The sequence below is a fragment of the Microcaecilia unicolor genome, chromosome 6 (assembly GCF_901765095.1).
Source record: "Microcaecilia unicolor chromosome 6, aMicUni1.1, whole genome shotgun sequence".
Lineage (NCBI taxonomy): Eukaryota > Metazoa > Chordata > Amphibia > Gymnophiona > Siphonopidae > Microcaecilia > Microcaecilia unicolor.
The window spans coordinates 291,239,800-292,393,232 of NC_044036.1; the positions used below are offsets into that span (position 1 = coordinate 291,239,800).

At 44.1% G+C, this 1,153,433-nt stretch overlaps 14 protein-coding genes, 1 long non-coding RNA gene and 1 pseudogene across 30 annotated transcripts; 8 read left to right on the forward strand and 8 right to left on the reverse strand.

Moving 5' to 3' along the window:
• Positions 1-594: 594 nt before the first annotated feature.
• Positions 595-182,267, reverse strand: ASS1 (argininosuccinate synthase 1). 4 transcript variants are annotated; one of them, XM_030207832.1, is made up of 16 exons: positions 182,181-182,267; positions 171,375-171,450; positions 153,401-153,555; positions 152,704-152,772; positions 149,377-149,565; positions 139,132-139,188; positions 117,892-117,966; positions 116,331-116,401; positions 110,060-110,090; positions 96,807-96,897; positions 93,504-93,588; positions 82,192-82,256; positions 61,257-61,388; positions 38,433-38,589; positions 13,968-14,033; positions 595-999 (listed from the first exon to the last, which is right to left on the reverse strand). In XM_030207832.1, the coding sequence occupies exons 3-16, from the start codon at positions 153,506-153,508 to the stop codon at positions 957-959; spliced, it is 1,239 nt and encodes a 412-aa protein (XP_030063692.1). In that variant the 5' UTR covers positions 153,509-153,555; positions 171,375-171,450; positions 182,181-182,267; the 3' UTR covers positions 595-956. The 4 variants fall into 4 exon arrangements, with proteins under 4 accessions (XP_030063692.1, XP_030063691.1, XP_030063689.1 ...); XM_030207831.1 differs by having other exon boundaries at positions 153,401-153,547; positions 171,374-171,450; XM_030207829.1 differs by having other exon boundaries at positions 153,401-153,550; positions 171,374-171,450.
• A 54,195-nt stretch (positions 182,268-236,462) lies between these two features.
• Positions 236,463-303,034, reverse strand: NCS1 (neuronal calcium sensor 1). Its single transcript, XM_030207834.1, has 8 exons — positions 302,717-303,034; positions 280,192-280,216; positions 249,748-249,886; positions 247,470-247,548; positions 247,286-247,374; positions 246,830-246,907; positions 246,444-246,564; positions 236,463-237,946 (listed from the first exon to the last, which is right to left on the reverse strand). The coding sequence occupies exons 1-7, from the start codon at positions 302,778-302,780 to the stop codon at positions 246,466-246,468; spliced, it is 573 nt and encodes a 190-aa protein (XP_030063694.1). The 5' UTR covers positions 302,781-303,034; the 3' UTR covers positions 236,463-237,946; positions 246,444-246,465.
• Positions 303,035-316,189: 13,155 nt separating this feature from the next.
• GPR107 (G protein-coupled receptor 107) lies at positions 316,190-404,373 on the reverse strand. The gene is made up of 18 exons (XM_030207846.1): positions 404,174-404,373; positions 401,159-401,260; positions 395,536-395,586; positions 394,660-394,748; positions 386,360-386,460; positions 385,729-385,766; positions 381,122-381,166; positions 370,453-370,554; positions 366,894-367,027; positions 363,793-363,868; positions 363,436-363,509; positions 361,642-361,759; positions 360,542-360,672; positions 342,451-342,494; positions 330,136-330,185; positions 328,746-328,829; positions 328,120-328,241; positions 316,190-319,326 (listed from the first exon to the last, which is right to left on the reverse strand). The coding sequence occupies exons 1-18, from the start codon at positions 404,267-404,269 to the stop codon at positions 319,230-319,232; spliced, it is 1,554 nt and encodes a 517-aa protein (XP_030063706.1). The 5' UTR covers positions 404,270-404,373; the 3' UTR covers positions 316,190-319,229.
• A 774-nt stretch (positions 404,374-405,147) lies between these two features.
• On the forward strand, positions 405,148-608,418 carry FNBP1 (formin binding protein 1). Of its 9 annotated transcripts, XM_030207838.1 has the most exons (17): positions 405,150-405,304; positions 451,134-451,249; positions 483,269-483,325; positions 490,060-490,207; positions 523,698-523,760; positions 527,997-528,101; positions 570,561-570,689; positions 573,475-573,621; positions 574,658-574,855; positions 577,330-577,512; positions 587,498-587,512; positions 594,180-594,289; positions 597,604-597,736; positions 599,981-600,102; positions 602,900-603,039; positions 605,972-606,130; positions 607,663-608,418. In XM_030207838.1, the coding sequence occupies exons 1-17, from the start codon at positions 405,281-405,283 to the stop codon at positions 607,668-607,670; spliced, it is 1,857 nt and encodes a 618-aa protein (XP_030063698.1). In that variant the 5' UTR covers positions 405,150-405,280; the 3' UTR covers positions 607,671-608,418. The 9 variants fall into 9 exon arrangements, with proteins under 9 accessions (XP_030063696.1, XP_030063699.1, XP_030063701.1 ...); XM_030207836.1 differs by lacking the exon at positions 607,663-608,418 and having other exon boundaries at positions 405,148-405,304; positions 605,972-607,230; XM_030207837.1 differs by lacking the exon at positions 607,663-608,418 and having other exon boundaries at positions 602,903-603,039; positions 605,972-607,230.
• Positions 608,419-619,674: 11,256 nt separating this feature from the next.
• Positions 619,675-668,154, reverse strand: USP20 (ubiquitin specific peptidase 20). 3 transcript variants are annotated; one of them, XM_030207847.1, is made up of 25 exons: positions 668,092-668,151; positions 667,433-667,529; positions 667,155-667,208; positions 666,831-666,893; positions 666,435-666,566; positions 666,167-666,263; positions 665,909-665,978; positions 664,664-664,777; positions 663,985-664,063; positions 652,624-652,978; positions 652,386-652,523; positions 652,161-652,270; positions 651,296-651,468; positions 650,148-650,242; positions 648,603-648,636; positions 648,310-648,355; positions 647,532-647,712; positions 647,227-647,353; positions 646,972-647,141; positions 646,687-646,768; positions 630,311-630,419; positions 629,865-629,967; positions 629,532-629,603; positions 621,788-621,962; positions 619,675-621,184 (listed from the first exon to the last, which is right to left on the reverse strand). In XM_030207847.1, the coding sequence occupies exons 2-24, from the start codon at positions 667,514-667,516 to the stop codon at positions 621,802-621,804; spliced, it is 2,649 nt and encodes an 882-aa protein (XP_030063707.1). In that variant the 5' UTR covers positions 667,517-667,529; positions 668,092-668,151; the 3' UTR covers positions 619,675-621,184; positions 621,788-621,801. The 3 variants fall into 3 exon arrangements, with proteins under 3 accessions (XP_030063707.1, XP_030063708.1, XP_030063709.1); XM_030207848.1 differs by having other exon boundaries at positions 668,108-668,143; XM_030207849.1 differs by lacking the exons at positions 619,675-621,184; positions 621,788-621,962; positions 629,532-629,603; positions 629,865-629,967; positions 646,687-646,768 and having other exon boundaries at positions 630,316-630,419; positions 668,092-668,154.
• Positions 668,155-668,185: 31 nt separating this feature from the next.
• On the forward strand, positions 668,186-678,478 carry C6H9orf78 (chromosome 6 C9orf78 homolog). The gene is made up of 9 exons (XM_030207850.1): positions 668,186-668,341; positions 668,762-668,821; positions 669,050-669,101; positions 669,697-669,767; positions 673,106-673,183; positions 674,179-674,376; positions 674,664-674,800; positions 675,155-675,256; positions 678,202-678,478. Exons 1-9 carry the CDS (start codon positions 668,250-668,252, stop codon positions 678,291-678,293), a joined length of 882 nt encoding a protein of 293 aa, XP_030063710.1. The 5' UTR covers positions 668,186-668,249; the 3' UTR covers positions 678,294-678,478.
• A 6,977-nt stretch (positions 678,479-685,455) lies between these two features.
• TOR1A (torsin family 1 member A) lies at positions 685,456-690,444 on the forward strand. Its single transcript, XM_030207851.1, has 5 exons — positions 685,456-685,725; positions 685,902-686,167; positions 687,023-687,198; positions 687,289-687,416; positions 690,025-690,444. Exons 1-5 carry the CDS (start codon positions 685,539-685,541, stop codon positions 690,267-690,269), a joined length of 1,002 nt encoding a protein of 333 aa, XP_030063711.1. The 5' UTR covers positions 685,456-685,538; the 3' UTR covers positions 690,270-690,444.
• Positions 690,445-701,398: 10,954 nt separating this feature from the next.
• LOC115473147 (torsin-1A-like) lies at positions 701,399-707,922 on the forward strand. Its single transcript, XM_030207853.1, has 5 exons — positions 701,399-701,683; positions 702,120-702,385; positions 702,815-702,990; positions 704,467-704,594; positions 706,267-707,922. The coding sequence occupies exons 1-5, from the start codon at positions 701,488-701,490 to the stop codon at positions 706,515-706,517; spliced, it is 1,017 nt and encodes a 338-aa protein (XP_030063713.1). The 5' UTR covers positions 701,399-701,487; the 3' UTR covers positions 706,518-707,922.
• A 486-nt stretch (positions 707,923-708,408) lies between these two features.
• On the reverse strand, positions 708,409-711,555 carry LOC115472543 (torsin-1A-like; the record flags this gene model as incomplete). The annotated part of the gene is made up of 4 exons (XM_030206839.1): positions 708,409-709,117; positions 710,438-710,565; positions 710,896-711,071; positions 711,259-711,555. Coding segments are annotated over 4 exons (849 nt in total), but the record flags the coding sequence as incomplete, so codon positions are not given.
• A 15,727-nt stretch (positions 711,556-727,282) lies between these two features.
• On the forward strand, positions 727,283-746,976 carry PTGES (prostaglandin E synthase). Its single transcript, XM_030207854.1, has 3 exons — positions 727,283-727,489; positions 730,829-730,911; positions 745,919-746,976. The coding sequence occupies exons 1-3, from the start codon at positions 727,382-727,384 to the stop codon at positions 746,166-746,168; spliced, it is 441 nt and encodes a 146-aa protein (XP_030063714.1). The 5' UTR covers positions 727,283-727,381; the 3' UTR covers positions 746,169-746,976.
• A 7,734-nt stretch (positions 746,977-754,710) lies between these two features.
• PRRX2 (paired related homeobox 2) lies at positions 754,711-791,080 on the reverse strand. Its single transcript, XM_030206840.1, is given in 6 exon segments — positions 754,711-755,145; positions 756,360-756,394; positions 756,396-756,539; positions 757,103-757,281; positions 779,506-779,751; positions 791,005-791,080. Coding segments are annotated over 6 exon segments (801 nt in total). The 3' UTR covers positions 754,711-755,024.
• An 8,912-nt stretch (positions 791,081-799,992) lies between these two features.
• ASB6 (ankyrin repeat and SOCS box containing 6) lies at positions 799,993-807,774 on the forward strand. The gene is made up of 6 exons (XM_030207855.1): positions 799,993-800,206; positions 801,525-801,700; positions 804,220-804,326; positions 804,959-805,067; positions 806,526-806,612; positions 806,836-807,774. The coding sequence occupies exons 1-6, from the start codon at positions 800,085-800,087 to the stop codon at positions 807,492-807,494; spliced, it is 1,260 nt and encodes a 419-aa protein (XP_030063715.1). The 5' UTR covers positions 799,993-800,084; the 3' UTR covers positions 807,495-807,774.
• A 4,837-nt stretch (positions 807,775-812,611) lies between these two features.
• NTMT1 (N-terminal Xaa-Pro-Lys N-methyltransferase 1) lies at positions 812,612-825,439 on the reverse strand. Of its 2 annotated transcripts, none has more exons than XM_030207857.1 (4): positions 825,360-825,439; positions 817,656-817,855; positions 815,962-816,214; positions 812,612-813,168 (listed from the first exon to the last, which is right to left on the reverse strand). In XM_030207857.1, the coding sequence occupies exons 2-4, from the start codon at positions 817,815-817,817 to the stop codon at positions 812,912-812,914; spliced, it is 672 nt and encodes a 223-aa protein (XP_030063717.1). In that variant the 5' UTR covers positions 817,818-817,855; positions 825,360-825,439; the 3' UTR covers positions 812,612-812,911. The 2 variants fall into 2 exon arrangements, with proteins under 2 accessions (XP_030063717.1, XP_030063716.1); XM_030207856.1 differs by lacking the exon at positions 825,360-825,439 and adding an exon at positions 825,209-825,346.
• Positions 825,440-836,946: 11,507 nt separating this feature from the next.
• LOC115472307 lies at positions 836,947-851,470 on the forward strand. Of its 2 annotated transcripts, none has more exons than XM_030206537.1 (8): positions 836,947-837,107; positions 839,886-839,952; positions 843,479-843,601; positions 844,498-845,318; positions 846,747-846,915; positions 847,131-847,296; positions 847,795-847,895; positions 850,547-851,470. In XM_030206537.1, exons 1-7 carry the CDS (start codon positions 836,978-836,980, stop codon positions 847,885-847,887), a joined length of 1,569 nt encoding a protein of 522 aa, XP_030062397.1. In that variant the 5' UTR covers positions 836,947-836,977; the 3' UTR covers positions 847,888-847,895; positions 850,547-851,470. The 2 variants fall into 2 exon arrangements, with proteins under 2 accessions (XP_030062397.1, XP_030062398.1); XM_030206538.1 differs by having other exon boundaries at positions 851,147-851,470.
• A 47,978-nt stretch (positions 851,471-899,448) lies between these two features.
• Positions 899,449-950,767, reverse strand: LOC115472618. The gene is made up of 3 exons (XR_003942526.1): positions 950,690-950,767; positions 926,238-926,372; positions 899,449-899,507 (listed from the first exon to the last, which is right to left on the reverse strand). It is a non-coding gene; the product is annotated as an uncharacterized LOC115472618 (long non-coding RNA).
• A 134,947-nt stretch (positions 950,768-1,085,714) lies between these two features.
• On the forward strand, positions 1,085,715-1,128,347 carry LOC115472545 (annotated as a pseudogene).
• Positions 1,128,348-1,153,433: the final 25,086 nt, after the last annotated feature.

A 1,153,433-nucleotide genomic window follows, 5' to 3' on the forward strand; every position in this document is an offset into this window, starting at 1 on the left:
CCGGATTTGGCAAACGCCTTTACTGTACTGTGTAAGCTACATTGAGCCTGCAAATAGGTGGGAAAATGTGGGGTACAAATGCAACAAACAAATAAATAAATAAAGACACAAATTATCTCTGTTTAAGAAAGTGCATCAAAACCTAGCGTTGGTTTGAGTCCTATTGAGTGTGGTATTTTCCTTCAGCAGTTGACAGTGCCAACAGTTTCTTTAAATGAATGCTCATTAGCCAGTCTACATCTTTTACATAGTTTATATATTTTGATTGTATTGCTTTTGTAGCAATATAAATATTATACTGTTATGCTTTTTTAAGATTTCTTAAATTTCTGGTGTTCTTTTGAATACCCATTATTGTAAACCACTTTGACCAGACTGTGTTTGACTGGAAATGCAGAATATAAATGCTATATTAAATGAAAATGAAATCCTTTCTTTGCAGCCCTCCAGTCAAAATGTTTGCCTACCCTTGAACTATAAGGTTCTGTTATTTACCATAAGAGCTCTCAGAGAGATGCTATCTTTCTGAGGCCACGCTGTAATTGTATTCTTGTAACCAAGTGTCCTTATCCGCTCTCATACATACACCAGATGCGAGGAGTTATATTACCTTCTTTAATATTAGTTTTTAGAGCTGATAAAGACTGTGCTGAAGGAAGCTTTATGGGTCATTTGGATTCAACTTAGTGTCATGTCTTGTGAGAAAGAGGGCAGACGCCCCAGCCTCAGTAGGGAGGGAAAGCGATTGATGACAATACAGTTCTGTATTATCAGTTTTACAATTTGACACAATTACTGATTTCAGGAATGTTCTTTTGTTCTTCAAGGGACAGAACCACCACACAGCTCTACTCTCCAAAACTTGGGATAATTACAATCAGTGACTTAAAAAAGAGAAAGAGAGAGGGAGAGGGAGGAGAGGGAAGGCTGCCATTGACTTCCTTTTCATTCCGTTTTTATTCCTTGACCTTGCTCTGTAAGCGGTGATACTCTTTCAGTCTGTAACAAGAAAAATAATTTAAATTAACATATAGAATATGTAGAGAAAGGAATTAATTTAATTGAGGTGGAATGAAGGGGGAGGAAGCTGCTTGTTAAGAAATGAAGAACCAATTCTATTTGCCTTTTCTTTTATCATATAATTAATTTCTATCCAGGGTTTGTAGGTAGCTATTAACACGTGAAAGAAAAAAAAATTAAGAACTTATTATTTTAATGTGTAAACTTTCATAAGCTTCCATAAAATAAATTTATGCACTTATTTATTTCAATTTAATTTATCACTTTGATAAGTTCTCCACAATGTACAAAATAAATCACAGTTATGTGATAACACAAAACTATGTATAATAAAATAAAACCAGATTGTTAACCATATAAACTGCTATCATATATATTTAAGAACAGCACCCTTCTCAACTAGAAATCACCATACAGAAATTTATTTAAAAAAAACCTAAGTATAAAAACTTATGAAATTTCAGGTACCACAAGGGAGAATATTCAAGACTTAATACAATCAAGATAAAGTTCCCTGAAGCTGGTAACAAGGACACAGATGTGAGGAACCTCATAGGCACATAAGATTTCATCTTAGCTGCCAAGTACACTGGTCTCCAGTCATGTCATGCCTTAATCTGGTCTCACAATGAGACTGGACAACACTGAACTCATATGCCTGAACAAAGCAAAATCAATTGTGAAGGAGTGGAACGCCGGTACTACCTGAATACTACTGAGCAACAGGACAACCTCATGTTTTGTACCTACTGATGGACTTTTACTTATGCACTCTACCTCTGCTTTTGGCTGTTTGGCCACACCTTATTACTGCACTGGACATTTGTGCCTTATCCAGTTTTACTGTTTACTAACAAAAAGAAGTTTGCTGTTTACTAATGTACAGACAGAATGCAGGGCTATTAGACATATAGCTTGTAACAGTAGTTTGCAAGGCCTATACAAGACCAGCTTGCACGTAGCAACGCCATCTGAATAGGCGACCTTGGAGGGTGCTGACACCCCCCTGCATTCCTGAGCCGCACCTTATCTCCTGTGCTAGAAAGGAGCATTGTGTGTACAGAATAAGCTGCTGAGTTTCGTTTTTCTTGCCAGTATCATTTCAGTGTTATGACGTGTGTACGTACTGGGACTACAATTTTGTACTGTAAGAACTACAAATGTTTACTGCGCATGATAGTTGTGACGTGTAAGGGGCCAAATGCGCAGGCCCAGTAGGGAAGTATAAATGTAAGTGTCAGATGATTTATGACACACAGTGTCCCGAGGCTACTCGGTGCTGTTCACTTGCTAGCAATAAAGTTGCCTTGTTTGGAACCAAAGTTTGCCTTTCGTCTCCTGATTTCCCACCTGTTTCATTGGCGACCCAGATGGGACGGAAGTAGAAAGGGGAATCGGATTATATTCTTCCCCTCCCCCACTGCAGTCGGATCGGGTCATCGATTCCCACCCGAGGAGGTGGTGAGTGGCCACCGCTGATTTCAGCGTCCATCTCCCGGAGGAGGGCCGATCCACTCCGCCTGACTGCAGAGAGGGCTGTGTGGTTCCGACAAGGCACCTTTTTCTATTTCAGAGAGAAGCGTACGACGGCGCAGCCTGCGACCCCGGCGGACAGGCGAGTATACTCTACGTAGTGACCGGCCCAGTAAGGACCGAAGAAGAGGCGTGATCACCCTCTTTTAGCCAGTGACTAATACGGACTATTGGTATCCGACTAGGTCCCGAAACTCACTAGGCTCCGGCGACGAAACCGAGCGGCGAACGAACGGGGGGGGGTTTCTTGTGGCGTATGAAAGTGTGTGAGTGGGCTTGCAGTTCCAGGCCGGGCGACCGCGTCCTGGTCAGGCCGAGTGTTGACCCTTCTGTGTCTGGTGGAACGAGACCCCTTACTCCTCCACCTCCCCTTTCCCCTTTTGTCCGTCACCTGTCCTTTGGCACTCAGGTTAGGATGGGCGGGGGTGGGTCTTCACCGTTAGATTTAATGACGGAACACTTTAGCGAAGTGTTCGACCTCGATAAATGTAGCAGGGCCGGGATGATACAGAGATGTCAATTTATGTGGCCAGGGCTAGGAATTGCTGGATGGCCCCCGGAAGGGTCATTCGAGTATGAGAAAGTGGCGGCGGTCATGAATATTGTCATAATTGAGGGGAACCCAGGCTGTCCAGAGGACATTCCATACATAGAAGCGTGGTTGGATGTAGTCCGGGATCCGCCGGCCTGGGCCCAACGGAAGGTAGAAAAGGCCGCCCTTATGTTGGTAAAGCAGAGAAAAGGCCGGAAAACCAAACTTAGAACCCTGCCGACCCACGCCTTCGCTCTCCAAAGCTCGGCAACCGCTGTCGTCCCGAAGGCCGCAGGGACCGCCCCCATACGGCCTACCGCCCCTAGCACTGAAGCCACTGAGACCACGCCCCCTGCTACCAGGGTGAAAGCAGGAACTACGCCCAGTACTACCAACACACTTTCTAGAAAAAACCCCCCAAAGAAAACCACAGGGAAAGTTCAGGGTTTGGCCGAGAAGAAGCCTCCAAAAGCCCCGATACTTGCTACGGCGGAAGCATACGAAGACGACATCGCGCCGCCGCCCTATGCTCCTATGTACCCTGACCTTACGGGCCTAGCAGAAGGCCCCGCTGATGCCGGGACTTCCGGGTCAGAGTCGGATGCCGGGGAGACGTCCCGCCCAGCCTCACCTGAGTCACCTGGCCCCGCAACCACACGGAAGAGTAAACGGGTGGTGAAGAACATTACTCGGTTCCCCCAATCGAGTCCGCAACAGGCCCTTCCGTCCAGCCGAAAAGAGGGAACCTCCCACTTATTCCCAGTTCGACAGTCCACCACCTATACCCCTAACCCGGCGGAAGGGGGGGGCCAGCCCATCGAATCAACCGTCTATAGCCACGTTCCCTTCTCAAGTGCCGATTTGTATAACTGGAAATTCCATGGGCCGTCCTACGACCAGAAACCCGAGCAGCTGATAGAGCTGGTGGAAGGTATTATATACAGTTATAATCCAACTTGGGCAGACCTTAGGCAGTTGAGCGCCCACATCCTGACCTCTGAAGAACGCCGCCTTTTACAACAAAATATGGAGCAAGCCATCCGGGATGCGAATCCGGCTCATGCCAATTTACAGAACCTACTAGAAACGGAGGCGCCCATCGCTGCCCCTACGTGGGACTACCGAACCGCCGAAGGCCAAACCTTTATCCGCCGATACCAGCAGGCGTACCTGGCCGCCTTAAAGAAGGGGAAGCAGAAGGTTACCAACATGGGAAAAATCCACAGTGTGGTTCAACAAAAGGACGAGAGCCCAGGGGACTTCCTTGAACGACTTATGGAAGCCTTCAGGAGGCACAGCCCGATAAATCCCGAGGACCCTAAGAACCTCCCAACCGTGGTTATGAGTTTTGTTAGCCAGTCGGCACCGGATATACGAAGAAAGCTACAGAGAACAGAGGGGTTCGAAGGGATGAGCCTCAGCCAACTGAAAGCTATAGCTGATCGCGTATTCGGATATCGCGACCAGGAGGAGAAGGTGGAGGCCCGGAAGGAATCGACCAGACGGATGCGGGAGAAGGCAGATGTGTTGGCCACGGTGCTGGAAGAACGAATGAGGTCTAGACCAAAGGGGAGGGGCAGGAGAACAAGAGGAACGCGGTCCCCCATAGGGCGTAACCAGTGTGCAAATTGCCGACAAGAAGGACACTGGTGGGCTGATTGTCCAGAGGAGATACGGGACAACCCGAGAGAAGAGGAATCATGGGACCGGCAGAGAGAGGAGGAGACCGGCGACCGCACGGGGGCCCCTAGGCGAGGCCGTGGAAGGGGCCGAAGAGAGAGAGGACGGGATGACCGGAGGGAATGGCAGATGGCTGTGGACGCTACCCGAGACGGCACAGCATGAAGAAACCGGGAGGGCAAAGTCCCCACTGACCCTCTGGTGGAAATTCGGGTGGGGACAGAATCTATGAAGGCCTTACTAGACACGGGGGCCCAGCGATCTGTTATCACCACTGCCATAGCCCCAGCCACGAAAGAAACTATACCAATTGTGGGAGCCTCCGGGAAATCCCTTGCGGCCCCCCTCCTCAAAGAGCGCCAAGTCCAGATCGGAGGGACGATGGTGTCCCATCAGTTCATACACATCCCTGGATGCCCGGTCCCCTTGATTGGTCGAGACCTACTCTGTAAGCTCCAGGCCACCCTGAAGTTCAAGACTACGGGTGAAGTGGAAGCTCGCTTTGAAGATCGGCCAGTAACACTTATCTGTCCAGTAAGAGAAGAATGGAGACTACACGCTCCCCCAACTGTGGGACCCGGCGACTGCCGTTACGACCAGAACACCCCTTTCGCCCAGCAGAGGCGGGCCATAATGGATGAAGTGCCTGATGTATGGGCGGAATTGAACCCCGGCGGAATGGCCGTAAACGCTATCCCCATCTGGATTGAGCTCAAACCGAATGCTCAAGTTGTTAACCAAGGACAATACCACATCCCCTATGCAGCCCGGCATAGTATGCACACACATCTACAGAAACTCCTTCAACAGGGAGTCCTTAAGCCAATCAGATCCGCATGGAACACCCCGTTGTTGCCCGTTAAGAAGCCAGGAACATCCGAGTACCGACCCGTCCAGGACCTGAGGAAAGTCAACAACCAGGTAGCCGACATAGTTGCCCTCGTACCAAACCCATACTCCATCCTAGCCCAAGTGCCATCTCAGACCAAGTGGTACAGTGTCATTGATTTGAAGGACGCCTTCTTTTCCATCCCTCTTGCTGTCGACAGCCAAAAGTTGTTTGCCTTCACGTGGGAAGACTTGCAGACGGGAACCAAGCAGCAATATACATGGACCCGTCTTCCCCAGGGGTTCAAGAACTCCCCCACCCTCTTCGGCGACCAACTCGCCCAGGACCTGAAGACGTATCAGGACGAGTATGGGCCGGTCGTCCAATACGTGGATGACCTGTTGGTGGCCCGTGAAACGTACGCGGGCTGTGCAGAAGCCACCTTTTACCTCTTGAAGACCCTGGAAGCCCAGGGGTACCGGGCCAGTCGCAAGAAGGCACAGATATGCGAAATCGAAGTCGAGTATCTGGGGTTTCGCCTCCGAGAAGGAACCCGAAGGCTCGGTATCCCCCGAACCCAAGCTATCCGCAACCAACCCACTCCTGCAAATAAGAAGGAACTGCGGGCACTCCTCGGAGCCGCTGGATATTGCCGCATTTGGATCATCAATTTTGCTGTCCTGACCCAAGACTTGTACGCCAAACTGAAAGGACCTGAACTCGAGGGCCAAAATCTCCAGTGGGAGAAACACGAACTGAAAGCCCTTCAGGACCTCAAGGAGGCCCTTGTGGGCCCACCAGCGCTCGGACTGCCAGATGTGACTAAGCCGTTCTACTTGTTCATCGACGAAAAGAAGGGATTGGCACTTGGAGTCCTCACCCAACTGGTCGGTACCTGGCAACGCCCTGTAGCATACCTCTCCAAGAGCATGGACAACGTGGCACGAGGATGGCCGGGCTGCCTACGAAGCATCGCGGCTGCTTGTCTCCTGATACACGAGGCCAATAAACTCACGTTCGGCCAAACACTTTTTGTGACCACACCCCACACCATCCGCGGCCTACTCGAGAGCCACGGACCCAGATGGATGACCAACTCCCGATTGGTCAAATACCAAGCCCTCCTGTGCGAAAATCCGGAGGTGCGGATCCTGGACACGACCAACCTCAATCCTGCCACCCTCCTTCCGGCCCCTGAACCACCACTCCACGACTGTGAAGAGGTAATGGCCACTGTGCACTCGAGCAGACCTGACCTGAAGGATCAACCCTGGCAAGGGGGCATCACCCTTTTTACCGATGGAAGCAGCCAGGTGATAGAGGGAATTCGAAGAGCTGGCTATGCGGTGGTGTCTGAGGACCATGTGATCGAGGCTATGGCTCTGACACCCGGAACATCAGCCCAGAAAGCGGAGCTGATCGCCCTCACCAGAGCCCTCCTGTGGGCTGAAGGAAAAGTTGTCAACATTTACACCGACTCCAAATACGCTTTCCTCACCCTCCAGGTGCACGGAGCCTTGTACAAGGAGAGGGGATTCCTGACAGCTGAAGGGAAAGGACTTGCAAATGCCGCTGAGATCTGCCAATTACTCGAGTCGGTATGGAAGCCGAAGAAGGTGGCTGTGATGCACTGCAGGGCCCACACTGGAAGAACGGACCCTATCGCCCGGGGAAATCAGCGGGCAGACGACGCTGCAAAAAGGGCAAGTCAGCTCCCCTACTCCTCTCACCCTTCTGACCCCGTACTCGTCGTCCAGCTCCCTACGGAGACCCCTATCTACACCCCCCAAGAAACGGAATGGGCCCAACAAGAGGGTCTACAGTCACGCAATGGCTGGTGGATACTACAGGATGGGCGCATATGGATACCCGAAGCCTTGGCCTGGACGGTGGCCAAGGAGGCTCACGACCGCACACACCTGGGAAGGGACGCTCTGGGGCGCTTACTGGAGAAGACCTACTACATCAACAAACTATCCCTGTGGACCAAAAACGCTTCCAGCCGCTGCGCGACTTGTGCCCGGAACAACCCTCGAACGGGGCCCGGCCCTATGCCAGGACATGTTCTCCGAGGAACCAGCCCTTTCCACGTGTGCCAGATTGACTTCACACACATGCCCCCGGCGCGCGGCTACAAAGCCATCCTCGTCGCCGTGTGTACCTACACCGGATGGATTGAAGCCCAGCCCACTAGAACGGAAATGGCTAAAGAAGTCACCTCCCTACTGCTTCATCAAATCCTACCCAGATACGGCCTCCCCAAGCAAATAAATTCTGACAACGGCCCCGCCTTCGCTAGTGAAGTAACACAACAGCTCAGTACCAGACTGGGCCTCGATTGGAAGTTGCATTGTGCCTGGAGACCCCAAAGCAGTGGAGTAGTGGAGAGGGCTAACCGATCCCTGAAGAACCAGCTTGCCAAGCTGTGCCAAGAAGCAAAAGCCAAGTGGCCCGACCTGCTTCCACTGGCCTTGCTGCATCTTAGGTGTACCCCCAAGGCTACAGGCCTTACTCCTTACGAGATGATGTACGCTAGGCCACCACCACTACCCTCCTTTCCCGACTCCTTGCAGATACAGGGTGAGAGTTCCTTAGTAAAACAGATGAGAGCCTTACACCAGGTAGTGCAAGACATCCAGCAGTACACTGAAAGAGTAGCTCCCTTGGTCCTCACCAATCCGACGCACAGGTTCAGGGTGGGAGACGAGGTATGGGTAAAAGAGTGGGATGAATCTGACTGCCTAAAGCCAAAATGGAAGGGGCCCTCCCTTGTTCTCCTAACGACCTCCACCGCTGTTAAAATTGCAGGAAGCCCAGTGTGGATACATTGGACCCGATTGAAGCCTGCTGCTCCCACTAGCAGCACCCTGAAGCGTTGGACTGCGCACCAACATCCTGACGCTCCATTACGGCTGACTCTAAGAAAGACGTGAACCACCAGATTCATGCCTGCCCAGCGACAGGAACTCAGTTTCTGGTCCCACTGCGTTTTTGGCTCTCTCTTTATCGCAGCCATAATCGTAGGCCTTATCATCTTCTTGCTGCAAAGGCTCGGATACCTTCCACCGCATATATGATGCTTAGCCTACTACTCCTCCTTTGCTCAGTCCCGAGCTCTTACCCCTTGAGCCAGAACTGTACTGAATGTTTGCGCCTCGTGCGCCACCGTATAGAGGGAGGATATCACCTAGTCACTACCCTCATTCACCAGACGCAGCCCCCGGAAGGCGGTTGCCAGTTTCTCCCGACCTGCGCCCTCATCACTCCGAATGGCCTCCAACAGTTCCACAGATGCCTCCAAGGAAATCTCACTATCTGCCACAGCCCTACCAAACACTACAATGTCACCCTCAGCGTAGGACTCCCTGCGTATGTGGCCGGACCTCCGGGAGTCGAGGGAGATGGCATCCTATATTACATTAATTCCACTCGTATCCTTGTCGGTGGCATCCAAACTGTGGCAACCCTCACCTTCGACGTCTGTGCCGCCATGGACAAGCACCCTTGGTCTCGCAAGTGTGGTAGCCAGAGTTGGCGAGAGGCATACGTTAAGGACCACAAGTATGTCTGCCCCTTCAGTCCAGACATGAGATGCTGCTCCCCGTGGGTGTGGCTCCCATGCGCCGGCGACACTCGAGCCTCCGGCTGGGACCGAGTATGTGCTTATACGGGAGGAGGATATGCCGGATGCGCCGGCCTGGGTGAATTTCGTCGAGGTTCTGGTAACTATGTGTCCCTAGACTGGCCCATCCGAGGACACGACATGCCCTGGAGAGGAACGTGGGGCCTCGGCATTGACGGCGGAGGAATGGATCCGTTGACATATATTACCATATATCAGAGTCTCGAAACGAAGCCTCCTACGCACTACCAGACTACTGTTGTCGGCTACCAAGACGTATTTGATGAAATTGCTCGTGCTGAGCAGACCGAGACTAAATTCCCCATCTCCCCAGAAGCCCGAAATATGTTCCTCAATTTGGCTGAAAACATCGCCCTCTCCCTCGGAATTGCCAACTGTTTCGTCTGTGGAGGCACCGACATGGGTGAACAATGGCCCTGGGAAGCGAGAGAGATCCGACAACACACATGGGATGCACTCAACACCACTAACATTACCTTTCCCCAACGGCCGAAGCCGTACGAATGGGCCCTGAGAACAAATATCATAGGTACCCTCTGCGCTAGTCGAGCGCCATCGAAGCGTTACTCTGTACCAGTGGGAGACTCTGCCTGTACGGGGGTTCTTCACTATAATGGCAGCCGGACGACCTGGTGGCAAACGGACAACCTGCCCGCCCCGGAGCCTATCTGGACAGAACCCACCTTGAACATGACATGGACCTACGGAGGGAACGCTTCCCTCAAGTGGGTAGCCCCGGCGGGCTACTACTATATCTGCGGCCGCAGGGCCTACGAACAGCTCCCGGCCCGCTGGTATGGTACCTGTCTCTTGGGCACTGTCCGCCCTAGTTTTTTCCTTCTGCCCATACAAGTCGGCGAAACTTTGGGTATCCCCCTTTACGTGGAAAAGGGGCCTGATAATCCTACCCGACGACGACGGTCTTTCCCACCCGTCAAGCCCAAGGTCCAAATTGGAGACTGGAAAGACAATGAGTGGCCGCCTGAACGCATCATTCATTACTATGGACCGGCCACGTGGGCTGAAGATGGTACATGGGGGTACCGTACCCCTATCTATATGCTAAATCGCATTATTCGCCTACAGGCCGTACTCGAAATCCTCACTAACGATTCGGCCCTGGCCCTCAATATCCTAGCTCGACAGAACACTAAGCTCATTACCGCCGTCTACCAAAATCGCTTGGCTCTTGACTACCTCTTAGCCCAGGAGGGCGGGGTGTGTGGCAAGTTTAACCTCAGTAATTGCTGCTTACAGATTGATGACCAGAGCCATGTCATCAGGGAGATAACTGACCGGATGGTTAAACTAGCCCACGTCCCCGTCCAGACCTGGAACAGTGCGTGGGATTGGACTTCCTCCCTCACCAGCTGGCTCCCAACTTCCGGAAGCCTGCAAGGCCTCCTCGTCATGGGTGGCCTGTTCTTGCTGTCTTGTCTAATACCTTTGTCTCTCCCCTTAGTTTTCAGGTGTCTCCGCTCCACCATGGAAAGCATCGCTGACCGCCGTGCTGCTGCCCAACTTATGGCTCTCCAGATGTACTCCCCCATTCCCCAGGCTGATGAAGCTGACGATGAAGCACCTTGTGGCTGATGTGTACTTTGAACCCCTTGAGTCACTCAATGGGCCATCACCCTTGTGCCAGCAAAAGACCGGCTACACAGGGGGGGGGATTCCACTAGGGGCCCTCCGTCTCAACCCCGGCGAAGCAACCAACGGCTGCGCAAGGGCTTAGGGCTCGCTTGTTGCCTCCCTCGCTAACTATCCTTGTCCTTTCTTTCCGTTTCAGGGTTCATGGAGGTGATACTCTCCACCAGAATGGATGTTCAAGTATCAAAAGGGGGGAATGAAGGAGTGGAACGCCGGTACTACCTGAATACTACTGAGCAACAGGACAACCTCATGTTTTGTACCTACTGATGGACTTTTACTTATGCACTCTACCTCTGCTTTTGGCTGTTTGGCCACACCTTATTACTGCACTGGACATTTGTGCCTTATCCAGTTTTACTGTTTACTAACAAAAAGAAGTTTGCTGTTTACTAATGTACAGACAGAATGCAGGGCTATTAGACATATAGCTTGTAACAGTAGTTTGCAAGGCCTATACAAGACCAGCTTGCACGTAGCAACGCCATCTGAATAGGCGACCTTGGAGGGTGCTGACACCCCCCTGCATTCCTGAGCCGCACCTTATCTCCTGTGCTAGAAAGGAGCATTGTGTGTACAGAATAAGCTGCTGAGTTTCGTTTTTCTTGCCAGTATCATTTCAGTGTTATGACGTGTGTACGTACTGGGACTACAATTTTGTACTGTAAGAACTACAAATGTTTACTGCGCATGATAGTTGTGACGTGTAAGGGGCCAAATGCGCAGGCCCAGTAGGGAAGTATAAATGTAAGTGTCAGATGATTTATGACACACAGTGTCCCGAGGCTACTCGGTGCTGTTCACTTGCTAGCAATAAAGTTGCCTTGTTTGGAACCAAAGTTTGCCTTTCGTCTCCTGATTTCCCACCTTATTGCTAGCAAGTGAACAGCACCGAGTAGCCTCGGGACACTGTGTGTCATAAATCATCTGACACTTACATTTATACTTCCCTACTGGGCCTGCGCATTTGGCCCCTTACACGTCACAACTATCATGCGCAGTAAACATTTGTAGTTCTTACAGTACAAAATTGTAGTCCCAGTACGTACACACGTCATAACACTGAAATGATACTGGCAAGAAAAACGAAACTCAGCAGCTTATTCTGTACACACAATGCTCCTTTCTAGCACAGGAGATAAGGTGCGGCTCAGGAATGCAGGGGGGTGTCAGCACCCTCCAAGGTCGCCTATTCAGATGGCGTTGCTACGTGCAAGCTGGTCTTGTATAGGCCTTGCAAACTACTGTTACAAGCTATATGTCTAATAGCCCTGCATTCTGTCTGTACATTAGTAAACAGCAAACTTCTTTTTGTTAGTAAACAGTAAAACTGGATAAGGCACAAATGTCCAGTGCAGTAATAAGGTGTGGCCAAACAGCCAAAAGCAGAGGTAGAGTGCATAAGTAAAAGTCCATCAGTAGGTACAAAACATGAGGTTGTCCTGTGACATATAGCTTGTAACAGTAGTTTGCAAGGCCTATACAAGACCAGCTTGCACGTAGCAACGCCATCTGAATAGGCGACCTTGGAGGGTGCTGACACCCCCCTGCATTCCTGAGCCGCACCTTATCTCCTGTGCTAGAAAGGAGCATTGTGTGTACAGAATAAGCTGCTGAGTTTCGTTTTTCTTGCCAGTATCATTTCAGTGTTATGACGTGTGTACGTACTGGGACTACAATTTTGTACTGTAAGAACTACAAATGTTTACTGCGCATGATAGTTGTGACGTGTAAGGGGCCAAATGCGCAGGCCCAGTAGGGAAGTATAAATGTAAGTGTCAGATGATTTATGACACACAGTGTCCCGAGGCTACTCGGTGCTGTTCACTTGCTAGCAATAAAGTTGCCTTGTTTGGAACCAAAGTTTGCCTTTCGTCTCCTGATTTCCCACCTGTTTCAATTGTATAGGAGAGAGAAAGGAGGAGAGAGAAGAAGAGGAAAAGAGGGGGAGATACTGTGAGAAAGGAAAGGAGAGAGAGAAAGTGATAAGGAAGGAGGAAGTGAGAATGGTAGTAACAGCCCATTGCAAAAAAACAATTTTCAAAGCTATTTCTGATAGGAGAGAGTGATTTGTAGTGTAAATGACCATCCTGTAAAGCAGCTGAAAGCACACTGTTCCTAGCCACATTTAGGGGAGATGTTTTCAGGGGCATGGTATGGGTGAGATCAGAGAACAACTAGCCCAAAATTCAAAGGACCATACTGTATATTTAGCAGCTGCTGCTAAACATACAAACTCACTATCCATTGATTTCCAGTGGCACTGTCCAGATACTGCTGCTGAAATTTCCTCTGAACATCCTGGCGCAATCAGGATAATTCCAGGGCGAAGTTAGGCAAAGGGAGGGTACTTTACTCAACTGAGGTACTTATAGTTAAGTGGTTTAGTTTAGGTCTCACAAAAATAAATCCTAACTTAAACTGCTTAGCTCTATGTCTAGCCTAGGTACCAGCAGCAAGAACTTTCTGTGTCTATTCAGTGTCGCTGCTTACCTAGATAGTGGCTCTAAATATACAATTTTTTAAAAACTTGCCAATTGCTTAAAAAAAATGCTCATCAACAGGTTTGAATATTGACAAAAAATGGGTAGATTGAGTTTTTGAATATACATATGCTATTTCCTACACAAAATTTACCAACACAAAAAGCAGGTGCAGAGGTCTGCAGGTACCAGGTATGGTTCACGTCAATAAAATGGAGCTTTGGATTAGTCCCTGAATGGAGAGTTTTAAAAATTACTTCTAAATAAAAAGAGAGTCTTTGTACCACTTCCCTTGGCACACTGATACTTTGGCAGATCCCAGCTCTGCTGACTAGCAACTCACACTCGGCCCTTTTGCGATTAACAGCCAATGAAACACATGGTGCAAATGTGTGCAGATCTTTGGCATGACCTAGTATGGCATATCTTATGTTCTTACCGTATAAGAACATAAGATATGCCATACTAGGTCACCTTTCATAAGCAAAATTTCCTTGTCATGAATCGATTCAGACATATGAAACATAGCATAGATGTGCGGAATGGTACTGAGAGGAACAGGGTTTGATACTGCAATGTTCTGGTGACTTTTCTCACCTGAGTGAGTTGATTCTGATGAATCCAGATGCATCGGATGGCTCATAATCACCTTGTACATCCATACTGAGAGAGGGAAAAAAAAAAACAGAAGATGGAATATGGCAAAATACAAGATATGCAACACCAGTTCTCTCATCTGCAGCTTTGTGTCCAATGAAGGCATCAGAACCAAAACCAAGACCAGAAAAGTGTTAGGACTGGAGGGGGGAAAGCATAGTATATGTCAGGTTTATAGAAACAGAACATCATGGCAGCAAAAGTTCATATTGCCTATCCAGCCTGCCCCACTCTACTACCCTTTCCCCTCTCTCAGAGAGCCTCTGAGTTTGTCCAATGCTTTCTTGAATCATACAGTCCTCATCTCTACCACCTCCACCACCAGGAGACCGTTCCCTCCGTCTACCACTCTTTCCATAAAGAAGTATTTCCTTAGGTTATTCCTGAGTCTGTTCCTTTTCACCTTCATCCTATGCCCCCTCATTCCAGAGGCATCCTTTCAGTTGAAAGAGACTCGCCTCTTGTACATTTATGCCACAAAGGTATTTAAAATTCTCTGTCATATCTCCCCCTCTTCCACCTTTCTTCCAAATTGTATATACTGAGATCTTTAAGTCTGTCCCCGTACATTTTATGACCATTTTAGTTGCCGCCCTCTACACTGACTCCATCCTTTTATCTTTTTGAAGGTGTGATCTCCAGAATTTTACACAGTGCTCCAAATGAGGTCTGAAAAGAGCCTTATAGAACTATCACCTCCTTTTCCCTGCTGGTCATTCCTCTCCCTGTACTCCCATACATCCTTCTGGTCTTGCCATCACCTTTTCTACCTGTTTGGCCACCTTAAGATCAACTGTTCTTTCATGCATAGCGGGGGCGTAGCCAGACACCCAATTTTGGGTGGGCCTAGGCCCAAGATCGGTGAGCAGAAGAACCTCGCCCCGTCCCACACGTGATTTGGTCTCTCCTCCTCTTGCCTGCATGCCATATGGTCTCTCAAACATCCCCCCTCTCCCGTATACCTTTTAAATAGCATATTTTCATCAGCAGCGAGCAGCAACTAATACACACTGCTCATGTTGGCCCCACACCCTTCCCTCTGATGCAACTTCCTGTTTCCACCTAGGCAGAAATACATCAGAGAGGGAAGGCTGTGGGGCCGGTGCGAGCAGTATGTATGTCACTGCTCACTGCAGGCGAAGATCTGCTACTTACAAGGTATGCAGGAGGGACACTTGTTGGGAGTTTTCAGCTGGTGGGGCATGGGGATCCCTGCCAGCCACATCATAGGTATGCTGCTACTGGGTGAGCCTGAACCCAAAGTGGGTGGGCCTGGGCCCACCCTTGGCTACGCCACTGAAGCACAGTACTTTTGCTAAACACTAGACCATTCTCCAGGTTTTGTTAGATCCCTCCTCATGTTTTCACACCTTCCAAGGTATCTATCTTGTTGCAAGAGGCAATCCTTACATGACAGCCCTTTCACAATAACAAATAATTTTAAGAAGAGCTGGTTCAAGAACCAATCCTCATGGCACACCATTGGTAACACCCCTTTCCTCAAAATAAACTCCATTTACCACTACCCTTTGACACTTATCACCCAACCAGTTTCTAAGTCAGTCAGTCACTTTAGAGTCCATACCAAGGCGTTCACCTAAGATCAATGGATGAGTGCCAGAGGGAAGAAAGTGCCTGGGAGAAGCATGCTCACGACAACCCTCACACATAACGTACATATAAAGAGCCACACTCCCACTCCCTGAACTGAATCAGGCACACAAGACTGCAAACCCGTGAATGATACGCAAAAAACTCCATTGCTACCTGGAGCCGTTCCATGACATTTCTGACCTGTTCTGCACTCTGGTTCAGGCCTAGAAAGACTCCCGATCCCCCTTCCTTGCATTTCAGATTGGTTATAGAGCTCTGACCAGAGAAGCAGGGTCTCTCTGAGCCAGGTGTGATCCACTGTGTCTCTGGGCCTGTTTTAGCACTCTGTGTAGGAGAGCATCCTTCTACTACCTGCTCCCTACTTCCCCTCCCCCTCTCTGCAGTCTGTACCTTGCACACTGACAATTCTGTGTCCCTGAGCTATTCAACATTACAAAGCATGTTCAGCAGCAGCATGACATCTTAACTGCACAAAGCACACTGCTTCCCAAAGACCCTCAAGAAAAGAGGCTGGTTTGTCCTCTCTGTCTTTCAACCATCCTTTGTCAGTACAAATAATTAAAATGGTAAGGGGAGGGAGGTGTACTAGAATCAGAAAAAAAGCTCAAGGTCTTTCATTCTACCTTTGTCTTTTGCTTCTGGTTAAGGTTTTCATGCTTTCTTTAGAGGACACGACCCACACTTGGTGTAAATTTCACTCTTCTGTAGTGTAGGTTGTAGAGTTCCCTTCCATCCCATCCCTGAATGAACCTACACTCCTCCCTCTTTGGGGCCTGGGATTGTAACTATCCCCACCCATCCTTCCAAGAGACCTGGGATAACAACTATCCTCACCCATGCCCTCCGAGGAATCTGGGATATTCTCACAGATGTTTCCATGGAATCTGTGACTGGGACTTTTCTCCCACCCCTCCATCCAAGGGATCAGGGATAGGGACTATCCCTACAGATCCTTCTAGGAGATCAGGGACTTGGACTTTTCCCCCACCTCTTCTTCCAAGGGACCAGAGATTAAGACTATCTCTCACCCCTCCTTCCAAGGGATCTACTATCCCCCACCCCTCCATCCAAAGGACCAGAGATTGGAATTGTTCCCACGCCACCGTCCAAGGGACCTGGGATTGGGACTGTCCTCACTCCACCTTCCAAGGGACCTGGGACTGCGCCTGTCCCCACCCCTCCTTCCAAAGGACCAGAGATTGGAATTGTTCCCTCGCCACCGTCCAAGGAACTTGGGATTGGGACTGTCCCCCTCCCCACCTTTCAAGGGACCTGGGGATGGGACTATCCCCCAGCTGTCCTTTCAACAGACCAGAGACTGGGACTGTCCCCACCCTTCCTTTTTGGGACCTGGGATTACGACTGTCTCCCATCCCTTCTTCCAATTGACCAGAGATTGGGACAGTCCCTCATCCCTCTTTCAAAGGAATCTGGGATTGGGACATTTTTCTATCCTTCCTTTCAAGGGACCAGAAATTGGGACAGTTCCCACCCATTCTTCCATGGGACCTGGGATTAGGGTATGATACATACCTGTAGCAGTTGTTCTCCGAGGACAGCAGGCTGATTGTTCTCACGACTGGGTGACGTCCGCGGCAGCCCCCACCAACCGGAAATAAGCTTCGCGGGACGGTCGACACGCAGGGCACGCCCACCGCGCATGCGCGGCCGTCTTCCCGCCCGTGCGCGACCGCTCCCGCCAGTTGAATGACTAGCAAAAAATATGAAATACACAACTCCAAAGGGGAGGAGGGAGGGAAGGTGAGAACAATCAGCCTGCTGTCCTCGGAGAACAACTGCTACAGGTATGTATCATACCCTTTCTCCGAGGACAAGCAGGCTGCTTGTTCTCACGACTGGGGTATCCCTAGCTCTCAGGCTCACTCAAAACAAGAACCCAGGTCAATTGAACCTCGCAACGGCGAGGAAACAACAGAAATTGACCTACGAAGAACAACTAACTGAGAGTGCAGCCTGACCAGAATAAATTCGGGTCCTGGAGGGTGGAGTTGGATTTACACCCCAAACAGATTCTGCAGCACCGACTGCCCGAACCGACTGTCGCGTCGGGTATCCTGCTGGAGGCAGTAATGTGATGTGAATGTGTGGACAGATGACCACGTCGCAGCCTTGCAAATCTCTTCAATAGTGGCTGACTTCAAGTGGGCCACTGACGCTGCCATGGCTCTAACACTATGAGCCGTGACATGACCCTCAAGAGTCAGCCCAGCCTGGGCGTAAGTGAAGGAAATGCAATCTGCTAGCCAATTGGAGATGGTGCGTTTCCCGACAGCGACCCCTAGCCTGTTAGGGTCGAAAGAAACAAACAATTGGGCGGACTGTCTGTGGGGCTGTGTCCGCTCCAAGTAGAAGGCCAATGCTCTCTTGCAGTCCAATGTGTGCAACTGACGTTCAGCAGGGCGGGTATGCGGCCTGGGGAAGAATGTTGGCAAGACAATTGACTGGTTAAGATGGAACTCCGACACCACCTTCGGCAGGAACTTTGGGTGGGTGCGGAGCACTACTCTGTTGTGATGAAATTTGGTATATGGAGCATGAGCTACTAGGGCTTGAAGCTCACTGACCCTACGAGCTGAAGTAACTGCCACCAAGAAAATGACCTTCCAGGTCAAGTACTTCAGATGGCAGGTATTCAGTGGCTCAAAAGGAGGTTTCATCAGCTGGGTGAGGACGACGTTGAGATCCCATGACACAACAGGAGGCTTGATAGGGGGCTTTGACAAAAGCAAGCCTCTCATGAATCGAACGACTAAAGGCTCTCCAGAGATGGCTTTTCCTTCCACACGATAATGGTAAGCACTAATCGCACTAAGGTGATTCCTTACTGAGTTGGTCTTGAGGCCAGACTCTGATAAGTGCAGAAGGTATTCAAGCAGGTTCTGTGCAGGGCAAGAACGAGGTTCTAGGGCCATGCTCTCACACCACACGACAAACCTCCTCCACTTGAAAAAGTAACTCTTTTTAGTGGAATCCTTCCTAGAGGCAAGCAAGACCCGGGAGACACCCTCAGACAGACCCAACGCAGTGAAGTCTACGCCCTCAACATCCAGGCCGTGAGAGCCAGAGACTGGAGGTTGGGGTGCAGCAACGCTCCGTCGTTCTGCGAAATGAGAGTCGGAAAACACTCCAATCTCCACGGTTCTTCGGAGGACAACTCCAGAAGAAGAGGGAACCAGATCTGGCGGGGCCAAAAGGGCGCGATCAGAATCATGGTGCCGCGGTCTTGCTTGAGCTTCAGTAAGGTCTTCCCCACCAAAGGTATGGGAGGATAAGCATACAGGAGGCCGGTCCCCCAATGGAGGAGAAAGGCATCCGACGCTAGCCTGCCGTGTGCCTGAAGTCTGGAACAGAACAGAGGCAGCTTGTGGTTGGTCTGAGAGGCGAAAAGGTCCACCGAGGGGGTGCCCCACGCTCGGAAGATCTTGCGTACCACTCTGGCATGGAGCGACCACTCGTGCGGTTGCATGACTCTGCTCAGTCTGTCGGCCAGACTGTTGTTTACGCCTGCCAGGTACGTGGCTTGGAGGAGCATGCCGAACCGACACGCCCAACGCCACATCCCGACGGCCTCCTGGCACAGGGGGCGAGATCCGGTGCCCCCCTGCTTGTTGACGTAATACATTGCAACCTGATTGTCTGTCCGAATTTGGATAATTTGACAGGACAGCCGATCTCTGAAAGCCTTCAGTGCGTTCCAGATCGCTCGGAGCTCCAGGAGGTTGATCTGCAGATCCTTTTCCTGGAGGGACCACAGACCCTGAGTGTGGAGCCCATCGACATGGGCTCCCCACCCCAGGCGAGATGCATCCGTCGTCAGCACTTTCGTGGGCTGCGGAATTTGGAATGGACGTCCCAGGGTCAAATTGGTCCGGATGGTCCACCAGAGCAGTGAAGTGCGGCAACTGGTGGAGAGGCGGATGACATCTTCTAGATTCCCGGTGGCTTGAAACCACTGGGAAGCTAGGGTCCATTGAGCAGATCTCATGTGAAGACGAGCCATGGGAGTCACATGAACTGTGGAGGCCATATGACCCAGAAGTCTCAACATCTGCCGAGCTGTGACCTGCTGAGACGCTCTGGTCTGCGAAGCCAGGGCCAAGAGATTGGTAGCCCTCGCTTCGGGAAGGTAGGCCTGAGCCGTCTGGGTATTCAGCAGCGCTCCTATGAATTCCAGAGACTGAGTAGGCTGGAGATGGGACTTTGGGTAATTTATCACAAACCCCAGCAGCTCCAGAAGTTGAATAGTGCACTGCATGGACCGGAGGGCTCCTGCCTCCGAGGTGCTCTTGACCAGCCAATCGTCGAGATATGGGAACACGTGCACTCCCAGCTTGCGTAGATACGCCGCCACCACCACGAGGCACTTTGTAAACACTCGTGGGGCAGAGGCGAGCCCAAAGGGCAGCACACAATACTGAAAGTGCCGTGCGCCCAGGCGGAATCTGAGATACTGTCTGTGAGCTGGCAGTATCGGGATGTGAGTGTATGCGTCCTTTAAATCCAGGGAACATAGCCAATCGTTTTTCTGAATCATTGGCAGAAGGGTGCCCAAGGAAAGCATCCTGAACTTTTCTTTGACCAGGAATTTGTTCAGGTCTCTCAGGTCTAGGATGGGACGCATCCCCCCTGTTTTCTTTTCCACAAGGAAGTACCTGGAATAGAATCCCTGCCCTTCCTGCCCGGGTGGTACGGGCTCGACCGCATTGGCGCTGAGAAGGGCGGAGAGTTCCTCTGCAAGTACCTGCTTGTGAAGGGAGCTGAAAGACTGAGCTCCCGAAGGACAATTTGGAGGCAGGGAGGCCAAATTCAGGGCGTATCCGCACCGCACTATTTGGAGAACCCACTGGTCGGAGGTTATGAGAGGCCACCTTTGGTGAAAAAATTTTAACCTCCCTCCGACCGGCAGATCGTCCGGTACGGACACTTGTAGGGCGGCTATGTTCCCGTGGATCCAGTCAAAAGCCCGTCCCCGGCTTTTGCTGTGGAGGCGCAGGGGGCTGCTTAGGCGCACGCTGTTGACGAGAACGAGCGCGCTGGGGCTGTCCCTGTGCCTGGCGAGGCCTTCGGGCCGGCTGGTGGTACCTACGCTTTGCAAAAGAATAGGGTGCAGCCTGCCGTGCCCGGGAAAAACGCCCACCCGTGGGGGCGGGTGCTGAAGGCGCCCGGTGGGAGAGCTTGTCGAGAGCGGTTTCCCGCTGATGCAGTTGGTCCACCATCTGCTCGACCTTCTCACCGAAAATGTTATCCCCCCGGCAAGGGACGTCAGCCAGTCTCTGCTGGGTGCGGTTGTCCAGGTCAGAGGCACGCAGCCATGAGAGCCTGCGCATCACTATACCTTGGGCCGCAGCACGAGATGCCACGTCACAGGTGTCAAAAATCCCCCTGGACAGGAACTTTCTGCACGCCTTCAGCTGCCTGACCACCTCCTGATAAGGCCTGGACTGCTCCGGCGGGAGCTTATCGACCAGGTCCGCCAGCTGTTGCACATTGGTCCGCATGTGGATGCTCATATAGAGCAGGTAAGATTGGATGCGGGTCACGAGCATGGAGGATTGGTAGGCCTTCCTCCCAAATGAGTCCAGAGTGCGAGACTCCCGCCCCGGGGGCGCCGAGGCGGTATCCCTCGAACTCCGTGCCCTCTTGAGAGCAGAATCCACGACCGCTGAGTCATGGGGCAACTGGGGCCGCATGAGCTCTGGGTCAGAGTGGATCCTGTACTGGGACTCTGCTTTCTTGGGAATGGTGGGATTAGTTAGTGGTCGCACCCAGTTCCGGAGCAGCGTCTCCTTCAGGACATTGTGCAGCGGTACCGTGGAGGACTCTCTAGGTGGTGATGGATAGTCGAGGACCTCGAGCATCTCGGCCCTTCCACAGAGACCACGGGAAAGGGAATGCTTATAGACATATCCCGCACAAAGGAGGCAAAGGAGAGACTCTCAGGAGGTGAGAGCTTCCTCTCCGGTGACGGCGTGGGGTCCGAGGGAAGGCCCGTAGACTCCTCTGAGGAGAAATATCTCGGGTCCTCCTCTTCCCCCACGAGTCCTCATCCTCGGTATCGGACATTAGCTCATGTAGCTGCGTCCGGTACCGGGCCCGGCTCGACGTCGAGGCACCGAGGTCTCGGTGTCGTCGAGCGGTGGACTCCCGCGCCGGCGGGGACGGAGCTCCCTCCATCGACGTCGACGGGGACTCCACCTGCGTGGCTGTCGAGACCGGCACCGCAAGCGGCGGCGGTGTCGACTGCCCCGGCGCCGGGCTAGAGCTCGCCGGCGTCACAGTCATCGGCGCCGAGGGCGCAAGCACCCCCGGCGCCGGCACAGCCTGGCGCATCAGCCCTTCCAGGATCCCCGGAAGGATGGCTCTGAGGCACTCGTCCAGGCCCGCTGCCGGGAAAGGCGGTGGGGCCGGTAAGGGTGTCGGTGCCGGAAACTGCTGGGGGCCAGGAGACGGCACCGAGGTGCCGGAACCCCGACGCGTCGGTACCTCCACCACCGACGGAGATCTCTCCTCTCTGCGATGACGCTTCGGCGTCGACTCCTCTTCAGGGTGCACCGAGGGCTCCCGGTGACGGCGCTTCTTGTCTTTTTTCCGGTGCACGTCACCGGTGCCGGAGGGCATGGAGGAGGAGGAGGTCGATCCCCCTCGGTCTCGGGGTACCGGGTCCGACAGGGTTCGGTCCCGTGGCTCACGAGTTGAGGGAGTGACCGGGGCCGACTGCCCACGCGGTCTCTCTACCCCACTCTCGCCGGCGGACCGGCGGGCCGACGGGACCTGTTCTCCTGGGGTCGCTGCCATCGGTGCCGATGTCTCGGGCATCGATACCGGTACCGAAGAACCGGTCTTCGATACCGATGCCGTCGAGGTCGACGTCGAGGGGCCGGCGCAAGTTCCAAAAAGACGGTCCCGCAGAACTTGCCTCGCAACCTGAGTCCGTTTCCGGAGACCGAGACACAAAACGCACGACTTGAGATTGTGCTCCGGCCCGAGGCACTGGAGGCACCAAGCGTGGGTGTCGGTCTGCGAGATCGGCCGGCCGCAGCGACCACACTTTTTAAATCCACTCGGGACCTTCGAGGACATCGACGGAAAAATCGCGTCGGCGAAGTCAAAGTCGGCAATGGTGGCAAAAATCACACCACGAAAACTGAAACCGACCGAGCGGCCACTAGGCCGCAACGAGGCGTCCCCGCTAGAAAGCGAGGGAAAAGAAGGAGCGCGTGCTCCACACGCGCAAAATTCTTCTTTTTTTTTTTTTTTTTTAATAAAAAAGAAAGAAGAAGAAGAAGAGGCCGAACAGGCCAAAAGCGACGATCCGCGTAAACGCGGTCGAAAAAATCCGGCGGCTGAAAACGAGAGAGAGGGGAAAACACAACTCTCTCAGTCGCGGAAAAAAAGTAACTGGCGGGAGCGGTCGCGCACGGGCGGGAAGACGGCCGCGCATGCGCGGTGGGCGTGCCCTGCGTGTCGACCGTCCCGCGAAGCTTATTTCCGGTTGGTGGGGGCTGCCGCGGACGTCACCCAGTCGTGAGAACAAGCAGCCTGCTTGTCCTCGGAGAAAGGACTGTCCCCTACCCTTTCTTCCAATGGACCAGAGATTGAGACTGTCCCCAGCCCCTTCTTGCCTCACAGATCTTTTCAAGGGTGAAGGGGCCCTGCTTCCAGTGCCTTTGCAACTGCTTCCTGCTTAGTGTGGCCCAGCCTCAGTGTCCCATTTCCTATACAGTTTCAGCATGCTGCTGCTAGCCCAGCATCAAACGTCCTGTCTCTAGCCCAGTTTCAGTGTCCTGTCTACAGCCCAGCCTCAAGCATCCTGCCTCGTCCAGCTCCTGTGGTCCTGCCTCCAGTCCAGCCTCTGTGTTCCATCTTCAGCCTGGTCCTGTGTTACTGTCTCCTGCCCAGCATCAAGGGCCAATCCAGGTCCTGGGACTGCCAGGTCTGCCCCCAGGGGATCTTCTCAGAGCCAACCCAGGTCCTGGGTCTGCCGGGCCTGCCCCCAAGGACTCTTCTCAGAGCCACCCCAGGTACCGGTTCTGCCAGGCCTACCCCCAAGGGCTCTTCTCAGAGCCACTCCAGGTTCTTGCCCCCAAGAGCTCTTCTTAGAGCCAACCCAGGTCCTGGTTCTGCCAGGCATGCCCCCAAGGGCTCTTTTCAGAGCCACCTGCTGGCCTCCTCTCCTCTACAAGTGACTCATCTACCGTCTGTCGGGACCCTCCAGACCTCCACGTTGGGAGCTCGACAATGATCCATGGGCTCACCATCCAGACCTGTGACAAGGACAAAGACAGTATGGAGACCAGCAGCAGCAGGACACAGCAAAGAGAACGTAGGGACCAGCAGCAGCAGCGAGACAGGGCAAAGACAGCATGGGCATCAAGCAGTAGCAGGACACGACAACGAGAGCGCGGGGACCAGCAGCAACAGGAGAGGACAAGGACAGCATGGGCATCAAGCAGTAGCAGGACAGGGCAAAGAGTGCGAGGACTAGCAGCAGGACAGGGCAAGGAGAATGTGGGGACCAGCAGCAGCAGGACAAGGCAAAGAGAATGTGAGGACCAGGAGCAGTGGGACAGAGCAGAGAGAACATGGGGACTAGAAGCGGCAGGACAGCGCAAAGAGAGTTTGGACAGGGCAGAGACAGTGTAGGCTCCAGCAGCTGTACAGGGCAAAGAGAGCATGGAGACAGCAGCAGGACAGGACAAGGACAGTGTAGGGACCAGCAGCTGCAGGACAGGAAAAAGAGGGTGTGAGGACCAGCAGCTGCAGGACAGGGAAAAGAGAGCGTGAGGACCAGCAGCAGCAGGACAGGGAAAAGAGGGCATGAGGACCAGAAGCAGGTGGTCAGGAAAAAGAGGGTATGAGGACCAGCAGCAGCAGGCCAAAAGAGAACGTGAGCATCAGAAACGGTAGGACATAGTGTCTAATCTCTTGTTCTGTCTGTCTGTCCTAATTAGATTGTAAGCTCTGTCGAGCAGGGGCTGTCTCTTCATGTTCAAGTGTACAGCGCTGCATGCGTCTAGTAGCGCTTTAGAAATGATAAGTAGTAGTAATAATAATAATGTGCATGACCTTCAGAACCTTCAGATTGTGAACTCAAGATTTAAGAAAAGGAACACCAGCACAAAGCCAGGTTCTTTTATCTTTAGTTTCTGTATCTGTCACCATTTCCTTTCCTCTTCTTCTTTCCCAGTGCTCCTGTTTTTATTTTTGTCCAGATCCTCCAGGGTAGCATTTTTGGAAATGCTCCCCATTCCACCTGCAGGACCCAAAGGCAGGTAGCGCTCCGAAGTCGCAATGCATGGTTGAGATGATGGTGCAGAGATGACGGATTTAGATTTGTTAGGAACTGGACAACATTCTGGGAAAGGGGGACCCTATTCTGAAAGCACCTTAACCAGGATGGAACCAGATTGCAGGCACTAACATTTAAGAAGGAGATAGAGCAGCTTTTAAACAAAAATGGTGGTGGTGGTGGTGGGGAACCGACAGTCACCCAGGAGTGGATGGTTCAGTATTGAGTATCCCTGAAGGATACTACTGAAAGAGGATATTTAGGGAATCTAAATAGAGAGATTTCAATAATGGTGAAAGAACGCCAGGAGTGTTTAAGGAAAGAGCAGTGTAAAGGATGCAAATTATCCCTGTCAACTTCTAAGTAGTTTGTAGGCGCAAGTTAAAAACATAATTTGAAGTGTCTATATACAAATAGTAGAAACCTAAATATTAAGATGGGAGAGTTAGAGATATAGCACTAAATGAAGAGGTAGATATAATAGGCATGTCAGAGACCTGGTGGAAGGAGGACAATCAATGGGACATTGTGATAATAGGGTACAAATTATATTGCAAAGATAGAGTGGATCAAATTGGAGGGGGGTTGCACTATATGTTAAAGAGGGAATTGAGTCAAACAAAATAAACATTCTATATGAAACAGATAGCAGCATGGAATCCTTATGGGTAGAAATTCCATGTTTGAAGGGAAGGAGTATATTGGTAGGGCTGTACTACTGTCTACCAGGACAGAACAGACAGACAGACAGACAGGTGAAGAAATATTTACAGAAATTACGAAAGCTGGCAAATTGGGCAACAGTATAACAGTAGGTAATTTCAGTTACTCCAATATTGACTGGATAAATGTTACAACAGGGAGCTCCAGGAAGGTAAAATTCTTAGACATAATAAATGAGTGCTTCTTGGAGCAACTGGCCCAGGAACGGACAAGAGGGGGAGCTATTTTACATTTAGTCCTTAGTGGAATGCAGGGCACAGTGCAAGAGGTAACGGTCCACTGGGTTGGGTCCACTGGGAAACAGTGATCATAACATGATCAAATTTGAGCTAATATCTGGAGTGACATCATAAATGTCAGGTTCTCGAGGCAGAACCGTAATTCGTGAGCCCTTGGACCACTGCCGAGGAGTGGCAGAGGCAGGCAAGACCACCCTGAAACTGGATACAAGGTAGAGCAGGACTGGAACTCTGGACTGGAGTTGCAACTAAGGCAGACAAATAGAACAGGCAGGAGAGGAACAGCTTCACCTGCACTTGACCACCGTTCCTCAGGAGTTGAGCCCCTGAGTGCTGGCGGCTGGCAGGACTTGCGGGAACGGGCAGGAACTGAAGACCCAGAGGACCCACCCTGGGTCTAGGATACACGAGGGAGGCTTGGCACAGAACTAGACTAAGACTGAAAGCTGCACGCAGCTACTAAGCCAGAAACACAAGACAGACTAAGCAGACAAGACGTACAGAAAGGTTTGGCAGGAACAGGGGCTAGGATATACATGCAAACTAGGCAGAAACGGGGTTCAGGATATACACACTAGCTAGGCAGAAGCAGGATTCAGGATATACACACTAGCTAGGCAGAAACAGGATTCAGGATATACACACTAGCTAGACAGAAACAGGATTCAGGATATACACACTAGCTAGACAGAAACAGGATTCAGGATATACACTAGCTAGACAGAAGCAGGATACTAGCAGAGTCTTGGTGCTGGCAGCAGACAAAAGAATAAACCAGGAACTAACAGAGTCTATGGGAAGGCAGCGGACAGAAGAATAAACCAGGAGCTAACAGAGTCTTTGGGCAGGAAGCAGACAATAGCATAAACCAGGAATAGCAGAGTCTTGGGGCTGGCAGCAGACAATAGAATAAACTAGGGATAGCAGAGTCTTTGGGCAGGCAGCAGACAATAGAATAAACCAGGAGCTAACAGAGTCTTGGGCAGGCAGCAGACAAAGGAATAAACCAGGGATAACAGAGTCAAGGCTGAAGCTTCAGCAGCTCCAAACACAGCCAGGGAGTAAACAATGGCTGAAGCTTCAGACTCCAAACACAGAGTAAGGCAATAGAGGGACTAGCAGTCCACAGACACAAAGCAGAAGGGCATAAGCCCCCACAGAAGGACTAGCAGTCCATAGACACAAGAAGTGGATGGGCAAGCGCCCAGAGAAAGGCTATGTAGCAGCGCAACAGTACACTGACTAACCTGACGACCTTTTGGCATAACACAATGCAAAGGCCCTGAATGCAAACACAGTACTTCCTTATGAAGGCTCTCACGGATGATGTCACCTACTGCAGGACAGGAGCAGGGAACACACTCATACCAAGGAGAGGCTTGGAACACATAGGAAGGACAGGCAGGAGCCATCTTGGAAGCTGGAACAGAACAGGCGGGAGCCATCTTAGATGCCGGCTCCCCAGAGAGGCATAGCCCACACAGGTGCCATGCCATCTAGTGAAGTAATCAGCACACAAGGCAGAGACAGAACTAACACAGAAGCAAACAAAGGCCACCAGAAAGGTAAGTCTGAGGTGGTCACGGCCACAGACGTGACAATAAAGGAAATCTACCGTAGCAGCATTTAATTTTTGAAAGGGTGACTATGAGAAAATGAGAAAAATTGTTAAAAAGAAGCTAAAAGGATCAGCTGCAAAGGTTAGGACTTTAAATCAGGTATGGACGTTGTTTAAAAATACCATCTTGGAAACTCAGACCAGATGTATTCCACATATTTACAAAGGTGGGAAGAAGAGCAAACGACAACCAGCCAGGTTAAAAGGTGACGTGAAAGAGGCCATTAGAGCCAAAAGAATATCCTTCAAAGAATGGAAAAAGGACCCAAATGAAGATAATAAGAAGCAACATAAGCACTGGCAAGTTAGGTGCAAAGCACTGATAAAGAAGACCAAAGGAGAATATGAAGAGAAACTTGCCACAGAGGCAAAAACTCACAGTAACAACTTTTTTAGGTACATCAGAAGCAGAAAGCCTGCAAGAGAATCTGTGGGACCGTTAGATCATGAAGGAACAAAAGGTGCACTCAGGGAGGACATGGCCATAGCAGAAAGACTGAATAAATTCTTTGCTTAGGCCTTTATGGAAGAAGATGTAAGAGATCTACCTGTACCAGAAATGGGTTTCAAGGGTGATGATGTGAAGGAACTGAAAGAGATCATGGTGAACCTGGAAGACATACTTAGTGAAATCAACAAATTAAAGAGTAGTAAATCACCTGGACCGGATGGCATGCACCCTAGGTTACTGAAAGAACTCAACATGACATTGCTGATTTGCTGTTAGAAATCTGTAATCTGTCTTTAAAATTGTCCATAGTACCTGAAGATTGGAGGGTGGCCAATGTAACACCGATTTTTAAAAACGGTTCTAGGAGTGATCCAGGAAATTATAGACCAGTATGCCTGACTTCAGTGCTGGGGAAAATAGTGGAAACTATTACAAAGAGTAAAATTATGTTGAGACACGATGTTGTCACTGTTTGTCATTGTGAAGAGGTTTTTCTTGGTTCGTGATTGTTATGAAGAACTCCTACTACTACTACTAACAAACATTTCTAAAGCGCTACTAGGGTTACGCAGCGCTGTACAATTCAAACATAGAAGGACAGTCCCTGCTCAAAGAGCTTACAATCTAAAAGACAAGAGAACAATCTAAAGACAAGTGAACAATCTAGAGGACGAGTGAACAGTTAATCTGATAGGGTGGATAGATTGGGGCATTTTATATTTCTCGAGCGGTTAGGCGCCGAAGGCAGCATTGAAGAGGTGAGTTTTAAGCAGAGATTTGAAGACTCCTGACGCAGGCAAACGCTGAAATATGGGCCATGTTAGGTCTTTTTGAATAAATACTGCTTCCTCTGCAATTTGACACCACCTTGTTGTTCAGTTTGTGGCCAGTTACACTCTTTCTTTTTCTCTACTCCCCCTGACTTCAGAGCTGGGTAAAATAGTGAAAACTATTATAAAGAATAAAATCACGGAACACGTACACAAACATGGTTTAATGGGACAGAGTCAGCATGGATTCAGCCAAGGAAAGCCTTGCCTTACCAATCTGCTTCATTTCTTTGAAGGCGTGAATAAACATATGGATAAAGGTCAGCTGGTTGATATAGTGCATTTAGATTTTCAGAAAGCTTTTGACAAAGTTCCTCATGAGAGACTCCTGAGAAAATTAAAAAGTAATGGGATAGGAAGCAACGTCCTTCTATGGACTAGGAATTGGTTATTGGACAGAAAACAGAGGGTAGGGTTAATTGACTATTTTTCTCAATGGAGGAGGGTGAATAGAGGAGTGCCTCAGGGATCTGTTCTGGGACTGATGGTATTTATAAATTATCTGGAAATCGGAAAGACAAGTGAATTTGTAGATCATACAAAACTATTCAAAGTTGTTAAAACACATGTGGACTATCGCAGCTATATGGATTGAATTATGCTCCACTGTTTCGGGAGCTGCGCACAGACATGAGTAGGTGGATAAATGGCCTGTTATCCTGGTGGGGCAAGATAGCTGTGATAAAGATGAACCTGGTTCCACGGATGTTGTTCCTCTTCCAAACATTGCCGTTAGAGGTTTCCCCAGCAGTTCTAAGTAAACTACAATCTGATATCTCCCAGTTTGCGTGGGGGGGCAAGCGGGCTAGAATCTCGAAAAGAATTATGTGGGGGAGTGTGGAGGAGGGGGGAAGGGGGTTACCCAATATATTATGGTACTACCAGGCAGCGCAGTTAAAACAGGTGGCGGAATGGAGCAAAGGACATAGATCGCCAGTGGCTACCTTGGAGCAAGACTTGGTACCTTGGTGTAATCTGGAACGAGGAGTGTGGGGATCTGAAAAGATGTATAACATTCATCAGGGGAATAACAATCCATTCATAGCTCACCTGCAACGTATTTGGGATGTATTAAAGAACAAATTTAAGCAGGGGGTAAAAACCTCTACCCTAGCCTATATTAGCCAAGAAGCTGAGTTCCCCGCAGGGCGAGAGGGAGGGGTATTTCGGGAGTGGAATCGGAAGGGTTTGAAGCGATTCAGGGATCTTATGTCTGAAGGGGTATTAAGAGAGTTTGTAACTCTTCAGAGGAAGTTCGGCCTGCCAGAATCTGATTACTATGCCTATTTACAAGTTAGGCATTTTATGAGGGGGCAAGGGTGGTTGCAGTCTGATCCAAGGGAACGAGAGATACTGGAAAACATATGGGAAATCTTAGAGGGACGGAGGAAGGGTATATCCAGACTCTATAGGTATATTAGGGGAGATAAAATGAAGAAATTACCCTATATGTCTGTGTGGGAGCGAGATCTAAATATTGAAATGAGTGTGAAGGAATGGGAAAGGGTGTGTATGGAGGTGAAAAAAGCATCTATCTGTGTATTAATTAAAGAAAATGCTTACAAAGTTTTAAGTAGATGGTATTACACACCGGACAGGTTAAAACGAATATACCCCACGGTATCCGATCAATGCTGGCGGTGTAATACCGGGACAGGTAGCTTTTTGCATGTATGGTGGGAATGTCCTTCTATCCAGCCCTTCTGGGTGGAAGTTACCATGCATTTAACACTTATTTTGGACACACAATTTCCAGCAGAGCCAAAATGGTGCTTATTAGGATGGGGAAATAAACGGGGCCAGAAATGGCAAAGGCGGCTTAAAAGACTGGGGTTAGCAGCCGCAAAGTTGGAAATTGCGGCACACTGGAAACAGAGAATTGGCCCCACTATTGCAACCTGGAAGATGAGAATCAGGAGCATTGTGGGCCTGGAGCAACTGACTGATAGGAGAATGGGCAGATACAAACCTGATGCTAAAGAGTGGACACATTTGGAGAGACTATGGTCTAATGCATTGCCCGTACAGGGGATCTAGCCATGCATTGGTATGTAATGAGTAGGGGGTGGGGGGTAGGAGTGGGAGGGGGGAGGGTCGGGAGAAAACTATTAAAACTTATGGTTGTATATTGAGATGTAACTCAACTGTTTGGTGTATTTCAGAAGTCTGAAGGCTGCATTGCCTTCTACTGTATTCTTTAAGTTGTGTTTAATAAAAATTTTCAAAAAAAAAACAAAACACATGTGGACTGTGAAAAATTGCAGGAAGACATTAGAAAATTGGAAGACTGAGCATCTAAATAGCAGATGAAATTTAATATGAACAAATGCATGCAAAGTGATGCACATTGGGAAGAATAATCCAAATCATAGTTACCTGATGCTAGGGTCCACTTTAGGATTCAGCACCCAAGAGAAAGATCTAGGTGTTATTGTAGACAATATGCTGATATCTTCTGCCCAGTATGTGGCGGTGGCCAAAAAAGCAAACAGGATGCTAGGAACTATCAGGAAAGGGATGGTGAATAAGACTGAAACTACTATAATACCTCTGTATCTCTCCATGGTGCAACCTTACCTTGAGTACTGCACTCAATTCTGATCAGTGTATCTCAAAAAAGATATAGTGGAATTAGAAAAGATTCAAAGAAGAGCGACAAAAATGATAGGGATGGAACTCCGTTCATATGAGAAAAGGCTAAAGAGGTTAGGGCCCTTCACCTTGGAAAAGAGACAGGTGAGGGGAGATATGATTGAGGTCTACATAATCCTAAGTGGTGTAGAACAGGTAAAAGTGAATAAATGTTTTACTCTTTCAAAAAGTACAAAGACTAGGGAGCACTGAATGAAGTTACATGAAAATATATATATTTTTCAAACAGGAGGAAATATTTTTCACTCAATGAATAGTTAACCTCTGGAACTCGTTGACAAGGATATGGTAACAGCAGTTAGCATATCTAGGTTTAAAAAAGGTTTGAACAAGTTCCTGGAGGAAAAGTTCATAGTCTGCTATTAGGATAGATATGGGGATGCCACTGCTTGCCCTGGAATTGGTAGCACTGAATGGTGCTACTATTTGGGATTCTGTCAGGTACTTGTGACCTGGATTGACCAGTGGCGTACCAAGGGGGGGGGGGGGGGCGGGGGGACGGTCCGCCCCGGGTGCACACCGCTGGGGGGAGGGGTGCCGCGCGCCTGTCTACTTCCGCTCGTTCCGTGCTCCCTCTGCCCCGGAACAGGTTACTTCCTGTTCCGGGGCAGAGGGAGCATGGACGAGCGAAGCAGACAGGCGCGTGGCACCCCCACCACCCCCGCAGGTAAAAATGCACCCGGGGGGGGGGGGGGGGGTCCTTTCGCCGGGGGTGGGGGGTGTCGCGCTGCACCTGGGGGGGGGGGGGGCGCATCAGCGATCCACCCCGGGTGTCAGCCACCCTAGGCACTGTTAGAAACAGGATACTGGGCTATATGGATCATTGGTTTGACCCCAGTATGGCTATTCTTATGTTCTTATGATCTATTTCCATTTTGCTTGTGTACACCATTAAATACCAAACTATTTATTAAAAAAAAAAATGAAAATGAAAAGTGAAATCAAATTAAACCGAACTAGAGCTGAGCCACACACCAGGCTCTGCGATTTCTGTTTCTTCAGATAAATTATTGCAACCCTTAAAGTAAGAAAAGAGTTTTCAGAATGATTTTACCTCCCCCGATGGGCAAATGAAAAAAAACACAAAATTAAAAAAAAAAAGCTTCCTTGCCTTTCTTTTGCTCATTGGAGTAGTTGTGCGCTGCTCTATAATTACCTTACTTTCTACCCACTGTGCGAAGGCATTTCCACCCTCGGTTGCCTCTTGCAGCTCCAGCTCTCTGGTTCTCATGATGCTGTCACTCACAGCCTTTCAGCCAGCCATGTAGAAATGAAAGAGAAAGGGGAAGTGGTGCGAGCCGCGGGAAGAAGCAAGTGCTCCGCGCTCTCTTTTCTCTCTGCTATTTCCCCCCCCCTTTTACTTTGTTTGTGGCGTCTCCCTGACTGCGAATGTTAGGTTAATGAAGGGGTGGATGGATTATTAAGGTGGCTGATTTGGAGGCACAGAGAGAAGGAAAGACAGGAGAAGAGCTGATAATTTCACACTCACCCTGCCTGTCTAAGGACAAACTGCTAATATATTTGCTACATGATGACATATTTGAGAATGGACATAGGGGCTTAAAATGAAAATGTATTTTTTGGTTTTAAAATTCCAGCAGCAGGATACTGAGCTGCAGTTTAGTTACCAGAACAGGTCTGCACACACTAATCACTATCCCACACTAGCTGTTATTCTCCAAACACAGTCTGCATCTTCCCAAATGCCACTCTATTGTTTTCCTAAAGTGGATACATAGCAAAACCGGCCACAGATAAGGTTCACCTGCCCCTGCCCGTTTGTGGTCACTGAGGATCCTATTTCCCTCTCCAGTCATCTTCTCATTCTGCCCCTATCCAAGGGTTAATTTATAGACAAAACGGAAGTGGAACTGTCAAGCCAGGGAAGGGATAGGAGAGGCCAGGGCAAAGAGGGGTTGGGTTAGGCAGAAGAGTGATTCTTCTCTGTTCTGCCCCACCCAAGGCTCATCCCCTTCACTCCTCTTTCCTGCAGGCTGCCTGGAAGAGAAGTGGCTGAAGCAGAATGCCTCTGCTATTCTTGAGTCTGAAAAAGAAGTGACAGAACTGTGGTTCTAGACTGTTCTCACAAACTAAGCCCTGCCCTATCACCTTGCCCTTCTACCTATTTCAAGCCTGTAAACTTTTTTGATAAGTAGTATGGTTGCTGTGTAGTAAATAGAATACAAAAAATAAAAGAAAAGAAAGATACCTTTTTTTTGCATAAGACTAATACATGTTTTGACTAGCTTTCGAAGGCCCAGAAAGAACTTCAGGTCAGGACAGTATAAGCAAAAATATCAAGTGAAACATAAAAGCATTCCAATGAGTCTCGAGAGATGACAGTCTCAGAAACAGAAGTAAAATATAAAACAGGAATTCTGATACTAGTTGGTTACTTCTGCCCCTGCTTGTTGAATCCAGGTATCAGATATCAATTACTGAGCTCTGACTATTCTTATTGCTGCTGAGCTGATAATTTCCAGAAAAGCCAGAGTCCTTCTTGTACACAAGAGGTCCGTAATGACCCGTAGTAAGCTGTGTGGGAAACCACTGCCTGATTCAGCAGTGACACTAAGGGAGCCTTGATTCAAGCACATGGGGAGGGTAATTTTCAAAGTCATTTGCCAGGGTAAATTGGCTTGACTGAAGATGTCCTTTGTTATCCAGCTAAAAGCAGTGTTGCTCAACTTCTTCAAGCCAGGTACCCCCTAAGTCGAAGACATTTCAACTAAATACCAACGAGCTCCGATCAGCTCTGGCAGATGTACATCCAAAAACTGACATATTCTGATAACAAAATACAGAATAAAACTACTTTTTCTATCTTTGTTGTCTGGTCATTTTATTTTTCTAATCATGTTGGTTCCATTATCTGGTTTCTGCTTTCTCTGTCTTCTCTAAATTCTCATGCCAGGGCCCTCTATCTATTTGACATTTCTCTCCCTCCATGTCCATCATCTATCTTCTGTGTGTATGTGTTTCTCTCCCCCCCCCCCCCAATGATGCATCTCCTCTCTGTGTTTGGGTGTGTGTCTCTCTACCCCCCAGACATGCAGCATCTCTCCCCAGTCATTCAGAATGTCCTGTCTCTCTCTCCCCTGCCATCCAGCATTCCTTCTCTGTCTCCCCCTCTGCCATTCACATTACTACTACTACTATTTTAGCATTTCTAAAGCGCTACAATGAGTATGCAGCGCTGCACAAAACATAGAAGAAAGACAGTCCATGCTCAATATCATCCCTCTGTCTCTCTCTCTCTCTCCCCCTGCTATGCAGCACTTCCTCTCCTCCCCAGCCATCCATGATCTCATTTCTCTCTCCATTCCCCATCCAACATCGCCCTTATGCCTCTCTTATGCCCTCGATCCAATATGCCCCTTGTCTCTTTCCCGCCACCATCCACCACTGCCCCATTTCTCTCTCCTCCCTCCACCATCTAGCATCACCCCCATCTTTTTCCCCTTCCACCATTGTCTGTCTCTCTTAACTCCATTCCCCACTCTCTTCCTTTGCTCCATATCCAGTATTGCCCCATTCTCTCCCTCTGTTCCCTCCCCCTCCCCCCAGCAACCACAACCATCATCTGTCTCTCCCTCTCCTCTCTTTCCACTACCACCATTCAACACATCACTCCATTGCTCTCTCACTTTCCTCCCCCACTCCCAGTCACTCACTCACGCTCTCACCAGTACCTCCATACACCCATTTCACTCACACACTACCTCCTGAATCCATGCTGAAAGAAAACCAAAACCAGGCACTGGGCATAGCCTGTGTGTGTTGCTGGCAGCTCTTGCAGGTCCTCCCTCTATGATGTAACTTACTGTTTCAAAGGGGGATGATCGCAGAATCCACCAGTGATGCATGCAGGGCTATGACCCCATGCCTGGGTTCACTTTTTATGCAGCACAGAGTCAGGGAGACAGCAGGCTAATGAATGGGTGGGTGGCAAGAAGGGAAGGTAGCAGTTGGGCACTGTTTACCCCTGTTGCAGTACCCCATGGGATACATGTACTGCGTGTTGAGAACCTATGAGATAAAGTGCCTGTGGGCTTCCAAATATTCAGGTTTAAGAGAATCATTCCCTGGGGTGTGTTTGGCTTGGGGGAGGGAATACCACACATACATGTACTACTACTACTTGACATTTCTAAAGCACTACTAGGGTTACGCAGCGCTGTACAATTTAACATAGGACAGTCCTTGCTCAAGGAGCTTACAATCTAAAGGACAAATGTACAGTCAGTCAAATAGGGCAGTCAAATTGGGGCAGTCTAGATTTCCTGAAAGGTATAAAGGTTAGGTATCGAAAGCAACATTGAAGAGGTGGGCTTTGAGCAAAGATTTGAAGATGGGTAGGGAGGGGGCTTGGCGTAAGGGCTCAGGAAGTTTATTCCAAGCATAGGGTGAGGCGAGGCAGAATGAGCGGAGCCTGGAGTTGGCGGTGTCTTATCTTCCTCTTCCCCACCTGCCTGCACAATTGGAAGTGCAGGTATGCAGGTGCTTTTAACATGTATATGTGGTGCTAACTAATTTTCACATTCCCTGGGTAGAGTTTATTTGAAAATCAGCTTCAGAGTGCATGCAAGTATGTGCCCTACTCAGATTTGGCCTCATACAGGACAATTTGGATTTTAGTTTATTATTTACCTTTTTCCAATTCAAGCTCAAAGTGGGGTACATTCCACTAGATAAGTTATTTTCCTGCTCAAATTGTCTCTATTTCTATCTTTAGACCTATACCTGGCTTTTTGGTCAAATAAAACTGCCAAAAGCCACTTAAACAAACAAACAAAAAAAAAACCCCAAAATAGAAAACCGTCACAAATCAATAATACAACTAAAATATGTATGCATACAATACACTGTCAACATGCAAATACAATATGAATATATAATCACATAAGGAAATATACATTTCCTATTTCCAGTCCCTCCTCTCACCTAACTGGCAAAGTACCTCATGAAAGACTCCAGAGGAAATTGGAGAGTCATGGGATAGGAGGTACTGTTCTATTGTGGATTACAAACTGGTTAAAAGATAGAAAACAGAGAGTAGGATTAAATGGTCAGTATTCTCAATGGAGAAGGGTAGTTAGTGGGGTTAATGTGTGCTTCACTTTCGGGTTTGCCTGGCACATGCACACAAGATTTGAGCTTACTGTGTAACTCTTCTGCACATGCGCCAAGCACATTTCCCCTTGCTTTCGCTTTTACGATGTGCTTATAATTTGAATACCTTTCCTTTGAGCATTGGCGAGCTAGTTTTCTGTGCTGTTTTGGAGGTATGGGTTCTGCGCTGTTGGCTTTACCGGTGGGAGTTTTTATTTATTTGTTTCATTTGTATCCCACGTTTTTCCACCTATTTGCAGGCTCAATGTGGCTTACATAGTACCGTGAAGGCGTTTGCCAACTCCGGTAGAGAAACAAATACAAAGGGATGTTGTAGTCCTAGTAAGGTTCATAGTTACAGAGACATTGGGAATAGAATAGAAGAGATATATAGTGTTCATTATGAGCTTGGTTACGTGTGTTGCAGGGTTTAGGTACTTAAGTTGGGTCGGTAGGGTATGCCTTTTCGAATAGGTGGGTCTTTAGTGATTTCCGGAAGTAAGATGGCCGTACGTTGTTTTCACAGCTTTTGGTAATGCATTCACAATTGGTACTTATGTAGGAGAAGCTGGATGCATAAATTGATTTATATTGAGTCCTTTACAGCTTGGGTGGTGGAGATTTATGTATGTTCGTGTTGATCTGGCTGCGTTTCTGGTTGGGAGGTCTATGAGGTCGGCCATGTATCCCGGGACTTCACCATAGTTCTGAGAATTGGCCCTTCAGTATCCTGTGACAAGAGTTCAAACATTCTGCAACAAAGTTTCTAAAATTCTGCTGCAATTATGTGGCATCTCTGCATAAATTTGAATTATTTTGCATATTAAGTAATGTACAATTTGTTTTGCATACTACAGATTGAGTAGTTTTTCAACACTGCTCTATATCTGAATAATTCTGTTTTTTGGGAGTTTTATGGATGTGGAACTTTGGGTTTTGACATGGGGAAAACAGGGGAAAGAGAAGTGGGAGGCAGAGAAGGGGACAATTGGGTATGGTGAAGCTGGAAGACAGGATGGACGAAGAGGGGGTAAAGATCATGGGTGGAAGGAGCTAGAGGGAAAATTAGGAAGGAAGAAAGATGAGGGAGGTTCTGAATTCTTGAGGCCATTCAAACAGAAATGAGACAGGTGTCCCTCCTCGGGTTCCTGCCATGCTCCCCCTCACAACCTCACCCCATCCCTCATTTTCTCCCTTTCTCACTTCACCTCCAGTTCTCTATCTCACACACTATATACATCTCTCCACCCTCCTAGCTCATCTTTCACACAGACCCTGACTCCCCAGATCCTCTCACATACTCTCATCCCCACTGGTCTTTCATACCCTCCATCCCCCCCCCCCCCCGTCCTATTTTCACCCTTCCATCCCCCTTCCTTTTCCTGCCCTTTGGATCAGGGCTGGCAAGAAAAGGAGAACAATGGCATTACCTTCAGCCATGTTCTCTTTTTGTGCCATCTGAGGCCCAATTGCTAGTTTGAACTGTGCAGGACACCATAGTGCCACATGTTCAAAGCAGCAGTCTGTCCTGGGCAGGAGAATGTAGCCCATAACCTGTGCACACTGTAGCCTGATCAGTGCAGGCTGGGGGTGGAACTTAGGTGAGGGGGGAGGGGAGAGGCACTGTCCTAGGGAGGGGGAAAAGATAAAGACATCTACCAGAGGTCAACTTCCACTTCCTTCACCTGGCTTAGCTCCTGATCTTCCATAGTGATTGTGTATGGGCCAGTAAATTCCACAGCAAGGATAACATTTTTAGGCCCTTCCCATAGTTGCAGAATTACAAGAAACCAAGGGTGATGGCTATACACACATTAACCACCCCCCACTCCACACACACATGTAAATGTTCCTACCTCACAAGCTCCTCATTGTACAGTGAGTGTGGAGCCTCTCTGCCCAGCACATAGACCTGGCCTTTCAACACAGACACCCGCACCTTCCCCTGCACCATCTTCTGGGAATTCTCAATGCAGCTCCGCACAAATTCACACTCTGGGCTGTACCAGAAACCTGGAAGGGAGGAAAAATTAAGAATGAATAAATCTTGCTATCAATTTTGACAGCTTCTTCCTTTATTCTTTTTCTCTATTCTCCATCTCTTTCTCTTGGGTCCCTCCAAATGAGTTGGTTTTGAACAATGACCTCACTCCTATGCCATGGTATGTTGCATATGATTTCTGTCTCTCAGTACTGCTAGTGCTCATCTTAGTACATGCACTATGCCAAAAAATCTTCCTTATGGAACATATCAACACATTCTTGTCTCCTGGCATTTGGTATGTGAGGACCTTCTGTCTTTGTACTCAGAATACAGAACAGTTACTTGCTACCAACATTTCTATTATCAATTCCATTCTCATGTTTTTCTTCTTTAAGTCTGTTTTTCCAGCATTCTGCTTATATTGGTTGGAATTGGAATGTCCCAGGTGATCATAACCTCCCTTTTCCCCATAATTCTGTCAGAATCATGATCTGGGTGAAGTAATGCAGGGCTGTAGCAAGCTATGGGGTCCTTTTACTAAGCCGTGGTACAAAGAGGCCTACAGTAGTGTGGGCGCGTGTTTTTGGCACACGCTGTGCCATTTGTTTTTACCATAGCTGGGAAAAAAGGCTTTTTTCAATGGGGCCAGTAAATGGCCATGCACTAGAATTAAAAGTAGCGCACGGCTATTTACTGTCCGAGCCCTTACTGCCACTCATTGGCCCAGTGGTAAGGGCTCATGTGCTACACACGCGGGACTCATGCAGCATGCACCAATGTGGCCGTGCTGCCAATTACCACTGGGAAACCCCCGTGATAGAAATAGAAAAATATTTTCTACTGCGGGAACCAGCACGTGCCAACTTCAAAATTACCACCGGGTGGGTACGCTAACCAGGTGGTAGTGTCCATTTGGTGCATGCTACACACATGGTAACTCTACAGTTGCTTTCTTTGTAAAAGGGCCCCTATGTATGGCTGGTGCGGCCACACAGAGCACAAGGAAAGCCGTCCATTGGCTTCCCTTGTGCTGATGTCATCAAGGTGGGTGGGGCAGGACTGCAGTGCATCAATTGGGGGCGTATTGCACAGGGCACATTTGGCACTTGTGACATTCCTGCTGTAATGCTGTGGAGGGTAATTTTATAAGAGGGCACCTGGCTATCAAGGCATATAAGAGCGTACGTTGTATGTGTTTTATAAAAGGCAACATACATACATGTTCCTTTAAAAAATGATTCCAGGCATGCAATTGGGCGCTTTATTTTGGTTGAACTTTCCCTGTAAATGTGTCTTAAAGCTAAATTCTATTAAATATGTATTCTTTGAATCTAAACAGTTACATTCTTTTTTGGAAGCTAAACTGGCTGAGACACCTATGTTACAACCAAAGACTATAACAACTTCAACTCCGTAAAAAGTATTAATATTCCTGGGTGCTCTTCTCAGCTGCCTTTTTCTGTAATAGAAGATATTATTCTATTCTATGTTTCTAAGTTTCCTTAAGTATTGTGTAATGCCTCCAAATTGTGAACTAAAGATGTGTAATAGATCAATATTTTGAAATAATTATGTAATACCCAAATCCTTCCTGTGCTTATTTTTGACTAATAATCAACTTTTTTCCAATTTCAAGAATTGTACTTGAAATAAAATGTAAATTTAATAAATAAAATAATTTAAAAAAATGATTCCAGGCAACGCAGACACACCATTTACACCTGATCCAAGGCATGTGTATGTGCCAATAAACTGGCACACATGCATGCATTTTACAAAATATATACACAGATGCCTATCCCTCCCCTGCTCCTTTTCCTTCACCTCTGACAATATCTATGCCCTAGAAGCCAGATCTGTGGGTGCCAGTGAGTACTGAGCACCTCCAATATTGAGCAAACTCCTTTACTGTGTCCTGACTAGGGTAATTGTTTTGTGTTTGGCACCACCAATCATTCTGAGAAGTTGGCACCTATAGTATATGTGTAAACCTCCAAATTCTATAAATGGTATTCAAAATTATGCGCTCAAATTTGGGCGCACACTCAATTTATACATGCAATCTAATTAAATAACGAGCCAACTGGTGCCAGTAATTGAGCGCCAACAATCAAAGGGGAAAGGGGGAGTAGCCATGAATGGGTCAGGGGCATTCCTAGAATTTGCATGCAGTGTTAGAGAATATGGCAGATCTATGCCTAATTTAGGCACAAGGATTTACACCAGGTTTCAGCTGGTGTAAATCCTCCCGCCCAAAACTGGGCACGAATCCTGGCGCCAAGTGCTATTGTATAAAACTCGTCCAACTCGGAGCGCCATTTATAAAATAGTCCTTAGCACTTTTTTGGTTTTTTGGGTGCCATTTACTGAACTTAGCCCATATCGTGTAAAGTAGCTGCAATGATTCTTCTACACCTATAGTGGTATCAGTGTTAGTGCCATATTCTTCTGATTGCCCAATTTAACATAGTATTTGAGGGCAGAGAAAGATCTGTACGGTCCATCCAGTCTGCCCAACAAGATAAACTCATATGTGCTACTTTATATGTATACCTGACCTTGATTTGTATCTGCCATTTTCAGGGCACAGACTGTAGAAGTTTGCCCAGCACTAGCCCCACCTCCCAACCACTAGCCCCACCTCCCCCCACTGACTCTGCCACCCAATCTCTGCTAAGCTTCAGAGGATCCATTCCTTCCGAACAGGATTCCTTTATGTTTATCCCACGCATTTTTGAATTCCGTTACTATTTCATCTCCACCACCTCCTGCGGGAGGGCATTCCAAGCATCCACCACTCTCTCCGTGAAAAAATACTTCCTGACATTTTTCTTGAGTCTGCCCCCTTCAATCTCATTTCATGTCCTCTAGTTCTACCACCTTCCCATCTCCGGAAAAGGTTCATTTGCGGATTAATACCTTTCAAATATTTGAACGTCTGTAACATATCACCCCTGTTTCTCCTTTCCTCCAGGGTATACATGCTTCTTTATGCTATGCTTATGTGCTTCCTGCAGTCTGATTACGTTCAAAGGCCACTTCCCACTCCAGGGCTTTTTCAATGTCTTTCCCTCAGTTTTTGGAATGGGTTGTCTCCTTCTATTAAGGAAACTTTTGATTTAGATTCCTTTCCTAGGAATGCTAAGACTTTTTTTATTTGACATTGTCTATGAAGCATTTTTTGTTTGTCTCATATATATATATTGTAACACATTTAGGACATTATGGATGGACAGGATATAAAAGTCTTCAATAAATAAAAAAAAACTTATAGCTCTGGCAATTTTATAAGAGCCTACTTGAGTGTATAAAATTTGATCCTACGTGTTCATTAGCCCCATAGCATTTGCACAGTTTCCAGTGGATGAGATGTGCTTTATTTTTGTGAAATTTCTATACACAGATGTTCTGACATTAGCACATTACATCCAGCACCAAGAAAAGAAGATGTGTCCTAATAGTTAGTGCAGTGGGCTGAGAACCTGTGGAACTGGGTTCAGTTCCCACTGTGGCTCCTTGTGATCCTGGGCAAGTCACTTAACCCTCCATTGTCTAGTCTTGTGAGTGTTTACTTCCTGGTTGCTGTACTGTACTAACAGATTACCTCATTTCCTGGCTAGGGATATATAAGGAAGTGCTCTACACTCCTCCAGTGCTTCTGCAACAGGCTTCCACAGGTGTGCTGTTCCAGTGTTTGTTGCCTGGCAGTTCCTGCTTCCAGTCCTGCTTGTTCCAGCCCTGCATATTCCTGCTTCCAGCTCTATTTGTTCCAGTATTCCAGCCCTGCTTGTTCCTGTCTCCAGCCTTGCTGTCTCAAGAAACAGACAGGCAAACGATCCAAGAGATCCACATCAAATGTCAAAAGAAACATCAGATTCCAAAGAATTGAAGACCAAATCTTCCACTCTTATCTAAACATACTTACAATGAGGAAAAACAGCCACAGGGGGACCCAAAATTTGCAAAAAAAAAAAAAGACTGTGGGAAATATGGATTCCAAGTTTTAAAATATGCCTCCGTTGTTCTTTGGTCCAATGATGTCATTTCCATGTAATATCATTGGAACATACAGGTTAAAAAGCATAGTTCCAGTGTTTGTTGCCTGGCCAGTTCCTACTTCCAGTCCTGTTTGTTTCAGCCCTGCCTGTTCCCGCTTCCAGCCCAGTTTGTTCCAGCCCTGTTTGTTTCAGTCTTCCACCACTGCTTGTTCCTGTCTCCAGCTCTGCTGTTCCAGCTACTCCCTGGCCTGGACTGTTGGGCTAGCTCCTAAGGGCTCTTTTCAGAGTCATTCTCTAGACCTAGGGTTACCATATTTTGTCCCCCCAAAAGGAGGACACATGCCCAGCCAACCTTTCACGCCCACCCGCCCCCTTTCACCCCCTCACTCCACCCCCTGTCACATTTTCCCCTCCCCATCACCCCCCTCCCCTTACTACTGCCCTGGTGGTCTAGTGACCTCTTCAGGGCAGGAAAGAGCCCCCTCTTTCCTGCCTGGAGCACTGCCCTGCATGCATCCTTCCTGTTCGTGATCTCGGCGCCGATTCAAAATGGCCGCCAAGAGTTGGTCTCGCAAGGTCACTTCAACTCTCGACGGCCATTTTGAATTGGTGCCGAGATCACAAACAGAAAGGATGCCTGCAGGGCAGTGCTCCGGGCAGGAAAGAGGGTGCTCTTTTCTGCCCCAAAGGCGGAAGAGGTCACTAGACCACCAGGGCAGTAGTAAGTAAGGGGAGGGGAGGCTAGCAATCTGCCCGTTGGTCCGGATTTCTAGACAAACGGGCAGGCTGGCCGTTCAGAAATCCGGACAAACGGGCAGATTGGCAAAACCCACCCGGTTGGCCGGCCATTTCCTCAAAAAGAGGACATGTCCGGGTAAATCCGGACATATGGTAACCCTATCTAGACCGCTCCAGTCTTGTTCCAGCCAGTCTGCTAGGCTCTGTCTAGTCCTATGCTCCAGCCAGTCTGAGTCAGGTCCTGCTTTCTCCAGCTTCAGAACTCTGCCAGGCGTTCCCTTCAACAGCTGTTGAGGAAGTCCTGTGCAGCGTTTATGCTGCACAGGTAGAGACAATCTCATCACAGCCCAGGGGCTCACCTTCCCCAACCATGACAACTTGGAGGATACTTTTACAATAAGGTGCCTGAAAAATGTGAGTCAGGCACCTATTTTAAGCTCACTTTATAAAGGCTACATTGATGCCTACTGGGGGTCAGTTTAGAAGGCTTGCACAGCATTCGTATCTGTAAATAGTTGTGTTTTACACTTAAATGCTCTACATATATAAACAGTGATTTTAGAAAAGCCACTATTTTCATGCGAAAATTTGCCGTATGCACAGTTTTGAAGGGGGGGCGTACTGTGGGTGCAGTTTGATGTATCTCTGATTTAGCAATACAAATACATCAGCATTCACACCTGTTACACAGCACATGTAAGCCTGCTGTTTGTTTAGACCTGGGATTGAGGGGGCAATTGTACTTACTTCTCTGGTGTTTAAAACCATCTCTAAAATCTGTAAGTTAGATAGTGGAAATATTTCAGTTTTGTGGTCGTTATTCCTTTTAAATGTCTGCCGCATTGGTGGCGCCACACCCTTTTCATCCACGACTTTCTCATTGATAAATTTTCACCCCCTCTCTCCCTTTCCCTCCTCAGTTATTTCTCTTTCCCTCTTGTGACCTTGTATACTGCATTTTGTACTATTGTTTGCTTAATAACTGTTGTACGCCACATTGAGCCTGCCCGTAGGCGGGAATACTGTGGATATAAATGCCATAACTAAATGATATACTTCAATATTTGTGCCAAATATCTGAGTATAGATGTGATCACTGGTATTATTTGGCTATTGGTGATATGCAGCACCAGTATCCAGATGGTTTTCCGAGTAATGCAAGACAGCCGTTTTGCTGTTCTAAGTTACTGAGATAACTATCTGTAGGGTTATCATACGTCCGGTTTTACCGGACATGTTCTCTTTTTGAGGACATCATGGGATGTCCATGTGGGTTTTGCCAGCCTGCCCATTTGTCCAGGTTTGCAGGTAGGCTGGCTTGGGGTGGGCAGTGTGCGCGAGGGCCTCAGGGTGTCCTGTCCTCCCCACCCCTCCTGTACCTTATTGTCATGCCTTGGTGGTCTATAGAAATGATAAGTAGTAGTAGTGGCCTCTTCAGGGCAGGAAAGAGCCCCCTCTTTCTTGCCCGGTGCTGCCGCAGACCTCTCGCTCCTAGCACTGCTTCAAAATGGCTGCCGAGAGTTCAAGCGGTGGCCTCGAGAGACTTCCGCAGAAGTCTTGCGAGGTCACCGCTTTAACTCTTGGTAGCTATTTTGAAGTGGCGCTAGGAGTGAGAGGTCTGAAGTCTCGTGAAGCCACCGCCTGAACTCTTGGCAGCCATTTTGAAAGAGCGCCAGGAGCAAGAAGTCTGCAGCAGCACCAGGCAGGGAACAGGGGGCTCTTTCCTGCCCCAAAGAGGCCACTAGACCACCAGGCACCATAAGGTACAGGACGGGAGGGGATGTGGATGGAGTGAGCTATAAAAAAAAGGTGGGTGGAGGGAGGCTGGAAAAAAGATTGGGGAGGGAACATACATGGGGGAAGAGGGAGGGAGCTTTCTTGAGGGGAGTCAAGGTGACAGTGCAGGGACGTGGCAGGGGTGTAGCAGGGGTCACGATGGGGATGTGACAGTGGGGTGTGGCGGGGGTGACAGGTGTCCTCTTTTTTATCATGGCAAATATGTTAATCCTAACTATCTGGATACTAGTGCTGAATCAGTGTCAGGAGAATTTCTGGATCTACCCATGGACTGTCCTGGCATTATCCCAATAGCAGTCTGCTGGGATTTTCGACAGCATTATTCAGATAATGCTGCTGAAAATCTGGGAATGGCCCCAGTCAGTGGCAGTTGCTGCTTCCTGGATAAGTGTAGCTAGCAAAATCATCAATTACATGTTGAAAACTCTGAGTGATGCAAGTCTTTAAAAAAACAGAACACTTTTTTGGTTAAATCATTGTTCCTGCTGCAAGTGTTCAATGAGCCTTTGGTAAAATACTTGGGAAAGTGTGCACTGCCCGACTTGGATGTCTATGAAAAATTGGCCCTTAAGTGCCTTTTGAAAGCGAGCATTCAGAAGCAGCCCCAACAACATGCAAGTTCACATGCATAAATTTACATCTGCTGCAAAGCAGGTGTAAATGGGTGCAGATACTTAATCCCCCTAATTCTAGAAAGCTGCATGTCCGAATTTCTGACTAGTGCGCAAATTTGTATGCACAACTTATTAAATAAAGTCAGCTGCGCATGTAACTTACTGAATTATTAGCTGCTAATTGGCCTTAACAACCAATTACACTGGTCTACAAAAAAAACTTTTTTTCTGTAACAAGAACAAAACATACATTTTCTGGAAGATCATTCTTCCCTGAATCCAGATCTCATTTCAGAATTTCTGTATCAGCCTCAGTTTTCATGTGATAATGGTTTTTGTAAATGCTTGTGTCGGCGTATGTAGCTATTATATGTATCTGGCAAAATGACACGCTTCTGCTACAAGAGTTCCAAAAAAACTGCGTCAGTTCACAAAGAAATAAGCAACATAAGAGTAAAAGAGCAGTAAAAGATCATTACAAAAGACCATGTCACCTTCCTTGGAGAAATATTCAGAAAAAATAGCATGTCGGTCACGAAAAACACTCACTTTCGTATCGCAAGAAAGAAGATTCCATCCTTTTAATCTTGAACCTAAAAGCTCAGCCTGTTGCTGCGACAAATTTAAATCACGAACAAGATCGTTGAGATACCCTTATGTCAAGAAGTGGGGCACATTTGATTCACAGAGGTCCTGAAATGATGGGTCGGTATGCATATTCCCTTCTCTGTCTTCTGCATGTTCATCACTGTATTCATCTTCACTCACTATCAAATTCTCAGGAGGCACTGGTACTTCTTCACTGTGACATACAGGTCTTATAGCAGATGGTAAGTTAGGATATTGCACAGTTTTCCTTGTTTGAGGTGATTCCTGCTATTTTTGTCAGAAAGAAATAACAGTCTGTTGTGTGATCCGTTGGTTCCCTCCAAATCATGGGAACAGCAAAGGGCATGCAACGTCTTCCTTTTAACCAGCCTGTCAGGAGTGTAACACACATCAAACAGCCAATGTAGGGAGCCCATTTGCGGTCCTGTTCACCAACCTTACACCCGAAATATAGTTCGTAGCACTTTTTACAAGAGGATTAAGTTTTCGTTTTTGCGATTTCACAGTAAACTCTCCACAGATATAACAAAAAGAATTTGGGTTATTTGCACAGGTACGAGGCATTTCTTCTGAAATGACACAAAACACAAACCTTCACAAACGTAGAACTACAAGCAGTCACTTCCAACAGCAATTGTTGACTGAACTCTCAATGCTGAGATACAGGTGGCAACTGACGCAACAGAACGTGTTTGAACATGTTCGAGCATGACTCATGGGCAATGTTGCCAAACCTCCCTTATTTCCTGGTGGTGGCTTTCTAAACTAAGGGTTTTGTATTATAATTCCTAGTATATTTCAATTGTTTTTCCAACAATTACAACTGCTGAATTAAATTAATCCACAGCAGCAGGGCCACCGAGAAACTTGGCTGGGCCCGGGACAAGGCCGCCTCGCCCCCGCCGCAGCCCCGCCCCCGAGGTCACCGCTGCTGCTTCTGCTCCCCGAGGGCGGGATACAGGGAAGGAAGGAGACCCGAAGGGAGGAGTTCCGCCTCACAGGAAGGTGAGAGGGAGAGTCGCACCGCACGGTGATTTAAATACAGGGGGCCGGCCCGGTGGCAGCAGTCAGAGGGGGGTGGGACTGGCACCGGGCCCCCCTTGAAGGCCTGGGCCCTGGGGATTTTGTCCCCGCCCCCCCTCTCGGCAGCCCTGCACAGCAGGGTACCAAAATGCAGCGTTTTCAAGGATTTTTTATAAAAAGGGTAGCATGTCACAAGAAAACTGAGCCGATAGGCAAAAACTGATTTCATTTTCGAATTCAGCAACCATGACTTAGCTAAGAACACCATTCACATTCTTTGTAACAAAAATGCCGTTTACCAGTGTTATTGGTTAATTGGAACTAACTGACACTGGACCTGGGAGGGGCATGGGTGGGTCAACAGCGTGCCAGGCAGTTAGTTATGTGCGTGGGTTATAGAATACTAACATTTACAAGCGTTCCTGCCTAGGGGAGGAGTGGCCTAGTGGCTAAAGAACTTGTATTGACATTCAGAGGTGGCCAGTTCAAACCCCACTGCTGTTCCTTGTGATCTTGGGCAAGTCACTTAACTCTCCATTGCCCCAGGTACAAATTTAGATTGTGAGCCCAACAGGGAAATACCCAGTTTAGCTGAACATAACTCACCTTCAGCTACTACTGAAAAAGGTGTGAGCAAAATCTACATAAATTTAGGCACAAGCATTTATACTGGCCATTGAGCTAGCATAAGTGCTTACTCCTGAAGTTAGGTGCATAAACGTGACCTTAGGCTAGTATTCTATAATGGCATAAGTGCTAGGCACTATTTCTAACATATGTGCCATCACTTAGCACATAAGTGAAAGGGGGCATAATCATGGGTGTGCCACTAGAATATGTGCACCACTCGTACAATACTATACATTATGCACAGTTAGGCACCAACAGTTACAACTGCATTGACTTGGTGGAACTGGTGACTAGCTTTAGGCAAGTCAATACTGACTTTTGCTAGCATTCTATAAATGAATCTTAGCTCCAATTTATAGAATTGCCACCTTAGTGGACAAGGTTTTAAAAAGTGTCCAATAAAAAAGGTATCATCTTATTTTCTTTTCCATGTTTTATTTTGTTTGATTTCTATTGATAAAAAAGTGTTGGGCAAGTTCCTGCAAATCCATGCTTATCCCTGGGGATAAGTAGCATAATATCGATCTATTTTTTTGAGATCCTGCCAAGGAGTTGTGACTTGGATTGGTCACTGTTGGAAAAAGGATACTGGGCTTGATGGACCATTGGTTTGTCCCAGTATGGCAATTCTTATGTACACAGCCTTTCTAAAATGACCTTTCTGGAGGTCTCTGACTGTAGCTCTAGATGTGTAATCTATTTCTACAAGATTCACCTCTCCATTAGCTCCTGAAGGAAGTGCTTCCTCCCTTTCTCTGACTTGTAGGGAGGGCTCTGTTGAGTGATCCTGTTTCCTCCCCTTATTCCGCTTGTGCAAATTAAAAGCCCCTCTCCAAAGCAAGGGGATCACTTCAAAGTCCTTGCTCTGGAGACAGCTGAAGCTTTGTTACTTTGAAGGATCCAATTAAGATTATGATTTTACCTTATGCACTGCCAAGACCAGCAGCAGACCCCTCAGTAAGTGTTTGACCTCTGTGCTTATCAAGGACAGGAATCAGAGCCCCATCTGTGCTATGCAGCACTGCCAGGTGAATTTACCTTCCCAGCTGTTTCTAAAGTAACACTAGGAAGAAGAGTTCCCCCCCCCCCCCCCCAACTCCACCCATACCTCCTCTTACTTATTTCTCCAGGCCTACCAGGAGTGACAGAGCAGCTGGCCTCTAGGAGCACGGAGGGTGGATGTCTCTCCCATAGTCTTCAGCCTGACTTAGACATTTAAATAAAGAGTATCCAGGAAGAAAGGGGTACACAATTTGGATAACCTTTCTAATACTTGGACTTTTGCGGACAACCTGTAACCTTCCAATCTTACTTATTTTCTGTGAGATTTAGGCTCTCCCTCATCATAGACTTGTATTTTAACCATGCTTATTGTAATAAATAAATAAATTTCCTGAAGCCTCTTATTTTGTATTGTCTGTGTGTTTTGACTAGACTGTAAGCTTCATAGAGTAGGTACTGTATAATGCCAGATACATCCAATAGTATCAGGGGGGGGGGGCAGTCCATGCGCTTGTCTGCTCCGCTCGTTCCGTGCTCCCTCTGCCCTGGAACAGGTTACTTCCTGTTCCGGGGCAGAGGGAGCATGGAACGAGTGAAGCCAACAGGCGCACGGCCCCCCCCCCCCAAAAAAAAAATGCACCCGGGGGTGTCAGCCACCCTAGGAACGCCACTGGCATTATAGAAATGATAAGTAGTACTAAAGAAGATATACAAAGAGAAAACAAAGGGGAAAGGAAGGAAAAGAGAAAAAGGTAGTGAGTCAGAGATGGGAGGAGAGAAGAAAGGAGAGAATGTGGAAAGAGCAGGAGAGGGTACAGAAAGAAATTGAGAGGAGAGCGAAAAAAAAAAATTAAAAAAGGAGCGCAAAAGAAAACAGCAGGAGCAGAGGAAGACAGACAGAGAAAGCTCTAAATAATAACGGTGTACAGAAGAGAGAGAGAAGAGAGAGAGAGAGGAGGGAGAAAGAGAGGATGAGGCAAAGAAGAGACATGGGGATGAGAGCTCCTGCAGATTCTGCACCTGACTGCCACTCTGCCATTCCTGTGCACTCTCCTGTCACTAAGCACCTATTAGCTCATAATCTTGTCAGGAATTAGAATATACTATGAAGAGACAGAGCAAGCAATACAGAAAAGACTGGGGTGGGGTAGCAGAGGAAGAAAGATGAGTGAGAAAACAGATATGGTGGAAGGAGAAAGTCAGGAGGAGATGTAAAGGTTTTTAATTACCTATAACTTGTAGCCACTTAACTTCTACTCTTACAGTAACAGAAGAGATGATGACAGATAAGCACAGGTGGGTCAGTTTGCCCAGTTATTCTGGTCTACAATGCTCTTGCCATCACTCTGAGAGGCTGATGCAGAAAGTTACCAGGAGCTTCAGCGTGTGGTTAATAAACAGTTTACCAGCTTGTTAATGACCGCTGTATGCAGAAAGGGTTTCTGCACTGAAGTCTATTCCACTGTACATATTAGTGTACAGAATATTAACATATATTGTATGTTAAAGAATCGACCCCGCAGCAAAGCAGGGCAGTGTGCTGATGTCTACCACAGGGGCACAACACCAGAAACCTAACTCCCCCACAGTCTGCATCGGCTCCATCTTCTTCTTCCTCTCCACCTGACCTCCTGCCCTCACCACAAACTAAAATACCGGTGTCTACCAGCACCCCCATGCCCCACTCACTGATTTAAATAGACACTTCCCTGGTGTCTAGTGGCACCCTCACCCCCGAAGTGACTGACCCCCACTTCCTCCCACCCAACTTTAAAAAAAGCTCTGGTGTCTAGTGGCACCCAATCTGACCCAACCCAACCCAACCTGACTTTCTAAACCTTCCTGGTGTCTAGTGTCCCTGACTCCTCTCTCAGGCCTTTCTGGGCTCCCCCAGACACCCCCCCCCACCTGGAAGAGGCAAGAGCAGTGTTCACTTGCCTCAGCGTGCCATCTTAAAAATGGCAAATTCCAGCCCCAAGTGGTGCATCCTAGGATGCACTGAATGAGGTCAATCTATCATAAGGATTTTTTCTCTTATCTGTTAGTTGGGTGGAGGCTACCAAATAGGGGAAAAAATCCATTATGTAGCAAACTGACCCACTTGGTGCATTCCAGGATGTACTGTGCCAGGCTGGATGCCGCAATTTTCAAAGACAGCAGTGCCAGGCAGGAGTTGAGAGGGAGAGAGGTCAATACAGATGTCTAGCAAGTGTTGTTGTTTTGGAGGTTTCTTTTTTTTAATGTCACTCTTCCTGTCAGTACCTGCTGGGTCAATCACCACTCAGGCACTAACAGGAAAGATGACATTTTGCAATGAGCTGTGGATCACTGCCACATTTTAAGGTGGCAGTAATTGCATGCTCATTGCTTACAGCATACTGCATTACTTGGGGTCATGCTAACCAGCTCTACCGTGGGTCCTTCTGCAGATCTCCCAATTGTCAGCCATATAGGCTCCACATCTGCTGGAGTCCACTCCTTATCCTTTTTCCCCCACTAGTAACCTGCTAGGTCTCCCTAAACCAGGTATTTTAACCCAGACCTCAGGATACACCCAGCCAGACAGGTTTTCAGGACATCCACAATGAATATGGATGAGATTGACATAGAATGGAGGTAGTGCATGCAAATTTCTTTTGCATATGCACTGAGGGTGTCCCCAGGTCTGGCCTGAGAGCCACTATGGCTTTTTCTTCTCTTCCTAGCTCTCCACATATCACTTTGACTAGTACCTGACATACAGGCTGTACATACACCATGTCCTCTACCAACCTGTAGAGTACAGACTGCATGCATAGATGTCTGTCAGAGACATTTCAAAGTGAATAATCAGGTTCTTAAGGAATTTATTATTTCACAGGGTTCTGTGCTTTCACCTTTCTTCCATGCTTTCTTTTCAAACCCCTGAGTGATAAAATTAGACCTGAGGTATGGGAAGAGACATAGGTTCAAAATGATATTTCAGATATATGTGGAACTTGGCCCACTGAAAGAAGATAATTTAGGAAGACTATGGAAGTCATTTTAGAAGCATTTAAGTGTGTAGATTGGCAATTTCAGATAGCTGCTGTCTACACATATAGCTAGCCAGGATGCCAAATTTCAAAGGGGTGGAAGGTCAAAATACACTATACGTGTATGTCTCCATTTTACAATTTGAAATATGCCAACTGATTTCTCTGTTAATATCTGTACCTGCTCCAAAGTGAGTACAGCTTTTATAAGAGTATTCCTTTCTGCCAGGGGCAGGGGGCGTTAAGATGAATAACGCTCTTAATTGCCCACCTATTTTTTGCTTTCAAAATTAAAAGGGAAAGGGGATGGGACTTGATATAACTGCCTTTCTGTGGTTACAATCGGATATTCAAAACTATTTACTGGCCAGGAATGGCTCCTAGCCGGATAAATAGCAATTTAAGCACTTAACTGCAGATATTCAGTGGGAGATAACTTGCACATAATGGCAGTAACAACAACCCTAAGCAAAAGAAGATGTGACCTGCACAAAGTGGCAGTTACAAAACTAAACAAAAGAGGAGGTTTCCTGCACAGAACAGCTGTTACAACCCTAAACAAAGAAGGGGTAACCTGCATGGGAGCAGCAGTTATAACTCTAACAAAAGAAGGAGTAACCTGCACAGAACAACAGTTACAACCTTCAAAATAGAAGAGGCAACCTGCAAAGTGCAGCTGTTACAACCCTAATTACCTTGCTGGCAGTCTGGTGGGCCATGATGGTCTCCAACTGCCATCATTTGCTATGTTACTGTCTTTTCAGTGAACTTCTCTATTTAAGTTAACATCTTGTGTTCTGTTAGCTTTGGTTTTATATGTACAAAATGTTGGCAAACTGTAACTAAAGTGAATAAAAAAGTTATAACATCCCAAGATCTATATTAGTGGCTGCAAGTCTTTCTAAGAGACTACAAGTCACAACTGCGGTGAAGGTCTGCTTCCAACTGTAGGAAACAAAAAAAATTTTTTTGAAGTCTTATTTGGATTAAAAGAATATAGATAAAGGTTTTAGAAGAGTATTCAGAAACGAAGGGACAAATTTTGGTGATGTTTTACAGAAAGAAATGATAGGTTTTAGTAGTCTGTTGGATATGTGTATAGAGAGAGAGACAGGGGTCAAAGATGACCTCAGGATACGAGCTGAGGAGACAGGGAGGATGATAGTGGTATCCACAGAAAAAGAGAAGAGGAGAAATAGTTTTAGGGGGGAAGATAAGAAGCTCTGTCTTGTCTATGTCAGTTTCAGATAGTAGTGGGTCATCCAGGCAGCAAAGTCAGACAAGCAGGTGAGAATCAGGCCTGGAATCCTGGTGAAATGTCTGATGAGGAGAAATAGGTGTGGGAGTCATTAGCATAAGATAGTTCTGAAAAACAAGGGAGGAGATCAGAGAATCAAGGGAACAAGTATAGAGAGAGAAGAGAAGAGGGCCAAGGCAGAGAACTAACATACACCAACTGATAGAGGGATGGCAGGAGAAGGATTCACCACAGCATAATCTAAAAACACAATGGAAGAGATAAGACAAAAACCAAAATACAGCAGAGCCCTGAATATAAGCTACACTTGAATTTACGCACATGGGAGTCTCTTTCACTTACTCTAGAATCTTTGCATTGGCTGCCAGAAATCAGGGTCAGGGACAGCACATTCACTAGGCGGACTAGGTGTCAAGGGAGCAACAAAAGAGAAGTAATCTGCTGTAAGTGCACGTGCATGTGCTCAAGGCCTGCCATTCCCACCCTGTATGACTAGAAGTTTGTCTTGGGTAGTGGGACCCAGAATGCCTTAAGTGCGCATTGCACTGAATCCTGCCACCATATTGAGTTTCTTCTTGATGCTGGCTATATCTCTGCAGAAGGACAGAGATAGGATGACAGCGGAAGCAGGCTAGCAGTGGTGACAGGGAAAAGGGAAGAAATGGGAGATATTACACACCGTGACTGGGTGTACGAGAGAGATGCTGGACATCTAAGGGGAAGAAAGAGAAGATGCTGGGCACATGAAGTGATAGGGAAAGGAAGATAAGGGGAGATGTTGGACACCTCGTGGGGGGGATAGGGAAGGGAAAGGGAGATGCTGGACTATGAGGGGGGTGCAGGACTAGGGCCTTGAGATGTTCTGGATGGTGGCTATATAGCTGAAAGCTCACCTAGGGCATCAGATACCCTTGGACTGGCCCTACTCAGGGTAAATTTAAGATTTTGATATTGGGTTTAGGTTTTAGGATGACAGGGACCCTTGCTATTTGTTCAATCAGTTAAAGCTACACAAGATGATGGCGTCCAAGGGAAGGTGGGGCAGGGAGGGAATGGGAAAGGGGCTGGATGAGTTTTGTTTTGTACGTATGTATATTTCTTTGGGCTTGTTTGCTATATTTATGTGTATCTGATGATAAATTGATCAATAAAACTAAAAAAAAAAAAAACCTGCACAAGGTATCTTGAAAGTAGAAATTCCTCCTTGCCCATGATGAAATTTGTAAGAATTAAGCTATGCCAAAACTGTACATTCCTAGAACTGAAGGAGGAATGGACCTTACAGATCTGGTTTTCTAGTTATTTTTCGGACTGCACCTATCACCTCACTTTCAATTGTTCTTCAACCTCCTCACTCTCTCTTCATTCAGGTGTACCCCTGGGCTCTATTCCTGCCACTACCATCTTTAACATTTTCCTATCCCCTCTCCTCACTATCATACAAGATTACACTTGAACATGGTTTTGCTATGCGGATGATATTCAAATCTTCTTGGATCCCGCTTCCATTCTCATGTTTCTGTCTTACTCGTGTTTCATCTTGGCTTAAAGTCAATCTTATCTTTTTGAACTAAAAAAAAAAGTGAGTCAACCCTTTTTTCCAACTCTCATGACACCAATTTTCCTGCACCTTCTATTCGATGGGTATCTTCTCCCATACAAAGACAATATCAAAATTCTAGGTGTCATCTTTATCTCAAAACTCACTTTTAAATCACAGATCAACTCCATCATCTGTTCTTCATTTTCAGATTGATTCCATCATTGGTTCTTCATTTTTCTCATTATATTGCATCCACTCTGCTCAGCCCTATCTTCATGCTTCACTGCTCCATTCCCTCATCTTGGAACTTGTCATGTCTCATGTGTACTGTAATTCCCTTTATGCTGGCATTCCTTGTACTCTTTCAAACGCTTGCAACTCATTCAGTCTATCGCTGTTGAACTTCTCCATAACTCCTATCGCTTTGACCATGTCACACCTCTTCTTCATTCTTTACCCTGGCTTCCTATCATCGCCTGAGTTAAATTTAAGATTCTTTCACTTATATTTAAGTCCTGCCTACCGTCAGCTCCATCTTACATCATTAATTTACTTATCCCTTACACTCCCCTACGATGCCTCTGTTCAGGTGACCATAATCTTTTGACAATTCCACCCTTACCTGTTCTCCACTTCATCATTTCACATGACACCACATTTCGTTATCTAGGACTCAAATTATGGAATGAACTCCCTCTCCACATCAAAACAAACCAAATCTTACGGCATTTAAGAAACTCCTCAAAACCCATCTTTTAACAGAATCCTTTGGTTCCACTTTGTAGTAACCTCATATCTTCCTCTCCCACCCTTCCCACTCTATCCTTCCCCATCTTCCCCTCCTTCTCACCATTTTTCTTCTTTTTATAATTCTTTTTTAACTTGTAAACCACTTAAGATGCCCACTGGGGCCCAATATGGTGTATCAAATGAAATAAATAAAATAAAAATAAATATAGAGCTACTTTCATAGCCCTCCAGATCATCAACAGATCCAAGCACATACAAAGTGTTGAAGCATTAAGCTAACAGGCTAATTCAGAACAGGCCATAAGAATTAATTCTATATTGACAAATTCATGTGTAATTGCCATTATAGAATACCAGCATAAGTTGGAATTTATACTCCAACATTTAAGCCCAGCCACTTACACCACATAAAAGGCTGTGCATAAATGTCTCAGCTGCGGGCATAACTGTTGGCATTCTATAACATTAGCGCATAAGTGTTGGGCATGTTCCTAACCTGCTCATGCCCCTCACACAGTCACACACCCCTTGCAGTTTACACATTAAAGAAGCTGCATGCTAAGGTTACAGAATAGGTGCAGTTACACACATAACTGCAAACTGGCACTAGTTAATAACAATTAGCACCAATAATTGGTTGTCAGCGCCAATTAGCAGCTAATTGGTCAATTAAGTTATGCATGTAACTGAAGGTATTCTATAACCTGCGTGCACAATTTTACACACTAAGGGCCACTGATGGTTGTTAGTTTTACAAATGATTGATTTCTTCCTGAAACAGCAAGAATATTAGCGAAACAAGGTGCCCTTGGGAAGGCAAGTTAGTTGATGGGGCAGTGCACTGCTGGACTGATTTGGAGTGAAATGAAGCACCTGGCACACTAAAGACCCTGTTCACTTAGCCGCGCTAGAGGCAAATTAGCGTTTTTAGCACGCGCTAAGCATTAGCATATGCTAACCATGTAGATGCTCATAATATTCCTACAAGCGTCTGCACAGTTAGCACACGCTAATTTTCAGCACGCACTAAAAACACTAGCGTACCTTAGTAAACAGGGTCCTAAGTGTGCAGCAACGCTGGAAAGATTGCAGTGACAGCGTTCTTCAAGATAAGTGCAGGATGGTCTTTAACTAGTTGAAAAGGACTGGCCAGCCTGTAGAAATGTCCCAAATTCAAAAATTAGTGTGTAGAACTTTTTTGAATAGTGAATATATATAATAAAGCATTTACATTCGAAGTATCCTGTTTATTAGAAAAATAGGATTTTTTAAATCAGTTGTTTTTCTCCATTATCAGGAGTTTTTTTTTACACTGATTCTTTTTTTTTTCATCTTAAAACTGATAAGAACTGACTTCCATTATGGTAGAGGGTGATAAATTTGTTGCAAACTACCCTATTGGAAGATTTGAGGTTTCAGTTATTTAATTTATAGTGTATAGGAACAATAAATGTAAATTTGCTTTATTAATTAACAATATTTGTGAATTAGGTATTGTCAGTTTTTATAGTTTGTATCCTATTAGACAGTTTGTATATCTAAAAATACAACCTGCATGCACAATTTTTACACACTAAGGGTCAGATTCTGTAAATGGCATCTAAAAAAATAGGTGCATTCACAAATAGCACTTAGCGTAGTTCTGTAAATCACGCCTAAAGTTATAGAATAGTGCATAAGGCCAGGGAACATGTCTATATTTAGATGCGGCCATTTAAGTCACTGAAAACCTGGCATAAATTCCCGCACCTAAATTAGGTGTGTAAATTTGAGGAACACCCCCAATATGCTCACACTTCTCCCATGGCCACGCCCCCTTTCAGCTACACATGTTAGAATTACATGTGTCTCTTAAGAATATGCCTATAAAGATGTGCACGTACATTCCAATTATTATTGGGATGTTCAGGGTTTGTATATCATAAAACATTTTTTTAACTGTCTTGCTGGTTATTGTGTGCTGCTGTTCTTTGTTATTAATAAAGATGATTTTTTTAAAAATTCCAATTATTGTCAGTTAGTGCTGATAATTGGTTGTTATTGGCCAATTATCAGTGCTGATTGGCCGGTTACTCAATTAAGTTATGCACATAAAATGGGCATGTGCTCAATTTAGAGTGCGCAACTCGCTGCACCTTATATAGAATCTGGGTGAAAGGGTAAAACTGTATTATTTATTGATTGATTGGGATTAACTACCTATATGAACAGGTTCACCCATGGTGTTGTACACTAGGTACACACAATATTATAGAATGAGAGGATAAATGTGCAGAATCAATCTCCCTCCTTAAACTTGGACAAGTTTCTAAAGAACAAAGAGAATCAGTGCGAATCCACCAGTAGATGCAGGAAGGAAGAAATATAAAATTACAAAGACAGAGGAAGAAACTCTTTAAAGACCTAGATCAGCAAACAAGGAAAAACAAATAAATGCACAAATATAGTGGGAAATTACAAAATGTGATTTTAGGAACCATTCCCCCTAATTCTATAAAGTTGCATGCTTAAATTTGCGATTAGCGCACAAAGTTGCACACATAAGTTATAGAATAGGGTCAGTTACATATGTTAACTTAGGGGTCCCTTTTACCAAGTTTGTGGTAAAAAGGGCCCTGCAGTAGCGGCGGGGGGCGTTTTTACCACAGCAGGTAAAAAGCCCCTAAAAAGACATGGCCATGCGGTAAGATTATTCTTACTGAATGGTCAGGCGGGGGTGGAGGGTGGGGAGAGCACTTACTGCCACCCATTGAGGTAGTGGTGAGGGCTCCCGTGGTAACCCAGCAGTAACTGGGCAGTGGCAATTGCCGCCGGGTTAGCACCATGCTAGAAACTATGGAATTATATTTTGTAGTGCTGGAAATGTCACGTGCTCAAGGTGGAGCAACCGCCGGTGGTCGCATTGGGCTGGCGGTAGTTGTGGGTTGTCACTTGGCAACCCTTTAGTAAAATGGCCCCTTAATTACACAAATGAGGTGCTAACTGGTGTCAATCAAAAATTAGTATTAATTGACACTAATTAGCAATTACACTTGTATGCCCCTAGTCGGTATTCTATAACCTGTGCATGCAAAATCCAAGGTGACATGAATCTGGGCAGGGGCATGCTTAGGAGTTACATGCGCAGGTTATGTAACGCTTGCATTTATATGCCTAACTGCCCACAATTGGGTGCGAACATTTACACCAGCCATTTGGATGGCGTATGTGCTCACGGCTAAAGCTACGCACGCAAATGTGGAGTTACTCTGCATTTTATAACAACTGTGCACGCAATTGCTGGTACAGAATCTGTACTTAGCAGGCAGCATCCTGGAGCTTAGCAGTATATACTGATGAGAACCTGACACAGGAATGGTTAAGGAGAGATGAGCTTAAAACTAAGGATGAAAGTGTGATTGTTGCAGCACCGGACACTGGCTAATGGGCCTGACGGTTCAGAGCCAAAAACAAACAAATGCAGATTGTGTAAGTAGAACTGGAAACGGTTATTCATCTCATTGCTGGCTGTGATGTGCTGATGCCAGAAGGCCTGTATACAGGAAGGCACAATAATATAGCACTGGAAAGTGGGTTAACATCATAACATTGTGGAGGAATAACTTAATGGTTACTGCAGTGGTCTGAGAACCAGGGGAACTTGGTTTGATTCCCACTGCAGTTCCTTGTGACTCTGGGCAAGTCACTGAACACTCCATTGCCACAGGTACAAAATAAGTACCTGTATGTAATATGTAAACTGCTTTGATTGTAAGTTCAGAAAGGCAGTATATCAAATCCCATCCCCTTTCTCTAACATCACTGTAGCAAAAAAGCATCATTACTTAAGGAGAATTGTGGATAATGAAGAGGTTGTGATCAACTGGGACATTCCCATTCCAACTGACAAAAAGTTTGATGCAAGAAAACTACATCATTTGAGAACAAAAGCGGCCTTCTTTTCCTCTTACTTTTATGTGCTTTACTAACATAAACGTTTGCTGCCTTTAAAATAGCTCCTTTCAGTTTTGCCCACTGCTGGTCTACTTCCTTCAGCTGTTCCCATCCAACTAACTCTTCCTCGAGATATTCCCCCATTTTGACAAAGTTAGTTCTTTTGAAGTCTAGAACCTTCAGTTCTGAATAATCTCTCTCTTCCTGTGTCTTAATATTGAATCACACCATTTGGTGATCACTAGGTGCCAAATGATCACCCACCGTAACATCAGAAACACTCTCCCCATTTGTAAGCACCAGGTCCAGAATAGCTCAATCCTGGGTGGGTTCCATTAGCAACTGTTGGAACAATCCTTCCTGTAAAAAATCCAGGATCCTCTTGCTTTAGTTTTCAGTGGAGGAGTTGTGTTATATTATTGTGTCCTGTATGTTGGACTAGCCGTTGAGCCCGTGAAAATGGGCTACTTTGGAATGGGGGGGGGGGGGGGGGGGGGGGTTCGAGCCCCCCCCCCACGGAGTCGCCGCCGCGCCCCTCCACCCGGCCCGAGCAGCACTGTAAACTTACATCAGCACGCAGCAGCAGGCACATCAGCAAAGCTGCCGTCGGGGCGGGCTTCCTTCTCTGCCTGTGTCCCGCCCTCATGTGACGTAACGTCGGCGAGGGCGGGACAAAGGCAGAGAAGGAAGCCTGACGGCAGCTTTGCTGATGTGCCTGCTGCTGCGTGCTGATATAAGTTTACAGTGCTGCTCGGGCCGGGTGGAGGGGCGGCGGCAACTCGGGGAGGGGGAGCGGTTCCGCGTCTGCAGCATGCCAGTAGAGACTTCCCTTTCTGGTCCGCCCCCGTATTGAAGCGGGGGCGGGGCTGAGAGGAAAGTCTCTACTGCCACATTTGCGAGTGAGTACGGTCACTCGCCGTTTATATGTTTGATTCTCTACAGGAAGGATTGTTCCAGCAGTTGCTAATGGAACCCACCCAGGATGGACCTATTCTGGACCTGGTGCTGAACATTTCTGATGAAACGGTGGGTGATCATTTGGCATCTAATGATCACTGAATGGTGTGGTTCAATATTAGGACACATGAGGAGAGGGCTTATTCAAGATTGAAGGTTCTAGACTTCAAAACAACTAACTTTGTCAAGTCTCCTGTCCGGGTACACCCTGCTGAGTTGGCCAACTGGCAATACTCAGCAGCACTTAAGCAGAGTACTCAGTACGCTAACTAGCTAAGTAAGCAAATAAAGTTAGGACAGCAAAAAGACTGTCCTAACTTATCCACCGAGCTAACTGGACACTTGTCTGAATATCAGCTGGGGCCTACTTAACTTCCAGGTGACTGTACACACCCAGGTATTCAATGCTGGAGCCTGGACATGGCTCAGCATTGAATATCTGGGGTTAAAAACTGCTGACTGCCGCTAGCTGAACGTCTACCTCTTAGACTGTAAGCTCTCTGGAGAAGGGAAATGTAATACATCTTGAGATTTGGTTTGGAAAAACAAGTAATCAAATCCATGTTTCCCTCGGAGCATCCTGTTACACAGCATGAGCAAGGCCACCGGCTCTGATGATAAAGTCAAACAATTGTGCTGATGGTATCTTAGCAGGGTGTGCTGATGATATGGTGTATAAAAGTCAGACAACCCCTTCCTAATGGAAGAGCCATCCCTCTAAAAGGCCAGGGTTGGAACAAAGGCCATCTCACAGTATGAGTCTCCCCAGGTAAACCTTTCCCGATGTTTCCCCCACAGTGTGTCTCTTTTCTGAAGGAGAAGCTACGTACCATTGTAGACTTGTTCAGAGAAGCGGAGCGCAAGGCTGTGTTTAATTTTCCTCACTTCCCTGTCCATGGTGAAGGCCTCGATGTCTAAATGCGCATGGTAAAGGATGGTTCCTGCTGGGGTCTCGTAGATACCTACCCATTTTTCCAGGCAGGGGGAACATAAAGAGAGAGAGAGAAAAAAAGGGAAATGTAAGAAAGTGAAATTGTCAGCAAATGACACAAATAATGATGGCGGTGACAGGAGTGCTGTGGTCGCACCCCATTCAGTCCCAGCTTGCTGTAAAATGCATCTGTCATTACTGCCCTGCTGGGCCCGAGACAGACCACTCCGCACCTTGTGGAGAAAATGTCTAGATTCCCCTCTCTGAAGAGGCTAAATGACAGGGTTCAGGAGCGGATCCCCCTGCCGATGCATGCCCACCGGCCTGCCTCTGAAAACCTGTAATTAAAGCAATGTGAGAGAGCATAGGCACAGGGAGAAGGGGGCCAGAAATACCCTCTCACACCCTCCCCCACTTGTCCTCAGCCCAAGAAACATCAGCTGTATCACAAAGCCAAATGCTGCTACCTTAGGAAGGGAAGAGGCAGGTCAGTGTCTAAATTTTCCTCTGTAGCACAGGCATACATACATGCACGCACACACACAGACAAAAAAACAGTCTCTGCAGGACTAACATGGTTATCTCATACACACACACACACCAGTCTCTGCAGGACTAACATGGTTATTACACACACACAGAACAGTCTAGTAAGACTGCAGTTTTCTGCAGGACACACACACACCAGTCTAGTAAGACTGCAGTTTTCTGCAATATGGCAATTTGCCCATTGATTTCAGTATCGTTGATCAGTAAGAAGTGAACTATATTAACACACCTTCTAACTTAATACGCAACATATATGGCTGGGCCTGGGAGTGCCACTGTCAAACTCCAACCTCTATTAACTGCAGACAGAGGGCCACAAGTACAGCTGTAAACATGAAAAAAAAAACCCTGAAATTCAGCCCAGCTAATCAAAGTGAGCCTCTGATCCCAGCCTCCACTCCTAATTCAGTCCAGTCAATCACAAAATGAGCCTCTGATCCCAGACTCCACTCCTAATTGAGCCCAGTCAATCATACAAAATGAGCCTCTAATCCCAACCTCCACTTCTAATTCAGCTCAATCAATCACAATGTGAATCAGTGATTCCAGCCTCCACTCCTAATTCAGCCTGGCTAATCACAATGTGAACCTCTGATTCCGGCCTCTGTTCCTAACTCAGCCCAGCCAATCACCAAGCATGCCTCTGATATCAGCCTCCACTCCTTCAGTAAAAATCATAAAATGAGCCTCAGATCCCAGTCTCCACTCCTAATTCAGTCCCACCAGTCACAATGTGAACCTCTGATTCCAGTCTCTGCCCCTAACTCAGCCCCTGCTAATCACAATATAAATGCCTGATCCCAAGCTTCTGCTCCTAACTCAGTCCAGCCAATCACCAAGCAAGCCTCTGATCTCAACCTTCACTCCTAACTCAGCCTTTTCTTTGCATATATTTTCCTGCCTTAAATCTAATAACTCAGGAGCCACTGCCATTCTTTTGAGTTCCCTTTGCTATGACAGTCATCTGATGTTAAAGGCTGAAGGGACCTTGATCAGTCTCAAACAGGAGATACTGCAGAGGCAAAGAGAACTGACAGGCACGCCTCTGCGAAATAAAAACAAAATGCAAAAACACTTTCAAAGTGACACTGGCTGCGTCTCCAAGTGTTTATTTTCATCTCTCCACATTTAGAGGAGACAGAGGTGACAGAATGGAGGCAATACACCCCCCATCACTATCACATACCATAATTATTGGAGAGGGGTGGACTGGATGGGTGGGTGGGTGTCTATGTGGTGGGATGCAGGAGTGGACAGTGACGGGGGAGTATGGGAGAGGCAGCTGTCTATACGTGAATTTGCAAGTGTTACTGCCTCTCAAATTGGACAATTTATCAGAGTTGACTGTGATATGGCACATTAACAGACTGCTATTTTCAATGCTGGTGAGACACCTGAGTCCTTGTGTTGCTGAAGGATGTGAGGGACAGAGGCTATGCTGGTAATGAGATTCATAAAAAACAAAAACATAATAAATAAACTGAATGAATGACAGACAGAATAAAGGAGGTGGGTGGTAAGACAACATAATCAAACAAAAGAGTATTTCAACACTGATGTAGAATCCAGGCCTTAGTTGACCTGGTAGAAAAACTGGGATGGATAACTTCTAGACCTCTTTACATCCATGGGAATTTCCTCCTGGAAAGAGGTTGCATTTTCCCCTCTTTATTATTATTATAATGGTTTTTATACCCCACATTATCCAGAACAGTCTGTTTCAATGTAGACTACAGTGACAAATGGTTACAGGGTGTTGGTGCCTCTAGTAGATGGTTAGAAGGTTACAAAGATGCTAGTGTCATTAGGTGATGTTACATAAGGTTACTTTGTAGAACAAAGAATATACAGGAACTAATCATATCGGAACAGGCGAAAAGTGTAGAAAGTACGACTTTGTCTAGGGTGGTAATAATGATTGGGATCGATGGTATGATGATAGGCATGGTGGGAATGGTGGCATATATAGGTTGAGGGTTGGGTGGGTGGTGTTTAGTGTGTATGATTATATGGTGCATTGTATGGGTGTGTGGTTATTAGCCTTAGCCCACCTCCAGATAGAATTTTTGGAACAGGAATGTCTTGAGTCATTTGCGGAAGTTTGTGTAGGTACTCAGGGTTCTGAGTTCCTACTATTTGGTGCTTTGGTATAGAAAACTTGCTGCATAGACCAATGTGTAAATGAGATTTTGACATCTAGGGAAATGAAGTGTTAGGACGTTTCTAGCTCCAATTTTTGTGTTTCTCAGAGGCAGATTGATCAGGTTGGTCATGTATTTTGGGGCATCGCTGAAAATTATTTGGTAAATCATAGTGCGTACTTTGAAAGCTATTTGTTCTTTGATCAGGAGCCACTGTAATGAGTGGAGTAGCAGGTTTGCTCTGTTGTAATATTGCTTGTCCAAAATTAGTCTTGCAGCTGTGTTCTAGGCTGTTTGCAGTCTTTTCAGGACTTGTTCTTTGCATCCAGTGTATAATCCATTACAGTAATCCAAGCGTGTGAGTACTGTTGACTGCACTAGCACGCGGAGTACCATTTTGGGGAAATGGCTCCTGATCCTCTTCAATTTCCACACTGCTTGGAACATTTTCAATATTACATTTGTAGCTTGAGGCTCAAAGGTTAGTTGCTGGTCAATGACAACTCCCAGGAACTTCAGGTTGTCGAAGAGGGGGTAGGTAGTTCCGTCTATGGTGATATTGGGTAAGTGGTGTGGTTGTGTGGGACCATTACTACTAGGAACTGTGTTTTGTCTCTATTCAACTTGAGCTTGAATGCAGAGGCTTCCATGGTGTTTAGTTCCATTGTGATTTTTATCCATTGTGTCATTCAATTCGTTTTCAAAGGTAACGTATATAGACTCAATCAGCTTAGATGAATGGGTTTAGGTCATGGCTGTCTAATAGTCAATGGTGTCATCATGACATTAAATAGTACAGGTAGGTGAGAGAGCCTCGGGGGGACTCCACAGATGGCTTTCCATGAGGAAGAAATCATGTTTTCCATATTGACTTGATACAACCTGTTGATCACGAAGCTTTCAAACCATTTGAGGACTGTTTTTCCTATCCCGAACTCATCTGAAAGTCATAGGAGGATTTGATAGTCTACCATGTTGAATGCTAATGACATGTCAAATTGTAGGAGTAGGATCTTTTCCCCCATGTTAATATCTTTCCTAAAGGTGGCAATGAGTGTGGTTAAGACTGTTTCAGTGCTGTATTGTGATCTGAAGCCTGATTGGGAGTTGTGGAGTATTGAGAACTTGGACAGATGTTCTGTGAGTTGTTTGGCAACTATTCCTTCCATGAGTTTGGCTATGAGGGTTACCAGTCTATAGTTTTTGATATCGCTTTTGCTTAGTTTTGCATTTTTAGGTATTGGTGATCGAATGTTATATCCCTCACCTGAATTGCGGCCCACGCAGCCGATTCGCCGCCGAGCCTTGTCTTGGCGGTGATGGCTGGCCATGCAGACTGTTGGCGGCAGCCTTGTGGGGTCCGGTTCCGATGGCCGGCTATGTCTCGCTACAGCTGTGGGCATGGTTCCTGCTGATTGCTTGGACGGCCATCGTGCGCGGTCTGGTGGCGTTCCGGAAGTCGTGCCGGCTTCTGGTGTGGGCTGCTCACTGGACCTGGGGACACGGGATTGGGCGCCTTTCTCGTAGTTCCACCTTTTCCCTTGCAGGCACCAATCGGGAGCATCCTCTACACCTGCCCGTGGTTACTGCTGATGTGGGGACTACTTAAGGCCGGCCAACCCCGTCCAGTTCCCGAAGTCCTGGTGGCCACCTGCACCTGGGGGCTCAACCCCTGGGGAATGATGGTCGCTTCCCAGGTGAAGCTAGGGGTTGTCCGGCTGCCTGACCGAGCGCGGCGTTACTCAACACACCGTGCTCAGTCAGGACACAAGAACTCACTGCCCAAGTCACAACAAGATCATAACATAGAATGATATTGCCTTTCAATTTGGGGAACTTTCCTTTTGATAACATAGTTTTATATAAGCTGTCAGTTCGGTGAAATTTATGGGTACTTCTTTCAGAAGATAGTTGGGACATATGTCAAGTGTACCGTGGGTCTTGGTGAATTTCATTAGCATTTGGCTAACGAGTTTTGTGTCAGGTTGAGTGACCGAGGTCCATGTTCTATTTGCTTCATCGTTTCTGGTTAGTTCATCCATGTAGGTTTCTAGGTCTCTATCACCGTCCAACAATCATTTTCTTAGGGTTGTTATCTTCATTTTGAAGAAGTGAGCTAGTTCATTGGCTGTAGGCACCTGCTCATTTTCTGTTGTCACTGTGTGTTTAGGAGACTGTTCATTATGCTGTAGAGTTTTCTTGTAGTCTGTTCCTATTTGCTCACCATAGAAATGAAATTTAGTCTCAGTGTAGTTTTGTAGTTTTTTGTTGCTGTCTTTCATTTTGATTTATTGTCCTCTGTTTTGCTTTTCTGCCATTGTTTTTCTAGTTTTCTGCAGGATCTTTTAGTTCGCTGGTGAACCATGGTGCCATCCTAATCCTGGTTGTCTTTTTCATTCTTATTAGTGAAATTTCATTTAAGACTATCAGCCTTTGTTTTTCCCATTCTATCATGAAATCGGTGGGGTCTTTCAGTGTTGGCCAGTGGTCATCATATATTCTTGACCAGAATTGCTCGCTGTCAATTTTTCCATGTGTTTCACAGGTCTTGGTTGGTTTGTTAGTTTGGCTCATAGTTTCTCTGCAGTTGAGGGTCAGGGATAACCTTTAGTGGTCAGACCAAAGAGTTTCTTCCATATGATGTTCTCCGATTTGAGGAGATGTGCATCTGTGAATCTGCAAGCTAACAGGTCCAGGGCTTGTCCTTTGACATACATATTCTAGAAATAAGTAGTGGACCTTGGAGACTCCTGAATGGCAGCCACGAATCTCACTCATGCAATATCAAGAAACGTTTACATCCAATCACTGGTGCAGATATCCAAAGGGGCAAAGGTGAGCTACTGGTAACCTAGCCCAGACACTGTACCCTGGGATACTGTGCCCAGAAGCTGCTCTGACAGCAGAATATGAAACTCACATCCAACATATTGTAAACAAATTACGGAAATAAATTTTTCACACAGCATGTAATTAAGCTGTTGCTGGAGGATATGGTGAAAGCGAATAACATACAAGGATTCAAGGTCCTGGAGGAAAAGTCTATACAGAATTATTAGCCAGGTAAACTTGAGACAGCCATTGCCTATCCATGGAAATTAGCTATGAGACAGCTCTACTTTTGGGACTTGAACTGGCCACTGGTGGCGAAAGGATGCTGGGCTCAATGGACTTTGGTTTACACAGCTTCATGGGAATGGGGTTAGCAGGAATCCTGCTAGGACCCCCTCCAGGTCCATGAGGATCCTGCGGGGATGGACCCAGGTCCTGCAGGGTTCCCATGGAAGTGCTGGCAAGCCTTCCCTTCCCACCCCAAAAGACTCAGGGCACCGTCCCCAAATGTACCTCAATGTACCCTGGTAGTCTAGTGGCCTCTTTGGGGCAGGAAAGATCCCCACTCTTTCCTGCCCGTTGCCACTGATCTGCTTCTTGCTGCCACTTCATCAAAATGGCTGCTGAGACTTCAAGCGGTGGCCTCATGAGACTTCCGTGGAGGGGAGGGGAGGTGGGTGGGTGGATGGATGGAGTCATGGGAGGGTGGGAGTAGCCTGTAAAAAGGGTGGATGAAATGTGGGTTCAGGGAGAGGGCTGAAAAAAGATTGGTAAGGAGGACGTACAAGGAGGGAGAAAGGAAAATGGGGAAATAGAGTATATGGGATAGAAGGAGATGGAAAGGGGGACATTCTGCTCATGGATGGGAGTGAAAGAAAAGGGGGACAAGCTGCTCACAGATGTTTGCTTTTTTTGAAAATGTACATCTTTTAACATTTTGTATTTAGCAGAGTATGGAAGAAAATTAATTTATGTTATCTGGTTGTCTTGGGAGAGGGGCTCAAGGTGACTGTGAGGCATATTTTCAAAGCACTTAGCCTTCCAAAGTTCCATAGAAACCTATGGAACTTTGGAAGGCTAAGTGCTTTGAAAATATGCCTCTGTGTCATGGGGTGTGATGGGGGGTGTAGTTGGGTAGGCCAGAGGTATGGATGGAGGTGATTACTGTAGCTTCCTCATCTCAGAAAGCCCTGCAAGCTCTACTATTACCCGTGCCCAAATAACTGAAGCCTGCAGTTCAACTCTGAGCTTGGAGACAATTAAACTAACCTCGCCTCCAAAGTCCTAGACCATGGAGAGGAAAGAAAACTAAAAGGATTTTAGGACCCAGTAACCAGACAGATGGCAAGTACAAGTTACTAGTGGTTTATTTAAACCCAATTTGGGGTATGGAAAATGTGATGTTAACACATTAGGTTCTTTTGTAACATAAAAATACATTTAAACACAAACTAATAACAAAATTTTCCTAACAGGGGCAGTAGTAGAACAACAACAACAACAGTAAAACCAACAGATAAGTATTAACCCAAGTATCTTATTTGTTCTCTCTCAATCTATAAATGTCCTTTATAGCGTGTGTCTCAAGAATCAATTATTTTGAATTACTTTCCACCTTATCCCGTGGTAAGGGAGCTATGCATGTGGGAGCTGTTTCTGAAGTCCTGGCATGTCAAGGGGGGGCCAGTGTACTAGAATCGTGGCCCCTCCCACGACCAAATGGCTCGGATTAGGACGTTTTTGAGCTAGGCGTTTTTATTTTCCATTATTGCTAAAAAAAAAAAATGCCCAGCTCAGAAACGAACAAATCCATGGCATTTGGTCCATACAAACCGTATTTTCGAAAAACAAAAAAGACGTCCATTTTTTTTGAAAATACAGTCTGTCCCTCTTCTTCAAGTACCCGTTTTCGGACATAGACGCCCATGGAAGTAGGCGTTCGCATTCGATTATGCCCCTCTGTCTTTTAGGTGTGAACACCCAGATTCAGTCTCCACACCAGGTAAGTCAGATTAACCTGTGGCCTTTCAGTGTCCTTTTTGCAAAGGAGTGAAGACTTATCTTTGGCCTTTCTTGGAGCTTCTTCTTTCTTCTCCTTGCTTTTACTTTGGAGCTCAGGATCTTCTCTTTTAGTACAGGAACCTACTGCCTCACCCTTTAAATGAAAACAAAAAAAAACCCTTCCTTCCTAACAGCAGGAACAGCACTAGCTAGGATTCAGGGATAACTGTGGCTTGCTAACTAACAAAATAAATAATATTTGTATATCCTTAAATAGTTTCTCTGTTCTTGTACCGAGTTCCCTAAGGAAAGGCATTCTTCATTGGATCTTGTAGTCACACTGCCCACAGCAACTTGGTCTCTCCAAACTCATACAATCTTCCACATTCATGCACCAGCAGACCATGCAGAACACACATACTGCAAGCCCAATCTTAAGCTTGGAGACCAGTTTTCCTAGTGGCTTAACTGGGATTAATCCACTTGCATAAACCTGTTTTACATAACCTTGCACAGGGGTCTCTCCACCACAACTGCAAAACTTTTAAACCGTACACAAACAAAAAAAAAACAGTTCAGTTCTTTCTTTCTCTTGTTCAAAACCTTTCACATTCAGCACACTTCACCTGCATTCAGTGTTTCAGCACTAAACACTAGCGGAGAAATTCCCTTTCAGATACTTAAACAGCACACAAAAAAAACCATCAGTTTCAGAACTTTCTTTCTCTGCTCAAATCCAACGCTTTTCTCCTTCAGCTCACTTCACCTGCATTCAAAGGTTCAAAGCTCACAGAAAAATTTACTTTCACATACTTTTCTGCCTAGAAATCCTGTCATGCACTCAGAGCTCTCCTAAACACATCTTTCCTCTTCAGTGTCTTCAGCCCCTGGCCTCCTCCACTTCCTGGCAAGCTGCTGCCAAGGGACACTGGGTCTCTGAGTCACCAGCTGACCTCCGCTGGCCAATAAAGGTGCCAGAACACAGGGTGTTTGCCTCCTGGACACTAATTAACATTTTTTCACAATCTCCATTTTGGAAAATAACTTTCCATAGGAAATAGGAAAGTTATATTTTTAGACAAAAACCCATACAATTTCTATACAATCAGATCAAAATACCTTACAATCATTGGTGCCATCAAAACTATACATACAGTGTATTTTTTATATGTTTAAACACACATTTAAATATATTTACAGACATTTATCATAAATCTGTCAAAACTCTTAAAACTAGAAATGTTCACTCATATTAAATGCTGCATCACCCCACATACATGCCCAAGTGATGTCCACTCAAAAAAAAACAAATCCAACACTCAGAGCATTGGGGCAAGCCACAGACAGCGCAGCTCTGTGCAGGAAGTCCAGTACCGCTTCTGGAGTCACAGCACTGGCCACCAACAATCTCTGGGAGCCCAGAGCCTCCCCCGGACCCCAGGTAACAATAAAAAAAATAAATATAACCCCACGGGTTACATTACTTGTGGTGAGGAATGGGCTAGATTCCTGTGAGAATGTGTTAGATAAGATTCCTGTGGGGATGGGCAGGGACCGGTTAGATTTCAGCAGGGGACATGCAACTCTTTACTTTGGTCTGACTCAGGATGCCTTTTCTTATGTCCAGATCCAGATGTGCCCTTGAGTCAGGCTCACCACAGTGTATTTAAGAACAAATGTCAGAAACAGAAGCCGGTCACAGAAACATATCAAACTTAAAATTGCTCTATAGTGCAAAGCAGAATAAGGGAAGCAATTTAAGATAATAAATAGAATGTGAAAGGTGGAGAAATGAGAACTATGGAGAATTGTACAGGGAGTGAGAATAGCTTACAGGGGGAAGGAGAAGTGTGCAGGGAGTGATAGGAGTTTGCAGGGGGAGGGAGAAGCCCTTAGGGAGTGACAAGAGGCGGAGGTGTGCAGGAAGTGAGGCTACAGGGGGAAAGAAAGGTGCACAGGGAGTGAGAGGTAGTTGCAGGAAGAGGTGGAGGTGTGTAGGGAATAAGAGAAGGCTGTAGGTAGAATGGGAGATGCTTAGTGAGTGAGGTTGCAGGAAGAGAGAGAGGTGTGCAAGAAGAATGAGAGGGAGGGGAGAGGTGTGTAGGAGTGAGAGGAGTCTGCCAGGGAAGGGAGAGATATTCAAGGAGTGAGAGAAGGGTCCAGGGGAAGGGAGAAGCACACACACGGAGGTATAGATTGTAGGGGGAGTGAGAGGTATGGAGGGACTGAGAAGAGGCTGCAGGACAAAAGAGATGAACAAAGTAGAGAAAATAAGAACTGCTGTGGAAATGTGTGAACCAGTTCAGCTTTACATTGGCACTGGGACCATTTCAGATTTATAAAGTTCTTATGTTTGAAATCTTTGGCCCCTCTTTCAATTCTGTTATGAACTGCAGCCAAAAAGTGAGCTTGAATAGAACTCCATCTTATTCTAATCATCCTTCCTTCAAAGGGTTAAAAAGAAAAACCTATAGGCAGAAAATCCATCCCCAGAAAGCTTTGTTCTGCTAGAAATCGGAGGTCTAATGCGTTAGTGCTCTCCTCCCTTCATCCCTGCAGATTTAATTTACTTCACTTAATTAGCCCTCCTTCAGAGCAAAAACCATAATTTGATAATGAGGGTGTGAAAAGACACAATATGCTAGAAAACTATTACATTTGCAAGCACTCCCTCCACCCCTCAACCACCCTCTAGCCCTCCCCACTTCTCTCTGCTTTGAACTGAACAATTCCACTCTGAGAAGCTCTATTGTTAGCCTGAAACAGTTACCAGGCAGAGAGAACCACATAAAGCTGGGTACATGCATGCACTGGTACATGCTATACACACACACACATATATACATACATAACATACATATGAACACTAATACTCATCTCTGTACATATCTGCACACATTCACCTAAAGATGCACACACACACTTATACACTCTTAAAAACAGAGACTCATTCATCCATATACAAACCATGCCTGGATATATATATATATATATATATATATATATATATATATATATACACATACACACACACACACACACATGCAATCATATAAATCATATACAGTGGGGGAAATAAGTATTTGATCCCTTGCTGATTTTGTAAGTTTGCCCACTGACAAAGACATGAGCAGCCCATAATTGAAGGGTAGGTTATTGGTAACAGTGAGAGATAGCACATCACAAATTAAATCCGGAAAATCACATTGTGGAAAGTATATGAATTTATTTGCATTCTGCAGAGGGAAATAAGTATTTGATCCCCCACCAACCAGTAAGAGATCTGGCCCCTACAGACCAGGTAGATGCTCCAAATCAACTCGTTACCTGCATGACAGACAGCTGTCGGCAATGGTCACCTGTATGAAAGACACCTGTCCACAGACTCAGTGAATCAGTCAGACTCTAACCTCTACAAAATGGCCAAGAGCAAGGAGCTGTCTAAGGATGTCAGGGACAAGATCATACACCTGCACTAGGCTGGAATGGGCTACAAAACCATCAGTAAGACGCTGGGCGAGAAGGAGACAACTGTTGGTGCCATAGTAAGAAAATGGAAGAAGTACAAAATGACTGTCAATCGACAAAGATCTGGGGCTCCACGCAAAATCTCACCTCGTGGGGTATCCTTGATCATGAGGAAGGTTAGAAATCAGCCTACAACTACAAGGGGGGAACTTGTCAATGATCTCAAGGCAGCTGGGACCACTGTCACCACGAAAACCATTGGTAACACATTACGACATAACGGATTGCAATCCTGCAGTGCCCGCAAGGTCCCCCTGCTCTGGAAGGCACATGTGACGGCCCGTCTGAAGTTTGCCAGTGAACACCTGGATGATGCCGAGAGTGATTGGGAGAAGGTGCTGTGGTCAGATGAGACAAAAATTGAGCTCTTTGGCATGAACTCAACTCGCCGTGTTTGGAGGAAGAGAAATGCTGCCTATGACCCAAAGAACACCGTCCCCACTGTCAAGCATGGAGGTGGAAATGTTATGTTTTGGGGGTGTTTCTCTGCTAAGGGCACAGGACTACTTCACCGCATCAATGGGAGAATGGATGGGGCCATGTACCGTACAATTCTGAGTGACAACCTCCTTCCCTCCGCCAGGGCCTTAAAAATGGGTCGTGGCTGGGTCTTCCAGCACGACAATGACCCAAAACATACAGCCAAGGCAACAAAGGAGTGGCTCAGGAAGAAGCACATTAGGGTCATGGAGTGGCCTAGCCAGTCACCAGACCTTAATCCCATTGAAAACTTATGGAGGGAGCTGAAGCTGCGAGTTGCCAAGCGACAGCCCAGAACTCTTAATGATTTAGAGATGATCTGCAAAGAGGAGTGGACCAAAATTCCTCCTGACGTGTGCAAACCTCATCATCAACTACAGAAGACGTCTGACCGCTGTGCTTGCCAACAAGGGTTTTGCCACCAAGTATTAGGTCTTGTTTGCCAGAGGGATCAAATACTTATTTCCCTCTGCAGAATGCAAATAAATTCATATACTTTCCAAAATGTGATTTTCCGGATTTAATTTGTGATGTGCTATCTCTCACTGTTACCAATAACCTACCCTTCAATTATGGGCTGCTCATGTCTTTGTCAGTGGGCAAACTTACAAAATCAGCAAGGGATCAAATACTTATTTCCCCCACTGTATAGTCACTCATAAGCACACAAACACACACTCAGGGGCAAGAACATGCTGAAAACTGGCGTTGTGTAGACACATGTGGCCAAACAGGTCTGTGCAATAATAGCACTGCTCAGGATGTTATTATTGTTCACCAATGAGCCAATGGAATATGTTTTGTGTTAACACTGCGCTGAGATCAACATGTGCAAAACAAAGTTTGACTGAGGAAGCGTTACACAAGCAGTATGCAAATTACTGCAGTATTAAAAAAGTGCGCAGACAAAGCTGTGACAATACGCATACAGTTCTCAGCACGGGGTCTTTCTGCACACAAATCTTAATGTATTCATTGTACTTTAGCAATGATTGGTCTCCGTTTGGTATTTAAATATTCAGTACTAAAAGCCTATTCAATATTAGAAGTGTCACTTGCTACTACTGGGTTTGGTGGCACTTCTGAGGGTTTGGTAGTGAGATGGGGAATTGCCCTACAATTTTTTTTTTGCATCGAACAAAGCAAAGGATATTTAGGAACTGAGTAGAAATATTATCAGAATATATTTCTTTTGAATGCCCTTTTCCTATTAAATCCTCCCCCTGCCCCCCCACCCACCTATCATTCTCACTTTCACATGCCCGGTCTCTACTCACTGCTACCTATACTCTTTCATTCTATTTCGCACTAGCCCTCCAAATTCTCCAGCTGTGGATGCTTCAATCAGAAAGATGGAGGGCAATTTTCAGATATCTTATTCACTGGGGTACACAGCTTTAAGAAGTTATTCTCTACAGTGTTACTTAATGTGCAATGTATGCCTGTTATAGTTTTGTTTAGAGTACAGGGGCAGCTTTTTAAATCCATGAGCAACGAGCTGGGTTTGATTTCTAGCTCAGGTTTTCTGCTCCTTGGATTACCCAGAGCTGCAATGATGCTGGGGAAGTAGCATTCATAACATCTTGGGGGGGGGGGGGGGGGGGGGGGGGGTGCTATAGTCATTGCACAGCAGTGAAGCCTACATGGTAATATTCAAAGGCATGCGAGTAAAACAGTATTATGTGCAGAAATTCTTCTAAAATTGCCCACAATATTTGCAGTTTAAATTATGTGCAAACATTCTGTATATGCTTAAGTTAATTTGACCTTGGAAGAGGTTAACAGCAATATTCAGTCCACTAATTAGGTAAATAACTGCATAAAGCTAGGACTGAAAAAAGGGTGTCTTAACTTTATGAGGTAAGGTTAACTGGGCACCAGTGTGAATATCAGCCAATGCCTGGTTAGCCTCCAAGTAGCAGTCCATAAGGTCCAGTAGCCCTGCTTTCCAATCCCCCTCCCACCACTTCAGAATTCCTTCCTCTAAGATCCACCCTCCCCACTGAACAAAATCTAAGCTGGCCCCCGTCCCCCTGGGTCTACACTTACAGGTCCCTAGTGGTCTAGAGGGAAATTGACAGAAGCAATGCTTACTCACTCTTGCCTGGTGTGGCCTGCTCTTCAAAATGGCTGCCATAACCTCTAGCAATAGCCTCATCATAGTACTTTAAGTACAGTGAGTACTTCAGCTACCACGGTACTTCAAGTACCACGAGGCCGCCACTAGAGGTCATGGCGGTCATTTTGAAGAGCGGAAACAAAAACAGGGGACGCATGATTTCAGGCACTTATTCCTATAGAACACGTTGTTATGCTCCGCATTTTGATATTATATTTACTCGTTATCAAGGCTGACCTGTAAGCCAGACGAAGGCTTGGAAGCCAAAACAGCCCGTGTTGGGTTAATTTTGTCAACACCATCATATATTATACTTGAATAACACCTTTTATTACTATTACTAAACATTTCTATAGCGCTACTAGACGTACGCAGCACTGTACACTTGAATATGAAGAGACAGTCCCTGCTCCACAGAGCTTACAATCTAATTTGGACAAACAGGACAAACAAGAGATAAGGGACTATTAAAGTGAGGATGATAAAATAAGGTTCTGAACAAGTGAACAAGGGTTAGGAGTTAAAAGCAGCATCAAAAAGGTGGGCTTTTAGCTTAGATTTGAAGACGGTCAGAGATGGAGCTTGACGCACCGGCTCAGGAAGTCCATTCCAGGCATATGGTGAAGCAAGATAAAAGGAACAGAGTCTGGAGTTAGCAGTGGATGAGAAGGGTGCAGATAAGAGATTTACCCAGTGAACGGAGTTCCCGGGGAGGAATGTAGGCAGAGATAAGAGTGGAGAGGTACTGAGGAGATGCAGAGTGAATGCACTTATAGGTCAATCCAGCTAAGTTCCTAGGGCTCACTACCCAGGATCACAACAGCTTGCGAAGTCCATGAGCTCGACAGATTCACCTGCTGTGCAATTGCTTGCGCTCCAACTGCAACAACTATCCAGGGTCGTGCAAATGTTGACCCATTGGATGGACAATATCCAAGGACTGGATGTAGCTCTAGCATCAGCTTCGTTCCTATCACAGAACTGGGACCGGCGGTTGTACCCAGTGGCGTGGAGATCGCATGGAGATCCACACTGTCCCACCTCCTCGCTTCAATGGGAATCCAGACCTGCCAAGGGTTCTTGAACCAATGTCAAATTAAATTCAAACTACAAGAAAGAGACTTCGTTTCTGATACAGCCAAAGTGGACTATCTTAGTTCCCTCCTTATTGGTCCTTCTGTTGCTTTGGCATCCCCTATTTGGGAGAGGAATGAACTTATACAAAACAACCTGGCCAAGTGTTTTGTCCAGTTTTGTAGAATTTGAGGAACCTGCCAAAGCTACCTCCATAGCCACAGAGATACTGAACTTATGTCAGGAGTCATAGACCCTAGGCGACTATGCCATTCAATTTTGGACCCTAGTAACTGAGCTGGAATTGAACAATGAGAGCCTAGCTGTCGTGTTCTGGCAAGGCATATCCTCCCAGATTCAGGATGAAGTTGCCAGGTGTGAGCTCCAAAGAATCTCGATGATCTAATTCTACTATGCACATGAGTGGATATCTGCTTCCGTGAGTGAGCCCTAGAGCGCCAGGCCGATTGCAGGACTTTTTGGTTGGCTCCCACATTCCAGCATAAACCTGCGCCTCCTCCTTCACAGTCTGCTTCACCCACCAGCAATGGGGAACCTATGCAGGTAGATCGGCTGGGACTATCAGACCAAGAGAAGCAGCAGCAACAGGCACAGGATTTGTGGTTGTACTACGGTGAGAAAGGGCACTATACCTGCAGCTGCCTTAAGAGGCCAGGAAACCCCCGTCTAGTTCTGGCCAGGGAGGCATTACTATAACCTTCTTGATGAACTCCCCACACCCAGCCGCAACTGATCTGGAACCCAAGTTCTTCACTTAAGTGTTCATAGATTCCGGGGCAGGAGACAACTTCATTGATGAAGCCCTGGTCTGTCATTATCATATTCCTACACAAAACTTGCTTTGACCCATCCCCGTGTCCTCTGTCTATGGCACACTCAGGGAGTCATCAAGACCAAAACACTCCCGCTCAGTCTTCGGATTTGGGAGTAGCAGAGGGAGGCTATAACACTGTATGTTCTACAAACGGCCATGAACCCCTTCAAACTGGGCCTCCCTTGGTTACAACAGCACAATCCCCAGACTGACTGGGATCAAGGTCAGATAGCAGCTCGAGGTCAGCCCTGTCGAGGATGATGCTTGAGCTCCATTACACTCCCCATGTCGATGGCCATTAATAAGCTGGAAGTTGGGAAGACACTACCTCAGCCCTACCAGGAGTTTGCAGATGTTTTCTCTAAACAGTGGACAGAGACCCTTCCACTTCACCGGGCCTATGACTGTCCCATTGAGCTATTGCTTGAGAAGATGCCCCCCCCCCCCGGGCAGAGTCTACCCGCTTTCATGCCCTGAGACCGAAGTCATGTCCACCTATATCAATGACAATCTGAAGTGGGGGTTCATCCGTCCCTTTGCGTCCCCAACTGGGGCAGGATTCTTTTTCGTAGGCAAGAAGGATGGGGGGCTGTGGCTGTGCATCAACTACAGGGGCTTGAACGTGAATACTGTGAAGAACAAATGCCTCCTACCACTCATCTCTGAACTCTTTGACTGACTTCAAGGTGCCTGCGCATTCACCAAACTAGATCTACAAGGAGCCTGTAACCTCATCTAGATCTGGGAGGGGGATAAGCGGAAAACAGCCTTCAACGCCAGAGACAGACACTGTGAATATCTTAATATACTCTATGGCCTTGCCAATACTCCCGTTCTTTTCCAGAACTTCATTAATGATATATTCCGAGATCTGTTGTACAAATTTGTTCTTGTTTATCTCGATGACATCCTGATCTTCTCCCATTCATTGGAACAACATAGGCAGTATTTCAAGATGGTGCACCACCTTCTGTGCCTGAACTGACTATTCGCCAAATTGGAAAAATGTGTCTGAACACATTTTGGGGTACATCATCTCTGATCAGGGGTTGCAAATGGACCCGGCCAAGCTGTCTGCTATTCTTGACTGGCCTTGACCTTTGGAACGCCAAGCTCTCCAGAAATTTATTGGCTTCACCAACTATTACCGGCAGTTCATCCTGAATTACTCTGCTATTGCAGTACCTCTGATGGCTCTCACCCGGAAGAAGGTGAATCCCCGGGACTGGCTGCTCGAAGCCGTAGCCGTGTTTGACCATCTGAAGCAGGCCTTTATAACTGCTCCAATCCTTCAACACACCGATCCTGAGAAAAAGTTCTATATTGAAGCTGACGCCTCAGCCATTGGAGCAGGAGCCATCCTATCCCAGACCCATACCTGTGGGAAACTGAATCCCTATGCTTTCTCATGGAAGTTTTCCACAGCAGAGAGAAACTATACAATAGGAGACCAGGAACGTTTGACCATAGTGGTGCCACTTACTCGAGGGAGCCAAATTCTCCTTCATTGCACTGACCAATCATAAGAATTTGTTATATCTTCTGAAGGCATGTTGGCTTAACCCACAAGCCCAATGAGCCTTGTTTTTCTCACATTTCAATTTCCAACTGCGCTTTCAACCAGCAGGCAAGAAGAATAAAGCGAATGCTCTATCATGTCCTTGGAAATGGATGAAGAGACATCCGACATCCAGCATGCTGATGCGGACCCCGACAAGGAGTACAAAGTGCAGGGTATACTAGACTCACAAAGGGTATGAGGCTGATTGCAGTATCTCATTGCTTGGAAGAGCTTTAGCCCTGAGGACAATTCCCTGGAACGGGCGGCTCAGGTCCATGCTACAGTTCTCATCTGCCGGTTTCATCGCCTGTTTCCTCATAAACTCAAACCCAGGCCTAGGCACAGGGGAAGCTGTTGAGGAGGAGGTACTGTCATGGTGCTGCCATGATCCCGACCCCACCACACACCCTCGGATATTTAAGTCAGTGTTCAATAATGATATGATGTAACACTTTTCTTATCTTTACCTGGCTTAGGAAGAGCTATTTTTAAATTGTACATTTGCTTCTCAAGGAAAGGCCCCTTGGATGACCACCTGAGTATAATACTTTTCCAAGGGGGGCACACATGACTTTGATATGGATCTCATTCATACTGCAATATTTCTCCCACTTCTGGAGAAATATTTGAAACTGGGGATCCTTATACAAGTATCTTGAGAAAGTCCACCATGTCATCCTGATAACCATGGTTTCCTTCAAGATCTGCCCAAATTACGGCGTGGTCAGAGATCACAATCAATCTGATCTCTGCTTTCAAGACCTTATATAACCAGTTTTGGGATAGTAAAATATAATTTAACCATGATTGGATGGACCCTAGCTATATGGATATTTTCCCAATCTGACAGGTAAAGTATTCACTAGGTGTCAACCAACTCCTCCAAACTACTAGACAGATATGGCAAGCTCTGATCAACACTCCTCTCCCCCCCCCCCCCCCCCAGTGTTCTATCTAAAGAAGGATCTATCAACATATTAAAATCCCCAAGCATCATAATAGGTAGATCCCCTAAATCCATGTACTTTGTTAACTTTCAGCAAAATTTAATTTAATTCAATATTCCAGACATTGTTTGCTTCCTCCATCCTTCTCATCTCTGCCTTCCTGTACCTAGCTTCAATCATCTTTCTCATCTCTGCCTTGCCCCACTTGCAATCTGCCTCCCTTAATTCTCTCTCCTTCACTGCCAGAGGTAATACGACACCCTACTTTTTTCACATAAACATTAATGAAGCACTGGTTTTCTTTGCAGTTTGTGATATCTTATATTGGCCCAACAAATGAATCATCCAATGACAATGATGTGCCAGAATTTCAGAGATGATGGAGAAGTCTTAAATCCAGCAAATTATCATCAACCAGTAAAGAATCCAGGACCAGAACACCACATTACTTAATGGATCCCCATTAGAATCTCTTTTCATAAGAGACATATCTCTTGAATGTATTTTCCTTTGCCAAAGCAAGGCTTCCCGTCTTCTGCCGCCTATAGTCACCCACTGCTTCACCTGCTGTACATAAAAGATGGCAATGGCTCACCCTGAATCCAATTCACAGGCAATAAGAGTGGCTAGCAGGCTCCAGAATGCAAAATCACCACCCTGCACTTATTCCAAGATATGAAAGAGCCAATCACAGAAGGGTATACAAAGACACACACTGACAGGAGCAACATGGCTCCTTCACAAAAGATGGCATCAGTGTATGCCATTTAGATGCTTACCAAAAACAGTGATTTTGGTTCTGGCTGAAACAAATCCGTGGCCAAAATCCATGGCTTGGTTTCAGCCAGAACCATAAATGTAACCGAAACTTTGGCGCAGGCACCGCTGCTGCAAGTCAGCCTTCCCTACCCCCTCTGATAGAAATCACATCCCCTCCTTCTCCCAGGCTGCCCTCCACTCCACCCTCCTTGCCCTCCTTCCCTTCCCCGGGCCTACGTTGTAAATACCCTGGTAGTGTAGTTTTTTTTTTTTTATTTGTACCCCGCGCTTTCCCACTCATGGCAGGCTCAATGCGGCTTTGGTACTTATTTGTACCTGGGGCAATGGAGGGTTAAGTGACTAGCCTAGAGTCACAAGGAGCTGCCTGTGCCTGCAGTGGGAATTGAGCCCAGTTCCCCAAGACCAAAGTCCACCACTCTAACCACTAGGCCACTCCTCCACTCCTTGTTGTGTCTTCGAGGCAGGAGCATCCCCAGTTGCTTCTGCCCTCGTCTGCTGCGCTGACAAAATGGCAGTTGCGACATTCCATTGTTGCCTCACGAGACTGCTGCAGGAGGTGGCTGCTGCCATTCTGGGATTGGGAATGGCCTGAGCAGCAGCTTCTGCTTAAGCCATTCCCTATTCCAAAATGGTGGCCATGACATCCCAAAACAGTCGTGAAGCTGCCGTGGGAAGTTGTGGTTGCCATTTTTACAGTGCCCCTCCCTGATCCTGGGGGGGGGGGGGGGGGGGGGATCATCGGGGGGGACTGGAGGTCCAGCGGACCTCCAGCCCCCCTGACGCTGGGGGGTGGGGTGGGGTGGTTGGTTGGTCGCCCACTAGACCACCAGGGACCTTTTGCTGGGGGAGTTAGGGGGCTGGAGACCCACCGGATCTCCAGCCCTCCCTAAATCTGGGGGGGGGGGGGGGGGGTTGGTTAGTCACCCACTAGGCCACCAGGGACCTTTTGCTGGGGGAGTTAGGGGGGGCTGGAGACCCACCGGATCTCCAGACCCCCCTGAACCTGGGGGGGGGGGGGGGATCGTCGGGGGGACCGGTGGTCCGCTGGACCTCCAGCCCCCTGTCGCTGGCAGGTTTGCTGTTGGGGGGGGAATGGGGGCCTGCCAGCATGCAAATGCATGCAGGACAGGGCTTACCATTCCTCCCCAATGATCTGCAAACCCTAATGCCAGCTCGGAGCTGGCATAGGGTTTGATGCGGACAGCGACCCAATATTTGGTGCTGGCCGCTGATCATTGGGGATGAATATGTTTAGTCCTGTTTAGCATGCATTTGCATGCTAGTTGCGTTCAGAGCCCTCAAGCGCGTTGTTTCACATGCTCGAGAGCTTTGATCATGGGGTGTTAGCAAACGCCGGCGCTAGTATGGCGCTAACAGCCTCTAGCGCTGGCGTTTGCTTCTGATCATCCCTCTGTTAGAGAATCTCTTAACACAATTACCATTATTTACCACTAATGCAAGCTGTTAATTAAGAGATTCAATGTAATCATTAATTAGTAATGAATTGTCTTTGTCCTGCCTTTTCATTGTGACATGAAAGGAATCTTTTATTAACATCTTTCAGTGCCAATTTAAATCAATGGCAGCAAACCCAGCACTTAACTCTCTTTATGCTACCAAAAGAAAGAGTCAATCTCATCCCTCTACAGAGTATTATATTAAATTCTTCACATTCACAACAAGTCAAAAAGGGTCAAGTCTTATTAAAGAACTTTCTTTTCCATATTTAATCATAAGAGAAACAGAACAGCTGCAGCCAATCAGAGCAAAATGGTAGTGCAATTTTTCTCTGATCCTCATGCAACCAGACTTCCTGTGGGATAAGTGACCAGTACTCTCATAGATTTCATGCCGCAATTCCTCAACAGACTTGACTGCCTCACCTTTAACATGCAGTGAGCACGCACATAATCATTTTTAAGAGCCAACACTCACAGTTGTTGCTTTCAGACACCCATGCTCATTGTTTTTCTGCACAGGGACTCACCTCTGGATTTCATTCCAATGTACCTGTTCTCCACAATATCAATGCGTCCTACTCCATGCTTCCCACTGCCGAGAAAAAGGGAGATGATAAGTTTTAGTTATATTTCAGCACCCAAGAGTTGAAACAGAAACATGATGACAGATAAGGGCCAAATGGCTCATCCTCAGTAACCACTTCTTTTCCTAAGAGATCCCACATGCCTGTCCCATAATTTCTTAAATTCTGACACAGTCCTTGTCTCCACGACCTCCACTGGGAGGCCATTCCATGCATCCACTACCCTTTCCATGAAAGAGTATTTTCTTGGATTACTACTAAAACTATTTCCTCTTAACTTCATCCTAAGCCCTCACCCCAGAGTTTTCCTTCATTTGAAAAAGGCTCACCTCCTGTACATTTAACGCCACTGAGGAACTTAAATGCCTCTATCATAGCCCCTCTCTCTCTCGCCTTTCTTCCAGTGTATACATGTTGAGGTTCATAAGCTGGTTAGAACACCACAGAAAATGAAGGTTCAGAATTCTCCCAGTAGATGGTGACTCCTACATGAACCTAGATTTCAGTTCCATACAATGATCTCTCAGGAAGCATTATTTGGCAGAGTACTCTTCCAGAGTGTCATAACCAGGAGAAAAAGGGAAGGGGGTCAAATAGTATGTCCAAATCTAACCTGAGATCCATAGAAGAATAGTGTATCCTAACACCACTATCATCCTTTAATCCTTCTTCTCTGGTTCCTTTGCCCAAGGGGGCAGTGGCTGGACAACATGGACTTCTTGTCTCTCATGGAAGTGAGGGGTGACTGAAGAGGCTCATGAACCTCAAAAGAAGTGCTGTTCATCATGGTGGGGGGGGAGAGGGGAAGATGGGACTAAAGACAAAACACCAGAGAAGCCTATACTCAAAGTTGCTCAGAATGAAAACAACGGGTGTAAGGAGGAGATATATGATCTTCCCTTCCAAAACAAAATCACTTTAGAAAATAGGGAATTAACATGTAAAGAAAGGAGATGAGACTTGGGCAAGCATGACAGCCAATGCTGGAATGACAGAAAATTTCAGGACCCCGTTTGCTGCCTGCCTCACCCATCAGCCTCTATAGAAGTCCAGGGCCAACTCTCTGCTTGTCTCTTGACCCCTCACAATCCACAAACAACAAATATCCTTCTTTCACACATACAGAAGGAGGAAAGAGAAGGGGAGCTGTCTCATTCATAGGATAAATCCTTTTTATTAGGAAAGCCCAGAAAAGCCCAAAATAAGAGGTGAGGTGGAAAGGTAGTGTTGCAGCTGCAGCCCTGGTGGCTGAAGTCAATCTGCAAATCCATCATTACCATTTAAAAAGAGCAGTCCATAAACAGTTCATTACAATTCAGCTCCCAGAGACAAAAGTGAAAGGGGCAGAAGGAGGAGGAGGAGGAGAAGGAGGATGTGGGGGTCTATGTGCTGAAGACTTGCAATGAGGGGAGAAGCAAGAAGAAACCAAGATTCAGGATTACATTTTCAATGTTTTGAATTGTATGCCACCTAGAGATTTTAAAGAATAGGAGATTTATAAATGCATATAAATAGATAGATTCTAGGCAGAGGAGAAAAGTAACCTATGCTGGAGGGAGGCCTTAGGGCAAGTTTGAAGTGCCTCCGGTATGGGGCTTAATGTGAATGACTGTGATACAAACTGGTTGAGTGGAAGGAGAGAAACAGTAGTTGTAAAGAGAGCTCACTCAGAGGAGAAGGCATTACCAGTGGCGTGCTGCAGGAATCGGTCCTCAGTCCAGTTAACATTTTTACAAACAATAATGTGGAAGGACTGTCTGGTAAGGTTCTCCTCTTTGCAGATGATACCAAAATCTGCAATGAGCTGACACCCTGGAAGGTGTGAAACACGAGGAAGGATCTAACCAACCCTGGGGAATAGTCTGGAAGTTAGCACCTAAGATTAAATACTAAACAAAATGCAGGGTCACCAAGGGTGATTGTATCTTATGACTTTAAGGTGGCCAAATATATAGCAAAGGAGAGGGTAAAAGCCAGAAAGATGCTTGGGGTGATAGGGAGAGGAATGTCCAGCAAGGGGGGGGGGGGGGGGGGGGGAAGGAGGTGATAATGCCTCTGCATAAGACTCTCACGAGACCTCATTTGAAGTACTATGTACAATTCTGGAGACTGCACCTTCAAAAAAAAAAAATATGAGGAGGATGGAGTCAGTCCAGAGGGTGACTACTGAAATGGTCAGTGGTCTTTGCCATGAAGCGTATGGGACAGACTTAAAAAGATTTCAATGTATATACTTCTGAAGATACTTATTTGCCTACAGAACAAATAGAACATTTTAAATGCGGACAATGCAATATTTGTGCTATTACATTGGTAAGCAGAGTTTTTGAAAATTCCCAGAATGGTAAAATGTATCTGTAGCATTGGCATACTACTTCTGTTTCTATTTTTGCAGTTTATATTGTCTGTCCTTATAAATTATATATAGAAAAAACTATGAGACAATTTAGAATTAGAATGATGGAACATAAATCTTGTTTAAATACAAAGAAACTTGAAGTGCCAATAGTAGCTCACTATATATATTATAAACATGACTTTATGGATCTGATATGTTTAATTCTAGGTGTGATACCTGTTAGAACACATGGAGGAAACCGAGATCTTGCACTTGTCCAACTGGAGCACAAATGGATTTATAAACTGTGTACGGTGGTGCCTACAGATTAACCCCCTAATTCTATAAACACGTATGCACAATTTTACTCACGCAAATTATAGAATAGCGTCAGTTATGCACATAATAATTACCTGCCAACTGGTGTTAACCAATTATTGACTATAATTGTTAATTGGTGCTAATTGGCACTAATTAGCAGTTACATGCATAATTCCTCTTAGTCGGGATTCTGTAAATTGCATGCTCAAAATCCATAGTGTACAACTGCAAGGGGGTGTTGCCCTGGGAGGGGCAGACCTACCACTTACATGCATTACACAAGCATTTACACCAGCCATTGAGCAAGTGTAAATGCATGTGCCTGAAGTTAGGAGAGTAAATGCAGTATCTCGGGATCTAATTTTAGGTACTCTGTAGAGAATTATCCTCTAAATGTTGCCATGAATTGGAAAATGTTTTGTTTTGTTTTACTCTGCTTTTAATTTTATTTTTTTCATGTTAACAGCTGATTGGGTCATGTGGTGATTAAAAAACACTGTTTAGGAAGAGACACAATGAAATATTTAAGAAGAGTGTGACAAGTTCTGTCCCTGAAGCAGCTTGGACTGGCGAACCAAAAGCCTCGGTTGGGCATTTCTGAATGGAATAAAGTTCAGCTAAGCCAGGGGTTCTCAATCCAGTCCTCGGGACATGACTAGCCAGTCAGGTTTTCAGCATACCCACAATGAATATGAATGAGATAAATTTGCATACAATGGAGGTAGGACATGCAACTTTATTTCATGCATATTGATTGTGGGTATCCTGAAAATCTGACTGGCTAGGTGTGTCCAGAGGACTGGGTTGAGAACCCCTGAGCTAAGCTAATTCATGGTAAGGCACTTCTAAGGAAGACAAATGGAACTTGGATATTTATTTATTTAGCTCACATCTTTTTAGTAGTAGCTCAAGATGAATTAGATTCAGGCACACTAGATATTTCCCATTCCCAGGGGGCTTGAAATCTAAGTTTGTAGGCAGAGCAATGGAGGGTTAAGTGACTTGCCCAAGATCACAAACAGCAACAGCAGGATCTGAATCAAGCTTCCTTGGTCATCAGTCTGGTGCTCTAACCACTAGGCAACTCTTCCACGGTTGAGATAACTGAATTGTTTTTCGGATATATTTATTGAAATGAAAACAATTGGTTTTTCGATATGTATTAAAGTGAAAAAAATTTCTTGAACACCATCAGATATAAGATATGTTAGTTGTTTCAGGACTGATGATTGAATCTTTTCAAAAAACCTAATTGACTTGAAAGCTGAAGGTTTAGACTGTGGTCTTTTATTTTCCTAATCCCAAATAAATTCTTTTTTGGTAAATGAATAACTTACTCTAGATTTTTCTGCTCATCTTTACTTTGTGATTAGTATTCCAGAAGAAAGGCAGGAAAGAGAAGATATGACAGAGACATTTTAATACCTGCATAGAATACGGTATAGCAAGTTCCAAATACTGTAAATGATAAAAAACGATAACTGCACAGGAGGCAGGACCTTTTTCAATTGAAAGAAAGTTCTGGAGCAAGAGAGAATAAGATGAAGGTGAAAGGCGATAGACTCAGGAGTAATCTACCGAAATATTTATTTAAAGGTGAGACGGTTGATATTGTGTATCTGGATTTTCAGAAGGCGTTTAACAAAGTACCTCATGAAAGACTTCAGAGGAAATTGGAGAGTCATGGGATAGGAGGTAGTGTTCTATTGTGGATTAAAAACTGGTTAAAAGATAGAAAACAGAGAGTAGGGTTAATGGTCAGTATTCTCAATGGAGAAGGGTAGTTAGTGGGGTTCCCCAGGGGTCTGTGCTGGGACCGCTGCTTTTTAACATATTTATAAATGACCTAGAGATGGGAGTAACTAGTGAGGTCATTAAATTTACTGATGACACAAAGTTATTCAAAGTCGTTAAATCGCGGGAGGTTTGTGAAAAATTACAAGAGGACCTTACGAGACTGGGAGACTGGGCGTCTAAATGGCAGATGATGTTTAATGTGAGCAAGTGCAAAGTGATGCATGTGGGAAAGAGGAACCCGAATTATAGCTACGTCATGCAAGGTTCCACGTTAGGAGTCACGGACCAAGAAAGGGATCTAGGTGTTGTCGTTGATGATACGTTGAAACCGTCTGCTCAGTGTGCTGCTGTGGCTAAGAAAGCAAATAGAATGTTAGGTATTATTAGGAAAGGAATGGAAAACAAAAATGAGGATGCTATAATGCCTTTCTATCGCACCTTGAATATTGTGTTCAATTCAGGTTGCCGTATCTCAAAAAAGATATAGTGGAATTAGAAAAGGTGCAAAGAAGGGCGACGAAAATGATAAAGGGGATGGGATGACTTCCCTATGAGGAAAGGCTAAAGGGGCTAGGGCTATTCAGCTTGGAGAAAAGATGGCTGAGGGGAGATATGATAGAGGTCTATAAATTAATGAGTGGCGTGGAACGGGTAGATGTGAAGTGTCCGTTTACGCTTTACAAAAATGCTAGGACTAGGGGGCATGCGATGAAGCTACAATGTAGTAAATTTAAAACGAACTGGAGAAAATATTTCTTCACTCAACGTGTAATTAAACTCTGGAATTCGTTGCCAGAGAATGTGGTAAAGGCGGTTAGCTTAGTGGAGTTTTAAAAAAAAGGTTTGGACGGCTTCCTAGGGATTAGCAGTATAGAATGTTTTGTAGTTTTTGGGATCTTGCCAGGTATTTGTGACCTGGATTGGCCACTGTTGAAAACAGGACACTGGGCTTGATGGACCTTTGGTCTTTCCCCGTATGGCAATACTTATGTATTTACATACAGCAATTGTAGTGGATATATGAAACGGAGATGAGGACTATCTGAACCAAGAAAGCATGGGACAAGCACAAATGATCTCTGAGTAGGAAGAAAGTATTGTAGAGCTGAATAGTTGGTATGGATGGGCAGACTAGACAGGCCACATGGTCCTTATCAGTCATTATTTTCTCTTTCTATGTATTTGCAGATGTAAGCCAAGATTATCACTGATGCTCCTATTTGTTTACCAAAGAGAGTGTGTGTCATACCATGTGGATGTGAGTTATAATTGGGAGCCCGTAAGAGCGTTTGTGGCTGCAGTGAGTACTAGAGATTGCAGTTCTGTCCATAAGATGGAGCAGTAATCACAGAATGTACTGGCTTTGCTCCAGAACAGCTGCAGTAAGTGATAGGGGCTGTATTGTTCTCCATAAGATGGTGCCCTTAGGAGTCCTCTCAACACCCTTGATTCAGGTCTATCTCTGAGGAAATATATAGGGTCAACCACAAAGAAAGTAAAGAAACAATCCTTAGACTAATTATAAAGTTAAAGCACTGACAGGCAGATGATCAGAAGCCCTGCACTGTTCCAAACAGCGCTCTAAAATTAGCAACAGAACAGCACGGGGCTAGACCGCCCCCATGATCAGAGCTAATAGCATGCAAATATAGGCACACTATTAGCTCTGATCATAGGGGTACTTCTGCGGAAGGATCCGCAGAAGTTGTTTGACAGGTCCAAGCTGTCAAAAAAAAAAAAAAAAAGCCCAGACCTGTCAAACATTCCCCAACAGAGCAAACCTGATCCACCCCCCCCCCCCCATTGAAGAAAAGGGCTGGAAGTCTGGTGAACCTTCAGCCCCAACCTGGTAGTCTAGCAGCCCCCTCACCCCCTCCCCATACCTTTGATGATGAGGAGGAGGGAGTAGCACAACCTCCTCATTCCAGTGCCACCTCCAAAATGGTGGCACCCTGTCCTGCTCAGTGCACCCTGGGATACACTAGGCAGGGTTTCCTTACCATATACTACCATACTACTCTACAGACCGCCAGGCAAATGGCAAGACACTCAAACACACCTCATGGACCATCTCGAACACATGCATCTCTACCTCAAACCTTATCATAATAGGCAACATTAACCTGCACTTGGAAGTCCCTACCTCAACAAGCACCCAAGAATGCAAAGAATTCCTACAGCTATGGGATCTTTACATACCAAATGTACAACCAACACTAGGCATTATTGCATATAAAGTTGATCCAGACTACTAGCAAATAAAAAATGGATACCCACACCGTGGTCAGATCACTACAAAGCATACATCTCCCTCCAATGGCGAACGAAAACCACAATCAAAAAAAAGGACGAAAAACCTACACCACGAGAGGAAGAATTGACCCGGTAATATTCTGGCAACAGATCAACAACGAATGGACAACAAAAGCAGACACAACCAAATTCCTTCTAGACTGGGAAGATAGATGTAGAACAATATTAGACAACATTGCCCCAATCCAAACTAGAACCTCACACAGAAAGAACTCAATACCGTGGTTCAATGAAGAACTGAAAAAACTCAAAACACAAGTTAGGAAATCAGAACGTGCACGGAATAAAAAGAAAGACGATCCCACACTTAATGAATGGAAACAACTCCAAAGAAAATATAAATACACCATAAGACAAACCAAAAGACTATATTACAAAACTGAAATTGGACCAAATTACAAGGACACACACAAACTTTTCCAACTCGTGAATAAACTACTAAACACCACACCAGTTACGAACAACAGCACAGACACACCAGGGGCTGAAAACCTCGCAAAATACTTCAAAGAGAAAATAGAACAACTGCGACTCAAAATACCTGCCAGCCCCATCAAATACGCTACACTCCTAGACCGCCTAGACCCAAACCCTGGAGTATACCCAGCAGATAGGATTTGGAATGAATTTGAGATACTATTGGAAGATCTTATCTCCCAAACGCTTAAAAGATTCGCCAAATCTCATTGCAAACTAGCTACATGCCCAAATAACCTTATGAAATTGCCCCCCCAACACTTCATAACAGATCTAACGAAACACGTGAATTTTATGCTACAAAATGGACTCTTCCCAAAGGAGAAAGGAAACATTCTACTCTCCCCATACCCAAAGATGCAAAGAAAAATGCGAGTGAATTAACCAACTATAGACCAGTTGCATCCATTCCCTTAATAACCAAAATAACAGAACAACAACTCACAGAATATCTAAACAAATTCTCAATACTACACGACTCCCAATCAGGATTTCATTCTAATCACAGCACTGAGACAGTATTAATTACACTCATGACGAAATTCAAACAAACGATTGCAACCGGCAAGAATATATTACTTCTACAATTCGACATGTCAAGCGCCTTCGACATGGTTGATCATGGAATCCTACTACACATCCTTGAATACTTCGGCATCGGAGGCAATGTTCTTAATTGGTTTAAAGGATTCCTAACCATACGCTCATATCAAGTGACATCAAATTTGATTACATCAGCCGCATGGACACCTGAATGTGGAGTTCCACAGGGTTCTCCCCTTTCACCGACTATATTCAACCTAATGATGACACCTCTGGCCAAACTACTATCTAACCAAAACCTCAACCCATACATTTACACCGATGATGTAACGATCTACATCCCATTCAATCAAGACCTAAAAGAAATGACATCAACCAAAGCCTACACATCATGCACTCCTGGGCAGATGCCTTTCAGTTAAAACTCAAAGCAGAAAAAACCCAATGTTTAGTACTTACATCTCAACACAACACGAGCAAATTCACCATCAACACACCAAAATTAAACCTACCTGTCTCGGAGACCTTGAAAATTCTTGGTGTTACCATTGACCGGCACCTAACACTTGAGAATCACGCGAAAAACACAACCAAAAAGATGTTCCAATCAATGTGGAAATTAAAAAAAGAGTAAGACCATTCTTCCGTAATCTGGTACAATCATTAGTACTCAGTCATCTAGATTACCGCAAATCACTATACGGTGGCTGTAAAGAGCAAATACTCAAAAAACTCCAAACAGCTCAGAACACAGCAGCTAGACTCATATTTGGAAAACCAAAATACGAGAGTGAAAACCCCTACGAGAGAAGCTACACTGGCTCCCACTCAAAGAATGCATCACGTTCGAAGTATGTACCCTAGTACATAAGATCATCCATGGCGATGCTCCAGCCTATATGTCAGACTTGATAGACCTACCATCCAGGAATGCTATAAAATCCTCTCGCACATTCCTTAATCTTCATTTCCCCAACTGTAAAGGTCTAAAGTACAAATTAATGCATGCATCAACCTTTTCCTATAAGAGCACACAGTTCTGGAATGCATTGCCACGTAACCTGAAAGCGGTCTATGAACTGACCAACTTCCGGAAACTACTAAAGACCCATCTCTTCAATAAGACTTATCACAAAGACAAAGTCATGTGAAACTCCCACATTTACCCTGAATGTAAATTAATGCCTTCTGTTTTTTACTATTATGTATTCTATTACCATGCAACCCAAATCCTTCTGTAACACCAAATGTCTACTCTCTTCTCATTTCCACCATCCATGATGTATTGTAAGCCACATTGAGCCTGCAAAGAGGTGGGGAAAATGTGGGATACAAATGCAATAAATAAATAAATAAAATATAAGGAGTACTACTCCCTCCTTGTCATCAAAGGTATGAGAAGGGGGGGGGGGGGGGTAAGGAGGCTGCTAGACTACCAGGTTGGGGCTGGAGGTCCACCGGACCTCCAGCACTTTTCTTCTATCAAAGCTGGGGGTCAGATTGGGGTAAAGGGGGTGTTAGACCACCAGGGAGATCTTTTCTGTCAGGGGAGGTGGGGGTCATCTGTTCATCTTCCATCCGGGGGGGGGGGGGGGGGGGGGGGGGTCGGGCTGGTCTACTTTGTCGGGGTGAGGGGCTTGGAGGTACAGTGTGTTTGAGGGTGCGGGCTTTTTTGATAGGTCCGGGAGAAAATCCCAGACCTGTCAAATCCTTGTCTCCCCTATTCCTCCAAACCCTAATGCCAACTTTGAGCTGGCATAGGGTTTGCAGAGGGAGCACCGCCCTTGTTTGGTGTGCTGCCTGCTGATCATGAGGGAAGAATGCAATTATAGGTCACAGCCGGCTAGCACGTTGTTACAAGCACTCGCCGGCTCTGATCATTGGGCGGGAGCAAACACAGGTGCTAGTACGGCACTATTGCCCTCTAGTGCCCGCGTTTGCTTTTGATCATCTAGGTATGAGGCCCCCCAATGCTCAAAAGTAAATGCAGATGCTAGAGGCCATTAGCCCACATTTACCTGTGCAGAATGTTCAGAGGGGTCTAGCGCGGGAAACGAGTGCACCAGGTACTAGCACAGATAGCATGCAAATGTAGTCAAGCTCATAGGCGCAGACTCCGTGGGTGCTCGAGCACCCCCAATATTTCACCCACCGGAAGGTCGTTCCCTCCCTCCCTCCGAGTTCCAGGGTCGTTGTCCCTCCCTCTGACGGCGGTGACCTCGGGGGGGGGGGGGGGGGGGGGGCAGCGGCGGCGGCCTTGCCCCGGCCCAGTCTCTCTGCAGCCCTGAGTGGGACAGATGTGATAGACCATGGGGAGAATTCAGTACAGGTGGCCCAAAGTTAGTCGCCAGGAAGATGTGCGCTACTGTGTGGGACGATCTTTACAGAATACTAACTCAGCACGCAATTTCACGCCTAACTTTGAGCACAAACACTTATGCCAGTGTAAATGCACCCAACTACTATCAGTTAGGCACGGAAATGCAGGTATTCTACACAGTGTTCTGAAAAAATGGAAACCCCCCCACCCCAACATTTTTCCAAATAACCCAAAAACAAATATACTATTATGAAAAAGTTGATACTATTATTGACAGGTGCTACTGCAAGATGCTGTAAAAACTGGTTTACAAATGAGGTCATTCAGGATGTGACCGTTAAGATCCATTTTAGCAAAATGGCATTTAGTGAAGAAGATAAGTTGCAATTAAAGTTTTGCAATAAAATAAGGCATAAGGCACAAAGCGTTTGCTAAGGGAGTTTCCTAATAAAGGTCTCACATCCCCTGTTATTTCAAATGTCATAGTAAATGTTTAAACAATTGTAAAGTATTTTGAAACTCCCATTTTTGTAAGGGGTCCTGTTTTTTCCAGACACCATGTAAAACCACATGCCTAAATCCTGCCAATTATTGGCACTGATTGGCTAGCTATTCAATTAAATTGCACACGCAGATTAGGAATATGCCTAAATTTGTGTGCAGTTTTTGGCGATCTTTACAGAATCATGGGGAAAGTGAACATGAACTTGCAGTTTTGCTTTGCCGCCAGCATTTGTAGACATTTTCACATAGTTTTCCTGTGGGTAAACTTTTGATGGAAAAGTGCACAAGAAGACTGAAAATGCCATGTGTGAGTGTGTGTCGGGGGGGGGGGGGGGGGGGGGTAAGGGATAGGGAGGTCATATTATCACTGGAAATAGGGGACCCAATTCAACGCTAGTATCCAGAGCATTTGAGGGGCACCATCTCCCTTGTCCCCCCAAAACACCACTTATGTTTGACTTAAACACCCCCCAGTAACCCTCAGCTGAAGGTGTCTAAAAAGACACATATTGTGGAACACTGCATAAACTTTCAGCCACACCAAGGGAATGACATTTTCAGATGGCCAAATAATGAAAGCACAACATCTTTTATCCATATAAGTGGTTTTAAAATCAGCTTTCCCATGGACAAACAACTTACGCAATCTCATTGAGGTAAAGAAAGAGTTCCAGGGAAGAATGGTGACTAGATCCATCTTTCAGATTAGTAACCTGTATAGGGACACCTGTGAGATGAAAAAAAAGTAAATAAAGTGACGGAGACAATAGGGGAGGGATAAGGGGAGAGGATACTACATTTCTTACATAGACAGATAATGTGTATTCAGAACACTAAAGAACTTTAAAAAAAAATAGATTAGCCCAAGCTGCTTTGTGTGGAAAAAAGAGAAACAGAAAAATGGATAAGTATCCCAACACACCTTTCTTCTGCACTTGTAGGGGCTGTGAAATTGCAACCATGGCCTTAACTAATTGAATTTCATGGTGCTCCATTGTCTTAGGAGATGCCCCTTCTGTCCCACCAGCTAGGGATGTAAGTGTGACACACACCCCCTCCTGTAACGTCTCTTTCAATGGCCACAGACAACGCATGCTTCAAGTTATCTGCCTGACAAGAGTGAATGGGGCCTGTCTGCATCCAGGCCAGCTCCACTCCATCATCAGTGCTGAGGGAAGTCTATGAATTAATTATTACACCTTATTTTTTTTAAAAAAGGCCTCTGTTAGAGAGGAAGGGGCTGAGGGAACAGGCTCTGAAAAGAAAGAAGCCATTTTCTTAAGCAGTGTGAAATGAGCAATAAATGTATTAGGAAGCTGACAAGGGGTCTGTGTGGCCACAAAGCAAGCTGTTCCAGAGCGAGAATAATCAGCTCTCCATCTGTCCTTCCTATTAGCATTTAGTGTGCTATCAGTTGCCAATCAGGCCTAAATAGCCCCTTTTTAGTCTTTCTTGCTATTAAATGTAAGTCTGTGTAATAATGAACCCTGAGCCGTCCTTGCAGACCCCGTAACCCATTCTTTCTGTCATTGAGGGACCCCCGCTAAAGAGTCCCGCTTAGAGGGATTCTTCTTTAGGAAAGCTGCTTAGCCTTTAAAATACTTCATAATTAGATTAAAACTTCAAATAAATTAACTGAGGAATGACTGGGAAATAGCAGAGGGTAGGGAGAGGGCGGCCAGTGTAAAATCTGTGTTCCCTATGCTATCTGAAGTCATTAAAATGTTCCGGGCTTTTTATCTGTGTGCAGTGTACATGTCCATGAGTACAGCAATAGTATGTGTCTTTGGTATGAAACTTGCATGTATGCTGGTGTGTGTATCAGGGTATGCTGCCTGTCTGTGTATTGGTAACTGCTGAAATATCACACATCTGTATCTGTGGTAAGAGTGTTGTAAGCTATGCAGTGCATGTCTCTGTGTATAAACAGTATATTTATTTATTAATTTAGATTTTGCTCACACCTTTTTCAGTAGTAGCTCAAGGTGAGTTACATTCAGGTAGTCTGGATATTTCTCTGTCCCAAGAGGGCTCACAATCTACGTTTGTACCTGAGGCAATGGAGGGTTAAGTGACTTGCCCAAGATCACAAGGAGCAGCAGTGGGATTTGAACCAGCCACCTCTGGATTGCAAGACTGGTGCTCTAACCACTAGGCCACTCCTCCACCATGGCATATGTTCATGTGTGTGTGTGTCCTCCAACATGGCATGTGTTCATGTGTGTGTGGGGGGGTGGCATGTGATTGGAGTTACTACTCATACTTGTGGGATGAGCAGTGAGGACAAGTCATTGCAGGATAGTCAGTCAGGAGGCAGGAGTACAGCCCAGGTTTTCTCTATTTGATAATTAGGGGAACTTGCCCTAAATTACTCCATCGAGATTCTTTAGAATGAAAACTTTGAAAGCCTGATATTCAGCCGTGGTGATTAACACTTTGTTGGCTACCACTGCAGCTAAACCCAGAAATTCAATGCGGGCCATATCTGGGCACTGGCACTAAATTTCTGGGTTTGCGGAGCAGGCTAATATATAGCTGGTTCAATGCGATAGTTAGCACTTAAACCAGCTTTAGATTACCACATACAGATAGAACTGACTTTTATGTGGTCCTTTTTATACGGTTAACCTGGCCAAGTGCTGACTCCACCCTGGAATGCCCCCAAAATAGCTGCTTTTGAGTTCAGAGCCAACTGGTTATTTTCAACGGCGCTAACTTGTTAAGTGCCACTGAAAATGACTGTCTAGCCCTGAACAGGCAATTTAACCATTTCTGGCTGGTTAAATTGCATTGAATATTGATCCCTATGTTTTTTTTTGCATGCAATAGAGCAAAACCAGGGCTGGCTCAGCTTCTTCAATCGACCTGGGATGAGCTGACTCCATGTCATAGAAGGCAGCCTGAATCAGTCCAGGTTTTATCCTCATAGGCTCTGTGGATTTGCATTTAAAGCTTTAATAGCTCTAAAAAGCTAGTCACAGATGTATTGAGCTTGTTCAGTAAAATGGTCACACCTCCAACCTGCTTGTTGACAGTTATTTCTACAGCTTCAGTGGAGGAAATGGAATTGTAAGTATGCAGAGGGAAAACCAGGACTGATCCCGCCCTTATGACCTGGCACTTTCCCCTAAGTGTAGGTTACAGCACAACCAGGATCAGCATCACCTCCCATTACACACCTGACTGGCCTTCTCTGCATTTGGACCAGGGGCGTAGCTACGTGGGGCCACGGGGGCATGGCCCCCCAAGATTTGGCCCTGGCCCCCCGTCGCCGACCCTTTCGACCCCCTCTTCCCGCCACCGCCAGTAACCCTCCCCCGCTGCCGCCATTGGGTACCTGTGCTGGTGGGGGTCCCCAACTCCCGCAAGCCGAAGTCCTCTTCAGCACCGGTCTCCGGGCCGGTGCTTTGCTGCAGCTGATCTGGAAGGATTCTGTTTCTGTGTGATTCGTCCTGATGTCCTGCACGTTCCTACGTGCAGGCTGCACATAGGAACATGCAGGATGTCAGGACGACACACACAGAAACAGAATCCTTCCAGATCAGCTGCAGTAACGTGCTGGCCCGGAGACCGGCGCTGAAGAGGACTTGCTGACGGGGGTTGGGAACCCCCACCAGCACAGGTACCCAGCGGCAGCGGGAAGGGGGGGGGGGTCGAAAGGGGAGGGTCAAAGGTGGTGGTGGCAGCGGCAGGAAGGGGGGGCTAAAATGTGCCCCCTCACCTCGGGCTCTGGACCCCCCTCCCGCTGAAGTCTGGCTACGCACCCTGATTTGGACCCAGGTGAACTGTCCAAATACCCAGCTTCTCGCATACACAGGGAACCTTAACCACTGCAAAGCGTTTGATATGTTGGTTGCTCAACAGGTAAATCAGGGTTGCACCTTCCAGAATGGTACTAGAGAAACATGAGAAACCTATACCCACCACTTCTGCAGGGGCACTTACCCTTCTTAAACTCAATCTCCAGAACATCTGGTGTGTTTGGAGATTCTGTAGGGTCTTTAGTCTTCACATACAGTCCAGAGGGAGCATGGTTCTGAAAATTAAAGAGAAATATGAGTGAGCAGACATACACACACACATATATACAATATATACATACATACAAACACACACAAAGTACATGCATGAACTCATGATGTTACTCTGCACCCATGTGCCCTGCAAGTAAACCCTGAATGCTGTAATGCAGATTCACTCACAGTGCTGGTTACCAGACTTGGAACAATGGTCTAAGGAAATCACACAATTTTTCCCCTCAACTTGATCTCATCTTCTTTCCCCAACGCCCCCCTCAGCTGGAGGCCACATAGCTGCAGAGAAGGAAGTCAGGCAGCAAAGTCTGAGAGCTCACATTCAAGCCACATTCGCACACACACACACAGAGCAAGAATTGGGTTTTATTCTGCACTGACGAAAAACTAATGAGTAACTGTGACCTCAGCAGGTGTGCCAGCAGCAAGCACTCTTCTGTGGTGTCCCTGAGGTTAATACACCCAGGGGAAAAGAGAGGAGGAAAGCAAAAACCTATTTCCAAACACATCAGACCTAATATCTATCCCTGCAGATGCTACAGTAAAGATACTGTAAAGACCCTTTCCTTTGGACCCCACAAATAACTACCTGAAAGCGAGAGAGAGGGGGAATCAATGGGGGGGGGGGGGGGGGGAGAGCAAGGGGGTCCATTTCCTTCTATGAAAACTGCTCTGAGCAATTAGTTTGTGAAGTGCACAAGCAGGTGGAGGATGGGAGGCTGGAGGTTGTCTTGTGTGCTGCTAGGAATTCTCTATCTCCTTACAGGCAGGAGTCTACATAAACTTTTTGGTTTCTGCCCTTCTCCTCTCTGCCTCTACCCTTTCCTTAAAAGATTTGAAGCAAGAAAATAATCAAAATGAATCAAAACCAACTTATCAAACTTTTTTTTATCAATACATTTTTATTAATACATAAAACATTGATAGAACTCAATATACAAGCAATATTAGTGGAGGAGTGGCCTAGTGGTTAGGGTAGTGGACTTTGGTCCTGGGGAACTGAGGACCTGAGTTCGATTCCCACTTCAGGCACAGGCAGCTCCTTGTGACTCTGGGCAAGTCACTTAACCCTCCATTGCCCCATGTAAGCCGCATTGAGCCTACCATGAGTGGGAAAGCGCGGGGTACAAATGTAACAAAAATAAAAATAATTACAAAAGCTATTCCAGAAACCAGCCTCCAATACATAACATACAAGCCAGTTTCCTATATGAATGCTATTTTATCTCCAAATAATGTATTGAACCCATGTTAACAATCAACTCCTCAGATACTTATTTTCTTACACCCACCCCGCCCTTGCACCCATGCTCCTTACCAGTGGTGTAGCTACGGGTGGGCACAGGCCCACCCAGCTGCAGTGCCACTCTGCTCTCTTCCCCCCTCTCCTTCTCAGCATCCCGACATCTGCACTCTGGTCTCTGAACCTCTTCCCTCCCCAGTGTTGGTACAGGTGTCCTCGGCACCTGCAGCGATTCATTCTTGCTGCTTGCGCCGGCCCCGCAGGCTTCCATCTGCCACATTCTGTCAGACAGGAATGATATCAGCGAGGGCAGGACACGGCAGATGAAAGCCTGCGGGGCCGGAGCAAGCAGTGAGAATGAATTGCTGCAGGCGCCGAGGACGCCTGTACCAGCATCGGGGAGGGCTGGAGTTCAGAGACAGGAGCGCAGATGCTGGGCACCACAGAGGAGAGGGAGAAGATGTGGGGTAGATGAAAAAAAAAAAAAACCTCTTATGCTGTTAAAAAACATCTCTGGGAAGATATTTGTGGTGTGCTTTAAAGGGGGGGAGGTGGCACGTGCACGTGGAAGGGCCCGTTCAATTTACCTCTGGGTCCATTCAAAATACCGAGTCTGGCTACGCCTCTGCTCCTTACAAACTCAGGGCTGGATCTATGTGTAAGTTAGACAAGTTTACAGCTTAGGGCCTCACATTACAAGGGGCCTCATGCTTCACTAGCATGGAAAACTTAAATGTTACAGTTCAGGAGCTACACTTCTTATAAATGCAGCCCTGCACACACCAATTCTTCCACTCATTCCCCCTCTCACAAGCTCCATACGCCATCTCACACCTGCCCTCATCATACTAATCTCATAGTCACTCCCACTATCTCACAACCAGACAGCTTCATATACACATAAGAGTGCACGCTGACCAAGCATTATACACAACTATGGGCACATCCCAACAGACATCCATGCAGAGATATTACATGGCTACATCATGGAAGGCTTCTGTCTGTATAGCCCCAGCTAGCAGCCATTAACCAGAAGCAGTGGTGAAACTGAGTTGACGACAGAGCCAGAAAAAAAAAAAAAAAGTATTAAAATCCTTTTACTAAACATTGCAAGTCAAAGCCAGTTAGTTTGCAATTTTCTAACCCAACTCTGACAACCTCTATTAAATAAAATAAATAAATGGAAATAAAGTGACATTTTGGCTGGCATGCCGTCATTATGCTGAATGGCTGCTGGGCCTTTATTCTCTTTCAGAAGCGTAGTTCAGCTGACAAATCACTTGTTGCAGTATATCAGTGCCTTCCATTTATCTGTCTCTATGGGGGGGGGGGGGGGGGGCTGCCAGGGGAGAGAGAAAGGAAGAGTGTGACGGCAAAAATAAAACAGAGAGAGAGAGAGAGAGAAAAGAAAGGCAGGAAGGAGGCGGCACGGAGAGAAGAAATTGGAAGGAAATGGAGCATGAAGCCAGCTATGATGCAGAGTTATCGATGCTATAAATGGTTTATTCATGTGGGCTGATGTTGTTGTGCCGGGCATTGAATGAACTCTTTCAAAGTGCCATATGAAGTTAAAGGAAGTAAATGTCTATCTTTCTTCATATTAAATGCCTCATTGCCCTTCAATCGAGCCCCACAGAGGCAGAAAATGGCCCAACCATCTGCTTTTGAAATCCTTGCAGTTGGCAGGTCTTGGCTGGGGAGGGGTGTGCGTACACATAGGGCTGTATGTGTATACGTGGATAGCTTTATGACTTCTGGTCATTTTTGTGTAGTTCATGCTCCTGAAACTGAGGCTCCGTATGATGGAAGAACAGGGTCTTCTTGCAGCCAATTATATTTTGACCTATAATTAATGGATTTGTCTTAGTTTTAATTCGATCCCCCCTCCCCCACCATCCTTCTGGGAAGTGAGGAATCTCTATGGGCAGTGCTTTGTCTTGTAACTTCAGGTTTCCTCTCCCTGATGATTCAGGGGTAGAGTCAATCATGGAGTCATCACACAACCATTGGGAGGTGTTCAGACATCTAGAGCTATACTGAATATAATGTTTTGCTATTCAGCCAAATAGAAACACCGTATATGACAGAGGCGTAGCCAGAATCGGTATTTTGGATGGGCCCAGAGGTAAATTGAATGGGCCCTTCCACGCTCACGTGCTCCTTGCCCCCCCCCCCCCCCCAAATATCTTCTTAGAAATATTTTTTAAGAACATAAAGAGGTTTTTTTGTCACCTACACTACATCTTCTCCCTCTCCTCTGTGGTGTCCTGGCATCTGCGCTCCTGTATCTGAACTCCGTACCTCCCCAATGTCAGCACAGGCGTCCTCGGTGCCTGCAGCGATGCATTCTCGCTGTTTGCGCCAGCCCCGCAGATTTCCATCTGCATGTCCCACCCTCGCTGACATTGTTGCCTGTTTCCTGTCTGGCAAAACACGGCAGACGGAAGCCTATGGGGCCGGCACAAGCAGCAAGAATGAATCACTGCAGGTGCTGAGGACACCTGTACTGACACTGTGGAGGGAAGGGGTTCAGAGACCAGAGTGCAGATGCTGGGACATTGTGGAGAGGAGAGGAGAGAAAGAGCAGTGTGGCATGACATTTTCAGATGGCCAAATAATGCAAGTCTGGGTAGGCCTGAGCCAAGATTGGATGGGCCTGTGCCCACCAAGGCTCACCCATACCTACGCCACTGGTATATGAATAATTGGCAATAGCACATTAACATGAAACTATAAAATTTCTAATTTTTAAAATAATATTAGAAATGGTTACTATTGTTCCTTACATGCTTACAGAATCTTTTGTCATTCCATTTAATAACTCCACTATTATTCTTTATTTCTACCTTACAACAAAGGAGAATTGTTTTTAGGAGACTTATTGAAATTTTGCTAAATTGGTTTCAGAACATTAAACATTCTAGGTGTTCATGGGAAAGGCAAGTTCTCCTTTCAGAAAAAGTGGTCCTGACAGTACTGAACAACCTTTCACTTGGCACACTTGTGGAAGGAATGACCGGAAAGGCTTTTTAACATGTGTACTCAGGTTTGGGTACGTTTATTGATTCAGTTTCCAGCAAAGAAGTGGGTCTTGGGTTCTTGATAAACATGGCTCTTTAATTTCAGTTTTTACTCTGAAGTTGCTGAAGTTTTCCTTTACACCGCACTTGAGGATAAGAAGAATCCCCTGCAGCACAAAAATCAAATGATCTGAAGAATTTTTCCCTGACATGTTTTCTTTTTGGATTGTTCTGTAATTTCATCTTCAGTTTCAAATAATTCCAGATTATCTGAAGGCTGGAACGAATCATATGAATCTTGAAATGAATTTTATTTCATCTGTTTTAATTCATCTGTTATCATTTGTAATTTAAATCTTGGGTCGAGGCAAGTGGCAACTGTAAGAAATGCATCTTCAAATTGATGTAAAAACTGTTCTGTAACAGATTTTATTATCTCTGAGGGGGAGATGCACTAAAAAATCATTAAAGCCCTTCCCTTACCGAGTCCCTTAGCGAATCGGTAAGGAACGGGCATACATCAAGGAAAAAGAATGCAAATGAACTGCTCATTGTAGCTCACTTGCATTCTCTATTCCATCGGTAAACTGTCGGCCAGTTGGCCGGTCAAGCATGCGCAGAGTTGCCAAGCGTTATGCTGGCTGCTCTGCGCATGCCAAATACGTCCAAAAAGCGCCTAACACCCATCTCAAAAAAAAAAAAAGAACAAGCTGCATGTCCCAAGTGCTCGTGAGGGACTTAAAAAAATTTTTTTTTTAAGTTATGGCACCTTCGCTATGCCTGTGGCCGTCCCTGCGCCTCCCTGTGTCGCCTGGGAAAAGGAAGACGCCGCGCCGCTTACCCGCTCCACGGCCTGCTGCAGGAAGGCTCCGATGTTCCTCCCTTCCGTGATCCCGGCTCAGCCGCCACCCCTGAGAGCCCACCCCAGGCAAGAAAAGTGCAGGTGAGCGCAGTTGAGGATGTCCATTGTCCACGTCTTCAACTCCCATCCATTTTCCAGCCCTAGGTCTCTCAGCCAATCACAGCGCGTTTAGCTCTCACTGCTGTCAGCTAAACACGCTGTGATTGGCTAAGAGGCCATGGGGGGCCTCACAATCGTTCATTAGCCCTCTCTTCAGCTGCCAATGAGGAAGGGAAAAATGATTTAAAACAGAAGAGCGATAGTAAAAATTAAGAAGTACAACGTCCTTTTTTTTGGTTTGTTGTTTTGCGTGAAGGACGTCCTGGACAAGCACTTGGATGGTTGGGGTTTTTATTATTAGACGTCCAAAAAGAACATCTTTGGGAGTGGAGGGTTTTTTTTCAGGTGAAGGACGTCCAAAAAGGACGTCCCTGACATTTTTTTTCCTTCTGATTCTTTCCTTTGCCCCAACGAAAGGTGTAGACCTCCCGTTAGGTTTTCCACGGTAAGGGGATCGGAAAATGGTAGTGCATCTTATTATAATAGCCTTGCAACAGTAGTGCAGCTCATTATAATAGCCTTTGGATCATCTGCATTCCGTTTTCGTTAGCTGCTACCGTGATTGGAAAATGCCTTGGAGAAGCCTTTAGTGCATGCCACGGTTTATTACTTGGTCATTAATGGCTCATTAAGTTTAGTGCATCTGGCCCTGAGAGTGTTTTTTTAATTCCATCATCAGACATGTTATTGAGGTAAAGAAGACTTCACTGTAGGCACAAAAATGGAAACAGTGGACGAGGAATTATGTATTTCACAGGTTAACTGTTCAAAAAGACTTAAATATAAAAATGTTCATCAAGGCCCACTGCTGAACATTTAGAGGCTCATTTTCAAAGCACATAAATTTACAAAGTTACATAGAAACATATGTAATTTGTAAGTCTTTGTGCTTTGAAATAGTCCCTTAACATCACCCACTTCAGAAATGTAAAGCAGTATAGCCCTCTTCTGCTCTAACAAATCTTCCTACATGTTGTATGTTCAGTTCCATTTAACTCAACATACTACTAAAATGGTCAGTGGTTTCCATTAAGAAGCACATGGGGAGAGACCTCAACATATATACTTTGGAAGAAAGATGAGAATTTGAGCTACAAAAAACTGAGAGAGCAGTACAGTTTAGGGGGTGAGGTACTTCTGTGCAAGAAAGAGGAACAGGACTTGGGTGTGATCCTATGTGATGATCTTAAAGTGGCCAAACAGGTAGAAAAGGTGACAGCAAAAGCCAGAAGAATGCTTGGGTGCATAGGGAGAGGAATGACCATCAGGAAAAAGGAGGTGATAATGCTTCTGTATAAGCCTCTGGTGAGACCTCATTTAGAGTACTGTGTACAATTCTAGAGACAACACCTTCAAGAAGATACAAACAGGATGGAGTCAGTCCAGAGGGCGGCTACTAAAATGATCAGTTGTCATTGGCATAAGGTATATGGGAACAGACTTAAAGATCTCAATATGTATACTTTGGAAGATATGCAGGAGAGGGGAGACATGATGGAGACATTTAATATCTCCATGGCATAAAAGCACAGGAGGCAAATCTCTTTCAACTGAAAGGAAGCACTGGAATGAGGCGGCATAGGATGAAGGTGAAAAGGGACAGACTCAGGAATAACCTGGTATGGAATGGTCTCCTGGTGGAGGTGGTTGAAAGAAGACTATCTGAATTCAAGCAAGCTTAGGACAAGTACACAGGATCTCTAAGGGACAGGAAAGGATAGAAGATGGTATAGAAGGGAGACTTAGGAAATATAACCAATTACAGACCAATCCCTTTCACGACAAGATCCTAGAGAGTATAGTCACCTCGCAACTTATGGAATACATAGAGCGATTTAATTTGCTGCATCAAACTCAGTCAGGGTTCAGAAAGGGCAAAGTATTGAGACTCTGCTAGGTACACTGTTTAGCAAACTAAGAAAACTTACGAGCCATGGTCAACAAGTAGGGGTTATACAATTCGACCTCTCCAGTGCATCTGATGTAGTAAATCAAGTTTTACTAAAGATCCTAAACTCTTTTAGTATAGGAAGTCAGGTTCTAAAATGGCTGGGTGGATTCCTCAGTAATAGATCCTATATCCTACAGCAAGACGAATGGGCTTCTATTAGATGAATGGAAAACACACACTGGAGTACCACAAGGATTCCCCCCTCTCCCCAATTCTATTCAATGTCCTAATGACCTCATTAGGGAAAGGGGAAGGGAAATGAGACTTGATATACTGCCTTTCTGAGGTTTTTGCAACTACATTCAAAGTGGTTTACGTTTATTCAGGTACTTATTTTGTACCAGGGGCAATGGAGGGTTAAGTGACTTGCCCAGAGTCACAAGGAGCTGCAGTGGGAATTGAACTCAGTTCCCCAGGATCAAAGTCCACTGCACTAACCACTAGGCTACTCCTCCACGCCTCCATTAGGCTTTTTATGGAAAGAGAGGGAGTAATTGCCTCTCTTATGCTGATGTCATCACACTAATTTCCTTTTTCCAAGAACCAGAATGATATTGAATCTCTAGTATCCTGGGGTATCACCCTAGTTGAGAAATGGGCTACAAACTTATGTATCAAATTAAACTGTAAAAAACAAATACCTAATCGTTACAGCACCCAACATTGATATCTCAGACCTACAACTGAGCCTAGGTGGCATTCCCTTGAAACTAGAATCCGAGTTAAGAATATAAGGTGCTTTGATAGACAAACACTTGACCTTGCAAAACCACTGTCAAGCAATAGTCAAAAAGGCGTTCTATGTCCTCATAAAATTAAGGAGAATACGTCACTGCTTTAATGTTAATACTTTCAGACTGCTTGTACAACCCCTCATTTTATCACAAATCGACTACTGCAATGTGTTGGCTGCACTACTACATTGAAGAAAAAAAAGAAAAAAAAAAAAAGACTATAGTCAGTACAAAATGTAGCAGCATAATTGATCTTCTCCAAGTCCAAATTTGAGAGAGTCACCCCGCTATATATCATACTGCACTGACTTCCGGTGGAGGCAAGAGGGTTCTTCAAACTATGTACAATGATTTATCTGACTCTACAAGAAGACTTACTGGAATATGTAAATCAATGGATAATTCTACCCAAACTCAGGAAATAGAAGACAAGTAGACAACCTCTTGGATCTATCATTCATTCCCCTCTCCCAAGAGTATCAGATTCAAATCACTACATGCATTAACTCTACCTTATCTATTCGCAAAATGTTGGAACGACTTACCAAGTCAGATAAGGTCTTTGTCTCACTACAGAACATTCCATAAAATGTTGAAAGTCTACCTCTTTGAAAGACATGTCTTACAAACATCACAATAACTAATATGGGCCAATATTTAACCTGTCAGATGATACTTAAGATCTGTCTGTTGTAAACTTCACTCTGTAACCTCCAAAACAATGTACCTCATTTCTTGATGTAAGTCGCAATGAACTCTCTATGGAAAGATTAGCGACTAATAAGAAATAAAGTAAACTAAAGTAAAGTAAAAGTAAAAATAAGTGGACTGGACAGGTCATATTTTTTTTTATCTACCTTCATTTTCATATGCAAATCCAAATGGCTCAACTAGTAGGAAAAGAATGAGTGCACCTTCTTATATAGTGCTTTCTCCTACCCCATTCATTTTCCCTGTAGCTACAAGTACAAGTGCTCGAAAATCTGTGTGTGCACTTTTAGCCACTGAGAGCAGTACATTATTCAGCCCAGAGAATTTACTCATACTGTATTCACTCTGTCTATATTCTTTCAGAGGCTCCTAGGAAAAGCAAATGTCATACTGAGGCAAATTTTATAATAGGGTGACCAGGAAGACACCTAGAGCCCTGTTTACTAAGGCATGTTAGCGTTTTTAACGCATGCTAACGCTAAAGACAACCATATATTCCTACGGCTGTCTCTAGAACTAGCGCGTGCTAAAAAACGCTAGCGTGGCTGTAGCGCGGCTTAGTAAATAGGGCCCCTAGTTTGGTGCTATTTTAGAAAGACATATAAGCACCTATGCGACTTTACAAAATAGCAACACAAACCTAGCAGCAATAGCACCTACATTCAAGATCCGAACTTTATGATACTTAACAGCAAGTGTGAATGTCACTGTGTATTTTATAAAACACATGTGTAAAATTGTGACTACACACATGCTCTGTCCAAATACATGTAGCTTCTACCATGTGTACTTTTAGGCATGACTTAATTTTATAAAGCCCATTCGAATGCATAAAGTGGTTTATAAAAAGAACTTCTTTAGGCAGTTTTTCTTTTTTGCTACTGCAGTGAAAGATTTGACCTTTGCTCCTCACTTTTAGAGCTCAGTCCTCAAATCTCCCAGTAATCCCTTGCCATCCTGTGCCACGGACAGAATATTACTGCAGGCCCAGGGAGACAAAAAAATTAAAAAAAAAAAAACCTGATAAAATACAGAGCAATGCACCAAAAATGAAATCTGTAAAATAATCTGCCAGGCTGGTTCACTATACAGGAATGAATAATTGACCCTGTAGCAGCAGTCTGGTCCAGTATTAAGGACTGTCCCTGTAGCAGAAGCTGGTCCACTACAGAGGGCTGAATATGGTCCTGCTAGCAGCAGTCTCATCCAGTATACAGGGCTAACAATTGACCCTGCAGCAGAAGTCTAGTATAATGGGTAAGAGTAAGGGTAATGCATTTGATATTCTACTTTTGTGTGGTACAACCAAAGTAGTTTGCATATTATATACAGGTATTTTTCTTTCCCTAGTAGGCTCATAATCTAAGTTTTGTATCTGGGGCAATGCAGAATTAAATGACTTGCCCAGGGTCACAAGGAACCACAGTTGGACTCAAACCTGGTTCTGCTAGTTCTCTGCCCACTGCACTAACCATTAGGCTACACCTCCACTGAAAACTGTCCCAGTAGTAGCAGTCTAATTTTTTTTATTTATTTTTATTTTATTTGTACCCCGCGCTTTCCCACTCATAGCAGGCTCAATGCGGCTTAGGTACTTATTTGTACCTGGGGCAATGGAGGGTTAAGTGACTTGCCCAGAGTCACAAGGAGCTGCCTGTGCCTGCAGTGGAAATCGAACCCAGTTCCCCAGGACCAAAGTCCACCACTCTAACCACTAGGCCACTCCTCCACTCCTAGAGGGAGGAGCATAGAGGGCTGAATACTGTCCTTTTAGTAGCAGTCTAGTTCAGTATAGAGGGCTGAATACTGACCCTGTAGCAGCAGTCTGGTCCAGTCTAGAAGGCTGACTGACCTGGTCCAGTACAGAGGGTTGACAATTGACCCAGTCTGGTCCATACAAAGGGCTGAATACTACCCTAGCAGACACTTAGTCTGGTCAATTTTCAGCCACCATGCTCAGCGTTTTTTTTAAAGATAGCCAGATATTCAGCCCTGCTATCTAGGTTGCGAGTGCTGACACTATCCAGGTGAAGTGATATTCATATCGCTATCCAGATGGTTGCCCAGTTCATGCTAGGCCAGCTTTGTTTAGTCCTGACTCGATCTGGTTAGCTATCTGGTTAGTGGTGTGAAAACCGCTGTTCTCTGGAAAAGCTGCTGCTTTGCTCACACACTGTCTGGATAGTGCTAAGGTTGTCTAATGATATTCGGCTGCACTTTCCCCCTCATTCTATCACCATTTGAGCATGTGTGTTACAGAATATCAGCACGTACAAAGGTATACCATACACATACACGTGGACATGCATAGTGGAATTCTATAGCAAACAGGTAAATGCAAGGGGGTGCACACGTGAATGGAGCATTGGTGGGATATGGGCCTGTCTTCTACTTACACCTATAAGGGGAAAGGGAAATGGGACTTGATATACCGCCATTCTGAGGTTTTTGCAACGACATTCAAAGCGGTTTACATACATTCAGGTACTTATTTTGTACCAGGTGCAATGGAGGGTTAAGTGACTTGCCCAGAGTCACAGGGAGCTGCAGTGGGAATCGAACTCAGTTCCCCAGGATCAAAGTCCACTGCACTAACCACAAGGCTACTCCTCCACTACAAGCAGTAGAGGAGTAGCCTAACAGTTAGTGCAGTGGGCTGCAAACCTGGGGAACTGGATTTGATTCCCAGTGCAACCCTTTGTGACCCTGGGCAAGTCACTTAACCCTCCTTTGCCCCAGGTACAAACTTAGGGCCCTGTTTACTAAGCAGCGTTGTAGGCGCGCTAATATTTTTAATGCACATTAACCATGTACGCGCGTTAACCATGTACACGCCTACAATATCCCTACAGGCGCGTACATGGTTAGCGCGCGCACTAAGTGTAGGCAAACTAAAAACACTAACGTACCTTAGTAAACAGGGCCCTGAGATTGTGAGACCACTAGGGACAGAAAAAGAACCTGCACAGAGCATATGTAAACTGCTTTGGTTGTACCCACAGACAGGTGGTATATCAAATCCATGGCCCTTGACCCCACCAAGTTACAGAATACTTAGGGGCACCCATTTATGTTTGCCACAGACCTGGTCTTAAAGTATGCATGTTTCTACCAACATACACTACTAGTCTATACTGGAGAGTGACCACACAGATGTTTTCTTCATGTTCAAGTGTACAGCGCTGCTTACGTCTAGTAGCACTTTAGAAACGATAAGTAGTAGTAGTAGTAGTTTAAGGAATACAATCTCCCTGTGCTACCTCCAGGTGCTCAAACAGAGATGCTCAGTGACAGAATTGCCTGCTGTACGTAGAATGCTGCTGAATATTTGAGTCCCTTTGAGTATCAGTCCAGTATGTCTTGTTGTGTCTGGCCCCTTCTCCGGTAGTCATGGAACACACACATTCCAGATAATGAGCCACTGCTGACAGTGGGAACCTTTGAGAAGGAAACCTCTCATACAGAGATTAGATTACTCTCATCAAAATATTTTCTCCCCTACCAGCCTCCGCCTCCCCCTATCCCAACACATAGAGGGAAATAGGGCTCCAGGGCTAATACAGTCCCCACATTCCCTTTAATCCTGAGTCCCCCCAGTGCTTCTGGTTTTATGTTCTACAATGAGCATGGAATCGGAGGGGCGAGGGTGGCCTTTCCTTCAAATACAGTTGCAGGAGGCTGCAGTCTGACAGCAGATAGTTTGGGAAAACTAAGCAGTTTAGCTCTATAACCCTCTTCTCCGAACGCTAGTGAGTGAGAAACATTTCATTTTCACTAGCATTGTGCCCCCTCATCCTCTTTACAAGTGTCTCAGTGCTCCTTTAGGGGGTTTTTTTCTGACATTTCTCCTGCTGATCCAGTAACATTAATAAAAAATCCCTACAGAAAGGGGCTAGGCAGCAGGGCCATCAAGAGACTGAACTGGGACCAGAAAAGGGCCACCACCAGGTCCGGGGCAAGGCCACCGTCCCGTCCCCCCCCCCCCCCCCCCCCCCCCAGGATTGCCACTGCTGTTGTTCCCTCCCCAGGATTGCCGCTGCCACCTCCCCAGGATCACAAGCAGAAGAGGTCTTTCTCCAGCGCTGCTCTTCACTCTGATGCATGGCCTGCCCCTGCAGCTGCTTTTTCTTTCACGTCGTGCATGCTCAGTTTCAAAACTGAGCATGCGAGGACTGATGGGAAAAGCTGCCGCTTGGCAGTCAGGCGGCAGACTGAAGAACGACCTCTTCTACTGGCAAGGCCTGGGGGGATCCCCGCCAACCAAACCAGAGGACCTGGCCCGAAGACCAACCTCCAAGAGGGGCCCGGCACCAGAGTTCTCTCTCCTGCTCCTGTCGGGACGCAATCACCCGGGTCCTGTCAGGAACAGGAGAGAGAGAGAGACCCCAGTGCCGGGCCCCCCTTGGAGGCCTGGGAAATTCCCCCGCCCACTCTCGGCGACCCTGCTAGGCAGACCTGTAGCTCAGAAGTCCAAAAAGTGAAGTCACGGCTTTCTAACTGCTGCCACATGTACAGGACCATTCAGAAAATGGAAAATCATTTACCTTAGGGTTCTCCAGGATCCCACCCTCATAGCTAGGGAGATAAAAAAAAACAAAACAAAGTTACATTTCCAGTTGACATGAAAATCAGAGCCAGTTGTTGATTATCAGTTTTACTGGAAGATATGTGCATAAATATATAGATACACATACAAACACACGTGTCGGAGAACAGGTTAAACAGGAGAGCCATTGCTCACCCTGGAAAAGAATTACAGGAAACATCTACATTTTGGGATTTACTGGGTATTTGTGACCTGGATGCTGGACTCAATGGACCTTGGTCTGACTCAGCATGGCTTTCCCTTATAGCTGTATAATGTACAAAGAGTACAATGGGCACATTACATGAATAAAAACAATTATGTGGCTTATAGTTTAACTGTGAGGCCATGAAACCACATGTATCCGGATATTCAAAAGCATTTATCCGTAAAGAGGCAGCTGAGATGAAAAACATAAGAATAGCTCTACCAGGGCAGATCGATGGTCCGTCCCAGTATCCTGCTTCCAACAGTGGCCAAGCCAGGTCACAAGAAGCTGGCAGAATCCCAAACAGTAGCAAGATTCCATGCTACTGATCCCAGGGCAAACAGTGGCTTCCTCCATGTCTACCTCAATAGCAGACTATGGACTTTTCCTCCAGGAACTTGTCCAAACCTTTTTTTAAACCCAGATACGCTAACTACTGCAAGCAGCTGATAACTTTGGCTAAAGCTGATTTTTTTGAGCTGTCACTCCTCTTGCCAGCTAAGTGCATATTCTGGTCTGATATTATAACAAGATACAGATGGGATATGTCTACCCTCTGGGGCCGCAACCTCAAGAAGCTAAACAGGCAGATTGATCTATGGAATTGATCTCAAGTTGGCCAGAAGATATGGCACCACTGGGCCACACCTTTCAGATGTAGCACAGGATTTGCTTCTCAACGACTTTGAAGATGCCCTTCAGAACTATTTTGCAAACACAATTCCTTAGCTGCAGTTACCATACTCCCCTAGTTGGTGGGGGGGGCCTGACAGGCCTTGCTGCATGGGGCTGTGGCAGGAAAGGGAGTGCTTAAACCAATAAAGTGCCATCCAGAAACACGTTTGGTGGAGTGCAGCATTCGCCGAGCAAAGTAAATAAACAATGGACGATCTGCGGAGTAGTAACATACAGGCTTATTTTCGAAAGAGATCGCCGGCAATCTTCCGACACAAATCGGGAGATGGCCGGCCATCTCCTAAAACCGGGCAAATCGGTATAATCGAAAGCCGATTTTTGGACACACTCGCCGGCATTCCATCGCGGAGGCGGCTAAACTTCAAGGGGGCGTGTCGGCAGGGTAGTGAAGGCGGGATGTGGGCGTGCTTACGAGATGGCCGGCTTCAGCTGATAATGGAAAAAAGAAAACCGGCGATGACGAGCATTTGGACGGTTTTACTTGGTTTATTTATTTTCACGACCAAGTCTCAAAAAGATGCCCAAACTGACCACCGGAAGGAATCGGGGATGACCTCCCCATACTCCTCCAGTGGTCACCAACCCCCTCCCACCCCCCAAAAAAAAACTTTAAAACATTTCCTTCCTAGGAGGGGAAGCCAGTCGGCCAGCTCATAAAAAAAAAAAAAAAAAAAGGATCTTGCTGATCAGTTATGTTATGACTTACTTGTTCTGGAGTGCTGTATTTTGTGATACTGTTTTGAGAAATGTTCAAGAAAGACTTCATACAAATTAAAAAAGTCCCTGCTGTTCATTTTCCCTTGATGGCCGTCCCTGACGTGCACTTCCCTTAATAGCCGTCTTTCTCTCCGAAAGTGCACTTCTCTTAATGGCCGGCTTTCTCCCCAAACAGGGAAATCAAAACAGTTTTTTTAGTAGTAACAGTGGGATTTGAACCAGCCACCTCTGCATTACAAGAGCCATGATATAACCACTTGGCCACAGCTCCACTTACTTGGCTGTCCCTCCCTTTTGATTATACCCCTTCAGGTCTCTTTCAGCCAATCACAGTGCGTTAAGCTGTCTGTGTGTGGCTGAGAGAGACCTGGAGGGGTATAATCAAAAGGGAGGGACACCCAAGTGGAGCTGTGGCCAAGTGGTTACATCACTGGTCTTGTAATGCAGAGGTGGCTGGTTCAAATCCCACTGTTACTACAAAAAAAAAAAAAGCAGTGCGCAAAAACTTTTGATTTCCCTGTTCAGGGAGAAAGGCGGCCATTAAGAGAAGTGCACTTTCGGAGAGAAAGACGGCTATTAAGGGAAGTGCATGTCAGGGACGGCGATCAAGGGAAAATGCACGGCAGGGACTTTTTTCATTTGTATGAAGTCTTTCTTGAACATTTCTCAAAACAGTATCACAAAATACAGCACTCCTGAACAAGTAAGTCATAACATAACTGATCAGCAAGATCTAAACATCCAGAAGTACCAGTGCACTACGAATGCTGGCCCCTCCCACGGCTAAATGCCTTGGATTTGGCCGGGTTTGAGATGGCCGGTTCCAGTTTCCATTATCGCTGAAAAACAAAGTCGGCCGTCTCAAACCCGGCGATCTGTGGCATTTGGCCGGCCCCAACCGTATTATCGAAACAAAAGTTGGCTGGCCATCTTTTTCGATAATACGGTTCCGGCCAGCTGTTGTGGCGCCACCAAAATAGATTGCTGGCGATCGATTTCGCCGGCGCCGTTTGATTATGCCCCTCATAGTAACATAGTAGATGACAGCAGAAAAAGACCTGCACGGTCCATCCAGTCTGCCCAGCAAGATAAACTCATATGTGCTACTTTTTGTGTATACCCTTCTTTGATTTGTACCTATGCTCTTCAGGGCACAGACTGTATAAGTCTGCCCAGCACTATCCCCACCTCCCAACCACCGGCTCTGGCACAGACCGTATAAGTCTGCCCAGCACTATCCCTGTCAGTGTTGCCAGGTGGGTGGTTTTACCGCCCAATTGGGCGGGTTTTCGCCAGCGGCGGTGGGAACATTTTGCCGGCCGCGGGATGCAGTTTTTTGGGCAGTTTTCCCGTCGCAGCTGTGCGAGTTCGGCGGTTTTTTCCGGGGCTTCTATTGGTCCAATTCGGTCCAATAGAAGCTTTTCCAGGCCTTCAATTGGTCCAAATTGGACAATAGAAGCCTTTCAGGGGCGGGGTTGACGTCAGGGATGACATGGGGCGGGGCTAGTGACGTGGGAGGCGGGGATTGGCTACGGGCGGGTTTACGGCTGTTTCGGGCTGGGAAAATTTTTCCCAGCTGGCAACCCTGATCCTTGTAACGCCCAGCTCCAGAGTAAGGTGGGTGTGGACTGAAACACGTGCGACCTAGCTAGACATTTTTGATAGCGGGTCGTTATACATACAAGGCGGGTTACATGCCGCAGATGGCTGATGTCAGGGCAAGGCACAGGACTTAAAGGGACAGGGCTCAGTTGTTCCCAGAAGTATCAATGTTTGTGTTTAATAAGCTGTGGCCTTGTTTTGCCCACAATTGATGGGCACATTATCCCACGTTGTAAAGTATGGGACATTTACAAAACTTGGAGGTCATCTCTTCATGTCTCCTAAGATCACTATTAGCACTGTCTCTGTAGTGGACTGCCTACTCCATCGATTTTGTTGAATAGCATAATTAGAACAGGGGAAGGGAAGGGAAGGGAAGGGGGTGGTTTTCTTGTTTATTTAAAAAAAAAAAAAAAAAAAACTCTGGAATGCATGTACCAAAGCTTTTTGATATTAAATCACTTGGTTTATTACTGTTTGGGTATTGTATTGCCATTTTCATTGCAAAAATAAAACCTTAAAAAAAAAAAAGCAAATACAATCTAAAGGATTTTCAAATAAAAAAGGTACTTTTGTACAAAGGAGCTCATTTTCAAAAGAGAAAAACATTCAAAAAGTGACAAATCTGCATTTAGATGTTTTTCTCACAAACAAATTGGTATTTTCAAAATCAATTTTTAGACGTTTTTCTATGAAGTTCATCAGAATTGCGTTCAAATCACAAGGGTGTGTGTCAGGGGCGTGTTAAGAATCAGCAAAAAAAAGGAGGTAAAAGACCTCACGCACCGTGAGATGTAGAAAAAAAAAGTGAGGATGAACCAAGGAGGAATACCAAACAACTTTAAGGATTTTCAAAAAACGACCCGACACGGCCGTGTTTCGGCCCTAAGGCCTGCCTCAGGGGTCTTGATTAATCTCAGGTGTAGCAGTGTGAAAATATTTCACCGCTGAAAGTTTATGCTTGATTAATGAACAATGCAATGCCTCCTTCAATCTCTCCTCCGTAGAAAATGGAGTATTGTCTGTTGAAAAACTATATTTCAACGGACAATACTCCATTTCCTACGGAGCAGAGATTGAAGGAGGCATTGCATTGTTCATTAATCAAGCATAAACTTTCATCGGTGCAATATTTTCACACTGCTACACCTGAGATTAATCAAGACCCCTGAGGCAGGCCTTAGGGCCGAAACACGGCCGTGTCGGGTCAGCCATAATGGAACAAAACAAAACAATCCAGGACTAAAACTAAGATGTTTTGAGATGGACCGGTTTTTATAACAATACAGTCCCCACATTCCCTTTAATCCTGAGTCCCCCCAGTGCTTCTGGTTTTATGTTCTACAATGAGCATGGAATCGGAGGGGCGAGGGTGGCCTTTCCTTCAAATACAGTTGCAGGAGGCTGCAGTCTGACAGCAGATAGTTTGGGAAAACTAAGCAGTTTAGCTCTATAACCCTCTTCTCCGAACGCTAGTGAGTGAGAAACATTTCATTTTCACTAGCATTGTGCCCCCTCATCCTCTTTACAAGTGTCTCGGTGCTCCAGAGGACTACTGGGGGGAATCAGGGATGACCTCTCCTTACTCCCCCAGTGGTCACTAACCCTCTCCCACCCCTCAAAAATGTGATTAAAAACATTACTTGCCAGCCTCTATGCCAGCCTCAGATGTTATACTCAGGTCCATTAGAATAGCCTGCAAGGTCCCTGGAGTAGCCTAGTGGTAGGTACAGTGCACTGCAGACAGGTGGACCCAGGCCCATACCTCTCCCTACCTGTTACACTTGTGGAGGAAACTGTGAGCCCTCCAAAACTCACCAGAAACCCACTTTACCTACATATAGGTGCCCCCTTCCCCCGTAAGGGCTATGGTAGTGGTGTACAGTTGGGGATAGTGGGTTTTGGGAAGCTCAATAGACAAGATAAGGGAGCAGTGGTGAGATGTGTAGCTTGGAGCATTTTATGAAGTCCACTGCAATGCCCCCTAGGGTGCCCCATTGCTCTCCTGGGATGTCTGGGGGATCAGTCTGCTAAAAATGCTGGCCCCTCCTACATTCCAGTAACTTGTGTGGTTTTTGTTTAGGGCACCTTTTTGTGTCTTATTCTTTAGGAAAAGATGTCTAGACCAAAACATTGAAGTTTTTGCCGTAGATGTTTTGGTTTTGCTCCATTATGACTGTTGAACATCCAAGGGTTAGGCACGCCCTAGAAACGCCTCCAACACCCCTTGTGATTTGGACGCACTGCAGTTGAATTGCATAGATAAACATCTGTATAATAGGTTTCGAAAATATCAATTTGGACATTTTGAGAAGAAATTTGTTCAAATGCTGCTTTATGACACTTTTTGGACGTTCTTCTCTTTTGAAAATGAGCCCCATAGTAACTTATGGAACTCTGGAAGTCTAGTGCTTTGAAAATGAGCCTCCAAGTATAAAAACAAGGAGATATTCCATATATTCTTAGACTGACTCATCCAAGATCTAAACTAACTGATATAGAACAAACAAACTAGAAACTAATTAGTACCTGAATCAAAAATCTGCTTATTATGAAAAGAAAAGAACGCACATTACTACTACTATTTAGCATTTTTATAGCGCTACAAGGCGTACGCAGTGCTGCACAAACATAGAAGAAAGACAGTCCCTGCTCAAAGAGCTTACAATCTAATAGACATTATGCAAAAGTTTTGTAAACTGAAAAAAATTGCAGGTTTAGGGAAATGAATAAGATACATCCTTATAAACATGCAGAGTCAGACAGTGAAGGCGGCATCCCATTTTTATAGCTGTAAATAATAACTGGTTGCGAAGCCTCTCTGTCCTAAATGCTTTCCTGCTTACATTCAAATATTTAGTGCAGAATTAGAAGCACAAATGGTTTGAAAGGTCCCCGTTCAGATGGCTGTCTGAAGTTACACATTTGAGATGCTTATACGCCCTGCCTTACCAAAGGTTTATTTCTTTGGTCCAAGGGTGCTAGAGGGAATGCTTCATTCTCTTACCTGATGTGCATGAGATTCTCATCCATGCTCCAAGGATTCTTGGGTGTTGTGGGAACTGGAATTCCATGTTTCTATTGGATAGAAGGAAGCAACATACAATCAGAACATGCAACACCATATCCTTTACACTTTCAAGAGCAGAAAGGAGCCCAGTGACATACCTCTATCTTCTGAAAATGCCCATACTTCCTAGCAGTCTGCCTCTATACCCAGAAGATGTTCACTACACCTAGAGGGGCATTTTCGAAAGAAACGTCTAAGTCGGAATTTGGACGTTTTACAACGACGTTCAAATTCCGAGGCAGGGAGAAGGTTATTTTCGAAAAAGATGGACAACCATCTTGTGTGTTCAAAAATACCATGGACGTCCTTGGATTTGGACGTTTTGTGATTTTCGGCCATTTTCAAAAGAATGACGTCCAAGTCTAAAACATCCAAAGTCAAGCCATTTGGACTTGGGAGGAGCCAGCATTTTTAGTACACTGGTACCCCTGACGTGCCAGGACAGCAATCAGGCACCCTAGGGGGCACTGCATTGAACTTCATAAAATGCTTCCAGGTACACAGCTCCCTTACCTTGTGTGCTGAGCCCCCCAAACCCCACTACCCCCAACTGTACACCACTACCATAGCCCTTAGGGGTGAAGGGGCACCTATATGTAGGTACAGAGGGTTTCTGGTGGGTTTTGGAGGGCTCACAGTTTCCTGCACAATTGTAACAGGTAGGGGGGATGGGCCTGGATCCACCTGTCTGAACAGTTTAATGGACTTCAGACTCCACGGGCCTGCATGCTGCTGTCATGGACCTGAATATGACATCTGAGGCTGGCAAGTAATGTTCTTCACCACACTTTTTGGTGGTAGGCGGGGGGGTTAGTGACCACTGGGGAAGTAAGGGGAGGTCATCCCTGATTCCCTCCAGTGGTGATCAGGTCATCTGGGGCACCTTTTTGTGCCTTATTCGTAATAAAAAACAGGTCCAGCTCAAAACTTCCAAGTTTTAATGCTGGATGTTTTTGCTTTGTTCCATTATGGCTCAAAGATATCCAAGTCTTAGGAACGCCCAAGTCCCAGCTTGAACACGCCTCCGATATGCCCCATTGAGATTTGGACGTCCTTCCGAAGGGCTTCTGAGAAAGACGTCCAAAATGTGGTTTAGATTATACCGATTTGGACAGTTCTGTGAGATGGATGTCCAAGTGCCGATTTATGTCAATTTTTGGATGTCCATCTCTTTCGAGAATGAGCCCGCTAATGTCCTATCTTTATCATTCTGATATATGTAGTTCTGTGGAATAAAATGGGCCCTGCTGCAGATTACTCCAGCTAATCTTTAGTAAAAAAAAAAACCTTTAGTTTCTTATCCGATCCCTCAGCTCATTCTCCTACTTCTCTGGTGAACCACACTGCTCCTTTCTTTCTTTTCCCATTCCTAACATGTCTGGCACAATTATTTTGGCCATTTCGGTATAAGAGGAAGCAGAGTATGGTGCATCAATTGCTTTCCTTCTGTTACTCTTGTCTGTGATGTGATGTCATTGCATTTAAAATTCTGTTTTACCTTTGCGTATTCCATCAGGTCACTGCGTCCTCTAAAGCGATTATAGAATTCTGGCATCCTCCAGGGAGCTATAATCTAGATACAGAAAAAACATGGTGAGACAGACATAGGATGGCAGGAAAACTCTTGTTTGTCCTGTTTGTCTGTCCTAATTAGATTGTAAGCTCTGTCAATCAGGGACTGTCTCTTCATTTTCAAGTGTTCAGCGCTGCGTACGTCTAGTAGCACTATAGAAATGATAAGTAGTAGTAGGAAAAGAGAATGAGGTAGAGAAAGATCATGAAAGCAGGTCTGAAATAAGACGAGAACACAACAGTAAATGGAAAAGGAAGGTGAGGAGGGGACATTGAATGTGAGAGTGTCAGAAGTACAGTAAGTGTGAAAGTTTTGGTAAAGAAAGGATCAGAAGCACAGTGAAAAGTCTTGATAAAGATTTAATCCAGCATAGGGTCTTTCCCACCAAACCCAACTGAGAACATCTAAAAAGAACCAGTGTAAGCTCAATCAGCTCAAAAGCGTAAGACAAATTAACACAAGCAACAAAATTGGGATTTTATTTGTTTTTAGCCAGGTAAACATACACCTCATCCAACATAGGAAAAGAGTTAGTAACCAGCCTGATCTTGATCTAAAATACAAAAACAAAAAAAGACCCAAACTGAAACACTATTCCTTTTCATCTATTTTGGAATAAAGGGGCGGTTAGAAATGGGTCATTAACCCTTATACCCTTCTTGTATTTTAGCCTCATTTTTTTTTAATGGGGGACATAGTTGCTTCTTTAAAACTTTATTTACTTATTTGGATTTGACTCCTGACTTTTTCAGATATAGCTCATGAATTGCTTACCTTGTTGTGAAGGACTGCTTATAATATTGATTATCAACATCCAGATCAATGTAGTTTTTGAAGATTCAGTATGTTCTATCTACCTGACTGTTTTGTTCACAGAAATAATGTTTCAATGATGTTATTCCATCAATTAAATTTGGTCAAGGTGTGGCAATTTGACTGAGATGATGCCATTACCATGGAGAAATTAGATCCTACCTGCTAATTTTCTTGCAGCTCCTTGTGTCTCTGGGTAAGTCACAGATACTTATTTTGTACCTGGGGCAATGGATGGTTATCAATTGCCCCAGGTACAAAATAAGTACCTGTATATAATAAGCAAACTGCTTTAACTGTAACCACAGAAAGGTGGTATATCATATCCCATCTCCTTTCCTTGAGTCCCACCAGACCAGTCCAGAACCTTTCTGTCAACTAGCAGATGGAGGCAAAGCCTGTGCACTCTGACCTATAAGCATACCAAAAAACAGAAAGGCAACCGATCCACAAACTCCAAGATGGAAAAGATAAAAGCAGATCAGTAATAGGTATACATGGACTTTTATTCATGCAAATAACAAACTCCTTACATCGCGAAGTAAGGAATTTGTTATTTGCATGAATAAAAGTCCATATATACAGTGGGGGAAATAAGTATTTGATCCCTTGCTGATTTTGTAAGTTTGCCCACTGACAAAGACATGAGCAGCCCATAATTGAAGGGTAGGTTATTGGTAACAGTGAGAGATAGCACATCACAAATTAAATCCGGAAAATCACATTGTGGAAAGTATATGAATTTATTTGCATTCTGCAGAGGGAAATAAGTATTTAATCCCTCTGGCAAACAAGACCTAATACTTGGTGGCAAAACCCTTGTTGGCAAGCACAGCGGTCAGACGTCTTCTGTAGTTGATGATGAGGTTTGCACACATGTCAGGAGGAATTTTGGTCCACTCCTCTTTGCAGATCATCTCTAAATCATTAAGAGTTCTGGGCTGTCGCTTGGCAACTCGCAGCTTCAGCTCCCTCCATAAGTTTTCAATGGGATTAAGGTCTGGTGACTGGCTAGGCCACTCCATGACCCTAATGTGCTTCTTCCTGAGCCACTCCTTTGTTGCCTTGGCTGTATGTTTTGGGTCATTGTCGTGCTGGAAGACCCAGCCACGACCCATTTTTAAGGCCCTGGCGGAGGGAAGGAGGTTGTCACTCAGAATTGTACGGTACATGGCCCCATCCATTCTCCCATTGATGCGGTGAAGTAGTCCTGTGCCCTTAGCAGAGAAACACCCCCAAAACATAACATTTCCACCTCCATGCTTGACAGTGGGGACGGTGTTCTTTGGGTCATAGGCAGCATTTCTCTTCCTCCAAACACGGCGAGTTGAGTTCATGCCAAAGAGCTCAATTTTTGTCTCATCTGACCACAGCACCTTCTCCCAATCACTCTCGGCATCATCCAGGTGTTCACTGGCAAACTTCAGACGGGCCGTCACATGTGCCTTCCGGAGCAGGGGGACCTTGCGGGCACTGCAGGATTGCAATCCGTTATGTCGTAATGTGTTACCAATGGTTTTCGTGGTGACAGTGGTCCCAGCTGCCTTGAGATCATTGACAAGTTCCCCCCTTGTAGTTGTAGGCTGATTTCTAACCTTCCTCATGATCAAGGATACCCCACGAGGTGAGATTTTGCGTGGAGCCCCAGATCTTTGTCGATTGACAGTCATTTTGTACTTCTTCCATTTTCTTACTATGGCACCAACAGTTGTCTCCTTCTCGCCCAGCGTCTTACTGATGGTTTTGTAGCCCATTCCAGCCTTGTGCAGGTGTATGATCTTGTCCCTGACATCCTTAGACAGCTCCTTGCTCTTGGCCATTTTGTAGAGGTTAGAGTCTGACTGATTCACTGAGTCTGTGGACAGGTGTCTTTCATACAGGTGACCATTGCCGACAGTTGTCTGTCATGCAGGTAACGAGTTGATTTGGAGCATCTACCTGGTCTGTAGGGGCCAGATCTCTTACTGGTTGGTGGGGGATCAAATACTTATTTCCCTCTGCAGAATGCAAATAAATTCATATACTTTCCACAATGTGATTTTCCGGATTTAATTTGTGATGTGCTATCTCTCACTGTTACCAATAACCTACCCTTCAATTATGGGCTGCTCATGTCTTTGTCAGTGGGCAAACTTACAAAATCAGCAAGGGATCAAATACTTATTTCCCCCACTGTACCTATTACTGATCTGCTTTTATCTTTTTCATCTATAAGCGTACCATGCAGCCTTAACTCCTCAGTATTTTGCATGACCAAGCAGTGGTAGGATATCTGCCTTTGATTACAATTGAGAAAATTTTACAATAAAAAAAAATCTGTTCTTTTCTCTTCTTTTTTATAACATAGAGCTCAAGTGAACTGTATGAACATTTGAAACTGAAACAGCATGAGAACAACTGCTGAATAGCTTGAACTGACATGAGATCAAGGAGGGAAGCTGGACTGGTTTGGTGGGACACCAGAAAAGAATATTAGCAAGTAAGATCTAATCTCCCCTTCTTAGCATCCTCACCAGACCAGTCCAGAACTTGTGGGATATAGCAAAGTTATCCTCAAACTGGGTGGGATTCTATTCCTGCTTTAAGCACTTCAGTCCCAAATGCTGCCTCCTCTCTAGCAGCCAAATCTAGCCAGTAATGCTTCACAAAGTTATGAAGCAAAGACCAAGTTGCCACCCTACAAATGTCTCCAGGCAACACTGCTCACAATTGTACCCAGGAAGTTGCTATCCCTCTCATGGAATGAGCTCTCAAATCTGAGGGATGTTGCTTGCCTTTGAGAATATAGATTGAAGAAATAAGTTTCTTTGAGCCAATGTGCAATAGGAGCCTTGATGGCTCTGTAACCTTTCCTGGATCCTCTAAAAAAGACAAAATCTGACTTGCGAAACTCATTAGTTACTTCCAGGTATCTCATAAGTGCTCAATGTACACTCAGCAAATGGAAGGTGGTAAATTCTTTACCACTAGAGAGTGACGTGGGGACAAAGATTCATCCCCATTCCCTCCCCCGCAACAAAAGATTTTTTTCCCATTCCCACCCCATCCCTGCAGTCAAGCAGACTTCGTAACCCCATCCCCTCACCGTGCCCGCATTCTCCATACCCATCCCCTCAGTCTTAATTTTCTTCTCCGCATCTCCCCACTCTAAGCAGAAAGGAAGATTTTATGTAATTTTATGGACCTAAAAGGCATTGCAAATAAACATTTTAGATCTATACTTTAAAACACAAATAATATTTAATAATTACACAAAATTTGTAGAGACTGTTCAGTATTAATCTGTGATGTCTAATGTATTGTTAGGTAACAGTTGAACTATAAGCAACCAACAGGGAGCTAATCTATGCTTTGTACTTTTCCAGAGTTCTTCAGTCCAGGCACTAGCCCATAGGACTGAAATCAGTCAGAGAAAGCCAGAAAATCTGTTTTAGGTCCCTCAGTCTCTCTGTTTTCCACCTCTAATACTTTCATTTCAGCACCTAGATCCTCTCATTCACTCACTCCCCACCTTCCTGTACCCCTTCTGAGCCCCTCATACTTTGCAATATCTTTAGCGTATTCAGCATTTGAGATGTGATACAGACTGGGGGAGGAGGTGGTACAGAAAAACACTTCCCCAGTGTTGCTCTAGGTAAGAACAAATTATGACAAAAAAACTCAGATTAAGGGCACCATAGAGATACAGAAGTAAGATTTCCCCCTACTCTACCAGCATCTCAGTCTCCCTCATCCTGTATTAACACTCATGTTGGTATCAATGGGGAAAAGGTATGGCCCCTAGAGAAGCCTGGAAATCCAGAACAGGAAAACAAAAATTCTGCAGAAAGAGCAGTACAGTCCACAAAAGCAGAACACAAGTTTTCTAATAGTTAAAAAAAACCTTCTTAACTATTAGAAGACTGTGTTCTGCTTTTGTGAACTGCCCTAGATAAACCTGTCTTTAGCAGCCTCCATAGCTGTGGGTTCAAATGATCTGTTTCATTTTTTTCCCATTTGAATAAGTTCATACTGCTTCAGGGTTGATCTACTCGAACATTTTTGAGCAGTAAACCACTGGCTACCCAATTCTTCAGTCCAGGCATTATCCCACAGGTCTAAAATCAGTCAGAGAAAACCAGAAATCTGTTTTAGGTCCATGAGAAACAGGCCAATGGCAGGCAAGCAAGCTGTGAAAGCTATGGATACCACTCAACCTTCCACCACTACTGCCACAACAACCAACCTGGCCACATAACTATCTGTAGGCCCTCCCCGGCCTACCTTAATGAGCTCTGGTGGTCTAATGGCCTCTACAGCGGCAGGAAAGAACATCATTCTTTCCTGCCTGCTGCCGCTATTCTGCACGGTGCCACTGCTTCCTCAAAATGGCTGCCGAGACTTCCTGTGGCAGCCTTGCCCTAAGTTAGGACCCTGAATGCAACCAGAGCCTTTCATACCACTCTTTACTTGAGGTGGTTGATGGACCAGGTCAACTCAGTCAGAGACCTGCTCCCCTGTGCCATCCAATCCTGGCAATGTACATCCCAATCCAACTGATGTCATAATGCCGTTATATTTCTCCATGGTGCAACCGCAACTTGAGTATTGTGTTCAATTCTGGTCGCCGCATCTCAAGATATAGTAGAATTGGAAAAGGTGCAGCAAAGGGCGACTAAAATGATAGCGGGGATGGGACGACTTCCCTATGAAGAAAGACTAAGGAGGCTAGGGCTTTTCAGCTTGGAGAAGAGACGGCTGAGGGGAGACATGATAGAGGTATATAAAATAAATGAGTGGAGTGGAACAGGTGGATGTGAAGCGTCTGTTCATGTTTTCCAAAAATACTAGGACTAGGGGGCATGCGATGAAACTACAGTGTAGTAAATTTAAAACAAAATCGGAGAAAATTTTTCTTCACCCAACGTGCAATTAAACTCTGGAATTCATTGCTGGAGAACGCAGTGAAGGCGGTTAGCTTGACAGAGTTTTAAAAGGGGTTAGACGGTTTCCTAAAGGACAAGTCCATAAACCACTACTAAACGGACTTGGTAAAAATCCACAATTCCAGGAATAACATGTATAGAATGTCTGTACGTTTGGGAAGCTTGCCAGGTGCCCTTGGCCTGGATTGACCGCTGTCGTGGACAGGATGCTGGGCTTGATGGACCCTTGGTCTTTTCCCAGTGTGGGATTACTTATGTACTTATGATCAGTGTCCATTGTCACCACTATCCACTCAAGAGATGTTAGGCTCAAGCCTTGTAGTCACTACTTCATGCAGTTTCTCACCAGATCCAAGGAAGACATAAAATGTAGGTCTGTGAGTGTGCTAACCATCTGTTGAGGAGGCACCTTTGCAGAGGATACATGTGAGCCTGAGGTCAAGGAACCTCATCTGTGATCACTGCCACTGAACCTAGAATCTGCATATAGTCCCAAACTTGAGGAACTACTTGCCTCAGAAGCAACTGAATCTGGGTTTGCAGCCTCTGAACTGAAAGGACAATCTTCCCTTTCTGGTGCTGAACTTCACCCATAGGCGCCCCGTATAAGAGGCTTGGGGAGGCTAAGCCTCCCCAGCCCAATCTTGACATTCCCCTGGCTGCTGCCCTCACAAACGCAGGGCTTCCACAGCAGCCAGGGAGCTCTCCCACCATCCTTCCTGCTCTCCCCGTCGGGGAGTGAGTCCCCGACCAGCAGCTCTCCTTGTCCCCCCCTCCCCCCCCCCCACACGTGACCCCAATCCCCCGCCAGGGCCCACCCAACATCCCCTCGCAATTTGCCTGCCTCGGTCCCTGACTCCCTAAAGCATTCTTATCTTCACCCGTACCCGTCGCCATCAGCGCTGCCTCACTGCCTGCCAATCATTCTCAAAGGCAGCTCCGTTCCCGCACCCCTTTGCCGCATCCACTCCTCCAGCTCTAACTGATGCACTTCCTGGGTCTGCCCAGTGTTATGGTACAGTAAGGTTTATGACTGTTTTTGCACAAATTTGTGCATAGTGTTTTGCAGTTGAGCAATTGTGGTTAGTACATGCTTTGAGCAACCACTTTATTCTTTGATATATGATACATATTTAATATCTAAATTTAATAAAAGGTATTAATTGTGACTTATTTTTACTTATTTTTTTTCTGTGTTGTCAGACAATTATAGATGTAAGCCCCACCCCTGGCCCCACACCTAACCCCGCCCCCTTTAGCCTCCCCAAACAGTTGGGCCACCGACCGCCTATGACTTCACCCCTAGATATTCAAGGGACTGAGATGTAATCTGTCTGCTTTTACTAATGTTCACTAACCAAAGGACTGGAGTAACTTCAGAGCTCTAGCTGTAACCTGCATACCTTTTTGATGTGAAGAGGCTTGAATGTGCCAGTTGTCTAAACAGAAGTGAACTCCGACTCCTTCTCAGCAGAGCAACGCACTATCATCTTGGAAAGTGCTCTGTGTGCCATTGCCAAGCCAGATGACATTGCCCGTAACTAGAAATGCTGGCTCAGAATCGTAAATCTCAAGAATTTCTGGTGTGGGGACGAAATTGGAATGTGTAAAGTAGGCCTCCTTGAGATCTAGCACTGTCAGGAACTCTCCAGGCTGCACAGCTGTGATGACTAATCTCAGAGTCTCCATTCTAAAGTGTGCTACTTGCAGCACTCAGTTTATGCCCTTGAGATCCAGAATATTATGAAAAGTTCCCTCTTTTTTGGGAAGTACAAAATAGATGGCATTCCTTCCGATTCCTTGATTGTGCACTGGAATGGACACAAATGCTCCAAGATCCTTGAGGTTCTGCAGGGTGTTTTGAATGGCTACCATCTTGGTGGCAGCATGACATGAATCTGCAAATGATTGGGAAAATTCCAGCTTGTAGCCACATTTGATCACATTCAATACACTGGTCGGGTGTGATTTGAGCTCACTCCTTTTAAAATAGGATCAGGCACCTGCCTATCTGAAATTCCAAATAGACTTGGCCGCCCATCACTGAGAAGGCTGGGAACAGTCTAGAACTCAGGACCTCTGGTTATCTCCCTTTCTGTCATTCTGAAAGGACTGCTGGTATGGTTGAAAATGAGAATGCTGAGAGGAATCATAGCATCCTCGTCTGTAATGCTTAGTCTTAATATTTAGATGTAGAGTGAAATGTAACACAAAGATATTCTGGGCTTTTCATCCAGCAAGCTCTGAGGTCTAGGCTACTCTAAATCCTTCATTAAAGTTCTCCAGATCTTTACCAAAAGCAATCGGCCCCTAAAGGGCAATCTGTTCCATTTGGTCTAGGAAGTCCTACCTGCTGACCAATTTTACAGTAACAAGAACTGTATGGCTGAAACTGCCACCTCCATAAACCTTGTTGAAGTTCTGAAATCATAAAGGGCATAAGCCAAGTCTACTACATAAGCCAGCCTGTATCCAAATGTGCTAGTTCCAGTGGACCTTCTACATCTTCCACTGACACCACTCCCTGAAATTGCTCATCCCTGCCTCAGGAGTGTCCCACTCTGCTGAAATCATTGCCTGAATAGCAGGATGCACTGGAAATGCCTTAGAGGCCTTCCAAACACTCGCTAGGATTTGGTCTCCCTCCGAGGGCAACTCAAGATGAATGGCATATTACTTAGCTTATTTTTAACAGTCTGTTAATCCCACAGTTGCCACAATCTTCAGGTACTATGAACAATTTTAATGACAGGTTACAGATCACTAACAGCAGATCTGCAATTTTATATTTGAGTTCTTTCAGTACTCTAGAGTATATACCATCCAGTCCAGGTGACTTACTACTCTTTAATTTGTCGATTTGGCTCAGTACATCTTCCAGGTTCACCAAGATTTCTTTCAGTTCCTCCACATCGCCACCCTTGAAAAACATCTCTGGTACAGGTAGATCTCTTACATCTCCTTCAGTAAAGACCAAGGCAAAGAATTCATTCAGCTTCTATGCTCCCCTTTAGCCATATCTCCCATGCCAAGAAATGGTCCCCTCCCCTCCCCCTCGGTGTCTCCAACTGTAAGATCATCCACATGCATCTATTTAGTTGCCAGTCTCAGAGTCTGCACTGGGCATGGTAGTGACTGGATTTTTGATATAGCTCACACCTGTTTTTCACTAGAAGCTGAGGTTCTGTGAGTATTTCCCTGTTCTCAAAGGGCTTACAATCAAAGTTTGTACCTGATCATTGGAGGGTTAAATAAACTACCCAAGATGAAAAAGAGCATCAGTGTGATTTTAACCCTGGTTTCCAGCCTGCTTCTCTGACCATTAGGTTTTCTAAAGGGGAGAGAGATGTTCCAGATCCTCACTGCACAGCAGTCTTCTGCCACAGACAGTTCAATTTTGAAAAGTTAGTTAGTTGACATGAGTATTTTCTGGAGAAACCAAAATGGCAGTTGAGGTTTTTGAAGAATGAACCCTCACCTTCCCCTTCTGCTTGTCAAGGAAAAGAGAAGCATTTTAAATGAAGAAATTTCAAAAGGAAACCCCAGTAGAAGAGCACTTAGGGCCTTTTTATCAAGCTGTGCTAGCAGCTCCCAGTGAGGTAATGCCAACAAAGCCCATTCACTTTGAATGGGCTCCGTTGACACAGCCACACGGCTTGATAAGAGGCCCTTAGTCAACAGTCTCATGCTGCCATCTCAATGCTCCCAAAGGGAGCCTCAGAAGGACATCAGTAAATCTGGGACTTTTCCACCAATTTACAGCTTTTAATTCTTTTCTGGTATACCTCTGGAGTACAGTGGCCCATTAATGGTTCTGAGATCAAGAACTGAACCAGGTGATGCTCATGCACAGGAAACCAGGACAATGCTGCTGAAGGTGTCCAGTAGCACCGCAGGATGGCTAAGTGAAAACTGCATCTTTCACTAAACATAAGGGACAGATGCCAGACAAAAGTTTGCTTCAGCTGCTGACTGGATCTATTCACATTTCTTTTAATTTCAATTTATGTGAAAATCGTTTTTATTAAGAGCCCAATACAATGCAACACAAGTCTTTTCAAATATTAGGATTATAAGCATACAACTGCATTGATCATATTATCACATAAAAATAACTTGTAAAGAGGAAATTTGTATGCCCTCCACTTTTCCCTTCAAACCTTCCCCCCCATTACCCACCATCCCCTAAATTAAACTCTTAACATATTAAGGAGAATGCTTCGCTTTTAATTTCATTTAAAAATATGTATTCTGCTTTTCTAGGCCACTAGATCAGAATGAAATTAGCATACAAAGAGAGGCATTTTCAATATGACATCTAAATCCGATTTTGGATGTTTTGTGAAAAACATCTAAAAATTCGCCAGCAAACACGGCCATTTTCAAAATAAAAAAACGTTTTAACTTTGTTTCGAAAATTGCCATTTAGTAGACACTTTTGTGCTTTAAGGACCATTTTTGACCCCCCCCCCCAACACAAAAAATGCACAAAAACAAGCCATTGGGATGTATGGGGGGGGGGGGGAGCCAGCATTCTTAGTAAACTGACCAATAGACATCCCAGCAGAGCAGTGGGGCACCCTAGGGGGCACTGCAGTGGACTTCACATAAAAGGTCCCAGTTACACATCTCACCATTACTCCCTTATATTGTATGATGAGCCCCCCAAAACCCACCAAAAATCTAATGTACCCAACTGTACACCACTACAATAGCCCTTATGCCTGCAGGTGCCACCTATATGTAGGTTACAGAGGTTTTTGGTGGGGTTTGGAGGGTTCGCACTTTCCACAAGTGTACCAGTTAGAGTGGGATATGGGCCTGGGTCCCCTTCTCTATAGTCCACTGCACTGACCACTAGCCTCCTCCTGGGACCAGCTTGCTGCTCTAATAGGACTGACCATAACATCTGAAGTTGTCATACAGACTAGTTTCTTTCACATCTTTGGGGTGTGGGAGGGGGTCAATGAACACTAGAGGGGTAAGGGAGTTATGCCTTAACCCCTCCAGTGGTCAGTTAGGGCACCTTTTGGTCTCAGTCATGACTGAAAGGTCTAGCCAACAACATCTTAATTTTGGCCTTAGATGTTTTAATTTTGTTCCATTATTGCAGAAAACATTTTTTGGTGTTGCCCATGTCCCCCCAAAACACACCCCTTGAAATTTTGATGAACTGTGGAGAACGTCTAAAATCAGGGTGTGAAAAATTGCAACTTGGATGTTTTTGAAAGATAAACATCCTTCTGTCACATTATAACGTTTTTTGGGCGCTTTTTTTGTTTTGAAACCAAAGTCAGATAGACAATAAAAGAGCACATATAAACAAAACTCCAAATAAGAAATTAATCTACCATGAAATATCCTTGAAATCACATCTAAAAATACACCTATCAACTGATCAACCCCCAATCAAGCCAAATCAGTTAAATATTTTTTCCAGAAAGTAACAATCTCAATCCATAGAGTCTGAATACAAGCTGGCGTTTTAAGCTTCCTGATGTCTAAATAATCATTCTTCTACAGAGAAGAAGCAACACAAGAGAATGCTCTTATCCTCCATCTGGTCTAGTGCAATATTTCTCAGTCTAGTCCTCAGAGTATAACCACATAGTTGGGTTTTCAGGATATCTACAATGACTATGCATGAGATAGATTTGCATACCCAGGAGGTAGTATATATGAATCCCTTTCATGCATAGTCACTGTGGATATCCTGGCTGTGTGTGCCTCAAGGCATGGGTTGAGGACTTCACAAACCTGTCCTAGGGCCAGTTCATTTTTCAGGATATCCACAATGAATACATATGAGATAAATCTGCAAACATCGGAGATCTGATATATGTAAATTTCTCTCATGCATATTCACTGTGTTTATTAAGTACACAAGCATCGCCATGCTGGGACAGACCAAGGGTCCATTGAGCCCAGCACCCTGTCACCGACAGCGGCTAAAAGAACAAGCAATTTGTTCCGCACTAGAAACACTGTAGTATTCCCTCATCCATTCAATAACATTCTATGGCTTTTTCCTCCAGGAAGCCGTCCAACCCTTTTTTGAAGTCCGCTAAGTTAACCGCCTTAACCACCTTTTCCAGCAGCGAATTCCAGAGTTTAACTACTCGTTGAGTGAAGAAACATTTCCTCCGATTCATTTTAAATTTACCACACTGCAGCTTCATCGCATGCCCCCTTGTCCTAGTATTTTTGGAAAGCATAAACAGACGCTCCACATCGACCCATTCCACTCATTATCTTAAAGACCACTATCATATCTCCTCTCAGCCACCTTTTCTCCAAGCTGAAGAGCCCCAGCCTCTTCAGCCTATCCTGATAGGGAAGTCGTCCCATCCCCTGTATCATCTTTGTCGCCCTTCTCTGCACCTTTTCCAATTCCACTATGTCTTTTTTGAGGTGCGGCGACCAGAATTGAACACAATACTCAAGGTGCAGTCGCACCATGGAGCGATACAACGGCAGAATATCATCCTTATTTTTGTTTTCAATCCCTTTCCTAAATGATATCCAACATTCTATTTGCTTTCCTAGCCACAGTAGCACATTGAGCAGAAGTTTTCAACGTATCAACAACGACATCTAGATCCCTTTCTCGGTCCGTGACTCCCAATACTGAACCTTGCATAACGTAGTAATAGTTTGGGTTCCTCTTTCCCACATGCATCACTTTGCACTTGTTCACATTAAACATCATCTGCCATTTAGACGCCCAGTCTCGTAAGGTCCTCTTCTAGTTTTTCACAATCTTCCCACGATTTGACTACTTTGAATAACTTTGTGTCATTGGCAAATTTGATTACCTCACTAGTTACCCCCATCTCTAGGTCATTTATGAATATGTTAAAAAGCAGAGGTCCCAGCACAGATCCCTGAGGGACCCCGCTAACTACCCTTCTCCATTGCGAATATTGACCTTTTAGTCCTACTCTCTGTTTCCTATCTTTCAACCAGTTTTTAATCCACAGTATGACACTACCTCCGATCCCATGTCCCTCTAATTTCCTCTGTAGTCTTTCATGAGGGACCTTATCAAACGCTTTCTGAAAATCTAGATACACAATATCAACCGGCTCACCTTTGTCCACGTTTGTTCACCCCTTCAAAGAAATGCAGCAGATTGGTGAGGCAAGACTTCCCTTCACTAAATCCATGTTGACTTTGTCCCATTAGTCCATGCTTTTGAATGTGCTCTGTAATTTTGTTCTTGATCATAGTCTCTACCATTTTGCCCAGCACCGACATCAGACTCACCGGTCTATAATTTCCCGGGTCTCCTCTGGAACCTTTTTTAAATATCGGCGTTACATTGGCCACCCTCCAATCTTCCGGTACCACGTTCGATTTTAAGGATAAATTACAAATCAATAACAGTAGCTCTGCCAGCTCATTTTTTAGTTCTAACAGTACCCTAGGGTGAATACCATCCGGTCCAGGAGATTTGCTACTCTTGTTTGCAGAACTGCTCCACTACATCTTCCAGATTTACAGATATTTCAATAAGGTTTTCCGACTCTTCAGCTTCGAATACCCTGTCCGGCACTGGTATCCCACCCAAATCTTCCTCGGTGAAGACCGAAGCAAAGAACTCTAAGTTTTTCTGCTATTTTTGTTGTCTTCCTTGATCGCCCCTTTTACACCCCGGTAATCCAACAGGCCAACCGATTCTTTTGGCGGTTTCCTGCTTTTAATGTATCTAAAAAATTTTTACTATCAGTTTTCGTCTCTATCGCTATCTTTCTTTCAACTTTGCCTTTCTTACCAGCGCTTCTTATTTTCCACATTCGGTTCCTTCTTCCATTTTCTGAAGGATTCCTTTTTAGCTCACTTTTTAACCATGCCAGCTGTCGTTTGATTTTCCGTCCTCCTTTTCTGATACTTGAAATATGTTTGGCCTGGGCCTCCAGGACGGTGTTTTTGAACAGCATCCACGCCTGTTGTAGGTTTCTTACCCTCTCAGTTGCTCCTCTAAGTTTTTTTTACCGTTCTTCTCATTTTATCATAGCTTCCTTTTTTAAAGTTAAACGCTAACATATTTGACTTCCTATGCTTACCTTTTTGAAAGCAAATTTATGAATTCTCAACTAACTGTGGGGTCTCCAGTACAAGTTAGGAAGCCCTGATAAATGTAATTCTCAAGGCCTCCTATTACAATCCCAGGGTTCTGCCAGACAGCAGGGATAGTGGATTGTATGGATAGGGAGACTGGATAGTCTATACAGTCTTTATCTGCCATCTTTTTCTCTGTCTCTATGAGACCAAGGAGCTTAAATTTAATATAAGAATTCACCAGCCCCCAGGACAGATCTCTTCCCTTGCATGGTTTTCCAGATATCGCTCTGGCTGCTGCATCTTGAACCTACCTACTGCAATTTAACTATTTTTTGATAAACCAATTAAAAAAGGGTACTATAATAATAGATGTGAGAAAACAGGATCACATGCACAACTTTTCTTGTGCAAATTTCTTTAAATCAGCCACCTTACTTTCTAACTTTTCTTACTCGCTTAACTATCTGAGGGGTCCTTTTACTAAGGTGCGTTGAAAAATGGCCTGCGCTGGTGTAGACGCGTGTACTGGACGAGTGTAGATCCATTTTTCAGCACTCCTGCAAAAAAGACCCTTTTTTTTTTTTTGCTGAAAATGGATGTGCGGCAAAATAAAAAATGTGTGTGTCCCCATTTTGGGCCCGAGACCTTACCCCCACTCATTGACCTAGCAGTAAAGTCTCACGCGTTAACCAGGCAGTAATGGTCTATGTGCGTACAATGGCGATTACTGCCTGGTTAGCACCTCGCACAGGAAATTTTCCAGCTCGCCTAGTGGACGCACATAGAAAATGAAATTACTGCCCGGGCCACGTAACAGCCGGGCAGTAGTTCAAAATTGACCCTCGCACATACCTACACAGCTTAGTAGCAGGGCCCTTATATGTTACATCTTTGGTTTACCCTTCACTATCAATTAAAATGTTCTATTACGTATTGTGTTGACATTGTAAGTAGTATACTATCCAGCTTATTCTCGAAAGAGATCACCGGCCATCTTCTGACACAAATCGGGAGATGGCTGGCCATCTCCTGAACCCGGCCAAATCGGTATAATCAAAAGCAGATTTTGGCCGGCTTCAACTGCATTCCGTCGCGGAGCCGGCCAAACTTCAAGAGGGCGTTTCAGGCGACCCTCAGGGGGAGGAATGCTGGCTTCGGCCTAACCCCTGGTAAGCCTTTCCTCAGCTGAGAGGTGCCCACCTCTACCACCGGCTGTCTTTCAGGTGCTGTGGAGGACTTGCAGCTCATCTGCATATCCTTACAGCCTTCTCCAGGGTGACACCCAGGTCCACCCCGATCCACTCAGGGCCTCCGCTCTAGGTGCATTTTTCTCTTTCTATCTAATCTTTTTCCAGTTGTTAAAGTACCTTAATCGTTTATGGCCCCTATTCACATTCTCTTCCTAGCTCTGTCCCTTCCTAATCTTTTCCCTCACCCCCTACCTCTCTCCGCTACAGGAACTCACTTCCCATCCATTGACTTCATCACCTCACCTTCTCTCCTACCCTCTTCCTCCCTCTTGGCTTTTAATCTCCGTCTCTTTCTTCCTTCCATTTTGCCTTCCCCATTCCACCTAAATACCTCTCGCCTTCGACGCCTTCGTGGCCACACCTCTCCTACTCTCCTCCGCTCTCTTTTACTCCTTCTCTTACTCTCAGCTGGTGACATCAATCCCAATCCTGGCCCTCCTCACCAACTATTATCCAAACTCTACAGATCTCACCGTGACCTCTCTAACCTCATCTCTATTCCTCTACTCCCCTCCTCTTCTCTGCCCTTCTCTTGCACCCTATGGAATGCCCGCTCTATCTGTAACAAACTCCCCTATATCCAGGACCTCTATCTCGCGTCACCTCCATCTGCTCGCCATAACAGAAACCTGGCTCTGCCCTGATGACTCTGCTTCAGACTCTGCCCTGTGCCATGGCGGTTATCTATTTTCACATACTCCTCGCCCTGCTGGCCGTGGGGGCGGTGTTGGACTACTTCTCTCTCCCTCCTCCAGATTTCAACCCCTTCTTCCACCTCAATCTCACTGTTTTTCCTCCTTTGAAGTCCTCTCTATCCGCCTTTTCTCTCCTCTGCCTCTTCGAATAGCGGTCATTTATCGTCCCCCTGATAAGTCCCTTTCATCCTTTCTCAGTGACTTTGACGCCTGGCTTGCCTTCTTCCATTATCCTTCCTCCCCCTCTCTCATCCTTGGTGACTTTAATATTCCTGCTAATGATCCTTCCAACTCTTATATTTCCAAGTTACTCACTTTAACGTCGTCCTTTAATCTCCAACTCTGCTCCACCTCCCCCACTCATCAAAATGGTCACTGTCTTGATCTCATCTTCTCCTCCAACTGTTCACCTTCTAGTTTCCTTGCCTCTGTTCATCCCTCCTCTGATCACCATCTTATAACTTTCACACTTAAATCTCCTCCCTCCCAGTCCCGTCCTATCCTATCTAATTTATCTAGGAATCTTCACGATATTGACCCTTCATCTCTATCCTCCCATGTTTCAAACCTCCTCTCTACTGTGGCACCATCCACGTCTGTCAACGAGGCTGTTTCTTCTTACAACAATACTCTATCCTCTGCCTTAGACACTCTTGCACCTTCGATGACCCGCCCTGTAAGGCGTACAAAACCCCAACCTTGGCTGACTTCTAACATCCGCTACCTACGTTCCTGTACCCGCTCTGCCGAACGCCTCTGGCGGAAATCTCGGGCCCTTGCTGATTTCTTACACTTTAAGTTCATGCTGACCTCCTTCCAATCTGCTCTTTTACGTGCCAAACAGGATTATTATATCCAACTGACCAACTCTCTTGGCTCTAATCCTCGACTTCTCTTCACCACATTGAACTCTCTCCTCAAGGTGCCCCCTCCCCCAACTCCCCCTTCATTATCTCCTCAGACCCTTGCTGAATTCTTTCACAACAAGGTTCAAAAAATAAACCTTGCTTTCTCTACCTCACCAGCTCTCCCTCCACTAGTCCGTTCCCCTCTCTCTCCTTCCCCTCATTCCCTTTCCTCCTTTCCTGAAGTTACTATTAAGGAAACTACACTTCTCCTTTCTTCCTCAAAATGTACCACCTGTTCCTCTGATCCCATTCCCACCCACCTTCTTAATGCCATCTCTCCTACTCTTATTCCTTTTATCTGTCACATTCTCAACCTCTCACTTTCCACTGCGACTGTCCCTGCTGCCTTTAAACATGCTGTGGTCACACCTCTCCTTAAGAAGCCTTCACTTGACCCTACTTGTCCCTCTAATTACCGACCCATCTCCCTCCTTCCTTTTCTCTCCAAATTACTTGAGCGTGCTGTTCACCACCGCTGCCTTGATTTCCTCTCCTCACATGCTATTCTTGACCCATTACAATCTGGTTTTCGCCCTCTCCACTCAACCGAAACTGCGCTTACTAAAGTCTCCAATGACCTATTACTGGCTAAATCCAGAGGTCAATATTCCATCCTCATTCTTCTTGATCTTTCCGCTGCTTTTGACACTGTCGATCACAGCATACTTCTCGATACCCTGTCCTCACTTGGATTCCAGGGCTCTGTCCTTTCCTGGTTCTCTTCCTACCTCTCCCTCCGCACCTTTAGTGTTCACTCTGGTGGATCCTCTTCTACTTCTATCCCTCTGCCTGGTCGGCGTACCTCAGGGTTCTGTTCTTGGTCCCCTCCTCTTTTCTATCTACACTTCTTCCCTTGGTTCATTAATCTCATCCCATGGCTTTTCCTACCATCTCTATGCTGATGACTCCCAAAATCTACCTTTCTACCCCTGATATCTCACCTTGCATCCAAACCAAAGTTTCAGCGTGCTTGTCTGACATTGCTGCCTGGATGTCTCAACGCCACCTGAAATTAAATATGACCAAAACCGAGCTTCTCATTTTCCCCCCAAACCCACCTCCCCGCTCCCCCCGTTTTCTATTTCTGTTGATGGCTCTCTCATTCTCCCTGTCTCCTCAGCTCGAAACCTTGGGGTCATCTTTGACTCTTCTCTCTCCTTCTCTGCTCATATCCAGCAGACCGCCAAGACCTGTCGTTTCTTTCTTTACAACATCCGTAAAATCCGCCCCTTTCTTTCCGAGCACTCTACCAAAACCCTCATCCACACCCTTGTCACCTCTCGTTTAGACTACTGCAATCTGCTTTTTTCTGGCCTCCCACTTAGTCACCTCTCCCCTCTCCAGTCGGTTCAAAACTCTGCTGCCCGTCTCATCTTCCGCCAGGGTCGCTTTACTCATACTACCCCTCTCCTCAAGACCCTTCACTGGCTCCCTATCCGTTTTCGCATCCTGTTCAAACTTCTTCTACTAACCTATAAATGTATTCACTCTGCTGCTCCCCAGTATCTCTCCACACTCGTCCTTCCCTACACCCCTTCCCGTGCACTCCGCTCCATGGATAAATCCTTCTTATCTGTTCCCTTCTCCACTACTGCCAACTCCAGACTTCGCGCCTTCTGTCTCGCTGCACCCTACGCCTGGAATAAACTTCCTGAGCCCCTACGTCTTGCCCCATCCTTGGCCACCTTTAAATCTAGACTGAAAGCCCACCTCTTTAACATTGCTTTTGACTCGTAACCACTCGCCTCCACCTACCCTCCTCTCTTCCTTCCCATTCACATTAATTGATTTGATTACTTTATTTATTTTTTGTCTATTAGATTGTAAGCTCTTTGAGCAGGGACTGTCTTTCTTCTATGTTTGTGCAGCGCTGTGTATGCCTTGTAGTGCTATAGAAATGCTAAATAGTAGTAGTAGTAGGGTAGCAAAGGCGGGATGGGGGCAGGACCGGGCATGGTTTCGAGATGGCCGGCTTCGCCTGATAATGGAAAAAAGATGGCCGGCTCTGACGAGCATTGACGGCTTCACTTGATCCGTTTATTTTTAGGACCAAGTCTCAAAAAAGTGCCCAAATTGACCAGATGACCACCGGAGGGAATCGGGGATCACCTCCCCTTACTCCCCCAGTGGTCACCAATCCCCTCCCACCCAAAAAAAAAACAAAAAAACTTTTTTGCCAGCCTCTATGCCTGCCTGAAATGTCATACCCAGCTCCCTGACAGCAGTATGCAAGTCCCTGGAGCAGTTTTTAGTGGGTGCAGTGCACTTCAGGCAGGTGGACCTAGGCCCATCCTCCCCCCCCCTACCTGTTACACTTGTGGTGGTAAATGGGAGTCCTCCAAACCCCCCTTAAAACCCACTTTACCCACATCTAGGTGCCCCCCTTCACCCATAAGGGCTATGGTAATGGTGTAGAGTTGTAGGGAGTGGGTTTTGGGGGGGATTTGGGGGGCTCAGCACCCAAGGTAAGGGAGCTATGCACCTGAGAGCTATTTTAATTTTTTTTTGTAATTTTTAGAAGTGTCCTCCCCCCCCCCCCCCTCTCAGGGTGCCCGGTTGGTGTCCTGGCATGTGAGGGGGACCAGTACACTACAAATGCTGGCTCCTCCCATGACCAAATGCCTTGGATTTGGCCGGGTTTGAGATGGCCGGCATTAGTTTCCATTATGGGCGAAAACCGATGCCAGCCATCTCAAACCCGGCCATCTTTGACATTTGGCCGGCCCCAACCGTATTATCGAAACGAAAGATGGTTTGGGACCACTTTTTGCGGTGCCGGCCATTCGATACTTTGTATTGTTATTTGAATATTTTTACTGCTGTAATTGCCTATTGCTCATGTTTGATCTGTTCTTACTGTACACCGCCTTGAGTGAATTCCTTCAAAAAGGCGGTAAATAAATCCTAATAAATAAATGAGTAGAGAATACATTTTCAATGTTCTGTTCCAAATAGGCTGTATGCCACACAAGTGGAAGTTTGACAAGCTCTCTCTTCTTAAAAGCTGAGTTTTATAGCTTCCCTTTAAATGCAGCTCTTTCTCCTGCTTCCACACACACACAGAGCTGATTATGATGATACTTAGTTGAATCCTAGTACACAAAGGCTGAGTAACCTGATCTCTCCCAATCTGCCACCAGAATCCAACAAGTGATGAGACAGGCTTGTGGTGAAGAATCCCTTCCCCACCCTCAGGTCTGATTACTGTTTGTTTCTCACGGCCTTGTTTGGCTCATCAAAGGTAATTAGGAAAAAAGTTATCAAAACACTTACTCTTCCAGCTGTCACCTCCTCTGAACACAGCCATGCTGAACCCTTTCTTGTGACATAGTGGGGCCAATTCAGAAAGCTACCCTAAGCTCAGATGCACAAATACCGTAAAGTATGCGTAGGCAAGCAATGCAGGATACAGTTCAGTGCAGGTTTACCTTGATGCAGCATACACGGGCACATATTTAATTCATATGAATGCATATGAGGCCATTAAGTATGCTGAGCTGATGAAGAAAACAAAACACTGCTTTCACTGCACGTTTACCCCGCAATTTTTTCACCAGCTACAGGGCTGGCATAATCAGACTTGACCTCCCTGCCGGTAAACTTTATGCACTGGCACCCTCCCTACCAGATCCAACTGACACTCCCTCCCTCTTTCCCAGATTAAAAAAAAACCCACAAATACCCTGGTGTTTAGGGTATCCCGGTCCTGTCCGGTGCATCCCAGAATGCACTGGGTGGGGGTAGGACGCTGCCATTTTGAGAATGATGGTGTTGGAGGCAGAAACGAGTGAACATCGCTCCTGCCTCATTAAATGCTACGGGGTCTGCGGGAAAACATGAGGGTTGGATGTGGGGGTCCCCACTTTTTTTTCTTCAAATCTGAAGACAGTTGGGAAGGGGAGGGGAAGGGAAGAGTACCACTAAACACAAGAGAATTTTTTTTTTAATCTGGGGTTGGAGGGGTAATGGGTGGAGGGGGGAGAAAACTAAAAAAATCAGGGTTGTTTGGGGGTCAGCACTGACAGGGAAGATGACATTTATCAAAGAACTGTGGATTACTGCTGTGATTTTAACACAGTAGTAATCTGCATGCTTAGTGATTATAGCATGCTGCAGTTTTTTTTTTTTTAGTATTTTGTGGTACGGTGTGGGCTCTACTGCATAGCTTTCTGCATCGACCCCAGTACCATGAATGATTTCTTCAAACGTCTCCCACCTCAGGGGAGATAGTGGTTGCTGTGGAGGGGCAGACTGGATGGGCCATTTAGCTCTTATCTGCCTTCATGTTTCTATTCTTTAAAATTACTATACCAATCACTTTGAGGTACACCAGTCATTTCATCTCTAACTCAATCCTGTCCTACTACACCCCTAATTTATATATGTATTTTATTGTTTATAAATAAACTACAATCTCCCTGCTAGTCCACCCCTGAGAATGAACACCAACCTCACTCCTTCCTACACAGTTTTGTCATTGCACCTCAATCCTGCCCTGCAGCAGTTTTACCTTAATCTTTGGATGCAAAGCATAGCAGGTCAGCTCAAATCGGATCTGGTCATTGCCCTAAAACACAAAACAGAAAAGGTTAGCAGTGCAGCCAGATGTGCAAACTTAACAGCAGGGAGAAGATAGGAGCAATAATGGCATATCTGAGGCTCCCCTTTACATTATGCTTGGAAATGTTTTCAGTGTGCAGAAGGTGTCTGCAGCTTCACAGCTGGATTCTGCCAGAGGTCTCTCCACTGTGACGCTTTTATGGTACAGAGGGGAAGAGGTTTAAGAGCAATGCTCAGGAAGAGTGTACTTACATATTGTACCAAATACATATCCAGAAAATCATTTCATCTCATGTTAAACAGAACTAAAGCTTCCTACTCCCTCCTCTTACTTTCATTGTTTGGAATGGCCTGAGCAGCTCTTCTTTGCCCCAGAAGCAAGAGGGAGAGAAATGTGGTCTCTCTAATTAGCTCCAAAAATACACTAACTAAGAGAAAACATTAAAAATCTAAACCAAAATTATTTTATTATTTCATTTATATCCCACATTTTCCCACTGATCGCAGGCTCAAAGTGGCTTACAAAGTCTGTAGTGCAAGCTACAGTACAAGAAAAACAATTATACAAATTGAAGAATAAGATATAAAATAAACATCAAAAGGCAAGTGATAACAACTGGTAATTATTGTCCTTGGATCTGAATTTATAGTAGTAGTTAATTCAAGTTAGGTTAAACCTGGGCAATAAGCCTTCTTAAACAATACTGATTTTAATAATTTTCGGAAATTTAGGTAGTTCTGGGTAGATTTTACTTGTTTGGGTAGAGCATTCCATAATTGAGTGCCTATATATATATATAAAGTTGGTGGTGTAAATTGATTTGTACTCAAGGCTATTACAGTCTGGGTAGTGTAAGTTCAGATATGCAGTATATTAACCAGTAAACAAGATTTAGAGCGATCAAAAGCCAAATGTATCAAAAATAATCATAAACAATTTTATAAAAGTTGTGCTCAGAAAACCAACAAGATGCTCTTTCATGTAAAGACTGGTGAACTCCTACTGTTTCAATCGTTACACAGGAACCTTTTGGTTCCTAAAATTCAATCATATATGAAGAACCCTACACATTTGCTAAAAGATTTAGGGCCCCTTTCACAAAGGTAGCATTGCTTTGCAAAAGGAGCCCTGAATTTCTTACTGCACTGGCAAGTACAGTTTTGCAGAAAAATTATTTCTAATTTGAAGACAACTATTTTCTACAAATAAATGGCACGGGTACGGGGGCAACTGTTGCACCCTTGATAACCTGCCTTTATATGGCGAATTTTGAAGGACGATTCATATACAATTCTTCACATTGGTCTAAGGATATTCTTTGGAAACAATTTATTGATGACTTCTTTTTTATTTGGGAGGGTAACGACAGTCAATTATGTTTATTTCTATCTGAACTGAACTTATGAGATCTAAATATTACTTTTCATCTACGGATTGTCAAATTTCTTTTTTTGGATATTCAGATAAGATAAAGACAATTCCTCCAACTTATTTTTAGGAAGTCCACTGACCACAATTCATTGTTACAATATGCCAGCTTGCATCTGAAAATTTTAGAGAGACAATATTTTGGTGGGGCAGTTCTTGTGCTTGTGATTACTCTGTACCACTTTGCACGATTTTAAGGTCAAGGGGCAGAAGATGGCTCAACGTTTTATTGAAAGGGCTTATCCATTTTCAGTAGTTAAGAAACCTTATAAACAGGCTTATTATGCCCATCACTCTTGGTTAATGTTGCCCAATGCACGGTCCAAAGCTTCATCGCTAGTTTGGGTATTACCATTTTATCTCTGATTTGCTAAAGTACGACAAATCATTCTAAAAAAATTGGCATGTTTTACAGGCTCATTTGGTGTTTTAGAACCTCCATTACTACTACTACTACTACTATTTAGCATTTCTATAGCGCTACAAGCCATACGCAGCGCTGCACAAACATAGAAGAAAGACAGTCCCTGCTCAAAGAGCTTACAATCTAATAGACAAAAAATAAATAAAGTAAGCAAATCAAATCAATTAATATGGACGGGAAGGAAGAGAGGAGGGTAGGTGGAGGCGAGTGGTTACGAGTCAAAAGCAATGTTAAAGAGGTGGGCTTTCAGTCTAGATTTAAAGGTGGCCAAGGATGGGGCAAGACGTAGGGGCTCAGGAAGTTTATTCCAGGCGTAGGGTGCAGCGAGACAGAAGGCGCGAAGTCTGGAGTTGGCAGTAGTGGAGAAGGGAACAGATAAGAAGGATTTATCCATGGAGCGGAGTGCACAGGAAGGGGTGTAGGGAAGGACGAGTGTGGAGAGATACTGGGGAGCAGCAGAGTGAGTACATTTATAAGTTAGTAGAAGAAGTTTGAACAGGATGCGAAAACGGATAGGGAGCCAGTGAAGGGTCTTGAGGAGAGGGGTAGTATGAGTAAAGCGACCCTGGCGGAAGATGAGATGGGCAGCAGAGTTTTGAACCGACTGGAGAGGGGAGAGGTGACTAAGTGGGAGGCCAGAAAAAAAGCAGATTGCAGTAGTCTAAACGAGAGGTGACAAGGGTGTGGATGAGGGTTTTGGTAGAGTGCTCGGAAAGAAAGGGGCGGATTTTACGGATGTTGTAAAAAAAGAAACGACAGGTCTTGGCAATCTACTGGATATGAGCAGAGAAGGAGAGAGGAGTCAAAGATGACCCCAAGGTTTCGAGCTGAGGAGACAGGGAGAATGAGAGAGCCATCAACAGAAATAGAAAACGGGGGGAGCGGGGAGGTGGGTTTGGGGGGGGAAATGAGAAGCTCGGTTTTGGTCATATTTAATTTCAGGTGGCGTTGAGACATCCAGACAGCAATGTCAGACAAGCACGCTGAAACTTTGGTTTGGATGCAAGGTGAGATATCAGGGGTAGAAAGGTAGATTTGGGAGTCATCAGCATAGAGATGGTAGGAAAAGCCATGGGATGAGATTAATGAACCAAGGGAAGAAGTGTAGATAGAAAAGAGGAGGGGACCAAGAACAGAACCCTGAGGTACGCCGACAGGCAGAGAGATAGAAGTAGAAGAGGATCCACCAGAGTGAACACTAAAGGTGCGGAGGGAGAGGTAGGAAGAGAACCAGGAAAGGACAGGGTATCGAGAAGTATGCTGTGATCGACAGTGTCAAAAGCAGCGGAAAGATCAAGAAGAATGAGGATGGAATATTGACCTCTGGATTTAGCCAGTAATAGGTCATTGGAGACTTTAGTAAGCGCAGTTTCGGTTGAGTGGAGAGGGCGAAAACCAGATTGCAGTGGGTCAAGAATAGCATGTGAGGAGAGAAAATCAAGGCAGCGGCGGCGAACAGCACGCTCAAGTTTTAGAACCTCCATGATTTGCGTACCACAGGAGGGAAAATTTGGGAGATTCATTAAAACATACTAGGCTCCAATCAGTATCATCAGAACGTCATGCTAAAGATTTTTTTTTTTTTTTTATATAGCTATTGCTTTTATTGTCAATATGCTATTGAAACTGGCCGTATGATTAATCCAAGGACAGGACTGATGTATACCTTTTCTCATTATTCTAACTGTGAATCAGCTCAGGTTATTTACCGTGTGAAATGCCCTTGTAACCTTTTATATATTAGGCAAACAAAGAGAACGATTAAGGCGCCTTTTACTAAGCTGCGCTAAAATGTGACCTGCGTTATCAGTAGCGCGGGGCTTTCCTGCGCGCTGAAGACACTTAGCGCAGCTATAAACTAACCATAATTTCTATTTTCCCATTCTAGTTTCCCAATTAGCGAATGGCCATTATTTTATTTTAATTATTATTTATTATGATTTACCGTCTTTTTGAAGGAATTCACTCAAGGCGATGTACAGTAAGAATTGATCAAGCATGAGCAACAGACAATTACAGTAGTAAAAATATTCAAAAACAATACAAAGTATGGCATAGTATACTATTTAATACTGAGTCCTTACCGCCTCCTATTTACTAGGTGGTAAGGGCTCACGAACTAACCCCATGCTAATCGGGCAGTGTGCGGCAATTTACCTGTACTATCCAATTGGTGCAGGGTACGACTACTCTCTGTCTCCAAACACGCCCCCCATGCTAAAAAAATAAAAGCTATTTTTTAGCATATGGGTAGCGCATGCCAATCCCAGAACTACCAAGGTACACCTGAGCATGTCCCACGTTAATGCCTTTTATTGCGCAGTAAGCACGCATAGGGCCCGATTCTATATATGGCGCCTAAAATTAATGCGCATTAGGCAATCACGCCTAAGCGTATTCTAAATACTGTGCATAAATCTACATGGGGTATTTAGAATAGGCTTAGGTGTAGTTCATGCGACAATCTACGTGCGTACATTTACACTAACGAAAAGCCAGTATAAATCCCTGTGCATAGATTTATGTGCACTGGCCCGTATTTTACAATAATGCACGTAGATTTTGGAACACCCACGAAACACTCATTTCCACACCCCTAAGCATGCCTCTTTTTGCCTGCACACATTAGAATTTAGGCGTACATTACAGAATACGCTTAGCAATGTATGCGCGTAAATTCTAATTTTTGCCAATTATTGCTCATTATTGCTTGTTAAGAGCTGTAAACTATGCTTAACAGTTTGTTAAAACAATTAATCTATGTGCGTAGTTATAGAATACGCCCACAGTTACATGCGGAACTGCACGGAACTCTAGGTGCGCTATACAGAATCCGGGGGATAGTGCTTACCGCTGCTTAGTAAAAGGGCCCCCAAGTTTAAAATAGCAGAGCATTTAAGCAGTATCCAGACTCGACAGCAGAATGCCCCACTACTGTCACACTGGCTTCAGTTAAATCATGTTTTAAGTGATTTGCATTTCACTGTTTTGGCAGTTTTTAGAATGCCAAGAGGAGGAGATATATCTCATCAGTTGATTAAGCATGAACAACGATTCGTTTTTTTTATTGGGACATGATAGTCCTGCGAAGGTTGAATCAGCAGATTGGGCTAATTTAGGAATGAAGAAACAATGAGTAAGAGCTTGTTGATTGGCTCAACTGTAACTTACATCATTTCTGGTTTGTGTTTAAATACTTGGCATCTTTTTTTACATGTCAGCCATTTTTCCTAGAATATTGTGGTTCTCTGGATATGCTGCTATTGAATAATGTATTAAAGTAGATTTTTGATTGTTTTGAAATGGTCTCATTACATTGTTGTTTCTGATTCTAGAGCTAACAATTGAAGGAGATCAAATTCTCCCAGAGGACGTTCATATAGCAAAACTTGGATCCTGGTTGGGGTAAAATCTGAAAGGGAGCAAAAATATTATTGAATAATTTTTGCTGCACGTTTGAGAAGAGCTATCAACTGATTAAGGCATATATATGACCAATTTTCAGTCCACTGAATTTTGGAGCACAGAGTTATTGAGAGTGGTTTTCTGAGCACAACTCTTATAAAATTGTTTATGATATCTTTTGATATAATTGGCTTTTGATAGCCCTAAACCTTTGTTTACTGGTCTCTCTAATTAGCCTCATTTTTTTACAATGGGCAGAGAAGATTCTGTTTCAGAGCTCCCTCAGCATTTTCTATAGCAGTATTTCTCAAGCCAGTCCCAGATGCCCTCCTAGGAGTCTGATTTTCAGGATATCCACATTGAATATGCATGAGATACATTTGCATGCTTTGCCTCAACTGCATGCAAATCTACCTCTTGCATATTTATAGTGGATACCCTTAAAACCAGACTGACCAAGGGGTACTCCAGGAACTACTTGAGAAATATAATCTTATGCAACATCTGAGACAGTGACAAGGCATCTACGAGGGCAACAGTTAATGCAGCAGGCAATATTGTGTTTAATGGTAGCAAGATTCAAATACAAAGACTCATATCAGACACATGGGCTCAGTAAGGAGTCATTTCACAAACTGGCATGATACAGGAGAGCACTGCTCCCTCTTCTCAGGGCTCCCCTTTTCTTTCCTCCCCCTCCCCAAACAGGCAGCACAGCTCTAACAGCATTCTAGCATTCTCAGAACTTTCACTCTGTCAAGACCCAAATCCGTACAGCAGAGCGTGTGCTAATAATAATTAGCTAATTAGAGTTGATTGCTGCTAATACAGTGATATGATCCACTTAGCAATTACATGTCATCACACTGTATGCAACACTTAAACCCTCCTTCATAAAACTGTGTGGAAAAGAAGTCTGATGAATATTTCTACTCCCACAGAAATCCAAACCAAAGATCCCCCTCCCAAAATGCAGGGTCATGCATTTGGGCTGCAAAAACCTAGAGGAATGGTACCATAGAGGGGATGGAATAGTTCTGTGCACCAAAGACAAGCAGGATCTGGGGGTGATCATATCTGATGATCTTAAGGTGGCCAAACAGGTAGAAAAGGTGACAGCAAGAGCCAGAAGGATGCTTGGGTGCACAGGGAGAGGAATGTCCAACAGGAAAAAGAAGGTGATTATGCCTCAGTACAAGTCTCTGGTGAGACTTTAACATTTAGAGTACTGTGTACAAATCTGGAGGCTGAACCTTCAAAAAGATATAAATAGGATGGAGTCAATCCAAAGGGCAGCTACTAAAATGGTCAATGTTCTTCGTCATACAGCATATGGGGGCAGATTTAAAGATCTAAATATTTATAGTCTGGAAGAAAGGTGGGAGAAGGGAGATTATCTCTGTAGCATAAACGCAAGTCTCTTTCAACTGAATGGAATGAGGGGGCATAGGATAAAAGTGAAATGAATAGACTCAGAGAAATTCATTGAAAAAGGTAGTAGATGTATGAAATGGCCTCTTGGTGGAGGTGACAGAGATGAAGACTGTATATGAATTCAAGAAAGCATGGGATTGACACATAGGATCTCTAAGGGACAGGAAAGGATAGTAGATGGTATAGATGAACAGACTGAAAAGGCCATATGGTCTTTACCTGCATCATTTTCTATGTTTCTAAAATGAGTTCTAATCCCACACCAGTCTGAACCAGAGACCCCACCCCCTCTCTGTGGGATTAATATACAGGATGAAAAAGTACCACTGATATTTGCATTCTGCAAGAGATCATATCTATCAGGCACAGGCATATGAACAGGCGTCTGTGACTGTTTTCCCTTTTTTGGACCTGGTAACTTTCTCCTGCTTTGCTGGGCTTCCAGTTAGGCCAAATCAGCCCCTTCTGAGGCTCTGGTATAGTAGACAACCAAACAGCAGAAGCGATCCAAGGAAGGACGAACACTGCAAGAGTTTATCCATTAAAGTTGACTTTTGGATACACTCTTGCAGTGTTTGTCCTTCTTTGGATCACTGCTGCTGTTTGGTTGTCTGTTCTCCTTCTGCAGTAGAAGGTCTCCTGTTTGTTTCTGCTTATTATAAGCAGGGCCGCTGAGGGGGGGGGCTAGGGGGACAAAATTCCCGGGCCCCTCTCCTTCTCCTGCTCCCAGGCCGCCAGCACTGCAGTCCCTGGTCTCACCCCGCCCGCAGCTCTGTCGACAGCTCCCCTCTGTCCGCCACCGGGCCTCTGCATTCAAATCGACAACGCCTCACCTCCATGTGAAAACAGCAGATCGCCCTCCCTCACTGTGTCCCGCCCTTGCGCAAACAGGAAGTTACATCAGTCGAGGGAAGGACACAGTGAGGGAGGGCCTGAAGAGAGGTGATCTACTGCTTTCACACGGAGGTGAGGCACTGCCGGTTTGAACGCAGGGGGCCCAGTGGTGGACAGAGGGGGGCTGTCAACAGGGCTGGGGGTGGGCAGGTGGAAACCGGGGACTGCGGCGACAATGGTAGCGATTGGGGGGGGGGGCAGTGGCCCCAGGGGGCCCCGGGCCCAGCTCAGTCTCTCTGTGGCCCTGATTATAAGTCTGTTATGCATAACAGCAATTGTCTTAAGGTTGAAAGGCAAGAAACACATTTATCTCTGAATGCCACTACTGTGAGATAGCTGCCATCCTCCTTTGCAGGGACTGTGGGTGCTGTTTCTGAAGCACTCCCAATCCTGATCAAAAGTGGACTCAGGACCTGATTCTAGGTCTTCTACATAGCAGTGTACAGTCTTGCCACTGAGTCACTGACTTTTTAAGGTTTATAAATATACGTTACATTAGTAGAACAAGTTTCTTAGGCCAGTCAAGAAATTTAGAGTAGTCAAGTTTTAAAAGAGAACCCCCACCCCTCCCCACTTTCCTCTTTTTCATTCAGATTGAAGTCTGCTGGACCAGTCATTGTCTATAAGGAACCACCAGCCTTTGTGCCATTCTTGCTACTACAGACTAACATGTCTAGGGACTCTTTAGCTAATGAATGTATGAAGGCTTAACTCTATCTGTACTCTCTGAAATATATGGGCAATATTCAGATATACATACAAATATTTCTTTTCATCCACTAATTTTCCTTCAAGGCTCATAAGAGCTTCATCTGCTTCTGAGATGAGTGATACAGGTGGGACCAGAAATTGAGGCTTTTGTCACTGCTGCTACACCAACTGGGGAACTCCCTCTCAGGTTTCCGTCTTACCCGTCCTACTTATAATTCCCTGGCAGCTCACTGGAAGGACTTCTCCATGCCCAGAACTTCTCTTTTTCTGGGCTCCTTTCCTCTTGTCACTTCCACCACCCACTTCAGAGCAGTGTTGCCAGGTGGGAAATTTTTTTCCCACTCAATCCAGCACAAAAACCGCCCAAAACCCGCCCAAACTCAAACCCCGCCCCTGACACCCCCACCCCTGCCGTCATCAACCCCGCCCCCGCCGTCACCGGCCCCGCCTCCCACGTCATCGGCCCCGCCTCCCACGTCACTAACCCCGCCCAAAAACGTCACTAACCCCGCCCCCCGCGGCCGAAAAAGCCGCACAAAAAACCGCCCTGAAGCCCAAAAAACAGCCCAAAAAACCGCAACCCGCCGCGGGCAAAAATTTCCCGCGGCGGGTTGCGGAAAACCGCCCAATTGGGCGGTAAAACCGCCCACCTGGCAACACTGCTTCAGAGTCTGCTTGTAGCCAGAGAGGAAACCCTTAAGGTGCTGTCCATCTGTCTGTCTGCAATACCAGGCATTTATCCCTCACTCTGTCTGCCACATGTCAAATAATCATGATGTTACTGCAGGTTATGTACTGGACTCTGGCTCCCTCTAATGCTAACACAAACTCAAACACGCAGCTGAGAAACAGCACAAGTCCTCAAATAAAACCCTTGAGATTTAATTTTAGTAACAAGACTTTGCAGAAAAAATAAATACATACAAAATTACAACCACCCAGACATATACACTGAGACACAAAACCATCTCAGGTGATCTTGCCACGTGCTAGGCTATGGATGTTCTGATAATGTTTTAGGAGCATATCAATAGAAATAAAACAAAATGAAACATGGAAAAGAAAATAAGATGATACCTTTTTTATTGGACATAACTTAATACATTTCTTGATTAGCTTTCAAAGGTTGCCCTTCTTCGTCAGATCGGAAATAAGCAAAGGTTGGTAGATGACAGTATATATAAGTGAAACATCAAAGCATTTCAGTGACAGTCTAACAGGATGGGGGTGGATAGGTGAGAGACAGGAAGAGTCGGGTGGATGAGGGACAGGGAGATATGCATGGACAAAGAAGTACAATGTTATGGTTTATAATGGGCTAGGAAACCCAGATTTGTTAAGTCCTGTCTGGTGGGTGTCAAAATATTTAATCATTCTGACTTCAAAGGTCTTATGTTCCTGTATTGTTTTAAAGTTCCCTTTAAGGATTCTTACCATGAAATCACTGGTACAGTGTTCTGGTTTTGTAAAGTGCTTTGATGTTTCACTTATATATACTGTCATCTCCCAACATTTGCTTATTTCCGATCTGACAAAGAAGGGCAACCTTGGAAAGCTAATCAAGAAATGTATCAAGTTATGTCCAATAAAAAATGAATCTTATTTTCTTTTCCATGTTTTATTTTGTTTCTATTGATTACCTTTAAAAGTGGAATAATACGGCCACCACACCTCTCTACTCAAAATAGGAGCGTATCAGATGAAATCCAGCCTTGTGCAAGTATGGGCATGATATTTTTCAAGAGCAATTTATCTGGGTAAAGTTGTGATAAGAAAATCTCCCACCATCTGTGCTGGTAAAAGGCTGAAGAGTACACAGTTTATTGTAACATTGCCTTGTTATATGAATATATCTTGGGCTGATGACAGTTTCCCAGAGGGACAGTATGTTCCCTTACCTTCCCTGTGGCACCATGAGACACATACTCTGCCCCTTCTTTTTTGGCAATCTCCACTTGATGTCTAGCTATGCAGGGCCGTGCTAGAGAGGTCCCAAGGAGGTAACGGTCCTCATAGATAGCATTAGCTTGCACTGCTGGCCAGATAAATCCTTCCACAAATTCTTTGCGCATATCCTCAATGAAAACCTGCAGGATGAGACAGAAAAGAGCTTGTATGAGTTATTCTGACATGCTCACTCTATTCATTCAGTGGAAAAGCAGAAGGTGCGGAGCACTGCAACTGCAGCCCTCATCAATACAACAGAAAGTCTCTTGAAGTCGCCCTAGACTTACAGGAAACAGAATATGCAGGCAGTCACTTCTAATCCCAGCCTTCCTTTACAAAGTCTCTCTCCCTCCTCAGAGGGCAATCCTCCATGTTTTGGTCATACTGTGGAATACCCTGGCTCCTGAACTGAATCTTTGGCCTCAATGAAGTTTGCAAACTGCTAGACTCCTCTGAAGCTTTCCCCTATGCAATGCAGAAAACTGGGCTGATGATCTGCACTGCCATGAAGTAGCCCAGGTTTCAGTCATAGGCTGAAGACCTGCACTGCCATGAAGGAGCCCAGGTTCCAGTCACTGGGATGGTGACCTGCTCTGCCATGGTTGAGTTTAATTATCAAGATCTAAGAGGTGGCCTAGGAGACTGAAATGTAATGAAGGGAGGGGGTAAGATTTGTCTAGGGTACTTAGTACCCTTGCACTGGCTCTGGTGCACTGCCCTAGCTCACCTTTCTCCTCTCACTGACCACTATTGAGCAGCCTAGCTCATAGCTCTCTGGTGCCACCTTGTGGCCAATACTGAACGAAACCTCTCAACTCATTTACACTGTCCTTACCAAATCCCCTGATCATTACTTTGATAGCAGTGAAATAAACATTACAATATACAGAACTAGGGATAGCACCCAGGATTGGTCACAACTATGGATCAGTGCTTTGAATATGGAGGCACTGGTTCTGGAATCCCCATAGGCAGTTGGTGGCTCAGCTGTTTGGGGAGACTAAAGAGGACATGGCCGAGCACAGGGCCTGAGAATATAAATACATATCAAATGCCAAGGAAATTAAACAGTGTAACTTTCAATAGATATACAGTATATAGGTCTCTTAGGAGACTGAATTAAAGCAGGTTTAAAAAAAAAATGTTCATAGATAATGCCTACACCTCCATAGAGGCCTGTGGCAGCCAGTCTGCCTTTCTTCTCCCTTATATATATATCCCTTTGCCCTCAGACAACACGCCTATGGAAATAATTCAACTGTATTTAAAAGATTGCCCAAGAGGCAGTGCCTCATAATTTAGGTTCTACAATCCTTTCTGATGTTTTGATGTCACCTCAGTAAGGCCAACAGACAATCCTTCCACTGCAAAACACTATACACAAACTGGCAAAAACACTCTCAGAACTTTACCAAACTATAACAGCACTAACTCCCAGAACAGGAAGAGCTACAACCTTATGCATGAAAAGGCAGCACTGTAAATATTACACCAGGCCCTAAAACACCAATACACTACCCAGTGAAAAAAAAATAAATAGGACTGCATCAAGATCTCTACGCAATTACTACATACTAGCAAAATACTGCACCTTGGTCACACATGAACAACACGACACATCAAATATAACACAAGGGACCAGAGATTAATAAAAGACATGAAGGCATAAAACTGAACTGGAAACCTCAAGAAGTCAGACTTGGCATATAGCAATACTAGAGAAATTGAAACTGAAATGCAAAGTATCACAGATGCACATTTTGAAAGGTGCATCTTCCTGTCTCGGGTATCCTTGGTCGCTCTCCCACTTCCTTTGTATTGTTGCGTTTTCCGTGGGGCATTTTGAGTTCTTCGCCTGCTGGTGGATTTTCTCTCATTTTGAAAAGCTGACATATTCCAATTAATAAATCCTAAATAAAAACTTTTTTCTACCTTTGTCTGAGCATTTTGTTTTTCTATTGGCTCTGGTCCCAGTGTCTGTTTTATGCTTTTCTCTGTTTTTATCTCTTGTCTTTGCTCTGTCTCCATATCCACCATCTTCCTGCATCCTTATGCATCCTGTCCACCATCTCCCTCCTGTGGCCCTGTCCTTATCCTTCCTCCAGGTTTAGCATCTGCCCTCAAAGTGTCCCAATCCAGCTCTTATATTCAGCAGTTTCCCCTCTCTGTCTTTGTCTTGCCTTCTCCTGCATTTCCCCCTCTTTGTTCCCTCCTGTGATCAGCATTGTCCATATGTGTCCCTCCCCCTCCCCCGTGTCCAAGTGTTGCCCCTTTGTGTCCTTATCCCTTCCCCTCCATACCTAGCAACTCTTCTGTCTCCCTGTCTCTCTCTTCCCTTCTTCCCATACCCCCTACCCTGGGACCAGGTTGTCTCCTTTTCTTATCCTACTCCCCTCCTAGGTCTCTCTTCCATCCAGCATCTTTCCCTCTTTCTTCCCCTAGTCAGTCAGTCATTCAGTCTCTCTCTCTCTCAGCCCCCCTTTGTCTCCAAGCTGGTCCAGTATCTCTCCCTCTCCCTCCACCACCTCTTCCTGTCTCTGTTCCTCCCTTTCTCCTCCCATTCCAGCAGAGCAACTTCCCCCCCCCCCCCCCCATCTCCCACAATTCCAGCGTTTCTCCCCTTTTCTTACCCCTCCCCCACAGTTCCAGAGTTTCTCCCCTTTTCTTACCCCCCCCTGCGATTCCAGCATTTCTCCCCTTTTCTTAACCCCCTGTGGTTCCAGCATCTCCCTCCCTCCCGCTCCCCATGGTCCAAGGGTGCTTGCCAGCCTTCCTCAATCTCTGCTGGCAGAGGCACTGCAGCGATTGAAAGGAGCTGCCTTGGTCTTCCCTGTGATGTGTTCTGCCTCCTCTGATGCAATTTCCTGCTCTGCATGGGCAAGACATATCACAGGGAAGCCTGATGCAGCTTCTTTCAATTGCTGTGGTGCCCCTGCCGGCAGTGATTGAGGAAGGTTATTAAGCACTCTCAGGAGTGAGAGGGAAGGAAAGAAGAAAGCTGCCAGCAGTCTGGGGCAGTAGGTGGAGTGAGAGTCAGGAGGTCCTCTTGTTCAGGTCGTGATTGCCATTGGGGAGTCTTAGCCTCACCAAGCCTCTTATACAAGGCGCCTATGGGAATCTCCCTACACAACTCACTTTGGATACATTCCTTAACCTCCCCTGCGTTTTGCCTTAAGGTGGCAAAAACACTGAGCTATCATATCATGCCACCATAGTAAATATTACTGTTATTATATATGTCCTTCCCCACAGTATGGCATGTGGTGATTTTCACTTACCTTTTTAGCTCCCAGAGCTAAGGCTTTCTTCCTTGCCTCCCCAAAGTCTTCATCTTGACCAATGTTTGCCTGGTGAGAAGAACAAATTTTTTTTGAAATAATGAATTAGCACATGTAATACAGAACTAAATAAAAGGAAGTCTCAAACTGCCCAAATTAATGAAAGTCAGCACATCTTTTTACCAGTTTTCAAAGGAAAGATACAAGAGGACTTTCATTTAGAAACTCACTGTGCCTGATGTTTCTGTAGGTAGATTTGAAAATGCAATTTATGCATGCACATTTTCTCTATATCCACTCCAACCCCATGACCTAACACGCCCCCCCCAACAGGAATGCATCCTCTCAACATAGCTAAAAAAGTGTACCTGCTGTGCAAGAACACATGGAGGGTCATTTACACAGGTAAAATGCTTCTAACCTGCAGAAATTGCTTTAAAAATTACCCACCCTAGGATATTAAATATCAGCAGAGTGGAAATTTCAACATTCCTCCCCTCCACTAATCCAGACAAAAAACTATTTTCCACTGCACTAAGCCAGCAAAATAGTATGGATGAAAGAAGACACAAACAAAACTGATGTTCTAGACTTAGTATGGATAGCAATCAGTATCACCATTAAGCATGACACAGGGAATCTTCTTGGAAGACTTCCAGATAGAAAGGAAAATGGTAGGGCTGTGTCAGGTACTCACCATATAAGCAATGACATCATAGCCCTGCTCCTTCAGCCACACCAGGATGCAGGATGTGTCCAGCCCTCCGCTGTAGGCAAGAACCACGGTACCCTTCTGCTGTGACATTCTGCCAGTAGTCACTATTATGGATCCTGGACACTTCTGCTGCTGATAAAAGCAGGATAAGAACATAGTAACACAGTAAAATAGAAGATGACAGCAGATAAAGAACTATACAGTCCATCCAGTCTGCCCAACAAGATATAATTACATATGTTGTGTGATACTTCATATGTATACCTGGTCTTGATTTATCCTTGCATTTTCAGGGCATAGACTGCAGAAGTTTGTCCAGCACTGTCCTTATTCTAAAATTTCTTAAGTTGAAGTCGAAGCCCCTGAACAGCTCCAAGCCATCTCATCCAAATCTATTCAGCCATGATCAGGGCACAGACCTTAGAAGTCTACTCAGGGCTAGCCTTGTTCTCCAACTTCTGAAGCTGAATCTGTCTAACCACAATCAGAGCACAGACCATAGAAGTCTGCCCAGTACTGGCTTTGCTTCCCAATTACCGGTTTTGCTTCCCAATCTCCACTAAGCTTCTTTGGATCCATTCTTTCTAAACAGGATTCCTTTATATTTATCCCACACGTTTTTGAATTCCGTTACCATTTTCATCTCTACCACCTCCCAAGGGAAGGCATTCTAGGTATCTACCATCCTCTCCATGAAAAAATACTTCCTGACATTATTCAGAAAGCGAATGCTACATACCTGTAGAAGGTATTCTCCGAGGACAGCAGGCTGATTGTTCTCACTGATGGGGGTGACGTCCACGGCAGCCCCTCCAATCGGAAACTTCACTAGCAAAGTCCTTTGCTAGCCCTCGCGCGCCCGCGCGCACCGCGCATGCGCGGCCGTCTTCCCGCCCGAAACCGGCTCGAGCCAGCCAGTCCAGTATGTAGCAAGACAATACACTTCAAGGGAAGACACAACTCCAAAGGGGAGGCGGGCGGGTTGGTGAGAACAATCAGCCTGCTGTCCTCGGAGAATACCTTCTACAGGTATGTAGCATTCGCTTTCTCCGAGGACAAGCAGGCTGCTTGTTCTCACTGATGGGGTATCCCTAGCCCCCAGGCTCACTCAAACAACAACCATGGTCAATTGGGCCTCGCAACGGCGAGGACATAACAGAGATTGACCTAAAAAATTTACCAACTAACTGGGAGTGTAGCCTGGAACAGAACAAACAGGGCCCTCGGGGGGTGGAGTTGGATCCTAAAGCCCAAACAGGTTCTGAAGAACTGACTGCCCGAACCGACTGTCGCGTCGGGTATCCTGCTGCAGGCAGTAATGGGATGTGAATGTGTGGACAGAAGCCCACGTCGCAGCTTTGCAAATTTCTTCAATGGAGGCTGACTTCAAGTGGGCTACCGACGCAGCCATGGCTCTAACATTATGAGCCGTGACATGACCCTCAAGAGCCAGCCCCGCCTGGGCGTAAGTGAAGGAAATGCAATCTGCTAGCCAATTGGATATGGTGCGTTTCCCTACAGCCACTCCCCTCCTATTGGGATCAAAAGAAACAAACAATTGGGCGGACTGTCTGTGGGGCTGTGTCCGCTCCAGGTAGAAGGCCAATGCTCTCTTGCAGTCCAATGTGTGCAGCTGACGTTCAGCAGGGCAGGAATGAGGACGGGGAAAGAATGTTGGCAAGACAATTGACTGGTTCAGATGGAACTCCGACACGACCTTTGGCAGGAACTTAGGGTGAGTGCGGAGGACTACTCTGTTGTGATGAAATTTAGTGTAAGGGGCCTGGGCTACCAGGGCCTGCAGCTCACTGACTCTACGAGCCGAAGTAACTGCCACCAAGAAAATGACCTTCCAGGTCAAGTACTTCGGATGGCATGAATCCAGTGGCTCAAAAGGAGGTTTCATCAGCTGGGTGAGAACGACATTGAGATCCCATGACACTGTAGGAGGCTTGACAGGGGGCTTTGACAAAAGCAAACCTCTCATGAAGCGAACAACTAAAGGCTGTCCTGAGATCGGCTTACCTTCCACTTGGTAATGGTATGCACTGATTGCACTAAGGTGAACTCTTACGGAGTTGGTCTTCAGACCAGACTCAGACAAGTGCAGAAGGTATTCAAGCAGGGTCTGTGTAGGACAAGAGCGAGGATCTAGGGCCTTGCTGTCACACCAGACGGCAAACCTCCTCCAATGAAAGAAGTAACTTCTCTTGGTGGAGTCTTTCCTGGAAGCAAGCAAGATGCGGGAGACACCCTCTGGCAGACCCAAAGAGGCAAAGTCTACGCCCTCAACATCCAGGCCGTGAGAGCCAGGGACTGGAGGTTGGGATGCAGAAGAGCCCCCTCGTCCTGCGTGATGAGGGTCGGAAAACACTCCAATCTCCACGGTTCTTCGGAGGATAACTCCAGAAGAAGGGGGAACCAGATCTGACGCGGCCAAAAAGGAGCAATCAGAATCATGGTGCCTCGGTCTTGCTTGAGTTTCAACAAAGTCTTCCCCACCAGAGGGATGGGAGGATAAGCATACAGGAGGCCCTCCCCCCAATCCAGGAGGAAGGCATCCGACGCCAGTCTGCCGTGGGCCTGAAGCCTGGAACAGAACTGAGGGACCTTGTGGTTCACTTGAGATGCGAAGAGATCCACCAGGGGGGTGCCCCACGCCTGGAAGATCTGTCGCCCTACACGGGAATTGAGCGACCACTCGTGAGGTTGCATAATCCTGCTCAACCTGTCGGCCAGACTGTTTACGCCTGCCAGATATGTGGCTTGGAGCACCATGCCTTGACGGCGAGCCCAGAGCCACATGCTGACGGCTTCCTGACACAGGGGGCGAGATCCGGTGCCCCCCTGCTTGTTGACATAGTACATGGCAACCTGATTGTCTGTCTGAATTTGGATAATTTGGTGGGACAGCCGATCTCTGAAAGCCTTCAGAGCGTTCCAGATCGCTCGCAACTCCAGAAGATTGATCTGTAGATCGCTTTCTTGGAGGGACCACCTTCCTTGGGTGTGAAGCCCATCGACATGAGCTCCCCATCCCAGGAGAGACGCATCCGTGGTCAGCACTTTTTGTGGCTGAGGAATTTGGAAGGGACGTCCCAGAGTCAAATTGGAGCAAATCGTCCACCAATACAGGGATTCGAGAAAACTCGTGGACAGGTGGATCACGTCCTCTAGACCCCCAGCGGCCTGATACCACTGGGAGGCTAGGGTCCATTGAGCAGATCTCATGTGAAGGCGGGCCATGGGAGTCACATGAACTGTGGAGGCCATGTGGCCCAGCAATCTCAACATCTGCCGAGCTGTGATCTGCTGGGACGCTCGCACCCGCGAGACGAGGGACAACAAGTTGTTGGCTCTCGCCTCTGGGAGATAGGCGCGAGCCGTCCGAGAATCCAGCAGGGCTCCGATGAATTCGAGTTTCTGCACTGGGAGAAGATGGGACTTTGGGTAATTTATCACAAACCCCAGTAGCTCCAGGAGGCGAATAGTCATCTGCATGGACTGCAGGGCTCCTGCCTCGGATGTGTTCTTCACCAGCCAATCGTCGAGATATGGGAACACGTGCACTCCCAGCCTGCGAAGCGCCGCTGCTACCACAGCTAGGCACTTTGTGAACACCCTGGGCGCAGAGGCGAGCCCAAAGGGTAGCACACAGTACTGGAAGTGGCGTGTGCCCAGCTGAAATCGCAGATACTGTCTGTGAGCTGGCAGTATCGGGATGTGTGTGTAGGCATCCTTCAAGTCCAGAGAGCATAGCCAATCGTTTTGCTGAATCATGGGGAGAAGGGTGCCCAGGGAAAGCATCCTGAACTTTTCTTTTACGAGATATTTGTTCAGGGCCCTTAGGTCTAGGATGGGACGCATCCCCCCTGTTTTCTTTTCCACAAGGAAGTACCTGGAATAGAATCCCAGCCCTTCTTGCCCGGATGGCACGGGCTCGACCGCATTGGCGCTGAGAAGGGCGGAGAGTTCCTCTGCAAGTACCTTCTTGTGCTGGAAGCTGTAAGACTGAGCTCCCGGTGGACAATTTGGAGGTTTTAATGCCAAATTGAGGGTGTATCCCTGCCGGACTATTTGCAGAACCCACTGGTCGGAGGTTATGAGAGGCCACCTTTGGTGAAAAGCTTTCAACCTCCCCCCGACTGGCAGGTCGCCCGGCACGGACACTTGGATGTCGGCTATGCTCTGCTGGAGCCAGTCAAAAGCTCGCCCCTTGCTTTTGCTGGGGAGCCGCGGGGCCTTGCTGAGGCGCACGCTGCTGACGAGAGCGAGCGCGCTGGGGCTTAGCCTGGGCCACAGGCTGTCGGGAAGGAGGATTGTACCTACGCTTGCCAGAAGTATAGGGAACAGTCTTCCTTCCCCCGAAAAATCGTCTACCTGTAGAGGTAGAAGCTGAAGGCTGCCGGCGGGCGAACTTGTCGAATGCGGTGTCCCGCTGGTGGAGAGACTCTACCACCTGTTCGACTTTTTCGCCAAAAATGTTGTCCGCACGGCAAGGCGAGTCCGCAATCCGCTGCTGGAGTCTATTCTCCATGTCGGCGGCACGCAGCCATGAGAGCCTGCGCATCACCACACCTTGAGCAGCGGCCCTGGACGCAACATCAAAAGTGTCATAAACTCCTCTGGCCAGGAATTTTCTGCACGCCTTCAGCTGCCTGACCACCTCCTGAAAAGGCTTGGCTTGCTCGGGGGGAAGAGCATCAACCAAGCCCGCCAACTGCCGCACATTGTTCCGCATGTGGATGCTCGTGTAGAGCTGGTAAGACTGGATCTTGGACACGAGCATAGAGGAATGGTAGGCCTTCCTCCCAAAGGAGTCTAAGGTTCTAGCGTCTTTGCCCGGGGGCGCCGAAGCATGTTCCCTAGAACTCTTAGCCTTCTTTAGGGCCAGATCCACAACTCCAGAATCATGAGGCAACTGCGTGCGCATCAGCTCTGGGTCCCCATGGATCCGGTACTGGGACTCGATCTTCTTGGGGATGTGGGGATTACTTAATGGCTTGGTCCAGTTCGCAAGCAATGTCTTTTTCAGGACATGGTGCAAGGGAACAGTGGACGCTTCCTTAGGTGGAGAAGGATAGTCCAGGAGCTCAAACATTTCAGCCCTGGGCTCGTCCTCCACAACCACCGGGAAGGGGATGGCCGTAGACATCTCCCGGACAAAGGAGGCAAAGGACAGACTCTCGGGAGGAGAAAGCTGTCTCTCAGGAGAGGGAGTGGGATCAGACGGAAGACCCTCAGACTCCTCGTCAGAGAAATATCTGGGATCTTCCTCTTCCTCCCACGAGGCCTCACCCTCGGTGTCAGACACAAGTTCACGGACCTGTGTCTGCAACCTCGCCCTGCTCGACTCTGTGGAGCCACGTCCACGATGGGGGCGTCGAGAGGTAGACTCCCTGGCCCGCATCGGCGAAGCTCCCTCCGCCGACGTAGTCGGGGAGCCTTCCTGGCGACGTCGGGGACCTCAACCTGGGCGATGGGCCAGCCGGCGCAAGCACCGCCGGTACCGGAGGGGTAGGGCGCAACAGCTCTCCCAGAATCTCTGGGAGAACGGCCCGGAGGCTCTCGTTTAGAGTGGCTGCGGAGAAAGGCTGAGAGGTCGATGCAGGCGTCGACGTCAGAACCTGTTCCGGGCGTGGAGGCTGTTCCGGGCTGTCCAGAGCGGAGCGCATCGACACCTCCTGAACAGAGGGTGAGCGGTCCTCTCGGTGCCGATGCCTGCTGGGTGCCGAATCCCTCGGCGACCCAGAGCTCTCGGTGCCGACACGGGGAGGAGACCGGTGTCGATGCTTCTTCGATTTCTTCCGAAGCATGTCACCGGAGCTCCCCGGCACCGACGAGGAGGACGTCGAATCCATCCGTCGCTTCCTCGGGGCCGAGACTGAAGAAGGTCGATCTCGGGGGGGCTGTACCGCAGGAGCCCTCAGGGTAGGAGGAGACCCACCCGAGGGCTCACCGCCACCAGCAGGGGAATGGACAGCCCTCACCTGCACTCCACCCGATGCACCACCGTCCGACGACATCAGCAGACGAGGTCCTGGTACCACCGACGTCGATGCAGCTATCCGATGTCTCGGCGCCGATGCAGAGGCCCGATGCCTCGATGCACTCGATGCAGGGGCGGCCGAGGAAGATGGTCTGGACGCTGACGACGTCGATGCACTCGAAGATCCCGGTGCCGATGCCGACGAAGAGCCCGAGAACAACACGTTCCACTGGGCTAGTCTCGCTACCTGAGTCCGCCTTTGAAGCAGGGAACACAGACTACAGTTCTGAGGGCGGTGCTCGGCCCCCAGACACTGAAGACACGACGAGTGTCGATCAGTGAGCGAGATAACCCGGGCGCACTGGGTGCACTTCTTGAAGCCGCTGGAAGGCTTCGATGTCATGGGCGGAAAAATCACGCCGGCGAAATCAAAAGCCGAAATGGCGAAATTTGGAGCACCAAAATTTAGAGGGAGAAAAAAATCTCGACCGAGGCCGAAAAGAGGCCTACCCCGACGACGAAAGAAAACTTACCGGGGCAAAAAAGCTAGAAGTACGGGGAGGATTTACACGAAACCCGGCGAGGGGTTTCCGGAGCACTTCCCGACTAGGACAAAGCTTTCCCGAAGGAAAAAAACACGTTCAAAACAAATTGGACGCGCGAGGTCGACTTTCCGGGGCTCGACACGGCGAAAACACGACCGTACCGAGTGCGGACAAAAGAAGACTGGCTGGCTCGAGCCGGTTTCGGGCGGGAAGACGGCCGCGCATGCGCGGTGCGCGCGGGCGCGCGAGGGCTAGCAAAGGACTTTGCTAGTGAAGTTTCCGATTGGAGGGGCTGCCGTGGACGTCACCCCCATCAGTGAGAACAAGCAGCCTGCTTGTCCTCGGAGAATCAGAGTTACTGAGGCATCCTGGATCTGAATAAACTTGTGCAAGATGATCAGGTTTTGTTTAGTTCACTTACGAATAATTTCCCTGAATTTTTATATCAATTACTCAAACAAAAAAAGAACAAGAAAGGAAACATACAAGAAAAGAAATTAAACAGGATTTTCAGAAGGTGTTTGACAAAGTCCCTCATGAAAGATTCCTCGGAAAATTAGAGTCATAGGATAGGTGATAATTGCAGTTTGGAAACCAGCCAAAAGACAGGAGAAAGTAAGTAGGACTAAACAGTCAATTTTTCAAATGGAAAAAGGTCAGTGGTGGAGCACCCCAAGGGTCTGTACTTTTTAACATATTCATAGACAATCTGTAGAAAGAAGCCACAAGTGAGATGATCAAATTTACAGATGAGATAAAATTATTCAAAGTTGTTAGAATGGCACAGAATTGTGTGGAATTGCAGGGGGCCATTGTGAGATTAGGAAACTGGGGATCTAAATGCTGATAAAATTTAATTTGAACAAGTGTGAAGTGATGCACATAGGGAAAAAATAATCCCAACTATAGGTATTAATGCTTAGTGCACACTAAATGCTGTGTATTCTATTTTATAAGTATGGGCCACGTGCATTTAGCTCATGCTAATGTCTGTTAGCTTTAGTACAAGGACCCCTACATTAGGACTCACTTCCCAAGAAAAAGATCCTGGAGTCATTGTGAACAATACATTGACATTTTCAGCCCAGTGTTCCATGGCTGCCAAATAAAAGAGAATGTTAGGAAGTACTGGAAAAGGGACAGAGAACATTATACTCTTGTGTAGCTCCCTTGAGTGACCATATCTTGAGTAGGTTCAAATTCAACTTTATTTAATATACTGCAAATCACAAAATCTAAGCGATGTACAAATAATACATAAAGGAGTATAAAGAAGAAATTATAGTGGAGGAACACATCAGGAAAATTAGGTTACAATAATTATAAGGGAGGGGGAGAAGGGTAGGGAATAATTAAACCTAAATTAAATAAAAGGGGGGAGGGGAACAGGGAGAAAAATGGACAAAACAAAATCAACCAAGACACTCACTGTCAAGGATTAGCAACTGGAGAAAGACGTGATGGCCTTGATTGAATTAAGTAATACTGAAAGTTGTTTTTTTTTTTTGTTTTTTTTTGAAGAGGTATGTTTTCAAGGTAGTCCTAAAATTCATAGAAGGAAGCTCAGTGCGAATATCTAGGAATATAAGATTTCATTGGGTAGGCACAACTATGGAAAAGCAAGTTGATCTGGCAGGGGTGAATGAATCTTTAAATGAGAAGGGACAGTGAGGAGATGTTGATTGGAAGAGTGCAGAGAGTGAGAGGAAATGTAGGGAACAAGTGACCTAAACAGAAACTGTGGTATTCCAGAATGAAGAATGTGATGCGTCAATACCAAAAATCTTAAACGTGAGACAGAATTGAATGGGAAGCCAATGCTCAGACATCAAGATAGGTGTAAAACTGTCATACTTTCTTGCCCCACGGATGAGTTTAACTGCAGTGTTTTGGATGAGTTAGAAACCACTGAACTGATAAAGAGGAAGACTCTAAAAAAGAGAATTACAATTATAGTCTAGAAAGGAAATTACTAGAGCAGGTTCTAATAGGCAAAGTGCCTTGAGATCAAAGAGTGAATAGGCAGCTCTAATCTGACGTAAAGTACTGTGCATAAGTACATAAGTGTTGCCATACTGGGACAGACTGAAGGTCCATCAAGCCCAGTATCCTGTTTCCAACAGTGGCCAGTCCAGGTCACAAGTAACTGGCAAGATCCCAAAACAGTACAATACATTTTATGCTGCTTATCCCAGAAATAAGCAGTGGATTTTCCCCAAGTCCATTTTAATAATGTGTGTTTGTGGAGCTCTCTTCGATCCATCTTAGAAAAGAGTGGAGGCAGATTTTAGATCTAACATGGAGAGGGGAATCTTATGTCTGTTCCATATTTTATGCTCATTTCAAGAGATTTTTCTCCCTGTTCTCCTTACCGCCCAGCTGAAAAGAGACCTGACACAAGTGCAGTGAAGAACATTAGGATACAACCTGCTGATACCATGGCTACTGCAAGAGATGCTGCCTTATAACTGAAGCTTAACCACTTTCCTCGTCCAGAAGTGGAAGCTGCTGGATTAGGGAATGGAATACTGAAAGTGGGAGCATAAGAGCAGTGGCGTACCAAGGGGTGGTCCGCCCCAGGTGCACGCCGCTGGGGGGGTGCCGTGGCGCACGCCTGTCAGCCGAGTTCGCTAACTTCGCTGCAGCTCCCTCTGCCCCGGAACAGGTTACTTCCTGTTCCGGCCGGGGCAGAGGGAGCTGCAGCGAAGTTAGCAAATTCAGCTGACAGGCGGCACCCCCCCCCCCCAGCGGCGTGCACCCCGGGGGGGGGGGGGGGGGCGCATCGGTGATCCGTCCTGGGTGTCATGCCTAGGATCGCCGCTGCATAAGAGATTCCAGCATGGTTAACCCATACTCTGATACCTCAACTTGTGAGTACATCCTAAAGAAGTCCAGAATAACCCAGTCTGCAAAGCAGTTCTTTAGAGGAGTGAAGAGTTTGTTGAATTTTTCTCATAGATGCAGTAAGTAAGCATTGGACAGGATGAAAATATATTTATATATAGAAAAGAATTCTGTGATCAAGATAGGACTAATACTGAACCGGCCAGTCCCTTCAAAGATTAATGTTTTATTTGTGTCCTAGTCAGTATGATTATAAGCATCATTGCTATAATTCTGTTGTCAAAATGCTTACTATGATGTATTTCCATTCCTTGTTTGCATTGAAGGAGGGGCTACTGAAAAATTATTGAATTCTTTTAGCATAAATTGTTTTAATATCTGTTTAAAAAGTACCCCATAGGTGCAGCTTAGTTGTTGTTGCTCTATATGGCTCGTGACTTGAGACTTATTACCCAAGCCTAGAACTAAGATACTGATACAATAGAATTGAATTGGGCCGCTTGGCATGAATATGTGATCAAATACATGATCAAAAGGGGAAAACTGATATTACAGTTATATTTGAAAATAATGGTCACCCCATTCATAGAGAGGAATATTAGAAGTTAAATGTTTATAGTAAATAAGATGGAAAATGACTAAATGCTGTCTTTAACAGATGCAGAAAACTGTTTTGGAAGAGAACGGGGAAGTGAAATGCAATGTATGCAGATATCTGAGCATACAGATGATGTATGGAATAATGTATGATAGTTCCGCATTCCTATAAATGTTAAGAATTTTACTGGAACCACTAGCGGTTTTGGAAAGTACCCTGAATCCCCTGACCTTGGAAATGTAAGCAGAATATAATCTAGCCAATGATTTTTCAAAGTTTGTGTCCCATGATGTGTGATGTAACCAGTTAATTTATGACAATGCATTCTTAATAAAAGAGCAGAGGACCTGAGGGATTTTGCGACAGTTCTGGGTGAGCTTACGGTTATTACATGAGACCCACACTCTCTCCCAAAGGCCTTTGATGTATGTATATATATATATATATATATATATATATATATATATATATATATATTTTTTTTTATTGGTGGTGTGTGTGGATTTCTTTCCTTCGGCCTCCTAGAGATAGGAGTAAAGAGTCGGGTATTTAACCTGCCCTGATGGGGTCTTAGGCAATCACATGTGGGGGGAAAAATGTACAACTCTCCCTATCCCCTACACAGACATGAGAGCAGCTTCCTCAAATCACTGCTCCCTCTGCAAAGGGCCCTGTTCTTAGTATTGGCAGACCCACTAATAGGCGACCCCACCCTGATACCATTTCACCCCTACTGAGATCCTCTCCCAGCAACCCCTCCATCATAGAACAGTCCCCAGCCAACCTCCCATCGCAAAGTCTGATCCCCTTCAAGTAACTCTCGTGTCAAAGATCCACGCCCCAAATAATCCCCTCCCTAGTAATCCCCTGTTGTGGCATAGATCTCCCCTAATAGCCCCCAATAGTAAGGGAGGTTCAACATATTGAGCCTGCAAGTGGGTGGAAAAATGTGGGATACAAATGCAGCAAAATTAATAAAAATAAATACCTATGTTGGCAGGAGCTCAACCCATGGCAGACTCCCTCCAGATTAACTTGCTTTCCCATGGGCCCAAGTCCCTCAAGCTTAGCCCCCAGCAGACCCCCCCCCCCCCAAAATCCTTAACTCAGTCTCTTGGCTTACCAGTGGTCCCCAGGTGTCTAGTGGGGTGGGAGCAATGCACATTCTTTCCTGCCTCTTGTGAGAAAATAAGATTTTGTAATGGAACTGTTATGCCTTAGCTACTTTTTTGTTAAGCTATGGAATCTCTCTTTCCAGATGATGTGGTCAAGATGAGTAACATAGTGGGGTTCAAAAGAGGTTTGGACAAGTTCCTGGAGGAAAAGTCCACTAAAAATTATTAGCCAGATAGACAACAGTTAGCGTAACAGGCAGTGGCTTTCCTAGGGGGGGCTGACCCGCCCCCTGGGTGAAGCGCCCCCCCCCCCCCCCCGGTGAAAGCCACTGGGGGGGGGGGGGGGGGTGTCGCACGCCTCTCCGCTTCGTTCGTTTCCATGCTCCCTCTGCCCCGGAACAGGAAGTAACCTGTTCCGGGGCAGAAGGAGCACAGAACGAACGTAGCGGACAGGCACGCGACACCCCCCCCCCCAGCAGCGTGCACCCGGGGCAGACTGCCCCCACTGCCCCCCCCTTGGTACGCCACTGGTAACAGGGTTTATGAAATAAGGTTTGGACAAATTCTTAAAAGAAAAGTCCATAAACCACTGTTACAGTAGACTTGAGAAAACCACTGCTTATTCCTGGGATAAGCAGCATGGATTGGCCTCTGTTGAAAACAGAATGCCAGTCTCGATGGACCTTTGGTCTGTCCTAATATGGCGATGCTTATATACTTATGACTTGGGAAAGTCACCACTTAGCCCTGAAAATAAACAATAAGAAATAAATCTACTTTTTGGGATCTGCTAGGCACTTGTGACCTGAACTGATCATTGGCAGAGAAAGGATTCTGGAATTAATGGACTTTGGTTTGAATCAATATGGCTTCATATGTAGAAAGCCTCATAAATCACAAAGCTCAACACAAAACAACAAGATGAAAACCAGGAAACAAAAATCTCAAACTCTAAAAATGCCCTAGCCAGAAACAAAAGGATTTAATGAACACAACATTTCAATAAGACTTCAGAATCATCCATTAAGGACTAGCACCAAGCAGAACTTTTGGAAAAATTCTGACTTCCCATTACAACTGATCAACCTCCCCAACCCAAACAAAACTAGCAAATGAATCGAAAGACCATCAAGCAACTTACAGTGCTAACCCCAAACCAGTATTTAGGGAGCTGGAAAACTCCATGCCTTTATTTTTATTCTGAAAATTAAATAGTTCTGTTCCAACATAATGTCAGTAGAGAGAATACACAACAGAGGAGCACCTGTCAACATGACCTAGCTCTCAGCTGGGTCATGCATTGATGGTATGTAAAGCAATGAACCCTGGCTCAACTGCAAATCATTTTCTATCATGGCTCTGAAGATTAGTGTCAAAAGTTTGAATCTGATCAGGTATGAAGTGGGGGTGGGGAGTGGGGTCAATGTAAGAGGCAGTCTTGCACCAGCCAGATTCCAATAAGATGTGGCAAGTAGCACGCATTAAATTGTGTGCGTGGTCAATTTACATGTGCTACTCAATTGAGTAACAAGCCAATCAGTGATGATAATTGGCTGATAACGACCAATCGGTAATTGACAATTGGAATTTACACTTGCTTCTTATTAGGTGTATTCTAAAAAGAGGCGCGCATAAATTCTAGTATGCGTAGCTGAAAAGGAGGCAAGGCAATGGGAGGAGGTGTGGGCACATTACTCAAATTTACACACATTGTTCTAGAATTTGAGGGAACATGCCTACATTTAGGCGCGATTATTTACACCAGGTTTTCAGTGACGTAAATGGCCGCACCTAAATCTAGGCATGTTTCCCAGTTCTATGCCCCTATTCTATACACCACAACTAACTACAGGCATGTTATATAGAATAGCACTAAGCGCTTTAATTGAACGCATCTACATTTTAGACACCATTTACAGAATCTGGCCCTATAAGGGTAATTTTATTTTAAACTGTTTATTGAACCATTATTCTAACATTATATAAACACAATGGCTATATGCACATTGAAAACTCAACATTTCAATTCACTTAGTATAGCTTTACAACTTTTTCCATGTTCGCTTCCTTCCCCTTTTGTCCCAATACCCACTTACCCATCCCCTATTCCTTTGTCCCACTATTCATACGGTCCCCCCCCCCCCAGGGCAAATACATAACTGCTTTATCTCACGCAGCCAAAAAGTTCACCAGCCTGCTATGTAACCTTGGGGTTAGAGACATAAGGAAAAGAAGAGTGGGATCTGACACACTGCCTTTTTGTGGTTACAATCAAAGCAGTTTACATTTTATATACAGGTACTTACGTTGTACCCAGGACAATGGAGGGTTAAATGACCGGCCCAGAGTCACAAGGAGCTGCAGTGGGCACAGGCACTGACTCTGTGGGTGCTTGAGCGTTACAGGGAAGATGAAGGCCCCGAGGCATCGCCTTTCAATCGCTGCAGTGGTGCATCTACCGTAGTGATCAAGGAAGTTAGCAGCACCAGTGAACCTCGGGGTGGGGGGGGGGGGGAAACATGGACCTGGATGCCAGAGGGAGGGGGAGAGAGGTGCTACTCTGCTGGACCAGGAAAAAGAAGATAGGAGGGAAGGACAGACAGACAGACAGGAAGAGGTGCTGGACAGAAAGGGGAGAGGGTTAGATGCTGTACCAGCTTGGGTGGGGACAGAGAGAGAGAGACTGGGAGGGGAGAAGAAATGGGGAAAGAAGATGATGGATGGAAGAAAGGGGGGTAAGATACTGGAGATCCATGAGGGAGCCACACTGAACTGTGAGGGGGGTGTGGGTGGGAAGCTACAGGGAGAGATACTGGACATGGAGGGGGAAGGGATAGAGACACAGAGGATTAATGCTGGACATGGGGGGGGGGGAGGACAGGAACACAGAGGAGTAAGGCTGATCACAGGGAGAGGGGGATGAATAAGGAGAGGGACACATAAGGGAAAATGCAAGATAGGGCAAGACACACACTGAGGGGAAATGCTGAATATAAGGGCTGGATTGGGAGAAGGCAGATGCTGAAAATGGAGGAAGGTAAGGGACAGGGACACAGGGGAGATGTTAGACAGGACGGAGGAGGATGGTGAACATGGAGCAAGAAGAAATGTCAAATGGACAAACCATAGCAAAGAGAAGAAAAAAGAAAACACAGAAAAGAGACACTGGGATCAAAGTGAACATAAAAATAAAATGTTCAGACAACAAAGGGAGAAAAAAATTATTCTGAACTAATAAATTGGAATGTGTCAGTTTTTGGAAATACACATCTCTGATATTTTCCAGTTTAGTGACTTCTTGAGGTTTCTAGTTCAGTTCTTTTGCCTTCATACTGATCTCTGGTCCCTTGTGATATATTTGTTGTGTCATGTATGACCTCAGTGTGGTATTCTGCATAGAGATCTTGTTTGTTTTGTATTTTTTTTTACACTAGGTAGTGTATTGGTGTTTTAGGGTCCAATGTAATATTTACACTGCTGCCTTTTCACACATGAGGTTGTAGCTTTTTGTGTCCTGGCAGTTAGTGCTATTATGCCATAGTAAGTTCTGAGTGTGTTTTTGCTCAGGTTTGTGTATACTGTTAAAACATGGCGTGGATTGGATTTTAAAATGTGCAGGAGACAGTGCTTTGATGGTGTAGTAATGTCTCAGGAATAAGGAATGGTGTGCAAGCTAAAGTTTGGGAAATGGAGTCTCACGTTATCCAGTGGCATACCAAGGGGGGGGGGGGGGGGGGGGGCGCTGCGCGCCTGTTGGCCGAATCCTCTCGTTCCCTCCCTGCTGCTCCCTCGCACTGCCTATCCAACTGGAACAGCTTTAGACTTTTTACATATAGACCACGCACTGGCAGTCTCTTATTTCTACTAAGCATTTGCTTTTATTTTAATAAACATTTGCTTTTGTTTTGGGTGCAACAGCGACATGCTCCTACTGGCTTCAGCCCACAGATTTGACCAAACATGTTCCTGCCGTCTCCAAACTGCTTAAGGCTTCGCATCCCCTCCAGCATTGTTATGTGGGGGGGGGGGGGGGGGGGTGATTGCCCTCCCCCAGTACACCCCGGGTGCCCCCAAAGTTGGAGGGCTGGCTATTCCTTGTTTCTGAGCTCAACAATGTTACTTGAAGGAAATGTTTTACCTGGTAATACTAACACCAAATAGAAGGTTGACATTATTTAAACAAAAAAAAAAAAAAAATGCGTTTCTTCCATGAATGAGCCTTCTCGGTGTCCGTCCTTCTCCGCGAGCTGCTCAACTACTTCCTCTCCCATGCCCCACCTCCAGGAGGTTTCATTCAAGAAGGTTTCATTGGTTTAATTCCCCTTTTGTACTGCCTTATCCGCGGCTTCACGGCTACTCAGGTTTTACATCTTTGATACGAGAGGGAGGAAAAAGTCTAAAGCCACTTCACTATTGGCTAGGAAAGTCGTGCAAACTCCTCTCCCCTTAGTCCTATTGGTGACCTTCCGACAGTTACTCTCATTTGAGGGTGGAATTTTTTTTTTTTTTAATAGTAAGAGCCGGTTGCTGCAGCAACAACGTTGGAGTGGGGTTTTCGGGAGCCGTGGGGGTGGCCGGAGCAGAAGGAGCAGCAGGGAGGGAACGAGTGCATTCGGCCAACAGGCGCGCGGCACCTCCCCCCCAGCATTTACAAACTACTTGCTTCCATTCAATCCAAGGTGGTCTTGGGGGTGGGCAGGAGCGATCCCCAGTCACTTTGCACTACCAGCGCCTGGATCTAAAATGGTACTGGCAACCCCTAATGGTAGTCTCGCAGTACTACCAGTAGGGGGTCATCTTTCCATATAAAGGCAAAGGAAGCCCTTATTTGGAAAGATGACCCCTAGCAGTAATACAGGGGTCGCTGGCACTAATTTGGATCCCGGTGCCAACAGGGCAGGAGCAATGGGGAATCACTCTTGCCCACCACGGCTATTTTAAGGTACGGATGGAGGGTCATGGGGGAAAGTGCAGGGTTCTTTCTGAGCTCAGGAAGCACACCTGGAGGGGTCCTTGATGGAGAGGGCTGCATGGGAAACTAGTTAAAGGCGGTATAGCAATTCAGAAATAAATAAATACTACTACATTCTGCCCCTTTAAGAGAAGGTTCAGAAGCATTGGGCTTTGGCTTGGCGGCCTGCTGCTCCTCAGAAATAAAATGTACTTTTGCAGTGGGTACCCTGTGTTCATCGCAAGATGCATTAAGGAATTTACATATTAGTGAGCTGCTTTACATGCATTTGCATGTTTTACATCTCATTACTATATAAACCATGCTGACTTAAAAATCACCGTATTGGGGGGGGGGGGGGGGGGAGAGATCTTTTACAAAGGTGCGGTAGAGTTCTTAGTGCACACTAAATGCTAGAAATGCCCATATATTCCTATGGGCGTCTCTAGGGTTTAACACACACTAATCATTAGTGCGCACTAAAAACACCATCGCAGCTTTGTAAAAGACCTCCTAGGACAGGAAAAGCTATGTTACTGCCCTTTAAATCACGTTAAGAAGCAAATAATGCAACTTAAAGCCCTAAGGCACCTTGATAACCTCCCCTCTAATACCTCAACAGAAATGGATAAAAAGTTTGAGCGGTACAGTAAAGGGGGTACTTTTGCACATAAAAGAAGCGGGGGACCTGAGAATGATCATATATGATGATCTTAAAATGGTCAAACAGGTGAAGAAAGTTGATGGCAAAGGTCTGAAGGATGCTTGGGTGCATAGGGAGAGGAATGGTCAACAGGAAAAAGAGGTGACAGTGCCTCTGTGTAAGTTTGGGTATGGTCATGCATTTGATATATCGTCTTTCTGTGATACAACCAAAGCTGGTTGAGACTTCAGTTCAGGAGACCACACTTTCAAAAGGATATAAACAGGGACTGTCTTTCTTCTGTGTTTGTTCAGCGCTGCGTACACTTTGTAGCGCTCTAGAAATGTTAAGTAGTAGTAGTAGGATAGAGTTGGTGTAGACAGCAGCTACTAAAAGCCAGTAGTCTTTGTTATAAAGTGTATGGGGACAGACTTAAGGATCTCATTATGTATACTTTGGAAGAAAGGCAAGAGAGGGGAGATATGATAGAAATGTTTAAATACATCTGTGGCATAAATGTACAGGAGATGAGTCTCATTCATTTGAAAGGAAGCTCTAGAACAAAGAGGCATAGGGTGAAGGTAAAAAGGGGTAGACTCAGGAGTAACCTAAAGAAATACTTCTTCATGGAAAGGGTGGTGGATGCAGGGAATGGCCTCTCTATGGAGGTGGCAGAGACAAAGATTGTATCTGAATTCAAGAAAACATGGGACAAGCACAGAGAATCTCTAAGGGAAAAGAAAGGATTGCAGGAATAGTAGATGGTATGGATAGGCAGACTGGATAGGCCATACGGTCTTTATCTAGCATCATTTCCTGTTTCTATGTTAATCCTTTATTTCTGAATACTCCAAATGTGAGATCACAAGAGAGTCACTAGTGACTGCTGGCAATCTCAGTGCCCTATCAAGATCATCAATGGTCATAACTGCTTGCATGAAGGGCGCGTATCAAATTTACATACATAAATAGCTGTAATGCTATTTTTACTGATTGGCAGAATTAGCTGATCATCATCAGCATAAAAGTAAACAAGAAGCTCCAGCGCTCGAATCAAGTACCTGAAAGGTCATATAACCATAACCAAGGTGGAAGGGAAGGACCCCGTGGGACACCACAGCAAAGATATTCTGACTCTGACATTGCTTATTTATGCTCAGAAGGTTGTTTCCAAAAAAAGATGAAATCTGACGGTTAAACTATCCAGGTCTGAGAGCAGAGATGTTTTGGAAAGTTGAATGGGGGGAGGGAAAATGTATCTTAGGCATACCTTTTGATTCTTTAATGCAGCTCTTGCACAGACAGGCAGGAATCCTGGCAAATCCTCAAATCTGCAGGTGATGTGCTCTGTAAAAATATGAACATGTCTTAATACTACAAAGAATGTAACATCATCAAGGCCAGTCTTAGGCATGGGTGACAGGGGCAGCTGCATATGGCCTCGCACTCCCAGGGGCCCCGCGGTCCAAGCATGTCTGACTGCAGACCTGCCAAATCTTGGTAGGCCATCTCCCGTACTCCCGCTGGTGAAGCTGAAACTCTTGTTGAGGGGCAGGGGAAAGTTCTGCACATCTTTCCGCATCTCCCTTTCTTGATATTCCTCTGTGACCTTCCCCTCAAACCTTTCTTTCACGGTTCTTTTGTGGTATTTTTGCTGCAACAACATAAGTAGCTTGAAGAAGTGCAAGGCACTGCGGAGCCTCGTGTTTGAGCATTGGAAAATCGCTGCCAGGTCCCACCCATATGCAACAGGAAGTGTGTGTCAGGGAGGCAGGACCAGCAGTGACTTCCCGGCATTCAAACATGAGGATCCACAGTGCCTTGCTCTTCTTCATGGTACTGACACTGTTGCAAAATCTACAAAAGAATTGCGAAAGTAAGGTTTAAGGGGAGGGTCACAGAAGATTATCAAGAAGGGGAGATGCTAGACCACATGAAGGGATGGGGGAGGAGGAGACAAAAGATACTCGGACCATTTGGGGGGGAGGGGGTGGAAGGAAGAAAGAGGGGAGATGCTTGATACGAGGAGGGAGACAGGAGGAGAGATGCAGGAAGGGGAGAGAGAGGCAAAGATGGTGGACCATGTTGGAAGGGGGGAGGAGGGAAAGAGGGAAAAGATGACAGACCTTTATTTTAGGAGGGGGAGGATGGACAAAGAGGGAATACAGAGATAGAGGGGGGATACTGGATTTGGGTAGGCAGAAGAAGAAAGAGACACAAGATAGATGATAGGGTGGGAGCAGGGGACTGACTTGCAGATGTTAGGGATGGGAGAAGTGTTGATGCTGGGGGAGGGGTGAGGTTGTAGTGAATGGGAGACAGCAATGAAGGGGGAAGAGATGGAGAGATGGGTAGAGAGGTGGTGTAAAGGATCAGAAGGGCAGGGGGTCTAGGAAGTGGTGTAAAGAAGCGGGACCATGGAAAGGCAGGGAAAACAGGGAAATGGAAATAAGTTCAGGAGGAATAGGAAGCTGGGTATGGGTAAAAGAAAGAGGAAATGGCCTGGATGTCAGAAAGTTACAGGAAAAGAGATGGGGCTGGTGATGAGGGCTTATGAGAGGGAGTGATGGAAAGACAAAGTAAGAACAGGCTGGGAAAGGGAGAGAGAGAGATGGAGGACAATGGGAGGGCTGGGGAGGATGTAAAAGTGAGAGATGGAAATATGGTAAGTAGGCAGTGGTGTGCTGGAGCGGGATCTCACGGGCTCGCGAGAGCCTTTTGTTAAGTTTTTAAGAATTTTGGGAGCCGGTTGTTAAAGTAGGCCCCCCCATGGCTATTCTAACAACTGACTCCCAAAATGTAGGCTTGGGCCCCCTCCTGAATTCTCTTTTACTTTGCTGGCAGTGATGCTGGCCCCACCAGCCAAGTAAATAGACTGCTGCTGCTCCCTGCTCCTGACTCTGAGCATCAGGCTGGGACTTTTCATGCAAGCGCAAGAAGGTTCCATCATGCTGCTCAGAGCCAGAAACAAGCAGCAGAGAATGGTGGCAGTCCATTTATTGGTTGGTGGGGCTCAGCAAAGGTATGCCTAGCATGCCCGCACAAGGGAGGGGAGAGAGAGGCATGTATTCCCCCCTCCCCCCAAATTTCAGGCCGGCTATGTCCGGAGAGAGGGCCTGTTAAAATTTTACTAGCACACCCCTGTAAGTAGGTGAGAGGTGAAAAGAGGGAGAGGGTGAGAGAAGGGGGAAATGAGCTTACACTGTTAGCTAGGAGTGGACTTGAACTGAATAATTTTCTGGTTATTTTCATTTGTTAATATTAGGTTTCCTATGACAGCATTGTGCTTATTTGAATCAGTTTTTATGTACAAGTTTTGCTTGATTTATCTTTATTATTGGGTGACACCCAGCAGACAGAACATGGTCTGACTTCTCCCCTCCCACACTGGATCAGTTAAAATTTTTTCTATCCAAGTACAGAACGTCACAGTGTATTTTAGACATGTCCCATCTATCTTCTAAGGTCAGCTCCCGACCTTTTATCAATTGCTAACAATCATACTTATCCTTCATGTTATTGAATGGACTATACCCTGAAAATGATGGCAAAATAATTCTAACACCTATCCCAAAGAATCCCAAGGCCAGTAGAAGCAAAGCATCTAATTATAGCCCAGTAGCCTTTATTCCTTTACTAGCCGTTGAGCCCGTAAAAACGGGCTAGTAAAGGAAGGGGGGGGTTGAAAGGCCCCCCCCCCGGAGTCCCCTCCGCCCCCCCCCCTCCACCCGGGCCGGGTACCTGGCTTCACTATTCAAACCGCCGGAACGCAGCATACAGCTCATCTGAGCTGCCGTCGGCCTTCCTTCTTCTCTGCGTGTGTTCCGCCCTCGTGTGACGTAACGTCGGCGAGGGCGGGACACAGGCAGGTAAGGAAGGCCAACGGCAGCTCAGATGAGCTGTGTGCTGCGTTCCGGCAGTTTGAATAGTGAAGCCAGGTACCCGGGCCGGGTGGAGGGTGGGTGGCGGCGGTGGCGGCGGTTCCCTCACTCGCAGGTGCGCAGGTTCCCTCTCTGTCACGTCCCCATCACCACGTATTGACACGGGGGGCAGGACAGAGAGGGTCTCTACTGCGCATTTGCGAGTGAGTAGCCATTTATATGTTTGATTGGTAAAACTGATGGAAGGTTTAGTAGCTAGTCAGCTCATAGAGTTCCTACAGGCCTTTTCCATTCAATCAGGATTCCAGCCATCCTTTAGCACTGAGACAGTGCTTACCACCCTTATTACAAATTTTAGAAAAGAGTTGAGCATGGGCAGGAAAATCATAATTTTACAATTTGATATGTCCAGTGCCTTATTAGACCACTTTGGTATTGGAGGAACTGTTTTAAAGTGGTTTCACGGTTTCCTAGTATAAAGATCTCACCAAGTAAAACAATCAGGTCATATCTCCTCAGCCTGGGATTCTATATGTGGGGTTCCATAGGGCTCTCCTTTGTCACTCATATTATTCAATATCATGACGGTACCACTGGGTTACTTACTGGAGGCTCATGGATTTAATTCCTTCATCTATGCTGATGATGTCACCATTTATATCCCCTTCAAAAGGGAATTACTAGAAATTATACATGAGATTAAAACCAGTTTAGATCTGATGGAATCTTGGGCATCCAGTTTCAAACTCAAATTAAATCAGGAAAAGACTAAATTCCTCATACTTGCCAACCCCTAACAACCCATTTCATTAAAAAGCTTTTTATTACTGACAACACATTATATGCCTTAGATCAATCGATGAAAATCCAGGGCACCACCATTGACCAACATTTAATATTTGAAACTCAGGTCTCAAAGGTGGTCTTGAGCATCTTCCATACACTATGGGGGTCTTTTACTAAAGATTTGCTCGAGTTATCTGTAGCAGGGTCCATAGGAATAAAATGGGCCACGCTGCAGGTAACTCAAGCTAATCTTTAGTAAAAGATCCCCTATGGAAGTTAAAAAGGTTGCATCCTTTCTTCCCAAGCTCTACACTTCCTACTAGCATCGAATCTCTGGTACTATCCAAATTTGATTACTGTAATGCCATTTATGCAGATATTAAAATCTCACTCCTTAATAAGTTAGAAACAGAACAAAATACCACTGTCCACCTTGTATGAAGAGCTCCTTGCTTTGAGAAGGCATCCCCTCTCTTATTAAAACTTCACTGGCTTCCCACAAACACAAGGATCATCTTTAAAACATGTGTGACTGTTTACCAAATCACATATGGTTTATCACCCTCCTACATGTAACAACTAATTGATTTACCTTCATGTAATACAGTAACAACATCTTACAAATCAATCCTTGTTGCAGACTTCACATATCACAGCACCAAACTTTGGAATTCTCTACGCAAGCAATTAAGGAGGTCTTTTACTAAAGGTTAGCTCAAGTTATCTGCAGCAGGTCCCATTTTATTCCTCTGGGCCCTGCTGCAGATAACTTGAGCTAATCTTTAGTAACAGACCCCCTAAGGTACTTAGAAGATTATCTGAGATTCCATAAATTACTAAAGGCTTTTCTATTAAGTGCATATCTTATCAAAAGACAAAAAACTAATGTTGCTGTCTCTCTTGTTTCAACATAACCAATACACTTGCCTAGCTTCATGACACATGTTATAATTAAAATGTTATAATTATCTGACTATATCATATTTATGTTTTTCTTGAATTTAAACCACATTGAATCTGTGGATAATATGGGATACAAATGTCATACATAAAATACATTTGAAATTTCATAAATACAATTTTTTAAAATAACAAAAAAAAAAAAAAAACCATTCATGCCAGTGGGAGGGCCACTGAACCAGACTGTACAGGGCCCCGCAATTCTAAGACCAGCCCTGAACATCATTATTGCACAGTTGCAAACCATGCAAGATTACTGCACTGCTGTGCACATGTAATAACATTACTGCATTGCCACAAAGCACAAGACTGTAAGCCTGCAGCCTTGCAGACAGTGAGTGAAAGGAAAAGTTCCATGATGGAGTTGGCATAGAAGGTGCAGAGCAGGCTCATTACTTGACTGGCACCAAAGTCATCTGCGGTACAGTTACTTATTCCAAGGTGCATGGCTCCATTTTAAAGCCCTAAATAGCCCAAGAAGAAATATGAAAACGGGAAGGGAGCTCTCTTCAGTTCTGGAGACCTATTAATTAGTGATGTCCATTTGGTTTGGAAAGTTTTATGCATGTAAACAACGCTCACTGAATTGACTATATGTACACAGAACCTCCAAATTAATTGATGTAAAGCATTAAAAATGTTTATGTGCATTAATCAAATTTTACACAAGCATTAATTTTGGAAATGAACTGAAAAAGTCAAACTCTGAGAAAGATCTATAATCGAATGAAAATAGTTTTCCATGCACACCCTTATTATTAAAAAACACACACACATTTGAAAGGCAGAGAAAATTCAAAGGACAGCAACTAAAATGCTGCACAGTTTGCACTATAAGACAGACTTGCTCTCTAGAAGAAGAAAGATGGGCAAGGGGAGGGAAAGATATGATACAAATATTCAAATACCTAGCAGGTTTCAGTAAAGTGCCAGAGACTTCCCCTAAAATGAAGAGCTCATCATATGAAAAATACTGAAGGGAAGGTGAACAAATCTTTTCACTCAGAAAGTGGTAAGACACCAGAAATCAATGTAATCTCTAACAACTGTTAAATGTAAGCCACATTGAACCAAAACTCTGGATAATTGTGAATAAAGAAAATAAATAAATACATTTTCAACAGATGTCACAGCAACCAAAAGGCTGTGAGAGATGGGTCATAGGCAAGTAAGAACTGAGCAGCATGGGAGGCAAATGTAGTCAGGCTGGCAGAGAGGTGCAAGCTGTCCTTTTCTGCCAACATTTTTTTAGTCTAAGCTGGAAAGAAGAAATAGAATCTAGACATTAATTGCACAGCCTTTGCTTTCTTCTATTTTCCTTTTTTTTTTTTTTTTTTTAAGTAATGACAAGGGAGAACAGGATAGCAGCCAGAGAGACCCCACTGAACCGTCTTTGCCTTTTCATCCTAGGGACTCAATTTCTCCCAAGCTTTCCTGGAATCTGTATCAAAGGATTCCCTGCATATCTTATTGCCACCCTCAAGAAAGGTTAGCAACAGAATCCACAGGACCACTGCTCTGCAACTGCACAGGAGCACCCTGGTCTGCTGATGCCAGGGCCAAGGTGGAGAAAATCTCATGGATTTTAGAAGACTAGTAATACCACTACTAGATAAATGCAGCACAAGCACTGTCTAGGAACCTCTCAAATTTAGTAAATGCTGGTGTCCTATATCTATAAATTACTGGATAATCAACTGGATTTGGAACCCTCTCTGTAGTTGGATAGGCCCACTCAGTTTTAATTGCAGGTGGTCCTTGGATTTCTGCAGGGACAGCTGTGAGTTGAGCACTGTCAATTTAATCTCAGCCTGAGCAGGAATGCATCTAGTTCAACGGAGCCAAGGGGCAAATTTACATGTTTCACAATTCCATCCTGGGGACAAAGTACCAGAAAAATCCAGGCAGGACTGAAAACTCATTAGTACTGCAGAACACCAGAGTTTAGATACTGGCAGGGCACATACATTCCAGGGGCGTAGCTATGGGTGGGCCTGGATGGGCCCAGACCCACCCAATTTCGTCCCAGGCCTGCCCGCGCGCACACTGCAGCAGCCTAGCGTACCAGCAGAGATGGCACCCGATCAGCTGATCTCGAGTCAGGCTCCAGCTCGCCTACCTTGTGGAATCGGCAGTCGGCGCTAATGCACTTGCAGGCCCGTTGCATCGCGGCCGTGCGGCGCAGCTCGTGCTCGTCATTCTTCTAGTTGTTGTTCCATCCTACACGGTAGTGGTATGACGACGTGGCTGTGCGAGGCGGCATGCTCCACTCGCTCGTGGCATCAGGGCAGGCTAAAATAGGTGCACATGCACGCAGGAGCGGGAGAATTGAGCTAGTGCACTGCGAGCCTCAGCCTGGCGGCCCTGGCAACATGGAAATTGAGAAAGGTTCTTCGATCGGGAAGATCATTCGAGAATCGCGTTCCTGTCTCAGTACCGTGCCGTAGTGCAACTCTAATACTGCCAAGCAGCTGCCAGCCCAGCCCAGCAGGTAATAAAATTGTACATGCTTTTTTTTTTTTAATCATAATTATAACTTCATCATGTAATTTTTTTTTTATTAAGCTAGCTGGGGCCTGGGCACTATTAAAATGTATTGTTGTGGAATTTCTTGGTGGGGTAAGCACTTCACTCACTGCCTAGGGCAAAAAATGTATATATTCAATGATTAAAATATACCTTTTTTTGCCCTGCAGTGAAGAGCCCACCCCCACCCAGAAGCCCACCACCATGACCAGCCAGCATTTTGATTACTCTTTTGTAATCAAAATGATGGCTGTGGTCTGGTAGTGGGCTTCTGGATGGGGGGGAGGGTAGACATTTCACTGCCTAGGGCAATGAGGAGCCCATCCCCACCCAAAAAAATCCCCAACATTAAATTTCAATAGTGCCAAGCTAGCTTAATTTTAAAAAAAGTTGTCTCTCTCATTTTGGTGGGTTTTTGGGTGGGGATGGTCTCTGCAGTGCCTAGTTTAAAATTAAAAAATAAATAAAAGTGTAGGCGCCGGTGGTTTTCTCTGGGTGGACCGGTGCATGCAGAGGTTTTATTTAATTCCATAGGGGGTGGGTAGGGAGTAGGACAGGGCTGATGCTAGGCTACAAGCATAGACAGTCGGTAGCCCAACTGTTTGGGGAGGCTAAAGGGGGCGGAGCTTACCGCCATACGCTCCGTGGCAGCGACGTCAATGAAGGAAAAGACTACAGGCTCGCCGCCAGCTTCTCCCTTCTCTCTGTACACAGTGTCCCGCTCTCGCGGAAACAGGAAATGCATCACCGCAGAAGGCGGGACACTGTGTGCAGAGAGAAGGGAGAAGCTGGCGGCGAGCCTGTAGTCTTTTTCTTCATTGACATCGCTGCCACGGAAATAAAAGATCAAAATGCGCGGGGCGGGAGGGTGGGCTACATCACAAGCAGTCCACGATTGGGCTGGGGAGGCTTAGCCTCCCCAAGCCTCTTATACGGGGCGCCTATGGCTACAGGGAGGAGTGCGGTGGAAGGATAGAGCTGATGTTTAGCTATGGGATGGATATATAGTGCCCACCCATATTAGCTCTGGGCCCAGCCAAAATGTCAGGTCTGGCTACACCACCATGCAGTTGTGGACTGGCCGGGTCAGGGCCCTTCCTTGCAGCTGGAGCTCTCCAGCCCCGTCACTGCCTGAATCCCTTTGACCCCACGCCTGGGCTTTGCACTCATCCGACCCCCCCCCCCTTCTCCAGCTTCCTCTTTCGTCTATCTCTGGGGTGTTAGTAGCACCAGCAGCAGCCCCACTGTCCCCATGTCTCCTCTATTCCTCCTCATACACTGCCCCCCCCCCCCATAACACTCCCCAGTTTGCGCTCCATTCCCATCACTGCCCTACTCCTGATCAGCATCTAAATGCATGGTTCAAACTTCATCAAAATATGATACTATTACATTCCCTTTTCTTGCTCAGAGAATAAGGATTATTGCTCATTGTCCAGAACACGTCAGCACCATTTCCTCTTCCTCTGATCTGTAATTGAAAGCACGTTGCTATATGATTTAATAATCGTACATCTGTGCAGTCACAGTCAGAGCCTGTCTTAGCATGCAGCTTGCATCATAAAGCAGGCAGTGTCAGCCCTATATTGGGTGATTTTAGAAACAGAATGTCAAGTCTAGCAGGATGGGAGAGGTCCTTTCCTCAGTTCTTAGCTCTGATTCCAAGATACACAGTAAAGCACCCCGTGCACATTTGCTCAGAGATGGAGTGTCCTGGGAAGGACGAAACTGCAGAGGCAATGGTCTTATTCCCAATAGAATCTGATGTCCCCACCCCACTTATCTCAGAAAGACCTCGAAAGGGAAAGCAAAAGTCTGAAAGAGGATAAGGAAGAGGAAACAATTTCAGCCCTGAGCACCGGTACCCTGTCCAAATCTTGAAATGTGAGTTTTCAAAACCGCAGAAAACATGCCAGTCTCCAAAGAACAAACAAACAAACAGAAAAGGGAGGGAAGGAGGCGGCCCATTTAAATTTTCTCTTCAGATTTTGAAAGTGTCATATTTTGATGAAGTTTGAACCATGCATTTAGATGCTGATCAGGAGTAGGGCAGTGATGGGAATGGAGCGCAAACTGGGGAGTGTTATGGGGGGGGGGCAGTGTATGAAGAGGAATAGAGGAGACATGGGGACAGTGGGGCTGCTGCTGGTGCTACTAACACCCCAGAGATAGACGAAAGAGGAAGCTGGAGAAGATCTGCTGGAGAAGGGGGGGGGGGAGGGGGGGTCAGATGAGTGCAAAGCCCAGGCGTGGGGTCAAAGGGATTCAGGCAGTGACGGGGCTGGAGAGCTCCAGCTGCAAGGAAGGGCCCTGACCCCGGCCAGTCCAAAACTGCATGGTGGTGTAGCCAGACCTGACATTTTGGCTGGGCCCAGAGCTAATATGGGTGGGCACTATATATCCATCCCATAGCTAAACATCAGCTCTATCCTTCCACCCCACTCCTCCCTGTAGCCTAGCATCAGCCCTGTCCTACTCCCTACCCACCCCCTATGGAATTAAATAAAACCTCTGCATGCACCGGTCCACCCAGAGAAAACCACCGGCACCTACACTTTTATTTATTTTTTAATTTTAAACTAGGCACTGCAGAGACCATCCCCACCCAAAAACCCACCAAAATGAGAGCGACAACTTTTTTTAAAATTAAGCTAGCTTGGCACTATTGAAATTTAATGTTGGGGATGGGCTCCTCATTGCCCTAGGCAGTGAAATGTCTACCCCCCCCCCCATCCAGAAGCCCACTACCAGACCACAGCCATCATTTTGATTTCAAAAGAGTAATCAAAATGCTGGCTGGTCATGGTGGTGGGCTTGTCACTGCAGGGCAAAAACAGGTATATTTTAATCATTAAATATATACATTTTTTGCCCTAGGCAGTGAGTGAAGTGCTTACTCTAAGAAATTCCACAACAATACATTTTAATAGTGCCCAGGCCCAGTGGCATTGGAAGGGGGGGGCAGTGGGGCAGTCTGCCCCCCGGTGCACGCGCTAGGGGGGGGGGGGGGTTGGCTCGCTGGTTCCCTGCTCTTTCTGCCCCAGAACAGGAAGTAACCTGTTCTGGGGCAGAGAAAGCAGGGAAGCAGCAGCCGACACAGCTCCCAGTGACGTGCACTGGGGGGCGGATCGGCCCTCCCGCCTGCCCCCCCGCTGAAAGGTAGGGTGCGTTTCGGGGAGGGTGCGCAGCGGCGACCTGCCCCGGGTGTCAGGCACCCTCGCTACGGCACTGCCCAGGCCCCAGCTAGCTTAATTTAAAAAAAATTACATGATTAAGTTTTAATTATGATTTAAAAAAAAAAAAAAGCATGTACAATTTTATTACCTGCTGGGCTGGCAGCTGCTTGGCAGTATTAGAGTTGCACTACGCGGTACCGAGACAGGAACTCGAGTCTCGAATGATCTTCCCGATCGAAGAACCTTTCCCAATTCCCACGTTTCCAGGGCAAGGGCAAGGGCAGGGGCACGGCCGCCAGGCTGAGGCTCCCAGTGTACTAGCTCAATCCCTCAATGCTCAAATCTCCCGCCCGGCGCCCGCCCGCTCCTGCGTGCACGTGCACCTATTTTAGCCTGCCCTGATGCCACGAGCGAGCGGAGTGGAGCACGCCGCCGCGCACAGCCACGTCGTCATACCGCTACCGCGTAGGATGGAACAACAACTAGAAGAATGACGAGCACGAGCTGCGCCGCGCGGCCGCGATGCGACGGACCTGCAAGTGCATTAGCGCCGAGCCGACTGCCGATTTCGCAAGGTAGGCAAGCTGGAGCCTGACTCGAGATCAGCTGATCGGGTGCCATTTCTGCTGGTACGCTAGAGGCTGCTGCAGTGTGCGCTTGAGTGGGCCTGGCCCATCCAGGCCCACCCGTAGCTACGCCCCCGTGACGGCTCCCTTCCCTCACCGGAGCGCTTCCCCCCCACGCTCACCAGCTGCCTGGCTCCTCCGTTGCCCTCGCGCTCACTCTCTGTCTCTCTGTTCTTGGGCTCGGCCTTATATGAGCGCGAGGCGGAGGGCAGGATCTCCTGGGCGGAGTCCCATCCCGGCCAGCGGCCCTGAATCTCTGTTGCAATGTAGACGATAAGAGAGTGCAGGGAGAGGGGCAAGCCAAGACAGAAAGCCAGAAGTAACCGACCAACCTGCCCGTAAAGGTGTTTTGGGCTGCAATTGCCCACGTTCTGCAGTTATCCCCCCCCAACCAAAACCACCATCATCACCACCAAAAACCCTCAATAAGAACTTAAGAATTACCTTACTGGGTCAGACCATGGTCCATTCAGCCCAGTATTTTGTTTCTAACAGTAGCCAATCCAGGTCACATTTACCTGGCAGAATCCCAAATAGTTTATGGTCTTTCCTTCCAGGAACTTATCCAAACCTTTTAAACCCAGCTACTATGTTATTCTAGCTGCCTTTTCCACACCCTCCCACAACCAGTTCCAGAACTGCCTTGAGCAGAAAAAAACAAAAAGTTTTCTCTTCATGACATGTTGCCTAGTCTTTGTAGTTTTAAACAATCAAGTAAGGTTTACCTGTTCCATTCCATTCAGGATTTATAGACCCCTATCATATCTCCCCTCAGCTGTCTCTTCTCTAACCTCTTTAGCCTTTCCTCATAGGAGAGTTGTCCTATCCCCTTAATCATTTTGGTTACCCTTCTCTGTACCTTTTCTAATCCCACTATATCTTTTGTGAGATGCAGCAATCAGAAATGCACACACTACTCAAAGTGCAGACTAAATACCCTGCCTTTTTCTTTCTTTCTCACATTTGTAATTTATCTCCCTGTTCAATGTAATATATTTATGCAATTGCTGTATTTTTGGCCAGGCAATTTCCTTCTGCTCCCGTGAGGCCCTAGATATTTAATTGAAGACATTCTGAAAATTGCTATGATAGGTGAGGTGTTTTTGCTAGGTGATTTCAATATGCCAGATTTGCAGTGTCATCTAGAAGTAGGGAGATCTTAAATTCTCTACAAGCAAAACTGGTCCTGCAACTGAATTGGGTGCTGTACTGGTCCTGGTGCTTACAAATGGGGAGAGTATTCCAGATATTATGGTGGGTGATTATCTGACTGACATCTAGTAATCAACAGTTCAATATTAGAACACGTGTGGAGAAGGAGTCAGCTGGATGGACATATCTGGGGGAAGTAGAAAAGAAATGGCAAAACTGAAAGGAGATATTTTAAGGCCAACAAACCTTCTTGTTAGTAAAGTAAAAGTAAGAGAAATGGGGCCACTCTAATTCTTGAAAGACAGCTGGCAATTTACAAGAGATCGCAGAAAAAATAAGATAGGCAACGATATCAGGAAAAGCTAAGAGAAGCCCTGTCCAATTGACCCAAACAGAGAGGTGCTGGCATCATCTTAGCTATAATTTCTACTGCAGTACATCGTGCCATGGGCACGTGCCGAAACACATACAAAGAGCTGGTCATACTGCTTGGGGCAAATCCTGGCGTAACCCATCTACATGATGTCCTACCTGTTTTATTTACTGCTTCATTGTCTTATTTATTTTTCCATTTTCCTTCCTACTACTACTACTACTATTTAGCATTTCTATAGCGCTACAAGGCGTACGCAGCGCTGCACAAACATAGAAGAAAGACAGTCCCTGCTCAAAGAGCTTACAATCTAATAGACAAAAAATAAAGTAAGCAAATCAATTAATGTGAATGGGAAGGAAGAGAGGAGGGTAGGTGGTTACGAGAGGTGGCGGCGAGTGGTTACAAGTGGTTACGAGTCAAAAGCAATGTTAAAGAGGTGGGCTTTCAGTCTAGATTTAAAGGTGGCCAAGGATGGGGCAAGACGTAGGGGCTCAGGAAGTTTATTCCAGGCGTAGGGTGCAGCGAGACAGAAGGCGCGAAGTCTGGAGTTGGCAGTAGTGGAGAAGGGAACAGATAAGAAGGATTTGTCCATGGAACGGAGTGCACGGGAAGGGGTGTAGGGAAGGACGAGTGTGGAGAGATACTGGGGAGCAGCAGAGTGAATACATTTATAGGTTAGTAGAAGAAGTTTGAACAGGATGCGAAAACGGATAGGGAGCCAGTGAAGGGTCTTGAGGAGAGGGGGGTAGTATGAGTAAAGCGACCCTGGCGGAAGATGAGACGGGCAGCAGAGTTTTGAACTGACTGGAGAGGGGAGAGGTGACTAAGTGGGAGGCCAGCAAGAAGCAGATTGCAGTAGTCTAAATGAGAGGTGACAAGGGTGTGGATGAGGGTTTGTGCATATGAGCTTTTGTTTTGCTCCTTTACCTGTGGCTTGCATGTCGCCCCCTCCCAGTCTAGCTGTCCCAGTCCTCTGGAATGTTGATCTTTGCTTTCTTCTCCTGCCCCATGCGCAAATCAAGGCCACAGCTGGGGCATTTAATCCACCATGGATGTGCAATGACCCGCCATCAAAATGACCAGCTAGGTCGCACGTGTTTTAGTCCACGCCCGCCTTGCACTGGAGATGGGCTTAATCACTCTGCATAGCATCTATTGTTATTTATTTTTGATGGTGAATACTGCACTCTGCCGAACATGTTTCTAAATGGCACTTCTTTAACTCAGGTATTCCCCTTCCCACCACAGCCCCATGCAGCAAGGCCTGTCACGACCCCCCCCCCCCCCCCCCCAACAAAAAAAGTAAGACAAGCAGGGGTAAGAAGAGCTGTGTCTAATGACTTGTGACTGCAAAATAGTTCCGAAGGGCTTCTTGGAAGATGTTGAGGAGGAAATCCAGCACTACATCTGAAAGGTGTATGCGGTCCCTGCAGAAATTCCCAGGGATGCAAAGTGTGGCCCAGTGGTGTCATATCTTCCAGCCACCTAGAGAGCAATTCCATAGGCCAGTCTGCCTGTTTACTTGCTTGATGCTGCAGCCCCAAAGGGTAGATGTGGACCATCTGACTCCCAGTATGATATCTGACCAGAAAATGCATGTAGCTGGCAAGAAGATGACAACTCAAAAAGATCAGCTTTCACCAGAGTTATCAGCCGCTTGCAGGAGATAGAGCTCATATCATTGCCTCCAAAGTATAAGATCATGGCTGCTGCTGGTGCAGTGATTTCCAGAAGCACTTGGATATAGGGTAGGAGTTGAATTTATGTCATGCCCCTGATAGGCCACCAACAAATGAACACATGGCTGACAGCGAGCCCCAAATGGGGTCCTTGAGGGCGTACTTTAGCTCTTTTTGCAGCATGATGAACTTATGAGTGGCCAAGGATCCAGATGGTATGAGATTCCGCTTATGACCCTGCTGTAACGGTATCAGTTTATTACTGAAATATGTAGCATATTTGCTGGATATATATACAGCAATATATTTGTGTATCTTTTAAAAACACTGCAGCAGAGAAAATAGTCTCATTCCAAAAGCCCCCTTCCCTCTCCCTTTGGGGCCTCACCTTGCCTTTTCTCATTCCTCAAAACAAAAGACTTAAGACTGCTTTATCAACACAACAAAGATTGGACCTAACCAGAGGATGCAAGGAGGCAGAGAGTCTGGAGAATCCATTGAAGACAAAAGACTTCAAAGGGTGGACCATAAACAGGACATTTGCTTGTCAAAGGTATACCTGCCCCTCCCATCAGCTTCCAGACATGTGCAGAAAGGAAGGACTTGTAATGTGTATCTGCCACAGAGACTGAACAGGACATCAAAAGACATTTGCCAGCAAAATCCAGACTAAGTCTCGTGATGTCATAAGACATGAGACCAACTCAGGGGTCGTGTGCAGACATGAGACTACATTAACCATAATGCCTTGCAAAATATCCAAGACATGCACACACCATGCTTCTCTGCTAACATTATAAAAGGCCTGGAAACAGCCCAGCTCGCTCTCTTGGGACCTGCCGCTCTTGGAACCTGCCGCTCTTGGGACCTGCCGCTCTTGGGACCTGCTGCTCTCTTTGGGGTCCGCTCCGCTGATGCCTCCTGTCCTCAACATGTGCTCATCAATCAGCTGGACCACAGCATGCTTGTAACAAGGACTTGTAAGTTGATCTAGTGGCTACTTTGTTCTATTTTATGCACAGATTACCTGTAAAAGATTCCCTTTTAAAACCTACCTCTCGTGTGCAATTGTAAATTAAATCAATCTTTTTGAAGCTAAAATATGGTCTCTTTGTGTTCTAAATATATATATATACTTAATTTATTTAATTTATTGCAATTATCACCTTTGGTGATTGGTGGAGAAATCAATATAAATACAGCACCTGCTCTTAAATTATAAGCAGTGGCGAGTTGCTCTAGAGCTATTTTCCCCAAAATAACTCATTTCTTCCAACATATTAATTGCTGGAGAAGTGGGTAGAATTTCTTGTAACATATTAATTCGTGGCAAATGTGGGCAGCAAGTCTAACATATTAATTGGTGGAAGATGCGGGCAGGTATTCTGTGCAAATAGAATGAGATAGCACTGTTCTTAAAATATATTTTTGTATTTTGCTGCTTTATAGAGAACTGAGTATCAGGTTTCATTAATCAAATTTCCGATTGATAAATTGATAAGGTTTTCAGGGCACTACTTGAGATGTTGCGCGTAATGGACATTTGGTCCCTGCCAGCGTGCCAATACTTAAGTACTTACGCAATTATGTACCTTATGTACTGTATAACAAAAATTTTAGGCATGCTCTGGCATAAAATAAAAACTAATTTTGCGGATAATTCTGAGGAAGACATACACACAGAGAAACACACTATTCTAGGTGTACATAACCCCACTGTGCTTAAGCGATGCATAGAATCCTCGGGCCCCAATCCATGGACCCCTAGCGTAGTGGAGGACATTAGTAGCATCTCTGATATGGAGAGCAAATTCGAAAAATATTGCAATTTATATTCAATTAAGGAAGGGAGCAAGAGAATTTCTGCATGCACTTGGTTAATGTGGACCATATATAAGAAAGCCTTAAGGGAACATGCAGAATTGAATGAGAAGTTACTAGCCAAAGAGAGAGAATGTATGCAGATAGAGAATGAAAAGGAGTTCCTAATCACAATGGCTAGTTGCTTAAATGATCAATTAGACGCCCTTAGAATGCAGGTACAAAGCCAGGCAGCTCAGGAAAATAAAATGAAAGCCCAAATTCTAGCTTTAGAAATGCAGGCTAGCCAGGTTCCAGACTTGAAGCATTTAATCAGAAAATTAATACTGCAAACGCCACATATAGATGAGAATATTGATCATGTACAGGATTCACATTTGCAGGGGTCAGCCATTATGGGTCTCCCATGTGCTCCTCCAGACCCAAATACAGCTACAGCCATGCCTTTTTCAGCTGTGGTAACAGTATCACAGTCCACACCCGTAGCTGGAGGTTCAACTAGAACCATTAGTTCTCAGACCCCTCACAGCATCCAAAACTTCAGCACATATATGCACAACCTGTTCTGCAGTCTAATTTAAATGCTTATGAAGGTAAGCCTCCAGTTAAATGTCCAGCTCCTCAACACACAGATGCACCACCTGGGCTGCATTCTGATATAAGCTCCCATAGAAGGGAATCTCTAATAAAGAAATCAGCTCCTATGTATGTAGCTACTGAAAACCACAAGCAAAGATGTGACATTTTAAAATCTCATGGAGCCTTGCAGATATTGCACATAGCTAACAATAAAAAGAGAAATTTGCCGCCAGATAAACAGAAACCTATAACTGCAGGTCCTGCTGGACCAGAAACTGACATTATTCTGTCAGCTCTTCCTGCAATTTAATTCCTAAAAAAAAAATGAGGAGACGCATCCAGCCTGGACTGGACTTCTCCACAGCATGACCCACTCTGCAGATGGCAGGGAAATCCAGGTGCTAATTTTAAAAATAGGTTGGACAGGAAAATAGAAAAATGTAGCTTTTATTGTTCTTTTAATTAAAAATATAGCTTCTATTATTCTTTTGAATTTAGTAATGTCTCTTTGCAATAAGTCAGATTTAAAATGTCTCTCTGTGATAGCTTCTGTTGTAATTTGTTTTTGATATAATATTGTTTAAGGATTTAGAAATGTCTTTTTTCTGATGAGTGACTCCCACTGGAGTTGAAACTAAAATACTGGGTAGAAGTTTTAAAAATGCCTCCTTATAATAGGTAACTCCCGCTGGAGCTGAAACTTAATATTGTGCTTTAATGTGAATTAACAAGATATGCTTATTTTATAGAAAAGAAACTAAAGCTTAAGAAAGTAAAGCCTGTCCTGCACTGCACGCTGCTGCTCGCATACAATGATATAAGATTATGGGAAGGAACTGTGAACAAGAGAGGGATCCCCCCCCCCACCAGAACCGGAGAGCCATGTGACCTGCTAAATTAATGTATAATGTGTTTTTCTGTCTTTTTCAGAGTTCGAGTGTAAATCTAAGATTAAATCTAAGATTTAATGGTGCTAGTAACTAATATATATATGGCTATCTCAGATATATTTCTAAATAAATAGATCCGATCCTGTTCTACTTATATTTTAAAAATAAACGGATCTATGCTGTTCTACTTGAGATAAAAACCATATATAATTTTGCTAATTGTTGCTTATTTCTAAATGAATGAAACTGCGGTGGTAATCCAAATGGATGCCGCAGGTGCTGCTCTTGGTGCTCGTTGTGCTTTATTAATTTTGCTAATTGTTGCTTAGTTCTAAATGAATGAAAATGCTTTGGCAAATCCAAGATGGATGCCGCGTACGTTGCTTTTGTGTTCTTGTGCTTTATTTGCAGGTTAAGCTCAATCCTGGATCTGGAATGGACGATCGGAGACCTAAGGGCCTAATAGAGTTCTTTGTTTGTTTGTCATGTGGTCTCCATGGTTACATGTTTGTTTTATGTTATGGGGTACACAGAGAACTATAAACAGACATTCATAGACCCTCCCTACTAACAGTCCTTCCATTAGTTCACATTGTACCATGTCCTTGCCCAAGAAAAAAAAGAGAGACCATTTTCACTGGCAGGCAAGCTATAGAAAAGAATCATTCAAGCTATGGCTCACGTATATTAAGTTCTACCAATTGCTATCTAAGGTTATATATTCACATGTATATATTTGAAAATATGAGCGAAGGTTTCTCTTTACATGATCTATTAGGTACAATCAGTACAGGGAATGTTTCTGACCTTTTTAGTTTATTCTTTTTTTTTTTTTTTTGAATATTTTTTTATTGCATTTTCAAGGTTTTACATGCCACATTTCAAACAATACACTTCTTCAAATTGCATTAACTAATCAACTCATCAACATTGCTAAATTCTAACCAAACTCAATAATGTGACTTCTGTCATAATCCCCTTAACCCCCCTCCCTCCCACCTCCCCCGTTATCCCCTTCTTCAGATATGTGGCTTCAGGGTTTTACAGTGGTAGCCATCCAGGTTTACATAAGGCTCCCATATCTTTTGATGTTGAGTCAAACGTCCTTTATTTAAAGCTGTAAGCTTGGACATCAGTTGATGTACTCCAATTTTCTCAGTACCATCGAGATGTCCGGCAGTCCCGGATTTTTCCAGGCTGCTGCAAGCACTAGTTTACCTGCTACAAACATCTGGCTGGCAAATTGATGTATATGCCATGGTATATTAGGTGGTTTAAAGTGTAATAGGCAATATTCCATTTTCATTTCATAATGTAAGCTGTCACTGAACAAATAAAATCTATTATGCTTGCCCAGTATCTTTGTGCGTGTACACAGGACCACCAAATATGATACATATTTCCCTCTTCCCACAGTCTCTCCAGCATTCTGCTGAGCTTAATCTGAGCATTTTAGCCAAGCGGCTAGGGGTGTAATACCAGCTATATAGAATCTTGTGTCCATTTTCTACCATAGCGCTGGACACTGATACCCGCAATAGAGATTTAAAACCCTTGCCCATTGTGTAGGGTTATGAGCTGTTCCCATGGCTAGGTCCCATTTTTGTGTATAGTATTCCACTGGGTACTCTCGTGACAATAGGGCTTTGTATATTCTAGGTAATACTCCCTCGCCCTCCTCCTCCTGTTATTCCTCTCTCTAACTGCGTTTCCGTTAATTCAAGTTCCTCTCCCGCTTTGTGGTTTAATGAAATTTTGCACCCTAACATAGTGGAAGGCCTGAAGCGGGGAGAGCCCATATTCCTGCATACTTCCTGATATGTATAGATCCTATCTTCTTACACATTTGTCCCAGTTCATATAACCCCAATTCCCTCCCACTCTTTATATATCTGGCTAAATTCTTCAGATCCAAATGAGGGGCAAATCTAGGTATGTATGTTGGAAATATATACGTTCCGGAAAAATTTCCCCCTTATCTTAATCCATTTTTCTAGAGGCCATCTTAAAAGATAGGGACTCTTCCGACTCATGCTTGAAGCGTTTGTCTTGGGCAGCCATGGGATCGCTCTTAGTGGGTATGGTTTCAACCATGTTGCTCAATACCCACCCACACTATCTGTGTTCTGGGACCAAGTTGCTAAAAGCCTAATGTTGCCGCACAATAGTAGTCATAAAAGGATGGGACCCCCATACCTCCTCTATCTCGTGGTTGATCATTGTAGCTCGATTAACCCTAGGTGGTCTTTTCCTCCAGATGAAGGAGAAGACCTTGCCCTGCAATCCTCGAAAGAAGGCATCAGGTATGTCTATAGGTAAAGCCATAAACAAATATAGCAGTTTCGGAAGTATAATCATCTTTACAGCATTAATCCTGCCCACCCATGACAGTGTCAAGCCTTCCCATCTGTCCCAGTTCCCGGAATAAGTCCCGTACCTTACCCTGGAAATTATTCTCAAATAAGTCCTCTATTCGGCGTGTGATATTATCCCCAGGTATCTGATATATTTAGAAGCCCATTTATAGGGAAATTGCCTTTCAATAAAGCTAAGGTTGAATTAGGTATGTGCTTTTTAGTTTATTCTACATTACAGCCAGAACGCACACAATGTCTCTCCCTGGAATGAAAATATTGGCTGTGTGCAAAGCAAAATTAACATATCTTTTCTAAATTCTTTATAACATTAAACACATGAGTATTGGTCTATTAATTTGCTACATTAAACACTGCTAAAGCAGATAAATATGGTAACCTTTTACCACACTCATTACCCATAAAAGGTTTCTCTCTGAAAAATAAAAAGTTTCTCTCTGAAAGGTAGTTCATGGCACTATACCATGACTCTGTTTTTTTTAATTTGGTCAATGATTAAGTAAATATTATTGCATAGGATTGATAGAATAATTATTTTGTGTGTAATAGTAACCTAGGAAATTATTATAATTGCATACATATGTCTTTCTTGTTTCTAATGAAACAGTAGTATAATAGCTCCACATTTACACTCTTGCTTATCACTGCTGTGAATACCTCAGTTAGCCTCTGAAATAGAGAATATAGGAAAACATTCACAGTGTTAGGAAACATTCATAGAATATTTTTCCTTGGAATGTCAAACGCTGAAAATATGACTGAATAGATTGTTCCACCCCATTGTGGTGGTATAAATTGGTCAATTGTGCACTCTCATGCTATTGATTTGGCTAGCATACTGGGTAAGATATCCTGTGGCACAAACTTGGGAGCAGCCTATGCCCCTGAGCAGGTGACACAAAAGGAGATGGTCTCTGGAAATAGAGCAAAATGACGCTTGTGTGGCTGAAGTCATATAAAGTGTACTTGCAATCCTATTTTAAACCAGAGCAAAGCCATACTCTGCCACCTGACTGAATGGAAGCCTAATGAAACTGACCACAGAGAAACTTAACCCTAGCTACCTAAATGTAAGTCATGAGCAAACAAAAGTAATAATGATGAGTCTTTTTGCTTATAACAGTCATATTCCAAGCTAAGGACATATTCCAAGATTCATAGTGATGTGACATAGTAGATGACGGCAGGAAAATACCTGCACGGTCCAGTCTGTACTAGGTTAGAGTTGTTTTTTTTAATTTTAGCTTTTATAGTTCATTTTATGGCTCCTCATTCCAATATAATTAAAAATTTATTTTCACTCGGAGCCAAAGAGGGAATGTAACGGTAGCAGTTTATTACTGAAATATGTAGCATATTTGCTGGATATATATACAGCATATATTTGTGTATCTTTTAAAAACACTGCAAGCAGAGAAAATAATCTCATTCCAAAAGCCCCCTTCCCTCTCCCTTGGGGCCTCACCTTGCCTTTTCTCATTCCCAAAACAAAAGACTTAAGACTGCTTTATCAACACAACAAAGATTGGACCTAACCAGAGGATGCAAGGAGGCAGAGAGTCTGGTAGAATCCATTGAAGACAAAAGACTTCAAAGGGGGGACCATAAACAGGACATTTGCTTGTCAAAGGTATACCTGCCCCTCCCATCAGCTTCCAGACATGTGCAGAAAGGAAGGACTTGTAATGTGTATCTGCCACAGAGACTGAACAGGACATCAAAAGACATTTGCCAGCAAAATCCAGACTAAGTCTCGTGATGTCATAAGACATGAGACCAACTCAGGGTCGTGTGCAGACATGAGACTACATTAACCATAAGCCTTGCAAAATATCCAAGACATGCACACACCATGCTCTCTGCTAACATTATAAAAGGCCTGGAAACAGCCCAGCTCGCTCTCTTGGGACCTGCCGCTCTTGGAACCTGCCGCTCTTGGGACCTGCCGCTCTTGGAAACTGCTGCTCTCTTTGGGGTCCGCTCCGCTGATGCCTCCTGTCCTCAACATGTGCTCATCAATCAGCTGGACCACAGCATGCTTGTAACAAGGACTTGTAAGTTGATCTAGCGGCTACTTTGTTCTATTTATGCACAGATTACCTGTAAAAGATTCCCTTTTAAAACCTACCTCTCGTGTGCAATTGTAAATTAATCAATCTTTTTGAAGCTAAAAATATGGTCTCTTTGTGTTCTAAATATATATATATACTTAATTTATTTAATTTATTGCAATTATCACCTTTGGTGATTGGTGGAGAAATCATATAATACAGCACCTGCTCTTAAATTATAAGCAGTGGCGAGTTGCTCTAGAGCTATTTTCCCCAAAATAACTCATTTCTTCCAACATATTAATTGCTGGAGAAGTGGGTAGAATTTCTTGTAACATATTAATTCGTGGCGAATGTGGGCAGCAAGTCTAACACTGCAAGACAAAAGCATATTAATGTGTGTGGGGATGGCCACTGATGGCTGGTAGGAGGATGTAGTCAAAGTACGCCTTGGATTTCCATCTGTTGATGCTTTGTATGGCTGTTGGGCTGCTAAAGTGGCTGCACCAATCCAGAAAGAATGGGTTCCAAAACCAGACGGACAATGCCCTGACAAGGTAAGAGCTCTCTTTATGATAGCAGCAAACTGGAACTGCATGAGCGGTATAAGGTCCTCATGCACTAGCAGATGTTGGCCACCATTGGGGCGTAGCTTGAGATAGCCGCGCAGATTTATAGTGGGCAGGTGTTAAGGAAGGGACTTTGCGCAAAGTCAGCCAGTGGCCCCGAGCTAGTCAGTTTTTGATCTTGCTGTTCATAGCCTGACAGTGATTTCATGAATGACTGTGCCAGCAAGGGCAAGGTCTCCACTCCTGCAAGACTTGGACCTTGCCGTGAGTTCTCCGATGCGTAGAGCTGCAAAAAGGCCAAACTAAAAGCGGCTCTGAATAAGGAGGTCTCGTAGGTGGAATTGCATACTTGTAGTAGGATCTCCAACAGGACTGTCAGCATATCATGTGTGATGGGTTTCCTCTGATCTGGAAGCAATGGGCAGGAGCATACAAGGTCTAATGCTTTGTCGAAGGAAGTATACTGCACCACCGTGGCTTCAGAGGGCATGAAGTTGTTCACTGACATCCCAAGATGGTCATTAGATGTGGAGCGAAAGGTGTACTTCCTGTACAGCTACGGGTGGTGTGGGTCCCTCGTAATGGATGGAAAAGCCTGATTTAAACCCTCCCAAAACAGTCGGTGCATCGCGTTTGCAAGGGTATTTCCTCAACCACGGTTCCATCGTCTCTATCTGTGTGGGAGTTGGCGTTCAATGTAAATTGCTATTGCTTTTAGGCATCCGCCTGTCTGGTTCCAGATTTCTTGTTGCAGTGATTGGCTGGGTGTGCTCTGAAGCACGTGGCGCAGTGGTGTCAAAACCTGCAGTCAGATGTGCAGCAAGTTCCTTTGTTGTAGCACCAGCACACATCCGTGGGCAAGAATGATGGTTTCCTTGTCTCTGCGTAGGGTGGAAATTTTGAGAAAGGGACATCTGGGTCCTGCTGGAATGGCCCCCGCTAAGATGTTCTTAAGCCATAGCCCACCATCCTCTCCATCCTAGGTCAAATGTGGTCTTGTCTCCATTTTATCGCAGAAGTGTTCATCGTATGCCAGCCACAGCGAGCCTTTGTGATGCTTGTATATGCCGAGGACGTAGTCCAAATAGCACAACATGGCCCAATCTGGTGATGATGCTAATCATTCTGGCAAATGAGAGCACCCAATTGTTATGCACTACTGGCTTCTCATATCCTTGAAGCATGTCACCTTGCTTAGCTCTCTTTTGCATTTATGTCGCTTACGATCCTTGAGCAGCTTGAGTGTATCAAAGTACTCTCTACATAGCACTTTTTTTTTCTGAGTGACCTAGGTACACTGTCCCACAATTCTGCTGCCTTGGATCAATGTGAACAACTATGGGATGATTGTGACATGGACTTTCTGGATGGGGAAGGAGAAGATGAGGAGGAAGAGCTAGAGCTGGATGAGGAGGAAGAAGACTTCCTGGAGCTCTTGCGTTTCTTACCTTTTTTTTTTGCTCTATGTGTGGTGCTGGCATTGGGCTCACAGAAGTATTTGAAGAGGTTGTAACTGATGCATTGGAGTCAGAGGGAAGAGCTGGTATACTTAAAAGGTCAACGTTTTGAGGTGGGATAACAGGTGTAGGAGCTGCCGTGGTCAGAACCGATTCAGATGCTGCTGAATCAGTGTGGGGCATGCAGCGAACTGTTGGAGTTGCCAGGTCTTGTCGGCATTCGTTCAGTGGAGGAGAAATTGGAGATCATCTTCTGGAGGTGCGCTGGGTGCACAGTGAATATGGCGAGGAATGGCATGTGAGCTCGTGATGAAAGTGAGGACAACCTGTGGTTGTCATATGAATGCTCATATCACTGTGGGCTAGTCCTGTAGTAGCTTCGGGGGGGACTCCCGGTATCTTGGAGAGTACCAGTAGTAAGCATTACAATCAAGCAAGCCATATGATGGACTTCTCGGCCTATGGTGGTCCTCCTCAGTGTGGTCATGGAATTGTGGAGGAGTAGTGGTGCACCGCTCGTGAGGCCTGACAACTTCCCTACTGTGTCCAAGAGAGGCGCGATTGGAGTGGCTGGTTAAATAAGGTTGCACAACTGGGCTCACCATTGTTGCCGGTCTCCCTGCTCGTGCCAGCCTCTGCTGCAGGTGCGACATGTGAAGCCTGTACATCCATTGACTGCTGCACAGAAGATACTGGTTCCTTTTGAGGGAGAAGTAGTGCAAGCAGAGGCACTGACTGCAGGAGAGGTAAGTCCACCAAGTTAATATATTGTTCAGGTGGTCTTCGTAGATGTTAAGGTGCAGGTGCAGGCACTGTGCGTTGAATAGGCACAATGGCTGTGTTGTCCATTTGAGGCCCGGTTAGAAGCCTTTTTGGATTGCTTCTTTGTACTGCATGGCATTACTCTAGATTGCTGGAGTACTTTTGGCAATGGAGGCTGATTTCTGGAGGAAGTCAGGTGCAGAAAATAGCTTTCACTGCTTACTGTTCTTGGTGCTTGTCAGTTTGACTGTAGTTCTAATTGCTGGTCAGCTTGGCTGTAAAATCCACAGTGGGAATTAGTTCTTGTCAGCAATTATCAGTGTTGCTCAGCTTTTCTGTAAAATCCATGGCGGGTCCTCAAACTCTCGACCTCTGGACTGTAGATGACTCTGACTGCAGTGTGAAATCAACTTGAGGAATCCCTGCAGTCCCCTAACTGGCTGCTTCCAATGTCTGTATTATTTTCTCCTATCTTGTTTGGAAGATGCAGAAACTGATTCCAAAGGCACCATTAATTGTTCTGGCCCACAGCTGAGAAGAGAAACGTCACCGACTACCCGTGAAGCAAACACCCAGCTTTGCTGAAGAGCTGCAGCGGGACTTGATTCCACAGAGTAACTTACTTCTTTTTCACAATTATTGCTAGATTCAGTGGCCAGAGTAAACTAGGGTGCTGGCAGCAGAAAAGCAAGGACCGAGCTTTCCTTGCTGCATTTGAAAATAGTGGGTGTCTGTCTCGCCTCGCCCCTCACCCTGCAGCCTGCCAGTGCGCCGGAGTCAGCACTCCCACAATCAACGACAATGTGCGTCCACATCATCACTGATGTGAAGTCAACCGACCCCAGCCAGTGGGAGAAGCAAGGGGCAGTGGTGGTCACCCTTCCATGTGGCCACTCTCAAGTTATCTTTCAGACGCTCGTTATAATGCGGTGGCATTCTCTTTAAAGTCACCTACATCCCGATGCACAAAACTCACCAGGGCATCAATGTGCGATTTAGACCAGTTCAAGCTGGTTTAGTGAGCACGGTATTCTGTGATACATGCACAAAGGGATTCTGCAAGCTGTATTCCGTTCATGGCGGCAGCCAATGGAAATTGCATGCAAATTTATTCAAACAAGCTGATTAATATTTAAATGTGTATTCTGAGGGATGTACAGCCATTTACGAGCAAGCACAAAATGCAGCCCTACTACTACTACTACTACTTATTATTTCTATAGCGCTACTAGACATACGCAGCGCTGTACACTTGAACATGAAGAGACAGTCCCTGTTTGACAGAGCTTACAATCTAATTAGGACAGACAAACAGGACAAACGAGATAAGGGAATATTAAAGTGAGGATGATAAAATAAGGGTTCTGAACAAGTGAACAAGGGTTAGGAGTTAAAAGTAGCATCAAAAAGGTGGGCTTTTAGCTTAGATTTGAAGACGGTCAGAGATGGAGCTTGACATACCGGCTCAGGAAGTCTATTCCAGGCATATGGTGCAGCAAGATAAAAGGAACGGAGTCTGGAGTTAGCAGTGGAGGAGAAGGGTGCAGATAAGAGAGATTTACCCAGTGAACGGAGCAGTGGCATTCCTAGGCTGCCTGATACCTGGGGCGGATCGCCGATGCGCCCCCGGATTCAGTGCAGCCCCCCCCCCCACCGGTGAAATTACCCCCCCACACACACACACACACACACACAGGCAAAATTACATCCTCCCCCCGGGTGCATTTTTACCTGCTGGGGGGGGTGCCGCACGCCTGTTGGCCGAGTCAGATCGTTCCCTCCCTGCTGCTCCGGAACAGGAAGTAACCTGTTCCGTGCACAGGGAGCAGCAGGGAGGGAACGAGCAGACTCAGCCAACAGGCACGTGGCACCCCCCCCCCCCCCAGCGCTGGGCCCCCGGGGCGGATCGCCCCACCGCCCCCCCCCCCCCGGTACGCCACTGGAACGGAGTTCCCGAGGAGGAATGTAGGGAGAGATGAGAGTGGAGAGGTACTGAGGAGCTGCAGAGTGAATGCACTTAGCAATAAGAGGAGTTTGAACTGTATGCGGAAACGGATAGGAAGCCAGTGAAGTGACGTGAGGAGAGGGCTAATAGCATAACGACCCTGGCGGAATATTAGTCGTGCAGCAGAATTTTGAACAGATTGAAGAGGAGAGAGATGGCTAAGTGGGAGACCTGTGAGAAGCAAGTTGCCCTACCAGGAGCTGTCGTAACATGATGGCAGGAAGAGCATCCAGCATGATCTGGAGCTCAAAAGAGCTCATCTCCTATTGGGGAGGCTGCGGCAGGAGTAGGAACCAGAACAGCAAACGGAGCCAGGCTCAAACCTCCCCTAAAAGTGAGCGATGTGGGGGGGGGGGTGATAGCAGGAAGGGGCCTGGTCCCTGATCAGCAGCTGCAGAGTTGACATTCCACCCAGTGTCTCAAAAGCGAGCAGAAAGCAGAGTATCCTGAGCAAGTGCACAGCTGGTCAGGCTGTAACCAGCAAAACTGGGTCCTGTTGGGAGTTTTTACTTGGAAGGGTAGGGGCATGTGCTCCAGAAACATTTTTAAACCCCATCCCTGCTCTTAAATTTGACCGTTATCCTTCAGCAAAAATATTCCACAGTCTAACTGGATTTCCTTTCAAATAATACTTGTGTGCTGTTCCGTCAGCCAGTTGTTAGACATTGTCTGCAACTACTCTTTTTCACTCCCCCCCCCCCCCCCACCTCAGAAGGGACTGTCCTTGCAAAAAAAGCTACACATGGCTTTCAAACACGCAGCTTATATATGTGTATGAAAACCATGTGTACTACAAACGGTTCTGGGCAAAATTGTCTTCTCCTCCACTAGGGTGCGGTTTTGCACATCCATGAAGGCCCCCCACAGCACCCTTTGTGTTCTAGGCAGAAGCTGGTTTTTAAATGCCATGACTGCTGGGGAAGGCAGGAGGGGGAGAGCTTTGGCTGTTAAGATCATCCCAGCTCTCCCACCAGTTCTCGAAACTGATCAATACTCTTGCTAAGGTAGACTTTATAATGTCTGGATATTAGGAATGTCTACAAAGGATTTTACTGGGGTTTAGTGCATGCACATAGCAGCCACACTTACCAATGAACTGCTTTACGCATGCCCTAGTGCTTTCCCTACCGAACTACACACTAAAAGTCCATGCAGCTCATTTGCACATGATTTCTTTTGAGAATCGCTCGCTCCAAGGTGGAAATAGCAAGCGATTGTTTCCGGAGACTTTTGTACATCATCGCCCTAGTGTTATGGGATGATGAAAAGTGAAACAGTGCTGAATAACTGTAGAATGTGGAAGATGTGGGTGAGGGGATGGTATAAGAGTAGGAAGTCGATAGATATAGGGTTACCATTGGGCTCATTTTTGAAAGAGAAGGACGTCCATCTTTTGACATAAAACGAAAGATGGACATCCTTCTCCCAGGGATGTCCAAATTGGTATAATTGAAACCCGATTTTGAACGTCTCTAGTGGAAGTTCAAGGGGGCATGTCGGAGGCGTAGCGAAGGCGGGACTTGGGCATGCCTAACACTTGGACGTCTTTGACCCATAATCGAAAAAAATAAGGACGTCCCTGTTGAACACTTGGACGTTTTCACCCGGACCTGTTTTTGTTACGAATAAGGGAAGGGAAGGGAAATGGGACTTGATATACCGCCTTTCTGAGGTTTTTGCAACTATATTAAAAGTGGTTTACATGTATATTCAGGTACTTATTTTGTACCAGGGGCAATAGAGTGTTAAGTGACTTGCCCAGAGTCACAAAAGGTGCCTGAAATGACCAGATGACCACCGGAGAGGATCGGGGATGACCTCCCATTACTCCCTCAGTGGTCACTAACCCCCTCCCATCCTCAAAAAACATCTTTAAAAATATGTCGTGCCAGCCTTTATGTCATACTCAGGTCCATGACAGCAGTATGCAGGTCCCAGGAGCAGTTTTAGTGGGTACTGCAGTGCACTTCAGACAGGCAGACCCAGGCCCATACCCTCCTACCCGTTACATTTGTGGAGGAAACAGCAAGCTCTCTAAAACCCACCACAAACCCACTGTACCCATATATAGGTGACCCTCTTCACCCGTAAGGGCTATGGTAGTGGTGTACAGTTTTGGGTAGTGGGGTTTGGGGTGGTTTGGGGGGTCGAGCACACAAGGTAAGGGAGCATTTTATGAAGTCCACTGCAGTCCCCCTAGGGTGCCCAGTTGGTGTCCTGGCAGGGCACTACAAATTCTGGCTCCTCCAACGCCCAAATGGCTTGCATTAGGACATTTTTGACATGGACGCCTTTGGTTTCGAAAATCACTGAAAGTCAGAAATGTCCATGTCTAGGGACGTCCAAATCTAGGGATGTCCAAATTTAAGGATTTGGACATCCCTGACGGCAGTTTTGAAACAAAAGATGGACGTCCATCTTGTTTCGAAAATACAGGTTTCCCCAACCCTGGATTTCGCCGTTTTGCAAGGACATCCAAATCGGAACTTGGACGTTTCTTTCGAAAATGCCCCTCCATATGACCAGGTTTCCCTGGACATGTCCTTTTTTTTGAGGGCATCTGTCTGTCTGTCTTTTTTATGTTGCAAGTTCATCCGGTTTCCAGGAAAGGAATACTGCGCAACTGTATGTGCCAGTGAGGTCGTGGTCACCTGATCTACTAGCGCATGCATGGAATGCGGCTGTCAGCTCATGAAGTGAATAATCAATCCTCCATCCATCTGTCTCCCTCATGCACTGAATACAGCCTGGCCAGCAGCCACCAGGAAGGACCCAGCAGGGAGGAGCCGTCTCTCGAGGTCATTTTGTTTTAGTTTTTTGGACTGGGACACCGAGATGCAAACTGTTCCGCACCGGCTGCACATACTTCTCCAGTCCAGCTGCTGTGCTCTGGTTCACTGGCACATGGTGACCCCTTGCCTCCTTTCTCCAGCGACACACACACACCAGGATGGACAATGGAGGCTGACACTGCCGCTGGCTGAGCCTGAGAAAGAAGAAGAGAAGGCAGCAAGCAAGTGGCACCCAAGCCTGACACTGTTGCGTAGACGGTTGGTGGCCCAACTGTTAGGGGAGGCTAAAGGGGGCGGGGTTAGGGGTGGGGCCAGGGGTAGAGCTTAAATCCATAATTGTCTGATAACACACAGAAAAAAAAAATAAGTCACAATACCTTTTATTAAATTTAGATATTAAATATGTATCATATGTCAAAGAATTAAGTGTTGCTCAAAGCTTATACTAACCAGAATTGCTCAACTGCAAAACACTATGCACAACTTTGTGTAAAAACACACTCAGAACCTTACTGTACCATAAATAAGTGTATGTCCCAAATATTTCAATATCTACATTTACAAGTTGCTCCTTTGCAGAGACACATTTTTCAAAAGTGCTTAATATGGCCAGCTCTTTACAGGAGGGCTTAAGGGAGTATCCTATTTTCCTTTCCTAATTAGAAATAAATAATGATTGTGGCCTCTGTATTTAATTAGTAACAATCACACATGTATATTTGTAAAATGGCTTTCATACACATGTAAGTTGTGAAACACCATGTTGCACATTGTCACAAGAGGGCACATGTCTATGGTTTACTTGAAAATATGGGGATCTAGGGGTTGCGGGCTTCACAGTCTCAGAGGTGCTCTTGCCTTCTGTCCTTCAGGTGCAAAAACAAAGCTAAACATATGGCCCGTCCCCCCATTTAATATTGTTATATAAATGTTCACTTTTTTTTTAAATAAACAGTACAGGGCCAATTTCTCACACTGTTGCTCTTTTGTGAATCTGCCTCAAACACAGCTCACTCATGGAAAGATTGTTCCTTTCCACAGCAATACAAGCACAGCATACAAATGTCCTTTCTAAAATAAGAGTTTTCACAGGTATTCTCATTTATACGCCCTACTTCATGTGCTTCCTGCCAACCTTTAACCCTGCACAGTCCACAAAAGAAAGGGGAACAAACAAATTAGAAAATAAAAATACTGTACTGTTTTTTGGCCTCAGCAGTATTTCCAGGCAGCAGGGTCTAATTGCACAAATCATTAATCTGCAAAGTTCATAGCAGTTTCTTAGCTGGGTCTTAGCTCTCATTTGCCTACATTTTTCCAGAGCTGAAAATGCCAGCAAGAACTTGAGGTGCTGCAAACTAGAGAGAGAAGGGGGGGGGGAGGGGGGTGTTTGCAGCTTCGGTTAATGCTCAAAGGTGCAAAGCTTGCCCGATAGATACAATCGGCCAGGAGTGTGCCGGTAAATTTTTAACAACAGGCTCTTTCTCCGGACATAGCCAGCTCTGCAGTTGGAAGGGCCAGGGGTGGCCGGGGGGGGGGGGGGGGGGGGGGAGAGCAACACTTGCCTCTCTCTCCTCCCTCCCTTAGTGCGGGCACGCTAGGCATACCTTTGCTGGCAGCCAATAAATGGACTGCCACCAATCCCAACGTCTTGCTCTGAGCAGCATGCTGAAACTTCTCACACATGCTGGAGAAGTCCCAGCCTGCTGCCCAGAGCTGGAAACAAGGAGCGGGGAGCAGCAGTAGTCTATTTACTTGGCTGGCAGGGCTCAGCATCCCCACCAGCAAAGTAAAAGATAATTCAGCAGGGGGCCCAAGCCCACATTTTGGGAGCCAGTTGTTAAAGTAGCCATGGAGGGCCCTACTTTAACAACCAGCTCTCAAAATTCTTAAAAACTTAACAACCGGCTCTTGCGAGCCTGTGAGAGCCTGCTCCAGCACACCACTGCAATCGGCCTAACTTCACTATTATTCAACAATTAATAATCCTTGTAAAGGACAACCTCTCTCCTGAAAGGTGTGGGCTGGCTGGGAGAGCCTCTCTTCACCATGACTCACTTAGCAGCATGTGCACAAGTGGGAGCCACGGTGCCTGGCTGGCATGTGTGAGGCGGGGAGGAAGGAGACGAGCGCAGCTTCTCTGCCGGATGCCATGGAAACACAGCCACCCTGAATAACTGGAGGTAGCCTAGCACGGCAGCAGGGCTCAGGGCTGTGGCAACCCTAGTGAGCTCGGCTGACTGCTTGCAAGTTGTCATGCATAGCTGCACAAGTGCTGAAGGCGACTCCCTGCATTCCATGCATGCCTGGACCTGGCAGAACCCTGCAAGCATGCGGGGAGCTTTCTGGAAGAATGAGAGCTTCTGCTGGACCATGGCACTTCTACCTTCCTCGCTGCGGTTCCATAGGCGCCCTGTAAAAGAAGCTGTGACCTTTTCTGCCGCCCGCCCTCTCAGCTCCCCGATCTTCCTGCAGTGGCCGCCTGGTGTTTAAACATTTTTAAGTTGCAGCGACGGCTCACCTCCGCTCCAGCCTTTCCCTTCTCGCTTCTTGCTCAGTGTCCTGCCCTCGCGGAAACAGGAAATACCTCATCAGAGGAAGGCGGGACACTGAGCGAGAAGCGAGAAGGGAAAGGCTGGAGCGGAGGTGAGCCGTCGCTGCAACTTAAAAAGGTTTAAACACCAGGTGGCCACTGCAGGAAGGGCGGGGAGCTGAGGGCGGGCTCAGCAGGGGGTAGGCGGCGGTGGCGGAAAAGGTGAGGAAAGGTCACAGAAGCCTCCCCAAGCCTCTTATACGGGGCACCTATGCACTGTTGTGTACTGTTGGCCCTTGTGAATGTGATCCTTATTCCTTCTGAATTCTGAATCCTGCAGCACTCAGGTCAAGGAGAGGTGAGGAAACTTTCTTTTGGGGGCTGGAGCTAGAGGGGGGGAGGAGGGAGGAAATGATGGAGATGGACATAGAAGGCGGGAAGGGAAAAATGCAGTATATGGATGGAAGGGGATGGAGAGGAGAGGAGAGCATGTTCATGGATGAGAGGGAAAGGAAAGGGGGTATTCTACTCTTGGGGGGTCAAGGTGACTGCAGTGGGGTGCGGTGGGGCAGGGCTGGACCAGGGTGTGGCTGGAGCAGGGCAGCATTTTATTTTTTTGTGTGTCCTGTTTTGTCTCTGCAAATATGGTTACCCTAGATGGACAGTGCTGTGGCAAGTCTGAAGGGAAGCAGCTCCAGCGGATGGGGCCAGTGGATAGACAGACAACTGAGCTGAAAAAGAACTGCTAAATCTCCACCCCTTCCATAAGGGTGTTCATCAGAGGTCAAAAATACTTGGACAATCCAGACTTGCCCTTGGTTTTTCAATTCTGGTTTAAACGTGTACTGATATTTGCTGGACAACCTTTCCAAGTGAAAAAAAAACCTGGACCATGATTCACTGAGGGGCCCATGCAGAAAGTCTCATGGTAGAACCCACACTGTACTGTGAAATTAGTGTTACAAAAATACCACAGCATGCAGGGCCGGTCTTAGCAATCATGGGACCCCATACAGGCCAGTTCAGTGGGGCCCCGCCCCTTGTTGACAAGATGTGTTTTAAATTTTTTTATTTCAAATAAAGACAAATCTAGTAAAACTTGTACAGAAAAACTAATTCAAATAAGCACAGTGCTATGATAGGAAACCTTTGGGTTTAAAAAGCAAAACCATGTGCATGAAAGGACTGGATAAATGAATTAAAACAAATGCCCTTAATATGTAATACTTGATAGCAATAATGAAACAGTGATTGAATATTCACATAGCAAGCAGCCTAAGCCAACAAATTTATTTTTCACTGAACATAATTAACATTGTATGAACTTGGCGGCTAATAGTGTGCTGAACTGGATAATGTTGGCACATTTAGACTGACTCTGGACAGTTCTGCAGGAAGGAAACCCTTCCCTCATTATTTAATACCTTCTCGTGAAATAGTAGTAATAAAAAAAAAAATAAGGCAAGTGCATTTTTATAATATACCACTGCATTCCACAAAGCAAAGGAGCAAGTTCCCACATGCCATCTTTTTCTTTTGATGTAGGCACAGGAACATAACAATGTTAAATGCTCCTAGGTCTCAACCTAATTAAATTTTTTTTTTTAACTGTACTTATAAATAGTAAGTCTGATTGTTAAGCACCTGATACTCATAAATGTCTGTTTTGGTGGCCCTTTACTAGGTAAAAACATCAGAGTGAGTCCCTATAACCAGCCCCACCAAATTACACAATGATTACGATTTAGAACTAATTAGATTAAACCAATACTTCCTCTGTGTACATCCATATGCTACACAAGCCAGCATCTTTGAAAATATAAGTGAGGTCCAATAAAAATGCTACCAACAATAAAGAACGACAACGTGGATAGAGCAGCTCATAGATTTTACTTGCTTTGTTTGGGTAATGGGATGAGGGGTGCATGGAGGATAGGAAAAGGGAGACCAACCTCATAGGTTTTAGTCGCCATCTCAATCTAATTGCCTTCAGCTCTCTCCTACCCACTCTGTTAGTTCCAGCTTGCAGCACCACTGTTTTCTTCAATTTTCTGGGCCGCCGGCAGCATTAGTGAGGCAACCACACTGCCTTTGGCGACCCCAGAAGCTCTCCCTCTGTTGCAGCATCCCGCCTATGTGGGACAGGAAATTGCAGCAGAGAGAAAGCTTCCGGGCAGCCGAAAGCAGTGTGTTTACCTCACTGATGCTGCCGTCGGCCCAGATTGAAGAAGGCAGCACTGCAGGGAGCCGAAAGGGAGTAGGAGAGAGCTGACCAAGGCAGTTAGATTGAGAGCAGGAGATGGCAATGACGGCTGAAGCAGGGAACGGGAGGGAGATGCTAAGGCTGCCGCGGAGCCCCAGGGATTACAAGGCCTTGTGCGACTGCCCCTGTCGCCCCTGCCTAAGACCGGCCCTGACAGCGTACTATAAGCAATGAGCATGCAAATTACTGCTACATTAACATCTCAGCAGCAAGCCACAGCTCATTGTTAAATGTCACCTTTCCTGTCAGTACCTGAATGGTGACAGGCACTGACAGGAAGGGTGACATTGAAAAAAAAACACCACACACACAAGAAGCTGAGGGCAAGCATGCCGTAGCATTCTGCACTGCAGCACCCCCACCCTCGCTGCCCTGACAAACCTCTCCTCAACACAAAACCTCTTCCCGCTCCCACTTCCCTGAAAAGTTACACCCATCCCCATGGATATTTATTTATTTATTTATTCATTCATTTATGATCTTTAAACCCTACATTAGCCTGAAATAGACTTGAGTTCAATGTGGCTTACAAACAAACAATAAAGTGAATAAAACATAATATCTCAAGGGCAAACAAATAATTAAGGGTGGATAGATAAGTGCATAATTAGGCAGGACCAGATGGGAAACAAGATGAAGAAAAGGGTGTGGGTAAAATTCAAATAGAGTTTTTTGTATTCAGAAAGGTCAGACTGAAGAAATGTGTTTTTATGAATGAGCCTCCTCCAGCCCTGACCCCCTGAAAATATTCCCGGTGTCTAGTAGCACCCCTCCTTCTATCCCCAATCTGACTGGTCTAAAAAAAAAAAAAACAGTCCCTGCTGTCTAGTGGGACCCCCCCCCCCCCCCCAGGACCCCTTACCTGGGATCTCCCTAGACCTTGAACCTTTAATGAGACAGTAGTGATGCCCATTCATTCCTGCCTCTGGTGCCATCATCTCCAAAATGGTGGTGCTCTGCCCCATCTTGGGATGCACTTGAGGGCTTGAATCTACCATTTAAGGGAATTTTCCCTTATATGACAGACTGACTCCATGCAGAGCCAGGTGCTGCCATTTTGAAGATGTTGGTACTGAAGGCAGGGAGTGAATGGGCAATACTCGTGTCATTTAAGGTACAGAGCTTGGGAGAAGCCTAGTCAAGGGGTCGCAGGGTAGGGTTGAGGGGGGTCCCACTAGACATCAGAATATTTTCTGGAAGTGGGTGAGGGAGGGAGGCCACTAGACTGCCAGGGCAAGTATTTTTTAATACTGGGGGAAGGGGGCCACTAGACTACCAGAGACTGTTGCAAAAATCAATATGGGGCAAGATGGTCAGGTTGGAGGGAGAGAGTTGGTGCTGTTAGACAACCACTCCTCTTAGCCAACCCTTCTACACTGCCCCGGACCTGGTGAAGAGTTTCCTGTGCACAATATGTATCAAAAACATGTTTTTATGGCATGGTAGTGGAATTGTTAATGACTGCATTGTCATACATTTTTAAATGGTGTATGTAAATGGCTTCTATATGAGTCAAACCTGCACTGAAACCATTTCTGCATTGTTCCGCCAGTAAAGCCTGCAGTAAAATCAGGTTAAACCCACAGTAATGCTTTCTGTATTGGTCTCTGAATGTTTTAGCAAAGAAGGAGAAAGCAGTAAGCAGGAGGTGGGAGTGCCTGGGGGATTTGGGAGTCACTTGGTAATGAAAGAGATACATAAATTCTACAGACAGGGAATACGAAGATAGGACTGGGTCACATGAAACTGGTTCTGACTATGGTGAGCAACAGGTGCTTAAGAATCAGGGCATGAGGAACACTGGCTATTCCCTCTCACACCCGTCCAATTCTCAGGAGTCACAGCTGAGGGGTGAAATTTCTGAATATGGTGTTGACTTGGCCTACCCTCCCTAAGCTGTGTGGCTTGAAGAGTCCTCATCTCTCTCTGCTTGTATAGAGGGAGGAGACAGCTCCCCTTGGCATTAGCTGACCAGTTATCTCTGGGGGTGGGAAGCTACTCAGGTTTACAACAGTTGGATTTACTTTTTTATCCTGTGTCCAGTTTTTCATTATTATAGATTGATCTGAAGTCAAGGCCAGTGCAGGGCTCTGTTTGTTTAAAGGTGAAACTCACATGATGAGAGTCAGATGTTACACAGATGAAGCAAGTTGCAAAACCATGGCATAGTTATCAAATCTCTCTTCTCTCCCCCGCCCCCCCCCCCCCCCCCCCCACACACACACTTTAAAATGGTTTCCAGCTGTTTAACCCTCATCTCTATCTCTGTGTACTGTCTGGCTATTTTATAACCAAACCTGAATCCTTAATTAATGAAAGACCAAAAGAGTGAGAAGGTGATGATGGAACTGTGGAACTACAGAAATGCAGCAGGAAGAGAAGATGCGCCTGAGAGTTTTCACCTGCCTTCATCTTTCATAGTCTGGTTTCAAAGCTACTCAATAAAAGGAGACAGTAGAAGCAAAAGGATGGAGAATGAGAGAAAATATCCTGGGCTGTCACTAAGGGACTGGACTAACCCTGAGTTGGAGTCACAACTCAGGGTTAGTCCAGCCCCTCAGTGACAGGGAAGGGCCCTCTGACACCTTATAGAGACCAAGGTTCGAGACAGTCCCCAAACCCAGCATAAATGACCTGCCAATTCCCTTCTAAGGACAAATCTCATTTGGCAGAACTCCTTTCTTCTGACTCCAAACACAAATGTATGGGTGCCTTCGAGTTGGGAGAGATGGTATGTCGGTGCTGGATATTTCTTGGGCTGGTGGGTTAGCTGAGGATCCAGTTGAGTAGTTGCAGTGGAAGTGAATTTTAAAGATTGTTTTTCAACTCTGCCTTGACCGACCAGTGAACTTGGGGTCTATATTTTTGATTAGAAGTAATTCTGTTTAAAAATGATTTTTTTAACTTTGATTGTGTGAAAATAAGTTGGAATGTAGAAGATAAGACACAGCTCTAATTAATTTGTTATGTGAAGGGAGAGGTGGAGCCTGTTTCGAGTTCAGACTGGCCACCTGGACTGGGAGACATGTGACCACATTCCCACAGTATGGCTTGTTTACCTAAACAGAGAAATTCTCAAGCATTTTATAATTTTCCTTAGCTCTGAACATGAGTTCTAAGCCTAATAAAAAAGGGAGTTTCTATCAGTGAAATTGGGAGCTCGTCTGTGAGTAACGTACAAACTGCGCAGAGAACCATATTTCCTGGTCAAAGAAACTCCTGGCTTTTGCTGTGAACAGGGCCCCCCCAGCTGATGATAAGAGCCTGGATGATGTAATGATGGACATATGTATAATAAAGTGTATTATTGCTTCTTTTCCTGGTCTAGGAACTCTTAGCATTGCTTAGATGTAGAGACCAGTGATGTAATGATTGTTTATAGATAGGTATTGTTTCTTTTTAGTTATATAGCTAATCATTGTGTGTATATAGCTTAATCATTGTATATATCTTAATCATTGTAGATTTTAGAACCTCTAATAAAGGTCTGATTTACCTAATATGAATCCAAAAGAATCCACAGTAATTACTGAGTAGTCTGTGTTAGTGAAGCAGGCTGTAAATCCATAGCAGTACAGTAGTGGACCCATGCAATATTTTAGCTTTTTATGAAAATGAATGTTTTATTTCTTTTACTTCTGTGATGCTCATCTGACTTGTTTCTATTAAACTCCAAATGCTTTAGAATGTCTTTTCTAAGGGACTGGGAAGGTGGTACATTAATATACTGAATCAATCAATCTGCCTATTAAAAAAAAAAAAGCAACCATTACTTTAACATAATTTTCCTAACTAGAAAGATAACATAAACAGAGAAACAGAGAAAATCACAGCTGATAAAAACCAAATGGCCTATCAATCAGCCCATTTGTCGCTATCTTTTTCTTCCTCTCCCACGCTGTCTTGAATTCAGATACAGTCATCATCTCCATCACCTCCACTGAGAGGCCAGTCTCTGCATCCACCACCCTTTCTGTAAAGAAGTATTTCCTTAGATTACTCCTAAGTCTGACTCCTTTCACCGTCATCCTATGACCCCTCATTCCAATTGAAGGAGACTTACCTCCTGTGCATTTTGTCATGAAAGTATTTAAATGTCTCTATCTATAAATTTAGACACATATACGGCAGTCCTAAATTTATAAGTAAATTAAAATTAATTTTCAGCAGAAAACTTGTTAGACTCCTAAGTTTGGCCAAAAATAGGGCACAATTTAGGAACTCAGCCTTTTCTTTGAGTATCAGGCAGGGCCGTGCCTAGGGTCTCTGGTGCCCCCCTGCGGACTATCAGTTGGCACCCCCCCCCCCCCGTGAAAATGATCGCTCACCACTTGCCACACTGACAGAAATTGTCAGCAATGTTCTTAGAAACAAATTGCTATACATTGCAAAATAAGATAGCAGATGTAAATTCTCAAAGTGGACATATTCTAAACACTAAAATGAAAATAAAATGATTTTTTCTACCTTTGTTGTCTGGTGACTATTTTTCTGATCATGCTGGCCCAGTATCTGATTCTGCTGCTATCTGTCCTCTTAACTCCGTTTCCAGGGCTTCCTTTCCATTTATTTCTTTCCTTTCCTCCTTTCTTCTTCATTTCTGGTCCTCAGCTTCTGCCTATTTTCTTCATCCATGTGCAGTTTTTCTCCTCTCTTCCTTTTTCCCTCATTTCATCTCCTTCATCTCTCTTCCCTCCCCTCTATGTCCAGCAATTTCTCCTCTCTTCCTGAGCCCTGCCCTCCCATCCATGCTCCTCTGTCCCCTGCCCCCTCCATTCATCCCTATCCAGCAATTCCCCTCTCTCCTTGAGCCCTGCCCTGCAATCCATATCCATCCATGCCCATCTGTCCCCTGCTCCCTCCATTCATCCCTATCCAGCAATTCCCCTCTCTCCCTGAGCCCTGCCCTGCAATCCTTATCCATCCATGCCCATCTGTCCCCTCCCCCTCCATTCATCCCTATCCAGCAATTCCCCTCTCTCTCTGAGCCCTACCCTCCTATCCATCCATGCCCATCTGCCCCCTCCATTCATCCTTGACCCTATCCAGCAATTCCCTCTCTGCTCTCTCCCTTCCATGAACCCTGCCCTCGCATCCATGCTCCTCTCTCCCCTGCCCTCCCGCTCCCATGTCCCAACTACCCGCCCTCTTCTCCCCCCCCCCCTCCAACATCCCTTTCCTTTTTTTTTCTTTTAAATTTACCTCCGTCCGGCAGCGCAGGCACAGCGTCAGTGAAGGAGGCGGCGCTCCCGACGTGTCTAGCCTTCCCTTCACTCAGTGTCCCGCCTTCTGATGTAATTTCCATTAACAAGTCCCCAAAAAGTGCCCCAACTGCCCAGATGACCTCCCCTGACTCCCCCAGTGGTCACTAACCCCCTCCCAGCAAAAAAAATAACTTTAAAAACTTTTTTTTCCAGCCTGTATGCCAGCCTCAAATGTCATACCGAGCTTCATCACAGCAGTATGCAGGTCCCTGGAGCAGTTGTTAGTGGGTGCAGTGGACTTCAGGCAGGTGGACCCAGGCCCATCCCCCCCCCACCTATTAACTTGTGTTGCTAAATGGGAGCGCTCCAAACTGCCCCCAAAACCCACTGTACCCACATCTAGGTGCCCCCTTCAGCCATAAGTGCTATGGTAATGGTGTAGATTTGTGGGCAGTGGGTTTTGTGGGGATTTGTGGGGCTCAGCACCCAAGGAAAGGGAGCTATGGACTTGGGAGGTATTTTAATTTTTTTTAATTGTTACAAGTGCCCCCTAGGGTGCCCGGTTGGTATCCTGGCCCCTCCCACAACCAAATGCCTTGGATTTGCTAGTTTTTGAGCTGGGCGCCTTCGGTTTCCATTATCGTTGAAAACTTATACCGCCCAGCTCAAATCCGCCCAAATGCGATGCATTTGCATGGCACAAACTGTATTATCGAAACAAAAGATGGACGCCCGTCTTTTTTGAAAATATGGTCTGGCCCGCCCCTTCACGGACCCGTCCTCGGAGATAAACGCCCATGGAGATGGGCGTTCACGTTTGATTATGCCACTCAATATGTATTCCACAGATCTCCACAGAGCTCAGTTCCCAAGACACACTCACTGATCTGCCTGTAAACCTCCCATCTACTGAACTGTTCCACCTTGCTGATTAGGCTGGTAACTAGATAAGTGTAAACACTGCTATCCATCCCCAGGGCTATGTGCAATTGGTCCCAAACCCCTATCTGCTCAAAGATGAGGACCTCAACTTTCATACTTCAGACATATCATGCAAGGAGAAAGCTCATTTGAGAAAGACATTGTGCTTGGCAAGGTTGAAGATCAATGCAAAAGAGGAAGACCAGCAATGCATGGATCAACACAATAACAGCAACTATTGATGCAACTCTATCAACAATTAGCTGCCTAACTGAAGGACTGAACAAAAACTCAGGATAACTATCCATAGGGTGACCATGAGCCAACATCTATTCATGGCACATAACAACAACAGAATTTATCTAACCAGAGGCAGCTCTTCAGCAGGGAACAGCATGATCACCAGACTCATTAAGTGGGGGGGGGGGGGGGGGGGAATCATTCCTACAGTCCTGCAGCAAGATGTGCTGTGTAGAATCAGGATTGTGGAATTACTTGTCTATAAAGGACAGCATATACAACTCTCTGCGGTGAGATAATTTTATACAGGTTTGTTAATTTGCCCTGTCTTTAATTCTTTATAATATGTTTGCTAATATGCAATGCTCATCTCTGAGTAAGGAGATATTTCCATGAAAGTTCAGGAAAACAAAGGAGTGGGAAATGGACCAGGCTAACCAGGGACAAACGAGGAGACTTCAAATGATGGTAAACAGTTTATTAGTGAAGACTCGACACAGCACCATGTTTCAGCAGTCAGCCTGCTTCAGGAGTCTAAATTAAAATAATCATAAGTATTACAAAAAGATACATAAAAATATAATAGAATAATATGAAAATATATGAAGACATATTTTAAAAAATGAACAGAATAAAAAAATAATGTAACACTTAAAATAAAAAACAACCCAATTAAAATAAATGGAACAAAAGACTGACCTTTATATAAAATATGTAAAACCATCAGATGTTAAATGAACGTTGATACAAGCAGATGAGGAAGTATGGTCTAAAAGAAAACAAATATATCTACTGAAATACGTATCTATCGTGCAACATGCTCTATACAAATGATATACATATCTATGAAATGGTGCACAATGATAGAGTATTGAATAAATTTGTCATATAAAACATTGACTAAGATGTGGAGGGGCATAATCGAATGTGAACGCCTATCTCCATGGGCGTCTATGTCCGAAAACGGGTACCTGAAGAGGCGGGACAGACTGTAATTTTGAAAAAATGGACGTTTTTGAGCTGGGCGTTTGTTTTTTTTAGCAATAATGGAAACTAAAAACGCCAGCTCAAAAACGTCCTAATCTGAGCCACTTGGTCATGGGAGGGGCCAGGATTTGTAGTACACTGGCCCCCTGATATGCAGGACACCAACTGGGCACCCTAGAGGTCAGTGCAGTGGACTTCAGAAACAGCTTCCACATGCATAGCTCCCTTACGGGTGCTGAGCCCCCAACCCCCCTCCCCCAAAACCTACTACCCACAAATGTACAGGGTGAAGGGGGCACCTACATGTGGGTACAGTGGGTTTTGGAGGCCTCTTATTTACCAGCACAAGTGTTACAGGTAGGGGGGGGATGGGCCTGGGTCCGCCTGGCTGAAGTGCACTGCGGTACCCACTAAAAGTGCTCCAGGACCTGCATACACGCAGGCCTCTAAGACTTGTTGCTGCTATATAACCTTGGCACACCAGTTGACACCTGAAGACTAATCTCTCCGAAAATGTCCTTTATTGGAATAAGAACGCTACTCACAGTTAACTGCAGATCAGAGGTTGTGCCCCACTGGGAAAGAGTCTCCCTGGTACTGAGATGAGCAGTAGGTCAGAGCTGGCAGAATGCTGTACATGCCCTCTTTCAGCCACATTCAAGGTAAGAACTAAGTCCTGTAACGTGGCTAACACGTGAAAGGGAGCTAAAAACTGACTTACAAAATGGCCACTACCTCATGGACTACCGGAAACAAAACTGGACACACTCTGACCCAGTTAGCAGGGGGAAAAGTACCATGGGAGTAGAGCCCCACTACCCTACACCCACCACAATGCATTGCTGATGTGACTCTGCAATGCAACCTAACAAAAAAGGTGTCACACTCCACCCGAGAAGCCACATCACAACCAGGGAAAGGCTGTCAGAGGATAGAACTTATTCTGCTGTCCATGGAGGTGGTACGGCATTGAGGCTGGCAAAAAGTTTTTTAGTTTATTGTTTTAGTGTGTGTGGTGGGGGGGGGGGGGTTTGGTGACCACTGGGGGAGTACGGGGAGGTCATCCCTGATTCCTTCTGGTGGTCATCTGGTCAGTTGGGGCACTTTTTTGAGGCTTGGTCGTGAAAATTAAAGGACCAAGTAAACCCAGCAAATACTGCTGAACGCCGCTTTTTTTTTTTCCATTATCGGCGAAAGCCGGCCATCTGGTAGCCACACCCATGCCCGCCCATGTCCCGCTTTTTTTACGCCGCTGACATGCCCCCTTGAACTTTCGCCGGCGAGGCGATGGGAAAGCAGCGATGCTGTCAAAAAAGTCGCTTTCGATTATACCGATTTGGCCGCTTTTGAGAGATCGCCGGCCATCTCCCGATTTATGGCCGGCAATCACTTTCAAAAATAAGCTTGAAAGCCAACATGGATTTAGGTCAAGGGAAATCTTTCCTCATCAATCTACTACATTCTTTGAAAGGGTGAATTGAAATGTGCATCAAGGTGAGCCAGTTGATATTGTATATCTATATTTTCAAAAGACATTTGACAAAGTACCTCATGAAAGACTCCTGAGGAAATTAGAAAGTCATGGGATAGGAGGTAATGTTCTATTGTGGATTAAAAACAGGTTAAAAGATAAAAACAGAGTGTAGGGTTAAATGGAGAAGGGTAGATAGTGGTGTTCCTCAGCGGTCTGTGCTGGGACCACTGCTTTTAACATATTTATAAATGATCTAGAGATGGGAATAACTAGTGAGATAATTAAATTTGCAAGAGGTCCTTATGAGACTGGGAGACTGGGCATCCAAATGGCAGTTGACGTTTAATGTGAGCAACAGCAAAGTGATACATATGGGCAGTGCTTTTTTTGTGCCGGTACGCAACTGTACGGCGTACCGGCACCTTTTTCTCTCTCCTCCCCTCCCCTCCCATTATTTCCAGCGATTCTCCGCCTCTTTCCTGCCCTCCCATCGACGTGCAGCGATTTTTTTCGTCCCTCCCCTGCCCTCACCTCTCCCATTTCCAGCGATTCTTCGTCCCCCAGCCGTCCTCCTTCACTGCCTGCCAGGGTTGCCAGGTGGAAAATTTTTTTTCCAGCCCAAAAAACAGCCAAAACCCGCCCAAAACACAAACCCTGCCCCTGACACCCCCCACCCCCGCGTCATCACCCCGCCCCCGCCTCATCAACCCCGCCCCGCCGTCACCGGCCCCGCCTCCCACGTCACCGGCCCCCGCCTCCCCGTCATCGGCCCCGCCTCCCACGTCATCGGCCCGGCCTCCCCGTCATCGGGCCCCGCCTCCCACGTCATCGGCCCGCCTCCTACGTCATCAGCCCCCGCCTCCCACGTCACTAACCACGCCCAAAAACGTCACTAACCCCGCCCCCCCCCCCCCCCCGCGGCCGAAAAAAACCGCCCTGAAGCCCAAAAACAGCCCAAAAAACCGCAAACCCGCCGCGGGCAAAAAATTTCCTCGCGGCGGGTACGCGGAAAAACCGCCCAAATGGGGCGGTAAAACCGGCCACCTGGCAACACTGCTGCCTGCCAGCCCGCGTCGGAGTCAGAAGCGAACGGTGCAGGCAGCGATTGGCTGGCAGCGTCGTAGCTTCCCTCTGCAAGTCCCGCCTACAACTTCCTGTTTACCATAGGCGGGACTTGCAGAGGGAAGCTACGACGCTGCCAGCCAATCGCTGCCTGCACCGTTCGCTTCTGACTCTGACGCTGGCTGGCAGGCAGTGAAGGAGGACGGCTGGGGGACGAAGAATCGCTGGAAAATGGGAGAGTGGAGGGCAGGGAGGACGGAAAAATCGCTGCCACATCGATGGGAGGCAGGAAAGAGGCAGAGAATCGCTGGAAATAATGGGAGGGAAGGGCAGGGGAGAGAGAATGGCTGGACATGGGAGGGAAAGGGCAAGGGAGAGAGAATTGCTGGACATGGAGGGAAGGGCAGGGGAGAGAGAATTGCTGGACATGGGAGGGAAGGGCAGGGGAGAGAGGAATTGCTGGACATGGGATGGGATGGGAGGGAAGGGCAAGGGAGAGAGAATTGCTGGACATGGGATGGGATGGGAGGGAAGGGCAAGGGAGAGAGAATTGCTGGACATGGGATGGGAGGGAAGGGCAAGAGAGAGAATTGCTGGGACATGGGATGGGAGGGAAGGGCAAGAGAGAGAGAATTGCTGTACATGGGATGGGAGGGAAGGGCAAGGGAGAGAGAATTGCTGGACATGGGAAGGGCAGGGGAGAGAGAATTGCTGGACATGGGATGGGAGGGAAGGGCAAGAGAGAGAATTGCTGGACATGGGATGGGCAGGGGAGAGAGAATTGCAGGGGATGGGAGGGAAGGGCAAGAGAGAGAATTGCTGGACATGGGATGGGATGGGAGGGAAGGGCAAGGGATAGAGAATTGCTGGACATGGGAAGGGCAGGGGAGAGAGAATTGCTGGACATGATATGGGAGGAAAGGGCAGGGGAGAGAGAATTGCTGGACATGGGATGGGAGGGAAGGGCAAGAGAGAGAATTGCTGGACATGGGAGGGAAGGGCAAGAGAGAGAGAATTGCTGGACATGGGATGGGAGGGGAGAGAGAATTGCAGGGACATGGGATGGGAGGGAAGGGCAGGGGAGAGAGAATTGCTGGACATGGGATGGGAGGGAAGGGCAAGGATAGAGAATTGCTGGACATGGGAAGGGCAGGGGAGAGAGAATTGCTGGACATGATATGGGAGGGAGGCATGGGAGAGAGAATGCTGGACATGGGATGGGAGGGAAGGGCCAGGGGAGAGAGAATTGCTGGACATGGGGATGGGAGGGACGGGCAGGGGAGAGAGAATTGCTGGACATGGGATGGGAGGGAAGGGCAGGGAGAGAGAATTGCTGGATATGGGATGGGAGGGAAGGGCAAGGGAGAGAGAATTGCTGGACATGGGATGGGAGGGAAGGGCAGGGGAGAGAGAATTGCTGGACATGGGAAGGGCAGGGGAGAGGAATTGCTGGACACTGGGATGGGAGGGAAGGGGAAGGGAGAGAGGATTGCTGGACATGGGAAGGGCAAGGGAGAGAGGATTGCTGGACATGGGAAGGGCAGGGAGAGACAATTGCTGGACATGGGATGGGAGGGAAGAGCAAGGGAGAGAGGATTGCTGGACATGGGAAGGGCAGGGGAGATAGAATTGCTGGACATGGGATGGGAGGGAAGGGCAGGGGAGAGAGAATTGCTGGACATGGGATGGGCAGGGGAGAGAGAATTGCTGGACATGGATGGGAGGGAAGGCAGGGGAGAGAGAATTGCTGGACATGGGAAGGGCAGGGAAGAGAGAATTGCTGGCATGAGGGGAGAGACGGTGAATCGCTGGATGGGGGAAGGGGAGGACAGGGAAGAGAATTGCCTGGACATGGAGGAGTAGAGGTGAATCGCTGGATGGGGAGGGGAGGACAGGGAAGAGAGAATTGCTGGACATGGAGGGGAGAGAGGAGAATCGCTGGACAGGGAGGGGAGGACAGGGAAGTGAGAATTGCTGGACATGGATGAGAGGGGAGAGAGGAGAAATGCTAGAAATGGATGGAGAGGAGAGCAGGAGATAGAGGAGAATTGCTGGACATGGATGGATGGAGGAGTTGGCTAGGAGAGAGGAGAAATGCTGACTTGGATGGAGGGGAGGAGAGAGGAGAAGTGCTGGACATGAATGGAGGGGAGGAAAGAAAAAAGAAGATGCACATGGATGGAGATGAGGGAAAGGGAAGAGGAGAAAAACTGCACATGGATGGAGAAAATAGGCAAAAGCTGGATCCATGTTATACCTCCTCCAGTCAATTCCATGGAGGAGGACCCAGCTTTTACTTATGGATGCAGGGCAACAAAAGAAGAAGAAAGGAAGAAAGTAAAGAAATAAATGGAAAGGAAGCCCTGGAAATGGAGTTAAGAGAACAGATAGCAGCAGAATCAGAGCCTGGGACCAATATGGATAGAAAAACAAAGTCACCAGACAACAAAGGTAGAAAAAATCATTTTATTTTCATTTTAGTGTTTGGAATTTGTCTTATTTTGCACTGGGTATTCTGGAGCTGTAACAGCTTACAGAAATTATTTATAATGAAAAAAAATCAAATTATTTTTTCTCCTATACTAGTATAATATTTTCAATGATGTCTGTTTATATGCGCCATGGCTGGTACAAGGGGTGTGACTAATGTGGGTGTGGCTATAATAGGGGCGGTGCCATGTGTGATGACCCCGCCCACAATGAGTACCGGCACCTTTTTTTCTACAAAAAAAGCACTGCATATGGGAAAGAGGAACCCAAACCATAGCTACATGATGCAAGGTTCCACATTAGAAGTCACTGTCCAGGTAAAGGATTTAGGTGTCATCATTGATGATATGTTAAAACCCTCTGCTCAGTGTGCAGTGGCAGCTAAAAAAGCAAATAGAATGTTAGGAATTATTAGGAAACTAGTAAAAAAGGCCCGTTTCCAAAACAAATGAAACGGCCGCTAGCATGTGTTGTTTTTTTTTTTGTTTTCTTTTTCTGTTTGATATTAAGGGATATATTTTTTTTTTTAAAGGAAAATTTTTTTTTTTAAAGTTGTAAAGTCTGTATGAGTGTTTGTGGTTTTGAGGGGGGGTTGTGGGGGTCTATGGGTGTATGCTATTTTTTTTGGGGGGAGGGGTGTTTGTGGGATAGGGTAGCGTTGTTCTGTATGAGTGTTTGTGGTTTTGAGGGGGGTTGTGGGTGTCTGTGGGTGTGTGTGCCATTTTGTGGGGGGGTGTTTGTAGGGGGGTGTTTGTGGGGTAGCGTTGTTCTGTATGAGTGTTTGTGTTTTGGGGGGGGATTATGGGAGTCTATGGGTGTTTGTAAGAGAGAGATGTAGGTTTTTACTGTTTCAGTTTTTGTATTAAGGGGGTTGGGGGAGGGAGTGTGTGTGTATGAGTGTGAAAGCAAGATGTTGTCTGTCCATGGCAGTGTGTGGCATTTTGGGTGGTGGGCAGTTTGGTTGTATGTATGTGTGTTAGTGAGTGATGCTGATTGTCCATATTAGATGTGGGGGTTTTTTGAGGCTGGTAGGGGGTGATTCTCTGCGTGTGAGTGTGATACAGTAATCTTAATTCAGCAGGGCACTCTGATGTGGTATTTGTAGGCACTTGTATTTTTGTTGAAACCAGAGGGATCCGTTGCAGGCAGGCAGTAGGAGTAGATATGGGTTTTTTTCGAGTGTGGAATGTGGGTGGTGTTCTGTAGGGGGGGACGGGGCTGAGGGCGCATGTGTCTGGAGGTCGCCTTGTAGGCACTGATTTCAGCTGGGCACTCAGGTGGGCTGTGATCCGTTTTTTTAGGGGGGGGTTGGGCGCCGGAGGTTTACGTTTGGGTGGTTTTTTTGGGGGGGGTTGGTTTGGTTTTAGTGTGGAATGTGGGTGGCGTTCTTTAGGGGGGGCGGGGCTGAGGGCGCATGTGTTTGGAAGTCTCTGTTGTAGGCACTGAACGCCGGCTTGGAGACTCACCGCATGAACAGCTTGCAGAGTAAGGTCCGCGATGTAGTTGTTTTTTAGTGGCGTTCTTCGTCCGCACTTTCCTCGCGGTTGGTCCCCGTGCTGGTAGCTACCCCCTCCTCAGGAAGGGGCGGGACTCGTGTGTGTGTTTTTTTTTTTTTTTCCTGAACGCCGCTGCATTTTCTTTGGTGTCCCACTCCTGCTCCTCTGCAGCACTGGTCCCATTCAAAGGCTTGGTGGTTTCTAAGTCCATGTGAGTGTTTGGGAGGTGGAACCGTACTTTGTGTGCATCACCTGAGGCACAGCCAATCAGCAGTGCGTGGGCGGGGCAAACACTGATGTTCAAAAAGTGGTCTCTGCCGCCTCACTTTAGAATGTTGGGAAAGTGAGGCTTCATTAGAATGTTGGAGGTGCGTTTTATATAGAGAGATGAATGGGAAACAAACATGAGAATGTTATAATGCCTTTGTAACGCTCCATGGTGTGACTGCACCTCAAATACTGTGTGCATTTCTGGTCACCACATCTCAAAAAAGATATAGTGGAATTAGAAAAGGTACAGAGAAGGATGACAAAAATGATAAAGGGGATGGGACGACTTCCTTATGAGGAAAAGCTAAAGCAGCTAGGGCTCTTCAGCTTGGAGAAGAGACAGCTGAGAGGAGATATGATACCTGGTCTAAAATACTGAATGGAGTGGAACAGCCCAATGGGTAGACTTGAATCACTTGTTTACTCTTTCCATTAATACTAGGACTATGGGCATGCAATGAAGCTACTAAGCAGTAAATTTAAAACAAATTGGGGAAAATATTTATTCACTCAATGAGTAATTAAACTCTGGAATTCGAGAATGTGGTAAAAGCAGTCAGCTTAGCTGGGTTTTAAAAGGTTTGGATAATTTCCTAAAAGAAAAGTCCATAGGCCATTATTAGGATGGACTTGAGAAAATCCACTGCTTATTCCCAGGATATCAAGTGGATCAGAAGTAGAGTTATTGTTTAGAGAAATACTCGCTCCTATGGTATGCGATTGTATGGCCACTGCTAATGGAGGAAGAGTCTCATACACTTACACAGCTGATTTCACATCACCCCACGGTGAGTCTTAGCTTCCATGTATCTTTATAATCATCGACTCACCTTCCCCCTCCTTTTACTAATGCTATCTAGTGACCACTACTATAATCACACTACTCTAGTGGGGTGATGTGAAATCAGCTGTGTAAGTGTATGAGACTCTTCCTCCATTAGCAGTGGCCATACGATCGCATACCATAGGAGCAAGTATTACTCTAAACAATAACTCTACTTCTGATCCACTTGATATTTTGAACATTATTAGTAGAGGCCAGCCACCTTTGGCTTGACAGTATTCCTAGGATAAGCAGCATAAAATGTGCTTTATTGTTCTGGGATTTTGCCAGATACTTGTGACCTGGATTGGTCACTGTTAGAAACAGGATACTGGACTGGATTGACCTTCAGTCTGTCTCAGTATGGCAACACTTATGTTCTTATAATGTTGCGGCCCACCAGGGATCGTACTGACATTAATGCAGCCTTCTGTGTATAAAGTTTGCCAACCCCTGGCCCAATAAATGATCTTGCCCTTGTTAACATTTTTGAAGAGCACTTCCACAAGAAGAAATAAGAGTGTAGGCTGATCTGTAATTGGTCATCAAGATTCTCATCATTCTCTCCTGTTTGCAGCCCAACCCCGGTTATTGAGTTTGGCATGATCTGGACTCCTGGCTTTTAGGTTCCAAGGAGTTTGCTCTCTAAGACAAAAACAAGAAAAAGGCTGGCTAAAAACCATTTTGACTTAGAATGGTGTCACATGAATTAAAAAGCACTCTCAGAAGACATGGAGAAATCTTCATCAATCAGCTCTGGGCATTTGGAACGGGTTCTATGGCTCAGTCTTGCCAGCCTTGCAGAGCTGTCCCCTGCTGGTGCAGGCTCTGCAGTGCCTTAAATTCTTCCCAGTGCAAAATAGGCAGTGCAGTCCCTGACTCTCCCTTTCTTAATACATGCAGATTGCTCTGCTCTTTCTTTTAATTTATTTTGAGTAGTCATTCTACTTTAATTTACATTTGAATCACGTTAATTATGATAATGAACTTATAAGCACTTATTTAATTAACATAACTTTGAATTAGCTTTAAATGCGGCACATTTGTTCTTAGGGTTGAATTAATGAGGAAGCAGTCTGTTACATCAATTAGCACTCTGCATTTTAAACCTACTTTGGGACAATCAGGAGGAGTTCGTGGAGCCCCCTTCCCTCCAAGGATAATCTCATCTTTAATTATTTGTAACGGTAATATATACATATCCTGAGTTTGTTATCCCTGACCCTACATTCAGGGCCAGGCTTGCCTCAATCTTGTACTACCTCCTAATCACCCACACTTAACCAGAGCCAGTGCCACCTCTCAGGAGCTGCTGCCTAAGGGGACTAACCAGCCTGTCTAATAGTTAACCTGGCCCTAACTTTTTCACTTACTCTAATATTACATGAACTGAGATGAGCATGAGCCCCTTCCTGGCCTTTGGACAAATGATCAGAAACTGTATGGTATGGGGGAGGAGGGAGACAGCATGTTTCCAAAATAGAATTAAACAACTCAGAAAAAGGTGAGTAGGTGAAGGGGGGGCATGTTAATGAGGATGTAGATGTGAATGTGAATGTAAGTGTGGGATAGTGGTTTATGTGTTTTAGCTATGGGTGTAGGAGTGCAAGGCCCTGTGGATGGGTGTGTGCCTCCTTAATCTGTTCTCTCTCTCCTAAATCTTCAAGCCCTGAAATTACATTATGTCACTCCAACATCCCCATACTTGGGTTATGTGACATGCCAAATGTAATCAATCGTGGATAAAGGTGAGTGGCAGTTTAGAGAGGACGTTCAATACAGAATTGAGACGTCTCAAGTTCCACTAGTATTTTAGAACAGGAACTTCCCACAAAGAGCTTTTTCTATAATACATGAAGAAATGTGACACAGTGACATAGTAAATGTCGGCAAATAAAGACACAACAAGGTGGCCACAGCTGTATCACCATTCTCTGCAGGTTACACCTCTCTATGCCCTGTTTAAAGTGTGAAGGTTATTTAAGTTTTGCTTTGATTCCATCCACTTTCTATACTGGGATCCTCTGTCTTTATCCCACACATTTTTGAATTCCATCACTGGTTTTGTCGCCACCACCTCCACCAGGAGGTATTCCAGACAGCCACCACCTTCTCCATATTTCCTGTTGTTACTCCTAAGTCTACCACCCTGCTACCTCAGTTCATGCCCTTTACTTTTACCGCTTCTCCATCTCTGAAAATGAGTTGCATGTGTATTAACACTTTTCAAGTATTTAAACATCTATAACATACCTCTAATGTGCCTCCTTATCTCTAAGATACACATATTTAGGTCTTCAAGTTAGAGAGTTGCACAGGGACAGAAATCTTACCCATCCCCACCCGACCCCACAAGAATTTAACCCGTCCCCCCATAAGAATTCCAGCGCATTTGACATGGTAGACCATGACATTCTTACGAAACTACTGGACAAACTAGGGATTGGCCGAAACATCATCAAGTGGATAAAAAGTTTTATCACCACCAGATCTTATCAAGTCAAAACAACCTCATCAATATCACCTGCTTGGTCATCAAAATGCGGAGTCCCCCAAGGCTCACCCCTATCCCCGATCCTTTTCAACCTTATGATGATTCCTCTAGCAATATCCTTATCTAAACATGGCCTAAATCCCTACATCTACGCTGATGATGTCACAATATTCATCCCTTTCCAATCCACCCTTACAGAAATCTCGGAGAAAATAACCACTGCCATGAGCATCCTAACATCATGGGCCAACGCTTTCAAGATGAAGATGAATAAAGAAAAAACTCAATACCTAATCCTTTCATCACAACACGCTACTCAGATCCCAACCACCCTGACCACCCCTGACGTTACAATCCCTATATCTGACAATCTAAAAATCCTAGGAGTAACATTAGACAAACACCTAACTTTAGAAACTCATGCAAAAGCCACGACGAAGAAGATGTTCAACATGATGTGGGTATTGAAAAGAGTAAAACCATTCCTCCCACAGAAAACTTTCCACAATCTAGTACAATCCACAGTGCTCACCCATGCCGATTACTGCAACAGCATCTTCATCGGTTGTAAAGCTCAAATGATGAAAAAACTCCAAACCGCCCAAAACACAGCAGCTAGACTCATTTTTGGCAAATCACGATTCGAAAGCGCGACACCGTTACGGGAAAAACTGCACTGGCTCCCCATGAAGGAACGCATAAACTTCAAAGCCCACACAATGATCCACAAGATCCTCCATGGCGAATCTCCAAGCTACATGTCCAACCTGATCGATCTCCCACCCAGGAACTGGCTCAAATCTTCTCGAACATACCTCAATCTCCATCTTCCCAAATGCAAAGGCCTCAAATACAAAACCTACTACGCATCCAACTTCTCTGTTATAGGCAGCCAACTCTGGAATGCAATACCTCGACTTATCAGGAAAACCATTGAACACCTACCCTTCCGGAAACTACTGAAGACTTACCTCTTCAAGCAAGCCTACCCAAATGATCCATCCTAACTCTTGTACCCAACTCCACAACACTAGTATTACCGAAACACCAATCCTTTCCCCAGATCTCTTACTATTGTCCTACTCTATGAAACAATGTCATCTCTGATACTTTGTCTCTTACATTGTATTAACTGTGTGATACTTTGTACCACACCCTATGTAACTATCCAGCTTATTTTCGAAAGAGAAAAACGCCTATAGTGCGACCTAAATCGGGAGATAGACGTTTGTCTCGCAAAGGCGCCCAATCGGTATAATCGAAAGCCGATTTTGGGCGTTTCCAACTGCACTCCGTTGTAGAAACGAATAAAGTTGACGGGGGCGTGTTGGAGGCGTGGTGGAGGCGGAACTGGGGCGTGGTTATCAGCCGAGGAGAGATGGGCGTCTTTAGCTGATAATAAAAAAAAAAGGCATTTTTACCATGATTTTGGGTCACTTTTTTTGGACCTTTTTTTTTAATGAACAAGTCCCAAAAAAGTGCTCCAACTGCCCAGATGACCACTGGAGGGAATCGGGGATGACCTCCCCGGACTCCCCCAGTGGTCACTAACCCCCTCCACCAAAAAAAACCTAATTAAAATTTTTTCCCAGCCTGTATGCCAGCCTCAAATGCCGTACCCACCTCCATGACAGCAAAATGTGTTCAATCCTGTCATAGCCTTTCCCTGGGTCAGATGTGGCTCTCGGGTGCAGTACAAGGTCACATCAGCATTGCATTGTGGTGGGTGTAGGGTATTGGGCTCCGTGATTTCATTAGCTTGTGTTATAGGCTCTTCTCCCATGGTGCTTTTCCCCCTGCTATTGGGTCAGAGTGTGCCCTGTTGTGTTTCCTGTTGTAGTCCATGCGGTAGTGGCCATTTTTGTAAGCCAGTTTTAGTTCCCTTTCCTGTGTTAGCCACGTTAGAGAACTTAGTTATTACCTTGAATGTGGCTGAAAGAGGGCATTGTACAGCATTCTGCCAGCGCTGACCTACTGCTCATCTCAGTACCAGAGAGACTTGTTGCCAGTGGGGCACAACCTCTGATCTGCAGTTAACTGTGAGTAAAGGCGGTTATTCCAATAAAGGATATTTTCGGAGAGATTAGTCTTCAGGTGTCAACTGGTGTGCCAATGTTATATAGCAGCAACCAGTCCTAGAGGCCTGCGTGTATGCAGGTCCCTGGAGCACTTTTAGTGGGTACCGCAGTGCACTTCAGCCAGGTGGCCCCAGGCCCATCCCCCACCCCCACCTGTAACACTTGTGCTGGTAAATGGGAGGCCTCCAAAACCCACTGTACCCACATGTAGGTGCCCCCTTCACTCCTAAGAGCTATGGTAGTGTTGTACATTTGTGGGTAGTGGGTTTTGGGGGAGGGGGGTTGGGAGCTCAGCACCCGTGGTAAGGGAGCTATGCATGTGGGAGCTTTTTCTGAAGTCCACCGCACTGACCTAGGGGTGCCCAGTTGGTGTCCTGGCATATCAGGGGGGCCAGTGTACTACCAATCCTGGCCCCTCCCACGACCAAATGGCTCGGATTAGGACGTTTTTTGAGCTGGCGTTTTTAGTTTCCATTATCACTAAAAAAAAACAAACGCCCAGCTCAAAAACGTCCATTTTTTTGAAAACATGGTTCGGCCCGCCCCTTCCGGACCCGTTCTCGGAGATAAACGCCCATGGAGATAGGCGTTTCGTTCGATTATGCCCCTTCGCATGTCATCTCTGATACTTTGTTCCATACTTTGCATTAACTCTGTGTTACTTTGTACCATACCATGTAAGCCACACTGAACCTGCTATCGAGCGGGAAAGAGTGGGGTATAAATGCTACAAATAAATAAACTAATTAATTAATCTGTCCCACCCCGTCCCCACAAGAATTTAATGATACATTAAAAAAAAATTCCAGTTGGCTTTCTCAGTCTCTCTCTGGGTTCGAGCCGCAGCACTGAAGGCACAGGAAGGAACAGAAGTTGGAACTTGGAACACTCTGGCGTGCACATGTAAGACTTGTCTCTGATTCACTGGCACTGTGCTGAGAGGTCGTCACATGCACGTGCCAATAGACCAGATGACATCTGATGCTTGTGCCTGTGTCAGAGCTGAGGTCTGTGCATCAGCCCGGGAGCAAAGAGAAGCTGTCATAGAACCTGGTATTCCTTGCCAGTTTGCTTTTTTTGGGGGCGGGGGACAACAACATCAAGCACTGGGGAGTTAAGGAGGTGGCCTAACCTAATCCCCACAGTGGAGCACTGCTCAATAGGAGCACCTTTCTGAAACCTAGATGTCTGTGAGATGTACTGTTTTGTCTGTGAGATAAAACTAGTGGGATTCTAATTATAAACATCTTGATAGAGTTTAAAAGTCATTCATGCAGGGCCGTAGCAAGAGCGGCTGACACCCGGGGCAGGTCGCCGCTGCGCACCCCCCCCCCCCCGGGTGCAGCATGGCGCGCACCCCCCCCGGAGCGAATTCTTACTTGCAGGGGACGGGCGGGAGGGCCGATCTGCCCCGAGTGCACGTCGCTCAGAGCTGCGTCGGCTCCGCTGGTTCACTGCTCTCTCTGCCGCGGAACAGGAAGTAACCTGTTCCGGGGGCAGAAGAAAGCAGGGAAACCAGCGGGGCTGATACCCCCCCAGCGTGTGCACCCGGGGCGGACCACCCCTCCCGCCCCCCCCTTCCTATGCCACTGCATTCATGTCTAGGGAGTAGAATATGATGTCCTTGGTAGCAGGTGTGAATCCCAACATCATTCTGGTAGGACATAGACATTCATTCCCCTTCTGAAATGGAGAATAAATGTTCATTTTGTAGGCCCGTAGTGCAGGTAGGCCCACCTTAGTCCCACTCAAAACATGCCCAGACTATGTCCCATGTTCTTCAGTTTTAGACATGTATATTCCAGCTTTGTAAAATCAGAACTTAGATGTTTAAGTGTCAGCTTATGGAATCTAAAATACAAATGAACTTTTCCTTTATTAGTCTTCAGTACAGGATCTGGTTAGATCTTGAAATCCTCAGCTGGGGAACTGTCCCACATGGCCCAGAAGGTGGAGGTCTTATAATATTTCAAGGGATGGTGACCAGAGATAATTAAGTTACATATTCTAAGCTGAATAAACTAGAGAATCATTCCAGGTATCTGAATCTCAGGTTGTTGAATTTTCCTAAAATACCTAATATCGCTTCTAAAGAGACATTAAAAAGATGTTATCTGGAGTGCCCTGTAAAGAACACACCAGTGCTTCAGGGAAACTGAGGAAGAAAATTGACTGCACAAATTAAATCGACTCAGTTTTTAGGAGGCTCTCAAGAGGAGACAGTTGAACTGGGCACCTTGTTGGTTACAATCACACTGGAATCAGACTGAGATATTAAGGTTATTTTTCACACGTTAGCAGAAGCTGTTCCTGGGCTGTATGATTTAGATTTGTCTGGATTTTTGGCTAAGCACCAGGAGATTGTTACTCTCGGCATTGGATTGGTTTTATGACATCCATACAAATGTTTAATACTTTTGTCTGCTTTGGAGTTTTCTTGATTCTTGAGTTTCTTAGGGGAGAGATAAAGCAGCAAAAATGGCTGCCATGTACTCTTCAATAAATTGGCAGGTGTGACGTAAGAAAAGTATATACATAAATAATCGATCTTTCTTCCTGGATTCTGCATTGTTCTTCCTGAACCCTCCCTTTTCTTTTCTGACCCTCCATTTTCTTCACCAAACCTTCATCTTTGTTCCCTGACCCTCCATCTTTCTTCCTGAACCCTTCCCTTTTTTTTCCTCACCCTCCATTTTTCTTCCCTAACCTTTCATCTTTTTTCCCTGGATCCTCCATGTCTTCCCAGATCCTCCCCTTTCTTTCCTGATCCTGTATTTTTTCCCCAGCCCTCCATTTTTATTCCTCAACCCTTCATTTTTGTTCCCTGACCCTCCATCTTTATTTCTGGAATCTCTCCTTTCTTTCCTGATGTTCCATCTTTCTTCTTGGACTCTATCCATTCTTTCCTGACCCTCCTCTTTCTTCCCTAACCTTCCATCTTTCCTCCCACATCTTCTGTCTTTCTTCTTAGACCGTCCCCTTTGTTTCCTGAACCTCCTTCATGTTCCAGACCCTCCCCTTACTTTCTTGACCCTCTCTTATTTATTGTAGGCTGTATAGGAAGCAGTTTGTGGAATTTTTTTCTTATGGAGATTTTTTTACTTTTGTTAGATGTTTTTTTCTTAGTGTTTGTACTCCACTTTCTTATTTCAAGTATATCTTGAGATTGTATTTTATAACTGCATCAATACAAAGTTAAACAACAACTATTTGAAAACGGTTATTAGTAAAATTAGCACAGGAGCTGCAACATAGCTGCTAAACCTATCAAAGAGCAGCTACAGGGACATACGCAAGAATGAACCAGGTACAAAGAATCTCTCAGACAGCAGCACTAGATTTCACTTTATTTTATTGAAAAATATGGTTCCCTCTGTGTTTCTGTCTGTATATATTTATATTATATGTATATAGATGTTCAGATTGTGTCACGGACTACATGCAGACAACACATGTTAATTTCCACAGTATCTCTTTTTTTGGATTCCTTCGTCTTGCTGCTCTTTCCAGACTCAGGAGCAGGGTCAGTGAATGGATATTTGGTAGCTTAGGTGTACCTTCAACTTTGCTCCTCTTTCAATTAATGTTCAGGTTCTGTGCCCACTCTCCTGCGCAGTAGTGTAACTAGACCTCAATTTCTGGGTGGGCCTGGGGATGGACTGGGTGGGCATGGCCCATGCATTTGCTCTTGATCTGCCACTATCCCCTCACCCCCCCCCCCCCCCAAAAAAAAAAAGCAGTACAAATTAATACCTTGGCTGGCAGAGATCCTTAAGCCCCACCAACTGAGGAGTCCTTTCTGGAGCTTCCCCCCCCCCCCCCCCCCGAGCTGTCTCAAACCCAACGCAGTCGGTGGTGCATTTCCAGCCACCAATGCCAGCATGCACGGGAGGGGGGGGGGGTGACAGTTGAAGTGAATTAGAAGAGGTGCTGGCATTGGTGGCTGGAAACATGCTGCAGACTGCCACAGGGTTCAGGCACTTTAGCGGGGAGGGGGGAGCTCTAGAGAGGACTCTTCACATGGTAGGACATGAGGATCCCATCCCTGCCAGCTACACTAATGATGTGTGTGCCACTGCTGGGTGGGCCCAGACCCACCCATGGCTATGCCACTGCTCCTGAGATACTGATAGCAAAACAAACACCATCATCACCCCATCACCCATCCCACAACAATCCTGTAAAATTCATAATTGTACATTGTGTGGGCTGAAAAGGTAGAAAATACATTTTAATTAAATCATACTTGTACACCTTCTTTTTTTTGTATACATGATTGCAATATCTGGAAACCATTTATCCAAGTGGATGGGCTATTTGAAAACTGCCCACCCTCCCTACAGGTAATAAGTTTGTGCTGATAGGTCTTTGAGTTTGTGTGCAACCTCAGGACCTGTTGTTTTGTTTGACCACAGCTACTCTTTGGCACCCCTTGGAATCTGCTGCCCTAGAGGACCACAGACTCTATACATGGTGTCTGAAAAATCGGCGCTGAAAATATTTCCGCCTAGGAGAATTCTGTAAACCACACCTAGATTTAGGTGTGGCTTATAGAATACACCTAGCAGCCATGCCTGCGCCTAACTCTAGGTGCATCCATTTATGCCAAGTAAAACTTAGTGTAAATACCGGCGCCTAAGTTAGAAGCAGGGCAGGTGTAGTCTATAACCATGAGCATAGATTTTCGGGTCACCCATGGTCCGCCCATTCCATGCCCATGGCCTGCCCCCTTTGGCAGTGCGCATTAGAATTTATGTGCACCACTTTACAGAATACGCCTGGCAAGTTTTGCACACAAATTCTAATTAATGCCAATTAGTATCACTAATTGCTTGTTAAGTGGCAATTATCGGTGCTGATTGGCTTGTCAAGTAATTAAATTGCATGCACAAATCCAGAATATGACCGCATTTATTTGCGCAATATCGGTCATGCTATATAGAATCTGGAGGAGTTTGTCTAATGCTTAAGCCGGCCCTACTCAGGAGAAGGCAACAAGGGAAAGCAATCCAGAAGAGCAATGTTCTAGATACAAACAGCTGTTCCCAGAAACTGCTGGACCTTAGTTCAGGGCATAACTGCTTCTGGAGCATTGCACTGAGTTGGCTCCATTCCCCACAGTTAGGGAAGTGAAGAATGATAGTGTGCTCTCCTCTCTCACTGGAGTAAAACTCCCCTGCACGGAAGCCCAGAACACAGTGGGTGGGGGAGGGAAAAGTGGAACTAAGGTACACAGTAAGCTTGCCCTCTACAGCAGTGTTGCCAGGTGGGCGGTTTTACCGCCCAATTGGGCGGTTTTCCGCGACCCGCCGCGGGAAATTTTTGCCCGCGGCGGGTTGCGGTTTTTTGGGCTGTTTTTTGGGCTTCAGGGCGGTTTTTTGTGCGGCTTTTTCGGCCGCGGGGGGCGGGGTTAGTGACGTTTTTGGGCGGGGTTAGTGACGTAGGAGGCGGGGCCGATGACGTAGGAGGCGGGGCCGGTGACGGCGGGGCCGGTGACGGCGGGGGCGGGGTTGATGACGGCGGGGGCGGGGGTGATGACGCGGGGGTGGGGGTGTCAGGGGCGGGGTTTGAGTTTGGGCGGGTTTTGGGCGGTTTTTGTGCTGGATTGGGTGGGAAAAAAATTTTCCACCTGGCAACACTGCTCTACAGGAAACAATCCTGCCCCCCAGTCAAGTGAATAAAGAGGCTGCTCTGGCTGGTGTACTGCAAACTTCCCCCTCTCTATTCCCAGTGAAAAGAAATAAAGAAGGATGTTCTGTCTGGGGTACAGGTTTCATGATGATAAAGCTGTCCCAGAGATGGTACAACACAGAAGCTGAGTACAGCTACAGGAGAACACAAGTCTGGAGACTACTATTACTTATCATTTCTATAGCGCTACTGGACGTACGCAGCGCTTTACACTTGAACATGGAGATACAGTCCCTGCTCGACAGAGCTTACAATCTAATTAGGCCAGACAGACAGGACAGGTAAGGGATAAGGGTTAGGACAGACAGGACATATCCTATATAATAAAACGCAATGTACTGCCGCTGGAGAACATAGCAGTAGATTTTTCTAGTTAAGAATCCTTTACCCAGTTTTACTAAACATCCATTTTCCTGGGCTGTAATACCAACTCTGTGTTAGCTCATAAATTTAACAGTACAAGCAAGGGCTGCATCCAAAACTTGGTATTTCAGCATGTGGCTCCTTGTCTTGGTACAGTAGTGCTGAGTCACCAGCATGGAAGCTGATGGGCATAATTTTGGCAACAAGCCCAGTGCTCCCAGCTATGGATCCGCACATCCCAAGATCACCAAAGTATGCAGAACCCTAACTGTAGAAGAAACAGCTGTTTGTAGGTAATCCAGAACTACTGAGAAAACCTGACAAGGCCATTATGTAGAAAGAAATGACAAAAAACTAGCAAGGCAAAGTGAGAGCTAAGGCCAGCAAAGTCCTTTTTAGTGTTCCTCCTCATACCCATGAAACTCGTGAACTGGGAAAACATTTGTAATAAAAAACAAAAAAACAGCAACATTATAAAACCTACAAGAGACCAATGTGTGTCAATCCTGCCAGTGACTACATCTGGAGAGCGTTGCAAGAGATTGTCATTTGCCTTGCCCTGCCACAGGAGGGCAGTAGTTCACAGCTCCTAAAATGGTCTTCATGATTCTGATTTATGGGTGTGAAAAAGATTTAGGTGGAATAATTTTAAGTTGTGGGGAAAGGGGCTGCTTACAGCACGACTGCTAGGAATTTGCAAACAACTATGTGTATGGATGAATCGCTTCTACCCTTAAAGAGCAGAAAAGATTGGTTGGATCTACAGATGCAGAGATGGCCAGGTACAGATGGCAAGTGTCCACTGTTACAAAAAGAAGATCACAAAAGCAAAGTTACATCACTCATAGGAACTTTTCTGTTATTTGCAAAGTTCATTTATCCACTTGGCAATCATTAACTTTTTATGAAAGGGTTTCAATCCAGTGAGCCTTGACTGATAATTTGTGTTTGGATTCAGCCCCTTCTGCTCTGTCTAGCAGAGATTTAGGAGGGTCCTGTTTCCTCTGCCAGATGGGATGGCTCATTTAAGGCCTAGTTCAAGGCTTTGCCTGTACCCAGGGTGAGAGAGGTAGCCATGCCCTTAAGCTGGTTCTCAAGAGTCCGCACTTTTTACCAGCTTGTCTTTTCTATACCATTTCCTTCTTTACACTATCAGTGTGGTATTTTAAATTATAATCCACTCCCTTTTTTTTTTCTCTACCCATCACATTCTCTGGCTAACTAGGTCTCTGGGGAAGGCTCCTCTGCTTAACTCCTTCAGGGATGTCAGAAATGGGAATGGTTGTGTCAGAGGATACACTATAGCCAACAGTGAAAAATGCAGGAACCAGCTAAAAGAGAATATTTTATAATTTGGGTTTAAGATTTTCAGTAAGAAAACCATTTTTAAAATTCTCAGTTAGTAGGTGCATTCTCTTCACCTTTCCTCATCTCTTCTCTTTCCTACACCCTCAAGCCCTGCAATTACCCAAATTCATCCACTTACACCTGGGGTGGCTAACTCTGCTCTGCCTGCTAATGCTGAAGGAGGGGCACATCCCCTCACTATAGAAAGCAAAAGAGTCTCACCGTTTCCCCTCCCCCTTCCAGATCTGCAGTTCATAGCAGTGGCAGGACAAGATAGAAACACAGAATATGGTCATAAGGGCCTCCCAGTCCACCCCATTTACTTCCTGACTTACCCCACTGATCTCTAGCTGTCCCCTCTCCTCTGCTTATCCTAGGCCTTCTGTTACAGTTTCTGTATCTACCACCTGCCCAAAATTACACTGCATGTCTCCATCCATCTTCTACCCTTTCTTTCCACTCCCTCTTAGCCTCATACCACAACCTCTTGTTCTGGAAAATCTTTCCTCTGGAAACAGTTTGCTTCTATCTATTCAGAATCTTCTCATTGAAAAAGCAGAACTGAAAATGACATTTAGAAATTCTACAGTTTCAATTCCTTTCAACTTTCTCAATGTTTCTTCTTTCACATTCAGCACTGTTAGGCTGAGCAAGTAACCTGCTGAAGCTTGCAAAGCATTAGGCAGAGCAGAACAGCTGCTCCCCCAAACAGATCTTGAATGAACTGGTCCCTATCCAGATCGGCCCTTCAGCTTTACATCGGCATCTATTTTACAAAAGGTCTGCTTCCCCCAACATCAAAACCTGGCTAAGCTTCTGCTCACAGGACAGCAACCCTTCACCAACTCCCATCTCCATCCCTGTGGATCCACAAAAATCAGATCCCAATTCCATCCCCTACTTTCTGTTCTAAAATCTCAGACCTCTGGGTCTAGCAGAATCATCCCTCTGCAGGGAGCAGGCTCAGATCACCCTCCTGTTGGGCCCAGCAATCAGAACCTCCTCTCCTGTAAGCAAAGGTAGGAAGGACACACTGGGGCTCATTTTCAAAGCACTTAGACATACAAAGTACCATAGTAACCCAATGGTACTTTGTGTGTCTAAGTGATTTGAAAATGAGCCCCACTGTGTCACAGGAGGCATCACCGAATGCTCCGGAGTACATCATCACTCCGGAAAAAAAAACAAAAACAATGGGCTGGCAGGAAGACGGCTCAGAACCATTGCTCTGAAGCTGTTGAGCTCCAACCTGTACTTAGGTGTATTCACCAAACACCATCAGCTGTTGTCAAGAATGTAAAAGCATGGACTGAGGAAGGGGAAACCCTGCACAAGGGTCAAGGAAAGGGCTAAGAAGTACCATCTCATCCTCAGGTATTTAGGAGATGCTGGGCTTGAGTGATTCTCATTCCTGCAAAGTACTTACAAAGATAGATGGGGGACACCACATTCCATATATCCCAAAGCTATACATTCACAAACAGAAATTCCTGTAAAGGGGTCATATATTAAGTGCTCAGTTTGACAAGAGCTGGCAGCCTCTGCCCTAAGTGATCAGTGTCGATAGCTGACATCAAGTGCTCCATTTTAGCCAGGTGCCATCCCAAGAGCACTTTTAGAATTTTATAAATGCAATTTAACAAGTTTCAGCTTAATGGACAACTTTTACATTTTCATCCAGGCCACACTTGTACTCGTCACTTGCTCTGTGACCTCGGATGTCTCCACCAAACTACACTGCCTGACACTGCTGCTGTTTCAGCACATCATGTGCCCGCCTCAGAGGCCAAAGCACCTAAACTCTGGGAAAGGTTTGAGATGAAAAAAACAAAGTAATCATCCACATATCAGCAGTAATGCAACAGTACAGAACAGCAACTATGGAATGAACTTTGAACGCCTGGTGTTACAGTCTGTCTTCAAAGCAAACGCTGTGCAACTTCACTGTGTCCCAGTGGTATCAAACTTTTTCACTATACCTTGTAGTTTGCCCTTTTCACCTAATACACATCAAATACAACTAGTGATTATGTTAAATATTTTTACCACAAAGTTTGCATAACGAGATCAGCAGTTTCTTATGACACATAACTGGTGCCTATCTTGCCCTTTGATGTTCATTTACCAGTGGAGGGAGAGATATCTTTAAATACCATTGTACAATCATTTATAAATGGAAGCAGGTGTTTCTTTGCTGCCATTGGTCGAAACCTACACATTTAAACCCTTCAATGATTGGTTGACTGAGGATTCTGGCTACGATCGGAGCTAACCTTGCAATTGGCTTTTTCATAGTTTTGGTGATGTATGGTAATTACTCCAAGGCTACTGTTAATCAATGGACCTTTTGGCATTTAATGCTCGTTTTGCATCTTCTGTCTTGTAATAGTGCATTGTTTTTCCATCTCAAAGCTTTCCCAGAGTGAAGGTGCTTTTGGCCTCAGAGGCAGGCACTTGGGACTAGATTCTAAATATTGCGCTGAGATTCCCGTGTAGAGATCAAAGCATATTCTATAAAGTACACTTTCATTTAGGCGTACTTTATAGCATAAGCCTAAATTTCCATGTGGTTTACAGAATACGCGGAGTGCCGGTCCACGTGACTAAATTTAGTCATGGTCATAGGAGCCAACTTTTCAAAATGATTGGGGATGCTGAATTTTTTTTTTTACAAGTGGTGCATTCACCCCTCCCCCTCACTCCCTCTTCCAGGCCCCTCCTCCCTCAGAGTTCCAGTCCCTCCCAGTTCCAGGCCCCCCTCCCTCCCTCTGAGTTCCAGGGTTGTCCCCCCTCCAAGTTCCAGGGTCCCTCCGAGTTCCAAGGCCCCCCTCCTCCCTCCCATCCCTCCCGAGTTCCAAGGACCCCTCCTCCCTCCCTTCGAGTTCCAGGCCCCCTCCCTCCAAATTTTAAAAGTCATCATCTTACCACGGGGTTACGGCGGAAGCAGCGGTGAAAAGCGTGCAGGGCAGGCTCAGCACTTAGTTTAGTCTTCCCTTCTCTCTCTCTCTCTCTCTCAGCTCTGGTCCTGCGGGAAGAATGAACTAAGCACCAAGCCTGCCCTGCACGCTTTTCACTGCTGCTGCCGCCGTAACCCCGACGAGGTAAGATGATGACTTTTAAATTCAGAGGGAGGGGGCCTGGAACTCGAAGGGAGGGATGAAGGGAACTTTCGGTGGGTGAAATATAGGGGGTGCTCGAGCACCCACAGCACCCACGGAGTCGGCACCTATGGTCATGGTCAATTTCGCCAAGTACAACCCTAGTGTAAATCCTGATGCCTAAATTAGGCAAGGAGTGGGTGTATTCTATAACAACGTGCATAGATTTTAGAACACACCCATGACCTGCCCATTCCACGCCCACTTTTCATCTATGCGACTTATATTTACACGCACCACATTACAGAATACGCTTAGCAAGTAGTGCATGTGCATTCTAATTAATGCCAATTATTGCTGATAATTGGTTAATAGCATCCAATTATCAGCGCTGATTATCTTGTTAACCAATTAAGTTATGCACATTGTTATAGAATATGCTTCAATTTCCACACTGAAATCTTGGCACGATATATAGAATCCAGGGAATAATGTGCTTAAATAGCAGCAGTGTCAGGCAGTGTAGTTTGGCCTATTGTGGAGACATCCGAGGTCACAGAACAAGTGACGAATACAAGTGTGGCCTGGATGACAATGTAAAAGTTGTCCATTAAGCTGAAACTTGTTAAATTGTAGTTATAAAATTCTAAAAGTGCTCTTGGGATGGCACCTGGCTAAAATGGAGCACGATGTCAGCTATCGACACTGATCACTTAGGGCAGAGGCTGCCAGCTCTTGTCAATTTGAGCACATTAGAAGAATTTCTGTTTGTGAACCTATAGCTTTCGGACGTATGGAATGGGGTGTCACCCATATATTTTTGGGAGGGCATTTGCAGATGGGGGTGTACAGCAGGGCTTCTGTATGTATTCTCGAGGGCAATTTCTCCAAGTGGGTTAGTTTTGCACATATCATGACAGAAATGAACCTCACTCCTAAGCCAGGGTATGTGGAGTATGATCTCAGTCTCTCAAATTTACTGCTAACGCTCGCCGTAGTATTTGCATTGTGCCAAAGAGAGCTTCTTTCTGGAGTTCATAAGATGTAATATGTACAGGCAACGTATTCAGGTGTGCTTGGAAATTTTTTTTAATAAAGCCTGTAGCGCCCAAAATGATGGGAAATATCTCTTGACTATGTGTAATCCTATTTCTAGATGCAAACCGGGGAGAACAGGTTTAATCAAATGGAGCTGTGGAGCCGTACAGGCATTATCAGCCCCCTCTGCTGGTCACAAGTAGGAGAGACAGCAAAAAGCATGGTACACTGGGAACTACAGCACACAGCAGAACCTGACACACTATCCTCAGTACACAGAAGCTAGTTACCACTGACCTGAAATGCAGAAGACTTGGAATGGATACATGACCACATATCTATTCTATGCTTAGTGTAGAACTGATTAAGGCTGAACCCAGCCCAGCTCAGAGAGACTGAGGGAGTGTGTGCTGTAAAAAAGGGGGAGAAATCTGGCAAAGAAAATGAGATTTTAGATGCATTTAAGCCTTGTCCTTACAGTTACAGAGGAAGGCAAAAATGGAAAAGCCCAGTCTAGGTGTCAAATGAGGAGTGGGAATGGAGAGAAGCAAACAGAAGCTGCATGACATGGGGAGAATTTTGGTTGGGACAATAACTGGCCTTACCCGTCAACTAACAGAATCCAACACAACTCCTTCAGTTCAAGAAAGATGAGTACCCGCCATCCACAGTTATATCATCAAAACAGGATGCAGATGATGTGGGGCCTAGAGCTGGCCTGCACTGTTTCCAGCAGAACAACTGACATGCTACAGTGACCATGTGTGCACATGCACGTGTGTGTAAACATTCCAGAAACAAGACTTACACAGCAGCAACACTTACAACAAGTCCAGAGAGCAATGTCCATACAGATATGGATAGGTATAAAAATCTCACTTATGCACCAAAAGCACAATACTGCATCACAGAAAATAAAATGGAATCTACACACCGCAAGCACTTTTACCCCACCATTCAGCCTTAGGGCCAACCAGAGCTCAGCGGTGCCTCCAGACCTGCTCCAACTTCTGGTTAAATGTTTCCAGTCCAGAGCTCAGCGGTGCCTTCAGTTCTGCTCCAACATCCGGTCAAATGGCTCAAAGATCAGAGCTCAGCAGTGCCTCTATAGTCCTGCTCCAATATCTGGTTAAATGTTTCTGTGAAAACACGCACATACCAGGACCCCAGGGTACAACAGAGCAGCCTTTGCTCTTCCACAGAGGATGTTCTATGGAAGAAAGTTAACACTTCTCTTCTTTGAAAACCATTCATAAATAGAAAGGAAGGGACGTATGAAGTTTTCCCATGAAGCAGGTGGTTTCTCGTTCTTCAAAGAATGCCTGCCCCATTCCTCTGTCTGCAAATCCAGCGCTCAGTGCATAGAAAGTATAGCTGGATCTGGGTGCAAAGTGAGTGAGTTAAGAGCACAGTCCATCCTTAGACCATGAAATACAGTCGAAGAAACCCAGATAGACAAGCTTTGTTACCGATCTGGTTCCATGGCAAAGGACCTCTCACCCTGGCACCTGCACAAGACACAGAGGTGGGACGAAGTTCAGCAGAGGCATAATAATAATAATCAGAACTCATAACCTGCTCAGGACTTGCAGTTCAGAGCGGCTAACAAGAAGATGGCTATATCCAGAAAGATAACATAATCAGTAATAACGGTGTTTCACATATACTAAACAAGATAAAATTATGATATGGAAGATAAAACATATTTCTTAAAAAGAAACCACTTAATGTTAGGGCTGTACATTGATTAACATCTTTAATCACATGATTAATCGTGATTAAAATTTTGAATTACGTCTAATTGCATACAGCATCCTTTCTCACATTTCCTCTTGTAGAGTATAAAATATAGACAGCAGATGTAAATTCTGAACTCTGACATATTTTGATTACTAAACAAAAAATAAAATAAACTTGTTTTACCTTTGTTGTCTGGTAATTTTAGTTTTTTAATCATTTTGTTCTCTGTTTCTGGTTCTGCTTCCCTCTCTGTGTGTTCTGAACCCTGTTTTCTGGGCCTTCGGTCCATTCACTATTTCTTTTCTCTCCTCCTTTCTTCTTCACTTCCTGCCCAATATCCATCTTTCACATTCAACTTTCTTTCATTTTTCTTTCCCTTCTCAAACCTATCCATTTTTCCATCTGTTCCCATCTCTTCCCCTCCATCCATAGGCACTATCTCTTCCTTTCTTTCTTTCTTTCCCTTCCCCTCCATTCCACAGGCACCATCTCCTCCCCTACTTTCCCTTCTCTCCTATCCATGGGAACCATCTTCTACCTTTCTTCCATCCATGATCAATATTTTTCCCCATCTCACTTTCCTCCCCTTCCTTCTATGGGCATTATATCCCTTCTTTCATTCTTCCATCCCCTATTTCCAGCATTTTTTTCCCAACACTGCTCCCCCCCCCCCATCTGTCTCTTTCTTGCTTCTGCTTCACCCCCACCCCAGGGCCCACATCTCTCTCTCTCTCTCTGGTCAGAATAATCAGCCTGTAGGTTCCATTCCTCCTCCTATGACCACTTTTTATTTATTTATTTATTTATTTATTTATTTATTTATTTATTTATTTATTTATTTATTTTTTCTACTTTCTATTCTGAAAATAATTTTTGTTTAAATTCCAAGTAAGACACAGATAAAAGGAAGTATATTTCACACTGAGGTTAGGAAACAAGGAAAACAAAAAAGAATTTAACATAGTAAACACCCCTCCCCCGTAGTCTACATCTCTCTCTCTTCCTTTTTCTCACAGCATCTCTTCTTACCTCACCCTGCTCTCCAGCAGCCCCCTCTCCTCTGTGCACTCACTCTCACTCTCCCTGATCCTCAGAACTTGCCTTGACTGCTGCAGTGAAAGTACGCTGCTTTTCACCGAGCTTGTAGCCTCTCTCTGTAGTGTCAGAAATAGGAAGTTCAGTCAGAGAGAAGGCAGAGCTTCCTTTTTCCCACATTACAGATAGAGGCTGTGGGCCGGGTGACAATCAGATGCCAGACTATAGGAGGGAGAGGGAGGGACAGAGAGAGAGAGAGATGTGTGAAAAGGAGCAAATAATTGCGCTACATTTTTTAGCGTGAGTAAAATTAACTAATTGATTGCATTAATAATGCGTTAAATGTGCATTTCTAATTAATATTTTGCCTAAATTCCTTATAAGTGATAGATGTCATAAGCATAAAAGCGATCTCTTTGCCTAATTTTACAGCTTGAAAGGCAAGTAGATGCTCATATCTTTTTATACCATTAGGAGATGGAGAATAGAAAAAAATTATAATTCCTTTTCCTATGATTCTTAGTGCATTCTGTTAATTTAAAATGTTCATGAAAATAGGTTGCCACAAAACCATCAAGAACTTTATAAGAAAACACGACAATTTAAATAAAATTCTCACCTCCATGGAAAGCCAGTGTAGTTTTACAAACAATTGAGGACAGGGAAACAGGTAGTGCCTGTACAAAATACTGTCATTCTATAACCTGATTAACAACTAGTTTGTCTTCTGGAAATAACACAGATATGCAGGTCTGCCAGCCGCAGACCTTTAAACTATTACATCGGCACATCTGGATATGCACATAGGGGGATCATGATGGATACTTTAGTACATCTGAACCTGCAGGAGGACTATGATGGGACAATAACCATCTGATTATTTTCTCTGTTTTATGGTCAGAAATGTTTCAGTCTCTTCTTCTCTTATATGATATATTTAGGCAGTGTGTTTTTTCTAGCAAAAAAAGGTGCCGGTACTCAAATGCCAGGCCATCCTTCAGGGGTGGGGGGATCACGGGGGAACCCATCCTAACCAGCCCCCTGCAACCAGTCACAGAATCTATGACAAGGCAGAATTGGTGTGTAGAACCTGAGATCTTTCATTAAAACTTGGGGTCCATGGGTCAATTTTAGCAGACAACAGAAAAGGTGCCGGTACTCAGTACCCCCAAGTACCCCCTCAAAAAAAGCCCTGTATTTAGGGTACAAGTTTAAATGTCTGACTTGTGTCTTAATCAAACATTCAGACTCAACAAATTTAAATAAAATAAAGGGAGGGCATTTTCCTATAAAAGACATTAAAAGGCAGTCAGCGCAGAAAGCCGAAGCAGGAATCCCTGCTATAAAGGCATTTTAATGTAACAAAGATTAGATAATGGCAAAGACCAGCATGGCCCATCTAATTTGCCCAATAAGGTGGTTAGGGTTCATACTGCTGTTCCATGCCTTCATTTAAGGTTGTAGCTATGCAGGTTATCTCTCACCCCCCCCCCCCCCCCATGCCTTTATTTAGGGTTGTAACTGCTGCTCTGTGCAGGATATCCTCCTAATTGCTTTTAATTTAGGTTTTTAACTGCCACTCTGTGCAGGTTATTCCCCCCCCCCCCTCAAGTCTTCATTTAGGGTGTAACTGCCACTTTGTGTATGTTATCCCCACCTCATGCCTTCATTTATGGTTGAAACTGTTGCTCTATGTAGGTTATCCTCCCCCTCCAGTCTTCATTTAGGATGTAACTGCCGCTCTGTGTATGTTATCCCCACCTCATGCCTTCATTTAGGGTGTAACTGCTGCTCTGTGCAGCTTATTCTCCCTCATGCCTTCAGTTTAGGGTGTAACTGACACTCTCTGTAGGTTATTCTCTCCCATGCTTTCACTTAGGATTTTAACTGCTTTTCTGCACAGTTTCCCCCCACCACCACCACATAACTTCATTTAGGGCTGTAACATCTGCTCCATACACAATATTTCTCCTCCCTTTCCTCATGCCTTCTCTCAGCATCCGAGAATGTTCTCCATTAAGGGTGAGGGAAGCTGACTTGGGGCTAGACTTACTAGAGTAAATGACTGCATGCTAACGTATTTAGGGGTCCTTTTACAAAGGAGTGCTAGTGTTATGGGCATCTCTAGCATTTAGCATGCGCTAAAAACGCTACTGCACCTTTGTAAAAGACCCCATTAATGCCTGCTATTTCCTGGCATTTATGTACAGTAGAGCACTTTAGTAAATTTAGCCCTTGGTCAGGAGATGGGATGTTCAGTGTAAATATGTCCTGCACAATTTAGCAGTATGAGCTCCCCCTAGTGGTTTTCTTCATTCCTTCAGATGTTTAATAGCTGGCAAGTGCTATTACTGATGTTGTAACTCACAGGCCGATGTTCAAAACTTACCAGGCCTGTAATGTTTCATTTAGACCGGTTTTAGCGGGTTCTGCGTGTACGTTATCATGCGACTAATGCACAAAGGTTTTCAGCACTGCTTTTACCGTTCGCAGAAGCAGCGACCAAAAATGCAATGCAAATGTATTAAAACGAGCTCAATAGTTTTAAAAAGAGCATTCTGTGTGATGCACAGACATTTCCATGCAATGCCTAGAAGAGAGCACCTACTTATCACGTTCAAATGTTTCTGGCAAGTCTGAGGTAGCGTTGCATATGAAAGGGCGGCTTCTTGGTGGAGTGGTCTGCTTGAAATTTTTAATAGTATCCTCACTTTTCATGTGCATGTATTATATGTGTGTGTTCCACCCGGAACAATACAGAAAAGTGTAACGGAACAAAAAAAAAAAAAAAAGGTTATCCTGACGCACGCATATGACATCCATCTATGACATACGGGGAAAGTGGCTTGCTTCATAGCAGGATCTTTCACGGGGCTTCTCTTGCTATAAAACCTTTTGCTGTGTCTTTAAGTAAGTGTATCTTACATGTGTACTTTATGCATGCATTCTGCTGCAAGTGGAGATATGGATGGAGGTTTCTTCCTACGCTTTTTACGGAAGTATGAAGATGGTGAGTGGTTGTTGCTATTTCTGCATTTTTTTTCCAAGGCATGCGAAGAACATTGAGGTGTACCACGAGACCTTTCTGCATATATGCTAGGCGCTTTCCCTACCGAACTGCACCCAGACTTTCCGCACATCCCGTTTGCATGCGATTTCTTTTGAACATTGATCGCTGATCCACATTAGGTAAGTTCAGCCATGGCTATAAATGCACATGGCTGTTAATGATGACTTTTAAGCATTGGCCCCCTCACTTACAGTGAGGGATAAATAAAAGAATGCATCATTTTTGGCAGACAGATTTGATACCCTGAGATGCTAAGGGTGGCCCATCCCAAAGTTGGAGATTTACCACTACTACGCTGGAGAATACTGGAGGTTTCTCTCATGGATCCCAGCACCATCTCTAAAAGATGTAAATTAAAAAAACTGGTATATTCTAATCACTAATTAGAAAATAAAATTATTTTTTTCTACTTTTGTTGTCTGGCCATTTTATTTTTCTAATTGCGTTGGTCCCAGTCTCTGGTTCCTGCTCTCGTCTGACTTTTCTTAACTCACTGGCCCTCTTCTTTAAAACTAGGGGCCCTGTTTACTAAGCCACGCTGTAGGCACACTAACTTTTTAGTACGCACTAATGCTAGAGACACCCACATATTCCTATGGGTGTCTCTATAGAAATTGCTCAAACAATAATGAACTGATCCACAAAACTTGTTAAACTAAAAACCAAAAATAGTGGAAACCATGCACACCCAAATGACTACCAGATCTAGAACTATTCTTCCAAACAAAATTTTTTTTGAGATTTTTTAATTACACAATTTTTCATTTAAAAAGGAGTAGAAAGCCTCAGCGGTCAAAGGTAATTGCCATTGGAACGGAAGCTTAAGTGCTTCTTTTATACATTCTGTGTGATGTTATATGGCAGGTAAAAGAAAAGATTTTGAACAGTGACTGAATTCACTGTGAAAATCACGATGGTACAGAAGACATTTGCATTGCCTTAAAATGGTGAAACTGTCCAAGCAAATGAAATTAAATTGAATGAGCAAAATTGAAATGAAAAATGTTGGAGGGTTTTAGATGAAGACTGGTCTTAGTCAGAAGGAGCCTTGGCTTTTGAAAATCAAGTGGGTTGCACCCAGATGATGCTGGGTTTCTGCCAGGTACTTGTGACATGGACTGGCCACTGTTGGAAGCAGGGGCTAGATGGGCCACTGGACTGACCCAGTATGGCTATTCTTATGTTCATAGGCGTAGACTGGGGGGGCGAGGGGGGGCAATGCCCCCCCAAACGACGACGAGGCGCCGCCGCGCCATTAGTTTAAAAAAAAAAAAAACACATGCAGGCACGTGCTCCTCTCCATCCGCTTGGCTTCCCTGCCCTCTCTGTCTGCTCCTGCCTTCCTCTGACATCAGAGGAAGGCGGGACGCAGACAGAGAAGGCAGGGAAGCCAAGTGGACGGAGAGGAGCATGTCCGTCTACCCCTCTCTCTTCCTCCCTCCCTCCGGTGCAGGCAGCAGTCTTTTTCAGCGTTCCTGACAGCGGTAGCGATGTACACGCTGCCTTCGACTCTGCCCCAAAGCCTTCTCTTCAAGTTCCTGTTCCCGCATAGGTGGGAACAGGAACTTGAAGAGAAGGCTTCCGGGGCAGACCGAAGGCAGCGTGTACATCGCTACCGCTGCCAGGAACGCTGAAAAAGCTGAAGACTGTTGCCTGCGCCGGAGGGAGGGAGGAAGAGAGGGGGTAAACGGAGTCACGATCTTGGACCTCGTGGGGGGGGGCAGTAGAAGGAAGATGGATGGAACTGGGAGGGGTGGGGAGCAGAGGGAAGACGGATGGTACTGGGAGGGGTGGGGAGCAGAGGGAAGGAGCAAGAGATGGATGGGACTGGGAGGGGTGGGGAGCAGAGGGATGGACCAGGAGATGGATGGGATTGGGAGAGGTCAGGCACAGCAGAGGGAAGGAGCAGAAGATGGATGGGACGGAGGGATGGTGAGCAGAGGGAAGGAACAGAAGATGGATGGGACTGGGAGGGGTGGGGAGCAGAGGGAAGGAGCAAGAGATGGATGGGACTGGGAGGGTGGGGAGCAGAGGGAAGGAGCAAGAGATGGATGGGACTGGGAGGGTGGGGAGCAGAGGGAAGCCTACTGGAAAGAAGACACTGCATAAAACAGAAGACACTGGGACCAAAGCAAATAGAAAAACTAAATGATCAGACAACAAAGGTAGATAAAAGTATTTTATTTATAATTTATTAATCGAAATGTGTCAGCTTTTTGAAATGTGCATCTGTGATATTTTGCCTGTAAATTTCAATTCCTTCCTCCATATTAGCATATTCATTTGCATATGTATATATGCAAATGATATGCTAATATGCTCCGCCCATTCTTTGCCCCCCCAAATGAAACAGTCAAACTACGCCTATGCTTATGTTCTTATGTCATCTATACGGGTTTAAATTAGATTTAAAAACTTCAAATGTTGCAGCTGCACGTTTGATTTATAGTTCTTCTAAGTATATTCAGGTACTTATTTGTACCAGGGGCAATGGAAGGTTAAATGACTTGCCCAGGGTCAGAAAGCAGCTGCAGTGGGAATCAATCCCAGTTCCCCAGGATCAAAGTCCACTGCACTAACCACTAGGCTACACCTCCACTCCATGCCACAATTAATTCAGCTAACACATAGAAACTGTGCTTTAAATGACAGATTACTGTTACTCTTACAGTTTCCAAACCCCAAAAATGTGATATACAAAACTATCTTCAATGATATGTTTACTTATCAATCTCCTCATTGGTGGGATTCACTTACTACAAGTATTTGGCAAATATCTTGTTATTTTTTCATGTAGAAAGGTGCTTAAAATGTTACTCATATTTTTTAATTGTTTTACTTCTCTTTTATTGTATTTTCCTGGGGTTTTACCCAACTTCTTGTAATATTGTTAGCCGCATAGAACTCATAAGGGATTTTGAGGGTTAGAAGTATGCACTGTATTGTATTGTATGGGTCTCCTTGTCCATTTGGCATTTCTCTTTTCCCTATGTCCACAATCTATCTTTTCTCTGGGTTGCTATCCGTCCTGACTAGTTATCAGCCCTATGTCCCTTCCCCCATCCTCCCACTATGTTGAGTATCTCCCCTCTCTGTGTCCCTATTCTTGTCCTGTCCGACAAAATATTTTCATGTACCTATCCCCACCACATGTCCAGCAGTACCCCTGTCTCCTTATGCTTCCCACCACTTGCCTCTGGGACAGCATCTCTACATCTCTCTTCCTTCCCTCCTGTCCTCCCCTTCCCCCCATCAGTATCTCTTTCTTTCTTTTCCCTCCCTCCCCTTGGATCCAGCAAGTGTTTCTCTCTCTTCCCTCCCTCCTGTTTCATCTCCCTCCTTGTGGCTCCAGCATCTCTCCCTTCTTCTTCCTTGCCCACACCCTGGCCCTGGCACCTTTTCCTCTCTCCTGTCTCAACTCTCCCTCTCTCTTTCTTTTCTTCCTTTACTCCCATGGCCCAGCATCTCACAATTTCTCCACCCACGTGGTCCTCCAAACCTCTTTGTGATTGGTAGCACTGCAGAGATGCTGCTGTTTCTGGCTGGCCCGGGGCCTTTCTTCTACTGTGTCCCTCTCCCAGAAACCGGAAGTAGCATGAAAGGAGGTGGGATAGGGCAGAATAAAGGACCAGGGCCGACCAGAAACAGCAGTGTCTCTGCAGTGCCACTGCTCACATAGTTTGGAGTAACTATGGGGGTAGAAAAAGTGAGAGATTGCGGGGGTAGGAAAGGTTAAAGAGAGAGATGTCAAACCACCAGTGGGAAGCATAGAGCTGTGAGCCAATGCGTGAGATTGGGGTACTTAAGTGTGTGAGCTGGAGACGGGGCTTGAATGCGTGTGCCAAACGCCTAATGTGTGTGGCTTGGCATGTTTGGATACCATCAGAGAATATTCTGTCTGCATGGTGCGCTTCTCACATTAAGGCACTGCATTCTTGCACTAGGCATTTATTTTTTGATCATTTGGGTCAGAATAATGAGCCAGTTTACAGACTGACCTCCACCTGTAGTATATTAGGGAGCTTAGTAAACAGAGGCTCTCACAGAGACGCTATGCTTTAACTTCAGTTGTTAATTCCTGTTTTTTTGTTGTTCAAGTGACTGTTAGATTCTCCAGGGCCGCAGAAGAAAACTGGAAACTGGATGTGGCTCATACCTACCGGAGCTCAGCAACTCTGGGCACTATACAAGTCCATCATAGAGGGATAGAGCTTGGACGATGGAGGGATCTGCCTTGGAACCTTCCTGAAACTCCTGTAGGGTCAGCTTCCCATCAGCATTCTGGGGGAAGAAAAAAAGAGACACTGATCACCAGCCTTCTGCCATGTGATTCCCAGAACTGAAATCACAGCGAGGAAACAAAGACCCAGGAAGTGAAGGATCATTTCCTGCAAGGAGTGGTTAGGGGAAGTGGGGCTACGATCCACAGTCAAGAATGCTAGCCTAAGAATGAACCTTAGACTTTGAGGGATCCAGTAATCATCGTGATCAGTGAAGGATAGAGAAACACAGGCTACATATGCCCCCTCCTCATCCCACAGCGCACCTTGTCCATCATGGCAAAAATCCGGTCCACCCTCTTCTCTGGAGTATTCTCCTCCTCTGGGAGCTCCACCGTGTTTCCCTACAATATAGGGAGGATAAGTTGACATGAAAGGAGATGGGGCAGGGAAAACAGGGTGAGAAAAGGGGGGAAGAGATTTGTTACTTAGGTCAGCCTTTTTTCCCCCTATTTTCATGTCTCTGTAACACAGCCCTCCTACACTGGGGTGTGGCTATCTGAAATGCAGCTCCCATCCTAACTATGGACTCTAGGTGTTAGCCTCAGAGTTCAGTCTTGCTCCAGAGTCCTAACGTCTTGCTTTCCTCACTCGTGTTCTTCAGCATTATGGGGGAAGTTATATGACATACTCAGCAGCACCACTCCCTCATGTGAGCCTATCCTTAACCTGCCCTGACCCTCCCTATTTGTCGTCCAGCACATGACCTCTCTCTGACTCACCACCATCTGATAAATGGCATCCACAATATCCAGCATCTCGTTCCTGGTGATATATCCATCATTATCCAGGTCATACAGCTTAAAGGCCCCTGAAAGCAGTGACAGCAGTAGTTACTTTTGGCCCACTCTCCAATTTCTCCTCTCCCCACCAGGTCATGATTGTGATAAGGAAGGATTTACTCACATCGTAGTTTCTCATCCAGCGTTCCTCGGGAAGTGACTGATAGTGCCTGGATAAACTCTGAGAACTCTATCCTTCCATCCTAGGACAGAGAGATGTGATCAGTGACACTCTACACAGATGCCCTGGTTTATCTCATGAAGTACACACAAAGCTCTGACTACTCCCCGTCAAATGCATAGATCATGTTTTTTTTGTCCACAACACTATACTTTGGTACTTTCCTATTCCTATGTAGGACAGGGCTGTTACTATGGTCCACAACACTGACCGACCTTGGCTGTTACATTGTGACTATCAAGCTTATTTTTGAAAGTGATCACCGGCCATTTCCCGACATAAATCGGGAGATGGCCGGCGATTTCTTAAAAGCGGCGAAATCGGTATAATCGAAAGTGGTGTGTTTGACAGCATCGCCGCTTTCCCGTCACCTCGGCGGTGAAAGTTCAAGGGGGCATGTTAGCGGCTTAGCGAAGGCGGGACATGGGCGGGCATGGGTGTGGCTACCAGATGGCCGGCTTTCGCTGATAATGGAACAAAAAAAGGGGCATTAAGCAGTATTTCGCAGGGTTTACTTGGTCCTTTTATTTTCACGTCCAAGCCTCAAAAAGATGCCCCAACTCACCACATGACCACCGGAAGGAATCGGGGATGGCCTGCCCGTACTCCCCCAGTGGTCACCAACCCCCTCCCACACTAAAAAAATAAAAATAGAAACCTTTTTTGCCAGCCTGTATGCCAGCCTCAACTGCCGTTCCCACCTCCATGACAGCAGAATGTGTTCTATCCTTTGACAGCCTTTCCCTGGTTGTGATGTGGCTCTCGGGTGAGTGTGACACCTTTTCTGTTAGGTGCACTGCAGAGTCACATCAGCAATGCATTGTGGTGGGTATAGGGTAGTGGGCTCTACTCCCATGGTACTTTTCCCCCTGCTAACTGGGTCAGAGTGTGCCCTGTTTTGTTTCCGGTAGTCCATGAGGTAGTGGCCATTTTTGTAAGCCAATTTTAGATCCCTTTCATGTGTTACCCAAGTTAGAGAACTTAGTTATTACCTTGAATGTTGCTGAAAGAGGGCATTGTACAGCATTCTACCAGCTCTGACCTACTGCTAATCTCAGTACCAGGGAGACTCTTTGCCAGTGGGGCACAACTTCTGATCTGCAGTTAACTGTGAGTAAACGTGCTTATTCAAATAAAGGACGTTTTCAAAGGATTAGTCTTCAGGTGTCAACTGGGCTGCCAAGGTTATACAGCAGCAACAAGTCCTAGAGGTCTGTGTGTATGCAGGTCCCCTGGAGCACTTTTAGTGGGTGTAGTGCACTTAAGGCAGGCGGGACCCATGCCCATCCCCCCCCTACCTGTAAACACTTGTGCTGGTAATGGGAGCCCTCCAAAACCCACTGTACCCACACGTAGTTGCCCCCTTCACCCCCTAAGAGCTATCGGTAGTGTTGTACATTTGTGGGTAGTGGGTTGGGGGGCTCAGCACCCAAAGTAAGGGAGCTATGCATGTGGGAGCTTTTTCTGAAGTCCACCGCACTGACCCCTAGGGTGCCCAGTTGGTATCCTGGCATGTGAGGGGGACCAGTGCACTACAAATGATGGCTCCTCCCATGACCAAATACCTTGGATTTCGCCGGGTTTGAGATGGCCGGCATTTTTTTTCCATTATCGCTGAAAAACAAAACCAGTCATCTCAACCCCGGCGATCTCTGGCATTTGGCCGTGCTAAACTGTATTATCGAAAGAAAGATGGCTGGCCAACTTTTTCGATAATACGGTTCTGGCCAGCTGTAGTGCCGCCGCCACAATAGATCGCCGGCGAACTATTTGGCCGGCGATGTTCGATTATGCCCCTCCACGTAACCTTCAGAATGTCACAGCCTCAGACAGCTCAGACTTTCTGTGTTTTCTTTAAATGTTGGTTGTAAAGCAGAATCTTTAACCTAGACAGAGCAGAATAGTCAATTCACAGTGCTTCTGTGTAGGACATTAAGATGTATATTTACTAAGCTGCGTTAGTTGTGGGAATTAATGTGTGTTCACAGCGCAGTACCACATCAACAGTAAATGCAGTGCATTAAGTACTAGTGTACCAGTGAGCCTGCTGTGCTTGATGGAAATCAGGTAAATCCATGAAGGTTGAAGTTAAGACTGCTGCTACTGTCAGAATATATATGGGGGGGGGGGATTGCACATCACATTTTTACAACAGTACCCTGACTACATACAGGAGATCAGCAGACAGGCTCCAGACATAGGATGGGATAAAAGTTCTTACTTTGTTTTCATCAAAGACGTTAAAGACGAATGTTGCAAATTTGGTTGGATCACCAAAGGGGAAAAACTGTTTGTAAATCTTCTGAAATCCAGCAGCATCCAGCTGTCCACTGGGGCAGTCCTTGATAAACCCTTTGTACCTGGTGAAAATCAAGAGCACAAAGAGAAGAAGAAATAAAAGTTAAATTTAGTCTGAGGCAAAGGGACCCTGCACTCTCCTTTCCTCTTCTGATTAAGCCTGGCACAGTACCTACAAGAGGCTCCTCTACATAAGGAGGAAAAGCAATTCTGAGCCCAAGAGCAAACAAATCTTTAATTACTTGATGAGTGTTTAAATTTGATGACTGGCACCAGAGCCCCCATATTTGAAACTTGAACTGATTGAATTCCTTGGTGTGTTTGCCACCATATGTTCAATAGGTTTTAAATCTAGACAAGTCAAGAAATGGAACAATGCTTCTGCCTCCTGCTCTCTGACACAGTCTAGATGCACCAGGGTTCTCCTAGCCTGTTTCTGCTGGGAAAGCATTGGCATAATATGTGCAGTCCCTGCAGAAAGTACCTAAGTAATGGGACAAACCGAAAGCCATCAAGCCCAGTATCCTGTTTCCAACCGTGGCCAATCCAGGTTACAAGTACCTGGCAAGATCTCAAAACAGTAAAATGTCCCTAACTCAGAGATCCTCTAGTGTGGTCCAGTTCTCCAAAAAAATACCCACATGTTCCTGCCTCCAACACCACCATCTTCCAAAATGGCAGCCCCTGACTCTTATTGTTGCATCAGGGCCTTACTTTAAGCCTTTAGAAAAGCAGGGAAATACCTAATGTACAGACAAGGGTGATGAAAATGATAAAGGTGATGGGATGACTTCCATATGAGGAAAGGCTAAAGCGGCTAGGGCTCTTCATCTTGGAGAAGAGACGGCTGAGGGGAGATACGATACAGGTCTATAAAATACTGAGTAGAATAGAACGGCTAGAGATGAATCAGTTGTTTACTCTAGCCAAAAATACTAGGACTAGGAGACAAGTAATGAAGCTACTAAGCAGTAAATTTAAAACAAACTGGAGAAAAAAAATATTTCTACACTCAATGTGCAATTAAACTCTGGAATCCGTTGCTAGAGAATGTGGTAAAAGCAGTTAGCTTGGTGGGGTTTTGAAAAAGTTTGGATAGTTTCCTAGAAGTCCTTAAGATGAACTTGGGAAAAGTCCACTGTTTATTTCTCGAATAAGGAGCATAAAATCAGTTTTACTGTTTTGGGATCTTGCCAGGTACTTGTGACCTGAATTGGACACTTGAAAACAGGATACTGGGCTTGATGAACTTTAGGTCTGTCCCAGTATGGCAACGCTTATGTTCTTATGTACCTGAATGAAACTCGCCTTGAGCTAAATCCTTGAGTGATTTTGACAATATGTGTGTCTTATAGCACCTGCTGCCAGTTTTTAGCTCGTTTTGTGATTTCCTTTTTTGTTCATTCGGCACGATGAATATGGAAGTAATTGGGCAGTATTTTCTTTCTTTATAGATGTGCTCCCATTTTTGGGGGGGAGGGGGCTGGAAGCATAGGAAATAACAACACTTAAAGAGACCGAGCATGCGTGCAATTTGTTTGCATGTCAAACAGTGGCAAATGAGCCCCTGTGTTCCCTATTGAAGAATTTAAAATGTACGTTTCTCCTTTTAAATGTTCAATTTGACTTTTATGTTTCAATCTTTTTATTAACATACTGTCAGACAAAATTGAAAACATTCTGTTCTGCGAATAAAACTTACATAACGTGTATATTCAGATACATGCCATCTTGGTAGAGAAACATCAATAGACAGTATCACTTTCTTCCTACCTTCCCCCCCCCTTCCCCTTCCCCCTCTCCCTCTCCCTTTCTACTAACACTTAACCATAACATGAGTCTCTTCATGCATCTCTGTTTCAGCTTGTCACTACAGATTTAACAAATAACTCCTGGCTGCTGGCATAAGAGTCTGCCACAGTGGGGACCAGCACCGTTGGAACTTCTGTCCCGCCGCTGTCTCTAGATTTAAATTCTCTTGACGTTCTAGTCGCATAAAGAACAGCATTTTAGTTCTCCATGACTGTTTAGTAGGCGGCTTTTCTGATATCCATTCTGTCAAAATTAACTGTTTAGCAATGATCGTTGCTTTAGCCACAAATTCTATATAACCTCGAGGTCTGGGGAATCTCAACCTAGGTTGTCCAAACAGCAGGGCAACATCGTCTGTCCATCTTGAGTTCCACATTCTCGACACATAGGATACGATAGTTCTCCAGAAGTGTGCCAGTGCTCTACAGGTCCAAAACATGTGGCCCAATGTTGCCCTTTCTCCTCCACATTTGGGGCACGAGCCCCATGGAGACAGTCCCATGTGGAAGGATCTGCGGGGGGGCTATGTGTAAGCGGAGTACAAACTTATATTGTAATTCCCAATGACTCGCTGCGTTAAGCGTCTGATGAACAAGATATATGTTTTCAACTGAGATGCTTGAACTTCGGCCGACAAGTCCATAGTCCATTGTTCCACCAACTTTGCATAATCTATTTCCGCTGCCATATCTCGGTTATGTCGGTGATGAAAGGTGAGGGGGACTTCCTGTTGCACCCCCTGCGAGAATGCTGTTGCCAGTTCCTCCTGCACATCCTCTGCTAGCCATTCCCATGGGAGCGCGTCTACATAATGCTTAAGCTGTAGATAGTGAAATTTATCCTGTTCTGCTAAGCCAACTCCCTCAATTTGACTTTTAAATACAGACCTACTAAAATTAATTATTTTAATATAATCTGTGCAGTAATGTGCAGTTCAGTATATTGGACTGTTCCAAAAGGAATCATTTTTTGTTTTTCTGCTGTTCACATATGGTAAACATTTACTTAGCTCATACACAGATACTAAGTTTTAATAAAAATTTTAAAATTTTACTAATCTCTAAAAAATAATTTGAATATGCTTCACTATGCTTGACAAAATAATGATATAGCACAGAAAAATCAACAAACAAGATCGTACTTATAGATGCAACCTAAAATCAAAATAGTGAATCTGGTGAAACTTGAAAAACTCAAAATAACCAAATGAACGTATACTGAATGTTTAAAAAAAAAAAGGAGGAAAAGACCTCTTGAATTGCTTAAAACATTTTTCTTAGTCAATCACGGTTGCAATCAGTTAAAAAGTAATCATTGGTCAGAAAAACCTCCTTTATAGTGTTCAAAACCAAAATCTTACTACAATCTGTGCTACTTGTACTTAAGCAGCACACTTAGCTTTAATTGAAGTCTTGTAGCAAAACGCACTCTTCCTACTGCTCCACTTGTGGAAACAGGAAGTGATGTCAAGAAGGGGCTGTCTGTGGCATGACAGAAGGAAGATGTCAGAGCTGATGCAGGCAGCATTAGGTGAAACGCTGTCCGTGCCCAGGAGGGGAAAATTGCCCACAAAGGCAGACAGGGGAAGGTGGCCTGAGACAGAGAGAGGAAGGGGATTGTCAGCTCTTCTTTTTGTCCCTGCACATGAAACGCTGGCAGGTAAGCTCTGGGCCAGCTTAACCTATAAGACCAGTGACATCACAAGCATTTGGCGCCCTTCATAGCTGGCACCCTGGGCCAAAGCCTCACCTGGTCCATAAGTTACGCTGGCTGTGCTTGGTTGGGAGGCCTTTGTCAACGCAGAGCACAGCCATGCTGACTGGTGTGTAGCACCCAACAGTCGGAGGTTATGAGAGGTCACCTCTGTTGGAAGAGACTGAGTCTCTTTCTGACACGTAGGTTGCTTGGCATGGACAACTGTACAGTGACAATGCTCTCTAGGAAGGAGTCAAAAATTAGGCTGCTTAGACTGAGAAGGTGTCTGGGTTTTCTGACCCCGCTGCTCTATACCTTCTACAATGGGGTTGCAGAGGATCCAGCTGTTACTTATGTACTGCCCCAGATCCTCTGCTGCCTTGGACATGAGGCTCCAACCAGTAGCGTAACCATACACAGTATTCTGGGTGGGCCTCAGCCCAAACTAGGTGGGCATACATTCCCCTCCTTGCATATGCTTTCAGACCCTGCTCCACATACAAACCCCCCCCCCCCCCCGTGCAAGTGTGCTTTTTGCCCCTGCCCTGCACCACTGACCCCAAAGAATAAAATAAATACCTGAGCTGGCAGAGGATCCCCAAGCCCCGCCAGCTGAAGATGTCTTTCAGTGGCCAGAACAAGTGATTTTCCTATGTGCTACAGCCAGCAGCACTTTCCACCCATTGCCACTATGCTGGTTTCTCCCCTCCTGCACATGCTTGGTTTTCAGACATAAGCAAAAAAGCAAGCATGTGCATGAGGTGAGGTGGGGAGAAAGGTTAGTACTGCAGCAATAGACGGAAAGTGCCGTCTGCCAAAGCAGGTAGGAAAATCACTTCTGGCTACCGAAGGACATCTTCAGCTAGTGGGGCTTGGGGATCCCCACCAGCCATAAGGATGTCAGAATTTTTGGGTGGACCTGAGCCAAGACCCTTGGCTACACCCCTGGCTCCAGCTTGCCCTGTGTTCTGGATCCTCTGCTGCCTTGGTCTGACTTGGATCCTGTACTGCCTCAGCCAGATCTTGTGGCTGCTCTGGATTCTCTGCTGCCTTGGATCCAGTGGCTACTGTGGCCACTTCTCCAACCTGCCTTGCTCTGCTTTGGCAGAGTTTACCTTACTCAAAGGTTCAGGGTTTTGTTTTTTAACATTAAAGTTGGTTTCAGGGGTCTCCTCTGGATCCAACTTTAATAAGTCACAAGGGTAAAGACACATCCAGGGCAGATAGAAGCAGCAGTGCATCTTGGGCAAAGCAGGGCAAGTTGGCGCCCCATGTCCAAGGCAACAGAGGATCCAGGGCTGTGTATAGGTAAAAGCCAGATCATCTGTGAACTCTATTGGAGGAGGTATAGAGTGGATACAGCGGATCTGGAATATCCAGTTTTTGCATATTTTCTCTATCCATGTACAGCTTTTCCCATCTCTTTCCTTCCCCTCCTCTCCATACATGTGCGTATCCTCCCTCTCTTTCTTTCCATTCATGTGTATCTGCTTGTTCTTCTTCTCCTCTCTATCGATATGCATCTCCTTCCTTTCTTTCCTTTTATTCCCCTCCATCCACATGCATCTCCTTCCTCATTCTTCCCTTCCTCTCCATCCATGTGCATTTCTTCTTTTTCTTCAGTTCCCCTTCCGGCTTTCCCTCCCCTTCATCCACATGCATTTTTCCTTCTCTTTTCCTTTCCCCTCCATCTATGTCAAGTATTTCTCTTCTCTCAACCTCCCTTATTCTCTTCCCTCCCATCCATGCATCATCACCCATTCTCTCTCCATCCATGTGCATTTCTTCTCTTTTTTTCAGTTCCCCTTCTCTCCCCTTCATCCATGTGCATTTTCTCCTTCTCTTTTCCCTTCTCCTCTCTCAACCTCCCCTATTCTCTTTCCTCCCTCCCACCCATGCATCATCACCCATTCTCCCCATCTCCCTCGATCCAACATTGCCTACTCCCTCTCACTCTCTTTCTCTCCCTTTTTTCTTCCCCATGTTTAGCATTTCTCCTCAAACCTACCTCCCTTCCTCCCTCCTTCTACTGCCACCCACACTGCCGTGCTGGGCCTGTGGCAGCAATGAGAAAGTACCAGCTACCGTGACCAGCTCTAACTTCCGCAATGAGGAGCCTTCCAGTCTACGCACTTATGAAAGTAGTTAGTCCCACCCTGTCTGACACGCATGTGTTAGAGGGCGGTACCAACAGGGCCTCCATGAGCAGATAGGCTGGAAAGTTTCTCGTTACTACTACTACTACTATTTAGCATTTCTATAGCGCTACAAGGTGTACACAGCGCTGCACAAACATAGAAGAAAGACAGTCCCTGCTCAAAGAGCTTACAATCTAATGGACAAAAAAAAAAATAAAGTAAGCAAATCAAATCAATTAATGTGAACGGGAAGGAAGAGAGGAGGGTAGGTGGAGGTGAGTGGTTACAAGTGGTTACGAGTCAAAAGCAATGTTAAAGAGGTGGGCTTTCAGTCTAGATTTAAAGGTGGCCAAGGATGGGGCAAGACGTAGGGGCTCAGGAAGTTTATTCCAGGCGTAGGGTGCAGCGAGACAGAAGGCGCGAAGTCTGGAGTTGGCAGTAGTGGAGAAGGGAACAGATAAGAAGGATTATCCATGGAGCGGAGTGCAAGGGAAGGGGTGTAGGGAAGGACGAGTGTGGAGAGATACTGGGAGCAGCAGAGTGAGTACATTTATAGGTTAGTAGAAGAAGTTTGAACAGGATGCGAAAACGGATAGGGAGCCAGTGAAGAGTCTTGAGGAGAGGGGTAGTATGAGTAAAGCGACCCTGGCGGAAGACGAGACGGGCAGCAGAGTTTTGAACCGACTGGAGAGGGGAGAGGTTAAGTGGGAGGCCAGCAAGAAGCAGATTGCAGTAGTCTAAACGAGAGGTGACAAGGGTGTGGATGAGGGTTTTGGTAGAGTGCTCGGAAAGAAAGGGGCGGATTTTACGGATGTTGTAAAGAAAGAAACGACAGGTCTTGGCAATCTGCTGGATATGAGCAGAGAAGGAGAGAGAAGAGTCAAAGATGACCCCAAGGTTTCGTTGCAGAAGTTAGCACTGGTCATGGTAGCGGGCCTGGTACTTTCTTCTTGCTGCCCAGGGCCTGAATTCAGAGACACGGCAGTGTGAGGGAAAGGGGATCAGCATGAACTGGGGTGGCAGAGGGATAGTATTGCCTATGGCCTCAAGGATTCAGCTACAAATGCGGTTTCTTGGTATTTTCAACATAGGGGTCTTTCTCCTTTCCTTTTGGTGGTATCCAATGTTTATACAATGACATACAAATTTTATTTAAACATTCATACGTTAAATTTGATTTATATATAGAGTTATGAAATGCTTTTTTAAATTTAAAGTTTTTTTAATTGAAAAAGTACAACTTCAGAACAAGAGATATAATTGCCCACATCAACAGCTGTAACAAGGATACGCTCTCCCAAACCTCACCCCCCCCCCCCCCCCCCCCGCTATCCCCCAGCCAATTCTCCTTCCCCATCCTATGCTCCAAATGAACAGTTCTCAGCTAGCTGCACTGCTTGGCTCTAAACTCAAGATCCTGGGTGTACCATGCACACTTCAGCGTCCCTGCCAAAAACTGTTGTGATCCGCCCCAAGTTATGAAATGATTTTTAATCTTTAGGTTAAAAACATTGTAATGCTTTATTAATGAAGGTTATAAATCTTGTTCACAAATTTGTACAGCGTTTGTGCTTTTATAGATTTATGGACCCCTGACAAGGTACCAGATGGAAAAATGACAGTGTCAAGCCGTCGGAACTATTTTTTAAAATAAATATTTATACAATTCAGTTGACGAAAAGCAACCCTTCTTTAGGCCATCTCTGCTGTATATCCTGTATATTCTTCCTTTGTTTGATTTGAGAACCAGGGAATTCAGGGCTCAAACCTCACTATGCTCCTTATGATCTTGGGCAAGTTATGGGCCTGTTTATTAAAGTGTGTTGAGAATTAACATGTGAATTAGCAAATGCTGTTAGCACAGAAGTGCACCAACTGTTACTTCATCAATGCTCCTCCTAAGCTGTGTGCGTGTTCATGCACATGCACACATGGGTCAGAAAGGGAGCGCACACACTTAGCAACTGCAAGCACAAAATGTTTGCTAGCTTTCTTTATTATAAACATAGGCCATACTGCACGCATCCAGTCCAGCCTGAAAATTTGCACACAAAGGTTTCAGTTCTGGATGGCAAAAAAAAAAAATCTGTATTCTATAAATGGTGCATCAAGTTGGGCTCTGTTTATAGAACAGCGATTAGCACCAGGATCCATGGCCAATTTTGGGCAAGAGGAGTTACACTATCTGAACCCTGGTGTAAACCCCCATTCCTAAATTAGGCGCGGTCCCCCAAATTCTGTAACACTACATGCAAATTCTAGAAATGTCCCTGACCCACCTATGCTCCATCCTATGGTCACACCTCCTTTTCAGATCCATGTGGAAGAATTTATGTGTGCATCTTTTTAGAATACTGCCTATAAAGATGCACATAAATTCCAATTATTTTCAATTAGCACCAATGATTGATTGCTATTGCCCAGTTATTGGTGCTAATTGACTCATTAAGTAATTAAACTGCATGCACAAATTGGGCACATGCTCACATTTCCATGCACAATTTTGAGCAGTTAAGACTAGATTCTATGTATCGTGCCTAAAAATTCAGTGCCAAAATGAATTTCACCTAAGTGCATTCTAAAAAGTACGTCTTAATTTAGGTGCACTTTATAGAATAAGCCTAAATTTCTGCGCAGTTTATAGAATGTACTGAGCGCCAGTCCATATGACTAAATTTAGTCACAGGCAATAACATCAAATAAAACCTGGTGTAAATGCCAACGCCTATATTACATACAGACTGGGTGTATTCTATAACCATGCTCATAGATATTAGAAATGCCCATAACCCACCAATTCAATGCTCATGCCCCCTTTTCAACTATGCAACTTAGTATTTACGTGCAACACGTTATAGAATACACTTAGATAGTTCATGTAAATTCTAATTAATGCCCTGGGCAGGATTAATCCTTTCATTGGCCCTAGGCAAACAAGCACAATGGTCCACCCGCACCCCACCCCACCCCACCCCCTATAATAATATAAATACATTTTAAAACTTTCCCAAATGGGTTCCATATAGTTCTGACTGGTGAGGAAAACCAAAAGAGGAGAAAGCAGCTGGTAAAAAACATTGCTTACTGACTCCCCCTGCTGATTGGAGGACTGTGCACAGGGCGTGGGAAGAACAGACAGACCTCTTCAGGCATTGGTGGCTCTAACCTTCCTCTCCCCCTTCCCCCCACATGCTATTTTTTCTACCAGCAGCTAACTTACCAGGGCAAAATATGCCTTAGGAATGAATCTGAGAGTGCCCCTACTAAACATTTGGGCCCTAGGCATGTGCCTTATTTGCCTGCACCTTAATCCTGCCCTGTTAATGCCAATTAACAAACAATTATTGACACTAATTATTGACACTAATTGGCATTAATGTTTCAATTTCCATGCGGAAAGCTCAGTGCAATATATAGAATTTGGGGGTATAAGTAGAATTAGGGGGAAAATGTTTTCCATGCGCACATGAGCCAGCAAAAATTAGAGGGAACATTGAGTGGCATGACACATAGAGGCTCATTTTCAAAGCACATAGGTTTACAAAGTTACCTAGCTTATCAAAGTTTGTAAGTCATGTGCTTTGAAAATGATCAACTAAGTGTGTGCTAATTCCCATGTTACCTGCATGCCATTAGGGCAGGGGCATAGCCAAGGGTGGCTCAAGTGGGCCTCAGCCCACCCAGTCTTGGCTCAGGTCCACCTGAAAATTCTGACACCCTTATGGCTGGCGGGGATCCCCAAGCCCCACCAGCTGAAGATGTCCTTTGGCGGCCAGAACAAGTGATTTTCCTACCTGCTTCAGCTGGCGGTGCTTTCCACCCATTGCCACAGCACCAACCTATCCCCCCAACCTCACCTCATGCGCATGCTTGTTTTTTGCACATGCCTGAAAACTGAGCATGTGCAAGAGGGGAGAAGCCAGCATGGTGGCAATGGGTGGAAAGTGCCACCAGCTGTAGCACATAGGAAAATCACCCAATAGCTAAAGGGCTGGAGGCTAAGAAACCAGTGCATGATACGTGCATTTGAGTCTTTATGTCAAGTTATCCACTGAAGGGGTAGATGGTCGGTGACCAGCAGGAAGTGTCGTCCCACAAATAATATTGGAATGTTTCAAGGGCCCACTTGACAGCTAGAGCTTCCTTCTCAATTGTTGCATAACTTTTCTCTCTCAGGAACAGCTTCCAGCTAATGTATGCCACCGGGTGGCCTTCTCCATCTACTTCCTAGGCCAGAACAGCCCCAAGTCCAACATCTGATGCATCAATCTGCACAATGAAGGGCCAGTTAACGTCCAGGCTGACCAACACTGGTTCTGAACAAATATCCCTCTTCAGGGTTTGGAAGGCAACATCCAGCTTATCTGTCCAGTGTATCTTTTCTGCAGCCTTCTTCTGAAGGAGGCGAATTAGTGGTTCTGCTTTCTCAGCAATCCCTAGAATAAACCAGCAGTAGTAACCAAAGCGCCCGAGGAAGGCTTGTACTTGTTTCTTCATCTGCGGTACTGGCACCTGGGTGATTGCCTCTACCTTCTAGATCTAGGGTCTCACTTGTCCTCGCCCAACCAAGTATCCCAGGATTTGGACCTATTGTCCACCCAATAAGCATTTCTTTGGGTTCACTGTCAGTCCAGCAGTCTGTAGGCTGCCCATTACTGCCTCTCCCTGGATTCAATGTGTCCTCCAACCTCACTGTAAATTACAATGTTGTCTAAGTGCTGTGTAACTGTCATGCGGTTTAAGGAGGCAGTCCACGAGTTGCTGAAAGGTAGCTGGAGCGCCATGAAGACCAAACAGTAACACCGTGAACTGGAACAAGCTGTCTTCTCCTTGGCAACCGGGGTGAGAGGTGCCTGCCAATATCCCTTGGTCAGGTTCAGGGTCAAAATGAATCAGGCCCTTCCCAGCCACTCAATGAGTTCATCCACTCTTGGCATGGGATAGACCTCCAGTTTGAAAACAGCGTTCACCTTCCGAAAATCAATACAAAATTGTATGCACCCATCCGGCTTTGGCTCCAGCACAATGAGAGATGACCAATTGCTGGTTGAGTCCTCAATGACTCCCAGTTCCAGCATATCAATGACCTCCTTTGCCATGGCTTGCAAGGTGAGTCTGGCCTGGCATTCTTGAAAATACATCTTGATTCTGGCATACCAACTGCTCTAGGTCAGCCTTCTGTGAGAGAGCTGGTTGCCAAATGGAACTTGCAGGGGCCCAGACTTGGTCAGAATCTCTGGTCCAAAGTTGTCCTTCTAGACCAAGGCGGCAGTCATCAGGACCCACTTCTTTAGCAAATTGATGTGGAAAATTTTCACCTTGTCCCTGTTGTCCCATTGAGCCACTGTGTAGTTAACTGTCCCTGTCCTCTCCACAATTTCATAGGGTCCCTACCACTTGCATAATAGTTTGCTTTCCGAGGAGGGTAAGAGGACTAAGACTCTGTCCTCTGGCTGAAAGGTTTGTTGTACTACCATCTGGTTGTAGGCTTGGTCTTAACCCGCTTGAACCTTTTCCAAGCAAAGCTTAGCTGCCTCACCGGCTTTCTTCAGCCTCTCCTGCATGATGAGCACATATTCGGCCAAGTTCCTTCCCAGACTGGGATCCTCTTCCCAAGCTTCCCAAACCACATCCAGGATTCCTCTAGTTTTCCTGTTGAAATCTGAGGTAGCTCCTGGATGGCAAATAGTACCTATGGGAATAAAGAATCCCAGTTTTTCCCATCTTTGGCCACAAACTTCTTCAGCATCTGCTTGAGAGTCTTGTTGAAGTGTTCCACTAGACTATCTGTCTACAGATGATAAACAGATGTTCATAAGGTCTTTACTTTAAGCAGAGCACACACTTGCTTCATGACCCTGGACATAAAGGTGGTTCCTTGATCAGTCAGTATTTCAGTAGGAATCCCCATCCGGGAAAAGACTTCCCACAGTGCACTGGCTACCATGGTAATTTTTATATTATGTAGGTCAATGGCTTCTAGGTAGCGAGTGGCATAGTCCAAAATAACTAGGATATATTTGTTACCATAGGCAATTCATTCTAGTGGTCCCACAAAGTCCATAGCTACTCTCTCAAACAGGGTATTGACAACAGAAGCGTAGCCAGACACCCAATTTTGGGTGAGCCTGGGCCCAAGATAGGTGGGCAGAAGAACTCCACCCTGTCCCTCAAGTTGTTTGGTCTCTCCCTCTCTCGCCTGCATGCCGTATGGTCTCTCAAAATCTCCTCTTCCCTGCATACCTTTTAAATAGCAGATTTTCACTGGCAGCGAACAGCAACTAATACACATTGCTCATGTTGGCCCCACAGCCTTCCCTCTGATGCAACTTCCTGTTTCCACATAGGCAGGAATACATCAGAGGGAAGGCTGTGGGGCCGGTGCGATCAGTATCTGTCACTGCTCATTGCAGGTGAAGATCTTCTATTTACAAGGTATGCAGGAAGGACAGTTGTTTGGAGTTTTCATCTGATGGGACTTCGGGATCCCTGCCAGCCACACCATAGGTGTGCTGCTACTGGGTGGGCCTGAACCCAAAGTAGGTGGGCCTGGGCACAAGAGGGGAAGGTGGAACTCTCACAACACTACTCAGCTGGCAGGTTGGGCAGGACTGACAGAAGAGCTCAACTTGTTTAAAAACACCTGGCCAGAAAAAAAAACAGGCCAAAATCCACTCCCGAGTCTTCTCCTCCCCTAGGTGACCTCCTAACAGGTGACTGTGGGCTAACTGCATGACCTGCCTATGGTACGGTTGAGGGACTAACAGTTGCTCTACCTCTTCCCCCTCCAGGTTTCTTTTGGTCACCCTATACAACAAGTTATTCATTATAAAATATGGGAGACCCCTTTGATGAGTGTTGGCCTTTACCAGCAGTAATAAAGGGTCTTGTGGGTCGTTACTCTGTGAGCTTGAAGAAAGTTATGGGGACCCATCCTTTTGAAGAGGTTGTGAGTAGATGGTCCTAGAATTTTGTGGGCTATTCCCTGGACCAGCTCGTGCTAAGTATCAAAAACTGCATTATAAGATTTTTATTGCATATGTGTATTAATCCCTGTAGAGCAAAAATTATAGATTAGTCAACTGAGGGGACTTGTTTAAAGTGTTCAACTCCAAATGTCTCATATAGACATTGTATGTGGGAGTGTCCTACAGGACACTCCAACATACAATGCATTTTAGACTCTCTGGGCCCATTTGAGTACAATGTGTGACTGACAATGGCTGCCACTCCCCAACAGATCTGTCATGGATATGATGGATGGCACAGTAGTGGGCATGGCATTTTCAGTACTCCTTTTGCATAAAGCCTGTTTGATGATGAAACATTGTATCCTATTACAATGGATTGATGATGCCCTGTCCACTGTGTCTCAATGGCACAATCACATATTTGAGCTACTTTGGATGGAAAAGATGACTGTGGTACTACGGGGGCGGACTGTGAAGAAGAGATTTTTCAAGATTTGGGATCCCTATTTGGCAACCTTGCCACTTAGAGTCCATCCTACCATTTTAAATGACTTGGATATTTCATAATTAAAGGCTCTAGGAGGCGCCGCTCTGCTTAGTGGTTGGGAATATGTAGGTTTGGGGTCCTAATAGGACATTGAGTGATCATGACCGGTGATCTTCTTGATGTGTATTTTAGTATAATCCTTGTATAGTGGAGGGTTGGGTGGTGTGTTTTGGGGGGAGGGGGTTGAAATTGAAAACAAGTCTTTTGGTCATCCTTTGTCAGTTGCACTCTTATACAGACTGAGTATTTGTAACTTTGCACATTGTACTGGATTTTGATGACTAAATAAAAAATATTTAATCATAAAATATGGGAGTGCTACTTTAGAGGGGTCCTGGTTGCCCATGGGATTCCCATCTACTGAGACAACCCTATCTCGGGCAGCTCTAAGGCCAAGGATTCATCCTCTGACTGTGCCCTGTTAAAATTCCATGTAGCTCCTTTGCTACTCCATTCGGGTAGGCTATCTAAAAGGTCTGGGGTGTCCAGACTGCTGTCTTCTCCCAGCTTTGGATCTCCATCCACTGCAACTCCTAGATTCCAAAGACTACCACAGAACAACCACTTCTACTAAATGTGCTTTAACCAGCCACAGAAACAACAAATGAAACACCTCTACTCCTTTCATACTCTACAGTGTTACACTAGATTGTACTCATCAAACAAGACTGAAAAACTGTATTCAACCAATGCCCTACCACTACACTCTATCCAACATAAGCCCCTCAGATGATGTAAACCACACTGAACTCCAAATGGGGGAAAATAATTGAATTGATTCAGAGAGCAACGCCGTTTCTTTAGCTATCGCTGGTGATGGGGTTTAGGCAATTTCATGCTTTTGGTATACAAGCCAGGGTCTTCCAGCAGAAAGATCTCAGGGAAAGACCCCGCCTCCTTCTTTGGGCCAGTGAACAGCTGGGCCCAGATGGCACCGAAATCTGGGAAATCCTGGCCCAAAACTATTAGGTAAGGTAGCCAAGACTGCTACTTCCAGCTGAGCTTGCCCTACAGGTGTTTTAAAGGATACTTGAGCTGTCGGATACTGCCTCTGGTCACCATGTATGCATGCCAGGGTCACAATCCACTCATAATTCAATTGCAGACAGCTGAGTATCTCTCCAAACAAGGGTCTTGACACTGGCGGAGTCCACTATTGATTAGAATGGGAGTCCTTCCAGCTCAACCTGTAATACACAATTTCTACTTTCTGGATGGAAAGCACTAGATCCAATGTCAACCCTTTCCGCATAAGTTCTGTCACCATTTGTCTGAGCAAAGCACTTTGACAGGCATCCATGATCTCTCAGCTTCTTTCTGACTCTGCGATAGGATGTTCCAATCCATATCAGGCAAACTGGAATCTCCCGGCAACAGCCTCCCTTTAATTCCAATGTGGATATCTTCTATCAGTTCCTTGTCCAGTTTCTCCATTTGTGTCGGAGGTCTGTAGATAATACCTGTGTGGATTTAGGTTTTATCTTCTCTTTCCAGGACAATCCATATAGCTTCTTCCTTTCCCCAGGTTCCCTGCATTTCAGCTGCTCTGATATTAGTTTTCACATACAATGCCACTCCTCCACCTCTTCAGCCCTCCCTATCCCCCCTAACAAGACTATAGCCCAGTATGATCGCATCCCATTCATGGGAATCATTGAACCATGTCTTAGTAATAGCAACAATATCCAAGTCTTCCTTAAACATCAGGGCTTGCAAATCTTAAACATTTTTTACTTAGATTATGAGCATTTGTGCTCATTGCTTTCCATGTGTTATTAAGTGAGTTTAGAAGGTTTTCTATATTAACATTACTTTCTCCACTGCCGTCATTGTCTGAATTTCTCTCCAAGGATCTTTTTTCCTATCACAGAAAGATATAGCCCAGCATTACAGTACAATACTGCCCCGTCCTCCTATGTATCTAAAACCTTCTTCTTTACACCAAGTTTCAAGTCACTTATTGAACTCCTCTGTTTTATGCAGTCTTTCCTCTCCCTTTCCATCTTCAGAAAAAGCAGCAGTCTGAACCAAAGACTTTAGACCCTCCCCAAGCTTCTGGAATGCTCTCTGTGCTCCAGACTTGCAGTTGTTGGCCAGGTCATTTGTCCTCAGGTGGATTACAATATCAGAATTAGAATCCTTACTCTCTTCTTGGACCACATTCAGTATTCAGTTGGTACTTGTAGTAGCAGAGGATCCTGGAAGGCATTTCAGTGGGTTGGGTCCCTTGAACTGTGTTCCTAAATTAATTCCTCTTATAATGAAGTCTCCTAGCTGTAAGAATTTTCTGCTTTGAGCCAATCTGTAATTGTTTTGGGGAGGTTTTTTTGAACTGAGCTACATTCCTTGCCTCTGGCTCCACCTCAGTACTTCTTTTCTGAGCATCATAATGTTCCAATGCAGCAAAGGAATTACATAGGGGCAAAGGATGGGAGGGTGAAAGCCTCTGAGACACAGGCTGTAATCTACCTGAGCCTATTGTGACCCAACTATGCCTCTATTGCTTTATTCTCTATGGCAGTGCTGGTGGTAAATTGGCTGGGAATTGGATAGTCCTAAATGCTTCCTTAATTGCAGCCAATTCCAGTTTTGAGACAGGTGAGTCAAGCTCTAAAGTTCCAGATGGAGACTAGGGCACAACATATATTGTACTGAATGAAAGTCATGTTGATATGATTAACAAGTGTGAGGAGATGTACTATGTTAAGGGATATCAACAGGCAGGATTGTCCAATATAGGATTTATTGAAGATAATTGTCTCTTGGTTTTCCTATATAGGAAAAGCTAGTTTAGGAGTAGGTGGAAGAGAGGTAGGCAGGGAAGGACTATAAAGTCAGGAGGAAGACAGAAATATAGCAACTTATAGGAGGCAGCAGCTCTGGAAGTGAGAGGAAAGGAAGTTTTTTTTTTATTTTTTTTTTGGGGGGGGGGTTCTTTTCTTTTTTCTCCTGTATAGGACAGATGGAGGTAACGTCAGCAGATTATCAAGGAAAATATTAAGCGAGAGGGACAAATAGGTAAGAGAGCAATTTAATATCTATGAATCAATCCTCTGGTTTACAGTACACTGCATTGACCAAGCTAACTGGTGCACAAAACCTGCTGCACCATTCTGCATCAGCCTCACAGATGAACCCAGCACCTGACAATTCCTGCGCTCTGCAACTCTTACAGGGAGAACACCAACATCTTTAGTACCCTGCAGCTCTTGAAGGGAAAATCTCAATTGCTCCTGTGTTCTGAAGCTGTCATGACAATAGTTTATATAAAAGACACACTGATATATATCACTCCTTTTAGTGCAGTGGGACATAGAGTGGGGAAATGTGCTTCTCCCTCTCTTACTTCCTGAAGGCAACATAACCTGCGCTGAATTTGTTCTGCTGTTTGAATAATATTTACACTAAGGTAAAAGACTAATAGAGGACATCTCCTGTCACAGCTACATGTTTGGTGTAGAAATGCTGCCCTTCTCCCCTCCCCACATGCAGACCTGCCAAGTCTCCAACGTCCAGAGTCAAGAGGCCTTTTCCTGTACAAGAGTAGGAAACTCCTGCCCAATGTGGGAAACTGGGTAACAGTACCAGTAACTGAGTCAGCCATGAAGCAACACCACCATTCAGACATGGATGTGGAGGCAGCAGAATTGGACATCATCTTTTGAAATATTACACTGTATTTTGTGTGTGTATGTGTTTATATACGCCCACCCACATACACACACACATTGGGAGTAATTTCTTAACAGAGTACATATGTGAAATGTCCAAAACAAGTGTTTGTTATGCTTATTTATTAAAGAACATAGGTAAAATAAGCTTGTACACTGACCCCCAATAGTGCACAAATTCTCTTGTTCAAATTTACACCTGTTCTGAAGAAGATGTAAATGTGCATGTGGCTGTGTGCACGATGCGTGCATTTGTGTATTTTATAAAATATGCGCATATATCATAACTCTGTCTCCAGGAACACCTATGCATAGAATGAGTAAAAGGACATTATACTATGGTGGGTAATATTTAACCCAAAGCACTCAGTTTTTTAAACCCAGATATAACTGGGAGTTATCTGAGTATCACCAATCAGGGCTTAATTTCTGGGGGAATGGCCTAGAACACAGAGCAGAATGGGTGTTGTACACTCCAGGAACAAATAGGAGCCGGACAGACAGCAGCCACTTTGCTCCCTAAACCAGCCCTTCTGCTCCTGTTCCTAAGCCCCCAGCTCCACAGCACCACTTTCTGATACCCAGATAGCCATTCAGAAAAGTTAGGCCAGCTATTCTGCCCAGATAATTACCAGGTAGCGGCACTGAATATCGGCAGAACCTGGATAATTTCTGGCACCGCCTTAGCTCCACCCTCAGACTGTCTGGTACTACTCAAACACTGAAGAGATAGTCAGACAAGATCAGTGCTTTTTTTGTGCCAGTATGCACCAGTACAGTGTACTGGCATCTTTTTTACCTCCCCCCTCTGCCCCCATTTCCTCTTGTTGCCTGCTTGACAGTCTGGGCCTGCGATCATCAGTCAGTACAAGCAAAGCCCAGCAATAGCACACTCAGCCTTCCAGCCTATCCACTCGTGGAGGCCCTGTTGGTACCACCCCATTGATGCATACGTGACAGAGAGAACAGAACTAACAGGGCCTTCCTGAGCGCATGGCATTGGGCGCGAAGGCTCCTCAGCGCTGATGCTGGGCCTTGTACTGGCTGATTACTGCTGGGGGCCTGGACTCTCAACCAGGCAGGCAGCAGGGGGAGGAAGGGAGGGGAGGGCAGGGATGAGAGGAGAATCGCTGGACATGGATGGGCAGGGAAGAGAAAGAATCACTGGGCATGGATAGGAGGGGAGGGCAGGGGAGAGAGGAGAATTGTTGGACATGGATAGGAGGGGAGGACAAGGTCAGAGAAGAATCACTGCATGAATGGGAGGGGAGGACAGGGTGCAGAGGAGAATAGCTGGATATGGATGGGAAAGGAGGGCAGGGGAGAGAGAAGAATCGCTGGACACAGATAGGAGGGAGGGCAGGGGAGAGAAGAATCGCTGGACATAGGAGGGAGGGCAGGGGAGAGAGGAGAATCACTGGACATGGGAGGGCAGGTGAGAGAGGAGAATCTCTGGAGAGGGCAGGTGATAGAGGAGAATCTCTGGACATGGATAGAGAGAGGAGAATTGCTGGACATGGATGGATGGATGGAGGGGAAGTCAGGGGAGAGAGGAGAATTGCTGGACAAGGATGGAAAGGAGAGCAGGGAAGAGAGGAGAATTGCAGACATGGATGGATGGATGGAGGGGAGGGGAGGGCAGGGGAGAGAGGAGAAATGCTGGACATGGATTGAGGGGAGGGAAGAGAAAAGAAGAAGATGCACATGGATGGAGATGAGGAAAAGGGAAGAGAGGAGAAAAACTGCACATGGATAGAGAAAATAGGCAAAAGCTGGATCCACTGTATACCTCCTCCAATCAAGTCCATGGAGGACCCAGATTTTACTTATGGATGTAGGGCAAGAAGTGAAGAAAGGAGGAAAGTAAAGAAATAAATGGACAGGAAGCCCTGGAAATGGAATTAAGAAAACAGATAGAGATAAGCAGAATCAGAGACTGGGACCAACATGATCAGAAAAACAAAGTCACCAGACAACAAAGGTATAAAAAAATCATTTTATTTTCATTTTGGTATTTGGAATATGTCCAATTTGAGAATTTACACCTGCTGTCTTATTTTGCACTGTATAGGAGGAACCATATTTCTTTCTGTTTTTCTGGTATTGTACTGTATGCAGAGTTTAGCTTCTTAGGATTTCAGGTTAAAATTTTTTAAGAATTTGAAGAGGGGCTAGCTCTGTTCTGCATGTGTGACTGCAAGGCCAAGTGTCTGAATAGAGATCTGTTTGTTAGGTTCTGAGATTTTGATAACATATTGTGTTTCCGATTTGGCAAGACTGTTCTCCTAATTCCTGGTCTGTGTGCTAATTTGGTTTGTGTCATTTTGGGTATACTGGAGCTGTAACAGCTTACAGAAGTTATTTATAATAAAAAAGAAATCACTAAGTTATTTTTCTTCTTCTACACTGGTGTAACATTTTCAATGATACCTGTTTATATACGCCATTGTTGGTAAAATGGGTGTGGCTACTGTAGGGGCAGAACTATAGATAGTAACCCCACCTATAAGGTTACTCATTATGAATGCTGGTACCTTTTTTCCTACAAAAAAAGCACTAGACATGATATTCAGCAGCAATATCCAGATAATATTGCTGGGTATTATCTGGTGAAGGCAGTTAGCTTAGCAGAGTTTAAAAAGGGGTTAAACGGTTTCCTAAAGGACAAGTCCATAAACCACTACTAAATGGACTTGAGAAAAATCCACAATTCCAGGAATAACATGTATAGAATGTTTGTACGTTTGGGAAGCTTGCCAGGTGCCCTTGGCCTGGATTGGCTGCTGTTGTGGACAGGATGCTGGGCTCGATGGACCCTTGGTCTTTCCCAGTGTGGCATTACTTATGTACTTATGGGTATTACTGACTGGTGAGTGCTACTTATCCAGGTATTTTTATGCTGCTACCTCTAAGGAACTTGCCTAAGTCAAGTTATACCTATTGTATACCACTTTGGATGAATCTTTTCATAAAGGTAGTTAATAAATCTAACATCTTTTAGAGCACGTATACCCATGCACAATTTTATGTAACAGCCATGTAGATAGAGTATGCTTTGCATGTGGAAAATGCTGTACATTTTCCAAAGCCATTTGTCCGGGTAAATGGGCTGTTTGAAAATTATCCATCCCCCCTCCCAGTTTAATTCATATGTTAATGGATTTTTTAAAATTTGTGTGGTTGTCAGCAACTATGGTTTTGCTTTGATTCATCTGCTCTTTGTCTCCCCCTAGAAGCAACTGCCCTAGTTGACCACCTCATCTGCCTAATGGTTAAGCTGGCCCTGGATGAGGGCACGTGGCTTCTCAAGTCTGTAGATATCAGATTGCTAGGCTCCATCCAGGGGTGTGCTGGTAAATTGTTAACAGGGGGCTCTCTCTCGCCAGCAAAGTAAAAGAGAATTCAGGAGGGGCCCAAGCCCACATTTTGGGATCCATTTGTTAAAGTAGCCATGGAGAACCGGCTCCCAAAATTCTTCAAAACTTAACAAACGGCTCTCGAGAGCCTGTGAGAGCCTGCTCCAGCACACCAGCCTCCAAACTTCTAGACTGGCTCCCACTCAAAAAACACATCACGTTCAAGATTTGTACTCTAGTTCATAAAATCATCCATGGAGATGCCCCAGCCTATATGTCAGACCTGAAAGACTTACCGACTAGGAATGCCAAAAGATCAGCCCGCACATTCCTTAATCTTCATCTCCCAAGCTGCAAAAGTCTAAAATACAAACTTATGCACGCAGCAAAATTTACCTACCTGAGTGCCAAGCTATGGAATGCGCTGCCGCACAACCTGAGAAAGATCTACGAACTAACAAACTTCCGAATATCACTGAAGACCCATCTTTTTAATAAGGCATACCACACAGAACAACAAATATAAATGAATGCATCTCCTATACCTTACACAGACCTATTTTTATAATATCTGTTTGTTCTAACTTCTACTATGTTACTCAAAATCTCTATGTAACAATAAGTGATTATGTTCTAATCCATTACCACCACATTGAGCCTGCAAAAAGGTGGGATAATGTGGGATACAAATGCAATAAATAAATTAAATAAATAAATAGACACCTATCCTAGGTGATCTACCTATTATAATTGCATTAGTCCATTAGCCAATCAGATTACTCAGTTATATATATGACTCAGTTCTGTCATATGTGGTGAACTGCAGTAAAATTTAAATACACAGAAATCTGGAAGTCAGCTTCTATTGGATTTAGATCTCCTGTAAAGTACCATATTTTCATGTATATAATGTGTGCGTTATACACATTTTTACAAACTGAGCATACCTTCTACACGATATATGTGTGGGCGTGCTATATTGGTATATTTTTACTAAGATGTGCTAATTGCAAAATTAGTGCATTTTAAAGGCTTTTTCTTTTTAACTTTTTTGCAGGTTTTGTGCAGTAATAATGACTGCAAGAACCTAAAAAGAAGAACCCTTAAAAACAAATGCGTTAATTTGGCAAACAGCACATCTTAGAAACATAAACTGATACAGCAGGTGTTATATCAGTTTATTTTTACCTAGACTCAGAATTTGTAAGCGCTATATGCATGGGCATGTTATGGGCTAGATTCTATATATGGCGCCTTAAAAATTAGTGACGAAAAAAATACTCCTAGTCCTATTCTATAAACTACGCCTAAAGTTAAGCGCATTTTATAGAATACTTTGCCAATCAAGAAGTTTCTTGTAAATTTGTTTAAACTGAATAAAAAAAAAAAAGAATATGCCTAGCGCCCATCCACATGAGTAAATTTAGTTGTGGGCATTAGTTGTGGGCATTTATACCAAGTAAACTTGGTGAAAATGCCTACCCTAAGTTAGGCGTGATTGCGGGTGTATTCTGTAACAGCGCACATAGTTTTTAGAAACACCCATGACCCACCCATTCCACACCCATAGACAACGCCTCCTTTTCCAATCTGCATCTTTGAATTTACATGCATCACTTTACAGAATACGCTTAGAAAGTTGAGCACATAAATTCTAACTAATGTCAATTAGTGTCAGTAATTGCTTGTTAAAAGTGGCCATCATTGGCACTGATTGGCTTAAGATAATTTGTATGCGCTAATCAGAATACAACCTGATTTGCCAGCGTGACTCAAGTCATACTATATAGAATATGGGAGTATGTGTGTACTTTAACTGCACTATAAAGAGCTATTCCTGCACCCATGTAGTTTTTGTCCCATGCCTTTGCCTGCACAAAAAGCAAGTGTAAAGAATGTAGACACCTTTGTATCCATGTAAGTATAAGGGAATTTTAAAAGACAAACTATTTATTTACCGCCTTTTTGAAGGAAAGGAGGTGTACAGCAAGAATAAGTCAGGCATAAGCAAAAGACAATTACAGCAGTAAAAAATATTCAAATAACAATACAAAGCATGGTATAGTATTCTACATTACAATATCAACACAGTACACAATAAAACATTTTTAAATAGAGCATGATAACTAAATTCAAATATGGCTGCATACTGAACACTGCCCCCTAGAGGACAATAAAGCAATTATGTACTGCTTATAGTGTCATATCTTGTGTAGCACCTCCTATGATATAACAGCGTGACTACAAGTGCCAAGGTGGCGGAGGGGAGGGGGCTGTCTGAATGCTATTTGTGTATATGTGGGGTGATGGTATCCATCGGATAGACTTTCAAATGGCAGAGTATGCAGGAGGAGTGGCCTAGTGGTTAGGGTGGTGGACTTTGGTCCTGGGGAACTGAGTTTGATTCCCACCTCAGGCACAGGCAGCTCCTTGTGACTCTGGGCAAGTCACTTAACCCTCCATTGCCCCATGTAAGCTGCATTGAGCCTGCCATGAGTGGGACAGCGCAGGAGTACAAATGTAACAAAAATAAAAGCCTGCGGCAACTCATAATTACAGAGATCAGAACCCCTGGAGAGGGACAGCTGAATATCCCAAGGCCAAGGGCAGAAGCATCCAACATGCTTGATATTTTTAACAAAATAATTTTTGCGTACTTAGTTAGCACACATGATTTTGAAGCATTGTAGAGTTATTTGGTGGATATGAAAACACAATTTCAGGAGAAATTCACACATTTTGAAGAGTATAAATCAAAATGCTAAAACATTTATGTGGCCTGCACACATATGAATTTCTGATCATGTGGCCACAGTTGAAAAAAGTTGGAGGACCCTGGCCTAGGAGGGCTGCCAGTGGGTGTGTCTGCCCACATACCATTTGAGTTCAGAGAGAGTGTGTGTGTGTGTGTGTGCGCCGCGCATGCACACAGGGAGTGGAAGGACATATGTATGTCTATTTACATGTTTACTACTCTGTGTGTGTGTGTGTGTGTGTGCAGGGAGTAGGAGGATATGTATGTCTATTTACATGTTTATAGCTGTGTGTGTGTGTGTGTGTGTGTGTGTGTGTGTGTACGCGCGTGCAGGGAGTGGAAGGATATGTATATCTATCTACATGTTTATTGCTCTGTAGCAGCACGTGAATTTCTGACAATTTATGTTTGCAGATTTGCTGCTCTGTGCCTGTGTGTATGTGTATGGTGCATAAACACACACATACATAGTGCTGTCATCACACCCGACATGTATGCCCTGCACGCCCCTGCTATTTCAGTACGTGGGCTTGCTGATGTGTGTGTGCTTGTGTGCCGCTGGCTTTCCTGGTTTTTGTGCCTTTGTGGTGTCACACAGTACAAAGTCATGGTGGCAGAGTTGATGCTGGCAGGAAGTGAGGGGGTGAGTGGCTGAGGATTCTGCTGTGCCAAGGGAGGGGGCTTATACAGCTGAACTCCTCAGTATCCTGACTCATCAAGAAAGAGAAGGCACAACAAGCCAAGAGCAGCGTGATGCTAAGGTAGTGCGAAAAAAAAAAAAAAAAGCTCCAAGTAGCCACTGTACAAGGCTGCAGTCTGATCAGCAGAAAGCACCATCCCCCCACCCCACTCCTGCACTGCAGCAATCCAGGGGAGCAGCGCACCCCACCCTAGCTGCAGCAGACTACTAATCACATATATGCATGATATAAATATTACACTTTATAGAGAGAGAGAGATATGCATATGCTAGATTAATGATGTTATAAATAAAACGCTGCCCTCCCCCTCCCAAGTCTTCCTCCTCCAGATTTTCACAGCAGATGGTTTCAAGAAAGAAATGGGCTCAGCCCTCTCCGCTGCTGCGCTGTTCTTAGCCATTGCAGCACAATCACTGCTAGGTGGGGGAGACAGAGAGCAAAAAATCCCAGGACACAAATAGCAACAATGCTTCCTATGAAAAGGCAACACTTTCAATATTACAACAGGCTCTAGAACTCTAATATACCTTCAACTGGGAAAAGGAAACAAACCGGACTGATACAGATCCTTACACAGAAACTACACTCTTACAGGACATGGAAACACTCACCAAATACAGACAAAACATGAACTGGAAACCCTAAGAAGTCAGATTCTGTATTCTAGAAACTAGAAGCAGAAATGTATTTCTCCTGTACCATGCAATATAAATAAACTCCCAAAATTGAAAGAGAAAAGCAAAGATTTCCCACAATAGAATCCACCCGATATTTAAAACTATTTAACTGACCAGGAATGACTCCTGGCCAGTTAAATGGCACTTAACCAGCTATCCGGCAATGTTCAGCAGGAGATTGCTGGTCAACATTGCATCATTATTTACTGGTCATTCTGCCCGATTATGTGCACAATTGATTTTACGTCCGCCTTTTTATAAGTAGGCTCAGTTTCAGAAAATATTGAATTCTATATTTTCTGTCATAGGAGTTTCTTTACGGAATTCTTTACCTCTCCTTATCAGAATAGATGATAATTATCTTTAGTTTTAGGAAGAAGGTAAAAAAACCCTTTCTATTTCCAAAGAGTAACTGTGATGGTATGAACTGTTTTATGAATTGCTGCATGCTTATTTATATATGAACTAGCCATTAAGCCTGTTAAAACGGGTGAGATTTCCAGCTACCCTCCTCGCCGCCGCTCCCTCCCCTCCTCCGTGCCGGGCCCCCTGCACTGACCTGACAGCGCCTCTCACCTCCGTGTGAAAGCGCTGCAGGCAGCAGCAGATCGCTCTGCTGCTGCCTGCAGCGCTACCACACGGAGGTGAGAGGCGCTGTCAGGTCAGTGCAGGGGGCCCGATATGGAGGGGGCGGGAGCGGGGATGGGGGGGGGAGGGTGGAGGTAGGTGCGCGCGATGTTCGTTTCCAGGCGGCTGCGTCAAACTCCATTTCCCTCTCTGTTCCGCCCTCTGACATCATCACGTCTTGACGCGAGGGCGGGACAGAGAGGGAAGTCTGTACTGCACATTTGCAGGTGAGTCGGTCATTTGCCATTTATATGTTTGATTGTGCACACTGCACTGCAGGGCCGCGAGAGACTGGGCCGGGCCTGGGACAAGGCCGCCCCTGGCCCCCCCAAGGTCACTTGGCCCCCTCCTCCCGAGGTCACTGCGCGCCTCCCCCCCCCCCCGAGGTCACTGCCTCTCCCCCCTCCACCCTCTCCCCTCTGTCCGAATTCCAAGGCCCCCTCCCTCCCTTCCTCCATCCGAATTCCAAGGCCTCCCTCTATCCGAATTCCAAGGCCCCCCTCCATCCGAATTCCAAGGCCCCCCTCCGTCCCAGGGCCCGCCCGCCGTCCCTCCCTCCGAATTTCAAAAGCTATCTCCTACCTCGTCCTCGTCGGGGTTGGTTACGGCGACAGCTGCCTACACTCAGTGAAAAGCGTACAGGCTTGCACTTCAGCCTTCCCTTGTTGTCTGTCTCTCAGCTCCGGTCCCGCCCTCAAGGGCAGACAACAAGGGAAGGCTGAAGCGCGAGCCTGCACGCTTTTCACTGCGTGCAGGCAGCTGTCACCGTAACCAACCCCGACGAGGACGAGGTAGCCTTTGAAATTCGGAGGGAGGGAGCGTCTGTCTGTACCACCCACGGAGTTGGCACGGCGCCGGGCTCCCCTGGAGGTCCGGGCCCGGGGAATTTTGTCCCCCCTGTCCCCCCCTCTCAGCGGCCCTGCTGCACTGAACCCTGGAAAGGAGAAATTGGCGGTTATATAGGATTTGTTTTGATTTGATCTCCCGCTGAATATTGCCGGTTAGCACTTAATGGATAGCCGGTTATATCGTGCAATAACTGGCTATCTGCCAATTTTCAGCACATCTAAGCAGCTAAAGTAGGCCACCAAAACAGTTGGAATATCTTTGGCTGGTTTAAACTTAACCGGTCAACACTGAATATCGGCTTGGCCAGTTAAATTTAAACTGGCCAAAAATCACCCGGATACAGCCCAGCATTGAATATCCAGGCTCAGCGCCAGTTGCGGGAGATTGCCTGGCCACCTCCCGTGGTCTGAATATCGGGCCTGATGTGCATATATTACGGTCCCCTTGCAGAGAGCTTAAGTACATGGGGGCTTTCAATCCCCATAGTTTGGATTTGAAGATCAGGTTTGTTTGGGTGGGATGAAAACTGCACATGCAGTTTATCAGCTAGGTGGCTTATTCAAAACTGACCCCAAACTGGGCCATAGACATAGTTTGGAGGGGATGGGTGTGAGCAGCACCCCTATACATTTGAAGGATGTTGATATTAAGTGGCGTTCCTGGCCTGGATGGCACCCGGGGCGGAGCGCCGATGCGCCCCCCCCCCTCCCGCTAGATGACACCTCACCCCCTCCGGCGAAATGACACCCCCCTGGGTGCACGCCACTGGGGGGGTGCCGCGGCGCGTGCCTGCTCCTCCGAGTTCGCTAAACTTCGTTCGTTCGCTGCAGCTCCCTCTGCCCCGGAACAGAGGGAGCTGCAGCGAACGAACGAAGTTTAGCGAACTCGGAGGAGCAGGCGCACGCCGTGGCACCCCCCAGCAGCGTGCACCCGGGGCGGACCGCCCCCACAGCCCTCCCTTGGTACGCCACTGTTGATACTACTTTATAATACCTCCTGCCATTACAGTACTGAGAACTCCCCCCCCCCCCCCACAACACACACACACACCCAGCTCTGCAAATGTACCTCACCCCTAACCTGTGCACCTCTTGATACTCCGGTATTGAGACCTCCTCATAGTTCTCCAATGACCTCAGCCCTGCTCTGTAATACCTCCTATTTCAGTACTCAGAACCCCCTCTCCCCCCCCCCCCCCCCACATATATACACAGAGCTCTACTAGTGCTTCTCACTCGTGCCCTGCACACTCCTTGCTATTCAGGTAAGTTTAATGGCACAACCATTTTAACATGTGTTCTCAAAGTAATACTCTGAGGGGATAATTTTAAAAGCAATTTGTTCATATGTGCTTTGAATGTTCTAATACGTGCTTATTAGATATTTCATTAGTATTATGCTGACATTATATTATATCTCTGTTATTTGAATTTCAGTGTTGTTAACTGTGTATATTTTTGATACTGTTTCATGGCAGTCCTATTATTAGGTTTCAATTTGCTGCTCTCAAGTTTACCTAATTTATTGTATTCAGGTTTTATTTGGCCATTTTTACTATGTTATGCTGTTAACAAAATTGTAAGTTCTACGTTAAACTGTAGTTACTATACACCGCCTTAGGTGAATCTCTTCATAAAGGTGGTTAACAAATCCCAATAAATAAATAAACAGAGGTTTATGTGCAGAAATAGCTTTTTTTTTTTTTAAGCTGCCCGGACTACATTCCATTTTGCTTATAATTTTATCCATGACATACAGAGCTCAGAGCTGGAGTACTGGAGCAGAATTTGGTAAATATTCTGCCGGCAGCATGAGCATTTTGCCGACTGCTGCCGGTGTTATTCCTGGATATTCAATGCCGGGCTGGGCCCAGGTTTCAACACTGAATATCTGGTTTATGCGGAGCAGGCTAACACATAGCCAGTTACGTTGATATTCAGAACTTAATTGACCATGTGTTGCTGTATAAAGATAGGACTGTGTTTTATGTGGTCCCATTTATGCAGTAAAGTGCTGAATATCAGCACGTAAGTGGCCAAGTGGTGACTCCGCCCCTGGAACGTCCCTGAAATAACCAGTTTTCAGCGGCACAAACCGGTTAAGTGGCATTGACAATTAGCGGATAGCCCTGAGCAAGCGATGTAACTGGTCAGCAGCTGTTTCTGGCCAGTTAAATCATTTTGAATATCAGCCAGACACTTTTTGATTTTTAAAGTATGAGCAAACATTTTTGAGAAAAATTTGTATGTGCCAAAGAACAGGTTAAAATGTGTACAACTGTGTATTTCTGGGGTTTGTTATAACAACAGGGACATAAACTGCCTGGTTCAAGGTGATACCTTGGTCCAGATGCACAAAGGTCCCCATAAAGAATTGCTCTTTATTTCCGCCTTGGTAAAAATTACCGATTTGGAAATACAAAGCGATTTCCAAAGCAAATTGCATGCTAATGAGCTGCTCGCTGCTTTTGCAAACAGCTCATTTGCATGTGATAGAGGGGAAGCCAGTCAGTCAGCTGAGCATGCATAGAACAGGCAATTGCTAAGCTTGGCTGCTCAACTCTTGCTCAGAGTGGCGCTTTATATGGCTTTCATACACGCAAAGAAGCTGCATGTATGAAATCCGGTGCATTGTTTCATTTTTGAACTCTGGTGCATTTTGTCCCTGATCAGATGATTCCGGGGCCAGACTCTTCCATGGCGGAAGTATATTCAATAACAGGTTCATCGTCCCACTACCCATTGGCATCAGATATATTCAGGGCACCCACTTTGTTTCACATGCCACAGAAAGGAAAAGTGGTTCTCCTTATGAGCCCCGCCAAAATGTTGCTGGCACTATCCCATGCTCTTCTCAAGTAGTTTCTGGGCACATGACACACACCATGGCCACCCCCTCACTCCCAGCTCATCTCTCCAGGGGCACGGACACCTTCCCCAAATGGTCAATGTGGGGAGCAAAGTGGACTCTCACTCACAAATCCATTTGAAGGGAGCCCCTGAAAGTTCAAGCAAGAGGCACTGCTCCTTGATGCCGGCTCTCTCGCACTCTCTGCCCTAATGATTTTGTTGTGCGAAGCTCACTCATCTTTGTGGAGGTTTCCTTTTCTTTGGTGCTTTCCTGGGTTACTCGCATCTTCCCTGCCCCTCCTCCCCCCACCGTGGTCAGCGTTCTTCCTGCTCCGGCGTGCGGATCCTTTGCCTCCTGTAGGAGTGGCAGAGGACCCTTGCAACCATGAAGAACTGTCAGGACAGACAGCTCCAGAACTCCTGTTAAATTTTCCGTGGTAAAGGTAGGGGCTGTTTCTGTGCATCATTCAGAAAATGGCTATTGTACAGTAATTAGCTCATTATAATAACTTTGCATACAATTTTCATTAGCTGCTACCGTGACAGGAAAAGAGCTCATAGAACCCTTTTGTTTATGTCTCGCTGTACTCTGTGCTTGCTAAACCGGCTAGAACCTGTGTAAAAACCACGTTGCTGGCTCCTTAGGTTTTGTGCCTCTGGGCCCTTGTGACATCTGCTGGATCTGAAGGCTGCTTTCTAGAGGTGGGAGATCATAGCCAATTCCCAACACTAGTTCCAACAAATCCTCTCCTGCACAGTAGGATTTCAGCAGGGATCAAATTTAAGTCTGCTGCTGAATACCCATGTTTTGTGACTCACATGGGAGGATAGCTTGTTCCTGCTTTAAAAAGCCTCTCCCTCTTCTTTCATCTAAGTTGCTTTATTCTTGCTCAGTGTGAGGACAACACAGCTTTTGCACCCCAACAGTGTGAGAAGCCTCTAGATATGTGTCTCAGAGCTTGCGACTGGTTTGAGAAGGTAACTCTCATGGGAGGTGGCTTACTGTAAATAACCCAGTACATTCAGCCCGGGAAGCTTCAGAGGAAAGCCCAATCAGGGCTGATTTATTCCTCTCAACTCACACTTAAGAACACACCCTGCCAGTGAGATTTATAGAATATGCATGAGAGATCTGAAGGCAACAGAGACAGAACATGCAAATCTTTCTCATGCATATTTATTATGTATATTCTGAATACCTCACTGGCTGGGTGTGTCCCAAGTACTGGTTTGAGGATCCATGCACTAGGCAGATAGGTGGTCAGCCAGAGTGGCAGGGAGATGCTGCAAATGTAAGCAACAGATATCTACAGCCACAAATGTGTAGTTACCAGTGCTTACATATGCAAAGCTCTGACCTGGAGGTCCTATTTGCCATGTAGAGGCCCAGAGAAAACAATACCATTCTATTTAAAACAATGCCACATTAGTTTTTACTACGACTATTTCAGGCCATTTTCTTTCACTACATCTGTCAGAGTGTCCTTGTGACGTCAAGATGCACTGTGACACCCATCATACCAAGTTCTAGCAAAAAATGTAAACATGCCCAAATGGTGACAAATTCAGCAAACAGATGTTTCTAATATTCTCTAATGATCTACACAAAATTTACTTAAGCTGTCATAACTGGTAGATACACACAAGGCTATACTATCACCTGTGAAGCTAATTCATTTTGCAAGACTCCCTAAGAAATAGAAGAGACTTATCACTTACCATTGCTGCACCTCCTTCTCTGTAACTGCAAGACAAGAACAAGAAAAGTTACTATTTGTAGTAGAGAAAGCAGCTTCATTTTTCCCCATGGCAGGTTCCTCATACCCTCCATGTTCATCAACTCCATGGCAGATTCCTCATTTCCCTTCCCCCCAACCTATCGATACACCCACTATGGCAGGTTCCTCAGGCTGCCCCACCCCTCTCATGGCATATAATTCATGATCTCCTCCAACCCTCTCTCAAGCTCCTGGACAGATTTTTATTATTGATCCAAATTACTAGTTACACATGGCTTGGCCTTTGTGTAATCCTGTCTGTATCGTATCTGTCATGCATCTCAGAACTATTTAGTATTCACTAGAGACAGCCCCAAGTGGCTGAAGGAATAGGACCACTGCAAGGCTGTTAGGTGCCCTAAGCAAACCTTCAGCTTTGCACACTCTCAATTAACTTTAAAGGTCCTCAAGCCCCTCCCCTAAGATTTTGACAATTAAACTCACAATCATAATCAGTCCAACCTCAGTCCTCCCAATTATGACACTATACAGATGCACAATTAGACATCATGAGACTGGTATGCTGCTATTTATCCACTGACATTTGGACATGTGGAAGGGCATTTTCAATACGATGTCTAAATTTGATTTTGAACGATTTGCAAAAAGCATCCAAAAATCCAGTAGTGAACACGGCCATTTTCAAACCAGAAAAACGTCCAACTTTTTGTTTCAAAAATGGCCATTTGCTAGATTTTGTGCTCAGTGCATCTATCTTTTAGGACCATTTTCGGGGGGAAAAAAAAGCTCAAGGGATAAACACACAAAAACAAGCCATTGGGATGTATGGAGGGGGGGGGGGCAGCATTCTTAGTAGATTGGCTGCACAGCCATCCCAGCAGAGCAATGAGGCACCCTAGGGGGTACTGCAGTGGACTTCACATAAAAGGTCCTGAGGGGTCTCACCGTTACCCCCTTATATTGGGATGGTGAGCCCTCCAAAACCCACCAAGAACCTACTTCATGAGGTTGTGGAGAAGTGGCCTAATGATTAGTGTAGTGTAGTGGCCTAGCAACCAGGGTAACTGGGTTCAATTCCTGCTGCAGCTACTTGTGACTCTAGGCAAGTCAATTAACCCTCCATTGCCCTAGGTACTAAATAAGTACCTGTATATAATATGTAAACTGCTTTGACTGTAACCACAGATAGGTGGTATATCAAATCCCATCCCCTTTCCCTTACTGTACACCAGTACAATAGCCCTTATGCCTGCAGGTGTCACCTCTATGTGGATTTTGGAGGGCTCACACTTTGCACCACAAGCGTACCAGTTAGAGTGAAATATGGACCTGGGTCTTCTTCTCTACAATCCACTGCACCAACCACTAGGCTTCTCCAGGGACCTGTTTGTTGCTCTAATAGGACTGGCTATAACATTTGACGCTGTGATATAGGCTGATATGTACTGTTCCTTTCACATCGTTGGAGGGGGGTCAGTGACCACTGGGGGAGTAAGGGGGGAATCATGCCTTAATGGAGTGGAGGAGTGGCCTAGTGGTTAGAGTGGTGGACCTTGGTCCTGGGGAACTGGGTTCAATTCCCACTGCAGGCACAGGCAGCTCCTTGTGACTCTGGGCAAGTCACTTAACCCTCCATTGCCCCAGGTACAAATAAGTACCTGTATATAATATGTAAGCCACATTGAGCCTGCTATGAGTGGGAAAGCACGGGGTACAAATGTAAGAAAAATAAATAAATCCTCCAGTGGTCACCTCATCATTTAGGGCACCTTTTTGTGACTTAGGTGTGACTGAAACAGGTTTAGACCAAAATGTCTAATTTTTAGTGCTGGGCATTTTTACTTTGTTCCATTATGGCAGAAAAAAAAACGTCAAAGTTCTGGGAACACCCAAATCACGCCCCCCAACACACACCCTTGTGACCTGTGGACACACTGCAGAGAAAAACATCTCAAATCTGAGTTTCCAAAATCACAGTTTGGACATTTTTTTTGGAGAAAACCATCCAAATGCCACTTCATGCTGCTTTTGAGATGTTTTTCTCTTTTGAAAATGAGTCCCGTAGCTCATATGTTCCGTGTTGAATTTTGCTGCCAAATGAATATGTATCTGTGCCACTCTCAACCACTCCTCTTTTCTGGATAGATAAATTTGTCCATTCTATGAATAAAATGGACAAATTTAATCACAGAACAATCCCAGATTAAAAAAAAAAAGCCAGCACTGCCAACAGCCACATAAATGTTTTATCAACCTCATATTTTTAAATATTAAACTCTGTTTTGTATATATGTTTATGTTTATTATCAGTGCTTGATATACTGTATTATATATATGACTAGAAGGTCAACATGGTTTACATAATCCAAATTTGCTTATTTCCGATCTGAAGAAGGGTTACTTTTGAAAGCTAATCAAAAGATGTATTGTTAGTCCAATAATAAAGGTATCATCTTATTTTTTTTTCTCTGCTTTGATTTATTTCTATTACCTTTAAAATTGGACTAACATGGCTACCACACCACTCATAATCCAAATTAAAATGAGGAAAGAAAGGAACATCAGTTTAATAAAGGAAAGACAAGCAGTCGTATCAACTTTAGGATACAGAAGGAAGTAACAATATAGGAGAGGGGAAAGGGATTATCCGAACAGCAGTACTTCAGAGCATCTTTCTGAAATTATCAGCTCACTGCCACTCCCAGCACTACACTCACGAAAGCCTGTGGAAAAAGATGTTTTTAATTGTGCCCACAATTTCAGGTAAAAATTTTCAGTACAAAAAAATGAAAGGCAGTGAATTCCAAAAGGACAGAGCTATAAAAAAAAGGAAAGGACTCTGGTATGTGAATTCCAGGCAAGCACAGACAACAGATGAGAGACACAAACAACCATCTTGAGCTGACCTTAATACCCATGGTGGAACATAAGGAACAGAGAAAATAAATGAGCTGGGTTATCTAAATGATAAAAAAAATCCTTCCACGAAGCTCAGCTATGAATAGTCATCTGTCTTAATCAGTAACGTCCCCTCCACCTCAAGCCCGTTCCCGATCCCGCATTATCTTCGCTAATAGATCCACCTCCCGACCCTGCCGCTCTTCCCCTGTCCTTACATATAATTCACCTGCCTTACTTTTTCCCTCATCCCTCTTCACATTGGTTCTATGTATATCAAAATTCCCTATTTTATTGTGATTCTTAGGTCCATTTAACCACATTGAAACAATACTAATTGGAAAATGTAGGGTAGAAATGCTGAAATTTTAAAAATAATAAATAAATAAATGCAAGACTATGTGCTAGCATTAGAATTTTGAACTGAACTCTATATTGGTCAGGAAGCCAATGATATTGAATCAGTAGTGGCGTAATATAATGATATTTTCATGCATTGGAAAGAATCCACACAGCAGTGTTTTGGACCAAACCCAGCATAAACTACATTATAATAGTCTAACAGGGATGTTATTAGTGGGTAAAAAAAAAGAACCAGATGAGTTGACTAATCCAGGTGATGGACAGCCTGCAAATGCTGAAGGGAAATAAAACAGGATCTCACTACTGCTGCTACATGTTTATCAAAAGAAAGTTGGAAATCTGTGTACTCCAAGATAGTTAACTGGCGCCACTAAAATGATCGGCTTACCCGAAAACATGGGGGCAAGCAAGGACCTGGACGGCCAACCAGGAAAACCAAGCAGCAGTGGTTTAGCATGATTAAGGACCAAACAATGCTGAAAAAAACATTCTGCAACAGAATCCACACAATCAGGTAAGGGGAACAGATTAAAATAATCTGAATCAAGGTAATTCCATCTGCATAAAAATATGCAGACGTTGCATGACCATGAATGTAGCCAATGGACTAAGATAAATGTTAAACAGTAGGGGCAGTGAGTGGGGTACCCCACATGATAATGGGTATGCAGAAGAAGTAGAAGTAGGCAACATGACAGTAAATGAGTACTGAGACGAAAAGGAAGTAAGCCATTCAAGGACGACCCTTGCTGTTCCTATAACTGACAGCCTAGACAAATAACAAACCATGATCGACTAAGTCAAAAGCTGCACTAAGATCAAGGGAAACCGCGAGAGCTATTTCACTATCATCAAATGCAGGATAGAGATCCCTAACTAATGCCACCATTATTGTCTTGGTACTATGAAAATACAAAAGTGCTCAATGTATTTAGAAAGCTGGGGAAAAAATAAACAACTTTTTACTAGAAGATGAATACTGGCCTATAGTTAGAAATGACTGAAGATTAATGGGTCCTTTTACTAAGGTGCGCTGAAAAATGGCTTGCGATAATGTAGGTGTGAGTTTTGGGCACAAGCCAATCCATTTTTCAGTGCGCCTGTAAAAAAGGGCTTTTAAAATTTTTTTGCCGAAAATGGACGTGTGGCAAAATCAAAATTGCCGCGTGTCCATTTTGAGTCTGAGACCTTATCGCCAGCCATTGACCTAGTGGTAAAGACTCACATGGTAACTGGGCGGTAATGACTTAGGCACGTCAAGTGCCACTTGGCACGAGTCCAATACACGCGTCCAAAAAATAATTTTTATGCATGCCAAAAATGAAATTACCCCAAGAACCGTGCGGTAACTCCATTTGGGCGCACGTTGGGGGCGCATAGATGCTTACGTGACTTAGTATAAGGACCCCTAAGAGAAGGGTTTGTTTTCAAAATAGGGTGGACAATGCTCTTTTCAAGGTATATATACAGTAACTGGAAAAAAAAGTGAACCCCTAGATTTTGCCATCTAACTAATTTGAGTAATTTGTACCAAAATGAACATCAAGCAATACTTTGCATACTTGACCGCCAGAATTCACTGCTTACTTGTTTTACTATGCAAAAGTGTTTCAGTACAAATTACCCAAATTTATTTAAATTACACTGCTAAACAACAAAGCCAGATGACAAAATCTAGGGGTACCCTTTTTTCAAATCACCATGTATGTAATAAATGCTATTCAGTGCAGGTCTTATATATTTTTTCTATTCGACTGAATACAAATAATTGAAGACATTATTTGGCTGACTACAACCACCAAACACAAATAATTGGCAATATAACACGAAAAAATGTTAGGGGGTCTTTTACTAAGCCGTGGTAGCATTTTTAGCTGGCGGTAGAAATCAGCTGGCGGCAAACACTTAAATTCCTATGGGTGCCTCAGCGTTTACCACCAGTTGATTTCTATTGCAAACTAAAACCGCTACCGTGGCTTAGGAAAAGACCGTTAGACTTGCTTTTCTAAAGTAGTCTCTGAAAACTGGAAGGCTGTTTATAGCTATTCTGCATGCTGTTTTAGATTCTTTTTTTTTTTTAATATCTTTTTATTATTAACCATTCAAAATACATTGATATCTAAACAAAATCATATAGATATTACATAGTTAATCCCCCCATTCCCCAACCTTGTATATTTCCTCCCTCTAGACCCGTGGTGATTGATCTTGCTCTTGTAATTGTTCATATAGCGTCCATATTTTCATAAAGGTCAACATAGTCCCTCTTCGTAGTGCCGTTAGCTTTGACATTTGGTAAAGGAAATCCACTTTCTGCGTCACCATCTGCAATGTTGGCATTTCCACTTGCTTCCACGCCCTGGCTAATGTGATTTTGGCTGCTGCAAAGTATTGGGTCGCTAGTCTATGTTCTGTTTTAGATTCTTCATTACTTTTTATTTTTTCATTTTTTTAGGGCTGCATTTTGATTAAAATTTGCATTTACAATTAATTGCAAGATAAAGGTATATTATTTATGTTTCCCTCCCTGCAGCTCCTTGTGATTCTGGACAATGGAGGGTTAAGGGGTCCTTTTACTGAGCGGCAGTAAAAGGGGGTCTTGGCGTGCAGCAAACCCGCGTGCCTTTTTCTGCTGCCTGGTAAAAGAAAATTTCCAGGCAGGGGACAGAAATGGCCGAGCAGTAAGTGAAACACTTGCCATGTGGCCATTTCCTAGTGAAGCCCTTACCGCCTCCTATTTAGGAGGTGGTAAGTGCTCCTACAGTAACTCAGCAGTAACTGGGCTGTGCTAATTATTGCTGGGCACACCCCTGCCATTCACATTAAAAAAATATATATGTATGGGTAGGAAATGGTGCATGGTGGAGGCCGGAAAATGTCAATAAGTCTGCTAAGTTTGATTTCAGAATACCAAAGGGGGGGGGGGGGGATTATCAATGAGGGTTACTGTTAAGATGGGTTATTTTACCTCGTCATGCTAATTTAGCACAGAGTCTCATTTCATAAAATTAGACCCTGTGCTAAATTAGTGTGACTTGTGGGAATGTCTTAAAGGCAGCCATGTTGATAACCCCCTCTCCCCCCCCCCCCCCCCCACACAAAAAAAAACATTCTAGGTGTTCATGAGAAAGGCAAGTTCTCCTTTCAGAAAAAGTGGCCCTGACTGTACTGAACAACCTTTCACTTGGCACACTTGTGGAAGGAATGACCAGAATGGCTTTTTAATATGTGTACTCAGGTTTGGGTAAGTTTGTTGATTCAGTTTCCACCATTCAGTTCTTGATTAACAAATTCTTCTCAGAGTCATGTTTATTTCAGTTTCCAGGTCTGAAGATGTTGAAATTTTCCTTTACAGTGCAGCACAAAAATCAGATGGATCTGAAAACTTTTCCTAACATGTTTTCTTTTTTTTGGGAGGTTCTGTATTTTCATCTTCAGTTTCAGTTAATTCCATAAGAACATAAAAATACATATTGGGTCAGACCAATGGTCTATCTAACCCAGAATCCTGCTTCCAGTAGTGGCCAATTCAAGTCACAAGAACTTGGCAGAAACCCAAATAGTAACAACTTTCCATGCTACCAATCTCAGGGTAAGCAGTGGCTTCCCCTATGTCTATCTTAATAGCACACTATGGACTTTTACTACAGGAATTTGTCCAAACCTTTTTTAAACCCAGATACGCTAACCACTGTTACCACATCCTCCAGCAATGAGTTCCAGAGATTAACTATTCTTTGAGTGAAAATATATTTCCCCCTACTTGTTTTAAAAGTATTTCCATGTAATTTCATTGAGTGTACCCTGGTCTTTGTATTTTCTGAAAGAGTGAAAAATCGATTCACTTTTACCAGCTCTACACCACTCAGAATTTTATAGATCTCAATCATATCCTTCCTCAGTTGTCTCTTTTCCAAGCTGAAGAGCCCTAACCTCTTTAGCCTTTCCTCATATGAAAGGAGTTCCATCCTCATTATCATTTTGGTCGCTCTTCTTTGAACCTTTTCTAATTCCACTATATCTTTTTTTAGATACTGCAACCAAAACTGAACGCAATACTCAAGGTGAGGTCACAGTATGGAGCGATACAGAGGCATTATAGTATTGTTGGTCTTATTTACCATCTCTTTCCTAATAATTCCTAGCATCCTGTTTGCTTTTTTTTTTTGTCTGCTGCCAATTACTGGGCAGAAGATTTCAGTGTATTGTCTACAATGACATTTAGATCCTTTTCTTGGGTGCTGACTCCCGTGGAGGGACATAATCGAACGGGTTTAACAGGTAAGGGGGGATGGGCCTGGGTCCGCCTGCTTGAAGTGCACTGCAGTACCCACTAAAACTGCTCCAGGGACCTGCATACTGCTGTCATGGAGCTGGGTATGATATTTGAGGCTGGAAAATAATAATTTAACATTTTTTTAGGGTGGGAGGGGGTTAATGACCACTGGGGGAGTAGGGGGAGGTCATCCCCAATTCCCTCCAGTGGTTATCTGGTAATTTAGGGCACATTTTTGTGGCTTGGTCTTAAAAATATAAGGACCAAGTAAAGTTGGCCAAGTGTTCGTCAGGGACACCCTTCTTTTTTTCCATTATCGGCTGAGGACGCTCATTTCCCCCCCCAAACCCACCTCCCCACTCCCCCCGTTTTCTATTTCTGTTGATGGCTCTCTCATTCTCCCTGTCTCCTCAGCTCGAAACCTTGGGGTCATCTTTGACTCTTCTCTCTCCTTCTCTGCTCATATCCAGCAGATTGCCAAGACCTGTCGTTTCTTTCTTTACAACATCCGTAAAATCCGCCCCTTTCTTTCCGAGCACTCTACCAAAACCCTCATCCACACCCTTGTCACCTCTCGTTTAGACTACTGCAATCTGCTTCTTGCTGACCTCCCACTTAGTCACCTCTCCAGTCGGTTCAAAACTCTGCTGCCCGTCTCATCTTCCGCCAGGGTCGCTTTACTCATACTACCCATTCTCCTCAAGACCCTTCACTGGCTCCCTATCCGTTTTCGCATCCTGTTCAAACTTCTTCTACTAACCTATAAATGTACTCACTCTGCTGCTCCCCAGTATCTCTCCACACTCGTCCTTCCCTAGACCCCTTCCCGTGCACTCCGCTCCATGGATAAATCCTTCTTATCTGTTCCCTTCTCCACTACTGCCAACTCCAGACTTCATGCCTTCTGTCTCGCTGCACCCTACGCCTGGAATAAACTTCCTGAGCCCCTACGTCTTGCCCCATCCTTGGCCACCTTTAAATCTAGACTGAAAGCCCACCTCTTTAACATTGCTTTTGACTCGTAACCACTTGTAACCACTCGCCTCCACCTACCCTCCTGTCTTCCTTCCCGTTCACATTAATTGATTTGATTACTTTATTTATTTTTTGTCTATTAGATTGTAAGCTCTTTGAGCAGGGACTGTCTTTCTTCTATGTTTGTGCAGCGCTGCATATGCCTTGTAGCGCTATAGAAATGCTAAATAGTAGTAGTAGTAGTAGTAGTAGTGTGTTAAGTACACCCCAGTCCCGCCTTCGCTATGCTTCCGACACACCCCCAGGAACTTTGGTCATCCCTGCGACGAAAAGCAGTTGAGGGCGCCCAAAATCGTCTTTCGATTATGCTGATTTGGGCGACCCTGGGGGAAGGACGCCCATCTCCCGATTTGTGTCGAAAGATGGGCGCCTTCTCTTTTGAAAATGAGCCCAAAAGTGGACCATAGCATCAGGTAACTATGATTCGGATTATTCTTCCCAATGTGTATCACTTTGTATTTGTCCACATTAAATTTCATCTACCATTTGGATGCCCAGTGTTCCAATTTCCTAAGATCTTCCTGCAATTTTTCACAGTCCACATGTGTTTTAACAACTTTGAATACTTTTGTGTCATCTGCAAATTTAATCACCTAATTTGTCATTCTGATTTCCAGATCATTTATAAATATCTGATTATCTGAATGCTGGAATTAATCATGTGAATATTCAATAAGCTCATGTGCAGCTAAAAAGAATTTCATTTTCACCTCAGTTTGTTTTAATTCATCTGTTATCGTTTGTAATTTAAACCTTGGGTTGATGCATGTGACAAAGTAAGAAATGCATCTTTAAACAGATGCAAAAATCATTCTGTAACAGATTTTATTGTCTCTGAGTTTTTCTTTATTCTATCATCAGCTGTGTTAGTGAGGTAAAGAAGACTTCACTGCAGACAAAAAAAAATGCAGAGTTGAAGAGGAATTATTATTTCACATGTTAACTATTCAAAAGGCTCTAAAAGAAATATCAAATTGTTCATCAATGTCTATTGCTGAGCATTTAGTTTCTTAATATTATCCACTTCTAAAATGAAAAGCAGTAGAGCCCTCTATGGCTCCAACAAATGTTCCAACATTGGCCAGAAGTTGATTCTGAGGCAGACCAAGTACACACTGAATAGCATGTAGGCGAGATACAGCATTGGATAAATGTTTAAAATGTACAACTAATTTTCTTGATATGTTAATACTGTTATGGAAGCTTAGGAGAATAAAGAGTTCTGAATGTATACCTGGAGTGTGTGAGCAAAACAACTCATGCCACGTACCTCTGTATCTCTCATGACTTTTGTTATGTTGGCCCCATTACCTCATAAGACAACATTAATTTGGCTTTTCTGAACTTTCCAATTTGCCAGCATTTCTGACAGAGCTTGAGCCAGGTGAGCTCCTGTGTAACTTCTATTAAAATACTCACAATACAGAACAGCAAACTGTTGCTGGAAGTCATCATTGATCCAGGGGGCGGCAAGCCTTACAAAGGATTCAGTTGTGTTTTCAGCAGGGCTTTTTTTGAGGGGGGGGGGGAGGGGTACTGAGCACCAGCACCTTTTCCATTGTCTGCTAAAATTGAGCCATGGTCCAAGTTTTAATGAAAGAGCTCAGTCTCTACACATCAATTCTGCCTTGTCATAGATTCTGTGACTGGTTGCAGGGGGCCTGGATATTATGGGGTGGGTCCCTCAGTGATCACCACACTGCTGAAGGGTGGCCTAACATTTTGAGTACCAGCACCTTTTTTTGCTAAAAAAAACCCCAAAAACAAAACACACTGGTTTTCAGACATCCATGAATCAATGGTGAGGAGAATTCTTTGAGCTTTATCGAAGGCATTTTGAATATTATCTTTAATCCATTCATACATTTACAGGATAACCTTTCCTGAAAAAATATATCCTTGAAGGCATTTTGTATCTAGGCTATAGAATGGATGTTCTTTCCTGGTTTTCTTCTTATCTCTCCCAGCGTACCTTTAACGTATACTCTGGTGGATCCTCCTCTACTTCTATCCCACTGTCAGTTGGTGTACCTCAAGGATCTGTCCTGGGACCTCTTCTTTTCTCCATCTATACTTCTTCCCTTGGTACTCTGATCTCATCCCATGGTTTTCAGTATCTGGTACTCTGATCTCATCCCATGGTTTTCAGTATCATCTTTACGCTGATGACTTCCAGATCTACCTGTCCACACCAGAAATCTCAGCAGGAATCCAGGCCAAAGTATCAACCTGCCTGTCTGACATTGCTGCCTGGATGTCTCAGCGCCATCTGAAACTAAACATGACCAAGACTGAGCTTCTCATCTTTCTCCCTAAACCAACCTCTCCTCCTCTCCCATTCTCTATTTCTTTGGATAACACTCTCATCCTTCCTGTCTCATCAGCTCGTAACCTTGGGGTCATCTTCGACTCCTCCCTCTCCTTTTCTGCACATATTCAGCAGACTGCTAAAACCTGTCGTTTCTTTCTCTATAATATCACCAAAATTTGCCCTTTCCTTTCTGAGCACACTACCAGAACCCTCATCCACACTCTTATCACCTCTCGCTTAGACTATTGCAACTTGCTTCTTACAGGTCTCCCACTTAGCCATCTCTCTCCTCTTCAATCTGTTCAAAATTCTGCTGCACGACTAATATTCCGCCAATGTTATTATGCTCATATTAGCCCTCTCCTCAAGTCACTTCACTAGCTTCCTATCCGTTTCCGCATACAGTTCAAACTCCTCTTATTGACCTATAAGTGCATTCACTCTGCAGCTCCTCAGTACCTCTCCACTCTCATCTCTCCCTACATTCCTCCCCGGGAACGTCATTCACTGGGTAAATCTCTCTTATCTGCACCCTTCTCCTCGACTGCTACCTCCAGACTCCATTCCTTTTATCTTTCTGCACCATATGCCTAGAATAGACTTCCTGAGCCGGTACGTCAAGCTCCATCTCTGGCCGTCTTCAAATCTAAGCTAAAAGCCCACCTTTTTGATGCTGCTTTTAACTCCTAACCCTTATTCACTTTGTTCAGAACCCTTATTTTATCATCCTCACTTTAATATTCCCTTATCTCGTTTGTCCTGTTTGTCTGTCCTAATTAGATTGTAAGCTCTGTCGAGCAGGGACTGTCTCTTCATGTTCAAGTGTACAGCGCTGCGTACGTCGTAGCACTTTAGACATGATAAGTAGTAGTAGTAGCTTTTCAAAGCTAACATCTTCAACAATGCAGACGGTTTGAACATCAACAGCTATCATTTCATCGATTGCCTCCTGCACTCTCCAGACTTCTAGTCCCATTTGCTTTTTCTTCAACATAAAATCATTTTAAGCTTGGTTGACTTTCCAGGTTCTTATTTGCACTTTGAATTGGCAGCATCTCACAATTCACCAGCATGCTTTTATATTTGTTGATATATTTGTGCTTTCAATAATTACTTAAAGCAGAGGTTGTGAAGTTTTTTGACTGACCTTCGCCATGAGAAATCAATGCCTCAAGTATGGTACATATAACTTTGTTTGATTTATCCATTACTGTAAAGTACTTCCATACAGGGCTTTGTTTATCCATTTTCTTTAAGTAAGATTTAACAACACTGTTTTATAAAGCTTAAATTACAACACTTAAAATAGCCAATTTATGTAAGATATACAAATTGATCCATGACATATGAACATTTGCTTCACAATACAAAGAACAAACCAGAAACAATAAAGTATAAGGAGAAACTCATATCAACCCAACATAAACACCAGAGAATCTTGTGTAAAGTTTTATAATGCATTATTCAGTCAAGTACAAATAATATTTCAGTGTACTATTTGTGGCTGAATCGATTTGAATACAAGTATTCGGTACAGCTCTATTACACACCTGTGAAAGAGATTGCAGAAGGAGCACAGGACTGCAGCACACTCCCATACTCCAGAGAGAGAGAGAGCAAGACAGACTGCAAGAGGATGTCAGGACTGCGGTGCTCTCACACTTCCTAAGGAGAGATACATGGAGGGGGGTCAGAACTATTGCACTTTCACCTATTCCAAAGATGGAGGGATCAGAAGCACAACTGTCTCACAGTTTCCAGGAAGAGACAGATGATAGGATGGACAGGACTGCAGCATTCTTACACATCCCAGGGAGATTGGGGGAGAGGAGATGGAAGGGAGAAAGGGGAAACAAGACTGTAGAATAAGCATATGGACAGAGCATCACTACTTCTATGTGGGCCTGAAGGAGTCCCTGTACTGTGCTCATACAGGACACATGCAGAAACGTTGTGCTGTGTATTTATCCGGGAAGGGCAGCCATTTATTTTCTGCTGGGGACATACTAAACCTACAGAGCGGGGCATAGCCACAGGTGGGCCCAGGTGGGCAGAAGCCTGTCCACTTTGGCCTTAGGCCCACCCCTTGCAGTGTATGATGGTGATCTCCAAGGCATGAGAGTTGAAGACCTCCTCCTCCAATGGCCAGAACTCAGTGTCCCCCCAGGCATGCACAAAAACTGAGCATGAGCAAAGGGCCGACAACAGCTCAGGGGCACTGCTGACGTTATGCTGAGCTTGGAAATATTTCTGACCGGCAGAGGAGTAAGTCTTCAGTTGGCGGGGCTTGAGGATCTCCGCCAGATCAGGTATTTATAGTTTGCATTAGGGGAAAGGGTGGGGTAGAGTGGTAAGGGATACAGAGTATGGGAAGGTGGGGCAGAAAGAAAATTTTATGCCCACTCAAAATTGCTGTCTGGCTTCACTGCTGCTACAGAGGAATCAAGCTGCCTCCTTAAAACCTTTTAGACCTGTGAGTTCTTGTACCAAGTAGAGTGTTGCCGAGCCTGGTACTCGGACCAGGTTCTGCTTGGCAGCCGAACAACCCCGGGTTTCACCTGCGCTGACCGCTGTTCCCCAGAGGTTGAGCTTGCAGGGCTTACGAGATGGAGCAGGAAGCGGGGTGATGAATATGACGGCCAGACAGGCAGCAGGCAAGAGAGTGATCCAGGTACAGGCAGAGTCAGTAGGCAGGCAGCCGACACGAGAGTAATCCAGGTACAGGCAAGGTCAGTAGGCAGGTAGCAGACACGAGAGTAATCCAGGTACAGGCAGAGTCAGTAACGAAGAACAAAGTAGAGGAGAAGCACACCACTGAGCAAGTAACACCTACCAAAGTAGAAGCTGAAGCAAGGAGTGTAGGGAGAGCTCAACTGATAAAGTGCTGGCTTCTGACATCAGCAGGGAGAAGGGGCACAGCCATAGGACAAGAGCAGGGGAAGGAGGAACCGGAAGACCAATAGGAGAGAAGCAAGGGAAGCAAGGCAGAGGAAGAGCAGACCCAGATGGGTGGAAGCAAAGAAATCAAGGAGCCTAGAAGCCAGGCACAGAGAGAGCAGAGCCAGGTGCATGGAAGCAAAGCAATCAAGGAGCCTGCAGCCAGAGAAGAACCACACACACATGGCTCAGGGCTGTGCCAGTCAAGTGTTCATGTCGACAGGACCCTGTGCAGCCAGAGGACGCCGCTTGCATTGAGGTAGGGGACATGACCCCATGAAAGCCACATTGAGCCTGCCATGAGTGGGAAAGCGCGAGGTATAAATGTAACAAAAATAAAATGACAAATCCTGACTAGATTCCTCTAATCTCTATCAAGAGGGAGGAACTAAAGCATCCTTACCAAGGGCCAGGCAGAGAGACACCTGCAGTAACCATAAGGGCATCCATCACAACAATTTGTGCAGACTTTGCTCCTTCTGTTGCTGGGCTGGTGAGATAAGACTCCAGTGCCTTCTACTAAAAGTACAGCCACCACGTGCTGTCTGCTCAATGCATGAATTTGCAGGTCCCCACAAGACTCAGGGCATGATGCTGTGGCACAGAAGTCGCCCACAGGAAGGAGAGGAGATGACTATCACTTCTGTGGCATCCTCAAGTTATGGATCAGTAAAGAAAGATGCACTCCTACAAGAAGATGACTCTGCAATCATCACGGTCATCAAGTGACCTGAGACCAGTCACACTGTCTGTAATTGGGAAAATGGGGTGTGGGAGAAGGAGAATATGTTTGATAGACATGCATGTGTCAGGGTTTTTTTTTCCAACACACTGGAATAGATACACAGAATCACCTGACTCCACTCCGCTTTGCTCAAAGTAAGCAGGGCACCAACTGACAGCACAAACTGCCTGTCCTCTTTGTGCTGTTCCAGAAGCCCACCCTGGACTAGTTAAGCTGACAACACATCCAAGCTGGTCTCAGGGGCCCACTCCAAATCCAGGATTGAATAAGAAGATATGGATTATGTGTCCTGGGTTCCAGGAGTCTCTCTGAGTGAGTCAGTCTGCATGGGCCAGACCACCATACTCAGACATATGTGTGTGGTATACAGTACTGATACATTTAATGGCTATTGTGTGACATGCACAAGCTTTCTTGGTGAAGGAGTGTGTGATGACAGCACGTGCATACATTGCAGACAAACAATGCATGCGTGTGACTATTTGTATTTATTTATTAGGATTTATTTACCATTTTTTAAAAGAAATTCACCAAAGGTAGTATACAGCAAGAATAAGCCAAACAGAGACAATTATATCAGTAAAGATTATTCAAATAACAATACACATTGTGGCATAGTATACTACTTACAATGACAACACAAGTCACTTTAAAACATCTTAATAGACAGCATAGAGTATAGTGGAGGTGAGACATATAGACAGATAGGATAGAATCACAGGAATTAGGGTGACCAATTCTTGCAGGAAAATTATCTCAGCTACAGTACATGTGGATAAACAAGCCTAGCTGCAATATATGCAGCCAGTGTTAGTCCTTGTGTATGACTTGATACAGTAGTTCATTGCTTCTTCCATTAAAGGCTTAGAAGAGCCAAGCTTTCACTTGCTTCCTCATTATACCTAACGGTATGAGCTGGCTTTTTAGCCAATGTTTCCTATGCAGTCCCTCGGTACTTTTGATAATGGAGGTCTCCACACTTATTTCCGCTTCCCTCATTAGATTTATGAAAGCAATAGCAGAATATTATGTTTCACTCCCACTAATGTGTGCCACAGCAATTTAAGACTTAGTTTCCAACTGCCTCTTGGAATGCTCCTGCCAAGAACATTTGCACAACAGCTGGAGCTGAGGGATTCAGGCAGCTGTTCTTAGAGTGCAGAGTTCCAGGCATCGGTTAGCCTGCTCCACCTGGAGAATTACTTCTGTGAACCAAAGGTGATGATCAGTCAACGATGGAGGGACAGACAACTCCCCCCCCCCCCAAAACTATATCACCAAAAGAATATGGAGAGTAGGACTGCTATACTGAAAAAAAAAAACACAGTTACAATGGAGTAACATTCACTACACCACTCCCGGAGTGCACTACACAGAGTAACTTTTACCACAGCCCTCTTCTCCAAATACAGGACTACAACAGAATATGATTCACTACAGTCCACCCTACAGCAATGGTGAACCTTTCACTAAAAAACTCCCCTCTCTTTAGTATGACACTACAGTGCACAACCTTTCACTAATGCCCCCCACTTCAGTATTGCACCACACTGAAGAACAGTACTGCCCCCTCAGCAGTATGCACTGGAGCAGTTAAGAAAGAGGCTCTTTCCAGATCTCCGTCACTGGGTGAGCCACAAACCTGCTACCATAAAATAATTTAAACAAGGGACGCCTTTCAAATACATTACGAGCTCAGTGTCAGTTTATGAACACCATGGTCTACTGATTTTGCTTTCTGCACATTTAGATGAAAACAGCTTTGCTGGAGTTATTTGCAGTTAAATATTAAAAGCAAATGGCATTCCTGAGCAGCCTTAGCTCAGGTCTTGATGTAGTTTCTAGTGTAAGATGAATGTTCGTTCCTCACCCTTCTTTTTTTATGTTTATTTTTCATGTTTCAACAAAACAACAACTCAAATGCAGTAAAGAAAGCAAAGCAAAAAAACAACAAACATGGACAGTACTTATACCTAACAATGCCATCATATAAATACTGATAATTATAAGAAAACTCACCCTGTCAAGGCCATTTCCCCCTCCCTTCCCCTTCTTCTTCCCTCCACCCCCAATTCAATATTACGAATCTCAATGGGTTGAGTTGTTTCTATCAAGCCCAGGCTGATATATAAAGCAAAGGGAGGAAATTATGATCCTCTATTGTGCACTGACAAAGTTCTCCAACTGGTGTATGGATCCTATATTTTGTGCATCCCTCAACCTTCCACAATCACTACAGTAAGTGAGACCCTGGGGATATGGTTTGGGGAAGATGGAGCAGCCCAGAAGTGTTGTGAGGAAGTTAACCTTAAGCTGGGACTGTATAGATCATCAATTGGCGGGAAAGGTATTGGTGCTCAAAACCCTCCCCCAAGGTCCAGTATGCAACTCAGGCATGGCCACTGACAGCAGTGGCCAGAGCCATCACCAGGACAGCCTTCGTTTTCATCTGGAGCGCCAGGATGGATCAGATGAAATGTGGAGTTCTGTTCAAAGGACACGGGAACAGGGGAAGAAGTCCCTGATCTTACCATTATTAATTTGGTGACAGTGGTGGTCTCCTTGCGATTGAGCTCCGAATAGCTTGCCTTTTTTCAAAACTCTTCGATTCAAGCAGAGTTGAATACCAGTACTTTTAACTAGAATTAGTAATTTGACCCCCCCCCTGATGTAGGCGTTGGTATACGCCGAAACACGGACCATATCAGGTCCCTTCTTTATCTGCATCAATTAAAGATTATTGGATAACATCTCCAGTGTTGGATTCATCCTTGTTTAGCCTCTACTTTTGTCTGCTGTGCCTTTTTGGCAGCCATTACCTCAGAACTGCCTTGATGAGCAACTCCATGGACCATGTACGTTATCTTATACCCTGTTTGCTCCATCTCTCAGCTCATTACCCCATTCTGCCCCTATATTCACATGAGGCAGGGCAACTCACAAAAAAATCTGCATTACAACATGCCTGGCTGGTCTTATGGATACCAGGAGTTCCCTACACACAGATCTGAACCAAAGAAACTACAGAAGCTGTGAGCAATCTATCAGACACCACCTGCCTCAGGGTATGGCAGAAGATCAAAGCAACAGAGAGACATTACATGGATAAAAGTGACATGTCCCATCTGTTGAAAACTTTGTAAACACTACACTGTACTGGAAAAACACTGGGGGAATGATGGAAAATGAGAGGTTATATGATCACCTGGGACATTCCCATTGACACCAATAAAAAGTTGGGTGCAAGAAAACCAGACATAGTAGTAAAGGCGAAAAACAGCAGAATGGCATTGATTACAGAGGTGTTAGTTCCGTGATTACTCTGTGAATCAGATGAAAAAACGGAGAAGATCCTCGAATACCAAGAAATACAAAACATGGTCAATAAATACAAACATATTTTGCATTGGATTGGGAGCCACAGGCTTTGTTAAAAGCAATTTTGAAGCACCCTGTGACAGGTTGCCTATTCACATTACATCCTCCAGAAGGAAGCTCTCTTTAGCATGATGCAAGCACAACGGTGAGTGTTAGCAGTAAATTTGAGAAACTTCACTTACCCTGGCCCCTGTTTTAGGCGTGAAGTTCATTACTGTCATGGTATTCACAAAACTATCCCATCTGGAGACACCCCCACCCCCCATGAGAAAATAGAGAACATGATGGTGGCTTAAGATCATATAACCTATCCAGTCTGCCCATCCACACCAATTACAATGTATCCAATATGGTATTATTCATTGCTATGGCAACATTTATATTTTTATCAATAGAGTTGTACTTGAAAAGGATGTTCCTTATGTATTCCTGGAGCAGCTTTTCCTAGGCTTCTGCTCCAGATTTCTCTCTCCCTCTCTCAGTTAAACTTCTGGACCATCAAATCAGGCCCTTCCCCCTCCCCCAACTGTCTTTCCCATAGCTGCTAGCATATCCAGTTTCTGATGGCCAGTGATGTCTCACTAGGGTTCCCTGCTGACTTGAAGGAATGGTTTCCTAAGCTGACAGCAAAAGCAATGAGAACTAGAACTAAGCAGAGAATGGATAAACGCTTGCCTCTGTATAGAACATGCACTGCAGTACTGTGCCCAGTTCTGGAAGCTGCATCCCTAAAAAGACAGAGAGACACTGAAGACAGTCCAAAAAACGGCTACCAAAATGGTTGCACAGTTTGTCCCATAATGTCTCTCAGATCAGACTTAAGGACCTATAGAAAAAGAGGGGAGGGGAATAACAGAGCCACTCAAATACACTCATTACCTCACAGATATGGATAATGTATCTTTCTCACTGGAAAGTAAACCACAGAATGAGATCATAGAAAAAGGCTCATGGGGGGAATATGAAAGAAAACTTCCGGAATCCAGTTCCATCATTAAACTTGGACAAGCATTCCAATGAGTAGAAGGAATGGTTGAAAATCCTTTGGTACCGAAAGGGAAGGAAACAACAGAACTTGTGAAGGAAGAGAACAAAAACTCTTCAAGGAATTGGATCAGCAGGGGAGAAACAACAAATGCATAAGTACAACGGGAAATACAAAATGTTACTCCAGGAACCATTTGTGGATCAACATTGGACTCATAAATGGTTAAGGAAAGGTGAATTGAAACCTAAGGATGAGTGACTGAAAGCTGCAGCCCTGGACAGTGGATTACGGATGAGATGGTTTACACAAGCACTGAAAAAAACTGGTGCAACAGACATCTGTAGATTCTGCAAGAAAGAGCTAGAAACAGTTACTCATCTCCTGGTTTGCTGAAAAGTGCTTATGGCGAAAAATGTTTAGACAGAAAGGCACAATAAGGAGGCACGTCTCATTTATTGAAAACTCTGTAAGAATTAAAACGTCAGTGGAACCGATAGGCATGATGAGGTGAAAGCACGCAGAGATGAAGTGGGATTGCCAGCATTCTACCAGCAATAAATTGCAGTATTTGTCCCTATTCTAGCACATAACTGTCTCCAATAATATAGCACTGCCCCTCACAAATAAAGATCTTAAGAAAGCCCCTTCCCTCTCCATCTTTACAGAGATTTGGGGGTGCAAATAGTGCTGGCCTCACATTCTACTCTGCTCTTGATGGATTTGAAGGTGCTGGGGGAGACATATGAAGAGAGACAGCACTGCAGCACCCTACCTTATTCAGTTCGTGAACAGCGTCAGAGGAAAGGAAACCCACAGAGGTTAAAACACGAAACATGTTATCAGATGGAGGAAACTGGAGCAGTCTGGACATGTTTGCTCACTGTGAGGGCTGTCTGACTCATTACGGCAGGAAGATGCATTCCATGTATCACATCATGGGAGGGAGCGGGCTGGTGCCGGGGAAGAGGGACTGCAGTCCCCATCTCATCTGTAAACAGCAGCTGAAAAGCTGCAGCCCAATTCCGAGCACTCTCATCGACTGCAGCATGGGGCCCAAATTTATTGCTCAGTGAAATATTTCCCTGGCAGTAGAAGCCCATTTAGATCAATCACTTATTCACTGTGTTTTGCTTTCTTCATTCTGCCTACCAGTTTCCGTCTGCTCATTTGGGCTTCCATTCAGCTACAGCATCAGAATCCTTCATCTGCATCTATCCTCACTGATGCTATGGGCCTACAGTCACCCTGACACTGCAGTGACAGTTCTTAGCCTCTACTGAAGACCAGACAAGGTAACTGAAGCCAATATGTAACAGTGCCATGGAGCCACCTGGCTGGCCCTTTGTACATCCCTAATAGTGCCAGGGGCTATTTTAGATAATCCCATCAACCTGGTCAGAGCCCGGGTGGGGAAAGGAAGTGGTGGTGGAGTCCCTGTTGTTTAGCCCCCCCCCCCCCCCCTCCGAGGGAGATGCACTGAAGGGTATACGGGATACTGCAATCCGAAAGGGAAGTGGTTTAAGATGGAGGGGTTGCAGAGGTAACAATTAAGAGTCACTTGCCTGTAGCAATTTTTTTCCTCCTAAAATCTGTAGCAAAAATGGGAGCAAACTATAGTGCTTCACGTGTTGCAATGCAGATAAGTAAAGCGATTTGTATGAAGGAAGGAGGAGACCCAGGGCCTCAAGTCATTTTCCTGGTTCCTGGTTAATAGGAATTCCAGTCACTCCAGAAATGGTTTCTGACTGCAACATGATCCATCTTCAGAGAGTTCTGCCATTGCCGCCTTAGGGATTCCAGAATCCCCCTCCCCCAAACTCACAAGACATCTGTACCAGATGTTGGGCTGGATGAACTTAATGTTAAATTCGGGATAATGCTTCATTTCTGGACCACACTGCCTGCTGAACTGGACAGTGGATGGTAATCGGCCCTTAATGTTAGGAGGAGGAGGAAGGTGGGAGGGGTAATATTTCTCCCCTGTGGTGGCCCAGAAGCTCAGGGGAAGACCAACAACGTTATAAAATTGTATCCTAGGGATCTGAGTGTACAGACCTAAGTATGGGAAACAGAATACTGTGTATGATCCAGGGCAGTCCTACAGGGTGATGCAGCAAGACAGCTCCTGTCACACTCTGCACCAGCAAAGTATGGGCAGACTGCAGCTAGCACAACGCCCCAGAACCTCAGGTCCACTTTAGGTACCATAATATTGATAGTGATAAGTAATACTTTATAGTATAGACAACAGTATTACTGATACACAAAGAACTGAGCATTTATGCATACTCAATACCTCCTGGTCTCACTTGGAACAAAGGAACTCATGGGACTCTTTGCAAGATTTGTGCCACAGGTACAGAAGGGAAGCTCAACCCTCATCTTTCAGTCACTGTACCAATTTATCTTTCCTCTTTGCTATCTCCTTTTCAGGAAGAGACTGGAGGAGCACCCTTGCATTCCCTTCTCCCCTCCCCCTCAGCTCCCACCACCAGGATAATACATTCTGATCCCTGACTCTGCCTCTCTAGACTGTGTGTGCAGCATGGAGCCAGCAGCCCCTCACTCCTTCCCCCCTCGCCCCTCCACCATGCATTAGTATACGCATGGATAGTCTCCAGCGGCTGGGCAGAGGTAAACACCAAAGATCATATTGCAGACCTGACTCTGAGGCAGACAATCAAAAAAAGCCTCCTTCATGTGCCTCAGTCATCTCTCACTCCACTTTTCCTTTTTTAACAGTCATTTTACTTATCTGTGGGGATTTCCCTCCCCCCCCCAAAAAAAAAAATATTCAAGAAGTTTTATCTTTAGAATAAAAAGATAGCAGCTGCTTTCATGTAACATTTATTGAAGGAAGGCAACAGAAACAAGTGAAGAATTTATCCGTTAAAACAAATCTGTTTTCTCAAGGCTTGGATGTGGCCCTGCTGGAAGATTCTGGGGGCTGAGCATTTAAGACAGAGGGGTAAAAAAAAGGGATGATTGAACACACTGTCCAGGAAGGAGAATGTGTATCTCCCCCAGAATAAAATCTCTCTCACACACACACAAAGGGCAGAAAAGAAAGGACTGTCTGCTGTATGCCATATGATTCACAGGTAGGAATGCCCAATATCTGCCAAGCCATGGAGACACAACCACAGGCTCCTTTCCTTACATCTCTTGCCCCCTTGAAAGAGTCTCCATGTATCTATACACCACCCGTCTCCTTATAGCCCTCATTCCTAACTATGGAAGACCTTCCTCCATTACCATCAAACCACAGGAGACTCTGCATATACCCACATCTCTCCCCCCCCCCCCCCCCCCCCCAATAAGAGTCTCCTAACAAACTCCCAGCTCTCAGGGGACCCATCTCCCAGACTCATACCCACTACTCCTCACCCCTTCATAATAACATTTTCCTATACCTCTTCAGGCATTGGAACCATCTTTCTGTGTTACTATGTCTCTGCGCATGTCATGAATTCGGCAACATTATTACAGTCATTCTAGCACACTGCCAAAAGAAATGTGACAACCTTATTCCGACAAACAATGGATAAGGCTTGCCATTGCAGCCGTTACTTACAGTATGTTTTCCTGGTCAGCTCCTCCACAACCTCAGGCTTCAGCTTGCTGTTGGATTTGCCCATTGTGCTCTGTCTCCGCTCCCTGTTCTTCCCCAGGCTGCCTGGAAACCTCCCAATGTCTTTCCTCTCCTCCAGCTAGCAGAAAAGAAGGGGAACGGAGGAGGGAAAGACGGTATGTTAGTGATCCAGTCTCACTGACAGAGTTTTCCCCATTTCTCCCCCTCTGCGGGCTGCATTCTTCGGAGGGGGGAGGGGATGCCTCTGTGCTGCTGTGCCCTTGCTCTACCCTGCAGCGAGGTGCTGGCCGCTGGCCTCAGTGCTCCAGGACCACTTCTCCTCCGCCTCCTCCTCCTCCTCCCTCTTTGGCACTGGGCTGCGGGTATGTGTTACTGCTGTTGTCCCTGGTTACTGAGCTCCCTCACACATGCTCTGTTCCTTCCTTCCTCCCGCCCAGGTAGGATTCTTGCTCTGTAAGAGGAGGCTTCACATAGGCTCAGTCTTTTCCCTTTGTCTCCTTTGCTTATCCCTGCGCTGGTCAACGCCTTAAAATCTACCAGCCAGCTGCAATGTCACTGGCCTTTACTTGGTGGTATTTGGTTTGGTTTCTGATATAACATTACATTGCATTTTTTAAAGAGTGAATTTCATCTAAATAAAGTCATAAGTCTCTTCAGTTAAAAGATTTCAGAAAAAAAATACACGTAAGCACTACTAAGATGCAAAATTTGGCTACCCTCTCTCTCTCTTTTTTTTTTTAAGTGGTAATTTCCCCTGCTTTGAAACAGTCAAATGCAGACAAGAATACAAAATGATCAGATGTTCCATGCTGGACCAGACCAATAATTCATCCAGCCCAGCATCCTGTACATAAGACGTGTCAGGCTGGGCTAACACAATTATCCAGCCAATCCAACATCCTGTAACAATACTACTACTACTACTTATCACTTCTATAGCAGTACAAGGCATACGCAGCGCTGTACACCATACATGAAAAGAAAGTCCCTGCTCAAAGAGCTCACAATCCAAATAGGACAGGCAAACAGACAGAACAACTAAGAGGTAAGGGAATTAAAGAGGTGGGGATAAAAGGGTCCAGGGCAAGTGAGTAGTGGTTAGGAGTCAAAAGCAGCGTTAAAGAGGTGGGCTTTTAGCCTGGATTTGAAAACGGTCAAAGACGGGGCTAGATGTACAGGCTCGGGAAGTCTATTCCAGGAGTGAGGTGCAGCGAGATAAAAGGAACGGAGTCTTGAATTAGTAGTAGAGGAGAAGGGGACAGACAAGAGAGATTTATCCACAGAACGGAGTACCCGAGGGGGGGGGGGGCGTAGGGAGAGACAAGAGTGGATAGGTACTGTACCTTGTAACATAGTAAATGACAGCATATAAAAACTAGTATGGTCCATCTAGTCTGTTCAACATGGCAGCCAGAGTTATACATGCAGTAACATAGTAGATGACGGCAGAGAAAGACCTGTATGGTCCATCCAGTCTGCCCAACAAGATAAACTCATATGCGCTACTTTATGTATATACCTGACTTTGACTTGTATCTGCCATTTTCAGGGCACAGACCGTAGAAGTCTGCCCAGCATTAGCCCCGCCTCCCAACCACTAGCCCTGCCTCCCCCCACCGGCTCTGCCACCCAATCTCTGCTAAGCTTCTGAGGATCCATTCCTTCTGAACAGGATTCCTTTATGTTTATCCCACGCATTTTTTAATTCTGTTATCGTTGTCATCTCCACCACCTCACGCAGGAGGGCATTCCAAGCATCCACCACTCTCTCCGTGAAAAAATACTTCCTGACATTTTTCTTGAGTCTGCCCCCCCTTCAATCTCATTTCATGTCCTCTAGTTTCTCCTTTCCTCCAGGGTATACATGTTCAGGTCAGCAAGTCTCTCCTCATACGTCTTGTAACGCAAATCTCATACCTTTTTTGTAGCTTTTCTTTGCACTGCTTCAATTCTTTTTACATCCTTAGCAAGATACGGCCTCCAAAACTGAACACAATACTCCAGGTGGGGCCTCACCAACAAGTTATACAGGGGTATCAACACCTCCTGCTGGTCACACCTCTCTCTATACAGCCTAGCATCCTTCTGGCTTTGGCCACCGTCTTGTCACACTGTTTCGTCGTCTTCAGATCCTCAGATACTATCACCCCAAGATCCCTCTCCTCGTCCGTATATATCAGACTCTCACCGCCTAACACATACATCTCCCATGGATTTCTACTCCCTAAGTGCATCACTTTGCATTTCTTCGCATTGAATTTTAATTGCCAAACCTTAGACCATTCTTCTAGCTTCTGCAGATCCTTTTTCATGCTTTCCACTCCCTCCTGGGTGTCCACTCTGTTACAAATCTTAGTATCATCCGCAAAAAGGTGAACTTTACCTTCTAACCCTTCGGCAATGTCACTCACAAGTATATTGAACAGAATCAGCCCCAGCACCGATCCCTGAGGCACTCCATTGCTCATCTTTCCCTCATCCGAGCGAATTCCATTAACCACCACCCTCTGGCGTCTGTCCGTCAACCAGTTCCTAATCCAGTTCACCACATCGGGTCCTATCTTCAGCCTGTTAAGTTTATTCAAGAGCCTCCTGTGGGGAACCGTGTCAAAAGCTTTGCTGAAATCTAAGTAGATTACGTCTAAAGCACGTCCATGATTCAATTCTGCAGTCACCCAGTCAAAGAATTCAATGAGATTCATTTGGCACGATTTACCTTTGGTAAAACCATGTTGTCTCAGTTCTTGCTACTTATTGGCTTCCAGGAAATTCACTATCCTTTCCTTCAGCATCACTTCCATTACTTTTCCAATAACCGAAGTGAGGCTTACCGGCCTGTAGTTTCCAGCTTCTTCCCTATCACCACTTTTGTGAAGAAGGACCACATCCACCGTTCTCCAATCCCACGAAACCTCTCCCGTCTCCAAGGATTTATTAAACAAATAAACGTCATGATTCTATCCTTTTTATATAAGGACCCTCTGTGTTTATCTGACACATTTTAATTTTATTTATTTAGATTTTGCTCAAACGTTTTTCAGTAGTAGCTCAAGGTGAGTTACATTCAGACCCTGGAGGGCTCACAATCTAAGTTTGTACCTGAGGCAATAGAAGGTTAAGTGACTTGCCCAAGATCACAAGGAGAAGCAGTGGGATTTGAAATGGGCACCTCAGGATGTCAAGATCAGTGCTCTAATCAGTAGGCCACTCCTCCACTCATTTTTTAATTTCATCACAGATTTTGTCCCCATCACCTCGACTGGAAGGATATCCCAGGCATCCACCACCCTAAGAAGTCTGACCAATGATCCATCCAGTCTAGTATCCTGTACATAATATAAGATGTGCCAGGCTGGGTCAGCCCAATTATCCGTCCAAACTAGCAACCTGTACATAAGAATATAAGATATGGCAGGCTAGATCAGACCAATGGTCCTTCAAATCCATACTTTCTCTCTGACAGTGGCCAGTCTGGATCAGGGGCATAGCTACGTGGTGCCACAGGGGCATGGGCCCCCACAGATTAAGCCCTGGCTCCCTCTACAATTGACCTCCCCCCAGACGCTGCCCCCCACCGCCACCGTCCCCCGCCGCATCAGGTACCTTGTTTGCTGGTGGGGGTCCCCAACCCCCACCAGCCAAACAGTCTTCTTCAGTGCAGGTCGAGTCCGGCGCCTTCGTTGTGTGATAATCTGTTTCTGACGCCTTACATCTTGCACAGGGCTACATACAGGACGTGCACAGTGCTGGACATCAGGAGTTCAAAACAGATCATCACACAGCGAACTCGCCAGAGTCGACTGGCGCTGAAGATGACTCTTCGGCTGGCAGGGGTTGGGGGCTCCTGCCAGCAAACAAGGTACCTGGCGGTGATGGGGGAGGTTTTTTGCGGTGGTGGTGGTGGCAGCGGCGGGGGGAGGGGGGGTCCCAAAGTGGAGGGGGGTGGCAGCGGCGGGGGAGGTGGCTAAACAGTGCCCCCCACCTCAGGCTCTGGCCCCCCCTCCAGCCAAGGTCTGGCTACGCCCCTGCCGGATCACTAGGAAATAGCTTGCAAATCTTAATGGGGAAGTCCATTTCATGCTTACTCTCAGAAGTATGAGATGGTGATTCCCAGTAATGATTTTGTACAGGATCACCAACCTGGAACTTCTTTTTAGCTGCCTGCCAGACACCATCTGCAGAACATTTGTATGTGGCAACAAACAGCAGGCTACTGATTGCGATAGCCAGGTTCTAGCAGCTGCACTTGCAGCTCATGCTCAGACCAGATGAGAAAGCTGGGCCATCTGTGGCCTCTGGCAACTTGCACCAGTGCTGCATTAAGAAAGAAGTGGCTGGAGTTATGGACAGCCTACTGGAGAAAGATGAGATGAAAAGAAGAGCACGGGAAAGGCAACAATAACCAGGTGAAGCAGAAGTTGGTGAAAGCAGCTGGCATAGCTAGATTTAAAAAGGTTTAAACAAGTTCCTGGAAGAAAAGTCAATAAGCCATTATTAATCATGTAAACTTGGGAAAGTTATTGATTATCCTCAAGAATGAACAAGAAATGGATCTACTCTTTAGGATCTGCCAGATACTTCCTAGTGACTTGGACTGGCTACTGCCAGAGACAGGATGCTGAACTTTTGGTGTAATCAAATACATCATTTCTTATGTTCTAATGAAAGAAGTGATGGGAATGTGTAGGAGGAAGACAGATGGTAGAGGGCAGGGGGTGGAGAAATGTTTGACACACCTTCCCCCCATCACCTCATCATCTACACATCTGTCTTCCAGAAACTTGTCCAAACCATTAAACGCAAATATCTTAACTGCATCCTCCAGCAAAAAACTTGTGCTAAATCTGCTGTTTTTTTTAAATGGAATTCCCACAATCCTTGTAGTACTTGAAAGGGTAAATAATTGTTCCTTCTCTCTCCCCCCCCCCCCCTTCAAAAAATCAAAAACAAAAGAAACAAAAAAACCTTGCCTGCTGGTAGCAGCAGGTTCAGCACAGCACTCCTCCTACTGGGGGACAATGGCTACAGTCCAGTCCAGCATCTCTTCTTTTTGCCTCTACACTGAAGCATACCACCGTTCTCTTTCTCCATATTTTTTTGCCAAGCCCAGCACCTCTTTTGCACAAAGTAACTTTTACCAGTGAGCAGGTCCCTGTTTTGTGTTTTTTTTTTTTAACACTCTTTTTTCTCAGTTCTATCATAGCCCCACCATTTACTATCCCACAACCAGGAATGCAAGTTCCATCTTTCTCCCTGATTCTTTCCATCTATTTTCTGAGCTTCTCATTCTTCCCTTCATTTGTATCTCTTTCTATCTCACCTATCCCTGCACTCTCCATTCCCCTCTCATTTTCTATTTTTTTTCTCTTTCTCTGATCCTCTCTACAACAGAGTGGAACATCTTACATTAGGACACAGCTAGACACCACTTCTTTTAAAAGGCACTTTAGGAGCTATTTGTGCTTGTTATAGAACAAATGCAGATTAATTATGTAGTTGTGCATCTCACTGATGCCCCGATGATCAAAGGTAAATGCGGGCGCTAGAGGCCAGGAGCGCCAGACTAGTGCCCACATTTACCAGCGCATGATTGGAGGGATCTGGCAGGGCTGCCAAGAGGGGGGAAGGGGGGGGGGGGGGGGGCAAAATTCCCCAGGTTTGGTGTCCAAGGGGGGGCCTGGGCTAGGGCCCAGCACCAGCAAGCTTCCTCCTGTGTGCTTCTGGGTCTGTTCTCTCCTGCGTGCTGCCCAGGACCCAGACGATTACATTAACGCAATATTCTGTTAATGCAATCATCCGAGTCCCGACTCCCGGCACACAGGAGCACTGGAGCAGGTGAGAACAGAGGGAGCAGTGCAGCAGTGACTCAGGGCCAGATGCACTAAACTTAACGAGCCAGCAATGTGGTTTTTAAACCAGTTCTAGCCAGTCTAGCGAGCGTTTAGTTGACACCAGTGACAGCTAAACACTCTGTGATTGGCTGAGAGAGACCTGGAGGGGCATAATCGAAAGGGATATCCAAATAGTTTTGATTTGGATGTCCTCGTACGTCCCGATCCCCGATTCTCTCCGGTGTGGTCATTTCGGGCACATAAGAAAAACACAGCCAAGAGAAGGGCACCCATCACAAAATCTGAAGAAAAAAAACGTCCAAGTGCTTGTCAGGGACATCCTTTTTTTTTTTTTTTTGAGTGAAGGACATGTATGAAGCCATCTTAGGCATGCGCAGAGCAGCCAGCTCAGCTGGCTGACTGGCTTCCCCTCCTTAGGAAGGAAATCGTGTGGAAATGAGATAACAGCAAGCAGCTCATTTGCATACGATTTCCTTCATGCATGCCCGTTTTTTACCGATTCGCTAAGGGATCGGTAAGGGAAGGGCTCTTTCCGTGGAGTTAGTGCAGAACAGAAAGGTGCAGGGGCAGGCAGGCGCCGTCTCGGGGGGGGGGGGGGGGGGGGTGTGCATGCGCATGGTGCGGCACGGCGGTCCAGTCCTGCCCCGGTTGTGTCTCTCGGCAGCCCTGGCGAGTTCATTTAAATTATATTTAAATGTAGATCTTCAGTATTCTACCATTTTGATCAGAGCATTGCGCTGTGATCTTATGGGCAGAATAGCACCTTAACCCTACGCCAGCTCACAGCTTAAATTTGCATTAGTGTTGATCATTGGGGAGTTAATTCCATGTACTGTTCTGGTGCTATTTTGATGGCGCTGTTTCGGAACAGCAATGGGGAATTGATCATCGCGTCTTCAGAGTACCAGGAACAAATATAAGACATGTTGCAGTCTTGTTTGAATAATTGCAGAACGTTTAATTTTGTTTTGTTTACGATATGTTATTTTCTGCTTATGTATTTTGGCATGTAACAGATCTTTCCTGCAGATACCCTATAAGTATTTTACCAATTTCTGCACATATGATGTGCTCGTTACCTGTCTTATCTTTAAATTTGCTTGGCTGTGTGAACTGGCTTTCTATCAACTGCTTGGTATCTTGCTGAATATTCCTTACATTTTGGCACCTAGTAGGTCTTGATCCCAAATGAAGCACTGAATATTTTTGAGAAGTGATAATATATTGTAAATCTTTATGTTAGCTACTTACAAATCATATAATAAATAACAGGCTAAAATAAGGGAATTTTCAACAGGATTGATCGTTGGATCAAGGTGCAGGCTTTTTGGTCTACGGACATCGTGTCCCGATAGTTGGTCCTTGGGTTTTAGTTTTCCACATTTTTAACTGGTTGAAAAGATGAAGTGACAGTGAAGGAAATAGGTCTGTAAATATTGTTCTGCTGCCCATTGTAAAGCAAAAAAAACATTATTGCAACGAGAAAGCTACTCGCTCGGGGCCTGCACAGCAGGCAGTAGGACGGGCCAGGCCAGCCCAGGCAGGCCACGGCTCGCAGTCGCCGTCATCATCATCACACCAATTCTACCGGGGCGGCCCGCCCACAAGGCAATCTGAACGTCGCCGGACGAAAATTGTCTTTTTAAATAAAGAGAGCGCATCAGAACAAAAACACCGACCAACCTGCAAGCGGTCTCGAGACCCTGACACCATAGTATAAAAGACGAAAGACCAGGGGGCTGACCCCAAACTGGTTACACAGGAGCAGGCAGCGGCAAGGTAGTTCCTGTAAAGAGGACTCCGTGACGTCACCTAGGAGTGGGCAGCACTCCATGACACCAACCTGAACCTTCTTACTTGACACAGAACCAAAATTGGCAGCTGTAGCCCAGGGCAGGATGGAGAATTTTGTAGCAAATAGGGAGGAGGAGATGCAGCACGAAAGTGCACGCAATTATACAAACATGCTTTTATGCACCTTTTTTTATGTAGACTTTTACTGTCCCCTCCCCCAGTTTGCTAAGACACGCTAGCAGCGCTGACACAGCCCATTCAGCGCACGGCTTAGGAAACAGGGGTGTGGGTGGGTTAGCTTTTTGTAAACGGTCTGGAATTGCTCTACAAAAACCTTTACACAGCATAAGCCAACTAAGGATTTGGGGGGGGGGGGGGACAAGTTTGCTTGCGGTGTCATCCCACGCTTTAAAAAAAAAAAAAAAAAAAAGCCATACTACACCTCAGACTGTAATCGAATGAATTATTACCTTTTTAAAAATCACTGTATGGAAATGTTGAACCAGCAATTTAAGGCTCCTGCATTACCAATGCTCATGACTACTACTACAAATCATTTCTATTACATAATCATACTCCTAACAGTGGGAGGTGGAGGACATTAAGCACCCCAATATTATACTTATTATTTGTAGCATTTGTATCCCACATTTTCCCACCAATTTGCAGGCTCAATGTGGCTTACATTTGCCGTAATGGCAGATGCAATTTGGGGTAGTAGTATTGCAAAGGTTATTGCGTATGGTGCCTACATACATGGAACAGATCATGGTGTGTGTGTGTGTGTGTGTATATATATATATATATATATATATATATATATATATATATATATATATATATACCATGTGCATGCATACATGGTAGAGGAGAGTAAATATGATCTTGGCTGAAGGTTTCAGGGTGATACATTGCATTATAATCTACATTAGGTCATCAACTGTGCAGAGATCTTGTTTTGCATAAGGTTAGGGTGGTGGTGTCTGTCATGTGATAAGAGTTCGGTTTTGTATGGTTCATGTGTAGTGTTATTATTTAGTATTTAAGATGGATGTTTATGGTATGCCTGCTTGAATAGCTCTGTTTTCATTAGTCTTCGGCAGATGGTTAGGTCTTGTGTTGTTTTTATGGCCTTCGGTAGTGCATTCCATAGCTGTGTGCTGATGTATGAGAAGCTGGTCGCGTATGTGGATTTATATTTCAGCCCTTTGCAGCTAGGATAGTGGAGTCTCGTAACTCACATTTTGATTTTTGTCAAAAACAGGGTTAGAAGCTCATGTGTTAAGTTTTTGTTAAAATTAGTTCCAGTGGCAATATCACATTAACACACAATTCCAAACGCAGGCCGCCTGCATAATCTTTACATCATGGTCAAAAAACAGGCAGCAACATGTAGCCAGAAATGCAATTAAAGGGTAAAATAAATGTGAATTTATATAGTTCAGATATCAGGCTATTTTTTTTAAATTTGCAAATGGTATTTCAAGTACTACAGTTAAGTATACATATTTTCTAAGTGATATAAACATGCACAAACTGAATTCAGGTTAATCAATTTTGCATGTCCTTAATCCCCAGAGTAGCATACCTCATGCACAGCAGTCCCCTCCCCCTTTAATAGAGCACAAGGCCTCAACCCTCCACCACCCCCATTTTCCTGTCTTCCTCCACTCAGTCTGTGCTAGGCGAATTTCCCACACCCCAGCTACATAAAGGTCAGAGCTTGTGGGGAAATATAAAACTGCCTCAACAGGGGATTACATGTAGTTCTCCAAACAAGTAGCTAAGAAAATAAAGACAAAAGAGGTGGCATTCATGAAATACAGAAGACCCCAAGAGGAGGAACATAGGGAAAAACAAAAAATGAAACAGAAAATAATGGCAAAAGAGGTGGCATTCATGGAATACAGAAGAACCCAAGATGAGGAACAGAGAAAAAAAAAACCCCAAATAAAACGGAAGTGGAGGTGACTGGCAGATGAACAAATGGCTAGAAACGTAAGGAGGGCTGTACATAAGTAATGGCATACTGGGAAAAGACCAAGGGTCCATCGAGCCCAGCATCCTGTCCATGACAGCGGCCCAATCCAGGCCAAGGGCACCTAGCAAGCTTCCCAAACATACAAACATTCTATACATGTTATTCCTGGAATTGTGGATTTTTCCCAAGTCCGTTTAGTAGTGGTTTATGGACTTGTCCTTTAGGAAACCGTCTAACCCCTTTTTAAACTCTGCTAAGCTAACCGCTTTCACCACGTTCTCCGACAACGAATGCCAGAGTTTAATTATGCGTTGGGTGAAGAAATATTTTCTCTGATTTGTTTTAAATTTACTACACTGTAGTTTCATTGCATGCCCCATAGTCCTAGTATTTTTGGAAAGCGTGAACAGATGCTTCACATGCACCTGTTCCATTCCACTCATTATTTTATATACCTCTATCATGTCTCCCCCTCAGCCGTCTCTTCTCCAAGCTGAAAAGCCCTAGCCTCCTTAGTCTTTCTTCATAGGGAAGTCGTCCCATCCCTGCTATCATTTTAGTCGCCCTTCGTGTATAGCCGGAGGGAGTGGCCAACATGAAAAAGGACCTATGGAAGCTAGAACAATGGTATAAGGTTTGGCAATTAAAATTCAATGCGAAGAAATGCAAAGTGATGCACTTAGGGAGTAGAAATCCACGGGAGACGTATGTGTTAGGTGGGGAGAGTCTGATCGGTACAGATGGGGAGAGGGATCTTGGGGTGATAGTATCTGAGGATTTGAAAGCGACAAAACAGTATGACAAGGCGGTGGCTGTAGCTAGAAGGTTGTTAGGCTGTATAGAGAGAGGTGTGACCAGCAGAAGAAAGGGGGTGTTGATGCCCCTGTATAAGTCGTTGGTGAGGCCCCACCTGGAGTATTGTGTTCAGTTTTGGAGGCCGTATCTTGCTAAGGATGTAAAAAGAATTGAAGCGGTGCAAAGAAAAGCTACGAGAATGGTATGGGATTTGCATTACAATACGTATGAGGAGAGACTTGCGGACCTGAACATGTATACTCTGGAGGAAAGGAGAAACGGGTGATATGATACAGACGTTCAAATATTTGAAAGGTATTAATCTGCAAACGAACCTTTTCCGGAGATGCGAAGGCAGTAGAACGAGAGGACATGAAATTAGATTGAAGGGGGGCAGACTCAAGAAAAATGTCAGGAAGTATTTTTTCACGGAGAGAGCAGTGGATGCTTGGAATGCCCTGGCCTAGTGGTTAGGGTGGTGGACTTTGGTCCTGGGGAACTGAGAAACTGATTTCGATTCCCGGCACAGGCAGCTCTTTGTGACTCTGGGCAAGTCACTTAACCCTCCATTGCCCCATGTAAGCCGCATTGAGCCTGCCATGAGTGGGAAAGCGCGGGGTACAAATGTAACAAAAAAACAAAACACTACTACTTAACATTTCGCCCTCCCAGAGGAGGTGGTGGAAACGAAAACGGTAACAGAATTCAAACATGCGTGGGATAAACAAAGGAATCCTGTTCAGAAGGAATGGATCCTAAGGAACTTAGCCAAGATTGGGTGGCAGAACCAGTGGTGGGAGGTGGAGATGGTGCTGGGCAGACTTATACAGTATATGCCAGAACCGGTGGTGGGAGGCGGGGTTGGTGGTTGGGAGTCGGGGATAGTGCTGGGCAGACTTATACGGTCTGTGCCCTGAAAAGGACAGGTACAAATCAAGGTAAGGTATACACAAAAAGTAGCACATGTGAGTTTATCTTGTTGGGCAGACTGGATGGACCGTTCAGGTCTTTTTCTGCCGTCATCTACTACGTTACTATGCCATGTAATTAGTTATGGTTCTACTGTTATTGTTGAGGTATTTTTTTTTTAATTAAGAAAGTATAATAAACAACAATATAATGATAGGAAAACACACACAACATAAAAGAATCAGCAAAATAATACAGGTATTAAAAACACAATTCCCTAAACCCAAACTTCTAATCCTCTTCACAAAAGTGGCGACAGGGGTGGAAAACTACAAACCTGACTTCAGTGACTGGAAGAGTAATTGACGCACTGCTGCAGGAAAGGATAGTGAATTTCCTGGAAACCAATGGGTTACAAAAGCAACATCAGATTGATTTCTTTGACTGAGTGACCAGACAATTGGATTGAGGCCATGTGCTAGATGTAGCTTACTTGGATTTCAGCACAGTTCGTCATGGGCTCTTGAATAAATTTGACAGGATGAAATTAGGACCCATTGTGGTGAACTGGATTAGAAAGTGGTTGATTGACACACAGGGTCACAGTTAATGGAATTCACTCAGAGGAAAGAAAGGCAAGTAGTAGAGTGCCTCAAGGATTGATGCTGGGGCTGATTCTATTCAATATACTTGCGAGCAATGTTGCTGAGGGGTTATAAGGTAAAGTTTGCCTTTTTGTGGCGGATACCAAGATTTGCAACAGAGTGGACACACCAGAGGGAGTGGCCATGAAACATCTGCAAAAGTTAGAATGGTCTAATGTTTAGCAGTTAAAGTCTAATGCAGAGTAGTGCAGTGATGCACTTGGGAAGCATAAATCCTAAAGCGTTGTATGTTATATGGTGAGAGGCAGATAGGCACAGACAGGGAGGGAGACCTCAGCAGCTAAGTTTCTCAAGGTGATGAAACAGTGTGACAAGGCGTGGTCATAGGCCGAAGGATGCTAGGCTGCAAGAGAGGCATTACCAGAAGAAAGGTGGTGTTGATGCTGCTGTACGAATCATTGGCGAGGCCACTTGTATTCTGTTTTGGAGGCTGTTATCTTGCTAAGGACATAAAAAGACTTGACGTGGTTCAGAGGAAGGTGATGAAAATGGTATGGGGTTTGCACCAGAAGACACATGAGAAGAGACTGGAAAACCTGAATATGTATACCCTAGAGGAAAGTAGGGAGAGGGGATGCAGACATTTTAAATACTTGAAAGATAATAATATTCAAATAGTCCTGTGGCAGGCTGGGGCTTAAATTGCATTCTCATGAGCATTTTTGTAAGTTGGGTACTGGAGTGATGTTATATGATCTTGCCACTAATACTATGTGTATCACCTGGAGTTCAAGGCCCAGCTGACTCCCGGTTTATGGGGGGGGGGGGGGGGGGGGAACAGGGTTCTTGGGCTGGGACAAGGGGTCATGGCTACCTATGTTACACTGCAGGAGCAGAGGGGGAAGGATACATGCTGATCTATTCTGTCTCTCTGCCCCTCTTTCATTTCCACTTCTGAGGAAATTGAAACAGAATGCCTGATTTATCCTCTTTATTCTCCCCACCAACCCAAAGCTGTCACAACCTGTGATGATCTATATATAAAACAGCAGTAGTCAGGTATGGGTTCAGCTACGATCTGTGCCGGTCTCCCCCCCCCCCCCCCCCCCCAAGCAGAGTCATAAAGCACTCTAAAGTTCTCTTCTCCAACCTTTTACAAAAAGTGGAAATAACCCCTTTCTTCTTACATTTTCATAGGAGACGATTATACAACCCAGCATTAAAGTACTTTCACACCAGAGCCCATCACTTGCAATTACATCAAATTATGGTAGACAAGGTCAGCAGCAAATGGAATTCTAGTACCGAATCACACTGTAGTTACCTGTAGGCACTGCTTCTCTTCCAATGCCCAGGCCATGTCCAAGAAAAAGCCCAAAGCACAGAGGCAGAGTGTCCTGTAGCCCTGACTCATTGCTCAGTCAGAGAATCTCTATCTCTTACTTTATACACGGGCATTACAGCAAAAAAAACCAAAAATAATAATAATTAAATCACTTACACAAAGAAACCGCACATGAACACTGTCTGAAGATTTTATTACATTTACAAAAAATACTGGGGACATGCACCTGTGTCCCCACATTCAGATGAAAATTATACCAATATTTACATATTTGTAAATTCTAAGTTTTCTAACCAAAGGTCAGCAGGTTAAGAACTCGGCAGATATGCAGTTTGGCCTGCATACTGCTTAGGACTTATTAGTCTTACATTGACCCAAAGACTGGCTTCTCCCTTCTGTTGCCCAGTGGAGTGTGTGATGTGCCACTTGCCCGGCATATATGGGGTAGCTGTCCATCTCTCCCCTGATATTAGGCTCAAGGAATCTGTGCAGTGAAGTGCAGCAGAGACCACACAAGACAACACAAAAATCTTAAGTTAAAGAGCTGCAGGTCGGGTTAGCCCCTATTGTAAAATGTATGGGATAGGATAGCCTGACCTGGTCCCTTGGGAATATCACATACACTTGAATAAGCAACTGCTGCCAACGGGCCTCCTGTGTATCCAGAAATATTCAGAGGACCTGGGCAAAGCCTATGCTAAGTATAGCCTAAGCCCCACCCAATAGGTCACTTTACAACTATCCTTTACCCCCATGCCTTTCAGTTACATGCAACAGACCATGAGACGAAATGAACAAGCACCCAGACAAAAAGGAATACACACACAAAAGTGGAATGAAGAATCAATCCCATGCAGCTGGAATTAGTTTGTGACGTTCTAGGGGTTAAAGGAAGTTTTAGACCCATTCCACTTTTTCCAAACTTCCCATTTATATCATTACACCATATATCACCAGAGTGGTTCTTTTACAAAAGGAAAATCTTCTGTCAATATTTATGTATAAATCATTATTTTTGGTACAGTATTTTCAGAAATAATATCTACAGAGAGCTGCAAAGCTACATATCCCAATAAGATATCATTCTAAGGAAGGGCTTTCAGGTGAATGGTGTGAAGTCTCACCCATTTTAACAAAGGAAACATAATTCCTAGAAGCTGAGAAGACCCTGGAGTGAGCAAGGTGGTATAAACACACAGTCCTTATTTCACCCTCTGCTATGAGTACTGAACCTTCCCCACCCCCCAACCCTACTGTGTTGTATATTGCCATTCAGCACATGAAATGCTGTTAACTGTAGGCACACATACCTGTAAATATACTGACAGCATTTTACAAGATGTATTCAATTATGTTCACATTTTAAAAAAGGATTTAGACCTGCACATGCATTTCTTACACACATTCATTCACATCAACTGCAGCAACACATCATAGCTTTGTAATATATTCCTAGACTATGCCAGCACAGAAATTCTCTCATCCTTTTTGGGTAAGATGGACAACAAAAATGATGCTGTACTCAGGAATAAGATTCACCTTAAGGGAGAGACAGCAGCAGGGGAAGTTGTTTCTCATCCTTACTACCTACTCAAAGAGAGAAAGGAAATGTGCCTACCCTAAAACAACACCCCAATAGCTGTGCACGGATCCAGAAGCCAAAGGTTTCATTGGCTCAGCCAGACTCTGCTGCACAGAGGAATGGAAGAGGCTTCTACTGTTTTCTCATTGCTTTTATAGCAGCATAAACACATTTATTATCAAGTATATTAAAAGCAGTTAGTAATCAACAAGTTTTTTTTGCACCTTGTTATAGATCTCCAGCCCCAGCACCACAAAGCTTTATACCAGTTTCAAGGGTGGAGAGATGTTCTTTCAGTTCTACTCTAGGACCAGCCATGTTCTTTCCCTCTCACCATCGCACTAAGCTCCATCAGAATGGACACTGGAACCATTTTGCTGCATTGTAACACTAGGCCTTGAACCACAGGGCTGGCCTATGACTAATGTGTTTTGAAGTGGAATCCATTTAGTAAGATGTTCACTCTGTCTGAGCATATATTATGCTAGTGTTCTATCATCCCTGCCCACTCAAGGCATCTCTTACACTAGGTGCAAAGGTAGCCATGGACCTGTCCTCTAATAACCTACAACCTATAAAAGGTACTGAAAGGGAATTCTGTTTAAACGGTAGTGCTACATTAGGAATGGCCTTTGGACAGAGAAGGTATAAAAAGAGCTCCAGGAGAAGAGCAGGGAGCACTATAGAATATTCAGAGAGAAGAAATGCTAAAGTTGCTCACAAGACCATGAGAAGGACTGCACGTCACCTGGATAACAGGAATTAATGCTTTAGTTTCAGTTCCAGGGTCCAGTTCAAAGTAATAGTTAGAAATTTACAACATCTTTCTTGACCCACAATGCTGCTCAACTAATTAAAATAGAATGGTTTGGGTTAAGACAGACCAAAGTTGAAATGAACAGAGTTGTAAGACAGTTATATACATGTGATTACATCCACACAAGCATTCTCAGTACCATATGTCAGAGGTTAGCAGGCTGATTGTCCACAGCAGGAGAGTTCCTCTGATTCCACTCTGATCCTGAAGCAGACAAACATTGCAGGGTTTGTGTGTACCTTAATCCTCCTTTGAATTAAACCTGAATCACTTCCAGCCTCAGGGCTCCAGGCTGTCTTCCTCTTTGGCCAGTTTGCTTTCTATGCAGCTTATGAATTGCTCTCATCTCTTTCTCAACATTCCTCACACATGAGCCTTGAAAGGAGAGATCTAAAAACAGTCCTTGAACAGAAATGAGCTTCAAAACAAAAATCAGGTGAAGGAGGGAGTCTTACCTTCCTGAATGCTGCAGGGTAACTTTTGGATTAATGTGACACTAGACCTGCTAAAGGTAAGGGGCGTTTTGCACAATCTGTTCCACCTTTCAAATAAATTATAAAATTAAAAGTTTTAATAAAGAGTCTGCAAATAAGGTGGCACACAGAAGCTCTCACGCTCCTACATGCTCCCAGCACAGAGCCCAGGACAGCAGCAGTCAGTGAACACCAATTCTCTTTCTTGAAATATGAAAAAAAAAAGAAGAAAGTATTTGTAAATTTCCTGCCAGTTGGGTTATGCATCTTCCCCATATAATAACAATAGGAACAAAATGAGCAGTTTCTGTGATGACACAATGGCTGATGTCCTCTGGCACATCAGGCTGTGCTGTTCCATGGCACCTGCGACTCTGCTGAACCATTCACCACCTTCTTCACCTTCTTTACATTCTCCAGGATGCTGGCCTTTGTCACTCTAAAAGCAGAAAAAGAAATCTGTATAAGAAAATCAGGTCACTTGCCTACCATGCCCATGACCTGAGTTTTTGAATCCAGCACTGGGGCTTCTGTCAGGTGGTCACCCTCTGGAAAATGTAGCCCTTCATCCACTTTTGGTCAGTAAATCAGTACCTGGTCTAGCCATATGTAAAGATAGCTGAGAAAGATAATGGCAAACCAACCCACTAATAGCCTGGGGCAGCCTCCTATAAGTTGTTCATTGCTTGGTACTTGCGTAGAGGACTACTTTTACAAGATGACAGCTCCCATGGTCAATGCCCAAGCCTCTCATAAACATCAGTAGTTTAGCGATAACCTTTGTTTTGGGGTTTTTATTTATTTATTTTGAACCTTAGTATAGTCTGAGTGGTAGCTATGCGATGGGCCATTATAAAAGCTGTCTACCTTTACAGTGCTTTTAAAAAATACAAGTGTAATTCACTTTGGAGTCAGGAAAGGTTTTAAGGCTCTCTGCAGAGTAGTACTTCACCGTTTACTACAAACACAAAAACCTATCAATCTGTAGAAGAGGACACTAATGCCCAGAACCACAGGAAAGGGTTATACAATTCATGCTAATTGGAGTTACAATACAGATTAAATTCAGCTGTCAGGAAGGAGTTAATTCTGGTGCATTATGGTCGCATTGCCAGACTGAGGGTACTCAAAGTAAACCTAGAGCATGGGCCACACAAATACCTGATCAACTTTATATTTAAATCATTTTTATTGATGTGACAAGTAGTATAAACAAAATTGTACAACATTTACAACTGTTCACCATCCATTTTCTTTTTATCCCCTCAACAAGCCCTCCCCCCAACTCCCTTTCCCTTGACAGTCTGTCTTCTGAGTTTATGCGTTCATTACAAGTTTAAAAGATGACTACGTGCTTGAGGAGTTAGAGTGTTCCAAAAGGGGGTCCACCGTTGTTGTAATTGTACTCCAATTTGTGAGTTAATGTCTGTTACTCCCGTCCTTTCTGTGCGCAATGTCTGTAGCATTTGCGTCCTCCACTGTTGCAATGTCAGACCCCCAGTTGACAACCATTCTGTCAATATAACATGTTTGCCCACAATTACTGCGCGCTGGGTAAATGCTGTAAAGCCTTTTACTGTGGGTCGACTATTTATTAGTTGTCCAAACAGAAGGGTCGAGTGATAAGTCCAGCCTTGCTTCCAGATTGAGTTTACGTATTGGATTATTTCTTTCCAAAATTTCTCCACCGCTTTGCATAGCCAGAACATATGTCCCAAATCTGCTCCTTCTGCTCTACACTTCGGGCACTCTCCCCAAGGGGAAAGATCCATGTAGAAAGCTCTTTTGGGGGGGTATATGTAAGCGCAGTGCAAATTTATATTGTAATTCCCAGTGCTTGGATTGATATGTAATTCGTCTGATTGTCAACACATGGGTCTTGATCTGGCCTGCACTAATCTCTGTGTGCAAGTCTGTTGTCCATTGCCTGGATAAACGTACATAGTCCGGTTCCTCCACTGTGTCTTTTATATGACGGTGATGATAAGATAAAGGCACTTTTTGTTGGGCCCCCAGGGAGAATGCCGCTGACAGCTCTTCCTGAACATCCTCCGCCAAGGACTCCCAGGGCAATGAGGTCACATAATGTTTCAATTGTTCATAAAAGAACTGCTCTTTTTGGGGTATCCCAAATTCTGCCTGTAAATCAGGAAAGGATTTTATACGCCCCTCATTGTTAAGTACTTGCAATAAATACACTATTCCCCGTCTCCTCCACCTGTGGAAAACTGCATACATCTGTCCTGGGACAAAAGTTATGTTATCACATATCGAAAGGTATGGAGTTACTTTTGAAGAAAAGTGATGTAGACGGCAAATCCACTTCCAGACCGACACTGCATATGGCATGATTTTTGTGGTTTTCAAAATGTTAGGCATCGGGGTCTCTGCAGAATATAAGTAATTGCTAAAGTGTATTTCCCCAGTAAGTTCTAGCTCCATTGGAGTGTCTGTGAAGTCTTGCGTGCCTCGAAACCAATCACTAATGGTTCTCATCCCGCTTGCAATATTTAAGTATCGTATATTCAATAGTCCCAGTCCACCATGTTCCACTGGTATACTGAGCGTAGTAAAAGCCAGGCGGGCTTTCTTACCCCGCCAGAGGAATCTCTGTATCATGGACTGCAGCTTTTGCATAGTATTACTTTTCAAATATAAGGGGAGCATTTGTAAAACATACAACCATTTAGGTGCTACAAACATATTAAATAAGGCAATACGGCCTAGCAACGAAAGAGGGAGACCGGCCCATGCTTCTAAGGTATGCTTTGTCTCTCGTAAAAGTTTATGAACATTGCGGTCATATAAATTATCCAGATCTGCTGTAATTTCAACTCCTAGATATCTGATATGCTCTTCAGCTCTCTGAAAGGGGAACCTTTCTCCCCATTTCCCCCTCTGCTTGGGCCAATCTCCATCACAGTAGACTTAGTCAAATTTAATTTAAAACCCGAGAGCTGTCCGAATTCTTTAATTTTCTCTAACAGTACCTTTATGGACCGCTCTGGATTCGTCAGGGTTAACAGGAGGTCATCTGCGTATGCCAGCACCTTGATATTTCGGGCCCCCAGGGGAATGCCACTAATTTCATTCTCTTTCTTCAACTTTCGCAGCAACGGCTCTAAGGATAATACAAAGAGCAGAGGGGAGAGAGGGCAGCCCTGTCTTGTGCCTCTCTCTATCACAAACCTTCTCTCTCGGACTCCATTAACTAATACACTTGCCTCAGGGCGACAATATAATGTTTTAAGTGCTTGTAGATACCATCCTGAAAAGCCCACGTATTCTAAAGTACTAAATAGATAATCCCACCGTACTTGGTCAAATGCTTTCTCTGCATCTAGTGCTACTACCACAGCGGGATACATGTTTTCTGAACAGGTTGCCATGGACATTAATAACCTCCGTACGTTTGTGTGTGCCTGTCTATGTCGCACAAATCCTACTTGCTCCTGCCCTATCAAGTTGGGTAAAATTCCCGCTAAACGTTCTGCAAGTATTTTAGCAAGTAGCTTGGTGTCTACATTTAGTAACGATATTGGCCGGTAAGATTCTACTTTATCTGGTGCTTTCCCAGGCTTAGGGATCAGTGTAATCAATGCCTCATTGGCGTATTTAGGGAACTGGCCCTGGTTAATCACATCTTCATAGTAGTCTAATAATGCCAGTAATGCGTTTGGTGGTAATAGTTTATAGTACTCCCCTGTAAACCCGTCCGGGCCAGGCGCTGATCTGAGTTTTTGGGTTTTGATGGCCTGTTGTAACTCTAGCACAGTTATTGGGGCGTTTAGCTTTTCCATCTCCACCTCTTTTAGTTTATCTAAACCTAGTCCCTCTAAGTATATGTGTATTTGTTGTTTAGTCACCTGCGGTTGGGCTGCATATAATCTAGCAAAATATTCAGTGAACCGATGTCCTATGTCCTCTCTACAGTTAGTTAGTCTTCCTTGTGTGTCCTGTAAAATAGGTATCACCCGGGGTCCTCCCCAGTTTTTAATGACTTTGGCCAGTAGAGCTCCCGTTTTATTCCCAAATCTCTGCAGTCGGTATTTATAATACAGAGAGGACCTGGTTTCTCGCTCATGTAATAACGTGTTTAGTGTGGTCTGGATCGCTTTCAACTCATCTAACGTTGCTTGGCCAGGTCTACTTGCATACTTCCTTTTTGCTTCTTGCATCTGCTTCTCTAAGTTTATGATACTTAACATTCTGCGTTTGTTCCTCATATTGTTGTATGCAATAATGTCTCCTCTTATCACTGCCTTTGAGGCCGCCCAAAATAAGCTGGGTTGGTTCTCTGCATGTTCTTTGTTATTTTCAACGTATTCCTCCCATTTGCTACACAGGTATGCCCTAAAATGGTGGTCGTTGTATAGATATGTCGGAAATCTCCAGCCCCCTCCACCCTGCCTATCTGCCGGTATCTCCAGGTCCAGCCAGATTATGGCATGGTCCGAGATCTCCTCAGGTCCTACCTCTGCTGTTTTAACCTTTTCTATTAAAGAGCTTTCCACCAACGTGTAGTCTAAATGGGCTAGTGTCCCATGGGCTCTAGATCTGTGGGTATATTCGCGTTCACTTGGGTGTAAGACTCTCCATACGTCAACAAGGTTTAACATTCTTTGGAATGCAATAAATTCTTTATGTCTCTGCCCTGTATAATGAGAGGAGGCCGTACTCGTGGTATCCTGTCTTGGGTCCGAGACTAAATTGAAATCTCCCACCACTATTACTTTTAAGGCCTTATATTGCAAGCAAATATTAACTAGCTTAGTAAAGAAACCTGGGATATGCTCATTTGGGCCATATAAATTTACTATCATGAATTCTAGACCTTGCAACCATATTTTTGCGATGATATATCTTCCCTGCTTTCCTTGCGCGAGCACTTTAACGTTACATGACAGCCCTTTCCTTATTAGTATTGCTAGGCCCCCTCTCCGCCCCCGTGCTGCTATTGAGTGGCATTCTCCTACCCAGTTCCTACACAATTTGGCATGTTCAATATCATTCAGGCGTGTTTCCTGCAAGCAGGCAACGTCTGCTTTGTGCCTTTTTAATGCGCTCAGTATCTTTGCCCTTTTTATGGGAGTACTAATACCTCCCACATTCCATGATATTATCCGGGCTGGCATATTACAGTTTCATTGCTATTATCCGAACCTCCCAGAACCATCTGTACCAATTAGCATACGGAGCATTTGAATCTTTCTCCTGGGCGCTCCACTCCTCAATTCTAGTCTGTCCTCATTTACATATCGTGAAACTCCCCACAACTTATATAAAATTATTGAACTTCGGGATTCCCTTACCCAACCCCAACTGCCCCCCCTCCCCTTCTTCTTAACCCGCTCCGTCCCCTTGGACCTCAGGGGAAGGAGTAAGGCCACTCGTCGTGCCTGGGGTCCCCATCCCGCCTATAAACATTATCAGTTATCTACCTAGAAAATTACATTCATATACCAAACCTCTTGGCGTTTCACTTAATTCACTGGTCACAAACAGGAGGCTACTATAAGTCAATTATCTTATGTTCCAATAAGTGGTGCTTAGCTTCCGCCATCGTGTTGAATGTCTGCCAAGTGTCTTGTATCTGTACTCTCAGCTTTGCTGGGTATTGCATTGCGAAGCATATCTTTTTTGCAGCTAAAGCTGCACAAAGTGGGTGATATTGTCTCCGCCGCTCCTGCACTTCAGTTGAGAAGTCCTGAAAAATTAAAATGTTTTTTTTCCATTGTATTTGAGCGAGTCTCTCTTTAGTCAAAATCCTTGCAATACTTCTACTTTATGTCTATAATTTAAAATTTTCGCCACCACAACGCGCGGTCTGTTTTGATTCTCCATTTTCCGACCTAAGCGGTGAGCCCTTTCTATCATCAAGGCGCCCATGGTATCCGTTGTAGCTAGTTCTTTAGATAGCCAATTTTCCAGCCATATTTCCAAATTTCGTTCGGGAAGGGATTCATCCAAACCCACAATGCGTATGTTGTTCCGGCGAGCGCGGTTTTCAAGATCCTCTAACTTATTCGCCTGCTCGTTTAACTGTTGTTTTGTTGCGGCGAAGTCTGGGCCATAACTTCGGGTATCATCCTCTAATGCTGATATTCGGACCTCTGCATCCGCCACTCGCGTTTGTAATCCTTCGAGCCGCGAGTTAAAGCCCTCCAGTTTGCGGTCTAAAGCCGCCCACTTGGGTTCCCAGGCCTTTGCGATGGCTGAGGTTAGTTGGTCTAACTGTGCGTCAGTGAATTCTTTTGGCGCCATCTCCCCCTCGTCGGCCATCTTGGGCTCACCTCCACTCGATTTTGTTTTTCCTTTTTTAGCGGTTCTTTGCGCCATTCCTGTCGGGGTACTTCTCAATATTTGTCCATATAGGTGAGTTAAATTTGAGCCAGCGATAAAGTAGGTAGATTTCTAAGTTTTCCCCGTGTGGCAGGATGGGGGCTCCGGAGCTCTCGCCAGCTGCTGCTATCTAGCTCATGGCACCCACGTGACCCTCCACCTGATCAACTTTAATCTTTCACTTAGCCACTCCACAAAAGCTTACTACAAAGTAGGTTGCCAGCTTATTATTGTAACTACCAATAACAATGTCCCCAACATAGCAGAGATGCAGTGAGATGCCACTCCTCGACCTGTTATGCCATGCGTCACAGAAACTAAGCAATCTGGGCCGTGGTTCTCAAGTCAGTCCTCGGGGCACACCTTGTCAGTTGGATTTTCAGGATATTTGCAATGAATAGGCAAGAGATATTGCATGCACTGTCTCCTTTGTAACAAATCTTCTCTTTAAGCATATGCACTGCGGATATCCTAAAACCCCAACCAGATAGGTATGGCCCCTTGGAGGACTGGGTTGAGAACCACTGACCTAGGTATGGCCCCCCCTTGGACTGGGTTGAGAACCACTGACCTAGGTGATTAAGAAAGGGCTTTTGTGGCTTCCAGTTGCAGTTGAGCTCCAGATTTAAAACAAGAAAATAAGGTCTGAAAAGAAAGGACATCAAACTAATGTTCCTAAGGGAGAAGAAAGAAGAGATTTGAAATCTAGGTTTTCATTGTTAAACTGCTCTTTCATAAAAATATATAGCTTGCTTTTTCCTCACCTCCTGGATCCCCCAAATGACAATCTCACTGCCTTCCCAAGAAGATGAGAGCATAATACCAATATGTGAATACATTCATCACAGAGATGGGACATTTTTTTTTTAAATTTCATAAGATGTCTGCAGTATGGAGCATACCTAAGTTTCCGGTCTCATCAGCTCGTAACCTGGGGGTCAGCTTCAACTCCTTCCTCTCCTTCTCTGCACATATTCAGCAGACTGCTAAAACATGTCGTTTCTTTCTCTATAATATCACCAAAATTCACCCTTTCCTTTCTGAGCACACTACCAGAACCCTCAGCCACTCTCTATCACCTCTCGCTTAGACTATTGCAACTTGCTTCTCACAGGTCTCTCACCTAGCCATCTCTCTCCTCTTCAATCTGTTCATAATTCTGCTGCACGACTAATATTCCGCCAGTGTCGTTATGCTCATATTAGCCATCTCCTCAAGTCACTCCACTGGCTTCCTATCCGTTTCCGCATATAGTTCAAACTCCTCTTATTGACCTATAAGTGCATTCACTCTGCAGCTCCTCAGTACCTCTCCACTCTCATCTCTGCCTACATTCCTCCCCGGGAACTCTGTTCACTGGGTAAATCTCTCTTAGCTGCACCCTTCTCCTCCACTGCTAACTCCAGACTCCGTTCCTTTTATTTTGCTGCACCATATGCCTGGAATACACTTCCTGAGCCGGTACATCAAGCTCCATCTCTGGCCGTCTTTAAATTTAAGCTAAAAGCCCACCTTTTTGATGCTGCTTTTAACTTCTAACCTTTATTCACTTGTTCAGAACCCTTATTTCATCATCCTCACTTTAATATTCCCTTATCTCTTGTTTGTCCTAATTAGATTGTAAGCTCTGTCGAGCAGGGACTGTCTCTTCATGTTCAGGTGTACAGCGTTGCGTACATCTAGTAGCGCTACAGAAATGATGAGTAGTAGTAGTATCTACAGATGACCACAGCTTCAAATCTTGAACAGAGCAACTCAGGAATTAACCTCAGCCTTGTACCAGTGTTCTATGTATTAATCTTTATGCTACAAAGCAATTTACCTGCATTTCTTAAGACAGTGTGGGGACTTGATATGATAGCACATTGCAGTAATCCCCAGTACAAACACATATTAAATACAATGAACACAGATTCACCCCAGCTGACCAGAAACACCTCTGACCAGAGCACGCTAAGGAAGTAAAGTTTCTAGGAGCAAGAAGTCATGGGACAGGAAGAAATGTTTCACTGTGGACTGTTAACAGAGTATCTAAATATCAGAACAATTTAATGTATTCAAATGCGAAATGATGCACATGGAGAAATACAATCCTAACCGCAGGTTGTCACTGCTGGGTTTCAAATTAGTAGCAGTTATTCAGGAAAAGAATCTTGGGAGTTATTGTGGACAATATGTCAAAATCCACAGCTTGGTGTGGTGACACTGGTCAGACTGTAAGGAATTATTTAGAAATGGATTAAGAATAAAACAGATTATTATACAATGCATCTGAATCAAACCATGCTGTGACCACATGTACAGCAGTATGTGGAATTTTGATTGCCACATCTTAAAAAAAAGATCTAGTGAACCAGAGCTGGACAGCCAACATGATAAACCAGATGGACCGATTCCCCTGTGAATAAAGGTTAACCAGGTTAGAGCAAGGTACATAACATCATGAAGGGGTTGTAGAACGGGGATAAAGAGAACAGGTGATTTATTATTTCTAATACTACTAAGATAAGGGAACACACCATGAATATGAAGTATATTTACAACAGATCTGAAAAAGTGTTTTTTTGTTGTTGTTACCAAGGTTAATAGTATACTTGGTTAAAAAAAAAAAAAAAGAGGAGGGGAGAGGTTGGACAAGTACATTAACAACCACCAGTCAGGCAGGGTTGAAGACAAAATGTGCAATAGGGAATGGATTCCAATAAATAAACCATTAGTCAGGCAGGCACTTGTGGGAGTGTGCGATAGGGAATGGATTTCCCCATTAGGATTCTCCTTCGTGCTTGCCAGCGACCTAGATTGGCCACAGAGAGACAAGATGCTGAGCTTGATGGATTGCTAGTCTGACTCAACATAGCACTTCTTATATCTGTACTTTCTTTTTACTTACACTGCTTCCATCTCCAAGTCATCCTCTTCCTGGGACAACTGCAGGTAGGGGTTATCTGATGTTGGGCGAAACTTGTAACCAGTCAGAACAAAGAATAACAAAGTAGCCATTTCAGTCAAAAGCTGAGGGTTTCAAAAAGAAAAATGGAATCAACTTCCAGAAATGTTCTGGCACACACACCAACACGTAAGTAAAATACATGACAAAGCTCAGCCACAGGAATTCTCTGAATACTCTGAACTCAGATGACTTACTGCTTTCTCCTATCTAATAAGCTTTGTACTCTGCATCTGTATGTTTCTGCTCTGGGGTCTCCCTCACCACTGTCCCCCTAAACCATCTCCTCTAGGCTCTCCCTTCCACTATCCTTACAACCCCCTACTTTGGAACCCTCAATGGGTCCATCCCTGTTTCTTCTCTATTAGGCTCTTCTCCTTTTAGAGTCAGGCAAACTGCGGAAAGGCCAGCAGCACCAATTTAAGGAACAAGACGCATTCTCTGGGGGCATGCCAGGCTGCAGCTGCAGTGGACACATTGTGGTACATGTACAACAGCTTAACTAAAACCATTCTTTGCCAGGATGTGAACTCATTCATTCCCTTCATATGGCATGGCTAAGAACATACCTGGTACAGCCACTTCCACTGAAAAGGGACTGCAAGCTTGATCAGGATAGCAATGATGCGCGTGAAATAAATGTAACATACAATCTACAAAGGGGCAAGCAAGTGACAAAAAAAAAAAAAAAAAAAAGCAAAGTCAGAAGAGTGACGGATACTTAGGTGCAGTTAATTATATCCATCCAAGCAAATAGTGTACATAACATGGCAGGCAGGCCCCACACAAACCCACAACATACAAAACAGCACCTTATATGTACACACAGGGTGCACAGCAGGCAGGACCCTGCCCAAACAAAAGGAGGGAACAGACATTTTATTTGATAGATCTAGATTTTGTAAACATCGTGCGGAAACTAGTTATAAATAACAGACCCTAAGATATTTATTTCTTTGTTACTAGTAAAAAAAAAAAAAAAGGCCCGTTTCTGTTACAAAGGGGGTAGGGGGTGGGGCTTCGTGATGTTGCGTCGCGCGGGAGTTGTTCAGGTGAAAGGGGGGGGGGGGCAGTTAGAGGTCTCCCGCAGGCACCCCCCCTGCCCTTCAATATGGAAGTTTTTTTTTTTTTTTTTTTTAATTTTTGTTACACTTGTACCCCGCGGTGTCCCACTCATGGCAGGCTGGTACTTATTTTTTACCTGGGTCAATGGAGGGTGTGTAGCGATTCCTAGTCAGGGGGAGGAGTAGGGAAACAAGCTGCGCGTGTTTCCCTACTCCTCTCCCTGCCTGGTTCGTTGTTTGTTGGAGTGGGTTGCAGTCCCTTCACTCTCTGTGTTCTGCCCTCGACGTCATGACGTTTGACGCGAGGGCAGGGCATAGAGACGGTGATTTGGAAGGCTTCACCACCATGAACTAAAGAACTGTTTAGGGATGACTTCAGCAGGTTGTCTTCAGAACGTTGAGGTAGCGTTTTAGGTCCAGATGGGGTGTGGCTGAGGGCGGGCCTATGAGTTAGGGTGAGTGGTCCTGATAGCCTAGCCTAAGAATACTACAGGAGTTGAAGACTACAGGAGTTCAGTGCTTCACTGCCTTGCAGTGAGCTTCAGAATGTTCGAGGTGGGATTTATTTATATAGATTATTTGCTAAGTACTTTTGAAAGCATGTTTTCTTATAAGATTTTAGTGCAGAATTCTAAAGGGACTTGTGAGTTATAGGTCCTATACGTCTCTGCTAATACTTTAAAAAGAAAGCCTTTAAAAGAGAATTTATCAGGAATCAGATTGTAGGTCAGTGAATTCTGCCATTTTTCTTCTGTTGTCTAATACTGCCAGCTATGATTTGAACACACGTGCTTCTGAAATATATTTATCAGCTGGAGCCTTGGTAATTTGTCCCTTAAGGCTAGGGTAGTACACTGCCACTGGGGAAAAGGGAAGAAGTATGAGGTACACTTACCATAACATAGTAATGTCTGAAAAGTTTTAGTTTTGCCAGATTAATAGCAGCTGCAAAGGAAAAAAAAAAGGTTCATTAGGAAATGAGATCAGGACCCCCAAGACTAAGCAAGAGTATGCTGTCAGACCCCTGTCACCAGCAACACAAAGTGTCCTATTCCCCTTTTCTCATCCTGCTAATTTATTTATGTTTTTTGAACCATGATACTAGTCACAGACAGTGTCTAAATTCTGGTTCCCAGTAGCCTCTTTTTCTAGGTCCTCTGAACCACAAGCTTGTAGTCACCAACAAAATTATGCACATAATCTCTCCACACAATCTCTTCCTTATCAAGCAACAGGCAGCCACTGTTCAGATGTACCATGGTGGAGGGCTGGGACTATCACAGCACAGAGACACAGAAGACAGCACATGCTGCTCCCCAGCACATGCTGCTCCCCAGCACATGCCTAATGAAGACTACTTTTTTTTTTTTTTTTTTTAATACAGTCCCTTCCATTAACAGCTCATCAGAGCTAGATGCTTCATGGAGTGTCACCTGAAGAATTCCTTGGACAGGTGACCTGCTGGTATGGAAACAATGGGAATGCAGAAGAGAATTTGGGAAATAACAGGATAAACAAGATGAGGCACTTGTTGAATTCAGATAAAAGATGTGTGTGGGGGGGGGGGGGGGGGGGGAGGGGAGATAACGTCAGAATGGGAACCAGGGAAACTGGGTTCAAATCCTGCTGCTTCTACAGACATTCTTTGTGACCTTGGGAAAGTTACTTAATTCTCAATTACATCAACTAGAGCTACCACCACGTGCTACAAAATTAGCGTACACTAATGCCATTAGCACACATTATTAGTACTAAGCCCTACAGTGTAAAATAGGACCTGATGTACAATAATGAACATTAATGGTGTTAGCATGCATTAGTAACTCTAGTTGCTACACTGTAAGCTTTCTAGAGAAGGGTCTCAACAACTGTACCTGAATATCTAACTTGGATTTGGAAAGGTGAGTAATAAATATAAAACACAAATCTAGGCAAAATGGATTATTTATGTGTAATCTGGGATGGAGTCCCAAACCTCACTATTCTACATTCAGACTAAAACATTAGTATGCAGGGACTGGTCAGATGGCAATGCTCTCTGTTGCCATATGGGACAAGGAAGTTTATTTATTTATTTGTTACATGTATATCCCACATTTTCCCACCTATTTGTAGGCTCAACATGGCTTACATAGTACCGGAGAGGTGTTAAAGACTCCGGTGTAAACAAATACCAAGCGATGTTGTAACATAAAGTTCATGTGGCATAGCCATATTAGGGCATCGTATAATGGAAAAGTTGTGGTATGTCCATTGTGTACTTTAGTTTTGTTGTGTTGCAGATAGGCATTTATGTTGGATCGACAAGGTATGCCTTTTTAAACAGGTTAGTTTTCAGTGTTTTCCGGAAGTTTAGGTGATCGTACGTAGTTTTCAAGGCTTTTGGTAATGCGTTCCACAGCTGTGTGCTAATGTAGGAAAAACTGGATGCGTAGGTTGATTTGCATTTGAGTCCTTTGCAGCTTGGGTAGTGCAGATTTAGGTACGTTCATGTTGACTTGGATGTGTTTCTAGTTGGTAGGTCGATCAAGTCTGTCATGTGTCCTGGGGCTTCACTGTAGCTAATTTTGTGAACCAGAGTGCAGATTTTGAAAGTAATGCGTTCTTTGATTGGGAGCCAGTGTAGTTTTTCGCGGAGGGGTTTTGCGCTTTCAAATCGCGTTTTTCCGAAGATAAGCCTTGCTGCTGTGTTTTGAGCGGTCTGAAGTTTCTTTAAGGTTTGTTCTTTACATCCCGCATAGATTCCATTGCAGTAGTCTACATGGCTTAATACCATTGATTGTACCAGGTTGCGAAATGTTTCCCTCAGGAAGAATTGCTTCACGCGTCTGAGCTTCCACACTGAGTGGAACATTTTCTTTGTAGTGGATGTCACTTGGCTCTCTAGTGTTAAGTAGCGGTCCATTGTAGTGCCAAGGATTTTGGGAGGGTGTAATCTGGGGTGTTGATGACTGTGGGGTTGTCCACGCTGTGTTGGGATGAGAGAATGAGACAATGTGTTTTTTCTTTGTTGAGTTTTAGTTGAAATGCATTAGCCCAAGAGTCCATGATGTTCAAGCTGTTCTTGATTTCGTTGGTGATTTCTGTCAGGTTAGATTTGTAAGGAATGTATATTGTGACATCGTCTGCATAGATGAAAGGGTTAAAGCCTTGGTTGGATAAGGACTTGGCTAGTGGGGGTCATCATTAGGTTGAAGAAGATCGGTGATAGCGGTGATTCTTGTGGTACTCCATAGTCTGCTTTCCACGGTGATGATATGTTTGAGTTTGATTTTACTTGATATGTTCTTGTGGTTAGGAAACCCTTGATCCAGCTAAGTATGCTTCCATCGATCCCAAACTTATCTAGTAATCTTATTAATATATTATGGTTTACCATGTCGAATGCACTAGACATGTCGAATTGGAGGAGGAGGATGTTTTTTCTTGTTGCTATTTCCTGCTTGAATTTAGCTAGAAGAGTGAGTAGTACTGTTTCTGTGCTGTGGAGGGGGCGAAAACCTGATTGTGATTCGCGTAATATTAAGAATTTGTTTATATAACCTGTAAGTTGTTTGGCTACCATGCTTTCCATCAGTTTGACTAACAACGGGATGGATGCTACTGGACGGTAGTTAGTGATGTCATTTGTTTTTTTTCTTGGTGTCTTTTGGTATCGAGGTGAATAGGATATTGCCACTTTCCTTAGGAAAGAGACCTTGCTGAAGCATGTAGTTTAGGTGGGATGTGAGGTCTGCTATGAAGCGGTCAGGGGCGGATTTCATTAGGTAGTTGGGACAGGTATCTAGTTTGCAGTGAGTGTTGGAGAACCTGCTGATCGCCTGTGTAACTGTATCGACGGTAAGGAGGGCGAAGTTTAACCAGGTTCGGTCAGCCGGGTATTCTCCAGTGGTTGGGTACAACTCATTAAGCACGTTTTCGATGTCAGTGTTGTCATGAGGTAGCGTGTTGCGTAGGTTTACAATTTTTTCATTGAAATACTTAGCAAGCTTATCTGCAGATGGGATGTCTGTATTCGTTGTAGTGACCAAGTTGGGGTCTAGGAGTTTGTTCACGAGTTGGTATAATTTCTTCATGTCTTTGTTATCTGTCCCTATTTTAGTTTTATAGTGTGATCTTTTGGTCTGTCTTATTGCGTATTTGTATTTTCTTTGTGATTGTTTCCATGTGTTGAGTGTGTGTTCGTCTTTTGTTTTTTTCCATGCTCATTCGAGTTTCCTGGATTGTGTTTTTAGCTTTGTCAGTTCATCGTTGAACCATGGTATCAAGTTATGCTTTCGTGAGGTTCTTGCTCGTAAGGGTGTTATTTCATCTAGTATGCATTTGCATCTTTTATCCCATTCCATGAGGAAGTATATGGAGTCTGTTTGTGCTGTCCATTCATTGTTGTATATCAGTTGCCAGAATGTTTTCGTGCCTACTTGACCTCTTGTGCTGTAGGATGTGTGTTCTTGTATTTGGTGTAATCCCTTTTTCCCCCAGTGTAGGGATAAGTTTAGTTTGTAGTGATCAGTCCAGGGTGTTTCAGTCCATTTAATATCTGTTATTATTAAGTTCTGGTCTATTGAAAGTTTGTGTGAGATGAGATCAAGTGTGTGCCCTTTGATGTGGGTTGCTTGCATTTGTGGTCATTTGAGATCCCATAAGTGGAGGAATTCCTTACATTCCCGTGCATTGATTGAGTTTGGGTCTTCTAAGTGAAGGTTGATGTCTCCTAGTACTAGTACATTGGAGTTGGTTACACATGTGCTTGAAATGAAGTCCATGAAGTAAGTTTGGCCTTCGTTCCAAATACCTGGAGGTCTGTAGAACAAGACACAATTCAAATGATCACATAGGGTTTTGTTGTGGATTCTGATTGAGGCAATTTCAAGTTGAGGAGTTATGGACTTGGCTGTGGTTTCGGTGGTAAAGTGGGATCGATAGATTAGTGCTATGCCTCTGCCTCTCTTTTCCTTTCTGGTCCAGTGTGTGATTTTGTATCCTGGAGGGCACAGGTCTACGATTATAGGGTCCTTTTGGTCGTGGATCGAGGTTTCAGTGATGAAGAGTAGGTCAAGGTCTCCTGCCACAATCCCAGTCTGTTAGTATAGCTGTTTTGTTTACAGCGGATCTGGCGTTGATGTAGCCCACTTGGATTGTTTGGAATGGGTCTTCTGCGTTTGGTGTTGTGTGGACTTTTATTAGTTGTCGTTTCTTTGTTGAGGTGAGTTTGTTTGGACCCTTCTTTGCATTTTGTGGTTGTTGTCCACATGATGGTGTTCTTCCTTTGTTTAAGTTGTTGCCAGTTTGATGAGATGTGGTGTATCTGGTCAATCTTTGATGATGGTATAGTATGCGTATACTGTTACTTTCTGCAAGAGGGGTGGTTAGTGTTAAGTGGATCAGTGTTAAGGAGTAGATTATTAGGAGTAGTTTGAAGGTATTCATTTTGGTTTCTATTCACTGTGGACTACTAATAAGACCGTGTTCTGATGACTAGATGCTTGGTAGGACTTTTGTTCTTTGGTGTGGGGTCTGGTGTTTGGTCTTGTGTGTTATTTCAGCTTGCCTTTCAGCTGTTAAGATCAGTACTGGATCAGGTTTCAGTGATAAGTTAATGAGCAGAGGAGATGAGAGGGAGGAGAGTAGCTCTGAGTCAGGGCCCTCCTTTAATCTGTCTCTTAGCAACCAACTGCTTCCCACCCTCCTTGCTCAGAGGATCTTCAGGGCTCCTATTTCTGGCTTTGGCTTGAGGCAGAGGGGAGGGGGGAACTTCAGAGCACTTTCAAGGTAATTAGCAGGGAGGTGTCACACATGCAACACTGAGAACTCAGGTTTGAAGATTCCAATCAGAGCTCCTTCAAGGTAATTAGCAGGGAAGTGTTATACATGCGACACAAAGAGCTCAAGTTCGAAGATTCCTTTTCACTCTGATATCCTGCTTCAGAGTTTCTGATCAGTTCTGCAACAGTCACTTTAAGCTATTTTCATTTCTTAATCTTTCTTATGCTTGCTTAAAATGTTAAAATGTTCATAGATTTGCCTATACAGAAACAGTTTCTCCTTCTGACATCTCTGGTTGTCTTTGATTACTGACAAGTTGGTCCAGAGGTGAGGGGTTGCTCTTGATCAGGGAGAGGTACTTGAAGGACAATAGGAAGGTACTTGATTTAATTGCCCATTGGAATGTGGTCAGTGAGGAATGCTATCACTTGAACACTGGTTTTAAACTTCCTCAAAATCTTCTGCTTTTTCACAAACAGCTCTACTAATTAATGCACTTAAACAGTCCCAAACATTGCTTTTCTTAGCTGAAAGCTCGCTTGTGTGAAGACCAATTAACATCCAGACTGATACAATCAGTTACTTGATTTACTTTCTTTTCTGGTTTGATTGAGTTACCCAAATCTGCTCTCTTCACAGCTTAACTTTTCTAGTTTGATCAAATTCAGTGCAGGAGGTTCTTTTAAAGGCACGATTGTCCTGCTGAAAGTGTCTTCATCTCCTGCCGTAACTATTTAGTTCTTGCTTTGTTTTTTGCTGTCAGGCCTCTAAAGACTTGTTAGCTGTATAAATATCTTGAGGTATAACCTATAATTTACTCAGTCCAGAAGTGTTGCACAGAGACTCCGTAATTCCGAGAGTTGTGTCAGTGGTTGGAGGTAGAAACCTAAAGGAAGGCAGCAGCCTCGGGCGGCTGCTGCTGCTGTGCACGGAGCCCTCGGAGCCTGTCTCCGGGACACCCCCACCGTGCTGCTCCTACTCCTCCTGTTTCTGCTTCGGCTCCTCTGCGCGCGAGGTGTTGGTGGCTGAGCCCTCAACGGCTTTTGCGACCCTCGCTGTGAGCATTTTCATGTCTCCACAGCTCCCATTCTCTTGGGCAGCTCCGCCGGACACGGTAGAGATACTGCCATCAAGGAACCGGAGACTGAGAAACCGGTGGGCGGGTGAGGCAGGGCCGGGCGCGCGACTGCTGTGACGCAAAGCTGACAAGCCTCGTGCAATCCCCCATGAGGAGAGGCTTGGTCACCCCTCTTGGCTCCGAGGGCGGCAACGGCGCTGCTCTCGTTCGGGCTCCGTCGGCCGGTCGCTGTCTCCCCAAGCGCCGTCTGCTGCCTCAGCCCAGGCTCCGCTTTCTTACTATGTAATCGGTGGTATTTACTATATACCTGCTATGCTAGTTTTATAAAGGTAGGTAGGGTGGGTTGAGAGGGGGTTGAGAGGGAGGGATTAAACACTTCATGTAAAAGGACTGATGACGAGATGTCTTCTGTTCTTATCGGTTATGCATACATTTCTGATTCTGTTTATTGTAATATCCATCCAAGTTGGTTGTTTGCATTGTCAACAATAAAAAAATTGTTGAACTTTAAAGAAGACATGGGGGGAGGGAGTGACCTACAATGAATGGCAGCTACCACCCCAAATAAAGGTACTGGAGGGGGGATAACCTGCACAGACCAGTAGTTGCAAACCTAAATTAAGGCTTGGGGGTGGGGGAGAGGACCTGCATGGAGAGGCATTTGCAGCCCTGGCCTGACCAGAGGAGCCCTTTCAGTCCCAGTAATCTATTATGTTACTGTCTTTCTGTACATTTGCCAAATGGATATTAGCTAGAGGAACACTGGAGATCATTTTATAATTGTGCACTCTCTTAAAAGGTCATTTCATAATAGGGCAGCATCTAGATTATAAAGTTTACTGCGTAGCAGCAGAAACAGAATATTAAACAGCTTTGTAAGGAATGAGCCCCGAGGCTTGCTGGCATAAGAAGTAGCTCTCCAACTTCCAGTTTACTGCCTAAAAAAAACCTCAACCATTTCTTTAGACTGTTACTGCACCAGTTCAGGAATTGCCAGCATTACATAATTAATTCTTCCTGCTTGAGCATGTTAGTTCCTGAAGTAATCACCTGCACGTCTGTGCCCAGCTCATTCCATTTTATTATTTACATTCTGCCATGTTCAGACAGAAAATCTGTCCTAAGCAGATTAAAATCAACATCCATAAGAAGTCATAGTAATAAAAGAACTTTTCATGCTAATTACTTTAAGAGGAGGAATACCACAGATTTTAGGGTCACTACTGTAACCATGTCTAGAATGTGCACTACAAATCAGTTCTATTCAACTCTAACACAATGCTCTGATAGTAGGAAGCTGGTTTCTGATGAAAGCACGCCTTATAGAGGACACCACCACACAACATACACAAGTAAGCAAATCAAATGGTTCTTAATACTTAGCTTTTTTTTTTTTTTTTTTTTTAGATGTTAAGTTGCATCTGGCAACTGCAAGCCACAAAATACTAACCACCATTATATCCTCTCTCTCCCTAGTTGGAGTCAGGTTAAGTCTCAACTCTATTTTGTGTTTCATGTTCATGCAACGCTGGTGGTAAGAAAGGAAAGGAACCAGCCAGGTGAACTGATGTATCAGGAATCAGAGGGCTGAACTCTCAACTATACTGATTAAGTTGGAGAAACTTGAGGCTTAACAATTGCACTCACATCCACAATCCTCCAAGTACTAGTCCAGTTCTCCTGCAAGCACTAATTGAGGTGTTTTAACTGGATTTGACAAATTTGCTCTTTTAAAAAGCCCTATGCATTCTGCCAGTATGGATGTCACATGCTATCATTGGTTTTCATCCATCACTATTTCTTCTGATTCAATTAAGAAATTAAGATAGATGTAATCTTTTGTTTGTGAAACAGAACTGGTGGGATCTTAATTATTATAAATATCTTGATAGACTTCATGTCTAGGGAGAAGAATCTGAACGATTTCCTCTCACGCCATGTCATTTTCAAAAGACATTGTTGAGAGGTCAGGACCGTTCAGATTAATGGGAATTTGTCTGGAGCATTGTGAATGTGTTTCTGCCATAGCACCTTATTTCACACAGAGCACTTCAGTTGATATTTGAGCCAATGGCTTAGGAGATGAAAAGCTCTGCAACACTGACCATTGCCCCAAGATATTGGTTCCTATACTACAGTAGCTGAAACAGTGCAAACTCAGTAATAGAAGCATTTCTAGCCTGCCTTTCCCAAGACCATCTTAGGTGACTCAATCCACCTATAGTATGAATACCACCCATGATTTACAAAGCATCTCCAGCTCATTGGAGATGAAGAATGATTCTCCATAAATCCTCCATCCTGAAGTTGTATAGGAGGGAAATACTACAAGAAGCCAGGAGTCCAAGCTCAGCCTTATAAAGGCAACACAGTAAACCAGTATGTGAAGCAAGTGGACCTGGTCCAAAACAGAAGTGATTAATTAAAGCATGCGTCATAAACAGATGCTGCACTGGCAGAAACTTGATGGTAAGGCTTTAGAAAATATAATCTTACTTCCAGATTCTTGGTCTTTCTGCATGCAAAGCAGAAAGCACTGCAGCTACACTTCCAAATCACATGCAGATGCCCCAAAGCTACAGAAAAGCAGAATGTCACAATCCTTACTGGGACCTCGAGTGCTGTGCCCAAAGCGAGCCGGGCGTAAATAGTTGGGTCAGACCAGAGATAATCGGGTCAGGTTGGAGCAGCGAGGTGCTTGGTGAGGAACTTCCCTTCTCGCAGGGGCAGTTGGGCCATAGCCAATGATGAGGCACGCTCCTTCCCACACCGGGACGAGCGCGGCGTGCTCACCACATCCCTGCATGTCTCTTCCTGCCTGACCGCGGCGGCTTCCTTTTCTGATGTTCTTCCGGGATCCGGCCCTTCTGATGTCAGACTATGTCAGCTTTTTAAGCTGCTGAGACTCTCCCTCGGCGCCTCAGCTACAACTTCGGTTGTGTTCCTGGCTCTCTGGTCTGCTTATTTAAAGCTACCGGTTACCTCATCTGACCTACCGGCCTTGAACCTCACACCTGAACTCTGACGCTGCCTTCTGTCTGCCAACTGCCCTGAACCTCACGTCTGGAATCTGATGCTGTCTTCAGTTCGCCATCAGCCTGAACTTCACGCCTGGAATCTGACTGACCTCTGCTCATCTCCTGTCCTCCTGAGCCCGAGCCTCGTCCTCCATTCATGTCCTGTCAGCTGCCTACACCCAGGGGCTCAACCACTGGGGAATGGTGGTCATCACAGGAGAAGCATGGGGCTTGTTGACTGCTACTCCTATTTTGGGAACGGCTCAAGGGCTCATGTTGCGTGACACAAAATGACAGATGGGTCAAGGAAGCGAAATGGCAAGAGTGCTACTTATTGCAAGAAGCAACCTATGCACAGTGACTGGACGCTACACATCACTTTCTTATCCTAGTATTTACAATCATCTATTCTTAAGTCCTGGAAATGCTCAGATGGACAGCAAACTCCATTCAACCTTTACACTTACATTACCAAAAACCTAATCCTCTGACCCTTTAACACGATGTAATTGTTTTCTCACTGCTTTAAAATACTTTGTGATTTTTTTAAAAAATTGTTTTTGATGTTTTCTGGTGGTTAGTTTGGCTCACAATCAGATTCCAGACAGTTTCTAGAATTATGCCTCATTGTACCTGTTGAGTGAGACATGCTATGGACATCATATTTGAATAATACTTTTTCCTGCACATATATTTGGGGTGAGACAGTGGAATAGAGCACTTTGCATGACCAACAGGGATCCTTGTTGAGGACAGTGGCTCCAAGGCAATTCCTTCCAGTGCAGACACTGTCTGGAGTATGCTGCAGTGCTTCTAATGAAAAGCTAAGAGCTCATAAGCACAATGCACCAAAATGTTCATGTTATGTTTTTTATGGCCTCTGTTAAGAGAAGCACAGCTTACGTTCACGTCATATCTAGACAGAGACCTATGAACTGCTTGGAGAACTGAAGGGGACCTATTAGTCCTCTTGTGCTAATTTACTATTGTATGTTTTAATACAGTGGTCTCCAATTAGAGCAAGTGTCTCGAGCAGCCATAGTGGTGACCGCTTACTAAGTTTTTGCAGGGAAAAGAAGTGGTGAAAGTGATATGGGGTTGCCTATTATTAAAGAGAGAAAACAGATCTAACTCCACCAAGAAAATATTTATGATCCAGTGCTCTTGGGAAAATCTTGGGACTGCCATGATTAATATTGAGGAGCTGGGGATTCCTTTAGAGTAGCAGAAAGTGGGATGGGTTAGCAGAGTAACAAAGAAGCTTTAAAAAAAGCCAAAGAACAAACTCCTCCCTACTTCCTCAACACAACTCACAGCCTCCATATCAGTGCAAATGGGCATATGAACTCCCACTTCAATCTCCATTCCAAAACAAGTTAAATGTAAGACACTACTTGCCTGCCAAATAATTGGGCAAGTCAATACCCCCCCTCCACTGACATGCACCCACCTGCCCAATGTCTAGGGAATTCTATTATATGGCATCTAGCATTATGTGCTATTTCCGTGCCAACTTTCCAGAACGTGCCTAAATGGCCAAAAGATGCCAGTTCCATGTGAAACTACACTTAAACACCCAGTTATAGAGCAGTGCCCGTTTCCACACAGATCTGAAAAGGGGATGTGACAATGAGCGGGTCAGGGGTAGTTAAAATATACGCAGTGTTATAGAATTTGGGGGTCCACACCCAGCTTGCACACCAGGATTTATATCTGGTTTCAGTTGGTGTAAATGCTCATGCCCAATGCCAGCTTTTGGTACTACATCCAGATCATGCCTCCCCCCCCCCCCTTTTGTATCTGATAACCCACTATGTTTGTTTTCAGAGATATAAACTGCATAGTCACTTTCATAGACAAATGGCGGTATAGCAAGTATCAAGATTAAATATTTTTAATGTTTTTTATTGCACTGTCACTGCTTTGTTATATACTCTTTTCGTGATACTACAGTATTTCTGCACGTAGTCACGCTTTTCACCTTATTAGTATTTTTATTGATAATTTAAAGTCTTAGATAAGAGGTAGTGTTCTAATGTGGAACTAATATTTAGCAATATTGAGGGCGAGTCTAATGCTAGCAAACTGTTAGGCTATATAGTGATAGAAAAGTATATAACCTGAGAGTAAGCTGGACTTAGTCGGAGAAGTACATAGAGATTGCATATGTGAGCAGCCTATGTAACTCCCCTATGAGAAAAGCCTTGTAAGTAACCAAAAATAAAAAAACCTATTATTTTCTCATATCTGTGTGGCTTCCACTTTGTCTCTCCCTAACTACTAGAATGTGTGGAACATTCTATGGGGTTGGGGAGGGTAGGTGAATTTATAAACAGGTCTTTGCTGGGACCGCTGCTTTTTAACATATTTATAAATGATCTAGAAATGGGAATAACTAGTGAGGTAATTAAATTTTCTGACAACACAAAGTTATTAAATTGCAAAAGGATTGTGAAAAATTACAAGAGGACCTTATGAGACTTGGAGACTGGGCATCCAAACGGCAGATGAAGTTTAATGTGAGCAAGTGCAAAGTGATGCATGTAAGAAAGAGGAACTCAAACTATAGCTACGTGATGCAAGGTTCCACATTAGGAGTCACTGACCAGGAAAGGGATCTAAGTGTCATTGTTGATGATATGTTGAAACCCTTTGCTAAGTGTACAGAGGCTAAAGAAAGCAAATAGAATGTTAGGTATTATTAGGAAAGGAATGGAAAACAAAAATGAGGACGTTATAATGCCTTTGTATCGTTCCATTGTGCGACCGCACCTCGAATACTGCATGCAGTTCTGGTCAGCGCATCTCAAGATAGATATAGTGGAATTAGAAAAGGGAGGAGGCAGTGGTTGGTAGCAAATAGGTTCTTCTTGTAGCAAGAGCTTTGAGGTGCTTTTTATTTAAATTGAAACTACTGATTGGTTGTAAAAATATATAAAAATAATGTGAGCAAGCTTATTCAGCTTAAGTACAACTCAACGGGTGTCAGAGCAGGGAGTTGAGAGAAAAACTTCTAGGACCTGCTTTGGGACCAACTGCACAGGGCAATTATAGGCTCATTTACAATTTTCAGTCTCCACCTGCTGGTACAACTGCATAACCCCTCACTCTGGGCTGGGCTGGCAGGACTAAAGGAAAGCAAATTAAGTTAGCAGAGACTACCTAATTGCTCCTTATTTGGCTCCAATATGCTTTCTCTGATATCAAAAACCCCAGAATAAATATTTGAATATCCTGTAGTAGGAGCTATGCAAAGTCCTGTTTATAAAATGAAATCTGATGGCACGTGGACATGAATTAGTGTGCCCTGGCATATGAACAGATGGGAGGCACCAGACAAGAGACCTACCTTTTCCATCAGTTGCTGAAGCTTCCTGTAAATGTCGGATGGACCTGAAAAACAAGCAAACTCTTTATCCATTTCTTCCAAGATGCACTTTTTAAATTGTGCAGCCCTTTGCTAAAACATTTATACAAGGTGAAGATACAGAGAACCATCAACCACTACAACTGCTGCCCAAACAACTCTTAGTAATGCACTTTCATTTCTGCTTTGCATCATCTCCTGCTATTCTAGTATTACTCCTGCCAGAATTCTGCACCATAAAATTCAAAATTCTGTAAGTTTGTTTAAATATTTTTGCATCCACAGCCCCCACACTTCATTTTACAGCCCCCTCCCTGTACAGATACCATCCATATTTATTTTCCAGCCCTCCCTACCCCCCACACTTCATCCATCTTACAGCCCCTCCCTGTACAGATATCATCCATATTTATTTTTTTCCAGCCCTCTCTTTCACCCCCCCCACCCACATTTCTCCCATCTTACAGCCCCCTCCCTGTACAGATACAATCCATATTTATTTTTTCCAGCTCTCCCTCCCCCCCCCCCACACTTCACCCACCTTAACAATCCCCCTTCCCTTCATGAACACAGTCACCCATCATCTTCTTCCAGTCCCCTCACACCTCTGCACTCACCGGTCCAGCGCAGGAGGAGCTGCAGAGGCACTCATTGGGAGTACCTTTTAGGGCAGGAAAGAACCCCACTGAGACTTCCTATGGCAGCCTCATGAGATTGCCGCTTGTCTCAGTGGCCATTTTGAAGTAGCAGTGGTATTGCAAAGAGCAGCAGTAGTGGGCAGGAAAGAGTAAGGTTCTTTCCTTTACCCAAAGAGGCCACTAGACCACCAGGGCATGATAAGGTAGGCCCAGGGGTGGCCCACCGAGGCTCAGGGAATGGGGCGGCCAGCTGGTTTTTACTGCCATCCCCATTCCCGCAGTACTGCAAGAATAAAGTAAATCCTGAACGACTGGAAAATTCTGCGCTATGCAGTCGTGCAGAATTCTGGCAGGAGTACAGTATGAAGACAGTCACACACAGCTGTTTCAGCTATTTTGCAAAGTGACAAGTCCTTATTTGAATAAGGCCACCTTACCCCTAAATCCATCAGCAGACACTTTGGCAATTTTTTTTGTTTTAACAGAAAAAAATTGAGAGAAAACTACTATTCCACTTGAGCTTGTTCTATTGTTGATCTTCAAGATCAATCTAATGTTGCTGTATGTCCTGCTGACAGATTTTAGACCAACCTTCTCCTTCTTACATCTCATGTGTTAAAGTATTATTAAACAAATTGTCTAAATCCAATTGTTTTCTGGACAGCTGTCCCTCATATCTTATGAGAGAGATTCCAACATAGATAAATGACTGGCTAACTTCCTTTCTGAATGATTTCTTGCTATAAGGTTTATTTCCACGTCAATTGGACAGCATTATCTTAATACCTATTGTTAAGAATGCCAAATTAGATCGTGCTTTACCAGCCAGTTATAGACCAGTAGCAAGAATTTGTCGCCTTGCTAAACTGCTGGAAGCTTATATTGCCGAGTTGCTGTCAGATTTAGTTAACTTTGACTGTCTACATTTATTACAATTTGGATTTAGGGCTAGCCATTCAACCGAAGCGGTTTCGTTAGCTATTGTTTCTTAAGCAAAGGCTTTATTTGCTCGAGGTAAGTCGGCTGTTCTACAATTTGATCTTACGGCTGCTTTTGATACAGTTGACCATTTAAGTTATTTATTTATTTATTACATTTGTATCCCACATTTTCCCACCTCTTTGCAGGCTCAATGTGGCTTACAATATGTCATGAATAGTAGAAATATGTAAAAATTAGACATTTGGTATTACAGAAGGATCTTGGGTAACATGAGAATGAAAACATGATAGTAAAATAACAAGTAAACTTTGTAGGACACTTATGGGTACATGTGTGGAAGTTCACATGTGTTGGTCGTTGTGGTATGTCTTGTCAAAGAGATGGGTCTTCAGAAGTTTGCGGAAGTTAGTTAGTTTATAGATCGTTTTTAAGTTGCGCGGCAGCGCGTTCCAGAATTGTGTGCTCAAGTAGGAAAAGGTTGACGCATGTGTTAGTTTGTATTTTAGGCCTTTACAGTTGGGGAAGTGAAGATTAAGGAATGTGCGGGATAATTATTTTGCATTCCTGGTGGTAAGTCTATCAAGGTCTGACATGTAGGCTGGGGCATCACCATGAATGATTTTGTGAACTAGGGTACAGACTTTGAACATGATGCGTTCTTTGACTGGGAGCCAATGTAGCTTTTCTCGTAAGGGTTTAGCACTTTCATATTTTGTTTTTCCGAATACGAGTCTGGGTGCAGTATTCTGGGCTGTCTGAAGTTTCTTGATTATTTGCTCTTTGCAGCCAGCGTAGAGTGTGTTGCAATAGTCTAGATGACTGAGTACCATTGATTGTACCAGGTTTCGGAAGACGGTCCTTGGGAAGAATTGTCTTACTCTTTTTAGTTTCCACATTGAGTGGAACATCTTTTTGGTTGTATTTTTCGCGTGGCTCTCAAGTGTTAGGTGTCGATCGATGGTGACTCCAAGAATTTTTAGGGTGTCCGAAATTGGGAGACTCAGTTTCGGTGTGTTGATGGTGGTGAATTTGTTCGTGTTATGTTGAGAGGTTAGTATTAGGCATTGGGTTTTTTCTGCATTAAGTTTCAGCTGAAATGCGTCTGCCCATGAGTGCATGATATGTAGACTTTGGTTGATGTCGTTGGAAATTTCCTTTAAATCTTGTTTAAACGGGATGTAGATCATTACGTCGTCTGCGTATATGTATGGACTGAGGTTTTGATTTGATAGTAGTTTAGCCAAGGGTATCATCATTAAGTTGAATAAGGTCGGTGAGAGGGGGGGGATCCTTGTGGGACTCCACATTCAGGTGTCCATGTGGCTGATGTAGTCAAATTCGATGTCACTTGATATGAGCGCATGGTTAGGAACCCCTTGAACCAATTGAGAACGTTTCCTCCAATTCCGAAGTATTCGAGGATATGCAGTAATATTCCATGATCAACCATGTCAAAGGCGCTAGACATGTCAAATTGTAAAAGTAGAATGTTCTTGCCGGCTGCAATCATTTGTTTGAATTTAGTCATGAGAGTGACTAGTACTGTTTCAGTACTGTGGTTAGCCCGAAAGCCTGACTGGGAGTCATGTAATATAGAGAACTTGTTTGTGAGTTGTATAGTCACCATCCCTTCCATTAGTTTGGTTATTAAGGGAATTGATGCTACTGGTCTGTAGTTGGTTAGTTCACTCGCACTTTTCTTTGCATCTTTGGGTATGGGGGTGAGTAGAATGTTTTCTTTCTCCTTCGGGAAGAGTCCATTTTGTAGCATAAAGTAATGGTTCGTTAGGTCTGTTATAAATTGTTGAGGGGCCGATGTCATAAGGTTGTTTGGACATGTGTAGTTTGCAATGAGATTTGGCGAATCTTTTAAGCGTATGGAAGATGAGGTCCTCCGATAATAACTCAAAGTTAGTCCAAGTTCTATCTGCTGGATATATCCCTGGGTCTGGATCTAGACAGTCAAGGAGTGCGGCATATGCAATGGTGCTGACAGGTATTTTAAGTCGCAGTGGTACGATTTTCTCATTGAAGTACTTCGTGAGATTGTCAACTCCTGGTTTATCTTTACTGTTAAGCTTCTTGAGCCTATCTAGCAAGGTTTTGCAGTGGATGAAAGTTCTTGACTCAGATTTTATAAGGTGAAAATGTCCGACAAATTTTCTAAGGAATGGATATCACCATGTGGGGTGCCTCAGAGCTCCCCACTCTTTCCATCTTTATTTAATACTAGTAAGAAATGCCCATTTCGGGAAAAAATTAAACGGGCACTAGCAGGGTAAACCCCCCCCATCCTCCCTCCCGAGTTCCAGACCCCCCTCTCCGTCCGTTCCTTCCGAGTTGCAACCCCCCTCTCCCTCCCTCGGTCCCTCCCTCAGTGACTCCACTGTTTGCGATTTAGCGATGAAAGTTCGCAGCGCTGTCGCCGCAGCGCTGTCGCCGCAGCGCTGTTGCCGCAGCGCTGCTGTAACTGAATCTGTGTGAGTCACACGTTGTGCCTTCGCCGCCCACCCGCGACGTCATCGCGTTTTGACGCGAGGGCAGAGCTACAGTGACTGCAGTGAAGGCCAAACCGGATATCTCGGGCGCCTCATCCGGCTTGAGGCTTCATTGGAACGTTGGAGGTGCCTTTTATATATATAGATTTATATGATTTCATTTTGCAATGGTTATTCTCAGTTGAGGGCAAAAATTTTCTCTTATGCAGATGACACGTTTTTGCTGATTCTTTTTGAGGTAAACTCAGCTTCTACACTTTCTACTATTGCTCAATGTGTATCTAGGATTGAACAACTGAGCTTAACACATGGTTTCAAGTTAAATAAGAATAAAGCTAAAGCCTTATGGTTGAGCTATTTGGATTCCCTTGCCCCATCCGATTTGATTCTAGCAAAAAAATTGACGCTGAAAGTAGAAAAGGTTTCTAGAGTTCTCGGGGGTGCTTTTAGATACTAAACTGTCATTGACACCACAAATCAATGCAGTGATTAAGACCACTTTTTAAAAGTTGCATCAATTTATTCGCTCTTTGTTTGTGGATAAGCATTTTTCTATTTTAGTTCAGTTTGTACTTCTACCTTACCTAGATTATTGCAATGGATTATACTGGTTTGTTGTCAGCCCAGGCTTTCTCCATTTACAGGGTCGTACAAAATACAGCAGCCAAAATGATTTTTGATTTAAAAAAAATCGGATCATGCCACACCTTGTTTGTTGAACCTGTATTATCTGCTAGTTAAGGCTCGTATTTCCTATAAATTAGCCTGCTGGGTCTATAAACCTTTTGAAGGATGCTGCCTGGAATATATAACTAAATTATTTACATTTCCTACTTCACCTTCATTTTCTCAAGTGGGTGATACTTGCCTTACTTTCCTTCTGTGTTAGGACTGAAATACAGAAACTGTCTACAGTTCTGAGTTTTTTTTTTTTAATTTATAATTTTTATTGGTCAAATAATACAACCAACCAACATTCAAAATGCCCTTTTCCAACCATAAATTCCGTTAACATAAGTATGAACATTGGACAAACTTCCATCACAATAAAGTTTTCCCCCATTTTAGCCCTCCCTTCCCCCTACCCCAATCCCCCCCCCCCCCCCTCTCCTGCTCTACTTCTCTGGCTTTCCCAGCCCAGATTTAGGAAGTGTGTTCTAAAATTTCATTCAGATGCATCCATTCTTCTGCTGCTTGGTTTAACTTTCCCCTGTGGCGGTCTGTTAATTTTTCCAGTGAGGATACCACTTTAAGTTTCAGTATCCAATTCTGGATAGATGGACCCTCTTTCCGCTTCCAATTCGCGGCAATAATTGTTTTTGCTGCTGCCAGACCCATCCTCTTAATTCTACATTGCCATTCCTTTCCTTTTCCATTCCCCCATCCCAATAAGCACCATTTAGGGTCACACGGAAATAACACTTCCAAGGCCTTGGTAAGTAAGTTGGCCACCTCACCCCAAAATTTCTGCAATGGCTCACACTCCCACCATATATGGTAGTATGTGCCTATTGTCTGTTCACATCTCCAGCATTTATCAGAGGCTTCCGGATACATAGCTTTCAACCTGTCTGGGGTATAGTACCACCTGCTTAGAATCTTATAAGCATTTTCTTTTATTAACACGCAAATAGAGGTCTTTTTAACCTCCAAGCAAATTCTTTTCCATTCAGTGATACTGAATACCCCACCTAAATCCTGTTCCCACGCCTTCATATATGGTAATTTCTCCAAATCCTGACCCCCATACAGTCTGGAGATCCCCTTCCCTCCACAGTTTATCTCCCCCCACAAATTCTCAAATCTTTCCCTTTCCAATGAATTTTCTTTTACCCAATTCTCTTTGGTTAAGTAATGCTTAACCTGAAGGTATGCAAAATGATCCGTCCCAGGAAGCTCATATTCAGACTGGAGCTCTTCAAATTTCTTAATAGCCCCGTCTCCTATCATTTCTCTAAATCGAATCAACCCTTTCTGGGCCCATGTCTTAAACACTGTGCTCTCTCCTCCCGCTGGAAACCCAGGCTCCGGAGTAATCCAAGCAAATGTTGAACTCTTCTGGGGGCCCCTAACTCTCCCATTCAGGACTCCCCAGAGCTCCAGTAAATGGGAGACAAAAGGGTTTAATGTCATTTTCTTGTAGTTATTCTCTGGAATGGAAGCCCATAATAGCCCGTCGAGCTTTCCCTCCTGTACAAAGATCTGCTCTAATCTTGCAACCAGGGGATAAGTCCACCCTGCTCCATTCTGTTTTTTTTTTTTGTTACACTTGTACCCTGCGCTTTCCCACTCATGGCAGGCTCAATGCGGCGGGCAATGGAGGGTTAAGTGACTTGCCCAGAGTCACAAGGAGCTGCCTGTGCCGGGAATCAAACTCAGTTCCTCAGTTCCCCAGGACCAAAGTCCACCACCCTAACCACTAGGCCACTCCTCCACTCCTAATTTAATTGTGCTGCCCAATAATACCAAAGCACGTTGGGCAGGGCCCTACCTCCTTGTTCCACCTCAATCCACATGATTTTTCGGGATATTCTCACCGGGCGTCCCTCCCATATGAATCTCCCTAATTCCGCTTGTATTTTTAATATCTCTCTTTTGGGGACTTAGATTGGCAACGTCTGAAATAGAAACAGCAGCCTGGGCAATACATTCATTTTGACAGCAGCACTCCTTTCCCACCATGACAGCCACCCTGCCTTCCATCTATTTAAATCGTCTCTAATAGCTTTAAGCAGAGGCCCATAGTTCAGTTGATAAAGGGTTTCTAAATCCAATGGTATCCAAATTCCCAAATAATGAAATTTGTGAGGTGCCATCTTAAAAGAAAACCTTTTCTCCAACTGCCTAATCTCCAGTCCCGAGGCTGTCATCCCCATAAGTTTGGATTTATTTATACTTATTTTAAACCCTGATAATTCCCCAAAACCCTTGAGTTCTGCAACTATAACCGGTAACGTTGTTAGGGGAGAGGCAACATAAAATAAGATATCATCAGCAAATAAGCCAACCTTGTGTTCTCGTCCTCCCATCTTAACCCCTTTAATATCATTTAAAGATCTAATTCTCTGTGCCAGCGGTTCTATAGAAATGGCAAACAATAATGGTGATAGTGGGCACCCCTGCCGTGTCTCCCTTTGGATGTTTATTTGTTCCGACCAGCCTCTATTCACTTTAATCCTTGCCACTGGTGATCTATATAGCCCTTGGACCCATTCTACAAACGCTCTACCAAACCCCATTTCTGCCATGACCTCCCACAAATAGTCCCACTCCACCCAGTCAAAAGCCTTTTCGGCGTCTACCGTTAGTATCGTCAGAGAACATTCAGTGTACGTCGGATATTATCCGCCACTTGCCTATGTTCTATGAATCCCGATTGATCTTCATGTATTAGGTAGGGCAAAATTTTCTTAAGCCTATTGGCCATGACCTTCGCTAGTATTTTTACATCTGTGTTTATCAGGGATATCGGTCGGTATGACCCACATACCGTCGGATCTCTTCCGGGTTTTAACAACACCGATATACCTGCCTCGTACATACTAGTGGGCAAGGTTCCTTCTCTAGCACAGGCATTTCCAATCCGTACCAGCAATGGTCCTAGCTCTTGGCAGAAAATTTTGTAATATTTGGCCGTGAACCCATCAAGTCCTGGCGCTTTCCCCCCTTTTAGTCCCTTAATAACATGTAGTATTTCGTCTAACGTAATAGCTGCTTCCATCTCCACCCTTTGTTGTTCCGTTACCCGCCGCAAGCCTAACCCCTGTATATATTTCCGAATATCCACAGTAGATACCTGGGTCTCCTTAGTGTACAAATCCCTATAGAAACGCATAAATTGCTTTTTTATTTCCTCATCTTGATAAAACATTTTATCTCCCGCCCCCTTAATCTTCATAATCGTATTTTTAGCCCGTCTGTGTCTTAGGCCCCTGCCCAGCATACTACCTGCTTTATTACTAAATTCAAAAAACTTTTGTTTTAATAAGCTCCTATGGTATTTCATCTTTATCATTTGTATCTTCTGCAACTCAGTTTTCCACTTTAATAATTCTGCTAGGCTACTGGGGTCTCCCCTTCGGTGGTGTTCCCCTTCATGGCGGGCCAAATTCTGTCGCACCTATCTCCCGGGCTAATCCCTCCCTTCTCCGCCGTGCCCCCAAACTAATGAGGTGCCCCCTTACCACTGCTTTCAATGCATCCCAAAGGGTCCCCTCTGAGACTTCACCCGTATCATTCTTATCAAAATATTCCTTAATAATGCCCCTCAATTCTGTACATTCCTGCTCGCCATCTAATAGTGATTCATTAAGCCGCCAGTTCATTCCTACTCCCCTTTTCCCCATGCCATTCAATGTTATCCATATAGGAGCATGGTCTGAAGCATGTATACTATCTATCTCTGAACCTTTTATTTCCCCCCAGACCGTCCTACTACACCAGACTGAATCAATCCTAGTGTAAATTTGTTGTGCATGTGAATAATGTGTGAATGTCTTCTGCCCAGGGTGCTGCCATCTCCACACATCCACCATATCCAGCTCCTTCATTAACTTAAGAAATTGCCCCTTCGTCCGTGTGTCCTCATTCCCTCGTCCCTTAGAGTGATCCATCTTCTCTACTGGAAAATTGAAATCCCCTCCCATAATCACTCTCCTTCCAACAAATGCCCCTAGTTCCTCCGTTAAAGATTCAAAATATCCCCCCTGTCCAGTATTTGGGGCGTACACATTTACAAATGTAATAGGTGTATTATGAAGTCTCCCTTTCAAAGCTATACATCTCCCCGCTTTATCTTTATATACAGCTTCTTTCACAAACTGCAGGCCTTCTCTAACATAAATAATTAGGCCCCCCGTTTTGCCACCTCTCGGGTCAGCCACTGGAAAGCCTTCCCCTAGGCCTTTGTTCAGTATTAAGGATACATCTTTTTGTCAAATATGGGTTTCCTGTAGCATTATTACATCCCATTTCATCTCTCTCAATTCTCGAAAAATAATACTTCGTTTACCCGGGCTGTTTAATCCATTAACATTCCATGATCCCACCTTTATCCCCCCCCCCATCTTCCCCACCTGCCCCCCCCCCCCCCCCCCCCCGATCCCCGCAACTGGCCCATCCCTCTACCAGCCAGTTTGAGAACTGAGGAAGCTAGCCTTCACCAGAATCCCTTCTTATTACTTATATATCCCCTTCAAAATTGTTTTCCCTCCCTTTACTTAGATTTCCTTCATTCAGAAAACTTTCGTAACTGTGATAACCATCACCCTTCAAAGTGACTCTTAAACCCCTCAGCATTGTTACCTCCTCTCAAAAATTAAGAGTACAGTCCCATCATTTAATCAAGTCCCAGTATCCAATGTTGTAGACCTCCTTTTTTCTCTGTCCACCTTTTCCCAGCTGGAAGTGTTCCGTCTGGAATCTCCCTGATGCTTTTTCGGAGAATTTCCCACTTCAGTTGGCAGGTTTGTGCATCCCATCTCTGCTAGTATTTTCCAGGTTCCTTCCGGTCTTAGTAGTCTCCGTGTCTTGTCGCCTGCTGTAACTTGGAGCCCAAAGGGATACAACCATTTATATCTCAAACCTTCCCTCTGCAAATAGGAAGTAACCGCCTTAAAGTCTCGTCTCTTCCGTAGTGTCATCTTAGCAAGGTCTTGGAAGACTTGGGGTTTACAGCCTTTCCAATGTACCTCCCCCATAGCTCTGGCTTTCTTCCATATTCGTTCTTTTACTGCATACTCATGGTAACAAACAATAATATCCCTGGGAAGATTCCCTCTCCGTGGGCCCAAGCTCCTGTGAGCTCTTTCAATTTTTATAGTCTCAGGCTCTTGGTCATCTATTGCCTCAGTTCCAGAGTGCAGGATGAACATACTTAAGTCTTTTACCACTGTCATTACATCCTTAAACTGTTCCTCCTCTGGCACTCCTTTAATCCTCAGGTTGCACCTCCTTGTTCTGTTTTCCAAGTCTTCAATTGCTCTTTCCAGCTCCTCCCGTCTTTGCTGCTCCGACACCAGCCCTGTCTGCAAGCTGCCAACCTCCTCTGCCATCGCCTCAATCTTCTCTTCCGTTTCAGCCACACGTCCTCCTATCTCCTTCATTTCTGCGTGCAGTTCCGCCACCGCTGTTTGAATGCTTTTCCGGGTTGTTATAAGCTCTGATTTCATCTCTTTAAACCACTGGGAGATTTCTCTCATGTTCACCGCCATGTCTCCGGTTTCAGCATTATCGGGGTCTAGGTCCGACTCAGATTCCTCGGGCGCCATTTTCGCGCCACACGTTAGGACTCTCTGGGACCCACTCTGCCCCGTTCCGGTTTTCTCCGATGTATATTTGTACTGCGAAAGTTTCTTCCTCGCTGCCATCACAGCCCGGGACTCTCTCCACCTCCGTATTTTGAAATCTGCTCTCTTCTTCAGGGATTATATCACCTTTTTTCACGGACTCCAGCGGAGCTCCGTTTCTAAGCTGCCATCTTCTAGCTCCGACGTCACTTCCCCCAGTTCTGAGTTGTATTGATTTTATTTCTAGTGTTGAGATTGTTTCTTTTTCTTTTGTTTGTAATCCGCTTTGAACCAACTTCATTGGGAGTTGACTATAAATACATCAGCATCATCGCTCAACACTCATTCCTGCCTGAAGCACCTACTCCTAATCCAGCATCAAGACTCCCACACACAGAGCATTGCCAAAAGCACCTCACTTCTGCCCTGCAGTACTCCCTACATGTTCAGTGTAGACAACACCACACAGCTGTGCCAGTGCACCTCACTCCTGCTCTGCGGCACCCCATACTATTTCAGTGCAGAGATTCCTCTCCACCCATAAGCTCTACCAGTGCAATTCTTAACCTTCTATTGCATTATGAGTACATTCAGAAAACAGTGTTAACATAATGCAACAGAATATGATCCCAAATTTCAAAAAGAGACAGGTCAGCGCACTGCTCTGCTTTAGTACTGGGCAGGAAGATGCATCACGAATGTTCAGAAGCAGTATTTCAGTCAAGTGGGACCTTGGAGTGAGCAAACCTAAAACCACACTTGCTTGAGTAATCTCCTCCCTCCAGGAAGCTGTTTTGTCTTTATTTTGAAATGCGACTCTCCTGGTTTTGAATTAGAGAGCTGCACGGGAACGGGGTTTGCGGGAATCCCGCGGGGGATGGAAGCAGTTCTGTGGGGTTCCTGCAGGGACAGAAGCAGGTCTGTGGGGTTCCCACGGGAACGGAAGCAGCTCTGCGGGGTTCCCGTGGAAGCGTAAGCTACACCTGCACCAGCCTCTCATCTACCGAGTACCAAGTTCTGAGTGCTGTCTCCTCCTTCTCCTTGCTTTCAGCACAAATGTGGAAAATTTTCCATTAAGGAGGTGGTAGAGACACAAATGATGGAATTCAAAAAGGCGTGGCATGAACACAGAGGATCTCTAATTAGAAAGGTAAAATTATGTATAATCATACCTGATAATTTTCTTTCCATTAATCATAGCTGATCAATCCATAGACTGGTGGGTTGTGTCCATCTACCAGCAGGTGGAGATAGAGAGCAAACTTTTGCCTCCCTATATGTGGTCATGTGCTGCCGGAAACTCCTCAGTATGTCGATATCAAAGCTCCATCCGCAGGACTCAGCACTTAGAGAATTACACCCACGAAGGGACACTCTGCCCAGCTCACCACCGCCGAAACGGGGGAGGGGAATTAACCCAGCTCATCCCCACACAAGTGGGGGAGGGGAATCCGTCCAGCTCATCCCCGCGGAGCGGGGGAGGGACACCACACCCGCCGATGCGGGGGGATCTGGCTTATCCTGCAACCGCAACCGCGGGAGGAGCTGACTGACCCTAACACCGCCGAAGCGGGAGGGGTACAAAGCTGCCCTACAGCCGCACGAAGCGGGAGGGAGTGCCGGCAGAATTTATGTCTCAATCCAGCCCCGTAAAACGGAGGGGAGAGGAATGCAGCAGCTCACTGTAACACAAACTCGTCTCAACTCTTGAAGAATCCAAGTGAAAGAAGAACTTGAACACGAAGTCCTCCTGAAGTAACTGAAGGCTAAACTTGAACCTAAAATTCAACCAGAATATAAACAGTACAGATATCTGGGAGGGGCTATGGATTGATCAGCTATGATTAATGGAAAGAAAATTATCAGGTATGATTATACATAATTTTACCTTCCATATCATCAAGCTGATCAATCCATAGACTGGTGGGATGTACCGAAGCAGTACTCACCCAGGGCGGGACATAGAAATCCCTGACCTCAACACTGAAGCTCCAAACCGGGCCTCCGCCCGTGCAGCCACAGTCAAACGGTAATGCTTGGAGAATGTATGAGCCGAAGCCCACGTTGCCGCCTTGCATATCTCTTCCAAGGAGACGGATCCGGCCTCTGCCATCGAGGCCGCCTGAGCTCTCGTGGAGTGAGCCTTCAGCTGGATAGGCGGCACCTTCCCCGCGGCCACATAAGCCGCTGCAATGGCTTCCTTGACCCATCTTGCCACTGTAGGCTTAGCAGCCTGCAGACCCTTACGAGGACCTGCAAACAGGACAAACAGATGATCCGATTTCCGGAAATCATTGGTCACTTCCAAGTATCTGATGATGACTCGTCTCACATCCAGATATTCAAGAGCGGAGTACTCCTCTGGGTAGTCCTCCCTACGAAAGGAAGGGAGACAGAGCTGCTGATTCACATGGAAGCGAGAAACAATCTTGGGCAGGAAGGCAGGCACTGTGCGAATAGTCACTCCTGCCTCAGTGAACTGCAGAAAAGGCTCTCGACATGAGAGCGCCTGGAGCTCGGAAACTCTTCTGGCTGAAGTGATAGCCACCAAAAAGACTGCTTTCAACGTCAGGTCTTTCAGAGATGCCCTCGACAAGGGTTCCAAAGGCGGCTTCTGCAATGCTCTTAGCACCAGGCTGAGATTCCACGCAGGCACCACTGAGTGCAGAGGAGGGCGCAGGTGATTAACTCCCTTGAGAAAGCGCACCACATCTGGCTGCGAAGCCAGGGAAGCACCCTTCAGACGGCTCCTGAAGCAAGCCAGAGCCGCTACCTGGACTTTAAGGGAACTGAGCGACAGGCCTTTCTCCAGACCTTCTTGCAGGAACGCCAACACTGAAGAAATTGGAGCAGTGAAGGGAGAAAGTGAGCCTGCTTCACACCATGCTGCAAAGATACGCCAAACCCTGGCGTAAGCAGTAGAAGTAGAGCGCTTCCTCGCTCTCAGCATAGTGGCGATGACCTTGTCTGAGAAGCCCTTCTTCCTCAGACGCTGCCGCTCAATAGCCAGGCCGTAAGACCAAAGGGAGAGGGATACTCCATCACCACGGGACCCTGAGGTAACAGGCCCTGCTCCACTGACAGCCGCAGAGGATCGTCGACTGAGAGCCTGAACAAGTCCGCATACCAGGGACGTCTGGGCCAATCCGGACCCACCAGGATTACCCTGCCGGGATGCTTTGCCACCCGGTCTAGCACCCTGCCCAACATGGGCCAGGGCGGGAACACATAGAGGAGCTCTTGTGTCGGCCACTGTTGGAGAAGAGCATCTACTCCCAGGGATCGAGGGTCCCGTCCTCTGCTGAAAAAGCGCGGCACTTGGCCATTGGCCGATGACGCCATCAGATCTAGGCTCGGCTGGCCCCAGCGCTTCGTGATGTCCAAGAGGCGTCTGTCGTGACGACAATCCACTCCGGGGTCACCAGAGGCAATCCTGCAGACAACTTGTCTGTCTGCGTCCACCAGCTCAGCGCCTTGCGCACTGCTGGGTCCACGGGAAGGCGTACAGCATAATCCTCCGACATCGGAGTCCAGCGCAGCAGCAGAGATAGCTGTAGTGGTCTCATATGAGCCCTGGCCCAGGGCACTACTTCCATCGTGGCCGTCATAGAGCCCAACAGCTGCACGTAGTCCCAAGCCCGAATAGGAGAGGCTACTAGGAACTAGTCCACCTGAGCCTGAAGCTTGACAATCCGATTGTCTGGCAGGAACACTCTGCCCACTTGGGTGTCGAATCGAACTCCCAGATACACCAGGGACTGAGTCGGGCGCAGCTGGCTCTTCTTCCAGTTGATGATCCATCCCAGGGAGCTCAAAAGAGCAACTACCCGGTCCATAGCTTTGCCGCACTCTGCATAAGAGGGGGCTCGGATCAACCAGTCGTCCAGATAAGGATGGACTTGTACTCCTTCCTTTAGCAGGAAGGCCGCTATGACCCCCATTACTTTGGAAAAGGTCCGCGGAGCAGTAGCCAACCCGAAAGGGAGGGCTCTGAACTGGAAGTGTCGTCTCAGGACTGTAAAACGCAGAAAGCGTTGGAGAGGAGGCCAGATGGGAATATGCAGGTACGCTTCCTTGATGTCCAAGGAAGCCAAGACCTCTCCTGCCTTCACTGCCGCTATAACAGAGCGGAGAGTCTCCATGCGAAAGTGCCTCACTTTCCAGGCCCGATTGACCCCTTTGAGGTCGAGGATAGGCCGGACAGAACCTCCTTTCTTTGGAACCACAAAGTAAATGGAGTAACGTCCCTTGCCAATCTGATTTTTTGGCACCGGAACGACCGCACCCAGGCGGATCAGGTTGTCCAAGGTCTGCTGCACTACCACAGCTTGACCGGAGACTTGCAGGGAGAGAGTACAAACCCGTCTCTTAAGGGTTGGCAGAACTCTAGCTTGTAGCCGTCTCTGATGACTTCCAGCACCCACACGTCTGAAGTTATAGTGGTCCACTCGCCCAGAAACGAGGACAGCCGTCCTCCAATCTGCACTGGGGCGTGGACCAAGGCCCCGTCATTGGGTACGAGACCCTGGGGGAGGACCGGAGGGAGCACCTCCGGGACGGCGGTCTCTGCGAAAGGAATGCTGCTTGGGGGAGAAATTCCTCTTAAAGGAAGAGGGGGCAGAGGAACCCGACTTGCCCGGGCGGTACCGATGGGCTTCCTGCAACCGTCCTCTGGAGGTATCGGGACGAGTACTAACCCGAGCCCTGACCTCTGGTAATTTCTTGCCCTTAGACGTGCCGAGATCGGTCACGATTTTGTCCAGCTCGACCCCAAAGAGCAGCTTGCCTTTAAAAGGCAATCTAGCCAGGCGGGATTTAGAGGCGTGGTCAGCAGACCAATGTTTCAGCCAAAGCCACCGCCGCGCAGAGACTGTCTGAGCCATGCCTTTAGCTGAGGCTCTCCAGACATCATACAGCAAGTCTGCCAAATAGGCTAAGCCCGATTCCAGGGCCGGCCAATCAGCCCTCAAGGAATGATCCGAGGGGGAAGCCCGCTGCACCATAGTCCGGCACGCCCTGGCCACATAGGAGCCGCAAACTGAGGCCTGCAAACTTAATGCAGCTGCCTCAAAGGACGACCTTAAGGCCGCCTCCAATCTTCTGTCTTGGGCGTCCTTTAGGGCCGTGCCACCTTCCACCGGCAACGCCGTTTTCTTAGTCACCGCAGTGATTAAAGAATCCACGGTAGGCCACAGATAGGCCTCACGTTCACTCACAGCCAAAGGATAGAGGCGGGACATAGCCCTAGCCACTTTAAGGCTCGTTTCCGGGACATCCCATTGAGCCGCAATTAAGGTGTGCATGGCATCATGCACGTGGAAGGTTCTAGGCGGGCGCTTCGTCCCCAGCATAATGGCAGAGCCAACAGGGGCTGAGGGAGAGACGTCCTCCGGAGAGGAAATCTTCAAAGTGTCCATGGCCTGTAACAACAGGTTGGGCAAATCCTCTGGGCTAAAAAGCCGCGCTGCAGAGGGGTCATCCGCTCCATCCGAGCGGGGATCTATCTCCTCCAAGGAATCCGCAAAGGATCGTTGGGAGACCTCAGACACGCTGCCCTCATCTACATCGGAGGAGACAAAAGTCCTCCAAGGCCTGGAAATCAACCCGAGGGCGTTTACCTCTGGGAACCTCAACCTCTTTATCCGAAGAGGGAGCAGGGGCAGCGTTTTGCATGAGGAAAGCCTGATGCAGCAGCAAAACAAACTCGGGGGAGAAACCCCCCAGACTGTGCACTTCCGCAGCCTGGGCAACAGCCCTAGACGCACTCCCAACCGGCGCTCGCAATAGCGGGGGAGAGACATGCTGCGCATCCAAAATGGCGTCCGGCGCGAAACTCCGTGAAGGAGCCGCGCGGGAAGAACGGCGCTTAACTTTAGCCGCTTTTGTGCCGTCGCCCAAATTAAGGGCGTTCATGGCAATAATGTCTCCAACCTAAAGGGTGGCCCCGAAGAAGCCGTCCGAGCCGCGTGGCCGGCCAAGATGGCGGAGGCGAGGAGCGGGGGATGGGCGTTTATGGCGGGAAAAAACCGCCACGCCGGAGGAACGACCGGGACATTAATCGGTCACTAAACTATCACCCATCAAGGGCGAATCAGGTTGTAAAACCCCCGCATCCCCTCTAGAAGCGCTCCAGCGATCCGGGGAGCGACCCTTTGCGCCCTCGCCCTCCGACGCCATTGCCACGAGGAGAAGAATCGGGGAACCCCCTGCCCGCTATAAAAAGGTAAAATTACCTGCTTGCCGCTCCGAGCTGTAACGAACTGGTGTCCCAGTGAGTAGCTGCAATGAACGTTTAAAGAAACGTCGAATTAAACGCCTTTAAAGACGTTTAAAAATTATTATTATTTTTTTTTAAACGGAGCCAGCGGGAGGGGGGAGAAAAGGAGGGACCTGGCACCACCAGGTTTGCACTTGCTCAAAAGAGCCCTCAACCCCAGGCCTCAACAAAACCTAAGGATTAGGCTTGGAGGCCTAGCCAGAGCTGCTGCTGTGTGTGACCACCACCTGCTGAGATAGAGAACATACTGAGGAGTTTCCGGCAGCACATGACCACATATAGGGAGGCAAAAGTTTGCTCTCTATCTCCACCTGCTGGTAGATGGACACAACCCACCAGTCTATGGATTGATCAGCTTGATGATATGGAAATGGAAGTTATAAAAAACCTAACCTTAAATGGCTGCATGTGTGTGGATGTGTGAAGTAATGCTTAGATGGTGACTCTAGCCAATACCGGGAAGACTTGTATGGTCTGTGTCCAATATATGGAAGTCTGGTTTAGGATGGGCTGGAAAGGGCTTAGACAGCAACTTCAGTGGCTGGAACATAAGGACAGTTCTGGACAGATTTTTACGATCTGTGTCCCACAAATGAGAAGACAAAAAGACTGGAGTGGGCTTCAACGACAACTCCGCAGTTGGAATATAAGGATAGGGCCAGATAGACTTCTATGGTCTATGTTCCAGAAACACAAAAGAAAGACCATAATCAAGTATATAATATCACATTCATTGATTTAATCATGAATTGATAATGAGTGTGACTATTGGGCAGGCTGGATAGACCATTCAGGTCTTTATTTGCTGTCACTTACTATGTTACAATTAATCCTCTCTGCTCCCGGGCTGATGAGCAGACCTCAGCTCTGACACAGGCATGAGCATCAGATGTCACCTGACCTACTGGCGCGTGCATGTGGTGACCTCTCAGCACACAGTGCCAGTAAATCAGAGACAAATCTTACATGTGCACACCAGAGTGTTCCAAGTTTCAGCTTCCATTCCTTCCTTGCCTACAGTGCTGTGGCTCAAATCCAGAGAGAGACTGAGGGAGCTGACTGGAATTTTCTTTTATGTACCATTAAATTCTTACAGTGATGGGTGGGGATGGGTTAAATTCTTGCGGGGACGGGTAAGATTCCAGCAGGGACGGGCAGGGATGTTTTGAATCCATCCCTGCCACTGTCCATGACCAATGCAGTTTATGGAGAGCATAATATGGTTGTAAAGATTCAAATTCATTGAACTACAAGCTGCAGTGTTGTGTATGTCCTGCAGTGTATGCTATTAGTTTTATATGTGCTCATAGAATTAACTGCAGTAATCCGGCCACACTGTAACCATACTATGATTACAGCAGTTCTCCTACATGATGGCTCTGCCACTAAGCAAGCTGAGTGCATTCTACTGACATTTCGCTGATGACTTACCATACTACTGGGAAAAGGATTGCCCCGCAACAAAGCAAATCCACCAGAAAGAGGATTTCCTTCCACAGTCCATACTCTGTTGTCCCCTCTTCTGTGGACTCTAGAATGATATAGGCCACATTTGCCAGGACCTGGAGAAATGTAGTCACAGTGTGATAAAACTGAGATAGAAATCAAAGCATAAATAATTTCAAAACTATGATTTGGTGAAATTATGTTTTTTGATGGATCATGCCGAGATTTTAGCTGGAAAGAAGGGAAAAAGAGACTGGAGAAAATCTGTACAGAGTTGCTAATATTGCACATTTACATTTTTTTTTGGGATATTTTATTTCATGTGTACTGTGCTAGTATGGCCGTTTCATGCTATGAAAACTGCATCAACTGCTCCCACAGCAGACTCCATAATCAAAAGCAGCAGGTGCACTTCTAACTCTTCCCCTAATATGTTTCAGCCATTTATTTCCTGCTACTGAGGATGCAAGTCTATATGATATGAGAACGATGAGTCATTCTAAAGCACCAAATGAATACATGTATGATCCTAGGTCACTATACAAATATCTTTTGTGCAGTTCGTTAGGAATGGCTAGTTGTGGAATCACAATACTACTCTGAAGCTTGCTATGAAGGTACAACTATTTTTTTTTAAATTTAGAAACTAAGTGCTCTGTGATGTCCACAGCGAACAAAGCCAAAATGGTACCACACTAGGACGTGTAACTACGATTATGCTCGCTACGTGGTGCACCGCCTCTGCTCTTGTGGAAAGAGAGAATTGTGAATTCCTATGTGCATTGTTTTCTGGTGTTTTAACCATCTAAGCACCTGATAAACCTATGGAAGACTCCTGAAGAAGGTGCTACGGCGCCGAAACACGGCTGTGTTGAGAGTCAACCTGTTGTAATAAACTTTATTTTTTAACTGAAATTATACGTCTTCCCCATTGTTTTGTTAAGAGCCTATCTTCCCCACCCCCCTCTGTTCCATAGCAAACAAAGCACAGCTGGAGCTTCATCAGCTGTTTTTATTCTGTCACAGGAGGGAGGACCAGCAACGCTGGGGAGACCATCTCAAAAGTGGGCAAACAAGCTCCTCACCTGCAGTGGGATAACAATCATGAAGATCTTCTTGTCTTTATCAGACAGGATGTGCTTAACAAAAGCCCAACCAGTGCCAATCAGTGCGATGGTGATAAAGAGAAGTGCCCCCTTCAGACTGCAAAAGAAAAGCACAGAAATGTCTACAAGTGACCCCATGGCTGGCTGGCCCCTCTCAGCAGTACTGTCCAAAAGGAACCCTCCCACTACAGAGGCACTAAGGGTGTAGGAGTGGACAAGCAATTACTGTACTCAGCCTGCGGCCATCGCTAGCCTGGCAGGACAACCTCAAGCTCTGTGCATACTACCTATGGACTTTGCTCTTTGCACACAACTTACTTATGGACTTGGCCTTCTTTGTGGCATACTTCATACTTGGGTGTTTACTGAACATTTGCATCTTCTTGTATTGTGCTTTAACTATCAGCTGTCAGCTCCTGATAGCTAGATAGACAACTGATTGGGACAGGATGCAGATGCATTAGATAAACAGCATAACACACTGTTTACTTTGAGTGGACTTTTGTACTAACAGGATTTTCTATTTGAACTTTGCATACACACTTGCACCTTTGCTTTGTACCAAAGCCTAAGCTTACATATAATGAGCCTAGACTAAGGCCTAAACCTGTGCAGTTTAGACCTTTACTAGTAGTATGTATTTAATAACCAGCAGCTAGATAACAAGTTGTAGTAGTCAGCAATTTAGGTTTGTAGGGAAGGCAGCAGGCTCTGCCAATGCAGTCTCGTGATCTATGCATAGAGGCTGTATTGTGTAAACGTGCTGGAACACTACAATAAGTTACATTTTCTTGCAAAGTAACAATTTCTATGAAAGCTATGAAACTGACGTATCTTTTCTCTGTGAGAACTACAGAATTACTAATGTATTGCGCATGTGCATGTACTGCGCATGTGTATGTGTGACGTATGGTGTGTTTTATGCGCATGATCACTAATTTGTATAAGACCGAATGTCAGATGACGCTCAGGAGGCAGTATCCTGAGACTGAACTCAGTACTGTTCATTGCTAGCAATAAAGGTGTCCTGCTTTCGGAATCATTTGCCTCTTGTCTCCTGATTTACTTAGCCGAGGGCCTGTTTCAAGGGTACTTTGGTTTTGTAAGGAGACCTGGAATTCAGTAATCCTAGTTCTTTTAGGGATAGCAGTAATAATGCACAGCTTCTCATCAGCAACATAAATTAGTGGTGCAGGAAGAAATTTTGCAAGTAGTTTTACAAGTATATTTTATTTCTCCTCCTAAAATCTATGCTATCATTTTTCTGTTTTCTTACGAACATGTTCAATGGAATTTTTTTAACTCGTTATAGCAATTTTGTGATCCGCTTAGAACTCTGATAAGTGCAGACTAGATATTTTGAAATTAACAAATTAAAGCACAATAAAAAAACCCCCAACTTATTTATCAAGAAATGCTGTAAATGTGTATATAGCTGCCCATTAGCTGCAGAATGCACCTGCTTATGTGTAGCAAATACTTCTGCACAAAAATGACAATGACAAGTCCATCTAAAGGTGAAAGGGAAATGGGACTTGATATACCGCCTTTCTGAGGTTTTTGCAACTACATTCAAAGCGGTTTACATATATTCAGGTACTTATTTTGTACCAGGGGCAATGGAGGGTTAAGTAACTTGTCCAGAGACACAAGGAGCTGCAGTGGGAATCAAACTCAGTTCTCCAGGATCAAAGTCCACTGCACTAACCACTAGGCTACTCCTCCACTCCTTTTTAAAGGCAAACAATGTTTGTAGTGACATCTTCAACTTACAGGTGAGCGATGTAATAGACGACAGCCCAACCCTCCATGGGGTATCCTTGGGAAGAGATGTAGTGGTAATCAATCTGAAAGCAGAGGAGACAGTCAGTACAAACCCATTCCTAGCCCATACCCCACTCCTCACTAATGTAATCCCAAGCCCCTTTGTGACAGCTTCTGACAGATGGAAGGTACTTACATAATGATGATATATCAGAGAAACTGTGAAGATACATTACTAATCCTTACAGGTTTAATAGTGTTTTGCAATAAAAACAAATAACAGGTATCAGAGCAATTTCTTGGTTCCTAAGTGCGCCAGTCATATCTCCTTATACTCCTTCAAAAGACAAATCAACGAACACTTACTGCATGGAAGACCAAGGAGAGAGATTTGGTGAAGGGCAGAGCTGCCATCAGCCAATGAATCTTAAATACATCATGCCTACACACAAAAAAAGGAGAAATATCAGAGGAGCAAAAGAACACTACTCCTGGGCAGGGTCTGGCTCCATTATTCACAAGCATATGAAGCATGTAGAGCTGCCAACTTACTCAGTTCCAGGAAGAGGAGGGAGACTTTTGCCCAGTCCTGGATTTAAACTATCATCCTAAAGCTGTTTGATATTTGTAGCCCCCTTGATTCTACATATTGAAATCAGTGATGCAAATCCTATAATGTATCCGGGATGGGGCTGTCAGAAATCCAGGACTGGCCTTTAACCTCCCTCCTGCATTTGGCAGCTTACTCTTGGAGGAATTCTGTGCTACCATGCATTACAGAATTCTGCACTGTGATCAAGAGGAAGTTGCAACCCATATTGCTGTTCTGCATACTTCTCCTCTCCTGCTCCATCTTCAGCACGCACGCCCTTTGTCCCCCCTCCCCCCGCCCACTTGACCTCATACTCATCTCTTTAGTCCCCTCAAACCCCAGCACTTTCAATCTGCAGGCAACTTCTGGCCTGGCATTGATCACCACAAATGGAAGAAGAAGAAATTGGTTATGCTTTGGGCCACACCACCCTCCTCTGCTCTCAATGCAAATTTTGAACAGAAGGGCTCTACAGCGTCCCACGTGGTTCAAAATGTGCATTCAGCAGCCACTTGCTGTCTCCTCCTCTGACTGAGGTGATCAGTACTGGGCCGAGGGTGCTAGAGTGTGTGTGTGGGGGTGGGTTCCAATGTGGAGGAGGTGCTGTGGGATGTGTACAGCAGGAAAGAAGCAAGCTTGTGCCTGTGTGCACGGGACAATGGGATGTGTGCAGCGGGACTGTGAGAGATGGAGAGACTTGTTGTGGCAGCCTTATTTGCCTTACAATCACTCTGTGGTAAGGCCGGGTCTGCTAGGTGTCTTGTTTGCTGAGAAGGAGGGAGAGGGGAGAGAAAGCTGGGGACATGCATGGGAGGGGTCGCTAGCCATTGACAGAGTTATGGGGGAGGGCTGTATGCCATAGTGCGTGTATAACAGGTCATGGTTGAAAAAGCTACTGAGGGAAGAGTGTGTATAGGGCACGTAGTGATTGAGGAAGAACTGATGAGGGAGTTGCAAGAGAGCTATGGGTGTGTGTGATCGGGGAGGGGGGTGAGTGGTTTCAGAACAAGAGATATATGTATGTGTGTGCTAGAGAAAGAGAAATTCTGGAAAGAGAGCTATAGGGGTGTGAGGGCTGGGATGGAGTGTGAGAAGAAAACTATGAGGGGAGGGGATGAGTGAAGACTATGGGGACTGTGTACCTTGCAGGGTTTGAGAAAGAGAGGGATGGAGAAAAACTGGGGATCTTGCTAGGGTGGCGGTGAAAAGAAAGGACGTTGGGTGTCCACTATAGAAATAGGTCAATGGGTACGGGAGACTGAACCTGCCAGGGAGGGAATGAAAACTAATTGGGGAGAGTGTTGCAGGAGGGGGGAGGGTGGCTCAAGACTGGGAATGGAGGAGCCTTGCCTTCATGACAGAGAATTTACCCCGAGACTGGAAATGCAGAACTGTAAAACATTTTACACAGAATTTTAAAAACTTTTTATGCAGAATTCCCTTATGCAGGAAGAGCAGCTGTGAACACACTGAGTGGAGGCAGCAGTGGCCAAGTATCATAAGGATCCCAAGCAGGGCCAAGAGCACAGAATATCACATTAAGAGTGATTGCTGGATTATTTAACCTGGTATTACTACATACTCAGGAAGTCTGTATATTCTCGACTCCTGCAATGTGAGCCATTGACAATGCCTGAAGATGTTGCTCGGGCCCAATGACTCCTCATGCCCCTCAAAAATTGACATAAGCTACCGCACCACCAAAATGATTAAGGTCTCCATCCTGAAGTGAGGAATCTGCAGAGCTCAATTCAAAGATGAGAATTAGCCAAAAACCAACCTCTTTCTTTGGTACCACAAAATAAATTGAGTTATTGACCTTGACCTCAAGCTTGAATGGGTAAGGGAGCAACAGTTCATAGTGCAAGCAGATTTTCCAGGGTATTTAAATATTGTGAATATTTTGGCTAGCACCCAGCAGGGAGAAGCTAAAAAGGTATTTGCAAGGCGGTGAAAAAATTCCAACTTGCACTCTGCTTTCATATGCAAGACCCACTGGTTGGAAATAATTATAATCCACTCCTTGAAAAGCTGGACCCTACCCAGCGGCGTACCAAGGGTAGGCGGTGAATGCCAATGTCCCGTGTGTGGGCAATGAGGGTGCAACCAACTCCCCCCCCCCCCCCCCGCAGCTTCCCCTTCTATCAAGCCAAAATCCAAAAAGCCTTTAAACATGGCTTTCTCTCTCTTAGAGGTGGCCAGCAGCATTAGCAATTCACGTAATGCTGCCTGCGCCATTCTCAGAGCCTTCCCTTTGCCATGTCCTACCCCTCTGACATCACTTCTCAGTTCCACAGGGGCTGAATGTGGCAAAGGGAAGGCTCTGGGAATGGCACAGGCTGAGTTATGTGAATCACTAACACTGCCAGCCACCTCTAAAGGGGAGAAAGCCAAGTGTAAAAGGTAGACTGCGAGGAAGGGGGGAGGTTCGAGAGAGAGGGTGTTAAAACAAAAAAAAAAAAAAAAAAAGAAGATCTGCTCCAAGTGTGTTAGGTAAGTCACTGCTCCTATCCACTCTGTCAAGAGGTGAACCTCCAAGCTTTTATTTGGGGTTTTTAAAGGTTCCTGCAGCCTGACCCTGGGATCCTTTCTTGCGGTAAAAAGGAAAGGAAGATTTCTTTTGTTTTGTGGATGACAGCACTGTGAACCAGCCGTCCTGCCTGATCTAACATCTTACCTCTCTGAAGCATGCTTATGTTGGAGTGCTCTAAGTACCTCGTGGTCTGTCTTCCTGCAGCCTTTGTGAAATATGGGGTCCAGAGTGAAAGCAAAGATGAAAACATCTTAAAGCATAACTAGGAATTAAAGAGTCTCCCTGAAGCTTCAGTTTCATTCCTCTGGAATGCTCATAGCAGTAGAAAAATCAGATACCTACCTGCGCTTACGGAGAATGTGAGCCCAGATAATCCCAGACAAGAAGAAAAAGAGAGCCATGGAAATATAGAGCTTGGGCAGAGGGATCTCATCAGCTGACAGGTAGCTTTCTGGATTCTTCTCAGTGATCAAAATCTGCAAAGTACAGACACGGGGGAAGGTTATTTTCTTCAACAGGGCAACTAGGCTGCCAAGCACATAGACACATATTATGCTTTTATAAAATCTTACTCCAGGGAAAGCAGGGACACGCAATTGCATCTGCTCTGAGGCAGGTGTATATATGCATTACTAAGAAACACTATGTATTTTCTAAAATACATAATAAGACTTCCACTCCCGTCTCTGGAACATCTACACATTATCTTCTTAAAAAGCTAAGCTATGACTTCTCTGCATCTTCCTTTTTACAGGTTTATCAGATAATTTTATAAGTATTGAGCACATAAAATGCTATCCCACATGCTGAAGTCCCTTATAAAATAGAGCCTAAATCTGAGCTCCACAAACTTTTTGGACTGAGGGCCACATTAGATCTTTTCAGATCACTGAGGATTTCCTGTGTGGCTGGAAGTTGGGGGGGGGGGGGGGGGGGGGGAGGAGAGAGATCCCCTCTGCTCTCCCAGAAGTACCTCATCTTAGTTCTTGGCCTGTAATCCTATGCTTCTGAAGCTCAAGGACAATAATTTGGAGATCCCAGAATAGAGGAGAACAATCTTACATCTCTCCTTTTCGCTTGTTTCCCACCCCACTTGTTCTGTACCTTCTCTTATCCCCCTGGGCCCAGCCTCTATCCATCCCATCTTCTCTTCCCCCCCCCCCCCCAATGAGTTCAGCATCTCTCCCCGTTTCTTCCCTCCCTCTTACGTGTTCTTGTACTGACCGCTCCCCACCTCACAGTCCTTTAACATTCCTTTATCTACAGTGGTTTTGGGAGCAATTTACAAATGCTATTTCTCATGGAACCAGAACCTTCCCTCTGCTCAATCCTGTCTCCTTCCTGTTTCTTTTTTTTTTTTAATTTATTAAATTTTTATTCAAAGTTTACAGGAAAAAGAGCATTGCATTAGTCCACAATATTGAACAGCAACCAAATACACTATATAGTCAACATTTAAATCCCCTGCCCCACCCGCCCATAGGCCTCCAATCTGGACCAATCTTCTGCTTCTTTATTAAATCTTTCTTGTTTAAGATCTATCAATTTCTCCATTCAAGCAGTAAATTCCAAACATTCTCTCTATGCCCGCGCAGCAGGGGCCTCGACTGGTTTTCTGTGGCCTGCTATAATGCTTTTCACTGTCATTATACCTATTTTATCAATCTTTTATTGCTTTTATTCAGTCTTCTTGGCGCAACAGACAAGTTTCCCCTTCCTGTTTCTGCCTGGGACAGAACACAGAAAGAGAGAAGGCTCAGGAGCTGTTGAGAGGGAGCATTTATAAATTGTTGCCGGTATTGCTAGAGGTAAAGGCTAGTTCAACGACTGCAGAAGGGAGATTGGGGGAGGGGGGGGGGGGCAAAGAAGCAGCCTGGCCTGGGGGAAACAGGTCATGGGCTGGTTTTGGCCTGTGAGTCATAATTTAAGGACTTGGCCTAAATACACACTGACGTTTGACAGAGATTCTGCTATCAGAGGCTTCCACAAACAGCTGCAGAGTATTCAGATACATTGCACCCTCCTCAATATGCCTCTCGAACACTGCAATGGGCAGGGGGAGGAGTAATATCAGACATATAGGATTTTGGATCGTGGTCACAGCCTCAGCATTTGATTTAGTTGAAGTGTACCAATGGTGGGGGCAGTCCGCCCCAGGCGCAGACATCAAGGGCGTGCGAGCAGGCACATGACCTGTTCCGGGTCAGCAGAGCTGACAGACATGCACCTGATCCACACACACCCTTGCTTGGAGGAGGAAGGTGCTCCACCCCGGGTGGCAAGGTACACCACTGAGTTGATCACAAGTTATTGTGTGATTATATTCCATCAGCCTTAAGGGGTCAGGTTTCTGAACGAGTCAAATCATTTTTATGAAACAGATCCTTCCTGGTGGCTTTTCAGTCTAAGGTTTCTAAAGTTTTTCAGATTGTGGTGTTCTGCAAGGTTCTTCACTTTCTCCTTTACTTTTTAATATTTTTCTGCACCCATTTATTACAATTATTCAGAATTTTGACATTCAAGTTTGCTGCTATGCAGATGATATTATTTTAATTACTAAAGTCTCCCTGGCTACTTTTGATCTTACTAATTTACATGCATGTCTGGAATCAATGGCTACATTGCTCAATGATTACAAATACATTTTAAACGTAGATAAAACAGCAGTCTGCTGGATAACAGGACAGGGTAACCATCCAAACCACTCTTCCTATTCTATTTTGTAAATCCATTCCAATAGTGAATAGTTTTTGTTACTTAGGGACTCTCAATTATAAGTTGTCTTTTTATGAGCAAATTTCAGCTTTGTCAAAGAGGTATTTTTGTATACAACAATTATGATCTATCAAACATTATATTAATGAAGTTGCAATGCATGCACTGGTTCATGCATTCTTACGTTTCTAGGTTAAACTACAAGAATATGGTTATATTGGTTCTTCTCATTACAATCTTAAGCACTTGTAAACGAACCAAAACACTGCTCTGAGAATTTTTGGCAATGTGCAGAAGTTTAATCAGATTTCTCCTCTTATCTTGAACTTTCATTTATTACCTACATACTATATAATTCATTAAAAAAAATTCTTATTATTGCTCACAGAGCACATTATAAACATATTTCTCTTTAGTTAAGTGCTAATCTACACACACCATCTAAAGCCTTGAGATCTTTACAAGCCTACCACCAGTTGCTAGTGCTCCATGGGAATCCACACGCACGAGTGTTTGCAAGCATTGCCCTACCTTATAGAATAATCTACCCAAAGTTATTTAAGCGGAAATGGTTTTGAAAAATTTTTTTTTTTAAATTTAAAATCTACTTTGTTAAATTGGCATTCCATTTACAATTTGAGGAGGAATGGAAGGTTTATTAGCGGACCTGGGGATGCAGAGTTACATGATTTTTTTTATTTCTTCTTCTTGGAATGTGTGAGTTAAGCCTATCGTATTTAAAGATTATGGCATTCCTTTTTAAATATTTTATCTTATTTTATTGTAAACTGTCTAAATCTACTTAGGCTTGGCAGTATAACAAATTTTAATAAATTATAATTGTAATTTAGACCACAGAAATAATATTGTGCTCTAGCTCAACAGGAAAGGAAAGGCAGGTTCTCAGGTCATGCAAGTAAACATATGAAGGGAAGCGTATACTGGGCCTGACCACGAAGATAACCGCATGGTCAAAACAATGCAGCCCAGAGGGGGCAGCACAGTGTTGCTCATGTCCAGAGTAGAGGTATCAATAAACACGTCCTCTCCTGCAGCATGAGGCTCACTCTCACTTCTAGATTTATAGCAAAGAAAAAAGTGTAGGTTCCAAGCCATAAACTGAAGTCAGTCCTTTTATGGCCATTTTGGTTGACACCCTCACTAGGGACATTTTTACATTACTCACATCGAGACTGAAGAGCAGCCTGCTTCCGGTATTTCCTTGGCAGGCATGGAAGAGGAGGCTGTACAGACCCTCCTGGTCATCAGAGCTCACATTAAAATAAAACTGAAAAGAAAGAAAAAAAAGAAAAGAAAAGGAGTCAGGTGAATGCACATTAGAACTCGCAAACAAAAACCTTACATGGTGCCAGTGGATAGATCCTAAGCTCTCCGGTCAGCTTTGCACAGAACTAACTACTATCATTTCCTCCTGCTGGAACTGTGTGCTTCTGCATAATAGGAATTTAGTTTTAGGAACCCTCAACATCTGCACCAAGATGTAGTAAGAGGCCAGAGCTCTCAGCACACCCAGCCAGTCAGGTTTTGAGGATATCCTGAATGAATATGCACGAGATAGATTTGCAAATAATGGAGGTAGTGTGTGCAAATTTCTCTTGTGCATATTCATTGTGGTTATCTTGAAAATCTGACTGGCTGGGTATATATAACATAGTAACGTAGTAGATGACGGCAGAGAAAGACCTGTACGGTCCATCCAGTCTGCCTAACAAGGTAAACTCATATGTTCTACTTTATGTGTGTTCCTGACTTTGATTTGCATCTGCTATTTTCAGGCAGAAGTCTGCCCAGCACTAGCCCCACCTCCCACCACCGGCTCTGCCACCCAATCTCCGCTAAGCTTCTGAGGAACCATTCCTTCCAAACAGGATTCCTTTATGTTTATCCCACGCATTTTTGAATTCTGTTACCGTTTTCATCTCCACCGCCTCCCGCGGGAGGGCATTCCAAGTATCCACCACTCTCTCCGTGAAAAAATACTTCCTGACATTTTTCTTGAGTCTGCCCCCCTTCAATCTCATTTCATGTCCTCTAGTTCTACCGCCTTCCCATCTCCAGAAAAGGTTCATTTGCGGATTAATACCTTTCAAATATTTGAACGTCTGTATCATATCACCCGTTTCTCCTTTCCTCTAGGGTATACATGTTCAGGTCAGCAAATCTCTCCTCGTACATCTTGTAACGCAAATCCCATACCATTTTTGTAGCTTTTCTTTGCACCGCTTCAATTCTTTTTACATCCTTAGCAAGATACGGCCTCCAAAACTGAATATACTCCAGGTGGGGCCTCACCAACGGACTTATACAGGGGCATCAACACCTCCTTACTTCTGCTGGTCACACCTCTCTAGCCTAGCAACAGCCTAGCAACCTTCAAGCTAAGGCCACCGCCTTGTCATACTGTTTCGTCGCCTTCAGATCCTCAGATACTATCACCCCAAGATCCCTCTCCCTGTCTGTACATAGACTCTCACCGCCTAACACATACGTCTCCCTTGGGTTTCTATTCCCTAAGTGCATCAACAAGTTGCAAATGCATACGTACAGTGGGAAATACAAAATGTTACTCCAGGAACCATTCATGGATCAACATTGGACATATCAATGGTTAAGGAGAGGTGAATTTAAACTCCGGGTTTAGCGATTGATATTGCAGCCCTGGCAGCAGATTACATACAAGATGGTTTAGAGCAAGCATTGAAAAAACTGGTGCAACAGTCACCTGTAGATTCTGTAAGAAAGAGCTAGAACTCATTTTGTGGCTGTGAACTGCTGATGGCAGAAAGTTTTTATACAGAAAGGCTCAACAAGGTGGTACGTCTCATTCATTGAAAACTCTAAGGATTACAATATCAGTATACCAGAAAAGCACTGGTAACATCACCCTAAGAGAATTGTGGAAAAGAAAGAGGTTATGATCACCTGGGACATCCCCATTTTGACCAATAAGAAACTGGATGCCAGAAAACCTGATATAGTGATAAAAGAAAAAAACAACAGCACTGAGAAGTGTCGGCCCCAAGCAGTTACTCGGTGAATCGCAAAGAGAGAAAGGGACAACCCCCCCCCCCCCCCAAGTACAAAGAAATGCAGTCCGAGACTAAGACAATATAACAAAGATACAGACATTTTTAATCGTTTTGGGTGCTACAGACGATCAAAAAGAACCTCCAAGCGCACCTGAATAAATTGCCTATACATGTTACATCTTACGAACTCCAGAAAGAAGCTCTTTTTTGGCATAATGCAAGTACTATGGTGAGCATTAGCAGTAAATTTAAGAGTCTGAGATCATACTCCACATGCCCTGGCTTAGGAATGAAGTTCATTCCTGTTATGGTTATGTACAAAACTAACCCACTTGGTTATATACCACTATATGGCAGTGGCGTAGCCAGACAGCCAATTTTGGGTGGGCTTGAGCCTAAAGTGGGTGGGCACAAAATTATCTCTGCCCCGCCATACCTCCACCTCAAAATATAAATACTTTAGCTAATGAGGATCCTCAAGCTCTGTTAGCTGAAGACTTTCTCCGAAGGCAATTAATACCAATCGGTCCACCACTTTTCTCTCTTCCTCGCCTCCAGTCCCCGGTCTGGCACCTCTCCCTAGCTGCACCCGATTGACAATTAATACCTTTAATTAAATTTAGATAGTAGATATGTATCAAATGTCAAAGAATTTTAGACATTAGATATGTCATATGTCAAAGAATAAAGTGGTTGCTCAAAGCATATACTAACCACAATCGCTCAACTGCAAAACACTATGCACAAATTTGTGCAAAAACACACTCAGAACCTTACTGTATCATAAATATTACACTGGGCAGACCCTAATACACCAATATACTGATACAGAAAATGCAGACCGTCAACAATATGAAACAAGGGATCATATCACAATTCTCATGTAGAGCCACTAAACACCTTTTTAGGGTGGATAGTGTTCACAATGAGCTCCTTTTATTAACGACCATATATAGATCCTTCAAGAGGTAGTGTGTCTACACCATTTCTGATGTTTTGGTGCCACCTCAGTAAGGCCAACACACATTCTCTCCACTGCAAAACACTATACACAAACTTGTGCAAAAGCACACTCATAACCTTACCAAATCATAACAGCACTAATTCCAAGGACAGGACGAGCTACAACCTTATGCGTGGAAACGCAGCACTATAATTACACCGGGCTCTAAAACACCAGTACACAACCTAGTGAAACATAAAACAAAACAAAAAAAAACTGATATATTCCAATTAATAAATCCTGAATTAAAAAATGTTTTCTACCTTTGTTGTCTGATCATTTAGTTTTTCTATTTGCTTTGGCCCCAGTGACTTCTTCTGTTTTATGCAGTGTCTTCTTTCTATTTGATATTTTTTCACTCACCATGTCCACCATCCTCCTGTGTCCTGTTCTCTCCCCCTGCCCTCCCCTCTCCTCATCCATGTCCAGCAATTTCCTCTCTCCCCTCCATCCATCCATGTCCTGATGTCCAGCAATTTCCTGTCTCCCCTCCCCTCCAGCGATCTGGTCTCTCCCCACCGCCGCCCTCTTCTTCATGTCCAGCGATCTGTTCTCTCCCTCTCCCTCCCCCTGCCGTGATGGCCAGCGATTCTCCCTGCCCTCCCTCAGCTCCCCTCTCCCTCCCCCTGCCGTGATGGCCAGCGATTCTCCCTGCCCTCCCTCAGCTCCCCTCTCCCTCCCATCCCATCCATGGCCAGCGATTCTCCCTGCCCTCCCTCAGCTCCCCTCTTCCTCCCCCTGCCCTCCCATCTCATCCATGGCCAGCCATTCTCCCTGCCCTCCCTCAGCTCCCCAACAGCCCTCCGAGTCCTCTCAGTTCCCCCTCCCCTCCCATCCATGGCCAGTGATTCTCCCTGCCCTCCCTCAGCTCCCCAACAGCCCTCTGAGTCCTCTCCATTCCCCCCTCCCCTCCCATCCATGGCCAGTGATTCTCCCTGCCCTCCCATCCCATCCATGGCCAGCCATTCTCCCTGCCCTCCCTCAGCTCCCCAACAGCCCTCCGAGTCCTCTCCATTCCCCCCTCCCCTCCCATCCATGGTCAGCGATTCTCCCTGCCCTCCCTCAGCTCCCCAACAGCCCTCTTGAATCCTCTCTGTTCCCCCCTCCCCTCCCATCCATGGCCAACGATTCTCCCTGCCCTCCCTCAGCTCCCCAACAGCCCGAGTCCTCTCCATCCACCCTCCCCCGCGTGCACACGAGTGTGTTGAACCTGTCCTTTTTCTTTCAGTAGCAGCGAGCGGCGTGAACATAGTAGATGACGGCAGAAAAAGACCTGCACGGTCCATCCAGTCTGCCCAACAAGACAACTCATGTGTGCTACTTTTGTGTATACCCTACTTTGATTTGTACCTGTGCTCTTCAGGGCACAGACCGTATAAGTCTGCCCAGCACTAGCCCCGCCTCCCAACCACTGGCTCTGGCACAGACCATATGTCTGCCCAGCACTATCCCCGCCTCCCAACCTCCAGTCCCGCCTCCCACCACTGGCTCTGGCACAGACCGTATAAGTCTGCCCCACACTATCCCCGCCTCCCAACCTCCAGCCCCGCCTCCCACTACCGGCTCTGCTATCCAATCTCGGTTAAGCTCCTGAGAATCCTTTCCTTCTGAACAGGATTCCTTTATGTTTATCCCACGCATGTTTGAATTCCGTTACCGTTTTCCTCTCCACCACCTCCCGTGGGAGGGCATTCCAAGCATCCACCACTCTCTCCGTGAAGAAATACTTCCTGACATTTTTCTTGAGTCTGCCCCCCTTCAATCTCATTTCATGTCCTCTCGTTCTACCTCCTTCGTATCTCCGGAAAAGGTTCGTTTGCGGATTAATACCTTTCAAATATTTGAACATCTGTATCATATCACCCGTTTCTCCTTTCCTCCAGGGTATACATGTTCAGGTCCGCAAGTCTCTCCTCATACGTCTTGTTAGGCAAATCCCATACCATTCTCGTAGCTTTTCTTTGCACCGCTTCGATTCTTTTTACATCCTTAGCAAGGAACTGCAAGTTCACGAGCTTCAAGTTCTCCCTTCCCTGTCTTCACATAGTGTCTGACCCGCCTTTGCGGAAACAGGAAATACGTCATCGTAAAGGCGGGACGGACGCTGTGTGAAGAGGAAAGGGAGAACTTGAAGCAGTGTCTTCAAGTCGCTCGCTGCTACTGAAAAGAAAAAGGACAGGTTCAACGCTCTTGTGTGGGGGGGACGGAACGGAGGGGGGGACGGAACGGAGGGGGGGACGGAATGAAGGAGGAGCGGAGGAGGGCTGCCGGTCGGGCCGAGGGAGGGAAGGAGGCGCGCCACGCGGGGCCTCTTAGAGCGCGAGGCCCTGTCACTCGCACAGCCCTAAGACTGGCTCGACTCGGGGTGCACCAATCCTGGGTGGGGCTTGGGCTTAAGTGGGTGGGCCTGGGCCCACCCGTGGCTACGCCCCTGCTATATGGTCATATACCACTTGTACAGCTGTGTGCTTCAAGCAGATAAACTTAACCAAAGCTCCCCTCATTCACACAAGCATACTGGAAAAATGATTAGTTATTTTAATATTTATTGCATCAGCACTGCATGTCCTCAGGACTGACTTGAGAATCCCTGATATATGTATATCTCAAAAGTATTTAGTAGTCGATATGATCAATTACATTTGGAATTTGGGAAGAACGGTACAGATGGTTTAAGAGGTAATGGAAGAGTCAATGTACTTGAGGCAATGGAGGATTAAGTGACTTGCCCAAGATCACAAACAGCAGCAGTAGGATTTAAACTGAGCTTTCATGGTTGTCAATCCTGCGCTCTAACCACTCCATTAATGTAAAGGAACAATTAACCCTGAGTCAGGTAAACTCCTTATCCCTTAGATGTAGCTTCCCTGCTTAGGTTTTACCTGATATTTTTATTTTCATTTGTCCTACTAGACTAATCCAGAACCTGTGGCTTTGTGCCCATCAACCAGAAGATGGAGAAAAAGAACAAAGACTTGTGAGCCCTGCCCTATAAGGACACTGTGTTGCTTCAGGTCTTCAGTATTTTGAATGTCAAAGCAACAGAGATGAGGAGAATAATTCTGCAACTATTTTTTTAAAATATGGTTTAGATACAATAAAAATTAACGAAGAAACAAACACATAACAAGACGCCTATTACTACACTAACAAAGTTCAGAGAGCCCTTTAAAGTGGCGGCAGAATACAAGGACAAGCAAGAAGGCCTCAAAATCAGAAAATACCCCATTTCTACCATCCCCACCCCCCAATTTAAAATAATGAGTGGAGTGGAACGGGTAGACATGAATCGCTTGTTTACTCTTTCCAAAAATACTAGGGCTAGGGAGCTTGCAATGAAGCCACTAAGTAGTAAATTTAAAACAAATCTGAGAAAATATTTCTTCACTCAACGTGTAATTAAACTCTGGAATTTGTTACCGGAGAATGTGGTAAAAGCAGTTAGCGGGGGTTTAAAAAAAAAAAAAAAGGTTTGGAGAGCTTCCCAAAAGAAAAGTCCATAAGCCATTATTAAGATGGACTTGTGGAAAATCCACTGCTTATTTCTAGGATAAACAGCATAAAATGTATTGTACTGTTTTGAGATCTTGCTAGGTTCTTGTAACCTGGATTGGTCACTGTTGGAAAAAGGATGCTGGGCTTGATGGACCTTCACTCTGTCCCAGTATGGCAACACTTATGTACTTATGCCTGAGGAGATCTTCTCATTTTGGAGGGAGCCCCTGGTGGACCTTGTATAGTGCAGTCAGTGGGTCTTTTTGGTCCCAATAGCCTCTATTTTGAGCGTGAACTGTGAACCAGGCCAAGACCCAACAAGCAGCTACCTTATAGACAAAATAAAAGTGACATTTAGTGGTGCCTTGCAAACCTACAGGTCACAGGTATAAACGCGGGGTGGGTATATAGATTTATAAGGATCTGAATGCAGGGTGGGTATATAGATTTATAAGTATCTTTACTACATTGTTTAAGTTTTGAAGACTGCTTGGTTTTTGTCGTTAAAAGGTTTTTGCTCTTTTTATTGTAAATCTACATGTTTTATAGTGTTGAAGAAATTGATATTTTTATGAAGGACCTCTAATAGAAATACCTTAAAAACGTATATCTGAATGGATGAGAGAAACTTGTCAAACATTTTTAGTATTCTGAAAACTAAGGTCTAGAGCCCATACAGAGCTAAAAGAATTATTTATCAAGTTACTTTTCTAGCTTTGGTGTTGCATACCAGGGAAGGAAAATATTTAGTGGATGTTGACGCCATGTTTCAGCTATGGCATCTGTTGCTAAAGCTTTTCCCTTCCTTTACCTACTACAGCATTTCCCAAGTTGGTCTTGGAGTACCCCCCTTGCCAGTCAGGTTTTCAGGATATTCACAATGAATATACGTAACATTGATCTGCATACACTGCTTCCATTGTATACAAATGGTTTATGGTTTACTTGTGCTTGATATTCCGCCATATATAACTAGTAGATCACAGCAGCTTACAAAATTAAAAATAAAAAAGAGAATCAGAAGAACTACAAATTGTGACAGGAAAGAATACACAGTCATATACTCATACATACCTAAGAGTAAACATGGGAAAGGGCAAGGGTGGGCAAGCCAAGGTAAGGAAAAGAAAAAAAGAACAAACCGTAAGGGCAACAGCCACTCCAACCTAATGTAAAAAAAAAAAAAGTCCTTTTTCAAGAGCCAAGTCTTCAACAGAAGTTTAAAACAAATTGCTCAGATTGAATAGGCAGGGGAAGGGAATTCCACAATGAAGAGGAGACAAAAAAGAAAGCATGGTGCCTTCAAGTTATGCATTTCTAGGACTGAGGAGAATGAGTCAGAAATCATTAAGAGAACAGAGTAAATGAGATGGGCAATAGGGAATTGTAAGATTTGATAAGTAAGGAGGGACACCAATCTTAAAGCCTTGAAAGTGAGGAGCTTGAAAATAACACGCTGTTCGACCACAAGCCAGTGATACTTCTGCAGTAAAGGGGGGGGGGGGGGGGGGTAACATGATGGAACCTACATATATGACAAACATAGATAGCAGTGTTTTGGAGTGACTGGAGAGGGTGACAAAAGTTAAGTAATAGAGAACAGAATCAGCGAGTGGTCCGACTACAGGACCTGTATAAAGAAAAGAAGGCTGGTTTGAAACGAGTGTCTGAAGGGGAAAGAAGCAAATCAAGGGTATGGCTGTCTTGGCAAGCAGAGATAGAAACCATTGGTTAAGATTAAGATCAGAAAGAAATGAAAGAAAATGTCTATCGCGATGCCCCTATGAGACTAAGGGGCATCAACATGATGCTGAAATCACTCAAAAAAGAACATTAGGGAAGTGAACAGTGGCAGCAATAATGGCCTGAAGATAGGACTCAACTAGTCTGGGGTAAGGAAGGAGGACAGTTAAATAAGAGAAAAGCAAAGGTGTGGAGTTCGTACGGACCACTAAGGTTTCGGTGCAAGTTGAAGAGGGGAGCTCAGTAGAATAAAATACTCTTTCATGTATATTCATTGTGGACATCCTGAAAACCTAATTGGCAAGCGGATACTATAGGACCAAATTGGGAAACACTGGTCTACTATAATAATTCTGTATCTTTCTGTTGTAAGAAATCGCAAAATACTGAAAAGATCTGACCTTCAATTCCCAGTCTTCTGTTGAAAGGTCAGATCTGCTAAGTTCCTCAGTTTGAATGTGCTATTTTCTCAAAGTACATCAGATATTTAATAAATATTCTTTTGCCCATGAAAAGTACCACCACTTCTTTCATCAAGGCTACACTTTTTGACCCTTTTTGTTGGCTAAACTAGCCTAGGAAACTTTACTCCCCCTACCCCAATTGTATATTCCAACAATGTGATTTCAGAGATGAAATCACTACATTTTGTACTAAATCATTACAGCTCAGTACTGAAGGAGCTGGCTTTCTCTATGGGAAACAGATCTCCTCTCCCTCTATTAGTTGCTTGCCAGCTTCAGAGTTGCAGAAGCATGAAGTAATTGAGCCGGCTTTTCAAACTAGACAGCCGGTTACCTCTGACAAGCAGCTTGCTGGTGCGTTCCTGGACAGAAACTGAAATCTTCACCTCATACTTCACAGGGTCTCGTGTGTCTGAAATTCTATGCAGTCCTGACCAGCCTGGAGGCACCAGTAAACTGTGCTGATGTTGGATCCTGATAGGGTGGGATCTTGACCCCTTGTAATATGACCTGTATACAGTACTTGGGATTGTGCAAGTGAAAAGGAATACATAACACCTCAATCTATACTTCACCACAAAGGAATTCAAATATTTGACTAGTAAAAAAGGCCCGTTTCTGGAACGAATGAAACGGGCGCTAGCAAGGTTTTCCTGGGAGTGTGTATGTTTGAGAAAGAGAGCCAGAGTGAATGTGCGGGTGTGTGACAGAGTGAGACTGTCTGTGTGAGTGTGTGTGTGAGAAAGAGTGTGTGTGACAGGGCCCCCTTCCGTTCCTAATGCCCCTCACCCCGTTCCCTCCCCTCCTTTTCCTCCTCCTTCCCACACTTTGGGTTCCTTAAGGCGTTCAAAAGTCTATGTACCCCCGTGGTCCTAACGCCCAGTATCCGGATACCCCACCGCTTTCCTCCTCACCCCTCCCCCAAGATGTAATACTTTCACATCCTTCATTTTTTTAAAAAAAGTGTCTTATCTACCCTGTGTACAAATGCCCGGCATTCAGATTGTGTTCCTCTCATAAATTTTCATTTCTTTCATTCATTCAGAACTTGCCCCCCCCCCCCCCCCCCCCCCGAACACTTTTGGTTCCTTCAGTCTTTTAAAACTGTCCTATGTACCCTGTGTCCTAATGGCCAGCATTCAGATTGTTTTCCTGTCCCAAATTTGCATGTCTTTCAGTCATTCACAACTCCCCCCTCCCCCCATTTAACACTTTCGGTTCCTTCAGTCTTTTAAAACTCTCCTATCAACCCTGTGTCCTAATGGCCAGCACTCAGATTGTTTTGCTTTGCCAAATTGTCTGTCACTGATGTCACTGAGGTCAGTGCGTGCCTGCCTAGCAGACCACTTCCGGCAGGCACGGTCCCAAGCACATCCTGTTGGAGGTGAGAATTATTATATAGGATGTGTACAAAAGATGCTCAGTACTAGAAACATGAGGTAACTGGAGATGAGTCTAGTATTTTATAGAGAGAATGGGCAGAGAACACAGACCTCTCACCCATCCACAGCCTTATAGGTTTAAATTCCTACATATATTCACAGGCTGAATGTGTTTTTAAGTATCAAAAATAGCAGGCATCACATTCCAACAATATGAAGAGAAATTTCCAAAACTTTTGAATGCTGAATTTGGCAGTATGATGGAAGTTTTTGAAATTCTTGAAAACTTGGCTTTTTAAGCAGTATTTTACCTGCTTTTATGTATGGTCTGTTATATTCCACCTGTATGAGTGTTACTGTAAACTGAACAGATCTCATGGCCACTACGGTATATAAGACTTCTGTTTAAATTAAATATTCTTGAATCCTCATCTGGTCAGCCCTAACTTCCTGGACACTGTTCACTGACTCTTCATATGACCAGCAGCCAGGTAGCCACAGAAATGCATCAGCTGACATACTGATCACACCTCATTTCTCAGATAACGGTCACTACTGTATGTGAATACCAAGCTGAAGTCTATGGCACACCATCTTCCTGAGATAGGTAGTTCTATGCAGAGAGAGGAAAGGCTTAAAAACTATGTCCTGCTGAGCAGCTAAAATGAAGCTCATTCTAGGCGAGGAACAATCCACTGCACTCAGTAGTAATCATTACCTCAAAAGAAACAGGTCCTCCAGCTTTGGATAAAGAATAATTGTCCTGCAGGAAAGAAGGAAGAAAAACTTATAAGAGGTAGAGGATGACATATTCATGCACAAAGCAAAACAATGTTTCAAAATGTTTCATATGCAGTACCCATTTTTATACCATTTCCCTCTAGGTCTGCCTTCAACTAGAAACTGCCACAATACAACCAGAATGTAGTACACCATAGATTTACGAAAACTGGCCATGAAAGTGTGTCCACAAATTAAAGTTGCCAATTGTCAAATTGTATTTTGGTTGCTGGTTTCTATAAGTCAGAATCAAGTTAAGGGTCCTATTAACTAAAGTGCAGTAATGTTTTGCAGTTGCTGGGTGTTCAAATTGCCTAAATTAAAAACACAGTAATTAAAAAACCTCCAATGTTAACTGTTGTGGGAAATACACTTAATGCAAAGCAGTTACCACTACCCAAGATCAGCAAATGACATAGCTTTTGCATATTCTGGCCCTAGCATGATGATCCATATTGAAGATGCAATGAATGGTCATCGGTGGGGCTCCTGATGAAGGAATGGTCTCCGAAATGGAGCTCTGTTGAACTGTGATTTTTTTTCTCCATTTGAGATGTGTCTATATAATATTTTGACTGATTTGGCACATAGACCAATATGAGGAAAGGCAAAAGAGGTTAGGGCTCTTCAGCATGGAAAAGAGACAGCTGAGGGGGAATATGATTGAGGTCTACAAAATCTGGAGTGGTGTAAATTGGGTAGAAATGAATCAATTTTACACTCTTTCAAAAAGTACAAAGACCAGGGGACACTCAATGAAATTATATGGAAATACTTTTAAAACAAACAGGAGGAAATATTTTTTCACCTAAAGAATAGTTAAGCTCTGAAACTTGTTGCCAGAGGATGTGGTAACAGCAGTATCTGGATTTTAAAAAGTTTGGACAAGTTTCTGTAGGAAAAGTCCATAGTCTGCTATTGAGATAGACATGGGGAAAGCCACTGCTTGCCCCGGGATAGGTAACATGGAATGTTGCTGCTAATTGGGTTTCTTCCAGGTACTTGTTACTTGGATTGGTCACTGTTGGAAGCAAGATACTGGGCTAGATAGACCACTGGTCTGACCCAGTATGGCTATTCTTATGTTCAGTCTAGGGGGCTCCCCAATTTTTGCTACCTGTTACATGATTTTTGGAGAGTTTTACTACCTTTGGAGAAAGACTTTACACATTTGCCTCTACGCAATCTCACACTGATTATCTTCTGATTGAGGGAAATTTTCACTTCCATTACCAAGTTAGGGGTATGCCTTGACTGGCTCCCCTATGAGACTAGTAAACAGCCTCATAGACGGACATGTCCACACTAGGGATACCTTAAACCTAGCCCAGATCATAATGTTGCCAAAGTCAGAGACCCTACCATTCCCGAGTCTTATCGACCAATCTCTCTCAAATTATGAGGTGAAACTCTTGGAAAAAGTTATGGCCAAACTGACTGGCTAGGGTTCTGCCAGCGATTATACATGATTTGCAAGTTGAATTGTTAAAGAGTGATCAGTGGCTAAAAATTTAAGACAAATTCTGGCATCTTTGGAATACAGAAGGTGAGTGGATCAACCATCTCTTCTACAAGATTTGATGCAGAAAAGGAATTTGATCGTGTTCACTGGGGATTCCTATATGCCATGCTAGCCAAATATGGTTTCCCTAGGAGATTTATATCTATGGTAAAAGCTCTCTGCTTTCACCAAGAGCTCAATTACAGGTAACACAGTTGTGACTCGGAAAGCTTCCCTATTTGTCGAGGGACACAGCAGGGTTACCTCTGCTCTTTGTATTAACCTTGGAACCACTGACTGGGAACACACATGCTAATCCAAATATCTGTGGTACACAAATAAGCACAGAATCATTTAAACCTGCAGCTTTCGCCAATGATATCCTGGTACAAATAGTGGAATCCAAATAATCCTTGGGTTTGATACTAGAATGTGCTTACCCAGGTTTTCGGCTGAATCTATTAAAATCGGAAGCCCTAAGTTCGATAGAGACAGGCCCTCCTTCCCGCTGCAATGGGCATCCAATTCTTTTAAATATTTAGGGATCCAGCTGATGCTGACTACTACTCAATTTATTTTATTAGTGTTACCCAAATGCTAGAAAACAACTAAAAAACCACTTGGACAGTTGGGGTGATTTACCGCTTTCCCTGGTGGGGCATTTTAGTTTGATTTACATAGTTATATTTTCTCAGTGGTTCTACATAATGCAAACATTGCCAATATGTTTACCACAAAAAGACTTGAGACGTTTCAATCAAATTTTGTTGGGTAAAGAGGAAGCCCAAACTGCGATTGCAATACCTGATGGGCAATTGGGGTCAGGGAGGGTTGGGGCTGCCAAATCTGAAAATTTATAATATTGTGTGCTTACTGAGACACAAAAGAGATTGGTTCCTTCAGCAACAACCCCAATGACTTTAGAGGCAGCATATTATTCACCATATCATTTTAACTTTCTTGTGCAAATAAAGCATGGGCTACTTCCTTATTACTTAGATGACAGTATGGAATATGTACTTTGAGCCGGAGCTAGAGAATCTAACATTTTCTACCTGGGAAGCACAGGGATCAATTATACCTTCAGACATTTTGCAGCAGTGAGTGGGGGGGGGTTTCACTGGGGCAATACAATTTGCTGTCAGCTGAAGCATTATTTTAATAGATTAAACACGGATTTACTTAAACTTTAAGTGGGCAAATGAACTAGGTCATTTTTGCATGAGATACCCAAATGTACCACTTCTATCTCTGGTTTGCACAAAAGTCCTTTATAAACTGGAGTGGGACACAGATATGAAACCGGTGAAGCGGAAATGGGAGCAAGATTTTAGGAAAAAGTTTGAGAAATTGGGAATTGATGAACAAAGGAATATCCGGGTTGACGTCTAATGCAAATTATAGGGAATGCTATTTTAGAGTGTTGCACAGAGCCTATTTCACAAAGGTACAGCTTTACAGGGTAGTTAGAACATTATTTCCATTTTTTATCAAATGTCAGAGGGCAGACAGTACATTTTATCACTCTGGGACTGTCCTGTAATCATTTTGGAAAAAATAGCTCAATATATGGCTGTTATTTTAGCAAAAGACTTGAGGAGTGAACTGAACAACTATTGCTGGATATATCTGGGTCCTTTCGAGATTACGATGAAAGGAGGAGCTTTGTTCAGGAAAATGAGCCTCTTGGAACTGAAATACATTTTACAGTCTCGGACACAAATAACGCGTCCTGAATACTGGAAATGGAGAAATCAATTACATTTGCTGGCTGTTTGGGAAGCGAGGGAAGATTGTGGCTCCCGTAAACACAAGACACAGTTTTTATAGATTTTCAGTCCCTAACCCTAAGTCATAACACCTTATGATTGCATGTGGATGTGCCATTTACTGCAGACATTTCATTAGGCTATGGTTTGGCTGACTCTGGGTGTCATCAGAGCCAAGGTCTTCTGAAGCATCCACTTGGGATACATTCTGGATTGTGTGGTAGGGTGGGGATAAGAGTATGGGGAAAGGGAGATTTTGGTGTTGGTGAACATTATTTCTTTTAAACTGTTATATAAACGCACAACATATAAACTATTTAATAGTAAAACATCTTACTAGATAGCAAAGAGGATAAGTGGAGATGGAACATACAAGTCAAAATTCAGCCCACCACTTGATATTACCTGGATGCAGAAGCTTGATAATTCTAGTAAACACAATGGGATTCCTGCTTCCCTACCGCTATTCAGCTCTATGCAAGCTTAAGCCATGCAGTCTGGCACTTGAAACCGTGAGACCAACCCGAACTTCCAGCACCACGCAGCTTAAGCTTGCAGAGAACTGAGTTGTGACGGAGAAGTAGGAATCCCACTGTTGTTACTGCAGCTGTAGCCAAGTGAAGGGAATGACTGGGTGAAAGTGAAGAGGGCTGAGAGAGAGAGAGAGAGAGAGAGAGAGAGAGAGAGTGTGTATGAAGGCTGGTACATATGAGAGAGAGAGATTGGGTGTTAGGGACTGCATGAGTGTGTAATTCTCATAAAGTTAGTGTGCCTGCATGGGTATTTTGGCCCTCTAAATGTTACAAAATATAAAATGTGGCCCCGATAGAAAAAAGTTGGACAAGCCTGATATAGACACATAACGACAGAGAAACAAGAGTGATAAGCCTGACTAGATTAAGGAAAAAACTGCACTCAAAAAGGTGCATATGTTGTAAGCAAACCCTATTTAGTTAGTTACTTCTTCCATCAAAGGCTTTGGAGAAGAAACAGACTTTCAGCTGATTTACGAAGTAGAAACAGTTTTTATGATAGGCAAAGCCTTTCAGTATGCATGGTAGATTGCATTTGTGTGTGTTAATGTGCAAGAATGCACACTAAATATTAACACAGGGTAGTAATCCAGCACTCCAAAGTTTATACCTGATGCATTGGGGAGTTAAGTGACTTGCTCAAGATCACAAGAAGTGGCAGGGGGATTTTAACGTTGGCTTCTTTGGTTCTCTGCCTACTGCTATAACCACTAGGCTACTCTTCTACTCCAAACAATCTTACCGTTTTTCCTTCAATGATGCTTTTGCTTTGAGTTTCACCTGAGAACAGAGAAAAATTACACATGCATTTCTTACTGAATACTATATTTAACAATATAATGTGAAAATTTTAGATTGATTTTCATCCAAATAGGACCTGAAAGTAGTTGTTGGTAATCATGAATAGCAGCTTGATATGGCATAGCATTAGACAGATATATATTGGTATGGAAAGGTGGCAACACTGGTGATTCAGCTTAACTGGAGCATCAGAGAGACAGCCACTCCCTCCCCCACACAATGGAGTTAAGTTTACTTGGGATATCATTCTGCTCTGTGGGAGCAAAAAGTAAGTATTTCTTGAGGCACCAACTGTCTTTACCCTGTGAATTCACAGTTCCTAGGGCAGGGGTCTTCAAGGTCCACAACTCAGCCTAGTTTTCAGGATTTCCACAATGAATAGGTATGAGATCTATTTGCATGCAATGGAAACAGTGAATGCAAATGGATCATATATTTATTGTGGAAATCCTGAAAACCAGGCTGGGTTAAAGACCCCCAATCTAGGGCATCAAGTCCACCCTACCTTGAAGAACCTGTTATCTAGGGCATTGGGGCTTTCATCCCACCCCTCATTGAAGAAATTGCAGTACCTGAAGCATCAGCTTTGGCGGTGCTAGACAGATTTCCAGGCTGTTTGAAGGTGATATCTGGTAGCGTAGCTGCCTTTCCATTGTGCTTCGTTACCTTCACACTGCAAAATGTAAAGACAGGTTTGAGGCACAGTCTGTGAGGGAGTAAGATCCATGTGTGTCCAACATGGGTTCCCTGGTAATGCTTGCGAGAGGTTGTTTTGTCTTAATAATGCATCCTGCCATATATATACATACATACACACACACACACATACTGTGTCTGTTCTAGCGTCACTCTTTTTTTTACTAGAAATGTTCTCAGTTGCTAAAAATAAAATGCAAACACTGTTTATCTTAGTCACACGTTTAATGAATAGCCAGTAATGATTTCTTACTTCAAAGCGTAACCATTTCAGCGTGGCCATTCTCTCTAGGGATCCAAAGATAGCTTCTACCACACAATGGCAGAAGCCAAGCCTGAAATCCAAGGGGAGATTCAGCCAATAAAAAAAAAAAAAAAAAGTCACTGGAGTATCTAGTATCCCACCCCTCCTCCTAGCCAGTTACAGTGCCACAGGCTGGGAACAATATCTGCACTATTCCAGATGCAAACTGCAGGAGATGTTTCCCATGGGCAAAATCTTCCTAGAGTAATTATGACTATCAATGTATTTTACAATGGTGTTTATGGATACCCAGTGAAACGACCACCACATGCATTATCAGAAAACACAGAATGATACCCAAAATAATAATTTACACATCATATCTTTACAAGCAAAGTATTATCTGCCTTGTTCTATCACACAACTACATTAAACGCCAGGCGACAATTTGTCTTGAACCATGAAGAATATTTGCCTTCCAAACAATTTGTTCTAATGAAACAGACTCTGCTACACTATTCCTCCAAAATTACAACTAAGATGATATCTTCAGAAAACATGCAATGGTTAATCATGATGTATGGGTTCAAGGCATCAAGTGTAAACCCCCCCTCCCCAATTAAAAGAAAAAAAAATTCCTACCTACAGTAAGCTTCCTTTGTACAACTAACCAAAATTCTGCCAACACGTGTCAAAACACAATATGTACACACAAAATGAACTGGAGTTTTCAGTTGGAAATATGTATATGCAAAACAAATTCATACATTCTCTGTTTTTGCTATGCACAGATAACCTCTAATGGCTCAGATTTTACATCAAGCTTCAAATGAAGAGCAGAGTTTCAGTGCTCAATGATTGTGGAACACAAAAACACTTTGGCTTTTAAACATCCTGTGTTCAGAACAATAAATCTGAAATACAGTTTCCAAAGGAGCGGGGACAAGCAGGAATTATTTACAGAGCAGTTCTGGAACATGATGAGCCTCTGCTACTGATCAATTTAAATGTGAATTTACTAAGATGTATAATGACTATAAAGACATCTTAAATTCTGCTGCTAATTCTATGAAAGCTTTAGCATTTGATCATTTGAGATGGAGATGCCATGAGACCTGAGGACAGACTGGTATTTTGGTACTTCTACTTTGCTTTCTGCATTTCTCTTTTCTTGATTGATGTTCCTTTATTTTGTATTGATTTGCTATATACACCTCTTTGTTATTTATTAAGGAAAGACAGTATAAGAAGTAAAATAAACCATAAGCCATGTCTAAATCTGACTCACAAATTTAAATTTAGCTTCTGCTAGGTATATACATCTGATGAGACTAAGTTGAGGATCCTCATATATAGAATGAATATTTCAATCAGACTGCTGCAAATCTGCTTATAACATACTGGACTATACGTAATGTACGTGATATTATAGAGTTAATCCTATAGATCCAGTTAACTGCCTTAGATAAAGCTAAACTATAGCCTAATATCCGAGACTTTTGTTGTTCACATCACTGCCGAATGAGATTGGTTCTTACCAATGAAGCTGCCAAATAAAAATAAGCTAGGAAGTTCCAACATCACAGTCATTTCTTAACAAGGGAAAAAGTGAGAAGAATCCTCTCTCTCCAAGTAAAAGAAACTGAACTATATAAAACAGAAAAAGTTAAGCTGGAACACTACAAGACAAATACTGGAATAAGTGAAATGGCTAAGATATCTTTATGAAATTGATGCCAAGTAAACATTTTTTTGAAAGCATCACTAGACAAACCACACATATTGTAAACCACTTTATTGCGACTTGCAAAAAGTGGTATATAAAATCTTTAATTTATTTAAAAAATGTATACCTTGCCTATCTACAATTCTAGGCAGGTAAAATAATAAAAGATTACAACAACAAAGGACAATTACATATTTCACACAGACTAAAGACAATTACATATTTTACCAATACCACAAGTTAAGACCAGTTTAAATAATACCGTACACACGATCAAATCATACTGCAACAAAATACCCTCAGTCTGGAGGACAGACACCAGAAACTAATCAATGCTTAAGCAACTTTGAACAGGATAAACTTTCTGGCTCGGAAGAGACAAGCTTTGAAAAATAAATAAAATTCAATGTCGCACTGTTTGTTGCTGCTAGCACCCAATACGCTCTCAAGTTAAAACCTTTAAGATATGTTCACAATCTTGTCTTCAATTTTCTGCTAAAGGGAAAAAAAGTCTAAGAAAACAGTTGCCAATAACAGATTGTAAGTGTGCATTTGCTGCTTCTGTGAAATATATTATCACGCTGCTGATGCAAAAAATGCCACAGCCCATTTAGTACTTGCCAATAATCCACAACAGAACTCTTAATGTTGCTGAAGTGATAGGAAGAAAATATTCAACAGAATAAAGAAAAAAGGTATGACAAGCACAGTAAGATAAAATAAAAAAAAAAATGCAGGTGTAACTATTACACTGTATCTTAAGAGTTTGCAGAGTAGGGAGCACAAATTATTTTCAAATTTTAATTTCCACAAGAAGAATAGAATATGACACTTTCTGTGGTGAGTTCTTCTTTCCACCGAGAAGAATTCATAATGAAGGTGCATGCTATTTCATGAGCTCTGCCACTGAATCCTAGTACCAATACTAATGCAAACTCATTTTTATACTAAATTCCTTTCACTTCATATCATAGAACTCAAGAAAACATTTACATGACACTAACTGAAAAAAAAACTGTCGATTTCTGTTGACTGCAGTCTCTAGCAGTCTAAAAAAAAATTCTTTGCTATAAAAACAATTTTGGCCATATATAATAAGTGATTTTTAAGACCACTCACGTGATTTAATTGATCTGCCTCTTGTTTTCACACTGAACATACCAACTATGCAACCTTAATTATTTCTGATACATAGCAAGTGCTTTTAGAAATCCTCTCAGATTATCAGGAGTCTGTATGGTGGAGAGAGAGCATAAAATGGCACTCTTTGCTGATGATGTGTTAACTGTGACGTATCCAGTGACCTCATTCCCAAATCTCCTGCGAATTGTAGACGACTACTCAGTGGTATCAGGATTCAAAATCAATATGACTAAGTCATAGGCTCTTAATGTTACTCTGTCATCAGGTGAGTTCTTTGCAGGATTCATTTTCTTTTTGCTGGGCAGCGAAAGGAATCCGCTATTTGGGAGTCCTTTTGACCCCGTGCTTTTCGGACTTGTTTTCCGCTAATTACCCAGGTGTGGTTAGAGCCCTAGCCTTGGACTTGGAAAGATGGGAGGACTTGACCTTGTCTTGGTTTGGTAGAATAGCCACGATTAAAATGAACATATTACCCCGTCTGCTGTATCTGTTCCAGGTACTTACTTTCAAGATACTCAGGAGGATTCTCTCTAATCTACAAGATCGCACAATGCGTTTCATATAGGCCTCTGTCATTTCTATATCAAGACAATCTATTGGTATTACAGGGCAGCGCCAGCGTGTGCAGCAATACAGTGGTAGCATGCATTGCCACACAAGTTGTGGGTACATTTGGAACAATTTTCATTGGGTGTCAGGCTGCTGGGTGCGCTAGTGTGGCTCCCCCGAAAACACAGGGCCCTGGGGTCAGGAATGTGCCCATCGATCTATACTACCTTCCACTACTGGGACACTTTTTTCACACGTCCGAAGAGTAACCTGTCTCACCAGTCACCTATAATCCCCTTTTTCCCCCGGGAAATACACAAGGTGTGTTCACTAGATGGTACATGGAGGGCCTAAAGACCTGGGGTCAAATGTTTGAGGAAGAGACTCTGCAAACATTTTCCTTCTTAAAGGAGGAATACCCATGTATTAAACAAGACAGATATGCTTATCTCCAGATCTCACATTTCCTTAGTGGGAAATCTATTCGTTCAGTAGTAACACGGGAAGATTTATTTCTGGAGGACTTATGTGAGGAATGTAAGACCACGAGAGGCTTGATAACCTGTCTTTATAAGCATATTTGCACACGATCTCCAGTATATACTTTTCTTAGAAGGAACTGGAAACATGAGCTGGACCTGGAGTTAAGGGACGATGAGTGGAAGACTTTGGAAAGGGCCTTGGCAAGGGTGTCTCCTTATGTGCCCCTTAGAGAAAATGCTGTTAAAGTAATATTTTGCTGGTACTTAACACCTGCTTGACTTCGGCTCATTTATCCAGCAGTCGGGTGTGTTGTATGTTTTGTTTGAACTGTCAATAAAGACTTCTGGCAAATTAAAAAAACAACAAAAAAAGTAATCCTGTCAGATTCAATTATACATCAGAAAGAAGGGAAGACGTGATCTAATGTTCATGGTCTGAGAATTTTCTCTCAGGCCCAGTTTCATGTTTGTCAGACAAAGATTTTCCTCCTGAAGTTTTTTAAACATTTGGCAGCTTAGTCTACCCTCTACTTTGAAATGGATCTCTCAGACAGCTATTTGATCAAATTTTGTTTCAATAAGTTTTATTCAATTGAAGTTCAGCAACAAGAAACAAATAAACATACCTGATTCAACATAACATGTTGTATATAACAGAATAAGTATGTTACTTTACTTTTTTTTTTTTTTAAGGAAACCAGAAATTAGTAATTACCCAACCCTTTAGTCCTATTATAAAAGGCAGCCAAGCCAGTGAGATGGGCAAAGAATATCAAAGAACAGAATAGGAGTTGCACTGCTTCTTAGAAAGTATCAGAGAGATCTCCCAGGATGAGCCAACTTGAAGGTGTATTAGAAGATAAGACATATTAAAACTATACTTTTTATTATATAGGTGTTTGTGGTGAAATGGTGAATTTTCCAACATATTATAGGAATACTAGCCGTTGAGCCCGTTAAAACGGGCTACTATTGGAATGGGGGTTTTCCAAGGCCCCGCCCTCCCCCCCGAGGTCGCCGCTGCCCCCTCCCCCCCGAGGTCGCCGCTACCGGTAACCCCCCCCCCCGGAGTAGCCGCCGCCACCCGGGCCCTCTGTTCGCTATTAATTCAACTTACATCGCCGCAGCACGCAGATCAGCTGAGCTCCCGTCGGCCTGGCCTTCCTTCTCTGCCTGTGTCCCGCCCTCGTGTGACGTACCGTCGGCGAGGGCGGGACACAGGCAGGGAAGGAAGGCCGACCGGAGCTCAGCTGATCTGCGTGCTGCAGCTATGTAAGTTGAATTAATTGCGATCAGAGGGCCTGGGCCGGGTTGAGGGGTGTCGGCAGCGACCTCGGGGGGGGGGGGGGGGGGAGCGCAGTTTCCCTCTCTGTCCCGCCCCCATCATCACGTATTGACGCGGGGGCGGGACAGAGAGGGAAGTCTCTACTGCGCATTTGCGAGTGAGTTCGGTCACTCGCCATTTATATGTTTGATTTCATGAACAGCATTTCTCTAGTTTGGCCAGCAGGTGGTGTATGTTTATGTTTAAAGCTGTCACAGAAAAAATGACTGTTCCTTCTTTAGTTTAACACTGAGAGGAAGTAACTCACAGTGATGAGGCCAGCTACTTTTAAAAAATGTTTTTCTGGGATCTGATTGGCCCAGGAGCTCAAATTCAGCCAGGATGTACTGGCTTTTTCTCCAGTCTCAGTTTGGAAGTAGAGAGAAAGTTCTCTTTACTGAGACCTGTCCCTGTGAGAAGTTATATTCTGTAACCTGTGAGCAGCTATATTTCCTGTACTTTCCAGGCACTATCGAGGTAGTGATAATAATTTTAGATAGTTTTATAATTGATCCTTATTCAGCTACCTATTATTTACCTGTTTTTGTTTTATCTGTTTTTATGGTTCACTGTTCAATATTTTTTTGACAATAAACCTTTTTTTAGTTTATTGACTCTGTCTGGACTAAGAATCCTGGTGGTTTGTGTGTTGGATCTGTGAGTGCTTTCTAGGAACTGTGGGACCACTGGGAGTGTGGCCCCAGTAACCTAGAAATCACCAGGGATAACTTGTGGGTGGGAGACTCGCCCAGAGGCAAGTGGAACCTAGTGCATGGGGGTGGAGGGTTGCCAGTGCAGAGTACAAGTGGCAGGTTCAGGCAGACCTGAGCTGTGCTGGGGATAGACCCTCTAAGTGGCCACAGGGTTAGCCACAGGTGGGTGGCTAGGCGGTTCATGACAGTGTTGCTATATTCAACTATGGCCTGAAATCCAGGAGGAACTGGGTACAATAATCTTATAAACTTCAGCGATGTTCTCTTTTTGGCTCTTGGGGCCAGGGAGGACTGGGGGTGCCAGATCTTAAAAAATACAAACAAGTTTGTCTTTTACATCATCTCCGGGTTCATCTACCTTACTGATTTGGGATTGAAGAGTGCGTATTTTCACCCATGTCACCTAAACTATCTTCCCCATGCAAACTTGGCATGGATTTCTATTCTGTTTAACAGAAGTGTGCTATTACATTCTGGCACTTGTGGACAGAGATTCTCTCTTTGTGGCAGCAGGAACCTTCTTGTAGCATCTTTCTCCCTATCGGTGGCAATGTTTTCCCCTGGGATGAATAATGGAGCTTTCAGGCGGGATATCAAGGGTATTTTCTTATTGGAGCATCTGGTTAAAGTGGACGGGTCCTTTTGTACTTTTCAGGATCTGAAGCAGCGTTACGGTCTTGGTCTGTATGATACTTTTGCCTATCTTCAACTTTTTCATTATTTGTCTTCTTTTCTAAACCCCATTTGGCACTGAGCTTTAGTGTTCACATTCGGGAGTTTCTGGAAGGGGATGTCTTGGGACAGGTCTCGATTTCATGGTTTCATAAGATACTTATTAAACACTCCCCAGCCTTAGATTTGGGCGAGGTGGCTGGATGGTGGGAGCAAGATCTGGGTAGGCCTTTTAGGATTGAGATTTTATTGGCAGCAGTTTGCAGGATTCCTCAGCTGGTCCATAGTGCAGAGTTGCAGGAAAGTCATTTTTGGACTGTGTGTAGAACCTATTTTTCTCAAAAAATAGAGCAATGTGGATACCCCCAACTGCCTAAAATGTTGATCGACTAAGGCCTTTTGGGTTGCTATTTTCTCCAATCAATTTTGGGCAGCCCTGTCTGGGTCACCCTAGATGGGGCTCTATTTAGTTCAGTCAAGACTCTGAGAGGGATATCACTCGGGGAAAAGCTTTTTGTGGTCAAGTCCTGAACTCTAGGGAAGACGTGCACTCTCAGTCATTGGTTGCAGTCCTCTCCAAAGTCTATCTGGTATTGGAGAAACAAGCTGCATGAACTTATGTTATGGGAATCTCAAGGGGCCCATTTTTTCCTCCAAGCAACAAAAGAAGCTTCTTGAGGTGTGGGGGAGCATAATTCCAATGGCTATCCCCTAGAGCACACAGCCAAGTCTTAAAATTATGCTCCCACACCTACCTGAGGACCAGAAATCACAGGAAGCGCCTAAGAAATCATGGAAAACTTATTTTAAGACTTGGCCATGATTTCTTAGGCGCTTCCTGTGATTTCTGGTCCTCAGGTGGGTGTGGGAGCATAGTTTGGTGTGGATTTGGAGTTCTAAGGAATGAGGCTCCAGACTGAGGATTGAGTTCTGGCAATGTATTGACCAAGCTAAGGGTTTAATTGTTGGTAGGACTGTGGACAGAGAGTGTTAGGTCTGATTACTGTATGCTTACTGTTATATTATTATTAATTTATTAGGATTTACCACCTTTTTGAAGGAATTTACTCAAGGCGGTGTACAGTAATTTGTTATTAAACCTCAATAAAAAGATTTCAACAAGTAACAGGTAAAGGCACTTTCAAAATCAATAATTTGACTAAAGTGCACACCTTCAAATGTTTGTTCAGATCGATGTTGCCTGGTTTTAAAAATGGAAGGCATCTCCCTAATCAAAGTACTAACTCTCTCTGTATTGAGCTCAACAGAAAGAGACATGATGTGGGTTACAAGTCAATCACTGTCTTGAGCAGAATTACTCACTTATTGGTTGTCAGGTCCACTTTTAGGAAGGTGATGGACTCATCCTGTTCTGGGATCCTGTTCAACCCACAGTAATCCACATCTTCATCCTAAGAGCAGGATCACACATACACAAAGCGTCATGGAAGGACCATAATATGAGAGCTAGGAGAACCACAGCTCCACATCACTTGTCAGACACAAGACGGTGGCACCTGAACCAAAAGGTTATACCTACACCAGTAGGCTGAGATGTGACAATACGCAGGTTCTGTGTCTTGGAGATAAGAACTTATGCTAAAACCACATTAAACATTGAAGTTAATTTGAATTTGAGGTATATATTTCGCCTTTCCAAATTTGTGTTGTCTGCATGGCTGGGGGCGAGAGGAGAGGTGAAGTATGTCAGATGTCTAATTTTGGAGACTCCAAATATTATGTTTGTGCAGAGGCCCAAGAACAGCACCTAGTGGTACTAGTTACAGATTTCTTTGGTAGAGTTGAGCAAAGAATACTGGATTGTTTGGACTGGATTTAGCTCAGGTCTTTTCAGTAATAGTCAAAGGCGAATTACATTCAGGTGCTATAGGTATCCCAAAATTCTGTATAATTTACAATTTAAGTTTGTACCTGAAACAATGGAGAATTAAATGTCTTGCCTAAAGTGACAAGGAGCTCAATGGGATTTGAACCCTGACTTTCCTGGTTCTCAGCCTGATAATGTAACCACTCCTCCAAAGAGTTTTCCTGGAGACAGAGCAATGAACTGCCTCTGCCAACTGTTGGGCATGATGGACCATTCAAGTCTTTATATACTGTCACTTACTATGTTTGAATGTAACAGATGCTGAAATTACAGAGAAGCACCGGCATAGAGAACAAGCCCTATGGTCTTACCTGGTAAGTGGGGAATCCTTCGTTCTTGGTTCTGTCCAAACTGAATCCACACTAAGCAGAAAAATAAACTAATCATTATCATAGTTATAAAGCATTAGTAGGCATGCGAGCAATCAGACCATTCCATTTTCTGCATTTGGTAGGCGAAACACAAGTTAAAACATTTTTTTTTTTAATTTATGAATGAGGAAGGAGTCAGGTGTTAGCAGGTATAGATTACAGGTCTTGAAGTTCTACTACCAAACAGTAAAACACTGTGAAAATCAGTAAATTATGTTGATATTACTTCACCGCTGCTTTTTAAAAAGAACAGTACTAGAAAGACAGAGAGATTACTGCTGCTAAAAGGACATTCTATGCCAGAATCACAGGGTGGCTAAACAGCAAAGTAAATAACACATATATCAAAAATACATATAAATCACTTTCAAAAGCGAAACCTGAGAAAAAGGCACACATTTAAGCCAAATTACCCAGAGACATTAACCTACAGTTTTAGATTGGTAAAGTCCTGTAGAGTATATTGGAAGGAATAGGTACCATGAAGTATGGAGTATAAGGCGAGGATGTTAAAGGGGGGGGGGGGGGGAGAGGGAGGGAGAAAATGATAAAACATTGATGATGGTTATGATGTTTGTATGTAAATATGACGTGTATTCCAATTGTAAAATGTTAAATTTAATGATTCTGTTCAGAGTGTTGACTCATCAATAAAAACCATTAAAACATAAGCCAAATTACCAATCTGTTTTAGCAAGCATGTAAAAGCAAACTGAAAACTTAGATACTCCTGTATTACAGTAAATATTTAGTCATCCACTAAACCAGTGCTTCTCAACCCCGTCCTTGAATCACACCTAATCCTATCAGGATATCTATAATGAATACGCATACCAAGGAGGTAGTGCAGCTGAGAACCTCATTCCACTCACCCCATCCTTTAGCTCTGTCTGTAGTGAACAGGTGAACTACCCTTAGCTCTGAAAAAAGGTAATCTGGATGCATTACTTCCAGCCAATTATAGACCTGTCGCTAGCATCCAATTTTTAGCTAAACTGATAGGGCTCTTTCTCTACAATTAAGAAATTTCACAGATAAAATGAATCTTCTCTGTCCCAATCAACTGGGATTTTCAGAATTACATAGTACCAGTGAAATCCAGTGGAGGGGGGGGGGGGTAGAAATCACCCTCATTATTTCTTTGGATATCCATATGGCTTTTTATCTAATTGACCATTCTCTGTGGTTTGGGTGACACTGTTTTAAAGTGTTTATTTCTTTTCTAGCAGATCGGACTTTTGCTGTTTCCTTTAATTTGTCAGTTTTAGAGAAATATTCTTTGGCTTCTGGGGGTTCCTTTATCTTATTTAATCTATTCTGGAGCATTCCTCACACTTTTGGTGCAAAAGGGATTGACAGTTACTTTTTTGCTTACAACATACCATTAGTCTTTTTTACCAAACACCCTGACCTTTCTCCACTTAAATATCAGTAGTAGCCTCATGGTTGGAGGCTAATCGTATAAACCTTAACCCTTTGAAGTTTAGTGCTATGTGGGTTACAGGCAGGGCTGGCTCAAGGGACCATAGCTCCCTGAGCCAAACGCCCCCCCCCCCCCTCCCCGGCCTACCTTTAAAGGCAGTTTTCCTCCCCTGAATACTGGCAGTGTTTTACCTAATACTATCCGCATCAGCCCCTGCATCTTCCTTCTGCCGCGCCCCTGTGCTCAAGGATGGAAGGAGAATTAGGGAGAGCGCTATAGAAGTGATAAGTAGTAGTAGTAGGGGACTCACAAAGTACAGGGTAGACAAATTATATAACAACAGTATGTGCCAGGTCTATTTTGAAACACCATTATCCAAATTAAAAGGTGGGAACCTCATAAGTTGGCAACCTGGAATGTGGGAGGGGATAAATTACCCGATTAAGAGGAAGTGGATACTGAACTGTTTGCGTGATAAGCAGTTAGATATTGCTCTACTATAAGAACTCAAATTGGAACCCGGAGAAAAGCAAAAAAAAAAAAAAAAAGGCAGGCACTGGAATAGAATATATAACTCTTCAGGTAGCTCCAAAACAAGGGGAGTTGCCATACTGATAAATAAAATAGACCCTTAGTAGAATATGATATTGGGAATACGTCTGGTTGATGGGAAGAATTGTTCAGTGGGAAATTACGATAATGTTTATACTTCAACAGGTAATAAGGGTTCTATTTTTTCTGACTTGTTAAAAAGTATTCAGCAGAAGGGACATGCAATATTATTGGGGGGGGGGGGGGGGGGGGATATGAATGCAACTTTGGAGAAATTTAACAGGTCTAAAAACAGGTAGAGTGAGATTAGAGAAGGGAACCATTTAAACAGATGTCTTCACTTATATGCTCTGAAGGATGTTTGGAGAGTACACAATCTGCTAGAGAAGAAAATTATGTATTTCTCTGGCAGACACACCTCCTAATCTAGGATTGATTTCTTCTTTGTAGACAAAAAAACAACATATATATATATATCTGTAGGCCTGTGGTCTAACTTATGTACTCATCCAATTAAGGAAGAGGAAGGGAAGAGCAACAACGTGGAGGGCTAATACTTGATTAAGTAACCCTGCTACCCAAAAGGTTATGATAGAAAAATGGAGATAATATCTTACACTAAACGATACAGGTGAAGTCTCCTTGGGAGGAACATGGGATGCTGGGAAAGCATACATGAGAGGTATATTAATCCAACTAGCCTCCAGCACTCAAAAAGCACAAATGCAAAAAAAGACAGGCCCCGGTAGAAAGTTTAGCGTTTCAGTAGGTATTCTGGCCCATTTCCTTTAAGGGCCTTATGGTTAATGTATTAAATAAATAAATATGATGTATTGCTAGGTGCCCCACTTCCCAAACCTATGTATACGCAAATGTGGTTGTCTTTCCGAAGCCAGGAAAGACCCATCCTCATGTGCAATGTATAGACCAACAGCTCTGCTAAACAATGATTTTTGCAAAAATCCTAGCCAACAGATTGGATAGAATTCTCCCCAGACTTATTCATAGTGATCAAACTGGGTTTGTTCAAGAAGGCAATTTGGAGATAATGCTAGAAGGGCTATACATTTAACTGATATCATTACTAAAAGATGTGAAAAAGTCCTCTGCATCACTATAGATGCAGAACAACTGATTGACAGGGTGGAATGGCCATACTTATTTGAAATTTTCAAAGATTCGCTAAACCAGTCAATATTTTTCACCCTTGTTCTCAGTGAATATACATCGTGTCTTTCAGCTTTTTCTTCAAGACATTCATATATTCTTATTCAAAAGTGACCTCAGTGATGTTCACCGCCCACCACCCTTACAGGCTTTACGTTGCGATATATACAAACAAACTCTTCATAGGTACACCACTCCATCTATGAATTTTTATACATTTTTATATTCTTAAATTTTAACCAAATTACTTTTTTATTTCGTCGGACTTGGGGGTATTACTGTCCGACATGCATGTTTTGCTCAAACAAGCGAGCTGTCTCAAGGACCTACCCCTAAAACAGAAAACACTTGAGACAGCTTGCTTGTTTGAGCAAAACATGCATGTCGGACAGTAATACCCCTGAGTCCGACGAAATAAATAAGATAAGTAATTTGGTTAAAATTTAAGAATATAAAAATGTATAAAAATTCATAGATGGAATGGTGTACCTATGAAGAGTTTGATGTTTGTATATATCCATTTAATGCACTTAAGAATTACCTCCCATAGTCAATGGATTATTTTACTTCTCAGAGATAGAATGGAGAGGGCAGATTTTAGGCTCTGCAGAAGCCTGTTGTCCCAGGGCTCCAAGTTACCCCTAAATCAGTTACAAGAAATCCTGCAGTGGAAAATCCCATTTTATCAATACTTACATGGCAGGGATTTTCTAGTGGGCAAAGATGTTAAAGACAACTTACAAATGGATCCCAATAGAGTAGACACTACTCTGTTCAAATCCCCTCAATGCAAGGGATTACTTTCTAAAGCTATATGCATCACTAGACAATCCTCTGTAAAGAAGGACTGGGAAGTGTGGTTGGATAACTGTGTGATGATGAATGGGTTTGTATACACCAATATGCCCATAAATGCACTATTACTACTAATTATAATAAATTACAATATTAAAATACAAAGAAATTACTAGACCCACATTAAGGGGGATGGAGGTAACGGACCATGCTGGAAACAATGTGGACAGAAAGGTACATTTGAACATTTATGTAGGACTGCCCAAAAATCCAAAAGTGTTGGCGATTGGTGTGGGACAAGAGCTTGGGCAGTGTAAGGACTGGACTCTGAACAAACATGCATGCCTGTTAGGTTTGTTACCAAATTGGTCTGTCGATACGGGATCTCCCAAAGGGGTGTCATCTGCTCATACTGGATGCAAAAATAGGAATTACCAGAACATGGAAAGATGACTCAGGCCCATTGCTGGCTCTGTGGCAAGGGATCATAAAAATCTCCCATTATTTGACATGCTAACTTTGGAACTTTGTGATCGTGGACATGACTATACTAAGCTGTGGAAAGCTATGCAGTTTTGACCATGTCTCTGAGATAATAGACCACTGATGCTCATGAAGAGTAATTGCAGTACAATAGAACTTACAGGGTTAAACCCCTATATACGTTTAGGTTGCAAACTATTTTCTATGCAACTACGATTCACAATAGCACAGTTTACCATCATATGGGATAATACCACTGTTGTGTAACTTAAAAGATGGGCCTCTGGGATTACTTTCTGTTCGTGGGTGGAAAGGGGAAAATGTGGATTTGGGGTGAGCATTTTCTATCAGGGCATCTCAATTGTTCACCTATTGTATTCCACTGAAATCTGACTAAGAACTAAGTTTTATAAAAAGTGAGATGTTCAGCTGCACTATGGACTTCTTTTCTGGAGGGCTCACAATCTAAGTCTATACCTGAGACAACAGAGATCATAAAGTGGGGGGGGAAGGGGGGGGGGGAGGGCAGCAGGATTTGAACCTCATGTCTCTGGTTGTCAGCCCAGTGCTCTACTAGGCTACTTCAAAATATCCAACCCCTTCCAGAGGAATTCAGGATTCTCTCATTCTGCATATATGAAAAATCTTTACATGAAATTAGAGATTAAAATTCCAACATACATGCATGTCATATTATGATATTCTACGTAGACGTGTTGGTTAGGAATATATTTTTCTACATTCTATGATCACCTACCAAAAAACATACATTAAGTGTCAGACAGTTCTCCCTCCAGGTTTGCCTCTGCCCATAAGTTAGCATGTGGTGCTGATGTATTGTAAAAGGATTGATTGTAGCTACTGCATTTTCAACACCAGCTGGTCTTTAAGCTGCTTTATTTTCTTTCTGGAGTTTTTCTTAATATTTATGGGTAAGTGAAAAAGGAAATCACTGTAATCCCCCCCTTCAGGATCAACATGTTTATGGAGATATGGTGACGAGAACTGCAGGCAATACTCAAGGTGCAGTTGCACTACGTACATTTATCATTTTTCTTTTTCATTAAAAAAAAAAGTTAGCAAAATCTTGTGAGGGCTACATGTTCTACATTGTAAACCTTTGTCTACACTAATGCAGTTCACCTGGAAAGCAGGATCAATGGAAAGACTGTTGACGTTAACCACCATGAAGCCATTCTTGAAGAAGCCAAAAGTGTTGAGGTGAACTTTCCGGCGCACATCATCCTAAGAAGAAATAGGTAGCAAGCAGGCATTCCATAAGCATAAAATAGTTTGAGTCTCACTTTAATAAGTTTTCAAGAAATCTATTAGCAATATGCTTTCCCAAAAAAAATAAGTGAAATCTTAATGACCGGTAATACCAGCATGTAAAACACCTTTTCAGCCAATAGTACATTATCTAACAAATGTGAATGCCAAAAAGGATTCTGCAAGAGACCAGAGTTTGATTCTCCAGTTAGGTGTTCAGTTTCCTCACAGGGCAGCTGGAGATATTATGGAGCTTTTAGAGCAGGGGTGTCTAACCTTGGCCTTCGCCAGGTCAGGTTTTCAGGATTTCCCCAAAGAATATGCATGTAGATTTCATGCATATTCATCAGGGAAATCCTGAAAACACAACTAGATTGTGGCCCTCGAGGACTGAGATTGGACAATCCTGCTTTAGTAGAAGAGCACCAAAATCATTGTGTAACTGTGACACTTAGGGGACAGTTCTATAAAGTGCACCAAAATGCCGAATGCTGAGTGCAAATTCTATGATGGAATCTGGGCACTGGGATTTCATTATAGAATACTACATTTATGTTTTGTTTATTAAAATGTATTATATCGCCCCATCTGTACAAGCAGGTAAGGGCGGTTTACAAAAACTAAAATATATATAATGTAGAGGAAAAAAAGCCAGAGAAACAGAGAAAAGGAATTCCATTAGGATAAGAAAGAAAAACAAACCTGGGAAAAGAGTTAAGACAAAAACAAGCTGGGATCCCTTGTCAAGAAAAGCATCACTGAATACCAGAGTAGAAAGCAATAGTGAAATAAAATGATTTAAGTGAAGACTTGACTCGAACTTATTGAAAAAAGGTTCAGAACGGATAGAAGGTGGTAGATTATTCCAGAGATTAGAGCCAAGAAAATAAAGGGCAGAATGACGTGTACATTCTAAGTGAGCCAATCTTAGTGAAGAAAGTACTAAGCGGTGAGAGCTGAGAGAACGCAAGGATCTAGAAAGGGTATAAGGAATTATCACAGATGAAACGAAGGATAATCAGTATGGTAAATTTTATGAACAATACAGAGTATCTTGAATAAAGATACTATACAATACCATTGAGTGTACACCTACCACTTACACACATGGATGTTACATTTTTATTTTCACATGCATCAAGTGCTAGTATTCTGAAACTTCAATGCATAAAGGATGCTCACATTTAGGTGCTAAAGGTTACAGAATTAGGGAGCTAATGGGCAAATTTAGAGTAGGGGGAATGCTTGGCTCTCAGCTAGGAACTGTGGCAAAAACTAGGCCAAGTTAGAAATAGGAGTTGTAGTTGCAGCTCCTTTTCCATCACACTAATAGCAACGCACAATGCTATACAGATATATGTAACAAGAAGTCCCCCTTGTAAAGGCTGCAATCAAAACAAATGAAGTTATCAGTCTTTTACCCTGTATTTAAAAACTGATTGAAAAAAACCCCAATAACATCATGATCAGCAGCTGGGGGGAGGGGGAGTAAAGATCTGAAAGCTGGATTTGAATTCACAGCATTATATAAACATACCAGGAGGCTTATTTTCAAAGCACTTAGCCTCCCAAAGTTCCATAGAAACCTATGGAACTTAGCCTCCCAAAGTGCTTTGAAAATATGCCTCCAGGTCTGCTTTTATTTTCTGAGTGTCTACTTTCATACATGTATATCCCTAGGCAACTTGAAATTTAATTGTGGGTGGGAAGAAGCACACGGCTGAAGGTTTGCCTAGGGTGCTTAATACCCCTGCAGCAGCCCTAAACTCAGGAGTTGTGAATAAAGGTTCATAGTATTATAACTGAATAACGGCTGATTCTGACTTAGCTAGAAGGAAAAAGTACTGTGATATCTGTCAGTGTACTTTAAAAGTTAATGAAAATAAAGCAAACAAAAAAATATAAGGTGATACATTTTTATTGGACTAATATTTTTTCACTAACTTTCAGGAATTAGAAAGAGCAGGAGGAAATGACTCAGGAAATCTGACCTGAAGATGACAGGTAAGCAGATATTCAGGCACAACCTAAAGATGGTATTCTTATTTCATTGACTTATTCTTTTGTTGCTTAGTTAACAAAAACATGAATCCAGAAAAAATCCAATAACTAACCAATATTATATTCCTGAAAGTGAGGCCCCACATGTCTGGTTAAAAAGAAATAAAACAAAGACGTTTACTATAGCAACGTGTTCTTAAATAGAAATTCCCCTAACTGCACAGTACAAAGTGACCAATAACTACCCAGTAACATTTCAAACTCAGTTTACCTGCCTTAGACGAATGTAAATTTGGACAAACATTGCTATTTTTAAGTTATGCACTACTGTAATCAGTTCAACATTAAACAAATTGCACGTACTATACAAGATGGCACAACACTTACTTTCAAAACAAACTACCTATATAGTTGTTTATAAAAAGCATATAACAAAATTGGTTCCAAGCCAACTAACAAATAAATGGCTAAGGAACGCCTTTGCTTGACTAACATACATGGCTGCACGATTACTTAGTTACCAGATAACACCAGGGAACACTTTAGTAATACCATAAGCTAACTTTCCGAAATTAGTCTGGTGAAAAAAAAACATCATATAAGCCCGATCCTGTTGCTCATTGCCATTAATTCATTTTTTTCTTTTATTAATAACACTCCCCTTAAACACTATAATTTAAAAAACGTTAAAGCTTGGAAACCTATATCTGACTTGGCTCAGTCAAGAAAAGCCCAAACTTTTTTGGCTAGTGCTGGGCCAATTGCGCTCTGTACTAACAGGCTGACCGAGGCGAGTCCTTCCTAGCCTAGGGCACACCTGGGAAGAGAGCACGAACACCAGCACTACTTCAAAGACTGCATCGCATGGGAAATCCCACGGACTCTTACCTTCAAAGAGAGGTGATGAATGCGGGCCTGAGCCACTGAAAACAAGAGCTGGAGGAGAAACAGCAGTATCGGGACTGCGGCAACACCAAGCGCCATCTTCACTCCAGCATCACAACTATCACATACTTCCCTGGAAGGGGAGGTGAGTGTAACCGGAAGTGACTGCACAACTCCTCCTCCTCCCTTTCGATGACGTGCAATTGTAGCAACAACTGACGCTGTGCGCGTTAGCTTAGCTATCGATGCGTGTTTAAAAAACATGTTTGGTTTCCTTTCTTTTCCTTACCATTTGTTAAATTATAACCGTAATATAACGATTAATTCGCTAATTGTAGACTGTAGCTTGTGCAAAGTTTTATCTTAAAAACCCGGATTTGTCAAAGACTGGTGGTTAACTGTCGTCTGCAGACAGCCAGACAGACACACATTGCACTAGAAATATATTTCTATCTTGAGTAGCTTTTGGCAGAGCAAAATTAAGATAGCTGATTAATAAATTAATTTTATTTATTTATTTAAAACTATGATGAACTAGTTTGACCTACAAGGGTAGGGGGCGCAGTAGACAAACATCTCTCAATTAACGTTCAGGCTCCCAGTCTGGCGACCCCCACATTTTCATAATTGAACAATCGTGAACACACAAACACCATATAAAAATGTAGGTTAAAAAGGATGTACTGATGGTCAGAGATGATGGCGCTATTCTTTTGTTTTGACTGCAACTGCTCTTTGCTGCATCACCCCCAACGGAAGCCAGTGGCCTAGGCGACAGTCTAATCTTGCCTAATGATCGTGCCTTCCCTAGATGCGAGCTCCTGGCTGACTCGTTTTTCAGTCTGTCCCCGTGACCCGTCCCGCAGGCGGTGCTGCGGCGGCAGGGGGAGGGGCTTGCGCTTTCTCTCCAGGCTGGTCACGTGCCTGAGCGCGCGCCGGAGCTGTCACTTGGGGCTGCTCGCGCCCTGCTACGGCCGTGGCTGCAGCTGCCTCCCGGTCCTGTGGAGTAGAGGGAGCCGTGGAAGGGGGAAAGAGAAGAGGGGTGGGGACATTGTGTGAAGGGAGGGGGCGGCGGCACAGTAGCCACACAACCGGCGGGATCCTGACATCATGAGCTGGGGCACGGAGCTGTGGGTGAGTAGTGGCGGCGGGGGAGGGGGTTTCGGCCGCTTCTTTGTGTTGCAGGCATTAGAAAGAGGGGCTGCGAGCTCCGCGCACACACGGCCTGGCTGAGGGGCTCAGCGCACAGAGGGAGGGAGGCGGGTCAGTTGCACTCATCGCCGTTCCCAGGCATTGAACAATAACCGCCTCCGTCCCCCGGGAGTGAAGGGGATGTAAGTAGCAGACAGCTCTGAAAGTGGATGACACCGGGCTCCTTTTTCACAGCAGGAGCTGTAGCCATCAGCTACAGGGAAAATCTTGTATCCCTTGTGCAGGGTTCGTCCTTTGTGCATTACATGGTTCAGTTTAGTAACGGTGTCTGTGCTTAAACTCGTAAAACAGTACCTTTGTATTGATTGTGTGAAGCTAGTTGTATTCGTAGTTCTCCAGGGGATAAGCTAGGAGCAAAACTGCATTTTGCTTTTATTCCAGGAATCTCTGCATGGCAATCTGATCGTTAAGACGGAATCTTTATACCTGTTCAGTAGTATTTGAAGTTAAATTAGCCGTTTTGGAAACGCATTGCTTGCCTGCCAGGAAGCTAGGTTAAGAATTCTCATCTGATGGATAAAATAGGATTAAAATGGGAAAAATTATGGAGTGCATGTTTTATTTGGTAGTAGAAGCCGGGTTTTGTTTGTTTTGTTCATGCTTATTGTTTTTGGAAAACGTGCTTCTGCTATGATTTCTAGTTAGTAAAATGGAAGGAGAGAGATGTGAGAAATTAGAGTCCAGTCCCATAATACGAAGAATAGCATAGCCTGTACTCCAAAATTTGTACAAGCAGATACATGGAGATCTGTATCAAACTGAGGGGACCCTTTTACTAAGCCTCACTAAAAAGTGGCCTGTGCTGTTTTTAGCATGTGGATTTACCATGTGCTGAGGCCACTTTTAGCAAGCATTTAAAATGGCCACAATTTCGAATTTCAATTTGATGGCCATGTGCTAGTTTCCCCATTAGCACATGAGCCCATACTGCCACCTATTTACTAGGTAGTAAGGGCTCACATTCTAACCCCATGCTAATCAGGCAGCACATGGCGATTTACCTGCACTGTCTGATTAGCTAAGGGTACACCTATGCTTTGCTTCCAAACATGACCCCACACTAAAAAATAAAACCTATTTTTTAGCACATAGGTAGTGCGAGCTGATCCCAGAGCTACCTCAGAATGCCTGAGCACGTCCCATAGTAGTGCTTTTTAGAATGCTTACAATCGCTCAGTGAAGTGCCCCTAAGTGCCTAGCAATTTAGTTGTGTTGAACGTCTGCTGTTTTTTTTTAAATCTTTGATTAAGCACACAATGTGGTTTCATTTCTGTGTTTTTAAAATACATCTAATTATACAGTAAACTATGTTTAAATGCTTTTAAAATATATATATTTATAATCATGTTGTGCTTTTGTAGAGTTCAGTAATAAACTTTAAGAACTGTTCTTGAGTACTATTTCCTTTTTTAACTAGCAGTGGCGTATAGGAAGAGCTAGTGCAGGGCCAAAAAAATTGAGATGCACAGGAAGGCAAGCCAAAAAAAAACCTTGCTAGGCTATGAGTTTTATTAATTTAAGGTTAGTTGCATGCTTTGCGCTAGTAGGCTATTCTGGTATAAGTATGCATTGACTTCTATATTGGACCAGAGGATTAAAGTGTGAGTTGCTTTCACAACTGAAAAGTACATGCAAATTTTTTTAAAAATCCTTTTGTGATGGTACCTCTCTGCTGTACCAACGTGTTCAAGTTTATAATCTCATAATATATGGAGGTTTTCCTTCATTGGTTAGTTACTACCATCTTCAAAAGTGGTTTTTGAGTTTTGTATAAAGAACCTCAGTAAGAGAAGTAAAGTGCGTTCTCAAGGCATCAGTTTTACTGTGTAGGACCAACAAAGATTGGTAACTGTATAATGATTTTTAGCAACAAAATACACTAAATAGATTCAAAATTGATAGAGGCAGATGGAACCTGAATAATTTGTGTACTTCAAATTGTTACATAAACCTTCAACCCTCTACAAATGATCCCTTATCAAATGTTTTTTTTCTTTTCAAAGGCAATAGTTTATATACCTGTTCTGTGTGCTGCTTTTCTTCTTTGATCAATGACACTTTCAACTCTTAGAGGCAAGTTTCCATAAGTAACCTTTTACAGGATTGTCATCAAAGTTATGGCCACACGTGATTTATGGTGATCAAAGACAGGACCAGTAGGGCTGTAATCCTCTTTTGACCTAGAGGCGTATTTTCAAAGCACTTAGACTTACAAAGTTCCATAGGTTAATATATGTAACTTTGTAAGTCTAAGTGCTTTGAAAATATGCCTCTATGTAACTTTGTAAGTCTAAGTGCTTTGAAAATGAGCCCCCTAGTCTAGCAGGGTCTTCTCTGAACAGTAAGATTAGATTGGATGTGCCACAGCTTTACTGAGACACTATATCTTTATAAGCCACAGATTCTTCTAAATAGCAGTGATATTCATTATTTTTCAAGTGGGGGCCCTTTTGACTAAGGGGAGAGCAGGAGGCAAGCATAAAGCAAGTAGAAGAGACCTTACACTGAAGCAGCGCAAGGAGCTGGGATAGCAGTACTGACTGACCAAACAGGCAACCGGGCGGTGCCCGAGGGTCCAGAGGCTCTCTTCACCCCCCCTGCTGCCAAACTACAGCCCCCTCCCAGTCCCTGGCAGTCTAGTGGCCTCTTCAGGGGAAGGAAAGATCCTCACTCTTCCCTGCCCAGTGCTGTTGCATTTTCAAAATGGCTGCTGAGACTTCCGTGCTGCAGTCTTGTGAGACTGCTGAGACCTACGAGGCTACCACAGAAAGTCTTGGCAGTCATTTTGAAATCACAGCAGCAGCGGGCAGGAAAGAGTGAGGATCTTTCCTGCCCCTGAAGAGGCCACCAAACCACCAGGACCATTTAAGGTAGGACCGGGGGGGGGGGGCACAGGCAATGCCCGGGGAGCCCAATGACTCTTACTTTCCAGGGGCCCAGAGCACTGTCAGTCCGTCCCTGATAGTAGACGCAGGTCAGGCCCACCAAAAACTGTTGAACCATCAAGGATATGTCCTATATACTACCAGTATAAGACACACCTCTTGCCAGTCCAGTGGGTTCCTCCAAGGATGAACTTCTCCCCCTCATGGTTACATTTCTTGGAGTTCAGGTTGTAGCTAAGCAGCCTCTGTGGCTTAGGTTTGATTCCTATAAAACCCAGCCCAACTACTTGAATGCATACAGAGCAACTTATATAACCAAAACTCTGTTTCCCCATTCTTGCTTTCTCTCTCCTCCCTCCTCCTTCCACGCACTGTTCTATCCAGCACTCCCTCTTTCCCCTGATTCTTGTTCCCAATATACACATTTTCCCAACCTCATTTCAGCCAGTATCATTTCCCACCTGCCTCTTTTCCCACCATCCTCTCTGTCAGCCTTTACCATCCTGTCTCCATTCCCATCCCCTATAAGCTGGTTGTTCTTCCAGGTTGTTTATCCCTCCTCTCATCTTTTGTGGAACTACTATACTATACTATTTATTTGTTTATGTGGTGCCCAAACTCTTGTACTGTTGTCACAGTCTCACTAGAATAGAATAGGAAATGAACGGCATGCAGCTCAAACTCACTGAGAAGAGAACATCTCTTCCAGAGGCAAGCAGTAGCTCCATACCCCCTGAGAAAGTGGGTGTGTGTTGGGGGGGGGGGGGGGGAGTCTGTGCTGAGGTAAGCAGCTCCCTGGCCTCAAGATGAGGAACACAACACATCTTGTAAAACGTAGCCGGTAATTTAAAAAAAGTTTTTTTCATTTGTAAAACCAGGGTTTACATAGGGAAAGAGCCATAAGACGCTGGATACACATATAACGTATGTGTCAGCAATGATCCCAAGCAGACTTTTAAATATCTTTTAAACTGGCATTTCTGGGGTGAGGATCAGGGCTTATATGTGTACTTTGCAAAGTATTTATGTAAATCCTGTATGTATATTTGCTCCTACTCCTGGAGTAGATATAAATATACTTATATGTCTATGTGAAATACATATGTAAGTGGCTATTTTAGAAGGGAAATTGTAAGAATACCTTCCCTTCCAAATATTGCCATTTTTTGGACTAATACCAACTGCATCGACACATTTGAATTTTTGCCCCACTTAGGTGTAGTGAGAATTCAGCAGTGCATTTTTTTGATTAGCAAAGAATGTGATTAGTCAATATTTGGATAGTGTTGTTTTTAAGGTGATTTGTTCAGTAGCTAAGCAGAATATGTTTACATTTTCCAAATGTATTTTAATGTTCTAGTAAATATCTAGCACAACATCTGAAGATTGAATTGCTAAGAGAATCCACTAGTCTATTTGTAGCTCTTCTCTGCCAAAATAATGAAACTCGGCTCTGCTTTTAATTTAGATTTCTATGAGAAACCAGCTTTTCATAGTGGTTGTTTTCTGCGGGGCTTTACTTTTTGTTACAGCAGATAGCAGCTGGCTTCATGTTGATTTAGAAATGCGATGTGTGATTTTTGATGAAGATCTCAGTATTCAGTGTTACATTATAATTACTGGACAGGAACTGATTAGATGTGAAAATATTTATCGTCTTACAGTTATACTTCTGACTGCAGGTTTTTGGCTTTCTGAGTTAGAGCAATATACATAGTTACTTCCTGCTTACATGTGGTTTGCAGATATTCTTTTTAAACCAAAGCAAATGTCGCACACAGTCCAGATTCCAACAAGTCTGAAAAATTGAACACAGCAACAATCGTTGTTTATATGACTAGCAGTTTGAATGAAACAGTGCAGAGAAGAATGGAGCCAGGATATAACATTGTTAAGACAATTCTGCTCCATAGCTTTCGCACCAATGATCATTTCAACAAGAATTACAAAGTAATTTTTTTTTAAACTTTCAATCTGAAAGCTTAGTATTGTCTGTTCTTATGTGGATGGTTGTCATAACATCAATTTTTAGAAAGGGCTGCAGGGGTCATCAGGAAACTATACACTGGTGAGCCTGACATCCGTGCTGGACAAAATAGTATAAACTATTATAGAATGTTTTTTTTTTCCTACTGCTTTATTGATTTTATTCTTTGCTAGGCTGTCAATCCTGTACCTCGGGTGGGATTTCTTTTATTTAAGCCAAACTCTTTAATATGAGAGGTAGATACATTGTCACTCTGTAATTGGTGATCGCCATCACAGTTATTATGTAAGCCACATTGAGCCAGCAAATAGGTGAGAAAATGTGGGATACAAATGCAATAAATAAAATAAAAATAAAAAACAAAATTACTGAACATATAGATAGACATGGTTTAATGAGGCGAAGTCAACATGGATTTAGCCAAGGGAAGGTTTGCCTCACCAATCTGCTACATGTTTTTAAAGCATGGCTAAACGTGGATAAAGATGAGACAGTTGATGCAGGATATCTGGATTTTCAGAAAATGTTTGACAAAGTCCTTCTTCAGTAACTCCTGAGCAAATCAAATGTCAAGGGTTAGGTAGAAAGCACTGTCCTGTTGTGGGCTGGGAACTGGTTAAAAGATAGAAAACAGAGAGTAGGGCTAAATTGTCAATTCTCTCAGTGGAGGAAGGTGGATAGTGGAGTGCCCAGTGAGATGGGACTTTGGATTTAGCTCATGCCTTTTCAGTAGTAGTTTAAGGTGAGTTAGATTCAAGTACTGTTTGCAACAGAAATACGTCTACTTCAAAAAATATGAATGCGTTTACATGTGCTTTGAGTCATGCATATCTGTAAGCTAACTTCTCATTTGTGTCTGGGATTTGGAAGGATGATTGATGGGGAAATTGTGCTTACCTCTCTGATATAAATAAAACCATCTGAAAAGGCAAACAATGTGAGCTTTGGAGCTTGACTGCTTAATTGGGCTCCACTTGGACATGCGATTTTGCAAAATCTGTTGCTTACATATGTTAATGCTGACACTTAACCAAGCAGAGCCCTGAGTGATGTCACACTCTATTTATTTATTTTGTAAAATGGCTGTTTTCTTTATATGTGCTGCCAAATGAACATATGCAAGCTCATTTTCAAAGCACTTAGCCTCCCAAAGTTCCATAGAAACCTATGGAACTTAGTCTCCCAAAGTGCTTTGAAAATATGCCTCATGGTCTTATAGACATTGGAAAATACTCAACATTCAGAGAGCCTTTTGCAAAATACACTGCAGGTTGTGAATGGAGTGGAGGAGTGGCCTAATGGTTAGGGTGGTGGACTTTAGTCCTGGGAAACTGAGGAACTGAGTTCAATTCCCACTTCAGGCACAGGTAGCTCCTTGTGACTCAGGGCATGGGCAAGCCACTTAACCCTCCATTGCCCCATGTAAGCCGCATTGAGCCTGCCATGAGTGGGAAAGCGCGGGGTACAAATGTAACAAAAACAAAACAAATGCCTCAATTTGGGTGTTCCTTTTTTTAAAACCTGGATGGCCTATACAAAATTGGGCTCAATGCCTCTTTTCCTGGTTTTATCTTAGTTTTGTGTTTAATGTTTGGAACTTTTCTTCATATGCTTGGGTTCTGCAAAGTATATTGGCTTGTGGGGTTTTTTTTGTTTCTGTTCTTTTTTTTTCCTCTCCAACCTAATGAACATTAGAAAAAATTATATATAAGGGTCAGGAATGTCAGGGGCAGAATAGCTCCTTAAAATATTAATGGGATGGGACCAAAGTTGGTATAGGAGAAAAACTGGCAGAAATAGATATTAATTCAAAAAAGAGCCAGATTGGAGTGGTATAGCAGCCTAGTTCTTAGTGCAGTGGGTTCAATTCCCACTGCAGCTCCTTGTGACTCTGGGCAAGTCACATAACCCTCCATTGCCCCAGGTACAAAATAAGTACAGTGCACGTCGGATAAGCACATGCTCTGTTTAACTGCATGCCATACTTTGGTCCCGTTTTTGGCACCATCAATTTCTATGGGGACAAACTTCGGTTCTGGGCAAGTCACTTAACCCTCCATTGCCCCATGTAAGCCGCATTGAGCCTGCCATGAGTGGGAAACTGCGGGGTACAAATGTAACAAAAATAAAGATTTGCTTATATGCATGGTTCAAGACTGCTCCTCTGCAGGAAAGACTCTGCATAAGCGCGTGCATGGAATATGGAAGCCGATTGGTGCGTGACAACCAACGAGATTTCAAATTTACTGCCTCTTTAACTGCCACAGGCAGAATAAGCAAAAGAATGTTGTTAGAACGGACACCGGGGTCGTTGTCATCATCGCGGCGGAACTGTAAGACTTTAACACTGGCTGAACGAATAGAAGTTCTTAAAAATTTAGAAAACAAACAAAGTCAAGCATCTATTGCTAAAGAACATGTTGTCAATCCCAGTCAAATTTCATGTGTCTTGAAGCAAAAAGACCAGCTTCTGGAAGACCGACAAAACAATACAAATCCACACCGGAAACGAAAACGGGCGGGAAAAGCTGAGGAGGTAGAAGATGCTCTTCAGTGGTTTTCTCGAGTCAGGAGCAGACAGTTTCCTGTCAGTGGTCCACTGCTTATGGAGAAAGCTAACCAGCTAGCTGAAAGTCTTGGACTAACTGAATTCAAAGCCACTGTTGGATGGTTGAAAAGATGGAAGGAGAGGAACAACATAAAATCCAAGAAACAGCATGGTGAGAAACAAGACGCTGATGACTTTAGTGCTGAAAATTGGGTTGTTTCAGTTCTCCCTACCATTTTGAACGAGTTTGCACCTCGTGACATTTTTAATGCTGACAAAAATGGTCTCTACTGGTGAGCGATTCCTGATGGAACACTTGCATTCAAACATGCTGAAACTACTGGGGGTAAAACGTAGAAGGACTGACTGACGATCCTCCTTTGCTGCAATATGGATGGGAGTGAGAAGTTGGAACCACTCATCCTTGGAAAGAGCAAACAGCCCCGTTGCTTCAAGAAAGTTAAGCGACTTCCTGTGTCATACGAGGCTAATGCAAATTCATGGATGACTGGGGAAATTTGGAAGCAGTGGCTAAAGAAGTTAGACACTAGAATGCGGGCACAAAAGCGTCCGATTTTGTTGCTTTGTGATAATTGTGCTGCACACAGGGATGATGTCAGGCTGTCTAACGTCAAGGTGGTCTTCCTGCCACCAAACACTACCTCTCTGATCCAACCTATGGGTCAGGGCATAATAGCCAATTTCAAACAACATTATCGGGCTCTTGTGCTACGTCGTCTGATGAGCGTTATGGATGACCAGACTGGCAAGGATAAATGTGCTGTTGAACTGGCTCATAATCTATCACTGTTGGATTCCCTATATATGCAGAAAGAAGCCTGGAATCATGTTACACAGGCAACCATTGTGAACTGCTACAAGCGGGCAAGCTTTGTTAAGGATATGGAGAGGGATGAAACAGATGCAGCTGTTGCAAAAGCGTCAGATGAAGAGGTTATTGACATCCCAGCCTGTGTTACTGAAGAGGAGTTCCATCACTACGTAGCTGTTGATTATGATCTACAAACAGCTGAAGACAGCACTGATGTCGAGATATGTGCCTACACGCAGGCAACAACGGCTGATGATGGAACAGATGACGAAATGAGCAGCGAGGCACATGCTGACGAAATTCAACAACCTCCTGCCACTTTTGCAAGAGCGCTGGAGAGTCTCAACACCGTGCGGGCCAATCTGGAGGCCACTGGATGTCAGTGCTATGACAGTTTTTACCGTCTGGCAGATGTAGTCTATGAAACTCGCAGACCCAAGATTATACAGAGGACTATAACTGATTATTTCAAGTAAGCCTATTGCCAGTTAACGGAGACTGTATACTGTACGTATAATAATAAACAGTACTCTACATATGTTTATCAGATGTCAAGCTTCTTTGGGTCACAACAGTTAAGTGCACGCTCTGGTTAACTGCATGCATTTCTTTGGTACCAGACCCTTGCACTTAAGCAGATTGTACTTTACCTGTATATAATATGTAAAGCGCTTTGATTGTAACCACAGAAAGGCAGTATACCAAGTCCCATTCCCATTGGAACAGGGATTTCAGAGAAATATTCACTAAAAATGGCCTAATTGCATTTCTATAGGAGAAACGGTTCCAGCTTTTCCAGTACAGAAACATTAAACTTATCAGTTAGGGGTATCATTTTCTTGTAAATTGTATTATGACACCTAGCGCCCGATGCGCAAAAGTTGCTGGGCTGGCAGCATGCATTTCTGACCAGTTCCAGCTGGTTTAGAAAGGACAGTATTCAGCAGGAGATGCGCAAATGGGTTTTGCGGGCTGTTTTACGATTGCAGCAACAGACGAGAATCATATGCCAACATATTTTAAATGAGCCGATTAGTATTCAAATGTGATCCCGAGGGATGCACAGCCATTTACGAGCGATACACAGAAAGGCCCATCTACCTTTTACAATGGAAATTTTGTGGACGATCTGGAGCAGCCGTGGCTAACTTCTGGATCGAGCTCCTCAGTGCTTATGCCATCATTATTGGTGAGTTCCATGGGGAAACACTGCAGCCTGATTTTATTTTAAACATGTGCAGTACGTGGGTGTGAACAGAAGAAAAACCCTTGCTCTAGCGCCGTCTTCGCCTGCTATTTTGCTTGTGACGGTATGCAGTGCTGAGCGGATGGTTCAATAGGCACCACTCATCAGTTCCCGGCCTTTTCCTGGGGCGGGCTGCCTTCTGCACACAGCATCATGCCTTCCCTATCTCCCTGCTGCTTTTCCTGGGGCAGGCTACTTTCTGCACACATCATCATGCCTTCCTCACCTTCTGACTGCAGGGCTCACTTGCCTGCCTCCTTTTTCATGGAAAAATGAATCCAAAAACAGCAGCTAGGTTTGTCCTGATGTGAGTCTAGCTTTGACGCACATGGCTTTCGTACACGCAGCTTGTATGTTTGTATGAAAACCGTGGGTAACATTTGGAAAAAGAAAAAGCCATGGGTAGCACACTGAGCATGTGCAGAGCAGCCACACTTAGTGATTGACTGTTCTGTGCATGTGCAGATTAGCGATTGGCTTTCCCCTTACCAAGCTGCTCGCTGTTTTTGCAAGCAACTCATTTGCATCCGGTGGGGGGTTTTGGGTTGGGTTTTTTTTTTTTTTTTGCATCGCTTGCTATTTGTACCTCAATAATTTTTACCAAGGTGGAAATAGCAAGTGGTTCTTTATGGGGATTTTTATGCATCAGCCTCCTAGTGACTGAACCATGTAGTTTGCTATTGGTTGCTGTGTGTATGGCCTCCTAGTGGTAGAGAAGCATGACATCATATGTTGCCTTGGGATAGAGGCATCTATTCATATCTTACAGTGATATCTAGGGCTTGATTGTCATAAATTCTGCCCAAGCAGCTCCTGCAGTTCAAGGGGTGAGGCTCAGTGGCCCTGCACTGTGGTGGTGGAGGCAGAGCATGACAAAAAAATATTGGTACAGAACATGACTCATTTTTCTGAGCAAATATTGGGTTTTATTGTGTTGGGCAGAAATATGAAGTGTAGCTTCTCCTGACTGCTGGAAAATTGGAAACCACTGCTGGTGATTTTATTATATGGTTGGTTGACTCCTCTGTACTGGGGTGGGGTGGGGAGGAGCTCAGGCCAGTTATGAATTTGGTGGAACCAAAAATAAATTATGCATCCTTTTAATGTGAAAATCAGAAAAATCAAAATTAGCTTTTGCAAAATCTTGGAGGGCCCAACATTCAGTCTGTGGCGGTTGGCTGTTTTTAAGCGGCTGACAGCCATGGGCTGAATTAAGCTTGGGTATTCAATGCTGAGTCATGTCTAGACTTTGGCATTAAATATCTGAATATGTGCTGTCCACTGGGCACCAAACAATATTCAGACTGCTGCCTGGGCAGCTTGGTGAATAAAGTTAGGACAGCCTTTTTGCTGACCTAACTTTATGCACTTATTTTTAACCGCTTAATGGACTGAAGATTGCTGCTCCACCATGGACCACCTTGACAGTAAATGGACAGTGCCATGGCAGTTACAGGCAATACTCGGAAGCATTGCTGCTGAATTTTGGTGGATGGCCAGCTCAGTGGGGTTCCTGCCCAGTTAAACCTTTTGAATATTGGGCCTGGAATTTTTATTCTAAATCCCGCTTAAAAATTACTCAATTTTCTGTTCTGTCTTTCTATACAGTGGGGGAAATAAGTATTTGATCCCTTGCTGATTTTGTAAGTTTGCCCACTGACAAAGACATGAGCAGCCCATAATTGAAGGGTAGGTTATTGGTAACAGTGAGAGATAGCACATCACAAATTAAATCCGGAAAATCACATTGTGGAAAGTATATGAATTTATTTGCATTCTGCAGAGGGAAATAAGTATTTAATCCCTCTGGCAAACAAGACCTAATACTTGGTGGCAAAACCCTTGTTGGCAAGCACAGCGGTCAGACGTCTTCTGTAGTTGATGATGAGGTTTTCACACATGTCAGGAGGAATTTTGGTCCACTCCTCTTTGCAGATCATCTCTAAATCATTAAGAGTTCTGGGCTGTCGCTTGGCAACTCGCAGCTTCAGCTCCCTCCATAAGTTTTCAATGGGATTAAGGTCTGGTGACTGGCTAGGCCACTCCATGACCCTAATGTGCTTCTTCCTGAGCCACTCCTTTGTTGCCTTGGCTGTATGTTTTGGGTCATTGTCGTGCTGGAAGACCCAGCCACGACCCATTTTTAAGGCCCTGGCGGAGGGAAGGAGGTTGTCACTCAGAATTGTACGGTACATGGCCCCATCCATTCTCCCATTGATGCGGTGAAGTAGTCCTGTGCCCTTAGCAGAGAAACACCCCCAAAACATAACATTTCCACCTCCATGCTTGACAGTGGGGACGGTGTTCTTTGGGTCATAGGCAGCATTTCTCTTCCTCCAAACACGGCGAGTTGAGTTCATGCCAAAGAGCTCAATTTTTGTCTCATCTGACCACAGCACCTTCTCCCAATCACTCTCGGCATCATCCAGGTGTTCACTGGCAAACTTCAGACGGGCCCGCCCGTCACATGTGCCTTCCGGAGCAGGGGGACCTTGCGGGCACTGCAGGATTGCAATCCGTTATGTCGTAATGTGTTACCAATGGTTTTCGTGGTGACAGTGGTCCCAGCTGCCTTGAGATCATTGACAAGTTCCCCCCTTGTAGTTGTAGGCTGATTTCTAACCTTCCTCATGATCAAGGATACCCCACGAGGTGAGATTTTGCGTGGAGCCCCAGATCTTTGTCGATTGACAGTCATTTTGTACTTCTTCCATTTTCTTACTATGGCACCAACAGTTGTCTCCTTCTCGCCCAGCGTCTTACTGATGGTTTTGTAGCCCATTCCAGCCTTGTGCAGGTGTATGATCTTGTCCCTGACATCCTTAGACAGCTCCTTGCTCTTGGCCATTTTGTAGAGGTTAGAGTCTGACTGATTCACTGAGTCTGTGGACAGGTGTCTTTCATACAGGTGACCATTGCCGACAGCTGTCTGTCATGCAGGTAACGAGTTGATTTGGAGCATCTACCTGGTCTGTAGGGGCCAGATCTCTTACTGGTTGGTAGGGGATCAAATACTTATTTCCCTCTGCAGAATGCAAATAAATTCATATACTTTCCACAATGTGATTTTCCGGATTTAATTTGTGATGTGCTATCTCTCACTGTTACCAATAACCTACCCTTCAATTATGGGCTGCTCATGTCTTTGTCAGTGGGCAAACTTACAAAATCAGCAAGGGATCAAATACTTATTTCCCCCACTGTACACATGCTCAGAATGGATTACAAAAATAAATTGTAATTGTGGCTCTTAGTGCATATCAAAAACATTATCAATATTACAATGTATAATCTAACCAAGGCCTTCACAACATCCACGACTCTTCTATGTAATTATTACAACAATATCTGAATGACACACCTTACCGTTAAACTCCCCTGTACACATTCCAATATTACCAAACCAGAGGACTCCACTTGTGGTATGTGACATACAACTCTTTCAGTCTCTTACAGGTGGTCACTGTTCTGATCAGCATGACTTATAACATACATCATTCCCTTAATATAGCGAAACACCCAGTCTTAGACTAGCATTTTGCAACAGCACTTATTCCTGAAAAGAGTTTTCTGCCCTTGACATGAGATGGATGTATTGATTCTAGTTAGAATCTGTCTACTATTTTAGTCTTTTGATTCCCATTTAAGATTGATCTTGTAAATCATGCAAACTCTGGTATGGGTAGATTCAATAAGAATTTAGATTTTTTTGAACTTATTTTATTAGACATGAAAATCAGTTAACTATTTCAACCAGAAAAAGCACACACAACTTGCAGGTGCAAAAGATGATGGAACCCTCACTCCTCCCCAACATCCCCCTTGAGAGAGAGGATTTGCACTCTTATACTTCTTCCAGCATGTTCTGACCTGTATGTCTTAATTCCCCTCTCCATGACCTATGAAAATATGCCTTGATGACGTTAAGTAAAATAATTCACTCAAGGTTTCACCATATATATTTTATAACTTATTTCCATATATTCAAGTGCACTACTATGACAGTCATGCTGCTTTGTCATAAATCTCTGATCAACACTTAAAGATTATTTAAATCCTCTTAGGTATGATGACTTAAGATGAATAATTTTATTTGTTTTAGGATTGAAATGGTTTGAAAAACAATCTCAAAGCCATTTGCCCGGTAGCAGAATTGTGTGTCATGGTGCCCCAGGGCAGTGAAGAGGGCTGGGTGGGGCTTCCCCCATCTAATGACATAGATGGGGGGTGTCCCCCACTGATATGGCCCTTGGCATTTCCAGCAGGCCTCTCTGAAGTGACTGTGCAGGAGCTGAGCTCTGCCTCTGTGGTAGTGACAGCAGCATGACACCCTGGGCAGCCACTCTTCTTGGCCACCTGTTCTGACAACCTTTCCAGGCCACCTGTTCTGACAACCTTTCCAGTAGGATTGAGCAGCACGGTGACAACCCTTCTAATTGTAAGCTTTCAATCGGTCAAAAGGCCATGAAGCAGTACTGATTTTCTGCCAGTTTGCCAACCTGGAATATTGTTGAACAGTGGAAAATTGCCTCCTTTTGTCCAGTGCAGCTGGAATGGAAGATAGAGGACACCACCAATTGCCAACCCAGTATCTTTTATTTTTATTTTTAAAGGTAATAAGTAGAAATAAATCAAAACATAGAAAAGAAAATAAGATGATACCTTTTTTTTATTGGACTAAATATATTTTTTGATTAACTTTCGAAGTTAACCCTTCCTCAGATTGGAAGCAGAAGGATTGCTTTCAAAAGCTAATCAAAAAATGTATTAAGTTAGTCCAATTAAAATGTATCATATTTTCTTTTCTATGTTTTGATTTATTTCTATTTATTACCTTTAAAAATGAACTAACACAGCTACCACACCTCTTTACTCATGTTCTTTTTAAAGCAAATTGCCAAGAGGGAGCATCCTCTGGTCATGATGCAGAGCCAGTACTTCAGATATTTCATTTATATTCACCCTGGGCCAGTAGGTGTATTCTTAACTGGGAGGCCCTGGAGTTCAGGGTAGATGGCAGAAGTATTTTTAGCCCCTATTGAGATCCAGGCACAGGGGAAGGCAGAAGTGTCTTCAGTTCCTCTGAGCACTGCCAGAGTGCTGAATCCAGCAAACTCATCTTCTGCTCCAGTTGGAGTCCCAGAGAGGGAAAGTGGCATCATCAGCCTTGATCATGGCCCTGGAGAGAGGAAGGAGAAGAAGAGATTAGCAATGAGAGGCTTCCCTGGGGGAGGGTCAGTGAGAGGACAGAGGGCTGTAAGGGGAAGAGTCGGGATGGGAGGGGGGAATATGAGTGTGATTTGAAGAGGAATAGGGCTGCAGAAGTGGAAGTCTAGCAAAGGAGAAAGAGGACTTCTGGATGGGCTGGAGGGAGGAAGAAAGTATGGATTGGTTGGGCTTGGGAGGAGTTGGGGAGTGGAAGAGAAAAGTGAGAGGGCTGAGGGAAGATGGTGGTATGGCTGTGTGCCTTTACTGTGCACTATTGTTGCTGCCACACCCTCTCTGAAACCTCCCCATAAACTCACTTTATTGGGAAGAGCTAGCATGTGCATCTCATCCTTGGCATATAAAATTCCCTGAGGACTTAGAATCCCTACTCAGATCTTCAATCTCAACCAAAAGGTTAAGAATATAGATTAGGAAATGCTTTCTGACACAGTGTAGTATAGCAGAATAGAGGCAGAGATGCTGGTTCTGTCTTGCAGCTCTTCTTAGGGGATCAGCTCTTCACTTTCCCTATGACTACTGAAATTGTTAAGGCTTTATAATGTGCATTGAGTTGTCCTTTCTATTTCTCATCTATTTCATAGGTAGAATTCTACTTTCTTTTAGCAGATTCACCCCCTCCCCTTTTACAAAGCCACACTAGCAGCTGCCACGCAGTAATGCTAGCACAGCCCATTCTGTGTCTGCATTACTGCACCAGCAGCCACTAGGGTGGCTTTGTAAAAGGGGGAGTTTGCTTTGGTAACTTGATTGGTAGTGATAGGCCAAGACACATCTAATAATAGAAAATAATACAGCATATATTTTGTAACGTTGGAAAGATTTTCACACCCCAAACAATATACTTTCACTGACTGTGCTCAAGATCAGTAATACAGGGAATATGGTCAGTACTATTTATCTGGAAAACTGAATACTTAAATATGTATACAGAGAGCATATGTATTTTTTCAAATATTCATCAGTGCTCAGTGTATTAGCCTGAATGTATGTGTCGGTATCAATTTCAGAACAACTTATACCAGAATTACATGAGCATAAATTTCAATCTGGAATTCTCTGAGGTTTTCTTTAATGTGTTTTCTTCTCAGCTCATTCTTTGAGGAACAAGCAAGCAGTTACCTTAGTATAATTCTATGCAGTTAATTACCCTTGGTTTCTTGTTTTCAAGATCCATAAATCTTTCTCTGAGGGCATGGAAGTGCAGGGATTTCAGGAGCACTTGCTACTGTTTTATTCTTGACAAAATAAAAATAAATGGATCACATTTCATAGAAATATAGAAAGAAGTGTTAACTACCATCAGAAGGGAGATCATTTCAGAAACCTTCTTCACTTTGGCTAGTGTTTACTAACATATGATGAGGGTTTTCAGTTACCAAGCAGTAACTGCAAAACTTCTGTGTTAACTGCTATGAGGACCATGCAGTTAATATAGAGGAAAAGTAGCTAATGGGTGAAGAACTTACCTAAGCTCCACCCAGCATCCCAGGATGCACCGGTCAGGGGAGGGCACCACTATGTTGAAGGTGGCACCCCAGAAGGAGGGAGGGTTACTCCCTCCTCCCTTCTAAAGGTATGGGGGGCTTGGGGGCACTAGGCTACCAGGACAGGTAGGGAATGGGGGTAAAGTGGCTCACTGGGCCACCAGGGACAGGTAAGGGGGGGGGGGGGGTCAGGGGCTGGAGGTCCACTGGACCTCCAGCACCCCATGTCTGAGGGATGGAAGAGAGAAGGCCACCAGGGAAACTTGTCCAGAGGGGGCTTGGGGGCGTCTGTAAGCATACAAATGCATACTGGACAGAACTCCCCATTCCTCCCCAATGCTTTGCAAACCAAAACGCCTGCTCCAAGGTGGCATAGGGTTTGCCATGGCAGCAGCACCCTTGTTTGGCGTGTTGCCCTTTGAGCATTGGGGAGGAATCATTGATGCCCTGTTTAGCATGCATTTGCATGCTGCTTGCAGTCAGAGCTAGCAAGCGCATTGTTTCACATGCTCACTGTCTCTGATCATGGGGCGGGAGCAAACGTGGATGCTAGTATGGCACTAATGGCCTCTAGTACCCACGTTTGCTTTTGATCATTGATCACTATGTATCTTTGTAAGTCTAAGTGCTTTGAAAGTACGCCTCTAGGTCTCTTTGTATGAAACTGAAGTAGCAATCCAATAAAATCATTTGAAATAATTTTGTAAAAAGTGACAGTGCTATAGAAGTATTTTAATGATTAAAGAAAAATGTAAGACAATAGGAAATATGCAGTCCATGTGCTTTTTCCATTGAGAGTATTATTTGCCAAATATTATCTAGCATTTAGAAATTTTGCATTTCGGAAGCCAAAGCTGCACCAATAAAATGTTGCAAAAGATTGGCTTGTGATTCAGAAGCGTGATTTAGGGGACATTTAGATTTACTACAGTTTTCATGCTAGAATAAACAAAATAAATTGTTTGTTGCTAGTTTACCTTGTGTGAATACTTCTAAACAGGTTACAAGCATAGGGGTTAGAAACCCTGATCATAGGGGTTCAGAGCACTGTGTCTGAAGCAGTGGATGAAGAGCCGTGGCTCAGGGCTTCAGGAGCCGATGGCTTGTTACGTTGACTTTTTTTTCCACAGAGTTCTGTTCAGATACCAGCATTAAATGACTCTTTAGTGTATGTGATGGTTGAACATTGAAAATAATGTAAAAGATGGAAAACTGTACTCTGAACCAATGAGTTCTTTGTGGAGTTTAATTCTGTAGTTTTGAAAATTAACATCTCATTTTGAAGGCAAGAGACAGCGTTGTTGAGCTGTTTTACTGCAGGAAATTCCCTGCCTCATCTTTTAGCATTATTTTGCTGCTTTCACTTTCTTTAACCTTATGCAGACCTTAATTTATGGATCTGTAAGGTTCTTGGCCTAGTGTAGGAGATCTGACCAGAGTGTCGTAGCCCAGCTAACCTATTTCTAGTATTACTCTTTATTATTTCATTCCATTTAAAGCTCTACCATGACAGGGTCATCGTAATGAAATCATCTAGGAAGCAAAAATGTTCTGCCTGATATGAAGGAAAAAAAGCAGTTAATAGATAAAGGGTAAAGGGTCATGGATTTGATATACTATCTTTCTATGGTACAACTAAAGCGGTTTATATATATTACTAGTAAAACATGCCCGTTTCTGGCGCAAATGAAACGGGCGCTAGCGCGGTTTTCCTCCCGAACCCCCTCCTCCCCCCTACTCAGTGGCGTTGCTTGTGTTGCGGCTGCGGGGCCCGGGAACTGTTGTCATGCCTCCGATGCCCCGGATTCGCCACTTGCGTCCTGGCTCCACCTCCTCATGACCTGTTCATTCCCTACGTCTCCCGAACCCCCTCCTCCCCCCCCTACTCACCGGCGTTGCTTGTGTTGCGGCTGCGGGGCCTGGGAACTGTTGTCATGCCTCCGATGCCCCGGATTCGCCACTTGCGTCCTGGCTGCACCTCCTCATGACCCGTTCGTTCCCTACGTCAGTTCGGTCGTGACGTTGGTTGTGATGTCATCACGGTGGACGCGAGGGCGTAACAGACAGGTATGGGCAGTGGAGAGGCTTCACCACCATGAATCCACGAACCCTTCACGAAAGTGGGTGGAGCTTGAGTGGCTTCATTCGAACGTTGAGGTTGCGAATTATGTCCAGATGGGGCGTGGCTGAGGGCGGGTGTATGAGTGAGAGTGAGAATGAGTGGTGTGAGAGGCTGCAACAGTACAGGGCTTCAGTGTTTCCCTGCCACACAGTGAGCTTCAGAATTGGAGGTGAGAATTATTTATATAGATATGCTGTCACTTTCTCTGTTCCTAGTGGGCTCATAATCAAAGTTTTTGTACCAGGAGCAATTTAACCCCCAGATTCTATATATGGTGCCCAGATTTGCATATCCAAATTTGTGTGCATGCAAATTAATTAACGAGCTCTTAACTATCAATAATTGGGTACTAACAGACAATTATTGATATTAATTGCCACTCATCGAAAATGTGTGCACGTCATTCTATAAGGCATGGCACATAACGCAAAAGGAGGTATGTCATGGACGTTTGAAAAGTTGTATGCGTAGTTATAGAATATGGCCTCAGCGTGCCTAACTTGGGTACCAGCGCTCATATCTAATTGCTGTTATTTGGTGCTCTCTTGGACTGTTCCTTTTCTGCCCTATTTGAATATGGTGTTCCTTTCTTCTAGTTTCTTATTTTAAGTTTGTATACCCACTTTGCTGTGCTTGGTTCCGAAGGTGGTATATTAATACCAAATAATAACCACTCTCAATGTTCAGTCCCTACACTTGGATTTTAGCTAAAAGGTTGAGAAGTTTCACATATAAGCGCCTTACAATCTGTTCATTATTGCATAAATATGAAAGAAAAAAAAAAGAGGTAAAACACTTAAGTCTCCAACTTCTGGGAAAGCAATATGGAACAGAGTGGCCTGTTTTGATCTGCTGGGAACTTCGTACAAGCCTATCTTTGACTGCCCACTGTTGGAGACTGGGTGCTAGACTGGATGGACCATTACTTAGGCCCATCCTGCATCTCTTACATTGCTTTGGCAGCTGACTGTAGCAACATGCAAATTTCTCTGAGTCTTTGTGGAAAAATACAGGCATGCCAAACCAGCTGCTTATTGCATAGACTGTTTTGAAGTCAGCATATCCCTAGTGGTGAAGGATTTTTGATGATACACAGCAAGTTATAATTAAGGTACAAAGCTCATCACTAGACAAAATTTAAAAGACATTATTAACATTCTGAACTGGCATAACAAATGCCTTAGTAAGTCTGTCAGAAATAAGGGTGTGATCCAAAATGATAGAATGATGGCTGTCCTGACTCTAGACTCCCAAATGTGGTGGCTATAATTCTTACAAGTTCAGTAAAAAGAAATGAAGTTGATAAAGCATTTATGTTTTCTAAGCACATCTCACTAAGGGAACATTATGAATCATCTTTGAACTCAGTGGGTTAGAACAGATTTCCCCTTAGCAACATTAATGCAAGGTTTGCTTATCTGAAGAGCTAAAGTTAGTCATAACTAAGGGGTTTTCTGGTGAGCTCACATCCAGTTAGATCATTTGCAACTACCTGTGTTTTTTTTTTCTTTCTATTTCATGCCTTCCATCACTTGCAATGATCCCAAGCTGGGGGCTGTGCACCAGGGCTTCTTCTAGAACCTGGCAGTATGGGTCCTAAATGTAGCCATAGGCAGTGCCCTTAAACAATCTCTCCTCCCTCCCTCTGAGAGCTGGAAATACAGCCTCCAAGCATCCCCAACCAACGTGGGCAGTACAAGACCCAACTCGGTCACCAGGCCACCCTTTCTGTCTATTTTGGACTTAGTTCTAAAACTCTTCTCAGTTTATGAAGAACAGAAAGACAAATAATTTAGACTGCTTAAAAATCCAATTAGATTCTAAGCTTTGTGCATTTTAGCACATCAAAGTAGATTCACATTTAGTTCAGGAAAATTGAATGCTGGAAGGTTTGACAGATACAGCTGATGAGGGGTATAGTTATAGTTACAGTAGACATAAGGAACTTTTTTTTTTTTTTTTATAAAATCTTATGAAAAATGTAGTGAGTTTTCACTTAGCACACTGAAGTTAGTTTAAAGAATGATTATCTGTTCTTAGTTAACTTCTGAAATGGAGTTAAATTGGGAGCAAGTGAAGTATGGTTCTGCAAGTTAGAGCTTAGAATCCTGAGTTAGGAGAATTGGCGAGCTGAGTGGTTTTTCTGTTGGAGACTTTAGATGCTTATACCTTTTGTTTAGCTAGCTCTAATCCTATATAATAAAATGCACCTCCAACATTCTGAAGCTGACTGCATGGCTGAGGCATTTCTGCTCTCTGTATCCATCTCCTGAATTGACATCACAATCAGAAGTGACCAACCACACAAGGTTTCTCGGCTTCAGAATGTTGGAGGTGCATTCTATTAAATAGGATTGGTCAGTTCATTGAAGCACCAGCCAGAGCTCAGCGTCCTGCACAGTAACGCTCAGACACCAGAGGGGGGGGGGGGAGTATCTCTGTTACACACACACACTCTCTCTCTCTCACAGTCAATGTCTTTCTCTCACTCTCACACACTCTATGTCTCACACTGTATCACATTCTCTCTTTACGTGTCACACAGTCACTGACACACTCTCTTGGTCTCATACACTCAGTCTCACAGAGAGTCTGTGTCTCGCACACTCTCTCTCTCGCACTGTCTCACATACGCACTTGCACACACTCTCATTCTCACACACTCTCTCTCTCTCACAGACACACTCACACCCAGACTCTCTCTCACACACACACACACACTCGCACATTCACTCTCTCTCTCACACACAGTCACTCTCACATACACTCTCTCAAACATACACACTCCGAGGAAAACCTTGCTAGCGCACGTTTCATTTGTGTCAGAAATGGGCCTTTTTTACTAGTTTGATATAAATAACACTATTCTCTCCTCAAGAGGAGGTGCAGGCTGCTTTCCCATCTTTTCTGTCTATTAAAGGTTCTGCTTTTGTACATGAAAGCTAGTTTCAGTCCAATTTATTATCTTAAGAACTTTCATGCATAGATTTAATTCATCATCTAATACATTTTCACAGCATCATTTACAAAGCCATACTACTAGTTGATAACATTAGATAAATGTATAAGAGGAATGTACGGAACTCCAGTTAAAGTAAGATTTGAACAGGACTCTCCCACTCGTGATTATGAAAATGTATCCATTAGATCAGGGCTTCCAGACTTGTCCTGGTGACCCTGTAGCTAGTTGGATTTTCAGGAGACTCATAATGAATATGCAGGAGATCAACTTGCATGCACGGGAGCTTAATATATGCAAAGTTTCCCCATGCATATTCAGTGGGAATATGTGGCTGTGGGGTCATGGAGCAGATTTACAAAGCCCACTTTTGGACTGTAGGCTGTAATAGATACTGAAACAGTAGAGCAATGGAACCTCTCACAGATGGTGTTTATCCACAGATACAGCGCTTATTACTATATTTGTGTTCGAGAGACCTAGTATCTTTTTTGAATGACGATCGAGCGGAGATTTTATCCTTTGTTGACCAATCTAGGAACATTTATTGGATGGCAGTTTCCTAGACCCCTGATGCAGGCTAGCGAGGCCGAAACACGAGTCATGTCAGGTCTCCCTCATTGCGTTTAATAAAGACAATTTTGAACACCATCTGTGAGAGGTTCCATTGCTCTACTGTTTTTTTTTTGCTTGGTGCCTTCCCTCTAGTAGAGCATTTTGCCTTCTGTTTGTGACTATAATAGATACTGCTCATTTTATATGCATTCACTAACCTGCCTTATCAACATAATTGATGTGCTGTAATGGATTTAAGGCCAGAAACGTGGAAAAAGCTCACGTCCGTTTGCTGCTTTGAAACAGTGTGAGGAAGGAACACTGCAAATAATAAATTGGGCAAACAAACTTATGCAAAATGCCCAGTGGGACTTTTCTTGAAATATGGCAGAACAGTAGCTAGCTCAGCAGAACACCCTAGTTAAAGGCAAAGACGTAGTTTTACTCTATTTTGCTTATTACTTGTTCCTGTTTTTCCTTGGTGAATTGGGCAAAACAGCCTCCTACAGGAGTGTGAATCCTAAAGTAGTATTGCTTGAGGGTAACACTTTTTGAGTGACCGGATAGTATGAATCTTTACTTGTGACCAAGCGGGACAACTCACAATGGGCAGATATAATGAGGGAGTGATAAAAGATCTGTGCTAAAATGTACTGTATGTTTTTGTAAACTACCAAGCTAAAAATGAACTTTACTATGGACGTAGTAAGAAAATGATATGCAGAGTGTTCAAATGTGCATTAAAATGTTCATTTTAAAACCAGTAGTACTTGCTTCCAGATTTCCCCAGACCTGGGTGTCCTGGATACAGGATTTCTAGACCTAAGTGCTCTAGACCAAACATCACCAGTACTGGGAACCCTGTAAATCAGGACATCAAAATCTGGAAGTCTCATCTAACACTTTGATGACTAGCTGACTGATTCTAGAGTGCCTAGGCCTGACAGCAGGTCTGCCGAGGGTGGGGTGGGGGGCAAAATTTTCCAGGCCCAGCATCGGCAAGCTTCTTCCTGATTTCTGCTAATTTATTAAAAATCCGAGCTTGGTCAGCAATGGTATTGTTAGATGTATGGCTGTGTTTGTTTTGGCTGGAGACACGGCTACTATGAGCCAGTCACCTAGACAGGGATAAATACATGAAGACCCTGTTGATGTGGAAGAGCTACTGTTACAACACATTTGGTAAATTCTCTTGGAGCTGAGGTGAGACCAAATGGCAGAACTCTGTACTGGTAGTGTTGTTGTGCTACAACAAAACAAAGGTAGCAGCGAGAAGCTAAGTGAATTGGAATATGGAGGTATGCGTCCTCTAGATCTAGAGAAGCAAGCCAGCTGTCTTTGTTGAGGAGAGGCATAATTATGTGTGGAGAATTCATTTAAAATTTTTCTTTTGGAATGTGCTTGTTGAGCTATTGAAGATCAAAGATTTATCTCGTTCCTCCTTTCTTTTTGGGGATGAGAACATATCTTGAATAGAACCCTTTGTTTTGATGTGCTACTGGTACTATTTCTATTGCATGGACGGTAACCTGCGTACTTCATTTTGTAGTAGAGGTAGTTGAATGACTGATGGAGATCGAAATGAGGTCTTCGACATGGTGGCTTTTTGGTGAAAGGTAGTCGTTAATAATTTTGAATGATGTTGATGACCCACATTTGCTGACCAAGTGGGGATGAAAAAATGTAACCTTCCTCCCCCTGGCATTTGGTGAGTGGACACATTGTAAAAAAGTTGTTTTTCCATTTGAGTTGATGTTGAATTTCTTTGTGGTTTTTTGTCTCTGTTACGACGATAAGTTTGATTTCACTTTTGTTGATGTTGACCATATTCTGGATTGTAAGGTTTATTACTAGAATAAGGTTTTCTCTGTTGTGGTTTATGTTTTCCAAAATAATAAGATTTTTTTATATATAAGTTTAGGTTGTTTGATATTGTTCTGTTCAAGAGTTTCCAAAGGGTACACTTTTCTTTGACAGCGTCAATAATCTCCTGAACTCGGTTCTCAAAAAGATTATTTCCAAGGCATGGGGCATCTGCCACCTTGTCATGGACTTCTGACCTGAGCGTTGAAGATTTAAGCCAAGCTAATTTATGAGGAGCAATCGCCATCTGTGTTGTGGGAATCCATAGAGGCTTGTATTAAATTCTTAGCACCCTCTTCCAAGGAATTTAAAATAGGTGTCAAAACATGGTTGTCTGTAGAAGAAGCTGATCCTAGGGATAACCATAATTTATCAAGAAGTTGAAAAAATATTCTGTTAAATGCTCGCATTTCTATACATTTATTTAATTAAACATTGCATTTTGAAATATATGTTTTCCCATGGTGTCCATAAGTTTATGATCTTTTGAAGGAGGACATTGAGAAAAGTCTCTGCTGCTTTTGTGTTTTTGCATAGCCAAATGTACTATGATTGAATTGTGAAATAGTTGGGGTTTTCCATTACCTAAAATGTCATGAACTTTGTATTTTGCTTCAAGGGTTTTTTTCGTCACATGTGAAGTGTAAAGTGTGGACCATATGGATTTATGATCCTCTAGTAATATGTCATGAATTGGCAAATATATGATTTCTTTAGGCGCATTAGAATATCTTGAGGCTCTCATTATTGTATCTCTGAGATCTGGTTGAGAGGATGACTTGCGCTGTAAGCCTTTTGCTAGTTTGAGAAGAAATTTAGAAAATGATGTGTCCTCTGGAGTATTATGTACTAGGCTGCGCATTTTGGTTTGCTATTCGCTAAAATAAGTTAAGAAATTTTTAAAAATGTTATAGAAAAACATTGTACAGGAATTAAAGAGAATTAAAAGTCTTTTTAATTACTCACCCACCAGCACAGCATCAGACATCAGTTTCAAGTTATAACAAACTTACAAAATCTAACATCAGTACCTCTGGTAATTATAAGTAATTAGACTAATTATATGAAGAAGGAAGAAAAGATTGTTCCTTATACAAAGGTCACAGAACAGAGAGAAAGCAGACAGAAGGCAGAGAAAGAAAGAATAAATGAAAGAAAGATTCATAGCTATAAAGAATTAGTTTCTACGAAGGGGGGAAAGTAAAACCCCTTCTGGAAAAACAATAAGCCATTGGACGGATCTGAAATTCTTTCCAAGCATGCCTGGTTTTTCAGAGTTCCTTTGTCTGCAGCATGGTTTTATAGGCTGTGGTGAGCATCCACCTCTCCTCTACCCTGGACCAATCATAGGTGCTGCATATGGGCTGGAGACTTGTAATTGGGACTTTCATATGTGCTGGAAGCTTGCAATTGGTCCTTGCCATACCTTTTCTCAGTAAATCACTTTTGTAACAGGATATACCAGATATCTGAGTTGCCTTAGCAACAGTTTTACCATCAGAGCATGTGACCAGCCAGAAATTCCTTCATGTTGCTGATAGGAAAAGAGAGATGGGGGATGGGAAATAGTGCAGTATACCTGAAGTAAAACTTAATTATAGACATTTATTCTTCATTGGCTCATGTGGAGAAGAAGGGTCTGATGGAACACTCGGTGTATCTCTGCTTGATCTAGAAGATGAAGGATAATGACTATCGCTTTTGTCTGGAGAAGGAGAACATGAACCATAGTGTGAAACTATGGAAGCTGAAGTTGAGATTGACTGTGACCATTTACGTGATGTAAGTGACGGTCTAGAAAGCAATGGTGCATCAGACAAAAGTAGGTATTTGTTTCTCCAATGAGAGGAGTGAGTGCTATTTTTGCTGCTGTTGTAGAAATGCTTAAATAAAGTAAGCATTTCTAATGGCATATGAAGAGAAGCACGTGCCTCCTGTGTCGGATCCTTCAAAGGGGAGGGAGATAATAAATGGAAGGAATGAGAATAAACTTCCTCAACTCTTTGGCATTTGTTGTGTGAAAAACCACTGTTTAAAGAGGTGGAGCTTCTACTGTGACGTTGGTCATGAGGGGCTACACACCTTCTCGGCTCCGATTATTTATGAACATGGTGCGGGGAGTTGTGACATTAATGCATCGACTCCGATGTGTGCTTCGGAGCCAATGGAGAAGATTTTGAGTGGTTATGTGTCGGCACCGAAGGTGGAGAATAAGAACGAACATGTTTTGGTGGTAATGGTGGAGGACTATTTGAAGACGTGGGGGAGTGTGTATGATGATGCTTAGATGTAGATTTTCTCAGCATCAAAGGACATCTTGGTGCCGAAGACAATTGATCAGCTAATATTGAAGTGTTGGTACCATGCAGCTGACGCGGCTCTGAGGAAAATCTTTGTGTCGGAGCCAACGCTAAAAGATCATCCCGAACTTTCCTCAACCTCCACTTCCCTATTTGCAAGGGCTTGAAATACAAGACGTTACACGCGTCAACCTTTTCTTACATGAGCACGCAGTTCTGGAATACACTGCCGCGCAACCTGAGAACGATCTACAAGCAAGCCACCTTCCGCAAATTACTGAAGACCCATCTTTTTGAACAAATTTACGGAAAGAACCAAAACACATAACACCACCAAAACGCACTCACTGTTCATTAATGCATCAATACATCCACTTCTGAACTCTCATCCCCAGTAATCTCACCTCACCCATACCTTTATTCACAGAAATATGTATACCATATGTCTTCGTATCTTAATATTGCCTTTTTAGCTTCCCGTTGTCTCTTTCCAATGTTTCACGGTTTTGTTCCATTGTTATATTCCTTAACGATACATTGATTGTCTCGCATAACTCTTCACAATGTAATCCATAACCAAGTTGTAACAAATTGTATTTCCATTATTCATAATATACTAGTAAAAAAGGCCCGTGTCTTAACGCAATGAAACGGGCGCTAGCAATGTAACGCGTTCCTGCCATTGGTGTTTCCACGGTTGTATTCTGAATATAATTGTTGTTTACATGTGTAAGATTTCTTTATATACAATATTTTTTGTGTAAACTGTGTTACAATGTGGTAAAAGTTTTCCTTGTTCAGGCCCTTCAATCAGTTTAACAGTCACATCAGAAGAGCTCCTTACTCGTGAGAATGCAACATACAGTTGCCCACGTGAGGGACTGAGAGTGACAGTGTGTTTTACAGACAGTGTAAGAGAGAGATACACAGAGTGATTGAGTGTGTGTGTGTGTATGTGTTTGAGTGACAAAGTGATTAAATGTTTGTCTTCCCTTCCGTTCTGTGCACTTGCCTCCACTGATGTTCATACCTCCCTGTATATGATTGTTTGTTAGAGATTCAATCCACTCCACTTCCCTCCTCCAAGTTCCGCTCTGTCTGATTGGTTCTTCGTTCCTGTGACGTCGCGTTTGTTTGCTTGGAAACTATGCAGCGTTCCGTTTCCTCGATGTGAGGGCGGGGACAGTAAGAGCCAAAGAAACGCTGAATGACAGACTTACGAACCCTACACTGCCACAGTGCCACGGAGTCAGCTTCAGAATGTTGGAGGTGCTTTTTATTATATAGGACTAGCCGTTAAGCCCGTTAAAACGGGCGCGTATTGGAATGTTTTTTTTTTCCCAAGGCCCCCCTCTCGTTGCAGCTGCAAGGCCCCCTGCCATCCTCCTTCCCTGCCAGCTCCAAGGCCCCCTCTGTCCCTCCCTCCCAGCTCCAAGGCTCCAGTCCTCCCCCCTTCCCAGCTGCAAGGCCCCCTGCCCGCCCTCCCTCCCAGTTCCAAGGCCCCTTCCCTCCCTCCCAGTTCCAAGGCCCCCTGCTCTCCCTCACAACTGTAAGGGCCCCCCTGCCCTCCCTCCCAGTTCCAAGGCCCCCCCGTGCCTTCTTCCCAGCTAGCTGGAAGGCCCCCTTCAGTCCAGCCCTCCAAGCTCCAAGGCCCCCCCTCCTTCTGAGACCTCCCATGTCCCCCCCCCAAGGTAGCTGCTACCGCCCCCCCACCCCGGAGTCGCCCCCGCCCCCCCTTCACCCAGCCTGGGCCCTCTCTTCGTTATTCAACTTACAGCAGCGCCAAAACAGCAGCAAGCAGCAGCTCCCGTTGGCCTTCCTTCACTGCCTGTGCCTCGCCCTCGTGTGACGTCACATCGGCGAGGGCGGGGCACAGGCAGGGAAGGAAGGCCGAAGGGAGCTGAAGCTGAGCTGCTTGCTGCTGTAAGTTGAATAACGAAGAGAGGGCCCGGGCCGGGTGAAGGGGGGGGTGGTGGCGACTCCGGGGGGGGGGGGGGGGGCGGTAGCGACGTCAGCGGGTCCCTCCCTTTCCCGCGCAGTTTCCCTCTCTGTCCCGCCCCCTCCCCCCGTCATCACGTCTTGATGCGGGGGCGGGACAGAGAGGGAAGTCTCTACTGCGCATTTGCAGGTGAGTCGGTCACTTGCCATTTATAGGTTTGATTGTAAGCCACACTGAGCCCGCAAAAAGGTGGGAAAATGTGGGATACAAATGCAATAAATAAATAAAATAAATAAAAACTGGTTGCGCTGAATAGAATTCTCTGGTTTTGAGTCTACCCTTACTCCATGCTGTTTAGGGGAGGAGCATATTGGGGACTTATCTGGAACCAGTGAATGTGGAACTTATCTGGAGCCAGTGAATGTTCAGGTATGTTAGAAAATTTTTTTTGTTTAATGAGACAAGGTTGTTGTGAGGACTACTTCGAAAAGTCAGTCAGTGCCGCAGAAGTAGCTGTTTGTTTATGAAAATAATCTCTTAGTTTAAGCTCTCTAAATTTTAGAGCTCTGGCATTTAATTTGTGACATAAGGCGCATGAAGAAACTTCATGTTTAAGGCCAAGAGATTTATAACAGGCATCATGTGGTTCAGAAATAGATATTTTATTTTTGCATGACCCACAGCATTTAAAACCTGGCTTTTTATCAGCCATGTCAAATAGAAGTGTCACTAAATCAAATTCAAATAACTGATGTGGAAAAATGATGACAAAAATAATAAACCGTTTATGTAACATGAGAGACCTACTCTGAAGGTCCTACTGTGTCCATGGAGAAAGATAAACTAACGAGCGGCTGTGCCACAAATGAATACATTGTGGCAGGAATACCCATGCGTGCTCAGAAGAGTTTTTTCTAGAATCTTCTGGGCTTTGAACTACCGGGTCAGTAACGCACTGTGAGTGTCACTTCATTTGTGTGGATGGACAGATCATTTACCTCACCGAAGCTGCTGGCGGCCTGGGAAATTGAAGGGCAGCTGTACAAGGAGCCAGACAGGCAACATTAAAAAGCTGAAGCCAATTAGGTAAGTCTCCTTTTCCCTTTCCGCACAGCTGTCAGTCATACCCATTCAAGCAAAACAGAGCAAGCAAATCTATGAGCCGCTGTATCCACATTGTCGTTCTTTATGGTTGGTATCGTTTTTATTTGATCTTGTTTATATTTTCAAATGTGCTGGCATTGCAGCATGTGAATGTACACAGTATTGAGTAATTAGTTCTAAATTGTAAATCGTGTTATTTGGAGGGGCTGGTTATAGGGATTCTCTGTATTCGTGCAGAGTTTTTCACCTAGTAAAGGGCCACCAATGAGAATCAGGTGCTTAACAATCAGACTTACTATTTATAACTACAATTAAAAAATAATAATTAGGTTGAGATCTGGGAGCATTTGACATCTTTTTTTTTTTTTTTTTTTTCCCTGTGCCTACATCAAAAGAAAAAGATGGCATATGGGAACTTGCTCCTTTTGTTTTGTGGAATGTAGTGGTTATTATAAAAATGCACTTTTTTATTACTACTATTTGACAGAGAGGTATTAAATAAATAGGTAGGGGCTTCCGTCATGCGGAAGTTCTGTCAAGAGGTAGTCTAAATGTGCCAACATTGTCCAGTTCAGCACACTGTTAGCCACTAAGTTCATATAAAGTTAATTATATTCAGTGGGCTCATAAATCTGTTGGTTCAGGGTGCTTTCTATGTGGGAAGGAGGAGACACCGGACCTGTGGTAATCTCCTCCTTTTTTTTTTCCTACCATGGGAGCAAGACTTTTTACCTCTCCTATAGGGCAGTAGAAAGTTTTGCTCCCACACCCGTCATAAAAACGCATGTCATTCTCTGTCCCCAGAGAGCGTATACTCTTTTTACCTGAGGCAATGGAGGATTAAGTGACTTGCCAAACATTACATGGATCAAAAGCTAATACCAGCATTAAAGGCAATTGGTGCCAGACTAGCACGCACGTTATTGTGCACCGAATGCTCTAATAGTTTCAGCATGAGCGCTGGAACCATTAGCACAGACCACATTTAAATATGCTCATTAGATACCCCACAGCAATACCCCCCTCCCCGCCCCCAAAAAGTTATCAGGTGTATTTAATGCTGGAAAATTTACACTAAGTCCAGGGTAGCATTAGAAGGGTTGGTTGAGAGAAGAGGTGTCTAGCAGCACCCCTTCTTTCTCTTCAACCCAATCACCCTTTCTTGGGCGGGTCTCAGTTAAAAATAAAAAAATAAAAGCGTGGTAGTCTAATGGCCCTGGCTCCCTCCTCCTAAGTATCGGTCCCTCTCTTTCAACCTTAAAAAGTGCTCTGGTGGTCCAGTGGCCTTCCTGCCCCCTCCCTCACTCTCCCCAGTTGCACAAATAGCCTGGTGATCTGGTGGACCCCCTGGTTAGGCTAGGCCAGGCCCAACCCACCCCACTCCCAGTAACTTTGGCCTGGTAGTCTAATGATAACCTAGCCCACCTACTCCTCTCTGCCTCGACTCCCACATACCCATACCATTAGTCAGAAGTAGGAGAAGATGCCTACTCACTCCTGCTTCTTCAGGCTGCCATCACAAAAATGGGGATGCCCCATCCTGCGCAGTGCATAACTCCCTTATATGGTAGTTTAGGCCCCATCCAGTGTATCCCAGGATGCACTGCATGGGATGTGGCACCTCCATTTTCAAGATGGCACTCCAAAAATGTAGGATCAAGTGGGCATCACTCCTGCTTCCAATTAAGGTATGGGGGTCCGGGGAGGGGTGGATGGGCTTGGTTACCACTAGATCACCAAGCCAAAGTTATTGGGGGGGGGTCTGCCTGTCCTGGCCTAGCTGGGGGGGGGGGCACTGGACCACCAGGCTACTTGTGACTGGGGGGCAGGGGGGAGTCACTGGACGACAGGGCATTTCTAAGGTTTTGGGGGAGGGGCCTGATGCTCAGGGGCGGCTGGGGCCATTAGATTATGAGGCTTATTTTTATATCAACTTTTCTGTCAGTGCCTGACAGGAAGTTAGCACAGAGTTCTGAGCAGCAAATAACTGCTGCGATTTTAACATGGCATTAATTTGCATGCTCATTACTTTGAGCAGGCCACAGCAATTTTTCCACGCTAGGTTTGAAATAGAGTGAAACTTTACCACAAACCTTTGACCATCGGCCCTCTGATTCTCATTCCACTGCTTAGTCTGCTTCTCCATTTCTTTTAAAAGGGTAAGCACATTTTTAGCTCTTTTTTTTTTTTTTTCATTCTAGAATGCAATCATTAAAAGGCTGGTTGCTTGAAAAGTACACCAAAATTAGCTTCTTGTTTTTCCTACCATTACACACCCTCTTTTGTATGGTAAGATCATTATTAGTATAACAATCAATTTAAGTGATGAAAAAGATGTGCTAAAATGGTAGCAATGTACTAAACATTATTCTATCAGCCTCAGCGGTGGATAAGGTACCTTGCAAATAGATTTTATACTTGCTCTTCTAGGCCTGCAAATTCCACATCCGTTTTTTCTAATAAAGCATTGATAGATAGTACAGCTGGTCACCTTGACTGTGAATTTTCAGTTGTGTTAGCATCAGCAAGTTAATTGCAAGTCACTTGTGGGAATTTTATCAGATGACTATGGCTTATAAAGTCTTCTCTCTATGCATTTTAGAACTTGCAGCCTGTTTTCTAAATGGGTGAAATAGGACTACAAGTCCCAGAATGCCTTGAAATTGACATTAAAAGGCCCAATCTGGCAAATAATCATGCAGGGAAATATTAAGAGCATAAGGTATGCCATGCTTGGTCTCACCAGCATTCTGATGTATCTATGACATTCTTTATTAACGCTGGATTTCAGAGTTCCTTTTCAGATGCATTTATTGGCTTCTGTTTTCACAATTTCATTGGACCTGCCTGGCTTTTATCATCTTGTGCTCTATTTGTAGCCCATAGCTGCTAAAACGTGGGAGGAGATGAGCGAGCTTGACTCTTATTTTTTTTTTCTTCATATCATATTTTATACTTTCATGTCTTCTATCATGCAGTTTTGGCCACTTTTTCAAAATAACATAAAATATTCTATTTTTTTTTCTCTTTTCTTTGTAATTTAAGACAGAAATTTTTTTGACAGACCGGAATGTTGATAGAAGTTGTCAATGGTAAGCAAAATGTAAGGATGTCATGGGTACACAGAGCATGGAAGAAAGGTTTGGCACAGGAAGAAAGTCTACAAAGCAAGAATAGCTTTTTGTTCCAGGTGAAAATGGCTGTAACAGGAGACGGCCATGGTCAAACCAAGAGTGTCTGATGCCCTAGACAGCCATTCCCAACCCAGTCCTCAGGGCACACCTTGTCCTATTGGGTTCTCAGGAAATCCATAATGAATATGCATGACAGATTTGCATGCACTGCCTCAATTGCCATCAGATCTATCTTATGCATATTCATTTTGGATATCCTGAAACCCCAATGGGATTAAGTGTGCCCCAAGGACTGGGTTGGGAATGGCTGCCCTAGAGGAACCTTCAGCCATGCATTCCCTCCTGTGACCATCTCAAGGCCCTACCCCTATTATAGTCCCCTCCTTATCTCTCTCAGGTAGCCAACATCTCCCCCGATAATCCTGCATGTCGCCCATTTCTTCTCCAATATTTCATCTTCCTATACCCTTTCTCCCCTCCATCCCACTCTCCTAGGTCCATGTCTCATTTCTCCTGCCTTATCCCAGTCTCATGTTTCCATCTCCTCTTCCTTATCTCTGTCCCATGTCCAGCATGCTCCCCCTGATTCCCACACTGTTGCACCTCTTCCTGGCTACTTGAAAAGTACTGCTTGCTGGTGCAGGGTTTGCAATAGAGGCCTGCACTCCTGCCTCTTGCCCTCCTCCCTGAGGAAGGACTTTCTGTTGGAGGGTAGGGGGAAGGCAGGAGGCAGCACTGCTTGAGTACGAGTCTCTACTGCAAGGTTCCTCATCGGAACACAGTACTTTCCATGTGGCTAGGGAGATGTGCAGTGGCATTGGTGGCAGGGAAATGTGCTGGACATGGGACCAGGCTAAGGAAGAAGTAGTTTAAAAAATGCTGTCCTGCAATATATGTTGTCCCCCCAAATGTTGCCACCTAGACAGATGCTTGGACCACCTAGTGGAAGGACTAGCTCTGTAGACAACTCTCAAATAGGCAAATTGCAAGTGGGACATCCTGTGATTTTGATACTTATTTGAAATATTTATATTTTAGCTTGCTTGTCTGTACTTTCCTATATGCTTAACTTATTGATTGAATCATTCTTTTATACTTTTACTGCACAAGGCAGTTTATTCCAGTCAGATGAAAGCACATACACCTCTTCCCTTCCCCACCAGCCAAACAACAGATTTTGTAGCTGTGTGGGTTGTGAGTGATGCTGAAGAGGGCTTACATATTATGTCAGCAGAAAAGTAGTTGGTGATGCCAAAATTCCCATTAATTCATCAATGTGTTGTTTTCTTTTTTTTTTTTTTTTGGGGGGGGGGGTCCTGATATCACTATTCTGTTGCTAGTAAAATATATGCTTCCAATTATAGCAGAGATCTCTTCAAGGTGAGCTAGCTTACTCTTTGCTCGATTAAAATTTATTTTACTGTGAAGGCCTACTTTTTCTTGGCTTAGAAAATGGAATTTTTGTTTGGCAGTTAGAGAGAGGTGCAGTTTTCTGCTTAGGGTTGTATTAAATGATAGGAGAATCCCATATAAAAGATGGCATATCACTGGTAGAAGAATCTACCAATGTAAAAATTGTGGCAACCACATCTTCAAAATGATTTATACTAGATAAAGTTGATCCAGAGGACAGCTGCAGAAATAGTCAACTGATTTTATCATAAAGCATATGGGAACAGACTTAAAGATCTTGTTATCTGGTGAAAAGGCAGGATAAGTATAAATTTACAGGAGACTGCCTTCTTTTTATGAAAAGGATATTCTAGAATAGGGGGTTCAGATTGGCCCATGTACAGCAGTCTCACAGCTGCTTTTGATTTAGTTGATCCACACCATCCTATTGCACATATTGGAAAATTGTGGAATTCATGGCAATGGTTTGGCCTGGTTTAGAGGTTTTCTTTCTAGATCTTATAGAGTTAAAATGAACAATGTGTTTTCATCTAGTTGGAGCACCACATATGGAGTGCCTCGGGGATCTCCTCTTTCCCCTATTCTGTTTAATGTGTTTTTATCCTCCCTTGGTTTTCTGTTAGAAAAAGCTGGTCTGCAATCTTTCATCTATGCACATGACATTACTATTCTTATTCCTATATTCCATCCTTACTGGAATACTCAAGATCTATTATTTTTATAAGTATAAATATAGTGGAGGAATGGATGCAAAAGCGTTGTCTAAAACTAAATGTGGACAAAACTAAATTCTTATTGATAAAAAATAAATCTTATGCAATATAATTCCATTAGAATTCAGAATAAGGATTATAACCTTACCTCAGAAATTAGAATCCTCTGGATTCTTTTTGATGACGTTATTATTTAATGCTTACTCTAATTTGCTTATTTAAAAAAAACCTCTACATTAATGAGAAAGTTACATCAGATACGCAAATACTTCAGGGGTCCTTTTACTGAGGCACACTAATAAATAGGGTGTGCTAAATGATAAGATGCCCATAGGAATATAATGGGCATCTTAAAATTTAGCATGTGTGCTAAATCCATTAGCACGCCTTTGTAAAAGGATCCCTTCATGAATATTCTTTCCAACTTCTTGTCCAAAGTCTTTTATTATGTCAAGTTGACTATTGTAATTTGAGTTTTGTTATGGTTAGACTGATCTTCTCTTTAACCATTACTGATCATGTCTTATCATACTTAATTTATTTATTTTATTTATTTATTGCATTTGTATCCCACATTATCCCACCTCTTTGCCGGCTCAATGTGGCTTACAATTCAACATGGGTACTGAAAATAGAAGAGAATATACATTTGGTTTTACAGAGGGTTGTTTGTTACATGGTGGTGAAATACATGATAGTGTTAAAGCAAAATACATTATAAGACAATTCTAGAAGTTATAAAGATTATACAGTTACACATGTTGATCTTTGTGATATATCTTGTCGAAGAGAGAGGTTTTCAGTTGTTTACGGAAATTGGTCAGTTCATAGACCGTTTTCAGGTTACGTGGCAACGCGTTCCAGAGTTGCTTGCTCGTGTAGGAAAAGGTAGATGCGTGCATGAATGTGTATTTCAGACCATTACACTTGGGAGGATGAAGATTAAGAAATGTGCGAGAAGATTTTTTTGCGTTCCTGGGTGGTAGATCTATTAGGTCTGACATGTAGGCTGGGGCGTTACCATGGATGATTTTATGGACTAGGGTGCAAAGTTTGAACGTGATGCGTTCTTTTAGTGGGAGCCAGTGTAGTTTTTCTCGTAGGGGTTTCGCGCTTTCGTATTTTGATGTGCCGAATATTAGTCTGGCTGCCGTGTTCTGGGCTGTCTGGAGTTTTTTAAGTATTTGCTCTTTGCAGCCAGCGTAGAGTGAGTTACAATAGTCCAGATGACTGAGTACAAGTGATTGTACCAGATCGCGGAAGACACTCCTTGGAAAAAATGATCTAACTCTTTTTAGTTTCCACATTGAATGAAACATCTTTTTAGTTATGTTTTTTGCATGATTCTCAAGTGTTAGGTGTCAATCAATGGTGACTCCAAGAATTTTTAGGGTGTCCGAAACTGGTAGATTTAGCTTCGGTGTGTTGATGGTGGTAAATTTATTCTTGTTGTATTGTGAGGTGAGTACCAGACATTGGGTTTTCTCTGCGTTAAGTTTCAGCTGACATGCATCTGCCCAGGAATTCATGATATGTAGGCTTTGCGTGATTTCATTGGAGATTTCCCTTAGATCTTGTTTGAATGGGATGAAGATCGTTACATCATCAGCGTATATATATGGGTTTAAGTTCTGATTCGATAGTAGTTTGGCTAAGGGTGTCATCGTTAGGTGAATATGGTCGGTGAGAGGGGGGATCCCTGTGGAACTCCGCATTCAGGTGTCCATGTAGCTGATGTAGTCGAATTTGAAGTCACTTGATATGAGCATGAAGTTAGGAATCCCTTGAACCAGTTGAGAACGTTGTCTCCGATTCCGAAGTATTCGAGGATGTGTAATAGAATTCCATGGTCAACCATGTCAAATGCGCTTGATATGTCGAATTGTAACAGTAGAATATTATTGCCGTTTGCTATCAGTTGTTTGAGTTTAGTCATGAGCATGACTAGTATGGTTTCAGTGCTGTGATTAAAGCGAAATCCTGACTGGGAATCATGTAATATTGAGAACTTGTTTAGATAATCTGTGAGTTGATTGGTCACCATGCCTTCTGTTATTTTGGTAATTAAGGGAATATTTTTTTATTTTTGTTACATTTGTACCCCGCGCTTTTTCCCACTCATGGCAGGCTCAATGCGGCAGGCAATGGAGGGTTAAGTGACTTGCCCAGAGTCACAAGGAGCTGCCTGTGCCGGGAATCGAACTCAGTTCCTCAGGACCAAAGTCCACCACCCTAACCTCTAGGCCACTCCTCCACTGCTACTGGTCTATAGTTCGTTCATTAGCATTTTTCTTTGCATCCTTGGGTATAGGGGTGAGTAAGATTTTACCTTTCTCCCTTGGGAAGAGTCCATTTTGTAGCATATAGTTCACGTGGTTTGTTAGGTCCATTATAAATTGTTGAGGGGACGACTTCATGAGGTTGTTTGGGCATATGTCTAATTTGCAGTGAGATTTGGCAAATCTTTTAAGCGTTTGTGAGATAAGAACTTCCGGTAGTATTGTGAATTCAGTCCAGATCCTGTCAGCTGGGTAAATTCCTGGGTCTGGATCTAGGCAGTTTAGGAGTGTAGTGTATTCGATGGGGCTGACAGGTATTTTAAGTCGCAGTTGTATGATTTTCTCCTCAAAGTACTTCGCCAAGTCGTCAGCTCCTGGTGTGTCTTTGCTGTTGTTGGTGACTGGAGTGGTGTCTAATAGTTTATTCACGAGTTGGAAGAGTTTGTGTGTGTCTTTGTAGTTTGATCTGTCTGCATTGGCTTACTTTTGAAACTAGTGCTGTTTAAATTTTATTGTTTTTTGTTTATAGTCCAGCATGGGTTAGCATCCTATTATATATTCTGCTTTTGTCAGAATTCCAATCATTCTTTGCATAATACCCATTATTTTAGTTTTCCCAGTTCTAAAGATAAGAAGTCAAAGCGATTGACCACTTCGTCTTGTGCGTATCAAGCCGCTAAATTATGGATAGAACTTCCTGATCAGCTAAGAACATAAGAGTAGCCATACTGGGTCAGACCAATGGTCCATTTAGTCCAGTATCCTGTTTTCCAAACCGTGGTCAAGCCAGGTCACAAGTACCTGGCAGAAACCCAGATCTATGTTGGATCATAAAACCCAGATCTATATTGGATTATAAAATCTTTAGAAAACAAACACTTTCTTATTTAATAAGGCCTATTTTTTGTACCTTTTGAATCACTATTATGTTTATTTTACACTTCTTTGGATAATTGTTTTTAGTTTCTCCTTATCTGTTTTCCTTTACTGTGATCCATGTTGAACTTCTTGAGGTATATACAGAATACAAGAAATATTGGTTTGCTATGCTATGTCCTAAAGAATCTCTCTTTTTTTTTTTTTTTATTTTTTTTTTTTATACTCGAGCCTTTGGTGGTTTATAAAGCTCGATGAGTGGCTCCAGGGAGTTGCTACTCAGTATCTGCACTTTCCTTTCTTCTTTGTCCTTCTCTGACCCTTTTGCTTGCTCATTTCTGATGCTTTACTATTGATCAATTGTGTTTCTTTCTTTTCATTTTACTGTGCGTTAGTGTAAACCACCCTGATTTGACCCCCCCCCCCCCCAACAAGGACCGAGTATCAAATAAAATAAACATTATGGAATGAGGCTGGAAGAGAATAGACTGAGGAGTAATCTGAAGAAATATTTCTTTACTGAAAGAGTAGTGAATGCATGGAACAACCTCCCACTGGAGGTTGTGTCAGTAAGGGCTACTTCTGAATTCAAGCATGGAACAAGCACAGAGGATCTCGGAGGGAGATGAAGGATTTCTGGAACTGAGCAGTTAGTGTGGATGGACTGACAAGATATGCTGTGGGTTTTTTTTCTTTTCATATTCTGTGTTTCTCTGTTTTAAACTACACTGAAACTGCATTCAATGTGACGCTAGATCCGATGGATGAGTTCTGCAGCTGATAACTTCTTTTTGTGTGTGTGTGTGTGTGTGTGTGTAACTCTCTACACTTGGCACCCTCATTCCATTATTCAAAACATCTTGATAAAGCTTCCAAATCTTCTGGAAAGTCTCCAGCTCCAGCCTTACTGAGCTGATGATGCTCTGGTAAACATCACTTCCCCAGTTCATTTCATCCACTGCTTATACAAGGCATCCCTAAGGGGCTTCCAGTTCCTGATAATCATGATCTTTGCCACCAGCACTAACTGTAAAATCAGTGTTATGTGCTCCAAAAACCCCTTCAAGCAGCCCTCTAAGGCACAGCTGAAAATGAACCCCACAGAACTACGCAATAGTGGTACATACTCCCTTCCAAAAATAAGCCTGATTTACTTGGTATTTCGCAAAAGACTGAAAACTCTCCTCTTTTTGAGAGGTTTCTATCCATTGATGGAGTATCTTAGATTGCAACTGGCCATCAATCAATAGTCTATATTTGATATTTTGTTTATGGCTTTGTAAACCTTGTCTGTTGTTTAGTTACTGTTAAACCAACAAAAAGAGAGTCCAAATCTCCCGCAAAAAAAACACAAAACAACAAAGAGCGGAAGAGAACCAAAATAGACCAGACCACAAAGGGTAGGAGCACCAAAAAAGTTTTATTAGGGTAGCCACATTGAACTCAAGTATGTTTGGGATTATGTGAGGTATAAATGTCAAAATAAATAAATAAAATAAACTCTACATTCTCACCACAAATGATTAAACATACCAGCCAGCTCCTACTGTCTCCAATATGCAGATAAAGAATCAGGATAACATTTGCCAGAGTTACATTCTTATAGTAGTAATCTTATTCTGGAGCTGTTTACATGGCTGTGGCAAATGAAAATTTGCTAGTCTATCTATAAATGCCCTCCCATTGCTCTGCTACTGCAGACTTCTCCAACCATTTATTCCAGCCCTCATTATGAGATCTGGCCTTATATCTATAGACCTCCACTAAGGCCTTATACAACCGAGTAACCAGTTTCTTTTAGTTTTATATTCCAAATAGATAGGCCTCTAACTTTATAATGTTTCAGCTGCAGATCATTTAAATAAAGGCAGTCTTAAGTCTATCCTCTCTATCTGTGATAGAGAAAGGAAACAGTACTTGAAAATAGCTGAGTGATTCGAACCAGCTCCTCACCTCCTCCTTCATAGCCTATACTCCTTTTCCGAGAAGGGAATATAGTGTAGGATTTTACATTGAGGGAAGGTTCTCCTATTTTATCTTAACTGCCTTCTATAACTCTAGCTACGGAGGCAGGAAAGAAGATGTCACTCTGATCAGCTTTCACCTGCAGCTCAAACGCCAATTATCATTTGCTTAATGGCAGCCCAGCTCATCAACTCCTGCCCCCTAAATGATAATACTTCAATGCTCTTGATAATGCCACTTGATAATATAACTTAAAATACAGGACTTCCAGTCTCTCCATTCTATTTGTGGGCCATTTACCATTGCATTCATACTTATTAATCACACAATTTAGCTGCCTAAAAAATTGCCGGGATAAACACTAGAAACACATAAAGAAATAGAACAGCCTTGGTAGAATTTCCGTCTTGATCGACAGATGCTAGTTTCCAAGATGGCACTGTGAATAGACGCACCTGTGTTTGCTCCTGGAGGCTGCTGTGTTTGTGAGTTTCTCTCAGTGCCTCTGTAGCCTCGTTAACCATGGGGAAGCAGAGGGGGAAGGTAAAGGAATTTCCCTCGGTTCCTGTGACCTCCTCGACAATGAAACAAACAACCCTGCAATTTCCCAGGCAGCAACCGGGTCCTCAGGGAACTTCGACCCCCACTGCAGCTCTCGGCCCTTCAGAGTCGATTGAGAGTGGAAACGGGGCTTCCTTGAGCCCTGTGGAGCGAATTGCACCTCCCCAGCCTGGAAGAGAGTTGCTGGCTGTTCAAACAGAGACAGACGCCGAAGTGGCTCAGCTGGTCCTGTCTGAGGGAGTGACTGCAGCAACGGAGATAGATTCTCAACTTCGGGAAACATTACTACAACAGGCTTCAAAAGTATTGCCTCAAGCTATTGTTTCCAAGTTAGCTCGGGCTGATAGTCTACCTCAATCTCCTCCTGTGGCTAGTGGAGTGATTAGACCAGCAATTGTGACGCTGGAGTCACTATGGGATATGGTTTACAATATCCAAACTTTTATGCAAACTACTTTAAAGCAGAATTCTTCAGATATTGAAGTTCTTTCTGAGGCTGCCCTGCTTCAAGCACAAGTGACTGCACAGCAAACCCAGAAATTGGAACGTGTGGATATCAAAATTCAAGAAATGGGATCTATAGAAACAGCTTTGGTTAAAGACAATAATTTCCTACATAAACAACTTGAATACCTTGAAAATCAGACTAAAAGGCTTAACCTTAGGTTTCTTAATTTTCCCAAATCGCCGTTAATTTCTCCTTTGGAGATGGTTAAAAAATATTTGGTGGACATCTTGGGAATGGACAAGGACTCACTCCCTCCCATTACACGGGCTTATTACATCGGGAGTACTGGAGTGGGGGTGGGAACACCCCCCCCCCCCCCGTAATAGGGGAGGGAATGAATCTTACCTCATTCCTAGAAAGCTCATTAGAAATAGTTACTCAGAGGTTAACGCTGCTTGCCACTTTCGCGTTGGAGCCTGATAGGAATGTCGTACTACGGCTTTCGTTGAGACACTTAGAAAATCTGTTTTTGGGCTCAAAGGTCCGTATCTTTCCAGATCTCTCACGGCCTACACAGATGAGACGAAGGGCCTTTTTGGAACTTCGCCCCAGGGTGGTGGCATTGGGAGCAAATTTTGTTTTGCAATTTCCTTGTTTTTGTAATGTGATGTTTGAGGGTAAACATTTTCAGTTTGTAGATCCAAAACAGTTGAAAGAGTTTATTGATGGAAGAGTTGATGTGAATATAGTAAACCTTCCGTAATTTAGCAGGCTGGGGTCTGAACCAGAGGAGGCATCTTTTGATTATTAATTTTTGTATTTTTTTTTTCTTTTTTTAATTTCCTTAATCTTGGAATCAAATTTCTTTAACTTGTGGACAAATGGGCTGTAAAGATATATACTTATCATTTTTGTTTCCTAATGTTAAATAATGCCGATTGCATATTCACTTTATGTGGTGATATATTGGAAAATTTAAATAATAAAAAAAAAAAAAGAAAGAATTTCCGTCTTGATCACTTCCATTCTGCCCGTCCAACCAATAGCCACCATAGCCCAACACTGCAACTCCTCCCTGATCCTCTTGCTGCTGTTGCCTCCTCCTCTTCCAAATAGTTGAACTCATATAGCCTCTATGTTATACCAGTCAACCAAATTCTTGGGAAGCCACTGCAGGTAGAATAATCCTCCTCAAACTCTTCTTGCCCATGCTCAGTTCCACCAATGTGGATTTCTTAAATGTGCCTGTGATGAAGCAGTCCTTCTCCCGTTGCTAATGTATTACTGTGAGCTTCTTGAGGCGTTTTCCTCCGGTAACAATTTATAACCCTCCTTATTTGTAAGTTGGACTTCTACCGAGTATCCCTACCGTTTATAATTTTTATAGATTTCTTAAATGTCAGCATTCTCAAGAATCTGTCAATTTGTATCGGCAATAACAGAATCGGAACCTGTGGATATTTCACTTGTACCAAGGTATCATCCATTTACAATGAAATCTTTTATACTCTACGCCTGCCACCCTGTCTGGAGTAATAATCCTTGTTCTGCCTCACCCATCATATGAATGGCTCTAGGGCCAATGCAAATAATAGCAAGAACAGCAGAAAACCCTGCTGCAAATCCTGCTGAGCAGCAAAACCTCAGGTTTCTATCCATTTGCCAAGGCTTTCACAATAGGCCCCCTATAAAGCACCTTCACCCACACCAGAAAGTTGCTTCCTACGCTGATGCTATTTATTGGGAGAACAGGGTGGAGTTGAATTATCTACCAAAAGCCTTGTGGGGATCCACTGAGATCAGCAAGATCTGCTGAAGTTAAAGATCTGACTTCTTTATCTCTGCTCCCTGTGGTCATTATCTTCCTGCTACCACCTTTACTCAGTTCAAGGTACTCTGCCACTTTTGTTAGCTGTATTCAAACTCCTGCTTAAATTTATTCATCTTTTTTTGTTTTGTTTTGTTTCCTCAGAGACTTAGGTCTGGGAACACATGGTATGTAGTGTGACCTACTGCCAGGCTTGGTGATTCACCTTCTAGCTGTCCCTATATCTCAGCAACTTAACTATCATTGCCAGTGGCTTCTTCTCCCCAATCCAGGATTTAATCCTGGCCTCCTTGTGTGTATGTTTCACCTCGTATAGCTTCTTCTTGGTCGCAAGCAGTAATCGATTAGTCAGCAAATCTGAGATGAACTCTACCACATCTAAGTACTCCTTTCCCTCCGGGATGCCGAAGATCCTCAGGTTATACCTCTGATCTCAGTTCTTCCTATCTTCTATTACTCCATCAAACTCACCAGCTACTGTTTCAATATGTATTTCTATTGCTGTCACTGTCTCTGCATCTGCCTCCCTCAGCTCTCCCATTCAGCTTTCTGCCTCCACTAACTGCTTCTGATTGTTTTTCAATTGGGAGTCAATATATTACATGTAGCTCAAAATTTGGTTGCTGAACTTTGGATCTTTTGTAAAAAGTCACTCCAGTAGCACATGAGTACTCTTCCCTTCCTCCATCACCATGGGAGCTCAAACGGGACATTGCCCACAACATCAGCATTGACTTGCTTACTCCTCCAGGCCTACTTGTCTTTTCCACTTCAAGAACATTATTCAACTTCCTTTTTGAGAGTCACACCATATCCCGCTGGACTTCAATTCTCCAGGAATTCCTTAGAGTTTTTGAGTTCCTGTATTTTATAACAGAGTTTGAGTGAACAAATCTGCTTGCATCCACCTAGTGTCCAAAAGTCCCAAAGATAGTTTACATTTCAAGCTGATTAAGTAGGAATAGTTTTTCTTCAGTTTATTTCAGTAGTGGCAGATGCTGGAGGGGATTCTTACCAACATTAAAACATTGCAGTGGCCAAATATAAGCTCTAGTATGACACCGAAGCTTCAATCTATATAAATAAAAATGTAAATGTTCGTTTGTTCAAAATCTTAAATCTCCGAAGATTCTTCACCAATTGCTTTCAAATTTGGACACAACGTTGCATTCGAATACGCGCATGTTTTTATGTACTATAGATGTCACAGCTGTTGTACTCGCGGAGCGGAAGCAGTGCGACGAGTAATTGCAAATCAAACTGAGGAAGAACGGCCATCAGCGAATGAGCGAAACACACAAAGAATGGCTCAAATACGTGCCGAGGAAGCAACAGAGAGACGTGCAGCCAGACTTGACGATGCACGGTTGCGAGCACGGCAATCGCATTCTGCAGCTTCAGATCTGCTTCGTTCTCAACAGAATCAACGCGACAGGCTGAGAGTGGCTTAAATCTCCGAAAGTTCTTCACAGATTGCTTTGAAATTTTGACACAACGTTGCATTCGAATACACGCATGTTTTTATATACCTACAATTGCAAATCAAACTGAGGAAGAACGGGTATCAGCAAACGAGCGAAACAGACAAAGAATGGCTCAAATACGTGCCGAGGAAACAGCACAGCGAAAAACATCGCTCGAGGCTCTTGATCGATCATTGCAAGATTTGCGTGGAAACATCAGATCATTTGGGAACACATTAATATTGCTTGCAGGAGATTTCAGGCAAACATTACCTGTAGTTCCTCGATCGACACCAGCGGACAAAATAAATGCTTGCCTAAAATACTCTACTTTGTGGCAACACATAAAGACATTAAACTTAAGTACAAATATGCGTGTCCAGCTGCAAAACGATCAATCAGCTCAGATATTCTCACATCAATTGCTGAAAATCGGGAACGGAAAGGTGCCAGTTGATCTGACCTCAGGACGAATTTCATTGCCTCATAACTTCTGCAATTTAGTGACCTCAAAAGAACAATTGGTTGAAAAAGTATTTCCCAATATTCAAACCAATTATAAGAATCACGATTCGCTGAGTGAACGAGCTATTCTTGTGGCCAAGAACAAAGACGTCTACGAACTGAACAATATTATTCAGTCTAACATTCAAAGCGAGCCACTCACATACAAGTCCGTCAACACTGTTCTGGAAGCAGATGAAGCGCTTAATTATCCAACAGACTTTTTCAATTCACTCGATCTGCCAGGGATGCCACCGCACGTACTGCAATTGAAAATCGGCATGCCAATTATCATGTTGCGAAATATCAACCAGCCAAAGCTTTGCAACAGCACGCGGCTTGCAGTAAAAAAATTAATGAGCAATGTCATACAAGCAACAATCTTGACAGGACCTTTCAAAGGTGAACATGTCCTCTTTCCTCGCATTCCTATGATTCCAACAGATATGCCATTTCAATTTAACAGATTGCAATTCCCAATTCGATTGGCGTTTGCAATCACCATCAACAAAGCGCAGGGCCAATCTTTACAATTCACCCGTTTACATCTACACACGGATTGCTTCTCACATGGACAATTATATGTTGCATGTTCTACAGTCGGCAAACCAGACAATCTCTATCTCTGCACACACAGTGGAACAACAAAAAATATTGTATACCCACAAGCATTGTGAAATTAAACATATTAGAAACGTGCGCTTCCTCTTTGCTTTCCTTTCTTTTCCATTTAACCAGACTGAGCCACAGCAACGCGTGGCCGGGTAGAGCTAGTATCTAATAAAATAACTTTGAATAACTCCCTTTCCCAAATTATGTGCTGATCACAGAGCTATGATTTTGATCACAAGGTTTAAAGTATTTTTAAGTGTGCATTGAACATGATTTAGTAATGTTATCTTGTGTGTGTTTTGCTTAGGTGATGTTTATGGAATAGTTATGCTTTGCCATATATTACACAGGCCTGAATTAGTGTAGGTTGTTTACTGATCAACTCTTGATTTGTTATAAATGAAAGGATAGTTATTAATATTGGAATCGGTAATCTGTGCTCTTACAGGCTGGATGGAGAAACTTCTATCCATCTGCAATCCAGCAGACTCTTAATATTCTGCATTTATGGGATCATTTTATAATGGATAGATTTGTGCAGGTACGAGTAGATTTTCAAAACAAAAGTATGCATGTACTTCCATGTGAAAAATACCTCAACAAATTTATACACTAACATTTACACCTGCTCCGGGCCCTCTACGAAATTTCAGGGTTAATTGTATGTGCAAATTATCTGAAGTCTGCGATATAAATACTAACTTCTCTACCACTCCACTCCCAGGAACAGCTCTGCTCAGTGTGGTTAAATTTAACACGTGTAAATTTACCTGCATATCAAGTAGTTTTATAGCACCCATTTTACACACACAAATGCTTTGGAAAATTAATTCCTTAATGATCATTTGAAAAGTGAGGTTATCTCCAGCCTCAGTGTAATCTGTCCCTTTGCTTCACCACAGGATCAGTTTGAAAACTTGGAGAAACATACACAGTGGGGAATTGACTTTCTGGAGAAATACATCAAATTTGTAAAAGAGAGGACAGAGATTGAAATAAACTATGCAAAGCAACTTCGGTAAGTTTATCTTCTCCTTTTTTTGCAGCTTGTTACAGCAAAAAACAACATAAGCATTCCTGTCAGAGAGGACCAGTAATTTTATCTTTCATATGACGGTGTCCCTAATGGTCAAATTGGGAGCTAGAGTTGTTAAGATTTAGATAATCATGTTTAGTTGTTCCTTTACTTTTGAAAATGGCATGCAAAAGTTTTAAACATGTATTTAGAAAGCAGTCCTGTGGCTAGTTTATCTACTGAAGCTCTGGCACATAGATTCAAGAAAGTGCACCAAAAATTGAGTGCTAAGCAAGTATTCTATAATGGCAAAGTTGGGGGCTGATGCCAATATTGACTACTAGCGTAAGTTGGTGTTTGAGCACCAAACTTTAGATACAAGCATTTATTCCTTGTCAAAGGCTGATGTAAATTCTTGTGCCTAAATACTGTCAGTTACACACATAACTGACAGTATTCTATAAACTTTGCACATAAGTGCCTGACACGCCCCAACTGCTCATGCCCCTCTCCTGTTAATGCCCCCCCCCCCCGAGCTGTAGAATAGAACTTAGGCGCTAAGTTTTAGCACTTAAGTGTGGTTATGCATGTAACTGCAAATTGGTGTCAATTAACGCTGCTTAAGTCATTAATGGCAGTTAAAGCCAATTTAGTGCCCACTTACAGAATAGCGCCTGACTTAATTTTTTTTTTTTAATTTAAAGATTTTTATTGTACAGTCTAATTAACAATCACAGAGAGACTTAGTCTCTTGAACATTTTCAAAATCCTCAACAAACATGCTATGTCAACATCCATTTTTTGTTTTTTCTCCCTTCCCATTCTCCCCCCCGCCCTCCTCCCCCCTCCCCTCCCTTCCCCTTACCCCCACTCTCTTTGCAACTTCCACAGCCCACCTCCCTTCCCTATCCCCCTATGAGCGGATGTACCTATTCCCCTACATCTCCTCCCAGTATTTTCCCCAGCTGTATCCATTCTTCTGCTTGTGGTTTATATTTTTCCCTGACGTTTATCCGTCAATTTTTGCGCCTGACTTAATTGTTTAACTTGCATGTGAAATTCTGCATGCCCAAGTTTACAGAATTAGGAGGGTAGTGTTTGTGTGCACTGCAGTAAGAAAGGTGATAGCAGTCTTAGGGGCCAGTGCTCAAAAGTGGCTTAGCGTGGGGTTTGTGTGCACATTATTGTGTTTCAAATGCTCTAATGGTTTCAGCACAGACTGCACTTAAATGTGGTCATTAACTAACCTGCAGATATGTCCCCCAAAAAGTTTCTCAAATGTATTTAGCACTGGAAACTTTCCACTAGGTCCAGGGCAGAATTAGGAGGATTGGTTGAGAAAAGAGGTGTCTAGTGGCACCCTTTCTCTCCCTTCAACCTGCCCCAGATGGACGTCCTCTAAAAAAAAATAAATAGCCTGGTGGTATAATAGAATCCCCCACCCTAAGCATTGGTCCCAGAACTGGCTACAACCCCCTCAAAAAATAGTCCTCTGCCCTCTCCCCCCAGTCAAAAAATAGCCTGGTGGTCCCGTGGCCCTCCCTAGGGCCATCCAGACCCCCTCCCCCTTCAAGTCACAAAATAGCTTGGTGGTCCAGCTATGCCCCTCCCTTCCCCCAAGGTCACAAGGTACTTGCCCTGGTGGCGTAGCAGATGCCCAACCCCCATACCCCCTTGTACCTTTTGTAAGAGGCAGGGGCAATTCCCGCTTTTCTGGGCCACCATCTTCAAAATGGTGGTGCCCTGTGCCATGCAGTGCATCCTGGAATGCACTGCATGGGGCTGGGCACCAACATTTTGAATATGGCAGCCTGGAGAAGTAGGAGCGAGTGGGCATCACTTCTGCCTCCTACGATCCATGGAGATCTGAGGGGAGGGATGGACTAGGTTACTACTAGATCACCAGGCCAAAGTTTATTGGGATGGCCTGGCCTAGCCAGGGGGTGGGGGCTGCTGGAACACCAGGTCAATTTGTGACTTGGGGGAGGAGGGCCTGGTCTAGACTGGGGGGGCACTGGACCTGGCCTGTTCTAGCCAGTGGGGAGCTACTGGCCCACCAGATCAATTTCTGACTTGGGGGAGGGAGCCTAGCCTAGCCTAGCCGGAGGGGGGGAGGGATGCTGGGCCTAGCTGGACCTGGGATGGGCTCACCTAGCCTAGCTGGTGACCACTGGACTACCAGATCAGTTTGTGAGAGGAGGGGGGCCTGGGCTGGCCTAGCCGGGAGGGTGGGGGTGCTGGACCATCAGGTCAATTTGTGAGTTGTGGGCACGGACCCAGCCTGGCAGGTGGGAGGCCTCTGGACTACCAGCGCCTTTTGGGTTAGGGGCAAGGGCATAGCCAGACCTTACGGTGGGAGGGGGCCAGAGCCCGAGGTTGGGGGCACATTTTGAGTGCCGCCCCGCCGCCCCCCCGCCCCCCCCCACCATCACACCTCTTTCCCCCGCCACGCCTCTTCTCGCCCCTCCCACTGCCTCGCCTCCGCCCCCCCTCGCTTCGCCGCTTCCCCTCGCAAACAAATACCTTTGCTGGGGGGGGGGGGGTCCCCAACCCCCGCCAGCCAAAACCTTCTTCAGTGCTGGACTCCAGTGCAGCTGCATTCACTACCCTGCTCTTCTTGCTCCTCCTGTCCTGTGCACGCTGATGCTTCTTTTTAGTTTCACATAAAGGAGCGTCAGTGTGCACAGGAGGAGCAAGAAGAAGGAAGAGCAGGGCAGTGAACGCGGCTGCACCGGACACCAGAGCTGAAGAAGGCTTCGGCTGGTTGGGGTTGGGAACCCCGCCAGCCAATCCAGGGGCCTGGATGAAATTTGCGGGGGCCCAGGCCCCCGTGCCCCCCCCATAGCTACACCCCTGGTTAGGGGTAAGGTGGTTTCCGTGGCATGCCTTTTTTTTTTTTTTTCTTTCTGTATGTCAACTTTCCTGTCAATGCCTGAGCCAATCACTACTCAAGCACTAAGCGGAAAGTGAGCACTGAGCAGCAAATTACTGTCATGATTTTAACGCTGCATTAATTTACAAGCTCATTACTCTGAGCATGCTGCAACAATTTTTCTGCACTAGATTCATGGTAGAGTTTCACTGTACTGTGAACCTTTGAGCATCAGCCCCTTGGTTTGTCAGGCACAAACACTGGTGAAAAAGGGGGTGAAAAAAAACAGACCCAACAAATTGAAAATACCCCAAATATGTCATATATGAAAAAAAAGAAGAAAAACTACATAAAGTAGATTATGTATAGTCACAATACAAAATATAAAAAAATAAAGTACATATTTCCAAGAACAGCCACAGAAAGTGTAATAAAGAACTTCTAACCCCCCCCCCCAATACCCCTAGAGTGTCATAAAAGGTAAGCATGGACATAGTGGCCCCGTGTCCCATGAGGCTGTGGATTAGGCTAATACTATATTTGAAAACTTAAAAACTTTATTAAAGACTATAGTAAAAATAAAAGAAAATAAAAGTATATATAAATAAGACTAATAATATAAAAATAAATCAGTCCAACATGATTTAAATCAAGGTTATGAGTAATCTGTGTTGGACTGATTTCAATCAACACTGTGTTCCTTATTCTAAGGGGCCTTTTTACTAAGCTGCACTAAAATGTGACCTGCGCTGTGACTAGCCACATGGGTTTCCCGTCCACTGAGGCCACTATTGGTGTGGCTGTAAAATGGCCGCATTTTCCATTTTGCAATAATGGCTACACACTACTTTTCCCATTAGTGCAGGGCCATTAGCATGTGAACCCTTAACTGCACCTTTTTCTAGGCAAAAGGGTTCACATGCTAATTGGTTAGCATGCAGCGATGTAGCTATGCTACCCGATTGGAGGCAGAGCGTAGGCATGCCCAGTGCTAAATATGCCCCCAGTGGTCAAAAATATTTTTTTTAGCTTGTGGGAAGTGCGCACAGATGCCAAAACTACCATGGGATGCTGAGTGCCCCCTAGGGTAGTGATTTGTAGTCTGCAGTAAGCACGCACTGCTACTTATGCCCCTCCACGTCTGTTATCTGTTTGTTTTTATGTATATGATTTTATTTGCTAAGCAACAGAAGCAATTGATATCTGGTCCGGTTTTATATACATGTGCTTTATTTATTTATTTTTTTTAATTTGCATGAAGTCTTTATTGTCAAATTAAAGAATCAGTACAGAATGCAACAGGAAAGCATTATACCCAAGTACATAATTCAAAGCACTACAAGAGACGCCAAAAAATAGTATTCCAAACTGCAAAGAACAACACAATAGAACTTCATTATTTTATAAACTTTCAGATTTTCCCCCAGAATCCCCCAACTCCCTCCTCCCACCTTCCCCCCAGCTTATTCAGACCACCCAACCACCTTGTTACCAGTCTCTGTCCTCAGTTGTACTAAACATGTTTTAGGAAAGGCTCCCAGATCGCATGCCACCTGCAGGTTTGGTTACGCCGCTCCGCTAGAAGCCTCTCCATCTCACAAATATACCTTAATTTAGAAAGCCATCTCGCTATTGGAGGAGTCTTAGACACTTTCCAACAGGAAGCGATTACAATCCTAGCTGCACTTGTTGCATACCTCGTCAATATCTGCTGGTCATGTGAAAGAAAAAGGCAGGGTTCCAAGGAATAGGGCATCCCACCCATTTCTGTAATCGATTCTGAATGAATTTCCAGAATGCCCGTATCTTTGCACACGCCCACCACATATGCCCCATAGTGCCCTTGACCCCACAACCCCTCCAGCACTCACCAGACAAGGTAGGGTATATGCGCCGGAGATGCTCCGGCGTCAAATACCACCGGAACAGCACCTTGATAGCATTTTCCTTGAAGGGTACATGAGTGGACACTCCCACCGCTGCCCGTTCTATCCTCTCCCACTCAGCCTCCGAGATCTCCATGCCCAGCTCCCTCCGCCAGCCTCCTCTGTGAAGTGTGTATCGTGGCGCCTGAAGTCTAATACAACTGTATAAGCGAGATATTAAACCACTCGTCGATGCATGCCCTTCACATATTGCTTCCATAGGCAACTTTTCCCTGGCCACCACCTCCCTGATTGCCCGTGTGGTGAGGAAATGGGTTACTTGTCGATATGCAAATTCGTCCCTTCCCACTACCGGGAATCGGGCCACAGCTTCATCGAAGGATAACAATGAATTGCCCTCAAACAACTGTCCCCAGGTTCTCAAACCCTCTCCATACCATCTGGTGAACACTCCTGTTTCAGTTCCAGGGTAGAACATTGGGTTAAATGCTATCGGGGACAGACGTGATAGCATACATTTTTTCCGGGGAAAGAGACTATCCCAGTATGAGAGCGTTACCTGAATGGCCGGACATGCCCCCTCCCCAATTGATCTAAACGGGCTAGGAAGCCACATTAGTGTCCCAAGTGGTCTCGGGCCTGCAGACTGCTGTTCTATGTGTACCCATTGTTTATCGGGATATTCCTGGAACCATTCAATGGCTGCGCGTGCTTGGGCTGCTCGGTAGTACCAGGCCAGATTAGGTACCCCCAACCCTCCCCATCTTTTATCCTGATATAAAAGAGATCGCGATAGACGTGGCCTCTTCCCTGCCCAAATAAAACATACAATACGATCTTGCAAGGTTGCAAGGAACTTTCTAGGTAACACTATTGGGAGGACTTGGAATAAGTATAGTAAGCGTGGCAGCACATTCATCTTAACAGTAGCTATTCTGCCAAACCATGATAACTCCAAGTCCCCCCATCTGTCCAAGTCAGCCGAAAGAACTCTAGCCAACCCTTTGTAGTTTGCTGTGAAAAGGTCAGATAGATTAGCTGTTAAATTCACTCCCAAGTAACGGATTCCTTTCGGGGCCCATCGAAAAGTGTAGGACGATTGTAGGGATTCCACCAACCCTGCAGGTAGTGTTACATTCAGTGCCTCTGATTTCGTCATATTTACCTTAAAGCCAGAGACCTCCGAATATTCACTAATAGCTCTCATAAGATTCGGGAAGACAACCTGAGGCCGTGTGACAAAAAGCAGCACGTCGTCTGCGAACAAGGCCATTTTATGTTCTCTCCCTGCCACATTGACCCCAGGAATACCCCGATTTATTCTGACTCTTGAAGCAAACGGCTCCATGACCATGGCGAACAGCATTGGTGATAAGGGGCAGCCTTGTCGTGTGCCTCTGTGGAGCGTGATCATATCAGAGTTGCCCCCATTTACCCTCACACATGCTTTAGGGGAGTCATAAAAAGCTTGGATCCAGCCTCTAAACCTCGGCCCAATCCCAAATGTTTCCATTACCTTATACATAAACGGCCAATGTACTCTGTCAAAGGCCTTCTCAGCATCTAAGCTGAGAAGGCTCAAAGGCCTCTGGTTTCGCTTGGCCAAGTACATTATATCTATCACACGCTGTATGTTGTCCATTGCCTTCCTGTACGCGACAAACCCCACCTGGTCTGGGTGTATTATTGCCGGTAGTAAGGGCGCTAATCGATTGGCCAACACTTTGGCTAAAATTTTTACATCGGCATTTAATACTGAAATTGGATGATAGGAGCCACACTCTGTGGGATCCTTATCTGGCTTTGGCAATACAGCTATCCATGCCTCCATCATAGACGGTGGCAATGGTTCGCCCCTGCCAATCTGATTAAACAGGTCCGCCAGAAGAGGAGCCAATTCCAGAGCAAATTTCTTGTAAAATTCATTAGGAAGACCATCCAGCCCTGGAGATTTACAGGAAGGCAGGCCTTGAATAGCTTTTTGAATCTCAATTGGGGTCACTGGTTCTTCCAGCATGGCGCATTGCTGACTTGTCAGTGAGGGTAGCTCACTTCCCTCCAAGTACTCATTAATAGCCTCTTCAGAAGGGTTAATGTCTTGCGCGTACAAAGCTTGATAGAACTCCCCAAAACGCCTACGTATTCTTTCTGAAGTGGATAGCATATCACCCTTCCCATCACGCACATGTGTGATAGCACGATCCATTTTTTGCCTCCGTAGCTGCATAGCAAGGAGACAGCCTGCCTTGTTAGTGAACTCATACGAGCTAACTTGCCTCCGCGATTGTAGAAAGCTAAGATGTTCGGAATATAATGCATCCAGTTGCATTCTCGCTCCACGTAATTCCTCCAAGACTATTGGGGAGCCTCTAGCCTTATGCCGCTGCTCCAAATGCTTAATTTTCTCCAGACAACTCGCCAACTGCTTCCGTCGAACCTTCGCTCGTTTACTAGCTGTTTGCAAGAAAAAGCCCCTCGAGACCGCCTTCATAGCATCCCAGACTATGTTTAGTGGTGGTCCCGATTCAATGTTAAGTTCCAAATATTCCTTCAACACATGCCTACAGCCCTCTACCACCTCCGCGTCTAGCAATACACTTGCATTTAAAGTCCACCTCTTATCCTTAACCTCAGCCTGGATGCCCGGCACCACCACCCATACCGGTGCGTGGTCCGATATAGTCATGCTGCCTATACCCGCCTTTGGGCCTTTCTCAACCAAAGCGAGGTCTAGGAAGATACAGTCAATTCGAGAGTAGGAGGCATGAACCGGCGAATAATATGTATAATCCCTTTCCGTTACGTGGTTCAACCGCCACACGTCCAACGCACCCAGGGAGTACGCTAATGAGCCCAATGCTAATGACTCCTTGTTTTCCCTCTGTTGGCCATTTCCTGATCTATCTAGGGTTGGGTTCATAACAGCGTTAAAGTCACCTCCCAGAATTAGTGAACCTTGAATAAATGTGGCGAGAGCATTTCTGATCTTAGTGAAAAAGGGTCCCTGATGATCATTTGGCGCATATACGGATGCCAGAATCAAATCCACCTGATCCAAAACTATGTGTAAAAACAAAAAACGCCCACCCATGTCTCGCTTAATCCGCTTTACTTGGACTGCAAGCGACGAGTGAATCAACACTGCCACTCCACGTTTTTTGGAACCGTCAGAGGATGAGGCAAAGAATGCTGTCGGATAGCTAGAGTGAGAGAGGAGTTTTTCATGTACCCTGCGGAGATGTGTCTCCTGCACTAATACTATCTGTGGTTTGAGCTGTGATAACTCCTTAAAAAACTTCTTCCTTTTCTGAGGCATGTTCAAGCCTTTGACATTATAAGATATAATTTTTAAATCAACACTCATATTTAGGTATGCATCCAGGTTGTGCCTAAAGGAGGTTCAGTAGATCTGGCCTCTTCAGTGGTAAGAGCTTCCTCCTGTACACAGCAAATTTCCCCCCCACCCCCCTTCCTCCCTTCCACCAACCTCCCCCCATCCCCCCCTAGCCCACCCTGACCCCCAACTTGAACACCAGCCAGAGGATCTATGTCCCCTGAATGGGATATGAGAAAGTGACCCACCAATTCCCCAGCAACCCAGCCCAGCTGTCCCCCCGCCCTTCCCGCATCCCTCTTTTATCTGCAGCTCCTTCCCTCCCCCTTTACGTCCTGTCTCCCTTACTGCCCCATGCTTAACAGTGAGCATTTATTAAATCATCCTATTCAGCTCTTCCATCTATTTCTCCACACATACCTTCCCCTTTATTCTACCTGCCTTATGGCCTTATCCCCCCGCACTTCCGCTACACACTCCCCCTTCCCTCTCTTTTGAGCTATAAAATTAGCATGATATACATTAACCTTAACTCAAATACTGACTATAGAGTCCATCTTGGCAAGCTATAATTATACCACAATTGTCCAGCATGTCCCATAGATCACCTCAGGGTGACACGTCTGGCGCCAGCCGATCTCTCTGATTCTCCCAGCGTTCATTCAGGTCTCGGATGCCTCTCCTTTTCTTTTTGGGTTGCTCCGTTTGGCGGTCTCAGGAATCCGCTGCCATTTTTGTAATTTTTCTTTCGTCGCTGGCGCCAGCTCCCCTGGAGGCGCTCTCGTTGCAACTAGCCCCGCCGCATGCAGGATTTCCCAAGCCTCCGAAAGCAGTTGGACTCTGTGTTTAGTTCCCTTCAATTCAAAATTTAGTGAAAACGGGAATCCCCATCTGTATGACGAATGATGTTTAGTTAGCACTTCCAATGCAGGTTTCATCTGGCGTCTCTGTTGTAAAGTATACTGAGACAAGTCCTGGTACACCGATATCTTGGCTGCATTGTATTCTAATTCCTGCACCTTCCGTGCACGGTTGATGATCTGCTCTTTGACCTCATACTTATGGAATCGGGCGATAATATCCCGCGATCTGCGTTCTTGTCGTTGGCCTAGGGCTCTGTGCGCTCTGTCCAATTCGATCATTATCGCCTCTGCATCGGGTCCCAGCAGGGTGGCACACAGTGATTTTACTATCTGTGGGACATCTTCTATGTCTCCCCCCTCCGGGACTCCGCGAAAACGGAGGTTATTCCTCCTACCTCTGTTTTCGATATCGTCCAACTTGTATGCTAATTCAGCATTCTTTACTTCCAAGGCCCGGAGTTGGGTTTCGTGCTGCTGCAGGGATTCAGAGTGATCATCAAGCTTCTGCTCAGCTTCTTCAACTCTGCCCCCCAGTTCCCGAAGGTCCACGCTCATCACCTCCATGCGTTCCAGGATTTCTTCCTTGGACGTTTTGATGTCGTCCTGTATGCTTGTTAAAAGCTGGCGAAGTTCGTTTGAAATGCCTTTTTTTGCCAGGGGCTGTCTGGACTCTGCTAAGGAGAGCGCGGAGTCTGAGTCCGACGGCGAGGCTCGCGCCCGAGACTCATGGCGCTTTGGCGTTTTACTAGGCCCGCCGTTCGCCTGTCGCTCAGCCTTTTTATTCCGCGATTGACTCACCTTACTCATTTTAATCTGCTGTGGGAGGTTGATTCTGCCCACTTTAGGTCGCCGATAAAGCCGCTTGCCACTTTTATTTGCCGTTTAAGGGTGCTACGAGCGGGAGCTCTAGAGCTAGGCTGCCGACATGGAAGGTGACGTCACTTCCTCCACATGTGCTTTATTTTTTAACATTTTGTATTGTCACCATATCTGTTTTGTGTGATTCACCTGCTTATGTGAACAGTGTTTTTTTTTTATCTTTTATGTGGTGTTTGATTATGAAAAAATGTGGGATCGTTACTAAAGTAAGTGATTTTTTTTTTTTTTTTTTTTTTTACTGCTGTGGATTTGCCTCAGGCCTTTTCAGCAGTAATCCAATTTCTTATGCAAAATTCATCTCCTTGTTTTGCTGTCAGTGTAGCCATATTACATTCTTTCAGTGAACACTTGTGCTCAATAGTCTGTTTTCATTGGAGATGTTGACCTTTATTCCCAGTTTGTGCTCTGATTATGCTGGAAGGCAGGTTTTGAAATTCAGAAGCAATAGTGTGTGCCAAAGAGTCAGCAAGCTGTGCTTTTATACCAAGGATCTCCCAACATAGAAAAATAATGCAGTTGATGTGTGTGTGGTTTTTGTTTTCCTCATTTACTTCACTGGGGAAGATATTTTCATGATGATGGTGTTCTATTTAGCTATTTTTCAAATGTTTCAAATGTATTACACCACCTATCAGCATGCTGTCTGAGCAGTTTACAATTCTAATATAACAGGTAGTTAAAATGTGGAGAATTCAGATGCATGAACTGCTGCAGATGGAGAGTTTGTGTGTCAAGTGAGGGAGGAATAAGCCGTTAATAAGTTTCCACAGGTTTGGGACCCATTTCTAGGATCTCTAACAATTCAGCTGCATTGTGTGCTCATAAACTCCAACTTGCATCTAATTAAACCCCCTCATCTTTGGGAAGGTAAAAGGGTTGGGTGGGATAGGAGGGGAGGTGGTTGGTAGGTAGGTGGAGGTAAAGATTGGTTGGTTGATATTTATTTTATTTTATTTTTTGTTACATTTGTACCCCGCACTTTTCATAAGTGGGGAAGTATTATAATTGTTGCCTTGTTAGGTTACTATGGCCTTGAAATGTTTTTATATTGTTAACTATATCATCAATATGGCTATTTTTGTTTAATTCATGAGATTATTATTTTTAATTACCTTTTAGATATAATACTTGACAGTAAAAGGATAGAAGCTAGTAGAAGCATAGGCCTTACAATAATGACAGGTGGGAAAGCCAAGGTAAAACATGATTGTAGTACTATCTATGTTTCCAGATCAAGGCCCTCTATTCAAACCTAGATTACACGACCATGAGGGATATGTTTGTAAAATAGAAACTTAGAAACATGACAGCAGATAAAGGGGCAGATAAGGGTCAAATGGCCCATCTAGTCTGTCCATTCTCAGTAACTCCTCCTTTTCCTGTGAGATCCCACGTGCTTGTCCAATGTTTTCTTAAATTCTGACACAGTCCTCGTCTCCACGACCTCCACCAGGAGGCCATTCCATTCATGAAAAAGAGTATTTTTTTTAGATTCCTCCTGTGACAAAACAGTGTTTTATAAGCCTGTAAACTGTATTGATTATTTCTTGAAGTGTATTTCTCTAGTGCATAACTGGTCCTTCTTTAGTTATCACAGATAAGAAGTAACCTGCAGTGAAGTGGTCAGCTGTTTTTATAACTTGTTCTGGGCTCTGATTGGTCCAGGAGCTCAAATTCATCTAGGAAATACTGGATTTTTCTCCAGTCTCAGTTTTGGGAGAAAAGAGAGAGATCTCTTTGCTGAGACCCTGTGAACAGTTATATTTGATAATCTGTGAGCAGCTTTGTTACCTGTATTCCAGGCACTATTCAAGTAGTGAACAAATGTCTAGATAGTTTTACAATAGATCCATATTCAGTTACTTGTTAGTGTGTCTGTTTTTGTTCCATCTGTTTTATGGTTCACTAGTGGTTCAGTATTTTTTCATGACAATAAACATTTTTAGTTCATTGCCTCTGCTTGTCTGGACTGACTAAGAATCCTGGTGGTTTGTGTGTTGGGGCTATGGGAGCTTTCTAGTAACTGTGGGACTAGTGGGAGTGGTCCGAACCTAGGAATCATTGGGTGTAATTTGATAGTGGGAGACTTGCCCAGAGGAGATTGGGACCCAGTTGGTGGGAGGAGGGTGCTAGTATAGAGCACAAGCAGCAGGTGCAGGCGGACCTGTGCTGTGCTGGGGATAGACCTTCTAAGTGGCCGCAGGTAGCTAGGTGTTTTGTGACACCTCCTAAGTCTGGTTCCTCTTAACTTCATTGTATGCCCTTTCATTCCAGAGGTTTCCTTCATTTGAAAAAGGCTCACCTCCTGTACATTAATGCCACTGAGGTATTTATTTCTGGTATAAGCAGCATAAAATATATTGAACTTTTTCGGGATCTTGCTAGTTATTTGTGACCAGGATTAGCCACTGTTGGATACAGGATGCTGAACTTGATGGACCTTTGGCCTGTCTCAGTGTGACAATACTTATGTTTTTATGTAAATGTCTCTATCATATCCCCTCTCTCCCGCCTCTCTTTCAGTTTATACTTGTTGAGGTTCATAAGGCTGTCCTTGTATGTTTTGTGACAGAGACTGCTTACTAATTTTGTAGCAGCCCTCTGGACTGACTCCATCCTGTTTATATCTTTCTGTAGGTATGGTCTCCAGAATTGCACACAGTACTCTACTCTAAATGGGGCCTCACTAGAGACCTTTACAAGAGCACTATCACCTCTTTTTTCCTGCTAGTCATCCCTCTCCTTTTGCGCCTGAGCATCCTTCTGGCTTTGACCGTCAGCTTTTCTACCTGTTTGGCTACCTTAAGATCATAAGACACAATCTCCCCCAAGTCCCACTCTTCTTTCGTACACAGAAGCACTTCACCCCCCCCTATATTGTACCGTTTTTTTTTGTAACCCAAAAGCATGACCCTTCATTTCTTAACATTGAATCTTAGTTGCCAGTTATTGGACCATTCTTCAAGCTTCGCTAGATCCTTCCTCATACCATCCACACCCTCTGGGGTGTCCACCCTGTTACAGAGTTTGGTATCATACACAAAGAGACAAACCTTACCACACAGTCCTTCCGCAATATCACTCATAAAGATATAAAAAAAAAAAAGCGCCAGCCTGAGGACCGATCCCTGTGGTACACCACTGATAACATCCCTTTCCTCAGAGCAAGCTTCATTTATCACCCTCTGTCTCCTTCCATTTAACCATTTTTTAACCCAGTCAACCACTTTAGGTCCCATACCAAGGGCACTCAGTTTATTTATCAGTCGCCTATGTGGAACATGTCAAAGGCTTTGCTAAAATCCAAGTACATCACATCTAGCGCCCCTCCCACATCCAACTGTTTGGTCACCCAGTCAAAGAAATTGATCAGATTTGTCTGACATGACCTGCCTCTAGTGAAACCATGCTGCCTTGGGTCCTGCAGTCCATTCAATTTGAGAAACCTCAGAATCCTCGGCTTTAGAAGCATTTCCATGAGTTTACTCACCACTGAGGTCAGACTGACAGATCTGTAATTCCTAACCTCCTCCTTGCTTCTGCTATTGTGGAGAGGGATCACATCCGCCATTCTCCAGTCCTCTGGAACCACTCCAGACTCAGAGCTCAAACAGCGGGGCTACCAGACCTTCTCTGACTTTCTTGAGTACCCGCGGATGTATCCTGTCGGGCCCCATTGCTTTGTCTACTTTTAGTTTAGCTAGCTCCTCACGAACACAGTCTTCTGAGAATCGGTCCTGGTCTGCCGTACATAGTCTGAACTTGTTCCCTGTGGGTTTCTCTGAGCATGTGTTAAGTCAATAGTGAAATAATTCAAAAATTTCCAGGCTTATTGAGGGGAAATTCACATTTTGGTCAGCCGTGATTAGGTTACAATGAAATAAAATGTTCATGAGAGATACAATAAACTAATTTTAATTTGCAGTAATCTGTCTGCATCATTGGTGACCTTCACAGTTTATAAATGAGGAGAATCTGTACTGGTCAGTGTTAGTATATTAGAAGCCAGGGAAGAGGCATGACATGTTTTCCTCCATTTATGCTAGAAAAGTATGTATGTGGACTTATATATGATATCATCTGTCTGGAATTTTTTTTTTTTTAATAAAAATGTAACTTTCCAGACCAAGGTTGTTTGTTGTTGCTAAGCACATATAGCCACTTCCTAAATTTTTTGCTCGTTTGGACTTAAAACTTCCCCTATTCATATCAGTAGGCTGACCCAAGAAAACTTTATTTTAATATACATTTAAATGCAAGCAAATTCCAAGTCCTTGTATACAGTGGCTACTTCATACTGATATCTGATAAGCGTTGAATATTTATTTATTTATTTATTGCATTTGTTTCCCACATTTCCCCACCTATTTGCAGGCTCAGTGTGGCTTACATAGTACCATAACGGCGTTCACTAATTCCGGTATAGACAGTTACATAGTGATATTGTGGTAGAGTAAGGTTCATGTGGGACAAACATATAAGGAATCGTATAGAGGAAGAGTTTCGTTATGTCCATTGCGTGCTTTGGTTTTGTAGTGTTGCAGGGTTCAGTTATTTAGGTAGGGTCCGTAGGGTATGCCTTTTTAAACATGTAAGTTTTTAGTGATTTTTGGAAGTTTAGGTGGTTGTTTTCAATATTGACCATTTATACAATAAAAGACTAGTAGGAATGCTGTGGAAGAATGAAAGCAATGCAGAGGATGGAGTAGGCAGAAAGCAGAGTATGGTCCTATTGACTAGAAAATATTTCCTGAAAAGATTTTTGAAGCAATTGAAAGGTAAAAGTAAGGTGTAAACCCCATTCTGCTAACAGTATTGATGAGAAATAAGTGTGTGCAAGTCAGTGGCGTAGCCAGAAGGCAATTTTTGGGTGGGCCAACAAGTTGGATGGGTCGGCACTAGAGTTGCCAACTTTTTGAAAGAGAAAAAAAACCCAGCCACCTAATACACCCATGCTTTACCCCTACCCCACCCCATGCTGCACCTCTACCTCACTCCCCATTACTTCAATGAGGGTAGCAGTGCAGGCTTCAGTGGCCAATTAATTGAGAGCTAAAGGAAGTACAAGGAACTGCACTCTTCTTCAGCCCCCATTGAGCCAAGGTCCTCCAACACACATATGGTATTGAAAGCTAAACACTGAACGCCAAACATATTCTGCATCCAGAGCACCTCCTGGCCTTCCATCAATAATGGATGCAGAGCACAGCAAGGACATTTCCCCATAAAACTCACCATACAAAGAAATTCTGGTAATCTCAATAATAGACATGTTGTAAAGTAATTTAAAAAAATATACAAACAAAAAGTCACTCATAATCTAGAGCAAATCTACCATGCCAGCACTAACTTCCAAAACAAGGATCCTCTACCTATGAAAAGCGGCTCTAAAATATTGATACATCTATCAAGAAAACTGAACAAGCCAAATTACTACAGAATGCTACATAGAAACTTCATGGTGACAGAATACCTCGGAGCCACGCACACAGAACACAAGAGCCAAATACAGAATAAGTGACCACAAACTCTATAAATATAAATTAAACTGAAACCCCAAGAAACCAGACCTTGCATGTAGTACAACACTAGAGAAACAAAAAAAGAAAGGTATTTCCTCCTGTGCAAAATTTAAAGGTATCACATGCCAGGGATGTTTTTTTTTTTTTTTTTTTTTTTGGAGGGGGTGCAAATAGGGCAATTGTGCTTGGCTTTCTGGCCAGAGAGAGCCCCAAGCCTGCCAGAAGCTGAAGAAGGTGCAGCCTGGTAATGGGCTTTGGGGTCCTCTCCTAGATTTCTTCCCTGGGCCCCAGCCATGTCTGACATATGCCATCTCTGACATAATCTAATCACAAAATAGAAATAAAAATAATTTTTGTACCTTTTTGTTGTCTGGTCATTTTATTTTTCATATCATATTGGTCCCTGTCTCTGGTTTCTGCTTCCCTGTGTCTTTCCTGTCCATTTGACATTTCTTCTGTCTCCATGTCCACCATCCATCTCCCATCTCTGTGTCCATTTATACAGAATCTCCCATGTTCATATCCCCGCATCCATCATCATTCCTTTGTGCACCCATGTACCCCATGCCCAGCATCTCCCATCTGTGTTCCTATTCTCCCTCTTGTCTGGTATTTCCCCTCTGTGTCCATTATATCTCTATTCTCATACCCCCCCCCCCATGTCCATTGTATCTCTATTCCCATATCTCCCTCCCCACCCCCATGTCAGGCATTGCCCTATGTGCCCGTATGTCATCCCAATACAGCATCTCATCTGTGTCCCTGTCCCCATGCTCCCATCCAATGCTCATCCCTTCTGTTTCTTTGTACCTCTCTATGTCCCCTTTCTCCCTCCCACACACCTTTCCTCTCTAACCAGCAACTTTTCTTCTCTCTTCCCTCCCCCTTATGCATCTGGTTCATTCTCCACTGTGGGTTCAGCATTTGACCCCCCCCCCCCCCCCAATTCCTTTATCTCCTTGATCCAACATCCTTCTCCCTTTCCTCTAACACTAACCCTTCCCCCTCTCATAGGTCCAGTACATCTCTCCCTTCGTTCTCGCCCCCCTTGCAGGTCCACATCTCTCCCTCTTCCCTCCAGTCCTCCCCTGCATATCCAGCACCTCTCTCCCTTTGCTGCAGCCTCCCTTGCATGCCCAGCACCTCTCCCCCTTGCCACCTGCCCTCCCCAACAAATCCAGCACATCTCTCCCTTCTCTCCCTCCTACATATCCAGCACCTCTCTCCCTTCCCTCCCACCCACATATCCAGCAACTCTATCCCTTTCCTCCAGCATCTCCTTACATGCCCAGCACATCTCTCCCTTTTCTCCAACCTCCCACCCACAAGCATACATGTCCAGGGCCCCTTCCCTCCCCTCCAACCCCCATGTCCAGCGCCTCTCTCTCCCCTCCCACAGTTCCGGCACCGCCAGGGCGCTACCTCCGTGTTTTCCTTACCCACCCGCCATCCTTGCCGCGAAACTTCTCTCGCTCTATGATCGCCGCCCAGCAGGAACTTCAAACAGAGCGTCAGCGCTGTGTCAGAGCCTTCCTCTCTGCCGCGTCCCACCCAGCCTGCGTAAACAGGAAGTTGCATAAGATGCGTCAGAGAGGAAGGCTCTGACACAGCGCTGACGCGCTGTTTGAAGTTCCTGCTGGGCGGCGATCATAGAGAGCAAGTTCCGCTGCAAGGATGGCGGGTGGGTAAGGAAGACACGTAGGTAGCGTTGCCGGAACTGTGGGAGGGGAGAGAGAGGCGCCGGACATACGAGGGTGGAGGGAATTGGTTTGGGTGTAGCGCTTCTGGGTGGGCCTGAACCAAGACTGGACAGGCCTAGGCCCACCCAGGCCCACCTGTAGCTACGCCCCTGGTGCAAGTATGGAATTGAACACACTTGTATACTTATCTTCCAGAACATTCTGGTATTTCTAGCCATTGCTTCTGCTGTTTGGAATCAGGGCTGAAGATACATTCATGCAGCAGAAAGAGAGTGTCCGGAAGTATAGGACTGGCTTAAAATCTTGGTCCAAGATGTAGTTAGTTTTGAGTGAGAAGCTCTGATTACTTTGTAGAGGATTTCGGCATCTGCTTGATGCCATGCTAACCTGGGAAATCTGATAACATAATAGTATCAATGATACCAGATGAAAGTCAAAGTGGTCCATCCAGTCTGCTCGGCAATGATTGTCCACTTTCAGCAGATACACAAACACATTCCCATATGGAACCCAGTATCCAGTTCCCTTCGCACAGTCTACAGTGTTGTACCACTGCTGTTCTCTGTGGATTTCTTCAGTGCTTTATTTCCATCTTCTTCAGGTTCCCACTAGAATTCAGCAGCTGTGTTTTTCCCACTCTAGTGTAAATTCTCTTACCATTTTTGTCTCCAGCACTTCTTCCAGAAAGGCATTCCAGGCATCCACTCAATGTTCCTGAGTCTTCATCCTTTGAAAGTCATTCTACAGCTTCTCTTCATTGGAAAAGTCTTGTTTATTACATGTTATTCATATCTTTTATGTCTCTATCATATTTCCTCCCATCCACCTTTCCTCTCTTGTAGAGTTCATATATTTAGATCCCTGAGCCTCATAAGACTTCTGATACTGGCCCGATACCATTTTGGTTGCCTTTTTCTGGACTGTATCTAAAACTATCTCTGTCCTTCCTGAAATGTAGTCTTCAGAGATGAAAACAATATCCTACGTAAGGTCTCATCAGTGACATTGTAGTATGATCACTTCCTCCTTTGCTAGTTTTGACTCTCGTATATATTCCAGTATCTCTCTGGTTCTGTCCAATTTTTTTTTTTCATTTCATTTAATGTATTAAAATTTATATTCCACTCTTATCCAGAGCAGAGTACAAAGCAACACTCATAAAAAAAAATACATCAAACAAAACAAACTATAACTACATCAACAAACAACAGGTCATCACCCTGTCACATTTTTTTGTCACCTTGAGATCATCAGACACCATCGCCATAAGGTCTCTCACATCATATACTGTATCAAAGATCGAGTGGCCCATCCTGCTTTCCTATTTGTCTTCCTGTCTGGCTGTTGGGAGGTTTACTTTACAATCATTTTCAAAGGGAAAAGCAAGACTACAAGTGTTGCAGTACATTTGGATGTCAAGAAGTGTTAGAAGAAACAAAGCAGCAAGCTGTACCAATAAATCTGTCAGATTTATTGATGCAGCTTGCTGTTTTGTTTCTTGGATCTTTTGTGAGCCAACTATACCTCTGTTTTTGTTTTGTTTTTTCCTTTGTGTCAAGAAGTATTAGACAAGACATATTTTAAGATATCAATTGCATAGCAGTTTGAACCATTTCAGTCTGTATACTAAGCTATATTAGCCACTCCAAAGCACGATTAAAAACCTCAGATGTTCCAAATTCAGTTTAGAGTAAAACAAAAGAACTGGAGCTCTTCAGACTGCCACACAGTCGGTGCTTTAAAATATTTCTTGTTTTAAATGGGAGGAAGACTCTTAATAGTATCTTTTATCTTTATGTAACATTTACATACCACCTTTACCAACAATAACTATTTGCTTGTACTGGTTTAGAATTTAGAAACTAAGCTGACAAACTTTTAAAACATCAACAACTAGCCCTTAATAAATCAGCAGACTATACCAATTGTCACTGAAATATCCTCTCCCATCACATTACATTGATAAGAAGAGTAATCCTGTCTGAACCAATAGTAATTTCTCATTTCTCATCCGTTAGTGGTAGCTGTGTGATTTTTATGCATAGCTCGCGGTAATGAAACCACGTGGCAGAAATCCCTTGGAGTCTTGGTGAGCTTTTTGTCCCTTAAGGCCTAATTATGTAAAGTATGTTCCATGTGCAAAGCATTCGTTCCATGTGGAAAATGGCTGTGATAATGTTGTGCAGGTGAATATGCTTGTACACATGCTAGCAGCATGCATACTCATTTGCAGGATGTATGTAGGCATTCCTGGAGGTATAATTTTGGTGCAGCAGGAACAGAGTTGCATTGTACATATACTTTGTAGAAATATACTTGTACAGAGCAGATGTTTTGCATACTGGGTAACCAGATGGTGACATTTATTACCACTAGATATTAGATCTGAGGAAAATTACTGCAAGTTTCTTATGATGTTAATTTTTATTTTGTACGTTTTTCATGTCTTGATACCATCTGTATTTTTTTTATTTTTTATTATTGCAGACAGGTCTGTTTTTCCTGATGAGAACTCTATTGTATTTTCATTATTTCTATATAATTTGTAAGCCACATTGAACTTAAAGGTTAATGTGGGTTAGAAGTGTCAAGTAATATAATGTAAATTAATGTGCAAGCATTTGTGCACTAGTCATGATATTTCTGGATGTCTTTTATAAAATGCATAGGCATCTATGCTGTCTTTTATAGAATGGGAACATTTTTGAAAATATTTATAGGCACCTTGTAGTAAAATTAACCCTTGGAGGGTAATATTCTAAGGGATTTGAGCAAGCAGAACAGCATTTTATGCATTCAAGTAGGTTTTTATAAAATTGCTCAGTCTATGCGCATAAAAGTAGGCACAAAGAATCTTAGTGGCTACTTGATATAGCATGGATGCTCCTAGTGCTGGAGAGCAGTAACATAGTAATATATTGGTGTAGGCTGCTGATTTCCTTTGATTCAGTGTATACATGGATGCTGCTAGGCCTGGAGAGTAGTGACATATTTGTTGTAGCCTGCTGATATCCTCTGATTCAAAATATGCATGGATGCTCCTAGGGCTGGCGAATAGTAACATATAGTAATATATTGGTGTGGCTGCTGATATCCTGATTCAATATATGCATGGATGCTCCTAGGCCTGGAGAGTAGTGACATATGGGTGTAGTCCATGGGCATAGTATGGGGGGGCAGTGCCCTCCCAAACGAGCTGCTCCTACCCAAACCTCCTTGAACTAACCCACCACTATCTTCTCTTCTCCTGGCCGCTGCTATGGCAGCCTGGAGGAACCGCAAACTTCCATGCTCTTCTCTTTCCTTCCCTGCCTCTCACTTGCTCACTCACTCCCTCCCCCTCCATGGCAAAGCGTAATGCAAATATGCACTAGGCCGTACTCCTGCTGCGCGCGCCACTGCCGGTGTCCCTCCTTCTCCCTCCCTCGCCTCATAATATAAGTTTCTATTTCTGGTGAAAGGAGGGAAGCCAGCAGTGGCTCGCACAGCAGGAGTACGGCCTCGTGCATGTTTGCATTATGCTTTGTCCGGGTGGGGGAGGGAGGGAGTGAGCGAGTGAGAGGCAGGGAAGGAAAGGGAAGAGCATGAAAGTTTTTATTTTGTTTTGTAGCAGTGACAGCATCGGGTGCGGGGGTGATGGAGAGAGTGAGTGAGTGAGAGAGAGGCAGGAAAGGGCAGGGTAAAGCACAGAAGCTTGCGGTTCCTCCTGGCTGCCATAGCAGCAGCCGGGAGGAGTAGCTAGTAGTCCTTAACCTTGCTTGGGGGGGGGGGTAGAGAGAATGAGTGAGAGGACAGGTGAGGGAGGACATTGAATTGATGGAGGGGTGAGGCAGAGATGTTCGATGGCAGGATGAAGGGGAGATGCTGGATGGAAAGGAATGAGAGAGAGAGATGGAAGATCCTGCAAAGGGGAGAGAGAGAGGGGGAGATGCTGAATGGAAGGAGAAAGAGAACATGATGGAAAGGAATGAGAGAGTGGGAGATGCTGCGAAGAGGGGGAGACGCTGGATAGAAGGGGGAAGGGGATGGAAAGAAACAGGATGGGCAGGGGAGAGAGGAGAATTGCTGGACATGGATGGATGGAGGAGGCAGGGGAGAGAGGAAATTTGCTGTATATGGATGGATGGAGGAGAGGGCAGGGGAGAATGGAGAGTTGCTGGCCATGGAGGGGAGGGCAGGGGAGAGAAGAGAAATCGCTGGGCATAGAGAGGAGGGCAGGGGAGAGAGGAGAATTTCTGGACATGGATGGATGGATGGAGAAGGCAGGGGAGAGAGAATTTGCTGGATATGGATGGATGGAGGAGAGGGCAGGGGAGAATGGATAGTTGCTGGACATGGATGGATGGAGGGGAGGGCAGGGGAGAGAATAGAAATCGCTGGATATGGAGAGGAAGGCAGGGGAGAGAAGAGAATTGCTGGACATGGATGGAGGGGGCAGGGGAGAGAGGAAATTTGCTGGATATGGATAGATGGTGGAGAGGGCAGGGGAGAATGGAGAGTTGTTGGACATGGATGGATGGAGGGGAGGGCAGGGGAAAGAGGAGAGTTGCTGGACATGGATAGATGGAGTGGAGGGAAGACAGGAAGGAGATGCACATGGATGAAGGGGAGGAAAGAGAGGAGAAATGTTGTGCAGGGAAGAGAGGAGAAATGTTGGATAAGGATGGAGGGAAGGAAGGACAAAGGAAGGAGATGCACATGGATGGAGGAGAAGGGAGAGGAGAAATGCTGGACATGGATGGAGGGGAGGGAAGACAGGAAGTAGATGCACATGGATGGAGGGGAGGGGAGTGAGGAGAAATGCTGAATATGGATGGAGGGGAAACTGCTGAATTTAATGGCTGGATCGGAACTGGTGAAACTGGAGGAAGGATAGGGACAGGGCTACAGATGGTAGATAGGACGCATAAGGACACAGGAGGATGGTGGACATGGTGAGTGAAAAAATATCAAATGGAAAGAAGACACTGGGACCAAAGTGAATAGAAAAACTAAATGCTCAGACAACAAAGGTAGAAAAAAGTATTTTATTCAGAATTTATTAATTGGAATATGTCTGCTTTTGGAAATGTGCATCTGTGATGTTTTGCATTTGTTTCAATTTCTCTAGTATTGCTGCATGCCGAGTTTGACTTCTTGAGGTAACTTTCCAGATCAGTATTTTGCCTTCATAGTTTTTGATTTCTAGTTTCTTTTGACATGTCTGTTGTTATGTGTTTTTCATATGTGATCAAGGTGCAGTATTCTGCTAGCATGTAGTATTTGCAGTCTTTTTGTTTTGGTTTTTTTCACGAGGTAGTGTATTGGTGTTTTAGAACTTGGTGTAATTACAGTTCTGCCTTTCCACGCATAAGGTTGTAGCTCGTCCTGTCCTTGGAATTAGTGCTGTCATGGCTTGGTAAGGTTATGAGTGTGTTTTTGCACAAGTTTGTGTACAACGTTGTGCAGTGGAGAGATCGTGTGTTGGCCTTACTGAGGTGGCACCAAAACATCAGAAAGGGTTTTAGAGCCTAAATCATGACATACTACCTGTTGAAGGATCTACATATAGAGCCTATGCATTTCTAAGGTCAACACTGGTATGGTATGGGAAAGGGGTTGGGGAAATACTACTGGAGAGGAAGAGGGAGTTCTGGATAAGGAGGAAAGAAGGAAGGCAGGAAGGAAGGAAGGGAGAAAGAGCTGGCTTGATACATCATACATATTCATTATGGTTATTCCCAAAAAAGCCAGCTCTTTCTCCCTTCTTTCCTTCCTCCAGATTAGCATATTCATTTGCCTATATATATGTGCAAATGAATATGCCCCGCCCCATCCTTTGCCCCTCCAAATGAAACAGTCAAACTATGCCCATGGTGTAGTCTGCTGATATTCTCTGATTCAATATATGCATGGATGCTCCTGGGGCTGGAGAATAGGCAGAATGGGATGACATGGGCATATATATTTATTTATAAAGCACACACACACGTAGAATGATGCTTTCTGGCATGCACATGCACATACTGATGCCTGGTGGTTGGGAGGCGGGGATAGTGCTGGGCAGACTTATATGGTCTGTGCCCTGAAGAGCACAGGTACAAATCAAAGTAGGGTATACACAAAAAGTAGCACATATGAGTTATCTTGTTGGGCAGACTGGATGGACCGTGCAGATCTTTTTCTGCCGTCATCTACTATGTATGTATGTTACCCTTTGTTGGGATCATTTTGTAAAGCCATATGCTGTCTCTATATATAAGCCTGATGGCATAGGGTTTTTTTTTTTAACCGACTGCCTAACTTGTGTGGCAGATATGTACATGCTTTATGCAGAAAAGCTGCCACACAAACTTACACCTGCTCTGAAGCACACGCACAGCTTTCCTGTTTTATGTGCTCATACATAAATTTATAAAATACAGTAAAAGTGGAAACCCTGCTTCTGGAATGCGCCGTTCAGGTAGAAATGTTTATGTATATGCAGGGTCTTGTGCATAAGTTTACACATATACCTCAGGCAGCTTTATAAAAATCTATTTCTATATATAAAAGCGGTAAGTTGTAATAAAGGATTTTTCATGCACATATGCTGGTATAATTGAGAGTAAATATACAATTGTGACAAAAACAGCTTAAAGCTCTTAGACTGTCCAAAAAATGTACATCATTATTTGGTCCAAATAATTAATATACTAGCTACCCTTTTCGGGATTATATGCTGGTTTATGCACATAGACTAGATTTTATATATGACACTTAAAAATCTGCGCTGAAAAGAAATACACCTAGATGTATTCTATAAAGTATACCTAAATGGAGGCATACTTTATAGAATAAGCCTATATTTCTATGTGGTTTATAGAATACACTGAGTGCCCGTCCAAATGACTAAATTTAGTTGCTGGCAGTTATGCCAAATAAAACTTGGTATTAATGCTGACGCCTAACTTAAGCTTGGACCGGATGTATTCTAAAGCCATGTGTATAGATTTTAGAAACTCCCGTGACCATGCCCCTTTTCAACTATGTGACTAAGAATTTATGTGCATCACGTTATAGAACATTCTTAGACAGTTCTGCGTGTAAATTCTAATGCCAATTAATGTAAATAATTACTTGTTACTTGGCAATTGTTGGCACTGATTATCTTGTTAACTAATGAAGTTGTGTGCGCAAATACTGAATACAACTGGATTTGCTCACACAGCTTAACTTGTGCTATATAGAATCCTGGGGAAAATGCCTCATAACATATTGAGTCAGACCAGTGTTCCATCTAGTCCAGTATTCTGTTTCCAACAGTGGCCTATCCAGGTCACAAGTACCTGGCAGAAACCCAAGTAGTAGCAAGATTTCATGCTACCAATTCCAGAGCTCAATAACAGAGTATGGACTTATCCTCCAGGAACTTGTATAAACCTTTTTTAAACCCAGATACATTATCCTCTGTTACCACATCTGCCAGCAGTGAGTTACAGAGCTTAACTATTCATTGAGTGAAAAAAATATTTCCTCCTATTTGTTTTAAAAGTATTTCCATTGAGGGTCCCCTAGTCTTTGTACTTTTTGAAAGCGTAAAAAATCGATTCACGTCTACGCGTTGTACACTCAGAATTTTGTAGACCTCAGTCGTTTCTCCTGTCTCTTTTCCAAGCTGAAAAGCCATAACCTCTTTAGCCTTCCCTCATATGAGAGGAGTTCCATCTCCTTTATCATTTTGGTTGCTGTTCTTTGAACCTTTTCTAATTCTACTATATCTGTTATGAGATATGGCAACCAGAACTGAATGCAGTACTCAAAGTGAGTACATAAGTAATGCCAAGGGTCCATCGACCCAGCATCCTGTCCATGACAGCGGCCAATCCAGGCCAAGGGCACCTGGCAAGCTTCCCAAACGTACAAACATTCTATACATGTTATTCCCGGAATTGTGGATTTTTCCCAAGTCCATTTAGTAGCGGTTTATGGACTTGTCCTTTAGGAAACCGTCTAACCCCCCTTTTAAACTCTGCCAAGCTAACCGCCTTCACCACGTTCTCCGGCAACAAATTCCAGAGTTTAATTACGTGTTGGGTGAAGAAAAATTTTCTCCGATTTGTTTTAAATTTACTACACTGTAGTTTCATCGCAAGTCCTAGTATTTTTGGAAAGCGTGAACAGATGCTTCACATCCACCTGTTCCACTCCACTCATTATTTTATATACCTCTATCATGTCTCCCCTCAGCCGTCTCTTCTCCAAGCTGAAAAGCCCTAGCCTCCTTAGTCTTTCTTCATAGGGAAGTTGTCCCATCCCCGCTATCATTTTCGTCGCCCTTCGCTGCAACATTTCCAATTCCACTATATCTTTCTTGAGATGCGGTGACCAGAATTGAACACAATACTCAAGGTGCAGTCGCACCATGGAGCGATATAATGGTATTATAACATTCTCACACCTGTTTTCTATACCTTTCCTAATAATATCCAACATTCTATTCACTTTCCAAGCTGCAGCAGCACACTGAGCAGAAGGTTTCAGTGTATTATCGACGACGACACCCAGATCCCTTTCTTGGTTCGTAACTCCTAACTTGGAACCTTGCATGACGTAGCTATAATGGAGGTCGCACAATGGAGCAATACAGAGGCTTTATAGCATTCTATGGTTTTATACCACTCCTTTCCTAATAATTCCTAGCATCGTGTTTGCTTTTTTGGCTGCCACTGCACACTAGGCAGAAGATTTCAGCATATTGTCTACATTGACACCTAGATGTCCTGGATGCTGACTCCTAAGGTGGACCGTAGCATCAGTTAACTATGATTTGAGTTATTCTTCCCAATGTGCATCACTTTGCAGTTGTCCACATTAAATTTCGTCTGCTGTTAGGATGCCCAGTCTTCCAGTTTCCTAAAGTCTTCTTGCAATTTTTCACAGTCTGCATATTTTATTTATTTATTAGGATTTATTTACCGCCTTTTTGAAGGAATTCACTCAAGGTGGTGTACAGTAAGAATAGATCAAACATGAGCAGGAGGCAATTAGAGCAGTAAAAATAGTCGAACAATACAAAATTTGGCATGGTATACTACTTGCAATGACAACACAATATGTACTAGAACATTATAATTGGTAGTGAGGCAAAGTTGTAACATATAGATGAGTAAGAAAGTAGGAAGAATTAGAAAGTAAGGTGAATGATTTGAAGAAAGTTGCACATGAAGTCAGAGAGATGGTTAAATATTATCTCAGCTAGGGTAGGAGTGGATAAACATGTCTCGCTGCAGTATATGCAGCCCGAGTCAATCCTTGTGTGTGTGAGACTAACAACCTTGAATAATTTTCTGTCATCTGCAGATTTAATCATCTCACTTGTCATTCCAGTTTCCAGATCATTTATAAATACATTAAATGGCACCGGACCCAGTACAGATGGCCATTTAACCCTACCTTCTGTTTTCTGTCCAAATCCACAACAGAACATTGCCGCCTATCCCCTGACAAGAACGTGCATGCTTATATGTCACCCAAGTGTAGGCGTGTTTGGAGTGGAGTCACAATTTATACACAGTGTTTATAAAATACACACACACGGAAACATGCATAGGTTCATTTTGCCTGTGATTTCTGCAGAATTTGTGCTAGTATTTTATAAAAACACCTAGGTGCCTGCTTAGTCTCCTTGCTTAGGAAATCTGTTATAAAATTACCCTCATGATGCTGTTTTATCTGCAGAAATATCATATAAAAGTATCCCACAATTAACACTTAGGCCAGATCATTTCTTGTAATCATCATTGACTCCTTTACTATGAACTTTGGTGGCCACATTGCAACTACCAGTGGACCCTGACTGCCAATGTTACCTTCCCCATGGGTTTCTGCCGCTCTGAATTGGGCTGCAGAAGAGTTCTGTTTGTTTCTTTATTTGGGTATTTTTAAAAACTGATGCTTATATAGCTACTAACTGTAATTCCATCACCTTGTGCTGATCATTTGGAAAGGTGTGTTGGGAAAGGGGATGGGATTTGATATACTGCTGGTTTATATATTATATACAGGTACTTATCTTGTACCTAGGGCAATGGAGGGTTAAGTGACTTGCCTAGAGTCACAGGGAACTGCAGTGGAAATTGATCCCGGTTCCTCTGGTTCTCAGCTCACTGCATTAACCATAAGACTACTCCTGTACTCCAATAGTATTTGTTGCGCTTCTGGGTCTGAGCTTTTGAGAAGAAATACAGAAGTGAGATGAACACGAAAAGGAGAATTTTATATTACATAACTAATCAAAATATGGCTGTGAAAGGGGAAATGAAAACTGCAAACAAAAAGGGAAATGAACCCTAAGATAGATATTTTATTAGCCTATTTATATTTCACATTTTTCAGTAGGTGGAGCACAGTGATACATACATAAGCATCAGACAGCAAGGGGAAAAACAATACACTACAAACAATAAAATGTTTTTTACATGTCTAAAATCAACAAAATAAAATCATGTTAGTAACCTGCAAGCACTGATAATTGATTCCATTCTTCTGGGCCCATGATGGAAAGGGAGCAATGAATCTACATTAAAGAAAGGATGGAATGGTATTAACCTTCCCATTCCTGATACCTACACTGACTACATAGTTTTTACCTTTAGATTGTAAGCTCTCTTGAGCAGGAACTGTCCTTCCCCATGTTTAAACTTGTACAGCGCTGCGTAACCCTGGCAGCGCTATAGAAATGCTAAGTAGTAGTAACTGTTTTTCAGATTGTAGATCATGAGCAGGGGTGTATATGTTGCAGATCTGATTATACAGCTGGCACTCTGGGAGAACAAGGGCATATTCAGATGCAAAGTTCTGCACTAGGCACAGAAATAGTCATTTTCATTTTCTTGCAGATAAAGAAAAGCTTGACAATGCTGATAATCTACAAATTGAGTTGACAGGATAACAAATTATTGGAATAGAATGTTGTGAATTCTAATTAGGTATTTTCCCCTTAGATATCCTTGATAAAATGATGTGATGTTTCATGCTATTTGGGATGGGTGATTACATGCTACTCTGCAGACTTATGTCAAGCAAAATGCTTGTTTGTTTGTTTTTATTTTATGCTTGATTCAGGTAGGAATCTTAGGCACCACAACAGTGTTTTGTTCTGAAATTAATGATAAGTTGATGAAACTGCTTGATAGGTTCTGAGTTCCTGTATGTTACATGTTAAGGAATTTTTTTTCTAAACCAAATTGTTTTCTGTCTGCAAATGAGAAATAACACCATGGGCTTATGTCAGCAAATAAGTTTTCAGATTTTGGTCCCCTTTAGACTCCCCAACTTAAAATCATCTGCTCTGCTCCAGTCTTCACCTGGGCAGTGACAGTGGAACTCATAGGCTGCCTGTGGCCTGCACCAGGGCTTTCTCTATGAACTGTCCTGCCCTTCACAAAACAGGAACTTGCATCAGAAGGGGCAAGATTGTTCACAGAGAAAGTCCCAGAGTAGGCCACAGGCAGCCTATGAGTGCCGCTGCCTGGGCGAAGACTAGAGGGAGATGATTTGAAGGCATGGGTTGGGAAGTGTGGTCTGACAGGGAGTTCATATGCAACACATGTACCTGGAATAAATATGCCACTGTCTAACACAGCTTAAAATGGTATACTATGGGATACGCTCAGATGCACTGTGGTAACTGTCATATTAGCACACACTAATGACGTGCTAAAAACAATTTTAAATGTTTTTTTGGGAGGGGGCATGTCAGGGGGGGGGGAAGAGTGAGCATTCTCTACTAATCAGCACAGCTACATTACTGCATGGTAACTGGTTAGCACAGGAAGCCCTTACCACCTACAAAATGGCACAACATTAGCGGCTGGCCAGTAAAATACAAACAAATGCAAACAGGCCATTTTTACGGCTGCAGTAAAAAAGGCCTTAGCATGCAGGAAAAACCTGCATAAGGACACACTAAGGCAGTGTTATGCTGGTAAATGTTTAACAGCATGCTCTCTCCCCGGTCCACCTCTGCGCCCTCCCCGTCCACTTCTGCGCCCCCCTCCCCCAAATTGCAGAGCTGGCTATAGCCAGGGAGAGAGCCTGGGGGGGTAGGCAATGCATTATTCCAGGAAAACAAATTAAATGATCCCAGGTTCCAATCTAACTCATGTTTAATGTGGGATAAAATGCCGTAAATAAGTAAATAAATATAAACTTTTAATGTTGAGCACCTGATTCTCAAAGTGGACATATTTCAAACACTATAATGAAAATAAAATGATTTTTTTCTACCTTTTGTTAATATATGGCCTGGCTTTAAGGCTACCACTGGAATAGTGATGGCCAAAGCTATGCAGCCTAAAACAACTGAAAAAGTACTGACTAGGCCAAACAACAAGTAAATGATTTAATATTTGAGAATCTGCAAAAAGCAGGTCTGAACAATGAGTCCTGCCACAAATTGGTACAATTTTTAAATCAAATACAGCACCTGTAATGAAAGAATGATGGATCAGATGAATAAAATGGGGCTTATTATTTTTGTATAAAATGATACAGAGGTCATACAGAGTTCATAAGATGGTATGAAAAGTATTGCAACAGGGAGATGTGACACTGGTATCTCAACCGCAAGATAAGAAAAACAACTTGTTCCCAAAACATGCTGATAAGACCGCATGGGAAAGTATCATGTAAGAAATTGAGAGCAAGGTATCTCACCATGTACTTCTATGGAGAGGTTTGTGTATAAAAGAGGGGAGATTTTGCCTTAGTTTCGGAGTCCTCCCCAACGCTTCTCTCAGACGGCAGGGCGCTGTGCAGATGAACCCAGAATCTGTCTGATGTCTGTATTTGTATCAACTTGAAGACTTGTCTTAGGGTAAGGAATAAAATGTACCTATCTATTTAAACCTATCTCTGTCTCTATTTTTATTGATTCTATCTTCTCTTTACCTTACATTTAGCCTACAAGGTAGATCCCATACAAGTGACACTCAGTTTTGGACAGAAAGCAGTAGTTATGGGAATTAGTTTTCAATTACGGCTCCTAATGCCACCCCAGAACAGACCCCCTTGTGATTGGGTGACAATGGAGGTTAGAGAAACTATACAGAACCTGTTATATGAAATAAGTACCTTTAGTCCCCCAGTGTGAAAGGGGCAGAAAGAGGTCTTTAAGAAAGGGACATTTAAACACTTTGTTGTCTGGTGACTTTGTTTTTCTGATCATGCTGGCCCAGTATCCGATTCTGCTGCTATCTGTCCTCTTAACTCCGTTTCCAGGGCTTCCTTTCCATTTATTTCTTTACTTTCCGCCTTTCTTCTTCATTTCTTGTCCCACATCCGTAAGTAAAAGCTGGGTCCTCCGCAGACTTGACTGTCCAGTGGATCCAGCTTCTGCCTATTTTCTTATCCATGTGCAGTTTTCCTCCTCTCTTCCTTTTCCCTCATCTCACCTCCTTCCTCACTTTTTCCTTCCCTCCATCCATATCCAGCATTTCTTCTCTCTCCCTTCCCTTCCCTCCATCCATATCCAGCATTTCTTCTCTCTCCCTTCCCTCCCCTCCATCCATGTCCAGCATTTCTTCTCTCTCCCTTCCCTCTCCTCCATCCATGTCCAGCAATCCTCCTCTCCCCTGCCCTCCTCTCCATCCACTCATGTCCAGCAACACTCCTCTTCCCCTGCCCTCCCCTCAATCCACCCATGTCCAGCAACTCTCCTCTCCTCACCCCTGCCCTCCTTCCATCCATCCATATCCAGTAACTCTCCTCTCCCCTGCCCCCTCCATCCATCCATACCCAGCGATTCTCTTCTCTTCTCTCCCCTGCCACCCCCCCCCCCGGCCATCCATACCCAGCGATTCTCTTCTCTCCCCTGCCCCCCCCTGGCCATCCATACCCAGCGATTCTCTTCTCTCCCCTGCCCCCTCTCCAGCCATCCATACCCAGCGATTCTCTTCTCTCCCCTGCCCCCCCTCTGGCCATCCATACCCAGCGATTCTTTTCTCTCCCCTGCCCCCCCCGGCCATCCATACCCAGCGATTGTCCTCTCTCCCCTGATTACCTCCGTCGAAGCGGCCGCGTCATTGAAAGGTCTGCCCATCTCTAGCCTTCCCTTCGAGTTCGTTTCCTCAGAGTTCCGCCCTTGCGGAAAGAGGAAATGACATCAGAAGGTGGGACTCTGAGGGAACAAACTCACGAAGGGAAGGCTAGAGACAGGCAGGGCTTTCAATGACGTGTCCGCTTCGACGGAGGTAATAAAAATGATTTAACCCCCCCCAGGGCGGCACAGGCAAACGAGGGCAGTGGTGGGAGGTGAGGTAAACGGGGTAAGCATGGCTTGTGGCACCCTCCTGCCATGCTTACCTCGTTTACCGGAGCTGGCTCACCGTGCTCAACAACCGGCTCGCAAGATCTTAAAAATTAACAACCGGCTCTTGCACACCACTGCTCTAAGGCCACTTTTTGCTGCAGCTTAGTAAAAGGACCCCTTTATTTGTAAAAAGAAAAGCAGCAGATTTACCAGTCACAAGTGTAGACACAGAAAAATAATGAAGATCTTTACGTGCTCAAGGCTTATTTATTTGGTTGTGCTTTCCAGGGGGGCTGAGGGGCTGTGGTAGTAGGGATCTATGTGTATTTGATCAATCTCTCACCTGCACTATTGCTTGTTAGTTTCCGAGCACGTTAGGTATCTTATTTTGGTTACTGCACAGAGGCAAATTATTGGGGGGGGGGGGGGATTGTCCATTTCTTGTGTATGCTCACATTACTTGCATTGTACTGTAGTAATTGTTTCCTGTTAGCCACATTGAACCTGAACTTGTTTGGGATAATGTGGGATATATAAATGTCTAAAATAAATGATTGCTTGATTGGTGGTGGTGGTGGTGTACTTTATAATATGATTCTTTTTCACTTGGAGAGGATGCAATGGAAGTACAGTATAGTAATAATAAAAATAATCATCTTTGCTTAACTAAAATCATTGTTTTGTATTATTTTAGGAATCTCTCTAAGAAATATCAGCCTAAAAAGAACTCCAAAGAAGAGGAGGAATACAAGTAGGTATTTTAACTTTGTGTAGAGAGGTTGAAACAGATGAAGCCTGAAGTACATATAAAAACATTAAGTTCAGGTGGTAATACACTATGAAATGTCTACCTAAGAAGTAACATTTAATCAAAAATGAGGATTCATTCAAAACAAACAATAGTTAAACATGAACAAAGACTATGAATGAATAGTGTGCACCAAAAATATAAGATATGAGGAAAATAAATTGTAAAAGAAGGGAGGAAAAGACCTCGGAAATTGTCTGTGGACTTATATCTATCTTAGATTCTTTTAGTCCCAATAGACTCCCTTGTAATCATTGGCCAAAAAACCTCCCATTCAAAATTTTTATTTAACAATACAATACCTTTTTTTTTCAGATATTTTTTTTTCTGACATCTCTCTATATAAAAAGCAACACCAACGTTCTATGAAGCCTCCAGCCGGAAGTGTGAAGGGGGCGAAATATCCGGTTTGCCTATGAGTGTCTGCCCCGCCCTCTCTGTAACACAGTCAGTGAAGGAAAACAGCAGAGCACGAAATCAAATCGCTGGCTCTGTAACAGTGAAGGACTCAGAGGGGGGAGGGGAGAGAGGCCAGAGGGCAGGGACACACACACTCCCACATGCACACAGAAGAAAACATTGCTAGCCCCCGTTTCATTTGCATCAGAAACGGGGCTTTTTTACTAGTTATTCCATAATTTTCTGTAATTGTATCATTTAGTGAAAACCATCTCTGAAGAATCAAACTTAAAGAGTATGTTGAAAAAGCACTTATCTGGTCAAATCCCAATGGAGTTCACGTTCTAAAAAGCTTCATCAGCAGAATTTGCATGGCCAGAACTCCTTTGTACAAAACAAAAAATAAATAAGAACTTCCACACTGAGGAGGAAATCAAATTCAAGGAAATTCAATTTCACATCACTCACATTATCTTTATAGCAAACTCTGTTTCATATTGTCCAAAACCTGTCAAAACGACACTCACTTAAAACAGGAACGCCAACCATTCATTATCCAATCACAGTTTAGTGAGTGATTTTCTGAACAATTGAAAAATAACACATCATTTCATGGGTGGGACTGATTTGATCACTGATTTGATCAATCTAAATAAAGTTGTCATAAAAAGGCTGTCCACTCGACTGCAGTATTCAATCCTTGCAGTTCAACTATTTTTAGTTTATAAATCCAACTTTATTCTAATCTAAGCAACTTTTTACTTCAATCCCTGCCTCGAATGTTTGCTTGTATCTGATCAGTCACAAAACACTGTAATTGGTCAAAAGAATGATGAAATGTCAAATAATGTGTCACTAAAAGGGGCTCCTGCCTTCGCTCGACTTATACAGGATTTATGTCCACTCAGGCGTGTAGATAACTTTGTTATAGTTTTCCCCACATATGTACATCTGCAAGGACATCTGAGCACATAAACTACAAAGTCTGATTGGCAGTCAGTGTGCATTTTTAGTTTATATATCTTCTCATCGTTGGTAGAGTGGGTGCATGTTTTTGGTGTGCACCAGGCCAGTTTTTACTGCATCTGGGGAAAAGGGCTTTTTTCAATGGGCTGGGAAAAGGGCCTGCGGTAAAATTCAAACCAGCGCGTTTCTATTTACGGCCTGAGCCCTTAATGCCACCCATTGATCTAGTGGTAAGGGCTCAGGTGACCGGTCGGTGCACGCCAAATGCCGATTAATGCTGGAAACGTAACGCACCCTTACTGCCACCCATTGATCTAGTGGTAAGGGCTCGGGTGACCGGTCGGTGCATGCCACATGCCGATTAATGCTGGAAACGCCGCACGCCCTTAATGCCACCCATTGATCTAGTGGTAAGGGCTCACATGCTACACCTTCAGTGACCAGTCGGTGTGGACCAACTGTCAATTAACGCCACAAACGTTAGGAAGTAAATAAAAAATAATTTGTCCCAGCAGTATGGGCACGTACCAAATCTGAAATTACCACCAGAGGGGTGCGCTAGCCTGGTGGTAGTCTCGTTTTGGCACGCGCTGCATATGCATAGAGGCTATCGCGCCTTTGTAAAAGGGGCCCCTCAGTTCGGAAGTTCTTATTTATTTTTTGGCTTTGTAGAGAGAGTTGTGGGAATGCAAATTCCCCTGATGAAACGTTTTAGTGAAATGGGAACCCTGTCGGAGTTTGATCAGATAAGTGCTTTTTGAACATACTCTTTAAATTTGATTCTTCAGAGGTGGTTTTCACTAAATGAAACAATTACAGAAAATTATGGAATAATGTCAGAAAAAACAATATCTGAAAAAAAAAAATTTGTATTGTTAAATAAAAAATTTTGAATGGGAGGTTTTTGGCCAATGATTATAAGGGGGTCTGTTGTGACTAAAAAATCTAAGATTGTCAGCAGACAATTTCTGAGGTCTTTTCCTCCCTTCTTTTACAATTTACTTTCCTCATATCTTATATTTTTGGTGCACACCATTCATTCGTAGTCTTTGTTAGTGTGTACCTAGTAAGTAACACATTGCAGGTGGTATACACTATCTATCTTGGGTTTTCCTTTTTTACAATGATCATCCTCATGGTTGAGAGTTATGTATGTGGCTTTGGATTATTTTTGGTATGGTAACGTGAGACCATTTTGTGCTATCTTCTCTTATCTTGTTTTGTCACATTTCCCTGCTAAAAAAAAATGCAGATGGAGGCGCTGATGATCAAAAATGGAGGAGAACAGTTTTCTAACTATTGGGTCAGTTTTCAAAAAAGGGGCCCGGTACTTGACTTAGCAAGCCAATATTGATTTTCAGCTAAATTAAGTTTTCAGTTAAACATCCTTCTGAAATTAGATTGGATTGGTTTGGTTTGAGTTTATGATCTCTGCATACCTATGTAGCTGGTTAGTGCTGACCATCAGCACCAGGCACCTACCCCGACAGTGTTCTCAATCTAGTCCTTGGGACATCACCAATGAATATGCATGAATTATATTTGCATTTAATGAAGGCGATGCATGCAGATCAAGCTTATGCATATCACTAGGGATATCCTGAGGACAAGGTTGAGAACCCCTGATCTAAGGTCATCCTAGAGCAAATGTTGGCAGCTAGTGAATTTAGCTGACTCAATCTGGCTGCTGTGCAGAGTAATATTTTAATCCCATAGGATCTCAGCCTGCTAGGTCTACTGAAAATGCTTGCATGTGTGTTCCATTAGTGATATGTATATCAGCTTATTTTATATTTTGAGAAGTTTTTATTGACTGGTTAATATCAATGTAAACCTAAATTGAAATCTCCCACTTGTGATGCCAAAGGAAGATGATGTGCAGCTGAAGGTTATTCCTAGTGTTTACTGTAAGAAGAGAAGCTTTTCATGCTAGAATCTGGAAACATTAAGGAAAAGGTCATTGACTGTAGAAATCTGCACTGTGTGATGGTCTTAATCATAGCTTCACAAACTATGGGTCGGGACCATAAATGGGGTTACAAAACCCACGTTTGAGGTCCTGACTTGGGTGGACACTGCATAGGTGCAACATTATTCTGCACCTCCGGAGGGCCCTACAGTTTTATTTGCCTGCTCTCATGGGCTGCTGGCCACAAAAAGATTGACAAGCACTAGCACACTTAGTGCATCTCTTTTTCCATTACAATTTAGTATGGTTAGAGTAACCAATTTTTACTCAGCCCAAAGGCAATTTGCTTCCCTTTTTATCACAATAACCTGCTGAGGGCAGTTCTCACGTTTCAGTCTAGTTCATGTTACCTTCCCAGTGCATTACATACATCGTTATTACATTTCACTTAAACAAAATGCAACCCATTTCTGTGGTCAGGCAAATAAAATCTTTATAAAATAACTCTCAACTTTGAGAGAAGCATGGTTTTAAGCCAAACTATCTAAAATGTCAGGCTCACTCTCTTGCGATACAAATCAGGAGGCATTTGTTCAAATTTCTTGTATAAAAGTAACAGCTTGCCCCAGTGCTATGCTGTAACCTGGACAATGAGACAGACGACTACAGGGATTTAAAATAAAAAAAATCCCTGGAAACTTTAATTAGATTCTTGACACCTGCCATCAGGCTGCAAAGGACATGAACTGCAGGAGTGGCCTGATATAGACTTTTGTTGCTGAAGCATGAAGGAGAGAAACCACTGCTGCAACATGGTTTATATCCTTGTTGCAAAGTTTGAAAGCAACAAGGCGGAGTACCCTGGGTGCATGTAGCCAACATTAGCATGGCACTGTGAACCCGAGGATTTGGCAGGGTATATGGTGGGGGTGGAGAGAATTTTCCCCCTGCAGCCAAGCACCCTTCTGGGTGGGAGGAGTCACAAAAGAGGGTTTAAAAAACCCCAGCAAGCTCCCGCATGCCATCATTAGCTGTCAACTGGAAGGAAGTGCATCCCCCTCCCTCTTGATACCGCTTCTTTTGTGCTCAAATGTCGCAGCTTTTGTTGGGCAGGTATACCCGAGCCTGGATTGGTCATGTAGTTTGCAGCTGAGATAGTTGCATCTTGAATTGAACATCCCTTGATGGATGGCATGGGAGTTCTGGAGTTTGTTATTGAAATTATCAGTCTTGCTTATGGCGGCAGACTAGAACGTGTTCTATGTTAGCTATGTGAAGCTTACAGTTGGCCCAGGTACCCTAGTTTTATGAATATTTGTTCCACAATAATTTGTCTAGAATAAAAGCTGCGGCCAAGTTGTTGCCACTTTAATTCCAAGTGTCTGTGTGATTATTTGTCAGATTTAGATGTGAGACACCAGGGGGAGGTCAGGTTGCCTGTGTTAGGATTGTGTTTGTTGCTTTGTCCCTCTGGAATCCCCTGCTGCTAGGTCACAGAGAGCAGAAGGCACTACCACTGTGGCTGAGCCAGGAGATTAGGTGAGGGGGGAGGAGGGAGAGAAGAGCGAAAGCCTTGTGCTTTGCAAAGCATCCAAAGATACATTGGTAACCAGCAACAGCATACACCTTTCAACTGTTAATCAATTTGAACATGTGCATAATTAATTTAAATATCTGCTATGAAAACACTCAGACACAATGAGAATCTGCTGTAAGTTTGTAACACTAACAAAGAACCAGAGTATAACCTTAAGGAGACAGAACAGTGAAAGGATTGACCCAGTTAAGAAAATTTTTGTGAATAAAGGAGAAGTTCTCAGAGTATTAACTCACCCAAGCGGGGCAGCACTACAAAGTAGATTACGCCTCTAAGGGTGGACAAGTTTCTCGATCATGGAGCTTCCCCACAGGATTTTTAATTTTTATGTGAGCAAATACACACCAGTGCTCTTCTGTAAATGATAATAAACTTTACACCTACAATAATTATTATTGTCTAGGTCAATCCCATCACTATCTCCATTAACCTCATGCAAACAACATAGTAACATAGTAGATGACGGCAGAAAAAGACCTGCATGGTCCATCTAGTCTGCCCAACAAGATAAACTCATATGTGCTCCTTTTATGTGTATACCTTACCTTGATTTGTACCTGTCCTTTTCAGGGCACAGACCGTGTAAGTCTACCCAGCACTATCCCCGCCTCCCAACCACCAGCCCCGCTTCCCACCACCGGCTCTGGCACAGACCGTATAAGTCTGCCCAGCACTATCCCCGCCTCCCAACCACGTCCCGCCTCCCACCACTGGCTCTGGCACAGACCGTATAAGTCTGCCCAGCACTATCCCCGCCACTGGCTCTGGCACAGACCGTATAAGTCTGCCTAGCACTATCCCCGCCTCCCGCCACCGGCTCTGCCACCCAATCTCGGCTAAGCTCCTTAGGATCCATTCCAATTCACCTTATCTAGCAACTTTCAATGAAGTTGCAGATATGCAACTCTCATATACTCTTGGTCACACTTGTGTGCTAACTCTATATCAAGTCAACGTTTCATCTCAGTAATTTCAGCTATAAACAGTAATAACTATAGGCGCACTTAAGTTAATGCTATGGGGTGTGTGCACACACCCGGATGATTTCCAGTTCGTGTCTATGTCTTTCTACTTCATTAGGCAGCACACCGGTACTGCGTTCTTCAACATTGAGCAATACCAATTTTCTCTGTGACGTTGAGACACAGAGAATATTGGTATTGCTCAATGTTGAAGAACACAGTACCGGTGTGCTGTATATCTGAAACTTCATTGAAAGTTGCTAGGTAAGGTGAATTGTGTGCATGAGGTTAATGGAGATAGTGACGGGATTGACCTAGACATTAATATTTCTTGTAGGTGTAAAGTTTATTATCATTTACAGAAGAGCACTGGTGTGTATTTCCTCATATAAAAAATTAAAAATCCTGTGGGGAAGCTCCATGATCGAGAAACTTGTCCACCCTTAGAGGCGTAATCTACTTTGTAGTGCTGCCCCGCTTGGGTGAGTTAATACTCTGAGAACTTCTCCTTTATTCACAAAAATTTTCTTTATATGTTAACTGGGCCAATCCTTTCACTGTTCTGTCTCCTTAAGGTTATACTCTGGTTCTTTGGTAGTGATTACTGAGTTCTCTACCAGAGACTATTTTGGGAATCATTTCTTGGTAAGTTTGTAACAAGCAGCATCTCTGCAGGAGCAGCCATCTGAATGTAAGTCATTTTAGGACAAGGTAATGGAGATGAAACTGTTAGTATTCTGCCTGATGTCTGCTGAATGTTAAACTGGATGTGTGCCCTACAGAGTACTTGAAGGCAAAAGCTCTGAGTGACCTAAAGGCTTGTCCTGTCTGTGTTGTGCTGCAGGTACACATCATGTAAAGCCTTTCAAACCACTTTGACCGAAATGACTGACTATGCTGGACAGCATGAAGTTATTTCAGAGAATATGACATTGCAGATCACAGCAGAGTTAACACGCTTCGTGCAAGAAATGAAACAGGAGAAAAAATCGGCAAGTTGATTTTAGTTTTATTCTTCGATCTGATTTCTGTCTTTTAAACACATTCTCTCAATGTGCGTGTGCCACAAGTATAGCAGAATTCACAGGAATCGTACCTGAGCCATGATGGAGTGCTTCTGCTATGATCCTGTAACTGGCTTGAGATCATGTTCTCATTTTAGTTAGGCTGCCTTTAAGTCCCCACCACTTCTCCCTGCCTTCTCCCCCCTCCACTGGGTACGGTAACCTTGAGGTAAGCTTGAAGTAAATTGTCACATTAATGTGTTTCTTTCGAACCAGCTGGCTTCCGTGGTTGAATTAGTACAAATGAAAGCTTGTGGGTGGTAGCACTAGACATCAAGAATGCTAAGGGGTACATTTTCAAAAATGGCTGAGTGGTTTACCTAAGTAGCTAAATTTGGATTGCCTACATTTAAGAGGCTTTTTTTTTTTAAACAGAAAAATGTAGGTTCCCAAGTCAGACTGAAAATTCACCTAAATCTAATTAGACAAAATGTGGCCACCTAGATTGGGCTGGACTGCACTGAAAAATCAATGTTAGCTGGCTAAGTTTTCAGCCAAAGGTCATCCCCTTCCAGCACCTTATCCAAATGTAATTTTAAATGTCCCAGTCTCCCTTTCTCTTCCTGCAGGCTCTTCAGCCAAGTGAAATTCCCTGCCTTCCCCAAACCTCCAATCCTCCTTCCCATTCTGTATACTTCCAGAAGCATGAATAACTTCTCCTACCATGTCTTCACACATTTAGCTGTGAGCTGCAGCCTGGCAGGACAGCATTGCATTCCTCTTCTGAAGAGGCAGCTCTCAGGGGTGATGGGTGGGTAGAAAGGAGGATGCTTTGGGCTACTGGTAGGAGAGGTGCCTGGAGGAATGGGGGATTAGAGTTAAGGGAAGCTTTTAAAACTTAGATGGGGTCTATGCAAGGAGCAAATGGGGGATGTGACTTGGCTGTCAGCCAGCTATATCTAGGCCTGTTATTTCAGTGTCTTGATTTGGGCAACTAAGGGAGGGGGAAGTTATCGACGTGGGCTATCTTTTAGATGAGTTATTTACCACAGCTTATGCAATTTTAGCACAAGTCCTATTTTATGCAATGAGACCTATTATTAATAACCCAGATTAATAGTAAAATAACTAATCTTAATGGTAGCTTACATTGACAACTTCCCTCCCCCTCTGGACCCTAACAGGAATTATTTAATATAAGCCCATTATTCTCATTTTGTAACAGTCATCTGACGAGTGCAGCAAGGATGCATGTTACTTCCCTTTTGAAAATTGGTGTAACTATGTGTGTTCTTTGAAATTTACTTCAGCAAAACTATGAGCATACATTTACACCTGCTGTTTAGTATGCATAAAATTTGTGATAAAATTTGCATGTATACTTTTGAATACTCCACCCTGGGAACACTTCTGCTCATTACAAGTGAAAATATCTGTGAAATGTCCTTACATAGGTACAGCCAAACCCACTCATTATCACATTCAAGGGACCGTTCAAATCATGTGACATTAAGTGGAGTTGACATTAACAGGAGTAGACATTTACAGTGCACTAACAGCACAGAAGACAGACCCAGAGTTTTATTTTGATGTTTCAGCTTTTATTCAACTGAGTTGACACACAGAATGCGAAAGGGCAGTAACTTTCAAATCAAATACACTGATCTGCAGCAGAAATAAATTTGTGATTTTACACCGTGTGAGATTCACTGGTCTGTTAAGAAGTCCTGAATACAAACCACAGCATTGAAAACATCTTCCTGTACATCTGTCAAACTACCAATAAAAGTACGTACTATTTCGAAAGCTGGGCAAGTGTAACAATGGTCATTTCTTTAAAGGTTGTTTTGTCCATTTCATCTTTAAACACATTCTGCATCCTCGAGAGCACAGTTGTCATTGTTTTTACAGCAATTTGCAGTGATTTCTTCAGTGGACCGTGTTTCAGTTTAAATCAGTTCATCATCCGCTATTACAAATTGTTCGAAGGTCACTGAACCGTCCAAAATTGCAGAACACTCCTCATCGCTCAGCTTGAGTAAAGGCTGATCAATGTTGATTGTGTCGCCAGCATTTTCATGTGCATATGATGAATCAAACTGTGCTTGGCGAAAACAGTTGATGATCATCGCCTGGCTAACTGAATTCCATTCAGCGTGCATAAAGTCGGTGGCAATTTTGACATCAATGTTGGCTGATCACTTCTGTTCCATTGCTTGCAGAGTATACCGCACAATTCGCTTTCTGTATTGTTGATTGAATGCTTAGATGATACCCTGGACACAAGGTTGAATCACACTGGTTGTGTTTGGTGGCGGAAAGACCAGCTTTGTTACAGTCAGGTTACTGATATTGGTATGTGCTGGACAATTGTCCAAAAATAACAGTACCTTCCTCTTCCTTTGTTTCATTTTTTTGTCAAATGAAAGCACCCAATCTTCAAACAGTTCTCCCATCATCCATGCACATTTATTTGCCTTGTAGATCACCAGAGGGCTGTGGAGGACTAGCCTAGTGGTTACTGCAGTGAACTTTGATCCTGGTGAACTAAGGTGATTCCCAATGCAGCTCCTTGTGACTGTGGGCAAGTCACTTAACCCTCCATGCCCCAGGTACAAAATAAGTACCTGTATATAATATGTAAACCGCTTTCGTTGTAACCACAGAAAGGCGGTATATAAAGTCTCATCCCCATCCCCTTTCCTTTACCCTTTTAACGTCCTTGAAACAGTGCAGATGTTGTGATTTACCGATTACAGACAGCGGGCACTTTGTAGCAAATTGCCGCTGTGAGGCGGTCTTTAGCTGTTTTTCCACCATGGCACTTCTCTTTTTTGAAGCACAGCGTTCAGTCTGGTAACAATTTGTTAAAGATGCCAGTTTCATCCATGCTGAACACATCATCGAGTCTGTAGCCCTCCATTATTTTTGGCAAACGGGGAAAGCCAACCTGTTCAACACTAGCACACTCGCCAGCAGCAAACTTGAACATGATGTTATGGCACTTTGTAAAGCATTCAAAGAATCCGTTGAAACATTTTCATTCAGGTAACCCCATCTCTTTTTAGCCAGTCATTCAGAAATCTCTATAAGCATCGGCCCACTTACCAGAAGCTGCGCAGTGCGGGTCTGTTTAAACCACTTTAACAATGCCTCTTCAACATCCGTGTAAGGCTAGTCCGCATGTGCTTACTGCTTGCCACTGCTAGTGACGAATGGAAATCCTTTATTATTTTGTCCCACTTGTTAGCAAGTTTTGACACAGTGGAAAGGTCAACACCAAAAACTTTTCAGTGATATCTTTGCGCTTACAGTTGTTATCTAGCATCTTTATAATCTCCATTTTTTAATTTAGGGCCAAATTTGACCCGCTTACGCTTAGCTGCCATTAGAATTCAATTATCAATTATATGAAATAATTAAGCTTTAGTAAACAAGTTAGATTACCCCAATAGACTCATCATTCAATGACTAATTCTGACTTGCTTCTCAGCTTCCGTTGCATGGTGAAGGATTTAGTCTTGCCCATTGCTGGACTGACATTTCTGCCCATTGTCAATTACATTTGATAGTTTTCAGACAGTTTACACAGGTAAATGGCTTATGAAAATTACCATCACCATATAAAGAGAAAGAACCCCCCCCCCCCCCCCAAAAAAAAACAACAAAAAACAACCAGAAAGGAAACACCACAGTGGAAGTGACAAAAAGAACAAAGTTGTTTTTATTCAAAATCTTCAGTTGGCTCAACATGTCCATGTTTCGGCTATATGGCCTGCATCAGGAGTCTGAATATACACTCTGAAATTAGCACTGCATAAATACATAGTCCAATAGATGTAACCATGTTTAAAGTGTGGTAATCAAAACACTCATCAACAATGTTAGTTTTTTGGCAGTGAGCGTAACGACATCTAGGTTACATTGTTGATGGGTGTTTGATTGCCACACAGTTTTATAATATCTATTTTCCACCTGTAGGACCTGCTTGACACATGAAGAATGCTTTCTAAAAATTATGGCCCAGAATGGCAAATGGTAAGAGCAGGAGAGAAGCATCAGTAGAACCAAAGAAGTGTGGGCTGGAGAGGCTTGAGTATTGGAAATGTATGCCTTCCTCCAGGAGCATACCAAGCCAGAATTGCACCCTGTGCAACATGCCCCCTAGCAATCCCACCCCACTCACTGTGCCATGGCCACTGCATAGGAGTGGATGGGGAGCAATTTCTGCACACACACACCCCCATCTCCCTTTCCCAAACAGCCCTTGGGATGGACCTGCCTTCTCTAGTAGAGGGCTAAAAAGAGGAGATGTCAAAACCAGTTTTTACAGAGTAATAGTATGGCTGTGCCATGAAATGCCTAGCCACCTGCCTGAGGTTACCCCGTGGCCACTTAGAGGGTCTATCCCTAGCACAGCTCAGGTCCGCCTGCACCTGTCGCTTGTGCTCTATACTAGCACCATCCTCCCATTGACTGGGTCACAACCGCCTCTGGGCAAGTCTCCCGCTCTCCAATTATCCCCAGTGATTTCTAGGTTACTGGAACCACACTCCCAGTGGTCTCACAGTTCCCAGAAAGCACTCACAGACCTAATGCAAAAACCACCAGGATTCTTTATCAGTCCAGACAGGCAGAACGAACAAACAATTATGTGTATTCTCAGAACTTGGAACAGTGGACAAAAATGTGGAACAGGTAACTGAAATATGGATCAATTATAACACTAACCAAACATCTATGTACTGTCAAAGCAGTACCTGTGAAGATCAGGACATATAATTCACTGGCTAAGACTGAAGCAACGGCCAGCATCTGCTGGGTAATTTTCAAAATTCCAGGGCAATCAGAGCCCAGAACAGTCAAGTTTCAAATAAAAACTGGTTACATCCCTACAGGCACTTCCTATTATCTGTGTACCAAATAAAGAAAGAGAAGTTGGTCCTCTGTAACAGCTTTAAGCATAAACATGCACCATCTGCTGACCAAACAGGAGAAATACACTTCAGAACGTAATGCAGGAAAATATCCAATACGTTTTACATGCTTAAAACATACTGTTTCTTCACAGGCTGCATCAAGCTCTCAGGAAAAAAGAGTCAGGATGAACCTGCATAGAATAGTAGCAGGGTTTTGGAACATTCCTAGATGTAATCAGGGGTGGTGACTTGGCTACACCTCTACTCTTAAGACCAAAAAGAAAGCACAATTTCCTGCAGGCAGTCAAGCTTATATAGATGACAACAGAGAGAAATGCTTAGCACAGGTGGTGGCAGTAAGGATAAGGAAGGGTGATGATCATCAGAGCTAGAACAGTAAAGATGGGCAGGCTTGCATGCTATCAGCTGGAAGACATACTTTTCTAGAGTGGTGGAGGTAGGAGCAGCCTACAAGATTGGATGGGCTATTATTATTATTTTGCTTTGCCTTCATATATTTACTTTATTTGCTCTAAGAATGTGGCATCTTTGGCAGATACCCAGCTATAGTTGAAATCATTACGCAGTGCTTTTGAAAGCAAAGCTTCCATACCTCCAGGCATTTTCCAGACAGCCTTTTCCTCACCCTGGTATATAAATAATGCATCTTTCACACTGCACTCTGTAGGAGGGGGAAGAATGTTGGTGTGATAAATAGAAAAGAAACAGAGTCTTCTGATAGAGCCATGGTGTACGCACAGAAACATGGTCAGATTTCCATAGTCCCTGGAGAGCAAAGGATTTTTTTTTTATTTACAGATCTTCATCTATGGAATTTTTTCCATGGTTCTTATGTTTTTTTTTATACCCAGTGCCTGGGGAAGTGGTAGTACTGCTAAGCATGTGTGATGCATTCCAAAAGGAAGAACGCACATGTACAGTAAAGAGTGAACCTAGAAGACACTGTGTGGATTGTGTTAATTGTCCATATGCATATATTATTTTATTTACAGAGCAAATATGTGTACTTATTTCCATGTATCATTCTGCACTAAAATAATGTGTAAATGATAGTTTATTTACTGATTGCATGTTACACAGACTGTTGGCAGCTGTCAGTGATTTAAGCAGGAAGAACACAGACTTGAGTTTCATAAGCTCTTCCCACATATGGTAATCCATGGTTATACAGAAATTCACTGAGCAGAATTTTTCTCTAATGGAATTTGCATACTGGGGTCTGGATTTAATATACAGCAGAGACTTGCTATAGCAGAAGTGTGTCCTAGTGCACTTTCTGTATTGCTAAGGTTCCTATGAATGACTTATTTGCATAGGGATACAAAGCCTACTATAGTTTGCTTTGGGACCTTTTTTGAAGCTTTGAAAGTGTGCTGCAATTCATTGCCACTGAGGCTCCCATTGAGGCTCATTTTCAAAGCACTTAGACTTACAAAGTTCCATAGGTTACTCTGGAACTTTGCAAGTCTAAGTGCTTTGAAAATATGCTCCTATGTAGCTTTGAAAATGAGCATCATAGTAACTTACCTGCTAAAAATAAAAGCAAGCTTGTAAGTAGTAATCCCTTAAAAGTGCAGCTTACTTGTGTCCTCATAGGAACATTGGCCTGGAAAATACGAAGAGACTTTAAATATCAAAACCAAAAAGGCATGCTGTCTGGACCTTTACAAACTTAGTGTAGGCCAGTGGTTGTCAGACCTTGTTCTGGAGGCACCCCAGCCAGTCAGGTTTTCAGAATAGCCACAATGAATATTCATGAGATAGATTTTCATGCAATGGAGGCAGTGCATACCAGAGGCGTAGCTACGTGGGGCCTGAGGGGGCCTGGGCCCCCATAGATTTGGCTGTTGCCGCCCGCCCCACCGCCACATCAGATACCTTGTTCAGCCGAAGAGAGTCTTCTTCAGTGCCGGAGTAGCGCCTTCGTTCAACAAAGTTCCTGGGGTGATCAGCTGCTTCTGACGCCTTACGTCCTGCACTGTGCATGTAGCCCCTTGCAGGACGTAAGGCATCAGAGACAGCTGATCACCCCAGGAACTTCGTTGAACGAAGGCGCTACTCCGGCGCTGAAGTGAAGAAGACTCTCTTTGGCTGAACAAGGTATCTGATGCGGCGGCGGGGCGGGCGGCAACGGCGGGGGAGGGTTGGTGGCGGGAGGGGGGTTCAAGGGGATCGTGGGCAGGGGGGTCCAATGTGGCGGCAGCTGCGGCTGCTGGGGGGGGCGGTGGGGGGGGGGCGGACAAACAGTGCCCTCCCACCTTGGGCTCTGGCCCCCCCTCCCGGCGAGGTCTGGCTACACCCCTGGTGCATACAAATCTTTCTCATGAATATTCATTGTAGGTATCCTGAAAATCTGACTGGCTGGGGTGCCTCAAGGACTAGATTTGGGAACCACTGGATTAGGGAACACGTGTATCATGGGAATGATGAATAGGGCCAGAGCTGGAGCATAACACACTGATGCAGGAAGTGTGTTCCAGGTGTATGACGTAGCAAGATGCAAGGAATGGAGCCTGGAGTTGGCAGTGGAGGAAAAGGATACAGACAAGAGTGGTTTACCTGATGAATGGAGCTCTTGAGGAGGAAAGAGGAGAGATACTAAGGAGCTGCAGAATGAATGCACTTCTGTAAGTCAGTAAGAGGAGTTTGTACAGTAATAAATAGAAATAAAACAAAACATAGAAAAGAAAATAAGAAGATACCTTTTTATTGAACAAATTTAATACATTTTTATTAGCTTTCAAAGGTAACCCCCCTTCTTCAGATCAGAAATGAGCAAATGTTGACATATCAAAATATATAAGTGAATCAAAAGCATTCAAATGACAGCCTTACAAGAAAAAAGGGTTAGGTGAGAGACAGGGAGAGATGGATTGGTGGTACGAGGGTGACAAAGCAGTATAATTATATGGTTTATAATGGGATAGAAAATCCAGATCTTTTAAGTCCTGGGTGTCAAAATATTTAATCATTTTGATTTCAAAGGTCTTAAGTTCCTGGATTGTCTTAAAATTTCCTTTTAATGTTCTTAAAAAACAACAAGGCAAATGATCTGCAAATTCCAACGTAGACAACAAAACGGAAGAATGCTCAAAAATTTATTGATGATGTTAAATACCAGACTTATTGCCCGACACAGGCCGTGTTTCGCCCAAGAAGGGCGGTGTCAGGGCCTAAATCAATTAAAACACATAGAAATAACACATAAAGGGCATATATTTTATTTATTTATTTATTGCATTTGTATCCCACATTTTCCCACCTATTTGCAGGCTCAATGTGGCTTACAGAGTTTTGTTATGACATTGTCATTCCAGGATATCAGATACAATTAGTAGTGTACAAAGATTGAGTAAGGGAAGAAAGAAGGAAAGTGTTAGGCGGGTAAGTATAGAAGGTGGACTTTCATAACTGGGGTGGGTTGGTGAGGTAGTTTAGTAAGGCTATGGGTTTTCTTTGTAGGCCTTGATGAAGAGATATGTCTTCAGAGATTTGCGAAAGTTAGATATTTCGTCAATAGTTTTCAGGGCTGTAGGTAGTGCATTCCACAACTGCGTGCTCATGTAAGAGAAGGTAGTGGCATGTATCAGCTTGTATTTTAGTCCTTTACAGCTGGGGAAGTGTAGATTGAGAAATTTGCGGGTTGATCTTATGGTGTTTCTGGGAGGCAAGTCCACAAGGTTTAGCATGTAGGTTGGGGCGTCTGCGTGAATGATTTTGTGTACAATCGTGCAGATCTTGAACGCGATGCGTTCCTTAAGTGGAAGCCAGTGAAGTTTCTCTCTTAGGGGTTTTGCACTTTCATATTTAGTTTTTCCAAATATGAGTCTGGTGGTGGTATTCTGGGCTGTTTGGAGTTTTTTGATAGTCTGTTCTTTGCAGCCAGCTTAGAGTGCATTGCAGTAGTCCAGATGACTTATTACCATTGACTGTACCAGTGTACGGAAGATGTATCTTGGGAAGAAAGGTTTTACTCTTTTGAGTTTCCACATGGAGTGGAACATCTTTTTTGTCGTATTCTTCATGTGGGCATCGAGTGTGAGGTTTCGATCAATGGTAACTCCAAGAATTTTCAGATTTTGTGAGACGGGAAGAGTGGTTATGGTGGTGGAGAAGTTGTTTGTGTTATGTTGTGAGGTGAGTACAAGACATTGTGTTTTTTCTGCGTTAGGTTTTAGCTGGAATGCATCCGCCCAGGAGTGCATGATTTGGAGGCTTTGGTTGATCTCGTTGGTGATTTCGTTTAGATCATGTTTGAACGGGATGTAGATCGTGACATCATCTGCATATATGTAGGGGTTGAGGTTTTGATTGGCTAAATGTTTGGCTAAAGGTATCATCATTAGGTTAAAGAGGGTTGGTGAGAGGGGGGATTCTTGGGGGACTCCACATTCAGGTATCCTTGGGGGTGATATGTCTGCGTTCGTTGTTACTTGGTATGATCTTGTGGTCAGGAATCCTTTGAACCATTTGAGAACTGTACCTCCTACTCCGAAGTATTCTAGTATATGTAATAGTATTCCATGATTAACCATGTCGAAGGCACTGGACATGTCGAATTCTAGGAGGAGTATGTTATTACCAGTTGCAATTGCTTGTCTGAATGAATTCATTGCAGACACTAGAACAGTTTCGGTGCTGTGATTTGACTGAAATCCTGATTGAGACCCGTGCAGAATTGAGTGTTTGTTTAGGTATTCAGTGAGTTGTTTCGTCACTATGCCCTCCATGAGTTTGGTTATGAGCGGAATAGATGCTACTGGGCGATAATTGGTTAGGTCCATTGTGCTTTTCTTAGCATCTTTAGGCAGCGGAGTAAGTAAGATGTTTCCTTTATCCGTGGGAAAGAGACCATGTTGAAGCCAGTGGTTTACGTGATTCGCGAAGTCTGTTTTGAATTGTTTGGGGGCAGATCTTATTAGGCTAGTAGGGCAAATGTCTAATACAGAGACCATATTTCTATAATTTATGAAACCGTAATATTTAAATTAATTGCCTGATAAACTCAATCTGTAATTTTTTAACAATATATACTGAAACCAGATAGGACATGGACATTAATAAAATGAAATAAATATAACACATACCAATCTCTGAGATTTTTGGTATGTGTTATATTTATTTCATTTTATTAATGTCCATGTCCTATATAGTCTCTGTATTTTCAGTTTTAATATTTATTATTGTATATGCCCTTGATACTAATGTATGTGGGTAGTCTTTTATTAACTGTCACATATTTTTGTATTGTAAGTTATCATTAGCTATAAATGTAGTTATTTATTTTTGATTTAATCCATGGTGTATTATATTTATTCTATTCTATTATTTTATTTACAGTAATTTGTAATGTATTTTTTAAGTATATATTTTTATGTGTTATTTCTATGTGTTTTTATTGATTTAGCCCCTGACGCAGCCCTTCTTGGGCGAAACACGGCCTATGTCGGGCAATAAGTCTGGTATTTGACATCATCAATAAATTTTTGAACATTCTTCCGTTTTGTATCTGCTGTTTTGTTGTCTTCTTTTAATATTCTTACCATAAAATCATTGATGTAGTGTTCTGGTTTTATAATGTGCTGTCCCACAGAGGTGACATCCTGGTAGGCATTGGGGCTCATTTTCAAAGCACTTAGACTTACAAAGTTCCATAGTAACCTATGAAACTCTGTAAGTCTAAGTGCTTTGAAAATATGCCTCATTGTGATGTTTAATATTATGTCTATGTAGATTGATTCTCATCTTTAGCCTCTGGCTTGTTTCTCCAATACAGCACCCTTCTTCACGCTTTTTCATTGTATGATATATATCACATTTGAAGATGAATATGTGAAGGATCCTCTTATGCTGAATATTTTTCCCATGTGAGTAACTGTGGGATCCTGTGAAATGTGTTGGGCACAGTTTGCAGCTTGGTATATTGCAGAGACGTTTGTCATTCTCATCATTTGAGCTTATATCGGGAGCTTGGTTTTCCATAATTTGTGTTTCAAATTAGGTGGCTGTTGGAAGGCCAGCACTGGTGGAGCTGGGAATATCTCTTTCCGTAATTAATCTTCCTGGAGTAGTGGCTGTAGATCTTTCATGATTCTTCTTGGTTTTTCCAGCTCTTGATTGTATGTCACTACAAGGGGGATTCTTTTTGTGGTTTTCTTTTTTGTAGTGCAGTAGGTTTTCTCTGAGTATGCTGTGTATGGAAATGGATAGCGAGCCAATGAAGTGTCTTGAAGAGAGGGGTTATGTGAGTGTAGTAACACTGGTGGAAGATAAGTTGAGCAGCAGTAATCTAAGCAGGAGGTGATGAGAGCATGGATAAGGTTTTTGCATAGGCGCCCGGTATGAGGGGCTTGGGGAGGCTAAGCCTTCCCAGCCACAGCAGGAAAGAGTTAGGTGTTGGGCGGGTGAGTGGCGCCGTGAGTCTCCCTGTTCCCTCCCCTTGTTTACTAACTGCCCCGCGCCATCTTTAATTTACCTGCGTCCCAGCGTCGGCCCGCAGCGTCATTTCAAAGCCCGCCCTGCTGCCTGTCTCTATTCTTCCCTCTCTTCGCGATGTGTTCGTTCGGCAGAGTCCCGCCTTCTGACATCATTTCCTCGAGGGTGGGACTCTGCCGAACGAATCACATTGCGAAGGGAGGGAAGAATAGAGACAGGCAGCAGGGCGGGCTTTGAAATGACGCTGCGGGCCGACGCTGGGATGCAGGTAAATTAAAGATGGCGCGGGGCAGTTAGTAAACAAGGGGAGGGAACAGGGAGAGGAGAATCGCGTTGGCGCTGGGTATGGATGGGGGGGGGGCAGGGGACAGAAGGGAATTCAATTGCTGGATATGCATGGAGGGCAGGGGAGAGGAGGGTTGCTGGAATGGGTGGATAGAGGGGATGGCAGGGGAGAGAGGAGAGTTGCTGGAATGGGTGGATAGAGGGGATGGCAGGGGAGAGAGGAGGGTTGCTGGAATGGGTGGATAGAGGGGATGCGGGTTGCTGGAATGGTGGATAGAGGGGATGGCAGGGGAGAGAGGAGGGTTGCTAGAATGGGTGGATAGAGGGGATGGCAGGGGAAAGAGGAGGGTTGCTGGAATGGGTGGATAGAGGGGATGGCAGGGGAGAGAGGAGGGTTGCTGGAATGGGTGGATGGAGGGGATGGCAGGGGAGAGAGGAGGGTTGCTGGAATGGGTGAATAGAGGGGATGGCAGGGGAGAGAGGAGGGTTGCTGGACATGGGTGGAGGGGAGGTCAGGGGAGAGGAGATTTGCTGGACATGGGTGGGTGGCTAGAGGGGAGAGGAGGGTTGCTGGACATGGGTGGATGGAGGGGAGGGCAGGGAAGAGAGGAGGGTTGCTGGACATGGGTGGCTAGAGGGGAGAAGAGGGTTGCTGGACATGGGTGGCTAGAGGGGAGAAGAGGGTTGCTGGACATGGATGGCGAGACGGGAAGACAAGAAGGAGATGCACATGAATGAAGGGGAGAAATTCTGGACATGCATGGAGGGGAGGGAAGACAGAGGAAGGAGATGAGATGAGGGAAAAGGGAGAAAACCTGCACATCGATGGAGAAAATAGGCAGAAGCTGGATCCACTGGACAGTCAAGTCTGCAGAGGACCCAGCTTTTACTTACGGATGTAAGGCAAGAAATGAAGAAGAAAGGCAGAAAGTAAAGAAATAAATGGAAAGAAAGCCCTGGAACCGGAGTTAAGAGGACAGATAGCAGCAGAATCGGATACTTGGCCAGCATGATCAGAAAAACAAAGTCACCAGACAACAAAGGTAGAAAAGATTATTTTATTTTCATTATAGTGTTTGGAATATGTCCACTTTGAGAATCAGGTGCTCAACATTAAAAGTTTATATTTATTTACTTATTTATGGCATTTTATCCCACATTAAACATGAATTAGGGTGTTTTGTGGCTCTACATGAGAATTGTGATATTATGATCCCTTGTTTCATATTGTTGACGGTCTGCATTTTCCGTATGGGTGGTATATTGGTGTATTAGGTTCTGCCCAGTGTAATATTTATGGTACAGTAAGGTTCTGAGTGTGTTTTTGCACAAAGTTGTGCATAGTGTTTTGTAGTTGAGTGATTGTGGTTAGTATATGCTTTGAGTAACCACTTTATTCTTTGACTTATGATACATAGCTAATATCTAAATTTAATAAAAGGTATTAATTGTGACTTTTTATTTATTTTTTCTGTGTGTATTCAGACAATTATGGATTTAAGCTCCACCCCTGGCCCCACCCCTAACCCCGCCCCCTTTAGTCTCCCCAAACAGTTGGGCCACCGACCGCCTATGGGTTTTTGGTAGCGTGCTCAGGAAGCAAGGAACAAATTTTGATGGTGATACAAATAGAAATGAGAGATTTCAACAGTCTTTGGATATGAGCAGAGAAAGAGAGAGAAGTGTCAAAGATGACCCTAGGGATATGAGCTGAGGATACAGAGAGGATGACTGTGTTATCCACAGAAATAGAGAATGTGAGAAGAGGAAAGGTGGGTTTAGGGGGAAAGATAAGAAGCTCATTCGTGGCTATATTTTATTTTATTTTATTTATTTATTTATTTATTGCATTTGTATCCCACATTTTCCCACCTATTTGCAGGCTCAATGTGGCTTACATAGTTTTGTTATGACAGGATATCAGATACAATTAGTGATGTGCAAAGATTAAGTGAAGGGGAGAAAGAAGGAGAGTGTTAGGCGGGTAAGTATAGAAGGTGGGCTTTCATAACTGGGTGGTTGGTGAGGTGGAAATATTCAGTTTCAAATAGCAATGACACATCAGGCAGCAGAGACTTGGGCCTGGATTCCTGGTGAAATATTTGGTGTAGAGAGTTAGATCTGGAAGTCATCAGCATAAAGATGGTACTGAAAACTATGGGAAGAGATCAAAACACCAAGGGAACAAGTATAGAGAGAGAAGAGAAAAGAAGAGGTCCCGAGAAAGAGTCCTGAGGTACACCAACTGACAATGGGATAGGTGTGGAGCACATGTAAGAGTAAATGTTCACATATTAGTAGTGAACATTTTGCCATCTTATAAAAGGAAGTGATAGGGGGAATAAGCCAGTAGCTTGTTTAGAATAATGTATATTCTGCCAGTCGTAACTATTTACTCCCCAGTGAGTAATAAAATTGAAAAAAAACAGAGACAATTTACATATAAACAACTGACGGATATAAAACAGCCATATGGTCAACCCAAACTCAGTAATCAACCTACCCCAATTGGCAAAAATATGTATACATCTCTTCAAAGACTCCTAAATGCTCAAGAGTTTTGACAGAACTACTTCACAATTGCTAATGAGAACATTACTGAGTCCCAAGAAGAACATAGAACTTCAATTTTGAATGCAGTATAGAAAAAGATATAGCCAGAGTGTGTTTACGCTGTCAAAAGTTCATCAGAAACCATGTCACAGTTGAACAGAACATAGTGCCCCTTTTAAATGATGTAGGATTTGGAGATGATATAGAATCAGTGTGTTTTTTCTACTGAAAAAGGTACCGGTACTCAAATGCCAGGCCATCCTTCAGGGGTGGGGTGATCACTGAGGGACCCACCCCACAATAGCCAGGCCCCCTGCAACCAGTCACAGAATCTATGACAAGGTAGAATTGGTGTGTAGACCCTGAGCTCGTTCATTAAAACTTGGGAACCATGGGTCAATTTTAGCAGACAATGGAAAAGGTGCCGGTACTCAGTACCCCCAAGTACCCCCTCAAAAAAAGCCATGTATAGAATGTGGTTGAGTTGCCATCTTAACATGGAGAAAGACCTATTGATGAAACTCTGATGCAACATGAACAGGAGTGAGCTATCAGAGGAGGAAGAGAAAAATGTGAAAGTTCTCTCTCCGCAAGCACTGATGTTGGAGTCAGTCCAAGATATTTGATGATGATATAAGTGAATGAATCCATATATTGGGTCTATGGTGCAATTTGTAATCGGAAAAAAACCCACAGAGTCCATTCTTGACTGTGGTTTAAGTGATTCTATATTGAGCCACATTTTAAGGGCTATTCTGTATATCAGATGCCCTCATTTACACACCCCTTGCATGTGTAGATGTATAAAAGTCACCTTTATGCATATAAGCATACACTCGCTCAATAAAGTGCCTATAGGGTGCCTTAGCACTATTCTGTAAGAGTGTGTGTAAGTAGCATAGCACATAAAGGTAAGGAAGAAAATTTTTCTTTACTCAACATGTCTGCAATTCGTTGCCAGAAAATGTGGTAAAGGCAGTTAGCTTAGCAGAGTTTAAAAAAGGTTTGGACGGCTTCCTAAAATAAACGTCCATAGACCATTATTAAATTGGACTTGGGGAAAATCCACTGTTTCTGGGATAAGCAGCATAAAATGTTTTGTACCTTTTTGGGGATCTTGCCAGGTATTTGTGACCTGGATTGGCCACTGTTGGAAACAGGATGCTGGGCTTGATGGACCTTTGGTCTGTCCCAGTATGGCAATACTTATGTACTTATGGGCGGTACATGCATAGGCAGGACTTCCACTTAACCCACGTAACTTTACAGATTACTGAAGGTACATGTGTCCCTGCAGTTATTCCAGGTCTACAGGCTTGTAAATATTAGGTGCACCAATACCAGGTTACACTAGTATTTTGTAATGTAATCTGGGCTCCCACCACATGTCCTCAGGGCACCTAAATGGAGGTGTCTGGTTGTAGAATCGGCACCTATATGGAGCGTACCGTGTACTCTTTGCCCCATGTGTGGCACTATTTCTTCCATGCTGCTGAGTTGCTTGACTGGTGATTAACAGTGGAACAGTGAATGCAATGGAAGCACACAGACCTCTGGGACTGATCCATAGATGCTGAATAATAAAAGCACACAAATTATTTAAAACCTGAGCATCTAGTGAGCAAAGGTCTGTTCTACTTCACAAGTTGAAAGACATAGAACCAGAGGTCAGCCCTCTGATTTTTTTTTTTTAATTTTGGAGGAAGGGGGCCCAGAAGTGGACTGGGGGGGGGGGGGGGGGGCAATGCATCTCCTCTCCCTCCCCATCCCCTTTCTGCATAGAACACCAGAAAGTTGCTCTACTGTCTTCTGCCTGCAAATATTGCTTTCAATATGGGCCCAAAGAATTTTTGGCTTGTTTTAAGAAATATGAAATAACTAGGGCTGCATTTCGATTCAAATTTTTTATCATGCAACATAGCCAGTAGTCCATTGGGGGAGGGGGCATGCATTTCCTCTCCCTCCCTTCCCCACATTAGATATCATACCTTTGCTGGTGAGGATGCCGAAGCCCCGCCAGTTGAAGAAATCCATTGCCAAAGCACTCCGTTCCTCCTTGTGCTGCCTCGAGCAAGGAAGTCAGCAGGGTGCCTCCAGCTGCTGCACTCCCTGAGCATGCTCAATTCATGCACGAACTGAGCTTGCTTGGGAAGTGCAAGTGTTGGTGGCTGGAGGCACCCCACTGACTTCCTCACTCCTGAGTCAGTACGAGGAGGAAGGAGGTGACTTGGGCAGCGGATTTCTTTGGCTGGTGGGCCTTCATCAACCTCACCAGCCATTGAACAGATCCTGCAGCTTTGGAAGGGGACTTCCATTCTCTCCCTCTCTCATATGTGCCCCCCCGTGCCTTTGCCCATTCTGTCATGTGCCCCCCCCCGTGCCTTTGCCCATTCTGCCATATGCCCCCTGTGCCTTCACCCATTCTCTTTGTCTCTCTTTCAAATGTGCCCCTCTGTGCCTTCACCCATATTCTCTCTGTCTCTCTTTTTCAAATGTGCTATGCTTCCTCTCACAATGCCCTCCCCCAACCGCTTGGTCAGTCTGGCATTTCTCTCTCCTGGACCACTAATGGTTCTCTCTCCCCTCCTCTCCCTTTCCGGTTTACCTTGGGGAGAGAGAACTGCTGGTGATTCTGGAGGGGAGCGAGATATGCCGGGGAGGTTGGGCAGTTATGCAGGGGAGAGAGGGTAGTTAATCATTAATCATGATAAAGTTTTTTAATCACAAGTAATAACACTTTAATTGCAATTAATGTACAGCCATAGAAATAACACTAGGTGGTTTAGATTTGTATTATCCTTGGACTGAATGTTTTGATATTTACTTCATATTTATAGCATTTATCATGTGGCATGCCCTTATTTTATATTAAAAAAAAAAAAAACAGCACACTCACAACTGAATGAAGTGGGTTTTTATATACTAATCAGTTTAGACAGAGCCCAGTTGTAATTATTTCTATTCCTTTTCATCTCTTGGCTTGGTTTTGCTAGATCAAAATTGTTCTAACTAATATTTATATCTGCTTTTCTATTACTCAATTTGCCCTAAATAATTTTTATTTTACTGGTCTAAAACATTACGTCCAATGTAGTTTTCTAAGCTTTGATTTGAGATAGGAACCACGAAACCCATTAATGGAAATCAGGCCAAAAGTCCAAACATATCAATCCAAACAGGAAACTGAAAAAAAAGTAGGGATTTTGTGTATTGGCATGGTTTATTTGCTGTCTGGTGAAAAAGCAGTGATGCTGACACGTGCACACACACGTGGGATACTGTAATATCGCTCAGTACAAGAGAATACTCTGTATACACTATTAAACTGTGCACAGCTTCCACTATCAGGCCATACTATGAAACTTAGTTGCATAGTAACAGTGCATTGCAGTACATAAAGACCAGTCATCTAGCCAGTAGTTCAGTCTACGCAATTAAGATGGTATCCTAGTTACTTGTGTAAGGCCTCTTCTTATCCAAATCAGTTTTTGTTGTCTTCCTTATTGGTTATCTTATTGTTTATTGTAAAAGACTTATAACCCGCATATCATAATATTCCTATGCGGATAACATAACTTATAGACACAATCAATTAAAACAAACAAACATACATCAAACATACTTTTGTAGACTAAATTTCAAAAGAAAACACTTTGACAAAAAATGTGTTTGACCATCCTAAAAGAACAATCTTGGTGAGATCAGCATAGAATTTCCTATACATTATCCAAGAGCCCGAACTTGAGGCACTGGGTCTTTTCAAAAGAAAGACATTTCACAGCCCAGCCACCATGGAATCCGCATCCCTCAAAGGCTGCCCGTGACTAACGGAGTCATTTTAAAAGCCAATTATGTTACTACATACAGAGGAGTATTTGCAGAAACGGCTTGTTCTAAGGTTTAAGGTGAAAGTACAGTCAAACCTGTTTAATGTCTCTACAGTTAATATCATGCCCCGTATACTATCACAGCTTTTTTAAATCCCTGGTCAGCACCCATTGTAATTAACAAGGACTTACACCGCATAAGTCACATATCGGTTAATATCAACAATTTTTGCCACTTGGTGATTGATAGTAACATAGTAGATGACGGCAGAAAAAGACCTACACGGTCCATCCAGTCTGCCCAACAAGACAAACTCATATGTGCTAGGTTTGTGTATATCTTACCTTTTTTTTTTGTTGTTGTTACATTTGTACCCTGCGCTTTCCCACTCATGGCAGGCTCAATGCGGCTTACATGGGGCAATGGAGGGTTAAGTGACTTACCCAGAGTCACAAGGAGCTGCCTGTGCCTGAAGTGGGAATTGAACTCAGTTCCTCAGTTTCCCAGGACCAAAGTCCACCACCCTAACCACTAGGCCACTCCTCCACGTTACCTTGATTTGTAACTGTCATTTTCAGGGCACAAGACCGTACAAGTCTGCCCAGCATTATCCCCGCCTCCCAACCACCAGCCCCGCCTCCCACCACCGGCTCTGGCACAGACCGTATAAGTCTGGCCAGCACTATCCCCGCCTCCCAACCGCAACCTACCGCTTAATATCACAAAGTGAGTCTCCATGTTGCTATACAGCCAATCACAGTTCTCTTCTTTATCACGTAACAGATTCTAGTTCAGCTGCAGCTTCACGCAGACTCCGATGAGCAGTGACGTGACGGTCTACACATGCATGTTAAAATGGCAGCTAAGCGTAAGCCTGTCAATTTTGCCATAAATTTTGCCAAATTTAAAAATGGAGATTATAAAGATGCTAGATAACAACTGTAAGTGCAAAGACATCACTGAAAAGTTTTTGGTGTTGACCTTTCCACTGTGTCAAAACTTGCTAACAAGTGGGACAAAATAATAAAGGATTTCCATTCATCACTAGCATGTGCCATTTATATGCTCAGTCTCCCAGTCTTGTAAGGTCCTCTTGTAATTTTTTACAATCCTCTCGCAATTTAACAACTTTGAATAAGTTTGTGTCGTCAGCAAATTTAATTACCTCACTAGTTACTTCCACGTCTAGATCATTTATAAATATGTAAAAAAGCAGCGGACCCAGCACAGACCCCTGGGGAACCCCACTATCTACCCTTTTTCATTGAGAATACTGACCATTTAACCAGTTTTTAATCCATAATAGGACACCACCTCCTATCCCATGACTCTCCAGTTTCCTCTGGAGTCTTTCATGAGGTACTTTGCCAAATGCCTTTTGAAAATCCAGATACACAATGTTGACTGGCTCACCTTTATCCACATGTTTGTTCACCCCTTCAAAGAAATGTGATAGATTAGTGAGGCAAGATTTCCCTTCACTAAATCCATGTTGGCGTTGTCTCATTAATCTATGCTTTTGAATATGCTCTGTAATTTTGTTCTTTATAATAGTCTCTACCATTTTGCCTGGCACCGACGTCAGGCTCACCAGTCTACAATTTCCTGGATCTCCTCTGGAACCTTTTTTAAAAATCGGCATTACATTGGCCACCCTCCAATCTTCCTGTACCTTGCTTGATTTTAAAGATAAATTACATATTACTAACAATAGTTCCACAAGTTCATTTTTCAATTATATCAGTACTCTGGGATGAATACCATCTGGTCCAAGAGATTTGCTACTTTTCAGTTTGTCAAATTACACCATTACATCCTCCAGGTTTATAGAGATTTCATTCCGTTTCTGTGACTCATCAGCTTTGAATACCATTTCTGGCACCTGTATCTCTCTCAAATTTTCCTCCGTGAAGACTGAAGCAAAGAATTCATTTAATTCTCTGCGGTGGCTTTGTCTTCCCTGAGTGCCCCTTTACCCCTTTGGTTATCTAGCGGTCCAACCGATTCTTTTGCCGGCTTCTTGCTTTTAATATACCTGTAAAAATGTTACTACATGTTTTTGCCACCAATGCAATCTTTTTTCAAAGTCCATCTTTGCCTTCTTTATCAGCGCTTTGCATTTGACTTTACATTCCTTACGCTGTTTTGGTTCCTTCTTCCATTTTCTGAAGAATTTTCTTTTAGCTCTTATAGCTTCCTTCACCTCACTTTTTAACCATGCCAGCTGTCGTTTGGTCTTCCTTTCTTCTTTTTTTAATAGACGGAATATATTTGGTCTGGACTTCCAAGATGGTATTTTTGAATAGCATCCACACCTGATGTGATACTGGATCAGTTATTCAACATAAAACTATGGCTAATAAGAGGGTTATTATATGTAGGTAATTTGTGGTGCTAGCAACTGAACAAATGTGGGACAAAGCCAAGTCCTAATGGAATAGGAGCGATTCCGGCTGCAAATGAGAATGTGTGTCTTCCAAACTGCTTAATTATCTTGTCTAGGAAAATTGAAGAGTGTCACTGATTTGGTACTAGTATTAATTTATTTTATTTATTAGGATCTATTTACCGCCTTTTTGAAGGAATTCACTCAAGGTGGTTACAGTAAGAAAAAATCAAACATGAGCAATAGGCAATTACAGCAGTAAAAATATTCAAATAATGCAAAGTATGGCATAGTACACTCAGTGCATTATTTGTAGCGAAAAAGGTGCCAGTACTCAAATGACAGGCCAGTTTTCAGGGGTGAGATGATCACTGAGGGACCCACCCCACAATAGCCAGACCCCCTGCAACTAGTCACAGAATCTATGACAAGGCAGAATTGGTGTGTAGAGCCTGAGCTGTTTCATTAAAACTTGGGGCCCATGGGTCAGTTTTAGCAGACAATGGAAAAGGTGCCGGTACTCAGTACCCCCTCAAAAAAAGCCCTGAGTACACTACTTACAATGTCAACACAATATGTAATAGAACAGTTTAATAGATAACCTAGAGTATAAGCAAAGATGGAACATATACATATTTTCAAAGCACTTAGCCTATGGAACTTTGGAAGGCTAAGTGCTTTGAAAATGAGCCCCATAGATAGGTAAGAGGAGTTAGAAAGTAAGATGACTAACTTATAGAGAAGTGCACATGAGATCAGAGAGATGGTTAAATATTATCTCAGCTAGGGTAGAAGTGGAGGCAACTTACAAACTGAATATAATAAACATGAAAATGTCGAACTATAACACTGTGCGGAATGGTTGTGGCTAGAAGAAGAAGCTGTTTTCTTAACGTTGTCACAGTGACCGCAGAAAGTTTTCAGTCACTAGGGTTACAAGTTTTTGATTGCAACATGTTCAGGAAATACACTGACAGTGAAACCGAGCTTGGAGCTGACATACGTATCAAAAATCAGCTTTGTGCCCATCTGCAGGAAGAGAAGGAAATCAAGAAAGCCTTAACCTGCTTTTCACAGTTGCAAGTAGGAAATGGAGCGATGAAAGCAAGTCTAGCTTTCTTCCCGATGCTGCCCAGTTTGAAAGCTGCCTCTTTCTCTGGCTGAGCTCACAGTCTTCTGTAGATGGATCTTAGCTCACCACAGATCTGCAACACTAACAGGAACTGAGCAGACACGTGCTTGCTCTTTGTTACTCATAGTTTTTGTGAACTAACAATTAATAAACCCTGAACATTTGTTTCTGTTGACCTTCATTTCTCCCTCAGTTAGTTGTATTCTGGAAGGCAATATACATGATTATAATTGTATTTTCATATAGTGACAGTGGTGTATGCCTCAGGGTTTTTTGTTTTTTTTTGTAAAAGTACATATACCTCATGAATATGGAAGAATATATCACGTTAAAAAGTAGATCCAGGGTGATTTGTGTACAGCAGGATATAAGGGGGTGAAGAGGACACATCACTAGGACCGAGGGGACATGCTACTGATTTGTGCTTAGAGTGCTAAGGTCTGCTTTTGATTTATACATGAACTAGCCAGCACCCCTGCACCCGTCCCGGGCCCTCTCTTCGGTATTGAACTTACATCAGCGAAACGCAGGCAGCACGCAGATCAGCTGAGCTTCCGTCAGCCTTCCTTCTCTGCCTGTGTCCTGCCCTCGTGTGACGTAACGTCGGCGAGGGTGGGACACAGGCAGGGAAGAAAGGGCGACGGGAGCTCAGCTGTTCTGCGTGCTGCGTTTCGCCGATGTAAGTTCAATACCGAAGAGAGTGCTCGGACCGGGTGGAGGGGGGCAGCAGCGACCTCAGGGGGGGGGGAGGAGCAGGAGTGGTGACCTCGGGGGGGGGGGGGGAGCGGGAGCGACGTCGGCGGCTTCGCGCAGTTTTCCTCTCTGTCCTGCCCCCGTCATCACGTATTGACGCAGGGGGACGCGGGGGCGGGACAGAGAGGGAAGTCTCTACTGCGCATTTGCAAGTGAGTACGGTCACTCGCCATTTATATGTTTGATAGATTTTAGCTAGGGACCTGTATACTAGAGAATGACATGGGGACAAAGTTTGTCCCTGTCCCCGCCCCGTCTCCGTGGGTTCTGTTTCCATCCCATCCCCACAGGCCCTGTATCCATCCCCACCCCGTCCCCATGGGCTCTGTCCTCATCTACAGAAGCCTTGAACACTTATGATTTTATATTTAAATCTTTTTATTAAAGTATAAAAAGGAACAATATACTGTGCAACTATTGTGTATAAATTACAAATAGAAACAATAATAACAATGAGCAGCTATAATAACCCTCCTTCCCACCACCACCCTCTACCCTTCCAACTAGAAAATGACACGGGGACAAAATTTGTCCCCGTCCCTGTGGGATCTGTCCCCGCCCCCACCCCACGAACTCTGTCCCCATCCCCGCGGTTACTGCTGTTTCCCGTCCCCGTGTCATTCTCTACTGTATACAAGCAAATTTTAAGTCTCCTTTGTTATTTATGATACAGAAGAGGAAACTTCTCAGAAAATGATGTAGAGAAAAGGGTAGCAAAAGACAAAACATAAGAAGGATGTGTTCCACATCAGCCAGGGCCACAGTTTGGCAAAATCGAATAACAAATGTAGTACAGCTGTGTGAAGCCTTCCAGCAGGGTTATTGATCTCCTGATAGAATCTCTGTGTAGCTTAGATACAAGGATTTCTGGCAGTATTGTACGAAGAAGAGTGAAGGTGGCAGGCAGGGGTCACAGCTGATTGTAGATGTTGAACATAATCTTGCTAACTTTTTTGTGTGTGTAGGATGTGGCGCGTCAGTGACCTGGTGCAATGGCTCTGATGGCAGCTATAGTGCACTCTTTATGGCTAGACAGGTGCATAGAATTTTCAAAATAACACTGATTATTTGATTCAGACATTTGATTAAGTATAACATCAAATTCTACACGTGATATTGTTGCCTCCTGATTTTTAATCCATTAGTATGTAGTATAAAAAATGTTTATATAAATGCTGCTTAGAGTGCAGAAACCCCCAGATTCTGTATAGGTCACCAATCCCAGATCCATGCGTAAACTAGACAGTTAGGCATTAACAAGCACTTATTGGAGTTAACAAGCACTTAATTGGCAGTAAATAGAAGTTACATGCAGATCTGCCCTATTCTATAACTTGTGCACCTAAATTTCATAGTGTGCAATTCCAAAGGGGGTGTGGCCATGGGAGGGGCATGGGCAGGTCAGGGGTGTTCCCAGAAATTAGGTGCAGTGTTATACCTGCATTTGGACACCTAACTGCCATCAGCTGGGTGCGAGCATTTGGTGAATAATATGCCTATGGATAGATATAAATTGACTGTGATGACAAGTAAAAAAAAAATAAGAAAAAGCTGATAAGTAAAAAAGAAGGAAGGAGATGTTTAATGTGAGGAGATTTTGATATGATGATGTGTAATTATTTTTTTTTATTGTAGTATGTTGTTTTAATATTTTGAGTGTATTAGTTGTACGCCATCTAGAACATTGTGGATTGAGTGGTTATAAATGTTTTTAAATAAATAAATTCTCGTGCCCAAAGTTATGCGCAAAGGGGGAGATTCTATATATGGCACCTAAAAAAAAAATCCATGCAGAAGGGGACAATCATATTGCCTAAATCTGCGCACCTCCATTTACACCAGTGAAAACATACTATAAATCCTGGCATTGTAGATTTAGACACAGAGGGCCATATTATATAACTAAGCGTGTAAATTTCATCACACCCACGAAATACACATTTCCTCACCCATAACCATGCCCCTTTTGTCTGTACGTATTAGAAGTTTGGCACAGTGCATTACAGAATACACTTAGTGAGTTGTGTGCGTAAATTGTAATTATTACCAATTACTGCACATTTATTTATTTATTTAGATTTTTGCTCACACCTTTTTCAGTAGTAGCTCAAGGTGAGTTACATTCAGGCACACTGGATATTTCTCTGTCCCAGGAGGGCTCACAATCTAAATTTGCACAAGATCACAAGGATCAGCAGCGGGATTTGAACCGGCCACCTCTGGATTGCAAGACCGGTGCTCTAACCACTAGGCCACACCTCCACTATTGCTTAAGTGCTGTTATCAACGTTAATTAGCTTGTTAAGCCAATTAAGTTACCTGTGCTGTTATAGAATCCACTTGGATTTCGGCATGGATCTCTAGGTGCACTACATAGAATCCGGGAGAAAATACGCGCTAAATTGGTGTTCTATAAAGAATGCTCTTTACAGAGCACCCTTTATAGAATACTAGCTTAATGCGGATCAACCCTACACATAACTTTAGCCACCATTTATTGAATCTAGCCCAAAGTGCATGGTGCCACTGCAGTGCATGACTATGTAGGAACTGCAGAAGGCAGTCAGCAGGAGATTTGGATTGTTAAGCTTTTGCTGTTCATAACAGGGCTGACGAGGGGGGGAGGCAAGATTCTCCCGGCGCCGGGGTCTGTCTCTCTTCTGCTCCTGACGGGACCCGGTTGATCGTGTCCTGACAGGAGCAGGAGAAAGAAAACTCCAGCGCTGGGCTCCCCTTAGAGGCTGGGTAGGAGCAGGCGCAGGGCTTCGGGGCCTCTGGTTTGGCTGGCGGGAGACCCCAAGCCCCGTCAGCAGAAGCCTTCCTCTTTTCCGTTGCATTGCCTGCGGTGCAGCTGCGTTTCCGGTGGCCCATAATCTTCATTTAGTGTTTCTTCTTTTTGCGAAGGTTTACATTTAAGTAACTGAAAAAAGTGTGATTTGTAGAAGCAATGCAAACAAGTACCTTGTGTGCATGTTTGTTCCATTTTAATGATGTCTCTGTTTTTGTGTTTTGTGTTCATGTGTTTCTGTAACTGTGTATAACCAAGGAGAGACTAATTCTAAGGTGGGCATGGATTGGTGTTATGATATTCATGTATAACCCTTCCTTAGGCACAGAAGTTGAAAACAGAACTGCTAGGCTGACTATCAACATTTTGAATTAGGTTCAGTAATAAGTTCTGTCTGTAGAGTAATGTCTTTTGGCACAGGAATAGGTCGGTATATGATACTTGCTAAGGCTAACCAGGAAAAAGATTTACTCATATTAAGTAATTATAAATGAGTACTAAATATGGAAAGCCAAACATCTGCAGTCAAAACTGCATTAAACAGAAGGTGGGTGGCTGGAAGCCAGGAGCAAAGATGATATTATTCTGTATCCGGCCCTCTTCATATCACATACACAGTTCAGGGTCCAGTTTTGAGACCCATCTGCAAAATGGCTATTCAGATACTAGAAGAAATAGGAACTGGTGCAAAAGAAACAGGGGAATGATTCAGGATTGGTGGCAATTCCATTTCTGATTATGACTTTTTATTTATTTATTTTGCCTTTCCTTGTATTTCCATGTAGAGAATCAGTAACTGCCTCTCAGAAGAAGTTTGAACTCCTCAGTGGAGTAGTCTGATGATTAGTGCAGTGACCTGAGAACCAAGAGAACCGAGTTTGATTGTCACTGCAGCTCCTTGTGACTCTGGGCAAGTTAATTAAATTTCCATTGCCCCAGGTACAAAATAAGTAATTGTATATAAATGTAAACCACTTTGATTGTAACCACAGAAAGTTGGTATATCAAATCTCTTTTCCCTTCCCTAATGAACTGTGTAGCTGATTGAGTACAGTTACAAACATTGAAGCAGAGCAGCCCCATCTCGATTTAACTTTTGGGGCCCAGCAGTTTCCCTCTGCTCTTGTGAGTATCCAGCTGAATCAGAAGCTGCTTTACTAAGGTTACATCTTGAGTTCTGGCTAGAGCACAAAGTAGACACATCCCCTGGCTTTCAGCCTGCAGCAGGCCCCGAAGGAACTGACTGTCTTGACATTCAGATGTTTTCTAACTAAAAAACATTCTTGACTTGTTTTATAGAATTATATAAGTTCAGTTAAACAGAAATGTACATTTCACTATTTTTTTTAAAATAGTGCTTGAGGTGCTTCATCCCAGTAGCTGAAGTCCTTTATAGGCTGTGATATTTTAAATGACCAACAAAAAAAAAAAACACTGGACCTTTTAAAAGGGTATCTCAGGTCAGAAAAAAAAGTCAATTTCCTCCAAGGTCAAGCAGGATTATATAGTCTTTATATAGAATCATCCAATAGAGCCTTGGCTGGAAAAGTGTTAGAAAATAAAAAAAACTTTCTAGCACAGTGAACTATGTATGTGCAGGTCCTCTCACATGTGCAGGATTTTCTTAGTTCTTTTTCTTCCGCAGAGCCCAACAGTTGCATTTTTCTGTGAATTCAAGTAAGTTTTAAATTCTCATGTTAAAATCCTGTTTGTTTTGTGTGTGTGTGTGTGTCGGGGCCACCTTTATTTTGTCCCTTTTCACTCTTGGAAAAGACCTAGTTAGATGCTTTGACTTTTATTGCTTTCTTGATTTTTGGTACAGCTGTGATCTGCACCAGTCTTGGGGCATCAGTTGATACGTCATTTGGTCTAGTTGTGGCTGTTTTTCTCCTGTTGTCCAATAGACCAAAGACTAACAGTGCTATTAAATATTGTGCGCAGTTGAATTGTGCTTTGTGCCTGAACATGACATCCCTTGTGTCACCTGTCAGAAGATGAAATCTCTGTATTTTCATGGCAGTCAAGGGCAGAAAGAGAAGCTGTTTGATTTGACCTAGTCTGGCCCAAGTACACCTGCACTTTAAGGCATTTACACCAAGAAACCTGGGGATGCATCAACTAATAATCACCCCCCCCCCCCCCATTGAGGGAGTGCATTGATAGAGGCCATTGGGACTGAATATAATTCTTTTCAAAGAAAGTGAAAGAGATGAATAACTTAGTGGTTAGAGCAGCAAGTTGAGAACACGGAAGCTAGGGTTCATATCCCGACCACACTCCTTGTGACCTTGGGTTTCACTTCACCCTCTATTGCCTCAGGCACAAATTCAGATTAAAAGTCTCCCTTCCCAGATCCAAAGGAAACTTATAGTCACATAGAGATATACTCAAATTACAGGAGATATCTCAGATACCAATAAGAAAACACCTTCTCCAGTATAGTATACTGCTGTTTGGCCTAGCAGTAGTACCATTAGTATTCACAAAATGCCTTGCTGTGGTAGCACTACAATTATGCAAACTGGAAGGGTGCATGGGTTTTCTTTTCTGGATGATTGGCTGGTCAAGAGCACATCTCAAGAAGGTACCACAAACTTGGTAATAACAATTTTCCAATTGTTGGAGTCACAAAGGTTTGTCATAAATTATCCTAAATCCTACATGAGCCTATCATCCCAATTGCTAGATATGACTTTGTTTCCACAAGGAATAAAGGATCACCATCCATCATGAAGAAATAGAGAACCAGCAGAGAGTGTTGTACCTTTGGGCTTCAACAATACATACTTAGTGTTTCAGCAATACTTCCGTGGCAAATTTCACTATGAATCAAGTTTAATGGACCTTACTTTCCTAGTGAACCCAAGCTACTCAGAGCTTCTGAGATACCATCTAAATCACCTGGGAACTTGGAGTCACTCTGTCTAGGTAGATGATCCATTTCATCTGTCCAGAAGCACCTCATTCCAAATCTGCAAACTTGTCTTGCCCTATTATTAGATGCATCAAACTGGTCTAGGGAGCTCATGTAGGTGGGCTTCACACCCAGGGCCTATGGTTTTCTTCTCAGGAAAAGCTTCAAATAATCTACTTAGTGATCTGAAATGCTCTAAAGACTTTCAGATATTATTTGTGGAAGAAAATTATCCAAATCCATACAATCCAGTAGCTATGCTCTGTGTAAATAAGTAGGGAGGAACAGGATCATACTTCCTATGTGGGAAGACTATCAGGATGTGGAACTGGGCCATCTCACACGACTGCATATCTAACAGGAAAGGACAGCATCCTGGCAAACTTGAGTTTAGTCCTGCTACTAAACTCAAGTTTGGACAGCAGAGCAGCAAACAAGATATTCTACAAATGGGGAGCACTCATGTTAGATCTGTTTGCATCCCTTCTAAACAGGAAGAATCCTTGGTTCAGTTGGATGATAGGGACACATGATAGATAAGCCTCTGATGCCTTCCTCTGATTTTTCTAGTGTCAGATTCTTAAAAGTTGAGCTCCTTATTGACAGAGAATGATATGGTTCCTACTCTTGTAGAAGTTGCCCATCAAAGAGCCAAGCTGATTCGGGCTGTTGACAATCATAATCATGCTGAATTGAGGAACACTGTTATTATATCCCAACATCAGGTCTCTGGCTCTCACAGCATGGATGCTGAGAGGGCAGTGTTCAGTGAACTGAATCTAGTAATACAGAGCAGCATTTTAGAAAGGACATTCAAATGGGATTTGAGACTTCTAGGGCAGGACGTTCCAAGTTCCACTTGTATTTTTTTTTTGTTACATTTGTACCCTGCGCTTTCCCACTCATGGCAGGCTCAATGCGGCAGGCAATGGAGGGTTAAGTGACTTGCCCAGAGTCACAAGGAGCTGCCTGTGCCGGGAATCGAACTCAGTTCCTCAGTTCCCCAGGACCAAAGTCCACCACCCTAACCACTAGGCCACTCTTAGAAAAGGAATTACTGACATAGAACTTGTTTTAACATACATGAAGAAACAGGTGTTTATGCATCAGCTGCTTATAGCAAGAACATCCAGTTTAGAAAAATGAAAGTCTAAACTATCTATGGGGCAAAACGGGAACATGGATGTTTGTTCATTTGAACCATTTTTGAAACATAAACATTTATATTTCCTGCGGCTGTTACAAAGCCCAATGTTTCTTGCCTGTTTCACTTTCGGGGGGGGGGGGGGGGAGGAGGGACATCAACCACTGGAGGATTAAGGAGGTGATATCCCCTATTCCCTTCAGTAGGGCTTTGTTCAACAGGAGCACTTTTCTGTAACCTAGACATCCCACATAGCAGGTCTAAATTCAGACATGCATCTTTTTTGATTTAGACTTTCATTCCCCTTCTGAAATGGGGAATGAATGTTGATCTTTTGGGCCTATCCTGGTCCCACCCAGCAGACCATACCCACTTGTGATATGGATGTTCTTCAATTTTAGACATTCATATCTGGCTTTATGAAATTGGAATTTAGACATTCATGCAGTATAAATGTCTATGCCAGTTTATGGATGTCCTGGGCTGGCTAAACCTGTGGACAAGGCTAGGCATTGGCCAAGGGTGCCGATGATATAGAACACCAAAATCCCAGTTCAGTCTACTCTTCAGACTTCCAGAGTAGGGGTGGCCAACCTCGGCCCTTGCCAGGTTGGGTTTTCAGGATTTCCCCAATGAGTATGCCTGAGATCTATTTGTATTCAATGGAAGCAGTACATGCAAATAGATCTCATGCATATTTATTAGGGAAATCCTGAAAATGTGACTGGATTGTGGCCCTCGAGGACCAAGGTTGAACATCCCTGTTCTAGAGGAAAAGTTGTCGGATTGGGATTTTGGCACCCTTTATCTTCAGTGCCCTGAACCAGTGCCTCACCTGGTCCAGCAGGAGGGGGAGACTAGATTCCATGTGAAAGGGGGGGGGAGACTGAAAGGAGAGAGTTTGGGGGAGGGGGTGCCAATGCAGAAGTTGCCTCAGGGCACTGCAAACCCTTGAGCAGCCCTGGATGTCCAAAACACAAATAGCACTTCTAAAATAAGTGCCATAGTAATATAGTAAATGACGGCAGATAAAGACCAGCATGGTCCATTTAGTCTGCCCAGTAAGGTGACTGAGTTGTACTTGCCGCTCTGTGCAGGCTATGCCTTTGTATAGGGTTGTGCCTGCTGCTTCTAGCAGATTACACACCTTTATTCCTTTATTTTGAAATGTGAGTTTAAGGTTTGCTTTGATTCTGTCCTCTTGATTTATAGGGATCATATGTGTTTATCCCACACGTTTTTGAGTTCTGTCTTTGTTTTTCCCACTGTTCCACCAGAACAGTCAGACATCCACTACCCTTTCTGTGAAAACGTATTTCCTGATGTTGCTTTTAAGTTTATCTTCTTGCAGCTTTGTCATGTCCTCCAGTTACAGCTTCCCCGTCTTTGAAAAATATTTGTTCATTAATATATTTCAAGTATTTAAATGTCTGTGTCATATCATCTTCATCTCTCCTCTCGCCAAGGGTATACATTTTCAGGTCTTCTTACATCTTCTGGCACAGAGCCAATATTCTTCTGAACCACTTTTTAAAATATCCTTATATATATAAAATGGCAAACTTTTCCTTCTTACCCTGCCCAAAGTACTGATCCCTGATGCACTTCATTACTTACCTTTTTTCCCTCCAAGTGAGTTCCTCTCGGTCATCTGTCAGCCAACTAATTTCTGATCCATTTTACCACCTTGGGAATCTGTCTGATTATTTATCTCAAACCCTTCTGGCTTCTAGAAGACACTCTACTAGAGAGTCTTACAGTTTCAAGTGGAAGAGACTTGCTCTCTGGTGTGCTAGGACAACCTTAGATCATTTTTTTTCTGTACTACCAAAAACTGCATTGACCTCTTTTCACATTTATCAGAGTAAGATTTGAAAATTAACTCAATATTGTAGGGTTCGTGCAGTGCAGTTGGTGCTTAACGTCTCTCATCAAGCCTGCTGTTGTGTCTTGGGACCTCAGTGGATTTATAACCCAACTGATGAAAGCACCCTTTCAGCCACTAGACTCGTGTGAGCTGAAGTATCAGACCTGGAAGGTCTTAGTTTTGATGGCACACAGCCAGTGAGAGAAGGACACAAAAGAGGCAGAAGATCTGCGATGCAGAGAGCGGAACAAGTAGCAGACCCACAACTATAGACAGTCAAAAAGCAAGGATTTTAATTCAAACAATCATATATGCCTGACATGGCCACATTTCACCAAAAGGCTGCATCAGATGTAGAACTAGAGAGGTAAATTCAAAAGGAAACTTCCCTCTAGATTAACCATGAAGATGAATTAGCCTTGCAGCATGTCTCTCAAGGGTTCTCCAGCAAATCAGTCAAGACTTGCTTTTTGACTGTCTATATTTGTGGGTTCTGTTGTTCGACACCATCAGTGAGCTCCAGACCTCCAAAGTAGGTTAGGGTAATTCTGAACACATATAAGTTCCTGCCTTTGTTGGTGTTGGATTATCCACTGAATAATTCTTCCAGAATTTACCCCCAGGTCACCTGTTCATGATGATGAGGCTGCCTTACACACCTTGGATTTCATAAGTGCCCTAGCTTTCTACTTGGAGTAGACTAAAGCCCATAGAAAATCCACCCAGCTTTGTTTCGTTTGATGAGACTGTTGTAGCCTAGTGAACACTGTTTGAATGGATAGCAGATGGTATTTTTTGCTAATGCACCATCAGACTTGAATTTGGAAGGGCATGTCAAGGCTCATGATATCACAGCCATTGTGGTGTTGGTGGCTCACCTGAGGTCATCCTCCATGGAAAAGATCTTCAGAGTTACAGTGCCAGTGTAGACTTCTGTTTATGCATTTGCTTCTCATTGTTGTTTGGAGAGAGATTCTTGCTGTAACAGTAGGTTTGGTTAGTCAGTCCTGCACAATTTGTTTTAGGTTTTAAATCTAACTCCTTCCTGCCCCACCCCCCCAGGTCCATTTTTATTATCATCAGGTTGCCTTCATTAATTAAAAATAAATATGACAATGGTGTGTTTTTAACAAAAACATATTTATTGTTACTTATTGGCCTTTGGATTTTCAGTTTTCCCTGTTTTGTGAAAGACAGGTATTCTTCGGGGATAGCAGGATAGTCCTAATAAGACAGAATTGCTTCTCCTAGTTTTAATATCTATATATGGAAATGAGGAAGTCCTGTGCAATATTGCCAGTGTAGGAAAACCTATATATTAAGATAGTACTATTTGAAGAAGCGTATGGTATATGGTAGTGTTGTCTAATGACCAGTGTGTATATGAAATCAGTATGGTTTTAAGGTCTGGTCGTTAGCTTAATGAATAAATCTTATATAGCCCTGGTTATTATAGTTAGTAATTTTATTTGTGAGTAGGGAAAGGGATGATTTGTTTTGTATTACTATGAATGTGTGTGGGAAAATGGAAATGATTTATTTCGTTACTTTTGTAGTAATGGTTGTGTATGTTTTTTGTAACCCACCCAGAACTTTGGATGGCACGAGATATAAATCTGATAAATATTCTATGGTTCACCTTGCTAGAAGCTCTATAAGGTTTGTAAAGGGCTGTGTTTACAATGTTTGTAGCCCAAGCTTCATTGTATGACATTACCCATGCATGCAGAGCTGGCTTACCCAGTAGGTAAGACTAGGTGGTTGCCTAGAGCAGCAGCCTCTTAGAGACAGCAAAGAGCATCTTCTGTTCAAAGTAAAACAGTTTCTGTCAGTTACACAAACTCAAAGAACCATCAAAACTTTCTTTAACCTGCATTTTTGTTTCTGTTTGCTTTTTATTGAACTTTTAGAATGCATTGTAATAGGATATTTGTGTGATGATCATGATTGAGTTTAATTATCAAAATCTTGAGGGAGGTGCTGCAGGCTAGGAGTCTGAAAGTTAATTGACGGTAACTATAAGGCTAAAGATTTGCCTAGAGCACCTACTACCCCTGTATTGGCTCTGCATATGTGAGGATTTAAACTCTGCTGTACTTGGAGTGCATCTATTACGGGTAAGCAACGTTGCTTTCTCCAGGAGCAATAGCGCTACATTCAACCCTGCACTGCCTGCAACTAATAAATCAAGACTTCAACCAGGGATAATAGTGCCTGTCACTAAAAAGGGTCTCAAAGGCACCACAAATTCAGACTCACTGGAAGTAGTACATTTTCAATGGGAGCATTTGCCTTGTGCTAGTAATGGAGGAGCTTGGCTAACAGCTAGGGATGTGACCTTGACTTAGCTTTTACAGGTGCATGTGAAGGTGTGCATGTGCTGTGCAAAGTGATAGAATGTTTTTGCAGCTGCAGGGGTGAGGAGATGCTGAATTTTGTTGTCTCTTTTTCAGCACTTCCATGATGGTCGCAAGGCACAGCAGCACATTGAAACCTGTTGGAAACATCTTGAAGCAGTAAGTCATCTCTTTAGAAAGGATGAAGGCATTCTGTAAAATTTTGATGAAGAACCTGCAAAGGAACCTACTTAATCTCCTTCTATTAAGTAGTAAAAGCTGATGGTATTTTCTGGGTTCTTTTCACTGAAATGTACTGTAGGGTCAGCTTTCAATTGCTTGAAGAGTTAGATTGCCTAAATATGTTTTTGAAATAAATTAGTTCTAGGTATCTAACTTTTTGTCCTATCTTAACTCTGTCCCATAGTCACTCAATTTTTAGACACTTAAATTTAAATATATGTGTCTAAAAATTGGGTGACTGTGGGACAGAGTTAAGATGGGACAAAAAGTTAGATGCTTAGAACTAATTTATTCACATTAGGAACCTAAATCTAGGAAAACGAATTGCATTTTAATCCTAAGATTAATTTAGGATCCTTTGTTCAGATGAAAAGTCACCTAAAGTTTAATGCCAAAACTTGGTTTCCTATGTGAAGCACTGAGGGGCTGATGCAGAAAGCTGCTGGTAGACTGTGCATGGATGTCAGGTTCTACTGTGAGCATAATCCTGTGGCATGCAGAAAGTCTATGTAAATTTTATGCATATAGAACTTGCATACAAATTGGGGGAGTCTGCCAGACGCATGTGCACAAAGGTTTCACAGCACAGTTTCTTGTGCACATGTCAAAACAAAATTGGAAGTGTCTTCACACATCAGCATCTATTATTCTGCAATAAATATGAGCTTTGCAAAACTTTCTAGCACATAACAGTTTGCAAGGCTGATATTTATGTTCAGAAGGATAGGTGCCATTGTGTGCTGATACTTTCATTTTTGTTCTGACATGTGAACGAGCTCTTTTACTTCCAGTCAGTCTTTTAAGTTTCCAGGCACTTCTTCTAGCTGCAGAAGACAAAACTGACAGATCTTAAAACCTGGCGTCAAATGCCTAGCACTCATATGGGGTTAACCCTGTGGCCACCTGGAAGGTCTGGCCCCAGCACTGCTCAGGGCTGCCTGCACCTGGGCACGTGCTCTACACTGCACCCTCCTCCCACCGACTGGGTCCCACTTGCCTCTGAGCGAGTCTCCCACTCTCAAGTTATTCCCGGTGATTTCTAGGACACTAGGGCCATACTCCCAGGGGTCCCCACAGTTCCTAGAAAGCACTCAGACCCAAAACACAAGCCACCAGGATTCTTTGTCCAAGACATCAGTGCCAATAACTAATGGGTTTATTATCACAGAACTAGAATAGTGGATGATATAAAACAGGTGGAAAAACAACACGCAATAACAGGTAACTGAATAAGGATCAAAACTATCTAAACACTTTGTCACTACCAGGGTAGCACCTAGGTAGTTTCAGGAAAATAACTGCTCACAGTTCTTGAATAGGACCTCAGGGCAGAGATGTTTATCCTCTGCACTCCCTATCTGAAACTGGGAAAAATCCAGTACCTCCTGGCTGGATTTGAACTCCAGGGCCAATCAGAGTCCAGAGCACCAACTTTGAAAGTATCTGGCCAATGTCACTGCAGGTTGCCTTTCCAAAGGGCTAAACTGAAAAGAAAACGGCTTTCTCTGCAACAGCTTTAAAACACAGAACAAACCCCACCTGCTGGCCAAACAAGAGAAATATGCTGCATGAAAATATTATTTCAATTCACAGGCTTGAAAATCCCCTGTTTCACCATACCTGGCATTAAATTCTCTCTGCTAACCCTTCTATACTACTCCAGACATGGCAAAAAAATGTCTTATATTGTCCATGTAGCAAAAGCCATTGCTTCCTTTTCTGCCTGCCACAGAATACTTAATAGCCTCATTACCATACATTATAACAGGTACCTGGTCAAAATGGCCCCGACAAAAAAGCTCCAAACAAAAAAAGATCCCGATATAATAGTCAATGACATAACGGCCACTGTCAAAATGGCCTGCCTACAATATAACCCTTGACAAGTTAGCCTCCTGACAAAAGGGCCCGATCAGGCTGCCCAGAATATGAGACTGCCTTTTTTCCCTAATAATCTTACCTTGCCAAACAGGATAAGGTTGGTAAGACTATGAAAATGATGACAATATTGGGGTTTTTTTTAATTAGCATGTTGATGGAAGAATAGTTTCTGTAAATAGCAGAATAGATCATGAATACCAGTTTGTAGCTATAGAATTTTGTTTATTTATATATGCTTTATGCAGTTGAATGCTGGTAGGAGTCTTTATCAGTGAAGATTTCAGTTGTAGTTTATTATATTTTTTGTGATGTGTTATTTTTTCTTAGGGGGTTGTTTTGTGGGAGGGGCCATTTTGTCAAGGGCTATTTTGTTAGGGTGTGAAATGTCAAGGGTTATTTTGTTACAAGGCTGTGGAGTCAGGGCTATTATGACTGGGTGCCATTATAACATAATCTGTGGCCATGTCATTCACACAAGTTAGCACCCACACTCAACCCCTCTCTGCATTCTCGGCTGTTAACATACGTGTACAATCAGGGCCAGCTCAAGGAATAGTGGCGCCCTGAGCCAACTTGCTTTAGTGGTGCCCCTTCCCTCATTGCATCACTTCTGGTCTCCCGTACCCACCCAGTCCAGTCTCTCTTTCCCCCTCCTCTGTCCCTCTCTCCGTGGGTCCGACTTCTCCTTGGTGATCCTGTAACGTTTACATTGGTCACCAGTGGCAGCAACATGACATGAGGAAATTGCGTTAGAGGAGGTAAGATGCATCAGAGAGAACACCCAGGGGCTGGTGACTAAAGTCAATTTTACAGGATCACAGGGAAGTGAAAGAGATGAGGGAGCAGTGCCGGACCCGCAGGGAGGGGGAGTGAAGAAAAGACTTATCCTGTAGATCAGGTAAGGTCAGAGGCTGGATATTTTGGTGCCCTTAATTGCCATCACCCTGGACCAGAGCCTCACCTGGTCCAATGGTTAAGCTAGCCCTGCATACAACCCCACGGCAAGGCTTGCTGTGGCTTTCTGCATCGGTCACTGAGTGTTTTCTGAAAATTAATCTCTGAGTAAAACTGAGGCTTTAAAATTATACATGGGATTTGCCTCTTTCAGGTCCAGTTTTTTATGAGTCCCAGTTAAAAGGGAATTTTTGCTGTTACTCTAGACTGGCAGTGGCCATATGTGTTCTTCCATCTCATGATGTCATCTTAATTCACTGATTATGTCCCAGGCAAAGGCCAGAAAAGAACTTCCTTTGAGCAGTTAGTCCCTGAGAAGCACTTGTATAGTTCAGGTGCACTTATCCAGAAGACGTGAGGAGGAGGAGGAGGAGGAGGAGAGAGGATGTGGCAGAAATCAAACTAAACCAAATGATATACAGTACACTTACTGACAAATGACCAAACTTTATGCGGTCTAAGATTGCCAGCAAGGGGCTTTGCATATGGTGCAAACACAGGGCATCTAGTTGAAGAGGGCAAGCAGGCACCTGTGTGCCTTTATAAAATGGGGAAAGGGATTTTGGATTTAGCTCATGTTATAGCTCAAGGAAGGTTACATTCAGGTACAGTAGGTATTTTCATGTCCCAGGAGGGCTCACAATCTAAGTTTGTACATGAAACAATGGAAGGTTAAGTGTCTAGCCCTAGATCACAAGGAACCCCTGGTTCTAAGTTCACTCCTATAACTCCTTCACTCCATACTAGTGTAATCATTAAAAATTGCACCTACCTTGCTGGCGTGGATATTTATACCTGCTGTCATGCAGATGTAAATGTCTGAACCTAGGTTACTGAAGTTCACATGTAGATTAATGTATTTTATAATCTATGTTTGCACTTGTAACATATTTTATAATCTATGTGTGTACTTGTGAACTGTGCCCACCACACTCCACCCAGATTCTGTTTCTGTACATGCCTGCTGGCAAAGTACACACCATCATGTCATCATTCCTACTTCTACACCAGTCAGTATTTTGTAAGATGCCAGTTATGCACATATATGGCCACACAGATGTGCAAAAATGACTTTATAAAAGTGCCCCCTTATGTGTATAGCAAGGACTGCTGTCATGTAGACACTGGTAATGTTGCTTTTCTCCTTTCTTGCATCTATGAGACTGGAGTTAGAGCTTGTCTTACTGTTGAGTTGTGTCTAATATCCATCTTTGTTTCTTCAGTAGAGGTAATACAACCTGTTATTGATTAGTAGGTTAAGTTTGAATTTACTATAGGTGTTCTCATGTGAGCAGTGCTTAATAAATTCTTCTGGGTTTTCCTTTCTTTTCTACACAGAGTAAAAGAAGATTTGAGCGGGACTGCAAAGAGGCCGACAGGGCACAGCAGTATTTTGAAAAAATGGATGCAGATATCAATGTTACAAAAGCAGATGTTGAAAAAGTAAGTTAGTAAGAGATGGAGGTGTTGTTTCATTTATGTCCTGCTTTATTCTTGTCACCTAGAGCAGGCAGGCATCCACTTTAAAGAAAGGTGGTATGGCATATTCATTTTCACGATGAGCAGCTATCAGGAGTTCTTGACCAGCAGACTGTTCAAAAAGCACAGCAGCACATTTTTTCCCCCTTCTGTTGAATTGGGAAGACTTTGTCATGTGTGTCCTCCCCACAACACACGGCAGCAACTGTTGAAATAGAGATTATTTTGGTTTTAATTATATCATGTGATGTGAACGATGGTTTATTTCTCCTTATGATTGCCAGTGCCTTCTGACTCACCAGCAAATAATTTGGAGAACTAAATTTTGCTGCATTAGTAACATATCCCAGGGGGGTCTTGAAATGCAGGAGAATATTTCCAATGGTTTAGTATCTGTGAAAGAAGTGCTATCTCACTGAGAAAGCACAAAGTCATCAGACTGAATGTGAGATGCACTGCCTTTGCTCTGAAAGCCCTCGCAGATCTAATGGATCGCAGCCTGCCAGTAATTACTGAGAATGCTGTGTTTACTAATGTTGAATGTCAGCTGTGTACTGGAATGGTTGGAAAGATTCCCGCTCCTAAACTGGGCACAGACAAGGCAGCAGCATTTTAGTAACTTGTAATTGTCAACTGGTGAAGACTTCTTGGCCCACCCAGTCTCCTTCATTAGAATACATACCTCTTTATTTTATTTCAAGTACACCTCGGACGGACGGTATCAATCTAGGGGGCCCTTTTACTAAAGCTTAGCGTGCACTATAAAATGAGCTTCTTAGCATTTAACACATGTTGTTTCCATTAGCACATGCTAAGCTTTAGTAAAAGGGCCCCTAGGATTCAAAGTCTCTTAATTTGAAAGGAAACTACTCTTATTTGTAGCTCAAGCTTGTTTTTATATTTTTAGACATATATATATATATACTCCCACACATTTCTGAGATGAGTGGTATTCTGGGTAGACTGAATTTAGATGTTATCAATTTTGATTGATGCTAATAGTTCATAGGAAAATACTTTTATTTCTACGGGAGTTTCTGTACATGTTTTGAATAAATGTGAAACTCTTGTTTCAGTAGACACGCTTTCTGAAAGTACAAACGGGAACAAGTTAGGAGCAGTTCTTCATAATGTTGGTAAATTCAGAGGAAGAGGGTCAGTCTTGTGGTTCAATTACAGTGTATGTGGAGGAACCTAAATTCACTTCAGGGCTACAAGAAGAGTGTCATCCTGAAACCTTTACAGAGGAAAAACCTGTTTATGGCTGTTGGGTTTTGGGGCTCCATGTCTTGTTGTCCTTTGGAAGATGCACATATACCTATTCTGTCTCAGGTAAAACTCATTCTACTGGTTTTCCCTTAGGTCCTAATTTGGCTCAAGGGGATAGACATTTTTTTTCAAAACAGGTCCATCCAGAAATTAGATCAAATCTATGGAAGGGAAGCCTAAATATTGTCTCATATCGAGCAGTGAGTCTAGGATTGCCATCTAGCTCAATTTTTCAGGGCAGGGTGATTTAGTTTAGGTTTTAGCCTGCGGTGTGCATTGACTTACAGTTACTGCTGCTGTTCAGAAACCATTCATGCAGGAGGGTAAACCAGGACTGGATTAAGCAGCCCTGAAACAAAAACTTGGAGCCAGTTGGCAACACTGTGTCAGTCATTCTGATAAAAAGAACGATGTCATCTTTTAGAAAAGTAGGAAGCCAGAGGGCAGGCCAGTGGGATTGCGACACAATAGGATACACAGTGCAGGGAAAAAAACAAGAAGGAAGACAGAGAAAAGCATACCAGTCAGATGTCACAGCACAATGATGGCACCTGTGGTATGAGAATTCTCACAGCATGCCAAAGTGACTGGGGTGCTGAACATGATCCAAATTACCCCTCCCTATACACAATGAAGGAGCTTGCTCAATATTGGGGGAGAGAGCTCAGTACCCACTAGCACTGACAGAGCTGCCTCCTATGACTTATGAGCTACACTTAGCCGTGATAGGACCTTGTCCTCTGTGTATTTTTATAAATTGGTGATGAAGCCGTGGCAGAGGGGCATGTGGAGAGTGGTGGCAAGCAATGAGAGAAGCTTAGGTTTCTGTCTCTATGGTACTAGTCAGGGACGGCTCAAAACAATCTGCTGCCTGAAGTATGGGAAGAGATGGCGCCCCCAGTCCCCTGGCATCCTGCCCCCCCCCCCCCCCCCCCCCACCGCAACACTCACATTCCCTCCTCAGAGCTACAATCAGGGAGTAAGGTGGTTGGGAGTGATTTTAAAAAAACCTACAAACTGACAGGAACCAAGTAATTAAGTTTATTACGAAATCATGACAATACATAAATCATATATATTTATATATTGTACTGTATGCAAGTAAAACCAAAGTAGATCAGCCTAATGGAGTCAAACTACACATAAAAGAAAAATGTCTTGTTCGTTCCACCAGGGTTGAGCCCTCTGGTGCTGGCGGCTGCCAGGACCTAACTGCACACCTCTGAGGCTTGGAGTGAGGAGCACAGTTATTCGCACAGAGTATAAAGTATAATTATTCATTCATCGAGCAGTCCCAGATCAACCAATAAAACTCTCCCAATAAGAGGTACAAAGCAGAAATAGAATGTTTCACTTTACAACTTAACATACAAATTCTGGTGTCAAATCAGTGATAGCAACCCAAACTCCCTCCACTACCAGACATCTCCCACCTGCCTCCTTGTTAGCCCCCCAGCCCTCTTTACCCAGCCTCAGCATTAGACTGGTCTCATCGGCCCCCTTCTATCTGCCCAGCACCACTAAATCCACTGCAGAGATAGGAGCTCCTTTTTTTAGCTCAAACCACTCTAGCTGCCGGGAACCATGCAGAAATTGAAAGTAGAGAACAATACTTCCTGTACCACACATTAAACAGAAAGTAGATTCTCTCTGATTTTAGCAGCTGTATGGTGCCAGCAGCTGGAGCGAAGAAAGGAGCTCCTTACTCTATAGCCAGACTAAGCAAATAGTAGAAAGGAGCAGCTGCAGACCTGCCAAGTCTCCCGCTGAGCAGGGCCACCGAGAGACTGGGCTGGGCCCGGGGCAAGGCCACCCCTGGGGCCCCGCCCCTGCCACCCCCCCCCCCCCCCGAGGTTGCCGGCGCCGCTCCCCCCTTCCATCCGCCGCCGGACCGGGCCCCCTGCATTGAAATCACAGCGCCTTTCACTTCCATGTGAAAGCGCTACAGGCTATGCCGCTGAGACACACTGCTGGGCCAGGGGATCCACTGCCGCCACTGCTACCGCTGCTGCTGCTTCTCAATGAGCAGCAGTGGCTGCAGCAAAATGAGAAAAGCAAGCACAGGGCCGCAGCAACCTTAGGCTTGTGCTGTCGGCTTTGCGGGGAGCAGAGGACTGGCAGAGCCGACATCGCATGTTTAAAGGCTGCTGCAGCCCTGCGCTTGCTGTTCTTGTTGTTTTGCCATGGCCACTGCTGCTCATTGGGAGAAGCAGCAGTGGCCAGGAAACACTGAGGTACTGGGTGGGAAGGGGAAGGGGGAAAGGGCATGGAGAGGGAGGTAGGAGGTACTAAATGGAGAGAGCAGAGGGGAGAAAAGGGGACGCTGGAAGAAGGAGGAGTACAGAGAGAGAGATGAGTGGAAAGATGGAGAGAGAAAGAAGGGACATAGAAAAGGGCAGGAGAAAGAGAAGCTGCTGGGGAGAAGAATGGGGAGAAAGGGGGAGACCCTTGCTGGTCAGATGGAGAGAGAAAGAGGAGAGATACTGGATGAAATGAAGGAGAGAATGAGAGAAAATGCTGGAAGGATGGGGCAGAAAGAGGGAAGATGCTGGGTGGAAAGGTAGGAGATAGAGGGCAGATGCTGGAGGAAGGATAGGGAGAGAAAGAGCAGACACTGGATGGAAGGATGCAGAGAAAGAAGGGGAGACACTGGAAGGATGGGGAGAGAAAGAGGAGAGATGCTGGATGGAAGGGAGGGAGAGAAAGGGGAGCTGCTAGATGGAAAGGGAGAGAGGATAGAGTTAGTGAAAGACTGGAGAATAAGAGGAAGGGGCATGGGAAGAACATGGGTGAGGAAAATATGAAAAGCCATAGGTAGATGAAGTAAAAAGAGGGAAATTAAAGACTGGATAGTAAGGATGAATTAAATCTGGACAGAAAGAGAGGAAGAAAAATAAATTGAAGAAAACAAAGAATAAGTAAAGAGAAAAACTATAAATGGACAGGAAACCCTGACAAAAGAGTTAAGAGAAGATGAAGGAAAGCAGAATCAAGTGACTGGGACCAGCGCAGTTAGAAAAGTTAAATGGCCAGACAACAAAGGTACAGACAATAATTTTTTTTATTCTTTATAAGTTTTTTAATACATTTCCAAAGCGAACTTTGTCTAGAAATATGCCATAATATATCAAAGAAACAATATTTTGGAATGTACATTATCCTAACAACTGTTACATTTAAATGCAGTAGTCCACAAACTGGAGGAGACTGATATAGATATCCTTAATAGAGGAAGAGGATATTGTAAAAAAGAAAACAATTACAAACAGGATGGATGTCAAGAATTACGATTACGTTCTACTTTTAATGTCCAACAATTTTATTTTTAACTTAGGATAAATTAATGTGATAGCTCTGTTAATAAAAGTTAATAAATTCAAATAAAACACAAAATATAAAATAAGGTAATACCTTTATATTGGACTGATTTTAATACATTTTTGATTATCCTTCAACACTTCCTTCTCCAGGTCAGGAGAGGATACCATAACAGCAGTATACTGTCCTGACCTGACCCGATAAAACAACAAGGCAGACCTTGTAAAAAAAGACACATTTATTAATAGATAAAAAAAACTCCCAGAAATTTAACATAAAATGCCCGACATGTTTCGCCAGTATAAAATGGCTGCGTCAGGGGCAGTAGGTTACCATCTGATTATAAAATTCCAAAAATAGCCTGGCTGTTGTAACTGTTAAAACATAGCAAGCTAGATTCTGGGATCAGTCTCTCATAAAAATGCTGTGATTGTAGTGAAAGGCCCCTTCTTTTTATCTTATCTCTAGAACCTCTTGCTATAGAAATTCTCAGCTCTCCTGACCTGTGCGGGCTGCAGATTGATGGAACAGAGTGTAGAATAAATATTTTTATTTATTGGGATTTATTAACCTCCTTTATAAAGAGATTCACCCACGGCGGTAATATGTTTGCAGGTGACATGATGCTGTTCATCGGCAATGCCTCAGTCACGATTCCCAAACTTATATATTTGATCCAGCAATTTGATTCCTTTTCAGGTCGGTGTATCAATTTTTGGAAATTGAATGTGTTGCCGGTGTCAAGCGCTTGTGCATCTCTGTGGTTCCCTGCATTTCTGTTGCGATGGGCAAAGGGTGAGCTCAAGCACCTAGGGATTTTTCTCAGCGCAGATTGGTCCTGGGTTTACCAGTGAAATATTGTGAATAAGTTATTGGGGATCCACAAGATGTGCTCTCGGTGGGCAGAATTGCCTTTTTTCCTGCTGGGTAGGACGGCCTTGGTCAAAATGGTAACGCTTCCGAAGCTTTTCTATCCGTTGCAGATGCTGCCCCTCTGGATCCATAAAATAGATGACCAGCTTTACCGCTCTGTGGTTGGCTCCTTTATATGGAGGTCGCGAAGGGCTTGGGTTAGCTTTTAGAAACTGTCTCAAAGTTGAGACCAGGGTGGCCTTTCTCTCCTAGATCTTTGCCTCTACAGTGTCGCCACTTTGATGCATTGGGTTCACAAGCTTTATACTAAATGCTCCTGATAACGCTCCTACAGGCCTCATAGATAGTTGGGTTCACCCGTACGAGGCCCTAGCCTGTATCTCGTTACAGCAATGGAATAGGGAGTGTGGGGGAACTCTAGCATACTAAGGTCAGAGCGGTGGGGGCGGTCTGCCCCGGGTGCAGATAGCAAGGGGATGTATGGAGCAGTTGTGCGGCTGTCGGCTCAGCTGGTTCTCTGCCCCCTCTTACATTATTTCCTGTTACAGGGTAGGGGACCGGTGGAGCTGACAGCTGCACAACTACTCCGTGCACCCCCAGATGGTGAGAATGAGGCAGTTCGGAGGAGGAGGAGGTGGGTAATGCACCAGGGGTGGAGTGGGGTGATTAACCGGGGGGGGGGGGGGGCGTATCGATGACCCACCCTGGGTGGCAGCCAACCTAGGTACGCCAGGGCACCAACAGATGAATGGTGGCTGGTAAAAGTATATAAGCACAATTGGTCTTCAAAAAGACCTTTGTACGGCAAACAGGATTGGTAATGTCAGCAAGCTATCTCTGCTCATATTATATGAAGACTCCTGAAGCAGGCTAACCGCTGAAACACAGGTCTGTGTTGAGTCTTCACTAATAAATGTTTTACCATACCTAGAAGGCTCCGCGTATGTTCCTGGTTAGCCTGGCCTACATCATGCGTCCCTGCTCGGGGGGGGGGGGGGGACCCGGACCCGGACCCGGACCCGGACCCGGTGCTCACTGTGGAACAATACAAGTTTAACTCTGTTACCTTGTTGATGGGCAAATGGGTATTCTGAAAGTATGGATGAGTGATGCCCCTCTGGAGTTGCAGGAGTGTATGTGAAATAGCCGAATGGGAGTTGCGGGGGGGGGGGGGGGGGGATGAACAACAATCAGAAGCTTAGAAGACGGAATTATTGGAATCTTTGGAAACGCTGCTCAGCTTTGTTATGATAGCAGGGGTGGGGAGGATGCGTGGAGATGCTGGAGCCTAGGGAGGGATGAGGGGAGCCGGTTGGTTCAGTGTGTGTGTGTGTGTGTGGGGGGGGGGGGTAATTACAAAACTTCAGGGGTGGTGCTGCCTAGTTTTTTAAATTTCGCATTGCCTTTGATTACTTCCCATCCGATGGCAACGAAGAGCCCGCCACTGAGTGGGGACTCTGGAATGTGGGGGCACATCTTTAAGCTACTGTTGTTTGTTTACTTGTTTGGTTTTTTTCTCACTGTTCTTGATACTTGACTTGTTGCTGTACCATACTTGTTTAGTTTAAAAAACAAAAAAACAAATCAAAATCCAAAATGAGTGGAATGTGAGAAAAGAAACGCAAGGGAGTCATGTTTTATAGGTGCGTGCACGGATTCATGAGCATCAGTTTGTCAATACCACCCTCTCTCCTTTCTCCTCACCTCCATGTAGCATATGACAGTGTTATATAACTACCACCTCATCCAAGGCACACAGCAGGTGATTACTGAACAAGGGCTGCTGTTGACTGCTCTTGCCCTCTAACTAAGTGCACATTTTAGTCGAACACTATAACTGTATTTTTCTTGTCTTGCTGTTTTATTCTTACAGCACCTCTCTCATTTAATCTCCCACCCTATTATTTGTTTCTGGTAGGTGTAGTATTGAAAGTTTAGCTGGCAAAGCAGGCAGGTACCATTGTTAGATCAGTGGTATCCTGTGAGACAGGATGCTGGCTTTGATGGACTTTTGATCTGACCCAGCATGAAACATCCTCTTATATTCTGACTTGGCAGGATCTGGGACTTCCTAGGCAAACAGTACTTCTGTCCTTATCTCTGCAGTCTGAGGGACTGATGCAGAATGTCACATGGTACAGGCATGCTCTAATGGCTGAACATGCAGCTTCTACCGTGAAATTGGCAAGAAAATAAACTGTGATGATGCAGTAAGCTAATGAGATGTAAATTAAAAGCACAGAGAACTTGCACCATTATAAGGGAACGCCTGCCAGACACACATACACAAAAACTCAGGCCTAATGTTGTCAGGTTAACGTTATTGCTTTCTGTTCTGTTTTGGTAGAAGAAGAAGAGGTTTCCCTGTTAAAGAGAAATGAATATGTTTAGGAATTAGGAATATTTGTGGGTCATGATTTGTTTTAAATGACCAACAAAATAGACAATGCAGATCATTGTAGTCCCTTAAAAGGTATTATACCCATCCCATCCCTGGCCTGCTTGTGGGGCTGTGGTAACCCAGTTTATATGCCCTGTTTGATTGTTTTTGTCACAGATCTTTAAGAAAATAAATCGGACGATCAAACTCACTTTAAGCATCTCCTAGGTTATGATGTCTTGTTTGAAGGTGACATTTAAAACCTGACCACAAAGTGGAAAAGATTGTCCTCCAATACTTACTTTTTGTAGCATGAGAAACAATACAAGAGAATTTGAAATCACCTCAAACAGCTGCCACTGAGTAGCCTCATGTGGTATCTGAACACTTGAAAAAGCTCAAAGCGTGAAGCTTGTAAACATCAGACTATATGGAGCACAATGTTTGACTAGATCATTGGCCTTCATTGCACAATCTGCAAGCCAGTGCAGATCCTGATTGCAGTTATCATTTAATCTGTGGAGGCATCATGAACCCATGCAGCTGAACCAAAAGATCTTCTTGGACCATCCAGACCAGTAAGAGTAACATCATTGGCCAGTACGACTGAAAAAAAGAAGGGAGGTTGAAGAAACAAAGAGGAGGAGGTGGTATAGCAGCGGTGCTGTTGGTCTGTGGTCCCTTGTGAAAAGGAAATAGGAGGAGGTTCTAACTTGTCAGCACAATGTAAAAATCACTCCTGCACCATAGTAACATAGTAAATGATGGCAGATAAAGACCTGTATGGTCCATCCAGTCTGCCCAACAAGGTAAACTCATTTTACATGGTATGTGATACTTTATATGTATACCTGAGTTTGATTTGTCCTAGCCTTTCTCAGGGCACAGACCGTAGAAGTCTGCCCAGTACTGTTCTTGTATTAGTGGGTCCACTGGAGGCATAGGGCTGCTAACTTCTGAAGTATACTGAGTGGAATCAATGGAGAAAGAAGACTGGGTTTGAGAAGGGCTAGAGGGGATGGGAGGAGAGGTTTTGAGAGAGACTGGAGGAGGGAGAGTGGGAGAGCTCACAGTCACTGGTACTCCTTTAGGGGAGAGGGTGACTGTGTTCTCTCAGTTTTCTTCGTCTCTGTTTTTTGACAAAATAATATAATAAAAGGAGCATTTTACTGTATGAGTATCTAATTATATGAGCCGCTCTTTGCAATTTTTTTTACTTATTAAAATTGGATTACTAATTTATTGCCTTTATACATCAAATCACAAAACAACAAATATGTAAAAATAACTCAAATGCTTAGTTTTTATAACTGTGTTTTGCTATGCAAACATAAAGGCCCTTGTACTAAGAAGCCCTAAGAAATGGGCTTAGCAGATTTTAATGCAGGACTTGATCGAGCACTAAGCCCATTTCTAGCACGACCCTACAATAGGACTTTTTTCTTTTTGCAGGTCCTGCACTAATTTTTCCATTAGCATGCAAGACCTGCAAAAATATTACCGTAGGAGCACTTACTGCCTCCTATTTAGGTGTTACAAACTACTCCCGAATTAAGCCAGCATTATCCAGTTAGCACACATTAATGCAAATGCATTAGCTGAATAACGCTTCCATGCCCATTCCCCACCCTTGACACGCCCCCTCCTGAAAATATTTTTAAAACAATAAATAGCTCATGATTGGTACACTGACAGGCACATTATTGCAAACACTTTAACACGTTATGTGGTAAGCCTTTGTAGCAAAAGGGTGCCATTGTTTTCTAATGCATAGAAATCAGGTGAAAAGTCCCGATTAAAAGCTGGAAAAGATGAGATCACATGACGCCTAGAGCAGGTATTACAGGCTGGCTGTTTGGCTCCTCTGTTTCCCCCACCAAAAATAGCCACATACTTTAGATTTTGGCTGGATTGGGGTTAGAGCTGCACTGGTGAAAAGCTGTTTTAGTGAGCTTTGTAGGGGTGTTAGGAGTGGAGGAGTGGCCTAGTGATTAGGGTGGTGGACTTTGGTCCTGGGGAACTTGGAACTGAGTTTGATTCCCACTTCAGGCACAGGCAGCTCCTTGTTACTCTGGGCAAGTCACTTAACCCTCCATTGCCCCAGGTACAAATAAGTACCTGTAAGCCGCATTGAGCCTGCCATGAGTGGGAAAGCGCGGGGTACAAATGTAACAAAAAAAAATTTGACAGGTGCTGGTTCTGTTATGGCATCGAAACAACCCCGAAAAGAGAAAGCAGCGCTGGGAGTGTCAACTAAAATGGCGGTTCCAACAGCTTCATAGAGTCTATCATTAAGCTCCACCTGGACAGTGGAACTTGTGTCTGAGGTTCGTGCAGCGGTGGAAGCTGCTCTTGATGCGAAATTGCAGCAATTGCAGGATAGAACAGAAGCTTGAGTGACTAGACTAGATAATGTGAATTTGCAATTGAACACCCAACAACATCGAGTCAGGGTTTTAGAGGAAAAGACCCAGTATGGTAGTCAAGAGGTGGATCAGCTCAGGCACACAGTCCAGCACCTGGAACGCAAGGTGGACGAGTTAGAGGGTAGCACGCAGTATAAAAATCTGTGTATGGTGGGATTAGCTGAGTCCTTATCAGAGGCTGACCTTCTAAAAGCTTTGGAGGTTTGGATCCTGCAATCTATTAATTTGGATTCTCTGATGGACTCTTTTAAAATTGAGTGGGCGCATAGGCTCGGTGCTAGGAGAAATGTTGTTGCTTATCCCTGTGTGGTGCTTTTTAGGCTTCAACATGTTGAGCATAAACAAGCCATTCTGCAGGCCTTGCGCCATGGGAAGATTTTGGAATATGACAATCAGAGAGTCCTTTGCTTTCATGATTATACTGCAAAAGTGCAGAGTCAGCACAAGGCCTTTGCTTCCTTACGCACGAAGCTCTATGAACAAAAGATTTCCAGTGCTTTATTGTATTCCAAATACTCCAGATTACTGTTGGTGGTCAGACACATTTTTTCTTTCTGTGGAGGCAGCACAAACTTTTATACATACTATCCCAGCCACTGTGGGCCCTTAGATAGCTGCCATTTTTTGAACTGTTGGATTCATTGGGCCTAATCATTGTTTGGAACTTTGACCCCTTGCTTCTGGTGATTTTTACTATTGGAGGTGTTATTTCAGCCCCGTTGGAAGATGAACTTATTTTTTTTTCTTACTTTTTCTATCTTATATTAGTTTGAAGGGGTTTTTTTTGGCTCTCTTATCCTGTTTTTGAGATCTTTTAAGTATTTTGGGATTGTTGGGCTCGAGGTTGGTGATATGTGGTTTTATTATACTTGTGTTTTGGATATTTTTGAGCTGGGGTGGGTTTGACGGGGTGTTCACATGAGAGTTCCCATATAATATGGGACAGTAATTGGGGTATGGGGTTGGATAGGGTGTGGGAGAAAAGTGAAAAGCTTTTCACGATTATATTACTAGTTCTTTGTGGGTTTTTAAAAAATATTTTCTTTTGTAGGATATACCTTTGTTTATAAATTTTGTTTGACTGTATTGTCGTCAACAAACAGATTTAAACTAAAAAAAAAAACATGGAAAACACTTGGTTATAAATCCAAGCCTTGGCCTGCCTTCCTAAACCTTAAATGGTTGTTTTCAACCCACAGATTTAAGGGAGTATACTACAGACTGATGGCACAATATATACATTCTCTAGAACTAGTTGCAGATGATCAAGATGGGTGCATACAAAAAATGATCATGGTTGTCAGGATCTCAAAGCAGTTATCAACATATGTCAGAAAGTGAGTGGTTCAGTCTGATTTTAAACATTTAATAATCAGGGCAAGTAATTTACTCTGACTTTCACAGGAAGCTATTGTAAATTGTACAAGATTGGAGTGATGTGGTCTTTCATCTTTCCCACAGCCTATAGTAATTAAAGGCATTGAAGACTGCTTGTCGGCACCCCTTCATGCAACAAACCTTTACAAAGGCATGCTAGCATTTTTAGTGTGCGCTAAACTCTAAAGACACCTGATTTTGGGGTATGGGATGGGGGGGGTGGGGGTGAGTGGTGGCGTGAGACGCACCCACTATTCAAAGTTCCTGGTCACACCACTGCCTAGTAGTCTTCCTTTCTCTTTGTGTCATTTGAAGTTACCTGGTGATTTTTCACCCAGTGTAAAAGATGCTGACTTTGTATTTTGGATTCTAAGAAGGTAATTCTATAAAATGTGCAATATTTAGGTGCCAAGTACACGCAAAAATAAATGACCAGAATACTGGCATGTATGTGTGCCAATATACTGGCATGTATGTGTGCCAATATTCCAGCTACATGCTATTCTATAAACAGGCACCTAAATGCGGTAGCGCAGCACTATGAAACGAGGCAAAAACAACGTATGACCTACCAAACGTCCGGAAATCACTAAAGACTATCTTGTTCAAAAAGGCATACCCTAACGATCCAACTTAAATGCCTGAATCCTGCAACACAACGATACTAATACTTGAACTGGACATAACTTAAAGCTTCCTCCTTTCTATTCCCTTATGTGTCTGTCACAAATGCACCTTATTATACCATAATATCACTCTGTATTTGTCATACCGGAAAGGCGATCGCCTCACGGTACTGTGTAAGCCACATTGAGCCTGCAAATAGGTGGGAAAATGTGGGATACAAATGCAACAAATAAATAAATATATTCCTATGGGTGTGTCTAGTGTGTAGCATTTGCACTAAAAACACTACTGTGCCTTTGAAAAAGACCCCCATAGTAATTCCATTATGACTAAAGAATGTGCTATGGGGTTAAATCTCTGCTTTCCAAATAAAAAGTGAAGCTCTCATGTTTTTGTTGTATACAGAAAAACACGGCTTCAACCACTGAAGATATTTGTGCAGAATTGCTTAGCTTGGAGTCCAGTTTAATAGCTATATCCTTCAAACTGATTGCAGTATCTGACACAAGGGATGGAGCAAAACTTGACCTCTCCTTTCTGCTGATCCACAGCGCTTTTGACTTCCCAGGGTTCATCCTGAGTTTCTCATCTTAGTAGGCAGAGTAGCATCCAAACATGAATTCAGATTAGTCACTGGAACAACCTTATCACCGTCTGCGCAAGTTGAATATCATTTGCAAATAGGTGGCATTTAATCACATTATTCAGAAACCGTAAGCGCTGCATTAATTTAGTGCTTAATGTTGTTGTCACGCTGAAGGTTTTTGCTAGCATGGCTCCCTGCTTGAAACATAATGATTGGCACTGCATTAGATGATAGAATCAATCAGTCAACATACCATAATTTACAATGTTGACTGTATGTGAAGGATAATTTTATAAGAGAACACCTAGATTAAGAGGGTAAGTAGGCACCTTCTTAAGCATCCTATATAATAATTCTCACCTCCAACATTCTGAGGCTGCCTGGAACCATGAATCATGTTGGAGTAGATAATAGTGATGTCACACAACCCACACCAGATTGGCCAGTAGAAGGGAGAGGGGCGGAGCCACGATACAGGGAGCAGTGAATCAGCACAACACGGGGAATGCACAGCAGCAGGAACAGAAGCCTCTCTCACACAGTCACTCTCACATACACTCTCTCAAACATACACACTCAGAGGAAAACCTTGCTAGTGCCCATTTCCTTTTAAACAGAAACGGGCCTTTTTTACTAGTGATTTCATAAGACACACAGACCATCTATGTGTATTTATAAAATATTAACCCAAGTAGTGGAAATTGTGTCTGCATTGCAGGAGCAAACATGTCCATGCTTAGGTTATTTAAGTTTAAATTAGTGTATTGTATCATCTACATGCCAGCACTCTGCCCAGACTCAGCCCCACACTCGTATACTAGCAAAGTATGTGCATCATGTCAACAAACGGACGTTTTCACCACTCAGAATTTTGTAACAGGCTACAAACTTGCAAATTTGACTTTAAAAAAATTACCTCTTGTATGTTTTGCTCTATATATGCTTTTTAATTTATACCTGCTCAAAATTTCTCTCTCCACGATATGAAGAGGAGAAATGTTTGAGTTACAGATAACTCCAAATAAAAGTCATTATTAAAAGAAGATACCCCAACTTACAAAGAAAAATTAAGTAAAGACCACATTGTTTTGTAGTGTATTTAGGAAATCTCAGCATGTCATTTCCCTTTTAAAAATGAACAAACACGACATGCGTTCACTAAAAGCAGCTGTGTACCTGTTTGGTTTTTGGGTGCCCAATGGATGAGGAACACAATAGCATGTAGCGTTTGAAAATGTTCCATTTGCATGCCTTTTTCTTCTCTTACACAAGCACTTCTTTTTAACCTGGCTAATAAATGTGTGCACGCTGTGGAGGCCAACCAGGCATTTTACCCAGGTGAATTGCTTTGCAAATTGGCTTCAATACTAGAACTACACTTCTAGGAAACATAACAAATAGAATTTGAGTTAATGTGGTTAGTGGGGTGTCTGCAGGAAACAGCAGCAGCATCAAGATAAGTCAGTTTGTCAGAAAGAATCCTGCTTCTATCAGATTAGAAGAAACACTCAGCATGGCAGCTATTGTAAAATCTCTCTGGTCTTAAGAGACCTTAGCTCTTTTTCACCTGCCAGTAATGTGACATTTGCATGGCTAATTAAGGGGCTATTCTACTAAAGTGGGTTAGGCACTTAGGGCTAGATTCTATGGTGCAAAAAAATCAGCACCATTCTATAAACCTTGCCTAAAGTTAGTTGCGGTTTATAGAATACTAGTAAAAAAATGCCCGTTTCAAAAGGGAAGGAAACGGGCGCTAGCAAAGCCATCCCCCACCCTCCCTCGCTGTTCCAGACTCTGCCATCCCTCTGTTTTCACCCCCCCCCCTTCCGCGACCCAGTCGACCCCTCCTTCTCGGCGAAAACCGTCCCCCGCCGCCGTCAGGTACCTCTGCTGAAGGGGGACCCCAACCCCCGTCAGCCGAAGTCCTGTGCTGGCCTTCGCGGTGTTGCTTCTTCAATGATTTTGTGTTCAAGTTCCTCTGCGTGCATCTGACGTCAGACGCACGCAGAGGAACTTGAACCGAAGATCATTGAAGAAGCAACGCCGCGAAGGCCAGCACAGGACTTCGGCTGACGGGGGTTGGGGTCCCCCGTCAGCACAGGTACTGGACGGCGGTGGGGGACGGTTTTCACTGAGAAGGGGGGTGGACAGTGTCGCGGAAGGGGGGTCCAGTGGGCCATAACACAGGGGGAGGAGTAGGAAAACACGCTCTGCGTGTTTCCCTACTCCTCCCCTTGCTTTGGTATCAGCTGTCACTGACGTCAGTGCGTGCCTGCCTAGCAGACCACCTCTGAGGGAGGCACGGTCCCAGGCACATTCAAACGTTGGAGGTGAGAATTATTATATAGGACTAGTAAAAAAGGCCTGTTTCTGACACAATTGAAACGGGCGCTAGCAAGGCTTTCCTCGAAGTGTGTATGTTTGAGAGAGTGTATGTGAGAGTGACTGTGTGAGAGAGACAGAGTGAATGTGCAAGTGTGTGTGAGAGAGAGAGTGAGTCTGGGTGCGAGTGTGTCTGTGAGAGAGTGTGTGTGTGTGTGTGAGAATGAGAGTGTGTGCAAGTGCTTATGTGAGACACTGTGAGAGAGTGTGTGTTTCACACAGATACAGTGTGTGCGAGAGAGAAAGTGTGTGTGAGACACAGACTCTCTGTGAGACTGAGTGTGTGAGACCAAGAGAGTGTGTGAGTGACTGTGTGACACATAGAGAGCGAATGTGATACAGTGTGAGACATAGAGTGTGTGAGAGACAGTGTGTGAGAGAGAGAAAGACTGACTGTGAGAGAGAGAGAGAGTGTGTGTGTGACAGAAATACCTCCCTCCCCCTCTCTGGTGTCAGGCCCCCCTCCCTCCCTCCCTCTCTCTGGTGTCAGACCCCCCCCCCCTCTTTCTCTCTAGTGTCTGAGCGTTACTGTGCAGGATGCTGAGCTCTGGCTGTGCTTCAAGGAACTGACCAATCCTATTTAATAGAAAGCACCTCCAACATTCTGAAGCTGAGAAACCTTGTGTGGTTGGTCACTTCTGCTTGTGACGAACCCAGAAGTACGTGATGTCAATTCAGGAGATGGATACAGAGAGCAGGAATGCCTCAGCCATGCAGTCAGCTTCAGAATGTTGGAGGTGCGTTTTATTATATAGGATATGTAGTGGCTATCCTGTGACAAAAATTTAGGCACAGCCGTTTACGCCAATGAAAACCTGGTGTAATTGTCGACATCTTTAGGCATGGATGGGGCTTATTTCGTAACAGTGCACGTAAGTTTTTGGAATGCCCACAACCTGGCCAAGCCCCTCCCATGGCCACACCTCCTTTTGTGATTCGTGTGCTATTTTACAGAATACGCTTAGAAAGTTGCACATGTAAATTCTAATTAGTGCCAATTAGTGCTGATAATTGCTTGTTATTGGCCTGTTATTGGTGCTGATTAACTTGTTAAACAATTAAGTGTTGTGCAGAAATCGGCTATGCGTGCAGATTTGTGCATACAACTTTAGTTGTTTATAGAATCTGGGGTTAGCGTGCAATTAACATGCAGTCATGTTAAGGTGTTTTGCGGTAGTTTGCCTATTATTACGCAGTAAACTATGCATTTAATGAATTTCTCAGACTGTTTCTCTCAGGGGAAGAACATAAGTGTAGCCATACTGGGTCAGACCAATGGTCTATCTAGCCCAGTATCCTGTTTTCCAAACAGTGGCCAAGCCAGGTCACAAGTACCTGGCAGAAACCCAAATTGTGGCAACTCTCCATACTACATGCTTCCCATGTTTGTCTCAATAGCAGACTATGGACTTTTCCTCCAGGAATTTGTCCAAACCTTTTTTTTAAACCCAGATACGCTAACCACTGTTACCACCTCCTCTGGCAAAGAGTTCCACAGCTTAACTATTTGTTGAGTGAAAAAATATTTCCTCCTATTTGTTTTAAAAGTATTTCCATGTAACTTTCTCGAGCGTCCCCTAGTCTTTGTACTTTTGGAACGAGTAAAAAATCAATTTACTTCTACTCGTTCTACACCACTCAGGATTTTGTAAATCTCAATCATATCGTCCCTCATCCATCTCTTTTCCAAGCTGAAGAGCCCTAACCTCTTTTTCTTTCCTCATACGAGAGGAGTTCCATCCCCTTTATCATTTTAGTCGCTCTTCTTTGAACCTTTTCTAATTCTGCTATATCATTTTTGAGATACGGTGACCAGAAATGAACGCAATACTCAAGGTGTGGATGCACCATAGAGCGATACAAAGGCATTATAGTATTTTCGGTCTTATTCACCATCCCTTTCCTAATAATTCCTAGCATCCTGTTTGTTATTTTGGCCACCTCCGCACACTGAGCAGAAGATTTCAGCATATTATCTACAACTACAATGACACTCAGATCTTTTTCTTGAGTGCTGACCCCCAAGGTGGACACTAGCATCGGGTAACTGTGATTCGGATTACTCTTTTCAATGTGCATCACCTTGCATTTGTCCACATTAAATTATATATTATATAATATATAATTATGTAATATATTATATTTTGTAAATGGGATTTATATAACTTAATTACTGTGCACTAAATGGCTAATGCACAGTTAATGTGGAAGCACGTAACACCTCCTAATGCACGTCCTGAATAACAAAATACTGTAAACACCGCCATTGATTGCTACATTACATTTACAGCCAACACATGGTAAAATTCCGCAATAAGCTGCATTAACTGCAGATCCTAATGCTCATTAGTTATGGTCCCTAAAATGGCTTCCTTATACACTCCACTCATATATTGTGGAAACAACTACTTCTTAGGAGTTGAAAATATTTATCCATTCATTTTTATGAGGACAATCCTCACCAAACTAGTGTTCAAGGCCACTGGAGAAAGGGTAGGCATGAATCACTTGTTTACACCTTCTAAAAATACAAGGACTAGGGGGCTTGCACTGAAGTTACTAAGTAGTACTTTTTGAACACATTAGAGAAAATATTTCTTCACTCAACGTTTAATTAAGCTGCAAAATTCATTGCCACAGAATGTGTTTAAAAGCAGTTAGCATAGAGTAGGGGTGGGCAGCCTCACTCCTCAAGGACCACAGCCCAGACAGGTTTTCAGAATTTCCCCAGTGAATATGCATGAGATCTATTTGTATATAGTAGAGGCAGTACATGCAAATATATCTCATGCATAGTCGTTGGGGAAATCCTGAAAACCTGACTGGGGTTGCCCACCCCTGGTGTAGAGGATTTAAAAAAGGTTTGAACTTGAAGAGAAGCCTATAAATCATTATTAAGCTAGACTTGGGAAACGCCACTGCTTATTTCTGGAATAAGCAGCATAAAATATAATTTTCTCTTTTAGGAGCCTGCCGGGTGCTCGTGACCTGGATTGGACACTGTTGGAAATAGCCTACTAGGCTTCATGGACCTTTGGTCTGTCCCACTATGGCAGTGCTTATGTATTTATATACAATATTTATGGGTGTGTAAATCACGAAAAGTGCTAATCCGATAACCGTTTAACTGATTCCCATATTAGGAGTTGGAAAGGAATTATTTTTCTCTTTTGCAGAATTAGTAGTTGCAGAGTACATTTTTGCTTTTCTGTGGATTAGTCCATAGAGGGAGCTGTTGGGCAATTGGGCAATCCAGAAGAAAGTTAGTCTACTCTAGATGGACCTTTCTGGTTTTCCTTTCCTCAGCCAACTTTGTATCAATAAAACAAGCTCACACTGTATGCTTCTTGTTTCATTGTGCCCTCTGGCAGCTTGTGTGGTCTGATGATGTGAAGAGATAATGCAGTCTGTTCTCTACAATGTAATATATTTTTGTAAGATCTTGCAAACATCAGTGACCCGAACATACTTTGTATCTGAACTGCTAACGCTTAAGCTTTATCATGCTCAATTTTCCTGACTGCCTCCCTCCTCCTTATTCATTTGGCTCAGTGACTGTTTAAGTGGGTTGTTGGATTTTGGTATGCCTTATTTTCTGGCCCAACAGTTTGTTCCTACTCCATTCAGTCAGATCCAGCCATAAGTCTTCATTTGCATCTGTTTGGAGGATTTTGCCCCCGTCCATTCAATACAGTTGTCAACCAGATACCTAAGTCAACAGTTTATCTAGAACCCAGCATGCTTGCGCTCAAATGCCTGTCACTAGAAATTTCTGTTCAGTGATGCTTGAAACTTCCTTCATAGCATCCTTGGCCCAAAGAGCAAAAGCCATGCTTTTAAACTGAGCCCAAGTTTCAACCATGATAATTCTGCCACTAAGCCAACGGATCAGCCAACCTTGGCATAGGTTTGTTTCTGATTAGTTGTGAACAAAGTTGGCAGACTTTTCCATGGTGAAAATTGTATGAAACAGATCTTTTTCCATGTTCAAGTGAAGCAGTGCCTTACTGGTTGTGGCAGTGTAAAATAGTCATTGGGTAAAGAGGGCACAAATTAAGAAAATGCAGCATCTGACTCTACTTATGTAGTATAAAAATACTGTCTGCTTGGCACATTGACAGTGGTTCATTGTCTCCTCAAGCCAAGTGCCTTAGTGATACCCAGTGCCAGGGATGATTTATAGATGCATACCTTCATAAACAAAATGAGATTATACTGTTCTCCAGATGTATTTCCTGCTGTTCAAATGCAGCAGTCTTTAAGATATAATAATCCAGGTTTGTCATGCAACCTCTTTTTGGATATTCAAGGACTAGATAGGGATAATGAATGCCCTCATCTGTTATAAGAACAAAGCTGTAGACGTGGTGAAATTAAGTAATTCATTAATTCAGTAAGGAAAATCCTGAACAAATTAACATTTTATTTCTATTACAGACTGTCTTCAGGGTTACATATCCTCCCTTTGGGTTGTGCTTTTGTCGATTCTCAAGCGCAATTCTATGTATTCTTTTCAGTCTAAGGCATTCCCTGATACATCTGACAATACTTCTACATCCTTGCCTATAGTTCAGTGTCTAGTAACAAACAGTTTGAAAGAGGGAACTGTTCCTGTTTCTCTGAAATCACCTATTTTATTTATTTATTTAGATTTTGCTCACACCTTTTTCAGTAGTAGCTCAAGGTGAGTTACATTCAGGTACACTGGATACTTTTTCTCTGTCCCAGGAGGGCTCACAATCTAAATTTGTACCTGAGGCAATGGAGGATTAAGTGACTTGCCCAAGATCACAAGGAGCAGCAGTGGGATTTGAACCGGCCACCTCTGGATTGCAAGACCGGTGCTCTAGCTACTAGTCTATTCTCAAGGCACCAACAGCTGACCCTCTTACCTCTTCCAATTATCATCCCATTTCAAATCTGTCTTTCCTGGCTAAAATATTAGAGAAAGTTGCATAACAATCAATCAGATTCCTATCCCCTATCTTATGGGATCTCTCAAGGCTCAATACTCTCTCCAATTTTCTTCAGTATTTCTTTGAGCCCTCTTGCTGCACTAATTCACTTATCGTTATGAGTACTTTCTTCTGCGCTAATGATACCATTATTCACCATACAATAAACAATCCCAATTTGGTCCTTCTGCGATGTTGATTGGATAATGTAGCCGGATGGCTTGAAGACCATTGGTTATTTCTAAACTCCCCAAAAAGCTATGGTGTGTTGGATCACAGGCTATGCCCCTGTTCTATCAGTCACACCTATGTTACCTGGTACTCCAATCTAACCTGTAAGTCAAGGGAGTCATTTTAGATTCAAAATTGAGTTTCTGTTTGCAGATTTCTTCAGTTATAAATTCTGGGTTCCTTGCTCTGTGCAAAATTAGGTCAGTTAGAGTTTTTTTGGATTTCAGTTCATTACATACGTTGTACCGTGCATCTATGGGATCATGGCTTGACTACTGTAATGTTATCTATGCATTCCTAATTTAAAATTAAAAGACTTCAAACTCTCCAAAATACCATGGAGTGCGCATTATGTCATGCCAGAAAAGGTGATCATACCACCCCACTCCTTCGGAGACTGCATTGGCTCCAGGTAAAGCATAGGATTCAATTGAAAATACTTACAGTGGCATTTAAGGCACTTCAAACTGGATTATCTGAGTATCTTTCAAAATTAATAATTCCTTATACTCCTGTTTGCTTTCTTCGTTCTATCAATGATCATAGACTTGTCCTACCCATCTATCTTAGGAGTAGACAAGAAAGTGCCTTTTATTTTATGGCCCCGTTCCTTTGGAACAGGGGCGTAGCTACGGGTGGGCCTGGATGGGCCCAGGCCCACCCAGTTTAGCCTCAGGCCCGCCCAGAAGCAGATGCTTACCATGACCGTCTCCCACCCCTGCCGCAGCGCTTCATTTAATGTTGTTGGCGCTGCAGTTACAATTTCCCACCCCCGCGGCGGCGCTTTACACTTTACCTGACAGCAACGCTACAGATGCAGCGCTGACGTCCGACGTCCTGCTCCGGGGCCGTCCACGTCCCGCCTCCGTAACAGGAAGTTACATCAGCGTGGACGGCCCCGGAGCAGGACGTCGGACGTCAGCGCTGCATCTGTAGCGTTGCTGTCAGGTAAAGTGTAAAGCGCCGCCGCGGGGGTGGGAAATTGTAACTGTAGCGCCAACAACATTAAATGAAGCGCTGTGGGAGAGGGTGAGGAAGTCAGTGGGGTGCTGCGTGCTGGCCCAGAAGTAAGGGGAGGCAGGGAGGGGAGGGAACAGAAGGGTGCTGGACTTGCCAGGGGCAGAGGGTTGGAGGGAAGGGAGAGAGGTTTTGGGATTTGCAGAGGGGAGGTTGGAAGTAAGGAGAGAGGTTTTGGGATTTGCAGAGGGGAGATTGGAAGGAAGGGGAGAGGTTTTGGAATTTGCAGAGGGGAGGTTGGAAGGAAGGAGAGAGGTTTTGGATTTGCAAGGGGGAGGTTGGAAGGAAGGGGAGAGGTTTTGGATTTGCAGAGGGGAGGTTGGAAGGAAGGAGAGAGGTTTTGGGATTTGCAGAGGGGAGATTGGAAGGAAGGAGAGAGGTTTTGGATTTGCAGGGGGGAGGTTGGAAGGAAGGGGAGAGGATTTGGATTTGCAGGGGGGAGGTTGGAAGGAAGGGGAGAGGTTTTGGAATTTGCAGAGGGGAGGTTGGAGGGAAGGGAAGAGGTTTTGGATTTGTAGAGGGGAGGTTGGAAGGAAGGGGAGAGGTTTTGGATTTGCAGAGGAGAGGTTGGAAGGAAGGAGAGAGGTTTGGGGATTTGCAGAGGGGAGATTGCAAATCCCAAAACCTCTCCCCTTCCTTTCAGAGGGGAGATTGGAAGGAAGGGGAGAGGTTTTGGAATTTGCAGAGGGGAGGTTGGAAGGAAGGAGAGAGGTTTTGGGATTTGCAGAGGGGAGGTTGGAAGGAAGGGGAGAGGTTTTGGAATTTGCAGAGGGAAGGGAAGAGGTTTTGGATTTGCAGAGGGGAGGTTGGAAGGAAGGAGAGAGGTTTTGGGATTGGAAGGGGAGAGGTTGGAAGGAAGGGGAGAGGTTTTGGATATATAGGGGGGGGGGGGTGGAAGGAAGGGGAGAGGTGCTGGATATGCAGAGGGTTGAAGTGAAGGGGAGAGGTGCTGGACATGTATGGGGGCTGGATGAAAGGGAAAGAGGTGCTGAACATGTAGGGGGGGCTGGATGAAAGGTCGACAGATGCTGGACGTGGGGGGGGGGTGGCTGAAGGAGAGGTGCTGGATATGCAGATGATGATATGCAGAGGGAAGGGAGAGAGATGCAGGGAGAAAGTGCCAGATGCATAAGGGGAAGGAAAGAGAGGAAGAGAAGCTGATTGGGGGGTGGGATCAGAGAGGAGAGGGACACATTGGTGTGGAGGAGGGAGAAAGGGGACATAGGGAAGTATACAGATACAGAAGGGAGTTGATGGGCATTAGGTGGGAGCATGGGGACAGGGACACAAATGTGAGATGCTGTATGGAGATGGCACATGGGCACAGAGGGGTAATGCCTGACCAAGGGGGGGGGGGGGAAACGGGGATATGGAATAGAGATAAAATGCTGGACACTGGAGAGGGGGGTATATGGACACGGGGGGGGGGGGGGGGGGAGAGCTACCAGACAAGGGAGAGAATAGGAACGCAGAAGGGATATGCTGGGCATGGGGTGCATAGGTGCACAGAGGAATGATGATGGATGAGGGGATATGAACACAGGGGAGATACTGAACAAGGAAATATAGGAAAACAGAGATGGGAGATGGATGATGGACATGAAGAAAGAAGAAATGTCAAATAGGAGACCCTGGCAAGTGAGTTAAGAGAAGACAGAGGGAAGCAGAAACCAGAGACTGAGACCAATATGATTTGAGAAAAAATGACCAGACAACAAAAAGGTATAAAAAAAATATTTTATTTTCAATGTTGTGAATATAATATGTTGGATTTGGAATGTACATCTTGCCAAAGTTGATGGTAAACATGGCTGGGGTCCAGGACAGAAATCTAGGAAAGGACCCCAAAGTCCATTACCAGGCTGCGCTTTCAGCTTCCAGCATGCAGGCTTTCTCTGGCCAAGGAACCAAGCACAATTGCCCTAGTTGCATCCCCTAACACCATCCCTGGCATGTGCCATCTTTATATTTTGCACAGGTGCAAATGCCTTTCTTTCTTGTTTCTCTGGTGTTGTACTACATGCAAGGTCTAGTTTCTTGGGGTTTCCGTTTAATTTATATTTCTAGAGTTTGTGGTCACTTATTCTGTATTTGGCATTTGTGTCTTGTGTGTGTGACTGAGGTATTCTGTTAGCATGAAGTTTCTATGTAGCATTCTGTAGTAATTTGGCTTGTTCAGCTTTCCTGATAAATGTATTTGTATTTTAGGGCCCTACTATAATATTTAAGGCACTTCTTTTTCATAGGTAGGATCTTTGTTTTTGGAAGTTAGTGTTGGCGTGGTAGATTTGCTCTAGGTTCTGAGTGACTTTTGTTTTATAGATTTTTTTAAAGTTAATTTATAATATGTTTGTAATTGAGATTACACTAGAAAACAAAATTTCTTTATATGATGAGTTTTATGGAGAATTGTCCTTGCTGTGCTCTGTATCCATTGTTGGTGGACAGCCAGGAGGTTCTCTGGATGCAGAATGTGTTTGACTTCAATACCATATATGTGTTGGAGGACCATGGCTCAGTGGGGCTGAATAGTGCAGTCTATTGTACTTCCCTTAGCTCTCAATTGGCCTGCAGCCACTGAAACCTGCACTGCAACCCTCATTGAAGTTATGGGGAGTGGGGTAGGGACAGAGCATGGGTGCATCAGGTTTGCTGTTTTTTTCTTTTTCAAAAAAGTTGGCAACTCTAGTGCCCACCCATCCAACCTGTTGGCCCACCCAAAAATTGCCTTCTGGCTACGCCACTGCTTTGGAACAATTTGCCCCTTGCAATTCGTGCAGAAACATTTTTTAAAAAATTGTAAAATTAGTCTAAAAACATATTTCTGCATGGAAGTGTTTAGTGATTGATCTCAAATCCTTAATGGATAAAAATGTGAAATGTTGCTGGTTACTGCCAAGATGTTTGAATGTTTTCTTAGTATGAATGAATTGCTTTCCTATAATTACTCTGGAGTGCCTTTCTAAAATTTTGCTTTTATTGTACGTCACCTTGAATTACTTTGTAAAAAAACAAAAAGTGATTCAACAAATTAGAATAAACCACAGCATAGAATTTGTTAAATCATGATCATACTTTGGGAAGTTGTAAGAGGACTAGCAAGGTGACTGGGCATCTGAATGGCAGATGACATTTAATATGAACAAAGGCAAAGTATGCAAATAGGGAAAAATAATCCAAACATAAGTTCCTGGGGTTCAACTAAGGACAAGAATTTTGGAGACACTGTGGACAATACACTTAAATCCTCAGTTCAGTGTCTGGTAGTGTTAAAAAAAAAAACCCAAATAGAATGTTAGGAATTATTCGTAAAGGGATGGAGAATATAATAGAGAATAGTATAATGTGGACTTATATTTGTAGGTATTTATAAAATGTAAAAGTAGGTATACAAAAAGAAATCAGTGTTTATCAGTGTTTTCACAGCACAAATACTAGTACTGGATATCCTTTTCAATTGAATTAAATATGTATATTTGTGCAGCTAAGGCATAGAGCAGAAAAGGAACAAAATCAGCAGAATGGAGGGGTGAGAGAGTATTAGAGGAAGTGGTGTATTTTCTGTTGACGAGCAGGACAGAGTCATGCACACAAATGGATGACCTCAACTGACAACTGTGGTTCTAGTTACAGTAGTCGATGAGTTTTCTCCATTTGTTTTGCTGGATCCTCCAGAGCAAGCTCACTCAATTCTCGCAAAAGATGTTCAACAAATTTTTGTTAAGGGTTGCTGTGGAGATCAGCCATCTGTTTCATATAAACAGCCCAGTGTAATGCCATCTCAGTGCCCAGATGTTTCTCCTGTGCAGAGAGACTTGTTTATTTCATGATCTGATAGGCTCTCTCTTCTCTACTTTGGCCCCCTTGTGATTCAGAGTCCGTTCTATACCTCCTCATCATCTTGTTCAGAGTCCTCTAAGTACCCTAGAAGACTACCCAGATCTGGATTTTCTTCCTCCTGAATCCTCTCTGAAGGCAGAGGAGTATTCTACAGGAATTCTCTCTGATCCATCACCTCATGCGCAAAATGAGTCTCCTTGTATCTCATACGCATGATTCATTTAGCATATGTCAAGAGAGGTTCCTTTCCCGCTGGAGCAGGAAGCAGCACCACGTTCAAATGTATTTAGGCTTTAAGCTTCATAGGAGTTCCCAAAGCTACTATAACAATGCCAGTCTGTCTCTGCTTACAACTGCAACAGTTTTGTATGCGACTATCCTCATTAACCATTCAGTCTGTATAAAAAAAAGATTAATTTAAAATGTGAAGTAATATTAGCATGTGGTTTCAGTAAACTCCGCCTTTCTTATTCTTCAGTGGTAGTCAAGTCAGCAATGAAGAAGGCAAGGAAATGCAGAGAGTTTTTTTTTAAATGCCGTCCAGTAAAGATTCCAGGCTCTTAGACTTATTGGGCAAGAAAATGTTCCAGCATGCCTGCATCGACTATGGTATAGTTCAGTATATGCCTACCATTCTTCAGAGAGTACAAGGTGTCTTGTTCACAGTTAGTCTGATCCGGTAGTTATGGTGGCCCATGCTCATCTGCTTCGAATGCATATGTCAGCATACGACATATTTGATACATCTTCTAGGATCTCAGCTTCTGCCATTGCCACTGGGTGTCTTGCAAGGCTGCATGTGTCCAGCTGCTGTGAAGAAGTTCATCTGAGGCTAGCAGATACTTCCTATACATGAGACTCTCCATTTGATGACAAAGTAAAAGAGACCACGGATACTATCAAGGACCACTGCACTACTTTGCAATACCTCCTGGCTGTGCTGCCATCATCTATGTCATCTGGAAAAGAAACTTTCTGTAACAGGCTCAGGGTTTCATTTTTGCTAAGCCTCTGGTGAGAAAGGGTCAAGTGAACGCTTGTGCAACTAAATGAACCGCCTACTTTTTGACAGTCATCTACAGTCCCAGCTAGAACCCTTCCAGAATGTACATCCTGCCGTAGGAAGTTGGGTGCATTTCTTTCTTCTGTAGTGAGAACAGATCACAGTAAATTTGTGATTCTTAACCATAAAAAAACAGGCTACCAGATTGACCTTTGGCGTGGTCTCAGATACCTCAAGCTCTTAAGTCAGTCTCCTCTTGCAGTCCAGTGTAATAGATGGTTCCAATTCAGGAAAGGAATCCAGGCTTCTACTCCCAGTACATACTTCTGACACCGAACTCAAGAAGAGATAAATTAACTTCCTGTCTTTGATCTTAAGAATCTCAATCTATTCCTGTACAAGGAGATGTTTAGGATGAACGCTTTCTTTTCCTTCCATTCTCCACTACTTTTAAAGAACACAACTAGTCTCCCTTCTTAATATCAAGGATGCTTATACAAATAGCCTGAAACCATCCATGTTTCAGAAACCACCTCCTCCAGGCCATTATCAACAGAAATCTTTTCTTTCGGCTGCTCATTGGTCTCCTGAGTTTTCACCAAAAACCTCTTAGTGGTCAAACTTTATAACTGAGCACTGCATACAGTTTATGTAAATACATTGAGATGAATAGCATTCCTTGTTTGAAACAAAGTGAGGTCTAAAGGTTGTTTGAGTTAATCACAATCATCTGGAAATTTTGTTAGAGGACAGTTTATATAAATATTTACGTTGTACACACCCAATATCTTCTTATAAAAAAGTTCCTCCCTAGAATTCTGTTCATGTGCTCATGCTCTGTAGTCACCCAGACACATCTATTGTTTTTGAGGAGTAAATGGGAGAAACTTTTAAAATGTTGCTTCATTTTTCATAGATCAGCATTGCACAGGAAAGGGTCTTTGCTGGCCTTTTCAGTTATTCATATGCCTCCTACAGCAGCCTGACAGACTCACACTTTTATGTGTCTTTAAACCTGAAAAACAATGTACCCATTGAAAATCTGGAATTCATCTGTAGGATTTCTTTAGCTCAGCACAACAATGAGCATTTGCTACCATAAATGCAGGCTTACAAATGATAACATTGTATCAGGGCACTGATTATTTGATACTGTAGCATGTTTGGCTTATCCTGCTGATAACTGGGTTTTAATTATATAAAATTGCAGCCATAATACATGCAGTTTTCTTATTTTACCTGATTTGGGGGGGGGGGGGGGGTTGAGGTTTTTTTTCATATGAAGTACCAAGATCTTCTGGGATCTTATATCTAAATGGTCTCATGAAATCTTTTTTTCAGTGGCTGTTAAAACTGGAGTTCAGTCTACACACGATGGCAAGACTCTACTGTTAGAAACATAGAAACATGACGGCAGATAAGAGCCAAATGGCCCATCCAGTCTGCCCATCCACGGCAACCACTATCTCCTCCTTTCCCTAGGAGATCCCACATGCCTGTCCCATGTCATAAAATCAGACATAGTCCTTGTCTTCACCACCTCCACCGGGAGGTGATTCCATGCGTTCACCACCCTTTCCATTGTCTCATGTTGCTACTCTTCAGTGAGTTGCAGGCTCCTTTTAGGATGATTTGTGTGCCGGTTTGTTGTGGGTGTTCTGTATCTTTCTGTCTGGTACTCTTAACACAAACAGCTTTGAACTCACCAGCCTCCATCCGATAAGTTTGTCCCTACGGGTTTTGAGCCTCCAGTTGGTAAATAGCAAGCAAATATTGGATTTTCCTGAATAGCTACTATTCATGCTGCATCTCTAAAAACTGGTTCAAAAGGGAACAAAAAAAAAATAGATTTGGAGCACATGAGGCACAACCAAGCCTATACATTTCATTAGAAGACTTTGTTCCACCCTTGTGCCCTTCCACAAACAGTTCTTGAACCCTCACCCAAAAATATACACCTTCCTGAAGCCTCTGCTCTGAATAGATTTACTGTGGCTCAAAACAGGAATAAATCTGAGGAAAAAAAGGGGGGGGATGAAAAAAAAAGAGATGAAGTCCCATCTTGGAGCCCTTTTTCACTGGTTTTGAAAAACAGTCCTGCAGTTGTCACATCATTGGGCCATTGAATAATTGCATCTCAGCACACGCAATATCCACACAGTCTCACAATTGCAAGTATGCAGTGCTGGAAGCTATCCCAAGTGCATACCTGTGACCACCTGCATGCCCCATTATTTAGGAAATGGCACACCACTAATCCTTTAAAAATCCACAGATATCATCAAAGTCAGTCCAGAAAGCTGTCTTTATTGGAAAGCAACCTTTGGGAAGCTGTCATTGGAAAGGGATATAACATGGTATGAAGGGTCTTTCTTCACAACTGGATCCTGGCCCAGCTTTGAATTGAAAGCACAACAGAGCAGGAGGAAGCCTCTGTGTAACATAGTAACATAGTAGATGACGGCAGAAAAAGACCTGCACAGTCCATCCAGTCTGCCCAACAAGATAAACTCATATGTGCTAGTTTTTTGTGTATACCTTACCTTGATTTGTACCTGTCTTTTTCAGGGCACAGACCGTATAAGTCCACCCAGTACTATCCCCGCCTCCCAACCACCAGCCCCGCCTCCCACCACCGGCTCTGGCACAGACCGTATAAGTCTACCCAGCACTAGCCCCGCCTCCCAACGTAAAACAAACAAACAAAAAACCCCAGAATAGTATTACAAACAAAATGGATGTGAGAATCAAAAAGCACTTTATAATACAAATTAAAGCAGGGAAAGATGCTTATTAAAATTCAGATTCTTTTAAGTCCTAGTAAAATACAATCAAGATGTTCCAGCCTCTTGCACTGTAATTACTTCTTAAAGCAGAGAACTGGGGATTAAGATGGGACTTCCAAGCGGACCAGTAGAGTTTTAAGGGGGAAATATTCCAAGAGATTTCTGCAAGTAAACGAGTGATTATTAGGGATGTGCAGTCATTTCATGTAATTTAATGAAAATGACAGTAAAAAATGTTTTGTTGCATTTCATCTGTTGTTAATACTGCACAGTATTTGCAAAGAGTGCGCACTATTTTCTAACTGAAAAATAGTGCTCATTATTGAAATATAATGCACACTTAATTACTTCACCCCCCAAAATAATTTATTTAAAAAAACAAGTGAAAAATCCTGAAAAGTACACAGAGAGCTAAACAAAATTAACATTTTTGCCCTGCACTCCCCTACGGATGGATTAATTGTGGAAGAAGATCCTTTGGAAATTGTCTCAGGCTCCCTTTCAGGAAAAGAAGTGGTCCTGGAGCAGGATGAGGCAGGATCAAGCACAGGATTTTGCTTTTCAAGAATTTAACCTACATTTTTATTTCCTTCTTTCTTTCTTTGTGTTTTTTTTTAATACTACCTTTCCCAAAAAGGTTGTGAAGCAGTCACAATGATAAAACAAATACATATATATTCATACAGTATTACTACCAGTGGCGTAGCTATGTGGGGCCACGGGGGCCTGGGCCCCCATAGATTTGGCCCTGGACCCCCCTGCCGATAACCCTCTCAACCCCCTCCTTCTGCCAACCCTCCCCCGCCGTCGCCTACCTTTGCTGGCGGGGGACCCCAACCCCCATCAGTCGAGGTCCTCTTCTTCCAGCGCAAGGCTTCATTCTGTTTCTGTGAGTCTGACGTCCTGCACGTACAATGTGCAGGACGTCAGACTCACAGAAACAGAACGAAGCCTTGTGCCGGAAGAAGAGGACCTCAGCTGGCAGGGGCTGGGATGCCCCGCCAGCAAAGGTAGCCGACGGCGGCAGTGGGGGAGGGTTGGCGGCGGGAGGGGGGTCGAGAGGGTCATTTACAGTGGGGGGGGTCAAAGGTGGATGGTGGCTGCGGTCAAAAATGGCGGGGGGGTCAGTGGCGCCGGGGGGGGGGGGTAAAATGTGCCCCCTCACCTCGGGCTCTGGACCCCCCTCCCGCCGAAGTCTGGCTACACCCCTGATTACTACATTATAAAATGCAAAACAGAAAATCATATAGTCAATTGAAAATATTTTGAAATAGGCTGCTGTACAGTGTTTGCAAAAAGCAATATGATGACTCATTTCTCACAATTCTAAAGGAAGCTACTCCACAATGGGGGACTCACACAAGAAAATGCTCTGTCTTTAGTGGATTTCAAGTTGGTTCTTCCTGGCAGAACTAGCAAAGCTTGATTTACAAAATGCAGTGGTGATCAATTAGGAATATAATTCTGAAGATTAATTTTCAAATAAGAAGGGATGTTCCCATGTAAAGGTTTATGAATCGGAAACGTAACTTTGAACTGAATTTGCTGATGGATTAGAGATGGGAAGGTGGTAGAAGAACTGGAGGGCATGAATTGAGGTTGAAAGGGGGCCAACTCAGGAATAATGCCAGGAAGTATTTTTTTCACTGAAATGGTGGTAGGTACTTGGAATGCCCTACCGCAGGAGGTGGTCAAGATGCAAACGGCAGTGGATTTCAAAAATGCGTGGGATAAACACAAAGGAGTCCTGTTTGGAAGGAATGGATCCAAAGAAGCTTTGCGGAGATTAGGTAGCAACACCACTGATTGGGAAGCAAAGCCAGTGCTGGGCAAGACTTCTACAGTCTGTGCCCTGATTGTGGCTGAATAGATTTGGATGGGCTTCAGTGGAGCTTTTCAGGGGCTTCGACTTCAGAAATTTAGAACAAGGACAGTGCTGAGCAGACTTCTACAGTATGTGCCCTGAAAATGGCAAGGACAAATCAAGATCAGATATACATATGAAGTATCACATCATACCATATGTAATAGTTTGTTTATTTATTTATTTATGTGGATGTATTAACCGCCTTTTTTGTTGGGCAGACTGGATGGACTGTAAAAGTCTTTATTGGCTGTCATCTACTATGTTACTATGAAAGACCTTTAAAACAGGTAATAGTTGCAATATTAGAAACCAACCAGGCTTCTAAATTCTGTATCAGTTGGAGTTTCTGAATATATACCTTTAGCAGGCCTACATACAGAGCATTACAGTATTCCAGATGCATAATAAAGCCTGGGCTACTGTTGCAAATCAGAGTTAGTTAAATATGGATGCAGATATCAAAGATTCCACAAATGGAGAAAAAAAGTCTGTTCTGCAGAACTGATTGTGATTTCATGATTAGAAATGAATCCAGGGGAACTCCCAAAATCTTCACTTGCTCAATGGGAAGTAAACATTTATCACCCAATTTAATTTCTAGGTAAGGAAACCCCATCTGAGATCTGCAAACCCATAGTAGTTTGGGTTTAGCTGGATTTAACTGGCATTGTTTGCAGACAATTATGATTGTTCTAACTATACATATTCATTTAATTTATTAACATACTGTAGTTAATCTTTCTGTAATTATTTACTTGCTTACAGTAACTTGATATACCGCCTTAACTAGCAGGTAGACCTAGGCAGTTTACAGTTCTAAATTAAATAGCAATAAACATAGAGACAAGAAAGGAACTACAATATTCTGATAAGAAAGTAGTAACCGAGAATAAAGCTGAAGATCATTCGTATACAACATTTAATTAATTCCAGCTTGTCCAAGATCTGTGTAAGTGGCTGAATGTAGACATTAAACAAGACAAAGGGCAAAATTGCCCTTTCTGATACTCCCGTTGGTAAGGGCAATGGACAGGATAATTCAGAGTTCCATTGCACACACTGTGTTCTGCTTATAAAAATGAAGCAATTCATTCTAAAGTCTTGTCCCTAATACCTTAAGATTGAAGCCTCGAGAGCAAAATATCCTGGTTTGAGTTAAATGCAGCTGTAAGATCAAGTTATCCAGGCTCCTGTACAGACTATTGAGCAATGATAGCAAAGCAGCCTCTGTGCTGAACCCTGCGACATATGTGAGTTGCCTGTATGGACTCAATTTGCGGTATATCAAATGCCTGGAAATAAATAAATACTCCATGTGACACATGTTCAGAATCTGAGAAAAAAGTATTGTCTTCCAAAATTATTTTTAAGTTGAAAGAAAGTTTCCTTTTTGTGGATAGAAGATGAGAATTTTCCCCACTGTTGTCCGGCCTCTTCTGGTGGTAAAGAAAACTTTCCTCCAATTAAAACATGTGGTATCTGTGAAGCAACTTTCTTAAAAAAAAAAAATAAATAACCCCCTGCAAGTGTATCATCGGTCACTAAAGGGACAGACATGCCTTTACTGATCCATTACATTTGGAAATATTTCCTTGGAGATTGATGATTTCCTTCTGCTGTTTTTGTTGCTGTAATGATGGTTCTGTTTTGAGAGTTTTTCATGGCTTAGATGAGATGTGTTATAAATTGTTAGCTTGTATTTCATAAAAACGTTGGGGCCCTTTTACTAAACAGAGGTAGAGAGGTGTGGCAGCTGTGTTAGTCCACTTTTAAAGGTAATCAGTAGAAATAAAACAAAATAAAACATGGAAAAGAAAATGATACCTTTTTTATTGGACATAACTTAATACATTTCTTGATTAGCAACCTTCGAAAGCTGATCAAGAAATGTATTAAGTTATGTCCAATAAAAAAGGTATCATCTTATTTTCTTTTCCATGTTTTATTTTGTTTTATTTCTATTGACTAAACAGAGGTAAAAATTTGTAGTTACAATAGCTTAACATGGGAATAATGCTGTACAGTAGCTGCAAATTTGACACAGCAACCAGTGGGGGTGGAACCAGCATTTTCTTATTCTGGCCCCATGTTAAAGTGCAAATTAATGCATGGTAACTGGCTGCAATTAATGCAGAAGTACTTGGTAACGCCTGTTTAGAAGATAGTAAGTGTTCCTCCATTAACTATACGTTAGCCAGTTAGCAAGTGGTAAGTGTAGCGCTCTACCTGGATAACACTTCCTTGCCCATTCTCTACCCATGCCATGCCCACTAACAAGAAAAGCACTTAACATGCAATTTACTACATAACTGCCATAATAATGCAAAACTCCTTAACGAGGTTGTGCATTGCTTAAAACACTTTACTAAAAGGGCCCTGTAGTCTGCAGATCCAGGAGAAACTCCTCTCAGCATGTTATAAAAACATTATACATAATAAAATGGCATAAATATAACAAACGGCTTACAGAAAAAAATAATAAACACTAATATTTATGTTTATTAAAATTCTTAATATACAGCCACTTCTATAGGAAGTTCACAGTGGTTCACAATAAAAAAATACATTAAAACAGAAAGCAACTCCATAATTTTATAGGACAGAATCATTCACACAAGAGCAAACAAACAGACATGCGAACTAGATGGCCCAACTGAGCAGGTAGCCAATGGCCAGAACCCAGCGCTAAGATGTGAAAAACCAAACGTGAGAGTAAAAAAGTGGATTTTCAAAAGAACTTTACAGCATGAAAAAGACAATTTGGAGTGCAGAACAGAAGGGAGGTCATTCCAAAGTTTTGGCGCCAAAAAGTAGAATATAGTGTGACGAGTAGATTCATAATGATCCTGTTTTGGTGAAGGCAAAAACATTAAATGATCAGAGAGCACATGCAGGTGTATAAGGAATAATAAGAGAAGAAAGATAGGCTGGGGAACCACAATGAAGAGTTTTATGAATGAGATCAAGAGTTTTGAACCGGGGCCGAAATTTGATTGGAAGCCATTGAAAGGATGACAGGAGAGAAGTAATAGAATCAGAGAATGTTTTCTGAAACAAGGCGCTGTGCTTTTTGTTTTGAAAATTGCCCCAGGAATATTATTTATTTTTATTTATTTATTGCATTTGTACCCCACATTATCCCACCTTTTTGCAGGCTCAATGTGGCTTACAATGTTGTTATGATGTAGTCATTACAGGATCTTAAGTACAATCGCTGATAGGATGAAGGATCTTAAGTACAATCGATGGTAGGCTGAAGGTAAATGGATCTTAAGTACAATCAATGATAGGTTGAATGATCTTAAGTACAATCAATAATAGGCTGAAGGTAAATGGGGTTTTAGATGGAAAGGTGGAAGGTAAGGTAGTGTGAGAGGGTTTTTTTTTTAAATGTATATGAATGTTGCACATGAGTGGTTTAAGGAATAATTTGTTTCATTGAGGATTGTTTTTGTAAGCTTTGTTGAAGAGATGTGTCTTCAAAGATTTGCGAAAGTTGGTTAGATTGTCCATGGTTTTCAGGGCCATGGGTAATGCGTTTCATATTTGTGTGCTTCTGTACGCAAAAGTAGTGGCATATGACTGTTTGTATTTAATTCCTTTACAACTGGGGAAATTCAGGTTGAGGAATTTGCAGGCCGATCTTTTGACGTTTCTGGGCGGTAGGTCCACTAGGTTTATCATATAGAGTGGGGCTTCTGCGTGGATGATTTTGTGAACAGTTGTGCAGATCTTGAACTCAGTTATGAGACCACAACTGTATTCTGCCACAACTGTCTGAGCAAGATCTCCAGTTTTGTTTTATGGAGGAGTAGCTTGGTGGTTAAAACACTGGTCTTGACATCCAGGGGTACCTGGTTCAAATCTCTCCAGAGCAGAGCAAAACACTTAGCAGCCTGCTTTTTTCTGATTTGCATTTATTAGTGGTCACAGAGAACTCTCAAGACTAGGATATAGTTATACCAAACTATAATCTGTTCAGGAAAGTCAAGGTAGGAAGAAAGGGGGGGGGGGGGGGGAGTGGCTTTACAGAGTGTGGTTATGACATAATCATTTTGTGATAACAGATACAATTCTTATAGTTTGAATGTTGGTAAGAGAAGATAGGCATAGTCGTTTCATGATAACAAGTACAATTATTACTGTTTAAAGATTAGGTAAGGGAGGATAGATGGAAAGTGTTAGGTAAGTTAGAGGTGAGCTGCGGTAACTGTGTGGATTGTTGAAGTAGTTTTGTAGGCTATGTATTTTCCTTGTAGGCCTTTTGGAAGAGATGAGTCTTCAGAGATTTGCGGAAGTTAATTATTTTGTCAGTAGCTTTCAGGTCTGTAGGTAGAGCATTCCACAGCTGCATGCTCAAGTAGGAGAAGGTGGTGGGTTTATTTATTTATTTATTGCATTTGTATCCCACATTCCCCCACCTATTTGCAGGCTCAATGTGCCTTACATAGATTTGTTAACATTGTTATATAAGGAAATCAGATACAGTTAGTAATGTGTAGCGATTAAGGAAGGGAAGAGGGAAGAAGGAGGAGAGTTGTTAGGGTAGTTGTATATGGTGGCGTGTGCCAGCTTGTATTTTAGTCCTTTGCAGCTGGGGAAGTGCAGATTGAGATATTTGTGGGATACAAGTCTTCTTCACAGACAGAAGAAATGGACAGAAATTTAATTGAAGACATTGAACATATAGCTGTGAAAGGAGAAGTACTATTGATAGGTGATTTTAAAATGCTAGATGTTGATTAGGGTATCCCTATAGTGAGGTCTTCTAGAAGTAGGGGAGATCCTGAATTCTCCACAGGGAGAGCTCTTCCAGCAATTGGTACTGTGAGAGCCCATCGGGTTCTGTCTGGACCAGGCCCAAATCAGAAATTTCCACATCCCATTGTTCTGAAAATCCTACGCTTTCCTCAGGTACTGGAAAATCTAAATGCTGCCAATTCTCAATCATCCCTTCAATGGCAAGCGAACCGCATCATTACTACAGTTGATTTAACGAAAACCACCGCAGACAAAAGAAAAAGATTTTTGGCACTCAGACCATGTTTGAAGCCCAGAGATGCAAAATATGGTCCTTTTGCCCCTGCTTGATGATCACCCACCGTAGCTCCACTAAATCGTATCATGATCCTTTTCCTGGAGAAATATATAGAGGAACAAGAAACGTTCAGCATGTCAACCTCATGATCCTGGTATTCTAAAATGCTAGGTTAAGCCTTACAATTATATGTGTTTCAGTAATTTACCTTGCCTCATACTGTAAAAATAGTGCCTTAATGTTTTCTCTCCTCTTTGACTGCCTCCTGCCTTGGACCCCTCTCTCTACTATAATGTTAGAGTTTCTTAACAGGATCATTTTATTTCAGTCCATGTTTTGTTATTCCTACTGTCATGATTTCTATGCAGGTAGTACATGTCAACATTCTGAATTTTTGCTGTTCCAGCTCTCATATTTTGCAGCTCACAGTCTCATATGTGCCTTTGTATCTCTCGCTGTCTATGTATAATCCTATTGCGGTTTTATCCATGAATGTAAAAGGGTATTAATCACCCAATTAAATGAACAAAATTATTACTCTGTTTTAAAAAATTTAACCCAGCTGTTTTCATCCAGGAATTGTATCTTTCTGCTACTGAATGAAGCAAACAAAGGAGTGTATGGACCTACGTGCTTGCAGCGCATGTCGAATTGGCATTACTGCCCGGCTAGCATGTGCGCCAGGCAGTAATTTCGAGTTCGGCATGCACCGAAAACCCACGGTGCCTGCCAAACTATGGGGTGTTCCCGAAAGTAATCGACAGTTGGCATGTGGGTAATGCGCGAGCCTTTACCACTAAGTCAATGGGTGGCATTAAGGACTCAGGCCGTAAGTAGATGTGCACTGGTTTTAATTTTGCCGCACGTCCATTTCCTGGCCCAAACCCCCCCCCCTTTTTTTTTACAGATGCAGTGGAGAAATGGTCCAGCGCATATCCAAAACACGCGCACACACTACCGCAGGCCACCTTTTGGCATGCCTTTGTAAAAGGGCCCCTGAAAAGAGGACAGGCTGTTTTTACTCCCCAGCGTATGGAATGGTGTCATAACATTGATTGCTAAATCTTTACATGATTCTGTTATTTCTCATTCTTTTGACAAAGAAGGTTGATGGGTTATAGTTCTCCTCTCTATTCATCAAGAAAAATACTCTTTTATCAATACGTATGCTCCTACTCAGGATCAGCTTTTATTTTTTAATGACTTATCCCAGCAGATCGCTTTTATAGGAGTAGATTATATCATCATGGAAGGTGATATGAATCTTCCCATTGAGCCTCATTTGGACTGTAAAGCTACAGCTCCATTTAAGCCTCTTAAAGCCTCTGAAACTCTGAACTACTTAATTAGAACTTGGATCTTAGCAGATTCCTGGAGGCTATTGCACCCCAGTGATTTGGACCATACTTTTTATTCTCAAACTCATAAATCTTTTTTACATCTGGGACAGAGGGTAGTGGTAAATGAAGCTTGCTCTGAGGAAAAGGACCTCGGGGGGGGGGGGGCGTGGCGGCAGGGGCAGGCCCTGGGCCCCCGGGGGCGGCCTTGCCCCAGGCCCAGCCCGGCCCAGTCTCTCGGCGGCCCTGGGTGGAGATGTTGGTGCATGTGGAGGAAAGGCTGAAGCTGCTCCTGCAACGTTCCAATGTCTCTCACTGCGTTCGTGATGTCAGGAGGTGGTTATGAACACAGGTAGCCTCATTGGAACGTTGGAGGAGCAAATTATTAGATAATAGCACTATTTGCTCCTTCTCTTCTGATTATGGATTACCAGCTTCACAACTCTTTTACTATTTTCACTTGTGTTCTAGTTTAATTTCTCATGTTAACCTTGTTACTCTTTAGCATTCTTCACCTGATATTTTCAGGGTTTTGTTAGATTCCCTTTCTTTGGGCAAATCAGCCTCAAGATTCTATAAATTGTTCTATGACAAAAATATCATCTGATATTGAAGCCCTACAAAATTGGTCTCTTGCAGTGGTGCAAAGCTTTCTGATAAACAATGGAATTTATTCTGCTCAAAAACTAATAGAACACTAGCTTTAGCGTCTATTCTCCATTCACTGTTCTTTCTGCTTCATAAAGCTCTATGGACATCTATAAAACAAACCAGAGCTAACAGTGACTCATCCAACTGTTGCTGGTTATGTAATTTAGATATGGGCACATTTAGAATATTTAATAGTACTGCTGTGGCTTTCACTATATTATATTGTTTCTGTTTTTTTTCTTTTCTATATTCCATAAATTCCTTCAATAAAAATTATTTGAATTTAAAAAAAGATTTCCCCTGGGGTTTTAGTTCTAGTAGTATTAAGAAGTGAAAATGCATGGCACAGAATTAATTGTAGCAAGGTTGCAAAAGAATGGTTTATGTACTCATTCCTGATATTCAGCTCATGGCCAAGATGCATTGAATTTGGTTTTAATACTTTATATACCACTTATTACAAAAGTATTAAATTGGTTTACAGAACTAAAGGAAAAAAATAGTAAACATAGTAGATGACGGCAGAAAAAGACCTGCACGGTCCATCCAGTCTGCCCAAGAAGATAAATTCATATGTGCTACTTTTTTATTTGTACTGTCCTCTTCAGTGCACAGACCGTATAAGTCTGGCCAGCCCTATCCCCGCCTCCCCACCACCAACCCCGCCTCCCAACCACCAGCTCTGGCACAGACCCTATAAGTGTGCCCAGCACTATCCCCGCGTCCCAACTACCAGTCCCGCCTCCCACCACCAGCTCTGGCACAGACCGTATAGTCTGCCCAGCACTATCCCTGCCTCCCACCACCGGCTCTGGCACAGACCGTATAAGTCTGCCCAGCACTATCCCCGCCGCCCAACCACCAGCCCCGGCACAGACCGTATAAGTCTGCCCAGCACTAGTCCCGCCTCCCAACCACCAGCCCCGGCACAGACCGTATAAGTCTGCCCAGCATTAGCCCCGCCTCCCAACCACCAGCTCTGCCACCCATTCTAGGCTAAGCTCCTGAGGATCCATTCCTTCTGCAGAATACAATGAGGGGCATTTTCGATATGACACTTAGGGCCCTGTTTACTAAGGTGTACTAGTGTTTTTAGCGTGAAATAAACACTAGACACCAGGGACGTAGCCAGACTTCGGCGGGAGGGGGGTCCAGAGCCTGAGGTGAGGGGGCACATTTTAGGCCCCCCCCATGGCACTGCCAACCCCTCCCCCCGCTGCCGCCACCACCAACTTTGACCCCCCTCCCCCCGCCGCCGACCCGCTCGACCCCCCCCCCCCTCCTGCCACCAACCCTCTGTCGCCGTTGCCTACCTTTGCTGGCAGGGGACTCCAACCCCCGGTAGCCGAGGTCCTCTTCTTCCTTCGTTCTGAGTCTGACGTTCTGCACGTTATACGTCAGTCTCAGAAACAGAACGAAGGAAGAAGAGGACCTCGGCTGGCGGGGGTTGGGGTCCCCCGCCAGCAAAGGTAGCAGACGGCGACGGCAGATTGGCGGCAGGAGGGGGGGTCGAGAGGGTTGTCGGTAGGGGGGTCCAGGGCCAAATCTACGGGGGCCTGGGCCCCCGTGGCCCCACATAGCTATGCCCCTGCTAGACACACCCATAGGAATATATGGGTGTCTTTAGCGTACGCTAAAAACACTAGTGCACCCTTAGCGCAGCCTAGTAAACAGGACCCTTAAATCTGATTTTGGATCGTTTGTAGAAAACATCCAGCAAACATGGCCATTTTCAAACCAGAAAAAAAACAGCCAACTTTTTGTTTCAAAAATGGTCATTTACTGGATGTTTTTATGTTCAGTGCATCTATCTTTTTGGATCATTTTTGAAAAATAAAATCCAAGGAAAAATGCACAAAAACAAGCCATTGGGATGTATTGGGGGGGGGGGGGGGCAGCATTCTTAGTAGACTGGCCACACAGACATCCCAGCAGAGCAGTGGGTCACCCTAGGGGGCACTGCAGTGGACGTCACATAAAAGGTCCCAGATACACATCTCACTGTTACCCCCTTATATTGTATGGTGAACCCTCCAAAACCCACCAAAAAACCTACTACACCACTACAGTAGCTCTTATGTCTGCATGTGCCACCTATATGCGGTACAGTAGGTTTTTGGTAGGTTTTGGAGCGCTCACACTTTTCACCACAAGTGTAACAGTTCATCGACCACTAGGCTACTCCATGGACCTGCTTGCGGCTCTAATAGGACTGGCCATAACATCTTAAGCTGCCATAGAGGTGCGCTGGCGTTTTTAGGTCACACTAAAAATTAGCTGGTGCTAAACGCTGAGATCTCAGCATTTAGTGCCAACAGATTTTTAGCATGAGCTAAAAATGTTAGCACACCTTAGTAAAAAAAAAAAAAAAAAACCCATAAGTCTAGCCATGGTACATATCACTCTAGTCCATTCTCACTGAGTTGTTATAATGGCACTATGCCAAAGATTATTTCAGTTTACATTTTTACTTTGACAGTGTTAAGAAGGTTTTCCAACTAGAATGAAATAATATGTTTGGAAAAAGTTATCCCATCTGTCATACAGAATACAAATAATCAACCTACAGGGAGTCTGAGGAATTCCAGTTTTTATTCAGTCTCACAAACCATAATTAGAAAGTTTAAGAGGCCTTATGGGAATTTATTAGACTTTCCCTCCACCCTCCATTCTGTCACTTTCCTGAACTCTCTTGGCATATCTGCTTCTGCACTCATTTCAGATGTTTTATCATTGAATCGTGCTGCATATGTTCTGCTGCACAGCTCTAGCAAGATTTTATGCAAAGACTTCTAAGAAATGCAGAGGATACCACAAAGATATTGCCTCTCTGTTGTCTGTCTGAGTTCTAACAATAGTAGGAGAGAGGAATTAGAAGGATAGGGGAGAACAGAGCCAGATTTATCCAGAGTTCTGAAACCTGGCACAGTTTGATTTTTTCCGCTTCTCGTGAATACTCTTTTTCCATTGACTGGTATTCCAAGGACTTGTTGATTGGAAACTATTGTCTGCTGATAGAGGTTGTAAAATAAGGCCAGTTCTAGCTCTTAAAATCTGGAAAATTATCAGTAAGGATCAACAAATAAGTTATTTGTACGTAGTAATGTGGACTAACTTGGCAATTATTACAATACATTGCTGAAAATATGGCAAAAAATTGAATACTGATCAGCAAGTCTTAGTATCTTAAAAATATAAATCATACTGTCAGATTCTTAAGCTGAAAGAGTTATGAGCTGTGTAACATCATAGGCAGTTCTAATACTTAGAGGCATATTTTCAAAGCACTTAGACCTGCAAAGTTACATAGAGGGGCATAATCGAACTCGTATTATCGAAACAAGATGGGCGTCCATCTTTCATTTCGATAATACGGTCGGGGATGCCCAAATCTCAACATTTAGGTCGACCTTAGAGATGGTCGTCCCTGGTTTTCAGCTGTAATGGAAACCGAGGACGCCCATCTCATAAACGACCAAGCCCTTTGGTCGTGGGAGGAGCCAGAATTTGTAGTGCACTGGTCCCCCTCACATGCCAGGACACCTAGGGGGCACTGCAGTGGACTTCACAAATTGCTCCCAGGTGCATAGCTCCCTTACTGGGGACACCTACATGTGGGTACAGTGGGTTTCGGGTGGGTTTTGGAGGGCTCACATTTACCACCACAAGTGTAACAGGTAGGGTGGTGATGGGCCTGGGTTCGCCTGGCTGAAGTGCACTGCACCCACTAAAACTGCTCCAGGGACCTGCATACTGCTGTCATAGAGCTGGGTATGACATTTGAGGCTGGCATAGAGGCTGACAAAAAATATTTTTAAAGTTTTTTTTTTTAGGGTGGGGGGGTTGGTGACCACTGAGGGAGTAAGGGGAGATCATCCCCGTTTCCCTCCGGTGGTCATCTGGTCAGTTCGGGCACCTTTTCACGGTCGCAAGAAAAATTGGCCAAGTAAAGTCGGCCAAGTGCTCGTCAGGGACATCCTTCTTTTTTCCATTATTGGCCGAGGACACCCATCTCTTAATCACGCCCTAGTCCCACTTTCGCTACGGTGCCGGCACGCCCCCGTGAACTTTGGTTGTCCCCATGACGGAAAGCAGTTGAGGACGCTCAAAATCGGCTTTTGATTATGCCGATTTGGGTGACCCTGAGAGAAGGACGCCCATCTCCCGATTTGTGTCGGAAGATGGGCGCCCTTCTCTTTCGAAAAGAAGCCTGATAATAACCTATGGAACTTTGTAAGTCTAAGTGCTTTGAAAGTGAGACCCTTACTGTGATATTTCACATAGTAATCTGTATCTAGCACTCATCATAACAGAAGAAATTGCTGATATGTATAGAAAAGTTCAGTTATCAGCAGAAAAGGGTAAGTTTGGTGGATTGTGGATGGGAAAGTGCAGGATGCAAGGAGGATCTCTGTTAAAACTGAATGTGTGAAATGGGGCATTATTTTGATTTTTTTTAGGCACGACAGCAAGCCCAAGCACGAAATCAAATGGCAGATGACAGCAAAAGTGATTATTCGTCAACTCTTCAGAAGTTCAACGTCGAGCAGCATGAACATTATTATACACACATACCTCACATCTTTCAGGTGGGTGCTTTTTGTACCGGGCTTCAGTCCCTCACTTCCAAAGGGAAATGTGGAAATCACGAGTTTTGTGCTCAGCTGCCCTCTGCTGGTGATAGGCAGAAAAAGTAGAAATGCAGCACCTTATGAGTGCTGCGACCCAGTTAGAGAAGTCTGCACAAGAGAAATAGAGGGATGATTTTAAAGTTAGACCAGATGCCATAATGGGGCTTAGGTGCACTAGGAAAAGTGCAAGCATTCTCTCTACTGCAGAAAACTCAGGTGGAGGATTAGAGTGTTTTATCAAATGTTATGACATTTAGAAATACATTTCTGATGGGGGAGGAGGCTTCAGAGGAAACAATTGGCCACCTTCTGCTTATAGATGTTTCCTGTCCTTGCACATCCTGTAACCATGACAAACTTACATGTATTCTTTATCGTACTTGCGTCTTTAGAAAAGAGCACACGGTGGAGAGAGCAATCTTATATAGTCCACAGATCAGCTGCCTCTTTCAAGTCTGCTTACAGCATGGATTGCGGGCATCTTTGGCCTCATATTCAGTAAAATCTAATTGTTTTATACAGCCATCACAATGGTGATTATTTCATGAAAGCTTAGAAGCATTGTTCTAAATAATGTCACAGAGAGACAGGGGCTCTCTGTGGCCATAAAAACAACGCAAGACCTAACTATCTTCCGAAGGCTACTGAAAACAGACCTCTTCAAAAAGGCATACCACAAACAACCATCTTAAATATGACATAATAAGACTTTAAACGAACCAGATACTACCGAAATCTTATTTAATCATACCTGACTGATTAACCTCTTAGCTATTAGTGAACAAGCACTGTCACTTCAATCCTTATATCGAATATGGTCTCTCCATAGCCGATGACCTAATGTATGTTATAATTCAATTATCACTCAGGAACCTTCATGCAATACCATAATGTATTCCTCTTTATCAAGTATGTATGCACATGGTGTATATATATATATATATACCATGAACTGTTCCATGTGTGTTATGTTCCATCTATGTTACCATATAGATATGCACCATATGTTTTACTGTTACCCGGAAATGGCGACCGCCATTACGGCAAATGTAAGCCACATTGAGCCTGCAAATTGGTGGGAAAATGTGGGATACAAATGCTATAAATAAATATGGTAGAATTTCTAGTTACTGCACTTTAACGGTAAAAGTTGATGTGCAATAAGCTCAAAACCTGTGTGGTAAATGCAAGGGGCAGACAGTTAACACACAGTCACTGCATTATATGCCTGGGCCAATAGAGTGGGCATGTATCAAGGTGCCCATGTGTTAACTGCCATCAGTATAGATATCTGTGGCAGCACCACCTATACCTGACTCCCCAATCATCTCTTAATGACTTTTCCCTCCCAGTTCCCCTAATCACAAGTCTGAGCTGCTCCCACCCCCAATCACTAGTTTGAACCCTTCCCCAGGCAAGCCCCTAAGCCTGTTCTACTAAGTACTGGTCCCCCCACGTGTCCCTAACCCAACCCTTCCCCTTATTCCCCAAAACCCCTATCCACCTTTGGGTCTTACCCAGAGGCAAGGCCTGGTGGTCCAGTGGCAAGGAACTGGAATGGTTCCTTTTCTCCTCCCACTCTGTCCAGCTCCATATTCAAAGTGGCATCACTGACCCCCAAGTGGTAATACCATGAGACTACTGCTAGGGGTCAGCAACACCATGTGAACCTGGAGCTGGACAGAGTTGGAGAACAGGGAGACCACTCCTGCTCCGTGACACTGGACCACCAGGCCTTGCCATTGGGTAAGTACTAGAAGTGGATGGGAGTTCCAGGGGGGATCTGGGAGGTGGGGGATGGTTGGATTGGGGATGTGGGAGGAGCTTAGGGGCTTTCCAGGGATTAAGACTTGTGATCAAGGGATTGGGGGGGGGGGAGTTTGGGAGTTGTGATTGGAGGGTTTGGGACTTATGTTCATGGGGGATAGGTGGGGTTCAGGAATTTTGATCTGTGCTGGGACTGTGACCTTGTTATTGGACTGCCAGTAATGTTGCTGCAGTTATTGCCTCCTCTTGAGGTTGCAGTAACTGCTGTTGCACTGTTGGCAGTCATGACAGCTAGCACATGGTACTAACCTGTGAGCTAGCTGTCACAGCCAGCCACTTCTTGGCTTGCCCCTGTCATGCCCTGCTCCTGCCTACTCCCATGTTAAGTAGCTAGCATGGCTTTTTTTACTGATCTGGCTATTAGCACAGAAGACATTTGCATGGGCCCATAGATGTTAAGTTTAGTGAACTTTTAAAGTGATAGCAATAAAATATTTTATGCCTCTATTTTTTTAATTGTATTTACTGCAACAATATGCCCTAGATAAAATGTGTTTTTGAGCTAACAATATAGCTACCAAGCGCGGGGTACAAATGTAATAAATAAATAAATCATATCTATTTGTGCCACGCTCCAGTTTTGAATCTGCAAATAAATAGCTCTTTCCTTCTCATCCAGCTCCTAATGCTCAATGAGGGCCTTAACCAGCTGTATTTTTTTGTAATCTGAGCAATCCAAGGAGGCCACTGGCAGTTACAGCCTCTTCCAGCTCTCACTTGTTCCCCAGGATTTTAAGGTAGTGGTAGGTTTTTAACTGCAGGCAATACTGTATTTATTTTGTTAGATGCTGAATATTTGCAGCAATGTTTTGTTTTCTGGATTCAGAACTAAAATCTAATATTTTGTGTGATAAAGACCTGTTCTCTTGTGAAGTGGAACTGTTCGGTGTGTTTGATGAAACATGATGTGTTTCAGAAACTCCAAGAGATGGAAGAAAAACGTATAGTCAGGTTGTGTGAGTCCCTGAAGATCTATGCTGAGGTGGATCGCCAAGTGGTACCAATCATAGGAAAATGTCTCGATGGGATAACAAAAGCAGCAGAATCCATCGATCAGACGCACGTAAGTTTTCAGCCCTCTGAATTGTTAGCAACACACATGAAATTGTCATGCTAATAAAGATATCTAAAGCTGAATCTTCATAGAATGGGTTCTTGAGTTGGAGAATGTCAGCATTAAAAAAAAAAGGACTCTAACTTAGATTCAGGAAGAAAATGACCTTTACTTCGTCACCTAGCAAAAGGAAACCTACTGTAAAATCACAAAATCTGATAACCTCTGTAGAGGTCCTAGCATGTGACTGTCCTTACTGGTGGGAAGAGAGGCAGAGTTAATTTCTCGCATTAATATTAGTGTGGTGTTTGTGGTGCCAGGCCAGAATATTAATACACAAGAATTATGTCCTGCTGCTTGGTGCTGAAAGTTGTATGCAACGTTTCATGACAACAGTAATGATCTGTTTGCAATCAGCTCCCCCAGATATTTCAGCAGCTGTCTGGAAGAACAGTTACTTCTTTGAGTAGAGATTGATGGTGGATTTCTTGATCAACATTGTATGTGTGTGTATTGTAGGCCAGTATCTCCTGGACAAATAATTGACACTGCTGCCCTATGCAGAGGAGTTACATTTTGAGTGGGGAACCAAGATGCTTATTCCTAGAATTACACAAGCATAATAACATCTGTCTGGTCTGCCCATTATGTTTCCCTATTGCAATAACGTAGATTCACTTGATCTGCAGCTTTACTGTTTCCTCCTTGCAATTGTGCTTATTCTGAGCTTTTAGTAATTCTGTTCTGTTTTTGTCTGTCACCTCCATGAAGGTGACTCCAAGTATCACCCACTCTTCGCATGAGGAAATACTTTCTAAATGTTTCATGAACTCGTGTTCTAGAACTTCCTTTCCTCTAAAGGTTCTTCTGCATTGTTTGTATTTGAGTGCTCAAAGGTGCAAGTGTTCCTTTATAATATGAAATGTTTTTCACCTGAAATCACTATAATATAAATTGAACTGCTGGATCATATTTTTAGTGCATTAAAGCTCTATATTTCAGGAAATAGAACATTCCTGATAATTGTTGACCTAAACTATTCCAGGATTCCCAGCTGGTAATAGATGCCTTTAAATCTGGATTTGAGCCCCCTGGGGACGTGGAATTTGAGGATTTCAGCCAACCTATGAAGCGCACTATATCCGAATCCAGCCTTTCTAATTCCAGGAGTGATGGGAAACCAGAAGTCAAGTTTGGCAGCAAGTCAAAGGGCAAATTGTGGCCCTTTATCAAGAAAAACAAGGTAGAGCCACTTGTACTCCAAATCCTTAGCTAGCTTGTAATGCATCAAACTAGTCTGACAATTAAGATATTTTTAAATTTTAGTTTCAGCAATCACAGATCTGATGGCCTCTTTTGGTATTTCTTTGCAATCTTGATTTTTTTTAAAGAATATTTTTCTGTTTGTAATTTTAAAATGATTGCTTTTTTTTAAAAATTTATCTTTTGTTATGTTTATATTCCATGATCCTTTACGTTCTAATATACTACGGTATTGTGTTGGATTCATCTGCATGCTGACTCACTTCATTGTTATGTTGCTTTTGGGCTGTTTGCTGTACCATACAAATTATGTAGTGGGTACACCAGTAAGGAGGGAATGGCGAAATGAGCTCACATCATCACCAGCTAGTCATTTAACATGGAAGTAGATCATTTTATTCATTCACTAATTTCTACTGTCCTAAAACTTACTTTCCATTGTTGCATTTAATGCTTTGGTGCATGACATCCTTCACCCCAGGGTTCTAGTTTTATGCTGAACACTTCTGTTTGTGGGATGGCAGGAAAGAAAATAGGACTTCGTGCCCTCTAGATAAATGTAAGAGCCACAGCACCTGTTATAGACCAGCACAGCACCTGTGTTCACCCGGAAGTTTTAACAAGCAGAGGGAAAGCATGTGCTCTTCTTTCTCTGCCTCATTTGTAGCAAATCTGAGGTCAGGAACTGCTTGGACTCCACTCCACTGTAAGAGTAGCCCAACACAGAGGTTAGTCATATCAGGTTGATTTTCCATATCTTCTTAAAGCTAAACTTCTCAAAAGCTGTTCAGTGTTGCATATTTCTATTCACATATAAGTGTAACGCTGATCTTAAGTATTGTAGATAAAATGCAGCGGACTGTTGAGCAGAAGTGGACGAGCCAAGCTGAAGAGACCAAGTTGACTCTTAACAGCCAAATGTGAGCCAAGTAAAACTGTGTAGTGCAAAATGAAAAAGAAAACCTGAATAAAAACTCATGTCCGGGATTAAACTAAGGCATTTTCCTGCCTCTTTGTTTCTGGTATGATTTCTCTTGTCCTTCTCTTCGTCTCCATCAACTCTTAAGCCGTTCTTTCTTCCCATTTCTAACATTTCTGTTGCTTTCTGTGAGGTGTGTGTAGCCTTATATTTTTGTTGTCTGGCTTTCATATTTGTTTGTATCTACTTCTCTCTCTCTCTCTCTCTCTCGCTCTCTCTCTCTCTCTCTCTCTCTCTCTCTCTCCTCCTCCTTCTCCCTCAGTGCTGCCATTTCCCTTCTGTATACACTGGATTTTGCTCACCTTAGAATTCACTCAGCATTTTCCTTTATACCTGGCAAAGCCCTACATACAAAAAAAGTATATCAGCACCTACACAGCTATATCTGCTATTTTCATATGTACTAGAAAAGCTCAGTATTCTGCTTTATCTCCCTCCTTGATTTTTTTTTTACCCTCTGCACTACCATCTTATATAAGAAATTGAGAAATCTAATACTGGGGTCAGAACAGAGGTCCATCAAGCACAGCATCCTCTCTCTGACAGTGGCCAATCTAGGTCATAAGTACCTGGCAGGATCCAACAGAATAGATCCCATCCTTCTTGCTGAAATACGGGGATATACTTTTCCTCTGTTCTTTCATCTCCGTCAGCCGAAGCTTCTACCTCTAGCAGCTCTTCCTCTACAGATGTCCTGACTTCTGCATTTGCCCTTCTACTGTACCTCTCTGTATCCGTTCTTCTCATCTCCCTCCCCTGGGTGTCTCTGTCCTGCTTCATCTTTCTTGTGTCATCCTCCCCTGTGCCAGCTACCATCTTGACGGAATCCTGTGTAATCCATGCTGTCATCTCTGTCTGATCCTGATTTTTATCCTCCCCACCTGTCTGCAGCTTCCTTTCTTATCCTCTTCCTCACCACCCCAGGCAGCCAACATTGTGTAACAGCCTGGGAGTTGCTAATTTATTTATTTATAATGCTGCATAGCAAAACTTGATGAGCAGATGGGGCCTGGGATTGGACAGCAAAGGAATAAGACTTGTGGATAGTGGTATGAACACAAAGGTTGAGGGAAGTGGCTCAGTTAATTTTAAGCTCACCATCTCCAAGGGCAACAAGGTGAATCAGAGCCAGGTGCTGAGCTTAAGTTATTTGCAGTGTTCTGGCTTACCCACAGACTGGTGATTGTAGGTTCTGGTGTTATTTGCATATAAAAATCTGCATGCACTGCTTGCTGTTGCATCTCACTGTTTCTTTGTTGCATTATTTACCTAACTCTCCATGCTACCATATTTCTCTTTAACATGATATAAATTGTCATTTTCTTAATTATCGATCAGTTTTGAGTTGTGTTTTGCTTTGTGTTTTGTTTCATTGGTTTGGACTTAAATATTGCTTTGATCCTTATTTTTGCTTTGTGTTTTTTATCTTTTTATTTTGGTTTATATTCTGTCACTGCTTCATCTCTTATACGTAGCTTATGTCCCTTCTAACATCCCCTCATCAGCCCCCTCCTCCTCCCCCTGCCTCTGCCTCACCCTCTGCTGTTCCCAATGGCCCCCAGTCTCCTAAGCAGCAAAAGGAGCCCCTCTCCCATCGCCTCAACGAGTTCATGATCTCCAAACCCAAAATCCACTGCTTCAGGAGCCTAAAGCGTGGGGTAAGTTCTGCTCTGATAGCTGTCTCTCTGTCTTTTTCTTATGCTTTTGTTGCATGCCATAATGTACAACTTGTTTTGTTTGTGAATGAATCCATTGTCTTTTATTGCCACAGTATACAAGCAAAATCACTAGAGTCATTTGCAGTCAAAAGCCCCATGATGAAACCATAAAAGCACACAGTCCTGAAAGAAAATGGCATCTGTCCACCTGTACTGCCTAAAACTATGCCTGAGTGTGGCTTCCCTTGAGATAGGGAGACTTTCCCCTTTCCATGTTTTATTGGTAGTCATACTATGAGGAGTTGCACCCCGCTTGCTGACTTTATGTGAGCTGCTAGTCTTTCTCTAAGCAGTGTGATTAGTAGCTAGACAAAGGCTTGATTTTAAAAAGGAAAAGCTTTGGAAAATATATGTTTTTTAAAACCCACTAGTAACTTACTTCAGATGATAACTAAGTACTCATCCAGACAAACTAGAGGGCACCCAGTCACCCAGACCATAAATGTGAAAAGGACAGCTTGCCTTTTCCTTTTTCCCTAAAGCACAACTTCCCCCTCCATCCACAAGCAGAGGTACTCTCTCCCTCCCTGCAACAAATGTCTCCTCAGAACAATTTCTCTCCACCCCTATTCCACTGGGTTGGCCCCTTTTCACCCCAAGAAACCATGTCCATATAGGACAGGAGTGATGCACAGTTACTTCTGCTCTGCATGTGGCAGAGGGAGCCTTGGGTCAGCTGGGCAGGGAGAGACTGGCAATTGCTCCTGCCTCATTATGGCATATAAGACTTCTTAGGTCAAGCAGCAGGTTCGGGCACAACAGAAAGAGGGAGGGAGATTTTAAAGGGAGAGTTTTTGGATGTTCAGATAGGAGGGCAGGGTTTGCCAATGAGGGAAGGTCTGCTACTGTGGACAGTGGGGTTAACTTTGCTAACAGAGGGGAGAGCATAGATATAGTTTAGGATGGGCATGGGGAGGCAGTGCCCCCCCACTCAAATGTTGCTGATACTAATACTGAATTGGTTCCTCTCTACCACTACCTTAATGACTCCCTTACTCTTTGTCCCCCACCCCCATGTAAGCAGGCAAGTTACACCTAAGGGAAGAGGAGTTTACCTAAAACTGTCCCTAGTAGTTATAGCAAAACAGGGAAACTCAATTCAAATCTTTGTAATCTTGGGCAATTTGCTTAACCCTCCATTCCGAGTAAAACAAAATTAGATTGCAAGCCCTCGATTGGTAGGGAAATACCTAATGTACCTGAATGTAATTAACCATGCGCTAAACCCAAATTAAATAAATAAATGACTAAGGGTGGCTGGAGCTCTGCATGGGCACGCATATTAGCATATAATACTCAGTCTGTGAATATTAATTAGAGCTCATGATCCAGAGCTGATTTTTCTCTCATCAGCGAGCCAACAGTAATGCATTTTATGCGAGCCATGGTATTATAGCAAAATCAACTCCTTGGCATTATTTCTTAGTATTGTTTCCTTCAGTTTTCTGCATTTCTATTTAACCGTAGCCCTGTAAGGGACCTTCTCATGTGTGTTTGTGTATACTGCTCTGTTTGTCTAGCAGTGCTATAGAAATAAGCAGTTTTAGTACTAGACACTTAATGTGTGAGTAAACTTGTGTTACCTGCTGCAAAGCCCATTATATTAAATGAGTTTTACAGCAGCTAACTGCAACAGAACCATTTTTGCACTCTAAATGTAAGTAAGTAGGGGCCTAAGTGAGAAACAATATATTAAAAGCATAACATTAGAGCATGATTTTGTATGATGAGCTCATTTGCATTTTTGCAGGAAAGTGGTACAGTTGTATTTAAAACCTTATTGGTTCTCGTACAGGCCATAATGCATGTTAATATAGTTTAGTAAGTAGACCTCTAAGTGCATAAGTTGTTAAAGAAGCAGCATAAACCAATTTTCATGCTGGAGGAAGAGCACAGTCTTCAGGACAGGGCAGCTCATATTTTTTTGATTTGTCAGTACCGATTTGTTAAAGGACTGTAGCTGTGTCACATGAAGCTGAAAGAGAAAAGAAGAAGACAAACTGATTTTTTTTTTTGGTGCATTTTCCTACCCTATGCCTGCGAGCAAAGGCTTTGCACAGAAATGAAGTTTAATAAAACAAAGTGCACAATGGTGACACCTAGTGGACAGAGCTAGGTGCCAGTATTAGAGGGACAGTTTGTAAGCTCTAAGCACTTTTGCTACAGTGGGTGGGCTGGGTGGAGGGAGATTATAAAATAGGGGAAGGATGGATTTTCATGGAGGAGCTAGCATGCCCATCCTCAGCTCAGGACAGGAATTATGCAGAAGTAAAAGAAAACAAAACAGGGGATATGATAATTCCTCTGTACTGATCTCTGGTGTAACCACATCTTGAGTATTGTGTCCACTTCTGATCACTGGGCTTCAAAAATAGATATAGCAGAACTAGACAAGCTAGACAAGGTTCAGAGAATAATAATAAAAATGATTGCATGGATGAAATGGCTTCCTTATAAAGAGTGGGTAAGGAAGTTAGGGTTCTTCAGCTTAGAGAAGAGAAGGCTGAGGAGAGATATAATAGAGGTCTATAAAATTAGTGGGTAGAACAAGAAAATAGTGAATGCTTAATTACTGTGTTAAAACTAGAGGACACTCCATTAAACTAACTGGGAGCAGATTTAAATCAATTTCTGGAAAGAATATTTTTCAATCAATGCACAGTTAAGCTGGTGAATTTGTTGCTAGAAAATGGGGTTACAGCTGGTAGTGTGACTGAGTTGAAAACATTTGGACAAGTTTCTGGAGGACAAATCCTTAAATAATTATTAGCCAGGTAAACTTTCCTATTGAAATATGACTGAGTAAGGCTGGTTATTAGTTTGACCCAGCTTGACACTTAAGTTCCTATAACCACTCAAGGGCCCAGATGTTCAGAACTCAGGTGCTGTAGGGAACAGCGCTGGAAAACACTGACCCAAACACCAAAGAGAAATTACCACACAGTGCTCAACACTAACAGCGTGCAAATTATATGCACGCTGTTATTTTTAAACATTAAAAGTTAAAGGGGGAGGAACGTGCCTGGCACATGCCCACAAGAGCTGTGGTCTCCAGAGCAGAAACCTTGGGCAGAAAGTAAACCAGACAGCAAAAATGTAAAAATATATACAAATAAAGCTAAAAAACAAAACCAAAAGCAGAACACTGGAGACGACCCCAGAAGCAAGTTGCAGAAACTGCAGACGTGCACACAGAGCTACAGCTTTCCGGTACCCGCAACCTCCCACATCTGAAACTAGAGATCAGCAGGGGACCCCTGAGATAAAGCAAAGATCAGCTGCCTCCATCCCTCCCTCTACTCCCAGGGACTCTTCTGTAACTCTGCACACTCACCCTAACACCTGCTCGGAGCCGTTGGAAGGTTTTAGTTGTTAGGACAGAGGGGTTTTATACGCCGTTTCTCTGAGCATTGGAGGGATTCGCTAATGACCTTATTTACATCATATTTTAATACTAATGAGCTCATTTGCATAGAATCTTCAGTTGCTGCTTCCGTGAATGGAAGCTTTTGTGCATTAGGCACACAACAACCTGCACGGTAGAGTGGCTAAAATCAGTCTAAATGAAATGTCGCAAGCCCAGTCAGCTTTAAGCATCGAGGTCAAGGTGGTTTATGCCAGTCCATCTTCTCTAAAGCTTCCTATAAGCTGGGCAGGTTGTTTTGTTTTTTGAATGAGAGATGGAGCAAAATAACATCTTGTAGGTGAGCCATATGGATTGTAGGTGTAGGTGGATTTGTATGTGTAAATTAGCAGAGATGTAAAAATAGAAGTTAAAAAAAAAAGTGCTGCTTGGTTGTATAGATGGCAGCATGCAGAGATTTTTAAAAAGTGTATTCTAGGCATTCCTTAGCAGTACATTACCATATTATATATCTGCAATAAATATATACAGTGGCACTTTCACCTGCTGGCAGTACGTTTGTTTGAAGTCAGCTACCTTTTCATTTGGAGCTTGGGTATGAGGAGGGCTTGTGGGGGAACTGTGCTCACCTCTTCGCTGTTCAAGACCCACCTCCCTTTGCAAAAAGTTTGAGTTTGTGGACGGCTCTGAAATCAGCTCCTTGCAGAGGTGTGAACTTATAAAATTCACCACTTCTACATGGAAATTGTAAAACTGTGTCTTAAATGTAGTGCTGTTTACATGTGTAAACCCCCCCCCCCCTAGTGAAGTTGCTGAGGCTGAGAACCTGTAGTATGGTATTTGGGTTTAGTAACTTGCCATCCAACTCCATAGGGACATAATTACATTACAATGATTGCTAAAGCTAGAGGCTTAAAATAAAACAACATCAAAGGTGGGAATGGCAATAGTTTAGCTTGCACTTTCCTGAATATTTTGGAACTCCCTATCAGGGCACTTTTTCAGAATATCAAGTTTAAAGAATCATGTGTAGACATTATCTTTTGAACAATAAACTTTTTGTGGTTTGATAGTCACACCAGTATTCCCATTGAGCTTCTCTTGTGTTACTTTTCTAAATAATCTAGATTCAAGTGCTTATGTTTATAAGGACTTTAGTTGGTGCATTTAATTAGCTTACATAGTCAATTTTCAGCTGGTGTGGTCACTGTATTAAGTGCCAGCACTGGCATTTAACATGCTACATGTAAGCAACAGCACTGAATGTAACTCTTATGTATTGAACAATTATTTGGCCGGTACTGTCTGGCTAGATTTAGGACTTCCATGGAGTAGACCTCAGTTTATTCAGATACTTAATCCATTTAACTGCTGAATATTACAGCTAAACTGTTCCTTTCTGGTGCTGTGTCTGCCCAACCCAGCACGTATCATAATATACTGGGTTTAACTCAGTGTATCATTTACCATCTATCTACTATATAAGCCCTTCTTATAAGCAAATGTCCAAGTATCATACTATGTAATTATTTAATTTATTCATGTTTTTAATAATTTAAATTATTAAAATGATTACATAGTATGATACTTGGACATTTGCTTATGAGAAGGGGTTTATACAGTAAATGATTAGCAATTTAAACAGGCTGATTTTATCCAGATAATTTTTGAAAAGTCAAGCTGTGTTTGCCACTCGCTGGCAAATGCATAACGTTTGCTGAAAGTTGGGCCTGTAGTATTTCATACCTGAAATAGAAAATCAGCATTTTATTGCATTTTTCAAAATCTAGATACAAGTTGCTGTTCACGCTACTGAGGCTTTCTGTGGACCACCATATCAGCATAAACTGTGCCCCAGTCACAGACAGTGGGTTCATTTGTGTTTCTCTGCTGCTTGTCACATGAGAGTAAATGATAGCAGAGGGAGGTGTGCAAGGTCACTGCAAGAGGAATAGTCACTCCTAGTGTGTAAAACACCAATCACTTTGTTATTAGAAAACATAAATTGTGTCTTTGTTCATTCTTCCATCAAGTAATCTGTGCCCGTATCTGATGTAATCTGCTTCACACATATCTTTTATTTGGTGCTCAATGTTAAAATGAGTTTACATTCCTCAGACGTATTTCTGTGCTCACGATGTGGGGATTAATCTTTTAAAAGGTGCCTATTTTATATGGTTTTTTCTTAATAAAATGGGCACACAGAACCAGCTCCAAAAGTGCACAAATCCTCATGCACAATGTTACACCTGCTCCTAAGGTGTCAGTGTGTGTGGACTTGTGTATTGACATAGTAGCATGCTAAATGATGGCAGATAAAGACCTGTGTGGTCTATCCTGTCTGCCCAATAAGCACGTACATTGCAACTTCACCCCCACCCTCTGAGAATACCTATGCATAATTTACATGAACGTGTGTACCACCATCTTGCTGTACATACTTACAGCAGTTTGGCTGACAAGTTCTATAAGAGCCGTTTTCTATGTGTGAAACATGCTCTATGCAGTGGCGTTCCTAGCTTGGATTGCACCCGGGGCGGATCGCCGATGCCCCCCCCCCCCCCCCGCCTGCGAAATTACACCTTCCCCCCCCCCCCAGCGAAATGACACCCCCCCCGGGTGCACGCCGCGGGGGGGGGGGTGCCGTGGTGCGCGCCTGTGGGCTCCGACTTCGCTAACTTCCCTCGTTCGCTGCAGCTCCCTCTGCCCCGGAACAGGAAGTAACCTGTTCCGGGGCAGAGGGAGCTGCAGTGAACGAGCGAAGTTAGCGAAGTTGGAGCCCACAGGCGCGCACCGCGGCACACCCCAGCAGCGTGCACCCGGGGCGGACCGCCCCCCCCTGGTATGCCACTGGCTCTACGCACAGGAAATGGTTTATAAATTCCCTCCAGTTGTAGAGGTGAACTCTTTCTAGTGTTTTAATGCAGAGGCAGCGTAATGCAACAAAGTGCTACACAGAATGTTACAGCATATGTGAGGGAATAGAAGTGATGTTAGAAGGAACTGTAGGGACATGACACTCGCTGTGGAATTATGGAAGTAGAACAGTGAGGGAGTAAATGTAGGGACATGACACTGAGCGGGAAAATGTGGGAGTAGAATAGAGAGGAAGTAAACATAGGAATATGACTCACTGGGGACATGGAGTAGAACAGTGGGGGGGGGGGGGGCACATGACACTCAGCGGCAATATTTCCTCTAAGGAGTAGCCTGGTATGTGCAAATTTTTTTGTGTGTGTGAGCAACAAGTTTTAAAAACCATAAAGTTTTGAGTGCCAGTATTAGCAATGCATTTCTGTATATAGCACAAAAAGAAACATTTTTGTGAGCAACCATGTAAAATCTGTGAGCAATGCTCCTAAAATGTATGAGCAATCGCTCATGCGCTCCGCTTAGAGGGAACATTGCTCAGTGGGAAAATTTGGGAGTAGAACTGAGAGGGGGTAAAAGTAGGGACCTGACACTCATTGGGGAAATGTGGGAGTAGAATAGTGAGGGGGTAAATGTAGGGACATGTTGCTAAAGGGAAAAATGAGGCGTACAAGATTGAATGTCTGAATGTCAGGGCATAGTGCCGTATGCTGAATGACAAATACTGGTGTAGCAAGTGGAAGAGATGCGGAAAAATAAGTTGAATGCAAGCTCCCTTAACAAGTCTGTGTTTTTTCTTGGTGCTGCAGCGGCAGTCTCAGTCCTTGTATTCTCACAAAGAGTTCATGAAGAGGACTATAGGGAAGCCCACCTGTGCCTTTGAGGCTAGGGAATATGTTGTAAGTTTGTGTATGGTGACTAGGCCATACTTGTGCTGGACAGCCACTAACCCCATTTACAACACCAAAAAAATGGATAGTTTTAAAATATATACCAACAAAAATGTTATTGAAAGTAACCTACTAGAGAGTGGATGTAAAAGAGAAAATGGAAACCATTGAAGTAGAGAATATAAATGCTAGAAAAACTGAGATGCATCTTGGCCACACAGGGTGGATTTAATATGGGAATTTAGGCTATCATAGTCACGTGTTCAGGTCATGTGACCCAGGCCTTTAATTAGAGTATTGTAGAAGAGCAGTTCATGTGTGTTAGGGTAATACTGTTATCTTTTTTCTGAAAATGCTTCACTCAGCAGTACAAATTTTAAGGACATAGAATCCTAAGGCCTGGACCTAAATCTCTTTAAGGGTAAATAAATTGGAAAGCTGGGGTGTGACTTATTATCACTAAATTACATACCTGCCTGGCTGGGAGGGTTATCCCCATGGCCATGTGTTTTGTGAATGAGATTAGTGTCTGTGACTATGCAGTAAAGTGTGAGCCTGCAGTTTCCTGCGAGCCCACCCTCTCTTCCTTCTACCTCTCTCTTCACTTTCATTCTCACACTCTTCTCTCTCATGTGTTTTGATGCTTTGTGACGCCCCAGCTCTCCATTTTTGTGTACAAAACTGAGTTCCTTGACTCCTGCTCCTCTTAATGGACATGCTGGGACAGCTGAGGTGCTGACAATTCAGAAAATGTTGATACTGAACAAGGAGTAAGAGTGCATCCCATTTGTTTAACAAGGGAACAAATGTTTAGAAAGGAAATCAGTAATTAGAGGCACAGAACTGAAACAAATGATTCAGTATGCAAAAGTGGAACAATACATTTGTTTGCAGTTTTGTTGACAGTAAATGTAGCTTACAACTGTTTGCTCGTTAAACATCGATGCACTGCTTTGAATATCTTTAGCAGCTGGAAGATATTGTCTTTGTATCTAGAATTGCTCGAACCCTGCTTTAGAATATGACATTTTGTCCTTTGGTTGTTCCATCCCCTTGAAGCATTAGCCATCTAGTGCTCATTATGCTTTAACATTTGCTACATGTACAGCAAAGAATGATGTTGGCTTGTTAGTGATTGTGAGATCCTAAATCCTGTGACCTGGGGGCAGGCACAGTTGTGCATGTAGCATTCATTCCGTGCAGTAGAGTGCTTCGTAGGTAAATACTGGGCAGTCTTCGTACTCTGCACCATATCTTGCGTCTGTCTGTGTCAAAGTAGCTAAACTTGTGCTAGTCAGATCTCTGCTAAAGTTCACAGTGCAGTTTAGGGATCTGTGCTGGCTGAGTTCCTGTTTCCCACTCCAAAGAGCGTGGAAGATAATCTGGGGAGGAAAGAGGAACCAGGCTCCCGTACAGCTTTCATTACCAGGGGTCATGCTTCTTGTTTGCATCCCACCAGGGCATGTTATCCTGGTTTCTGACTTTTCCCCCCAGTCAGATTAACTACAGCATTTGATGGTTTCTTGCACATAGCTTTCTGCCCCAGAAATGTCTCTCTTTCATTTGATTTGTGATCATTATTAATTAACTGAGCAGGCAGATTCTGACACAGTTAGAACACCCTTCCAAAGCAGAGGGTAACTTCAGAGTCTGAGGAATCAGATTGTGTACACCAATATACTCAATTAAAATATGCGAATGAGCTTCCTTTTCATCTTTTCTTTATTTATTGGGATTTGTTTACTGCCTTTATGAAGAGATTCACCCAAGGCGGTGTACAGTTTAACATAAAACTTATAATTTTGTTAACGGCATAACAATTGTAAAATAACCAAGAATAAACATAAATACAATAAATGAGGTAAACTTGAAAACAGTAAATTGAAACCTAACAATAGAACTACCGTGAAACAGTATCAAAAATATACACATTTAATAGCACTGGAATTCAAATACCAGAGATATAATACAATGGTAGCATAATGATCTAACTGCCCTGAATCCCATGGCCTCTGGACAATGGCTCTCACTTTGCTAACTGTTGACCCTAGGATAAGGACAAAAATGGCACAGAGGGGGCAGACACTGTAGTGCATAGGTAAATTTACAGCTTTTCACCATGCTGCCAGTGCACCCTTTGGTACATATTACAGAAGCTAAGAGTCAGCAAAACTAAAATTCTTCCAAGGTGATATACACTTGCAGAAGGAGCCAGTGACTTCTATTCAGGAGTTTTTGTGATTCAGTACTTGGTATGTATGGAAATTCCCCCCACCCCTCAACCTCCGCTGTGCCTGTCAGGGTGGTACATGCTTTAATACTTGCTATCTGAGAGGACTGATGAGGAGATCAAAGATCTCAGATATATGTCTGTTGAAACAAAGCCCTAAATTGCCAAGGGGGGGAAAATCTATGAAAACCTTCTCCTCTGAACTTACTGAGTTTGCCGTATTGAAATGATAGGCACAATAATTAAAGAGTGTATGTAGTCAGGAAGATATTATATTTCTGCTTTCTGAACTTTTGAGTCTGCCGTGTTGAAATGCTGCTCTAGTGAAGTCACAGTAATTAAAAGGTGTACATAGTCAGGATCTTAACGTCTCTTCCTTGTGAACTTTTACACAGATCTTATCACAAGTTTTCCATTTTCTTCATTGTCAGTCTGTGAAGATGGGTATATTTGTTTCATACAATTGTTAATTAAAATGGAACCAAAATACAAAAGTTCATCTTCTACTGATGGGGTTTTTTTTCTCTCTTTTTCCTAAATCCCCTTCTCTCTCCAATTTTTTCCATGAAGCTTTCCCTCAAACTGGTAAGCAGCACAACAGCATGCATCTTGTATTCTAATCACAAATCACTGCTGCTTGGGTGAAGGCTGCTTTGAGATTAACTCCTGGCATTTGTCTGTTTTGTGCTGTGTTTGATTCTGTGGTTTATTTCAAATTAATTTCAGGTTCAGACTGCAACTGAGGTGACGAGAATCATCAGTTTCCTTTAAATTACGTGCTGATGAATTTTTAGTTCAGTGAAAGGACTTTTATCTATAAAGGAGCTCTAAAACTGTATGGTTCTATTTCTGTGAAAAGCTATCCTTTAAATAATATATTTTTTCTGCATCTATCCAGAACCAGCATAAATTTGACTAAATCCGGGTAACTTAAGAAAAGAGAGAACCTCTGCTCACTCTAGAATAGTGCCAAATGGGTTCAGCCTTTCCTGCCCATCATCAAGAATCAGGATAAATACTGCGGGAAAGTTGGTGTTAAAATGTCAAAGAAAGTGTATTTCCAGTATGCCACTATCTAGACGTATTAGAAAAGTGATTTGATAGAATGTCAGTGTGATTTGTTGATTTTATCATATCCTCAAATCCCATAAAACAGGACTTCCCAAACCTATCCTGGTGACCACACAGCCAGTCAGGTTTTCAGGATATCCACAATGAATATGCATATGAGACTCTGTTGACAAGCAGGATGAATCACAGGAGTGGATTGTGCCAGAAATCGGCCCAGGCCTGAGGATTCTGTTTCCGGCCCCTCCTCTGTCCTCAGTTTCTCTCTTACCCCCATTCCTACCTAATCTTGATGATTCATCTTCTATTGCTTCAGACTCTGGCTGCTATTGCTCCAGGCCCCACTCCATGCTGCATAAGCCAACATATTATTGCAGCAGCAGTATGTACACTGCAGATCTGTCCTCTGAAAGGCACAAGAGCTCATGGGCTGGCAACTGTTGCTATACTGTTTTTATTTATTTTATTTTTTTTTACATTTGTACCCCACGCTTTCCCACTCATGGCAGGCTCAATGCGGCTTACATGGGGCAATGGAGGGTTAAGTGACTTGCCCAGAGTCACAAGGAGCTGCCTGTGCCTGAAGTGGGAATTGAACTCAGTTCCCCAGGACCAAAGTCCACCACCCTAACCACTAGGCCACTCCTCCACTCCTGTTGGCCTGTGAACCCCTGCACTGTTAAGAGGACAGACTTATTATAGTTTGTTTACCTTTGCGGCCCATAAGGGAGGGGAATCAGGTCCTCTTATAGGTCAGTAAGCCCCTGATGAATCAGCTGCATAGGTATGTTTTCAGTGAGACTTGTTCACTCGCCGGCTGTTGTCTGAAAAAGTAAGAATAACAGACTGGGTACTTAACTTCTTTCAGCATGATTCGAACTCTTCCATTCCATCAACCTCCATAGAGACTGAAGAAATATGTAGATCTTCCACATGTATTCACATCTCACTATTGTCTAGACAGTGTCTGAAAAGGTCTGTGCATTTGGCAAAGTGTTCTGCAAGACCTTCTTGATTAATAGTCAATTCCTCTAATATACATCTGTCTAAATTGGCTTAGAAGTTCAAGAACTAAATGGAAGTGGGGCAACTCTCAGCTTTGGGACTCCCCACTAGTGCGGCTGATTCAGCATGTCCATCAACGGAGAAAGCAGTTACTTACCTGTAATGGACGTTCCTTGTAGACAGTGGAATAAATCAGACATGTATACCCAGTTTTATTGTAATCTGCTATGAAGCTTTGTGAAAAATGGAATAATAAGTTAATAAATTTAAATCAAGTCACCTCCCAGGGAGCTGACTCTTAAGCTCTGCAGTAGACTTTTGGAACTGCTGAGGTGGTAACTGCTCAGGCTGTCCCATTTTTCTTAGCTCCGAGAACTTGTATTACTGTTTCTCAAAAATGTTTTGGGTGCCTGTGACAAAACAGTGGGTTTGTAAGCCTCTAAACAGTGTTATTTCTTGAACTGTATTTCTCTAGTTTGGCCAGCAGGTGATGCATGTTTTATCTTTAAAGTTGTTACCGAGAAATGACTGTTCCTTCTTTAATTTAACACAAAAAGGAAGTAACCTGCAGTATTGTGGCCAGCTACTTTTAAAAAATGTTGTTCTGGGCTCTGATTGGTCCAGGAGCTCAAATTCAGTCAGGAAATACTGGATTTTTCTCCAGTCTCAGTTTGGAAGTAGAGAGAGAAAGACCACTTTACTGAGACCCTGTGAGCAGTTATATTCTGTAACCTAATGCTTTTTTTAATTTATTGCCTCTACTTGTCTGGACTGTCTAAGAATCCTGCTGGTTTGGGGATTGGGTCTGTGAGTGCTTTCTAGGAACTGTGGGACCACTGGGAGTGTGGCCCCAGTAACCTAGAAATCACCGGGGATAACTTGAGAGCTGGAGACTTGCCCAGAGGTGGTTGGGACCCAGTCGGTGGGAGGAGGGTGTTAGTGTAGAGCACATGCCTAGGTGTAGGGGGACCTGAGCTGTGCTGAGGATAGACCCTCTAAGTGACCGCAGAGTTAGCCCCAGGCAAGTGGCTAGGCGTTTCATGACAATGGCATATAACCCTAAGATAATTTGCATAATAAGCATTAAAAAATAAAGCACATAAACAGTAATAATAAATATCAAATAAAAATGTACAAATTATCTTGCCAAGGATGAGAAGTCACGTTCTCACCTATCACTCCTTGTATGTCTGATGTATCCCGCTGTCTGCAGAAAACTCCTGTTGCAGGTTAGTAGCTTTGCTGTATTGAGTCTCCAAAGCATGCAGATTTATTCCATGCATATTTATTGTGGATATTCTGAAAACCTGACTGACTGTGAGGTCATGAGGACAGCTTTGGTACACTCTGCCATAAATGTATTTTTTGCCTTTTCATCTTATCCCAAAATACACTAAATAGTTAAATCCATAGCACAGGTAGGAAAGAAACCCCAAACCACATAATCAGATGCCCTCTGAGAGGCAGCAGCCCCATAGCAGGTCTTTCTGTGCTCAAGTGGAAACTGCACCCATCCAGAGACAAATAAAATAAGGCTAATTAAGCTTTTCAGTCAGTGGCCTGGGATGGTTACATTTAGACCAAAGCACAAACAGGAAAAAACCTCTACGTCAGCAACACAAGTCCAAAATGAGTAGAGGATGACACAAATGGCGACCAGCCGTAGGGATGAATGTAAGAAAATTCTTTATTGAAAGCACCAGCCAGTGGAGAAAAACTGGTAAAAGGTGTGTTGGTGGTTGATTTTGATTCTTTCTGATCCTGCAGGAGGCTTCAGATTGCAAAGAGAAGCACTGTTCTCTTCGATCTGTGGTTGGGGCATTAGTGTAACTCTTAGTGGTTACCCATCACAGAACCAAGAGGCAGATGCAGCAACCAAACGTAAAAAAATCTAAATCGTTAAAGTCCCTAACGATTTTAAAATAACGAAAAATGCACCAAAAAAAAAAGTCACACATGCTGAGATCGGTATTGAAACGTACAATGTATCAAAGAATCACAATACACATCGTTAATCGGCCCCCAAATCATGCGCAGAGCAGCCAAGCGTTATGTTAGCTGCTCTGCGCATGCCACAAACAGTCAAAACACAGTCAAATCACAAGCACATGGCTCCCAAATCAAAACAAAAATAAAAAAAAAGGGTCGGGAGGGGGCAAGGGCGCTCATCAGGAGCGTCCTGTACAGACGGCCTTGCCCCCCCCCCCGCTGCTCCCCACTTTCCGCCGCTCCCCCCACCCCGAAAAAGCAAAATTCAAGCAGCCCTGCTCCCCACTTTCTGCCGCTCCCCCCACCCCGAAAAAGCAAAATTCGAGCAGCCCCTGCCCCCTCCCTTCCTCACTACTCTCTCACCTCAGTTCCGCCTCCCGACATCCTCCGTCCTGTGCCCCGCCCCCTTTTGGGGTCGTCGCCGCCATTCCCCTCCTCCATCGGGCCCCCCTCCCTCTTACCGGGCCCGTGCAGCGCCTCTCTCCTCTGTCCGAAGGCGCTGCACGGGCAAGAAGAAAGCCTGATGCCTGCCTTCGCCCAGCTTCGATGGCGCGTCTTTCTCCTGCTGGGCCCGCCCCTGTCTGACGTCGGTAACCTACGTAGGTTACTGACGTCAGACAGGGGCGGGCCCAGCAGGAGAAAGACGCGCCATCGAAGCTGGGCGAAGGCAGGCATCAGCTGTCTTCTTGCCCGTGCAGCGCCTTCGGACAGAGGAGAGAGGCGCTGCATGGGCCCGGTAAGAGGGAGGGGGGCCCGATGGAGGAGGGGAATGGCGGCGACGACCCCAAAAGGGGGCGGGGCACAGGACGGAGGATGTCGGGAGGCGGAGCTGAGGTGAGAGTAGTGAGGAAGGGAGGGGGGCAGGGGCTGCTCGAATTTTGCTTTTTCGGGGTGGGGGGAGCGGCGGAAAGTGGGGAGCAGCGGGGGGGGGGGCAAGGCCGTCCGTACAGGACGCTCCTGATGAGCGCCCTTGCCCCCTCCCGATCCTTTTTTTATTTTTATTTATTTATGTTTTTCTGATGTCCTTTGGACCAATCACAGCGCTTTTAGCTCTGCTAATGCGCTGGGATTGGCTCAAAGTTTGTTTATTTTTTCTCTTAATGATTTTTCCTGGCACAGAGCTCTCCTAACGAGTGGTCCAGACCTCTCGTTAGTTTTCCTGCCTTTTTCCTGCGTAAAGGCAATCGGAAAAGGTTAGTGCATGTCGTTTCAATGGGGTTTTCACACTAATTGCTCATCTCCATTCCGTTTTCGTTAGCTGCTGGCTTCCTCGGTAAAAGCCCTTTGATGCATGCAACGGATCAAATTTTCCTCGTTGGAGAGTCATTAAAGGCTCATTTAGCTTTAGTGCATCTGCCTCCAAGTTCTAGCACACAATATTTTACTCTGTTGGTATCTGCATTGCCAAGGACACTGCCTTACTTTTGTGGCCCCTGAGGCAGGTGGCTATGTCCATCGAAACATGGCCCATGTTGTGTCTTTGAGGCTAGTTCTTTCAATAAAGAATTTTCTTACATTCATCCCTATGGCATACTCATTTTGAACTTTATGGTTACATTTAGAGCCATTAATAATGATGAGATATTAACTGGAAGAGAATACAACAGAATAAACCACTAAATGTGTCTGATCCCTGCTGCTCCCACTCGTTGTTTTCCTAAATAATGTCTTGAAATGAAGTTGTACATGAAAATGAAGGAAGAAGCTTCTGAGGAAAACCCCTATCTGCATATGATTTGTATTGCAGGGTAACAGTGTGCACTTGCTTTACAAGTGTGAGAACTCTTTATCAGACTTGATTTTATAGCTTCATGGTTCGATTTCTGAATCGGATCACAGGGGTTAATTCAAATTCAGGATCTGGAATCAGGTTTTTGAGGCAAAGGTAAAGCACTGCTTAGGAGTTCTTCAAGTTGCATCAAGAAGGGCACATGGTTAAACATGGCTAAATAAAGCTGGTTCAGAACCACTGTTACATGCTGCCCTGCAGAGGATCTGGGTTCAGTTTTCAGGTTAGGTTTTCATTCTCCAAAGCCAGCTACAGTTAAGGATACTAAGGAGGAGGCCCCAGGCCTCATATAGTAGTGACAGCCAGTAGTCTACTCAGGATCTGTGATTGCATGGCCTCTGCACTGGTAAGAAAAGATAAAGGTATAGATGAGATGGTGCTCCTGGCATGCTGAGCTGTGAATGGCATGTGTTAAAGTTATTAGAAAAAGTCTGCATGTTGAAAAATGATCTCCCGCCAGACAGACAACAGTTATGCAGAACTGTGCTGATTTCCACAGCTGCCCTGGTTACATATTGGTGCTTGGATCCTGATCTTGGAAATAATTTTGTGTACTAATTTTACTCCGTTAACAGACTCCAGTAATAAGCCATCACTTGTGAACTAGGGCAGCTGACCCTTCTCATGGGTATACTTTAAGAAATGCTGCGCTGCCAGTGGACTGCAAATGTAAATAAGAAGAATAATCACATTTCCTAATTTAGTCCAAAGTGGCTTTTATAGACATGGAATAAGGAGTTACAAACTAGCTCCTAAAAACATTTTTCTTGCAATGATGAGTAAATAATAGATTTGGTAAAATATTCCCCCTATTCATATACAAAGAGTATATGAATAGAGGGAATGTTTTGAAGTAAAGAACGGTCATTATGTTCTAACCAAAGCCTGATGTTTTGTAGCTTATTTGCTGGCACTCAAATCAGCAGCATTTCTAAGGTGCATGCTCCCAGTCAGGGAATGAAAAGTTAGCTGGGCACAAGCACACCATGTACTTATGCCTATTTAACTGACAAACCAACTCGAGCCTCAAAACTTTCTTGTACTCTGTATTAATATGTGCCCTGTCTCATTCCCCTAGAGAAAGTTCAAATATTAGCATGTAAAGTATCTGAAAGAATTTATGCACACAAAACTCCTTAAACTTGGGCTTGAGTGGAGGAGTAGCCTAGTGGTTAGAGCAGCAGGCTGAGAATGAGGGTTCAAATCCCGTTAATGCTCTTTATGGCCTTGCACAAATCACTTCTTTCATTGCCTCAGGTACAAACTTAATCATAACCCCTCTAGAGACAGGAAAATACTTGTACCTGAATGTGACTGGCCCCGAGTATGAGTGGAATCTAAATACATAATATGTTCCTGATGACTTGAGTTCTATGTTCTCACATACCTCTTGTCCCTTAGGGTGCAGGACCAGAGGACTTTAGCAACCTTCCCCCAGAGCAAAGAAGAAAGAAGCTGCAGCAGAAAGTGGATGATTTAAATAAGGACATTCAGAAAGAGATAGATCAGAGGTAATGAAGAGGATATTATTTAACACTATCTATATCCTTCCCCTTTCACTGCAAGACACTCAGGGCCTTGTTTACTAAGCCACGTTATAGGTGCGTTAGAGTTTTTAACGCGCGTTAACCATGTACACGCCTACAATATCCCTATAGGCACCTACACGGTTAGCGTGCACACTAATAGGTGCATTAAAAATGCTAACGCACTTTAGTAAACAGGGCCCTCAGCCTTTTGGCACAGTTGCTGTTTTCTTGCTATTCATGTTGGAGGTGCATTCTAGTTCTACAAAGTCCCTGTTAACAAATCGTGCTCTATGAATGAAAAGGACCTTGTTTGAGGTTTTTTTCAAATTGAAATTTCAAATATAAAGATCCCAAACAAGGATCAGACAAAGATGAACTATAGCAGAGCAAATTACTAAATAAAGAAAAATTAATAAAATCCATCTATCATTTATAGTCCACTTCACAGAGGGGACCACCCAGCTAAAGAAGAAAAAATTACAAGAATTTTCTAAAACAAAGATAGCATATCGGTATGACAAAATTTGAATACCACCCCCCCCCCCCCCCCCCCCAAAAAAAAAAAAAAAAACCACAAGGCTGCCACAAAGCAAAAAGAATAAGAATACATATCAAGCACAAAGCTTATCAGCAAGAAATGTTTTCGATTGAAGTGGATCTAGAAAAGTATACTTATTCCATTGATATCAAACAATACACTTGCATGGGAATCTAAAAAAAAAGGTGGCTCCGATAGCAACCACTGGTGGCCTTAGTCACATCTGGAAATAAAGTAACTTTCTGGTCACAAAACCGGATTTCTTTAAATTTTAAGTAATGTTTAAAAATAATAGATTTACAATCTTCTGAATTGAAAATAACAGGCAAAGAGGGGCATTTTCGATATGACGTCTAAGTCCAACTTTGGACGTTTTGCAAAAAACATCCAAAATCTGAATGGGAAAAAAGGTCATTTTCAAAAAAGAAAAACATTTCTTATTTTTTCAAAAATACTGTTTTGAAGAAGGTTTTGTGATTTGGACGTTTTGTTTTTTGGCCCATTTTCGAACAAAAGAAGTCTAAATGCAAAAAGCACAAAATCAAGCCATTGGGATGTAGGAAGAGCCAGCATTTTTAGTACACTGGTCCCCCAGACATCCCAGAAAAACAATAGGACACCCTAGGAGGCAATAAAATGCTTCCAGCTACACATCCGTTGCTCCCTTATCTTGTCTGCTGAGCTCCCTAAAACCCACTATCCCCAACTGTACACTACTACCATAGCCCTTACAGATGAAGGGGGCACCTATATGTGGATACAGTGGGTTTCTGGTGAGTTTTGGAGGGCTCACAGTTTCCTCCACAAGTGTAACAGGTAAGGGGAGGTATGGGCCTAGGTCCACCTGTCTGCAGTGCACTGCACCCACCGCTAGACTACTCCAGGGACCTGCATGCTTTTCTAATGGACCTGAGTATAACATTTGAGGCTGGCAAAGAGGCTGGCAAGTAATGTTTTAATCACATTTTTGGGAGGTGGCAGGGGGTTAGTGACCACTTGGGGAGTAAGGAGAGGTCATCCCTGATTCCTTCCAATGGGCATCTGGTCATTTAGGGCACCTTTTTGTGCCTTATTTGTTATAAAAACAGGTCTAGCTCAAAATGTCTTAGTTTTAGTTCTGGACGGCTTTGTTTTGTTCCATTATGGCTGAAAAACGTCCAAGTGTTAGGAAAGCCCAGATCCCACCCTTAACACGCCTCTGACAAGCCCTCATTTGATTTGAACGCACTTCTGACAGATTTCATAGAAAAACGTCTACAAATTGGTTTTGAAAATACCTATTTGGATTTTTTTTGTGAGAAAACGTCCAAATTCAGATTTATGCCACTTTTTTTGGACGTTTTTCTCTTTTGAAAATGATCTCCAAAGTGTGTCTCACAGGAATATTCCCATTAGATGCCTCTGGAAAGGCTGAGAGGTCCAAACTGTGCACAGAGACCACTGTGTCCATGGCAACTTTTTCAACATGCTCTTCTCATATCCTATTGTCAAATAATACATCTTAGAAACCCCAATTCTGTCTGTATTACTGATTTTAAAATTATCTCTCAAAATACATAATTCATAATTCCTTAGATGACAAATATCTAAAGTACCTGCACATAATATGTAAACTGCTTTAGTTGTACCACAGAAAGGTGGTATTTTAAATGCATTACCCTTATTCTTACTGAGGTGTACTGATAAGTGCAGATAACCTCAAACCTAGATCTAGTTTGAGAAAAATAACCTCAGATTCTTAGCATGGGCCATATTTTCCAAGTTCTTCAGCTTAAGAAGAATCATCAAACTACCCTTAATAAATACCATACCAAAGTCTGTAATTCACAAATCCTGAGGTGTTAGGGATTGAGAAGTAACTAGAGATGTTGATAACCTTCCATTTTAGCCACTACTTAGAAAATCCAGAAGTAGAAACAAAAGATTCAGGAACAGTTGCTTCAATCTTAATAATCCCTTCCCAAATATCCTGAAGGGGCCACCTGCTTAGACCTCAGAAACTTAGGAGGGCACAGGAAGTATTATCGGCAGGAAGAAAACTGCACCAACCTCTCCCGCATCAGTAGCCAACGTAGACACAGATATTCCCTGTTCAGCTGCTGCCGTCCCAGCTTCAGCATGCTCTGCTGCTGCCCCACAGTCCCCTCAACTACTTAATCCTCCTAGGACGCTTCAGGGATTACTCTGAGATCACATCAGTAATTACGGTGAGGGAAGTCCTTCCACCATAACTAAGCGATATCTCTAGACCTCAGGGGTTTGTAAAACAGTTTCCCCACCAGCAGGTAGTGGTATGGATAACAGCAAATATTTATCCATAGACCCCACAATGGGTGCTGAAGCTGAAGAAATTTGAGTCCTGGCTTTCCTGTTGCCCACAGCAACTTCTACAGCTGGGTAAGTCAAGCTCCACCAACAAAGAAAATAAAGACTGTCTTCCAGCCATCCATTCACAATGCCGTCATGCTTTCTCTATAAATTTACCTTTTGTGTAGTAGTTGGAAAATAATAATATTCTTTTCTTATTGGGTTCTTTTTTTAAATCAGCTCACATTTGCTACGTTATCTACAACCTATTAAAAACTTGTTTTAAATTGCCAGGCATTGTTCAATTTTATGGTAAGAAGGGCAAAGCATATAAAATTATTGTACAATAAGTTAAGCAGGTTTAGTTGCTCTTCCAAAAATGCCATTGGATCCGTGTGTTGTGGAAAACCTTGTTCTCATTCCCATACTAATCCTTTCTTCTCTCTTACAGAGATGCCTTAACTAAAATGAAGGATGTTTACATTAAGAACCCACAGATGGGTGATCCAGCCAGCGTGGATCAGAAATTGGCAGAACTAGGGCACAATATAGAGAAACTGCAACAAGAGGTGCAGAAATTCCAGGTAACAAGTGGATTGGTTTTATTTGGTGATGCACTGGAATGTTGAATTTAGTGGTGGTCACAATTAGTAATGCTGCATGTCTTTTTGTGATTTTTTTAAGATCGCCTTCTGTTTTGTAGACTGAAATTATGACATGACTGTCCATATTAACCTAGGAAAGGTATGGAAAACAGGTGTGAGGATGTTATAATGCCGTTGTATCGCTCCATGGTGCAACCACACCTTGAGTACTGTGTTCAATTCTGGTCGCCGCATCTTAAGAAAGATATAGTAGAATTGGAAAAGGTGCAGCGAAGGGCGACTAAAATGATAGCGGGGATGGGACAACTTCCCTATGAAGAAAGACTAAGGAAGCTAGGGCTTTTCAGCTTGGAGAAGAGATGGCTGAGGGGAGACATGATAGAGGTATATAAAATAATGAGTGGAGTGGAACAGGTGGATGTGAAGGGTCTGTTCACGCTTTCCAAAAATACTAGGACTAGGGGGCATGCGATGAAACTACAGTGTAGTAAATTTAAAACAAATCAGAGAAAATATTTCTTCACCCAACGCATAATTAAACTCTGGAATTCGTTGCCGGAGAACGTGGTGAAGGTGGTTAGCTTAGCAGAGTTTAAAAAGGGCTTAGACGGTTTCCTAAAGAACAAGTCCATAAACCACTACTAAATGGACTTGGGAAAAATCCACAATTCCAGGAATAACATGTATAGAATGTTTGTACGTTTGGGAAGCTCGCCAGGTGCCCTTGGCCTGGATTGGCCGCTGTCATGGACAGGATGCTGGGCTCGATGGACCCTTGGTCTTTTCCTAGTGTGGCATTACTTATGTATTTAACTGGGCATTCACCTGAAGAAGAGCCAGTGCCCATCCTGCAGCTTGTAGTTTGAGGTGTATTAAGAATATCCTTCAAAGAGATTTGTGTACACACTGCAGATAAATTGAGTGCAAGGTGCAGGATCATGTCCTGCTTACATACTAGAATGGGTTTAAGCAGTAAAATGTGTAAACAGTGTTTTAGGAGTATCTGCACATTTGGCACAGGCTACTTGATGTGAGGCAAGGGGCGATTGAAAATTTCCTCAAGTCTTATGTTACTAAAGTGAGTTTATAAAACAGTGCAGTCTTTTCTTCTTCATAGCCACTGCAATAAGAATGGGATGGACTGAGGTGGGCGAAGCTTTTCAAAACAATTTGGGGTGCTAAAGTCTTCGAACCCCATGAAGGAAAATTGTTCAATATTGCATCCACAGAGCTGGCACCTGTGGGTGAAGCAGGACTGTTTCATTACAAGAAAAAGACAAAATATTTTCCCCATAGATACAAAAAAAGGGAAAACCTGAAACAGGAAGAGGAGCTAGGTAGAGCAAGAGTCTGAGGTGATTCAAACGTGCTGATTGAGTATAAGCTCATGTTCAACCTAAGGACATCTAGAAACAGAATAGGAGCATTCAGAAGGTGATTTTATGGGAAAAGTAAGTAATAAATATCATAAGTGCAATGTGCCTTGGATTCCTGGCCAGTTGGATTGTGACAATGAATCAAAATAATCAAAGATGGTTTCTCCTGACCATGCCCTCCCCTCTCCTCTTCAAGTACATTTTTATTATGATTCAGATGCTTTTCCAAAGCTCACAGTGTTCTAAAGTGCATAGTGAATTCACAGCACACCTCTGAGCATTAGAGACAAAAAGACGGCAGCAGATCCCAAGCACAGACTGCTTCTTGTGGCCGAGGCTGGCCTTCCCAGAACACCACCAGGCTGATAGCGATGGAAGCAGAGGCCCAGCATAGGCCAGGCACAGGCTACTTCTTGTAGCTGAGGCTGGCCTTCCTAGAACATCACCGGGCAGAGAATGGATGGAGGCAGGCAGTCTGTGTCAACTATGGGCCTACACATGGAAGGAGGCAGGTCTTCTCAGAGCCCCTAAGGTAGAGACTTAATCAGTTCCACAAAAGGTTATGTTCTTGCCTGGCATGGAAGCTTGTAGGTTTTCCTCTAAGCTGTGTGAAGGACAGAGGTTTCTACTATGTATTTTAAAATCCAAATTTATGCTGTAGACAGAGGGGTTTTTTTTACCTTCCAGATTACTGTGTAGCAAGAGTTGTTAAGCAGTTAGAAGGTTGAACTTGATGGAACTCTGGCACTCTTTTAACCCGTACCAAATATGTAGTTGCATAAAGTGTCCCTATATTGGAGGGACAAAAGTAAATCTAAAAGAAAGAAGTAACTCCCCTTTGTCACAGGGCTGGCTGGCAGAAGTGGAAGGCAGGCTACCTGCACGGAATGAAGCTTTGCGACGGCAGAGTGGAGCGTATGAATCCCAGAACACTTCAGCAGTCAGCAACTGTGCACAGGACCGTGAGAGGTACAGTATCTGTGGAGAATGACTCATAATAGTAGTAGTAGTAGTTCAGGAGAGAAGCTTACACAAACATTCCTTTATACTGGCCCCTCAGCACCTCTATGCAGAAACACACACTCAAGTACAGATAGTCTTTATGGGCAGGTGACTCAGGGCTGAGGTCATGCCCATTCATTCATTTAAGTATTTATATACCGCTTAGACCTAAGCGGTTTACAGTTTCATTTTACAGGTACTGGGTCTATCCCTAGAGGACTCACAATCTAAGTAGTACATTGTACTATTGTTGTACCTGGGCAATGGAGGATTAAGTGACTTGCCCAGGGTCACTTGGAGCTGCAGAGGGAATTGAACCTGGTTCCTCAGGATCTCAACCCACTGCCAACCATCAGGCAGCAGCGGGAATCAAACCCAGTTCCACAGATCCACAACCCACTGCAGTTAACCATTATTCCACTCCTCCACTCCCAGGTTTGGATGCAGTCTTTATTTTCTTTCTTCCTTTTATTTGGATTTACCTCATGCATTTTCAATAGTAGCTCATGGTGAGTTACATTCAGGTACTTTAGGTATTTCCCTGACCCAGGGAGGGGGGCTCACAATCTGAGTTTATACCTAAGCAGTGGAGTATCAGTGGGATTTAAACCCTGACTTCCCTGACTCTCAGATGTGGATGCAATCTTCTATAGCAGGTGTATATCGTAATGAAATTCCATGATAAGTAAAATCCCTGGCTTTATTTTATTTTGTACTATTTAAGCAACCTCTTGTACATTTAGGAGGTCTTTTACTAAGGCACGGTAGCGTTTTTAGCTCGTGGTAGAAATCAGACATGCCCATTATATTCCTATGGGTGTCTCAGCGTTTACCGCCAGCTGATTTCTACCGTGAGCTAGAAATACTAGCGCAGCTTTGTGAAAGACCCCCCCCCCCCAAGTTACCTTTTCCTTCCTTAAGCTGCTCCATCCCATCCCATTTACTCACCCCCATACCCAAGGATGCAAAGAAAAATACTAACGAACTACAAACCAGTAGCATCCATTCCCTTAATCACCAAAATAACAGAAGGTATGGTGACCAAACAACTCACAGAATATCTAAACAAGTTCTCAATATTACACGACTCCCAGTCAGGATTCCGCGCCAATCACAGCACTGAAACCGTATTAGTTACACTCCTGACAAAACTCAAACAACTGATAGCAACCAGGAACAACATACTACTGCTACAATTCGACATGTCAAGTGCATTTGATATGGTTGACCATGGAATTTTATTACACATCCTCGAATACTTCGGCATTGGAGGCAACGTTCTCAACTGGTTTAAGGGGTTCCTAACTACACGCTCTTATCAAGTGACTGCAAATTCGGCTACATCAGCTACATGGACACCCGAATGTGGTGTTCCACAGGGATCCCCTCTCTCACCAACCATATTCAACCTAATGATGACACCCTTGGCCAGACTACTATCTAATCAGAACTTGAACCCACATATATATGCTGATGATGTAACGATCTTCATCCCATTCAAACAAGATCTAAGGGAAATCTCCAACGAAATCAAGCAAAGCCTTCACATCATGAACTCCTGGGCAGACGCATTCCAGCTGAAACTTAATGCAGAAAAAACCCAATGCCTTGTACTCACTTCACAACACAATAAGAATAAATTCACCACCATCAACACAACTAATCTAAACCTACCAGTATCGGACACCCTAAAAATTCTTGGAGTCACCATAGATTGACACCTAACACTTGAGAATCATGCTACAAACATAACCAAGAAGATGTTTCACTCAATGTGGAAGCTAAAAAGAATTAAACCATTTTTTCCAAGGTCCGTCTTCCGCAATCTGGTACAATCACTAGTACTCAGTCATCTGGACTACTGCAATTCATTATATGCTGGTTGCAAAGAGCAAATACTTAAAAAACTCCAGATAGCCCAGAACACAGCAGCCAGATTAATATTCGGTAAACCAAAATATGAATGCGCGACACCACTACGAGAAAAACTACATTGGCTCCCACTCAAAGAACGCATCACGTTCAAACTTTGTACCCTAGTCCACAAGATTATCCATGGAGAAGCCCCAGCCTAGATGTCAGACCTAATAGACCTACCTCACAGGAACGCAATAAAATCTTCTCGCACATTCCTCAATCTTCATCCTCCCCATTGCAAAGGTTTGAAATACAAATTGTTGCATGCATCCACCTTCTCCTATATGGGCATGCAGCTATGGAACGCCCTACCACGCAACCTGAAAACGGTCCATGAACTGGCCAATTTCCGCAAACTACTGAAAACCTATCTCTTCGAAAAGATATATCACTAAGATCAACACGTGTAACTGCACAATCTCTAATATAGATAGGAATGTCTTATAAAGTCTTTTGCTGTAATACAACCATGTACTTCACCACCATGTAACCCAAACTCTCTATAAACCAAATGTATACTTTCTATTCTCTATTTCCAATATCCACAATGAATTGTAAGCCACATTGAGCCTGCAAAGAGGTGGGATAATGTGGGATACAAATGCAATAAAATAAATAAATAAATAAAAGTAGAAAATATTTCAGACGCCTAGCCTCTGTGCGAATCTCAAAAGCATTTCATGAAAGGGAGAGGGAGCTTGTGTAGTACCATCTAGTAGAGGTGCTTCCTTGGTTGCTTATCAGTTGTGTCCCTCTGGGGTTTGGTTGCTGCATGCTGCTTATCAATCACACAGCCTATGCCCAGGAGTTGTGTTGCTTTAGTGGTTGTGTATTTTTCTCTCTTGAGCAGCCCAGATGGCAGTTACACAGAAGAGCAGAGTCAGGAGAATGAGGTGAAGGTGATGACAACAGACTTTGATGATGAGTTTGACGATGAAGAACCACTTCCTTCAATAGGAACCTGCAAAGCTCTCTATTCCTTTGAAGGTAACTTTATAGATCATCAATTGCTCCTCCCCTTTTTAAAAACATCCTTCAGTAATTCAGCACTTGTAATAAAAAGTGAGCATGAAAAGAATTGTTCTAACAATAATGTATTCAGTATACAATAACTGAAGAATTGCTATCACTATCAGATGAACATAAGAACAGGCATATTAGGTCAGACCCAAGGTCCTTCTAGCCCTGTTTCTAACAGTGGCCAATCCAGGTCACAAGTACCTTGCAGAATCCCAAAACTTCCAAGATTTCATGTTGCCTAACCCCAGAGATAAGCAGTGTCTTTTCTCAGGTCTTTCTTAATAATGGTTTTGCCTCCAGGAATTTGTCCAACCCATTTTTTTAACCCAGCTATGCTGATTGCTTTTGCCACATTCTCTGGCAACAAGTTCCAAAACTTAAGTATGCTCTGAGTGAAAAAAGATTTTTGCCTATTTGTTTTAAAAGTATTACTATGCAACTTCATGGAGTGTCCCCTAATCTATATACTTTTTGAAGGGGTAAACAACTGATTCATGTTTATCTGTTTTACTCCATTCAGTATTTTCTACACCTCTCTCATATTCCCTTTCAGACATCTCTTCTCCAAGCTGAAGAGCCCTTAAACTCTTTAGCCTTTCTTCATAGGAGAGTAGTTCTATCTCCAAAATCATTTGGGTCATTCTTCTCTAACTCCTTTTCTAATTCTGCTATATGTTTTTGAGATGTGGTGACCAGAATTGCACACAATACTCCATGGAGCGATACAGAGGCATTATAATATTTTTAGTTTTAATCTCTATTCCTTTCCTAATAATTGCTAACATTCTGTTTGCTTCTTTGGCCACCACCAAACACTGAGCAGAAAATTTCAACATATTGTCTATAATGCTACCTAGAGCCTTTTCCTCACTGGTGACCAATAATGTGGAACCCAGCATCATGTATCTATAATTTGGGTTATCCTTCCCAATGTACATCACTTTGCACTTATCCACATTAAATTTTATCTGCCATTTGGATGCCCAGTCTTTCAGTCTTGTAAGGTCCTCCTGCAATTTCTTACAGTATGTGTGTGATTTAACGACTGTTTGATCCCCTCTGTCATTCCCATTTCCAAATCATTTATACATTTATACAGTACAGATCCCTATACAATTCACCCTCCCCAGTTGAGAGAATTGACCATTTCACCCTACTCTGTATTTTCTTTCTTTTAACCAGCTCACAATCCACAGCAGATCATTTGCCTTCTATCCCATGGTTTCTTTTAGTTTCCTCAGGAGTCTCTCGTGAGGGTCTTTGTCAAAAACTTTCTGAAAATCTAGATACACTATATCAACTGGCTTACCTTCATCCACATTTTTATTCATGCCTTCAAACAAAATGTAGCAAGTTGGCGAGGCAGGACATCCCTTGACTAAATCTGTATTGACTCTGTCCCATTAAACCATGCCTATGTATATGCTCAGTAATTTTGTTCTTTATAATAGTTTTGACCATTTTTTCCAGCACTGATGTCTTGAAGACTCATCTCTTCAAGAAAGCTTACCCTAACGACCCAACTTAACTTTTTAAGCCCACCCACATGACTCCTGTCCTGACGATTATTATACCTTAGACCCAATCTCCTTATGCTCACCCCCCATTCTTTTCTTCTCCATCCTCCCTACACCATACCCCTCCCAATCTCTTTTCCTTTTGCTCATCCTATCATTGTTTACCTCTCCATGTTCAATTTACATATCCTTAAACCCCCACTATTACTATGTTTACTACAATTTGTAATATTCTCCTTCAAGACTTTGTAATTACTATGTTTACTACAATTTGTAATATTCTCCTTCAAGACTTTGTAATTTTATTTACTATGTAAGCCGTATTGAACCTGCTATGTGTGGGGAAAACTTGGGGTACAAATGTAATAAATAAATAAATAGAGGCCTCATCAATAAATTAAAAACATGATTATTGGATACTAAAGTAATCATACACAGTCAAAAGTCAACATTATTGCAAACCTTATACTTTAACCTCTGAATCTAAGATGATTTTTCTCTGACGTTTACTTGGTGATGCAGAAAGCCTATGTGAAAGCTGTTTTGGTACCTTTAGATCTTACCCTGCCAGATAATGCAAAGTCATTTGTGGGGCATTCTGCTGAAGTGACTCAATGTTCTCATAGAAGGCAAGAACACAGCCATGCCCTCCTCTCTTGGCTGGACTTTCAGGACTCTGATTGCACTGTTCATGGGGTCCATCTTGAGTATTGCATTCAATTCTGATCGCTGTATCTCAAAAAAGATATAGTGTAATTAGAGTAGGTTCATAAAAAGAGCGACCAAAGTAATAAAAGGGATGGAACTCCTCCCATATAAGGAAAGACTAAAGAGGGTTAGACCTCTTTAGCTTGGAAAAGAGATGGGGGGGGGGGGAGGAATATGAGTCCGGTCTACAAAATCCAGAGTGGAATAGAATGGGTAAAAGTGAATTGATTTTTCACTCTTTCAAAAAGTACAAAGACCAGGGGACACTCAGTAAAATTACATTGAACTTTTAAAACAAATAGGAGGAAATATTTTTTCACTCAAAGAATAGTTAAGCTCTGGAACTTATTCCAGAGGATGTGATAACAATGGTTAGCATATCTGGGTTTAAAAAAGGTTTGGAGAAGTTCCTAGAGGAAATGTCCATAGTCTGTTATTGAGATGGACATTGAGGAAGCCACTGCTTGCCCTGGGATTGGTAGCATGGAATGTTGCTACTAATTGGGTTTCTGTCAGGTACTTGTGACGTGGATTGGCTACTGTGGGAAGCAGGTTTCTGTAACCATTTATTTACAGTTTCTTGTCCCCTTGTGTTTCCAGTTGGTTCTGTTATTTAGTATGCATTGTGATTGCCTCAGTATCCTTGGAATCACTAATGTTTTCTGTTTGATCAGGTCACAATGAAGGAACCATTTCAGTAACAGAAGGAGAAGTATTCCATGTGATAGAGGAAGATAAAGGGGATGGTTGGACACGAGTTAGGAGGAATGAGGATGAGGAAGGCTATGTTCCAACATCATATGTTGAAGTCTACTTGGACAGAAATGCTAAAGGTGCAATGACTTACATTTAATATATTTTTCATTTCTTTCTACTCTTTGAGTCCTGTGTTTTGAGCAATGGAAGGGAGAGCATGGTACCAAATTCCCAAGTGGGGACCGATAGACCTCTCAGGTTTTGAGATTGTTGTAGTTAATGGCTTTTCACAGCATTTTTGCCTTTATTGGCACTAATGTTCACACAAATTAAATGCTTTACTAATTCAACACCTTTTTTTTTGTCTGTTACCACATGTACATATTTTTTCTATGCAAGGAAAGATGCCCAGAGCAGATCTGGGCCCTCGGTGAGCTCTCACTCTACTTTCACTATCTAATATTTGCCAGTGATTTTGGCATGCTTTAGAGTTACATTTCAACTTTCTGAAAAGTGAGCTATTTCGTGGAAGTGGCTGGGCTCTAGTGGGGCTGTCAGTGTCATTGTGTGCTTCCCAGGAGCCACTGAAGACAAAGGGAGTCTTCTTTTTCATTTGGTAAGTTCAAGTAACCTTCTGTAAATAAAAAGCTTGGAAATAAATGTACCGGTACATTTTTCCCTGTGGTCAGAAACATTGCACCTTCTAGATCTGCTTAATGGAGGGAGGCTTCTCTAGTGACCCTGCTCCCTCACCATGACTAAACTGCCTCATCTAAGTGCTTTTGCATATGGGTTTTGCTGCTGGAATGGCTGGTTGTGAGGCAGTACAGGTTGGGAACAGTCTCCTCAATCACTCACAGCTTCAGCTACTCTGTGTCATGCAAAGCCCTCCCCAAGAAGCAGCCAGGGAGATACCAAGTGCCAGGATACCGCTGCCTTTTTGTCATGTCACTGATAATGCTGATGCCCTTGTTACAATTCCTGATGAAATTATGTTGTTCTTTAATGTCTGGAGTGTTTTAGTTATATACAATTGTATATCAGTGGAAAGTTAAAAAAAAACTTGAATTTTTAATATTTTTTAATACATTTGTTCTAACAGTTTTAATGACCTATTTATTGATATGGTATTATTCCATTCGTAATAGCTACTGTTGATCCTCTTGATCTGAATGTTGCTTCCTTTCATTGTTGGAAAGGAGAATGTGACCTTTATATGTGCTATGCTTCAGCATCCTCAAATAAAACTATTTTTCATCCTCCTGACATTGTTAACTACTCTGTATAAGGGAAATATACCAGCCAGCATCCCTTGGTAGAAAGATGTTACAAGTGAATATGAAAGCACTGTCTTGTTTCTGGAATGTGGTATTTGTGGTACTTAATGCATGCAGGACATATGCATCTGTGGACTTGCATAATTTAAAATCTAAATGCAAAATCAGAGGAGCAAGCCTTATCATGATGTCTTACATACATGTGATTGACTGTTCCATGTCTGCACTATTCACCTGCTGGACCTGCCCTCCCTTGCAAAGCCAGGGACTACTCTTACTTAAGATGTTTCTTCCCAGTCAGATGTGAACCTCCCCCCCCCTTTCAGTTGGAGGAGATATGACAGCTTCTTTCTTCAAGTATTTATTTTTTTTCTCTTCTTTTTATGTTCTAGATTCGTAAAGGTGCCATGCAGGAGCCAAGGACCTTGGGCGAGCTTTTCACAGGAGGAAAAATAAAATACAAAATTGGTCCAATTAGAAACAGTTCCTGAAATCAGGATGCTCTGATTGAAAGCCACTTTCAGTATTATGCAGCTGCTTGCTCACTCCTTTCAGGCATGTTGCGTCTTTCTCTGAGATACTTCCCATCCCTAGCCCATGGTAATAAACAAGTGAAGAAGCTTCAGGAGCAGGGGGGGGGGGGGGGCTTTCTGAAGGTAACACAGGCTGAGAGAGTCTTAATCTCTCTGAATGTAGGTTGCACCTTTTGAGGAGCTGCTATGTGCTGGGATTCCACAAACAATAGAAAGGCAGGCCTGAGCTGCTTGCAGTACTGTCCCTTCTGTCTACTTCATTCCAGGCGAGTAGCACTACAGCCTATCAGTTGTCTCATGTTAGTGTAAGGGTCATTTTACTTCTCTTAAAGATCTAGTTTTAGTATGACCTTTTTGTGAATCACAGGCCTAATGCAACTCAGTACATTTTTTATTATCACAGTTGCCCCATTCTGTGGTCAATTCATGGTAACAAATGTGAAAAATAATCTACATTCATAATACTTGACTTGCTTCAGAATCTGGAAAGCTCAGACATTACCCTAGCTTTGGTTCTAGTATCATGATCCAAATATCCATGAAAAAGGAGTGGAGGAGTAGCTTACTCCTCCACTCCTTTTTCCCTGGCTGAGAACCAGGTTTGATTCCCAGTGTGGCTCCTTGGGACCCTGGACAAGTCACCAAACCCTCTGTTGCTCCAGGTACAAAACTTAGATTGTGAGCCCACTAGGGACAAAGAAAATACCTGCATATAATATGTAAACTGCTTTGGTTGTACCACGGAAGGGTGGTACGTGACCGTGACCGTGACCTTTACCCAGTCCTTCAGTATTAGCCCCTGGTGTACAAAGCCATGTACAGCAGTAGTAAGTGCTTCCTAAATTTAGGTGTTGGGTATAAGAGCTAATGCCTAATACATAATCTCAGCCTTCTCTCACACATATGCTTCTGTGGGAATGGGTGGGTACTTGTGCACTCCTATGACATTGGTTGAAAGCCCTGTGTTTGCTGTGCTCTCTTAACTTTGGTCCAGCTGGCACACTGTCTCTGGCACCTGGCCTGTGCCTGCCTTAATGAGGGTTAAATGATTTCTCATTGCAGTGGAGAATGTGTACATTCTGAGACATGCAGTTTCCATTTGGAGAAGCAACCAGGGCTCCATCCTGTGACCCCTCAAAAATACATTGCCAGTTTTGTGGAGGCTTGTTCTACCCAGTAATTACATTTCAAACTTATATCCCGCTATAACCTCACAGTTCAAAGAGGGCTACTAAAGTCAAGAGGCCAGAACAATTTCAGGGAATTACATAAACTCTACACAAAACAAAAACACCCTAAAATATTTTCTTGTAAAATGATTTTTTTTTTAATAAACAGGTTTTAATCTTCCTTCTAAATGTAAGGTACTGTTGAGGAAATAAGAGAAAAAAAATAACAAAGTTCTTCCAGAACCTTGCTGCTTGAAAAGTCAGTAATTTCTCAAAGCTCGTTAAACATTTCTTTCCCTTAACCGAGGAAAAGGCAAATAATGTGAGAATACCAAGCATTCTAATTCTAGAACTAAAATAATCTGGAACCAAACCCTGTAATATTTAAAATAAAAAACAAACAAGTTTAAAAATGATTCCAGCCTCACTTGGTAACCAATGTAACTTAATATAAAAAGGAGTTATGAATCATACTGTTACTTTGGGATGGTCCTGCCAGATTCAAAGGCTTGTGTGGCTGTAGAATAGCTGCTCAGTGATGCTGTAGTTGGTGCTGCTAAGATATGTGGCTTTCTCTTCAGACACTACACAAGGTAAGGACTCTTCTTGTAATCTCATACCTAAGAGCTGTTCATCTTATTCAATTGAAAGACACTTTTACCCATCGGCGTTGACTGGGTACCTGCTCTGTGCTGCAATGTTGCACTTCAGTGGCATTTGATAAGAAAAAAAATTAGGATACGAGTTAATTACCCATTGCAATAATGCACATTTTTTACAGAGTTACAAAGAGGTGTATTTTTGAAGTACTAAGACTTACAAAGTTCCATAGTAACCTAAGGAACTTTGTAAGTCTAAATGCTTTGAAAATGAGCCCCAAAGTGAGCTAAAGATCACAAAATGTCTGTTTCTTGCATAGATAAGGTTTCTTAGAGGAACCATCATTACACTTTTCTGTCTGAACCTTGACATGGTGTTGCACTGAGAAGAATTCTCTGAGAACTAATCCTTATGGCTTCATGCTTTTCTTGGTGTGAAGAATAATCTACATTCATAATGCTTGAACAGTTTAAGAATCTGGAAAGCTCACACATTACCCCAGCTTTGGTTTCTGAGTCTTTCATAGGTTTCATAATCATTCTGGTATCATGATCAGAAATATATATGAAAAAGGAGTGAACAGCTCTTAGGGATTTTCACTGGGAATCTAAAGTACAGGAAACTGTACCCTGTCTCAGTTCCTATATACTTAGCACACCACACCGTGTTAGGACAGAGTTGGAACAAGGAGGAAGGGGGGTGGCATGGCTGGAGACTGCATTATACCATGCTAGTATTCAAGTCCTTAACTTTTTCTGTGTCCAAAAGCAAAATGCAACACCCAGTCAAGTACTCAGAAAAAGCTAGAGATTTTCTGAGCATAGGCTGAAGTTTCTTCATAGCTGTTGCTTCCTATGTCCCCTTGGTCAATTTTGTCTGTACTTTTACCTAGGCATTTTTTTTTTTAAGCTCCTTTATTGTTTTCAGTGCTTGAAGTTTCCCTTAGGGCAGTGGTTCCCAAACCTGGTCCTGGAGCCACCCTAGCCAGTCAGGTTTTCAGGATATCTACAATGAATATTCATGAGGGAGATTTGCATGCAGTGGAGGCAGTGCATGCAAATCTCTCTCATGAATATTAGTTGTGGATATCCTGAAAACCTGACTGGCTAGGGGTACCTCCAGGACCAGATTTGGGAACCACTGCCTTAGGTTTCTCCCCCTTCACTGGTGACCTTTTTGTCATGGTAGACAGTCTCAACAAATCCATGGACATTCACAGCACCTGTTACAGGTCTTGAGGCACAAAGCTGTCTCCAAGAGCATGGTATTCAGGGCTTCCGCGATGCAGGCATCATATTATTACTTGTCAGATGCGAGTTTAAGCTTAGGAGACAAAGGAGCAATGCTAGTGATTTGAGAACCCGCGCCCTGCTGGCTGTTACTGAGAGTAGAGACCACTTTTCTACCAAGGATTGAGTCCTCTTCAAAGGAAGCATGCCCTAGAAACAGGAAATGAAGGTTTAAGTGCCCACTAGAATACAGGGCACCCTACAAAAAAGATAATCAGAAAGGAAGGCAACAGTAGGGTTAGCCTGAGATTCTTCTCCACTCTACCATGAAGTACTTTAAGAAAATTGTAGAGTAGGTTCAGCCTCCTACCTTTCATAATGTCTCAAAAAGAACGCTTACTAATACCAGTACTCCCATCAGCTGTGCATCAGTAGAAAAGATTAGCTTAAACTATCCAGTCCTGGGTTTTATTTGATCCAGATTCTGCACTACACAGTAATCAATTTACCGATCCAAGGACCACACCAGCATCCCTTTGGGAAGAAAGACCAAACCTGGCTAAAGGTGTGAGGATTCTGGCAGGAGCGCTGCGTAACCCTAGTAGCACTTTAGAAATGTCAAGTAGTAGTATGTTCATGAGAAGCAGTTTTATGTACAGGATAGGTCAGGTTTGGGAACAAAGTGAAAGAGATGGTAAATGTCAGATCACACTGCTCTACAAAGCCAAAAAAAGCTGAAATATTAACACCACAACTTCCAAGACCAATTGAAAAGTGGGGGGTGGGGGGGGGGGGGGGGGGGGGGGGGGAGAAGAAGCAGACATCCTAAGTCCAGACCTCAGCACAGCTAACAACCCCCTCCAGTTTTTATTTTTTAATAACCACTCTTTCCAGGACAATCTCCCCCAGTGGCAGACAGAATACAGCCCTTTTTGAAGTTCTGGAGACTGATAAAGGACAAATGAGTACTAAAGACAGAGTCCAGGAGCTAGGCTCTATTTCTCTTAGATACCATCAGAGTTTATTTTAGATCATAAATAACATATGATAGACACCTCATCTCAAATGTTGATCAAGAAAAGTATTTAAAAAAAAATAAATCATCTAATCCTGATCTTTGAACTAGATACCTTTCAACAAACTCATCTGCTGGAGGAAGGAGAAGCCTTTCTTCCACAAAACTATGATAGAGCATCTTCCAGAGTCAGATCAGCAATTCAAAAGAAATAGAGGGCTGAAGTCAAAATTGGATGGGAGAAATAACTTAGTTTTGGAGATGTTCTAAATGAATTCCCTGCAGTCTATTCTGCCCTTCATAGATGTATACTAACTACAGGATACTCTCATAACTTCAGGGAAGCATGCACATACACATTCTAGTTGGCCCTCTCCACTGCACATTGCTCCTGTTCTTGGTGAAAAGTCACTACCACTAACATTTAGTTCTTCCAACCACACTCTAATAGAATTGTTTCACAAAATTCCTGGCAGCAATATCTGACCACCTTTGAAGAACATTACATAGGTCTTCTTTTCCTTGATTAAATGTCTGTGTTTTGGCCACCTGGCCTGCATCAGGAGTCTAAAGACATAAGATAAAATGCATATATGTACACTAGTTATACAAAAAATGTAAATAATAATAAAATAGCAAAGATAGTGGAGTGTCTTCATAGAACTGCATACTGAGGATCAAGAGATGAACAATGAAACAAAAAGTGTGACAGTAGTAAACTGAATTGTGACAATCAACATACCCACATCTTTGAATTAGAACAAAGCTCTTATGCAAGATGCTGTAGCAGATTGATTGATATGTTGATTGCTGAAACGCTGATGAGAGCACCAGTTTTGGAGTGCTTAAAGTGGACAACATTTGTGAGTGTAAAGTCCATAAGTTGTAAGGATGGACAGCCATTTCCTTACATTAAGCTAAGGGCTGTGTTTTTGGTTACATACATCTGTTGTTGATCAACAGTTGTTACTTTGAGAAGAATAAATGATTGAAGAAACTAGACTTGAGGCTATGGTCTGAAATGGGATGGCCCATATGAGACCAAATTACCAAACATGACCTATCCTGTACATAAAATAATCTACCATGGCCAAGATCCTAGAAGGCACAGTGGCAACCCAATTACAAGACAACATGGAACACCACCAACTACTGGATCTAGTGCAATCAGGATTCTGCTCTGTATATAGCACAAAAACAGTAATGACAGGTCTTCTTTCAGAACTACACCTCCTTATGGATAAAGGCTAACAAATCTACATTATTGAACAAGACCTATCAGCTGCCTTTGACCTGGTCAACCATGAAACCCTCTTAACAATGCTCGAAGAAGTAGGAATAAGAGAGTTCTCAACTGGTTCTCAGAATTTCTAAAACACAGATCCATTCAAGTTAAATGGCAACAATCTCAATCTTGACCCATGAAACATGGAGTTCCGCAAGGCTCCCCACTCTCCCTACAAAATCAAATATTACTCATACACGGATGACATTCTCTTATTCTCGGGAACAAACCCATCATCAATATACTCACAAATGAAATAAGTCTTTGTGACTCTATAAGAATGGTTCTATGCCCTGAAACTGAAAATTAACCTTGATAAAAACAACATACTGTGGGTGGGAAACAAAACAGCAAGACAACCAGACACACACTCTGAACTGGCAGGAACAGCAATCCCACTGCAAAATGAAATCAAACTCTTGAGAGTATGGATAGACTTGCACCTCAATATGATCTCACAAATAAACAATCTGATCTGTAAGAGCTTCTTCAAATTAATACTTCTCTGGCACATGAAGCATGTAATTGACCAAACCCATTTTCACAGTATAATGCAGGCTATGGTTCTTATAGGACTTGACTATTGCAATATTGTTTATTTAGGACTACCAGACAAATCACTGAAATGTCTGCAGATAGTTGAAAATGCAGCAGCTAAATTGATTGGCGGAGGCTGTTGGTCAGATCATGCTACGCCATTTCTCTTCAAACTACACTGACTACCCATTAAAGCAAGACTAGAATTCAAGTTATTAACAATGATCTTTAAAAGTCTCTATGGCCTCATACCATTCTACATGATCCCTAAAGGAAATCAAACTGGTTATACCAACTGCACAAGAATGCTGACAAAAGAAAACACAGCCTGACAATTACAGGCAAAGGAGCGGAACTATGGAACTTGTTGCAGCGAGAAGTAAGCTCAATAACAAAGTATCTGCATTTTAGATGCTCAATTAAAACATGGTTATTCCAGAAACACTTTGGCCTAACCATAGAAAACCTAGCCCCACGTCTACACAAGACACAGAAGAGGAAACATGAAATTACCTGCCAAACCTAACAGAACACACACATTAAACCCAAACTGGCCCCGTTAAAACAGCCAAGGGTCTGCATTAGAGACTATGAGCTCTAAAGACTATCACATTTCAGATTAAATATGAACTCACAAACAAATTATGCCTTTCCAATAACATAATATTCGCGCGCAACGATCTCTAGCTAATTAATATGTTAATGTAATATTGTTTAATGTATACTGAACGGTTCCAATGTAAGTTATTACTAACAACATACTGTTAAACGTAAACCACTTAGAATTTATCAGTAAAGCAGGTTAGAAATGCCAAATTAAATAGAAGTCCTTTAACATTGAAACTAATATTCTTCTCATAAAGTGTTTAATTCTATTGAGAATGGTATTTTGATATGTGGTTTGGAATATATTTTTTGATTGCCACTATTTCTTGCTATTTAGTATATTGCTATTGAAAATAGTGGTTGATTCTTTATTGCTCAACACATGGTAGTCACCGTTCACAAGACTCCATAAGCTCATCTCTCTATGGACATCAAAGTTCAGTAGCATCAACTGGCTCGTGCATTGTATTTTCAAGAAGGGATACACAACTGGGTACTTTGCTTTCTACAATGGTAGATGTTGCACAGAAAACTGACTCAAGGACTTCCATCCCACATTCCCCAGCTCTAGATGGCATTAATAACAAATGCATACAAATCAGGATAGGAAGCCCATCTACTATTCCTCCATACACAGGGAGCTTGCCAACATGAGAGAAGGTATATCACATCAATCTGGCACCAAGGGCAAATTTCAGTGCTATCAAAACCATGTTGACTGGAAAACGTAGTATGACAAATGACAGCAGATAAAGACCAAAATGGCCAACCTAGTCCGGTAGATGAGGTTGTAGAGATGTATTGGCCATTTTGTGCAGAGGCCAGGTTGATCCAAACAGGCAACCACATAACCATGTTTTATATTTAAAAAATGAGGAACTGGATCTTACAACCTCTAGCAAGAGCCTCTAAATATCCCAAACCGAATAATTTGTCGAAGGTTTATCCTTTGTACATTCTGGAATTAAAGATTCGGATGGCAGGCAAACTCAACCATTATGTTGAGCCTCACAAATGGTCCTTGCATGCAAAAGTAGTAGAGTTTATCCTCCAACCATGGGGAGAACTGTCAGTAGACTTCACCTGTTTCAGGAGACCAATAATGATGGCCTAGTATCAAATGTCTTCAGCACATATTGGGTGGGAGGGAAAGGGAGTAGGTGTTCTTTGGGCTAAGGCAATACAAACAATAAATCAGGAAAAAGTTCTTGCTAATAATCCTAGCTCCATCAAGTCTGGTTCCCACACTTTTATCACCTGTCAATCCAGACACTGATCCAATTCTTGTATCTGAATTTCCTTCTCTGATTTCTCAAGAGAAAGGAAGAATTATTTCTTTGGGCACCCAACCAGTGCTGACAGCAAGACTATTGATCAATCTTTAATATTTTTTCCTCTGTTGCAGGAACTGGAAGACATTTTTATAGTGGCTAGAAAACAACCCACAAAAATATCCTAAACCTGTAGTTCCCAAACCTGGTCCTGGAAGCACCCCAGCCAGTCAGGTTTTCAGGATATCCACAATGAATATTCATGAGAGAGATGAGTGTATTGCCTCCACTGCATGCAATTTTATCTCATGAATATTTATTGTGGATATCCTGAAAACCTGACTGGCTGGGATGCTTCCAGGACCAGGTTTGGGAACCACTGTCCTAAACTGCCAGTGGAAGAGATTCTGTCATATGCAATCAAGGCAGATGAGACACACCTGTTTATTCTATTTTTTTTTTTTTTTATCAATGGGCCTGCCAACAACTAGTTGATCTCAGTGTAGTAATAGTGGCTTTCTGTGCACATACTCATAGAAAGCCTCTGCTCAATATTCAAAAGAACTTGTATATATATATAATATATTTAATCCAGGACCCTTCTATGCATAACTTTACCCTTTTTACTCATAAAATAGGCCAGTAATTTTGGGAAAGAAAGGGAACCCCAAAAGCCATTCTTCCAGTTACAGAGCAAATACTATCATTCGGTCATCAAGGAGATTATTTTTTCAGTGGCAACAGTTAAAGAGCAGGTAAAGGTTAAATGGATAAGAAAATTATTTTAAAAAGTTATACTTCAATTTTTAGTAACCGCACTTAGACATATTTTCAGTAGCACAAAACATACAAGTTTAAAAGGATTTCTCATCTGTTTATAGTGACCCCACTACTGAAAATTGACCTCTCCATATCAATTAACCCTTTATTTTACAAGTTCATAAAAGCATACTAGATCTCCCTCCCACCACAAAGCTGCCAGTTACCTGGGCTCAGTAGGTAGTCCTTGATGACCTCATGAAGCCTCTAGAACTGAAATACTGGAAATAGAAAGTTCTTTTCTTGGTTGCAGTGATCTTCTCGCACTAGCCTCCTATTTACCTTACATCTAATTTTTCACAGTGTTTATACACAATTTTTTTTTACACCTAATGAAGTTTCAACTTTCCACCTCATCTTACCTATTTTTTCATCAGAAAAGATAAGCAAGCCCTACACATGGTGGACTGCAAAGAGTGCTGCTTTACTATATGGAAAGAACACAGCTGCACTATAAATCCACAGGACTCTTCCTATCCTGTGATCTCCCTTGTCTGCCTTTTAGCCACTGCTTTCCAAAGCTGGCTAAAGGAGGCATGTCCCACTGCTCTATCGCAGTAGGCTTACTGTGAAAATAAATCAGGTCAAGGCTGTGGCAACATCTTCACTCACCAGCCACTGAAAACATATAATGGGCTGTGACAATTGTCCATTCACACCTTCACATTCTCTGTCGAGAAACTGAGCCTGTTAGGACAAGCTGTGTATTGGTGGACAAGCCATCTGACATGGAATACTGAACTGATAATCAGCTCCCCCCCCCCCCCCCCCCCCAAAAGTCCAAGGTCAAATATAAGATTCCCCACTTTTGCAGCTGATTCATCCTGCTTGGCAACTGAGAAAGCAACATTGCTAACTAGTAGACAAGAGACATCTACCTGCCTTCCCAGGCGGCTGACTCTTAAAACAGCAGCACAGAAACTCAGATCATAATGAAGTACGTGCAAATGTACTGTCCAAAATTTGTAATAAATATAACACACATAAGACTCAAATTATAACATTTTCCAAAGAAACAAACTTAAAATTTGTTATAAACAGGCAGAAATCCTCAGTTATGCAAGAAATCAAATGCAATGTGTCACTTAGTGGTAAAGAACAGTGGTACCTTGCCAAACCAAACCTGTGTTGTGGATGGATCCCAATCCAGCACTGTGACTAGCCCCTGAAAGTTAGATCTGGATCCATACCAATCATCAAAAGAAAGCAGATCTCTCTTTTGACAGACAAAAAACACTGGAAGAGGAATGTCCCAGCACAACTTCATTCATGTAGGATAGCTGAATGAGACTGCAGTGCACTGCTAAACTTCTCAGCTCCTGGAAATAGAGAAAACAATGTACTGGTAACCAAAAAGATGGCTGTGCTATTTAAATACAAAGCTATATTAGTTTTTATGCAAAATATTTTTTGTGCCTGAGGTGTCAAATTTTAAATAAGCCAAAATTATATTTTAGCCTAATAATGTATAGCACTTTGTTGTATTTTGGGTTGTGTGTGTCTCGTCATGTTTACAGCTTTGGTTTTGTGATGGCATATTTTATTATTGTGAATGGTTCATGTTTATAGCGTAGGAGTTTTTCCACTTTAGGAAGGCGTGACTGCTGACAAGAAGCACCTCAGCTTCTACCAGTGAAGGAAAAATGATCCTTGCAGTATTATAATAAAACAGGTAGAACTGTGATGTTACTGAGCAAATGTGGTACAATAAACAAGTAGAAACCTTCCGAATTGTGAGTAAATAGTATTTAACAAAAAGCATGAATATATTTTGCCACTCAGTTCCAGGAACTGCAGCTTTGCTAATATATATATATATTAAATAAATAAATATTGTAGTAAATAAGAGAATTTGTTGCTGGATTCATTTTTTTTAAAGTTGACTCTCTCAGTGGTAGTCCTCAGTGCTTGGAGAGACCCGTCTAGTCCTGAGCTTCTCCTGTTCAGCTGTCTCATGCTGTACAACCTATTTACAAGCTCCTGAACTATTTTAGGATGAGCAGTTTTTCCCACCCTATTGTTCACTCAGTTTGAATAGTGGTGAAGTACTGTATTGGGTGCCAGATATGTGAGCTATGGCATTGTTGGCTCCAGAACAGGAGAAATCAGTGCCCTGACAACCCCTGACTGCACAAAGCTTATCCTATACCAAGAGATTAAAAAGTCTTGTAATAAATGCTGTTGAACCAATATCTAAATTTTTGTTACCTGACTGTATATTCAGAAAGCATAGCCCCTTACCTGTAAGAGGTTCTCCATGGACAGCAAGATAAATCAGATACATGAATGATAGTCCTTCTGGAATCCAGAAAGGCTTCCTGAGAATATGTGAGAGAGTGTGCCTATGCGAGAGCTGCTCTTCCCCCTCAGTTAGTTACTTTCCCTGGCAATGTGTCAACCATAGGGAAGAGGTGGGAGGGATTGTGTAGGTGATTTATCCTGCTGTCCACAGTTAAGCAACTTCACTTTCTTTATGGAGAAGCAGGATATAATCAGCCATCTGTATGAATAACCTAGTGGTTAGAGCACTAGGCTAACAACTAGGGAAGCCCAGTTCAGATCCCACTGCTGCTCCTTGTGATTTTGGGCAAGTCATTTAACTGTCAGTTGCCTCAGGTACAGATTGTGAGCCACCCTGGACAGGGAAATACCTAGTGTACCTGGAATGTAACTCGCCTTGAGTTACTCCTGAAAAAGGTGTGAACTAAATTCAAATAAATACGTACATGTTGGTAATTAATGTTTGCATCTTAGTTGCCAGTGCTGTAGTAGCTTGAAGTTGCAATTGTGTTTTGCAAAGGTATGTATGGATGACCATCTGTCAGCTTTCGAGAAGTAATGGAGTCAACGGCTAAGGCCATGACTTGTAATTGCACGAGCTCTCTCTTTTGGGAAGATGGAGTTTCACATGGTGATAGCAGAAAGCAATACAGAGATCCCTGTACAGAGAGTTATCCCCACAGTCAGTTAAGAGAAGTTTCAAAGCCTTTGTGTGAGGGAGAATTATTTGTAAGTAATGGATTACAAGTCTCCCTCAGAGTGAATCCATGAAAATGACATAGTAGGGAAAGGTCTCTTCCAATAACAGAGGATGATTATACAGCACAGAGTGTTTCTGAAACAGGGACAGGTTCTTATGTAAATATCAAAAAGAGCTTTTTTTTATTTATATGGCAAAAATCTGTATCCCTAACCCTTCCCCCCACAACTAGTCCAAAGCCAGACTCTCAGGAAGAAAAAAAACATGGCTCAAGATTCTTGGTATGTTATTGAAAAGTTTCAATAGCTACAGTACCAAAGCACTACCACCCAGAATTCAGGTCTCATCTTTACAGCATGTTTATTTTTATTCACATATCTTCTACATTTTTAGCACATGTAGTGTTCGTACACTAGTAAAGTCACAGTACAGTCTGTACAGCATGATCTCTACAATAATACTGAACCAAGAAGATGTCACAGCTAAATATCAGCTCTAGCTACAGCCCATCACAGTGCATAGACTGTAGTGCAGCTACGACAAAACCAACAAAAAGGGAAACTCAACCTTGCTAGGCCAGATGTGGTTTAATCTGCTGTGCACCAGAAGCATTCCCAGCACAGAGTAAAATCCGTCACTGGGAAGAAGTTTTGGTAATTATATTCAATAGGTAACCATTTATAAAGATCTCTCCCTATTGCAGTGTATTGTCTAAAAAGGCAGGCATGTGAATTTAATACAACATTCCCCTCTAAGCACTACAAAATACACATACAGCAACAGAGGGAGTCTTGCAGTAGTATCCATCAGCCCAGGCCTGACCAACTACCCTCCTCTCCCTCAAGCTTTGTGGCTAGGAAGCGAGGACATAGAAATCTGGATGGATGCGTCATGTCATAAGCCAGAGCAGCAGCTCACTAGGAGAGGACAAGATTTACAAGTTATTTCCTCATATACATATGCTCACAGGCAACAAATTTATAAAAACTCTTTTTACTTCTTTACATGACAGTCGTCCAGCATAGCAAACTGCAATTGACACATGGGTAACTCCAGATTGGGGAAAGTGGCAACACAATGTGTGTCTCATTTAGATATATACATTTGTAAAAGTCCCTAGATTTGAAATGAATTTTTGTCTCACATGCTATTACTGGCCTGTAAGAGCAGGAGAGGAACATCCCTCCCACCCCTATCTGCCCTTCATGCAAGGCTCAGAATATAGACTACCACTTCTGTCTGGCACTAAAATCCCACCATGTCCTACACTAATACTTGCTTGCATTTGGTAAACACAGGGAAAAAAATGTCTTTCTCCCCACAACATATCAGCCACTTCTTACTATTGTAGATTACAAAGAAAATTCAGAGATGATGGCTGACAATACCTAAACACTATCTTCTAGCTTTCTGTTTCTAACACAGCCTGGTCTGACCCCTTCTTCCTTTAGAGTTGTCCAGCAATGCCTGCAGCCTGGGTGATAAAGCCATTGTTCACAAGATATCTGCACCATTTCAGCTTTGAATTACACAATCTGGCTGAAGCACCAGGACAGGTAGAAAATGCCTTCCTCCCATGGTGAAGGAACAGGAAGCCCCAGCTGTATAAGTAATAAAAAACAAAGTTCCATCATCCTTGCTGAAAAAATATACATAATACATTAGAACTTCTTACAGATCAAAAGCACCAGTGTTGGTGTGGTTAAGTCCAAAGAACAAATGTTTTTTCCCTCTTCCAAAATTAGTGTGCAAACAAAATATTCAGAAGTGTTCCACAGCTCGCTCTCTCTCTCTGTAGGGATGGGACGGTGGTCCTACTGGCAGCTCCTATTCAATGATTCCCCTGCTTTAAATCGAAATCCTGTAGCACCTACAGAGGAAATAGAAAACTTAAAGTGAACTGAAGTAGTCTGACACCAGACACTGCTATTTTTGGTGTGCAAAATACAAGCATTTTCTCTGTGTTACGGGCCCTATATTCAAATGCTGTCCGCAGAGGGCAGTTAGTAGGAAAGTCCAGATCTGGAGGATGCATAAGCTTTGATATTATTCCCTCAAGCAGTTTCTTTATGCAGATAAGATGACAGGAACATTTATCCTCACAAGCATAGCAGCACATCCCTCCTTTCCCCAAAAAGCAATCGTAAAAGATAACTTCAAAACAGGGCTAAACACCTATGTACCTTTATGAAATAAACCCTCAGAACTATCGGTAACTGCACACACAATATACGCCTGCAGCCTAAGAACATCATTTAATCATGCAGGGTGCTTGTGTGCACCCATGTACAATTTTAGAAGAGCTGTTTTCATGTGTAAAACTGGCTTTACATGCAGAAGCTGCTTTATAAAATTATCTCTATATCGGGAAAAGGCAGAGCATAAGGCAGCACACAGGCTGAACAGTAGCTCCTGCTTGTGTTCTCTCTTCACTTCCACAGCCCCTCCCAGGCAAGTCATATTCCGATTATACCTGTCTCCTAAGGCTCACACAGCCCGCGTCTCTGCCTCAATCTTCTGCTCTCCATGCAAGTTCTCTGGTTCCTGCACCTGAGCTACACTTTGTCGGATGGCGATCTCTGGACCCCCTCCGTACAGTGTGAACAAGTAATTCCAGGTCTCCTCAGAAATTTGCCCATAATCAGCTCCTGTAGAAATGAGAAAAAAAAAACTCTGCTGGGTACCATTACCCTATCAGGCTTATTTTTGAAAGAGAAGGATGCCCATCTTTCGACACAAATCGGAAGATGGGCGTCCTTCTCACAGGGTTGTCCAAATTGGTATAATTGAACGCTGATTTTGGACGTCCCCAACTGCTTTCCGTCGCAGGGACAGCAAAATTCACGGGGGCGTGTTGGAGGCGTAGCGGGACTTGGGCATGCCTAACACATGGAGGTCCTCGACCCATAATGGAAAAAAAAATTGGCATCCCTTACAGGCACTTGGACGACTTTACCTGGTCCTGTTTTTCTTACGACCAAGGCACAAAAAGTTGCCTGAACTGACCAGATGACCACTGGAGAGAATCGGGATTGACCTCCCCTTACTCCCCCAATGGTCACTAACCCCCTCCCACCCTCAAAAAAAAAAAATCTTTAAAAATATTTTGTGCCAGCCTCAAATGTCATACTCAGGTCCATCACAGCAGTATGCAGGTCCCTGGAGCAGTTTTAGTGGGTGCAGTGCCCTTCAGGCAGGCGGACCCAGGCCCAGGCCCATCCCCCCCCCTACCTGTTACACTTGTGGTGGTAAATGTGAGCCCTCCAAAACCCACCACAAACCCACTGTACCCACATCTAGGTGCCCCCTTCACCCATAAGCGCTATGGTAGTGGTATACAGTTGTGGGTAGTGGGTTTTGGGGCGCTCAGCACACAAGGTAAGGGAGCTATATACCTGAGAGCAATTTATGAAGTCCACTGCAGTGCCCCCTAGGGTGCCCGGTTGGTGTCCTGGCATGTTAGGGGGACCAGTGCACTACGAATGCTGGCTCCTCAAACGACCAAAGGGCTTGCATTTGATCGTTTCTGAGATGGGCGTCCTTGGTTTCCATTATCGCCAAAAATCAGAAACGACCAAGTCTAGGGACGACCATCTCTAAGGACGACCTAAATTTCAAGATTTGGGCATCCCCGACCGTATTATCAAAACGAAAGATGGATGTCCATCTTATTTCGATAATACGGGTTTCCCCGCCCCTCCATCGGGATATTTTGCGAGGACGTCCTCAACAAAACTTGGGCGTCCCTTTTGATTATGCCCCTCCACATCATATAATGTACCTGTCCTCCGCAGCATACCCACTCTCAGTTCAAGCATCAATATGTGAAAGTCTCTGGCAAAAGGTGACTAAAGTGGCAGATCCAAAATGGCTGATTTTTCGTCATGGAGTACATAAGCAGTCTTAAAAAGTTACATGTTTGAACTTCTGTAACTTTTTTTTTTTTTTTTTTTTTAATATAAAAGGATGGGGTTTGGACTGTTGTATTACAAACAATTTGCTCTAACAGAATTTATTAAAACCTCATTTCTTGTTTCTGATGACTTTAGTCACCTTTTCCTAGAGATAGTCACGTATCTGGAAAAGCCAAGAGAAAGTGAGAAAACAGTCAGGAAAGCAAAGATAGCCTAAATGGTAAAATGGAAGGGACAAGCCTTTTTTTTTTTTTTTTTTTTTTTGGTTAGGGATGCTAGTGACAGGAGAAAGTGCAGAAGTGTCACTGTCAGACTCAAGGGTGAAAGGAAGAAGCTGATGAACATAAAGCTGTAATGCTCAACAAATATTTCTGTTCTGTGTTGACGAAGGGCTGGAAGTAGGACTGCAAAAGACAAATACAAATGGAAGCGTGGTAGACCTTGAAAATTTTCAGAAGACCATATATGTGAGGAGGTGGCTAAACTAAAGGTAGACAAAGTGATAGCACTGGATGGGATATATCCAAGGACATGAAAGGAATTTTCAATGCTTCTTTTAGAGTCAGAAGTGGTCCCAGAGGACTGGAGAAGGGCAGAGGATGGGAACTACAGGCTGGTTAGTTTGTGGTAAGTAAATTAATGGAAATGCCTCTAAAATAGAGGATAGTGCAGTTTCTGGAATCCAGTGGATTGCAGGATCCAAAGCAGCATGGTCTTACCAGAGGGAGATCTTGTCAAGATGAACGTGATTATTTTCTTTGCAAACTGAATCAAGGGAGTGTGCTAGATGTAGGGTACTTAGACGGCAGCAAAACCTTTGACATGGTTTCTCATAGACAACTGACAACCTGCACACCCTTGGTAGAGGTCTAAAACTGACTGGGTTAGAAACTGGTTGAGTGGGAGGTGATGAAGGAGAGTGGTATAGAGTTCACAGAGGAAAGGAAATTTAGCAGTGGTGTGCTACAAGGATTGGTCCTTGGCCTGATTGTTTTCAATTTTTTAAGTGGCATTTCAGAGAGGCAGTCAGGAAAGTTTTGCCTTTTGCAGATCAAAGACACCCTGGGCAGTGTGTAAAACACGAGAATGGATCTAAGAAAGCTTGAGGAGTGATCTAGAGTCTAGCAGCTACAGTGTAATGATAATTCTCCGAGGACAAGCAGGCTGCTTGTTCTCACTGATGGGCGACGTCCACGGCAGCCCCTCCAATCGGAATCTTCACTAGCAAAGTCCTTTGCTAGCCCGCGCGCACCGCGCATGCGCGGCCGTCTTCCCGCCCGAAACCGGCTCGAGCCGGCCAGTCTTCTTTTGTCCGCACTCGGTACGGTCGTGTTTTCGCCGTGTCAAGCCCCGGAAAGTCGACCTCGCGCGTCCTTTTCTTTGGCGTGTTATTTTTTTCTTCGGAAAATCCTTAAAAACTGTCGGGAAGTACTCCGGAAGCCTCCCGGGCTTCGTTTGCCCCTTCCCGTATTTTTCAGTCTTTGCCCCGGTAAGTTTTCTTTCGTCGTCGGGGTAGGCCTCTTTTCGGCCTCGGTCGAGATTTTCTCCCTAAAACTTTTTGGTGCTCAAATTCGTCATTTCGGATTTTGATTTCGCCGGCGTGATTTTTCCGCCCATGACATCGAAGCCTTCCAGCGGCTTCAAGAAGTGCACCCAGTGCGCCCGGATCATCTCGCTCACTGACAGACACGCGTCGTGTCTTCGGTGTCTGGGGGCCGAGCACCGCCCTCAGGCCTGTAGTCTGTGTTCCCTTTTGCAAAAGCGGACTCAGGTAGCGAGATTGGCCCAGTGGAACGTTTTGTTCTCGGGCTCTTCGTCGGCATCGGCATCGGCACCGAGGGTATCGAGTGCATCGACGTTGTCAGCGTCCAGAGCTTCATCCTCGGCCGCCAGTGCATCGAGTGCATCGAGGCATCGGCCCTCTGCATCGGCGCCGGGACATCGGATAGCTGCATCGACGTCGGTGGTACCGGGACCCCGTCTGCTGATGTCGTCGGACGGTGGTGCATCGTCGGGAGTGCAGGTGAGGGCTGTCCATTCCCCTGCTGGTGGCGGTGAGCCTTCGGGTGGGTCTCCTCCTACCCTGAGGGCTCCTGCGGTACAGCCCCCCCGAGACCGACCTCCTTCGGCCTCGGCCCCGAGGAAGCGACGGCTGGATTCTACGTCCTCCTCGTCGGTGCCGGGGAGCTCCGGTGACATGCTTCGGAAGAAGTCGAAGAAGCGTCGGCACCGAGAGCTCTGGGTCACCGAGGGAGTCGGCACCCAGCAGGCATCGGCACCGAGAGGACCGCTCACCCTCTGTTCAGGAGGTGTCGATGCGCTCCACTCTGGACTGCCCGGAACAGCCTCCTCGCCCGGAACAGGTTCTGATATCGACGCCTGCATCGACCTCTCTGCCTTTCTCTGCAGCTGCTCTGAACGAGAGCCTCCGGGCCGTTCTCCCAGAGATTCTGGGAGAGCTGTTGCGCCCTACCCCTCCGGTACCGGCAGTGCTTGCGCCTCTGGTACCGTCGAGCGTGGCGCCGGCTGGCCCATCGCCCGGGGTGAGGTCCCCGACGTCGGTACCGCGTGCGGTGCCGACTGCGGCCACCTCCCAGGAGGGCTCCCCGACTACGTCGGCGGAGGGAGCTTCGCCGATGCGGGCGAGGGAGTCTACCTCTCGACGCCCCCATCGTGGACGTGGCTCCACGGAGTCGAGCCGGGCACGGTTGCAGACACAGGTCCGTGAACTTGTGTCTGACACCGAGGGTGAGGCCTCGTGGGAAGAGGAAGAAGACCCCAGATATTTCTCTGACGAGGAGTCTGAGGGTCTTCCTTCCGATCCCACTCCCTCTCCTGAAAGACAGCTTTCTCCTCCTGAGAGTCTGTCTTTCGCTTCCTTTGTCCGGGAGATGTCTACGGCCATCCCCTTCCCGGTGGTTGTGGAGGACGAGCCCAGGGCTGAAATGTTTGAGCTCCTGGACTATCCTTCTCCACCTAAGGAAGCGTCCACTGTTCCCCTGCACCATGTCCTAAAAAAGACATTGCTGGCGAACTGGACAAAACCATTAACTAATCCCCACATCCCCAAGAAAATTGAGTCCCAGTACCGAATCCATGGGGACCCAGAGCTGATGCGCACTCAGTTGCCTCACGACTCTGGAGTTGTGGATTTGGCCCTAAAGAAGGCTAAGAGTTCTAGGGAGCATGCTTCGGCGCCCCCGGGCAAAGACCCTAGGACCTTAGACTCCTTTGGGAGGAAGGCCTACCATTCTTCTATGCTCGTGGCCAAAATCCAGTCTTACCAGCTCTACACGAGCATACACATGCGGAACAATGTGCGGCAGTTGGCGGGCTTGGTTGATGCTCTCCCCCCCGAGCAAGCCAAGCCTTTTCAGGAGGTGGTCAGGCAGCTGAAGGCGTGCAGAAAATTCCTGGCCAGAGGGGTGTATGACACCTTTGATGTTGCGTCCAGGGCCGCTGCTCAAGGTGTGGTGATGCGCAGGCTCTCATGGCTGCGTGCCGCCGACCTGGAGAATAGACTCCAGCAGCGGATTGCGGACTCGCCTTGCCGTGCGGACAGCATTTTTGGAGAGAAAGTCGAACAGGTGGTAGAGCATCTCCACCAGCGGGACACCGCATTCGACAAGTTCTCCCGCCGGCAGCCTTCAGCATCTACCTCTACAGGTAGAAGATTTTTCGGGGGAAGGAAGACTGTTCCCTATGCTTCTCGACAGCCTGCGGCCCAGGCTAAGCCCCAGCGCGCTCGCTCTCGTCAGCAGCGTGCGCCTCAGCAAGGCCCCTCGGCTCCCCAGCAAAAGCAAGGGGCGAGCTTTTGACTGGCTCCAGCAGAGCATAGCCGAAGTCCAAGTGTCAGTGCCGGGCGACCTGCCAGTCGGAGGGAGGTTGAAAGCTTTTCACCAAAGGTGGCCTCTTATAACCTCCGATCAGTGGGTTCTTCAAATAGTCCGGCAAGGATACACCCTCAATTTGGCTTCAAAACCTCCAAATTGTCCACCGGGAGCTCAGTCTTACAGCTTCCAGCACAAGCAGGTACTTGCAGAGGAACTCTCCGCCCTTCTCAGCGCCAATGCGGTCGAGCCCGTGCCATCCGGGCAAGAAGGGCTGGGATTCTATTCCAGGTACTTCCTTGTGGAAAAGAAAACAGGGGGGATGCGTCCCATCCTAGACCTAAGGGCCCTGAACAAATATCTCGTAAAAGAAAAGTTCAGGATGCTTTCCCTCTGCACCCTTCTTCCCATGATTCAGGAAAAAGATTGGCTATGCTCTCTGGACTTGAAGGACGCCTATACGCACATCCCGATACTGCCAGCTCACAGACAGTATCTACGATTTCAGCTGGGCACACGTCACTTCCAGTACTGTGTGCTACCCTTTGGGCTCGCCTCTGCGCCCAAGGTGTTCACAAAGTGCCTGGCTGTGGTAGCAGCGGCGCTTCGCAGGCTGGGGGTGCACGTGTTCCCATATCTCGACGATTGGCTGGTGAAGAACACATCCGAGGCAGGAGCCCTGCAGTCCATGCAGATGACTATTCGCCTCCTGGAGCTACTGGGGTTTGTGATAAATTATCCAAAGTCCCATCTTCTCCCAGTGCAGAAACTCGAATTCATAGGAGCTCTGCTGGATTCTCGGACGGCTCGCGCCTATCTTCCAGAGACGAGAGCCAACAACTTGTTGTCCCTCGTCTCGCGGGTGCGAGCGTCCCAGCAGATCACAGCTCGGCAGATGTTGAGATTGCTGGGCCACATGGCCTCCACAGTTCATGTGACTCCCATGGCCCGCCTTCACATGAGATCTGCTCAATGGACCCTAGCCTCCCAGTGGTATCTGGCCGCTGGGGGTCTAGAAGACGTGATCCACCTGTCCACGAGTTTTCTCAAATCCCTGTATTGGTGGACAATTTGGTCCAATTTGACTCTGGGACGTCCTTTCCAAATTCCTCAGCCACAAAAAGTGCTGACTACGGATGCGTCTCTCCTGGGATGGGGAGCTCATGTCGATGGGCTTCACACCCAAGGAAGCTGGTCCCTCCAGGAACGCGATCTGCAGATCAATCTTCTGGAGTTGCGAGCGATCTGGAACGCTCTGAAGGCTTTCAGAGATCGGCTGTCCCACCAAATTATCCAAATTCAGACAGACAACCAGGTTGCCATGTACTATGTCAACAAGCAGGGGGGCACCGGATCTCGCCCCCTGTGTCAGGAAGCCGTCAGCATGTGGCTCTGGGCTCGCCGTTACGGCATGGTGCTCCAAGCCACATATCTGGCAGGCGTAAACAACAGTCTGGCCGACAGGTTGAGCAGGATTATGCAACCTCACGAGTGGTCGCTCAACTCCCGAGTGGTGCGCCAGATCTTCCAAGCGTGGGGCACCCCCTTGGTGGATCTCTTCGCATCTCGAGCCAACCACAAAGTCCCTCAGTTCTGTTCCAGGCTTCAGGCCCACGGCAGACTGGCATCGGATGCCTTCCTCCTGGATTGGGGGGAGGGTCTGCTGTATGCTTATCCTCCCATACCTCTGGTGGGGAAGACTTTGTTGAAACTCAAGCAAGACCGAGGCACCATGATTCTGATTGCTCCTTTTGGCCGCGTCAGATCTGGTTCCCTCTTCTTCTGGAGTTGTCCTCCGAAGAACCGTGGAGATTGGAGTGTTTTCCGACCCTCATCACACAGGACGAAGGGGCGCTTCTGCATCCCAACCTCCAGTCTCTGGCTCTCACGGCCTGGATGTTGAGAGCGTAGACTTTGCCTCTTTGGGTCTGTCAGAGGGTGTCTCCCGCATCTTGCTTGCTTCCAGGAAAGATTCCACTAAAAGGAGTTACTTCTTTCAATGGAGGAGGTTTGCCGTCTGGTGTGACAGCAAGGCCCTAGATCCTCGCTCTTGACCTACACAGACCCTGCTTGAATACCTTCTGCACCTGTCTGAGTCTGGTCTCAAGACCAACTCTGTAAGGGTTCACCTTAGCGCAATCAGTGCATACCATTACCGTGTGGAAGGTAAGCCGATCTCAGGACAGCCTTTAGTTGTTCGCTTCATGAGAGGTTTGCTTTTGTCAAAGCCCCCTGTCAAGCCTCCTACAGTGTCATGGGATCTCAATGTCGTTCTCACCCAGCTGATGAAACCTCCTTTTGAGCCACTGAATTCCTGCCATCTGAAGTACTTGACCTGGAAGGTCATTTTCTTGGTGGCAGTTACTTCAGCTCGTAGAGTCACAGGGAAAGACCTGAAGGGCAGGGCACAAGTGAAACATAAGGAGTGAAGCTAGAAATCAGAACCAAGTACTGGGATGTAGTAATGTCTTACCAGGCTTCAGCAGCACATGGCTGCTGCCTTTTGTCAGGGCGATCTTGCTATTGTCAATAAGTCCAGGAGGCTCTGAAAGGGAGAAACAGCAGGTGGTGAGGGGTTAAGTTGCCCCAACAGCTCCCAAGCCTTTCCCCCAGATGTTAGTCAGAACTGGACAGCTAGGAATTTTCTCCTCAAACTCACTGTACACGAGCAAAATTAAGTGTTAAATGGTTGTCAGTACAAGGTGACTGAATGAAACTCATACAGGAAAACCCCCAGGATTCAGTCTTCTGCAAACGAGTTTGATAGTTGCACCCCCATTGCAATGAACTCCAATGCTGAACTTACCGTTGTCCTTCCCTTTGACAAAGGCCTCCCACTCCCGGAACCACTGCATATTGATACAGTAAATAATGCTAGGAGACTCCTCTGCCTGGAATGCTTTATTCAACTGTGAAGTGAGAGAGACCATTTTTGATCAGAAAAAGGTCATCACACCACCTTGTGCCTGTCAAGGTTCTCTACAGCTAAGATTAAGATATGCCTTGCAAACTAAATGCCTCTGGCAGCCCCACCATCCCTCAAGACCTCATCCAGTTGGCTGCTGAGAGTGACATCCCAGCACTGTTGCCTTTTTTAACCCACTCCCACTTGCTCAGGAGGTTCCCAACCGCCAATTCCTTGGGCTGTTTCTGTACAGACTGATCTTACCTTTTTACACTGAAGTTCTAGAGCGGGAAAGGGGTGCTGGTAGATTTCTGAGGTTGGGGAATATTCATCTCTCTCATACACACCTTAATAAAGGTATCTATTTCAGTCTTCCTGCGTTTGGCCAGCGCCTCAATCTCCACTTGACAGATTGAGCAGACATAGAGGTGATTCACTGCGGGGCCACCACCAAACCTAAGGGGTAAGCAGAGAAGTGATGCAGAAGTTGCAGGTTCTAAATAACCAGAAATGAAAGATGGCAACAAATGAAAATTAGAGTCCTCTACACCCCAGCCATTTATATCATAGTATTCTGATAAGGTCTTATCTAAGTGTTGTATTTGAAGGGGGTAATTTTAAAAGCATTTGTCCGCATTTAAAGGCTGTTTTCTTATAAAACCATGCAGGAGAATACCCACATACTTATACACACAATATATAGGCACTCCTAAGGCAAAATGTCATCTGTGTTTTAATAAAAATATGCACATATAGAGTTTATGCATGCATTAATATCGTCATGGCATGCTCCTGGAGCTGGTTCTGGCTGCCTACTTCATCAAAGCACACTTTTGGATTTTATAAAAGCGTGCCAAGGCAGGGAAAGCACTTATAGAAGGGGGATAATCGAACGGCGCCGGCCATCTCCGGAGCCGGCTCCGCAAGTGGGCGGAGCCAACCGTATTTTCGAAAAAGATGGCAGGTCATCTTTTGTTTCGATAATACGGTTGGGGCCGCCCAAATGTCAGAAAGGCCGGGTGTGAGATGGCCAGCATCGGTTTTTGCCCATAATGGAAACCGAAGCCGGCGATCTCAAATCCAGCCAAATCCAAGGCATTTGGTCGTGGGAGGAGCCAGGATTCGTAGTGCACTGGTCCCCCTCACATGCCAGGACACCAACCGGGCACCCTAGGGGGCACTTCTAAAAAGTTATTAAAAAAAAAAAAAAAAATTAAAATAGCTCCCTTACCTTGGGTGCTCAGCCCCACAAAACCGACTCCCCACAACTATACACCACTACCATAGCCCTAAGGGGTACAGTGGGTTTCGGGTGAGTTTTGAAGGGCTCCCATTTTCCACCACAAGTGTAACAGGTGGGGGGGTGGGTGGGCCTGGGTCCACCTGCCTGAAGTCCACTGCACCCACCACAACTGCTCCAGGGACCTGTATACTGCTGCGATGGACCTGAGTATGATATTTGAGGCTGGCAAAAAAAGTTTCTAAAGTTGTATTTTTGAGGGTGGGAGGGGGTTAGTGACCAGTGGGGGAGTCAGGGGAGGTGATCCCCGATTCCCTCCGGTGGTCATCTGGTCAGTTCGGCCACTTTTTTTGGGACTTGGACCTGAAAAAAAAAAAGGGGCCAAATAAAGTGGACCAAATTCTCGTTACGGTCGGCTTTCTTTTTTCCATTATCGGGCGAAGCTGGCCATCTCAACGCACGCCCCGTCCCACCTTCGCTACCATGCCAACACGTCCCCTTGAACTTTCGCTGGCTCCGCGACGGAAAGCAGTTGGAGCCGGCCAAAATCGGCTTTCGATTATACCGATCTGGCCAGATTCAGGAGATCGCCGGCCATCTCCTGATTTGTGTCGGAAGATGGTGAGCGATCTCTTTCGAAAATAAGCTGGATAGTGTGCCTGGTTTCTAAAGGCAAGATGTGTGCTTTGATAAAATAGTCTAGCCGAAAGCTGCTGCAGTTATACCTGGTCCAAGTCAGAGGAACTGTGTATGTATGGGCTAATATGACTTGGCAAATACTTGTGCATTTCATAAAATATTTCTCCCCCATCCCACCCATTCTTCACCCTAGGAATGCCTACATGTGATAGGGTTCTTGGTTCCCTCTCTGACTCCACCCATAAGGTGCCAAGGTGATGCCTCCAGTGGCTAAATTAGCCCTTTGATCAATGGTGCGCAGCATCAAGATTGCATGCTGTTATTGGATTCATCTGTTTTTGTACCTTAGTTGTGTTCTGTTGGTTTTTTTCAGTCCCATTGTGTTAGCATCTGTGTTCCTAGTTCCCTCTGTGGCTCCACCACGACTCCGCCCAATTGACACCTCCAGTGGCTATATTAGCCCTTCTATCACCAGTTTGCAGCTGCCACTGAAGAAGCACATTTCAGGAGAGTCTCCACTTGGTATTGCTTTGCCGGTTTTCTTGTTTTTGTTTATACCACTTATTCTAGTTTTTTTATGATCATCATCCTCTTTCTTCTCTACTGTTCATACGGTCATTGATTACATGCTTTAAGTCTGTACCCCTCATTTGTGACCCATCGCCTGCTTATTTTTTTTTCTCCCCCAGGTTCTGCCCTTCCTTCCACCTCTGCATCACTACTAAGTTATATCTCCTTAATGTGTGATCACTCAAAACAAAGACTCCCTCTGTTTTAAAGCTATTTCATCTGTATAAGTTTGATAATTCTGCTGTTGACAAAATTTGGAAATAGTGATTTCCTTTATTTAACACAAACTTGTCCAGCTGATACTGTCATATAGGGTATGATACATACCTGTAGCAGTTGTTCTCCGAGGACAGCAGGCTGATTGTTCTCACGACTGGGGTGACGTCCGCGGCAGCCCCCACCAACCGGAAATAAGCTTCGCGGGACGGTCGACACGCAGGGCACGCCCACCGCGCATGCGCGGCCGTCTTCCCGCCCGTGCGCGACCGCTCCCGCCAGTTGAATGACTAGCAAAAAATATGAAATACACAACTCCAAAGGGGAGGAGGGAGGGAAGGTGAGAACAATCAGCCTGCTGTCCTCGGAGAACAACTGCTACAGGTATGTATCATACCCTTTCTCCGAGGACAAGCAGGCTGCTTGTTCTCACGACTGGGGTATCCCTAGCTCTCAGGCTCACTCAAAACAAGAACCCAGGTCAATTGAACCTCGCAACGGCGAGGAAACAACAGAAATTGACCTACGAAGAACAACTAACTGAGAGTGCAGCCTGACCAGAATAAATTCGGGTCCTGGAGGGTGGAGTTGGATTTACACCCCAAACAGATTCTGCAGCACCGACTGCCCGAACCGACTGTCGCGTCGGGTATCCTGCTGGAGGCAGTAATGAGATGTGAATGTGTGGACAGATGACCACGTCGCAGCCTTGCAGATCTCTTCAATAGTGGCTGACTTCAAGTGGGCCACTGACGCTGCCATGGCTCTAACACTATGAGCCGTGACATGACCCTCAAGAGCCAGCCCAGCCTGGGCGTAAGTGAAGGAAATGCAATCTGCTAGCCAATTGGAGATGGTGCGTTTCCCGACAGCGACCCCTAGCCTGTTAGGGTCGAAAGAAACAAACAATTGGGCGGACTGTCTGTGGGGCTGTGTCCGCTCCAAGTAGAAGGCCAATGCTCTCTTGCAGTCCAATGTGTGCAACTGACGTTCAGCAGGGCGGGTATGCGGCCTGGGGAAGAATGTTGGCAAGACAATTGACTGGTTAAGATGGAACTCCGACACCACCTTCGGCAGGAACTTTGGGTGGGTGCGGAGCACTACTCTGTTGTGATGAAATTTGGTATATGGAGCATGAGCTACTAGGGCTTGAAGCTCACTGACCCTACGAGCTGAAGTAACTGCCACCAAGAAAATGACCTTCCAGGTCAAGTACTTCAGATGGCAGGTATTCAGTGGCTCAAAAGGAGGTTTCATCAGCTGGGTGAGGACGACGTTGAGATCCCATGACACAACAGGAGGCTTGATAGGGGGCTTTGACAAAAGCAAGCCTCTCATGAATCGAACGACTAAAGGCTCTCCAGAGATGGCTTTTCCTTCCACACGATAATGGTAAGCACTAATCGCACTAAGGTGATTCCTTACTGAGTTGGTCTTGAGGCCAGACTCTGATAAGTGCAGAAGGTATTCAAGCAGGTTCTGTGCAGGGCAAGAACGAGGTTCTAGGGCCATGCTCTCACACCACACGACAAACCTCCTCCACTTGAAAAAGTAACTCTTTTTAGTGGAATCCTTCCTAGAGGCAAGCAAGACCCGGGAGACACCCTCAGACAGACCCAACGCAGTGAAGTCTACGCCCTCAACATCCAGGCCGTGAGAGCCAGAGACTGGAGGTTGGGGTGCAGCAACGCTCCGTCGTTCTGCGAAATGAGAGTCGGAAAACACTCCAATCTCCACGGTTCTTCGGAGGACAACTCCAGAAGAAGAGGGAACCAGATCTGACGGGGCCAAAAGGGCGCGATCAGAATCATGGTGCCGCGGTCTTGCTTGAGCTTCAGTAAGGTCTTCCCCACCAAAGGTATGGGAGGATAAGCATACAGGAGGCCGGTCCCCCAATGGAGGAGAAAGGCATCCGACGCTAGCCTGCCGTGTGCCTGAAGTCTGGAACAGAACAGAGGCAGCTTGTGGTTGGTCTGAGAGGCGAAAAGGTCCACCGAGGGGGTGCCCCACGCTCGGAAGATCTTGCGTACCACTCTGGCATGGAGCGACCACTCGTGCGGTTGCATGACTCTGCTCAGTCTGTCGGCCAGACTGTTGTTTACGCCTGCCAGGTACGTGGCTTGGAGGAGCATGCCGAACCGACACGCCCAACGCCACATCCCGACGGCCTCCTGGCACAGGGGGCGAGATCCGGTGCCCCCCTGCTTGTTGACGTAATACATTGCAACCTGATTGTCTGTCCGAATTTGGATAATTTGACAGGACAGCCGATCTCTGAAAGCCTTCAGTGCGTTCCAGATCGCTCGGAGCTCCAGGAGGTTGATCTGCAGATCCTTTTCCTGGAGGGACCACAGACCCTGAGTGTGGAGCCCATCGACATGGGCTCCCCACCCCAGGCGAGATGCATCCGTCGTCAGCACTTTCGTGGGCTGCGGAATTTGGAATGGACGTCCCAGGGTCAAATTGGTCCGGATGGTCCACCAGAGCAGTGAAGTGCGGCAACTGGTGGAGAGGCGGATGACATCTTCTAGATTCCCGGTGGCTTGAAACCACTGGGAAGCTAGGGTCCATTGAGCAGATCTCATGTGAAGACGAGCCATGGGAGTCACATGAACTGTGGAGGCCATATGACCCAGAAGTCTCAACATCTGCCGAGCTGTGATCTGCTGAGACGCTCTGGTCTGCGAAGCCAGGGCCAAGAGATTGGTAGCCCTCGCTTCGGGAAGGTAGGCCTGAGCCGTCTGGGTATTCAGCAGCGCTCCTATGAATTCCAGAGACTGAGTAGGCTGGAGATGGGACTTTGGGTAATTGATCACAAACCCCAGCAGCTCCAGAAGTTGAATAGTGCACTGCATGGACCGGAGGGCTCCCGCCTCCGAGGTGCTCTTGACCAGCCAATCGTCGAGATATGGGAACACGTGCACTCCCAGCTTGCGTAGATACGCCGCCACCACCACGAGGCACTTTGTAAACACTCGTGGGGCAGAGGCGAGCCCAAAGGGCAGCACACAATACTGAAAGTGCCGTGCGCCCAGGCGGAATCTGAGATACTGTCTGTGAGCTGGCAGTATCGGGATGTGAGTGTATGCGTCCTTTAAATCCAGGGAACATAGCCAATCGTTTTTCTGAATCATTGGCAGAAGGGTGCCCAAGGAAAGCATCCTGAACTTTTCTTTGACCAGGAATTTGTTCAGGCCTCTCAGGTCTAGGATGGGACGCATCCCCCCTGTTTTCTTTTCCACAAGGAAGTACCTGGAATAGAATCCCTGCCCTTCCTGCCCGGGTGGTACGGGCTCGACCGCATTGGCGCTGAGAAGGGCGGAGAGTTCCTCTGCAAGTACCTGCTTGTGAAGGGAGCTGAAAGACTGAGCTCCCGAAGGACAATTTGGAGGCAGGGAGGCCAAATTCAGGGCGTATCCGCACCGCACTATTTGGAGAACCCACTGGTCGGAGGTTATGAGAGGCCACCTTTGGTGAAAAAATTTTAACCTCCCTCCGACCGGCAGATCGTCCGGTACGGACACTTGTAGGGCGGCTATGTTCCCGTGGATCCAGTCAAAAGCCCGTCCCCGGCTTTTGCTGTGGAGGCGCAGGGGGCTGCTTAGGCGCACGCTGTTGACGAGAACGAGCGCGCTGGGGCTGTCCCTGTGCCTGGCGAGGCCTTCGGGCCGGCTGGTTGTACCTACGCTTTGCAAAAGAATAGGGTGCAGCCTGCCGTGCCCGGGAAAAACGCCCACCCGTGGGGGCGGGTGCTGAAGGCGCCCGGTGGGAGAGCTTGTCGAGAGCGGTTTCCCGCTGATGCAGTTGGTCCACCATCTGCTCGACCTTCTCACCGAAAATGTTATCCCCCCGGCAAGGGACGTCAGCCAGTCTCTGCTGGGTGCGGTTGTCCAGGTCAGAGGCACGCAGCCATGAGAGCCTGCGCATCACTATACCTTGGGCCGCAGCACGAGATGCCACGTCACAGGTGTCAAAAATCCCCCTGGACAGGAACTTTCTGCACGCCTTCAGCTGCCTGACCACCTCCTGATAAGGCCTGGACTGCTCCGGCGGGAGCTTATCGACCAGGTCCGCCAGCTGTTGCACATTGGTCCGCATGTGGATGCTCATATAGAGCAGGTAAGATTGGATGCGGGTCACGAGCATGGAGGATTGGTAGGCCTTCCTCCCAAATGAGTCCAGAGTGCGAGACTCCCGCCCCGGGGGCGCCGAGGCGGTATCCCTCGAACTCCGTGCCCTCTTGAGAGCAGAATCCACGACCGCTGAGTCATGGGGCAACTGGGGCCGCATGAGCTCTGGGTCAGAGTGGATCCTGTACTGGGACTCTGCTTTCTTGGGAATGGTGGGATTAGTTAGTGGTCGCACCCAGTTCCGGAGCAGCGTCTCCTTCAGGACATTGTGCAGCGGTACCGTGGAGGACTCTCTAGGTGGTGATGGATAGTCGAGGACCTCGAGCATCTCGGCCCTCGGCTCTTCCACAGAGACCACGGGAAAGGGAATGCTTATAGACATATCCCGCACAAAGGAGGCAAAGGAGAGACTCTCAGGAGGTGAGAGCTTCCTCTCCGGTGACGGCGTGGGGTCCGAGGGAAGGCCCGTAGACTCCTCTGAGGAGAAATATCTCGGGTCCTCCTCTTCCCCCCACGAGTCCTCATCCTCGGTATCGGACATTAGCTCATGTAGCTGCGTCCGGTACCGGGCCCGGCTCGACGTCGAGGCACCGAGGTCTCGGTGTCGTCGAGCGGTGGACTCCCGCGCCGGCGGGGACGGAGCTCCCTCCATCGACGTCGACGGGGACTCCACCTGCGTGGCTGTCGAGACCGGCACCGCAAGCGGCGGCGGTGTCGACTGCCCCGGCGCCGGGCTAGAGCTCGCCGGCGCCACAGTCATCGGCGCCGAGGGCGCAAGCACCCCCGGCGCCGGCACAGCCTGGCGCATCAGCCCTTCCAGGATCCCCGGAAGGATGGCTCTGAGGCACTCGTCCAGGCCCGCTGCCGGGAAAGGCGGTGGGGCCGGTAAGGGTGTCGGTGCCGGAAGCTGCTGGGGGCCAGGAGACGGCACCGAGGTGCCGGAACCCCGACGCGTCGGTACCTCCACCACCGACGGAGATCTCTCCTCTCTGCGATGACGCTTCGGCGTCGACTCCTCTTCAGGGTGCACCGAGGGCTCCCGGTGACGGCGCTTCTTGTCTTTTTTCCGGTGCACGTCACCGGTGCCGGAGGGCATGGAGGAGGAGGAGGTCGATCCCCCTCGGTCTCGGGGTACCGGGTCCGACAGGGTTCGGTCCCGTGGCTCACGAGTTGAGGGAGTGACCGGGGCCGACTGCCCACGCGGTCTCTCTACCCCACTCTCGCCGGCGGACCGGCGGGCCGACGGGACCTGTTCTCCTGGGGTCGCTGCCATCGGTGCCGATGTCTCGGGCATCGATACCGGTACCGAAGAACCGGTCTTCGATACCGATGCCGTCGAGGTCGACGTCGAGGGGCCGGCGCAAGTTCCAAAAAGACGGTCCCGCAGAACTTGCCTCGCAACCTGAGTCCGTTTCCGGAGACCGAGACACAAAACGCACGACTTGAGATTGTGCTCCGGCCCGAGGCACTGGAGGCACCAAGCGTGGGTGTCGGTCTGCGAGATCGGCCGGCCGCAGCGACCACACTTTTTAAATCCACTCGGGACCTTCGAGGACATCGACGGAAAAATCGCGTCGGCGAAGTCAAAGTCGGCAATGGTGGCTAAAATCACACCACGAAAACTGAAACCGACCGAGCGGCCACTAGGCCGCAACGAGGCGTCCCCGCTAGAAAGCGAGGGAAAAGAAGGAGCGCGTGCTCCACACGCGCAAAATTCTTTTTTTTTTTTTTTTTTTTTTTTAATAAAAGAGAAAGAAGAAGAAGAAGAGGCCGAACAGGCCAAAAGCGACGATCCGCGTAAACGCGGTCGAAAAAATCCGGCGGCTGAAACGAGAGAGAGGGGAAAACACAACTCTCTCAGTCGCGGAAAAAAAGTAACTGGCGGGAGCGGTCGCGCACGGGCGGGAAGACGGCCGCGCATGCGCGGTGGGCGTGCCCTGCGTGTCGACCGTCCCGCGAAGCTTATTTCCGGTTGGTGGGGGCTGCCGCGGACGTCACCCCAGTCGTGAGAACAAGCAGCCTGCTTGTCCTCGGAGAAATATATATATATATACACATATATACATATACACACATACAGTGCACTCCATTTAAGTGAGCGTCAGATAAGTGCATGCTCTGTTTAACTACATGCCGTACTTCGGTCCCGTTTTTGGCGCCATCAATTTCTATGGGGATTAACTTCGGTTTAGCGCACCACTAATAAGTGCAAGATTCGCTTATATGCATGGTTTAAGACCGCTCCTCTGCAGAAAAGACTCCGCATAAGCACGCACACGGAATATGGAAGCCGACTGGCGCGTGACAACCAACAAGAGTTCAAATTTACCACCCCTTTAACTGCCACAGGCAGAATAAGCGAAAGAATGTTGTTAGAGTGTACACTGGAGTCGTCGTTGTCACACAACTGTAAGACTAACACTGGCTGAACGAATAGAAGATCTTAAAAAATTAGAAAACAAACAAAGTCAAGCATCTATTGCTAAAGAATATGGTGTCAATCCCAGTCAAATTTCACGTATCTTGAAGCAGAAAGACCAGCTTCTGGAAGACTGGCAAAACAATACAAATCCACAATGGAAACGAAAACGGGCGGGAAAAGCTGAGGAGGTAGAAGATGCTCTTCTTCGGTGGTTTTCTCAAGTCAGGAGCAGACAGTTTCCTGTCAGTGGTCCACTGCTTATGGAGAAAGCTAATCAGCTAGCTGAAAGTCTTGGACTAACTGAATTCAAAGGCACTGTTGGATGGTTGGAAAGATGGAAGGAGAGGAACAGCAAAAAATTCAAGAAACAGCATGGTGAGAAACAAGACGCTGATGACTTTGGTACTGAAAATTGGGTTGTTTCAGTTCTTCCTACCATCTTGAACGAGTTTGCACCTCGTGACATTTTCAATGCTGACGAAAACGGTCTCCACTAGCAAGCGATTCCTGATGGAACACTTGCATTCAAACAAGCCGAAACTACAGGAGGTAAAACGTCGAAGGACCGACAGACGATCTTCCTTTGCTGCAATATGGATAGGAGTGAGAAGTTGGAACCACTCATCATTGGAAAGAGCAAACAGCCCCGTTGCTTCAAGAATGTTAAGCGACTTCCTGTGTCATACGAGGCTAACGCAAATTCATGGATGATTGGGGAAATTTGGAAGCAGTGGCTAAAGAAGTTAGACACTAGAATGCGGGCACAAAAGCATCAGATTTTGTTGCTTTGTGATAATTGAGCTGCACACAGTGATTATGTCAGGGTTTCTAACATCAAGGTAGTCTTCCTGCTACCAAACACCACCTCTCTGATCCAACCTATGGATCAGGGCATAATAGCCAATTTCAACAACATTATCGGGTCGAGCTACGTCATCTGCTGAGCGTTATGGATGACCAGACTGGCAAGGATAAACGTGCTGTTGAACTGGCTCGTAATCTATCACTGTTGGATTCCCTACATATGCAGAAAGAAGCCTGGAATCATGTTACACAGGCAACCATTGTGAACTGCTACAAGCGGGCAAGCTTGGTTAGGGATGTGGAGAGGGACGAAACAGATGCAGCTGTTGCAAACGCGTCAGATGAACATCCTATTGACATCCCAGCCTGTGTTACTGAAGAGAAGTTTCATCACTACGTAGCTGTTGATTACGATCTACAAACAGCTGACGACAGCACTGATGTCCAGATATGTGCCTACACGAAGGCAACTGCTGATGATGAAACAGATGATGAAATGAGCAGCGAGGCACATGCTGACGAAATTCAACAACCTCCTGTCACTTTTGCAAGAGCGCTGAAGAATCTCAACACTGTGCGGGCCCTATCTGGAGGCCACTGGATGTCAGTGCTATGACAGTTTTTACCGTCTGGCAGACGCAGTCTATGGAACTCACAGACACAAGAGTGTACAGAGGACTGTGACTGATTACTTCAATTAAGCCTAACGTCAGTTAATGGAGACTGTATACTGTACGTATAATAAACAGTACTGTACATATGTTTATCAGAAGTCAAGCTTCTTTGGGTCACAACGGTTAAGTGCACGCTCCGGTTAACTGCATGTATTTCTTTGGTCCCAGACCCTTGCACTTAAGCGGATTGCACTGTATATATATAAAGTAACAGGCTAGGATGGAGAAGGGGTAATGCAGCACTTTCTATAAACAAAAAGCCCTATTATCAGGCTGTTACCCCTTCCTCCCTTATTTCAATGCCACTCTTTTTCATACAGAGAGCTCTTCACCAGTTTTGTGTTTAGTTCTTTACCAACCACCACTGGTCTCTCAGGATTCTACTGATACACTAAGCTTATTTTTGGCCAATTTCTCTCTTAATTCAGGCTCTCTTGTGATCCTAAGTTGTTAATATACACCTGGATGGTCCTCGCTCCTCTGCAGAAGCATCCTTTATTAAATCAGTCTGCTTTTAGAATTGGATCTCATCCCCTTGAGTGCTCCCACCTACGTGGAAGGCCATTATTTGGACTTCATGGCCTTCAGGATGTGTGCATTCACTGTTTCTTCCTTCCATATAACTCCTCGCTCCTGAACTGATCATTTCCTACTTTCTTTCTCTATCCACTTGCAGTCTGTTATTGCTCTACCTTTGCAGAACTCTTTGGTCACCCATTCCTGGTGTTCTTTCTATCAAGACATTTTTAGCTCTAGAATTAGTGATCTTCCTTGTCTTTTGATGAAAAGTTATCAACATGGACTTCCTACCTTCTTTCTCTTCTTGATGTTTTAATCCCTTAGGAATTCAGGTTGGCATCTTTACAGTGCTCAAACCCATGGTTTACACATACTCTTATCCGGAACAGAGGCACATATGTAATGCTGTTCATCACTTGGGAAAGGATAAACTGCTTTCAAACTGTTCATATTATAGTTTGAAATGATCAGTTTACAAGACCTTAATTAGACAAGCCAAGGATTATTCTTCTTCGCATCTTATGTCAAAGGAAAATTCCCTGCATCAACTATTTCACCTCGTAGAGAGACTTAGTCCACTGAATTGTTTGCAAGATTTCCCTCTTACTATTTCAGCTGATCATTATGCTACATTTCTTCTGGATAGAATTGTATATTTTCTGGGTTCCACTGCTATGGTTCCTAACACTTTCCCTGCACTGCTCTGGAACTGACCCCCATCAACTAATGGTTCTGAATCTTTAATTCTGGGTAGTAGCTATTTGTCCTCATTTTCTTCCCTGTCATTACTTAGTGCTGTTCCTGCTCATTTGTTTAAGTCATGTCAGGAAGCTCTCTTATTAAACCACGGTTGAAGAAGCCTAATTTAAATCCATCGGCACCTGAAAAACTTACAGACCTATTTCAAACATATAATTTCTTGCGAAAGTTACCAAGAAAGCAGTAGCACAGCAGACTGTTCCATTTCTAGAGAAGTGCAACTGTTTTCATCCCCATCAGTCAAGCTTTAGTCAATCCCATAGCACAAAAACCTCTTTGATGGTACTGTTAAATGAAGCCATTACGCATCTGCAAGCAGATAGGGATGTCTTGCTTTTACAGTTTGATCTCTCATCAGTGTTTGACACTACTGATCATTCTCTTCTCTTATCCCATCTGTGTCAGATTGGCTTTCAGGGTACAGCTTTGAATTGGTTTAGGTCTTATTTTTCTATTAACTACTGTGTTACGGTTTCATCCAGTCTTCCCTTAAGCTATGGCATCCCCCAGGGTTCGATTTTGGCCCCTACTCTATTCAACATTTTTATTGCTCCACTTGCCTCACTTATTCAAAGTCTGGGGGTCCGTCTGTATCTGAATGAAAAAGACAATCATATTCTGGTTGCTCATGACTCCTGGGATAATACTTTTCAATCTCATCTTACGCTTACATTGGACTAGATTGCACATTGGCTTCCTGCAAACAAGCTAATTCTCAACTATTCCAAATCTGAGGCTCTCTAGGTAAGAGACCTCGCCCATTTTCTTTACAGATTAAGAGTTGCTGCATCGCGGTCAAAGCATCACATCATTGGGAGTCGTATTTGATCGTGACCTTAGTTTTGCTCCATTCATCTCCATGATAGTGAAGAAAAGTTATTTTATTTTTCTCTTAGGCGCATTAGGTCTCTGAGACTGTAGGCTCTTCTTACCCTCCTTGTGCATTCAATGATCCTCAATCACCAAGGCTACTGTAATTTATTACTTGAAGGCTTTCCATTATATCAACTGAAGCATTTACAACTTGTGCAAAATACTGCAGCCTGTTTGCTTTTTAATACTAAATGGGAGGATCACATGTGAAACTCCACTGGCTTCCTGTTTCAGCTAAAGTTCACGATTCTTATTCTTGCACATGTAGCTTTACTTGCTGGCACACCATATTATCCTGATTCATTTACTATTCCCTATACTCTTTCGGAGACTCTCAGATCTTCCCAGGTTAACCGACTATTCCACCTCCTAAACAACTGTGCCTTGCCTTATCTCCCAACTCCACCCTTTGTTGCTCTGCTCCCATATTGTGGAACTCTCTCCCCCTGATTTGCATTGATGACAAAAATAAGAAAACTCGTCCAACACAGTTGCTATACAATGAATAAAGTATCAAAGCTTATACAAAAACAATAATGGAAAATTCCTTCAATTATTTTTCAGATTTTATTCCCCCCCCCCCCCCCCCACGCCCTCCTACCTATAGCCTTCCCCCACCCTCTATATATATTGTACAGAAATATTATTTATTCAATGTACAGATCATTTTGTTTTAACCATTCCCAATAACACTGTCCCATAACCCCTATAGAATACACAAAAACCCTTTACCACAAGTCACCTATAATCATAAAACACTCCCCCCAAACCCATCCAACCAAAGCCATTTTCAAAATAAATTATCATGGAAACAGAAGAGAGGGCTTGTGTTCTTATGCCCCCCCCCCCAAGAAAACCAACATTTCCATTACCTCCTCCCCCTCAGAGCCCCATATTCCTGTCCTAATCTCAACTCATACCCCTCCTCCTACCCAAACCTCCCCCTTCTCACCATCTTTTAATATTCAAAAACCCACGTCTACTGTCCATCCTTTATCGTATCACTAGTCAACTTATAAGTGCCTAGGTAGTACCCCCCCCCCCCCCCCCCCCCAAAAAAAAAAAAAAAAAAAATTTCAGAATTTGCCTTCAAGTCTAGGGGATATTGCTTGTATATAGTCTTCCCGAATATCCAAAAAACATTTACGACATTTATGTAGACCATTTCACCCCTTTAAGTTCCATCAAACAGACTGTGAAACCTATTTCTCCATTCCCAAAAGGAAGGCAGAGAAGACTGTGTCCAATTTTTGAGAATACCTTTCAAAGCAACCACTCTAGATATTTGAACCAGCAATCTATGATTCTTTCCCGTCACTCCCAATTCATTATCAAACCCTAGAGCTGACAGCTGATATTTTGTCCTAGTATCCCATTAAGGAAATGAACAATGGTACCCCAAAAAGCTAATTTGAAGGCATTTCAAGGGACACGTACACCCGACACTGAGGAGATGCTACACATATCCCATCCTATATGACCTAGCCGGGGATATGTATGCTCTATGCAAAACCCTATACCAACATTTTTGATATTTCACACTATGCAAAACTTGATGAATTTAATTATGGTCAGGGTTCTGTTTACTTGTACAATTTATTAAATAGTTCTACTTCCCATTTGACATCTAGAATTAGGGATAATAATCTTCTTGTGTACCTGACCGTTATATATGTAACATCTAAACGTAATCATGAATGATCATATTCCTATCAGGCAACTTGTCTTTGGAACTCTTTACCACCAGAGTTAAGATTAGAAAGTTCTTATGGTTTATTCCATAAGAACCTTAAAACATTCTTTTTATTTATTTATTTATAAGAAGTCTTTATTGAAATAAAGAGAATGCAATGAACAAAGGATACTGCATAAGATGATAAGACACAATTGTACAAGATAATAGAGACCGTACAACTCCAGCATCTCTCACAGAAAGATACCCTGCACCATTTTAACAAGAATACTATTTCCAATTCGATCAACAACTCAAACATAGACTCCAAGTTTATTAATAGTTTTATGAAATTAAACGTTTCCCCCCTCTTCACCCCCCAATCCCACTCCAAATACAAAACTCTCCCTCCCCTACTCACCCTACCCCTTCCCTATTTACAATGTCTTAAGAAGGGCTCCCATATTGCTTCCCACTTCGCCTCCGTGTGACCTCGCACCGCCCGAAGTCTCTCCATTTCACGTATGAACCATAATTTGTTCAACCATCTCGGCAGAGGAGGGACTTTCATAGATTTCGAATAGGTTGCAAGCACAACGCGCGCTGCCACCATTGCCTGCCTGGTTAGTAAGGCCTGAGACTGAGTCAATCCCGGTGGTTTTTTTTGCAAATATGAAAAACTCTGGAGACCACTTAATAGGCCTTTTAAACCATGTCTGCAATCTGTATTGTATTGCTTTCCAGTAGGCTCTAATTTTAAAACAAGACCACCAAATATGGCCCATCTTGCCCTTTTGACCACAGCCACACCAGAACAGTGGTGAAACTCCAGGAAACATATGACGTAATCTAGCCGGAGTTAAATACCACCGGTAAAGCACTTTAATTACATTCTCCTGAAACGGAACTCTTGGACTAATTGTTCTCAGAAAAGTGACCAATCCCCCTCCCCAATAGTAACCCCCAGTTCCTGCTGCCACCGCTCCCTGTGTCCTTGATTAAGGCCCAACTGCTCACGCATAAAGGAATACAAACAGGTAATAAGGCCCCTAGTGGTTTTGGAATCCTCACAGAGGTCCTCAAGGAACGTATTGTCTCGCACTATGATGGAATGGATCTCCCTAGAGCTAAGAAAATGTCTCAATTGAAAATAAGCAAACAACTCATTGGGTAAGATAGGATACTGTTGATGAAGAGAATCAAATGAAAGCAACCGACCATCGTCAAATAGCTGTAAGGCCAAGACAAATGGTACATTAGTCTACAGGGAAGATGTCCCAGCCTTCCATCTCTCCTCCACAAAGTTCGTTTTAATACAGGATCCAGAAGGAATAGTCCAGGATAAAAGGTAGGTAACCACAAAACTAAGACAGATTGATCTTGAGTTCCTAGTACCGAAGCCCAGCTCATATCCCCTTCCTAACCTCTCCCCCACCTAGCTCTCGATCTAAAGTACCCAAGAATAAATTAACACCCAAATTACCCAGAGTAATATAAAGAAAACAACAGCATGATGAGATAGGGCACTCATGAGAAGTCTCCCTCCTACTGGAAGTTTAAAAAGGCTTGAAAACCAAGCTTTCGTAGGCTGCATTTAATAATGGAATGCTCTTGCTGTGACTTGTCCTCTATTTTTCATAGTATGATGGTATGTCGTCTTTCCGGATAATTATGTCCTATTCCATTTGTACTGTCTGCTTATTTGCTTTGTTTTTTGTTTTGTGTTCTGTTAAGAAGCAGAATTGGACACCACCCCTGACATTTTTAATGAACAGCAGTCTACCAAAATAAATGCATACATACTTACATCCTCTAGCTAATTTTACAAGCATCTATTTGAGCACACAGCATGCTGTTCTACACACTCAATGCACTTATAAAATTACCCCCTTTCCACCATTACCAGCACTCAGAATTTTGCTTGAGCTCCACTTCTTGAATGAGGCCCAGTAATGCCTTCCCTGGCCAGCATGCTGAGCCTGTCATTGCTTCAATGCCATCAAACGCAAGGGCATCAATCTGTGTCATCCATGTCCCTCCTTCATGGGAGATCCCAGAAGGCCGAGATGGGAGACAGCCGAGGGTAACATTGCTTTCAGTACTAGATTTTCTCTATTTGTGAATCTCTTGTGTTCAACATCCTGCCTACAGAACCAACCAGCTGGGTTTATTTAAGTGAATGCTAAGGGGGAGGCACCTTCCTACCTGTTGTACAGGTATTCCCACACATTCTGAGGCACTATTACCACCAGATCATCGATATAATGGTATTTATTGGGTGGGATTCCTGCACAAAAAGGAAAAAGAGGGGATATACTTTTATATATTTCACCCAGTGACACTTAAGTATGTATTAAGGAAATAATTGCTAGTCCTGAATTTATTTGCACGACTTAAGGGTACATGCATAAAAGCCCTGTATCCCACAATGGTCCTCTTAATACATGCTATGCTATAAATCCACTGTCTCCCCTCCCCCCCTTTACATACCTCCGTGAGCACAGAGAAAGCTGCGGTTGGTGATAGGCCCAGGCTCTGCAAAACTGTTGAATTTATTGAGCCATTCACGAGAGATGTAGAACTGCAGCAGGCTGGTCTCCTTCATGGCTGCCAGGGCCACGACCTTCTGCCTCTCACGCACTGCCTCTTCATTGCTTTTCCTGGGCCAGACCACAGAAAAGAAATGACCATCAGTCAGGAATACTGGCCCCAATTCCTCTCACCCTCCTCCACTTTCTTCCCTACCTATAGAAGAGAACATAGGCTTCTGCATTCTGCACCACCATCTCATGGACCTCTGTCACATACTGATCGTCAAATTCATACCACTGACCACTGATAACATTCTGGCAGTAAGCAATGTAATGGCCACCTGAAACAGGAGAAAGGAGAGAGGCCTCAGGCTTACAAGAACAGGACTAAACATTGAGGGACAGAGAGGGAAGGAAAGGCAGTGCAGTGGGGTGGAAGAAGGAAAAGCTAGAAGCAGAGCCAAAGCCGTGAGCTTATTTCTACTCTTAATCGGAGGGGGTCTACTAGTGCACACTTACTACCCGCAGTTCCATGATGGCAAATAACAGCAAGGAGATCATAGGTAGTGATCTGCGATGTGCACTCCTTGGCCAGAAACGGTCGGAGGTCAAGACCTTCCAGTGGGAAGGAGACATGGCTGTTGATTTTGAAGGAGTACATCACTTCATGACGGAAGCGTTTCAAATGGATACAGAGAATCTGAGAAAAGAACAGGACAAGATAATGTGTATTCATCAACACCTACACAGTCACGATTAGGAGTAGAGAAAGGCTACCAAAACAGTGCAAGGTCTGTACCCAAAGCATTGAGATTTAAGGAGATACACAACAGGGACATTCAAACCACTCAACAGTCTCTAGCCAATGCGAAATGGGAAAGAAAGTTCTAGAAGAGGAGCCAAAGTTCAGGACTAATGTCGGGTAGAGTGAGGAGGAGTCCGAGGACTACTATTCGTTTTTCTGTGAAAAACTTGTTCCTGCCACTGCATGGAAAAGCCTCCTAGTGAAGATGGTGGAGGAGACAAAATATGACAGGTTGCAAGACAGCAAAAGATAAGTCCTCGTTCTTTGCAAAGAAATGAAAGGAAACAGAGAGGTCAACTGGCAATTTTGGCATTGCATAAGGATGTAACTTGAGGAGTGTAAGAACCATCAAGCCACTGCCCATCAACATCATATGCTTTCTTGCTATATTTGCCAAACATTCAGCAGTAATAAATCACAAACAAAATAGTTGCCACCTCCTCAAGAGGCTGCAGCTTTAGTACAGGGGGGGGAGGGGAGTTAGCTACCTACCTCAGGTAAGCAAAGTACCTTACAGTACTTCACACCATTGCGTAGTCTAGGAGGAAAAAAAAGAGAGGCACGGTTAAATCAATGACACACAGGTCACTCCTGATCTCTCCTGACACTTTTGCAGGATATGACTGAGGATCTAAGGGTCAGTCCCTAACTCCCCCATCGCTGCACAGAATATGACACGAGTTCCTCCATCTTTACAGACAGACATAGCAGCTTGGGATGAACTCAAACCCTGATCTCACAGAAAGCAATGACAGGCAGAAGCTGTTCAATGGGAAGTAACTCACTTCTTGCAGCGCTCACAGCTGTACATGTTATCTCCTGCAAAACAAATAACAGACGTGACATTATGGAAAAAGAGGCGAGAGAATGTGTTCTTACATCAAGCTTTTAAGCTGCAGAGACACCTCTTTATATTTCTTTATGAACAAGAGGGAGGTGGGGGTATTGGTGCTGCCCCAGACACCATCAGATGGAGGAAATGGGTTAGGCCACAGGCTGCAAAGGCAATGTTCAGAGCCCAGGGCTAACTGGAAGTCCTATTTCCATCTAGAAGCCAGACTTAAGCTCACATTAACCAGATACAGGGGACAGCCATGGTCTGTGGGAGTTGGCTGGACCGAGCTGTCCACGCTCTCATTACCTCTCGCCTGGACTACTGCAACTTACTCCTCACCGGCCTCCCACTTAGCCATCTATCCCCCCTTCAATCTGTTCAGAACTCTGCTGCACGTCTCATATTCCGCCAGAACAGATATACTCATATCACCCCTCTCCTCAGGTCACTTCACTGGCTTCCGATCAGATACCGCATTCAATTCAAGCTTCTCCTTCTTACCTACAAATGCACTCAGTCTGCTGCCCCTCACTATCTTTCTACCCTCATCTCCCCTTACGTTCCCGCCTGTAACCTCCGTTCACAGGATAAATCCCTCCTCTTAGTACCCATCTCCACCACCGCCAACTCCAGGCTCCGCTCATTCTGCCTCGCCTCACCCTAGGCTTGGAACAACCTTCCTGAGCCCTTACGCCAAGCCCCCTCCCTGCCCGTCTTCAAGTCTTTGCTTAAAGCCCACCTCTTCAATGCTGCATTTGGCACCTAACCCTTACCGTTCAGTGAATCCAGACTGCCCCAATTTGACTGCCCCTATCGGACCGACCGTTCACTTGTCTATTAGATTGTAAGCTCTTTGAGCAGGGACTGTCTCTCTTTGTTAAATTGTACAGCGCTGCGTAACCCTAGTAGCGCTCTAGAAATGTTAAGTAGTAGTAGTAGTAGGTACAGTGCTGGCCCTATCACAAGGTGGACCAGGCAGCTGCTTAAGGTTGCAGGGGCCAAATCACAATGCTGGCATAGCAGTCAAAGGCAGCCCTTTAAAGCAGCCTTCAGCAGCAGGCCTTTGAGAATCTGCAGACTCACTCAACACCTGCTGCATCCTTGGCTCTGGTGGCAGAAGCAGCAATGAAAGAAAATGCAGGTCAGGGTTTGAAGGAAAGGAGAAATGCTGGACATGGAGTAGTGAGAGAAGGGAAGAGAAGATGCTGGGCTGTAGGTGAGGTGGGGGGTGTCTGGCCGATGGTTCACCTAGGATATAACACAGCCCCAGACCACATATACTGTACAAATAGAAGAAAAATTCTAAGGTAGCTGTGAACAAAGGCTCATGGCTCATGCTGAAGAAGCATAAGGGCAAGTTCTGACTGAACCAAAATCCCAAAGGGAGAAGGAAATCAAAACAACCCCCCCCCCTCCCTCAAATAAATAAAACAGCAGAAAGGAGCTAGGCAGGAATGCAGGGTATTATCTATGTAAATGAGGGGAGAGGACTCACCCTTCAGCTCATCAGCAGCAAAGAATGCTGCGAGACAGTCCTGCAGCGTCACGACAGGCCCCCAAAACCAGGTGGGAATACACGACACTACAAACCTGGCAAAAACAAACAAACAGATAAGTAGATAGACAGTGTCCTGTGGGGTCCACAGACTGTCGCCCCTTGCATTCCAGCTGCGCCTCACATTTGTGTCTCACACGTGAGCAGCAAAGGATCCCCTCAGACACACAAACATCTAGAATAAATTAAAAGCTCAACAAGATAAAACTGAATTATTATGACTGCAGAGACCATCAGTTTCAGGTTGTGCACCTGGAAGGTCAGCTCATATCCCCTGTGGATGAAATAAAGGTAATTTTGAATGCCTCCCTCTCCCTTACCTCCAATAAACAAGTTTTACCAGTGTGGAAGAAATGTCAGTTTCATCTGTGGAATGCTGTTATTTGTATTCTTATTTTGAACAGGCTGAACTGGTCTCACTGGTGTATGACTGGGTTATTGCACATCTGGAATACTGCAGTATGTTGCACATGGGTTACCTTGGTACCATCTGTGAAATTACAATTGCTTCAAAATATGGCTGCCAGAATGCTTACTGGCCCTCAGTTATACACATCTTACACTAGGACTGAAGGAAGGAACTTCACTGGTTGCCAATAAAATGGAGCACAGTATTCAAGATTTGAACTTTGATTTTTAACCTTGTGAATGGACTAGCTCCAGGTGGTCTTGCAGGTTGTGTTAATTTATACATACCGGGGTAAATATTATTATGTTCATCTTACCAGGGCCTGTTGGAGATTGCTAGCGATATTCTTTTGGCAGAACCAAAAAAATGAAAAACATGCAATCTCAGTCTTATGGGACAATCTGCCTGGGGGATTAGGAAAGCATATAAGTTTAACGTGTTTTTGTGGAAAATGTAAAACTTGGTTATTTAGAGTAGCACATGCGAAAGGTAGGGGATGCTGGGATAGTAAAGGCTATGGAGAGTTTCCATTTCTATACTGTATATTTTTTGGATGTGTAAACTTATGAAATATTATATGACTTAACAGTATAACAACAGATAAATATTTACACTCAACAGCAATAGACAAGAAAGGCTCTAGTGTTCCCCAATTATACCAGGACTCCCAGACATTCACCTTCGAATGTACTCCATGATGAAGGCAATCCAACCTTGAGTGGCATAGCCATCACCACATGTGCCCACCTTAGCTGGCATATTTTGATGGATGGTAGAATGAAGTTTTGCCAAATCTTCCTTGCCAGGGATGGGCAGAGACAGATCCTGAAATGTCTCCACCATGGTGGACACCTGCAAGAGAAAAGGAGAGAAAAAAAAAAAAAAGACATTAACATGTCATATACAGAAAGCAAGCACCACTCTCCATTCCCTCCAATGAGCAGCTATTGGTCCCCCCCCCCCAAATCAAAGGTCTCATTTCAGTCCCAACCCCCTGTACTAAAAGGAGGCACCCTTACTTCCTTCTGTTCCCAGCTTCCCCTTGAGCTCCTGGTACCAACCACCTCCACTTTGCACAGCAGGTCTCCTCTGTCACCACCCTCTCACTAATCGGGGCTTAGATCCTCAAATACAAGCTACGAAAATTCACTAGGGCAACAATGTGTTGCTCTAAGTTCCAGAAGCAGATAAGATTTCCAGGGCCATGTGATCTACCTCATTTTCCTTCCCTATGTGGCTTTATCCTCAGTTTTCTATAGCTCAGTAATCACATATACACATTTTATAAAAGGTATTAGCAGAGATAAAAAAAATCTGTTGACAATGTAACTTTCTCTTTTTCAGGGTTCATGAATTTTTGGCTTGTGGTCTGCTTGTCATGCTAGGGGCAGGGTTCTTTCTTGCTGGCTCCTCAGTGTTAAATTTAGTTTCATATTTTCCTCAAAAGTGTGTCCAGCTGCTCCATGATCCCAGAAAACATCCCTCAAATCACTAGAAAGAGAAAAAAAAAGCTCTCTCTATCTGGAGCTGCAACACAGACGCACCCGGTCACAAGTCAGGCACTGCACCAAGCTCAGGATGGAGCCATCAAAGATGTCAGAAATGACACTGCGATAACGGACCTCCTTCTTTTTTCCACCTGTCTGCACATGGGCTGCAAGCAACAGACAAACATTCATCAGCCAAGAGCACAAGAGACCAGACGCAAAATACCAGAAAACTAGCCCAAGCAGGCTGATTCTGTGCCCCCCCCCCCCCCCCCATTGTACCTTTCTTAAGGACATAGGATGGGCCAGAGCGGAAAGGACTGGAGCGAGTAAGGCTGCTAGAGAGCTTTGGATGTGTTTCTTGGTGAACTGGGCTGCAGGGCCGAGAGGAGCAACGCACATATGCATCATTATCTGGTTCTGAGAAAGAAAAGCATAGGGCAGAGTCTGAAAATGGACCCTAGACACATATCCCTTCTCATATCCACACAGAAATGAGTTCCCCTCTCCAGCTCAGCACCTGCTGTCATGGCCGTGTCAACATCTGCATCCTCATCAACCTGTTTTGAGTTTGTGCGCCGATGCCCACAGGCCAGCTTCCGGTCCTTTAACTTTTCCTTCTGTGAGATGCCCCTCCCAGCCTCCTCATGAATCAGCAACTCCATCTCTGCAACAGAGCCTCTGCGCAGAACCCCCTCACTGTCTCCCCTGTCACTACTTGAGTCACAGGAGAGGAACTCTTCCTCTGAGGGGCTGCGATCACCCTCATGTTTCTCCTCCATGTCGCTGGATTCAATGCTGGTCTCAGTCACTACTGGCTCTTTTAGCTCCTCATGCAGCTGATCCATCAGGCAGCGAAGGAACTCCTGAGTGTCCTGCAGACAAGGGAAATCCAGCAACTGCTTTAATGCCCATTTATCCTTCCCCAGAAAACCGTTTACAGTTTTACAAATAGGCAGGGACAGATATGTCCTTCAGCCCAAAAATAGTTTTATAGCTTTAGTACATTGTAGGGATGTTTTGTCACATGTAGGGATGCTGAGGAAAAATACAAACACTTTAGATTTGATTCTCAGGGGCACTTACTGGACAGATTCAGGGTGCTGTGGTCTGGGGACCTGACTGAGGGAAATCATTGCAGTTGCTGGCCTACAGAGGTTGGGAGGAGGTTTAAATACACAGGAAGTTGCAAATGAAGGCTCATGGGGCTGTAATCTGAAGATTAATTCTGACTTAGCTGGACGTTCAAAGGAGTGAGAGAAAACTGCTAGGCCAAATTAACGACACACTTCAGAGGCACTACACTGCCGGATCGAGTTATCCATACACCTCAGCACCAATTCTATGTCTAAGGCAAAACTTCACAAAAATAGTTTGTCGCCATTCATGAATATTTTGGCATAATTTTGCTTTGCTTAGTGATGAAAATTGCCAAAGTTTTTGAGCACTTAAATTTGGTGAAAAAAAAAAGCAAATTGCTCATACTAAGGGGCCCTTTTAACAAGCTGCAGTAAGCACTAATGCGTGCTTACTACAGCTTAAAATGGCGTACTGCGGGAAATGCCGGAGGCATCCTGTGGTAAGGTGCACGCGCTAAAAATAAATTTTATTTTTTTGGCTGGGGGAAATTATCTGGAGGTGGAAAAAGGACGTATCAGTGCTAATCAGTTAGCGCAGCCACATTGCCTCATACCAACTGATCAGCACAGGATTAGCACGTGAGCCCTTATTGCCTACAAAATAGATGGTGGTAAGGGCTCACACACTAATTTTTGTTAATGGTCACATGCTAATAGCAACATTAGCACATGGCTATTAATTCAGAAAATAGAAAAGTGTCCTTAGCACACAAAAAAGACCTACATAAGCGTGTGCAAAGGCCACTTTTTGCTGCAGCTTTATAAAAGGGCCCCTAAATATATTTAATTTATCTGCTGCATTCTTCTAAGCGACCAAGTCTCAATGGCACCTCTTTGGTTCTAATGCCATGAAGTTTTTGCCCAGCCCTTCAGTCTGCTCTGAAAACCAGAGAGAAGACGGATGACAACCCTGAGCCTGGCTCACATTCAGCAGTTCCCACACAAAACCAAACAATTTTTATATCCAATTGCATAAAATCATGAACCAGAATTTTCAGCAAAATAGCTTTAAAAAGCCAAGAGATATTCTGCAATGAAAAGTAAAAGAGATCTACTCAGAGTAATGCTGCTGGAGCCAGCAATCTGTCTTCTACAGTGTGTCTCATAGCCAAGACTGTCTAGTCCTAATCGTACTGTAATTCTTAAGGAATATCACAGGAGACTATGGGGGGATGGAACAGGGTGGTTAACAGCCCTGGGAGTCCCTGGAGTTCCCAGGAAGTCAGCCCAGGATCAGGTGGAATTCACCGAAGGAAACCCATACGCTAAAGTCCTAGGAGTTGCTGAGGAGGGGATGCAGAGACAGGCAGGCTCCTCCCAAGGGAGAGTGGTATCAGCTCAAGTAGATTGGAGCAGGCAACAAAGTCCCTAGGAGTAAGGTAGGAGCTGCTTATGTATCTTGGCTACCCAGTTAAAGCACAACTAGGAGCCAAGAGAGAGCCTTGGAGAAAGTGACAATAGAAAGTAGCCCTAATGAAAACCCCAGCACTTAAGAATGGGAAACATCAGATGGAAACAGATGCAAACAAGCTCTTACATGACAAAGGGTGGGAGGGTTTGGAGTTTAGGGGCTGTGTTACAAGGAGATGGTGTCTTGGGAAGGAAACGGGCCTACACATTCCCCAGGAAGGGCTCAGAAAGCCAGGAGGGGGAATACAGAGAAGCTAACCTCCAGACGGGTTCTCAGAGAAATGCTAGTAAAAGGATGTGAGGGAGGGGCAGGAATAGGCTGGCAGGCTGGGAATTGTAATCTCTGACTAAAGTCTCCATTAAGAGAAAAGGGTGGTAGAAACCATACAAAGCCAATGGTTTTGGTTTCGGACAAAACCAAATAACGGCACCTCGCGGGTCCTCCCAGGCCAGCCACTGCTGCCTCCCTCCCTCCCTCCCACCATCTGAAGGCCCTCCCTAGGCCTAACTTTAAACGGCCTGGTCTAATGGCATCTTCTGGCAAGAACGATCCCGCAGTTGCTCTTGCCTCTGCAGGTTCCTCAGCTAAAATGGCTGCCGAGACTTCTGTGGGAGGTCCCGGTGGCAGTCTTAGGACTGGAAGCAGCATAAACAGGAGCAATAACCATTGCCAGTCACTCCTCTTTATGCTGTGGCCGCCACAATCTTTTGTGGCAGTCTCGCAAGGCTGCCGTGGGAGGTCCCAACAGCCATTTTGGTTGAGGAACCTCTGATGGCAAGAGCGAATGGAGATAGGGTGGTGGGAGGGGTTGGGGGTCAAATGGTGGCAGGTCCAGGAGGATCTGCCCTCTTCTGAGGGGAGGGGAGGAGGAGGCTATGGCAGCAGTGAGTGATTGTGGGGCGTGGGAAGAGTTTTGGTTTCAGCCAAAAATGCATGAGCATTTTTGGCTGAAATCTGTTTTAGTACAGAGTCCAAACCAAAATTCAGTTGGATTCTAAAGGATAGCTCAAGTAAACTCCTGAGAAAAAAGAAGGGGCGGGCTCAGAAGCTACTGGAAGAGAGAAGTTGAGAAACTAAAACGGCAGTCTGCAGAGAAGCAAGAGAGAGATAGGAGATCTCAAAGGAACCATGGACTTGCCCTACTTTGCAGCTATAAGCACATTCCCAGATATTCAAAACCATTTAACTGTCCAGGAACAGCAACTGGCCGGTTAAATGGTACTTAGCCAGCTATCTGCAAATTTTCAGTGGGACATGGCCGGTCATGACCTGCTGAAAATTTGTGGTTAGCAGCTAGCTAGTTATATTGCACAATATAACCAGCTATCCAGCAATTTTCAGCATGAGTTTGGTGGCCATGTTTGGCCACATGAATACCTAGAATATTTTTTGTCGATTCCAACTAACCAGCCAGTGCCGAATATCGGCTTCGCTGGTTAAGTTAGAACCAGCCAAAAATAAACCGGATATTCAATGCTGATCACCTGAAATTGCCCGACATTGAATATCTGGACTCAGCGCTGACCACAGGAGGCAGCACCGGCTACCTCCAGCAGTCTGAATATCGGCCCCATTACATTTTGCCCTAGAATTATAATGCCTGAAGAAGATACAAACTTTGGGTTATAAGAAGCTATGGAGAGCCGATAGCTTTCGTTTAAGGAACAGTGAGTAAATGTAATTCCTTTGCCTCGAGCTCTCAGAAATGGTCAGCAGGAGGCTTCTAAAGCCCAACAGAAATAAAAGGTGGGATCACACCCCTCTGTCTTCTCCAGCCCTGGAAGACAGAGGCCGGAAAAGGGGATGACGTACTGAACCAGGTGGGAAGAAGCTGGAACCACCTGCTGGACTTTAAAGGAGAAGGCCTTTATGTGAAGTAGTAATGCTAGGTGGTAGAGAAGCACTGAAGGAGGCGGGAAAAAGTTGGAACCTCCTGCCAGACTTTAAAAGTAGAAAGCCCTCACATGAAAGCCTAAAGGCTGTTAGACTTAGTAGAAGGGAGACTGTTATGTAAATCTGTGGGAGAAAATGCTGGCTGTGAAGATTAAAAGGAAGATGAACAGGTAGATCATCGAAAACCAAAGCAGGAGTATGAAGAAATTAGGTCTTACCTGATAAATTTTCTTTCCACTAGTCCTTCCCACTATTCCAGAACCTGTAGGGATAGTTGTGTCCATCAGGTGGAGATAGAAAACTAAGCTGAGAAATCTCTCTCTTGGCATCCAGTCCAGCTCCTCAGTATTTATATAGGCAAGCAGTAAAGATAATACTCAGAATAAACACAACAACCTTAAATAACTCGCTACACTAACCAGACAAGTAAACATGTGGACCTCCCTCATCTCTGGACAACTTGTACAGAATAAGAGATATGCAGGAAGCACTATGCACGGTGACAGTCGTTATTTGGCCCATTATTTCACACTGACTATATAGCTCCAAAAACCTCGGGTGGGCCTCTGGAATAGTGGGAGGGACTAATGGAAAGAAAATGATCAGTTAAGACCTAATTTCTCCTTCCATTACGTAGGTTTCCACTATTCCAGAACTTTGGGGGTGTATAAAAACAATCCCTAGGGTGGGTGGAATCCTGGCGCCGCTGCGCCAAAGCCTAAAAACTGGCTTCCAAGCACGCCGCAACATCCACCCTGTAGTGTTTGGCAAAGATATGCAGCATAGACCACATTGCCACCTTGCAAATATCCACTGGAGACAGTAAAATAGTCTCCACTAAGGATGTCTCTGAACACCTCGTAGAATGAGCCCGCAAGGCCTGAGGAACCTGCTTGCCCACAAGCAATAGTCTCTTCAGCCATCTAGCAATTCTGGGCCTGGAAGCCATGAGGCCAAGCCTCCATTTACCAAAAAGCATAATCTGTCCTAATTTCGAAACTCATTCGTGACTTCCAGATATTTAATGAGGATGCTACGTACATTGAGAAGCTTCAAGGAAGAATACTGTGCCTCTTTGTCCTCTCTGCGAAAGGACGGAAGCTCCACAGATTGATCGAGATGAAATGCTGATAAGGAAGGAATCGTGCGTAGGGAGATCCCCGCCTCTGAAAAGCGGAGAAAAGGATCCTAACGAGAAAGCCTGAAGCTCGGAAACCCTACTCGTGGACGCAAAAGCCAATCCAGAACTTTGTCTTTAGCGTAAGATCTTTAATGGAGGTCTTCCAGAGTGGCTCAAAAGGAGACTTCTGGAGAGCATAAAGAACTAAATTAAGATTCCACTTTGGACATGGCTTATGAAAGTGATGCCGCATCCAGTCCAATCCCCGCAAAAATTGAATGATATCCGATTGGTTAAGAATTGGCAATGTTGACGATTTGACCAGTTAATGTACTTTGGAGAATTGTAGTGTTTAAACTTTGGCTTGTATAACTTTGAAAATGCAAAATAAAAAATAAAAAAAAATTGAATGATATCCGGGAAAACTGCAAGAAATGTCTTCTGTTATTGGCCCCTGAAACAGGCCAAAGTTGCAACCTGAACTTTTAGAGAACCCAATGCCAATCCTTTCTGAAGGCCTGTCTGGAGCAACACTAGGATGTGCATGATCTGAGCAAAGGAAGAAAGTCTGTGTTCAGAACACCAGCCCTTGCACATCCTCCACACCCTCGCATACACCATGGATGTACAGAATGAATCAATGCAGCAATTGCCAAATAAGAATAACCTTCTTGTCTTAACCGAGCCCTTTCAATGGTCAAGCTCTAAGACCAAATGGGCATGGATTCTCAATGAGCACCGGACTTTGCTTCAGTAGGCTGTGTACTGGCGGAAGACGGAGAGGATCTCCATCCAGCAGTTAAATCAGGTCTGCATACCATAGCCTCCGCAGCCAATCTGGGGCTATGAGAATTTTTCAATCCTGGTGCAATGCGATCTTTTTCAACATGCAGCATACCACAGTCCAAGGAGGAAAGATATATAGCAGATGTCTCTCCAGCCAGGGTTGCAGTAAGGCATCGTTCTCCATTGAGCCTGGTTCTTTCCAATGGCTGAAGAACTTGCGCACTTTAGCATTCAGTTTCATCACCATCAAGTGTAAAAGTGGAGAACCCCATCAGTCCACTATCAGCTGAAAACCCCGGCCTGATAGTTCCCATTTTCCCGGATCCAAGGAGTGCTTGCTGAAAAAGTTTGCCTCCACATTCAAGGACCCAGTGAAGTGAGTTTCCGATAAGCAAAGATTTTTCTCCACCCAACTCATGACAGAGGCTGCCTCCACCACCATCAGATGACTACGGGTCCCAACTTACCTGTTAACATAAGCCACTGCTGTCGCATTGTCAGAGAAAACTAGAACCGGGGCCCTCGCCACAAAGGGAGCAAAGTCTGCAAGGTATTCCACACTGTTCTAAACTGCACGCGATTTATTGATCACAGAGATTCTTCTGTCCCATGTGTCCTATGTCAGAAGAAACTTGTAATGAGCTCTCCAACCCAACCTGCTAGCGCCCGTTGTCACCAGCTCCCACTGTGTTATTGGAAAGGGAGTTCCAACGGTCAAATTCCTGGGCAACAACAAGGAAGATGAAGGTCGTACTTCTGTGACACTGGAAACCAGCGACTGAGAAGACACTCCTGTAGTGACCACATATGAGCTCTTGCCCATAGAACCACTTCCATCGCTGCCATCACTGACCCCAGAACCTGGACATAATCCCAGACTCTGGGCCTGCCATGACTGAGAAGATGAATCTGTTGAACCAGCTTCAATCTCCTGCATTCCAAGAGAAAGATCCTCTCCCCTTGCTGTGTCGAATAGAACACCCAAATACTTCAGCGTCTGCAATGGAATTAGTCTGCTCTTTTCAAAATTGATCACCCAACCCAATGACTGCAGAAAATGGGCAACCGTCTGCCACCACCACGCTGTCCAAATAGGATGATGCATGAATGAGCCATTCGTCAAGATATGTGTAAGCTTTGATTCCCTGGCACTGAAGTAAGGCTGCTGCCGCCGCCACCACTACCATAACCTTGGTAAACGTTCTTGGTGCCGTGGCAAGACTGAAGGGCAAAGCCTTAAACTGGAAGTGATGGCCCAAATGCGGGGGTCATATGGGTATATAATGTCAGGTCAAGAAAAATAGTGAAAACTATAAAGAATAAAATTACGGAGCACATAAATAAATATGGTTTAATGGAACAGAGTCAGAATGGATTTAGCCAAGGGAAGTCTTGCCTCACCAATCTGTTTAATTTCTTTGATGGCATAAATAAAAACATGTTGATAAAGGTGAGATGGTTGATGTAGTGTATCTAGATTTTCAGAAAGCTTTTGTCGAAGTTCATCATGAGAGACTCCTGAGAAAATCAGAGTCATGGGATAGGAGGCAATGTTCTGTTGTGGATTAGGAAATGATTATTGGAGGAGTGGCCTAGTGGTTAGGGTGGTGGACTTTGGTCCTGGGGAACCGAGTTCAATTCCCACTTCAGGCACAGGCAGCTCCTTGTGACTCTGGGCAAGTCACTTAACCCTCCATTGCCCCATGTAAGCCGCATTGAGCCTGCCATGAGTGGGAAAGCGCGGGGTACAAATGTAACAAACAACAAAACAGAGGGTAGGGTTAAATGGACATTTTTTTCAATGGAGAAGGGTGACTAGCGAGTGCCACAGGGATCTGTACTGGGACTGGTGGTATTTAACATATTTATAAATGAACTGGAAATCAGAACGACAAGTGAGATGATTAAATTTGCAGATGACACAAAACTATTCAAAGCTGTTAAAACACATGCGGACTACAAAAAATTGCAGGGAGACCTTAGGAAATTGGAAGACTGGGCATCCAAATGGCAGATGAAATATGATGTGGACAAATGCAAAGTTTAATAATCTGAATCATAGTTAACCAAGGCTAGAGACCACCTTGGGAGTCAGCACCCAAGAAAAAGATTCAGGTGTCATTGTAGACAAAATCCTGAAATTTTCTGCCCAGTGTACAGTGCGGCCAAAAGAGCAAACAGGATGATAGGAATGGGATGGTATACAAGACCAAGAATACTATAATGCCAGTGTATCACTGCATGGTGCAACCTCACCTTGCATATTACTTTCAATTCTGGTTGCCGGATCTCCAAAAAGATATGCCAAAATTAGAAAAGGTTCAAAGAAGAGCGACCAAAATGATAAAGGGGATGGAACGCCACCTTTTATTGAGAAACGGCTAATGAGGTTAGGGCTCATCAGCTTGGAAATGAAACAGCTGAGGGAAGATATGATTGAGGTCTACAAAACCCTGAGTGGTATAGAATGTGTAGAAATGAATCCATTTTTTACTCTTTCAAAAAGTACAAAGACTAAGGAACACTCAATGAAGTTATACAGAAATACTTTTAAAACAAATAGGAGGAAATATTTTTTCACTCAATGAATAGTTAAGCTCTGGAACCCACTGCCGGAGAATGTAGTAATAGCGGTTAGAATATCTGAGTTAAAAAAAAAAAAGTTCCTGGAGGAAAGGTCCATAGTCTGCTACTGAGATAGACATGAGGAAGCCACTGCTTACCCTGGGATTTGTAGCATGGATCGTTGCTACTATTTGGGTTTCTGCCAGGTACTTGTGACCTAGATTGGCCACTGTTGGAAACAAGATACTGGAACAGATGAACCATTGGTCTGATCCAGTATGGTTACTCTTATGTTCTTATGTTTCTCCTTGAGATTGAGTACAGTGAGAAGTTCTCCCACTTGAACTTCGGCTATGACTACTCTTAGCATTTCCATGCGAAAACGGGACACTTGGATGCAGCGGTTTAGACCTTTGAGATACAACACTGGACAAAAGATGCCTTCCTTTTTTTTAGGAAAATGAAGTACACTGAGTATCTGCCTTGCCCTTGTTTGGACTGGGAAACTGGAACAATGGCCCAGAGAGCCAGCAAGAAATTTATAGTGGCCTGAACCTCCACCACCTTGGTTCCCTTTTGACAAGGAGAGTGCAAGAAGAGAGGAGCGACTGGGTGGAAGAACTCCAACTTGTAACCTTCTGTAAGAATATCCGGAACCCACTGGTCTGATGTGATTTTGGTCCACTCCTCCCAAAACTCCTGACGATGTCCTCCCACTGGAGGAAGAGAAGCATGGACCAGCATCACATCATTGCAAAGCTCGGGAGGCACTGGGCGGTCTAGCCGAGATGACTTCCTGTCTGCGCAAAAGGAAGACTGGCATGATTGAAAGCAGAACTTCTGACCGTATTGCTGACAACCAGGCCGATACCGTCTGATGTCTCGAAATAGAGAGCCCCCTGAGGACGGATGACCAAAAGCTTTCAGATCTGTGGCTTAGTCTCCCACCATTCTTTCATCGTTACTGAGATCTTCTCCAAATAGTCACTTGCCCCGAAAGGGCAGTTTAACTAGGCTTGACTGATGCTCCATCTGCTGCCGATGTACCATGACAGCCAAAGACATACTGTGGGCCGTAACCCATAACATGTCATAAATTGCATCTACGAAGTAGACAGACCCCACCTTCCAGATGGGCATTATGGCACCTGTCCTGTGTTGCAGACTGCTGATGCCATTTCAGGCATGCTCTTGCCACAAATGAGCTGCACACTGTCTCTTGAAGGCCCAAAGAGGCCACTTCAAAGGCTTGTTTCAGTGAGCCTTCTAGCTTCCTATCCTGTAGGCCTTTTAGGGCATGCCCCCTTCCACCGGCAAGGTGGTCTTCTTAGTCACCATTATAACCAGGGAGACCACCCTGGGAAGCTTCAATTTCTCTTTCTCCTGCAGATCCAACACGTAGAGGCGAGCTATGGCTCTTCCCACTGTCAGCCTCATGTCCGGTGAGACTCATTCTGCTGTAATTATGTCCTGCATGTCAGGATACATCGGGAAGGCCTTAGAAGGACCTCTAAGCCTCCTCATGATCGACAAAGATGGAACTTCTGATGCTGAAGCAGAAGGCTCCTCAATGGAAAGAACTGCCAATGCCTCAGAAATAAGAGTACTGAGCTCCTCTTTATGAAAAGGAGGGAGAAGCAGATAGTCTCATCTGCCCTCTCTTGGAGGTCTAAACAAGATCTCTACGAGCCAGAGGGGCAGCAGGGTGAGAAACTGAAGCACCTTGCAGCAACTCCAACTGTCACTGCGTCAGTCAATAGGCCTGGTGTAAGGGTAATATAAACTCCAGAAAAAACAAAGATCCCAATACAGCTGAATGCTCTGTCAGGCCCTGAAGTTGTAAAATGGTAACTGTGCTCCACGTGTGTTCAGATACAGGCAGTTCCTCACTGCCTGTTGGCCCTGACAAACAGACCCGTTCCCACACTCTCCTGCATCAAACTGCACACCAGCAATCCCCAGCATATACTGATGCTGTGTTACATCTAAAGACGTGCTGCCGCCGACCGTTTCCTTCACGATCCGCAGGATTCCTGGCTTGCACATACTGCAACGTCTCAATGCCGGCCAGTGGGTCCCACAGCGGGAACACTACTTGACTGCCTCCGTGGGAGTCGCCATTCATCCCGACTCTCACAAGTACCACACTATGTGGTCCCAAGTGGTGAGTCAGAATCCCTCCCCTGTACCACGTAGAACTTGAAACCCTCCAAGTGGTTCCAAGTCCAACTTACCACTGCCAGCTGCTCCACCCAAGCTCACAGTAGCCACAAGTCTTACTCCTGGACTGATGCACTCCAGTAAAACTCTCTCATTTTATTTTTTAAGATTGTAATGCTGGAAAAGATAGCTCCACAAGAAACAGGGGAGAGGTAAATGAAGGGAAGAAGTACATTTGCAGGGCACCAGAGACAGGGATCTGAAGACCTCCAGATATGACTCTGCAGACTCAAGCCACACACAAAGCTTAACTGTAGACCAGTTTACCAACTGGACCAGGAGCAAATAATTCAGAACCAGAGGCTGTGTCCATCCACCTGCTGGAGACAGAAAATATCAAGGAGCTGGACTGGATGCCAAGAGAGATGTGTCTCAGCCCAGTTTTCAGTTCAGCTCAATTTTCAGTTCTCTATCTCCACCTGCTGGTTGATGAACACAACTATCCCCACAAGTTCTGGAATAGTGGGAAGCTACGAAATAGAATGCAGAGTTAACTGGTCTGCTTGAGTGAAGACTGTTTGCTGTTTTAAAAAATATAATAAAGAATTGAGGCACCTTATTCGTAAGGACTACTCTGCTGGGGAGTCTGGATAGTTGTGGAGAGCCTCTAAGAAGTGAGCTAAACCGTGCCAGAGACGCCCTGTCAGTGACAGTACATAAGTGTAGACTATTTCCAGGAAAATGTTTGAGGTCTCATGCAGAGCCATCATTGTTTTGGGCACCTGAAGGCAAAGCTGGGACACTCACCTGCTGCGTGTAACCTCGGAACATGGGGTTCACCAGCTTAATTCCATGCGACAGGCTGGTAGGGACCACATAGCTTGGTCTGTTCAAATGGAACAAAAATTAAAATGTCATGCTCCAGTGATTAGTCTGGATTGCACATCTGTAAGGAAAGGGCTACAGGTTCTAGGTGCCTGTGCCACCCTAATGTAGGTGTGGTGCTGGTATCAAAAGCAGCTAAAAAGGCTAAGTACCTGTGTTAACTGTTGTACATTCTGGTCCTTCTGCAATACTTGATGAAAGGAGCACAATTCTCAAAAGCGAATTAAGAATTACATGAGATTAATCCAATACAAGAGCCTCATTTCTTTTTGTTGTTGAAATTATTTCCACACATTTTGATACAGATATACGGTAATGGATCATGACATAAGGTCTTAGTTATAGTTTTAGATAGTTACAGGATGAGTGCATATTGCACCATAGTTTATATTGGCATTAGGTAAGCAGAAGCTAAGTGGATCTCATGCGCAGCGCTTCTCAGTTCTCATAATATATTTCCAAAGTATGCCCTATAACTGTTAACAACCTCTCTCTTGATGCCAAGCATCATCACCCAACATCACAAAAATCCAGCGGCTAATGATTCGTAGAAATCTAATTTTGTGAGTTTCCATTAGCAGTTAATCATGCAAAGACTCACCGCTTTTTGTGCCAAAGCTCAGAGAGCAGTTTCTGATAGCTCTTGCACAGAGCTGGCTTCTTGTCTGTGCGCACAAGCCCTCCACACTCCAGAAAAAACTGTGTCAGAGGGGGACTGCAGGGGAACAGGAATAACAGTAGTAAATTTCCTCTCCCCAACATCTTAGGACAAGCCTGAAGATACTAAAAGAGTCACAGAAATCTTTCACCCATTCAATCTCATGTACAGGAAGTTCAGACAACCCCCCCATCCAAGTGGTGAATTGATTGCAGTGTTGCAGCCCCGTGATACTTCTGTCCAAAGCCCCAGCCCTCAAACACCAGAACCCACATGGCAAAAATATCAATGCCACAGCCTTCCATTGTACTGCACTGGTTATAATTGTGACGAAGCTCTAGAACTTGTTGCTGGAGTATGTGTTAACTAGTTAGCCTAGCTGGGTTAAAAAAAAAAAAAAAAAAGATCATGACAAATTCTTGGAAGGAAAGTCCATAAACCTTTGCCAAGGAAGACCTGGAGAAAGCCACTACTTATCCCTGACAGTTAAGTAGCATGGAATCTTGGTACTTTTTGGAATCCTGTCAGGTACTTGTGACCTAAGTTGGCCACTGTTAGAAACAGGATGCTGGGCTACATGGAACTTTGGTCTGATCCAGTATGGCAATTCTTATGTTCTTATAAAGGATTATGGAGTCATATTAGGGTGTGAAAAGGAGAAGAGTGGGGGGAAAATAGGCTCTTTCCAATCAATAGGGGAGACGTATATTTGAAAAAAGTATAATATTTATTTTAACAGGTTGACTCAACACAGCCATGTTTCGACGCCATAGCACCTTCTTCAGGAGTCTTCCAATGGTATATTGAGTGCTTGAATGATTAATACTCCAAGATAAACCAATTTCAAAGAAAATGCAGTTCCTTCTCTTCCAGAGCAGTGGCAGAGATGCATACAGCAAGCATGGAATATTAATCATTCAAGCACTCGATATATTGTTGGAAGACTCCTGAAGAAGGTGCTAAGGCGCCGAAACACGGCTGTGTTGAGTCAACCTGTTACAATAAATATTATACTTTTTTCAAATATACGTCTCCCCTATTGATTGGAAAGAGCCTATTTTCGCCCCACTCTTCTCCTTTTCTCTCTATATTGTTTCGTGGGGATTAAGTGCACCTCCACACTTCATGTGGCTTCCTTTTTTAGGTCATATTAGGGTGTCACATTAGAAGACAAAACTTATTACCCACCAGTTTGATAGTGCTTGGAGAGCTGCACTCATGTAACAAGAGTTCCCTATGTTCTTCATGCCTGTAAGGCCTGCATAGAGAGAAACATTTCCACTTTACATTTCTTCACCTTTGCCTTTCATTCAACATATAACAGCCTGAAAAAAGACTTGGCTTTAGGATATCTCAAAACCTAAAACAAAGCCTCTGGGTTTAGAGGACAAAGAGGAGACACAGGTGGTTAGTGACCTATACAGTGCTAGTTGCATCTAAGATCACCTTGTGGTTTCAGGTCATCATCCTCTGACTCAGATTCTCCTTCATCAGCCACAGCAATAGGAACTACCTTTGGTGTGTAAGTGGGTGATCCGGAGTCCTGGGTAACAAGACAAAATGTTTAGTAGCAGGGTAAGAAGGGATACTTTTTCATACACATGATCCTAGCCAATCACCCTGCTCTCACTTCAGCACAATCATGTCTCCAATACTCATGCACCAGAGAAAAAGTCACATCATCTAATACCATGGCTTCTCTTCTCAGACACACCTGCTCAAGGAGCCTGGGGGACTGCATTACAGCATGTGACCAGTGCCTGGGCTCCAGGAAGACCTCCTTCTCACATGAATAACACCACAGACGGAAGGTGGTCAGATTCACTGTCAAGTTATGCTTCTTCAGCTAAGGAACAAGAAAAGAAAGACTTTTCAGCACCATGGGCTAGGCCCCAGGGACAGAAGGGACACATACAGGATGTATACAGGATAAATCGTTGAGACATATCCTGCTGGTAGGGATTTCTAAGAACAACATCGCTTGATAGCAACACATCTAACCTCAGAATTACCACAGGGACTGATGCACTCTTGGGCACAGTTTGATACCAGTAAAAGTGAGGGCCAGACTCCAAAGGTGATAGAAATTGTGCATTAAAGAAAGGCTCACCTGTGCGTGTAATGTGCTGTGATCAGCATATGACTCCCCACAGCCCACATAAGGACATCCATCCTAAACAGAATAAGACAGGAGTCACAGCTGGAGGCATTCCACAAAAATACTATGAATGAAAACTTGGTGATTGTCAGGTTGAGAAAGAGGAAGGCTGTAGGTTAGATTTTACTACTTGGCCCTCCCAGTTTCTAATCCATGTGATGTAAGCCCCATCTCATTCTACCTGGTGAACCTACCACCAAATTACATCACAGAGATACAGGAAGTCCCTGGCTTGGTCACTAAACCAAATCTCCAAAGAATGAGGCTCTCACCCACCTGAAGACAAGCCCAAAGATTTGGTCCTCCAGCATTACACGATTGACAAGTCCCCTGTATTAAAAGCCAAACAAGTGAATTTATTTTCAGACACTACCACTGCTCATCTTATTTACATGGAACATCAACCCCCTACCCCTCCCCTTCTCTTCCTCAATCCACAGCCCAAAAACAAAGGTTCAGTAGCTGGCCCTTATCATGACCCCATGCTCAACCAAGAAACAGGGCAAGAACCTGAATTTCATTTCATTAGTAGCCCCTCCACCTTGCTCCTTTACCTTTGATTTCAACAACAGATCACTCCTGGTGACCTCTCCTATGCAGCCCAGGTGAGGACATGAAGCCCCAGGCTCACTCATCATGGTTTCAGCTCACCTAAGTTCAAAAAGAGAAAGGTGTGAACGGGGGGGGGGGGGGGGGGGGGTAGTTCTAAACAGGAAGAAAAGCCTAATAGATCAATGGGCATAGAACTATGGATGCTAGGGTCCAGATCTCACTGTGGCAGCTTGTGATCTTAGGTACTTAACCCTCTGACGCTATTGATACAAACCTAACCTATAAGTCCTCTGGGGTCAGAGGCATATCTCCTGTGCCTGAATGTAACTCACCTTGATCTACAACTGAAAATGTGTGAACTAAATAAATAACCCAGCTCACAGCATGCATCCGCACCTCTCCGAGATCCCTGAGCTTTTTGCCCTTTTCATCCTCCTTCCTCTCTATAGCATGCATGATGCATTGCTCAGTTTTCCTATATAATAGCCCTCCTCCCTCACTTTATAGCGCACTAACCCCCTGCTCTCATCAATCCCCCTCCCTCCCGATACCTCTACATAATAAGCTGGTCACCTCCTCCTCCCAGGTCATCTATAAGAGTAGGAAGAGCTCCTCTCCTATCTGTGATACGCTATCATCATCCCGGCTCAGCATAACGCACCATTCACATCCTTTACCTGAAGCGTCGCTACCCGGTAGAGCCATCAGTGACGTCACCCTTGCGCGCAGGCGGCGACGCACGACAAGAACGTCAGAGGAGGCGGAGCTAAAGGAGTCTCGGTACTGTCTGGCTGGCGGAGCAGCAGCTGTGGCAGAGAGATGTCAGCGGGTAAAAACTTTCGGCGGCGGAGGCCGCGTTCCTCGGACGAGGAGGAGGAGGAGCAGGATGAAGCGGCGGCGCAGGATATCAGGTGGGAGTGGGAAGGCACTTTGGTCCCGTTAGTGCCATGGGGATGTTCAGATGACAACGATTGTGCGGGGCTAATCGTAGATGTTAAACATGCTGAGGCCCATGGCAGAAATTTGGAAGGGGTCCGAAAGACCACCAACAGACTTTATCTCCTTCAGCTTTATTCAGGTTTTGAGCTCTCTATAGCAAGGAGGCCCAGAGCAAGTATTCCGTTTGCCACCACCTAACGCCAGCAAGGGAGCATAAGAAAAGCAATGCTGTGTCAGATCAAACTCCTCTAGTCCAGCAACCTGTCTCTGACAGTGGCTGGTCTGAATCTCAAATAGATCTATTTCCAGGGGTGAGCTGTGGTTCTCCCAAGAAGGGCATGCATGAGGGGCAAAAAACACATGTGATGAATGTAATGGTTTTATTTCCACAGATTAAAATTGGAGGAAGCAAAAGAACTTCAGAGCCTAAGGCGTAGGCAGAATGGAGTGAGGTGAGTTTCAGAACCAGGGTGAATGACATTGGTGAATGTCATGCTAAGTGCTCTCTTCAACCAAAAGTGATCAGATCTGTAATACCTGGCTGACCCTGCAAAGGTCACTGTACTACAGAGGTGTTGTAGTATAAAGTCCTTTTTATTTTTTCTTTTGCATATGGAGGTGGCGTCCCTGGGGAATCAATTTAGCTTTTCATGCACTGATTGCCTGTTTTATTTTGACAGCGCTGCAGCTTTGCTAGTGGGGGAGAAATTACCAGAGGAGACAACACTGGCAGTGAGTTCATGGATGATGCTTCTACATTCCCTCTACCTGGAGGGAAATTATAGTCTCAGGATGGAATAGGCTGCAAAGAAATATATCTGAACCTGATTAGGGAATGAAGTTTATTTAAACCTGTTAGAAAGCCCAGTCAAGTGAGATCAGCATAGTGAGAGAAGATGGTGGCAAAGTGAAGCTGTTGGACTAGTGTAGGGAGGTGGGAGAGTGGCACGTTCAGATTAAGTGCAGTGTGGTGACTTGGAAGTGTTAGCATTGTGAACTGAGAAGACTGTATCCAAGATAGATTTACCTTTCTGAGGAGATAAAACTCAGGGATTAGTGGAAAAGTTGTTTCCTGGCTGGCTTTTCCCACTGATGGGAGCAGTTTACTGCCGTTCCAAAGACATCATGTCACAGACTCAGCCTCTGTAGAGTGAGTCAGGCACAATTTCTCCTTACTCATTCTCCCTAGGCAATATAGGCCTAAATTTTTTCAGAGTCCCTCTCCCCTTCTGAAGTTCTATAAAATTATTAATAAGAAAGTTGGGAGGATAAGCAATCCATGAAACCAAATATATAAGCAGTGAACAGGCTTCTACTATCTTTGCAGGATGATCCATTCAAAATCAAGAGTGGAGGAATGGTGGATATGAAGAAACTAAAGGATCGCAGCAAGGAAAGGTGGGTGCCAGTATCCTGGGGCCAGGTATCATGCAGACTGAGGGGGTTCTGATGGGAGAAGGGAGCAAAGGGTCAGCTTGAGGTAGGGACCTAATAATCAAAAGCACTTACATGGTCAGCAGCAGGTGCTGAACATATAAACATTATTTGTTTTTAATTGCTGGACTTCTATAGGTAACATTTGGTCACATAAGTCACTATCTCCTGGATTCTATATAGTGCAACTTAGTTGCGTGTGTAAAACCAGTCGTATTCTGGATTTGCACGTGCAACTTAATTAGCTTAACAAGCCAATCAGTACCAATAATTGCCAGTTAATCATTGACACTAATTGGTATTAGAATTTACATGAACTGTCTAAGCATAGTCTGTAACGTTGTGCATGTAAATTCTAAGGTGCCTAGTTGAAAAGGGGGCATGGAATGGGCAGGTCATGGGCGTTTCTAAAAACTATGCGTGTTTTATAGAATACACCTGGTCTGTGCCTAATTTAGGCATATGCATTTATATCAAGTTTTACTAGGCGTAACTGCCATTGACTAAATTTAGTCGTGCGGACGGGTGCTAGGCATATTCTATAAACCGCACCTAAATTTAACCATGGTTTATAGAATACGCCTAGGCATATTTTTTTTCAGCGCCAATTTTTTTTAGGCATGATATAAAGAATATAGCGCTATTGCTGGTAGGTCAATGTCCCAGGTGTCAGCGGGGGGGGGGGGGGGGGGGGGGGGGACAACACCTTTTTTTCATGCCTTTTTGGTGATGTAGTGGCATTCAAGCATTTTGGAGGTCGCTTCATCAATACTGAAGGATTCTTTTTGGTCGCCGTGTAGTTTTTCCTTAGAAGGGTGTCTTGCTGAATAAATGGGAGGCATATGGAATCCCAGATAAAAATTCACGTTTATTACTTAGTAAAGCTTATGCATTGGGAAAGAAGCGTATACTTAAGCATTGGCTGAAAGAGGAGCCTCCCTCCTTTTGGTACTGGAGAAACGGATTGCATGCTCTTATGTTATGGGAGGCTCGGGCGGCTAGGAATTCCTCAAAAGGATGAAGGGCTTTCATGTTTATCTGGAAATTCTATTTGTACTCTCTCACAAAGTAACAAGCGCTGTACTGAATAGGCTTCAGAGTGTTTCTTAAGTGGGCACTGTTATATTAGGGGCTGTTTTGGGGTTCTCTGCCTGGGAAGGGGAGGATGGATTGGGATTATTGGGTGTTATTCTTTCAAGATGGCCAGGGATCACAAGAACCCAGACGCCGGTCATCTCAGTTGTTTGCTCTGGTAAGGTAGGGGAGGGGGGTAATCCTGAATATCCTATATAATAATTTGCACCTCCAACGTTCCATGTCTGGCTGCCTGGGTTCGTAACATCTCCTGACGTCAGCCAGCCTCCAGCATTCCATTCCCCCTCACTGTCCCACCCTTGCGTCAAGACGTAATGACGTCAGAGGGCGGAACAGTGAGAGGGAAGGGAATGCTGGAGGCGAGCTGACGTCAGGAGGGATGTTACGAACGGAACGGAAGCCAGCACCAGCCAGCCAGAGAATGTTCAGGTACAAATCGAGAGGAGGGGGGAAGGGCAGGGCAGAGGAGAATGGATGGGATGGGAGGACAGTAGAGGAGAGAATCGCAGGACATGGATGGGAGGGCAGGGAAGAGGAGAATTGGTGGACATGGAGGGGAGGGCAGGGGAGAGAGAAAAAAAAAAAGCTTACATGACAGCCTTCCTGGGGCCCGTTTCATTGTTGAGGAAACGGGCATGGTTCCACTAGTTGTGAGGTTGGAGGGTACTGGGAGGTTTATCACAACAAAAAGAGGATCAGGTGTTACCCAGTTGTTGCTGTAAGATGTTTTTGCTTATTATTCATAGTAACATAGTAGATGACGGCAGAAAAAGACCTGCATTGTCCATCCAGTCTGCCCAAGACAAACTCATATGTGTATACCTTACCTTGAATTTGTACCTGTCCTTTTCAGGGCACAGACCGTATAAGTCTGCCCAGTAGTATTTCCCGCCTCCCAACCACCAGTCCCGCCTCCCATCACCGTATAAGTCTGCCCTCCCTTATCCTAGCCTCCCAACCACCAACCCCTCTTCCCCCCACCTGCTCCGCCACCCAATTTCAGCTAAGCTTCTGAGGATCCATTCCTTCTGCACAGGATTCCTTTATGCATATCCCACGCATGTTTGAACTCCATTACCGTTTTCATCTCCACCACCTCCCGCGGGAGGGCATTCCAAGCGTCCACCACCCTCTCCGTGAAAAAATACTTCCTGACATCTTTCCTGAGTCTGCCCCCCTTCAATCTCATTTCATGTCCTCTCGTTCTACCGCCTTCCCATCTCCGGAAAAGATTTGTTTGCGGATTAATACCTTTCAAATATTTGAACGTCTGTATCATATCACCCCTGTTCCTCCTTTCCTCCAGGGTATACATGTTCAGGTCAGCAAGTCTGACCTGTTATGCTTGCTTATTATCTTGTAGCTGTTTGATGTCATTGCTTGGACTTGTTGCTTAGTTGCCTCTTTCACTATATGGCCAGGGTTATCTGCTTTAAAATGGGGTGGGCTACAGATTTTATGGTGAAATTCAGCTGCTTTGTCTAATATTCTGATTATGTGCATTGTTTCCTGTGCTACGCAGTTCAGATAAGTAACGCTTATCATGATGAAGAAATAGCATTAGAGTATAAGTTAATAAGTCTGCATACATTGATTGTTTCTACAAAAAAATTGATAAAGAAAACAAAAATATATTAAAAACCTTTCAGATTGATGAAGACATAAGGTGAAACATCAACTTCCATTATTTCCAAAGCCAATGGCTTAAGTGGAAGGTCACCTCTGGAAATCTGTTTTCTATATTCTCATTATATATTTACTAGATTTTTCAACAGCAGTGACTATCATATATTGTTTGACATTAGTTGAACAGCTGTTGTGATAATTTATATATTTAGAGCGGGTGAGATTTACTTTTTGAATAATAATTTGAATGTACAGCTCCACTAAATGTTCACGTAACATAATAGATAAGCTATTTGTTTAAAATTGTGTTACTGTTCTGCTGAATATCAACATTATTATCTTTTCATAGTGTACATGAGCACAGCTCCATCACTGTAAAACGCTTTAAATTTCCCAACCACTCTAGAGAGCATAAAACCCATATTAGGTTGACTGTGTGCTTTTGTACAGTCAGTCTTGGATCTTGCTGGTGCTATGGTTCCATAAAGCCGTTTATAGCAATAATGCAATTCACATACAATGCACACTTTCTTCAGATGCTTTGATTCATTGTTGAAATTCCTCTTGTGCTTTCTGCTCAGGCTTGGTGAAGAGGAGGACCTGAATCTGGGAACATCGTTCTCAGCAGAGACCAACAGACGTGATGAAGATGCTGACATGTAGGTTTTTGGAATGATGAAAGTGAGGGGAGGGGTATATGTCAGTATTTTGTTCTTGTGTTTATTGTTGAATGGAAGGCAGTTGTCTTTAATGGGACTTGTCTCCAACAGTTCTTTCTTAGTTGTATTTAGCCTCCAGCTAAAATTTTGCGCACGTTAAGCTTGTAGACGTCCATAGGAATATTATGGGTACCTACATGCTTAGCGCACACTAATTTTTAGTGCACTAAAAACGCTAGCGCACCTTTATAAACAGGGCCCTAAGGCAGTTGTGTGAGTTCTGGGATTTTTTTCTCTAGGTCCTGGTTGACTTTTGTAGGGTTTTGTATTTGAGTTTAGGAATCAATTGAAAACTTTTCTGTTCAGACAAGCATTTACTGACTTGACAACTCCATATGTTTGCTGATGGGTACCAACTGCAGTATGTAGAAATTAAGACATGTTATTTTGAAAGGGATTGTTTTTTTTAATGTCAATTTATTACTGTTTATGCTTATAAGTTAAGTAGTAAGCTGCACTGAACTTTGGAAGTGGCAGTGTATAAGCTTTTGAAATAAATGAATAATCTGCTCCCATTAAAAATAAAGTTACAGACACATCCCCCTTCCCTGGTGACTTTATAGGATCCCAGATCTAGTTTATATAATGATCTAAACCACTTGGGTATTGTTTGTAGTTTGCTTTTAAACTTTACATGAAAACTAGGACTGAAAAGCTTTCAGGAAGGAGCTGATGGGTAGGTGGAGATGAAGCTCATCACATCGGCAGGATGGCTATATCAGATAAGAAACGTATCAGCTATTTAATTAGGTATCGTTCATGGGAGCTAGGATGCATGTCCCAAACCAGTGGATATTGTGAGATTGTGGCCATGGCAATGCTTTCAAAAACAAAAATACAAAGGAGCCCAAAAGTGGAGGAAAGGATCTTCTGTCCATATTAGAAACTAGGGGGGGGGAAAGGTACTGAAGGTTATCTCCATATTCTGGCTACAGGATGAAGTACATAGAGACTGAGTTGAAGAAGAGGAAGGGGATTGTGGAGAATGAGGAAAGGAAGGTGAAGCTGAAGAATGCAGAGGACTGTCTATACGAGTTACCCGACAGCATCAATGTCTCATCTGCCAAGAAGACCGAAGAGATGTTGTCTAATCAGATGCTGAGTGGTATTCCTGAGGTGGACCTAGGAATAGAGTATGTATATCCTCATACTTTGGAAGTATTCCTTCCCTTTCAAAGGGAACCCCTCTGTTTCCTTCAGGCAGTCTTTCTTTTTCACTTCTATATGAACATTCAGGTTCAGAACCCCAGTCAGGAGGACTTTTCAGTTTTGGCAATATTCTTGATACTCCCTGTAATTTCACTTCATATAGATTGCTCCAAGACAACTGGTGGCCTGTAGTGACCCAGCCCCTTGAAAGTCTTGGTCCGGAGGGTAGTTTTGGGGCTGTCTTCAACTTTTTTTATTATTATTTTCACAGTGCCAAAATAAAGAATATTATTTCTACAGAAGATGCTAAAGCCAGGCTGCTAGCAGAACAGCAAAACAAGAAGAAAGCCAATGAAACTTCTTTTGTTCCCACTAACATGGCCGTGAACTACGTGCAGCACAACCGCTGTGAGTCTTCAACCCAGGGAAGCTGCTAGAGAGGAAATGTCTGATGTATTTTCCAGGCAATAAGATCCTTACCTTTATCTTTTGAAAATTGGTACAAGAGATTAGTTCTAGGTCTCAGATAGTGAAAAAAAAAATATTCTCTTGAAGGCACCCACTGTTCTGCTCCAGACCCAAATTGTATATTTAAAAAGTACTCAAAAGTTTTAATGGCTGATGCAACCCCTCGACCTTAAGATTTACAACCAGAGGTCTGCAGGGAGCCGCCTGCTCATGACGGTCTTTGGACAAGATGAGGAGAGTCATCTGTCCTGTGCATGTTTCTTTATTCTAAACTTTTGCTCCTCTTTCTCACAGTTTACCATGAAGAGCTGAATATGCCAGTAAATAAACGTCATAGAGAGGAGCCAAAGGCCAAGCCATTACGGGTGGGAGACATAGAGAAGACAGAACCTGAGCGTAAGTACATAATAGAAAGTGTGTAAGTAGAATATATTTCCCAACATATTCTAAGTCTCTTCATGTGCAACTTGAAATGGGACACTTGGAGGCGTATTTTCAAAGCACTTAAACTTACAAAGTTGTGTGGAGGGGCATTTTCATATGACGTCTAAGTCGGACTTTGGATGTTTTGTGCTAAATGTTCTAAATCCAAATAGCAAATATAATCATTTTCAAAAAAAAGAAAAACTTTTTTTTTTTTCAAAAATACCATTTTGAACAAGGTTTTGTGTTTTGTGCATTTATCTTTTTAGGCCATTATTGGAAACAAAATGCACAAGTTAAAAACACACAAAATCAAGCCACTAGGATGTAGGATGGGCCAGCATTTTTAGCAGACTGGTCCTCCAGACATTCCAGAAGCGTAATGGGCACCCTAGGGGGCACTGCTGTGGACTTCATATAAATGCTCTCAGATCTACATCTCAATCGCTCCCTTATCTTGTCTGCTGAGCCCTCCAAAACCCAATACCCCCAAATGTACACCACTACACTATCCCTTAAGGGTGAAGGTGGCACCTATAGGTGGGTACAGTGGGTTTTTAGTGAGTTTTGGAAGGCTCATAGTTCCCACCACAAGTGTAACAGGTAGGGGGAGGTATGGGCCAAGGTTCACCTGTCTAGAGTACGCTGCACCCACCACTAGACTACTCCAGGGACCTGCATGCTGTTCTAATGGATCTGGCTATAACATCTGAGACTTTCAGAGAGCCTGATGAGTACTATTTTTATTCACATTTTTTTTTTTGGGGGGGGGGGGGGGGATTCATCTGGTTGTTAGGGCACCTTTTTGTGTCTTATTCGTTAGAAAAAGAGGTCTAAACCAAAACGTTGAAGTTTTTGCCCTTGATGATTTGGGTTTTTCCATTATGGCTGTACAATGTCCAAGTAGTAGGTACACTCTAATTCCGCCTTCAAAATGCCCCTGACATGCTCCCTTGTGATTTGAATGTACGGCAGATAAATTGCATAGATAAACATCAGCAAAATAAGTTTAGAAAATACCGATTTGGACATTTTGAGAATAAATTTGACCATATGCTGCTTTATGACACTTTTTTTGGGACGTTTTTCTCTCTCGAAAATGAGCCCTAGAATAACCTATGGAACTTTGTAAGTCTTAAGTGCTTTGAAAATGAGCCCCATAGTCTTGTGTTCACTGTTTGCATGCTGTATCTTGCCTCATCTGCAGTTAACTACCCATTGAATGAAATGCTTTCTCCCTGCCACCCAACCTTTCCCACATGGCTTCTCATCCATTGTCTTATGGTTGCATTTGTTTGACAAAGGCCTGCTTTCAGAAGTCCCTCTGGGCCCCCCGCATTTCAGACCCTAACCTAAAACCATTTTCAAGTTTGAATGGGAAGACACGCACAGACACACACTCTCTCTCAATAGATAGATAGATGGTATAAAACAGAACCAAAGTTAACAAGGATAAGGAACCCCAGACACTTCAGATTTAGTTGTGGCAAAGAAGACACTTGGGGTCCCTTTTACTAAGGCGCGTAGAACGCACATCAAATTGGAGCTACCATGTGCCCCAGGCACCATTTTTGATGTGTGTCCAAAACACGCAATGGAAATTTTCTACCATGTGGCGCTTAACCAGTGGTAATTGATAGTGGACACGCACTGACAATTACTGCCCGGTTAATGCATGAGACCTTACTGCTAAGTCAGTGGGTGGTGGTGAGGTCTCATGCCGAAAATGGATTTGATCTGGTTTTAATTTTGCCGCACGTCCATTTTCGGCCACAAAAAAAAGGCCTTTTTTGCAGGTGCGCTGAAAAATGGACCTGTGCGCGTCCAATACACGCGCACAGGTCCATTTTTCAGCGCACCTTAGTAAAAATCTTGGTCTTTTGTGTGTGTGAAAATGAGGATCCAGACTTCTGTTCAAGCATTGTAATTACAGCACTGTCAAATTCATCTCTCATCTAAACAAGCAATAATAGAAAAAAAATCTTGAGCTTCTCATTCCCCAATATTGAGAAACCCAGGGATATGCACACCTTCCTCTTATAGCCACCTAAATAACAATCTGCATTCCATGGCTCTTTCTTTCTTTCTTTCTTTCTTTTTCTTTCTTTCTCCTTCCTTCCTTCCTAAAACCAGAAAAGAACCCATCCAGGAAAAAAGAAGGAATCCAAAATCCACACAACATCAAGACTACTTTCCATATCCAAACTATTAACAGCTCAAAACAATAAAAAGATCCCCTACCCCACAAAATGTGTGATTAAGGTCCATATGGTATAAGTTAGACAATATCAACAACCAATGGAAATGGACCAGGTGGCCCAACCCATATCACTGCTAATCTCACTTCCAGACTTCCAAATGCATAGCATTAGAATAAGCATAACTGCTATCCAGCATAAATATACTACACAAAGGGAGACCAAATTTGCAAAAAAAATCTTTTCACTAAGTTCACGGGACATATTTGTGATGGAAAAATTGACTCTAGATTTAGCCAGCCACTCCAAACTAGTCGGTGGGATCTCCTTTGCAAAAGTTTACTAGTGTACATGTGGAGGCTTATTTTCAAAGCACTTAGACTTAAGAACCTATGGAACTCTGTGAGTCTAACTGCTTTGAAAATGAGCCTCCTAGTGACCAAGAGAAAGCCTTGAATCAGTCTGCCTGTAGGCTTTGGAAGAGATTCGGGCAAGTTTCCCCCAAAAGGAAAGAGGTCATTTGGAGAGAGAGGTTAACTTCTACCAGTCATGAGGGTAGATGACTTGACCTTCTGCCAAAACAGCTGACAAGTGGGACAGGGCTAACGTGATTGAAGTCTTCCACAGAAAAGGGAAACATGGGATCCCATTTCAATTTGCTGAGGAGTAAATACATTCTCAGTAAAATCTTAATCTGGGTTGCTTTTCTGGTTTCTGCAGGGTCTCCTCCCAATCGCAAACGTCCAGCTAATGAGAAGGCAACTGATGACTATCACTATGAGAAATTCAAGAAGATGAACCGGCGTTACTGATTCTTAAGCTTATTCTGTGAAATACGATATAGCATGTATAATAATGTTGGAAAAGGCCAGCTGCTTCAGGCAAATGTTATTTTCTTTAGATGTGATTTTGTGGTTTCTTTAAGGTTATACTTATTGCAAAATGTCTCTTTTACTTTTTTTTTTTTCTTTTAAATAAAACCTCTTATTTAAGTTGACTTTCTCCTATTTTCAGTGTGTTGGACAAGATCTAAGGAGAAATTGTTTGTTCTACAATGTATTGCTAAAGCATTGTGTTGCCATGTTATGCAAGAGTCATGAGTGATCCATAGGCATCAGAAGTGTGCATGAGGCCTTGAGTTTGGGAGTCTGGAGATGGTTCAGCATCCTGGAGAAGTTCTAGGTGAAGGTAGCACATCTGCTACGATGCTTCTATGCTGGAGATCATGATTATTGGGAGATCTAATGCTCTGCACTTACTTTCTCTGTTCCTTCAAGACTAGAAGACTATTTGCAGAACAGCAGTAGGACTGTTGGTGTGAAGCCACTGCAACCTGGGATTAGTGGCAGGGTCAGCTTTCGGTGTGGATAAGCTATGGAATCATATAATGTTCTAAGCACAAGGTAGGCCCCTGCCTAGACCTTTCCTTTAAACTGTACTGGAGACCCACTAGTATTCTTCTGTAACATCTGTGGCGCTGCTACGCCTTTGGTGCTTGCTGCTGCAGAGGAGTGGCCTAGTGGTTAGAGCACAAGTCTTGACATCCAGAAATGGCTTGTTCAAATCCCACTGCTGTTCCTTGTGATCTTGGGCAAGTCACTTAACTCTTCATTGCCTCAGGTACAAACTTAGATTGTGAGTAACTCACCTTGAGCTACTACTAAAAAAGGTGTGTGCAAAATCTAAATTAAAATATATATATATATATATTTTTTTTTTTATGGCAATGAAAGAACACTGCAGAGAACAAGTCCCAAAGATGAATTAAGGAAGCTATAAAGGAGTGATGTCAGCTCATGCCACAATCAAAGAAGGAGAGAAAGGAATATTGTCCTGGCTTGAACTGTTGCTTATCCATTCCCATGCTGCTGCCAAAGTAGGAAAAGCAAGAACTGTGCCAGTCTCATGCTGCTGAAGGAGAATCACTGTGATAGTGTAAGTTTTCACCTGAAGCGATGGCAAGGTGTGCTATGCCGCTCCAAACCACCACTAAAGAAGGAGTGCTACACTGACCCAAATCACTACCAATAAAAGTATAGTTGCTGCTGGGCACAGAGGACAGAGAGGGGAAGATGGATGCTCTTTGGGGAGAGGGTGTTTTTTAAGTAGACATAATGCTCACATTTTGGGCTGGATCGAATACATGGTGCTCAAAATTCAGTGCAGAAAAAATTGGCGCTAAGCACGATTCTGTAAAGGGTGTGTGCCCTATAGAGAATCACACTTAGTACTGATTCCCACGCCTAACTTTAGGCGCCAGACTTGCGTCTGCTGAAACCTGGTGTAAATGCTGGCACTGAAGCCCTGATGCTCAAAACTCTGGTGCTATTCTGAATAGCGTCACAAAAATACTGCCAGAACAGCACAGAACAACAACATCCTACTTCTCAAAGCTAATGAGATGTAAATATAGGTGCGTTCATAGCATTGAGCATTAGGGAGTTCTGCAGGAGGATTGTGCTTGGCACATGCACAAAAGAGTTTTGGGATAAGATCGACTCCTGTGCACATGTGCCTGGTAAAACCCAAATGTAAGCACACATTGGCGTCTGATTTCTGCATCTAAATATAAGCATGCAAGCTAAAAAGAATTAAAAACTTTTATAATTAGGCTGCAGACAACAGACACCCGTGTTTGTTTTCACTTTGGGTGTTTTTACATTTTTTTTTAGCATAGACTGCTTAAATTTAGATGCCAAAGTGTGCTTTCACTTGGGTCTGCTATTTCTCATGACCAGTGCTTAAGGGCTTGCATAGGCTTCCTTCTGCTTCCAAAAGCAATCAAAACCAGCAGATTTTGCAGAAAGAATTATGGGAAATCCTCTCTTCCAATACCCTAACACCTGCTCTGACCTGGCGTTATTTTTTGCAGCAGTAAGGCAGTTTTGTTTTGGGCACTCTTTTCTGAGCATTGGGGAGGAATACAAAATGATCTCATTAACATGAGCTTGACTACATTAGCATGCTCGTTCCCGTGCTCTGGGCCTCTGAACATTCTGTGCAGGTAAATGCGGGCGATAGTACAGCCTGAGGCTGAATTCTATAATTCTGAATGCAACTTTTTGGAATGCCCCGACATGGCCATGCATACAAATTTTAATGAGTGCCAATTAATTGGTTGTTACCACTCAATCATTGATAATTGGCTCATTAAATAATTTGTACATGCATTTTGGGTGTGCAATACTCTGTGCCCTATATAGAATCTGGGAGTATATGTAATAAAGAGGAATGCTGCTGAGTGGACAATGGGCATAAGGGAGGAGGACAGCTGTTTTTTTTTTTTTGGGGGGGGGGGTTGGGTGTGGGGGGGAGACTAGGAAGCTAAATGTTGTTGGGTGAATGGTAAGAAAAAGAGAAGAATGTACAGCCAACTGTAGTTTACCCTTTTTATGTCACAGTAGCCAAGTACCCCAAACTATCAGGACAACAGATGCTCAGCTTATTTCAAAATAGTGTTACTTTATTCACTGTAGCAATTATTAACAGGAAGAAAGACAATTGCAATAGATGTTCACAACAAATAATGTTTAAAAATTGAAATATTAAATAATATTCTTTTAAATTAGATGTTAATACTTTGACATCTAAAAAGCAGATGTTAAAGTGCAATATGTTAAAGTACTCAGATATTACAATAGTTAAAATAAAGTGCTATGATGGAATAAAAAAAACTTGAGAATAGAATTCTTTTATAAACTAGTTCTATATTTTAAAACATACTGCTAATACAACCATTGTTTTCACAGGTTTTAATCAGCATCTTTCAGGTAAGTGTTCTATCATAGTGTAGCTTATAAACTTTAAATTCAGGTTCTATAGTCTCAATTGATAAGTAATGATTTTCTTTTCCTTTTACAGGAGTAGAACTTTAATTTCTATAGGTAAATAATTCCTATCATTCTGAGAATTTATCTTTTAAATGCCTTCTATTTGGAATATTAGCCCATCTTGAATGGATTAGTGCTGTTGGTAGCTTTGGTCTCTCACACTCTCATATAATTTCTCCATAGCCTAAAAACAAAACACTGAATATTAGACAGATAATATAATACAATTTTATTGGTGAGTAAATTAACAGGAAAAGCAAGATGCATAAAACTCAATTGAATTATACAATATCAGAGAAAACTGAAAATACAATAATACTGTCTCCATCAAGTAAGCTAACAAACCATGAAGAGTCTCATCAGTTTTGTTAATTTTACCCTCTCCCACTTCCTTTCAAACCCACCCCTCCCTATTGATCAAATTATTATTAAAAATAGCAAAAATACAAAACATCTTGCATTCCTTACTAAGCCGCATGCTAATGCCGACAGAGCTTTGGAAAGGGGGCAAATATGTAACATGTCAAAACAATATCCTTTCAAAACAGATTGTTACCTTTCCCTTGCCCCAACCACCCCTATTAACTACATAACTCAGCATAACCTCTGTATGACCCATGATAACCCCCAGCCCTCAAATCACTCGATACCATAACTACAACGTTCACATGGTTTTCGATGGACTGAATTATTTTTAAGACTACTGAAATCCATTTAAGTCCAGACTGTGTGCTTTAGGTGTTAGTGACTGGAGATAAATATTCCAAATTGCCAAGAATGGTTTTTGGTGTTTAGGTGTAAGTCAAGCAATATTGTGACTCCCATACCTCTTCCTTCAATACCAATAATGGGGGGACTATCTTGAACTCAATGATTAAGAATAATTTTTTCCCTACTACAAAAGCTTTACTCAAAAACAATGTGGTCCCACACCCTTGGACTCCATAATAATTTTTTTTATTGAGCAAAAATCCCAATTGGTAAGGGCACTATGGTCTGATACCAAGCTTCCCAAATAGTTAATACTTGTCAGCCAAAACCTATAAATTCTACAACAATGCCAAAAAGCATGATAAAAAATATTGTCTTGATCGTGACATTTTGAACATATGGGAGTAACAGCATTTCCTGCCCGAAATGCCTATTCATGAGAAGTATACGCTCTATGTAACTCTGTGAGATAGCTAATATTAAAGTACCCAAGTTTATATCCCTGCTTCCAAGCCCCAAGTCCATACTCCAGTGTTCTAAAACCCTCCATATTTATTTTTGGGGCGGAATTCATTCATGACTTTATGAATTCAAGATATGGATATCTCCTTTTATTCTTTGACTAAACTGCGCTAGTGATCCCCGCGTGACAAATGAGAGGAAGCCCAAAGGAACTGAATGGGCTTCCTCTCAATTGCCGCACAGGAATTGCTAGCATGGCTTTGTAAAAGAAGCTCTGGGGCCAATTTGGACCATAACCCATTAAGATCTAAAGTGCCAGTATAATGAATAATTTGTCTATAAGCAAATTGATCCCAAGTTCTACATGTCTTTTTGTTGTTGTTGTAATTTTTGATAGACTAATGGGGTATCTTCATGAAGCAAAAGCTGCAATAGAAAATATTCTTTGAGTCTTCCATCTCTGTAAAAATGCACTGTCCATGCCAGGCAGAAAATCAGTATTGTCACCAATAGGAAGCAAACTTCTACTATGATGAGGACTACATAAGGGAAATGGGACTTGATATACTGCCTTTCTGTGGTATTTTGCAACTACATTCAAAGTGGTTTACATATATACAGGTACTTATTTTGTACCTGGGGCAATGGAGGGTTAAGTGACTTGCCCACAGGCAAAAGGAGCTGCAGTGGGAATTGAACCCAGTTCCCCAAGGATCAAAGTCCGCTGCATTAACCACTAGGCTACTCCTCCACTCCCACATAGGTGGTTAATATTTAAAAAATAACTTTCATTCCTTCAGCAGTTATTCAAACTCCCTTGTTCACATTTTCTTTAGCACAAACATTCACTCAAAAGAAGAACATACCATTTTCCTCACTTGAGCTCTCACTGAGCATAGCACCTACAGCATGTGCACGATGTCCATCTCAATAAATAGCAGCACCCTCAGTATAGCCAATGCACCCTTCAAGCTGCAGTTCCCAGTACAGCTGTCCTGTGTCCGCACCTCTGCCCACTCCAGCAGCTCACAACTTCTCTTAAGCCACACACAGTGGTGTGCTGGAGCAGGCTCTCACAGGCTCGCAAGAGCCGGTTTTTAAGAATTTTGGGAGCTGGTTGTTAAAGTAGGGCCCTCCATGGCTACTTTAACAACTGACTCCCAAAAGGTGGGCCTGGGCCCCCTGCTGAATTCTCTCTTTTTTTTTCTCTTTTACTTTGCTGGTGGGGATGCTGAGCCCTGCCAGCCAAGTAAATAGACTGCTGCTACTCCCAGATCCTTGTTTCCAGCTCTGAGCAGCAGGCTGGGACTTCTCCAGCATGTGTGAGAAGTTTCAGCATGCTGCTCAGAGCAAGACGTTGGGAGTGGTGGCAGTCCATTTATTGGTTGCCAGCAAAGGTATCCCTAGCGTGCCCACACTAAGGGAGGGAGGAGAGAGAGAGAGGCAAGTATTGCTCCCCCACCCCCTGGCCCAACTGCAGAGCTGGCTATGTCCAGAGAAAGAGCCTGTTGTTAAAAATTTACCAGCACACCCCTGGCCACACAACACACCCAGCTGCATGCATTGTTCCCAATCCTGCAGCATTCACACTACAGCTCCTCAGCATGCCCCAGCAGGACTTTACCCACCACAGCTACTTCCCAAACCCTTTTGATGCTCTAGGCAGTACCTGCTCTCCTGTCCCGTCAACCTAAACACTGCTTGTACATGCTGCACTTCCCTGTTTGGAGCTACTACCCCTCAGAACAGCTTCCTAGCCCTGGTCCTAAAGCCCTTGCATCTTTAGCAGTGGGCCTTTTCTGCTGGGCCCAGAACACCAGCCCAGCCCACTGCAATTATTTATTTACTTGCCCCCTCCTCCTTACACATAGCAGAAGAGGAGATAGAAGAACATAGATATGGGAAGGGGGAGGGGTTTTTTGTTGTGGATGAGATGGACAAGGATAGCTGTTGGTGGGAGAAGTGAAGGAGGATATGGCTGCTGCTAAGAAAATGGGGAAAAGAAGGAGAACGGATGCTACTAGTACTGGGTGGAAAGAGAGGGCGGTGGATGCTATGGGGGTGGAAGAAGAAGCAGGGGCAGGGCCAATTTACACACTAGACTAGACAGATTAGTCACCTAGTACAGAAGAAGTTTTCAGAAACAGGAAGGGGGCAGCAAAGACCAGCTGAAATCAATCCAAAACGATTGCTGATGACAACCACACAAACCCAAAGAAGGATAGTCAGCTTCTACCTTTACCTACAGGGACGGTGTAAAAGCCAGATCTGCCCGTTTTCAAACAGCTCATTTACCTTGGGAAATGGCTTTAGAACCTGATCTCTGTGTAAATGACGTATAGCTATAGATACCGATATGAAACCAACTTGATGCCTTGATTCTAAATTTTTACAGGGCCACTTTGGGAGAAGGGAGAGGTGGTGGTGGGGGGGGGGGGGGCTCATAATTGTTTAGATTAACCAAGGAGGGTTATTAAGACAGGAGACGGCCTGACGTCACAAGGCACCGGACAGTCGCCATATTGGTGTACCCTAAACAAACTCAGCAGCAGCATCCTTATTGGTAGCATTTTTATTTAATCTCAGTTGTAGAAACAGGCCGGCTTGTGCAGCACACGGATGTACACAGAGAAACCATCAGAACGGAATAAGCTTTCATCGGTTACAATTAGTTCTAAATCGTAATCAATGTGTCATTTCGAGGGGCTGGTTATATTGGTCCTGAGATTTTTTTCACCTAGTAAAGGGCCATAGCGATTACTACAATTTTGTTCTGACCACTACGGCGGCAAGCCTTCAGCCCACATAATGAGCCAGATCAAGGAGGTTGCCAAATAGACTCATACCATCTCCTGTCATTAAACCTCCTTTGGTTCGGTAGTGCGTGGCGTCTATCGTTGCCATGACAACAGAAGGTAACTAACCTCCTCACAACAAAGATGGCGCCTCGGATATGACGTACAGGAAGTGATCGTGTGCCCGATGAGAGCCGGAAGTGACCGTACGTGTTGCTAGGTCGCTGGCCTTGTGCTGGGCTCGGGCCCCAGAGCGGGCATGAAGCTAATGAGGGCGGCCTTGGCTGTGCTGCTTCTGCCGTGCCTTGCACAGGCCGTGGAACCTATCAGTCTGGGGCTCGCTGCTTTCGGGGCGGTCTCAGCCCTGACTGGTCTCCTTTCTTCACATAGGTTATACTGCTACTTCCGGGATTGCTGCGGTCATGGAAGGGTCCTGAACACCACTGGTAAGGGAAAGGGGCGTTGGAGAGACACGATCCCTCTTGATGATGGCTGGCAAGGGAAGGGGCGGGCACGTAGTGAGGAAATATATAGTGAAACGGTAGAAAAGGACCTCAGTTGACTTCTGTGTGCGGTAACTTGTCGCCTAATCCTTGGCTGAGTTTTTGATTTCTTTACTCAGCCTTACAGGTGGACTTTGACAGAAAGCTGTTCGGCCAGCACCTGGTGAAGAAAGTAGTTCTGAAAGCTGTAACTGGGTTCCTGAGGAATCCAAACCCCAAAAAACCTTTGACACTCTCTCTCCATGGCTGGACTGGTACTGGCAAAAACCTTGTTAGTCGAATCATTGCTGAGAATATTTACAAGGGAGGTCTGAAGAGTCCGTACGTCCACCAGTTTGTGTCTACCTTACACTTTCCACATATCCTCGACATCGACAAATACCAGGCAAGATTAAAACACTGCGTCGGGGTTGAACTTGGGCTGTTCCTTTTCATATAGTGGACCTTTCTGCATAAATAGAACGGAGCGGGAAATGAGTACTGAAAGCTTAATTTCATTAATCCCCATTCTCTTTCTTTTATTTGTGATTATAAGAGAACTGCAGAGGGTCAGTAGGGGCATTATGGGTATATAGTCTTGGGTCTCTATCCTGTGTGAATGCAAAAGCTGAGCAAGCATGAGCCTAGCCCAGTGGTTCCCAAACCTGGTCCTGGAGGCACCCTAACCAGTCAGGTTTTCAGGATATCCACAATGAATATTCATGAGAGAGATTTGCATTCAGTAGTGGCAGTGCATGCAGATCTCTCTCATAAATATTCATTGTGGATATCATGAAAACCTGAATGGCTGGGGTGCCTCCAGGCCTAGGTTTGGGAACCACTGGCTTAGCCAGTAGTCATATGGAAACCTCCAAGAACTGCACTGTTAGACAGTAAATTCTTCTCAAGTAGCAGTAGCAGTATAGTGTACCTCCAGGGCCACTCATCAAACAGTAAATGTGTACTGACTCATGGAGACAAGTATCCCACAAGAGGCAGCTGCACTGTTAGACAGTGCAGCTGCCTCTTGTGGGATACTTGTCTCCATGAGTCAGTACACATTTACTGTTTGATGAGTGGCCCTGGAGGTACACTATACTGCTACTGCTACTTGAGAAGAATTTACTTATTTTTCTAATAAATATACCCATTTCTTAAGATAGTGTTATTGAACAATTAGTTCTCTTTCCAAAGACCCCATATTTATTTTTAATTTAATTTTAAAAAGTGCATTAAATTTACAGTTTTTATTGTTATTTAGGACCAGTTGCAAGATTGGATCCGGGGAAATGTCAGTACATGTGAGAGCTCCATTTTTATATTTGATGAAATGGATAAAATGCATCCGGGCCTAATCGATGCCATCAAACCTTTTCTGGACTATTATGAACAGCTGGATGGAATATCGTATCGCCAGGCTATATTCATCTTCCTCAGGTACACGAACGTGTGCTATACAGCACCATTCTAAACGCTTCTAAGGATTATGGGTCTGAAAACAACATAAAATTCTTTGTCCTCTTACAGTAATGCAGGAGCAGAGAGAATAACCCAGATAGCTCTTGATTTCTGGAGGAGTGGAAAGCAGAGGGAAGAACTTCAGCTGAAGGACTTAGACCCTGTGGTGTCAATGTCTGTTTTCAATAACAAGAACAGTAAGTCTTGATGACCAGTGGTGCCATTTAGTACAGTTTCAAGGCTAATGGCTGATTTATTGACAGTTGGATGTTAGTTTTGAGTGGGTTGTGGTCAGTAAGAGCTCTGATTTCAAAGGGATGTCATATATTACTCCTACAGAGGGAAAGGGAGCTCATATGTAATATGGATCAAGGTGAAAGAGAGGTAATGTGCTGAGTGGGAGAGAAGGGAGTCATTAAATAGATATGGGATTGGGAGAAGGACTTAAGGGAAGAATTAAATGAGAAGCAATAAGAGAGAATATATCACAAGATGAGCCATAGCTGAATCTGTATTTTTCTTAGAGAATAGCTATAAGGTCCTCTATAAATGGTACTTAACACTGAGTAGGCTTAAGGCATGTATCCTAATGTTGGAGAGGATGTTTAGAGGAAGGAACATAGTGCTGCTATGGGAATCCCAACTATTAAAATCTCAAACAGCCCTTGCAAGAACTATCCGTGCAGATATCTTCAATTCAATCTTAGTCTTCAAGTAATAAGTTGGGATTTTAATAATTGGGATTCACAAGGTTGCACTATGGGACTAATTGAATATTGAGAAATGAATGACTGGGACAGATTGGCCAGTGATAGTTGAGGGATAGATATGGATATATATAGATATAGATATGCTAATTAGAACTAATTGAAGATTTTGGACCTATTTTGGAATATTATCTATCTATCTATCTATCTATCTATCTATCTATCTATCTATCTATCTATCTATCTATATATATATATATATATATATATATATATATATATATATATATATATAAAAGGCAACCCCAACGTTCTGAAGCCTCCACGGAAGTTGAGGCGCCTGAGATATCCGGTGTGCCCTAGAGTGTCTGCACCGCCCTCGCGTCAAAACGTCATGACGTCGAGGGCGGAGCTATGACACTCGAGGGCCGAAACGGAAACGCCAAAGGCACGGCCACGGAGGCGCAGCAAAAAAAAAAAAACCCTCCCCACACACAGCGACGCGAACTCCGAACAAGGCAAGTAGCTCGGAGGGAGAGGACCCCTTGCTAGCGCCCGTTTCATTGCGCTCAGAAGGGCATTTTTTCACCCCAACGTTCTGAATCCTCCACGGAAGTTGAGGCGCCCGAGATATCCAGTGTGCCCTGGAGTGTCTGCACCGCCCTCGCATCAAAACGTCGAGAGCGGAGCTATGACACTCGAGGGCCGAAACGGAAATGCCACAGGCACGGCCACGGAGGCGCAGCAAAAAAAAAAAAAAAAAAAAACTCTCCCCACACACAGCGACGCGAACCCCGAACAAGGCAAGTAGCTCGGAGGGACGGAGGGAGGGGGCCCCTTGCTAGCGCCCGTTTCATTGCGCTCAGAAACGGGCATTTTTTCCTAGTATATATATATATATATTAGAATAGCTGTCCTTGTGGGATTCGACATCTTATATGAACTTTGAAGATCAGTATTACATATACTGGTGGTTGAGTAATGGTTCCCTCAAATATGGAAAGTTGAGACATAAGGCAGTGAAGTGTAGTATGCATTAATGATACTCTGTGTATTTGGGCTCACTTTCATTTTTGCATATTTATTTTTGTAAAATAGTTTGGAATAATAGTGTGTTGGAGAGTGTTTAAAGAAGAATTAAGTACTTAATTCTAGTGAAAGACACTAGAATTGTGGTAAATAATGTTCCTATAGATGCATTTAATTGATGGCTATAATTCCAGCAATTTAGCGGCTAATTTGTTAATACTGCAGATGATTGCCCCTTTAATTCTGCACATACTATGACAGTAATGAATTGCACTCCTAAGCCAGGATAAGATTTCAGTCTCTAAAGTTTACTGATAATGCTCACTGTAGTACCTGTGTTACACCAGAGAGCTTTCTTCTGGAATTCATAGGAAGAAATATATATAGACAGCAAAGCATAGCTTGGAAATCCTATTAGTCTGACCAATGGTACCAAATACAACTGGACTTATTTCTGCATCTATACTCTACACTTTCTTGGTTTCTGACTGCATTTCTTGGTATCTGAGTATCTTCTGTTTCTCTACATGATGCACAAAATAATCACTTGGTGCTGACACTTCTGTTATCAATGACATTCTTATAGTTTTCTCCTTTTCCACTATGTCTGGTTTTCTGACTCTCCTCCAATTTGGAAACTTCCTAGCTAGTAATAGAGGGTAAAGCAGTATCTGAGTGTTTTCTTTTAACAAACTGTTTTTCAGCCTTTAGTCTCTCTTTGCACTCCATTTCTTAATACTATACAGTTGGAGGCAGCCTTGTGACCTGGATGCAGCAAAGCTTCAGCTCAGGGCTTAGCTGAAAAGCAGGAGCGATGTGTTCTGGTTCAAAGTGAGGGCTTTCCAGTGTCACACAGTCTAAAATACTATTGCTAACCCAAGAGTGAGGATATAAGTTACTGCCATGGATGGTGCTTCCCTCCCAACTCAAGGCTGACAAATGGAGAAGCTTTTTTATACATGGTGGCTGAAAGAATACATCAGGTGCAAGTCTGTTCAAAAGCAGCAAAGGACTAGAAAGTCAGAGATTCAACCCCTGTTTAATAGGATTTTTCTCATACTTCTCTCAGGTGGATTTTGGCACAGCAGTCTGATCGATAAAAACCTGATTGATTACTTTGTGCCCTTCTTGCCGCTAGAGTACAGGCATGTGAAGATGTGTGTTGCGGCGGAGCTGCATGCTCGGGGATATATACTAGACCCAGAGATTATTACCAGAGTCGCTGAAGAGATGACATATTTCCCAAAAACAGAGAAAATCTATTCAGACAAAGGCTGCAAGACCGTGTCAGCAAAGCTTGACTTCTACCTCTGATAGACTGTCCAAACCATAGCAAGGACAACCCGTTGCATCAGCTGCAATGACCAATTCATTCACTTTAAAAACTCTTAAAACAAAAATAACTTTTTTAATGGTCTCTTTGTGTAAATATAAATATGTACATTTGTGATTTTTTTAATCAGGTGAAAGAAACAAGATGCTGACAGCAGTGTCTTCAATGGTTATGAATTTAAAACAGCAAATTACATGGTTACTAATGTCTGGACTGTGCCAAAAGATGTTACAGGAGTTTTAATTCAGAGGCAGCTAAAACTAATGAGCAGTTAATGAGCAATTACTGCTACTGTGATGCTTATATTTGCAAACTCTCCTGTCACCCTTCACTGTATGTTCTGGAATATTTTCAGAAATCAGTGGCAGAGTGCTTTCCTGTGAACAGCAGCTACTCTATTGCTCTGGCTAGTGGTGTGATGGCCATAGAGCCAGGAGCTAGGGTGACTGCACTTCTGCTTCTGGCAATATGTGTTGGGATCTAGTCAGCACAAAACTTTTCATTTAAATTGAAATTAACTGTTACCTATAGAAATTCTGTACTAAATGTGTACAGCCTAAACCAGGGGTTCTCAACCCAGTGCTCAGGACCCACCTAACCAGTCTGGTTTTCAGGATATACCACTATTCTATGAAAATCTATCTCAAGCATATTCATTAGAGATAACCTGACTGGCTAGGTGTATCCCAAGGCCTGGGTTGAGAACCCCTGGTCTAGATATACAGATAATGGGCAGAATGTGTTAAATAGAATGCACGGGGAAAATTTATTAGTAAAGATCAGTAGCAACTTAAGTGGCACTGGTCTCTTTCAACCCCCCCCCCCCCCCCCCCCCCCCAAATGAGCCAGCATAGTATGGTCCTGAATCAGATTCCGTGTTCTGTCTTATTCTGTGCAGAGACACACTGGGTTTGCATTTCTTGTACAGCTCCTCCTCTACAGTTAGTGCTATTTTTAGTTCCTGGAACCATTTCTAGAATTTGTTAGTTTCTTAAACATATAGCAGCTTTCCTTAACAATGCATACAGCAGAGAATAATTGGCTAAAAAAATACATATAAAAATATTCAGTCAAGAAAAATAAAATACAGTAGTAATAGGCAAATGAAAGTCATGGTACAGGGACAATGTCAGTTCTTTTTCATGTGCAATACATCAGACTGTGTTTTCATTCACGTGAAAATGTAAAAACAGCATGGTCTCACCTTCCCTTTCTAGTAAGTGTTTCACACTCCCCTGGAAGCAGCATTAGTGGTCCAGTGCACTTGGCTGATTCTTAGCACAAGTGCAAAGTTTTGAATTCAGCCTGGTATCTGAAGGTTTGTGATATTTCCATTTCAGCCTTGGGGTCATGGTTAAATAGGGCTTGGCAAGGCCATTCAAGATTAATATGCCCAAGAGATCAGTCAAAACTCAATTTCATTGCACATGTAAACTGAAATGTCTGTAAAGTTCAAGTTTTCACAATTAAGTTGAAGCTGTCTGATGACTGATTTCGGATCCACGGGAAATGTTAGGAAATTTATTCCTAGTATTCTCTACTTCAGTTTTGCATATCGCCTGTAGAAACAGAGAACGTGATAAAAGGTAAAGAGAGCAAACTCCATCGATTTGGGCCATGTTCTTTTCCTGATGCAATACCATGGTCTTCACTTCTTCACAACCAAAGATGCTCATTGCTTTTTCCTAGGCTTTCTGGTGTTGTTTCTTTTGCCCCCTGTAGCTCCCTGCACGGCTGCCTATGCATCCATACATTTTTCGGTATAGAAATACCAACTGCAAGTCTCAATGCCCATTTATTTTAGCCTTCCATTTCCACTGCAAATGTTTCTTGTGCACTGTTGAAAGCTTTAAGCTATTTGACTTTCAGTTGGTTTAGAATATGTTCTTAGGACCTTACAACACATTTTGTAAGCTTTTGATACAGACCCTGCATTATTTCAGTATAGTTCTCTTGGATCTATTTATAGCCTTCTAGAGAGTGAGCCTTCAGAATCTGATGTATTATGCATGCCTTCTGGTTTATTCTGGTCATACCTCTCTCTGTGTACCCTAGCTTAACGGCTTGCGTCACAGCTTTTCCTACTGTTTTATAACATTGAGGTTATCAAATACGATCACCCAACACAGTAGAATCTCATCCCCACCACCATCCACATACAAGCACATTTATCAAAAGACATAGTAGGTAACTGTGCATCGTTTTGTGGAGGAAGTGTGGCCAACCAGATGTCTACGTTCCTACGGTGTATAACTCTGACTCTGTTCCCCCACCCCAGTAAAACATTTTAATCTCATGCAGATCTTTCAGATTAGTTGCGCTTTGGATTTAACATTAGCACTTTTCAAACACAGAACTGACATGTGGTGGATTGAACAATGCCAAAGCTGAATGTGAGGCATGAGTATCTAACAAATAATAAGCACAAAGAACAAGGGTTCTCAAAGTCCATCAATTCTTTATTGAACTTTCTCAGTGGAAGGTATTGAAAGGACTTGACATGGCTGTTTTTCGGCAATTCATGCCTATGTCGGGAATCATCTTCAATTTAAAGGTAAACTGTAGCAAGGTGCAGAATGTAAACAATTGATACAGTATCCAAGAATATATCAGCTCAAGTGCACAATATAAAATAACGCAAAAAGCAATCGGCATCTAGGTTGGCTCAAGTACACAATGTAAAGTACTGCAAAGAGCAAATATGTGTATTTGAACCGACCTGGACTGTTTGCTCTTAGTTGTATTTTATATTGTGCATGTTGTGGTACATTACATTGCGTACCTGAGCCGACCTAAATGCTGTTTGCTCTTTGTGGTATTTTATATTATGTACTTGAGCTGATATATTTGGATTCTGTACCAATTGTTTACATTCGCTACCTTGCTACAGTTTAAATTAAAGATGACTCCTGACACAAGCACGAGTTCCCGAAACAAGGCTGTGTCCAGGCCATTCAATACGTTCCTGTGATACACCAAGCAAGAGTCAAGGGTGGGCCTGTGAAATAACATAGCCGCACAAAGGAATTTAGATGAAAACAAGTGTTTATTTAATTGAATCCTGAGGCCTGTGTTGTCACAGGCCTAGGAACACAAGATAAAATGCCACTATAGTTCAAGAGGCACAATTTGTGGCTGGTGAGGCTGCCACACCCCAAATACAGCGCGTAACTCCTTTGTTCTTCTCCAAATTACAGTGTTTGGCTCCAGCCAGACCTCAGAGCAAGGCTTGCAAGTCTCAAACAGGAACAAAAGTGGCATGCCTCAACCAGGTCACAATCGTTGTAGTGGTATATGCTGGAGCTTCGATTCTTCCATCCTTGGCTTCTCTAACATCAGTCTGGCCCTGTCCTTTATACTGCCGGTTCTGACTCCACCCTTCCTGGCTCACTTCCTCCTGGGGCGGGATTAGTGTTCTTAAAGTGGCTCAGGCTATCTGAGGGACAGTGTTCTATAAACCCCCTCACATACCCTCCTCCTCAGTTCATCCTTGCCTGGTTGAGTGCCTGCCATATTGGGGTCCTCCTCCCGGGACAAAAAGTCTGCATTAGTGTGCTCTTGGTGTGCCCAATGTTTCACCTGATAGCTAAATGGCTGGAGGCTAAGGAACCAGCGCATTACATGTGCATTTGAATCTTTATGTCAAGCCATCCACTGAAGGGGTTGATGGTCAGTGACTAACAGGAAGTTTTGCCCCAACAAATAGTATTGGAAGGTTTCCAGGACCCACTTGACAATTAGAGCTTCCTTTTCAATTACTGCATAATTTTTCTGTCTTGGGAATGTATGCCACCAGGTGGTCTTCTCCACCTATTTCCTGGGCCAGAACGCCCTGAGCCCAACCTCTAAGGCATCTACCTGCACAATAAAGAGCCGTTGAAGTCCAGGCTGACCAGGCAGTCCGTAGACTATCCAGGAATGATTCTACCTGGATGAAATGGGTCCTGCAGTCTTTACTGTAGATGACAATGAGGCATATTTTCAAACTTACAAAGTTACATAGTAACCTATGGATCTGTGTAAGTCTAACTGCAGCCGCATAGTAGCCATGGGGTTTAAGTAGGTGATCCACAAGATGCTGGAAGGTAGCTGGAGCTCCATGAAGGCCAAACTGGAAGAAACCCTGGGGTATTGAGATGGCTGTCTTCTCCATGGCAACTGAGATGAGAGGTACCTGCCAATATCGCTTGGTGAGGTCCAAGGTCGAAATTAATCGGGCCCCTCCTAGCCGCTCAATGAGTTTATCCACCCTTGGCATTGGATAGGCCTCTATTTTAGAGACAGCATTCACCTTCCGAAAATCAATACAAAATCAGATGCTCCTGTCCGGCTTTGGTACCAGCACAATGGGAGATGACCAGTTACTAGTTGACTCCTCAGTGACACCCAGTTCTAGCATTTCAGCGACCTCTTATGCCACAGCTTGCTGCTGAGCTTCTGGGACTTGATAGGGATGTTTGCCGAACTATCACTCCTGGCTCGGTGACAATATCATGAGTTACAAGGTGGGTCCAGCCTGGCACTCTGGAAAACACATCTTTCTGGTATACCAACTGCTGTAGGTCGGCCTTCTGTGAGATGGAGAACTGGTTGCCAAATGGAACTTACAGGGGTCCAGATTCTGTTGGGACCTTCGGGCCAAAGTCATGGGGACCCACTTCTTCAGCAAGTTAATGTGGAAGATCTTCACCTTTTTCCTCTTGTCAGGTTGGGCCACTTTATAATTGACAGGTCCTGTCTTTTGCGGAAACAAGCAAAGCAGATCAGTAGTAGGTACAGATAAATCTTTATTGTAGGATTTCAGCCTAATAAAATGTCCATCACAGGCCCTGTTTCACCCAAAGGGGCTGCGTCAAGGGTTATACTTGTGATCTTCATCACCAAATGGCTTAAATGGTGTGTTCTCTAGTTTCCACCATATACAACTACAGAGCAAAAAATGATAGGTAGAAAAAGGCTATCGACCGACCGCATGTATAAAAAAATGAATTAATTAGGCAAGTAGCTCAGTTGATGGCCAAATGACTATGGCCCCGTAGCAGGTAAAAAGAGCCAGCACAGTTATTCAAAAGTTGAATCGCTCTCCAGAAGATGGCAGCTTGTTACCACACATTTTAGTATTTGGCCAAGTTCCTTCCCGAACTGGGATCCTCTTCCCAAGCCTCTCAAACCACATCCAGGATTCCCCTAGGTCTCCTCCCATATAACAATTTAAATGGAGAGAATCCAGTCAAGCTCTGGTGCACCTCCTGGATTGTAAACAGTATATATGGGAGCAGAGAATCCCAGTTTTTCCCGTCTTCAGTCACAAACGTTTTCAGCGTCTGTTTCAGAGTCTTATTAAAGTGCTCCACCAGACTGTCTGTGGATGATAAACTGATGTCTGTAAGGTCTTCACTTTTAGCAAGGTACACACTTGCTTCTTAACTGTGGACACAAGGTAGTACCTTGGTCAGTCAATATTTCTGCTAGGATCCCCATCCAGGAAAAGACTTCCCACATCATTAGCCACTGTAATTATTTTCATATTATGCAAAGCAGTGGCCTCTGGGTAGAAAGTGACATAATCAAAAATGACCAGAATATATTTGTTACCACAGGTGGTGCATTCCAGGGGTCCCACAAAGTTCATTGCTATTATTTCAAATGGGATATTGACAAGGGGCACAGGCACAAGAGGGGCAGATAGAACCCTTGCAGGACTAATTAGCTGGCAGGTTGAGCAGGACCGACAAAAGAGCTCAATTTGCTTGAATACACCTTTGTCAGAAGAACTGGGCCAAAATCCGCTTCTAGGTCTTCTCCTTCCCCAGGTGACCTAATAGGTGACTGTGAGCTAATTGCATGAATATACCTGGCCAGAAGAACCAGGCCAAAATCCACTCCCCGGTCTTCTCCTCCCTCAGATGACCTCCTGTGAGCTAATTGCATGACCTGCCTATGATAGGGCTGCGGGACTAACAGATGCTCTGCCTCTTCCCCCTCCATGGTTCTTTTGGCCACCCTATACAATAAGTCATTCTTTATTCCAAAATACGGGAGTGCTACCTTAGAGGGATCCTGGTTACCCACGGGATTCCCATCTACTGAAGCAACCCTAGCGCCGGCTGCTCTAAGGGACTCGTCCTCTGACTGTGCCCTTTTAAAATTCCCTGTAGCCCCCCTCGCTACTACATTCAGGTAGACTGTCCAAAGGGTCGGAGTTGTCTGACCCATCATCTTCCCTAGCTCCGGATCTCCATCTACTGCAGCTGCTAAAGAGGTTTCTCTAACTGCCGCTGGGGTTTGGGCAACTTTGGATTTTCAGTATATAAATCAGGGTCCTCCAATGGAAAGATTTCATGAAAAGTTTGCTCCTCCCTCTTTGGGCCACAGATCAGTTGGGCCCTTGATGGCGCTGAAATGGGGAAAATCCCAGGCCAAAACTACTGGATAAGATAGCCAAGGAAAGACTGCTACTTTCATATGAGCTTGCCTTACAGGTGTTACAAAGAACACTTGAGCTGTTGGGTACTGTCTCTGGTCACCATGTACACAGGCCAGGGCCACAGTTTGCTCATACTTTAATTGCAGGCAATCGAGTACCTCTCTCCGGACAAGGGTCTCCAGAGTCCACTAGAGCTTGGTACAGGTCACCTTCCAGCTCAGCTTTTACACAATTTCTACTTCCTGGATGGGAAGCTTCCATAAAATTGCAGTTCACCACATTCACATCCACATCCACGGAATCTTCAGCTATTTCCTGGCAGTCTCTGGTTATATGACCTCTTCCCCTACACCCAAAACAGATGGAGTTGTATGGATCTTGTGACCGGGGTAAAGGTGCACGGAGTGTTTGTAGGAATGAAGGCTTCCATCGCTTCAACCCCTTCCTTGGGGCTCCCAGGCTGGAGGGTGGTTTCTGATCCCTCTCGTCTGGTCCATCTTTTTCTCCCAGGGCTTCCAGCCTGCTGCTTTTTATAGAGTTCTAACTCTGGTTGTTCTTGGTAGAAGGCTTCGGCTGCTTCTAAAGCAGTCTCGGGTCAATTTAGTGTGCCACCTCACCCACTGCTTCATAGGCAGGGGTAATCCTTCAAGGAACTGCTCCAGGAGGACGACTCGCGATCTCCAGGCCCGTCTTGTCGTCCGGTTGCAGCCATCTCCAGGCAACCTCCTTGAGTCAGTAGAAGAAACTCTAGGGGTTTTCTTTAACTTGTAGGGACCCTTTCTGGAATCACTACTGACAGGCCTCTGGGGTGCCACCTTCCCTCTCCAAAATGGCAGCTTTTATTTTTTCATAGGTGGCCATCCCAGCGGAATTAACGTCTTGGAATGCCATGTGGCTGCTACCAGTCAGTAAATTCCACAGATAAGAGGTCCATGATGCTTCTGGCCAACCTGCAAGGCAGGTGGTTCTCTTGAAATTGGTCACAAAATAGTCCGGGTCGTCTTCTAATGCCATTGTCTTTAATACTGAAACCTGGGCAGCCATTCCTGTTTGGGCCTGAGCTCTGTTGTAGCTCTACCAGCTTCTGCAGCACCTGCTGCTGCATCTGTTGCTCAAAATGTGCCTGCATAAGCTGTTGCTGCTGCTTTTAAGAACATGAGTAGCCATACTGTGTCAGACCAATGGTCCATCTAGCCATTATCCTATTTTCCAAACAGTGGCCAAGCCAGGTCACAAGTACCTGGCAGAAACCCAAATCATGGCAACACTCCATACTGCAAATCCCAGGGCAAGTAGTTGCTTCCCATGTCTGCTTCAATAGCAGACTATGGACTTTTCCTCCAGGAATTTGTCCAAACCTTTTTTAAACCCAGATACGTTAACTGCTGTCACCACATCCTCCAGCAAAGAGTTCCAGAGCTTAACTATTCGTTGAGTTAAAAAATATTTCCAGGGACAACAGTGACTTTCCCCATTTCTATCTCAGTAGCAGACTATAGATGACATACAAGGTGCGTTCATCAATGGGTCTGGAACAGCTTCAGTTATCTCACCACTCCGTGGAGGTTGAATTAGCCTTATAGAGGGCATCTGCATTCCTTTCATAGACACTCTCTTGCAATGCAGAGGCTTTAAACCAAGCCACTCATCTTGCAGAAATAGCTACCCACCCCCCAACTCTTGTTTCAGACATGTTATACAGTAGACTGCACAAATCATGTTTTTAGAACAATCTTCAAAATCCTGTAGAATCACGTTAATGATTTAGCAGCATTTTTAGTCATGGGCTTTACCATTGACCTCCATTGCCCCTGGTACAAAATAAGTACCTGAATATATGTAAACCGCTTTGAATGTAGTTGCAAAAACCTCAGAAAGGTGGTATATCAAGTCCCATTTCCCTTTCAGTCCAGAATCTTATACAGTAGGATGCTGATTATCCAGACTAACCTCTGCACAGAGCAATCCAGATAATGCAAAATCCGGATGATTTGACATTCCTTTTTGAAAAGAGCACACACACACTTTGAGTGCTAGATGTTGAGCATTACTTTTTGTTTTCAATAATAAATGGGAAAAAATACAAAGCAATTTGTGAAGTTATACATTTTTTTTACTGTATAGCATATATAATGTGATAATGTCAAAAGAGAAATGAGGTTGTTGGTGGTGGTGTTGGATGCCCAGCTTGCTATGCAAGCTTAGATTGGAAATGTGATACAAACATCCTTCCATCAGCTATATTTGCTATATTGATTAAAGCCGATGTTGGCTTTATCTGATTTCTGAAATGTACAAAGTATGGTGCTATCGAAAGTGGACTATTGTAGTTCTCTTTATTTGGGAATGTTCAGTGCTAGGGTGAAAGCTTTACAGGTTGTAAAGAAGGAGAATGCTACTGCATGGGTGGTTTCGAAGTAAGACCATATCACTCCCACTTTGAAACTGCTCCATTGGTTGCCTGTGAGATTTAGGGTTCAGTTTAAAGTTTTGTCTCTTCTCCATCAAAGAATAGCAAGCAGGCTTGTCTTTCTCAATTTTCAGATTTGATTATTCAAGAAACGATTAAACTCCAGTATCCAAGAAAACTGTGTCCTCATGCCTTCTGTTATGATTTACAGCTTACAACCTTTGATTGAGGGCAACGGGCCATAACTTCACAGTGCTTCTGCTCATAATATCTGCATGGCAGCTACATGGTCCACAATGCTTGCTTTCATGAATCACTACAGTTTGGACCATCCAAGCTTTTCAGACTCTATGTTGGGACAGGTGGTACTAAACGCTTCCATGTAAATGCTTTAACTCACCACCACCAAAAATTTTCAGGTCACTATGCTTTTTCTCACATATTACTAACAAATTTATTAAGAGCGACCTTTAGCTTTGGAGTCGCCACTTATGTGGCTAAAATATACAGGCTGTCCATGAAAAAAATAGAGTTGCATACCTGTAATGGGTGTTCTCCATGGGTAGATGGATATTTCAGCCACAGAATCCCTCCTTCCCAACACCGAGTTGAACTGCGCTAAAGTATGAACTGTGTAAGGTATAGTATTGGGCAGGAATTCCTGCACATGCATTTAAGTCTTTTTAGAGACTTCACTGCTTGGAATCCTCTCCATTTGGCAGTCACCCAGTGACATAACCAATGTGTGGCTGCAATATCCAGCTGTCCACACCGTAACAGGTGTGCAACTATATCGCAGTGTTTCCAGAGGCGGTCCTGGAGTACCCCCTTGGCAGTTGGGTTTTCAGGATATCCACAATTAATATGCACAAAAGAGATTTACATACAATAGAGGTAGTGTATGCAAATCAATCTTATGCATATTCATTGTGGATATCCTGAAAACCTGACTGGCAAGGGGGTACTCCAGGACCTACTGGGGAAACATTGCTTTATTGTATTAAGCTCTATTAAGTAGTAATAAACCTTTATGTGTGTTCTCTCTTAGAAGTAAAGTCATTATGGTCACTGTGTTAGTCCACTTTTTAAGGTAATAAATAGAAATAAATCAAAACATAGAAAATAAAATAATATACCTTTTTTAATTGGACTAACACATTTTTGATTAGCTTTCGAAGGTAACCCTTCTTCAGATCATTATTTCTGCATAAAGGAAGCCCTTATTCAATACATATCTGTGAAATAGTAGTAATTAAAAAAAAGCAAGTGCATTTTTATAATATACCACTGCATTCCACAAAACAAAAAGGAGCAGGTCCCCACATGCCATCTTTTTCGTTTGTTGTAGGGGGGGGGGGGGGGGGAGATGTTAAATGCTCCCGGTTTCAACCAAATTAATGTCTTTTTTTAAAATTGTACTTATAAATAGTAAGTCTGATTGTTAAGTACCTGATTCTCATAACATGTCTGTTTTGGTGGCCCTTTATTAGGTGAAAACATCTCCCTATAGCCAGGTCCTCCAAATGACACAATCTTCTCTATATATAAAAGGCACCACCAACGTTCTAAATGAAGCCTCCAGCCGGAAGTGTGAAGGGGGAGAGATATCTGGTTTCCCCATGAGTGTCTGCCCGGCCCTCGCTCTCTCTGTAACACAAACAGTGAAGGAAAACACAGCAAAGCATGAAATCAAATTGCTCTCTCTGTAACAGTGAAGGACTCAGAGGGGGGAAGGGGACAGAGGGCAGAAGCCCTCACTTCACTATCTCTGTAACACAAACACAGCACAGCAGGAAACTTATTACTGAAGGACTTGACTCCGAGGGCAGAGGGGACAGAGAGGCCAGACAGCACAGGGGAAGGGAGAGAGGGCAGGGACACACACACACTCCCACATGCACACAGAAGAAAACCTTGCTAGCCCCCGTTTCATTTGCATCAGAAAAGGGGCTTTTTACTAGTGATGATTTAAAATGTAGAACAAATTAGTACTCTAACCGATGAAACCAACACTTCTGTGTGCATCCGTATGCTGCACAAACCAGCACGTTTGAAAATATAAGCGAGATTAAATAAAAATGCTACCAAAACGACAGAGGGTGCAGCAGCTCATAGGTTTTCTTGTTTTGTTTTGTGTACTAGATGACCGCGCGCGCGGAATGGGAAACAGTCAGCGAGTAAGAAAATTGGATTCAAGTTTTTGACGTCATCCTACCTCCTTCTTTCTTCAACCTCTTCAATACCCGAGACACACCGGACGGAAGTGACGCTACTGCGGGGCGGAAGTGCACTTCTGCTACTGGTAGATGGTAGTTAGTTACGGCTGGAGTTTGGTAGGGAACTGCGCAGCGCACTTTTCTTCATGGAGGGGGCGTCTGGGTTAAGGCTCGGCCTGATGCTCTTGCTACTCCTTTGTCCGGGCCTTGCCGTAGAGCCCGTGAGTCTGGGCCTTGCCATTGGGGCGGCCTCGGCGCTCACCGGTTACTTGTCCTACCCGCGCTTCTACTGCGGTATAGTGGAGTGCTGCCGCCAGGAGGAGGAACCACTGAACAACACCGGTGAGGGGGATGGGGAAGTGTAACTGAGAGGAGGGAGCAGGTCAGGGTGTGCGACCCCGAGGGGAGTGGAGACAATATGGAGAGAGGTGAATTACTCTGCAACCCACCCTAGTTTCGTTTTCCCTTAGCTGGGAGATGTATGTGGCTGAAAGAGATCCTTGAATGCTCCTGCAGTTCAACCACCTAACTACTTGGCTCTGGGGTGAGAGAGCTCTGCAGGGATTCTGTGTGCACACTGATCCTTGAGCCCGGAGTTATTTTTCCTCAGTCCTGCTTGCAGCAAATCTGCTTCCTCCTGCTCACATGATATGTTTGCGGAGCCCGCTATGGTCAGTGGTGGTATGTGTCTAGGCTTTTGTGTTAGAAATAAAACAGTGACTCGTGTTTCCTTATACTGCTATTGGCTAAGACGTAGTCTTCTCGTTTCTTTGCTTAGCTTTACAATTCGATCTGCAGAATAAGCTTTTTGGGCAGCACTTAGCCAAGGAAGTGATCCTGAAAGCCATGACTGGATTTATGAGCAACCAGAACACAAAGAAACCCCTGGTTTTGTCTCTGCATGGCTGGACCGGCACCGGTAAAAACTTCATCAGCAAAATAATTTCAGAAAATATATACGAGAAAGGACTGAACAGCAAGTATGTGCATCTGTTTGTATCCACAATCCACTTCCAGCATGACAATCTGCTCAACTTGTACAAGGTATAAACAGAGTGTTGGTCTGAGCTCCTCAACGAGGAACCCTCTGGGCTGTGTGTAGTGGATATCTGGAATGAGATGAGGCATTTTCCTTCCTAATGTATTATTTCATGGAATCAGTGATAAGAAATGCTGTTCTGGGATAGGGTTTAAAAAAGCTGCCCAGACTTGTTGCTTAGTAATTGTGTAGAACTGTACAATCGTCCTTTGGTAGGTAAAGTAGGATAAATAAAGGAGGAGGGTTTCTACTTGGCCTACCTCCGTGTATTGCCAAGTATTTATGTAGTACAAATGTTCTGTGGGCTGAGATTTTGAGATGTTTTAACTGCAGTGTAATTGCTTCATTCTGGCCCCCATTGACATGAACCTCTGCCTCTTCTTCTCCTCCCCCCAGTCCTGTGTATCACAGTCTTATGCCTTCTCGCCTGACAGGACCAACTGCAGAATTGGATCCGGGGTAATGTCAGTGCCTGTGCACGCTCTATCTTCATATTTGATGAGATGGATAAAATGCACCCTGGCCTCATTGATGCTATCAAACCTTTTCTGGACTACTATGAGCAGGTTGATGGAGTATCCTATCAGAAAGCTATCTTCATCTTTCTCAGGTACAGAAGTCTGCTATCCTTCACTTTACAAGAGTCTAGGTTTATAGAAAAGACTAGCCATTTATTATACCTTACCTCTTCTTTGTCATCCTCGATCTCATTGTAATTCCAACTGTATTTCTCTATCCTGGCATGGCGCTGCCATAACAGGTCTTTGTAAGCCACATTGAGCCTGCAAATAGGTGGGAAAATGTGGGATACAAGTGCAATAAATAAATCTGTGTGTTTATTTTAATTTGGAATTGTTTTGAGATATGAACAGTCTGCTGGTTTGGCTTATCAGTTTAATAACATTAAAGCTGTGACCCTGGGACCTGTAGGTTAAATGGCAGTCAAATTTTGGATAGTACATATTAGAGGTACACAGATTTTATTTCACTTGTGGAATTTGAGTAAGAGGTCTGTTTTTTAATCAGAACTGTATTAAGAGTTCATATTTTAATCTATCACACAAAATATCTTGCGAAAGTGTTCACAATGATGCTCCTTGCGATCTTGGGTAGACCACACAGCCTCTATGGCCTTAGTATAAGTTTTTTTAGATTGTGAGTCCTCTGGGGCAAGGAGCTATCTCCAGTACCGAAGTGTAATTCATCTTGAGCTACTAATGCAAAGATGTGAACTAAATGTATGTTGTATAAAAATAGTGGGTTTGTCTGCTCTGTCTTCTTTACACATTTTATCATTGTAAAGTGCACAGTAGCCATATTGGACCCCCTGCAGTCTATCAAGCATCTGGAGTAATAATAATACTTTGTATTTTTTTTTTGGGGGGGGGGGGGAGGAGGGAAACAACTGCTATTAACCATAAAGCCTCTGTTATCATGGCTTATGCTATGATTCTCAAACCTATCCTGGGGGACCATTGGTTTGTCGTTTTTTTTTTTTTTTTTTCAGGATATGCACAATGAATATGCCTCAGAGACTTGCATATAATGGGGTGAAGGGCATGCAAATCTCTCATATGCTTATTCAGGATATTCTGAAAACCTGACTGGTGGTCCCCCAGGACAGGTTTGAGAACCACTTCTAAGTTAGTACAGTGTTTCTCAATGCAATCCTTGGGTACATCCAACTAGTTGGATTTTCAGGATATCCACAATGAATATGCATGAAAGATTTGCATGCACTGCCTCCTCAGTATGCAAATTTCTCATTCATATTCATTGTGGATATCCTGAAAATCCAACTGGTTGGATGTACCCAAGAACTGAGTTGAGAAGCACTGGCTTAGTGGGACAAATGTCTCATCAGCTGAAATTTTGCTTGGTTTTGATTATATTACTACATTTGTTCTTAATATTACATGTCACTTATAGAATATAGCCTAGAATAATGAAAAGTTTGAGTTTTTGAAGGTGGGTGCAGTTTAGGAAAGATTGTTGGGCAGTGAGCTGAAATAGTCTAACACCACCTCTTGTCTTGTACAATCCTTGCACAGCCTGGAGTGCTGACTACAATTGTGACTGTTCCCAGCAATGCAGGTGGTGACCTGATTACCCAGGTGGCACTGGATTTTTGGAAGAGTGGCAGAAAGAGGGAAGACATGCAGCTCAAAGACCTGGAGCCCATCCTTTCTGTTGGCGTTTTCAACAATAAGAACAGTGAGTATGTTTGTTTATTAAAAACTTAATACCACTTAAGAGACCAAACTGGTTTACAATCCTGTACAACAATAACTAAACTAAATTAAACATAAACTAAAAAAAAAAACAAAAATAGAATTATTTAAGAACACCATAAAATTGATAGGAAAGACCTAACCACAATTACACAGCAAACACCCAAATTACTCATACAGTTTGCAAGAAAATTACCATATTCCAGAGGCGTTAATGAACCAAGGTCTGTACATGAATCCAAGTTAAAAGGTTCTTTAAACAAATTAATCTTTAATAAAATTTTAAATTTCTTAAAATTTTCTTCTAAACAAGCATGGTTTGGAAGATGGTTCCATAGGACAGGAGGCAAACACACAGAACAACCCTTTGCAGCTCAAGAAGACTGACAACACAGCAAAGGAGATGGGGAAAAAACACAAACCATCACTCTATATGTTCAAATCTTTTATTGACATCCAAGACTTGACACGGGTTGTATTTCGGCTAACAAGCCCATGCCGAGTCTTGGATGTCAGTAAAAGATTTGAACATGTACAGCGATGGCTTGCACTTTTTCCCCTCTCCTTTGCGGTGTTGTCTGAGTCCATGGGACAGGAGCCATATTAAAAAATGTTCTAGTTGAATTTAACCTTACCCTCTGTAAAGAGGAATTATAATCTGTGGCTTTGTAGGGTCCTAAGGATTCCTGGATGGAATATAAGGGATGGTTACTGAATGTAAATAAGTCAATTGTAAAGAATAATATGTTTTATGAATCAGTCAGTATCTTAAATTTCATTCTACATGGAACTGGTAGCCAATGAAACTTCAAAAATAAAGGTGTAATATGGCCATACTTCCTATAATTACCAAGCAATCTAAGTGCTGTACAATAATCCAATCTTGAAACAGAGTGCATGAAGCAATGTATGAAGTGGTTTTTCATCAAAAAGATGTTTAACAAGTATACAATATTTTTTTTACGGTGTCATTGACTTAGTTATCAAAAGATAATCGGGAGTCAACCAAAATCCATAAATATCTAAAGGTATCAACTGAGGGGATAGATATTCCTCAAAACGTAGGTGTAATATTTAGCTCCTTACCATGTCCAGTAATTCAAACCAGATGCAACTGTTTGAAAAGAAGAGGGTGATGTGAGCATGCCATTGAGATTTTATACCATCCCCTTTTTTCCTGCCTTTGCATACTGTCTAGCCAGTCCTCCCCAACCCCTTGTGCTTTTATCCTAGCTCATCGCATTGGTCATTCCCATGCTTCCTTGTTCGTTGGTTCTTAGAGATGGTTAAAAAATATATGTATATATCAGTAGTGACTTTCTCTGTTAAAATTTGATTTTAAAATCCTTTTGCCAAGGTATGTTCACTTTGTGTTCCAGCAGCTTTTGCTGGAAATTGCTTTTTCTAGATGCCCTTATGGGCAGTGTTTTCTATATATATGTTGTCCAGAGCAGTGGTAGATCAGAGGTTGAGAAGTTGTGACTGATATTTTCGGTGACATAAACAAATGGAAGGGGTTTTGAAACCATTGCTCAGTTCATTAGGTTACAGTAAGTTGTGGGATAATGACTGGCTACATGATATTGGAAATGTGGAAGCATCAATCTATGTGTGACACTGTACCAGTCATATAAACCAAATTTTTGTCTCTATAGGTGGCTTGTGGCACAGCAGTCTGATTGATAAAAACCTGATCGATTACTTTGTGCCCTTCCTGCCGCTGGAGTACATACATGTGAAGATGTGCGTCGCAGCAGAGCTGCAGGCTCGGGGGTATAAAGCAGACCCAGAGACTATCACCAAAGTTGTCGAGGAGATGACCTACTTCCCCAAAACAGAGAAAATCTATTCAGACAAAGGCTGCAAGACGGTCCCTGCAAAGCTGGACTTGCACATAGAGCTGTGACTGTTGCTGCTTGGCAGGTGCACAAAAGTGCAATGGGGGACTGCAAAGCTCTGTGGACAAAAAGCCCTTCAAAGCACTTTTTTAGTTTTTAGCGTCAACCTGACGCCATCACATGCGGAAAAGGATAGTGGTGGTGGGTAGTGTGTGAAAGCAAAAGGTCACTTTTTTCTAAATGTTTTTACCATATAGTAACCAAATGTTACCTGTCATCAGAGAACAGCTCTGTGTCGACCACCAACACCAGAAATGTTGTTCTGATGTGAGATTCTCTCCGTTACAGGAGATGAGCGTATTTGGGGTTTCTTGTCTGCCACTGTAGCCTGGTAATGTCCTGTGCCCGGGGTGGTATCTGTTGCCAGTTAGTTTTAAGACTTGCATTTTTGTTTTACCAAAATTGAATCAGCTATAATGCCGTTACAAATTTGTATTTTCATTTTGATGCTGTAGCTTTCAGAATTTGAGCTGTGGAGAGACACAGGCCTATTACAGTGGTGCTTCTCTGTGAGTGAGAGAACAGGTGTATTTTAAAATAATCTCTCTCTAATTCTAGGGGGACGGGGCAATTTTTATTCTTATAAGAGGAATGAAGCTATCATGGTCTGTCAGTGCAGTGATGATGGGAGAATCTTTTTCTCTGTTTGGGTAAAGATTTGTTGTGAAAAGATAATAAAGGTGGAGGGGGGCATGGGTAGCTAGCCTTTCAGCTTGCCTATCCAATTTTTAAACTTTTTTCAGTATCTGCATTCCTGCTGAACAAGAGGGCATGTGACAAACAGGACCTGATCTAGAAAGGTGCTTTTCCTGTTCTGTGCCTGTGAAAGAAAAAAGCTTAGCAAATCAGGCCTATAATGTTTTCCATTTAAGGAGATTCTAACATACATGTCCAATGAACCTTGTCCTTTTTAATTCGATTGAACACTTGTTTTACATGGTCACTTGCTGTGCAGTGTGAGGGTGTAGGATAGTTCCCTTGTGAAAATGACACTGGGGTATCCTTGACACCTGGGTTATGTTTAAATCCTGAAAGCAGTAGTTGCAGTCTTATCTGAGAAAAGGAGGGGATTAGTCTAAGCTTCTGGTAGCTCGACCCCCAGTGTGGAGAATAGTGCTGTCAAAGGCAGAACCTGACACTCTCTATCGGTGAGAGCATGAAGGTTAGGATTTGGCACTGCTATGCCTCTCTTGACCCATGCACTTCTCCTGCCTGGGCTTGTTTTGTGCGGTTCAGGGACATTGGCTGTGTTTTACATTCTGTTCTACAGCTCTCTTCTCCCTGGAGGAGACACCATGAATGATGGAACTTCAGACTTTTTTTTAGTTTACCTTTTTTAAGCTGTTTAGGTCATTATATATATATTTGGTTGTTTGGACATTTATTTCATAAGAATAAACCTGACAACCAGAACTGCTGTAGTGTAAATTCTTCAAAGAAATGGTGAAAGAAGTACCAGCCTGCTGGCTTGTGTGTGAATTGTGAGAGAGAGCAACTACACACGGTGTACTAGAAACGTCCAGCATCCTTCTGTCTCTTGATAGTGAAGTTTATGGCATCATTCTGTTCCTCTGCACTTGGAAAAGGATCCAAAGCTTTTAAAACCATTTGCAGTAAAAGCACTGGGAATAGCTGTGAACATCTGAACAGCTGCTATCAGGTCTGCCCCCCTCCCCCCACTAGGGTGAGATGAGAGGCTCTGGCCATAAAATTCTTTCCTATCTCTGGGGCAGAAAGAGAACAGCTGTGGAAATCTGAAGCCATAGACAAATAATTGAATGTATTAAATGTTCCATTTATGTACAAAAATACTATGCAGATATGGTTGTAGTCAATTTGTAGTACTATTCTAATTTTAACTTGCACTGGGTGTTTTATTCTATGCACTTTGTTATTAATCCTATGCATTACCACCTAAAAAAAAAAAGAGTCCAAAAATTAAGGAGAGAAGCCAGAAAAAAAAAAAACCATAAGGAGAGGGAACAAAAAGGAAGAAACCCCAAGTTTAAAAACCAAACAGGACTGTAGGACACCGATAAGATCTAAGAAGGCAATAACCCATCTGTACCAGTCTGATGCACATCTTGCCTCAAAACTATCAGTTGCAGAAGCCATAGATTCTTTTAAAGAAATTCTACTAATGGTTGTAAATCCTACAAGCCACCCTCCTTGGCATGTTACAAAGGGTAGGATATGGAAGAAAACAGTTGCACTATCTCAGTGCAAAATTGCACTAATACTTTTATTATGAGTAGGGGGAAGTATGAATATGTTTAAAGTTTTAGCAGACGTACAGCCATTTTGTAGAAATTTTAGAAAACAGATACCGAGGTGAGCTGCTGTAGGCTAGGGCATGGTCCTCAGTAATGCAGAGCGACTTTGGTGGCCACAGTCTTGCATCCGTGGCTTGAAAAGATCTTTTCCTCTGGGGGAAAGTCAGTCAGTTCTGAGCCAATCTGTTGGATAACATCTTCTGGGTGCTGGTTGTAGCCCCGGCTGCGCAACTCTGCTTTTATACATTCTATTACATGCTGCCTCTCCAGGGGTAGGAAGGGGATGTAATAATCGATGAGGTTCCTTTGGATCAGGTCACTGTGCCAAAAGCCACCTGTGCAAATGGAGAAAAAAGTCAACAAAATTAGTGCCTGGACTTTGAACACCAGCACTTTCCCTAACTCTGCAGTGGCAAGCCTCCCCCCCCCAATCTACTTGACATGATCACAGTATTGTGATCTCACTACAAACCTCTTGATCTCCCTTCTATAAAGGGGAATCAATGAAGGGCAACTCCCATTCAAATCCATTACAAGCTCTGGGCTGGCATAAGCTGGTAGGAATTTGGTGAAGGATAGGTGGGAACAGAATGCTTTCATATTCCAAACTGCTTGACATGCAGGCCCGGAGTGTGGGAATGCTTTTTTCTAGTGGAAGCGAGAGCAACTGATATGCCATCAGGAACAAGCAAGACAAGAGTGCCATGGAGGGGGAGGGAGGGCAGAGCTAAGTGACAGTGAGCCATGGGCAGTGTTTGTGTGTGTGGGGGGGGGGGGGGGGGGGGGGGGAACAGAACAAGGTGACAGTGAGCCATGGGAAGGGAGCAGAGCAAGATGAGTGTACCATGGGGATGGGGGGTAGAGCAAGCTGACAGTGTGCCATGGAGTGGGGGGGAGCAGAGCAGCAAAGTAAGGTGAGAGTGTGCCTTGGGGATTTTGGGGGAGGGCAAGAAAAAAGAAGGGTTGCATAAAGCTGATAGTGTAACATGGGGATGAGAGGGGACATAGCTGAGAGTGTGCCACTGATATGGGTAGAGGGTGGGGGAAAGATACAGTGATAAGTAGGGGACAGAAAGAATAAGAGGTGAAGGTGTGTGCCTTGGTGGGGGGGGGGGGGGGGACAGAAATAAGGGATAGGGGTATGTGGCTGAGGGAGGGTGGATGAGAGGTAGGGGTACTGCATGCCGGAGAAGACTTTGAGGGCAGAATTAGCAGTCTTCCTAGGAGGTAGAGGCAGAGAGAGCTGCAGCTGGAGTGAGAGATGGGGGTGAGGCTGGAGCCTGAGGAGGGAAAAGGCAGGAGAGACTTTCAGGCCTTAGGCTGAGGAATTCTGTGCAAAATCACAACAAATAATGCAGGATTTTTTAAATATAAAAATGTTGTCCAGAATTCTCCCAGGAGAAACCTGCAATTGAGCCAGGCCTCTGTCTCTTCACCTTTTCTGTTGTAGAGTACTTCAGAATTTGGGCCAAGCGTTTATCCCTGCCCTTTCCACCATTTCTGTGCTAGAATGCTCCAGAACCTGGAGCAGATGTCTATCCCTGTCCTTGCCACTGTTGGTGCTAGAAGTGTGCTTCAGACTCTCTGGAGTCATCTGTCCTTGCCCTTGTCACTGTTTCTGATCTAGAGTAGGCCTCCACTCCTGCTGCACTTACTGTCTCTGTTCCTGAATGCTGTGGATGCCAGCAGTGGTTCCAGGTCTTTTAGCTGAATCTCCTCTCTAGTGCTGTTCTTCCTCCAGGCCTCCAGCATCTTCTCATTTATTCTGTCACCTCCTATGTTACTGATGGGGAAAAGAAAAAGAAGATGCCTCTGAGTACAGAACACCAGGGAAAGCAGACAGAGGCAAACTAATGTGATCACGCTCATACCTGAAGGAACCGCTGCTATGCCTATAACTGATAAACATATTAAAAAACACAGATTCCTTCTTCACATATTGCCGCAGTTCTTCTGGCTTATTATGAGTTGAAATTTCACGTGAATGAGATCTCCATATACGCACGAGTTGAAACCGACTGCTTTGTATAGCCCAGATCCAATGCACCTCTTGACTTTATTCTGACAGTGACAACCCTTGGGTTCCCTTTCCCCAGCAGGCTCCTACTATTACCTTATAAAAATGAAGATAGCTTTGCCATATGATAGTCCTTTGAATGCTTGCTGGTGATACAGAAATGGGGTGACAGCATCAATCAGTCCATAGGGCATGTGGTCCATCTCTGCAAAGATGAACAATGAGCTGGGGCAGATGCTGACATTCCCCTGAATCCAGTTTTGCAACTGCGCCTGATCAGGAAGTAGAATCACCTGTTATTCCACCCTTCTCTATTTGATCAAACTCACAGGGCTTCCTTGGCTAGAAAGCACTTCCTGTATGAAATCCTAACTTAAACCAAACAGGTGGCATATGATCAATAATCCAATGCTGAAAACATTCCATCACATTTTGAAAACAGTAGTGTATCTGGCTTACCTTATAGAGGGGAACATTCAGTGCATTGCTGAAATGCAGAGTTGGATGGAACTGGTGCAGGAATCTGCTCCTCACTCCCTGTGGATACAGGTTTTTGGCAATGATTTTACTTATGAAGGTTTTCCCGTTCCCATTTGAGCCATGAAAGGACATGACCAGAGGCTTGGTTGGGTGCTTGTTCTGGGTGTGAGCCTGGAGTGCTCGCAGGATTATGCTGATAGCCAGCTGCTGACCATAAACATCCTGCCACAGGTCACGCTGCAGTCCTGGAGGAAGGGAGGGAACAGAAGGGGGATATCAGTCAGGGTCCCTTCTTACTGGGTGGGGGAAGCACAGCACTTAGACTTGTATGGATTGTAAATTAGAGTTTATTGCTGCAAAGTCATTCCTAGTCCTATATAATAATTCTCACCTCCAACGTTCTATGCGTCTTGCTGCCTGTGTCTGTGACTTCTTCAGAGTTGGTCTGCTAGGCTCCGAAGCCCAGGCTGACGTCACCATTGCCATTGTGGCCACACCCCTGGGGGTGGGGTTGACCTGGGAGGGGCGGGGTACGTGACGTGGACGCGGATCATGGCGCCGCCGGGGATGGCGATGGGAAAGAGCAGGGCGGGCAGCCAGCAGCCAGGCCACGGCGATCAGAAGCAGGAGCCCCCCCCCCCCCCCCCAGCACATCAAACTCGGATTGCTGGTGAGGGAAGTGGCCTTGCAAAAGAGAAAGAGAGAGAGAGAATCTTGCCAAGGGATCTGATAGGATCGGTGCCGACAACAGCCCCAAGGGCCTCTGCAGTATGCTGCTGGCTGGCCCACCCTGGCAGGCACCATGTACGTGAATTACCTGCTGGAGAAGGATGTCTGCATGTACCTGGGCTCTGTGCGCCCCCACCCCTCCCTGCAGAGGTATTCCAGCACTGCCCAATATCCCGATTATGGAGGCTACCACAGCCTGAGCTTGGACACTGCTGCCCCCCACCTCGGCAGCCCCAGCCTGGCTCTCTCCCTACAACGCTCCCCAGGAAAAGTGGAGCCACACTACCTATAGCACAGGACTGGCCGCACTCAACCCATCCCCTGGGAGCGCCCTAGGTTACAGCCCGGTAGCTGAGTACCCAACAGGCCCGCCCCTGAAACTCGGAGGGAGGGAGGGGATGACCCTGACACACGGAGGGAGGGAGGGGACGACCCTGGCACTCGAGAGGGAGGGAGGGCGGGCCCCTGGCACACACTCTCATTCTCACACACACACTCTCTCACAGACACACTCGCACCCAGTCTCAATCTCTCTCTGTCACACACACACTCGCACATTCACTCTGTCTCTCTCACAGAGTCACTCACATACACTCTCTCAAACATATACACTCCAAGGAAAACCTTGCTAGTGCCCGTTTCATTTGTGTCAGAAACGGGCCTTTTTTACTAGTATTAAATAAAAGCCCAACTGTGAATGTATCAACCATCCTAGTGAACCCAGATTTTTGTGCCCCCTTCAATTAACTGTCAGGCCCAAAGACATTTGATTAACAAGAGACAGCAGGAGCATGCTTGGCTCATTATCTGGGGGGGGGGGGGGGTCATGTGATGCCGTTTGGCTGCGAGGACGCTCGTCTGCCCCACTCCGCTTCACCAGCGTATGATCTGCAACTTTATCGACCTAATCCTCCCCCGGGACATTAATTTCAATTGGGGGATTGCGCTGGATACCACAGTAATCTTCATGGAGTTTGGTTTCGTTTATTTAACTTGTCTCCTCGGGGCATGCCGGCAAAGACACCATGGCCTACCAGAGACCTCGTACAGCCTGCGAGCCCTAAGATGGCGATGCCGTTGCAATCCTCTACTGCAGTGGTTAACTTACAGGAAGAAGGTGATCAGGGAACTCACCAAACAGCTCATAGCAGTGATTGATGATTGCCTCTCTAAGTTGCAAGCCTCGGTCAACGACATTAAGAAAACTTTGGCGCGGCAAGCAACACATTTCCAACAGGTGGCTCATTATCTGGGCAGTAGGCAGAGCTCGTCACCCTATCATACTGTGGGTTGGGTGTACCAAGATGGCAGCAGCTGCATTGAGAATGAAAACTTCCTTAGGTGGACCGACTTCAGCTTTGTGACATCTCACCATCTCCTGTTAGTCAAGCCCATAACCTCCCCCACCCCTTAGAATTTGATAATTATCCTCAATAATCATGATCACCTCCAAAACACACCCATTCTCAGAATGATCCTATAAGAATGCATAATTGGACCTCAGTTTTGAAATATTAAACTTTGATTTGTACATACACATACCTAATGAAGGCCATTTCCCAAAGCCATTTATTTGGATAGATGGATTGTTTGGAAGCTGCTTACCCTACCTACATGTAAAGGCATGGGCTAATGGGTCTTTCAATGCCTGTCAGGGTCTATTGTTTTGTTTTTAATCTGACTACAGCTGCTCTTTACATCTCCCTAGAAGCTGCTGCTTGGGGCAACTGTCTAGTTTCCTTAATGTTTAATGGGCGCCTGAATGATTCGTTCTTGTTCTCTGCTCTTATTACCTTATTGGCTCTTTTCCCCTCAATATAGGATTTTGGAAAATATAAAATTCACATCCAAAGTGAAATAATGCAATTTTATTTGAAGGAGGAAGATTCTCCTTTAACAGACAGAATAAAAGCCCTCCCCTCCCCTCCTCCCTAGGTGTATCTGTGGTGGCTTAGTGGAGTGAAATCCTGCATTATAGAAGAAAGGTTCCTAGTTCAGCTATTTACATTAGCAATGCGGCTGTGGTTTTTTTTTTTAGACCTGAATCAGTGCAAGAGAGAGAGAAGTAGGAGAAAAAGCAGGCAGGCTAGCTGGTGGGATATCCTTTTCTGTATTAGGGAGTCTCTGCATTCAAAGAAAGGTTTAAAGGGGAGGGGGGGGGAGGTAAGCCACCAGCCAGCCTACCTAACGGCTAGAGGACTTCACCAAATATAGGAGGTTGATAGGGTCTAGCCTAGCTTAGCCAACTAGGCAGGGGACTTGCACGCAATTGCAGAGGAAGTGGTTAGATATACCTACAGTGCTGAATATGTTTGTTAAAGACTTGCTAACCACTCCCTCCAGCTACCAGGCTCACTGATGAAAAACTATCTAGGACTCATGGTCACTAACCCAGCGTCCAACTTCTGGGTCCTCACAGCAAGAGCACTTGGGAACCTCCATTACCTCTTGTCTGGGTACAGAACCTTGCAGGAAGGAGAAGAACAGCTGCATATAGGGGCACTGGCAGAAACTGCTGGTAGCTCAGAGATCACATCCATTTACTGATGTGTTTGTAGCTTAAGGTTAATGATTTTAACCCTATCTGTCAGATGGTATAGGACCAATCTGCAGCTTCAGTCTAAGGCCTGATTCTTGTCTAGTGGTTTCAGAAGGGCTTGTTGTGATCTCCTGTACAACGCCAGTCTAGAATAATTCCATTTTCTCCAGGAGTGACCCTGAGATCCAATCGCTGCAGTTTTTCGGACACATACAGTGAACCTAAGGTCACAGAACAGATGGGAGACTTTAGAATGCTGGGAGAAGACGCAATATAATATCGCCCTCACACAGCAAAATGTATAAATCATGTAATGATGCCCACAAAGTAGCATAAAACTAATGGTCCCCACTTCTTCACTCCTATTTACCTGTTATTACAAATGATTCTTTTATTCTCCCAGGAAGGAACTTTCGTAGACTCCACCCACCACCACCACCACCACCAACACCAACAACAACAACAACACCATGCATGGTTAGACTTTTTTTTTATGTGCTTTCAAGTCCCAGCCAGCTCTGCCTGCTCCTTGATTGTAAGGTTGCCTGCTGGCCCCTGGCCACCTAGAGCTAGTGGAGGAGTAAGAAATTGACAAGGAGAAAATGAAAGTTGGTGGGGGGGGGGGGGGGGGGGGGAGAGAGAAAGTGCCAGCTCCCCCTCCCCCTCCCCCCACCATGCTGCTAGAATTGCAGAGAAACTGCACTTTGCACATTCTCTTTCTGTGGATTCTCTTTCTGTGATGCACATTTCAAAGAGAACGAGCTAAAATCCGGTAATAAGGCTAGGAGGATGGGGGGGGGGGGGGGGGGGGGGGGAGGAAGAGGTAACAATAAAAACTGCCCGACGTCTGAGTTGAAAAGCAGAATCAGCTCATTTCTCCTCAGTTAGCCCATTAAATGTTGAACTTCTAGAAAGTAATGTGAAGTTAGTACTCACACCTGCATGTATATCCGAGCTTCGTGGAATCCCACAGAAAAGTTTCCATTGCGGCCTGTGGCATGGAAGTGCCCTATTCCAGTGTTTGTCAAACTTTTTGTGGCTGTGACTCCATGAGTGCAGAATAATGATACACCTATGGAGAGCCCACCCACATCGTGACCCCATTTGGGGTCCTGACCCACAGTTTGGAAATTCTGCCCTATTCTAATGGCCCCCAATTTCTACTGCTGTTCTTACCTGTGAGGTTCAGGGTTTCTTTGTCACTGCAGCACTCATAAAAGCAACATAGGAGCCCAGAGTAAGAAAGGAGCCCACCACAAAAAGCTGAAACCCCTCCAAGCAGCAACATTGAGCTAAAAAGATCCTGAGCTGACACTACAGTGGCCAGGAGAAAACCCCCTAGTACAACTGCACTGATCAGCTCCATGCCAGCTTGTGTATGTGTATATGAGAGAGAGAGGTGCAGCTGGGAGTTTCCAAGACATTGAGCTCAGCCCAGCCCAGGGGTTACAGTGCTGAAACAGAAGACAATAACTTCTACTTTCATTTTCCTGGGCTGTCTCTCTCCAGCTCTTCTCACACTTCTTTATTTTCACTTTCCCTTTTCTATGTCTTAGGGCTAGATGCACTAAGCTTTCTGAGCCAGCAACCTGGGTTTTAAACTGGTTTTAGCCAGTTTAACATGCAAGTAGTAAACAGGGACATGCACAAAAGGGCATTTTCCGATCACAGTAGCAGCTAAGGAAAACAGAATGCAAATGATCCAAAGGCTATTATAATGAGCTGCACTACCATTGCAAGGCTATTATAATGAGATGCACTACCGTTTTCCGATTCCCTTACCGTGGAAAACCTGACGGGAGGTCTGCACCTCTCATTGGGGCTGCTGTGAGGGAATCGGAAAGGAAAAAAAAATGCTTGTCAGGGACGTCCTTCTAAAGTGCCTAACATGGACGTCCTTCACTCACAAAACCAAAAAAGGACATCCCTGACGAGCACTTGGATGTTTGCAGCTTTCTCTGAAGTGCTACTTGTCTATTAGATTGTAAGCTCTTTGAGCAGGGACTGTCTCTCTTTGTTAAATTGTACAGCGCTGCGTAACCCTAGTAGCGCTCTAGAAATGTAAAGTAGTAGTAGTAGTAGTAGTGGCTACTACTTATTTCAAAAACGAAGGAGCTTACTACATTTGTCCCCCCTTCCTCATCGCCGACAGGGACCTTCCCAGGCTTCTGCAGAAGTGCTGGGCAATGCAGCCCCCCCGCCCCCTTCTTGCTGGCTAGGTGCTTCTTCTTGCGCACTAATCGGGCCCGCCAGCTGCTTGCATCCCTGGAGAAGGAGCGCCCCGGCTTGCCCTTGGTCCCCGGGAAGGGAGCGTCCGGTCGGGGGCAAAAGGGGGGCAGACTTCCTCATCGCCAGCTGAAGCTAATGGACGATTGTGAACCCCCCACCCCCCACGGCCTCTCAGCCAATCACAATGTGTTTAGCTGACTCCAGTGACAGCTAAATGCACTGTGATTGGCTGAGAGAGACCTGGAGGAGGGGCATAATAGAAAGGGACGTCGAAATAGTCCTCGAATATCCCGATTCTGTCCGGTGGTGGTCGTAAGAAAAATGCGTCCAAGAAGGATGCCTATCAAAAAATCTGCAGAAAAAAAAAATCCCGTCAGGTACGACCTTTTTTTTTTTTTGACGTGAAGCCGAGCAGCAGAGCAGCCAGTATAATGATCCGGGCTGCTGCAGTTGTAACTCTCGTGGGTCTGCAAAGAACAAAGGAGAGGTGCTTTGCGGTCCATTTTTCGAGCTTCTCCTGCTCATCAGAGACGTCCTTTTTTGGGTGGGGTTCAGTGAAGGACGTCCATAAAGGGCGTCCTTTGCTGCTCGTCAGAGACATCCTTTTTTTTTTTTATAGTGAAGGACGTCCATAAAGGACGTCCTTGGCAGGCGCAGAGCAGCCAGCATAACGCTTGGCTGCTCTGCGCATGCTTGACCGGCCGACTGGCTTCCGAGGGAATAGAGAATGCAAGTGAGCTACAACGAGCAGCTCATTTGCATTCCGTTTCATTGATGCATGGCTGTTCCCTACCGATTCGCTATGGAATCGGTAAGGGAAGGGCTCTTCCGAGGATCTTAGTGCATCTGGCCCTTAGTCTGCTCTTCTCCAGTTTATCTCCTGGAGATCACCTTAACTTTAGTGACCATAGTCTAAACCTACCCTCCTGGGAGGCACTTTACTGACAGTAGGATGGCACTACAGATGACTAGATGAACACAGTAATGTGGTAATCTAGTAGATGATGGCAGATAAAGAGCTATATGGTCCATCCAGTCTGCCCAACAAGATAAACTCATAGCATAAGGTATGATGTGATACTACATATGTATACTTGATCTTGATTTGTCCTTATCATTTTCAGAGCACAGACTGTCGAAGTCTGCCCAGCACTGGCATTGTTCTCTAATTTCTGAAGTTGTCATCAAAGTCCCACTCCAGCCCATCCAAATCTGTCCAGCCACAATCAGACGGTAGAAGTCTGCCTAGCACTGTGCTTACCTGTTCAGCCACGATCAGGTCACATGATCAAATATCAAATCCAACACTTCTTGGGAGTGACTTCCTCTGGTGAACTCTTGCTGCTTTAAATGCCCCAAACGTCCTTCATTCTCAAAGTCTGTTTGTGCTGTGTGTACAAAAGTGCTCTCACTTCTATAGAGTCGTGTTTTGCAAAAATGCTGCATCTTCAGGAAAATAGAACTACAAAAATATAAACTCTATCAATACCATACTACCAATTAACATATTTCTCGTTCCTTGTACAAATTTTGAATACTACAAATTACTATAAACACTTACTTTCAGCTGTGATAGGGAGAGCAATCTCAACCTCCTCCCCCCATGCCTAACCGTTCAACCATGCCGACACATGCACTACTTCATCACTGCTAAGACCTGTCGCTTCTTTCTCTATAACATCAGCAAAATTCGCCCTTTCCTCTCTGAGCACACCACCCAAACTCTCATCCACTCTCTCATTACCTCTCGTCTTGACTACTGCAACCTACTCCTCACTGGCCTCCCACTTAACCATCTATCCCCCCCTTCAATCCGTTCAGAACTCTGCTGCGTGTCTTATCTTCCACCTAGACCGATATGCTCATATCACCCCTCTCCTCAAGTCACTTCACTGGCTTCCAATCAGGTACCGCATACAGTTCAAGCTTCTCCTACTAACCTACAAATGCACTCAATCTGCAGCCTTTCATTACCTCTCTACCCTCATCTCCCCTTATGCTCCTACCCGTAACCTCCGCTCACAGGACAAATCCCTCCTCTCAGTACCCTTCTCCACCACCGCCAACTCCAGACTCCGCCCTTTCTGCCTCGCCTCACCCTATGCTTGGAATAAACTCTCTGAGCCCATACGCCAAGCCCCCTCCCTACCCATCTTCAAATCCTTGCTCAAAGCCCACCTCTTCAATGTCGCTTTCAGCACCTAACCATTGTACCTCTATCCAGGAAATCTAGACTGCCTCAGTCCTGATTGACTGCACTTTTTGTCCTTTAGATTGTAAGCTCCTTTTGAGCAGGGACTGTCCTTCTTTGTTAATTGTACAGGGCTGGGCAACCCTGGTAGCGCTTTAGAAATGTTAAATAGTAGTAGTAGTAGTAGTAGTAGTAGTAGTAGTAGTAGTGCTAAGACCCTCCCCCCCACTAGTACACAGACATGCTGATTAGCTCTCACTACCCCAAAAATAACTTTATAGTTATTGCAAGTATTTGAACAACATGTGTTTGTAATATAAATTAGAGGGCCTCTATTAATTTTTGGCAATCTTTTCTAATGGTTTTTACTCTCTCCTGGGTATCCACTCTATTGGTTATCTTCATGTAATCTGCAAAAAGGCAAATTTTTCCTTCTAATCCTTTAGCAATGTCTCTGACAAATATATTAAACAGAACCAATCCCAGTACCGATCCCTGAGGCACTCCACTACTCACCTTCCTTTCCTCCAAGCGGATTCCATTTACCGCCACTCTCTGTCACCTGTCAGTCAACCAGTTTCCAATCCAGTTCACCACTTTGAGTCCTAGGTTCAGCCCTCTCAGCTTATTCATGAGTCTTCTGTGAGGAGCCATGTCAAATGCTTTGCTGAAATCTAAGTAGATTACATCTAGCGCCTGTCCTTTATCCAGTTCTTTGGTCACCCAATCAAATAAATCAATCAATCAGATTCATTTAGCAGGATTTTCCTTTGGTAAAGCCATGTTGCCTTGGATCCTGCAGCCCGTTGAATTCTAGAAAGTTAACTATCTTTTCCTTCTACAGTGACTCTATTATTTTTCCTACCACCGACGTCAGGCTTACTGGCCTGTAGTTTCTCACTTCTTCCTTGTCCCCGCTTTTGTGAAGAGAGACCACATCAGCCCATCTCCAGTCCCACAGATCCTCTCTCATCTCTAAAGATCTATTAAATAAATCCTTAAGAGGTTCTGCCAGGACTTCTCTGTACTCCCTCAGTATCTTGGGAGGTATCCCATCTGGCCCCATAGCTTTGTCCACTTTAAGATTTTCAAGTTGTTTATAAATGCATTTTTCCGTGAACGGAGCAATATCCACTCCGTTCACAGATATATCAGCAGCAGCACTGTGGTCCTTCTCCAAGATTTTCTTCTGTGAACACCGAAGAGAAGTATTTCAGCCTACAGAGTTGCTAGTGTATCTGAAGGATTGCACGTGGCTTTTCTGTGGAGATTAAAGATTGGAATCATAAAACCAGAGATTTTCAAAGGGAAGATATATCTGTGGTCTTACAGGGATCTGCAACAAATGCAAAGTCACGTGAAGGCATATTTTCAAAGCATTTAGACTTGGGACTCATTTTCAAAGCACTTAGGGGCCCTTTTACTAAGCCTTGGTAAAAAGTGGCCTGCAGCAGAGTAGGCGCATGTATTAGGTACATGGCAGGCCAGTTTTTACCTCGTCTGCAAAAAAGGTTATTTTTATGTGATGGAAAAAGGGCATGCGGTAAAACTGAAACCAGCACGCATCTAAAACTGGCCTGAGTCCTTAATGCCACATATTGATCTAGCAGTAAGGTTTCACATGCTACACGCACGGTTACCGGTTGGCGTGCACCAACTGCTAATTACTGCTGGAAACGGTGTGCGTGGGAGGAAATAAGTAATTCATCCAGGTGTTATGGGTGCATGCCAAATCTGAAATTACTGCCAGGGGGGCGCACTGGCCTGGCGGTAGTCTCATTTGGGTGCGCACTGCACATGCGTAGAGCCTACCGCGGCTTAGTAAAAGGGCCTCTTAAACACTTAAAGTTCCATAGGTTACTATATAACTTTGTAAGTAAGTGCTTTGAAAATACAGCTCATGTAACCTATGGAACTTTGTAAGTCTGTGCTTTGAAAATGAGCCCCACAGTATCTCACACACACTGATCACAGCAACATTGTGAGATACACACTCAAGATCCAGAAAGCACATATATGTATTGCACTGGGACAAGTGTTTTGTTCCAGGGGGAATTTGGTTAGTTGTATATATATATAATGAAGACCACATGACAGGCAGTGTGGCATATGTATAGAGGCTAAGCATGTAGTATACACATGTCTCACTAAAAGTAAAAACCAGGTATTCCATCAATACTTATATTTATTCATATATGCATGTCTACCTATAATCCCACATATGGCGGTATATTTAGGGTTTGTTATGGTGCTACTGAATATACAAATAATTTGAAACTTCTAATTTAGACATTTCAAACTCTTTCTTTAAAGTCCAGTTGGAGCTGCTCGTCAGGATATGCAGTATTATTCCACTTATGATGTAAACCACACTGAACCCTAAATAGGGGATATTAGCAGTATATAAGACTTGAATTGAATTGTCTTGAATATCCAGTAATCAATAAACAAGAATTGACCTTATGCTGTTTTAAGCTGTACTCACTAGCCACTAGATGGCGCTTCTGCCAAGGTTTTAACTAATAAACTCTCAACTGAGCAGAAATTGTATATATTTATTTATTCGGATTTTGCTTACACATTTTCAGTAGTAGCTCAAGGTGAGTTACATTCAGGTGCACTGGGTATTTCCTATTTACCTATCCATGACGAACAAAAAAAATGCTCAAAACAAAAATTGTTATTGGTACACAGTAAAGGAAAACAGGACTGAGGTGTAGTGGCAGAGCAGTGTTTGAGAGTTTCAGTTGTGGAATAGCAGAGAATACTGCAGAACTGTGACAAGATGGGAGTCCATAATCCCCCCCTCTCTTTCTCTCTCTCTCTCGCTCTCTCTCTATATATATATCAAACATATAAAAGTCAAGTGACCGACTCACCTGCAAATGCGCAGTAGAGTCGGAATGCTGAGAGTGTTGAAGTCCAAGCCCCGCCTCCACCAGCAGTACAGCCCAATAGGGAGGAGGGCTTGGACATGGGCATGGAAATCGGAGGAGGAGGGAGCAGGGAGAGAAGGAGGGGGCGGAACTGAGGGAAACAGACGCAACGATGGAGAACTGACGACACGACGACGGTGGAAAGAGGGGGGGCGACGCCGGGGGGGGTCAAAGTTGGTGGCGGCAGCGGGGACGGCGAAATGGCGGCGGCGGCGGGGACGGCAGGGCACAGGAGGTCACAATCGCAGTGGATGGGAGCCCGAGGATGGAGGGTAGGGGAGAGAACAGTTGATGGACACGGGTGGATGGAGCGGATGGGAGGGGGAGAGGAGGGTTGCTGGACATGGGGGGAGGGCAGGGGAGAGAGCAGGCTTGGTGAACGGGGGGGGGGGGGGGGGAGGGCCATAGGAAAACAAAAAACTAGCCCGTTGTTACGGGCTTAACGGCTAGTATGTTTATAAAATATGGAGAGAGAGAAAGGAGTGCGTATGAAATGTGCTGAGTGAAAAGGTACCAAAAGTGGGATATGTGACTTATTTATAGCACAGGATGGAAGGATATCAACTGCTTAATCCTGCAGAATTTCATCCTCAGGTATGGACTAATTATATCTTTAAAAATGAGGAAACATTTATCACTAAAAAAAAGTAATTAACTCCAGAAATCACACATCTCACTTTAGGCACTTGCAATTTTTAGGCTGTAGAACATGAAAAACTTGCATAATCCCATTCTATTTATTTGCATTTTGCTTATACCTTTCCAGTAGTAGTTCAAGGTGAGTTACATTCAGGTACACTGGGTATTTCTTTGTCCCTGGAGGAATCACAATCTAATTTTGTACCTAAGGCAATGGAGGGTTAAGTAACTTGCCCAAGATCACAAGCAGAAGTAGTGGGATTTGAACTAGCCACCTCTGGATAGCAAGACTGGTGCTCTAACCAGCAGGCCACTCTTCCATGCTACTAGTGTATAAAAGGAAAGGGAAATGGGACTTGATATACCGCCTTTCTGTGTTTTTTGCAACTACATTCAAAGCGGTTTACATATTATATTCAGGTACTATTTGTACCATGGGCAATGGAGGATTAAGTGGCTTGCCCAGAGTCACAAGGAGCTGCAGTGGGAATTGAACTCAGTTCCCCAGGATCAAAGTTCACTGCACTAACCACTAGGCTACATAAAACTTATTTACCCCTCCGAGCTTTTATAGCCTTTACCTCTGTTATTTGTAATTCCACTTTTGGGACCTGTTCACTCAGTTGTAAGTCATATCTATCTATCTATCTATCTATCTATCTATCTATCTATCTATCTATCTATATAATGTTGTGTGATATTGAGTTACTAGTAATTAGTTACTGTAGTTAATTACTCCTTGAATAAACATCAAGAGATGAAGTTATGCAATATTCACATTGGGGTTGTGTATAAGATATTTTACCTCTTCATGTACCATAAGGCTTTTACCACACATATTCTTGAATGAGGTATTGGTAACGGAAAAACAATTAGCTATTCTAAGCAGGTAACTGTAATCAGTAATCCATTACTTTCCTACATAAGTAACCTAATTACTGTAACTAATTACTTTAAGCTGAGAGGTAACTGTACTTAACCTAAGGTAACTGAGCTCCTGCTTTGCTTCAAAGGTTATTTCTTGGTTTTTTTCCCTTTCTACAAATACTTTAATTAACACCCATTTAAGTGAATATTACAGTTCTGTCACTTTTTAAACAATAATTCACTGAAACATACATGCATTTTATAAGATCCTTATATCATCCATGAATCTAGCTTTGTAGAACTCTGAGATGCTGGTTTATAAGTACAGGTAGCTGGTGGAACATGCCATAACTGCCTTACATAAAGTCAAACATGATCATTCTCAGATATACCAAGCACCCATCTCCCATGTTTATGGAAGAGTGGGCATGGGGTATTATTCCCTTAGTACAGAGCTTGTGAGGGCAATGACTCAGCTCAAAACAGGAGACTCCAGATCCAAACCATAGGTTCCATTCTGAGGCAAGAAATGATTCAAAAAGATTTGTATAAATAGAAATCAGGTAAAAAAACACAGCAAGAAGAGTCCCAGAGGCACCAATACCCCACAGGGCTTCATGCAGCTGCAATGAGGCATTGCACTAGAGGGATGGCAGGATGAAGAGAGAACATTGACCGAAGAGATAGGAGAGAGAAAAATTCTGGAAATAGGTGAGAAAGGACAGACAAGCTCAGCTCAGGTATCAAAGGAGCAAGTTTCATGGAGTCTAAGTCAGGAAAACCAATATCACATTGTCAGTCCAAAAGATGCTGTATGATCAATTCTTTCCCAATCAGGAAACAGTAGGTTTTCATATGTAGCACTAGAAAGACCTGCATTCTCAACTTTGAGCATAGTTTTGTAGTAATAAGACTTCAATTAATCATTTGAAGTATTACATTGATTTCAGCAGGATAGACAGGCAGGAAAGGATATGAAATCCCTACCAAGGGAGCACCAGACCCTTCAACTTATATCCAAGAGCTTTCTAGTTCATTTCTTTCACTCTTTGATACCTGCAAATGTAGATACTACCTTGAGTGTACACCAAGAGCTGGGAGGCAGTGTTAAGGCCTTTCCTGACAGCCTAGCAAGAAACCCTGAGTGAATCTGACTGCCCAAAGGCAGGCTGCATTCTCTCTAGGTCCATTGTCAAATGCTACATACTACCCACAAACAGAGATATATGAAGAGATCTGGGCCCGGCTGCTCACTGCAATGAGACTTTCTTCTGACAGACTGTAGTGTGAGGAAGGAGGGAAAGGGAGGGGAGCCAGATCCAGCTGCTGAGAGGAAGAGTTGTTCCAGATGTTGTGAATTTCATCTAGATTTCTTTGCTGCTTAATTTTTCACTTGCGTTTTTAAGTTAATTCAAATCTGACCTTTATGAAAGATTCAAAAGCTAAAGTCTTGATGATTGACGCAACTGCTGCTCACAAAATTTTAAATATGCTTGTCTGCCCCCTTTGCCTATTACCATGTGTGTAATATCTAAGCACATATTTTCCCGCTGTTGAAATTCTTCTCTGAAATATTTTTCATAACAGTCTGGGATATAATATATTGCACAGAACTGGTGTGGTGGGGAAGAGAGAGATTTAGAAGTTCCTTTGAAAGTACAGCTTCCTAACACAGGTCATTGTCTCTAAGGCAAGGGAGACAGAGAAGGGCTGGACTGGAAAGGTATTAGATTCAGAGAGAACCAGTAGCATTCATGTAGACTCCCCATCTCCACCAGGGGTGCTCCCAGACTTCCTAATAGTTAGAGCAGTGGGCTGAGAACCAGGGAAGCCCAGTTCAAATCCCACTGCAGATCCTTGTGATCTTGGTCAAGTCACTTAACCAGGGGTGTGCTGGTAAATCTTTAACAACGGGCTCTCTCTCCGGGCATAGCCAGCCCTGCAATTTGGAGGGCCAGGGGTGGACTGGGGGGGGGGGGCAATACCTGCCTCTCTCAACCCTCCCCCCCTTGTGTGAGCATATTAGACATACCTTTGCTGGCAGGGATGCCAAGCCCCACCAGCCAATAAATGGACTGCCACCATTCTCTGCTGCTTGTTTCTGTCTCTGAGCAGCATGTTGAGACTTCTCGCGCATGCGCAAGAAGTCCAAGCCTGCTGCTCAGAGCTGGAAACAAGGAGCGGGAAGCAGCAGCAGTCTTCACTTGGCTGGTGGGGCTCAGCATCCCCACCAGCAAAGTAAAAGAGAATTCAGGAGGGGGCCCGAGCCCACATTTTGGGACCCGGTTGTTAAAATAATGGGGGGGGGGGGGCTACTTTAATAACCAGCTCCCAAAATTCTTAAAAACTTAACAAGCGGCTCTCGCAAGCTTGTGAGAGCCTGCTCCAGCATACCACTGCACTTAACCCTCCATTACCTCAGATACAAACTTAGATTATGAACTGGGAAAATACCCATGTACCTGAATCTAAATCATCTTGAGTTACAACTGAATAAAGATGTGGGCTAAATCCCTTCCCCTCCCCTCTCAGCAAAAGTCTGGCTTGGGGCCAGTCTGTTTGGTCCTGAAGGATGGTGAGCAGATCTTAGGTCAGATGGAAGAAGCAGTGGCTTGGGCTGCCCTGCAGTGAGCAAATCCTTCCTTCATCATGCCAGATGCATGCAGCAACACTAACACATGTGCCACTCTTGTGCACTGCATCCGTGTACTCTCTGGGACCACTCCCATTAACTTATGAGCTGTTGAAGGCCAGTGTGACATGGGAGTGGCATCAGTGTCTGGCTTTACCTGACTCACTGCTTTTTTTCCTGGGGCACCAAGAAGGGTAACTCAAAGCATGGCTGGTGGAAGCAGCTGGTTCTTCTGCTACTGCCCCCAAAATTCTGGTTCTCTAGTGGGTTACCTAATTCTAGTAGAGCTTCTTCCAGACCTTGGGTATCTCTCCACCCTGACACTGAAGCACCCTTTCAACATTTAGCAAACAACAGAACTAAGAGGCCACCTCCCCACACTCCCTCTTCTTTCCTGAGGTCAGGGACCAGAGTTCACACTGTCAGATTCACAGAAACATAGAACATGACAGCAGATAAAGACCATACAGCCAGTCTTCCTATCCATGCCATCTACTAATCTCTACTATCCTTTCTTCTCCTTCAGAGAGTTTTGGTGCTTGTCCCATTCTGTCTTGAATTCAGATTCAAATAACTTTATTGGCATGAAAATTTACATGTATTGCTAAAGTAATCCAGTTGTGTCTGGATCTAAATAACATTCTTATGTCTTCACATGAGTCCTGAGGTTTGCAACAACTGGACTGTGAGCATTTCTCCAGACCTGAATGGGAACACAGGTGAATTTTTACTTTTTACATGCTATATTTAAATTCACATTACTGCATTGACTAACTCCTTCATGTGGTCACAAGGACTCTCAGGATCTGTGTGATCATATTCTGAAGATTTCCTGGGCACCGGTGAAGGAACCATCTCATTCTGCCCCACCAGCATGTAGTTAGTTAGGGCAGCATGACTTCTAGCAGGAATCTGGTGAAACAAACCAGTGTACCAGTAAACCATCTGCCAATCCCTGCTCTAGCACTTGACATGATGACTCCCTCAATCCCTTTCCCCAAATTGAGTCTCAATTTTCTAGATGTCAGGGCTCCAACACCATCTCCAGGGAAGGCATTTCCAACGGAGGGCAGTAGCACTTCTCCTTAGTAAGAGTGGGGGTGGGAATCTCACACATCATATACCCAAATAGTGAAACATGTTGAACAGTCTCTGAGCCTCAGAGGTTGGATCTTCAGTTTCTTCTCTGCATTCCAGAAAATTATATCTGGCCAACCACACACTCCTCCCAACTCCCTGCTTCCCCTCCTTCTCTCTCTCTCTTTCTCTCTCTTCTTCAGTTCAGCCAACACTCAGGCACTGACAGTCTGCAGCCTGCTGGAAAGAGATCTCTTCTCAGAATGCTGGAGAATGAAGTGTTTTCATCCTTTACGTTATATGGTACCATTCTGATCCTGAAAATGTACCTGATCGCCATTGTGACGGGGCAGCTGCGTCTCCGCAAGAAGGTAAGCACTCCCAGTTTCACCAGCTTTTCTCACTTTTGGAAAGAGACTTGGACTTGAAGTGACAGCAAATATTTCACAAGGATGAGCCAGAGAAGCACTGCAAATGTTTAGAAAAAGCAAGAGATCAGTGTTTACTGAGGAAGAAACTTGAGTTTTGGTTGGGGAAGAAGTACAAATGCAATTTTCAGTTTGTATGTGGAAATTAAACAGTTTACACATGTGTTAGGCTGGGTCACTTCCTTTTACTGGAAAATGACAGAGATCAAAGAGGGGGACAGAGAACTGGAAACATACACAGAGACATCACTGAGTACTGCAAAGATCGGAGGATCTTTCGAAAAGAAACTCTCTGAGGTATAATTAGGACTTTTGATTTTAAGCTTTAACTAATAAATGTCAATAAAACACCCCTGATGCAAAAAATAAAATTAAAAGCCCATAAAATAAGTGTTTATTCCCTAGTCCCCTCTCACCTCTTTCCTGGCTTTGCTTTGCTGTGCTACCAACTCTTCAATGACACAAATGTACATAGTGATTCCATAAGAAAAGGTACCAAGCAACAGTATCTAAGACAGCAAGGTACTGGTGTGGATTAGGAATTGGTTATTGGACAGAAAACAGGGTAGGTAAAATGGTAATTTCTCTCAGTGGAGGAGTGTGAACAGTGGAGTGTCGCAGGGATCTGTACTGGGACCAGTGCTATTTAACATATTTATAAATGATATGGAAATCGAAACGACGAGTGAGGTTATCAAATTTGCAGATGATACAAAACTATTAAAGTTGTTAAAACATGAACGGACTGTGAAATATTGCAGGAATACCTTAGGAAACTGGAAGACTGGGCGTCCAAATGGTAGATGAAATTTAATGTGGACAAATGTAAGGTGATGCACATTGGAAAGAAGAATCTGAATCATAGTTACCTGATGCTAGGGTCCACCTGATGCTAGGGGTCAGCACTCAAGAAAAAGATCTGGGTGTCATTGTAGATAATACACTGAAATCTTGTGCTCAGTGTGTGGAGGTGGCCAAAAAAGCAAACAGGATGCTAGGAATTATAAGGAAAGGGATGGTGAATAAGACCGAAAATACTATAATGCCTTTGTGTCGCTCCATAGTGCATCCACACCTTGAGTATTGTGTTCAGTTCTGGTCGCTGTATCTCAAAAAAGATATGGCAGAATTAGAAAAGGTTCAAAGAAGAGCGACCAATATGATAAAGGAGATGGAATTCCTCTTGTATCAGGAAAGGCTAAAAAGGTTAGGGCTCTTCAGTTTTGAAAAGAGACGGATGAGGGGAGATATGATTGAGGTCTACAAAATCCTGAGTGGTGTAGTAGAAGTAAATTAATGTTTTACTTATTCCAAAAGTTCAAAGACTAGGGGACACTTGAGGACGTTACATGGATATACTTTTAAAACAAATAGGAGGAAATATTTTTTCACTCAATGAATAGTTAAGTTCTGAAACTTTTTGCCAGAGGATGTGGTAACAGCAGTTAGTGTATCTGGATTTAAATAAGGTTTGGACAAATTCCTGGGGGAAAAGTCCATAGTCTGCTGTGGAGACAGACTTGGGAAGCAACTGCTTGCCCTGGGATTTGTAGTATGGAGTGTTGCCATGATTTGGGTTTCTGCCAGGTACTTGTGACCTGACTTGGCCACTGTTTGGAAAACAGGATACTGGGCTTAATGGGCCATTGGTCTGACCCAGTATGGCTACTCTTATGTTCTTATAAATACCTGAATAGAATAGAATAATGAACATTTCAGTGTAGTAATTGCTGAGTACAGGCTTCCAACAATTAGCACAGAGCCTTTGAATTTGTGCTGTTAAGGAGAGCTAAGTGCAAAACTATTAGTAAAAGACCCCCATATATATGCTAGAGAGATGCAGGGCTGGATTTAAAGTGCTGGTGCCCATAGGCAGGACTGGTGTGCACAGGGGAGGGGAGGGAGATTGTCCTGGCTATTTCTTAACATTGTAAACCGCTTTGAACCCTGTGGTGTTAGCGGTATAGAAGTATGGTATAATGTAATGTAATGTTTCTTCCCCAGATATCACACAACACGGTCTGAAAGCAAGCAAAATCATGCTCCTATTTAGCCAGATATTTGGTACCTTTAAAACCTGGTACCCTAGGTGTTGTCTATGTTGAAATCCAAGCCTGGGCTGATGGCAGCATATTGAAGGATGCTTGAATTTGCCAGGCTGGGGAACAGCATCTCTTGGTCCTGTGCACTCACTATAATTCTGATGTTCAGCTTCCAAATTTCTGCTCTGTCTGTGTTCCAGTCCAGATATGAGTACATGAAAAAAATTAAGAACAATATCCACTTACATCAGAGGAAATCTGGAGGGGGAGGGGCTCAGACAGTGATGGTTTTTAGCAGGGCAAAAACAGAAGCCTAGGTTTTAAAAAAATGAAATGGTTGTAAGGTGATGTGTGAACCTTTAACCTAAGTGTTATGGCATTGATTTTAAATTTCAGAATCTACTATTCCTGCCTGGTACTAGATATGAAAAAGAGGTCTGGTCAAGTATGACTGTGACACCTCAATGACAACAGGCAGTTCTGGATCCTCAGCCTCCTCCCTTTTCTTCTCATGGGTATAGGCAGTTCATCAAGGGTACTAGTATTTCCTAGAACTGGCCACCCACTATGGGTACAGGCACCCCCCCTTCCCTCACATGTACAGGCAGCACTGGATCCTGAAGTGCCCCTCGAACTCAAGGGTTCAGGCAGCTCTGGACCCTGACACCCTCCCCCCCCCCCCCCCCATGGGTACAGGTAGCCCTGGACTCTGTCCTTCCTCCTCTCACAGGTACAAGCAGCCGTTAAGGCACTTCACTTCACAGGTACAGGCATCTCTGGACCCTGAGCCCCCCCCCCCCCCTCATGGGTACAGGCAGCCCTGGACTCTGTCCTTCCTCCTCTCACAGGTACAAGCAGCCCTGGATCCTTAAGGCACTTCACTTCACAGGCACAGGCATCTCTGGACCCTGAGCCCCCCCCCCCCCTGATGGGTACAGGCAGCTCTGGACTCTGACAGCCCCCCCCCCCATGGGTACAGGCAGCCCTGGTCTCTGTCCTTCCTCCTCTCACAGGTACAAGCAATCCTGGATCCTTAAGGCATTTCACTTCACAGGTACAGGCATCTCTGGACCCTGAGCACCTCCCCCCCCCCCCCCACACACACACACTCATGTGTACAACCAGCCACAGGGTCCCCTTTTCCCCAATTCTCAGACCTATGGATACAGACAGCTGTAGGGAGAGTAATGAGTCACTTGCACCTGTGAATTCTGAGTAAATTATCTCCTAACATTTTTAGGCCTTTCTAAACCCTGAAGATGCCATAAGACACGGAGGATTACAGTTCTACCGAGAGACCCCAGAAGTGGAAAGATATCGAAGGTGCGTACCCTGTATCTCATTTTCCGAAGAATGAGAGTGATCTGACTCATTCAGGCTGTCTTTTCTGAATTCTGAGTTCTCTGGTTATGTTACTTTAAAAACAAAGAAATAGGCAACTGCTGAGGGTTGGGATTAAAGAAAATCAGCCTGACTCAGAAAGTAACCCATAGTCAGGGGAGCTTGGGGTTGGAAAAGCTGTACTACAAAGACATTGTAGGACTTGATTATTCTGAGGGTTGTCAGGGACTGAGTGAAGGTGACATGGGCATGGCAGTCAGAAGGTAGTGCAAATATTCTCTTAGGGTAGGGCTTCCCAAACCATTCCTGGGGATACCTTAGGACCTGGCATATGCCAGTTTATCTCAAATGGCTGTGGGGGTTAATAGTACTGGTTTGGAAATCCCTTCTTTGGGTGGCAGGTGTTCAGCTTGATAAGGGAGACAGTTCTGTTTTTTAAGATATTCTTTTGTTTATACAATTATCCTGAAAAATAAATTAGACTGAACTTAATTCAATACACATGGGCAGATGTAAAATTTTGAAAAGGGGTGCAGGGCTGCCAAGTTAGGAGGTAGACAGTTTGGCCAGTCCTGGTTTTAAACTTACATCCCAAAGCAGTGTGGTATTTGAAGTTCCTGATTCTACCCACTGAAATCAGTGCTGCAGGTCTCACTTTGCAAGATGAGGTTGTCAGAAATCTAGGACTGGCCTAAAATCTAGAACTTGGTAACTTGGAAGCTCTTTGGGTGTGCAAATGGTGTGGTACCATGCCTGCCATGTTCACCTCCTCTGACCCTCTCTTCTGGTCCTTCCAGGGCCTTCCCACTTACTCTGTCCTATTTCTGTCTCTCACTCAACTTTCCATTCCATCCATCTCCCCTCTTATTGGTTGTGTGTTATGTTTTGGTTTCTGTAAAGTGTCCTTTGACAGCAGTCATCTACAGCGGAGAAATATCCTGAAAACCTTACCTGTTGGTGGCCCTCGTGGGCTGGGAGTGAAGACCAAAGCTGTATTTTTATAGGATTGTTCTGGGAGGCTTGATGTTGGAATGATCATGATTGTGGAGTTTAACTGTCAAAATCTTGGAATGTGGAGGAGGGGATATGACACTAGAGGCCTGAAAGTTCATTGGAGAGGGGGGCACAAGACTAAAAGTTCAAATAGGATGCCTACTACACTTGCAACTAGCCGTGCTTTGAAACCTGTGTCCATTCATCCACTTCTGCATTTAATATATTATAGTATGGTATGCTCATGGGAATGCTCTGGATTTGGCTAACTGTGGTATGGTATTCCCATGGGAATATTCTGAATTGAGCTCACTGTGGTGTGATATTCCCATGAGAATGTTATGAATTTGGATAACTGTGGTGCAATACTATGGGAATACTCTGGGTTTAGCTTATTGTAGCACTGTGAGTTGGCATGGCGTCACCAATACTTTGTTGATGGGGAACAGCTTGTGTGGAAGTTGACTCAGAAAAGAAACATTTCTAATAATATGGGTAATCTGTTGCCTTATAAGGAGCTTGGATCTGTGAGAGCCTCCAACAGAGAGGGGGACACCGGAGTGAGAGAGGGGTCCCGAGGGGTCCTCAGAGTGTGAAGCCATCTGGCTTCAGTGGCTGTTTTCTGACCAGTGAGACATTAAAAGTAAGGAGAAGTACATAGGCTGTGAAAGTTCAGAATCTATTCTGGGTTTAGAAAGATTTACACTTTGTTGTTTAATAGAAATTCTTTGAAATGTAATCAAAGGGATTTGGTCTGAGCCCTTCACACCACCAGTAAAAATAGAAACTGCTTGCTGTCTGACATGAATCTTTTGTCCCAGGCCTGGGGGGAGGACACGCGCCAGGAATATTTCTGGCATATTTCCCTTTGCTAATTTATTTGGTAACCAGGATAAAAGGATTGTATTAGCAATGTCAGGAAATGGATTTCATATGCTGTCCACTCAACACATATAACAACTGGGATAGAGCATGTCATATATTACATATACTGGGGACACAGGCGCAGTGGGAATGGGGTGTGTAGTATATTACACATAAGAGGGTAAAAAGAGTCAGACCAAAGATGAAATATAACTTTATTAAAAACAAATCACAACATAAAACCTGACAGGGCCATGTTTTGGCACACACCTGCTTCTGGGGTATATAAATCTATAATCTATAAAATAAACATATCCCTCTCTCTCTCTATCTATCTATCTATCTATCTATCTATATAATCAGCATCACAAAATAAAATATAAATAATTTCATAACATACATTATCACTCAACATTACTAAAGAGAGGAACAAAAATGTAGAAGAAAAATGTATTTTTTAAACATGCTCAATAAAGCTAAAGAAATCAATTTTAACATGAATAATCTTATCTTTACTTATAATAAATAGCAAAATTGTGAAGGAGGTTTTAATTTCACAGTGTTTCTCCACTGTAGATGACTGCTGTCAAAGGACACTTTACAGAAACAAAAACATAACACACAACCAATAACTACTCTCATAGCACTTAAAATTATGTGGTTATTTTAGAAGCTCTATTCATGTTTTGGCCATCTGAAAACTGACATTTAGAGATCCATATAGCATGGATGTCGAAATCCCAATTTTATGAAGCCAGGATATAGACCTCTAATTGTAGAAGGGGAAGGGACATCCATGTCCAAAAAGATGGATGTTCGTATTTAGACCTGGTACTGGGTACATTTTGGTTACAGAAATCTGTGGACTTCGAATACCAACCACCTTATAATTGAAAGAGAAAAACGCCTAGATTTCGACCCAAATCGGGAGATAGACGTTTATCTCACAAAAACGAATAAATCGGTATAATGGAAAGCCGATTTTGGACGTTTTCAACTGCACTCCATCGCGGAAGCGTACAAAGTTGACGGGGGCGTGTCGGAGGCGTGGCAAAGGTGGAACTGGGGCGTGGTTATCGGCCGAGGAGAGATGGGCGCCTTTCGCCGATAATGGGAAAAAAGTATGCGTTTGTAGCTAGAATTTAGGGCACTTTTCCTGGACCCTGTTTTTTCACGAATAAGGCCCCAAAAAGTGCCCTAAATGACCAGATTACCCCCAGAGGGAATTGGGGATGACCTCCCCTGACTCCCCCAGTGGTCACTAACCCCCTCCCACCACAAAAAATGATGTTTCACAACTTTTTATTTTCACCCTCAAATGTCATACCCACCTCCCTGGCAGCAGTATGCAGGTCCCTGGAGCAGTTGTTAGGGGGTGCAGTGGCCTTCAGGCAGGTGGACCCAGGCCCATCCCCCCCCTACCTGTTACAATTGTGCTGCTTAATGCTTAGTCGTCCAACCCCCCCAAACCCACTGTACCCACATGTAGGTGCCCCCCTTCACCCCTTAGGGCTATAGTAATGGTGTAGACTTGTGGGCAGTGGGTTTTGAGGGGGATTTGGGGGGCTCAACACACAAGGGAAGGGTGCTATGCACCTGGGAGCTCTTTTACCTTTTTTTTTTGTTTTTGTAAAAGTGCCCCCTAGGGTGCCCGGTTGGTGTCCTGGCATGTGAGGGGGACCAGTGCACTACGAATCCTGGCCCCTCCCACGAACAAATGCCTTGGATTTATTCGTTTTTGAGCTGGGCGCTTTCATTTTCCATTATCACTGAAAAACAAAAACGCCCAGCTCACAAATTGTCGAATAAAACATGGACGTCTATTTTTTTCGAAAATACGGTTCGGTCCGCCCCTTCACGGACCCGTTCTCGGAGATAAACGCCCATTGAGATAGACGTTTTCGTTCAATTATGTCCCTCCAAGTCTTTTATATCTGGGCCTTACAATGCTTCACTGGATGGAGTGAAGGAAATCACAGTAGGTATTTTTCTGTCCCTGGAGGGCTCATAATTAAAAACAAAAATGAAAATTATAAACAGCTACAGTAGGATTTGGACTTACAATCCTCCCAGGGCCCTAGTCAACTGCTCTAACCATTAGGCCATTTCTCCAGATGGATAACTATGGGCCATTTTATAATATGGATGTTCATCTGCTGCCACAAAGACATTCATGTCCCTTCTTTTGCCCCTTTCATAGTTTAGACCTTTCAGTTTATAAAATGGATGTCTATTTCTTATATATTTTAGAACAGGCTGTTTATGGGCTACATAATCAGGTTAAAACAAAAAAAACAGCACCACGGGCCTTTAAAAATGGAACACAGTTCTTTAATGAATGAGCCTTGACAAAAAGACCCGACACGGGCCGTGTTTCGGTGACTAGCACCTGCGTCAGGGGTCTACATAGAATACAAAACATAGAAATAATATATTAAAAAAATTTTTTTTTAAATATAATGAGTAAAACCAAAGACTATTCATTAAAGAACTGTGTTCCATTTTTAAAGGCCCGTGGTGCTGTTTTTTTTGTTTGGACTTTAGTTTGTACTTTGTTCCCTCTCTTTTGTTATATCCACTACATAATCAGGTTCCCATACCCCATCCTCAGTCAATTCTTTTTCATCCTCGCATCTTCTTCCGTATTCCTCATCATATTGCTGCCTCAATTTTCTTTCCCATGCCCGTACCCAACCTGCATTTCAGTGATCTTGTAAATTCAAGAAAAAACTATTCTTAACACTTTGTTAAGCAAGTGAGTAAAAAACTTAAGCAAACAAGTAAGTACCAGGAGGTAAGTTTCTAGGTGATTAATAAAGCCCATCAGCACCTGAGGCTCAGCTGCAGCAGTCTCAAGGCAACTACGGGTGCTGTTCAGGCACAAACAAGAAAGACAAGTCTGGCAGCCTGGAAGATCCGGACCGGACTAAGCTGAAGCCTGGAATGGGTAGGGACAGCAAGACAGTTTATGGCAGCCACCAGTTCTGGTCACCAGAGGGCGAGGGGAGCACAAACCAAGAAGCAGGCAGAAAGCATACTGAAGCATAGAGAGGCTCAACACACACAGGTGCAGTATAGTGGAGTAATTAGAACCATGCTGGAAGCAGCCAGCACACAGAGACAGAGCAAACTTAGAAAGAACAGACAGAAGCCAGCTTAGAAGCTGACCGCCAGAAGTAAGGTAAGCCTGAGAGGGGTCACGACCACAGACGTGACAGTGTTTTTTTTTCTTTTATCTGCTTTTTAATATGATGCTAATGTTCTGAACCTTTATTTTAAATTGTCTTAGTTCTACCTAGATAAATAATGTGGACTCTCTTTACACAGATAGCCCACATAATAAAGCTTTGGAAATTGTGAGAAACACTCTTACACATAGAATAGCGAGTGACTGAATTTAATATTCAGCTAGCAGAGGTTTATTCTTAAAGAGAACTACTTTTGTTTTCAAGGATGTTTCGAGGGACAGGTACAGAGGGGGATGTAGCATGTAGTATTATTACACATTAGGGTGGTGCTTCTTAACCTTCTCCTGGAGGCACACTTGAGGGTCTTTTTACTAAGCCGCATAAGCGTCTACGCGTGCCCAACACACGCCAAAATGGAGTTACCGCACGACTACTGCGTGGCTCTTGCAGTAATTTCATTTTTGGTGCGCGTCCACTACGCGCGTCTGAAAAATATTTTGTATTTTCTGGCAGACGTAGCAGACGTGCGCCAAGTGGCATCTGACGTGTGTAGGTCATTACTGCCCAAATTCTTTACCGCTAGGTCTATGGCTGGCAGTAAGGTCTCAGACCCAAAATGGGCACGCGGCAATTTTGATTTTGCCACACGTCCATTTTTGGCAAAAAAAGCTTTTTTTACAGGTGCATTGAAAAATGATTCTGCTCGCCCCCAAAACCTGTGCCTCTGCTACTGCAGGTCATTTTTCAGTGTGCCTTTGTAAAAGGACCCCTTAGCCAGTTGGGTTTTCAAGATTACTACAAAGAATATGCATATTTATTGGGGTGACATGAAAACTTGTCTGGCAGGGTGTGTCTCCAGAAGAGGGTTTTGAAGCACTGCACTAAGGACACAGGTACAGTCAGGAATGGGGTGTGTAATATACTACATATTCTTCTGAGAAGTTCCGAGAGAAGAGGACATTTCTCTGGCAGTTATTTTCTGTTCCTTGGCTGCTGGAGTGACCTCAATTAAGTGTAAATTAAGGTGTGGGGAAGTAGAATACTTGCATAGGTTGCTGAGTCAGCTTCAAAGAGCCTGTTTAAAAAAGGCCCCTTAGATTCAAAACTATATAAAGAGGAAAGGTCCCACTGAACTTTCTTTCTGAGAAGTTCCGAGAGAAGAGGACATTTCTCTGGTAAGTGAACACTATTTTGCTTTGTGCTTTGGGAACTTAAAGATTGGGGTTTAAAGGAGGAATTGTAGGTTAGTGATAGGCAAAATAAAAATATAAAAAGCAAATTTTATCAACTAATCTCCATAGTCTTTTCCACTTAGTTTTAAAAACTTTGTACCACAGAATTAACAGATGGAATCTAGCAGGCACTGCAGGATCTAGTTTAGCCGACAGTTGCGAACCTGAACATGTATACCCTGGAGGAAAGGAGAAACAGGGGTGATATGATACAGACGTTCAAATATTTGAAAGGTATTAAATCTGCAAACGAACCTTTTCTGGAGAGGGGAAGGCGGTAGAACGAGAGGACATGAAATGAGATTGAAGGGGGGCAGACTCAAGAAAAATGTCAGGAAGTATTTTTTCACGGAGAGAGTAGTGGATGCTTGGAATGCCCTCCCGCGGGAGGTGGTGGAGAGGAAAACGGTAACGGAATTCAAACATGCGTGGGATAAACCTAAAGGAATCCTCCTCAGAAGGAAGGAATCCCCAGAAGCTTAGCCGGCGGTGGGAGGTGGGGATAGTGCTGGGCAGACTTATACGGTCTGTGCCAGAGCCGGTGGTGGGAGGCGGGCAGTTGGTTGGGAGGTGGGGATAGTGCTGGGCAGACTTATACGGTCTGTGCCCTGAAAAAGACAGGTACAAATCAAGGTAAGGTATACACAAAAAATGACACGTGTTTATCTTGTTGGGCAGACTGGGTGGACCGTGCAGGTCTTTTTCTGCCATCATCTACTATGTTACTATGTTAGTTGCTCAAAAGCGCATGGTTTGGGATAAGGTATCTTTCAAAGATATCACCAAAACAGGGAAGATAGGGTATCCTGATAGTGAGGTTGCAAAAGACACTGTAGTAGATCAGGTGTCCTTAAATAAAAATCAGACAAAAGATTGCAAATTAATACTGTCAAGTACTAAGCATGATGTAAATAGGAACAACAAACATAGTTTGAAATGTCTATATGCGAATGCCAGGAGCCAAAGAAATTAGATGGGAAAGTTAGAATATATTGCACTAAATGAAAAATTAGATATAATAGGCATCTCTGAGTCCTGGTGGAAGGAGGATAACCAGTGGGACACTGTCATACCAGGGTACAATTATATCGTAGTGATAGGGTGGATCAAATTGGTGGAGGGGTAGCATTGTATATTAATGAGAGCCTTGAATCAAATAGATTGAAAATGCTGCAGGAAACAAAACACTTCTTGCAGGAAACAAAACACTTCTTGGAATCACTGTGGATTGAAATTCCATGTGTAAAGGGGAAAAGGATAGTGATAGGAGTGTACTACTGTCCGCCTGGCCAGGATGAACAGATGGATGCAGAAATGTTAAAGGAAATTAGGAACGCAAACAAACTGGGCAGCACAATAATAATGGGTGATTTCAATTTCCCTGATATTGACTGGGTAAATGTAACATCGGGGCACACTAGGGAGGTAAACCTCCTTGATGAAATCAAGGACAGCTTTATGGAACAGCTGGTACAGGAGCCGACAAGAGAAGGAAAAATTTTAGACCTAGTCCTTAGTGGAGCGCATGATCTGATGCGGGAGGTAATGGTGCTGGGGCCGCTTGATAACAGTGATCATAATATGGATTTGATATTAGCCTTGAAGTAAGCATACATAGGAAATCAAATACGTTAGTGTTTAACTTTAAAAAAGGAGACTATGATAAAATGAGAAGAACGGTGAAAAAAAAACTTAGAGGAGCAACTGCGAGGATCAAAAATTTACATCAGGCGTGGATGCAGTTCAAAAGCACCATCCTGGAAGCCCAGGCCAAATATATTCCACGTATTAAAAGAGGAGGACGGAAGACCAAACGACAGCCGGCGTGGTTAAAAAGTGAGGTGAAGGAAACTATTAGAGATAAAAGAAAATCCTTCAGAAAATGGAAGAAGGAACCGACTGAAAATAATAAGAAACAGCATAAGGAATGTCAAGTCAAATGCACAGTGCTGATAAGGAAGGCTAAGAGGGACTTTGAAAAAAAGATTGCATTGGAGGCAAAAACACATAGTAAAAAATTTTTTAGGTATATTAAAAGCAGGAAGTCGGCAAAAGAATCGGTTGGACCGCTAGATGACCAAGGAGTAAAAGGGGCAATCAGGGAAGACAAAGCCGTAGCAGAGAAATTAAATGAATTCTTTGCTTCGGTCTTCACCGAGGAAGATTTGGGTGGGATACCGGTGTCGGAAATGGTATTTCAAGCGGACGAGTCGGAGAAACTTACTGACTTCACGGTAAACCTGGAGGACGTAATGGGGCAGTTCAGCAAACTGAAGAGTAGCAAATCTCCTGGACTGGATGGTATTCATCCTAGAGTACTGATAGAACTGAAAAATGAGCTTGCGGAGCTACTGCTAGTGATATGCAACTTATCCTTAAAATCGAGCATGGTACTGGAAGATTGGAGGGTGGCCAATGTAACGCCGATTTTTAAAAAAGGCTCCAGGGGAGATCCGGGAAATTATAGACCAGTGAGTCTGACATCAGTGCCGGGGAAAATGGTAGAAACTATTATTAAGAACAAAATTACAGAGCATATTCAAAAGCATGGATTAATGAGACAAAGTCAACATAGATTTAGTGAAGGGAAATCTTGCTCACCAATCTACTACATTTCTTTGAAGGGGTGAACAAACATGTGGATAAAGGGGAGCCAGTTGATATTGTGTATCTGGATTTTCAGAAGGCGTTTGACAAAGTACCTCATGAAAGACTCCAGAGGAAATTGGAGAGTCATGGGATAGGAGGTAGTGTTCTAGTGTGGATTAAAAACTGGTTAAAAGATAGAAAACAGAGAAGTAGGGTTAAATGTTCAGTATTCTCAATGCAGAAGGGTAGTTAGTGGAGTTCCCCAGGGGTCTGTGCTGAGACCGCTGCTTTTTAACATGTTTATAAATGACCTAGAAGGGCGACGTGACCGGAGGTATTTTAAGTTAGCTCCGAGAGTTTGTGTTGTTTCTCTTCACATATTCCGCAAAGAAACAAATATGCCTCACATGAAAAGGAAGGGGACGGTGAGGTCAGTTCCCCCTCCGACCTCGGCCTCCTCCCCACAACAACAACCAACCTTGGAGCACTTTTTCTCCGGAGTCTCTCAGAGTAGCAGGGTAGAGGAGCTCGATGCGGCGATTCCCAGGGAAGGGGACCCGCTGCTGGGCGAAGAAACATCGCTTTCCCCCCTGGACCGACAGTTCCTCCGTGTCCAGCGCTAACTGCGGCGATAGAGGAGAAACATCCCCCTTCCGGAAGTGGAGCAGGGATGCGATTCAGTGGGGAACTACCGACGCAGACAAAAATGCTGGGAGAAGAGGCCCGAATGAAGGCCACAGAAAATCAACCGGAGTTAAATCTAGAACGAATTTGGCAGATGCTAACTAAGATGGACCAAACCCTTCAAAGATCTTCCAGTGAAGTAAGTCTTTTAAATCAAAAGTTTGAGGATTTAAAAACTACTGTGGAATCTGTTAAATCGGATTTAATAACGTGCGTGACACCGCTTCAAAAAGAAATGGAAAAGTTCAAAGAGTTTCAATCAACAGTGATAAAAGAAAGAATTGTTATACAGAGAAAAATTGAACAAATTGAAAATTTCAATAGGAGGTTGAATTTAAGACTTTTGAACTTTCCAAAATTATTAGGATATACCCCAATGGATTTATTTCGTAGATATTTAATGGAGAATTTAAAAATGTCGAGAGAGACTATACCACCAATAAGTAAAATCTTTTATATTCCTAAGAGAAATATTGAAGGAATAAGAGGTGGAGCTCAATATCCTACGGTAGAGGATAAAAGTGAAGGTTTAAAAGATATTTCCGCAATATTGGAGCAGTCCCTAGAGGATGTGACAGAAAGGGCCACTCTTCTTGTGGTCTTTGTGTTTGAACAAGATTTGAACTCCATATTACGATTATATTTTCGAAATGCAAAAACTCCTTTTGGTGGAGCAAAGATATTGATGTTCCCAGACGTAACTAAACAAACGCAACAACGGAGGAAAGAATTTTTTAACTTAAAATCAAAGACTTTAGAGTTGGGAGGATCCTTTTTGTTAGTATACCCCTGTAAATGTATAGTGAAAATAGGGATGGTCAAACATGTTTTCTTTGTACCGGAGCAGCTCAAGCTTTTTCTGGATGCTAAACAACAGAACTGACGTTAGATAGAATAAATAGAGACATGCACTTGTCAAGTTTGGACATAAGTTTTTTTTTCTCTTCTGAAATCTTCCCTAAATTGAGTACGCCCCGCACCTGTTGTGGTCTAAGGAAGCTAACCTTAAATGTATTAAACCTATGTATATGTATATAACAACAATGTTTTGTATATGGAGCTGTGTTTCTGTAGCAAGATTATTCTTGTGGATGTAGTTTATTTTGTTTAAATGATAAATCAATAAACAAATATAAAATAAATGACCTAGAAATGGGAAGAACTAGTGAGGTAATTAAATTTGCTGATGACACTAAGGTATTCAAAGTTGTTAAATTGCAGGAGGATTGTGAAAAATTACAAGAGGACCTTACGAGACTGGGAGACTGGGCGTCTGAATGGCAGATGACGTTTAATGTGAGCAAGTGCAAAGTGATGCATGTGGGAAAGAGGAACCCGAATTATAGCTACATCATGCAAGGTTCCACGGACCAAGAAAGGGATCTAGGTGTCGTCGTTGATGATACGTTGAAACCTTCTGCTCAGTGTGCTGCTGGGGCTAAGAAAGCAAATAGAATGTTAGGTATTATTAGGAAAGGAAGGGAAAACAAAAATGAGGATGTTATAATGCCGCACCTCGAATATTGTGTTCAATTCTGGTCGCCGTATCTCAAAAAAGATGTGGAGGGGCATAATCGAACGATGCGCCCAAGTTTTCCTGATGGCATCCTCGCAGGACGTCCCGGCGAAGGGGCAGGGAAACCCGTATTATCGAAACAAGATGGGCGGCCATCTTTCGTTTCAATAATACATTCAGGGACGCCCAAATCTCAACATTTAGGTCGACCTTAGAGATGGTCGTCCCCGATTTTCGGCCATAATGGAACCCAAGGACGCCCATCTCAGAAACGACCAAATCCAAGCCCTTTGGTCGTGGGAGGAGCCAGTGCACTGGTCCCCCCTCACATGTCAGGACACCAACCGGGCACCCTAGGGGGCACTTAGGTGGACTTCAGAAAAAGCTCCCAAGTGCATAGCTCCTTTACCTTGTGTGCTGAGCCCCCCAAAACCCACTCCCCACAACTGTACACCACTACCATAGCTCTTAGGGATGAAGTGGAGCACCTAGATGTGGGTACAGTGGGTTTGTGGTGGGTTTTAGAGGGCTCACATTTACCACCACAAGTGTAACAGGTAGGGGGGATGGGCCTGGGGCCGCCTGCCTGAAGTGCACTGCAGTACCCACTAAAACTGCTCCAGGGACCTGCATACTGCTGTCATGGAGCTGGGTATGATATTTGAGGCTGGCATTGAGGCTGGAAAAAATATTTAAAAATTTTTCTTTAGGGTGGGAGGTCATCCCCGATTCCCTCCGGTGGTCATCTGGACATTTAGGGCTCATTTTTGTGGCTTGGTCGTAAAAAAAAAAGGACCAAGTAAAGTCGGCCAATTGTTCGTCAGGGACGCCCTTCTTTTTTCCGTTATCGGCCGAGGACGCCCATGTGTTAAGCACACCCCAGTCCCGCCTTCACTATGCTTCCGACATGCCCCCGGGAACTTTGGTTGTCCCTGCGACGGAAAGCAGTTGAGGGTGCCCAAAATCGGCTTTCAATTATGCCGATTTGGGCGACCTTGGGAGAAGGACACCCATCTCCCAATTTGTGTCGAAAGATGGGCGCCCTTCTCTTTCGAAAATGAGCCCAATAGTGGAATTAGAAAAGGTGCAGAGAAGGGTGATGAAAATGATAAAAGGGGATGGGTCAACTTCCCTATGAAGAAAGGCTAAAGCGGCTAGGGCTCTTCAACTTGGAGAAAAGGCGGCTGAGGGGAGATATGATAGAGGTCTATAAAATAGCGAGTGGAGTTGAACAGGTAGATGTGAAGCGTCTGTTTACGTTTTTCGAAAATACTAGGACTAGGGGGCACGTGATGAAGCTACAATGAAGTAAATTTAAAACGAATCTGAGAAAAGTTTTCTTCACTGAACGTGTAATTAAACTCTGGAATTCGTTGCCAGAGAAGTTGGTAAAGGCGGTTAGCTTAGCGGAGTTTTAAAAAGGTTTGGATGGCTTCCTAAAGGAAAAGTCCATAGACCATTATTAAATGGACTTGGGGAAAATCCACTATTTCTGGATAAGTAGTATAAAATGTTTTGTACTTTTTTGGGATATTGCCAGGTATTTGTGACCTGGATTGGCCACTGTTAGAAACAGGATGCTGGGCTTGATGGACCTTTGGTCTTTCCCAGTATGGCAATACTTATGTACTTATGTGGGGCAAGGGCTGTTATTCAGGCAGGCATGTCTATGAATGAGGGACGAGGCTATGACCAAGGTGAGAGGATCTAGGATTTTCAGGCCTAGCTGAGTTTATTTCAGTTTATTAAAATTTGATATACCACCTACACAGCCATGTCAAGGTGGTTCACGTGGAGGGGCATAATCAAACGTCGCCAGCCAAATAGATCGCCGGCAATCTATGTTGGCGGCGGTGCTACAGCTGGCCGGAACCGTATTATTGAAAAAGATGGCCGGCCATTTTTTTTTTTCGATAATACGGTTTAGCCCAACCAAATGCCGTGGAGTTCGCCGGGTTTGTTTTTCAGCGATAATGGAAAGTTATGTCGGCCATCTCAAACCTCGGCCAAATTCAAGGCATTTGGCCGTGGGAGGAGCCAGCATTTTTAGTGCACTGGCCCCCCTGACATGCCAGGACACCAACCAGCCACCCTAGGGGTCACTGCAGTGGACTTCAGAAAAGCTCCCACGTGCATAGCTCCCTTACTTTGGGAGCTGAGCCCCCCCCCCCCCCAAACCCACTACCCACAAATGTACTGCACCTACTAAATTTGCTCCAGGGACCTGCATACAGCCTCTAGGACTTATTGCTGCTGTATAACTTTGGCACACCAGTTCACACCTGAAGACTAATCTCTCTGAAAAAGTCCTTTCTTGAAATAAGCACGTTTACTCATAGTTAACTGCAGATCAGAGGTTGTGCCCCACTGGCAAAGAGTCCCCTGGTACTAAGATTAGCAGTAGGTCAGAGCTGGCACAATGGTGTACAATGCCCTCTTTCAGCACCATTCAAGGTAAGAACTACGTTCTCTAACGTGGGTAACACAGGAAAGGGAACTAAAACTGGCTTACAAAAATGGCCACTACTGCATGGACTACAACAGGAAACAAAACAGGGCACACTCTGACCCAGTTAGCAGGGGGGGAAAGCAGCATGGGAGTAGAGCCCAGTACCCTACACCCACCACAATGCATTGCTAATGTGACTCTGCAGGGCACCTAACAGAAAAGGTGTCACACTCACCCGAGAGCCACATCGCAACCAGGGAAAGGCTGTCGGAGGATACAACACATTCTGCTGTCATGGAGGTGGGTACGGCATTTGAGGCTGGCATACAGGCTGGCAAAAAAGGTTTTTAGTTTTATTTTTTTTAGTTTGGAAGGGGATTGGTGACCACTGGGGGAGTATGGGGAGGTCATCCCCCATTCCCTCCAGTGGTCATCTGGTCAGTTGGGGCATGTTTTTGAGGCTTGGTCGTGAAAATAAAAGGACCAAGTAAACCCGGTGAAATACTGCTTAACGCCGCTTTTTTTTTTCCATTATCGGCAAAAGCCGGCCATCTGGTAGCCACGCCCATGCCTGCCCATGTCCCGCCTTTGCTAATCTACCGGCACGCCCCCTTGAACTTTCGCCAGTGAAGCGACAGGAAAGCGGCGATGCTGTCAAAAATGCCGCTTTCAATTATACCGATTTCGCCGCTTTTAAGAAATCACCGGCCATCTCCCGATTTGTGTCGGAAGATGGCCGGCGATCACTTTCGATTATAAGCTGGATAGCAAGCAAAAGCATACAAAGTATCAAAAGAAAAGAATAGAAAAGAGAAAACTAATTAAATTCCAATGTTTAAATAGAAAGAAAAATAACACAGAAAATCAAACTTAGTTTCAAGGCATTGTCTCTGTCAACAGCCAGGAAGCCAATTCTCCTCTAAATCATGAGGTTTTAAATCTGAAATAGAGATTTGCTTTTCAGAATGAAGAAGACACAAAGAAAGCATTATTGCCTGGTAATTTCTAGTCTGCCTGAGAAGCGGGTGGGTGGGGGAGGGGATCATAAAGAAATTGTTTTAGAAAGATCTTAAATTTTGTGCAGGACCATATAGTACATTTGGACATATTCTCTTCTCTACTAGCTTGCCCTCTATCCCCATCCATTCCTATTCTTCCCCATTATCACTTGTAGATTTGCTGTATTAGTTTCATTTTGCCACATTTGCACTTGCCTCTGTGGTGCATTGTAAGCCACATTGAGCCTGACATTGTTGGGAAACTGTGGGGTACAAATGAGATAATAAATAAATAAAATCTGCAATAAATACCAGTATTGCAAGGTGAATTGGCCAGTGTGTAATTATCTAAGTCTTAAACTGAGCTCATAGCATAACTTGCAACCAATGTTTCTTCAAGCAATATGCTCTGACGGAGGGGAGGAAGCTTTATGAGTTTCAGAGTGTGAGTCTTACATCTCTCATTTCTATTGTAGAGCTCATCGAAATGACATGGAGAATATTTACCCTTTCCTGTTTCTGGGGGCAGTCTACTCCCTGCTGGACCCGCACCCCACCATTGCCCGGATCCACTTCCGTGTCTTCTGTGTAGGGCGCCTTGTACACACTGTGGCCTACCTGCTACCTCTGAGAGCACCTGTGCGTTCCCTTGCATACAGTATTGCACAGCTGGCTTGCTTCTCCATGGCCCTACAGATTCTCTTTGCTGTCATCTCTCACTGGTGATCAAAAAGCAAGAACTGTACTCTGACAGGGGCCTTTCCTTGTGGGACAGCCAGCCAGGGGATGTCCTATCTGCAGAGCTATTCCCTCTATGGCATGATGGTGAGAAAAGAGGAACTTGGCATAGCCATTATATTCAGTTCTCAAAAAAGCTTTTGGAAGAGAATATTCTGGAAAAAAATTGCCCCAGGTGTGAGTTCTGTGAGGACTTCTGCTTCTTTCCCTTAAATATCATCTAATTTTAGTGCACGAACACTCCCATTGTTAGTAAAGTGAGCCAGATCAGCCATCAGATAGTCCTGCTGGATACCATTCTTTCTGTCCAGAAGGTAAGCATGGATAAAAGATTAGCCATTGGACAATCACTCTGAGAATCGTGGGGTTAAAGGCAGGCAAATCTTGATGCTAAGAGGAAAAGTCACTGAGACATGAGAGCAGCAGTGCACAGACCCAACTCCTCTGCAGCCTGTGGATACTTACAAGAAGCAACAAGACTGAGAAGTGATATCCTTGGCACTCAGCCTCTGTAAATAGGACTGATACAGGCTCAGCGCTGAGAACCAGTTTGCCTGCCACATTCAGCATTCTGCTCAGCCTCATCACAGACCGTTTGCTTAGTTCTCAGCTCTGGGTCATTTTATATTCATCTAACACCTTCTGCATTTCACTTTCCTAAGGAAAATTAAGGCATCAGCACCAGCTGCAGTCTGCAGACTAGGAGCCAACTGGTGTCTTTTTACTTGTTCTTTTGTACTAATCTGTTGTTTGTTATATTTTATCACTTTTTTAAAAATAAAAGATGTACAGCTTTTATTAGACTAAAAAAATCTTTTTTGAGTCCTGTCTTCAGGTATATGATGCCAATTCAAAATGACACACACACAGCGTAAAGTGTCAGCACCTGGGACACTGGGGAAGAAAGAGAGAGACAACCAGGGATGAAGAGTAGGAAGAAGGACAGAATTGGGATACTCCTTCTCCCCAGTCACATTCCCTTAAGATAGTAACCTCCCTCCCTCCCTCTCCCTCAGAACCTTCCCACATCCTACACCTACAGCAAAATATGCATACCATGCACTCATATACATATACACAAATAAATGTAAATGAATACATCATATACACACACACACACACACATTTCACGTAACCATATATAACACACATATCTTAGGTTTCCTAAAAGGCTGTAATCTTGCTTCTTTGAGCAATGTTTTTAATTGATTTTAAGATTGGGAAAGAGAGTGAGTTTAGGTTTGCTGATATGGCTATGATGAGAGGAAGTTAATCAAATAAAGTTAATATATCTTCCAGTTTTTTTTTTCTTTCACTGTGTTTTCCTGCCAGCTCCTATCAGTGGACTCGGTTTGTGTGTCCTTTACAGACAAGCCTATCCTTCCCTCAGGTTCCCCAGTATTGAAAAGGTATGGCCCTAATACCAAGCCCTGGGGAATTCCACTGATCACTTTGACCTAACCAGAGTGGATTACACTTACTATCACTCTCGCTGCATCCTGCCACTCAACCGGTTTTTCACCCAGTTTACATCTTTGTGACCTGTTCTCATACCCTCCTGCTTACTTAACAGTTTGCAGAACAGTATTGAGAGCCTCACAGAAGTCTGTCACCTTCCTCACCTGTCACTGTGGTCACTTCATCAGAGTCTTCAATCAGGTTTGACTAGAGCCCTCTCACCAGTGATTCAAGTAGCTGCACTCCATTTTTCAGCAACGTTGCCCCCTCTTGAAATTAGACTGACAGGCGTGTCCATTTTCTAATTCTTGCTAGATCAGGATTGTCCAACCTATGACCCGCAGGCCAAAACTGTGGTGCCAGAAATTCATATTTTGAGACCAACCTAAACTTCTGGCACTAGGTAGCTCAAGCTCGCAGACAGCCGAGTCACGCAGGGAAGCAAGAATCCACCTGAGCTTCTGCTGCTGGAGCCAGGTGAGGGGAAAGGGACTAGGTGAAGGCTGGGGGTGGGGTACATGACAGAGAGAGTTAATGAGTGTGTGATTCTCAAAAAGAGAGCGTGAGGGCTTGTGCACGCGTGTTTTGGCCTTCCAAATGTTACAAAATATAAAATGTAGCCCCCAATAGAAAAAAGTTGGCTAAGCCTGTGCTAGATGAACCTACTCATGACTGCACCGGGCTATAATTGCACCCTATGTGATTCACCCACTGGTTCACCCACCCCACCTGCTTCACTACTGCCAATATGAGGAGACAGCGGACTGGGAGCAATTTTTGTCCCCCTCCATGTTTGTACCCTGTGCAGCCACACTATTCACACAGCCCTTGGTAGGCCACTGGATCCACTCACCAATTAGCTGGAGTAGATAGAAGTGTTTGGTATTGGTTGGAAGGGAAATTCAAAGAAATAAATAGATCAAAGTCTAGTTATCTGTTAAAAGAGAACAAGTAATTTATATTAGCATACATCTACAAAAGGAACACACTAGATTTTACACCTTAGAAAACACATTTTTAGAGTTTTAAGGGGTAAAATACTACACACAGGGAATTAGATCTCACCAGAGCCGTAGCGAGGGGAGCTGACACCCGGGGCGGGTCGCCGCTGCGCACCCCCCCCCCCTGGGTGCAGCACGGCGCACCCTCCTCCCGCTGGAGCGCACCCCCCCCGGAGCGCATACCTGCAGCGAGGGACGGGCGGGAGGGCCGATCCGCCCCGACTGCACGTTGCTGGGGTGTGTCGGCTCCGCGCTGGTTCACTGCTCTCTCTGTCCCGGAACAGGAAGTAACCTTATCCAGGGCAGAGAGTGCAGTGCACCAGCGCGGAGCTGACACCCCTTTCATTCAATACAGATTTCTTACTACAACATAGACATGCAGGTCAATAAACAAGCTGTAAATGACTAATTCAATACATCTGTGACTGGGTTTTGAGCGTCATCCTCTCTTCATTAGCTAAAACTGAGTCACAGATGTGTTGAATTAGACTCATTTACAACTTGTTTGTTGACCTGGATTTTTAAAAATCCTCATTGACTAATAAGGCAATCACAGTGCTTTCCATAAACAGAGAGTGTGAAAAAGTCCACTTTGAATGTGCTTCTTTATTCATTGCACAACATTTTACAGTATTACTGCTCTGTATTGGAATGGCATTACTCTTAGGCTGAACTTCCGTTGAGATTTTACAGCCCTAGCATCCATGGTAGGACCTCTGTTAGCTCAGATCTAGCTGAAGACAGTCTCTTCTTCACCTTCTGACTAAGATCTAAGTGCATGGTCTAAAGCCTCAGCTGAAATATAAGTAGTACAAGGTTGGTGAGAAGATATTAGACACCATAGGTGAACCTTCAGCCTCACACCCCTCTCAATTAACTTTCAGGTCCCTTAGGACTCCAAGATTTTGATAATTAGATTCCACAATCATAATCATCCCAACATCTCCCCTCCTAGAGATCCTTCTAAACAGCACATAATTGGACATCATACTGTTTAATATTAAACTTTATCCTGGCTGGGGTCCTGGATGTCTCTGTTCCCATTGCTAGATCTCTGGTGCACACACACATGTCATGCATACATACACTTACACACTCATGCCATGTACACACACATACACACACACATGCCATGTATGTATGCACTCATACACGCATGTGTACACATGCACATAATGCAAATCCAAGAAGACAGGAGAAGCCTCCACGGAAAGTTGATTGTGACCCCTGAGGCAGGCGCTTTGACGCCGAAACACGGACCGTGTCGGGTCCTTGATATGAATATTCAGAATAAACTGGTTTTTGATATTATCTCCCTATTGGTGTGCGCATTTGTCAGCCTCTACTTTTGCTGTTTTGCACATGCACATAATATACACATGATGCATAACACACACACACATGCCATGCATGTACTCACACACACATGCACACACCACACACAAATGCACACACACATGCAATATACACATACATGTGTGCACACACATACACACACACTATGTACACATGCATGCACACACACAAACACACACACACACATATATATACATGTATGTGCACACCTGCCACGCACACCACACACACTCTGAAGGAATTTCCAGAAACCACTTATCATGGTAGACAATTTGGAAACTGCCCATCCTCCCTGTGGGGCAAATGTATGGGCCAATGATTCTTTCCATTTGTTTGGCTGTCAGAATCTATTATTTTGCTTCGACTGCAGTTGCTTCCCCCCCCCCCCCTCAACCCCCCCCCCCCCCAAAAAAAAAACTGTCACCCTATCTAACTACCTAGTCTGCTTCATGGTTCTTCTGACTGAGAATCTGTATTGTAAAAGGTTAACATCCTGCCACACAACCCCATTTCCAAAGCACAAGGATTAAACTTCTTGCTGAAAAAAATGAAAACAGAAAGATTACTAATGCCACCAGCAGAGGGAAATATTTCCCAAGGAATGGATTATGCTTCTGTGTCACCAGCTGTAGGTTACTGGACCCTAGAGACGGCAATGCTCTATCCAAACCCACAGCACAGCCACAGGGTCTTGGAGTGCAGCCAGTACAGGGACCTCTCAGCTCTGGGACTGCATACTTCATCTGTGGACAGCAGTCATAGACTCATTACTTCCTCAAAGCTCTGCCACATTGGGTATTTGGCTCAGATAATAGTCCCCTAGAAAAATTCCTCTGCGGTCAGTAAAACTCCTTGGATCAAATCCTAAATCCCACCCCCGTGATTCATATGTTGAGGAAATATCCAAGAAAACAAACCACTTCCATTCTCCTAACAAAATCCCTGCTAAAGTCTTCTCTGACTTTCAAAAGCTGTATATAAATTGGATTCCAGGAAAGGGAGTGAGGCAGGATAAGGGTCCCCAACCCTCCTCAGCACCATATGTTCCCTCTCTCTCTCTCTCTCTCTCTCTGCAGAATTATTGTGTTCTCTCTTCCAGACCATCAGATTTTGTAGCCCAACCTCCTCTGACCCCCACCTTCCCCACCCTTTTCCAGTGGGTCTGCAACAGGGAGGGAGGTGGCTCCCTGGACTCTAGCACATACTTAGAGCCTGTGTCATATGTAGTAACATGACTGGGTTTGGATGTCCTGAGGAATTGTTCAGGTTCTGTGGGATAATAGCATGTGAGCAGAACTTACAGCCATTTTCCTTTTATGACTTAATCAAGGAGGCTGTTCTAAACATAGATTGATGATATGTAGCTCTTCAGATGTTTCCAGGGGGGGGGGGGAACTCCCTGTTATTCCACATGAAAGGATTAATATACCGAGTAACACATGCATCAAGCTTTTCCTACATGAGCACGCAGTTGTGGAATGCCCTACCAACTCACTTGAAAACGATTAACAAAATAACTAACTTTCGCAAATCGTTGAAAACCTATCTCTTTAAAAAAGCCTACCACGAGAATCCATAATTAACTACAATACATCACCACATCTTCCCTTATTTTGACTGTCTTCCCATATCTGCTTGATTAGATCATCTTGTTAGCCTTGATATCTTTGTAACACCAATTGTATCTTTTGTACCCTGAAATGGTGATGCCATAACAGATCTTTGTAAGCCACATTGAGCCTGCAAATAGGTGGGAAAATGTGGGATACAAGTGCAATAAATAAATTAAAAAAATAGCATAATAGGGTTTTGACACTGATACAGCTTGCCACCAACCAGGTTCACTGTCTCACCCACTCTCTCTGCTCTCAGTGCCTGTGTCTTTCCTGTCTCAGTACATGCTGCTATGCAAGTCCTGACTGTCATAGAGCTGACACTCTATGGAAGAAGATTCAGGAGTAACATCATTATGGATTTTCCATGGAATAGTGATGGATTAAAGCTGCCAGCTGGATCCAGATTTGCAGGTTAGGGTTGATCCAGTCCTGGGTTTGCCCCAGTGCATGCTGTGAATGCAAAGGGGAAATCAGAACTAGAAGTCCCTGCATGCAATGGGGTAAACTCAAGAATGGATCAACCCCATCTTGTGAATCTGGATCCAGTTGGCAGCCTTGTGATGGATGCATGGAACCACCTCTCAGCGGAAGCAATAACAGAATGAAAGAAAACCTGGGAGAAGCGCAGAGGATATCTAGCAGGAAAAAGGTGACATGAAAAATGGCTGGGTTTTGTGGGTGGCTCCAGGACTGAGATGGAGTGGGTGGATCCATGGCCCTTGTTTGGAGCTATAGTCTATTTAAAATACTTATATTCTACATGATCTTAGCAATTCTCAGTGGACAATAACAGGCACATGGTTGTGAGGTTGTGTTAATGTAACAATCCACCTTTCACTCCATCAAGGACACACCAAAAGAGGTACAAGCCAGCATTGTGGGAGAGTAGTCTAATAGTTAATGCAGTAGGCTGGGAACCTAAGGAGCTGGTTTTGATTCCCACCTGTGACTCCTTGTGACCCTGGGCAAGTCACTCAATCCTGCATTACCCCAGATGCAAAAAAACAAAACAAAAAAACAACTTAGATTGTGAGTCCCCTAGGGACTGAACAGGACCTACATATAATGTATATGTAAACTACTTTGGATGTACCAAACAAAGGTGGTATACCAAATCCCCCAATACTGCAGCCATAGCATGGCTAGGTCAGTTTCAGCAAGGCTACTGGGCACAGAAATGGCTGGATATTTTGTTTTCGCAGCTGTTTTAGATTGTTTCAAAGTTTGGTGGTAAAATGCAGTTACTTTAATTTAATTTCCTTGGCTATATTCCACAATTTACAAGCATACACTGGGGACGAGAGCAGAAGACAGGAGGGCAGTTGGCTGTTGGGTTAAGCCTGAGTCTTGTACACTCTTCTACCTGGGAAGACAACTGGCTAGGATAAGAAATGATAACCTACAAGTGCCCAGCTTTCTGCCGCTGGCAGCTGGGATAGATCCCTGCAGCATGAACAGGAATAACTGGGCAAACTGGATGTCATGTGTTTTTTCTGCTGTCTTCTACTGTGTTACAGTGATTATTCCTGCCTGTCTCTGCTCCCACTGCTGAGGTCCTGCCAGTTTCTTTTCCCACTTCCAGGATTCTGGCTGTCTCTGCACTCACTGGTGACATCCTGGCTGTCTTTGTTCCTACTGCTGGTGTCCTGTCTATCTCTGCTCTCACTGCCTGAGTCTTGGCTGTCTCACCTTCTGCTCTTTGAGAATGTATAAAGGAAAAAAAGAGTAAGAAGCAATGAAAGCTGAAATAGTGAATCAGAAAACACAAAATTATATCAAAAGATGAACAAAGAAGATGGCCTATGGTGAGTGGAGTTTAAAGTATCCCTTAGATGCTGCATCCAATGGGCCAGGATTCAGATTACTGGACAAAAAATATTTATTTCTCAAGAAGTTCACAAAAGCTGTTTTTATAAAATAGACATTTCAGGAACAACCACCAATGAGAAGAAGCCCTCAGGCTGCTCTATTTGGGTTCTACAGAAAACAGTGTTTGGTTTATGAAATAGGGGAAGAGATTTCAGATAAAGTCTGACATTCAAAAGAAGAGTCTTCACACACAGGGCTAGGGCCAGGCTAATTCTTCACCGTTGCTCTTCAGGAATCAGGTTCAGACCAATGTCTAAAACTTGTCACCTTCTTCCCAGTGTCTCCACCGTTGGCTCCTCTCTCAGCACCTCTATCTCACAATGCCCACAGAGAAAGTGCCTGGCACTGGGGGAAGGAGCCCCTCTGCAGCTTCTGATCCTGACCCCACAGCAGCTCTAGTGACAGTCCTCCAGTCTCTTGCTCCTCTCCTTTGCTGCTGTGACCTTGTGGCCCTTCTGCCCTTGTTCAGGATATCCAATAGGAATTAGGAGAGAAAGTCAGGAAGATCTGGGAGACTTGGACCAGCTGTTTTCTTCTCCTATCAAGGGCATCAAGTCAGCTGGAATAGAAAATCTTTACAAACTGGAACTGGGCTGCAAACTAACATCGATGGTGCATTACATAATCTACAGCCCAAGAAAGGCAGGTCTCCTTTATAAAAAATCTTCAGAAATAAATCAACAATCTGATGAACAACTGTGATAATGAATTCAGTTTATATAAAAATAATTGTCACTTATTTATATTCAGGAAAGTGATAAACTTTTGCCAAGCCCCATATCTACAGGAAAGGGCAGAGGTCATTTTCAATGTCCTTAGGGGAGGTTCAAGTGTCTCAGATGAGGTTATTGTGGCATCTCATCCAAAGCACCTTGGTGCGTTGTTTGCCACCAGCTGGACTGTTTCCACTGAATAAAGAAAGAGCGCTCAGGAATGTTACAAGTCTATCTCAAAAAAAAGAAGGAAAATACTTTTAAAAAGTACCATACACCCTCCTCTACAACATAACAGCTCAGCGCAAAGGTAAATGTAAAAGAGATGTCCCCCAGACAGTATCAGAGAAAAGAGTTGACAAGATGAAAGAAAAGCATGGAAAGGGGACATGAGGGGAAGAGAGAGGGATCAAATGTGAGCCAGGTGAGAGGAGAGATGGAAACATGGTGAGAAGAGAGAAATGGAGGATCAGAAGAAGAGGGAGAGAGATCAGACAAGAAGAGCATGAGAGGAAAGGAAAGAGGGAGCAGGTAGGGAGAACAAAGTGAGAGGAGAGGATAATGAGGAGACAGCAGGGCTACAGAAGGGGAGGATGGCACAAGACAGGAAAGGGTGAAAGGAGGGGGAGGAAGGTGCAGAAGGAGCAGGGACACAGATCAGAGAGAAGAGGGGAAGAAAGGGATAAGAGAAGCAGGGTGAGAGAGGGAGAAGGAAGTACTTGGACATGAGCTGGACAGATGGTCTGTGGCTCTTCTGTCTGCCTCTGATTCTGGATCACATGACGTTCCTGGGGCAGTTCATTTCTTGGGTCTGCATGAGTCCAGTTATTGTCAGTTCACTGTGGGCACCTGGTTCTGGTGCAAGGTAAACTCTTTGGCTTTGAGATGTAAGCTGGCAATGCTATTGGCCATATTCACCCCTATGGTTGGGGGGCCAGTGCCTGACACAGTACTGAGAAGGTAGAGAGAGGAAGAGGGTATTAACAAAACATTTTCTGGGAAACACTCTGGTCTGCAATAGTGACACAAAAATCACTTTAACAATCATCCCCAAAATGAGACCTACACAGTAACTACAATTCTAGGAAATTTCTGGAAGTTTCTACTATCCCTTTTGAGACTGAATCAGATAAAGCAGACATTTCAGAAGGCTTTTATGTACTGTCTGCCATGCACACCCAGAATCCCTACAGAGGCAAAGTGTAGCAGGTTTCTCACCACCCAGTTTCTGAGAATACATGTAGACTATGCATGTGATTCTCTTAAGCTCCCCTTGCTTCTCTTACTAACAGGCAGTGGGAGAGTCCCAAAGTACAGTCATATGCTATCTGGTCCAGAGCAGTAGCGTAGCCAGAGTTTAATTTTTAGATGGGCCTGGAGGTGGACTAGGTGGGCACAGGCCTCGCATTTCCTCTCCACCCGCTACCCCCCCTCCCCGGCTACAGCCCCCTGCACATGGTCAGTTCTGGTCAGTTTTACTGATCTGAAGCACCGTTCTCCCTCCAGCACCGGCGATTCCCATAGCCAGCCCTCTGCCACCGCACGTCGTCGGAGCCTCTTCTCAGGCGCATCCCGCCTACTCTGCAACTTCCTGTTTTCCGCAAAGGTGGGATGCAGGAAGTTGTAGAGTAGGCGGGACGTGCCTGAGAAGAGGCCCCTAAGACGCACGCTGGCAGAAGGCTGGCTATGGGAATCGCCGGTGCTGCTGGAGAGAGAACGGCGCTTCAGGGCAGTAAAAGTGAGCAGATCATGTGGATGGGGAGAGCGGGCAGAAGAGGCTGGGCGGGGCTGGAGCAAAAGTGGCTGGGCCTGGGCCCGTCCAGGCCCACCCGTGGCTACACCTGTGGTCCGGAGAGCACCATCAGTGGGGCTGGAATCAAGGACCAGGCTTGTATCACTTGAGGCAAAGAAGAGAAACATTTCTAAAGATGTGGAATACATGGGTTTCTTTCTTTTAAATGTTTTTTTCTTTTTTTTTTTTTGCAGATTAAGTACTCTGCATCCACTTAGCCATAGCTCTGTCTTTATGATTTCAACTATGATAACAGTCCCACATTCAGAGAACGGTTCCAACTATTTAGGCTCCATCAAGCTCCAGAACAGGAGATCTCTAATTCACAGTGCAATGCTGGGTCCCTTTTCCCAACCAGGTTACTGCTGTGCTACCTGTAGGAGGGGCTGGAGCTCCAGGGTGCATAGTCTGGACTCAGAGCTGTAGTCCCTTGGGGCCATTGGCTGCTCAATGGCTGCCTCCTGACTGTAGGATTTAAGCAGAGACACAGAGCGGCTGGCTAGTATGGCTCTTTCATTCCGTCGGAACTTGGCTCTTCGGTTCTGAAACCAAACCTAGTATAAGACAAAACATATTAGCCACAGAAGTGTGATTGTACAGTAGCATGTATGATAAACATGCAACCGGAACATCATGTGATCTTACAGGCAGCACCCAGCAACTGTCTGTAGAGACTGGAAGTGCAACTGCAAGACATAATCTACAGGTGAGCAGGGTGGAATGAATAAGTAAATTCCATGAATTCAGGTAAATTTTTGCTGCAAATAATTTGCACAAACTTTCACAGGCAGTGGGAGATGAGAATGAGTTGATACCAATTCTTGATTCTCTGATCTAGGACAATGAACCAAACCCAAATTGTGTGCAGTTATTTTTAACTTTATTTGTCCATATGAACATAAGAATAGGTATACTGGGTCAAACCAATGATCCATCTAGCTCAGTATCCTGCTTCCAACAGTGGCCAATCTAGGTCACAAGTACCAATCCCGGGGCAAGCAGTGGCTCCCCCATGTCCGTCTCAATAACAGACTATGCTTGAGTTTCTCTGTGGAGACCACATAAGGCAAAGGATGAGGGACAGAAAGCCAGGTCTGACATGAAGTAGAGCTCTCACCTGTACTCGAGCCTCACTGAGGTTCACCCTTCGTGCCAGCTCCTCTCGGACAAAGGCATCAGGATAGTGTGTCCTCTCAAAGACCCTCTCCAGAGCCTGGAGTTGGCTGCTGTTGAAGGTGGTCCGGTTTCTCCTCTTTTTCCTCTTGGTTACACTGTGGTTCAGACTCCGGCTGTCATCTGAGGCAGAAGCAAAATGTGAAGTTACTCATCTATGCAAATTATTCATTGGTAGTCACAAGAACCCCAGAAATGCAGAGAACTAAACTCAGCATCCAGAGCTATTAGAAGGCACCATTCATATCCTCTCCCAAGGCTACAATGGAGCACCTTCAATATTCACTCCAGAAAAAGAGGGGCACCCTCCATACCCACCTCCAAAGCTACAGGCAACTCTGTCCATACCGACCCCCAGAGCCACAGAGGAGCACTCGCAATGCTACTGGAGAGCATGTACCACACTCACCTCCAGAACAACAGTGAAACATCCTCCATATCCATATCCACCTGCTCTACTACAGCCATAGAGGAGCACTTGTCATTGCCAAACTCTCCCCTCCCTCCTCCCCCTGCCAATACTACAAGGGGACATCTTTCACACCCATCCCTTGAGCCATAGAGGACTATCCTCCATATCCACCCCCCTGAATGCAACCAGGGGACAACTTCCAAATACATTTCCTAAGCTACAGAGGACCACCCTCCATATCCAACTCCAGCACTACAGGGCAGCATCCTTCAAATTCACTCCATATTCACTTCCAGAACCAGAAGGAAATATCCTCTATATTCACCTCAAAATCACTGAGAAGTAGCCTCCATATTCAACCTGAGAAACAAAGGAAGCATCCTCTGTATTAAACCTTTAGTATCACAGGACACTAATCTCATATTCACCCCCAGAACTGCAGGGAAATATCCTCCATGTTCAGCTACAGTATCAGAGGAAAATGTCCTCCATATTCACATCCAGTATCACAGGGAACTATTTTCATATTCACAACCAGAACCACATGGAAATATCCTCCATATTCACCTCCAGTGTCTCAGGGAAGTATCCTCCATATTCATCCAAAGAAGAACAGGGAAGCACCCTCCATGTTCAGTATCATGAGAAAATATTCTCCATATTCACACCCAGAAACACAGGGAAGCAAACCCAAAAGAGATACTGGGCTCTGTTACAGCTTTGGAAAAAATTAGCTTGTATTTCTCTAAAATGGTGACACAAACGTTTATTTTCTCACAAACATTTATGTGTCCATGTTGGCCTATTCATATTTTAGAAATTTATCATTTTAAAATGGATGCTCCTGCCACATATAACCAGTGCATAAATGTCTATTTCACCATGTAGTTTAGAACAAGCTCTACATTGGCAGATCCTTGTTATTAAGTACTAACAAACTTTAGATATCCCAACTTGGATGTCTCATTTGCATAGGCTTTCTAAAATCCATCTCCACATGTATATCTAAAGAAAAGCACAACAGTGCATGAAAAAAACCAGTGCCTCGTAACTTCAGATCCATATTTCTTTTGATAAGATAAAAGAAAACTAGTCACACAGACACTGCATAGCTTATCTCACATTTCAGTATATCTTGTTATTCAAAACTCAGGATAAAAGATTAATTCAGGGGACTGGACAATGTTCCCTTCTTTTCCTTTAAGGGAAACAAACTACCGATCAAATCAGGCTCTCAGCTACCAAATCAGCAAAATAATCAGGCACAGAGTAGAGGAGTGGCCTAGTGGTTAGGGTGGTGGACTTTGGTCCTGGGGAACTGAGGAACTGAGTTTGATTCCCGGCACAGGCAGCTCCTTGTGACTCTGGGCAAGTCACTTAACCCTCCATTGCCCCATGTAAGCCGCATTGAGCCTGCCATGAGTGGGAAAGCGCGGGGTACAAATGTAACAAAAAAAATTTAATAATTACAAATAATTATCATAGAAAAATACAGGTCAGCAGCCAAATTGTAGATGAAACCTCTTCAGTGGACTCACTTGATACATTACAGATTAGCTTCTAAGAGCCAGAACTTGCTGAGTTTGTCCTATGACAAGGCCTCAGCTATGGCTTGTAACACCAGAACCACATGACTGTATTCAGGTAACTACAGGTCTGTAACCAGGTACATAGCTCTATAACTAAGGACATTCCTTCCTGCTGCACATCTTATAGGGGACATGGATAAATCCAAGATACTTAGAGGCTTTGAATAGGGATGTCTCAGCCAGAGCCAAAGATATTTCTCCAGAGCTTCAGAGAATTCCTGAGCCTGAGATCCTTCTCTTATTTAAGATTAACTTCCAGGAAATAAGCTAAAGAACCTCCAGACTGGTAATCATTCATTTCAGAAGCTGTGACTGATGCTCTGGTTGCCTGCATAACTTGCTCGGCCCTGCTCCTTCCTTATAATAATGTCCTTTGTGTACCCAGAACATCAGCTCCTGGCATCCTACCTGAGGAGGATAAGCTATTATCTAGTGTGCCAGACTCCACACAAGCTGTTTTATGAAAAACAGAAGAGGCTGAGCCAGGCAGGAAGAATTTCTATCCCTCCGCTATTGAGAAATACTGCAGAGCAGCAACACCCATCATCACTCAGTGACCATCTTTTCTAAAATTAACTTTTTTGCCGTTTCTTTAGGTCCTTCTCTTTGAGTTCCCCATGTCAGTGATGCCCAATGTTCAATCTCCAGGACTTCCAGAGGTTAAAAAAAAATACTCAGCTTGTGAGTACACATTCCCTAGCTGCCCAATATTCAGTGCTATTTAACCAGCTGGTTAAATTAACCAGCTACCCGCAATTATTCAGTGGGAGATAGCCAGCTATCTCCCACTAAATATTCCCAGTCAGCACTTAGCAGATAACTGGCTATATCGTGCTGCTGAAATAGCAGGCCTATCTTTGCACGTGCTGTGTTTCAGCAATTAGTTTCCTCCAACAGCAGGGAATCTTAGATCAACATCAATTTGGATTTAGAAGAGGTCATGATACAGAGGCATTGCTAATATTTATTTATTTACTGCCTTTTTGAAGGAATTCACTCAAGATGGTGTACAGTAAGAATAGATCAAGCATGAGCAATAGGCAATTACAGCAGTAAAAATATTCAAATAACAATACAAAGTACAGCATAGTATACTACTTACAATGTCAACACATATTGTACACCAAAGCATTTCAACATGCATAATGGTATAAGGAAAGGATTGAATAATACTGCAGATAGGTAAGAGCCCTGGGGAACACCTCTCGAACAGGCTACAAACTCTGAGTTTTCCAATTTGTTGAATACACAGAACTTCCTATCAGATAAATAAGAACAAAACCATAATAATACAGTACCAGCCAATCCTATAGATTGTAACTGGTTTAGCAAAATGTCATGATTGATAATGTCAAAGGCTGCAAAAATATCTAAAGTAACCAACAAAAACTTAGTTCCTTTATCAAAACCAGCTTTAGCATCGTCTAATAAAGATGTGCACCTTTCTTTAAATTGTCACCTTATTCTCTAAATTCTCCTCTTACTCTCTTACCTTTATGTTAACCATCTCTCTGACCTCATGTGCACCTTTCTTTAAATTAGTCACCTTATTTCTAACTCCTCTTACACTCTTACCTATATATTCCATCTTTGCTTATACCCTACGCTGTCAATTAAAATGTTCTATTACGTATTGTGTTGACATTGTAAGTAGTATACTGTATTGTTATTTGAATATTTTTACTGCTGTAATTGCCTATTGCTCATGTTTGAATGGAAGATAATTGTTTAAAACTTAATATTTCTAAAACTCAAATCCTTTTGTTGGCTGGTACTATTAGTATGGATTATCCTACAGTATTTAGTATGAACACAGTTGATAATCCAGTACTTAATGAGATCAGGAATTTGGGAGTACAATTTGATACAACATTGTCTATGAAGAAACATATTCAGATTATGATCTTCAAGGCTTTTTATAAGCTCAAGATTGTGAGACGTATTAAACTATTTGTTACAGTGGATAATTTTTATAAGATTGTTCAATCAGTAGTTTGTCCTTTGTTAGATTACTGCAATGGTCTGCTTATAGGCATTACAGGGGGTTCTTTACAGGCATTACAGGTAGCTCAAAATTCCATTGCAAGAGTGATTAAAGGAGGATCAATCATGTGACTCCCATTTTGAAGTCTTTACATTGGCTTCCTATTAAGTTTCATATTGAGTTTAAAGTTTTTTTGCTGGTTTTTAAAATCCTAAATGGTTATATTTTCCCTACACTCAGTGCCACTCTGAGGTGTTATCAACCTTTATGCTCTGAGATCCTCTCAACAATTACTTGAAGTTCTATCTTTTTGGCATTGCCCTTAGAACTTCATTCGATACAAAATATTGCCCAGTTCAAGAGTGAATTAAAGGCCCATATGTTTATTCAAGCATATGGGTCTTCAGATGTATAGCAATGATTTATTTTTTTTTAGCTATATGAGATATTGTTTCTGTAGTATTGAGTTATTTTGTGTTAGATGTTGTAATGTATGATTTTGTAATATTGTTTTTTAGTCGCATTGAATTATTTTATTATGTATGTATTTTTGTTCCTAGCTTAGTCTGCTTTCGATACAGCGGGTTAGAAATAAAGTTGTATTATTATTTATTATTATTTGGCCAATTTAAACTTAACTGGCCAATGCTGAATATCAATTTGGACAGTTAAGTTTAAACTGGCCAAGAATAAACCAGATATTCAATGCTGGTCACTGGAAACATCTCAACATTGAATATCTGGGCTCAGTACCGGCCATGGGAGGCAGCTCGGCTAACTCCCATGGTCTGAATATCAGCCTCTACACACATTTTGCATTCCCTAAATGACCATAGATTAGTTCTTCCAGGACCATCAGTTGCATGATGGGAATACACTAGGCTTGGAGCTCCCACTTTGTGGAATAGTGTTTCTTTGTCCCTCTGCTCTTGAGTGTGCGTATGAGCAGTTCCAAGCGGTATTAAAAACTTGCTTGTTTGATATTGCCTTTGTGTGGTTCTCAGAGGACTGACTACCAGTTTTGTTGACTGCTGTGTTGGAGATGACCATACCAATTTATTATGCTCCCAGTTGAAGCTATTTTACACTTTAAGGTTTGTGGTTTTGCTTATAAGTTTTTATATGGAGAATTACCTACACATATGGCAGATGCTGTTAGGTTTATCCCAGGGGCGTAGTCAGACACCCAATTTTGGGTGGGCCTGGGCCCAGGATGGGTGGGCAGAATAACTTTGCCCTGTCCCACAAGTGATTTGGTCTCTCCCTCTCTTGCCTGCATGCCATTTGGTCTCTCAAACATCCTCCCTCCCTCCCTCCCTCCCTCGCATGCAGCAACTAATACACACTGCTCATGTTGGCCCCACAGCCCTCCCTCTGATGCAACTTCCTGTTTCCGCACAGAAGGGAATACATCAGAGGGAAAGCTGTGGGGCTGGTGCGAATAGTATGTATCAGTCGCTGCTTGCTGCAGGCGAAGATCTGCTATTTACAAGGAATGCGGGAGGGACAGTTGTTGGGAGTTTTTGGCTGGTGAGGCTTAGGGATCCCTGACAGCCACATCATAGGTGTGCTGCTACTGGGTGGGCCTGAGCCCAAAGTGGGTGGGCCTGGGCCCATCCAGGCCCACCCTTGGCTACGCCACTGGTTTATCCTCAAGGAATACAAGAGAGAAACTATTATTGAGGTTTCCCTCACCAAAAACCGTAAAATCTTAAGATTGATAGGCAATTCATTACCCTATTAGGCATCTGAAACACTCTTCCTTTATCTGTTAGGGGAACTACAGATTATCTTTGTTTTAGAAAATTACTGAACACTTTTTTGTTTAGAAATATGTATTAGGCCTGTAACGACCATAGGATAACTGATGTTGTTTTAGTTGGTATCTTTTGTTATTGTGCTGAATTTGTATTAATTTTCATTTCAATGTAATTCCTAGTTACTGTCTAGTTGCTCTTATTGTTAGCCACTTTGAACCTGAATGGTAACTGCGGGTTATAAGATATTTTTAATATAATGTAATATAATTAAGCTTGGTCTTATTTAACTGTTCTGTTTGATTTTCACTTTCCTATCTTTTACTGGAGTTTCCTTACATTTTCTTTTTAGTGCGTTAACTGCTTTGACTTGTACATCAGATAAGGTGGTCTAGAAAATCTTAATAAAGATAAAGATAATCACAATCAAGTTGCTCATTACACATTATGCAGTTCATGGTCCCAGAACCTCGGTTTAGTAGAAAGTTCCAGCTTATCTCATGCATGCTATTTGTGACATTTGAACTAGGTCCCATCAAATTCAGCCTTTCTAACATAGCAAGAATATACACAGGGAAGCAACTTGCAAAAATCCATAGACAGTAAAATTCACAGCCTTGGCATACATGTCTTTGGTTTTGATGTTGTGCAGTGCACAGAGGACCCATTTCCTGGATGCACAGTGCATGTTATAATTAACTTTCCTCAACATTAGGCGATGGATTTAATGCTGACCTACTACAAAAAAATGTCTTTTTAAACCAGTTAGCACTCTGTCAAAGTATTTCATTCTTGATTCTGGAGGCCTTTTAATTCCCTTCTGAAATAAAGTGGGAACTTTTGAAGATTTCTCCTGTATTAATAACACTTTGAAACAGCACCACCAGCAGAAGCCTGAGCATTATACACTGCCCTGTTACCGCTGGGTTAGTGCGGGAGCCCTTACCACCACCTAATAGGTGGTGGTAAGGGCTCCGCACGAAATGGCGACATGGTAAGTGCAAATTTACCACATGGCTGTTTTCTTTTTTGGGGCTTTTTACCAATGCAGTAAAAAGGGCCTCAGCGAGTGGCAAAAATGCCTGCTACCATTAGCTCAGGGCCCCTTTTACTGCAGTTTAGGAGTGACCTAGTGGTTAGGGTGGTGGACTTTGGTCCTGGGGAACTGAGGAACTGAGTTCAATTCCCACTTCAGGCACAGGCAGCTCCTTGTGACTCTGGGCAAGTCACTTAACCCTCCATTGCCCCAGGTACAAATAAGTACCTGTATACAATATGTAAGCCGCATTGAGCCTGCCATGAGTGGGAAAGCGCGGGGTACAAATGTAACAACAATAAAATAAATAAAAATAGAGCAAGGAGCAGAGCTGAGAAAGAGGTAAATAAGTTTTCAGAGTAAATGGCTCCTGTGGCGTTCCTGGGGGGGGGGGGGGCGGTGGGTGCGGTCTGCCCCGGGTGTATGCCGCTGGGGGGGGGGGGGGCGCACACCTGCCCTTCGTCATTCCATGCTCCCTCTGCCCGGAACAGGTTTCTTGTTCTGGGGCAGAGGGAGCATGGAACGAATGAAGGACATGCGCGCGCGGCACCCCCCCAGCGGCATGCACCCTCGGGGGTTTCTTTCGTGGGGGGGTGTCCTTTCGCCAGGGGGGGTCACGCTGCATCCGGGGGGGCGCTGCACCCGGGGGCGGGGCGCATCGGTGATCCGCACCGGCTGTCAGCCCCCCTAGGAACACCACTGAATGGCTCTACTGCTCTCCCTTCTGCATTGAAGGGAAGGGACACAAGCTTTGATGACCTCACTAGCTACAAACCAAATTCAAAATCATTTTATCCTTGAGAATCTTCTTCTCCAAACAGGATTTCAATTGTAGGCTTCTTTGCCTCTTAGGTACAGTAATAATGAGACAAAGAGGAGCATTTTCAAAAGAATGTCCAAATCAGAATTGGGACATCCTACTGATAACATCCAAAAAAAAAAAAAAAAGTCCCATCTCACAAACCATTTTTGAACAGGATACATGGTGGGGTTTCCTGTTCAAAAATATGTGAGAAGGCTGTTCTTGCACTGAAAACGTCCAACATGAGCAGCCATTTTCCAAAATGAAATGTTCTAAAATATGAATGCCAAAAAAACAGGCACAAAAACGTTTGTCTGGCATCATTTGAACAAAAATGGCTACACAGATGTCCCCACATAGAGGAAGAGCAGCCTAGCGGTCAGTGCAGGTGGACCTTTAAACAATGGGATCCAGGTACAAATCCCACCTTAATTCCTTTATATGTTATTGTGAGACCTCTAGAAACAGATAAAAACCTATTGTACCTAAAGGTACATCACTACAATAGCCATCACGCTTGCAGATGTCTTATAATTCAGGTATAGTAGGTATTTCTATGTTCTAGGAGGGCTCACTTATTTGTATAGAAATGAAAGAAGTTAAAGTGGGAGATACACCTGGGTCCCATTGTTCAAGGTCCACTGCACTGACCACTAGGCTGCTCCTTCCATTTGCTTGCTTCTCTATTAAGAATTACCATAATACCTGAAGCTGTCATAAAGCCTGGTATCCATTGTCACTTTCACTACTTAGGGGGGAGGGAGGGTTTCACTGAAGAGGAATCTACACATTTTCTTTCCTCCTCCAAACTGACTACCTGTTCCTCTGATCCTATTCGCCCCCCCCCCCCCTCATCTACTCAGCACTATCTCTCCTACTGTCATCCCTTCTATCTGTTATATCCTCAACCTTTCACTTTCCATAGCAACTGTTCCTAATGCCTTCAAACATGCCGTAGTTACACCACTTCTCAAAAAACCTTCATTGGACCCTACCTGCCCTATTATCCCATATCCCATTGTTGTCTTCACTTTCTTCATCTCAAGCTATTCTTGATCCACTTCAATCTGGCTTTCACCCTCTACATTCTAAAGTATCCAATGACCTGTTCCTGGCCAGATTCAAAGGTCTCTATTCTATCCTCATCCTTCTCAATCTATCTGCTGCTTTTGACACGAGCACTACTTACTCCTTGATATGCTGTACTCACTTGGATTTCAGGGCTCTGTTCTTTCTTGGTTTTCTTCTTTTCTCTCCCATCACACTTTTAGTGTATGTTCTAATGGATCCTCCTCCACTTTTATCCCTCTCTCAGTTGGTGTACCTCAGGGCTCTGTTTTGGGACCTCTTATTTTCTCCATCTATACTTCTTCCCATGGTGCTCTGATCTCCTCCCATGGTTTTCAGTATCACCTTTATGCTGATGACTCCCAGATCTACCTCTCCACACCAGAAATTTCAGCAGGAATCCAGGCCAAGTCTCAACCTGCCTGTCTGACATTGCTGCATGGATATCTCACCATCAACTGAAACTAAACATGGCCAAGACTGAGCTTCTTATCTTTTCTCCTAAACCCTCCTCTCCTTCCACCATTCTCTGTGGATAACAATCTCATCCTCCCTGTTTCATCAGCTTGTAAGCTTGGGGTCATCTTCGACTCCTCTCTCTCTGCACATACCCAATGGACTGCTAAAACATGTCATTTATTTCTTTATAACATCATCAAAATCCTCCCTTTCTTTCTGAGCACACTACCAAAACCTTATCCCACACTCTTATCACCTCTCGTTTAGACTACTGCACTTGCTTCTCACCAGTCTCTCCTAAGCCATCTTTCTCCCCTTCAATCTGTTCAAAACTCTGCTATACAACTTATATTCCACCAGCTATGCTCATATTAGCCCTCTCCTCAAGTCACTTCATTTGCTCCCTATCCGTTTCCCCATACAATTCAAACTTCTCTTATTGACTTACAAGTGCATTCACTCTGCAGCTCCTCAGTACCTCTCCACTCTTATCTATCCTACACTCCTCCCCAGGAACTCAATTCATCGGGTAAATCTCTCTTATCTATACCCTTCTCCTCCACTGCGAGCTCCAGACTCTGTTCCTTTTATCTTGCTGCATCATACACCTGGACTAGACTTCCTGAATCAGTACATCAAGCTCCAGCTCTGGCCATCTTCAAATCTAGGCTAAAAGCCCACCTTTTTGAAGCTGCTTTTAACTCCTAACTCCTATTCACTGGGCTGCATAGAGAGGGGTATAACCAGCAGAAGAAAGGAGGTGTTGATGCCCCTCTACAAGTTGTTGGTTAGGTCCCACTTGGAGTATTGTGTTCAGTTTTGGAAGCCATATCTTGTTAAATATGTAAAAGACAGGAAGTGGTGCAAAGAAAAGCTACAAAAATGGTATGGGATTGCGTTGCAAACCGTACGAGGAGAGACTTGCCGACCTGAACATGTATACCTTGGAAGGAAAGGAGAAGCAGGGGTAACATGATACAGACGTTCAAATATTTTAAAGGTGTTAATCCGCACACAAAGCTTTTTCGGAGATGGGAAGGCGGTAGAACTAGAGGACATAAATTGAGGTTGAAGGGGGGGCAGACTCAGGACTAGTGTCAGGAAGTATTTTTTCACGGAGAGGGTGGTGGATATGTGAATGCCCTCCTGCAGGAGTTGGTGGAGATGAAAAACGGTAATGGAATTCAAACGTGCGTGGGATAAACACAAAGGAATCCTGTTTAGAAGGAATGGATCCACGGAATCTTAGCGGAAATTAAGTGGCGACGCCGGTAATTGGGAAGCGAAAACGGTGCTGGGCAGACTTCTATGGTCTATGCCCTGATCGTGACTGAATAAATAGGGATGGGCTGGAGTGTAAATTTTAAGGGGTTTCGACATTAGCTTCAGAACTTAGTACAAGAACAGTGCTGGGCAGACTTCTACGGCCTGTGCCCTGAGAATGGCAAGGACAAATCAAACTCTGGTATAAAGTATCACATACCATGTAAAATGAGTTTATCCTATTGGGCAGACTGAATGGACCGTACAGGTCTTTATCTGTTGTCTTTTACTATGTTACTATCAGGCTCATTTTCGAAAGAGATGGACGTCCAAAAAGTGACATAAGTCGTCACTTGGACGTCCATCTCACAGAGACGTCCAAATCGGTATAATCGAAACCCGATTTTGGACGTCTTTCTCAGAAGTCCGTCGCAAGGACGTCCAAATCTCAAGGGGGCATATTGGAGGTGTATTCAAAGCAGGACTAGTGGTCACTAACCCCTTCCCACCCTCAAAAAACATGATTAAAAATATTACTTGCCAGCCTCTATGCCAGCCTCAGATGTCATACTCAGGTCCATGACAGCACATGGTAAGGGAGCTGTGTACCTGGGAGCATTTTATGAAGTCCACTGCAGTGCCCACTAGGGTGCTCGACTGCTGTCCTGGCATGTCAAGGGGACCAGTGTACTAAAAATGCTGGCTCCTCCCACGTCCAAATGGCTTGAAGTTAGACGTTTAGACTTGGATGTTTTGGTATTTTCGAACACAAAGATGGACGTCCATCTTTTTTTGAAAATGGCCTTCTCCCCGCCTCCGAATTTGGACATTTTACAAAGACGTCCAAATTCCATGCCCACACTCTTCCAAAAAAAATAAATACTGTGGGCTTAGTACACGCAGATGGCAAATCTGACACAGAGGGCCCTGTTTAAGAAGGTGCGCTAGTGTTTTTAGCGTATGCTAAAAATTAGCACGCGCTAATCGTGTAGGCTCCCATAGCAGGGGTGGAGGTGGTCTGGGCCCCCGGGCACTGAGGGTGATCTGGGCCCCCTCCTGTCCAGCTGCTGCCTGACACCCCCCCCCCCCCGCCACCCCTGGGCCCTGGTAGTCTGGTGGCCTCTGCGGGGGGGGGGGGGGGCATGTTCTTTCCTGCCTGCTGTGCTGCTGCTATTCCCATGCCAGCCGACGCCACCATGTTCCCGTGGTGGTTTCATGGGTCTCGACAGTCTCGTGAGACTTCCGCAGGGGACTATCAGCTGCCATTTTTAAAATATGGTGGTGCTGGGTGTGGGGGGGGGGGGGATAACGACAGCCAAGTGGGCCTTCCCCTCCACTGAGGCCACTAGATCACCAATGGAGCGCCAGGCATCTGGGCAGAGCCTCTGGGCTCCCTAGAGCCTCTGGGCCCTTGGGCACTGCCCGGTTGCCTGGATTGTCAGTCCGCCCCTGGCCCATAGGAATATTATGGGCATCTACATGGTTAGCAAGTACATGCTAAAAACACTGACACACCTCTAGCAATGGCTTAGTAAACAGGCCCAGAATGTTTTTAGCCCCTGTGTTAGGCCATTTTTCCCGGTTAGAGTCTAAGGCAGCTTAGTAAAAGAGCCCCTTAGTTTGTGAGCCTTCCAGGTGATAGTTAAATACTTACTGTACCTGAATGTAACCCATGTTGAAGCTACTACTGAAAAAGGTGAGAGCAAAGTCCAAATAAAATAAATGGGAGCACTGGCTTTGGATTTTAGCTTTGATCACTCATCTTCAGAAATCTGAGCCCAAGGTAATCTACCTATAGGTATATGATTTCCCTGTCCCCAGAAGTCTTACAATCTCATTTTATACCCAAAGCAGTGGAGAATGAAGTGATTTGTCCAAGATCACAAGAGGCATCAGTGGGAGACTCAGACTTCCCTGGTTCTCAGCCCAGTGCTCTAACCACTCGACCTCCTTCTCGCCACTGTGGTGTGGTGCTGGACTATTATTTGCTATCAATACTCTGAGACCTGGCATTAGAAATGAGTCCTCAAAGCTCACAGTACCTAATAGCCCAGGGCCATTTTTTTCAGGGGTTTTTGTTTGGTGGGGGAGGGGGGGGAGTGTAATTAAAATTGTATTTAACAGTAAAATCTACAGGTCAGGGACATTCAGGTGCCTTTTACAAAGGTACATTAGCGTTTTAGCGTGCGCTAAAATAAGTATGTGCTAAACGCTAGAGATGCCCATATATTCCTATGGGTGTCTCTAGGATTACAATAATGGAGAAGATAGATAAGAGTCAACTGGCAATAAATCTGACCATACAATAAATTTATAGAATCGAGAGGTGACGCCTCAAGAAGCCCCCGGCTGAATAACTCAAAAGCTCACAGGGGCTGGGCTGCTTCATCATTGGCAACCACCCTCTACAACTAATTTTCTCTTATGCTTTTCCTTACTTAGGAAATTTCAATATACAAATACTTAGCTTTCATTCCATCTACGCTCTCAGGACGCTGGATATGACCCTGACCAACGGTGGCCAGCGTTTCGTCACCTGCCTCAGGGTCAAATGGTCTGCGTCAATCTTAGCTTAAGAATACTCAGCTTCAAACGGGCCCGTTGAAGCTGAGTATTCTTAAGCTAAGATTGACGCAACCATTTGACCCTGAGGCAGGGTGACGAAACGCTGGCCACCGTTGGTCATGGTCATATCCAGCGTCCTGAGGAGCTTAGATGGAATGAAAGCTAAGTAATTTGTATATTGACATTTCTAAGTAAAGGAAAAAGCAATAAGAGAAAAATTATTTGTAGAGGTGGTTGCCAATGATGAAGCAGCCCAGCCCCTGGTGAGCTTTGAGTTATTCAGCCGGGGGCTTCTTGAGGCGTCACCTCTCGATTCTATAAATTTATTGTATGGTCACGATTTATTGCCAGTGACTCTTTATCTATCTTCTCCATTATTGTATATGGTTGTTCAGACAGAAGTATTAGGAGGGATTGCCTTCACAATTGCTTTAATCATTGTCTCTAGGATTTAGCACGCATTGATTAGCGCGTGCCAAAAAACACTAGCACGCCTTTGTAAGGAAAAAAACCCCAGTCTGTTGTGAACTAGAGATTTCCCTAACGTTAGTAGAATATAAATCCTTATAAATAAATGAATGTTGGTGGTTAGTATTGGATTGATTTTCTTGAAACAAAATAGCTCTTACAAGTCTGCTATTATACCTAGAGTACATTAATATTACCATTTCTTGTAGCATAATAACAGTGCTTTATCCACCATCAAATAATATTACCATAAATAATACTACCCATTACTTATAGTAAATTAATATTTATAGTAATAGTAATAGTCTGTCCAATTTTTTAAAACTATATAATCAGCCAGAAACGGCTCATGGCCACGTAAAAAGCATTTCAGCATCTAACCACAGATATTCAGGAGTTAACCGATTATCTCTAGTGAATATTTGTGGTTATTGGCTAGTCGCTAATGGCTATCAAGCTCATTTTTGAAGTGATCGCCAGCCATCTTCCGACACAACTCGGGAGATGGCCGGCGATCTCCTGAACCCCCGGCCATAATTGGTATAATCGGGAAAGCCGATTTTGGCGGGTTCAACTGCTTTCTGTAGCGGGGCGTGTCGGTAGGATAGTGAAGGCAGGACGGGGGGGGATGTGGGGTGTACTCATGAGATGGCCGGGCTTCGCCCCGATATGGAAAAAAAAAAAGACAGGCTTGACCGAGCATTTCGCCGGCTTTACTGGTCCCTTTTTTTTCCTACGACCAAGCTTCAAAAGGAGCCCCCCAACTGACCAAATGACCACCGGAGGAATCGGGGATCACCTCCCTACTCCCCCAGTGGTCACCAACCCTCTCACCAAAAAAAACACCCTTTTTTGCCAGTCTCTCTGCCAGCACTCAAAAGTCATACCCAGCTCCCTGTTAGCAGTATGCAAGTCCCTGGCGCAGTTTTTAGTGGGGTGCAGTGCACTTCAGACAGGGGGACCCAGGCCTATCCTGTTACACTTGTGGGGTAAATGGGAGCCCCTCAAAACCCACCCAAACCCACTACTACCCCACATGTAGGTACCCCCTTCACCCCTTAGGGCTATGGTAATGGTTGTTAGAGTTGTGGGGAGTGGGTTTTGGGGGGGGGAGGGGGGGATTGGGGGGCTAAACAAACCAAGGGAAGGGAGCTATGCACCTGGGAGTATTTTTTTTTTTTTTACATTTTTTAGAAGTGCCCCTAGGGTGCACCGGTGGTGTCCTGGCATTTGAGGGGGGCCAGTGCACTACAAATGCTGGCTCCTCCCCCTGACCAAATGCCTTGGATTTGGCCGGGTGTGAGATCGCCGGCATATTTTCTATTATGGCTGAAAACCGATGCTGGCCATCTCAAACCCGGCGAGCTATGACATTTGGCTGGGCCCAACCATATTAGCGAAGAAAAAGATGGTCGGCCATCTTTTTCGAAAATACGGTTTGCTCCGCCCACTTACTGTGCCGGCCCCGAAGATGGCCGGCCAGCTATCTGGCTGGCGCCGTTCAATTATGCCCCTCTATATCACGTGACATAGCTAGTTAGGTGCGGATATTCAGTGCCAAACAGGTTATGTTTAATGGTTAAAATAGACCACATAAATAGCAGGCCTATCTTTAACCACTAAGCACGTAACTGGTTAGCACTGAGTATCAGCTTAACTGGTTAAGTTGCTTTGGTCAGAAATGAAACCGGATATTCAATGCTGGTCACTGGATACGGGCTGGCATCGGCAGTCACCATGCAGCCCAACGCCAGCTGGATATCGGAGGGAGTGATTTTATTTACCATAAAACAATACTACCATTAGAACCTGAACAAAACCAAGATCTTCAGTTTCTGCCCAAACCAAATCAGCAACCAAACATGGCCCCCCCCCAACAACCCCCCATTCCCTTTCCCCCACCTGACCAAAAAAGCCTCGTCCCAAGTCCCCACCCCAGCGGCAGAACCTCTCCCGGGCCTCCCCCAACCCCCCCCCCCCCCCCCCCCCCCCCCCCCCCCCCCGCTGGTGGCTCCCTTCTTGTAGGCAAAAGAGCCTCCCCACTTGCTCCTATGCATGGCTGGTTCCAGTAGAAATGGCTGCTCAGACCTCTTGCAGCAGCAGGTTCGTAGCTAGACACCCAATTTTGGTGGGCCCCAAAGTGAGTGGGCACGGGAACTCTGCTTCTCCTCTGGCATTTCTGCCTCCCCTCCTCCCCTAGGCAACTGTGCATCTCAACTCTCCTCCCCCCCCCCTCCCCGCCAGTCCACCCCTCTGCACCTTTTAAAGTCTTCATTTCTTTGCTGGCAGTCACTCTCTGACCTGCCTATGTGGAAACAGGAAGTTGCATCAGAGGAAAGGCTTTGGGCCAGCTTGAGCAATAGGTATAAGTCCCTACTCACTGCTGACAAAGAAATTAAGGCTTTAAAAGGTATGTAGACTGGTTGTGGGGTGTAGCTGAGATGCTGGAATGCCTGAGGGGGAGAGGAGGTAGAGATGCCAGGAGTCTTCAACTGACAGGGCTTGGGAGCCCTGCCAACCACATCAGAGATGTGCCACTGTTGGGTAGGCCTAAGCCCAAAGTGAATGGGCCTGTGCACACCTGGACCTGCCCATGGATACGCTACTGCATGACAGATTTGTGAGGCTGATGCAGGAAGTCTTAGCAGCCATTTCTTCAGAGCAGTGGCACTGGGCAGGAACAAGTGGGGTTCATTCCTGCCCCCAAGGAGGCCACTAGACCACCAGGGCTTCTCCAGGTAGGCCTAGGTAGGGCCTATTGGTGGTCAGGCAGGATGAAGGGTAGAGCATGATTGTGATGTGGTGGGTGGGGGGGGGGGGCAAAGAAAGATATCGCGGGGGTTGGGGGAGAGTTTCAGACAGCCAAAAATGCACTGACATTTTCGGCCAAAACTCAAACCTGGATTTTGGGCCAGTATCGGTTCCAAATCCAAAACTAAAATGTGGTCAGCCTCTAACTACCATTAATTACAGCATAATAATATTATCATGACAAGGTAAAGTACAACCACTGTTGTTTACAGTATAATAATAGTGATAGTACTATCATTAATTACAGTACAATAATACTATCATTACTACAGTAAAGTCTACTACAATTATGTGCTCTATAGTCATAATTTTATGATTATATCACATCTTGAACTTATATTAAGGACGCATGTGATCAAATACAGTACCATAAACAATTGCTCTTAGAGCACAACACTACTATTACATATGGTAAAGTACACTACCATTATTTACACTAAAATACTACCAATACTTCTAGAACAATAATACTACTATTACTTACAGCACAACAATCCTACTATAATTTATGTTCAATAATGCTACCATTATTTACAGTAAGTAATACTACAATTGCTGACAGCACAATAACACCATCTAATGATAAAGTATACTGTTACAGTACTTACAGCACAATAGCACTGCTAGTATTTGGTACTGCCTGCTGGATGGTGTTAACAAAGCCTAAAATAACCCAGATAATTGATTGTACACAAACCTAAATCTAAATAAATAACATTTTGGTGGGAGAGGAGGAAGGCCTCTGATCCTTTGGGCTTCCAGCTCTTTGTGAACTAAAGCTAGTATCTGGCAACATGAACTTGATTGGGTGGCAGAGCTGGTGGTGGGAGGCGGGGCTGGAGGTTGGGAGGCGGGGATAGTGCTGGGCAGACTTATACGGTCTGTGCCAGAGCCGGTGGTGGGAGGCGGGGATAGTGCTGGGCAGACTTATACGGTCTGTGCCCTGAAGAGGACAGGTACAAATCAAGGTAAGATACACAAAAAGTAGCACATATGAGTTTGTTTGTTGGGCGGACTGGATGGACTGTGCAGGTCTTTTTCTGCCGTCATCTACTATGTTACTGTATGTTACATAAACACCAGAGGTTTTTCCTCACTTGGATTAGTTATCACAATGACAGTCCTAATGCTCCTTTTGGCCAGAAATTTGGCCACGAGGTGTCACCATTTTGCAATGTCTAGCACTCCCTTTCCCCTAGGGACCCTGACCACTTCCTCTGTCTGTCCCCAGCCCATCTGGTAGGTCTCCTTAGCAGTGCACAGTACTGCCACTGTGCCAGCAGGCCAGCCCCAGAAACCTAACAGACAATATCAGCTTACAAGGATCAAGAATAATAGTGCACATTTTTCTTGAAAGAAATCTGCCCAGGTTTCAGATTAATTCAACAGAAAAGTATCTGTGGGACAGTGGATCTGTTTTCCAGTTTTCATCCTGGGAATATGCTGAAACTTAGAATGAAAATGCCTCTGACGTGTTTACAATTGTTTCTTTCTTTGAAAGCAGCACTGTTGGAGCCCCTAGTCAGAAGGATGTGTGCTCTCTATCCAGGACTGCAATTATATGCAAGGAATGTATTAGTCATGTTACACACACAGGCAACATTACCCTAATTCCCTGGCAAGAACAATGCTATCATCTTATATTCAAAACTTTAATGGGACCCAACCACATTTCCCTTATTCTCCTTCACTGGCTTTAAATGTTTAGGTTTCACATCTGTATACAACTTCCTCCAAGGGAAAACACATCTTAAACTTTCCTTTTTTTTCTCTAAATATTATTCAATGATGTCTTGCATCTTATATTTCCATTAGACAGTGCTTTGCCTGGTTCAAGAAAGCACTACCGTTGTAGCCAGGACCCAGGACTGTCTCTGTGATCACTAGAAGGTGCTACCAGCCTTGGATGTTACTGTTGGTCTAAAGATCTGTTGGTTTGCCTAAGGTATCAGATACCCTTGGGATGACCTTCATTGGACCAGGCTGGAGTGAGCTGAAAACTCAAACGGGCAAGAGAAAAACTGCCAAGTCAAAATGAAAAAAAAAAATTTGCGTAGAAATATTAAGACTCCACTGCAGTTACATTGTATCCCAGTCTAGGTTGCATTGTGCCTGTAGAATGCTTTGAGGTTTCTTGTATAAAATCTTTATAGATTATAAAATCTTTTAAGGACCAACAAGAGAAGAGACAAGCCCTGAAAGCATGTCTGGGCCAAGTCAGTTGCTGCGCCTGCTGCTTGGGGCCTAATTTTACTGGCTGATCAGAGTAATTGGGCTGTAGAGTCTTCCTGTGCTCTGTGGGGTTGGTCTCCAGCTCCCCAGCAAGACCTTCATGGCCCGGGAGCCTCTTTCTTTTGTTGGGGGAGTGGGGGTGGGGGTGGCAGTAGTACTATTGGCCTCTATTGGCCAGTTTCCATCCATGGGACACTTTGCTCCATGGGTTAGGTTCCTGATACCCCAGCCTGCAGATCAGTGGCCAGAGGTGAGGGAGGAGTGCCCATGATAGTTGGGGCACAGGGGGGAGGATCAGGGGTGGAGTCTGCTGGTGCCTCTGCTCTGTCTCTACAGGTGCCTCTAGTCAGTAATGGGGGACAAGAAGCGCATGGAGAAGATCCTTCAATGAGTGGGGCTGGCTGGTTTGAAGGGTCCATAAGTACATAAGTATTGCTATACTGGGAAACACCAAAGGTCCATCAAGCCCAGCATCCTGTTTCCAACAGTGGCCAATCCAGGTCACAAATACCTGGCAAGATCCCAGTGGCAGCCCATACAAGCAGCTCAGTCAGGAGCGGGCTGGCCAGACTGGACCTGAGAATGCTTGTGCATCATTATTGAGGAATCCTCCACAAGGATCATTGGGTAAGGGCTCTGCTCCACATCTCGGACATCTGTGGCAAGTGATGGAACATCTGCACCTGGTAAAAGGCCTTTGAAAACTTCCAAGCATGATCGGGGTGCTAAGAGAAAGAAAAGAAGGATGGGAAAGAGACATAGGAGTTCTTCTTCCTCTTTTTCTGGATCTAGTGTTTCTTCTTCTTTCTCTTCATCCTCTTCCTCTGCGAGCATAGCCCAGTCATCTACCAAAGCAGCTGGGGGGGAGGAAGTCAAGGGGGGGGCTCTTGTGCTAGTGGCTTTATTGGAATTGTGGGAGCAAGTTCCTCGCACACTTTGGAGAAGGATAGGGAAGTGAGTTTGCATAGATATATTCAAGTTGATTGAGGGCAGGATAAAGTGAAAGCACAAGAAGAAGTCAAAGTCACAGGATGAATCAGGGAAGGACAGGGAGGTGTCCAGAAATATAGTTAGTTGGATGTGTTCATTCCTTAGGTTAACGAGCATGTAGGGGCATAGAGGCCCAGGTCAGTACGGCCTTTTGCTAGTGTATGCAGACATGGCACTTAATGCTTCCCAACTGTATAGGGATGGTTGTGGTTTGAACTACAACAAGGCCTTCCAGGATAAGGCCATCCTCCTTTCTTCTTGAGTTTGTTGTCTTCCTCAAGCTGGTGGCTTGGGTATTTTCTCTGTTCCTTGTCTGAATACCCTTGCCTTCTTCCCTTGACTTGTTATCTCTACCAGGCTTAGCTAGCTGGGTGTGCTCTGTTTGGATTATTGGACATTCGTATATTCATTAGGCTGGTCACAGAGCAGCACATTCCCTGGGCGAGATCTCCTGGCTTGAGGAGCGTGGCATGCAGTGGTGCCAGCTGCTCCCACTCCTATATTCTCTATGGTCCAAGCCCCGGCACCGTCATCTGATGATCATCCACCTGAGAGGGAATGATATGGACAACTGGACTGGAAAGTGCCTTATAGACACTGTGAAGGTTGATTTAAAATTCATACTGTCTTGGTACTCTTTTTTTCTGGGTGGTTTGGTCCAACATCATTCCCAGACCTACCCGTCTGGCAGTGCAGAAGAGGACTCGTGGCCTGGTTAAAATCAACAAGCAGGTGGGGACCTGGCTGGCAGTGTGGGGAAGCTACCATCTTAGACATGATTGGGTGGACACATGGTATCTTGGGCTTTTTGACAGGGATAACATTCATCTGTCTGATGTTGGGCTGGACCTTTTCCTTAATAATATAAAGGAAATTGTTGAATTTTTTTCAATGTTATGATGCACTAGATCACAGCTTTGGGACCTTTGGGGATGGGGCCATTGACTTAGGTCATTGACCCCTGTGGCAGACACCTGAGCTGCAGAGGTTGTAGCTCATGGGGTGAGCTGTAACCATAAGCAAGGGTCAAGAGTTGATTATCAAGGTGGGTGACCAGACCTGGTGAATGGGCAAGGAGGCTCCTGCTTGCTTCAAAAGCCCTAGCTATCAAGGCAGGGCTGGGTTAATGGAGATTGGCAGAGATGAGCTATGACAGATGGTACTAGCTGACAAGGCGAGTAGCTGAAGGGGGGGGGAGGAGAGGTCTTGGTCATAATGTTTAAGTGTAGTTTGGGATGCTACTTCCAGAATTTCTTGTTACAATTTTATAGAACTCCAACTGGTGTGTTGTTAACTTATTTGCAGATAGTTTTTGATTATTAATGCATTTATAAGAGGGTGGGGCAGTGATTTTAAAATAAGTAATGTCTGCTACTACTACTTATCATTTCTATAGCGCTACTAGATGTAAGCAGAGCTGTACACTTGAACATGAAGAGACAGTCTAATTAGGACAGACAAACAAGAGATAAGGGAATATTAAGTGAGGGTGATAAAATAAGGGATGCTGAACAAGTGAATAAGGGTTAGGAGTTAAAAGCAGCATCAAAAAGGTGGGCTTTTAGCTTAGATTTGAAGACAGCCAGAGATGGAGCTTGACGTACCGGCTCAGGAAGTCTATTCCAGGCATATGGTGCAGCAACATAAAAGGAATGGAGTCTGGCGTTAGTGGTGGAGGAGAAGGGTGCAGATAAGAGAGAGTTACCCAGTGAACGGAGTTCCCAGGGAGGAATGTAGGGAGAGAGGAGAGTGGAGAGGTACTGAGGAGCTGCAGAGTGAATGCACTTATAGGTCAATAAGAGGAGTTTGAACTGTTTGCGGAAACGATAGGAAGCCAGTGAAGTGACTTGAGGAGAGGGCTAATATGAGCATAACGACACTGGCGGAATGGATGATGGTTGGAGGGCAAGTGGAGGGGGGAATGGGAGTCACAGGTTAAGGTTCTTTTTATACAAGCTTTCCAGATCTCTAAGGAAAAGCGGCTCCTGAGCTCCCAAAAGCTATGAATTGCACCATTCCTTGAACAGGATCGGAGATTCCAGCGTCCAGAGAGGATGTACTGCTGAAAGGTGCTGAAAGGCCAGTGGCAGAGGCTTGAGGTGTCATTGCACCTCAGCATCAGATCTGCCTCATGGCTTGGTCTCTCTGCATTTTATTTACAACAATTCTGTTTTCAATGAACCATCAGAAGGAATTCATCTGAAAAGCAAGAAACCAGACTGCAGTTTTTTTTCACCGTTCTCATCCTTCTTACTCACTTCTTAATACTTTTTTTTTTGTTTTGCTTTCTATTCCCAACTTTACCATAAAATTAACCCAAGCTTCTCTAGATCAGCTCTAACATGTACTATTTATAACAGCTAATTACAGAAAATGCAGAAGTTTCTTCCAACAGATGTTCAACAAAAACAGCCAACAATAAAATAACCAACAGATCTTTAGAAAAGGGCAACTTTCTAGGTTGGTGGCAGCTTCTAGAGCCCCTGATTTGCCGTCCACCTCTACGACGGGTAAGACTATAATGTGCCACCAGTCCCTGTGGGCCTTCAGCAGCACCCGGGAAATGGAGATCTTCCATAGAGAAGTATAATTTAGAAACCGAGGAGGACAGAAGCTCCCTGCTAAAGGAAGGGCAGATCCTGGGTCCCCGCTGTAAGCTACGGGCAGAGACCCTCTTTCACTGGGACCAGTGACTGTCACCCACCCCTGCTCTCCACACAGGGAGAAAGTGGTCTGGAAGTGCTGTAGGTCCTGGTCCTTTTCTCTGTGCTGGTTACAGCTAAATGTGGGATTGTTCAAGCCCAGAAGAATAATAAGATTTTGCTCTTGGGATTGGTGGATTGTGTCTGGGAGAATCCCAGTTTCCCAGGCTCTCCTCTCCAGTAAGTAGCTCCCGTCCCACTGTACTTACTGTCCTGGGGGGCCGCCTCGCTGCCACTGCTGCCCCCCGAAAGCTCTTGGCCGCAGGGCTCCCCGACTCCGTCCAGTCCCGCAGCCCCCGCCACTTCCTCCAGGTCCAGGAGGTGACAGACGCTGAAATTCTTCCTACCTTGGGGTGCTCGGGGAGCCCCTGCCTCTCCGGGCCGGGGTCTCTCTCCATGGTGCAGCCGCCTTCTGCTTGGCTGACTGTCTCTCCTGCCCTTTCTCTGTTCAGTTCACTCCTTGTGTTTCTATCTGTTCACTCTCTCATCCCCTTTGCATCTCGGCTGTCTCTCCTGCCCTCTCCTTTTCTGTTCAGTTCCCTCCTTGCGTTTTTCTTTTTTTCACTCTCTGTCTCTTTGATCCCCTCTCTGCATCTTCTGACCTCTCTCTATATTTAACCGCCTCACTGTATCCCCTCTCTGCATCTCTGGCCGTCTCTCCTGTCCTCTCTTTCTGGATATCTCTGTTTCTCCACCAGATCTTGCTGGCAGTTCCAGCTTCCTCCTCTTTCCTCTCAAGATTTACGCTAAGCCAAGATACCCAAAACTTGTTCTCTTCCTTTTCCAACCTCCGTTCCGCCTTGCTGACGTCTGGAAGAAAACAAACTTTTTTTTTTCCTCTTTTCTTTCGGATTGTTAGAGAAGACCTTCCAAACTCCCCGTCTCCGAGCATTATTAATACACACATACCCAGCCCTCTTTTTTCACTCTATCAGAAATAAATCCCAGTAAAAGGAGCTGTCTGGGAAGGTCTGGTTCTGACCATTTGAAGTGTCCACTACTTGTCCTGGGACTCTTTCACATTCACAGAGTCCACTGGACAGGGATTTCATCCAGGTTTGGATCTCTGTCCGTCCCCCCCCCCTTCAATACAAATAGAGAAAAGTCTGATCTGAAGTGTGCAGGACCCTCAGTCCCAGGGGAACCCACACCCGTTCCCATTAAGGAGATAATTAGAGCCCACATCCCACAAAGAAACTCCTGAGACTCTCCAGGGCAGGGGTAGGAGCCTCCCTAATGAAAACCAGCTTGCCCCAGAGAAAACCTTTTTGCTATTTATGGTAACAAGGACGCTATGAAAGGAACACTAAGTGGATTTTCTCTTTAATTGAAATGCCTTATTCCATGTGGGGAAATGGTCCCATTGCTGTCTGGTTGGGGATAGTGTGGCAGTTGTACTTTGGGAGATGTGCTTGATTCAGCCCCAATGCCCTGTGTCCTGGTGTTGGTCACTGACAACCCAGGGCTGTGGCACCAACTATGAGCACAAATTGATGTAAATGATTGGGGAGGGGGCAGTGACCATATACAGTAGTGTCTAAGACTGAAAGAATATGAAAACGTTTCATCAGAAATTTCCTTTCTACGCTACGTTTACTTTTCTGTCACACCAAGACAGGATGATAGCTCTGGTACTGTAGTTGTATTGGCTGTGAAATGTGCCTCTTGGGTTGTTGGGGGGGAGTCTTGAAGCTTTCTGTAACCTCCTCCTCCAACTACTACTACTTAGCATTTCTATAGCGCTACTAGGGTTACGCAGCGCTGTACAAGTTTAGCATGGGGAAGGACAGTCCCTGCTCAAGAGAGCTTACAATCTAAATTCTCCCATGGTCATGTGTCCAAAAGTTTATATAGCAGATCAAATCTTTAGTCTTTGAACACAATAAAAATACAAATCTCCATTTTTTTGCCCTGTATTTCTAGTCGCAGTGAGGTGACAGGTTCATGTTCCATGGTAATTAGTTTGTATTTTATTGTACTTCTCTTAGAGTGGTTTTGTCATAAATCTAAAGAATAATTATGATTATGGATCAGATTTGCATAGATCCAGGATGGGGTGAAAGCCCCTGTGCCTGTCATCACAATCTCTCCTTTCTCCCCCAGGTTGTCTTCTTGGACAGGAAACTAGGCGATATTTTTTTGTTGCAGACTGTGGAAGAGAGCTGAGCTCTCCAATATTAACCTGAAAACTATTGTCAGAGGTAGGAGGCATAAGTCCAGAGAAACTTTTCAAGCAGAGTCCAAGGTAAAATGGCAGCTAAGAGAATTTCTGTTGTTTATGGCTGTCCCCATTTATCTTCTCCACCAAGTGTGAATGTGTGTATATATATCCATCTGTATAGAGGGGAAAGCTAGACTTTGCTCTTTCTCATAGAAGAATGAAGGCAGATAAAGACCATATGGCCTATCCAGCCTGCCCATCCATACCATCTACTATCCCTTCCTCTCCCTTAGAGATCCTACCTACTTGTCCGAAGCTTTTTTGAATTCAGATACAGTCTTCAACTCCACCACAGGGAGGCCATTCCATGCATTCACTACCTTTTCCAGGAAGAAGTGTTTCCTTAGGTTACTCCTAAGTCTGTCCCCTTTCACCTTCATCCAATACCCACTCATTCCAGAGCTTCCTTCCTTTCAGAAAGAGACTCACCTCCTGTGCATTTATAAATGACCTAGAGATGGGAGTAACTAGTGAAGTAATTAAATTTGCTGATGACACAAAGTTATTCAAAGTTACTCAAAGTTGTTAAATCGCGGGAAGATTGTGAAAAATTACAAGAGGAACTTACAAGATGGGGAGACTGGGCGTCTAGATGGCAGATGATGTTTAATGTGAGCAAGTGCTCTTTTTTTTTAAATATCTTTATTAATGATCCAGAAACAAGAAGCATAAAACACACACCATAACATACAGCATTGGAATAATACTGTCCTTAAGGAACAAGTAAAACATATACAAAAGCCATGTTAATAGCTTCGAGTTTGGGGAATTGCATCCAGGTCACCTGCCTAATGTCTAGGTGAGAAGTGTATGACACCAAATGGGGGTGGGGGAAGTAATTAAGAATAGGTGGGATGGGTTGGAAGGGATTGAGGAGAGGGGGTTGAGGGAAAGAAATAAAAGGATTCATTTCTAAGGAGAGGAGGTTAGATGTGTACTGCCCGAGAATAAACCTGCACAGGTTTGCTATCTAATATAATAATTTGCTCCTTCAATGTTTGAATGTGTCTCACTGGGATCGTAACCATCTCCTGACGTCACGAACGCAGTGAGAAACATTTGAACATTGCAGGAGCCCGCCCCTGCCACCACGCCCCCCCCCCCGAGGTCACCGCCGCTCACCCCTCCACCCCCCCAAGGTCCCCACCGCTCCCCTTCCACACCCCACCCGAGGTCGCCGCAGCCACTGCTCCCCCCTCCACCCCCCCAGGTTGCCGCCGCTCACCCCTCTCCGTCCACCCAGCCACTTTCCCTCCAGGCCCACCCACCCAACAGACCTGCCAAGTCTCCAGCAATACAGGTGGCACCAGCTCCGATTTCTAATTCTGGCCACTGCTGCTTCAGCAGCAGCGAACGCTACAAAAACACCATCAGCTGTTTTTACGAAGCAAGCACGAACCCGCAGGCAGCCATCAGGATTGGCTGTTGGCTCTACAGCCGCTCCTCTCGCCTCTCATGTCACTGCACTCCTCTGGGGTCGTCCTCCAGGGTCAGTGATGTGAGAGGCGAGAGGAGCGGCTGCAGAGCCAATCCTGATGTCTGCCTGCGGTGCCGTGCTTGCTTCGTAAAAACAGCTGATGGTGTTTTGTATCGGACACTGCTGCTGAAGCAGCACTGGCCAGAAATCGGAGCTGGTGCCGCCTATGTCGCTGTAGACTTGGGCAGGTTCTGTTGGATGGGTGGGTGGCTGGGCAGGCCTGGGAGGGAAAGTGGCTGGGCAGACGGGAGGGGGGAGCGGCAGTGACCTGGGGGGGAGCAGTGGCTGTGGCAACATCGGGGGGGAGGGGAGCGATGGCGACCTTGGGGGGTGTTGGGGTGAGCGGCGGCGACGTCGGGGGGGGCGTGGTGGCAGGGGCGGGGACAATCGGTGGGTGGCTGGAGAAGGGGGCAGGGGAGAGAGAAGAATCGCTGAGTGGTTGGAGGGAGGGCAGGGGACAGAGGAGATAGTCTCAATCTCTCTCTTTCACACAGACACACACACACACACACACACACACACACACACAGTCTCTCTCTCTCTCTCACACACAGTCACTGTCAAACACACTGTATCAAACATACACACTCCAAACAAAACCTTGCTAGCGCCCGTTTCATTTTTGTCAGAAACGGGCCTTTTTTACTAGTATGAGAATATATGGTCGGTGCAGCACAGGAGCAAATTTAATGGCAGAGGTAAGAAAATTCTGCAACAATGTTTATCATATAATCATGTCTCCAAGGGATGGGATGGAAGGGCATTAATCCCTCATATTGTAAAGGTTCTCATGCTCAGCTATAAGGCAGTGAAGAAATTCAGGGGCCCTTTTGCTAAGCTGTGTTAAGCGCTAACGTGAACCTAACACTGGAAAAACTGGAGTACCGTGACATGCACTACAGTGTCTCGTGGTCATTTGAGAACATGTATGCTCTAAGCACAAACAAAATCATTTTTCTAACATTTTTTTAGGGGACACGTCAGGGGCAGAGAGTGGGCATTCCTGCACGGACCAGTTAGCACATCTACATTATCACATGCAAACTGGTTAGTGCAAGGATACCACGTGGGCCCTTACCACCTACAAAATAGGTATCGGTAATTGCTCCCATGGTAATTTTGAAAAATGGCCACGTGCTAATGGTAAATTAGCACACTGCCTGCCATTAATGCAAAAAAAAAATTTGTTTTTTTCTATGGCTGCAGTAAAAATGGTCTTAGCATGTAAGGAAGATCCACGTAAGAGACACTAAGGCCTATTTTTACTGCAGTTTACTAAAAGGAGTCCTCAGACAGCCAAGTCAGAGAAGGAGTTGAAATATGTTTTAAAAACTGAGTTTTTTGTAGTGTACATGTTATACTATGGGTGTAGTTTATAGGGACTGGGTTTTACGATTTGATGGTGTGTTTATTCTCCTGCCTGTCAAGTGTTTTAATTTTGTATTAATTGTTTTATTGCTATGGTGTACTTTGTAAGCCGCTTTGATTGATTAGAAACGTGACATATAAATCTAAATAAATAAGGCCAAGGGACAGCCTTTAGCTTATAAGCCAGACCTCACAATGAGATATTAGCCAAATAGAGACCAGTCCAGCAGAGGTTACGGACTCCAAAAAGCAGAAGAATCGATGGCTCAGGTAAAGGCTGTCCATCTTTATCAGAGTGAGGACAAGAACTCCAGGTTTGAAATCAACACTGTGAACCAGGAAAAACCTTCTCCAAGGGCATGTGACAGTCTCTCTCAAAGTCTGGGATCTCTTTGCATACATGCGTATCTTTTTCATTCATTGTATTTCTATATCAAAGTGGTGTGTAACACTCCAACACTCAATACAGTTTAACAGTAGTAAATACAACTGTGCATAAACATCAGTTGCACTGAACTAAGCCACGATTGCAAATGTAATTCTGTTTTAAGACTAGCGGCTAGTGAATTCCCAGAATGAGGGGTTTGTGACCCATTGAAAAGGTGTGGTTTATAAAATTTGCACCTTATTCTTCGGTTGTCCTCTGGCTTAGGTCCTGAGGGTATGAGATCTATAGAGGGACAATAAAGCACTTCAGATTTTCCAGTAAACTCCTTTTTTAATAGTAGTTCTCCAGAACTGAGGATGCTTTAGACAGTATTGTCTTGTTTGCTTTTCATGTTGAAATTTAATTTGCTTTATTTTTGATGGTATTTGTACAAAAAGTCCCATCATTTCATATGGATTTTGGTTACCTCTCTTTCATTTAAGTAATCAAGCACTCCCTAATCGTTGTAGAAACTGCAGGTAAATATTTCATTGGCCTGGCTGCATATAGCAGGCTGCAGGATGTAATTTTAATACATTTGTACCCAGCACTTTCCCACTCATAGCAGGCTCAATGCAGCTTACATATTATATACAGGTACTTATTTGTACCTGGGGCAATGGAAGGTTAAGTAACTTGCCCAGGGTCACAAGAAACCACAGTTGGACTCAAACCTGGTTCTGCTAGTTCTCTGCCCACTGCACTAACCATTAGGCTACACCTCTACTGAAAACTGTCCCAGTAGTAGCAGTCTAATTTTATTTATTTTATTTGTACCCCACACTTTCCCACTCATAGCAGGCTCAATGCGGCTTAGGTACTTATTTGTACCTGGGGCAATGGAGGGTTAAGTGACTTGCCCAGAGTCACAAGGAGCTGCCTGTGCCTGCAGTGGGAATTGAACCCAGTTCCCCAGGACCAAAGTCCACCACTCTAACCACTAGGCCACTCCTCCACTAATGAGACAATCACTCCAGTTTCAGGGGTTGCTAATCTCCAGCACACATTTTGTACTAATCTGCATTTTCTGCTCTTCCTTGTGTATGGGGTGTTAGGCATCCTAGGCAAACATTCAGTCTTGCATCTCTCCCCTCCATTAAATTTGTAGGTTTCCTGCCCCTCCCCCCTCCGAGAATAATCTGGGTAAATGGGCTATTTGAAAATTGCCCACCCTCTCTGCTGTTGTTTCTTTTTTTTCTAGTTGTCAGGATCTATTGTTTTGCTTTAACTATAGCTGCTCTTTTGTGCACCCCCTCCCCAGCAGTTGCTGCCCTAGGCAGTCACCTAGTCCTGCTTAATGACTGGGCTGGACCTGGAAGGAGAGCCTCTTGTAAACCTCCCAAGGTGTGTAAAACCACAAAGCCAGTGTTCCAACGTTCTGCAAGGGCATGCTGGCATTCGGCCCATCTTTTCCTCATTTTCCTAACTGGGCTCATAATTAGCTTTATTTATAACCTACTCTTGAACTTTGGACAGATTTGTTTTTAGAGCATTAAGACAGCTAAGAAATTCAGGCAGGCACCAAATAATTAAGCAGGATCTCTTGGGTCCACTTCCTTAGAGTTTGGGAGAAATGTGACCTTTCTCCATGATTAAAGCATTCTAAGAGTAAAATGAGCCCTTGTCCTCTTTTCATAGCTGCAATTTCTTTAAACATGCAAAGATTTAGACAGGATTCTATGGGGGAGGGATCAGTAGGAGAGGTGTCCTGCCTTCTATTCCCCTAACCACCCCCCCCCCCCCCCCCCCACTACCAGCACATCCCTGTTACTGCTTAGGAATATTAAGAGTGCTTTACTTTTGGGGATTGTGACGTAACTAGAGAGTGTTTTCTGCCAGATGGAAACAAATACAATTTCCGGGTGCTGCTAGATCCTTTAGATATGGGTGAATGTTTGTTTCACACAGATATTTTTATTTTCCAAGATTTATAACCCACTTTAAATCCAAAGCGAGGCACAATAAAACATACATAAAACCATTAACCATTAATACTGACAAAGGCCCCCTCCAACTATCAGTAAAACTTAACAAGACAGGTCCGAGGTCACCTCCCCCCCTAAAACACCTTAAAAAAATAACGGGTCTTCAAATATTATCTTATTAATATCTTATTAATTCTTTTTAAACATTTTAAAAAAAAAAAACTTTTTAAATATTCATATATATGGTTTACTTTTAATTTTCAATGTTATATTATCAGAATGAGTCACAGATCATTATCTGGCGGTTTGTTTGTTCATATATTTACGTTATACATTTTTACTTAACATCTGTCATTTTATTCACTATATCCATGTTCATGATATATTTGTAACAATATTTTCTATTTGTTTCATTGTTCAACTTAGGTTATAAAGACCCCTGAGGCAGGCCTTAGGGCCGAAACACGGCCGTGTTGGGTCATTCTTATGTACATCAGGTTTTTTAAATTTTTAATTTTCATGTGAATAAAAAATTTTTTGGTATCCTCATCCACTCTCCTCACTTTTTGTTTTATACTGAATGTTTGTTTCACACAGATATTTTTATTTTCCAAGATTTATAACCCACTTTAAATCCAAAGCGAGGCACAATAAAACATACATAAAACCATTAACCATTAATACTGACAAAGGCCCCCTCCAACTATCAGTAAAACTTAACAAGACAGGTCCGAGGTCACCTCCCCCCCTAAAAACACCTTAAAAAAATAATGGGTCTTCAAATATTTCCTAAATTGTAATCTATCCAAACAAAATCTCAAATATCCTGGAAGTTGGCTCCACATATCTATGACAGCAACTGAGAAAACTCAAACACGAGTGTCAACAAAATGAAATGCAGATATCCCGTATTACACAGCTTCCTTCAAAACTTCCAGTCCCCTGCACAGACTTACCTTTCTACCCAAATTTCCCTCCTGTGGTTGAGAGGAAGGGTACTGGTTGCCACCTACTGTGAATTTAGGGAGCTGTTACTGACTGGCTTCCCATCAGCCATCCACAAGTCACAGGGAGCTACTCTTGCTCACAATATGGACAATATAATGATGTCTATACTACATTTGATAGCAGCTGAGGACAGCCATTTTTCAAAAAATTATTTCACTGCTCAAAGGCTGGAATACCTTTCATTTCCATCCATTACGTTTATTTAATACTTTCTTACTAAGGACTCTGTAAATTTAACAAACAGGCCCTGTCTAAGGGTATTAGTCACTCTAAGCAAACCTGCATCCTCCAGTTACCCATCTATCAACTAGTGGCAGCTCAGGCACAGCATCACCCCCCCCCCACACCCCCCTCCCCCCAAAGCCTTCAGATCCAGTAACCCCTATCTTTCCTGCTTCTCTGAGCCTCAGCCACATCCCTTTCTCTCCTCCCTTTTCAAGCTCCAGTGGCATCCTTTTGTTCCCTATTCCCACCCTATTCTCCCAAATCCTCCTGAGGTACTGTCTCAGCCTCCTCCATCACTGTGGTCTGAAACTGTAACACTGTGCCACTCCCACACTCTCCTGCTGCTGGCAGCTGTGTGCTCATCACTTCCTCACTGCCACCATCCAAAGGGAACCAGTGTCTGCACAATGCAGCTGTGAAACCACTCACCCGGACAGCACTGTCTGGTTCCCATTGCAGGAGTAGCACCCAGCATCCAAGTGGCAGTGGGGATGGGGGTCAAGCACCCCATTCAGCATCCTCCCTCCCTCACACACTTTCTTGTTATGGGCCAGCATTCAGGTCAGGGCTCAGCCCTGACAGATGGAAGACCAGTACAGCACATGTAGTTTTCTGGTCTTTTTATACTGGCATGACTCACACCCCCAAAACCATCCCTCTGTGCACAACTGCCTAGTTCACCTAATGAATATGCAAGAAATAGCTTTGCATAGAATCTCATGCATATTCATTATGGATATCCTGAAAACCTGACCCATTTGCAGCCTTTGAGAACTGGGGGGAGGGGGGAAGATCACTAGCCAGATTTCTCTTCTGTTCCTTGCCCCCCCTCTCACCACCACACAGCCCCACTGCCGAGTATTATCATTCATACCAATAGGTGGTGATATGCTACATTCTTGATCAAACCTCTAAACTTCTTCCTGCTTCTCCTTTTTTTACACTTCTGCCTCCCTTTTCCCCAGTCTCCTTCCCACTGCTTCTTTCTTCTCTCCCCCCCCCCCTTTTTTTTTTTAATTTGAGTTGCTCTGTTCTTTCTCTTTCTGCCAGGAATGTCAGTTTCAGATGAACCAATGCTCAGTGGTTCCACAACTTCCCTTTTATCCAGCAGTGAGACAGGAAAAGAATGAACAAAAAAACCAAAAAAACCTAAATCGCACATATTGGATCCAGATGTGTTCTCTGCACATAACCCTCCCTCTCTAGCAATTTAATTAAATTCCCCCAGACAGCCAGGAGGGCTTTTAATGATCAAATTTCCCTGGCACAGTTCCTAAAATGCCCCTTCTCTCCTGCCTGATGGATAGCCTGTGGCATTTAGATCTGAAAGAGTGCTCCTCTGGCAGCTCCAACAGGGTGCAAAGTGCTTGGAGCTGACAAGCTGCTCCCTCACCCCCAGCTTTAAAACACATTTACCACATCTTTGGAATCGGCTCAGCTGCCAGGGAACTTGGCCTTGCACAAATCTTCTTTAAGATGGATCAGCATCCAAAGACATGAATCGCAGGATGCTATCTGTCCTCTGCCTGAATGACAGGGCGCCAGACTCTTTAAAGACCAGCACAGAAAAACTAGAAAGCCAACATGCCAGACACGGCCACGATGAATAAATTACACATTCACAGTACAAGCGTGTCACTACACAGCTTAACTGCACAGTGGACTTCGCATTTTTTATGTAGCATGCCTTGTGCCTTACCCTAGGGAAATGCTGAATATCAAATGAACATAAATAATTCTTCTTCACAGGGTTAGAACATAAGGAAAGCCGTGCTGGGTCAGAACAAGGTCCATCGAGCCCAACATCCTGTCAGCCCGTGTCACAAGGAACCAGCACATATATAAAAGTAGATCTGTGATCTATTTCCTATGGTTAATTTCCAGGGATGAACAATGGCTCTCCCAAGTCTACCTGACTAATCATTTGTTATGAATTTTTCCTCCAGGAACTTGTCCAAATCTTTTTTTTTTCAGTGCCATTTCATGTGCTGTATAAGCAGTGCAGCCACAGAAGGTGCAGTTCTACAGGGGTGCAAAAATTGCTCCCAGCCCATCGTCTCCTCTCATTGACAGTCAGCAAGAGGTGGGGGGGGGGGGGGGGGGAGAGGGGAACCAAAGGGCAAGGTACACAACTTGCCCACTGGAGTCCTGCTTCTCTTTAAATCCTGTGTATTCTATAACCCTGCACGTTTTTGAGAACGCCCATAGCCCACCCATTCCATGCCCCCTTTCAGCGTGCATTAGAATTTATGCACACCACTTAACAGAATACACAGCATTTTGTGCGCGTAGAATCTAATTAATGCCAATTAGTGTCAATAATTTGTTAAGTAGCAGTTATCTGTGCTGTCTGACTTGTTAAGTAGTTAAATTATGTGCACAAATCCAGAATACAACCAGATTTGCACACATAATTTCAGTTGCGTTATACAGAATCTGGGGGATTATGGCCTTATTCCTATTATTTATCAAACTCCTTACTTTAGGTGTTAGATTCATCATGGGTAATCTTTCTCTCTCCTGGAGCCTGGCAAATGTATCTATATCAACATAAGACAGCAGTTCAACTGCTAATTCCTCCACCTCTGGGTCCTTCTCCTTTCCTTCATTTGTCATGCTATCTTGCGTTTCTTGAGCTCCTCTCTCCATCTCCACCTAATCTACCACAGAAACCTTCCTCATTGCTGCTTCCAAATGCTGAGGCACCTCTAATTCTGCCCTTCTTATTAAATCCTTTTTCTCCCTCTCTATTTCTCTTTCTGCGGCATCACTCAGCTGTTTCAAGACATCCTCACTCAGGTATCATTCTTTAATTTGTACAAAGATCTTAGATTGGCATCAGTTGTCTTTTGAAGCTTTCCTTTTGATAAATGTCCTCTTTCCTCCAATTTCTGATGAGCTCTCTTCGTGTACCCTCTGTAATTAAATACAGGGTTTATAGTGTAATTATCTCCTTTTTATCTTCAACAGTCCACTTAACAGGTTATAGTCCTCTTAACTTTTTCATCAGTTTCTGTGGTTTATCTCCTGCTCCAGTGGGTCCACAAACAAGTTCACCATGGCCAATGGCTGCATCAGGGATGTTTTCTTCTCCTGAAGGTTTTGCACCATCACTACCACCATCTTTAGCCATAGTGCGTAGGCCAAAGGTGGGCACCTTTTTTATCCTGGGTGATGTGCGGCCAGTATGTATTTTTCTTTTTCCTTCCTACCATACAAAGCTGTGTCGCCTTACTGAGAGTTAGTATAGATGTTATACAACAGGGTCACCTCATGAAGGTACTCAGTAAGACTTGGGAAGAAAATGTCCCTCAACATTTTTTCCAAATAACCCAAAAACGTCCTACTGTAGCAGAAATGTCTGCTGAAATTCTTTATAGAAGGAGGCTATTGAATAATATAATTTTTGACTCAAACAAGACGGAGCTTTCACATGCACTTATCTTGTGATCCGTGAAAGCTCCGTCTTGTTTGAGTCAAAAATTATATTATTCAATAGCCTCCCCCTATAAAGAATTTCAGCAGACATTTCTGCTACAGTGGGATGTTTTTGGGTTATTTGGAAAAAATGTTGGGGAACGTTTTCTTCCCAAGTCTTACTGAGTACCTTCATGAGGTGACCCTGTTGTATAACATCTATATGTGCATGTGAATTTGTTGATTATATTAGCAGTATTGGCTACTGTTTATATATATGTATATTACATTTCATAGCAGGTGAATGGACGATTAACATCACCTGATCAGCATAATAAAATACATGAAAAGAATTACCTGATGAACGAAGTGCTGAACCACCAGGCAGTGATATTATCACTTGCAGTAATGAGTGGAAATTCTGAGGGTATTCACATAAAAAAAAAATTTGAAATATATACTAACATTGTGTGGGTAGCCTTTGCAGTGCATTTGAGTTTGAACAACTTGAGTTTTGGCAACTTGTGTCCTGGTTTGGATATTCAGTGCTGAAATTCAAGACGTTTCTCAGTACTTTATTTTTCAACAGGATGGAGCTCTAGCGCATTGAGCTCACAAAATAGTTGAGCTCTTAATTAATGAAACCCCAGGAATTAGAACATAAGAATAGCCATACTGGGTCAGCCCAATGGTCCATCTAGCCCAGTATCCTGCTTCCAGCAGTGGCAAAGTCAAATCACAAGTATCTGGCAGAAACCCAATTAGTAGCAACACTCCATGCTACCAACCCCATGGCAAGCAGTGGCGTCCCCCATGTCCAACTCAATAACAGTCTATGGATGTTTCCTCCAGGAACTTGTCCAAACCTTTTTTAAATCCAGATATGCTGAGTCAGTACAGGATATTACATAGGGGATACATAGCACAAACACAAGCAGCACGAGCTGGTTGGGCACCGGATTCTCAGTGTATAAAGTGTAGACAAGGGAGAAACACATTTATGAATGCATTTTGGAGTTGTGTCAAAGTAAAAAAATTTTGGAAAAGGCTCCATAATTATTTTGAGACTCTCATTGGTCACAGACTATTTCCCTCTTGGAGAGGGGTGTTATTAAACAAAAGGGGGGCCTATGAGCTTTCAGATAAGAGCATGGATCTATTACTGGGTAAAGCATACGCAGTGGGGAAAAAATGTATACTGAGGCATTGGATGCAAGAGGAACCACCCACCATCTGGTTTTGGAGGAATAAATTTCATGAGTTGATGTTATGGGAGGCTAGAGCAGCACGGGGCACCCCAAAGAAAAGGAAAGCATTTATTTCTATTTGGAACAAATATTTGCAAAGTATTTCCCATAAAGCAAGAAGCGCAGTGCTCAACTATCTGTCCATACTATAAAGAGGAAGGTGGGGGAAGTTAAGTAACTTTAGCTAGGAGGAGGTTAGTTGGGGTTAACACAGGTAAGGAGGACCATCACAGAAAGAGAGGTAAAGTGCCAAATGAAGTAGTAAACAATAACCTACACACTGGTAGTTATAACATGCGGAGAGGTAGAGGTAACTGAACCATGAAGTAAGAAGAAGGTTCCATAAGAGTAGAGGGGGAGGGGGCACAGTTTCGGGAAGGGTAATATTTCTTGCATATTGTTTGAAAGAATACATTAAGAGGACTCGCCTGCAAATACTGTTGGGCTATAAACAGGGCAATAGTACACTTAGAGTAAAACATGAGACATAATTGTTGGAGTTTAATATAAGTTTATTGTTTATAGTTATGCAATTGCTCTGTTATTGTACATGAACATATTCATAAATAAATAAGAAGACAAGAGGGAATGGATAGGGGAGAAAGATTGGGGAGAAAAACTTTGATGACAGAAGTTTCAGGTTTATTAATATGTAATAGAATTATTTGTTATCAGTTTTATATTGATTGCAATGGAATTGTCTACCATGTGTACTCATCAATAAAAATCGTTGAAACATAAATCCAGATATGCTAACCACTGTTATGCTAAAAGTACTTCCATGGAACTTCACTGAGTGTCCCCCGGTCCTTTCACTCCCCGAAAGAGCGAAAAATCGACTCACCTTTACCTGCTCCACACCACTCAGGACTCTGCAGACCCAACAATATCTTCTCTCAGCCATCTGCCCTCCAAGCTGAAGAGCCCTAACCTCCCAAGCCCTTCCCCATGTGAGGAGTTCCATCCCCCATCGTTTTGGTCACTCCTCCCTGAACCTTCTCCAATGCCTGTACATCTTCCCTAAGATACAGCGACCAGACCTGAACGCAACACTCAAGGTAAGGTTGCACCATGAAGCGAAACAGGGACATTATAATATTCTTGGTCTTATTTTGCATACTTTTCTTAATAATTCATAGCATCCTTTTTGTTTTTTTGGCTGCCACTGCACACTAAGCAGAAAATTTCAGTGTATTGTCTACGACACCTAGATCTTTTTCTTGAGTGCCAAGGTGGACCCTACCATCAGATAACTATGATTCAGATTATTCTTCCCATTGTGCATCACTTTGCTTTTGTCCACATTAAATTTCATCTGCAAATTGGATGCCCCAGTCTTCCAGTTTCCTAAGGTCTTCCTGCAATTTTTCATAATCCGCAAGTGACAACTTTCAATAGTTTTGTGTCATCTGCAAATTTAATCACCTCACTCATCGTTTCGATTTCCAGATCATTTATAAATATGTTAAATAGCACCAGTCCCTGCAGCACTCCACTGTTCACCCTCCTCCACTGAGAAAAATGTCCATTTAATCCTATCCTCTGCTTTCTATTCAATAACCAATTCCTAGTCCATAGAAGGACGTTGCTTCCTATCCCATGACTTTTTAATTTTCTCAGTAGTCTCTCATGAGGAACTTTGTCAAAAGCTTTCTGAAAATCCAGATAAACTACATCAACCAGCTCACCTTTATCCCCATGTTTATTCACGCCTTCAAAGAAATGAAGCAAATTGGTGAGGCAACACTTCCCTTGGCTGAACCCATGCTGACTCTGTCCCATTAAACAATGTTTATCTATGTGTTCTGTAATTTCATTTATAATAGTTTCCACTATTTTGCCCAGCACTGAAGGCAGGCTTACTGACTTAATGTCCTGGACATGTTACAGCTCAGTGGCATCAAAGATTTTGTGAATGTGGGTTGAAGGAGGATGAATAGAAATTATGAATTAACGAAGAAAAACTCCATTATACTAACGTATTTTCAAAGGTCATACTAAGGGCTACTTTTTACAAAGCTGTGGTAGTGATTCATAAGTACATAAGTAGTGCTATACTGGGAAAGACCAAAGGTCCATCACGCCCAGAATCCTGTTTCCAACAGTGGCCAATCCAGATCACAAATACCTGGCAAGATCCCAAAAAAGTACAAAACATTTTGTACTGCTTTTCTTAGAAATAGTGGATTTTCCCCAAGTCCATTTAATAACGGTCTATGGACTTTTCCTTTAAGAAGCCGTCCAAACCTTTTTAAAACTCCGCTAAGCTAACCGCCTTTACCACATTCTTTGGCAACGAATTCCAGAGTTTAATTACATGTTGAGTGAAGAAACATTTTCTCTGATTTGTTTTAAATTTACTACATTGTAGCTTCATTGTGTGCCCCCTAGTCCTAGTATTTTTGGAAAGCGTGAACAGACGCTTCACATCTACCCGTTCAACTCCACTCATTATTTTATAGACCTCTATCATATCTCCCTTCAGCCGCCTTTTCTCTAAGCTGAAGAGCCCTAGCCGCTTTAGCCTTTCCTCATAGGGAATTGTCCCATCCCCTTTATCATTTTCGTCGCCCTTCTCTGCACCTTTTCTAATTTCACTATATCTTTTTTGAGATACGGCGACCAGAATTGAACACAATATTCGAGGAATTGAATGGGCTTCACCACATTGGGCATGACTGTGTAAAAGGAGCCCTAAATGTTTAAACAATTGCAAAGTATTTTGAAACTATGTAAGAGGTCCTGTTTTTTTCTGGACACCTTGTATATGGTCACTTTTGCTCTGCGCTGTCTGAAATAAAAGCCACAGAGGTTATTTTTGTTCTGCGAAGACAGGAACAGCAACAGCCAGGGAGAGATAGTAGTGTTACAGCTGTGACTTGACTATACCATGCCAGAGAGAGCAAGAGAAAATTCAAATGCTTCCTGCAAAAGAAGGAGCAGGAAAAACTCTGTAATCTGGGGAACAGAAGACACCACAGCTCCAGCAGCAAAATCTTTTGTATCCTGCCCCAGGCCAGACACATAAAGAGAAATAAGACAGTGCTGACCAGCACCAGAACCTGGCAATTAACAATGTCTTTTTTTTTTCTTCTGTACTTCTCAGTTCCAGGCAAAATGGTAGAAGCTACTCTGAAAAACAAAATTACTGCTGTAGCCATCGTTTCATGAAGCAGAATCAATATAGATTTATCAACTGAATAAATTAATTTGAAGGTATTTATAAACGTGGATATGGGTGAGCTGCCTGATAAAGTATATCTGGATTTTCAGAAGGCATTTGGTTAAGTTCCTCAGAACAGATTCCTCGGGAAATCGAAAAATCATGGGGTAGAAGGTAATGCCCTATTGTAGACTGAGAACTAAAAGCTAGAGAACAGAGAGTAAGATCCAAGTAAGATTAAATAGTCAGTTTTCGGAGAAGTGTACATAGTGCAGTACCACAGAGATCTGCACTGGGGCTGGGGGGTTTTAACATATCTATGTGATCTGAAAACAAGGGGTGATGAATGAAGTGACTAACAATTTTAATTTTGCAGATGAAAAAATTATTCAGTTTATGAACAGATTGCAAAGAGTTCCACAAAGACCTTTCAAGACTACACTCCTGTGCATCTAAATTGCAGATGCAAACTGATCCTAATTATAGTCGTGCTGCCTGCAGTTTGCTTTCTGCCCATGTCCTGCCTAGTTACCGCCCCCAATGCAAAATGCTCTTAATGGCACATTAGCAGTGCTGTTCAAATAACACATTTACTGCGCTCATGCAATAGTGGTTACCATGCAGTAATTTACATAGTAACATAGTAACATAGTAGATGACGGCAGAAAAAGACCTGCACGGTCCACCCAGTCTGCCCAACAAGATAAACTCACATGTGCCATTTTTAGTGTATACCTTACCTTGATTTGTACCTGTCTTTTTCAGGGCACAGACCGTATAAGTCTGCCCAGCACTATCCCCACCTCCCAACCACCAGCCCTGCCTCCCACCACCGGCTAAGCTTCTGGGGATCCCTTCCTTCTGAGCAGGATTCCTTTATGTAATTTGTGCATAAACTACCTAATATGCTTTTAGTAAAAGAGCCTCATTCTCTTCCTCAGCCCCAGGAGAATCAAAGAGTGAAAGGGAGTCAGGAGCAGTGCTGAAATCCTTTCCTTCAGGTTGCAGTTTTGGCCGTTTATTCATTTTGGTGCAAAACTTGATGAATTCTTTACATCACAAGCACTTTGGCTCTTTTTTTTACTAACTAAACATCAAATAATTTTCTGTTCAGTAAATACAAGCAGCAGCTGTCACTAAAAGGGGCTGCCCTTAAAACGTGTCCAGAAGTACAGCTGAGCTGAGGGATTGGAAAACAGGGAAGGAGAGGTAGTGTGTCTCTGTAAGAAGAGAACCAGTCAGGGGGTTGGGTAAAATACCAACCAATAAGCGAAATCGGAACCTAGGAGTTGAGGCTTTAATTAGAGTAGGATGTACTGAAGCATAATATCGAACAAAGCATTTTTTTAAATCAGAGGTCACATAAAATTTTATTTCTAAAAATAAGGGCTTTGAATTTTAAACCCAATTGGGTAAAAAATAAAATAAACGAAGGACAACAAAAACAAAAATTATTTTCACAAATAAAGGATCTTTCCTACAAGGCAGCTTTGGTTGGTTCTGGTTCTCCTGGGCAAAAAAATCCAAACTCAAGGCAGTTTTTAAGCTTCTGACCCTGACTTTTGGTAAGAGATGGAAAAAAGGAACAAATCTAAGATAACAACATCTTAAGCTTTATAAACAACTAGTAAACCGTTTCTGACACAAATGAAACGGGCGCTAGCAAGGTTTTCCTCGGAGTGTGTATGTTTGAGAGAGTGTATGTGAGAGTGACTGTGTGAGAGAGAGAGAGAGTGAGTCTGGGTGCGAGTGTGTCTGTGAGAGTGTGTGTGTGAGAATGAAAGTGTGTGCAAGTGCGTATGTGAGACACAGTGTGAGAAAGTGTGTTTCACACTGATACAGTGTGTGCGAGAGAGAGTGTGTGTGAGACACAGACTCTCTGTGAGACTGAGTGTATGAGACCAGGAGAGTGTGTGAGTGACTGTGTGACACATAGAGAGTGAATGTGATACAGTGTGAGACACAGAGTGTGTGAGAGACAGTGTGTGAGAGTGAGAGAGAGAAAGACATTGACTGTGAGAGAGTGTGTGTGTGACAGAAATACTTCCCTCCCTCCCTCTCTCTGGTGTCAGCCCCCACCCCTCCCTCCCTCTCTCTGGTGTCTGAGCATTACTGTGCAGGACGCTGAGCTCTGGCTGTGCTTCAAGGAACTGACCAATCCTATTTAATAGAATGCACCTCCAACATTCTGAAGCCGAGAAACCTCGTGTGGTTGGTCACTTCTGCTTGTGACGAACCCAGAAGTACGTGATGTCAATTCAGGAGATGGATACAGAGAGCAGGAATGCCTCAGCCATGCAGTCAGCTTCAGAATGTTGGAGGTGCGTTTTATTATATAGGATATTAAAATAATAACTAAAAAAAAAAAAATCAGCTAGCCTATCTGATCATTTCTTTGATCATATGTACTCATTTTCAAATCTTAAGCAAATAAATACAATTATGGTTCCCACCACTGTTATAACACTGAATCTGAAGCATATTTTAATTTACATACGTGTAAACACATGACTACGTTTACATTTAACTTGGATTTTCTGATTCCCATCGATGATTTGCTGTACCATATTTATAAAAAAAACCCATTAACATTTATTTACAAACAAAAATATTATTAGTTGCCCCCCTGAGTATACGCGTTCCTCTTCCCGTATACTGCCAATCAAGGGGGAACTCACACACATCTCGCAGCAGCTCTGGAATGAATTGTCTTTTTCCGGGGCAAAAGGTAAAAGACGGATACAGCGGGATCCTCCCGGATTCGATTACAAAACCTTTAAAAGTTAATTTTTTCCTTGCCAGATCTGGCTTTTACACTGTCCCTTCTCCCGGACCACATGGTTACCAGCTCTAAGCTTTTTTTTCCTCTAAAAATCAAACAAAATAAAACATGGAAAAGAAAATAAGATGATACCTTTTTTATTGGACATAACTTAATACATTTCTTGATTAGCTTTCGAAGGTTGCCCTTCTTCGTCAGATCGGAAATAAGCAAATGTGGTAGCAGATAGTATATATAAGAGAAACATCAAAGCATTACTTTGACAGTCTGACAGAGTGGGAGGGTGGGGGTATGCATGGGGACATCAAAGCATTTCATTGATATTCTAACAGAATGGGTGTTGGTAGGTGAGAGGAGGGTAATAAACAGAGAAATACAGCTTTCTGGTTTATAATGGGTTAGAAAACCCAGATCCTTATTAAGTCCTGTTTGTTGGGTGTCAAAATATTCAATCATTCTTATTTCAAAGGTCTTACGTTCCTGTATTGTTTTAAAATTACCTTTCAGTATTCTCACTGGTGCAGTGTTCTGGTCTTGTGAAGGTTTGGCCCACAGGGGTGGGGGCTTGACTGGCACTGGCTATTTTCATGTAATGTCTGTGCAGATTGAATCTTGTCTTAAGCATCTGGCCTGTTTCTCCAATATAGCATCCTTCGTTACATTTTTTACACTGAATGATATATACCACATTGGAAGATGAGCACGTAAAATAGTCCTTTATGTTGAATATTTTTCCTTTGTGAATGACTATGGGGTCTTGTGAAATGTTTGGCATAGTTTGCAGCTGGCTGTGTTACACAGAAACGTGCCCATGCTGGCTGTGTTACATGGAAACATGCCCTTCAAAAGCTAATCAAGAAATGTATTAAGTTATGTCCAATAAAAAAGGTATCATCTTATTTTCTTTTCCATGTTTTATTTTGTTTGATTTCTATTGATAACCTTTAAGAGTGGACTAACACGGCTACCACACCTCTCTACTTTTTTCTCTAAGAAAGTCACAGCAATCTGCCCCCCCCCCCCCCCAATAATCTTTTGTTTTTCTTCTGCTTCTAGGCCAGAAGAGCGCCCACCCCCACCAGAGGCTTGCATTCTCTTCCAATTTCCAAATCGTAAAATGTACCACAGTGGCTTCCTCATATCCAGAACCCTGGTACTGTATTTTCAACCAAGGAGGTTGCAACTGCTCTCAATCACCTCCTCCTTGGCTCAGTACAGACGTACTAGTTGGCAATTATTGTTGACTTGTTGAACTGATACCAGAAAACTGCGTAAGCGAACGCCATCTGGCGGCTGCTGGCCGCAGCCAACTCCAACATCGCATCGCTTCGGCTTTCGTTTCTGCTCTTAACGATGACCGGTTCCACTTCTCTTCGTCCTTCTCAACTCCCTCCTGCAGGGGGTGCACTCACTTCGCACCATAGAGAGTAGAGTCGGTGCCCCTGTTTGTTTCCGCGTCCGGTAGGCGTAGCATGTCGGGACTTGTAGTAGCAGTGGAGAGGGATCCGGGTTTTAGTCTCATTGCATCATGCCCTTTCTGCACGGCTTCCGAAGGATCATTTTTGAATATCAGCCCTTGGTGGATGAGATCCTGGGCTCGGTGGGGATCCAGGACCCTGAGAGGCTGGACGGTCCGGAAGCCCTGGACAGGTAAGGAGCGATCCCGGCCTGGTTTTTCTTCCCCTAGGATTCCGTTTGAGACAATCAGCCTTACTAGCCCATGCAACTCGGCAAAATCAGGATTGAATAAGCTGCCTCGGTGGATCTTGAGTGAGCCCCCCCCAGCAGGGGTACTGCCTTCCTGCTGGGAATGGCCTAGTTCTTTGGTGTTTACAGTCTTTTGCTGTGTCAAATAGGGGGATAGTTTTTAAAGTGCGTTAGGGCTCTAATGCGTGTTATTTTTGCCTTAACGTTTTAAAGGGGACAAATATGTTATACTATTGTAATAAATATTAATGTTAGGTACAGTGGGATAAAGTAATTATATGCAAAAGATGTAAATGCATGTAGAACAGCTTCTTACATACCACCAGGAAAAAAACTGACTATTTTTTTGTACCAGAAATAATGGATAGCAGTACGCCTAGCTGCTTTTTAAAGAAGCTGACAGCCAAGCAGCTGTCCCCTCCTCATAAACCCACCCCCAAATCACATCCCCCTGATCACAGAGTTTTAATATTTTACAACAAAACCTTAAAGGTCAAATATTCCATGAAATGTAAATACAGGCATAGATATGAAATTATGTGTAAACATTTATGTAGATATGTTCCAGATTACAAGCTTCACAACACTCATGGAACCACAAATATATTTTGTAGATCACTTTAGTGATGATGTCATGGACCATTTATAGTCTGTAAGCTAATCAAGCAATTTCTGGAAATAAATAAAAATAATTAAAGATAGGTCTAGAAGCATCAGCTCTAAGAAGGTTGGGAAAAGCTTCAGGAGCAGTTTCTCAGCAGCATATATGAAGGAAAGTATATCTTTTAGAGAAAATTTTGAATTAGCTTGATATTAAGAACCAACCCTAGTCCGCTTGCCCATCTGAAGCTTAGCTGCAAAAATGAAGAGTTAGCTGGTACCCAGCAAATAGGCTGAAGGGCAGCTGACCAGCCATAGGAGGTGGTACGTATTACTGCCAATGCTTGAGGAGTTTCACTACCACTGCCACAAACCATATGTAGTACCAGAGCTCTCAGAAGGCTGCACACACACTCTGCTTATCCCTTGTACTCCTTCCTGTTGTCAGTATCTCCTATGTTCTCATGAACAATATTAGTCCTACATATCTCCAAACCACAGATATTTTTGCTGGTTAATATCTTGTCTATTTTTACCCATCAAGACGTGGAAAAATATTCTTCATGATCTGCTTCATATCCAGCAACAGTAGATTGTACTATGCACTAGCACTACTAACAGACTGACTGTGCTATTCCGTTTTTTTATTATTCCATGCTAGTTCCAGCCACACTAGAGAAGACGGCTCCAGGCTGCTGACTGAACTGCTAGAACGGGAGGCTCAGACTCTCTTTTATCAAGAGGGAGTGAGCTATTCTCTGCTGAAGGTGGCTGAGTTAGGGCTGCTACATGTAGCAGAAACCTTGCTGCAGTATGGAGCTGATCTCAGCTTTGAAGGTAAGTACATCCTGCTTAGCTGTCTTTTCTTTCACAGTGAGCCCTGCTTCAGGATTATTACTAGATGTGCACATGAAACACAAGCTCTTCATTGCTTTTTTTATGGAGCCATAAGGTGTGCCATCTATGTGGGTGCACAAATAAGGAAGCCATCTTTATGCAGGGTATGAGAGGTTTTTTTTATTTTGGGCCCAGTAGTTTTTCATCCTGCACCCTTTGGGCCTGTAGCTCAGTTGGAACAATTACCTACTTCAGAATCCTCAAGACATACACATTGGTCATACACAAACAGATTAAGGATACCCAGGCCATGACCCCCTCCTCCAAAACACATTCACCTATTACCCTTAATGTGCCTCCACACACTTTAATTGGTCAGTAGGGAATCAGTTCTAAAAAAAATACTCTGCACCACTTAAATGCCTACACTTAGAACATTTTCAGCAGAATTTAAGAGAAAGGGGATGGGACTTCGGGGCAGACTGACCATTCGGGCAACCGGGCAGTGCCTGAGGGCCCAGAGGCTCTGCCTGGATGCCTGATGCGCCACTGGTGATCTAGTGGCCTCAGCCAGGAGGGGGAACATGTTCTTTCCTGACTGGCCTACTGGACTGCCACTATTCCTCTCCTCCTCCCCTCCCCCCAGCCTGGCACCACTGTATTTTAAAAATGGCGGCCAAGACTCCCAATACTCGTGAGAAGTCTTTACCACCACTTTGGAAAACACAGCAGTGCTGACAGTCGGGGGAATAGTGGCAGCACAGTGGGCAGGAAAGAACGTGCCCCCCCACAGATACCACCAGACTACCAGGACCGGGACAGCGGGGGTGGTGGGCAGTGGCCGGGTGGGGAGCCTAGACCACCCCTGTGGGACTTGATATACCGCTTTTCTGTGATTACAATCAAAGTAGTTTACATATTATATACAGGTGCTTATTTTGTACCTGGGGCAATGGAGGGTCAAGTGACTTGCCCAGAATCACAAGGAGCTGCACTGGGAATCAGACTCAGTTCCCCAGGATCAAAGCCCACTGCACTAACCACTAGGCTACTCCTCCACTCCATTTTAAGGGCCTAGTGCTAAATCCTTCCCCCCCCCCCCCCCCCCAACACCTCACATTTTAGGAACCCAGCTATAGTCAGTTTTTAGAGGAATCAGTTTGGTTATTAACTCCCATGGTAGGTGTCTGACCCTATCTGCAACATTCAAAGCTCCATTTAGCCTAAGCACCAGCAAGCAGTGCTTTTATTGTACAGATGTATCTGAAACCACCCGTGTTCTGTGTTCAGATGTGGGATATGAGTAGTATACTGCAGTCCCTGTTCTGCTGTGATCCGTTCATTTCTTTTTGATTTCTCTCCAGTTATAATATATTTGTGCTCTCCCTACCACACTTCCCTTCTTCACCCTGAGCTTTGCACCCCTCGTTCATTAATACATGTGAAAACTCAGGTGCAGGGATTCTAAATTACAGAGTAGATGCATCATTTCAAAGATTAGCCAAGCTGTTGTAGATGTTGTAGCTGCTGGGTTTGCCTTGCTTTCTTGATAAAAACATCTTTTTAGGCCATCAGATGCACAAGAAGTTTATACAGGGGCCTTTTATTGCATTTATGGCTCACAGCACCAAACCATTTCTATAGAATAGTTTGCCTTTGATAGAAATAATTAATTCACACTGTAGTGTTGTATACACTGGTGTGAGGAAGTAGCAAGGGGAAAAATGAAGACAAAACCACAAAAGAAAAATCTTGTTTTCGCATTTGGCTCAGTGGCAGCAGCGAGCTGGTTTGTGCTTATGAGTGTTAGGCACAGAGAGAGCTGGCTTGTTTTTGTAAGTGTTGGGCTTGGAAAGTGGCAGCAGGCTGGCTCATAGTCACTAGCATCGGGCTCGGAGGGTGGCAGCAAGCTGATTTGTACTTGCCAGCATCAGTCTCAGATGGCCACAGTGAGTTTGCTACTTCACTGCTGCTGTCTATGGGTTATTATAACATAGTAATATAGCACATGACAGCAAGACCTGTATGGTCCATCCAATCTGCCCAGTAAGATAAACTCATTATAGTTCAGCATTATTGTACTTGTGAAGATTTTAGTGATGGTGTCTGCTCTAAGTGTGATTTCCTAAAATAGAACATTAGGAATATGTTTAGTATGTATTTGTGGGGCTAAATTAATGAAACTGCATTCTGTGGACTCTGCTAGCATATGGAGTGAGTAGGCAATGGTTAATGTACACAGACTCCCAAAGGAGGCGCTGAAACACTTAGCAGAGTGGGGGGCGAATGAAACTGTAAAACAAAAGCACCAAGTTGTATTTTAGGGCAGTGGTTCTTGGGACATACCTAGCTGGTCAGGTTTTCAGGATCCCTACAATGAATATGGATGAGTGCACAGTCACTATGGATAGGGTTGGGATCCTCTGTTTCTAGGGGGATAGTTTTCTTATTTTACTGATTTTTGTTATGTTATTCTAAAGGGGGTTTTTTTTCCTTCAATGTTATGTTTCTGTTTCTAGATCCAGTCACGTATTACACTGCTCTACATATCGCTGTCCTTCGAAATCAGCCAGACATGGTGGCTCTGCTAGTGCAGCATGGAGCTGACATTAATCGTCGAGACAGGGTGAGAGAAAGCCACTAACTGTTACAGCAGCCACACTAAAGAATCTGCCGTTTATAATGCATGCTCTCCTGACACATGCATTTCTATACTCCTGGTTATGATGGACTACTGCTGAGTTCTCGTACACTGTTCCCTACAGCAGTACTTCCGCAGCAAGGCTGAGACTGCTGGAGTTGTGAGCTTTCATGTAACATCCCCTGCTGGGACTGTAGGAGCTGTCTTATTCCCGTTCACTGCAGTGCCCTCTGTTGGGAGATGATTAACCTCTTTTAACACCTGCCTGGCTTGAAGTCCCTATGGGGCAGTGGTTCCCAATCCTGGTGGCACCCCAGCCAATCAGGTATTCAGGATATCCACAATGAATATTCATGAGATACTTGCATGCAAATCTCTCATGAATATTCATTGTGGATATCCTGAATACCTGACTGGCTGGGGTGCCTCCACGACCAGGATTGGGAACCACTGCCCTAGAGAAAGGCATACTGCTGGGGTTTATTTTTTGAAAGGGAATTGGCTAGCCATGGCTGTCTCTGGAAATGGTGTTGCCTGACCTTAGTGCACAGACTTGATAAATCATGACCCATGAGATTCTGACCTAGGACACACCTGAATTTTCTTTCCTTAATTAGATTCATGAGAGCAGCCCCCTGGATCTTGCCAGCGAAGAGCCTGAGCGCCTCCCCTGTTTGCAGCGTCTTCTTGACCTTGGTGCGGACATCAACTCAGCTGACAGAAATGGTCAGTGGCTCCTTTTTAAGAGGAAACTATCACAGTGCGTGGAATAAAACTTTGGTGGAGGAGTAGCCTCGTGGTTAGTGCAGCCGATGTTGATCCTAGGGAACTGGGTTCAATTTCCACTTCAGCTCCATGTGACTGTGAGCATGTCACTTAACTCTCCATTGCCCCAGGTATAAATAAGTACCTGTATATACTATGTAAACCGCTTTGAATATAATTGCAAAAACCACAGAAAAGTGGTATATCAAGTCCAATTCTCTTTTTCTTCATGCATAGCTGCACCCAGCACAAATGATTGCGTGGCCTATTCGTATTGTTTCCTCTTTGCCCCTTGGGTGTGTAATTGTAAAATATTGTCCTCATAAGTCCTGTATACCAACATTAGGACAGATTAGCTCTGCCTGTTGCTGGAGTGTGGGATGCACACCCCCTGATAAGGGATAGATACGTGACAGGTGTGCAGCATGGGTCACCCAAGTTGGAGTTACAGGGCCACAGGAGCCGAGCAAGAGAACGGAGTTGTGTATACAAAGTGCCTGGGGGTGGGAAGGGGGAGAGGGGTGGCCTAGATCAGTTTGGGATGGGAGAGGGGGGTGAATGAGGCCTCTGCAAATGTGTGGGTGTCTGCTAGTAACAGAACATTGTGGGGGGGGGGGGGGGGGTACATCATCTTCCCAAGAATGCTGTAGTCTTAAGTCCCTTCATACATGCAAGCTTAGTGTGCTCATGTCCCCTTTTCACCACAGCTGTTAAAGGCCATTTACTCTAACTCAGCTGCCACAAGACCTAATGGACTGAGGTAGATCATGGAGCACTATGCACATCACTTTGCCTGAAATGGTTCCTGATTCATCCTCAAAAAACAGATCCTAGGACTTGAGCAGCCGCCTTTGCGTTCTCACTTGATGGGCACCACCACTGATGTGCTACCAGCTTCTTATCAAAGAACACCATGGCTTTACTTCATTTAGTGAAACATTTGCTATCATTAAGCAGATTTTATAAGAGGCTCCTGGGAATCCCCTCAGTTGGATTGGGGCTTCTTTTATTTAGGTAGGGTTGGATTGGCATGTAGGTGGCCCACCAAAAGGATCCTAACGCTCTTTGTAAACAGTGACAGACCACCTTTAGGTTAGAACAATGCAACAACTGAGAAATACTGATTGCACAGCTCCTTATTTAGTGCTGCTAGAGTGCATATACTCACTTGTCAGGCATGATCTGGAGCAGATGATAAGGGATGGAGAATTGGGCTAATATCCTGCGATTGCTATACCCATTTCTTGCAGAGTGGGTGAGAAAATAAAAGAATCACATATCGAGCGTGGCACACTGCTCTGAGCTAGAGAGCCAACATGTGAACATAACCTGCCACCATCTCTTTGGCTCAGAGGAGTGTAACATCTCAGCCTTCCAGAGAGCAAGAACTCACCCTAGGTTTATCTTCCTTCATCCTAGGAAAGACTTCCTTGCTGCATGCGCTGGCCAGCAGTGATGGAGTTCAGATCCACAACACTGAAAACATTCAGCTGCTGCTTGAGGGAGGTAAGGTCTTCTCTGCGCTTTGTGGTATAAGTATTATAAATAGGGAGGGTGTCTCCACCGCACTGGCTGTTGTCAGGAAACCCCATTTGGAGGCAATCATATCACACGAGGCTCCAAAGATCTATACATCACCCTGCATTTCATTGAGTTATAAACTTATTAATTACACCATTGTAAATAACCAGCACAGATCTGTTTTTTTACATTCACCCTCTTATTTCAGGAGCAGATGTGATGGCCACAACTAAAGATGGGGACACTGTTTTCACTTGTATCATCTTCCTCTTGGGAGAGGTGGTCGGGGGAGATGAAGAAGAAGCACGAATGATCAATCACTTCTGCCTGAGGGTCACGCAGATGCTCTTGGCCCATGGTGCTGATCCCAGCCAGTGTCCCTCACATGAGTCTCTCACTCATACCTGTCTCAAGAACTTTAACCTCCACTTTCAGCTCCTGCGCTTCCTGCTAGAGTCTGGCGCCTCTTATGACTGCTCTGTACATGGACCATCCTGCTGGTCTGGCTTTCATACTGTGTTTGAGAAGCTGTGCAGCCACCTAGACACTTCAGATGAGCTGCTACAAAAAGCTGAGACTGTCCTAGAGCTCATGGTTGCAAACTCGGCCAGAATCAAATTGCCCAGCAACTTTGAACTGAAACCTGTGGGTAGCAGGCTCCACGTAGAGAAGGTGACTGCTCTTTACAGATCCTTGAAACAGCTGGAACAATCATCACCAACACTGAAGCACCTGTGCAGGGTCTGTATTCGGCAGCAGCTAAGGCCATGGCCAGTTGATATCAAAGTCAAAGCCTTACCCCTTCCAGACAGGCTCAAATGGTATCTCTTAATTGAACACAGTGCCTTCACCGAGGAGGACTTTTGATATCCATTCTATGTGCTCTCCTTTTGAACAATGTTATTTGTGGTGTATATATCTTTGTGTGAATTTGAATGAAGTGCTGTATGATCATGGTCAAGCATTTGACTGTTGTACATGAGTCGTATCATGTAATCCTCTGTTTAAATACCTTTTCATTTCTGTTCATACTGGATGCTTGTAGCATAAGGCTCAAAGGGACCAACTGTGAGATGGAGAGGAAAAACAACCTGGTATGTAGTGGCTATAGAATGGAAACAGATGCTCAATAAAGTCTGATCCCTCAGTGTGCCTGAATGAGTCCTTATGAAAGCACTTGGGTTTAGAGTAGATTAGAAAGCGGGGGGGGGGGGGGGGGGGGGGGGTAGCTCAATCTTGTACATCAATGACACAACAAAGGTAGTATTTTGATACAGCGGCTGCATTCAAGGTTTACATTGAAAAAAAAAAAAATGAAACATTGATATTAAAGTGATGAATTCAAAAATTAAAACTAGTGTAGATGAAAGAACCGCCAGCACTAGATACACATGTGAAAAGATAGTGTGATATGTACAAAATGTGTATGTAACACAAAATATGGTTGACTGAAAGTGTGCTATCTACATTGTGATTCATAAAGTGAAAGCAATGTGACTAAGGCAAATCTTGAGTGCATAAGTGTGATATATAAAGTGAACATGATGATTCATGTCAGTTGGAGGAATTTTTGAAGGATAAGGTAGTACCAGAACAGTTAGACTGAATGTATGGTTTGTTTTGTTTTAGATTGAGAAAGTATTAATAGGGTACTGAATATAATATTTGCCTGCCAGATAGTGATTTTTTCTCTCATTTTATTATGAATTTTCTTTCCTCTGTTGTTCCCTTAATGTGGACTTATTATCTGATTAAGTTTTTTTGTTAATTCATTGGTTTATTTTATGGTATTTAAGTATCTTTCTGTAAAGAGTATGCAAATACAAATAAAGTGAACATGAGTCTGCCAACAGCTGGTTAAAGCACATCTAAATTGTTCATTTGGCATCAAAAATCCAATATGAACATGCCCAGCATGTTGGCAGACTCATGTTCATTTTATTTATTTATTTTTATTTTAATTTGCATACTCCTTTTACATAAAGATAATACTGAAAATACCATAAAATCAATGAATTAACAAAAAAACTTAATCAGGTAATAAGTCCACATTAAGGGAACAACAGAGGAAAGAAAAATCACTATCTGGCAGGCCAATATTATATTCAGTACCCTATTAATACTTTCTCAACCTAAAACAAAACAAAAATCATACATTCAGTAACTGTTCTGGTACTACCTTATCCTTCAAAAATTCCTCCAACTGACAAGAATCATCATGTTCACTTTATATATCACACTTATGCACTCAAGATTTGCCTTAGTCACATTGCTTTCACTTTATGTATCACAATGTAGATAGCACAGTTTCATTCATTACCATATTTTGTGTCATATACCCATTTTGTACATATCTTTATCACACTGTGTTTTCACATGCATATCTGTTTCTGGTGGTTCATCTACACAAATTAGTTCATTTTTGCAGGCGCCAAAACACAGCCTGTGTCGTGTTTTTGATGTACAAGATTGATCTACGCTGTGGAATAATTTTGAAGGCTCTTGGTACTTTTTGTGCTTTGTACCTCTGTTTTGTGAACCTTTCCTTATGGGCCAGAGATAGGCTGGGTGCACTCATTCAGTGCCTAACCCAGTCCTGGAGTACCCCCTTGCCAGTTAGGTTTTCAGGATATCCACAATAACTATGGATGAAAGATTTGCATATAGTGGAAGCAGTCTATGCAAATCAATTTCATGCACATTCATTGTGGACATCCTGAAAACCTGACTGGCAGGGTGTGGGTGTGGGGGTACTCCAGGACTGATTTGGGCAACACTACTCTTGAGGTTATTAAACTAATACAACAGATCAGACTGTTGCTGTGTCCTAAGGCAGTGCTGCTCAACCCTGTCATGGACATATATCTAGCACCATTACCACATTAGAATGAGATTTACCGTATTTTTCGGACTATAAGACACATTGGACCATAAGACGCACCTAGGTTTTCCTCCCAAATTTGGAGGGGGGAAAAAAAGTGTGTCTTATAGTCCGAAAAATACGGTACATGTATTGGAGACCCCTTATGCACATTCATTGTGGTAAGCCTAAAACTAGGACTGGCTCAGTATCGCATTGTCTTAATGGACTATACACTCAGTAAACAGCTTCTTTTATGTGATGCTACAACATAAGCCAGTGATTTACTCAGCGACAGTCAAATGATTGCAAAGCACATCATGCAAGTTGTACTTGAGAAACTCTTTGGGCCCTGCTTTTATTGTTCAGATGAAGCTGGCAGAAGATGAGAGAGAGACTGTTCACTGATCCATTTCTATATTTATTTATCTATTTAAAATATGAAAAAATTATGATAGTAAGTGAAAAATCCTTGAAACTGAGATCTCTGCTTATAAAATACCAATTACAAAAATCCTCTCCCCCCACCCCCCCAAGGCTCTACCCTCAAAGTGGAAGGTAGCAGTGCTACATAAGAAAACAATTCTTAAGCCTAAGATATTCTGAGTAGCTGCATTTTGAAAAGCTTCAATGCTGCTTCACCGTCCTGGTTGTATACCACTGTGAAATCACATCCCAGAACAGGTGCTGGAGGCTAACAATAGCAAACCTCAAGAACATAGGAGAAGATTATTCCTGGCAAACAACTGATGAGATAGTGACAGCACAGGCCAAGGGGTTACCCCAGGCTCGTAAAGATTGGAGGGGGGGGGGGGGGCAATTGGGTTGATCCAGCAGTTAGGGAGTCAGCTACAATGGCTGACCCACTGTAAAACTAGTATTAGTCAACTAGAAACCTTTTCTATATGTAAACTGGCTCTTATAAAATCAGACTCCAACCCAGAGCTTATCACACTTTTTTCTAATCAACCAAAAAGATCTCTATTCAAATAACATAACAGTGGTGTAGTGTTTTTTTTGGGAGGAAAAGCCTCAAACAGTGATAAGTTGAATAAGTGATCAACAAAGGAGCATCCTAAGGGAGCTCCATCCATTCATCACAGGCTGAAAAACCTCCTTAATTTTAAATATATGGTCCCCAAAGAACACTCGATTCTGCTTTTTACTAGTGTTATGAGGTTCACTTATCTCTCCAGCTGTTCAGTCTCTTATCACTGTCCGTGGCCCAACTTTCGATTCCTGCATCAGGAGTCAAAACTTGGCCCGAAGTTGGGCCGTGGATGGTGATAAGAGACTGAACAGCTGGAGAGATAAGTGAACCTCATAACACTAGTAAAAAGCAGAATTGAGTGTTCTTTGGGGACCATATATTTAAAATTAAGGAGGTTTTTCAGCCTGTGATGAATGGATGGAGCTCCCTTAGGTTGAATAAGTGATCAACAAAGGAGCATCCTATCACTATTTGAGGCTTTTCCTCCCTAAAAAAAAACACTACACCACTGTTATTTGAATAGAGATCTTATAAAATCAGGTCACAACTAGAAGTAATTGCAGTGCAAGACAGCACATGCTTGTACAATCGGTATGCTTAAGAGTGGAACATGGAAGAGTCATAACTTATAAATTTATATATATTTCCACCTGCTCACAAGCAGGTCTAATGTCCACAACCTTTCACTTAGCCATGATTGCTGCAGAATCAAGTAGTATTTTATAGAGTATTTTAAAAGGACATCCAGCTCACATGTATTTTCAAACAAGATACAACAGCCTGTTTGAAAATACATGAGATGGACATCCATGTGCTGGAAACAGCCATTTCACAAACAGCCAAATTGTGAATGGGGCAAAACAAGGGACATGAACATCTGTATAGCAGCATAGGAACATTCATCTGTCAGACAGCCAGAAGGCAGCCTTGTGGTTAGTGCAGTGGACTGTAAACCAGGGGACCCAGACTCAAATCCCATTGTAACACTGTTTTTTTTCCTGAACAGAAAAATACCTCCTGTACCTGAATGCACACTACTGCAATAGTCTTCAGCTTGCAGGTGTCTTGTACATTTAGGTATGGTAGGTGTTTTTCTGCACCCGGAAGGCTCATAATTAAAAGAAAAAAAAAAGTTGAGTGGGATTTGAGACTGGGGCCCTCGGTTTATAGCCCACTGCACTAACCACTAGGCTACTCCTCAGACTTGCTAGCTGCTCTGTTAAGAATGCCCATAATACCTGAAACTGTCACAGAGCCTGGTATCCCTTTCCAGTTTCACTTTCAGGGCAGAAGAAGAGGGGAGCAACCACTGGGGGATTAAAGAGGTGCCTGAACCAAGACTAAATAAGGACGTTTCTTCCCCTTCAACAATCGCTGTTGGATTTCCAGATTTCAGGCTCACCCAGCTCCTTGCTCTATGGACATACTGCTGTGTTGGCCGTCCATATCCTGCCTTTGTAAAATGGGATTTGGACATCCCTGCGATGTAGACACCTGATTGTCAGTTTTCAGACATCCAAAACAGGAATACAGCTTTGAAAATAAAGTACCATAGGCTGTGTTTAGGAAATATGCACCTTCTCTGCTTCCAAACCTAGCCCCTCTGTTATAAGAATACTCTCAGCTTGTGCTGAATCACTCATGAAGCAGAAGAATAGTGCCCTGACAGCTATATGTCTAAACCTGATTTTTGCTATTTTTACAATTATGTCAGTCAAGCTCCAGCCACAGTAGGGTGCAGGTTGTTAGTGGTACAGACAGACAGACATGGCTGGCAGTTCAGGCAGCAGTGACGCTAGCACTGGTGGCTCATTGAAGAACAAAATTCTATCTACCCAAGAGGATGGTGTACAAAGGAGAAGACAACTAAATCTTCCTAGACAAGGAGTGTCACACTACTGCTGGTAGCTGGGTGCTTTCTATGTTACTATAGAAGCACACCAGTGAAGGGAGAAAAGTACTGGTATGAGGCTTCTGAAATGCTCCAGTGCACACTAAGTTGAGAGTCTCAGCATCCTGCCAGCCCCAGTACCGCAGGATCAATGGCACTATTTCTTGGACAGTTTGCTTTTCCTAGAGAACAGGGCTCTATTCCCCATGCATTCCGAGTCACCTCTTCTACAGGACAGTGTGCTGTTTCAGGTCACTGCTTTATAGATTTTGAATTTACACATTTTCAACACAGTGTTAAACACAGAGCTGGAAACAGACCTTGCCAAGACCCTGTAAAAGCTACAAGTGGTAAACAGCAGAACAGGCATGGTGTGTCTTCTCTCATGTAATTCTTAGAACGGCAGTGGCTTGTAAGTAAACACTCACTTTAAGAACACCCCCACTGAGCATGCTCAAAAAAATGGCACTCGAGTTTGGTAATGACACTTGTCAGTTACCTCATGCAGGAGTCTTTTCCAGTGACAGACTAAGATCAGAAGCTCATCTCATAGCAAAAGTGTAAACATGATAAATTTCATCAGGGAAGTTCTCTTGCCTTTCTTGGCACAGGAGACCAAGTCCAGCCTGTCTGATGAGCTTCCTGACAAGATCCAGGTCTCTGCAAAGGCTGCTGTCCACATCATCCATGATGACACCTTCATGGGCCATGTTGTCCTTGATAACAATAATCCCATTAGGTCGAAGCCCAGTTTTGCATCGTTTCAAGAAATCTACCAAATGCTCATCTGTTAAGTGTCCTGGCATGAAAAATACAAAACAGATTATCAGAATGGATACATGCTAGAGAAAGGTAGCCACTGCTCTTAATCCTACCAGACAGGCCCCTGCAGAAACTCCCCTCTGAGTGGAATTGGTCCTTGGCAAAGCTACACTGCAGTATGGTGTAAGATCCTTCCATTTTACCCTGTAATTGCATTTTTTTTCCATTAGGGGCATGGTGTACAGGAGCAGGTTCTACAGAAACACAGAAGACAGTGGCGGATTTGGACCACCCCGTTCCACCTAAACTGCTCATTTCTGCCCCAGTGCTGTATTGTCACAAATACTTTACAATATATGGTCTTCTCTTTCCCCTCCTCTGCCAATCAGCTAAATACACCCAAGATGCCCTGATACACTCAGACAAAACAGTGTCCTAAGTTCTTTCACTAACGCTAAAATTTTACAGGATAGAATTTGTGTAAAGACTTAGCTGAATAAGCTTGTCCTTGTGATTAGTACAGGTTTGATTTCTTGCTCAATTGCTGTGCTAATCACAATATGCTTCCTGCCCAATGATTTCAATGGAAATATCATTTCAGCCTGCATGCAAAGAGGCCCTAACCTATAGACAACAGCTGCTCCAGTACTCCATGTCAAAATATGAATCCTCCAGAAGTGAGGTATTAGTAACACAAATTGATTTAACAGCTTCCACATGCAGCCAAGTAGTAGTCTTGGAACATGGAGACAAAGACCATCAGAATTCAAAAAAGCGTGGAATAAGCAGAGAACCTTTGATGGAGAGGACGGGATAGTACAGCTTACTAATTGATGTAGATGAGCAGACTGGAGAGGCCATTATGGTCAGTCTATCTGCCTCCTTTTCTTTGTTCTATGAGGAGGATCAGTGGCTTGTCAAGGCATCAATGTGTTTGACTGCAGAGGAAGCTTCCTCAGCAAAGAACTCTAAAGGTTTTAGAGGGGTATTCTGAGGCCCAAAGTACAGGCGATTGCTTCAATACCTGCTCCTTGCGACTGTTGGCACATCACTTGTGCAAGAACATAAGAAAAGCCATGCTGAATCAGACCAAGGTCCATCGAGCCCAGCATCATGTCTCTGACAGCAGCCAGGCCGGGTCACAAGGCCCCAGCAGATCCCAAAATGTGGATCTATTTCTCACAGTTCATTTCCAGGGATGAGTCTACCTGACTAATCATTTAATTTTATTGACTTTTCCTCCAGAATACATTCAAGCCTATTTTGAATTTCACTATGTTGGTTGCCTTCACCATATGGTCTTGTAACAAATTCCATAGCTTAATTATACACTGTATGGGGTGGGGAAGGCTTTCTGTGATTTGTTTTCAATCTGCTAGTTTACTAGTTTCATGGCATGCCCTTTCTTTCCACTGTTTCACAGGTTAAACAGCCACTGGGCACTTAAACTATTCCATTCCACCCTGTCTCAGTTGTCTTTTCTCCAAGCTGAAGATCCCTAACCTGTTTAGAGCACTTCATCCTCCGTTACCTCAACAGGCACTATTTGTCGCAGGTCCCATTTTATGCAGTGGGACCTATTTATTAATAATAAAGTCACCCTTCAATTGTGAGCCCTCTGGGGACAGGAAAATACCTACAACACCTGAATGTAACTTGCATTGAGCTAACAGTGAAAAAAACAAGCTAAACCCAAATTAAATGAAAATAATATTTTAAAACCCTATTGGGCTCATTTTCGAAAGAGAAGGATGTCCATCTTTCGACATAAATCGGAAGATGGACGTCCCACCCGCACTCCATCACAAGGACGGCCAAAGTTCAAGGGGGCGTATCGGAGGTGTAGCGAAGGTGGGACTTGGGCGTGCCTAACACTTGGACATCTTTGACCCATAATCGAAAAAAAACGACGACGTCCCTGACAAACACTTGGACGTTTTCACCCGGACCTGTTTTTCTTTTTTTTTTTTTAATTTATAAATTTTTATTAATCAAACAGTTTAACAACACGGACCTGTTTTTCTTATGACTAAGGCACAAAAAGGTGCCTGAAATGACCAGATGACCTCCCGTTACTCCCCCAGTGGTCACTAACTCCCTCCCACCCTCAAAAAACATCTTTCAAAATATGTTGTGCCGGCCTCAGATGTCATACTCAGGTCCATGACAGCGAATGCAGGTCCCTGGAGCAGTTTTAGTGGGTACTGCAGTGCACTTCAGACAGACGGACCCAGGCCCATACCCCCCACCTGTTACATTTGTGGAGGGAATAGCGAGCTCTCCAAAACCCACCACAAACCCACTGTACCCATATATAGGTGCCCCCCTTCACCCGTAAGGGCTATGGTAGTGGTGTACAGTTGTGGGTAGTGGGTTTTGGGGGGGCTCGGCACACAAGGTAAGGGAGCTATGTTCCTGGGAGCAATTTATGAAGTCCACTGCAGTGCCCCCTAGGATGCCCAGTAGCTGTCCTGGCATGTCAGAGGGACCAGTACACTACAAATGGCTTGCATTTGGCTGTTTTTGACATGGACGTCTTTGGTTTTGAAAATCACCGAAAGTCAGAAACATCCATGTCTAGGGACGTCCAAATTTAAGGATTTGGACGTCTCTGACAGTATTTTTGATACAAAAGATGGACGTCCATCTTGTTTTGAAAATACAGGTTTCCCCGCCCCTGGATTTCGCCGTTTTGCAAGGACATCCAAATCGCAACTTGGATGTCCCTTCGAAAATGCCCCTCCCCCCCCCCCCCAAAAAAAAAAATCACAGCTGGAAGAAAACAAAGCATTAAAAGGGTAATAAAGAGTGGGTGATGTCCAGTTCTCACCTATTACCCACTGAACCCATATCACATCATAGTGATTTGGCTCAGGGGTAAAATCCTGCAGGCCGCTACAGAAGAAGTTCCCAATACGCTTGCTCTCCTCTCCCAAGTAGGTCTTTGCCTTGATCAAGAAATCCTCCGTCACATCCACCATATCTACCATTTTGAAAATAGGCAAAAGAAGTCGCTTTGTGATTCTGCCAATTCCTGCTCCACAGTCCAGGGCACATGATGTCCCTGTCTTGTTTGGTCCATCCTAGAGTGGACAAGGAAACAAAATGACCAAACTTACTTGTTGTGTCTTAAAGATCATAGCAAGCATGTGCACAGAGTTAGCTGCTAAAAAAAACCTCTTCCTCTAATGCAGCGATTTCCAAATCTGTCATTGAGAGAACCCCAGCCAGTTAGGCTGGTTTGCATACCAAGGAGGCAGTGTATGCAAATCAATCTCATGCATATTCACTGTGGATATCCTAAAAACCTGACTGGCTAGAGTTCCCCCAGGCCTGGTTTGGGAACCCCTGATCCAATGTTTAATTTTAACAAAGTCAGGCATGCTGCATTTCATAAAGCAAACTTGGTTGCGATAGAGATTACATTTCCGTGCCATTTGGCAGGAAAGTTTTGGGTTCACATCCCTACACATACGACCAGAGGCAGGCACACAGCGCCGAAACACGGCCCATGTCAGGTCATTATGTGATACATCTATGCTGTACAATTAAAGATCATTGTCCCAAGTATTGGAGGCTCTTCTTGCTGTGGATTGTGTTCTGTGCTGTGGACCCTCTCTGTGCTTCCTTCCTAATGTTACCTAAATCATAATTATATGACTTATCTGCTACACCACCTGTATCTCTATAGAATAAAAGGGTGAATCGCTCCCCCAACCCCAAAGGCAGAGGGTCCTGGAAAATGCATAAAGCAGTCAGGCCCTGCTACGGTGCTTCCTTCTTAGATGTCATGAGCAGGAGCCAAAGAGGCTGTGGCACTGCAAAGCACCCAGCTCATAGGAAGGGCCACAACAGCATGCGTGCCATGGAGACAGAAAGGAGAGATCAAGGAACAGTGCCCGGGGGGAGGAGGGGAAAGAAAGAGCATGTGCTCTGTGAGAGGGAAGGAAGAGAGCTGAAGGAATACGCAGAGAGATAGTACACAGGGAGGAGGATGGAGAAAGGAGAGAAAATAGTTGGGTCAGGTTGGGAGGTGGGTTGAAAGCGGGCATCTGCTAGGACAGTTTAATAAGGAGTACACGCAATAAATAGGGCAGAGAGGTTTTCTGTAAACTCATTTGGGTTGTACACGAAGAATTCTGGCAACTGCATTAAACTGAAATGGGCCCCCACAGGACATGTCCCATCTAATTTCTCTGCTAGCTTCTGTGATCTTATAGTATCAGACTCTAGTAGGCTACTATGGAACTTTGTAAGTGTAAGTGCTTTGAAAATATGCCTCTTCGTAAATCTATGAGGCAGAGACTAATCTTGTGATAATCGTTCAGTGTCGACACTCTGCTGGTAATAGGCAGTACAGTACTGAAATGGCATTGCTTTCTTGGAACATTTCTGCTGTTCTTACCATTACAGAGATGCATTTAGACTATTCATTGCATGATGTTCTTATCATGCCATCTGTGAATCACAAGAATGTGCTTTGCTTTTTATATCGGCTTCCACTACAAATGAGCCTCCACTTACCCGAAAAAACTTCTGAAGGAAGCGTTTGGAGCTATTGATGTCGATGTTGGAAATGTGGCCATAGCCTCCAAGCATGCCATCCACTGTGGCTGGAACTGCTTTCCAATACTTTTTAGCTTTACAATAGAACTGCATCTCATCCTCCACCATCTCCTCCGACATGATGCTTCGTTTTGCTCAAGAAGACTGCTCTTCACTTCCTAAGATAAAGTTAGATGTCAATTGGAAGGAAAACATTGATCTGAGAAACTGGTGTCAGGTGCAAACAGGGATGATATGGTGGAAGTATGGAACTGAAAGGCTTCCAGTTCTCATTGTGAAGAGGACAGAAGAGCTTAGTCCTAATAGTAAACATCCTTCTCTGATTCCAGGTACAAACAATGAAGGTAATGCCTTCCATATGGAAGGGAAAAGGCTCTTTTCAAACTATGTAGCCAAATATACCCACACATACACACTAACAAGATTACGTACACTGGCAGGGGAGACCAGATGGCTTTGTACTTGTGAAGTGTCTGCATATACAAATCACATCTCTGGAGCAGGTGCAAATCTGTTTACTCCTGGGGCTGGTTCTGGAAGCCTATTTTATAAAAGGCACACAGGATGTCTTTGGTCTGAACTATAAAACCTGTGCCGACAGGGAGAAGAGATGGGGCACCGTCATATACTCTAAGAAACTTCTCTCCTACTGCAGAACATAAGCAAAGCCATACTGGGACAGACCAACGGTCCATAAAGCCCAGCATCCTGTTTCAAACAGTGGCCAAGTCAGGTTACAAGTACCTGGCAAGATCCCAAAATAGTACAATACATTTTATGCTGTTTATCCTAGAAATAAGCAATAGATTTTCCCCAAGCTCATCTTAATTATGACCTATGTTACTTTTCTATTAGGAAGTTATCCAAACCTTTTTTAAACCCTGCTAACTGCTTTTACCACACTCTCTGGCAACGAATTCCAAAGTTTAAATCACATGTTGAGTGAAAAAATATTTTCTCAGATTTGTTTTAAATTTAATACTTTGTAGCATCATTGCATGACCCCTAGTTCTAGTATTTTTGGAAAGAGTAAACAAGTGATTATGCCTATCCATTCACTCCACTCATATTTTTATAGATCTCTATTATATCTCCCCTCAGCCGTCTTTTCTCCAAGCTGAAGAGCCCTAGCCAACAGAGGAAGGGTTTTCCAGAACAAAAGTATATGTAAACATTTCTTATGCATCATGCACCACTGCCTCAAAGTTTCTTTCCACTACTCCTACCTGTGGATTTGGCCTTAGTTATCAAACAAAACCAGACCACCTTTTTTTATTGCAAGGTTACGCTTGATCAATACACACTACAGCCCTGTCTCCAACTTTCATAAGCTTCCAAGACCCTCCAGTTCACAACCTTTTACACATATAGCTGACCTTGAGCAGTACCACACTAATTCTGGCTCTGGAAACCTTTTACAAAGGCAGCAGAGCCTTTGCTGAAGTGATTGGCAGATTGGACATTAATGTGTACTCCCAGGATAAGCACAAGCTCCTCTTCTAAATATAACAGCAGCCACTGCATCTCCTGCCCAAAATAATCTCTGGAAAACTTATCAGGAACACGTCTCATGGCATATTCCTTACTAAGGAGGTGTGCAGACAAGGCGCAAGCATAGCAAACAACCAAAATTGGTAGCACTTTATCACCACTGGATAGTAGGGCTGTATTCAGCTGTTTAGACATGAATGGTAGCAACTATAGAAGCCAACGTCTGAAATCGATTGGGGGTGCTGAACTCATGAAGTCAACACAAAAGAATTCAATACAAATTTCTCCTCACCCAGAAATAAAAAAAAAACAAAGTATGGCTAGTTGTGAATGACCAGCCTGTATTTCAAATGTCAAGAGCAGGGCAGATAGCATGGAGACAACCTGTGGTCAAATCAAAAGCTAGAGTCTAGCCAGTCTCTCCTCCCCCCACTGCAGTCGATCGCTCTCTTCATCCACACACCATACTTCCCCTCTAACTAGTTCTCACCAGCCTCTCTTTACTCTAAGCCTATCAACACCTCACTCTTTCTTTCACTTTCCCCTAATTTCTTCTTCCTCCTCTCTCGTTCTCTTTTCCCCCTCCTTACTCCCTCTGCACAAGCATAATTTGATATTTTATATTTGGGGGCAGGGAGTTTAATAGCTCCCTGCCTGCTCCACTTCCTACATCTTTTTAGCCTGTTCTGCTTCTCACTTCCCCTTGACCTAGGGTTACCATATTTGGTCCCCCCCCCCAAAAAAGGACATGCCCCACCCCTCCACCCCACCCTGTCACATATTGCCCTACCCCTGTCACCCCGCCCCCAAGGGTGTCTTCCCCTCCCCTGGTGGTCTAGTGACCTCTTCGGGGCAGGAAAGAGCCCCCTCTTTCTTGCCCGGAGTGCTGCTCTGCATACTGTTCCCCTTCCAATGCTGAGTGCTGACGGTCCTGGCCCTGATTCAAAATGGCCACCGAGAATTGAAGCAGCCTCGCGAGACTTCCTCTCAGCAGCCATTTTGAATCAGTGCCGGGACCATCAGCACTCAGCACTGCAAGGGGAATAGGATGCAGGGCATTGCTCCGGGCAGGAAAGAGGGGGCTCTCTCCTGCCCTGGAGGTCACTTGACCACCAGGGCAGTAGAGTAAGTAAGGGAGGGGAGGCTAGGATAGGATAAGATTAGGCCTGCCCGCCAGCCTGCCCGTTTGTCTGGAAATCTGGACAAACGGGCAGGCTGGCAAAACCCGCCCAGTTGCCCGGCCATGTCCTCAAAAAGAGGACATGTCCGGGTAAAACCGGACATATGGTAACTCTACCTTAACCCAGTCTTCTATTTCCCTCCACTCCCCAGCAAGCTCCAGTGCACCTCTCCATAGCAAGTTGCTCTTCCATGCAGGTTTGGCTCACCCACTTCTCACTCTTCTCCGCAGGTGAGACTACCTTTCATTGACAGGTTTAACTCATTTTTCACAACCTTGGATCACTTCCCTGCTCTGCTCTCCCTGGTTGCAGGCACATTCATGTTTTCAGGTCCTGCTTCCCATCCCCTGCATTGAGCACTTCTCCTGGTACTCAAATTCCAGGCCAATGACAACCCCGTCTGCTAAGTCCACATGAGATTCTCTGCCATATGTCCACTCTGAGCCCTGGAAGCCCAACAAAGATCACAGCTTCAGACTTCAGAGATTACATGCTGGTTAGGAGAACATGTTCCAGCAACTCAGGGCACCGGGGAGCATGAGCTCATATTAAGCCACTGAGCTCTGGCCTGCCTGCACAATACTACTCCAATGGCCAAAGAATCAATATCCAGCTCAGGAAGCCAAGCTGAGATCTCAGAGATGGCTGAAGAGCAAAGAGGAAAGAAAAGATTCAGGAAAGCCAGCAGCATCTGTGAGGCAATATGCTCCTTGCTCCTCCCAGAAACTCTCTCCTGTCACCTCTTCCTACTGCTGCTGCTGTGCTACTTCTTTAGACTTATATAGCACAGTGCCCCCTACTAGGCCCATACTTTCTACCTCTAGTGGGAGGTAATGGGGGAATAATATTTTCATTTTTTTTTTGTGAAGAGTGGAACAACGCTACTCTCCATCCCTGACCATAGCACCTCTCAATATCAGAGTTGCCAAAGGAAAAGAATTTTTAAAGGGAGATTTTTACTGCATACTACCACAACTCCCACCCCCCTAAAAAAAAAATATATATATATCTTAACCAAGTAACTGCAAGGCTGGAAAAAAAAGCACATACCAGTTGCCACCCCACAACTGACCCAGTCCAAATAGCAATATTATATTGCCCATCCAGTGATACTTGCACAGTTATGGGAAGAAGCTGATAATTCAAATCTATCCTCTTTTTCTATTTGTTCTTGACTTTCTCTTCCTAGGCTCACTCCTCCTGCCACTTCCATCCCTCTCTTTACCTCTTAGTTCTCTTACATTCCAATCATGACCTTCTCTCTTCTCAGAACCATTTTCGCACACACTTCTTTTCCCTGTCCTCATCCGTTTCTCTTTCTTCAGCGCTCCCCCCCCCCCCCCCCCAGCTTGCATTCGCTTCGCTCCAGTTCTGTTTTCCCTTTCACATCCCTTTTGTCTTCTCTTGGGCTCTCCTCTCCTTCACAACCCATATCTTCCAGCTCTCAATGTCTATATCTACTCCTCCCTCTCTCTCAGTCTCACTATCAGTCTCTTCCCCAGCAAGGACTCCTTCCTTTAGTTGTAATACTGCTCTAAAGGGCTAGAGGAATATCTCCTAGCCAGTATCCCCACTACTACAGCTAGCTTCTCCTCTTCCAGTAGCTCTCTCATACCCCTCATGTGTTCTCTGCCCCTCTCTCAACCTTTTTTCTTTCCTTTAACTCAGATTCCGCAAGTATCCCCCTCTCTCTGGAAGGAAGTGGCCTACACTGCTGCTGCTCTCTGCTCCTCCCCCCCAAATAGCCCATTGGGAGACTTCCAGTAAGGTGGCCACATGAGGCACAAGCTCCAGGCTACAAAGAGTGCACACTCTACTAAAACAAAGGGGCTTGCTTTCAAAGTACTTAAATTTACAAAGTTCCACAGGTTACTATGTAAGTAAGGGCTTTGAAAATGTGGCTCTAAGCATACTCCATCAAACAACATAGAACCGATACAGCATGGTCCCTGTAAACACTACGGTGAGGTGATGCTGGCAAAAAAAAGCAGCTTGAGGAGTCATGACAGGCAGCAGACTGAAGGAGTCTATAGACAGCACACTCCTCCAAAATGGTGGAGATGCTGACATCAGGCGAGAGCAACTCGGAGAAGGAGACAGAGCTGCGGGGATCTCAGAGCAATTTGAATAAGACAGAACAGCAGCCCTTACCAAAGGGGCTTATGTTCATGAATGGCTGAAATTAAAAATGAGCTCGAAGTTAGTGCAGGGCTGCATTAAAGAGGCTGTAAAAGAAATTTAAAAAAAAAAAAAAAAGACTGCAAATCTGGCACACAGGATGGAAGGAGCGGAGAGTCAAGGAACAGGAAGAACTGACTACAGACTTACATGCAGCGGTGCAGGGATTGCAGAAAATTCAAGCTGATTTCCTCAGCCACGTGGAGGACTTAGCAGCAGAATTTAAGAATCAGAGGGATCCCTGATACAGAAGGCTACCAAAATGCGCAGCGGGTTGTGCAACAGATTTATAAGGAGCTGATGGACCCTGGGGAGAAGACAGATGGAGGGGAAATGACCATAGGACTCACAGAGCACTGGGGCTGAAGAATAAAGATCTCCCCAGAGACGCTGTGGCTTGCCTGTATAACTATGTTAAGGAAGCAACGTTAAGAAAATTCATAGAAAAAGGAGTGCTGGTATGGAACAATCACAAAGTAGATATCTTTCCGGACCTATCTGCTCTTACTTTACAAAATAAATAGTGAGATATTAGCGGTCATATCGCTGGCTATTTTCTTTTAGTCTCTTGATCACAAGTAAGGGGCAACATAAAAAGGTGATTACAGTGCAAGCAGTCTTGGAATACACTACCGCGCAACCTAAGAATGATTAACGAACAAGCTTCCTTCCGTAAACTACTGAAGACTCACCTGTTTGAAATAACTTACGGAAAGAGCTAAAACACATAGAGTCCATACTCACTGTTCATCAATGCAACATACATCCACTTCTGATCCCTCATCCCGTAATCCAGTCAATCATACATTTATTCACGGAACTATGTACACCATATGTCTTTGTGTCTAACACTGCCCTTTTAGCTTCCCATTGTCTCCTTCCAATGTTTCTATGTTGATGTCCCATTGTTATATTCCTAATGATATTCAAATGTCTCGCATAACTCTGTACAATGTAATCCATAACCAAGTTGTAACAAATGTATTTCCATTATTCATATCTTATTGTAAGCCACACTGAGCCCGCAAAAAGGTGGGAAAATGTGGGATACAAATGCAATAAATAAATCTCTCTATATAAAAGGCAACACCAACGTTCTATGAAGCCTCCAGCCGGAAGTGTGAAGGGGGCGAGATATCCGGTTTGCCCAAGAGTGTGTGCCCCGCCCTCGCGTCACAACGTGATGACGACGAGGCCGGAGCAAACACATCCACGAAACGCCATCTCCCCCTGCCCCTCGCTGGCCATTTTTCACATGCACACCGTATCGCGGAGCGCCAACGACAGCAGCGGACAGGTCCCTGGAGGGGGGGTTGGGGTACAGCTGGATCCCTGCCCATGGGTGGCTGCAGGGGGGGCCCGGGGGATGGAGCGACAGCAGCGGACAGGTGCCTGCCTGCAGGGGGGTTGGGGGACAGCTGGATCCCTGGCCATGGGTGGCTGCAGGGGGGGGCCGAGGGATGGAGCGCCAGCGACAGCAGCGGACAGGTGCCTGCCTGGAGGGGGGTTGGGGGACAGCTGGGTCCCTGGCCATGGGTGCCTGCAGGGGGGGCCGGGGAACAGGACGGTCGCTGGACACAAAAACCTTGCTAGCGCCCGTTTCATCTCTCAAAGAAACGGGCCTTTTTTGCTAGTAAATAAATAAAGCATAGAATATACTGAACAAAGCAGGGTTATCAACATCAGTGTGGAACAGTCAAGAAAGGCATCAGAACAGAAATTGACCCAATTCAGATAACAAGTGGTAGACATCCCATCACAGTGTGCACATTCTCAGTAGCAAACAGGAGCAACTACCAAGTGTGGTGGATAGATCTCTATTGATGGCCAAATAGCTGGCTGAAATTATCTGGGATTGAAAGCACTGGACTATCTGTGTCAACCTGTGCAAGGGGAAATAATAGGAGAGGGAGGCTGCAAGGGCAGGCAGGAGCAGTAACTTAGCGGACACTTTTCCTTCCTGTTTCCCCCTTGAGCTCTGTATCCTAAGGTTTTCAGCTTTGGTGCCTGAGCAGTGCTGGAAAAAAATATTGGGGGTGCCCTGGCACCCACAAAGCTGGGGATTATGCAAAAAAAAAAAAAAAAAACATTAACAAATTCTGAAAAATTTCTTGGTTAATCAGTGAATTCTTACAGATTTGTATCCATGCTCACTTTTATAATCATTCTACAAAAACAATGGTCAATCAGGGTCACTTAGAAAAAAAAAACCCCAATAGATCCTAATGAGATTTATTCCCCCATATTCACATCCTAATCCTTCAGTAAGAGATGGTACTGTTCCCTGCAGGAACAACTTATTGTTCTTTTTAAGAAAAGCAAGTGTCAGCAGCCCAAAACAGGAACGGTCTCCTCATTTTTTAGACTGCATCATTTCGCTATTCCTATGGAACATTGTATGAGTAACGTTATGAACATAAACCAAATTCACAAAAACGAGAAGTGCATCTTCCCTGGCTGGGCGTAATGTCCACCATACCAGCACAACTATCAGCATTATAATGCTTCCCTGCCAACACATGTAACTGGAATCATACACTCTGATTAGGCATGAACTTTCCATGGAAACAACGTGTCCACTTCTGAGAGCAGCAGAAAACATGTTACCACTGCAGAAGCAGACAAGGACCAACGACATATTCTTAAATTACAACTACCAACCTGCTTGTGATCCTCGCCTTGGAGACGCTCTCCCAGATCATCATCCGCCATGCAACCTCCTCCCCCGTTTTGTCACCCTTCTCACTTTACCACTCTTCACCCTATGCTTCCTACCCTCCCCCTCAACTCACTCTCTCTCTCTCTCTCTCACCTCCTCCTAACCTCCGCCGTACTCCACATGCTGTTCCGGTCTCTCCAGCTACCTCCCTCTCCAGTGTACGTCACTTCCGTCCCCGCCTCCTGTCAGCTGTGAATTAACTCTTGATCAAGCGGCTTCAAGTTCAAACCAGGGTTAAAGCCTCGTGTGCGTGGTATTGCTAATGTCTCATAAAGCAGGAAAAATGATGTCATGTGTTTTCGTTAAGTTGCATGTCTGGGATGTAGAAAAGCATTAGCAATATTCATTTAATCGGGTTGTATCGCTTTTTAAATCGATTTTATCGGAAGCGTTACTGCTAGATACAAGTTGTCCGTTTTGTTATTTTTTGGCATTTTTAACACAGTGAAATCCAGAAAACCTTAAACACTTCTTTCTAAAAGCGCAAGTTTAGTCTTGACTAGACAGCATCCTAAAACGGATTTTGCAGTTCTGATTTTCGTGCCAAGTTACCCAGTTCCAGGTGGGAGACTTTTTACGCAGGCCTAGTTTTTAACCTAGACCCTGGACAGGATTAAGGCATAGGCAAATAAGAAATGCCTAGGGCCCAAATATTTAGGAGGGGCCCTCTTAGGGCATGTTTCTGAAATTGTGATTACTCCTATATTGAAAAATCAGAAGGAATCTAGTTTAAATATATCAAACTCAATTCTATTCCATTTTTTGTGAAACTGATGGAGGGTCTTGTTAACATTACAATTAGGGCAGTATTTGGAAAATCATCATATTTTACACCACTCTCCCAGTCAGGTTTTAGATCAACATTTAGTACTGAAACAGGCTAATTACTGGATCACATCCCAAACCTGGTCCTGGAGGCACCCCAGCCAATCAGGTTTTTAGAATACCCACAATGAATATTCATGAGAGAGATCTGCATTCAGTAAAGTCAGTGTATGTAAATCTCTCTCATGAATGTTCATTGTGGATATCCTGAAAACCTGATTGGTTGGGGTGTCTCCAGGACCAGGTTTGGGAACCACTGGATTAGACTATATATCTTAGTGAAGGGAAAAGGGCCTTGGTTCTCCTCCAATTTTTTTTTTCTGCCTTTGACCTAGTGGACCATAACATCTTGATTATGGTCATAGAAAATGTTGGAAAGGTACTGTGCTGGTTCAAAGGATTTCTAACTACTAGATCTTACAGGGTGAAGATGAGAGATGTTCTGTCTTGCAGCTGGCAAAATCCAAGTAGTGTCCATCAAGGATCTCCACTGTCCCTGACACTTTTCAGTTTATTTCTACATTTATTAGGTACCCGATTGGAAGGTCAAGGCTTCATCCTTGCCCATCTCATCTATGCACATCTTACGATCACTTTAATTTTACTATATTACATCTATATGCATTTTATATTACTTTGTTTATCTGCATTACTATTTAAATGACCTCCTCCTTACTTACTGTATCACAGCTGCATCTATTCTATGCTACTTTGTTTAACTTGTAGGATTTGTAAGCCGCATTGAACCTGCTAATGAGTGGGAAAGTGTGGGGTATAAATGTTACAAATAAATAAATAAATAAAATAAATATAGCTATGCAGATGACATTATAGTTCTTATCCCGTTGGGCTCTGTTTTAGAACATGGAAAACCTAGAATTCATAACTATTCAACTGATACAATTTTGGATGGCAAAGTACAAATTAAAACTAAATATGGATAAAACAAATTTTTTAGTTAGTGATACAAAAATAGATTCTATTCCACATTCTATGAATATTAATACAGTGAATTATAAATTCTTTACTGTAATTAAAATTCTGGACCTTCTAATAGATTGTACCCTTTTTCTTGATCCACAAATAAATCAGCGTATTTCTAAGACTTTTTTTGATGCAAAAACTTCACCATATTTGCAAATATTTTTCAGTTGAACAATTTAGACTTCTGGTCCAGGTGTTGATCTCATCCCAAATGGATTACTGTAATACATGTCTTTGGGATGTTCTCGTCAATAACTGCAAAAATTGCAATCAATTCAGAACACAGAATCTCAGTTTCTTTTAACCATCTTCACTGGCTTCCAGTAGATGCCAGGATTCAATTCAAACTGGCTTGTCTTATTTTTAAGCTGTTAAAAGGTTTAGTGCCTATGTGTTTTTATGATCACATCCACTTTTCTATTCAGGTAGGAAACTGTAGGTCCAATAATCTTAGTCTGTTTCATTTTACTTCTTTAAGGGGTAGAAAATGTTTAAAACAGGTTGAGCTCTCTCTGGGGGCCCTGTTTACTAAGCCGTGCTAGCATTTTTAATGTGTGCTAAACGCTAGAGTCGCCCATATGTTCCTAGGGCAACTTAGTGTTTAGCGTGTGCTAATCAGTGCGTGCTAAAAACGCTAACAGGGCCTTAGGTTTCCAACTGGTTAGACTTTGGAAAGATCTGTCTTATATTTATCTATCAGATCTTATGTTCTTATTTTGATTTCAGGAAAAATCTTTAAACTTTTTTATTTTGAAAATTTGTATTATGAAGTAATTAGTCATTTCTGAATGGTTTTATATTTCTAATCCTAATATGGTTAAGTACAGTTGTTTCTTTTATGTTTGTATTATATTATTCATTGTTCTGAATCTAATTTGACTATTCCAGAAGTCTGCTCCTGCTCTTGTTCTGTTAACTACTTAGAACTACGAGGTACTAGCTGTCTGTAAGACTTTTTGTTATGTTATGTGTGCTAGATCCATAGCTCCTAAGGCACATTTTTGCTTTGGTAACTCAGTTGCTGACAGAAAGAATAGTGTGTGTTTGGGGAGGGGGTGAAAGAAGGTACACCAGAGCCACCACTGTCTATTCTCCCCGTCCCTGTACGTTCTCCATCCAACTGGAGGTGCTTTTTAGGTGCTGTTTCCTCCTCTGACAGTTTTCATCTACAGCCAGACGCATTTGTTGAAGTTTTAAAATATATTATTTATGATGAAAGGGGTCAAATACACTTGTTGGCTTCGGGCCTACTATGAGGTTAATCCTGCCCTGCCTACACCCAAAGCAGAGTGTAGTTACATAAGCCTATTTTGGACAGACTGAAGGTCCATCAAGCACAGTATCTTGTTTCCCAAAGTCCGGCTCACAAGTATCTGACAGGATCCCAAAAGAGTAAAATAGATTTCATGTTGAGTCTACCCATTGAAATCAATGCTGCAACTTCCGTAATACACAGAGTTACCCAGTTCCAGGCTGGAGATTTTGGGACAGTCCTGGTTTTGAATTTACACCCCAAAGCAGTGTGGGATTGGTGGTGCCTGATCTTGCACATTGAAATCAGTGCTGCAAGTATCATAATGCACTAGGGTGGGTGGTCAGAAATCTAGGATTTCTAGAAAACATTGTTTCAAAAGTGCTAGACCACTACTCCAAAAACTACACTGGCTACTAGTTAAAGCATGAATATCCTTCAAGATAAGCTCCCTCACCTACAGAATCATCTTTTGACTTGCACCAGAATGCATGATAGACCTAATAGATCTACCTATACGCAATGCAATCAGAGGCGCAAGAACATGCTTCACCCTACACTTTCCCAAATGCCAAGGCCTGATATACAAATCTTCATACTCACATACATTTTCCCCAACACATTACCAAATGCCCTCATGCATGAACAACTACCTAACATTCCAAAAACACCTGAAAGCCCACTTCTTTAGAAAATTCTTCTCCAACAATCCCACATAATCATACCAAAGACCAACCACCACACTACGATACCTTGATTCCCAGCAGAACAAGGACAGCCTAACTTCTAATGGCTTTGTAACATATGTGACATGAAGTAACCTGTAAGCCACATTTAACCGATCACCTGATTGGAAAATGCAGGGTACAAATGCACAAATAAATAAATAAATAAATAAATAAATAAAGCAAATGTTGCAAACACAGTACGCTTTGTGCATTGGGCCCCTGAGTGATCTTATAAGTGTCCTGTGTCAGAGAGTCAGTATTTCTCAGTCTCCAGCAGATGGTGGACATGGTAAGCCTGTGCAGTCTGGGGAGCTGGGGGAGTATTAGGAAATTTTCCTGGGTGTTATTTGCTTTGCTCTATTTAAATAAACTACAACAACAACTTTATAGCCGCCTCCCTCTCAGTTCTTTGCCTTTTCTTGTGGTTTAGGGCTGAGGCCTGTGGGGGTCTCTGAGTCCCTCCTCTCCACCCAAATTTTGGGTTGGGTCTGAGGGCTGCAGTGCATCTCAGTTCCCCTTTCTCTGACTAGGAAGGGGAACCTTGAGTGCCGTTTGTGACAGCTGGCAGGTGTATCTGTTAAAAAAAATAAAAGAACCAAACCTGACTGCTTGGTATGCTTCATTCTGTCTGGCTGTTGTGGAATCCTGCTCTGTGCTCAAGTTTAAAATTGTTTCAGCAGCAGTGGAAGCAGGAGGAGAAGCAACACAGGCTTCCGAGGCAGAACACAGTGAGTGATGAGATGCCCTGATGCTGTCAATCATGTGGATGTTGGGTTTTGGCTGGCTCCTGGACATCATGTCAGTTCTGTGGGACCTTCAAGGGAGCTGTACCTGTGGCAGCTGCTGCAGCTAATTTGGCACAGGTAGTGAAGAGCTGCGGGGACATGGATGCCACTTATGTGGGGTGGGAATCTGACAGTATTGTGAGAATAGAGTGGGATTTTGGCCAGCACGTGGCTCAAATGCACTGAGAGCTGCTTGGTATGGATATTAAACAGAATAACTGTTAAGGAGGTATACCAGCAGCAAGTCTGAGGAAACAGTGTGTTGGGGGGGGGGGGGGGGGTATTGTGTATTGGAAAAAGAGTCAGGGGGCCAGTACTAGGCCCCGGGCCTTACAATGAAGAACACTGCACTAGGGCATCCTTTAGGAGCATCACAAGCAGGAAAAGAGGGAAAAACAGGTGACCACCAGATGCTGCCTTTGTGAGTACACAAGCCTGAAGGAAAAGGGAGTGCCAAAAGCAACCTTTGCCGAGGATGTTGATTTGTTTAGCAATTAACCTGCTCTCTAGAACCCTGTGTCATGGGTTCTAATTATGGAGTTGTTATGCTTAATAATGACCATAGTCTCATCCCAAGGAGGTTTGATAACAGGAGATGTCATGATGTTACAAGGCTGAAGCCGGTATCCACCACTCCACTCAAGAAGGTTTTAATTCTCCCCAATGCAGGCACTGCCATCTTGTTACACCCAAAACAATGTAATTGATAGGATGACAAATTCCGCCTACTGGCTTCAGCCCACATAATGGGTCAGATAGGCTCATGCCATCTCCTGTTACCAAACCTCCTCGTCTCATCCCCAGGAGCCTATATAGAATCCCCAGCTCCAACTGACAAAGATCTTGCACTGGCCTACGAAAACATGATTTGATCACTTTTCACTTCTTGGAGACTAAAAACCTAGGGATGAAACAACCCCTTAGATCTTTCCTTTTTTTCAACTTGCAACAAAAAAATCAAGAACCAAGTTTTAATCAAAAGCAATTCTTGCTGTCTTAAAACTGTTCAGTTTTCACTTTATGAACATTATTATCTAAGAAGAAAATTCCACAGGTTTGTTTCTGTCTGCACGTTATTTTCAGATTTTTGTTCAGATAGCAGGGTGACGTTTTAAAGTACCATTTCTGTACTCATGATGGTACCTGGAAATGATCCTATCCACTATCTGCAACCATGACACCAGGACACAACAGTCACACCCCACTGAGGTATGAGGCTCAATCACAGCTCTCACCAGCAAGGGCTAAAACTATTTTGTAAATAACAATAAAATTCATATAATCTAAAAAATGTGCCAGGACTGGTAACTTTGAGGGGGGGGGGGGGGGTCTGTGGAGGAAGGGTTTCTTTCCATTGTACTATGGGAATCTGAGAGACAGCTGAAAACCTCCAGAGGAAGAAGAGACATTTTCAAACAGTAAAGGAGTGTGAAGATTCTTCTGAGGTGGTCCCCTGCTCTTCAATGCCATACCCAGAGTATGTAATCAAATCTTTTTATTGTAGAGCATGATTATATTAAAATAATGTGTGAGTCCAGCAAACAAGGGGAATTTAAATGGCCAGTTTTGTAAATACATAAAGAAAAATAAGACAGACGGCTGGTTCCCACATGAATGCTAGTTTTGGTGTATTATTCTATTGGTCTATTGTGTTATTCTTTGTAATTTGGTTATGTTTAAGTCATATACTTATGTATTTTCTATGCAGGAATGCATGACCTGTCCATTAAATATTCATTTTACTTCCTCTCTCATGCCCATAAAAAAGGTCAATAGATTGCATTAGATTGTTATTTTCAGTATCCCTGAAAACCAGGTGGGGCTAAAGTTTTGATTTTGCCCAAACCTGCCTCTCAACAAAAGAATCTCTTCCTACACTCCATTCACCAAGATTCTTTTTCGACAGGCTGACTTTCTCTCCTGCTCAGTGTTCCCACCTTCATGGGATGGACATGGGGTTGCCACTGCTTTCCCCGGGATTGGTAGTATGGGATCTTGCCACTCCTTGGATTCTGGAATCTTGCTACTCCTTGGGATTCCAGAAACTTGCTACTCTTTGGGGTTCTGGAATGTTGCTAATATTTGGGTTTCTGCCAGGTACTAGTGACCTGGATTGGCCACTGTTGGAAGCAGGATATTGGGCTTTATGAATCATTGGTCTGACCCAGTATGGCTACTCTCATGCTCCTATGTTCAAAATTTTCTTTTACACTGTAAGCTGTTAAGAGCAGTCCTCTACCTTTCTCTATATATTGTTCTGAATTATGTTCAAACAGCACTGTTAAATTGAAATTGAAATTTATTATTTCCAATCCACCTTTATCCAAGGCGGAGAACAAAAGAACATACACAAATCAAGATAAGAATACATATAAACAGAAAAAAATCATAATCAAGACATTGAAGCATATTTTCAAAGCACTTAGACTTACAAAGTTCCATAGTACTCTAAGTGCTTTGAAAATGAGCCCCAAAGTAACATTGATAGTACTTCATAAACAATACATTAATCTTAGCCTTATGGATTTAGGACTTTGTTTAATATAATTTCACATTTCAAGTTTTATATTTGATACACCACCTATTATTAGAAAACTATGTAGGTAGTTTACATAAAAGCAAATTTAAGGGTCCTTTTACCAAGCTGCAGTAAGAACTAACACAGGTTAAAAATGCCTATCGCAGGGCACACTGAGGCACCCTGCGGTAGTTTGGGGATCAGCGCACGTTTCCCCCACACAAAAAAATGTAAAATCCTTTTTAACGCTGGAGGCATGCTTGGAGGCAGAGAGTACACACGCCCAGTGCTAATTGGCTAGTGCAGCTGCATCACTGAGGGCTAACCACTTAGAGGTAGATGCACTAAACGTTTTTCATCGTTAAATGAGCCCTCAGGGAAGAATTTCCTATCCTTTCCATGCACTTAAGCCTATTTTCCGACGACAGTAGCAGCTAACGAAAACGGAATGGAGATGAGCAATTAGTGTGAAAACCCCATTGAAACGACATGCACTAACCTTTTCCGATTGCCTTTACGCAGGAAAAAGGCAGGAAAACTAACGAGAGGTCTGGACCTCTCGTTAGGACAGCTCCGTGGCAGGAAAAAGTGTTAAGTGAAAAAATAAACAAACTTTGAGCCAATCCCAGCGCATTAGCAGAGCTAAAAGCGCTGTGATTGGTCCAAAGGACCTCAGAAAACACATAAAAAAATAAAAATAAAAAAAGGATCGGGAGGGGGCAAGGGCGCTCATCAGGAGCGTCCTGTACGGACGGCCTTGCCCCCCCCCCGCTGCTCCCCACTTTCCGCCGCTCCCCCCACCCCGAAAAAGCAAACTTCTAGAAGCCCCTGCCCCCCTCCCTTCCTCACTACTCTCTCACCTCAGCTCCGCCTCCCGACATCCTCCATCCGTGCCCCGCCCCCTTTTGGGGTCGTCGCCGCTATTCCCCTCCTCCATCGGGCCCCCCTTCCTCTTACCGGGCCCGTGCAGCGCCTCTCTCCTCTGTCCGAAGGCGCTGCACGGGCAAGAAGAACGCTGAATCAGCTGATGCCTGCCTTCGCGATGGCGCGTCTTTCTTCTGCTGCGCCGCCCCTGTCTGACGTCAGTAACCTACGTAGGTTACTGACGTCAGACAGGGGCGGGCCCAGGAGGAGAAAGACGCTCTATCGAAGCTAGGCGAAGGCAGGCATCAGCTGATTCAGCTTTCTTCTTGCCCGTGCAGCGCCTTCGGACAGAGGAGAGAGGTGCTGCACGGGCCCGGTAAGAGGAAGGGGGGCCCGATGGAGGAGGGGAATGGCGGCGACGACCCCAAAAGGGGGCGGGGCACGGACGGAGGATGTCGGGAGGCGGAGCTGAGGTGAGAGAGTAGTGAGGAAGGGAGGGGGGCAGGGGCTTCTAGAAGTTTGCTTTTTCGGGGTGGGGGGAGCGGCGGAAAGTGGGGAGCAGCGGGGGGGGGGGGCAAGGCCGTCTGTACAGGACGCTCCTGATGAGTGCCCTTGCCCCCTCCCGACCCTTTTTTTTTATTTTTGTTTTTATTTGGGAGCCATGTGCTTGCGATTTGACTGTGTTTTGACTGTTTGTGGCATGCGCAGAGCAGCTAACATAACGCTTGGCTGCTCTGCGCATGATTTGGGGGCCGATTAACGATGTGTATTGTGATTCTTTGATACATTGTACGTTTCACTACCGATCTCAGCATGTGTGACTTTTTTTTTTGGTGCATTTTTCGTTATTTTAAAATCGTTAGGGACTTTAACGATTTAGATTTTTTTACGTTTGGTTGCTGCATCTGCCTCTTAGTGCATGGTTAGCACAGGAGCCTTTAGCGCCTAGTAAATAGGTGTCAGTACAGCTCCTGTGCTAATAGCCACGCGCTAATTGAGAAATTTGTGGCCTGTAATTGAACAAATGGAGAATGTGGCCATTTTACAGCTGTGCAAAATGTGGCCTCAGTGTGTGGGAAACCCACACACTAGTAATAGCGCAGGCCTCTTTTTAGCGCAGCTTAGTGAAAGGGCCCCTTAATATTTATATTCTGTCAGTCCTGACCAACTACCATTTCAGAACAGATTAGAGTCCAATTTTAAAACACTCTTGTAGAATGCTCTCCATACATAATTAATGATTATGCAGGTGGCAGTAATTTACAATAAGAATGTAAGAACATAAGACTAGCCATATTGGGTCAGACCAATAGTCCATCTAGCCCAGTATCCTGTTTCCAACAGTGGCCAATCCATTTCACAAGTACCTGGCAGAAACTCAAATCATGGCAACATTCCATGCTACCAATCTCGGGGCAAGCAGTGGCTTCCCCCATGTCCATCTCAATAACAGACTATGGACTTTTCCTCCAGGAACTTGTCAAAACCTTTTTAAAATGTAGATACGCTAACCGCTGTTACCACATCCTCCAGCAAAGAGTTCCAGAGCTTAAGTATTCGTTGAGTGAAAAAAAATATTTCCCCCTATTTGTTTTAAAAGTATTTCCATGTAACTTCCTTGAGTGTCCCCTAGTCTTTGTACTTTTGGAACAAGTAAAAAATCGATTTACTTCTACTCGTTCTACACTACTCAGGATTTTGTAGACCTCAATCATGAGTAATGTAGAATAATAGAATTAAATCAATTTTTTTACTTGTTCCAAAAGTACAAAGACCAAGTAAACAATTATAAAAATCCTAGCAAAGTGCTGCACATGTATTAGAGAATTACATGGGGACAAAGATGTTCCCATCCCCATATCATTCTCTAACATGTATTCACAATAAGTAACAGAAAACAAGAATTCAAAACAAAGAAATGCACTTAAGCTAAAATTGCACAACCTTCACAAAATTTCAACCTACTCCAAAAGACAGAACAAAAACTAGCCCCTCTCTCAACACTTGCCTTTCTTCCACTGACATCCATCTAAAACAACAAATGTGGGGGACCCTTGGCCCTAAATAAGTTATTGCACTTCCCCAGGGGTAGCATAAGGAGATGGGAGAACTTGTACTTCCCTATAGGGATGCCAGGGGTCACAGAGGTGGATTGAGAACTGACTGAATCACCAGTCTCTGTTCTCTTTTTAGGGGTAACAGAAGTGGTGGAGGCCAAGGGGGTGGTGAGTGAGTGAGAGAGTCCATGAAGGGTTAGTCAGTTTTCAAGGAAGCTGCCTGTAGCTGAGTTGCAAGGTAATTCTGAGGAGAGGAGTCGGTCTGCACAGGAGAATGCCTGAGCTCTTGACCAGGAAGGGAAAGAGTAGCATGTTACCTGCAGGAAGGTGGGGGTGGAAGAACCGGAGAAGCTATCTCTTATGCTTTAGGTTTAGATACAATGGAGTTTCTGGAGAAATCAATGGAGGACAAAAGAGCCAGGAGGGGAGTGTCCTGAGTTCCAGGCTCCATACAAAAGGGAAATCCAAGAAAGAAAAGGACTGTCTGAGGTGCATGATGTCTGTCCTGAAAAACAGAGGGAGGGAGGGAGGAGGAGAGGAGGTTTGACAGAAAAAGAATTTCTGTGAGGAGAAATCCAAGAACTGAACTGTCCAGGTACCCAAACAATGGGTCCAGGGAGCCCAGCCACCTACTGTATGGCACTATTAACATATTTTTCTATTACATTTGAGTAAGAGACTGTTGTGATTTGAGGAACAGTACTTTCAATAAAGACATTATTTTGAGAACACCACTCCTGTCTCCTTTGTTTAGAGAAGTATGTTGAGAGCCTTGGAGATAAGCAGTACTCTCCTCCCCTTATCACAGATGCTATACCAGGTTTTCCCAAGCTGCTCAGGATAGTGGGGACCTGAAACCCAAAAAGCCCTCTGAATGATATACATCCAGAGTAGTTATTATACAATGTTTTTGAATTCTACCAATACTCCACATAACCTCCTGCAGTCAATTCTTTTAAATGAAGAGACAAAGCATTTCAAAATGTTGGGGCCATCCCCCAAAATTGAATCAAAGTTGTTACACTTCATTTCTTTTCTTAGGACACAATGAAGACAGCAACCAGCCACCAATGAAGTTAAAGAAACAAAGGAGGCCCATACGGTGAAGAGATGGTAGTTGAAGGTGATTCTAGTGGTCTGGACACATTTTACAATGATCTCAGACGAAAATATCCCCATACCTTCACCCTGGTTACTGACCTGGGACAGGAAAGGAGTCTCCTACAGAGACTGCCAGCACTGGAGCTCAAAGATGTCATAATACCTGATAGAAAATCACTAATGCCAATACCACAGGACTCTCCTCATGCCAGATGGACAACAAATAATTTTTTCTCCAAGGTGCAATTCCAGAAAATCCACAGTATCCAGAAATGTACAGCAGTTTTGGATCAACGTAAGGCCTGTCCTCGCATCATCAACAACAGTGCCATTCGTGGGCCCTCTCGGAATGTTATGCAGGTCACTGCTGGTCACAGGAGTCCCTCCATTCTATTGCCAACCTTAAGGTCACAAATTGAACAAAATCAGATAGTACTCAGGTCTAGACTGCCTTCTCAAAACAGAAAGACCAACGGACCAAGTGGATCTGTGAGGAGCAGTTACCCAATTCAGCAGTGTTCTGTCAGCATACAGCGTTTGGAGTCTAAAACTTTAAATCACAGATCCATCAGACAATGTGTGGATTCTCCAAGGAACATGGATGAGTGGGAGAAGAAAATCTCTGCTGGAAATCCAGATCCTTTAGGAACAATCATGAAAGAACTTCTTCCCAACAGACCAGGACAAATTCTGCCCCAAAACAGAAAGGAAGTACATAGCAGAGATGGTAGGATCTCTCCTGTTATTTTGTATTAGAGACAGACTTCCCTAGAATCTTTTCTGGTAGAGCTCAGTAACCACTGAGAGCTGATCTTTCATTTACCCCTGTGATACTCCAGAGTGTCTGCACTAGTGCAGCATGGTCAAAAGTTTCTGAAGGCCTCATTCACTCAGTTTTATCCCATAAACACAGAAATGAGAGAAAAAACTGTAGTAAATCAGACCCTGAATCTTAGTTATATGGTATACAGGAAAGATCAAAATGAGATTGTACGTTCACCTGAACTGTGAATTCTGAGCGTGATCAATATGTTTTGTATCTGCCTCTCCTTCAACTAATGATCCTCTTTTCAGCTTCAAATCTTAGCGTGCGTAAGTGTTGGTTTGCAGAGATTCCAAGGGTGGACCCTCCCAAAGAATATTTACCACACCAAGGAGTAAGATTGAAGGCCAAAGAGTGAGATTTTTCAGATGGTACATCCAGGGTGTAAATCTAGAATGATTTAAGTGTAGTATTGCTTTGCAAATGAATCAAGGCAGCATTAAATGATATGGGCTTTTTTTGTTTGTTTGTTTTTGAGACTCTGAAAGAATATAAACAAAGTGGGGAGCAATTTGGGTACATTTTTTGAGCTGAAAATTGTCTTCCATCTAGTAGTTAAAAGTATGTACATCGGTTTAAGCGCACATGTACTTGCAGTAAAGGGAAAAGGGACAGGGGCAAGGGGAAGCAGTAGGCAGGAAGGTGTGCTCAGATTTCTTCCTACTGGTTGGACCACTTGGTTTACTTCTCTAAGGCTTCCCTTTCATGAAAGCAGTGATCAAGATCAGTGCACTAGTACTGCAGCTCTGAGAAATAGGGCTGAAAGAATGTGAGAGTGAGAAAGCTTTCAAATAAGTGTAACACACTCCTAATGAGTGAGATTTGGTATCTGTGGGTTTGTACACAGAGTAACTACATCACACCTAAGACCACTCTAAAAGGTAAAAGTGGTTCCCTGTACACAAGTACCAAGTCACAACTTATGGGATGCCACCACTTGTGTGACAGTTTCTTGACAGACTTTCTTGAAGGCAGGATGCACATTGCCTTCCTCAGTCATCTATATCCCCACCCCAGCTAAAGTCAGGTACTCGTTTATTGATCATAAGTGGATGGATAGCTGAGTTGGCCAGAGACCATTCTCCTCCAGACTGAAAGTCACATGGCAATTTAAAGAAATATGTTTTTAATGGAACTTTAATTTTTTATTCATTTCAGCACAATTTGATTTAGGTAGATTATTCCATAATGATGGAGCCAGCCATGCAAAGTTTCAGATTTAAGTTTCAAGTTTATTGAGAGCTTACTACCCCCACCCATCAGAATGAACCAACTGGGCAGCTTTACAATCTAAAAAGAGGCAAAGGAGGGTTTATTTATTGCATTTGTATCCCACATTTTCCCACCTCTTTGCGGGCTCAGTGTGGCTTACAATAAGATATGAATAATGGAAATACATTTGTTACAATTTGGTTATGGGTTACATTGTACAAGTTATGCGAGATCATCGAAGTATCATTTGGAAAATAACAATGGGACATCAACATTGATACCTTGGAAGGAGACAATGGGAAGCATAAAGGGCAGTATTAAGACACAAAGACATATGGTGTATATATTTCTGTGAGTAAATGTATGAATGATGTGGAATTACGGGGGTTGAGAGATCAGAAGTGGATGTATGATGCATTGATGAACAGTGAGTGTGGACTCTATGTGTTTTGGCTCTTTCCGTAAATTGTTTCAAACAGATGGGTCTTCAATAACTTGCGGAAGGAAGCTTGTTCGTTAATCGTTCTTAAGTTGCGCGGCAGTGTATTCCAAAGCTGCATGCTCACGTGAGAAAAGGTTGACGCGTGCAGCGTCTTGTATTTCACGCCCTTGCAATTAGGGAAGTGGAGGTTGAGGTATGTTCGGGATGATCTTTTAGCATTTCTGGGTGGTAGGTCTATCAACTCGGACATGTAGGCTGGGGCTTCGCCATGAATTATCTTGTGGACTAATGTGCATACTTTAAAAGTGACGGGTTAGGGACACAGACGGACTAAACAATACACAAAAGGATAGGAGTGAACTTAAGTATGGATAGGAAAGTGGGAGGAGGGAGAAAAGATAAGTTACTTATCTGCATAATCGAGATCTGTGTACGCGTTTAGATTTCCACCGTGCACTGGCTACAGGGTGCAGGGCCATTCTGTAGTCTTGCAGGGGTTAAGGGATAGCAAGCTTCCTCGGGTATAAAGGGGTTCTATCATAGTATGCTCTGTGAGCAACTGTAAGAATTTTGAAATTGATTCTGTATTGAACCAATAACCAATGAAATTTAAAAAAAGAGGGTAGTGATATGATCATACTTCCACAAGTTACCCCAAAATCTCAAGGCTGCATTCTGAACTGTTTGCAATTGCTTGACATTATGATGAGATGTGCCTACGTAAACCAAATTGCCCTAATCAAGATGGGAAATCAAACGAACATGCAATAGGGTGTGTAATGCAGCTTGATTAAAAAAGTGTTTTATTGATCTGAGTGACACTGAAACAGCTTGGAGCCATGCTTGAGACGGGCTCTGCAGAGAACTGCTTTCAAGAGACCTGTTTATAGTGGTACTGTGGCTATGGTATCTGGGACCAGTTCTGGAGCCAAGATAGGGTATGAGTGTTGCTGGAATTTTTCACTGGTTCATCCCATCACTTGCTCTCCCTTCTCCTTTCATACAGTTCTTTCTCTTTTTCTTCCCAGATAGCTGCAGTCCGAACGGTGATTGTGAGTCTGGGATTTATATTTCTTCACCAGTCAAAATCTTCAGGTACCGTCTGTCTGCAGTGCAGAGTTCAGCAATAACCCAGAACTTTTTGCCCTGTTTCAAAATGAACTGTAGAGCATAGGACCCGACTTTTCAAAATGCATGGGAGTGCTAAACCCAATGGACATTACCCCTTCCTGGACACAGTCAAGGAGTTTGCTCAATTTTGTGGGTGCTCAAGCACCCACAGAGCTGGCAGAGACATGGGCAGCAGAAGGTAGTGGGAGAAGGTTAATGATTCAGACACTGTATGGGAGATTTCATTGTAATAATCATTAAAGTTAAAAAACTGAAAAAATACTGTATTTTAGTATAATTATTTTCTGCATCCTTTTACATCACAATTAGGGCCAAACCCTATTATTTATTTATTGGGGCTCATTAACAGCTTTTTTGAAGAAATTCACCCATGGTGTGGTGTACAGCAAGAATAAGCAGGACATAGGCAATAGACAAGTATAGCAGTAAACATATTTAAATAACAATACACACTGTGGCACAGCATGCTACTTACAATGTCAACACAATACACATTTAAAAAAAGTATAAGTGAAGGTGGAACATATAGACATATAGAAGAAAGTAACAGAAATAAGATAGCAATGATCTCTACTAGAGTAGGAGCAGATAAACAAGTCCAACTATGCTATGTGCAGCTGGTGTTAGTCCTTCTGTATGTGACTAGCTAGTTAATTGTTTCCTCAGAGTGTGGGGGCTTTGCTGGAGAAGGCTTGTTGGGCTACTTGGTGACCATCTGGGTAATTCTACAAAGTGGATGCCTCCTTTTTGGCACCCTGATGCACCATGGGGAGCGCCAATTCCATAACAGCATCAGGGCATCCTGATTCTGATATACAATACTTACACAAACCCCATTGGTGCACCAAAAAGAAGGCACACCCACTTACACCAATTAGTGGGCAATCAACACACACAACTTATAGTATTCTATAAGCTGCGTACATTGATGGTTGACACGCTCATGCCCTGCCATGCTCATCCCATCTGTACATCCCCTTCATTATTGCACTCTCTGACTCTTATGCACGAGCTTACAGAATAGCACTTTAGGCAGAAGCGTGCATAAGTGGCACTTATTCTACAGTTCATGTGCTTAAATAAGGGCCTTTAGTCAAATAATGAGAGGACATTTTCCAACATTTATAAAGAAACTTTAACTTAAATGTATTTATTTGTATGTCTCGGTGGTGTGTTCTTAGGGGATTATAACCTGCAGTTTAGCACAGAGAGGTTTAGAATTTTCTCAAGGTCACAAAGTGAGTGGTGGAGAAAGGGACTGAGCTGTTTGCTGCGCTGGACTGTAGTTATCAGCCCAGATCAGAAATCCGGGGAAGTACCACAGAAGAGAGGGTTATATGGAGGGGGGGAGGGGCAAACAGGATTATTACATCCAGTTGACAAACTCTCTTGGCTCTAACCCTCGACAACGCCTCTTCGCCACTCTCAACTCTCTCCTCAAAGTGCCTTCTCCTCCAACTCCCTTTCTCCCAAGACTCTAGCTGAGTACTTCCACGATAAGGTCCACAAGATTAAACTTGAATTCTCAACCAGTTCACCCCCACCTCTCCCTCCCTTAGTCCATTCTTTCAACCCCCCAACCCCCGCTTCCTTTTCTTCCTTTCCTGAAATCACTGAAGACGAAACTACACTCCTTCTCTCCTCCTCAAAACTAACCACCTGCTCCTCTGACCCTATTCCCACTCATCTACTCAACACTATCTCACCCACTGTCATCCCTTTCATCTGTCATATCCTCAATCTTTCACTTTTCACTGCGACTGTTCCTGATGCCTTCAAACATGCTGTAGTAACACCACTCCTAAAGAAACCCTCATTGGACCCTACCTGTCCCTCCAACTATCGCCCCATCTCCCTCCTCCCTTTCCTATCCAAGATGCTTGAACGTGCTGTTCATCATCGTTGCCTCGACTTCCTATCATCTAAAGCAATTCTTGATCCACTTCAATCTGGCTTTCGCCCCTGTCATTCAACCGAAACGGCGCTTACTAAAGTCTCCAATGACCTGCTCCAGGCCAGATCCAAAGGGCTTTATTCTATCCTCATCCTTCTTGATCTATCTGCTGCTTTTGACACAGTCAATCACAGCTAACTCCTCAATACGCTATCCTCACTTGGTTTTCAAGGCTCTGTTCTTTCTTGGTTTTCTTCTTATCTCTCCAAACGTACTTTTAGCGTATACTCTGGTGGATCCTCCTCCTCTTCTATCCCGCTGTCAGTTGGTGTACCTCAGGGATCTGTCCTGGGACCTCTACTCTTCTCCATCTATACTTCTTCACTTGGTACTCTGATCTCATTCCATGGTTTTCAGTATCATCTTTACGCCGACGACTCCCAGATCTACCTCTCTACACCAGAAATCTCAGCAGGCATCCAGGCCAAAGTTTCAGCATGCCTGTCTGACATTGCTGCCTGGATGTTTCACCGCCATCTGAAGCTAAATATGACCAAGACTGAGCTTCTTATCTTTCCACCTAAACCGACCTCTCCTCTCCCCCTTTCTCTATTTCTGTGGATAATACGCTCATCCTTCCTGTCTCATCAGCACATAACCTTGGGATCATCTTCGACTCCTCCCTCTCCTTCACTTCACATATTCAACAGACTGCTAAAACCTGTCGTTTCTTCCTCTATAACATCACCAAAATTCGCCCTTTCCTCTATGCAACCAGAACCCTCATCCACACTCTTATCATCTCCCGCTTAGACTACTGCAACTTGCTTCTCACAGGTCTCCCACTGAGCCATCTCTCTCCTCTTCAATCTGTTCAAAATTCTGCTGCACGACTAATATTCCGCCAGTGTCGTTATACTCATATTAGCCCTCTCCTCAAGTCACTTCATTGGCTCCCTATCCGTTTCCGCATCAGTTCAAACTCCTCTTACTGACTTACAAATGCATTCACTCTGCAGCTCCTCAGTACCTCTCCACTCTCATTTCTCCCTACACTCCTCCCCGGGAACTCCGCTCACTGGGCAAATCTCTCTTATCTGCACCCTTCTCCTCCTAACCCTTCAACTGTCCCCTATCCCTGATATGTCCTGTCTGTCCTAACCCTTATCCCTTGTCCTGTCTATCTGTCATAATTAGATTGTAAGCTCTATTGAGCAGGGACTGTCTCTCCATGTTCAAGTGTGAAGCGCTGCGTACGTCCAGTAGTGCTATAGAAATGATAAGTAGTAGTAGTAGTTGGGGCACATTTACATCTCTGATTTCACAGACCCATAGATACAGGATTTTCAGCACCTACATCCCCAGACCTGCTGATGGGAAGGAGGGGGGGAAATAGTCACCCTTGGAAGGGAAGGGGCAGCCCTGGACACATGTCTGCATTGTTTAATGGGAAGCCCAGCCATGCTATTGGCAGAGTCAGTCAGATATTCAGCTTCCATTGGGTAGAGCTTGAAGGATCAGATGTGTCTAGCTGAACAGAGAATGTGCAGCATGTTCCAGTTCTGCCCTTTTACTTTTCTCTCTTTTATCTTTAAGGCCTAAGCCAAAGAACCCTCAGAGATGTCCCATTCAGAGCGAAATCATCAAGAAGTTCTCAGCTAAACCCAAAAGTGCTTCTGGGCCCCTAAGAGCAGACCACACTATAGGAAAAGGCACATTGTAAGTTGCCAGTGTCTGAGTAAAAAGAATTGAGTTGGCCCAGTCTTTTGCTATCTCAAGCATTATTTCATGTTTCTTGCCACATAGGCAAATGAAAGCCAGTCATTTTAGAGACATGATGTGCCCGAGCTCTGGAAATGATGTCACCTGAGAGTAATGTATTCAGGACTAGCATTAATGACACCCTGTCTCTTTTGACCTTTCTTATTATGTTGGATATGCTATATGTCAGAGAAGTTCTCTAAAAGATAGCAGCTTTCTTTTTTGGGGGGGGAGGGGGGCAAGGATTACATTAACCCAACAAGTGTTTCTCAGAAGACAGTGAAGAGATGCGCTCACCTTAGAGCTCAGGCAGGATATTTAATTACAAACTGCTAAATTCTTCCAAAACCAACTAAAAGAGAAATGGTAGCTTTGCTCATGTGTTTCTGCCTTTTTAAAATTCTCTTTTATGCAGTTTTCTTGGTCACCCTCAATGAGGACACACACTACAATTTCAAAAGAATATAAACAAGACAGCCACTAAAATTGTCAACAATCTTTGTCATAAAGCACATAAAGACAGACTTAAAGATCTCAGTATACTTTGGAAGAAAGGCAGGCGAGAGATGATAGAAACATTTTTTATACCTCCATGTAAAAATGCACAGGAGATGAACTTCTTTAAATTGAAAGGAAGCTCTGGAACGAGGGGTCATATGATGTTCAAATAAATTAAAGAAAGTATGGAACAAAGAGAGAGCATCTCTGAGGGAGAGGGTTTGTAGAACTTAGTAGTTAGTGAGGATGGGCAGATTGGATAGGAGGTATGGTCATTAGCTGCTGTCATTTTCTATGGGGGGTTTCTGTTTATGTAATCCTCTTTTTTTTTTAAATCTTTCTATCTCTTCTCACAGAATACAGACTGTTGAGGTGACAGAGAGTGTGACGATCCATTCTGATTCAACCACCTCCACAACCACCTCAAAGGATGGCATCAAGCCAGGGAGACGAGTCCCGACACCTCGTGTACGCTTTGAAGATGAATCTTTGAAAGATGCAGAGTGTCGCTATCAGGAAAGGGTCTTTTTAGGAAAGAGGGAAGAGAGTGTGGAGGAATACTCAGTGTCCAAAGATCATTCACAACCAGAGGAAATGAATATCAATGAGGTTTCTGGTCAAAGGTCTCTATCATGCTCACAGGGAATGGCCAGACAGCTGACTGATGAATCTTCCAAGCTCCAAGAGTTACCTTCCACTGTGGCTAAGCAGGGCTGGATGGGTACAGATGGTGTAAATATTGCGCAGCCCAATGAAACAGAGCTAGTGACTCCGGATGAAATTAGTCTTAACTTTCCCAGCCATTCTCCCATTTCTTCTAGTTTAATGTCTACAGAATGGCAGAACCATGGAGAGCAAAGAGCCCTGAAGAATGCAAACAAGCCCAGTGATGGCAACCTTAGCTGCTTGGAGGTATTCCACAGCAGTGAGAGAGATAAGGGAAGATATTCACCAAGATTGCAGGTCCCACCATCCAAAAGACAAAAGGAAAAACTTCAGATTTCACTAGAAACTGGCTCAACAGACCAGACTGGGTCAGGAGCTGCTTTAAAGCAGACCCAGCGCCTGAGGCTGAAAGTGAGCTCTTCTGCCCACAGCTCAGCCTCCACTCCAGCTGTGGATTGCAATCGTCACTGGCCCTTGATGGGAAGCCCTGAAGTCAGGAAACAGCATTCAGGTACAGAAGAGCTTGTGTTCCTATACTTCCGTAATGCAGTAATATCTAGGGGTCCTTTTACCAAGCTGCGGGAAAATGGACCATTGGTGGGGGCTGTTTTTCCTGCGCGCCAGGGCCCTTTTTACTGCAGCGGGTAAAAAGTCCCACAAACAAAGTGGCTGTGCCATTACTGCATGGCCATGTGGCGGTGAGCCCTTACCGCCACCCATTCAGGTGGCAGTAAGGGCTCCCGTGGTAACCTGTCGGTAACCGGGCAATTACCGCTGGGTTACCGACACACTAACCATTTCCAGAGTTTTTTTTACCCCAGAAATGGCATGTGCCCAACCTGGAACTACTGCCAGTGGCTGCACTGGTCCGGCAGTAGTCCTGGAATAGCGAGCGGTAAGACCACATTGGGTTTACTGCCGCTCTATGTAAGGGCCCCCTAGTGAGCTGGTGCTATAGAGCAGAAAAGTCATATTAATTGGTTCTAATAAATACCGACAGGTAATGCGTAACCTGAAAGAGGAAAGGAGACACCACATAAGGGGAAGACAGAATTTTAAAACTGGATTGTGACCTCTAGTGAGACAAAGCAGAAGACCAGCTGTCAAAAATGAAATTAGTTATATTGTATTCTCTTTATTGAAATTAGCATAAAAATGAAAATATTTTTTAATGTTTTTTATTGAACCACTTAAGACAACCAAACAGTATATAGGTACAACACTAGAAAGTAATAAGAACACTCACCACCAATTACACCCAATTATGTGTAAAAAAAACATACAAATTTGGTACTTGTAAGTTTGAACTTCTATCTCCCCTCCCCCCCCCCAACCACCCAAAGTTTTTAAAGTCTGCGATCACACAAATTGTTCCTTCACAGTGATGTTATGCTGCTTACACTGGTGTCAACTCAGGATAGAATACCTCCCGGTGGGGTGGGGGGGGGGGTGGAGGACAGAAATGTTAGACACCACAGGGGAGGGGATGGAAGTGCTGGAGATGGGGGACTCAAGTATAAACCAACGTAACTTTTTAGGTAATTTTTGTGGAAAAAATTCTCAGTTTATATTTATGAATATATGGTAATTAAAAAACAAAAACAATAGACTCATTACAAATACATGGTACACAAAACACTGCTACTGTGATCTTTTATTATATATATGTATATATACTTTACAGCAAATACACACTCTTTCAGAAGATGTATCCTGGCCGAGTGTTTGCACAAATAGGGTCAGATCAATAGTGACACAAGGAAAAATTGTCTAATCAACACAAAGAAAGTTTTTCTTTTACAGGAAACTGTTTTGAAGTAATAGTTTTACTACTGTTCTTAACATTTAAATGCAATTTTAGATTAAAAAGTGTTCTTGTATCTCCTTTAAACCCTGGCAGGAACTTGCTGCTGATTGTTGTCTGCTTTCTTCTTTATAGTGAAGGACATTTCATATTTATACAGTAAAGTGAAAAAGACATTGCACAGCTATGTGAGGAGAAGCCCAGCCCAGGGTTCAGACAGCAATATAAGGCAGACAGGTTTCACCTCTGAGCTGCCAAACTATACACAGCTCATGGATCCACCAAGATTAGCCAAAGGCATAAGGTGAGAATTTCCAGGCAAACGTAATAGGTCTACTGTATTTAATAGAAATGGGGAATATGAGATTGTAGATGCCACTTACTTACAAAGAGTAAGAAGCCATGAAAACAACAAAACGGAAAGTCCTGTGTGAGTACTTAAACTGGTCTTTATAGTACATAAATCTCAGTAGCGTTTTGGATAAGACCTGCAACTCATTCCACTTCCTTATATCCTAGTTCAGAGATGCATGCACCTAGCACACACCATCCTGTCATCACTTCTGCATGTAATAAGAGAGCCCTTTTCTCAGAATCCTCATCACTCCATGGAAGCAGGGACTTCTCTGAAGAGAAGGATGGGAAGGAACGGAGGAGAATGCCCTGCCCAGTGAGCACAGGACCGGTAGGTAAAAGTAACAGTGCTCTGACCCGAGATACCAAAGCAGCCAGTTCAGGTTCTTAAGTTATATCTTTTGGAAACAATTCTTAGCAGTGAGTTGTCTTTGTTCTTGGGTGTCCCATGCTTCCTTTTTCTCATCTCAGTTTTACAGTTGCAAAACAGCACCATGATGGAGCACGTGCCTGCCTGAGTTACACAGGTTATGAAGACAAGAAACCTAAATGTACTCATTTACTTTAATGTAATTTTACTTAAAACATTTATACAACGTTCCATCCATAGTACTAAGTGGTTTAAAACACTCATAACTCTTATCATCATATTCAGATATCAGACATTGTGGTAAAAAGGCTTGACAAGGGCTTGACTAGCATCAGATAAGTTTACCTGGAAGAGTTTTCCTCCCATAGGGGGTAAATTTGATGAACAGTTTGGAAATATGCATGTAGCTTGGATGTTGTGTAGGACGGTGTCCTGAAAGTCACTTATTGATGTTTGCAGGCACGTTTTCCTCGAATGCTTATAAAACGGGCATTTGTAAAGAGAGGACCAGCTCGGAATTACCTGGTGCACTCGACAACATCTCCTCTTTAACACCACAGGTACAGCTGCAGATATTCTGATGGTGCCTCAGTGGGCACATCTCTGAATGCAGGGTGAAGAGAAACATCACTGTTTCATCTCTGACAGATAAGTCAGGTCTGTTTCTTCCTCTCACATAGGGCCACTAATTCTTCTACTTCTTTCTCCTGTATCATCTCCCCAGTAGACCTAGTGCATGGTGAGTAAATCTGAGATCAAACTTCTTTTGGAAGTGTAACATAATTTCAGAAGTTAGACCTTTGTGTCTGCCAATCTGCCATCCGTTTTAACTACTTGAATATAGATACATTTGGGGTTAATTTTATAAGCAACTCGAGTGTATAGATCAGTGTTTTCCATGTTCAAGTTGCTATAAAATTGTGCTGGTCAGTGCCAAACTCACATCTTGGTCAGCTGGCGGCAGTGTTCTTGAGCCACCGCAGCCGCGGGCCTTCAGGCATGTATGTTTACTGAGCATGCACAGGGGGGGCCAGCAATCATGTGTGCATACTGAGCATGTGCAGGGAGTGGCAGCTGCTCAGGCACACTGCCACTGGCCACCCAAGATGTAAGTTCATTTGGTGAGGAGGAAGTCTTCAGTTGACGGAGTTTGGAGACCCCCACCAGCCACACTAAAGGAGTACAAATTTTGGGTGGGCCTGAGCCCAAAGTGAGTAGTTAGCCACAGGTTCCAGCATCAACATGCACAAAAGTAGGCACTAGGAGAACATAGTGCCTGTTTTTATGAGGTACGTGTGAAGGCATGAACAGACACATTCTGGTGGAATCAACATACGTGTGTGTATATGTGTATGTGTATATTAGGGCTGTTGATTAATTGTGTAAATTTTCAGCATGATTAAACATTTTAATCATACCAGCACCGGCACTGTACATCAGAATCCACCCCCCACCCGGCAGTCCAGTGGTTCTTTCTCTCCCTTCCTTCCTCCCCCTCTGGCCTGCTTACATTGCAGACGCTGCCTGCGACACAGGCAAGTTTAGAAAATGGCAGGAAGGGAGAGAGAAAGAGATGCCAAACTTCTGGGGTGAGGGGGTGGAGCAAGCTTGTTGCCCGATATGCAGAGATGCACAAAAGGAATGAAGAAAGAGAGAACATAGGTATCCAGATCAATCCTTCAGAAACACCACAAGGCTCTCAGTGAATATTCTACTTCCTCTCACTCAATATTACTGCCAAGTTCTTGTTCTGTGGGAAATTAGTTAGTGGTCTCAGTCCTGTTCTAGGGGTCATAGCACAAGTGTCCATATCACAGCCCCTGTCAGATTCCTACAGACATACATTTTGCTGCACATCTCATGCATGGTTGGCATTAGGGGCTAGCAAACAGGGCAATTGCCCTGGGCCCTCATGTCACAGAGGTTCCTCAAGCCTGCCTCAAGCTGAAGGAGGTATAACCTACACTGGTCTTTGGGGGTCCCTGAATGTTTAACACTAGCCTTGCACAGCAACAGCAGCTAAGTTCTGATCATGCAAGAACAGTTAATTGCAATACCTGAGCAGTACCATTTGGGGGCACTGCTGGATTTCTTATGATTGTGTCCTCGTTCAGTAGAATTTATCTTCACTCTGCTGATGATATGGAAAGTTCTGATTTGCCCCTAGCACTACTGCCCATAGGCAGTAGCTGACTCACTTATAACCTGGGCAGTCACTGGAGCTTTAGTGCAGGATGTGGCTGCTACATCTTTACCCCCCCCCCCCCCCCCAGCTTTCTATCTGTGCTAAGGCTGGATGTTTTTCATTCTCTTAACAAAACTGCCAAGCTAGCAACATTTCTGGCAGCACAGCCTGCTGAAAGCAGAGCCAGAACTGAACAGTGGGTGGGGAGGAAAGGACGGGCTCAGGCTGAGGCTTGAGCTTGTTTGAACTCGGGTCGGGTGGAAGATGATTGTGCCGACTGCTTGTATTCCATCTAGGTCTCAGATAAACTCCGGGTACTGGTAAAGACCTAACTGGTGATCTCACGCAAATAAGGGTTGATAAACAGAAAAATTACCTAAAGTGAAATGAATGGACTAACTTAATACATTTCTTGACAAAGTCTCAAAGCTAACACCCTCTTCCTTGGTTCCATAGGTGCCAACATTTCAACATGAGTGGTTGTGCCAAACATAATACAAATTTCCCCTCCATGGACATAATAAAAGAGATTGCTTCATTTTGGAGGGGTGGGGGAGGGGGTCAGCACCCACTGGCAGCCACAGACCTGGTGCCTATCTTGGGTCCAGACAAAATGAACAGTCAGAGCCCCTGCTTCCTCTTGTACATTCTGGTTATAGTATCTCTAAGACTGGATCTGACCTTGCTCATTCTATTCTGACCTGGGGAAGGGGGTGTTAACTCCCCAAAGCTAGTCAAGAGTTGTATTAAGTTAATAAATTAGGGCTTGGATAATCTTCAATAATTATCAACGATAAAGTATATATCTGACATCCAAATGATAATAATAGTTGTGAGTGATGCGCAGTTTTAAATGAGGAAAAAGCATCAATTACCAAGGAGAACTCCTATGTTGGACAGCCAACTCGGAATCATCACGGGCTAAAAAACCTCTTAAATTATCATTTCACACTTGACCCTGATGATTAAATAGAGGTCGCCGCGAGAGAAATGAGTGGTATGATTACCATTTTACTATGTTTTTAGGAATACAGCTAGTCGGTTGACCATGGACCCTGAGGCAGTCACCGAAACTCGGGCCGAAGTCGGGCCATGGACGGTGGATACGACTTGACAGCTGTCCTAAGATAAGTGCAAGATTAATGCAACTTAGTGCCTCTAAGATTTAATCACAATTACAATTATTATCATTTGGATGTCAGATATATACTTTATCGTTGTATTAAGTTAACCCAATAAAAAAAACCATTTCACCCTATGTTATTTTTTGTTTTGATAACCTTTATTTCTGCGCTTCAAATGGACTAACAGGGCTACCACACTGTTGTATCTTTCTGGCTGGAGTAAGGCAGTCTCAGGATTTACCATTCCCAACCCATCAGAACCAATCTGACTAGCCACACCAGCATCTGCAAAGAAAATCAACACATATCTAGAAGTGCAGCAGGACAGTCCAGCCTGTGGATTGGGCTAGGCAAGCAAGCCAATGCAAATGATAAAGATAATATTGTCTGAATCCTGGAAAAGAAGCTTTAAAGAGTTCCATTTGCTTAAAGCTCAGCAGACATTTGATCTTTCTCGGCATGTGCTGTTCTAACATTTTTTTCCTTGCCTTCTGTTATTTAGACAGCTGCATTGTCCTGGCTAATCTGCACCTGGAATCACACCCTGTTGGCATCTCCAGATCGCCCACACCTTCCTCACCCGTACTCAGCACCAGCACATCTGCCCTCCACATTCACATTCTAGCAAGAAGAAAGAAATCCTGGGACAGGCGTTCCCTTCCACCTCAGAGGATGTCACTTGTCACAGGAACAGGCACCTATAACTGAGGAATCAGGATCCCTGGGCAGGGCTTCCCATTAAACACTGCAGACATATGTCCACATAATTAAGGGCTCCTCATCTATGCAGCAGAAGCACCAAGAGTGTCCCACCAGACAGTCAAGATTCCTCAGCCCTTGTATGAAACATGTTAATAAATAGAAATAAAACAAAATATAGAAAAGAAAATATGATACCCTTTTTATTGGACTAACAATACATTTGTTTTTTTTATTAGCTTTCGAAGGTAACCCCTCTTCTTTTTGAAATCTCATGTTCACAAACAGCAAGATATAAACCACTCTTATTATTCTGGGGGCTATTCTCAGAAAGGTACAGTGACAGCAACATTGTTTAGTGCCCCTCAGATTTTCTCTACATTCTTCTTTGTATTTAGCATGAAGGTGTCGTTATTAAGGCAACATAACTGCTTTGGTAGTCCCATGGGTGAGCTACCACTTAGAACATTTGGCTCTCCTCCCTCAGAACTTCTCAATGAACTCCGTTGCCAGGATGGTGCTCATCAGAAGAGTGTCCTGTCCAGCAGAAGTTGTCTGTGAACTTAGTGGCCAAGCTGGTACTCAAAAGGGGGTCATGTCAAGCTCTTGATTGAAGGGTCAGTGGTCAGCAGAGCTGTCTTTGAGCTCCCTGGCAGAATATGCACTTGAAAGATCCACTTCATGTCCAGCAGAATTACTTTATTAACTTCCTTGCACAGAGGACCATGGGAGAACCTCTTTTAATAACCCAGAATTCAGTATGGAACACCAAAGCAACATATGTGCATAAAATCCCACAGAAGTGTTTGAATTAATATTGATATAACTGTTTTACAAGATGCCTTGGGCAGAGAACCATGCAAAAATTAGAAATAAACTGCTACAGTTACTATATACAGCAGAACACATTCCCCTGAGCATTGACTCAAGTCACCACTGGAGTTTGAGGTTCCAGAGGTGATTTGGCAAATTATAGACTGGTGAGCCTGATGTCGGTGCCGGGCAAAATGGTAGAGACTATTATAAAGAACAAAATTACAGAGCATATTTATTTATTTATTATTTTATTTTATTGCATTTGTATCCCACCTATTTGCAGGCTCAAAGTGGCTTACATAGTTAATCCAATCAATAGAACAGCTTAATGAGACAACGCCAACATGGATTTAGTGAAGTGAAATCTTGCCTCACCAATCTACTACATTTCGTTGAAGGGGTGAACAAACGTGGATAAAGGTGAGCTCGTCGATATTGTGTATCTGGATTTTGAAAAGGCATTTGACAAAGTACCTCATGAAAGACTCCAGAGGAAATTGGAAAGTCATGGGATAGGAGGTGGTGTTCTATTGTGGATTAAAAACCGGTTAAAAGATAGAAAATAGAGAGTAGGATAAAATGGTCAGTATTCTCAATGAAGAAGGGTAGATAGTGGGGTTCCCCAGGGGTCTGTGCTGGGACCGCTGCTTTTTAACATATTTATAAATGACCTAGAGATGGGAGTACATAGTGAGGTAATTAAATTTGTTGACACAACGTTATTCAAAGTTGTTAAATCAATTACAAGAGGATCTTACGAGACAGGGAGACTGGACATCCAAATGGCAGATGACATTTAATGTGAGCAAGTGCAAACTGATGCATTTGGAAAGAGGAACCCGAACTATAGTTACCTGATGCAAGGTTCCACATTATTATTATTATTATTTATTGCTTTTGTATCCCACATTTTCCCACCTATTTGCAGGCTCAATGTGGCTTACATTGTTCTGTCATGGCGATCACCATTCCGGAGTGAGAGATACAAGTGGTATTACATTAAAGATAATGATTGACATGGTAGATTAAGCAGTCAAGTATAAAGAGTTAATGTTAGGAATAAGAGATAGTGTGGTATTTCGTTGAAAGTTGGTTCATGGTAGAGTAGGCTTTGGTGGTCGAGTATAGAGATTTAGGTCTTATTCAGTTCAGGCTTGAGTTTCGTTGTCCGGAATTAGGATGGATCTTTGTGGTATGCCTTGTTGAACAGGTAGGAGTCATCAACCAGGAAAGAGATCTAGATATCATCTGCTCAGTGTGCGGCTGCAGCTAAGAAAGTAAATAGAATGTTAGCTATTATTAGGAAAGGAATGGAAAACAAAAATGAGAACATTATAATGCTTTTGTATCTCTCCATGGTGCGACTGCACCTTGAATACTGTCTGTGTACAATTCTGGTCACCGCATCTCAAAAAAGATGTAGTGGAATTAGAAAAGGTACAGAGAAGGGCGACAAAAATGATAAAGGGGATGGGACAACTTCCCTAGGAGGAAAGGCTGAAGCCTTTATCCACATGTATTGAATGTAACTCACCTTGAGCTACTACTGAAAAAGGTGTGAGAAAAGAAGGCTGGGGGGAGATATGATAGAGGTCTATAAAATAATGAGTGGAGTGGAACGGGTAGACGTGAATCGCTTGTTTACCCTTTCCAAAAAATACTAGGACTAGGAGGCATGCAATGAAGCTACAAAGTAGTAAATTGAAAAATTGGAGAAAATGTTTCTTCCTGCAAAGTGTAATTAAACTCTGAAATTCATTGTCAAAGAATGTAGTAAAAGCTGTTAGCTTAGTGGGGTTTTAAAAAGGTTTGGATAGCTTCCTAAGAAATGTCCATAATCCACAGCTTATTTCTAGGATAAGCAGTATAAAATGTATTGTACTGTTTTGGGATCTTGCCATGTTCTTGTAACCTGGATTGGCCACTGTTGGAACCAGGATGCTGGGCTTGATGGACCTTTGGTCTGTCCCAGTATGATAATACTTATGTTCTTATTTAAAGTTAGATTGAAGTTTGTCCTGTTCAGGATATAGAGGTTGGTTATCTATATTCTTATGTTAAGCTTTCTTATGAACCCTCTGGATGTCTCTGCAGAGAGTGCACTGGACAGATCTGTGAAGGCAGCAGAAATTTCTAAGCCACTGTACAGGTCTATCATTTGCTTCTACTGTCAAGGTTAGAGTGGGCGGATCCCTCTTCAAACACCTTTTTAGCAGATACCTTCTGTCCCTGTCTTTGAAATTCACAGTTCTCTCTTAACTTTAGCCAGGCTTCATGATCATCTTCCTCTCGAGGCAATCAAAGAATTTGGGCTTATAGGTTTATAAACATCCATGCAGTCAGAATATTATTCTTATCAGAGTCCCAATGTCTCTCATCATATAAGAGTGATCTCAGTTCATATTTTGGAACAATTGGATAGTTGTGACTTCTCTTTTACAGTATCAGCCTAAGAATTATCCGAAGATGTTAATGTGTCTGAGCCTTTGATACCAGGTAGGACTCATTCAAGGATGTTCCAAAGATATTTTTCTAAGAAAAGTCCACTGTGTAGCACAGGCCCCCAAACATTTGTGTATTCCTATGGTTTCCTAAGGAAGGAATCTTTGTACTTCTGGAAGCTAATGAGATGCTCATAATTCTGGATACTGATGGGAAATCATAGTAATTCTGGATGCTGACAGGATCTTTCATAGTACTGGAAGCTTACATATGTAAAAATTATGGTTGCATTTTGATTAAAATGTTTAATCATGATTAATCACACAATTAAAGGTGGGGCATAGCCAGCAGTTCATGGGTGGGGGCACAGGGATGGGGTGGGTGCATGCATTTCCTTTCCCTCCCCACCCCCACACATTAGATATCATACCTTTGCTGGTGGGGCTGCTGAAGTCCTGACAGTCAGAAATCCACTGCCAAAGTGGCCCCCTTCCTCCTTATACTGCCTCAGGAGCGAGGAAGTCAGTGGGTGTCTCCAGCCACCGGTGCTGGCACTCCCTGAGCATGCTCAATTCATGCACAAACCAAGTATGCTTGGGGAGTGCAAGCATTGGTGGCTGGAGGCACCCCGCTGACTTTCTCGCTTCTGAGGCAGTACAAGGATAAAGGGGGTGATTCAGACAGCGGATTTCTTCAGCTACACTACCAGCCATTGAACAAGTTCTGCAGCTTTGGAGGGGGCCTGATCCCATTCTCTCTCTCATATGTGTCCCCCTGTGCGTCCCCGACCGTATTATCAAAACGAAAGATGGATGTCCATCTTCTTTTGATAATATGGGATTCCCCGCCCCTTCATGGGGACGTCCTGCAAGGACATCCTCAGAAAAACTTGGGCGTCCCTTGCGATTACAGTATGCCCCTCTTGGTGTGGTAGTAACATATGCAGATGTCCCATGGAGGGTTTGCTGTGGTAGTCATATATACAGACGTCCTATGGAGGACTTGCTGTGGTAGTCACATACAAACAGAGAAAAATGAAGGCAGATAAACACCATAAGGCCTATCCGGTCTGCCCATCCATGTTATCTCCTTTAGAGATCATATGTACTTGTCTCTAGCTTTCTTGAAATCAGATACAGTTTTCTTCTCCACTACCTCCACCGGAGGCTGTTCCACTAATTCACCACCATTTCCATAAAGAAGTATTCTGAGTCTATCCCCTTTCACCTTTATCCTATGCTCTCTTATTCGAATTGAAAGAGACTCGCCTCCTGTGCAATAATGCCATGTAGGTATTTAAACATGTTATCTCCCCTCTCCCACATATACATATTGAGATCTTTAAGTCTGTCCCCATATGCTTTATGACAAAGACCACTCACCATTTTAGTAGCTGCCCTCTGGACCAACTCCATCCTGGTCTTTTTGAAGGGGTGGTCTCCAGAATTGTACAAAATATTCTAAATAAGGTCTCGCTAGAGTCTTATACAGGGGCATCATCACCTATTTGTTCCTACTGGTCATTCCTCTTCCCTATACACCCAGGTATCCTTCTAGCTTTCGCCATCAACTTTTCTACTTGTTTGGCCACCTTAAGATTATCACATATGATTACACCTGAGGCCTGTTCCTCTTTCGTGCACAAAAGTTCTTCGTCCCCTAAACTGTACTCTTCCCTCAGGTTTTTGCAGCCCAAATGCATGACCCTGTATTTTTTAGCATTAAATATTAGCTGCCAACTTCTGGAGCATTCTTCAAGCTTCGCTAGGTCCTTCCTCATGTTATCCATATCATCAGGAGTATGTTCTGTGGATGGCTTGGTATGGTAGTCATTTAGGTAGATTTCACATGGAGGGCTTGCTGTGGTAGTCACATATGCAGATGTTCCATTAAGGGCTTGATATGGTAGTCAGGTTTGCAGATGTTCCATGGAGGGCTTAGGCACTAGTTATGCTTTATTTAATTGAAACCTCCCTCACCCCCATGGTTTTGGACTTTTGCTAGTGAATGTATTTTGTGTTTTCCTAAATAGCAAGTATCCTAAAAGAATTTATTTGGGCATATTCAGTCTAGAGGTATATCTGTTCTGCATAGCATGGAAACATTTTGCAAGGTATACAGGAAGCAAAGTCACTACAGACACTTCCCTAGCAGCCTCTGCTCCACCCAAGATTAGTCATCCTCATACTTCACCACATTGATTTCACTTCCTGAAACTGCTGTCTCAGGGCAGGAGCAACTCTTTGTGTCCTCAGGGTTTACTGTGTAGCTTTTATAGGAGGAAAAATATTAAAAATCTATTCTGCCCACCATGGTAAATGCTGGAAGCCAGACAAACTCTCTAATTCCTTTTAGTCTTTTATATTTTGCTGGAATAAATAGAATAAATGGGCCAAGAATCAGATTTTATAAGGTCTTGTTTTTTTGTCAGTATTATTCTGGAGGACGAGTGGAAACATAAGAACTGCCATATTGGGTTAGTTCAAAGGTCAGTCTAGCCTATTATCCTGCTCTTACACTGGCCAATTCAGATTAGAGGCCGACTTGAAACCAGCCCGAAATTCGGATTAGACCATGTTTTGGTTTCAGCCAAAAATGCTGAAACTCCCTCCCTCCCCCCCCCCCCCACACACACAACCAAAAGCAGGTTGTACGATCCCTAAACCACGAGAGGCCCCGGCAGTCACTTTGCCCTAACAAGGCTATTAGACCACTAGGGCTTTTAAGGTAGGCCTGGGAGGGCCTACAGGTGGTAAGAGGACTGCAGCTTTTGTTTGGAAGGGGCGGCGGCAGTTTTCAGTGAGGGGATGGGGTGCCAATTTTCTGTCAGGTGGACCAGAGGGGCTGCGCAGCCAGCTTTTGGTCATGGGGGTCAGTTTCGACTGAAACTGTGTGGCAAATTTCAGCTGCAGATTCAGTTTAAGCTGAAACCGAAATCCCCAATTTTGGTTGCCCTCTAATCCAGATCATAAGTACCTAGCAAAATCCCAAGAAGTAGCATGATTCCATGCTACCAACCCCCAGGGACAAGCAGTGGCTTTCCCCAGGTCTTCCTTCATAATAGTTTATTGATTTTACCTCCAGGAACTTATCCGAATCTTTTTTAAACCCAGCTATGCTAACTGCCTTTACCACATTCTCTGCAAACAAATTCCAGACAGAATTTAACCATGCATTGAATCTTCAAGTCATGACAGTGGCATAGTGCAGCAGTACCATGGCAAGTGTGACACTTTAGAGTGCAACAGCCTAGTTCCCTTGTTGCTCTTTACATTACCCTTTGACTTCTCACTGTCTCTATCATCCTTATGAAATAGGAAGAAAGACAATTGGGTTGTCCTTCCTCTTGGTACAGCTGAGATAGATCTGCTTCTGAACTTACACTAAGGGGCTAATTTTCAAAAGAGAAAAACGTCCAAAAAGTGTCATAAAGCACCATTTGGACGGATTTCTTCTCAAAACATCCAAATCGGATTTTCTAAACCTGTTTTGCAGATGTCTGTCTATGCGTTGCGTCTGCAGTCGTCCAAATCACAAGTGAGCATAATTTGAAGATGGGATTAGAGTGGGCTTAGCGTGTGCAACTTGGACATATTACAGCCATAATGGTACAAAACCAAAACACCTAGGGTGAAAACTTCAACATTTGGGTCTAAACTTGTTTTTCTAACAAATAAGACACAAAAAGGTGCCCTAATTAACCAGATGACCACTGGAGGGATTCAGGGATGATCCACCCTTACTCCCCCAGTGGTCACCGACCCCCTCACCTCCCCCCCCCCCCCAAAACTGTGACTAAATTGGTACTCACCAGCTGCAGGTCTCCGGAATAATGTAGTGGTGGGTAAAGTGCACTGTAGACAGGGCCATATCTCCCCTTACCTGATACACCCTCCAAAACTCACCAGAAACCCACTGTACCCATATATAGGTGCCCCCTTCACCCATAAGGGCTATTATAGTGGCCTCAGATGGTACTCTTCGGGGAGTGGCATGTCCCCCTTCCTTCCTCCACCCTGTTCGCAGCATTTACCTGTTTTGTCACGTTCCAAAAGCCGGAGGCGGCAGCGATTCCCACATGCTGTCCTGCTACCGGCCTCTTCACTTTACTGCAGCTGCCTCCCTGATGTAACTTCCTATTTCATCAGAGGCGGCCACAGAAAAAGGAAGAGGCGGGTGCCAACAGCAGGGCAGCTTCCAGCCACTTCCAGCTTTTGGAACATAACAAAACAACAAGGTAAATGCCATGAATGGGTGGAAGAAGGAAGGGGGCAGCATCTAGGCCCAGGGTGGTGCAGCATCTTGACCCGGGGGGGGGGGGGAGTGGCATCTTAGCTCCACCTCAGGTGGCATCTTGCCTTGGGCCACCCCTGTGTACAGTTGTGGTAGTGGGTTTTGGGTGGGTTTTGAAGGGCTCAGCAGACTAGATAAGGGAGCAATGGTAAGATGTGTACCTGGGAGCATTTATATAAAGTCCACAGCAGTGCCCCCTAAGGTCCCCCATTACTTTCCTGGGATGTCTGGGGGACCAGTCTGCTAAAAATGCTGGCCCCTCCTATATCCCAATGCTTTGAGTTTCTCTGTTTTTCACTTGTTCTTTTTTTTTTAATGGCCTGAAAAGATAAACGCACAGACCATAAAACCTTTTTACAAACGGTATTTAAAACAAACAAACAAACAAAAAAAGATAGGCGTTTTGTATTTTTTGAACATGGTTACATTTGCAATTCAGATTTGGGATATTTAGCGCAAAATGTTCAAAGTCCAACTTAGACGTCATATCGAAAATGCCCCTTCATGTGCCTCTTTGCTTTTATCCACATTGCAGGAGGTGCTCATACCTGAATCTTGCAACCTTGGAGTGATTTAGAAGAGCTGAACAGAGAGAGGGAATGCCTGAGTAGATTCAGGCTGACCAGAGCTCCTTTAAGGCTACCTTCACAGCAGTGACGTAGCCATGGGTCCACTTTGGGCTCAGGCCCACCAAAAATTGTGGCACCCTTGTTAAAGCTGGCAGGGATCCCTCAAACCCCACCAGCTGAAGAGGTCCTGCTCCGGTGGCCCAGAATGCTCCTGAACTTGCTGCAGCCAGTGGCACTCTCTATGGGCTGTTCCTGCATTAGCTCACCCGTCTTCCACACATGCTCGGTTTTTGTGTATGTGCAGGAGGGAGGCAAGGTGGCTTAGCAAAAATGGCCCATAGAGAGCGTCACTGGCTATAGTAAGTACAGGAATGCTCTGGGCCACAGGAGCAGGACATCTTCAGCTGGCAGGGCTTGGGCATCCCTGCCAGCTCAGGTATTGATTTGAATTTGGGGTCACCGGGGGAGGGGTGCAAAATAGTGTGTGCTCGCCTACTTTGTGGTGAGGCCCACCCAAATTGGCATATCTAGCAATGCCTCTGCTTCACAGCTGGTCTGTTCAAGTAGAAGTGGTGACTATTGTGTCATTTGGCTGCTGGTTCCTTCCAGAAGGTGATAGGAGATGCAACTTCTGTTAGCTAATCCTGTTTCCAGATGTGTCATCTACTTCTGGAGACCATTCTTGCCTACATCCATACGCTTCTATTGAAGCAGATGCAAAAAGGCTCATCTCCAATAACTTGATTCCCTGGTGTGATTGGGCTATCAATTGTCATTTAGGCTTGGTTTCTCCAATGAACCAAGAAAACATCTATTGGAATCATAAACAATTTTACAATATTGAGGTCTGTTGTTTATGTTTAAAGATAGAGTTTTCAAGAGTGGAGGAGTGGCCTAGTGGTTAGGGTGGTGGGCTTTGGTCCTGAGGAACTGAGTTTGATTCCCACTTCAGGCACAGGCAGCTCCTTGTGACTCTGGGCAAGTCACTTAACCCTCCATTGCTCCATGAGCCTGCCATGAGTGGGAAAGCGCAGGGTACAAATGTAACAAAAAAATATGAGCACATCTGTATGGAATCCTGGGAATGGAATTCTAGTGGGTAAATACAGGAAACAGAGAACATGTTACTGAAGCCACAGTTGTCTTCATATCCTGCAGTGTTTCATAGTATGACACATAGGGCCCTATTTACTAAGGGGCAGTAAGATTGATATTTCTGTGGGTTAGTGGCTGAAGTTAATGCACAGTAACTGCAAAACCTCTGCATTAACTGTTGGCATTCAGTAAAAGCAGAGAAAAAAATCTTTACTGCTCAATAAATGGCATGCAATGAAGTTAGAAACACCTATTCAGGTAGTGCTAACTGTGGCACATGAATAGTTCACGGTAGCTACCTGTGCATTAACTATAAGGTGTATTCTTTGCTTCCTTCTGTGTTAGGCAGTTAACATGAATAGTTCTACACACTAGCTTCTAAGAGGCCACACTGTACACATGTGCTAATTTCCTCATTAACAGCTAATGTGGCTTTTTACTAAGGGCCCATTTACTCTTTACATAGTAACACAGTAGATGACGGCAGAAAAAGACCTGCATGGTCCATCCAGTCTGCCCAACAAGATAAACTCATATGTGCTACTTCTTGTGTATACCTTACCTTGATTTGTATCTGCCATTTTCAGGGCACAGACCGTAGAAGTCTGCCCAACACTAGCCCCGCCTCCCACCACCGGCTCTGCCACCCAATCTTGGCTAAGCTTCTGAGGATCCATTCCTTTTGAACAGGATTCCATTATGTTTATCCCACGCATGTTTGAATTCCGTTACCGTTTTCATCTCCCGTGGGAAGGCATTCCAAGTATCCACCACTCTCTCCATGAAAAAATACTTCCTGACATTTTTCTTGAGTCTGCCCCCCTTCAATCTCATTTCATTTCCTCTAGTTCTACCCAGGGGCGTAGCTGCTATGGGGCCACGGGGGCCTGGGCCCCCTTAGATTTGGCCCTGGACCCCCCTGCCGGCGACCCTCTCAACCCCCCCTCCCGCCGCCAACCCGCCGCCTGCTACCTTTGCTGGCGGGGGACCCCAACCCCTGCCAGCCGAAGTCTTCTTCCTTCGTTTGGTTTCTGATTCTGACATCCTGCACGTACAACGTGCATGACGTCAGACTCACAGAAACAGAACGAAGCCCTGCAGATCGCAAGACTTCATTCTGTTTCTGTGAGTCTGACGTCGGACGTCAGACTCAGTCAGAAACCAAACGAAGGAAGAAGACCGGCTGGTGGGGGTTGGGGTTCCCCGCCAACAAAGGTAGGCGATGGTGGGCGGGGGGGTCGAGAGGGTCATCAGTGGAGGGGGGGGTCAAAGTTGTTGGAGGTGTCGGCAATGGTGGGTGGGTGGGCGGGGCAGAGGGGTCGGTGTCGGCAATGGCTGGTTGGCGGGCGGGCTGGGGGGGGGTCAGCAGCTCTGGACCCCCCTACTGTTGAAGTCTGGCTACGCCCCTGGTTCTACCCCCTTCCCTGAGTTTACTTTCCATACGCTTTAGTTTTGGCACTTCTACATGATGATGGTTATACCTCGTTGGCTTGGTTGATAACTCTGTTTCTCCATCTTCCACCAGATCTCTCACTGAGTGCACCTCTGGACTGCCTTAAAGCTGGTTGTTCTTGCTGAACAGGAAGCTTCCTACCCTACTGCTCCTGCCAAAGTTACCAAGTTATACATTGCCCTGTGAACTTCTTATCTTTTCCCCTGTCTCATTCCATCTGCCCCTCTTTCTGTTGCAAAAGAATCAACACCATTGTCTGGGCTAGTGCTCACTGGAATCAATGATTATATTCCTTGCTTGTTCACGCGCTCTCTTGGCTGCTGCCAGTTACCATGTTATTTGGGTCTGGTGAAGAATCATACCTGCAGTTCTCTCTTGGTCAGGAGATTAATCACAAAACTGCACTGCATTGAGAATCTGCTCTCCTTTGCTTACGTACTATTCCTGCCACAATGTTTGTTTTTCTCTCTTTAATAACCCCAACTTTATCTCCCATTCCACACTGTACAGTACTGAGAAATGTTCAATGGTGCAGGTTTTACTGCAGTGCTGTTAGTAATAAATGTATTGGCCAGAAGTCTCTGAGTTTCTGAAGCATTAATCAGTACTGTAAGTCTTCCAGGGCCTCAGGATAGCCTGCATGTCAAAGAGTTACAGGATTAAGGGGGGATTTGAACAAACTTGTTTCTCTTATGGATCATATCATATCACTTTTTGCCAGCCAGGTCTCATGGTGGGATACTCATTGTCTCATGTAGAATAATGAAGCTGCTGCTTTGACTCTGAAAGAGTTAAACATATGGCAGTCAAAAATGTGACAGATAAGATGGCTTTTGGCAGAGAAGATAAACTATAGGAGGTAGAATATGGGACTGTGCAAATAAATTGAAAGCTGGGCTTGAGTAAAGAAGCAGTGAATGCATTTAGGAACAGGCCATGGGTTTTCTTGATCCTGTACACAGTGTTAAGTTGTATGAGTTAATATATTAGATTGTTTACCGCCTCTGAGTGAGATTCCTTTCCTATTTTAAATGACATTCTTTTACTTTTATTAGCTTATTTATGATTGTAAACTGCTTTGGCATGTTTTCAGGACGCCAGATTGCGATGACACATTTTTGCTTCTTTTAATAATAGATTTTGAACCAGACTCGGTGTGCTGACCATATGAGCCACAAGTTCTTTATGTGATATTTATCTTAGACAGATTTATCTCATTGACCCCTGACTCAGGCACTTGATGCCAAAACACGGTCCGTGTCGAGTCTACCAATAAAAGATTCTTGACTATCCCAAGCTTGAACGACACTTGGTGCTTTTTTGTCTTTTCATTGTTGTGTATACTTTGACCCTCTCTTTTGCTGCTGTACTATTCTGTAAGTAACAGCATTGAAAATCCACATACAAGAGGCAGTGCTATAAATCGGACACTCATGCTATAAATGGGCACACCTACATGTACCAAGTAATGCGTGGAATTGATAAGTTACACATGTCACTTGACACACACATGGCCACCCATGCTCCACCTCTCCATGCAGTTACACACCTCTGAGCCTACAGCACATGCGTACATATCTGTCAATTATTGGTATCTCTGACACGCATAAGTGGCTCGTACATCTAGGCACCAATTTATAAAATTACCTCCCTAATGAGTTAGACCTGCTATTTACCCACTGGCACTTGGATTTGGAAATTATACATTCTTCAGCTGAATCTATAACTCTTTTGCCCACTCTTGACCTACTTCAGGCTATGCGCCTTTTGTGATTACAAATACCAAAGTTGTTCTAAAAAGTGCTTATGCAGCTGGTGTCTCCACTAACCCCCTTCTAAAGATCAGCGTACATTGGGCTTGAAAGTGGAGTTGTCTGTGTGTACCATTAGGAGAGGTAGAATGGGGTGTAAAGGGAAGTCCTTTAGCAGCATGCTGGCTGTGTGCGCACCCCTTGAAAATGTAAAGTATACACATACATGTAATACAATTACTGGAACACACTACTTTTATGTGGATAGATTTATGCATATATGTTCAGGTGGCTGAAAATCCATTTACTTGCATCCTGCTATGGGAAAACTATTTGTATCCATGTACAAGGTGACTTAGGAGCCACTCAGTACAATTGATGATGCAAAAGTTGAGTTGCACAACACATTTTTTATGCACAGGAGCAGACATTAGAATGTAACTTTATTTACAATGCAAAAAATCTTTCTGAAGGCACAATACAATTTGCTAGGTGGGGGGCAGGTAGATATGGAAGGGAAAACAAATCTTCACTACTAACATCCTTTTTACTTGATTGAAGCAGACTTTCCAGGCCTGATAAAAATTTAGTATCTAGTATGATGAGGCCCCAAGTACCAAGAGCTTCAAGGCAGTTCTGCCTCCTTTGTGGTTTGGGGGGAGAACAAGCTGGTCATTAGCTTTTCTGATCAGTGAACAGGACCTCATCTCTAATAAACAGAATCATAAAAAGGCTACACATTTAGTTCATCCAGCATCCGTAGCCCTTATTCTTAGTTTCCTGTACAGTCAAGGTGACTTCCCATGATGCCTCATCTCCACAGCTATCACCTTGGACACCTTTCTCTCTGTGAATCACAAACCAGAGCCTCCTGGCTCCTATACTTTAAAAGGACACAGTTCTCATTAGAGTCCTGGCTATAGGCAAATTAGTCCCTTGCCATTTTTAACCTTTATGCAAATAAGCTCCCACATGCCCCTCTAAACAGCTCTTGGGGTGGGGGAATTTTTCTCTGTTCAAAAATGCTTCTTTATTAATTTACAAAACTCTGAGTGACCTCTTTTGAGTAATTAGTATGAACTTAGATAAACAACCTCTATATCCTGAACAGGACAAACTTCATTGTAATTTTACATAACTGGGACAGACTGAAGGTCCATCAAGCCCAGCATCCTGGTCCCAACAGTGGCCAATCCAGATCACAAGAACCTGGCAAGATCCCAAAACAGTACAATAAATTTTATGCTGCTTATCCTAGAAATAAGCAGTGGATTTTCCCCATTTTAATAATGGCTATCCAAACCTTTTTTAAACCCTGGCAAGCTAACTGCTTTTACTATATTCTCTGGCAACGAATTCCAGAGTTTAATTATTTTATTTTATTTATTTGTTACATTTGTATCCCACATTTTCCCACCTATTTGTAGGCTCAATGTGGCTTACATAGTACCGGAGAGGCATTTGCAAACTCCGGTGTAAACAAATACAAAGTGATATCGTGGTAAGATAAGGTTCATGTGGCACAGCCACATTAGGGAATCGTACAACGGAAGAGTTGTGTTATGTCCATTATGTATTTTAGTTTTGTTGTGTTGCAGAGATCAGGCATTTATGTTGGATTGATAGGGTATGCCTTTTTAAACAGGTTAGTTTTTTTTTTTTCCGGAAGTTTAGGTGGTCGTACGTAGTTTTCAAGGCTTTTGGTAATGCGTTCCACAGTTGTGTGCTTATGTAGGAGAAAGTGGATGTGTAAGTTGATTTGTATTTGAGTCCTTTGCAGCTTGAGTAGTGCAGATTTAGGTACGTTCGTGTTGATTCGGATGTGTTTCTAGTTGGTAGGTCGACCAGGTCTGTCATGTATTCTGGGGCTTCACCGTAGATAATTTTGTGAACCAGAATGCAGATTTTGAAAGCATTGTGTTCTTTGATTGGGAGCCAGTGTAGTTTTTCGCGGAGGGGTTTTGCGCTTTCAAATCGCATTTTTCCAAAGATAAGTCTAGCTGCTGTGTTTTGAGCGGTCTGAAGTTTCTTTAATGTTTGTTCTTTGCATCCCGCATAAATTCCATTGCAGTAGTCTAAATGGCTTAGTACCATTGATTGTATCAGGTTGCAAAGTGTTTCCCTCGGGAAGAATGTTCTTTGTTGTGGATGTCACTTGGCTCTCTAGTGTTAGGTTGCGATCCAATGTAACGCCGAGGATTTTCAGGCTGTCTGAGATAGGGAGGGTATAATCTGGGGTGTTGATAATTGTGGGGTTGTCCGCGCTGTGTTGGGATGAGAGGATAAGACAATGTGTATTTTCTTTGTTGAGTTTTAGTTGAAATGCATTTGCCCAAGAGTCCATGATGTTCAAGATTATCTTGATTTCATTAGTGATTTCTGTCAGTTTAGATTTGTAAGGAATGTATATTGTGACATCGTCTGCCTAGATGAAGGGGTTAAGGCCTTGGTTGGATAAGGACTTGGCTAGTGGGGTCATCATTAGGTTGAAGAGGATCGGCGATAGCAGTGATCCTTGTGGTACTCCGCAGTCTGCTTTCCATGGTGATGATATGTTTGAGTTTGATTTTACTTGATGTGTTCTTGTGGTTAGGAAACCCTTGATCCAGCTAAGTATGTTTCCACCAATCCTGAACTTACCTAGGACTCTTATTAATATATTGTGATTTACCATGTCGAATGCACTAGACATGTCAAATTGGAGGAGGAGGATATTTTTGCCTATTGCTATTTCCTGCTTGAATTTGGCTAGGAGAGTGAGTAGTACTGTTTCTGTGCTGTGGAGAGGGCGAAAACCTGACTGTGATTCGTGCAATATTGAGAATTTGTTTATATAATCTGTAAGTTGTTTGGCTACCATGCTTTCCATCAGTTTGACTGACAACGGGATGGATGCTACTGGACGGTAGTTAGTGATTTCATTTGGTTTTTTCTTGGTGTCTTTTGGTATCGGGGTGAGTAGGATATTGCCATTTTCCTTAGGGAAGAGACCTTGCTGTAGCATGTAATTTAGGTGGGATGTGAGGTCTACTATGAAGTGGTCAGGGGCGGATTTCATTAGGTAGTTGGGGCAGGTATCTAGTTTACAGTGAGTGTTGGAGAACCTGCTGATCGCCCGTGCAATTGTATCGACGGTGAGGAGGGCAAAATTTAACCAGGTTCGGTCAGCTGGGTATTCTCCAGTGGTTGGGTCCAACTCATTAAGGAAGTTTTCGATGTCAGTGTTGTCCTGAGGTAGCGTGTTTGTGATGGAAAATATTAAGGATTGCTTTTCAGTCTTGCTTTGATCGATAATGATCAATAATACATTTTAAAAATCTTCTGTCTTTGACCAAAAGTGACTTTCCTTGTATATGTCAAAGAACAGGCTGGAATCTAAGGCACATCTCAAGAACAATGTATGAGATAAAGCACATCTCAAGAACAGGTTGGAATGTCTCTGAAGTCAGCTTGTCCAGGAGGGAGGCGGGGTATGTTTGAGGTTCGGGAGATAAACCACCTGACCAGTGGTTTGTTTACCTGAACTGGGAGCATATGACTGAATCCTCATGCAAGTTTTAGCTTAATAAAAAGGGGGCTTGTTGCAGCAGAGCTTTGGGCCTCATTCTGTGGATGGACACATCGTGCATAAAAAGACTTGTTCCTAGTCATATGGAGGCTTCGGGCTTTCGCTGCAACGGGCCTCCCAGCTGATGAGATAAGGGCCTGAATGATGTAATTCCTGACCAGTGATGTTGTATGTATATATATATATATATATATATATATATATATATATATATATATCTTATTTTACTTTTCTATAGCCTTCCTTTAGTAATGTACTCGATTAGTGTGTGTATCTCTTAATCATTGTGTAGTTGGAACAATAATGACTTATACACTCTCCAATTAAAGTGCAAATAAAGAGTTTCATTTACCCAATACGAATCTAAAAGAATCTGTAGTATTTTAGTCTTTGAGCAGTCTGTGGTGATCAAGTGAGCAGGCTGCAATACCAAAGCAATACAGTGTTGCGTAGGTTTACAATTTTTTCATTGAAATACTTAGCAAGTTCATCTGCAGATGGGATGTCTGTATTCGATGTAATGACCAGGTTGGTGTCTAGGAGTTTGTTCACAAGTTGGTATAATTTCTTCATGTCTTTGTAATCTGTCCCTATTTTAGTTTTATAGTATGATCTTTTGCTCTGTCTTATAGTGTATTTGTACTTTCTTTGTGATTGTTTCCATGTGTTGAGTGTGTGTTCATCTTTTGTTTTTTTCCATGCTCATTTAAGTTTTCTGGATTATGTTTTTAGCTTTTTCAGTTCATTGTTGAACCATGGTATCGAGTTATGCTTCCATGAAGATCTTGTTCTTAAGGGTGCTATTTCATCTAGTATGCATTTGCATCTTTTGTCCCACTCCATGAGGTAGTGTATGGAGTCTGTTTGTGCTGTCTATTCATTGTTATATATCTGTTGCCAGAATGTTTTCGTGTCTACTTGACCTCTTGTTCTGTAGGATGTGTGTTCTTGTATTTGGTGTACTCCCTTCTTCCGCCAGTGTAGGGATAAGTTTAGTTTGTAGTGATCAGTCCAGGGTGTTTCTGTCCATTTAATATCTGTTATTATTAAGTCCTGGTCTGTTGAAAGTTTGTGTGAGATGAGATCAAGTGTGTGTCCTTTGACGTGGGTTGCTTGCATTTGTGGCCATTTGAGATCCCATAATTGGAGGAATTCCTTACATTCTCGTGTGTTAGTGGAGTTTGGGTCTTCTAGATGAAGGTTGATGTCTCCTAGTATTAGTATGTTGGAGTTGGCCACACATGTGTTTGAAATGAAGTCAGTGAAGATAGTCTGGCCTTTGTTCCAGTTTCCTGGTGGTCTATAAAACAGCCAATATTCTTGCACTCGGAAGTTATTTTTATTATTGTTCGTTTATTACAGAGTGAATAAAGCCAATGGCGTGCATATAAAGAGGGCTGAAAAGTGTATGGTGCCTTCCTTCACAACAACGCAGAGCCCAGTTTGGTTTGCGATGAATATACCAATGGAGGTAGTCATTTCTTTTCCCCAAGCAATATTAAGAACTGGTTTGGTCAGCTGGTAAAGCCGGTTGAACTTTAGAACTGCAACGTGCATTTGGAACAGTCAAAGCAAATGCAAGGTGCAGATAAAGAAGGCCAAGAGGGATTACGAAAAAAAGATAGCATTAGAGGCAAAAAAACATAGTAAAAATTTATTTCGGTATATTAAAAGCAGGAAGCCGGCAAAAGAATCGGTTGGGCCGCTGGATGACCGAGGGGTAAAAGGGGCAATCAAGGAAGACAAAGGCATAGCGGAGAGACTGAATGAATTCTTTGCTTCGGTCTTCACCGAGGAAGATTTGGGTGGGATACCGGTGTCGGAAATGGTATTTCAAGCGGACGAGTCGGAGAAACTTACTGACTTCATGGTAAACCTGGAGGACGTAATGGGGCAGTTCAGCAAACTGAAGAGTAGCAAATCTCCTGGACTGGATGGTATTCATCCTAGAGTACTGATAGAACTGAAAAATGAGCTTGCAGAGCTACTGCTAGTGATATGCAATTTATCCTTAAAATCGAGCGTGGTACCGGAAGATTGGAGGGTGGCCAATGTAACGCCAATTTTTTAAAAAGGCTCCAGGGGAGATCCGGGAAATTATAGACCAGTGAGTCTGACGTCAGTGCCGGGGAAAATGGTAGAGGCTATTATTAAAAACAAAATTACAGAGCACATCCGAGGATATGGATTACTGAGACCAAGTCAGCACGGCTTTTGTGTGGGGAAATCTTGCCTGACCAATTTACTTCAATTCTTTGAAGGAGTAAACAAACATGTGGACAAAGGGGAACCGGTTGATATTGTGTATCTGGATTTTCAAAAGGCGTTTGACAAGGTACCTCATGAAAGGCTACGGAGGAAATTGGAGGGTCATGGGATAGGAGGAAATGTGCTATTCTGGATTAAAAACTGGTTGAAGGATAGGAAACAGAGATTGGGGTTAAATGGGCAGTATTCACAATGGAGAAGGTTAATTAGTGGGGTTCCTCAGGGGTCTGTGCTAGGACCGCTGCTTTTTAATATATTTATAAATGATTTAGAGAAATGGGAGTAACTAGCGAGGTAATTAAATTTGCTGATGACACAAAGTTATTCAAAGTTGTTAAATCGCGACATGATTGTGAAAAATTACAAGAGGACCTTACGAGACTGGGAGACTGGGCGGCTAAATGGCAGATGACGTTTAATGTGAGCAAGTGCAAGGTGATGCATGTGGGAAAAAAGAACCCGAATTATAGCTACGTCATGCAAGGTTCCACGTTAGGAGTTACAGACCAAGAAAGGGATCTGGGTGTCGTCGTTGATAATACACTGAAACCTTCTGCTCAGTGTGCTGCTGCGGCTAGGAAAGCGAATAGAATGTTGGGTATTATTAGGAAAGGTATGGAAAACAGGTGTGAGGATGTTATAATGCCGTTGTATCGCTCCATGGTGCGACCGCACCTTGAGTATTGTGTTCAATTCTGGTCACCGCATCTCAAGAAAGATATAGTAGAATTGGAAAAGGTGCAGCGAAGGGCGGCTAAAATGATAGCGGGGATGGGACGACTTCCCTATGAAGAAAGATTAAGGAGGCTAGGGCTATTCAGCTTGGAGAAGAGATGGCTGAGGGGAGACATGATAGAGGTATATAAAATAATGAGTGGAGTGGAACAGGTGGATGTGAAGTGTCTGTTCACGCTTTCCAAAAATACTAGGACTAGGGGACAAGCGATGAAACTACAGTGTAGTAAATTTAAAACAAATCGGAGAAAATATTTCTTCACCCAACGTATAATTAAACTCTGGAATTTGTTGCCGGAGAAAGTGGTGAAGGCGGTTAGCTTAGCAGAGTTTAAAAAGGGGTTGGACGGTTTCCTAAAGGACAAGTCCATAAACCGCTACTAAATGGACTTGGGAAAAATCCACAATTCCAGGAATAACATGTATAGAATGTTTGTATGTTTGGGAAGCTTGCCAGGTGCCCTTGGCCTGGATTAGCCGCTGTCGTGGACAGGATGCTGGGCTCGATGGACCCTTGGTCTTTTCCCAATATGGCATTACTTATGTACTTATGTACTTATGAGATTAGTTGGTCATTCGGCATTGATACAGCAAATGCTGGACAGTGAAAATTTGTTTTAAAATCTGATAACACTGCTAAAGAAATCTGGACTAAGATCATCAGGAGCAATATTTGTGCTATGGGGTTATGTATGATGTAGCAGGAGATAAATGAGAGTGAGTGGCAGGCCTGCGTGAATGACGTGGGGGGAGACAACTGTGATCTTTTTAAGGGTTTGTAAAGTGTGATATTTATGCATATGGGTGCATTAATAAATGAACAATAATAAAAATAACTTCAGAGTGCAAGAATATTGGTTGTATTAATAATAGCACTCTGTTTACAATTGATGTTCCCCTGTGTAATGGTCTATAAAACAGGACAGAGTTTAGGTGATCATGTAGGGTTTTGTTGTGGATTCTAATGAGGCAATTCTCATGCATTGGTTGAGTTTGGATTACAAGTTGAGTGAAGAAATATTTTCTCTGATTTGTTTTAAATGTACTACTTTGTAGCTTCATTGCATACCCCCTAGTCCTAGTATTTTTGGAAAGAGTAAACAAGCGATTCACATCTACCCGTTCCACTCCACTCATTATTTTAGAGCTTGGTAGAAGAGGAGGCCCTCAGCTAGCGATGCTTGGAGATCTCCACCAGCTACAGCAAGGATCAGGGCTGGTGTTAGACATGCTAGGGCTCAGGTCAGAAATAAAGGAGGGGGCCCCCTGATCCTCTCTCCTCCCTGCCTCCTCTCTGATCTCCCTACCTACCAGTCCTATCCCACCAAAATCCTATCCTATCCTGTTCTCCACCCCACCCCATCTGTTAATCTCAGTTCAAAACAAAAGAATAAAGAAAATTACAAGGGAGCCTTATCTCAGTCTCCAAGGTAAGTACCTTGTCCTTCTGTCCATCTATGGACCTTCCCCCACAGGCTTCCTGGCTAGAGCTTCTTAGGCCATGCAATCTTTTCATTTCCCAGGCAGTGAGATCTTCCTCCCTCACCTTCTTCTCCCCAGGCTTCTCTAGCTCTCTGCCTCTTGGGAGCTCTTTTCAAGGGAATCCAGGCTATCAACCCTTCTCTTCCTTTTAGCCCACAACCTATTGGTTGACCTGAGCCATTATTAGCAACTAGGACTCTGCTGTGCTCTTCCTTAGCCTCTCCTAATATGGCCAGCACTTCCTCTCTGGGCCAATTGGGATAACAGGCTTTCCTATTAGGTTTTCAAGCTATGGGCAGTTTCCTGTAAGGCTTCCCTGTCCCAGCCTCCCAAGTCATACCTCCCAATTATTTTCCTGCTGGACTAATTCCACTACCCCTTTCTGGGCTCTGGAACTTCACACCTCTAGCCCAAGCCTTATGGGAGTTGTAGATTCCTTCCTCTTAAAGGGAAACTACCATGTCCTTCAACTTCAACAAGTAATCAGGGAGCCAGAGTTCCCCCACCCCACCACGTGGCATCTTTGTGACAGGGTCTCAACCGTCCTGTACCCATTACACTGGTCTGAAATAGGCATATATTCTTGCTTTTTATCTGACATGTGGCTGTATATCTCACTCTTTCACTTAGACCTAGTAAGGCTTAATTTGCATATGATGATCCCTCATTTACATACAGGTAAGAGGTAAGTTTAGTGCTTACATATTTAATAGGGGTCCATCTTATTTATTTATTTATGCAGTCTTGTATCCTACTGTTATCGGAAAACAGGTTTTGATTCAAAGTGGCTTACAGTTTATACCCAGGTGACATTACATTCATTTTTTTCATTTATTGCGTAGGGAGGTCATTGATAGCTTGTGTGGATTACCTGTAGAATTATTTTGAAGCATGCTTAGTAAGGAAGGGTGGGTGTAAGGGAATTAGTGCCCTAGACAAACAGTGCCCCCTTTTTAATTATCTACCAAGCCCCTAGCTCCACCCCCCCATCCCTAGATTTTGATAGCTAAACTCGGAAAAGAGAAGTGGTATTTAATTAAACTCAGTAATCAATATTCTTTTGCCATAGATATACTGTTTGGCTTGAGTTCACATCCCTCTAGTGTTGGGGTGATTTAGGGTTTGGTGGGTGGGGAGAGTGTGGAATGGGGGTGGGAGTTGGGAAGGGGTTGGAGTGGGTTAGCTGTGTTTGGGGTAGTTGGTTTTAGGGATGGAAGGCTATAAGAAACAAGGCCTCCCACCTAGGCTTATAGGTAAGAAACATTAGTTTTAAGGTTTTAAGGCTGGTTTATGTACTTGTATTGCAAATGTTGTTCCATTTCTGTTCTGTTTTATTAATAAAATAGATTTCAAAGAAATATGTGGATAAACGTGAAAAATAACCTAAAAAATAAGATTTATACCAACATCAACCCTCCCAGAGCAATCCCATAAAAACACATAATTGAACATCATACTTTCAAATATTTAACTTTATTTTAGATATTCTCTCTCTCATATATATAAGATTCTTGATATACTGCCTTTTTGTGGAACAACTTATACCTTATATCAATCAAATATATCAATACCCACATACCTAACCAACAAAGAAAGGACTGCTTTTGTGTGGTTCTGCCTGCCCAGTTTAAGTATGTGGGCACTAGCACTGTATATTGCCATTGAATAAATATCTTCTGGCTTCATCCTGGACTGCCTGGCAGTGCCTAGACTGATACTCAGCAGCATTACCCAGCTGGCTGAGTGCAATTTAACTGAGCAGGAGCGTCTCCTGCCTGGTTGTATCACACAGCGTAAAGGGGATAGCAGGATTTGATATATTGCCTTTCTGTGGTACAATCAAAGCAGTACATTATTATATGCAGGCACTTTCTCAATTTAAGTTTTTGTACCTGGGGCAATGGAGGGTTAAGCATAGGAGCCAGCTCTGTGGGTGCTTGAGCACCACAATATTGGACAAACGCCTTGACTGTGTCCACAGAGGGTTAATTTCCGTTGGGTTTAGCACACCCAATCATTTTTAAAAGTTGGCTCCTATGGGGTTAAGTGACTTGCACAGAGTCACAAGGAGCTGCAGTGGGAATTGAGCCCAGTTTCCCAGGTGCTTAGCGCACTGCGCTAACCATTAGGCTACTCCACAAAGCCCTTCTAAAATTATGAGCATATACTCTGTGCAATTTTACATGATCTCTTTATCACATGTAAAACAGTCTACACCTGGAAAACACTTCACAAACTTAATAGAAAATTTTCCAAAAGCGATTACCCTGATAATTCAGCTATTGGAAAATTGCCACTCCCCCACCCTACCCCCATCCAACAGGTAGAAGTATGTGCTATGTGTTTTTTGTTTGTTTAGCTTGTGTCACTGTCGGGACTTAAATTATTTTCTTTTGACTGAATCTGCTATCTGCTACTCCCCAGAAGTTGCCACCCTATGCAAATGCCTAGCCTACTTAATAGTTATGCCAGTCCTATGGTAAAACCTTTTTCATTAGCACACTGTGTGTAAAAATGTTTTGCCAGACATGTTAAACTTTATTGTTGAGGTCCCTGGGTCCTTATATAGCTTGGACATCTCCGCTACAGCTGTTACAATAATTACTGGTGGTACTAAAGGTTCTGGTCACCTTCCAAAATCCTGCAACAGGATAGTAGGGTTTGTGCTCTCATCTAAAAAAGGGGAAGAAGGAGAAGAGACAGAGAGAGAAGCTAGTGATAAACATGTGGAGGGGCATAACCGAAAGGGGCGCCCAATTTTTCCTGAGGATGTCCTCGCAGGGCATCCCGGCGAAAGGGCGGGGAAACCTGTATTATCGAAACAAGATGGGCGTCCATCTTTCGTTTCGATAATACGGTCGGGGACGCCCAAATCGTGAAATTTAGGTCGACCTTAGAGATGGTCATCCCCGATTTTCTGCCATAATGGAAACGGAGGACGCCCATCTCAGAAACGACCAAATCCAAGCCCTTTGGTCATGGGAGGAGCCAGCATTCGTAGTGCACTGGTCCCCCCTGACATGCCAGGACACCAACCGGGCACCCTAGGGGGCACTGTAATGGAGTTCAGAAATTGCTCCCAGGTATATAGCTCCCTTACCTTGTGTGCTGAGCCCTCCAAACCCCACTCCCCACAACTGTACACCACTACCATAGCTCTTATGGGTGAAGGGGGGTACCTAGATGTGGGTACAGTGGGTTTCTGGTGGGTTTTGGAGGGCTCACATTTACCACCACAAGTGTAACAGGTGGGGGGGTGGGCCTGGGTCTGCCTGCCTGAAGTGCACTGCACCCACTAAAACTGCTCCAGGGACCTACATACTGCTGTCATGGAGCTGGGTATGATATTTGAGGCTGGCATAGAGGCTGGAAACAATTTTGTAAAAAACTTTTTTGAGGGTGGGAGGGGGTTAGTGACCACTGGGGGAGTAAGGGGAGGTCATCCCCAATTCCCTCCGGTGGTCATCTGGTCATTTAGGGCACATTTTTGTGGCTTGGCCATAAGAAAAAAAGGACCAGGTAAAGTCGTCCAAGTGTTCGTCAGGGACGCCCTTCTTTTTTCCATTATCGGTCGAGGACGCTCATGTGTTAGACACACCCCAGTCCCGCCTTTGCTACACCTCCGACACGCCCCTGTGAACTTTGGTCATCCCTGTGACAGAAAGCAGTTGAGGATGACCAAAATCGGCTTTCGATTATACCGATTTGGGCGACCCTGTGAGAAGGACGCCTATCTTCCGATTTGTTTCGAAAGATGGGCACCCTTCTCTTTCAAAAATAAGCCTGTTAGGCTCTTAGGTAGAAAGCTGAAGTCCAGATCCTCCAGGGTCGCATTTTCAGAGATGCTTCCCATTCCACGCGCAGGACCCAAAAGGCAGGCAGAGCTCCGAAGTCTCAATGCGTTGTTGACACGATGGTGCAAGGATGAGGGATTTAGATTTGTCAGGAACTGGGCAACATTCTGGGAAAGGGGGAGACTGTTCCGAAAGGATGGGCTCCACCTTAACTGGGATGGAACCAGGCTGCTGGCACAAACTTTTAAAAAGGAGATACAGCAGCTTTTAAACTAGAATGGGGGGGGGGGGGGGGGGGGGAGACGACAGCCACCCAGGAGCGCATGGTTCAGTGTGGAGTATACTTGAAGCATACTATCGAAATAGGATATTTAGGGAATCCCAGTAGAGAGGTTTCAACAATGCTGAAAGTAAACCACGTGTTCTTAATGAGAGAGCAGGATAAAGGATGCACATTATCCCCTTCAACTTCTAAGCAACTTGTAGATCAAAGGAAAAAACACAATTTGAAGTGCAGTTATACAAATGCTAGAAGCCTACAAAATAAGATGGGAGAGTTAGAATATAGCACGAAATGATGAGGTAGATATAATAGGCATCTCAGAGACTTGGTGGATAGAGGACAATCAATGGGACACTGTGTTAACAGGGAACAAATTGTATCACAATGATAGAGAGGATCAAATTGGAGGGGGGTTGCGCTATATGTTAAAGATGGAATTGAGTCAAATAAACATTCCACATGACACAGATAGAAGCATGGAATCATTAAGGATAGAAATTCCATGTGTAAAGGGAAGGAGTATTCGTGTAGGACTATACTACCATCTGCCAGGACAGAACGAACAGACGGATGAAGAAATGTTTACAGAGATTAGAAAAGCTGGCAAATTGAGCAACGCTATAATAATGGGTGATTTCAGTTACCCTGATATTGACTGTATAAATGTTACATCAGGGAGTGCCAGGGAGAAAAATTTTCTAGATGTAATAAACGCCTGCTTCTTGGAGAAGCTGATCCAGGAACCGAAAAAAGGGGAAACCATTTTGGATCTGGTCCTTGGTGGCATGCAGAGCATAGTGCAAGAGGTGGCAGTGTTGGGTCCCCTGGGAAACAGGGATCATAACATGATCAAGTTTGAGCTACTATTTGGTATGAGCCCGCAAAGGAAATCTACTGTAGTTGCATTTAATTTTCAAAAGGGCGACTATAAAAAAATGAGGAAAATGGTTAAAAATAAACTAAAAGGATTGGCTGCAAAGGTTAGGACACTAATGGGCTCATTTTCAAAAGAGATGGACGTCCAAAATGTGACATAAATCGGTATTAGGACGTCCATCTCACAGAGATGTCCAAATCGGTATAATTGAAACCGCATTTTGGACATCTTTCTCCGATGTCTGTTGGAAGGATGTCCAAATCTCAAGGAGGCGTACTGGAGGCGTGTTTAATGTGGGACTTGGGCGTTCCTAAGACTTGGACTTCTTTGAGCCATAATGGAACAAAGTAAAGACTTCCAAGACTAAAACTTCAACGTTATCAGCTAGACCTGTTTTTCTTATGAATAAGGCACAAAAAGGTGCCCGAAATGACCAGATGACCACTGGAGGGAATCGGGGATGACCTCCCCTTACTCTCCCAGTGGTCACTAACCCCCTCCCACCCCCAAAAGGTATGATGAAGAACATTACTTGCAGCTTGTATGCCAGCCTCAGATGTCATACTCAGGTCTATTACAGCGCATGCAGGTCCCTGGAGTAGTTTAGTAGTAAGTGCAGTGCACTTCAGACAGGTGGACCCAGGCCCATACCCCCCCCCCCCCCCCCCACACACACCTTTTACACTTGTGGACGAATCAGCGAGCCCTCCAAAACTCACCAGAAACCCACTGTACCCACATATAGGTGCCTCCTTCACCCGTAAGGGCTATGGTAGTGGTGTACAGTTGGGGGTAGTGGGTTTTTGGGGGGGTTGGGGGGCTCTGCACACAAGGTAAGGGCGCTGTGTACCTGGGAGCATTTTATGAAGTCCATTTCAGTGCCCCCTAGGGTGCCCGATTGCTGTCCTGGCATTTCAAGGGGACCAGTCTACTAAAAATGCTGGCTCCTCTCATGTCCAAATGGCTTGCATTTGGACGTTTTAAACTTGGATGTTTTTGTTTTCGAAAGTGGCCGAAAATCAAAGACGTCCAAATCCGTCCATGGTATTTTCAAACACAAAAGATGGACGTCCATCTTTTTCGAAAATTACCTTCTCCCCACCTCGGAATTTGGACATCTTTGTGAAACGTCCAAATTCACACTTAGATGTTTCTTTTGAAAATGCCCCTCTAAATCAGGCATGGACATTATTCAAAATACCATCTTGGAAGACCAGTCCAGGTGCATTCCACATATTTGCAAAGGTGGAAAGAAGAGAAAATGTCAGCCACTATGGTTAGAAGGTTAAGTAAAAGAGGCCATTACAGCCAAAAGATTGTCATTCAAAGAATGGAAAAAGGATCCAAATAAAGAAAATAAGAAGCAACATAAACACTGGCAAGTCAGATGCAAAGCATTAATAAAGAAGGCTAAAAGAGAATATGAAGAGAAACTTGCCGCAGAGGCTAAAACTCACAGTAACAACTTTTTCAGGTACATCAGAAACAGAAAGCCTGGGAGGGAATTCGTGGGACCATTAGATCATGAAGGAGCAAAAGGGGTGCTGAGGGAGGACAAGGCCATAGCAGAGAAACTGAATGCTTTGCTTCTGTCTTTATGGAAGAACTAGTAAAAAAGGCCCGTTTCTGACACAAATGAAACGTGCGCTAGCACTAGCAAGGTTTTCCTCGGAGTGTGTATGTTTGAGAGAGTGTATGTGTGTGAGAGAGAAAGTGTGTGTGAGAGATAGAGTGTGTGTGTGTGTTTGTGTGAGTTTCCCTGTCCTCCATCCATGTCCAGCATTTCTCCTCTCTCCCCTCCATCCATGTGCATCTCCTTCCTCTGTTTTCCCTCCCCTCCATCCATGTCCAGCATTTCTCCTCTCTCCCCTCCCCTCCATCCATGTGCATCTCCTTCCTGTCTTCCCTCTCCTCCATCCATGTCCAGCATTTCTCCTGGCCTCCCCTGCATCCATGTCCAGCAACTCTCCTCTGTCCCCTGCCCTCAGCTGCATCCATATCCAGCAACTCTCCTCTGTCCCCTGCCCTCACCTGCATCCATGTGCAGCAACTCTCCTCTCTCACCTGCCGTCCCCTGCATCCATGTCCAGCAACTCTCTTCGCTCCCCTGCCCTTCCCTCCATCCATATCCAGCAACTGTCCTCTCTCCCCTGCCCTCCCCTCCATCCATGTCCAGCAAGTGTCCTCTCTGCCCTGCCCTCCCCTGCATCCATGTCCAGCAAGTGTCCTCTCTACCCTGCCCTCCCCTGCATCCATGTCCAGCAACTATCGTCTCTCCCTTGCCATCCCCTGCATCCATATCCAGCAATTCTCTTCTCATCCCTGGCCTCCCCTCCATGTCTAGCGTTTTCTCCTCTCTCCCCTCCCTCCCATCCATGTCCAGTGATTGTCCTCTGCCCTCCCCTCCATGTCCAGCGATTTCTCCTCTCTCCCCTGCCCTCCCCTCCATGTCCAGTGATTTCTCCTCTCTCCCCTGCCCTCCCCTCCATGTCCAGTGACGCCCCAAACCCCACCTGCCCCCCCCAAGTTCCAACCCGCCCTCTTCTCCCTCAACAGCCCTCCTTGCCTTTGTGCCAGCCAGCCAGCGCTTAAAACTAATTTTATTTTACTAACCTGACTGAAGTTGTGACTGCAAAAGAAGCAGAGTAGAGCAGGCTCGCGTTCAGCTTTCCCCTTCTCTCTCAGCGTGCAGCCCTTGTGTAAACAGGAAATGAGGGTGGGACGCAGAGAGAGAATGGGAAGGCTGAAGGCGAGCCTGCTGTACTCTGCTTCTTTTGCAGTCACGACTTCAGTCAGGTTAGTAAAATTAGTTTGAAGCGCTGGCTGGCCGGCACGAAGGCAAGGAGGGTTGTTGAGGGAGGTGTGGGGCCATGGAACTCGGAGGAGAGGGGGGGCATGCAACTCGGAGGGGAGTGGAGGGAGGGAGGGAGGGGGGTGTCCTTCTCACTTCCCATTGGTCTGCCCTCTGATGTCATCCCCAGGTTGGACCAATGAGGTGTGTTACGAACCCAGGCATCCAGACGGAGGTGCAAATTATTATATAGGATTATTATATAGGATAGGAAGGAATATGTAAGAAATCTGCCTATACTGGAAATAGTTTCAAGGGTGATGAAGTGGAGGAACTGAAATAAATCTCGGTGAACCTGGAAGATGTACTGAGTCAAATTGACAAATTAAAGAGAAGTAAATCACCTGGACTGGATAGCATACGTCCAAGGGTACTCAAAGAATTCAAGCATGAAATTGCTGATCTGCTGCTAGTAATATGTAACCTGTTGTTAAAATCATCAATAGTACCTGAAGACTGGAGGGTGGCCAATGTGATGCCGATTTTTAAAAAGGGTTCCAGGGGTGATCCAGGAAATTATAGACTTGCTAGTAAAACATGCCCGTTTCTGGAGCAAATGAAACGGGTGCTAGCAAGGTTTTCCTCCCGAACCCCCCCCCCCTACCCACCCCTTCGGCGTTGTGAAGCCACTGACTGCCATTGTTCCGGACCTCGTCAACACATGCCACCTTCATCTCCCGAGTCCTTGTTGGTTGTAAAGCCACTGACGCCATTGCTCCGCCCTTGATGTCATCACGTTTGACACAGGGCGGGGCCCAGACACAGCGATTTCGGTGGCTTTCACCACCACGAACCCTTCGAACCGGAAGGAAGTGCCCGCAGGTACTGACAGTGACGTCAGTGTCCTCAGAACATTCAGGGTGAGTTTTATTATATAGGATAAGCTTGACATCAGTGCTGGGCAAAATAGTAGAAACTATTATAAAGAATAAAATTACAGAACACGTAGACAAACATGGTTTAATGGGACGGAGTCAGCATGAATTCAGCCAAGGGAAGTCTTGCCTCACCAATTTGCTTAATTTATTTGAAGGCGTGAATAAACATATGGATAAAGGTGAGCTGATTGACGTGGCATATCTAGATTTTCAGAAAGCTTTTGATAAAGTTCCTAATGAGAGACTCCTGAGATAATTAAAGAATAGGACAGGAGGCAAGTTTCTGGTGTGGATTAGGAATTAGTTATTGGACAGAAAACAGAGGGGAGCATTAAATGGTCATTTCTCTCAATGGAAGAGGATGAACAGTGGAGTGCTGCAGGGATCTGTACTGGGACCGGTGCTATTTATAAATGATATGGAAATTGGAATGACAAGTGAGGTGATCAAATCTGCAGATGATACAAAACTATTCAAGGTTGTTAAAAAACGTGCGGATTGTGAAATATAGCAAGAAGACCTTAGGAAATTGGAAGACAGGGCATCCAAATGGCAGATGAAATTTAATGTAGACAAATGCAAGGTGATGCACATTGGAAAGAATAATCCGAATCATAATTACCTGATTCTATGGTCCACCTTGGGAGTCAGCACTCAAGAAAAAGATCTAGGTATCACTGTAGATAATAACTTGAAATCTTCTGCTCAGTGTGCGGTGGCAGCCAAAACCGCAAATAGGATACTAGGAATTATTAGGAAAGGGATGGTGAATAAGACCAAAAATTACTATAGTGCCTTTGTATCGCTCCATGGTGCATCCGCACCTTGAGTATTGCATTCAGTTCTGGTCACCGTATCTCAAAAAAGATATACCGAAATTAGAAAAGGTTTAAAAAAGAGCGACCAAAATGATAAAGGGGATGGAACTCCTTTCGTATGAGGAAAGGCTAAAGAGGTTAGGGCTTTTCAGCTTGGAAAAGAGACAGATGAGGGGAGATATGATTGAGGTCTACAAAATCCTGAGTGGTGTAGAACGAGAAGTAAATCGATTTTTCACTCGTTCCAAAAGTACAAAGACTAGGGGACACTTGAGGAAGTTACATGGAAATACTTTTAAAACAAATAAGAGGAAATATTTGTTCACTCAATGAATAGTTAAGCTCTGGAACTCTTTGCCAGAGGATGTGGTAACAGCAGTTAGCGTATCTGGGTTTTAAAAAGGTTTGGACAAATTTCTGGAGGAAAAGTCCATAGTCTGCTATTGACACAGACATGGGAAGCAACTGCTTGCCCTGGGATTTGTAGCATGGAGTGTTGCCACAATTTGGGTTTCTGCCAAGTACTTATGACCTGGCTTGGCCACTGTATGGAAAACAGGATGCTGGGCTAGATGGACTATTGGTCTGACCCAGTATGGCTACTCTTATGTTCTTATGTGTAAATATTGCTCACCTAAAAGGCAGTGGTGGAGTCTGTGAATTAAAGAGTCATAAAACCTGATACCAAGGCATCTGAATGTTTCAGAAAATAAATTCACTTCCTTCCTTGATGTTTCTAGTAACCTTCACTGTCTATTACCCAGAAATTTCTTCTCTTCCATTATCACCTGGGGCACTAAAAGTTACGTCCTCCAAAAATGTAAATTCTGCAGTTTTGCAATGTTTTCACTGTTCTACTTTCTGTGCAGCAGTTCCCTTTGTAGGAGCTGGTGTTTGATCAGACTCCAGGTGTCTGTGTCCCTGAAGCTAAACAGAAAGTTGAAGAGATTTTGGACTTTATCAGCTGTGAGCAGAATACACAGGAATAGGACTGCTAGAACAACAGGGGCCAGGGGAGCACCAGGGGAGGAAGATACCAGAGCCCATGGGCTAAAATGTAGATGGCAAGCTGACATTACTCTACAGACTTCAAGCTTAGTGTGATTTCTGTAAATGTGTCCATTTGTGTTTAGAAGGCTTATTAAAGAAGCACTTACAAAATAAGTCAATCAGACTTTGAAATTAATTGTCATTTGCAGTTATAGCAAATTAGGCAACCCGAGGCAGTGAGAGATGTCACCGCTCAAATCTCCAAATAAGCCTCAGCCCTTATAGAGAGGATGAAATTCTTTCCAAGTAAGAAGAGGAACATTGCTGAAGAGTTTATGAAAAATTGGTAACATTTCCAGTGTCCTAATAAACAAAGCTGAAATTTATACAACAGGTTAATGCCTGGGGGGGGGGGGGGGGGGGCAGGTGCAGAATCCATACAAAATGCCCCTTTGTTTACTGTTTTAAGTACAGTTCACCATGGTCTCTTCTTCTTGCTGTCAGGAGATCACTGATTCTCTGGGTCTAATTTTTCCCTTTTCTTCTCAGGAGTCCCTGCAGTGATATACCAACTGTATGCCAGAAGCCCACAGAGTTTAAGCATGTAGGAGGCCCTATCCTTCATCCTCCTGCTGCTGATGTCACAGCTGGGAATACAGTTCTATTACCTCACTGGTTTTCAAGCTAGCAGGTGCTCTTTCTATTATATGCCAGGATTTGGAGATGCTGGACTATGGGAGAGTGCATGGCTGAAGGCTTGGTTAGGGCATCAAATACCCCGCCAGCATTTTGCCTCAACCACAGTGACAAGGATCCCTCCTCCTCCCCCCCCCCACCCCGCCCACCATCAGTCCTGGCCCAAATGCTAGAAAAGAGGGCCAGAGGCAGCATGGTTCTCGAAGAGCTATCCAAAGGGGATCGCCCCTTGGGGAACTTGTAACTAAATGATTCTTTACAGTAGAAGAGATTAGTTTTTATGTGCTGGACTTTGCAATTTTAGTTAGACTGAGCTCAGGAGTGGATTTTGATTGGTAAAGTTTAGATGTAAATAGTTTCGGTAATTGTATTTAATTTGAATTATAATTGATTGTATGCCCTCATTCACCCAGCTGACATATTCTCTAGTGACTGAGAGTGGGGACTGAGACCTAACTGAGTGGTTAGACTTACTGGGGGTAATTTTATCAAGGTTTTTGTTTATGTAAAGTTTGTTTTGCATGTAGAAAAGAGGTTTTTTTTTTAAATAAAATTGTGTGGCTTTATACGCACATGTAGAAGTATTTTACTTGAAGCAGATTTTGACTCTTTACTATCCACCAGAGACTGCTATGCGATTCTCAACTAATGTACTTATGCAGCTACGTTATGTAGATACCTAAGCCTCAGCTTTTGCTCCCGCTGGAATTTTATTGTGGAATGCATTATGCGGTCAGCTTTGGCAATGTACTAATAGAAAGTTGTTGAAAATGCAACTGTTTATGTCTGTGTTTTTATAATTTTATAAAGATAGAATTTTAACATGGACTGTCTTGTTTGTATATACATCTGTATTTTGTTATACACCACATAGTTTTTAGGTGGTATAAAGCGTTTTCAAAGTAAATAACTAAATATGCACACTGGGGCATAGTTTGGGTGCATTTTATTAAATGCGTCTGTCAGCATCTATACACTACAGATGCTGTTCCTGGGTGCCTGTTTTACAAAGGCAGAAAGATGACCATGTTGCATGTAGAAAACAGAAAGCAGAAGTACTACTAAATTAATAAACTCTGCTTTTACCAGCCCTGTCAGTTTACTTAGCATATGCAGCAGGAGCACCTCCATGGTCACTTTCCTATAGCTAAAACCACACAGGTGCAATTTGTTTAGAGTTGCTATTTTAATTTCTTCCTTTTTTTAGCTCAAGATTTAATCCTCTGGCTTTCATTATGGATGTGGCATCATCGTGTACCCCAGTGTGATGCTGCTAGAGACTCACTTTTATCTCCCTGTGTCTCAGTCCTAATCCTCAGCTCTGTTACAGACTGAAAGTTGGGCAGTCTCTTTATTTTTGTGTGCTCCTAGGTCTGGAACTTCTGGCTTTGTTCATCATATAAAACTTGTCTTCTGGTTGCTGTATCCAGATGTTCAGCTGAAAATATCAGAGAACTGCCTGGCAGGGATACCCAGTTGTAAATGCTCAGTTTATTTATTTATTTACACAGGCTTGATATACCGCTAAGGCCTGGGATATAGGCAAAAAGTGTTTACCATAAAATGATAAAATAAATAAAAGAATAAAATACAGTATTGAAAGTCTAACATAAGCAACAAGAAATAACGAGTTATTATCAGGAAAAGAAATGGAAAAAAAAGAAGAGTTTTGAGAGCTTGTTTGAATATGAGAAGGGAGTGCTGGCTTCTGATGGCAAGTGGTAATTCATTACATAGTTTAGGACCAAGGTAATAGAAAGCAGAGAATAGTAGAATGAGGAGATTCTGATCAGTAGAGCATAGGAAGCAAAGGGGAGTGCAAGGAATCAGGAGATTTTTGAGGTAGGCAGGAGCTGAGGGGAGTCTGGATTTGTGGCCTAGTGGTTAGGGTGGTGGACTTTGGTCCTGGGGAACTGAGGAACTGAGTTTGATTCCCACTTCAGGCACAGGCAGCTCCTTGTGACTTTGGGCAAGTCACGTAACCTGCCATTGCCCCATGTAAGCCGCAGTGAGCCTGCCATGAGTGGGTAAGCGCAGGGTACAAATGTAACAAAAATAAAAAAAAAACAAGAATTTTGAATGTAATGCTTGATGAAACTGGGAGCCAGTGTTGTGTATGGAATAGTGAGGTTACACGATCAAATTGGCGTGCATTGTGAAGTAGTTTTACCGCAGTTGATTGAACTTGCTAAAAACTTTTTAAAAAGTGAAGGGGAAGACCAGCATAGAAGGAATTACAGTAGTCAAGCTGTGAGGTAACAAGTGCCAGAATAATAGGTCAAAGAAGGGACAGGGGGAATACAGAGCAGACAGAGCAATCACCTTGAAGGGCAAAGAAAGCTGAGCAGAGAATGGAGTTAATTTGTGGTTTAAAAGAGAGAGGACAATCAAAGATGACCCTGAGAATCCGATGGAATCATGCAGCGGGATTGGTTGACTGTCCAAAGAGGGATGGGGGCGTAGACAGAGCATGAAGAGGGAAAAAAGGTGGCTTTGCACTTTGATGCGTTGAAAGAAGGATTCTAACTTTTTTCTCAGAAAAGTTTGCAGCTATATTTGTATGACTAAAAGTACCTCATCCCTCTCTTACTTGCCTTCCATCCCCCAGTCACTTCCTGGGTGGGAAATATTGAGTATATTGGGGGGGGGGGGGTGTTTCTAGGTTCTGTTGCTGCTGGCCTTGGGAACTGAATACTTTTGTCATGACAGATGAAAGCATGGTATTGTGTGAGTAGAGGGGGAGCATTAGAGGAAGAGAGGACTTGAAGCAGATGAGAAGGAAGGCATGGGACATGGGAAAAGAATGCTTTTATAACAAAATAACAGTTAATTGAAGGAAGAGAATCAGAACACAAACCATTTGAACTTGTTTGTGTGGATTGTCATTGGCTGAGACAAGATCACATAACAGAAAAAATTGCTGTATGGTAAGAGGCTGATGGATCACAATACAGATATCCAATTTAATTTTTAAAGTGGTCTGAAAATGATAATGTATCATCTGTCAATTAAATCCAATTGCAAATAAAATATTGAGTATTTTCAAGGTAGGGCGATCTCAGCCTTTACCCACTGCTCTTTCCCTCATGCTCAATATTTTGGGCACCATATAACTTGTTTGTGGGCCTGATTTCTACATATGGTATGTTTAGGGTATGTTGAATATGTGATTGCATTTTAATTCAGAGAAGATTATGCAGCCCAAAATAAAATTAATTATTGACCAGTCAAGGAATCGCTAAGGAAACAATAGCCAGTGTGACATCATCAGACCTCCTTTTCCTACTTTTTTTAAAGAAAGATATAAAGCAAACTGACCACCATGTTTGCTTGATACTATAGTATAAGATATAGGCTTTTCTTGAAGAAATCTGCAGTAACCGTGCCTTAAGTCTTCACCGCTTCCTCCTACAGGGTCAGACAGACAGCTGTACCTATTTATTAATGGTCACTTGTTATTTCAATTTCCACCTTGTCTGCTGGGATTTCCTGACAGAGCCTGACTCACAGCCTTTTTGAACTTGCTTCCTTTTCCCCATTGCAGCTGGATGGAAGAATGGCCCCAACCTAAAAGATGTAAAGTTGGGTATGCAAAAGAATGATGGGTAACACTGAGAAAAGGAATGAGGCAGACTGATCACAGGTAGAGGAGGAGGAGCACATTGGCGGAAAAATTGTGAAAAATACATTCAGCACCAAAAAAGGGGGAGGGGGGAAACCAGCAAGAATAAACATAAATATCCAGGCTCTCTTCACATCTGCTTCAGCTCATATTGGTCCGACACTGAGTTCTACAAAAACATCTCCCTTTGAGTGTTTGCTCCACCTCTTCGCCCTTACAGGATAGAGGAGTGTAGGCAGAGGCAGCATAATTACTTGCAGAGCTTGTCTCTGGTTTTAAAAATGGAAACTTCACACAGGCTAAACCAGAAAGAGGAACAAAAGTTACTTGTTCTCTTCAAAATAATTTAGTGGCACTTTAGCACAGGCAAACCTGGAAGTTGCTCTTGAAACATGGGCTACAGGGAAAACAGTTCCAGCAGTTGATAATGGAAACCATGTGGGATGGAGCCATACTGGACTTAATGCTCACGAACAGGGAGAGTGTTTCTGACGATATAGTGGGTGATCATCTGGCTTCCAGCGATCACCGAATGGCGTGCTTCAATATTAAGACACACTTTAAAAAAACCAACCCTCCTGTTTACTAAGCTGTGCAGCAATGCCGACACAGCCCATTCAAAGTGAATGAGCTGTGTCAGCATTAGCGCGCGGCTTAGTAAACGGGGGGAGGGGGTAACTTTGTTAAGAGAATACCTCAATTTGTTGTTAGCTGGATGAGAACATCCGAGAGAAGCAAAACTGCAAGGAGATATTTTAAGGTCAACAAACCTTGCTGTGAAAATAAATAAAAGATGAAAAGAAGACCAATATGATTCTCAAAATCATAGCTGAAAAGGTAAGGAAAAGAGGTTAGCCTTCATAAAATACAGGAGGTCACAGAAAGAGAAGGCAACAATATCTGGAAAAGCTAAGAGAAACTGGTAAATTAGTCAGGAAAGCAAAGATGCATATGGAAGAAAAAATAGCCAGTACAGTAAAAGAGGGGGACAAGACATTTTTTAGATGTGTTAGTGATAGGAGGAAGTGCAAAAGTGGCATTGTGAGTGAGACTCAAGGATAAAGGGGAGGGCCCGGAGGAATATGTAGAAGCTGGTAAGAATAAGACAGAATTGCTTAACAAATATTTCTGTTCAGTGTTCACAGCAGAAGACAAACATAAATTGGAATGGAAGTGTGGTAGCCCTTGAACTCTTTTCGGATGACTGTGTTTGTGAGGAGCTAGCTAAACTAAAGGTGAGCAAAGTGATGAAGCCAGATGGGATACATCTGAAGGTGCTGAAGAAAAATGGGGAAGTTCTGGTGGCTCCACTGTTTGACACTTCCAAATGAAACAGAGATAAAACCAAGCTATACATGTATTTATTATTTATATAAAATTTTCTAATACACCTATAACTAGGCGGAGTAAAAGAAAAAACATACATAATCATAAAAGTCACTGAACATGCCCAGTTCATCACAGAGGTATCAACCTCATGCCTTCACAAAACAGATAACGTTTTCAATCCTTTGGCAAACTGTTGCAAAGTCTCAGGTAACCTGACAGAATGTTCTAAATCTGTGGATCATCAATCAAAAAAGAAGTTGCTCAAATGACACCATACCTTGCCGTGCTTAAATGTTCTATGGTTTGCATAAATACAATAAAGTAACAAGGTGAAGAAAAGCAGTCAGCTTTCCCTTCTTAAAATTGTAAATTAAGATATTAAATATTTTTATATTTTGCTGTGGGAAAAGACCTCAGACACCCTGCTAGTTCTGCAATTGTGCTGAAAGCAAAGGGTTGTGTACGGCAATCATCGATCAAAAACCTTCATTGTTTGCTAATGAAAATATGCAGGTGCAAACAAAAATCAAACAGTGTGTAAAAACTATTCAAACAAGCATTTATCTTGAATAAGAGAGACCCAACGGGCCACCATTTCACAACGGCTTCATCAAGGGTTTCTTATCATCTCTGTTGCTTAAAACTTTAATCCAGCATCCAGCTTGAAGCTGCAGGTGTCTTTTTTACTCCACACGGTTGCCAACCAATGAGCTTCACTCGCACCCGTTTGCTTCTTTTTCTGTGAACAACTAAAATCCACCTCAATGCAATAATATGCTTGTGATGTCATCTTAAAAAAAGGGGAAACCACAGGAATATGCCAGATTCTAACTGTAGATTTAAATCTAATTTAAAAAAGGCACAAAAACATACATTACGAACTAAATTTAGCCCATTAAGGACTAAAGTATCCAAACTGTGTTTGTGAGTAACTAGCTAAACTAAAGATGGTCAATGCAATGAAGCTAGATGGCATACATCCAAGGGCAATAAGGGAATTTAAGGAAGTTCTGGTGGCTCCGCTGCCTGACCCTTTCAATAATTCTCTAGAGTCAGGAGTGGTCCAAGAGGGCTGGAGCAGGGTGGATGTGGTCCCAAGTAGCGTAGCTATGGGAGGCCTAGGCCCCCAAGATTGGATCTGGGGCCCCAGGTCTGGTTAATGGGGATCCCCAAACCCACCAGCTGAAGCACTGTTCTCTGCACATTGCCTGCCCTGCTTCCTCTCACATCACGTTCATGCATTTGTGCATGCTGTTTTACTAAAACCGAGCATGCACGTGGCCCTCCACCAGCCAAGGTATGTGGAGTTGCGGCAGGGAGATGGGCCAAACTGTGCCCCCCCACACATTTGGGTTCTGGAACCCCCCCCCCAAACGTTGAGGTCTGGTTACGCCCCTGGTGGTCCCTCTCTACAAAAGCAGAAGGAGGATGTAGGGAACTACGTGCCAGTTAGTCCTGCCTCTGTGGTAAGTAAATGAATGGAAATGCTTCTAAAACAGAGAAAAGTGAGGTTTCTGGAATCCAATGGATTGCAGGACCTGAGGCAGGATGGTTTTATTAGAGGCAGGTCTTGCCAGACAAATCAGATTAATTTCTTTGATTGGATGACCAGATAGTTGGATCGAAAGAGAGTGCTAGATCTGGAGGGGCATAATCGAACGCAAACGCCCATGTGTAAGAACATCCATCTCCGAGAACAGGTATGTGAAGAGGCGGGACAGACCGTATTTTCAAAAAAAATGGACGTTTTTCAGCTGGGCGTTTGTAGCGATAATGGAAACTAAAAACGCCGAGCTCAAAAACATCCTAATCCGAGCCATTTGGTCGTGGGAGGGGCCGCGATTCGTAGTACACTCACCCCCCTGACCTGCCAGGACACCAACTGGGCACCCTAAAGGTCAGTGCGGTGGACTTCAGACAACACTCCCACATGCATAGCTCCATTCCCACGGGTGCTGAGCACCCAACCCCCCTCCCCCAATACCCACTACCCACAAATGTACAACACTACCATAGCTCTTAGGAGTGAAGGGGGCACCTACATGTGGGTACAGTGGGTTTTGGAGGGCTCCCATTTACCAGCATAAGTGTTACAGGTAGGGGGGATGGGCCTGGGTCCACCTGCCTGAAGTGCACTGCGGTACCCACTAAAAGTGCTCCAGGGACCTGCATACACGCAGGCCTCTAGGACTTGTTGCTGCTATATAACCTTGCCACACCAGTTGACAACTGAAGACTAATCTCTCCGAAAACGTCCTTTATTGGAATAAGCACGCTTACTCACAGTTAACTGCAGATCAGAGGTTGTGCCCCACTGGCAACGAGTCTCCCTGGTACTGAGATGAGCAGTAGGTCCGAGCTGGCAGAATCTGTACAATGCCCTCTTTCAGCCACATTCAAGGTAAGAACTAAGTTCTGTAACGTGGCTAACATGTGAAAGGGATCTAAAACTGGCTTACAAAAATAGCCACTACCTCATGGACTACCGGAAACAAAACAGGGCACACTCTGACCCAGTAAGCAGGGGGAAAAGCACCATGGGAGTACAGCCTACCAACTACCAACATCGTGAGCATTTGCCACAAGCTAGTGGAATCACGGAGCCCAATACCCTACACCCACGACAATGCATTGCTGATGTGACTCTGCAGTGCGCATAACAGAAAAGGTGTCACACTCACCCGAGAGCCACATCAGAACCAAGGAAAGGCTGTCACAGGATAGAACACATTCTGCTGTCATGGAGGTGGGTATGGCATTTGAGGCTGGCATACAGGCTGGAAAAAAAGTTTTTAAAGTGGGTTTTTTTTGGTGGGAGGGGGTTAGTGACCACTGGGGGGAGTCCAGGGAGGTCATCCCGATTCCCTCCAGTGGTCATCTGGTCAGTTGGGGCACTTTTTTGGGACTTATTCATGAAAGAATAGGGTCCACAAAAAGTGACCCAAAATCGCGGTAAAAACGCCTTTTTTTTCGATTATCAGCTAAAGACACCCATCTCTCCTCGGCCGATAACCACACCCCAGTTCTGCCTTCACCACGCCTCTGACACGCCCCCGTCAACTTTACCCGTTTCCACGACGGATTGCAGTTGGAAACGCCCAAAATCGGCTTTCGATTATACCGATTTGGGCGCCCATGGAAGAAAGACTCCCATCTCCCGATTTGGGTCGCAATATAGGCATTTTTCTCTTTCGATTATAAGCAGGCTGGTGTACTAAGACTTCAACACAGTTCTTCATAGACATAAATAAACTGACTGCCTGAAACTGGCAAAAAGTAGTGGTAAATGGAGCTCACTCTGAGGAAAGGGATGTTACAAGTGGTCTGATGCAAGGATTGGTTCTTGGGCCAGTTCTTTTTAATATTTTTGAAAGTGATATTGCGGAAGGTCTGTCTGGTAATGTTTGCTTCTCTGCAGATGAAACCAAAATCTGCAATACGGCAGACATCCCTGGTGGTGTGGAAAACAAAATAGTCCAGAATTTGGCAGCTAAACTTTACTGCTAAAAAATGCAGGGGCGTGCACTTGGACTACAAAACATGAGGGAACAGTACAGTTTAGGGGTGAAGTTGAAAGGGGATAAATTCAAAAGTAACCTGAGTGAGGAAATATTTCTTAATGGAAACCTTCATTTGTAAATACAGGACTTTCCTCGCAGCGGAGGCAGACAAGACCTCCCCACCCACAAATTTCCTTCAGTATCTCTCACTGCCTCCTTAACCAGAGGAAGTATTACCCTGTCCTTAAATCACAAAGACCCTGGTCATCTGAGTGCCAAATTTCTGTGCTGGATCTTTATTGACATATAACAAGGTAAACAAAACAATAAACCTAGTACCATAACTAGTAACAATTTGGCATCAGAAGTACATGTTAAGGCCTGCTGTGGGAAGCTGAAAGGCTGCTGTCACCTCCACTGTAAGAAAGCATAGCCTCTGCTGTAAAACAAGGTAGCCTACACCTAGCCCTTAGCAGGCCCCGCGTGACCCTTGCAGTGTGCTGGGGTTCTCCGGCCCACCATGGTTGTTCCTGTCTGCTGTGGGCACCTCTGCCACTTTCATCATCAGTCCCTAGTCCATAATGTTTACCCCTGGCTTGGCTACACCAGCCTAGAGTAGTTTTGTGAACTTGCTATGGGTTCCCCCACAACTAGCTGTGACTGTAGGCTCCGATATGCTCACTTTCCTCATAGTACAGTTTCTAGGTCTTCTTGTTTGTCATTGTTGAACAAGTTGTTGCCTCGTACATTATCCTTCCAGTGCAGTGCAATGAAGCACACCTGGGGTCTGCCTAAGAGTGCATGATTTTTTTTATTAGGATTTATTTACCGCCTTTTGAAAGAATTCACTCAAGGCAGTGTACAGTCAGAATAAATCAAACATGAGCAATAGACAATTACAGCAGTAAAAATATTCAAATAACAATACAAAGTATGGCATAATATACTACTTACTATATAAAGAGTGATCTTACTTCTAGGTTATAAACAGAGGACCAACTTAATAGTGAATTAATACAATTTAAACAACAGAAACCTCAAGAGTTTAGGGTGCGTACAGAGATGGCCTACCCCTTAACAGACTCATCATCATCGGTTTCAATATAATCTTTTGTTAAAGGACTGGTAGACATTATGCACCAACTCCCCCTGAGGCAATAGTGAAACAGGGGATCCCTCTGTCAGGGAAATGATGTGTGACTATAGCCTAAGTTTACGATTTGAAACCAACACTCTCCTGGGTTGTCTGAAAGAAGAAAGTAATTTATCTCCTATCCAGTGGAAGAAACTAAGTGACTAGTTTTTCTAGTCACTTAGAACGAACTACCAAAAGCCATGAAAACAACATACGGCCATCTAAATTTCAGAAAATCTCTAAAACCCAACCAATTCAAAAAGGCATACCCTACTGACATAACCTAAATGCCTGAACCCTGCTACACAATTAACTAAAGCTAGTAATGGACTTAATGTAACTGTTATTGACTTTGGACTTCATTATTGAAATAGAACGGTTCCTCCGTTTTTTTTTTGCTACAGTGTCTTTTCTCCAGCAGGGATTTTTTTTACACTGTGGTTGGTTTCAGGGGTTATATTGAAACCGATGATGATGGGTCTGTTAAGGGGTAGACCATCTCTGTAGGCACCCTAGATTCTTGAGATTTCCGTAGTTTAAATTGTATTAATTCACTATTAAGTTGAAGTCCTCTGTCTATAACCTAGCAGTAAGAGCACTCTTTATATAGTTTCTACATTTTTTGCTCGTCAGCTCTAATTTTTGGATAGTATACTATTTATAATGTCAACACAATACGTAATAGAACATTTTAATTGGCAGTGAAGGGTATAAGCAAAGATGGAGCATATAGATAAGTGAGTAAGAGGAGTTAGAAAATAAGGTGACTAATTTAAAGAAAGGTGCACATGAGGTCAGACAGATGGTTAAATATTATGTCAGCTAGGGTAGGAGTGGATAAACATGATGTGTGAGACACCTAGATTGCATGGCCAAACTGCCAGCTGTCCATGCCCCACGGCTTCAGGTACATGCAACAATGATGTGGGATATATCGGACCAGGTTTGCTGCATCCAGTCCTTTCATGTACAAATAAAGGGCTTTATTTTTTAGACTGCTGCTGTGTAAACAGCTCTTGAAATAGTCAAAACTGGCCAAAATTACCCTATAGTGTTCGTGCCGCAGGCTTTTATCCTCTGCTTCTTGATCTGCACAGTGCTCTATGATAGTTGGGTGCATGAGATACAATTAAAGTACTAACTGATCCTTCTTTTTCCTTCCAGATTTCACAGACTGATGTCTAACAGGGCCAACAGCAGTTCAGCCAGCTCACAGATGGACAGGTACTCGCTGCCCTTTCGAATGAGCCCTGCTTGCATGGGAGGTTGGGGGAGAGGATGGAGTCTTAGCCTGTAGACCAACTGGCAACAAACCTCTCGGCCAAGAAACACATGCTTGTTTCCCTTTTACTTTCAAACACGAGCACTGCAGTGCAAAGAAGCAAATTCTTGGGCTTTGGAAGGAGGTGTGAGATGGTTGAAGCAGAAGATGAGTTGATCTCTCATGGACATCAGATAGGCTCTGTCTTTGAGTGTTATCGTTACTCCTCCTCGGTATCCTGTTAAAAAATGTTCACGTACTGAGGAAGTCTGACCTGGAGGGGGCTGCACACGTACACGCCTGAATGTCAAGGAAGGGATCCCCAGAAGCTTAGCCGGTGGTGGGAGGCGGGGCTGGTGGTTGGGAGGTGGGGATAGTGCTGGACAGACTTATACGGTCTGTGCCCTGAAAAAGACAGGTACAAATCAAGGTAAAGCATACACAAAAAAATGGCACATGTGAGTTTATCTTGTTGGGCAGACTGGATGGACCATGCAGGTCTTTTTCTGCCGTCATCTACTATGTTACTATGTATGTCCCTGATAGGAAAAGGTTTGTATTTCCTTTCAATCTTCGATCTGAAAATAAATAAATAAATAAAAATCTGGACTTCCTAAGAGTTATTTGACCAACTGAAGTCATAATCCTCCAGCTATTACATTACTTTCTGTTGCTGTGAGAACCATGATGATGTCATAAGAAGATAACTGATATACCTTAAAATTAATAAAAGTGGTAAAATCTAAGCAATCCACTGCAGATGTTATGCAAATATTCATATTAATTATAAAACAGAAGGAGGAAAACAAATGCAAAAATATGAAGGAAATAGTCCAGCAGGGTGAATGAATTTCTAATGCAGCACTGGAATGCCCAGAAGACTCAGTCCCACTGGTTTCTCACGGCATTCTGAGATGGGCTTCAATCCCCTTGAAACTGCCTTTATCGTAGTGGTCCACAGACTTCAGGATTCACTGAAAGACAGCAGACTTAGACAAGGAAGATAAAACTTAACTAGGAAAATGCCAGAAAGATGGGCAGACTATTAAGGGAGCTCTAGGCAAGAACTCGCCCTGGCCTTCATCAGTTAATGACATAAGATTTTACTAGCCTCAATAACACTCATGTGTCTACCCCAGTTCTGGAAAGGGGAAAGGCAAGTGATGTTTTTCTGAGCCAGTTTTACAGAAAGATCCAAGCTTTTATACATTGTAACAAGTACAACATTAGTTTCAGCCTTGAGAGTGGTAGCACTAATTTTCAATGCATCAACCATGGCTACTGATCATTTGTTCATTGTTCATACAGTAAGCATATACGATTGAAGCATCATCACATTCTGAACCACTTATAGAAAGAGAGAGCAGAACCACTGAACCATGGAGCCAAAAATATGGTTTAGAATCATCAGTACATTAAGCAGAACTATAACCACAAAACCTCCTTGGATCTGGAGGTAGAACAGTGGGTCATGACAAATAATTTGTGATCTCATAACATGACTCACACAGCTCATCCAAACCTGTGAAGAACTACCTCATCCACTGTGAAGATCAGCAGTGATGACTGGAGTCTGAATCTGACGTTCTGGCCAGTCAGTGTCTGATTGACTGCACTGGGCACTTGTTCAGCTTGTGTGCATTTCTGTGTTATGTGCTGATCTTCTGGTACTAGGACATCCCTTGGTGGAAGAGGTCCCATATTACAAGGTTAAGGCAGTACCAGTAACGAATAGATTAGAATTTCAATGAAATAGAAAGTGAAGTGAATGACTACTAAAAAGGCATGAATACAAACCCCCAAATTCTATAAACTTGCACGCCCAAATGTATATGTAGTGTACAAATCTGCATGTGCATTTATAGAATACAAGTCAGTTGCACACACAACTTAATTTTATAATTGGTTGTTAATTGGAGTTAACAGACAATTAGTAGTTCTGCACCCAACTTCTAGGTGGGCATGGATATGGGAGGGGCACGGGGTGGGTCAGGAGCATGCCTAGGAGTTAAGCATGAAGGTTATAGAATACTAGGGATTATCCCCCAGATTCTATACAGCGTGCCTAGAGATCCGCGCCAATTCTATAACAACACGTATAACTTAATTGGCTTATCAAGTTAATCAGTGTTGATAACAGCTCTCAACAAGCCATAATGAGCACTACTTGGCACTGATTAGAATTTACACACACAACTCACTAAACGTATTCTGTAACAAAGCGTGCCAAACTTCTAATGTGCACAGGAAAAAAAGAGCATGGTTATAGGCAGGGAAATGGGTGTTTCTTGGGCATTCCGTAATTTACGCGCATAGTTATAGAATATGGCCCCACTGCGCATAAATCTACATGCCAGGATTTATGCCACATTTTCATTGGTATAAATGGATGTGCATAGTTTTTGGTGCTGAGATATCAACTAAGCATATTCTATAATCGGCGCCTAAATTATAGAATACGCTTAGTCGACACTGATTTCAGTGCCATAAATATCATCTCTGCGCCTAAGTGCCAAGTTAGGCGTGAGGACTTACAGCAGTCTTTTGACATGGCATAGTTGCATGCGCTTAAAGTTAGACATGAAACTGCGGACATGCAAGTATTCTATAATGGCAATTCTAATCTGCACTTAGCGCACATCATCATGGCACCTACATTTTTGCTCTCTTTCTTCAATCTACCCTAAAATATTCAGGGTCTCCGGCTCACACAGGTCACAATGAAATGTGAAACAGAGCAGGACAAACAACTGCTAACCCCAACCCATTTCCTGTTCTTAGTCACTTCAAGGTCCAGTTTCCTAAATTGGTAGAATCACATGGAAAAGTACATGGATACACATGAGGCACACTGTAGCAGACACAGAAATATGATATCAATTCAATTCAAGCATTCTTCTATAAGGTGGGAGCTAAACCTCTGGTCTCCACACTCACAGTTTTAGTTATTTTATTTTGTAAGTCACAGGCTTTCTGAATGTCCTTGAACTGCCTTGTAATCATCACATCAGATCCTGCTTTTAGAAAAGGGCACTAAAGAGAGTTGGAAGCACTTGAAAGGACTGACAGCATTTTATGCTCCATTTCTCTCTGCAGCCTGGTCCTAGTTTACATGTAAACTGTGTAAGTGAGATTTAATTTTCTCTCTCGCCAACACAACTCATGGCCAAAAAGATTCAGCACCTAGGCACCGTATGACCTATTGTATAAACTTTCCGTACTGAAGATTAATAGAGCTACAGAGCTGAGCTCTGCTGAAAGGGAGAAAAGTGCTGAGTATACAAAATGCAAATCCTGGCATGGGCTCTGTACAAAGGAAGGGGACAGAGAGAATATGCAAATAGAAGCCTTCCTGATGCATTCATCCCTCACTTGCATGAGATGGCAAAAGCTTCTAGATCTGAAGAACACATAGCAGTGCAAAGACATTATCGCTCCATTCATCCAAATTTCGGATCGATAGCCATTTCTGGCACAAAGATGTTCAGCAGTTTTAGTGAATACAAAAATGTGCAGTGTAGAGGCCCCTTCACTGCACTGAACCCCGCTTTTTCATTCACATAGATACCAAATTTAGATAGTAAGCTCTTCAGGGACAGGAAAATACCTATTGTATCTGAATGTAACGTGCCTTGCGCTATAACTGAAAAAGGTAAGCGCAAAATCCCAAATCCCTTCACCTATGGGACTTTCAGGCTGGCCTCCACTCGATTCATGTCATATAACTCTCAGTCTGACCCTCCTTCCTGAGAAAGGGGTATCTTTAAACTCCGTTGTACTTAAAGTCCACAGAAAAAGGCTCCTGTTTTTCCTAATAAACAGCTTTGTCTTCTTGGAAAAGAATCTTATTCAAAATAGCTGTTCTTGATGGACCTTGGCTAGTGGGAAAGCCCAAAGGAAGGAAGCAAATCTCGATCAATGAAGCCCTGCCTGTGACAACATGTACTAAAAGCCTTCTATGTACTTATCAGTTCACACAACGTGGAACAAAGCTCCTTCCTACCAGCTATTTCTTCCCACACAAGCAAATGACATCTTTCTATCACATTAATATAGCTATATTTTACACGTTTACAATTATTACTCCAGAGTTATTGAAGTCTGTACCAGCAGTTATATGACTTATTTTAATCCAGTTTTCTAATGTTTTGACATGTAGGCATACATCGTTTTAAGAACTGGGCCCACTGATAAATTACATTTTTAACTATAGTCTAAACACTGTCTTGGAGGTAATTTTCAATAGTTTACAGTGTTGCATTCACTTCAGCATGTTGTGATTTAGCTTATGGTACTGCAAGGTAATCATCCACTTTAACACACGTGGAGGGGCATAATCGAAAGGGGCGCCCGAGTATTCCTGAGGATGTCCTCGCAGGACTTCCCGGCAAAGGGGCAGGGAAACCCATATTATCGAAACAAGATGGGTGTCCATCTTTCATTTCGATAATAGGGTCGGGGACGCCCAAGTCGCGAAGTTTAGGTAAATCTTAGAGATGGTCATCCTTAGAGATGGTCATCCCCAATGTTCGTCGATAATGGAAACCGAGGACGCCCATCTCAGAAACGACCAAATCCAAGCCATTTGGTCATGGGAGGAGCCAGCATTCGTAGTGCACTGGTCCCCCTCACATGCCAGGACACCAACCGGGCACCCTAGGGGGCACTGCAGTGGACTTCACAAATTGCTCCCAGGTGCATAGCTCCCTTACCTTGTGTGCTGAGCCCCCCAAACCCCCCCAAAACCCACTCCCCACAACTGTACACCACTACCATAGCCCTAAGGGGTGAAGGAGGGGCACCTACATGTGGGTACAGTTGGTTTCTGGTGGGTTTTGAAGGGCTCACATTTACCACAAGTGTAACAGGTAGGGGGGGGGGTGGGCCTGGGTCCACCTGCCTGAAATGCACTACACCCACTAAAACTGCTCCAGGGATCTGCATACTGCTGTCATGGACCTGGGTATGACATTTGAGGCTGGCATAGAGGCTGGCTAAAAATATTTAACAAGTTTTTTTTGGAGGGTGGGAGGGGGTTGGTGACCACTGGGGGAGTAAGGGGAGGTCATCCATGATTCCCTCTGGTGGTCATCTGGTCAGTTCGGGCACCTTTTTGAGGCTTGGTTGTAAGAAAAAATGGACCAAGTCACCCAAGTGCTCGTCGGGGACACCCTTCTTTTTTCCATTATCGGTCGAGGACGCCCATGTGTTAAGCACGCCCTAGTCCTGCCTTCGCTATGCTTCTGACACGACCCCGTGAACTTTGGTCGTCCCTGCGACGGAAAGCAGTTGAGGACGTTCAAAATTGGCTTTCAATTATGCCGATTTGGGCGATCCTGGGAGAAGAACGCCCATCTCCCAATTTGTGTTGAAAGATGGGCGCCCTTCTCTTTCGAAAATAAGCCTGATAGACTTTGTGGTTTAGCTTGCAGTGTTGCACAGGCAGACTGCATAGTTATTTTCAAAGAGAAAAAGCTGTTTTCCTTTTAAATATTACTTGCAATGTACAAGTGTGAAATGCCCTCCCCCCACCCCCATCTCTGGTAAACTGTGTCTGTAGTGTTGAAAATATGTGTACTTTTTTTTCTCCCCATATACTCACATTCACAGGAATGCCTCTCATTAATCCAGCTGAAAACTTGTGCATCCTTTTAGTCTCTGTAAGGGGGACAATGTGTCAGAGTAAATGTCTACTGAGCCTGTTTGTAACACATCTTCAGCTTGGATTTGAAAACAGAAGTAATCAAATCTAAAATCCAAACTTACCTGCTAAATGTCTTTGAAAATTGTCATTTATGGTATTTTTTTACTCTTTCTATGTTTCCTTCCTCTGTCTTTGACTATCCTTGTCCCACATGGTATGCTTTGTTATCTCTAGAAATGCTGACTTGCTTGAGGGCTGGAGACCTGCAAGCCTGTATTGCAGCTCTCTGCCTCCTGCTGCTGGGAAAAAGTGAGAAAAACCTCTCTGCTGCTCTCCGCTCTTCTGTGAGTAATCAGCAGCATCAGGGCTTGGTTCCACCCCCAGCTGTTCCTGCTGCTTCCTTCTATTGGCTGGCTGACATCCTAGAATGCCCATCTCCCTGAAGATGGACTCTCATTGGCTGGCTGCTGTCCCAACTCCTCCTCCCTGTAGGACTTCCCTGATGACATCACTCTAGAGCTGTGAACTGATTGGATCTGAACTTCCTGGTGTCCTCCTCCAGTAAAGAGTAGTTACTCACCTGTAACAGATGTTCTCCGAAGACAGCAGGCAATATATTCTCACTGATGGGTGACGTCACGTCGGCCCGGAGGACTTTCCAGCAAAGTCCATGACAAAACTAAAAATGTCCCCCGTCGCGCGGGCGGATGCAGTGCGCATGCGCGCGTCCACTTTCCCGCCCGCTGTGCGGGCACATTCCTCAGTTAATTACAAGAATTAGAGGAATACAACTCCAAAGGGGAGGTGGGAGGGTTGTGAGAATATATTGCCTGATGTCTTCGGAGAACACCTGTTACAGGTGAGTAACTACTCTTTCTCCAAAGACAAGCAGGCCAATATTCTCACTGATGGGGTATCCCTAGCCCCCAGGCTCACTCAACACAACAAAGAATGGTCAATTGGGTCCCGCAACGGCGAGGACAAAAACAAAATTGACCTGAAACCAAATTCAACTAACTGAGAGTGCAGCCTGGAACAGAACAAAATGGGCCTAGGGGGGTGGAGTTGGATTCTAAACCCCAAACAGACTCTGCAGCACCGACTGCCCAAACCGACTGTCGCGTCGGCTATGCTGCTGAAGGCAGTAATGTGATGTGAATGTGTGGATCGAAGCCCACGTCGCAGCTTTGCAAATCTCTTCTATGGTGGCTGACTTTAGATGAGCCAGTGACGCCGCCATGGCTCTAACATTATGAGCCGTGACATGACCGTCCAAAGTCAGCCCGGCTTGGGCGTAAGAGAAGGAAATGCAATCTGCTAGCCAATTAGAGATGGTGCGTTTTCCGACAGCAACTCCCCTCTTGTTGGGATTAAAAGAAACAAACAGATGGGCGGACTTTCTGAAGGGGCGCGTCCGCTCCACGTAACAGGCCAGTGCTCTTTTACAGTCCAAAGTGTGCAACTTGCTTTCGCCCGGGCTCATGTGAGGAGGGGGAAAAAATGTTGGCAAGACAATTGACTGGTTCAGATGGAACTCCGACACCACCTTCGGTAGAAACTTTGGGTGCGTGCGGAGGACTACTCTGTCATGATGAAAGACAAGGAATGGTGCATGAACTACCAGGGCTTGAAGCTCACTGACCCTACAAGCTGAAGTATCAGCCACCAAGAAAATGACCTTCAGGGTCAAGTACTTCAGATGACAGGAATCCAGTGGCTCAAAAGGAGTTGTCATCAGCTGGGTGAGAACGACATTGAGATCCCATGGCACTGGAGGAGGTTTGATAGGGGGCTTTGACAAAAACAAACCTCTCATGAAACGCATGACTAAAGGCTGTCCAGAAATCGGCAAGCCATCAACATGTGAATGATAAGCACTGATTGCGCTAAGATGAACCTTGACCGAGTTAGTCTTAAGACCAGACTCGGATAAATGCAGAAGGTACTCAAGCAAGGTCTGTGCAGGACAAGAGAAAGGATCTAGACCGTTGCTGTCACACCAGACGGCAAACCTCCTCCATTTAAAAGAGTAACACTTATGGGTGGAATCTTTCCTGGAAGCAAACACAACTCTGGAGACACCCTCAGAGAGACCAAAGGAGGCAACCTCTATGCTCGCAACATCCAGGCCGTGAGAGCTAGAGACCGGAGGTTGGGATGTAGAAGCGCCCCCTCGTTCTGAGTAATGAGGGTCGGAAAACAGTCCAATCTCCATGGCTCTTCTGACGAAAGTTCCAGAAGAAGGGGAAACCATATCTGGCGGGGCCAAAAAGGCGCTATCAGAATCATGGTTCCGTGGTCCTGCTTGAGTTTCAGGAGAGTCTTCCCCACTAAAGGGATGGGAGGATAAGCATACAGGAGTCCTGTCCCCCAAAAAAGGAGGAAGGCATCCGACGCTAGTCTGCCGTGGGCCTGGAGTCTGGAACAGAATTGAGGAACCTTGTGAGTGTCCTGGGAAGCAAAAAGATCTATCGATGGAGTTCCCCAAACTCGAAAGATCTTTTTGGCAATAGTCATGTTCAAGGACCACTCGTGAGGCCGCATAACTCTGCTCAGCCTGTCGGCCAGACCGTTGTTTACACCGGCTAGATAAGTGGCTTGGAGAAACATTCCGTTTTGATAGGCCCATAGCCACATCTGCATGGCCTCCTGGCACAGAGGACGAGATCCGGTTCCACCTTGCTTGTTGGTATAATACATTGCCACTTGATTGTCTGTCTGAATGAGAACAATTTTGTTGGCTAGCCGATCTCTGAAGGCCCTCAGAGCGTTCCAGATCGCTCGCAATTCCAGGAGATTGATCTGGAGATGCTTCTCCTGAAGAGACCAAGCTCCTTCAGTGTGAAGCCCATCTACATGCGCTCCCCACCCGAGGAGGGATGCATCCGTCGTCAGCACTTTTTGAGGCTGAGGAATTTGGAATGGGCGCCCCAAGACCAGATTGGATCGAATGGTCCACCAAGTGAGGGAATTGCGAAAATTGGTGGACAGCCGGACAACATCCTCTAGATTCCCTGTGGCCTGAAACCACTGAGAAGCTAGGGTCCATTGAGCCGATCTCATGTGTAGACGTGCCATGGGTGTCACATGAACTGTGGAGGCCATGTGGCCAAGCAATCTCAACATCTGCCGAGCTGTGATCTGCTGAGATGCTTGTACTTTGGAAACCAGAGACAGAAGTCTGTCTGCTCTGGGTCCTGGGAGATAAGCACAAGCTGTCTGTGTGCACAACAGAGCTCCTATGAATTCCAATTGTTGAACTGGGACGAGATGGGACTTGGGGTAATTGATGACAAAGCCCAGCATCTCTAGCACCTGAATAGTCATCCGCATGGACTGCAAAGTTTCTTGCGGGGAGGTGTTCTTTACCAGCCAATCGTCCAGATAAGGGAACACATGCACTCCCAGTCTGCGTAGCGACGCTGCCACAACTGCCAGGCACTTTGTAAAAACCCTGGGTGCAGACGCCAAGCCAAAAGGCAAAACACAGTACTGAAAGTGCTGTGATCCCAGCCGAAACCGAAGATACTTCCTGTGGGCTGGAAGTATCGATATGTGAGTGTAAGCATCCTTCAAGTCCAGAGAGCATAGCCAATCGTTTTCCTGAATCATGGGAAGAAGAGTGCCCATGGAAAGCATCCTGAACTTTTCTTTGACCAGATATTTGTTCAGGGCCCTTAGGTCTAGGATGGGACGCATCCCCCCTGTTTTCTTTTCCACAAGGAAGTACCTGGAATAGAATCCCAGCCCTTCTTGCCCTGGTGGTACGGGCTCGACCGCATTGGCGCTGAGAAGGGCGGAGAGTTCCTCTGCAAGTACCTGCCTGTGGTAGGAGCTGAAAGATTGAGCTCCTGGTGGGCAATTTGGAGGTTTGGAAATCAAATTGAGGGTGTACCCGCACCGGACTATTTGAAGAACCCACCGATCGGAGGTTAAGAGAGGCCACCTTTGGTGAAAAAATTTTAACCTCCCTCCGACCGGCAGATCGTCCGGTACAAGCACTTTGACTTCGGCTATGCTCTGCTGGAGCCAGTCAAAAACCCGTCCCTGGTTTTTGCTGGGGAGCTGCAGGGGGCTGCTTCGGTGCCCGCTGCTGACGAGAGCGAGCGGGCTGGGGTCGAGCCTGAACCGGCTGACGGGAATAAGGAGTGTACCTACGATTTCTAGAAGCGTAGGGAGCACTTCTTTTTCCCTTAAAAAACTTCCTAGCAGTGGAAGTGGTTGCAGAAGGCACCCGGCGGGAGAGAGAGTCCATAGCGTTATCACGCTGGTAGAGATGATCAATCATCTCTTCAACCTTCTCTCCAAAAAGGTGATCCCCCCGGCATGGGATATCTGCTATCTTCTGCTGAGTTCTTTCCTCCAGGTTAGAGGCACGCAGCCATGAGAGCCTGCGCATCGCTATACCTTGAGCGGAAAAGCGAGATACCACATCGCAAGTGTCAAAAATGCCCCTGGACAGGAACTTGCGACACGCCTTCTGCTGCCTGATCACTTGGCGAAAGGGTTCAGCTTTCTCCTCAGGGAGTGTATCTACTAAACTCTCAAGTTGCCTCACAGAGTTCCATAAATGCACACTCGTGAAGAGTTGGTATGACTGGATTTTGGTAGCGAGCAGACCAGCCTGATACGCCTTCCTCCCAAAAGAGTCCAGAGTTGCAAATTCTCGCCCCGGGGGCGCCGAGGAGAAATTTCTGGAACTCTTGGCTCTTCTGAGGGCGGAATCCACCACCGCTGAATCATGAGGCAATTGGGTCTGCATGAGACTGGGTTCCCCGTGGATCCGATATTGGGACTCAACTTTTTTAGGGACGGTTGGACTAGAAAAAGGCTTCTCCCAGTTCCTCAGCATAAGTTCCTTAAGAGTCTCATGAAAAGGAACTGTGGCAGAAGATGAAGGTGGAGATGGATAGTCCAGAACCTCAAGCATTTTGGCTCTGGGCTCGTCCACAATTTCCATGGGGAAGGGGATGGCCTCAGACATCTCCCGAACAAAAGATGAAAAAGACAAGCTCTCGGGAGGAGACAGCTGCCTTTGTGGCGAGGGAGTGGAGTCAGATGGAATGCCTTGAGAATCCTCGCCAGAGAACTCCCCATGCACTCCTTCATCATCCTCAGATGAGGTATCATCAGATGGGGCTAAAAGCTCAGACAGAGCCGCCCGAATCTGAGCCCGTCTCGACGAAGAGGCTTGACGGCCTCTATGATGGTGCCGAGAAGTTGATGGTCCCTGAGGCTCCGGGGAAGCTTCCTGCTCCGATGCCTCGGGAGAGTCAACTCGGGAAGTCAACGACACCGGCACCGGAGGCGGCACCGGTGAGACAGACCTCACCACAGACTGAAGGCCTGATGCAGAAACATCCGGCATCAGTAATGTCGACGCCTTCGACGCCGTCGGCACCGGTGCCTCTGAAAGCATCGACACCGACCTCGTCGACGCTGTCGGTACCGACAACCTCGATGCCGACTGCCACTGCTGCATCATGTCCATGAAAAATGGGAACATGGCCTGCATACGCTCATCCAGAGTTGGTGTCGGAAGAGGCTGCGGGGTCGGTTGAGGTGTCGGAGGCAAAGTCTGCTGAGGTTGGGGAGTGGGGACTCGGCTGCCAGCGACCCCACGCGTCGGAACCTCAGTAATAGAGGGAGAGCGATCCTCTCGGCACCGACGCTTCTCGGGTATCGAGTGTATCGATGACCCGGAGCTCCCAGTGCCGTGTCTCGAAGGAGATCGACGACGATGCTTCTTGGCCTTCGCCCGACGCATGTCGTCGAGACTCCTCGGCACCGGAGAGGAGGACGTGGAATCCACACGTCTCCTCGGGGCCGGGTCCGACGCAGGACGGTCCCGGGGGGCCTGCACAGCAGGAGGTGCCGAGGCAGGTGGAGACCCACTCGATGCATCACTGCTCCCAGCGTGCATCGGTCTAAAGGCAGCCTGTCCCCTGTCTCCCGGTGCCGACGCCTCCTTCGACGTCGACCTCGACGACGCCGGCCTCGAAGACATCATCCTCGACGGCACCGACTTCACCGGCACCGACTTCCCCGGCGCCGATTTGGAGGGCGCCGACTTAGACGACGTCGACGGCGCCGACGTCGACGGCGCCGACGCCGAAGCACCGGGCCCAAAAATCTTTTCTCTCTGGGCGTCTCGAGAGAGGAGTGTCCGCTTCTTCATGGCGAGATACAATTTACAACTCTCCGAGCGATGATCCGGCCCAAGGCACTGAATACACCACGAGTGTGTATCAGTGCCAGAGATGGCCCGATGGCAGCGGGCACAAGGCTTGAAGCCGCTGGGCGTCTTCGTTGACATCTCGGGAAAAATTGTCCCTGCCAAATCAAAAGACGCGATTGTGTCTATAAAAAGATGACACAAAAAAACAAAAGAAAAAAACGGGAAAAATACCCGACCGAGCGATTTAAATAAAATCGCAGTCTAAAAGAAAGGAAACTTAAACAACGAGAAAAATCTAAGATAACTAAAAAGGATACTTCGCTTTTTTCTTCTTTCTTCACCTCCGGACGCGGAGAAGAAAAAACTGAGGAATGTGCCCGCGCGGCGGGCGGGAAAGTGGACGCGCGCATGCGCACTGCATCCGCCCGCGCGACGGGGGACATTTTTAGTTTTGTCATGGACTTTGCTGGAAAGTCCTCCGGGCCGACGTGACGTCACCCATCAGTGAGAATATTGGCCTGCTTGTCTTTGGAGAATGAGTGAGTGGGACATCCAGGCTGATGCTGTCCAATTGGTTTAGCCCCTCTCTGTGGAGGGGGACATCAGGAAGTTCAGATCCAATCAGTTCACAGCTCTAAAGTGATGTCATCAGGAAAGCCCTTCAGGGAGGAAGAGTTGGGACAGCAGCCAGCCACTGAGAGTCCATCTTCAGGGAGATGGGCGTTCTAGGATGTCAGCCGGCCAATAGAAGGAAGCAGCAGGAACAGCTGGGGGTGGAACCAAGCCCGTTTCCCACAGATGCTGTTTCTTTGATGGACCCTTGTCTTCCTTGCAGTTTTTGTAAGTCACCATTACATTTATGCGTTACATTTCGGTACTGCCCCCCCTCCCCAATTTCTTGCCAGTAAAATGTAATTTGAAAAAGAAACATATGGCGCAGCTTTCATACATGCAAAGAAGCTGCGTGTAAGCTGGTATACTTTTTTTTTGTGCTCCATCTTCCCTGCCTTGTTTCTCCCCTTCTACTTGCGATAATAAGAACCGGCAGGTCCATACCTCCCATTAAAATTTCCACGGTAAAGGTAGGAACTGCTTTTGTGCATGGTGTTGGAAATGGTAGTGCATCGCATCGCATTCCCATTATAATAGTAATTAGCTCATTTGCATTCCTTTGATGTATGTCGCGGTTTACTACTTGCGCGCTACACTGGCTAGAACCAGTTTAAAAATCACGTTGCTGGCTCGTTAAGTTTAGTGCATCTGGCCCTAATTATTTTACTAAACAATACTTAGGGTTACAATTGAGTCATATCTGCTCTTACACTAAGCCTGTTTAATGCATCCCTGTATGTTCAACTGGTGATTTTTAAGTACTTAGTGGCACAATCGTGTCTATATTTGTTCTTTTTATATGGTCTATATCTGTATATGTTGTTTTTACATTTTGTCACATAGATTTTGGTATCTGTTTTCAAATTATATTACTATCAATGTATATTTATATTTTTATTTATAGACGCAGCCCTGATATGGGCGAAACACGGCCTGTGTTGGGCAGTTTGAATTAATGTGGTTTTAATAAACGTTTGGTTTGACCTTCTCATCTGGTCTGCTTGTTTTTTGCTATCACATGAGTAGGCCATGTCCTGAGATGTGGGGACTTTCCCAGGGGTGTCTGTATCATTTGTGAATGTGACTTTTACTGGATGAACTGTAATCTGACCAGTTTATTATTTTTATTTATTTATTTAATTTTATATACCACATTTGGCCCCAATGGACATCTAAGCGGTTTGCAAGTTAAAAATAATTTGGAAGAAAACATAAGAAAAATTAGTGAGAAGGAGGGGAAGAAGTGGAAGCAGAGTTGGAAGGGTGGGAGAGGAACATACGAGGTTACTACAAAGTGGAGCCAAAGGATTCTATAAAAAGATAGGTTTTGGGGAGTTTCTTAAATGCCGTAAAAATCGGTTAATTTCAGATATGGAGAGAGAGCTCATTCCATAATTTAGGACCTAGGTAACATGGAGAACAGGTAAGGGTGGAATTGTTAAAAGATTATTGTCACCTGAACGGAAACATCATAGGGGAGTGTAGGGGATACGTAAATTATTGAGGTAAGATGGAGCTGATGGTAGGCAGGAATTAAAGACAAGTGAAATAATCTTAAATTTAATTTGGGTGATAATAGGAAACCAGTGTTCAGAACAAAGAAGAGATGTGACATGGTCAAAACAGTAACAGTGAGGAGTTCACCCTTACTAGTGGAGCAGATATCACTGGTATTATGGATCATAATACCACCCCTCACATTTCAATTAGGCATACCATGGCATATTAATTTACATTACTCAGCACAGATTTCACCTGCAATTATGCTACTTAACTCACGGTTTCACTGTCTAATAGGCTGGTGATCCCCTGCAGGAGACAGTTACTGCTTTCCTAGAGCATCTTTTTCCCATTAGTCCTTGAACCATTTGACCTTTGTGTTTAAAAGCAGTGCTTTTCCTCTATTCATATAATTAGATTAAAGTGACATTTACTCCTGGCAATTAATAACTTCATTTGCAAAGGAGAATTCATGCTTCCCCAATGGACTATCCATTTCAAATCAGGAGCTGGCTGGAGGAGATCCATCTTTCTTGGGATCCAGTACTAGTTTTTCAAGGTCAAAGAACAGGCAACCTTGCATGTTCAGTGGAGATGTCAACATTCACAGGGCAGGCTGGGATGGTTGGAACTTTGCTCTGTCATTGCATTCATAACTTGGATGCATAGGCTGGGACTTTCTTGTGTTTTCTGTCACTGGATTCTTTACATGAAACCTTTCTGCCAGCTTTCTGAACTTTGCGTTTTATAAAGGCATTGTTCATTTATAGTGTCCTCTGGTAAGGATTTTATCCCTATTATCTTCACATTAGGCACTCCAACATCTTAAATGAGCAATGGAAACCCTTCCCTTCAGTACTGCCCCTTTGCTTGTTTGGTATACCTCACCAATCACCATATGAAACTATTAGCATGTTCTCCAACACCCACTGCAAACTAGATACCTGCCCCAGCTACCTAATGAAATCTGCCCCTAACCGCGTAATAGAAGACCTCACATCCCATCTAAATTACATGCTTCAGCAAGGTCTGTTCCCCAAGGAAAATGGAAATATCCTACTCACCCCGATACCAAAAGACACCAAGAAAAAAATTAATGAAATCACTAATTACCGTCCAGTAGCATCGATCCTGCTACTAATCAAACTGATAGAAAGCATGGTAACCAAACAACTTACAGATTATATATACAAATTCTCAATACTACACGAATCTCAATCAAGTTTTCGCCCCCTCCACAGCACTGAAACAGTACTACTCACTCTCCTAGCCAAATTCAAGCAGGAAATAGCAACAGGCAAAAACATCCTTCTCCTCCAATTCAACATGTCTAGTGCATTCGACATGGTAAATCACAATATATTAATAAGATTATTAGCTAACTTCGGAATTGGTGGAAGCATACTTAACTGGATTAAGGGCTTCCTAACTACAAGAACCTACCAAGTAAAATCAAACTCTAACATATCATCACCGTGGAAAGCAGACTGCGGAGTCCCACAAGGATCACCGCTATCACCAATCCTCTTCAACCCCACTAGCCAAATCCTTATCCACCTTAGGCCTTAACCCTTTCATATATGCAATGTCATAATAATCATTCCGTACAAATCCAAACTGACTGAAATCGCCAATGAGATCATACTCAGCTTAAACATCATGGACTCATGGGAAAATGCATTTCAGCTAAAACTCAATAAAGAAAAAAACACATTGTCTCATCCTCTCATCCCAACACAGCACGGAGAACCCCGCAACCATCAACACCCCAGACTACACCTTTCCTATCTCAGACAGCCTGAAAATCCTTGGCGTCACAAAAGACCGTAACTTAACGCTAGAGAGCCAAGTAGCATCCACAACTAAGAAAACTAGTGGAAACTCAAATGCCTGAAACAATTATTCCCATGGACTACATTTCGCAACCTGGTACAATCAATGGTACTAAGCCACTCAGATTACTGCAATGGAATTTACGCGGGATGCAAGGAACTGACCTTAAAGAAGATTCAGACTGCCCAGAACACAGCTGCTAGGCTTATATTTGGAAAAACGCAATATGAAATCGCAAAACTCCTCGCGAAAAACTACACTGGCTCCCAATCAAAGAACGCATCACCTTCAAAATCTGCACCATGGTTCACAAGATAATCTACGGTGAAGCCCCTGGATACATGACAGACTTGATCGATTTACCAATGAGAAACACATCAAAATCAACCCAAACATATCTAAACCTGCTCTACCCAAGCTGCAAAGGCCTCAAATACAAATCAACTTATGCATCCAGCTTTTCCTACATAAGCACACAACTCTGGAACCAGTGGCGTAGCCAGACTGCCAATTTTGGGTGGGCCTGAACCCAAAGTGGGTGGGCACAAAATTTTCTCTCTACCCCCCTCCCCCAGCAAAATGTAGTCACACTCAGATACATTTGTCACACAGGATAAAGTGCTGCTTTTCAGTGCATCAGATTTCAGACAATTTATTTAATAGCCTAACATCCTTTTCAGTGAGCTTTCAGAGGCCAAAACCTCCTGCCTCAGGTCAGTATAATGCTGTTACGGTATCCTCTCCTGACCTAAGGAAGGAAGTATTGGTCTCTGAAACTTTATTAACACCATATTACTTTATCCTAAATTAAAAATAAAATTATTTTCTTTACCTTTGTTGTATGGCCATTTACTTTTTCTCATTGTGTTGCTCCCAGTCTCTAGATTCTGCTTTCCTTCGTTTTCGCTTAACTCTTCTGCCAGGCTGATCCTTCCATCTAATGTCTCTCTCCCTCCTTCTAACCAGTGTCTATCTCTCTACCCTTTTCTGTTCAGTGTCCCTTCTCTCTCCACATCCTTCCAGTCTCTCCCCTTTCTCTCCCCATCCTTCCATCCAGTGTCTCTCTCCCCATCCTTCCGTTTTCCCTCTTTCTCTCCCCATCCTTCCGTTTTCCCTCTTTCTCTGCCATCCTTTAAAAAGATTTTAAATACTCCCAGGTTTCGACCTAATTCATGTTTAATGTGGGATATAAATGTCATAAATAAGTAAATAAATAAATAGATAGAAACGCTGAATGTTGAGCACCTGATAACATGATGTCTGTTTTAGTGGCCCTTTACCAGGAGAAAAAAAAATCTCTGCACGAATATAATAACCTGCCCCTCCAAATTACACACTGATTAAGATTTATAACAAACTACTTCCTCTGTGTACATCCGTATGCTGCACAAGCTGGAATGTTTGAAAATATAAATGAGATTAAAAATAAAAATGCTACCAACAATAAAGAAGAACAACATGGGATGAAGCAGCTATCGTTTTGCTTTGTGTTGAGCGAACGCAGAACGACCCCAGCACGAGGAGGGGAAACACAGATTAACCTAAGTGGCTTCAACTATTGACGTCACTTCATCTCCTGTTCTCAATGAATCCTCTTTGCCGGTAGGTGAGCTTAACAGAAAAAATGTTTTAAAAAAAAGCACGGCACCGCAGGCAGCCTCGAAGCATTGGCTGCTGGCTCTGCAAGCTCCTCCCGTCTCTTACGTCACTGCCCCTGTTTCGCTCCAGGGGCAGTGATGTAAGAAATGGGAGGAGCCTGCAGAGCCAGCAGCCAATGCTTCGAGACTGCCTGCGGTACCACGCTTTTTTTTAAACATTTTTTCTCGTCGTTAGCGTTGGCGCTCAGCTCAGTCAGCTGAGCACTTCTTCTTTTTGTAGTGCCGGCCCTGCTGCTCAACAGGAAAAGCAGCAGTGGCCGGCAATGGGAGTTGGGGCTGGCGCGGGCCTGGAGGAAAAGTGGGTGGGCGGGCCAGAGCTGAAATCACCCATAGCTACGCCCCTGTCTGGAACACATTACCAAAATCCTTGAAAACGACGCACGACCACCTAACCTTCCGGAAATCACTAAAAACTAACCTATTCAAAAAGGCATACCTTGGTGATTCAACCTAAATGCCTGACCTTAGTGACACATCAAAATTAAAGCACGTAATGGACGTAATTCAACTCCTCTGCTGTACATTTCCTTGAATGTGACTGCGTCACATGAACTTTATCCTACCACAGTATCACTTTGTATTTGTTCTCACCGGAGCCGGCAAACGCCTCCCGGTACTATGTAAGCCACATTGAGCCTACAAATATGTGGGAAACAAATGCAATAAATAAATAAACATGTGGATAAAGGTGAGCTGGCTGATATAGAAATAGAATATCTAGATTTTCAGAAAGCTTTTGACATATTCCCTCATCAGAGACTCCTGAGAAAATAAAAAATCCATGGGATAGAAAGAAATGTTCTCTTGTGGTTTTGGAACTGGTTAAAAGATAGAAAACAGAGAGTACAGTTAAATGACCATTCTCTCAATAGAGGAAGGTGAATAGTGGAGTGCCACAAGGATCGCTAGTGAGGACCCACTTGGAGTACTGTATTCACTTTTGGAGACTACATTTTGCTAAGTATTTTAAAAGGCTTGGAATGGTTCAGAGGATGATGGCCAAAATGGGACCAATGGTTTTCAACATATTCATAAACGACCTAGAAATAGGAACGATAAGTGAAGTGATCAAATTTGCAGGTGACATGAAACTATTCAAAGTTATTAAATCACATACAGACTGCGTGAAATTGCAGGGGGGGGGGGGTCTTCTGTGGATTCTATTAGTCAGGTGAGTGATTCATGCTACCTTTTGTTGTTTGTCATGTTACAGATTCATGGGTCTCTGATTGTGATCCTTTGTTGAGGGCCTTCCTCATAGAGATCTAAGTGCCTTGTTGAATATGTGAAGGTTGCTCCTAGTGTGTCGGACCTGCAATGCTGGGGTGGGGATGATTTTGTTTTCTTGGTAGAAGTCGCCAAGAAGGATCTATGTAGGTGACCTCTATCTTTGCTGTAAACTGGTGTTTGTGGGGCTTTGAGGGTAGGAGGAAGGGGTATCTGAGGGTTGGGAGCTGCTGCAAATAATGCCTGTAGTTAAATCAGCATTGTTTTTATTACACGTTTTGGTATTTTGGTGTTTGTCAAACAGTTTTCTTTTACTAATCTATATATATAAAACTCACCCTCAACGTTCTGAAGACAGTGACGTCAGTGAAGCCAAGCCCTGACTTCCTTCAAAAAGGTTCGAAGGTTCGTGGTGGTGAAGCCACCAAAATCGCTCCGGGCCCCGCCCTTGAGGGCGGAGCTATGGCAGAACAACGAAGGGGTTGGCAGGGAGGGAGGCAGGGAGGCAGGGGAGGGGGTGGGAAAGCGCTACGGGCCTCGCCCTCGAGGGCGGAGTAATGGCAGAACAACCAAGGGGTTGGCAGGGAGGGAGGCAGGGAGGCGGGGGGGTGGGAAATCGCTACGGGCCCCGCCCTCGCGTCAAATGTCATGACGTTGAGGGCGGAGCAATGCCACAACAACGAACCAGTTGGGGGGGGGGGGTGTTGCCGACGATAACCTTGCTAGTGCCCGTTTCATTTGCTCAGAAACGGGCCTCTTTTACTAGTTCAAAATAAAATAAAGAATTTAAAAAAAAAGTCTGATTGACTGAGGAGTCCCTGTGGGTTTTTGAAATAACCCAAGTTTCCAAGAGGCACTATAATTGCTACTGATCGTTTCCTTGTTTAGTTGATCGGGTGGGCTGGACACCCATTTCTTATACAATGGGGGATGTGTAGGGGAGCACAGAAGTCGAGCACCTCATGGTGCCTATTAGGAAAAGGGAAAGGTTTTCGGGAGGGGGATTTAAAGAAGGTTCAGACAAATTCCTGAAAGAAAAGTCCATAAACTGTTATTAAGGTGCAGGAGTGTAGCTACGGGTGGGCCTGGGTGGCTCTGACTGCTAATCAGTACCTAGCTGCACAGCCGCATTCAGTCACATGCAGTTGTGCAAGGCAGTTACCAGGATGATCCAGCAAACAAGCAGCACAGCAACTCTCCTGCCTCCTGTCTTTTCTGGGAGTCTGTCGGGAGTCGGGCATCAGGGCGGGGACCTGCTTTGCAGGATGATGCAGGCAGCATACCTCAGAATCTGCCATTCTCATGGTTGATTCTGCTGTAGACCTCATGTACCCAGTGACCTCGCAGTCCGCCTGCACCGGTCTGCCACAACTCGGGTCTCCCTTCACACCATCAGGAGCACAGCACTCCCCAATTTTGCCATAGGTTTTCTCCGGGTCAAGTGCTATGCTCATGGCGGTGTGGAGGGAGACCCGAGCTGTGGCAGACTGGTGCAGGCGGGCCGCAGGGTCATGGGCAGGCATCACCATTACATGAGGTGGGGTGTACATGTAGAGGAGCACAGGTACTGGAGGAGCCAGCTTGATGATCTTGGGCCTCCTTTCCAGGGTGCACACTACACCAGTAACACCACGTGCATGCTGATTGAACAGCGATCATGCCGGGCCTCTTCAGGGGCAGCAGTAAACCTCTGAGGGGAAGCAAAAGCTCAAGCCCAGATAAAAATTGTTTTGTGTAATGCTGTGGGCTTCTGGGTGGGGGTGAGCTCTGCACTGCCTGAGTTAGAAATAATCAAGTTTTATATTTCATTCATGTTGGTGGGTTTTTGGGTGGGGATGGGCTCTGCAGTGCCCAGGAAAAAAAAGTTTTATATTTCATGTTGGTGGATTTCTGGGTGGGTGTGGGCTCTGCAGTGCTCAGGATGTAAAAAACAAAACAAAAGTTTTATATTTAGTGCTGGGTGGGGGTGGGAGTAGGGAAGGGAAGGGCAGGGCTGATGCCAGAATATGGGGGAAGGAGGGAAGGGCTGACGCTAGGCTACAGGGAAGGGTGGGGGGGGGTAGGAAAGGGTAGGACTGATGCTGGGCTATAGGGATGGATGGTGGGGGGAGTAGGGTAGAGCTGATGCAGGGCTACAGGACAAATGTATAATTTTTGGTTCTTTATTCTGTAATTGATGAGGGTTAATCTGTGGTCTTCATGGGACCGAGGTGAGAGATTCTGCTGGCATGTGGTTTGTGTGGGGATCTATATCAGTCTCACTTGTCTGGCTTTTCCAATGGGACACGTATTGCTGTTGTGTATATTCACTGTTGCCTTTTTAATGGTATTGGTATTTGTGTGTTCAGAATTGGCGTTAAGATTTGCAACATGGGCTCTGAGAAGCTTTTTTGCAGAATTTAGTGTTATTTCACAAGTATCTGGCAGTGAAGGGATTTTGTGTTGCCATTATTGAGGTGCTTCCAGAATTTGAATACATTTTTATCTGTGGAAATCTGTAAGAGGAAACATTCTAGCTATGTTCTCTATGCTACAGATTCCACGATAGGTTGAAAAAAAACCTGATGTTGACAATGTGATTTTGCTTGTTTCATCAGTGAGAAATCTGGGGCTTTGCTTCGTGTGGTTTTTAATGTGTTGAAGTGTAGACAAAGGTTAACATGTGTGAAAAATGTAAATTTATTAACTTGTGTAAATTAATTGCTATTGAAATGAAAGTAAATTCTGTTGAGTGTAGTTTATATTTCCCTTGCGTCCTTTTTTTTTTTTTTTTAACTAAAATAAAATATTTGGGCTCTTTTTTTGTTCTGCCTCAGACTGCAGTGTTCAGTGAGTCACTTACATGAACATTTGTTATAAAGCAAAGTTTGAAGGATATGTGCCATTGCTGTAATTATTTTGCAGGATATTGTCATGTGTGTTAAGATGTTTGACATTATAGTAGATTGGTCAAGTTTAAATTATGGAACAATCAACAATGTAACTATATTTTAAAATGTTGGTGCTTCCCATAGGCGTAGTTTAACTGTTTCATTTTGGGGGGGGGGGGGGCAAAGGATGGGCGGAGCATATTAGCATATGGGTGGAGCTTATTAGCATAATCATTTTCATATATACATATGCAAATGAATATGCTAATATGGAGGAAGGAATTGAAATTTACAGGCAAAATATCACAGATGCACATTTCAAAAAGCTGACATATTTCAATTAATAAATTCTGAATAAAATACTTGTATCTACCTTTGTTGTCTGATCATTTAGTTTTTCTATTCGCTTTGGTCCCAGTGTCTTCTGTTTTATGCAGTGTCTTTCCAGTAGGCTTCCCTCTGCTCCCCACCCTCCGAGTCCCATCCATCTCTTGCTCCTTCCCTTTGCTCCCCACCCCTCCCAGTCCCATCCATCTTCTGTTCCTTCCCTCTGCTCACCATCCCTCCGTCCCATCCATCTTCTGCTCCTTCCCTCTGTTGTGCCTGACCTGTCCCAATCCCATCCATCTCCTGGTCCTTCCCTCTGCTCCCCACCCCTCCCAGTCCAATCCATCTCCTGGTCCTTCCCTCTGCTCCCAACGCTCCCAGTCCCATCCATCTCTTGCTCCTTCCCTCTGCTCCCCACCCCTCCCAGTCCCATCCATCTTCCATATGCTGCTCTTCCCCCCCCCCCCCCGCGCGAGGTCCAAGATCGTGACTCCGTCTACCCCCTCTCTTCCTCCCTCCCTCCCTCCCTCCGGCGCAGGCAGCAGTCTTTTCCAGCGTTCCTGGCAGCGGTAGCGTTGTACACGCTGCCTTCGGTCTGCCCCGGAAGCCTTCTTTTCAAGTTCCTGTTCCCACCTATGCGGGAACAGGAACTTGAAGAGAAGGCTTTGGGGCAGAGCCAAAGGCAGCGTGTACAACACTACCGCTGCCAGGAACGCTGGAAAAGACTGCTGCCTGCACAGGAGGGAGGGAGGAAGAGAGAGGGGTAGACGGACAAGCTCCTCTCTGTCTGCTTGGCTTCCCTGCCCTCTCTGTCTGTGTCCAGCCCGAAAGGAAATGACATCAGAGGAAGGCGGGACGCAGACAGAGAGGGCAGGGAAGCCAAGCGGACGGAGAGGAGCGCGTGCCTGCTTGTTTTTTTTTTTAACTACTGGCGCGGCGGCGCCTCGTCGTCGTTTGGGGGGGCATTGTCCCCCCCCCAGTCTACGCCCATGGTGCTTCCACTCAAGTTTTTGTGGCCAGCAAGTTGGTGCTAGAAGCAGCCTACTCTACCTGGACTTTGTGTGATCCTGCACAAGTTGGACTATATTCATCTGATGTCTAAATTAACAGCCTTGTGCACAGGTCATATAAATACTGACTTATCACCGCATTTGGGACCCTTATGTGCAGTGGTACTTACATCCTGACCCTTCATTGCTTGATTCTGCAACTGGGTTTTGGGGGGGAGGGGCAGGAGAGGGGTTGGGTTCATGGAGGATGTATTTGAGATTTAAGTTATCCTTGTTACTGATTTCTTATTTGGAATTTGTTCCATTGAAGGCAATGTTATTGTACACGCTTTATTTTTTTCCTTTTTTCAATAAACTTAAAAAATAAAAAAAATATCAGTGCTTCCATTAAGTATTGGTGTGGTTTATGTTAATGCAGGACAGTTGTTGGGCAGATTATTTAGAAATCTGTCATCAAGTGCACTCTAAGACATTGTTTAGTACTATCCCAAGAAACACTACTCATACATATATACATACCCCGGTGTTAAACCCAGATAAACAATGCCGTCTGTTTCTAGCAACCAGCATTGACTATCCGGTTTAATTTTCAACTGTGGCAACTTAACTTGTTAAGCCAATGCTCAGCACTAACCAGTTAAAGATAGGCCACGGGCCTATTTTAACTGCTAAACATAGTCGGTTTGCACTGAAAACCCGTGCTTAGCCAGCTATGTCGCACGATATAGCCAATTAGCAGCTAGCCACTAACTGTGGATATTCAGCAGGTGATAACCAGTTATTTCCTGCTGAATATCCACAGTTAGGCACTAAAACACTATTTAACTGGCCAGGAGCTGTTCTTGGCCAGTTAAATAGTTTTGAATATCGGGCCTATAGTGCCCATCCAAAATGTCAGGTCTGGCTATGCCAGTGCTTATTCCTGAGGTTAAGTAGCATGGAATCTCTACCTTTTGGGACTCTACCAGGTACCTGTGACCTGGACTGGCCACTGTAAGAAACCGGGCTAGATGGATCCTTGGTCTGTCCCAGTGGGGCAAATCTTATGTTTTTATGCACAAGTTACTAGGGAGGCCCCACTTGGAGTATTGCATTCAGTTTTGGAGATTTTATTTTGCCAATGACTTGAAACAGTTCAGAGGAAGATGACCAAAATAGTGTGAGGTATGCACCAGACAAAGTACGAGACGAGACTTGAAGACCTGAATACGTATACCCTAGAGGAGAGGAGAGACAAGGGTGATATATAGACATTTAAATACTTGAAAGGTATTGATGAGCAAACAAATCTTTTTCAAAGACAAGGAAGCTATAGAACTAGAGGACATCAAATGAAATTGCAAAGAGGTAAGCTAAAGAGCAACATCAGAAAATGCATTTTCATCGGAAAGGGTGGTGGATGCCTAGAATGCCCTCCTGGTGGAGGCAGTGAGGACAAAAACAGTGAAGGAATTGAAAACCAGTGTGAGATAAACACAGAGGATCCCCATCTAGCAAGAGGAAGGAAACAAAGCAAAACAAAATTACAAAGAGGGGTAACCTGCATGGAGCAGCTGGTACAGTCCCAAATAAAGGGAGGAAGTAACCTGCATGTTCTGCAGAGAAGGGGAGGTGCAACTCATATAAGCAGGTAGTCAATTTATTCAGGCTCTAGCCAAGTCTGGTTCAATGGAGGTACAAGCACATCATCCATGTGGATGCAGGGCTGCTGAGAGACGCAGCCGGGTCCAGGGTAGGACTGGACCACTGTGTGCGCACGCCCATGCCCCTATACCTTTCTGTCTGAGTCACTGCTGCACTGTCTTCTCCTGCTCCAGTGCTCCTGTGTGCCGGGAGTCGGGACCTGGATGATTGCATTAATGCGATATTGCGTTAGTGTAATCATCTGGGTCCTGGACTGCATGCAGGAACAGGAGAGGACAGACCAGGAAGCAGGCAGGAAGGAAGAAGCTTGCCGGAACCAGGCCTGGGAAATTTTGCCCCTCCCCCTCAGCAGCCCTGTGTGGATGTAGAACTGAATATCCATTGATCGAATCAGCTCTGCTAGTAGTTTGAAGTAGATAGTGAACAGAACAGGTGACAGTATCAAACCTTGCGGTACCCCACCAGTCATTGCCCATGGCAGTGATAAGGTAATATTACTAAGATAATATTGGGGTAAACACTAACATCCTAGTTTCAAAGGTATGCTTCCATATACAAAAAAAAGAAACCATTGTATTCTACATCAATCTCTTATTTTTTTCGTCTTTTGTTTGCTTGTGAAGCATGCATCAAAAACCGAATTTTAGTGAAACTGCAAAAGGTAATAGCAAACAGCTAATGTTGTTAAGAGTGCTCAGTAAAAACATGCTGCTACAGCTGGGCTACTAGAAAGCAAACATGAAATGATCAAAACATCATTGCACTCTTGCCCTACCACCCACCAATATATAAAGGTACTCAATGGATCTTAACACTAGAACATATATCAAATCAGTTCTTTAAGGTATGTAGATGGTTTTCACAACTTTGGTTTGGATGAAGTAGAGTTCGAATGAATACTGTGCTCTTCAATAGTGCCACAGCTTTCACCAGCATGTTCCGGGCTCGTGTTCGTGTTTGTGTGTTGATAAAATTCTTCCCGTTTCAAATCATATCTTAATCAGGTCATTTCCTGGATATGTCACTGTTCGTTCCCGACACAACGTGTGTTTCGCTCTGAAAGCATCCTCAGGAGAACTCATGAGATGATCCGGAGCTCAATTACATAGAACTGGAAGATTCAAGATATATCACATTAGCCTGCTACAGCCTTGCACCAGATGTGAACTTCAATATACATAGCAGATCATAAAATTTAAAATATTCAATTCATCATTTGTACTTTTTCATGTCTCAAGGCCTAACTGGTTGAATAAATTCCTCACAGGTAAACGAAGGGAGCAAAGATTTATTTTCTACTGGGCTACCGTTGTCCCGAAAGGCTTGAACCGTGAGATAGAGTGGCTGCATGGATGACAGAGTGATGACGTTACCTGTGAGGTATTTATTCAACCAGTGCACAGGCACTGGCGTTTTTCTGCTAGCCGTGGGGGAGCAAAGCGGCGGACTTCTCAGGTAGGCCTTGCTTTCTAGTAGCCCAGCGGTAGCAGCATGGTTTTACTGAGCACTCTTAACAACATTAGCTGTTTGCTATTACCTTTTGCAGTTTCACTAAAATTTGTTTTTTTGATGCATGCTTCACAAGCAAACAAAAAACAAAAAAAGTAAGAGATTGAAGTAGAATACAATGGTTTCTCTTTTGTATATGGAAGTGATAAGGTGATGCCAAACAGTATGGACTGTTGCCTATGTGATAGATAGGATCTGAACCAAGCAAGTACTGTGCCATTGATACTTGCTTCTGCAAACAAGGAGATTAAACAGAACAAAAAGGGGACCGACCAATTAAGTGCCAACCAAAGGATATTTATTAAAATTATCCAAAGATAAGTCAACTAAAAACCATACAGTCCATAGAGATCTTTAAAATCTATTAATTGATTTCAAGACTCAACACAGTCCTGCATTTTGGCACACAATACGCCTGCCTCAGGGGTCCCAATTTTAATTGGACTTGTAATTCAATTGTACTGATTAAAGACAAATATAAATACAGCACCATCAAACAGTCTAGAACACTATTTGGATGTGATGGCAAAAGTGAAAGCAACTGCTGAAAGAAACACAGCTAGTACTGTGAAAGCTGCTGAGAAATCCAGCAGTACTAGCATTGAGGCAAATCTCCTGTCTCGGTTTCTGTGACCATCATCTAGCAGGGGCATGAGGACCATTTCCATTTGATAAATGGGTCTGAATGCAGATTGACATGATCTAGCCAGTTTTTCTCTTCTAGCCAATCATAAAGTTTTCCTATGAATGGGATTTTAGATACTGGCTGGTAATTTTCAAGCTTGTTCTGGTAAGGTTGTTCTTTTTTTGTTTTGTTTTTTAGCAAAGGACGTGCAACTACCCTTTTTAATGCTGCTGGTTGCCCATTAGAAACAGAAAAGTTCACAATTTTTGTGACCCCCCTTGTATGAGGCTTCATTATCTTTGATGGACAGGGATCAATGGAGCAGGTAGTTGGTCAAAGGTCTTAGAATGTTGTCAAGGCCTTCCTCTGTTATTGGGTTAAAAGATTCCCATATATCTCTGTAAGAAGGGGACAAATTTATGTGCTCCTGATTAACTGATGTTAGACTGGGTGAGACTGCCTGCAAATCCTGGTGGAGACAAAGTATGCAGCAAAATCACTGCAGTTCAGTTTTGAGTGGGCAATCTGGTTCTGTTGTGAGATTTGCAATAGGCTAAACAGGTTGAATTGTCAGCCTGTTCAATGTACTGATGAGCTGATGATCAGAAGCAAACGTGGGCGCTAGAGGCTATTAGTGCCATACTAGCACTTGTGTTTGCTATTGCCCCCATGATCAGAGCCCCTGAGCGCATGAAACAACACAATTAGCATGCAAATGCATGCAAAACAGGGATCTTAGCGCAAGTAGCATGCAAATGCATGCTAAACCTATTCCTCCCCAATGATCAACGGAGCTGGCGTTAGGGTTTGCAGACCATTGGGGAGGAATGGTGAGCCCTGTCCAGCATGCAATTGCAAGTTGGGGGGGGGGGGCTGGAGATCTGGTGGGTCTCCAGCCCCCCCTAATCCCCCTTTAGCATCCCCCCCACAAAAGCCCTGGTGGCATAGTGGACCACAAATCAAGACCCCCCCCCCCGACCTGGTGGTCTAATGGCCCTATTCCCCGCCCTCTCATACGTTTGTTGGAGGAGGGAGGTACACTCCCTCCTCTTCCAGTAGCGCCACCTCAAAAATCTTGGGATGCACTGGGTGGGGTTTCACACCATATGGTGTGAAATTATTCGCTTGGAGCATCAGGTGTGAAGCGCCAGTCAGCAGTATGGGAAGAATTCTAATGAGACAACTAAACAACACTTATTGGAGCTTCAAATCTTGCTTAATGAGCTCTTCCATCAGCGAGCGGTCAAATCTCTGGCCTTCTACAAATATATCTTTACAGACAGGAGAACAAGGGAGGTCATTTGATGGCACACCTAGTTTACGGCTCAACTGGATTCCGAAAGGTTCATAGGATCCACAAGGCAAAGGGTAGATTACTTTGCACCGATTGTGACATTGCAGCCTGCTTTCGCACCCACTTGTAGAGCTTCTATGATAGACCTGAGGAAGAGGATCTTCTGGGGGAGCAATATTTAGAGCAACTGCCTTTGCCAGGTAATTAATCGGATGAGAGGGAGACCCTTGGGGCCCCTATCTCACGATAGGAAGTGCTCTGGGCCTTGAAACAATGCCTGTTGCTTAAGGCCCTGGGATCAGATGGCTTTCTCGCAGAATTTTACAGGATTCTGGGAGATGAGGTGATTCCATTGTTAACTATGTTTAATGCTTTTCTCACTTCGTCACCTAATGGAGAATTTGAATATGGTTCATATTGTGGTTTTCTTAAAACCAGGCAAGAACACGTTGTCCCCATTGACCAATATCATTATTGAATGTGGAAACAAAAATCTTGCTAAGGTTTGGCCAACAGAATGGCCTGTATTTTACCTACTCTTCTACATGAGACTCAGATAGGGTTTGTTAAGGGGTGCTCTGTGGTTACAAATGTTTGTAAAAATGTTCGGAAAATCCTTACCTCACTGGCACACCGGGAGTGAATGTCTTTACCTTCTCTGCTGGTCAGCTTTGATGCAGAGAAGACATTTGACCGGGTTACATGGGACTTAATGTTATCAGCTCTACAGAAATATGGCTTTGGGGACAATTTTATCCGATTTATACGAGCTCTATATGCTAACCCTAGGGTGAAGGTGTTGGTCAATGGCTTACGTCAGATGCCTTCTCTATTCTTCAACCTGCCAGGGTTGCCCGCTCTCTTCATTATTATTTATCCTTACACTGGATACTTTGATCAGAGATATCTATGCTAATCCAGAGATTAAGGGGGTGGCCCTGGGGGCCCATTGTTTCAAACTGGCTGCTTTCGCAGATGATCTCTTGGTACACCTCTTGGAATATGGAGATTTTGTAGGTTTCAAGCTGAACCTCCAGAAGTTGGTAGCGCTGCCATCTGATGCAGCGGTTAAGTGACTTTGGGGGAATGCTTTTCCTCTTTGCTGGGTGACTGGCACGTTTCATTATCTGGGTGTGCAGTTGGGTGTGAACTCTAGGGATCTGCATTCTGTAAACGTTTCCCAGTTCTTGGAAGAGACCAGACACCAACTGAAAGCCTGGTATACATTACCTTTATCATATTACGCTATATAATATTGCATTCCTCTGGCGACATCTATCTGATTGGATTACTGGAAGTCAGGACTACACTCCTATCAACTACGAATTAGCTTTATTCTCTCCATTTCCTTTCCTTACTGCAAGCTTCCTATTGGATGATTCCACGTCCTTGGGGTTTAAGTGTGCTTCTTCATCCCCTAAGTGAGGCATGGAACTTCTTGGTCAGCCTGCTGGGGGGAAATTCGCATAGTACTAATCAACCGCCCCTTCGTGGTAATCTTGATTTCGTGCATGAACAGGAAAACAATGCTTTTGTTAGATGGGAGGCTAGGTGACTGCATCTTTTAGAACAAGTGCTTACTCCAGAGGGCACAATGAACATTACTATAATAGTTTATCATGACCGGTGCTTGGGGCAAAGATGGAGGAGAAAATACGTGCGTGTTTTTTAGCTCCTTGGCAGAAGAGAGACTATCTATTGTGGGCCTTCACAAGGCAAGTAGTCAAGTGGGGAAGGAGTATGACTGGTTATGAGAGAGATGGGAGCAGGACCTGGGTACCCCCTTGCAGAATTGGAAGATGCCTGTAGTTCTGCGGAAAACGCCACAACTAGTGAAAACGTCTACATTACAAGAAACACATTTTAGATTCATATATAGAGCATATACTTCCCAACTGCAACTAATTCATGTGGGGCTTACACCCACTGCACTAAGTGTGCTGCAGAGGATAATTCCTTCTATCATTCGGCTTGGAGCTGTAGAAAGATACAGCTTTTTTGGAATGAACTCCATCGGTACCTAGGACATACCCTTCGTATGACAATTTCTTTACTTCCACAGACTTATTTGTTGTGAATTGTGAATATTGAGACTTTGGGCGGGAAGGGTAAAATTACTTTTTTTCAAAAATTGAGGCTTGGGTATCTGCTTGGGTATCTGCAGAAACTTCATTGCTCTGGAGTTGGCAGAATCAGGTGCATGCCTTGGCCATGTGGGAGGCTCAGGACGCATCTTCCTCTCCTAAACATACACAGAGGTTTTTGGTCATTTGAGAGGAGTTTAGGTACACACTGACATCTCTGGGTTTTAGCTCGTTATTAAATAAACAGCGCTTATAAAGATATTGCAGAGGCAGCATATGAAATGAGGGTGGGATATAGGGGTCCTGGGGGCGAGTAGAGGGAAGGGTACAGAAGGGATATTATTTGAACTTGACTGGTTCCAGGAGACTTGAAGGAACCCGGTATTCTGGTCAGTTGTTTTTTGTTTGTTTTCCATTGAGGAATAAGCTATGACTTCATCTAGGCCTAGTTATGTTTTGGGGTAGGAGGAAATGGGGGGATGGGCTTGGAGGTGGGGAATAGGTTTCTTTCTATATAAATAGAAATGATGACGATCTAGTCTTATCTTCTCCAGACAAATGTTGTCCTATTTGTGTTTGATAATGCTGTTAATCTGAACATTTGGAATGCATTCTTGTATTGTTTATGCTATATTGTCATCAATAAAAATTGTTTCCAACTAAATCAGCTACCAACAGAGGTAGTGGAAATAAACACTTTGCAATGATTTAAACATGCTTTGGAGATGTGAACCATTTTGAATCACCTATCGCCATACAGTATATGAATGTTAATAAATTAAATGAAAAGACTGAGAGTGAGATATGAGGGGGGGGGGGGAAGGTTTAGCTATGGGATATTGTAACCTCATCTCTCTAGAACAGAAGAGAACCAAAGAGGAAGGAAGCAGAAGTGGTTCAGAGACACCTTTAGACAGGGCAGTGGCGTAGCAGGGGGGGCGGGAGGGGCGGTCCGCCCCAGGTATCAGCTCAGGGGGGGGTGCTCCCTGCCAGCTCCCCCCCTCGGCGCATCGACACCCCCCGACCAGCTCCTGCACCCTACCTTTAAAAAGAATATCGGAATTCGAGGTGAGGCGCAGCGCCTCGCACCTGCCCTGCACGTAAAAGAAATGTGGACCGTCGGGCCTTCCCTCGCTCTGTCTGTCCCGCCCTCCGCTGACGCAACTTCCTATTTCCGCAAGGGCGGGACAGGCAGAGTGAGAGAAGGCCCGACGGTCCACATTTCTTTTATGTGCAGGGCAGGCGCGAGGGGCTGCGCCTCGCCTTGGATTCTGACATTCTTTTTAAAGGTAGGGTGCGGGAGCTGGTCGGGGGGGAGGGGGGTGTCGATGCACCGAGGGGGGGGATGTCATCGTGCTGCGGGGTGCAACGGCGAACCGCCCCGCCCAGGGTGGCAGCTCCCCCTGCTGCGCCACTGAGACAGGGACAATCTTGATTCCATCATCTGCCATCATTTACATGTCATCAATCTAAAGTTCAAGATGATAGTAATTATAACAGCAGTTTAATTAAAGTTATAATGTGCCAGTCCTGCCTCAGTGCTCTACTGCCCTGTCTGCATTCTCCTCTGCTGCCTCCCTTTCCAGCCAGCCCTGTAGGATTCCAAGAACAAGCCCAGACCTGCTACTGTGAACAGCCTTTCCACAACCACAGCGAAAACAAGAAAACAAAGGGGAGGAGAAACTGAAAAGGAACAGGAGAAAAGAGAAAGAAGAAGACAGTTTTACTCTGGGGCCCCCAGAGGAAGGAGTGGATTGATCAGGCACAACTTAGAGTGAGCCTCATTCTCAGCTGCTAGCCAACAATTATTGGAAAAGCACTCGTGCTGCTGCGGTGAAATTAGTTATTGATCCCTTGTCTGGGTGATGAGCCTATACTAGCGACTCTAATGTGGTGCAATGGCAGCTTCTGACAGCCCCCCCCCCAACCCCCTTCAAACCCAGGAATGTGGAAGGACACAGCTCCAAAGCAAAAGGGAAGACAGTGCTAGGAAAGGTCAATAGAGAGGCTTTGCCCCTCTAGTCATATGTGCTGAAATAAATAAAATAATATAAAATAAATATCTGCTCTTTCTGCCTTCAGCTCTTTTCTGAATCTTAACATTTTTCATTTAGCTCAAGATCTTAAGTACAATCTCTAGGCTGCCAGGTTTGCCCAGGGCTGGTGTTAAATATGTTGGGGCCCAGGGCAGACATTTGGGAGGGGACACAAACCTCATCAGCAGGCTGTATGTTCTTTAGCTTCAGGTAAGCTTGAGACTCCCTGTAGCCTGAGGGTCCAGGGCAATTGCCCTGTTTGCATCCCCCTAACACCAGCACTGGATTAGCCATATGGTGAAGCTGCATCCCTCCCTCCCCAGCAATGAAATCTTACCTCTTTGCCTGTGAGGTGGTTCTTACAGAAGGCTGTAGTATCATGTTGAATGTCTGTGCTAGAGACCATAGCTAAACCATTCATTGTTCTATCTTGTGTCTGAGAGCATATCTGAAGCAGGAGTTAGAAGAAAGCCTGTGAGAATATATAAAGGAATACCAAGACAAAGAGTAGCTTAATGGTCAGAACAGTGGAAGCCAGGATTCAGATCCACCACTACCACTCCTTGTGATCTTGGGCAAGTCACTCAACCTTCCATTTTCCCAGGTACAGACTAAGGACCCTGTTTACTACGGTGCCCTAGCGCTTGTAGCGCATGCTAAAAAGTAGCGTGCGCTAACCATAGGAATAATATGAGCATCTACACAGTTAGCGTGCACTAAAAACGCTAGTATGCCTCTAGTGCGGCTTACTAAAAAGGGGCCCTTAGATTGTAAGCTCTCCAGAGACAGGAAAATACATGGAGGGGCATAATCGAAAGGGGCGCCCAAGTTTTCCTGAGGATGTCCTCGCAGGACGTCCCGACGAAGGGGACGTGAAATTTAGGTCGACCTTAGAGATGGTCGTCCTTAGAGATGGTCATCCCCGATTTTTGGTGATAATGGAAACCGAGGACGCCCATCTCAGAAATGACCAAATCCAAGCCCTTTGGTCGTGGGAGGAGCCAGCATCCGTACTGCACTGGTCCCCCTGACATGCTAAGGCCTTAGGGGGCACTGCAGTGGACATCAGAAATTGCTCCCAGGTACATAGCTCCCTTACCTTGTGTGCTGAGCCCCCCACCCCCACAAAACCCACTCCCCACAACTGTACACCACTACCATAGCCCTTAGAGGTGAAGGGGGGCACCTAGATGTGGGTACAGTGGGTTTGTGGTGGGTTTTGGAGGGCTCACATTTACCAACACAGGTGGTGTGGGGATGGGTCTGGGTCCGCCTGCCTGAAGTGCACTGCACCCACTAAAACTGCTCCAGGGACCTGCATACTGCTGCAATGGACCTGAGTATGATATTTGAGGCTGGCATAGAGGCTGGAAAAAATATTTTTAAAGATATTTTTTGAGGGTGGGAGGGGGTTAGTGACCACTGGGGGAGTAAGGGGAGGTCATCCCCGATTCCCTCCGGTGGTCATTTTGGGCACATTTTTGTGGCTTGGTCATAAGTAAAAAAGGACCAGGCAAAGTCATCCAAGTGTTCGTCAGGGACGCCCTTCTTTTTTCCATTATCGGTCGAGGACACCCATGTGTTAGGCACTGTGATAAGTAAGGGGGTGTCCTATACGGTGTAGGCCACTAGAGGGCGCTAGAAGAAGATGGAGGTCGCTAGGACCGGGGAGAGCCCTGGGAGGCCCACAGGTGCAGGAGATTATGGGCTGGGTCCTGGGTGGCTAATTAACCACTTTATACCCCACCTGAGTTGTGAATGGAGGGAAGTGAGCTAGCGGCAGAAGAAGAGAGAGCCCCTGAAAGATACTGGCTAACCTTATGGACTTGGAGGTGGACTGGGTGTCCAAAGGAGATCAACAGGCTGAAAGTCCTGGGGTAAGAAGTCCCTAAAGCATTAGAGTTTGACTGTGTGTCTAGAACTGTGTGTTCAAAGAGGGACTGTGTGTCCAAGAAGAAAAGACTGTGTGTCTAGCACTGTGTGTTCAAAGAGGGACTGTGTGTCCGAAGTACTAAGAGAAGTAGGCTGCAAAGCCTGGGGTTGAGAGTCCCCAAAGTATTGGCATAGTACTGAGCCCATGTATCTGTGTGGGGAGGCTCAGGGCGAAGACCTATGAAAGTATAAAGTGTTAGGCTAGAAGAAGTGTGCCCAGGGGCTGGAATAAAGAGTTGCCTGAGATATATGCAGTTGGGGAGACCTGCTTAATTTGGGGAGTGGAAACCAGGTCACCCTGAGTGAGAAGGGGTAGCCCACTAATCTGCATATGATTTGCATATTAAGAACCAGGTCACCCTGGGTGAGAAGGGGGATATCACAGCACGCCCCAGTCCCGCCTTCGCTACGCCTCCGACACCCCCCCCCCCCGTGAACTTTGGTCGTCCCCCGTGACGGAATGCAGTTGACGCCCAAAATCGGCTTTTGATTATGCCGATTTGGGCGATCCTGTGAGGACGCCCATCTTGCGATTTGTGTCAAAGATGGGCGTCCTTCTCTTTTGAAAATAAGCCACCTGAATGTAACTCACCATGAGCTACTACTGGAAAAGCTGTGACCAAAATCCCTTCCAAAATAAGGGGTAGAGTAATGCAGAAGTTTTGTAACTCACAGTGACTCTTCTTCTGATACATTAGTAATATTGTTAGAGCATATGCATCTCTTTCACAATTGGCTAATATGGCTCATTTACATTAAGGGCCCCATTCTCTGAGGTTGGGTGACAAGTAGGTTAAGCATAGCCCAGATCCCCCAGTACTGCAAGGGCCCATTGAAGCAGAGTGACGTCACTGAGGAAGAACCTCAGAGCACCTAGTACTGGCTGCACTTACTCCTTAATTTCTACTCTACGCCCCAGTATTCCTAACACCAGCTGTACAAACTAGACCAGTAACCCTCCTACAGGCTCCATAGAAATCTGCGAAGAAGATTAATGGACTCTAACTGTATGTTCTTATTTATTTATTCAAAGCTTGATATACCTCTGAAGCTGCAAACAGATTGCAGTGGTTTACAAATAAAAAAACAGAAAGCATAGGAAAAGAAATACAATAAATGATAGAAAAGAGGAACACACGTGCAAGAAAATTACATAAAACCATATCTACCTTCAATACATTGTTAAATCTACTATCTTCCAAATGCCGGCATCCGACAGAGCCGTCTCACTCACTGTTGCATGCCTTTTGAAATAACCAAGTTTTGCAATGCTGGTAACTCACCTGGCTGACACTGCATATGTGTGGATGCTCTCTTTGTAGACTCAGGAAGGATATCAATGACATATGTTTCAGCAAGGCATCATTCCAGCAGTGTAAAGCAAATTGGATAGGGGTGGCCTACTAATATCTAGATGTTTGGTTTTTGCCAGACTTTTCTCATATACCTATTTTTGAAGTTTTGATATCATACCATGCTTTTTCTCTTGTAAAGAAACTTACGTTTAAAATTACATATTATCTGTTGTACCCAATCTCTATTGAATGTTTTGATGAACGGATTATTAATTTGTTATTCATTTGAAAATATAATAAAAATTATTGCTATAAAAAAAAGAAATCACAACAAACAAAACAAATAACAGGGAAAACAGCTGAAATACAATTAAGTAAAGCTCAAAATTTGTAAAGAAAGATAGTCCAGTACTCTAGTTATCAATTCAAAGTGAAGAAAAAAAGTCAAGTGAAAAGCGCTCAAATCCAGCCACTCAGTTAGAACCTATTTTCAATCACTGTTCAGAAAAAAAAGCTCCACTGATTGAACATAATTACAACAAATGTAGATGCAAAGATAAGTAGGTCTGGAGAGCTCGCTGTTTCCTCCACAAATGTAACAGGTAGGGGGGGGGGGTATGAGCCTGGGTCTGCCAATAAAACTGCTCCAGGGACTTTCATGCACTGTCATGGACCTGAGTATATCTGAGACTGGCACAAAATATTTTTAAGGATGTTTTTGAGGGTGGGAGGGGTTAGTTACCACTGGGGGAGTGCCTTATTCGTAAAAAAAAACACATCAGGGTGAAAAGGTCCAAGTGTTCGTCATGTCATGGACATCCTTGCTTTTTTCGATTATGGGTCAAAGACGTCCAAGTGTTAGGCATGCCCAAGACCCGCCTTCGCTACGTCTCCGACATGCCCCCTTGAAATCTGGACGTCCTTGCGATAGACTGTAGTTGGAGATGTCCAAAATCGGGTTTCGATTACACCGATTTGGACGTCTCTGGGAGATGGACATCCATCTTCCGATTTATGTTGAAAGATGGACGTTCTTCTCTTTCGAAAATGAGCCTGCAAGTGATCGAATGTGAGTTGCCAGAACACACAGGAGACATCTGAAGAAGGAAACCTCCTGTGTATCATCTTTGATTAATCCTTCTATTGGGCCCTGCAAGTAGAAAGGAAACGCAATTGTCCTGTATTACCCAGTTCTTTTGTAATCATATAGTAACACAGTAAATGACGGAAGATAAAGACCTGTATGGTCCATCCAGTCTGCCCAACAAGATAAACTCATTTTATATGGTATGTGATACTTTATATGTATACCCAAGTTTGATTTGTCCTTGCCTTTCTCAGGGCACAGACCGTAGAAGTCAGCCCAGTACTGTTCTTGTACTAAGTTCTGAAGCTAACATCGAAGCCCCTTAAAATGTACACTCCAGCCCATCCCTATCTATTCAATCATGATCAGGGCGTAGACTGTAGAAGTCTGCCCAGCTCCCATTTTGTTTCCCAATTACCGGCGTCAACACCTAATCTCCGCTAAGATTCCATGGAACCATTCCTTCTAAACAGAATTCCTTTGTGTTTATCCCACGCATGTTTGAATTCCATTACCGTTTTCATCTCCACCACCTCCCGCGGGAGGGCATTCCACATATCCACCACCCCCTCCGTTAAAAAATACTTCCTGACATGTCTGCTCCCCTTCAATCTCAATTCATGTCCTCTAGTTCTACTGCCTTCCCGTCTCCGAAAAAGGTTAGTATGCGGATTTATACCTTTCAAATATTTGAACATCTGTATCATATCACCCGTTTCTCCTTTCCTCCAAGGTATACATGTTCAGGTCAGCAAGTCTTTCCTCGTATGGTTTGTAACGCAAATCCCATACCATTTTCATAGCTTTTCTTTGCACCGCTTCCAGTCTTTTTACACCTTTAGCAAGATACGGCCTCCAAAACTGAACACAATACTCCAAGTGGGGTCTCACCAATGACTTGTAGAGGGGCATCAACATCTCCTTTCTTCTGCTGGTTATGCCCCTCTCTACGCAGCCTAGCATCATCTGTTTTAAGTTTTATTACACTCTGTGAATAGCACAGGTTCAAAGTTAAATAATGTGCAAATAGTATGAGTATCACACAATTAATCTGGAGATGAAAGAGACTAATTAGGGACCTTATTACTAAATTAGATCAGATACTCACAGAAAAGGAAGGGGACAGTCCATCGATGTATGTATATTCCCTGGGAATGCCCCTTTCTCAGCAGCTGAAATCCCAGGCACTCTTTTCACAGGATATGCTCTTATCCGCGTAGATACATGTGCATAGTGAGGGAGAACTCACACTTCTAGCAGATAAAAGTACTTCCACACACACTGAGGCTAAGCAATGCTCAGAAGGCCATGTAACATGCACATAAAATGCTTAGAAAACTTATATATACCATAAGGAAATTTGTTTTTTTTTTTACATTTTGTAATTTCATGCTCAATTAAGGTTGTTATTAAGGTTGTTGAGAGAAGGTTTTTGATGGGATCCCACGAGTCGACCTATGAAAGCAAAGTCAATCAGAAACGGCCCTAAAAATCTACACCACATATGTATCGCATCTTAAAACGGGTCTTCAGACATACAAGTTATTGTATCTCATTTTTTCAGTTCACTGGTTGAAAATCACTTTAATAGTTTAAAATACTTGATATACCACTCTCATATCAATATCAGAGTGGTTTACAATCCAAATATCCAAAGCAAAAACAGAAAAGAACGCCATAAAATTAAAGAATAGAATACCAAGCCATTCAAGATATAACAGATCATTGCGGTTAACAAAAAGAAAACTAGGAATACCTTGGAATTACATTCAATCCTTCTTTAAAATAACATTAATTATCAAACAGACATAATCTTGAGCATCACATTTTACATTTTTCTATAACATATTTTTGAAAAAGATGAGTTTTAAGTTGTTTTTTTTTTTTTTAATGATCCTGTAGATCACTTCAGATCTTAAAGGATAAGGTTACTGATTCCATATTTTAGCAGCTTGAAAACCAAAAGTCATTTCCAACTGTGAGACCCCAGCTAAGGGTTATTGGGGTGGCCCTGGGCATAACTCAGCCAGACAAGGTATATAATTGCGAAAGTAAACACTTTATTCACCTGAGCCCTAGGACTTGTTACCTGTTACCTCACAGGCCAAGAACCTCAGATGCAATCATTTCTCTGGTTTAATAACAGTCTTGAGTAGTCCTACTACTACTACAAATCATTTCTGCCCTGCCCACAACATAATTCTCTGGTCTTCTGAGACTCGGGTCCTCAGCAAGGCTTGCAAGTCTTAAAACAAAACAAAGTTGGCTTATCTCAGCCAGGTCACAGCACCTATATGCTTTTAGTAAAGGTATAAACTTGGGCTTCAGTCCTTCCTTCCCTGGGCCTCCTTAACCTTAATCCCAGGTATTGACTCCGCCCCTCCAAATTCACTTCCTCCCAGGGCAGGATCAGTGCTCTTAAGGTGGCCCAGGCTAGTTAGAGAAGGACTTTTCTTAAGGGTGAGGAGCAGTGCTCTATAAACCCCCTCACACCAAAATATATAAGTAACATAATTCTGTATTGCCTGGAAAATGTAATCTACAATGATCTCTCAAACATACATTACTCTGGTCTGAAGGAAAGTTTAACAGTTCACTCATATATGACGGCACTTCTCCATGAAAAATGTTAAAAACCATTGTAGAAATTTTAAAATTAGTTCTGTCCTCAATTGGAAGCCAATGTAACTTTACAAACAATGGAGTAACACTCTCAAATTTATTAGCTAAACACAATAGCCTAGCTGTGGTGTTTTGTAATGTTTGCATCTTTTTTTTTTTTTCTTAGTTTATCTGGGTATCCAACATATAGCAAATTGCAATAATTCAAGTGTGACAAAATTAAGAATTGAACCACAAGTTGAAACTGAGCGAAATCTAGATAATTTCTAATCTGCCTTAGTTTTCTTAGATTTAAAAAAAAAAAACTTTTTGATCAGAAAATAGTGTGAGACTCAAGAGATAAGGTGCTATCCAATATTACTCCTAAAATTTAAAGATTAGATCTAATGAGAAAGACATATTGATTATGCAAAATCTGGAAGTATTTAAAAATTATTCAGAGAGAATTAGTAGTCATGTGAGATAACATATACAAACAGAAAAAAAAATCCTCCTAGCTTCATTGAGCCTTTAGCCAGGAAATACATCATTTCCCTCATGTAACTACTTCTTCCAGGATGTACATCTCCTCTGATGACATCAACCACATCTGGCATGTTCCTGCCTTCAGTTCCTGCACATCTGGCTGGAACCTCCCTAGATTTATACAGCATAGCCCTTTTTGCTGCAATGGGGGGAAGGGATCCTGAATGCATAAGGGAAATCTGTGCCTCTTCCACTAGCTTTCAGACATAAACTGACCTAGAACGGGCACAAATCGTATTTTCCAAGCAAAAGATAAAAAGTCAAAGGTCAAAATATTATCAGGGTATTTGCTTCCATGGACAGGAGTTCACATTAAAAAATGACATCCAGAGTCTGAAGGTGAATCAGAGTGGGAAGACAATTCTAGCTCTGGAGTAAAAGAACAACTCTCAGTGTGCCATAAAGATTTTTTCCTTCTTGTAATTAAGAAGTTTGAAACTGTAAGACAGCCGTGGTAGAAAATTAACTGAAAACCTACTCAAGCAAGTGACCAAGACTAAGAACTTGCCAAACATTACCATACCTACATTTCTCTGCCTGCTCCAGCACAGAGCCGAACACCTGGTGTGATTGTGTATTACACAATGAACTCTACCACCCCCTACTTTGCATAAAGTTCAAGCACTCCCCAGTGATCAACAATGCAACTACCTGTTTCTGTCAGTGCTGAAGAGTTCAGTTATCACTTGCAGGACAATACAGTTTTATTTTATTTATTTATTTAGATTTTGCTCACACCTTTTTCAGTAGTAGCTCAAGGTGAGTTACATTCAGTTACTCTGGATATTTCTCTGTCCCAGGAGGGCTCACAATCTAAGTTTGTACCTGAGGCAATGGAGGGTTAAGTGACTTGCCCAAGATCACAAGGAGCAGCAGTGGGATTTGAACTGGCCACCTCTGGATTGCAAGACTGGTGTTCTAACCACTAGGCCACTCCTCCACTCCTGGCTGGGCTACAGACTTGTTGTAACCCTGGTCTCACCACAAGTTCTGGGCACCTGCTAACTCTTTGGGTCAGGCACCCGAAAACAAGGCCATAAACATTAGTTCTGCATTTACTGAGCTGGGCGAAGGCAGGGCAGGGCTTGATCCCAGTAGGCCACTGAGTTTTAAGCCACACTTGTAATTATTCCCTTTAATAGTCTTCACTCACACTCCAAAAAAAAATCTTCACTCCAGATTTTATATTTGAATGCAAACAAAACTTAAGTTTACTAGAACACTGCAACAGGTAGTTATCCAAACGTCATACTTTTCTTTAACAAACAGTTAACTTTGCTGAAAGAGGTTTTTCTGGTAGTCCAAGACTTTTGGTGAAAGTTCTAACTACTGAATTAACAGTCTCTTTAATAAATTCTAGGCTATTTACAGTATCAACCAGTCCTCCAATACCCATCCTTTCTGGTAGAACAATCCAAAGCTGTGGCTTCCTGCTCCTTCTGCGGCAACCTCTCCCGCTGGCTTTCACCCAGCCGCCGGACCCACTCAGGATCGGACCTCCCTGTCTGTCCTACTCCTTCAGAGGCGCTGAACAGGCTCTTCTCACAGTTAGTGTTTTTATGAACAGCAGCTATCTCTTTGGTCAGCCTTAGGTTATTGGGCCTGATCAGTATAACCCCTCTCCTCATGGGTCCTGGCAGGGTGTACAACATTCAAACGGCATTCCAACTATGACATCTGTTGTCTCCCTCTGGGCTGGGTTCTTCACCCTCATACTGTCCCTTCCCCACAGTAAATCTGGAGAGTTCTTCAAAACCAGTTCTAGTAATCCCCTGGGGAAATCCATATACCCAGTTTACCAGGGGATTATATATATATATATATATATATATATATATATTTTTTTTTTTTTTTTAATACTTTGCTCACACCTTTTTCAGTAGTAGCTCAAGGTGAGTTACATTTCCCTGCCCCTGGAGGGCTCACAATCTAAGTTTGTACCTGAGGTAATGGAGGGTTAGGTGACTTGCCCAAGGTCACAAGGAGCAGCAGTGGGAGCTGAACCGGCCACCTCTGGCTGTCAAGCCCAGTGCTCTAACCACTAGGCCACTTGCAGTAGTGCAAACTAATTTCCAAAAATCAAGTCAGTACAGTGACTAGGCTTTCTTTTTTGTGTGCGTGTAGGTTGGTGGGTGAGGGTTATCTGTTAAAATACTGTACAAAAACCACCTGAGTCACTCCTACCATTATGGAGCTCAACTAAACAGGGAGGAAACTGCGTTTATTTATAACCATATCCTCTAAGATTCTGGGGCAATTTATAACATATACAAAAAAATTACAAATAAAACACAAAAACTCAAAATTAATATGATAAGTACAATACAAATAGATTAAAAATTAATACATTCTTGGGTTTCTTTAATTCAGACCTTACTAGAAGGAAGGCAAAATAGCTAATATATGTTTAAAACTAAGAGGCAGATGCAGCAACCAAACGTAAAAAAATCAAAATCGTTAAAGTCCCTAACGATTTTTAAAAAACGAAGAATGCACCAAAAAAAAAAGTCACACATGCTCAGATCGGTATTCAAACGTACAATGTATCAAAGAATCACAATACACATCGGTAATCGGCCCCTAAATCATGCGCAGAACAGCCAAGCGTTTTGCTGGCTGCTCTGCGCATGCTGCAAACGTAAAAACAAACAAAAAAAAAAGCCACAACACATACACGTGGCTACCCGGTCAGCAAAATCCAAAAACAAAGGATCGGGAGGGGGCAAGGGCGCTCATCAGGAGCGTCCTGTATGGACGGCCTTGCCCCCCCCCCCCCCGCTGCCCCCCACTTTCCGCCGCCCCCCCCCCCCCCCACGAAAAAGCAAAATGCTAGCTGGCTGCCCCGGTCCCCCTCCTTTCCTGTTCCTGTGTTCTGCAGAGCTAACTCCGCCTCCCGTCATTCTTTTGCACCTTGCCCCGCCCCCGCTGCCCCCCCTGAGGTCGACTACGCCGCTCCCCCCCTCCACCGAGACCCCCCTCCCTATTAACGACCCGAGCAGCGCCTCTCACCTCTTTCAGAAGCGCTGCACGGGCAGGAAGATCTATTGTGTTGGTTGTAGAGTCTCCATGACGTCTCTTCTTCCCTGGCCCAGGCCCCGCCTCCTTCTGACGTAGGTTACTTACGTCAGAAGGAGGCGGGGCCTAGGCCAGGGAAGAAGAGACGTCATGGAGACTCTACAACCAACACAATAGATCTTCCTGCCTGTGCAGCGCTTCTGAAAGAGGTGAGAGGCGCTGCTCGGGTCGTTAATAGGGAGGGGGGTCTCGGTGGAGGGGGGGAGCGGCGTAGTCGACCTCAAGGGGGGCAGCGGGGGCGGGGCACAGGGCGAAAGAATGACGGGAGGTGGAGTTAGCTCTGCAGAACACAGGAACAGGAAGGGAGGGGGACCGGGGCAGCTAGCATTTTGCTTTTTCGGGGGGGGGGGGAGCGGCGGAAAGTGGGGAGCAGCGGGGGGGGGGGGGGCAAGGCCGTCCATACAGGACGCTCCTGATGAGCGCCCTTGCCCCCTCCCGATCCTTTTTTAATTTTTTTTATTTGATGTGTTTTCTGACGTCCTTTGGACCAATCACAGCGCTTTTAGCTCTGCTAATGCGCTGGGATTGGCTCAAAGTTTGTTTATTTTTTCACTTAATGATTTTTCCTGGCACAGAGCTGTCCTAACGAGAGATCCAGACCTCTCGTTAGATTTCCTGCCTTTTTCCTGCGTAAAGGCAATCGGAAAAGGTTAGTGCATGTCGTTTCAATGGGGTTTTCACACTAATTGCTCATCTCCATTCCATTTTCGTTAGCTGCTGGCTTCCTCGGTAAAAGCCCTTTGATGCATGCAACGGATCAAATTTTCCTCGTTGGAGGGTCATTAAAGGCTCATTTAGCTTTAGTGCATCTGCCTCTAAAAGGCTAAAGACGTTATTTATTTATTTGTTGCATTTGTATCCCATATTTTTCCACCTTTTTGCAGGCTCAATGTGGCTTACAATGTTCGGTTATGGCTTTTGCCATTCCAGAGTAGTAAGTTACATTTGGAGTTGTATAGAGAATAGGAGAATAGGCATAGAAAGAGACCAGTTAGACTATAAGGTGAAGTGGTGATGTGTTGTGTTTACAATAGTTGATCGATGTCGTGATAAGCCTTGTTGAAGAGATATGTCTTCAGAGATTTGCGAAAGTTGGTTAGTTCGTAGATTGTTTTTAAGTTACGTGGCAAGGCATTCCACAACTGCGTGCCCGTGTATGAAAAGCTGGATGCATGTGTTTGACTGTATTTCAGTCCTTTACAGCTGGGGAAGTGTAGATTACGAAATGTGCGGGCTGATCTTTTTGCATTTCTGGGTGGTAAATCAACAAGGTCTGACATGTAGGCCGGGGCATCTCCGTGAATGATTTTATGAACTAATGTGCAGATCTTGAACTTGATACGTTCTTTAAGTGGCAGCCAGTGGAGCTTTTCTCTTAGTGGTTTTGCACTTTCATATTTTGTTTTTCCAAATATGAGTCTGGCTGCGGTGTTCTGGGCTGTTTTAAGTTTTTTTGATGATTTGTTATTTGCAGCCGGCTTAGAGTGCATTGCAGTAGTCGAGGTGACTCAGCACCATTGACTGAACCAGGTTGTGAAAAATGGCTCTTGGGAAGAATGGTTTTACTCTTTTAAGTTTCCACATTGAGTCCAACATTTTCTTAGTAGTGTTCTTCACATGGTTTTCAAGTGTAAGATTTCGATTGATGGTAACTCCAAGAATTTTCAGAGTGTTTGATACTGGAAGGGAGAAGTTTGGTGTGGTTATAGTGGTGAATGTATTTTTGTTGTGTTGTGAAGTAAGTATGAGACGTGTTTTTTCTGCATTAAGTTTCAACTGAAATGCATCCGCCCATGAGTGCATAATTTGGAATCTTTTGATGATGTTGTTGGTGATTTCCATTAGATCCTGTTTGAACGGGATGTAGATCGTGACATCATCTGCGTATATGTATGGATTCAGGTTCTGATTGGATAGTAGCTTGGCTAAGGGTGTCATCATTAGGTTGAAGAGGGTCGGTGAGAGGGGGGAATCTTGAGGGATTCAGCATTCAGGTATCCATGGGGCTGACGTAATCGAGTTAGATGTTACTTGATATGATCTCATGGTCAGGAAGCCTTTAATCCAACTAAGAACGCCAAAAGGCCAAAAGTGAAACAGTAACAAGATATGATCATAACAATTTTTAAGTCACTATTCAGCTTATTTTCAAAACAGAAAAACGCCTATAGTGCGACCTAAATCAGGAGATAGACATTTGTCTTGCAAAGGCACCCAAATCGGTATAATCGAAAGCCGATTTTGGGTGTTTCCAACTGCACTCCATCGTGGAAACGAATAAAGTTGACGGGGGTGTGTCGGAGGCGTGGTGGAGGCGGAACTGGGGCATGGTTATCAGCCGAGGAGAGATGGGCGTCTTTAGCTGATAATCGAAAAAAAAGGCGTTTTTACCGTGATTTTGGGTCACTTTTTTTGGACCCTTTTTTTTCACGAACAAGTCCCAAAAAAGTGCCCCAACTGCCCAGATGACCACTGGAGGGAATCGGGGATGACCTCCCTGGACTCCCCCAGTGGTCACTAACCCCCTCCCACCAAAAAAAAACCCACTTTAAAAACTTTTTTCCCAGCCTGTATGCCAGCCTCAAATGCGTACCCACCTCCATGACAGCAGAATGTGTTCGATCCTGTCACAGCCTTTCCCTGGGTCAGATGTGGCTCTCGGGTGCAGTACAGGGTCACATCAGCATTGCATTGTGGTGGGTGTAGGGTATTGGGCTCCGTGATTTCATTAGCTTGTGTTACAGTGTCACAATGTTGGTAGTTGGTAGGCTCTTCTCCCATGGTGCTTTTCCCCCTGCCTGCTAGGTCAGAGTGTGCCCTGTTGTGTTTCCTGTTGTAGTCCATGCGGTAGTGGCCATTTTTGTAAGCCAGTTTTAGTTCCCTTTCCTGTGTTAGCCACGCTAGAAAACTTAGTTCTTCCCTTGAATGTGGCTGAATGAGGGCATTGTACAGCATTCTGCCAGTTCTGACCTACTGCTCATCTCAGTACCAGGGAGACTCGTTGCCAGTGGGGCACAACCTCTGATCTGCAGTTAACTGTGAGTAAAGGCGGTTAGTCTTCAGGTGTCAACTGGTGTGCCAAGGTTATATAGCAGCAACCAGTCCTAGAGGCCTGCGTGTATGCAGGTCCCTGGAGCACTTTTAGTGGGTACTGCAGTGCACTTCAGCCAGGTGGCCCCAGGCCCATCCCCCCCCCCCCCCACTGTAACACTTGTGCTGGTAAATGGGAGGCCTCCAAAACCCACTGTACCCACATGTAGGTGCCCCCTTCACCCCTAAGAGCTATGGTAGTGTTGTACATTTGTGGGTTTTGGGGGAGGGGGGTTGGGTGTTCAGCACCCTTGGTAAGGGAGCTATGCATGTAGGAGCTTTTTCTGAAGTCCACCGCACTGACGGAGGGTGCCCAGTTGGTGTCCTGGCATATCAGGGGGGGCGAGTGTACTACGAATCGTGGCCCTTCCCACGACCAAATGGCTCGGATTAGGACGTTTTTGAGCTGGGCGTTTTTAGTTTCCATTATCGCTAAAAAAAACAAACGCCCAGCTCAAAAACGTCCATTTTTTCGAAAATACGGTTTGGCCCGCCCCTTCACGGACCCGTTCTCGGAGATAAACGCCCATGGAAATAGGCGTTTCTGTTCAATTATGCCCCTCCACAGGATCCTTTCAATTAGGTGCACTAACAGTTTTAGCGTGCGCTAAATGATAAGATGCTCATAGGAATATAATGGGTATCTTATCATTTAGCACACACTAATCGTTAGCACATGCTAAATTAATTAGCTCACGAAAGGACCCTTATGTGAGTCCTATTAAGCCAGTATTTTCTATTCTATTCATAAAAGGCTTTCTGAAATAGTGTTTTTCTATCAGAGATCGAATCTTAATATTCTGATAGGTATAAAAACAGCTGAAGAGTGGGCTTGGGAGAAGGAACTGAAAACCAAACGCAGCTGCTTTGCTAAACTTAATAGAAAACTAACAGTGTAACCTGTTTAGCAAATGATTCATAATCTGGGGGGGGGGGGGGGGGGGGTAAATCATAAGTATTGTTAAGTGAAAAATTAACTGATTACTTTTTTTGTATGATAGTAAATCTGTGCTGTACTAGCAGGGTTGAATCTGAAATACACCAGGAACCTTACAGCTGCTTCCCTTTATGACTTGCAAATGGAAGGGGGAGGGAGACTGGTCTGCACAGGCTTTGGTAAGGAGAGTAGGGGTCTTAATAGCAGGCCTGAAAGAGACCAAAGCCAGTGAAGCTGCTCCTGTGGGGGACATCTGCAGCTCCCACCCAGAGACTGATAGACAGACGGACACAGTCACCCCAACTGCTTTCCATGCTGTAATCTGAACCCAAGGGAAGGCGATTAATTACAGCTGCTCACTCTGCTTTTCTGTTGTCCTACATCAGAAAGCGGGATGGAGGAGGAGGAGGACTCTCTGGGGAAGAAGAGGGAAACCATTTGTTTAGTAGCTTCTGGGAGGAGAAAAAGAAACCGTGTTAACCCTTTTCATCCTTGATCTGCCAGCTGCCTGTTCCCAAGTCTAACAGAACTGAATGCCTCCCTCTCTCTACCCCCCCCCCCCCCTTCCATTCCTATCCAGAGCCAGCACAAGGATTGTGGGCACCCTGTCAGTTTATACCCTCCTTCTCAATTAACTTTCAGTTCTCTAGCCTACAGCTCCCCCCCTTCCCCACTTTGAAAATTACATTCAACAAATGATCAGCACAAATACATCCAATAAAAAAAAGCAGGTTAAAGTATGTGCTGCTGGTTCTTTGAGTTACTGTAGCTGTTTGAATCTATTGTTCTGCTTTGACTGCAGCTGCTGTTTGCTGCTCCCAAAAAGCTGATACCCTAGGTATCCTCCTAGTCTTGCCTAATAGTTGAACTAACCCTATTCATATTCTTCCTCTCCCCACCCACCCACAGATACACTCTCATGTTACCCTTCTTTTTTCACACACATTCCCATTTTTCCTTTCTCTCACACACAAATACACACACATCTTTCTTTCTCACGCATACTAACACACACTTATTCCCTTTCTTTTCTCTCTCTCTCTCACACACACGCACACACACACAAACTTATTCCCTTTCTTTTCTCTCTCTCTCACACACACACATATTCCCTTTCTTACTCTCACACATATTCTCCTCTCACATTTATACATTCTCATTCTGTTTCTCTTACACATACATATTCCATTTTTCACTCTTTCACAAGCTCACTCCAATCTACTGCCCCCACCAAGAAACCAACAAAGCCATCCTTTGTAGGACTTGTGATCTCTAATAACATAAAAACCCATCCTCGTCCTTCCTTCCCAAGACTAGTAAGGAGAAATCACAGCTGGTTAATAATTTGGAGGGCCATAAGCTCTCATTTCTTGCAGCCCCCTTTAACTCCTTATTGAAAGTAGGGTGAAGGTGGGCTACTGATGTTCAGCAGTAGCTCATCAGCCTGCTCCCCCCCCCCTCGTAACCAGCAAGAGGAAATGGTAACTGCACTTCAAACTTATAAAGTACTGAAACCAAGCAGGAGCAAACAGAACCAGAAAGGGTGTAAATACCATCGAGCGAAGCTGGCAAAATGCCTAGGGTCACCCGCGGCTAAACTCTCCCTTCCTCTCCTCTTCTCCCCTGTGCTCGGGTCAGGTATCTCTTACAGCAACCCCCCCCCCCCCCCCCCCCGCTGGTCCCCCATATGGTGAGGCAGCCCATGGCAGACAGTGATGAAGGCAGCCTCCCTCTTTCTTGAGCCGATAGAGCCTTCCAGCCCACCTTTCTGATGCAACTTCCTGTGGGCAGTTCACTTAGGCAGAAGAAAGGCTCTGCCAGCCCACTTCTGTTCTGACCTGTGTGTCTGCTGCCAGCAGCCTTGATGTGTGGAGGTGGAGGATCAGTGGGCAGGAGCTGTAGAGACGCCAAGTGCGGGGAAGCAGAGGAGAGGAAAGACAGAGAAAAATACCTGCAGCAAAGGGGGAAGGGAGGGAAAACAAAGGGAAAAGAAAAAGAGAGAGACCTAGACCAAAGGGGAAGGGAAGAAATGGGGCAGATGCTGTATTGGGGGGACAAAGTGGAGAAAGAAAGAAAAAAACTGAAGAGAGGGGGAGCCAGACCATGAAGGGAGGGGGGAGAGGGAAAGAGAAAAAAGACCTGGAACAAAAGTGGAGGGGAAGAGAGGGACAGACTTTAGACCTGGGGGGGGGGGGAAGTAAGCGGAGGGAACAGAGACCTGGACCAAAGGGGAGGAAGAGAGGGGGCAGATGCTGGACCTGCCACCCCCTCCCGAGTTGTTAATAGAATTCTCCTCCCTCCCGTCACCGATCTGACTCCTTTAATTCTTCGGGGCAGGAAGTCTTGCCTGCCCGCTGTAAGCACTGACTCAGTCCCCCGCTGGCGCTGCCGGTTCGCGCTTCAAAATGGCCATCGAGACTTACAATGGCGAAGTCTCACGAGGCCGCCTCTGGAAGTCTCGGCGGCCATTTTTAAAGCACAAACCTGCAGCACCAGCGGGGGAGAATCAGCACTTGCAGCGGACAGGCAAGACTGCCTGCCCCGAAGAATTTGTCAGGTCGGTGATGTGAGGGAGGGAGGAGAGCCGGCTCGCGGGTCTCAACAACCGGCTCGCAAGAGCCGAGCAAAGTTAACAAGCGGCTCTTGCGAGCCGGCTCCAGCACACCACTGTCTTTAATATCTTGCACTTCAGTTTCTATTTCTATTACTGTAGATCTGGAATTTGTGTGTGTGAGGGTTTTAAGGTTTTGTTTACTGCAGCTCTGAAAAGGTGTCCCATCTCTCATCTCACCCCTCAACCCTCCCCAGTCCCCAGCACCTTGAGAAAGATGATGTTATAGGGGGCCCATTCAGTCCTAGCTATGCCACTGAGAACCAGAGTAAAATGAGGCAAAACAAGACATAAAGATGATGAAAAATGAATCGCATAATGTAACTTTAGAACAGCTGTACAATAAATTAACCCAGAATTTTAGATGTGTTCATTCTTTTTACTGACTCTTCCTGGAAGACAGGATGGACAAAATAAAACAGGAAGAAAACAGCAAAGGAATAAAAAAGGTTGCTGAAAAACCAATATATTTTTTTGCTCATTTCTGTCCCAAGAAGGTGTTGCCTTCAAAAGCTAGTCAAAAATTTACTAAGTTAGTCCAATAAAAAAAGAATCATCTTATATTCTTTGTTTTATTTCTATTAACGAGTGGAAAGGAAATGCTGGAACAAGGGATAATAATGTGAGGCTGTGAAGGGGGAAGGCTCATGAATGACACCATTAAGTATTTATTCATAAAAATAACCAGCTTAACCATTAGGAAGACTGTGTGGCAAATTCTGAAGAGGATGCTGGCAAAGAGCAGCTGAGTTAAAGCAACAAATAGATTGTCAGCTACACAAATTCAAAGAACCATCAGCACATGCTTTTGCCTGCAGGAAAAGGGGAGGGTTTCAATTAGTCTATGTACCTGGGCAAATGTTTTTTCAGTATTGTTTCATATGATAACTTCCATTTCCTTGAACATTTAATTATTTGGAAATATTCACTTATGGTTCCTATCTGGCCTGCTAGATAGCCGCATATTTATATCTTCTCTCTCCTGTCCTTTGGTTCTTCTAGAGCAGAGTCCCAAACCTGTCTTGAGGGAACCCCAGCCAGTCAGGTTTTCAGAATATACACAATGAACATTCATGAAAGAGATCTGCATGCAGTGGGGGAGATGCATGCAATTCTGTCTCATGAATATTATTATTATTAACATTTGTATTCATTGTGGATAGCCTGAAAACTTGAGTGGCTGAGGGTTCCCCCAGGACAGGTTTGGAAACCATTGCCATAAACAATGCACCAGTCTGGTTGCCCTTCTTACTTACTCAGCATACTTAAGGTGGGCTTTCACCAGTCTGCCCACCTCTACAATCCCTTCCTCTCCCTCAGAGATCAACTGTGTTTGTCTCACGCTTTCTGTCACTGTTCAACATAAACAAATCTTTCTGATGGATGTTGTAAGGAAGCTGGTGATATTTATATGCCAGAGAGCAGTTGGCTCAAAATCTGGCAGATAGTGGTTTATTTAGGCGAAGCGGGGTGTTGATGTGTGGGGACTCTTATCAGCATTTTTCAGTCATTATTCCTATCATCACCCAAGTTAAATGTAAGATTATTTCACTTGTCTTTAAGTCCTGCCTACCGCCAGCTCTGTCTTACCTCAATAATTTATGTATCCTCTACAGTCTGTTACAATGCCTCTGTTCAGGTGACAATAAACTTTTGACAATTCCACCCTTACCTTTTCTCCATCTCACCATTTCACGTGACACTGCATTTCGTTACCTAGGTCCTAAATTATGGAATGAGCTCCCTCTCCATATCAGAAATCAACTGACTTTTATGGCATTTAAGAAACTCCCCCAAACCTATCTTTTTATAGAATCCTTTAACTCCACTTTGTAGTAATCTCATATCTTTTTCTCCCCTCCTTCCCACTAATTTTTCTTATTTGTTCTTTTTAACTTGTAAACCGCTGAGCAGGGGCGTAGCCAGACCTCGGCAGGAGGTGGGTCCAGAGCCCAAGGTGGGGGTGGGGCACATTTTAGCCCCTCCCCCTGCCACTGACCCTCCCCCGCCACTTTTGACCCCCCAATGCCACAGGTACCTTTACTGGCGGGGCATCCCCCAACCCCCGCCACGCTTAGTCTTCTTCAGAGCGTTTGCTGATCTGTGCTGTTAACGTGCAGGACGTGCATGCAAGACGTCAGTCAGAACTCACAGCACAGACCAGCGAATGCGCTGGAGACTGGCACTGTAGAAGACTAGGCTGGTGGGGGTTGGGGACCCCGACCAGCAAGGGTACCTGGCGGGGGAGGGTTGTCGTTGGCAGGAGGTGAGGTCGAAGGCAGCGGGGGGGGGGCGAAAGTAGAGGGGGCCAGGGCTAAATCTGTAGGGGCCCCTGCCAGAGATGCCCACTGGGGCCCAATGAAGTATATCAAATGAAATACATTAAATAAATAAATAAATAAATAAATAAATAAATAAATTATTCACCTACAGCAGCAAAGAGATTTTCTAGAAATGTTTTTCAGACTGACTGAGGTGATTGAGTCTCCATTGTTAGATGCTGAAGGCCCTGACTCTTGGGTCACTTGAAAGAATTACGCTAGTTTTCTCTGGAGAACACTTTGAAGGAAGAAGTAGCCACAAGCTTTGTACATGGCCTTTGTGCTACCATTACAGCAAACTACTGTAGAGCATGCTGGAAATGCAGATTGTGATTTCCAAACTGAAGAAACTTTCAGTATGACTGAAACGTATAGATATGCTTTGCTGGATGTGTAGCTGGTTATGTTCTTTCTCACAGATTTAATTAGAAATTTCAATCTAGAACTGATCTGACATCTCTAGTACTTATGGAAAACACAAGAATGACTGAATAGCATACTTTTTTTGTTACTTGTGGTTCTGCTGTTGTGGGCCTTTCATATGTAAATACTGAGCTCCCCCAAGTCCTTCAATGAGAGTACAAGAAACTGATGAAGTAGCAACCTGCAACTTTGAGTGTAGCAGTGAGCATTTAAGGTCCCTGAGCCCAGAGAACAGTCACCTTGTCTGGGTTCAGCAGTGCTGACAAGCCAAGAAATTTGGTGAAAAGCTGTAGAAGCACATGCAGCTGCTTCCAGAATGCGATATCTCTTCCTCTGGAGACAGAGCCAACTAGCTATGCAGGACCATGAATTCAAAGATAATGTCCTTTCTGCAGTTTGTTGGTCTCCTCTGCTGCTGCTGTATGTCAAGGTGCCGCGCGCCGAAAGCTTCCTTCTAATAAGTTCTGGGAGAAGAGGATATTTCTCTGGTAAGTGAACAAATTTTGCTTGTGCTTTCGGAACTTGAAGATTGGGGTTTAAAGGAGGAACTGTAAGTTAGTGATAGGCTGATATCCTTAATACTTTAGCAAGTTTTAAATTACGAAAAAACTCAAAAAAAACACTAAGATGGAGTCAGCAGTCCAGCAGCGAGAGGGGTGCTATCCAGTCTTTTGCATTGAGTGTCACATGTATGATTATCTCCCAATTGGTGAGGTGTCATATGTGTGTGCCCGATGCAAAGAGCTCCTAGCTCTCAGAGAACGTGTCCGTTCCCTTGAGGCTAGAGTAGCAGACTTGATGGAGCTGAGGGAGACAGAGAGGTACATAGAGGAGACCTACAGGGATGTTGTAGAGAAGTTCCACCTCCAGTCAGGTAGCCCCTGTGCTACCTTGGAGGAGGGAGGTCTCCTAGAAGGAGAGCATCACCCTGGTGAAGTAGGAAGTACTCCTGTAGCCAGGACCTGCCCACCAGGGGATGTATTATCCTTTCGCACCGAGGATATATCTCCAAATGTTGCCCGGGAGGGAAAGGTTAGGACAGCTGTTGTACTTGGTGATTCGATCATTAGGCATATAGATAGCTGGGTGGCTGGTGGACGTGAGGATCGCCTGGTGACTTGCCTGCCTGGTGCGAAGGTGGCGGACCTCACGTGTCACCTAGATAGGATTCTAGATAGTGCTGGGGAGGAGTCCGCTGTCTTGGTACATGTGGGTACCAATGACATAGGAAAATGTGGGAGAGAGGTTCTGGAAGCAAAATTTAGGCTCTTAGGTAGAAAGCTGAAATCCAGATCCTCCAGGGTAGCATTTTCTGAAATGCTACCTGTGCCACGCGCAGGGCCCAAGAGACAGGCAGAGCTCCAGAGTCTCAATGCGTGGATGAGACGATGGTGCAGGGAGGAGGGCTTTAGATTTGTTAGGAACTGGGCAACATTCTGGGGAAGGGGGAGCCTATTCCGAAGGATGGGCTCCATCTTAACCAGAGTGGGACCAGGCTGCTGGCATCGGCGTTTAAGAAGGAGATAGAGCAGCTTTTAAACTAGAAATGGGGGGAAGGCCGACAGTCGCTCAAAAGAGCATGGTTCGGGATAAGGTATCTTTCAAAGATATCACCATAACAGGGAAGATAGAGTATCCTGATAGTGAGGTTGCAAAAGAGATTGTAGTAGATCGGGTATCTTTAAATAACAATAAAAATCAGACAAAAGATTGCCAATTAATACTGTCAAGTACTAAGCATGATGTACTTAGGAACAACAAACATAGTTTGAAATGTCTATATACGAATGCCAGGAGCCTAAGAAATAAGATGGGGGAGTTAGAATATATTGCACTAAATGAAAAATTAGATATAATAGGCATCTCTGAGACTTGGTGGAAGGAGGATAACCAGTGGGACACTGTCATACCGGGGTACAAATTATATCGTAGTGATAGGGTGAATCGGATTGGTGGAGGGGTAGCATTGTATATTAACGAGAGCCTTGAATCAAATAGATTGAAAATTCTGCAGGAAGCAAAACACTCCTTGGAATCACTGTGGATTGAAATTCCATGTGCAAAGGGGAAAAGGATAGTGATAGGAGTGTACTACCGTCCGCCTGGCCAGGACGAACAGACGGATGCGGAAATGTTAAAGGAAATCAGGGACGCAAACAAACTGGGCAACACAATAATAATGGGGGATTTCAATTACCCGCATATAGACTGGGTTAATGTAACATCTGTACACGCAAGGGACATAAGATTTCTTGATGAAATCAAGGACAGCTTCATGGAACAGCTAGTTCAGGAGCCGACAAGAGAAGGAAAAATACTAGACTTAGTCCTTAGTGGTGCTCATGATCTAGTGCAGGGGTAACGATACGAGGGCCGCTTGATAACAGTGATCATAATATGATCGGTTTTGATATTGGCATTGAAGGAAGTGAAACTAGGAAATCAAGTACGCTAGCGTTTAACTATAGAAAAGGGGATTACGACAAAATGAGAAAAATGGTGAAAAAAAGACTGAAAGGAGCAGCTCGCAGAGTAAAAAACTTGCATCAGGCGTGGATGCTGTTTAAAAACACCATCCTGGAGGTTCAGGACAAATATATTCCACGTATTAGAAAAAAGGGAAAAAAGACTAAACGTCAGCCGGCGTGGCTAAACAGTAAGATAAAGGAAATCATTAGAGCCAAAAAACAATCCTTCAGAAAGTGGAGAAGAGAACCAACTGAAAGTAACAGGATAGATCATAAGGAATGCCAAGCCAAATGCAAAGCGGAGATAAGGAGGGCAAAAAAGGACTTTGAGAAGAAATTAGCGTTGGAAGCAAAAATACATAGTAAAAACTTTTTAGATACATTAAAAGCAGGAAACCGGCCAAAGAGTCGGTTGGGCCGCTGGACGAAAATGGTGTTAAAGGGGCGATCAAGGAGGACAAAGCCGTAGCGGAGAAATTAAATGAATTCTTTGCTTCGGTCTTCACCGAGGAGGATTTGGGGGGGACAACCGGTGCCGGAAAGAATATTTGAAGCGGGGGAGTCGGAGAAACTAAACAAATTCTCTGTAACCTTGGAGGATGTAATGGGTCAGTTCAGCAAGCTGAAGAGTAGTAAATCACCGGGACCTGATGGTATTCATCCCAGAGTATTAATAGAACTAAAAAAATGAACTTGCGGAGCTACTGTTAGAAATATGCAATCTGTCCCTAAAATCGAGTGTAATACCGGAAGACTGGAGGGTAGCCAATGTTACTCCGATTTTTAAGAAAGGTTCCAGAGGAGATCCGGGAAATTATAGACCGGTGAGTCTGACGTCGGTGCCGGGCAAGATGGTGGAGGCTATTATTAAGAATAAAATTGCAGAGCATATACAAAAACATGGACTGATGAGACAAAGTCAGCACGGATTTAGTGAAGGGAAGTCTTGCCTCACCAATCTAATGCATTTTTTTGAGGGGGTAAGCAAACATGTGGACAATGGGGAGCCGGTTGATATTGTATATCTGGATTTTCAGAAGGCGTTTGACAAAGTGCCGCACGAAAGACTCCTGAAGAAATTGCAGAGTCATGGAATCGAGGTAGGGTATTATTATGGATTAAGAACTGGTTGAAAGATAGGAAGCAGAGAGTAGGATTGCGTGGCCAGTATTCTCAGTGGAGGAGGGTAGTTAGTGGGGTCCCGCAGGGGTCTGTGCTGGGTCCGTTGCTTTTTAATGTATTTATAAATGACCTAGAGATGGGAATAACTAGTGAGGTAATTAAATTCGCCGATGACACAAAATTATTCAGGGTCGTCAAGTCGCAGGAGGAATGTGAACGATTACAGGAGGACCTTGCGAGACTGGGAGAATGGGCGTGCAAGTGGCAGATGAAGTTCAATGTTGACAAGTGCAAAGTGATGCATGTGGGTAAGAGGAACCCGAATTATAGCTACGTCTTGCAAGGTTCCGCGTTAGGAGTTACGGATCAAGAAAGGGATCTGGGTGTCGTCGTCGATGATACGCTGAAACCTTCTGCTCAGTGTGCTGCTGCAGCTAGGAAAGCGAATAGAATGTTGGGTGTTATTAGGAAGGGTATGGAGTCCAGGTGGTGCTGATGTTATAATGCCGTTGTATCGCTCCATGGTGCGACCGCACCTGGAGTATTGTGTTCAGTACTGGTCTCCGTATCTCAAAAAGATATAGTAGAATTGGAAAAGGTACAGCGAAGGGCGACGAAATGATAGTGGGGATGGGACGACTTTCCTATGAAGAGAGGCTGAGAAGGCTAGGGCTTTTCAGCTTGGAGAAGAGACGGCTGAGGGGAGATATGATAGAAGTGTATAAAATAATGAGTGGAATGGATCGGGTGGATGTGAAGCGACTGTTCACGCTATCCAAAAATACTAGGACTAGAGGGCATGAGTTGAAGCTACAGTGTGGTAAATTTAAAACGAATCGGAGAAAATTTTCTTCACCCAACGTGTAATTAGACTCTGGAATTCATTGCCGGAGAACGTGGTACGGGCGGTTAGCTTGACGGAGTTTAAAAAGGGGTTAGATAGATTCCTTTAGGACAAGTCCATAGACCGCTATTAAATGGACTGGAAAAATTCCTCATTTTTAGGTATAACTTGTCTGGAATGTTTTTACGTTTGGGGAGCGTGCCAGGTGCCCTTGACCTGGATTGGCCACTGTCGGTGACAGGATGCTGGGCTAGATGGACCTTTGGTCTTTCCCAGTATGGCACTACTTATGTACTTATGTACTAATCTGAGCTACCTAAGCTTGGCTTCTTGCACGCTTGTCCTTTCCCTCATATATTTCAAGATACAATGAGAAACTGCTTTCCTAGTCTTTTAAATCCTCCAGCTTCAGTGCTCACTACACGCTTGCGACTCACCTCCCCTGCCTTCTCCCTTCTGCTGACTCTCCCTGTTTTCGAATCCCAGCTGAAAATGAATCGCGTCTTCACTGATTGAAACCCACGGCATGCAGTTCAAGTCAAAAGAAACTTTATTAGGAAGACATTTTCTACTTGTTGCCAAAGCAATAGATTGAGGGGAAAAAGGAAGGCTAGAGGAAGAAGGAGAGTGATCAGAATTGGGCCAGGTTATAGGTGCAACTTTTTATTTGTTTACTTTAGTTGCTTCTGACTACAGAACCTGGCTTATGTATTTTTTTTCCACTCTGATTTCAATGTACTTTAGGAGAAGTTAGTATGCAAAGATGCCCAGGGGCCAAAGGGTTAAAGGCGCCAAGCTGCCGCCCCTTCCCTGAGGGAAGGAAGGACAAAGCCTGCAGAGGGCACAAGGGAAGAAGAAGCAGACACAAAGAAAGCAGTAGAGGGGGAGCTGGAAGAAAAACGTGTTGCCCCAGGATGTGGCTCTGATTAACGGGCAGCCTTCCAGCTCCCAGCCGGCTGCTTCCTGGCACAGCCCCCGGCTCCCCTCCCCTTCCCCGGCTTCCTGGCGTGGGAGGAGCTCGCTGAAAGGTTACATTTACACAATGTGCAGCAGGGATCAGGGAGGGAGAGAGAGGGTTGCACTATTCTGCAGCGCCTCCGTAATGGAAAAACCCCTCTGGGGACTTACAGGAAAAGATCAGGTTCCATGGAGAGGTAGCGCAGAAGGAAAGAGCAAGCAGTAATGCTTTCAATCCCTGCTTCATTTTCAGCTTTTAAATACCAGCCTAACTGAAGTGTATTCCCAGGCAACCTTCGGCGCTGCCTCCTCCTCACCCTCTCTCATCCCTTTCGCCTGTTCTGGTCTACACTTTGCTGTTGGCTCTCTCCGATTTTGCCCAGCAGTCCTTCTTCCCTCCAGCCTTGCGCTTGTAGTTCATTTTTAACCCTGTCCCTTCGCATTTGGCTTCTCTCTTCATTAGCCAACACAGCTGGTGAACCATATTAGGCAAACCTTAAAGCTTGTGCCCTTTTACTCCTCCCCCATTAACATTTAGGGCCCTTGCTTACCCCCCCCCCCCCAAAAAAAAAAACAAAACAAAAAAAAAACAAGCGTGATCACCCGAATACCACTTTTCCCATAATAAGCTGATGCAACTTTCGTTAAATTAGTCGCCTTACTTTCTAACTCCTCTTGTCTATATGTTCCATCTTTGCTGACTGGATGGACCATACAGGTCTTTATCTGCCATCATCTACTATGTTACCCTACACTGTCAATTAAAATGTTCTATTACCTATTGTGTTTACATTGTAAGTAGTATGCTTTGTATTGTTGTTTAAATATTTTTACTGCTTTAATTGTCTATTGCTCATGTTTGATTTATTCTTACTGTACACCGCCTTGAGTGAATTCCTTAAAAAAGGCGGTAAATAAATCCTAATAAATAAAATCCAATGCCCTAATAAGTAAATACAATACCCTCTGTCCTATCTTTTGTTGGAGGTCAGAAACTATTGTTTTTGCCTTGATTGCAGCTGCTCTTTGGCGCCCCCCCCCCCCCCGTAACTGCTGCCTAGATGACTGCCAGTCCCGCCTACTAGTTGCTATGTGGGGGGGGGGGGGGGGTTAGTACATACGCTGTTATCTGGACCTATGTATGTTTCTACCTGTTTTGATAGGAAATCTACTGGTTTTCCCCTAACTGTTGTGTTTTCCTTACGTTGATTAGAACTGTTTCAGTGCTATCATTATGCTAAACTGGAAAGGCAAGAATCTATGGGTCCTTTTACAAAGGCATGCTAGTGTTTTAGCACGTGCTAAAATAAGTGTGTGCTAAACACTAGAGACATCCATATATTCCTCTGTTGTCTCTAGCATTTAGGCCCTCATGATCAAAAGCAAACTCCGGCGCTAGAGGCTGTTAACGCCATACTAGCGCCGGAGTTTGCAAACACCCATGATCAGAGCCCTCGAGCGCCTGCAACAACGCACTCGAGGGCTCTTAACACAAGTAGCATGCAAATGCATGCTAAACAGGGCTTCCAGCATTCATTCCCAATGATCAGCGGCCAGCGCGCCAAAGATTGGGTCGCTGGCTGCGGCAAAATCAACGCCAGCTCTGAGCTGGCGTTAGACTTTGCGGATCATTGGGGAGGGATGGTGAGCCCTGTCCAGCATGCAGTTGCATGCTGGCATGCCCCTGTTCCCCCCCAAAGCAACGCAAACAGGGGACTGGAGGTCCGTTGGACCTCCGGTCCCCCCGACGATCCGAGCCCCTCCATGCCCAGGGAGGGCTGGAGATCCGGTGGGTCTCCAGCCCCCCCGCCAAACCCCATAACTCGTGGTGGCCGCCTCCGGCCAAACGCTATCCCAACCCTCCTTCCCACTCAGTGACGGGGGTGGGGGCTGGAGGTTCGGTGGGTCTCCAGCCCACCCCAACTCTCCCCCCCCCCAAACGTTCTGAATTCATGGTCCCCCAGTGTTCTGATTCCCTGGTGGTCCGTGGTCACCCACCCTCCCTGCCGGCCCCCCCCGGCTGGCCCCCCCCCACCTTTTGTTGGAGGTGGGACGCAGCCTGCCTGCCTCCCTCCTCTTTCTGTCGACGCCGCTGCAAAATGGCGGCGCCCAGCCCTGCCCCATTGCATCCTGGGATGCGGTGGGCGGGGCTACAGACCATGTAGGGAGCTGTTTGACAGGTTTGGGCTTTGACAGCCCAGACCTGTCAAACAAGTGCGGGAGGATTTCTCCCGCACTTTAAACATGATCAAAGATAATAGCGCTGCTTAGATTTGCATGCATATCTTTGATCATCGATGCAGAAAGCCCTGCGCTGTCCCCGGCGCCATTTTTAGGGGCGCTGTTTGGAGCAGCGCAGGGCTTTTGATCATCTGGGCCTTAGCGCGCACTAATCAGCACACTGTAAAAGCGCTACTGCACTTTTATAAAAGACCACTTATGTTTTTTAAAGGCGCTCCATGTACCATTCTCACCCACCACCCCTCCTGGGGCCATTATCCACAGAAACAGCCGAACCTAACTTGTTACCTTGTCCTTGTCACTGCCAAAAAAGAAGACCGACATGTACTTCCACCCACAGTCATCCTCCTTGTCTAATATACCTGCACCTTGTTTGCGTCAATCCACCCTGACTTTGGTGGGCAAGGTCTAGGGTTGCTCCTCCAGCTCAGAGCTGATTTTTGTGGTCCCAGTGCCAGAGCTGACATAAAGTTAACAAAGTTCACCCGAAGCTGGCATTAGAGTGCTGCTGACTGCCATTGGCTGTGTGGGTTCACGGGGACTGGTGGGTCATGGCAGTGGCATGGATTTGCTTGTGTGGTACAATTATAATCACATGAATGATGCAATTCAGAGGACTTGAATGTCATATGTGTGCTGCTACTGCGTGCCTGCATGGAGTCATGTCTGTCTCGTTGGCATTGACCATCATTACTATATTGCGATTCTGTAAAAAAATATATATATATAAATTTGTTACTTTTTGTAACAAAAATATAGCATTATTCCTGTTGCATAATGAACTTTAAACCCTGTTACTTGGACAAATTTGGATACTATTACAATTCAGGTATATGCAAGCAAATTTATTTTATAAAGAATATTTCAAAGCAAGCAAAATTGTTTTATAAAGAATATTTCAAAACATTTTTAATTTGTCAAATATCTGTTTTCTTTTCAGGACCTCAGATACTGGGCAGTAGGGCACCATCATATTATAAAGCTATAATTTTCTCTCTTTTTTTGGACAGCAATCTGTGTTTTTCCTAAAACCTTGGGTGGCAAATCTGTTCCTCCATAAATAAGCTGCAGAGAGGGCTAATGGCTCACCTTCCTCTGGAGCTCTGGTCACACTCTGCCTTCATAGCTTCCCCTATCCCTTCCAGGCAGATCTGCCATCATCCCAGGGCTCTTGTATGGTAGTGAGCAGGACTGCAGCAGGACCATCTCTCTGTCTTTTCTAGGATTCGTGATCCCTTTATTTGGGTTTCTCCAATAAAAATGCTGACATTGCTTTCACAGCACACTCTGTAACTGAATTATATCTTTTTTTTTCACAGGGAAATCAGTATGTTTGTAGTGATTATACCTGTCTCTTCCTGTCCTCAGTGCCTAAAACCTGTGTTGATATTTATTTACTGTCAAAGCTGATATAGCGCCAAACATCTCTAACCTACTTCAGATGTAGTTTACCTGAAGGGAAGCAAGGTGCATTATTCTGTCCTTGCAAAGTATTACTTTTACTAGGCTTGACGCTGAGTTTAAACCAGAGTATAGAACATCACTATAAGAAGACTAAGAACCCTTGAACCAAAATGTTCTTTAGTGCAGTAATCAAACAAGGAAAAATAATTTACAGTTCAGATGTGCTGGGCAAGAGTTTCTGCCTTGCAAACTGGGAGTCTGTTCTCAACCAGCTCTCTCTCTCATGCAAAAGAGGCTGGGAGGATTTCAGACATACGCTGAGTAGTAATGCAGTTTATATTTCTACGCTGATGAAATCTTGATAGAATCACAGTAGCTTGAAAGGATCATACAACAGAATACAGCATAGGTAGTTTTAGTTCACAAAGGAGATGTGCTGCAGACTAACTCTTACAGACCTGATGGAGAGAGAAGGGGGGGGGGGGGACTTGCCCAGCAAGCTTAGAGAACAAGGCAAAGCCAATGGAAAAAGTCCCATAAGATACAGGGAACTGGACATGTGCTCTGAAAGAGCGTATTACAGGGAACTACATGATTACAGGGATTTGTAGTCTTATTATATAATCCTATCATCTGCCTCCATGCAAATGGGGATCAGAACACTCCCTGCCTGGTATCGGTAGCTATCACTATTTAATTTTCCAAATTATCAACTTTATAAACTTGCAAAGCCTATTAAAAAGCTGGATCTTGAAGGTTGACAACTCCTTGCTTGTCTCAAGTTCTCTGTCATTCAGATGACTTCTCTCTTGCAGTCTCATAGGGACTGAAACAAGAAACAGACAACACAACATAAAAGAGAGAAAAAGTCTCTGCATCTCTGGAGTGGACAACAGTTCACAGAGTTCACCTCTACTCAGAAGGTAAGAGAAGCGCCACTTTGGTGACTGGTGAAATTAAGGTCTTCGCTGTCCCTTGATTCATGGTCTTAATTTCCAGCTTGCAGACCTTTCCATCTTCATTTAGAAAAGTTTGAGGGGCCCTTTTACTAAGCCGCATAGGCGCCTATGTGTGCTCAATGTGTGTCAATTTGGAGTTACCACCTGGCTACCCCGTGGCCCTTGCGGTAATTTTTTCAGCAAAAATTAAAAAAAGGCCTTTTTTATAAGCATGCTGAAAAATAGATCTGCACACGTCCATAACATGCGCCTACACTACCGCAGCCCATTTTTCAGCACCCTTAGTAATAGGGCCCCTTAATGATAAGCCCCAAAGGGCAATTGCTTTGCTTTGCTTGGTTCTTTTTCAGCAATACAAGGTCGCCTTCTTGTAGGTTAGGCTGGTTATTCTGCCACTTATTTTGATACTGCAGGGTAGGCAGGTATTCCTTCTTCCATATCCAAAAGATGTCTGTGAGGTTTTGAACCTGCTTCATAACAAAAGAACATAAACTAAGAATGTAAGAGTAGCCATTCTGGGTCAGACCAATATGGCCCATCTAGCCCAGTATCCTGTTTCCAAACAGTGGCCAAGCCAGGTCACAAGTACCTGGCAGAAGGGAAGGGAAATAGGACTTGATATACCGCCGTTCTATGGTTTTTGCAGCTACATTCAAAGCGGCTTACATAGTATATACAGGTACTTATTTGTACCTGGGGCAGTGGAGGGTTAAGTAACTTGCCCAGAGTCACAAGGAGCTGCAGTGGGAATCAAACCCAGTTCCCAAGGATCAATGTCCATTGCACTAACCAACACAATTATTAGCAACATTCCATGCTACCAATCCCAGGGCAAGCAGCTGCTTCCCCCTGTCTATCTCAATAGCAAACTATGGACTTTTCCTCCAGGAAGTTGTCCAAACCTTTTTTAAACCCGTCCTCCGACAAAGAGTTCCAGAGCTTAACTATTCGTTGAGTTCAGAACAGAGTGAAAAAATATTTCCTCCTATTTGTTTTTAAAGTATTTCTGTATAACTTCCTTGAGTGTCCCCTAGTCTTTGTACTTTTAGAACAAGTAAAAATCGATTAACTTCTACTTATTCTACACCACTCAGGATTTTTTAGACCTCAATCATATCTTCCCTCATCCATCTCTTTTCCAAGCTGAAAAGCCCTAACCTCTTTAGCCTTTCCTCATATGAGAGGAGTTCCATCCTCTTTATCATTTTGGTCCCTCTTCTTTGAACCTTTTTTAATTCCGCTATATCTTTTGAGATATGGTGACCAGAACTGAACGCAATACTCCTCAATGTGCGGTTGCACCATGTAGCGATACAGAGGCGTTATAGTATTTTCAGTCTTATTCAACATCCCTTTCCTAATCCTGCCATCCTGTTTGCTTTTTTGGCCACTGCCACACACTGAGCAAACCATTTCAGCATAGTATCTACAATGACACCTAGATCATTTTCTTGAGTGTTGACCCCAAGGTGGATCCTAGCATCAGGTAACTATGATTCAGATTATTCTTTCTAATATGCATCACCTTGCATTTGTCCACATTAAATTTCATCTGCCATTTGGTTGGCCATTCTTCCAATTTCCTAAGGTCTTCCTGCAATATTTCATAGTCCACACATGTTTTAACAACCTTGAATAGTTTTGTATCGTCTGCAGATTTATCACCTCATTTGTAGTTCCGATGTCCATATCATTTATAAATATGTTAAATAGCACTGGTCCCAGTACCGATCCCTGCAGCACTCCACTGTTCACCCTCCTCCATTGAGAGAAATGACCATTTAACCCCACTATCTTGTTTTCTGTCCAGTAACCAATTCCTAATCCACTCCAGAACCTTGCCTCCTATTCCGTGACTCTTTAATTTTCTCAGGAGTCTCTCATGAGGAACTTTATCAAAAGTTTTCTGAAAATCTAGATAAAGTACATCAACCAGCTCACCTTTATCCACATGTTTATTCATGCCTTCAGAGAAATGAAGCAAATTGGTGAGGAAAGACTTCCCTTGGCTGAACCTATGCAGTTATTAGTACATAAGTACATATATATGCCGTACTGGTATATATTGACATATTGGGACAGACCGAAGGTCCATCAAGCCCAGCATCCTGTTTCCAACCATGACCAATTCAGGTCACAAGTGCTTGGCAAGATCCCAGAAACGTACAATATATTTTATGTTGCTTATCCTATAAATAAGCAGTGGATTTTCCCCAAGTCCATTTTAATAATGGTCTATGGATTTTTCTTTTAGGAAGCCATCCAAACCTTTTTTAAACCCTCAAAGCTAACTGCTTTTACCACATTCTCTGGCAACGAATTCCAGAGTTTAATTTTCTCTGATTCGTTTTAATTTTTTTTAAATTTTATTTATATATATTTTTTACATTTACATTCCCAACATAAATGTAATGGTAATATTCGAAAAAGACAATATAATAATCACAAATTTTAACCAAGGAAATCCATTCCCCTTTAACTTTGTCTGCAATTCACAGATCCAGATACTAAGCAAAAAGAATAAGAGAGAGAAAATTATGTTACATCATTGGAACATGAAGAGCACTACTAATCCCGCTAATCAATTTACTAGCATATTAACATTGGGATGCAGCCAAAGGCACATTAACACTTTCTTTAGAATTAATGAATTGTAGCAATTTGGGGGGGGGGGGGGTCAAAGAAAACATAATTGTTCATGTGTAGGGATACAAGGCACCTACAGGGAAATTTCAACTTAAACAATGCTCCTGAGTTGAGTACTCTTGTTTTATATACCAAGAATTCTCTTCTTCTTTTCTGTGTATCCCTTGCCAAGTCAGGAAAAATCTGAATCTTACACCCAAAAAAACCTGCATTAGCATGATAAAAATAAGTCCGAAAAATATTATTCCTGTCCATCTCTAAAGCAAAGGTAACCAATAGTGTGTTCCTTTCTGTCACCATCTCCAATGAACTTTCTAAAAATTCAGTCAGATTTAATTCCAGAACAGTTTGAGGTTGTCCATTAGATATTTTTGAAGTTCCTGTTATGTACTGGGCTCTAGCAATAGGCAGAAAGCCTTCTGCTGGTATTCCCAGTACTTCCCCAAAGTATTTTTTTAACATCTCTAAAGCTGGAATTAACGGCAATTTAGGGAAATTTATAAACCTCAAATTGTTCCTGCGACTCTGGTTTTCAAGGTATTCAAGCTTACGTGCTTGAATATCCTTGTCCTTAATTAATATAGATGTAACATTTTCAAGTTTGGTAACCTCCCCTTCCAGCACTGCTACCTTATTTGATTGTTCTTGAAGATTTTCGGATAGATTCTGAGAAGATTTTTTAAGTTCCATTACTTCTTCCCAAAGGGAGTTAGAAATAGTTAGAAAAGTAGTGTTTAAACCTTGAATTGCATCCCAAAGCGACTCCAGCATTACCACAGCCGGCCTTACCACTCCTCCATTCCTTTGGGAGTATCACTTCAGGCTAAAGACGAGGGATACTGCTCCTCCGTTGTTATTTTGCTTGGAGTTGAGGTGATAATGGGTCCCCTCCCTCTCAACAAATGAGGGTTGCATTCCACCAATCACCTCCATCTGTTGCTTCACCGTCAGCGCCAAGACACTTCCAGGTCGCAGGGGGGGGGGGGCTGTGTTGGAGGGAGGACTCAACGACACTCCCTCTATGCTATGGTCTGTGTCGAAAGATGCGGATCCCATCGGAGCGGGCGTCTGCTCTCCGAGCGCTCTCACCCTGAAAGTCTCTAAGGTAGTCTGACGCACAGCGGGACCTGTAGCTAGGTTCAGGGAGGTAAGAACCTTAGCTTTCCCCTTCCTTTTCCCCATGCTGTTATTCAGGGGAACTCCTGGCGTCTTTCTCTCTCAGACTCTTGGGAGCAACGAGACGCTCACACAGCTCCAGTCGCCATCTTGGATTCCCCCTGATTCGTTTTAAATTTACTACTTTGTAGCTTCATTGTGAGCCTTCTAGTCCTAGTATTTTTGGAAAGATTAAACAAGAGATTCACGTCTACCTGTTCCACTCCACTCATTATTTTATAGACCTCTGTCTTATCTCTCCAAACTGAAGAGCCCTAGCCGCTTTAGCCTTTCCTCATAAGGAAGTCGCCCCATCCCCTTTCTCGTTTTGTTCACCCTTCTCTGTACATTTTCAAATTACACTATTATCTTTTTTAAGATGTGGTGACCAGAATTGAACAAAATATTCAAGGTGTGGTCGCATCATGGAGCGATACAAAGGCATTATAATGTCCTCATTTTTGTTTTCCATTCCTTTCCTAATAATACCTAACATTCTATTTGCTTTCTTAGCCACTACCACACACTGACAATAGGGTTTCAATGTATCATCAACGATATCGCCTAGATCCCTTTCTTGGTCGGTGACTCCTAATGTGGAACCTTGCATCGCGTAGCTATAATTTGAGTTCCTCTTTCCCACATGCATCACTTTGTCTACGTGTTCTGTAATTTTATTCTTTATAATAGTTTCCACTATTTTGCCTTGCACCTACATCAGGCTTACCAGTCTTTGTGGCTTCTTCAAGTACTTTAACTTGGGCCACAATGGCAGCTGCTTTGTTTTCTTGCTGAAGCATCTCCAAGGCAATGTCTAACTCTTTCTTCCTGTGTTCAGAGTCGGCAGCAATGGAATCAGCAGCAGTAGCCACTGCTTTCCATCTCTTTTCTTTTTGTCTGTTTCTCAGTTTTTATGGCTGCTTCTTTCTGATTGTTCACATAACACAACTCTTCCATTGTATGATTCCCTAATGTGGCTGTGCCACATGAACTTTATCTTACCACAATATCACTTTTTATTTGTATACTCAGGGGCGTAGCCAGACAACAGATTTTGGGTGGGCCTAGACAAGAAGTGGGTGGGCACCAAGTGTTCTCCCCCCTGCACCACAAAAATATCCCAGTTGGTGGGAAAACGCTTCTTTCCACCTTGGCAGTCTGCAGCAGGCATACGCTGAAAACTGAGCATGCGCAGGTGCTGGTATCTTGGAAAGTAGCGTTTTCGTTATCATCAGGGGGAAGTCTTCAGCTGGCGGAGCTTGGGATCCCCACCAGCTACCACTAAATGTGTGCTACTGTTGGGTGGGCGTGAGCCCTATGTGGGTGGACCCTGGCCCACCCAGGCCCACCTGTGGCTACGCCACTGCTCTGGAGTCTGCAAATGCCTCTCCGGTACTATGTAAGCCACATTGAGCCTACAAATAGGTGGGAAATTGTGGGATACAAATGTAACAAATAAATTATAAAGAACTAATGATTTGGTGGTCTCTGCTTCCATTTGCAGTTTGATAGTGATAGAGCCCATAGCAGACCTGCTGGAATGGCTTATCTAATGCTGCTGCCTTTTAAGTTTTAAAGTTTTTTAAGTTCTAGAAATTCTAGCGCTATGCCCAGAGGTGCCAGAATATTGGTACTCATTCTCTCCTGCAGTATCTGTATCTTTAATTGCCTCTGTCACCATGGCCTGGTGTGTGAGATCTGTAGCTTGCTGTCTCTCTCTCTCTCTCTCTCTCTCTGGGCTAAACTATCTCCTGTGCCTTTCCTGCTTAGAAATTGGCAATATTTTTCTGACTTGTGCTGGTACTTTTACATTGACTTTAATTGCTCTATATGGAGGCTATCAGCCAGAGGCTTTCCAGAAGAAGGAGATATGTACTTCTGCTTCATAATTTTCTCTGCCCTTTTCTGTAAACTTGTATGTTCTTTTGAGCCTTTCACACTTTCAAGACTGGCTTGTGCTGTATTTCCAGTGCCATCTGGTTCAGCATGGATATTTTGTTTAATCAGTTCAGTGACCTCACTTTCCCCACTGACAGTTGATTGGGCCATAGCTTTTACAATTATACTGGCAGGAATAAAACTTTTCCTTTCTTTTTTTTTTAATTCTTAGAACTCCCTCTGCAGTGACTGTGAGCTTTGGCTCTGTGCCCGAATGGTTACTTTGTAACTACAGCAAAGATGGGAGATATGCACCTGACTTAGGGGCCCTTTTACAATGCTGCAGTAGAGCTACTGCGGCATTGGCGCACACCAATCTAGCACTACTCCTGGCCCCCACAGGAGCCACCAGCACGTGCCATTTCTAGCACAACCAGAAATATTTTTTTATTTGTACTGCCGGGATAGTGTGGGAGCCCTAAATAGGAGACAGTTAGGGCTCCCTGAGGAAATGGCCATGTGGCAAGTTTGTGCTTAACACACAGCCATTTCCTTTAAAAAAAAAAAAACAACACTGCAGTAAAAGGGGCCTCAGCACATGGCAAATCCATGCGCTGATACCACCACAGGGCCTCTTTTACCGCAGCTTTTAAAAAGGGCCCCTTAATTAATTATGTATGCAGCTTTGAGCTCTCTGTGCACAGGAAACTGGCTCCTAAATGTCTGGAGCAGCTGGTAAGAGATACAACTTTCGTACTTGTGAATATTTGTTAAGAATTGCTCTTATAGACTTTATAATTCATAATTTTTCATACAGTCCAGGCTTCCACTTTAAATCATACATTAAACGCCTTAAGACAATGTAATTTTTAGCTTTAAATAAACTTCCTCAGAGAGAGGTGCTTTTTTGCCTCTGTACTGAACTGGCTTAAAAACTAATTAAGTATGTGTCCTCTGAAAGCAGCATGACTGTGTAAACTAATGATAGCATTCCTCTGTCACCACACATCTGATGCTTTGAGTAAATGTACTGAGACTTTATTCAACTGAAGCCCACTGAAGTATCCGAAGGTTCTGACATATGGCGTAGGATAGAGTTGCCATGTTTTAAGATAAACTTACATGATGTGTCAGCGGGGGACAATACCTTTTTTCATGCTTTTTGGCGATGTAGTGACATTCAAGCATTTTGGAGGTCGCACCATCGATACTTAGGGCTTCTTTTTGGTCATTGTGTAGTCTTTTCCTGGAAGGGAGTACTGCTTAATAAATGGGAGGCATATGGGATCTTGAATAAAAATTCACGCTTATTACTAAGTAAGGCTTATGCATTGAGGAAGAAGTGCACACTTAAGCATTGGTACTGGAGAAAATGATTGCACTCTTTTATGCTATGGGAGGCAAGGGCTGTTCGGAATTCCCCCAAGGGAAGACAGGCTTTTATGTCTGTCTAGAGTTGTTATTTGCAAACTATCTCCCATAAAGCAAGAAGTGTAGTATTGAATAAGTTTCAGAGTACTTCCTAAGTTGGTATTGTTATATTAGGGGTTGGTTGGGGGTTCTCTGCCTGGGTAGGGGAGGGTGGTTAAGGAATATAGGATGTTATCCTTTCATAGATGGCCTGGGGTTAACAGAGTCCAGATGCCAGGTCGTCTTTGTGAGTGTTCAAGATATGGGGTCTAGTAGGGTTGGGGAGAAGGGGGTGATCTTGCCTATAATTTTTAAATTTGAGAGGAAACCAGTGTAGTGGGGAGGACGGTTTGGGGGTCTTACAAAATAAAAATGGGATCATAAGTTATCCAGCTTTTTGCTGTCCAAAGTTTTTGCTTATTACAATGCTATGCTTGGTTATTGTCATGTAATGGCTCGATGTTTGTGTTTTGTCTTGTTGTTTAGCTGTTCAATGTAGGATTTGTTTGATCCTGAATAAAAATCGTTAAACCTTAAGATAAACTTACATGATATTGAAGAGACTAACTGAAGAGAGTTTATTAACTGAGGAGTTATTTTTGTTTTTATTTTATGCAAACTGTTTGTTTATTTTATTTTGCTTTTCTGTTTACTTTATGGTTTTTAATATTGTATTATATATGTTTTTATTGCCAATAATTTTTAAAGATTGTGCAGGTTAGTAAATTTGTAAATAAAAATAAAGATTTCACTGTAGCCGAAGAAGCTTAGAGAACAAGGCAAGCCAATAGAAAGAGTCCATAAGATACAGGGAACTGGACATGTGCTCTGAGTACTCTGAAAGAGCCTAATTCAGGGAACTACAGGATTACAGAGATTTGTAGTCTTATTATCCCATCAAGCACCACTGGAGAAACAAGACCATCCCTGAAGTACAAACTTTATGGGATCAAAGCACAAGGCTGATGCAAGAGTAGCAGGCACCTTTAGTGTATCTTCACCCTTATGCCCCTCCTCCTCAATTCATTTTCAGGACACCTAGATTTGGTAAGTAAACTCAACCATCATGCTCATCCCAACACCACATTTCTCAAAATGATCCTGTAAAAAAAACATAATTGGACCAAACTTTTACATATTAAATTTTATTTTATATATATCTGCCTGGAGGTATCCGGCGGCCACTTAGAGGCACAGGTCAGGTCCACCTGCACCTGCCGCTTGTGCTCTACACTAGCACCCTCCTCCCACTGACTGGGTTCCAACTGCCTCTGGGTGAGTCTCCCGCTCTCAAATTATCCTCAGTGGTCCCACAGTTCCCAGAAAGCACTCACAGACCCAGCACACAAACCACCAGGATTCTTAGTCAGTCCAGACAAGCACAGAGGCAATAAACTAAAAATGTTTATTGTCATGAAAAATATTGAACAGTGAACCATAAAAACAGTTGTGACAAAAACAGTACATACTAACAGGTAACTGAATATGAATCAATTATAAAATTATGTAAACATTTGTTCACTACCTGAAGTGCCTGGAGGGTACAGGTAATATAGCTGTTCACGTGGTATCAAATATAACTGTTCACAGGGTCTCAGCAAAGAGTTCTTTCCCTCTCTTCTCCCACACTGAGACTGGAGAAAAAGCCAGTACATCTTAGCTGAATTTTGAGCTCCTGGGCCAATCAGAGCCCAGAACAACAAGTTTTAAGGTTTAACAGTTTTATTCAGGATCAAAAGAACCATACATCAAACAACTAAACAAGTACAGGCAGTGACAGCAATCTATGACATAATAATAAGCAGACGGAAAAAAATAGTGAATAATACGCCTTACAAAATAGAACCAAAAAACTTATGATCCTGAGTTTATGAAACACTCCGCCCCTTTTTCCATTACCTTGAAACTACAACTGAGATGACCCACTGTCTGGACTCTTATGACCCCAGGTCATCTTTGAAATTATAATGTCCATTAGTCCTAATCCCCCTCCCCCACCCAGGCAGAGAACCCCAGGACAGCCCCTTATGTAACAATAACCAACTTATGATACACTCTCAAACCTATTCAATACTGCACTTCTTGCTTTGTGAGATATATTTTGCAAGTAACAATTCAGAACGACAAGTTAAAAAAAAATAGCTGGCTACATCACTGCAGGTTACCTCTTATCTGTGTTAACTAAAGAGGGAACAGTCATTTGTCTGTAACAGCTTTAAACATAAACATGCACCACCTGCTGGCCAAACTAGAGAAATACACTTCAACAAATACAGTTTTACAGACTTAAAAACCCACTGTTTTATCACTATACTACTACTACTACTTGACATTTCTAAAGCGCTACTAGGGTTACGCAGCGCACTATAGATAGATAAAGATATAAAATTATGACAATTTGTAAAAGCCATTTAAAGGCATAGTTACCAATATAGGCTACCATTAAGAGGGGTTATTTTACCATTAACTCATGCTATTTTAACACAGGCCCCATTTTAATAACTGAGGTTAACGGTTGATAACTCCCCCCCCCCCCCCCCTCTCCTTAGTCTGGTTAAAAAAAGAAAAACTATGTGTAAACTGCCTTCACTTTCTAATGGGCTGGGGTCTGGAGGCATGGTAACTATTGTTCTGCTTTTACTGCAGCTGTTTATTTGTTTAGATTTATCGCACACTTTTTTTCTAGAGTAGCTCAAGGTAAGTTATATTAAGTAATTGTCCCTGGAGGAATTTTAAGGGGTCAACATTCAAAGGAGTTTATGTGGAGGAGTAGCCTAATGCTTAGTGCAGTGGCCTCAGAACCAGGGGATCTGGGCTCAATTCCCACTGCAGCTCCTTGTGACTCTGGGTAACTCACTTAACCCTCCATTGCCCCAGATACAAAATAAAGTATCTGTATATAAAATGTAAACCACTTTGATTGTAATCACAGAATGGGAATTGTATCAAATCCCATCCCCTTTCCTTTTAACCAGGCAGGAGCAGTTAAACCCTGCAGAGCAGGCCAAACCATCTATTTTCAGGGGCACTTAACTGGGTAGTGCTGCTAACCAGACATTCCCTAACCAGCTAGGTTAGGGGTAGTCCAGGACTGGAGTTGGGTCAGAGTCATGACTTAACCAGTGGGCAACAATATTCAGTCTGCTAACCGACTAAATATGTGGATAAAGTTAGGATAGCTGAAAGGCTGTAATTTTATCCGCCAAGTTAACCGAGCACTGGTCAGTCCCTGGTTAACTTCCAGGTTTCCGAACATACCCGGACAGGGATGGACTGAAAGTCTTCTGGGCCCCCCACCTGGATGCTACCCGATACCCCCCTACCACCATGCTGCTGTCCCACCACAGCTGATGCCCCTGCTGCCCCGGTCCTACATGAAGGGCCCTGGTGGTCTAGTGGTCTCTGCGGGGGGGGGGGGGGGGGGGAGGAGGATGTTTTTTCCTGCCCGTTGCGCTGCCGCTGTTCCCCCACCTGCCAGCACCACCATGTTTTCAAAATGGTGGCCAAGACTTCCCGCGGTAGTCTTGCGGGTCTCAACAGTCTCGCATGACTTCTGGAGGGACTCTTGGCCGCCATTTTTAAAGTACGACGGTGCCAGCCAGTAGGAATAGCGGCAGCACAACGGGCAGGAAAGAACATGTTTCCCCCTGCAGAGGCCACTAGATCACCAGCGGCACACCTAAAGGTAAAGCCGGGGAGGGCTGTAGTGTGCGGTGGGCATCCAGGCAGAGCCTCTGGGCCCTCCTCGGACACTGCCCGATTGCCCAAATGGTCAGTCCGCCCCTGTACCCAGATATTCAATGCTGGCACACATATGCCCTGGCATTGAATATCCAGTATTAGTTCAGCCATAGGATGAATATTACCCCCTTAGTTTGTACCTGAGGCAATAGAGGGTTAAGTGATTTGCCCAAGATCACAAGGAGGAGGAGCAGCAGCAGCAGGATTTGAGTCAGGCTTCTCTGGTTGTTAGCCCAGGGCTCTAACCACTAGGCTACTCCTCCACTCCTTTGCTGCCTCCCAGAAGCTGCTGCCCTTGGCGACCACCAGCTCCTGTGACAGCACTATAATTGCTTGATTCAAGCCTTGTAGGCAAGGGACCCCCCTGATCACATCTCTCAATGTCCCAGCCAGCCTGGGAGATGAAAACCAAAGGTGTATGAATGCATGTAAGAAAGACAATTCCGGCTTTAAGGGCTGGCATTTTAAAAACATGCATAAAGCTTACAACATCCTGTGCACAATAATTTTGTGTTTGTATAAAATCTAAAGTTTGCACACAAATTCTAGCGATTTCAACAGTCTGCATAATTGCAGGTTCAGAAAGAACTGTGTTGCATTCGCCCTAGCCATGAATGCTGCTACAACGACTGGGCTACATGAGCTGAGTGCAGAAATAAAAGGCGGAAAAAAAAACCCCAGCCGGTTAGAAACGAAGGCTCCAGACGCTGTATCCCAGTGGAGCTGGATGCTTAAAGAAGCAATAGGAAACTGCTGGCTCAAAAACAAGGGGCCAAAATATCTACAAAGTAACAGCAAGCATTTTGTTCCACAATTTTGAAAGATCAGAAATGTTATCTAATGCATATAACCAGTGGTGGGCAAGATCTTGTGTGTGCCTTGATTAGAGGGTGTCCTGGAGAGCTTGTGAGCCAGTGATGAGAGCTCTAGAAGATCATCTTCACACTGCCTGTCAGGACAGAATATAAAATATCTTCAATCCCACACCCTTCAAATGTAATCTGTCTTCTCAAACCATACTCTTATGCACGGATATTTTCCCACTAAAAAGTCTTCCTGTATTTTGTGGTTCAAATTATTCATGACAGTACACACCTGCCTCCCTGTTCTACGTGAACTTACATGTTCTCTTTGTTTCCTGTGTGTTTACATGATCTCAGTTGTATAACTCTCTCTTTCCCCTATTTGTTCTGCCTGTGTGCTCACATGATCTCAGTTGTAGGACGCTCAATCTTTCCCCTCTTTGTACTTTGTGTGCTCAGATGTTCTCAGTTTTAGGACTCTCTGTCTTCCCCCTCTTTGTTCTGTGTGTGCTCACATGATCTCATTTGTATGCCGTCTTTTCCCTCTTTGTTCCATGTGTGCTCACATGATCTCAGTTATCGGACTCTCTGTATGTACTGACATGATCTCTATTGTAAGTTTATATTTTCCCTCTTTGTTCCGTGCGTGCTCACACGATCTCAGTTGTAGGACTCTCAATCTTTCCCCTCTTTGTTCCAAGTGTGCTCACATGATCTCATTTGTAGGATATACTGTTTTTTCCCTCTTTGTGTGTGCTCACATGATCTCAGTTGTATGCCATCTTTTCCCTCTTTGATCCATATGTGCTCACTTGACCTCAGTTGTAGGGTTCTCTGTCTTGCCCCTCTTTGTTCCATGTGTGCTCACATGATCTCAGTTATCGGACTCTCTGTATGTACTGACATGATCTCTATTGTAAGTTTATATTTTCCCTCTTTGTTCCGTGCGTGCTCACACGATCTCAGTTGTAGGACTCTCAATCTTTCCCCTCTTTGTTCCAAGTGTGCTCACATGATCTCATTTGTAGGATATACTGTTTTTTCCCTCTTTGTGTGTGCTCACATGATCTCAGTTGTATGCCATCTTTTCCCTCTTTGATCCATATGTGCTCACTTGACCTCAGTTGTAGGGTTCTCTGTCTTGCCCCTCTTTGTTCCATGTGTGCTCACATGATCTCAGTTATCGGACTCTCTGTATGTACTGACATGATCTCTATTGTAAGTTTATATTTTCCCTCTTTGTTCCGTGCGTGCTCACACGATCTCAGTTGTAGGACTCTCAATCTTTCCCCTCTTTGTTCCAAGTGTGCTCACATGATCTCATTTGTAGGATATACTGTTTTTTCCCTCTTTGTGTGTGCTCACTTGACCTCAGTTGTATGCCATCTTTTCCCTCTTTGTTCCATGTGTGCTCACTTCACCTCAGTTGTAAGATTATTTTTCCCTCTTTGATGTGCTCACTTGACCTCAGTTGTAGGGTTCTCTGTCTTGCCCCTCTTTGTTCCATGTGTGCTCACATGATCTCAGTTATCGGACTCTCTGTATGTACTGACATGATCTCTATTGTAAGTTTATATTTTCCCTCTTTGTTCCGTGCGTGCTCACACGATCTCAGTTGTAGGACTCTCAATCTTTCCCCTCTTTGTACTTTGTGTGCTCAGATGTTCTCAGTTTTAGGACTCTCTGTCTTCCCCCTCTTTGTTCCAAGTGTGCTCACATGATCTCATTTGTAGGATATACTGTTTTTTCCCTCTTTGTGTGTGCTCACATGATCTCAGTTGTATGCCGTCTTTTCCCTCTTTGTTCCATGTGTGCTCACTTGACCTCAGTTGTAAGATTATATTTCCCTCTTTGTTCCATGTGTGCTCACTTGACCTCAGTTGTATGCCATCTTTTCCCTCTTTGTTCCATGTGTGCTCACTTGACCTCAGTTGTAGGGTTCTCTGTCTCAGTCTCTGTCTCAGTTGTAGGACTCTCAATCTTTCCCCTCTTTGTTCCAAGTGTGCTCACATGATCTCATTTGTAGGATATACTGTTTTTTCCCTCTTTGTGTGTGCTCACTTGACCTCAGTTGTATGCCATCTTTTCCCTCTTTGTTCCATGTGTGCTAGCATATTCTCAGTTGTAAGATTATTTTTCCCTCTTTGTTCCATGTGTGCTCACTTGACCTCAGTTGTAGGGTTCTCTGTCTTGCCCCTCCTTGTTCCATGTGTGCTCACATGATCTCAGTTATCGGACTCTCTGTATGTACTGACATGATCTCTATTGTAAGTTTATATTTTCCCTCTTTGTTCCGTGCGTGCTCACATGATCTCATTTGTATGCCGTCTTTTCCCTCTTTGTTCCATGTGTGCTAGCATATTCTCAGTTGTAAGATTATTTTTCCCTCTTTGTTCCATGTGTGCTCACTTGACCTCAGTTGTAGGGTTCTCTGTCTTCCCCCTCTTTGTTCCAAGTGTGCTCACATGATCTCATTTGTAGGATATACTGTTTTTTCCCTCTTTGTGTGTGCTCACATGATCTCAGTTGTATGCCATCTTTTCCCTCTTTGTTCCATGTGTGCTCACTTCACCTCAGTTGTAAGATTATTTTTCCCTCTTTGATCCATATGTGCTCACTTGACCTCAGTTGTAGGGTTCTCTGTCTTGCCCCTCTTTGTTCCATGTGTGCTCACATGATCTCAGTTATCGGACTCTCTGTATGTACTGACATGATCTCTATTGTAAGTTTATATTTCCCTCTTTGTTCCGTGCGTGCTCACACGATCTCAGTTGTAGGACTCTCAATCTTTCCCCTCTTTGTTCCAAGTGTGCTCACATGATCTCATTTGTAGGATATACTGTTTTTTCCCTCTTTGTGTGTGCTCACTTGACCTCAGTTGTATGCCATCTTTTCCCTCTTTGTTCCATGTGTGCTCACTTCACCTCAGTTGTAAGATTATTTTTCCCTCTTTGATCCATATGTGCTCACTTGACCTCAGTTGTAGGGTTCTCTGTCTTGCCCCTCGTTGTTCCATGTGTGCTCACATGATCTCAGTTATCGGACTCTCTGTATGTACTGACATGATCTCTATTGTAAGTTTATATTTTCCCTCTTTGTTCCGTGCGTGCTCACACGATCTCAGTTGTAGGACTCTCAATCTTTCCCCTCTTTGTACTTTGTGTGCTCAGATGTTCTCAGTTTTAGGACTCTCTTATGCATATTTTCAAAGCACTTAGCCTTCCAAAGTTCCATAGGTTTCTATGGAACTTTGGAAGGCTAAGTGCTTTGAAAATATGCCTCATCTGTCTTCCCCCTCTTTGTTCCAAGTGTGCTCACATGATCTCATTTGTAGGATATACTGTTTTTTCCCTCTTTGTGTGTGCTCACATGATCTCAGTTGTATGCAGTCTTTTCCCTCTTTCTTCCATGTGTGCTCACTTGACCTCAGTTGTAAGATTATATTTCCCTCTTTGTTCCATGTGTGCTCACTTGACCTCAGTTGTAGGATTATTTTTCCCTCTTTGATCCATATGTGCTCACTTGACCTCAGTTGTAGGGTTCTCTGTCTTGCCCCTCTTTGTTCCATGTGTACTGACATGATCTCAGTTATCGGACTCTCTGTATGTGCTGACATGATCTGTATTGTAAGTTTATATTTTCCCTCTTTGTTCCGTGTGTGCTCACACAATCTCAGTTTTAGGACTCTCTCTTCCCCCCCCCCCCCCCCTTTGTTCCACATGGTCAAATTTGCTAGGATCCATTCTTGTTTGTTTCTCATGTATCATCTGTGTCCCTCTCTGTCCCCATTTGGTATAGTTTTCCACTTCCTGTTTACTGCCTGGCACATTCTCTTCATTTATTTATACTGCTCTTGGAATACAATGATCATCAGGTGGTTTACAAAGCAAAATAAAAGCAGGAGAGAAAATAGACAGAAGTAGTTCATAAGGAAGGAAGAGAAGGAGATAGGAGCAGAGAACAGAAGTGACGAACAGCAGACACCATGCCTCTGCCTGAGAGCCCCATCAAAAGACAGCTGGAAATGCAATGGCTTTTTTTTTTTTTTTTTTACTTGGGGAAGGAGTTTTCTTAGTGAATATATAGGTGAAAATAATTCCAAAGAGAAGGACTGATATAGAAGAAAACAATTGTATGGCATGCCCAGACACAAACAGGAAGGGGGGAGGAGAGAATAGAGATTAACATAGGAAGTCAATTAAGAAGTAAGATACTGCAGGGAACTGATGTGCAAATAATTATTCAGTAAGAACATGATCTTTAACTATAGCTGAAATTGGGAGCCAGTGCTGTGATGTATGAAGAGGGGAGACATGGTCGAATCAGCCAGCACTGAGTATCAGTTTCACAGCCGGGAACTGGATTAACTGAAGATGTTTCCAGGTAGAAATAAGGAGGCTCTTATAGCAGGCATTAAAATAGTCCAAGTGTCCATACCCATTCGACATAGCCCCTTGGGGAAGGCGCCAGGCCTGAATTTTTAGACTAAGTTGCTTGCTAAGATTTTGGCCAACAGATTAGCTTGAGTTTTGCTGTACCTGGTTAATGAGTCCCAGGTGGGCTTTGTTCAAGAACGAACAGCTACAAAAATTATTTAGGCCATTTTAGCCTCGTTGGAGAGGGTCCAACATCAAACACAGCCTTTTTTACTTATGAATTTTGATATGGAGAAGGCCTTCGATTGGGTCGCTTTGCCTTTTTGTTTGCAGTTCTCAAAGCCTACGGGATTTTTTTTTTAGAAGCTGTTTGGGTATTATACTGTGATGCCTGGATGCTCATTGTAGTGAATGGGGTGTGTTCTGACCCTTTTCCTATTCGCCAAGGGACTTGGAAGAGCTGTCCCCTCTCTCCCCTTTTATTTGTGCTTACTTTGGATTCTCTGATTAGGGATATCAAGACTCATACAGAGGTTTCCGATATTGGTATTGGCCCTTCTGAGTTTAACATTTTGGCTTTTATCAATGACTTACTATTCCATATCTCCAACCCTCACGTCTCATTGCACGCGTTGATGGAGACATTTGTAGAATATGGGGATTATTCCAGGTTTAAATTGAATTTTTCCAAATCATTGGCACTGGCGTCTCATCCCCCAAATTTTAAAGATACTTGGCTGTCCAGAGACTAGACTGCCTTCTCCTCAGCCTGCGGACCCAGTCTTACCAGATCATCTGTTGCAACCACTCTGCATCGGAGAGAGCAGTGGTGCACTACTGCAGGAGGAGAAACATTATGTATCTGAAGATATAGTAAATACCATGATGGAACGTACTCAATTGAGTGGCGAGGCTTTGCTGTCTGAGCAGATGTCAGAGACAGGTGTGCTGAGCATTCTTTTCAATTGGACTCCTTAAAGGTGAAACCTGAGCTAACTTTCTTTCTGACTGTGACCCCCCTCCAAAATTACCCTTGAGGTTATATGGAAGTCTCTATTTGATTTGGGGAAGTCTACGTTGTTTCAAAACATTTCTCTTCAATGGGGAATGGGTAAATTAGAGCGGTGGATAAAGATAATTTAGAAAAACAGTTTATGGAACTACAACTTGTAGCTATTGAGAAGGACATAAAAGAGATGGAAGATGTTCAAGTGACTTTGATTACAGATTTGACTACTTTGAGAAGAAAACATTAAGTATTAGGGAACTTTGCTAGGAGTGATAATTTGCGTTGTTTACAATTTTCCACACTCTACTATTTTGGTGCCAAGGGAAATGTTGAAAAAGTATTTATTGGAAGTGTTACAGACTCCAGAGGATAAAATCCCCCCTTTTACTTGTGTATATTATTTGTCTGAGACAAAAAGTTCTTAAAAGAAGTTGGAAGCACCACAAGATCTTGATGAACCATTGAATGTTTCAGCTATATTAGATTCATCTGCTGTAGAGTTGTTCACCAGCTCATCTCTGATTGCTATTCTAGCTTTATCACCTGATAAACAATGATTATTGAAAAAGTTCTTTAGGCACAGAGATAAATTGGTTTTTGGTAAGAAAATTAGGGTCTTTCCTGATGTCTCTAGGGACACCCAGAGCCGGAGGAAACAATTTATTATGATGAGAACACGGGATACTTTAGCTGGGAGCCACTTTCTTTTTGAGATATCTATGTAAATGTGTAGTCAGGTTTCAGTCTTGTAAATACGTCTTCTTTGAACCGTCCCAGCTTACTGCCTTTTTGGCAACTAAGTAGATTGCGACTATTATAACTTTGAGGTATAGGATAATTATGTCTAATTAGCAGTAGTAATTGTTTGAGTTATTCAGGTCATTTTCTTTGTTACTTATTCTTTTGTTTAGTTAATGATCTCCTATTTTGTAAATCTTGGATCTTGTTAGGGGACTTGAGGAATCAGTATGCTTTATGTACTTATATAACTATTTCCCTTTTGTATTTGGGCATATCGTATTACTTTTCTGTACAAGTGTATAATGCTAAAAGTTTCATATATTTAAAAAAAGATACTTGGCTGGGAGTGTTTCCTTTTAAGTGGGCAGTTAACTCCTTTCACTACCTAGGCATTCAGTTCACCACGCATACCTCTAAAATATATTGTTCAAATGTACATTGTTTTCTGAGCAGTACTTCTATGGCTCTATTGGGATGGAGAAGTCTTCCTTTAACTTTTACATTTCAGAATTCAATTATTTCAGATGACGGTCTTTCCCCAGTGGCTGTATACTATGCAAATGCTAAAATGCTACCTATTAAACTCTTAAAAAAATATTGTACTGGTTTGCAGCAATTGTTATCTACATTTTGTTGGGGGGGGGGGGGGGGGGACGAAGCCCAAGATGCCTTTTTGGTTACTTTTGGGCTTCTGACATGAGGGGGGGGGGGGTTTAGCCTCCTGGACCTTAAGATATACAATAGGGGTTGTTTCTTCATCATTTGAATGACTGGAGTTTTGATTCGCAAGATTATACCCCAAGGCAACTTGAACAGCACTATTTTAGTTCTTTTCATCTTCATTATCTTCTGCATGCCTGCCTGGCACACTCCCTTATGGGTTTCGACCGTTGCAAGACCTCTGGAGGGAACTCATTGGGATTTGGAATCTGCCTGTTACATTATCCGACATGTTGCCGCTTACAGGTAATGCCCTGTTCCTGCCTGTTAGGGATAATTAAACGTCGATTATGGGGCAATAAAGGTATTTCTTATCAGATGTGTTGGGTGCCAATGGCAAATTGAAGCCTTTAGCTCAGTTGGGAGATAGTGGTCTTTCTTCTGTGAGGGATATTTTTGCCTATCATCAGCTAACTCATTTTGTTTCCTCCCTTGATCGGCATGCTCTGCAAGATAAACATAGTGCTAAGTTTTGGGAATTTCTCTCGGGAGCTGAGGAGGCCCACTTTTCAGTCAGTTTTACATAAGTTATTACTTCGCTCATATCCAGGTCAAGACCTATCTGACTTGACCCAGAGATGGTACCAGGATTTGCACCACTTTGAGAATTCTCTTGATCTTCTGGCTCTCACACTCAGAATTCCCAGTGTTACTGTAAATGCCGATCTTAGGGAATGTCAATTCCACATTCTGCACTGCGCCTATCTGACCCAAGAACAGATAGCTAAGATGGGAAACGTGGACACCCCGTTGTGCCAAATGTGCCACATGGTTGTGAACTCTTTCTTTCATGCTTTTTGGGCATGCCCAACATTTTTTCCCCTCTATTTGGAGCGACTTTTGGGAACCACTATTCCACTTTCCCCGGTGGGCATTCATTTAGATTGATTTAAGGTTGTTGTGCTGCAGGGACAAGGTGGGCGACTGTTAATCCAGAAAACTGGTATTTTAGAGAAAAATATTATTTTGGGGATGTGGACTTCCTCAGAGCCAACCGCTTTTTGGGCTTGGTGAAATAGGCTCCATGCTTTGATGTTGATAAAGTGGAATGGAGCAAGAGGGTCCCCCAAACGTAAAAAGGCCTTTTTGTCTATATGGGATGTCTGTCTCCAATCTTTGTCTCCTAGGGCCCATAATGGCCTTGATACCTCTCTGAAGGGGCTGGGGGGAAGTGGTCTCTTTGTGGCAGGGCATTGTTTTTTTTTTCTCTCTCTCTTTTTCTCTTGTTGCAGGGTTAGGTGGTATTACATCTCTTCTGGAGATCATAAGAACACAAGCCTTCTGGAGATGTTTGTTTGTTCTGCTTATAGGGTGTTTGGTGCAAGGGGGTGGTGGTGGTTGGTGCAAGCAGGGGATCAGGAGGGTCATTGATGTTCTTGGGGGGCAGGAGGGGGGTCTACTGGACCACCAGGGATTGTTTGGGTTTCCAGGGGGCACGGGGGGGTCTACTAGACCACCAGGGATTTTGGAAGTGAAGTTGCGGGGGGGGGGGCTCGAAAGGGAGTCTGCTGGACTCCAGTGGACCTCCCTCCTGAGCCCTCCCCATGCAACTAAAAACTGTGGTGGGCAAGCTGTCAAATGCATTTGACAGCTTTGAGTCGCAAACAGCAACCAATGCACAAAGGGGGATCTGTGCATCTCATTTGCATGCCATCCCCTTTGTGCATCGGTCACTGTCTGCCACTTGGTAAGTTCTCCCATGGCACCCATCATTTGCAGGTGCCTTTGTGCATCTGGCCGTCAGTGCTATGACCTGTCCTAAAAGCTGCCTGCCATGGATGAAAGAAGGGGGTAAGTAAGGGGGAGGTTGGAATCAGGGCAGAAATTCAAGAGGGGAAGACAAAATGGCATGCTATCAAGTTCTGGGAATGGAGCTTGAAGATAAGCTAGCCTGCAGTAAAGGAAGAATCAAGGGATGAATAGCCAGGGCTAGCCTTACCAACAAAAAGCTGGTCAGGGATCCGACGGAAAAGGACAATGATGTATTGAGCATGTTCCAGATTAAAAAGTAATGGGATGAAATACCAAACCTATGTGAAGAAAAGGGAGGGAGTGTTGTTCAAAGGATCACAAGGAGGAATGAACCAATAGGTGGAGATGGGGAGATATGAAGGGAATGGCAAAGGAGAGAGACGTCCATCTACCAACTTTCTCTCTTCTACATTTTGGCAGCTTATAAAGACATCTGTACCTTGATAAGCAGAGACAGCATAGGGTGGTGGCAGTTTGCAGGATGGCAGGACCAGTTGCAGGAGGTAGCTTCAAGGGTTGGGGCAGTTGTGGGGGTTAGTTTTTGGGTTTGGGGGTGGTTGCAGGTTAGTGAGGCACTTGTAGGGAGTTGTTCTATGCTACAGAAGCTGGAAGTCTTTTTCCCATAGAAATACATATGGCCATTGTTTTGGTGGTGTGCTTATTTCTCTGGAACCCTCAGTCTGATTTGGGCCCATCTTTAACCCAATATGACTTTTAACTGGTTTTCACGTGCAAAGTTTCATCCCATTTCATTACATTTTTGGAGAGTTATTTTTCCCCCTGAAAAATAGCCTATAGGTAAACATTTCACCAACCCTTATGTATAATTCTTTCCATCTTCCATTGAATATAAAAATAATAATTAAAAAAAACCATTATAGAAATCAACACTGGCCCTTTACAAGTGTCTTTTGCATGAAAAATGTTACTCGGTGTTCAAAAATAGGGGAAGCTTGTTCAATTAACCTTTGGCTGTGTTTTGTGATAAAGTAAAAGAAGAGGGTTTATTTCAGTTAGCTTTTTGTTTCCTTATGCTCATTCCTTACTGGCGGGGTTACTACTACTACTTAGCATTTCTATAGCGCTGCCAGGGTTACGCAGCACTGTACAAGTTTAGACATGGGGAAGGACAGTCCCTGCTCAAGAGAGCTTACAATCTAAAGGTAATAAGCTATGTAGTCAGTGTAGGTATCAGGAATGGGGAAGGTGGTTAGGCGCCAAAAGCAAGGGAGAAGAGATGGGCCTTGAGTAAGGACTTGAAAATGGGCAGGGAGGGTGCACGGCGTATGGGCTCAGGAAGTCTGTTCCAGGCATAAGGTGAAGCGAGGCAGAAGGGGCGGAGTCTGGAGTTAGCGGTGGTGGAGAATGATACAGATAGGAGTGATTTGTCCTGAGAGCGGAGGTTACGGGTGGGAACATACGGGGAGAGGAGGGTAGAGAGGTAATTGGGGGCTGAAGATTGAGTGCACTTGAAGGTCAATAGGAGAAGCTTGAATTGTATACGGTAGAGGATCGGGAGCCAGTGAAGCGACTTGAGGAGAGGGGTGATATGAGAGTATCGGTTCACGCGGTAGATAAGACGTGCGGCAGAGTTTTGGACAGATTGAAGGGGGGATAGGTGGCTAAGCGGGAGGCCAGCGAGGAGAAGGTTGCAATAGTCAAGACGAGAGGTAACGAGCGAGTGGACGAGGGTTCGGGTGGTCTGTTCAGAAAGGAATGGGCGAATTTTGCTAATATTATAGAGGAAGAAGCGACAGGTCTTAGCTGTCTGCTGGATATGGGCAGAGAAGGAGAGGGAGGAGTCGAAAATGACTCCGAGATTGCAGGCTGAAGAGACGGGGAGGATGAGGGCGTTGTCAACAGAGACGTAAAGTGGGGGAAAAGGAGAAGAGGGTTTGGGTGGAAAGACAAGGAGCTCAGTCTTAGCCATGTTCAGTTTCAGATGCCGGTTGGACATCCAGGCAGCGATGTCGGAAAGGCAGGCTGAAACTTTGGCCTGGGTTTCGACTGTGATGTCGGGAGTGGAGAGGTAAAGCTGGGGTCATCAGCATAGAGATGGTACTGGAATCCATGTGATGAGATCAACGAGCCCAGGGAAGAGGTGTATATCGAGAAAAGAAGCAGTCCAAGGACAGATCCTTGAGGGACCCCGACAGAGAGCAGGACGGGGGTGGAAGAAGAGCCATTAGAAAATACTCTGAAGGTGCATTGGGAAAGATACGAGGAGAACCAGGAAAGGACGGAGCCCTGGAATCCAAATGAGGACAGTGTGTCAAGAAGTAACTTATGATTGACGGTGTCAAAGGCGGCAGATAGGTCGAGGAGGATGAGGATGGAATAGTGACCTTTGGATTTGGCAAGGAACAGGTCATTGCAGACTTTAGAGAGTGCTGTTTCTGTTGAGTGTAGTGGGCGAAAGCCGGATTGAAGCGGGTCGAGGATGGCCTGAGAGGAGAGGAAGTCAAGGCAGCGGCTGTGGACAGCACGTTCAAGTAATTTGGAGAGGAAGGGTAGAAGAGAGATGGGGCAGTAGTTGGAGGGACAGGTGGGGTCAAGTGATGGTTTTTTGAGAAGTGGTGTGACTACAGCGTGCTTGAAGGTGTCAGGGACAGTTGCAGTGGAGAGAGAGAGGTTGAGGATGTGACAGATTGAGGGGTTAACTGTAGGAGAGATGTTGGTAAGCAGGTTGGTGGGAATGGGATCAGAGGAACAGGTGGTGCACTTAGAGGAAGAAAGAAGGCGAGCAGTTTCCTCTTCGGTGATCTGAGGGAAGGAGGAGAAGGAGGCCAGGTTAGGTTGGTTGAGGGAGTGGGTTAAGAAGCCACAGGGAGGAGAAAGCTTGGAAGTGGGGTTGCATTTCAATGCTGAAATCATTGATCTATAAGTATGTGTTGAGTTGAGGATGCCATAACTTTAAGACTTTCTGAAAAGTTTTGTTCTTTACATGTAATGCAAATAACAGGATTTCAACCATAGGAGCCAGTGCTGCTCTATATTGAATAAACATTGACTGTGTCCAGAGAGAGGTAATTTCCATAGGGTTTAGGACGCCTAATGATTTTGAAAAGTTGGCTACTATGATTCCAACAGTTGTTTTAGAGTAAAGGTTAAGTTTTATCAGTGAAAAATGCATGAATGCCAAAGAATGTAATGATTATGTATGGTTATGGTTTATTGCATTTGCTATACTGCTTAAACTGGTTAGCAGAACAATGGTAATGTAATGGTTTATGATTATGTTGTTTTAATTTGTTTGTTATTCTATGTTATTTTATTATGTTGTACACTGCCTCATTGTCTTTTTGGCAAAGTCGGTTTATAAGATGAACAAATACATCTGTTGATGCTTTTAAATAAGCCTTCAGGGAAGCTGCATTCAGTCAGTTATTAAAAGTTGTATACTGTCTTTAATTAAGTGTTATAAAAAGAGACAGCCACTAAAGAATTTTAGACTGAGTCTCCAGAATCAATAACCATCCATATTAGATTGGTAAGATAAGATTTGGGTGTGTAGCAGCAGCAGCAGCAGCAGGAGTAAATGGTATGATTTTAAATCTGATTTACTTTCCATATTACCACAGTGAATTGCAGGAACATGGGAAGGTCTATAACCCTCTGTTTCCTGAAAATTACTGTGATTGTACATGTAATGATTTGGACCTGGCCATCCCCTTTCTCTCTCTTACATATTAACATATTAAATGACGGCAGATAAAGACCTGAACGGTCCATCTAGTCAGCGGCGTACCAAGGGGGGGCGGTGGGGGTGGTCCGCCCCGGGTGCACGCCGCTGGGGGGGTGCCACGCGCCGGGCAGCATCGTTGGTTTCCATGCTCCCTCTGCCCCGGAACAGGAAATAACCTGTACCGGGGCAGAGGGAGCATGGAAACCAACGACGCTGACCGGCACGCGGCACCCCCCCAGCGGCGTGCACCCAGGGGGGGTTCTTTCGCCGGGGTGGGGGGGTGTCTCTTCGCCGGGGGGGGGTCGCGCTGCACCCAGGGGGGCGGGGCGCATCGGCGATCCGCCTCTGGTGTCAGTGCCCCTCGGAACGCCACTGCATCCAGTCTGCCCAACAGTCACACTCATTATCATGATTAAACCAGCAATGAATGTAATATAACATACTTGATCATTGTCTCTCTTTGGCATTTCTGGGACAAAGACCGTTGAAGTCTGCCCAGCCTCGTCCTTAGTTTCCAATTACTCAAGTTGCCATCGAAGCCCACTCTAGCCTAAAAGTCTTCCCGGCACTGTCCTCATTTTACAAATGAATTTGATACTGTTTATCACTTTGATGGTAACAAGAGTACTAACTCCTTGGAAGAAGAGAAACAGTAGTCATCAAGAAGAGGAGACCTTCCAGCTCCAGTCCACTTGATTGTGATGCATAAAAAGATACCGAGTACCACCCAGGAATGCTAGGAAATCATCTCGAACATTCCTTAATCTTCATTTCCCCAATTGTAAAGGTCTAAAATACAAACTAGTGCACACATCAACTTTTTCCTATTTGAGCACACAATTCTGGAACGCACTGCCATGCAACCTAAAAACGATCTATGAACTGACCAACTTCCGCAAGCTACTGAAGACCCATCTCTTTGACAGGACATACCACAAAGATCAACACATGTGAACTCTCCCACATGTAACCAAAACTGTTTTATTATGTTCTCTTGCAATATTACTATCATGTTTATAATGTTTTCTTGTTATATTACTTTCTTATCATTATCATGTAACCCAAAATCCTTCTGTAATACCAAATGGCTACTCTCTTCTTATTTCCACTATTCATGATGTATTGTAAGCCACATTGAGCCTGCAAAGAGGTGGGAAAATGTGGGATACAAATGCAACAAATAAATAAATAAATAAATAAGAGCTCCTCCCCCGCTACACACACACATTTAAACCCTGTGGCCAGCATTGACTTAAAACACTGATCACAGCATTTTAAGTCATACCCTGATATTTGGTGGTGGCCGATACCTGGATACCCAAATATTGTCTCCACTCCAGATGGTGGCAGGGCAGTCAGTAATGATTTTCAGCAGCATTATCAGAGTGAGTCTGGCTATGGTGGGTGGTATTAATCAAGACAGGAACAGCTCGTACCTGGATAAGAGCTGCTGAGCATCAGGTGCAAAGTCTGCAGTTCACGAAATGCTGGGAGGTGCTCTCTACTTGGATAAAGAAAGCTAAAATAGTTAAAGCATGGAAAACTTAATTTCCTTCTACATGCAGAGATCATTGTTTGCATTTCCACAGTGAGCAGCTCAATGATATTCAGCCTCTGTCAATTAAAGTTATGAAGCAAAGACTGGGAAGTAGACAGAAGAAGAGACAGATGAAAAGAGAAAGACAGGGAAGGGATAAAGAGGAAAAGGGGCTTCACACTAAACCTTGCATAGACTGCAGCAATTATGGGTAACAAGCACATACCAGTGTGGTATGGGTGACAAGGAAATACCTACTATAAAAGGGGTAAAGGGTCATGGATTTGACACAATCAAAATGGTTTACATTTATTATAGGAATCCAGAAGAGTAGAGGGTGACACTAATGATGACCAGCCGTTGAGATGAATCTTCTTTCCTGACCAAGGACAGTGCTTTTCAAGCCTATGGTCTATATGCATGGGTGATCTAGATTACAGTGTTGGCAAGTTTTGGTTTGTTTTTGAGCACCAGGCATACCCTTCACTCTAGTCTCTAGAATTTGGCTTTTGACCCTTGAAGCAGGTGGCTGCGTCCATCAAAATATGGCCTGTGTCGGGTCTTCTTTACTGGTGCTTTAATAAAGAACTTTTCTAAGATTAATCTCAATGGCTGGTCGTCATTAGTGTCATCCTCTACTCTTCTTGGTTTCTACTTGATTCACATAGAGGCTTTCTTCCTGTTTGTGCTTCTTACCTTTATTATATGAATATGCTTTTGTGACTCACCTTGAGCTATTACTGAAAAAGGTGTCAGCTAAATGCAAATAAATGAATTAATACACAAAACATCACATTTTAGTATCACAGAAATTAGAATGATTTTGAAAAATAATGGTCGTATGAGTCTTGGAAATACTATGGGGCTGATATTCAGACAGTGGGAGTTAGCTGAGCTGACTCCCACAGTCAGTGCTGTGCCTGGATATTCAATGCCAGACATTGGAAACAGCTCTGCGTTGAATATCTGGTTTATTTTTGACCAGTTTCAACTTAACCGGTAATCAGTAGAAATAAAACAAAATAAAACATGGAAAAGAAAATAAGATGATACCTTTTTTATTGGACATAACTTAATACATTTCTTGATTAGCTTTCGAAAGTTGCCCTTCTTCGTCAAATGTTGGTAGATGACAGTATATATAAGTGAAACATCAAAGCATTTCAGTGGCAGTCTAACAGGGTGGGGGTGGATAGGTGAGAGACAATGGAGATATGCATGGAGACAGGGGGGTGACAAACAAAGCAGTACATTTCTATGGTTTATAATGGGCTAGAAAACCCAGATCTTTGTTAAGTTCTGTCTGGTGGGTGTCAAAATATTTAATCATTCTGACTTCAAAGGTCTTACGTTCCTGTATTGTTTTAAAGTTACCTTTCAGGATTCTTACTGTGAAATCACTGGTACAGTGTTCTGGTTTTGTAAAGTGCCGCCCCACATAAATGAACTTAACCGGGAGAGAGGGAATATGAGAGAGACATTTAAATACCTCAGTGACGTTATTGTACAGGAGGTGAGCCTTTTTAAAATAAAGGAAACCAATGAAATGAGAGAGCATAAGATAAAGTTAAGAGGAAATAGGCTGAGGACAAATCTGAGGAAATACTCGTACAGAAAAGGTGGTGGATGCGTGGAATGGCCTCCCGCTGGAGGCCATGGAGACGAAGACTGTGTCAGAGTTTAAGAAGGAGTGGGGCAGACACGTGGGATCTCTTAGGAAAATGAGTTAGTGGTTACTGAGGATGGGCAGACTGGATGAGCCATATGGCCCTTATCTGCCATCATATTTCTATGCTTTTATGTTTCTAAGTCAATATTCAACGCTGGCTGGTTTAAGTTTAAACCAGCCAAAGATAGGTCTGCTATTTCTGTGGCTCAATTTAGCCACCAAACATAGCCAGTGATGCGCTGAATATTTGTGAATAGCCGGCTATATTGCGCTGACCATGAATATTCAGTGGAAGATAACCGGCTATGTCCTGTTGAATATTTACAGATAGCCCGTTAAGCACTATTTAACCGTCCAGGAGCTATTCCTGTCCGGTTAAATAGCACTGATTATCAGGTGGTATGATTTTGTATCAAATACAACAACCTCCTTTTTGTTAGGAACAAATTTAAGCTAGTTTGCGTAGTTTGAAATTAAATCTTTACCAAGGAGTAACCATCAGAACAGATTTTCACTGCAGAATCTACACAGGGAAGAGAGGATGTAGCCACCTGCTCTATAGGTGGGGGATGAGAGATCATCAAAAGCGGGGCTGGGGCCATGAGCCTCAGAAGACCACGCATCAACATCCCAGCAAGACCGGTGCAGGGAGGCAGCCTATTTTTCCACATGGCATCTCAGGAGGCCAATGAATGGACTCATGGACTACAGCTCTGAGGATGAACCTTTTATTTATTTATTTATTTATTTATTTTAATCATGTTTATTAGTTTTAACAATAAATGTTACATTCCCAATTTTCAGCAAAGCATGAGAACATGAAAAATATCATATAACAAGTACTGTATATGAAAACACATTCCCCTCCCCTCCCGACCCACTGTGCTCGATAAGAACTAACCGAAAACCGGTCAGGCATTAAGAAGCAACTGCTGACTAAAGCTGCAAGAGAAGACCAAAAGGGTTCCCACAATTGAAAGAACCTCTTACCCACCACAGAGTCCAGATCAGAGAAGTTCTGTCATTCCAAAGATGCTTGCGGTATCATCAAAGATGAGCTTTTATATAAAAGATCACCTTCCTTGCATACAGGCTTCCTCCATGTTTAACACATGGATCTCTTTTACCCTGTACTCTATAAATGGTATATTGGATTTCTTAGTTACATATCTGTTCACATGTTTAAAAAACAGACGGTACAAATGCTTTTATTGCTACAGTATGTGTAAAATCTACTTAAAAGGACTAAATCTATTGTGCAGGGATCATCAAAGAAACTTCAAGCAGTCATGCTCCCAGCAACCAAACACTTGATATCTGTCACCAGTTTTAACACCCCCCCCCCCCCCCCCCCCCGCTGTTTAATAAGATATACTAGCGCGAACACATCTCAATCACTTTGAATGGGCAGTGTTGGCTTTGCTGCGCAGCTTAGTAAATTTAGACGGGCATTTTTGATATGCAAACTTTGGATGTTTTGCAAAAAATGTTTTGGACGTTTTTCTTTTTTGTCCATTTTCGAAAAAAAATGTCCTAGTGCAAACGCACAAAATAAAGCCATTGGGACGTAGGAGCATTTTTAGTAGACTGGTCCACCTGACATCTCAGGACAGCTATAGGGCACCCTAGGGGGCACTGCAGTGGACTTCATAAACTGCTCCCAGGTACACATCTGACCATTGCTCCCTTATCTTGTCTGCTGAGCCCCCAAAAACATACCCAAAACCCACTACCCCAAACTGTACACCACTACAATAGCCCTTATGGGTGAAGGAGGTGCCCATATGTGGGTACGGTGGGTTTCTGGCGAGTTTTGGAGGGCTCACAGTTTCCTCCACAAATGTAACAGGTAGGGGGAGGTAGGAGCCTGGGTCCACCTATCTGCAATGCACTGCACCCAACACTAGACTACTCCAAGGACCTGCATGCTGTTCTAATGGACCTGAGTATAACATCTGAGGCTGGCATAGAGGTTGGTAAGTAATGTTTTTCATCACATTTTGGGGTGGGTGGGAGGGGTTTAGTGACCACTGGGGGAATAATGGGAGGTCATTCCTGATTCCCTCCATTGGTCATCTGGTTATTTAGGGCACCTTTTTGTGCCTTATTCATAATAAAAACAGGTCTAGCTCAAAACTAAGTTTTAGTCCTGGACAGTTTTATTTTGTTCCATTATGGCTGAAAAACGTCTACATCTTAGAAACGCCCAAGTCCTGCCTTGAACACACCCCTGGCACGCTCCCTTGAGATTTAGATGCACTTCTGATGGACTTCAGAGAAAAATGTCTAAAAAGAGGTTTTTTAAATACTGATTTGGATGTTTTTATGAGAAAAACGTCCAAATGCAGACATGTCACTTTTTGGACGTATTTCTCTTTTGAAAAATGAGCCTGTTAGTGTATTAAATCAATTATTAATAAAACATGTTCTAAATAATTTGTTTGGATCCTCAGAACTATGGCTAGCCAAATGCATGCAACGTTTTATAATGCATTGCTGCCCACTCTTCATCCTTTTTTTTTCATCAGTTTTAATGCTTTGATATGGGAAGTGATATTACAGCATTATAAGACAGATCTCTACCCTGATGAAGTGTTCAAAACCTGGCCGTGTCAGCAGAGGGTCCGATTTGTAACAGCAATTCAATTTTTTCAAAGCTAAGTACTTCAATTGATTTTTAACAAAGTTATACACAAGAAGCAAGTTATTAAGAAATTCTCATCTCTTTTGATATGTGGCAAGTTAAAATTGAGAAGAAAATAAATGGATCGTTGAGGAATGGGCAGCAATGTATTATAAAAAGTTGAATGCATTTGGCTAGCCATAGTTCTGAGGATCCAAACAAATTATTTAGAAAATGTTTTATTAATGATTGATTAAATACGCTATAACTGGTGACAGATATCAAGTGTTTGGTTGCTGGGAGCTTGATTGATTGACAGTATATATAAAAGTATCTGCAACTCACAGGAATTCAGTACCTGCCAGGCCTGAACTGCACCTGCTCTACATCAAAGATAGACATTATTTCAAGGTGCTCTTATGCACATGGCATTCTGCACATTGTGCAATGTTGTAAAAGCATAGAAACGTGGCAGCAACATCTCCCTGTATCTCAGTTCAAACCTTCACTGCTCTATCATTATGGCTAACTGTGTAAGATGCCCCTTGAAATCCTGGAGCAGCCATTGTGAAAGGCAGGGCCGCCAAGAGGGGGGGACAGGGGGGACAAAATTCCCCGGGCCTCCGGGGGGCCCCGGCGCCGCAGTCCAGCCTGCCCGCCCTCCGTCACTCCCTGACATTGAACTTAAGCGCCTCACTTTTGAAAGTGCAGCAGGCAGCGGCGGACCACTCCTTCCTTCCGTGTCCTGCTCTCGCCTGATGTAACTTCCACGAGGGCGGGACACGGAAGGAAGGAGTGGTCTGCCGCCGCTGCTTGTTGCTGCGCTTTCGAAGGTGAGGGGCTTAAGGTCAGTGCAGAGGGCCCGGGGGTGGAGAGAGGGCCCGGTGGCGGGTGGAGGGGGCCCGGCGACCTCGGGTGGGGAGGCCCCGGGGGCGGCCTTGTCTTGGGCCTGGCCCAGTCTCTCGGCAGCCCTGGTGAAAGGACATGGGTTCCTACACTGTGTGATGTCATCTGTCACATCAGACCAAAGCCAGCAAGGATTCTGTAATTTCTCAGTGCCCAAAGACATTCAGAAGTCAAAACCTAGAAAGCTAGCTGTACATAGAACTCATCAGTGTCACTATGTGAAATATGGTATTTGAGGTGTACCTTTTTTTTTTAAGATTGATCACTAACTTCTCACTTACCCTAAATATTTATTTTGTTGTTTTATCCTTTCTTCCTTACTGAACCACATTTGAAGAAAAAATTAAGATACACTTTTCCTAAATATTGATCTGTAAACCTATGTTTATTGTGTACAGATGACAGCTTATAGGACACAAACCTAAAACAAACAAACAAAGAAAAAAAAATCCCTGAAATTGAGATTTGCCCCCTTTTCTCCCTGCCTCTTCCCTCACAGTTTTGACAAGTTTTGACTAGTGGGTATTTTAGAAGTTCTTATTTTGAACATCTGAAAACTGGCATTTAGATGTCCATATTGTATGGACGTCCAAAACCCAATTTTACAAAGGCAGGATATACACATCTAACACCACAGTATGTCCATATAGCAAGGGTGTGTGGTCTGGGCATGTTTCGGGCAGGACTAGGGAGGGCCCAAAATATGGACATTGAAAAATACCTAATGTGCCTGAATATATAAGATACCTGCAAGCCTAAATGCTATTGAAATGGTATGCATTTAGGCACAATAGGTTGGGGGGGGGGGGGGGGGGGTTGTCCCTGGAGGGCTCACAATTAAAAAGAAAAATCACAAACAGCTGAAGTGGGATTTGAACCTGGGTCCCCTGATTCTCAACCCACTGCTCTAACCAATAGGTTACCACTCTGCCCTGCATGGGCCTCTGTGAGACCATTTTCTAAGATGGATATTCCTATGCTGCCACACAGCTGTCCATGTCCCTTGTTTTCCCCCCCTCCCCCCCCATTCATAATTTGGACATTTCAGTTTGTAAAATGGATGTTCATGCTGGTTGTCTCCATGTTCTAAAACACACATGAGATGGACGTCCATTTCTGATGTTCTGACTTGGATGTCTGTATTCTGATTTGGACGACCTTTCTAAAATGCCACTCTCTGGGCCGTCATATAAGTTGCCCTCGCTCACCACTTTGCAGGAATCACAGTCATAGAGTATATTAGTCATCTAGGTTAGAAAATGAACATTTAGGCGCATGCATACAATAGAAAAAGTCCCTAGTATTTTAGAAAATCTAAGGGAATGCAAAGTGTCTTTGAAAACACACATAGAGTCAACACAGAAGCATGTATATTGGGCACCATGTAGAACTGCAACAGCCATTTTATCAAAACACACACACACACGTATACAACAAAATAATAAAAAAAAAAGAGTAGCATCACTAGGGGCCTGCATGTTTAAGGAGCACTACATGCACAGATGAATGCCAGTTTTGCTGCTTACATGTATAAGTGACAGAATTTAGAAAGCTAAGTAAACAGCCATCTCTTAAAATCGGTAGGAGGAGGTTTGAAAACCTGAGGGATATGAACAGTGGTTAGTGCAGCAGACCTTGATCATGGGGAACTGGGTTCAATTCCCACTGCAGCTCCCTGTGACTCTGGGCAAGTTACTTAACCCTCCATTGCCCCAGGTACAAATTACCTGTATATACTATATAAACTGCTTTGAATGTAGTTGTGAAAAACACAGAAAGGCGGTATATCAAGTCCCATTTCCCTTTCCCTCTAAACCTCAAGTCCAAACAAGATGTTTACTGAGAGTTTTGCATCACTCAAAGCAGGTATAAAGGCTGAGAATATTTTCTGAGGTTAAGTCTATTGACATTCTAAAGTATTGAATACATGTATAGTTTGAAGGACCATCTTTTTTTCCTATATGCAGTTGAAACATTATCTGGATTCTTTGAATATTTCTACAGTGCAACCTAAGATGCCAGAAACTCTATCTTTGCCTTAAGCTTGGACTCTCAGTTAAAAGCCCTGCTTACCTATCATCACAAATATTTCCAAAGAAAGCTCCCGGAAGTGACTATGACAAATTGAGTCACACACATTGGCTCGATTGGGACTAAATCCCTTTATCTATGTCAACGATGTTGTAGTATATATTCCATTCTCCTCTACAGTATCAGAGATTATTAAGTCCATCGAAAACGTCCTACAAGTAATGGACTCGTGGGCAAACGCTTTCAAGCTAAAACTTAATGCAGACAAAACACGCTGCCTTGTTTTGACTTCCCAGCGCAAGTTCATCCATCCCACTTCTATTGTGGTCAATAGTTTAACCCTTCCTATCTCTGAAAGTTTGAAAATTTTGGGAGTAATATTTGACCGTTTTCTAACCTTTGAAAGTCAAGCAAAGGCGCAAGCTAAGAAGATGTTCATCATGTTGTGGAAGCTAAAGCGAGTACGCCACCTCTTCCCAAGACCACTCTTTAGAAATATGGTACAATCATTGGTGTTTTGTCATACGGACTACTGCAATGGTATATTAGCAGGGTGTAAGGGCTTTGTTTTGAAGAAACTACAGACTGTCCAAAATACGGCAGCGAGACTTGTCTTCAATAAAGCCCGGTTCGATAGCGCGAAGCCTCTCTTGCTAAACTTCACTGGCTTCCGATCAAGGAGCGCATTGAATTCAAGGTTTGCACCGTGGTTCACAAAATCATCAACAGGGATGTCCCAAGTTACATGTTGAATATGATTGACTTGCCATCCAGAAATTCTGACCCGTCCTCAAGATTATATCTCACCCTGCACTACCCCAGCTGGAAAGGCTGGAAGCACAGATCTATTCAGGCATCAAGCTTTCCCTTCCTCAGTGCGCAACTGTGGAATGCACTTCCTCGAGACATAACCGGTCTGAGAGACTACCTTACCTTTCGCAAGGCACTAAAAACGCATCTGTTTACCAAAGAATTTTCTCCGGGAACAATGTAGGACTATAGCCTCTGCCAGCTGGCATACGTGGATCCTGTTTAGTCCAATTCTTTTGTACTGTTATATGTAAAGTATCCTTTCTTTCTTGCCCTTCTACTCTACTATTCTCATATGTATCTGATATCTTCTCCGAGGACAAGCAGGCTGCTTGTTCTCACGACTGGGTGACGTCCGCGGCAGCCCCCACCAACCGGAAAAAAGCTTCGCGGGACGGTCGGCACGCAGGGCACGCCCACCGCGCATTCGCGCGGCCGTCTTCCCGCCCGTGCGCGACTTCTCCCGCCAGTTCCTTTTTTTCCGCGCCTGGAGAGAGTCGTGCCTGTGCCGCTCTCTCTGTTTCAGCCCCGGAAAAACCGTCGCGTTTACGCGAACTTTTCTTTTATATTTATTTAATTGCCGCGCGCTCCACTTTTCTTTTCTTAAAAAAAAAAAAAAAAAAAGGAGCACGCGCTCCCATTTTCCCTCGCTTCCAGCGGGGACGTTGCGTTGCGGCCTGGTGGCCGCACGGTCGTTTTTCATTTTCGAGGTGTGCTTTCCGCCACCATCGACGACTTTAATTTCGCCGACGCGATTTTTCCGTCGATGTCCTCGAAGGTCCCGAGTGGATTTAAAAAGTGTGGTCGGTGCGGCCGGCCCATCTCGCAGACCGACACCCACGCTTGGTGCCTCCAGTGCCTCGGGCCGGAGCACAATTTCAAGTCGTGTCCCCTGTGTCTCGGTCTCCGGAAACGGACTCAGGTTGCGAGGCAAGTTCAACGGGACCGTATTTTTGGAACTTGCGCCGGCCCCTCGACGTCGACCTCGACGGCATCGGTATCGACGCCCGGTCCTTCGGTACCGGTATCGATGCCCGAGACATCGGCACCGATGGCATCGACCCCAGGAGAACAGGTCCCGTCGGCCCGCCGGTCCTCCGGTGAGGGTAGAGGTGAGAGGCCGCGTGGGCAGTCGGCCCCGGTCACTCCCTCAGCCCATGGCCCACGGGACCGAACCCTGTCTGACCCAGTTCCTCGAGACCGAGGGGGATCGTCATCCTCCTCCTCCATGCCTCCCGGCGCCGGTGACGGGCATCGGAAGAAGGATAAGAAGCGCCGTCACCGGTCGCCCTCGATGCACATCGGAGAGGAGTCGACGCCGAAGCGTCTCCATCGAGAGGAGAGATCCCCGTCGGTGATAGAGGTGCCGACGCAACAGGGTCCCGGCACCTCGGTGCCGTCTCCTGGCTCCCATCAGATTCGGGCACCGACACCCCTACCGGCCCCATCACCTTTCCCGGCAGCGGGCCTGGACGAGTGCCTCAGAGCCATCCTTCTGGGGATCCTGGAAGGGCTGATGCGCCAGGCTGTGCCGGCGCCGGGGGTGCTTGCGCCCTCGGCGCCGATGACTGTGGCGCCGGCGAGCTCTAGCCCGGCGCCGGGGCCATCGACACCGCCGCCGCTTGCGGTGCCGGTCTCGACCGCCACGCAGGTGGAGTCCCCGTCGACGTCGATGGAGGGAGCTCCGTCCCCGCCGGCGCGGGAGTCCGCCGCTCGACGACACCGAGACCCTGGTGCCTCGACGTCGAGCCGGGCCCGGTTCAGGACTCAGCTACATGAGCTTATGTCCGACACCGAGGATGAGGACTCGTGGGGGGAAGAGGAGGACCCTAGATATTTCTCCTCAGAGGAGTCTACGGGCCTTCCCTCGGACCCCACGCCTTCACCGGAGAGGAAACTCTCGCCTCCCGAGAGTCTCTCCTTTGCCTCCTTTGTGCGGGATATGTCTATTAGCATTCCCTTTCCCGTGGTCTCTGTGGAAGAGCCGAGGGCCGAGATGCTCGAGGTCCTCGACTATCCATCACCACCTAGAGAGTCCTCCACGGTGCCGCTGCACAATGTCCTTAAGGAGACGCTGCTTCGGAACTGGGTGCGACCTTTAACTAACCCCACCATTCCCAAGAAAGCAGAGTCCCAGTACAGGATCCACTCTGACCCAGAGCTAATGCGGCCACAATTGCCCCATGACTCGGCGGTCGTGGATTCTGCTCTCAAGAGGGCAAGGAGTTCGAGGGATACCGCCTCGGCGCCCCCGGGGCGGGAGTCTCGCACTCTGGACTCGTTTGGGAGGAAGGCCTACCAATCCTCCATGCTCGTGACCCGCATCCAGTCATACCTGCTCTATATGAGCATTCACATGCGGACCAATGTGCAACAACTGGCGGACCTGGTCGAGAAGCTCCCGCCGGAGCAGTCCAGGCCTTATCAGGAGGTGGTCAGGCAGCTGAAGGCATGCAGAAAGTTCCTGTCCAGGGGTATCTTTGACACCTGTGACGTGGCATCTCGTGCTGCGGCCCAAGGTATAGTGATGCGCAGGCTCTCATGGCTGCGTGCCTCTGACCTGGACAACCGCACCCAGCAGAGACTGGCCGACGTCCCTTGCCGGGGGGATAACATTTTTGGTGAGAAGGTCGAGCAGATGGTGGACCAACTGCATCAGCGGGAAACCGCTCTCGACAAGCTCTCCCACCGGGCGCCTTCAGCATCCACCTCCACAGGTGGACGTTTTTCCCGGGCCCGGCAGGCTGCACCCTATTCTTTTGCGAAGCGTAGGTACAACCAGCCGGCCCGAAGGCCTCGTCAGGCACAGGGACAGCCCCAGCGCGCTCGTTCTCGTCAACAGCGTGCGCCTAAGCAGCCCCCTGCGCCTCCACAGCAAAAGCCGGGGACGGGCTTTTGACTGGATCCACGGGAACATAGCCGCCCTACAAGTGTCTGTACCGGACGATCTGCCGGTCGGAGGGAGGTTAAAATTTTTTCACCAAAGGTGGCCTCTCATAACCTCCGACCAGTGTGTTCTCCAAATAGTGCGGTGCGGATACGCCCTGAATTTGGCCTCCCTGCCTCCAAATTGTCCTCCGGGAGCTCAGTCTTTCAGCTCCCATCACAAGCAGGTACTTGCAGAGGAACTCTCCGCCCTTCTCAGCGCCAATGCGGTTGAGCCCGTACCACCCGGGCAGGAAGGGCAGGGATTCTATTCCAGGTACTTCCTTGTGGAAAAGAAAACAGGGGGGATGCGTCCCATCCTAGACCTGAGAGGCCTGAACAAATTCCTGGTCAAAGAAAAGTTCAGGATGCTTTCCTTGGGCACCCTTCTGCCAATGATTCAGAAAAACGATTGGCTATGTTCCCTGGATTTAAAGGACGCATATACTCACATACCGATACTGCCAGCTCACAGACAGTATCTCAGATTCCGCCTGGGCGCACGGCACTTTCAGTATTGTGTGCTGCCCTTTGGGCTCGCCTCTGCCCCACGAGTGTTTACCAAGTGCCTCGTGGTGGTAGCGGCCTACCTACGCAAGCTGGGAGTGCACGTGTTCCCATATCTCGACGATTGGCTGGTCAAGAACACCTCGGAGGCAGGAGCCCTCCGGTCCATGCAGTGCACTATTCAGCTTCTGGAGCTGCTGGGGTTTGTGATAAATTACCCAAAGTCCCATCTCCAGCCAACCCAGTCTCTGGAATTCATAGGAGCTCTGCTGAATACCCAGACGGCTCAGGCCTACCTTCCCGAAGCGAGGGCCACCAATCTCCTGGCCCTGGCTTCGCAGACCAGAGCGTCTCAGCAGATCACAGCTCGGCAGATGTTGAGACTTCTGGGTCATATGGCCTCCACAGTTCATGTGACTCCCATGGCTCGTCTTCACATGAGATCTGCTCAATGGACCCTAGCTTCCCAGTGGTTCCAAGCCACCGGGAATCTAGAAGATGTCATCCGCCTCTCCACCAGTTGCCGCACTTCACTGCTCTGGTGGACCATCCGGACCAATTTGACACTGGGACGTCCATTTCAAATTCCACAGCCCACGAAAGTGTTGACGACGGATGCATCTCGCCTGGGGTGGGGAGCTCATGTCGATGGGCTTCACACCCAGGGTCTGTGGTCCCTCCGGGAAAAGGATCTGCAGATCAACCTCCTGGAGCTCCGAGCGATCTGGAACGCACTGAAGGCTTTCAGAGATCGGCTGTCCTGCCAAATTATCCAAATTCGGACAGACAATCAGGTTGCAATGTATTACGTCAACAAGCAGGGGGGCACCGGATCTCGCCCCCTGTGTCAGGAGGCCGTCGGGATGTGGCGTTGGGTGTGTCGGTTCGGCATGCTCCTCCAAGCCACGTACCTGGCAGGCGTAAACAACAGTCTGGCCGACAGACTGAGCAGAGTCATGCAACCGCACGAGTGGTCGCTCCACGCCAGAGTGGTACGCAAGATCATCTTCCGAGAGTGGGGCACCCCCTCGGTGGACCTTTTCGCCTCTCAGACCAACCACAAGCTGCCTCTGTTCTGTTCCAGACTTCAGGCACACGGCAGGCTAGCGTCGGACGCTTTTCTCCTCCATTGGGGGACCGGCCTCCTGTATGCTTATCCTCCCATACCTTTGGTGGGGAAGACCTTACTGAAGCTCAAGCAAGACCGCGGCACCATGATTCTGATAGCGCCCTTTTGGCCCCGTCAGATCTGGTTCCCTCTTCTTCTGGAGTTGTCCTCCGGGGAACCGTGGAGATTGGAGTGTTTTCCGACTCTCATCTCGCAGAACGACGGAGCGTTGCTGCACCCCAACCTTCAGTCCCTGGCTCTCACGGCCTGGATGTTGAGGGCGTAGACTTCACTGCGTTGGGTCTGTCTGAGGGTGTCTCCCGGGTCTTGCTTGCCTCTAGGAAGGATTCCACTAAAAAGAGTTACTTTTTCAAGTGGAGGAGGTTTGTCGTGTGGTGTGAGAGCAAGGCCCTAGAACCTCGTTCTTGCCCTGCACAGAACCTGCTTGAATACCTTCTGCACTTATCAGAGTCTGGCCTCAAGACCAACTCAGTAAGGAATCACCTTAGTGCGATTAGTGCTTACCATTATCGTGTGGAAGGTAAAGCCATCTCTGGAGAGCCTTTAGTCGTTCGATTCATGAGAGGCTTGCTTTTGTCAAAGCCCCCTATCAAGCCTCCTACTGTGTCATGGGATCTCAACGTCGTCCTCACCCAGCTGATGAAACCTCCTTTTGAGCCACTGAATACCTGCCATCTGAGGTACTTGACCTGGAAGGTCATTTTCTTGGTGGCAGTTACTTCAGCTCGTAGGGTCAGTGAGCTTCAAGCCCTGGTAGCTCATGCTCCATATACCAAATTTCATCACAACAGAGTAGTGCTCCTCACCCACCCAAAGTTCCTGCCGAAGGTGGTGTCGGAGTTCCATCTTAACCAGTCAATTGTCTTGCCAACATTCTTCCCCAGGCCGCATACCCGCCCTGCTGAACGTCAGTTGCACACATTGGACTGCAAGAGAGCATTGGCCTTCTACTTGGAGCGGACACAGCCCCACAGACAGTCCGCCCAATTGTTTGTTTCTTTCGACCCTAACAGGCTAGGGGTCGCTGTCGGGAAACGCACCATCTTCAATTGGCTAACAGATTGCATTTCCTTCACTTACGCCCAGGCTGGGCTGACTCTTGAGGGTCATGTCACGGCTCATAGTGTCAGAGCCATGGCAGCGTCGGTGGCTCACTTGAAGTCAGCCACTATTGAAGAGATTTGCAAGGCTGCGACGTGGTCATCTGTCCACACATTCACATCACATTACTGCCTCCAGCAGGATACCCGACGCGACAGTCGGTTCGGGCAGTCGGTGCTGCAGAATCTGTTTGGGGTGTAAATCCAACTCCACCCTCCAGGACCCGAATTTATTCTGGTCAGGCTGCACTCTCAGTTAGTTGTTCTTCGTAGGTCAATTTCTGTTGTACCCTCGCCGTTGCGAGGTTCAATTGACCTGGGTTCTTGTTTTGAGTGAGCCTGAGAGCTAGGGATACCCCAGTCGTGAGAACAAGCAGCCTGCTTGTCCTCGGAGAAAGTGAATGATACATACCTGTAGCAGGTGTTCTCCGAGGACAGCAGGCTGATTGTTCTCACCTACCCTCCCTCCTCCCCTTTGGAGTTGTGTGTTTCATCTTTTGCTAGTCATTCAACTGGCGGGAGCGGTCGCGCACGGGCGGGAAGACGGCCGCACATGCGCGGTGGGCGTGCCCTGCGTGCCGACCGTCCCGCGAAGCTTTTTTCCGGTTGGTGGGGGCTGCCGCGGACGTCACCCAGTCGTGAGAACAATCAGCCTGCTGTCCTCGGAGAACACCTGCTACAGGTATGTATCATTCACTACCCGGAGTTCTCTCTCTCTCTCTCCGGTTTATGTAAGCCACATTGAGCCTGCATGTTTGTGGGGATAATGTGGGGCATAAATGCATAAATAAATATATTGGATACAAGGAGACCACTTAAAGACTTGTCTGAAAGGCACTTCCACGTCTACAACGAAAATGGTATACTGGGAGTTACAATACAAATTTATCATGAGGTTATATATACTCCATATCGAGCATATAAAGCTATTCTTCAACAAGGAATACAATAGACAGAGAGGATAATGGTATATAGAGCTTTAAGAAGCACCAGTAAGGCAGGGAACCTTTACCAACACATTAAATATAGGAAAATAAAGAGGTTGGCTAGGACTAGACCATGAACGGATTACGAATGAGCTTGGAGTATTGGAATTACGGTTTGAGTTTAATGTAACAAGCTGACTATTGTTTCTATCCCCCTTCAGTCCATTCAGAACTCTGCCGCACGTCTTATCTTCCGCCTTAACCGATATACTCATATCACCCCTCTCCTCAAGTCACTTCACTGGCTTCCGATCAGATACCGAATACAGTTCAAGCTTCTCCTACTCACCTACAAATGCACTCGATCTGCAGCCCCTCCTTACCTCTCTACCCTCATCTCCCCTTATGTCCCTACCCGTAACCTCCACTCTCAAGACAAATCCCTCCTTTCAGTACCCTTCTCCACCACCGCCAACTCTAGGCTTCGCCCCTTCTGCCTCGCCTCTCCCCATGCTTGGAACAAACTCCCTGAGCCCATAGGCCGGGCCCCCTCCCTACCCATCTTCAAATCATTGCTCAAAGCCCACCTCTTCAATGTCGCCTTCGGCACCTAATCACTACATCTCTTCTCAGGAAATCTCATCTACCCCAACTTGACATTTCGTCCTTTAGATTGTAAGCTCTTCTGAGAAGGGACCGTCCTTATTCGTTAATTTGTACAGCGCTGCGTAACCCTAGTAGCACTCTAGAAATGTTAAGTAGTAGTAGTAGTAGTAGTAAAAGTGAAGGTAGTAAGGGGGGAGGGGGATAAGATAGGGTACTGTTATAAAAACAAAAATTGATGATAGCAACTTAAGATTAATGTACATAAGAACAATAGCTTTACAATTTGTTATGTATGTACTCTAATGGATGTGTTACCAGGTGGAATCATCAATAAAAATGTTGATACATAAAATGACAAAAAAAAAAGCTATTCTTCAAGCACTGGCTACCTGTCCCAGTTGCACACAACATGTTGATATGGGCCATATATTTTGCTTATGTCCTGAGATTAAAAACTTTTGGACCATGCTTGTGTCCACACATCTCTCAACTAAATAAATGGTGTGTGTGACCCCCTCCCGATACACTATTTGATAAACTATTAATTGTTCATCTGTCATCAAAGGGCATCAAGGGCTTCTTTCAATGAACAGCCATGATTGCAAAGAAAGCATCCTTCTAACTTGGCTAACAGATGACGCCCCTTCCTCATTACAATGGCATTCCTTAATTATATCATTATTGACATATGTGAAAATGGAAGTTGGTGATATGAATACGAGCAGAGAGGAAAAACTTCAATGGATTTGGGAACCGTTTTGGAACTCACTGGCACCCAGAGTGAAAACAGGAGCTTAGCCAGCAGCCCATTTTGGGGGGGGGGGGGGGGGGGGGAGGGCTCTCTGCTCTTCCTCTCCCTCCCGTTAAAAATGTTACCTTTGCTGGCAGAGATGCCTAAGCCCTGACAGCTGAAGATCTCCATGGCCCAAACTTCCCCTTGTGTGAAGAAGTTGGCGGTGTGCTTTCCAGCCGCTGATATCAGCATTCCTTGCACATGCTCAGTTAATGCATGCAAATTGAGCATACATGAGGAATGCTGGCATTGGTGTCTGGAAAGCATGCCGCTGAAGTTTTTTTTTGCACCAAGGGAGGTTTGAGCTACAGAGCTCTTCAGTTGGTAGGGCTTGGGCATCTCTGCCAGCTATTCAGGGTACTGTAATGGGGGGGGTTGAGCTTCAGCCCAGTGGGCCCCCCTCCCCGTGACTATGCCACTGGCAAGAAGTAGAGTGCTCAATATATGATTACTAATTAAGTGAATTGTAGCATTCTAAACACTTAGATGGGATTAGGGTGAGAAGGAGAGGGTGGGTGGTGAATAGTAAGGAACATAGGGGTCCGATTTATATTGTATTATTATAACGCTATATGGAAGTACAATCCTGTTTCTATTTGAGAAGATATTGTTTGTTGTAGTTTATAAACATCATTTTGTATCTGTATTGTACAATTTTGATCTGCAGCTCAATAAATATATTTAAGCATGCTTAGAAGGACCACCTTAGCCACGTCCCTTTTACATTTCTGCATGTCGTAACAATTATGTATTAGTAACATCGGTCTAAATTGCTATTTATATGTTTATGCCAATTTCCACATGTAAATAAAGCTTTTTACATGTGCAAACACATAATTCTTCTAAGATTTGCCTTCTTGTAAATGTTATTAAATTTAAAGTCAGCATTTTTAGATGTAAAAGACCTATCACGGATTTCTTCTTTCTCCTTTAAAATATGATGAATGTCATGAAGAAGGCTTTATAAAAAGAATATTGGTATTAGATAAATAAAAAAATCTTCTAGAAGATCACTGAACTACAATCAGATTATTCCTGGGAGTATGTGATGGACATTTTACTTTCAGAAACATAAAGACTTATTTGTACCAGGAGGGAAGGGTCAGGGACCTAGCGCCCTCCCCTTTGGGCTCAACCCCCCCCCCCCTAAAACTTGTGGCACTGGGTGCATGGCTGGCAGGGATGCCCAAGCCCCACCATCCAAAGAGATTTACCACCCAAGCCCCTGCCTGTGATGCTTGAGCAATAGGAATTAGTGGAATGCTCCAACCGCCAATGCTGGTGCTTCTGTGCGTGTTCAGTTTATGCATTGAACCGAGCATGCACTGAAGTTCTAGTGTTGGTGGCTGGAGCACCCAGCAGACTTCCACACTGCTTAGGCAGCATGGACAGGGGCTCGTGCGGTGAATCTCTTCAGTTGTCAAGGCTTGGGCATTCCCACCAGCCAAGGTATGATATAGCAGCATTGGCAGGTGGCAGGCTAGCAGCTATTGGGGGGGGGGGGGGGGGGCTGGGTAGGAAGAACTGAGAGGAAATGTGTGGCCCCCCAGTCAACCCTTGAGTCCTCCCCAGCACACCCCTGAGCCCTCCAAAAATGGAGTTATGGCTATGCCCCTGATCTGTACCTCAAAATCCTTGCTAGTTTAAATCTTTGCCAGGGTGTCACCTTTGCCTCTGAACCATATGCTCACTTGGAGGCTGGATTCATAGATGCAGACCTTGGTTTCTGGATAAAACTCCCTATAGAACAACTTGAAATTCACACAGCAGTGCTGAAAGTAAAAGTTAAAAAATAATTCTCCAAAAGGATACACCACTGACGAAAGGATTTATCAACATTCTATACAAAAGCTTTTCCTATCAAAAGTCCTTTCTTTGATAAATCATTTATCTATGCACCGAAGCAAAGTTTTAATTCAAGCATACTGTGCCCAACTGACAGCTATAAATATATTTTCAGTCAAGATTTCAGAGGGCACACGTCCATTCATCATGTACTATCTTTGCACTTGGAACTAGAAAAGGAACCTCTAATTACTCGCAGAGTTCAGCCTTGCAGGGAAAGAATCAATATCCGATCATGTTGAGTTTCTTTATAACCAAGGCAGTCTGTGAGGGGGTTTATAGAACACTGCCCCTCACCCTTAAGAAAGGTCCCTCTCTAACTAGCCTGGGCCACCTTAAGAGTGTTGATCCTGCCCCAGGAGGTAGGGTTACCATATATCCAGGTTTCCCCACACATGTCCTCTTTTTGGAGGCACCCTGGGACCTCTGGGCAGGTTTTTCCAGCCTGCCCATTTGTCTGGGTTTGTGAGCAGGCTGGCTGGCGGGCAGATGGGCAGGCCTCACGAGCCTTATTGCACCCTAGTGGTCTAGTAGCTTCTTTGGGGCAGGAAGGAGTCCCATTCTTTCTTGCCCAGTGCTGCCACTGACCCGCTAGCTGCCGGCACCACTTCAAAATGGCTGCCAAGACCACGCAGTGGCCTTGAGGGGAGGGGAGGTGGATGGAGTCATGTGGGTGTGGGGTTGGAGGAGTGAAGGGAGCTATAAAAAAGGGTAGGTGGAGGGAGGCTGGTAAAAAGATTGGGGAGGGGGATGTACATGGGGGGAGGGAAAAGGGGGAAATACATCATATGGAGAGGATAGGAGGGAAAGGAAAGGGGGACATGCTCACTGATGTTTGCTTTTTTGGAAATGTACATCTTTTTTCATTTTGTCAGGGCTGCCGAGGAGGGGGGGGGGATTCCCTGGGCCTCCAAGGGGGGCCTGGTGCCGGGTCTCTTTCTCTCTCTCTCCTGCTCCTGACGGAACCCGAGTGATCGCATCCTGAATGCAGGAGAGAGAAAACTCCGGCACCAGGCCCCCCTGGGAGGCTGGGAAGGACCCGGAGCTTCCTCCAGTACCGCTCTTCTGCCCATTGCTGAGCGGCTGCTTTTCCTCTCAGACGAGCATGCTCGGTTTCAAAACCAAGCATGCCCTGAGAGGAAAAGCAGCCGCAGGGGCAGGCAGGCAGCGCTGAAGGAAGACATCTTCTGCTGGCTGGGCCTCGGGATCCCTGCCAGACAAGGTATTTTAATCCTGTTGCGGCAGCGATTGGAGAGGGTGGCAGTGATCAGGGGGCAGCAGTGATGGGGGGGGGGGCGGCAGCGGACGACGATTGGGCCCGGCGGTGGCAGCCCTGCCCCGGGCCTGGTTCAGTCTCTCAGCGGCCCTGCATTTTGTATTTAGCAGAGTACAGAAGAAAATGTATTTCTGTTACTTTACCAGTATTTTTACTGCTTATAAAATCTGACTTTCTGGGTGATTGTGTGGCGTGGGTGAATGGCAGTGGCGGTGGTGGGGGCAGGGGTGTGGCAGGCTGCATTTTATTTTGTGTCCTCTTTTTTGTTGTGGGAAATATGGTAACTCTACCAGGAGGAAGTGAGTCGGAAGGGGCATTCTTACCTGGGAGTTTAAAAGACAGGGTCAGGCTAAGGTTAAGGAGGCCCAGTGAAGGAAAAACTGAAGCCCTAGCTTATGCCTTTTCTGAACTCTTCTAGCTGCTGTGATCCGGCTGAGGTAAGCCAATCTTTTATTTGAAGATTTGTAAGCCTTGTTCTGAGGTCTGTCTGGAGATAGACCTGGAAATACGAAGAAAGAAAGAGAGAAACTACAAACTGTGTTTGTGGCGTGCATGGGCGTAGTTTGATTATTTCATTTGGGAGGGCAAAGGTGTGGCTTGGCTTATTAGCATAGCCATTTGCATAAATACATATTCATTATGGTTCTTCAAAACACACACACACACCAGACTAAAACACTGAATATGAAGCCAGTATATCAAAGTAATTAAGTTTTTTTTTTCTGAAATGAGCCAGCACCAAAGGAAAATTTTCTCATTATGCCCCTCACATTCACACAAATTAGCAAGAAGAAAGTGCACTTTCCCTAGGTCTGATACAGCACCATCTCTGTTCGCTTTCTCCAAATCCCAGCTCTTTCTCCTTCCTTATCAGCAACTCTCCATACCATGCCACATAGATAGAACAAATACCCCCCCCCCCCCCCAATAACAATATACCTGTTATTGGGAAACTGGAACAATCTGGACTGTTACACATTCCTATACAGACACTACATGCTAGCAGAATCCTCCACCTAAGTTGCACATGCAGAATATGGACAGACCCCTCACATGAAACAAAATAGGGAAAAGAGGGAGAGTAGTGGAAGGATCTTCCGACATTATCATGCAGGTAATTGCCAATAAGAAAGGCAGACTCTGTAAGCAGTGTAAACACTAATAAAACAGAAACAGAAATGTATTTTCTCCTGCACTCTGCAAAATACAAAAATAGAAAAAATGTACATTTCACAAAGCAGGCACATCTCAGTCCTTAAAAGGTATTAAACAAAAATATGTTTTCTTTTCTACCTTTGTTGTCCAAGCACTTTATTTTTCTATTTGGGCTGGTCCCAGTCTCTTTTCCACTTTCCACGTGAAAGTCTTCTCTAAATTCTTTTCCACTTTGGCGTTTCCATTTCTTCTCTCTCCTTCCTTTCCTTCTCTACATCTGTCTGGCAGTGACCTTTCATTTCATGTGTCCCCCCCCCCCCCCCCCCTTATTTGTGTTTATCCCCATTTCTCTCACCTTAGTCTCTGTTTCACTTCTCATCTACCTACTAGCTTTTACCATTGTTCCCTCTGTTTCTCACTTATCCAGTCTCCTAAACCCCTCTCTTTCTCCATTTTTCACCCACTTCCTTAGCTCCCATTCTCACTCACTTCCTTAGCTCCCATTCCCATCTTCTTAGCCCTCATCTACCCTCCACTGGATCTCATCACTCTATCAGTTCCCAGCTCCATCCGTCTCTCTTTCATTCCCTTGCTTCCAAGGCCATTCTTATATCTATTAACCTATACCCCATGCCCTTCCTTCCTCTCCCCCCCTTGCAAGGTCCAGTGTCGCTCCCCCTCCTTCTCTCCAAGGTCCGATGTTGCTTTCCCTCCCTCTCCCCCTCCACAAAGTCTGGTGTTGCTTTCCCTCCCTACCCCCGCCCCCCCTCAAGGTCCGGTGTCGCTTTCCCTCACTCCCCCATCTCCACAAGGTCTTGTGTTGCTTTCCCTCCCTCCCCATCATGTTCGATGTTGTTCTCCTAATCTTCCTCCCTCCCCCCCAGGGTCGGTGTCACTCTCCCTCCTTTCCCACAAGGTCCAATGTCATCTGCCTTTCCTCCCTACCTCTTCCTCCCCCGCCGCCACTGCTGCTGGGTCCTGTGTCACGCACTTTCCCTCCCCCCTGCAAGCTCTGGTGTCACTTCTCCACCTCTCTGCTCTGCTCCCATTGCAGCCTTTCCATCTTCCGGACTGCCGGCAGCATTAGCAATGTAAGCACGCTGTCTTTGCGTGGCCCAGAGGCCTTCTCTCTGCAGCGAGCGACCTGCCTACATGGAAACAGGAAGTCACAATAGACAGAAGGCTTCCAGGCTGCGCAAAGGCAGCGTGCTTACATTGCTAACGCTGCTGGCAGCCCGGAAGATGGAAAGGCTGCAGTGGGAGAAGAGTGAAGAGAAGAAGGATTGACACCGGAACATACTTTGGAAGGAGAGAGAGAGAGATGCCACCATGCAAGCTGTTTGGGGGGGGGGGGGGGGAATGCCCCCCTTGCCCCCCAAAACTATGCCAATGGGGGCAAGGCTGTCACAGGCCGTAGACTATGTTTTTGGCCCTGTTGGCTATATCCTTCTGAAGATAAAAGACTTTACCTTTGTTCTAGGCCTTTGAAGGAACAGGCCTCAAATTTAAGTCAATAAAAGCACTTTTTTCATATTTACAAAATCTTGTCCGGCTATGTTATTGACAGGGCCACCCCATAACCCTCACCCAAGGTCTCACACAGACATATGTGCCCTTCACTCCCCCAGTGCCCTCAGTAACCACTTAACACAAGGCCTGGCCTACAAGACTGCAACTTCATTGGATGTACATGCACAAGACAACCTCTCCTGAACCAGGTACTGTTCACATGCCACTTCCTATCCTTGGCCCTCAGACCACCATACAGGGGCCAACCAGGCCAAGGCCATGATTGGTGCAACCACCTGGTCCAGCCTGCACCCCATTCTGTCATGCCTGCACCAATACCCCTTTGGGTGGTGCAGACCTCCCATTTCCAGTTGTATTGTGCCCTTTATAGTACAGCCCCTCAGGGATCCAGTTTACTGGCTCAGGAACCCACCATAGCCTAAGGGAAGTGGTTCCCTCCCCTATGCCCCCTCCCAATTAAGGTGCAACCCTGCCTTGTGTATAACTCTCCTGCAAACCTCTCTATTGCATCTTGCAATGTCATATTGAAAATATAATTTCCAATGTCTGACAAGTGTACTAGAGAGTTGCACAGGGCCAGAAATTTCACCCATCCCGACAAGGAATCTAAACTGTCCCACCCATCCCCGCAAGGAATCTCCTCCATCCCGGCTCGTACCCATAAAAAAGAAGTAACTACTTCTGAAGGTTATTTAATTTTTATTAATTAAAATATAAATACAAACAAACATCTGCCAAAACAGGCATAAAACCAATACCCCTCCCCCATTCCCCCCACCTCAAACCAAGAGACTGACAACCAAGGAACAGGACAATAACCAGTCACAATAACCAATTAGTCAGGGATATCAGGTATTTCTTAAGTCCATGCAGAAACAGAAAGCGCTAATAGAAATATGAAGACAAACAAATTAAAGCAGAGAGACAAAGATATGCTGGACCCACAGAGGGTGAGTGGGAGGGAGGCGGAGAGGCAGAGCAGTGGACGGGCCTAATGGTTAGTGCACTTTAACCCTCCATTTCCCCAGGTGCAGGGGTGTGCTGATACATTTTTAACATGGGTTCTCTCTCCGGGCGCAGCCAGCCCTGCAATTGGGGGAGGTGGGGGTCAGGAGTGGACTGGCAGGAGCAACGCATGACTCTCTGTCCTTCCCCCCTTGTACGGGCATGCTAGGCATACCTTTGCTGGCAGGGATGCTGAGCCGCACCAGACAATAAATGGACTGCCACCACCACTCCCTGCTGTTTGTTTCTGGCTCTGAGCAGCATGATGGAACTTCTCTTGCATGCACAAGAAGTCCCAGCCTGCTACTCAGAACTGGAAACAAGGTGCAGGGAGCAGCAGCAGTCTATTTACTTGTCTGGAGGGAGACCAAGCCCACATTTTGGGAGCTAGTTGTTAAAGTAGCCATGGGGGGGGGGGCTACTTTAACAACCAGCTCCCAAAATTCTTAAAAACTTAACAAACGGCTCTCGCAAGCCTGTGAGAGCCCACTCCAGCACACCACTGCCCAGGTGCAAAAAAAAAAACCATGCAGTAGGAGGCGGCTGAAGCACAAAGGAAAGAGTCCTCCTTGGACATGGAAGGATAGGTAGGTTGGCCTGGCACTACCGTAGGAACCCCGCAGGAACTGCTTCCATACCCACGGGATTCCCATGGACCTGGAGGGGATTCCCATCAGCATGATAAAGCCCTCTTGTGTCCACCATCATTAATGAATGCTGGATGGCAACCCAGCCCTCTGGCAGACAAAATAATTGGTTTGGTGGCTTTCCATTGAGTGTTCTTTAGATACCTGCTGGATCCTCATGCAAGCTGAGGTATAATGTCAGACCTGCCTCTAGTAAAACTATGCTACCTCGGGATCCTGAAATCAACTGGATTCCAGAAACCTATTTTAGAAACATTTCCATTCATTCATTGACATACCACAGAGGTCAGACTAACTGGCCTATAGAGCTCTGTCTCCTTACTTCTGCTTTTGTGGAAAGGGACCACATCCACCCTTCTCCAGTCCTCTGGGACCACTCCTGAAGAAGCATTGAATGTCAGACAACAAGGATCTATGTGTTACCTTCAAAACAGCTTCATCAGGGGAAATATTCACATAAATCTCAGGTCAGAGTTCATCTCTGTTACAAGTCTGACCCGATATTTATGTGAATACTCCCCTGATGAAGGCATTTTGAAGGTGAAACGTGGATCCTTGTTGGAGACCATGGAAACTATGGGCACCTTTGCTATCTTGCTGATGATTATAGGCAGGGCTTTTTTTGAGGGGGTACTTGGGGGTACTGAGTACCGGCACCTTTTCTATTGTCTGCTAAAATTGACCCATGGACCCCATGTTTTATGAAAGAGCTCAGGCTCTATATATCAATTCTAACTTGTCATAGATTCTGTGACTGGTTGCAGGGGGCCTGGCTATTTGAGTACCGACACCTTTTTTGCTAGAAAAAATGCACTGGATATAGGCAAGACAAAGTTGCAGCAAGGATTTAAGAAATCAATAGCTTAAGATAAGTATATTTATAATGCATAAGAATTCTGCATTTATATTAGATTTTGCAGCTTCTGTGTAATGATCAGAAAACAGGTAGCCTCACAATTTTAAATATTTGATTTGGGCACTGAATATTTTCTGAGTACATTAAAAAATGTGTTAAAATGTGAAGTTGTATAATAATCAAATATTCAGATTGCATTTACAATTTAAAAAAAAGTGTTATATGAAAAGGTTTTATTATTAATAATTTTGAACTGGACCAATATAATGTTTTGTTAAAACTTTCAGAGGATCACGGTTAAAAGTAAAAAAAACAAAACAAAAACAAAAGGAAAATATGTGAAGGGGCATTTTCAATATGCCTACATCTGATTTTGGACATTTTGAGAAAATGTCCAAAAATCCAGTAGCAAACATGGCCATTTTCAAACCAGAAAAATGTCCAAATTTTTGTTTTGAAAATGGCCATTTTCTAGTAGTTTTTGTGCTCAGTGCGTCTATTTTTTAGGCCCATTTTAGAAAAAAAAAAAGTGTCCAAGGGGAAAATGCACAAAAACAAGCCATTGCGATATACAGGGAGCCAGCATTCTTAGTACACTGGCCAAACAGACATCCCATCAGAGTAGTGGGGCACCCTAGGGGACACTGCAGTGGACTTCACATAAAAGGTCTCAGGTACACATTTTACCATTACCCCCTTTTATTGTATGGTGAGCCCTCCAAACCCTACCAAAAACCTACTGTACCCAACTGCACACCACTACAATAGCCCTTATGCCTGTAGGTGTCACCGATATGTAGGTACAGTAGGAATTGTGTTTTTTGCAGGGCTCACTCATTCCACCCAAAGTATACCAGTTACAGTAGGAAATGGGCCTTGGTTCCCTTCTCTACAGTCCACTGCACCAACCACTAGGCTACTCCTGGGACCTGCCTGCTGCTCTAACAAGAATGTAATATCACTTTCACATCTTAGGGGGCTAGGAGGGGTCTGTCCCGCTTAAAACACATCCCCAACATGCCCCCTTTAAATTTGGATGAACTATGGAGTAAAACTTCTAAAATCAGGGTGTCAAAAATTTCAACTTGGATGTTTTTGAGAAAAATAAAAATCCTTCTGCTACCTTATAAGGTTTTTTGGACTTTTTTTTTTTGTTTTGAAAATTGACCCCTTAATCTCATAATTTTTGATAATTGCAAATGCAGGGATGCACTTTGGGAAGAATAATCCAAATCATGGTTATTTGATGTTAGGTTCCACATTAGGAATCACCACCTAAGAAAAAGATCTAGGTGTCATTGTGGACAATACATTTAAATTGTCAGTTCACTATTGTGCCGGAGCCCTCATTCCCTGGACCCTGAGGAGTGATCAATCCCTGGGCTCCCAATCCTTTCCTGCCACCTCTAGTGGGTTCCACCTGGAACCCCAGAGCACACCCGCTTGGGTCTGCACCCCCATCCAACCACAAATCCCCACTTTGGACCCCCTCCCTAACAGGCTTCAGGGAAGGAGCAAATTGGAGCATGTCAGCCACAATGGGGGGTAGGGCCAAGGCAGCGCATTCACAGCTAAGTCAGCCAGGGGTTGCGATAGTGACAAGGGTGCCTGCAGGCCACATGCAGCAATGGCATGCATCAACGGGAGGGATCCTGCTGTAGGAAAATAGAGCCTTTGGCTTTACCAACACATGGACTGGCAAGTGGCTGGCACCAGCGTGATCTTCGTTTGTATCTGCAACCAATCACATGCTGGATTGGCCATGTGAAATAGCATCAGGCAGATCTGCAGGGAGATGCCCCATCAATGAAAGAGTAGCACTAGAGTGAGTACCACTGGCTTCACAGAAGACCACTGCTGGAGAATTAAGGAGTTCCTGTGGGAGCACGTAGATTTTGGCTGCGGAGGCATGAGGAGAAGGAGAGGCAGGAGGAGCCAGAGGGATAAGGAAAGGAGGGGGAACCATGCACAGAAGCAGGGGAGGCCCTGACTGGAAGACAGCCACATAGAGAAGGCCCTAGGAGAATTGAACATACCTACCTTGGTCCACAGTGGCTAGCAGGAGCATAAAAGAAGCCAAGTCTTCTGGCTTTTCATTTTTTTATCCCTCACCTACCGCCAGCCTCCAGATCAGTCAGATCCCATCTTTGGCCTTCCCCTTGGTCCCAGTGCCTAGTGGTGAGTGGTTGCCACCCAACAGAAGGTTATGGGGATCATCCTCCCCTTCTCCTAGGACAGTGACAACATCACCTAGATACTGTTGCTCTCCTGGAACAGCGAGAGACTGGGCCAATGCATACGTGATTTAGGAATATCCTTGGTGTGAGTTAGAGAGCGCCGTGTTTCTGCTGCACTATGGGCATTTTTTAAAACCTGGTTTTCGTATTTGGTTTTTGTTTTGACTTTTCCTTTGGTTTCTTAGTATCTGGCATTGTAGAGGTTAGAGAGATGGAGAAAAATCTATCTGGAGGTCAGAAGTGGATGAAACAAACTGGTGTGCAGGTGCTTCAGTGACAGCTACCACTAGGTGGATCCATTCAGGCATGCTCAGAAAAGTCTTTCAGACTTTTCTAGACTCTATGGAGCAGGTCCGAACTGGCACCATCAAGTGATGGCATGACCTATGTGTGGCTACCTTATCCTGTAAGTATACAGAGAATGTTATTGCCAGACCAAGTATCCAGAATGCATCACTGTGATTACATGAAAGGCCTCAAAACAAGTCTGGATTTTATCCAGTTCTTTTTTATTTTTGTACTATCTGTTTGCCATTTAGAAAGAAGAAGTAGAGAATGACGCGGAGGGGCATAATTGAACGGGTTGCCCAAGTTTTCATGAGGGCGTCCTCACAGGATGGCCCCGCGAAGGAGCGGGGAAACCCATATTATCGAAACAAGATGGGCGTCCATCTTTTGTTTCGATAATATGGTCGGGGATGCCCAAATCTCAACATTTAGGTTGACCTTAGAGATGTTCGACCTAAATGTTGAGATGGTCGTCCCCGGTTTTCGGCCATAATGGAAACCAAGGACGCCCATCTCAAAAATGACCAAATCCAAGCCCTTTGGTCGTGGGAGGAGCCAGAATTCGTAGTGCAGGGGTCCCCAGTGGACTTCACAAATTGCTCCCAGGTGCATAGCTCCCTTACCTTGGGTGCTGAGCCTCCCAAAACCCACTCTCCACAACTGTACACCACTACCATAGCCCTAAGGGGTGAAGGGGGGCACCTGCATGTGGGTACAATGGGTTTCGGTTGGGTTTTGGAGGGCTCACATTTACCACCACAAGTGTAACAGGTAGGGGGGGATGGGCCTGGGTTCGCCTGACTGAAGTGCACTGCACCCACTAAAACTGCTCCAGGGACCTGCATACTGCTGTCATGGAGCTGGGTATCACATTTGAGGCTAGCATAGAGGCTGGCAAAAAAAAAATTTAAGTTTATTTTTTAGGGTGGGAGGGGGTTGGTGACCACTGGGGGAGTAAGGGGGTGACCACGGTCATCCCCGATTTGCTCAGGTGGTCATCTGGTCAGTTCAGGCACCTTTTTGAGGCTTGGACGCAAGAAAAAATGGACCAAGTAAAGTCGGTCAAGTGCTCGTCAGGGACGCCCTTCTTTTTTTCATTATTGGCCAAGGACGCCCATCTCTTAATCACGCCCCAGTCCCACCTTCGCTATGGTGCCGACACACCCCCATGAACTTTGGTCATCCCCGCGACAGAAAGCAGTTGAGGACACCCAAGATCGGCTTTCGATTATGCCGATTTGGGCAACCCTGAGAGAAAGATGCCCATCTCCCGATTTGTGTCGGAAGATGGGCGCCCTTCTCTTTCGAAAATAAGCCTGATAGGGATAAAATTTGTCTCTGTCCCCGCCCCATCCCTGTGGGTTCTGTCTCCATCCCCACCCCATTCCCGCAGGCCCCATCTCTGTCCCTGTCCCGTCGCCGCAGGCCCCGTCTCCGTCCCCGCCCCATCCCCGCATGTTCTGGCCCCCGTCCCCGTGGGCTTTGTTCTCATCTGCAGAAGCTCAAACACTTATGATTTTATATTTAAATCTTTTTATTAAAGTATAAAAAGAAGCAATATGCTATGCAACTGTTGTGTATAAATTACAAATAGAAAACAATAATAACAATGAGCAACTATAATAAAACCCTCCCACCACCATCACCCTCTAGCCTTCCAACCCCAATAACAACTGACTTCTACTATCCCAAGGAATCCTAATCCACCCTGTTAACATGTCCAGGGGTACAAAATACTACCAGTTCTGTATGCCCTAGAGGGGAGAAATATGCCTTATGAAGGACAGTTATGATTTTTTAAATCTGTGGATAAAAGTCATCAACAATTTCAGGATTCAGTCTAGCTCTCTTGTCTTCCACAGTCCCTCCTGCAATAGAAAATTTCTTCTTAGAAGATGTGCTGGTATCAGGATGTACAGGATCCCCCATGCAAATGTTGCTAGCTGTGGCCAGCACGTTTGCTTGTTTTTCCAAAAAATACAAATATTTTCGTCTGCATCAAACAAACATAAATAACTGTCCAGTTCATTAACAGGCTTCAAAGTAGAAAGTGACATGGGGACAAACTTTGTCCCCGTCCTCATGGGCTCTGTCCCCATCCCCGTCCCGTCCCTGAGGGCTCTGTCCCCATCCCCGTCCCCGTGTCATTCTCTGCGAAGAGGTAAGAAACCTATTGTTTTCAAATTCTCTCTTACTTTGACTGAATCTCATATGTAAATAAACAGTTCAGTAAAATAGTCCTGTTCTTTGCTCTTCAGCAGAGCAAGTCATTGCTATACACTGTTCCAATTTCTGTCTCTGTGGCATGTGATGTTGGGAAGGTTTCCTGGCTGTCTCACACCTTGTACTCTTCACATTGCCAGGGGTGGGACACCAGCTGCAAAGACTGAGAACACACAGGAATTCAAGCCTCCAAAGGGCACAGGAGGAATACACAGTCACGCTAGCTGCTCCCCTTATGATCTGTTGACTACAAGAGCAAAGTGCTATCATATCTGAACTAAGTTGGGATTGTTTGCAGTGCTGTTTTCATTAATACACAATTTTTTTATAGATAGTAATATTAAAATATATCGCTTCTGAGCTGCATCTCTCTTTTTTTTATGTCTTTATTAAACAATGGTACACACAGCGAGCATAATAAAACAAATGACAGCAAACCTCCAAGTACAATAGAAAACTAACTGCACTCATGTGCCATTCAGAGTTGCACATCTCTGATATTTTCTGTGCCTACAACAACTGAGCAGCAGCTATATTTTACCAATATAGGCACTAGTCGGAAAAGATCACTATTAAAATGGAATCCCAATCTCTTAAAACAATGTTTCTATCTCAAAATTCATTACACTATCTTTCCTTAATAAACAACAACAACAAAAAATCTAAACATTTACGAAAATACTATCTAATAAAGGGAGAAAAGATTGTCCTAGAAACCAAAGCAATGGAATGGCACCCAGGACAGCAAGGCTGAAATCCTGCCCCTCCTGCTGGCACTCTCATGACCATAGGCAGGCCATTCTCTTTGCTATTGTCCCAGGTATCCACACAGATCCCACTCTGGCTTCTTGTGATCTTTGGCAAGTAATTTAACCCTCTGTTGTTTCAGTGCAAACTTAGATGATAAGCCCTCTGGGGACAGGAAAATATCTATTGTGCCTGGATGTAACTCATTTGGAGCAACAATTGAAAAAAGGTGTGAGTGAAATCCGAAAAGAATTAGCTGATGATTTAAAGGTAATGAAAATAATAAACAGAAATAAAACAAAACAAAGCAAAAAAAATAACATAAGATATTTATTATTTGACTAACTGGTATCAACTTATTTTCTTTTCTTTGTCTTGTTTTATTTTTTACCTTTAAAGATGGACTAACACGGCTACCCCACCACTTTATCCAAGGTAATGAAATAATGTAACAGTAGCCAGTCAACATGATCCAAGGGTACAGAGGGAGAGGTCAACTACTACTTGACATTTATAGAGCGCTACTAGTGTTACGCAGCGCTGTACATAATAACGAAGAAGGACGGTCCCTGCTCAAAGGAGCTTACAATCTAAAGAACAAATGTCAAGCTGGGGCAGTCTAGATTTCCTGGGTAGAGGTGTAGAGGTTAGGTGCCGAAGGCGACATTGAAGAGGTGGGCTTTAAGCAGAGATTTGAAGATGGGCAGGGAGGGGGCTTGGCGTATGTGCACGGGGAGTTTGTTCCACGCGTGGGGTGAGGCAAGGCAGATAGGGCGGAGCCTGGAGTTGGCGGTGGTGGAAAAGGGTACTGAAAGGAGGGATTTGTCTTGAGAGCGGAGGCTACGGGTAGGGGGAGAGGAGGGTTGAGAGGTAAGGAGGGGCTGCAGATCGAGTACATTTGTAGGTGAGTAGCAGAAGCTTGAATTGAATGCGGTATCTGATCGGAAGCCAGTGAAGCGACCTGAGGAGAGGGGTGACATGAGTGTATCGGTTCAGGCGGAAGATAAGACGTGCAGCAGAGTTCTGAATGGATTGAAGGGGGGATAGGTGGCTAAGTGGGAGACCAGTGAGGAGTAGGTTGCAGTAGTCAAGGCAAGAGGTAACGAGAGAGTGGATGAGAGTACGGGTGGTGTGCTCAGAGAGGAAAGGGCGGATTCTGCTAATGTTATAGAGGAAAGAAGTGATGCTGCCACTGTACAGGCTTACCTCTGAGAAAGCAATTTGGAGACCGGCTGCTTGAGACCTGATAAGAAAAGGCAAAGAGATCAATGTACACAGTTATGGAACGCATTGCCGCTCAAGTTAAAAACTATTTATGAACTAACAAACTTTCGTATATCTCTGAAGACCCACCTCTTCAACAAGGCATACCACAAAGATCAGTAATTGTAAATGTACCACATCTCCACTTTACCTATAATCAGAATTGGTTTTTCTTATATCTGCTTGTTTGACTTCTATTATGTCATCCATGTTCTCTATGTAATACGAATTGTTATCTTCCAATCTATTATCTACCAATAACGATACATTGTAAGCCACATTGAGCCTGCAAATAGGTGGGAAAATGTGGGATACAAATGCAATAAATAAATAAATAAACTGCACAATGATTTTGACAAAGGCTATAACAGATGAAAAAAAGCAAGAAACATCCACAAATACCAAATGTACAGCATTTTGCATAGTTTTTTTTCCACCTCTGCATTGGCGCCTTCTTGAAAACAAAATCACAAAATTTTCCCTTGCCCTTGCAGCGAATCTTTTCACCAAACCTGCTACATATGAACGTTTATGTAAATTCATAAATAATGAGCTACCGCAATGCAAAAGCATGCAAAGCAGCTCAGCAAGACGGTAATTTCTAATCAGGTCACTTATGTGATATGTTCAACTGCCTATTTTATAGGTGCATTTTTTTTAAATTGAGATTTAGCAAGGGTTACATTCAGGTACGGTAGGTATTTTCCTGTTCTTGGAGGTTTTTCACCATCTAGATTTGTAGACGAGATAATGGAAAGTGAAGTGACTTGCTCAAGAGCACAGGGAGCTCCAGTGGGATTTGAACCTGGTTTCCCTGGTTCTCAGTCCTGCTCTAACCACTAGTCTGCTCCTCCACTCCTACAATAACCTTCAATCCTGTACACATTTTTATCTGTTTTGAAGAAGGTGTACAAATATTTATTTATTTACAATATTTCTTACCCACTCATTCTGAACATTCTCAGTGGTTTACAATTATAACATACACATTCCAAAATACAACATATTAAGACATACAGCACAAAATTATCAGATCATTAAGGGTTTCTTTTACAAAGCCGCACTAGTGATTCTGGCATGGCAAATGAGAGGAAGTCCATAAGAATTGAACGGGCTTCCTCTCATTTACTGCACAGGTATCATTAGCGTAGCTTGATAAAAGAGGCCCTAAATCTTTAAAATCCACTGTCATCATATTGCAATGAAAACTTATAGTCCATCGGCCTTGTAACATACCAAATGCCTGATAAAACAGCACTGTTTTCAACTGCTTATTTCTCCATATTTTGCACTGATCTCATTTTTAGAAGCAGTGAATTCAATAATTTGGGTCCTAGGATGGAAAAAAAAAATAGAAGATTGATATTCATCTAACTAACCTAATAATACAGAAATAAAGTACTTCCAAAAAGGTATTTTCTGCTGTTCGTAACTCTCTAAAAGGCCCATAAAGATGAAGATTTGCCAAAATAATGGCTGATACGTCATTGTTCTTTGAAAACCAAGAGTAAATGTAACTTTTTCTTTCAACACAGGGGAAATATGAGAAAAATTGTTACATTTTGTGCTACTTGTAATACTTTCACAAAGGGCTTAGGTATTTCTATCAATAAAACCATTACAGTAGTCAAAACAAGGGATTGCTATACTTTGTGCTACCAGGCTTTACAAACAGGGGTTTAGGCATGAGTTTTAATCTAGTATAAACAACACTGACTAATTTCTGAACTTGATGTTTCATTGTGAAAGTCAAGGACTACACCTATATTTCAAAATTTTTTGATATGTGTATTCTGTGGAGGTGATTCTTTAATTGGTAGGAGACTGTTCTATAAAGGAATATAGGCACATACTTTTCGTTATAGAAGACTAGCATAACATCTAAAATATGTGCCTATAATTTAGGCACGAGCATTTTAACACCAGTCATAGACCTGGTGTAAGTGCTCATGCGTAAATGCCAGAGATGCACATGCAAGTTATACCGTTGTGTAAGTTACATGCATAAATGTGAGTTCCCCACATGTTAAGCCCAGATTTTATCCATGTGTTATGCCGACCTATAGAATATGAACTATGGGGCCCTTTTACTAAAGGGTTGGTGCATGGCAACCGGCTTGCCATGTACCAATCCAGAACTAATGCAGGAGCTCGGCAGTAGTTCCCACCTCCAGCGAATGCCATTTCCGGCGCTATAAAATATTTTATATTTTTGTAGCACCGGTGCTTACCTAACAGTAATCGGGCAGTGGTTCCCGCTAGGTTAGCGTGGGAACCCTTACCACCACCTCAATGGGTGGTAGTAAGTGCTCCCCCACCCCACCTCGATATGCCATGTGGAAAGTGGTTCACTTACCAAATGGCCGTTTGTTTTTTAGAACAAAATACAGCCTTTTACCCACTGTGGTAAAAGGGAACCTCATTGCTCGTCAAAAGCACGCACTGATGCTAACGCAGGCCCCCTTTTACCGCAGCTTAGTAAAAGGACCCCTTTATAAGATATGTGCATATTTAAAGAGTAACAACTAGGCAGAATTTTGTGCCATTATTTGAATGAGTTACAGTAATTGTTTCTGGTTTCACAGAGCGTACACATGTACTACTCTCCAGACAGTTAAACCAGCAACAGCCCCAATATTCACACAAAGACTCTGTTTTCCTGAGTTTCAACTATTTATTGCAAAATAAGTAGACCAGTTATTTGCAGCATGCAGAAGTGAAACCAGAAGTCTTAGAACCTCAGAGCAAGAGGTTTTTTCTTGGGGGGGGGGGGGTGCGATACTCAGACCATGGGAGACAGCCCAGCTAACTCCTATGGTCAGCAGTGAACCCGGATATTCAACGCCGGGCTGTTTCCAGTGACTGGCATTGAATATCTGGTTTATTTTTCACTGGTTTAAACTTAACTGGCCAAGTTAATATTCAGCAGTGGCCGGATAAGTTTATAGTGGCCAAAGATGGGCCTGCATTTTCATCGGCCTGATTTGGCTACCAAACAGGGGCAGACTGACCATTTGGTCAACCGGGCAGTGCCCGAGAGCGCAGAGGTTCCAGAGGGACCAGAGGCTCTGCCCGGTTACCCTTGCCTGCCGCTGCTGCTGCCTTTGCACACTGCCTGTGTCCTGTGCCGGTTCCGTGAGAGGTCGCAGAAGCCATTTTAAACTGTGGAGCTGCTGCGGGCAGCAGCAGCAGCACAGATGGAAGAAGATGGGAAAGGGGAGATCGGAGGATATGCTGTGGGACATGGAGGAAGGTAAGGAGTGCGTGGGGGGGGGGGGCAGAGTACTCTCGGTGCCCGGGGGCCCAGAGTACTCTCAGTCCTCCCCTGGTACCAAACTTAGCTGGCAATGCGCTGAATATTCGCACATAGCTGATTAAGTGCTATTTAACCGGCCAGAAGCCTTTCCTGGCTGGTTAAATAGCACTGAATATTGTGGGGTTTTTACTGGATATTCACAGTTGCTGACAAGCTGATGATATTGCAGAAATGTGGATATAGACAAGTGTCTGAAGAATGAGTTGATTTATTGCAGAGGAGGGTGCTTGAAAAGGGAGATGTTTGAAGGATTGAGCAAAGCAAAATGTGATTATTGGACCTAAAATGGGAAGTGGTGAAAAGAGAGTCCACTTTTCAAGAGGAGAGGAGTACAGCAAAGTAGCATGCTCTGAGTCAAGATGAAGAATCTGCCTTGCATGGAGGGGAGGGGGCACTAAGAAGACCCACAAGACTAGAATGTAAGGAAATCACTTGAAGGCAGTGAAGGCACCAGCACTTGCCAGGACTTCAGTGATTGGAGAGAAAGAGAGTCATATATAGAGGCTGACCTATCAGAGCACAGATTGTAAGGACAATCAGGAAATTACAGCAGAAAACACAATAGAAGGAAGTGACAGCAACACTGAACTCGTTAGCAACCTCACATTGGCTCTTTTTTTTTTTTTAGTATGTGGGTGTGCTGTTTAACAGGAACTTTGTTTTATGATGTGATTTTGATAGTTTGGTTGTACTATTATTATTGTTGTTTTATGATTGTGTGTGTTATTTGGTGATCCACATAGGATATTTATGGAGTACAGACAAATTACCTAAACCATTTATAATTCATCCATCATTGCATCCTCCTTACACCAGCCTGGATCCTCCCACCTGTTCATCCATTGTCTTGTCTTTCTCCATCCCTTTCACTCATGCTGCTGGCTCTACACCCCACTGTGGTGTTCCCAGCTGCCTGTCACCGGTAGCTTGTGGCTATTAAAGAAGACACACAGAGGACAATGCAGAAAGCTACTGTGAGTCTACTGCACATTGTATGAACACGTTACTGGCCAAAAGCGGGTGTTAAGTTGTGTAGAAGACATGGCTGCACACTGCATTAAAAAAATGGTAATGAGGCCATAAAGTATTCAGTAGCAATGCACAGAAGAAAACTGTGATTTTTGACTGGCATAACACGATAAATTTATCACCAGGTCCAGGGTTACTTGAGAGGATTTCATGCCCTTTTTGCTATTTAAATGTCTCGGTTCTCTTTTGTTCCCCAGCCAGAATAGTATCTGAGGAGCCCTTTTACTAAGCCATGTAAGGGTCTACGTGTGCCCAACGCGTGCCAAAATGGAGTTACCGTGTGGCTCATGCGGTAATTTAATTTTTGGCATGTGTATGATAAATAATCGTTATTTTTGGACGCGCGCACCAAGTGGCGGATGGTTACCACGTGAGACTTTACTGCTAGGTCAATGGCTGGCGATAAGTTCTCAGACCCAAAATGGACATGTGGCAATTTTAATTTTGCCACACGTCCATTATTGGCAAAAATATAAAAAAGGCATTTTTTGAAGGTGTGCTGAAAAATTATTCTGTGCGAGCCCAAAACACGCACCTACACTACCACAGGTCAGTCCATTTTTCAACGCACCTTAGTAAAAGGACCTCTGAGACTCTAATAATGTGCGCATGTCTGAACAAAAACTAAAGTGCCAGCACACATCTGCAGCTGTTGTTCTACGCAGAAATATCAGCCTTGAAAAAATGTTATGTGCAAGAAATTTCTGCAAGGCTAAAATGTGTAGGTGTGTGCTGTCAACTTTCACAACATGCACACAAGAAACTGCACTTACCGCTCAACTCTCATGCACATGTGTCTGGTGGGTTCCCCCTGATTAGCATACAAGTTCTCAGTGCATAACATTTGCATAAAATTACCTTTCTATATGGCATGGTTTTGAGCTTCTGCTAGAAGCTCTACCGTGTGCCTTTCTACATTAACCTCTCAGGCAGAAAGGAAGAGGAGGAGAACAAGGGGTCCTGTGATGCGATCCTATATGAATTGTGGGCTAGATAGTACCTGCTGATTGGTGCAGTGTAAGGATTAAGGTGGGGGTGGGGTGAGAGGATTTCTCTGTACAAGTGCAATAATGGGTTTGGTTAAGGAAAAGTGCATTGCCCGTGTGCTGTGAGATGACCAGTGTGGTCTAGAACAACCTATGTCTGTGTGCCAGCTCTGGTTCCAGCCAGGAATGAGAATCTCCAATTGATGAGAGTCTGGGAGGCTGGCAAATATAACTTGGAGAAATGGTATATCCACTGAACACTGTCACTTCATTTTACTTCAGCTGAACGTAACAAGGAGTTGTAACAAGAAATATTATGCTGTAAATTAATCGCTGCTTTCTTAAGACATGCAGAGGGGCATTTTAGAGAAAACGTCTAAGTCTGATTTTGGACGTTTTGCTAGAAAAATCCAAAAATCAAGTGGTGAACATAGCCATTTTTGAACCTGAAAAACATATATATTTTTGGTTTGAAAATCTCCTTTTTCTAGATTTTTGAGCTCAGTACATTTTTGTTTTGGGACCATTTTTTGGGAAAAAAAAAAGTACGAGATAAAAGTGCCAAAAAACAGCCATTGGAATGTCTGGTGACCATCATTGTTAGTAGACTGGTCACACAGACATCCCAGCAAAGCAGTGGGGCAGTCTAGGAGGGACTGTAGTGGACTTCACATAAAAGGTTCCAGGTACACATCTCACCATAACCCCCTTATATTACATGGTGAGCCCTCCAGGAACAGAGAAAAACCTACTGTATCTCATTACAATAGCCCTCAAGCTTGCAGGTGTCACCTATATGTATGTACAGTAGGTATTTAGTCAGGGCCGGTGCTAGTCATGATGGGATCCAAGACAGACGCAAGGGAGGAGACCACAAAGCTTGCTTGCAGATTGTCCCGCTTTCAACATTAGGCAGATTTGGGGGCCCCAGTGACATGGGGGCCCAGGGCAATTGGCCTGTTTGCCCATCCCTAATGCTGGCCCTGTTTAGTGGTTTTTTTGAGAGCTTACATGCTCCACCACAAGTGTACCAGTTAGAGTGGGATATGGGCCTGGGTCCCCTTCTCTACAGTCCACTGCACTGACCACTAGGCTATTCCTGGGACCTGCCTGCTGCTCTAAAAATAGCCATCATATCAGAAGCTGTATGTACTATCACTGTTACATCTTAGGGGGTGGGAGGGGGTCTGTGACCATTGGGGGAGTAAGGGGGGGTTATGCCTTAATCCTGCAAGTCATTTAGGGCACCTTTTGGTCACTTATCCATGATTGAAACAAGTCTAGCCAAAAACGTGATAATTTTGGCCCAAGATGTTTTTGTTTTGTTGAATTATTGCAGAAAAACAATTATCTTTTGTGACGCCCATGTTCCACCCAAAGCAGGCCCCCAACACTTCCCCTTGAAATTTGGATGAACTATGGAGAAAAACGTCTAAAATCATAGTATTGAAAATCTCAACATGGACATTTTTGAGAAAAAAATATTCCATCTACCACCTTATGACATTTTTTGGATGTTTTTGTTGTTGTTTTGAAAATGAGACCCATGGTATTCTTTGTGCAAAATATGTAGTCTAAAAATAACAGCATGAAGTCCTGGCTTCATCTAATGGAGGCGAACTGAACACTTCCCACCTCTTCTGTTAGGTAAAAGCATGTGTGTATCTAAGTCAAGCTATAGAAATAGTTGAGTTATTGGTGAGATGCTTGCAAGATTCTGGCTGCCTGGATGGTTTGAAAGCTCCAGACACTGCCTGGGCAGCTCTATAATCTTTCTAGATCACTGCAAGCTTGCTTTTTGCTATCCTCTGTTTTCTGCACTCCTTTGTTTAGGATAATAATAAGGAGGTTTGTGAGAACCAGCAGCCCCTGCTGTGTACCCTCTCCTCCTCTGAGTCCAGGAAAAAATAGATTTCTGTGGTTCTCAGCTCTGGCCCCACCTCCCTGTCCTTATCCTTCTTTGCCCCCCCCCCCCTCCCATCCCAGTTCCCCCACTGAGATCTGACTAATATGTGTGAGCTCTGTTTGCCAGCTCAGCTAGAAAAGAATTTAACCCTTTCAGGGCAAACAGAGAGAAGCAGGCTCAGATCATTCCAAAGTCAATGAAGGGGTAAGGAAGACAGACACAGCCACCCAGGACTTGGGGCACACCTAGTCCCATCAGGTTTTCAGGATATCCACAATAAATATCCAGGAGTTAGATTTGCATGCAATTGAGAGAGTGCATGCAAATCTCTCTCATGTATTTTCAATGTGGATATCCTGAAAATCTGATGGAACTAGGTGTACCCCAAGTCCTGGGTTGGGAATGGCTGCTAGAATTAAAAAACAACAACAACAACAACAACAACACAAACACAGCATTAAACTGTTGTTGTTGTTGTTTTTTTCTTCTTCTTTCTGGGCTGTTTACTGCCTGTACAGCTTTGAATTGGTAGTGAGGTACAATGTTGCAACTTCTCTGTAACCACATTCACAAGTTTAAAATGTGTGTGCTAATTCACAATCATATAGATGTAAATTCTGTGGCTTCTGTTAAGATTCCTCAGATCTGTGGTGGTGGTGATAGGAGAACTGTCCATCACAGACTACCATTGAACAGGAGGGAGAAGGGAAGAGAGGGAGGAGATATGCTGGACCTGGGGCAGTGTTGCCAGGTGGGCGGTTTTACCGCCCAATTGGGCGGTTTTCCGCAACCCGCCGCGGGAAATTTTTGCCCGCGGCGGGTTGCGGTTTTTTGGGCTGGTTTTTGTGCTTCGGGCGGTTTTTTTAGGTGGCTTTTTCGGCCGCGGTGGGCGGGGTTAGTGACGTTTGTGGGCAGGGTTAGTGACGTGGGAGGCGGGGTTAGTGACGTGGGAGGCGGGGTTAGTGACGTGGGAGGCGGGGTTAGTGACGGGGAAGGCGGGGTTAGTGACGGGGAAGGCGGGGCCGATGACAGCGGGGGCGGGGTTGATGACGGCGGGGGCGGGGGTGATGACGCGGGGGCGGGGGTGTCAGGGGCGGGGTTTGAGTTTGGGCGGGTTTTGGGCTGGATTTTGGGCTCCTTTAGGCTGGAAAAATATTTTCCACCTGGCAACCCTGACCTGGGGTGAGGTGGGGGGGGGGGGATATAAGAGAGAGGGAGAGATACAAGGCTGTTTCCTTCTGCCAGGGCTCCCCAAACTATTCCTCCAGAGTTTCAGTAGCATTAGAAAGCAAAACATTTAGATCTTTCCAAATATATATTCAAGATGCTCTGCCAGAAAACCTCACTCATTATCCTTCCATTTCTCTAATTGCGGAGGTGAATCTCACTCTTTTGGATGGGCCACCAGTGGTGTCTCTCGGACATTTACCTGGCTTTGCCTTAATGCCAAAATGCTGTAAAAAAAAAAAGAGAGAGAGAGAGAGAGAGGGTCCAAAGTACACCAATAGAACAGAACAAAGCAAAAAAAACACAAAAGGGCCTTCAGGAGTAGGATTGGGAAATCCTTTATTGAAAAGACCCAATATGGGCCGTGTTTCCGGAACTATTCGCCTGCATCAAGGGTTTGGCAAAATACAAAAACCGTAATAAGTAAAAACGTATACAGAATAATAAAGATAATCATCCCAAAGGAACATAAATTAAAAGTGCATATCAAAGAATTCCTAATATATATAATACATATAAATTGTTCCTAGTGTATGTATGTACATACCTAGTAATTCCCAAAATATATCAAATGTAAGATTACCGTAATAATACAAAACACGAGTTGGACCTGGTGGTATCATAGTAACATAGTAGATGACGGCAGAAAAAGACCTGCATGGTCCATCCAGTCTGCCCAACAAGATAAACTCATATGTGTATACCTTACCTTGATTTGTACCTGTCTTTTTCAGGGTACAGACCGTATAAGTCTGCCCAGCACTATCCCCTCCTCCCAACTGCCAGCCCCGCCTCCCACCACTGGCTCTAGTACAGACCGTATAAGTCTGCCCAGCACTATTCCCCGCCTCCCAACCACCAGTCCCGCCTCCCACCACTGGCTCTGGCACAGACTGTATAAGTCTGCCCACCACTATCCTCGCCTTCCAACCACCAACCCCTCTTCCCCCCACCGGCTCCACCACCCAATTTCAGCTAAGCTCCTGAGGATCCATTCCTTCTGCACATTTGTACTTCTGTTTCACCAAAGGGGCATCATTACTGGGTGAAATCTGCCTGGCAAAAAATATGTTGAATTTTGAGTTTCCTCTCAAATAAAAACAAATCTATTCTCATCTGTAGTGGGTCATATATCGTTTATGTAAAACAGAAAGTTCAATATTTGTCAGTGTAGTAGTTCTTGATAGATTAATCACTGGGATATCGAAATCCTGTATGACTGTCATCGATAATTGCCCATCCTCCATCCTCCTTTTCCCCCTCTCCCATCCTCTTCCTCTGAACTCTATCCTGCAGTTCCCCTGTATATCTCTCCCTATGTGATTGTTGGACAGGGCAAGAATAGGGACATAGAAATTGGAGATGCTCAACATGGTGGGAAGAGAGAGGTGATGCTGGATGAGATAGATAGGGATGCAGAGAGAAGATGTATGGTGGACATAGAGAGAAAAGAAGTGCCAAATCAACAAGAAGACTCTGACAAGACAGTTAAGAGAAGAAAGAGGAAAGCAGAAACCAGAGACTAGGACCAACATCATAACAAAAATTAAATGACCAGACAACAAAGGTAGAAAACATAATTTTATTTTCTATTTATTGATTGGAATATACATCTGCCAGAACTAGTTTTAGACATGGCTCGGGGCTGCGAGAAAAATCTCACTCATTGGCCTTCGATCTCCAGCACTGCGATGGTAAAACTTCAGCATTGGGATGGGCACCCTTGTCATCTCTGCAATTTGGCTCATGCCTTTTCAGAATAGCTCAAGGTGAGTTACATTCAGATACAGGATGTATTTCTCTATTCCCAGAGGTTTTATTTATTTATTTAATTAATTTATGTATTTGTTACATTTATACCCCACATTTTCCCACCTATTTGCAGGTTCAATGTGGCTTACATAGTGCCGTGAGGCAATAGCCACCTACGGTGAAGAAACAAATATAGATTGAAGTTACAATGAAATAGATATAAACAGACACGTCAAGGGATCATAAAGAGGGAAGTTATATAACGAATATAAATTACCTACAGGGATGTTGTAGAGAAGTCCCACCTCCAGTCTGGTAGCCCTTGTGCTACCCTGGAGGAGGGAGGTCTCCTAGAAGGAGAGCATCACCCTGGTGAAGTAGGAAGTACTCCTGTAGCCAGGACCTGCCCACCAGGGGATGTACTATCCTCTCGCACCGAGGATATGTCTCCAAGTGCTGCCCGGGAGGGAAAGGTTAGGACAGCTGTTGCAGTTGGTGATTCGATCATTAGGCATATAGATAGCTGGGTGGCTGGTGGACGTAAGGATCGCCTGGAGACTTGCCTGCCTGGTACGAAGGTGGCGGACCTCACGCGTCACCTAGATAGGACTCTAGATAGTGCTGGGGAGGAGTCCGCTGTCTTGGTACATGTGGGTACCAATGACGTAGGAAAATGTGGGAGAGAGGTTCTGGAAGCCAAATTTAAGCTCTTAGGTAGAAAGCTCAAATCCAGATCCTCTAGGGTAGCATTTTCTGAAATGCTACCTGTTCCACGCGCAGGGCCCAAGAGACAGGCAGAGCTCTGGAGTCTCAATGCGTGGATGAGACGATGGTGCAGGGAGGAGGGTTTTAGATTTGTTAGGAACTGGGCAACATTCAGGGGAAGGGGGAGCCTATACCGAAAGGATGAGCTCCACCTTAACCAGGGTGGGACCAGGCTGCTGGCGTCGTCATTTAAAAAGGAGATAGAGCAGCTTTTAAACTAGAAATGGGGGGAAGGCCGACAGTCGCTCAAAAGCGCATGGTTCGGGATAAGGTATCTTGCAAAAATACCTCACAAACAGGGAAGATAGGGTTTCTGGATAGTGAGGTTGCACAACAGACCGTGGTAGGCCAGGTGCCCTTAAATATAACTAAAGATCAGACAAAAGATGGCAAATCAGTAGTGTCCAGTACTAAGCATCATGCAAATAGGAACAACAAACATACTTTGAAATGTCTATATGTAAATGCTAATAGTCTAAGAAATAAGATGGGAGAGTTGGAATATATTGCACTAAATTAAAAATTGGATATAATAGGCATTACTGAGACCTGGTGGAAGGAGGATAACCAGTGGGACACTGTCATACCGGGGTACAAAGTATATCGTAGTGATAGGGTGGACCAGACTGGTGGAGGGGTAGCATTGTATATTAACGAGAGCCTTGACTCAGATAGATTACAAATTCAGCAGGACACAAATCACACCCTTGAATCATTGTGGGTTGAAATTCCATGAATAAAAGGGAAAAGGACGGTGATAGGAGTGTACTACCGTCCGCCTCGCCAGGATGAGCAGGTAGATGCAGAAATGATAAAAGAAATCAGAGACGCAAACAAAATGGGCAATGTGATAATAATGGGTGACTTCAATTATCCAAATATAGACTGGATAAATGTAACATCGGGACACGCTAGAGAGGTACAATTCCTTGATTAAATCAAGGACAGCTTTATGGAGCAGCTGGTGCAGGAGCCGATGAGAGAAGGAAAAATTCTAGACTTGGTCCTTAGTGGAGCGCATGATCTGGTGAGGGACGTTATGGTACTGGGGCCGCTTGATAACAGTGATCATAATATGATCAGTTTTGATATCAACCTTGAAGTAACTATACACAGGAAGTCAAATACATTAGCGTTTAACTTTAAAAAAGGAGACTATGATAAAATGAGAAGAACGGTGGAAAAAGAACTTAGGGGGACAACTGAGAGGGTAAATACTGTACAACAGGCATGGACGCTGTTCAAAAATACCATCCTGGAGGCCCAGGCCAAACATATTCCACAAATTAGAAAAGAAAGACGGAACTCCAAAAGACAGCTGGCCTGGTTGAAAAGTGAGGTGAAGGAAGCTATTAGGGCTAAAAGAAATGCCTTCAGAAAATGGAAGAAGGAACCGTCTGAAAATAACAAGAAGCAGCATAAGGAGTGTCAAACCAAATGCAAGGTGCAGATAAAGAAGAAGGCCAAAAGGGATTGCGAAAAAAAGATAGCACTAGAGGCAAAAAAGCATAGTAAAAAAATTTTTCGGTATATTAAAAGCAGGAAGCCGGCAAAAGAATCAGTTGGGCCGCTGGATGACCGAGGGGTAAAAGGGGCGATCAAGGAAGATAAAGACGTAGCGGAGAGATTGAATGAATTCTTTGCTTCGGTCCTCACCGAGGAAGATTTGGGTGGGATACCAGTGTCGGAAATGATATTTCAAGCGGACGAGTCGGAGAAACTTACTGACTTCACGGTAAACCTGGAGGACGTAATGGGGCAGTTCAGCAAACTGAAGAGTAGCAAATCTCCTGGACCGGATGGTATTCATCCTAGAGTACTGATAGAACTGAAAAATGAGCTTGCGGAGCTACTGCTAGTGATATGCAATTTATCCTTAAAATCGAGCGTGGTACCGGAAAATTGGAGGTTAGCCAATGTAACGCCCATTTTTTAAAAAGGTTCCAGGGGAGATCCGGGAAATTATAGACCGGTGAGTCTGACGTCGGTGCCGGGGAAAATGGTAGAGGCTATTATTACAAACAAAATTACAGAGCACATCCAAGGACATGGATTACTGAGACCAAGTCAGCACGGCTTTTGTGTGGGGAAATCTTGCCTGACCAATTTACTTCAATTATTTGAAGGAGTAAACAAACATGTGGACAAAGGGGAGCTGGTTGATATTGTGTATCTGGATTTTCAAAAGGCGTTTGACAAGGTACCTCATGAAATGCTACAGAGGAAATTGGAGGGTCATGGGATAGGAGGAAACGTCCTATTGTGGATTAAAAACTGGTTGAAGGATAGGAAACAGAGAGTGGGGTTAAATGGGCAGTATTCACAATGGATAAGGGTAGTTAGTGGGGTTCCTCAGGGGTCTGTGCTAGGACCGCTGCTTTTTAATATATTTATAAATGATTTAGAGATGGGAGTAACTAGGGAGGTAATTAAATTTGCTGATGACACAAAGTTATTCAAAGTCGTTAACTCGCGTCAGGATTGTGAAAAATTACAGAAGGACCTTACGAGACTGGGAGACTGGGCAGCTAAATGGCAGATGACATTTAATGTGAGCAAGTGCAAGGTGATGCATGTGGGAAAAAAGAACCCGAATTATAGCTACGTCATGCAAGGTTCCACGTTAGGAGTTACGGACCAAGAAAGGGATCTAGGTGTCGTCATCGATAATACACTGAAACCTTCTACTCAGTTTGCTGCTGCGGCTCGGAAAGCGTATAGAATGTTGGGTATTATTAGGAAAGGTATGGAAAACAGGTGTGAGGCTGTTATAATGCCGTGATATCGCTCCATGGTGCGACCGCACCTTGAGTACTGTGTTCAATTCTGGTCGCCGAATCTCAAGAAAGAGATAGTGGAATTGGAGAAGGTGCAACGAAGGGCGACTAAAATGATAACAGGGATGGGACAACTTCCCTATGAAGAAAGACTAAGGAGGCTAGGGCTTTTCAGCTTGGAGAAGAGACGGCTGAGGGGAGACATGATAGAGGTATACAAAATAATGAGTGGAGTGGAACAGGTGGATGTGAAGCGTCTGTTCACACTTTCCAAAAATATTAGGACTAGGGGGCATGCGATGAAACTACAGTGTAGTAAATTTAAAACAAATCGGAGAAAATGTTTCTTCACCCAACGCGTAATTAAACTCTGGAATTCGTTGCCGGAGAATGTGGTGAAGGTGGTTAGCTTGGCAGAGTTTAAAAAGGGGTTAGATGATTTCCTAAAGGACAAGTCCATAAACTGCTACTAAATGGACTTGAGAAAAATCCACAATTCCGGGAATAACATGTTTCTCCCCTTCTCCTACTTGAGACAGTGAAGAACTGTCAGGACTGACAGCTCCAGAGTGACCTCCCATTATGTTTTCCATGGTAAAGTTAGGGGCTGCGTGTGTGCATTGCTCGGAAAACAGCTGTGCATTACTTTGCATGCACATTTGTATAGTAATTAGCTCATGATAATGACTTTGCTTACAATTTTCATTAGCTGCTACCATGACTGGAAAAGAGCTTGGAGAACCCTTTTGTGCATTTCTCACTGTACTCTGTGCTAGCTAAACTGGCTAGAACCAGTGTGAAAACCAAGTTGCTGGCTCATTAAGTTTTGTGCATCTGGGCTTATGACATTTAGGCATGCTTGTTACAGTATAGGGCTTTGGGCAGATCCATACATAGGGATGAGTTCTATTTATGGCACAAAAAAAAATCCACTATGCTATAAACTGCACTTAAAGTTAGGCATGGTTCATAGAATAGCACTTATGCCTGGGAATTGTGGCTGTTAGGTGCAGCCATTTACACCAACTGAAATGTGGTGCAAATGTAGGTGCCTAATCCCTCTCATTATATAACAATGCCCCCATTCTGCCCATGACCCTCCCATTAACGTGCCCCCTTTTTGAACTCGCGTCTACATTTAGACATGTATATTTAAATTAAGTTAGTGCCAATAATTGGTTGTTATTAGCCAGTTATTGGTGCTAATTATCTTGTTATTCAATAAATTATGCGTGCAAATTGGGCACATGCTCAAATTTGCACACTTAATTTTGGTGACTTTTATAGAATTTGGGGGATAACTCCTAATTAGTGACAATTAAGTGCTTGTAGACTCCAATAATTTATTGTTATCACCTAACTGACTAGTTTACATGCAGATCTAGGAGCTGCGCCTCAAACATGGGCAACCTATACAGAATCCGGGGGTGATGTCTAACCAAAATAAGTTAAAGAGCTTAATCTTTTCTTAGTAAGATCCACCACAGACTCCCCCCAGGCAGGATCAGACGAGGTTTTGCCTGGTGTCCAGAAAATTAAAACTTGGTCAGCACCATCACATGGCAGAGGTACCAATGTTAGAATTTGATTCTGAGCTACATTTGCTATTGAAAAGTACAATATAAGTGTGCAAACGTCCCAGTCAGATTACATGGGGGATAATTTTATAATTGTACACCTAGGCAGGAAAGACAAGTGGAGGGGCATTTTCGATATGATGTCTAAGTCCAACTTTGGACATTTTGCTAAAATAATGTCCAAAATTCAAGCGGGAATATAGCCATTTTCAAAACAGAAAAACGTCTATCTTTTTTTGTAGATGTTTTTGTGCTCTGTGTGTTTATGGTTTTTTTTTTTTTGTTCCATTGTCAGAAAAAAAAATGTCCAAGTGAAAAACATACAAAATCAATCCATTGGGATGTAGGAGGAGCCAGCATTCTTAAAGTTAGGCATGGTTTATAGAATAGCATATCCTAGGAGAACAAAGGGGCAGCCTAGGGGGCACTGCAGTGGACTTAAAATAAATGCTCCCAGGTACACATCTCCCTTATCTTGTCTACTGAGCCCCTCAAAACATACCCAAAACCCACTACCCCAAACTGTACACCACTACAATAGCCCTTATGGGTGAAGGGGGTGCCTATATGTGGGTGAGTTTTGGAGGGCTCACAGTTTCCACCACAAATGTAACAGGTAGGGGGAGGTATGGGCTTGGGTCCATCTATTTGCAGTGCACTGCACTCACCTGCATGCTGCTCTAATGGACCTGTGTATAACATCTGAGGTTGCCATAGAGGCTGGTAATGTTTTAATCACATGTTTTGTTTGTTGGGGGGGGGGGGGGTTAGTGACCACTGGGGGAGTAAGGGGAGGCCATCCCTTCCCTCCAGTGGTCATCTGGTCATTGAGGGCACTTTTTTGTGGTTTATTCATTAATAAAACAGGTCTAAACCAAAACATGTTTTTGTTTTGTTCCATTATGGCAGAAAAACATCCAAGTGTTAGGAGCACCCAGATCCTGCCCTTAACATGACACTGCCACACCCCCTTGTGATTTAAACTCACTTCTAATGGACTTACATAGTAACATAGTAAATGATGGCAGATAAAGACCTATACGGTCCATCTAGTCTGCCCAACAAGATACTTTATATGTATACCCGAGTTTGATTTGTCTTTGCCTTTCTCAGGGCACAGACCGTAGAAGTCTGCCCAGCGCTGTTCTTGTACTAGGTTCTGAAGCTAATGTCGAAGCCCCTTAAAATTCACAGTCCAGCCCATCCCTATCTATTCAGTCACAATCAGCATAGAACGTAGAAGTCTGCCCAGCTTCCGTTTTGTTTCCCAATTACCAGTGTTGCCACCCAATCTCTTCATAGAAAAACATCTAAAAATTGCTTTGAAAAATATCAATTTTGACTTTTTTTTTGTGAGAAAAATGTCCACATGCAGATTTATGCCACTTTTTGGACATTTTTATCTCTTGAAAATGAGCCCCATAGGCACATACACTGCACCTATGTTATAAAGGTAATATATGCAATGTTTGTTTATAAAATGACCCCAGAGAAAGTGGGGCAGTAAAAATTGATGCATATCCATGTATTTCAAAACATACATGCATGAGTGCCAATCCCACCATCAAGAATGTCTACTTATATAGAGAAAGCAGTGCGAGCTATGTAATCTAGCACATTCTTTTCTCTGTGTATTCCACAGGGCAATTTTTTAAGAGACTACTTATCTGCATGTGATAGCTTTCTACATGCAGAAATTGATTATAAAATTATCCTCTAAAATAAATCAGGGGTCCTTGGGACACACTTAGCCAGTCAGATTTTCAGGATACCCACAATGAATATGCATGAAATAGATTTGCATACAATGGAGGTAGTGCATTCAAATTTAACTCAGACATACTCATTGTGGGTATCCTGAAAACCTGACTGCCCCGAGGGCTGGGTTGAGAACAGTGGTGTGCTAGAGCTGGCTGTTAATTTTTTAAAGATCTTGCGAGCCGGTTGTTCAGTACGGCGAGCTGGCTCCGGTAAACAAGGTAAGCATGGCAGGAGGGCGCCACAAGCCATGCTTACCCCGTTTACCTCACCTCCCACTACTGCCCTCGTTTGCCTGTGCCGCCCTGGGGGAGGTTTAAATCGTTTTTATTACCTCCGTCAAAGCAGCCACATCATTGAAAGCCCTGCCTGTCTCTAGCCCTCCCTTCGAGTTCATTCCCTCAGAGTCTCACCTTCTGACGTCATTTCCTCTTTCCGTGAGGGCGGGACTCTGAAGGAACGAACTCGAAGGGAAGGCTAGAGACAGGCAGGGTTTTCAATAATGTGGCCATGTTTATGGAGGTAATCAGGGGAGAGAGGAGAATCGCTGGGTATGGGTGGCTGGAAGGGGGGACAGGGGAGAGGAATCGCTGGGTATGGGTGGCTGGAGGGGGGCAGGGGAGAGAAGAGAATCGCTGGGTATGGGTGGCTGGAGGGGGGCAGGGGAGCGAAGAGAATCGCTGGGTATGGGTGGCTGGAGGGGGGGCAGGGGAGAGAAGAGAATTGCTGGGTATGGGTGGCTGGAGGGGAGCAGGGGAGAGAAGAGAATTGCTGGATATGGGTGGCTGGAGGGGGGGCAGGGGAGAGAAGAGAATCGCTGGGTATGGGTGGCTAGAGGGGGGCAGGGGAGAGAAGAGAATTGCTGGGTATGGATGGATAGAGGGGGGAAGGGGAGAGAAGAGAATCACTGGGTATGGATGGATAGAGGGGGGCAGGAGAGAGGAGAGTTGCTGGATATGGATGGAGAGAGGGCAGGGGAGAGGAGAGTTGCTGGACATGTGTGGATGGAGGGGAGGGAAGGGGAAAGGAGAGTTGCTGGACATGGGTGGATGGAGGGGAGGGCAGGGGGAGAGGAGGGTTGCTGGACATGGGTGGGTGGATGGAGGGGAGGGGAGAGGAGAGTTGTTGGACATGTGTGGATGGAGGGGTGGGCAGGAGAGAGGAGGGTTGCTGGACATGGATGGAGGAGAGGGAAGGGAGAGAGAAGAAATGCTGGATATGGATGGAGGGGAGGGAAGAGTGAGGAAATGAGATGAGATGAGGGAAAAGGAAGAGAGGATAAAAACTGCACATGGATGAAGAAAATAGGCAGAAGCTGGATCCACTGGACAGTCAAGTCTGTGGAGGACCCAGCTTTTACTTACGGATGTAGGGCAAGAAATGAAGAAGAAAGGTGGAAAGTAAAGAAATAAATAAATGGAAAGGAAGCCCTGAAAATGGAGTTAAGAGGACAGATAGCAGCAGAATCAGATACTGGGCCAGCATGATCAGAAAAACAAAGTCACCAGACAAGAAAGGTAGAAAAAAAAAAATCATTTTTTTTTTCATTATAGTGTTTGGAATACGTCCACTTTGAGAATCAGGTGCTCAACATTAAAAGTTTATATTTATTTACTTATTTATAGCATTTTATACCACATTAAACATTAGTTAGATTGGAACCTGGGATCATTTAATTTTTTTTTCCTGGAGTAATGCATTGCCCCCCCCCCCCCCCCCACACACACAGGTTCTCTCCCCGGCTATAGCCAGCTCTGCAATTGGGGGGGGGGGGCGCAGAGGTGGACTAGGGAGAGAGCCTGTTGTTAAACATTTACCAGCACACCACTGGTTGAGAACTCCTGCTCCAAATATAGATGTGGAAAGTGGTGTGTACAGTTAGGGTGATAGTCGCAACTGGATGCACTCAGACTCCTGAGTCACCTACAGACCACAGTAACAAGGATTTAGGCATGTACCTTGGCAGGCCATTTAGGAATCCAATCAAATATTCAAAGTTTAAGATATCTTGTTTGGAAAGTACACAAACACTTTTAAATTGCATATATTTGGAAATTGTGCATATTGTTCTCTTTTGACAATCAGCAGCCACAGAGTCTGTACGCTAACAGAATCTATGTACTTTGCAGTTGCTATCTGTACAGGCTAAATCAAATGTATGCATGCTGGTTTCCTTCTTTGAGCTAAACCCACACCTGAGAATGTTTCTTTTAACCTAACTAAAAGCCTGCTACTGGGAAAACTGGCACATACATTTACCTGGGTACTGGAATACAACAACAATTCACCCAGCTCAATGGCTTTCCATATTTTACTTACTGAAAAGTGGGGGGAAAAATGTGTACAACAAGCGCACATAAGCCTTCATCTACCTTTTATTATTATTATTTAAACCTCTGTCCGGCCCCAGACCCCATCTTTGTATTTTTGTGTGAACCTGCTGGCAGAGATAAATACGAACATAAGAAAATAAAGACATCTGCACATTTCTGGATGTGTCTGACACTGGAGTAGGGGCCAAGAATCGGGGTGCTAAGCCCCATGCCACTTGTACATTCAACACAGTCCCTGTCTTTGTTTTCCACCCTGAGTGTTAGTCACTCTCTCCTCTGGTAGAGCTCCAGATACCTTCAATTAACACCGTGTGTCAAAATATCCAAACCAATTTGAACTGAAACCGCAGTTTCCTCTTTTCATTACAACCAAGTCAAGATGTGCCCGAAAAACTGCAGCCCCCTAGTTCCCAATGCTCCAAGGCAGCGCCTGCATCCATCCTGCTGTGTCCATGCATTTTAATTACCAACTTATTCATATTCATGAGGAAAGGCACTCAAGAGAGATTGCAGGCTGTCATTCTCGTGCTTTATTCCTGTTGAAACTTTTTCTTCAAACATTAGGTATGCTACAGAAGATGTATGCCTGTGGATGTATGCATGTGAATTCATCCATATGTACAGAAAATGTGTCCAAATCCACATGTTTAACATTCAGTAAGCATGTAGACAAATTAGAACAAGACAGATCTGCATTGAATTCAACTATTTCAGCCAGTAACCTGAACAAGGCAATTCTGCCAACACCCTCCAGTAGGAAAATAGAGTTCCCCATAGCACCCTTTAGAAACCCAAAACAACTGAGTAGGAACTGGAAATTACCAAAGCATCTGTGTTATCCTTCCCATACTCAGCATGCTTCAAATATATTCCTTCTCCTCTAGCCCCATCAAAATACTGGACTACCAATACATTCAGTTCAGGCACAAACACTGCTAGGTCCCCTTCAAATCTTCCAGGACTCCAGATACATTTGGTGGGGACCCCAAGTTCCAGGAGGGAGATTTTTTTGTCCACTCCTGGTTTTGCACTTATAACCCAAAGCGGTGTGGGATTTGTAATCCTGAGAACTCTGCTGCACGTCTTACCTTCCGCCTGGACCGATATACTCATATCACCCCCTCCTCAAGTCACTTCACTGGCTTCCGATTAGGCACCGCATACAGTTCAAGCTTCTCCTACTAACCTACAAATGCACTTGATCTGCAGTCCCTCCCTACCTCTGTACCCTCATCTCCCCCTACATTCCTACCCGTAACCTCTGCTCTCAAGACAAATCCCTCCTTTCAGTACCCTTCTCCACCACCGCCAACTCCAGGCTCCGCCCTTTCTGCCTCGCCTCACCCCATGCTTGGAATAAACTCCCTGAGCCCATTCGCCAGGCCCCCTCCCTGCCCATCTTCAAATCCTTGCTCAAAGCCCACCTCTTCAAAGCCCACCTCTTCAATGTCGCCTTCAGCACCTAACCACCAGACCTCTATTCAGGCAATCTAGACTGCCCCAACTTGACATTTCGTCCTTTAGATTGTAAGCTCCTTTGAGCAGGGACTGTCCTTCTTTGTTAAACTGTACAGCACTGCGTAACCCTAGTAGCGCTCTAGAAATGTTAAGTAGTAGTAGTAGTAGTAGTAGTAATTCTATCCATTGACATCAATGCTGCAGATCCCATTATACATCAAGATGAGGTTATCAGAAATCCAGGACTGGTCTAAATGGCCATGTAATTTGGAAACTCTGGTGACAGTTGCAGCACTCTGCAGTAATGTCACAAGGGATTTGATTAATTCAGAATAAGGAGTTTCTACTAGGATGATGTCCACAAGTGAGAATTCAGCATGCAAAGCTAATAACAAGGGAGATACATCAAGCATTTGTCATTGGAAAACCAGGCCTAGAACATGAGGTCTTGACATGAGCCTAGCCAGAGTAGACTCTGGAACAACACAGGGAAGCATTTCTTAATTTAAAGACTGGTGAATGCAAGGAACAGTCTCCCAGGGCATGTGGTGGAGGCAAAGTACAGTATTGCAATGGTAAAAGAGAACAAAGAGACACACACACCTCCACATAATATCTCCCTCTGGGGTTAACATCTCTTGCAGCTGTGTCCCATTCTACTTAGTCCTATAGAAGATTAGAAATTTGAGGGAAGGATGGATGTGGCTTGATGCAGAAGTGCCAGATGCATTTCCTAGACTTTATTTATTGTAGTTTTTTGGGCTGTTCAGAGCTAGCACTGAAAAGAGGGGGATTAAACACAATTAAAAGTAATGGCCATGGCCAGAAGGATGCTAGGCTGCATAAAGAGGGGTTTTACCAGCAGAAGGAGGTGCTGATGCCCCTGTACAAGTCGTTGGTGAGGTCTTACTAAGGACATAAAAAGACTTGAAGCAGTTCAGAGAAAAGCGACAAAAATGGTATGGGGTGTGCGTCACAAAATGTATGAGGAGAGACTTATGACCTGAACATGTATACCCTGGAGGAAAGTGGAGACAGGGTTGATGATATAGACTTTCAAGTATTTGAAAGGTATTCATCTACAAACAAACCTTTTCCAGAGACCAGAAGGTGGTAGAACTAGAGGACATGAACTGAGGCTGCAGGGGGGCCAACTCAGGAAAAATGTCAGGAAGTACTTTTCACAGAGAGGGTGGTAGATACCTGGAATTCCCTCCCGCAGGAGGTGGTGTTGATGAAAACGGTAATGGAATTTTAAAATGCGTGGGATAAACACAAAGGAATCCTTCTTAGAAGTAATGGATCCAAAGAAGCTTAGCGGTTATTACATGGCAACACCAGAAATTGGGAAGCAAAGCCAGTACTGGTCAGACTTCTACAGTCTGTGCCTTGATTGTGGCTGTACAGATTCAGCTACAGAAGTTGAAGAACAAGGCCAGTGCTGGGCAGGCTTCTACGGTTTGTTCCCTGATCGTGGCTGGACAGGTTTGGATGGGCTGGAGTGGGCTTCGATGAGAAATTCAGCAGTTGGAGAACAAAGACAGTGCCAGTCAGACTTCTGTGGTCTGTGCCCTGAAAATGACAAGGACAAAATCAAGATCACGTGTACATATGAAGTATCACATCATACCTTATTCTATGAGTTTATCTTGTTGGGCTGTTTGGATGGACCGTACAGGTCTTTATCTGCTGTCACCTACTATGTTACTGTAAGTAGTGGTAAATTAAAACTCAACGTACTATAACCCACTAGAATCTGGTTCCAATGAGCTGCAAGCCCAACAGAGCAGGAGAGAAGGGCTGGGCAATTGACAACACAGATTTGTCCAATGGTCCTATACAATTTTATTGAAGCACTTTTTCCTCGTTTTCAGTCATGTTTTGTATCTTATGGAGACCTGGGGGGAGTATTAGGGTAGGTTTAGGAATCCTGCTATGTAATGATAAATTACATATTGATATATGCCTCAGACAGTTATCAGTGAGGTGGTGGGTGGCAAACACATAATTTGCCTATCCAGATATAAAAAAAAATATTATCTGGACAGAACTGGGCCATGTACATGACTAGATGGCCAGATTCAGAGAGGAGTGAAAGCTGAACTGCTATTTATCTATTTAGCAACAATTTTCAACAGAGACGTTATCTGAATACATTTAGCCTTGCTCAAGACCAGGCCTAACTCCATCCAGACAATGCAGGTGCGGTCATCACTTCATACATATGTTCAGTGCCATTTCTTATATAGAAACAGAAAATTACAGCAGATAAAGGCCATATGGCATATCCAGTCTGACATCTATATCATCCATGATCTCTTATTCCTCCCAAGAGATCCCACAAGCCTGTCCCACACTTTCTTGAAATGAGCAAACGCTTGACCAAAAGTAATTTATCCCAAACAAAATACAAGAATCAAATACATAACTTTTGCACAGTTTATCTGGATATTATTTTTATTTCAGGGCAACATAGCAGCACAATAAATTACAGCAGATGAAAGCCAATGTGGCCCATCCATTCTGCCCGATAAGGTTATTAGGATTGTACCTGCTATACAGTCCATGTTTTCTTGGAGTGGTGCTCCATTCTTGGATTCCATCCCCTTCCCTTGTAGGGATCCACTGTATATATTCCATTCCTATTTTAATTCCTTTTTGAATTCCAGTACTGATTTGCATTTGGCACCCGTTTTGGGAGTGTATTTCAGGCGTCTACTACGCTTTCCAAGAACAAATATTTATTGATTCTACTTCCCTGTTAAATTTCTAATAAACCAAACCATAAACCATGTCCCCTAGCTCTAGGGCTTTCCCTCATTTCAAGTGTTTAAAATCTGTATCATATCCTCTCTGTTCCTCCTCACCTTTAGGGTATGCATATATAGGACCTTATATGTCTTCTGATGTGCTTTCCTCTGGATAAGCCCCAAACTCTTTATGTCCTGAGTTATGGCCTCCAACACTGAACACTGTACACCAGATATGGTCTCACCAGTGATCTGTACAGGGGCATTATTGCCCCTTCTTTTCTGGTGATTATGCCCCTCTCTATGCAGCCTAGCATCTTCCTGAGATCCTCACACACTATCATCCTTTCCTTTCTTATCACATACAGTTCCTTTCTGTAACTTATTGCTTTATACTGCTCTGTATTAAAGGATAAAGCAGTGTGATTGTTGTGTTAGTCTACTTTAGGGAAGAGAAGGGGACTTGATGTACTGCCTTTCTGTGTTTTTTTTGCAACTACATTCAAAGCTGTTTACATAGTTTATACAGGTACTTGTTTGTACCTGAGGCAATGAAGGGTTAAGTGACTTGCCCAGAGTCACAAGGAGCTGCAGTGGGAATCGAACCCAGTTTCCCAGGATCAAAGTCCACTGCACTAACCACTAGGCTGCTCCTCCCAGGTTAATAAATAGAAATAAAGTGTAAAAAAAAACCAGTCCAAAAATAAGATGGTATAATTTGAATTAGACTAACAATACATTTTGTTTGTACTAGCTCTTGAAGGCCAGAACCGTCTTCCACAGGGTTAACTGGCAAGTATTTGTCCATCCTTATAGTTTTTGTAGATCACATTTCACTTTGACAGTTGACTACTCCTGTTTACTATTGGTCCTGTTAACTACTAACTAACAACTGCTAAAAGCTAAGTTCTAAATAATTAAATTATTTTAAATTACTAAATACTTTAATTATTAATAAACTAGTAAAACAGGCCCATTTCTGACACAAATGAAACGGGCGCTAGCAAGGTTTTTCTCGGAGTGTGTATGCTTGAGAGATTTCAGCAAAGCTTTTGACACGGTTACCCACAGGAGGCTCTTAAATAAACTGGATGGGCTGAAGATAGGACCCGAAGTGGTGAAATGGATTAGGAACTGGTTGACGGACAGACGCCAGAGGGTGGTGGTGAATGGAATTCGCTCGGAGGGAAAGGTGAGTAGTGGAGTGCCTCAGGGATCGGTGCTGGGGCCGATTCTGTTCAATATATCTGTGAGTGACATTGCCGAAGAGTTAGAAGGTAAAGTTTGCCTATTTGCGGATGATACTAAGATCTGTAACAGAGTGGACACCCGGGAGGGAGTGGAAAACATGAAAAAGGATCTGAGGAAGCTAGAAGAATGGTCTAAGGTTTGGCAATTAAAATTCAATGCGAAGAAATGCAAAGTGATGCACTTAGGGAATAGAAATCCACGGGAGACGTATGTGTTAGGCGGGGAGAGTCTGATAGGTAAGGACGGCGAGAGGGATCTTGGGGTGATAGTATCTGAGGATTTGAAGGCAACGAAACAGTGTGACAAGGCGGTGGCCATAGCTAGAAGGTTAGGCTGTATATAGAGAGGTGTGACCATCAGAAGAAAGGGGGTGTTGATGCCCCTGTATAAGTCGTTGGTGAGGCCCCACCTGGAGTATTGTGTTCAGTTTTGGAGGCCGTATCTTGCTAAGGATGTAAAAAGAATTGAAGTGGTGCAAAGAAAAGCTACGAGAATGGTATGGGATTTGCGTTACAAGACGTATGAGGAGAGACTTGCTGAACTAAACATGTATACTCTGGAGGAAAGGAGAAACAGGGGTGATATGATACAGACGTTCAAATATTTGAAAGGTATTAATCCGCAAACAAACCTTTTCCGGAGATGCGAAGGCGGTAGAGCGAGAGGACACAAAATGAGATTGAAGGGGGGCAGACTCAAGAAAAATGTCAGGAAGTATTTTTTAATGGAGAGAGTAGTGGATGATTGGAATGCCCTCCCGCGGGAGGTGGTGGAAATGAAAACGGTAACAGAATTCAAACATGCGTGGGATAAGCATAAAGGAATCCTGTGCAGAAGGAATGGATCCTCAGGAGCTTAGTCGAGATCGGGAGGCGGGGCTGGTGGTTGGGAGGCAGGGATAGTGCTGGGCAGACTTATACGGTCTGTGCCCTGAAGAGCACAGGTACAAATCAAAGTAGGGTATACACAAAAATTAGCACATATGAGTTGTCTTGTTGGGCAGATTGAATGGACTGTGCAGGTCTTTTTCTGCCGTCATCTACTATGTTACTATGCGTGTGAGTGACTGTGTGTGAGAGAGAGTGAATGTGCGAGTGTGTGTGACAGAGAGAGAGTGAAACCGCTGGGTGTGAGTGTGTCTCCTCTGTCCCCTGCACCCCTCTAGCCACCCAGCGATTCTCCTCTCTCCCCTGCTCCCCCTCCAGCCAACCAGCGATTCTTCTCTGTCCCCTGCCCCCCCCCCCGTAGCCACCCAGCGATTCTCCTCTCTCCCCTGCCCCCCTCCAGCCACCCAGCAAGTCTCCTCTGTCCCCTGCTCCCCCTCTAGCCACCCAGCGAATCTCCTCTCTCCCCTGCCCCCCTCCAGCCACCCAGCGATTCTCCTCTCTCCCCTGCCCCCCCTCCAGCCACCCAGCAATTCTCCTCTCTCCCCTGTCCCCCTCCAGCCACCCAGTGATTCTCCTATCTCCCCTGTCCCCCCTCCAGCCACCCATACCCAGTGATTCTCCTCTCTCCCTGGCTGCCCCCCCTCCAGGCACCCAGGGATTGTACTCTCTCCCCTGCTCCCCCTCCACCCACCCAGAGAATCTCCTCCCTCCCCTGCCTATTCAAGAAATCCCTGAAGACCTACCTATGTGATCTTTCATTTTCCTCAGCTGCTTGTAGTGGTGTGAAGTGGGGGTAGTGGGTTTTGGATGGATTTTGGAGGGCTCAGGGGACAAGATAAGGGAGCAAAGGTCAGATGTGTACCTGGCAGCATTTTTATGAAGAGCACAGAAGTGCTCTCTAGGGTGCCCCATTGTTCTCCTGGGATGTCTGGGGGACCAGTATACTAAAAATGCTGGCTCCTCCTACATCTCAATGGCATGAATCTCTATGTTTTGCAATTATTGAGCCTGCAAATAGGTGGGAAAATGTGGGATACAAATGCAATAAATAATAATAATAATTTATGTATTTTTATAATGGACAAAAAAAGTCCAAAGCAGAAAACCTTGTTTGAAACAGTATTAAAAAAAAAAAAAAGATAGTCGTTTTTCTTTTTCGAAAATTACCTTCTATCTTATCTGGATTTTGGAAGTTTTGTGCAAAATGTCCAAAGTCGGACAGACATCTATCGAAAATGCCCTACGTGTCCCAAATGTGATACCTGTCCAGCAACCTTAATGCATATGTTTTGGTCTTGTGAAAATATAAAAAAACTTTTGGCTGTAAGTATTGGCTTATTTTAATATTATACTGCACAGGAGGATTCCTTTACGTGTGGATACACGGTTGATTTATACATTTGCTATTTGCGCTAATGTTTGGTGCGCTCATTGTTTCCCGCGCTAGAGCCTCTGGCCTCTAGCTCCCGCGTTTGCTTCTGAGCATCTGCTTCCAGTCTTTCTAGTTTTAATTTATGATATAGCTAATTCCTCTAAGCTGTCACTGTGAGTGCATTTTTATGCCTCCAACAAACAACAATACATTTGTGAGCCAATAGAAAGGCCTTTTTCATCAAGGAATTTATACCTTTTCTCAGACCCAAAGTCACAAATAGCATGCCAATGTAGTCAAATGAATGTTAATGAGTTTTTTTCCTATTTCCTCCCAATGCTCAGAGAACAGCGCACAAAACAAAGCCATCTAACCACTGCAAAAATAACACCAGCTCAGAGCAAGCATTAAGATGTTCGAAGAGAGGATTTCTTATGATTATTTCTTTAAAATCTGCTGGTTTTATACAATTTGGATGCAGAAAGAAGCCTGTGCCAGTAGTGAGAAACAAATGTGCATGAGTCTGAGCAAACCCAGAAGTGAAAGCACATATTGGCGCCTGTTTCCTGTATTTAAATATAAGTCTTCCAGAAATTTTTTTTTTTAGAAGCTTATATTTAAAGGTGCAGAAAACAGATGTCAATGTATGCTTCACATTCAGGTCTGGGCTTACCGTGAAACTCCTCTGGACATGTGCCAAACATATTCCCCTTCCTTGCTTTTGCTTTAACAGCATGCATATAATTTGCATATCACTTCCTTTGAGCATTGGTGAGCTAAATTTTCTGCACTGTTCCGGCAGTATAGTTTCTGTGCTGTTGACTTACTACGGGAATTCTGAGCATCGGGGCACTGTCTACAACCTAGAGGATGTTTCAACAGGCCTGGTCATCTGTCTGGGAAGGACTTCCACATAGGCCATGAGGGTTCTTGTTAAATGTGTGATATGATATACAGCATTAGGGGTGGTAAGTTGGAGAGGGGTAGGGACTGTGTAATGGGGTTGAAGTTTTAGGGTAGCAGCTTTCTTTGGGATCACTGTGAATAAACAACGCAAATGATCCTGGATCTTTAAGAATAGTTCTGAAGGTGGAACAAATGTAACATGGAAATGGGTATGTTAGGTCACAAGATTATGGCAGAGACACCAGGGGTGGCCCATCCCAAAGCTGGAGATTTACCACCACAATGCTGAAGATTTCAAGGCCAGTGAGTGAGATTTCTCTCGCGGGTCCTTGCCAAGTCTTAAACTAGCTCTAGCATATGTACATCCCAAAAACTTACATATTCTAATCAATAAACAGAAAATATTTGTTTTCTACCTTTGGGGGTCTTTTACTAAGGTACGCTAGCATTTTTAGTTGACTCTAAAAGAGTTTAGTGCCAGTTGATATGCTAGCGCATCTTAGTATAAGCCCTCCTTTGGTAATTTTTATCTTTTAATATGAAAATTTACTACACAGTATATGTGAAGAAACATTGTGTTTTCACCTGTAAAATGTATTGGATATTTTCCTGCCTTAATTTTGTCCTGAAGTGTATTTCTCCTATTTGGCCAGCATGTGGTGTTTCTTTGCTGTAAAGCTCTTAGAGAGAACTGAATGTTCTTTAGCTTAACACAAGCAGGAAGCAAGAAGTAGTATATTTTTTAAATCTTGTTGACTGGGCTCTGATTGGCCCAGGAGCTCATTTCCTTTAGAGTATATTGGTTTTGGTTCCAGTCTTAGCCAGGGAGAAAAGAGACACAGATCTCTTTGCTGAGGCTCAGTGAACAGATATATGTCCTGATCTTCTCAGGTACTTTTCAGAAAGTAAACAAATGTTTAGTTAGTGTTATAATTGATCCATATTTCAGTTACCTGTTTTTGCTTGCTGATTGCACTTTTCTGTTCCACTGTTCAATATTTTTATGAAAATAAACACAATTGTATGTTCGCTGTTTGTCTGGACTGATAAGGAATCCTGGTGGTTTGTGTGTTGGGTCTGTGAGTGCTTTCTGGGAACTGTGGACCACTGGGAGTGTGGCTCCAGTAACCTAGAAATCACTGTTGATAATTTGAGAGCGGGAGACTTGCCCAGAGGTGGTTGTGACCCAGTTGGTGGGAGGAAGGTGCTAGTGCAGAGCATGAGTGTCAGGTGCAGGGGGACCTGAGCTGTGCTGGAGATAGACCATCTAAGTAGCTGCAGGGTAACCCCAGGTGGGTAGCTAGGCATTCCATAACAGTACTTAAAAAGTCCAAATCAATGAGGAGAAGAGAAAAACAAACATATTAATCTAAGGAAATCAAGAATAATACTAATATTCTGATTAAACCTGGAATATCATGAGCAAACTCACAATAAGACATCACTTAGCTTCTTTATTAATAAGAAATATTTCTAATTGTGCCAGGTCAAAGAAAACATAGTCCACATCAGTCTGATTCTGGTTTCACCTCAGTAACAACAATATAATCTCTCTCCAGTAGCAGGCATATTATGAATTTATACAAAACCCTACAAAAGTCACTGAGGACCTGTATGACATAAGTCTACCATTCCATAACAGCACCAACAAGGACCTTCCTAGGAAAAGGCAGTATTGTAAATATCAAGTTGAGCCCAGAGCATCAATACACTTATTGGGAACATTAAACAAACTGGATTACTACTACTACTACAGGTCTGATCAAACAATCAACACTAACACACATGCAAACACATGCAAACACATGCAAACACAAATAAACCCTCTCCAAATACAGGATAAGTGACCACAAACTAGGAGGCCCTTTCACTAAAGCTTATCGAGTGCTAATGGAATTAGCAAGCACTAAATGCTGCATGTCCTATTTTATAACTACAGCCCAAGCATACGCTAATTCCTATTAGCCATGTTCAGTACTTGATTGTTGGACATTTTCAGCAAAACGTCCAAAATCGGATTTTGACATTATATCGAAAATGCCCCTCCACATAAAATAAATCTATTGTTTGAGTTGTTTGATTGCATTTGTAGTTGAATAGAAAATACTTTCACAAAAGTATTACTATTTAACTTCATGGCACATTTTCCATTCAAGATGAAGAGCCCTAACCCTTTACCCTTTCCTCATATAAGAGTCCTTCCATCGCCTTTTATCATTTTATTGCCCTTATTCTTTGTACCTTTTCTAATTCTGCTATAATTTTTTTAGATGTGGTGACCAGAACTTCACACAGTATTCAAGCTGAGGTCACACCATAGGGTAATACAGAGAGGCCTTATAATATTATGTTTTATTTTCTATTCCTTTCCTAGTAATTCTTAACATTCTGTTTGCTTTGTTGACCCCCCCCCCCCCCCCCCAACTGCCTCCTTTAATCTTCTTCTTTCAAATCTCTCACAGACTTTTAAAACTTCCTTGCAGATTAATGGAGGGCCCACCATGTTATTCCCAAAACGGATCCCCCTCCCCACCCACAAACCATAGCTAAACCTACTCCCTTTTAAACATGTTCAGTTTTTCCGATGAACTAGATTCAAGAAACGTCCAACTGCACTCGTGCCCTTGTTCTGCAGTGAGCTCCCTGCCCCCGCAGCCCAGCTGCCTCCTGCTCCTCTGAGCCTCTCCCCTCCCTCCCCCTCCATAACTCAAATGCCTGTCAGGCTGGTTCCAGACTGCTGGCGCCAGGCTTCTCTCCAGGAATAAAGAAAGCGAGAGAGCAAGGCAAAAGCAGCCCCACCGCACATCAAACCAGCCCTTTATCTCGCAGGAATGCTCAGACAGCTGAAATCACTCCAGCCCTAATGCGGCTCTGCTATGCTTTAACACACACTGCAAGGAAGGCAAAGCCAAAAACTGAAAATTCTTTGCTTGTATGTATACAGAACAAAATGGGAGCCTTGCAAGCATTCAGAATGCTGGAAAATATGGACCAACTGTATTAAAAGATATTTCCCCCACTGAAATCATTGCAATGTATGTCAGGGATGGGGGGGGGGGGGGTGTCTACAGCAAGGTGCCATGATACCAGACTGGATTGGGGGAAGGCCAGTAGACTGAAGAGTAACACCAGAAAATCTTTCTTCACTGTAGTGATGGAACAGCTTCCCAGGTGATAGGACAGAGAAGCCCAGTAACAGAATTCAAAAGGATAAACAGAGAGGACCAGCTGAGAAAGTGATGAGGGTGGAAAGCGGGGAGGGTAAAGCCGGAAATTAAATAGCACTATGAAGATTGGAAGAGAGGGAGCACAAGAGGGGCCCTTGCCCCTTTTCTGTGTCATTTAATTTGATTGGGGTGATTTAATTTATTTGGCTGCCAGAATTAGCTGTGTAAATGTACAGTGACCTGGCTCTTGTGATTTTCCATGGGAGGAAAAGAAAAAAAACAAGGCGTAGTGCCCCTCAGGTGCATGGAGTTGCCATTAACATGGCACTGTGCACTTGATGAGCCTGCAGGGTGGATGCTGGGTGACTGGTGAGGAGAGAAAGCCAGAGGTATATAATCCCAGGAGAGATCCCAAGCACCATCTTTGGTTGGCGTTCAGGAAAGAGAGGAAAGCCAGGGGGTATATAACCCCAGGGGAGATCCCGAGCGCCATCTTTGGCTGGTATTCGAGAAAGAGAGCATCGTTCTATCCCTCCCTAATTGATCGGTTTCAACCTTCAATCATAATATTGCAGCTTTGGGCGGGTGTACCAAAGCTGGGACTGCTGTGCTTAAGGTTGAGCCACCTTGCTATGCGGCAGGGATTGCTGCTTGATGAATTATTAGTCTTGCTAATTGCGGAGGACTGGGATTAGCATGTTAAAGCTGGAAAGCTTTAGGTTGGCTTGGGTATCCTAATTTTAAGTTAAGTTGTATTTAAATAAAGCTGCAGCCAAGTTGCCATTTGCAAATACATGAGTCCTGTGTTCAGAAGTTTTAGGCGGGATTGAGAAGTCACGGTTGCCTGTGTTATAAGGAATTTGTTTTTCCTCCCTTTGGAAAAATAGGAGTTATATGAGGGAAAGGGAGGCTGGTCATTCTGAAGTGGAGTGAAGACAAGGGTAGAGGCCAAGGCTGCACCCTTTATATATAGAGAGAGAAATATTGTCTCGCAGAGACACATCTCATAATGCACAATGGGTTTACAAACACCAAATTGTTATCACAGATTTTACAAACACTTTTTTTGTGCTTGTTTTATTTACTGATATTTGGCAACCTTACCAGAGTTCATGGGGAATCTAATAGAACCCACATATGTTCCCATGTATCAAATGAGGGGAGGGAGCAGGAGAAGAGACAGACTTGAAAAGCATCAGAGTTTCACCTCTTGCTCACTCTGAATCTGAATCCCTTTTCAAAAGTTTGAAAATAGCCCTCTTTAGGAGAGAAGATATTCAGGAAAACCTCGAACCCGCTGCGGGGAAGGGGGGTAGAAGAAATGCCCTGTGTGTTCCTATGTTGAGCCCACATATCTATGTCCTTGGATTTTTATAATAGGGGTGTTGAGGCTGTCAAGGTACATAGGCCTATAAGCTGTATTCACACCTGTATGCATGAAAACATGGTCCCTCCATTGTATGTATTTTATAAATACTAATACGAGCACATAACTGATAGTCTGCAAATTACCATCTCTGCATCCTCTTTTCCCCTCTCAATTCTGTTTTGTTTCACTCATAAGAAAGGTAGTATATCAAGCACAATAATCATAAACATCTTGGTTTACAAAAATTCAACTAGCCATTTCTAGGATGTCACAGTTTCAGTGCAAAATTACACAGTGCTTTTCAAATACTTGGGGGTCCTTTTACCAACTGCAAGAAAAAGGGCCCTGTGCTAGCGGCAGGGGCCATTTTTCCTGCACACCAGGGCCCTTTTTACTGCAGTGGGTAAAAAGCCCCCAAAACAAAATGACCATGCAGTAAGAAATCTCTTACTGCGTGGTCATGCGGAGATGAGCCCCTTACCGTCACCCACTGAGGTGGCAGTAAGGGCTCTCACAGTAACTGGGCAGCACGTGACACTGTCCAATTACCGCCAGGTTACCATCATGCTAACCATTTCCGGGATTTTTCCCCACAGAAATGGCACCCGCGCAACCCAGAACTACCGCTGGTGGCCGCGTTGGACCAGTAGTAGTCCTGGAATATCGAGCAGTAAGCCCGTGTTAGATTTATAGCACTCTATAAAAGGGTTCCCCAAGACTACCAAGACCTTCTGGCTAGGAGATTATTAAGTGCTGTGGAGGATGATTTACTGTGATTCAAGGGACTGCGGGGAGCTGGAGGATTGGGGTTTATGTAATAACTGTTGACAACCTTGTTCCTTGTTTTCTAATAATCTAATAAAAAGTTTTAACATAAATACTCAAAGACTTCTTTAAAAGATACAGTTTCAGTTTCCTATGGAACATCGTATAATTATATTGAGACCCTATTTCAAATGGTAAATCATTTCAGCCCAGAGTTGTTGATATGCAAATGATTGTACTAACACTTCCTTATATCTTACCTCTTTAACATCTGGAAATTGCAATATTGGCTGTCCTTCATGGTCCCAATATTCAAAGGATTTATGCTGCTAACTTTGGGTGTCTTTTATGAAGGTACACTAGCATTTTTAGCAGATGCCCATAGGAATATAATCAGCGTCTCAGTGTTTAACGCAAGCTGATTTTTAGTGCTTACTAAAAACACTTCCACACCTTTGTAAAAGACCCCCTTTGAGAGTTTTGCTCATAAATTGGCCTCTTTGAAAATTTACTGGGGCTGAATGCATACGTTTTTACTCAGAATTTCCCTAAATTGTTAAATATCAGAGCATAAAAAAGTGGGTGGCAAAAGGGACAGATGTAGGGTGGGGAAAAGGAGTTAGGAGCTCAACACGGATTTCCACTAGGCTCGTAAATTAGACTCATAAATCTAGGCAAATAAATGGCAGGACTGAATTTCTGAGCATAACTTTTAAGCTCCTAAATTAAGATGGATTTTCAGTTGAAAAGTTACGCTCCTACCTTTAGCTGAAAATATTTATTTATTAGGAATTATTTATTTATTTATTATGATTGATTTACCGCCTTTTTTGAAAGAGTTCACTCAAGGCAGTGTACATAAGCAATAGACAATTACAGCAGTAAAAATATTCAAATAACAATACAAAGTATGGCATAGTACACTACTTACAATGTCAACACAAAATAGAACACACATTCTAAGAGCATACATTTAGGAGCTCAGAGTTTTTTTGATCAGGTCCTTTGTCTTAATATTCTGGACTGAGTTGTAAATACTTTCATATGGTTCACATAATAAAGTGCTTGTTCCTGTAATATTTTGAAAATCAAACAACTAAGTTTAAACAAAATTAAACTGGAAACCAGATATGCACCTATGTGCCTTAAACAATTATCTGACTAGAAAGTAGGTGCACAATATAATATGTATACCTGGTCCAAAGCACCTTTTTTAAGAAAACATGCACATAGTTATATTTTCTTCAGAGCAATTTGTGCACCATTGGGGATCATTTTAATAATAGAGCCAGATATTTTAAATTATTTAAATGGTCAGGAGAGGCTGTTGGCCATTTAAATCACCTGTCCAGGGCTCACCAGGTGTTTTCAGCAGTACTTAACCAGATAGTGCTACTGAAAAGTGCCACTGAAAGTGCATTGAGCCTGCCATGAGTGGGAAAGCACTGGGTACAAATGTAACAAAAAAAAAATGCCCGGTTAGTGCCGAAGCCGAAATCATGTTTTTTTTTTTTTTTTTTGGGGGGGGGGGGGGGGTTGGAGTCAGCACCTAACCGGCTAAGATAACCGCATAAATAAGACCGCAAAAAAATGCAGTCCTATCCTTTCACCTCTGTGAAAGGGTTTCAGGCAGGGGCGTAGCCAGACTTCAATGGTAGGGGGGTCCAGAGCCGAGGTGAGGGGGCACATTTTAGCCCCCCATTGCCGACACCTCCCCCCCACCTGTCCACCATTGCCGACACCTCCAACAACTTTGACCCCCCCCTCCGCCGATGACCCTCTTGACCCCCCGCCCGCGGTCACCTACCTTTGCTGGCGGGGGACCCCAACCCCCGCCAGCTGAAGTCTTCTTCCTTCATTTGGTTTCTGACTGAGTCTGCGATCTGCAGGGCTTCGTTCTGTTTCTGTGAGTCTGACGTCCTGCACGTTGTACGTGCAGGATGTCAGGCTCAGTCAGAAGAAACCAAACGAAGGAAGAAGACTTCGGCTGGCGGGGGTTGGGGGGGTTCTCTCATGTCCTGCTCAGGTGTAAGCTCCCTTGCATTTATGCACTAAGGGACAAGGGACGGGATTACAGGTCCCTTTTACAAAGCCATAGTAAAAAGTAGCCTGCGGTAATGTGGACGTGTCTTTTAGGTGTGATCTGGGACATTTTTTACTGTGGCTGGGAAAAGGCAATTTTATAATGAGCTGGGAAATGGGGCTGGGTTAATATTAAAACTAAAGCATGCCTATTTACGGCCTGAGCTCTTGCCGCCACCCATTGATTTTGTGGTAAGGGCTCATGTGCTACCCATGTGGTAATCATGCATGTGCCAACGTAGGCGCGCTGCCGGTTACCGCCAGGAACGCCTCTGTGGTAGAAAATAGAAAAATATTTTCTACCGCAAGATTCGGCACACGCCAATATCTGAATTACCGCCGGGTGCACATGCTACCCCAGCGGTAGTGCCGATTGGGCACATGCTACCCACGCATTAGCCCTCCCACACCTTTGTCAAAGGGCCCCTAAGACAGTTGTACACTGACATTATAGAATACCACTGAGTGCACAGCTCATACATAATTGCTCATTATGCATGTGTATGTACTAATATTGTATAACACATGCACACAAATTACACCTAAACTTTAACTGCCCTGTTATAGAATGAGAGTGTAAATATTTAATTATGCTAAAAATGGGGTTGGACATATCTAGTTTCTAATTGGAGGCCAAGTTTCAGCAACCTTATTACTAAAACAAATATCACGCCTCACCTCCAGCCATTGTCCCTGTCCTGTTCCCTTCCCACTCAATCAGACCAGTTCTAAATGGTATGACTACACTGGGCTGTCTCCTACTGAAATCTAATCACAAATTACACATTCTCTGAACATTTTACTTCACTGTCAAAGCCAGGCATGTGAGAACTCTTCTCAATCTCTCTTCCAGGCTGCAGTCCTATCTCTGATGCTTTACAGCCAGCCTGTCTGCACAGCAATCCTTGGCAGTGTGGGGTCAATGCTAAACGAGAGAAGTTTAAAGTTAGAACTTCTAGAAAGATAAAAGCAAAGGATCTTTCTTTCCCCAAGAGTCCTGTTTAAAGTTTTGAAAATGATCTTTGCCATGTGGAACCAGAAGCAACATTCCTTAACTAGTTCAGTTCAGCACAGCACAACACACTTGGCAATTAACCTTCTAAAAATAGTGGGGTAGATATTAAAAGGGGATGGGATTTGATATACTTCCTTTCTGTGGCCACAATGAAAGCAGTTTGCATACTATATACAGGTACTTATTTTGTACCTGGGGCAATGGAGGGTTAAGTGACTTGTCCAGAATCACACGGAGCTGCAGTGGGAATTGAACCCAGTTCCTCTGGTTCTCACACTAAACATTAGGCTACTCCTCCACTCCTGGAGAGGTTCCTGGCACTTTAAATTGCTTGTGTAGGGTTAACTGGGGATATTTAGTGGCACTTGACCTGTTAATGCCGCTTAACAGGGACAGTATTAGCAATTGCTGGGCCCTGTGCAGACCAGTTTGGTGGGGCCTCTTGCCCAAACCCATCCCTGCTTAGCCTAGTCCTGCTCCCTGATGACTCAATTCTATCCTCTGTACTCACCATCCTCTCCTCACTCATCTCAAATGAGAGCCCTGATGGTCTCCCACATGGTTCCACCATGCCAAAATCTCCCCTCCCTCTTCCTTCCTACACTCTTCTACCTCAATGTTTCCTCTCTTATTCTCCATCCACACTTGTAGCCTATCTCCCTGTCCTGTCTACCCCTCTCTCTCCTCCACCCCTATATTCCAGCATTTCATTGTCAGCTCTCCTTCCCCTCCACCCATCTAGCACTCCCTGTCCCCTCTCTTCCCCTCCATCCCTACGATCCAACAGTCCCTGCCCCCCCTCCATCCCTATAATCCAACAATTCTCTCTTCCCTCTTCTTCACCCCTAAGGTCTAGCAATTCTCTCCCTATCCCTTCCTGTACACCCCAATGGTCCATCAACTTCCTGTCCCCTATCCCTACCCTTTCCCCTTATAGCCCATCAGCTCTGTGTCCCCTGTTTTCCCCTCTGTTTCCTTTCCTCTCCTGCTATGGATCTGGCACCTCTCCCTTCCCTCTCCTTAAGTCCAGCACCTGTCCCCTGCCCTCCTCCCTGAGTTTTTCACTTCCTCACCCCCCCCCCCCAGGTCCCCTGGTCCCCCAAAACCTGATTTCTTTACTGGTGCTGGTGCCAGCAGTGGCATCAGGAACAGGCTGCCTGGGTCAACCAATCCTTTCTTCTGTAGCGTCCCACCCCTCTGATGTAACTTCTTGTTTACGCACGGGCAGGACACTGCAGAGGAAAGGACCAAGTTGGTCCAGACAGCTTGTTTTTGTTACCACTGCCAGCACCAGCAAAGAAAAATCAGGTTTTTGTGGACCAGGGGAAGGAGCACTGGACTTATAGGGAGAGAAGGGATCGATGCCGATCTGATGCGGGAGAGAAAACAGAGAGGGGGGGGGGGAGGAAAAAAAAAGCCACAAACTCCATTCCCGTGCAGGTCGCTAGATGTTCGCGTGACCACACCAGTTGCTGCTACTTAAGACCAGCCCTGACGCTGAATATCCCCGTTAACCAGCCATTCTCTAACTGGCTAGGTTAGAGATGGGCCTTGGGCAGAGTGTCACCTTAGCTGGTTAGCAGCAATATTCAGTCTCCTAACCAGCTGAGTAACTGCACAACAGCTGTCCTAACTTTATGCAACAAATTAACCAGGGGCTGGACTGAATATTGGCTGGTATCCAATTAACTTCCAGGTCAGTGGACATACCCAGATATTCTGTGCCAGGAGCCATACATGCCCCAATTTTGAATGTCCTAGATTACTTCAGCCTGTGTCTGAGTGGCTTGCTAGCCACCTACCACCGCAGGCTGAAAATCACACTACTACTACTACTACTTAACATTTCTAGAGTGCTACTAGGGTTACACAGCGCTGTACAGTTTAACAAAGAAGGACAGTCCCTGCTCGAAGGAGCTTACAATCTAAAGGACGAAATGTCAAGTTGGGGCAGTCAAGATTTCCTGAATAGAGGTAAAGTGGTTAGGTGTCGAAGGCGACATTGAAGAGGTGGGCTTTGAGCAAGGATTTGAAGATGGGCAGGGAGGGGCCTGGCGTATGGGCTCAGGGAGTTTATTGAAAGCATGGGGTGAGGCGAGGCAGAAAGGGCGGAGCCTGAAGTTGGCGGTGGTGGAGAAGGGTACTGAGAGGAGGGATTTGTCTTGAGAGCGGAGGTTACGGGTAGGAACGTAAGGGGAGATGAGGGTAGAGAGGTAAGGAGGGGCTGCAGACCGAGTGCATTTGTAGGTTAGTATGAGAAGCTTGAACTGTATGCGGTACCTGATCGGAAGCCAGTGAAGTGACGAGAAGAGGGGTGATATGAGTATATCGGTCCAGGCAGAAGATAAGACATGCAGCCGAGTTCTGAACGGACTGAAGGGGGGATAAATGGCTAAGTGGGAGGCCAGTGAGGAGTAGGTTGCAGTAGTCAAGGCGAGAGGTAATGAGAGAGTGGATGAGAGTTCGGGAGGTGTGCTCAGAGAGGAAAGGACGAATTTTGCTAATGTTATAGAGGAAGAAGCAACAGGTCTTGGCTATCTGCTGGATATGTGCAGAGAAGGAGAGAGAGGAGTCGAAGATGACTCTGAGGTTGTGGGCAGATGAGACAGGGATGATGAGGGTGTTGTCAACTGAGATAGAGAGTGGAGGGAGAGGGGAAGTGGGTTTGGGTGGGAACACAATAAGCTCGGCCTTGGCCATGTTCAGTTTCAGGTGGCGGTTGGACATCCAGGCAGCAATGTCGGATAAGCAAGCCGATACTTTGGCCTGGGTTTCGGCAGTGATGTCTGGTGTGGAGAGGAAAAGCTGGGTGTCGTCAGCATAAAGATGATATTGGAAACCATGAGATGAGATCAGGGAGCCCAGGGGAGAGGTGTAGATTGAAAAAAGAAGAGGTCCAAGGACAGATCCCTGAGGAACTCCAACAGCGAGCGGGATGGAGGTGGAGGAAGAACCATGAGAGTGTACTCTGAAGGTACGGTGGGAGAGATAAGAGGAGAACCAGGAGAAGACAGAGCCCTGGAACACAAATGAGGACAGTGTAGCAAGAAGTAAATTGTGATTGACAGTGTCAAAAGTGGCGGATAGGTCGAGGAGGATGAGGATGGAGTAGTGACCTTTGGATTTGGCAAGGAACAGGTCATTGCAGACTTTAGATAGTGCCGTATTACACCCAGTATTCCATACAGCCACCCCCATCCACTTCCTAGCCAACATTAGAAACAGCTGTGAAAAGTCACAACTAGCTTCTACCAGAATATGACTGCCCCATCCTTATGAAAATATGCAAAATTATAACCTCCCCCCACCGCACACACACACACACACACATCACATGACCTCCAGAGGTCTGCCAAATCTGTCGTTTTCTTTTACCAGAGATACACCACATCAAGCTTTGCTCCTTGGAGTAGTTTTCTTTAGAAAGTTGGTTCCTTGAACGAATAGAGATATATTTACCATTAGTTATTCATATGTTTGTTATTTAAATATTCATTATCTGGTGTTCTCTAAGTACAATTTGAGACATATTTAAACTAAAATTGAGACATATTTAAAGTACAATTTAAATTGAATTTTTGCATTAAAGGCACTGGAACACATGCTGCCGATGGGACTCTGTTTTATCATTCCAAGCAGAACTGCAGCAATACAGAAAGCAGGGCCATTAACTGTGTTAGAACAGAGAGGAGACAGGAAAATAAACAGAGGGAAGGTCAAACAGATACCAGCAAATCCAGAAAGAATTCTGGAAAGAAACAGATAATTCTGATCTAGCAATACTAGAAAAGTGAGGCATAAAGGAGAGTTCTTAATCCAAGGTGACATAAAATTTCTGATCCCTGCAGTAGAGAATGATTCTAAGTATAAATAACATTTCCATGGTGGTTTCTCATCAGGCTGCTGGAGTCTTGTCTCTTTTACACATAGGATTCTTCACAATATTAGGCATTCACCAGAGGTTTAAGGAAGCCCCTGGGCCAGAGTGCCCAGGATGCGAGAGTAACTGGGTGCTGTTGCTCCTCCCCAGGGGGGAGGTGAGGAGACTTCTTCTATTTCCTTTCTTTCTGGATGAGGGTGGTGCTCACTTGCTACTGGACACTGAGGGCCAAGGGAGAAGGCCATGGTGGGGCTGCAGGTGAGGGATAAAAGGGAGTGAGCCAGGTGGCTTGGCCCCTTTTTAATTTCTGTTCCCACTTGCCACCCTTAGGTCAATATGGCTGGAGATAGGGATGAAGTTCACGTTGCAGCTTAGAAGAGGTGGTTTCCTGATACTGTAAGTTGGGACCCCAGAGGGGTTAGACTAGAGGCCAGCACCACAGGGTGGAGGTAACAGGAAAAAGTCTGGGCTGCTGCAGAAGGCTGCCCCAATCTTGGAATTAGTATTAGTATTAATATCTACAGTTTATAGCCTGCTTCATCCAGTAGTCACAGCAAGTTACAGCAAACATATATAATAATAACATCATCAAGTAAAACATATTAAAACAATAAAAATGTAAAATCATCATATAAACCTACTAAAAATTTAAAAAACAATCTAAAATCCTCAAAATAATTAATACTAAAATAACAATTCTAAGAAAAAAATAATTAATATATATAAAAGAACGGCTGTATCATTAAAGCGAAGATACTTACCTGTAGCAGGTATTCTCCGAGGACAGCAGGCTGATTGCGTCGGCCTAGGAATCAGCATTTTGCAAGCAAAAAATAAACAAAGTTTTGCCAGAGTCTTCTGGTGCGCTTGCAGCACACACCGCACATGCATGGACTAATTTCCCGCCCACCGTGCAAGCGTGCCTCCTCAGTTTAATCTAAAAGCAAATTAAAAAATAAATAACAACTCCAAAGGGGAGCTGGGCGGGTTTGTGAGAACAATCAGCCTGCTGTCCTCGGAGAATACCTGCAACAAGTAAGTATCTTCACTTCCTTCGAGGACAAACAGGCTGGCTGCTTGTTCTCACATGTGGGGTATCCCTAGCAACCAGGCTCACTCAAAACAATGAACATTGATCAATTGGGCCTCGCAACGGCGAGGTCATAACATAGATTGACATGAAACCATCAACAACTAACTGAGAGTGCAACCTGGAACAGAACAAAAATGAGTCTTGGGGGGTGGAGTTGGATTCTAAACCGCGAACAGATTCTGCAGCACTGACTGCCCAAACCAACTGTCGCATTTGGTATCCTGCTGAAGGCAGTGGACAATTTGCTAGCCAATTTGAGAGAGTGCGTTTTCCAATGGTGACTCCCCTCCTGTTGGGATCGAAAGATAAAGGGCTTTGTCCACTCCACGTAAAAGGCCAATGCAGTCCAAGGTATGAAAACTGCTTTCACCAGGGCGGGTATGAGGACAGGGAAAGAAGGTTGGCAAGACAATTGACTGGTTCAGATGGAACTCTGACACCACCTTTGGCAGGAACTTAGGGTGCGTGCGGAGGACTACTCTGTTGTGATGAAATTTGATATAAGGTGCATGTACTACCAAGGCTTGAAGCTCACTGACCCTACGAGCTGAAGTAACAGCCACCAAGAAAATGACCTTCCAGGTCAAGTACTTCAGATGGCAGGTATTCAGTGGCTCAAAAGGAGCTTTCATCAGCTGAGTGAGAACAATGTTGAGATCCCATGACACTGGTGGAGGTTTGCAAGCGAGCTTTGACAAAAGCAAACCTCTCATAAAGCGAACAACTAAAGGAAGTCCAGAGATAGGCTTACCCTCTACACGACGATGAAAAGCACTAATAGCACTAAGGTGAACTCTTACGGAGTTGGTCTTGAGACCAGACTCTGACAAGTGTAGAAGGTATTCAAGCAGGGTCTGTGTAGAACAAGAAAGAGGATCTAGGGCCTTGCTGTCACACCAGACAGCAAACATACTCCATTTGAAAAAGGAACACCTCTTTGTGGAATCTTTTCTGGAAGCAAGCAAGACTCGGGAGACACCCTCTGAAAAACCCAAGAAGGCAAATTCTAAGCTCTCAACATCCAGGCCATGAGAGCCAGAGACTGGAGGTTGGAATGTAGAAGCAACTCCTCGTTCTGGGTGATGAGGGTTGGAAAACATCCCAATCTCCACGGTTCGTCGGAGGACAACTCCAGAAGAAGAGGGAACCAAATCTGACGCAGCCAGAAGGGTGCAATTAGGATCATTGCTTGAGTTTTAGCAAAGTCTTCCCCACCAGAGGTATGGGAGGATACGCATACAGAAGGCCTGTCCCCTAATGCAGGAGAAAGGCATCTGACGCTAATCTGTCATGGGCTTGAAGCCTGGAACAGAACTGAGGGACCTTGTGTTTGATCTGAGTGGCAAAAATATCCACAGAGGGGGTGCCCCACGCTCGGAAGGTCTTGCGGACTACGCCCATGTTCAGTGACCACTCGTGAGGTTGCATAATCCTGCTCAACCTATCGGGCAGACTGCTGTTTACACCTGCCAGATAAGTGGCTTAGAGAAACATGTCTTGATGGCAAGTCCAAAGCCACATCTGGACAGCTTCCTGACACAGAGGGCGAGATCCAGTGCCCCCCCTGCTTGTTGGTGTAATACATGACAACCTGATTGTCTGTCTGAATCAAAATGATTTGGTTGGACAGTCGATCTCTGAAAGCCTTTGGAGCGTTCCAGATCGCTCTTAATTCCAGGAGGTTGATCTGATGACCTTTTTCCTGAAAGGACCAGGCTCCCTGAATGTGGAGACAATCTACATGAGCTCCCCACCCCAGGAGAGATGCATCCGTCGTCAGCACCTTTTGTGGCTGAGGAACTTGGAATGGTCACCCCAAAGTCAAATTGGATTGAATTATCCACCACTGAAGAGAATTCCGAAAGTCTGTGGACAGTTGGATTACATCCTCTAGATCCCCTGCAGCTTGAAACCACTGGGAAGCTAGGGTCCATTGAGCTGATCTTATATGTAGACGTGTCATGGGCCTTACATGAACTGTGGAGGTCATGTGCCCCAGAAATCTCAACATCTGCTGAGCCGTGACCTGCTGAGATGCTCGAACCATGGACACCAGGGACAGAAGATTGTCCGCCCTTGCCTCGGGAAGATAAGCTCGAGCTGTCTGAGTGTTCAGCAGAGCTCTAATGAATTCCAATTTTTGGACTGGGTGAGATGGGACTTGGGATAATTTATGACGAACCCCAGTAGCTCCAGCACATGAATAGTCATTCGCATGGACTCCAGAGCACCATCCTTTGAGGTGCTCTTCACCAGCCAATTGTCGAGATAAGGAAACACATGCACTCCTACTCTGCGTAGAGATGCTGCGACTACAGCTAGGCATTTTGTAAACACTCTGGGCACAGATGCCAGGCCAAAAGGCAGTACACAGTACTGAAAGTGCTGTGTTCCCAGCCGAAATTGAAGATACTTCCTGTGAGCTGGAATTATCGAGATGTGGGTGTAAGCATCCTTTAAGTCCAGAGAGCATAGCTAATCGTTTTCCTGAATCATGGGAAGAAGGGTGCCCAGGGAAACCATCCTGAACTTTTCTCGTAAAAGAAATTTGTTTAGGGCCCTTAGGTCTAGGATGGGGCGCATCCCCCCTGTTTTCTTTTGCACAAGGAAGCACCTGGAATAGAATCCCAGCCCTTCTTCCCCTGGTAGAACGGGTTTGACCGCTTGGGCCTGTAGAAGGGTGGAGAGTTCCTCTGCAAGTACCTGCTTGTGCTGAGAGCTGTAGGACTGAGCTCCCAGTGGGCAATTTGGAGGCTTGGATTCCAGATTGAGGGTGTATCCTAACCGGATAATTTGAAGAACCCACCAGTCGGAGGTTATAAGAGGCCACCTGTGGTGAAAAAACATTAACCTCCCTCCAACCAGCAAGTCGTCCGGTACGGACACGTTTACTGAGGCTATGCTGAACTGGAGCCAGTCAAAAGCCCATCCCTTGCTTTTGCTGGGGAGCCTCAGTGGCCTTAGGCGAATGCTGTTGACGAGAACGAGTGCTCTGGGACTGAGCCTGGGCAGGCTGCCAAGAAGCAGGAGTGTACCTATGCCTAGAGTAGGAATAGGGAGCACTCCGCTTCCCTCCAAAAAAACTCCTAGATGAGGAGGTAGTAGCAGAAGATGCCCGGCAGGAGAGAGAATCCATAGCATCATTGTGCTTCTTGAGCTGGTCAACCAGATCTTCTACTTTCTCACCAAAAAGGTTATCCCCCCCGGCAAGGAACATCCGCCATCCGCTGCTGGACCGAATGATCCAGGTCAGAGACACATAGCCATGAGAGTCTGCGCATCACTATACCCTGGGCAGCAATCCTGGATGCTACATCAAAAGTGTCGAACGTACCCCTGGCCAGGAATTTTCAACATGCCTTCTGCTGTCTGACCACCTGGTGAAATGGCTCGGCCTGCTCCAGAGGGAGTGCATCGACCAAGCTGGACAGTTGCCTCACCGAGTTCCGCAAGTGGACACTCGTGAAGAGCTGGTAAGTCTGGATCTTGGCAGCGAGCATAGTGGCCTGATAGGTCTTCCTCCCAAAAGAGTCCAAGGTTCTAGATTCTCTGCCTAGGGGCGCCGAGGCATAGTCCCTAGTGCTCTTGGCTCTTTTGAGGGCAGAGTCCACCACCATGGAATTGTGAGGTAGCTGAGACCTCTCCAAACCAGGTTCACCGTGGATCCGATATTGGGATTCAGCTTTTTCAGGATCATGGGATTAGACAGAGGGAACGACCAGTTTCGCATAAGGACTTCCTTCAGTACATTATGCAAAGGAGCCGTTGCAGCCTCTCTAGGTGGAGAAGGATAATCCAGGACCTCGAGCATCTCAGCCCTGGGCTCATCCTCAACCTCCATAGGGAAGGGAATAGCCGCAGCCATTTCCCGGACAAAGGAGGTAAAGGATAGACTCTCCGGTGGAGGGCAAGGATCAGAGGGAATCCCATAGGACTCGTAAAAAGAAAAGTACCTGGGATCTTCCTTTTCCTCCCATGAATGCTCACCTTCAGTATCGGACAAGACATCCCTAAGAGCAGTCCAAAACTGAGCCTGCCTCGACGCCAAGGAGCGATGTCCTCGATGGCGGTGCCAAGAAGTCGACGCCCGCCTGGACTGCAGTGAAGCTTCCTCCACTGACACTGAAGGGGAGTCGACCTGGGTGGCAACCGATGCCGCAGGCGGCACCGAGGTCAGGAACCTCACTGCAGGCGAAGGGCCAGATGCCGCTGCAGCAGACGGTACGGAAGGTACAAGTACCTCCGACACCGAAGCAGACTGGCGCAGCAATCCTTCCAGACACTCTGGAAGCGGGGCCCTGATGCGCTCGTCGAGAGCCGCCATCAGAGAAGGCTGCGGGGTCGGTAAAGGAGCCAGTGGCAGAATCTGTCGAGGCTCGGGAGCAGGTACTGGGCTGCCAGAAGACTGACGCATCAGCACCTCCTGAATAGAGTGGGAGCAATCCTCTTGGCACCGAAGCTTCTCAGGTGCCGACGCCCCGAAGTTCCCGGCACCGTGTGTCAAAGGAGAACGATGACGGTGCTTCTTCGCCTTCGCTCGATGCCCATCATCGAGACTCCTCGGTACCAATGAGGAGGACATGGAATCCTCACGCCTCTGGGCCGGGTCCGACGAAGATTGGTCCCGGGGGGCTTGCCTAACAGGAGGCCTCGAGGCAGGTGGAGACCCACTCGATGCCTCACTGCTCCCAGTGCGAATTGGTCTTTCAGCAGCCATTACCTCTGCTCCCAACGTCGATGCTTCCCTCGATGTCGACGCCGCCAACCTCGGTACCGATGTCATCGAAGAACCGGACCGAGCCCCAAAAAGCTTTTCTCGTTGGGCTTCTCGAGACGCTTGGGGCTGTTTCTTCATACGAAGACACAGACTGCAGGCGGCTGGGCTATGGTCGGGCCCAAGGCACTGGATACACTTATCGGTACCTGAGATGGTCCGGTTGCAGCGAGTACAACGTTTGAATCCACTGGGTGTCTTCGATGACATAGAAGGAAAAACGGCTTCAGCAAAATCAAAAGACGCGATTGCGCCTGATAAAAAAAAAAGGGCACAAAAATAATGGATTAACCCGACTGCGACTAAAAACAAAGGAAACCTGAAAGGGGACAAAACTAAAAGTACACTACGGAAACTTTTTTTTTTTTTGTAATGACAATAATAATAAAATAAGAAAAATTAGAAGAAAAAATCGAATACTCGAAGACTCTTTCCTGGGCCTGAGAAGAGCGCAGAAAAAAACTACTGCACCTCAACGCGGAGAAAAGAAAACTGAGGAGGCACGCTCGCGCGGCAGTCGGGAAATCAGTCTGCGCATGCGCGGTGCATGCGTGCCATAAGACTGTCAAAATTTTGTTTATTTTTTGATTGCAAAATGCCGCTTCCTGGGCCGATGCGGACGTCAACCCACATGTGAGAACAAGCAGCTTGCTTGTCCTCGGAGAATATTATTCACGATGAGAGTCTTTTACAAAGCCTCAGTAAGCCCAACGCAGGCTTACTGAATGCTAAATTGGGACTACCGCCGGCCTAACATGGCCTGGCGGTAGTTCCACCCTGTACCAGTGGCGTTCCTAGGGGGGCTGACACCCGGGGCGATCCCGATGCGCTCTGCCCCCCCGGTGCAGCACGACCCCCCCCCCGGGCGAAAGAACCCCCCCCTTCCCGGGTGCACGCCGCTGGGGGGGTGCCGCGCGCCAGTCAGCTTCCTTCGTTTCCATGCTCCCTCTGACCCGGAACAGGTTACTTCCTGTTCCGGGGCAGAGGGAGCATGGAAACGAAGGAAGCTGACCGGCACGCAGCACCCCCCCAGCGGCGTGCACCCGGGGCGGACTACCCCCACCGCCACCCCTTGGTACGCCACTGTCCTGTACACGCCATTTTAGGGGGAAAAATACCCCCTCCCCCGGAAATGGCTTGTACGGCGGTAACTTGATGGTAACCAGGCATTGGAGAAGGGGGTAGAACAAATAGGCTCTATTCAACCACAAGGCAGGTGTATAGGCTTCCAAATCTTTATTGAGGAACAATAAAATGACTCGACACAGCTGCCGTGTTTCAGCGCAGATGGTCTTTGGTCTTGAGCATGCACATGACGGCCCTTTTTTGGTGCGCTTTTCCAGTACATAAACAGTACAAAATCTGACCAGACCCACCATTCCTCACCGAACTGACTAACATCAAAACAGAGGAGGAACACATACATGCAGACAATCTCAACATAAGGGAAAGAACGGTCATAGCAAACCCAAGCCAGCAAAAAATCGACAACTGACAAAAATCCACATAACACCGAAGATAGATGACCCTTACCAAAAAATTCAAGTGGGCTACATCAATACCAGATCAGTAGTAAATAAAACAGCAATAATAACAGACTGGATCACGTCAGAAAACCTCAATCTGCTTTTCATCAGTGAAACCTGGATCCATGACCAAAAGGACCCTATAATCCTAGACCTCTGCTCCCCGGGTTACAAAATCTCTCACTGGACCAGAAAGGAAAAGAGAATCAACCACACTACCCTGCAGGACCATCTAAACTGTGTCTTGTTTTATAGACCACAAGATAACTGGAACGAATGCCAATCACAATTCATGGACTTCATATCAAACACCTGTGCTGCCAACCCCAACATACTAATACTGGGAGACATCAACTTCCACCTAGATGACCCAAACTCTACTAACGCACACGAATGCAAGGAATTCCTCCATTTATGGGACCTTAAATGGCCACACACTCAAGCAACCCATGTCAAAGGGCACACACTTGACCTTATCTCTCACAAACTGTCCTGTGACCAGAACCTAATAATATCAGATATCAAATGGACAACCGCACCATGGCCAGACCACTACAAACTAAACCTATCCCTACTTTGGTGGAAAAAGGGCTTACACCATACAAAAGAATGCACAACCTACCGCACAAAAGACCAAATAGACTCGGAAACATTCTGGCAACAGATGTACAATGATGATTGGACAGCCCAAACGGACTCTGCACACTATCTCTCAGACTAGAATATAAGATGTAAACAAATACTAGACGAAATAGCACCCTTACAAACAAGAACCTCATGAAGGTATAACTCAATACCATGGTACAATGAAAAACTGAAAAAACTAAAAACACAATCTAGGAAACTCGAACGAGCATGGAAAAAAGCAAAAGATACACAAACACTCAATGCATGGAAACAAAGAAAATACAAATACACAACAAGACAAGCCAAAACCAAAATAGGACCTGACTACAAAGACATGAAAAAATTATACCAACTCGTGAACAAACTACTAGACATCACCGTGGTCACCACAACCAACACAGACATCCCACCTGCAGACAAACTTGCAAAATACTTCAACTAAAAAATTGTAAACCTACATAACATGCTACCTCAAAACATCACTGGTATTGAAAATTTCATTGAGTGTCTGGACCCAACCCCTGGGGAATACCCAGCAGACTCTGGACAACCTTCGCTCCCCTCCCTGCCAAAACAGTAAACCAAGCGCTTAATAGGTTCTCTAAGACTCACTGTAAATTGGATACCTGCCCCAGTTACCTATTAAAATCCGCTCCCCACCGCTTCATAGCAGACCTCACATCCCACTTAAACTACATGCTTCAACATGGTCTCTTCCCTAAGGAAAACGGAAACATCCTACTCATCTCAATACCAAAAGATACCAAGAAAAAAACAGATGACATCACCAACTACCGCCCAGTAGCTTCAATCTCACTGGTAGTCAAACTGATGGAAAGTTTGGTAACCAACTAACTCACTGACTACATAAACAAATTCACAATATTACACGAATCACAGTCAGGATTCCACTCCAACCACAGCACCGAAACAGTACTAATTACCCTTCTAGCCAAATTCAAACAAGAAATTGCAACAGGCAAAAGCATACTTCTCCTACAATTCGACATGTCTAGTGTGTTCGACATGGTGAACCATAACATTCTACTAAACATCCTAGAATACTTCAGGATTAGTGGAAGTGTACTTAACTGAATCAAGGGCTTCCTAACGACTAGAACTTACCAAGTGAAATCAAAGTAATCCATATCATCACCATGGAAAGCAGACTGTGGAGTACCTCAAGGATCGCCACTATCGCCACTCCTTTTCAACCTAATGATGACCCCATTAGCCAAGTCTTTATCCAATCAAGGCCTTAACCCTTTCATATACGCTGACAATGTCACACTGTACATCCCTTACAAAAACAATCTAACAGAAATCACCAAAGAAATCAAACTCAGCTTGAATATCATGGGCAAATGCATTTCAACTCAAACTCAACACAGAAAAAACACACTGTTTCATCCTCTCATCCCAATATAGTTATTTATTTATTTATTTATTTATCGCATTTGTACCCCACATTTTCCCACCTTTTTGCAGGCTCAATGTGGCTTACAGAGTGTTAATGTAATGTAGTCATTACATGATCTTAAATACAGTCAATAGTAGGCTGAAGGTAGATGAGGATTTAGAAGGGAAGGTGTTAGGTAAGGTCGTGTGAGAGGTGTTGTTTGATGAATCTGAGTGGTTTAAGGGAGGATTTGTTTCATTAAGGATGTTTTTTGTAGGCTTTGTTGAAGAGATGTAAACCCACCAACATAACCACCCCAGATTACACCCTCCCTATCTCAGACAGCCTGAAAATTCTCGAAGTTACAATCGATCGTAATCTCACACTAGAGAGCCAAGTGAAAGCTACAACAAAGAAAATGTTCCACTCAATGTGGAAGCTCAAATGAGTGAAACCATTTTTCCCGAGGGAAATATTTCACACCCTGGTTCAATCCATGGTAGTAAGCCATCTAGATTACTGTAATGGAATTTATGTGGGATGTAAAGAACAAATCATAAAGAAACTCCAAACTGCTCAAAACACAGCAGCCAGGCTTATAGTCAGAAAAACAAGATTCGAAAGCGCCAAACCTCTACGAGAAAAACTACACTGGCTCCCAATCAAAGAACGTATTGTATTCAAAATCTGCACCCTGGTTCACAAAATCATCTACGGCAATGCCCCGGGATACATGACAGACCTCACAGACTTACCAACCAGAAACACAACAAGATCAACATGAACATATCTAAATCTCCACCACCCAACCTATGCATCCAGCTTCTCTTATATAAGCAAGCAACTATGGAACGCGCTACCAATAGCTGTGAAAACAACATACGACCACCTAAACCTCCGGAAACTCCTAAAGACTAACTTGTTTGAAAAGGCATACCCTAACAATCCAACCTAAATGCCTTAACCCCGCAACACAACAATACAAAAATTTGTACTGGACATAACCCAACTCTTTTTTCTTATGACCCCTAATGTGTCTATCACACTGTTCACTACTCAACCATAACCTCACTTTGTATTGTCCCTACCAGTATTGGCGATCGCCTCTACTGCACTATGTAAGCCAAATTGAACCTGCAAATAGGTGGGAAAATGTGGGATACAAATGTAACAAATAAATAAAATAAATAAACAATTAACAGCTGTGAGCATTCCCCCTTTTACATTTGATTTGGAGCTCCTTGCTGGACTCCACGTTTATCGCCATTTCTTGGGATTCTTTACTGAGCACTGTTACTTGTAATTATATTGTGTAACAAGGAAACACCAGGTTATCTCATTTATAAGATTCCTGATGCAGGCGCATCTGCACCGAAACACGGCAGCTGTGTCGAGTCATTTGATTGTTCCTCAATAAAGATTTGGAAACCTATACGCCTCCCTTGTGGTTGGATAGAGCCCACTTGTCCTACTCCCTTCTCCTTGACCTGTTTTTCGTAGGAATCACTACACCTCCACTGTCCATGGCTTCCCCCCCCCCCCGCCCCCGGTAATCGTGCATTGCCACACGCTGCCCCATTACCACCAGGTTACTGCGGGAGCCCTTATCACCACCTCATTGGGTGGTAGTAAGGGCTCCCCGCCGCATGGCCACATGGTAAGAATTTCTTACCGCATGGCCATGTTTATCTGGGGGCTTTTTACCCGCTGGGGTAAATAGGGCCCTCATGCGCAGGAAAAATGGCACCCACTGATAGCGCAGGGCCCTTTTTCCGCAACTTGGTAAAAGGACACCAATGTAATTTAAGTGCTGGAATAGGCAAATATTGTACAAATAAGTTTGTGGGTGCTTCTTAAATTCTGCCATATTAGTAATTAAACATAAATTCAAAAGTATTCCATAGAATTGGACTTAACAACAGAAAATATCCGTTCGCAGGTCTCACAGAGCTGTGTGTGTTTCTGATTATGTACGTCTAATAAACACCAATTTGCAGATCTCAGAGCTCTTTGAGGTCGATATCATCTTAATAATGCAGCTATAATCCCAAAACATGAATTGACACTGCAAACCATACCCAGTTTAGGACATTTTTTTTTGTGTATGTATAATAAATCTGCAACCTTGTATTGCCAGATTGGTGCCATGTGGTTACTAAGGGTACCAGGGGTAGGGAGGGAGCATATGGCTGCCTGAGTTACTTAATTTCTCTATTCTTCCACAGAAGGATGGGAGGTCACATTTTGTTTCATGAAACACCTGAATTCCAAGCAGGCACTTGGACCCATTCAAAATATTTCAAAAAGCTCAAACTGTGGTTCTCAAAAACATTTTTATGGAAAAGGATTGAACTAGTGTAAGTTTGAAATGTGAGAGCAAAATGTAAACCTTTGCCCTTGTCCATGTGAACACAATTTATAAGATTTAAAAATCATGGTTCAGTAAATTGATACAGAGGTGTTTTAACATCTCTATCTATAAAAGGCACCTAATTGAAGCCTCCAGCCGGAAACTTGAGGTGGTGGCATAGATATCCGGTTTGGCCCTGGGTGATTAACAAGGTCAGCTGGGGTGCAGAGCTCCTTGCAAGTAAAGCAATTAACTCCTCCCAAAGTTGTTTTATCAGGCACCTGGAGTGGTTGCCCTGGGTGATTAACAAGGTCAGCTGGGGTGCAGAGCTCCTTACCCTGTTTCCCCGAAAATAAGACATCCCCTGAAAATAAGACCTAGTAGAGGTTTTGCTGAATTGCTAAATATAAGGCCTCCCCTGAAAGTAAGACCTAGCAAAGTTTTTGTTTGGCCCCGATAGGTGCCCACTCTCTCCCACCAGAAGCTCACTATTTGGCAACTAGCCACCCAGCCCAGTTCCCATTAGTGTGGAGGTAGTGATGGCGATATGGTACTGTGCTGTGGTTTATTAGGGGAGGTTGTTTGTTTTTTTGTGTCCTTGTGAGAGCCGGACGTCTGTAACACAAAGCAACGCATTCTTTTCCTCGTTCTTCCTCTATCAGGGGCCATCGTTGGGATTTTTTTTTTTGTATGTGTAATCGTTTGGTTCTCTAGTGTGGTGCATTTGGGTATGGCTTATACCGTGTTTCGCCGAAAATAAGACATCCCCTGAAAATAAGACCTAGTGCATCTTTGGGAGCAAAAATTAATATAAGACATTGTCTTATTTTCGGGGAAACACGGTAGTTGCAAGTAAAGCAATTAACTCCTCCCAGAGTCTTAGGAGCTTGCCTTTACTAAAAGAGCCCTTGAGTCAGGGGCGTAGCCAGACAACAGATTTTGGGTGGGCCTAGGCAAGAATTGGGTGGGTACCAAGTGTTCTCCCCCCCCTCCAAAAAAAATGTATCTCAGCTGCTGGGAAAACGCTTCTTTCCACCTTGGCAGCAGGCATGCACTGATAACTGAGCATGCAAGCCCACCTGTGGCTAAGCCACTGCCTTGAGTGCAAAACCTTTTTCTTTTATAAATTAAAATCAACAGATATTTGTAGCAAAGGGAAGAAAATAATCTCTCTATATAAAAGGCACCTCCAACGTTCTCATTGAAGCCTCCAGCCGGAAACTTGAGGTGGCATACATATCCGGTTTGCCACATTGTCGTTTTTAAATTGTTGCTCCATCAGAAACAAGTCTACAGCTGTTTCAACTGGGAGGGAAGGTGGCCCTGGAACTGGGAGGGTGGGGGGACCCTGAAACTCGGAGGGACCCTGGGACTGGGAGGGGGGACGACCCTGGAACTGGGAGGGAGGGGATGACCCTGGAACTCGGAGGGGGGAGGGGGAGCCTGGAACTGGGAGGGAGGAGGGAGTGATGGGCCCCTGGCACACACTCTTTCTCATACATACACTCTCACTCTCACAGACACACTCGCACCCACTCACACTCTCTGTCACACACACACACTCTCGCACATTCCCTCTCTCTCACACAGTCAATCTCACACACACTCTCTCAAACATACAAACTCCAAGGAAAACCTTGCTAGCGCCCGTTTCATTTCTCAGAAACGGGCCTTTTTTACTAGTTTAAATATATTTTATTGAAGTCACAAAAGATACAACTTAGGCAAACAGATGCACAAATCTAACGTAATATATACCATTGCTATTGTGTGACTACAACATAAGATTATACATATTCACCCAAATGAACCCTTAATCCCGCCCACACCCCTCAATATGCATTATACACACCCTTACAAACCAAAAGAAGCTTGAAATCTGGAACATGCCATCAGTACATAGTTACACCTATAATGTATAAAAAAAAGTAGAATGGACTCTCATCAACATAGTTGTCAAGTGTGCATGCCATATTTTTCAAAAGCATTTCTTCACTCTAGGGCCCTTTGTATCCACCGTGTGGTGCTCCATGAACAGGAGTTCATACATTTGATTCCTCCATTGTTGAGTGTTGGGGGGTTGATCTTTAATCCATTGGACCAGAATACAATGTTTAGCGATTAAGACAGCTTTAAGTAAAAACAGAACTGACACTCCTGTGCCCTCCTCTATATTGGCCATATTGTCCATGAGGCAACGCTGTGGGGTCAAATCCCACTGGCATCCATACAGTTGACATAATTGTTGCCATAAAGAGACCTAGAAGTGACTAATGGGACCACAATCCCACACACTATATGTTGCATTCATTGTGCCACATTTTGGACATTTCCCATCAGTTGGAAGACCCATCTTCTGTGCACGAGAAGGATGTATATAAGCTCGCAACAAAAATTTATAGTGCAGTTCTTGCAATGTAACACTCTCTGCCAACCTATGTCCCTTCTGTAGATGTGTAAAAAAAAATATCCAAATCATACTGGCCAAAGTCAGCAACCCATTTATCCAAAACAGTTGACAAATAGGTAGGGCCTAGAGGTTTCTGAAAGCTATCATAATAACTGCCCAATTGTCATGATTGTGGTCATGACCCCTCTCAGACTCACCTTATTTCTGGCGGTCAGTTTCTGAGCTGGCTTCTGTCTGTTCTTCCTGAGTTAGTTCTGTCTCTGTCTCTGTGTGCTGGCTGCTTCCAGTATGGCTCTGATTACTCCACTATACTGCACCTGTGTGTGTTAAGCCTCTCTGTGCTTCAGTATGCTTTCTGCCTGTGTCTTGGTTTGTGTCCCTCTTGCCCTCTGGTGGCCAGAACCAGTGGCTGCCATAGACTTTCCAGACTTTCTTTCTGGTCCGGTCCGGTCCAGATATTCCGGCCCTCCAGACTTGGTTTGAAGTTTGGCAGCTAGCCTCACCCGTAGCTGCCTCATGATTGCTGCAGCTGAGTTTCAGTAGCTGATGGGTTTATTACCACCTGGAAACCTTCTGAGTTTGCCTTTGCATCATCTAAGGTCCCTGGTTTGTTGGTGCTTTGTTGCACTTCTGCCTAGTCTGGTTTCTTGTTTAGTTCCTTGTCTGTTTCTAGTTATCTGTGTGTAGTTTAGTTTTTAGGTTTATTTGCTTACTTCCTTAGTCTTGTTTCTGGTCTGTATTCCTTGTCTAGTTTCTGTTTGTCTGTGTCTCTTGCTTAGTGGCTGCTCTGCAGCTTTCAGTCCTGTTTCTTGTCTGTCAGTATTTGTACCCTGTTTAGCGGCTGCTCTGCAGCTTTCAGTCTTGTCTCTTGTCTGTCAGTATTTGTACCCTGTTTTAGTGGCTGCTCTGCAGCTTTCAGTCCTGTCTCTTGTCTGTCAGTATTTGTACCCTGTTTTAGTGGCTGCTCTGCAGCTTTCAGTCTTGTCTCTTGTCTGTCAGTATTTGTACCCTGTTTTAGTGGCTGCTCTGCAGCTTTCAGTCCTGTCTCTTGTCTGTCAGTATTTGTACCCTGTTTCAGTGGCTGTGTGGCAGTTTTCAGTTCCTGTCCTTTAGCTTGTCCATTTCCTGCTTTGTGTAGTATTGTCTGTGAGTCCTAGCCCAGTTTCCTGCCTTGCTGCCCATGTATATTCCTTTCCCCTCTGACCATCAGTCCCTGTTCAGCCTGGTTGGTATCCAATGCCTGCCCTGTCCGGTAAGTCCTGCCGGCCGCCTGCACCCAGGGGCTCAACTCCTGGGGAAGGGCGGTCAAGCGCAGGTGAAGTCTAGCTGGTTCTGTCAGAGTTCTGCCTTGTCTCTGGTGTGGGGTGGTTTTGCCTGCCACTGCTGCTCCACGGCAGTGGCCCAAGGGCTCACGAACCTAGTTTCTGCCTTGAAAGCCTGATACCAATAGGCATTTATGATTTGCTAACTGCGGACAATGTTCATCAAAACTGGATTCTTCAAAATCAACACGAAATTTCCAAAATAAAGACTGCACATAATGGTAAAGCTGTCTATAAGTATACCAGTCTGGAGGTGTGAGTCCATACTGCTGTTGCAAGGATTCAAAAGATCTCATCACCGGTTCATCATCCTCTATCACATGTTGCAATAATTTAATTCCCTTACCCGCCCAACTTCTAAACCCACATCCCAATTGTGCCAGAGGGAAGGATGCATTGCATAACAAGGGTAGATACCGAGAGCAATGGGCATGCATATGAAAGCATCTTTGGAGATAGTTCCATGCCCATTGCAATGATCTCAACAATTAATGTTTCCACTGCCAGGAAGTCTACCATATGCATGCAGCAAATACCCCAATGACTATTCCACATGAAGCTCTTTTTCCAATGCTATATTACAATATTCTGAGGTATCATATATCCAATCTCGGATATGCTGGAACTGACAAGCCACATTGTATGCCTTCAAGTCTGGCAAACCCATACCTCCCTCCCTGTGATGCAACTGAAGATGTTGCAATGGTAGGCAAGATCTCTTACCCCCTCTCCCCCCAGAAAAAAATCTCCTAATGATAGCATTCCAGTGAGTTATATCTGCTGGCCTTAAAATAATAGGTAAATGTTGGAGCGGGTACAACACCATCCTAATAAGATTAATTCTACCCTACAGAGAGAGGGGCAGAGGGGCCCAGCAGGAACAGAGGATCTTAGACATCTGCAAGTGCTGGGACATTAGCTGCATGCAACCAACTGGGTTACTAGGTATGGTCAATCCCAAGTACTTAAAAGTTGCATTCACCAAACACAAAGGGAAAGTTCCCCACCAGTCTCTCCTCTTCCCAGGTCTTAAGCTAAGGACCTCAGATTTATCTGCATTGATCCAAAGTCCCAAAAAGGAACCAAACGGATTCAGTATGTCCAAAGTCCTAGGCAGAGAATTCTGCAGATCAACCAAGGCAGCCAGTAAATCGTCAGCATAAAGCGCCAACTTGAACTGCTGAGTGCCAATGGGTATGCCTTGAATCTAAGAGTCCAATAATAGTTTTTTGTCTAGCAGTTCCATGCAGAAGATGAATAACAGGGGAGACAAGGGACAACCCTGTCTTGTGCCCTTCTGCACTGAGAATGGGGGGGGGGGGGGGGAACAAAACCCCATTCACCAATACTTGAGCTCTGGGCTCCGCATATAATGTCTGCAGAAGTAAAATGGGAACCTAAAAGCCATAGCGTTGTAGGATGTACCACAGATATGACCAGGAAACAGTGTTGAAAGCTTTCTCAATATCATAGCTAACCAACACTGCATCCAGATCAAGCCTACGCGCCATCTCTATGGCCCCCAAAACATTACAGACATTGGCTACCGCATTTCTACCCTTTACAAATCCTGTCTGATGTGGGTCCACTAATCGTGGCAGCAAATTTTGTAATCTATTGGCAATTAACTTAGACAATATTTTAATGTACTCATTGAGGAGTGAGATTGGACGGTACAAGCTACTCAGCAATGGGTCTCTCTCTCTCTCCGGTTTCAAAATTGGCAAAATAGTCACCTCCCTCATAGTACTAGGAAAAAGGTCCATGGCCAGGGACTCATCATAAACTGCTCCCAACACTGGGGCCACTTGCTCATCTAAAATGTTATAAAACTACAGAGGTAATCCACCAGGCCCCGGAGTCTTACGACCTGACAGTACCCGCATAGTCATCCAGACCTTAACCGGATGGATAAGCGCATTCAGTAAGTCTACGCCTCCAGGCGCAATGTGGGAAGTGGCAAATCTGCAAAAAAAGCTTTCCATAACATATATCAGAATCCTGGGCAGAATATAATGTTGCATAATAATTCTTTAGTAACTTCGCTATAGATTGATTTTCTTTAATGGTAGCTCCCACTGGGTCACGCAGACGTGGGATAAAATGTGCCCCCACCTCGGCACCAGCCTGGCGAAACAAGTTCCCATCTGATTCCCATATCAGAATAAATGATGGTGAGTGAATTGTAATGTATGCAATGTTCTCTGATGAATTAGGCTATTTAATGCATTTTGTAATTGAAGATATTGCTCTCTGGTTTCCCTACTGAGATTTCGAGCCAGTTCTTTATGGATATGTCATAATTGCTCTGTTAACAACAGAATTTGCTTATTTCATGTCTTTGTGCAATGAGCCAAGTATGATATAATGCCCCATCTCATTACCACTTTGCTGGCTTCCCACAACAGGCCAGGTGTAGCCCTAAGGGATTGGTTAGTGGAACAATATAGCTCCCATTTTTTTGTTTTCAAATATAGCGCAAATTTTACATCATTAGCAAGATAGAGGGGCATTTTCCATAATGGGCTATGTTCTTTTCTATTCAGATGAAGGCCCAGACTGACCATAGCATGATCAGAGATACCTTGAGAGAATTTCTACTGATTGAACTGCAGTAAAAGCATGGTCAGAGAGCAATATATAATCTAGGCGAGACTCCACCAAATGTGCCAAGGAGATGTTGGTAAAACCCACCTTCCTAGGATGTAATACCTTCAATATATCTAGGAGATTGTTTTAACTCTATAGTGTTTACCACTGATCATAAAAGTCAATCCAAAAGGGAAGAGCCATCTTTAACAGATGCGTTTTCTTCACAGCAATGCAGTCACCTCATGAAAGCCTCTCCTCTTTTGCAAAGTTAGTGCAGAGAGGTCTTTATATATTTCCAATGTGTGTTCTTCGTACTTCAGTGATCCCGCTTTACATGCCATATTATACATGTGTTCTTTAAAAGCCAAGGAGTGAAAGCTAACCACAACATCTCTTGATTTATTTGGTTGCGGAGGATCTGAGGCCCATTGAGCTTGTTCTATGTACATGTCAGCTATCAGTTTGAAATTGTTGTTATTAGGAGCATTTTGCAGAAGTTGCAAGCAGAGTGCATGAACAATAGCTTTACAATCTTCTTCTGCCTCCAATTCTGGAAGTCCGCAAACTCTCAGATTTGCTCTTCGCAGTCTATTTTCTAGATCATCTATTTTTTTCTTGTAACATCTCCACAGCAGTACTAGTCTGCTCCACATCCTTTACCACTATTTCCAACTGGGTGGCATGCGAGTCCAGCTGAGAGATCTCCTCCACGTGAGAGATCATCAGGCTCATTTTCGAAAGACTTGGACATCCAAAAAGTGACATAAATCGGCACTTGGACTTCTTTCTCACAGAGACATCCAAATTAGTATAATCGAAATCCGATTTTGGACGTTTTTGTCAGAAGTCCATTGCAAGAATGTCTAAATCTCAAGGGGGCGTATTGGAGGCATGTTCGAGGCAGGACTTGGGTGTTCCTAAGACTGGGACATCTTTTAGCCATAATGGAAAAAAAGCAAAGACGTCCATGACTAAAACTTGGACGTTTTCACCCGGACCTGTTTTTATTACGAATAAGGCACAAAAAGGTGCCCGAAATGACCACTGGAGGGAATCAGGGATGACCTCCCCTTACTCCCCCAGTGGTCACTAACCCCCTCCCACCCTCAAAAAACATGATTAAAAATATTACTTGCCAGCCTCAGATGTTATACTCAGGTCAATGACAGCGCCTGCAGGTCCCTGGAGTAGTTTCGTAGTAGGTGCAGTGCACTTCAGACAGGTGGACCCAGGCCCATAACCCCCCTACCTGTTACATTTGTGGAGGAAACAGCGAGCCTTCCAAAACCCACCAGAAACCCTCTGTACCCACATATAGGTACCCCCTTTCACCCGTAAGGTATATGGTAGTGGTGTACAATTGGGAGTAGTGGGTTTTATGGGGCTCAACACACAAGGTAAGGGAGCTGTGTACCTGGGAGCATTTTATGAAGTCCACTGCAGTGCCCCCTAGGGTGCCCGACTGCTGTCCTGGCATGTCAGGGGGACCAGTGCACTATAAATGCTGGCTCCTCCTACGTCCAAATGGCTTGAATTTGGACGTTTTAGACTTGGATGTTTTTGGTTTCGAAAAGTGGCAAAAATCAAAGACGTCTAAATCCAAGGACATCCATGGTATTTTCGAGCACAAAGATGGACGTCCATCTTTTTTTTTTAAATGACCTTTCCTTGTAGCTTGTATTGATATGAGCTGAGTTGAATTAACGTATTTTCTTTTTGTTCTGTATTCCATACTTCAATAAAGACTTCTAAAAATTTAAAAAAAAATGACCTTTCCCTGCCTCCGAATTTGGACGTTTTACAAAGACGTCTAAATTCCAACTTAGATGTTTCTTTATGTGTCAACATTTTTATTGATAATTCCACCTGGTAACACATCCATTAGAGTACATACACAACAAATTGTAAAGCTATCATTCTTATGTACATTAATCTTTAGTTGCTATCATCAATTTTTGTTTTATAACAGTACCCTCTCTTATCCCCCTCCCCCCTTAATACCTTCACTTTTGCCATGTACACTGAAAGAAACAATAGTCAGCATGTTACATTAAACTCAAACCGTAATTCCAATAGTAACACCTTACATTTAGATGTTTCTTTAAAAAATGCCCCTCCATATCTTCCAGGCCCCCACGGACATCTTGGATCATTGACTTTAACTCACAAAATTGCACCACTGCAGCATCTTGTAGCACCTCTCTTAGTTCTTGGAGGATTAGCTGGAGATCACATTTAGTAAGTGGCTCCACAGAAAGACCTGGATCTTTCACCCTGTGAATCCAAGTCACCATCGTTGCGAAAATTCAACTCTGCACCAGACTCACCATACGGTCCAGCATGCTCAGCACGATTAGTAGTGGGGAAATACTGCTTAATCTCTCCTGTTTTTTCCTGATGGAAGCCATCAGAACACTGTTTGTATCAAACTATCCCAGCTGAACAAGATCCAAATCAGCCTATGTTTCAGTGCAATTTTTACCGTGTTTTTTCTTCCGGGTTTATCAGAGCTTCAGGCTACTGCTGCCATCTCTGTAGATGATGTCACCAGAAGTGGATATAGAGGTGTTTTAAATACATTTTAAAAATAACAAATACAACACAGAGGGCAATTTTCAAAGCCATTCTTGCAGGGATATTACCCATGGAAACGACTTTTGTAACACTGCTCACCCTATGTGCATCTGTAGGCCCCATATTTGTAGCAATTCTGTAAAGTACAAAGAGCCACATTTAGCGCCAGTTCTAAAACAGGTTTGGGGCACACCTAAGCCATTGTAAAGTAGTAGGCCTAAATTAAGTTTCAAGTTTATTACAAATTTTCTACCCCGCCCATAGGGAATACCATCTGGGCGGTTTACAATCTAAAAATGTACCAAAGTTTCAAGTTTAAAATTAGGAGGGAATTAAAATCTAAGAAAAACATACTATTCACTTTGGGGCGCCTAATGATAGGTGCAGCCACTTATGCCATGTCAATGGCAGGCATAAGTAGGCTAAGTACACCATGCAATGCGTGCAACTGATAATATTCTATAAACTGTGCATGCCGCTTGATGACACACACCTTCCAAGCCCATGCTCCTCTCACATTAATGCCTCCCTTTGCAATTGTGGGCTATGCAATACAGACGCATTGAGGCCAATATTCAGCCCACAGGAGTCAGCCCGCTTAAGTTATCCAGTGCTGTTTCCAGTGACCAGCATTGAATATCCAAGGTTTTTTTTGGCTGTCTCAAACTTAACCAGCTAATATTCAGCACTGTCTGTTGAAGTTTATAATGGCCGAAGATAGGATTGTTATTTAGGCGGTCTGATGCATGTGGGAAAAAAGAACCCGAATTATAGCTACGTCATGCAAGGTTCCACGTTAGGAGTTACGGACCAAGAAAGGGATCTGGGTGTCGTCGTCGATAATACGCTGAAACCTTCTGCTCAGTGTGCTGCTGCGGCTCAGAAAGCGAATAGAATGTTGGGTATTATTAGGAAAGGTATGGAAAACAGGTGTGAGGATATTATAATGCCATTATATCGCTCCATGGTGCGACCGCACCTTGAGTATTGTGTTCAATTCTGGTCGATGCATCTCAAGAAAGATATATAGGCATATTTTCAAAGCACTTAGCCTTCCAAAGTTCTATAGAAACCTATGGAACTTTGTAAGGCTAAGTGCTTTGAAAATGAGCCCCATAGTGGAATTGGAAAAGGTGCAGCGAAGGGTGACTAAAATGATATCTGGGATGGGACGACTTCCCTATGAAGAAAGACTAAGGAGGCTAGGGCTTTTCAGCTTGGAGAAGAGATGGCTGAGGGGAGACATGATAGACATATATAAAATAATGAGTGGAGTGAAACAGGTGGATGTGAAGCATCTGTTCAAGCTTTCCAAAAATACTAGGACTAGGGGGCATGCGATGAAACTACAGTGTAGTAAATTTAAAACAAATCGGAGAAAATTTTTCTTCACCCAACGCGTAATTAAACTCTGGAATTCGTTGCCAGAGAACGTGGTGAAGGCTGTTAGCTTGGCAGAGTTTAAAAAGGGTTAGACGGTTTCCTAAAGGACAAGTCCATAAACCGCTACTAAATGGACTTGGGAAAATCCACAATTCCGGGAATAACATGTATAGAATGTTTGTACGTTTGGGAAGCTTGCCAGGTGCCCTTGGCCTGGATTGGCCGCTGTCATGGACAGGATGCTGGGCTCGATGGACCCTTGGTCTTTTCCCAGCATGGCATTACTTATGATTTAGCCGCTAAACTTATTTGGTCAGCGCTGAATATTGCTGGTTATCGTGTAATATAGCTGATTATCTCTTTGGCGCTAACTGGCAATATTAATCACAATAACCAGTTATCTTATGCTGAATATTAGCGGTTAGGCACTGAAACACTAAACTAGTCTGCGTCTGCTTTTGGCCAGTTAAATAGCACTGAATATCAGATGGATTTTTTATAGAATAGCACCTATGACCATAAATTCCAATTAGTGAAATTACTACTACTACTACTTATCATTTCTATAGTGCTACTAGCCGTACGCAGCACTGTACATTTGAACATGAAGACACAGTCCCTGCTCGACAGAGTTTACAATTTAATTAGGACAGACAAACAGGACAAACGAGATAAGGGAATATTAAAGTGAGGATGATAAATAAGAGTTCTGAACAAGTGAATAAGTGTTAGGAGTTAAAAGCAGCATCAAAAAGGTGGGCTTTTAGCTTAGATTTGAAGACGGCCAGAGATGGAGCTTGACGTACCGGCTCAGGAAGTCTATTCCAGTCATATGGTGCAGCAAGATAAAAGGAACGGAGTCTGGAGTTAGCGGTGGAGGAGAAGGGTGCAGATAAGAGAGATTTACCCAGTGAACGGAGTTCCCGGGGAGGAATGTAGGGAGAGATGAGAGTGGAGAGGTACTGAGGAGCTGCAGAGTGAATGCACTTATAGGTCAATAAAAGGAGTTTGAACTGTATGCGGGCGGAAACGGATAGGAAGCCAGTGAAGTGACTTGAGGAGAGGGCTAATATGAGCTGGCTGAATATTAGTCGTGCAGCAGAATTTTGAACAGATTGAAGAGGAGAGAGAATTTACATGTATAGATGCACCTGTTATGTACATTAGTAAATATGTATGATTTCTACATTTAGATGCTTCACATATAGTTGCCCTTATTGTATGTGTGTGTGTGTGTGTGTGTGTGTGTGTGTTTATCTGCTATATAAAGAACCAATTATAGGGGTGAATTTAGAGCCACGTGCAATTTCAAAAATATTTGAACTGAGAATAAGCATCCACACAAGTTTAAAGATGTAAACGTGTGTGGGTATTTCTCTGGAATACATTTTACAGTGACAGTACATATATTCTTCCACTTTAAAATTGTGTGTGGGCAGTTACAAATTTATTCCCTAAAATATACAAAGCAGAATTCTGGGTGTTGGGATAAATGGCCCAATGAAAGGAAATGTCTTGCAGAACACAGAGTAGACATAAGAAATGCCTCATTGGGTCAGACCAAAGGTTCATCTAGTCCATTATCCTGCTTCCAACAGTGGCAAATCCAGGATACAATTACCTGGAGAAATCTCAACAAGTAGCAAGATTCCATGCTACTTAACCTCACGGATAAACAGTGGCTTTCCACAGGTATATCTTAGTAGCAGTTTATGGACTTTCCTCCAGGAATTTGCACAACATTTTTTAAAACCCAGCTACATTAACTGCTTTCACCACATTCCCTGGCAATAAGTTCCATAGCATATCTATACATTGAGTGAAAAAGAAAATATATATATATTTTTTTTCTTCTATTTGTTTTAAAGTTTTACTATCAGGCTTATTTTCGAAAAATAAGAGCGCCCATCTTTCAACACAAATCGGGAGATGGGCGTCCTTCTCTCAGGGTCACCCAAATCAGCATAATCTAAAGCCAATTTTGGGCGTCCCCAACTGCTTCCCATCACAGGGACAACCAACGTTCCTGGGGGCGTGTTGGAGGCGTAGCGAAGGCGGGACTGGGGCGTGCCTAACAGATGGTCATCCTCAAGCGATAATGGAAAAAAGAAGGGCGTCCCTGATGAACACTTGACCGACTTTACTTGGTCCTTTTTTTTTTACGACAAAGCCACAAAAATGTGCCCTAAATGACCAGATGACCACCGCAGGGAATCGGGGATGACCTCCCCTGACTCCCCCAGTGGTCACTAACCACCTCCCACCCCGAAAAAAACAACTTTAAAAATTTTTGTCTTTTTTTTAAGAGTATGGATGAAGTACGTCCTTTGCTATGCCTCCGTCCCTGCAACGGCAGTTGAGGATGTCCAAAATGTGGATGTTTCTGTGAGAAGAATGTCCATGCTTTTGCTATGCCTCTGACACCCCCTTTATTTATTTATTTGGATTTTGGATCACAAGTAGCAGCAGTGGGATTTGAACTGGCCACCTCTGGATTGCAAGACCAGTGCTCTAACCACTAGGCCACTCCTCCACTCCCCACCCTTGAAATTTGGGTGTCGGGGGGGCAGTATGCAGGTCCCTGGGGGGGAGGTATGTGTGTGTCACCCAGTGGCGTACCAAGGGGGGGCGGTGGGGGTGTCAGAGGCATAGCAAAGGCATGGACATCCTTCTCATAGAAACATGCAAGCATGGATGTCCTTCTCACAGAAACATCCACATTTTGGATGTCCTCAACTGCCATCACAGGGACAGAGGCATAGCAAAGGACGTCCTTCACCCATACTCTAAAAACAAAAGACTTTAAAGTTTTTTTGGGAGGTGGGAGGTGGTTAGTGACCACTGCATGCCTTTTTCTGTTCAGTTAGTGCATCAGTTAGTCCACTGCAGTGCCCCCTAGGGTGCTCGTTTGGTGTCCTGGCATGTCAGGGGGACCAGTGCACTACGAATGTTGGCTCCTCCCACGACCAAATGACTTGGATTTGGTCGTTTTTGAGATGGGCGTCCTCGGTTTCCATTATGGCCGAAAACCAGGGACGACCATCTCTAAGGCCGACCATCTCTAAGGTCAACCTAAATATTGAGATTTGGGCATCCCCGACCGTATTATCGAAACGAAAGATGGCCACCCATCTTGTTTCGATCAAACAGGTTTCCCCGCCCCTTCACGGGGACATCCTGCGAGGACGCCCTCAGGAAAACTTGGGCGCCCCGTTCGATTATGCCCCTCCATGTAACTTATTGTTATGTCCCCTAGTCTTTAGCAAACAATTGAGTTGTGTTTACCCATTTCCACTCCTCTATTATATCCCCCCTCAATCTCTTCTGCAAGCTCTAATCTCTATTACTTTTCCTTATAAAAGTTGTTCCAAAGCCTTGATCATTTTGGTCACCCTTCTCTGTACCCTTTCTAATTCAGAGATGTGGTGACCTGAATTGCACATAATACCCGAGATGAGGTTGCACCATAGAGCAATACTGAGGCATTACGATATATATTTCTTTTAATTCTCTCTTCCTTTCCTAATATTTCCTAACATTCAGTTTGCTTTTGTCGTTGCCGCCACACAGTAAACAAAAAATTTTAACATATTGTCCATGATAACACTTAAATATTTGTCCTGGATGGTGAGCCTAGTGGTTAGTGCAGGGCTGCCGAGAGACTGGGCCGGGACCGGGGCAAGGCTGCTCCAGGGGCCCCGCCCCCACCCCCCTGAGGTCGTTGTTGCTGCCCCCCCTCCACCTGCCCCCCTCCGTCCACCACCGGGCCGGGCCCCCCTGAATTTAAATCATAGCACCTCACCTCGACCTCGCTCCGTGTACAAGAAGCTCAGTCAGCAGTGGCAGTCTGCAGATCTCCTCCCTTCGGGCCTTCCCTCCTTGTGTCCCGCCCTCACACAAGTTATGTCAGACGAGGGCACGCTCAAACTTGCCCAAAGAAAATATCAGCCTTGCAGCTCTTTTCTGTAGAAATTGGAGCCTTCTCTGCAATCTAGTGGATATAGTGCTGTATAGCAAATTCCAATAGTCCAAGTGTGGAAGTAATATAGACTGAGCTATATCTCTGATTGAAGATCTGATTGCCCTAAGTCGGCAAAAACAATTTTGTTCGACAGGTTATTTATCTGTGGCTCAGAAGACAATCTAGAGTCCAAAAGAACGCCCAGAACTCTTGTCTCATGAGTGGGGTGGCATGGTTAAATAGGAAACAGTAGTTTAACCTTTCAAGCTTAAAACCATGAGGGATCTCCATTAAGCTAATAACTAGACGATTGAAAATAAATCATAGAACATTTTTTTTTCATGTAGCACATAATGAAGCTGTGGAATCTGTTGCTGGATGATGTGCTCAAGACGATTAACAAAGCATGATTCAAAAGAGGTTTAAACAAGTTCCTAGATAAAAAGTACATAAATATTATTATCCAGGTAGACGGGAAAGCCTATATAGGTGATGGTAAAGGTTCCCATGCTACTCCTGTGCTAATCGGGTGGCATGCAGTAATGTGCCTGTGTTATCTGAATACCGCAGGCATGCCTACTCTCCACCCCTAGACATGCTTCCTGTGGCAAAATAATACAATTTTTTTTTTACCACTGCAGAATGCCTCAGTGCATCCCGCGGTAGTGCTCTTTTACCATGAGATAGGCCCATGTTAGGCCTACCACACCTGAGTAAAAGGGCCCCATAGACCTTTATCAAACAAATATCTAATTCGAGATTGGGTCCGGTAATTGATACTATTAAAACAAAAATCTTCACACTATTTTGAAGCAGTGTCTTAGCTTTACTCATATATTCAGTTTTTTCAATTTTTTCAAAATTTTTTCTAAGGCGACCTCAGCGACGCTCGTTACCAAAACTTTTTAATATGGCAATGTAACTAGCGTCCACTTCTTCATTGGTTCAGCCAATTTATTTGTTTTTCTAAACTTCAAAACTCTTTTGCTATTTATCAGTTTAATTACTTATCTTATATGATCAGAGCAAAGGGTTCAATTGCCCGACATGCATGTTTCGCCCTCCATCGAGCTGTGTCAAGGGCTATCCCCTAAAAAATAGAAAACCCATTGTATTAGTAAATTTTCCTAGCAAATAGAAAACCTTCCTTCATAAGTTTTCAGTAATCTAGGTTATTTCACGCCGTATTTATCAAAAGCTCTTACCTACAGTCTCTCCCAGCGTCAGCTCTACTTAGTTATAGCGGGTTTATCCCTTCTCAAGATGGCGCCGGCGTTCTCATCTCTTACTTAAATATTCAAATTACCTCTGACCTCATGGATCCTCCCCCGGGCTCTATTGGACATCCAAAGTAAAGGATACACTGATCTACCCAATCAGTGACATCCATTCTAGCTCAGCATTTAAGCCAGCTGGTGATACAGTGTTTAAAGAAAAAATATAGAATTGTTCACGATAATTTAACAGTTTTTTAACCGAGCCTCCCTCCTCCCCTGGGCCTACACATTCCAAGATTCTCCACCGTATTTCATCTACTGTATGATTTTTATCTAGCCAGTGGGCTACTAAAGGAGCCTGCTTTTTCTGAGTAGTGATTCTGGATTTATGCTCCGTTAGGCGGATCTTAATTGGTCTAGCACTTCGTCCTATATAAATCAGTCCACAGGGGCATATAATACTGTATACCACGTTACTCGAATCACATGTAGCTCTTTCCCTTAAACCAATAATGCTGTCTTTACCAGGGGCATACCAAGTAGGACCCATCATTCCTGTTTTACACCACTGACAATGGCCACATTCTACTTGTTCACCTCTTATTTCAGTCCTACTGGAGTGGAGGAATTTTTTCTTTGCCAGCACCTCTCCCATTGTTTTCCCCCTGGTATATGTAATTCGAGGGGGTTCTGAAAAGCATGGAAATAATTGCAGAATATGCCAGTGAGTTTTAATACTTTGTATCAACTGCTGGCTCATTGCAGTAAACGGAAGAACACATGTTAATCTTTCTTCCCGAATTTCAGCATCAGGCATATTCTCTTTCAATAGAAGGGGTCGTTGAGCAAAACGAGCACGTAGATAAGCTTTTTTAATCGATGATCTAGGATATCCCCGTGCCTGAAATCTTCGTTTCAGATCTGTCGATTGATCCTTAAACTCCTGAAGAGTGGAACACACCCTTCTCACTCTCAAGAATTGACTAACCGGAAGATTGTACTTTAGATGATATGGATGACAACTGTTGAACTGTAAAAGTGTGTTACGACTTGAAGGTTTTCGATACAAGGTAGTAGACAGTCCAGTTTCATTCTTATAGATCCATAAATCCAGAAATTCAATCGATGTCTTATTGGCCGTCATAGTAAAAGAAATGTTTGAATCCAGTGTATTTAGCCAAGAAATAAATTCATAAAGAGATTGTTCAGAGTCCGTCCAAAGGAAAAAGATATCGTCCAGATAGCGTTTCCACATCTGTACTGGTTTGAAGCGTTCAGATGGATAAATCAGCATAGCTTCTAATCTAGCTATATAGAGTGTTGCCACCGACGGAGCTAGGGTAGCCCCCATAGCTACACCCTGGGTTTGTAAATAGAATGTTTTGTCAAACCAAAAATAATTCTTCAGAATGACCAATTCTGCCAATTGAACTATAAAATCAGATGCGATCCGCTGGGGTCCATGTCTAGCTTCCACAATTTGTTTAATTATTTCTAGAGCCCCTGACTGGGGAATCCGTGTGTATAAAGACACAATATCAAGCGTAACCAACCAAGAATCTTCTGTCACATTCTCAATTTTTTCCATCTCTCTCAAGAAATGGGAGGAATCTTTTTTATCAAACAGGCATAAAACAAACACCATTTTTGACTTTTCACACAGATATCCTGTTATTATCCCAGTAAATTGCTGTTTATCCAGTTAAACAGGCTATTTTAAAACTGCCCACACTTCCAGTAGGTAGAAGTATTTTCTGATGGTTCTTTTAGTTTGTAGCTGTAAGTGGAGGCAGTACATACAAATCTCTTTCATCAATATTCATTGTTGATATCCTGAAAACTTGACTAGCTGGGGTGCCTCCAGGCCAGGTTTGTGGACTATAATCATAGGTCTCTTTTTTTTCATACAGGAATAGGAGGATGAAGGAAGAAAGCGCTAGATCTAATCCAGCCTCCACTTAACACTTTCTGGAGATCTCTAGATATAAATACTTCTTTCCTTCTAGGCCCATATGAACAAGGATCTTAGTGGTCTTAAAATCTTTGGATTATTCTCAGACATGCCAAATGAAAGATCTCACATCCTGTACAGCTTTCTTCAGTTTGGGTGTTATTAGATTATATAAAACGGAAGTGACCCCTAATTTTAGACATTTGATCAATGTCTCTTACTGCTGGGAGGGCACCAGGTGAGATAAAATGGACAAGACTGTTATTGAAGAAGGAGGTATCCATGGTCAATAATTTTCACCCAGCGTCTAAAGTAGTGAGTTTGTCTAGGAAACAGAGTGGTATTGTATTGAGACCATTCTGGTGGCAGTTGTGAATAATTTGAGGGATTGGGTGGAGAGGAAACTGCCATCCTTTTTGATGTTACTGGATATGGCACCAGCATTTGATGCAATAAGACATGATATTTTGTTAAGGTATCTTATAACAATGGATATTTCCAGAACAGGCTTAGACTGGTTTCAGCCATATTTGGAGGGAAGGAAGCAGAAGGTTATTGTTGGTGAGAATGAAAGGCTAGATGTCCACATCAGTTTTTTAATCATTCCCACAATGGTAATTCCCTGATCCCTTATTTGTCTGTCTCAAATATTTTGTAAGCTCTGCTGAGCAGGGACTGTCTCATATGTGTTTAGTGTACAGCACTATGTACATTTAGTAGCACTATAGAAATTATAAATATAGTAGTCGTTGCATGTGCCACAAGCCTCAGTGCTGCCTTTTGTGGTTTTTTTGTAATATATGCAACCATTGGTTGGTTTGCAGGAAGCAGAGTGTTTTGTTTCACACATTTGCAGATTATTTGCAGAACATTATACCAGTGGATGAGGTTTCAAGGCCATTTGGTGATTTTCTGCAATCAGTAGGAGAGTGGATGAGGCATAATGGTTGTAAATGTGTTGAAAGTGGAGCTGCTTTGAGTTGATAAGGAGAACCCTGTTGCTTTGGGTTGATAAGAAGGAGAACCCTGTTGCTTTGGGTTGATAAGAAGAAGAACCCTGTTGCTTTGTCCTCAGTGAAGGTGAATGGAGTAGTAATTCCAGTATTTTATTTCGGGGGTATCTCGTTGGATTTAAAGCTATCAGGTAAACAGCATGTAAAATCAGTGGTAAGTGCCTCCTTTGGCAAGCTTCATATATTGAGGTCATTTAAATATGCCATTGTCTGATTGTAGGATGTTTGGTCTAGGAAGTTTGGGCCACTTAGTTTCTTGTTGAGGTTATGAGAGCCAGGCAGTTAGTTTAGAATGTGGCAACAAGTTTGTTAGTATAACTCCAAAATTGAAGACCTTACACTGGTTGTCAGTGAGACATAGGGTACAATTCAAAGTTTGTGCCTTGATTTTGAAGGTTTTACACAAGGGTAGGTTGGCCTGTCTAAGAAATGTTATAGATCAGTATGAACCTGGATGTTTTTTTATGTTTACAGGATGCTTATCAATGTATTGTTCCAAGTTTACAGTTTGCTAAGACTGGGGGGGGGTGGGGGGGAGGGGGAACGACATACAATGTTTTTGATACAGGTGCAGTGTTATGGAACACTTTGCTTGGTTCTTTGCATTTGGAAAATAAGGATACCCAGCTTCTTAGACTTATAAAGCTAATTTATTTAGAGAAGCATATGGGAGAGTCCTGTGGTTAGAGTTTTTTGGGTTAGACTTAAGATGTTTTAACTTGTTTTGGGGACTAGGACTAAGTTTTGGTTATTTTTGTAGATTTAAATTGAGACTTTAAGATGGGATCTTGACTGGGTGAGAGTTGAGTGTCTTTGTGTGTATGCATATTGTTTGTTTTATTTTTATTAATGTATGATTGTATTCTGCCTTGTTTATATTTTGCTAGGCAGACTATACATTGTAATAAATCAAACAACCAAACAACATGGATGCCAGAATTCTGCAATAGCAACCAATAGGACAACTTTATTTGATGCCCTCTTCTATTTTCTCCTGTTGATCCCGAGTGAAACATTTTTTGGCAGCAACTTGTCAATACCATGGATTATATTCAATATTCATGAGCAAAGAATATTAATTAAGTGGTGGAATTAAAGGCTGTAAATAATGATCTTTGCAGTGACTATTCATGTGCCCTACTTTGAAGGATAGAAGGGTGTATGTTGTGGGGATGCAGGAAGAAACTGAAAAAGTCTTGTTCAAGATGGAAAGCCCATAAACGGCTGTTTTGGAAATACAGAAAAATCTATCTAACTCCTGCAAAAATCTCTGGCTTGATCTTTTACAGCCGCTCATTGGATGAGACACTGAGCAGCAAGTTATGACATGTGCAGCAAAAGAACAAGAACTTAAAGATTTTAGTTATTTACTAAGACAGGGAAGAACCCCAGCTGCTTTCTGCTTCCACAGAACAGAGCCATCAGAGCAAGGTCAGGGCTTGAACTGAAGGGAAGAACGAGGGAAGGAAGGATAGAAACCAGGTCCAGAAAACATAAACCATCATAAAAGTACAAATAGCTGGAAAGCTGATTTGGAAAAGGGAAGTTGGAACATTGAAATGAGTTTCTGAAAATCAATGCTGCCCAAGTTAAGCAGGCAGCCTGGGGCTGGCGCTGAGAACGGATGTGAGCTGGCAGCAGCATTTACCCTCTCTGGTGTCCTCAGTACAGGCTTGTCCCACTTACATGAGCTGGTTGCTACAGCAACAGAGTTCTGACTAATCATTTGCGCAATGACCTTTTGTCCCCCCCCCCCCCCCCCCTAGAGAGGAAGGAGGGAAGCGAGAGGAAAGCAACCAAGGTTACAGTGTATGTGCTGCTGAAAAGAAGCCTTTTTTTTATTTATAGGAGACAGAACGAAACAGCAGCCAGAAAGAGGGAGGTAGAAAAGAGCCCCAGGCCTCAGAATTGGGGTTTGTAGGGCTTCTAAGAAAAAAAAAAAAAAGAAAAAAAAACAGGAAGTAGGAGAAGATCAGGTTCTGCCCAGAAAAGATTGTAATCTCTTTCCAAATAGAAACAGAGAGGCACAGAAGACACTGCTAGAAAGATCAGCTGAGGACCCCCACCATCCTGTGTTATTCTGTACAGGACATATAAACAAACTCCACCTAGAGAAAGTACAACATCAAAAGGGACTGGTAAAAAGAAAGAAGAGTGTCACAGAGAAAGCTACTAAAAAATAATGAAGGGGAAGTAAATAAGAAACAAGACAACAAAAATTATGGACAAGAAGAAAAATAAACAGGAGGACAGGGTAATAGAGACAAATGAGAAAAACGGTGATTGGTATTCATACCCAATCACTGAGAGCTGCCATTGGATCAAGTTTTCAGGGTATGTATGAGAGAAATCTGCATACAATGGAGGTAATAGGTATGCAAGTCTCTGAAAATCTGATCCACTGGCAGCCCTCAAGGAGTGGGAGTGAACATGAACAGAGTAATGGGAAGGAAAGAGCATGAGCAAGAGAGAAGAGCACAATGTGATGCCCTCTTTAGGAGAAAACAGGGTTCTCTGTGGGCTGTGGGTCCATATAAGAATTCTCCAAAGATGCGGTACTGATAGCTTCTGATAGCACACAGACCCTTCTTCAGGTGGAATCAGGGGTCATTGAGTCTACATTAACTCTTCTTTAGGTGGGGCCAGGAACATATGAGTCTACATAGACCCTACTTTATGGGGGGGTCAAAAGTCCCTGAGTCTTACACAAACTCTCCTTCAGGTGAGATCAAGGGTCTCTGAGTCTATTTTGAACCCTTCTTTAGGTGGCATTAAGGATCTCTAAGTGTATACAAACCTTTCTTCAGGTGGGACCAGAAGTTTAAGAGTACATGTCTCCTTCTTCAGCTGGAACACAGTCTCAGAGCCCACAAATACTTACTCAGGTGCAACCAGGGATCTCCAAGTCTACACAAAAACCCTTCTTTAGGTGAGGAGTTCCTGAGTCCACAGGACACAAAAACTTCTTCAGGTGGGATCAGCAGTTTCAGAGTCTACATGGATTCTTCTTTAGGTGAAGCTAGGAATTCCCGAGTTCACAAGAACCATTCTTCAGGTGGGACGATGAACCTCTGAGTCTACATTGACCCTTCTTCAAGTGGAACAAAGTTTCTCTAAGAGCACACAAAACATAAACCCTTTTTCAGATAGAACCAGGGGTCTCTGAGTCTACATGAACCTTTCTTCAGGTAAGAACAGAAGATCCTCAGTCCACACGAACACTTCTTCAGTTGGGACCAGGAGTCTCTGAGTCTAAACAGAATCTTCTCCAAGTAGGACTAAAAGCCTGAGTTCACATTGGACACTTCAGATTAATAGGAGTCTGTATGGTCGGACAAGATCTTTGGATAAAAGTGTCACCCTCCAAGTGTCTTCTCCAAGACCAATATGAGACATCTGCTCTTTAAAAGACTAGTGTACTAATGTGTGGTGATGTCCATAAATGTATTACAATGCATTTTCCCTTTTGCAACATTTTGTGTACTTTTATTAATTATGAACATCACCATTATATTTGCAAAATGATATAAATCAGCTCTTTGATTACAAAGCTAAATAATGAAAATGTAAAAATAAAACACACAAATGTTAGTGTTAATTAGCATGCAGTAATGGCCCTTAATTTCACACATTTGTATCTCAGCCTCTAAGAGGGATCCTCCCCCCTTTTTTTTTGTTACATTTGTACCCTGCACTTTCCCACTCATGGCAGGCTCAATGTGGCTTACATGGGGCAATGGAGGGTTAAGTGACTTGCCCAGAGTCACAAGGAGCTGCCTGTGCCGGGAATCAGGCTCAGTTCCTCAGGACCAAAGTCCATCACCCTAACCACTAGGCCACTCCTCCATCCATACATTTATTACATTGAAACCTGTTCTCCATTTTTACTCTGGAATTTTAGGATCTGCAGGGTTTGGGAGGAGGGGAGCCAGAGTAATCTTATTTTCCTATATGGCTTTATAGTAGTAGAGTATATATAAGGCCTCATTTACTAACGTGTTAATATGATTTAACACTTGTTGTATAACGCAAGCCCTATTATTCTCAGTGTGGCTTATTTACTAACTATACATTTAAGTTATTAATGTACATTAGTAAATGAGGGCCTTAATTTGATTAGAATATCTTCTAATAAATCATTATTTAAAAATTAGGGCATGAGTAATGGATCACATGATGCCATGAGAGGAAACAGAGAGTGAATAGCTCAGCTACCCCCCTCCCCACCAATTTTATACAACATAACTCGTACATATCCCTACTTGGATATGTGGTCTCTGATATTGAAGATCTTGGGGCTTTGCCTGAAGGGTGAAATGGCCAAGTGGATTGTGGCATAGTGGCTAAAACTATATGGAAAGACAAGGAGAAGCAGTGTGATAATTATGGCAAGATGGTGGATTAGCTCAGCCTGATTGACTGAGATAATATCTGAGGTTATGGCAGCAGTAGAGGCGGCTCTAGACTAAAAGAAAAAAACAAAAACAGCCAACAAATGCCTAGACATTCTTGGCCTCAAATTTGATACCCTGGAGCAATGCACTGGCACACTGGAGAATAATTTTCAGACTGCAGCTCAGGTACAAGATCATCTCCAGCAAAAAGTTCAGGAGCGGAACAAAATTTTGATGATCTGGAGAATAGATCTTGACAAAACAATCTGCACCTTGTTGGATTGCCTGAGGCGGTGGCAGGCACAGAGCTATTGGGCTTCCTGGAAACTTGGATCCTTTAGTCATTGCAGTTAGGGCAGCACCTTTGGCTACAGCGCATTGAACAGGTGCACAGAGCAGATCTGAGGCAACAAGGGAGGGATTGCCCTCACACAGTCATACTTCAGGTGTTAAATTTCACCCATAAACTATTCTACAAGCTCTGGCTTTGGCCACCCTAACATACATCCCTAAATCCTATGCTTCCATGACTATTCAGCAATTATGGGAGCCCAAAGGAGTTTTTGCCCCAATTTGTTCTGCACCTATTTACCAAGAAAATTACATTTGCCTTGCTATACCCCACAAACTGTGAGTGACTTATGCAAGTAAAGCTAACATTTTTTACACAGTTGTCTGCAGCCAAAAACTTTGTGAATGGCTGCCCCCAAAGATCATAAAGCAACTTGAATAGTGGAATAGTGGCACAGTGGTTTTGGCTAAGCCATGGATGGATGTACTTTTGTTTTTTTGCACAGTTATAAGGTAAAGTTGGTTTACGTTGCAATTGTTGCTAAGAGTGTATTTGCAAAAAAGCTTGGAGAATGGCCAGCTTTTAGAGACAATCACCCTTTGATCTGACACAATTCAACTGTGAACTCTTTCTGTGAGATGTATGTTTGGGAGACTTGAATTTGGCTTGTGACCTTTTCATCAATGAAGCTTCTCTCGTGCTAGTGATAGAGTTACAGTATCACTTACGTTTTAATTTGATTTTTCCATTGCATGAGAAATGGTTCTATTGGAGGATCTGATTAGGGATGATGGACTTGGCTGGTTGCACCACTGAGTGTCTGCTACCTGCTGGGGGTCTATAACTGTTGTGATCCTTGGAGGGCAAAGTGCACAGTCACACATTTTAACATGGACATATCGCAAATTTATTGATGCATTTCTTTCTTGTTATTTTTTTTCCTTCTTTGTATGGACACTGTTTCCTTGTGACTGAGGCAATGGTGAATATAGTGTGGCCTTTGGAGATCTTGTGAGACCACATATAGATCTACAAGAGTGCTGAATGGCTAGTTCTTTAACCCCAATGTCCTTTAAGTCGATGCAAGATTGGGAGTTTAATATAAAATGGACGACTTGCATGAGACCTTGAAGGATCTGTCTTCTGTAGCATATTTGTTAGAAAGATGGACCACATATTGTGAACTTTGGGTGTATGGTATTTCAAGTGCAAAGTAGGGTGGGAGACAGGGTGTTATTACATGACAGGCTCCTGGGTGGGACTACAAGAATATAGGAGAAAGAGAGGGTGGGAGAATAGGCAGAGTTTTTTATGGGAAGGGAAAATAGGGCTGGGGGATATTAGAATAGTAATTTTCATACAAGCTATTTGGTTCATGTTTTAACCATGAAGTAGAGAGGGGTGGGGTTCAGTAGGTAGTATAGAGAGAACTTTAAAAACATCCGTGATTGTGAGGCAATACAAAATAGACAGCTATCTAATTGTAAATACAGTTGAGAGGGTTGGAGGCTGCGACAGCCTTCCCTGGTTATTATGTTCTCATATCTGATAAGGTATGACTAAAATTGTATCCTGGCGGTACAGTCTTTGTACTCTGATCCCCAAGCTTTTGTCTCAGTTAATGACTGTTCCTAGGAATGTTTCCCTATATTGCAGGGTACCTGACAGGGTTGTTCGCTCTCTCTCTTACTTTTTGTGCAACACTTGATCCTCTATTGAGAGACCTCCACGATAAATTCAGGTACCTGTTATTTGCCTGTTATTTTCCATCTATTTTTAAAGTTCAGTGCTCAATATTTTTTATGACAATAAACCTTGTATAGTTTATTGACTCTGCTTGTCTGGACTGACTAAGAATCCTGGTGGTTTGTATGTTGGGTCTGTGAGTGCTTTCTAGGAACTCTGGGACCACTGGGAGTATGGCCCCAGTAACCTAGAAATCACAGGGGATAGCTTGAGAGCGGGAGAAGCGGGAGACTCACCCAGAGGCAGTTGGGACCCAGTCAGTGGGAGGAGGGTGCTAGTGTAGAGCACATGCTCAGGTGCAGGCAGACCTGAGTTGTGCCGGGGACAGACCCTCTAAGTGGCTGCAGGGTTAGCCCCAGGTGGGTGGCTAGGCGTTTCGTGATAGGGGTTTTTTATTTAAAGCAGTCCATGCCTTCTATCAAGGCCCAAGAGCATTAGTTTGGGTGAATGGTATACTGTCAGACCAATTCACCATCCACAGATATTAAAGGCAAGGCTATCCCCAATCCCCATTACATTTATGTTAACCATAGATCCTATAATTAAAAAAACTCAGACTAACCCTGATGTAGTGAGGTCTCAAATAGGTAGTCACATGTTCAAAATAGCAGCATTTGCAGATGACCTCCTTGCTACTCCCTCCTCTGCTACTACAAGGCATGGGGTGAGGTGGCCACTAGACTACAAGGGTGGGTGAGAAGTGAGGTTATATAGCCCACTGGCCCGCCAATGAGTTACTTTTTATGCTGGAGGGTTAGGGGGTCTACAGGTCCATCGGACCCCGTGTAGCTGTCCAGGGGGGGTGTGGGAGTTTGGGAGGGCACTAGACCACCAGGGCCTTGCCTTTGAGGGTTTCCAGGGGGTCCCTCAGACCTCCAGCTGAATGTTTTACAGGTCTGGGCTTTTGACAGCCCAGACCTGTCAAACAAGTGCAAGAGGATTATACCTGAGTGAATGCCCAGACACAATCCTCTTGCACTTTCTCCCAATGATCAATGCTAATAACATGCCTAAATTTGTATGTTATTAACGTTGATCATTGGGGAGTTAATTACCCACGCTATTCTGGTGCTATTTGTAGGGCACTGTTTCAGAACAGCACGGGGAATTGATCATTGGAGCCTTAAAAGTGTAATATCTTCTTATAGGAGACATATGCTAAAATAATCAGTTAGTATATCCTCAGCACGGCAACAAACACCAGAAGTCTCTTATCTTTTTCTGAAATTTACTTGTATTGAATACATGTAGACAATTTACTCCCAGTTAGTAGACTCTCACAAGTTACTGCCCCAAGGCAAGAGACTTCATAGTTCTGAGAGCTGTATCGGAGGATGGACATGGAAACTTGAAGAGAAGGAAGCTTTATGGCAGAGATGGGAGAGATGACAGGTGAATGAAGGTGGTTCAGAGTTGGGATGCTGAACGAGCAGGGGTAAAAAGACAAGTTCACTGTAGGGGAGCAGCAAAACCTGTGCATTAGACATGATGGAGAATGTCTGGCTCGTAACGACAGAGAGGTGAAGGAAAGGCACCCACAAGCTCTGGGAGGGTGAGGTAAATGGACCAATAGGGACAGGTAGCAGAGGTGGCCCTAGAGGGTAGTCCTCGATTGGAGAGAAAGGTCATACCCTAGCTGACCCATCAGGAGAAAGACAGTAGAAATAATCAGGAAATGACAGTAGGTAAAATCAGGATCAAGCTCAACTGAGAAAGGGAGAAGGCCTTTGCAGGAGAATAGACCACTAGTAACAAACTTTATACAAACAAGCAGGGGTGGCTGCAGTACATGTGAGACTACATTACACACAATGCATTGCTTATATATCTTTGCAGGGAGTGATGGCAGCAGTAAAAATCCTTAGAATAAGAGTAAAGGCATTAAACACATTTTAGGGCTACACTATAAAACTAGTGTAAGGCTGCCAGGGGCAGAACACAAGGTGTTTTTCACAATTAGAAGCTCACAAGGTAGGTTGGGTTGGTTCTCCCATCTGCCTCAAGTATGGCATCGAGTGAAACATGCTGTGTCATGCCTTATGGTTCTATAGTAAAATGTTTTTGGATAAGTATTACCCAATATTTAGAACAGTTAATCAGGCAACAAATTAGTTTTAACCCTTAAGGGATCCTGTTTGGGTATTTGCATTCTTCAATATTGGACTCAGGATGTACCACCTTACTTTTGGTACTAGTGAAATAAGTATTGCGCTTTGGCACTCATGGATCTCCAGGATTTGAGACAACCCCTAAAAGGAATAAATTATTTGTAGTGGTTTGGGATAGCTACATCCAGTTTCTATTTAATATGTGTGGGGGGGGGGGGGGGGGGATTTGGAGCATTCCAATAGTAATTCCTGATTGCAGATATAGGTGTATACCAGAAGGGGGAGGGGGGTCAGGGTAAGGAGAGAAGTTGAGGATTTGTGGGAAAGAGGGAACTCTTTATGTAGGGGTGGGGAGGGGATAGATGCTGGGTGAGAGATTATAGAGGAGGGCGTTAATATAGGGACAGAGGAAATTAATATATGATGTATAAATGGCTGTTTACATCCTGTTTTGTATTATCAGTGGTTATGATTAATAAAAAAAAAAATAAAAACTAAAAATTAGGGTATGAGAGTGTGATTGGTATTTATTTGATATAGATATGTTGACTTTGGAGTACAGTCCAGATTTTTTTCCTGTACTTTTTTTCTTGATTTTATTGTACCACAGCTAGGGATCCTTTTACTAAGGTGCACTAACAGATATAGCACTTGCTAATCATCAGCGCGTGCTAAATGATAAGATGGCCATAGGAATATAATGGGCTTCTTATCATTTAGCACACACTAATCGTTAGCATTTGCTAAATTCATTAGTACACCTTAGTAAAAGGAACGCCTAGTGTGTTTTCAACTAGGTGTGTAATCAAAATTAAATAAATGTTGCTAAAATCTAGTGCTAATTTCTATCCTTCTGTGTATTGCTTGGTGCCAGACTGAGGCAGTTGTAGGGCTCTAAGAGCAAGATTGATATGTTAACCATTTGGCCAGACCAGCAACAGAAAGGAAAGCCCAAGATTCAGAAAAAATTACCACCAGGACAGATCCTGAAACCACACCACTGAGGATCCAGATCAGTCAAGCGGCCATTGAAATTGTCTTCTGGGAAGAGTTTAAAGAAAGAAGAGGAAACAGCAGGGCCAAAAATAAATAAATAACATAAATTGGAATTATTTACTAATAAAATTGTTTCCAAATTAGATTTTAAATCTTCTGTCTCAATCAGAAAATGGAATTTATAAAGATTGTTCATGGGGGAGCAAACAGCTGGTACATCCTATCACAATCGTTAATGTCACAATTTCTCTGGGTTTGTTTGCCATACACATATATTACGGTATATATCAGGTTGAACAATATGAGTCCCAGTTTACCAATTATTGAAGGACTAAAGATTCCTGAGATATTGCAATTTAAAGACTGTTTTGTGCAGTACAAAAATACTGCAAAGCTTCTGGAGACTGACGGACCTGGTTAACCTGCACTCATGAAGATATTGAGGCAAGGGTCATTCCATTACTGCAGTCCTGAGACCAAGGGAAAGAACTAAAAGAGTAAACAGTCATGATACTGAGCAGGCCCTAAGGCAGTGCCATGGCCAATATCAAAGGTAACCAGATCCCAAGGGCCAGAAGTGTCAGAAGAAAGGCAACATATTCATCAATGGCTGGCACAAGTGGGACCTCGCTGCTCTGCTTGCATTTACAAGCACATGTAGCCAACCTGTAGGAATATCTTTAGTCAATATGTAATGTAGAGATTTTCTCCCCAGAGAGCTTGAAATTAGGTTATCCTAACCCTTATTTACATACTTATGTATTTATTTATTTGATTATTTATTTATTTATTTATGTATGTATGTATAATTAGCAAGGGTCTCGTCATTGAACTAACAAGGGCAAGATTACAAGGAAAAGCTAACCACAATATAGTGAAAAAAACAAAACAAAACACAACATAGTGTACAGTTCCATAGCAGCAAGCGAAATACAAACCTTTAAGTTTTAGTTTTAAGAGGTATACAACAAACCTAACCCTTATTTTGTGTAACATCTGTCAAACCTTCTAGAATATTTCTTTAGTGACAGGACTGCCAGCATCCAGGAAGATTAGAGGAAAGTACAGACAAGATATGATTTTTTCATATTTTATACTCAAGTTTTTATTTCCTTCATAGTATTTCCTATAAGACTGTCCTTATAGTTTGGTGCCAAGGGACCTGAGTTTGATTCCTGGTTTAGCTCTCTGCACCACAGAGACTGATTACATAAAGCAACTCCTACCAGTCAAAGCTAGGGTTCCAGAGTGAGACATTGGTCTGAGGTCCTCAGCTGAATACTGTTCCTGTGATATTAGGGCAGGGAGGCAGGGTGGGGGGATCAGCGAAGAGAATATCAAATTTGGGGCCCTGTTTACTAAGGTGTGCTAATGTTTTAGCACATATTAAAAATTAGGGTGCGCTGTGTAGATGCCCATAGAAATAGGGGCATCTACACAGTTAGCGTGCGTTAAAAGCAGGGCCACAAGAGATTGAACCAAGCCTGGGGCAGGGCTGCTGCTGCCGAGCCCAGGACAGGGCAGCTGCCGCCCCCCCCCCCCCCCACACACACACACAATCATTGTCCGCTGCCGACCCCCACCCGATTGCTGCCGCTGCCGACCCCCATCGCTGCCACAACAGGAAATACCTTGGCTGGTGGGGATCCCAAGGCCCCACCAGCAGAAGATGTCTTCCTCCAGTGCTGACTGCCTGCCCCTGCGGCTGCTTTTCCTCTCAGGGCACGCTCGGTTTCAAAACTGAGAATGCGCACCTAAGAGGAAAAGCAGCCATTCAGCAGGGCAGCGCTGGAGGAAGCTCCGGGTCCTTCCCAGCCTCCAAGGGGGACCCGGCGCCAGAGTTCTCTCTCTCCTGCTCCTGTCGGGACACGATCACTTAGGTCCTGTCAGGAGCAAGAAGGAGAGAGAGACCTCAGTGCCGGGCCCCCCTCGGAGGCCCGGGCCCGGGGAATTTTGCCCCCTCCGCCCCTCCCCAGCCCTGGTTAAAAACACTAATGTGCCTCTAGCGCGGCTTCATAAACAGGGCCCTCAGTCAGAATTCCCAGGTACTTATCAAAGAAGGCTCAAGGTGCCAGAACCAAACAAAGCCAAGTTTCAATTGAGCCAGAAGACAAAGGCAGAAGGAGGAGACTACCTAATCAAAAACGAGGATAAAATAAAAAAGCAAGAAGAGAAAGATGCTCTGAAATTAAACAACAAAAAAGAATACACGTGCACACAGAGAGCACTATATAAAACATTCATATGCTATAAGAGAATACACATGTTCAGAGTCATTTATAAAATACTAGTAAAAAAGGCCCGTTTCTGGGAGAGATGAAACGGGCGCTAGCAAGGTTTTGGGACAGGGGGAGATGGGGTTTGTAGGCTGTGGAGGCATGTGGAGCGACGCAGCTGTCCCCGAAGCACCCTGCAGGCAAGGGGAGGTAGCGTTTGTAGCCTCGCGACCCGTGTCCCCCGACCCCCCTCGAGGTACCTGCGAGGTGCGATCGCGTTTGTTTACTTTCCAGCAGTGTGCTCCGCAGATCGCGTGGAGCTCCTTAGTTTGCTGCAGTGTGGCTTGCGACCCATGTCCCCCGATGCCCTTCGAGGTACCTGTGAGGTCCGATCGCGTTTACTTTCCAGCAGTGTGCTCCGCAGATCGCGTAGAGCTCCATAGTTTGCTGCAGTGTGCCTCGCGACCCGTGTCCCCCGACCCCCCTCGAGGGTACCTGCGAGGTCCGATCGCGTTGTTTACTTGCCAGCAGTGTGCTCCGCAGATCGCGTGGAGTTCCGTAGTTTGCTGCAGTGTGCCTGGTGACCCATGTCCCCCGACCCCCCTCGAGGTACCTGCGAGGTCTGATTGTGTTTGTTTACTTTCCAGCAGTGTGCAGATCGCGTGGAACTCCGTAGTTTGCTGCAGTGTGGTCCGCCCTTGTCGTCATGACGTTGTGACGCGAGGGCGGGGCATACGGCTTCAGAGTTCTGGCTTCCGTTTTTGAGGCATGGGCAAACCGGATATCTCTGGCGCCTCACAGTTCCGGTTTTGAGGGGCTTTTGAGGCTTCATTTAGAACGCTGGGGTTGCGAATTATGTCCGGAAGGGGCATAGCTGAGGGCGGGTCCTGAGTGACAGTGAGTGGTGAGTGGTGCACAGTGAGTGTTGCTGGCAGCCAGCCTAGTGCTTCACTGTTTCCCCTCCCACAGAGTGAGCCAGGTGAGAATTATTACATAGGATGCCTCTGCTGCAATGAATGTGCATGTTCAGACCACTGTATAAAATGTGTCTCTACTAGAGGAAATGTGAATGTTCAGACCACTGTATAAAATGTATCTACTGTAAGGAAATGTGGATGTTCACTGTATAAAATGTGGATTTAGTAGAAGGAAATGTGAATGTGTCTCTACTAGAGGAAATGTGAATGTTCATAACACTGTATAAATTGTGGCACTAGTAGAGGAAAATGTGAATATTAAGAGCACAGTATAAAATGTGTCTCTACTAGAGGGAAATCCTTGCTCAAAGCCCACCTCTTCAATGTTGCTTTCAGCACCTAACCACCATACCTCTATTCAGGAAATCTAGACTGCCCCAACTTGACATTTAGTCCTTTAGATTGTAAGCTCCTTCGAGTAGGGACTGTCCTTCTTTGTTAAACTGTACAGCGCTGCATAACCCTAGCAGCGCTCTAGAAATGTTAAGTAGTAGTAGTAGTAGTAGTAGAAATGTGAATGTTCAGAGCACTGGATAAAACATGGCTCTACTGGAAGGAAATGTGCATGTTCAGAGCACTGTATAAAATGTGGATTTAGTAGAAGGAAATGTGAATGTTCAGAGCGCTATGTAAAATGTACCTCTACTAGAGGAAAATGTGAATGTTCAGAGCACTGTATAAAATGTGCCTGTACTAGAAGGAAACGTGCATGTTGAGAGCACTGTTAAACTGTGTCTCTGCTAGAACATATGTACATGTTTACAGCAACCTATAAAATGTGTCTGTGCTAGTGAGAATGCACATATTCAGAGTAATGTATAAAATGTGCCTCTTCTATTGCAGAATATGGATTTATTATTTAAGTTTGTAGATACTACCAATCATAACTTTTTTTTTCAGTTCAAACGTTTTACGATATATAACAAAATATAATTAACAATAAAACAAGGACATATGTCACAGAACAGAGGCATATATTATGTGGAATAGAAATATGCTTAAAGTGACGGAAGCATTTAACAGAAATAAAACTTAACTGTAGTATGATAAATAATGGCAGAAGATAAAGTGAAAAAGATCAAATATTAGGTCAATGTGAATTAGACTGAGCCAAATATAGCCCTACTGATTGCCATATAGCTCTAAATATTCTATATATGATTTTAAGCTGATTTCTGTTCATATTTGAAAATGTGGCAGATGGAGTGCCACTAGAACGTAAAATTTAGATAAAATGCATTTTTTCAGTTACATAAAATAATTTGAATGGTAAGGGCAATTAGAATATGATATAGAATTTGGTGTGTGGGAGCTAATTCTAATTTTGAGAAAGTGTATCTTAAACATATATTAGGAGGAGTAGATATAACTGCAATGTCAAGAAATTTTGGTATGATTTGCCTACTTTCGTTCCAAAATTTGTGAATTACGTGACTTTCAAACAGCATTTTTCAATCAGAGTCCAGAAGACAAGGTGAAACATGAAAAATAAAAATTGAGTTCAACTTGGTAATAGAGTAGGTCTATTAACTTTAGTTCAAAATGTGATCAATCAGTGTTGTCTATTGAATTTTGTAGATCTTTTTCCCAGTCCTTTGTAATACATGTATCAATCACAACATTCTTAACAGTTTACACTTTTATAACATAGGAGCAAAATATATTTTTATGTTCATTACACTTCTTGATATAGCACCATTCTCTATATATTTAAGCAGTTCACATACAAAACTTTTAATAATAAGTGGGGGTAGAAAGAGAATAGGTAAGAAAAGGTCCAGCTGACTCACCCTGCTTCCAAGCATTTATCTACAAATCACATTCCACATCTAAAAAGAAACAATTAAAACATTTTCAAACCAAAATTAAATCAGGAAACATACATATCTTGTAGTTTTCCTGTCTTAGCACTTCTCTGTTTCTGGGTTCTCAGTGCTCAGACTGAAGAACTTCTACTTCCAGGCAGTGGGGAAGTGGCCTAATGGTTAGTTTAGTAGGATCTGGAACTGGGTTCAATTCCTTCTGCAGCCTCTTAATCCTCCGTTGCCCCAGGTACAAATAACCTTAGATTGTGAGCACATTAGGGACAGAAAAGTACCTGCAAAAATAGTATATGTAAACTGCTTTGACTGTATCTACAGAAAAGCAGTATATCAAGTGTGGAATAAACATAAACATCTTCCCCAGACAAGAAAGAGTATATTTGTAAGGGAGCCCCTTTAAGTTTCCAACTGGTGTGGTATATTGCATCACTGGCAAGCTCCTGAAGGTAACCTAACTGCCTATATCTTATTTTGTTCTCTTCACATTTCTCCTTTTATTCTTGTTCTTTACTCACATTTCTCAAGTGTTAACTGATTATCTAATGTCATCAATTCCAGTTCACTGGGGATATCATCCCCACCCCACCCACACTAACGAAGCAGACAAATACATAATCTTATCTCTTGTGAAAACTTTTCTCCAATTTATCCCCCTGGAATTGGCTCTAACCTTTTTGTGGGCCCTTCTAAACTGCTCTCAAACTCAATATTTAGCTACCTTGAGATTTTAATACTTACATTTAATCTAAACCCTCCACTTCATTTATTATTCTACTGTCCTCCTTCGCTGTCTATTGAAAGCTGAGATATTCTACTGCAAGGTCTCACTGATGCTGTAGCTCGATTTTCTAGTCTTTAATTCTTGGGGATTTCAATATTCACATCAATGATGTATCTTCCTCAAGCTCATCTCAGTTCCTGGCATTCTTAGAATTGTTGGGGCTTACTCCATTTGTACATGATCCTACTCACACAGCTGGACACACTTTAGACCTACTGCTGGCTCTTTTAGCCTCACCTTTTTCTCTTTCTAATTGTACTTATTTTCTCTTCTCTTTCAAATAAACCACCACTTTTTTTCAATCTAGATGTTTTACATTGTATTAATCACGCTGAATGCCCACCTTTGTTCACATTTTTTTCCCTCTGTTTTTTATCCCTTCAATTGAGGAACAAGCCAAAAGTTGGAATAATGCTCTTCATTCGGTCCTAGACCAAATTGCCCCTATTCATACGGTCACCTTTCCTACATGTCATAAAGAACCATAGTTTCACAGTGGTCTTTGCCTTTTAAATCAGCAGCTTAGGCATACCGAAAGGATCTGGTGTAAGTGGAAATCACCTACTAATCTTAACATCTGTAGGGATTTGCAATGTGATTATAACTGTAAATGCAAATTGGCAAAGAGGAAATATTTTTCTAGTCTTATTGACTATTCAGATAACCCTCCTAAGCTTCTATTTTCAGTTATTTTGTCACTTACAATTAAGTCCCCTCAAATTGATCATGTTTACTCCGTCTGCCGACTTATTGGCAACTTACTTTTGTGATAAGATCACTAAACTTTGTGAGCCATTTATTACTTCTTCCTTGCAACTCCTCCGTTCTCCTTTAGACTCTCCTTGGTGTGTTCTTCTTGCTGGACCACTTTTTTGTTACCTTACTGACAGTTTTGTCAAAAGCACTTTCTAGTATGTGATCTACAACATGTTTTCTAGACCCAGTTCCCTCTTCTTGGCTGAAATTGTCTAAACATGGCCTTCCTTCTTTTGCCCTTCATTTAATTTCCTCCAGCTTGCCTGACGGTACTGTTCCTTCTATATTTTATTTATTTATTGCATTTGTATCCCACATTATCCCACCTCTTTGCAGGCTCAATGTGGCTTACAATATATAGTGGAAAGTGGAAATGAGAGGAGAGTTAATATTAGTGTAACAAAAGTATATTGGGTAATGGAAAGTATGATGAAGATATGATATGGGGCACTGTTAACAATGCTTACTAGATATATGTGGGGTTTTCATATGTTTTAGTCATTGTGGTATGTCTTGTCGAAAAGATGTGTCTTCAGCAGTTTTCGGAAGTTGGTCAGTCATAGGTCGCTTTTAGGTTACGTGGCAATGCGTTCCAGTATTGCGTACTCATATAGGAAAAGGTTGATGCGTGCATTAGTTTATATTTTAGGCCTTTGCAATTTGGGAAGTGAAGATTAAGGAATGTGCGAGATGATCTTTTGGCATTCCTGGGTGGTAGGTCAATCAGGTCAGACATGTAAGCTGGGGCTTCGCCGTGGATGATTTTATGTACTAGGGTACATACTTTAAACGTGATGCGTTCTTTGAGTGGTAACCAGTGTAGTTTTTCTCGTAGGGGTTTTGCACTTTCGTATTTTGGTTTTCCAAATATGAGTCTGGCTGCTGTGTTCTGGGCTGTTTGGAGTTTTTTGAGTATGTGCTCTTTGTAGCCAGCGTATAGTGAGTTGCAGTAGTCTAGGTGACTGAGTACTAATGATTGTACCAGATTCAGGAAGATGGTTCTTGGGAAGAATGGTTTTACTCTTTTTAACTTCCACATTGAATGGAACATCTTTTTGGTCGTGATTTTCGTGTGATTCTCAAGTGTTAGGTGCCGGTCAATGGTGACTCCAAGAATTTTCAGGGTTTCCGAAATTGGTAGAGTTAGTTTTGGGGTATCAATGGTGGTGAATTTGCTCGTGTTGTGTTGGGAGGTGAGTACTAGGCATTGGGTTTTTTCTGCATTGAGTTTTAACTTAAAGGCATATGCCCAGGAGTGCATGATATGTAGACTTTGGCTGATTTCAGAGGAGATTTCTTTTAGGTCTTGTTTGAATGGGATGTAGATTGTTACATCATCAGCGTAAATGTATGGGTTGAGGTTTTGCTTAGATAGTAGTTTGGCCAAGGGTGTCATCATTAGGTTAAATATGGTCGGTGAGAGGGGAGATCCCTGTGGAACTCCACATTCGGGTATCCATGTGGCTGATGTAGTCGAATTTGATGTCACTTGATACGAGCGTGTAGTTAGGAATCCTTTAAACCAATTAAGAACGTTGCCTCCGATACCGAAGTATTCAAGTATGTGTAGTAGGATTCCATGATCAACCATGTCGAAGGCACTTGACATGTCGAATTGTAGAAGTAATATATTCTTGCCGGTTGCAATCGTTTGTTTGAATTTATTCATGAGTGTAACTAGTACTGTTTCGGTACTGTGGTTGGAACAAAATCCTGATTGGGACTCTTGTAGTATTGAGTGCTTGTTTAGATATTCTGTGAGTTGTTTGGTGACCATCCCTTCTATTATTTTGGTTATTAGGGGAATGGATGCTACTGGTCTATAGTTGGTTAATTCACTCGTATTTTTCTTTGCATCCTTGGGTATGGGGGTGAGTAAGATATTTCCTTTCTCCTCTGGGAAGAGTCCCTTTTGTAGCATGTAATTCACATGTATCATTAGATCTGTTATAAAGTGTTGGGGGGCTGATTTCATAAGGTTGTTTGGGCAGATGTCTAGTTTGCAGTGAGATTTGGCAAATCTTTTAAGCGTTTGGGAGATGAGCTCTTCCGGTAGTGGCTCGAATTCGGTCCAGGTCCTATCTGCTGGGTATACTCCAGGTTCTGGGTCCAGGCATTCTAGAAGAGCTGTGTATTCAATAGGGCTGGCAGGTATTTTTAGTCGCAGTTGTACTATTTTCTCTTTGAAGTACTTCGCGAGGTTATCAGTTTCTGGTACGTCTTTGCTGTTGTTCGTGACTGGTGTGGTGTCTATTAGTTTGTTCACCAATTGGAAGAGTTTGTGTGTGTCCTTGTAATTTGATCCAATTTCGGTTTTGTAGTATAATCTTTTGGTTTGTCTTATGGTGTATTTGTATTTTCTTCGGATTTGTTTCCAGGCATTGAGTGTGGGTTCGTCTTTCTTTTTATTCCATGCGCATTCTAATTACCTAACTTGTGTTTTGAGTTTTTTTAAATCTTCGTTGAACCAAGGTATTGAGTTCTTTCTGTGTGAGGTTCTGATTTGAATTGGGGAGATGTTGTCTAATATTGTTTTGCATCTTTTGTCCCACTCTTGGAGGAAGTTGATTGTGTCTGTCTTTGTTGTCCATTCGTTTTCGTAAATCTGTTGCCAGAATATTGCCGGGTCTATTTTTCCTCTAGTAGTGTAGGTTTATCGTTCTTGTTTTTTGATTGTGGTTTTCGTCCTCCATTGGAGGGAGATGTATGCTTTGTAGTGGTCAGACCATGGTGTGGGTATCCATTTTGTGTCTTCTAGTATAAGGTTTAGGTCTGGATCAAATTTGTATACGATAATATCTAGTGTGTGTCCTTTCTTGTGTGTCGGTTGTGCATTTGGTACATGAAGATCCCATAATTGTAGGAATTCCTTGCATTCTTGGATACTTCTTAAGGTAAGATCTTCCAAGTGCAGGTTGATATTGCCTATTATGATAAGACTTGATGTTGAGACGCATGTGTTTGAAATGAAGTCCATAAAGTGTGTTTGAGTGTCTTGCCAGCTCCCTGGCGGTCTGTAGAGTAGGATTGTGTTCAGGTTTTCCTGCAGGTTTGGGTGATTGATTCTTACCGATGCAATTTCGAGTTGAGGTAGGATGGATTCAGCTGTGGTGGTAATAGTGAATTCAGATTTGTATATAATGGCTATACCACCTCCTCTCTTCCCGTTTCTTGTCCAGTGGGTAATTTTGTATCCTGGTGGGCATAAGTCTAGGATTATGGGATCCTTAAGGTTGTGGATCCAGGTTTCAGTGATAAATAGGATGTCAAGTTTGTCCGTAGTGATCCAGTCTGTTATTATATCTGTTTTGTTTACTACTGACCAGGCGTTAACGTATCCCAATTGGATTGGATGGTACGATTCAGTCTGGGTCGCAGATGTGTTGATTTTTATTAGTTGCCTGTTTTCTTGATTTTTAGTTTTGTTGTTTCCTTTCTTCTCTTTCTGTTGATTGTATCCGTAAGTATTTGTTTTTCCTTTTAGTTGTTTATTTCCAGGATCTCCCCCTGGAGCCTTTTTAAAAAATCGGCGTTACATTGGCCACCCTTCAATCTTCTGGTACCACGCTCGATTTTAAGGATGTTGCATATCACTAGCAGTAGCTCCGCAAGCAGGGCCGTGCCAACACGGTAAGCGAGGTAAGCATGGCAGGGGGCGCTTCCCTCTGGGGGGCACCGCCGCACCATGCTCACCTCGCTCGCCCTCCCGCTCCCATTGTTCAACTTCCTGCCCTCTTCTTCCCCCCCCCCCAACATCCCTTTTCTTTTTTTTTTCTTTTTAAATTTACCTTCGTGGCAGCGCAGCGTCAGTGAAGGAGGCGGCGCTCCCGACGTCTCTAGCCTTCCCTTCGCTGTGTTCCGCCTTCTTCTGATGTCATTTTCCCTTCGCTGTGTTCCGCCTTCTTCTGACGTAATGACGTCAGAAGAAGGCGGAACACAGCGAAGGGAAGGCTAGAGACGTCGGGAGCGCCGCCTCCAGCCTTCCCTTCGCTGTGTTCCGCCTTCTTCTGACGTAATGATGTCAGAAGAAGGCGGAACACAGCGAAGGGAAGGCTAGAGACATTGGGAGCGCCGCCTCCTTCACTGACACTGCGCTGCCACGGAGGTAAATTTAAAAAGAAAAAAAAAAAGAAAAGGGATGTTGGGGGTGGGGGAGAAGAGGGCGGGAAGTTGAGCAATGGGAGCGGGAGGGCAGGGGAGAGATGAGAGCATGGATGCGAAGGGGGAGGGGAGAAGAGGGCGGGCCAGGTCAGGCCAGGCCAACTGGGACATGATGGGACATGGGAGCGAGAGGAGAGAGAGGAGCATGGATACGAGGGGGGATCATGGAAGGGAGAGAGGGGAATTGCTGGATAGGGATTAATGGAGGGTGACAGAGGAGCATGGATGGGAGGGGCAGGGCGAGGGGAGCGAGGGGAATTGCTGGAAAAGGATGAATGGAGGGGGCAGGGGACAGAGGAGCATGGATGGGCATGGATTGGGAGGGCAGGGCTCAGGGAGAAAGGGGAATTGCTGGATAGGGATGAATGGAGGGGACAGATGGGCATGGATGGATATGAATTGCAGGGCAGGGCTAAGGGAGAGAGGGGAATTGCTGGATAGGGATGAATGGAGGGGGCAGGGGACAGAGGAGCATGGATGGGAGGGCAGGGCTCAGGGAGAGAGCTGGAAATTGCTGGACATAGAGGGGAGGGAAGAGAGATGAAGGAGATGAAATGAGGGAAAAGGAAGAGAGGAGAAAAACTGCACATGGATGAAGAAAATAGGCAGAAGCTGAGGACCAGAAATGAAGAAGAAAGGAGGAAAGGAAAGAAATAAATGGAAAGGAAGCCCTGGAAACGGAGTTAAGAGGACAGATAGCAGCAGAATCAGATACTGGGCCAGCATGATCAGAAAAAGAAAGTCACCAGACAACAAAGGTAGAAAAAAATCATTTTATTTTCATTTTAGTGTTTGGAATATGTCCACTTTGAGAATTTACATCTGCTATCTTATTTTGCAATGTATAGCAATTTGTTTCTAAGAATATTGCTGACAATTCCAGTCAGTGTGGCAAGTGGTGAGCGATCATTTTCATCGAGGGGGAGGCGTGATCATTTTCACCGGGGGGGGGGCGTGATCATTTTCATGGGGGGTGGGCGCCAACTGATAGTCTGCAGGGGGGCGCCAGAGACCCTAGGCACGGCCCTGCTGCTATATAATATGTGAAGCCAGTGTCATTTATTTCTTCCGTTAAAGGCCTGGTTGAAGAGCCAAGCTTTCACCTGCTTCCTGAAGAGACAGTCTTGTGTTAAGTGAAGCCTTTCAGGGAGTGCATTCCAGAGTGTGGGGGCTACTCTCGAAGGTTCACTTGCGGGTATCACATTGGAAAGAGTGTGTGCCAGAGACCCTAGGCACGGCCCTGCGTCTGAAAATAACAAGAAGCAGCATAAGGAGTGTCAAAGCAAATGCAAGGCACAGATAACCGAGGGGTAAAAGGGGCGATCAAGGAAGACAAAGACGTAGCGGAGAGACTGAATGAATTCTTTGCTTCGGTCTTCACCGAGGAAGATTTGGGTGGGATACCGGTGTCGGAAATGGTATTTCAAGCGGACGAGTCGGAGAAACTAACTGACTTCACGGTAAACCTGGAGGACATAATGGGGCAGTTCAGCAAACTGAAGAGTAGCAAATCTCCTGGACCGGATGGTATTCATCCTAGAGTACTGATAGAACTGAAAAATGAGCTTGCGGAGCTACTGCTAGTGATATGCAACTTATCCTTAAAATCAAGCGTGGTACCGGAAGATTGGAGGGTGGCCGATTTTTTAAAAAGGCTCCAGGGTAGATCCGGGAAATTATAGACCGGTGAGTCTGACGTCAGTGCCGGGGAAAATGGTAGAGGCTATTATTAAAAACAAAATTACAGAGCACATCCGAGGACATGGATTACTGAGACCAAGTCAGCACAGCTTTTGTGTGGGGAAATCTTGCCTGACCAATTTACTTCAATTCTTTGAAGGAGTAAACAAACATGTGGACAAAGGGGAACCGGTTGATATTGTGTATCTGGATTTTCAAAAGGCGTTTGACAAGGTACCTCATGAAAGGCTACAGAGGAAATTGGAGGGTCATGGGATAGGAGGAAATGTCCTATTGTGGATTAAAAACTGGTTGAAGGATAGGAAACAGAGAGTGGGGTTAAATGGTAAGTATTCACAATGGAGAAGGGTAGTTAGTGGGGTTCCTCAGGGGTCTGTGCTAGGACTACTGCTTTTTAATATATTTATAAATGATTTAGAGATGGGAGTAACTAGCGAGGTAATTAAATTTGCTGATGACACAAAGTTATTCAAAGTTGTTAAATCACGACAGGATTGTGAAAAATTACAAGAGGACCTTACGAGACTGGGAGACTGGGCGGCTAAATGGCAGATGACGTTTAATGTGAGCAAGTGCAAGGTGATGCATGTGGGAAAAAAGAACCTGAATTATAGCTACGTCATGCAAGGTTCCACGTTAGGAGTTACGGACCAAGAAAGGGATCTGGGTGTCATCGTCAATAATACGCTGAAACCTTTTGCTCAGTGTGCTGCTTCGACTAGGAAAGCGAATAGAATGTTGGGTATTATTAGGAAAGGTATGGAAAACAGGTGTGAGGATGTTATAATGCCGTTGTATCGCTCCATGGTGCGACCGCACCTTGAGTATTGTGTTCAATTCTGGTCGCCGCATCTCAAGAAAGATATAGTAGTATTGGAAAAGGTGCAGCGAAGGATGACTAAAATGATAGCGGGGATGGGACGACTTCCCTATTAAGAAAGATTAAGGAGGCTAGGGCTATTCAGCTTGGAGAAGAGACGGCTGAGGGGAGACATGATAGAGGTATATAAAATAATGAGTGGAGTGGAACAGGTGGATGTGAAGCGTCTGTTCACGCTTTCCAAAAATACTAGGACTAGGGGGCATGCGATGAAACTACAGTGTAGTAAATTTAAAACAAATCGGAGAAACTTTTTCTTCACCCAACGTATAATTAAACTCTGGAATTTGTTGCCGGAGAAAGTGGTGAAGGCGGTTAGCTTAGCAGAGTTTAAAAAGGGGTTGGACAGTTTCCTAAAGGACAAGTCCATAAACCGCTACTAAATGGACTTGGGAAACATCCACAACTCCAGGAATAACATGTATAGAATGTTTGTACGTTTGGGAAGCTTGCCAGGTGCCCTTGGCCTGAATTGGCCGCTGTCGTGGACAGGATGCTGGGCTCGATGGACCCTTGGTCTTTTCCCAGTATGGCATTACTTATGTACTTATGTACTTATTATTCTTTTGTTCTGGTGAGTTGTAAGTGGGTTGTCTGTAGGGTATGTGTATCGTGGGTAGGTTGTTATTTACATTGTGGGTGGTCCAAGCATGGTAGATTAGGGGGAGGAAATAGATTATTATGAATAGTTTTTTGGTGTTCATGTTGGTTGTGATTTGTGTGCAGTTTTGACAGTAAACAGTACAGTATGCGCGGTACAGTGTTAGCGATATGGTTCAAGCATTGCAGTATAACAGTGCATCTTAGGCAGTAGGCAGTATGGTATACGTGGTGCAATTTAAGCAATACAGTGGTTATAATTTGTGTGTAACCATTACAGTATCAGCAGTGCAGAATAAGCAATACAATTTTAAACAGTAAGCAGTGCATTATAAGCAATACAATTTAAACAGTAAGCAGTACATAGTGCATTCATTAAATGCAGTGCGATGTAAGCAGTACAGTGTGCGCAGTGCAGTGTTATTAATGCAACGTGTTCAGTGAACAGTGCAGTATGCGCAGTATAGTATAAGTAGTGCAGCTTAGACGATAAGCAGTGCAGATTGATGGGAGATTGTAATCTACATAAGTTATAGAAGAGAGATACTGGGCTAGATACTGTTGAATAATTCAATTCTTGTACCCTAATAGATTAGGTATAATGCTGATCTTGACGGTTATTTCAAGTATCTAGTCAGTGTGTAGCAAAGCATGTAACTAAACAAGGAGTTAACTTGAATAGCGATTTTAGTTACCATCCAAGTGAGGTTTATTCATCCTTCAGCTCTTTTCTCAACAGTTCAACTTAAACGTCTGCACAGGCTGAGTACCTAGTCCGCGTTCTGGGAATTAGATGAGGTTTTGTTGCCTCTCCAAGTGGTAACTAGAAAGGTTGTTAGTAGGTCACTCTGCATGCAGCAAACAAAGAGTCTTTTCCCTCATGTGGTGCCTTTCGTGGGTTTCTGCTGTGTCTGCTGTCTGCTGCAAGATCTCTTCTCACCACTGCTAGTTCAGTTGGCTGGGCAGCGAGGTGGGGGTGAGGTGGGTGGGGGCCATCTTGTCTCTATCCTGGGACGGTCTCCCGTTTCTCTTCGATTCTGACTGATGAGTTCCCAGGGTCATCCCATTGCATTCACAACAAAGCAAGCAGCAGGTAAAGAGCATAAAGCAGGCAGAACTAAACAAAGGTTGTAGTGGGAGTGAGTCTACCCAGATCACCTCAGGCAGAAGAACACCACCTCCACCACTCCGCGCAACCATTCCTCCAGTACACTCAAAACAAAGCAAGGAAAATCGTGGTCACTCTAGCAGCAGTAAGCAGAGAAGCAAAAAAGCAAAAGAAAGAAAAAAAAAAAGAGTTGTAGGGAGTTTAGTAGCAGCAATGCATCCCAATGCATTTAAAGCGAGGCAGTATAAAGACAGCCTTGATTTGTCCCATCCTCATACAAGCCAGTCATGATCCCTCTCAACCAAAGACCTACCAGCCTATTTCTAACTTGTGCTTTCTGTCAAAACTGACTGACTGTTTGGTGTTTGAGCAGTAGCATAGCCAGGTTGAGGGCATGGGGGGACCAGAGAGAGCAGACTGTCGCCAGCACCAGTGCATATTTTAAATGTGACAGATTCCATGAAAAATAGGTGCTGGCACCATCGGAAGTCCATTTGGGGGCACAGCCTCTATGTTTGACCAGTTTTGTTGATTGCTTTTGTCAACCAAGTTACATGTTCTGCATCCAAAACAATCAGATTTTCAGAAAGGCCATAGTACAGACACTATCGGCACTGCTCTTTTGAGCGAAATTCACTCTATGTTTGAAACTGGTAAGGTTGTCTTCTTAGTTTCTCTTGACTTATCTGCAGCTTTTGATCTTATCAACCGCTCACTGCTCTTGGCTCATTCAGATGAAATAGGCCTATCAGGGAAATATTTTTCCTGGTTTTCCTCTTTTTTGTCCGACTGTTCTTTTTTCATTAAAACATCTTCTTCAACATCAACAATCCACTCCTCCTGTGGTATCCTCCAGGGTTCCCTTCTTTCACCATTACTCTAATATTTTAATCAGTTCTTTACTCACAATAATTCAGGAATATAGTTTATCTTCAAACATGTACGCTGATGATATTTTGTTAGTTTGTCCAGTTATTATTCTCTCCTCTCCAGATTTCCTTAATTTTCAATTATCTCTTAAGACCATGGCAACCTGGTTTTCTGATCATCAAATGGCCCTTAATCCTGCTCTCTTTGATTCTCCGGTTACAATTGTCGAATCTGTCTGATACTTGAGTATCCTTTGATAAGCAAGTTTCCAAAGTATTAGAGTCTTGATTTTTAGCTCTCCAAAAGTTGTGTCCTCTAAAGAAACTATTGAAATTTTCAGCATTGCATACTCTGGACCATGCCTTCATCATTTCTCATTTGCAGTCTATGCAGGTCTTTCTCAAACATAATTAAAGCATTTACAAACATTGCAGAATATAGCAGTTTGCTTTCTTTGTGATGCTAATCGGTTTAATCATTGTATACCTTTGTTGAAGTCTCTTCATTGGCTCCCAGTCGTCAGCAAGTTCAATTTAAGATCTTGTGTCTGTCTTGTAAAGCCCTTCACACTGGAGTCCCTAACTATCTGTCCAAAAGATTAAACCTTTGGATTAATCTTTTGGACTCCAATCTTGAAGGAGAGCATTACTATTTTAATACGTGTGGAGGAACATATATCGTTGCCACACCTAGCATCCGATATTTCTGCTGAGTTTATCTGCACATTCTTCTTGCTACCATCGTGACCCCTGACGCAGGCGCTGTGCGCCAAAACAAGGCCCATGTCGGGTCTTTTTGAAGACTGTCTTATAAAGGTGTGTGATTAAAGAACTGTGTCCCCATTTTTAAGGCCCCTGGTGCTGTTTTTTCTGAAGTCTAATCAGTTTACAATGTATAATATAAAAATTAATTAAAAATAGAAAACAAGCAACATAAAAATAGCTCCATTAAAATAAAGGAAAGGACAAAAGACCAGCATATAAGACAGAAGATACAAATTACGAAAAATAAGCACAGGACCTACATAAAACAAAATCATACACTTTCTTACATAGCATTCATAACCCTGTAGGGTAAAAAGACTCAAATATTCTGCTGCAGGAGGGATACAAGACAAAACATAATGCAGCAACCATTCTCACATAACGTTCATCCAAATGAGGACGGGCTCTAGTATTTTATGCTGCAGACCATCACTTGGCACATGTAGACCCGCCAAGTTATGCCTCACATTGACATACCTTAAGAGGGCATGCCTAAATGTAGGCACACCAATGACAACATTTATTATGCTAGTATGCTACAATGGAACCTTGGTGGCAAGATGCTGTTATAGGATTGGTAGCATTGGAAGCACCTAAACTGAGGGCTGCTCTACAAATGTTTGCATTATATTATATTTATCAAATAAAACATTCTGCCAAACTGGCGTAAAAGTTATCATAGCTGGGATTGGGTGCAAATTTGTGGCTGTGCAGTTCTGATACATTTTCTTCCCTCTATGTATCTGCCACCTTAGGAGTCAGCACTCAAGAAAAAGATCTAGGTGTCATTGTAGACAATACGCTGGAATCTTCTGCCCAGTGTACAGCTGCGGCCAAAAAAGCGAACAGGATGCTAGAAATTATTAGGAAAGGTATGCAAAATAAGACCAAGAATTTTATAATGCCTTTGTATTGCTCCATGGTGCAACCTCATCGTGAGTATTGCGTTCAGTTCTGGCCGCTGTATCTAAAAAAAAAAAAGCAGAATTAGAAAAAGTTCAAAGAGTGACCAAAATGATAAAGGAGATGGAGTTCCTCTCATATGAGGAAAGGCTAAAGAGGTTAGGGCTCTTCAGCTTGGAAAAGAGATGGCTGAGGGGAGATATGATTGCCTATAAAAATCCTGAGTGGTATGGAAAGGGTAGAAGTAAATCAAATTTTCACTCTTTCAAAGTGCAAAGACCAGGGGACACTCAATTAAATTACATAGAAATACTTTTAAAACAAATAGGAGGAAATATTTTTTTCACTCAAAGAATAGTTAAGCTCTGAAACTCGCTGCTGGAGGATGTGGTAACAGCGGTTAGTGTATCTAGGTTCAAAAAGGTTTTGGACAATTTCCTGTAGGAAAAGTCCATAGTCTGTTATTGAGATGGACATGGGGGAAGACGCTGCTTGCCCTGGGACTAGTAGCATGGAACGTTGCTACTAATTGGGTTTCTGCCAGGTACTTGAGTAGAGAGGTGTGGTAGCCGTGTTAGTCCACTTTTAAAGGTAATCAATAGAAATAAAACATGGAAAAGAAAATAAGATGATACCTTTTTTATTAGACATAACTTAATACATTTCTTGATTAGCTTTCGAAGGTACTTGTAACCAGGATTGGCCACTGTTGGAAGCAGGATGCTGGGCTAGATGGACTATTGGTCTGACCCAGTACAGCTATTCTTATGTTCTTATGCCCTGCAATGGCAAAAGGAAGCAAGTGCCTATTTTTACTGAAGCACTTGCTTTCTTGTGCCATTGCAGGGCAGATATGGAGAAATAGAGAAAAAAGTGTTTTTTTGTTCTGAATTTAATGTTGGAAGCTAAATGATGAGTGTGACTAGCTAGGATTAAGTACAGTACGTAGATTTTCTTCCTGGGTTGGTAGGACATAGATGGGGTGAGAGTGGTCCTAGAATACAGATATTTGCTTTGCTGTCATGGTACTGGGAGAGGGAGGGAATTATTTTTCCAGCTGTGTATCAGGAAAAGTTTCTGCTATAGTCACAAAAGCAGCTAAACCAGTTTTATGAAGAAATAAGCTTCTCTGACCTTATAAGCAGGGAATGCCAAGGAGACATGAGTAAGATGGGGGAAGGGTGATGGAGAATAACAAAGAGATTAGAGAGAAGAAAAATGTGATGATATTATAGTTATAATTTTTATAGCACTACTGGACTTATACTTTTGCTTTTTTTTGGTGACTGTCTTGTCCACAGGGACAGTAGATCATTTTCCTGGGTAGTGAATTCAGTTATTTTCCCCTATGTGCATCACTTTGCATTTGTCTACATTAAATGTCATCTGCCATGCATGCCCAGTCTTCCGTTCTTGCAAGGCCATTTAACCCTACTCTCTGGTTTTTTTTAAATCTTTTAACCAGTTATCAGTCCACAATAGGATACTGCTTCCCATCCCATGGCTCTTTAATTTACTCAGGAGTCTCTCATGAGGGACTGTCAAAAGCTTCCTTACTTTAACACAATTTGTATTGTGGGGGGTTTCACCACCATCAAAACAGTTAACAATGTCAACATTCCAAAAATTCAAATATCAAGTCAACAGTGGAAAATACCTCTCACTCCTTCCCCTCTTATGCCCCCCCCCCTTTAGCAATGAACACAAAGTCTGGACTCATAACATCCCTAATCTTGCTCCCCCTACAGACAGCCCCCCCCCCCAACATCCTCACCCCAACACCCTCTCTGATTTCTATTCAATGACCCAGCCTATTTAGGAGAAGGCTTTATCAAAAGTAGAGAAGAAACCTAATGGTTAGTGCAGTGGCCTGAGAATCAAGGGAGCAGGGTTAAATTCCCACTGCAGGTCCTTGGGACTCTTGGCAAGTCATTTAATTCTCCATTGCTCCAGGTACAAAATAAGTCCCTGTGTATAATATATAAACCACTTTGATTGTAACCACAGAAAGGCAGTGTATCAAATCCATCGCCTCCCTTTTCTTTATCCTCCCAAGGAATATCCTGAAACACACCCTCTCCAAACGAAATTATGCAATGAGCCTTCTCTGGAGTAGCCTTCACATTGTGGAAACACACTCTCAGAAAGGTTTTGCATAAAGCAAGACTGTGTCTACTTCAGGAAGTAGATGAAAATTTGGCTCTTCTCCAAGCCTTTAATGGGTGAAGCAACTAACTACTATAGCTAGTCACAAACATAAGAACTAACACCAGCTGCACATACTGTAGCAAGACTTGTTTATCCATTCTTACTCTAGCTGAAATCATTTTCCTACACCTTTTATGACTTCATCTGCAATTTTTTCCTTTAGCTAGTCACCATTATTTTCAAACTCCTGTTACTGTCTCTTATCGCAATCTGTTCCACCTTCACTTACACTTCATGCTGCCTATAAAGATGTTTCATTGTACATTGTGTTGATGCTGTAAATAGCATATTGTACAATCATGTGCAGCGGTGGCTAAGAAAGCAAATAGAATGTTAGGTATTATTAGGAAAGGAATGGAAAGTAAAAATTAGAATTTTATAATGCCTTTTTATTGTTCCATGGTGTGACTGCACCTTGAATACTGTGTGCAGTTCTGGTCACATCTAAAAAAAAAAATGAGTGGAATCAAAAAAGTTACAGAGAAGGGCGACTAAAATGATAAAGGGGATGGGACGATTTTCCTTTGAGGAAAGGCTACAATGGCTAGGGCTCTTCAGCTTGGAGATGGCTGAAGGGACATAAGATACTGAGTGGAGCGGTAAAGGTAGACGTGAATCACTTGTTTACTCTTTCCAAAAATACTAGGACTAGGGGACACGCAAAGAAACTACTAAGTAGTACATCTGAAATGAATCACAGAAAATATTTCTTAACTTAGGGGTCCTTTTACTAAGGCATGCTGAAAAATGGTTTGCGGTAGTGTAGGCCAATCCATTTTTCAGCGCGCCTGTAAAAAAGGCCTTTTTTTCCGAAAATGGACTTGCAGCAAAATCGAAATTGCCGCACGTCCATTTTGGCTCTGAGACCTTGCTGCTAGCCATTGACCTAGAGGTAAAGAATCTTGGCGCGCGTCTGTTACGAATGCCCAAAAATAACAAATATTTTTCAGATGTGCGTATCGGATGCATGCCAAAAATGAAATTACCACAAGAGCCATGCAGTAATTGGGCGATAACTCCATTTTGGCGCACGTTGGATGCATGTAGACACTTACACGGCTTAATAAAAGGGCCCCTTAGCGAGAATTAAACTCTGGAATTCATTGCCAGAGAATGTGGTAAAAGCAGTTATATTTGCAGGGTTTAAAAAAGGTTTGGATAATTTCCTAAAAGAAAAGTCCATAAGCCTGGATTGGCCACTGTTGGAAACAGGATACTGGTCTTGATGGACTTTCTAACTGTATGGCAATGGTATCATAGAAGCTGAAAGTGAACTAAATTCATACAAGGTGGTGTCCAGCAAGAATAAGCCAAACATAGACAATAGACAATTACAGCATTAAATATAAGAACATAAGCATTGCCATACAGTTTATTTGATGACTGGAGTATTTTCAGGGTTTTGATATGTATGTAAGGTAGGATTTCTGCCTGCACAGCTGGACTCCCTGGTGCCTCAGAATAAAAAAGAGCCTTCTCCATGCCTCTCATGTCTTTCAACTATTGCAAACAGAATGAAAGGTCCCCAAAGAAATTATACAACCTCACACCAAAAGGGTTCTCAGTCTTTCTCTGCTTTATGTACAACTAGAAGTGGTCAGTAGGGTTGGGAGAAGGGAATAATTTCCACTGTTCTAAGAGAGCTACATGAACTAAAAAGTTTAAGAAAAGCAAACCCGAAAAGAAGAAAGGGAAAATACTTCTCTTTTATACCTTAATCAAAAAATATTGACGGAAGGAACATTTTATTCAAATTATTTTTTAAAATCTTTCAGTTATTGAGAGTGTTATGATTCTGAGAAATTATGATATATACATATTCAAGTGACCTTGTGTACCACTTTTGTACTCTACCTCACCCTTTCTGTACATCCTGTCCTACCTCTAGACTAATGGGGGGAGGGGGGAACACAAAGGAAGGAGTCAGTTTAAGGGTCTGGATTTCAATCTCTTGCATCCCTAGGAGGAGATGTGGGTCTCACTCCAGAGGTTCCAAGGAGCAGGAAGAGGAATTCTGAACATGCAACCTCTCCTGTCCACAAAGTCACTTCTCAGCATTACCTTATGAAGACTTTGGCCCTGAGACTGCTTCAGCTTGTGCTGCTGCTGCTGCTGCTGGTTTCGAGAAACAGCAGCAAGAGCTGGAGGGAACAAAGATGTGGAGGCTGACCGAGTTTCGGTTTTGGTTATGGTGTTGGTGCCAAAACTGTCTCAAAATCCATTTTCTGTCCTGCTTGGTTATGGTCGAAAGGCTACAGTCAGTTTCAGCTAAAATGACAGTGCATTTTCGTTGGAAACTGATTTGATAATTTGTGCTTTGACCTGTTTGTCTCCCTCCCTCCCCCTCCCAACAGGAGTTGCCTTTCTCCCCCCCCCCCCCCCCCCCCCCCCCCCCCAAGTAGCTGCCCTCCTCAATCCTATCTTACAGTCCCCAGCAGAGGTGTAATCAGGGCAGGAGTGATCCAGTCGCTCCTGCCCATGCTGGCTCTGCTCTCAAAATGGCTGCCTTGACCTCTAGTGGCAATCTTGTGAGACTGCCACAAGAGGTCACAACAGCCATTTTGAGAGTAGAGATGACAAGGGCAAGAGTGACTGGGGCTCACTCCTGCCCTGACTATACCACTAGACCACCAATGATTGTACCCTCATCTCCATCCCTCATTCTTGGAGACTTTAACATACACGCTGATGAAACATCCGACTCCTACGCTTCTCAGTTCCTCACTCTGACATCCTCCTTCAACTTCCAGCTGTGCTCCACCACCCCTACTCACCAAGATGGCCATTGTCTTGACCTCGTCCTCTCCTCTACCTGTTCACCCTCCAATTTCTGCACCTCTGCTCTTCCTCTCTCTGATCATCACCTGATCACCTTCACACTTCATCACCCTCCCCCTCAGTCCTGCCCAACACTAACCACTACTTTTAGGAATCTCCAGGCTGTCGACCCTCCCACCTTATCCTCTTGTATCTCTAATCTCCTCCCTTCCATCATGTCCTCCGAGTCTGTTGACAAGGCTGTCTCTGCTTACAATGCCACTCTCTCCACTGCTCTGGACATACTTGCACCATCCATCTCCCGTCCCACAAGGCGTACTAATCCCCAGCCCTGGCTGATACCTTGCATCCGATACCTTCGCTCCTGCGCCCGATCTGCCGAACGCCTCTGGAGGAAATTTCACACCCATACCGACTTCATTCATTACAAATTCATGCTATCCTCCTTCCAGTCCTCCCTATTCCTTGCCAAACAGGATTATTACACCCAATTGACTAATTCTCTTGGCTCCAACCCTCGTCGTCTCTTTGCCACCCTTAACTCCCTCCTCAAAGTGCCCTCTGCTCCCACCCCCCCTCAGTCTCTCCTCAATCACTAGCTGACTACTTCCGTGACAAGGTGCAGAAGATCAACCTCAAATTCACTACCAAGCCACCTCCTCCTCTTCACCCTTTAACCCACTCCTTCAACCAACCAACCCAGGCCTCCTTCTCCTCTTTTCCTGATATCACCAAGGAGGAAACCGCCCACCTTCTTTCCTCCTCGAAATGCACCACCTGTTCCTCTGATCCCATCCTCACCAACTTACTAAACACCATCTCTCCTACTGTCACCACCCCCCCATCTGTCATATCCTCAAACTCTCTGTCTCCACTGCAACTATCCCTGACACCTTGAAGCATGCTGTAGTCACACCACTTCTCAAAAAACCATCACTAGACCCTACCTGTCCTTCCAACTACCGCCCCATCTCTCTCCTACCCTTCCTCTCCAAGATACTTGAACGCGCCGTTCACAGCTGCTGCCTTGATTTTCTCTCCTCTCATGCCATCCTCGATCCGCTTCAATCCGGTTTTCGCCCTCTACACTCGACAGAAACGGCACTCACTAAAGTCTGTAATGACCTGTTCCTTGCCAAATCCAAAGGGTCACTACTCCATCCTTATCCTCCTCGACCTATCCACCGCTTTTGACACTGTCAATCATAATTTACTTCTTGCTGCACTATCCTCATTTGGGTTCCAGGGCGCTGTCCTCTCCTGGTTCTCCTCTTATCTCTCCCACTGTACCTTCAGAGTACATTCTCATGGATCTTCCTCCACCCCCACCCCACTCTCTGTTGGAGTTCCTCAGGGATCTGTCCTTGGACCCCTTCTTTTTTCAATCTACACCTCTTCCCTGGGCTCGCTGATCTCATCTCATGGTTTCCAATACCATCTTTATGCTGACGACACCCAGCTTTACCTCTCCACACCAGACATCACTGCGGAAACCCAGGCCAAAGTATCAGCCTGCTTATCCAACATTGCTGCCTGGATGTCCAACCGCCACCTGAAACTGAACATGGCCAAGACCGAGCTCATTGTCTTTCCACCCAAACCCACTTCTCCTCTCCCTCCACTCTCTATTTCAGTCGACAACATCCTCATCGTCCCCGTCTCATCTGCCCGCAACCTCGGAGTCATCTTCGACTCCTCCCTCTCCTTCTCTGCCCATATCCAGCAGACAGCCAAGACCTGTCGCTTCTTTCTTTATAACATCAGCAAAATTCGCCCCTTCTTCTCCGAGCACACCACCCGAACTCTCATTCACTCTCTCATCACCTCTCGCCTTGACTACTGCAACCTCCTCCTTACTGGCCTCCCACTTAACCATCTATCCCCCCTTCAATCCGTTCAGAACTCTGCTGCCCGTCTTATAGACCGATATGCTCATATCACCCCTCTCCTCAAGTCACTTCACTGGCTTCCGATCAGGTACCGCATACAGTTCAAGCTTCTCCTACTAACCTACAAATGCACTCGATCTGCAGCCCCTCATTACCTCTCTACCCTCATCTCCCCTTACGCTCCTACCCGTAACCTCCGCTCACAGGACAAATCCCTCCTCTCAGTACCCTTCTCCACCACCACCAACTCCAGGCTCCGCCCTTTCTGCCTCACCTCACCCTATGCTTGGAATAAACTCCCTGAGCCCATACGCCAAGCCCCCTCCCTGCCCATCTTCAAATCCTTGCTCAAAGCCCACCTCTTCAATGTCGCTTTCGGCACCTAACCATTGTACCTCTATCCAGGAAATCTAGACTGCCCCCAATTTCATTGACTGCACTTTTTTGTCCTTTAGATTGTAAGCTCCTTTGAACAGGGACTGTCCTTTTTTGTTAGATTGTACAGTGCTGCGTAACCCTGGTAGTGCTTTATAAATGTTAAATAGTAGTAGTAGTAGTAGTAGTAGTCGAGAGGGGGGAGCCACTCTTTGCATTTTTTTTTGGTATGTGTAATGTGATTGCAAGTAATGCAGTTATGATCTTGTGTAGTAGTTTATATGGTAAATAGTGCTCAAAATAAATGCTTTTGATACAAAAGTTTAGCAGGAATTTGGGATGATAAACTCCTTAGGAATTACCCTCTCTGCGGAGATATGACATCAGATGTCACTCCAAATGTGGTGCAAAGTCAGCCACTGTAAAAGCACTGTAGCTTTTACCTCCCCCCCTTTTTTTTTTTTTTACAAAGCCACAGGACACTGCTGACAGAGTCCATTCACTTTGAATGGGCTGTGTCGGTATTAACACTCCAGCAGCCGCTAGCGCAACTTTGTAAAAGGGGGGGTTAGTTTGTTATTAGCTGAGGTACATGTGTGGGGAGGCTATTTTGCTTGGAGGTAAAATATGGTCTTTCATTATTTACATTTTTACATATATTTTGGCTTGGGTACTATTTGGGTAATTCTAAAGAATTTTCAAACTCTGTTGGGTATGATGAAGATGCAGCGTTTTAATCAAACATGTGGTGTGCAGCAGCTAGATTCTACGAGAAAGGAACATGCAGTGATTGTTTTCAAGCACACATACTGGTCAGCTTATAGTGTTAGAAGGGAAATTACATTACAATGACATGAAGCTGATATATTAGCAAAGAATTTGAGAAATGTATTCCTCTTGATGTTAATATTTCAGAGCATATACTCCTTGCATTTAGTAACATCAATGGACTTTTTTATTCTGGATTGTGCGTCAGGCTGGTATAATGTCCACAGTATAGACCAGTGTTTGGACTCCTTTACCCTATTTTAAGAAGAATATACATCATGCTTGTCTTTAATCAGTTTTATAACTAACTACAAAATGGGAAGCATCTCAATACTACTTTCTCTTGTTACTTGTGCACATTTTGGGTAAGCATAAAAAGCTGCTAATCATTATATTTTTATTTTTGTTTACACCTTCTCACAAAGTTCCTGTCTCAGAGGATATTTAATTACATCTGTATTGTCTTGGGATCATAAATGTGCCAGACTTGTTGAGAAGTCCCTGCTAAAATGGTTCTCCCAGTTGTCAGCCTGTGCTTGCAGTTCATGGGACTGGAGGGTAATAATCTCCTGTGGATTTAGCAGAAGGCTGCTGACTGCAGGCTCTGACAATCCTCAGTGGGCCTCACTGGTTCACAGTCACACTACCAAACTTTAGTTTTCAGTTTTGGTTTTGGCTGAAACCAGGCAATAAGTTTCAGCTGCAGTTTCTGTTTCTGCCAAAAGTGTTTAGACAATTTCGGTAGCACTTTGGTTTCGTCAACAACCCAGTTTCAGTTGGCCTTTACAAAAATGTGAGGGTAGACATGGGAGGGGAGAGAGAGAAGGGGAGATACTGGATGGAATGGGGAGGGAGAGAGAGGGAAGATGCTGAATGAAAGGATAGAGAGAGAAGGAGGAGTGATGCTGGATGGAAGGACAAGGAAATAAATAAGAGAGATGCTGCATGGAAGAGTGGAAAGAGAAAGGGGGAGATGCTAGATGGAAGGTTCTGATCAGAGCTCAGGGGTAATGGGTTGAAATTTGCTTGATTTTGGGGGTATTTGATTTGACTGTGTGTAGTAAGTCTCAATCAAAATAACTGATCATATAATATGAGCTATCTTTAAGAAAGTTTATAAACCAGTACACCAGTCTTTTACTACTACTACTTAACATTTCTATAGCACTACTAGGGTTATACAGCGCTATACAGTTTAACAAAAAAGGACAGTCCCTGCTCAAAGGAGCTTACAATCTAAAGGATGAAATGTCAAGTAGGGGCAGGCTAGATTTTTTGAATAGAGGTATAGTGGTTAGGTGCCGAAGGCGACATTGAAGAGGTGGGTTTTGAGCAAGGATTTGAAGATGGGCAGGGAGGGGGCCTGGCGTATGGGCTCAGGGAGTTTATTCAAAGCATGGGATGAGGCGAGGCAGAAAGGGCGGAGCCTGGAGTTGGCGGTGGTGGAGAAGGGTACTGAAAGGAAGGATTTGTCTTGAGAGCGGAGGTTACGGATAGGAACGTAAGGGGAGATGAGGGTAGAGAGGTAAGGAGGGGCTGCAGATCGAGTGCATTTATAGGTTAGTAGCAGAAGCCTGAACTGTATGCGGTACCTGATCGGAAGCCAGTGAAGTGATTTGAGGAGAGAGGTGATATGAGTATATCAGTCCAGGTGGAAGATAAGACGTGCAGCAGAGTTCTGAACGGACTGAAGGGGGGATAGATGGCTAAGTGGGAGGCCAGTGAGGAGTAGGTTGCAGTAGTCAAGGCGAGAGGTAATGAGAGAGTGAATGAGAGTTCGGGTGGTGTGCTCAGAGAGGAAAGGACGAATTTTGCTAATGTTATAGAGGAAGAAGCAACAGGTCTTGGCTATCTGCTGGATATGCGCAGAGAAGGAGAGAGAGGAGTCGAAGATGACTCCGAGGTTGCGGGCAGATGAGACGGGGACGATGAGTGTGTTATCAACTGAGATAGAGAGTGGAGGGAGAGGAGAAGTGGGTTTGGGTGGGAAGACAATAAGCTCGTTCTTGGCCATGTTCAGTTTCAGGTGGCGGTTGGACATCCAGGCAGCAATGTCGGATAAGCAGGCCGATACTTTGGCCTGGGTATCCGCAGTGATGTCTGGTATGGAGAGATAAAGCTGGGTGTCATCAGCATAAAGATGATATTGGAAACCATGAGATGAGATCAGGGAGCCCATGGAAGAGGTATACATTGAAAAAAGAAGGGGTCCAAGGACAGATCCCTGAGGAACGCCAACAGTGGGATGGGGGTGGAGGAAGAGCCATGAGAATGTACTCTGAAGGTACGGTGGGAGAGATAAGAGGAGAACAAGGGAGAGGACAGAGCCCTGGAACCAAATGAGGACAGTGTGGCAAGAAGAAACTTGTGATTGACAGTGTCAAAAGTGGCGGATAGGTCGAGAAGGATGAGGATGGAGTAGTGACCTTTGGATTTGGCAAGGAACAGGTCATTGCAGACTTTAGATAGTGCCGTTTCTGTCGAGTGTAGGGGGCGAAAGCCGGATTGAAGCGGATTGAGGATGGCATGAGAGGAGAGAAAGTCAAGGCAACGGCTGTGAACGGCACGTTCAAGTATCTTGGAGAGGAAGGGTAGGAGGAAAATGGGGCGGTAGTTGGAGGGACAGGTAGGTTCAAGTGATGGTTTTTGAGGAGTGGTGTGACTACAGCATGCTTGAAGGTGTCAGGGACAGCTGCAGTGGAGAGGGAGAGGTTGAGGATATGACAGATGGGGGGGTGACAGTAGGAGAGATGGTGTTAAGTAAGTTGGTGGGGATGGGGTCTGAGGAACAGGTGGTGCATTTCGAGGAGGAAAGAAGATGGGCAGTTTCCTCTTCGGTGATATCAGGAAAAGAGGAGAAGGAGGCCTGGGTTGATTGGTTGACGGAGTGGGTTACAGGGTGAAGAGGAGGAGATGGTTTGGTGGTGAATTCGAGGTTGATCTTCTGCACCTTGTCGCGGAAGTAGTCAGCTAGTGACTGAGGACAGAGTGGGGGGGGAGCGGAGGGCACTTTGAGGAGGGAGTTAAGGGTGGCGAAGAGACGACGAGGGTTAGAGCTGAGGGAATTAGTCAATTGGGTGTAATTGTCCTGTTTGGCGAGGAATAGGGAGAACTGGAAGGAGGATAGCATGAATTTGTAGTGAATGAAATCAGTATGGGTGCGAGATTTCCTCCAGAGGCGTTCAGCCGATCGGGCGCAGGAGCGAAGGTATCGGGTGCAAGGGGTCTGCCAGGGTTGGGGATTAGTACGCCTTGTGGGACGGGAGGTGGATGGTGCAAGGGCGTCCAGAGCAGAGGAGAGAGTGGCATTGTAAGTGGAGACAGCCTCGTCAACAGACCCGGAGGACATGATGGAAGGGAGGAGATCAGAGATACCAGAGGATAAGGTGGGAGGGTCGACACCCTGGAGATTCCTGGAAGTAGTGGTTAGTGTTGGGCGGGATTGAGGGGGAGGGTGATGAAGTGTGAAGGTGATCAGGTGATGGTCAGAGAGAGGAAGAGCTGAGGCGCAGAAATTGGAAGGTGAGCAGGTAGAGGAGAGGACGAGGTCAAGACAGTGGCCAGATTGGTGAGTAGGGGTGGTGGAGCTCAGTTGGAGGTTGAAGGAGGAGGTTAGAGTGAGGAACTGAGAAGCGTATGAGTCGGATGGATTATCAGTGTGTATGTTAAAGTCCCCAAGAACGAGGGATGGGGATGAGGGCTCAAGAAAAACGGAGAGCCAGGCATCGAAGTCGGTTAGGAAGGAAGAGAGGGACTTACCAAGGGGGCGGTAAATGACTGCAACTCTGAGTGGCAGCGGGTAGAATAGACGGATGGAGTGAACTTCAAAGGATGAGAAGCAGTGAGACTGAGGTAGGAGGAGAGGTTGAAAACTGCAGGAGGGCGAAAGTAGTAACCCTATGCCACCACCACAGCCAGCTGGGCGGGGAGAATGGGAGAAAAGATAACCTCCATGGCATAGGGCTGCGACTGAGGCAGAGTCGTCAGGGGTGAGACAGGTTTCAGTTAGGGCGAGCAGTTGAAGGGAACGGGAGATGAAGAGATCATGGGTGAAGGAAAGTTTGTTGCAGATCGAGTGGGCATTCCACAGGGCACACGAGAAGAGGAGGGAGGAAGGGGGGAGGAGGGGAATGGAGATGAGATTGGAGACATCGCGGAAATGTTTGCATGGATGAGACGAGGACAGGTGTGGGGGACCTGGGTTGGGATTGATGTCTCCTGCGGATAGCAGAAGAAGGAGCGAGTGCGGAGGAGGGTGGAGGAGGTAGGGCAACGAAGGCGACGAAGAAGGGATGCGCTTAAGAGGAATGGGGAAGGGATCATAGCAGGAAGGAGGTGTTGAAGGTTGAGAGCTAGAAAGGAGGAGGAGGACAGTAGAGATGGTGAGGTGGTGGGGGACAAGGGTGGGTAGGGTATTGCAGTAGTGAGCAGGACTGGAGGGGACATGGATGGGCAGTGAGTTCGTGCGGTATACAGCGGTGGGGGGAGGGGGAAAAGATTGGGAAGGGACAGGGCAAGGAAGAGAATGTGTAAGGGGGCCATAAGTAGTGACTGAGGTGATTATGGGTGCATATGTAATGACTAAGGTGTTAAGCAACAGATAGGGCAGGAAAGCCAGATTGGAGGCTTAAACTGGAACAGCAGGCAGGCAGGGAGGTAGGTAGGTAGTTGTGCAGGCTAGGAGGCAGGCAGGTTGTTGATGGGCAGACAAGCAAGCAAGTTGAAGGGCTGACAAGCAGGCATGTTGGTTGATTGGCTAGTAGGCAGGCAGGCAGGAACAGGTGAGTGCGGTGGAGAGCATAGCAGCAGGACTGGAACAAGCTGGAATAATTTGGAGCAGAAGAGAGCACAGCAGCAGGATTGGAGTAAGCTGGAACAAGCTGGAGCAGACGGACTGGAATGGGCTGGATCAGGCGGACTGGAACAAGCTGGAGCAGATGGATTGGAACAAGCAGGGAGAAGCTGGATCAGGCAGATTGGAACAAGCTGGAGCAGACAGACTGGAACGAGTGGATCAGGTGGACTGGAACAAGCTGGAGCAGATGGATTGGAACAAGCAGGGAGAAGCTGGATCAGATAGATTGGAACAAGCTGGAGCAGATGGACTGGAACAGGCAGGGAGAAGCTGGGTCATATAATTAAAATACGTTGCATATGTGTACCTCTCAGGAGCTTGAGGACCAGAGGTACAGGCTCACATCTATTGTCAGTTACCTTGAACATGAGGTGTGGTCTATTCCAAGTTATCAGGATTTATTTGACATGCTGCAGTAAATCTAGTGGGAAATCGGAGAGCTAACCCACATACTGCACATTGTATGCAGATCCTAAAGATATATTTAAAACATTTGTCCCCCAACTCCGTTGTATGCACAAATTGGGGCTATTTAGGCCAGTCAATGCACACAATGGGGAACAGCTGACTGAACACATCTGTAGCAAACCTCACCTGCCCCTCAGCCTTTTAATCAAGGCCACCGTGAGCATCCCTGGCAGCTCCTGCACTTTATTGCAGACCCTTTGACCCACTGTTTTGTGTTTGGCAACTGCAGCTGGGGCTATGAGTAATCTTAATATCAGAAGACACTGCATCGTCTCTAGGGGAAGAGGTAATAAAAGGATGGAGATGTATCCTATGGAAACATTAGAAAGCACATGAACATGCTCTGTGCACACACAGAATACATATAACGACACACATTTGCATGCTTTGTGTTCTCACACAGCAGTACCAGATCTATTATACAGTAATCTTTTCTGAGCTTTAAATTATTATTATTAGTAGTAGTAGTAGTATTTATTTATTGCCTTTTGAAGGAATTCACTCAAGGCGGTGTACAGCAAGAATAAATCAAACGTAGGCAAAAGACAATTATAGCACTAAAAATACTCAATCCAAATTGTACTTACCTGATTCTAGGGTCCACCTTAGGAGTCAGCACTCAAGAAAGAGATCTAGGTGTCATTGTAGACAATACGCTGAAATCTTCTGCACAGTGTGCGGTGGTGGCCAAAAATCAAACAGGATGCTAGGAATTATTAAGAAAGGGATGCAAAATAAGACCTAGAATATTATAATACCTCTGTATCGCTCCATGGTGTAATCTCATCTTGAGTACTGCATTCAATTCTGGTCGCCGTATCTCAAAAAAGATATAGCGGATTTAGAAAAGGTTAAAAAAAGAGCGATCAAAATGATAGAGGGGATGGAACTCCTCCTGTATGAGGAAAGGCTAAAGAGGTTAGGGCCTTTCAGCTTGGAAAAGAGACGGCTGAGAGGGGATATGATTGAGGTCTATAAAATCCTAAGTGGTGTAGAACAGGTAAAAGTTAATCGATTTTTCACTCTTTCAAAAAGTGCAAAGACCAGGGGACACACAATTAAATGGCATGGCATGGATTACTATCTCAGCCTCAATGGCAACGGTTGACAGTCTGATGCCCCAGTAGAGGGCCCGAAGACCTAAAAGAGGAATATTGTATTGCTTAATAGAAATCAGAAACAAGTCTTTCAGAACGTGAGAGATAATTAGATAAGCCTCCATGCTTGTAGCAAATCCAAAGGCCAAACATGACACCAAACACTAAGCCACAGTAGAGGGGAAAAGTAACATAGTCGTCCTTTCTGCGCTTTTGTGAAGGAACGCAGAGCAACATGACTAAGTAGAAAATTTCCCAATCCAAGCAGAAAAGGGATATTGAGCCCACTACTAATAATAATTTCTATAGTGCTACCAGACATATACAGCACTGTACACATTATATGCAGGTACTTTTTTTGTTCTGTTCCCAGAAGGCTCACAATCTAAGCTTCTGTAGCTGGGGAAATGGAGGTTTGGATGACTCAGGGGCGTAGCTACGGGTGGGCCTGAGTAGGCCCCGGCCCACCCAGTTTTGTTTCAGGCCCACCCAGAAGCATACATCCCCCCAGCCAAAACATCCCATCTCTTCCTTCCTTCCTTCCAACCTCCTGCTTGTCCAGCACAGCACCTTTTCCCTTCCCTCCCCTTGTTTATAGCGCCAGCGTCGGGCCGAGGGGCAGGACGGTCTCTCTCTCTCTTGCTCTCGGGCAGCCAGTTCTCAGGGTTGGGGGAGGGGGGAGAAGAAACCTTTATTTTGTTTTTTGTTTGTTTGTTTTATTATAGCATTTAAATCCTTGTTTTGTTTTGTTTTATTTGTTTTGACGAGGTTTACATCTCCCTTCCGTTGGCGAGTGTGCATGTGTGACTGAGCGAGCGTGTGGAGGGAATCGGGGTAAACCGGAGGGGACGATGGATATCGAGATCCCGAATTTCGCATGGGTTGATGGACTTGTTGCAGGGCTACACGGTGGAGGTGCAGCGTCAGCGACCAGCAGAACTGGTGGACTTTGCTATTTAGTATTTCATGCATCTAAAGGAGAACCGGGAGCACGATGGCGCAGGGGGAGGCCTCAAAACTCTTACGGAGGGGGTGAACTTCGATACCGAGCCCATGCAGACAGAATCCAACGGCGATGGAGAAGAAAGGGACGAGGACGACAATGATTCCGACTTTGAACCACCAGTTATCAACAGATTCAGCAGAAGAGTTTCAGTTTGTGCTGAAGCCTTTAACCCAGATGAAGAGGAGGGAGAGACAGAACCAGGGTGGTTCATCCAAAAACAGATGAGCAACGATGCAGACTTCAGGATGCCTATCATGCCTGTAAAGATATTCTTCTCTTCAAAAACCTTGATCAGGAGCAGCTCTCTCAGGTTCTGGAGCACAGAGTAAAACCTTAGGAACACGTCATTGATGAGGGAGATGATGAAATTGAAAGAGGATTGCATGATATTTATGTAACTAGAGATAATCAGGCCCACTGTGTTGGCGTTATGATAATCGTGGAAGTTTTGGAGAGCTGGCTTTGGTGTACAACATTCCAAGAGCCTCTGCTACTATTATTGCCACAACAGAAGGGTCCCTTTGGGGACTGGATCGAGTGACATTCAGGGAAGAGAGGAGGAGAGGAGCTGGTTGGGGTGGGGTCAGAGAGGAGAGGAACACACTGATGTGAGGGAAGGAGAAATGGGTCCTAGAGAGGTATAGAGAAACAGAAGGGAGATGGGCATTGGGTGGGAGCATGGGGACAGGGACACAGGTGAGATGCTGTATTGGGATGGCATATGGGCACAGAGGGGCAATGCCCAACATGGGGTGGGGAGGGAGATATGGGAATAGAGATACAATGGTTGGGGGAGGGGGAGATACAGGAATAGAGATACAATGGACACAGAGGGGAGATACCAGACAAGGGGGAGAAGAGGAACACAGAAGGGAGATGCTGGGCAATGGGGTACATGGGTGCAGAAAGGAATGATGATGGATATGGGGATATGAACACAGGGGAGATGCTGGACAAGGAAATGTGTGGACACAGAGATGGAAGATAGATGGTGACATGGAGACAGAAGAAATGTCAAATGGACAGGAAAGACAGAGGGCAGCAGAAACCAGAGACTGGGACCGATATGATTTGAAAAATAAAATGACCAGACAACAAAAAGGTACAAAATATTATTTTCTATTTTGTGATTAGAATATGCCAGATTTGGTATATGTCAGATATGGCTGGGGCCCAGGGAAGGAATCTGGGACAGGACCCCAAAGCCCATTACCAGGCTGCACCTTCTTCAGCTTCTGGCAGGCTTGGGGCTCTCTGGCTAGAAAGCCAAGCACAATTGCCTTAGTTGCACCTCCCTACACACCCCCCCCCCCCAAACACCATCTCTGGCATGTGCTATCTTTATAATTTGCACAGGAGGAAATGCCTTTCTTGTTTCTCTAATGTTGTACTACATGCAAGGTCTGGCTTCTTGGGGTTTCAGTTTAATTTATATTTATAGAGTTTGTGTATTTGGCATTTGTTTTGTGTGTGTGTGACCCTGAGGTATTCTGACCATGAAGATTCTATGTAGCATTCTGTAGTCATTTGGCTTGTTCAGTTTTCTCGATAGATGTATCGCTGTTTTAGGGTTCCACTGTGATATTTAGGGCACTACCTTTTCATAGGTAGGATCCTTGTTTTGGAAGTTAGTGCTGGCATGGTAGATTTGCTCTAGATTCTGACTTTTTGTTTATAGATTTTTTTAAATTACTTTGCAATATGTCTATTATTGAGATTACCAAAATGTCTTTGTATGGTGAGCTTTATAGGGAAATGTCCTTGCTCTGCTCTGCATCCATTGTTGGTGGAAGGCCAGGAGGTTCTCTGGATGCGGAATGTATTTGGCTTCATTACCATATGTGTGTTGGAGGACTGTGTCTCAATGATGGCTGAAGAATAGTGTAGTCTCTTGTACTTCCCTTAGCTCTCAACTGGCCACTGAAGCCTCCACTGATACCCTCATTGAAGTAATTGGAAGTGAGGTAGAGGTAGAGCATGGGGTGGGTTAAGGACAAAGCATGGGTTCATTAGGTGACTGTTTTTTTTCTCTTTCAAAAAGTTGGCAACTCTAGTGCCCACCCATCCAACCTGTTGGCCCACCCAAAAATTGCCTTCTGGCTATGCCACTGGGATGACTTGCCCACAGTCACAAGGAGCTGTAGTGGGCACTAACCATTAGGCTACTCCTCCTTTCAGAGTGGGATAAAAAGAAAATCTTTTCTGTAACTAACCACCAAAACAAACTCCCCATATAAGGCAGGCCCGCTATAGTAGAAAGACCTCAAGAAACATTTAATTTTGCACTTGCTTGCAAAAAGGAGTCTCAAGCAACAAGACCCTACCACATCCAATGAACCGATGCCCCTCCTCTTCAGTCCTTTTAGAAATATACTCCCTGACCTCTAACCCTAGTAAGCATTGCGTATCATACCCCTACCCTCTTCCATTTCAGGAAATACTACAGGTGTAAAACTTAATCACTTTTCCACTATAGTCGACTCTCAGAGAAAATAATCACTTTTCCTCATCCTTAGCATATTTCTCAATGAAGTGAATACCAATACACTCATATATAAATTGAAAAATGTTTACTTGAAATCCCCATCAATAAACTAGGGTTGTCTTATCTATGGGTTATTGTCATCAGTGCCATGAAGAAAGATGCTGATTAGACTAAAATTATTTTAGAAAATGGAGACAGTGCTATATATGTCCCTGGTGCACGGAGAACTCTTGAGTTAGGGTGAGTTTGTACAGTGTTCAAATTAAAGAGATGAGGTTTGGAGGTGTGCAAGTTAGACTGGGAAGTGATAACAATAAATAGCATGACTATTTAAAATCTGTAAATGTTTTTGCTGATTGAAAGTTTGTGCTGAGCATGTACACTAAGAGGAAGGCATGCCTGCAGGGAAGTGTGCATGATAATTATCAGGTGACCAGGAAACAACTAGAAGCTATTTGACTGGTTGATGGCTCAAGCAATAGGTTCAAAGAGGCATTTTAGCTAAGATGGTTGATATGGAAAGAGTTGGCGAGTGAAATTCTGATTGCCTTTTTTCATGGTCAAAGAAAAACAGGAGTGTGTGTGGATGCTGTAAAATATTGATTCCTGAATAAAACTGTCTCCTTGGAAAGGAACGGTGAGTGATTGGTGAAAATATTTTTTCTAGAACATTTTGTTTTAGTGAACTTGCCAAAGTTTACAGTGAGAGAGTAGTGAATAAAATTGAATTGAGGGATACACATATAATCCTCGCATGCTGAAATCTGATGATTTAGCAGTTTCATTCTGGCTTTGAGACCTTCTTCAGCAGGAGGTTGGAAATGGGAAATGGACAACATAGGGATAGTAGCATGCAGAAAACCATAATCTCCTAAAAATAACATAGTGCCCCAATCTGGCTCTGTTTCTTGCCATGAAAGATTCTACCTTTCTTATTCAGTAAAGGAAGCCCAGCAATGACACTGAATACAAAGTACCTCATGAAAGACTCCAGAGGAAATTGTATTTTTTTTATTTATTTCTTTGTAGCATTTGTATCCCACAGTTTCCCACCTATTTGCAGGCTCAATGTGGCTTACATTTGCCGTAATGGCGGTTGCCATTTCCGGGTAACAGAATTACAAAATGTAATGTGTTAAGGTGCATACACACATGGTAACATAATTGGGACATGATATGTATGGAACAAATCATGGAGTATATATATAACATATGCTTACATACATGGTAAGGAAGAATACATTATGGTATTGCATGAAGGTTCCTGAATAGTAAATTGGCTTGTAACATGCATTAGATCATCGGCTCTATAGAGACCCTAATCGATGTAGGTTTAAAGTGGTAGTGCTTGATCAAATAGACAGAGTTTAACCAGTCATGCGATAAAAAGGTCAGTTTTGTATAAGTCGTATGTAATGTTATGATTTATTATTTAAGATGGATGTTTATGGTATGCCTTCTTGAAAAGATCTGTTTTCAGTAGCTTTGGAAGATGGTAAGGTCTTGCGTTGTTTTTATGACCTTCGGCAGTGCATTTCATAACTGCGTACAGATGTATGAGAAGCTGGTCGCGTATGTGGATTTATATTTCAGCCCTTTACAGTTAGGATAGTGGAGGTTGAGGAATGTGTGTGATGATCTTTTCGCATTCCTAGTAGGCAAGTCTATAAGGTCTGACATGTAGGTCGGGGCTTCTCCATAGATGATCTTGTGGACCAGGGTCCAAGCTTTGAACACAATTCGTTCTTTTAGTGGGAGCCAGTGTAGTTTTTCTCTTAGGGGTTTGGCGCTTTCATATTTCGCTTTCCCAAATATGAGTCTGGCTGCTGTGTTTTGAGCGGTTTGAAGCTTCTTAATGATTTGTTCTTTACATCCGACATAAAAGGCATTGCAGTAGTCTAGATGGCTTAGAACCATTGATTGTACTAGGCTGCGGAATACTTCCCTTGGGAAGAAAGGTTTGCTTCTTTTAAGTTTTCACATTGAGTAGAACATTTTCTTTGCTGTATTTTTCGCATGGTCTTCAAGTGTGAGATTTTGGTCAATTGTGCCTCCCAGGATTTTCAGGCTGTCTGAGACCGGAAGTGTGTATTCTGGGGTGTTTATGGTATTGGGTTTGTTTGTGTTGTATTGTGAGGACAAGATGAGACATTGTGTTTTTTCTGCATTTAGCTTTAGTTGGAATGCGTCCGCCCATGAATTCATTATTTGGAGGCTGTGTGTGATTTCATTTGTGATTTCGGTTATATCTTGTTTGAACGGGATGTATATCGTGACAAGCGGCTAGGGCTCTTCAGCTTGGAGAAAAGGTGGCTGAGAGGAGATATGAAAGAGGTCTTTGAAATAATGAGTGGAGTTGAACGGGTAGATGTGAAGCGTCTGTTTACGCTTTCCAAAAATACTAGGACTAGGGGGCACGCGATGAAGCTACAATGTAAATGTAAAACGAATCGGAAAAACGTTTTCTTCACTCAACATGTAATTAAACTCTGGAATTCGTTGCCAGAGAATGTGGTAAAGGCAGTTAGCTTAGCGGAGTTTGGGCGGCTTCCTAAAGGAAAAATCCATAGACCATTATTAAATGGACTTGGGGAAAATCCACTATTTCTGGGATAAGCAGTATAAAAATGTTTTGTACTTTTTTAGGATCTTGCCAGGTATTTGTGACCTAGATTGGCCACTGTTGGAAACAGGATGCTGGGCTTGATGGACCTTTGGTCTTTCCCAATAAGGCAATACTTATGTACTTATGTATGTACTTATGTACTGAAAGTGGTGTCACAGCAGGCATATGTGTGAGGAAAGACATGCTATTCCTTGACAGAATCCTGGTGAGGTAAAGTTATGCTGCTGGACATTGTCAGAAAAAAAGCAGTAACAGGAAGATTTACTGTTTCCAGTCCCATTAATTGAGCCATCAGTATGCCCAGCATGAGTATGAGTTATTAGGGAGCACAGTCTGATAGTGTAATAGATATGCAGAGAAAGAGGAATTAGGTATTAAGAATTATCGTATAGCATGCCCCATTAATGCTTAGATTGTATACAGAAGGACGAAGCAAGGAAAATAGGAAGTGAAAGGGAAAACATCTCAGAACATAAATGATTTATAAAATGCATGTCAAGCTTGGCTATACCTAAAGTGATCTGAGAAGGACCAGCTTCACATGCTTCTCTGGGTGAAGCTGCTAACAGACAATGTCCCAGGATAGATTAATTATCTTTCCATATTTTTTGTGAGGATATAAATGGTACCATTTCCTTTTGTTAAGGCAGAGGTAATCATAAAACTTACACAATTTGGATGCAAAGACCTTGTCTACTTTGGGTTTTTCTCTGAACTAGCAGTTTCCTCCTGCTTATTTGCATCTCCAGCTCAGTTGAAACGAGGATGGGTTCTGGTACTATGTCCATAGTCCCCCTCCAGCTGTGGCCAACCTGGAAAGCGGAAGACCTGAACTGGAAATTGAATCCAAGTCCCTAAGCCACTAAGCCTGCCCTGTACTTTTCTAGTATTAACTATGTAGAAATAAGGGTCGATAAAATTAGTTGTAGGCGAGACCTTTTAATGGACTAATTTAATAGGTAATGAGCTTTCCACTTTACTAAACTTGATAACTCACCTCACCACAATGAGCTCAAGGTGGGTAACACATTCTAATATAGGGCAATCAATATAATGACAAAAACAGTACCCCTATTTTACTTAAAAGTCAAATTTTATAAACATGCTTTTAAATTATTTTTAAACATGAAACAAGATTGACATTGATGCAAAGTTAATGGTATAGAATTCCATAGCTTAGACCCCCATCTCTCCAAAAGCTCACATGGTTGTTGACTGCAATTCTATCCCATTTGTAATACATAACAAATCTTTCTGGGAGGAACGAAGCTCTCTTCTTTGTTCATAAAAATAAAAAAAACATCTCTAAAGTATAGAGGACTTTCCAACTACAAAACCACAAACATCAAATAAATCAACTTAAATTGAATTTGGTATTCCACTGGTATCCAATGCAATTCCCTCAACAAAGTAGTAACATGGTCAAAAACATTTTTATTTAATACAGATTGTGCCATTATGTTCTGTATCAACTGAAGTCTCACAGTCTGATATTTCAGAAGACCAGAATGCAATGCATTTACAGTAACCTTTTCTGTGCTTAAAATTGAAACTACGGTGTACTACAGGGGTCTATTCTCCCACCCCTTGCTTTCTAATCTGTTTCTCAGCCCATTGGCAAACTGTGATTCAAAACTTTGCCATCTCTTCTTATTTCTATGCAGATGATATTCTTTTGCTTTATTACACATATCCACAAAATATTGCCATTGCCTTATCTTAAATCCAGCAAAAAACTGTAGCATGTTGGTTGACTGTTCATTTATCGTGTTCATCACTAATCTTACATTATTTGTCATTTTTGATTTTCAACTATACTTTCCTCAGCAAAAATCTTCTGTTCTTAAATCATATCTTTGTGTTCTTCATCAGCTTTGCTCAGTGCGAGGCTGTTTTGACTGTGATCCATTTCATTCATTACTACAGACCTTGTTGATATTGAGATTAGATTACTGCAAAATAGTTTATTCTGGTATTTCTAAAACTAATCTGAAAAGGCTCCAAACACTGCCATATGTCTCTTATGCCATGCACAGAAGTTTGATCATGTACCCCTCTCTTAAAAAAAAGGCTTAATTGGCTTCTGGTAAAGTTTAGAATCTTGTTCTAACATGTAAGGGGTTTCAGGTGAGTACTCCTTCATACCTACATTAATTGTCTGTCCCTTATGTTCCAACTGGTATCCTTCATTCACTAAACAATCACACACTGGTGCTGCCTAAACCTGTATCTGCCCAAGTAGAGTCACAAGACATTCAAGGGTCCTTTTACGAAGTGGCAGTGAGTCCAATGTGAGCTTACCGCCAGGGCCGGTCTTAGCAATTGCAGGGCCCTGTGCAGACCAGTTCAGTGGGGCCCCCTGTCCAAGCCCGCTCCTTCATCTCATACTCCCCCCACACCTGCATCCTCCACAATAAGCCATAATTTATCAGAGTTTAAAAGGAGGTTTAGAGCTCTCGGAACCCCACCTCACCCCGTACTTTGATGTGCATCCACCATGTTTCAGTAGACAGCGGCAGTGATTTTCATATCCCATCAGCTGCTGAGCCCAGAGCCTCCTCACTGCTGCATCCCACCCATGCGGAAGCAGGAAGTGACATCAAAAGGGGGCGGGACACAGCAGCAAGGAGGCTCTGGGCTCAGCAGCTGACAGGATATGAAAATCGCTGCCGCTGCCTGATGCTCTCTACTGATATGCGGATGCACATTAAGGTACGGAGCAGGGAGGTGTTCCGAGACTGGAGAACAGACGTGCCATAGATGCGGGGCCCCTAGGAGCGCGGGGCCCTGTGCACCCGCCCCTGTCGCCCTGCCTAAGACTGGCCCTGCTTACTGCTTGCTAAAAGGGAAGTACCGCTGGACTACCACAGCAGCCCAGCAGTGAGTCCCTCCCCCAGTGTGTGCCATTTCGGTTACCACTGGGTTAGTGCAGGAGCCCTTACTGCCACCTCAATGAGTGGCGGTAAGCGCTCCCCACTCCCCGAAATGGTTGCGTGGCAAGTGCTTCACTTGCCGCTTGTCCATTTCTTGAAGAAAATAAAGTCCTGCCTTTTACCTGCTGCGGTAAAAGGGGGCATCGGTGCATGTAAAAAAACACACGCTGATGTCAGCACAGGCCCCCTTTTGCTACAGCTTCATAAAAGGACCCCTCAGCTTTTTATTTTTAGCCCCTTTTATTTGGAACAGTTTACCTTTTCTTATCCGGAGATAACTGTCTTTTAAGAAATTAAAAGTTGCCATTAAAACCTGGCTATTTGAGTGGGCTTTTGGACTGACTAGTGGGTGATGCACTTGCTGATGCCACTACATATGGATAATTTGCTATGTCCTCTCTCCAGTTATTATTGCTTAATTTCATTGTCTATTGTTAAATGTTTGATTGTTTTAGAACCTTTCCTGTCCAATATTGCATTTCCTTTCACTATCTTTATGTGTAGGCTGTACACTGCCTTGACCTGCCAGTCAGTAAAGGGGTATAGCAAATCTACATAAAATAAGAGACCAAAGCCAGGCTCTGTTTATCAGGTTGATGAATAAATAGCACAGCTACACTGGTTACAACATTTTAGTTAAGATAATAATGAAGAATCATGGTTGCAGTCATAGCAGCCACTTTTTAGAATGGCTGGGAGTGCTAAACCCATCACAAATGACCCCTCCTTAGACAAAGTAAAGGCATTTGCTCAATATTAGGGATGCTCAAGTATCCACAGCACCAACAAAGCAGGCACCTATTATTGCATTTGTAGTCCACGTTTAAAATTTATCTACTGTAGCAGTTTCTTCACTAATCTGAATATATAGCTGTTCTTATTACAATGCTCTCCTCTAATCGCTTGTTATAGTCTAGAAAAAAGTACATTGTGCAATACCTAGTGCTTAAATAAGTAAAATACAAATCAATTCATTTGGTTAGCTTTGTTTATCAAGCAGTTCCACATTGTAATTCTCTCCCTGTAAGACTTAGACTGGAATCATGTTATTTGAGATTTAGGGGCCCTTTTACTAAGCCACAGTAGGTTCTACGCGCATGCAGTGTGCACCAAAATGAGATTAATGCCAGGTCAGCGCGTGCCCATAATGCCTGGATTAATTATTTATTTCCTCCTACATGCCAACCGGTCACCGTGCATGTAGTGCGTGAGCCTTTACTGCTAGACCAATGGGTGGTGTTAAGGGCTCAGGCCGGTTTGGGCACACTCTGGTTTCATTTTTACCGCAGGCCCTTTTCCTGACCCATCAAAAAATAACCATTTTTTGTAGATGCGGTAAAAACTGACCTGGCGTGCACCCAGTAAGCGCACCTACACTACGCAGGCCACAGCTTAGTAAAAGGTCCCCTTAGAAAGTTAATAAAGGCATTTTTATTTCAGAAGTTTTTAAAAAGAATGATGTATATTTTTGTTTTAGGTCTTAATTGTTGTATATCTCTAGATATATCTAGTTTTCTTATCTTGTAATCAACACTAAGCCAGTATGGGTCAGTAGTGGAATATAAATTATTTATTTATTTATTTATTATCTCATTTGTACCCCATAGTTTCCCAACAGTGTCAGGTTCAATGTGGCTTAATTATAATTGTAATGTATATAAAATAACACTCCCAGGGAAGGAGGAATTTGGGGTTTGCACATATATTTTGCAAAATGCAATGTATGTGTGCCTAACCCAGCAGACATACATATGTGTATTTACGCCTTTTTCAGCACAACTGAAAAACATAAATGTGTGCCTGCTGCTGGTGGGTACACTTAGAAGTGGTGATTTTTACAGGGAATACATATATGTTTTCCCTTTCTTCTATTGAATAATTTTTTTTGATGACCAATCAGAGTGAACAAATCCAACGATATGAGTATACAGAGATTTCAATATCAAAACGTACATAAGATGTTTTCCCTTTCTAAACTGCTGTTTCTACACATACTGCTGGATTCTATATATCATGCTTTTATTTCCGCGTGGACATAGAGTGTATTCTATAACAATGCTCAGAACTTAATTGGTTAACTAGATAATGAGCGCTGTCAATTGGATGTTATTAATTATTAGCACTAATTGGCATTAAGATTTATGCGCACAACGCACAAAGTGTATTCTGAAATGTGTGCATAAATTCTAAATCGCATAGTTGAAAAGGGGGCATGGCCATGGGTGGAACATGGGCGTTTTATTTAAAATCTATGCATGTTGTTATAGAATACACTGTCTCTGCACCTAATTTATGCATCAGGATTTACAGCAAGTAAAACAGTAAGTAAATGGCTGTGACTAAATTTGGTCGCGTGGAGAGGCGCTCGGCATATTCTATATACCACATGAAAATTTAAGCTTATTCTATAAAATTTAGGTGTACTTTAAAGAATACACCTAGGTGTGTTTTTTTTTCCACATGGAATTTTCAGGTGCCATGTACAGAATCTAACCCATACTGTCTGTAGTCATTTATACATTCAATTATATATCACCTCCTTAGTCTTTAAGCTTTCCAAATATATTTGTGATCCCAGAAAAGCCAAAACTTTTGCAGTGCTGCATTTATTTACCATTTTTTGCTGCACAAGTTATTCAAGTTATGGATTAATGGCGATGTAGTATTTCTAAAAATATAACAATTTGGGAGTTTTTTTGTTAAGACCGATGATTGAGAAGTTGTCCTAATTTGGGAAAAGTTGAAATCATATGCTTCCCTTAAGGACTCGTAAGTACTTTTTCTCCCATGTTAAACATTTTTTGTTAAGTTGTATAACTTTCTTTATCTGGCTTTTTTTTTTGGGGGGGGGGGGGGGGGGTTGTGGTTTGACTCATAGTTATACCAATCTATTACTGCTTTTTGACACTATAGCTTACATATAATAGGTAGTACCTCTGTCCATCCAGGCTTATAGCCTTTCTGTTAACAGAAGTATCCCAACGTTTCAGCCCCATTTCCTTGTGACCTCTTCTGGAGCAGGGTGGAGGGTTCTTCAGAGCCTAAATTCAGAGTCTGGCAACAAACGCTGCTATTGTCTTTCTGAAACAAGAATTAAAATAAATGGTTAACTGCTATTGAGCTGGAAGTTTCTTGGCCTCTTTCTCTGAGTTCTTCCGTGCTGTTACCTGTGAAGGTACACCAGAGAGTGAGGACTGCGCCAGCCTGCCTCTCAATGGCGTCACCATGGCAACCTCCTGTGGGGCGCCGTGCGCCCGCACCATTGCAGCCCTTCTATTTTCTCTCATTTCCTGTGCCTCGCTGCCACGTTGTCATGGCAACAGTGTTAGCTCTGGGAGCTTTGCTCCCTTCCTTGCTTCTCACTCACACAGGCTTTTTCTGCTTTCTGTTTTTCTTTCCCTGCTCTTTCTGCTTTGTTTTACTTAATAGAAAAATAAAATAAAAGGCAGACAATCTCTTTGAAACACTTCCTGAAAGAAAGTGTCAGCACCTCATCTGGAGTGCCATGCAGTGCCCCTTCTGAAATATTACCTGTACGCTTTCTTTGTACCTATCTGAAAGTTCTGGGTCTCTGGAGAGCTCACCCAATTTCCTTTTAGCTGCACATTTGCAAAGAAAGGAGTTCAAACCTCTGGCTATATAGTGGCTGGGTGCCTCCAGCTATAGGATGTGCATTGCTTAGACTTGGGGCAGGAAATCCATCACTCCTGCTTGCAAATATTACCAAGAACCTATTTCAGCCTTTGTTTCTACTATACAATGTAACATCAGACATTACACATAGGACCCAAAAATAGTGAAAAAAATAATTTTAACCAATTTTTTTGTAGAAATTTCAATGTGCTTTTTAGACAGTTTCAAAGAGGCATTTGCAGGGAAGAAGGAAGAAAAACAGTTTACTTGCATTTCATGTTCAGTGGTCAGGCACTATTTTGTCCCTGCTTCCCAGCTGCACAAGCAGGAGCTGCAATGTACACATGTGATTTTGGAGTTCCTGCTGTGTGGCACCTAATTTTCAAAGGGAAAGGACATGCTACTAGTGCCAGTATAGACTGCAAACAATGTGGACTATTCACAGTGAAGGAGTGGAACGCCGGTACTACCTGAATACTACTGACCAACAGAACAACCTCATGTTTTGTTCCTACTGATGGACTTATACTTATGGACTCTACCTCTGCTTTTGGCCTTTTTAGCCATACCTTATTACTGCACTGGACATTTGTGCCTTATCCAGTTTTACTGTTTACTAATGAAAGAAGTTGCTGTTTACTAATGAAAACACAGAATGCAGGGCTATTAGACATATAGCTTGTAACAGTAGTTAGCAAGGCCTATACAAGACCAGCTTGCCTGTAGCAACGCCATCTGAATAGACGACCTTGGAGGGTGCTGACACCCCCTGCATTCCTGAGCCGAACCTTATCTCCTGTGCTAGAAAGGAGCATTGTGTGTGTGTGAAGAATAAGCTGCTAAGTTTCGTTCTTCTTGCCAGTATCATTTCAGTGTTATGACGTGTGTACGTACTGGGACTACAATTTTGTACTGTAAGAACTACAAATGTTTACTGCGCATGTCGGTTGTGACGTGTAAGGGGCCAAATGCGCAGGCCCAGTAGGGGAGTATAAATGTAAGTGTCAGATGATTTATGACACACAGTGTCCCGAGGCTACTCGGTGCTGTTCACTTGCTAGCAATAAAGTTGCCTTGTTTGGAACCAAAATTTGCCTTTCGTCTCCTGATTTCCCACCTGTTTCAACAGTTGTAATGTTTGATGAGTGTGCTGCATAGGAATGTTGCACATCTGGCCAGATGTATAATATGCGTCACTAGGGTTGCAACTAGATCCAGATTTACCCAACAGGGTTGATCCAGTTCTGGGCTTACCCCATGACATGCAGGGACTTGCAGCCTTGCTTTTCTTATGGAATCCAGTGGGGAAATCAGAACCACAAGTCCACATGCAGTGGTGTAAGGCCAGGACTGGATCAACCCTGTCAGGCAAATCTGGATCTAGTTGGCAAACTTATGCCTCATGCAAGATCCAGCATGCCAGCATACAGTGCTCTGGAGGAACGTTGCATCATCTGTTGTATTTATTTATTAGTATTTTCTGTTGTATTTATTTATTAGGATTTATTAGTCTATCCTGCCCTGTGGGGTGTTGCATGATGCTTTGATCATTTCCCACACTGAGTGCTCTTATGATGCAAGAATTCTTTTTAGCTATGGTGCTCAGAAAAATCGTCATTCTCTTATGGTGCAGATACAACAGAGTTCACTGCCTTCAGGCAAAGGGACTCTTTACATAGAATGAAAACAGATGGATGATTTTCCAAGTAAAAACTGGGAAAGTTTTAGAGAAAAAAATCTAGATCTGAAACTGTAGAGGGAAGCACCAATCTAGAAACAACCTGAACATCAAATCTGGGATTGGAACCGGCTACAAATGGACATTAGTTTTTCATCCTCTCCTGAATCACCCCATAAACAGCTCTTAGACAACCAGAGGACCAGGCTTGCTGGATCTCTGCTTTCAAACGGATGCTCAAGTCTATGTAAGCAGTATACTCTTGTGGCTTTTGGCTATCCTATCTATTTTCTCTAAACCGATAATCCATTGTGATTTCATTGTCGGAATCAGGGTCGTGTCTCTTGATAAATTTTTATTTATTGTATAGTTTTTATTGCCAAGAGCTAATACAACTCAACATGCACAAAGAACAGAAAACCATTAGTAAGATCAAAGTGCACAGCATACAAAATAAAACATCAGGAAACAAACAATCTTGCCAGCACATGCTAAAGTCATACCATAACCCTTTGGTACAATACCAACCAGACCCCAAGGCAAGACCCAAATGCTCTTCCCTAGTACAACTCCTTTCCCCCCATCCCCTCCCTCCCCCGTAAAGCCACCAGCTACTCCAAGGCAAACCTATAGCACAGGGCTCTATACTGCTGCATCAGTTCTCCACCATATGAATGGGCCCCAGATCTTAGCAAAAGAAGGCAGTCTATTTATACAGCACACTTTAGATCTGGAGGATTAATATGCAAGAGACTACAGCCCATGTTTACCTGCAGCGATATTCCCAATATTTATTGAATCAGACCAAAAACCATGATCCAATACTTCTGGGCTTAGGGGAAATCCCACCAAATATGGAGAAAAGTGCCCTGAAGTCCATAATTATGCCAACATTGGGCTGAGGAAGATGGATAAATGGAATGCAAATGATCTGGAGTGAAATACCACATAAACAGCATTTTATAACCATTTTCGATGGTGTTGCTCGCTGTCAAAACTTTGAGTAACCTTTTAAATATTCTCTCCCACTCCTGCGTAGTATAAGAACATCCTAACACCCGTTCCAAACCCTGGACATATTTGATTGGGGGAGCATCCTGTTGGAGTAAAGCTCAATATAATCTGGATATACATCCCTTACCACTCCCCCCCCCCCCATCATAGCCCCTCCCAATAGAGTGATGTCCTGACTAAGAACCCGAAGAGCTCTTCAGTACAAAATCAGAAACTTGTTTATAATGATAAAATTCACTCAGGGTTAACCCATATTCTTCTTCCAACTCAGAGAAGGGGATCACAGCCCCTTCATCAACTAAATGGCCCAACTGTGTCAATCCTAAACCAGTCCTAATGGGAGTAGCTTGAAAATAAGACCTCCCCTGGAAAAAAATGCTTCCTAGTACATACCCACAGTCCTAAAGACAAGATTAACCCTTGGGGAGCATCATAATTTTGATCACACGGACCCTGCCCAACCAAGAGATATGAAGATCATCCCACTTATCTAGGTCAGACCAAATCACCCGCAGCAAAGACAGGTAATTAGCCCTATAAAGATCTCCTCTCCTGGCCATTAACTGAACCCCAAGATACTTCAGAGACTTATAGGCCCACCAAAAGGAGTATTGAGCTTGTATCCAGGTAATATCCTCCATCCCCAAAGATATATTTAAAATTTCAGACCACCAAATTAATCTTGAATCCTAAGAGACCCTCCATAGTCATCTATAGCATGTACCACCCCAGGAAGCAACATCCGTGGACTCCCTAAAAAGAGAAGCACATCATCAACAAATAATAAAATCTTTGTCATAAGGCCTCCCCCCATGATACCTCATATGTCAGCCCTAGTCCATATCAATGTAGCAAAGGGTTCCATAGCCAAAACAAACAACAGAGGAGATAATGGACATCCCTGTTGTGTGCCTCGCCAATTCAAAACTGTCACCATAGGCCCCATTGATTCAGAGAGTTCACTAGGGTTTAGTATTGATAAGTTTTAACCACGATAAAAACTGCCCCGTAACTCCCACATGACCAAGAGTTTTCAAGAGGAAGACCCAAGATACCCTATCAAATGCTTTTTTTTTTGTTACATAAAAACTATTGGTAAAACCATCTAAACCAGGGGCCTTACCATTGGGCAGAGTTTAAGAGCCTGAAGTGTCTCCTCAGTAATTGGTGCTGACAAGATGCTTGCTTCACCTTCAGTTAAGCTGGGCAAAGTCACCTGAGCTAAATATCTATCCATCTCCTGTTCCTCAGGGCAAAACTCAGGAGTATAAAGGTCTCAATAAAAATGGGTAAAAACTGAGCTAATATGTGGGGAGTCTCTATGTTCCAATCCCTCTGAATCCTGAATAACAGGGATAAGATTTCTCACCTGCCTTTGTTTCAATTTATAGGCTAATAGCCTCCCTGCGTGATTACCAGTTTCATTAAACAACCAAACAATTTATTAATTATACTGTGTACCAGAACTGAGCGCGGGCAGGAGTGGCATCTCATCCCTGCCTCAGGTGGCAGATTGCCTTGGGCTGCCTCTTATGAGCAGGACTAACTGCAACTGCAGAGTCCTTCTGGGCTCAACTGTAAATTAAAAAGAATTAAATATGCTATCACCACATTACCAGGGTCCACTTTACCATAAACTGAGCTTTTCTGCATTTCAGAACTGATGTTATTTTTTTCATACAATTGTACTTCCTGTAGCACCTCTCTCCACATATCCAATGTCAGTATTTCCATTCCCTTCCAATTAAGAACAATAGCCATTTTAGCAGCTAAACACAGTGAACAACCAAGATCTAATCTCCTGTTTCATTTCTCCCATACCCCAACCCAATAAGCACCATTTCAGATCCCTTCTTCTGTCCACCCCAGTCCATCTTGTTATTTGAAACCATATTTGTCCCCAAAAGTTCTGAATCTTACTGCACTCCCACCAAAGATGCTCACTCATATGTACCTTGTCTCTACATCACCCATACATTCCCCCCATGTGGAAGTCCAGTATAATCAATTAATTAGAGCATATTGCATCTAAACATAATGAATGATCTCTGAACAAATGTGCACATGGTGGTATATCCTTACCCACTCTTTCTCATCTATATCCTCCCCTAACCATTCCTCCTATGCCTTTTCATGTGCCCAACCTCTAAACAGCATGCTATCGTCAAGTGTTCTGTAAATATGGGATAAGAGCTTTCTGTCAATACCCAGTTTATTTAAGATGGCCTCTATAGGTGTGGCCCCCAAAGTAGATTTTGTTGAGCCTCTCTCCTAGTTGAAAATATTGGTACTAGGGCACCTTCCTATTTACCAAATCTTGCAACTGACTATGAGTGATGTACTTTTCTTGAGGGAGTAGATCTTTACAGAGATGAAAACCTAAACTGCCCAAATGTTCTCTGAGAACAGTGAAATAAACTGTCGATATAGGTTGGAAGTCTTGTAACTGACTATAAGGAGATAGCCCAGATCTCACCCCCAGTGCTTCCAGTATTTTCTTCCTTCAATATAACATAGTGTCAGAAAGATTCCCATCACAATGAATTTGATAAACTTCCCATAATTCAGATGATATAATTGTTTCAAATTAGTAGAGATATGGATACCCAAATAACGTATGCTCCCTGCAGCAATTTTAAATTGTAAATTAGCTCCAACATATGAACTATTCATGTGACATAGAAGTGTCTTTTCCAAATTGACTTTAAAGCTGGAGACCTCCCCAGAGTCAACCAGTTCCTGAACTAATGTGTCTATGGACTTTACAGGTCTTGAACAAATATAAATGTGTCATCCACATTTAAAAGACTATGATGAGATTCTCCTTGCACCTGAATGGGACAATAACCTCATTCACTCACATTCTACAAGCCAGAGGCTCTATAGCAGCCACAAAAAGCATAGGTGATTAGGGACAGCCCTGAGGGTGTTCCGTTGCAGATAAAACTCAGATCTGATGCATTTATGAAAATGGAACTCTTTCGTGCTTTATACAGTACCTTCACCCAAGTTAAAAAGGATACTCCGACCCCCATCTGCTGCAATACCTCAAAAAGATAACTCCACTTGGCCCTGTTAAATGCTTTTTCAGCATTCAATGCTTCCTTCATAGCAGGGCTCTTACTGGTTTGAATGCCTTCTACTAAATCTATCACCCGCCTGATGTTATCCCCCATCGGCCTCCCCTTCACAAAACCAGTTTGATCCTAGCGTATGAGAGTAGGGAGCCACTTCTCAAACCAATGTGCTAAAATGTTTGCAATTATCTTCATATCTATGTTAACTAGTATTATAGGGCAATAGCTGTCACATTTAGATTACACCTTCCCCGGCTTAGGGAAGACAACAATATTGGTGGCATACAAAGATGTGGGAAGGGCCTCACCTAATAATATATTATTGAAAAGCTGTACCAACAAGCCTGACATGTCAGACCATCTTATCCAGGCGCCGTCCCATTGGGGAGTTCATGTATCACTGTTAGAACTTCACTCTGTATGATAGGTTCCCCCACTCCTAGAGCCATGGGTGTCTCCAATGTAGTGATATTCACTGCTTTAACATAGCTCTAATCTTCTTGAAGCTATAGAGCTCTGCATAGAACTTCTGTAATCTGTCTGTAATATCTACATTAAATGTCACATTTTGGGATCCCACCCCTTCAATCCTCTCTAGTCAAGCTTGAAGAATGGATCAGAAGTTGGCAGCTAAGATTTAATGCTAAAAAATACAGGGTCATGTATTTGGGCTGCAAACACCTGTGGGATTGGTACAGTATAAGGAGTGAGATACTTCTTTGCATGCAAAAAGAGCAGGGCTTGGGGGTGATTGTATCTGATGATCTTAAGCAGGGCTGCCGAGAGGGGGGCGCAGCGGGGGCAAAATTCCCCAGCCCGGCCTCCATGAGGGGCCCGCTGCCGGTGCCAGGTTATCTCTCTCCTGCTCCTAAAGAAAACTCTGGCACCGGGCCCCCCTTGGAGGCTGGGGAGGAGTGGACACAGCAGGGCTACGGACCAGGGCCTCTGGTTTGGCTCCACCAGCAGAAGAGGTCTTCCTCCAGTGTGGCTCTTCACTCTGCCGCATTGCCTGTCAAGCGGCTGCTTTTCTCCTCAGGACACACATGCTTGGTTTTGAAACAGAGCATGTGCAACGTGAGAGAAAAAGCAGCCGCAGGGATAGGGCAGGTAATTGCGGCAGAGTGAAGAGCCCTGGTCTTAAGGTGACCAAACAGATAGAAAAGGTAATGGCTTTGTACTGTGCACACTTTTAGTAATCCCTTCTTCCATGTGTGCTATTCTTTGCTTCTGCCCATAAGCCTCTGACCTGATTCAGCCCTCCGAGTTTTCTGAAAACACAGCTCTTCTCCTGACTTTGCCTATCAATCCACCCACAAGGTGACATAATCTTCTCTGGACATATGGTTCTCTATGCTGTTCTACAGCATGAGCAAACAAAGAGTACATCATGCTCTTTCGTACGCTCCTTCATGCACCTGCTAAGGATGCATTCTTTTGAAATAACCTTCTCGTCACTGTCCTACTGCTCTTAGATTTACTTACAGCACTGGATTTTACTCTTCACATTCCTGTCCACTGGGGTCACAGACCTGGATGCTGCATCTATCCACCTCAACCACAGGTAAGATACCTTATAGCTCTTTTCCCTCTTTCTCCCCTTCCTCTTCTTTATAAATTCCGCTCCTTAAGTAGCAAATCACATTTAGTTTGTGCCTACCTGCACCAAGTCCAGCCTGACCTACTATGTCTGGTGGAAACTTGGCTTTCAGATGCCGACTTGGCCTCTCTTCATCAATCATACACCTCCATCTACCAATGTTTCTTTCAACACCATCCTTTTAAAAATTTCAGGAGCCTAGCTGTTATTGCCTCCACATCACTTTCATTGTCCTTGATGGACTCCTCTTCTCTTCCCTCGATGGAACATATCATCCCCAGGTTGTCCTCCCCATACTTATTTGACCTTATCCCAGGGGCGTAGCAAGAAAACAGATTTGGGGGGGGGGCCTAGGCAAGAACTGGGTGGGCACCAAGTATTCCTCCCCCCCCCCCCCCCCCCACACACACACCAAAAAAAAATATCTCAGCTGGTGAGAAAACGCTTCTTCCACCTTGGCAGGCTGCAGCAGGCATGCGCTGAAAACTGAGCATGTGCAAGTGCTGGTAGCGTGAAGTGTAGCGTTTTTGTTACCATCAGGGGGAAGCCTTCAGCTGGCGGAGATTGGCATCCCCACCAGTTACCACTAAATGTGTGCTACTGTTGGGTAGGCCTGAGCCCTAAGTGGGTGGGCCCTGGCCCACCCAGGCCCACCTGTGGCTACACCACTGCCTTATCCTGGTTTACCAACCCCTCCAACCATGTATCTCTACACCTCCTCTGCACCATCAGTCTTCTAATCACCAAAGAAAAGGGGGGTCCAGAGGAGGTAGATGTCCAATAAATTCCACCCAATGGGAGCTTCAGCCCCAAGCTACCATCTCCTGGGCTGATGTCACTTCCTCCTGAAGCTCCTTTAACATGTCTGCAGTACAAAAAAATACTAGACAGGAGTTATATGTCTTCCTTGTTTCACAAATTTTACAGTACAGTACACTTTGGACTTTGGTGTATTTGTAAATAAACATATGAGATAACCAGAGAGAAAACAAAGAATGATTTATGGTCTTTTAGAGTTTCTGAAGTCTGCTGAGACCTTACTGAATTCAGGACTCTTAATCTTTAAATTTAACCCCTTCTAGATTATTCCTGGCATGAAACTGAAAATCAATCGTCTATTGTTTATTGTTTGTTTGTAGACCTGGGAACGTGCTCTTGCTCTTTTGGGCTTCCAGCTCCATGAAAACCAGGGCTAAGATGCGCTGAAGTCCTCCAACCATGCTCCTACCATCAAGAGTGGTGCATCAGTATCACGGTTATAGGAATCATGTAGACCTTGCTTGCCCCTTTCAATTTAAATTGCAATATTTGTGCTTCATCCCCAATAGTAGGAATGCAGGTGGAGGACTCTGCTCACCTTGGAAGGAACATTGCAGATCTGGGATCCATTTCTGTATATTAATTGCAGTGATAGTCCTTAGCCAGGACGGTGAGCCTTAAATCTAGCCTGTTGATACATGAGGATTGTAACTCCCTCCCCCCAGTGCTGCCTCTGCGCCATCCCCAGCTCCAGCTGACCTGGGAGTGGAAGACCACTGAAAACAAAACTTAAGATTGCTGCCACAATAATGCTTTCTGTTCTGAGGATTTATTTGTGGGAGACAGGCGATTAAGGACATTCGCACCATTCTGGCCACTCTAGAGCAGGTCCAGGAGACACAAACCTCTCCACTTCTAATTAGTTTCGATGCTAAAAAAGACTTTGACAGGGTCACTTAGGCTTTTTGTTTGCCATGTTATGGGTATACGGTATCGAGGGTTTCTTCACACAGGCTATTCGGACCTTGTATACTGATCCAACGGCTAGAGTTAGTTAGGTAGGGGGAGGGTGGGTATAGGATGGGGAGGGTGTAGGTATTGGTAAGGGGGTTGGGTGTTGTTGATTGCTTATTTAGGGTGCAGACACTTCCCAGGTTACTGTCTGCAGATATTATGACTGTTACTTTGTGAGATGCCTAGATCTATGGCATTGACAATAGGTGGGTCACAAATAAAATAAAATGAAATGAGATTTTATAAAGAATTTATGTTACATGCAGGTTGTATGTGCATAATTTTACACACATACATTACTATTGTGAGGCTATGAATACAGTGCAAGCTCTCAGTAATCTGTAATGTGCTTTACCTGGGGAGGTGGAAATCCACAAAATAACTGCCCTTTAAAGATGGCAAAAGGCATTTTGTAATGTTTAACCACCACATCCTGCCCTTCTGTATCAGCACTTTCTGATGTTTATACCTTGTTAAGTGGTTCCATATATTTCTAATTATGACTAGTTGCTAGCTTTTTCCACATTATTTTATATGGATCTGGTCACTGCTTGACCGCATGCCATACACTTTCTCCCCACAGTTCCAAATGTTGCAGACATCATTAAAGGAACTTTGTATATCTGAAAAGGGATAATGATCTTCATGCATATTGTAATAAGGCAGGTAATGCATTCCATGCCTAACAGAACAGTTTGCTTGCCAAACTCACAAAACTTGTAAATTGGGGGAGGGGTTAAAGAGGGGAAAGGGGAGGAGAAAAACAAAAAATTATTGATGGCAAATATTAACTCATTGGTTTCGTGACTGCTGTACAATTTACCGTATTATATATTGTATATTGAGTTGATTGGTTATGTATAATAAGTTGATTCTTCAATAAAAATGTTGAAACATAAAAGACCTCACTACATGCTCATAATGGGTGTATTCACTGCTGTTTGGGTTTCTGAGGAGCTTTGCTTCAAATTCAGGACAGCACAGGCTAGGATATCAGAATAACCCGCCTGAATAGCTGTTACAGCCTCCACCCCTTAGCACTGCTGAGTCTGTCTTTTTGCCTTTTTGTTGCTGTGAATTTAGCTGGTCTAGTGACTGCAGTGAGGTTTCATGTTGTAACCCAGCTGCACATCTTCTGAGCCTTAACCAGTGGAACTAGATCCCCAGTCAGAGGATGACATCTCTCCTACAGTGCACACACTCATTATTACATCTGCAATGAATTTTGAAAAGTCCTTCTGATTCCAAAAGAGGCAAGTTACCATCTCTTGAAATTCTGCACACTAATAAAATTGTCACTAATTTACATCCAAGATGGGGAGTGAGTGGCAGAAGTTGCTATGGTGACCAGTTCCTCACTGTTGAGCACAGCTGAGCTCCGGAGAGATTATAATCACACTCCAGCTCACTGGAGACTGGCCCCATCTTTGCCGACCCTTCCCATTATACTGCACAGGATTTGGGCCAGGGTGTACATACAAAGGCAATGTGGCATTATTCAACTCCTCAAAACCCAAGGATGGGAAAGATACACTTTTCCATCATAATGAATCAATGGCTTGCACATGTATCACCATACATGTCTGCCTGCAGCTGCGTGAATGTGTGATCACTGCTTTGCAACTCCATGCTTATTTTATTGACAGTACTGTAGCATGGTTGATTTTTTTATGTGTGTTTTCATGCCTCAAGACATAAATGTCTTGTCTCAAAGTAGGGAATATCACATATATGTATCTACCGTATATGTGTCTTCTGATCTGATGTCAGAAATATGCTCTGTTTGCAAACATTAGGTATCCAAGGTGTCCCAGCCAGTAGCTGCTCTCACACAACAACATCTATTATGTTTCTTATTTATTCCTCTGCTAATCCTACAGCTGCTGCCAGTTCCCAGTGAGACTGTGGCTATGAGTCATATCAGGAAGAACTGAAACACTGCTTTCAAGGTAAGGCAACTAGAGAAATGTATTCCAAACAGCCAGTGGAGCAGTGAGAGAGGAGGAAAGTTTTGAAGGCTTCAAACAAGCCAGTGAAGCAGTGCGAGGGGAGGAAAGTTTTGAAGGCTTCAAACACCCACTGGAACAGTGAGAAGGGAGGGAAGGTTGGAAAGCTCCAATCAACCACTGAAGCAGTGAAAGAGGAGGAAAAGTCTGAAGGCTCCACAGTGAGAGGGGAGAAAAGGTTTGAAGGCTCCGAATTTTCATCCTGTTTAATATATTCTTGGCCTCCATAGCAACTCTTATCCAGGACCTCACATCAAGTGTTTATATTTACACAGATGATATACAACGCCTTGTAATAAAAGGAAACCCTTGGTGTTTGGTCATCACAAAGAAAGAAAAGCCCCTCCACTCACTCTTGTTATCTCAGTTGTGAAAAACTCTCTAGGATAGGAGGTGATGTAATTCTTAACCTGTAAATAAGCTAGATGATCTGAAGGAGAAATACGATAATGTTCTTTGGAGTTGGGTGAAAGAATAAACCCAACCTCCATTATCAACACAATGTTTCACCAACGTGACGCCTAGTCTGGTCCACCTCTTAAATGTTGAGCTAGACAAGGCCACCGGAAAGATGGCACTACCACACAAGGGCAACAAAGCCATCACCAGATGATTAAGGTGTCTACTCTTACATAACCATCTCCAAACTCTGGATAGATCAGGCAACTACTTTTAATGTATTTAGGTAGATTAGCTGCTGCAACATGCAGAACATAACTGGGAGTCAAAGGAGCAATAAAGGCCTGTTCATGAAGAATTGGTGCATAAAGTGCTGAGTGTTTTTGATGTAACAATTTTTACTGATGACAATTCTAACAATATTGGTATACATAGAATCCAATGACAAAACATACATAAACCATATAAACCATCATCAAGCTTGTAACAGTTTTATCCCCCCCCCCCCCCCCACCCACTATTCCAAATTATTAACAACAATTGTTATGGATGACAGCACAATACAAATACAACTTACATGCTAATAGTATGTATTGGTACAGAAGACAACTTCATAAGAATAAAAAAATGCATACAAAGACAATGGCTGTCAATAAACTGTTAAAATAACTATGCCATACCACCCCCCATTCCCCTTCCCCCAATTCAACCCCCAATAAAACCCAAACAAAATGCTAAAAGCAAGTAAGATGAAAAAGGTAAATAAAGCTACTTGTATATCATTGCCACTAACCTAATAAAATGTAAACTCTTAGGGCACCAATAGAAAGGTTTACTCTTATCCCTCCCAGCTATGATTAAAGGACTCTAAAGACCTCTAAAGAGAGAAAAGAATAAAAAATAATTTATATTACTGAACAAACCGATATAATCTGAGACATGTATAGCACAAAGACCTCTTTCCCTGCCAAGGGTTAAAAAAAAAGAAGTGCCAAGAAAACTCTCCAAAATTAGGAAAAGACAAAATCATGGGAAACCTCCCCCCTCCCCCGCCAATCCTCCTTCCCTCCCCTCTAGAAAGTATTTAAAAATCAGACTTCTAGCTCTATGCGGGAGGGATTGAATATAGGTTTCTCAAACGCCCAGAAACAACTTGCGTCATTTAGGAGAAAAGTGCTGAGTGTTTTAACCAATCTGTAAGCAGTTTATGCTGGCAGGCCCTAAAATACAGATCCAAATCTGGCAGGACTAAGCTGACTTATGTACCCTATTGTGAACAACAATACAAGTTTATTCATAGAGCTTACATCTCACTAAAGAGAGCGTGTTTGATGGGGATTGCTTTATCTGATATGTGTTTGAAATTTGGAGCTTCTTCTGCTTCATTGGGTCACATGTTTTGGAAGGATGTGCTTCAGAGAGTTGTGCGTATCTTGTATTATTACCATTCTTCTAACCAACCTTATAAAACGACACGCACTCTCCATTATCTTTTTTTGTAACCCGGCGTGTAATCTTGCTTCATTGGAGAGAACCTTATGCTCCTCCCATAATGCAATGGCAGAACTTAGTTTATGCTACTATGGTTTTAGTCAAAAAACTTTTTTGAAATCCAGTAAAAATACATGCAACTTCTTATCATACACATTCAAAAATATTCTAAGGGCATATATCCTTTTTATATATTTATATCTTCAAATCATCTAAGAGTTTCCCCAGAACCTCAGTGATGTTAATTTCAATCTATAGCGATATAAACAACATCAAAATCTTCACTGGTTCTTTTACACATAACCTCCTCTTATAAATATCAAAATGTTTTTAAACTTATCTTATTCAATCTTGCTTTATTGTTGGACCCAGGGGGACAGCTGTCCGACATGCACGTTTCGCCCAAACATGGGCTGTCTCAAGGACATTCCCCTGCAATATAGAAACCCATATATTAGATTCCCCAGACTTCGGCTCTAAACCTACATCCAGACAATACCCAACTTTAGAGAGGTAAATTATTACAACTCACCCTGTATTCTTATCAGTGTCAGCTCAGCAAAAGTTACTCATAAGCCAAGATGGCGCCAGCGTTTTTTCGATCGAATTAAATATCAGCTGAAAGATGATGTTTGTAACCCCGCCCCCCAACGCATTCCACCAACAGCAGAACATCTCCTATACTGCTGCCGGTGGTAAACAGGAACCTATTAAATGAGAGTAGCCCACTCAATCTCTATATTTAAGCCATTTGGTGCGACTGTTTGCAATGAAAAGATGTTAAATTGCTCCCTAAAGGTCAAAAGTTTTTTTACTGACCCACCCTCCTCCCGATTACCTAAGCATTCAACAATCCGCCATTTGATATCTTCCCATTTATGTTGTTTCTGTATCCAGTGACTCACTAACGGAGCTTGAAGGTTTTGAGTTTGAATCCTAGATTTGTGCTCATTGAAACGTTATCTTAATTGGGCGAGTGCTCCTACCAATATAAATTAACCCACAGGGGCATATGATCGCATATACTACGTTCTTGCTCTCACAATTAGTTTCAGAGGAACTTCTCAAAACCTTTCCTCTCCCTGGTATAATCCAGGTTTCTCCTACAATAGCTCGTGGACACCATTGACAGTGTCCACACATCTTTTGACACCCCTGAGTAGTATTGACAATCTCACTATCTATAAACTTATTCTTACTCAAACGTTCCCCCCAAATTTTACCCTTCGTAAAGGATATAAGAGGTGGATCTGGAAAGCACGAGTATAGTTGGAGAACATGCCAATCAATGCTTCTTAAGAACGTGTACTATTTTCTGACTTACATCCGTAAACGGTAGTACACATGTCAAACATTCTCCTTCTATTTTCTCAGATTCCTGTAGTTCAAAAATAATTTCTTGCCTGTGACGATAAGATCCCTGCGATCATGATTAGATCATTGTGTACTGAAAACCTTAGTACTCAAGCTTATGTTAAGTAGACTTTATTGCAATTCTCTTCTTATTGTAACTTTTCTCTACTCGCGGAACACCTCCAACTTATCCCGAACACAGCTGTTAAACTGACCTATAACAAACATAGGTATGACCATGTTTCCCGACTCCTTATCCAACAACACTGACTTCCAATTTCCAGTAGGATAGAGTATAAAGTTTTGGTTCTTACCCACAAGGCATATTACAGTGGTCTGCCTCTTTATTTATCCTCTCTTCTTGTTCTCTTCTGGTCCCTTCTCTCTGGAACGCGCCTGTAGATCTTCGCTCAGAACTTTCTTTCCAAACATTTAATGACTGTTTGGCATTTTTCAATGTGTTTTCCCAAATCTTGACTGACTATTTTCTGAGGGGCCCTTTTACAGAGTGGCAGTAAGCCCAATGCATGCTTACCGCTCGCTCTTCTGGGACTACTGCTGGCCCAACACGGCCGTTGGTGGTAGTCCCGCCCTGAGCATGCACCATTTCCAGGGGAAAAAGAAAACCCACCGAAATGACTTGCACAGCACTAACCTGGTGGTAATCGCTGCCGGGTTAGCACAGGAGCACTTATCACCACCTCAGTGGGTGGCGGTAAGGGCTCCCTGCCATACGGTCACGCGGTAAGAGGTATCTCATCATGTGGCCATTATTTTGGAGGGGGGCTTTTACCTGCTGTAGAAAAAATTACCCTGGCACGTGAGGAAAATGGCTCCTGACAGTAGCGCAGGGCCCGTTTTCCCGCACTTGGAAAAAGGGCCCCTCTTTTACTAATCTAAATATTCCACTTGTATTTTAGGACTGACATACAGATTCTTGTTGTCATGCTATATTCCCATTTCCTTTCTGTGGTCTGCAGATGTGGCCCTGGATAGTTTTTGTTCTGCTATGCAGCCCCACTCTTTTGTCTGTTTATTTGATCATGTTGTTGTGTTATGGTTTCTGTTTGGTCTCTTTGATCTGCAGTAATGATCTAATGTTTTTGTACCGTTATTTTACCAATTGTGTACCCCACCATGATGGTTTCCTGAATGTGCAAGCTATACATTCTGCACATAAATAAATCAATAAAAGGTTTGAAGACTCCAAACATCCACTGGAACACGAGAGGAAGAGTTTGCAGAAAGTTGCTAAGAATCAGATGAATAATCACAGTTGGGCCTGGACTGCTCTGCTTTTGCTTCAGCTCCCCATAAGGTGGAGCAGTGGCATACTGAGGGCGGGGTGGTGGGGGTGGTCCGCCCCGGGTGCATGCTGCAAGGGAGTGCAGGGAGCAGTCACGCAGCTGTTGGCTCTGCCGATTCCCTGCTCCCCCTGTTGCTTCCTATTCTGGGACAGGGAACTGGCGAAGCCAATAACCGCATGACTGCTCCCAGCACCCCCAGCAGGTGACAGCAATGTGCCAGGGGAGTGGAGGTGATGCACTGGGGAGAAGGTGATGTACCGGGGGGGGGCGCAGTGGTGATCTGCCCCAGGGAGGGGCGCAGTGGCGATCCGATCCAGGTGGCAGACAACCTGGGAATGTGCCACTGGGTGGGTGCATCATTACTGCAGTTTCCAGGGATCCCCAAGCCCACCCTGCTGAAGAAATCTGGAAACCAAGTCAGCTGAGAAGTGAAGAAGCGCGGCAGTCAGTGTCAGTACTTTGATACACTGTTGCGAGGATGTTCATTCTCACTGCTAGGCTACCAGTACTCAACGTGCTAATGGTGCCAGCAACAGTGGCTCAAAGTGCTGCTGCTGACTGCCACACTTCACTTCACAGCTGACTCTGGCTCCGAATTTCTTCAGCTGGCTGGGCTTGGGGATCCTGTCAACTATGGTATTTCTTTTGTCTGGATTTT

What these genes read in the sequence shown, in the direction of transcription:
- ASS1 (XM_030207832.1), bottom strand. Translation starts at nt 153,508, where the DNA reads ATGTCACAGCAGAAGGGTACCGTGGTTCTTGCCTACAGCGGAGGGCTG. An exon ending in CTCATGGTGCCACAGGGAAG is followed by an intron (nt 139,189 to 149,376) that starts GTAAGGGAACAT and finishes TTTGTGTTTTAG; the next exon opens with GGCAATGACCAGATCCGATT. An exon ending in GGAGATTGAGTTTAAGAAGG is followed by an intron (nt 93,589 to 96,806) that starts GTAAGTGCCCCT and finishes TTCATCTCACAG; the next exon opens with GTGTCCCTATACAGGTTACT.
- NCS1 (XM_030207834.1), bottom strand. Translation starts at nt 302,780, where the DNA reads ATGGGCAAATCCAACAGCAAGCTGAAGCCTGAGGTTGTGGAGGAGCTG. An exon ending in GAGAAGGAGGTGCAGCAATG is followed by an intron (nt 249,887 to 280,191) that starts GTAAGTGATAAG and finishes GATTTTCACCAG; the next exon opens with GTACAAAGGGTTTATCAAGG. An exon ending in GCTGGATGAGAAACTACGAT is followed by an intron (nt 247,375 to 247,469) that starts GTGAGTAAATCC and finishes CACTGCTTTCAG; the next exon opens with GGGCCTTTAAGCTGTATGAC.
- GPR107 (XM_030207846.1), bottom strand. Translation starts at nt 404,269, where the DNA reads ATGGCGCTTGGTGTTGCCGCAGTCCCGATACTGCTGTTTCTCCTCCAG. An exon ending in CCATTGATCCTGCTTTCCAG is followed by an intron (nt 395,587 to 401,158) that starts GTGAACTGCATT and finishes TTTTCTGCTTAG; the next exon opens with TGTGGATTCAGTTTGGACAG. An exon ending in GTCTATTACATCGCTCACCT is followed by an intron (nt 361,760 to 363,435) that starts GTAAGTTGAAGA and finishes TTTCTTTTGCAG; the next exon opens with TCTGAAGGGGGCACTTCTCT.
- FNBP1 (XM_030207836.1), top strand. Translation starts at nt 405,281, where the DNA reads ATGAGCTGGGGCACGGAGCTGTGG. An exon ending in AAAGAAGAGGAGGAATACAA is followed by an intron (nt 483,326 to 490,059) that starts GTAGGTATTTTA and finishes GTTGTGCTGCAG; the next exon opens with GTACACATCATGTAAAGCCT. An exon ending in AATCCATCGATCAGACGCAC is followed by an intron (nt 573,622 to 574,657) that starts GTAAGTTTTCAG and finishes AAACTATTCCAG; the next exon opens with GATTCCCAGCTGGTAATAGA.
- USP20 (XM_030207847.1), bottom strand. Translation starts at nt 667,516, where the DNA reads ATGATGAGTGAGCCTGGGGCTTCATGTCCTCACCTGGGCTGCATAGGA. An exon ending in GAGCTTTGGCACAAAAAGCG is followed by an intron (nt 664,064 to 664,663) that starts GTGAGTCTTTGC and finishes CCATTTGAACAG; the next exon opens with ACCAAGCTATGTGGTCCCTA. An exon ending in GCCTATGTTCTCTTCTATAG is followed by an intron (nt 647,142 to 647,226) that starts GTAGGGAAGAAA and finishes GGTCTGGCCCAG; the next exon opens with GAAAAGCAATGAAGAGGCAG.
- C6H9orf78 (XM_030207850.1), top strand. Translation starts at nt 668,250, where the DNA reads ATGTCAGCGGGTAAAAACTTTCGGCGGCGGAGGCCGCGTTCCTCGGAC. An exon ending in AAGGATCGCAGCAAGGAAAG is followed by an intron (nt 669,768 to 673,105) that starts GTGGGTGCCAGT and finishes CTTTCTGCTCAG; the next exon opens with GCTTGGTGAAGAGGAGGACC. An exon ending in AGAGAAGACAGAACCTGAGC is followed by an intron (nt 675,257 to 678,201) that starts GTAAGTACATAA and finishes TGGTTTCTGCAG; the next exon opens with GGTCTCCTCCCAATCGCAAA.
- TOR1A (XM_030207851.1), top strand. Translation starts at nt 685,539, where the DNA reads ATGAAGCTAATGAGGGCGGCCTTGGCTGTGCTGCTTCTGCCGTGCCTT. An exon ending in GCTATATTCATCTTCCTCAG is followed by an intron (nt 687,199 to 687,288) that starts GTACACGAACGT and finishes GTCCTCTTACAG; the next exon opens with TAATGCAGGAGCAGAGAGAA. An exon ending in TGTTTTCAATAACAAGAACA is followed by an intron (nt 687,417 to 690,024) that starts GTAAGTCTTGAT and finishes TACTTCTCTCAG; the next exon opens with GTGGATTTTGGCACAGCAGT.
- LOC115473147 (XM_030207853.1), top strand. Translation starts at nt 701,488, where the DNA reads ATGGAGGGGGCGTCTGGGTTAAGGCTCGGCCTGATGCTCTTGCTACTC. An exon ending in GCTATCTTCATCTTTCTCAG is followed by an intron (nt 702,991 to 704,466) that starts GTACAGAAGTCT and finishes GACTGTTCCCAG; the next exon opens with CAATGCAGGTGGTGACCTGA. An exon ending in CGTTTTCAACAATAAGAACA is followed by an intron (nt 704,595 to 706,266) that starts GTGAGTATGTTT and finishes TTGTCTCTATAG; the next exon opens with GTGGCTTGTGGCACAGCAGT.
- PTGES (XM_030207854.1), top strand. Translation starts at nt 727,382, where the DNA reads ATGCTGGAGAATGAAGTGTTTTCATCCTTTACGTTATATGGTACCATT. An exon ending in AGCTGCGTCTCCGCAAGAAG is followed by an intron (nt 727,490 to 730,828) that starts GTAAGCACTCCC and finishes TAACATTTTTAG; the next exon opens with GCCTTTCTAAACCCTGAAGA. An exon ending in GAAGTGGAAAGATATCGAAG is followed by an intron (nt 730,912 to 745,918) that starts GTGCGTACCCTG and finishes TTTCTATTGTAG; the next exon opens with AGCTCATCGAAATGACATGG.
- ASB6 (XM_030207855.1), top strand. Translation starts at nt 800,085, where the DNA reads ATGCCCTTTCTGCACGGCTTCCGAAGGATCATTTTTGAATATCAGCCC. An exon ending in CAACTCAGCTGACAGAAATG is followed by an intron (nt 805,068 to 806,525) that starts GTCAGTGGCTCC and finishes CCTTCATCCTAG; the next exon opens with GAAAGACTTCCTTGCTGCAT. An exon ending in TCAGCTGCTGCTTGAGGGAG is followed by an intron (nt 806,613 to 806,835) that starts GTAAGGTCTTCT and finishes CTCTTATTTCAG; the next exon opens with GAGCAGATGTGATGGCCACA.
- NTMT1 (XM_030207857.1), bottom strand. Translation starts at nt 817,817, where the DNA reads ATGTCGGAGGAGATGGTGGAGGATGAGATGCAGTTCTATTGTAAAGCT. An exon ending in TCCTTCAGAAGTTTTTTCGG is followed by an intron (nt 816,215 to 817,655) that starts GTAAGTGGAGGC and finishes TGTCCACTCTAG; the next exon opens with GATGGACCAAACAAGACAGG. An exon ending in ATGGGTTCAGTGGGTAATAG is followed by an intron (nt 813,169 to 815,961) that starts GTGAGAACTGGA and finishes TTTTCATGCCAG; the next exon opens with GACACTTAACAGATGAGCAT.
- LOC115472307 (XM_030206537.1), top strand. Translation starts at nt 836,978, where the DNA reads ATGGATGAGTGGGAGAAGAAAATCTCTGCTGGAAATCCAGATCCTTTA. An exon ending in TCACCAGTCAAAATCTTCAG is followed by an intron (nt 839,953 to 843,478) that starts GTACCGTCTGTC and finishes TTTATCTTTAAG; the next exon opens with GCCTAAGCCAAAGAACCCTC. An exon ending in GCCCAGTGAGCACAGGACCG is followed by an intron (nt 847,297 to 847,794) that starts GTAGGTAAAAGT and finishes TGATGTTTGCAG; the next exon opens with GCACGTTTTCCTCGAATGCT.